The sequence below is a fragment of the Lissotriton helveticus genome, chromosome 3_2 (assembly GCF_964261635.1).
Source record: "Lissotriton helveticus chromosome 3_2, aLisHel1.1, whole genome shotgun sequence".
In the NCBI taxonomy this organism is placed as follows: domain Eukaryota; kingdom Metazoa; phylum Chordata; class Amphibia; order Caudata; family Salamandridae; genus Lissotriton; species Lissotriton helveticus.
The window spans coordinates 323,906,602-325,060,034 of record NC_136062.1 but is presented as its reverse complement, the minus strand read 5'-3'; the positions used below and the strand labels follow the sequence as shown (position 1 = coordinate 325,060,034).

Here is a 1,153,433-nt window from a genome sequence, read left to right as displayed (position 1 = left end):
CAGAGGCCATTGGGGCCGACGCTGCGGCGGTACCCTCGATTGTACCTGGGGGTGGCGCGTGCTGCGCCAGGGGCCGAGAAGGGGCATATGGAGGGGGCATGTAGATGATAGGGGGACCTAACAGCAGGTCCTCATTGGCTTGTCGTTTTGAGGGTAAATCAGGGTAGAGCATGGGGGGGGTTCTAACCGGACACTGGCTTGGCGTTTCCCTTTCTAGTTTCTGTTTAGCTTTCTCTCTTTCCTCTATCTCCTTTTTTAGCTTCTGAGCAGCTAGGTGGGCTGCTTTTTGCAGCTCTTTTTCCAACCTACTCTCAGTTTTCTTTTTACGCTGTTCAGTTTCTTTTCGCCACATGCCGAAGCTATCAAGCATAGTGGGTGTTGTCTTGTTTTTACCCAGGGCAGTTTCTAGCATTTTTATTTTATCATCATCGAAGGATCCTGTCAGGGGCCATTGACTTTCTTGACCCTGTTTTGTATATTTATGCCATAGTTTACTATAGGCAATAGCGGTCAATCCATGCTTCATGAACATGTCCTTATTAGGGGTGCCTTCCAGTGGGGCTGGATGGTCCATCTCTAATAAGCGGTCCGGGCTAAACAGGCTACCAATCAGTGGGGAGAAGACAGACATGACGGCTCGTAACGAGGGACTAAAAAGTCAGCACTGCCTATCTTATCACTAGGTGCAAAGACTGGACAGAATATTTCTATTCTACGTTGTTTGCAGGCAGTGAATACCTCATGGATCACAATAACCAAAGACCAACAAATAACAATGGGGAGAATGAGTAGGTCCGCAAAGATTTGCGTTACCTACCTTTTTCGCTATCTGCAAAAAGGGTGGTCTCTTCCCTGTTTGCAGACAGGGAATCTCCAGGAAACAATAATTTTGCGAACAACAGTTCAGTTTCAAGCAATTATAGGGTGAGGGAGAAAAAAATAAGCACGGCTGCTACCCTACCTATCCTCCACTGCTTGCAAAGAGAGAGACCTTTGTTTCTCCGTTTGCAGACAGTGAATCCCTCGTGGATCAAGATAACAAAAGACCGACAAATAACAATGGGGAGAGTGAGTAGGTCCGCAAAGATTTGCGTTACCTACCTTTTTCACTATCTGCAAAAAGGGTGGTCTCTTCCCTGTTTGCAGACAGGGAATCTCCAGGAAACAATAGTTTGTGAACAACAGCTCAGTTTCAGGTGACTATTGAGTGGGGGAGAAAAATAAGCACGGTTGTCTGCCCTACCTATCCTCCACTGCTTGCAAAGGGAGAGCCTGTTGTTTCTCCGTTTGCAGACAGTGAATCTCTAATTTAAACAAAAAGGAGCAATACTAGTATTTAACAATCAAGCAAATTTTCGCAATTTGTCGTGGTAACACGACCTTACCCGGACCGCATGGACAGTTTCCTGACTTCCGAATCCAGCGCCCGATCGTCCTCTCTTCTTCGTTATCCTCGCGGCACTCCTGATGGTTCCCAGTCAGGACCGTAGATCACTCGAGAGAGGTCTGTTCGGAACCAGTGAAGTTCGGATGATCGGCTGTCAGACGAGGGTCTATCGGACAGACGCGTTCCCGATCGTTGCAGTCGTTCACTTTGTCGTCAGGACCTCTCCCACTGGATCCATGGGTCGCTGATGGGCCCCACGCTTGGGACGCCAATTGTGGAATTTCTAACTGGGGGGCACTACCAACCAGAATATAAGATCCTTAATTATTGCCCGGCGATGTCGCCTCTCGAACCCACCAAGAAGTTAAACCATTGAAGAGGCAGGCGCTGGAGACTGGAAGGCAGGAAACAAGGTTTTTATTCTCTCCGGAGGAGAACACAACGAAACGGACAGAAGGTATCGTTCAGAGGTGCTCTAACGTACATTTGAGGCCTGGCCCCTTATATACAGTGTTTTATGGTTTTTATTGCAGTTTACAAATATGTGACAAAGCTTTGATATACGGAAAGACATACCCGGAATCCCCCTTTGGGGCCCGTTCCCACACATATTTACAGTTGAAATCCCCACCCTAATCACAACAGGTGGTGAGCATCGCGCAGCTGGATAATCCGCCGATTCACGGGATGAGGGGAGTCTGATTGGATCTCATGGGGTGGGGGCTTTGATCAACCCGGGGATTTCTTTGATGGGGGAAGCTTTCTATTGTACGGGGAGGGGCGAGGGTGGTATCGGCAGAGCTGGGTGTCGGCTTGGGAACGGGGAGGACAAAACGGGCACACGGGGAAAAGGGGGTTTGCATCTAAGGGCCGGAGATCATGAAAGGAAAGCAGGGAGGTGTCGCGCTGGGAACAGGATGAGGGCCGGGGGCAGAGCAGCGCCGAAGAGGGGTTTATGACTTCAGGCAGGTGCAAGCAGGGGGGTGGTCAGCGGGCAGGCTTAGCGAAGGCAAAGGGCTATGTCAGGGGCCAGCGGCATGCAAAAGGGTTGGTTCTGATCGGGGCATCTTAAAATGGCGGGCGCGCACGACAAAAGTGTGGCATCAGGGGAAGAGGCAAGATGGCGCAGATAATGGTCACCAAAACGCACTAATTTTCCACAGTCAGAGCTGATTTGCATATAGCCAGTGTCTAACCCAGGGTGGTGTGGAGTGCAAAAAAACGATGGATTTAGGCCCAGATCCTTGTACTGGGGTGAATGTATGACATTGTTCTACATTCTGTCCATCAACTGTGTTTTTTGCAATTTTCACCCCAAGTGGGCTGGGTATGCTTAGACGTGAGTCCCAGGCTCTCCACACCACTGGAGTCAAGCTATCCAGGTTGAATGAAGGCTGATAGCCAGAAACCGGTCCTTGGATGCTTGATTCCGGTCTGGGGAAGACATGGCTTGGTAATTCGGACTGGACTGTTCCCATGAGGCACAGGGTCAGAGCTGATTTGCATATAGCCAGTGTCTAACCCAGGGTGGTGTGGAGTGCAAAAAAACGATGGATTTAGGCCCAGATCCTTGTACAGGGGTGAATGTATGACATTGTTCTACATTCTGTCCATCAACTGTGTTTTTTGCAATTTTCACCCCGAGTGGGCTGGGTATGCTCAGACGTGAGTCCCAGGCTCTCCACACCACTGGAGTTAAGCTATCCAGACTGAATGAAGGCTGATAGCCAGAAACCGGTCCTTGGATGCTTGATTCCGGTCTGGGATAGACATGGCTTGGTAGTTCGGACTGGACTGTTCCCATGAGGCACAGGGTCAGAGCTGATTTGCATATAGCCAGTGTCTAACCCAGGGTGGTGTGGAGTGGAAAAAATGATGGATTTAGGCCCAGATCCTTGTACTGGGGTGAATGTATGACATTGTTCTACATTCTGTCCATCAACTGTGTTTTTTGCAATTTTCACCCCGAGTGGGCTGGGTATGCTCAGACGTGAGTCCCAGGCTCTCCACACCACTGGAGTCAAGCTATCCAGGCTGAATGAAGGCTGATAGCCAGAAACCGGTCCTTGGATGCTTGATTCCGGTCTGGGAAAGACATGGCTTGGTAGTTTGGACTGGACTGTTCCCATGAGGCACAGGGTCAGAGCTGATTTGCATATAGCCAGTGTCTAACCCAGGGTGGTGTGGAGTGCAAAAAAACGATGGATTTAGGCCCTGATCTTTGTACTGGGGTGAATGTATGACATTGTTCTACATTCTGTCCATCAACTGTGTTTTTTGCAATTTTCACCCCGAGTGGGCTGGGTATGCTCAGACGTGAGTCCCAGGCTCTCCACACCACTGGAGTCAAGCTATCCAGGCTGAATGAAGGCTGATAGCCAGAAACCGGTCCTTGGGTGCTTGATTCCGGTCTGGGAAAGACATGGCTTGGTAGTTCGGACTGGACTGTTCCCATGAGGCACAGGGTCAGAGCTGATTTGCATATAGCCAGTGTCTAAACCAGGGTGGTGTGGAGTGCAACAAAACAATGGATTTAGGCCCAGATCCTTGTACTGGGGTGAATGTATGACATTGTTCTACATTTTGTCCATCAACTGTGTTTTTTGCAATTTTCACCCCGAGTGGGCTGGGTATGCTCAGACGTGAGTCCCAGGCTCTCCACACCACTGGAGTCAAGCTATCCAGGCTGAATGAAGGCTGATAGCCAGAAACCGGTCCTTGGATGCTTGGTTCTGGTCTGGGAAAGACATGGCTTGGTAGTTCGGACTGGACTGTTCCCATGAGGCACAGGGTCAGAGCTGATTTGCATATAGCCAATGTCTAACCCAGGGTGGTGTGGAGTGCAAAAAAAACGATGGATTTAGGCCCAGATCCTTGTAATGGGGGGAATGTATGACATTGTTCTACATTCTGTCCATCAACTGTGTTTTTTGCAATTTTCACCCCGAGTGGGCTGGGTATGCTCAGACGTGAGTCCCAGGCTCTCCACACCACTGGAGTCAAGCTATCCAGGCTGAATGAAGGCTGATAGCCATAAACCGGTCCTTGGATGCTTGATTCCGGTCTGGGAAAGACATGGCGTGGTAGTTCGGACTGGACTGTTCCCATGAGGCAAGGGGTCAGAGCTGATTTGCATATAGCCAGTGTCTAACCCAGGGTGGTGTGGAGTGCAAAAAAACGATGGATTTAGGCCCAGATCCTTGTACTGGGGTGAATGTATGACATTGTTCTACATTCTGTCCATCAACTGTGTTTTTTGCAATTTTCACCCCGAGTGGGCTGGGTATGCTCAGACGTGAGTCCCAGGCTCTCCACACCACTGGAGTCAAGCTATCCAGGCTAAATGAAGGCTGATAGCCAGAAACCGGTCCTTGGGTGCTTGATTCCGGTCTGGGAAAGACATGGCTTGGTAGTTCGGACTGGACTGTTCCCATGAGGCACAGGGTCAGAGCTGATTTGCATATAGCCAGTGTCTAACCCAGGGTGGTGTGGAGTGCAAAAAAAACGATGGATTTAGGCCCAGATCCTTGTACTGGTGTGAATGTATGACATTGTTCTACATTCTGTCCATCAACTGTGTTTTTTGCAATTGTCACCCCGAGTAGGCTGGGTATGCTCAGACGTGAGTCCCAGGCTCTCCACACCACTGGAGTCAAGCTATCCTGGCTGAATAGGGGCTGATAGCCAGAAACCGGTCCTTGGATGCTTGATTCCGGTCTGGGAAAGACATGGCTTGGTAGTTCGGACTGGACTGTTGCCATGAGGCACAGGGTCAGAGCTGATTTGCATATAACCAGTGTCTAACCCAGGGTGGTGTGGAGTGCAAAAAAACGATGGATTTAGGCCCAGATCCTTGTACTGGGGTGAATGTATGACATTGTTCTACATTCTGTCCATCAACTGTGTTTTTTGCAATTTTCACCCCGAGTGGGCTGGGTATGCTCAGACGTGAGTCCCAGGCTCTCCACACCACTGGAGTCAAGCTATCCAGGCTGAATGAAGGCTGATAGCCAGAAACCGGTCCTTGGATGCTTGATTCCGGTCTGGGAAAGACATGGCTTGGTAGTTTGGACTGGACTGTTCCCATGAGGCACAGGGTCAGAGCTGATTTGCATATAGCCAGTGTCTAACCCAGGGTGGTGTGGAGTGCAAAAAAACGATGGATTTAGGCCCTGATCTTTGTACTGGGGTGAATGTATGACATTGTTCTACATTCTGTCCATCAACTGTGTTTTTTGCAATTTTCACCCCGAGTGGGCTGGGTATGCTCAGACGTGAGTCCCAGGCTCTCCACACCACTGGAGTCAAGCTATCCAGGCTGAATGAAGGCTGATAGCCAGAAACCGGTCCTTGGGTGCTTGATTCCGGTCTGGGAAAGACATGGCTTGGTAGTTCGGACTGGACTGTTCCCATGAGGCACAGGGTCAGAGCTGATTTGCATATAGCCAGTGTCTAAACCAGGGTGGTGTGGAGTGCAACAAAACAATGGATTTAGGCCCAGATCCTTGTACTGGGGTGAATGTATGACATTGTTCTACATTTTGTCCATCAACTGTGTTTTTTGCAATTTTCACCCCGAGTGGGCTGGGTATGCTCAGACGTGAGTCCCAGGCTCTCCACACCACTGGAGTCAAGCTATCCAGGCTGAATGAAGGCTGATAGCCAGAAACCGGTCCTTGGATGCTTGGTTCTGGTCTGGGAAAGACATGGCTTGGTAGTTCGGACTGGACTGTTCCCATGAGGCACAGGGTCAGAGCTGATTTGCATATAGCCAATGTCTAACCCAGGGTGGTGTGGAGTGCAAAAAAAACGATGGATTTAGGCCCAGATCCTTGTAATGGGGGGAATGTATGACATTGTTCTACATTCTGTCCATCAACTGTGTTTTTTGCAATTTTCACCCCGAGTGGGCTGGGTATGCTCAGACGTGAGTCCCAGGCTCTCCACACCACTGGAGTCAAGCTATCCAGGCTGAATGAAGGCTGATAGCCATAAACCGGTCCTTGGATGCTTGATTCCGGTCTGGGAAAGACATGGCGTGGTAGTTCGGACTGGACTGTTCCCATGAGGCAAGGGGTCAGAGCTGATTTGCATATAGCCAGTGTCTAACCCAGGGTGGTGTGGAGTGCAAAAAAACGATGGATTTAGGCCCAGATCCTTGTACTGGGGTGAATGTATGACATTGTTCTACATTCTGTCCATCAACTGTGTTTTTTGCAATTTTCACCCCGAGTGGGCTGGGTATGCTCAGACGTGAGTCCCAGGCTCTCCACACCACTGGAGTCAAGCTATCCAGGCTAAATGAAGGCTGATAGCCAGAAACCGGTCCTTGGGTGCTTGATTCCGGTCTGGGAAAGACATGGCTTGGTAGTTCGGACTGGACTGTTCCCATGAGGCACAGGGTCAGAGCTGATTTGCATATAGCCAGTGTCTAACCCAGGGTGGTGTGGAGTGCAAAAAAAACGATGGATTTAGGCCCAGATCCTTGTACTGGTGTGAATGTATGACATTGTTCTACATTCTGTCCATCAACTGTGTTTTTTGCAATTGTCACCCCGAGTAGGCTGGGTATGCTCAGACGTGAGTCCCAGGCTCTCCACACCACTGGAGTCAAGCTATCCTGGCTGAATAGGGGCTGATAGCCAGAAACCGGTCCTTGGATGCTTGATTCCGGTCTGGGAAAGACATGGCTTGGTAGTTCGGACTGGACTGTTGCCATGAGGCACAGGGTCAGAGCTGATTTGCATATAACCAGTGTCTAACCCAGGGTGGTGTGGAGTGCAAAAAAACGATGGATTTAGGCCCAGATCCTTGTACTGGGGTGAATGTATGACATTGTTCTACATTCTGTCCATCAACTGTGTTTTTTGCAATTTTCACCCCGAGTGGGCTGGGTATGCTCAGACGTGAGTCCCAGGCTCTCCACACCACTGGAGTCAAGCTATCCAGGCTGAATGAAGGCTGATAGCCAGAAACCGGTCCTTGGGTGCTTGATTCCGGTCTGGGAAAGACATGGCTTGGTAGTTCGGACTGGACTGTTCCCATGAGGCACAGGGTCAGAGCTGATTTGCATATAGCCAATGTCTAACCCAGGGTGGTGTGGAGTGCAAAAAAAACGATGGATTTAGGCCCAGATCCTTGTAATGGGGGGAATGTATGACATTGTTCTACATTCTGTCCATCAACTGTGTTTTTTGCAATTTTCACCCCGAGTGGGCTGGGTATGCTCAGACGTGAGTCCCAGGCTCTCCACACCACTGGAGTCAAGCTATCCAGGCTGAATGAAGGCTGATAGCCATAAACCGGTCCTTGGATGCTTGATTCCGGTCTGGGAAAGACATGGCGTGGTAGTTCGGACTGGACTGTTCCCATGAGGCAAGGGGTCAGAGCTGATTTGCATATAGCCAGTGTCTAACCCAGGGTGGTGTGGAGTGCAAAAAAACGATGGATTTAGGCCCAGATCCTTGTACTGGGGTGAATGTATGACATTGTTCTACATTCTGTCCATCAACTGTGTTTTTTGCAATTTTCACCCCGAGTGGGCTGGGTATGCTCAGACGTGAGTCCCAGGCTCTCCACACCACTGGAGTCAAGCTATCCAGGCTGAATGAAGGCTGATAGCCAGAAACCGGTCCTTGGGTGCTTGATTCCGGTCTGGGAAAGACATGGCTTGGTAGTTCGGACTGGACTGTTCCCATGAGGCACAGGGTCAGAGCTGATTTGCATATAGCCAGTGTCTAACCCAGGGTGGTGTGGAGTGCAAAAAAAACGATGGATTTAGGCCCAGATCCTTGTACTGGTGTGAATGTATGACATTGTTCTACATTCTGTCCATCAACTGTGTTTTTTGCAATTGTCACCCCGAGTAGGCTGGGTATGCTCAGACGTGAGTCCCAGGCTCTCCACACCACTGGAGTCAAGCTATCCTGGCTGAATAGGGGCTGATAGCCAGAAACCGGTCCTTGGATGCTTGATTCCGGTCTGGGAAAGACATGGCTTGGTAGTTCGGACTGGACTGTTCCCATGAGGCACAGGGTCAGAGCTGATTTGCATATAACCAGTGTCTAACCCAGGGTGGTGTGGAGTGCAAAAAAACGATGGATTTAGGCCCAGATCCTTGTACTGGGGTGAATGTATGACATTGTTCTACATTCTGTCCATCAACTGTGTTTTATGCAATTTTCACCCCGATTGGGCTGGGTATGCTCAGACGTGAGTCCCAGGCTCTCCACACCACTGGAGTCAAGCTATCCAGGCTGAATGAAGGCTGATAGCCAGAAACCGGTCCTTGGATGCTTGATTCCGGTCTGGGAAAGACATGGCTTGGTAGTTCGGACAGGACTGTTCCCATGAGGCACAGGGTCAGAGCTGATTTCCATATAGCCAGTGTCTAACCCAGGGGGGTGTGGAGTGCAAAAAAACTATGGATTTAGGCCCAGATCCTTGTACTGGGGTGAATGTATGACATTGTTCTACATTCTGTCCATCAACTGTGTTTTTTGCAATTTTCACCCGAGTGGGCCGGGTATGCTCAGACGTGAGTCCCAGGCTCTCCATACCACTGGAGTCAAGCTATCCAGGCTGAATGAAGGCTGATAGCCAGAAACCGGTTCTTGGATGCTTGATTCTGGTCTGGGAAAGACATGGCTTGGTAGTTCGGACTGGACTGTTACCATGAGGCACAGGGTCAGAGCTGATTTGCATATAGCCAGTGTCTTACCCAGGGTGGTGTGGAGTGCAAAAAAATGATGGATTTAGGCCCAGATCCTTGTACTGGGGTGAATGTATGACATTGTTCTACATTCTGTCCATCAACTGTGTTTTTTGCAATTTTCACCCCGAGTGGGCTGGGTATGCTCAGACGTGAGTCCCAGGCTCTCCACACCACTGGAGTCAAGCTATCCAGGCTGAATGAAGGCTGATAGCCAGAAACCGGTCCTTGGATGCTTGATTCCGGTCTGGGAAAGACATGGCTTGGTAGTTCGGACTGGACTGTTCCCATGAGGCAAAGGGTCAGAGCTGATTTGCATATATCCAGTGTCTAACCCAGGGTGGTGTGGAGTGCAAAAAAACGATGGATTTAGGCCCAGATCCTTGTACTGGGGTGAATGTATGACATTGTTCTACATTCTGTCCATCAACTGTGTTTTTTGCAATTTTCACCCCGAGTGGGCTGGGTATGCTCAGACGTGAGTCCCAGGCTCTCCACACCACTGGAGTCATGCTATCCAGGTTGAATGAAGGCTGATAGCCAGAAACCGGTCCTTGGATGCTTGATTCCGGTCTGGGGAAGACATGGCTTGGTAATTCGGACTGGACTGTTCCCATGAGGCACAGGGTCAGAGCTGATTTGCATATAGCCAGTGTCTAACCCAGGGTGGTGTGGAGTGCAAAAAAACGATGGATTTAGGCCCACATCCTTGTACAGGGGTGAATGTATGACATTGTTCTACATTCTGTCCATCAACTGTGTTTTTTGCAATTTTCACCCCGAGTGGGCTGGGTATGCTCAGACGTGAGTCCCAGGCTCTCCACACCACTGGAGTCAAGCTATTCAGGCTGAATAAAGGCTGATAGCCAGAACCCGGTCCTTAGATGCTTGATTCCGGTCTGGGAAAGACATGGCCTGGTAGTTCGGACTGGACTGTTCCCATTAGGCACAGGGTCAGAGCTGATTTGCATATAGCCAGTGTCTAACCCAGGGTGGTGTGGAGTGCAAAAAAACGATGGATTTAGGCCCAGATCGTTGTACTGGGGTTAATGTATGACATTGTTCTACATTCTGTCCATCAACTGTGTTTTTTGCAATTTTCACCCCGAGTAGGCTGGGTATGCTCAGACGTGAGTCCCAGGCTCTCCACACCACTGGAGTCAAGCTATCCTGGCTGAATAGGGGCTGATAGCCAGAAACCGGTCCTTGGATGCTTGATTCCGGTCTGGGAAAGACATGGCTTGGTAGTTCGGACTGGACTGTTGCCATGAGGCACAGGGTCAGAGCTGATTTGCATATAACCAGTGTCTAACCCAGGGTGGTGTGGAGTGCAAAAAAACGATGGATTTAGGCCCAGATCCTTGTACTGGGGTGAATGTATGACATTGTTCTACATTCTGTCCATCAACTGTGTTTTTTGCAATTTTCACCCCGAGTGGGCTGGGTATGCTCAGACGTGAGTCCCAGGCTCTCCACACCACTGGAGTCAAGCTATCCAGGCTGAATGAAGGCTGATAGCCAGAAACCGGTCCTTGGGTGCTTGATTCCGGTCTGGGAAAGACATGGCTTGGTAGTTCGGACTGGACTGTTCCCATGAGGCACAGGGTCAGAGCTGATTTGCATATAGCCAATGTCTAACCCAGGGTGGTGTGGAGTGCAAAAAAAACGATGGATTTAGGCCCAGATCCTTGTAATGGGGGGAATGTATGACATTGTTCTACATTCTGTCCATCAACTGTGTTTTTTGCAATTTTCACCCCGAGTGGGCTGGGTATGCTCAGACGTGAGTCCCAGGCTCTCCACACCACTGGAGTCAAGCTATCCAGGCTGAATGAAGGCTGATAGCCATAAACCGGTCCTTGGATGCTTGATTCCGGTCTGGGAAAGACATGGCGTGGTAGTTCGGACTGGACTGTTCCCATGAGGCAAGGGGTCAGAGCTGATTTGCATATAGCCAGTGTCTAACCCAGGGTGGTGTGGAGTGCAAAAAAACGATGGATTTAGGCCCAGATCCTTGTACTGGGGTGAATGTATGACATTGTTCTACATTCTGTCCATCAACTGTGTTTTTTGCAATTTTCACCCCGAGTGGGCTGGGTATGCTCAGACGTGAGTCCCAGGCTCTCCACACCACTGGAGTCAAGCTATCCAGGCTAAATGAAGGCTGATAGCCAGAAACCGGTCCTTGGGTGCTTGATTCCGGTCTGGGAAAGACATGGCTTGGTAGTTCGGACTGGACTGTTCCCATGAGGCACAGGGTCAGAGCTGATTTGCATATAGCCAGTGTCTAACCCAGGGTGGTGTGGAGTGCAAAAAAAACGATGGATTTAGGCCCAGATCCTTGTACTGGTGTGAATGTATGACATTGTTCTACATTCTGTCCATCAACTGTGTTTTTTGCAATTGTCACCCCGAGTAGGCTGGGTATGCTCAGACGTGAGTCCCAGGCTCTCCACACCACTGGAGTCAAGCTATCCTGGCTGAATAGGGGCTGATAGCCAGAAACCGGTCCTTGGATGCTTGATTCCGGTCTGGGAAAGACATGGCTTGGTAGTTCGGACTGGACTGTTGCCATGAGGCACAGGGTCAGAGCTGATTTGCATATAACCAGTGTCTAACCCAGGGTGGTGTGGAGTGCAAAAAAACGATGGATTTAGGCCCAGATCCTTGTACTGGGGTGAATGTATGACATTGTTCTACATTCTGTCCATCAACTGTGTTTTTTGCAATTTTCACCCCGAGTGGGCTGGGTATGCTCAGACGTGAGTCCCAGGCTCTCCACACCACTGGAGTCAAGCTATCCAGGCTGAATGAAGGCTGATAGCCAGAAACCGGTCCTTGGGTGCTTGATTCCGGTCTGGGAAAGACATGGCTTGGTAGTTCGGACTGGACTGTTCCCATGAGGCACAGGGTCAGAGCTGATTTGCATATAGCCAATGTCTAACCCAGGGTGGTGTGGAGTGCAAAAAAAACGATGGATTTAGGCCCAGATCCTTGTAATGGGGGGAATGTATGACATTGTTCTACATTCTGTCCATCAACTGTGTTTTTTGCAATTTTCACCCCGAGTGGGCTGGGTATGCTCAGACGTGAGTCCCAGGCTCTCCACACCACTGGAGTCAAGCTATCCAGGCTGAATGAAGGCTGATAGCCATAAACCGGTCCTTGGATGCTTGATTCCGGTCTGGGAAAGACATGGCGTGGTAGTTCGGACTGGACTGTTCCCATGAGGCAAGGGGTCAGAGCTGATTTGCATATAGCCAGTGTCTAACCCAGGGTGGTGTGGAGTGCAAAAAAACGATGGATTTAGGCCCAGATCCTTGTACTGGGGTGAATGTATGACATTGTTCTACATTCTGTCCATCAACTGTGTTTTTTGCAATTTTCACCCCGAGTGGGCTGGGTATGCTCAGACGTGAGTCCCAGGCTCTCCACACCACTGGAGTCAAGCTATCCAGGCTGAATGAAGGCTGATAGCCAGAAACCGGTCCTTGGGTGCTTGATTCCGGTCTGGGAAAGACATGGCTTGGTAGTTCGGACTGGACTGTTCCCATGAGGCACAGGGTCAGAGCTGATTTGCATATAGCCAGTGTCTAACCCAGGGTGGTGTGGAGTGCAAAAAAAACGATGGATTTAGGCCCAGATCCTTGTACTGGTGTGAATGTATGACATTGTTCTACATTCTGTCCATCAACTGTGTTTTTTGCAATTGTCACCCCGAGTAGGCTGGGTATGCTCAGACGTGAGTCCCAGGCTCTCCACACCACTGGAGTCAAGCTATCCTGGCTGAATAGGGGCTGATAGCCAGAAACCGGTCCTTGGATGCTTGATTCCGGTCTGGGAAAGACATGGCTTGGTAGTTCGGACTGGACTGTTCCCATGAGGCACAGGGTCAGAGCTGATTTGCATATAACCAGTGTCTAACCCAGGGTGGTGTGGAGTGCAAAAAAACGATGGATTTAGGCCCAGATCCTTGTACTGGGGTGAATGTATGACATTGTTCTACATTCTGTCCATCAACTGTGTTTTATGCAATTTTCACCCCGATTGGGCTGGGTATGCTCAGACGTGAGTCCCAGGCTCTCCACACCACTGGAGTCAAGCTATCCAGGCTGAATGAAGGCTGATAGCCAGAAACCGGTCCTTGGATGCTTGATTCCGGTCTGGGAAAGACATGGCTTGGTAGTTCGGACAGGACTGTTCCCATGAGGCACAGGGTCAGAGCTGATTTCCATATAGCCAGTGTCTAACCCAGGGGGGTGTGGAGTGCAAAAAAACTATGGATTTAGGCCCAGATCCTTGTACTGGGGTGAATGTATGACATTGTTCTACATTCTGTCCATCAACTGTGTTTTTTGCAATTTTCACCCGAGTGGGCCGGGTATGCTCAGACGTGAGTCCCAGGCTCTCCATACCACTGGAGTCAAGCTATCCAGGCTGAATGAAGGCTGATAGCCAGAAACCGGTTCTTGGATGCTTGATTCTGGTCTGGGAAAGACATGGCTTGGTAGTTCGGACTGGACTGTTACCATGAGGCACAGGGTCAGAGCTGATTTGCATATAGCCAGTGTCTTACCCAGGGTGGTGTGGAGTGCAAAAAAATGATGGATTTAGGCCCAGATCCTTGTACTGGGGTGAATGTATGACATTGTTCTACATTCTGTCCATCAACTGTGTTTTTTGCAATTTTCACCCCGAGTGGGCTGGGTATGCTCAGACGTGAGTCCCAGGCTCTCCACACCACTGGAGTCAAGCTATCCAGGCTGAATGAAGGCTGATAGCCAGAAACCGGTCCTTGGATGCTTGATTCCGGTCTGGGAAAGACATGGCTTGGTAGTTCGGACTGGACTGTTCCCATGAGGCAAAGGGTCAGAGCTGATTTGCATATATCCAGTGTCTAACCCAGGGTGGTGTGGAGTGCAAAAAAACGATGGATTTAGGCCCAGATCCTTGTACTGGGGTGAATGTATGACATTGTTCTACATTCTGTCCATCAACTGTGTTTTTTGCAATTTTCACCCCGAGTGGGCTGGGTATGCTCAGACGTGAGTCCCAGGCTCTCCACACCACTGGAGTCATGCTATCCAGGTTGAATGAAGGCTGATAGCCAGAAACCGGTCCTTGGATGCTTGATTCCGGTCTGGGGAAGACATGGCTTGGTAATTCGGACTGGACTGTTCCCATGAGGCACAGGGTCAGAGCTGATTTGCATATAGCCAGTGTCTAACCCAGGGTGGTGTGGAGTGCAAAAAAACGATGGATTTAGGCCCACATCCTTGTACAGGGGTGAATGTATGACATTGTTCTACATTCTGTCCATCAACTGTGTTTTTTGCAATTTTCACCCCGAGTGGGCTGGGTATGCTCAGACGTGAGTCCCAGGCTCTCCACACCACTGGAGTCAAGCTATTCAGGCTGAATAAAGGCTGATAGCCAGAACCCGGTCCTTAGATGCTTGATTCCGGTCTGGGAAAGACATGGCCTGGTAGTTCGGACTGGACTGTTCCCATTAGGCACAGGGTCAGAGCTGATTTGCATATAGCCAGTGTCTAACCCAGGGTGGTGTGGAGTGCAAAAAAACGATGGATTTAGGCCCAGATCGTTGTACTGGGGTTAATGTATGACATTGTTCTACATTCTGTCCATCAACTGTGTTTTTTGCAATTTTCACCCCGAGTGGGCTGGGTATGCTCAGACGTGAGTCCCAGGCTCTCCACACCACTGGAGTCAAGCTATCCAGACTGAATGAAGGCTGATAGCCAGAAACCGGTCCTTGGATGCTTGATTCCAAGTCTGGGATAGACATGGCTTGGTAGTTCGGACTGGACTGTTCCCATGAGGCACAGGGTCAGAGCTGATTTGCATATAGCCAGTGTCTAACCCAGGGTGGTGTGGAGTGGAAAAAATGATGGATTTAGGCCCAGATCCTTGTACTGGGGTGAATGTATGACATTGTTCTACATTCTGTCCATCAACTGTGTTTTTTGCAATTTTCACCCCGAGTGGGCTGGGTATGCTCAGGCGTGAGTCCCAGGCTCTCCACACCACTGGAGTCAAGCTATCCAGGCTGAATGAAGGCTGATAGCCAGAAACCGGTCCTTGGATGCTTGATTCCGGTCTGGGAAAGACATGGCTTGGTAGTTCGGACTGGACTGTTCCCATGAGGCACAGGGTCAGAGCTGATTTGCATATAGCCAGTGTCTAACCCAGGGTGGTGTGGAGTGCAAAAAAACGATGGATTTAGGCCCTGATCCTTGTACTGGGGTGAATGTATGACATTGTTCTACTTTCTGTCCATCAACTGTGTTTTTTGCAATTTTCACCCCGAGTGGGCTGGGTATGCTCAGACGTGAGTCCCAGGCTCTCCACACCACTGGAGTCAAGCTATCCAGGCTGAATGAAGGCTGATAGCCAGAAACCGGTCCTTGGATGCTTGGTTCTGGTCTGGGAAAGACATGGCTTGGTAGTTCGGACTGGACTGTTCCCATGAGGCACAGGGTCAGAGCTGATTTGCATATAGCCAGTGTCTAACCCAGGGTGGTGTGGAGTGCAAAAAAACGATGGATTTAGGACCAGATCCTTGTACTGGGGTGAATGTATGACATTGTTCTACATTCTGTCCATCAACTGTGTTTTTTGCAATTTTCACCCCGAGTGGGCTGGGTATGCTCAGACGTGAGTCCCAGGCTCTCCACACCACTGGAGTCAAGCTATCCAGGCTGAATGAAGGCTGATAGCCAGAAACCGGTCCTTGGATGCTTGATTCCGGTCTAGGAAAGACATGGCTTGGTAGTTCGGACTGGACTGTTCCCATGAGGCAAAGGGTCAGAGCTGATTTGCATATAGCCAGTGTCTAACCCAGGGTGGTGTGTAGTGCAAAAAAACGATGGATTTAGGCCCAGATCCTTGTACTGGGGTGAATGTATGACATTGTTTTACATTCTGTCCATCAACTGTGTTTTTTGCAATTTTCACCCCGAGTGGGCTGGGTATGCTCATACGTGAGTCCCAGGCTCTCCACACCACTGGAGTCAAGCTATCCAGGCTGAATGAAGGCTGATAGACAGAAACCGGTCATTGGATGCTTGATTCCGGTCTGGGAAAGACATGGCTTGGTAGTTCGGACTGGAATGTTCCCATGAGGCACAGGGTCAGAGCTGATTTGCATATAGCCAGTGTCTAACCCAGGGTGGTGTGGAGTGCAAAAAAATGATGGATTTAGGCCCAGATCCTTGTACTGGGGTGAATGTATGATATTGTTCTACATTCTGTCCATCAACTGTGTTTTTTGCAATTTTCACCCCGAGTGGGCTGGGTATGCTCAGACGTGAGTCCCAGGCTCTCCACATCACTGGAGTCAAGCTATCCAGGCTGAATGAAGGCTGATAGCCAGAAACTGGTCCTTGGATGGTTGATTCCGGTCTGGGAAAGACAAGGCTTGGTAGTTCGGACTGGACTGTTCCCATGAGGCAAAGGGTCAGAGCTGATTTGCATATAGCCAGTGTCTAACCCAGGGTGGTGTGTAGTGCAAAAAAACGATGAATTTAGGCCCAGATCCTTGTACTGGGGTGAATGTATGACATTGTTCTACATTCTGTCCATCAACTGTGTTTTTTGCAATTTTCACCCCGAGTGGGCTGGGTATGCTCAGACGTGAGTCCCAGGCTCTCCACACCACTGGAGTCAAGCTATCCAGGCTGAATGAAGGCTGATAGCCAGAAACCGGTCCTTGGATGCTTGATTCCGGTCTGGGAAAGACATGGCTTGGTAGTTCGGACTGGACTGTTCCCATGAGGCACAGGGTCAGAGCTGATTTGCATATAGCCAGTGTCTAACCCAGGGTGGTGTGGAGTGCAAAAAAACGATGGATTTAGGCCCAGATCCTTGTACTGGGGTGAATGTATGACATTGTTCTACATTCTGTCCATCAACTGTGTTTTTTGCAATTTTCACTCCGAGTGGGCTGGGTATGCTCAGACGTGAGTCCCAGGCTCTCCACACCACTGGAGTCAAGCTATCCAGGCTGAATGAAGGCTGATAGCCAGAAACCGGTCATTAGATGCTTGATTCCGGTCTGGGAAGGACATGGCTTGGTAGTTCGGACTGGACTGTTCCCATGAGGCACAGGGTCAGTGCTGATTTGCATATAGCCAGTGTCTAACCCAGGGTGGTGTGGAGTGCAAAAAAAACGATGGATTTAGGCCCAGATCCTTGTACTTGGGTGAATGTATGGCATTGTTCTACATTCTGTCCATCAACTGTGTTTTTTGCAATTTTCACCCCGAGTGGGCTGGGTATGCTCAGACGTGAGTCCCAGGCTCTCCACAACACTGGAGTCAAGCTATCTAGGCTGAATAAAGGCTGATAGCCAGAAACCGGTCTTGGATGCTTGAATCCGGTCTGGGAAAGACATGGCTTGGTAGTTCGGACTGGACTGTTCCCATGAGGCACAGGGTCAGAGCTGATTTGCATATAGCCAGTGTCTAACCCATGGTGGTGTGGAGTGCAAAAAAACGATGGATTTAGGCCCAGATCCTTGTACTGGGGTGAATGTATGACATTGTTCTACATTCTGTCCATCAACTGTGTTTTTTGCAATTTTCACCCGAGTGAGCTGGGTATGCTCAGAAGTGAGTCCCAGGCTCTCCACACCACTAGAGTCAAGCTATCCAGGCTGAATGAAGGCTGATAGCCAGAAACCGGTCCTTGGATGCTTGATTCCGGTCTGGGAAAGACATGGCTTGGTAGTTCGGACTGGACTGTTCCTATGAGGCACAGGGTCAGAGCTGATTTGCATATAGCCAGTGTCTAACCCAGGGTGGTGTGGAGTGCAAAAAAACGATGGATTTATGCCCAGATCCTTGTACTGGGGTGAATGTATGACATTGTTCTACATTCTGTCCATCAACTGTGTTTTTTGCAATTTTCACCCCGAGTGGGCTGGGTATGCTCAGACGTGAGTCCCAGGCTCTCCACACCACTGGAGTCAAGCTATCCAGGCTGAATGAAGGCTGATAGCCAGAAACCGGTCCTTGGATGCTTGATTCCGGTCTGGGAAAGACATGGCTTGGTAGTTCGGACTGGACTGTTCCCATGAGGCACAGGGTCAGAGCTGATTTGCATATAGCCAGTGTCTAACCCAGGGTGGTGTGGAGTGAAAAAAACAATGGATTTAGGCCCAGATCCTTGTACTGGGGTGAATGTATGACATTGTTCTACATTCTGTCCATCAACTGTGTTTTTTGCAATTTTCACGCCGAGTGGGCTGGGTATGCTCAGACGTGAGTCCCAGGCTCTCCACACCACTGGAGTTAAGCTATCCAGGCTGAATGAAGGCTGATAGCCAGAAACCGGTCCTTGGATGCTTGATTCCGGTCTGGGAAAGACATGGCTTGGTAGTTCGGACTGGACTGTTCCCATGAAGCACAGGGTCAGAGCTGATTTGCATATAGCCAGTGTCTAACCCAGTGTGGTGTGGAGTGCAAAAAAACGATGGATTTAGGCCCAGATCCTTGTACTGGGGTGAATGTATGACATTGTTCTACATTCTGTCCATCAACTGTGTTTTTTGCAATTTTCACCCGAGTGTGCCGGGTATGCTCAGACGTGAGTCCCAGGCTCTCCACACCACTGGAGTCAAGCTATCCAGGCTGAATGAAGGCTGATAGCCAATAACCGGTCCTTGGATGCTTGATTCCGGTCTGGGAAAGACATGGCTTGGTAGTTTGGACTGGACTGTTCCCATGAGGCACAGATTCAGAGCTGATTTGCATATAGCCAGTGTCTAACCCAGAGTGGTGTGGAGTGCAAAAAAAACGATGGATTTAGGCCCAGATCCTTGTACTTGGGTGAATGTATGGCATTGTTCTACATTCTGTCCATCAACTGTGTTTTTTGCAATTTTCACCCCGAGTGGGCTGGGTATGCTCAGACGTGAGTCCCAGGCTCTCCACAACACTGGAGTCAAGCTATCTAGGCTGAATAAAGGCTGATAGCCAGAAACCGGTCCTTGGATGCTTGATTCCGGTCTGGGAAAGACATGGCTTGGTAGTTCGGACTGGACTGTTCCCATGAGGCACAGGGTCAGAGCTGATTTGCATATAGCCAGTGTCTAACCCAGGGTGGTGTGGAGTGCAAAAAAACGATGGATTTATGCCCAGATCCTTGTACTGGGGTGAATGTATGACATTGTTCTACATTCTGTCCATCAACTGTGTTTTTTGCAATTTTCACCCCGAGTGGGCTGGGTATGCTCAGACGTGAGTCCCAGGCTCTCCACACCACTGGAGTCAAGCTATCCAGGCTGAATGAAGGCTGATAGCCAGAAACCGGTCCTTGGATGCTTGATTCCGGTCTGGGAAAGACATGGCTTGGTAGTTCGGACTGGACTGTTCCCATGAGGCACAGGGTCAGAGCTGATTTGCATATAGCCAGTGTCTAACCCAGGGTGGTGTGGAGTGAAAAAAAACGATGGATTTAGGCCCAGATCCTTGTACTGGGGTGAATGTATGACATTGTTCTACATTCTGTCCATCAACTGTGTTTTTTGCAATTTTCACCCCGAGTGGGCTGGGTATGCTCAGACGTGAGTCCCAGGCTCTCCACACCACTGGAGTTAAGCTATCCAGGCTGAATGAAGGCTGATAGCCAGAAACCGGTCCTTGGATGCTTGATTCCGGTCTGGGAAAGACATGGCTTGGTAGTTCGGACTGGACTGTTCCCATGAAGCACAGGGTCAGAGCTGATTTGCATATAGCCAGTGTCTAACCCAGTGTGGTGTGGAGTGCAAAAAAACGATGGATTTAGGCCCAGATCCTTGTACTGGGGTGAATGTATGACATTGTTCTACATTCTGTCCATCAACTGTGTTTTTTGCAATTTTCACCCGAGTGTGCCGGGTATGCTCAGACGTGAGTCCCAGGCTCTCCACACCACTGGAGTCAAGCTATCCAGGCTGAATGAAGGCTGATAGCCAGAAACCGATCCTTGGATGCTTGATTCCGGTCTGGGAAAGACATGGCTTGGTAGTTCAGACTGGACTGTTCCCATGAGGCACAGATTCAGAGCTGATTTGCAAATAGCCAGTGTCTAACCCAGGGTGGTGTGGAGTGCAAAAAAACGATGGATTTAGGCCCAGATCCTTGTACTGGGGTGAATGTATGACATTGTTCTACATTCTGTCCATCAACTGTGTTTTTTGTAATTTTCACCCGAGTGGGCTGGGTATGCTCAGACGTGAGTCCCAGGCTCTCCACACCACTGGAGTCAAGCTATCCAGGCTGAATGAAGGCTGATAGCCAGAAACCGGTCCTTGGATGCTTGATTCCGGTCTGGGAAAGACATGGCTTGGTAGTTCGGACTGGACTGTTCCCATGAGGCAAGGGGTCAGAGCTGATTTGCATATAGCCAGTGTCTAACCCAGGGTGCTGTGGAGTGCAAAGAAACGATGGATTTAGGCCCAGATCCTTGTACTGGGGTGAATGTATGACATTGTTCTACATTCTGTCCATCAACTGTGTTTTTTGCAATTTTCACCCCGAGTGGGCTGGGTATGCTCAGACGTGAGTCCCAGGCTCTCCACACCACTGGAGTCAAGCTATCCAGGCTGAATGAAGGCTGAGAGCCAGAAACCGGTCCTTGGATGCTTGATCACGGTCTGGGAAAGAAATGGCTTGGTAGTTCGGACTGGACTGTTCCCATGAGGCACAGGGTCAGAGCTGATTTGCATATAGCCAGTGTCTAACCCAGGGTGGTGTGGAGTGCAAAAAAACGATGGATTTAGGCCCAGATCCTTGTACTGGTGTGAATGTATGACATTGTTCTACATTCTGTCCATCAACTGTGTTTTTTGCAATTGTCACCCCGAGTAGGCTGGGTATGCTCAGACGTGAGTCCCAGGCTCTCCACACCACTGGAGTCAAGCTATCCAGGCTGAATGAAGGCTGATAGCCAGAAACCGGTCCTTGGATGCTTGATTCCGGTCTGGGAAAGACATGGCTTGGTAGTTCGGACTGGACTGTTCCCATGAGGCACAGGGTCAGAGCTGATTTGCATATAACCAGTGTCTAACCCAGGGTGGTGCGGAGTGCAAAAAAACGATGGATTTAGGCCCAGATCCTTGTACTGGGGTGAATGTATGACATTGTTCTACATTCTGTCCATCAACTGTGTTTTTTGCAATTTTCACCCCGAGTGGGCTGGGTATGCTCAGACGTGAGTCCCAGGCTCTCCACACCACTGGAGTCAAGCTATCCAGGCTGAATGAAGGCTGATAGCCAGAAACCGGTCCTTGGATGCTTGATTCCGGTCTGGGAAAGACATGGCTTGGTAGTTCGGACTGGACTGTTCCCATGAGGCACAGGGTCAGAGCTGATTTCCATATAGCCAGTGTCTAACCCAGGGTGTTGTGGAGTGCAAAAAAACGATGGATTTAGGCCCAGATCCTTGTACTGGGGTGAATGTATGACATTGTTCTACATTCTGTCCATCAACTGTGTTTTTTGCAATTTTCACCCCGAGTGGGCTGGGTATGCTCAGACGTGAGTCCCAGGCTCTCCGCAACACTGGAGTCAAGCTATTCAGGCTGAATAAAGGCTGATAGCCAGAAACCGGTCCTTAGATGCTTGATTCCGGTCTGGGAAAGACATGGCTTGGTAGTTCGGACTGGACTGTTCCCATTAGGCACAGGGTCAGAGCTGATTTGCATATAGCCAGTGTCTAACCCAGGGTGGTGTGGAGTGCAAAAAAACGATGGATTTAGGCCCAGATCGTTGTACTGGGGTTAATGTATGACATTGTTCTACATTCTGTCCATCAACTGTGTTTTTTGCAATTTTCACCCCGAGTGGGCTGGGTATGCTCAGACGTGAGTCCCAGGCTCTCCACACCACTGGAGTCAAGCTATCCAGACTGAATGAAGGCTGATAGCCAGGGTGGTGTGGAGTGCAAAAAAACGATGGATTTAGGCCCACATCCTTGTACTGGGGTGAATGTATGACATTGTTCTACATTCTGTCCATCAACTGTGTTTTTTGCAATTTTCACCCCGAGTGGGCTGGGTATGGTCAGACGTGAGTCCCAGGCTCTCCACACCACTGGAGTCAAGCTATCCAGGCTGAATGAAGGCTGATAGCCAGATGCCGGACATGGCTTGGTAGTTCGGACTGGACTGTTCCTATGAGGCACAGGGTCAGAGCTGATTTGCATATAGCCAGTGTCTAACCCAGGGTGGTGTGGAGTGCAAAAAAACGATGGATTTAGGCCCAGATCCTTGTACTGGGGTGAATGTATGACATTGTTCTACATTCGTTCCATCAACTGTGTTTTTTGCAATTTTCACCCCGAGTGGGCTGGGTATGCTCAGACGTGAGTCCCAGGCTCTCCACACCACTGGAGTCAAGCTATCCAGGCTGAATGAAGGCTGATAGCCAGAAACCGGTCCTTGGATGCTTGATTCCGGTCTGGGAAAGACATGGCTTGGTAGTTCGGACTGGACTGTTCCCATGAGGCACAGGGTCAGAGCTGATTTGCATATAGCGAGTGTCTAACCCAGGGTGGTGTGGAGTGCAAAAAAACGATGGATGTAGGCCCTTATCCTTGTACTGGGGTGAATGTATGACATTGTTCTACATTCTGTCCATCAACTGTGTTTTTTGCAATTTTCACCCCGAGTGGGCTGGATATGCTCAGACGTGAGTCCCAGGCTCTCCACACCACTGGAGTCAAGCTATCCACGCTGAATGAAGGCTAATAGCCAGAAAACGGTCCTTGGATGCTTGATTCCGGTCTGGGAAAGACATGGCTTGGTAGTTCGGACTGGACTGTTCCCATGAGGCACAGGGTCAGAGCTGATTTGCATATAGCCAGTGTCTAACCCAGGGTGGTGTGGAGTGCAAAAAAACGATGGATTTAGGCCCAGATCCTTGTACTGGGGTGAATGTATGACATTGTTCTACATTCTGTCCATCAACTGTGTTTTTTGTAATTTTCACCCGAGTGGGCTGGGTATGCTCAGACGTGAGTCCCAGGCTCTCCACACCACTGGAGTCAAGCTATCCAGGCTGAATGAAGGCTGATAGCCAGAAACCGGTCCTTGGGTGCTTGATTCCGTTCTGGGAAAGACATGGCTTGGTAGTTCGGACTGGACTGTTCCCATGAGGCACAGGGTCAGAGCTGATTTGCATATAGCCAGTGTCTAACCCAGGGTGGTGTGGAGTGCAAAAAAACTATGGATTTAGGCCCAGATCCTTGTACTGGGGTGAATGTATGACATTGTTCTACATTCTGTCCATCAACTGTGTTTTTTGCAATTGTCACCCCGAGTGGGCTGGGTATGCTCAGACGTGAGTCCCAGGCTCTCCACACCACTGGAGTCAAGCTATCCAGGCTGAATGAAGGCTGATAGCCAGAAACCGGTCCTTGGATGCTTGATTCCGGTCTGGGAAAGACATGGCTTGGTAGTTCGGACTGGACTGTTCCCATGAGGCACAGGGTCAGAGCTGATTTGCATATAGCCAGTGTCTAACCCAGGGTGGTGTGGAGTGCAAAAAAATGATGGATTTAGGCCCAGATCCTTGTACTGGGGTGAATGTATGACATTGTTCTACATTCTGTCCATCAACTGTGTTTTTTGCAATTTTCACCCCGAATGGGCTGGGTATGCTCAGACGTGAGTCCCAGGCTCTCCACACCACTGGAGTCAAGCTATCCACGCTGAATGAAGGCTGATAGCCAGAAAACGGTCCTTGGATGCTTGATTCCAGTCTGGGAAAGACATGGCTTGGTAGTTCGAACTGGACTGTTCCCATGAGGCACAGGGTCAGAGCTGATTAACATATAGCCAGTGTCTAACCCAGGGTGGTGTGGAGTGCAAAAAAACGATGGATTTAGGCCCACATCCTTGTACTGGGGTGAATGTATGACATTGTTCTACATTGTTCTACATTCTGTCCATCAACTGTGTTTTGTTCTACATTCTGTCCATCAACTGTGTTTTTTGCAATTTTCACCCCGAGTGGGCTGGGTATGCTCAGACGTGAGTCCCAGGCTCTCCACACCACTGGAGTCAAGCTATCCAGGCTGAATGAAGGCTGATAGCCAGAAGCCGGTCCTTGGATGCTTGATTCCGGTCTGGGAAAGACATGGCTTGGCAGTTTGGACTGGACTGTTCCCATGAGGCACAGGGTCAGAGCTGATTTGCATATAGCCAGTGTCTAACCCAGGGTGGTGTGGAGTGCAAAAAAACGATGGATTTAGGCCCAGATCCTTGTACTGGGGTGAATGTATGACATTGTTCTACATTCTGTCCATCAACTGTGTTTTTTGCAATTTTCACCCCGAGTGGGCTGGGTATGCTCAGACGTGAGTCCCAGGCTCTCCACACCACTGGAGTCAAGCTATCCAGGCTGAATGAAGGCTGATAGCCAGAAACCGGTCCTTGGATGCTTGATTCCGGTCTGGGAAAGACATGGCTTGGTAGTTCGGACTGGACTGTTCCCATGAGGCACAGGGTCAGAGCTGATTTCCATATAGCCAGTGTCTAACCCAGGGTGTTGTGGAGTGCAAAAAAACGATGGATTTAGGCCCAGATCCTTGTACTGGGGTGAATGTATGACATTGTTCTACATTCTGTCCATCAACTGTGTTTTTTGCAATTTCACCCCGAGTGGGCTGGGTATGCTCAGACGTGAGTCCCAGGCTCTCCGCACCACTGGAGTCAAGCTATTCAGGCTGAATAAAGGCTGATAGCCAGAAACCGGTCCTTAGATGCTTGATTCCGGTCTGGGAAAGACATGGCTTGGTAGTTCGGACTGGACTGTTCCCATTAGGCACAGGGTCAGAGCTGATTTGCATATAGCCAGTGTCTAACCCAGGGTGGTGTGGAGTGCAAAAAAACGATGGATTTAGGCCCAGATCGTTGTACTGGGGTTAATGTATGACATTGTTCTACATTCTGTCCATCAACTGTGTTTTTTGCAATTTTCACCCCGAGTGGGCTGGGTATGCTCAGACGTGAGTCCCAGGCTCTCCACACCACTGGAGTCAAGCTATCCAGACTGAATGAAGGCTGATAGCCAGGGTGGTGTGGAGTGCAAAAAAACGATGGATTTAGGCCCACATCCTTGTACTGGGGTGAATGTATGACATTGTTCTACATTCTGTCCATCAACTGTGTTTTTTGCAATTTTCACCCCGAGTGGGCTGGGTATGGTCAGACGTGAGTCCCAGGCTCTCCACACCACTGGAGTCAAGCTATCCAGGCTGAATGAAGGCTGATAGCCAGATGCCGGACATGGCTTGGTAGTTCGGACTGGACTGTTCCTATGAGGCACAGGGTCAGAGCTGATTTGCATATAGCCAGTGTCTAACCCAGGGTGGTGTGGAGTGCAAAAAAACGATGGATTTAGGCCCAGATCCTTGTACTGGGGTGAATGTATGACATTGTTCTACATTCGTTCCATCAACTGTGTTTTTTGCAATTTTCACCCCGAGTGGGCTGGGTATGCTCAGACGTGAGTCCCAGGCTCTCCACACCACTGGAGTCAAGCTATCCAGGCTGAATGAAGGCTGATAGCCAGAAACCGGTCCTTGGATGCTTGATTCCGGTCTGGGAAAGACATGGCTTGGTAGTTCGGACTGGACTGTTCCCATGAGGCACAGGGTCAGAGCTGATTTGCATATAGCGAGTGTCTAACCCAGGGTGGTGTGGAGTGCAAAAAAACGATGGATGTAGGCCCTTATCCTTGTACTGGGGTGAATGTATGACATTGTTCTACATTCTGTCCATCAACTGTGTTTTTTGCAATTTTCACCCCGAGTGGGCTGGATATGCTCAGACGTGAGTCCCAGGCTCTCCACACCACTGGAGTCAAGCTATCCACGCTGAATGAAGGCTAATAGCCAGAAAACGGTCCTTGGATGCTTGATTCCGGTCTGGGAAAGACATGGCTTGGTAGTTCGGACTGGACTGTTCCCATGAGGCACAGGGTCAGAGCTGATTTGCATATAGCCAGTGTCTAACCCAGGGTGGTGTGGAGTGCAAAAAAACGATGGATTTAGGCCCAGAACCTTGTACTGGGGTGAATGTATGACATTGTTCTACATTCTGTCCATCAACTGTGTTTTTTGTAATTTTCACCCGAGTGGGCTGGGTATGCTCAGACGTGAGTCCCAGGCTCTCCACACCACTGGAGTCAAGCTATCCAGGCTGAATGAAGGCTGATAGCCAGAAACCGGTCCTTGGGTGCTTGATTCCGTTCTGGGAAAGACATGGCTTGGTAGTTCGGACTGGACTGTTCCCATGAGGCACAGGGTCAGAGCTGATTTGCATATAGCCAGTGTCTAACCCAGGGTGGTGTGGAGTGCAAAAAAACTATGGATTTAGGCCCAGATCCTTGTACTGGGGTGAATGTATGACATTGTTCTACATTCTGTCCATCAACTGTGTTTTTTGCAATTGTCACCCCGAGTGGGCTGGGTATGCTCAGACGTGAGTCCCAGGCTCTCCACACCACTGGAGTCAAGCTATCCAGGCTGAATGAAGGCTGATAGCCAGAAACCGGTCCTTGGATGCTTGATTCCGGTCTGGGAAAGACATGGCTTGGTAGTTCGGACTGGACTGTTCCCATGAGGCACAGGGTCAGAGCTGATTTGCATATAGCCAGTGTCTAACCCAGGGTGGTGTGGAGTGCAAAAAAATGATGGATTTAGGCCCAGATCCTTGTACTGGGGTGAATGTATGACATTGTTCTACATTCTGTCCATCAACTGTGTTTTTTGCAATTTTCACCCCGAATGGGCTGGGTATGCTCAGACGTGAGTCCCAGGCTCTCCACACCACTGGAGTCAAGCTATCCACGCTGAATGAAGGCTGATAGCCAGAAAACGGTCCTTGGATGCTTGATTCCAGTCTGGGAAAGACATGGCTTGGTAGTTCGAACTGGACTGTTCCCATGAGGCACAGGGTCAGAGCTGATTAACATATAGCCAGTGTCTAACCCAGGGTGGTGTGGAGTGCAAAAAAACGATGGATTTAGGCCCACATCCTTGTACTGGGGTGAATGTATGACATTGTTCTACATTGTTCTACATTCTGTCCATCAACTGTGTTTTGTTCTACATTCTGTCCATCAACTGTGTTTTTTGCAATTTTCACCCCGAGTGGGCTGGGTATGCTCAGACGTGAGTCCCAGGCTCTCCACACCACTGGAGTCAAGCTATCCAGGCTGAATGAAGGCTGATAGCCAGAAGCCGGTCCTTGGATGCTTGATTCCGGTCTGGGAAAGACATGGCTTGGTAGTTTGGACTGGACTGTTCCCATGAGGCACAGGGTCAGAGCTGATTTGCATATAGCCAGTGTCTAACCCAGGGTGGTGTGGAGTGCAAAAAAACGATGGATTTAGGCCCAGATCCTTGTACTGGGGTGAATGTATGACATTGTTCTACATTCTGTCCATCAACTGTGTTTTTTGCAATTTTCACCCCGAGTGGGCTGGGTATGCTCAGACGTGAGTCCCAGGCTCTCCACACCACTGGAGTCAAGCTATCCACGCTGAATGAAGGCTGATAGCCAGAAAACGGTCCTTGGATGCTTGATTCCGGTCTGGGAAAGACATGGCTTGGTAGTTCGGACTGGACTGTTCCCATGAGGCACAGGGTCAGAGCTGATTTGCATATAGCCAGTGTCTAACCCAGGGTGGTGTGGAGTGCAAAGAAACAATGGATTTAGGCCCAGATCCTTGTGCTGGGGTGAATATATGACATTGTTCTACATTCTGTCCATCAACTGTGTTTTTTGCAATTTTCACCCAGAGTGGGCTGGGTATGCTCAGACGTGAGTCCCAGGCTCTCCACATCACTGGAGTCAAGCTATCCAGGCTGAATGAAGGCTGATAGCCAGAAACCGGTCCTTGGATGCTTGATTCCGGTCTGGGAAAGACATGGTTTGGTAGTTCGGACTGGACTGTTCCCATGAGGCACAGGGTCAGAGCTGATTTGCATATAGCCAGTGTCTAACCCAGGGTGGTGTGGAGTGCAAAAAAACGATGGTTTTAGGCCCAGATCCTTTTACTGGGGTGAATGTATGACATTGTTCTACATTCTGTCCATCAACTGTGTTTTTTGCAGTTTTCACCCCGAGTGGGCTGGGTATGCTCAGACGTGAGTCCCAGGCTCTCCACAACACTTGAGTCAAGCTATCCAGGCTGAATGAAGGCTGATAGCCAGAAACCGGTCCTTAGATGCTTGATTTCAGTCTGGGAAAGACATGGCTTGGTAGTTCGGACTGGACTGTTCCCATGAGGCACAGGGTCAGAGCTGATTTGCATATAGCCAGTGTCTAACCCAGGGTGGTGTGGAGTGCAAAAAAACTATGGATTTAGGCCCAGATCCTTGTACTGGGGTGAATGTATGACATTGTTCTACATTCTGTCCATCAACTGTGTTTTTTGCAATTTTCACCCCGAGTGGGCTGGGTATGCTCAGACGTGAGTCCCAGGCTCTCCACACCACTGGAGTCAAGCTATCCAGGCTGAATGAAGGCTGATAGCCAGAAACCGGTCCTTGGATGCTTGATTCCGGTCTGGGAAAGACATGGCTTGGTAGTTCGGACTGGACTGTTCCCATGAGGCACAGGGTCAGAGCTGATTTGCATATAGCCAGTGTCTAACCCAGGGTGGTGTGGAGTGCAACAAAACAATGGATTTAGGCCCAGATCCTTGTACTGGGGTGAATGTATGACATTGTTCTACATTCTGTCCATCAACTGTGTTTTTTGCAATTTTCACCCCGAGTGGGTTGGGTATGCTCAGACGTGAGTCCCAGGCTCTCCACACCACTGGAGTCAAGCTATCCAGGCTGAATGACGGCTGATAGCCAGAAACCGGTCCTTGGATGCTTGATTCCGGTCTGGGGAAGACACGGCTTGGTAGTTCGGACTGGACTGTTCCCATGAGGCACAGGGTCAGAGCTGATTTGCATATAGCCAGTGTCTATCCCAGGGTGGTGTGGAGTGCAAAAAAACGATGGATTTAGGCCCAGATCCTTGTACTGGGGTGAATGTATGACATTGTTCTACATTCTGTCCATCAACTGTGTTTTTTGCAATTTTCACCCCCAGTGGGCTGGGTATGCTCAGACGTGAGTCCCAGGCTCTCCACACCACTGGAGTCAAGCTATCCAGGCTGAATGAAGGCTGATGTCTAGAAACCGGTCCTTGGATGCTTGATTCCGGTCTGGGAAAGACATGGCTTGGTAGTTCGGACTGGACTGTTCCCATGAGGCACAGGGTCAGAGCTGATTTGCATATAGCCAGTGTCTAACCCAGGGTGGTGTGGAGTGCAAAAAAATGATGGATTTAGGCCCAGATCCTTGTACTGGGGTGAATGTATGACATTTTTCTACATTCTGTCCATCAACTGTGTTTTTTGCAATTTTCACCCGAGTGGCCCGGGTATGCTCAGACGTGAGTCCCAGGCTCTCCACACCACTGGAGTCAAGCTATCCAGGCTGAATGAAGGCTGATAGCCAGAAACCGGTCCTTGGATGCTTGATTCCAGTCTGGCAAAGACATGGCTTGGTAGTTCGGACTGGACTGTTCCCATGAGGCACAGGGTCAGAGCTGATTTGCATATAGCCAGGGTGATATGATATGATATGAATTGGCTTTTGTGGAGCGCAGCTTACACTCCATGGAGCATCTTGGCGCTAGTCATAACGTGTCACAGTCAAGAGAAAGAAAGAGGGAGAGCTGCCAAAAAGGAAAAGGGAGGAATGTTTAGGTCGGAGATAGGGAGTAAAATTAAATTAACGCTAGACATAGTGTGTCAGTAGCCTTAAAAATCCATGTTTTAAGGGCTTTTCGAAACAGGTTCTCTGACTGGATCAGACTCATTTGGGGCGGGAGCTTGTTCCAGGCTCTGGCTCCTAGCACTCCGATGGATTTTCCACCTTTTGTGGTTAGTCGGAAATTGGGGACGGCTAGTAGGTTAAGGTTGGAGTGTCTAACCCAGGGTGGTGTGGAGTGCAAAAAAACGATGGATTTAGGCCCACATCCTTGTACTGGGGTGAATGTATGACATTGTTCTACATTCTGTCCATCAACTGTGTTTTTTGCAATTTTCACCCCGAGTCGGCTGGGTATGCTCAGACGTGAGTCCCAGGCTCTCCACACCACTGGAGTCAAGCTATCCAGGCTGAATGAAGGCTGATAGCCAGAAAACGGTCCTTGGATGCTTGATTCCGGTCTGGGAAAGACATGGCTTGGTAGTTCAGACTGGACTGTTCCCATGAGGCACAGGGTAAGAGCTGATTTGCATATAGCCAGTGTCTAACCCAGGGTGGTGTGGAGTGCAAAAAAACGATGGATTTAGGCCCAGATCGTTGTACTGGGGTGAATGTATGACATTGTTCTACATTCTGTCCATCAACTGTGTTTTTTGCAATTTTCACCCCGAGTGGGCTGGGTATGCTCAGACGTGAGTCCCAGGCTCTCCACACCACTGGAGTCAAGCTATCCAGGCTGAATGAAGGCTGATAGCCAGAAGCCGGTCCTTGGATGCTTGATTCCGGTCTGGGGAAGACACGGCTTGGTAGTTCGGACTGGACTGTTCCCATGAGGCACAGGGTCAGAGCTGATTTGCATATAGCCAGTGTCTAACCCAGGGTGGTGTGGAGTGCAAAAAAACGATGGATTTAGGCCCAGATCCTTGTACTGGGGTGAATGTATGACATTGTTCTACATTCTGTCCATCAACTGTGTTTTTTGCAATTTTCACCCCGAGTGGGCTGGGTATGCTCAGACGTGAGTCCCAGGCTCTCCACACCACTGGAGTCAAGCTATCCAGGCTGAATGAAGGCTGATAGCCAGAAACCGGTCCTTGGATGCTTGATTCCGGTCTGGGAAAGACATGGCTTGGTAGTTCGGACTGGACTGTTCCCATGAGGCACAGGGTCAGAGCTGATTTGCATATAACCAGTGTCTAACCCAGGGTGGTGCGGAGTGCAAAAAAACGATGGATTTAGGCCCAGATCCTTGTACTGGGGTGAATGTATGACATTGTTCTACATTCTGTCCATCAACTGTGTTTTTTGCAATTTTCACCCCGAGTGGGCTGGGTATGCTCAGACGTGAGTCCCAGGCTCTCCACACCACTGGAGTCAAGCTATCCAGGCTGAATGAAGGCTGATAGCCAGAAACCGGTCCTTGGATGCTTGATTCCGGTCTGGGAAAGACATGGCTTGGTAGTTCGGACTGGACTGTTCCCATGAGGCACAGGGTCAGAGCTGATTTCCATATAGCCAGTGTCTAACCCAGGGTGTTGTGGAGTGCAAAAAAACGATGGATTTAGGCCCAGATCCTTGTACTGGGGTGAATGTATGACATTGTTCTACATTCTGTCCATCAACTGTGTTTTTTGCAATTTTCACCCCGAGTGGGCTGGGTATGCTCAGACGTGAGTCCCAGGCTCTCCGCACCACTGGAGTCAAGCTATTCAGGCTGAATAAAGGCTGATAGCCAGAAACCGGTCCTTAGATGCTTGATTCCGGTCTGGGAAAGACATGGCTTGGTAGTTCGGACTGGACTGTTCCCATTAGGCACAGGGTCAGAGCTGATTTGCATATAGCCAGTGTCTAACCCAGGGTGGTGTGGAGTGCAAAAAAACGATGGATTTAGGCCCAGATCGTTGTACTGGGGTTAATGTATGACATTGTTCTACATTCTGTCCATCAACTGTGTTTTTTGCAATTTTCACCCCGAGTGGGCTGGGTATGCTCAGACGTGAGTCCCAGGCTCTCCACACCACTGGAGTCAAGCTATCCAGACTGAATGAAGGCTGATAGCCAGGGTGGTGTGGAGTGCAAAAAAACGATGGATTTAGGCCCACATCCTTGTACTGGGGTGAATGTATGACATTGTTCTACATTCTGTCCATCAACTGTGTTTTTTGCAATTTTCACCCCGAGTGGGCTGGGTATGGTCAGACGTGAGTCCCAGGCTCTCCACACCACTGGAGTCAAGCTATCCAGGCTGAATGAAGGCTGATAGCCAGATGCCGGACATGGCTTGGTAGTTCGGACTGGACTGTTCCTATGAGGCACAGGGTCAGAGCTGATTTGCATATAGCCAGTGTCTAACCCAGGGTGGTGTGGAGTGCAAAAAAACGATGGATTTAGGCCCAGATCCTTGTACTGGGGTGAATGTATGACATTGTTCTACATTCGTTCCATCAACTGTGTTTTTTGCAATTTTCACCCCGAGTGGGCTGGGTATGCTCAGACGTGAGTCCCAGGCTCTCCACACCACTGGAGTCAAGCTATCCAGGCTGAATGAAGGCTGATAGCCAGAAACCGGTCCTTGGATGCTTGATTCCGGTCTGGGAAAGACATGGCTTGGTAGTTCGGACTGGACTTTTCCCATGAGGCACAGGGTCAGAGCTGATTTGCATATAGCCAGTGTCTAACCCAGGGTGGTGTGGAGTGCAAAAAAACGATGGATGTAGGCCCTGATCCTTGTACTGGGGTGAATGTATGACATTGTTCTACATTCTGTCCATCAACTGTGTTTTTTGCAATTTTCACCCCGAGTGGGCTGGATATGCTCAGACGTGAGTCCCAGGCTCTCCACACCACTGGAGTCAAGCTATCCACGCTGAATGAAGGCTAATAGCCAGAAAACGGTCCTTGGATGCTTGATTCCGGTCTGGGAAAGACATGGCTTGGTAGTTCGGACTGGACTGTTCCCATGAGGCACAGGGTCAGAGCTGATTTGCATATAGCCAGTGTCTAACCCAGGGTGGTGTGGAGTGCAAAAAAACGATGGATTTAGGCCCAGATCCTTGTACTGGGGTGAATGTATGACATTGTTCTACATTCTGTCCATCAACTGTGTTTTTTGTAATTTTCACCCGAGTGGGCTGGGTATGCTCAGACGTGAGTCCCAGGCTCTCCACACCACTGGAGTCAAGCTATCTAGGCTGAATGAAGGCTGATAGCCAGAAACCCAGAAACCGGTCCTTGGATGCTTGATTCCGGTCTGGGAAAGACATGGCTTGGTAGTTCGGACTGGACTGTTCCCATGAGGCAAGGGGTCAGAGATGATTTGCATATAGCCAGTGTCTAACCCAGGGTGGTGTGGAGTGCAAAAAAACAATGGATTTAGGCCCAGATCCTTGTACTGGGGTGAATGTATGACATTGTTCTACATTCTGTACATCAACTGTGTTTTTTGCAATTTTCACCCGGAGTGGGCTGGGTATGCTCAGACGTGAGTCCCAGGCTCTCCACACCACTGGAGTCAAGCTATCCAGGCTGAATGAAGGCTGATAGCCAGAAACCGGTCCTTGGGTGCTTGATTCCGTTCTGGGAAAGACATGGCTTGGTAGTTCGGACTGGACTGTTCCCATGAGGCACAGGGTCAGAGCTGATTTGCATATAGCCAGTGTCTAACCCAGGGTGGTGTGGAGTGCAAAAAAACTATGGATTTAGGCCCAGATCCTTGTACTGGGGTGAATGTATGACATTGTTCTACATTCTGTCCATCAACTGTGTTTTTTGCAATTGTCACCCCGAGTGGGCTGGGTATGCTCAGACGTGAGTCCCAGGCTCTCCACACCACTGGAGTCAAGCTATCCAGGCTGAATGAAGGCTGATAGCCAGAAACCGGTCCTTGGATGCTTGATTCCGGTCTGGGAAAGACATGGCTTGGTAGTTCGGACTGGACTGTTCCCATGAGGCACAGGGTCAGAGCTGATTTGCATATAGCCAGTGTCTAACCCAGGGTGGTGTGGAGTGCAAAAAAATGATGGATTTAGGCCCAGATCCTTGTACTGGGGTGAATGTATGACATTGTTCTACATTCTGTCCATCAACTGTGTTTTTTGCAATTTTCACCCCGAATGGGCTGGGTATGCTCAGACGTGAGTCCCAGGCTCTCCACACCACTGGAGTCAAGCTATCCACGCTGAATGAAGGCTGATAGCCAGAAAACGGTCCTTGGATGCTTGATTCCAGTCTGGGAAAGACATGGCTTGGTAGTTCGAACTGGACTGTTCCCATGAGGCACAGGGTCAGAGCTGATTAACATATAGCCAGTGTCTAACCCAGGGTGGTGTGGAGTGCAAAAAAACGATGGATTTAGGCCCACATCTTTGTACTGGGGTGAATGTATGACATTGTTCTACATTGTTCTACATTCTGTCCATCAACTGTGTTTTGTTCTACATTCTGTCCATCAACTGTGTTTTTTGCAATTTTCACCCCGAGTGGGCTGGGTATGCTCAGACGTGAGTCCCAGGCTCTCCACACCACTGGAGTCAAGCTATCCAGGCTGAATGAAGGCTGATAGCCAGAAGCCGGTCCTTGGATGCTTGATTCCGGTTTGGGAAAGACATGGCTTGGTAGTTTGGACTGGACTGTTCCCATGAGGCACAGGGTCAGAGCTGATTTGCATATAGCCAGTGTCTAACCCAGGGTGGTGTGGAGTGCAAAAAAACGATGGATTTAGGCCCAGATCCTTGTACTGGGGTGAATGTATGACATTGTTCTACATTCTGTCCATCAACTGTGTTTTTTGCAATTTTCACCCCGAGTTGGCTGGGTATGCTCAGACGTGAGTCCCAGGCTCTCCACACCACTGGAGTCAAGCTATCCACGCTGAATGAAGGCTGATAGCCAGAAAACGGTCCTTGGATGCTTGATTCCGGTCTGGGAAAGACATGGCTTGGTAGTTCGGACTGGACTGTTCCCATGAGGCACAGGGTCAGAGCTGATTTGCATATAGCCAGTGTCTAACCCAGGGTGGTGTGGAGTGCAAAGAAACAATGGATTTAGGCCCAGATCCTTGTACTGGGGTGAATATATGACATTGTTCTACATTCTGTCCATCAACTGTGTTTTTTGCAATTTTCACCCCGAGTGGGCTGGGTATGCTCAGACGTGAGTCCCAGGCTCTCCACACCACTGGAGTCAAGCTATCCAGGCTGAATGAAGGCTGATAGCCAGAAACCGGTCCTTGGATGCTTGATTCCGGTCTGGGAAAGACATGGCTTGGTAGTTCGGACTGGACTGTTCCCATGAGGCACAGGGTCAGAGCTGATTTGCATATAGCCAGTGTCTAACCCAGGGTGGTGTGGAGTGCAAAAAAACGATGGTTTTAGGCCCAGATCCTTTTACTGGGGTGAATGTATGACATTGTTCTACATTCTGTCCATCAACTGTGTTTTTTGCAGTTTTCACCCCGAGTGGGCTGGGTATGCTCAGACGTGAGTCCCAGGCTCTCCACAACACTTGAGTCAAGCTATCCAGGCTGAATGAAGGCTGATAGCCAGAAACCGGTCCTTAGATGCTTGATTTCAGTCTGGGAAAGACATGGCTTGGTAGTTCGGACTGGACTGTTCCCATGAGGCACAGGGTCAGAGCTGATTTGCATATAGCCAGTGTCTAACCCAGGGTGGTGTGGAGTGCAAAAAAACTATGGATTTAGGCCCAGATCCTTGTACTGGGGTGAATGTATGACATTGTTCTACATTCTGTCCATCAACTGTGTTTTTTGCAATTTTCACCCCGAGTGGGCTGGGTATGCTCAGACGTGAGTCCCAGGCTCTCCACACCACTGGAGTCAAGCTATCCAGGCTGAATGAAGGCTGATAGCCAGAAACCGGTCCTTGGATGCTTGATTCCGGTCTGGGAAAGACATGGCTTGGTAGTTCGGACTGGACTGTTCCCATGAGGCACAGGGTCAGAGCTGATTTGCATATAGCCAGTGTCTAACCCAGGGTGGTGTGGAGTGCAACAAAACAATGGATTTAGGCCCAGATCCTTGTACTGGGGTGAATGTATGACATTGTTCTACATTCTGTCCATCAACTGTGTTTTTTGCAATTTTCACCCCGAGTGGGTTGGGTATGCTCAGACGTGAGTCCCAGGCTCTCCACACCACTGGAGTCAAGCTATCCAGGCTGAATGACGGCTGATAGCCAGAAACCGGTCCTTGGATGCTTGATTCCGGTCTGGGGAAGACACGGCTTGGTAGTTCGGACTGGACTGTTCCCATGAGGCACAGGGTCAGAGCTGATTTGCATATAGCCAGTGTCTAACCCAGGGTGGTGTGGAGTGCAAAAAAACGATGGATTTAGGCCCAGATCCTTGTACAAGGGTGAATGTATGACATTGTTCTACATTCTGTCCATCAACTGTGTTTTTTGCAATTTTCACCCCGAGTGGGCTGGGTATGCTCAGACGTGAGTCCCAGGCTCTCCACACCACTGGAGTCAAGCTATCCAGACTGAATAAAGGCTGATAGCCAGAAACCGGCCCTTGGATGCTTGATTCCGGTCTGGGAAAGACATGGCTTGGTAGTTCAGACTGGACTGTTCCCATGAGGCACAGGGTCAGAGCTGATTTGCATATAGCCAGTGTCTAACCCAGGGTGGTGTGGAGTGCAAAAAAACGATGGATTTAGGCCCAGATCCTTGTACTGGGGTGAATGTATGACATTGTTCTACATTCTGTCCATCAACTGTGTTTTTTGCAATTTTCACCCCCAGTGGGCTGGGTATGCTCAGACGTGAGTCCCAGGCTCTCCACACCACTGGAGTCAAGCTATCCAGGCTGAATGAAGGCTGATGTCTAGAAACCGGTCCTTGGATGCTTGATTCCGGTCTGGGAAAGACATGGCTTGGTAGTTCGGACTGGACTGTTCCCATGAGGCACAGGGTCAGAGCTGATTTGCATATAGCCAGTGTCTAACCCAGGGTGGTGTGGAGTGCAAAAAAATGATGGATTTAGGCCCAGATCCTTGTACTGGGGTGAATGTATGACATTTTTCTACATTCTGTCCATCAACTGTGTTTTTTGCAATTTTCACCCGAGTGGGCCGGGTATGCTCAGACGTGAGTCCCAGGCTCTCCACACCACTGGAGTCAAGCTATCCAGGCTGAATGAAGGCTGATAGCCAGAAACCGGTCCTTGGATGCTTGATTCCAGTCTGGGAAAGACATGGCTTGGTAGTTCGGAATGGACTGTTCCCATGAGGCACAGGGTCAGAGCTGATTTGCATATAGCCAGTGTGATATGATATGATATGAATTGGCTTTTGTGGAGCGCAGCTTACACTCCATGGAGCATCTTGGGGCTAGTCATAACGTGTCACAGTCAAGAGAAAGAAAGAGGGAGAGCTGCCAAAAAGGAAAAGGGAGGAATGTTTAGGTCGGAGATAGGGAGTAAAATTAAATTAACGCTAGACATAGTGTGTCAGTAGCCTTAAAAATCCATGTTTTAAGGGCTTTTCGAAACAGGTTCTCTGACTGGATCAGACTCATTTGGGGCGGGAGCTTGTTCCAGGCTCTGGCTCCTAGCACTCCGATGGATTTTCCACCTTTTGTGGTTAGTCGGAAATTGGGGACGGCTAGTAGGTTAAGGTTGGAGTGTCTAACCCAGGGTGGTGTGGAGTGCAAAAAAACGATGGATTTAGGCCCACATCCTTGTACTGGGGTGAATGTATGACATTGTTCTACATTCTGTCCATCAACTGTGTTTTTTGCAATTTTCACCCCGAGTCGGCTGGGTATGCTCAGACGTGAGTCCCAGGCTCTCCACACCACTGGAGTCAAGCTATCCAGGCTGAATGAAGGCTGATAGCCAGAAAACGGTCCTTGGATGCTTGATTCCGGTCTGGGAAAGACATGGCTTGGTAGTTCAGACTGGACTGTTCCCATGAGGCACAGGGTCAGAGCTGATTTGCATATAGCCAGTGTCTAACCCAGGGTGGTGTGGAGTGCAAAAAAACAATGGATTTAGGCCCAGATCGTTGTACTGGGGTGAATGTATGACATTGTTCTACATTCTGTCCATCAACTGTGTTTTTTGCAATTTTCACCCCGAGTGGGCTGGGTATGCTCAGACGTGAGTCCCAGGCTCTCCACACCACTGGAGTCAAGCTATCCAGGCTGAATGAAGGCTGATAGCCAGAAGCCGGTCCTTGGATGCTTGATTCCGGTCTGGGAAAGACATGGCTTGGTAGTTTGGACTGGACTGTTCCCATGAGGCACAGGGTCAGAGCTGATTTGCATATAGCCAGTGTCTAACCCAGGGTGGTGTGGAGTGCAAAAAAACTATGGATTTAGACCCAGATACTTGTACTGGGGTGAATGTATGACATTGTTCTACATTCTGTCCATCAACTGTGTTTTTTGCAATTTTCACCCCGAGTGGGCTGGGTATGCTCAGACGTGAGTCCCAGGCTCTCCACACCACTGGAGTCAAGCTATCCACGCTGAATGAAGGCTGATAGCCAGAAAACGGTCCTTGGATGCTTGATTCCGGTCTGGGAAAGACATGGCTTGGTAGTTCGGACTGGACTGTTCCCATGAGGCACAGGGTCAGAGCTGATTTGCATATAGCCAGTGTCTAACCCAGGGTGGTGTGGAGTGCAAAGAAACAATGGATTTAGGCCCAGATCCTTGTACTGGGGTGAATGTATGACATTGTTCTACATTCTGTCCATCAATTGTGTTTTTTGCAATTTTCACCCCGAGTGGGCTGGGTATGCTCAGACGTGAGTCCCAGGCTCTCCACACCACTGGAGTCAAGCTATCCAGGCTGAATGAAGGCTGATAGCCAGAAACCGGTCCTTGGATGCTTGATTTCGGTCTGGGAAAGACATGGCTTGGTAGTTCGGACTGGACTGTGCCCATGAGGCACAGGGTCAGAGCTGATTTGCATATAGCCAGTGTCTAACCCAGGGTGGTGTGGAGTGCAAAGAAACGATGGATTTAGGACCAGATCCTTGTACTGGGGTGAATGTATGACATTGTTCTACATTCTGTCCATCAACTGTGTTTTTTGCAATTTTCACCCCGAGTGGGCTGGGTATGCTCAGACGTGAGTCCCAGGCTCTCCACACCACTGGAGTCAAGCTATCCACGCTGAATGAAGGCTGATAGCCAGAAAACGGTCCTTGGATGCTTGATTCCGGTCTGGGAAAGACATGGCTTGGTAGTTCGGACTGGACTGTTCCCATGAGGCACAGGGTCAGAGCTGATTTGCATATAGCCAGTGTCTAACCCAGGGTGGTTTGGAGTGCAAAGAAACGATGGATTTAGGCCCAGATCCTTGTACTGGGGTGAATGTATGACATTGTTCTACATTCTGTCCATCAATTGTGTTTTTTGCAATTTTCACCCGGAGTGGGCTGGGTATGCTCAGACGTGAGTCCCAGGCTCTCCACACCACTGGAGTCAAGCTATCCAGGCTGAATGAAGGCTGATAGCCAGAAACCGGTCCTTGGATGCTTGATTCCGGTCTGGGAAAGACATGGCTTGGTAGTTCGGACTGGACTGTTCCCATGAGGCACAGGGTCAGAGCTGATTTGCATATAGCCAGTGTCTAACCCAGGGTGGTGTGGAGTGCAAAGAAACGATGGATTTAGGCCCAGATCCTTGTACTGGGGTGAATGTATGACATTGTTCTACATTCTGTCCATCAACTGTGTTTTTTGCAATTTTCACCCCGAGTGGGCTGGGTATGCTCAGACGTGAGTCCCAGGCTCTCCACACCACTGGAGTCAAGCTATCCAGGCTGAATGAAGGCTGATAGCCAGAAACCGGTCCTTGGATGCTTGATTCCAGTCTGGGAAAGACATGGCTTGGTAGTTCGAACTGGACTGTTCCCATGAGGCACAGGGTCAGAGCTGATTAGCATATAGCCAGTGTCTAACCCAGGGTGGTGTGGAGTGCAAATAAACGATGGATTTAGGCCCACATCCTTGTACTGGGGTGAATGTATGACATTGTTCTACATTGTTCTACATTCTGTCCATCAACTGTGTTTTGTTCTACATTCTGTCCATCAACTGTGTTTTTTGCAATTTTCACCCCGAGTGGGCTGGGTATGCTCAGACGTGAGTCCCAGGCTCTCCACACCACTGGAGTCAAGCTATCCAGGCTGAATGAAGGCTGATAGCCAGAAGTCGGTCCTTGGACGCTTGATTCCGGTCTGGGAAAGACATGGCTTGGTAGTTTGGACTGGACTGTTCCCATGAGGCACAGGGTCAGAGCTGATTTGCATATAGCCAGTGTCTAACCCAGGGTGGTGTGGAGTGCAAAAAAACGATGGATTTAGGCCCAGATTCTTGTACTGGGGTGAATGTATGACATTGTTCTACATTCTGTCCATCAACTGTGTTTTTTGCAATTTTCACCCCGAGTGGGCTGGGTATGCTCCGACGTGAGTCCCAGGCTCTCCACACCACTGGAGTCAAGCTATCCACGCTGAATGAAGGCTGATAGCCAGAAAACGGTGCTTGGATGCTTGATTCCGGTCTGGGAAAGACATGGCTTGGTAGTTCGGACTGGACTGTTCCCATGAGGCACAGGGTCAGAGCTGATTTGCATATAGCCAGTGTCTAACCCAGGGTGGTGTGGAGTGCAAAGAAACGATGGATTTAGGCCCAGATCCTTGTACTGGGGTGAATGTATGACATTGTTCTACATTCTGTCCATCAACTGTGTTTTTTGCAATTTTCACCCCGAGTGGGCTGGGTATGCTCAGACGTGAGTCCCAGGCTCTCCACACCACTGGAGTCAAGCTATCCAGGCTGAATGAAGGCTGATAGCCAGAAACCGGTCCTTGGATGCTTGATTCCGGTCTGGGAAAGACATGGCTTGGTAGTTCGGACTGGACTGTTCCCATGAGGCACAGGGTCAGAGCTGATTTGCATATAGCCAGTGTCTAACCCAGGGTGGTGTGGAGTGCAAAAAAACGATGGTTTTAGGCCCAGATCCTTTTACTGGGGTGAATGTATGACATTGTTCTACATTCTGTCCATCAACTGTGTTTTTTGCAATTTTCACCCCGAGTGGGCTGGGTATGCTCAGACGTGAGTCCCAGGCTCTCCACAACACTGGAGTCAAGCTATCCAGGCTGAATGAAGGCTGATAGCCAGAAACCGGTCCTTGGATGCTTGATTTCAGTCTGGGAAAGACATGTCTTGGTAGTTCGGACTGGACTGTTCCCATGAGGCACAGGGTCAGAGCTGATTTGCATATAGCCAGTGTCTAACCCAGGGTGGTGTGGAGTGCACAAAAACGATGGATTTAGGCCCAGATCCTTGTACTGGGGTGAATGTATGACATTGTTCTACATTCTGTCCATCAACTGTGTTTTTTGCAATTTTCACCCCGAGTGGGCTGGGTATGCTCAGACGTGAGTCCCAGGCTCTCCACACCACTGGAGTCAAGCTATCCAGGCTGAATGAAGGCTGATAGCCAGAAACCGGTCCTTGGATGCTTGATTCCGGTCTGGGAAAGACATGGCTTGGTAGTTCGGACTGGACTGTTCCCATGAGGCACAGGGTCAGAGCTGATTTGCAAATAGCCAGTGTCTAACCCAGGGTGGTGTGGAGTGCAAAAAAACGATGGATTTAGGCCCAGATCGTTGTACTGGGGTGAATGTATGACATTGTTCTACATTCTGTCCATCAACTGTGTTTTTTGCCATTTTCACCCCTAGTGGGCTGGGTATGCTCAGACGTCAGTCCCAGGCTCTCCACACCACTGGAGTCAAGCTATCCAGACTGAATGAAGGCTGATAGCCAGAAACCGTCCCTTGGATGCTTGATTCCGGTCTGGGAAAGACATGGCTTGGTAGTTCAGACTGGACTGTTCCCATGAGGCACAGGGTCAGAGCTGATTTGCATATAGCCAGTGTCTAACCCAGGGTGGTGTGGAGTGCAAAAAAACGATGGATTTAGGCCCAGATCCTTGTACTGGGGTGAATGTATGACATTGTTCTACATTCTGTCCATCAACTGTGTTTTTTGCAATTTTCACCCCGAGTGGGCTGGGTATGCTCAGACGTGAGTCCCAGGCTCTCCACACCACTGGAGTCAAGCTATCCAGGCTAAATGAAGGCTGATGTCTAGAAACCGGTCCTTGGATGCTTGATTCCGGTCTGGGAAAGACATGGCTTGGTAGTTCGGACTGGTCTGTTCCCATGAGGCACAGGGTCAGAGCTGATTTGCATATAGCCAGTGTCTAACCCAGGGTGGTGTGGAGTGCAAAAAAATGATGGATTTAGGCCCAGATCCTTGTACTGGGGTGAATGTATGACATTTTTCTACATTCTGTCCATCAACTGTGTTTTTTGCAATTTTCACCCGAGTGGGCCGGGTATGCTCAGACATGAGTCCCAGGCTCTCCACACCACTGGAGTCAAGCTATCCAGGCTGAATGAAGGCTGATAGCCAGAAACCGGTCCTTGGATGCTTGATTCCAGTCTGGGAAAGACATGGCTTGGTAGTTCGGACTGGACTGTTCCCATGAGGCACAGGGTCAGAGCTGATTTGCATATAGCCAGTGTCTAACCCAGGGTGGTGTGGAGTGCAAAAAAATGATGGATTTAGGCCCACATCCTTGTACTGGGGTGAATGTATGACATTGTTCTACATTCTGTCCATCAACTGTGTTCTTTGCAATTTTCACCCCGAGTCGGCTGGGTATGCTCAGACGTGAGTCCCAGGCTCTCCACACCACTGGAGTCAAGCTATCCAGGCTGAATGAAGGCTGATAGCCAGAAAACGGTCCTTGGATGCTTGATTCCGGTCTGGGAAAGACATGGCTTGGTAGTTCGGACTGGACTGTTCCCATGAGGCACAGGGTCAGAGCTGATTTGCATATAGCCAGTGTCTAACCCAGGGTGGTGTGGAGTGCAAAAAAACGATGGATTTAGGCCCAGATCCTTGTACTCGGGTGAATGTATGACATTTTTCTACATTCTGTCCATCAACTGTGTTTTTTGCAATTTTCACCCGAGTGGGCCGGGTATGCTCAGACATGAGTCCCAGGCTCTCCACACCACTGGAGTCAAGCTATCCAGGCTGAATGAAGGCTGATAGCCAGAAACCGGTCCTTGGATGCTTGATTCCAGTCTGGGAAAGACATGGCTTGGTAGTTCGGACTGGACTGTTCCCATGAGGCACAGGGTCAGAGCTGATTTGCATATAGCCAGTGTCTAACCCAGGGTGGTGTGGAGTGCAAAAAAATGATGGATTTAGGCCCACATCCTTGTACTGGGTGAATGTATGACATTGTTCTACATTCTGTCCATCAACTGTGTTCTTTGCAATTTTCACCCCGGGTCGGCTGGGTATGCTCAGACGTGAGTCCCAGGCTCTCCACACCACTGGAGTCAAGCTATCCAGGCTGAATGAAGGCTGATAGCCAGAAAACGGTCCTTGGATGCTTGATTCCGGTCTGGGAAAGACATGGCTTGGTAGTTCGGACTGGACTGTTCCCATGAGGCACAGGGTCAGAGCTGATTTGCATATAGCCAGTGTCTAACCCAGGGTGGTGTGGAGTGCAAAAAAACGATGGATTTAGGCCCAGATCCTTGTACTGGGGTGAATGTATGACATTGTTCTACATTCTGTCCATCAACTGTGTTTTTTGCAATTTTCACCCTGAGTGGGATGGGTATGGTCAGACGTGAGTCCCAGGCTCTCCACACCACTGGAGTCAAGCTATCCAGGCTGAATGAAGGCTGATAGCCAGAAGCCGGTCCTTGGATGCTTGATTCCGGTCTGGGAAAGACATGGCTTGGTAGTTTGGACTGGACTGTTCCCATGAGGCACAGGGTCAGAGCTGATTTGCATATAGCCAGTGTCTAACCCAGGGTGGTGTGGAGTGCAAAAAAACTATGGATTTAGGCCCAGATCCTTGTACTGGGGTGAATGTATGACATTGTTCTACATTCTGTCCATCAACTGTGTTTTTTGCAATTTTCACCCCGAGTGGGCTGGGTATGCTCAGACGTGAGTCCCAGGCTCTCCACACCACTGGAGTCAAGCTATCCACGCTGAATGAAGGCTGATAGCCAGAAAACGGTCCTTGGATGCTTGATTCCGGTCTGGGAAAGAAATGGCTTGGTAGTTCGGATTGGACTGTTCCCATGAGGCACAGGGTCAGAGCTGATTTGCATATAGCCAGTGTCTAACCCAGGGTGGTGTGGAGTGCAAAGAAACGATGGATTTAGGCCCAGATCCTTGTACTGGGGTGAATGTATGACATTGTTCTACATTCTGTCCATCAACTGTGTTTTTTGCAATTTTCACCCCGAGTGGGTTGGGTATGCTCAGACGTGAGTCCCAGGCTCTCCACACCACTGGAGTCAAGCTATCCAGCCTGAATGACGGCTGATAGCCAGAAACCGGTCCTTGGATGCTTGATTCCGGTCTGGGGAAGACACGGCTTGGTAGTTCGGACTGGACTGTTCCCATGAGGCACAGGGTCAGAGCTGATTTGCATATAGCCAGTGTCTAACCCAGGGTGGTGTGGAGTGCAAAAAAACGATGGATTTAGGCCCAGATCCTTGTACAGGGGTGAATGTATGACATTGTTCTACATTCTGTCCATCAACTGTGTTTTTTGCAATTTTCACCCCGAGTGGGCTGGGTATGCTCAGACGTGAGTCCCAGGCTCTCCACACCACTGGAGTCAAGCTATTCAAGCTGAATAAAGGCTGATAGCCAGAAACCGGTCCTTAGATGCTTGATTCCGGTCTGGGAAAGACATGGCTTGGTAGTTCGGACTGGACTGTTCCCATGAGGCACAGGGTCAGAGCTGATTTGCATATAGCCAGTGTCTAACCCAGGGTGGTGTGGAGTGCAAAAAAACGATGGATTTAGGCCCAGATCGTTGTACTGGGGTGAATGTATGACATTGTTCTACATTCTGTCCATCAACTGTGTTTTTTGCAATTTTCACCCCTAGTGGGCTGGGCATGCTCAGACGTCAGTCCCAGGCTCTCCACACCACTGGAGTCAAGCTATCCAGACTGAATGAAGGCTGATAGCCAGAAACCGGCCCTTGGATGCTTGATTCCGGTCTGGGAAAGACATGGCTTGGTAGTTCAGACTGGACTGTTCCCATGAGGCACAGGGTCAGAGCTGATTTGCATATAGCCAGTGTCTAACCCAGGGTGGTGTGGAGTGCAAAAAAACAATGGATTTAGGCCCAGATCCTTGTACTGGGGTGAATGTATGACATTGTTCTACATTCTGTCCATCAACTGTGTTTTTTGCAATTTTCACCCCGAGTGGGCTGGGTATGCTCAGACGTGAGTCCCAGGCTCTCCACACCACTGCAGTCAAGCTATCCAGGCTGAATGAAGGCTGATGTCTAGAAACCGGTCCTTGGATGCTTGATTCCGGTCTGGGAAAGACATGGCTTGGTAGTTCGGACTGGACTGTTCCCATGAGGCACAGGGTCAGAGCTGATTTGCATATAGCCAGTGTCTAACCCAGGGTGGTGTGGAGTGCAAAAAAATGATGGATTTAGGCCCAGATCCTTGTACTGGGGTGAATGTATGACATTTTTCTACATTCTGTCCATCAACTGTGTTTTTTGCAATTTTCACCCGAGTGGGCCAGGTATGCTCAGACGTGAGTCCCAGGCTCTGCACACCACTGGAGTCAAGCTATCCAGGCTGAATGAAGGCTGATAGCCAGAAACCAGTCCTTGGATGCTTGATTCCGGTCTGGGAAAGACATGGCTTGGTAGTTCGGACTGGACTGTTCCCATGAGGCACAGGGTCAGAGCTGATTTGCATATAGCCAGTGTCTAACCCAGGGTGGTGTGGAGTGCACAAAAACGATGGATTTAGGCCCACATCCTTGTACTGGGGTGAATGTATGACATTGTTCTACATTCTGTCCATCAACTGTGTTCTTTGCAATTTTCACCCCGAGTCGGCTGGATATGCTCAGACGTGAGTCCCAGGCTCTCCACACCACTGGAGTCAAGGTATCCAGGCTGAATGAAGGCTGATAGCCAGAAAACGGTCCTTGGATGCTTGATTCCGGTCTGGGAAAGACATGGCTTGGTAGTTCGGACTGGACTGTTCCCATGAGGCACAGGGTCAGAGCTGATTTGCATATAGCCAGTGTCTAACCCAGGGTGGTGTGGAGTGCAAAAAAACGATGAATTTAGGCCCAGATCGTTGTACTGGGGTGAATTTATGACATTGTTCTACATTCTGTCCATCAACTGTGTTTTTTGCAATTTTCACCCCGAGTGGGCTGGGTATGGTCAGACGTGAGTCCCAGGCTCTCCACACCACTGGAGTCAAGCTATCCAGGCTGAATGAAGGCTGATAGCCAGAAGCCGGTCCTTGGATGCTTGATTCCGGTCTGGGAAAGACATGGCTTGGTAGTTTGGACTGGACTGTTCCCATGAGGCACAGGGTCAGAGCTGATTTGCATATAGCCAGTGTCTAACCCAGGGTGGTGTGGAGTGCAAAAAAACTATGGATTTAGGCCCAGATCCTTGTACTGGGGTGAATGTATGACATTGTTCTACATTCTGTCCATCAACTGTGTTTTTTGCAATTTTCACCCCGAGTGGGCTGGGTATGCTCAGACGTGAGTCCCAGGCTCTCCACACCACTGGAGTCAAGCTATCCACGCTGAATGAAGGCTGATAGCCAGAAAACGGTCCTTGGATGCTTGATTCCGGTCTGGGAAAGACATGGCTTGGTAGTTCGGACTGGACTGTTCCCATGAGGCACAGGGTCAGACCTGATTTGCATATAGCCAGTGTCTAACCCAGGGTGGTGTGGAGTGCAAAGAAACGATGGATTTAGGCCCAGATCCTTGTACTGGGGTGAATGTATGACATTGTTCTACATTCTGTCCATCAATTGTGTTTTTTGCAATTTTCACCCCGAGTGGGCTGGGTATGCTCAGACGTGAGTCCCAGGCTCTCCACACCACTGGAGTCAAGCTATCCAGGCTGAATGAAGGCTGATAGCCAGAAACCGGTCCTTGGATGCTTGATTCCGGTCTGGGAAAGACATGGCTTGGTAGTTCGGACTGGACTGTTCCCATGAGGCACAGGGTCAGAGCTGATTTGCATATAGCCAGTGTCTAACCCAGGGTGGTGTGGAGTGCAAAAAAACGATGGTTTTAGGCCCAGATCCTTTTACTGGGGTGAATGTATGACATTGTTCTACATTCTGTCCATCAACTGTGTTTTTTGCAATTTTCACCCCGAGTGGGCTGGGTATGCTCAGACGTGAGTCCCAGGCTCTCCACAACACTGGAGTCAAGCTATCCAGGCTGAATGAAGGCTGATAGCCAGAAACCGGTCCTTGGATGCTTGATTTCAGTCTGGGAAAGACATGTCTTGGTAGTTCGGACTGGACTGTTCCCATGAAGCACAGGGTCAGAGCTGATTTGCATATAGCCAGTGTCTAACCCAGGGTGGTGTGGAGTGCAAAAAAACTATGGATTTAGGCCCAGATCCTTGTACTGGGGTGAATGTATGACATTGTTCTACATTCTGTCCATCAACTGTGTTTTTTGCAATTGTCACCCCGAGTGGGCTGGGTATGCTCAGACGTGAGTCCCAGGCTCTCCACACCACTGGAGTCAAGCTATCCAGGCTGAATGAAGGCTGATAGCCAGAAACCGGTCCTTGGATGCTTGATTCCGGTCTGGGAAAGACATGGCTTGGTAGTTCGGACTGGACTGTTCCCATGAGGCACAGGGTCAGAGCTGATTTGCATATAGCCAGTGTCTAACCCAGGGTGGTGTGGAGTGCAAAAAAACGATGGATTTAGGCCCAGATCCTTGTACTGGGGTGAATGTATGACATTGTTCTACATTCTGTCCATCAACTGTGTTTTTTGCAATTTTCACCCCGAGTGGGCTGGGTATGCTCAGACGTGAGTCCCAGGCTCTCCACACCACTGGATTCAAGCTATCCAGGCTGAATGAAGGCTGATAGCCAGAAACCGGTCCTTGGATTCTTGATTCCGGTCTGGGAAAGACATGGCTTGGTAGTTCGGACTGGACTGTTCCCATGAGGCACAGGGTCAGAGCTGATTTGCATATAGCCAGTGTCTAACCCAGGGTGGTGTGGAGTGCAACAAAACAATGGATTTAGGCCCAGATCCTTGTACTGGGGTGAATGTATGACATTGTTCTACATTCTGTCCATCAACTGTGTTTTTTGCAATTTTCACCCCGAGTGGGTTGGGTATGCTCAGACGTGAGTCCCAGGCTCTCCACACCACTGGAGTCAAGCTATCCAGGCTGAATGACGGCTGATAGCCAGAAACCGGTCCTTGGATGCTTGATTCCGGTCTGGGGAAGACACGGCTTGGTAGTTCGGACTGGACTGTTCCCATGAGGCACAGGGTCAGAGCTGATTTGCATATAGCCAGTGTCTTACCCAGGGTGGTGTGGAGTGCAAAAAACGATGGATTTAGGCCCAGATCCTTGTACAGGGGTGAATGTATGACATTGTTCTACATTCTGTCCATCAACTGTGTTTTTTGCAATTTTCACCCCGAGTGGGCTGGGTATGCTCAGACGTGAGTCCCAGGCTCTCCACACCACTGGAGTCAAGCTATTCAAGCTGAATAAAGGCTGATAGCCAGAAACCGGTCCTTAGATGCTTGATTCCGGTCTGGGAAAGACATGGCTTGGTAGTTCGAACTGGACTGTTCCCATGAGGCACAGGGTCAGAGCTGATTTGCATATAGCCAGTGTCTAACCCAGGGTGGTGTGGAGTGCAAAAAAACGATGGATTTAGTCCCAGATCGTTGTACTGGGGTGAATGTATGACATTGTTCTACATTCTGTCCATCAACTGTGTTTTTTGCAATTTTCACCCCGAGTGGGCTGGGTATGCTCAGACGTCAGTCCCAGGCTCTCCACACCACTGGAGTCAAGCTATCCAGACTGAATGAAGGCTGATAGCCAGAAACCGGCCCTTGGATGCTTGATTCCGGTCTGGGAAAGACATGGCTTGGTATTTCAGACTGGACTGTTCCCATGAGGCACAGGGTCAGAGCTGATTTGCATATAGCCAGTGTCTAACCCAGGGTGGTGTGGAGTGCAAAAAAACGATGGATTTAGGCCCAGATCCTTGTACTGGGGTGAATGTATGACATTGTTCTACATTCTGTCCATCAACTGTGTTTTTTGCAATTTTCACCCCGAGTGGGCTGGGTATGCTCAGACGTGAGTCCCAGGCTCTCCACACCACTGGAGTCAAGCTATCCAGGCTGAATGAAGGCTGATGTCTAGAAACCGGTCCTTGGATGCTTGATTCCGGTCTGGGAAAGACATGGCTTGGTAGTTCGGACTGGACTGTTCCCATGAGGCACAGGGTCAGAGCTGATTTGCATATAGCCAGTGTCTAACCCAGGGTGGTGTGGAGTGCAGAAAAATGATGGATTTAGGCCCAGATCCTTGTACTGGGGTGAATGTATGACATTTTTCTACATTCTGTCCATCAACTGTGTTTTTTGCAATTTTCACCCGAGTGGGCCGGGTATGCTCAGACGTGAGTCCCAGGCTCTCCACACCACTGGAGTCAAGCTATCCAGGCTGAATGAAGGCTGATAGCCAGAAACCGGTCCTTGGATGCTTGATTCCAGTCTGGGAAAGACATGGCTTGGTAGTTCGGACTGGACTGTTCCCATGAGGCACAGGGTCAGAGCTGATTTGCATATAGCCAGTGTCTAACCCAGGGTGGTGTGGAGTGCAAAAAAACGATGGATTTAGGCCCACATCCTTGTACTGGGGTGAATGTATGACATTGTTCTACATTCTGTCCATCAACTGTGTTTTTTGCAATTTTCACCCCGAGTCGGCTGGGTATGCTCAGACGTGAGTCCCAGGCTCTCCACACCACTGGAGTCAAGCTATCCAGGCTGAATGAAGGCTGATAGCCAGAAAACGGTCCTTGGATGCTTGATTCCGGTCTGGGAAAGACATGGCTTGGTAGTTCAGACTGGACTGTTCCCATGAGGCACAGGGTCAGAGCTGATTTGCATATAGCCAGTGTCTAACCCAGGGTGGTGTGGAGTGCAAAAAAACGATGGATTTAGGCCCAGATCGTTGTACTGGGGTGAATGTATGACATTGTTCTACATTCTGTCCATCAACTGTGTTTTTTGCAATTTTCACCCCGAGTGGGCTGGGTATGCTCAGGCGTGAGTCCCAGGCTCTCCACACCACTGGAGTCAAGCTATCCAGGCTGAATGAAGGCTGATAGCCAGAAGCCGGTCCTTGGATGCTTGATTCCGGTCTGGGAAAGACATGGCTTGGTAGTTTGGACTGGACTGTTCCCATGAGGCACAGGGTCAGAGCTGATTTGCATATAGCCAGTGTCTAACCCAGGGTGGTGTGGAGTGCAAAAAAACTATGGATTTAGGCCCAGATCCTTGTACTGGGGTGAATGTATGACATTGTTCTACATTCTGTCCATCAACTGTATTTTTTGCAATTTTCACCCCGAGTGGGCTGGGTATGCTCAGACGTGAGTCCCAGGCTCTCCACACCACTGGAGTCAAGCTATCCACGCTGAATGAAGGCTGATAGCCAGAAAACGGTCCTTGGATGCTTGATTCCGGTCTGGGAAAGACATGGCTTGGTAGTTCGGACTGGACTGTTCCCATGAGGCACAGGGTCAGAGCTGATTTGCATATAGCCAGTGTCTAACCCAGGGTGGTGTGGAGTGCAAAGAAACGATGGATTTAGGCCCAGATCCTTGTACTGGGGTGAATGTATGACATTGTTCTACATTCTGTCCATCAATTGTGTTTTTTGCAATTTTCACCCCGAGTGGGCTGGGTATGCCCAGACACGTGAGTCCCAGGCTCTCCACACCACTGGAGTCAAGCTATCCAGGCTGAATGAAGGCTGATGTCTAGAAACCGGTCTTTGGATGCTTGATTCCGGTCTGGGAAAGACATGGCTTGGTAGTTCGGACTGGACTGTTCCCATGAGGCACAGGGTCAGAGCTGATTTGCATATAGCCAGTGTCTAACCCAGGGTGGTGTGGAGTGCAGAAAAATGATGGATTTAGGCCCAGATCCTTGTACTGGGGTGAATGTATGACATTTTTCTACATTCTGTCCATCAACTGTGTTTTTTGCAATTTTCACCCGAGTGGGCCGGGTATGCTCAGACGTGAGTCCCAGGCTCTCCACACCACTGGAGTCAAGCTATCCAGGCTGAATGAAGGCTGATAGCCAGAAACCGGTCCTTGGATGCTTGATTCCAGTCTGGGAAAGACATGGCTTGGTAGTTCGGACTGGACTGTTCCCATGAGGCACAGGGTCAGAGCTGATTTGCATATAGCCAGTGTCTAACCCAGGGTGGTGTGGAGTGCAAAAAAACGATGGATTTAGGCCCACATCCTTGTACTGGGGTGAATGTATGACATTGTTCTACATTCTGTCCATCAACTGTGTTTTTTGCAATTTTTACCCCGAGTCGGCTGGGTATGCTCAGACGTGAGTCCCAGGCTCTCCACACCACTGGAGTCAAGCTATCCAGGCTGAATGAAGGCTGATAGCCAGAAAACGGTCCTTGGATAATTGATTCCGGTCTGGGAAAGACATGGCTTGGTAGTTCAGACTGGACTGTTCCCATGAGGCACAGGGTCAGAGCTGATTTGCATATAGCCAGTGTCTAACCCAGGGTGGTGTGGAGTGCAAAAAAACGATGGATTTAGGCCCAGATCGTTGTACTGGGGTGAATGTATGACATTGTTCTACATTCTGTCCATCAACTGTGTTTTTTGCAATTTTCACACCGAGTGGGCTGGGTATTCTCAGACGTGAGTCCCAGGCTCTCCACACCACTGGAGTCAAGCTATCCAGGCTGAATGAAGGCTGATAGCCAGAAGCCGGTCCTTGGATGCTTGATTCCGGTCTGGGAAAGACATGGCTTGGTAGTTTGGACTGGACTGTTCCCATGAGGCACAGGGTCAGAGCTGATTTGCATATAGCCAGTGTCTAACCCAGGGTGGTGTGGAGTGCAAAAAAACGATGGATTTAGGCCCAGATCCTTGTACTGGGGTGAATGTATGACATTGTTCTACATTCTGTCCATCAACTGTGTTTTTTGCAATTTTCACCCCGAGTGGGCTGGGTATGCTCAGACGTGAGTCCCAGGCTCTCCACACCACTGCAGTCAAGCTATCCAGGCTGAATGAAGGCTGATGTCTAGAAACCGGTCCTTGGATGCTTGATTCCGGTCTGGGAAAGACATGGCTTGGTAGTTCGGACTGGACTGTTCCCATGAGGCACAGGGTCAGAGCTGATTTGCATATAGCCAGTGTCTAACCCAGGGTGGTGTGGAGTGCAAAAAAATGATGGATTTAGGCCCAGATCCTTGTACTGGGGTGAATGTATGACATTTTTCTACATTCTGTCCATCAACTGTGTTTTTTGCAATTTTCACCCGAGTGGGCCAGGTATGCTCAGACGTGAGTCCCAGGCTCTGCACACCACTGGAGTCAAGCTATCCAGGCTGAATGAAGGCTGATAGCCAGAAACCAGTCCTTGGATGCTTGATTCCGGTCTGGGAAAGACATGGCTTGGTAGTTCGGACTGGACTGTTCCCATGAGGCACAGGGTCAGAGCTGATTTGCATATAGCCAGTGTCTAACCCAGGGTGGTGTGGAGTGCACAAAAACGATGGATTTAGGCCCACATCCTTGTACTGGGGTGAATGTATGACATTGTTCTACATTCTGTCCATCAACTGTGTTCTTTGCAATTTTCACCCCGAGTCGGCTGGATATGCTCAGACGTGAGTCCCAGGCTCTCCACACCACTGGAGTCAAGGTATCCAGGCTGAATGAAGGCTGATAGCCAGAAAACGGTCCTTGGATGCTTGATTCCGGTCTGGGAAAGACATGGCTTGGTAGTTCGGACTGGACTGTTCCCATGAGGCACAGGGTCAGAGCTGATTTGCATATAGCCAGTGTCTAACCCAGGGTGGTGTGGAGTGCAAAAAAACGATGAATTTAGGCCCAGATCGTTGTACTGGGGTGAATTTATGACATTGTTCTACATTCTGTCCATCAACTGTGTTTTTTGCAATTTTCACCCCGAGTGGGCTGGGTATGGTCAGACGTGAGTCCCAGGCTCTCCACACCACTGGAGTCAAGCTATCCAGGCTGAATGAAGGCTGATAGCCAGAAGCCGGTCCTTGGATGCTTGATTCCGGTCTGGGAAAGACATGGCTTGGTAGTTTGGACTGGACTGTTCCCATGAGGCACAGGGTCAGAGCTGATTTGCATATAGCCAGTGTCTAACCCAGGGTGGTGTGGAGTGCAAAAAAACTATGGATTTAGGCCCAGATCCTTGTACTGGGGTGAATGTATGACATTGTTCTACATTCTGTCCATCAACTGTGTTTTTTGCAATTTTCACCCCGAGTGGGCTGGGTATGCTCAGACGTGAGTCCCAGGCTCTCCACACCACTGGAGTCAAGCTATCCACGCTGAATGAAGGCTGATAGCCAGAAAACGGTCCTTGGATGCTTGATTCCGGTCTGGGAAAGACATGGCTTGGTAGTTCGGACTGGACTGTTCCCATGAGGCACAGGGTCAGACCTGATTTGCATATAGCCAGTGTCTAACCCAGGGTGGTGTGGAGTGCAAAGAAACGATGGATTTAGGCCCAGATCCTTGTACTGGGGTGAATGTATGACATTGTTCTACATTCTGTCCATCAATTGTGTTTTTTGCAATTTTCACCCCGAGTGGGCTGGGTATGCTCAGACGTGAGTCCCAGGCTCTCCACACCACTGGAGTCAAGCTATCCAGGCTGAATGAAGGCTGATAGCCAGAAACCGGTCCTTGGATGCTTGATTCCGGTCTGGGAAAGACATGGCTTGGTAGTTCGGACTGGACTGTTCCCATGAGGCACAGGGTCAGAGCTGATTTGCATATAGCCAGTGTCTAACCCAGGGTGGTGTGGAGTGCAAAAAAACGATGGTTTTAGGCCCAGATCCTTTTACTGGGGTGAATGTATGACATTGTTCTACATTCTGTCCATCAACTGTGTTTTTTGCAATTTTCACCCCGAGTGGGCTGGGTATGCTCAGACGTGAGTCCCAGGCTCTCCACAACACTGGAGTCAAGCTATCCAGGCTGAATGAAGGCTGATAGCCAGAAACCGGTCCTTGGATGCTTGATTTCAGTCTGGGAAAGACATGTCTTGGTAGTTCGGACTGGACTGTTCCCATGAAGCACAGGGTCAGAGCTGATTTGCATATAGCCAGTGTCTAACCCAGGGTGGTGTGGAGTGCAAAAAAACTATGGATTTAGGCCCAGATCCTTGTACTGGGGTGAATGTATGACATTGTTCTACATTCTGTCCATCAACTGTGTTTTTTGCAATTGTCACCCCGAGTGGGCTGGGTATGCTCAGACGTGAGTCCCAGGCTCTCCACACCACTGGAGTCAAGCTATCCAGGCTGAATGAAGGCTGATAGCCAGAAACCGGTCCTTGGATGCTTGATTCCGGTCTGGGAAAGACATGGCATGGTAGTTCGGACTGGACTGTTCCCATGAGGCACAGGGTCAGAGCTGATTTGCATATAGCCAGTGTCTAACCCAGGGTGGTGTGGAGTGCAAAAAAACGATGGATTTAGGCCCAGATCCTTGTACTGGGGTGAATGTATGACATTGTTCTACATTCTGTCCATCAACTGTGTTTTTTGCAATTTTCACCCCGAGTGGGCTGGGTATGCTCAGACGTGAGTCCCAGGCTCTCCACACCACTGGAGTCAAGCTATCCAGGCTGAATGAAGGCTGATAGCCAGAAACCGGTCCTTGGATTCTTGATTCCGGTCTGGGAAAGACATGGCTTGGTAGTTCGGACTGGACTGTTCCCATGAGGCACAGGGTCAGAGCTGATTTGCATATAGCCAGTGTCTAACCCAGGGTGGTGTGGAGTGCAACAAAACAATGGATTTAGGCCCAGATCCTTGTACTGGGGTGAATGTATGACATTGTTCTACATTCTGTCCATCAACTGTGTTTTTTGCAATTTTCACCCCGAGTGGGTTGGGTATGCTCAGACGTGAGTCCCAGGCTCTCCACACCACTGGAGTCAAGCTATCCAGGCTGAATGACGGCTGATAGCCAGAAACCGGTCCTTGGATGCTTGATTCCGGTCTGGGGAAGACACGGCTTGGTAGTTCGGACTGGACTGTTCCCATGAGGCACAGGGTCAGAGCTGATTTGCATATAGCCAGTGTCTTACCCAGGGTGGTGTGGAGTGCAAAAAACGATGGATTTAGGCCCAGATCCTTGTACAGGGGTGAATGTATGACATTGTTCTACATTCTGTCCATCAACTGTGTTTTTTGCAATTTTCACCCCGAGTGGGCTGGGTATGCTCAGACGTGAGTCCCAGGCTCTCCACACCACTGGAGTCAAGCTATTCAAGCTGAATAAAGGCTGATAGCCAGAAACCGGTCCTTAGATGCTTGATTCCGGTCTGGGAAAGACATGGCTTGGTAGTTCGAACTGGACTGTTCCCATGAGGCACAGGGTCAGAGCTGATTTGCATATAGCCAGTGTCTAACCCAGGGTGGTGTGGAGTGCAAAAAAACGATGGATTTAGTCCCAGATCGTTGTACTGGGGTGAATGTATGACATTGTTCTACATTCTGTCCATCAACTGTGTTTTTTGCAATTTTCACCCCGAGTGGGCTGGGTATGCTCAGACGTCAGTCCCAGGCTCTCCACACCACTGGAGTCAAGCTATCCAGACTGAATGAAGGCTGATAGCCAGAAACCGGCCCTTGGATGCTTGATTCCGGTCTGGGAAAGACATGGCTTGGTATTTCAGACTGGACTGTTCCCATGAGGCACAGGGTCAGAGCTGATTTGCATATAGCCAGTGTCTAACCCAGGGTGGTGTGGAGTGCAAAAAAACGATGGATTTAGGCCCAGATCCTTGTACTGGGGTGAATGTATGACATTGTTCTACATTCTGTCCATCAACTGTGTTTTTTGCAATTTTCACCCCGAGTGGGCTGGGTATGCTCAGACGTGAGTCCCAGGCTCTCCACACCACTGGAGTCAAGCTATCCAGGCTGAATGAAGGCTGATGTCTAGAAACCGGTCCTTGGATGCTTGATTCCGGTCTGGGAAAGACATGGCTTGGTAGTTCGGACTGGACTGTTCCCATGAGGCACAGGGTCAGAGCTGATTTGCATATAGCCAGTGTCTAACCCAGGGTGGTGTGGAGTGCAGAAAAATGATGGATTTAGGCCCAGATCCTTGTACTGGGGTGAATGTATGACATTTTTCTACATTCTGTCCATCAACTGTGTTTTTTGCAATTTTCACCCGAGTGGGCCGGGTATGCTCAGACGTGAGTCCCAGGCTCTCCACACCACTGGAGTCAAGCTATCCAGGCTGAATGAAGGCTGATAGCCAGAAACCGGTCCTTGGATGCTTGATTCCAGTCTGGGAAAGACATGGCTTGGTAGTTCGGACTGGACTGTTCCCATGAGGCACAGGGTCAGAGCTGATTTGCATATAGCCAGTGTCTAACCCAGGGTGGTGTGGAGTGCAAAAAAACGATGGATTTAGGCCCACATCCTTGTACTGGGGTGAATGTATGACATTGTTCTACATTCTGTCCATCAACTGTGTTTTTTGCAATTTTCACCCCGAGTCGGCTGGGTATGCTCAGACGTGAGTCCCAGGCTCTCCACACCACTGGAGTCAAGCTATCCAGGCTGAATGAAGGCTGATAGCCAGAAAACGGTCCTTGGATGCTTGATTCCGGTCTGGGAAAGACATGGCTTGGTAGTTCAGACTGGACTGTTCCCATGAGGCACAGGGTCAGAGCTGATTTGCATATAGCCAGTGTCTAACCCAGGGTGGTGTGGAGTGCAAAAAAACGATGGATTTAGGCCCAGATCGTTGTACTGGGGTGAATGTATGACATTGTTCTACATTCTGTCCATCAACTGTGTTTTTTGCAATTTTCACCCCGAGTGGGCTGGGTATGCTCAGACGTGAGTCCCAGGCTCTCCACACCACTGGAGTCAAGCTATCCAGGCTGAATGAAGGCTGATAGCCAGAAGCCGGTCCTTGGATGCTTGATTCCGGTCTGGGAAAGACATGGCTTGGTAGTTTGGACTGGACTGTTCCCATGAGGCACAGGGTCAGAGCTGATTTGCATATAGCCAGTGTCTAACCCAGGGTGGTGTGGAGTGCAAAAAAACTATGGATTTAGGCCCAGATCCTTGTACTGGGGTGAATGTATGACATTGTTCTACATTCTGTCCATCAACTGTATTTTTGCAATTTTCACCCCGAGTGGGCTGGGTATGCTCAGACGTGAGTCCCAGGCTCTCCACACCACTGGAGTCAAGCTATCCACGCTGAATGAAGGCTGATAGCCAGAAAACGGTCCTTGGATGCTTGATTCCGGTCTGGGAAAGACATGGCTTGGTAGTTCGGACTGGACTGTTCCCATGAGGCACAGGGTCAGAGCTGATTTGCATATAGCCAGTGTCTAACCCAGGGTGGTGTGGAGTGCAAAGAAACGATGGATTTAGGCCCAGATCCTTGTACTGGGGTGAATGTATGACATTGTTCTACATTCTGTCCATCAATTGTGTTTTTTGCAATTTTCACCCCGAGTGGGCTGGGTATGCCCAGACACGTGAGTCCCAGGCTCTCCACACCACTGGAGTCAAGCTATCCAGGCTGAATGAAGGCTGATGTCTAGAAACCGGTCTTTGGATGCTTGATTCCGGTCTGGGAAAGACATGGCTTGGTAGTTCGGACTGGACTGTTCCCATGAGGCACAGGGTCAGAGCTGATTTGCATATAGCCAGTGTCTAACCCAGGGTGGTGTGGAGTGCAGAAAAATGATGGATTTAGGCCCAGATCCTTGTACTGGGGTGAATGTATGACATTTTTCTACATTCTGTCCATCAACTGTGTTTTTTGCAATTTTCACCCGAGTGGGCCGGGTATGCTCAGACGTGAGTCCCAGGCTCTCCACACCACTGGAGTCAAGCTATCCAGGCTGAATGAAGGCTGATAGCCAGAAACCGGTCCTTGGATGCTTGATTCCAGTCTGGGAAAGACATGGCTTGGTAGTTCGGACTGGACTGTTCCCATGAGGCACAGGGTCAGAGCTGATTTGCATATAGCCAGTGTCTAACCCAGGGTGGTGTGGAGTGCAAAAAAACGATGGATTTAGGCCCACATCCTTGTACTGGGGTGAATGTATGACATTGTTCTACATTCTGTCCATCAACTGTGTTTTTTGCAATTTTTACCCCGAGTCGGCTGGGTATGCTCAGACGTGAGTCCCAGGCTCTCCACACCACTGGAGTCAAGCTATCCAGGCTGAATGAAGGCTGATAGCCAGAAAACGGTCCTTGGATAATTGATTCCGGTCTGGGAAAGACATGGCTTGGTAGTTCAGACTGGACTGTTCCCATGAGGCACAGGGTCAGAGCTGATTTGCATATAGCCAGTGTCTAACCCAGGGTGGTGTGGAGTGCAAAAAAACGATGGATTTAGGCCCAGATCGTTGTACTGGGGTGAATGTATGACATTGTTCTACATTCTGTCCATCAACTGTGTTTTTTGCAATTTTCACACCGAGTGGGCTGGGTATTCTCAGACGTGAGTCCCAGGCTCTCCACACCACTGGAGTCAAGCTATCCAGGCTGAATGAAGGCTGATAGCCAGAAGCCGGTCCTTGGATGCTTGATTCCGGTCTGGGAAAGACATGGCTTGGTAGTTTGGACTGGACTGTTCCCATGAGGCACAGGGTCAGAGCTGATTTGCATATAGCTAGTGTCTAACCCAGGGTGGTGTGGAGTGCAAAAAAACGATGGTTTTAGGCCCAGATCCTTTTACTGGGGTGAATGTATGACATTGTTCTACATTCTGTCCATCAACTGTGTTTTTTGCAATTTTCACCCCGAGTGGGCTGGGTATGCTCAGACGTGAGTCCCAGGCTCTCCACAACACTGGAGTCAAGCTATCCAGGCTGAATGAAGGCTGATAGCCAGAAACCGGTCCTTGGATGCTTGATTTCAGTCTGGGAAAGACATGTCTTGGTAGTTCGGACTGGACTGTTCCCATGAGGCACAGGGTCAGAGCTGATTTGCATATAGCCAGTGTCTAACCCAGGGTGGTGTGGAGTGCAAAAAAACGATGGATTTAGGCCCAGATCCTTGTACTGGGGTGAATGTATGACATTGTTCTACATTCTGTCCATCAACTGTTTTTTTTGCAATTGTCACCCCGAGTGGGCTGGGTATGCTCAGACGTGAGTCCCAGGCTCTCCACACCACTGGAGTCAAGCTATCCAGGCTGAATGAAGGCTGATAGCCAGAAACCGGTCCTTGGTGCTTGATTCCGGTCTGGGAAAGACATGGCTTGGTAGTTCGGACTGGACTGTTCCCATGAGGCACAGGGTCAGAGCTGATTTGCATATAGCCAGTGTCTAACCCAGGGTGGTGTGGAGTGCAAAAAAACTATGGATTTAGGTCCAGATCCTTGTACTGGGGTGAATGTATGACATTGTTCTACATTCTGTCCATCAACTGTGTTTTTTGCAATTTTCACCCCGAGTGGGCTGGGTATGCTCAGACTTGAGTCCAAGGCTCTCCACACCACTGGAGTCAAACTATCCAGGCTGAATGAAGGCTGATAGCCAGAAACCGGTCCTTGGATGCTTGATTCCGGTCTGGGAAAGACATGGCTTGGTAGTTCGGACTGGACTGTTCCCATGAGGCACAGGGTCAGAGCTGATTTGCATATAGCCAGTGTCTAACCCAGGGTGGTGTGGAGTGCAAAAAAACTATGGATTTAGGCCCAGATCCTTGTACTGGGGTGAATGTATGACATTGTTCTACATTCTGTCCATCAACTGTGTTTTTTGCAATTTTCACCCCGAGTGGGCTGGGTATGCTCAGACGTGAGTCCCAGGCTCTCCACACCACTGGAGTCAAGCTATCCACGCTGAATGAAGGCTGATAGCCAGAAAACGGTCCTTGGATGCTTGATTCCGGTCTGGGAAAGACATGGCTTGGTAGTTCGGACTGGACTGTTCCCATGAGGCACAGGGTCAGAGCTGATTTGCATATAGCCAGTGTCTAACCCAGGGTGGTGTGGAGTGCAAAGAAACGATGGATTTAGGCCCAGATCCTTGTACTGGGGTGAATGTATGACATTGTTCTACATTCTGTCCATCAATTGTGTTTTTTGCAATTTTCACCCCGAGTGGGCTGGGTATGCTCAGACGTGAGTCCCAGGCTCTCCACACCACTGGAGTCAAGCTATCCAGGCTGAATGAAGGCTGATAGCCAGAAACCGGTCCTTGGATGCTTGATTCCGGTCTGGGAAAGACATGGCTTGGTAGTTCGGACTGGACTGTTCCCATGAGGCACAGGGTCAGAGCTGATTTGCATATAGCTAGTGTCTAACCCAGGGTGGTGTGGAGTGCAAAAAAACGATGGTTTTAGGCCCAGATCCTTTTACTGGGGTGAATGTATGACATTGTTCTACATTCTGTCCATCAACTGTGTTTTTTGCAATTTTCACCCCGAGTGGGCTGGGTATGCTCAGACGTGAGTCCCAGGCTCTCCACAACACTGGAGTCAAGCTATCCAGGCTGAATGAAGGCTGATAGCCAGAAACCGGTCCTTGGATGCTTGATTTCAGTCTGGGAAAGACATGTCTTGGTAGTTCGGACTGGACTGTTCCCATGAGGCACAGGGTCAGAGCTGATTTGCATATAGCCAGTGTCTAACCCAGGGTGGTGTGGAGTGCAAAAAAACTATGGATTTAGGCCCAGATCCTTGTACTGGGGTGAATGTATGACATTGTTCTACATTCTGTCCATCAACTGTGTTTTTTGCAATTGTCACCCCGAGTGGGCTGGGTATGCTCAGACGTGAGTCCCAGGCTCTCCACACCACTGGAGTCAAGCTATCCAGGCTGAATGAAGGCTGATAGCCAGAAACCGGTCCTTGGATGCTTGATTCCGGTCTGGGAAAGACATGGCTTGGTAGTTCGGACTGGACTGTTCCCATGAGGCACAGGGTCAGAGCTGATTTGCATATAGCCAGTGTCTAACCCAGGGTGGTGTGGAGTGCAAAAAAACTATGGATTTAGGCCCAGATCCTTGTACTGGGGTGAATGTATGACATTGTTCTACATTCTGTCCATCAACTGTGTTTTTTGCAATTTTCACCCCGAGTGGGCTGGGTATGCTCAGACGTGAGTCCCAGGCTCTCCACACCACTGGAGTCAACCTATCCAGGCTGAATGAAGGCTGATAGCCAGAAACCGGTCCTTGGATGCTTGATTCCGGTCTGGGAAAGACATGGCTTGGTAGTTCGGACTGGACTGTTCCCATGAGGCACAGGGTCAGAGCTGATTTGCATATAGCCAGTGTCTAACCCAGGGTGGTGTGGAGTGCAACAAAACATTGGATTTAGGCCCAGATCCTTGTACTGGGGTGAATGTATGACATTGTTCTACATTCTGTCCATCAACTGTGTTTTTTGCAATTTTCACCCCGAGTGGGTTGGGTATGCTCAGACGTGAGTCCCAGGCTCTCCACACCACTGGAGTCAAGCTATCCAGGCTGAATGACGGCTGATAGCCAGAAACCGGTCCTTGGATGCTTGATTCCGGTCTGGGGAAGACATGGCTTGGTAGTTCGGACTGGACTGTTCCCATGAGGCACAGGGTCAGAGCTGATTTGCATATAGCCAGTGTCTAACCCAGGGTGGTGTGGAGTGCAAAAAAACGATGGATTTAGGCCCAGATCCTTGTACAGGGGTGAATGTATGACATTGTTCTACATTCTGTCCATCAACTGTGTTTTTTGCAATTTTCACCCCGAGTGGGCTGGGTATGCTCAGACGTGAATCCCAGGCTCTCCACACCACTGGAGTCAAGCTATTCAGGCTGAATAAAGGCTGATAGCCAGAAACCGGTCCTTAGATGCTTGATTCCGGTCTGGGAAAGACATGGCTTGGTAGTTCGGACTGGACTGTTCCCATGAGGCACAGGGTCAGAGCTGATTTGCATATAGCCAGTGTCTAACCCAGGGTGGTGTGGAGTGCAAAAAAAGATGGATTTAGGCCCAGATCGTTGTACTGGGGTGAATGTATGACATTGTTCTACATTCTGTCCATCAACTGTGTTTTTTGCAATTTTCACCCCGAGTGGGCTGGGTATGCTCAGACGTCAGTCCCAGGCTCTCCACACCACTGGAGTCAAGCTATCCAGACTGAATGAAGGCTGATAGCCAGAAACCGGTCCTTGGATGCTTGATTCCGGTCTGGGAAAGACATGGCTTGGTAGTTCAGACTGGACTGTTCCCATGAGGCACAGGGTCAGAGCTGATTTGCATATAGCCAGTGTCTAACCCAGGATGGTGTGGAGCGCAAAAAAACGATGGATTTAGGCCCAGATCCTTGTACTGGGGTGAATGTATGACATTGTTCTACATTCTGTCCATCAACTGTGTTTTTTGCAATTTTCACCCCGAGTGGGCTGGGTATGCTCAGACGTGAGTCCCAGGCTCTCCACACCACTGGAGTCAAGCTATCCAGGCTGAATGAAGGCTGATGTCCAGAAACCGGTCCTTGGATGCTTGATTCCGGTCTGGGAAAGACATGGCTTGGTAGTTCGGACTGGACTGTTCCCGTGAGGCACAGGGTCAGAGCTGATTTGCATATAGCCAGTGTCTAACCCAGGGTGGTGTGGAGTGCAAAAAAACTATGGATTTAGGCCCAGATCCTTGTACTGGGGTGAATGTATGACATTGTTCTACATTCTGTCCATCAACTGTGTTTTTTGCAATTTTCACCCCGAGTGGGCTGGGTATGCTCAGACGTGAGTCCCAGGCTCTCCACACCACTGGAGTCAAGCTATCCAGGCTGAATGAAGGCTGATAGCCAGAAACCGGTCCTTGGATGCTTGATTCCGGTCTGGGAAAGACATGGCTTGGTAGTTCGGACTGGACTGTTCCCATGAGGCACAGGGTCAGAGCTGATTTGCATATAGCCAGTGTCTAACCCAGGGTGGTGTGGAGTGCAACAAAACATTGGATTTAGGCCCAGATCCTTGTACTGGGGTGAATGTATGACATTGTTCTACATTCTGTCCATCAACTGTGTTTTTTGCAATTTTCACCCCGAGTGGGTTGGGTATGCTCAGACGTGAGTCCCAGGCTCTCCACACCACTGGAGTCAAGCTATCCAGGCTGAATGACGGCTGATAGCCAGAAACCGGTCCTTGGATGCTTGATTCCGGTCTGGGGAAGACATGGCTTGGTAGTTCGGACTGGACTGTTCCCATGAGGCACAGGGTCAGAGCTGATTTGCATATAGCCAGTGTCTAACCCAGGGTGGTGTGGAGTGCAAAAAAACGATGGATTTAGGCCCAGATCCTTGTACAGGGGTGAATGTATGACATTGTTCTACATTCTGTCCATCAACTGTGTTTTTTGCAATTTTCACCCCGAGTGGGCTGGGTATGCTCAGACGTGAATCCCAGGCTCTCCACACCACTGGAGTCAAGCTATTCAGGCTGAATAAAGGCTGATAGCCAGAAACCGGTCCTTAGATGCTTGATTCCGGTCTGGGAAAGACATGGCTTGGTAGTTCGGACTGGACTGTTCCCATGAGGCACAGGGTCAGAGCTGATTTGCATATAGCCAGTGTCTAACCCAGGGTGGTGTGGAGTGCAAAAAAAGATGGATTTAGGCCCAGATCGTTGTACTGGGGTGAATGTATGACATTGTTCTACATTCTGTCCATCAACTGTGTTTTTTGCAATTTTCACCCCGAGTGGGCTGGGTATGCTCAGACGTCAGTCCCAGGCTCTCCACACCACTGGAGTCAAGCTATCCAGACTGAATGAAGGCTGATAGCCAGAAACCGGTCCTTGGATGCTTGATTCCGGTCTGGGAAAGACATGGCTTGGTAGTTCAGACTGGACTGTTCCCATGAGGCACAGGGTCAGAGCTGATTTGCATATAGCCAGTGTCTAACCCAGGATGGTGTGGAGCGCAAAAAAACGATGGATTTAGGCCCAGATCCTTGTACTGGGGTGAATGTATGACATTGTTCTACATTCTGTCCATCAACTGTGTTTTTTGCAATTTTCACCCCGAGTGGGCTGGGTATGCTCAGACGTGAGTCCCAGGCTCTCCACACCACTGGAGTCAAGCTATCCAGGCTGAATGAAGGCTGATGTCCAGAAACCGGTCCTTGGATGCTTGATTCCGGTCTGGGAAAGACATGGCTTGGTAGTTCGGACTGGACTGTTCCCGTGAGGCACAGGGTCAGAGCTGATTTGCATATAGCCAGTGTCTAACCCAGGGTGGTGTGGAGTGCAAAAAAATGATGGATTTAGGCCCAGATCTTTGTACTGGGGTGAATGTATGACATTTTTCTACATTCTGTCCATCAACTGTGTTTTTTGCAATTTTCACCCGAGTGGGCCGGGTATGCTCAGACGTGAGTCCCAGGCTCTCCACACCACTGGAGTCAAGCTATCCAGGCTGAATGAAGGCTGATAGCCAGAAACCGGTCCTTGGATGCTTGATTCCAGTCTGGGAAAGACATGGCTCGGTAGTTCGGACTGGACTGTTCCCATGAGGCACAGGGTCAGAGCTGATTTGCATATAGCCAGTGTCTAACCCAGGGTGGTGTGGAGTGCAAAAAACGATGGATTTAGGCCCACATCCTTGTACTGGGGTGAATGTATGACATTGTTCTACATTCTGTCCATCAACTGTGTTTTTTGCAATTTTCACCCCGAGTGGGCTGGGTATGCTCAGACGTGAGTCCCAGGCTCTCCTCACCACTGGAGTCAAGCTATCCACGCTGAATGAAGGCTGATAGCCAGAAAACGGTCCTTGGATGCTTGATTCCGGTCTGGGAAAGAAATGGCTTGGTAGTTCGGACTGGACTGTTCCCATGAGGCACAGGGTCAGAGCTGATTTGCATATAGCCAGTGTCTAACCGAGGGTGGTGTGGAGTGCAAAGAAACGATGGATTTAGGCCCAGATCCTTGTACTGGGGTGAATGTATGACATTGTTCTACATTCTGTCCATCAACTGTGTTTTTTGCAATTTTCACCCTGAGTGGGTTGGGTATGCTCAGACGTGAGTCCCAGGCTCTCCACACCACTGGAGTCAAGCTATCCAGGCTGAATGACGGCTGATAGCCAGAAACCGGTCCTTGGATGCTTGATTCCGGTCTGGGGAAGACACGGCTTGGTAGTTCGGACTGGACTGTTCCCATGAGGCACAGGGTCAGAGCTGATTTGCATATAGCCAGTGTCTAACCCAGGGTGGTGTGGAGTGCAAAAAAACGATGGATTTAGGCCCAGATCCTTGTACAGGGGTGAATGTATGACATTGTTCTACATTCTGTCCATCAACTGTGTTTTTTGCAATTTTCACCCCGAGTGGGCTGGGTATGCTCAGACGTGAGTCCCAGGCTCTCCACACCACTGGAGTCAAGCTATTCAAGCTGAATAAAGGCTGATAGCCAGAAACCGGTCCTTAGATGCTTGATTCCGGTCTGGGAAAGACATGGCTTGGTAGTTCGGACTGGACTGTTCCCATGAGGCACAGGGTCAGAGCTGATTTGCATATAGCCAGTGTCTAACCCAGGGTGGTGTGGAGTGCAAAAAAACGATGGATTTAGGCCCAGATCGTTGTACTGGGGTGAATGTATGACATTGTTCTACATTCTGTCCATCAACTGTGTTTTTTGCAATTTTCACCCCTAGTGGGCTGGGTATGCTCAGACGTCAGTCCCAGGCTCTCCACACCACTGGAGTCAAGCTATCCAGACTGAATGAAGGCTGATAGCCAGAAACCGGCCCTTGGATGCTTGATTCCGGTCTGGGAAAGACATGGCTTGGTAGTTCAGACTGGACTGTTCCCATGAGGCACAGGGTCAGAGCTGATTTGCATATAGCCAGTGTCTAACCCAGGGTGGTGTGGAGTGCAAAAAAACGATGGATTTAGGCCCAGATCCTTGTACTGGGGTGAATGTATGACATTGTTCTACATTCTGTCCATCAACTGTGTTTTTTGCAATTTTCACCCCGAGTGGGCTGGGTATGCTCAGACGTGAGTCCCAGGCTCTCCACACCACTGCAGTCAAGCTATCCAGGCTGAATGAAGGCTGATGTCTAGAAACCGGTCCTTGGATGCTTGATTCCGGTCTGGGAAAGACATGGCTTGGTAGTTCGGACTGGACTGTTCCCATGAGGCACAGGGTCAGAGCTGATTTGCATATAGCCAGTGTCTAACCCAGGGTGGTGTGGAGTGCAAAAAAATGATGGATTTAGGCCCAGATCCTTGTACTGGGGTGAATGTATGACATTTTTCTACATTCTGTCCATCAACTGTGTTTTTTGCAATTTTCACCCGAGTGGGCTGGGTATGCTCAGACGTGAGTCCCAGGCTCTCCACACCACTGGAGTCAAGCTATCCAGGCTGAATGAAGGCTGATAGCCAGAAACCAGTCCTTGGATGCTTGATTCCGGTCTGGGAAAGACATGGCTTGGTAGTTCGGACTGGACTGTTCCCATGAGGCACAGGGTCAGAGCTGATTTGCATATAGCCAGTGTCTAACCCAGGGTGGTGTGGAGTGCAAAAAAACGATGGATTTAGGCCCACATCCTTGTACTGGGGTGAATGTATGACATTGTTCTACATTCTGTCCATCAACTGTGTTCTTTGCAATTTTCACCCCGAGTCGGCTGGATATGCTCAGACGTGAGTCCCAGGCTCTCCACACCACTGGAGTCAAGCTATCCAGGCTGAATGAAGGCTGATAGCCAGAAAACGGTCCTTGGATGCTTGATTCCGGTCTGGGAAAGACATGGCTTGGTAGTTCGGACTGGACTGTTCCCATGAGGCACAGGGTCAGAGCTGATTTGCATATAGCCAGTGTCTAACCCAGGGTGGTGTGGAGTGCAAAAAAACGATGGATTTAGGCCCAGATCGTTGTACTGGGGTGAATTTATGACATTGTTCTACATTCTGTCCATCAACTGTGTTTTTTGCAATTTTCACCCCGAGTGGGCTGGGTATGGTCAGACGTGAGTCCCAGGCTCTCCACACCACTGGAGTCAAGCTATCCAGGCTGAATGAAGGCTGATAGCCAGAAGCCGGTCCTTGGATGCTTGATTCCGGTCTGGGAAAGACATGGCTTGGTAGTTTGGACTGGACTGTTCCCATGAGGCACAGGGTCAGAGCTGATTTGCATATAGCCAGTGTCTAACCCAGGGTGGTGTGGAGTGCAAAAAAACTATGGATTTAGGCCCAGATCCTTGTACTGGGGTGAATGTATGACATTGTTCTACATTCTGTCCATCAACTGTGTTTTTTGCAATTTTCACCCCGAGTGGGCTGGGTATGCTCAGACGTGAGTCCCCGGCTCTCCACACCACTGGAGTCAAGCTATCCACGCTGAATGAAGGCTGATAGCCAGAAAACGGTCCTTGGATGCTTGATTCCGGTCTGGGAAAGACATGGCTTGGTAGTTCGGACTGGACTGTTCCCATGAGGCACAGGGTCAGACCTGATTTGCATATAGCCAGTGTCTAACCCAGGGTGGTGTGGAGTGCAAAAAAACGATGGATTTAGGCCCAGATCCTTGTACAGGGGTGAATGTATGACATTGTTCTACATTCTGTCCATCAACTGTGTTTTTTGCAATTTTCACCCCGAGTGGGCTGGGTATGCTCAGACGTGAATCCCAGGCTCTCCACACCACTGGAGTCAAGCTATTCAGGCTGAATAAAGGCTGATAGCCAGAAACCGGTCCTTAGATGCTTGATTCCGGTCTGGGAAAGACATGGCTTGGTAGTTCGGACTGGACTGTTCCCATGAGGCACAGGGTCAGAGCTGATTTGCATATAGCCAGTGTCTAACCCAGGGTGGTGTGGAGTGCAAAAAAAGATGGATTTAGGCCCAGATCGTTGTACTGGGGTGAATGTATGACATTGTTCTACATTCTGTCCATCAACTGTGTTTTTTGCAATTTTCACCCCGAGTGGGCTGGGTATGCTCAGACGTCAGTCCCAGGCTCTCCACACCACTGGAGTCAAGCTATCCAGACTGAATGAAGGCTGATAGCCAGAAACCGGTCCTTGGATGCTTGATTCCGGTCTGGGAAAGACATGGCTTGGTAGTTCAGACTGGACTGTTCCCATGAGGCACAGGGTCAGAGCTGATTTGCATATAGCCAGTGTCTAACCCAGGATGGTGTGGAGCGCAAAAAAACGATGGATTTAGGCCCAGATCCTTGTACTGGGGTGAATGTATGACATTGTTCTACATTCTGTCCATCAACTGTGTTTTTTGCAATTTTCACCCCGAGTGGGCTGGGTATGCTCAGACGTGAGTCCCAGGCTCTCCACACCACTGGAGTCAAGCTATCCAGGCTGAATGAAGGCTGATGTCCAGAAACCGGTCCTTGGATGCTTGATTCCGGTCTGGGAAAGACATGGCTTGGTAGTTCGGACTGGACTGTTCCCGTGAGGCACAGGGTCAGAGCTGATTTGCATATAGCCAGTGTCTAACCCAGGGTGGTGTGGAGTGCAAAAAAATGATGGATTTAGGCCCAGATCTTTGTACTGGGGTGAATGTATGACATTTTTCTACATTCTGTCCATCAACTGTGTTTTTTGCAATTTTCACCCGAGTGGGCCAGGTATGCTCAGACGTGAGTCCCAGGCTCTCCACACCACTGGAGTCAAGCTATCCAGGCTGAATGAAGGCTGATAGCCAGAAACCGGTCCTTGGATGCTTGATTCCAGTCTGGGAAAGACATGGCTCGGTAGTTCGGACTGGACTGTTCCCATGAGGCACAGGGTCAGAGCTGATTTGCATATAGCCAGTGTCTAACCCAGGGTGGTGTGGAGTGCAAAAAACGATGAATTTAGGCCCACATCCTTGTACTGGGGTGAATGTATGACATTGTTCTACATTCTGTCCATCAACTGTGTTTTTTGCAATTTTCACCCCGAGTGGGCTGGGTATGCTCAGACGTGAGTCCCAGGCTCTCCTCACCACTGGAGTCAAGCTATCCACGCTGAATGAAGGCTGATAGCCAGAAAACGGTCCTTGGATGCTTGATTCCGGTCTGGGAAAGAAATGGCTTGGTAGTTCGGACTGGACTGTTCCCATGAGGCACAGGGTCAGAGCTGATTTGCATATAGCCAGTGTCTAACCGAGGGTGGTGTGGAGTGCAAAGAAACGATGGATTTAGGCCCAGATCCTTGTACTGGGGTGAATGTATGACATTGTTCTACATTCTGTCCATCAACTGTGTTTTTTGCAATTTTCACCCCGAGTGGGTTGGGTATGCTCAGACGTGAGTCCCAGGCTCTCCACACCACTGGAGTCAAGCTATCCAGGCTGAATGACGGCTGATAGCCAGAAACCGGTCCTTGGATGCTTGATTCCGGTCTGGGGAAGACACGGCTTGGTAGTTCGGACTGGACTGTTCCCATGAGGCACAGGGTCAGAGCTGATTTGCATATAGCCAGTGTCTAACCCAGGGTGGTGTGGAGTGCAAAAAAACGATGGATTTAGGCCCAGATCCTTGTACAGGGGTGAATGTATGACATTGTTCTACATTCTGTCCATCAACTGTGTTTTTTGCAATTTTCACCCCGAGTGGGCTGGGTATGCTCAGACGTGAGTCCCAGGCTCTCCACACCACTGGAGTCAAGCTATTCAAGCTGAATAAAGGCTGATAGCCAGAAACCGGTCCTTAGATGCTTGATTCCGGTCTGGGAAAGACATGGCTTGGTAGTTCGGACTGGACTGTTCCCATGAGGCACAGGGTCAGAGCTGATTTGCATATAGCCAGTGTCTAACCCAGGGTGGTGTGGAGTGCAAAAAAACGATGGATTTAGGCCCAGATCGTTGTACTGGGGTGAATGTATGACATTGTTCTACATTCTGTCCATCAACTGTGTTTTTTGCAATTTTCACCCCTAGTGGGCTGGGTATGCTCAGACGTCAGTCCCAGGCTCTCCACACCACTGGAGTCAAGCTATCCAGACTGAATGAAGGCTGATAGCCAGAAACCGGCCCTTGGATGCTTGATTCCGGTCTGGGAAAGACATGGCTTGGTAGTTCAGACTGGACTGTTCCCATGAGGCACAGGGTCAGAGCTGATTTGCATATAGCCAGTGTCTAACCCAGGGTGGTGTGGAGTGCAAAAAAACGATGGATTTAGGCCCAGATCCTTGTACTGGGGTGAATGTATGACATTGTTCTACATTCTGTCCATCAACTGTGTTTTTTGCAATTTTCACCCCGAGTGGGCTGGGTATGCTCAGACGTGAGTCCCAGGCTCTCCACACCACTGCAGTCAAGCTATCCAGGCTGAATGAAGGCTGATGTCTAGAAACCGGTCCTTGGATGCTTGATTCCGGTCTGGGAAAGACATGGCTTGGTAGTTCGGACTGGACTGTTCCCATGAGGCACAGGGTCAGAGCTGATTTGCATATAGCCAGTGTCTAACCCAGGGTGGTGTGGAGTGCAAAAAAATGATGGATTTAGGCCCAGATCCTTGTACTGGGGTGAATGTATGACATTTTTCTACATTCTGTCCATCAACTGTGTTTTTTGCAATTTTCACCCGAGTGGGCCGGGTATGCTCAGACGTGAGTCCCAGGCTCTCCACACCACTGGAGTCAAGCTATCCAGGCTGAATGAAGGCTGATAGCCAGAAACCAGTCCTTGGATGCTTGATTCCGGTCTGGGAAAGACATGGCTTGGTAGTTCGGACTGGACTGTTCCCATGAGGCACAGGGTCAGAGCTGATTTGCATATAGCCAGTGTCTAACCCAGGGTGGTGTGGAGTGCAAAAAAACGATGGATTTAGGCCCACATCCTTGTACTGGGGTGAATGTATGACATTGTTCTACATTCTGTCCATCAACTGTGTTCTTTGCAATTTTCACCCCGAGTCGGCTGGATATGCTCAGACGTGAGTCCCAGGCTCTCCACACCACTGGAGTCAAGCTATCCAGGCTGAATGAAGGCTGATAGCCAGAAAACGGTCCTTGGATGCTTGATTCCGGTCTGGGAAAGACATGGCTTGGTAGTTCGGACTGGACTGTTCCCATGAGGCACAGGGTCAGAGCTGATTTGCATATAGCCAGTGTCTAACCCAGGGTGGTGTGGAGTGCAAAAAAACGATGGATTTAGGCCCAGATCGTTGTACTGGGGTGAATTTATGACATTGTTCTACATTCTGTCCATCAACTGTGTTTTTTGCAATTTTCACCCCAAGTGGGCTGGGTATGGTCAGACGTGAGTCCCAGGCTCTCCACACCACTGGAGTCAAGCTATCCAGGCTGAATGAAGGCTGATAGCCAGAAGCCGGTCCTTGGATGCTTGATTCCGGTCTGGGAAAGACATGGCTTGGTCGTTTGGACTGGACTGTTCCCATGAGGCACAGGGTCAGAGCTGATTTGCATATAGCCAGTGTCTAACCCAGGGTGGTGTGGAGTGCAAAAAAACTATGGATTTAGGCCCAGATCCTTGTACTGGGGTGAATGTATGACATTGTTCTACATTCTGTCCATCAACTGTGTTTTTTGCAATTTTCACCCCGAGTGGGCTGGGTATGCTCAGACGTGAGTCCCCGGCTCTCCACACCACTGGAGTCAAGCTATCCACGCTGAATGAAGGCTGATAGCCAGAAAACGGTCCTTGGATGCTTGATTCCGGTCTGGGAAAGACATGGCTTGGTAGTTCGGACTGGACTGTTCCCATGAGGCACAGGGTCAGACCTGATTTGCATATAGCCAGTGTCTAACCCAGGGTGGTGTGGAGTGCAAAGAAACGATGGATTTAGGCCCAGATCCTTGTACTGGGGTGAATGTATGACATTGTTCTACATTCTGTCCATCAATTGTGTTTTTTGCAATTTTCACCCCGAGTGGGCTGGGTATGCTCAGACGTGAGTCCCAGGCTCTCCACACCACTGGAGTCAAGCTATCCAGGCTGAATGAAGGCTGATAGCCAGAAACCGGTCCTTGGATGCTTGATTCCGGTCTGGGAAAGACATGGCTTGGTAGTTCGGACTGGACTGTTCCCATGAGGCACAGGGTCAGAGCTGATTTGCATATAGCCAGTGTCTAACCCAGGGTGGTGTGGAGTGCAAAAAAACGATGGTTTTAGGCCCAGATCCTTTTACTGGGATGAATGCATGACATTGTTCTACATTCTGTCCATCAACTGTGTTTTTTGCAATTTTCACCCCGAGTGGGCTGGGTATGCTCAGACGTGAGTCCCAGGCTCTCCACAACACTGGAGTCAAGCTATCCAGGCTGAATGAAGGCTGATAGCCAGAAACCGGTCCTTGGATGCTTGATTTCAGTCTGGGAAAGACATGTCTTGGTAGTTCGGACTGGACTGTTCCCATGAAGCACAGGGTCAGAGCTGATTTGCATATAGCCAGTGTCTAACCCAGGGTGGTGTGGAGTGCAAAAAAACTATGGATTTAGGCCCAGATCCTTGTACTGGGGTGAATGTATGACATTGTTCTACATTCTGTCCATCAACTGTGTTTTTTGCAATTGTCACCCCGAGTGGGCTGGGTATGCTCAGACGTGAGTCCCAGGCTCTCCAAACCACTGGAGTCAAGCTATCCAGGCTGAATGAAGGCTGATAGCCAGAAACCGGTCCTTGGATGCTTGATTCCGGTCTGGGAAAGACATGGCTTGGTAGTTCGGACTGGACTGTTCCCATGAGGCACAGGGTCAGAGCTGATTTGCATATAGCCAGTGTCTAACCCAGGGTGGTGTGGAGTGCAAAAAAACGATGGATTTAGGCCCAGATCCTTGTACTGGGGTGAATGTATGACATTGTTCTACATTCTGTCCATCAACTGTGTTTTTTGCAATTTTCACCCCGAGTGGGCTGGGTATGCTCAGACGTGAGTCCCAGGCTCTCCACACCACTGGAGTCAAGCTATCCAGGCTGAATGAAGGCTGATAGCCAGAAACCGGTCCTTGGATGCTTGATTCCGGTCTGGGAAAGACATGGCTTGGTAGTTCGGACTGGACTGTTCCCATGAGGCACAGGGTCAGAGCTGATTTGCATATAGCCAGTGTCTAACCCAGGGTGGTGTGGAGTGCAACAAAACAATGGATTTAGGCCCAGATCCTTGTACTGGGGTGAATGTATGACATTGTTCTACATTCTGTCCATCAACTGTGTTTTTTGCAATTTTCACCCCGAGTGGGTTGGGTATGCTCAGACGTGAGTCCCAGGCTCTCCACACCACTGGAGTCAAGCTATCCAGGCTGAATGACGGCTGATAGCCAGAAACCGGTCCTTGGATACTTGATTCCGGTCTGGGGAAGACACGGCTTGGTAGTTCGGACTGGACTGTTCCCATGAGGCACAGGGTCAGAGCTGATTTGCATATAGCCAGTGTCTAACCCAGGGTGGTGTGGAGTGCAAAAAAACAATGGATTTAGGCCCAGATCCTTGTACAGGGGTGAATGTATGACATTTATACATTCTGTCCATCAACTGTGTTTTTTGCAATTTTCACCCCGAGTGGGCTGGGTATGCTCAGACGTGAGTCCCAGGCTCTCCACACCACTGGAGTCAAGCTATTCAAGCTGAATAAAGGCTGATAGCCAGAAACCGGTCCTTAGATGCTTGATTCCGGTCTGGGAAAGACATGGCTTGGTAGTTCGGACTGGACTGTTCCCATGAGGCACAGGGTCAGAGCTGATTTGCATATAGCCAGTGTCTAACCCAGGGTGGTGTGGAGTGCAAAAAAACGATGGATTTAGTCCCAGATCGTTGTACTGGGGTGAATGTATGACATTGTTCTACATTCTGTCCATCAACTGTGTTTTTTGCAATTTTCACCCCGAGTGGGCTGGGTATGCTCAGACGTCAGTCCCAGGCTCTCCACACCACTGGAGTCAAGCTATCCAGACTGAATGAAGGCTGATAGCCAGAAACCGGCCCTTGGATGCTTGATTCCGGTCTGGGAAAGACATGGCTTGGTATTTCAGACTGGACTGTTCCCATGAGGCACAGGGTCAGAGCTGATTTGCATATAGCCAGTGCCTAACCCAGGGTGGTGTGGAGTGCAAAAAAACGATGGATTTAGGCCCAGATCCTTGTACTGGGGTGAATGTATGACATTGTTCTACATTCTGTCCATCAACTGTGTTTTTTGCAATTTTCACCCCGAGTGGGCTGGGTATGCTCAGACGTGAGTCCCAGGCTCTCCACACCACTGGAGTCAAGCTATCCAGGCTGAATGAAGGCTGATGTCTAGAAACCGGTCCTTGGATGCTTGATTCCGGTCTGGGAAAGACATGGCTTGGTAGTTCGGACTGGACTGTTCCCATGAGGCACAGGGTCAGAGCTGATTTGCATATAGCCAGTGTCTAAGCCAGGGTGGTGTGGAGTGCAGAAAAATGATGGATTTAGGCCCAGATCCTTGTACTGGGGTGAATGTATGACATTTTTCTACATTCTGTCCATCAACTGTGTTTTTTGCAATTTTCACCCGAGTGGGCCGGGTATGCTCAGACGTGAGTCCCAGGCTCTCCACACCACTGGAGTCAAGCTATCCAGGCTGAATGAAGGCTGATAGCCAGAAACCGGTCCTTGGATGCTTGATTCCAGTCTGGGAAAGACATGGCTTGGTAGTTCGGACTGGACTGTTCCCATGAGGCACAGGGTCAGAGCTGATTTGCATATAGCCAGTGTCTAACCCAGGGTGGTGTGGAGTGCAAAAAAACGATGGATTTAGGCCCACATCCTTGTACTGGGGTGAATGTATGACATTGTTCTACATTCTGTCCATCAACTGTGTTTTTTGCAATTTTCACCCCGAGTCGGCTGGGTATGCTCAGACGTGAGTCCCAGGCTCTCCACACCACTGGAGTCAAGCTATCCAGGCTGAATGAAGGCTGATAGCCAGAAAACGGTCCTTGGATGCTTGATTCCGGTCTGGGAAAGACATGGCTTGGTAGTTCAGACTGGACTGTCCCCATGAGGCACAGGGTCAGAGCTGATTTGCATATAGCCAGTGTCTAACCCAGGGTGGTGTGGAGTGCAAAAAAACGATGGATTTAGGCCCAGATCGTTGTACTGGGGTGAATGTATGACATTGTTCTACATTCTGTCCATCAACTGTGTTTTTTGCAATTTTCACCCCGAGTGGGCTGGGTATGCTCAGACGTGAGTCCCAGGCTCTCCACACCACTGGAGTCAAGCTATCCAGGCTGAATGAAGGCTGATAGCCAGAAGCCGGTCCTTGGATGCTTGATTCCGGTCTGGGAAAGACATGGCTTGGTAGTTTGGACTGGACTGTTCCCATGAGGCACAGGGTCAGAGCTGATTTGCATATAGCCAGTGTCTAACCCAGGGTGGTGTGGAGTGCAAAAAAACTATGGATTTAGGCCCAGATCCTTGTACTGGGGTGAATGTATGACATTGTTCTACATTCTGTCCATCAACTGTATTTTTTGCAATTTTCACCCCGAGTGGGCTGGGTATGCTCAGACGTGAGTCCCAGGCTCTCCACACCACTGGAGTCAAGCTATCCACGCTGAATGAAGGCTGATAGCCAGAAAACGGTCCTTGGATGCTTGATTCCGGTCTGGGAAAGACATGGCTTGGTAGTTCGGACTGGACTGTTCCCATGAGGCACAGGGTCAGAGCTGATTTGCATATAGCCAGTGTCTAACCCAGGGTGGTGTGGAGTGCAAAGAAACGATGGATTTAGGCCCAGATCCTTGTACTGGGGTGAATGTATGACATTGTTCTACATTCTGTCCATCAATTGTGTTTTTTGCAATTTTCACCCCGAGTGGGCTGGGTATGCCCAGACGTGAGTCCCAGGCTCTCCACACCACTGGAGTCAAGCTATCCAGGCTGAATGAAGGCTGATGTCTAGAAACCGGTCCTTGGATGCTTGATTCCGGTCTGGGAAAGACATGGCTTGGTAGTTCGGACTGGACTGTTCCCATGAGGCACAGGGTCAGAGCTGATTTGCATATAGCCAGTGGCTAACCCAGGGTGGTGTGGAGTGCAGAAAAATGATGGATTTAGGCCCAGATCCTTGTACTGGGGTGAATGTATGACATTTTTCTACATTCTGTCCATCAACTGTGTTTTTTGCAATTTTCACCCGAGTGGGCCGGGTATGCTCAGACGTGAGTCCCAGGCTCTCCACACCACTGGAGTCAAGCTATCCAGGCTGAATGAAGGCTGATAGCCAGAAACCGGTCCTTGGATGCTTGATTCCAGTCTGGGAAAGACATGGCTTGGTAGTTCGGACTGGACTGTTCCCATGAGGCACAGGGTCAGAGCTGATTTGCATATAGCCAGTGTCTAACCCAGGGTGGTGTGGAGTGCAAAAAAACGATGGATTTAGGCCCACATCCTTGTACTGGGGTGAATGTATGACATTGTTCTACATTCTGTCCATCAACTGTGTTTTTTGCAATTTTCACCCCGAGTCGGCTGGGTATGCTCAGACGTGAGTCCCAGGCTCTCCACACCACTGGAGTCAAGCTATCCAGGCTGAATGAAGGCTGATAGCCAGAAAACGGTCCTTGGATGCTTGATTCCGGTCTGGGAAAGACATGGCTTGGTAGTTCAGACTGGACTGTTCCCATGAGGCACAGGGTCAGAGCTGATTTGCATATAGCCAGTGTCTAACCCAGGGTGGTGTGGAGTGCAAAAAAACGATGGATTTAGGCCCAGATCGTTGTACTGGGGTGAATGTATGACATTGTTCTACATTCTGTCCATCAACTGTGTTTTTTGCAATTTTCACACCGAGTGGGCTGGGTATGCTCAGACGTGAGTCCCAGGCTCTCCACACCACTGGAGTCAAGCTATCCAGGCTGAATGAAGGCTGATAGCCAGAAGCCGGTCCTTGGATGCTTGATTCCGGTCTGGGAAAGACATGGCTTGGTAGTTTGGACTGGACTGTTCCCATGAGGCACAGGGTCAGAGCTGATTTGCATATAGCCAGTGTCTAACCCAGGGTGGTGTGGAGTGCAAAAAAACTATGGATTTAGGCCCAGATCCTTGTACTGGGGTGAATGTATGACATTGTTCTACATTCTGTCCATCAACTGTGTTTTTTGCAATTTTCACCCCGAGTGGGCTGGGTATGCTCAGACGTGAGTCCCAGGCTCTCCACACCACTGGAGTCAAGCTATCCACGCTGAATGAAGGCTGATAGCCAGAAAACGGTCCTTGGATGCTTGATTCCGGTCTGGGAAAGACATGGCTTGGTAGTTCGGACTGGACTGTTCCCATGAGGCACAGGGTCAGAGCTGATTTGCATATAGCCAGTGTCTAACCCAGGGTGGTGTGGAGTGCAAAAAAACTATGGATTTAGGCCCAGATCCTTGTACTGGGGTGAATGTATGACATTGTTCTACATTCTGTCCATCAACTGTGTTTTTTGCAATTGTCACCCCGAGTGGGCTGGGTATGCTCAGACGTGAGTCCCAGGCTCTCCACACCACTGGAGTCAAGCTATCCAGGCTGAATGAAGGCTGATAGCCAGAAACCGGTCCTTGGTGCTTGATTCCGGTCTGGGAAAGACATGGCTTGGTAGTTCGGACTGGACTGTTCCCATGAGGCACAGGGTCAGAGCTGATTTGCATATAGCCAGTGTCTAACCCAGGGTGGTGTGGAGTGCAAAAAAACTATGGATTTAGGCCCAGATCCTTGTACTGGGGTGAATGTATGACATTGTTCTACATTCTGTCCATCAACTGTGTTTTTTGCAATTGTCACCCCGAGTGGGCTGGGTATGCTCAGACGTGAGTCCCAGGCTCTCCACACCACTGGAGTCAAGCTATCCAGGCTGAATGAAGGCTGATAGCCAGAAACCGGTCCTTGGTGCTTGATTCCGGTCTGGGAAAGACATGGCTTGGTAGTTCGGACTGGACTGTTCCCATGAGGCACAGGGTCAGAGCTGATTTGCATATAGCCAGTGTCTAACCCAGGGTGGTGTGGAGTGCAAAAAAACTATGGATTTAGGCCCAGATCCTTGTACTGGGGTGAATGTATGACATTGTTCTACATTCTGTCCATCAACTGTGTTTTTTGCAATTTTCACCCCGAGTGGGCTGGGTATGCTCAGACGTGAGTCCCAGGCTCTCCACACCACTGGAGTCAAGCTATCCACGCTGAATGAAGGCTGATAGCCAGAAAACGGTCCTTGGATGCTTGATTCCGGTCTGGGAAAGACATGGCTTGGTAGTTCGGACTGGACTGTTCCCATGAGGCACAGGGTCAGAGCTGATTTGCATATAGCCAGTGTCTAACCCAGGGTGGTGTGGAGTGCAAAGAAACGATGGATTTAGGCCCAGATCCTTGTACTGGGGTGAATGTATGACATTGTTCTACATTCTGTCCATCAATTGTGTTTTTTGCAATTTTCACCCCGAGTGGGCTGGGTATGCTCAGACGTGAGTCCCAGGCTCTCCACACCACTGGAGTCAAGCTATCCAGGCTGAATGAAGGCTGATAGCCAGAAACCGGTCCTTGGATGCTTGATTCCGGTCTGGGAAAGACATGGCTTGGTAGTTCGGACTGGACTGTTCCCATGAGGCACAGGGTCAGAGCTGATTTGCATATAGCTAGTGTCTAACCCAGGGTGGTGTGGAGTGCAAAAAAACGATGGTTTTAGGCCCAGATCCTTTTACTGGGGTGAATGTATGACATTGTTCTACATTCTGTCCATCAACTGTGTTTTTTGCAATTTTCACCCCGAGTGGGCTGGGTATGCTCAGACGTGAGTCCCAGGCTCTCCACAACACTGGAGTCAAGCTATCCAGGCTGAATGAAGGCTGATAGCCAGAAACCGGTCCTTGGATGCTTGATTTCAGTCTGGGAAAGACATGTCTTGGTAGTTCGGACTGGACTGTTCCCATGAGGCACAGGGTCAGAGCTGATTTGCATATAGCCAGTGTCTAACCCAGGGTGGTGTGGAGTGCAAAAAAACTATGGATTTAGGCCCAGATCCTTGTACTGGGGTGAATGTATGACATTGTTCTACATTCTGTCCATCAACTGTGTTTTTTGCAATTGTCACCCCGAGTGGGCTGGGTATGCTCAGACGTGAGTCCCAGGCTCTCCACACCACTGGAGTCAAGCTATCCAGGCTGAATGAAGGCTGATAGCCAGAAACCGGTCCTTGGATGCTTGATTCCGGTCTAGGAAAGACATGGCTTGGTAGTTCGGACTGGACTGTTCCCATGAGGCACAGGGTCAGAGCTGATTTGCATATAGCCAGTGTCTAACCCAGGGTGGTGTGGAGTGCAAAAAAACTATGGATTTAGGCCCAGATCCTTGTACTGGGGTGAATGTATGACATTGTTCTACATTCTGTCCATCAACTGTGTTTTTTGCAATTTTCACCCCGAGTGGGCTGGGTATGCTCAGACGTGAGTCCCAGGCTCTCCACACCACTGGAGTCAAGCTATCCAGGCTGAATGAAGGCTGATAGCCAGAAACCGGTCCTTGGATGCTTGATTCCGGTCTGGGAAAGACATGGCTTGGTAGTTCGGACTGGACTGTTCCCATGAGGCACAGGGTCAGAGCTGATTTGCATATAGCCAGTGTCTAACCCAGGGTGGTGTGGAGTGCAACAAAACATTGGATTTAGGCCCAGATCCTTGTACTGGGGTGAATGTATGACATTGTTCTACATTCTGTCCATCAACTGTGTTTTTTGCAATTGTCACCCCGAGTGGGCTGGGTATGCTCAGACGTGAGTCCCAGGCTCTCCACACCACTGGAGTCAAGCTATCCAGGCTGAATGAAGGCTGATAGCCAGAAACCGGTCCTTGGATGCTTGATTCCGGTCTAGGAAAGACATGGCTTGGTAGTTCGGACTGGACTGTTCCCATGAGGCACAGGGTCAGAGCTGATTTGCATATAGCCAGTGTCTAACCCAGGGTGGTGTGGAGTGCAAAAAAACTATGGATTTAGGCCCAGATCCTTGTACTGGGGTGAATGTATGACATTGTTCTACATTCTGTCCATCAACTGTGTTTTTTGCAATTTTCACCCCGAGTGGGCTGGGTATGCTCAGACGTGAGTCCCAGGCTCTCCACACCACTGGAGTCAAGCTATCCAGGCTGAATGAAGGCTGATAGCCACAAACCGGTCCTTGGATGCTTGATTCCGGTCTGGGAAAGACATGGCTTGGTAGTTCGGACTGGACTGTTCCCATGAGGCACAGGGTCAGAGCTGATTTGCATATAGCCAGTGTCTAACCCAGGGTGGTGTGGAGTGCAACAAAACATTGGATTTAGGCCCAGATCCTTGTACTGGGGTGAATGTATGACATTGTTCTACATTCTGTCCATCAACTGTGTTTTTTGCAATTTTCACCCCGAGTGGGTTGGGTATGCTCAGACGTGAGTCCCAGGCTCTCCACACCACTGGAGTCAAGCTATCCAGGCTGAATGACGGCTGATAGCCAGAAACCGGTCCTTGGATGCTTGATTCCGGTCTGGGGAAGACATGGCTTGGTAGTTCGGACTGGACTGTTCCCATGAGGCACAGGGTCAGAGCTGATTTGCATATAGCCAGTGTCTAACCCAGGGTGGTGTGGAGTGCAAAAAAACGATGGATTTAGGCCCAGATCCTTGTACAGGGGTGAATGTATGACATTGTTCTACATTCTGTCCATCAACTGTGTTTTTTGCAATTCTCACCCCGAGTGGGCTGGGTATGCTCAGACGTGAATGCCAGGCTCTCCACACCACTGGAGTCAAGCTATTCAGGCTGAATAAAGGCTGATAGCCAGAAACCGGTCCTTAGATGCTTGATTCCGGTCTGGGAAAGACATGGCTTGGTAGTTCGGACTGGACTGTTCCTATGAGGCACAGGGTCAGAGCTGATTTGCATATAGCCAGTGTCTAACCCAGGGTGGTGTGGAGTGCAAAAAAACGATGGATTTAGGCCCAGATCGTTGTACTGGGGTGAATGTATGACATTGTTCTACATTCTGTCCATCAACTGTGTTTTTTGCAATTTTCACCACGAGTGGGCTGGGTATGCTCAGACGTCAGTCCCAGGCTCTCCACACCACTGGAGTCAAGCTATCCAGACTGAATGAAGGCTGATAGCCAGAAACCGGTCCTTGGATGCTTGATTCCGGTCTGGGAAAGACATGGCTTGGTAGTTCAGACTGGACTGTTCCCATGAGGCACAGGGTCAGAGCTGATTTGCATATAGCCAGTGTCTAACCCAGGATGGTGTGGAGCGCAAAAAAACGATGGATTTAGGCCCAGATCCTTGTACTGGGGTGAATGTATGACATTGTTCTACATTCTGTCCATCAACTGTGTTTTTTGCAATTTTCACCCCGAGTGGGCTGGGTATGCTCAGACGTGAGTCCCAGGCTCTCCACACCACTGGAGTCAAGCTATCCAGGCTGATCGAAGGCTGATGTCCAGAAACCGGTCCTTGGATGCTTGATTCCGGTCTGGGAAAGACATGGCTTGGTAGTTCGGACTGGACTGTTCCCGTGAGGCACAGGGTCAGAGCTGATTTGCATATAGCCAGTGTCTAACCCAGGGTGGTGTGGAGTGCAAAAAAATGATGGATTTAGGCCCAGATCTTTGTACTGGGGTGAATGTATGACATTTTTCTACATTCTGTCCATCAACTGTGTTTTTTGCAATTTTCACCCGAGTGGGCCGGGTATGCTCAGACGTGAGTCCCAGGCTCTCCACACCACTGGAGTCAAGCTATCCAGGCTGAATGAAGGCTGATAGCCAGAAACCGGTCCTTGGATGCTTGATTCCAGTCTGGGAAAGACATGGCTCTGTAGTTCGGACTGGACTGTTCCCATGAGGCACAGGGTCAGAGCTGATTTGCATATAGCCAGTGTCTAACCCAGGGTGGTGTGGAGTGCAAAGAAACGATGGATTTAGGCCCACATCCTTGTACTGGGGTGAATGTATGACATTGTTCTACATTCTGTCCATCAACTGTGTTTTTTGCAATTTTCACCCCGAGTGGGCTGGGTATGCTCAGACGTGAGTCCCAGGCTCTCCACACCACTGGAGTCAAGCTATCCACGCTGAATGAAGGCTGATAGCCAGAAAACGGTCCTTGGATGCTTGATTCCGGTCTGGGAAAGACATGGCTTGGTAGTTCGGACTGGACTGTTCCCATGAGGCACAGGGTCAGAGCTGATTTGCATATAGCCAGTGTCTAACCCAGGGTGGTGTGGAGTGCAAAGAAACGATGGATTTAGGCCCAGATCCTTGTACTGGGGTGAATGTATGACATTGTTCTACATTCTGTCCATCAACTGTGTTTTTTGCAATTGTCACCCCGAGTGGGCTGGGTATGCTCAGACGTGAGTCCCAGGCTCTCCACACCACTGGAGTCAAGCTATCCAGGCTGAATGAAGGCTGATAGCCAGAAACCGGTCCTTGGATGCTTGATTCCGGTCTGGGAAAGACATGGCTTGGTAGTTCGGACTGGACTGTTCCCATGAGGCACAGGGTCAGAGCTGATTTGCATATAGCTAGTGTCTAACCCAGGGTGGTGTGGAGTGCAAAAAAACGATGGTTTTAGGCCCAGATCCTTTTACTGGGGTGAATGTATGACATTGTTCTACATTCTGTCCATCAACTGTGTTTTTTGCAATTTTCACCCCGAGTGGGCTGGGTATGCTCAGACGTGAGTCCCAGGCTCTCCACAACACTGGAGTCAAGCTATCCAGGCTGAATGAAGGCTGATAGCCAGAAACCGGTCCTTGGATGCTTGATTTCAGTCTGGGAAAGATATGTCTTGGTAGTTCGGACTGGACTGTTCCCATGAGGCACAGGGTCAGAGCTGATTTGCATATAGCCAGTGTCTAACCCAGGGTGGTGTGGAGTGCAAAAAAACTATGGATTTAGGCCCAGATCCTTGTACTGGGGTGAATGTATGACATTGTTCTACATTCTGTCCATCAACTGTGTTTTTTGCAATTGTCACCCCGAGTGGGCTGGGTATGCTCAGACGTGAGTCCCAGGCTCTCCACACCACTGGAGTCAAGCTATCCAGGCTGAATGAAGGCTGATAGCCAGAAACCGGTCCTTGGTGCTTGATTCCGGTCTGGGAAAGACATGGCTTGGTAGTTCGGACTGGACTGTTCCCATGAGGCACAGGGTCAGAGCTGATTTGCATATAGCCAGTGTCTAACCCAGGGTGGTGTGGAGTGCAAAAAAACTATGGATTTAGGCCCAGATCCTTGTACTGGGGTGAATGTATGACATTGTTCTACATTCTGTCCATCAACTGTGTTTTTTGCAATTTTCACCCCGAGTGGGCTGGGTATGCTCAGACTTGAGTCCAAGGCTCTCCACACCACTGGAGTCAAACTATCCAGGCTAAATGAAGGCTGATAGCCAGAAACCGGTCCTTGGATGCTTGATTCCGGTCTGGGAAAGACATGGCTTGGTAGTTCGGACTGGACTGTTCCCATGAGGCACAGGGTCAGAGCTGATTTGCATATAGCCAGTGTCTAACCCAGGGTGGTGTGGAGTGCAAAAAAACTATGGATTTAGGCCCAGATCCTTGTACTGGGGTGAATGTATGACATTGTTCTACATTCTGTCCATCAACTGTGTTTTTTGCAATTTTCACCCCGAGTGGGCTGGGTATGCTCAGACGTGAGTCCCAGGCTCTCCACACCACTGGAGTCAAGCTATCCACGCTGAATGAAGGCTGATAGCCAGAAAACGGTCCTTGGATGCTTGATTCCGGTCTGGGAAAGACATGGCTTGGTAGTTCGGACTGGACTGTTCCCATGAGGCACAGGGTCAGAGCTGATTTGCATATAGCCAGTGTCTAACCCAGGGTGGTGTGGAGTGCAAAGAAACGATGGATTTAGGCCCAGATCCTTGTACTGGGGTGAATGTATGACATTGTTCTACATTCTGTCCATCAATTGTGTTTTTTGCAATTTTCACCCCGAGTGGGCTGGGTATGCTCAGACGTGAGTCCCAGGCTCTCCACACCACTGGAGTCAAGCTATCCAGGCTGAATGAAGGCTGATAGCCAGAAACCGGTCCTTGGATGCTTGATTCCGGTCTGGGAAAGACATGGCTTGGTAGTTCGGACTGGACTGTTCCCATGAGGCACAGGGTCAGAGCTGATTTGCATATAGCTAGTGTCTAACCCAGGGTGGTGTGGAGTGCAAAAAAACGATGGTTTTAGGCCCAGATCCTTTTACTGGGGTGAATGTATGACATTGTTCTACATTCTGTCCATCAACTGTGTTTTTTGCAATTTTCACCCCGAGTGGGCTGGGTATGCTCAGACGTGAGTCCCAGGCTCTCCACAACACTGGAGTCAAGCTATCCAGGCTGAATGAAGGCTGATAGCCAGAAACCGGTCCTTGGATGCTTGATTTCAGTCTGGGAAAGACATGTCTTGGTAGTTCGGACTGGACTGTTCCCATGAGGCACAGGGTCAGAGCTGATTTGCATATAGCCAGTGTCTAACCCAGGGTGGTGTGGAGTGCAAAAAAACTATGGATTTAGGCCCAGATCCTTGTACTGGGGTGAATGTATGACATTGTTCTACATTCTGTCCATCAACTGTGTTTTTTGCAATTGTCACCCCGAGTGGGCTGGGTATGCTCAGACGTGAGTCCCAGGCTCTCCACACCACTGGAGTCAAGCTATCCAGGCTGAATGAAGGCTGATAGCCAGAAACCGGTCCTTGGATGCTTGATTCCGGTCTAGGAAAGACATGGCTTGGTAGTTCGGACTGGACTGTTCCCATGAGGCACAGGGTCAGAGCTGATTTGCATATAGCCAGTGTCTAACCCAGGGTGGTGTGGAGTGCAAAAAAACTATGGATTTAGGCCCAGATCCTTGTACTGGGGTGAATGTATGACATTGTTCTACATTCTGTCCATCAACTGTGTTTTTTGCAATTTTCACCCCGAGTGGGCTGGGTATGCTCAGACGTGAGTCCCAGGCTCTCCACACCACTGGAGTCAAGCTATCCAGGCTGAATGAAGGCTGATAGCCAGAAACCGGTCCTTGGATGCTTGATTCCGGTCTGGGAAAGACATGGCTTGGTAGTTCGGACTGGACTGTTCCCATGAGGCACAGGGTCAGAGCTGATTTGCATATAGCCAGTGTCTAACCCAGGGTGGTGTGGAGTGCAACAAAACATTGGATTTAGGCCCAGATCCTTGTACTGGGGTGAATGTATGACATTGTTCTACATTCTGTCCATCAACTGTGTTTTTTGCAATTTTCACCCCGAGTGGGTTGGGTATGCTCAGACGTGAGTCCCAGGCTCTCCACACCACTGGAGTCAAGCTATCCAGGCTGAATGACGGCTGATAGCCAGAAACCGGTCCTTGGATGCTTGATTCCGGTCTGGGGAAGACATGGCTTGGTAGTTCGGACTGGACTGTTCCCATGAGGCACAGGGTCAGAGCTGATTTGCATATAGCTAGTGTCTAACCCAGGGTGGTGTGGAGTGCAAAAAAACGATGGTTTTAGGCCCAGATCCTTTTACTGGGGTGAATGTATGACATTGTTCTACATTCTGTCCATCAACTGTGTTTTTTGCAATTTTCACCCCGAGTGGGCTGGGTATGCTCAGACGTGAGTCCCAGGCTCTCCACAACACTGGAGTCAACCTATCCAGGCTGAATGAAGGCTGATAGCCAGAAACCGGTCCTTGGATGCTTGATTTCAGTCTGGGAAAGACATGTCTTGGTAGTTCGGACTGGACTGTTCCCATGAGGCACAGGGTCAGAGCTGATTTGCATATAGCCAGTGTCTAACCCAGGGTGGTGTGGAGTGCAAAAAAACTATGGATTTAGGCCCAGATCCTTGTACTGGGGTGAATGTATGACATTGTTCTACATTCTGTCCATCAACTGTGTTTTTTGCAATTGTCACCCCGAGTGGGCTGGGTATGCTCAGACGTGAGTCCCAGGCTCTCCACACCACTGGAGTCAAGCTATCCAGGCTGAATGAAGGCTGATAGCCAGAAACCGGTCCTTGGATGCTTGATTCCGGTCTAGGAAAGACATGGCTTGGTAGTTCGGACTGGACTGTTCCCATGAGGCACAGGGTCAGAGCTGATTTGCATATAGCCAGTGTCTAACCCAGGGTGGTGTGGAGTGCAAAAAAACTATGGATTTAGGCCCAGATCCTTGTACTGGGGTGAATGTATGACATTGTTCTACATTCTGTCCATCAACTGTGTTTTTTGCAATTTTCACCCCGAGTGGGCTGGGTATGCTCAGACGTGAGTCCCAGGCTCTCCACACCACTGGAGTCAAGCTATCCAGGCTGAATGAAGGCTGATAGCCAGAAACCGGTCCTTGGATGCTTGATTCCGGTCTGGGAAAGACATGGCTTGGTAGTTCGGACTGGACTGTTCCCATGAGGCACAGGGTCAGAGCTGATTTGCATATAGCCAGTGTCTAACCCAGGGTGGTGTGGAGTGCAACAAAACATTGGATTTAGGCCCAGATCCTTGTACTGGGGTGAATGTATGACATTGTTCTACATTCTGTCCATCAACTGTGTTTTTTGCAATTTTCACCCCGAGTGGGTTGGGTATGCTCAGACGTGAGTCCCAGGCTCTCCACACCACTGGAGTCAAGCTATCCAGGCTGAATGACGGCTGATAGCCAGAAACCGGTCCTTGGATGCTTGATTCCGGTCTGGGGAAGACATGGCTTGGTAGTTCGGACTGGACTGTTCCCATGAGGCACAGGGTCAGAGCTGATTTGCATATAGCCAGTGTCTAACCCAGGGTGGTGTGGAGTGCAAAAAAACGATGGATTTAGGCCCAGATCCTTGTACAGGGGTGAATGTATGACATTGTTCTACATTCTGTCCATCAACTGTGTTTTTTGCAATTTTCACCCCGAGTGGGCTGGGTATGCTCAGACGTGAATCCCAGGCTCTCCACACCACTGGAGTCAAGCTATTCAGGCTGAATAAAGGCTGATAGCCAGAAACCGGTCCTTAGATGCTTGATTCCGGTCTGGGAAAGACATGGCTTGGTAGTTCGGACTGGACTGTTCCCATGAGGCACAGGGTCAGAGCTGATTTGCATATAGCCAGTGTCTAACCCAGGGTGGTGTGGAGTGCAAAAAAACGATGGATTTAGGCCCAGATCGTTGTACTGGGGTGAATGTATGACATTGTTCTACATTCTGTCCATCAACTGTGTTTTTTGCAATTTTCACCACGAGTGGGCTGGGTATGCTCAGACGTCAGTCCCAGGCTCTCCACACCACTGGAGTCAAGCTATCCAGACTGAATGAAGGCTGATAGCCAGAAACCGGTCCTTGGATGCTTGATTCCGGTCTGGGAAAGACATGGCTTGGTAGTTCAGACTGGACTGTTCCCATGAGGCACAGGGTCAGAGCTGATTTGCATATAGCCAGTGTCTAACCCAGGATGGTGTGGAGCGCAAAAAAACGATGGATTTAGGCCCAGATCCTTGTACTGGGGTGAATGTATGACATTGTTCTACATTCTGTCCATCAACTGTGTTTTTTGCAATTTTCACCCCGAGTGGGCTGGGTATGCTCAGACGTGAGTCCCAGGCTCTCCACACCACTGGAGTCAAGCTATCCAGGCTGATCGAAGGCTGATGTCCAGAAACCGGTCCTTGGATGCTTGATTCCGGTCTGGGAAAGACATGGCTTGGTAGTTCGGACTGGACTGTTCCCGTGAGGCACAGGGTCAGAGCTGATTTGCATATAGCCAGTGTCTAACCCAGGGTGGTGTGGAGTGCAAAAAAATGATGGATTTAGGCCCAGATCTTTGTACTGGGGTGAATGTATGACATTTTTCTACATTCTGTCCATCAACTGTGTTTTTTGCAATTTTCACCCGAGTGGGCCGGGTATGCTCAGACGTGAGTCCCAGGCTCTCCACACCACTGGAGTCAAGCTATCCAGGCTGAATGAAGGCTGATAGCCAGAAACCGGTCCTTGGATGCTTGATTCCAGTCTGGGAAAGACATGGCTCTGTAGTTCGGACTGGACTGTTCCCATGAGGCACAGGGTCAGAGCTGATTTGCATATAGCCAGTGTCTAACCCAGGGTGGTGTGGAGTGCAAAGAAACGATGGATTTAGGCCCACATCCTTGTACTGGGGTGAATGTATGACATTGTTCTACATTCTGTCCATCAACTGTGTTTTTTGCAATTTTCACCCCGAGTGGGCTGGGTATGCTCAGACGTGAGTCCCAGGCTCTCCACACCACTGGAGTCAAGCTATCCAGGCTGAATGAAGGCTGATAGCCAGAAACCGGTCCTTGGATGCTTGATTCCGGTCTGGGAAAGACATGGCTTGGTAGTTCGGACTGGACTGTTCCCATGAGGCACAGGGTCAGAGCTGATTTGCATATAGCCAGTGTCTAACCCAGGGTGGTGTGGAGTGCAAAAAAACGATGGATTTAGGCCCAGATCCTTGTACTGGGGTGAATGGATGACATTGTTCTATATTCTGTCCATCAACTGTGTTTTTTGCAATTTTCACCCCGAGTGGGCTGGGTATGCTCAGACGTGAGTCCCAGGCTCTCCACACCACTGGAGTCAAGCTATCCACGCTGAATGAAGGCTGATAGCCAGAAAACGGTCCTTGGATGCTTGATTCCGGTCTGGGAAAGACATGGCTTGGTAGTTCGGACTGGACTGTTCCCATGAGGCACAGGGTCAGAGCTGATTTGCATATGGCCAGTGTCTAACCCAGGGTGGTGTGGAGTGCAAAAAAACGATGGTTTTAGGCCCAGATCCTTTTACTGGGGTGAATGTATGACATTGTTCTACATTCTGTCCATCAACTGTGTTTTTTGCAATTTTCACCCGGAGTGGGCTGGGTATGCTCAGACGTGAGTCCCAGGCTCTCCACAACACTGGAGTCAAGCTATCCAGGCTGAATGAAGGCTGATAGCCAGAAACCGGTCCTTGGATGCTTGATTTCAGTCTGGGAAAGACATGTCTTGGTAGTTCGGACTGGACTGTTCCCATGAGGCACAGGGTCAGAGCTGATTTGCATATAGCCAGTGTCTAACCCAGGGTGGTGTGGAGTGCAAAAAAACTATGGATTTAGGCCCAGATCCTTGTACTGGGGTGAATGTATGACATTGTTCTACATTCTGTCCATCAACTGTGTTTTTTGCAAATGTCACCCCGAGTGGGCTGGGTATGCTCAGACGTGAGTCCCAGGCTCTCCACACCACTGGAGTCAAGCTATCCAGGCTGAATGAAGGCTGATAGCCAGAAACCGGTCCTTGGATGCTTGATTCCGGTCTGGGAAAGACATGGCTTGGTAGTTCGGACTGGACTGTTCCCATGAGGCACAGGGTCAGAGCTGATTTGCATATAGCCAGTGTCTAACCCAGGGTGGTGTGGAGTGCAAAAAAACTATGGATTTAGGCCCAGATCCTTGTACTGGGGTGAATGTATGACATTGTTCTACATTCTGTCCATCAACTGTGTTTTTTGCAATTTTCACCCCGAGTGGGCTGGGTATGCTCAGACGTGAGTCCCAGGCTCTCCACACCACTGGAGTCAAGCTATCCAGGCTGAATGAAGGCTGATAGCCAGAAACCGGTCCTTGGATGCTTGATTCCGGTCTGGGAAAGACATGGCTTGGTAGTTCGGACTGGACTGTTCCCATGAGGCACAGGGTCAGAGCTGATTTGCATATAGCCAGTGTCTAACCCAGGGTGGTGTGGAGTGCAAAAAAACGATGGATTTAGGCCCAGATCCTTGTACAGGGGTGAATGTATGACATTGTTCTACATTCTGTCCATCAACTGTGTTTTTTGCAATTTTCACCCAGAGTGGGCTGGGTATGCTCAGACGTGAATCCCAGGCTCTCCACACCACTGGAGTCAAGCTATTCAGGCTGAATAAAGGCTGATAGCCAGAAACCGGTCCTTAGATGCTTGATTCCGGTCTGGGAAAGACATGGCTTGGTAGTTCGGACTGGACTGTTCCCATGAGGCACAGGGTCAGAGCTGATTTGCATATAGCCAGTGTCTAACCCAGGGTGGTGTGGAGTGCAAAAAAACGATGGATTTAGGCCCAGATCGTTGTACTGGGGTGAATGTATGACATTGTTCTACATTCTGTCCATCAACTGTGTTTTTTGCAATGTTCACCCCGAGTGGGCTGGGTATGCTCAGACGTGAGTCCCAGGCTCTCCACACCACTGGAGTCAAGCTATCCAGGCTGAATGAAGGCTGATAGCCAGAAACCGGTCCTTGGATGCTTGATTCCGGTCTGGGAAAGACATGGCTTGGTAGTTCGGACTGGACTGTTCCCATGAGGCACAGGGTCAGAGCTGATTTGCATATAGCCAGTGTCTAACCCAGGGTGGTGTGGAGTGCAACAAAACAATGGATTTAGGCCCACATCCTTGTACTGGGGTGAATGTATGACATTGTTCTACATTCTGTCCATCAACTGTGTTTTTTGCACTTTTCACCCCGAGTGGGCTGGGTATGCTCAGACGTGAGTCCCAGGCTCTCCACACCACTGGAGTCAAGCTATCCAGGCTGAATGAAGGCTGATAGCCAGAAACCGGTCCTTGGATGCTTGATTCCAGTCTGGGAAAGACATGGCTTGGTAGTTCGGACTGGACTGTTCCCATGAGGCACAGGGTCAGAGCTGATTTGCATATAGCCAGTGTCTAACCCAGGGTGGTGTGGAGTGCAAAAAAACGATGGATTTAGGCCCAGATCCTTGTACTGGGGTGAATGTATGACATTGTTCTACATTCTGTCCATCAACTGTGTTTTTTGCAATTTTCACCCCGAGTGGGCTGGGTATGCTCAGACGTGAGTCCCAGGCTCTCCACACCACTGGAGTCAAGCTATCCAGGCTGAATGAAGGCTGATGTCCAGAAACCGGTCCTTGGATGCTTGATTCCGGTCTGGGAAAGACATGGCTTGGTAGTTCGGACTGGACTGTTCCCGTGAGGCACAGGGTCAGAGCTGATTTGCATATAGCCAGTGTCTAACCCAGGGTGGTGTGGAGTGCAAAAAAAGTGATGGATTTAGGCCCAGATCCTTGTACTGGGGTGAATGTATGACATTTTTCTACATTCTGTCCATCAACTGTGTTTTTTGCAATTTTCACCCGAGTGGGCCGGGTATGCTCAGACGTGAGTCCCAGGCTCTCCACACCACTGGAGTCAAGCTATCCAGGCTGAATGAAGGCTGATAGCCAGAAACCGGTCCTTGGATGCTTGATTCCAGTCTGCGAAAGACATGGCTTGGTAGTTCGGACTGGACTGTTCCCATGAGGCACAGGGTCAGAGCTGATTTGCATATAGCCAGTGTCTAACCCAGGGTGGTGTGGAGTGCAAAAAAACGATGGATTTAGGCCCAGATCGTTGTACTGGGGTGAATGTATGACATTGTTCTACATTCTGTCCATCAACTGTGTTTTTTGCAATTTTCACCCCGAGTGGCTGGGTATGCTCAGACGTGAGTCCCAGGCTCTCCACACCACTGGAGTCAAGCTATCCAGGCTGAATGAAGGCTGATAGCCAGAAGCCGGTCCTTGGATGCTTGATTCCGGTCTGGGAAAGACATGGCTTGGTAGTTCGGACTGGACTGTTCCCATGAGGCACAGGGTCAGAGCTGATTTGCATATAGCCAGTGTCTAACCCAGGGTGGTGTGGAGTGCAAAAAAACAATGGATTTAGGCCCAGATCGTTGTACTGGGGTGAATGTATGACATTGTTCTACATTCTGTCCATCAACTGTGTTTTTTGCAATTTTCACCCCGAGTGGCTGGGTATGCTCAGACGTGAGTCCCAGGCTCTCCACACCACTGGAGTCAAAGTATCCAGGCTGAATGAAGGCTGATAGCCAGAAGCCGGTCCTTGGATGCTTGATTCCGGTCTGGGAAAGACATGGCTTGGTAGTTCGGACTGGACTGTTCCCATGAGGCACAGGGTCAGAGCTGATTTGCATATAGCCAGTGTCTAACCCAGGGTGGTGTGGAGTGCAAAGAAACGATGGATTTAGGCCCAGATCCTTGTACTGGGGTGAATGTATGACATTGTTCTACATTCTGTCCATCAACTGTGTTTTTTGCAATTTTCACCCCGAGTGGGCTGGGTATGCTCAGACGTGAGTCCCAGGCTCTCCACACCACTGGAGTCAAGCTATCCAGGCTGAATGAAGGCTGATAGCCAGAAACCGGTCCTTGGATGCTTGATTCCGGTCTGGGAAAGACATGGCTTGGTAGTTCGGACTGGACTGTTCCCATGAGGCACAGGGTCAGAGCTGATTTGCATATAGCCAGTGTCTAACCCAGGGTGGTGTGGAGTGCAAAAAAACGATGGTTTTAGGCCCAGATCCTTTTACTGGGGTGAATGTATGACATTGTTCTACATTCTGTCCATCAACTGTGTTTTTTGCAATTTTCACCCCGAGTGGGCTGGGTATGCTCAGACGTGAGTCCCAGGCTCTCCACACCACTGGAGTCAAGCTATCCAGGCTGAATGAAGGCTGATAGCCAGAAACCGGTCCTTGGATGCTTGATTTCAGTCTGGGAAAGACATGGCTTGGTAGTTCGGACTGGACTGTTCCCATGAGGCACAGGGTCAGAGCTGATTTGCATATAGCCAGTGTCTAACCCAGGGTGGTGTGGAGTGCAAAAAAACTATGGATTTAGGCCCAGATCCTTGTACTGGGGTGAATGTATGACATTGTTCTACATTCTGTCCATCAACTGTGTTTTTTGCAATTGTCACCCCGAGTGGGCTGGGTATGCTCAGACGTGAGTCCCAGGCTCTCCACACCACTGGAGTCAAGCTATCCAGGCTGAATGAAGGCTGATAGCCAGAAACCGGTCCTTGGATGCTTGATTCCGGTCTAGGAAAGACATGGCTTGGTAGTTCGGACTGGACTGTTCCCATGAGGCACAGGGTCAGAGCTGATTTGCATATAGCCAGTGTCTAACCCAGGGTGGTGTGGAGTGCAAAAAAACGATGGATTTAGGCCCAGATCGTTGTACTGGGGTGAATGTATGACATTGTTCTACATTCTGTCCATCAACTGTGTTTTTTGCAATTTTCACCCCGAGTGGGCTGGGTATGCTCAGACGTGAGTCCCAGGCTCTCCACACCACTGGAGTCAAGCTATCCAGGCTAAATGAAGGCTGATAGCCAGAAACCGGTCCTTGGATGCTTGATTCCGGTCTGGGAAAGACATGGCTTGGTAGTTCGGACTGGACTGTTCCCATGAGGCACAGGGTCAGAGCTGATTTGCATATAGCCAGTGTCTAACCCAGGGTGGTGTGGAGTGCAACAAAACAATGGATTTAGGCCCAGATCCTTGTACTGGGGTGAATGTATGACATTGTTCTACATTCTGTCCATCAACTGTGTTTTTTGCAATTTTCACCCCGAGTGGGTTGGGTATGCTCAGACGTGAGTCCCAGGCTCTCCACACCACTGGAGTCAAGCTATCCAGGCTGAATGAAGGCTGATAGCCAGAAACCGGTCCTTGGATGCTTGATTCCGGTCTGGGGAAGACATGGCTTGGTAGTTCGGAATGGACTGTTCCCATGAGGCACAGGGTCAGAGCTGATTTGCATATAGCCAGTGTCTAACCCAGGGTGGTGTGGAGTGCAAAAAAACGATGGATTTAGGCCCAGATCCTTGTACAGGGGTGAATGTATGACATTGTTCTACATTCTGTCCATCAACTGTGTTTTTTGCAATTTTCACCCCGAGTGGGCTGGGTATGCTCAGACGTGAGTCCCAGGCTCTCCACACCACTGGAGTCAAGCTATTCAGGCTGAATAAAGGCTGATAGCCAGAAACCGGTCCTTAGATGCTTGATTCCGGTCTGGGAAAGACATGGCTTGGTAGTTCGGACTGGACTATTCCCATGAGGCACAGGGTCAGAGCTGATTTGCATATAGCCAGTGTCTAACCCAGGGTGGTGTGGAGTGCAAAAAAACTATGGATTTAGGCCCAGATCGTTGTACTGGGGTGAATGTATGACATTGTTCTACATTCTGTCCATCAACTGTGTTTTTTGCAATTTTTACCCCGAGTGGGCTGGGTATGCTCAGACGTCAGTCCCAGGCTCTCCACACCACTGGAGTCAAGCTCTCCAGACTGAATGAAGGCTGATAGCCAGAAACCGGTCCTTGGATGCTTGATTCCGGTCTGGGAAAGACATGGCTTGGTAGTTCGAAATGGACTGTTCCCATGAGGCACAGGGTCAGAGCTGATTTGCATATAGCCAGTGTCTAACCCAGGGTGGTGTGGAGTGCAAAAAAACGATGGATTTAGGCCCAGATCCTTGTACTGGGGTGAATGTATGACATTGTTCTACATTCTGTCCATCAACTGTGTTTTTTGCAATTTTCACCCCGAGTGGGCTGGGTATGCTCAGACGTGAGTCCCAGGCTCTCCACACCACTGGAGTCAAGCTATCCAGGCTGAATGAAGGCTGATGTCCAGAAACCGGTCCTTAGATGCTTGATTCCGGTCTGGGAAAGACATGGCTTGGTAGTTCGGACTGGACTGTTCCCGTGAGGCACAGGGTCAGAGCTGATTTGCATATAGCCAGTGTCTAACCCAGGGTGGTGTGGAGTGCAAAAAAACTATGGATTTAGGCCCAGATCCTTGTACTGGGGTGAATGTATGACATTGTTCTACATTCTGTCCATCAACTGTGTTTTTTGCAATTTTCACCCCGAGTGGGCTGGGTATGCTCAGACTTGAGTCCCAGGCTCTCCACACCACTGGAGTCAAGCTATCCAGGCTGAATGAAGGCTGATAGCCAGAAACCGGTCCTTGGATGCTTGATTCCGGTCTGGGAAAGACATGGCTTGGTAGTTCGGACTGGACTGTTCCCATGAGGCACAGGGTCAGAGCTGATTTGCATATAGCCAGTGTCTAACCCAGGGTGGTGTGGAGTGCAAAAAAACTATGGATTTAGGCCCAGATCCTTGTACTGGGGTGAATGTATGACATTGTTCTACATTCTGTCCATCAACTGTGTTTTTTGCAATTTTCACCCCGAGTGGGCTGGGTATGCTCAGACGTGAGTCCCAGGCTCTCCACACCACTGGAGTCAAGCTATCCACGCTGAATGAAGGCTGATAGCCAGAAAACGGTCCTTGGATGCTTGATTCCGGTCTGGGAAAGACATGGCTTGGTAGTTCGGACTGGACTGTTCCCATGAGGCACAGGGTCAGAGCTGATTTGCATATAGCCAGTGTCTAACCCAGGGTGGTGTGGAGTGCAAAGAAACGATGGATTTAGGCCCAGATCCTTGTACTGGGGTGAATGTATGACATTGTTCTACATTCTGTCCATCAATTGTGTTTTTTGCAATTTTCACCCCGAGTGGGCTGGGTATGCTCAGACGTGAGTCCCAGGCTCTCCACAACACTGGAGTCAAGCTATCCAGGCTGAATGAAGGCTGATAGCCAGAAACCGGTCCTTGGATGCTTGATTTCAGTCTGGGAAAGACATGTCTTGGTAGTTCGGACTGGACTGTTCCCATGAGGCACAGGGTCAGAGCTGATTTGCATATAGCCAGTGTCTAACCCAGGGTGGTGTGGAGTGCAAAAAAACTATGGATTTAGGCCCAGATCCTTGTACTGGGGTGAATGTATGACATTGTTCTACATTCTGTCCATCAACTGTGTTTTTTGCAATTGTCACCCCGAGTGGGCTGGGTATGCTCGGACGTGAGTCCCAGGCTCTCCACACCACTGGAGTCAAGCTATCCAGGCTGAATGAAGGCTGATAGCCAGAAACCGGTCCTTGGATGCTTGATTCCGGTCTGGGAAAGACATGGCTTGGTAGTTCGGACTGGACTGTTCCCATGAGGCACAGGGTCAGAGCTGATTTGCATATAGCCAGTGTCTAACCCAGGGTGGTGTGGAGTGCAAAAAAACTATGGATTTAGGCCCAGATCCTTGTACTGGGGTGAATGTATGACATTGTTCTACATTCTGTCCATCAACTGTGTTTTTTGCAATTTTCACCCCGAGTGGGCTGGGTATGCTCAGACGTGAGTCCCAGGCTCTCCACACCACTGGAGTCAAGCTATCCAGGCTGAATGAAGGCTGATAGCCAGAAACCGGTCCTTGGATGCTTGATTCCGGTCTGGGAAAGACATGGCTTGGTAGTTCGGACTGGACTGTTCCCATGAGGCACAGGGTCAGAGCTGATTTGCATATAGCCAGTGTCTAACCCAGGGTGGTGTGGAGTGCAACAAAACATTGGATTTAGGCCCAGATCCTTGTACTGGGGTGAATGTATGACATTGTTCTACATTCTGTCCATCAACTGTGTTTTTTGCAATTTTCACCCCGAGTGGGTTGGGTATGCTCAGACGTGAGTCCCAGGCTCTCCACACCACTGGAGTCAAGCTATCCAGGCTGAATGACGGCTGATAGGCAGAAACCGGTCCTTGGATGCTTGATTCCGGTCTGGGGAAGACATGGCTTGGTAGTTCGGACTGGACTGTTCCCATGAGGCACAGGGTCAGAGCTGATTTGCATATAGCCAGTGTCTAACCCAGGGTGGTGTGGAGTGCAAAAAAACGATGGATTTAGGCCCAGATCCTTGTACAGGGGTGAATGTATGACATTGTTCTACATTCTGTCCATCAACTGTGTTTTTTGCAATTTTCACCCCGAGTGGGCTGGGTATGCTCAGACGTGAATCCCAGGCTCTCCACACCACTGGAGTCAAGCTATTCAGGCTGAATAAAGGCTGATAGCCAGAAACCGGTCCTTAGATGCTTGATTCCGGTCTGGGAAAGACATGGCTTGGTAGTTCGGACTGGACTGTTCCCATGAGGCACAGGGTCAGAGCTGATTTGCATATAGCCAGTGTCTAACCCAGGGTGGTGTGGAGTGCAAACAAACGATGGATTTAGGCCCAGATCGTTGTACTGGGGTGAATGTATGACATTGTTCTACATTCTGTCCATCAACTGTGTTTTTTGCAATTTTCACCCCGAGTGGGCTGGGTATGCTCAGACGTCAGTCCCAGGCTCTCCACACCACTGGAGTCAAGCTATCCAGACTGAATGAAGGCTGATAGCCAGAAACCGGTCCTTGGATGCTTGATTCCGGTCTGGGAAAGACATGGCTTGGTAGTTCAGACTGGACTGTTCCCATGAGGCACAGGGTCAGAGCTGATTTGCATATAGCCAGTGTCTAACCCAGGATGGTGTGGAGCGCAAAAAAACGATGGATTTAGGCCCAGATCCTTGTACTGGGGTGAATGTATGACATTGTTCTACATTCTGTCCATCAACTGTGTTTTTTGCAATTTTCACCCCGAGTGGGCTGGGTATGCTCAGACGTGAGTCCCAGGCTCTCCACACCACTGGAGTCAAGCTATCCAGGCTGAATGAAGGCTGATGTCCAGAAACCGGTCCTTGGATGCTTGATTCCGGTCTGGGAAAGACATGGCTTGGTAGTTCGGACTGGACTGTTCCCGTGAGGCACAGGGTCAGAGCTGATTTGCATATAGCCAGTGTCTAACCCAGGGTGGTGTGGAGTGCAAAAAAATGATGGATTTAGGCCCAGATCTTTGTACTGGGGTGAATGTATGACATTTTTCTACATTCTGTCCATCAACTGTGTTTTTTGCAATTTTCACCCGAGTGGGCCGGGTATGCTCAGACGTGAGTCCCAGGCTCTCCACACCACTGGAGTCAAGCTATCCAGGCTGAATGAAGGCTGATAGCCAGAAACCGGTCCTTGGATGCTTGATTCCAGTCTGGGAAAGACATGGCTCGGTAGTTCGGACTGGACTGTTCCCATGAGGCACAGGGTCAGAGCTGATTTGCATATAGCCAGTGTCTAACCCAGGGTGGTGTGGAGTGCAAAAAAACGATGGATTTAGGCCCACATCCTTGTACTGGGGTGAATGTATGACATTGTTCTACATTCTGTCCATCAACTGTGTTTTTTGCAATTTTCACCCCGAGTGGGCTGGGTATGCTCAGACGTGAGTCCCAGGCTCTCCACACCACTGGAGTTAAGCTATCCAGGCTGAATGAAGGCTGATAGCCAGAAACCGGTCCTTGGATGCTTGATTCCGGTCTGGGAAAGACATGGCTTGGTAGTTCGGACTGGACTGTTCCCATGAGGCACAGGGTCAGAGCTGATTTGCATATAGCCAGTGTCTAACCCAGGGTGGTGTGGAGTGCAAAAAAACGATGGATTTAGGCCCAGATCCTTGTACTGGGGTGAATGGATGACATTGTTCTACATTCTGTCCATCAACTGTGTTTTTTGCAATTTTCACCCCGAGTGGGCTGGGTATGCTCAGACGTGAGTCCCAGGCTCTCCACACCACTGGAGTCAAGCTATCCACGCTGAATGAAGGCTGATAGCCAGAAAACGGTCCTTGGATGCTTGATTCCGGTCTGGGAAAGACATGGCTTGGTAGTTCGGACTGGACTGTTCCCATGAGGCACAGGGTCAGAGCTGATTTGCATATGGCCAGTGTCTAACCCAGGGTGGTGTGGAGTGCAAAAAAACGATGGTTTTAGGCCCAGATCCTTTTACTGGGGTGAATGTATGACATTGTTCTACATTCTGTCCATCAACTGTGTTTTTTGCAATTTTCACCCGGAGTGGGCTGGGTATGCTCAGACGTGAGTCCCAGGCTCTCCACAACACTGGAGTCAAGCTATCCAGGCTGAATGAAGGCTGATAGCCAGAAACCGGTCCTTGGATGCTTGATTCCGGTCTGGGAAAGACATGGCTTGGTAGTTCGGACTGGACTGTTCCCATGAGGCACAGGGTCAGAGCTGATTTGCATATAGCCAGTGTCTAACCCAGGGTGGTGTGGAGTGCAAAAAAACTATGGATTTAGGCCCAGATCCTTGTACTGGGGTGAATGTATGACATTGTTCTACATTCTGTCCATCAACTGTGTTTTTTGCAATTTTCACCCCGAGTGGGCTGGGTATGCTCAGACGTGAGTCCCAGGCTCTCCACACCACTGGAGTCAAGCTATCCAGGCTGAATGAAGGCTGATAGCCAGAAACCGGTCCTTGGATGCTTGATTCCGGTCTGGGAAAGACATGGCTTGGTAGTTCGGACTGGACTGTTCCCATGAGGCACAGGGTCAGAGCTGATTTGCATATAGCCAGTGTCTAACCCAGGGTGGTGTGGAGTGCAAAAAAACGATGGATTTAGGCCCAGATCCTTGTACAGGGGTGAATGTATGACATTGTTCTACATTCTGTCCATCAACTGTGTTTTTTGCAATTTTCACCCAGAGTGGGCTGGGTATGCTCAGACGTGAATCCCAGGCTCTCCACACCACTGGAGTCAAGCTATTCAGGCTGAATAAAGGCTGATAGCCAGAAACCGGTCCTTAGATGCTTGATTCCGGTCTGGGAAAGACATGGCTTGGTAGTTCGGACTGGACTGTTCCCATGAGGCACAGGGTCAGAGCTGATTTGCATATAGCCAGTGTCTAACCCAGGGTGGTGTGGAGTGCAAAAAAACGATGGATTTAGGCCCAAATCCTTGTACAGGGGTGAATGTATGACATTGTTCTACATTCTGTCCATCAACTGTGTTTTTTGCAATTTTCACCCAGAGTGGGCTGGGTATGCTCAGACGTGAATCCCAGGCTCTCCACACCACTGGAGTCAAGCTATTCAGGCTGAATAAAGGCTGATAGCCAGAAACCGGTCCTTAGATGCTTGATTCCGTTCTGGGAAAGACATGGCTTGGTAGTTCGGACTGGACTGTTCCCATGAGGCACAGGGTCAGAGCTGATTTGCATATAGCCAGTGTCTAACCCAGGGTGGTGTGGAGTGCAAAAAAATGATGGATTTAGGCCCAGATCGTTGTACTGGGGTGAATGTATGACATTGTTCTACATTCTGTCCATCAACTGTGTTTTTTGCAATGTTCACCCCGAGTGGGCTGGGTATGCTCAGACGTGAGTCCCAGGCTCTCCACACCACTGGAGTCAAGCTATCCAGGCTGAATGAAGGCTGATAGCCAGAAACCGGTCCTTGGATGCTTGATTCCGGTCTGGGAAAGACATGGCTTGGTAGTTCGGACTGGACTGTTCCCATGAGGCACAGGGTCAGAGCTGATTTGCATATAGCCAGTGTCTAACCCAGGGTGGTGTGGAGTGCAACAAAACAATGGATTTAGGCCCACATCCTTGTACTGGGGTGAATGTATGATGACATTGTTCTACATTCTGTCCATCAACTGTGTTGTTTGCACTTTTCACCCCGAGTGGGCTGGGTATGCTCAGACGTGAGTCCCAGGCTCTCCACACCACTGGAGTCAAGCTATCCAGGCTGAATGAAGGCTGATAGCCAGAAACCGGTCCTTGGATGCTTGATTCCGGTCTGGGAAAGACATGGCTTGGTAGTTCGGACTGGACTGTTCCCATGAGGCACAGGGTCAGAGCTGATTTGCATATAGCCAGTGTCTAACCCAGGGTGGTGTGGAGTGCAAAAAAACGATGGATTTAGGCCCAGATCCTTGTACTGGGGTGAATGTATGACATTGTTCTACATTCTGTCCATCAACTGTGTTTTTTGCAATTTTCACCCCGAGTGGGCTGGGTATGCTCAGACGTGAGTCCCAGGCTCTCCACACCACTGGAGTCAAGCTATCCAGGCTGAATGAAGGCTGATGTCCAGAAACCGGTCCTTGGATGCTTGATTCCGGTCTGGGAAAGACATGGCTTGGTAGTTCGGACTGGACTGTTCCCGTGAGGCACAGGGTCAGAGCTGATTTGCATATAGCCAGTGTCTAACCCAGGGTGGTGTGGAGTGCAAAAAAACGATGGATTTAGGCCCAGATCGTTGTACTGGGGTGAATGTATGACATTGTTCTACATTCTGTCCATCAACTGTGTTTTTTGCAATTTTCACCCCGAGTGGCTGGGTATGCTCAGACGTGAGTCCCAGGCTCTCCACACCACTGGAGTCAAGCTATCCAGGCTGAATGAAGGCTGATAGCCAGAAGCCGGTCCTTGGATGCTTGATTCCGGTCTGGGAAAGACATGGCTTGGTAGTTCGGACTGGACTGTTCCCATGAGGCACAGGGTCAGAGCTAATTTGCATATAGCCAGTGTCTAACCCAGGGTGGTGTGGAGTGCAAAAAAACAATGGATTTAGGCCCAGATCGTTGTACTGGGGTGAATGTATGACATTGTTCTACATTCTGTCCATCAACTGTGTTTTTTGCAATTTTCACCCCGAGTGGCTGGGTATGCTCAGACGTGAGTCCCAGGCTCTCCACACCACTGGAGTCAAAGTATCCAGGCTGAATGAAGGCTGATAGCCAGAAGCCGGTCCTTGGATGCTTGATTCCGGTCTGGGAAAGACATGGCTTGGTAGTTCGGACTGGACTGTTCCCATGAGGCACAGGGTCAGAGCTGATTTGCATATAGCCAGTGTCTAACCCAGGGTGGTGTGGAGTGCAAAGAAACGATGGATTTAGGCCCAGATCCTTGTACTGGGGTGAATGTATGACATTGTTCTACATTCTGTCCATCAACTGTGTTTTTTGCAATTTTCACCCCGAGTGGGCTGGGTATGCTCAGACGTGAGTCCCAGGCTCTCCACACCACTGGAGTCAAGCTATCCAGGCTGAATGAAGGCTGATAGCCAGAAACCGGTCCTTGGATGCTTGATTCCGGTCTGGGAAAGACATGGCTTGGTAGTTCGGACTGGACTGTTCCAATGAGGCACAGGGTCAGAGCTGATTTGCATATAGCCAGTGTCTAACCCAGGGTGGTGTGGAGTGCAAAAAAACGATGGTTTTAGGCCCAGATCCTTTTACTGGGGTGAATGTATGACATTGTTCTACATTCTGTCCATCAACTGTGTTTTTTGCAATTTTCACCCCGAGTGGGCTGGGTATGCTCAGACGTGAGTCCCAGGCTCTCCACACCACTGGAGTCAAGCTATCCAGGCTGAATGAAGGCTGATAGCCAGAAACCGGTCCTTGGATGCTTGATTTCAGTCTGGGAAAGACATGGCTTGGTAGTTCGGACTGGACTGTTCCCATGAGGCACAGGGTCAGAGCTGATTTGCATATAGCCAGTGTCTAACCCAGGGTGGTGTGGAGTGCAAAAAAACTATGGATTTAGGCCCAGATCCTTGTACTGGGGTGAATGTATGACATTGTTCTACATTCTGTCCATCAACTGTGTTTTTTGCAATTGTCACCCCGAGTGGGCTGGGTATGCTCAGACGTGAGTCCCAGGCTCTCCACACCACTGGAGTCAAGCTATCCAGGCTGAATGAAGGCTGATAGCCAGAAACCGGTCCTTGGATGCTTGATATCGGTCTAGGAAAGACATGGCTTGGTAGTTCGGACTGGACTGTTCCCATGAGGCACAGGGTCAGAGCTGATTTGCATATAGCCAGTGTCTAACCCAGGGTGGTGTGGAGTGCAAAAAAACGATGGATTTAGGCCCAGATCGTTGTACTGGGGTGAATGTATGACATTGTTCTACATTCTGTCCATCAACTGTGTTTTTTGCAATTTTCACCCCAAGTGGGCTGGGTATGCTCAGACGTGAGTCCCAGGCTCTCCACACCACTGGAGTCAAGCTATCCAGGCTGAATGAAGGCTGATAGCCAGAAACCGGTCCTTGGATGCTTGATTCCGGTCTGGGAAAGACATGGCTTGGTAGTTTGGACTGGACTGTTCCCATGAGGCACAGGGTCAGAGCTGATTTGCATATAGCCAGTGTCTAACCCAGGGTGGTGTGGAGTGCAACAAAACAATGGATTTAGGCCCAGATCCTTGTACTGGGGTGAATGTATGACATTGTTCTACATTCTGTCCATCAACTGTGTTTTTTGCAATTTTCACCCCGAGTGGGTTGGGTATGCTCAGACGTGAGTCCCAGGCTCTCCACACCACTGGAGTCAAGCTATCCAGGCTGAATGAAGGCTGATGTCCAGAAACCGGTCCTTGGATGCTTGATTCCGGTCTGGGAAAGACATGGCTTGGTAGTTCGGACTGGACTGTTCCCGTGAGGCACAGGGTCAGAGCTGATTTGCATATAGCCAGTGTCTAACCCAGGGTGGTGTGGAGTGCAAAAAAATGATGGATTTAGGCCCAGATCCTTGTACTGGGGTGAATGTATGACATTTTTCTACATTCTGTCCATCAACTGTGTTTTTTGCAATTTTCACCCGAGTGGGCCGGGTATGCTCAGACGTGAGTCCCAGGCTCTCCACACCACTGGAGTCAAGCTATCCAGGCTGAATGAAGGCTGATAGCCAGAAACCGGTCCTTGGATGCTTGATTCCAGTCTGGGAAAGACATGGCTTGGTAGTTCGGACTGGACTGTTCCCATGAGGCACAGGGTCAGAGCTGATTTGCATATAGCCAGTGTCTAACCCAGGGTGGTGTGGAGTGCAAAAAAACGATGGATTTAGGCCCAGATCGTTGTACTGGGGTGAATGTATGACATTGTTCTACATTCTGTCCATCAACTGTGTTTTTTGCAATTTTCACCCCGAGTGGCTGGGTATGCTCAGACGTGAGTCCCAGGCTCTCCACACCACTGGAGTCAAGCTATCCAGGCTGAATGAAGGCTGATAGCCAGAAGCCGGTCCTTGGATGCTTGATTCCGGTCTGGGAAAGACATGGCTTGGTAGTTTGGACTGGACTGTTCCCATGAGGCACAGGGTCAGAGCTGATTTGCATATAGCCAGTGTCTAACCCAGGGTGGTGTGGAGTGCAAAAAAACAATGGATTTAGGCCCAGATCGTTGTACTGGGGTGAATGTATGACATTGTTCTACATTCTGTCCATCAACTGTGTTTTTTGCAATTTTCACCCCGAGTGGCTGGGTATGCTCAGACGTGAGTCCCAGGCTCTCCACACCACTGGAGTCAAAGTATCCAGGCTGAATGAAGGCTGATAGCCAGAAGCCGGTCCTTGGATGCTTGATTCCGGTCTGGGAAAGACATGGCTTGGTAGTTCGGACTGGACTGTTCCCATGAGGCACAGGGTCAGAGCTGATTTGCATATAGCCAGTGTCTAACCCAGGGTGGTGTGGAGTGCAAAGAAACGATGGATTTAGGCCCAGATCCTTGTACTGGGGTGAATGTATGACATTGTTCTACATTCTGTCCATCAACTGTGTTTTTTGCAATTTTCACCCCGAGTGGGCTGGGTATGCTCAGACGTGAGTCCCAGGCTCTCCACACCACTGGAGTCAAGCTATCCAGGCTGAATGAAGACTGATAGCCAGAAACCGGTCCTTGGATGCTTGATTCCGGTCTGGGAAAGACATGGCTTGGTAGTTCGGACTGGACTGTTCCCATGAGGCACAGGGTCAGAGCTGATTTGCATATAGCCAGTGTCTAACCCAGGGTGGTGTGGAGTGCAAAAAAACGATGGTTTTAGGCCCAGATCCTTTTACTGGGGTGAATGTATGACATTGTTCTACATTCTGTCCATCAACTGTGTTTTTTGCAATTTTCACCCCGAGTGGGCTGGGTATGCTCAGACGTGAGTCCCAGGCTCTCCACACCACTGGAGTCAAGCTATCCAGGCTGAATGAAGGCTGATAGCCAGAAACCGGTCCTTGGATGCTTGATTTCAGTCTGGGAAAGACATGGCTTGGTAGTTCGGACTGGACTGTTCCCATGAGGCACAGGGTCAGAGCTGATTTGCATATAGCCAGTATCTAACCCAGGGTGGTGTGGAGTGCAAAAAAACTATGGATTTAGGCCCAGATCCTTGTACTGGGGTGAATGTATGACATTGTTCTACATTCTGTCCATCAACTGTGTTTTTTGCAATTGTCACCCCGAGTGGGCTGGGTATGCTCAGACGTGAGTCCCAGGCTCTCCACACCACTGGAGTCAAGCTATCCAGGCTGAATGAAGGCTGATAGCCAGAAACCGGTCCTTGGATGCTTGATTCCGGTCTAGGAAAGACATGGCTTGGTAGTTCGGACTGGACTGTTCCCATGAGGCACAGGGTCAGAGCTGATTTGCATATAGCCAGTGTCTAACCCAGGGTGGTGTGGAGTGCAAAAAAACGATGGATTTAGGCCCAGATCGTTGTACTGGGGTGAATGTATGACATTGTTCTACATTCTGTCCATCAACTGTGTTTTTTGCAATTTTCACCCGGAGTGGGCTGGGTATGCTCAGACGTGAGTCCCAGGCTCTCCACAACACTGGAGTCAAGCTATCCAGGCTGAATGAAGGCTGATAGCCAGAAACCGGTCCTTGGATGCTTGATTCCGGTCTGGGAAAGACATGGCTTGGTAGTTCGGACTGGACTGTTCCCATGAGGCACAGGGTCAGAGCTGATTTGCATATAGCCAGTGTCTAACCCAGGGTGGTGTGGAGTGCAAAAAAACTATGGATTTAGGCCCAGATCCTTGTACTGGGGTGAATGTATGACATTGTTCTACATTCTGTCCATCAACTGTGTTTTTTGCAATTTTCACCCCGAGTGGGCTGGGTATGCTCAGACGTGAGTCCCAGGCTCTCCACACCACTGGAGTCAAGCTATCCAGGCTGAATGAAGGCTGATAGCCAGAAACCGGTCCTTGGATGCTTGATTCCGGTCTGGGAAAGACATGGCTTGGTAGTTCGGACTGGACTGTTCCCATGAGGCACAGGGTCAGAGCTGATTTGCATATAGCCAGTGTCTAACCAAGGGTGGTGTGGAGTGCAAAAAAACGATGGATTTAGGCCCAGATCCTTGTACAGGGGTGAATGTATGACATTGTTCTACATTCTGTCCATCAACTGTGTTTTTTGCAATTTTCACCCAGAGTGGGCTGGGTATGCTCAGACGTGAATCCCAGGCTCTCCACACCACTGGAGTCAAGCTATTCAGGCTGAATAAAGGCTGATAGCCAGAAACCGGTCCTTAGATGCTTGATTCCGGTCTGGGAAAGACATGGCTTGGTAGTTCGGACTGGACTGTTCCCATGAGGCACAGGGTCAGAGCTGATTTGCATATAGCCAGTGTCTAACCCAGGGTGGTGTGGAGTGCAAAAAAACGATGGATTTAGGCCCAGATCCTTGTACAGGGGTGAATGTATGACATTGTTCTACATTCTGTCCATCAACTGTGTTTTTTGCAATTTTCACCCAGAGTGGGCTGGGTATGCTCAGACGTGAATCCCAGGCTCTCCACACCACTGGAGTCAAGCTATTCAGGCTGAATAAAGGCTGATAGCCAGAAACCGGTCCTTAGATGCTTGATTCCGGTCTGGGAAAGACATGGCTTGGTAGTTCGGACTGGACTGTTCCCATGAGGCACAGGGTCAGAGCTGATTTGCAGATAGCCAGTGTCTAACCCAGGGTGGTGTGGAGTGCAAAAAAATGATGGATTTAGGCCCAGATCGTTGTACTGGGGTGAATGTATGACATTGTTCTACATTCTGTCCATCAACTGTGTTTTTTGCAATGTTCACCCCGAGTGGGCTGGGTATGCTCAGACGTGAGTCCCAGGCTCTCCACACCACTGGAGTCAAGCTATCCAGGCTGAATGAAGGCTGATAGCCAGAAACCGGTCCTTGGATGCTTGATTCCGGTCTGGGAAAGACATGGCTTGGTAGTTCGGACTGGACTGTTCCCATGAGGCACAGGGTCAGAGCTGATTTGCATATAGCCAGTGTCTAACCCAGGGTGGTGTGGAGTGCAACAAAACAATGGATTTAGGCCCACATCCTTGTACTGGGGTGAATGTATGACATTGTTCTACATTCTGTCCATCAACTGTGTTGTTTGAACTTTTCACCCCGAGTGGGCTGGGTATGCTCAGACGTGAGTCCCAGGCTCTCCACACCACTGGAGTCAAGCTATCCAGGCTGAATGAAGGCTGATAGCCAGAAACCGGTCCTTGGATGCTTGATTCCGGTCTGGGAAAGACATGGCTTGGTAGTTCGGACTGGACTGTTCCCATGAGGCACAGGGTCAGAGCTGATTTGCATATAGCCAGTGTCTAACCCAGGGTGGTGTGGAGTGCAAAAAAACGATGGATTTAGGCCCAGATCCTTGTACTGGGGTGAATGTATGACATTGTTCTACATTCTGTCCATCAACTGTGTTTTTTGCAATTTTCACCCCGAGTGGGCTGGGTATGCTCAGACGTGAGTCCCAGGCTCTCCACACCACTGGAGTCAAGCTATCCAGGCTGAATGAAGGCTGATGTCGAGAAACCGGTCCTTGGATGCTTGATTCCGGTCTGGGAAAGACATGGCTTGGTAGTTCGGACTGGACTGTTCCCGTGAGGCACAGGGTCAGAGCTGATTTGCATATAGCCAGTGTCTAACCCAGGGTGGTGTGGAGTGCAAAAAAATGATGGATTTAGGCCCAGATCCTTGTACTGGGGTGAATGTATGACATTTTTCTACATTCTGTCCATCAACTGTGTTTTTTGCAATTTTCACCCGAGTGGGCCGGGTATGCTCAGACGTGAGTCCCAGGCTCTCCACACCACTGGAGTCAAGCTATCCAGGCTGAATGAAGGCTGATAGCCAGAAACCGGTCCTTGGATGCTTGATTCCAGTCTGGGAAAGACATGGCTTGGTAGTTCGGACTGGACTGTTCCCATGAGGCACAGGGTCAGAGCTGATTTGCATATAGCCAGTGTCTAACCCAGGGTGGTGTGGAGTGCAAAAAAACGATGGATTTAGGCCCAGATCGTTGTACTGGGGTGAATGTATGACATTGTTCTACATTCTGTCCATCAACTGTGTTTTTTGCAATTTTCACCCCGAGTGGCTGGGTATGCTCAGACGTGAGTCCCAGGCTCTCCACACCACTGGAGTCAAGCTATCCAGGCTGAATGAAGGCTGATAGCCAGAAGCCGGTCCTTGGATGCTTGATTCCGGTCTGGGAAAGACATGGCTTGGTAGTTCGGACTGGACTGTTCCCATGAGGCACAGGGTCAGAGCTGATTTGCATATAGCCAGTGTCTACCCAGGGTGGTGTGGAGTGCAAAAAAACAATGGATTTAGGCCCAGATCGTTGTACTGGGGTGAATGTATGACATTGTTCTACATTCTGTCCATCAACTGTGTTTTTTGCAATTTTCACCCCGAGTGGCTGGGTATGCTCAGACGTGAGTCCCAGGCTCTCCACACCACTGGAGTCAAAGTATCCAGGCTGAATGAAGGCTGATAGCCAGAAGCCGGTCCTTGGATGCTTGATTCCGGTCTGGGAAAGACATGGCTTGGTAGTTCGGACTGGACTGTTCCCATGAGGCACAGGGTCAGAGCTGATTTGCATATAGCCAGTGTCTAACCCAGGGTGGTGTGGAGTGCAAAGAAACGATGGATTTAGGCCCAGATCCTTGTACTGGGGTGAATGTATGACATTGTTCTACATTCTGTCCATCAACTGTGTTTTTTGCAATTTTCACCCCGAGTGGGCTGGGTATGCTCAGACGTGAGTCCCAGGCTCTCCACACCACTGGAGTCAAGCTATCCAGGCTGAATGAAGGCTGATAGCCAGAAACCGGTCCTTGGATGCTTGATTCCGGTCTGGGAAAGACATGGCTTGGTAGTTCGGACTGGACTGTTCCCATGAGGCACAGGGTCAGAGCTGATTTGCATATAGCCAGTGTCTAACCCAGGGTGGTGTGGAGTGCAAAAAAACGATGGTTTTAGGCCCAGATCCTTTTACTGGGGTGAATGTATGACATTGTTCTACATTCTGTCCATCAACTGTGTTTTTTGCAATTTTCACCCCGAGTGGGCTGGGTATGCTCAGACGTGAGTCCCAGGCTCTCCACACCACTGGAGTCAAGCTATCCAGGCTGAATGAAGGCTGATAGCCAGAAACCGGTCCTTGGATGCTTGATTTCAGTCTGGGAAAGACATGGCTTGGTAGTTCGGACTGGACTGTTCCCATGAGGCACAGGGTCAGAGCTGATTTGCATATAGCCAGTGTCTAACCCAGGGTGGTGTGGAGTGCAAAAAAACTATGGATTTAGGCCCAGATCCTTGTACTGGGGTGAATGTATGACATTGTTCTACATTCTGTCCATCAACTGTGTTTTTTGCAATTGTCACCCCGAGTGGGCTGGGTATGCTCAGACGTGAGTCCCAGGCTCTCCACACCACTGGAGTCAAGCTATCCAGGCTGAATGAAGGCTGATAGCCAGAAACCGGTCCTTGGATGCTTGATTCCGGTCTAGGAAAGACATGGCTTGGTAGTTCGGACTGGACTGTTCCCATGAGGCACAGGGTCAGAGCTGATTTGCATATAGCCAGTGTCTAACCCAGGGTGGTGTGGAGTGCAAAAAAACGATGGATTTAGGCCCAGATCGTTGTACTGGGGTGAATGTATGACATTGTTCTACATTCTGTCCATCAACTGTGTTTTTTGCAATTTTCACCCCGAGTGGGCTGGGTATGCTCAGACGTGAGTCCCAGGCTCTCCACACCACTGGAGTCAAGCTATCCAGGCTGAATGAAGGCTGATAGCCAGAAACCGGTCCTTGGATGCTTGATTCCGGTCTGGGAAAGACATGGCTTGGTAGTTCGGACTGGACTGTTCCAATGAGGCACAGGGTCAGAGCTGATTTGCATATAGCCAGTGTCTAACCCAGGGTGGTGTGGAGTGCAACAAAACAATGGATTTAGGCCCAGATCCTTGTACTGGGGTGAATGTATGACATTGTTCTACATTCTGTCCATCAACTGTGTTTTTTGCAATTTTCACCCCGAGTGGGTTGGGTATGCTCAGACGTGAGTCCCAGGCTCTCCACACCACTGGAGTCAAGCTATCCAGGCTGAATGAAGGCTGATAGCCAGAAACCGGTCCTTGGATGCTTGATTCCGGTCTGGGGAAGACATGGCTTGGTAGTTCGGAATGGACTGTTCCCATGAGGCACAGGGTCAGAGCTGATTTGCATATAGCCAGTGTCTAACCCAGGGTGGTGTGGAGTGCAAAAAAACGATGGATTTAGGCCCAGATCCTTGTACAGGGGTGAATGTATGACATTGTTCTACATTCTGTCCATCAACTGTGTTTTTTGCAATTTTCACCCCGAGTGGGCTGGGTATGCTCAGACGTGAGTCCCAGGCTCTCCACACCACTGGAGTCAAGCAATTCAGGCTGAATAAAGGCTGATAGCCAGAAACCGGTCCTTAGATGCTTGATTCCGGTCTGGGAAAGACATGGCTTGGTAGTTCGGACTGGACTATTCCCATGAGGCACAGGGTCAGAGCTGATTTGCATATAACCAGTGTCTAACCCAGGGTGGTGTGGAGTGCAAAAAAACGATGGATTTAGGCCCAGATCGTTGTACTGGGGTGAATGTATGACATTGTTCTACATTCTGTCCATCAACTGTGTTTTTTGCAATTTTCACCCCGAGTGGGCTGGGTATGCTCAGACGTCAGTCCCAGGCTCTCCACACCACTGGAGTCAAGCTCTCCAGACTGAATGAAGGCTGATAGCCAGAAACCGGTCCTTGGATGCTTGATTCCGGTCTTTGAAAGACATGGCTTGGTAGTTCGAAATGGACTGTTCCCATGAGGCACAGGGTCAGAGCTGATTTGCATATAGCCAGTGTCTAACCCAGGGTGGTGTGGAGTGCAAAAAAACGATGGATTTAGGCCCAGATCCTTGTACTGGGGTGAATGTATGACATTGTTCTACATTCTGTCCATCAACTGTGTTTTTTGCAATTTTCACCCCGAGTGGGCTGGGTATGCTCAGACGTGAGTCCCAGGCTCTCCACACCACTGGAGTCAAGCTATCCAGGCTGAATGAAGGCTGATGTCCAGAAACCGGTTCTTGGATGCTTGATTCCGGTCTGGGAAAGACATGGCTTGGTAGTTCGGACTGGACTGTTCCCGTGAGGCACAGGGTCAGAGCTGATTTGCATATAGCCAGTGTCTAACCCAGGGTGGTGTGGAGTGCAAAAAAATTATGGATTTAGGCCCAGATCCTTGTACTGGGGTGAATGTATGACATTTTTCTACATTCTGTCCATCAACTGTGTTTTTTGCAATTTTCACCCGAGTGGGCCGGGTATGCTCAGACGTGAGTCCCAGGCTCTCCACACCACTGGAGTCAAGCTATCCAGGCTGAATGAAGGCTGATAGCCAGAAACCGGTCCTTGGATGCTTGATTCCAGTCTGGGAAAGACATGGCTTGGTAGTTCGGACTGGACTGTTCCCATGAGGCACAGGGTCAGAGCTGATTTGCATATAGCCAGTGTCTAACCCAGGGTGGTGTGGAGTGCAAAAAAACGATGGATTTAGGCCCAGATCGTTGTACTGGGGTGAATGTATGACATTGTTCTACATTCTGTCCATCAACTGTGTTTTTTGCAATTTTCACCCCGAGTGGCTGGGTATGCTCAGACGTGAGTCCCAGGCTCTCCACACCACTGGAGTCAAGCTATCCAGGCTGAATGAAGGCTGATAGCCAGAAGCCGGTCCTTGGATGCTTGATTCCGGTCTGGGAAAGACATGGCTTGGTAGTTCGGACTGGACTGTTCCCATGAGGCACAGGGTCAGAGCTGATTTGCATATAGCCAGTGTCTAACCCAGGGTGGTGTGGAGTGCAAAAAAACAATGGATTTAGGCCCAGATCGTTGTACTGGGGTGAATGTATGACATTGTTCTACATTCTGTCCATCAACTGTGTTTTTTGCAATTTTCACCCCGAGTGGCTGGGTATGCTCAGACGTGAGTCCCAGGCTCTCCACACCACTGGAGTCAAAGTATCCAGGCTGAATGAAGGCTGATAGCCAGAAGCCGGTCCTTGGATGCTTGATTCCGGTCTGGGAAAGACATGGCTTGGTAGTTCGGACTGGACTGTTCCCATGAGGCACAGGGTCAGAGCTGATTTGCATATAGCCAGTGTCTAACCCAGGGTGGTGTGGAGTGCAAAGAAACGATGGATTTAGGCCCAGATCCTTGTACTGGGGTGAATGTATGACATTGTTCTACATTCTGTCCATCAACTGTGTTTTTTGCAATTTTCACCCCGAGTGGGCTGGGTATGCTCAGACGTGAGTCCCAGGCTCTCCACACCACTGGAGTCAAGCTATCCAGGCTGAATGAAGGCTGATAGCCAGAAACCGGTCCTTGGATGCTTGATTCCGGTCTGGGAAAGACATGGCTTGGTAGTTCGGACTGGACTGTTCCCATGAGGCACAGGGTCAGAGCTGATTTGCATATAGCCAGTGTCTAACCCAGGGTGGTGTGGAGTGCAAAAAAACGATGGTTTTAGGCCCAGATCCTTTTACTGGGGTGAATGTATGACATTGTTCTACATTCTGTCCATCAACTGTGTTTTTTGCAATTTTCACCCCGAGTGGGCTGGGTATGCTCAGACGTGAGTCCCAGGCTCTCCACACCACTGGAGTCAAGCTATCCAGGCTGAATGAAGGCTGATAGCCAGAAACCGGTCCTTGGATGCTTGATTTCAGTCTGGGAAAGACATGGCTTGGTAGTTCGGACTGGACTGTTCCCATGAGGCACAGGGTCAGAGCTGATTTGCATATAGCCAGTGTCTAACCCAGGGTGGTGTGGAGTGCAAAAAAACTATGGATTTAGGCCCAGATCCTTGTACTGGGGTGAATGTATGACATTGTTCTACATTCTGTCCATCAACTGTGTTTTTTGCAATTGTCACCCCGAGTGGGCTGGGTATGCTCAGACGTGAGTCCCAGGCTCTCCACACCACTGGAGTCAAGCTATCCAGGCTGAATGAAGGCTGATAGCCAGAAACCGGTCCTTGGATGCTTGATTCCGGTCTAGGAAAGACATGGCTTGGTAGTTCGGACTGGACTGTTCCCATGAGGCACAGGGTCAGAGCTGATTTGCATATAGCCAGTGTCTAACCCAGGGTGGTGTGGAGTGCAAAAAAACGATGGATTTAGGCCCAGATCGTTGTACTGGGGTGAATGTATGACATTGTTCTACATTCTGTCCATCAACTGTGTTTTTTGCAATTTTCACCCGAGTGGGCTGGGTATGCTCAGACGTGAGTCCCAGGCTCTCCACACCACTGGAGTCAAGCTATCCAGGCTGAATGAAGGCTGATAGCCAGAAACCGGTCCTTGGATGCTTGATTCCGGTCTGGGAAAGACATGGCTTGGTAGTTCGGACTGGACTGTTCCCATGAGGCACAGGGTCAGAGCTGATTTGCATATAGCCAGTGTCTAACCCAGGGTGGTGTGGAGTGCAACAAAACAATGGATTTAGGCCCAGATCCTTGTACTGGGGTGAATGTATGACATTGTTCTACATTCTGTCCATCAACTGTGTTTTTTGCAATTTTCACCCCGAGTGGGTTGGGTATGCTCAGACGTGAGTCCCAGGCTCTCCACACCACTGGAGTCAAGCTATCCAGGCTGAATGAAGGCTGATAGCCAGAAACCGGTCCTTGGATGCTTGATTCCGGTCTGGGGAAGACATGGCTTGGTAGTTCGGAATGGACTGTTCCCATGAGGCACAGGGTCAGAGCTGATTTGCATATAGCCAGTGTCTAACCCAGGGTGGTGTGGAGTGCAAAAAAACGATGGATTTAGGCCCAGATCCTTGTACAGGGGTGAATGTATGACATTGTTCTACATTCTGTCCATCAACTGTGTTTTTTGCAATTTTCACCCCGAGTGGGCTGGGTATGCTCAGACGTGAGTCCCAGGCTCTCCACACCACTGGAGTCAAGCTATTCAGGCTGAATAAAGGCTGATAGCCAGAAACCGGTCCTTAGATGCTTGATTCCGGTCTGCGAAAGACATGGCTTGGTAGTTCGGACTGGACTATTCCCATGAGGCACAGGGTCAGAGCTGATTTGCATATAGCCAGTGTCTAACCCAGGGTGGTGTGGAGTGCAAAAAAACGATGGATTTAGGCCCAGATCGTTGTACTGGGGTGAATGTATGACATTGTTCTACATTCTGTCCATCAACTGTGTTTTTTGCAATTTTCACCCCGAGTGGGCTGGGTATGCTCAGACGTCAGTCCCAGGCTCTCCACACCACTGGAGTCAAGCTCTCCAGACTGAATGAAGGCTGATAGCCAGAAACCGGTCCTTGGATGCTTGATTTCAGTCTGGGAAAGACATGGCTTGGTAGTTCGGACTGGACTGTTCCCATGAGGCACAGGGTCAGAGCTGATTTGCATATAGCCAGTGTCTAACCCAGGGTGGTGTGGAGTGCAAAAAAACTATGGATTTAGGCCCAGATCCTTGTACTGGGGTGAATGTATGACATTGTTCTACATTCTGTCCATCAACTGTGTTTTTTGCAATTGTCACCCCGAGTGGGCTGGGTATGCTCAGACGTGAGTCCCAGGCTCTCCACACCACTGGAGTCAAGCTATCCAGGCTGAATGAAGGCTGATAGCCAGAAACCGGTCCTTGGATGCTTGATTCCGGTCTAGGAAAGACATGGCTTGGTAGTTCGGACTGGACTGTTCCCATGAGGCACAGGGTCAGAGCTGATTTGCATATAGCCAGTGTCTAACCCAGGGTGGTGTGGAGTGCAAAAAAACGATGGATTTAGGCCCAGATCGTTGTACTGGGGTGAATGTATGACATTGTTCTACATTCTGTCCATCAACTGTGTTTTTTGCAATTTTCACCCCGAGTGGGCTGGGTATGCTCAGACGTGAGTCCCAGGCTCTCCACACCACTGGAGTCAAGCTATCCAGGCTGAATGAAGGCTGATAGCCAGAAACCGGTCCTTGGATGCTTGATTCCGGTCTGGGAAAGACATGGCTTGGTAGTTCGGACTGGACTGTTCCAATGAGGCACAGGGTCAGAGCTGATTTGCATATAGCCAGTGTCTAACCCAGGGTGGTGTGGAGTGCAACAAAACAATGGATTTAGGCCCAGATCCTTGTACTGGGGTGAATGTATGACATTGTTCTACATTCTGTCCATCAACTGTGTTTTTTGCAATTTTCACCCCGAGTGGGTTGGGTATGCTCAGACGTGAGTCCCAGGCTCTCCACACCACTGGAGTCAAGCTATCCAGGCTGAATGAAGGCTGATAGCCAGAAACCGGTCCTTGGATGCTTGATTCCGGTCTGGGGAAGACATGGCTTGGTAGTTCGGAATGGACTGTTCCCATGAGGCACAGGGTCAGAGCTGATTTGCATATAGCCAGTGTCTAACCCAGGGTGGTGTGGAGTGCAAAAAAACGATGGATTTAGGCCCAGATCCTTGTACAGGGGTGAATGTATGACATTGTTCTACATTCTGTCCATCAACTGTGTTTTTTGCAATTTTCACCCCGAGTGGGCTGGGTATGCTCAGACGTGAGTCCCAGGCTCTCCACACCACTGGAGTCAAGCAATTCAGGCTGAATAAAGGCTGATAGCCAGAAACCGGTCCTTAGATGCTTGATTCCGGTCTGGGAAAGACATGGCTTGGTAGTTCGGACTGGACTATTCCCATGAGGCACAGGGTCAGAGCTGATTTGCATATAACCAGTGTCTAACCCAGGGTGGTGTGGAGTGCAAAAAAACGATGGATTTAGGCCCAGATCGTTGTACTGGGGTGAATGTATGACATTGTTCTACATTCTGTCCATCAACTGTGTTTTTTGCAATTTTCACCCCGAGTGGGCTGGGTATGCTCAGACGTCAGTCCCAGGCTCTCCACACCACTGGAGTCAAGCTCTCCAGACTGAATGAAGGCTGATAGCCAGAAACCGGTCCTTGGATGCTTGATTCCGGTCTTTGAAAGACATGGCTTGGTAGTTCGAAATGGACTGTTCCCATGAGGCACAGGGTCAGAGCTGATTTGCATATAGCCAGTGTCTAACCCAGGGTGGTGTGGAGTGCAAAAAAACGATGGATTTAGGCCCAGATCCTTGTACTGGGGTGAATGTATGACATTGTTCTACATTCTGTCCATCAACTGTGTTTTTTGCAATTTTCACCCCGAGTGGGCTGGGTATGCTCAGACGTGAGTCCCAGGCTCTCCACACCACTGGAGTCAAGCTATCCAGGCTGAATGAAGGCTGATGTCCAGAAACCGGTTCTTGGATGCTTGATTCCGGTCTGGGAAAGACATGGCTTGGTAGTTCGGACTGGACTGTTCCCGTGAGGCACAGGGTCAGAGCTGATTTGCATATAGCCAGTGTCTAACCCAGGGTGGTGTGGAGTGCAAAAAAATGATGGATTTAGGCCCAGATCCTTGTACTGGGGTGAATGTATGACATTTTTCTACATTCTGTCCATCAACTGTGTTTTTTGCAATTTTCACCCGAGTGGGCCGGGTATGCTCAGACGTGAGTCCCAGGCTCTCCACACCACTGGAGTCAAGCTATCCAGGCTGAATGAAGGCTGATAGCCAGAAACCGGTCCTTGGATGCTTGATTCCAGTCTGGGAAAGACATGGCTTGGTAGTTCGGACTGGACTGTTCCCATGAGGCACAGGGTCAGAGCTGATTTGCATATAGCCAGTGTCTAACCCAGGGTGGTGTGGAGTGCAAAAAAACGATGGATTTAGGCCCAGATCGTTGTACTGGGGTGAATGTATGACATTGTTCTACATTCTGTCCATCAACTGTGTTTTTTGCAATTTTCACCCCGAGTGGCTGGGTATGCTCAGACGTGAGTCCCAGGCTCTCCACACCACTGGAGTCAAGCTATCCAGGCTGAATGAAGGCTGATAGCCAGAAGCCGGTCCTTGGATGCTTGATTCCGGTCTGGGAAAGACATGGCTTGGTAGTTCGGACTGGACTGTTCCCATGAGGCACAGGGTCAGAGCTGATTTGCATATAGCCAGTGTCTAACCCAGGGTGGTGTGGAGTGCAAAAAAACAATGGATTTAGGCCCAGATCGTTGTACTGGGGTGAATGTATGACATTGTTCTACATTCTGTCCATCAACTGTGTTTTTTGCAATTTTCACCCCGAGTGGCTGGGTATGCTCAGACGTGAGTCCCAGGCTCTCCACACCACTGGAGTCAAAGTATCCAGGCTGAATGAAGGCTGATAGCCAGAAGCCGGTCCTTGGATGCTTGATTCCGGTCTGGGAAAGACATGGCTTGGTAGTTCGGACTGGACTGTTCCCATGAGGCACAGGGTCAGAGCTGATTTGCATATAGCCAGTGTCTAACCCAGGGTGGTGTGGAGTGCAAAGAAACGATGGATTTAGGCCCAGATCCTTGTACTGGGGTGAATGTATGACATTGTTCTACATTCTGTCCATCAACTGTGTTTTTTGCAATTTTCACCCCGAGTGGGCTGGGTATGCTCAGACGTGAGTCCCAGGCTCTCCACACCACTGGAGTCAAGCTATCCAGGCTGAATGAAGGCTGATAGCCAGAAACCGGTCCTTGGATGCTTGATTCCGGTCTGGGAAAGACATGGCTTGGTAGTTCGGACTGGACTGTTCCCATGAGGCACAGGGTCAGAGCTGATTTGCATATAGCCAGTGTCTAACCCAGGGTGGTGTGGAGTGCAAAAAAACGATGGTTTTAGGCCCAGATCCTTTTACTGGGGTGAATGTATGACATTGTTCTACATTCTGTCCATCAACTGTGTTTTTTGCAATTTTCACCCCGAGTGGGCTGGGTATGCTCAGACGTGAGTCCCAGGCTCTCCACACCACTGGAGTCAAGCTATCCAGGCTGAATGAAGGCTGATAGCCAGAAACCGGTCCTTGGATGCTTGATTTCAGTCTGGGAAAGACATGGCTTGGTAGTTCGGACTGGACTGTTCCCATGAGGCACAGGGTCAGAGCTGATTTGCATATAGCCAGTGTCTAACCCAGGGTGGTGTGGAGTGCAAAAAAACTATGGATTTAGGCCCAGATCCTTGTACTGGGGTGAATGTATGACATTGTTCTACATTCTGTCCATCAACTGTGTTTTTTGCAATTGTCACCCCGAGTGGGCTGGGTATGCTCAGACGTGAGTCCCAGGCTCTCCACACCACTGGAGTCAAGCTATCCAGGCTGAATGAAGGCTTATAGCCAGAAACCGGTCCTTGGATGCTTGATTCCGGTCTAGGAAAGACATGGCTTGGTAGTTCGGACTGGACTGTTCCCATGAGGCACAGGGTCAGAGCTGATTTGCATATAGCCAGTGTCTAACCCAGGGTGGTGTGGAGTGCAAAAAAACGATGGATTTAGGCCCAGATCGTTGTACTGGGGTGAATGTATGACATTGTTCTACATTCTGTCCATCAACTGTGTTTTTTGCAATTTTCACCCGAGTGGGCTGGGTATGCTCAGACGTGAGTCCCAGGCTCTCCACACCACTGGAGTCAAGCTATCCAGGCTGAATGAAGGCTGATAGCCAGAAACCGGTCCTTGGATGCTTGATTCCGGTCTGGGAAAGACATGGCTTGGTAGTTCGGACTGGACTGTTCCCATGAGGCACAGGGTCAGAGCTGATTTGCATATAGCCAGTGTCTAACCCAGGGTGGTGTGGAGTGCAACAAAACAATGGATTTAGGCCCAGATCCTTGTACTGGGGTGAATGTATGACATTGTTCTACATTCTGTCCATCAACTGTGTTTTTTGCAATTTTCACCCCGAGTGGGTTGGGTATGCTCAGACGTGAGTCCCAGGCTCTCCACACCACTGGAGTCAAGCTATCCAGGCTGAATGAAGGCTGATAGCCAGAAACCGGTCCTTGGATGCTTGATTCCGGTCTGGGGAAGACATGGCTTGGTAGTTCGGAATGGACTGTTCCCATGAGGCACAGGGTCAGAGCTGATTTGCATATAGCCAGTGTCTAACCCAGGGTGGTGTGGAGTGCAAAAAAACGATGGATTTAGGCCCAGATCCTTGTACAGGGGTGAATGTATGACATTGTTCTACATTCTGTCCATCAACTGTGTTTTTTGCAATTTTCACCCCGAGTGGGCTGGGTATGCTCAGACGTGAGTCCCAGGCTCTCCACACCACTGGAGTCAAGCTATTCAGGCTGAATAAAGGCTGATAGCCAGAAACCGGTCCTTAGATGCTTGATTCCGGTCTGCGAAAGACATGGCTTGGTAGTTCGGACTGGACTATTCCCATGAGGCACAGGGTCAGAGCTGATTTGCATATAGCCAGTGTCTAACCCAGGGTGGTGTGGAGTGCAAAAAAACGATGGATTTAGGCCCAGATCGTTGTACTGGGGTGAATGTATGACATTGTTCTACATTCTGTCCATCAACTGTGTTTTTTGCAATTTTCACCCCGAGTGGGCTGGGTATGCTCAGACGTCAGTCCCAGGCTCTCCACACCACTGGAGTCAAGCTCTCCAGACTGAATGAAGGCTGATAGCCAGAAACCGGTCCTTGGATGCTTGATTCCGGTCTGGGAAAGACATGGCTTGGTAGTTCGAAATGGACTGTTCCCATGAGGCACAGGGTCAGAGCTGATTTGCATATAGCCAGTGTCTAACCCAGGGTGGTGTGGAGTGCAAAAAAACGATGGATTTAGGCCCAGATCCTTGTACTGGGGTGAATGTATGACATTGTTCTACATTCTGTCCATCAACTGTGTTTTTTGCAATTTTCACCCCGAGTGGGCTGGGTATGCTCAGACGTGAGTCCCAGGCTCTCCACACCACTGGAGTCAAGCTATCCAGGCTGAATGAAGGCTGATGTCCAGAAACCGGTCCTTGGATGCTTGATTCCGGTCTGGGAAAGACATGGCTTGGTAGTTCGGACTGGACTGTTCCCGTGAGGCACAGGGTCAGAGCTGATTTGCATATAGCCAGTGTCTAACCCAGGGTGGTGTGGAGTGCAAAAAAATGATGGATTTAGGCCCAGATCCTTGTACTGGGGTGAATGTATGACATTGTTCTACATTCTGTCCATCAACTGTGTTTTTTGCAATTTTCACCCGAGTGGGCCGGGTATGCTCAGACGTGAGTCCCAGGCTCTCCACACCACTGGAGTCAAGCTATCCAGGCTGAATGAAGGCTGATAGCCAGAAACCGGTCCTTGGATGCTTGATTCCAGTCTGGGAAAGACATGGCTTGGTAGTTCGGACTGGACTGTTCCCATGAGGCACAGGGTCAGAGCTGATTTGCATATAGCCAGTGTCTAACCCAGGGTGGTGTGGAGTGCAAAAAAACGATGGATTTAGGCCCACATCCTTGTACTGGGGTGAATGTATGACATTGTTCTACATTCTGTCCATCAACTGTGTTTTTTGCAATTTTCACCCCGAGTGGGCTGGGTATGCTCAGACGTGAGTCCCAGGCTCTCCACACCACTGGAGTCAAGCTATCCAGGCTGAATGAAGGCTGATAGCCAGAAAGCGGTCCTTGGATGCTTGATTCTGGTCTGGGAAAGACATGGCTTGGTAGTTCAGACTGGACTGTTCCCATGAGGCACAGGGTCAGAGCTGATTTGCATATAGCCAGTGTCTAACCCAGGGTGGTGTGGAGTGCAAAAAAACGATGGTTTTAGGCCCAGATCCTTTTACTGGGGTGAATGTATGACATTGTTCTACATTCTGTCCATCAACTGTGTTTTTTGCAATTTTCACCCCGAGTGGGCTGGGTATGCTCAGACGTGAGTCCCAGGCTCTCCACAACACTGGAGTCAAGCTATCCAGGCTGAATGAAGGCTGATAGCCAGAAACCGGTCCTTGGAGGCTTGATTTCAGTCTGGGAAAGACATGTCTTGGTTGTTCGGACTGGACTGTTCCCATGAGGCACAGGGTCAGAGCTGATTTGCATATAGCCAGTGTCTAACCCAGGGTGGTGTGGAGTGCAAAAAAACTATGGATTTAGGCCCAGATCCTTGTACTGGGGTGAATGTATGAAATTGTTCTACATTCTGTCCATCAACTGTGTTTTTTGCAATTGTCACCCCGAGTGGGCTGGGTATGCTCAGACGTGAGTCCCAGGCTCTCCACACCACTGGAGTCAAGCTATCCAGGCTGAATGAAGGCTGATAGCCAGAAACCGGTCCTTGGATGCTTGATTCCGGTCTGGGAAAGACATGGCTTGGTAGTTCGGACTGGACTGTTTCCATGAGGCACAGGGTCAGAGCTGATTTGCATATAGCCAGTGTCTAACCCAGGGTGGTGTGGAGTGCAAAAAAACGATGGATTTAGGCCCAGATCCTTGTACTGGGGTGAATGTATGACATTGTTCTACATTCTGTCCATCAACTGTGTTTTTTGCAATTTTCACCCCGAGTGGGCTGGGTATGCTCAGACGTGAGTCCCAGGCTCTCCACACCACTGGAGTCAAGCTATCCAGGCTGAATGAAGGCTGATAGCCAGAAACCGGTCCTTGGATGCTTGATTCCGGTCTGGGAAAGACATGGCTTGGTAGTTCAGACTGGACTGTTCCCATGAGGCACAGGGTCAGAGCTGATTTGCATATAGCCAGTGTCTAACCCAGGGTGGTGTGGAGTGCAACAAAACAATGGATTTAGGCCCAGATCCTTGTACTGGGGTGAATGTATGACATTGTTCGACATTCTGTCCATCAACTGTGTTTTTTGCAATTTTCACCCCGAGTGGGCTGGGTATGCTCAGACGTGAGTCCCAGGCTCTCCACACCACTGGAGTCAAGCTATCCAGGCTGAATGACGGCTGATAGCCACAAACCGGTCCTTGGATGCTTGATTCCGGTCTGGGGAAGACATGGCTTGGTAGTTCGGACTGGACTGTTCCCATGAGGCACAGGGTCAGAGCTGATTTGCATATAGCCAGTGTCTAACCCAGGGTGGTGTGGAGTGCAAAAAAACGATGGATTTAGGCCCAGATCCTTGTACAGGGGTGAATGTATGACATTGTTCTACATTCTGTCCATCAACTGTGTTTTTTGCAATTTTCACCCCGAGTGGGCTGGGTATGCTCAGACGTGAGTCCCATGCTCTCCACACCACTGGAGTCAAGCTATTCAGGCTGAATAAAGGCTGATAGCCAGAAACCGGTCCTTAGATGCTTGATTCCGGTCTGGGAAAGACATGGCTTGGTAGTTCGGACTGCACTGTTCCCATGAGGCACAGGGTCAGAGCTGATTTGCATATAGCCAGTGTCTAACCCAGGGTGGTGTGGAGTGCAAAAAAACGATGGATTTAGGCCCAGATCGTTGTACTGGGGTGAATGTATGACATTGTTCTACATTCTGTCCATCAACTGTGTTTTTTGCGAATTTTCACCCCGAGTGGGCTGGGTATGCTCAGACGTGAGTCCCAGGCTCTCCACACCACTGGAGTCAAGCTATCCAGGCTGAATGAAGGCTGATAGCCAGAAACCGGTCCGTGGGTGCTTGATTCCGGTCTGGGAAAGACATGGCTTGGTAGTTCGGACTGGACTGTTCCCATGAGGCACAGGGTCAGAGCTGATTTGCATATAGCCAGTGTCTAACCCAGGGTGGTGTGGAGTGCAACAAAACAATGGATTTAGGCCCAGATCCTTGTACTGGGGTGAATGTATGACATTGTTCTACATTCTGTCCATCAACTGTGTTTTTTGCAATTTTCACCCCGAGTGGGTTGGGTATGCTCAGACGTGAGTCCCAGGCTCTCCACACCACTGGAGTCAAGCTATCCAGGCTGAATGAAGGCTGATAGCCAGAAACCGGTCCTTGGATGCTTGATTCCGGTCTGGGGAAGACATGGCTTGGTAGTTCGGACTGGACTGTTCCCATGAGGCACAGGGTCAGAGCTGATTTGCATATAGCCAGTGTCTAACCCAGGGTGGTGTGGAGTGCAAAAAAACGATGGATTTAGGTCCAGATCCTTGTACAGGGGTGAATGTATGACATTGTTCTACATTCTGTCCATCAACTGTGTTTTTTGCAATTTTCACCCCGAGTGGGCTGGGTATGCTCAGACGTCAGTCCCAGGCTCTCCACACCACTGGAGTCAAGCTATTCAGGCTGAATAAAGGCTGATAGCCAGAAACCGGTCCTTAGATGCTTGATTCCGGTCTGGGAAAGACATGGCTTGGTAGTTCGGACTGGACTGTTCCCATGAGGCACAGGGTCAGAGCTGATTTGCATATAGCCAGTGTCTAACCCAGGGTGGTGTGGAGTGCAAAAAAAACGATGGATTTAGGCCCAGATCGTTGTACTGGGGTGAATGTATGACATTGTTCTACATTCTGTCCATCAACTGTGTTTTTTGCAATTTTCACCCCGAGTGGGCTGGGTATGCTCAGACGTCAGTCCCAGGCTCTCCACACCACTGGAGTCAAGCTATCCAGGCTGAATGAAGGCTGATAGCCAGAAACCGGTCCTTGGATGCTTGATTCCGGTCTGGGAAAGACATGGCTTGGTAGTTCAGACTGGACTGTTCCCATGAGGCACAGGGTCAGAGCTGATTTGCATATAGCCAGTGTCTAACCCAGGGTGGTGTGGAGTGCAAAAAAACGATGGATTTAGGCCCATATCCTTGTACTGGGGTGAATGTATGACATTGTTCTACATTCTGTCCATCAACTGTGTTTTTTGCAATTTTCACCCCGAGTGGGCTGGGTATGCTCAGACGTGAGTCCCAGGCTCTCCACACCACTGGAGTCAAGCTATCCAGGCTGAATGAAGGCTGATGTCCAGAAACTGGTCCTGGGATGCTTGATTCCGGTCTGGGAAAGACATGGCTTGGTAGTTCGGACTGGACTGTTCCCGTGAGGCACAGGGTCAGAGCTGATTTGCATATAGCCAGTGTCTAACCCAGGGTGGTGTGGAGTGCAAAAAAATGATGGATTTAGGCCCAGATCCTTGTACTGGGGTGAATGTATGACATTGTTCTACATTCTGTCCATCAACTGTTTTTTTTGCAATTTTCACCCGAGTGGGCCGGGTATGCTCAGACGTGAGTCCCAGGCTCTCCACACCACTGGAGTCAAGCTATCCAGGCTGAATGAAGGCTGATAGCCAGAAACCGGTCCTTGGATGCTTGATTCCAGTCTGGGAAAGACATGGCTTGGTAGTTCGGACTGGACTGTTCCCATGAGGCACAGGGTCAGAGCTGATTTGCATATAGCCAGTGTCTAACCCAGGGTGGTGTGTGGAGTGCAAAAAAACGATGGATTTAGGCCCACATCCTTGTACTGGGGTGAATGTATGACATTGTTCTACATTCTGTCCATCAACTGTGTTTTTTGCAATTTTCACCCCGAGTGGGCTGGGTATGCTCAGACGTGAGTCCCAGGCTCTCCACACCACTGGAGTCAAGCTATCCAGGCTGAATGAAGGCTGATAGCCAGAAAACGGTCCTTGGATGCTTGATTCCGGTCTGGGAAAGACATGGCTTGGTAGTTCGGACTGGACTGTTCCCATGAGGCACAGGGTCAGAGCTGATTTGCATATAGCCAGTGTCTAACCCAGGGTGGTGTGGAGTGCAAAAAAACGATGGATTTAGGCCCAGATCCTTGTACTGGGGTGAATGTATGACATTGTTCTACATTCTGTCCATCAACTGTGTTTTTTGCAATTTTCACCCCGAGTGGGCTGGGTATGCTCAGACGTGAGTCCCAGGCTCTCCACACCACTGGAGTCAAGCTATCCAGGCTGAATGAAGGCTGATAGCCAGAAACCGGTCCTTGGATGTTTGATTCCGGTCTGGGAAAGACATGGCTTCGTAGTTCTGACTGGACTGTTCCCATGAGGCACAGGGTCAGAGCTGATTTGCATATAGCCAGTGTCTAACCCAGGGTGGTGTGGAGTGCAAAAAAACGATGGATTTAGGCCCAGATCCTTGTACTGGGGTGAATGTATGACATTGTTCTACATTCTGTCCATCAACTGTGTTTTTTGCAATTTTCACCCCGTGTGAGTAAAGTGGCAGCAGGTCCTTCCTCTGGGACCCTGTTCTCCACCTTATTAAGCTTAACATGTGAAACTCCGCTATAGTGAGGAGGGCTTGCTGTGGCGCTACCGTTGGCGAGTGGAGCCTCACAGACAGGTGTCCCAGAACAGAGAGGATCGGAAACACAAGACTGCTCATCCAGTCTTAGCTTTCAAAATAGAATATGAACTTGCGTTGTTTGCTATCCACCAATGATGAGAAGATAACAAAGCAGACATTTTTCAAGGGAGTCATAAAAATCTGCACAACATGTCAGATAATTGTAAAAATGATCCGGTGTTCAGCAGCGTGCCATTCACATGGCTAACACTGCTTTCCCGAGCCTCTTCCCGAAAAACATTACACATATATTATGTGAGCAGCACATGTATATTTGTTTCAGCTACCCGCTGCAGATGAGCCCATGGTATATGGTAATTTGTGCCTGCTGATGACTGGCCAAGGTTATTTTCATTTTTGTCACAAAGCAAGCTCTGCCGCAACAAATGCCATTTGCTGCCGGGTGCTGAGTTGTAGTGCCTGCGAAAGGAGCTTGTTTCAAGGTGCTGTAGGTTGAAATACCTCAACACACTGGGTGATCCCCAGAGTGTGTCCTTGAGGCACCATGCTCATCTCATGGCCTTTTTATAGGTGCGCAATGTAAAGATCATGGCATACTATTGACAAAAGATGTGAGAGGTGGGTACAAAAAAGGGGACCACAGATACAAGCAATTATAAAACCTCTGTTTCATTTAATAGATACACAAATCTTCATATTAAAAACAGACACTAAATAAACATAAATTCAGACAGGAAATACAAAAAAAACAATTATACAATTTCCATACAATATAATCAATTAAAAAATGATAAAACAGTGGCAATTAATGTTTTTCGACGCGCGTTTCGGCGTTTGCAGGATACGCCTTCTTCAGGAGCCACAAATTCTGTCTAGTATTAATTCTTAAGAAACTTGATGTAACTGGGACCACATTTTCTTTATATTTCTCGGTCCCTCGATTCGTTAAAAAGTTTCATAGGCTGCTTAAAATCAAACTCCAATAGCTAGGTCAAAAGTTGTTGTATCCTTTCATATAGCTTCCATATAACTTCCATTCACATGAAATGGATCAATGGGAAAAGAACAAAATACTGCCTTTCTCGCGTTCACGTACTACAAAAGATGATTGATGGCGTCCCGTAATCGTGTTAGTTAAAGTATCCCTTCTTAAAGACTTCTATTCACACGCAGTGATGCGTTAATGAAACTGCATGTTGCTTTTATTATGACCGGGCGCTGCAAATGATGGTTGCTCCTTGTTATTTACATTGTGCTTTTTATAGGTGCATCCAGAGTGTCTGAAGCCCTCGTGGACCGCTTTTAAAAAATCCCCAAAGAGGACAGAGTTCTCCCTCAAGAGCAGTCTGCACAGAAACTGCCTCAGTGCCACGTGCACAGAAAAGTAAAATGCCCCTGGTTCCATGAGTCAAGATATTCCCTGGTGCCACCTCCTCAACTAGCAAGCAACAAGCAAGGACGAGGAAGGCAGGGTATAGGCATGCAAGGAAGGGGTAGGGTGATAATGAGGCTGGTGTAGCAGCGTGTCCGGAGCCCTCTGGAGCCGCGAGGACTGCTTTTAAAAAAACAAAAGATGGCCACCACCATATGTAAAGATAAAGTGTAGCAAGCGGCGCTGATATGCAAACAATAAAGAGTTGCAGTGGTGCGCTGATATTCAGAAGCAAATAAAAACGGGAGGGGAGACACCATATTTAAAGTGAAAGCACAAAGCGCCGCGTGTTGTATAGAAACAGAACTTGCCTAAGAAAAAACAAAGTAGTCCTCAGAGGAAGAACTACACACTGAAAGAGTAAGGAGATAGTACTTGGCGGGCGCCCTGTGGCAGGAAAGTGGAAACACAAAGGAGGGAAAAGATGAATGGTTGTCCAGTAGCAAGCAAGGATTTCTAGAGGACATTGGTCCAGACAGATAAAAAGCAAAGGCAATCAGTTGGCAGAGTTTAACTCCACAAACCATCTACAACAGGTCACTAAGCGACAGCGCAAGCGCTTTTACGCTCAACCTGAAAAAATCAAATAATGTGGGCTCCCATTCCTTTATTTTATGTATGGCGGCAACACGGAACAAGATTTCAGATTTTGTTTTTGCACGAGCAGTTTAGTTTGTAATAATTAGTTCCTGATGTGGAACTCCCCCTGGTATGTTTAGATGAATTCTGAAAAAGTTGGATCTGAGTTAAATACCTTGATAAAGGCTACTGCAGTGGCCTGGCAAGGGTTTTATGGGCCCCAATGCAAGCAAGAAAAAAATGAGCTGAAAGACAGCCATGAAACACATGATATGAAACCCTGAGACCATGGGTTGCTTACCCACTGCACCTACTACACTAGTGACAACTACACCCCTGGATTAAATGTCAGATATCTTTACCACATCTCAGCGCTATAAAGGCACTGAATTCCCAATATACTGAAGAGAAACAGGCAAGCCATTATCTCTATGGCTTCTTTATTACGCTGTTGTGAGCAGGCAGGTGTAAGAGTTACAATCTCTCATCTGATGGATCTTTGCAAGTTAATTGAGACTCAAAGGGAGGTAGTAATATTAACACAATTCACCTTTCGTGAAGCCCATTTGGCCCCACAATAAGGACCAGGACTTGTTATATTATGTCATGTTAATTCTTGTCTTTTATAGCGCACGGCTACTCAAAAAGAGTGTCCCGGCGCTGTATTGGCAACCTAAAAAAGACAAACACAACCGCGAAAAAAAGAAGGGAACTGTTAAAAACGGGGAGTCTGACGGGCAAAGAGCCAAGTTTTCAGGCCCTTCCTGAAAGCCAGCAGGCTCGGGGTGCTACGCAATGCAAGAGGCAAAGTGTTCCAGAGCTGTGAGGCCCGCAACCTAAAGGAGCGCCCTCCAATACGGGCCTTCTTCACACGAGGAACCAGAGCAAGAAACATCGATTCTGATCTCAGAGATCGCGTCGGATGGTAGAAAGCGAGCCTCCTTTGCAGATATTTCGCCCCAGATGCATAGAGAGCCTTAAAGGCCAGAGTCAGAGCCTTAAAAACTATCTGCTTCCGGATAGGCAGCCAATGAAGGGACTGCAAAAGGCCGGCGGCTCTGGCTCGCCTATGAAGGCCAAATATGGCTCGCGCGGCCGTATTCTGGACCACCTGTAGCCGTTGCAGGAGGTACTCTGGCAAGCCTAGATAGAGGACGTTGGCATAGTCCAATCTAGACCCAATTAAGGCCTGTACCAGCGTCCTCCTGTGCTCTTCAGAGAGTAGAGGAAGAAACTTCCGAAGCATCCTGAGGAGGGCAAAGCAGGTGCCAGAAAGGGCAAGGATCTGAGATCTGAAAGTCAGACCATTGTCCATCCTGATTCCCAGGTTCTTAGCCGACTGAGACGAGCGAGCTGGAGGAGACATGTCAGCGGGCCACCATTCTTACCAGTCTGGATCAGATTGACAGCCGAAGAAGAGTACCCCCGATTTATCTGAGTTGCACATGAGGCTGTTCAGCTGGAACCATTCAAAAACAGCCCCAAGGCACTCACGGATACTCGCTCCGTCAAAATCCTCTCCTTTCCCGCAGGTGAAGAGGAGCTGGGTATCGTCGGCATAGGATACGATCTGGGCCCCAAAAGACTCAGCCAGTGCCGCCAGAGGGGTCATAAAGATGTAAATAGAGTCGGGCTCAGCACCGAGCCCTGCGGGACTCCGACTCCCAGAGGCGGCATCTCAGCCGAGCTGGACGAGGCCCAGACCGTTTGTCGACGACCCGCTAGAAACGATCTAAACCAGCCAAGCACCATCCCCCGCAGACCGATCTCATGGAGTCTGACGAGTAGACCCTCGTGGGGGACGGTGTCAAAGGCCGCCGACAGCTCAAGCATGACCAGCATGGCCTTGCCGCCCGAATCCAGAATCTCCTTGATGGCTTCCGAGACCTCCAGTAACGCTGTCTCAGTGCTAAGGTTAGGCCGGAACCCGGATTGAGTGGAGTGAAGCAGATCGTGTGATTCCAAAAAGTCCGTGAGCACACTGTGCACATGCTTCTCCAAGATTTTGGCCAGCGCAGGGAGGAGAGAAATGGGCCTATAATTGGCCAGTACCTCGAGGTCAAGACCAGGCTTCTTAATGAGGGGGATGACCATAGCCTGCTTCCAAGCCGAGGGGACCACCCCCCGGTTCAAGGAGAGATTCAGGAGGGGATTCGCCAGCGGATTAACCACTGCCGCCATCCTCGCCAGGACTTTGGCCGGGCATGGGTCTAGTGGCGAGCCCGATTTAAGATTGGCCATAAGTGTCAATAACGAAGGAGCTGAAATAGGCGGAAAGTCTGACAGGACTGGCCCAGACGGAACCGGTAACCGACTTAGTAACGGAAGTTAACTGAAATATTGCAATAGGTTCAGCCTCATTAAAATAAGGCATTTATTTATTTATAAAGGTTTACATAGCACGAACATGACCCACGAGGGTATCCGAGCGCTTTACAATACACTGTAGTTGAGAAATTAGATGGTTGAGATAGTTTACATACACATTTGGTGTATGCCATTCAATACAAAAGAGGTAGGCAGAAATATATGGTTAGCATAGGGGACTAGTGACCATCAAGGAATGATCCACGAGGGAATCAGGGCACTTTACAATACACAGTTATTACATATTAGGTGGTTGATGTTGTATACATACAGTCGTTATTCGTCATTCAATACAAAAAGAGGTAGACAGTAGTATAAGGGTAGCATAGGTGACTTGTAGTCATCATATAGTTAAAAGTCTTAGGATGTGAATTTGTTCATTGGGAGTCGTTTTACTTCTTTTTTAAAGAAGGTAAGGGAAGAGATTCTGCGTACCACTGGAGGTAGGGAGTTTTAGATCTTCAGAGCGATCCCTGAGAAAGCTCTGTAACCGGTTCTCTTTTTGTGGAAGGATTGTGGTTTCAGTAGTAGTGAACTCGCACTTTGTAATTGTCTACATCCTCCTGATCTTTCTATCTTATGTGCTAAGTAACTGGGGGTATTGCTATGCAGAGCTTTGTGGGTTATGCAGGCAATCTGTCAGTGTATTCTTGCCTTATAGGTTAGCCAGTTTAGAGCTTTCAAGGTCAGAGAGATGTGCTTATTTCTTTTGGTTCCTCGGACCAGTCTGGCCGCAGCGTTAAGCGACAACCTCAGTGGGGCCAGCTTGTATTTGGGGAGACCGCATAGAGCGGTGCTTCCATTATCCAATCCTGGTTACTAGGGCTTGTATCACCATTTTTAAGTCTTTCATGTATTTCAGTCTAAACATGAAATAATCATACCCACAGCTATACAAAAATGGAGAAGTAGAAATAGGTGTTTCTAAAAGAAACACAGATTTTCTCTCCTAAACATGAATATGGTCTATAGTCATCTAATGGGGGCTCTAAACTTAGAATATAAATGTTTTGTAGGATAGGGTCTCAAGGAAATTCGGAAGTGTGTGAAGGTGTCAGCATAGTAAAGGATCCAGTAAAAATCTTCCAGAATTGGACTACGTTTTTAGCTTCAAACTTGCTTCACATTTGGAAGATAAAGGAAGCAGAGAGGTCTGTACCCCTCAAGGTCTAAGGGACTCTACTCTAACTTCTAACAGGGTGAATCCTAATTAAGACCTATAAATGACAAAAACAATAATTTCGCTTCCTCCACCACCAGAAACCAATAGTTTCACTTCTAGCGCTGGCATTTGTAACATTACCAGACTTTCCTATTACACAGAACTTGGAAAATTACTACAACCTTGAATATTCTCTTCATCTGTCCATGAATTCTTCATGTTTCTTGCCAAGGTGTCTTTTCTCAGGCCCTACTAGTAAGAAACTAGTACATACAACAATACTCCTTTCTCTACCTATGAAATTTTGAGAACGCACCTTCAAAAGATAGAACAAACTAACCAACCAAAGTACATTTCAGAATTAAGGCATTTAGTCAAGCTAACTTTAATTAAACATTTAAAGGTGCACTTCAAATACATGGTTATACTTGTGCAAATGTAACTCAAGATCAAATGCAAGCGTAAGTAAACGTGTACATGATTACACTCGCAAATATGATGTTCAGAAAATTTGCAAATGTGACTTTAAGTATAAATGCAAACGTGAATACAGAATACGTCTTCATGTTAAACTGAACATTAGCGCACAAGTTTATAAAACTCTAGTTTCTAAAGTAATTTTTTTGTTAATGCATTCAAGTGTTCACAAATGGTAATAAAGCTATGGCACACATTAAATCTAGTGTCACATGTAGGTACATAAGAGGATTTCTGTGGCGTGTTAGGATGAAGTCGAAATTGTGTCACTACACTGTATGCACCTGACAGCAGCAAGGGCCAAAGGTCACTAAAAATATTTCTCACAGGGGCTAATGTCTACACAGTGTCGGCGAGTTGCAGAGACTACAGTTTGGCAGACTGCCAGTGCTAAGAGGAAACGCTGACTGCTGCCAGAGGTGGAGGTAAAAGGTTGCAGCGACTAGGGAGGCAGGCTGCACAGGATAGCTGGAAGCAGACTCCAGAGCCAGGCAGATGCTAGTGTGAAGTACCACAGGAATGCAGATGGAGGAGATAGAATGCAGTGGCTAAGAGAACCACAGGATAGAAGATGAAGAGGAGTAGACTAAAGTAATCAGCACCTAGAATCAATAGGTGAACGAGGCAGACTGCAAGAGCATCCACCGTAATGAGTCGACTGCCGTAGTTGGGGGTGCAAGCTGCAGGTCATGGGGGGCAGGCTTCAGGAACAGGAAAGATGGGTTGTAGGAGCAGCAAGGATGCAGGAGCTGAATGGCAGACTGCAACAGCTGGAGGAGATAGGGCAGTTTTGGAGACTGAGTGGCAGAGAGAAGCCTGCAAGAACCAATCTGCATGATCTGGAAGGTGAACTACAAGAAAGAGTCTATGGAGCTGCCTGACTGAAAGAGAGGCAGGATACCAGAAGTGGGGAGTATAAAAAGGAGGTTAAATAGGCAGGGGGCAGCACATGTAGCTGCAGGACAAACACTACAGGTGCTGAAGGAGTCAAGCCTCAGAGGGTCTCAGATTTGAGGTAGACTGGCGGAGTATTTGGTGAGCTGCATGAGCTGTGTGGAGGACTGGCATATGTCAGAACAACAGTTGCAGGAGGTTTGTTTCATAAGTAGACCGATAGAGATTGGTAGGCAGACTGGGGAGCTGTGGGTGGGCTGTGTGACTTTTATCAGCAGGGGAAGGAGACTTCTATGTGCTGGGTAGCAGGAGCTGGAAGTGGCAGACTGTCGGAGCTTCTATGGCATAGATGAGGGGGCTACAACATGAGTCAGACTTAGGGTTATTGCTTCAGGAAGGCTAGGAGAAGGACAAGGGTTCACATCATGGATGATGTTCTAAGTAAATAATCCAAGTTGTAGACCAGGTGGTAGATTCCAAGTAGTTTCTTTATTAAGTTTCAATTGTAGATGTAGAAGATGAAGGTAAGATGCTAGATGAGATTGAAGTATAGCCCCACCAGGAGCAGTCTCCCTCTGCTCAGCCTCTCATCCTCCAACTAACGCTCTCCACCAGTCCACACACCAACATTCCATTACATCATACAGCATTCTCCAGCCATGCAGGCTGAACAGAAGAGAAAGCATTGATGTAAATAAGGAAGAGAGGTATTAACCTTACTCCTTTCCTTCTGTTTCTTTACTTCTTATTCTTCGATTGTCTTTTGTTGTGAAGAAAGAGTATATGTTGTAAGGTTAATTCCTCTCCTCTTTCTTTACATCAATGCTTTCTCTTCTGTTCAGCTTGCATAGCTGGAGAATGCTGTATGATGTAATGGAATGTTGGTGTGTGGACTGGTGGAGAGCGTCAGTTGGAGGATGAGAGGCTGAGCAGAGGTAGACTGCTCCTGGTGGGGCTATACTTCTATCTTACTTCAATCTCATCTACCATCGTACCTTCATCTTCTACATCTACAATTGAAACTTAATAAAGAAACTACTTGGAATCTACCACCTGGTCTACAACTTATATTTCTTACTTAGAACAGATGCCTGTTTTTACAGTGGAGCAATGAAATCTAAAAAACTCAACACTTGCAGAAGAAACGGAAGAAAAGAACTCTCAGTAGTTCCTTCTCATGGCAGTGTAGCTTTGTTCGCAGCACATCTACCTGGTGAGTGCACCATGTAAGTCTGCAACAATCCTACCAAATGCCTCCAGCCTGTTGAACAGATGAACAATGCATTATTAATTTTAACACTGCTGTGAATTCAGAGCTGCTTCTGTTGGCATGCACCTGTATATTGTCACCTGTTGCAGGGATTCTGCTCAGAAACTGAACTATGCTTGGGACCATAGAACAACAGTACATAGGGACTAAGTCACCATACCAAATCAGTATCTATGGGCCCGAATTCCACTAGGTTATAGTGCCTCACGTGCCCTCCTAACCTTTCCAGAGAGACAAATGATTTGGCATCCCAGAACACAACCCTCTCGATCCTCTCAGGAATCGTTGTAGCATGTCATCCCCTATTATTCCCTCACTCATACTTGTTCATAATAAATAGAAAAGAGACACAAAGGAAGCTTACAATATTTATTGAAACTATTGTGCTCTAATATGCAATAACTGTGCCACAGTTAACTATGATGACCCCCCAATTCTACCACTCCTTGCATCATAAGATTATGACGTACTCCCATATGTGCATACTTTGGGGTGGGTACTTCAATTGTATTCAGATTCCTTACCTAGATCGGTCAAGGGGAGCCCCTAGACCTCCATCTTGCGCAGCTAGAGCTATAGCCAGCATTGCTCAAACTGAAGGGTTGCGGGATGTCTGGCGTCAGTTGGCCCCTCTGGGTAGGGAGTACACGCACTATTCGGCTGCACATGATATCCACACCAGGATAGACTACTGGTATGCTTCCAGTAAATTTATTTTCCTCAATACACGATTACTCACACATTGCCCACACCTTGTCAGACCATTCCTCAGTACTGATGAAGATAGGGCTGTCAGACGCAAGGATCAACAAGCAAACTTGGAGATTTCCTCAATACTCCTTATTAGACACAGTTTTTCATTCAGAACTAGGCACGGCGATCGACGAGTTCTTCCTTACAAATCTGGGTAGCGTCATGACTATGAGCACCATACGGGAAGCCTTTAAGCTCTACATAAGAGGAATTATGATCTCTAAACACGTAGATGCTCTTAAATACATTTGCACCAAATTACGCAATGTCAAAACTACACTTAAGACACTGAAGGGCAGGCTTCACGAAACTGGTGACCCACAGATACTTGCTCACATAAGGACACAAATTAGTGAATATAACGATTTAGCTGAAGACGAGGTTAAGCATCTAGGGAAATATGCCATTGTCAGGGACTATTGCGTAGGTGACAGACCCAGTACCACCCTGGCGGACCTCACAGGGGCGATAGTCACATCACAAGTGTGTATAATGCTAAAAACAAACTAGTAGATAGCACATCGGACATCCTAGAGGTTTTCACTGATTATTCTACAGGTCTCTACACCTCCAGGGGTGCAACAGTCCCTGAATATGAAGATAAGTATATAGCCGATATAGCATTGACATGGTTGGAAAATAGGGAAAGACTCATAGGCCCTTTGAGACCCATAGAAATAATAGCTGCGCTGAAAAAATGCTTAACGAAATGGCTCCTGGCGCAGACGGTCTAACAGTTGCTTTTTACAAGGCATACCAAGATAAATTAATTTCCCACCTTGTAAATTTATTTGAAGAGATGGCTAAATCGGAAACAAAGCCACCTTCTATGAGGGAAGCTGTAATGATCAGGTCGACAAATGATCATGTAGTTTAAAGATGGTTTATTTCAGGATGGTTACAAAATGATAAGTATATAGGAACAAGGTCACAGGGAGACCCCACCAGGAGCAGCCAGCATGCTGCTCAGCCCAGCCAACTGTAGCTATCTGCTTCCCAACATTCTATGAAGTGACATCACATGAGGATTGCATCACAAGAGTATTCCACAGAGAGGGAAGGAATAACATAGAATTCCAGGTACCACATATCCCCCTTTCTCCTTAATAAAAGAAAAAACAACAGAGAAAGTAGAAATGAGAAGAAGAGGAGAATAGAGCAAACAGAACTGATCAAACATATAAGCCATCCCCCCTTCTCACACACCAGAGAAGAAGAAAAGAAGCAGCAATGTAAGAGAAAAGAAGGAAAGAAAGTACAACACACAACTCCAAAACACACCTACTGGCCAGAACAGGAATGAATGGAGCCGGAAAATGGAAAATTAACAGAACACAGGACAACAGGCTGCGACGAAGAGAGATAAAGAAAACACATAAGGAAGGGACAGAAAAGCTCAGAGTCCACAAGAGACACGAGAATAAGACTTCAGTAAGAAAACGGAAAAGAAGAAACAAGCAAGAAAGATGAGGAAAAATGAAAGGTCCCCCATCTAAACACCATTATCCTTAAGCAAAGACAAACATGAAATGTAAAGATAACAGTGCAAAAGTAGTAATAAAAATACAATATAAACAGAACATATTTAGCAATGATAGCGTAAAAATCAGTCAGTTAAGTAAAGCATAAGCTAAATATGTGAACAAACAGACACAGAGGACTGTAGGAATGTAATGTGATAAGCATCACATATCAGTAGATACTCATGACGTAATAGGGTAGAAACCCATGTAAAGACAAAAGGACTAAACTTTTGCATAAATCCCTTGTAAAAAGAGTGTAACTGACAGCGTCTGGGTAGATAAGAACCCAAAATATAATGCACAGGGACTGACAATAAGAGCTGTCCGTGTATGGACAAGTGGTGCGGAGTTACCACAACATACACTAATGTAAAGTGAAGGTTTGGGTAGGAACCCAAAACTGTGAGTAGGAACAATGGGTAGAAACCCATAAACATAATACACAGGGACTGACACCCTTGCGTAGCTCCCAGGAGGGAGGAAAAACCAAGTTGCGCAAACTCTACACAGGGTAAACAAATAAAAATGAGAAGTGTCCGTGTATGGACAACATATGTGGAGTTACCACACAGTGCGCAAATGTATTATGAACGTTAGGGTACGAACCCAAACACATGGGTAGGAACCCATAACCATAAATGTGGGTTGGAACCCACTGATAAATGTCAAGTATCATAGAACAGAAAAAATACAGTAATATGAGAATATCTTTAAAATTACTACATGAATAAAGAGAAATAACATGCATTGCAGGCTAAACATGCATAACCTTAAATAAATAAATAATTATTGTAGAAATACAAATAAAGTTGTCACCGTTGTCATAGTGTGCAGCTGATCCGCAAACAAAATTGAACAGTACCTTGCCATGGATTTAGTGGAAAGATGACCAACGAAGAAATCATGGAGCAATAACAAAAGTTTGAAGATTAAGCACATCATAGACTTTCCTTTCCTTGAAATAGGTGCAGTAATGCTAAATAACCGCTAGATGTCGCTGCGATTAATGAAACTCCATATGAGGTACTTACGATGCAATGACGAAGAAAACTGATAACAAGCTGAAAAACACAAAAACATCAGTACCTAACAAGGGACACGAGTGCTAAATGCAGGTGGAAGCGAGTGAAGAGATTACCAATATCCTGAAAATGTGGTTGGAAGCATATTAAAACATCAAAAGGCTCCAATGGTGAGAAAATGGAGGCCCGCGGCGCGCCGGTGCGCCGGGTGGCTCCATGAACATAGGTGCTTGCAGAGGTCATTGAAGCAAGAAGGCAGTTCCAATTGCGGAAGACATCAGAAGGAAGAATGGAGAAGACTTTGCAATATCATGGGACCAAAGGTAAGGCTGCACGCGCAGTGTTTGTGCTTGGTAGAAAGCTCGAGCCAAGTTTCAAAAATGGCAGAGCAGTTTAACTGCCGTAGTGCAAAAACGAGTACCGACATATTACAACATAAAAATAAAATGCCACTGCTCGCCGGATACTGTAAAAATTGATAAACTAGAATTCTGAGATAATGTGCCAGGTCACGATAGATGCCACAATACACACAAAATGACACTCTGGCAATCCCTGGAAGGAGGGTGGGCTCACCTGCAGTGTGGTTCATTTTGGGACTGTTCCCTATCTTTGAGTTCAATATTAGACTTGTTCCCTGTAGGCAGAATTGTAGGAACTGCGATAGTCAGAAACGGCTAGAAGCACTCTGACGGAGACAGGTAGAGAGTAGGGAAGCAAATAGGCAGGCAAGCACAGCTGTAGGAAACTGTACTTTATGGATAAACTTCCATAATATGAAAACAGTAAAGTTGAAGGTAGCAGAAAAATCGAAGCATTGGTACAGTAACACTTATAAATAAGAGCACTAGAAAAGCAACACTTGTGAGGAATGGAGCAGCGCTCAGTGGAAAAAAAAACCAGAGGCAATGCCGAACAACCTGCAATGCTGCACGAACAGCACACTGTGCGATGAGTTTCTGAAAAAATTGAAGAAACGCTGTAAGAACAGTTTGAAGTGCTTTGAGCTCTTGTAAAAATTGTTGAAATGCTGTAGAACAGCAGATTGGTCCAAGTAACAGAAATCTCACTCCCCAGGCAGACGCTCTCAAAACAGCTGAGGCAGGCAGTAGATAGGGCTCCTTAAAAGAACAGAAATCCAAGTAGTAGAGACTGTCTTGTCTGGAGCACATATATTAGCACACTTCTTCGCCAGACAATGTGCATACATACCCTCGCTGAAGGAACGGCACAAGACAAGTAGGGTGCAGATGTTGGTAGGCTTGAAGAGTGTCAGGCTTACACTTACTGTACTGAAGACACAGCACGCCTCAGCTGGGCTGTCCGGTGTAGTTGACACTGGTGCATACCCTCACCTCACTGAAGGCACAGCACAGGATGAGCAAAGTTTTGATGAGTTATAGGCTTACTCTCACTGAGGAAACCGCACCAATCCAGACGTTAGTAGGCCCTCCAGATGAACAGGAACAACTGGCAGACTGCTGTGGGGGACCAATGGGAGGTCACTGGTGGGGTCAGGATGCCAGTTGGGGTAACTTGACTTAAGTTGAAGGAGATTCTGTATTTTAACTTGCTTGAAGTCCTTGTAGAGGTGACAGATGTAGGTTCTTTTAAACCTCGTCGCCAAATTGTAATGATGAGGTCCACAAATGATCATGTAGTTTAAAGATGGTTTATTTCAGGATGGTTGCAAGATGATAAGTAGATAGGAACAAGGTCACAGGGAGACCCCATCAGGAGTAGCCAGCATGCTGCTCAGCCCAGCCAACTGTAGCTATCTGACTCCCAACATTCTATGAAGTGACATCACATGAGGATAGCATCACATGAGTATTCCACAGAGAGGGAAGGCATAACATAGAAGTCCAGATACCACAGAAGCTACTATAGTTATCCTACTCAAGCTTGGGAAGCCTCATAAACACTGCTTTTCTTATAGGCCATTATCATTGCTTAATACAGACATGAAATTGTTTGCAAAGGTGCTGGCAAGAAGGTTAGTTCCCCTGCTACCTAAGATAGTGGGGCCAGAACAGAAAGGGTGTGTCCCTAGTCGGTTGTTATCCAGCAATTTTCTCACACTATTCTGAACCATAGCACAAATTAATACACAGGTTATGGCGGCAGCGCGATTTATAGATATTGAGGAAGTTTTTGATTCGGTACAATGGAGGTTTTTATATGCAGTTCTGCGTAGGGTGGGGGTTGGGGATATTTTTATGAAAGTAGTAGAGGTGCCATACGCACAGCCAGTGGCCCAGGTAAGGATCACTGGGACGTTGTCTCGATCAATAGCAATAACTAGGGGTACAAGGCAGGGTTGCTCCCTCTCTCCCCTTTTGTATGCTCTGGTGGCAGAAACACTAGCATGCACGTATATCATGCATATCTAGGTATTCGGTCCTTGAACTACAATCTCACTATTTCGGCATACGCAGACAACACTTTATTGTATATTCGTAATCAGGAGCAAAACTTGCTACCAATGCTGCAAGAAGTGAAGCGTTTTAGCCAACATTCAGGGCTTCATATCAATTGACATAAGTCTATTATTTTTCCTTTAACTTCCTCAATACACGATTACTCACACATTGCCCACACCTTGTCAGACCATTCCTCAGTACTGATGAAGATAGGCTGTCAGACGCAAGCATCAACAAGCAAACTTGGAGATTTCCTCAATACTTTTTATTAGACACAGTTTTTCATTCAGAACTAGGCACGGCGATCAACGAGTCCTTCCTTACAAATCTGGGTAGCGTCATGACTATGAGCACCATACGGGAAGCCTTTAAGCTCTACATAAGGGAAATTATGATCTCTAAACAAGTAGATGCTCCTAAATCCATTTGCATTGCTTAATACAGACATGAAATTGTTTGCAAAGGTGCTGGCAAGCAGGTTAGTTCCCCCTCTACCTAAGATAGTGGGGCCAGAACAGAAAGGGTTTGTCTCTGGTCGGTCGTTATCCAGCAATTTTCTCAAACTATTCGGAACCATAGCACAAATGAATACACAGGTTATGGCGGCAGCGTGATTTATAGATATTGAGGAAGCTTTTGATTCAAGAGAATGGAGGTTTTTATATGCAGTTCTGCATAGGGTGGGGGTTGGGGATATTTTTATGAAAGTAGTAGATGTGCCATACGCACAGCCAGTGTCCCAGGTAAGGATCACTGGGATGTTGTCTCGATCAATAGCAATAACTATGGGTACAAGGCAGGGTTGCCCCCTCTCTCCCCTTTTGTATGCTCTGGTGGCCGGCACCACACCAGTGCAGACCACTTATGCTCTGGAATGGATCATAGACCTGGTAAGGTACTTGGGCATAAAAATAAACACCAATGCTGAGATTGTATTGTCATAGAATTATGGATGTGCAATGCACAGATTAACAGAGGTTATTGAAAAATGGATCAAGCTTCCACTGTCGCTTTTTGGCCGTGTCGCTCTGACTAAAATGGTGGTGCTTCCTCATTTTCAATTTATTTTCGTGAATATACCCATTAATCTGCCCCAGTCCTTTTTACGCAATCTGCATACATTGCTGACACAGTGAGTTTGGGCTGGGAAACAGCTGCGTGTTAAACGGGATATCCTAACGAAGCCGTACTCGGAGGGCGGGCTGAATGTACCCGACATGGAAAGGTTGTATGAGGCTGCTCAGACACTGTATGCCCATGGCTGGATACATGCCCCTAATAATTTGCTGCACCATCTCATAGAGGATAATATGGTTTTGCCCGCCCCACTGTCAAAATTGTTGACCGGGGCTGTACGGAACACGCCGCGCATTATAGACCCTGTGAATTTTACTGGATACCAGTTATCGAAAATAGCCAGCAAGCATCAGATAACATTCATATTCTTTTCCAAATTTCCTTTGTGATGGTGTGATTGGCTTCCACTTAGGGATGACAAAGCCATTGTACACACTCTGGTCAAGCTGGACATAAAGTGCATGGGTGACATGTTCCAACAAGGCATTGCTAAAACATAAGACTAGGTAGCTGCACATGTGGGAGGGGTCACTGCTCTGGATGCTTTTCAATACTACAGGTTTCTCAGGGCTCTGCGCTCGTTGTTAGGCACAGCTATGCAAGAACCGCCAGGGATGCAGCCTCTGACATACCAGCTGCAGAGTCAATGTCCACAACATGGTATAACAATACTTTGTACACTCTTCACACACACAGTGTGCGCAGACTAAACTAAAGTTTCAGCTGGAGTGGGAGAAGGAACTTGGGATAGACATCACCATGGCACAGTGGTCTTGGTGCTTCAGTAACTTCAAATCGATCTCATTGAATGACCGGCACAGACTGATTCATTTTAAATATCTCCATAGAACCTATTACACGCCGGCGAGGTTATGCAGATTTGGACTGAGGGAGGATGACAGATGCACAAGATGTGCTGCTACATGCACACTTCAGACACTTAGCATGGGAATGCCCGGGAATACGTACATTTTGGGGGGAGGTATTTAAGGATCTGCCTAAAATTCTGGATTACGCACTGCCAGAATCACCATTGGTTGCTGTTCTGGGGTTTGATAAACATATACCAAAAGGCGTGCGCGAGCTGGCAGCCATTGGCTTACTTCTGGACAAACGTAGGGTGGCCATGAGATGCATGAGGGGTCCCTTACCTACTATTTAGAATATTGTTCCACACAATCAGAAAGCTATAATGTGCTGATGCCTGTAAAATATGCACCTAAAGATATTTGGGGACCATTTCAACAATACCTACTAGAAAAAGCGAATGCGGACGAATCCCAGGCAGAGTTGACTCAAACTAGGGTGGGATGAGCAGTGTACCGTGGTGGGGTAACCATGGAATTTTAGATGGTTATGCTACAATAGAATGTTTCAATACCCAGTTATATGAAGAGGTTTCTGGGAAGAATGATTTCTCTTTATGGCGGGAACTTGATGGATTGCAGAATATGTGTAACTATTGACATGCTAAAGCTAATCTACTATTGCCCTGTTCAATGTTCGTGCTGTAGCGACCGCACAGTGATTACTATGTAATTACTGCTGGAATGATTTTTCCTGTTTATGTTTGTTTTCTTTTCCATGAAAAACATTAAATAACGTTTAAAAAACAAACAATCGGTGCCCCAGTTAGAAACACGTGCAGGTTTGGTAATGTCATTAGCACGATTAAAAGATCCCATACAATAAAAAGCTGTGTCACATTAGCTGACAGATTTGCATATACCCAACTCACTCTAGAAGCAAAGCATTATATTATAGATATTATAGAACTCTGGAAGTAGTGGCAAACCCCATACCTTGGCACACATAGATAGCTGCTCTTTCGTCACAGGACCTTTGCTCTGCCTGCAAGTCTCCGCTCTGTGGGCCTCATTTATGAGGCCTTGCGTCAGTTTTGCGCTTCCGATGCGTCACTTTTTGTGACGCATCAGCGGCGTAAAACATGCCTCCTGTTGCGCACTATTTACAAAGTGACGCATCTAAGCAGATGCGTCACTTTGTAAACCCCTGCGCTACATTATACCTGCGTCAGGTATAATGTATGCAGAGGGGGCGTTCCCCCGCAAAAAGCCTCGTAATAGTGACGCAGTGAAATCTATAAGATTTCACTGCGTCACTTTTAGGACACTGTTGCGTCAAAATCTTGCGCCTGCCTCACAGCAGGCGTAAGACTGACGCAAGCCCTTTCACATGGGGCTTTCCCCATGTGAAAGGACGCATTGCTCGAGTTGCGTCACTTTTGTGACACATTCCAGCAATGCGTGACTTTTGCGCTTACAGATACGTCAGAAATACTGATGTATCTGTAACTCCTTGCGCCATGATGCGTCATAGTGTAAATATGACGCATCATTGGTCTCGCAAGGAGGGCGCAGTGAAAAGTGAAAAGTGACGCATCGCTGTTTTCACGCAGGCTTGGGTCCCTTTACCTTTCTCAGCCAAGAAACACTGCACTGGCTGCACCACGGACAGCTACATCACCAGGGTACTCGGAAGAAGGATGCAGTGCAAGGTCATTGTGTTTGATTGTCTCACCTATCTGCCTATACTCGAAGAAAACTTACCATTTTGCATGCTAATGTCTTGAGGTGCTAGAATGTACTCACATCTTAACACAGTTTCTTTAGTACATGCGAATATCATTTTTGTGGTATCCTATTGATTCGTTCCCAAGAGTGCTATTACAACACAATGAAAGAGTACTCAATTTGTTCTGCTCTTTCACTAGGATACTTTTTACCAACACTGACCATACCATTGAGTCACATTTCTAGCAAAGTTCCATCTTGTTCCATGATGTCTTTCTTGAGATGTCCAATCCCAAAGATACATTTGATGCAATTTTCCACCTGATAGTACAGGCTTTCTGTAACCTGTCACCAGAGAAACTGCCTAACAACTAAAGGGCTTTCTAATATTGCAGGAAAGATTGCGCTATTTGATCTGGTACCGAGACAGTAACGTTGTTATGGCGATAGGGGCTTCGCCTTATTTGCAAGGCAGCATTAAGCCGCCTAACGTGGCTTAACACAGCCTTATAAATAAGGCACCCTTTCATGCAGTAAAAGAGTGAAAGGAGAGGGCAATGGGTGTTGACGTGGGCCTTCCACAGCAACACCCATTGAGTTTGATGCTGCCTTCTATTTACAAGGGCTGTAATAGAAGGCAGTGCCAACATTAAGAACAGGGAAAACCTGGTCTTAAACTGGTGAATCGAGGAGAAATGCTTTATTTCTCCTCGTTTTTGCTGTTTCCATGCTTGCCACATAGAAACAGCAAAGTGCCTATGATTGTCTATGTGCAGGAAGTACCGTCTTCCTGCACATAAACAATCATTTTTAAAAATGCAGTTTTCCAACTTCTATGTGTGCATATTACAAAACGGCATTTCAAGATTGTTTATGTGCATGAAGGGGGACCTTCCTGCACATAAACAATCTTCCCCTAGCACAGGCAACCTTGCACTATGGTGCAATGGTGCCTGCGTTCGCGTTAGGCAAACAAAGTTTTCGTCAGTGCTATGGAAAACACAGAGTGTTGTGAAGTTAGCACACAGAGCTGCACCATATTCTTGTGAATATGGTGCATCCCTGTTTCTAAAGTGACAGAGTGTGTTGTTACTTAGCCTTCTAGGCTTAACGAAATGCTCCGCCACTTTCTTTGTAAATATGCCCCATTGAGCCATATTTACGACTTTAGTGGTACAGGGCAGCATAGCAAGGCACCTTGCTGTGTTGCATCACAGAGAAAGGGCAGGAACACCTTACTGTGTTGCATCACAGAGAAAGGGCAGGAACGAACCATATTAGGTGTAGCGACGGTCTGAAGTCACTCAGCGAGAATAAAAGACAATCTTAGAGGCATTCATTTTAAGTTATTTAGTAAAACATGGACATTATTGGTAGCAATAATATAGTCTTAAACGACAACACAAGTTAGCTTAGAACTTTAAGTGTTTACAATGTATTTGCAAACTGCAGTAAATTATAACAAATGTTTTTTGTAGCGCTTGAAAGGCGCAATAGAACACTTACAATTGGAAAAAATTACTTTTAACTGAAAAATGAATTTGAGTGTTTTACCTTTCATCCTACATCCAGGTCACTGTGTAAAAAAAAGGTAAAAAATGTGAATTGAAGAAAGAACACTTTAAAAGGGGCGATTCTCTTTTTCTTTTCTTTTAAATGTCTCTTGTTTATACAACTTATTCTGATGCCAGGGCCAGCTTTAGTGCTAGTAGCGCCCAGAGCGACAATCTTTTTCGGTCCCTTCCCCCTAAGACCTTCTCCATGGATTTCCTCACTACAACCAACTCTCAATAGCCCCTCTCGGAAATGCACTTCAGGTTTTTTTTTTAGCGCTATTCATACTAGTTTAGGGAGCAGCCCCTAGAATCTGGAACTCTCTTCCACCTAACGTCAGAAAAATAACAAACAGAGCAACATTTAAGAGGGAACGAAAATATTTCTAATGAGCAAATTCCTCCCTTAGTACAAGATCGATCTTCTTTAACATAGAGACAGAGTTAAGCCCAAGACACTTACTCTCAAGAAGCGAAAATAATCACAACTACGGAGTAGGTCTCACTAGAGGAATACAATCCATGGACTGCGAAGTTGGATATGACGGGACAAGATACTGGACAAGTGAACTTATTTCCTAACAATATATACTGCAGGTCACTGTCCATACGTTGTTTAAACTAAAATAGTACTTTACTAATCATGGTATTAGATTGTTAAAGAATATTGAACACTTCGGAAAGATCATTTATAACCTTTCTGCAACCAGGAAACCTCTCCACAGAAATAGCTTGTATTCAATAAGCTATTCTCAGCCTTGGTATATATTGTGTTTGTTGTATTTTCATCTTGTGTTTGATCACATATAACTTTGTCATATCTCCTTGTTTAACCTTTCCTGACAATTTGTGTCGTCATACTACCTCATGCTATGTAAAGCGCTCTGATACCCCTGGGTCTTGTTCGCGCTATACAAAACTCTTAAATAAATGAATAAATAAATACATAAATACATCACGCAGAAATTGTGCAGAGACAATGAATCATACGTACGTAAATAAGTCCATAGGAATTGTCACATGACACATTGAGGATAATAAGGTGTATGAATCACATGTTATCCATACTAGTAGACAGTATATTTTAAGAGTGATTGGTCTTAAGAAACACAAATTTAGGATTTAAAACATACAGTTAGAGCTGGCTATACTCATGAGTCTGTATTTCTATCCAAACTATCCCTTTTTTAGCAATATTAGGATAATGAACAACTGGGCGGAAAAACATACCGTTCTAAGCTATACCATGCAGTTTGCTTGCAGCTCTTTGATGACAGTTCAAAGGTCACTGTGGTAAAATACTTAAGATTAGTATTTACTAACGGCTAGTAACAAAAGGATCTCTGTGATGAAAACAGAAACCCACTGAGCTATCCACGTAAATACAGCCCTGTGATCTACATGGTACACGTTCTTTGCAGTAACCCTCTGTGCTACATTCAAAACAGCCACTAGACAAAACTCAGATCTCTCACAAGCAGTAACATAACTTTAATCACCACTGTTATCTTGAAATTCTTATTGTTACCTGAATCCTGCTAAAACACACAAGGAACTCTGCTGCACCAGATGCTTCTAAACCAGGTTATTTTCTAACAAAGTGTCCCCGAACTCAGGGGCATATTATCAAGCCAGCGACTTTTTATAAGTCGTTAATGCATTTATTTTATTATCGCACTAATCTCAATACGTCTCTAACCGGAGTTAGAGACGTATTCTTGACTTCATCTATCGCCCTCGCGCTGGGGGCGAGAGATAACGCTAATGGGATGCAGGGTGGGCGTTCCCATGTCCAACCACATGTAGAATGTGGTTGGAGGTGGTAACACCCTATTATCAAGGCAGGCGTTGGGAGAAGGAGACCTGCGATAAACTCGTTTATCGCAGGTCTCCCAACGCCTGCTTTGATCAGGTGTTAGGCATTGTTAACATGGGGGTGTGGATCATAAAGCTGAATCCACCCCCCCATATTATCAAGGCACACATTAGCACGTGACAACAACGCTTGTTTTCACGCGCTAATGTTCGCTATTGCCGACGATCTCCGGATTTAATATCGCCTACGTGTTGCGCATTGTCAATAACGCGCTATCACGGCGATAAAATCCGGCGATAGCCGGCGATAGGGAAATGTGCGCGCATATCTTGCTAATATGCCCCTCAGCGCCCCTGGACTCAGCGCCAGATGCCCACTTCCCTAAAAGCTGGCTATGTCTTAAGCCCAGCTGTTGGTTTCCCAAGTCTACGTGCCGAAGTTTTAAACTTCAAATGCACGTTTACAAAATCATGTAAGAATTCAGGGAAATATTTGCAAGGGCATTGAGCCACTGGAGCATCACTTTTTAGGACACTCTGTATTTACACAGTGGCGTTAAGCCACTTTGAGTCGCTTATCGCAGCTTTGTAAATATCGTTACCTTTCACCCAGGAATCTACGTGACAGAGGCGTGAAATGGATGTCGCTGTGGGCGTTCCACCACAATACCCACTGCTCTTTGACACTACCCCAGATTTACAAGGATCTGCATATCTGAGGCAGCATCAAAAATTGACGCCACTTAATAGCAGGCATTAGATTGGCACAACAAGATTATTTCTCCTCATTTTTGCTATTTCTATGTGTGCTTCATTCTGCTGCACATATAGAAGGAGCAAATCGCCTTTTAAGATTGTTAATGTGCAGGATCATTCCTGCAATACAGACACCCTTGCACCGTGGTGCACGCTTGTCGTTGTTGGGGCTAGGTAATGCCAGTGCAAGGGAAAACACGAGGGTGCACCCCACCGTATTTTTGCAAATAGCACGGCACAGCTAAATTGCTTGCTTCACCAAGCAGCGCATTTAATTTATAAATATACCACCTAGTTTTAATTGTCTGACTTTCTTAAGGTGCTGCTGATAACTGACAGCTGCTTCACTTGTTTGCTGGACAATACATCCATACATCACAGTTTCCGAACAAGTCGAGTCCATATAAATGGCAGGTGCACATGCAGCCGGATGGTAGACAAAAATGTCAAAAATACACACCTGAAGAGCACCAGTCTCTCCCAACTGCCTGGTCCACCTGCCTTTTCAATAGCGAGCACAGCACTCCCACAACACACTTCAGTAGCATTCCAATTGTAGATAGAATCACTGGCATGCAGAGAAAGCATATTGCAATGCTGTGCAAGCACTGAGCCCCAATGCGGAAGTACCACACCCTGACAAAGGTTCGAAAGAGGAAGTTATAATAGGGTCACTGAGGGGTCACAACAGCCCTAGCAGCACAGTAGAGCAAATAACAAGCAGAGAGAGGACCACTGATCTGGTGCGATTGTACCATTTTCATTCCGATGTGTGCTTTGAACTAGGGCCCTGTCTGTGCTCGCGCACACTCTCAACACCTGGTCCCAGCAATCTTGATAAAATAAATACATGATTACTAGCAGCAGAATGGATAATGCTACCTCGTAACCGAGAGAGCAATAATATGGGGAGGGGGGGGGGGGGAGGGGTTCCACCCCATACAACGTCCTTGGGTGTTTCCTGCATATGGAGCATAGTGATTCTTGCAAGAACAGAGGGGCATATTATCAAGGGGGTTTATCTCCGCTTTTTTGGCTTTAAAAGCCAAGAAAGCGGAGATAAAATTATCTCCCTATTACCTAGCTGTCGCTAACACCAGTTAGCGACAGCTAGTAGGAGATAGCGACCATCTTGGGCCCCACTTTGCATGTCAGTGATATTTATCACTAATGACATGCAAAGTGGGCGTGCCAAGATGTTAGCGACTGGAAACAGTCGCTAACATCGCTATCTCCTATTACCAACTTTTGGAGATATTTGCGCTAAGCGCGAATATCTTCAAAAACTAACACCTGCCCTGAGCAGTTCTTAGCCATGTTATCCAATGGGAGGTGGATAACATGGCTAAGAGCATTAGCTCGGTAATGCATGAATATTGCTGACTTTTCAGCGATATTCATGCATTGCGGACGTTTTTATCGCATTTGCGATAAACCTTGATAATAGCAAGGTTTATCTGCGATAATTTCTGACGATGCTTAGCGTTAAAAAATTCGTTGCTAAGCATCGTTAGCGATAAATATCGCTTAACGTTGGTAATATGCCCCACAGTTTCATCTCACAGGTCTGTCTAGCTTTACAGAACAATAAGTCAGATTTAGAGTTTGGAAATGGATTTCTCCATTATAAACGTGGCGAATATCCTGTCCGCCTTATTACAAATGCCATTGTATATAATACACTTGTAATACTGAGGACAGGATTTCAATTATTTTTGAGATGAGGCAACTTGTCCGCCAAACTCATAGTCAGGCCCATAGTCTATTACTCACATTTGGGTAAACATACTTTGTGTGCTTTGTCTTTGTTACCATGAGGTATTAACTTAGTGCAGCTTTGAAATAATGTCACCATGAAAGGGAGTTTAAAGCAATCATGGATTTGGGGATGAAAGTACCTCAAAATGTTTTACACCTAAAGTCTTTACCTTAATAAAGCACCCACATGTCAATGAATCGGTTTTAAACCTCAGTTTCATGAGACAATATGTCACTGAGGTAAGAGACCTTGCAACATATGAAAATACAGTCAATTTTGTAAAAGGGCCCAATCAATTCAAGAGTTCTAAATCAGAGGAATACATTGAGGGGTTTCATTACAAAATTCAAACGATGAGATTCAGAATAATAACCACGAAGACTGGTCAGAAAATTGAGAATTACACAGAAGTGCAAAATAAAAAATATTCTAAGTTTCAAGTGGGTAGATAAATCAAAAGAGAAACAGACAGCATCCTTAGTAGAGTTAGAAATTCTTCCTTCTTACCCCAAAAAGCAATGGTTTCTATTTGCACACTATTTTTGCATTTTGAGTTACTAAAACTGCTAAATCTTCATGGTATGATCAAAAGTGTTACATTTTCAGCAAATCAGAACACAGTTGTACAATCACGAGATTGCCTTAGCCCCTAAGCACTATCCACTACTTGAATATTGATTCTACCCACTGTTTGCTAATAACATTTAGAAATTAGATACCTGATCAACAGGAAGTTATTATGAATAACTTGAGTACAGTGAGCTAGGGAAAGGACCATGACATAAACTACAGTTGTGTAACAAAGCCGAGAATATTCATGGAGAATAGCAAAAACAATGTCAATGGAAAGAAAAAAGCATGGTTATCTACAGTGCCAGACCCATCTTACTTTAAGTAAATCTACTGCAGTACTTGGCTCCTAATGGCTCTGTCCCTGATCACCTGACAGTCACTTGTTGTACTTTCACACTGGAATTTGTTCGAGCATAATGATGATAAATGACTACCAAGAATGCTGTGGGGTGATTACCTACAAAGTGAAGGTGCATTTTGGTACATTCTCAGAAGAGTGTGGCACTTAAGTGCATTCTCAGTCATACCAATAATACTCTCCTCTGCTGCACTATATCGGTATGTACACCTACCAGGGTGCTCTCTTACACCTACTTACCTTTGTCATATATCCCCCACTCAAGGTATCTCTCAAGACGCTCTCAAGTCTGGCCAGATCCTTCCAGTCCTAAAGAAACATACACAAGATAGACCCTGATGCCCTCCCCAACCACCTGCCCATCATTCACCTACCGTTCGTTGGCAAGATCATTGAAAAAGCAGCCTTCAGATCACGCTGCAGACATCGCCATCTTACACTCTGAAGACAACGCTCTCTTAACCATATCTGAAGATGACCCCGCCTCATGAGATTGCTAGGCCTCTCAGTTTCCTTCAACACAAATGACCATGCCACCCTCAAATGCAGTTTCAGTTGCAAATGGGATTCGCAGTAATGTCCTACACTGGTTCTCCTTCTAACTTTCCTACTGACACCAGTTGGTTCACAAAGGCACCTCAAGGTCACAAAAGAATCCCTATTGTGTGTGGAGTTCTGTAAGGCTCCATACAGTCTCCAGTCACCTTCAAACTTTACATGAAGCCTCCTAGGGCCAGATGTAGGTGGCCGTTTCAGGCCATTTGCCGATTTTGGCCGTTACCGATCGGTAAATGGGTGACAGGTATGTAGGGGGCATTTTTTTACCGATTCGGTAAAATTACCGATTCGGTAATTTTACCGATTCGGTAAAATAAAAATTCGGTAAATTTACCGAATCTGAGGCACCCAGATGTAGGTGAGACTCTACTGAGTCCCAGAGGCCTTACCGAATCGGTATTTTACCATCAAATCCAATTTGATGGAAACATACTGATTCCGGTGTGCATGCACATGTGTGCATGTACACCTATGCCATGTGACAGGCAGACCTGCCCTTAGGGCATGTATGCCTGCCACATGGCACCCGAGCCTGTTTTGGGGGGGCCAGAGGGTGTCAAAATGACACCCCCTGCACCCTTGTGAAAATCGGTATTTACCGATTCGGTAAATACCGAATCGGTAATGCCCATTCATTCCTATGGGCTCCAAAGCCCATAGGAATGAATGGGCATTACCGATTCGGTATTTACCGAATCGGTAAATACCGAATATTTCCGAATCGTTATTCCAGCACATCTGGAATACCTACATATCCACCCCTCAGATTTACTGATTCTTAATTACCGAATCGGTAAAATTCGGTAATTTTTGGTAATTAAGAATCGGTAAATCTATTCTACCTACATCTGGCCCCTAGTGCTCTACTCATATATAACACCATCATAATTCACCGATATGGCGATGAAAGACAACTGTAGTTGAAAGACTCCTCAGTTTTAGACATCTAATGCCTCAAGCACCTCTTGCACATCATGCGGACCAGGATGTCCAGACCCTACCTGAAGCTCAACCTAACTTAGACAGCATTGTTATTATTTGCCAAGAAACAAAATATAGTACTAATGTATCTCAATGACATGAACTTTGATGTCTTTCAACCCCAACTATCACCTAATGCCAAATCACTTGGATTCACCTGGGGCATCGACCTCCTCTTCAAGGAACACATTGCCAGAAACCAAAGACAGCCTGCTACCACCTCTCTAATGTAAAGAAAGTCAAACCATTTTTTCCAGAAAATTACTTTAGAACTGCTGTACTGTTACCATGGCACGTCTCATCCAGGGTCTGAAGAAATATGATCAAATCACCCTCACCTCATGGAGGTCCATTGGTGCCTCTTGACAACACGCACCATTTCCATAACCAATTGCATCACAATCTCTGGTGGTTCCCCACACACCTGCTGACAGGACATCATCAGACTGAAGGCTAAGAAGTGCAAAGACGAGAAAACAAGATAACAGGCCTTTTCCATCTATACACCCAGGTTCTGGAATAACATCCCTATATCCATCAGGACCACGGAAATCTTCTCCAGTTTAGAAAACAATTCAGTACAATATATTACAATGTATTACCATTCAAAACTCAATTTCCTCTCTTATTACTTGTTGCTTTTAAGCTAGCATTTGACCATGCTCTGCTACCTTTTGAGAATGTTTGCAATATAGATATACCATATACATACATACATACCAGTTCACTGCATCTTGACTGTAGCCCACTTTAAACCTCATGCACGGCATGCAATGTGGTAGCAAACTGCAACTGGGCACTAGGATAACTGTAGTGTAGTTCCTATATCCCTAATAGGCTCTGCGCATTGAAAAAATATACACTATAGGACTGAAGTCGGTATGTCTCTATTGAGTACATTAAACTTAATTACTTGTGTGTGCCAGCTAACTCAGAGGTCAATAGAAACTTTCTCGAATGAACAAGAAGGGATTAGTCTCTGACAACCGCACAAACATGACAACTTTGTATCCCTTAGAGTTGTAACAATATCTTTCTGAAAACAATAGAAAACCATTCCACTCAGTCAATCTTGCATGCTTTGTTTCTACAGAGTTGGACAAAAATAGAGAGATGGGCGTTTCAATAAAAAGGGTTTATTGAACAGTCTTATTTCTCATGCAAGAGAAATGAACTGCTATAATCGTAAGACAGAATGTGAAGTATAATACGTACAGCATTAGCAGTTAGATAAAACAATACTGTAATAGCATGTCATGTAGCTATGACATATATTCGTTAAAATACATACATAAATAACACAGGCTAAAATACTCATCTGATGCTTCTAAATAATCCTACCCCAGTGTACCTAACCTAAGTCTAGTATGAGGGAGGAAGTAGGTGCTGTCTTAGTCTGGTTTAGTTATGCCAAGAGTTGCAAAATGTTTCTCTAGGTTCTAATCAGCTCCATACCTTAGAATGAGAGAGGTTGGTATCTCTTTTCCGGGACTTGATTCTCTAACACCCCGCAAGGGAATTCAGAAACACTGGAGCTGGATTCTCAGAGAGGAGGATGACAGCATCTGGTGCGTGCATCAGTTGGGGAGATGACTTCCTTCGGGACTTGCTGTGGCGAGTCTCATGCAAGTAGGTAGTCGAACCGCACTGTGCCTTGCCATGGCAAGTGAAGGCATATTTATACCTTGAAGGTGTTTAGGAATGCCAGTATTGTCGTAAAAGTCAGGCATATGAACGTCATGGTTGAACCCCTAAGGAATAGATGTTCATGCATAATAAATTAGTTCTTGGAGAAGGGTGGCTCAATGGTTAGAGCGGCAGACCCTGATGCAGAGGTCTGGCCTGGGACCAGGGTTCAATTCCCGCCTCGGCGGTTCTTGGACTCAATTTCCCCGGACCTGATAATTCTTGCCTCGGTGCCTAGTCTAATCATGGGTCCCACTCTGTGACTCTGGGCAATAGCTTGCTTAATCTCCACAACGTCCCCAGCAGCGCTTGGATGCCTGGCTTCACCTTGGGGGTGCCCAGGAGTGGACATTTCACAGGAAAGCCAGGATGGGTTCCACAGTGGTATGAATACAGCGCTACAAGACCTCTGGGTAGAAGTGCGCTATATAAATACAAACACATTTACAATATCCAGGCAAGTGGAAGTCCTTAAAGCTTAAGAGTCTGGTTTTCCAAGAATATATTGTGACGTAGATGAACAGTTGTAAGTAGCCATGCCTGTATTTGGTTAGCATGAGCAATGCCTAAATAGGGACTGGATTTCTATGCCTATATAAGGGCAATGTGAATTGTATCTATATAGGGGCATGAATTGGGAAATACATACAGAATCTAATGTACGACGTTACTAAATTCTAAACATGTTAAACATATCTAAAACATAGCTACACATGGATGGCTAAGAACATGTCTTAAAAATACATTGCAAAAAATGCGTTGGCTGTTGTAATGCATAAAATGCAATGGTGCTGTACATATTAAAGCAATATATATATATACATTTATGAAATGGCTCGTAAATAGAGAAGAAAAAAGGCCAACACCATTTCATTTCAGATTACATAATCATTCAGTTGTGGACAAGGTCATATATTGTCTCTGGAATTATTCAAAGAAATCTTGTTCTCTATGAATAGATTAATATAAGCAGATTACTTGTGCCAAAAAATGAAAAATAAAAATTTGGAGAAAAAAAATGAATCATAGGAAAAAGTTCTTTGGGGCATATTAGCAAGGGGAAGTATCGCCGCTTTTTCGGAGATTTGTGCCGAGAAAGCGGCGATGCTTCTAGAGCCCTATCCACAAGGGCATTTCAACGCCTGGCTCAAGCCCACTTTGCATGTCGGCGACAAACATCGCTAATGACATGCAAAGTGGGCGTTCCCACGTCCAACCACATGTGAAATGTGGTTGGAGGTGGGAACACCCTATTACCAAGGCAGGCTTTGGGAGAGGGAGAGTTTATCGCAGGTCTCCCAAGGCCTGCTCTGACCAGGAGTTAGAGCATTGATAACATGGGGGTATGGATCATAAAGCTGAATCCACCCCCCCATATTATCAAGGAGCACATTAGCGCGTGAAAACAACATTTGTTTTCATGCGCTAATGTGCCATATCGCCGACTATCGCTGGATTTCATTTCGCCTACGTGATACGCATAGATAATTGCGCGCTATCACGGCGATGGAATCCGCCGATAGCCGGCGATATGGGAATGTGCGTTGTGCATTTCCTAACGCACTTCTAGGTAATATGCCCCTTTGTTTTGTAAAATACATGAAGGTCAAATTCAAAGTCTCTCCGAACACTGTGTGCCAAAATCAAAAGTCAGTGTTAGGGCTTGGAGAAAACATGAAATCTTCTATGTCTGTAGACAAAAAATTATCTATCATTGTAGGCGAAAGTTGGATTACCTCGTTTAGAAGATTAACCGCACATAGCTGAGAAGCATCGCCTTCAGCATTGTTCGCATCAGCAATGTTCGCATCGGATGTTACCTGTGTGCCTGTTGTTTCCTCTCACACCTCAGCAGTAGCAATTTGTGTCTGTGAGATCTCAATAAAAGCCATCACCAGAATTGGTAGCCGCTGGGGACAACAGAGAGCATGGGCCGTTACCGGTTCCAGCAGAGTATCGACATCCGTAGGCATGACTGATGGGAGCGTTAGACAGGTGTCTAGCACGCATTCTTCTCCGCATAGCAGGCAACGTAGAACAGGTAAGATGCAATCTTGCCAGATTGGTCTGAATGACAGAAACAATGTGATATTTAATTCTTGTAGATGAGGTAAGCCTAGAATTTGAACGATGCGCTCACGACACTTCATCTCCAATAGAGCTCGCTCTATGGTGCTTGGAGTGGCGTTGGTGATTTGTCTTGCCATATCGTAGTAGTAGGAGCAAAAATAGGATTCTAGCAGCGAGTCCAAAAAGCAGTGGCAGTCCGCCAAACACAGAGTGCACGTAGTTGGGAAATATTCCGAGGACTGCTTGAAGAGGTGCTAACAGTCCTGAACATACATTCTTAAATAGGTGTACAATACCGCTCGTATCAGACATGTTTAAGATATGTTCCAACATTTCTGAGAAATGTATAGTGCAGTTTGTATTCAAAAGGGCATGTATCTTTGCAGAAGTCCTTGCCCCTTGTAGATCATAAGTTTCTTTGGCCGAGGTCAGTGGTACAGTTTTTTGCAAAACAATGACTTTCATTCTGCTTAGAGTATCAATTTGTATAGATGAGATCTTCTGTGAAGGCCATAGACGCGACTCCCTGTTTGTCTTGGTTTGTGGAAAAAATACTTGCATACAGAAAGTGACCCTGGATGAAACAGTGACTAGATATGGAATACCTGGCAACATGCCACAGCAGCTGGGATCGTTCAACATAAGGTAACTCCCATTCGAAAGTTGTCCAAAAATTAGATCAATAACAGCAGCTGGTGAACCTTGCAGGTGATAGGATAAGTTGTTAGAGGAACCATTGCAGGCCCGTGTATTAATACACTGAGAAAGGAGAGAACGGCTTAGTGCATTTTCACATTTTGTACCGCTAAGAAATACTATACGTCCCCCACTCCAACATCTGTGTGTGTATTGTAAATCCCTGGATGTCTTGATGTATTCTTTACCCAACCTTTCATATTTGCCTGTTGGTATGTATTTTAGGCAATACTGAAAATGGAAAATTGTAACAGGCAGAATGATTTTTCCATGTATTATCCATTCAGTAGCTGTTTTTTCTGCCACTGTGAATGGTTATCTTTCCAGTTTTTCAATGCTCAGCACCATGTAGTCTGCTCCTCTTTGTAGCAGTTTGATCTGTTTATCAGTGAGATTGAATTCTAAAAACAGTGATGTAGTGTTGATTAAACGCCAAGGCACATAGCCTACACACAAGTTTTGTAGCATCCAGCCTAATAGCATAATAGTACATAACTGAGACTGACCATGTTGCAACAAGACCAAGTCTTGTTCCATGATGTCTATGGCAAAAGATACAATGCTGTCCAATGAATAAATCCTGGGCAACAGAGTTGTTAACCCATTGTCAACTACAGAGAGAGATTTCTCTAAATTAATACGACAAATTTCTCGTATTCGTTCTGCAGGCTCTGCTTGGGTAATCTTCCATAATTTGTTATATGCAGCATATATACCGGCATACATGAAACCTTTTTGATGCGGTTTTCTTGGTCCTAGCAAGAATTCCCTAAGATCTGCGCCAGCTTTAAGTAAAGATAAGTGTTGTTTTACATCCTCAAGTGTAGATGTCTTTAACCAATCAAGGCATAGCTTCCCTACACTGTATGTTGTTATTACACCAGGATGCTGTCTTTGAACATAGCTTGGGTCTGGCCTATTGATAGTGAAACCCTGTGTTTTGTTCAGGAATCGATCTTGACAGTTGTTTGTGTCTGTGGGCCAAAGCAACCATTTTTTCCATTCAGGATTGGATCTGTTGTGATGCAAAATATTATATATGTTGACCTCCACCGTGTAGTGCTATTACTTGCAGGTATAGGTATGGTCGATGTGTTCAAGTCTTTGATCTTGGCTAACCCAAGGCAAGACATTTGTTGGACAGTATCATTCAAAACATAATTTGCTCAGGAATTATACAGGCTCTAAACAAAGTTTCTATCCCCTGCACTTGCCAATCTTTAGAACTGCAGACAGTTTTTGTGTAAATTGTGTCTTTCCAAAAGTCGAACCCTTGTCTAGACAGTTGGGCAATAAAGGCTACAGAATAAATCTGTTTTGTATTAGTCAACATATTTTTCGTTCCTGTTTTGTTCACATTTTTAAAATAAAATGATTCAGCATTTGATAAATTGAACCCTGAAAAATATGGAAATTTCATTGCAAACGTTTTTGAGCTACCCTTTGAAGGCGTATGACAATGTTCCCATTGGTTATACATATATACATTTCTAGGTTTTGCAGATTTGTGCAAGAAATGATGACGATAATGGTTATAACAATACATTTGTTCATAGTCTGATGAACCTTCCAAATATTCATGATTTGTGAATACTTCTGACATTTCTAGATCAGACATCATATTATTAACAGTCTCAAAGTACCAATCATCAGAAAAGGCACTAGAGGTAATAAAGTCACTTAATGAAATCTTGAATTGGTGTGGAATATTCAACAGCTCCGACGGGTCAAAAATGTCATATTTAGTTCTGTCCCCAAACCATACCATCCGGTATAGGAACGGCTTTGATGTTCATTGATGACAAGTCTCTTTGTTCACGATGGGATGATTTGTGTGGCTTGAGGAGTAAGTTGACTTTCTGATTTGCTGTGTCCATTCTTACATATCTTCCATTTATCAGCATACCCAGAGTTATTACTAGAGTTATCCAAAGTAGAAGAAAATACATTCCCAACACAATCCATAAATTATTCAATGGTGAAACCAGATAAGTTTTTTTCATGTGATGAAAAAAGCCTGTTGCTTGTTCTTTGATCACTCTTTGTGCTGGCTTCGTTTCAGGTTCGCTGGGATCCTCATAAAATGTAGCAAAGTTAATGAAATAGCCAGAGGCAGTCTTGTCAATCGTTGGAATTGCATCAGGATTTGTTGAAATCGCTGGAACCATTTGATCACTTGTTACTTCGTTGTAGACAGGTGTACCAGGACGAACTGTTATTTGGGTCTCAAGAGGAACGAGTTCCATGGCTTTATTACATAGTCCTTCTTTTCTCACTGTAGAATCTTCAAAGGTGATGAGTCTTGCAGTTTGAACCTCTTGGATTGCAGCTAGCGGAGTGTGTCTGCTACATTGGCAGAGTCAACTTGGCCTACTGATTAGTATCGGCCACATAGTGTGGTTTGATCAGGTCAATGCACACAAACCTGTTCTCCTTTTTTCCAGCAAGGGGCGGCAGTATAACTGTTCCTGTTCCGTGATTTGCTAGTACTGGTACTGGTTGTCTGTAAGAAGGCCCAAATTCCTTCTTATCCGCAAATTTTTCTCAGACTAGATCACCAAGCTTTTGGATCCAGACAGGTCTTGTTGGGACGGGTGGTTTTCCCCAGTGGTGGTTGGCTTCAGGAACAAGTTGCTTTGTTTCGTTCTTATTTCATTTAAGTCCTGTAAAACAGCCAAACGATCTTTGATATCAAATTTCTTAATTTCCACCACTGATGTGTGACAATCAAGGTCCGGGACCAACATTCATATCCCAAATAGGACCTTATATGGAGTGATACCCTCTAGAAAACTTCTTGGCAAGTTGTTAAGACTACGTTGGACACTTATTAGATGTTTAACCCGTCCATCACCCGAACCTAATACCCTAGCTGTTATAGATTGCTTTATGTCCCGTTTTTTTCTCTCCACAACCGAATTTCCATCAGGATGGAATGGACTAGAGTAGCGCAATGCAACGCCCAAACTGGCCATGGCTTCTTTGTAAGCTCGAGAGCTAAACGCAGGACCCTGGTCAGAATGTAGCGTGCCAATTGCGTATGTGCCGATAAAGACTATCGAATCTTGCATGCTCGCTGTTGTCACTGCCTTTAAGGCAGGTACAAGGAGTTACAACCATAATGCGTTTCCCCTATGCTAGGGCTCTTTCTTTTGCTACAGCGGTTTGAACTGCTGTCAGAATTTCTTCTGTAGAAGTAAATTTCATTTCTGCTTGTGTGTACAAATGTGATTTGTGTGCGATTGGTATTTTTTCCCCTTAATTAAAAGTTAAGTAGGTGAATACGCATTGACCCGGAATGATTCGGATCACTAAGTTGCGTACGTTTACGCCTGTTTGTAAATGTTTAGTTGCTAACATGTCTGTTTGGAGTGAACGCAAAATTTCTGTGTGTTTTGTGTCTAATGTACTGTTTTAAAATCAGGTTTGATTAATTCGTAGAGAGGTTTAACCCTTTTTGCGTAGTTTAGAATGTAAGTTCTTCCAAAATTCAGGAAACCTAGAATCGACTGCAAGTTTTTCAGCGTTTTTGGAGGTTGGAGCAGCACACACTTTTCTAAAAAGTTGGCTGCCTGGCTTTTGTCTTCACTTGAAAGTTCATATCCTAGAAAGAAGACATTGAGATGGCAATTCTTGATTTTTTTAAATTGAATTTGTACCCTTCAAAGGCTTAGCCATGTATAATGGTATTCACCCTGTTCAAGTGCCCATTCAGGTCATCGTCTGTCAGACAGATATCATCGACGTATGACAATGCCTTGTCATCATAAATTTGTAGTAACTCTGTTACTCTCGCTGAGAATAACCCTGGACTATTCTTGAATCTTCGAGGGAGATGATAGAATTGAAGCAGGGTCTCCATTATTGAGAAAGTGGTCAAATAGCTATTTTCTGGTGCAATGTTTTGACAAACGAAACGCACAATGTTATTTATTAATGCTGTATACTGTGCTTTCTGCACTGCAAATGTTTTACAACATGAATTTAGGTGTCTGTAAACCAAAACTTGACGATATGTACTGTCTGGTTTGGAAACAGGAAACAAAGGATTGTTCATTGATGAGGTGCAAGTTTCAATCATCCCTTGATATTCATGTTGATCTAAGATTTCCCTGATCTGTTTTTTAGCTTCTTGCTTAACTGGATACTGCCTTTGTGCAGTTGGTTGAGTTTTTTAACTGGATTTTATGGTGAGGTGAATCCTCATCCCATCCTACATGATTTTCGTATAATGCTGGGGCTTGGGCGACTGCCCATTTCCTGGCATAAGTATATTTTAAATGTACTGGAACATGGTTAGAGAAGGCTGGCATATTGACGTCTTCGCCATGTGAGCACTCACTGACAAATCCTGGTGGCCAGTCCTGTTCTGCCAGAAGTATATCATAACCCTTTGAAAGTCGCTCCCAAAAGAGTGCTTTCACTTTTCTTGGTATGTCTCCCTCCATCCGGAGTGTTATTTCATATAACCTATGTGGAGTGCTACCCTGGTGTCTGCAGTTTCAACTTGAATGTCCTCATTCAAGTCCACTGTCTCCAGACGTCCCTTCAGGTTCTGGCGAGCGATTGTTACTTCTGTTGCACTGTTCAACATTGCTGAGCCCATTCTCCGTTCTTGAGTTGTGTCCTCCAGCTCCTTGGCATGTTTGACTTTTAGACCTGCAACCTTCTTCTTGGTGAATTGAGGTTTTGGTTTACTTTTCTGAATGTGTTGATTGTCTTCGGACTTCACGCGTTCTTCTTTTTGAAACGACCGCCCTCTTCTTTCGGATGTCTGTGATGATATCTGAAAGGTACGAGAGGAACGTGTATCAGTATCTTGATACCTGTCAGGTTTTCTCAAATTGTCCCTATTCCTGAGGTTATACCTCCTTTCAGAGGGCTCCTTCTGAGGAGACCTACCTCAGGAATGGGAACGCTTCTCTTTAGAAGTTTATTTGCTATTCTCTCACTTCTTTTCAGGAGATGTAGGAGTAAATTTAGTAAAGACCTTTTCAGGACTTTCAGACAGTTGTGGTTTAACTGTATAATTCTACTAATCTTTGTATATTACTAAGTAATTCATCGTCCGACATTGCTTCAATGTCAGGATCAGGTGTATAGCCGGCTAAAATCGTCCAGGTTGCTCCTGGTCTACCTAGTGGACAAAGTCTGGTAATGTGATTTAAATATTTTAGGGCGTCTTTAAACCAGAGCTCATGCTCCTGGTATGTGAGTGGAATTTCAATATCCTTGAAAGGAATATATTCTTCTGGTGGATCATCTTCTTTGTAGAAGTGAAACTTTTTAGTTACTGGATTTGATTCTGGGAATACTATCCATGAATAGAATACTTCTGTCTGGTTATATTCATGTGCCTCTATCACAAAAACTGCTCTACCACCTCTTGGTGTTGGGCCATGTTTTATATGTTTTAGAGTGATAGCCCTCCTTAAATTTGGAGGAATTATTATAGCATTCACATCGGTTTCATTAAAACCTGTATAGTTTAAAGCTACTTCGGCATGGTCAGCTGCAACTCCACCGGTTTTGGTGTTATTGTCTCCGGTTAGGGACATTTTTATTTAACCCCTTCCATGCTGGTGACGAACCCCAGCCGTCACTCTCTGCGGCGCTCGTGTGCTGATGACGGCTGGGGTTCGTCACGGCCCTGCCCTGTTCTTTTGTTTACCGCACAGCGGCGGAAACGGGCCAGCATGGAAGGGGTTAATGAAAATTGCAGAGCAAGATTCAAGGAAACAAAGATAAGGCGTACAATATTTTGGAACACTGTATCCTTCAACGTTGAAAACCAAAAAGCTAATACATAGGATTTTACGTCCTATTCAGCTATGGCGGATATTATCCCTACCCACACCAGACGTCTATTGGAGTATTATGAGCAGGAGGTCTCTGAGAAAAGCACGACTGAGTTACTTCAGTATCTAGCGTTAAATCAGTGCCTTACCAAACCGTTGGGTGGGATGTAGTGTAGTTCCTATATCCCTAATAGGCTCATTACACTGGAATAATATACTCTATAGATTTGACAAAGGACTGAGGTCAGTATGTCTCTATTGAGTACATTAAACTTAATTACTTGTGTGTGCCAGCTAACTCAGAGGTCACTAGAAACTTTCTTGAATGAACAAGAAGGGATTAGTCTCTGACAACCGCATAAACATGACAACTTTGTTTTCCTTAGAGTCGGAACAATATCTTCATGGAAACAATAGATAACCATTTCACTCAGTCAATCGTGTCTGCTTCGTTTCTACAGCGTTGCACAGAAATAGAGAGACAGGCATTTCAATAAAAAGGGTTTATTGAACAGTCTTATTTCCCATGCAAAAGATATGAACTGCTACAATTGTAAGACATAATGCAAAGTATAATCCGAACAGCATTAGCAGTAAGATAAAATAATATTATAATAGCATATCGTGTAGCTATGACATATATTCGCTAAAATAGATACATAAATAACGCAGGCTAAAATACTCATCTGGTGCTTTTAAATAATACTACCCCAGTGTACCTAACCTAAGTCTAGTATGAGGGAAGAAGTAGGTGCTGTTTTAGTCTGGTTTAGTTATGCCAAGCGTTGCCAAATTTTTCTTTAGGTTCTAATCAGCTTCATACCTTAGAATGAGAGAGGTTGGTGTCTTTTTCCCGGGACTTGATTCTCTAACACCCCGCAAGGGGAGTCAGAAACACTGGAGCTGGATTCTCAGTGAGGAGGATGACAGTGTCTGTTCAGTGCGTCAGTTGGGGGGATGACTTGCTTCGGGACTTGCTGTGGCGAGCCGCGTGCAAGTAGGTAGTCGAACCGCACCGTGCCTTGCCATAGCAAGTGAAGGCATATTTATACCTTGAAGGTGTTTAGGAATGCCAGTATTGATGTAAGAGTCTGGAGTATGAACGTCATGAATGAACCCCTAAGGAATAGATGTTCGAGCATAATAAATGAGTTTTTGGAGAAATCAATATCCAGGCAAGGGGAAGTCCCTAAAGCTTAAGAGTCTGGTTTCCAAGAATTCGTTGTGACGTAGATGAACGGATGTAAGTAGCCATGCCTGTATTTGGTTAGCATGACCTATGCTTAAATAAGGACTGGATTTCTATGCCTATATAAGGGCAATGTGAATTGTACCTATATAGGGCATGAATCATGAAATACATACGGAATCTAAATTGAAACACAACATAACTTCTTACCAAGCAACCCAAAGGTAGGAAATATACACAAGCATGATTTTACATCTCACACCTTTTTGCTACATTCCATGACCATCTGCTATTTAGTTGATTTTGTTTCAAATTATTTGGGGTTCTTACAATGCAGTACTAACCACCCTCAGGTGGCCTCAGAGTTCTTTGGGGAATGGAGACATAAATGTTGTCAGTTGTATCATAGCACATTGCTAGAAATAATGATAGAGAGTCAGTAGAAGATGCCGCTTTGATGGGTGTTGCCTGACATCAAATATGTCCCCTAGCACGATTCCAATGTCTTAATAATAAAAGAGTCCACAGAGCCCGGATGAAGAGGAATTCATCACATCACAAATCGAGTCCCAATCTCATACACAATACTTAACCACTTCCCACATGGACCACTTTATAAAACCACAAAACAAAGACTTTAAAGCTTTAAAGTACTATACATCCTCATGAAGATATACTGCAATAATATTCAATGCAGTAGCAAATAGGTACATTGAGTTTCTGTGTGGTTCTGGTTCCAGCTGTGTGTGACTGTGTCAATAGAAGGAGTGGGCTCAACTAGACGGTGCATCTGTGAGAGAACTTTCCAGGCCACTCATTGTAGAAATAAGTGATCTATCTTTTTGCTCAGATACTGTAATGTGATAAGATATCTGCCAATTTATGGGGCACAATATATTTTAGTAGTAGCATTCAAAGGGCAGATTCTTTTTTTGCCAGGGATCAACATTCAAGGTTACGTATGCATGATCTCTAATATATAGACATTTTACACATCACCTGTTTCTGTCGCTGTCTCCTGCAGTTTTCTATGCAGCAATGGTGAAAGGCATTGCTATGGTTTAGGGCCTGATTCACAAACTGCATTTTGTAGTAGGTTTTGTAGTACTAAAACAGTACTACAATTCATACTACAACATGATATTTACATAGTGCACTTAAAAAGTTCCTGATTGCAGAGTCTCCCTATAGTAAAGTATGGGCAACATTTTTTTTAAAGAAAACTACCGTTTATATTTTTAAATACTTTAATGTAATGTAACATATTTTCCTATTGGGTATTATTTTAATTCCCTACATTCATTATTTTGTATTGGAGGACGTTGCCGTACCAGTGTTTAGCCACAAGTGGTACTGGACCTGCTACTGTTTTTTTTATTTAGTAGTAACTTTTACTCAGATTGTGTGAATAAGCAAACACTTGTAAGCTTACTCAAAAGTGTAAACTACTTAAAGGAAAACCCAACAAAATTAATGTTTTTTTTCTTTGGTGGTGAGGTATTAATGAATTTTATTGAGATTCATGCAGATGAATTGACTTTGCTGCATATGTTGAAAGCAATTTCAATAAAAGTATTATATTTTTTCCAAGAGTTAACATTCGTTGTTCAGAAGGAAGGAAGGCTACTGGACAATTCCCTTTGGAGAAGGTTAAATGCGGCAACGCTGAGTGCCTCTGAGACATAACAGAATAGCAGTGTGTGTGTTTGTGTAACTGAACTACCCCCAGGTCCACATAAACAGTCATGTGACCAGTACTCCAGCAAGCATTTTAGGGTCATTAAATTATTATTGTTTTTCAGTGTTTAAACAAATGTTGCAACATATACAGTTAAAGGTCCAACATGTCACACCACTGTATTCGAAGGGATGTAGCAGCGAACAAGTCTCTAGTACAGGGGTCATCTGCCACAATCATCCATGACGTACTGCAGTTTATCACCCAAGAAGGTCAAGAAGATCTAGACAAATAGATAAAAGTGTTGTGCGCAACAAAGTACATACAATTACATACTACTAGTCATAATTTTTGCATTACATTTCACCCTGGCAACTGGCGGAGGCGATTTCTTGAGAAATATGAGCATACTTGTGCTAGCCCAATGTTTTGTGCATTTTAATAGGGGCCCGCGTGACACAAGAGACAAACAGGGACTTTATTTACACAGTAGAAATACATTGCAAAACAATCACAACCCTCTTTTCAGCCAAACATAAGAGAACAATATGGCGCACCGCTGTGTTTTCCTTTGCGCCTAGCACCAACAAGGATACCCTTGCGCAATAGTGCAAGGGTGTCTGTGTTGCAGGGAATAATTGTTTCTGTTCAGGAAGGGACACTTTCCTGCACATAAACAATCAATAATGGTGATTTTATCTTTCTGCAGCACATAGAAAAAGCAAAAACGAGGAGAAATTAAAGTATTTCTCCTAACTGCGCCAATCTACGCCTGCTTTTGCATGGCATACGTTTTTTTTGCTGCCTCACATTTAAAGATCCTCGCAAATTTGGGCCAGTTTCAAAAAGCAATGGGTGTTGTGGTGGAATGCCCACAGCAACACCCATTGCATGTCCTTTTCATGCAGAAAACTGCATGAAAGTGTACCATATTTACAAAGTGGCGTTAAGCCAAACAAATTGGTTCAACGCCACTTTGTAAATATGGTGGAGGTCACTGTGCAACCAGAACTGTGCAAAAAGTGATGTTACGGTGGTGCAATCCCCTTGTAAATATGCCACAAAGTCCTTTTACAACTTTTTCATTTTTGTGAGCAGCTGAAGAACAGAAAGTAGGACGAAGAACTAGGCGCATTGGCTACATCAAGGTAGTGGACTTCTGATTAAAGGATCCTGTACACAGCAATAACTCTGGACAAAAACAAAAGAAAACCTATATAGTCAGAGCACACAAGACACATCAATGGCTGTAGAGTCCCACTACAAGGTTTGTTGCATTAAAAGAGGTCTTGAAAATTAAGCTCACTGCACAATGCAAGGGCACAGTTTCTCCTTAGAGACTGGCCACATGCTGATTGCTCAAATGAGAGGTGTTAATTTAAAGAAAGCAGGTCAGGCTCACCACATCCTTCAGAAACCTGCCCACATGATGAAAATGTTGACCAAAATAGAATGGGAAATAGAGGGTTTTATTTAGAACCGGTATGAGGCATAGATGAAAATAAAGCCTTCACAATAGAGAATCAGTTATATCCATGACCCATGGAGCCCTTTGGTGTGCTAGTCAATGGTAGTGATGGAGCAAGGTTTCGCACGTAATAAGAGACTTGCTCGGACTCAATACTCTCGAAATAATATATTTTACTCTAATAAACATGATTTGTCTTATTAATAATGCACCACACGACATTTTTAGTAAGCTGGGGAAGCTTGACAAAGTGCTTCTTACTAACAGCAACTCGAGTAATCTTAAAATGGCCGCCGCAATGCGAGAACTGTTCTGCGCATGCTTCTGTCAAACTCATGTGACATGACGTACTTTCTGCTTTGGTGGGAAAACTTTGCTTCCGCGCACTAGAACTAAAGATGGCTGCTCTATGTTTTCATGTGCTCACGCTTGCATTGCAGGTTTTACTAAATTGTGTGTTCTGCCTAATTCCGAACGCTGTAGTTAAAATAAAGTAATGGGAATAGAGTAGAGATACGTGGTATACAGTGCATTCATTTAATTTTTGTTCTAAAACTGTTCTTCTTTGCCTTTGCTATTAGCTCATGTTTGGACCAATCAAGTACAATGTTGCTCCATCTTGAGTCTAGCGACTGCGCATGTGCTGCGCTCTCAAGAGACCACAAGCCATGGCACTGAATCTGTGCCAACGATAGTCTTGTCTGAAGATGCGCCTGGGTAACTCACCCCGTGACCTCTCGGGAGGAAGAAACATTGATAACTTGTTTAACATTGTATTTACTATAGGAACATCCATGGTTGGGTGGAATAAAATGCATGGGAAAAATGAAGTTATGGGCGGGAAGATAATTTGCATTATTGAATCAAGTGACCTCATAACTGCTATGGTGTGATGACCTCTCCTCGTCTTTTGACCAATAAAATTGAGGGAATACACACATTTTCAACATTGGGGGGTGGTACACTGCCCTGGAAAATGGTATAACTAAGGTAGGCTTAGCTAGTTAGATTGTCCGACTTGTCCGAATAGCTGACCGACACCCAACGCACTCACTAGGCGATCGAGAGCAGAGGTGCTGGTGGAACACTCTGTCAGATAAATCGATAACCCAATCGGGGTTCTGGGAAGGAGATTCAATAACCCAATCAGGGTTCCTGAGGGAGAAGATTCGCTAACCCAATCGGGGTCCAACTGTTAGCCGTAGTGAGGGGTGTGACGCTGGTGTTGCACTTAGCACTTAGACAAGCTGAATCCATCCTAATTTGGTCACCACTGGTCCTGATCTACACCTGTGCTGTCTTACTGGCATCTGAACTACCAGCAGTCCTGGTCTTTATCCAAGCCCGTGGCCAGGGTAGGTCTTCACACCATTCTAGGTAAACATAAAAATCCATATGGGTATGTCATTGTACTGTTCCCCTTTTCTTACCCTTGCTATGTTTCAATACTTAAAGAAAGTCACATAATATTTTGCATAATCTTGCTTTGATTACATTTTCCTAATTGAACAAACCTTGACTAATTTAGTATGGACATTTAAGAATTTACTTAGATAAAGTGTTCAAATCTTTCCCGAGTCTGTGGTTATTTTAATGCGTGCAAATGTTTATTTATTGCCTATTATTCTAACTCCCTTGATCCCTTAGGACTCTAGGTACCGGTGACAAGGATTGGTAAGTCAAATGGTATAGGGCCTAAATGGTTAAAACAATAATCTGATTAAGCGTTTGTTTACCTGTTCAAAGTGTGTATGTTCTATGGGCCCAGGTGAGTATGTGTATAATGAACGGGTTGGCCCATACTCTATCAGTAGCAATAAGAGTATTGTGAGGAGTTGCGTAGGGTGGCACTGCAACACAGATGCTAAGTGGACATCACACAGTTTCGAAAATGGCACACATGAAGATCCTTTGTGCATTCTTTGAACGGCCTCCCTCCCAGACCTACCACCTCAATGCTACTAGACCTCTCTTTGCATTTTCCAAACACAGTAACCTATTACTCTGAGAGTAACTCCATCACTGACTTACCAGTTGCCCTGTTTTATCCTATTCACCAAACTCACTCCTTCTGTCTTTAAGTTAGTGCCTGGCCACATTAGAGTTCACAAAATGCTCTCTATTTAATTAATTTTGGTATAAGACATTTATCTTTCAAATTCCCAGCTCTCAGCTGAAAACGTGGTGTGAAGACTGTCAGAGTCAACACAAGTTGAGGCAATAGAGGCGCACATAGCTTTCCATGACAAGTGCCCCATAAGCAGCTCAATAGTGTTGTTAAATGGTGAACCAGATGAACGGTTGGCCCATGCTCTAGCAGTATTCTTTTGGCAGCAGAGGATGGTTAGGGTTTAGTTAAGATAAGATAGGTAGTTAGTTGGGAATTGATCAGTTGATTGTATTTGATTTTATGTATTAACCAAAACCCATTTGTATAGTTCTATAGTTCTATGTTTGTTTTGGAATCCCCAGGGGCAGAATAGCGGGTGGTAAATGGAAGCCACACTGCAGTGAGGGATTTTCTGTATAAATGTGTGAATAAATGATAGCAAAGGAGTTCACTGGTGAAACTTTGGCCTTATATCACCTAGAAAGGGTAAACTCGAGGGAGTAACAGGTTCTCTAATGTTTGTATGAAGAGTAGGCGAAAGGGATCTACTCGCAGTGTGTGAAGAGTTAGCAGAAGGGATAGCGTATCGACCCTGCTTCGAGTGGACCTCCCTTTGGACCTTGTGCTGGGCTGTTCGTTCTTTGTAGTGCGCGGGTCCCGCATCGTCGAGGGAGTCAGCGGGGGACTTGTCATTTGTGTGGCGGCTGGGGAGTCTTGGGGCTTTCAACAGGGCTGCGAGCAGAACTACAGGGACTCCATATCCCAGGAGTCCCTGACTGGCCAACTGGTAACACCTGGCCCGCTCTCCCTGCTTGCCCCGCCCCCTGTGCACAGGTTGGATTTATAAACTGCTTTGACCCTCGCTATCACGGGATAGCGTATCGACCCTGCTTCGAGTGGACCTCCCTTTGGACCTTGTGCTGGGCTGTTCATTCTTTGTAGCAGCGCCTCTACTCAACTCCTTGCCGGACCTGGTGCGCGGGTCCCGCTTCGTCGAGGGAGTCAGCGGGGGACTTGTCATTTGTGTGGCGGCTGGGGAGTCTTGGGGCTTTTGACAGGGCTGCGAGCAGAACTGCAGGGACTCCATATCCCAGGAGTCCCTGACTGGCCAACTGGTAACACCTGGCCCGCTCTCCCTGCTTGCCCCGCCCCCTGCGCACAGGTTGGATTCATAAACTGCTTAGACCCTCGCTATTACGGGATAGCGTATCGACCCTGCTTCGAGTGGACCTCCCTTTGGACCTTGTGCTGGGCTGTTCGTTCTTTGTAGCAGCGTCTTCACTCAACTCCTCGCCGGACCCGCTGTGCGGGTCCCGCTTTGTCGAGGGAGTCAGCGGGGGACTTGTCATTTGTGTGGCGGCTGGGGAGTCTTGGGGCTTTCGACAGGGCTGCGAGCAGAACTGCAGGGACTCCATATCCCCGGAGTTCCTGACTGGCCAACTGGTAACACCTGGCCCGCTCTCCCTGCTTGCCTCGCCCCCTGTGCACAGGTTGGATTTATAAACTGCTTTGACGCTCGCTATCACGGGATAGCATATCGACCCTGCGTCGAGTGGACCTCCCTTTGGACCTTGTGCTGGGCTGTTTGTTCTGTGTAGCAGCGCCTCTACTCAACTCCTAGCCGGACCCGCTGCGCGGGTCCCGCTTCGTCGAGGGAGTCAGCGGGGGATTGTCATTTGTGTGGCGGCTGGGGAGTCTTGGGGCTTTCGACAGGGCTGCGAGCAGAACTGCAGGGACTCCATATGCCAGGAGTCCCTGACTGGCCAACTGGTAACACCTGGCCCGCTCTCCCTGCTTGCCCCGCCCCCCTGCGCACAGGTTGGATTCATAAACTGCTTTGACCCTCGCTATCACGGGATAGCGTATCGACCCTGCTTCGAGTGGACCTCCCTTTGGACCTTGTGCTGGGCTGTTCGTTCTTTGTAGCAGCGCCTCTACTCAACTCCTCGCCGGACCCGCTGTGCGGGTCACGCTTCGTCGAGGGAGTCAGCGGGGGACTTGTCATTTGTGTGGCGGCTGGGCAGTCTTGGGGTTTTCGACAGGGCTGTGAGCAGAACTGCAGGGACTCTATATCCCAGGAGTCCCTGACAGGCCAACTGGTAACACCTGGCCCGCTCTCCCTGCTTGCCCCGCCCCATGCGCACAGGTTGGATTCATAAACTGCTTTGACCCTCGCTATCACGGGATAGCGTATCGACCCTGCTTCGAGTGGACCTCCCTTTGGACCTGGTGCTGGGCTGTTCGTTCTTTGTAGCAGCGCCTCTACTCAACTCCTCGCCCGACCCGCTGCGTGGGTCCCGCTTCGTCAAGGGAGTCAGCGGGGGACTTGTCATTTGTGTGGCTGCTGGGGAGTCTTGGGGCTTTCGACAGGGCTGCAAGCAGAACTGCAGGGACTTCATATCCCAGGAGTCCCTGACTGGCCAACTGGTAACACCTGGCCCGCTCTCCCTGCTTGCCCCGTCCCCTGTGCACAGGTTGGATTTATAAACTGCTTTGACCCTCGCTATCACGGGATAGCGTATCGACCCTGCTTCGAGTGGACCTCCCTTTGGACCTTGTGCTGGGCTGTTCATTTTTTGTAGCAGCACCTCTACTCAACTCCTCGCTGAGGGAGTCAGTGGGGGACTTGTCATTTGTGTGGCGGCTGGGGAGTCTTGGGGCTTTCGAAAGGGCTGTGAGCAGAACTGCAGGGACTCCATATTCCAGGTGTCCCTGACTGGCCAACACGTAACACCTGGCCCTCTCTCCCTGTTTGCCCCGCCCCCTGCGCACAGGTTGGATTCATAAACTGCTTTGACCCTCGCTATCACGGGATAGCGTATCGACCCTGCTTCGAGTGGACCTCCCTTTGGACCTTGTGCTGGGCTGTTCGTTCTTTGTAGCAGCACCTCTACTCAACTCCTCGCCGGACCCGCTGCGCGGGTCCTGCTTCTTCGAGGGAGTCAGCGGGAGACTTGTCATTTGTGTGGCGGCTGGGGAGGCTTGGGGTTTTCGACAGGGCTGCAAGCAGAACTGCAGGGACTCCATATCCCAGGAGTCCCTGACTGGCCAACTGGTAACACCTGGCTCGCTCTCCCTGCCTGCCCCTCCCCGCCCCCTGCGCACAGGTTGGATTCATAAACTGCTTTGACCCTCGCTATCACGGGATAGCGTATCGACCCTGCTTCGAGTGGACCTCCCTTTGGACCTTGTCCTGGGCTGTTCGTTCTTTGTAGCAGCGCCTCTACTCAACTCTTCGCCGGACCTGGTGCGCGGGTCCCGCTTCGTCGAGGGAGTCAGCGGGGGACTTGTCATTTGTGTGGCGGCTGGGGAGTCTTGGGGCTTTCAACAGGGCTGTGAGCAGAACTGCAGGGACTCCATATCCCAGGAGTCCCTGACTGGCCAACTGGTAACACCTGGCCCGCTCTCCCTGCTTTCCCCGCCCCCTGCGCACAGGTTGGATTCATAAACTGCTTAGACCCTCGCTATTACGGGATAGCGTATCGACCCTGCTTCGAGTAAACCTCCCTTTGGACCTTGTGCTGGGCTGTTCGTTCTTTGTAGCAGCGTCTTCACTCAACTCCTAGCCGGACCCGCTGCGCGGGTCCCGCTTCGTCGAGGGAGTCAGCGGGGATTGTCATTTGTGTGGCGGCTGGGGAGTCTTGGGGCTTTCGACAGGGCTGCGAGCAGAACTGCAGGGACTCCATATCCCAGGAGTCCCTGACTGGCCAACTGGTAACACCTGGCCCGCTCTCCCTGCTTGCCCCGCCCCCCTGCGCACAGGTTGGATTCATAAACTACTTTGACCCTCGCTATCACGGGATAGCATATCGACCCTGCTTCGAGTGGACCTCCCTTTGGACCTTGTGCTGGGCTGTTCGTTCTTTGTAGCAGCGCCTCTACTCAACTCCTCGCCGGACCCGCTGTGCGGGTCCCGCTTCGTCAAGGGAGTCAGCGGGGGACTTGTCCTTTGTGTGGCGGCTGGGGAGTCTTGGGGCTTTCGACAGGGCTGTGAGCAGAACTGCAGGGACTCTATATCCCAGGAGTCCCTGACAGGCCAACTGGTAACACCTGGCCCGCTCTCCCTGCTTGCCCCGCCCCATGCGCACAGGTTGGATTCATAAACTGCTTTGACCCTCGCTATCACGGGATAGCGTATCGACCCTGCTTCGAGTGGACCTCCCTTTGGACCTGGTGCTGGGCTGTTCGTTCTTTGTAGCAGCGCCTCTACTCAACTCCTCGCCCGACCCGCTGCGCGGGTCCCGCTTCGTCGAGGGAGTCAGCGGGGGACTTGTCATGTGTGTGGCTGCTGGGGAGTCTTGGGGCTTTCGACAGGGCTGCAAGCAGAACTGCAGGGACTTCATATCCCAGGAGTCCCTGACTGGCCAACTGGTAACACCTGGACCGCTCTCCCTGCTTGCCCCGTCCCCTGTGCACAGGTTGGATTTATAAACTGCTTTGACCCTCGCTATCACGGGATAGCGTATCGACCCTGCTTCGAGTGGACCTCCCTTTGGACCTTGTGCTGGGCTGTTCATTTTATGTAGCAGCGCCTCTACTCAACTCCTCGCCGAGGGAGTCAGTGGGGGACTTGTCATTTGTGTGGCAGCTGGGGAGTCTTGGGGCTTTCGAAAGGGCTGTGATCAGAACTGCAGGGACTCCATATCCCAGGTGTCCCTGACTGGCCAACACGTAACACCTGGCCCGCTCTCCCTGTTTGCCCCGCCCCCTGCGCACAGGTTGGATTCATAAACTGCTTTGACCCTCGCTATCACGGGATAGCGTATCGACCCTGCTTCGAGTGGACCTCCCTTTGGACCTTGTGCTGGGCTGTTCGTTCTTTGTAGCAGCACCTCTACTCAACTCCTCGCCGGACCCGCTGCGCGGGTCCTGCTTCTTCGAGGGAGTCAGCGGGAGACTTGTCATTTGTGTGGTGGCTGGGGAGTCTTGGGGTTTTCGACAGGGCTGCAAGCAGAACTGCAGGGACTCCATATCCCAGGAGTCCCTGACTGGCCAACTGGTAACACCTGGCTCGCTCTCCCTGCCTGCCCCTCCCCGCCCCCTGCGCACAGGTTGGATTCATAAACTTCTTTGACCCTCGCTATCACGGGATAGCGTATCGACCCTGCTTCGAGTGGACCTCCCTTTGAACCTTGTGCTGGGCTGTTCGTTCTTTGTAGCAGCGCCTCTACTCAACTCCTCGCCGGACCCGCTGCGCGGGTCCCGCTTTGTCGAGGGAGTCAGCGGGGGACTTGTCATTTGTGTGGCGGCTGGGGAGTCTTGGGGCTTTCGACAGGGCTGCGAGCAGAACTGCAGCGACTCCATATCCCAGGAGTCCCTGACTGGCCAACTGGTAACACCTGGCCCGCTCTCCCTGCTTGCCCCGCCCCCTGTGCACAGGTTGGATTTATACACTGCTTTGACCCTCGCTATCACGGGATAGCGTATCGACCCTGCTTCGAGTGGACCTCCCTTTGGACCTTGTGCTGGGCTGTTCGTTCTTTGTAGCAGCACCTCTACTCAACTCCTCGCCGGACCCGCTGCGTGGTTCCCGCTTCGTCGAGGGAGTTAGCGGGGGCTTGTCATTTGTGTGGCGGCTCGGGAGTCTTGGGGCTTTCGACAGGGCTGCGAGCAGAACTGCAGGGACTCCATATCCCAGGAGTCCCTGACTGGCCAACTGGTAACACCTAGCCCGCTCTCCCTGCTTGCCCCGCCCCCTGCGCACAGGTTGGATTGATAAACTGCTTTGACCCTCGCTATCACAGGATAGCGTATCGACCCTGCTTCGAGTGGACCTCCCTTTGGACCTTGTGCTGGGCTGTTCGTTCTTTGTAGCAGCGCCTCTACTCAACTCTTCGCCAGACCCGCTGCGCGGGTCCCGCTTCGTAGAGGGAGTCAGCGGGGGACTTGTCATTTGTGTGGCGGCTGGGGAGTCGTGGGGCTTTCGACAGGGCTGCGAGCAGAACTGCAGGGACTTCATATCCCAGGAGTCCCTAAATGGCCAACTGGTAACACCTGGCCCGCTCTCCCTGCTTGCCCCGCCCCCTGTGCACAGGTTGGATTTATAAACTGCTTTGACCCTGGCTATCACGGGATAGCGCACCGACCCTGCTTCGAGTGGACCTCCGTTTGGACCTCGTGCTGGGCTGTTCATTCTTTGTAGCAGCGCCTCTACTCAACTCCTCGCCGGACCCGCTGCGCGGGTCCCGCTTCGTCGAGGGAGTCAGCGGGGGACTTGTCATTTGTGTGGCGGCTGGGGAGTCTTGGGGCTTTCGACAGGGCTGTGAGCAGAACTGCAGGGACTCTATATCCCAGGAGTCCCTGACAGGCCAACTGGTAACACCTGGCCCGCTCTCCCTGCTTGCCCCGCCCCATGCGCACAGGTTGGATTCATAAACTGCTTTGACCCTCGCTATCACGGGATAGCGTATCGACCCTGCTTCGAGTGGACCTCCCTTTGGACCTGGTGCTGGGCTGTTCGTTCTTTGTAGCAGCGCCTCTACTCAACTCCTCGCCCGACCCGCTGCGCGGGTCCCGCTTCGTCGAGGGAGTCAGCGGGGGACTTGTCATTTGTGTGGCTACTGGGGAGTCTTGGGGCTTTCGACAGGGCTGCAAGCAGAACTGCAGGGACTTCATATCCCAGGAGTCCCTGACTGGCCAACTGGTAACACCTGGCCCGCTCTCCCTGCTTGCCCTGACACCCCTGTGCACAGGTTGGATTTATAAACTGCTTTGACCCTCGCTATCACGGGATAGCGTATCGACCCTGCTTCGAGTGGACCTCCCTTTGGACCTTGTGCTGGGCTGTTCATTTTTTGTAGCAGCGCCTCTACTCAACTCCTCGCCGAGGGAGTCAGTGGGGGACTTGTCATTTGTGTGGCGGCTGGGGAGTCTTGGGGCTTTCGAAAGGGCTGTGAGCAGAACTGCAGGGACTCCATATCCCAGGTGTCCCTGACTGGCCAACACGTAACACCTGGCCCGCTCTCCCTGTTTGCCCCGCCCCCTGCGCACAGGTTGGATTCATAAACTGCTTTGACCCTCGCTATCACGGGATAGCGTATCGACCCTGCTTCGAGTGGACCTCCCTTTGGACCTTGTGCTGGGCTGTTCGTTCTTTGTAGCAGCACCTCTACTCAACTCCTCGCCGGACCCGCTGCGCGGGTCCTGCTTCTTCGAGGGAGTCAGCGGGAGACTTGTCATTTGTGTGGCGGCTGGGGAGTCTTGGGGCTTTCGACAGGGCTGTGAGCAGAACTGCAGGGACTCTATATCCCAGGAGTCCCTGACAGTCCAACTGGTAACACCTGGCCCGCTCTCCCTGCTTGCCCCGCCCCATGCGCACAGGTTGGATTCATAAACTGCTTTGACCCTCGCTATCACGGGATAGCGTATCGACCCTGCTTCGAGTGGACCTCCCTTTGGACCTGGTGCTGGGCTGTTCGTTCTTTGTAGCAGCGCCTCTACTCAACTCCTCGCCCGACCCGCTGTGCGGGTCCCGCTTCGTCGAGGGAGTCAGCGGGGGACTTGTCATTTGTGTGGCTGCTTGGGAGTCTTGGGGCTTTCGACAGGGCTGCAAGCAGAACTGCAGGGACTTCATATCCCAGGAGTCCCTGACTGGCCAACTGGTAACACCTAGCCCGCTCTCCCTGCTTGCCCCGTCCCCTGTGCACAGGTTGGATTTATAAACTGCTTTGACCCTCGCTATCACGGGATAGCGTATCGACCCTGCTTCGAGTGGACCTCCCTTTGGACCTTGTCCTGGGCTGTTCATTTTTTGTAGCAGCGCCTCTACTCAACTCCTCGCCGAGGGAGTCAGTGGGGGACTTGTCATTTGTGTGGCGGCTGGGGAGTCTTGGGGCTTTCGAAAGGGCTGTGAGCAGAACTGCAGGGACTCCATATCCCAGGTGTCCCTGACTGGCCAACACGTAACACCTGGCCCGCTCTCCCTGTTTGCCCCGCCCCCTGCGCACAGGTTGGATTCATAAACTGCTTTGACCCTCGCTATCACGGGATAGAGTATCGACCCTGCTTCGAGTGGACCTCCCTTTGGACCTTGTGCTGGGCTGTTCGTTCTTTGTAGCAGCACCTCTACTCAACTCCTCGCCGGACCCGCTGTGCGGGTCCTGCTTCTTCGAGGGAGTCAGCGGGAGACTTGTCATTTGTGTGGTGGCTGGGGAGTCTTGGGGTTTTCGACAGGGCTGCAAGCAGAACTGCAGGGACTCCATATCCCAGGAGTCCCTGACTGGCCAACTGGTAACACCTGGCTCGCTCTCCCTGCCTGCCCCTCCCCGCCCCCTGCGCACAGGTTGGATTCATAAACTTCTTTGACCCTCGCTATCACGGGATAGCGTATCGACCCTGCTTCGAGTGCACCTCCCTTTGAACCTTGTGCTGGGCTGTTCGTTCTTTGTAGCAGCGCCTCTACTCAACTCCTCGCCGGACCCGCTGCGCGGGTCCCGCTTTGTCGAGGGAGTCAGCGGGGGACTTGTCATTTGTGTGGCGGCTGGGGAGTCTTGGGGCTTTCGACAGGGCTGCGAGCAGAACTGCAGCGACTCCATATCCCAGGAGTCCCTGACTGGCCAACTGGTAACACCTGGCCCGCTCTCCCTGCTTGCCCCGCCCCCTGTGCACAGGTTGGATTTATACACTGCTTTGACCCTCGCTATCACGGGATAGCGTATCGACCCTGCTTCGAGTGGACCTCCCTTTGGACCTTGTGCTGGGCTGTTCGTTCTTTGTAGCAGCACCTCTACTCAACTCCTCGCCGGACCCGCTGCGTGGTTCCCGCTTCGTCGAGGGAGTTAGCGGGGGCTTGTCATTTGTGTGGCGGCTCGGGAGTCTTGGGGCTTTCGACAGGGCTGCGAGCAGAACTGCAGGGACTCCATTTCCCAGGAGTCCCTGACTGGCCAACTGGTAACACCTAGCCCGCTCTCCCTGCTTGCCCCGCCCCCTGCGCACAGGTTGGATTGATAAACTGCTTTGACCCTCGCTATCACAGGATAGCGTATCGACCCTGCTTCGAGTGGACCTCCCTTTGGACCTTGTGCTGGGCTGTTCGTTCTTTGTAGCAGCGCCTCTACTCAACTCTTCGCCAGACCCGCTGCGCGGGTCCCGCTTCGTCGAGGGAGTCAGCGGGGTACTTGTCATTTGTGTGGTGGCTAGGGAGTCTTGGGGCTTTCGACAGGGCTGCGAGCAGAACTGCAGGGACTCCATATCCCAGGAGTCCCTGACCTGCCAACTGGTAACACCTGGCACGCTCTCCCTGCTTGCGCCGCCCCCTGCGCACAGGTTGGATTCATAAACTGCTTTGACCCTCGCTATTACGGGAAAGCGTAACGACCCTGCTTCGAGTGGACCTCCCTTTGGACCTTGTGCTGGGCTGTTTGTTCTGTGTAGCAGTGCCTCTACTCAACTCCTCGCCGGACCCGCTGGTCCCGCTTCATCGAGGGAGTCAGCCGGGGACTTGTCATTTGTGTGGCGGCTGGGGAGTCTTGTGGCTTTCGACAGGGCTGTGAGCAGAACTGCAGGGACTCTATATCCCAGGAGTCCCTGACTGGCCAACTGGTAACACCTGGCCCGCTCTCCCTGCTTGCCCCGCCCCCTGTGCACAGGTTGGATTTATAAACTGCTTTGACCCTCGCTATCACGGGATAGCGCATCGACCCTGCTTCGAGTGGACCTCCCTTTGGACCTCGTGCTGGGCTGTTCATTCTTTGTAGCAGCGCCTCTACTCAACTCCTCGCCGGACCCGCTTCGTCGAGGGAGTCAGCGGGGGACTTGTCATTTGTGTGGCGGCTGGGGAGTCTTGGGGCTTTCGACAGGGCTGCGAGCAGAACTGTAGGGACTCCTTATCCCAGGAGTCCCTGACTGGCCAACTGGTAACACCTGGCCCGCTCTCCCTGCTTTCCCCGCCCCCTGCGCACAGGTTGGATTCATAAACTGCTTTGACCCTTGCTATCACGGGATAGCGTATCGACCCTGCTTCGAGTGGACCTCCCTTTGGACCTTGTGCTGGGTTGTTCGTTCTTTGTAGCAGCGCCTCTACTCAACTCCTCGCCGGACCCACTGCGCGTGTCCCGCTTCGTCGAGGGAGTCAGCGGGGGACTTGTTATTTGTGTGGCGGCTGGGGAGTCTTGGGGCTTTTAACAGGGCTGCGAGCAGAACTGCAGGGACTCCATATTCCAGGAGTCCCTGACTGGCCAACTGGTAACACCTGGCTTGCTCTCCCTGCCTGCCCCGCCCCGCCCCCTGCGCACAGGTTGGATTCATAAACTGCTTTGACCCTCGCTATCATGGGATAGCGTATCGACCCTGCTTCAAGTGGAACTCCCTTTGGACCTTGTGCTGGGCTGTTCGTTCTTTGTAGCAGCGCCTCTACTCAACTCCTCGCCGGGCACGCTGCGCGGGTCCCGCTTCATCGAGGGAGTCAGCGGGGGACTTGTCATTTGTGTGGCGGCTGTGGGGTCTTAGGGCTTTCGACAGGGCTGCGAGCAGAACTGCAGGGACTCCATATCCCAGGAGTCCCTGACTGGCCAACTGGTAACACCTGTCCTGCTCTCCCTGCTTGCCCCGCCCCCTGGGCGGCCCTTATCCAATAATAGTAGAACCTACTGCCGCTGCGCAGGAGCATCCCGGGAGAAGCCCGGGACAAGGGCGGGGCCGTCTGTGGCCGTCCGTGGTCGGACAAGGCTGGGTTGGGCCATACTCCCTGGTTTGTTGTTTCTATTGCCCCTTATGGTCCAAGATACGAGGTTTTGTGATTCTCCTGGCTTTTTATAGATTCCTACCCTCCCTTTCTCCATTCTTGTTGCCAGGTTGCCCTTATCATGCCCCTACGTTCCGGGGGAGGAACGAACTGTGCAGTTGCAAACCTCTAATGGGGTGGTTTCCGGTCCCCTTGATGCCTTCCTTATTAAAGCCACTGGAATCCTGGAGAAGGAGATAGCCTTTGCCGAGAAACGACTCTCACTAGATCTTGTCAGTGAGAAGCATTCCTCGTCAGGCCCTATTGCTGCAGCGCTCAGTCCAGAAGGATTATTAATAGGTGCTAACCGTTCCTTGGCCCCTGTATTGGTGGATGTTCACCGTGATGCAGCGGGAGCTTCTTTAGTATCAAGTTGTAGTGACTTAAACTCCAGTGATTCATCTGGTAGTGGGGTGGGGGGTAGTATGCACTTAGCAAGCCAATCCCAATCAGATCCATCCTCGGAAGAGGATTCTCCAAGGAATCATCCCTGCAAGAGGAAGCGAAATATGGGTCGACAGAGGGGAGGTGCCTCAAAAATATCCAAATTAGCTTACACACCACGATTAACCTCCAACCCCGAGGCTATAACTAGCTCACAGCCTACCTTGGTTTCTAGTGTTCATGGGCCTCCTTCCCAAGTTGCACCTGGGTCGCCAAACATCTGCCCTGCGAGCAATAGCAGTTACGATGGCCTCATGGCAAAGATGGAAGTATTAATTAAAACTCTTTTGCTGCCTGTACTTGAAAGAACTAGACTCATGACCTCAAAATTAGATGTGCTTGAGAATCTTGTTAATACAAACACCTGTATGTTAAATAAGATGGTTAATGCCCAGGCTACACTGTCTAACTCTTTTTCTAGTAGTATTCCTAAATCCCAGGTAGGAGCAACATTACGTAATCAGCCCCAGCCAATATTCGCCAAGTCCACCTCTGCTCGGGCAGTTTTAAACAATCTCGATGGCATATGTCCTAGGGGCAGTACTCCAAATAATGTCCCCGCGCCCACTCTGGCTGCATTAGTACAGGCTTCGAAACCCAAGAAGGCCAGTTCTAAATCAAATCCCGCTCCCCAGCTAAGTACTTCCAAGACTACTGTTACTACTTTGGTACAGAACCCTGTGAAATGTGGTCTTAAACCACCCACTCAGCCCAAAGCAAGTTTTAGAGCAGCTGGGAGTGCAAATTGTAATCCTGCCAACTCCCCCCGGAAGGGCAAAAAACAGGGTCCCCCTCGTACTGACCTACCTATAGATGCAACTACATACACATATGGTTAAGCAAAAATCGACCCCTCCCACCCTCCTCCTCAACTGAGATACTGAATGTCAGAAGAGTGGATTGGGTGGGTTATTGTGAGAAGGATTTAGAAGGGGATTGTATCATCATAAATTTCAGGGATCCCTGGGTGGTTGATTACATACGCAGGGAGGCACGGTTTGGGAGGATGGGGGATGTGCAGTCCTTGGGTTTGGGATATTTCTACCCTAAAAGAGATGGTGCGCCCCTTTCCAACTCCCTTATGCCCAGAAGACCCGTTGGTAGATCCCAGATGGATAGGATCCCTTACTCTCCTTTCTATCCTCCATTGTTCAACCGCTATGATTCCCTCTCTGGCCTGGAGGGTATTGATTGACTGCACCCCGCACCTAGTAGAGGGTGCCATCTGAGAAATCATGTAAATGGCAATAATGGAGTTAGTAATACTAGTTTGAGTTATGTGGGAGGTCATTTGGAGAAGGCTGTGGAGGGGGTTGTCGAGACCAGTACACATATAAACCAGTCATCTAGCATTCAATCATGCATGGCAAGTATTATTGGGGAGGAGGTGTGTGATTTGGATCAAGCCACTCCATTTAATCAGGTTGAGCCGCTTAAAGTTGTTTCATGGAACATCGCAGGGCTAAAGGGACGAATAGGTTCGGAGGATTGGGCTCATTTTATTGATACTTTTGATATTGTAATCCTTCAAGAGAGCTGGGCCCCTGATCCTATATATCGGGTAGGGTTCTTAAACTTTTATAAGCCAGCAATCCGGGGTCTAAAAGGCAGAGCCTCAGGAGGCCTATTAATCTGGGTTAGGCAGTCTATTGGGTATAGACCTATCGAAATAGTAGTGGATAACCCCGATCTCCTGGGAGTAAACTCAGTAAGGTTGGCTTCCAGGACATTGTAGTTGTTAAAATGTATGCCCGAGGTCGTCCAGGAGGGCGCTGTCCGGCTATTTTGGATAAACTGGACTCTTACCTGAGCAGATAGGGAGAGACAGATTAATCCTCATAGTAGGGGACCTCAATTGCACCTTGGAACCCCTGTTTAGTGAGGGTGAGGATCTGGGGGCTGAGGAAGATGCAGTATGGAATATCCCGTCCCTATCTCTGATTATTTGTAAAAAGGCCACCGAGGCTGCTCTCCATTGGTTAGGGTTGTGTTTGGAGTGGGGTCTGAGAGCGGCAAATGGGCGAACAGCCTCTGATAAGGTTGGCCAACCCACTTTTGACAATGGGATTAGTAAAAGCCGAATAGATTATATTTTGGTCAAAATGGAATACTGGTCACTCGTGGTCGATATGGAAGTTGTGGCCCGCCCGGAGAGTGACCATAACCCATTATCCTTAAGTTTGCAGCTTCCCGGTGGCCCTGGTAGGCCCCCAACAGCATCCTGCCTCACGGCAGAGGCAGTTTTGTCTAGTGATAGAAGAAGGGTCAAATGGTGTAGGGTTGTGGAAGACCACACTTTGTTAGATGGCATAGCAAATGAAGTCTCGCTGACTTTGAGTGCCTTTCTAAATCTATCATCCACCATGGATGCTGTTCCTCAGATTATTGTTCCTCAGATTAGTGATCTCCACGATCAGTGTTTCACTAAACTCAAAGCCCTTTTAACTCTGCCATTAAAACGCCGAAAAGTGAAGGAATTGGGAGCCCAGAAAAAATGGTATAACAAGAACTGTAGGATGGCACATAGCAGCCTAATAAAAGCCATTAAATCTAGGGTCTCTAGTGAAATTAAAATGGCCCGCCAAACGTATAAAAAGGTACAGTGGATTGCGAAAAGAGAATGGGACGAGCGCCATTGGTCCGACCTCTTTGAGGCTTGTCAATCATCCAATCAAGTAAAGTTTTGGGAAATTGTAAAATGGGGTAGGAATCCGGATTCCCAAATTCCTGTAAATTATGTCCCAGCTGAGGTATGGGTGGACTTTTATTCTAGCCAGTTTAAAGATCCGGACTTAGTACCCCTAATCGGTCAGGTACTGTGTGCATCCCCGCTCACTGCCCCTAATTCTATGCTAGTTTTTACAACTTCGGATACTGAGTCTGCACTCAGTTCAGTACAATTAGGGAAAGCCCCAGGGATGGATTCTATCCCTGCTGACCTATTCAAAACAAATTTTCAACTATGGGTTCCCTATATAATCCTGCTTGCCAATGCCATCGCACAGGGGGCAAGGATTCCAGAATCCTGGAAAGGGGCGGAAATCCTCCCCATTTTTAAAAAAGGGGACCGTTCGGTTCCGGGAAACTACCATCCCATAAGCGTAATTGACTCCCTACAAATTTTTATCGCTAGGATGGTTCTAGTCAGAATCCAGGGGTGGATGGAGATGGAAAGCATTCTCTCCCCTTTACAGGCTGGCTTTAGATCAGGCACTAGTACCATCGACCAGGTTTTCAGATTCACCATGATTTACTGGAAGGTGGTACTACTAGGCGACGGATCCATCTATGCCGCCTTTGTGGATCTTAAATCGGCCTTCGATCTTGTGCCCAGGGCAAAATTGTGGGATGTCCCAAGAAATTTGGCCCTACCGCCTGAACTTCTAGACCTCGTGGTTAGATTGCACGAGGACAACTTTGCCCGGGTGAGGTGGGGAGGCCAAGGGCAAGTGACGGCTAGTTTTCCTCTAACGCGAGGGGTCCGTCAGGGATGTGTTTTGGCTCCTACCCTTTTTTTATTGTTTATCGACCAGGTTGTGAAGTTTTTTGCCAACACCACTACTGACGCTCCCTCTTTAAGTGGGACTAAGTTCCCAATGCTTATTTTTGCTGACGACACTTTACTCCTCTCAAAAACACATAGGGGGCTGCAAATTGCACTTAATCGGTTTGAGGAGTTTTGTAAATTAAACGATTTACAAATGAATGTAGGTAAGACCAAATTTATGGTCTTAACTAAAAATCGTCCCATCAAAAGTACAGTCAGCTTGAATGGCGTTGGCATTGAACAAGTGGAGGTCATGACATATCTCGGAGTGACTCTAGACTACCGCCTTCGCTGGAAACCCCAGGTCGATGTACTCAGACTTAAATTTGCACGGCTTACGGGCTGTTTGGTTAAGGAGCAACAAATGTCACTAACCAAACGGGTTGCACCAGCTCTTAAGATCTATGAAGCCAAAATTAGCTCTGCCATCCTGTATGGGGCTGACCTTTGGGGCTATATGGATCTCTCACCACTAGCAACAGTCCAAAACAGATTTTTACGGAAATTGGTAGGTTTGCCCCAATCTACACCGATTAAACCACTCTTGTTAGATATAGGCTGCAAGCCCATCAACAAGATGGCTCGCTATCGGCTAGTAGCATTATGGAGACGTATCTGGACATCATCGGACTTAAGTCTTTTTGCCAAAGAATTGGCGGAAGCCAGATCAGTATGGGGTTCTTCTAATATTCCCTGGCTACGAGAGGTAAAAATGGTATTGGAGGAGATGGGCCTTAATAAGCTATGGGTTTCCCCAGAGTCCACTTCCTTCCCCTCCAAGCAAGACTTTAAAGCACTTTACTGGGCTTCTGTCAAAAACTTATCTGTGGTACAATCAGATGCTACTAGCCTGACGGGCAGATTTGTGGCTCACAAATTAGACCCCTCATTGGAGATCTACTGGGACGTGATTAATAAGACCCTAGACAAAAAACTTTACCACCAGTTTCGTGTAGGGTCCTTGCCAGTAAGGTCATTTACAAAGAATTGGTCTGTTCATTTTCATTTAAATGATTCTTGTCCTTGGTGTTCTGACCATAAGGAGAGTGTAGGCCATTTTATTTTTGCATGCCACGCCTATCAAGCCCCAAGAAACAAATGGATTAGGCCCATATGCCGTAGATTGGAAGTTAGAGGGAGTACGGGGGCCTTGAGGGTGCTACGCACTAATACTTCTCAGATGGTGGTTGTGGGTGTTGCTAAGTATTTGGGGTGGGCATGGGTTATTAGAACTAGATATCTAAATGCATTTTAAATTTTAAATATTAATTGGGTGTTTATACATTAGGTCTTTAATATACCATTTAATCCTTTTTTAACTGATGAAATGTGTTTTTTATATATGATGGTTTAAATGTTTTTCTATGTATGTTTTATCCTGTTTTGGTAACCGTCTTTTATGATGAAAACATCGAAGTAAAGACCTATGAAACTGATTTACATGCAGTAAAATAAATTATCTTTCCTTTGAATTAGTCACTTAGGCATAGTGGCAAATCTTTTTACCTTGTAAATTAATGAATATTGCATTTAAAAGTAAACAGAAATACGTTTACGTATTACTTTGCAAAGGACGTAGTCAGTTGCGGAGCAGCGCTGACGTCACTAAGAGCTGCGCTGTTATTGGTTGAGACAGCGGGTGAGTAGTTGAGTAAAAATTGTAAAGGAGGGGTGAGTGCAGGAGCGTGAGAACTTGTCTCACGGAAAAAAGTAGCGCAATTATTGATCAGAATTTATTTGAATTCCAAATACTGATTGGTTTTCAAAAATAAGAAACGTTCTGGTATTGGTGAACCATTTAGTAAACAATTGAGTGTAATTGCATATTAAAATCCTCCGTATATGTGGCATTTAGATCCCGCAGTTATTGGAAATAGACCCAATGGGAGGTACTTAGGTTTAGCGCACGAGCAATACATAAGGGGAAGACCTCATATCACGTAATGAGGAGAGAGAAAATTGTCTTTATTTAAGAAAATTAAGAATTTCTTTAAGAAGGATAGAATGATTAAAACTAGAGAAGGGATTATTACACAAAAGATGATGGTGTTTTGGCATTTCCAGAGGATGGCTCCTTTAATGGTAGAATTTTGTACAATTTGAGAACACGTATGAATGAATTAGATCCTAGACCTAGATTAACCTAGTGCGATGCATTAGAAGAAAGGGAGACTGAGGCTTTCGAGCGAGATAGACCCAGAAGCGACAGAAATTGGAGTAAATTTGATCACAGATTTGCTAAAGAGACAAGATATAAGCAAATGAAGAAATGGGGACAGTCCATATTAGTTGAAGTATTGTATCCTGTACTGACTTTAGAGGAACCGTCAGGAAGCAAGTGCACAGAGAAAACTAGATATTTAATGACTGGTGGTGAATCAGATAATGACTACTTGGAGGATTTGTTAATGAAAAGTCCGTCACCTTACCATGAAGAAGCAAATAGAGTTAACCCTGGTGCCCCGTTCTTAAAGCCACATTTGGTACCGCAAATAGTGCATGAAACTTCGTTAGAAAAATTGCTACAGGAGCGGGAACGAGAAGCCATATATAAACAGAGAAGTGAAATAATTCAAAAAATGTCAAAATTGAATACGAGTCCTGAAGCATGAACCATTCCGATAACCTTAGGTCCCGTTGTTCCATTATATGGAGAAAAGCAGTCCTGCCCTAAACCACCTGTTCTGATTACACCTGTAGTGCAATCTAGAAAAGAACCCTTGATAGTTGATGATAAAGCAAGTGAATGTGAGTCAGTGATTTCCCTGATAGATTTACCTGTAAGGGAACCGGTGGATGACTTGATCAGGAAAAACACTCCTAGAAACTCCAGAGAGGTACGGATGGAAACATCCTCTTGTACAAGAAGTGCTACTGTAGTATCCCCAGAAGAAATAGAGAGATGGTCTCGAGAAATAGAAAAGCCAAAATCACAGCCAAAGGTATTGCATATTTTTAAATTAAGAGTCGAATTAGAAGAAATGATTGCTGGAAATGTGGGATTGGAAAGGTTAAACACTTTCAGTGAGAACGAATTGTTGTTTATATGTCGTAATATCACTCAGAATATTAAAACATTTCATGAAAAGTTAATGAGTTTGGCTTCTGAAATGGGAATTGATATTGGCAAATCTGAAGTTTTACAGAAATCTTACCGAGCTGAATTTTCTGACAAAGATTTAGAAAACATGAATGTGTCAGGACGAAAAGTGCAAATCAAGGAGCTACTGTCCCTATTGCGAAAGTGGGGTTATTTAGATAAATGGAAAGCTAGATGGGCAAAGAAAAAGGAGGAAGCCCAAGCAAAAAATACTACAAATTAATATTTATTAAAAGAAACAGAAAAAGTAGAAAGGTTGTGCCCAATGAGAGAAGTGCCAGGAGGAGGTTATGCGCATGTCCCATGGTCCCGACAGAATATTTGATCATTTACAAATGATTTCCCAAAACTCAAGGAGAAACCTGTAGAGTGGTACAAACAAGTCGAAAGATTTGTAAAGGTTTCAAAAGTGTTGTTAAAAAGATTTAGATGGGTTGTTTGCCATTGTAGTACCAGCAGATCAATTGACAGAATGTAAAATCATTATTGATTGGCCTAATGATGAGTACCCAAGAGACCCAAAGACAGGAGCACCATCAGATGACGTGATAAAAAAGTATCATGAAGTCATAACATTTCTGAAAGGAAAAGTACCCCCGAAAGAAACAGATTGTACAAGAATAGACAGAACTACCCAAAATAAAGATGAATCAGTACATGCATATTATGAACGTCTTTTACAAGTATTCAAGCAGTATAGCGGTTTGGAAAGCATTGATACGAAAGACATGACACATTTTATTTATCGATTCGTGTCAGGATTAAAGCCAGAAATTTTGCAAATGAATAAAGAGCATAAAATCTGTTGGCAGGCCAAGCCGGTAGATGAAATACTAAAGTATGCAAAATATTGTGGGGATGAAATTGACAATAAACGAAAGAATTTAGAGGAAAATGTAATGTGGGCACGAGTAAAATTAGCAGAGCAACAGGAACTCCAGTTAAATCAATTGAAAAAAAATCAGAATCAAGGAGAAGAAAATGGTGGTAAATCAAGAGGTAGAATGAACAGAGAAGAGGCCAAGAAAAAGTTTCCTTGTCATGGTGCGGAAACATGGGGCATTGGAGGAACAACTGTAAGGCTGTATTGAGTAAGAATGTGCAAAATGATAATTTGAATCCACAGACGCAGAATGGGGTGTCAAGGAAGCCACAGCAACAGGTAATGCAGAACCAGTTACCCCTCGCACCTATGCCAGATTCTGGGAGCCAAGCAAATTACAAGGTGGATACCACAAATTAGGAGGGAAGTGGAAGGAGAGACGTCATGACATCACAATTTATTTTGAGTGACGCATTTTCCGAGGAAGATAGTTACTGATGGTGCCTGAGAGGGTAGGACGAGGAATGCGTGCGCGGTGCATCCTTGCCCGTCAGGTCCATACATTGAGGGAAAGGTTGAAGGAAATGATGTTACCTTTTTGTTGGATGCTGGCGCTACCCATTATACTGTAAGAACAGCAGACATTCCAAACCTACCCCTCTCAGGAGAAGCGATCCAAGTAGCGGGCGTTTCTAATAAACAAATTAGTACTCCTGTAAAAGAAGATGAGGTTTACCCAAACATTCGACAATACAAAATGAGCCCAGAAATAAAAAACGGTGTTGCAGCAGAAATAAAGCGTTTGGTTGAGCAAGGCATTTTACAAGTAATAATGAGCGGTCCCTGTAATTCACCAATAATTGGGATAAAGAAACCGAGTTGGAAATATAGGGTCGTACAAGACCTCCGCAAGGTTATTAAAATTATCATTCCATGTTGTCCAGTTCTGCCAAATTCTGCAGTGATTCTGTACCAAATACCATGGGGAGACGGATGGTTCACGGTAATTGATTTCTGCCATGGATTTTTCTCCATACCATTACATCCAGATAGCAAATATCTTTTCTAGTTCAAATTCAACGACCATGTTTACGTTTGGAATCGTGTCCCTCAGGGGTACACAGAGAGTCCATTGATTTTTTATCAGATTTTGAAAAAGTACCTTGAATCTCTGGTCTTGCCCGGACAGTCTGTCCTGGTGCAATACATAGATGACCTGTTGGTGGCGTCTGAGACTCGAAATGACTGTGTCGTTGATACCATTGCATTGTTTGAATCATTTGTCAGAAGGACGGCCTAAAGTGTCACCTGAAAAGTTGCAATTCTGCACCACATCAGTAAAATATCTGGGGCACCAGATAGAGAGAGGTGTCTGAAAGAATCAAAATAATCAGAAACATGAGTCTACCTCAGACATAGAAAGAAATCAGAATGTTTCTTTGAGTTGTAGGCTACCGCAGGCAGTGGATTGTGGGATTTGCAGTCCTAGCTAAACCTTTGATACAAATGACAACGAAAAGAGCAAAAGACCCAGTAGAGTGGGATTATGAAAGGATGACTGCCTTCTTGAAGCTGCTAGACTGTCTTGGCTCAGCTCCAGCCTTAGGGATACCAGATTATTCAAAGGAATTTGCATTGTTATGTGATGTACGCGATAATTGTGCATTGTCAGTACTGACTCAAACTCATGGCTTAATGAGATGTCCTTTGGCATATTTTTCATCCACACTGGAGCCAGTGGCATCTGCATTGTAAGGATGCTTGAGAGCAGTAGCTGCAACCTGCATGAGTCTTGAACAAAGTGAATCCATTATTATGGGACACCTTGTAACTGCGTATGTTCCACACTCAGTGGTTTTTCTGTTAACCAGAACACGTACTCAGTATTTGACTCCTAGTCAGCTGAATAAGTATGAGCGAATTCTTCTAGGTGCAGGACATGTGACCATTGCTAGATGCACTGTTTTAAATCCAGCTACACTGTTACCTGATTCACACTTCGCAGAAGTAAAAGGAAAAGTCGATCATGATTGCATTGACCTAACAGAATACAGTACTAAGCCCCGACCAGACATAAAAGATGAGCCATTGTTGACATTTAATTATGAGATGTTTGTGGATGGCTCATGCATGAGACATGAGGAAGGAGGATTAAGTGCTGCTTATGCTGTGTCTACTTTGTGGGGTCCAGTTGAAACATCCTATTTACCTGGAGTCAAGTCTGCACAAGTAGCTGAATTAGTTTCATTGACTAGAGCCTGCAAATTTGGGAAAAACTTGAAAGTAACCATATACACTGACAGTCAGTATGGTTACGGGGTTGTGCATGACTTTGGCCAACTCTGGATGCAAAGGGAGTTTCTGACTTCTTCACTGACTCCTATTAAAAATGGACAATATGTAAAAGACTTACTAGAATCAATTCAATTACCAAAAGAAGTGGCTGTGGTCAAATGTGCTGCTCACGAATCTGGAAGTGACAGAGTGACAGCAGGTAACCCAGCATTGTGCCAAACATGAGATGGCAATACATAAGAAAATCGATGCACATGGAAACAGTTGCCAACTTATGTTGCTTGAAAGAGTGAAAACATGGGAAGAAGTGAGAGATTTGCAAAATGAGGCAGAAATTAAGGAAAAGGAAGAGTGGGAGATAATAGGATATCGGAGAAGGGCTGAGGATGGTATTATTGTTTACCTTGATGGGAAACCTGTGTTACCAGATTGTATGCTTGTTCCTTTGGCTAGGATGTATCATGGAAGTTCACACATAGGTAGAGATGACCTGACCCTGGTCTGTGAAGGTCGCTCCACCCGCCGCGCGGCTCCCCCTGAGTGCGCCCGGTCTCCCTGCCTGCCCCGCTCGATCGCCGCTGCCCCTGTGGCATAGGTTTGTCTTCTCTGTCCTGTGCCCTGATCTGTGTTCTTGATTAATCTGTTGTTCCCTGTGATTGTTGTGCCGTTTTCTCTGCCATGTGCCCTGATTCTTGGTTAATTTGTTGTTCCCTGTGATTGTTGTGCCGTTTTCTCTGCCCTGTGCCCTGATTCTTGGTTAATTTGTTGTTCCCTGTGATTGTTGTGCCGTTTTCGCCTCCTGTGCCCCTGTTCTGTGCTCCTCGCTCCTTGCCTTGACCGCTTCCCGCCGGTACCCCCTCCCCGCTCCCTGCCGCTGCTCCCCTGCGGCCCGCCCCCTTCTTCCTCTGTACCCTGTTCCCCGCACCAACCCGCTCCCGCCTCCCAGCTGCTCCTCCCTCCCACCGGCTATTTAGGGCTAGCCCGCGCGACGGTGAGCGTGACCTGACCTGACCCTGGTCTGTGAAGGTCGCTCCACCCGCCGCGCGGCTCTCCCTGAGTGCGCCCGGTCTCCCTGCCTGCTCCGCTCGATCGCCGCTGCCCCTGTGGCATAGGTTTGTCTTCTCTGCCCTGTGCCCTAATCTGTGTTCTTGATTAATCTGTTGTTCCCTGTGATTGTTGTGCCGTTTTCTCTGCCCTGTGCCCTGATTCCTGGTTAATTTGTTGTTCCCTGTGATTGTTGGGACGTTTTCTCTGTCCTGTGCCCTGATTCTTGGTTAATTTGTTGTTCCCTGTGATTGTTGTGCCGTTTTCGCCTCCTGTGCCCCTGTTCTGTGCTCCTCGCTCCTTGCCTTGACCGCTTTACGCCAGTACCCCCTCCCCGCTCCCTGCCGCTGCTCCCCTGCGTCCCCGCCCCTTCTTCCTCTGTACCCCGATCCCCGCGCCACCCCGCTCCCGCCTCCCAGCTGCTCCTCCCTCCCAGCGGCTATTTAGGGCTAGCCCGCGCGACGGTGAGCGTGACCTGACCTGACCCTGGTCTGTGAAGGTCGCTCCACCCGCCGCGCGGCTCCCCCTGAGTGCGCCCGGTATCCCTGCCTGCTCCGCTCGATCGCCGCTGCCCCTGCGGCATAGGTTTGTCTTCTCTGCCCTGTGACCTGATCTGTGTTCTTGATTAATCTGTTGTTCCCTGTGATTGTTGTGCCGTTTTCTCTGCCATGTGCCCTGATTCTTGGTTAATTTGTTGTTCCCTGTGATTGTTGTGCCATTTTCTCTTCCCTGTGCCCTGATTCTTGGTTAATTTGTTGTTCCTTGTGATTGTTGTGCCGTTTTCGCCTCCTGTGCCCCTTTTCTGTGCTCCTCGCTCCTTGCCTTGACCGCTTTACGCCAGTACCCCCTCCCCGCTCCCTGCCGCTGCTCCCCTGCGGCCCCGCCCCCTTCTTCCTCTGTACCCCGATCCCCGCGCCACCCCGCTCCCCCCTCCCAGCTGCTCCTCCCTCCCACCGGCTATTTAGGGCTAGCCCGCGCGACTGTGAGCGTGACCTGACCTGACCCTGGTCTGTGAAGGTCGCTCCACCCGCCGCGCGGCTCCCCCTGAGTGCCCCCGGTCTCCCTGCCTGCCCCGCTCGATCGCCGCTGCCCCTGTGGCATAGGTTTGTCTTCTCTGCCCTGTGCCCTGATCTGTGTTCTTGATTATTCTGTTGTTCCCTGTGATTGTTGTGCCGTTTTCTCTGCCCTGTGCCCTGATTCCTGGTTAATTTGTTGTTCACTGTGTTTGTTGTGACGTTTTCTCTGCCCTGTGCCCTGATTCAGGGTTAATTTGTTGTTCCCTGTGATTGTTGTGCCGTTTTCGCCTCCTGTGCCCCTGTTCTGTGCTCCTCGTTCCTTGCCTTGACCGCTTCCCGCCAGTACCCCCTCCCCGCTCCCTGCCGCTGCTCCCCTGTGGCCCCGTCCCCTTCTTCCTCTGTACCCCGATCCCTGCGCCACCCCGCTCCCGCCTCCCAGCTGCTCCTCCCTCCCACCGGCTATTTAGGGCTAGCCCGCACGACGGTGAGCCTGACCTGACCCTGGTCTGTGAAGGTCGCTCCACCCACCGCGCAGCTCCCCCTGAGTGCGCCCGGTCTCCCTGCCTGCCCTGCTCGATCGCCGCTGCCCCTGTGGCATAGGTTTGTCTTCTCTGCCCTGTGCCCTGATCTGTGTTCTTGATTAATCTGTTGTTCCCTGTGATTGTTGTGCCGTTTTCTCTGCCCTGTGCCCTGATTCTTGGTTAATTTGTTGTTCCCTGTGATTGTTGTGCCGTTTTCTCTGCCCTGTGCCCTGATTCTTGGTTAATTTGTTGTTCCCTGTGATTGTTATGCCGTTTTCGCCTCCTGTGCCCCTGTTCTGTGCTCCTCGCTCCTTGCCTTGACCGCTTCCCGCCAGTACCCCCTCCCGGCTCCCTGCCGCTGCAATCAATCAATCAATGAATCACGGCATTTATATAGCGCGCTACTCACCCGGGCAGGTCTCAAGGCGCTGGGGGGGAGGGGTGTGTCACTGCTCGAACAGCCAGGTCTTGAGTTACTTCCTGAAGGAGAGATGGTCTTGGGTACGTCGAAGGTGAATGGGGAGGGAGTTCCAAGTCTTGGCTGCCAGGTAGGAGAAGGATCTTCCTCCGGCGGTGGCTCTGCGGATGCGTGGTACGGGTGCGAGGGCGTGGCTGGTTGATCGTAGCTGGCGGGTGGGCGTGTAGAAGGTCATGCGGTCGTTGAGGTACTTGGGGCCCAGGTCGTGTAGAGCCTTGTGTCCGTGGGTGAGGAGTCTGAACGTGATTCTCTTGCTGACGGGGAGCCAGTGCAGTTCTCTCAGGTGTCCGGTGATGTGGATGTGTCGGGGGATGTCCAGGATGAGTCGTGCGGAGGCGTTTTGGATGCGTTGGAGTCTTCTCTGGAGTTTGGCTGTGGTTCCGGCGTAGAGGGCATTCCCGTAGTCCAGTCGGCTGGTGACGAGTGCCTGGGTGACGGTCTTCCTGGTTTCAGTGGGGATCCATCTGAAGATCTTGCGGAGCATACGCATGGTGTTGAAGCACGAGGAAGAAACGGCGTTGACTTGTCTGCTCATTGACAGGGAGGAGTCCAGGATGAAGCCAAGGTTGCGTGCGTGGTCCGTTGGTTTGGGGGCGGTGCCCAGGGCCGGGGGCCACCAGGAGTCGTCCCAGGCTGAGGGTGATGATCCCAGGATGAGGACTTCAGTCTTGTCTGAGTTCAGTTTAAGGCGGCTGTTCGTCATCCAGTCGGCGACGTCTTTCATCCCTTCGTGTAGGTTGGCTTTGGCGGTGGTGGGATCGTTGGTGAGGGAGAGGATCAGTTGGGTGTCGTCGGCGTAGGAGATGATGTTGAGGTGGTGTTGGCGTGCGATGGCTGCGAGGGGGCTCATGTAGACGTTGAAGAGGGTCGGGCTGAGAGAAGATCCTTGTGGTACGCCGCAGATGACTTCGGTGGCCTCGGATCTGAACGGAGGAAGGCGGACTCTCTGGGTTCTTCCGGTGAGGAACGAGATGATCCACACCAGTCCTTTCTCTCGGATTCCGATGTTGCTGAGGCGCTTCACTAGGGTGCGGTGGCAGACCGTGTCGAATGCTGCGGAGAGGTCCAGGAGGATGAGGGCCGCTGTTTCCCCATTGTCGATCAGGGTTCTGATGTCGTCGGTGGCTGCGATCAGGGCGGTCTCGGTGCTGTGGTTGGCCTGAAATCCGGACTGCAAGTGGTCGAGGGATCCGTTGGTCTCGAGGAAGGCGGCAAGCTGTTTGTTGACGGTCTTCTCGATCACTTTGGCCGGAAAAGGAAGGAGCGAGATGGGACGGTAGTTCTTGAGGTTGGTGGGGTCCGCCGTTGGTTTCTTCAGGAGGGCGGTCAGCTCGGCGTGCTTCCAGCTCTCCGGGAAGGTGGCGGTGCGGAAGGAGGAGTTGATGGTATCTCGGAGGTGGGGTGCGATGGTGGCGGCGGTTTTGTTGAAGACGTGGTGTGGGCACGGGTCAGTTGGTGATCCTGAGTGGATGGAGTTCATCGTGCCGGTGGTGTCTTCAGTGCTGATCGGGGTCCAGTTGCAGAGGGTGGTGGTGGCGGGCATTGGTTCGGTGGTAGGGTGCGTGGTCTGTGAGTCGAAGCTGTTGTGTATGTCGGCGATCTTGCGGTGGATCTTGCGGGGCCCCGCCCCCTTCTTCCTCTGTACCCCGATCCCCACGCCACCCCGCTCCTGCCACCCAGCTGCTCCTTCCTCCCACCGCACCACTTATGGCGGAGTCCATGCGTACGTGCAGAGGCCGCGCTGAAGGCGCGCCAAAGGCAAGCCCGTCTGCGCCCGTCCGCGCTTGGACCTTGCCCAGCACCAGGACCCCTGGCCCCCGCCGATGCAAGACCGCCCGCCGGACCTACGATGCCGTCAGCCTCCACGTCCTCAACCATGGCCGGAACCCCGCCTGCTACCGAGCGACCCCGAAACGCACCCACGGACCCTTCACCTGCAAAACCTGCAAGTTCACCTGCCTCCGAACAGGCACCACACCTACCAAGCCGAGCACCGACAACAACCACCTCAAGTGCATCCTGCTCAACACCCGCTCCGTCCACAGACACGCCGTGGAACTCTGGAACCTCCTCGACACTACTTCACCAGACGTCGCCTTCCTCACGGAAACCTGGATGGACGCCTCCTCGGCCCCCGACATCGCCATCCCGGATGGGTACAAGTTCACCAGGAGGGACCGCGTCAACCAGACCGGAGGAGGCATCGCCATCGCACACAAGAACACCATCCGCATCACGACCAACTCCGACGACACCCTCACCGCCGCCGAACACCTCCACTTCCAGATACACACCGACCCCAAGACGACCCTCAGAGGCACCCTCATCTACAGACCCCCGGGACCACGCTCACGATTCAGCGAAGACATTGCAGGCTTCATCAGCCCACACGCCCTCCCCTCCGCTGACTACATCCTCCTAGGGGACTTCAACTTCCACCTGGAGAACAACAACGACACCAACACCACCACCCTGCTGGACAACCTCGCCAACCTCGGACTCAAGCAACTGGTGAACACCCCCACCCACTAGGCCGGCCACACGCTTGACCCGTCTTCTCCTCCAGCAAGCACATCTCCTTCAGTCACTCTACCGGACTTCATTGGACGGACCACAGCTGCTTCCACTTCAGCTTCAGAAGAACCACGACCCACCACCACCCGCAACAGGTGCCCCGCAGGAACTGGAGCAAGATCACCGCCAACCAGCTCACCACCTCCCTCAGCCAGGAACCCTCCCGCCAGCACAACGGACCCCAACGAAGCAGCCAGCAACCTCACACAGTGGATCACCATCTGCACAGACAACCTCGCACCACTGAAGACCCCTCCCAGCAGACCCGGCAGCAAGAAAGCCTCCTGGTTCACAGACAAACTCAAGAACTCCAAGAAGAACTGCCGTACCCTCGAGAAAGCCTGGAGCAACAACCAGACCACAGACAACATGACTGCCCTCAAGCACGCCACCCGCAAACACCACCAGCTGATCCGCACCACCAAGAAGACAACATTCAAGGAACGACTGTACAACAACGCCCACAACAGCAAGGAACTCTTCAGCATCGTCAAAGAGCTCTCCAACCCCAGCTCCGGAAACAACAACGTCACCCCCTCCCAGGACCTCTACGACACTCTCGCCTCGTTCTTTCACAGCAAGATCGCCGACATACACAACAGCTTCGGCGTACAGACCACGCACCCAACGGCCGAACCAACGCTCCCCACCACCACCCTCCGCACCTGGACACCGGTCAGCACCGAAGACACCACCCGCCTGATGAACACCATCCACTCCGGATCACCAACCGACCCCTGCCCCCACCACGTCTTCAACAAAGCCGACTCCATCATCGCACCCCAACTCCAGGACATCATCAACACCTCCTTCAACACCGCCACCTTCCCGGAGAACTGGAAGCACGCCAAACTCAGCGCCCTCCTGAAGAAACCAACGGCGGACCCCGCCGACCTCAAGAACTACCGTCCCATCTCTCTCCTCCCTTTTCCTGCCAAGGTCATTGAGAAGACCGTCAACAGACAGCTTGCCGCCTTCCTCGAGACGAACCGATCCCTCGACCACTCGCAGTCCGGCTTCCGAGCCAACCACAGCACCGAGACCGCTCTCATCGCAGCCACAGATGACATCAGATCCCTGCTCGACAACGGGGAAACTGCGGCCCTCATCCTCCTGGACCTCTCCGCCGCGTTCGACACTGTCTGCCACTGCTCCCTAGTACAGCGCCTCAGCAACACCGGAATCCAAGAGAAGGCACTGGAATGGATTGTCTCGTACCTCTCCGGAAGAACGCAGAGAGTCCGCCTCCCCCAGTTCAGATCAAAGGCCTCCGAAGTCATCTGCGGCGTACCACAGGGATCATCCCTCAGCCCCACCCTCTTCAACGTCTACATGAGCCCCCTCGCAGCCATCTCACACCAACACAACCTCAACATCATCTCCTACGCCGACGACACCCAGCTGATCCTCTCCTTCACAAACGACCCCGCCACCGCCAGAACCAGCCTACATGAAGGGATGAAAGACGTAGCCGAGTGGATAAAGAACAGCCGCCTGAAACTAAACTCAGACAAGACGGAAGTCCTCATCCTGGGATCATCGCCCTCCGCCTGGGACGACTACTGGTGGCGCCCTGCCCTGGGCACCGCTCCCAAGCCAATGGACCACGCATGCAACCTGGGCTTCATCCTGGACTCCTCCCTCTCAATGACCAGACAAGTCAACGCCGTCTCGTCATCGTGCTTCAACACCCTGCGTATGCTCCGAAAGATCTTCCGGTGGATCCCCACCGAAACCAGGAAGACGGTCACCCAGGCACTCGTCACCAGCTGACTGGACTATGAAAACACCCTCTACGCCGGAACCACAGCCAAACTTCAGAAAAGACTCCAATGCATCCTGATCGCCTCCGCACGACTTATCCTGGACATCCCTCGACACAGCCTCATCTCCGGACACCTGAGAGACCTGCACTGGCTCCCCGTCAGCAAGAGGATCACGTTCAGACTCCTCACCCATGCACACAAGGCTCTCCACGACCTGGGACCCAAGTACTTCAACAACTGCCTGACCTTCTACACTCCCACCCGCCAGCTACGCTCCACCAGCCTCGCCCTCGCCGCCGTTCCACGCATCCGCAGAACCACCACCAGAGGAAGATCCTTCTCCTACCTGGCAGCCAAGACATGGAACTCCCTCCCCATCTACCTCCGGCTGACCCGGGACCACCTTTCCTTCAGGAGGCAACTCAAGACCTGGCTCTTCGAGCAGTAGCAGACCCCCCCCCCAGTGCCTGGAGACCCCTCCGGCTGAGTAGCGCGCTATACAAATGCTATGATTGATTGATTGATTGATAGATGCGATGATTAGGTAGATCAGACAGAGTTGGTTCAATACGAGATTCAGGAATGTAGCAGAGAATCTTTGCCAGAGGTGCATAACATGCCAACAAATGAATCCTGGTAAGAGAACTGTAGTGTTGCAAGGAAAGATAGGAAAGGCAGAAGGTCCCTTCGTACGACTCCAAATTGATTCCATCCAGTGGTCGAGGACTGAAGTACGTCCTTGTCATTGTCTGCCTGTTTTCAAAGTGGGTGGAAGCCTACCCTACCCGCAGGAATGATAGCATCACTGTAGCTAAACTACTACTGAGGGAACTCATACCACGTTTTGGTTTTCCAGTAACGATTGAATAAGACTGAGTGTCTCATTTTAATAATGAAATAATTTGTACGATCTGTGAAGCATTCCAAATTGAGCAAAGGCTGCACTGTGCATACCACCCAGAGGCTTCTGGAGTGTTAGAACAACTGAATGGCACAATCAAGTCATGATTGGGAAAGATATATGAATCTACCTGATTGGAGTGGCCTGATGCTTTACCTATTGTTCTGATGGGACTCCCAGACAGAAACACAGGCTTGAGTCCCCATGAGATACTCATGGGAAGAGCAATGAGGAAAGCATGGGTACCAGGACAAGCTGATAAATATATCGGATGACTTAGTGCTCGAGTACTGCAAAGAACTGGCTGACCAAGTGCGTTCTATCTCTCACCAGGTTGGGGAAGATGCTGTCGCCAGACAATCAACTCCAGCACATGATCTGAATCCAGGTGACTGGGTAGTGATAAAGGAACATACTCGAGAATCTTACCTAGCACCAAGGTGGGGAGAGCCACATCAAGTGATATTGGTTACTACCACAGCTGTAAAGTGCAGGGGAATTCCAAACTGGATCCACGCGAGTCACACCAAGAGAGTGAATGAACCTGAAGACGTAGGAGCTGAAGGTTGTGCAGCTGAGGGGTCTCAAGAAGTTGATCCCAAAGTAGTTGACGAGGAACAACCGAGCACCAGTCAGGATGAATGGATTCCAGTAGTCGATATACCTGCAGAAATTGTGAGAACCAGAAGTCAGACCTATCTAGATAGACAGAGTGATAGTGAGGATGAGTCAGGAATAGAAGAATGTACTCAGATTACAGAAATCCAAGTCAAAAGTAATTCTGAGGAGGACTAGATCGGTGTACTCAGACATTTGAAATTCCATCCAGAACTCCAGAGTCTGAGGAGGGAAAGATAGGTATTAGGGCGAAAGCTCAGGCAGAAGACAATCAAGAAATCCAAAGACCTGAGCAGGGCCAGATAGGTGCAGAAAAGTGTGTTGAGGAAGAAGAAGGCTAACAAAGTCAAAGTCAAAATCAAAGTCAAATACAGCAAAATCCAGAACAAGGCCAGATTAGTGTCCAGGCAGAAGAAACAAAATTAAGCCCTAGACCAAGTCAGATAGAGAGGAATTCAGAAGTTGATGAAGAACAAGTAGTGCCACAACTGAACGAAAATAAGAGAGTGTCCAAGCACAGTGCCAGCTAAAAGACTCAGCAAGGAAGATGAGTGGCCTGGGTTTGTTAAAAGACTAAAATGTTGCCTTAAAACAATAAATGAAGAACCAGAGAAAGTAAATGAAATATCAAGCGAAGCTGGACCGTCCACAGAGCAACCAAGAAGGAGAAGTCCAAGTTTGAATAACAAGTTCAAAGGATCTGAGTGGACATACGTCATACTTGAAGATTTCGAAAATCTAGAACTGAGTGATGACGAACTGATTGTTGATCAGACTGACTAAGAAGTGAGACCAACTTGTAAAAAGATTCACAGGTTAAATTCTGTGAAAAAGTTAGAAAGAGGGGATAAAATCTCCTTAGTCAAAAATGGCTGATTGTAATGTTAACGGAAGACCGAAAAGAAATTGTCTAAAGACATGTTGTAGAAAATGCACATGTAGTATAGTAATAGTAGTTATAGTATGGCTTGGATTGACATTAGCTATACCTTAACTAATGAGAAAAGAAATGCGTAATAACACTAATATACCTGAGCAAGTAGATTCACATAAGAAAGTAGATACACATACACATGAGAAATCAGTTAGTCTTAAACAACCTGGTGTAGGTTTAGAAGCACCAGAAGAGGTAGACGTACGTTATAGAAGAGCTAAAAATAGAACTCATTTAAATGTATTTGCAAATTTGCTAGTACATTATGCAGAAGCTATGGAAATCAGTGACTGCTATGTGTGCATGAAGTTGCCCACATCAGTAGCTGAAGGGGTCACTTACCATCACTTACCTGTGACCTATGGTATTTCATGTAGCAGTTTAGCTAGTTTCTTTTATAGAACTGGAAATTTACAGTATTATTATTCTAGTCTTGATGTAGGTTTTTCTGAAGTTCCTTTACGCAGAAATTTGAATCGCATTTCAAGCACTAGAGATTCTACACACTTTATGGGAGAATATTTTCCAACAGTAGGATCAATAGATATAGCTAAGGCTCACAAAGATAATCTAACATGCATATTACAAGAGAAAGAAAAGATTGTTCTAGATTTAGTAGACAAAAGGAGACAGAATTTCCATAAGAAAGCATCTGATCATAAACGAAAGATTCCTAAATGGGCTGAAAATAAAGAGTTTACCTCTAATGGCAAGACTCAAGCTGCTGTGTTGCTGGATTTCGAAAAGAAAGGGAAACTCTGTCCCCATAGAGAGAAAACAGATTATTATAACAATATATTCATTGGTTCCAGTGAATGTGAACATAATTTCAAAGTAATTGGGGGATGGGGTTTCAAAGATGGAACTGAACCAGTTTATCCTTGAATCTATTACATGTGTGGGACAAGGCCTATTTTAAATTGCCTGATCATTGGTGTGGAAGTTGCTATTTTGGAATAGTATTCCCAAAGGTGTACCATGTAGAGTAAATCACTGGATGCAACGAAGAAACTCATGGATTAACTCATAGTAAAAGAGCATCATTTGCTGAAATTGTAGGTGACATATTTAATGCAATAATACCTTCAGTGGGAGTGGTTTTGAACACTCAAAGAATTTGCAAATTGTCAACAGTGGTGAATCGCTTATCGACTGACACTGCTAGTGGATTTTTGATGATCAATACCGAATTAGTTGCGGTAAGATCAATGGTTTTACAAAATCGACTTACTCTTGATATATTATTGGCAGAAGAGGGCAGAGTCTGTAGAATGCTGAAGACGCAACATTGTTGCACTTACATTCCAGACAAAAATTAAGAAGTACGCTAAAAGTATTACACATTTGAGAGAAGAATTGAAACCACTGGAGGTTTTCAGTGCATGGAAGAGACTAATTAGTGGTCTCTCTTCAATAGGTAGTTGGTTTTCTAATGTAGGAAAGAGTTTTGTAGGTAGAATACTGATGCCAATGGTGGGAGGAGCACTACTAATTTTAGGGATAATAATTAGTTGCAAATGTCGCAAGCATAAAAAGACATATGCAGTAAATAAGAAAGGGAAGCACAGAAACTTCAGTGAAATTGAGCTTGAAGAATTAAATGGGGATCTGTATAAAAAGTTGAAAAACTTCCACAAGAATAATGGTGAAAAACCTAAGAGAATGTTTGAAGAAATAGAAATGAGCAAATGTTGAAAAGTTGGCATCTGTTTCTGTAATTTGTGATGATAAAAAATGTCATCAAAGAGGGGAATTATGGAGCAAGGTTTCGCTCGTAAAGAGACTTGCTTGGACTCAATACTCTCGAAATAATATATAACACTCTTATAAACATGTTTTGTCTGATTAATAATGCACCACACAACATTTCTAGTAAGCTGGGGAAGCTGGGGTGCTTCTTACTAACAGTAACTCGAGTAATCTTAAAATGGCTGCCGCAACGCAGGAACTTTTCTGCGCATGCGTCTGTCACACTCACGTGACATGACGTACCCTTCTACTTTGGTGGGAAAACGTTGCTTCTGCGCACTAGAACTAAAGATGACTGCTCTATGTTTTCATGTGCTAACGCTTGCATTGCAGCTTTTACTAAATTGTCTGTTCTGCCTAATTCCTAACGCTGTAGTTAAAATGAAGTAATGGGAATAGAGTAGAGATAAGTGGTATACAGTGGATTCATTTATTCTTTGTTCTAAAACTGTTCTTCTTTGACTTTGCTAAAAGCTCGTGTTTGGACCAATCAAGTACAATGTTGTTCCATCTTGAGTCCCGCGACTGCGCATGTGCTGCGCGCTCAAGAGTTCACAAGCCATGGCATTGAATCTATGCCAACGACAGTCTTGCCTGAAGATGCGCCTGGGAAATTCACCCCATGACCTCTCAGGAGGAAGAAAGATTGATAACTTGTTTAACATTGTATTTACTATTAGAACATTCATTTTTGGGTGGAATAAAATGCATGAGAAAAATAAAGTTATGGGCGGGAAGATAATTTGCATTATTGAATCAAGTGACCTCATAATTGGTATGGTGTGATGACCGCTCCACGTCTTTTGACCAATCAAATTGAGGGAATACACACATTTGCAACATTGGGGGGTGGTACACTGCCCTGGAAAATGGTATAACTAAGGAAGGCTTAGCTAGTTAGATTGTCTGACTTGTCCGAATAGCTGACCTGTCACTGACCCAATAGGCGATCGAGAGCAGAGGTGCTGGTGGAGCACTCTGTCAGAAGAATCGATAACCCAATCGAGGTTCTGGGAAGGAGATTCGATAGCCCAATCGGGGTTAATGAGGGAGAAGATTCGCTAACCCAATCGGGGTCCAACTGTTAGCTGCAGTGAGGGGTGTGACGCTGGTGTTGCACTTCGCTGAGGGTACCTGTTTCCAACCTGAATCCATCCTAATTTGGTCATCCCTGGTCCTGATCTACACCTGTGCTGTCTTACTGGCATAGGTACTACTAGCAGTCTTGATCTTTATCCCAGCCCGTGGCCAGGGTTGGTCTTCACACCATTCTAGGTAAATATAAAAATGTATGTGGGTATGTCATTGTACTGTTCCCCTTTTCTTACCCTTCCTATGTTTCAATGCTTTAGGAAAGTCACATAATATTTTTGCATCATCTTGCTTTGATTATATTTTTCCTAATTGAACAAACCTTGACTAATTTAGTATGGACATTTAAGAATTTACTTAGATAAAGTGTTCAAATCTTTCCAGAGTCTGTGGTTATTTTAATGAGTGCAAATGTTTATTTATTGCCTATTATTCTAACTCCCTTGATCCCTTAGGACTCTAGGTACCGGTGACAAGGATTGGTCAGTCAAATGGTATAGGGCCTAAATGGTTAAAACAATAATCTGATTAAGCATAGGTTTACTTGTTCAAAGTGTGTATGTTTTATGGGCCCAGGTGAGTATGTGTAAAATGAACGAGTTGGCCCACCCTCTATCCGTAGTAATAAAAGTATTGTGAGGAATTGGGTAGGGTGGCACTGCAACACAGATGCTAAGTGGACATCACACAGTTTCTAAAATGGCACACATGAAGATCCTTTGTGCATTCTTTGAACAGCCTCCCTCCCAGACCTACCACCTCAATGCTACTAGACCTCTCTTTGCATTTTCCAAACACAGTAACCTATTACTCTGAGAGTAACCCCATCACTGACTTACCAGTTGCCCTGTTTTTATCCTATTCACCAAACACACTCCTTCTGTCTTTAAGTTAGTGCCTGGCCACATTAGAGTTCACAAAATGCTCTCTATTTAATTAATTTTGGTATAAGACATTTATCTGTCAAATTCCCAGCTCTCAGCTGAAAACGTGGTGTGAAGCCTGTCAGAGTCAACACAAGTTGAGGCAAAAGAGGCGCACATAGCTTTCCATGACAAGTGCCCAATAAGCAGCTCAATAGTGTTGTTAAATGGTGAACCAGATGGAATTGAACATTTAACCATGCATCATGGTTGCCTGCAAGCACATTGTGTGCTACCCATTCCCATGAAAATCTAGAGCAACCATAATACAATGTTGCATCATTTAAATTACCTAAACAATAACGTTTAGACAGAATGAGTTCTGGGTCCCTGAAAGATACGTGTTTCATTTGTTTCTCTGGGTCTCAAAGGCAATAGTAATAGTCTACAACAGCAAGTTTGGGATTTCTGAATGGGCATACTTAGGGATCCGAAGAGAAGGCACACACTTTTTGAGATAAATAAATAATGTATGGTAATGATGAATATGCACTTTGGGTTAATCACATTCTTCAGGAAAATACATCTTTTACAAGGTACATAAGCAATATCACTCCACCATAGATTTAAATAATGCAGTGTTTGATCCTGGACTCGGACTTAGGGACAGATTTACTAACATTTGTCTCAACGCAGCAAGACAACTAGCTGCACTGTGCTGCATAAAATGGAGAGAGCAGAAATGTGTCATATTTAGTGACATGGTGCATTTCTGCTCTCTCTGCTCTGGCCCACTGAGTGCTGGCTAGCGCCATCACAGGCACCCTTGCACCATGGTATAAGGGTGCCTCCATTAAAAGGCAGGATTGTTTTTGTGCAGGAAGGGACAGATGCCTTCCTACATAAAAAACAATCCTCAGGGTTATTTTCCTCTCTGTATGAGTGCTGCAGACTGCTGTACTTGTAGAAAAAGGAAATGACAAGGAACAATAGACATAGTGCCCCTTGTTACACTTCTATTGGGATGGCACACCATTTTCACACATTCACAAATTTACCATCATTAGTAAATCTGGAAATGCACTCAAAGTCATTGGTGGATGCATTGTAATTCTCACACTCGACCCATGGAACGTTTCACTGCTGAAAGACAACACAAGCCAGCGAAATGCACTACCTTGCATTATCTAGGATTTATTAAACCAGGCAGAGCCACAAAGTTGGCTGGCATGGTTTTGTAAATCTCAGTAAAGGGTTTGCGTGTTGCTTTACGTGTCACTTGGGCAATGCAAGCCTTCAGTAAATCTGGCCCCTAATGCTTACATAGACTAAATGGAACTTTGCATACTGGAACAAATAAATGTCCTGCCACAACTCTTACTCGAGCTTTAAATGAGAAGTATTTGTAAAATCATTTTCCGGTCCAATTTGCCCAACTTTCTATCAGACTGTAGATTTTTCAATATTTTTTGTCAGTGACGGAAAACAGTCATTTGTGGTCTTTTTATGTTGATAAACTCAGTTGTGGCAGTTGGTGTTTTGGGGTTTGTTGTTCCATGTTGATGTTATGGCCACAAAAGGGGCTTCCTCTAGGCTTTATCTTCTTGGACTCGGATTTAATATATTTGCCTTAAATAGAGTCTGAATTGTATACTGTTACAGGTGCAGTTATCAGTATTGTCTTTTCCTCATCTGTCCTGTGTTAATAGGAGTGCAATCATCTCTTGGAAAGTGATTAGTGGGTTTGGTTAGAATTTTTTTTTCCTCTGTGAGAAATTGGGTTGTTGTGTTGGTTGACTAGGGTGTGAGTTCTGGTCGAGCAACAGCCAATATTTCTTTCAGGGTGAACCACAAATAGTCACTAGATTAACCCATGTTTAACCCTGCGTAGCTGGGCACAAAAAGCAGTCAGGTTTAATTTAGAGGCAATATGTAAAGTATTTATGCAGCACTCAAACAGCAATAAAGTTAAAATACAGCACAAGAAAAATCCCAAACCAATTTAGAGAAATAGAGCGGATGTTAATACATCATTTGACACCAAAACTACAAATATCTAATCAGTAGAAGCGAAGTTATGAGTTTTGAAAGATTATGGTTAAAAATAGCACCTAAAAGACCAAATCACCAATCATGGACATCTAATCGCACGAGACCAGGTCAAATTAGAAAGTTAAGACTGACAACAATGGAGCGAGGTTCTGTTACAGGAAGTGGATTGTGCCTGGTCAATGCTTACCTTCAGACTTAGAACATTTTCTGAAGAAAAATATCTGAGAAGGAAAACTTCAGTGGAGCAAGGTTGCAGGAGATGTCTGAGGAGGGAGCTTCGTCATTGAGTTTAAGCCGTAGTGAAGATTTCTACATTTGTACTTCGTCTGCAAAATGAAAATAAAAAAACTCCAGCAGGACAAGGCAGAAGGCTGTAGCTGAAGACAGGTCCACGAGGTTGGATACTCCTATTTGTGAAGGACCACTGAAACAGACTTGCTGCTGTGAAGAAGTACACAGCAGGGAAGCCACATGGTCAATCCAACGGTGATGCACCATGGGCGGATAGCCAAGCAGGTTGGTCTTGGTCTCCTCCTGGTTCCCAGAGCACTTTTTAGCTAATTTTTGTCAATGTCTTCAATTTTGAAAAATGGGCTTCTGGACACCTTTACCACCACAACCAAGTTTCCAGGACTGGTGGGCCACTTCTTGGGGGGAACAGCCTTTACTACGCGGCTGTTACCACGACTTGCGCTGGAGGGCGCTGCAGGACAAGGAATTTTTTAATTTACTATCCAACACCTTCCCTACTGTACGTAGGCTGGTGTTGGAATAGTAAATAAAAAAGTACCTAAGTCCGCACCCCCTCCAACGCAAGTCGTGGTAACGACTTGCGCTGAAGAAAACGCGTTGTAACGGCACGCGGTGTAAAAGCACGCGTTGTAAGGACGTACAACCCCTCTTGGGGGTCCAGGACTCACTCAGACTGGGTCATGGTACGGGTTCAAGATAGTGGGAACATGTTATGTCCCTATGTCTCTGAACTGGAGGTCAACAACTTTCTGAAAGTGGCATTTTCAAAATTGCATGGTATTGTAATACAGGCCTCCTGTTTAGGAGCCATAGGGACATAACATGCTTCCTTAATGCTTCAAACCACCTGCACCCATGTACCAGCTTCAGCAAGCCCCTTACCCCCAAGTGGTGACCCCAAGGTCCTGGACCCTTAGTATGGTCTTAAGAAGGTTAATATAAAATTAGTGGGCTCTCTGTGACTACGAACTGGCCCTTTGGTGCCAAAATCGTGTTACTCTCACAGCCCCCTAGCGCAAAGTTCTGTCAGTCCAACTCTCATGCCACAGCATCGACTGCTCGCAGGAGGTTCTACCGCAGAGCACCAGCCTGACCGTTTGTGATGACAACAAGATCTTCATGCTACAGCAATGTCCATCCGTGATGCCAGCCCTGCTCTACATGCTACATCGATGACTGTCTGCAATGCTTCCCTGCTCTACGCTATCCCCTACACTGCAAATGGGTCCCGGCGCTGAACTGAGAAGGTAACATTTCAGTTGGACTAACCTGATCACTGCAGCCGACCCATGCTCCACCACAGTCAGCCTGAATTTTTGACTTTCTCCCAGTCTCAGGAAACTAAAGGACATTCTAATATTGCAGGAAAGATAATGCTATTTGATCTTGTACCAAGACACAACCTGGCAACAGTAATGATTGAGAGAAAGAAGTTGTCAGGGACGTCTTCTGTGGAAAAATGCAGTGAGGGTACAATTTGTGCATGAGTGAGTTGTGTAAGAGAATACTAGAAGAATGGATGAGATAAAAAGGGATGAAAAAGAGGGAAAGACAGCGTGTGAGTAAACACGTTTTGGAGAGGCTGATGGCCTGCCTGAGAGTTGAAGAGTTGGAAAACCCTGATGTTTGGAGTACTCCTTCAGAGGTAACATATGTGCAATACAGACGGGTGATTCCTTAATGGAGAGCAGTGAATGAACTGTAAAATGTTCAATGACCTTAATTGTAACACATTTTTTCCCTCTAATAGGGGAAAGCTGACATGTAACAGAAGTTACAACTGTAACAAATGTGTAACAGTGGTCTCAATGCTCAATGGAAATGGTAATGTTATGTACCAAAAAAAGAGTTTGAAAATGTGTATTTAAAAACACATTTACCTCTAGTGTGGAGAGGGTCGGAAAGCTAGTGGCAACTAAGAGGCAGATATACAAGCCCCTTGCGACACATTTACGCCGCCGTTGCGACACTTCTGTGATGCAGCAGCGGCGTAAACCATGCGCCATGTTGCGCCGTATTTACAACGTGGCGCATTAAGGGAGATGCGTCACATTGTAAAGCCCTGCGCCACATTAAACCTGACGCATGTTTAATGTATGCAGGGTGGGCTTTCCGTCGGAAAAAGCCTGGGAAAAGTGACGCAGTGAAATCTACAAGACTTCACTGAGTCACTTTTCTGACGCTGTTGCATAAAAACCCTGCACCTACTTGAAGCAGGCGTAAGGCGTGACGCAGCATGTTACGTATGGGCAGCCCCTGAGTCTTGCTGGAGTTGCGTCGCGCTAGCGACATGGCTCCAGCAATGCACCGCTCTTACGACATCAGATGCGTCATGCATCTGTTTATCCTTGCGCCACGATGCGCTGCATTGTAAATGCGGCGCATCTGTGGTGGCGCATGGGTAAACTTGCTTGATGCATCTTACCTGGTGCATCCCTGCTGATATGCTGGGATGCACCAGTGCTTGTAAATCTGCCCCTAAGAAAGCAAGGAATGAGGTCAATCAAAAATGGTGTGGTTTTCCGGAGCCAGGGGCATTAGGGTCATTGGCCATAGAGAAATTGTGTATGAAAGTCACGTGTTGTTTCGACATGATGGGGTCCACAATTCCATGTTGGGTATTAAGTTGTATTTTTAAACGTTTATAATGAAAGTGGAAGAATGAGTGAGTTACGACATAGAGTTAAAGTTGGTTTTCATGGTATAGGGGAAGTTGGGGAGGGAGTTTTAGGCGCAGGGGATGGGTTAGTAACAAGATGATAACAAGCTACGTAGGGCAACTTAACATGTGCGGCTCAGCCAGAGGAGTTAGGGTTGCCCATTTTGCTCCCAATAAAGTGGCCTTTGAACATATTAGACAATAGAGTGATGAAATTATATCCTTCCATGGAAGGCCCTGGGAAAGGAAGCATGTAGAGTAATGTGTTCTGTATCTGGGGGTTTTGGGACAAAAATAAGATCCACGTCATGACGTGGATGGCAGCAGCTGCCGGAACACATCACAGCATTGGAAGGAAACAAAAATCCCTTGTCCCCATGTTCCCTTCTTGACGGCCCACCAGCCACCCTGGGGCAAGGGACAGTTGGCAGCAGGCTGGCCAGTCAGGTTGTGTAACAAGGTATACAGTATCACTTTGGGGGCAAATGTTTGAAGGGGGAACATTTTGAGAGATGATTAAGTTTCAGAAAGGGAGAAAAAAAGAAAAAGCGGGAGAGTGAGAAAGAAAGAGGAGTCAAGGAGGAGGGCCTGATCCAAAGACAGGCAGGCAACAGAAACAAGTGAATGGATTGGCAACAGAAGAACAAAAGTATAAATGAATAACTTAAGACACAAAGTTGAGGGTTATTGTCATGGTTAAGAGGAAGTGGGAGTTTTCGGGGCAGGGGATGGGTCAGTAAAAATATGTTAATAATTTGTGGATATTTCGACATGTGCATTTCGTCCACAGGAGTTAGGGTTGCTCAGTTTGCTTCTAATAAAGCAGCCTTCTGCACACATAGGACAATGCAATAGTATAATGCTTTCCTCCCAAAGACCTAGATTGCTTCTTAAGTCCACTCTCTCCTCCCTTGTTCGTGGTTATTCCCATTTCGTTGCAGAATTCAATGTCAGATGTTATTGAATTTTGGTTGTCTACTGCACATGTTGTTTCATCAATTCCCATGGTGGTTAATGCTTTAAAAGCTGGAAGATCTCTTCGGGTGATAGTTGTTGGTTCTGTGATTTCTTTTTGAAGATTTTCTCTTGTGGGCTTTTTTTCTAGGAAGTATTTTTTAAGTTTGATTTTTCTGCAGAATTTATAGAGGTCTATTTGGGCATTTGCGATGTCCATCTCTTTGTTTGGGCAGTAGGACAACCCCCTATTTAGTAGCTTCAATTGAGGTTCTGTTAAAGGTCTGTCCGATATGTTAATGACCAGGTTGTTATCAAGTTTCGCTCCACTTTTTTTTAGCATTACTTTTGTTTTCCTTTTCCTCTCTTTGATTTTACTTCTTCTGCTCCTTCTGGTAGTTTTGGTTGTCCTCTCCCCCACACGTAGCCTCTCCCACTTCCTCTTTGTCGCGTTATCATTTGCGCTTACTGCATCTCCCCGCGAAAATCCAACGGCATTGAGCTTGCATCTTCATCAGCTGAGCTGATTTCAGAGCTATCAACATTGTCTATTGTTGTTGCCGTCGTGTTTGTTCCTGCCCACTTGTCCATTACCACCCTACTTCTTAGTGTGTCATATTTACGGGCAAATGTGTAGATACGCCTGTTGGCGTAGTCCAATCTATCCCTGATGAATTTGTGTGATTTTCTTTTGTCCACCTCCGATTCATGTTTAGTTACTTTCTTTTCCATGGTTTCAATTTGTTCTTTATTTTCCTCTGTGGTTGGGAACTTTGCTAGCTCCACTTCTAATGCTTGGATTATACAGGTGATCTTATCCAGTTTTCTCTCTGCATGAATAATTAATGTCCTCATGAGTTTATATGAGCATTCATATGTGTCTTGTTGCCATTGTTTTATTAAATCTGGATGCAAGTGTGGGCATGATGAGTATTCGAAGGCCCCTCGGGACTCTTTTGAACTCGATGTATTTCTCCAGAGTCGTTTTCTCCCACCATTTATTTACTTCTAGGATCCGATTTTGTTGAAGCTCTCTTAGGAAAATTGTAATGGTTCTCTTGCCCTTCTCTCCTGCATTGCCCCTTGCATCTGCATTACTGTTGGTGCTAGTGGATGGGGTGGCTTCATCATTCAACAGTTCACTGGCTTTTTGTGAACGATTCCTTGATTTATCCGCCATTTTGTGATGAAGTCGGTAATTCAATGTTTGCCTTTGTACACTGGTGTTCTTTCTTTATTTAATTAGGGTTGTTATCCTGCTATTCCAGAGCAGGTTACATCCCGTTGTACTGTTGCTCTCCTAACTCGCCTGGTTTGGAGATGCACGATATGCTCATTAGTATCCAATTTGTTTTTGTTTTTTATTATTATTTTTTTTCTGTCTGTGTCTTTAATTTTGGATACTATGTGGCACGGGGCTGTTGGGACGTAAAGCGCAGCAGTATTCGGCAATTATTTTTTTCACATTAAAGTTTGTTTGCACCATAGGTTTCTCCCGGCCATTGCTGCCTGATTACTTCCCCCGCAGTTCGTGCGCGAACTTGACCCGGTGTGCCCCCACCACTCAGAAGCCGCTTCCGCCGCGTTCCGAAATAATGTTAACACAGCCTGCCCCTCGCTCGGCGCACTCACCGCTGGGTTGTAGCCGCCCGGTCTCCGGCGCCTCCTTCCACAATTGCTGTGAAGTCGCCAGTTAGCTCCCGTGCTCTTGAGTAGTGGCGTCAGTCCTTTTCCTTTTCCCACTCGATTACCCCTGGATTCGCTTCAGGACTTCTTCGCCTCACTCGTATGTGCCCGTGATGTGCGTTCCAGTTACAGCACCATAAATCTCTTTGAATCTTCACGTTCTCAGGTTTCACAACGGAAGTCACGGCACCACAACAGTAGGATAATTTAGTTTAGTTTATTTTAAGTACACCATGTGTAAAAAAGTGCAAAATGGACGGCCTACGCTTTTCGACTGCAATCAGTCTTCAACTGACCATAGAGTCCTGGCTGTCTAGAACGTTTTTTTAAAGTGCTCAGTGCTCAAACCATCATTGATTTCCATAGTTAAAAACAACTAGACTGCCGACTTCATTAACAATTTTATGCACCAATTGATCGCCATTTTTTACATAACTTTGGTTCATTTTCTTATTTTGCTATACATGTAAAGTACTTTTTTTCCCTTTTTTTTTGCATGTTATCACAATAATAAAGTTCAAAGTGCAAAGTGCCAATTCAATTCACAAGGAAGAGTGGGGATATCTTGGGGAGGAGGAATAAAAAAGTTGGTATATAAAATTGTTTATAAAAAACTGTACATTTTTTGAAAAGAGAAGGGGAGTGAGAAAGGAGACGGGGCAGAACAGAAAAAACAGAGCAAAAATTGACTTGTTCCTAAACAGGATTTAAACAGTCGTTGTAATTCATTAATACGTTCATTTTAGTCTTTATAACATAATTCTGTGTTCTGCTTTTGCTCATTTCAAGGTGATATGTCTGTGAAGTACTATATCATATCCCTTGATGGTTTCTGTCAGAGCCCCAGTTGTATTTCGTATTTTCATTCAATTTCTCTTATGTACAGTTTTACTTCATATCTTCCATCCTCCTTTATTAGTCCTTGTCTTTGGTTTTCTAATTTTCTTTCTTTCCTTATGTACATATAATACTGTTTTCATGATGATAGAATTCGATTTCACAGTTCGAGAGGGTTTCACTTGCATTACATTATTGGCATTTTATTTACACAGAGGTGAGTGTCCAGATTCTGATTGATGTTTGTTTCATTTTATTTACATTGTCCAGTTTTTTAGAGGTGTACATGTAATTCGGCGTCCAGGTTGTGTCCATGTGGGTGTTCTGTGCCCATTCCAAGGATCATTCGGCTTTCCATTCTCCGCAATTTCAAGGTTAGATCCCCCCCCTTTCAGATATTTTCACAAGTCTGATCCCAGAGTATGTTAATTGAGAGCAATCTCCTTGGCGGTGTTCATTGAAATGTTTCGCCATAGGGTAGTTTGGATCCTTGTTCTTGATGGCCCGTAGATGTTGGAGAATACACAACTTTCTACAAGACTTCACTGAGTCATTTTTAAATGTAAATGTAAATGTATGTGTCTTGTATAGCGCACTGCTGCCCTGAAGCGTCGTGGCGCTGTAGACAGCTGGGGAACCCGTCCTGGCTATCCCTGTGAGATGGTCCCTACTGGGTATCTCCAAGGTGAAACCAGGCATCCCCGGCGAATGTGGGGGGCCGTTGTAGAGATGAGGCAAGCTAATGCCCAGAGATGCCGAGTGTGATCCCTGGTTAGAGTAGGCACCGAGGCGAGAATCATCGAGTCCGCTGACCCTGGTCCACGACCCTGCCGCATCGGGAATTGAACCCTGGTCCCGGGCCATTCTCTGCTTCCGGGTCTGCCGCCTCTAACCAGTGAGCCACACCACTCCACTGACGCTGCTGCATGAAAACCCTGCACCTACTTGAAGCAGGCGTAAGGCGTGACGCAGCATGTTACGTATGGGCAGCCCCTGAGCATTGCTGGAGTTGCGTCGCGCTTGCGACATGGCTCCAGCAATGCACCCCTCTTACGACATCAGATGCATCATGCATCTGTTTATCCTTGCGCCACGATGCACTGCATTGTAAATACGGTGCATCTGTGGTGGCGTAAGGGTAAACTTGCGTGATGCATCTTACCTGGCGCATACCTGCTGATATGCTGGGATGCGCCAGTCCTTGTAAATCTGCCCCTAAGGAAGCAAGGAATGAGGTCAATCAAAAATGGTGTGAAGCCAGGGGCATTAGGGTCATTGGCCATAGAGAAATTGTGTATGAAAGCCACGTGTTGTTTCAACATGATGGGGTCCACAATTCCATGTTGGGTATTAAGTTGTATTTTTAAACGTTTATAATGAAAGTGGAAGAATGAATGAGTTAGGGCATAGAGCTGAAGTTGGTTTTCATGGTATAGGGGAAGTTGGGGAGGGAGTTTTAGGCGCAGGGCATGGGTTAGTAACAAGATGATTACAAGCTACGTAGGGCAACTTAACATGTGCGGCTCAGCCAGAGGATTTAGAGTTCCCCATTTTGCTCCCAATTAAGTGGCCTTTGAACATATTAGACAATGGAGTGATGAAATTATATCCTACCATGGAAGGCCCTGGGCAAGGAAGCATGTAGAGTAATGTGTTCTGTATCTGGGGGTTTTGGGAACAAAAAGAAGATCCACGTCATGACGTGGATGGCAGCAGCTGCCGGAACACATCACAGCTTTGGAAGGAAACAAAAATCCCTTGTCCCCATGTTCCCTTCTTGACGGCCCACCAGCCACCCTGGGGCAAGGGACAGTTGGCAGCAGGCTGGCCAGTAAGGTTGTGTAACAAGGTATGCAGTATCACTTTGGGGGCAAACGTTTGAGGGGGAACATTTAGAGAGATGGTTAAGTTTCAGAAAGGGAGAAAAAAAGAAAAAGCGGGAGAGTGAGAAAGAAAGAGGAGTCAAGGAGGAGGGCCTGATCCAAAGACAGGCAGGCAACAGAAACAAGTGAATGGATTGGCAACAGAAGAACACAAGTATAAATGAATAACTTAACACACAATGTTGAGGGTTATTGTCATGGTTAAGAGGAACTGGGAGTTTTCGGAGCAGGGGATGGGTTAGTAAAAATATGGTTATAATTTGTGGACATTTCGACATGTGCATTTCATCCACAGGAGTTAGGGTTGCTCAGTTTGCTTCTAATAAAGCAGCCTTCTGCACAAATAGGACAATGCAATAGCATAATGCTTTCCACCCAAAGACTGCTGAAGACAAGACCCAGAGACTGACAGTGTTCTGTCCAAAATTCCCTCTGTCACTCTGTTTACATTAGCACCGCATTGTCAGGCCATTAGAGGCTGGCGTTTGTGCCTCTTGCCTGAGCTGACGGAACCGCCAATGGCTTTGTTAGTGGTTCACCATAGTTTTGAGGAGTGGTTCTCTTTTCCTCGGCCATTGAGAAAAAAAAAGAAAACAGCAAAGGCTTGTCACCAGGCCTCATCAGGAAGTGTGACCTTCATGCACCTTGGTTGATACAGAGGATGGTAGAGCTGCTGCATTCCTTCCTAGTTAATTATTACAAATGATAAGTTATCATTAGTTCTGATGATCCTTCCTGCACAAAAACAATCACTAGAGGATTTTTTCATTTTTTTATGTGGGCTGCAGAATGCAGCACACATAGAGAGAGGAAAAGCAAGGAGAAATACGAGGAGAAAAAAATACATTTCTGCTCGTTGTGGCTCCCTTACTCATCCCCTGGGAAGGCGTTTTTGCCACTGCCTCAGACTTAGGATTTCTTGTAAATCTGGGCGGTGTCAAAAAGCCATGGATGTTGCTGTAACGTCCAAGCAACACCCATGGAATGTCATTTTCATCCAGTTTTCTGTGTGAAAGGGGCTTTACGTGGCCTTATAAATGCGCGAGTGGCACATTGCGCCGTAGGAACATAAAAAATGTGACGTTCCAGTGATGTATTAGTGCCAGTAGGGCCTCATAAATGAGGTCCCCAATGACATTTAGGCACACATGAGTGCATTCAGATCATGACACTATGGTGGCCCTGTATGATGACCCATATGTGGGGCATACGACAGCAATCATGTATACACATACAGCACTATGAAGCTGCTCCTCCAGATGTAGAAATGGAGGGAAGGTTTGGCTTGAGACCATTCAAGAAAAAAGCACTTTGTTGTACTAACCATATCACAAGAAGACACTAATAATGGGGCAGAGGCTCTACAGAAAGAGGGGAGATTTTTCTTAATTACTATGTCACAACAGGTTAGTATGAAATATCGACTAACAGAGAGATTAATACTTAATGTTAGACAAGCAGGTGTATTCACTTTTGCAATAGCTCTCCATTGTAGGTATTGTTCTGGGAGTATCTCAATACCCTGTTATTTACCATTTTGTTTGATGGCTTTTTTTATTGATTGTTTGATCATATTTTTCAAGTTGTTGCGAAAGGTAGAACAATAATGAGCAGTGGACCATATATGTATGTGTCTATAAATATATATATATATATATATATATATATATATATAAATATATATATATATATATATATATATCTTTGTAGATTCTGTATATGGCATGCTTACACCACAGAAAAACGGACCACCACGCAGCAAGTAAATATTTCAGGAAGTTTTATTTTCTCTTCTCACGATCCTTCTCCAGCATGACGCGTTTCAGTTACCAAGTAACCTTGATCACATAGCGACCATGCAGTAGCCTTCCACACTAAATACTTAATTTTTACAGCCATTTACACCACGTGGTGATAACAAGTGAAGAAATACTATTTTGGACAATAAATCTTTCTTCTTATGTATGCTTTACAAAATTCCATTTTGTTATATATTCTCAATGGCATTAATAATTGATCATTTTTGATAAGCCATATTACATGAATGTGCAAAATATATGCCATAAATATTAAATAAACAATAAATATGAGCAAATGCAATTTCATGGTATTTACATTATTTAAAACTAATCTAAAATTCATTTCATTTTAGAGAATTAAATATAGCAGCTTTAAATGCTTAAAAGACATTCTACTGTTGTGCAAACTTGCGCATTGGTTCATTATAAATTTCTAAAATACCAAATTATTAAAGAAATAACAGCATAAAATGCTTTAAAACCAAACATGTGGAAAATTACGCTAATACAGTACATAGAGGAACCTCCTCCTATATGTGCAAAAAATGCCTATCAAAAACTATCCTCAACACCAAAAAATTAATATAGCATACTTAGTATTCTATAACTTTCTATGATTCTGGGACCGAGCCCGGGCCCAAAACCACATACGTTATCTGTATTTAGTCCAAAAAAGTGCTCTGTGCATTTATAAATATTGGATAAAATGTAAGTGTATTTAAAATTTCTTAGGAATGAGAGATTGACTTTTGCATGTGCAAACAAATTTTTTGATTTCACTATTGCCGTATTCTACTGTGTACTCATTAGTTTTCATAAGAACGTGTGCATGTCTTCCGTGTTATTGAGTCCATTTGGAGACTTACTGTTCAGATTTAAAATGTACTTCGTCTCCAATTGCCTTGAAAGCTTTTCCCTGTCTCCACCTCTTTTGGGTACCGGTACCGCATCAATGACAAAGTAATTTAAGCAATTAATATTTTTGTCATGTATTGCTTTAAAATGCCTTGCTACCGGGTAGGTGGGGTCACTATTGATGATCGCTCGTATATGCTGCAATATTCTCACATGCACTGGTTTGATAGTGCTGCCCACATATCTGAGCCCACACGTACATGTAAGTATATATACAGCAAATTCCGTACGACAATCATAATTGCCTTTAATCTTGTGTTCACCATCACAAAAAGGGGTGTTGTACTTAGTAGTGTTTACACTAAAATTGCAGGCCCGGCAGGTTGTACATTTAAAGAAACCTTGTTTAGTTGGCAACCACATAGATGTAGGAGCCCCTACTACCTGTGGTTGTGACACATATGCGGCCATGTTTTTACTCTTTATAAAAGTTACCTTAAGTTTTTCTGAAAGGTTTTCTTTTAAAATGTTATCGGTTAAAACTATTGGCCAGTTTCTGTTCAATATTGCTCCTATTTTACGTTCTTGTCTGCTGAACGTAGTGATCACTCTTGGTGTCTCTTTACTATTTACAATTTCATTGTCTGCCTCGATATCTGATGGTACAAGATCTATTCGAGGTTTTGCATCTGCCTTGATGGTAGCCTTTTTAAGCATATCCTCTGTATACCCTCTAATTTGCAATCTCTCTAAACTTGCGTTTTTACATTTTTCATATTCCTCGGGGGTACTGCATATTCGTTTTAAATGCAATACTTCCCCGTAGGGTATTCTAGCAATCAGGTGTTTCGGGTGCGCACTGGATGCGTGGAGGGTCGCATTGCCTGCAGTTGGCTTTCTGTATGCAGTAGTGATTAATTTGTTGTCAGCTACCTGTACTTGAACATCTAAAAACTCAATTGAGCTCTTACTGCAATGAGATGTAAAATACAGGTTGTAATCATTCACATTCAGTTTTTCAACAAAGTCTTTTGCACTTTGACTGTCCCGTCTCCAAACAATAAAAACATCATCTATAAAGCGTACCCATAGACACATTTTTTGATCCATTTCTTGTCGGTAGTTTTTCCAGAGGACCTGCCTTTCCCAGAACCCAAAGTGCAAACACGCATTGCTCGGGGAAAAGCAGGCCCCCATTGCCACCCCTCGTTTCTGTCTGAACACCTCTTTTCCAAAAGTAAAGAAATTGTTATTTAAACACCAAGTGATCAATGACATAAGCATTTTGTTGTGAAGTACATATTCTGCTGGACGTGTATCTAAAAAGTATTTTACACCCTGCAGACCTTGTTCATGATTAATGCTAGTGTATAGCGACTCGATGTCTAGAGTTAATAGCATTAAATCATCAGTCCATAACATCTTATCAATATGTTTCAAAAAATCGCCAATGTCTTTAATATATGACGGCAAACCTTTTACCAAATCTTGTAGATAAAAGTCTATATATTGTCCTATTTGTTCCGTCATGCCATTGATGGCTGATATTATTGGGCGACCTGGTATGGGCATTTGTCCTTTATGTAACTTGGGCAGCAAGTATAAAAAGAGCATTGCTGGATGGGTGTTATACATAAATTTAAATTCTTCACTAGTTATTAATCCTGAGTTTTTTCCCTTTTTGCAATTCCTTCTTGATGCTATCTTTGGCTTTATTATACATTTTCATTGATGTTTTTTCATAGCAGTTTGTGTTGTCTAACTGCCGCTTTGCCTCTGCCTCATAGTCTGTTTTGCTCCAAAGGACAATATTACCTCCTTTGTCCGATTTTTTCACCACCACCTCAGGATTTTTATTTATTTTTTCCATTAATTTGGTGAACTCTATCTGTTGCTGATTAGGTCTGCTTTTGTTACGATTAGTTTGGCAATTCAGTTTTTTCATTTCTTCAATAACACGGTCATGGAACACATCGATCGCGTCTTTTGGCATGAGAGGAATGAATGTCGATTTGGGCTTAAAGGGGCTTTCTCCCGCACCTTTCTGAAGTAGATTCATCTCCCGTAATCTTGTTTGCGTTAATAATTGTGAGTCACTTTCTTCTTCATTGTTTAACTCTTGTAATGCCCATAGCATAGGTACTTCTGAGGCCTGTAGGTTTGAACCTGTTGTAATGGGTGTTCCTGATTTTTTCTCATCCCATACACTTTTCATTGCAAAAAACTTTCTTAACTTTAGTTTCCTTATAAATTTGAAAACATCAATCCTTGTGGTGGCATAGTTAAAACCAGTATTGGGACAGTAGTTGAGGCCCAGTGCTAATAGTTGTTCCTCCGCTTTTGTAAGCACCATGGTTGTTAAATTTACCACTGTATGTGCGTCAGCCTTTACTTCTTGCGCCAGAAGTTTTTCTTCTTTTTTTCCTTATATATATATATATTACCTACTGGCGGTCGCCAGTAGGTAGTTATAGTTAGGATTGATTTCCATAGGGAAATCGCAACATTCTATTGGGAATAGCTTTGGCGCCGGTTTAGGAATCTGCCTGAATTTTACAGCAACTTTGCCTCGCGGCTCTCCGCTCCTTCCCTGAAAGTTTGGGGGGATTCGTCAAGCGGGGGCCGAGCTAAAAGGGGGGCCCCAAAACGTGTTTTCCCCATGTTAATTTCCATAGGTCCGTCGGTCGCACTTTTAGCTCGAACGGCTGAATGGATTTTCACCAAACTTGGCAAAATTGTAGGGACTGGTAGCCCGATGTTCCTTTGCTATTTCTCAAGATATGTGCTCTAGAGGATTTTGAGTAATTTAGGTTCAAAAAAATTTATATATCTATAGCCGCGCGACTTGTGCACGGAAAGCTGATTGGCTCCCGGGTGTCTGTAAACATTCGAAACAGTCCGCAGCGGCTGCCATCTTGTGTCTCGGTAGGATCGAGACACAAGAGGTGGCAAAAAACAAAGGGGGAAATAACCAAAAGGGGGCAGGGTAGACCCCCCTGACCCCCTAGGTATGATGTGGGGGCCATAAAAGGGTCCCTCGGGTAAAAAAAAAAAGTACTTTTTTTCGGTTTTTGCGGGGGGAGCGCCCGGTACGCGCACCGGGGAGCGTACTTTGGTGAAAAATAGTTAAAATAATAGTGTAAAATAATCATTTTGAGTGATTACAGGTAGGGTAGCTCTGAAAAGAGCTTTTGGGTTCCAAAGAGCTTTCGGGTTCTGTGGCTGTTTTAGGTACCTACAAGTACGTCCCACACTCACCCACACGCACACAACCCCACACCCACACACTCCCCACACACACCTCACCCACGCACACCTCCACCCACACCTAAACACCCCACACCCCCACACCGACACCTTACACATCCACACCCACACATTCCACACACCCACACACATACACACACCTCACCACCCCCAACACACACACGCAGACACAGATACCTCACAGACACACCCCACACATCCCACAGACACACCTCCGCCCCCCACACATACACACACACCCACACCTCACAGACACACCCACACATACCACACATACACACATATCTTACACACATACCCCCCACACCCACACACCCCCCACACACACCTCACACACCCACATTTCCACCTACACTCAAACACCCCACAGACCCACACCCGCACACACACCTTACACACCCACACCCCCACCCACACCCACATACTCCATACACCTACATACACCTATACACCTCACCCCACAGACACATAAACACACACACCTCACAGACACACCCCACCATCCTTCACACACACCTCCCCCCCCACACACATGGGGAAAACTCAGTGAAACAGTAAAATGATAATTTAAAGTGCTTAGAGTCTGGGTAGCTCTGAATAGAATTGTTGTGTTGTGTGGGTGACTTAAGTACCAAAATGTAGGTACCAATGCAGAGTCATGTGGTTACAGAAGTTATTGTGGTATATGGAATCTATACTAGAGTCTGTCAGGAAAGCAGAAAGAACATGGAGGCAGGAGATGAAAAAGAGATGTCAAATACACATTGGAGATAATATAGTGGGAGAAAGGAAGTATATATGAGCAAAATTACTATGTAACATAAAAAAGTTGCACAGTATACTATGAGTTCGACTCTACATTATAATCAATTTGGTACTAGTTTAAGAATTACATATAAAAATGAATAATGTCTCAAACAATTTTAGAATTATTAAATATAAATTTATTTTTCAGATTCTTTTTCCAAATTAAACAGAACTTGTAATATTTGACTGTCAGAAATGTCCTCATTTTGAATCAGCAAATCTACTGATTCTACACATTGAAGTAGTTCATAGTCCCGTGATTCATCCATGAATTCCAAGTTATCATTGGGTACAATAATTTCTTCATTGTTGCTCTCCAGAACAATTTCAAAGGAAATGTTTTGCTCTCCTTCCATTTTCGTGCTGTAATTTGCATTAAAAAAAAATATATCAGTAGAGATAGGGCACTGTTGGGTTTAAGTTCAGACAGGTAGTTTGGAATTTTTAACAGTGAATTTATCTTTGGGCAGTGTATGGTATTAGACTGGAAGTAGAAATATAAAAAAGTGTATGTGATGAAGCCTAAGTAAATTCATAATTATACAAGACAAGCCTAACTCCATCCATAACTATAACAGAGAAGTCTATCTCAATCTATAACTATTACAGAGGGATAGTATATAACTATCAGAAAAAGTTTTCCAAATTAATTTAAAGTGCACAACATACTTCAGTTTTCAAAATAATAACTTACCTTTGAGAAAGCAGTTGAAGTTGTCAGTGAAAATGCTCTTGAAATGTACTTCAGGAAGTAGTAGTCAAAATGGCTGTGTTTCCCTCTCTTTCTTTATATATATTCAGGTACATAACCAATCAAATGTCATGAAATAATAGTAGAAAATGAAAGTAACATTTTAATTGGTTGTCAATGCTAACACTTCAGATGTGTTTTTGTGAAGTAATTTACCTCAGGATATTTAGAGAGGTCTACAGGCTAAATGGCTCAATGGAATTCCACCAAATGTGGGAAAATGGTAGGGATTGGTATGTAGTATGAGCTATTCTATATTTGGTGAAAGTGTCTCCAGTGGTTTTTATGTAAATTAACTTTTCACATTTTTTGGGAGCGCTTCCCGGTGCGTGCCCCGGTACGCGTACCGGCAGCGCTACGGGAGTCCTTCATTTTGTGTTTCGGTAGATTTGAGAGAGAAAATGGAGGACAAACAATGTTGGGAATGGGTATAAGGGGGAACGGTAGGCACTCCCTGACCCCCTAGGTTTTCTGAGGGGGTGTTAGGAGGCCCATATAGACCAAAACAAAAAAAAATATTTTAAAATTTTCGCAAGGGGAGCGCCCGGTACGCGTACCGGGAAGTGTACTGGGGAGCGTACTTTGGTGAAAAATAGTGAAAAAAGTAAGAAAAAGATAATAATTTGGAGTGATCAGAGGTAGGGTAGCTCTGAAAAGAGCTTTTGGGTTCTGTGGCTGATTTAGGTACCTACAAGTAGGTACCAATGCACAGTCTTAAATTCAGTAGGAATATTCTATTCCCCTCATCTGAGAAGTGCACACCATCTCCTCTGTAGATATCTTGCATGTTGTAACGCAAGTTGTTGTTGTATATTGAACACATTCCATAGTCTCTCATGCAAGCAGAAACAGATTTATTCACATGTTTCCGTGCTTTCTCAAATTGTGGACAAAATTGGTTGGACCAGTTCAATTTCTGTCTTTGGCATCTATTGGAAAATACCAAGGCAGTTTGAGGAAAAAGTGCCATCAATTGTTCAAAGGTGTCCTTTAAAAGCATTTTCCAGACCTACCCCAGTCAAAGTGCCTAAGTCATTTCCACCACGGTGCAGAATTATGAGGTTAGGGTGTGGCAAATGCAAAAAGGTTTTCACCAATGGTATCAATTGGTGACATCTCAATCCTCTCTGGCCAATCCATTTAATGTTCACATTTGGTAAATCAAGGTTGTGAAAATTTCTGGTAGCTGCATACCTTTGAGCCCAGTGGATATAGCTATGTCCAATAATCCAGACAGAATACATGGTAGAGGAGGTTCTGGTGCAGTCAGATGAAGTGTAGGAAATAAATGGCAGTTGGAACAGAAGGAGTTTGAAAAAAAAAACCTGTGGAGTTTCAGTGCTCTGGAATCACAAGCAATGCTTGGTAGATTGAGATAGTTGAAAACTGTAAGTTAGGGTGCATGGTTGTGTTCTGTGTAAGAAGTAATTTGAATGGTTAAAAAAAGTTATTTAAAGAAACATTGAACCAGAAAGCTGGTGTATTCGCAGGTCAAACATCCTTGCTGAGGTGATTTGCAACATTGTAGAATAAACTTTCAAACCTGAGAGCTCAGTGAAGAGGGAGTTGCTATGGTAACAGGTAGGAAGGGCTGAGGGGGGGAAGGATGTTGGTTTCAAAATACAGAGGGAAGAGTTTTGATTGGTTACCATGAGCAATATGTGTGTAGAATTAGAGGTTTTCTGTGCCACTAATGGTTGCAGTGCGTGGAGAACATACCTTTTGCTCTGCTAAAGAAATATTGGTGTGTGTATCTGACACTGTTCTGAATCTCCTAAAGGATTTGTAAAGGTGAGTTATGATTCATTTAGATAGAGAGCTCAGATTAAGAAGCACATAGGACCTGTGTTGTGTTCCTAAAATGGTAATTGAAAAACGATTTTAGTGCAAATCAATGGGTTTCAGTAGTGAAAATGAATGCTTGTATATAGGATCTGTGCAGTGTTTCTAAAATGTTAATTGAAAAACGATTTTAGTGCAAAAAATGGGTTTTAGTAGTGAAAATTAATGCTTGTAAATAGGATCTGTGCTCTGTTCATAAAATATTAAATAAAAAACGATTTTAGGGTAAATTAATGGCTTTCAGTAGTGAAAATGAATGCTTGTACATAGGACCTGTGTTCTGTTCATAAAATGGTAATTGGAAAACGATTTTAGTGCAAATCAATGGCTTTAACATTTTTAAGAAGGAATAAATAGTGTGTGCATAATTTTATAAAAATATTTGAATCTTTTACAAACATGTTATGTGTTTTACCTCAGATTGGGAAGCAGACTGAGTTTCTTTGCTGTTGCTTTGTTTTATTTTTTGTGTAATGCTTGGTAGGAATGTTTGCAAGAGATAGGAAATGTATTTTGTAAAATAGTGACTTTTCAAGACTGAAATGGAATGATTGTACATAGGACCTGCACTGTGTTTCTAAAATGTTATTGAAAAATCGATTTTGGTGCAAATTAATAGCTTTTACATTTTTGAGAAAGAATAAAAAGTGTGTGCATGATTAAATAAAATAATTTGAAGCTTTCACAATCATGTCACCTGTGTTATCTCAGATTAGGAAGCACACTGAGCTTCTTTGCTGTTGCTTTGTGTTATTTTTTTGGTAATGCTTGGTAGCATTGTTTGCAAGAGAGAGGAAATGTATTTTGTAAAATAGTGAGTTTTCAGTAATGAAATGGAATGCTTGTACTCCAGCAATGCATCCTTTCACATGGGGAAAGTTGCATGTGAAAGCGTTTGCCTCAGTCTTACGCTTGCTGTAAGGCAGGCGCAAGATTTTGACGTAACAGTGTCCTAAAAGTGATGCAGTGAAATCTCATAGATTTTACTGTGTCACTATTATGAGGCTTTTTGCGGGGGAATGCCCCCTCTGTGTACATTATACCTGACAGACGTATAATGTGGCGCAGAGGTTTAAAAAATGACGCATCTACCTACATGCGTCACTTTTTAAATATGACGCAAAAAGGTACATGTTTTATGCCGCTGATGCGTCACAAAAAGTGACGCATCAGCAGTGCAAAACTGACGCAGGGCCTCATAAATGAGGTTCTTTTTTTTGCACACTACTCCAGTTTAGTCCTGTCCACTGCACTTTTGGACACAAGCCTCACCTTTTGTGCTTCCCTGGACAGTCTTCATCTCATCTGCACTCCTGCTTAGGTGTCAGAATCCTATCACATGGGGAAAGCTCCATGTGAAAGCGTTTGCCTCAGTCTTATCCCTGCTGTGAGGCAGGCGCAAGATTTTGACGTAACAGTGTCCTAAAAGTGACGCAGTGAAATCTCATAGATTTCACTGCGTCATTATTACGAGGCTTTTTGCGGAGAAATGACCCCTCTGTGTACATTACATTTGACAGAGGTATAATGTGGCGCAGAGGTTTAAAAAATGACGCATCTACCTACATGCGTCACTTTTTAAATATGGCGCAACAAGGCACACGTTTTATGCCGCCAATGCGTCACAAAATGTTACGCATCAGTAGCGCAAAACTGACGCAGGGCTTTATAAATGAGGCTCATCTTTTTCTTGCACACTACTCCAGTTTAGTCCTGTCCACTGCACTCTTGGACACAAGCGTCACGTTTTGTGCTCCCCTGGACAGTCTTCATCTCATCTGCACTCCTGCTTAGGTGTCAGAATCCTATCACATGGGGAAAGCCCCATGTGAAAGCGTTTGCCTCAGTCTTATCCCTGCTGTGAGGCAGGTGCAAGATTTTGACGTAACAGTGTCCTAAAAGTGACGCAGTGAAATCTCATAGATTTCACTGCGTCATTATTACGAGGCTTTTTGCGGAGAAATGACCCCTCTGTGTACATTACAGTTGACAGAGGTATAATGTGGCGCAGAGGTTTTAAAAAGGACGCATCTACCTACATGCGTTACTTTTTAAATATGGCGCAACAAGGCACATGCTTTATGCCGCCAATGCGTCAGAAAAAGTGACGCATCAGTAGCGCAAAACTGACGCAGGGCTTTATAAATGAGGCTCATCTTTTTCTTGCACACTACTCCAGTTTAGTCCTGTCCACTGCACTCTTGGACACAAGCCTCACGTTTTGTGCTCCCCTGGACAGGCTTCATCACATGAGTATTCCTGCTTAGGCCTTATCATTTTTTTTAGAATAACATTTGAAAAACAATGAAAAGGTCATATGTATAAGCTTTTCATTACACTACTAAAATATATTTGCTGCAAATTAATGAGTTTTACATTTTTGAGAAAGGTTAAATAGTAGGACCTGCACTGTGTTTCTAAAATGTTATTGAAAAATCGATTTTGGGACTAATCAATGAATTCTACATTTTTGAGAAAGAATAAATAGTGTGTGCATGATTACATTAAAAAAATTGACCTTTTCACAATTATGTCACCTGTGTTACCTGAGATTAGGTAGAAGATTGTGCAGATGAGGTGAGACATGTCCAGAGGGACAGAGGAGGTGAGCTTTATTGTAGTGGGAGAGAGGCCTTTCCTGGGAAGCATAGGTGGTGAAGCCTGTGTATAAGAGTGCAGTGGACTAGACTTCATGAAGTCTATCCCCTACTGGACTCTTAGACACAGGTCTCATCTTCTTTGTACCTGTGGACAGAGCTGTCTTCCACTATACTCTTCAATACAGGCCTCACCTCTTCTGCACCCCTGGAGAATCCTCACCTGATCTGTAACCCTGAATAGATCGTTTGCTTTTTGTCATTGCTTTGTTGTTTGGTAATAGCGGTCTATAATGTGCTATTTTTTTCTTTAACACAGATTGAAATCAAGATTTCAAGAGTAAGCAAACATGCCCTCAAGGGAAAGGAGAAGAAAACAACATAACCGCCAAAAAACAAAAACAGCAACGGAATTACAGCACTCTTCACACAACAAATACTTCAAAAAACAGGAACCAAGCTCCTGGTAAGAGAACTAAGTCTTTCATATGGAACATATGTACTTAAAAAAAAATTGTTGGACAGCATGTAGAAAAAGAGAATGAGAGAGTAAATTTGAAAAGGAAGGAGAGAACCTCAAAGAATCCTACAACTGGAGCAGGAGAGAATAATATGTATAGGAATAGAAGGCAGAATCAGTTTAGAGACATTCGTAAACGAATGTTTCGCAATAGGGTGGTTTTAAATTTGTTAAAAAACATTAGGAAAGGTAAACAGAGAGCTGCTTTTTATAAGAAAAAGAAAAGTGTAGAGAAGATTGTTGATCAGGCTTTTGAAGTTAAGAAAAAATTACTTATTTTAATAATTAATAGAATTAGGACACTTAACAAGACAATTGATGTTTTCAAATCAAACAGTAGATGGAAAAGAGTAATTAATCGGACTAATTTTTGTAAAGTTTTTTCTGGAGAATGGATGCACAGTTCAAGTTGTGAGCCATTTTTTAATGAGGAGAGTTTCTTCCAGGAGAATGATTTAGTGCATGCCGTTGACACCAGTGGTCGAGCGTATGAAGTGAAAGACGGTTGTCCGATTGAAAAAGAGAAACTTGTGCCTAGAGAACCAGAAGAGGTGTTAACTGATGAAGTTTTAGGGAGACGTACTAAGGGTCCAGTGTACACTTGGAAGTGTAGTCGTATTTGTAGTGTGCGTCAGGAATCAATTGATTTGTTTTGTAACTTCTTACGTACATATAGTAAGAAAAGTCTAAAGCAGAAAGTGAAGTTGTTGCAAGACATAGGGGCACATGCATCAACCTATTTAGGAAGTGCAAACGGTGCGAATCGGTAAATTCGGCCATTTGCACTACCTAAATACGTTTTTGGGATGCATCAAACTCTTTTCCAATATTCGCATATTTTTGCATTTCTTAAAAATGCAAATGCATTTAAGGAATCGCATTTGTGCGATTCCTTAAATGCAATGCATCATTTAAAAAAAAGAAATGCGAATTTTGAAATTGGAAGTGCAAATTACTACGAGGTTGAACCTCGTGGTAATTTGCGAAAATCTGTCAAAAAGCAAAAAAATGCATTTTTTAAACTGTCATGTTACAGACACACATGTCCTTAGGACATGTGTGTGTGAAACATGCACTTTCAAATGCATTTCAGGGGTGCAAGGGGGGGTCCTTTGGATCCCCCCCTGCACCCTTGGAATGCATCAACAAATTGCGAATCTGTAAATGCCTTCCCATTGACTCCTATGGGCCTTTTGGCCCATAGGAATCAATGGGAATTGCGAAAATGCACTTAAGAATTCGGTATTTATTTGGGATTCGGTAAAAATTGCGATTTTTACCGAATCACAAATAAATACCGAAAAAAATGATGCATAGCATTTTGCAATTCTTAATTTGCAATTCGGTATTTTTCGCAAATTAAGAAGTGCAAAATGTCTCAATGATGCATGTGCCCCTTAGATCCTTGCAGAGTGAGAGAAAACACAGGTTTGCAAGGGCATTCACTGGCTTGTCTTTCTAGAAAAGTCTGTCTGAGTGTTTTTCATCATTTTAGGATGTTAGCAGTGCATCATACCAAAATGAGGAAATTAGTGAGAATGGTGTATTATGCAAAAAGTCCAGCACTTAAGCTTAAACAATTAAACAGTGCTCTTTTGCATGGAACTGAATTAGATGTGAAGAAGATTTGTGAAGAAATTGAGATTTGTTATTTTGGTGAAAAAGAGGATAGTGTAGAAATTGACACAGCAATTCAAGGTAATGTGGAAGACAATGTACAGATTTCAAGTACAGAAAAGTTTGAGCAGGAAATTACCAGGTTTAAGGTGAAATCAAGTGAAAGGCCGAATTTTACTTGTGTGTGTTGTCGATGAAGTCATTATAATCATCAAACTAGATTAGTTGATTTATACGTAAAAAGTGAAAAGATGAATAATTATGAGTGGAAGGATTTTGCAACTTATTTGTGGGTGGAGAATTGTTTTGATTTGAGTTCTCATCAGCGTATTTGTAAATATTGTTATGATAAATTAAATCAAAACAGAATGCCTGCTAGAGCTGTTCATAATAATCTGGAGTTGGTAGATATTCCCCGTGAATTGATGGATTTAAATACATATGAGTCTATTTTGATTCAATGTGTCCACCCTTTTCAGGCAATTGTTCGCATGGAGCCTAAGATAGGGAAATTGCCTCCTACAGATTTGCAGAGAGGATTAAAGGTAAGAGTTGTTTATTTGCCTCTTGATTTAAAAAAAAATATTGATACAATTGGTATAGAAAAAGTAGAAGAGGAACCTTTAGTTATTCTAGTTAATGGGGTTCCGACAAAAAGTAAGAAAATCTGGCAAGATTTAGTGGATGTTAGGAAAGTCAAAAAAGCAACGTTGTATTTAGTCAAAAACAAAGAGTATTACAAAGATGTATGTGTTGCAGCAGAGGAAACAGCTGCAGATGAAGACAGTGATTGTTCAGGCGGCCAAATTGAAAAAGTTGATGTGTCTAGAAGTGAAGAAATATATGAACATTATACTGTTCATGATTTGCATTCCAAAGAAGTAATGGGGAATGCAATTGAATTGTTTCAAATGAAAGCAGCAAAAGGAAGTCCCATTAGTGTATGGGAAGAAAGTTTGGAAGCTCGTTGTTTTCCACAGCTATTTCCAACAGGTCGAGGTGGACGATATGACGATCGTCCACTACAAATTCGTGCATCTGAATATCGAACTGTAAGATTATATGCTGAAGATCCAAGGTTTCGTCAATGCATTCCCTCTTTGTTTCATCTACTGTATGAAAGTGACTTGTCTGGGCTTTCTTATGCAGTAAACCATATACTGAAAAGTGGAGCACATCTGCAAAATGTTTCGGCGAGGGACTTTATGGAGAAAGTGAATCTGCAAGATAATATTTTGGAATCTCATCTAATCAATCTCATGGCATGTCAGCGTGGTACAAATGAGTATTGGTACCGTCGTCATGGGGAATTGAAATGTATGCTTAGAAACTTAGGAACTCCTACATGGTTCCTCACTCTTAGCTGTGCCGAGTATGCATGGGACGACTTACTTCAATTTCTACGAGAGGCAAATGCAAATATACAAAATATAGAATTCAAAACACCTGGAGAACTGTGTTCTTTGGATCCAGTGAATGTATGCAGATATTTCAATCATAGATTTGAAGCTATGATGTCTTTTATTACCATAAAAAAAATCCTCCCTTTGGAGATGTTTTGGATTTCTTTTGGAGAAAGGAGTATCAAGCGAGAGTTGCTCCTCACATACATATGTTGTTGTGGATTAAAGATGCACCCAAATTTGGAACAGATTCGGATGAAACAGTGATGAGTTTCATTGAAGAGTATTCAACATGTGCTGTGCCGAAAACTACAGAGGAAAACAGTTTAGGGCAACAAGTTTTACGCTTTCAATCCCATCGTTGTGGAAAGTACTGTCGTCGAAAATTCAGAAACAAGGACAAGTTCTACACAAAATGTCGTTTCGGCTTTCCACGACCAGTGATTTCTAAAGGAAGAGTAAATAATTTGATGTCTTCTCTGCGACATACTGTGACGAGGAAATCACCAAAAAATACATACAATTTAAAAAGAAACGAAGAGTCCAAGTACATCAACGACTACAACCCAGTGATTTTGTCCATGTGGAATGCTAACATGGATATTCAGTTCGTTGCTGACAACTCTATTGCTGTGGCTCGATATATGACGTCTTACATCACAAAAAAAGAAAAGACAGAACTGAAGTAAATGTGGGAGGACATTTCACATGAAAAGAGTCTAAGCAAGAAATTATACAGTTACAGTCTCAAGATGTTGTCGCATCGAGAAATTGGAGCATATGAATGTTCTGATCGATTGTCGTCAGCAAGTCTCTATTCCAAATCTAGAACCATCATTTGGGTGAGTCTAGGTCTTGCTGCAACACGAAACCGAGTTTTGAAATCTGTACAAGAAATAGAGTATTTGGCGGAGAAAGAACCAGAAAGTACAGATATTTTGAAGACAAACATGTTGGATACATACTATCCAAATAGAAGTAGTCATCTTGAGAACAGTTGTTTGTATGAAGTTCTGCAAAACTATATTTATAAGAGAACCATCAGAGAAGATATCAACAATGGAATATATGCTATCATTGGTAAGCATGGGCGGATCTAGCGGATCTCGCGTACGTGAAATTGCGGATTTACGGATTCGCAATCCGCGAAGATACGCGAACTCTCGCGGATTTGCGGATTTTCCCGTTTTTTGTGTTGGCGCGCGTTCGCGACGATTTTGGGACAATTTCGCAATTGCGAACTTACTTTTCGGCACGCAACGGCCGCGACTATGTTGTTTCTACGTCTGGTTTATCATCACAGGTTCACAGCACCCTCTGCTTCACCACTGCCACCCTCTGGGACACCCATGCCACCCTCTGGTACATCCTCACTGCCACCCATTAGGTTTGTTTATCACTGTAGTTTATGGGGGGTGAAAAAAGCAAGCACACCTCCCCTACTTCAACTGCCATGAATTAATTGGGGGTTGATTAATGTGTCAGTTATTTAGAAAGTTCCAGTCTGGCTGGCACCTGCTTCCTTCCTTATCTGTAATTTGCTTTCTGTTGCAGTGAAATTTTTTTTCACAGGACCTTTATGGTCTACTTGTAGCTATTCTATGAGCCTGCTGTTTGGGTCATAGCAGGGTCATAGAATAGTTGCAAACTCTGGAGGGGCCCCTCAGGAAGCACTACAGTGAATGTTACAAATGTTAAGTTTGAACTTTTGCACCTGCTCATTGCTTTCAGTTTAGCAAAAACCGTTTTTTCTGCAATTTCGCGCGTTTTTTGGGGCGCGTATCCGTGCGAGATCGATTTCGGGAGCCGCGAATGCTTGCGAATACACTTTTTTTTTTTTGCGACGTGTATGTTCGCGGGCTTTTGCGCGTGTTCGCGAGGCGCTTGTAGCTATACGTTTGCCAAGTTACCCCAGCGGTCGTACACGGGCGCGGCCATCTTGTTTGCGTGACGTAATTCCGTTTCCGGCCGCTATGTGTAATCTCGCAAACTGTGCTGCTCGCTAGTACAATTTCGCGCGTGCTCGCGAGGAAAATCTCGCGCAAACGTACCCACGCGGTTGTGAACGGGCGCGGCCATCTTGTTTCTCATTCATTGCTATGGTTCTGGGCATGCTTTCTGTATCCTCTCTGAATCTCTGCCATCCTTTGCTTGTTTGAAGTTTATTTAATCTATTTTACTTATTATCTATCCCTCTATTTTTCTAGCTGTATATTTTTGTGTTTTCTGCTACATTTAGTTACTTTTAAACTACTTTTTTAAACTCTTTTCTTTTCTTCTTCACTATTCTATTTCTTCTTTATCATTTAAGTTTATTTCTGCCCAGACCATGGTAAAGGGAGCCGGGAAGCACCCTGAGAAGGGGAAGGGTCCGCACCCCGTGCCCGGCTCCCGTGCGGGCGTTTGAGGGGGGAGCAAGTGGTGCCGCGGGAGATCTTCAGCGCGGAGGAAGTGGCGGCACTCATCTTCCACGTCCAGCGCCGCCTCCCCAAGACGATCCTGGGAGGCGGCAAGATCGCGACTGGCTATGGCATCCGGGAGCGCCGGAAGCGGTGGGAGAAGGTGTGCCGGGCCATGTATAAGCTCTCTGGGGTCCGGCGCACATATAACCAGGCCACCCACCGCTGGACCGATGTCATGGACCGGGAACGGGACTTGCTGGACGCGCTCGGCGTAGAGGTCCCCGGGCTTGGTGAGTAGTAGTAGCTATTCATCACTACTCTGTTTTATCCGGCTCTGTTATTTGCAAATCTTTGTTCTTTACCAAGAGCAATAATGCTGCCGATTACATTGTAGGTAAATTATATTTCAAAATCTTCTATGCATTTCAGGTGCACTGCTCTCCTTCTCAGTAGCCTTGCTTGCTACTATGCTTATTTGTTTTGTACATTGTGTTCATTTCATTGGCCTGAGAAATTATGTATGAGTGTAGTGTAAAGATAAGAACTGCGTAATGATAGACACTAAGGCTCATATTTTCAATTACCGGCGCATCCCTGCAAAGTAGCAGGGATGCGGCAGTAATTGTGTGCCATGCCACCACCACCATCCATTGGCCCAAAACGTCACAGAAGCCTTACGCATCTGTGCCGTAAAGGCGGCGCATTGCTGGAGTTGCGTGCCAACGATGGCGCAGCTCCAGCAATGCTCTGGGGTACCCTATCTCCCCAATGCTGCATCAAGCCATACGTCGGCTTCAAGCGCGCAGGGTTTGACTCATGCATCATTGTCTTAAAAGTGACTGATTGACATCTTGTAGATTTCCCTCAGCCACTTTTAGGATTCGTCCCTGCGCAGGTACGCCCTCCCTTGCGCCGGAACGCCCCCTGATGGCGCAGGGCTTTACAACGTGATGCATCGCCCATAATTTCTTTTTTTTTAATATATACGCCGCACCAACACCATGGCGAGTCTTTTGTTCTGCCGCAGCGTCACAAAAGTCACGCAACAATGGAGGAAAATGAGCCACAAGGGACTTCTAAATCAGCCCCAACAGACTGAAGTCCACTCCTTCCTTTAGACACATGGCTATAAGAAGAAATAGTGGTGGTGGTGGGTGGATTGATAGTTTGAGTATTCACTGATCTGCAAGCAGGATGGACTTTGTCTGTCACTTCGCGTGCTGCGGACTGCTGCCTGCAGTGCCAGGCCTAGGCAAACCTCTTTAGTAGTCTGTTTATTGAGTTACATAGGAACTTTCTAAGTCAACGTTCCGCAAATCAGGCAATACGAATAACGTAGTATACCACATGAGATAGATCCCGTGGAATAGTTGTCTATCTATTTGCTATTTCTCCAAAAAATGTTGTTATTGTTCTTTTGAAATGGTTGATTTGGTTGACAAATCTCATCCATGTTTTCTGGTCTTTCTTTCTTTCATGTTGTACATCAGCTCCCCCCAAGGGCAAGAGGACACAGGAGGAGGAGGGTGCTCAGGATGCAGGCCAGGATCGGGCAGGCGAGGGCTCCTTTGCTGGCCCCAGTAAGTTTTAATTGTAATAAAGAGTACCTATTTTTTCCTAGCGTTCCTCATTCGATTTTTTCTAAATCGTCTTTGATCTTCTTGTAGACTGGATATGAATTCTTATCCTGGCTCTAATATGACTCCCTGTGGTATTACTAGATTATTCTTATTAGTCTGTCTGTGTAGCTAACTAAGATTGGACATTTGGCAATTCCATTGGACTCACATTCTATTCAGCAATAGCTCTATGCACTGTCTCCTTACTGACTAGATAGTGTGGCAGAGTCATTCAGCTCCCGAAGTCACCGATTATTGATCCCCAATGATCTCTAGATTATCGTACGCAGGACAAGAGAGTACGGAGTCACAGCACAGTCAAGAAGTGTCAGAGGCACTCATGCTTGCAAAAATTCCAAAACCTTTAGCTCATCCACTCTAGTCTGGAGGACCAAAAACCACAGAGTCTATTTAAGTTTAAAAGCTTTATTAAAAGTAAACACATTTATTAAAATCTACTTTGTCATAAAACTATTTAACTGAAAACGGAAAAGTGGTTAGTGCTGACGATTAATTGGACACATTTCTTGTGGTCGAGCCGAGCTCTCACCTGGTTTGAACTTGATCCTGGTCGTGTTCTTAGGAGTCAAGCTTCTGTCTGTTAGGAGAAAAAGTGGTGCGTGTTAAAAATAAAAAGCAAGCATTCATCAGTTGTGCATAAAAGTGCAGCAAGACAACAGCCTTCCCTGGAAAAAGGGACATTTTTACTTTGGAGTAGACAGTCACAAATTATTACATTGTATTCAGTTTTTTTAACATTTCTCCTAGACCAAATATTATATAGTAGTGAGTGGTGTATTCTAACATTTTTAAATGTACTTTGTAGGTGTAACATCTGGTGACGGGGCCAGCGCGGAGGTGGCTGTGTTGGGCGAGGACTCGGAGGACTCTGGGGAGGAGGCGGTGCAAGAGCCGGCGGACGGTCCTGTGGGGGTTCAAACGGTGGTGGCGGAAACAGGTAAGCTATATATTGCTTACTTATTGAGATTGAAGACTGCATAGTGTGCTTTCTGCACGGGTGTATTACAAATCAACCAGGTAGTAGCCTCCTCGAAATGTACTTCGACTTAGCTGTGAAGTTTTTGGTGAGAAGAATCCCAATAAGTTCTTAGACAAACGTGATGGATGGGATGAACGAAAAGCGAAAGAAGGGTGTAAGTAAGTGGGACACGAAATTGTATGATGGCTGGCAAAGAAGAACGATATGTGTTTGCTTGGCCCCCGAGGTGGCTTGGAAGGAAAGAATATGGTATGGTGCATGGCTGGGTCAATGATGAAGCAAGGATGGGTGGAAGGACAGCAGCCTGGGTGGGTGAAACAGAAACTGTATGTGTGCGTATACTTTGACTGAATGGATGCCTGGAGCATGGTATTCTCTGACTCTTAGATAGCACATGTGTATCTAGAGAGAGTAGATGGTCGCCAGATGAACTAAGTGTTACCTTGAAGAGCATGTACCACCGCACCCGCACGTCCGTTCCAGTGCAGGGAAGGCAAGGAAAAGGAATTGTAAATGTGTCCAATACTACCATGAATAGTAGCAGTACTTTGTATTGCGTCTGCAATCACAGCATATATCTGGTTATTACGGTGGACACTCCGTACCTCTCTTAATAACTTTAGTTTGCTTGTAGTACGTCATTCATGTGTGGGTGTATCACTGTTCACTCAATATTAAGCAAAGCACCTAAAGTCATCCCATATGTCATCAAATACGTCCCATGTGAAGTGATAGATAATCAAATTAGTTAGCTTATTCATTTTCCTTTTCTAGTACTCATTTGCACTGTAGGGTGAAAGGTAAATTAATTAAGCAGTAGCCCTTGTAACAGAGTATTCTCAGTGCCACCCGTAATAGAAAAGTAATAGCTTCACCACCTGCATGTACTGGACCGGTACAGTAACGCAAGTCTTTCTCACTCATCATGGTGTGCAACTTTTTTTCTCGGGTGCAAGTTCACTGTGCTGTACATGTCATTCTGCCGGCTTGCATAAGATAACGTACCAATTTTCCTAAACAAGAGAGAAGAAGAAGAATAAGACTGGTGTACTGTCATAGTCGACTGTAATGGAAGTCCATAGTGGTCGTAGAATTTGTTCATTAAACTACCACTAATGTTAGAGCAAGGATGCAGAAGTGGGAGGTTACATAGATACTGTCCTCAATAGTTATGTACTGTGCTTTCAATTTGCTACTTGTACTGTGACCCAACTTTCGGCTCAATCACTTTGTGTTATTAATGCTAAGGAGCATTGGTTACAGACTATCAGCCTGATTCATGTAGGTAAATTGCACTCGCAAAGGGCCAGATTCTGAGAATCTGGCCCTTTGCGAGTGCGATTTTTGCATTTGGTATTCATGATACCAAATGCAAAAATCGCTATGTAAGAATTCGCATATTTGCGTGGAATGGCATTTAAGGAATCTCTAATAGAGATTCCTCAAATGCTATTCATGACACAAAACAAAATAGCGATTTTGGACTTTTGGGGCCGCTATTTACCGACAGGTCAGACCTGTCGGTAAATAGCAAAAACTCAGAAAAATGCTTTTAAAAGCATTTTTCAAAGTTGCATGTAGCACACACACATGTCCTTTGGACATGTGTGTGCGCAACACCTGTTCAAATGTGCATTTTAGGGGTGCTACAGGGTGTCCTTTGGACACCCCTGGCACCCTTAAAATCGCTATTTGATTTGCGAGTAGCAAATTGCTACTCGCAAATAAGGGATACTCCCCATTCATTCCTATGGGCCTTTTGGCCCATAGGAATGAATGGGGAGTCATTCCTTTTTTTGCGAGTAGCAAATTGCTACTCGCAAATAGAGAACATGTAGGAATCGCTATTTATTTAGCAATTCCTACATGAATACCGTTTTGCGTGTCCTCAATAGCGAGTCGCTATGATTCGCTATTAGGGCCACGCAAAACGGCCCCTTGATGAATCAGGCTGTATGTCTTTCTTTCTTCATATAGTTGCTCCTTCCAAATCAACAACACGGAGGGAGCAGGCTAGAATGGCCCGGCAACGGAGGCTGGAGGCCACTGTCGCCGAATATCGGCGGCTGTTGGCCCTGGAGGAGGAGGAGGACACGCAGTCGAGCGGTGCAACAACAACATCCTCGGCTGGGACCGCTGCATCCTCCTCCGTGACCCCACGGGACGCCAGCATGCGCAGTGCTCCAGCGGGACCGAGCCGGGCTAACAAAGCCAACCGCCACCGCCAAGCAACAGAAAAACCAGCTGCCCCCCACAGGAGCTGCAAGGAACGCCAACGCCGCCTACGAGTCCGAATGTCCAACCTGGAGAAGGACGTCCAGAAGTATAAGAATTTGGTGAAGGGCCTCCGCTCCGAGCTTGCCACCCTCCGCAAGGAGTATGATGCCCATGCCGCAAAATGCACCAGCACCAGCACCCTCCAGTAGTGGAGTGTCCCTTGCCCTTTTTTTATAGACTTTTGGGGGGTGGGATTTGGGAGTTGGGATCGTTTTGGGACGTTTCAAAGACAATCGTTGGGGTTAGGGTGGGTCTTGAGGGAGATTATTTTGTTAGGGCTACATAAATATACATTTTTAAACTTTATCTGACCATACCTGTTTTTTACTGCTTTTCAGTCTGGTGGGTGGGGGACGGGGGTGTAACAGTAACGTTGTTTTCCTGAACAGTCGTAGGACTTTAGTAGTACAACCGTCAATCTCTTGTCTACTCCGAAATAATACTCCATTATACTACCTCCCACCAAACGCTTATCTTACCTGTAATTAGTGTTAGAAATTAGGGCTAGGCCCAGGGCTGGCTCCACGTGAAATGGGGATTAACGTTGTCAATCCTGGGCGGGTGACATTTCCTCATTGCGGTGGTACTAGTGGTGTGACACAGTGGCAGTTGCATGCCTATGGAAAAAAAGAAAACGAAACCTTGTTTGTCCTTACTGTAGCATTACAACGGTTACGGTACGATCGAGAATATAGCAGGTGACAGTACACTAGAACAGTGCCATAATGTAGCCTAACAAATGGTAAAGTATTTGCTTGCAAGTATAACTAGTACTTGCGTTGAATTTATTTGACATTGGCTACTACTACTAGAAGATATAGTACTGAAGCTGAGTAAGTCTAGAAGATATCCTCGTATTCCTTCACCAGCCTGTTGCTATGACCTTATCCTCCCCAGCAAGTGTGTGGAATTATTGATGTCATTTTAGTCAGACATCAAGCAAAACAACACAGCCCGGGTGAAGAGGGTTAGGGTTTGTAAAATGGATGGGAATGGGGGGTTCTTTTTGGGTAGGTTTTGTTGAGAGAAGAAAAAAAAAGCAGAGCATGGACAAACAATAATTGAAGGTAAAGACAATCTTTGGTTACAAACTAAAGCTAAGCACATGCAGTCACACTCATAGAATAAAACAATGGATACTGTATCTGTATTGCGTATGTTGTTGGAGTTGTCCTGTTGAATTTGGTAAGTAAGTTGCATGCAGCAAACAATTCCTCTTATTGGCGGCACTCCTCCATTCCAGCTGACGCTTCGTCCATCAATGTTGGTGACCACTGACAGAAGACACCCTGTCCACTGCCTGCCTGGCGGATGTTGACTGAAACCCGGCCTGTAATTATTGAACGGAAAACAGGAAGTGCTATTACAATACCACTGATAAATAAATAAAAGGTATGTACGCTGTGTGGTTCAAAAAGTGACACTTTGATTTCCCTAATAGACAGTACAATATTTTTGAAATTACGTGCTCTGTCTCAGTCACCTTTTTAAGGATAAATAAGTATGGCCAAAATATTATAGCGGATCTTTCCCCTCAAGGTAGGTGTACTGTAAACTGTGTTTTAGAACAAAATTTGACCTTCCCAGCAATGCTCCCACCAAGACCCTTACTAAAGCCAGTCGCAAAAATGTAGAAGAACCCCAATCAGATCTCCAAAAACGATGCCTAGCAGAAAAATGGTTACAAAACGTACTTTGAAAGTAACAGTAGGCCCAAATACAGACCGTGGATTGTATTCAAACCACTTGCAAGCAAGCAAAAGTATCCATAGCCAGCATCGCTCCAACAGTGCTCTACAACACCAGAACTGCGTTGCAATAGAACCCCCCGAAACACATGCAATCCTGCTGCTAGGGCTAACCCTAATGAACCCTAACTTACAAAAAGTGCCAAAACTGGTGTTTCCTTATGGATTTTGTCCAAAACACTTCTAGCCGGTATTAGACCTTCCCAGGAATGCCCCAGGCAAGAGCCGCCAACCCACCCGGAAAAAACCACCCGACAACACCCCCAAACAGCGAAAAAGCTAAATCTCATACTTACAATATCTCTCGGCCTTCGGTCCAAATGCGGCGCTGTGCAGCTAGGTCATCATCATCAATCATCATAACTCCTGTTTTCCACCACGGATTTCCTGAAAAGCAAATGCAGTCAAGATTAGATTGTCGCAGCAGTGCTTCGACAGAGACCCCGGCCGCAACCCACCCACGAACAGCAGGAAGCCCCCCAAAACGCTACATTGAGCAAGATGACAGAAGAAATAGCAAAACAAAGGCTGTTCCTTAAGGATTTTGTCCAAAACACTTCTATCCGGTATTAGACCTTCCCAGGAATGCCCCAGGCAAGACCCGCCAACCCACCCGGAAAAAAACACCCGACAACACCCCCAAACAGCGAAAAAGCTAAATCTCATACTTACAATATCTCTCGGCCTTCGGTCCAAACGCGGCGCTGTGCAGCTAGGTCATCATCATCAATCATCATAACTCCTGTTTTCCACCACGGATTTCCTGAAAAGCAAATGCAGTCAAGATTAGATTGTCGCAGCAGTGCTTCGACAGAGACCCCGGCCGCAACCCACCCACGAACAGCAGGAAGCCCCCCAAAACGCTACATTGAGCAAGATGACAGAAGAAATAGCAAAAAAAAGGCTGTTCCTTAAGGATTTTGTCCAAAACACTTCTATCCGGTATTAGACCTTCCCAGGAATGCCCCAGGCAAGACCCGCCAACCCACCCGGAAAAAACCACCCGACAACACCCCCAAACAGCGAAAAAGCTAAATCTCATACTTACAATATCTCTCGGCCTTCGGTCCGAACGCGGCGCTGTGCAGCTAGGTCATCATCATCAATCATCATAACTCCTGTTTTCCACCACGGATTTCCTGAAAAGCAAATGCAATCAAGATTAGACTGTCGCAGCAGTGCTCCCAGACACCAAAAATCACCCACAAACACCCGGAACCCCGCCAAAGAGCACCCCAAAGGCAAGCAAGTCAGCAAAAACGGCAAGAAATTTCCACCTCATATTTGGTCCAAAACACTTTTGTCCATTATTAGAGCTTCACAGCAATGGGCCCAAATCCGTCAACTCACCCGCAAAGAAGTACAACACCCCCACAAGTGCTGAGTCTTTCTTCATTGGGCGTAATCCAGCACTCTGCTTTGAGGCAAATCGCAGTCTGGAGGAGGAGGATAGAGGAGCATGTTCTTCAGAACTTGTGAACCTGAGGAATGTAGACTGCGGCACCTTCAAATCAATAAGCAAACAAGTGAAAACAGTTCTGATGATGGTCTTGTTTTTGGGATTAGGTGATTAAAGTTTGAATTAAATTAACTGTGCAAAACAAAGAAAGAGAGACACAAAGCACACAGGAATAAAAGTGAATAAGGACGAAAAAAAAAGTTCTTGATTGATTGTCTCATTTTTAGGGTTCGGTGTCAGGGAATAAGAACAAGATTTCGTCATCGTACTCTGCGAATTCAGGCTGGATAAGGTCAGTGCCACCGAACAGAGAACAAATCCCCTCATCTACGTTGCCGTCCTCCTCGTCTTCATGCAGCGTGCTTTCTCGTACTTTGTAATCTGGTGGTATGAGGTGCTGATTCATCTTGATCATTGTCAGCCGCTCCACATTTTTGGGCGCGAGGCGGCTCCGTTTGGGAGTTACAATGCCACCAGCAGCACTGAAAACACGTTCAGAAGACACACTTGCGAGTGGGCAAGACAAATAGTTTATAGCCAGGTTGGAGAGCTGTGGCCACAATTGTTTTTTGCCATGCCAATACTGCAATGGCTCATCATTAGGAAAGACCTCTGTTGAGTCATTCAGATAGTCCTGCACCATCGACTCAAGGTCATCAACGGTTCCTCCACTTTGCTTACTTTTTGCTGTGCCTGTGACATTTTTTCGAGAACCATACCCAAGCAAACTTAGCCAATCCTCTACAGCAGCCACTGTTACTGTTGTGTGTGGTGCAGATGATCCAGTTGCCGGTGTCTTTAACGGCTGAGAGGTCACTTGTGCCCCAGCCACAGGTGCAGAAGTGGATTCTTGTGACTGGGGATGGCCTGCTGATGCTGATGCTGATGTACTGTCGGACTCGTCTTAATGAGCACAAATCTGCAATAAGAAATCACAAGAAAGGTGCACCCCTAGTAGAACACTGGGTAGCAGCAGGTCATAAGGTAGAAGACCTTAGCTGGTGCGGCCTCGAAACTGTAAATTTAAATCTAAGAGGAGGCGACAGCAATACTAAGAGAAAAAAGAGGGAACAATTTTACATGTCCAAATTCAACAGTGTGAGATGTGGACTAAACAGTAAGGAGGACTGGGAAAGAATTATCCAATAACAAAACTAAAATGTCAAGATCATGGTTATGGCAATTCCCGGCAGAATTTTAATTTAATGAGAATAGATAACCAAGGGTATTGTAACTACCATTTTATGTATTTTTAATAAGTAACCCCTGAACATATGACTTAAAACCGCTATAGAATGCATCACGGGAATATGGAGAATCACTGGAAACATAAACAGTGAGTGCGAACGCGAGCCTTCTAAAATATCTTCAAGGTTTCCCAATGGACCAATAAGGCGTGGGAAGTCTTAAAAAACAAAACGTCACGAAATTGCCGGTATGATCCTAAAGAGAATAGTCAATGGATGATCATGAAGATACCGGTCCATTCCAAACAGACGCTTTTTATAGAATATAAAATAAACTATAACATCCACAAATAATTTAGAACCTTTTTGGAACATATTGCGGCCCAACGGAGAAGCGTTCGAATCATAAATAGGGAGTGAGAACGTGAGGGTTTTGCAAACACCAAACAGGCTTCCAATCGACCAATTAGGTGCGGGAAGCCCCGATGCAAATCGTAAGTACGGGAAGAAAAACGTAACCATAGCAATGGCGTCTTCTGTGGAGTGCTCGAGCAGGGATAGGCTAGAGTATCACCAATCAGAAGATCGTATTTAGAGCAACGCGACACCATGGTGACAGCGTGAACAACACTCTACATCCGGGCAATGGGAGGATAGAAATTACCCAATCAGATCACGGCAAAGAAACAACCAATGAGGCAATGGAGCTTAAAAAGAGGCCACTAATCGCTGTGAAAATAGCAAGAACCCGCAAAGAAACTGAAGCTAGAGACGGAGCGGACGCCGCTGTGACGAGGAGCAGGGAGGCCGAATACAATTGAAAAAGTAAGTCCTTGTAGCAGTAGATGGCATAATAGGAACAGACTACCAGTAGGAGAATAGAATAGTGTGGCAGCGAAATATAGTAACAAGAATTGCGCAATGACATGCCAACAGATGCTAATTGAACAGAGCAAGTGATAAAAACGAGTCTGAAATTTGGAAACCAAAAATAAAAATTAAGGTTTAGAAACAAGAACTGTTCTAGTCCCAGGAGGACGTATAATAAATAAAGCGAACTAGTAAGACAGAACTATAGATGAAAGAATGTAATATTTTAGACTAAAATTCTTTGCTAATTAATTTTATAGAATACAGTGGGCTTAGAGGAGCAAGAAGGACAATTAAAATCCAAAGCTTCCTGCAGTCGACGATAATTGAGTGAAAATCGCGACATTCAGTCTGAACCACTAATAATTAGGTGAGTACCACGGAGTAAGAACTGTCTTAATTAAAAGCCTGACTAAGAGTCCATTTAAATAATGACACTATGTTTATACCTTAAGGACTCTTTACGTCCTGCAATCTAACGGTGGCTTCCTCGCACAGTGTGGAAGAAAAGATCCTGAACCAGATCAGGTATATATATAAGGAAACACATGTTTGCACAGTATGTCACAAGAAGGTTGTAAAATCTATAGTAGTACATCTACGCCTTCTTTTCACCATAGGAGATATTCGGAAACGGTACTATGTATGACTACCGGCACCAGCTCTGATAAGACTGTGGCACAAAAACGGCACCATAATTTAGGTGGAACTAATTAAAAAGACTAGCTTTAAAGGTAAGGTGATTGCATTGGGCCCTTATCGGAGAGAAATATACCTCCATGGTGGGATAAAACACCCAAATAGACATATGTCAATAGATAGGATATGTGTCCTACAAGCACCCGTGAACCCTAAGTCACAGAAATACCTATATATCTCCGAAGTACCGTAATAGGGGTTGATAACCATGTATGAAATCTTGTTTATGTAAAAATTGTAAGCTGAATTAACAGTGAATACAGAAGGGTAGAAAAATAGAACAGACCTGTATTTTGGATAAATTTCTACATAATGTGATACATTTGAAAGAGTGTGGGCGAGTTAAAATTAGGGACAAAATGAATGATGTAACTTAAAAATATGACATCGGTCAACAAACAGTAATCTTATTGTTTTTAATAAAAATCTTTCTAGAATCAGTCCTGAAGAAGGTGTGAGATAAGAAAAACCGAAACGCTGCGTCGACCAAAAACTGTGATTCTTTTGTATTGACTTTTTTTAAATTGTGTATTGTAAACGTTTTTTACTGTGTATGAAAATGTGTTTTTAAATCATGATTCATGTATAAAATTGTGTTGACCACATAGATATGTATTTTTAAAGATGTGACATGTCCCAAAATTTTCTGCAAAATTTGTTATGAAATATATTTTTGTATTAAGGAATAATAAATTTATGTACCTGATATCAGACGAATTTGTTGGTATAATTGGAACTCGTAATTTGCAACTGCACACACGTGTAACCCAGAAAACAATATAATATATACAGTCTGTCAACGTATCATATATTGAAGATTGGATGTTGCTTAAAACCATAGGGTTTGGTCCCAAACTTTGAGTACTTGGAGATATACAGGTCACCCATATTGAGGTGCAGGCCATTTTGGTCCTGCATGAGTAAGGGACACCCCATATATTTTTCGCGATGTACTGTCTTCTCCTTCAATAACCTGCCGTTCTTTTTCAAACCTCTTGGCTGACCAGGCTAACCAATGTTTGTACTTTTGAACATCTGCATCAGCAAAAGGAAAGAATGCTTCGCCTGCCAGCGCCTTTTTGTAGCGTGGATCCAGAATAGTAGCACAAATGTAATGCTGTTCTGACTTGATTTTTTGAAGACGTTCATCACCACGTAGGCGCTCTAATAATTTTGCAGACAAAATAAAATGGTCTTTTTTTTTTTCATCTTTTTCAAACTCAGAAGACACCGCCATCAGTTGGTGCTCCAGCATGCACAACAATGGGATAGCTTTTCCCAAATTACAGTCCTCCTGGCTGACTGCACGCGTGAATAACTCAAAAGGACGAAGCATGTCTGTCAGGCTTTTAACTATGTCCCATTGCGCCGCACCCAACCGCATGTCCTCCTTCTGAGATGTACCCTCTGTGAAGAAATAGTGATCGAGTACCGTATACTGCTCATACAGACGCTCAAGCATGTAGAAGGTTGAGTTCCAACGTGTTGCCACCTCCTGGATGAGTGCTTTCACTGGCATTTGACGTTCAAGTAGCAGTCTCCTCAGATGCTTCCGGGCCTTAAAAGAATGGCTGAAATGGTTGCACATTTTGCGGCAGGTGGCCATTACCTCGAACGCTGGACTGTGTTTATCACTCAAGAATTTTTGAACTACCAGGTTGATACAGTGCGCCAAACACGGCACTCTAAAATAGTGACCCTGCCACATGGCCTTAACTACATTGGCGCCATTATCCGTGGAAACATAACCAATCTTGCGTTTTTGGGGGGATAGCATTTTCAAGACCTTTTTGTCAAACTCTTCCAAAAGGTTTTCTGCTGTGTGACTTTTCTCCAAGCCAAACATGGCTAGTGTTGCATGTTTCCGAGCAGCTTTGAAAACTTTGTCCGGGTCAACACCTGCGTTTAGCTTTGCTTTAACACCTGAAAAAGAGACCCAGTGTGCAGTGATGCACATGTAATCAGCGCCTGCGCCACTGGTCCACATGTCTGTTGTCAGATGTATTGTGTGAACAGCACTCTTCTGCAAAGCTGCCCCAATCGCCTCCAGCACATCTTCATGTAGTGCTGGAACCGCAACTCTGGCAAAATAGAACCGGCTAGGAACCTTCCATTTAGGGCAGAGCGTTGCCACTAATTCTAGAAAACCTACCGCTTCTACAAAAGAAAAAGGGAGAAGGTCCACAGCTAGCATTTTAGCCAGCTTAGTGTTATACAGACGCGTCAGTGGGTGGTTGCGTTCATATGGCACGTCTGAAGTAAGCATTGTTCTAATGTTGCCCTGGACCAAGCATTTACGGGCTGATAATGACTTCGTTGACCCAATTTTGCTCGCTGGTGAACTTTTGTGCGTTGGTGTCTCAGTCGCTCCAACACTCTTAGTGTGCCTCACATTGGGTGTGCTGCTGACAGGGGTACTGGGTGTAAGGGAAGTGTTTGACACGTCTTCTTCCTCCTCGTCATCATCAGATGAAACATCAACGTTTCCTTGAATTCGGCCTTTCTTGATCGCATCTAGGTGCGCAAACCATTTGACAGTGTGCTGTCTCCTAAGATGATCTCTCTGGCCTCCGGTACCATAGTTGGTACCTGGCTTACCACGACTAACTGCTTGCTTACAAATGGTACAAATGGCAAACTTTGGATTTTTGGGACAAACAGTAAAGAAGTCCCAAACTGGGGACTTGAAGTGTCTGTGGGACCTGGAGGAGGCGGCGATACTGGTGGTGGTGGTCATGAAGCTAATGCCAGATGAAGTGGAGGATCTGGATTGCCCAACTTTTGTACGTTTTGCACTTTCACCGCCACTAATTAAGGTCGAGGTTGACGGAGGTCTCTTCTTGCCAGAAAGAAATATGGAAGCGGGACGAGTTGGTGTACTACTTAACTCCAATGATTGTGGTGTTTCCACTGCCTCCTCATCGACAACATCATCATCATCATCACGCTCAGCAGCTCTTCGGGCTAGGGTCAAAATGTCTGTTTGCTGCATGCCCGCTGGGGCTGCAGTGACCTTTATGATGACTGGGTCGTCGTTGGCAGAGTTTTCATCAGCAGCAGTATCCGCCACTTCTTGTTGAGCCTCATCACACTCCATAACTCTGAGACTTTGGACGAGCTTCCTTTTACGCTTAACTACCTTTGTTGGATCATGGTGTGCCTCACTCTCAGACGGCTGTGGTGCTGGTTCCCAAGTTTGATCCGTATCATCAGAAGGAGGTGTGCTTGAAGAGGATGTAGACACCACCCTTGATCTCTTCCTTGCTAGGGGTGTGGAAGACAATGAAGGATCATCAGGAGGAGTGGCTTCCTCAAATGATACCTCGCCTTGATTGTCGATTTCCTGATGTGCCCCTACTTCGGGAGGAACAACTATTGTGGGCACTTGTGACCCTCCATGCACCTCTGCTTGCGCATCTCCTTGCGCTGCCTCTCCTTCCACATGTACTTGGGCTTGTACTTGCACATGTGATTGTTGTTGCGGCTGTGGTTGTTCAACACTCGTCAGATGAGCTACAACAACCTGTGTTGATTGAGGGACATTGCTGCTGCTTTCTTGCGATGAGCCAACATCACTGGTCGATGGTGATTGAAGAACTATACTGGCTGCCTCTGCAGCACTCAAGGGCTTGGACTTAAGTTGGCGTGGTGGTGGTGGTGGCACTGAGCCCAATGGAGCGGGGGTGCTGCTGCCAGCTTGGTCCCCAGCAGATCCCGCTGCTGCTGCTGCAGGCATACTTTTTTTTTTACTCCCAAAAAAAGGGGCGGGCGGCACACCAGTGTCCTTGGTAACTTGCTTCTTCTGCTCCTTACTGGCACCTTTCTTGCTAGAGGAGCTACGGGTTACTTTTTTTGGGGCCATCTTCTTCAGAGCAGGTCAGCAGGCAGCAGTTGCACGAGTTGCAGAGGGTTCTGTGTCCAGACGTGACGTCGCGTGACGTTATGCTGCACACACACACCGCTGCAGGACTTCTTCCTGGCACTGGTGGTTCTCTTGAGTCTTCTTGTGCACCTAAAAGCAATGGAAGACAGAGGAACATCAGTTCAGTTATACACCCCAAAAAATCGACAAAACACAGAAAAATGAGCACAATCCCAAGCCATCCATGATGTTTACATTGAAGACACCCCACAGAAAGACTAGGGACATGCAAGTATGCAACACTCACTACCCCTGGGCATAATGGATGAAAAGTAGGCAAAATAAGTGCATGCCTCAGACACTGCCTCTCTTCAAAATGGCCCCTTACACCCCAAGCACATGTTGCCTGTACCAGCCAGCACTCAAGATGGCCACCACCACCACCCACATGGCCGGTCCACATCAACAGTACACCCCCAAAAAACAGAAAAACAGCCAGAAATCACCACAATCCAATGCCATCCATGATGTTTACATTAAAGAGAGTGAGATCAGACCACACCACAGGCACACTCAGTCCATGCACCACCACCCCTGGGCAAAAGGCCACACCAGCAGCCCCCAAAAAACGACAAAAAACAATAAAATAAGCACAATCCCAGCCCATTCATGGCCTCAATTATGTTTAAATTCAAGAAGACACCCCACAGAAAGACTAGGCCCATGCAACACTCACCACCCCTGGGCAAAGGGCCCCACCAGCAGGCCCAAAAAAACAACAAAAAACAATCAAATCAGCACAATCCCAGCCCATCCATGGCCTCAATGGTGTTTAAATTCAAGAAGACACCCCTCAGAAACACTAGGCCCATGCAACACTCACTACCCATGGGCATAATGGATGAAAAGTAGGCAAAATAAGTGCAGGCCTCAGACACTGCCTCTCCTCAAAATGGCCCCTTACACCCCAAGCACATGTTGCCTGTACCAGCCAGCACTCAAGATGGCCACCACCACCACCCACATGGCCAGTCCACATCAACAGTACACCCCCAAAAAACAGAAAAACAGCCAGAAATCACCACAATCCAATGCCATCCATGATGTTTACATTAAAGAGAGTGAGACCAGACCACACCACAGGCACACTCAGTCCATGCACCACCACCCCTGGGCAAAAGGCCACACCAGCAGCCCCCAAAAAATGACAAAAAACAATAAAATAAGCACAATCCCAGCCCATCCATGGCCTCAATTATGTTTAAATTCAAGAAGACACCCCACAGAAAGACTAGGCCCATGCAACACTCACCACCCCTGGGCAAAGGGCCCCACCAGCAGGCCCAAAAAAATGACAAAAAACAATCAAATCAGCACAATCCCAGCCCATCCACGGCCTCAATGGTGTTTAAATTCAGGAAGACACCCCTCAGAAACACTAGGCCCATGCAACACTCACTACCCATGGGCATAATGGATGAAAAGTAGGCAAAATAAGTGCAGGCCTCAGACACTGCCTCTCCTCAAAATGGCCCCTTACACCCCAAGCACATGTTGCCTGTACCAGCCAGCACTCAAGATGGCCACCACCACCACCACCCACATGGCCAGTCCACATCAACAGTACACCCCCAAAAAACAGAAAAACAGCCAGAAATCACCACAATCCAATGCCATCCATGATGTTTACATTAAAGAGAGTGAGACCACACCACAGGCACACTCAGTCCATGCACCACCACCCCTGGGCAAAAGGCCACACCAGCAGCCCCCCAAAAACGACAAAAAACAATAAAATAAGCACAATCCCAGCCCATCCATGGCCTCAATTATGTTTAAATTCAAGAAGACACCCCACAGAAAGACTAGGCCCATGCAACACTCACCACCCCTGGGCAAAGGGCCCCACCAGCAGGCCCAAAAAAACGACAAAAAACAATCAAATCAGCACAATCCCAGCCCATCCATGGCCTCAATGGTGTTTAAATTCAAGAAGACACCCCTCAGAAACACTAGGCCCATGCAACACTCACTACCCATGGGCATAATGGATGAAAAGTAGGCAAAATAAGTGCAGGCCTCAGACACTGCCTCACCTCAAAATGGCCCCTTACACCCCAAGCACATGTTGCCTGTACCAGCCAGCACTCAAGATGGCCACCACCACCACCCACATGGCCAGTCCACATCAACAGTACACCCCCAAAAAACAGAAAAACAGCCAGAAATCACCACAATCCAATGCCATCCATGATGTTTACATTAAAGAGAGTGAGACCAGACCACACCACAGGCACACTCAGTCCATGCACCACCACCCCTGGGCAAAAGGCCACACCAGCAGCCCCCAAAAAACGACAAAAAACAATAAAATAAGCACAATCCCAGCCCATCCATGGCCTCAATTATGTTTAAATTCAAGAAGACACCCCACAGAAAGACTAGGCCCATGCAACACTCACCACCCCTGGGCAAAGGGCCCCACCAGCAGGCCCAAAAAAACGACAAAAAACAATCAAATCAGCACAATCCCAGCCCATCCATGGCCTCAATGGTGTTTAAATTCAGGAAGACACCCCTCAGAAACACTAGGCCCATGCAACACTCACTACCCATGGGCATAATGGATGAAAAGTAGGCAAAATAAGTGCAGGCCTCAGACACTGCCTCTCCTCAAAATGGCCCCTTACACCCCAAGCACATGTTGCCTGTACCAGCCAGCACTCAAGATGGCCACCACCACCACCACCCACATGGCCAGTCCACTTCAACAGTACACCCCCAAAAAACAGAAAAACAGCCAGAAATCACCACAATCCAATGCCATCCATGATGTTTACATTAAAGAGAGTGAGACCACACCACAGGCACACTCAGTCCATGCACCACCACCCCTGGGCAAAAAGCCACACCAGCAGCCCCCCAAAAACGACAAAAAACAATAAAATAAGCACAATCCCAGCCCATACATGGCCTCAATTATGTTTAAATTCAAGAAGACACCCCACAGAAAGACTAGGCCCATGCAACACTCACCACCCCTGGGCAAAGGGCCACACCAGCAGGCCCAAAAAAAGGACAAAAATCAGCACAATCCCAGCCCATCCATGGCCTCAATGGTGTTTAAATTCAACAAAACAGTTGTATCATGCACCCCTAACCAACCCTGGTCCTACTGGATACTGTGGCTACCCACAATATAATTTATTTAATGTTCTGAAAAAGTTCCAAAATTTTACTTGCAGCAACTGTAATGCCCCAAACAAACTTACTTGTGAAAGTTGATTTCTAATCCAAAAGTGATCCAAAGACAGTCAAAAAGGCCTCAAATCCAAATATCCAGCAGCACCCACAAAAAGTAATCCTTCCAGCTCCAGATCCAAATGAAAGTGACCAGGAGATGGACAAAGCACTGGGAGGAGCCTGCTGGACAGGAACAGGAAGTTGGAGACTGTGGGGCACTTCCTTCCTCCCCCCCCCCAAAAATGGACTCCTTGCAAAAAAAAAGGCCATGCAAATGTCAACCTGAGGAGTGATTCTGATAAAATAAAATACAATATTTCCCTCACGACCTATTGCAATTTCAACCAAACACTTTTATATCTGCTTATTTACCATACACAAGGTGACTCCAAATGCAACTATTTTTAAATTTTTTTTTATTTATTCATTTTTTGTCATTTCTGTAGATTATTTGTTCATTTCACAGAGATACAGATTTACAAAACAACATTTAAAATCTTTAGAACAATTCATCAATAGACATCGTACAAAACAAAAAGAAAAAGAAACCTAAATATTCATTTATAGTACATGCATACACTCATTATCATTCATACAGCATTCATACTGCAATCTGTGTTGGAGGGATCACGTATGGTTGTGTGATCTAATACGCAAGGTCGACGCGTTTCGGTGGGTTTGTGACCACCTTCCTCAGGACCTCTTGAAAGCACAATCCTTCACTCCACAAAACATAAAGCTTTCTGTATCGACATCTGCAATAATAAATAACATTCAGTACATAATATATATAATTTCTTCAATTGGGTTACATATTTGCATCACCTTGTGCATCTATCATAACAATTAGAACAATTATACTTTATTGCTTTTAAAGTTTCTATGAGATAGCTCCAAAACTGCAAAAAGGCACCTTATTTTCACTACTAAGAGAAATTGGGGAAAACAGGAGGTTTACAAAAGAAGAAAATAGAAAAGCAAAAAAGGCATAATTAAAAAGGATGCTCCAAAGTTTATCACTAGTCTCCAAGTATACATCAGATCAGCATAAAGAAAGAGGAATAATGAATGCAATCCTCACCTATGGAAATACAGGAAAGTAGTTCCACTAATCTGTTCTGGTTTAGGCTTGAACACCAAATGCAAGCCATCCACTAAAGAAATACGACTCTGCGTGAGAAAAGATTATATGTCTTATTAACCGAGGTCTTATCATAGTTCTGATCGACTAGGAAGAGACTCTCTACTACATTTCTAGTTGTTTCCAGTAGTTAAATCTTGTTTGACAACTCGGTAGTAGTCAATCATTAATAAACATTAGTCCACAAGAGATTGTAGATCTTACCTGCAAGTCAACAACTTGCTATTTAAATTTTGCAAATTTCCATGGATATGAGGAGCGTCCAGAGATGGGTAGATTCCCTGAAAACGATATAAATATATATCTGTTCACAAAATGAGTGTGATCCTGGATATAGTTCTACACCTATCTCCCAACATGTCACTTCAGGGCAGCGATTACTAACCTTGTTTAGCGCAATCTGTCTTTGCATGTATTTCAAATACCCGCGAGGTATATCTAAGTCGGCTTGTTGTTCCAGGCGTGTCTTTTTTGTCCACAATAAGCTGGGGGTCGCGTAACTAGAAATGAGACAAGAAACTTAAGCAGTCATATCGCATGCGGTTCCCTCCTTTGGATGATTATTACACTAAAGTTTAAAATCGCAAAAATACCGGTAAGTTAATTCTAAGGACACTCATATTCTACCTAAGCGGTCCCAAAGATACCTATTCGCAACAACCCGACTCGGTATTACTCTCGGTGCCCCAAAAAAACAGGGAAACCTTGGTAAAATTACGGCGTCTTAACCTAATGCCCAAGTATTGCGCCCACCTTCGTGAAAGTAACGTGCCGCCTTGAAACGCCTCCTCAAGTATGGATCCAACACACGAAGCTACGGATCTATATCTTGCTTTTAAATAGCAAGTCGCAGCGCGCCAAATGTCAATAATTGACATCCGCTTAATTGGCAAGTGGTGTGAGCTTAATACGCGCCATGTTTGAATGGTGGAAACATAGTCTCGCCATTCCTAAGTGGTGTGCCTGTAGTTAAAACACGTCGTAGCACGCTTGACATCAGTAATTAACATATCCCTGCTTGCCAGGTGGAATAAACATAATACACACCATTTTTAAGGGGTGAAAAACGTTATAGCGCCATTTGTGAGTCGTCTCTTTGAAACACAAGTAAGACGTAGCGCACCTCATGTCAGTAATTGACATATCCCTGATTGGCGAATGGAGTTAGTAAAATAAGCGCCATTTTTGAGTGGTGAATATACATTATATCACCATTTCCAAGCGATGTGTCTGTAGTTGCAACACAAGCGCCATTGTTAAATGGGAAACTGGTATTCATTATTCCATTACCACCCTGTGTGCCGGCGGTTGAAAGAGTACGCCATTACTAAATGGGCGATGTTGCAGAGACGAGGTACAGCATAAATGCCCTAATACTCTACAAAAAAATTGTTTTTGTAGTTTACATTAAACCACGACGAACTCAGTTATTTGATAACCTTTACACAAAACCGAATATTATTAGGTGGAAGGCTTGCATCAGTTATTGAAGTTCTTTCAATATATCCGATTTTTTATTATCAGTATTCCGTGGGTTGGTAAGTATAACTTCACACCTTCCTGGTTACCAATTTACAAGGCCTATACACCTATTGATGTTAGTATCCAGTATTATACGTCCTAGGCCTCATATGCTGGTGTATCCGGATCTATACTACAGTTAGGTTTTTTAAATCATTGTGAGGAACTCAACGCTCTCTATATATGCAGTAAATTTATCCTGTTATGTACCAAGAAATGTTTTCGTTGAGGCCCACTCTCACTGTGTCCAAATGAAAAATCCAAAAACATTCCCGTTTTTTCCTTGTCCTTTCCATAGTTTCGCCATTTTTATGCAGGACTTTTTCCAAAATACACCATTGGAGATCAGATTCACTATGGTTTAAATCAAGACAATGTTGGCTCAGGGGTGCTGTCAGTTTACGAGTTCTTACAGCTGACTTGTGCTCACTGAATCTAAGACGGAACTCTCTCCCTGTCTCACCAATGTATGCAAGTCCACATGGGCAAACAATATAATATATAACATTTTTACTCCTGCAGTTAGTAAATGATTTTAATGTTATATTAATATTGTTATGTCGAATGGTATCACTTGTTACAGCCGAATCACAGGCGTGACAATTGCCACATCTGTGATTACCACGGAGTGTATCCAAGCCTGTCAAGGTGGTTTGAGTTTCCCGTACCTTGCTTTTATTCCTTGTGTGGACCAGCCGGTCTCTCAGGTTCCTGTTACGTCTATAGGCTATCAGTGGTCGTTCCCAAGCTCTCTCATTCTCGACCTCGAGAATTCTCCAGTTTTTATTGATTACATTTTTTATCTTATAGTTTAAGGTGGAGTGATTTATCACACATGTTATTTTGTCTTGTGATTTCCTGTTTCCACGGTTCAGTAAGGCATCCCTGTCATAGTATTTGGCTCTTTTGAGAGCTTGACGTACCAGACGGTGTGGATATCCTCTATTGACCAAACGTTTTTTCAGAGCTAAGCTGTGAGTATCGTAGTCAGATAGAGAGGTACAATTGCGACGAATACGCAGAAATTCCCCAAAAGGGATAGAATCTTTCTGGCAATGCGGATGAAAGCTGTTAAATTCCAGAATTGTATTTTTGGCCGTTGGTTTACGAAAAAGACTCACAGTCAGCATGCCTTCTTTTCCCTCAATTACAATGTCCAGATATTCTACTCTGCTAGGGCTATAGTTCGAAGTGAACTTCAGGTTGCTGTCACTCGCATTGAGCCATAAAATATATTCGTCCAGTTGTGCTGTATCACCATGCCAAATGAAAAAAATATCATCAATAAATCGTCGCCACACAGAAACATTCTCAAAAAAAGGGGCAGCTGTATTATAAATATTCTTCCTCTCCCACTCTCCCATGTACGTATTGGCCACACTAGGGGCACAAGATGCTCCCATACTTGTGCCCTTGATCTGTTTATAGAGGGTCCCTTCGAATTCGAAATAATTGTTCAATAGAACTACCTCCAAACATTGAACGATAAATTGGTCTGGTCTGTTTTCTGGGTGTCTCTGTAGGAGTGCAGTGACTGCCTGTAACGCTTGACACTGAGGAATGTTGGTGTACAACGCCTCAATGTCAAGCGTTACTAAGATGTCACTCCTCGAATCAAATGCCAAACCCTCAATCTTCCCAATCATGTCTCCTGTGTCTCGGACAAAGGACTCATACTTTTGTGTCAACGGGCACAGAAATGAGTCAACATACTTGGAGAGGGGTTCGGTACTGGAGCCTATGGTTGAAATAATCGGACGCATTGGGGGATCACTCTCGTTTTTATGTGTTTTCGGTAAGCCATACATGGCTGGGGTAACCGGACATGACTTATTTAGGAATAAGTATTCTTCCTCACATATGTATCCTTCTTCCAATGCAGTATGTGTCATTTCATTTATGGATACTCCAAGTCTTTGTATTTCTCTCATATTGGCGGGTCTATAATGCTCCAAATTACTTAGCATAATTTTCATTTTGTTGTCATAATCCGATTTATTAAAAACCGATACTCCCCCTCCTTTGTCACATGGTTTGATTACCAACTGAGAGTTATTTTCAAGGTCAGTCAGAGCCAGATTCTCTTCTTTACTTAGATTGAAATTGTATTTTTGCGGTTTGGATAACAATTTGCCAACCTCTGATAGTATCTGGCGTTCAAAAATTTGGACTTCTGGTCCGACCATGTCAAGGGTCGGAGTGAACGTAGAAGGTGGCTTACATTTTGACAAATTATCGGTTTCGTCCCTTGTCTCTCTACCTTCAAAATTTTTTTTTAATCTCACCTTCCTGAAGAAGGCATGAAGGTCCGTATGAAGTTTGAATTTATCAATGGTTGTAAAAGGAACAAAGGACAGTCCCTTACTCAACACTGATGACTCTACAGATTTAAGTGTCATTGATGACAGATTGTAAATAGGGAGTTGGTCTCTACATGGGTTGTCATTTTCTCCTGACTCTACCACCAATATTGCTGGTTTCTCGTTCTGACGTATTGTTGCTGAGGTTGAGGACTCGACGTCTGGGGGCCACCTCTGTTCGATTGCCAGTGAACTTGTTTGCCCCTGTAGGGGCCTCTCGGTAAAAAACCTCTCTGTTGGTAATTGTGTTGGCCCTGTCTTCCTCTGAATGATCCTGAAACTCAACTCATCTAATGCTGTTGAGGAAGCAAAGAACAAATTGGATAAAATTCAGACCGACATGAAAGACTTTGAAACTTACCTTACGAACAAAAAAACTGAGAAACTGAAAAATGACATTCGTTGGTTCTCGAAAGAGAAGATCTATCCCTACTTAAATCCGAATTATTATCAATCAGGAAATCAGGGAGATCACATCCCCAATCCTAATCAGAGAAGAAATTACACCAACTTCTCTGATACTGGTTCATCAGACTCAGATAATGACAACTATGGACATCAAGGTCCAAAGGGAGGGCGCTTCAATTCAGGATCATTCAGAGGAAGACAGGGCCAACACAATTACCAACAGAGAGGTTTTTTACCGAGAGGCCCCTACAGGGGCAAACAAGTTCACTGGCAATCGAACAGAGGTGGCCCCCAGACGTCGAGTCCTCATCCTCAGCAACAATACGTCAGAACGAGAAACCAGCAATATTGGTGGTAGAGTCAGGAGAAAATGACAACCCATGTAGAGACCAACTCCCTATTTACAATCTGTCATCAATGACACTTAAATCTGTAGAGTCATCGGTGTTGAGTAAGGGACTGTCCTTTGTTCCTTTTACAACCATTGATAAATTCAAACTTCATACGGACCTTCATGCCTTCTTCAGGAAGGTGAGATTAAAAAAATTTTTTGAAGGTAGAGAGACAAGGGACGAAACCGATAATTTGTCAAAATGTAAGCCACCTTCTACGTTCACTCCGACCCTTGACATGGTCGGACCAGAAGTCCAAATTTTTGAACGCCAGATACTATCAGAGGTTGGCAAATTGTTATCCAAACCGCAAAAATACAATTTCAATCTAAGTAAAGAAGAGAATCTGGCTCTGACTGACCTTGAAAATAACTCTCAGTTGGTAATCAAACCATGTGACAAAGGAGGGGGAGTATCGGTTTTTAATAAATCGGATTATGACAACAAAATGAAAATTATGCTAAGTAATTTGGAGCATTATAGACCCGCCAATATGAGAGAAATACAAAGACTTGGAGTATCCATAAATGAAATGACACATACTGCATTGGAAGAAGGATACATATGTGAGGAAGAATACTTATTCCTAAATAAATCATGTCCGGTTACCCCAGCCATGTATGGCTTACCGAAAACACATAAAAACGAGAGTGATCCCCCAATGCGTCCGATTATTTCAACCATAGGCTCCAGTACCGAACCCCTCTCCAAGTATGTTGACTCATTTCTGTGCCCGTTGACACAAAAGTATGAGTCCTTTGTCCGAGACACAGGAGACATGATTGGGAAGATTGAGGGTTTGGCATTTGATTCGAGGAGTGACATCTTAGTAACGCTTGACATTGAGGCGTTGTACACCAACATTCCTCAGTGTCAAGCGTTACAGGCAGTCACTGCACTCCTACAGAGACACCCAGAAAACAGACCAGACCAATTTATCGTTCAATGTTTGGAGGTAGTTCTATTGAACAATTATTTCGAATTCGAAGGGACCCTCTATAAACAGATCAAGGGCACAAGTATGGGAGCATCTTGTGCCCCTAGTGTGGCCAATACGTACACGGGAGAGTGGGAGAGGAAGAATATTTATAATACAGCTGCCCCTTTTTTTGAGAATGTTTCTGTGTGGCGACGATTTATTGATGATATTTTTTTCATTTGGCATGGTGATACAGCACAACTGGACGAATATATTTTATGGCTCAATGCGAGTGACAGCAACCTGAAGTTCACTTCGAACTATAGCCATAGCAGAGTAGAATATCTGGACATTGTAATTGAGGGAAAAGAAGGCATGCTGACTGTGAGTCTTTTTCGTAAACCAACGGCCAAAAATACAATTCTGGAATTTAACAGCTTTCATCCGCATTGCCAGAAAGATTCTATCCCTTTTGGGGAATTTCTGCGTATTCGTCGCAATTGTACCTCTCTATCTGACTACGATACTCACAGCTTAGCTCTGAAAAAACGTTTGGTCAATAGAGGATATCCACACCGTCTGGTACGTCAAGCTCTCAAAAGAGCCAAATACTATGACAGGGATGCCTTACTGAACCGTGGAAACAGGAAATCACAAGACAAAATAACATGTGTGATAAATCACTCCACCTTAAACTATAAGATAAAAAATGTAATCAATAAAAACTGGAGAATTCTCGAGGTCGAGAATGAGAGAGCTTGGGAACGACCACTGATAGCCTATAGACGTAACAGGAACCTGAGAGACCGGCTGGTCCACACAAGGAATAAAAGCAAGATACGGGAAACTCAAACCACCTTGACAGGCTTGGATACACTCCGTGGTAATCACAGATGTGGCAATTGTCACGCCTGTGATTCGGCTGTAACAAGTGATACCATTCGACATAACAATATTAATATAACATTAAAATCATTTACTAACTGCAGGAGTAAAAATGTTATATATTATATTGTTTGCCCATGTGGACTTGCATACATTGGTGAGACAGGGAGAGAGTTCCGTCTTAGATTCAGTGAGCACAAGTCAGCTGTAAGAACTCGTAAACTGACAGCACCCCTGAGCCAACATTTTCTTGATTTAAACCATAGTGAATCTGATCTCCAATGGTGTATTTTGGAAAAAGTCCTGCATAAAAATGGCGAAACTATGGAAAGGACAAGGAAAAAACGGGAATGTTTTTGGATTTTTCATTTGGACACAGTGAGAGTGGGCCTCAACGAAAACATTTCTTGGTACATAACAGGATAAATTTACTGCATATATAGAGAGCGTTGAGTTCCTCACAATGATTTAAAAAACCTAACTGTAGTATAGATCCGGATACACCAGCATATGAGGCCTAGGACGTATAATACTGGATACTAACATCAATAGGTGTATAGGCCTTGTAAATTGGTAACCAGGAAGGTGTGAAGTTATACTTACCAACCCACGGAATACTGATAATAAAAAATCGGATATATTGAAAGAACTTCAATAACTGATGCAAGCCTTCCACCTAATAATATTCGGTTTTGTGTAAAGGTTATCAAATAACTGAGTTCGTCGTGGTTTAATGTAAACTACAAAAACAATTTTTTTGTAGAGTATTAGGGCATTTATGCTGTACCTCGTCTCTGCAACATCGCCCATTTAGTAATGGCGTACTCTTTCAACCGCCGGCACACAGGGTGGTAATGGAATAATGAATACCAGTTTCCCATTTAACAATGGCGCTTGTGTTGCAACTACAGACACATCGCTTGGAAATGGTGATATAATGTATATTCACCACTCAAAAATGGCGCTTATTTTACTAACTCCATTCGCCAATCAGGGATATGTCAATTACTGACATGAGGTGCGCTACGTCTTACTTGTGTTTCAAAGAGACGACTCACAAATGGCGCTATAACGTTTTTCACCACTTAAAAATGGTGTGTATTATGTTTATTCCACCTGGCAAGCAGGGATATGTTAATTACTGATGTCAAGCGTGCTACGACGTGTTTTAACTACAGGCACACCACTTAGGAATGGCGAGACTATGTTTCCACCATTCAAACATGGCGCGTATTAAGCTCACACCACTTGCCAATTAAGCGGATGTCAATTATTGACATTTGGCGCGCTGCGACTTGCTATTTAAAAGCAAGATATAGATCCGTAGCTTCGTCTGTTGGATCCATACTTGAGGAGGCGTTTCAAGGCGGCACGTTACTTTCACGAAGGTGAGCGCAATACTTGGGCATTAGGTTAAGACGCCGTAATTTTACCAAGGTTTCCCCGTTTTTTTGGGGCACCGAGAGTAATACCGAGTCGGGTTGTTGCGAATAGGTATCTTTGGGACCGGTTAGGTAGAATATGAGTGTCCTTAGAATTAACTTACCGGTATTTTTGCGATTTTAAACTTTAGTGTAATAATCATCCAAAGGAGGGAACCGCATGCGATATGACTGCTTAAGTTTCTTGTCTCATTTCTAGTTACGCGACCCCCAGCTTATTGTGGACAAAAAAGACACGCCTGGAACAACAAGCCGACTTAGATATACCTCGCGGGTATTTGAAATACATGCAAAGACAGATTGCGCTAAACAAGGTTAGTAATCGCTGCCCTGAAGTGACATGTTGGGAGATAGGTGTAGAACTATATCCAGGATCACACTCATTTTGTGAACAGATATATATTTATATCGTTTTCAGGGAATCTACCCATCTCTGGACGCTCCTCATATCCATGGAAATTTGCAAAATTTAAATAGCAAGTTGTTGACTTGCAGGTAAGATCTACAATCTCTTGTGGACTAATGTTTATTAATGATTGACTACTACCGAGTTGTCAAACAAGATTTAACTACTGGAAACAACTAGAAATGTAGTAGAGAGTCTCTTCCTAGTCGATCAGAACTATGATAAGACCTCGGTTAATAAGACATATAATCTTTTCTCACGCAGAGTCGTATTTCTTTAGTGGATGGCTTGCATTTGGTGTTCAAGCCTAAACCAGAACAGATTAGTGGAACTACTTTCCTGTATTTCCATAGGTGAGGATTGCATTCATTATTCCTCTTTCTATATGCTGATCTGATGTATACTTGGAGACTAGTGATAAACTTTGGAGCATCCTTTTTAATTATGCCTTTTTTGCTTTTCTATTTTCTTCTTTTGTAAACCTCCTGTTTTCCCCAATTTCTCTTAGTAGTGAAAATAAGGTGCCTTTTTGCAGTTTTGGAGCTATCTCATAGAAACTTTAAAAGCAATAAAGTATAATTGTTCTAATTGTTATGATAGATGCACAAGGTGATGCAAATATGTAACCCAATTGAAGAAATTATATATATTATGTACTGAATGTTATTTATTATTGCAGATGTCGATACAGAAAGCTTTATGTTTTGTGGAGTGAAGGATTGTGCTTTCAAGAGGTCCTGAGGAAGGTGGTCACAAACCCACCGAAACGCGTCGACCTTGCGTATTAGATCACACAACCATACGTGATCCCTCCAACACAGATTGCAGTATGAATGCTGTATGAATGATAATGAGTGTATGCATGTACTATAAATGAATATTTAGGTTTCTTTTTCTTTTTGTTTTGTACGATGTCTATTAATGAATTGTTCTAAAGATTTTAAATGTTGTTTTGTAAATCTGTATCTCTGTGAAATGAACAAATAATCTACAGAAATGACAAAAAATGAATAAATAAAATTTTTTTAAAAATAGTTGCATTTGGAGTCACCTTGTGTATGGTAAATAAGCAGATATAAAAGTGTTTGGTTGAAATTGCAATAGGTCGTGAGGGAAATATTGTATTTTGTTGTTGTTTTCCCCTCTTTCCCTGACCTAGAAAATATTTGTAGAGGGGGTCCCATATTTATGCTAGTGATTCTGATAAAAATCATAATTTTCTGAAGGTTTATCCTGTTTGCTGGTGATTTTCTTGTGCAGAATTGCAAAAGCTCTATTTCGCGAGTGCGAGATTGTTCCTTTCCGCCGCAACTACGTGTTCGCAATTGCGAACTCTCGCGAGGTGTGCTGTGCAAGGTGGCAAGCCGCGATTACGTATTCGCGGGCGCCAAACTCCCGCGGGATCACGCAGCAAGATCCAAAATGGCGCGGCACTCGCAAAGAAAAACAACTCGGCAAACGCTAAATGACGGAAAGTGAACGCCGTGCACCACGCCGCGCGCCGCAACCAAGCAAAAAATCCGCCGCGAGCGGATTCACGGATTTTCGACAAATTCGCGAGAGTTCGCGGATTGCGAATTTGCCGAAAATCCAAAAAATCCGCGATCGGAGCGGATTTTACGCCCATGCTTAATCATTGGGGGTGAAGGATGTCTAGTGAGACAGAAAAAAGGCCATTTGATTAATCAGCGAAAATTGAGTTGCGAAAATCCAGAGAAAAGGTAATTTGACTATTTAGCTCTTTTGCAACTCTTTAAGCCATGGCGTACAGAAGAGGAACTACTTGGAGATTTTCTGTGTTACGAAGATTCTTTTAATGCAATCAAGGATACCATAGAATGCCCTGTTTTTCCAAATTATCTGCAAATGTTGAACGAAGAAATATAGCAAGAAGCCACAATTGCTGCAGAGATTGCTAGAGACAGTTCTCAAGACAGTCAGAGTGCTGCTTCATTGAGTCAGGATCCACTTGGAGGACCAATTATACAAAATGAAGCTGCCACTGCCATGGATGAGGTGGAAAGAGCTATGGAACAAGCTCAAGATGATGTAGTTAACTTAGAAGATTTGGTGAAACAACTAAACCTTGAGCAGAAACAGATATATGACGAAGTCACAGAACAGATTGAACATGGATTCAGTCATGCGAAAAAAGAGTGCTCATGTACATCATTTAAGCCTGTCCAACTGTACGTGAGTGGAGAAGCGGGAACTGGAAAAAGTTTTCTGATTAAAGCAATTGCAACTTATCTGCAGAAAAGGACTGAATCACCACTGTCTTGTGTTGTTACCGCTCCAACTGGGCTGGCTGCACATAACATTAAAGGGATTACTTTACATCGTTTACTGATGCTGCCAGTGGAGCATGATAACAAATTGCAATATCACAAGCTATCTGGAGATGCGTGTTCCGAAGTTTCGAGAGTCCTGAAGAAAATGAAACTTCTTATCATTGATGAAGTAAGCATGGTGGAAAATATAATGCTTGCTTTTGTGCATTTGAGAATGCAAGAAATTCTTAGAACAGACTATGATGTCTTATTTGGAGGAAAACACATTATTGTTTTTGGAGATCTACTGCAGTTGACTCCAGTGAAAGGACAACCTGTGTTCAAAATGCTCACGCATGAAAATACCAGGAAGTGCTTAGGAAGCATTGGAAACCTTAATATATGGTTAAACTTCAAATATGCAGAACTGCTTCAAAATATACGGCAGGCAAAGGATGAAGATTATAAAAATATTTTACAAGATGTAAGAATCGGAAAAGTAAGTCAGCAAGGGAAAGAAGCTTTACATGGACGGTTAATTTCAAATTTGTACCCAAATGAAAACATTCTTCCAGAGAATATTTTTAAGAAAATTAACGAGAAGAAATCTGGCATATGTTTGATGCCAACTCTGAAAGAATGTTCTATGTTCAACAACAAAATGTTACAGTTAGAAAATGAAGACATAGTGAAACTGGAAGCTACAGATTAAATAGAGCATATGGGAGCAACAATTATTTTGTCTGAAAATTTGAAATCAAAATTGGATTAATTAGAGAAGACTATATCTAAAACTGCTGGTTTTGAAAAGATGTAAATGTATGAAACTTATATAGCGCAGGACTTACCCTGGGGCATCTCCGCGCTTGCTTAGGGAACCCGTCCTGGTATTCCCCTGTGAGAAACCCCGGCAGGGTATCCACAAGGTGAAAGCCAGGCATCCCGCCGCGAGGGGCCGATGTGGAGATTAAGCAAGCTATTGCCCAGAGTCGCAGAGTGTGACCCCGTGAGTCGAGTAGGCACCGGAGCGAGAATTGTCAAGACCGTGGAATTTATGAGCCCGAGCCCCGCCGAGGCGGGGAATCGAACCCTGGTCCACGGTCGATCTCAGATTCCGGGTCTGCCGCCTCTAACCACTGAGCCACACTTCTCCAAAGACTCTGAAAGTGTGTTTAAATTGTCGTATCATTTTGAGAAGGAATTTAAATGTTCAAAGAGGTCTGGTAAATGGAGCAATGGGTCATGTTGTTAGTTTTGTGAATTACAAAAATAGAGATGGAAATGAAATTTTAAAAATTAAATTTGATGGCATTGATGAAATAGAACAAATTTGTTGTTGTTCAGCTAGATTTTTGCTCGTGAAAGACTTATATGTTCGGCGAAAACAGTTTCCTATTTGTTCGGCATATGCGGTGACAATTCATAAGTCTCAAGGTTTAAGTGTAGATAGCGCTTTGGTGAACATTGGAAGTTCTGTGTTTAAAGAGGGTATGGCATATGTGGCATTATCACGAGTCAGAACTTTATCAGGATTGTACTTGATTGAGTGTGATGAAACAAAGATTTGTGCAGATCTACATTGTGTTAAAGAATACAATAGGTTAAGAATAGAGTATGCTCCACATTTGCCTCAATATCCTCTGATTGAAAAACTTGTGGTAGGCCGAAAAAGAAGAAATGAGAGTAATTGCAGTGAGGTAGTAGCAAAAAGACAAAAAGTAGACAAAACTGTAATTGTAAGCAGAAGGAAAAAAGATTCTGTTGAAGATGTTGTTGGATTTCAGTTTGAAAACAGTTCTGGTGTCAACTGCTATGCTAATGTAGTGGTTAATGTTGTTTTTTTTCTTCAAAATATACAAGAACAGATTGTTGAAAATCGGGATCAAAGATTCTGTTGTTTGTTGAATTCTGTGTTTGAGAAATGTACCAGTGATAGAGCAAAAATAGAAAGTGTTTCAGAAATTCGAAATCTTCTAGACATATCTACTGGTCAAAATCAATTTTCACAGAATATTCAGCAGGATTGTCAGGAATTTTTAATGTATATGTTTGATGTATTGGAAGATGAAGGTGTAGATATTAAAAATCTTTTTAGCCTTTCTTATCAATGGCAGCATGACTGCGACAACTGTACTTTATCAAGTACTACTAGAATAGACACTGAAAGATTTATATATTTGACTTTACCAGACTGCAAATCAGTGCCTTTTAATAATCTAGTTAAAGCAGCGGATCACAATATGGTGTGTCCCCAATGTAAGTCTACAATGCTGTCTACATAATTTCTACAAAATTATGGTCAGTATGTCATTTTAATTTTGCAACGATGTAGACCTGATGGAACTAAATTGACAACTTCTATTAAAAATTTCGTGGCTTCACAGTTATCGATATCAGGAAGAACCTTTGCAACTGCTGCTATTATTTTTCATGATGGTCCTTCTACAACATCAGGGCATTACACATGCTATTTAAAAAGTTGTAAAGGTTGGACCCAATGTAACGACACTCATTTGACTTTCAAACAACGTTTGCCTTTTGGCTTAAAAAATTCATACCTAGTGTTTTTACTACCAAAATTTAGGTAAAGGTAATTGGCCTATGAAGACGGGAGCAGTTAATAAAGGTTATTTTGCTGTTTAAAAATATATTCTGAGTAAAAGTGATCCAGGTAATATAAAAAATTGACTTGTCATATAGGTACTGTAAGTGGATCTCATAGTAAGTGATATTAGTATTATACAAAATGATGAACATGAGTGAGTCAGAGATGCTTTTACAAATACTTAAATATTGTGAAAATGTTGTAGAGCCTTTCTTTCAGAACGTCAAAAAAAAGGTCATTTCAGAGTTTCTTTGAATTAATTTGAAAATATACTCATACATCTGACACTATTTGGCCAAAAGGAAAGGTACAGGAATGAGTAAAGAGTCATGACTGAAACAAAGGAGTATATGAAAATAATGAAAATATTTCAGATGTTCTTGGAGCTTTTCTTCTAGAAAGTCGATGAAATGGATTTTTTACTGAACAGCAAAGTACTTTGCAACGAGAAAAGGACCTCCATGATATACTATTTGGCCTCAAGGAAAAGTAAGTCAATCCAAGATTAGTGTACATTTGTCATTTGTCAGTATCTAAGGTTTTTTTTAAAACACAATCTTTTAGATTGTGTTTTTTTTTTCCGCTGTCATATGATGAGTAATTTGAACTCACTGTTTTAAGTGAAATTCAAAATATTCTGAGAACAGCAAAAATAAACTATGTAACATGTTGTACAAGTTATTCTATACTTTGGATTGTGTAAATTAAATTGTATTCCCATTCTCTGACACTCACTTTCCTTTTTCCATCCTCTGTCAGCTCTTTTTACTCACTTATAATGTCTTTCTCTCACTCTCTGTAAGCCCCGTTCCTTTACTCCACTTCTTTGACAAGCCCTCATTCTCATTTCAACTGTCTGCATTCCCTCTCTCCCTTGCACAACTTATCAGTTTTCAGTCTCTCTGCTTTACTTCCCTTTTCCGTATTTTCCTCCTTTGGTCTTTTAGTAATTCCTGTTTACTCACTCAGCAGTATTATCGCACTCTATCACTATAAATCACCCACTCTCCCTCGCTTATCTTTGTTTGCTCCTTACTTTTGACCTTTTCTCTCTATTTTTCGTTCACTACTTCTATGTCCTCAGTGCCCTACTCTCCTTGTGTTATGTTCACTTGTGTTTATGTTTTCCGTCTCAGTCATTATCTTTTTACTTACTACTGTTTCCTGATTTAGTTTTGCTAACTCACATTGTTTTAGTATCTTTCTTACCTTCAGTTCATTTCTATGTTATTCTCTTCCTCTCTGTCAGTGAATCTATATGCCTTACTCTTAGTAATTTGCTCTCATTCTATTTCTTTTTTTCTCTTTTTATCCTTCTACCTTACTTTATTTCCCTTTCTGTGTCCTTCACTCTTACTTTATTTCTAGATACACTGTTATCATTTTTGACCTCTTCATTTGTATATTTTAATTTAATATACACATTTTACTAATTATAACTTATTTTTTCTTCTCCCTTTCACAGATACAAAGTGCAGTAAAAAAAATAATTAAAGTTACATTTATTATATGGTAAGTATGACTAAAGAAATGTACTTTGTCATCACCCTTTGCTTTAAGCTTACTAATATTTTCTCAACCAACCTCACTCCTGTGTCTTTATTCTGCTTACCACACTTATTCTTATTCTCCATGTTTACTCCAATTTCCCTATTTCCCCTCTCATATTCAACTTCTTTCAATCCCTATTCTTTACTTCACTTACCCTCTGTTCTCTTACTTTGCTTCTTCACTCATTTTGTTATTCTTAATTATTTATCTTACTCCTACATACATACCTCAACCCCCTCTCAACACATACACACACCTCTAACATACAACCCACACACACACCACACACACACCTCATACACACAAAAAATCCCCCCACACACACTCTTCACATACACACACACATTCCATACACACACATACATCGCACACATATACACCCCACACCCATACACTCCTCACACATACTTCACACACCCTCACCTCCACCCACACCAAAACACCCCACACAGCCACACCCACAGACACACCTTACACACCCACACCCCGACCTACAGCCACTGACTCCCTATAAGTCACACACCCTGCATTACTTATCTTTCTTTGCTGTTTCACTCAAATCCATTCAGGTATTGTTTTCTTTACTCTCTTTGTCCTTTCTCTTTTTCACTCCCCATGTCTTATCCTAATTCAATTTTTCACCCTCTTTCACCCCTCTTTACTTACACTAACTGGTCTTTTCTTACCCTCACTCACCGTTCTTCATTTATCCCGGTTACGCCACTACCCTTCATTCTCAATTTTTTACTGTCTTTTCTTTTTCTTTCAACACCCACTCACATTCTCCCACTATCTCTACTTTAGTCTTCTTCCTCCCTCTTTTCCCTTCTTTCGCTCCTTTTGTCATTTTACTTTTCTCACTTTCACCCTATTACACCTCTGTTTTTTACTATGTACTAAACAATCTCTCTGTGTTCATCCTGTAGCTCTCTTTCTCTTAACATTACTCTCTCTGTGTTCTTCCCTCATGCTAACTCCTTCATGAAATTTTTTTTTTCAAGTTTTTTGGGGGGGCGCGCCCCGGTACGCGTACCCTAAGAGAAAAAAATTGACAGAGATTCATTAAAAATATAGGTTTATTTTTATAAATGAAAGGTAATTCTAAAAAGAACTGGTTTTTTTCTTCTTTTTGTTGTTTTATATTGTTTTTAATGTTTTTTTGAAATGTTTTTACTTTTTTTGGCTTTTCCAAACAGTTTTATATTTTTTTTGTATTTTTTATGGGGAGAAACAAAAAACAGGGAATTGTAAATGGCTCAACAGGAGCAAAAAACGAAAAACGGAAAAAATTACTTTTTTTTGGGGCAATTGTGATTGTCACCAGCAAGGACGACGAGCTTTACGCTCTTTTCACCATAGGCGATGAGCTTGCCACATTGAATGCATGTGATTCTGAAATCAGCAATTCGTGGCTGAATACAAGGCATCGTCTCTGTTGTTTCTGGTCCCGATTGAGCGGGTTCCTTTCTTTTGGAGCTGGTCCTTGAACACTGGGGGAGGTGACTGGCCAGTTCCCTGATCTCTGCACGAGAATAGTTGTTAGGGTGCTTCCGGGTCATATGCCTAATCATGGTATTATTACCAAATGAATATTTTTTGTCTGGATTGCCCCTTGAGAGTTGTTCGCCACAGATTAGGCAAGTTACCTTTTTTCTTTCCCTCTGGGAGTGAAAAAAACTCCCATACAATGTGTTCTTTTGGCTTGTATGGGGTATTTTGTTCAGGCAGCCATCTTCTCCCCTCCTCCTCCTCCTCTTTCTCCTCCTCCTCTTCTTCACCACCAATGTATTGTTGTGGTGGTCCTCTTGATGATGGTGGTGGTGGTGGTGGTGGTGCAGATGCTCCAGCTGTTGCTGCTACAGTAGCCATTTCAAAGTACAAAAGAATTGTCTCTGTAGATGAAACAGGTCTTCCTCAGTCAAAGGACGAAGTCAGAATAAGGAAGAAAGGTGGGGTTTTTCATCATTTGGGAAAAAAAACTGTCCTGAACCAATCAGAAGTGTTATTTTCAGGTCACAAGACCCAGGCTTTACTCATTTGGAAAAAAAACCTGTCCTGAACCAATCAGAAGTGTTATTTTCAGATCACAAGACCCAGGCTTTACTCATTTGGAAACCAAATCTGTTCAGCACCAATAGAAAGTGTTATTTTCTGGTCACATGACCCAACGCGCTTACGCTACGCGCCGCGGGGCGCGCCCTTAGTCGCGCTCCGGGGCGCGCCCGCGGGTGCGTAGCATAAGCGCGTCAGGACATTCCGCGATCGTATGTGATCGCGTGCTTTCGGTTGCGATTACGCTGTGCGTCATATGACGCATCATGCGTCTACGCGATACGTCACGATGTTCTTTTCGTTCGCGGGAATAGCGCTAACGGGACGCTAACGGGACGCTGCCGGTACGCGCCCCAGGGCGCGTCGCGATTGTATGCGCACGCGTGCTTCCGGGTGCGCTTACACTGTGCGTCATATGACGCATCACGCGTCTACGCGAAACATCACGATGTTGTTTTCGTTCGCGGGAATAGCGCTAACGGGACGCTCCCCGGTACGCGCCCCAGGGCGCGCCCTAAGTTAAAAATAAATATAAAATAAAACATTTTATACAATTATACAATATAAAATTCGTTTTAAAATGTATTATTTTTTATACCTATAAAGATTTGCTATTAAAAAACCATTGAAATTCACTGACAAAACCATAGGTTTCACACCAGTTATAGTTAGGAATTAGCATTTAAAAAACCTATTACATTCACTGAAAAAAACCATAGGTTTTACACCAGTTATAGTTAGCTGGAAGTTTTACTCGCATAAAACCATTGAAATTCCCACGTTATAGTTAGTTGGACTCACTATAACTTGCGCGTGCAATGCACTGCTGATGGCGTCACATATTACATCACTCATGACATGGTCAGTGACATCACTCATGACATCACTGATTTCACCATCCTTGTGACAGAGTGACAGACCTCCTTTCACTGTAATGTAACCTTTGAAACACATATTCAAAAATAGAAACTAAAATTTTCAAAAAAATGGAGATACCCATACCAGTTACAACAACCAATTCAGTAATTCCACCATCTATATACACATCCACTCATTCACCCACAGTTCTGTGTAGTCACTCATACATATAGTCAGTCATCATATATAGTGATACACCTATATATCCTGTTACACAACGACAGTCATCCAAAAGTTACTAACACACATACTCACACATGCATATAAACTATTAAACATCCATTTATTTGCATATACAGCTATACACACACTACCACCTTACTGCTAAGAAAACATACACATATTTACTCTGTTAAACAATCACTAATAGAAAAACATACTTATTTAAACAGGAACTCTTACAATCCCTCACTCTCACATATACTCACTTATATGCAATAATATTCACATATATTAGATTAAAACATATGTACGTACTGATAAAGACACTAGTGAGACAGTCATTCACTCACTAACACACACATATACACACTCATCCACCCATACAGTCCTGCACATATGCTGTCTTCAAAACACATACAAAGAGAGAGTCAGTCATTCATGCATCTATGTGCTAAGTAATACCCCCACCAAACCATACAAACACTCATACTGATACTAAGAAAAACATCTAATAACCCATATACATACACATGTAGCTACTCACCAACCCATGCAGCCACTAAAACACAAAGTGAAACACTAATACATATATTCAAATATTTAAACATTACCCACTAATATTTATTTTTCAGAAAGACAGACATTCACTGGATGGTGTCATCAGTGATGTCACTGACCATGTCATGAGTAATGTAATATGTGACGTCATCAGCAGTGCATTGCACGAGCAAGTTATAGTGAGTCCAACTAACTATAACGTGGGAATTTCAATGGTTTTATGCGAGTAAAACTTCCAGCTAACTATAACTGGTGTAAAACCTATGTTTTTTTCAGTGAATTTAATAGGTTTTTTAAATGCTAATTCCTAACTATAACTGGTGTGAAACCTATGGTTTTTTCAGTGAATATATATATATATATATATATATATATATATATATTACCTACTGGCGGTCGCCAGTAGGTAGTTATAGTTAGGACCTAGTTTCCATAGGAAATCCTCAACATTCTATTTGGATTAACTTTGGCCCTGGTGGCTGAATCTTTGCGAATTTCTCAAAGAAGATGGCTCGGTCTGCTGCGCTCCTTCCCTGAAAGTTTGGGGGGGAATGGTGAAGTGGGGGCTGAGATAAAAGGGGGGTCCCAAAACGTGTTTTCTCCATGTTATTTTCCATAGGACGTTTAGACACGGCTACAGGTCGAACGGCTGAATGGATTTATAAGAAATTTGGCAAAACTGTAGAGTCCGGCTCGCAGATTACTCTTTTTTTGGAATGGTGTAAATCTGTTCAGTAGTTGCTGAGAAAGTTAAAGTCAATTATATATCTATAAGCGCGCATGGGTGCGCGCACTCAAGCGGCTGCGCGCGAGCGGAATTTTTTTTTGCTGCGTGACGTCTGTTAACGTTCGATTCGAAGGAAATCAGGAAGTGTTGACCGCCATTTTGTCACTGCGAGTAAATATATTGTCATTTCAAAGCGTTGGAACATAGAAAGGGGAGAAGGTAGAGATTGTTTTGCTGCGTAGGTTCTCTCAGGGTGTGCAGTAAGGCCCTTAAACGCGAAAATATATATATTTTTTTTTTAAAAAAAGTTGCGGGGTGCGCGCACTCGGATGCGCACACCTATTTACAAGAGTGTGAAAATGGAGATAAATCAGAAGTTTGAGTGCTTTGATATAAGGTGGCTCTGAAAAGAGCCCTTGTGTTAATTGAGTTTAATCTGCATTTATAAGTAAGTACCGATGCAGAGTCTGATGTTGCAGAGGAAGATTCTGTTTTCCTCATCCGTGAAATGAACACCATCTGTCCTATAGATGTCTTGCATGTGGTAACGCAAGTTGTTGTGGTAAATAGAACCCATGCTATAATCTCTGAGGAAAGCAGAAACAGATTTATTAACATGTCTCCTTGCTTTCTCAATTTGTGCACAATGTTGATTGGACCAATTCCATTTCTGTCTTTGGCATATATTGGAATATACCAAGGCAGTTCGAGGAAAAAGTGTCATCAATTGTCGAAAGGTGTCTTTTAGAAGCATTTCCAGACCTACCCCAGTCAATGTGCCTAGATCGTTCCCACCACAGTGCACAATTATAAGGTCTGGTTCTGGGAGATGCATAAAAGTTTTCACCAATGGTATTAATTGGTGACATCTTAATCCTCTTTGCCCAATCCACGTTATCTGCACATTTGGTAAATCAAGGTTGGAAATTTGTCTGCTTGCTGCATATTTTCCACTCCAGTGAATATAGCTGTGTCCTAAAAGCCAAACCTTCATTTTCAAGGCAGATGCACTCGTACTCCGATGGGTTCTGGAAGTGGAATGGCAGTTAGAAGCTGAAAGTCAGGATAAAAAAATGGATGAAGCTTGGTGTGTTTGAAAAAGGAAAAATGATTGGTTGATTCTAATTTGTGAAGATTGAAGACTACCTTGCATGTTAATGTTATGTAAAAGAAAAAGTAGTATTGGGTGTGAAAAAAATGACATGTAACAGAGCTGTGGATAGGCAGGTGTTTCTGGAGGGAAAACAGTGTTGTTAGTTTGCTGTAGAACGTTGAGATATGAAGTTTTGACCTGTGCCTTCAGCCAGGGGCAGAATGAGGTGTTACCATGGAAACAGCCAGAGATGGCAGTGGGTGATGGGTGACTTTTATGTGACATTGAAAATATTGTGAGGGACAACCAACTGAAATGTAAATTTGAATACAAAATTTTGCGGGAGGAAATATGATTGGCTGAAGAGACATATATGAGTCTGTATTGACTGGATATCTGTGCCATTGAATTTTGGTTGCAGTGATAGCAGCATAATTGAGACTTCCGTCAAACGAATATCTATTTTGTGACTGTCACTGTTGTACATCGTACAAAGCATTGGTAAAGGTAAGTCTGTAACTGTTTGTTTTGTCATGTACCGTAAAATATGGTTTACTCACAAACAATGATTGATTTTCCTCATAGTTTGAAACTAAACTCATTTTTGGCTGTCATAATGTGTTGTATTTCTAAAACTATTTTTAATTTAAATGTGAAATATGAAGTATAAAATATGTTTAATATAAAGAGTAATTATTTGTGTGATTTTGAAGCCTTTATATATAATGAGAGAAGTTGTTTATGAAGTGAAAAAATGATATTAGCAGAGAGACAGATAATGCAGATAGAGAGAGAAATTGTAAATTACATGTGATACCGGCGTGAAAAAATGTTAATGGTTAATGAATTCGTAAACTTTCTGTCACACGACAAAATTAGAGTGCGGTTTCTGGACGCGGCCTGCATTGGTGGGTGTAGGGTGAGAGGGGCAGGTGGTTGAGTGAAATAAAATGAAAAGTTGGTATATTACATGTGATACCGTGTTGAAAAAGTGGTAATGTTTAATGAATTCTTAAAGTTTGTGTCAGATGACAAAATTATAGTGCGGTTTGTGGCCGCGGCCTGCGATGGTGGGCGTAGGGTGAGAAGGGCAGGCGGTCGAGTAAAATAAAATGAAAAGTTGGTACATTACATGTGATATCGTCTTGAAAAAGTGGTAATGCTTAATGAATTATTAAACTTTCTGACAGACGACAAAATTACATTGTAGTTTGTGGCCGCGGCTTGCACTGCTGTGGTGAGAGGGGGAGGTGGTCGAGTAAAATAAAATGAAAAGTTCTGACCATGAGGTTGTACACAGATTTGTGCAGTAAATGTGTTCGTAAATTGAGGTACCAAACGGAGTATAAAAATATCTCTCTCACTCCTGCTGTTTGACTGCATCTTCATCTCTCTTCTGTTTTCCGTCTCCGTTGCCCTGTGTTATCTTATTGTGTGTGTGTCTGTCTGTGTCTGCCTTCAGTCCGGGTTGAGGAACTTTGCTGTGGAGGCACACACAGATAGTCTCATCAAAGTAGTTGGAACGTTTTGAAAAACTATTTATATAATTGAAATGCTTTTTTGAAGCGCTAGTGAATGTTTTCTTTCACAATTACCGCTTGGATGTTTCCATAGAGCAGAGGGTATGTTGTATTTCACTACTTAGTGCCTCAGCATCTGCCCTCTGTTCTCTGGTGGCTGGCGGAGAAGTGTTTGTTATTGTGGAGATTAAAGCGTGATAAGGAGTGAAATACGACATAGCGTCTGGTCTGTAGAAGCGTGGGAGCAGTGATTAACACTGAGAGAAGCGGAACTGCGGTAGTGCTTGGTAAGAGTAATACATTATTTTTTTACAGAGGTACAACTGTCTGCATGGTGCGCGACCTACTAAGAAAGGGTTCACGGGCTGTTATAGGCCTGTGGGTTCTAGTATGAGTAAATCAGGTCGACAAAAGAAAATATTAAGTTAGTACAGCTGAAGTTACGTGGAACACATGAATACTGTTTCAATATACAATCATTTTAGTTGAGATTATGGATTAAAAGAGAGAACGTGTATATTTGAAATGTTTATTCAGAAATGCATTGTTTTCAAGGCAAGTTTCTTATCTAATACGAGTACAGACATCGCAAAAAACAAAGTCATCGGTATAGCCACTAGTACATAAAATACAAACGGTATAGTTGATGAAAAATGAATATGGTTTAGCAAAATTAATTATACACTCTTATGAGGAAGTATATTGGGGCAGATTTATGAAGGCCTTGCGCCGCCGGTGCGTCACTTTTAACATGGGAAAAAGTGACACACCGGCGGCGCAAGGCCTTCATAAATAAGGCTCATTATATGTTAATAAATGGAAGAAGGTCTCTGGCCTTTCAGTTTAGGAACGATACATGAAAATGCTAGTGGTTAGACAATATGTCTTTATCAATGAGCTCTCTGCATGCGAAGCACTATCACGTTTCTGTTATGCTATTGTGTAAGGGAAAAAAAACGCGCCAAAACCGACAAAATGGCGAGAGGTGCATGTATGTAATGTGTTGGATCGTTCGCAAATCAGTGTTGAGAAGAACTACTGTATTGAGATATCTTTTGAAGGTTGCAGTATTGCATTTGAAGTACAGTACGAAAAACAATGGAAATATTATTGAAAGAACATATTTTTCTCTTATGTATTAAAAAATATTTTAGTTTATGGAAAATTAAAGGAGCAGAGGTGGGTGAGGCGGAAATAAGCAGTTCAAATGCGAAATGGCGTTTACAGTTATAAAAAACTCATTCTATATTTACACATTAATTAGGGCACATGTAGCATATATTACCGAGTTTTGCTTCGAGTACGTTTGAAAGAACATAAGATAAGATATACAAATAGAATTGTTGAGATTAGACTTTAATAAAAAATAAAGTTCAAAATCGAGTAGCTGAAATAAAAAAAAATGTAGTCCACAGAAAAGATCAAAATTTAACCAGCAGGAAATCATAATGTCCACTGTTAGTAAAGCCAATAGGTCTGTTCATGTTAAGAAAATATCCAAGAAAACGTGAAAAAGATAGGGAGGGAAAACGAAATGTGGACGTCAATGGCTTGTATAACAGTCATCCAAGTATTGTATAGGCGAAGTAGGCAGCAACTGCTTCTAACAGGAAGTCACTGTTATGATCCGAAAACATGTCAGCCATCCAATTGAAAAGAGGAAAGCAGCATTCATGATCTGTTATTATCGGAGCCTCTAGTACCATCAGAGGACAGCTCGGTGGGTTTTCAATGTAGCTGTCTGTCAGGAAATCTTGCGCCGCTGCGAATATATTCCAATGACCTAGAACTCCTTGTATCGCTGCAAAGGCCATAATCCCTCCGTTGCAACATAGCTGTTCATGATCAATTAACGGATTCATGAGATGATTGTAATTCACTTCAGGAGGTACCAAGTTGCAGAGACATAAGTCCAGGGCCCACATGAAATCACAGCTCAGGCAATGAAATACAGGCTGTACACAGGTGAAATAGGAATATCGAAATGAAGTATTCAGAGTCGAGAGTGCTGTGATGCCGTAGTAGTCAAGCATCTTCTGGCGCAATAGTTCTAAGTGTTCCGGCTTGTTTGCGAAGACAGGAGGGACATCCATTTTGAAATAAACGAGATGGGAACACAAACGTCGCAGCACTGGCAGTTCAACAGGAAGTCCACAGAAATAGGTCGCAGAGCATGGAGTGAAGAGTAGCAGAATGACTTGATATAATTTTTGGCAGTCGGGTCACTAAACCATTGCTTAGTAGTTATAAAAAAAATAGCCTGTCTTGAAGTGGAGGATGCGTTTAAAATTAAGGGAGTCACCTCAGTAAATTGTAAAGGAAGGCCACTCTTTTATAAGGAATGGTGTTGTCTGTGAATATTAGCTAAGTGAAAGATATGTTCGCGAACAGATGCTACGCTAACTTCTTTTTGTGACAATAAGGCTGTTGTTCATGTCTTGTGATTCAAGGCCGGAATTCGCTGCCAGATGGGAACATCAAGGTTCAAATGCGTGGGGTAGATAAACTACATTCTTAAAGGGAAGCAAATGCAGAGTGATTTTTACCGCGTAAGCTTTGTCGTTTAAAAAGTCATAGTGATTTTCATTATATGTAAAAAATAATATCACTGATGAAGAATGAAAAAAAATCGTTATAATAATAGGCACTGGTGTATTTTTGGAAAGATATGCAACATTACAGGGATTCCACTTAAATAAGTCATGTAATTGAAAGTGCCTGCATGTGGACGACTAAATACATGTTTAGGCGTTTAATATGCAGCTTTGAAAAAAAACGTGTGTATGGTTTAAAAATGAAATGTAAAGGTTTAAAGCAGGAGTTTCCAAAGCGGTCGTGGAGGGCCAGATGTATGGTAGATTAAAAAAATTACTACATGTTTTTCAATTGAGTTATCTAAAAAATATGTTTCATTATCTACTGTGTAGTTTTTCAGCATGTTGCTTATTGTTTGAGTTTTACTATTGCTGTGTCTTATACATTTTCAAGGGGCGGATCTAGGGTCATGGTGGCCGTGGGCAGGGAGCGTAGGTAGGGGGCCCTGTAACAGGGGTCCGGGCGGGGCGGAGTGCGGAGCCCAGTGAAGAGGGGGGGGGTCAGGGTGTTTGGTAGTGGAACAGAGCCACAGGACGCGTAATTCTTGGCATGGGCCATGACAGAAGCATGTATCTATTGTCAGAGTATTATTATATTAAGGATATATATTGGCATGGTGGCCCCTGGGGTTTGGTGATCCAGTGCAGGTGTACAGCTTGCATATGCCTAAGGCCAGCTCTGCATTTTGTGTGTATGCAGTTGTTGTCCGTTATATGGGTTTTTACAAAACGTGTGTGTGGTGAAAATTAAATGTAAAGGTTTAAAGCAGGATTTTCTCCAGATGCATGGCAGATTAAAAAAAATACTACATGTTTTTTAATGGGGTTATCTTAAACATATGTTTCCTTATCTACTGTGCAGTTTTTCTGCATGTTGCCTATTCTTTGATTTTTACTGTTGCTGTGTCTTATACATTTTCCAGGGGCGGGTATAGGGTCATGGCAGCCCTGGGCAGGGAGCGTAGGTAGGGGGCTCTGTAACAGGGGGTTTGGGCGGGGCGGAGCGTGCAGCCCACTGAATAGGGGGGGGTGGATCAAGGTGTTTGGAAGTGGAACAGAGCCAGAGCACGCCAAATTCCTGCCATGGGCCGCTACGCAAATATGTATGCATCCTTAGAGGATTATTATATTAAGGATATATTTTAATATGGAGGCCTCACCTCAAACAAACCTCTGGATAGGGCACACCTTATCATCATCCTGAATCAATCATTTAAAATGTTAGAGACAGATTTATGATAGGTGTGTGCTTCTTTTGCGCCGCTGTGCGTCACTTTTGTGACGCAGCGGCGGTGCAAAAGATTTGCTATGTTGCGACATATTTACAACTTGATGCATCTAGGCAGATGTGTCATGCTGTAAAGTCCTGTGCCACATGAAACCAATGCAGCAGTGATGCAAAAGATGCACCATGTTGCAAGACAGGCCTCACTTCATCTCCAACAACATACCGTCTGTTTAAACTGTAAACATTTAGGAATGTGTAGGGGGCATGGAGAAGCTGAATCTTCTGTAAATGTCAAAATTGTTGTATACAGTGCTGAACTTCTGTGTACTCTTTGATATGCTAGACTGCATCTGCACAATGAGATACCTAAGCAAAGGAAACACAGGTGATGTGATTGTGAAATGAGGAAAAGAAATTCCACATTTTTCAATTACATCACCTGTGTTTCATAACTTTACGAATCACATTGTGCTGATGAGGTTTAGGCCTGTTCACGGACACAGAAGAGGTCTGACCTTTGTTCAAGAGTGCAGTGGACATGACTCACTTCATTGGTAGGTCTGCACATGTATTATCTCCTCTGTATTCTTCAACAAGCCTAAATTTCATCTGCAACCCTGAGTAGGCCTCACCTCAAACAAACCTCTGGATAGGCCACACCTTATCGTCATCCTGAATCAATCATTTAAAATGTTAGGGACAGATTTATGATAGCCGTGTGCCTCTTTTGCGCGGTGCACAGACATAATATCGACTCCAAAATATCGACTGGAAAGAATATCGAGTTGTAAATATCGTTTGGAGAAAATATCGACTAGACAGAATATCGACAGTCAAAATATCGTTTTTAAGGTAAGTGAAGTAATATCGACTGTAAATAATATAGACAGTGAAAATATCCAAGTATATAATCTAGATAGTAAAAAATATAGTTTTTTAAATAATATTTAATTATTTATAGTGTTTTATGTTATATTATATGTGAAAAGTGTCATTTTTTTTAATTATTATTTTTAATTAATAATTTTTTTAAATTATTGTGTAATTTTATTCTGTAGCGGGTTGTGGGTTTATAGGGGAATAGGGTGGGAAGTAATTTAATTATAATAAATTAAATATGTAAATTTATTAATTGGTAGTAATAATTATTTAATTGGTAATTAAATAATATATGTTAATTATTTACAATTAAATTGGTAATTAATTTAATTTAATTGATTAATTGCTAATTATGTAAATTAAAATAATGTATTTTCTGTAGCGGGTTGTGGGTTTATAGGGGAATAGGGTGGGAAGTAATTTAATTATAATTAATTAAATATGTAAATTTAATAATTGGTAGTAATATTTAAATCATTGTAAATTAAAAAAAAAATTTTAATTAATTAAAATGTAATTGGCAATTACTTTAATTTAATTGATTAATTGCTAATTATGTTAAATTAAAGGGGTATTTTTAGGGTTCAGGGTCAGTTTTCAGTTTTTGGGCAAAGGGGTATTTTTAGGGTTCAGGGTCAGTTTTCAGTTTTTGGGTAAAGGGGTATTTTTAGGGTTCAGGGTCAGTTTTCAGTTTTTGGGCAAAGGGGTATTTTTAGGGTTCAGGGTCAGTTTTCAGTTTTTGGGCAAAGGGGTATTTTTAGGGTTCAGGGTCAGTTTTCAGTTTTTGGGTAAAGGGGTATTTTTAGGGTTCAGGGTCAGTTTTCAGTTTTTGGGCAAAGGGGTATTTTTAGGGTTCAGGGTCAGTTTTCAGTTTTTGGGCAAAGGGGTATTTTTAGGGTTCAGGGTCAGTTTTCAGTTTTTGGGCAAAGGGGTATTTTTAGGGTTCAGGGTCAGTTTTCAGTTTTTGGGCAAAGGGGTATTTTTAGGGTTCAGGGTCAGTTTTCAGTTTTTGGGCAAAGGGGTATTTTTAGGGTTCAGGGTCAGTTTTCAGTTTTTGGGTAAAGGGGTATTTTTAGGGTTCAGGGTCAGTTTTGGGTTTTTGGGGTACATATACAATATTGCCTATTATTTAATTAAATTTTGTTACTATATATATATGTTTTAAGAAATATGATGATTTTTTTTTTATTTTTTTACTTTCATTAATTATTTAATTATTAAAAGTTATTTTAAGTATTGTTAATTATATTTTAGTAATTAATTTTTTATATTAATGTAATTAAACATTGTTTTTAGTAAAGTCGATATTTTTTACAACGATATTTTTGTGAACGATATTTTGTACTCGATATTTTTGTACTTACCTGTTTGTAGATTGGAACTCGATATTTTGACTGTCGATATTTTGTCAACGATATTTTGGGTAGTCGATATTCTTTCAGTCGATATTCTGTCAGTGATCCCTTTTGCGCCGCTGTGCGTCACTTTTGTGACGTAGCGGCGGCGCAAAAGATGCGCTATGTTGCGACATATTTACAACTTGATGCATCTAGGCAGATGTGTCATGCTGTAAAGTCCTGTGCCACATGAAACCTGCGTCAGGTTTCATATAGGCGTTTTGTTGCAGGGTGGGCATTCATTTGCATGAAAGCCCTGTAAAACTAACACAGTGAAATTTAGAAGATTTCACTGAGTCAGCTTTATAGCATTGCTGAATCAAATCCTTACGCCTGTTTGAAACAGGCATAAGGAGTGATGCACCATGCAATGTGTGGCTTGCTCCTGTGTATTGCAGTAGACATGTCGCGCTTACGACGTGATTCCTGCAATGTGCTGCTTTTGCGGCACAGATGCGTGACGCATCTGTGCTGTTTTTGCTCAATGGTGCTCCACATTGTAAATGAGGCACACCATGGGTGGCAGAGCAGCGGTGCACATTAACTGGTGCATCTCTGGGGATGCGCCAGTTAACATAAATCTGCCCCTTTACATTTAAGTATGAGCAGGGGACACAGAGTTGGTGAGGCTTATCCAAGGTTAAAAAGAGATGAGTCCTGTTCACAGAAAACTTGGACATAGGCCTCACCTCCTCAGCATCACTGGACATGGCTAAATAATAGCTGCAAAATGTTACTCTTGTTTAACAATTTTACTATTATAGTCTCTGAGATTTGTCTCTTACTCTGCAACATCTTATTGTTGTTCTCTGTCTTTAAAGATAACGACAACATCAACCATGAGTGATAATGGAAAGGGGCGACCGCTAGGTCCCCCCGAACGTATGGATGGGGGCCCGAACCTCCAGGGAAGCCATTTTTGGGCGGGGGTGGGCGTGGCCCGGCTGGTATGCCCAAAGCGGCGTAGCCGGAGCGCGCCTTCCCCCCGCCCGAGAGGGGTTGTCCTAGACACCTTGAAGGAAGAACACGCCCAGGAGGCGTATCGGGGACGGGTACACGCCCTCCCGCAGAAGAATAAAAGAGCGGGAACCCTGAAGATCGTCCTCTTGTTCCTCGGATCGGAAGGCTGCACCCACTCGATGCTCGTGAGCCCTCGACGGAACAGGCAGCATTTTTGAACGTGGTAATCCTGTTTTTCTCTTTCAGTTTCGACACGGATTTCAGGACCTCGTGGATCGACCAAAGGCGGAGGACTCGAAACCATGCCTAGCAAACAAGCAGGAAAGGGTTCCGAGACGGAGAAGATGTTACGCCTATTGTCGAACAGGATGGCCTGTATGGATCGAAAGCTCGGTCAAGTCCAATCGCTCGGTAGAGGTTTGGCGGAGGTAAAAAAGCAGTTGGCTGCAATGAACGACCCAGGTCAGCCAAAAAAGGTAATAGGCCCGGCCTTGCCGGGAGTGGTTCCCGGGTTAAGAGGGAATCGGGTCAAAGTAAGGGCAGTCTCGGGGGGTGTCCCGGCACCGGAGGTGCCGCCCATCGTCCCCCTAGTACCGGCTGGTGTCCCGGTTCAGGAACAAGTTTTAGGCCAGCCTATCCCAGTGGTGATCACCTCGACCGAGGATGACGAAATGCCCCCAGAATTGGCCGCACAGTTGACCGCATGGCTGAAAACAAAGGTAGGGGGCACAGCAACCCCGGGAGATCCGGCCGAAGAGGCCAGAGTTGTAATGAAGCAGTTGCGGCAATCGAGAGATGCCGCAAAGGTGAGTGTTCCTCTTGTTCCCCCACAGGTGGCGCCAGGAGTACCAGCAGCTGGTCAAGAGAAGGCGACGGCGGCAATAGCCGATCCGGGTAAGCTCGCATTGCCAATGGTGGGGGAGGGCTCGATACCCTCAAGGCGGGAAAAAGTTGCACAGCACGTTCCCTTGGCCACGAAAGAGTTAATATGGGGAGACAAGTATGTCAACATGTTTTCATTGTTAACGGACCATCGTGAGATGGAGTATGCTAAAACGCAAAAAGATTTGTGGCACCCTAGTGTATGGCGCGCCAAGATGGCCGAGTTCAGGGTGGAAGAGACAGTGACGAATTGGGTTAAGGCCTTCTCTATATTTACCGCAGTTATGGGGGAACGTAAACCTGATGTTATGACTGAGTTGGTTTGCTATCAGAATCGCATTATGGATTTTTATTCAATGTACGAGGGGGAAGAATGGAAAGGCTATGACATGAAGTTCCATAAAGCAAAAGAATTTGATGCTTCTCTGTCTTGGGATTGTTTGGACTCGGTGTCATGGCACAAGCAACTCCTGCCAGGGGCGACAGGTACGTCCTCGCCAGGCGGAAGCGGGTCCGGAGTTGTCCGCCAAAAGCCCGGGGTGCCCTTTCGAGCAGGCACAGGAGGGGGCTATCAGCCTAGAGTTGGCGGGAAGGGCGGACAAGGAGGGGTCTGTTGGGGCTTCAATCGAGGCAATTGTAACAGACCACAGGGGACATGCATGTTTAAGCATGTGTGTGCCGGCTGTGGGAATTCCTCACACCCGGAAAGTGTTTGTAGATCAAAGAATGTCGGGCTGGTGGAAAAGGAGGACCTAAGCAGGAGTGAGGTGGACCTTTGTGAGCGATTGCCTACACCCGTTGATCTAATGGTTATGATTCCGTGGTTAAACAAGTACCCTGATCATGTGTCCGCTGGGGTGTTGAGGAAGGGTTTTTTACATGGCTTCCACATCCCGGTGGGGGAAGTTCGGGGGAACTCCTTTTGTAGAAATCAGTTATCGGTACGGCACAACCCAAGCGTGGCAGAAAGGAAAATAGCTAAAGAAGTCAGTTTAGGACGAGTGGCTGGTCCCTTTTCCTGCCCGCCGGTGGCCGATTTCATATGTTCCCCGTTAGGGATGGTCCCGAAGAAAGATCCGGGGGAGTTTAGACTCATACATAACCTTTCTGCTCCCAGGGGATCCTCGGTGAATGATGCCATAGACCCAGAAGTTTGTTCGGTACGATACGCATCGTTCGACGATGCCGTGGCCATTTTGAACCACCTAGGTCCCGGGGCGCTGATGGCGAAATGTGATATCGAATCAGCATTCCGGTTGCTTCCGGTGCACCCGCAGAATCAGCGCCTTGTATTTCAGGGAAAGTATTACATGGATAAATGCATGCCCATGGGTTGTTCCATTTCATGTGCATATTTTGAGATGTTTAGCTGTTTTTTGGAATGGGCATTTACAGAGGCCACAGGGCACAGACATGTTATGCATTATCTGGATGATTTTCTGTTTTTGGGGGCAGCCGATGATATGAATTGCGCACAGGCGCTGTATGATTTCTGCATCCTTATGAATGAATTCGGTGTCCCATTGGCACCAGGTAAGACGATCGGACCATCTACTTCACTGGAGTTTCTGGGTATTGAGCTCGATTCTGTGGAAGGGTGTTTCCGATTACCAGTAGACAAAGTGACCAAGTTCCGGGCTTCCTTGATGCAATGCCTGAGTGGGGAGAAAGTGACCCTGCACCAGTTACAACGAACAGTGGGTCAGCTTAATTTTGCCCTGAGGGTGATTCCTATGGCCCGCCCGTTTTCGCGCTCTATCGCGCAGGCTATGGGTGGTCTCAAAGAGGCTCACCACCGTACGAGACTGTCTGGAGAGGTTCGCCAGGATATGCGGATTTGGTTGGCATTTCTGGCGGACTTCAACGGTCGAGTCGTTTGGAGTTCCCCGCCAGAGTCTTGGGTGGAATTAGGTCTATGGACCGACTCGGCTGGGAGTGTGGGTTTTGCCGCCATCTTAGGTGATCGATGGTCGGCACAAACATGGCCAACATGGTGGCACTCCGACGGCCTCACAGGTAACATTGGGTTCCTAGAGTTATTCCCCATTTGGGTGGCTCTGATGACATGGGCAGATGATTTCAGGGGCCGCTCAGTGGTGTTTTGGTCCGACAATATGACTGTCGTAGATTGCATTAACCAACAGGCAGCACGCTGCAAAATGATTTTGAGATTGTTGAAAGAGATTGTGCTGCTGTGCATGAGGTTGAATGTACTGTTCAGGGCAAAACATGTGCCAGGTGTACTGAATCTTGCGGCTGATGCACTCTCTCGTTCACATATACAGGCATTCAGGGGTTATCTGCCCACAGCAGACTTAGAGGCAGCACCATTCCAGGAAGCAATGTGGCTGATCGGTGCCTCGGATTACAAGACCTCGTGGCAGCGAGTCTAGCCCCCAGGACGAGGAAAGCATACGAAGGAGCGTTTCGTTCCTATTGCACATATTTGGGTCCTGCAGGGAGTCAGAATTGGGGTCAGGAGGAATACTTCCTGGGGTACCTGGTTGCACTACACAGAGAGGGCCGATCAGCAGCAACGGCCGGTAGGCATAGGGCGGCCATTTCCTTCATGGCCCAGGTACAAGGCATAAAAGATCCTACAGGTTCTTTTTTGGTGAAGAAAGCCCTTCGCGGCTGGCAGCGCCTTGAGGGTTGCAAAAGAGATACGAGGCACCCGATTGGCTTAGACAGACTGTCTCTGCTTTTAGCAAAGCTGGATGAGACGTGTTCCTCCCATTATGAAGCAGTTCTGTTCCGGGCAGCGTTCACATTGGCATTCCATGGGGCAATGAGGGTGAGCGAGCTTGTAGCAAGGAACAAGAGAGAGATGGAGGGAGGTTTGTGCAGGGATCACATCCAGATAAGGGGTGATTCGATGATAATCATGATAGCCAGGTCCAAGACCGACCAGGGGGCTATGGGAGATAGTGTGGTCGTATAGCGCAAGCATGGGTCCCCCGTCTGTCCGTTGAAGTGTGTGGAAGACTATTTGGCGCTAAGAGTGGCCGTCTGGGGGGGGAGCTTGCTCCGACACAAGGATGGCACCCCACTGACGAGATTTCAGTTTCAGAGGGTGCTGGCACTGGCAATCGCTGACGCGGGCATGGACCCGTGCGATTTTGGGACCCACTCCTTTAGGATAGGGGCTGCTACAGAGGCTACAGCCAGGGGTCAGAGTGCCGAGGAAGTGAAACAGTTGGGCCGTTGGTCCTCGAATTACTTTAAGAGGTATGTGCGATTGCACATGTTGTAAGTGATCAATTGACATGCACTCACGTTTTCTGTCTTTTGTTTACTTTGCAGTTTCGCGGGCCTGCCATGCAGGGCGGAATTGGAGGTCGACCCTACATCAAGTGACCAGCGGTCAGAGATCACCGACTGGGGAGAGGATGGTATGGGTCGTGGGCCACTCATACGTGAGGCGCGCCGGTGACGTATTCAAAGAAGGTGACGCGATTCACGCACCTGGGGAATACGGGTTCAGAATGACTTTCCATGGGAAAGGTGGGCTCGTTTTTGACCAATTTGAGTCATTTTTCGAGGGACTTTTAGGGCGGCATAGGTCACCGCCATCTATAGTCATAGTACACCTGGGTGGCAATGATTTGGTGACTCTGGGTAGACGAGTGTTACTTGAACGTATCTTGTCAACTGTTAGCTGGTTGGCAAAAAGAGTCCCGGGGTGCACGATTGCCTGGTCCCACATGATTCCTAGAAGAAGGTGGCAGGGGGGCCTTTCGGTGTCAGCTCTGAACCATTCAGTTAAACGGGTTAATAATAAGATTGGTAGATTGTTCCGTTCTGCACAGTTGCATGTTATTCCACATGGATGTATCCGGGGTGACCAGATGTATCTGAACGATGGGGTTCACTTGTCCAGGGAGGGGAATGATTTACTCATAGGAGACTTGGTTGCTTGGCTCAGAAAGTTGAAGAAGCATGACCTATAGGAGGAGTTTGGGGGGACCGGATGGTCGGTCAACCATGCGGTCTGTGGCGGTAAGGTCATGATCGGTGAGCAGGAATTTAAAGGTCCCTAGAGTGGGGCGCCACCCACAATGGATGGGAGCGCCCGGGGGAAGACGGCCATTGGCCCCTTCCATGGGGAGGCGACACCCACTAAGGATGGGGCGCCTAGGGGGAGATGGCCATGGGCCCCTCCCAGGTGGGGAGGCGGTTAAATGCCCCTCCTGACGAATTTCCCGGAGGCCGGATATCCGCGACGGCGGATAGAGAGTATGGGGTGGGGGGGAGAGTCCACGCTGTCCTTCCTACAGAGACCTCATACGGGAACTCGGACGAATCTTAAGATGGCGTCGAGTAGAAAGGGGGCCCCCACCACGACAAGGGAAGTTACAGTTGGCAATGAGGGTAGAGCCCTCTGCGCATGCGCCGCTCACACGGTGAGGGCGGGAGTTTGGTAGTAGGGATCTGACACCGGTTAAGACCTTGCCGTTGGCCCTTAATGCTAGGATGTACAATTTGAATTAGAGTGTATGCATTTTCAGGATGTTAGCCAAAAGTACATGACTGCATCGAAATGTAATAAATGTCAAATTGTACATAATGCATAATGATGAAACTTTTAATTTAACGTTTTAAATTTTGTTTCATATTTTAATAAATACGGCCGGGAGGGTGACTCCCTCCCGTCTTCCAAAAAAGTCAACTGTTGTCGACTTCCCATCCTTGGGGCTGTGTGTTGGGAGGGGTTGGCGGGCATCCCGGCCATATGAGCAATCCGTTGATCTCGATCTTATCGTTGAACTTGTCATTGAAACGTCAGTGGAAGTAGATCCCTTAGATGATTTAAATCCTGAGGATGATGAAGAACATGATGAGGATGCCGATTTGTCAGAATTGTATGACATAGGATGGGAAGCTGACCTGCTTGAGCCTATGGAACTATAAACATTTATTTTTAAAATTTACTGGAAATAAAAAGTAAAAATGTAAACCGTTTCATTTAAAATTAAACACAACTTCAAAAACAGGTTATGTGTAGTGTCTTTAATAAAATAGTCATTATGCTCATAAAATTAGATCAGATTCACATATAAAACAGCACAGGTATAATGTAGAAGCATTCCATTTCTTTCCTACTATTTGTGAATACTAAATTTGCCAATGCACTAAAAATTATTCTATGTAAAAATGACAAGTAGTGTGTTAAATTTTTGACGACTGTTATTGATTTACTGTTTGGTAATAGTGGTTAATAACATTTTTTATTATATTTTACCACAGATTCAACTGCAGATCATTTCAAAATTAAAAAATGCCTTCACGGCAACGGAGGTAAAGGTAGTCGCTCATTACCTTCAGGTTCGGAAGATGAATGCGGGGCGGCAGCCATTTCAGCAAAGTCTTCCAAAGGATGTTGAACGTGTTCTCTTTTGAGAGTACAAAAGATAGTGAGGGAAGTGGGTGGAGTCCTCCGTGTAAATTGCAGAATAGAAACTACCAAGAACTAATTGGAAGTGTTGTTTTCAAGTCACATGACTTCACATGCGCGTCTCAGGACGTGTAGGCGGTGACAGTATCTGGTCACGTACGCCATTTGGAAGAAGCGGTCTAATTCAGCGAAGTTTCAAAACGTGAAAAGGAGTAAATCCAAACACATCCGGATTTAATATATCTTCTGAGCTCGATTCAAGCATACAATTGTTAAAGTATAAAACCTTTTATATATTTTTTTAAAATAACAAGGTGTGTACATTCGGTCACGCACGAAAGTTTAAAAAGACATTCGGCTCCATTTAATGTAAATTTTCATAATAATAAAAAAGAAGCCTAGGTTTAGTGTCTTTGACGTAGTATAAGTTCTTTGATGGGTCTATGAAGAAATTTAATAAGTTGCAATTGCAAAGTTTTCACGAAATATATATGCGGGTGCGCGCACACGGTCGCGCACGAACGAAAGCCAAAAAAGCGAAGATAAACCCCCTTTATAATATGCTCCTGGAGCTCTTTTTGGTAGAATGAGTTAGTTCTTAAAAGAACTTTTTTTTTTTAAAACAAGTGTTATGTTGTTTTTGATTTTTTAAACTTGCAACAACATTTTCATGTGTGACAGGATCAAAATGAAATGAAGAAATTTATCTTTTCTTGGGGCATTTATGACTCTCAATTTTTAGTTTAGTAAGAATGAGGCTCTGCTCTCCGTACAGAAGAATTTCTCCACACTCGTTGCATTTCATGTGCACCTTTGCAAGATATGGTCTCAAGTCCATCACAGCACTCGATGGAGATACAGGTCGTCGATCAGAAGATGTGCTGGCCACCTCTGATGGTAATAGCGTGGCCAGGGCTCTTGTCGATGCCTGTGCGAATTCCACAGGGTGCACTTGTTTGACATGCCGCACCATGGTATGTATGGAAAAGGAATATTTTTTTCTTGGATTTCCTCTTGAGAGAACCGAATTGCATATCGTGCAGGTAACTTTTGGCGCATTCACTTTCTTTTGTTCTTCAGGATAAGTGAAAAATTGCCAAATAAAAGATTCCTTTTTTCTTTTTAAAGGTAGTCACTCATTTCCTTCAGATTCGGAAGATGAATGCGGGGCGGCAGCCATTTCAGCAAAGTCTTCCAAAGGATGTTGATCGTTGTTCTCTTTTGAGAGTACAAAAGATAGTGAGGGAAGTGGGTGGAGTCCTCCGTGTAAATTGCAGAATAGAAACTACTAAGAACCAATTGGAAGTGTTGTTTTCGAGTCACATGACTTCACATGCGCGTCTCGGGACGTGTAGGCGGTGACAGTATCTGGTCACGTACGCCATTTGGAAGTAGCGGTCTAATTCAGCGAAGTTTCAAAACGTGAAAAGGAGTAAATCCAAACACATCCGGATTTAATATATCTTCTGAGCTCGATTCAAGCATACAATTGTTAAAGTATAAAACCTTTTATATTTTTTTTTAAAATACCAAGGTGTGTACATTCGATCACGCACGAAAGTTTAAAAAGACATTCGGCTCCATTTAATGTAAATTTTCATAATAATAAAAAAGAAGCCCAGGTTTAGTGTCTTTGACGTAGTATAAGTTCTTTGATGGGTCTATGAAGAAATTCAATAAGTTCAGATTGCAAAGTTTTCATGAAATATATAGGCAGGTGCGCGCAGTCGGTCGCGCACGAAAGCCTGGAAATGCGCTATCCATTTTATTGAGAACTGTTGCCGAGAGTGCGCACACCGGGTCGCGCACGAAAGTTTAGAAAGGCTATTTTTATTTACAGACAAATTTTAATGCGTTCAAAAAAAGGCAAGGTACAGACTTTCTAATTCTGTATCGCTTTACAAGGAGTCTCTATGCAACTTGAACAGTGAAGAAAACGGCTTGTTTCCGAAAAAAATATTGCCAGACCTTTATTGACAAAAGTATAGGTTGTATACACGAGATATTTCTGAATTAGCATTTTAAAAACCAATGAAATTCACTGAAAAAACTATAGGTTTTACACACGTTATAGTTAGGAAGTAGCATTTACAAAACCTATGAAATTCACTGAAAAAACCATAGGTTTTACACACGTTATAGTTAGGAAGTAGCATTTACAAAACCTATGAAATTCACTGAAAAAAACATTGGTTTGACACCAGTTGTAGTTAAGTGGAAATTTTACTGATATAAAACCAATGAAATTCCACGTTATAGTTAGTTGGACTCACTATAACTTGCGCGTGTAATGACATCACTGATGACACCATCCTTGTGACACAGTGACAGACCTCCTTTCACTGTAATCTAACCCTTGAAACACATATTCAAAAATAGAAACTAACATTTTCAAAAAAATGGAGATACCCATACCAGTTACAACAACCAATTCAATAATTCCACCATCTATATACACATGCACTAATTCACCAACAGTTCTATATAGTCACTCATACATATATTCACTAATCATATGTAGTGATACACCTACACATCCTGTTACACACTGACAATCATCCAAAAGCTATTCACACGCATACTCACACATGCAAATAAACTATTGAACATCCATTTATTTGCATAAACAGCTATACACACACTACCACTTTACTTCTAAGGAAACTTACACATACTTACTCTCTTAAAAAATCACTTATAGAAACACATACTAATTTAAACAGGAACTCTTACAATCCCTCACTCTCACATATAGTCACTTATATACATCAATATTCACATATACTACATTAAAACATATGTAGTTACTGATAAAGACACTAATAAGACAGTCATTCACTCACTAACACAGACATATACACACTAATCCACCCATACAGTCCTTCACATATGCTGTCTTCAAAACACATACAAACAGAGACTCAGTCATTCTTGCATCTATGTACTAAGTAATACCTCCACCAAACCATGCAAACACTCATACTGATACTAAGAAAAACATCTAATAACCTATATACATACACATGTACCTACTCATCAACCCATGCAGCCACTTATACACAAAGTGAAACACTAATACATATATTTAAATATTTAAGCATTACTCAGTAATATATGTATTCACTAAGATATTCAATAATATATACATATATTCACTGAAAAAACCATAGGTTATAGACCATATATAGTTAGGAATTAGCATTTACAAAACCTTGAAAATTCACTGAAAAAAACATAGGTTATAGACCATATATAGTTAGGAATTAGCATTTACAAAACCTTGAAAATTCACTGAAAAAACCATGGGTTATAGACCATATATCGTTAGGAATTAGCATTTAAAAAACCTTATTTTACTCACACAAAACCATTGAAATTCCATATATAGTTAGTTGCACTAACTATATATCGCGCACCCGCAATCCACTGCTGATGATGTCACATATTACATCATTCATGACATGGTCAGTGACATCACTGATGACATCACTGATGACAACATCCAGTGATTATGTGTTTCTGTAAAGTTTAAATATGTTTTACATATTGAAGAATGAGTGGATGTATAAGTGTCTGAATGAAGGTTTTAGTAGGTGCGTGATTGACTGTATGAGTGAGTGATTAAATGCGTCTTACTGAATGCACGGGTTAGTGAGTAAACTGTCTGAAAGTGTGCATCAGTATGTCTGTTGTTGTGCAAGCTGCTGCATGTGTTGATCAGTAGCTATATAAGTAGCTATATGGGTTATTGATTGGTTGCACACGTATTTGTATGGGAGACTGAGTGTGTGTATGGCTGGCTGGGAGGTGTGTGACTCTGTGCAGATCAATGTGTACTTGTATCAGTGATTCTATAAGAGAGTAAGTATGTGTTAGTATATGTTTCAAAAATGTAAGGTGTTCTGTGTTTAACTGTATAGATGAGAAAATGGAAGTGTGATTGATTCTTTTCAGGACTGACTAGGTGTGTGAGTAACTCCATGGATGAGTGGCAGAGTGTGAGTGTCTGTATAGGTGTATGAGTGCATATGATAGTGTTGTAAAGATGAGTGATTGTATGTATGAATGATTGTATGAGTGAATGTGTGTGTAGACATAGGAATCAGTGAGTGCGTATGTAGTAACTAGTATTGGTGTGTCAATGGTTTCAAAAATTATACTCTGTATTTAACACTGGGTGTAACGGAGGTTATATTAGAGTGTGAGGAGATGCATTGTATTATCACATGAATGATATCATCAGTGATGTGATCATTGATGTCAAATGAGATGTCATCAGTGATGTCATTTGAGATGTCATCAGTGATGTCATCAGTGATGTCACTGACCATGTCATGAATGATGTAATATGTGACATCATCAGCAGTGGATTGCGGGTGCGCGATATATAGTTAGTGCAACTAACTATATATGGAATTTCAATGGTTTTGTGTGAGTAAAATAAGGTTTTTTAAATGCTAATTCCTAACGATATATGGTCTATAACCTATGGTTTTTTCAGTGAATTTTCAAGGTTTTGTAAATGCTAATTCCTAACTATATATGGTCTATAACCTATGGTTTATTCAGTGAATTTTCAAGGTTTTGTAAATGCTAATTCCTAACTATATATGGTCTATAACCTATGGTTTTTTCAGTGAATTTCAAAGTTTTTTTAATAGCAAATATCATAAGCTGTCGAATGTCAAATACGTGGTAAGTAAAAACATTTTCGTGTTTATGCACACTGATCTGCTTTGAATGCTCCCCCCCCTCATTTCTATTAGGAGTACTCTCTCTTTGCAGATAGTGAAAGGTAGTTAACGCAGGCCTTTGCCCCCGTTGTAATACGTCGTGCCTGCTTCTCTCTCCATTTGATTGATTGTTATCCAAGCATTTACTGTTTTAGAATTGGTTCTCTTTGGTTCATTCTCTATTTACAAACAAACACAGAGTCGCAATACTCTGTTTAGTCTTTGCAGATAACGAAAAATCGTGTAAAAAAACATTAGGAATCAAGCAAAATCAGTAGGCCACTAATGGGACCTCTTTTTGACCTCGCTAAAATAGAAACATTAGGAACAACCCCTCATGACAAATACGAAACTAGTGAGATGAACTAAACTCCACACCATGATGGCTGCAATACAGCTCGACTCCACCACCCACCCCGCCCAAAATAACGATAAAGAGCGGCTGCCATGATTGCTCGCGGAATGGCCACGACGGAGCTACGAAATGGTGGTGCTCTCATGCTAACCCCAGCTTCAGTCTGAAACATCCAGAAACACTGTAGACTACCAATTCGATCAGTTCCGGTAGCGCCCCAACGTAACCCGGTAGAGAAGAACTAGCCCTCCCCTCTTTAACTGATGGTTCTTGTTGCCTGTCCCTTCTGTTGTCATTTAACAGAACTATTTAGCCTGCTGAAAAGGGTTGTGTTCCGACCGCTGGTTGGTGGAGACATTTCGACTATATTCTGGACCTGCGTTGTCACGTAATGCGTCATATGATGCGCCGCGTTAGCGCATCCGGAAGTGATCCGGGGCGCGACGCGCAGCGCGTAACGTAAGCATAACAGGTCATGTGACTTGTTAATAAAACTTTTCATTGGTTCATTTTACTTTTCTTATTCTAATGATGAAAGGCTTGGTCATATGACCTAAAAATTACGCTTTTTATTACTTCCGAACATTATTTTTTCTTAAACATATATGTTATAATGTTCCAGGCTAATGTACTTTCCCGGAAAATTTACAACTGTCCTGCAAGTAAAATATATTCTTTTATCGAGAAAAAGGGCGTTTCTTCGTCCCATGACGAAGCCGTTGAGCAAAAGAGGGTCGACCTGCTGTCTTAGTCGCCGATACGCTTGAATATGAGATTCTTATCGATCACTTTATGTTGCAGGAGTAGAAAACACAACAGCCCTTGACCATTTATCTTTACTGCGTTCCTGCGTATTATACCTTTTACCCTTCATGTAATTGGTCTGCTTTATTTCACTTGCCTTTTACTGATTCTAAAACAGTGACTATTATTAAAAACTTTACCAATGTAAATACTACTACCATGTTTTCTTTTAAAAACCTTTATTGTGAAAATGTCAGTATACAAATACGGGCCTATAACCACGTGCGCCGGCCACGGAGCAAACTGTAATCGTATATGATGAGGAGACATTTACACTGTAGAGGAACGTTACGGGCGGGCCATTAGGTTGCAAGAACTAAGGTGTCTAACAGTTGCGGAATCGGTGGACGTACATTTTATAATTAAAATACGACAGGGCCAGTTACAATAAAATTATCTAGATATACATTTGCGGGCAAGTACCATGGGTGACGTTAATTCGAACTTTCAATAGTACAGTAATCAATAACACATCACAACTTAATATCAATAGAGATGTCGAAATATTCAATATATTCTCGTCCCCGCCCGCCATGTGCTTCAAAACTGCATACGTATCTCGTGATATCAAAGTTGTACAGCAAGTACACAACAAGGAGTTACGAGTCCCATTTATTCCGGCGCCATTTTGGGCGAGGACGGGCAGGTCAAGGATATAGTCAAAATGTCTCTACCAACCATCGACTATGATGATGTTCATATGCTGTATTTATTAGAGTAACACTCATCTGTCCACATGAAATTAATTTGCCACAATCTAAACATGTCATTTTAATCTTTCCAAAGTTCTTCTAAATATTTGGGACCGTTTCCCTTGCCTCTGATGCTGTCAGTGCCACTTCTTTGATGAATGTACTGGCAGGTCGGGGGTTCTTCTCCAAATCTCTCTTTTATGCAGCACTATAATTAATCGGTGCCACCTCTTCATATGACGATGCATGGTATAGTTACCATAACTATATTTTTTTTCGGTTCCTCTGGAGAGTACATCGTGGCAGATGAAGCGTGTAACGTACCGGGCATTTACCTTTTTTTGCATGTAGAGGAAAGGAAAAAAAATTCAAGCGTCCGAGTTCTAAGGTGTCCCAGGGCCATTTTAGTGGACCAGGCCCAAATCCAAAGAACAGGCCGCCATTTTGAGAGTCCTGTTGCAGCCGCCTGTCGCTGTAGCATCAAGAGCGGCCGAAACTCAGCTGAATGGCAACTGAAACGGTAAAGGGGTGCCCCACTACAGCAGACGAGCCTCCACCTGGGAAGGCCCGTTCACGCCGCCTCCCCCCCCCCTTCGGGCACCCCACGCCGTTATTCGGAGCAGTATTGTAGGATGGCCACACCAGTGCAGCAACTTGCTAGACACCACCTCGGTAGTAACCGAATCTCAGCACCTTGTGGTGTCTTCTAGTCAGAAAATATTGTTGCGCTGCCTTTGGCCCAATTCGCACATCGGTCCGCTACTGACGCCACCTCACAGGCCAACGGGGCGCCCCACGCCGACTTTCAGCATTGTAGGATGGCCACACCAGTACGGCAACCTAGACACTACCTCGGTGCCATCCGGATCTTGGCATCTCAGCGCCTTGTGGTGTCTTCTATTCAGAAAATATTGTTGCGCTGCCTTTGTCCCCATTCGCACATCGGTCCGCTACTGACGCCATCTCACAGGCCAACGGGGCGCCCCACGCCGACTTTCAGCATTGTAGGATGGCCACACCAGTGCGGCAACTTACTAGACACCACCTCGGTTCCATCCGGATCTTGGCATCTCAGCGCCTAGTGGTGTCTTCTATTCGGAAAATATTGTTGCGCTGCCTTTGGCCCCATTCGCACATCGGTCCGCTACTGACGCCATCTCACAGGCCAACGGGGCGCCCCACGCCGACTTTTACCATTGTAGGATGGCCACACCAGTGCAGCAACTTACTAGACACCACCTCGGTGCCATCCGGATCTTGGCATCTCAGCGCCTTGTGGTGTCTTCCATTCAGAAAATATTGTTGCGCTGCCTTTGGCCCCATTCGCACATCGGTCCGCTACTGACGCCATCTCACAGGCCAACGGGGCGCCCCACGCCGACTTTCAGCATTGTAGGATGGCCACACCAGTGCGGCAACTTACTAGACACCACCTCGGTGCCATCCGGATCTTGGCATCTCAGCGCCTAGTGGTGTCTTCTATTCGGAAAATATTGTTGCGCTGCCTTTGGCCCCATTCGCACATCGGTCCGCTACTGACGCCATCTCACAGGCCAACGGGGCGCCCCACGCCGACTTTTACCATTGTAGGATGGCCACACCAGTGCGGCAACTTACTAGACACCACCTCGGTGCCATCCGGATCTTGGCATCTCAGCGCCTTGTGGTGTCTTCTATTCAGAAAATATTGTTGCGCTGCCTTTGGCCCCATTCGCACATCGGTCCGCTACTGACGCCATCTCACAGGCCAAAGGGGCGCCCCACGCCGACTTTCAGCATTGTAGGATGGCCACACCAGTGCGGCAACTTACTAGTAACCACCTCGGTGCCATCCGGATCTTGGCGCGTTGTGCTGCCTTCGGCCTATTCGCACATCGTTCCGCTACTGACGCCGCCTCACGTGCCAACGTATTTTCTCCGCATTTTATACCCTATGCCGCATAACAGGTCATGTGACTTGTTTATAAAACTTTTCATTGGTTCATTTTACTTTTGGTTTCCTAATGATGGAAGGCTTGATCATATGACCTAAAAACAACACTTTTCATTGGATGAAAACTTTTTTTTCCCCAAACGATGAAAGCCCCACCTTGTTTCTGGATGTTTCAGACTGAAGCTGGCGTCAACATGAAAGCACCACCATCTCGTGGCTCCGTCGTGGTCATTCCGCGAGCAATCATGGCAGCCGCTCCCCACCAGAAGCCTGCAGGAGTCGGGGGGCCCCAAAACTTTTGTTGAATCCTCAAGGCGGAGGGGACGCTTTCGAGAATGGGGTCCAAGACCTAGCAGACAAGCGTGCAATTTCCAAGGTGTCCCAGGGCCATTTCAGTGGACCAGGCCCAAAAAGGAAAGAGCCTGCCGCCATTTTGAATGTCCTGTGACAGCCGCCTATCGCTGCACCGCAAGAGTGGGCGCAACTCAGCTGAATTGCGGCTTTTGACACAGTGGACCAAAAGCGGACGGAATGGCAGCTGAAACGGTAAAGGGGCGCCCCACTACAGCAGACAAAACTCCACCTGGAGAGGCCCGTTCACGCCGCCTCCCCCCCCCCCCCGGGGCGCCCCACGCCGTTATTCGGAGGGCGGCAACTTACTGGACATCACCTTGGTGCCATCGTTCTGCTGCCTTGGAACTATTCGCACAACAGACCGCTACTGATGACCCACCCTCCGCGACTCCCCACGCCGGATACCGAAATCAGTGCGGCACCCAGGCAACATCACCTGGGTGCCGTCCAGAAATCTGGACGTTGTGCTACGTTGGGACTATTCGCACAGCCGACCGCTACTTCCTTCATTTTCCCTAAAAATGTTTAAATGTTTTTACTGTTTTTGTTTTGTTGTATATATTTATAAGTTATTAAAGTTTTATAATCTTACTACTTTGTTGGAGTGCTATATATTTTTAATGTGACACATAATTGTAAAAACTTTGATGTACAAAGAGTCATCCCTGGAATCTTCCGCTTCAGGCTCGGTCCCCTCCCCAATCACAATACAGGATGGTTTTCAGATAGTAGGAACGCGTGTGCTGTGACGGATCTCATCGGGTGTGGGCCTTGATCTACTATAACTCCTTTGAAGAGGGGTGATTCTTTACAGCTGGGGCCATAAACTACATCTGCAGGGCTAGCTGATAGCCTAGGACCGGCCTGGACAATTGGACACAGAGGAAAAGGAGTGTCAGAGGGTGCGGTAGTGAATAGGGCGAAAGGGAGGTGTCGGGCGGGCACAGGGTGTGATTCTCAGGGTAGAGCAGCGCAGATGGGGGGAGGTTTATTACCCATGCATAAGACAGAGAGCGGGGGGTGACCAGTGCCTGGGGGAGATGCTTGCGAGGGTGGGGAGCCATGCTTAAGATCGACAGCGTACAGAGAGTGGGTCTGGTCAAGGCATCTAAAATGGCTGCCGTGCACGACAAAAGTGTGGCATTTGAAAAAAGGCAAGATGGCGCAGACAATGTTTTTCAACACTTCCTGATTTCCTTCGAATCGAACGTTAACAGACGTTCGGGCATATTACCAAAGTTAAGCGATATTTATCCCTAACGATGCTTAGCAACGAATTTTTTACCGCTAAGCATCGTCAGAAATTATCGCAGATAAACCTTGCTATTATCAAGGTTTATCGCAAATGCGATGAAAAACGACCGCAATGCATTAATATCGCTGAAAAGTCCGCGATATTCATGCATTACCGAGCTAATGCTCTTAGCCATGTTATCCACCTCCCATTGGATAACATGGCTAAGAACTGCTCAGGGCAGGTGTTAGTTTTTGGAGATATTCGCGCTTAGCGCGAATATCTCCAAAAGTTGGTAATAGGAGATAGCGATGTTAGCGACTGTTTCCAGTCGCTAACATCTTGGCATGCCCACTTTGCATGTCATTAGTGATAAATATCACTGACATGCAAAGTGGAGCCCAAGATGGTCGCTATCTCCTACTAGCGGTCGCTAACTGGTGTTAGCAACAGCTAGGTAATAGGGAGATAATTTTATCTCCGCGAAGCGGAGCGCTGTTACAGATATATATCTTTTTTTGAACGTTAATTTCTCAAAATCCACTGGAGCACATATATTGAGACCTAGCAAAGGCACATCGGGCTACCAGTCCCTACAATTTTGCCAAGTTTCGTGCAAATCCATTCAGCCGTTCGATTATTATTATTTATTTTTTTTGCCCCGCGGGGGGCCCTTTTAAAACCTCCACATCAAACCTAAGAGGTCAAGGAGGATCTACTATGCCCCCTTATGGTCATTTGCCCCTTCGCTTTGGCCTCCTCTTGACTCTCGATCCTACCGAGAGACAAGATGGCGGCCGCTACGGACTGTTTGGAATGTTTACAGACGCCGGAGAACCAATCAGCTTCCCAAAGCTCCGTAACGCGAAAAGTACGCGAAGCGGAGCGCTGTTACAGATATATATCTTTTTTTGAACGTTAATTTCTCAAAATCCACTGGAGCACATATATTGAGACCTAGCAAAGGCACATCGGGCTACCAGTCCCTACAATTTTGCCAAGTTTCGTGCAAATCCATTCAGCCGTTCGATTATTATTATTTATTTTTGTTTTGCCCCGAGGGGCCCTTTTAAAACCTCCACATCAAACCTAGGGGGTCAGGGAGGATCTACTATGCCCCCTTATGGTCATTTGCCCCTTCGCTTTGGTCCCCTCTTGTCTCTCGATCCTACCGAGAGACAAGATGGCGGCCGCTACGGACTGTTTGGAATGTTTACAGACGCCGGAGAACCAATCAGCTTCGCTTCACAAAGCTCCGTAACGCGAAAAGTACGCGAACTGGAGCGCTGCCCGGTCCGCTGTTACAGATATATATCTTTTTTTGAACGTTAATTTCTCAAAATCCACTGGAGCACATATATTGAGACCTAGCAAAGGAACATCGGGCTACCAGTCCCTACAATTTTGCCAAGTTTCGTGCAAATCCATTCAGCCGTTCGGGCTAAAAGTGAGGCCAACCGCCCTATGGAAAACTCAATGTTAAAAACACGTTTTGGGACCCCCCTTTTTTCTCGGCCCCCCCTTGACGAACCCCCCCCCAAATTTTCAGGGGCTGCTCAGAAACAAAATGTTCCATTTTCCTGAAAATTTCAGCCAATTCCGTCCACAAACGCCAAAGTTATTAGACATAGAATTTTCAAAAATACCATAGAGAAAAAATCCTAACTATATATACCTACTGGCGACCGCCAGTAGGTAATAACACATATTTATTTTTCAGAAAGACACACATTCACTGGATGGTGTCATCAGTGATGTCATGAGTGATGTAATATGTCACGTCATCAGCAGTGCATTACACGCGCAAGTTATAGTGAGTCCAACTAACTATAACGTGGAATTTCATTGGTTTTATATCAGTAAAATTTCCACCTAACTACAACTGGTGTCAAACCTATGGTTTTTTCAGTGAATTTCATAGGTTTTGTAAATGCTACTTCCTAACTATAACATGTGTAAAACCTATGTTTTTTTCAGTGAATATATATATATATGAAAACCAAGTCCTTGGAAACACGAAATAGGGCAAACTCCACCCAGCGTTTCTTCAGCAGGAACGGCCCACACAGAAGGTAAAGTTTTAAAGTTCAAATTTATTTTCTTCCAACATGACGCGTTTCAACCAGGTTGCCCCGGCCTTTATCACATGACATGCTCAAATAACCCGCGCCCTTAAATACCACATGGCTCTACCCAAGTCACTCCCATATATTTAATAGAAGTAAAAAACAGACTTCATTAATAAAGTGCAAAGTGTACTTCTCTAACAAAATAAATGCCACAAGAGAAAAAACAGCATTTACATTAAATATTATGAAAAATCCAGGGCAAGTGCCCAAATTCTCACATAATGAAGCAAGATAACATATCATATTTCTTAGAGGGAAAAGAGCCAACAGTAAGGTACACCAAGTGCAAAGACAAAGTATTGATTACTTGCTCCAATACTTGTCAAAAATCAAATTAACATAATGTTGACGGATGCGAAACAATAACAATTTATAACAAAACAGAAAAAAGGATGTCGCAGAACTTACACAACTAAAGTATTAGGAATTTCTGATTTTCTTGCAGAACAAACTATCACACCAATATTAAGTGTTGAAGGAGTGTTGAAGGAGTCAAATTACAAGTTAATAATTCATGGATACATCAATCATAGAAAAAGGCATCAGGCACAACAATTTCATTGTAATTGGAAAATTAACTACACCCCAGCCAGAAAAAACTAGTAAAACTAGGAACCCAGTTAAACCAATAAAATTCTACAGTATTAAATGCAATTCATAAAACCAATTCAAATACAATAAATACATTAACCTAGTACCTAAAATTCATCACTGATATACGTACATAAAAATCATTGAAACCTCCTATTCAAATATCCATTCTAATTTCGTATTATTTACAGCAGAAAAGTTAGCAGAAAACACATACCTATTTAGAGGAAATTTACCAAATCCTTCCCTGTGTTCAGCCCATTCGGCATTTTGGTATTCAAATGTACAATATATTGACTTTCAAGTTGGCGCAGTTTTTTTTTTATATATCTACATATACATATATGTATATTTATATATACATATGTATATATAAATATATATAGGGGCGGGGAAGCATTGAGATTGCTAACATACAAAAACACTATAAGGCAAGGCGGTATTTACACCGTGATTATTCCCAGAGACTCTGACAATTGAGAAATACAAACTGTGATCACGACAATATATACTTATCAAATTATAAACCAGACAAAAATAATAGTGAAGAGGGATGGAAGACGAGGATGAAAGAAGCAGCTACTCCATTTGCAAGAGCACCCGGCAAAGGAAGTACGAAAATCATGGTATGGATACATCGGAGAGCAATCCGTTAAGCTCTAAACTACGCAAATATGAGAAACTTCAAAAACAAGAAAGCTCACGATGGTGGGAAGCAACCTCACGTCAGGATTATGTTGGAAAAGACATGGTACCACGAGGCTTAAGGATTTATATCACTCCTTCCCATGAATCTCCTAATCAAATGATGCTTGAAGAGTGGGCAAATAATTCAGCAGTTAGTTCTGAAAACATGCTATGCATACTAATTAAATATGCCTGGCAAGAACGCAATGAAATTCTGAAACAATTGAAAGAATTGGAGAAGGAATTTAAGAATAGTCCAGAACAAGATATCATCATTAAATTTAAGGAAGACCTCAAGGGTAGATTAAAGAAATATGAGGAAGATATTAAATATCGGAAACAGACAAAACTACATAGAGACTGTGGGGACTATGAGAGCGGGCATATCCTCACATATAGTCCTAAGTATCACTACCTCTATAAACAACAGGGAGAGGGAGTCAAGCAACCAGGAAAAACTAATCCTGAATTGGGACCATCTACACCTATCGTTACAAGTGGTTCAGACGCTGATACTTCAAGGCAAACGACAAGTACGGCATCAGAGGTAGAAATATCAAAGAAACCAGTGTCTTTTTTAGACGAGTTCCGGGTACTAAGAACCAGACGGAAAAAGGACGCAGAACCAGCTCAACCGCCGTCTTTCCAGAAGAACCAAACAAGAGGACGACCAAGGGGAAGAGCAAGAGGCCAGGGAGATCACGCCAGAGAAGACTCAAGTTCCAGCAGAGGAGAAGAAAAGAACAAAAAACCAGTGGGAAACAAAAGAGGTGGTTACAAGAAAAGAAAGTAATCATGGATGAACAAATGGTAAACAAGACAATAATTAACCTGTCATCAAGGACATTAACATTTAAAGAAAAACAAACTTTTTTTTTAGGATTGACCTTTTGTCCCACAGAATTGTTTGACTATGCGGATACCAGGGTAGATGTTTTTAAATTTATTAGAAAATTGAAATTATCTAAATGGCACACCCTGGGTATAAATCGCACAGGTATTGAGAAAAATGTGAATAGTGAGTCCATTGAGCTACCGGAATTGATGGTAGGGGATGTTGACATGTTACAAACTGTGTATTCTCTAGGCGATCTTCCCTCTAATGGTGAAGATGACATTCAAGTGGTAGGCCTTAGAGAAACAAGAACAGATAGGTCCGCCAATACCTCCTTTAAACCAAAATCTGTCTTTTGTCCTACGTTGCCCCATTCAATTGATAACTTTCACGAGGTGGTCACAAAGGAACTTATTAAATTCAAACATAGAGGGTATAATTCTGCTAAAGGGAAATTTAATCTATCACGAGAACAAAGAGAATTTATTTTTTCCTTAGCAGAAGATCGTAATGTTATTTTGAGACCCTCGGATAAGGGCGGAAATATCGTCCTGTGGGGGAGAGACATGTATGTAAAGGAGGCACTCCGTCAACTTGACGAAAGCATCTTTTATTGTAGAAGTAACATCAGAGACGACGGTGAGAGCATAACAGACACATGGGATACACTTTTGGAAGGGTGCAGTGAGGGTTTACTCACTTGGCAGGAATTTCAATTTCTGAAAAATGAGTATCCTAAACTGCCCATTTTTTATCTCCTGCCGAAGGTCCACAAAAATTCCAATGAAACCCCGGGAAGACCAATTATTTCTTCTATTGGAAGTGTCAATTAAAACTTATCCAAGAATATTGATCACTTCCTTAGAGAATAAGTATGCCTCTTACCCTCATACACCAAGGATACCACTGACTTCCTCAATAAAATCAGTAACATACAATGGACAGAGGGATCTCTACTCATTACTATGGACGTTAGTGCACTCTACAGTATCATTGACCATATCCAAGGGATGGAAGCCAGCTACCATTTCCTTAAAAACAGAAGTATAGGCTATCTTCTGTTTTCATTTTCATCATGCAAATGATGAAAATATGTCTTAGGAACAACTTATTTATGTTTGATGGGAACATATTCAAACAGGTCCGTGGCATAGCTATGGGCTCGCCCTTTGCTCCTAGTTTCGCTAACCTCTTCTTAGGCAAGTGGGAGGAGGAAATTAGGAAGGATGCCAATCTTACCGAGGATTTTGCTAAAGTCGGTACCTGGATCAGATACATCGACGACTTGTTCGTTGAGTGGCATGGAACATATAATGAAGCTGAGAGCATCATTACTAAACTGAATATTAATGAATACAACATACATCTCACATATAATATCAACAGTGAATGTATAGATTTCTTGGATACTGAAGTTAGAATTGAGAATGGTACCCTTGTTTCCAGTCTACATAGAAAGGAAACTGCAGGCAATAGTCTGCTTCACGCCCTCAGTGCTCATCCAGAGCCATTAAAATAGAGTATACCTTTTGGAGAGCTACTGGGGGCGAGGAGAAATTGCAGCAGTAATGAGGGCTTCAGTTTAGAACAAGAAACCATGCTATCTAGATTCAGAGAGAGAGGCTACCCGGAATGGGTGTTGAAAAAAGCAGTCCTGAAAGTAGCTGAAATAGAGAGATCTCAAACTCTAACGTCAGACAATAAAACTAATGAGGACGGAGGTACTACTAGAATCATTACCACGTACCATCAGGGATCTGATAAGATTCGCAAAATCCTGGCAGATATTTGGCCTATTCTCAAATCAGACCACATTATAGACCCACACCTGGGGGATAGACCATTGATCACATACAGAAGAGGTAGGAACCTGAGGGATATCTTAGTGAGAGGAGATATCAGTGACAACAATAAACAACACATACAAGGTCTTAAAGGCTTTTACCCCTGTGGAAACTGCAGGGCATGCAAACAGAGTTTTATGGTCAAGGAAGTCAATATCCCAGGTAACCCACAACCTAGGAAAATCAAACAATTTCTTAGCTGCAACTCGAAATATGTTGTATATGTCTTGGAATGTCGGTGTCAAAAGAGATATGTGGGGAGTACTACTTGTATGGCTAAGAAAAGAGTACAGGAGCATCTCAGAGATATAACACATGTAGATGCACGCTACCTCATTGCACAACATTTCCAGGAATGCCACCAATCTAACACCTCCCTACTTAGTTTCTTTGCGGTGGAACAAGTAAACATCGGAAAGAGAGGAGGCAATCGTGAATTGGCACTAAGAAAACGTGAATCCAGGTGGATTATGGACCTCGAAACTAGATTTCCGGGGGGCCATAATCTTGATGAGGAACTCGCAACTCATTTACATGATTGAGATATGAGTGTGTAAGAGTAAGGATATTGAATATGTTGGCAAACATAGCTTATGTTACTGATTCAATGATATATCTGGTAGACCAATTGGATGAGTGTTTATAAGAGTGTTCACAGGGAAATGTATATACATTTTATTCAATGTTGATTTTAACATGTATTTATATATTTTTTCCAGGGGAAAAGGAAGGGAACATCCACCTCACCGTTTTGTGCACTTCACTGTTTCCCTAACCTTTTCTTCATTTGGATTGAAGACACCACTGTATTAGAGTAAGATAAGATATTTCACTTTTTTGCACTAATCTACATTTCCAATCCGGCAGATGTTGAATTTACATGAACTGGTAATTTTGGCCTTAACCAATGCTTAATAACAACTGTTAACAACATTGTCAGATAGTCGCTGCTATCTAATTTCACTTTTTATTGGATACCAATTGGGTTTTTCTCCAGTTATCTCCGGGAAAATAGGTACTTACCTTTAAGTGAGCTTCACAGATACCTGTGTAGAAATAGCTATGTGACTCTCCAGATAGGAGGTATGCTAGAATTTTGATTAGATAATTTCTCCTCCTCCATATATGACATTATGGTTATCCTGTTTCCTGTTTTCATTTGGGTAATGAATCTTGCCCCTATGTAGGCACAATACTAGCGTGCACTGTACGGGTACTAGACCGAGTCAAAACATTTAATGCTTATTAGTATAGAAACGAGTGTAATTTTCACCAATAGGGCGGCGTGTGCACTAATCTAAGTATTGTCATGCTATTAGTTTGTGCCTTATGGGTACTTTACCGAGTGAATGAGGTACTAAAATGATTATTAATCATGTTTTAAGCAAGGGAGATTCCCTCATGACTTTACCAACATGGCGGCGAAAGTATTGACAAGTTGAAATTAATTAATTGATATAAAAAAAATTCTCACTACGGAAGAAAGTTACAATATTATTCAATGCCGTTATATTTCATAGCATAAATGTCTATGTAACTGACAATCATGTGGAAAGATGTAACATTTCATTGCAGTATACGATTTTTGTACCCATTCTGCAATGGCGGATCAAGGTTCGCAGAAAATCATGTGACCGGTGATGCATGTGGCCATACCATCGTTTATGTTTATTTAACATGCCGGGAATGTCGGGGCTTTACCGTGTGAGGAAGACACAAGTTAGTGTCAAAACGCGTAGCGTTATTTGGGAATAAAGAAAAATTCTTGAGCAACCAGCTTCTGAGTGCGCATTGCTTACGAGCGCTGGATGGAATTTGGATTAAATTGGAACGGCATTTGGGTTCGCCGTCTTTATGCCCCACCTGACTTGGGAGAGGATCTCAGCAGGACCCTTTGTGAATTGGATATATATATATATATATATATATATATATATATATATAGTACTTTACCGCTTGATTAATAAAATATTGCAATATATGATTGAATGCAGTATTGAGTATAAAAGAATTCATATTAAAAGACTATAAAACAGTTGAAAACTCCACCCACCACAAAGCATTGCACAATCGTCAGAATAGATATTTGTAAGGAACCTAATGAAACGGTTGAGCAACTGATATCACACGAAGAGAAAAAAGAAGAACTATATATACACCATAATGTCCAAACAACTGGCGCTGTAGCTAATTACTAACCCTTTTCAGTAGATTAGCATACACTAGAGTTATGCTAAGTAATTGGGAAAAGTTTAGGGTGATAACATGAAATGAAATGAAAATTGGATTTGTAAAGCGCTGCAGTTGCCCTGAGGCGTCCAGGGCAACTGCAGCAGTAAGGTGCAACGTGCATTGACAAAAATGTTTTGAGATCCTAACTGTTGACCCCAATTATGAATTTTATTAAGGCATATCAGAACCGTAAAGTGGGAAGGGTGAAGAAATATTTGTTAAACTTTACTATTGGGGGTAGATTAAAAGTTTATACTGGATCTAAATGTCTGTGAATTGTGGCCAGGTGATTAATCTACATGTACCTGTTGACCTTAGCAGGAGAGGGAATTAAAACGGATCCAAGAGGTATGCATGAAGGGAACTAGGACTCAAAAGGTAGTTATCTAATCCTGCCTCTTCAGCTACTAGAGTGAAGGCCTCCCCCTTTTTAGGTGGAGCATTAGCAAACAACCTCTTGTATACTTTAGTATACATATATCTCTGTCGGCCAAATGTAATTCCTTGCTACTCATTTGTTTGTTTCAATGTCCTTTACAAAGCCTTGCTTACTAGTGGCCAGTCCTGCCTCTTTGTCCCTCCTTTTTCCTCCAAGGAGTAGGGACTTAGTACAATATCATTACGCTTTGTTCTGTTGATCCGCTCGTGGGCGGACTATTTTATTATGTTTTCAACCTCATGATACACTGTGGCTGCTCAGACCAGTACCTACTTGCAGTTTATTGCAGCATTAACCCTCTCAGTCCCTTCCATATGACTGTCATTCTTTTGTATTCTTCCTGAAGATAGCTCCCAGGCTGGCTTGGAATGCAAGCAATTCATTATTGTGGTTTTAAGTCTAAGTTTGTCTCCTTTAATATCCTCTAGAAACAGGCACAAAAGCACAGCAACAGTGTGCCATCTAACTACTGCAGCTCTAAATCATGTAAAAAAGTTCAATCGCTACTAAAAAAATAGACATTGTTTCAGTTCAATTGAATCAACTCTTCAAATGATACTTTAATATGTTTGCTGCTTGTGTTCTTTCCTACCCTCCAGGACCTATGATTGGCTGCTGGCTGAATGGTTGGAAGTCTCTGCTCCTGGTTTAGCGCTGAGGCCAAAATGTTTCTTTCTGGAAGAATGGTACCTGTAAATGGGCATTTGAATGTAGAACATTAAATAAATGCAGATAAAGAATGCAGGGCCAGTACGAGGGCTGTTTGATTACACTTGATATTGACTACAGAGCAGAGGGGCTGTGTTTCAGGGTTTATTTTGCTTTTAAAAGCACTTGCTGACCCATTCCAGGACTCAAGCATTTCCATACTATAAAAATGTGAAGATAACTCAAGTGATTAAAGTTCTTGCTGGAGAGATGGAGTTGTCAAGTGGAAGAACTTTTGACTCATTGCAAGGTAGCAAAGGGTTAATATGGCATCTGAAAATAAAGTGTACCATGCAGAACACAAAATGCATCAAATGTAAATAGGTCAGTGGGTTACTGCTTTTCTGTTACTTGCAGCTTATAAGTTAACATCCTAACCTAGAACAGTGAATTTATAACTGTCATCAAAGAACTGCATGCACTGCAAAGTATAAATTAGAGAACATATTAATGTTGCAAAAAGGGTTCATCTGGGTAGAAATTGGTTCTTTTTATTGAAGAGAACCCCCAACTATGATGTGCTGTTTTCAATTCCGAGTTTGTGTTTCTGGGGCCCAAGCACTCTTTAGCAATGCTGCTTACCAATATGAATGACTTGTGACTCCTACACCCTGAAGTCCTCTGTCTTATGCAACATGTCCTTTACACGAAGTTATACACATATGATTGATTGCCTCTGTGCAATTTTTGTGTGATGCAAAGTGCTATGACACCCTACACTGGTATGAGTGAAGCTTTATAGCTAAATAAATGCATCTGAAAATTAGTGGCTATGGAGCCTTAAGGAACACTGTTAAAGGGAGGTGGTGATGAAGGAATCCGCAACACTCAGCCTTACCTCAACATCACCTCAGTACCACCTCAGCATCAGTGCAGCACGACCTCCTCATCAGTGCACCACAACCAGTTTAGCACCAACTCAGCATCAGCACAGTATCATCTCAGCACCAGTGAAACACCACCTTAACATTAGCAGTTTACGGTCCTAGCTTTTGCACAGCACTATCTCAGCATCACTGTAGCACCACCAACGCAGCCCCACCTCAGCGGAAACTCAGCACCACTTCAGCATCAGCACACCACCACCTCAGCACACCACCCACTCAACATCACTCAGCACTACCTGAGCGCCAGCTCAGTACCTCAGAACCAATGCACCACCACCACCACCACCTCAGCATCACTCAGCACCACCACAGCATCACTCATCACCACCTCAGCATCACTCATCACCACCTCAGCATCACTAAGCACAGTATCACCACCTCCTCATCAGTGAGCCGCCACCAGTGCAGCACCAACTCAGGAACAGTGCCGCACCACCTCAACATCAGTGCAGCACTAGCGCATCACCATCTTCTCTTTAGCACAGCATCACCTGAACACCACCACCTCAGCATCAGCACAGCCCCCGGGATCAGCAAAGCACTACCTCGCCATCAATGCAGCACCACCTGAGCACGAGCGCAGCAGCGCCACCTCAGCATGACTCAGGTGCGCCTTGGCATGACTCACCACCACCTCAGCACAAAAGCAGCCCCACCTCAGCACCAATACTGCACCACTTTAACATCAGCACAGCATCACCTCAGCACAGCACCAACTCAACATCTCTCATCACCACCTGAGTACCAGTGCAGAACGACTACCTTACCATGAACGAGCACCCCAGCATCACCTCATTATCACCTCAGCATCACCTCAGCATCAGATCACTACCAACTCAGCATCAGTGCAGCACCAACGCAGCACAACATAATCGGCAGCACCATTTTCGCATCAGTGCACTGACATCAACACAGTACCACCTCAGCATCAGCAGAGCATCACCACAACACAGCACCAACTCAGCCCCACCTCAGCATAACTCAGTGGCACAGCATCACTCAGTACCACCTCTGCATCACTCAGCACCACCCAACATGCCACTGATGGATAACCACTCATAATATCAATTTACACAGGAAGCACTTGCCCTTTGCTACTGATCAGCAGTGGCAATCTGCCCAAAGCATCTAAACAGTGAAAACAATATCCAGCACACAGTCAAAAATGCAGGCGGTAGAGGCACAATTTTAAGGGAGGTCATGCCAAGGAGGTAAAGTTGAACAACTCCTGACATGTTGAAGCATATATTTTTGTGGTAAATGGACCCAAACCTATGGTCACGGAAAGAAATGCCAAAATTGCTTTATCAACATGTCTCCTAGATTTTAAATCTTTGGGCAAAACTGAGATGACAACTGCCACTTCTGCCTTTGACATATGTTGGAATATACAAAGGGAGTTTTACAAAGAAAGTCATCAGTTTTGCCAAGCTCTTCTTCATTTGGACTTTGAGTCCAACCCTTGTGATTGTGCCTAGATAATTCATTGCCACTACAATGCACAATCATGAGGTCTGGGTGCTCACATTCCGAAATGCTTTTAATCATAGGCAACAACTGATGCCACTTCATACATTTGTGGCCAATCTAAGTAATGTCTACTTGGGGATATACAAGATCTCTGTCATTTGTTTCCAGGATCTCTGGTCCAAAAGACAGAGCTATGACCCACCATACATACTGTAACCATGATGCTGCTATGGTGGAGCTGGACAATGGAGAAATTGTGAAAAGAATGAGAAATGTTAACAAACATCATCAAGTTTGAATGGGAGTGTCAAGAGAATGTTAAAAAAAGGCTTTGTGGAGGATGAGGCTCGCTGATGTTGGAGTGCAGAATAGTAGATTAGATGGGCAAACCACAGCTAAAACCTAATGTACACGTGGGTTGCTAAACTTACTAGGAGGGGACTGACATTCCTGCATATAGGTCTGTACAGTGTTACAACTGCATGGAGAAAAGGTCTTGGAAAGTTATAAGTGATGTGTGTGGTACTGAGTAAGTGTCTCCATGGTGAGCTATGTTCAGGATAGCTTGACTAATTAATACATAATGTGTGTGGTTGATATTACAGTTGGCATAACAACTTTTGTTTAGGGTCCAAAATACATGTAAAGAATCTTTATCAAGAAATAGGTGATACATGTGGTAGGGAGCCTGTCAGTAAAGAGGATTGTTGAGGTGTAAAGCTGTTTGTTAAAGATGCTTTTCTAAGACACAGCTTGTGATTGAAGGGTACTGGTCTGTCTGTGAAGAGCTCAGTCCAGTGTGAAAAGCGTGTGTTAAAGAGACTGTCAAAACTAATATAAGGTTTTCTTTTGTTGAAAACTGCCTTCATCTAGTATAGTATATCACATAGCTCACTTTAGTGGCCGAGCCTCTACTACATACAGCTGTTTCCCTAAACAAAACTTAGCATCAAGAGCCCAGTCCCCCACTACACACATCATGTACTTGCTAGGATAAGGCTCTTCTACATAGAGTTTTCTCCTTAAACAAAGAACAGAATCAAGAGGGCATCCCAAACAAGACACACCATATTTTAGTAGCCTTTTATAAATAAAGCTGTCCCCCTAAACAAAGCTCTGTATGTAGAGGTCGATCTCCCACGATATTCCCACTACCTATCACTAGTCATTTGCCCTTCGATTTACAACTTTCCCCTAAACATAGCTCAGCTTGAAGACTCCAGTCTCCGACACACCTACCTAATACTGGTCAGTCAAGCAACCTCTATATACAGCTATCTTCCTAACCAACCCTCAGCGTGAAGAGTCAAGTCCCCCACTACACACACCACCTTTTATTAGTTCAAGCCTCTTCCACGTGTAAGTGTACCCCAAAACTAAAGTCAACGTGAAGAGGTACCTCCAACTCCACACATTTATTATTACAAGTCCAAGCCTCTTCTACATACAGCTGTCACCAAGAGGTAGTCCCCTAACACATACATCGGCTTTCAGTAGGCATAGTCTCTTGTGCATACACTTGTGCCTCTGTACAAAGCTGAGCATGAAGAGGCCAGTCCTCAACAAGACAGATTTATCATTACTAGGCCCAGTCTCTTCTACATATAGCTAATGCCCTAAACACAGCTCAGCATCAATACATCAGTGCCCTACCATATACACAACCTTTTAATAGCAGACTGTCCTAAACATAGATCTGTTTCCCCAGATAAAGCGCTATATCAAGTCGCCAGTCCTCTATCACACACACATACCTTTTCCTCTTCTATATGGAGCTGCCCCACCCAAAGAATCTTCTGCATCATGAGGTTAGTCCCCCAGTAGACATGGTATATATTGGTAGACAGAGTCCTTCTACATACAACTTGTTCCCTGAACAAGGCTCAACATGAAGACTCCAGTCCCCGCCACACATAGAGCAGTATCTTTAAGAAAAGCTCAGGCTCAAGAGCCCAGTGCAACACAAGACACACCACCTTTTAGTAGACCTAGCCTCTTCTATAAACATTTGTTCTCTAATCAATACTCAGCCTCAAGAACCCAGTCCCCCACTGAAATCAAAACCTATTACAAGTCTGAGTCTCATCTACATACCACTTTCTCCTTGAACAAAACTCAACTGAAGCCTCCATTCCTCCAACAAACATATCATGTACTTGTAGGACAAGGCTTGCCTATGTGGAGCTCTCTCCTTGCAAAAGCTCAGGATCAAGAGGCCAGTCCCACAACACACTTTTAGTATGCCGAGACTGTTGTATACACAGCTGGCTTTGTATAAAAAGGGCAGTGCCCCAAAACACAAAGCTCAGCCTGAAGACTCCAGTCTCCATACCATGTACTGATAGGCCAAGCCTCCTCTACGTACAGCTGTCCCCCTAAACAAAGATGAGCATCAACATGCCAGTCTCCAGTCCAGTGCATCACAAGAGAAAATTGCCTTTATTTTAGAATGCTCTTACTATGCGCCAGATTTCACTCTTGCTTGATCTCTTTATGGAGAGATTAGTCAGTGGCCATACCAAAGCACCTACAACATGCTACTTTTATACTGTTTACATGCATGAAAAAATAAAATAATCTTGCTTATTATTAAAACATATTTAATATATGAAATTGGTAACATTGTAATGGTTTTAACAAAGATTTCTTTTTTTGTGTCGTCCATGTGCTGCAGGTGTTTACCTTAGTGACAAATGCCAACTAAGCAGTAGAACATGATGAAAAAAAAGCATTTGTATTGCAATAGGTCTCACATTTAATGGAGTTGGTGCTATTGTCATTGAAAATGGCAATGATTTTTTAATGTTTTTCTGTATGCAGTGGGGTGATTATTTAAAGAAAAAAAGTTCACAAGTCTGCCTCACCACCTCATGGGCATTTACCAGAAGAAAGGGTGAAACATGCAATACAAGGAATGATCAATCAGGCTATACACAGACACCAGATCATTGGAAATAAAAACGACAAAATGTATATATGACTTCTTCCAAACCAGACGATAGATGCAGCCTCTATTTAGTCTGCCAAATGTAGTGAGTTAAGACAACTAGTATTATAAAGAAACACCTAAAAGCCATTGAAAACAATACATAAGTACCAAATTACCTAAATAGTGACACACATGTCCTCCCACATCCCCTGATCTATCACTACCGCACAAGGAAACAGAAGCTCTCTGCTCCAAGCAGCCAGGTCCACTAGAAAAGGCAGCCAGACCCTTACAAAGTTTGTGTGTTGTGTTACTGCATCCTTCAGTCCTTGCCATGCCTTTATATTCTGCATGTAATCTTGCCACATTATTGTTTTGGGCACCCAATCTTACATCCATTACTTTGAGTCCACCAACTTGATTACTTGGAACAGTGGCATCATCAGGATGCCCAAAGGTGAATATAGCACATGCCTCCTACCTACTTAACCTCTGTTCCTAAAAAAAACCACTTTTTTCACGTCACCAAAAAAGTCAGTGACTAGGAAGCCACAGGGAGTTTTAAAACAACCATCACTCCCCTACCTGGTGACATGCTTCATCATTGGGTTCCCACCCTGGTTGCAGAATGCTTCCAGGGTGTGCTGCGATGACTGAGTTTTGTTTGGGGGATTGTCTTGTGATTATTTGTGTGTCACAGTAAAGGGATGATTTTAAAATTGGCTCGGGATTCCCTCTCACAAGTTTTGATTTTATTTGTAGGATTCTTGGTCAATGTTAAAAACACTGGTGGATAGATGTGGGATAAATAGTTGCTCCAACTTATCGTAGGTGTGGTCTACATGTTTTAGCCATCTTCATGTGCCTCTCAGGGTCAGTTTGGCTTTCATCAGGACCAAAATCTGTGGTGGGTAATTATAAACCCCAAGAACGTTCTTGAAGAAAATACCTCTTGTGTCGTGTCATCTTAGACAGCATTTTGCAGAAAAGGTGAATTTAAAGACAGTTTTCTGTGGAGCCAGGTGAGTTATTTATTTATCATATATACTCCTATTGTATTATGCACTATGATACAGCACATTTTCTTGTGAAAAAAGTTCATATTCTTATTGAACCTATGGGTGTTCAAAACAAAAACCAACATAAGAACAAAGTATTTAAATGTCATTTCTTCTCATCGGAGTAACCGAGTATTTCACTCACCCACATTGTATATGAATAAACTTGCTTTCAATCAATCAATCAATCAATACATTGGTAGAGCGCGCTACTCACCCGTGAGGGTCTCAAGGTGCTGAGGAGAAGGGGAGGGTGCTGCTACTGCTCGAATAGCCAGGTCTTGAGGTGTTTCCTGAAGGTGAGATGGTCCTGGGTCAGTCGTAGGTGTGCGCAGAGGGAGTTCCATGTCTTCGCTGCAAGGTAGGAGAACGATCTTCCTCCCGTGGTGGTTCTGCTAATCCGTGGGACGGTGGCGAGGGCAAGGCTGGAGGAGCGGAGTTGGCGGGTGGGGGTGTGGAACGAGATGCGGTTGTTGAGGTATTCGGGGCCCATGTTGTGGAGCGCTTTGTGTGCGTGGGTGAGCAGCCTGAATGTGATCCTCTTACTGACTGGGAGCCAGTGCAGGTTTCTCAGGTGGGCGGATATGAGGCTGTGGTGGGTGATGTCGAGGATGAGTCGTGCGGAGGCGTTCTGTGTGCGCTGAAGGCGTTTCTGAAGTTTGGCTGTGGTTCCTGCGTATAGGGCGTTCCCGTAGTCCAGTCGGCTGGTGACGGGGGCCTGGGTGACCGTCTTTCTGGTTTCAGTGGGGATCCACCGGAAGATCTTTCGGAGCATGCGCAGGGTGTTGAAACACGAGGACGAGAATGCGTTGACTTGCTTGGTCATCGTGAGAGAGGAGTCGAGGATGAATCCCAGGTTGCGTGCGTGGTCAGTGGGTGTCGGTGGGGTGCCCACCGACGTGGGCCACCAGGAGTCGTCCCGGGTGGAAGGGGATTGTCCGAGGATGAGGACCTCCGTCTTGTCTGAGTAGAGCTTCAGGCGGCTGTGCCTCATCCATTCTGCGACCTCTTTCATTCCGTCCTGGAAGTTGGCTTTGGCGGTGAGAGGGTCTTTGGTGAGGGAGAGTATGAGTTGTGTGTCGTCGGCGTAGGAGATGATGTTGATGTTGTGTTTGCTGGCGATGGTGGCAAGGGGGCTCATGTAGATATTGAAGAGAGTTGGGCTGAGTGAGGAGCCCTGGGGTACACCGCAGATGATTTTGGTGGCCTCGGAGCGGAAGAGAGGGAGGCGACCTCTCTGGGTTCTGGTAGAGAGGAACGATGTGATCCAGTCCAGGGCCTTTCCTTGGATCCCAGTGTTGTAGAGGCGGGTAATTAGGGTACGGTGGCAGACGGTGTTCGAAGGCCACGAGAGGTCCAGGAGGATGAGAGCGGCTGTCTCTCCGTTGTGCATCAGGGTCCTAATGTCATCGGTGGCTGCGATGAGGGCGGTCTCGGTGCTGTGGTTGGCTCGAAATCCGGACTGGGATGGGTCGAGCAAGCTGTTTTCTTCGAGGAATGCGGTCAGCTGTTTATTGACGCTCTTCTTGATGACTTTCACCGGGAAGGGGAGAAGAGAGATGGGGCGGAAGTTCTTGAGGTCTTTGGGGTCCGCTGTTGGTTTTTTAGAAGGGCGTTGATTTCTGCGTGTTTCCAGCTTCCCGGGAAGGTGGGTGATTTGAAGGAGCTGTTAATGACGTTCCGGAGGTGGGGTGCGATGATGGTGTCGGCTTTGTTGAAGAAATTATGAGGGCATGGGTCGGAGGGGGAGCAGGAGTGTATGGTGTTCATGACGCGGGTAGTGTCTTTAGTGCTGACGGGAGTCCATGCGCTGAGGCTGGTGGTGGGGGTCGTTGGTTTGGTGGTTGGAGGCGGTGTCTGGGGTCCGAAGCTGTCGTGTATATCTGCGATCTTGCAGTGGAAGAATGTGGCGAGGGTGTTGCAGAGGTCTTGCGATGGTGATATGTCTTTGTTGCTGGCATTGGGGTTGGAGACCTCTTTGACGATGCTGAAGAGTTCCTTGCTGTTGTGGGCGTTGTTATCCAGCCGCTCTTTGAATGATGTCCTTTTGGTGGGGCGGATCATCTGGTGGTATTTGCGGGTGGCGTTCTTGAGGGCTGTCATGTTTTCTGATGTCCGTTTGTGGTGGCAAGCTTTTTTGAGGGTTCGGCATGATTTCTTTGCAATTTTGAGGATGTCTGTGAACCAGGAGGTTTTCCTGTTGCTCGTCTTGCCTGGAGGTTTCTTCAGAGGAGCGAGGTCGTCGGCGCAGTTGGTGATCCACTGTGCTAGATTGTGTGCTGTGTCGTTGGCGTCGGGGGTGTTGACAGGTGGGTTCTGGCTCAGCGATGTGGTCAGCTGGTCTGTGGTGACTTTGCTCCAGCATCTGCGGGGAATCTGTAGCGTCTGGTGGTGGGAGGTGGTCTTCTTGAAGGTGAAGTGGATGCAGCTTTCCCCTGCTCATTCATAGTGATATGTGACCACTGTTATTCCTAACTTTAAAATTGCATTTTCAGAGTGTCATAATCTGTGATGTAACATTGTGCATGTGTTTCACATTCCATATGTACATGAAAGAGTTCAGCTTCAAACAATATCTATTGTAGTTTTGTGCACTTTGGTTAGTGTTAATTTGTTTGACGCTAGTTCTTTATTTGTTATGTGCTACTATTCAAATGGTAAGCCCATGTTCAATAAGAACCAAAAAGTCAAGGTGGTAGCTACATTTCCAACATTGATTTCCAATTGTGAGGACTTCTTCTACATTGGCCTCTGTGCTTGAGGAGAAGAAGGGAGAACCATGTACGTTGGGAAGACCCACAACAGAGAGTGAACACCAAGAGCATGTCACGAGACAACCAACCAGGAACGAGCAGAGGACAAATAGAATAACGAAGCTATCAACATGGGAATTAACAGACACACAAAAACGAGTACTAAATAAAGGACTCAGCTTTGTACCCAGCACCACCTCCCCTATGAACTAGCAGAATTCTTCACAAAACTCAAACTAAAAGACTTCTTTGAGAAGAGAGACCATCCCAAAAGGTGACACAGATTTGAAAATAAGATCAAGATTCTGTCCAAGCAGAAATAATCACTAGCAGTATAAAATGAGGTAGAAATATTAAAAGGAGATACACCCAGTAGGTAGCACAACATGACAAGACTGGAGTGAGCAGCATTGAGAACTCTGTGTTTGAAGTTCTTGGAGGATTTTTTTATTAAGATGGTCGGGTATTTAATTTTGTAGGCATTGAGGCCATCCAATTCCAGTTTGGTGTTGAGTGCATGTAGCGAAACACGATCCATATTTGATAGAGGAGCTGAACCCAAATATACGAATGAGTATTTATAGTGAGTGGGTGGGAGAGGGAGGAATAGAGATAGTAGGAAAGAGCTCACTTATTAGTTGCCATCTTCATAGCAGTAGCAGGACGGAGGGAGTCATATGATCTGTGGGTCTGTATATTGTTTGTTCAAGCTTACTGGTATCAGGTATACAGGCAGGAAAGAGATCTCTGGGTAAATAAACTAGTCCCCATAGTTCAATGCAAGGAGGCCTTTTGGCATTTGGATTGCCTAACATAGTCAGTAAAGCTTGATGATCAGTTACCTGCATAAAAGCCTTTCCATCCAGGAATACATGTAAATGTTCAAAAGCCCATACCACAGCTAATCTTTGTTTTTCAGGTTGTAAGTAAGCATGTTTTGTTTGGGACAATCTTCTACTTTAATATGGCACAATATGCCTCGGAACATTGGATGTGTCTGCTGAGCTGAGCTGTGCAAGGATAGTGCCTAACCCAACTGGGCTACCATCAATAACAACCTCTGTATGAAGCTTTGTATTAAAGTACACTATTTGATTAGCTTTCTTCATGGCTTGTTTGATTCTTTTAAAGTGTTTCTCATCTTCTTGTGACCCATGAAATTAAGCATTCTTTTCCATCAAATCTGTCAATGGAGCAGTTACAGTGGCAAAGTTTTGTATGTATCTGGAACAGCAACTGGCCATGAAAAGACATTAACATGACATAGAAACATCTTGTGGGGAATCAGCATTTGACAATTTGTGTACTTTATCAGGATATGGTGTCAAACTCCAAGCAGAAAAGGTACAGCCAAAGAATTTTAGCTTGTTTTTATGGAACTCATAGTTTTCTGCATTCAAAATCAGCAAGTAATTGACATGCTTGCGTAAACGCTTCATCATGTGCTTTTTGTGTATCTCCAAAAACCAATATGTAATTTCTGTAATTGAACACAGTCAAGACAAACTGTGTGGCAGGTCAAATGACGTCTTGAAACAGTCCGGCAGCGGCTGACACACCAAAATGTAATCTTTTGTATCGAAACTGACCAACATGTGTAGAAAAGGTTGTAATGTGCATGCAATCTTCTTCACGTTCTAACTGATTATAACCTTTATTTAAATCAAGGCGAGAAAAGACCTTTGCATCACTTACTTTAATTTTTATGTCAGCAATGTGTGGACCTGGATGTTATTCTCATTCAATTGCCTTGTAGGCTTGACATATGTCAGCATATATGCATAAAGCTTTCCCGGTCCTATTTAGGTTCTACCACTATGGGAGAAATCCATGACGTTGGACAATTTGAGTGCACAATATTGTCATGCTTAAGTATCGCTTCAAGTTCTTTTTCAACAGCTTCTTGCAAATGAAGAGCAATTTGTCTATGTCTCTGAGAAACAGGACAGATGTCCTCATTAATATTCAACTTTAGTTTCATGGTCTTAAGCTTTCCAAACCATGAAATAATGAAGGAAACTGATTTACTATTTCATGGTTTAGCATTCATGTTGTAAGCCCAATTTAAGCAGCTGTGCTGGAACGGAGCAGGCAGGCACTTGACGCGGTGCCTTGAAGCAGATGGTTGGGTGCTTGTACCTTGGTTTTTTTGTGTTTCATTTTTGCTACAAATGAACATTGACTTTTTAAGGGTGTTGATGCTGCCCACGTATAGATACTTTGGTTTTTGATGGTGTAAGTTGGGGCAATGGACATAGTTCATTGCATTTCTCCTCAGGCATAATGTTTATCGATGCACCACTGTCGATGATGAAAGGTACTGAACTACCATTTACTTTCAGTGTAGTCTATGGACATCGTTTGAATGACTTTGGTGCTTTAGCATGTTGATCTTTTTTGACTGACATTTTTCTTCACAAGCGACCAGCTTTTCTGAGGTAAAAATCGACATGGCATAATCATTTTCATCACTTTCACTTTATACTGATACAGAAGAACTGTTTGATGATGATTTAGACGGCGATCGACTTTGTTCTGTGTTGATTTGTCCTAACTATTGGTGTCGCCTGGCGTGTGGGAGTGCGTCAAACACTGGTTAATTTTGTCATAACGCCATGATATACTCGCTTTTTCCTTCGCATAATGTCACAACATGATTCTCCTTCCCACAGCCTTTGCATATCTGTCCAAGACTGGGACATTTGCTTTCATGTGGAAACGAAAATCTACATCTGAAACACAACCTCTTTTTACGGGTAGACCTCACTTTGTGTCTTTCCATTTTTAGGTTGAGCATCAACGCACATGCGCTGTCTACAACACCTGTTGGGATGAATAAACCAACTTTAATCCTGCCTTTAGTTACCCATTGGTCCATTCAAGTGTCGCTCTTCTTTGCTGCTTCCTAAGTTGCTCAGGCAGCCTGTTCTTTACTTCTGTTGAAGGTTTAGGAGCACCAGCCAAGAACAGTCTAATTACGCATGCATTGTTCATCTACCAGTTTGGAGAACTCGTGTAAATTATCCTTTGTGCACCGTTACTGGTTATATTTTTAGGAGCCTCGGATAATCTAACTAATTGTAGTTAATGTGTACTTTGGGATGTACCATCACATAAGTGTGTGTGGGGGGTTGGTATTTGGTTATTTAACTGTAAGGACAGATATTCTGGATATGATGCAGTGGAACAGGAGCATATAGCTATTTGGGAAGTAGATGCAGTGGTGCTGGTGCTCAGAAGTATACAGTACCCACACCACCCCTACTTTCTGTCATGTTTTTTGTTTATTTCCTAACCACTGGCATAGGGAGGGGGCATTTTCTTTACTAGCATTAGGGCTCATGGCAGCCTTACTACGCCTCTGGCTCCACACTTTTGCCACAAGGCCACTTATTTAAAAGAAGACTTGATTTTTAATGCTTAAACGGTTTCATTTGTTTTAATGAATTTCATCCCAGAGGTGGCAAGATGTTTTAAAAAATATTGAATTCAACAAATGATGTGTGCTTTTTAATAGAGCCATTTATTCAGAGCTTGTAAACATCTTCTGTGCTTCTTTGCATGAAAACAAAGATATTTTTCAACACAACTTTGAATGGAGGCCTTGTTGGACACACGTTCCAAATTTTTACTGTTTGATCAGTAGATGGCACTTTTTTGTATAGTTTTGAATCACGGCAGCGCAACTTGGGTTGGGGGATTCCTAGATTATTTGCACAAGTTTAACGAGAATTCTTATATTGAGTAGAATTTTTATTTCAGCAAATGCTTTTATTTTCAAGCAGCATTGATGCTTGTAGATCTTAGTTTGTCAGTAACTTGTTGATCTAAAAGGAGTGTACGGTTCAAAGTCCACCTTTTCTCGCCCTGCCCTGGCTCAAGCTTAATATTTAATTGGACCGGGGAGTGATCCGAGAGATGTGCAGGTAGATGGTGGACTATCTTAACTTTATTATTTAGGAGTTTATCAACTAAGAAAAAGTCTATTCTTGAAGCGTGGCCATATTTATAGTTTCTAAAAGTGAATTTATTTGTTTGGTCTCCTTTTAATTTCCAGATATCGATTAGACCCAGATCATCTTTGAACCTAGGTAGGTTTAAGACTCTGCCTGGGGGATGTCTGTCTTTTTTAGGGTCTAATAAGATGTTATAATCACCTCCTAATATAATTGGTGTAGACTGTAGTAAAAACTGCGTATATAGTGATTGGAGAGGCACGGGGTCATCAATATTAGGGCCATAGTATCCCACCACAGAAAAAGCGGTATCTTTGACTTTTATGTTTGCTATGGCCCACCTTCCTCTTGAATCACTGTTTGTCCTACCTGCATAAAAAACTGTGATTTTCTGATAATAATGGAGACACCCTTGATGTGACATGCTTGATTTGATTCCTTTCTGCTGCTTATAACTCCTACCCTTTTTGCTATACAATTTACATATCAGACAAATATTTGTTTTGCTTTTTTTCCCACATTCTCCCAACTCAAAGAAACTACCAGTGTGCATAAAAAAGGTGATTGACAACCCTCCCCATTACCATCGAGCAATCCTAGTTGCCCAGTATTAGGACCGCGGTCGAATGGGTAATTTTTCAAAACAGTTAGGCTCATAATGTTACTTATCCCTGTTTATCTTCATACGTTCTAATAATAGTTCCACTTCTTTTGGGTCTCTGATGTTATAAGTTTTGTTACCCCACATTATGCGTAAGAGGTCTGGAAACTACATCTGAACAGTGGCTCCTTCAGCCCTAAGGTCCTGCATATACAGATCTACAACAGGAAACTATTTTAAGGAAAATGGTGAAGGGGAAATGTCTAAAATGACAGTTTAGGACGCTTATAAAGCTGTTCTTAGATGTATACTAGCTGGCATAGCAATAAGCAAAAATAAATTGAAGAAGCTTAAAATCTCACGAATAGAGGCTGACTTACTAGATAGGCGAGCCAGATTAGAAACTTCAACTTCTGAAGAAGACCAAATTAGCTTAAAAGATGAAATAATGAAATTGAAACAGGAGTTGCTCTTAGACCTAGAGGAAAAGATAAGGAAGAGATGACAAGCTAGTACTCTGTCAATTTACGAATGTGGGGAGAATAGCGGTAAACTGTTAGCTTGGAAGCTTAAGACTGAGTCAAATAGAAATAAGATAACAGCTATCCATAAGGGAAATGGTGGACAGATAGTAGAAGACAAGGCAGATATTGAAGAAGCTTTTGTACATTTCTTCCAGGCATTATATGAAGAAGATCTAGTACCCTCACCCATAGTAGTAGACACATATTTAAAAAAATAAGGTGTCTTGAAGTTAGTTCTAGACTCTTGTATAACCTTTACCGCAGATATCACCTTAGAGGAGGTCCTGGATGTTATTAATAACCTCCAAAGAAGTAAAGCTGCAGGGCCTGATGCCATACCCAGTGAGCTCTATCTAGTTTTGAAAGAATCTCTTGCACCAAGATTAACTGATCTCTTTAACGCCATTTTTCTGGAGGGCCTTCCAATTCCTAAATCTTGGAATGAGGCGACGATTAGCTTGATATTAAAACCTGGTAAAGACTATTGTTATTGTGAGTCATACAGGCCAATCTCGCTACTTAATGCAGATTATAAGATTTTCACCCAGATTTTAGCAAAAAAACTAGGCTCTTTATCTGATAAGCTTAACCACATGGATCAGAAGGGATTAATTAAAGGGATGCAGTTGCCAGATCTCACACACCAATTAATTGGAGCCATTGACAATATTTACATTCAGCGCGTCAAAGGCATTTGACCGTGTTAACTGGTCATATTTACAAAAAAGTTATCTCACATAATAACTTAGGCCAAAATGTATCATGGGTAATAGCTAATATCTACTCTGCACCAACAGGGAAAATACTCATTAATGGTAGTATCTCAAATAGTTTTCAAATTAAAAGAGGTACTATACAGTGGTGCCCTCCTTCCCCTCACCTTTTTAATCTATACATAGAGCCGCTAGCTAACGTGATTAGGACATCTGAAGAAATTATCTCCTTTAGCTTTAATAACTGGGAGTTAAAGGTGGCATTATATGCTGACGACTTGATGGTCTATTCGAGTAATCTAAATGAGTAATTTAATAGCAAAACCAGTATACCAACAGGTTTTGGGGAAGTTTCCGCATATCAAATAAATCATCATAAAACTGAGGTAAATCATTGGAACATATTTACCACACAAATTGATTCCAAAGGACAAAACAAATATCTTTGGATACAAGTCTTAAAGAGTATTGATGACATGGCCCAGGCAAATTTGGAAATAAAAGCTAAAGAGATGAGGAAATTATTGAAGTCTTGGAACTGTTTATCTCTTACCTTCATGGGGAGAGCCAATGTAATACAAAATGGCTATCCTTCCGAAATTCACTTTTGTTTTTAATACAATCCCGTTGCAGTTTGATTCACGATGTTTAAAAAAAAATAGAGGGCAAAATAAATTCTTTCATTTGGGCGTCTAAAAGTGTTAGGATAGCATGGGAGAAACTGAGCTGGAAGAAGAACCAGGGAGGGATAGCTAGTCCAGATCTCATGTCTTACTATAAAGCTTTCCATTTGAAGAACATAAGGCACCTCTTACGAGACTATGAGTCATACGTGGAGAAGTGTGGCTCAGGGGTTAGAGGCGGCAGACCCGGAAGCTGAGATCGGTCCTGGACCAGGGTTCAATTCCCCACCTCGGCGGGTCTTGGACTAAAAATTCCACGGACTCGATAATTCTCTCCCTGGTGCCTCCTCGACTCACGGGTTCACACTCTGCGACTCTGGGCAATAGCTTGCTTAATCTCCACAACGGCCCCTCGCGGCGGGATGCCTGACTTTCACCTTGAGGATACCCTGCTATCTCACAGGGGAATATCAGGACGGGTTCCCTAAGCAAGCGCCGGGACACCCACTGCGGGTAGCCGTGCGCTATATAAGCACAATCTACATTTACATACCCTCCCTACTGGATAACAGTGACAAAACATGGCCACTGTCTATATAAGTTCGGCCATCAAAAGTTTTTCGAAAAAATCAGACTGAAGGTGCCAAGATCAGCATTTAAATTATGGTCATGCATAATGAAACGATGGCAGTATCCATACTATAGCACGCAAGCAGCGATATGGAATTCTCCAGGAACTCCCGAATGTCTGAAAGACTCATTAGCACTTTCACTGAAAACGGCTGGAAACATCAAGTGCGGAGAGCTGCTGGAATATGGTAATATAAAATCTTGGGACGAGTTAGTGGTGAGGACGAAGGACGAAATATCTAGGTTTAATTTTTATCAGCTGGTTTGTTGGGCTAAAGACTAAGCGACTTGGCCAGACTATGTCGGGAAACTAGATGGCGAACGTCATAAAGATCCAGGGAAGAAAGAAGTATCAAAGTGGTATTGGCACTTAGTGGAGAAGAAGGAAGCGGATAATGACACTCCAGACCTTAAATGGAAGAAGATCTTTCCGATTCAAGACTTGTAGCAAGCTTGGCAAGTATCCTGCACTTTTTTATGGCATATTATAATTTCTACACCTCTTTGGAAAAATCATTTGTTTACTTTGCACAGATCGTACTGGACCCCTGAAAAGTTATCAAAAATGAACACCCAGGTGCTCAATAAATGCCCAAAATGTGGCGAGAGAGAAGCAAACCATATCCACATGTTCCACTCATGTCATCACCTAGACATATTTTGCTGTGAAATTGGTAAGATTATTGATGAAAGCCTAAACACAACCATTAAGGTAAGAACCTTTAATATTATTTTTGGCATATTGGATATCGATGAATCCAATTATTTTTAACAAAGAATCAGAAACATCTTTTGTCGACACTTTTGCTAATTGCTAGATGCGGAATTTGTATAAATTGGATTCTCCCCCCCCCCCCCCCCCGCAGGTAGATGATTGGGTTCAGGAATTTAGATAGAGTTAGAGGGGAAGGTAAGCGTACAAAGCACTGGGACTTATGGGACACATATAGGTGGTAGGATAGGAAGGGATGTCCAATGATTTAAACCAACACGATCATGAACCGCATGAGTTTTATAAGGGCTGCAACAGCGACACATTAACTCATGTACAATGGTAATTGTCGGTATCAAAGCATGGCTCCCACCTCATTTCCGAGGGGGTTTAGTGAGAGGTGATCCTGTTGCTTTCAAAACAAGATCGCATAAATGAGGACAAAAAAAGCAGCATTGATGCTTCGCCTGAGCCACCAGTCCAAAGAAACAAACTGCTTCTGCGCTACCTTGCAATTCAAGACATGTTTGGTCATTAATACTAAAATGCTGAAATAAAAAGTTCAGGTAAAATACATGTATCATCTCACTTCAGAAGTGCCAATACAGAACCCCCTTATTTTGGTTACAAGTGCCTTGAGGCCATGCAGTAAGATGATAACAAATGATGACAAAAAATAAGTTGGGGAGAGGATGTGGCGTAATGGTTAGAGCTTGCCTACCTTGGAGATGAGTCGGCTCAACATTTTGTGATTCTTCACCAATCCCTCAATTATTATTATTATTTTTAGGTAATTTTATAGAGCGCGCAGCTGCCCCAGCAAAGGGGTGTCCCGGCGCTAGAGGCAATAAGCAGAGGTAGCCGAGTTATTGACAGGGGAACAGAAAAGTTTTAATGACCTTACGGAAGGGGAACAAACCATCTCCCCGTGCTTAGCAAAAATGAATGCGTCCTTGTGTAATTTAACTAGTGCCCATGTAAATCACTTCAATACCTTCGGGTCGAGTTCACATTATATGAAACTACAAAAAAAAAAAAAATGCTACATGCATCTAAACAGATACGGAGTCCTTAGAATGAAGACGAGAGTTCTTAAAATGCGTTGCTAGGAAAGGCAGTGTAAAAAAAGGCTCCGCCTTCAGTACTTGTCAATTATCTTTTGTGCTTGAATTGATATAGATGTACAGTACCAGAATGCTCTAAATGAAGCCAAGACAACTTCTGCTATTCAAAGTCTGTAATGTGTTGTTTCCGTTTTTAAGACAGTCTTTTGAAGCCTGTATAACTTTTAGTTGAAGACACACAGGGACTTGTGTGTGCTATTTCCAATTAGCTGAGCACTTTGTAGAAGTCAGCCACTAAAGTGGTATCTATTTCTCTTTCGCTATGCTAAGGCTTTATTTTTACCCTCTTTGTGCAGTTTTTATATAGTGCAAACGCAACCTGAGGGTACTGAATCACTTTACATGTTACACTTTACATGTGTGCCAATCACATTATACAAAGTCACATACATTTGTTTAGTCACAGGACAGACTTACTGATTTGCCTAGAATCAGAGGACCTTGAGTCAATGGCTAGAGTTGAACCTGGTTTCCATGATCCAGAGTCGTCAGCACTGGTCGAATGGCCACATCCTTGGTCGAGGGGTGATGGCCGGCTGAATATAGTATAAGAATTGTATTGTTGGGGGGCGTGGCTTAGCGCTCTTCGGAGATGGCAGCGCTGGGGTGAGGCTCCGTGGCGGCTTTGGGAACTATACCGCTTCATGCCTACCTTCTCCTGCTTAAGCGGCATGACTGAGCACCGGACCTCTTATGGATATCGCGGCGCTGCTCCGAAGCCCTTTTAGTGAGTCCACGACGGGAATTTCTTCAGACGCTCGCCTCAGGATCCCGGCCGATGTTGCGGCCGCCATTTTGTCTGCCCGCCGATGCGCTTTTAGCGCTTCTCCCTACTGCCGGTATTTCGATACCTTGCTGGTAATATGCCTCATTTACATATTGCATTTGCCCGCTTTTTCTTATGACTGTTTTTCATACAAATAGGAGCATTTTTTTTTAAATTTTTTTTTTTACTCGTGCTTGCTTCAAGCTGCTCACTTTATGCCACCTCATGTATATTGTTTGCCGCTATTTTGTGAAGCTGCTCGCCTTTCCTTTAGCTTTTTGAGCGGAATTTCATGGATATTGATATGTGGGCCACCTCATTATCTGCTCTGTCACAACTGGCACAGCCTATGCTCCTATCACAAATAAACAGTGCTGCATTTCATTTCATTTGAAGCAGAGGGCTCAGCTTTACGCTCATCTGGTCATCCTTCTATTCTCCTCATTCGAGCTGGTTGCTGTTGTTCCTTTCCCAGGACCTCATCTGTCTCACGCCTTGCTGCAATTGTCTTCTGCGCTTGTATATTCTGCAACTGCGCTCAGGCTTTTGCGTTCGCCTTTGCTGGGCCCAGGATTACGACGTCACCTTATTGTGAAGTATTTTGGCAGCTCCAATCCTCTCTTCCTCAGTGGGTAAGCGTATGCATGCGCCAGGCAATTTTTCTAGCGAGCCGCTCTTAACAATAAGTGGACTTCACTCTTCATGAAGCTTTTTTAGTGTCTATTTGGCACCCATTTTTCCTTGGTGATTGTAACGATTTGCTGTCCCCTTTATGGGCAGGCTTAAGTCCTCACTACGCATGCCCTCCACATCTAAGGTTGCTTTTGTGAAAAACTCTAAGGTTTTCTCAGCCTTCTCCAAATTAGAGGATTCTCTTGCCTCCTCTGGCTCTGACATAGCAATGGAGTCTTCACAATCTTCACAGCCAACACCGGCGAAGACCACCGTTAAAAGGCTAAAAAAGGATCCCCCTTCACCACCTAAACGGTCCTCTGGTGTTTCCATGGAACTTTTATTGGATGAGATAAGATCTTTCCGGCCTTTCTTGGAAGAAATTAGAACTTTGCGTCCCTTTATGGAAGAAACCAATGTCAAACTCCAGGCGCTTACTGATAATTGGTCACAGATTGACACAAGGGTCTCTTCTGTTGAGCGTTCTGTTACATCTCTCCAGGAAACCTGCTCCACAGTAACGAATCTGAACTCTCAAGTATCCAACCTTCAGAGACAGGTGGAGGAGTTGGAAAACAGAAATTGGCGCAATAACCTTCGCATTTACGGCCTGGCGGAGGGACTTGTAGGTTCAGATCCAATCACCTTCTTTACTTCCTTTCTTCCTAAAGTGCTTCATCTTCCAGAAGGAACAACCCTCAATATACAACGTGCTCATCGGCTAGGGTGCTTACCCTCGAAGGCTTCCTCCTCACAAAGACCGAGGGGAGTCATTCTTTACTTCCTGGAATATACAGATCTTTTGAAGGTTTTGGCGGCTGCCAAAGCGGCTCCCAAGTTGTCATGGTCCGGATCCACCTTATTTTTTGCCCAGGATTACGCAAAGGCTACCGCAAATCGCCGAAAGGCATTCTTGAACTGGAGAGATGACCTACGCTCAATGGGAGCAAGATATGGCCTATATCACCCTTGTTTGTTTAAAGTCACCTATAATAACAAGACCACTACTTATGAGGATCCAGTACGCCTGCAAAGCTTTATTAATGCCCACAAGACATCTGCCATGGATGCTTCTGGGTCCTCTTCCTCTGCTCCTGGTTGAATTGTTTTCTCATTGATTGTTTTCTCATTTATTTGACCTCTCACATGTTTTCTTCTTTCGTCTTATGGTTGCATGATGTTTAATCTTCACTTTGACTAGTTTTTGTTCTCGTTCTGTTTCCGTTCAAAATTGCACTGTTGTTACTACTGTTTTTCTTTTAGGTTCTTATCTTTGTTTATGGTTCATCCTATCGCTCTCTCCTTTTTTACCATGCAGGATGTTCTTTGCCTTATTCCACGATGTTTCCCTGCCTTCCCGCTGAGTTGACCCTGGATCTGTCGCCTCATCCGTCTGGCCCTGACCCTCCCCGATTCCTTCTCGTTTTCTCTTTTTGTAGGTATGTTACTTGCATGCTTCTTCCCTCCGTTTTTTGTTCTGACTTGTCTTTTTTCCCTTGTATCTTTTTTCCTCTGTATGTCCATGACTGATATTTCTCATTGCACGGTTTTTGTCCCCTTTCTCCCTTGCTTCCTTCTTTGTTTCTTTCTTCTCTTCATTTCCTATATGTTTTCTTCAGATTATGTATATCCTATTCCTCTCTACCCTCCTATTCTGTTTTATGCATTACTCTTTCCTTCCGCATCTTCTTTCATTCTCCCTTATCCCTTCCTCAATTATCTTTTCTTACTTCTCATTCAGTATTTCTCATCTCTCTCCTTTTTCTTATTCATGGGTTGTTACTCTTGCTCTATTTACACTTTATTTACTGATCTCATGTATATGTTATGTCCTTAAATATAATTTCATGGAATGTTAAGGGTATAAATTCCCCAATCAAACGTCAACGTATTTTGTCGCACCTTGCCAAATTGAATATCGATATTGCTTTTCTTCAAGAGACTCATCTTTCTGATGTAGAGTCAGCTAAGCTTAAGAGGGGATGGGTGGGTGAAGCCTTTTATGGGACACCGCCGCGCCGCACGGCCACCAGCTGCTGCGTGTGCCCCTTGCCTGCCCTGCTGCCTCGTTGGGCCTCGTTTGCCGGCTGCCGCCGCTGCGAGTGCTTTTGCCGCTTTTTTCCTGGTTTTTGTCAAGCATTTGTGCTTGTCTTGCCGATCTGTGTTTTTCTCTGTTTTGCCCGTTTTTTGTCGTTTATTTTTGCCTGTTTGTATTTTAAAGTGTGCGCTCTCCTTCCTTGTTGCCCGCCTACCGCGCCACCCCCCGCCCTCCCTTCCCGCCACCGCCGCTTGTCCCCGCCCCTTTTTCTTCTGTAACCCTCCCCGCTCCCGCCTCCCAGCTGCCCCGCCCACCCGCGCACTTGGCCTTAAATGGCGACCGTGCGACGCAGGTGAGTGTGACCCACTTGTGGGACACCCCCGCGCCGCACGGCCACCAGCTGCTGCGTGTGCCCCTTGCCTGCCCTGCTGCCTCGTTGGGCCTCGTTTGCCGGCTGCCGCCGCTGCGAGTGCTTTTGCCGCTTTTTTCCTGGTTTTTGTCAAGCATTTGTGCTTGTCTTGCCGATCTGTGTTTTTCTCTGTTTTGCCCGTTTTTTGTCGTTTATTTTTGCCTGTTTGTATTTTAAAGTGTGCGCTCTCCTTCCTTGTTGCCCGCCTACCGCGCCACCCCCCGCCCTCCCTTCCCGCCACCGCCGCTTGTCCCCGCCCCTTTTTCTTCTGTAACCCTCCCCGCTCCCGCCTCCCAGCTGCCCCGCCCACCCGCGCACTTGGCCTTAAATGGCGACCGTGCGACGCAGGTGAGTGTGACCCACTTGTGGGACACCCCCGCGCCGCACGGCCACCAGCTGCTGCGTGTGCCCCTTGCCTGCCCTGCTGCCTCGTTGGGCCTCGTTTGCCGGCTGCCGCCGCTGCGAGTGCTTTTGCCGCTTTTTTCCTGGTTTTTGTCAAGCATTTGTGCTTGTCTTGCCGATCTGTGTTTTTCTCTGTTTTGCCCGTTTTTTGTCGTTTATTTTTGCCTGTTTGTATTTTAAAGTGTGCGCTCTCCTTCCTTGTTGCCCGCCTACCGCGCCACCCCCCGCCCTCCCTTCCCGCCACCGCCGCTTGTCCCCGCCCCTTTTTCTTCTGTAACCCTCCCCGCTCCCGCCTCCCAGCTGCCCCGCCCACCCGCGCACTTGGCCTTAAATGGCGACCGTGCGACGCAGGTGAGTGTGACCCACTTGTGGGACACCCCCGCGCCGCACGGCCACCAGCTGCTGCGTGTGCCCCTTGCCTGCCCTGCTGCCTCGTTGGGCCTCGTTTGCCGGCTGCCGCCGCTGCGAGTGCTTTTGCCGCTTTTTTCCTGGTTTTTGTCAAGCATTTGTGCTTGTCTTGCCGATCTGTGTTTTTCTCTGTTTTGCCCGTTTTTTGTCGTTTATTTTTGCCTGTTTGTATTTTAAAGTGTGCGCTCTCCTTCCTTGTTGCCCGCCTACCGCGCCACCCCCCGCCCTCCCTTCCCGCCACCGCCGCTTGTCCCCGCCCCTTTTTCTTCTGTAACCCTCCCCGCTCCCGCCTCCCAGCTGCCCCGCCCACCCGCGCACTTGGCCTTAAATGGCGACCGTGCGACGCAGGTGAGTGTGACCCACTTGTGGGACACCCCCGCGCCGCACGGCCACCAGCTGCTGCGTGTGCCCCTTGCCTGCCCTGCTGCCTCGTTGGGCCTCGTTTGCCGGCTGCCGCCGCTGCGAGTACTTTTGCCGCTTTTTTCCTGGTTTTTGTCAAGCATTTGTGCTTGTCTTGCCGATCTGTGTTTTTCTCTGTTTTGCCCGTTTTTTGTCGTTTATTTTTGCCTGTTTGTATTTTAAAGTGTGCGCTCTCCTTCCTTGTTGCCCGCCTACCGCGCCACCCCCCGCCCTCCCTTCCCGCCACCGCCGCTTGTCCCCGCCCCTTTTTCTTCTGTAACCCTCCCCGCTCCCGCCTCCCAGCTGCCCCGCCCACCCGCGCACTTCGCCTTAAATGGCGACCGTGCGAACGCGCAGCGGTCACGCGCAGCGGGCGCGCCGATTGTGCGCCGAAGGCGCGCCAAAGGTAAGCCCGTCTGCGCCCGTCCGCGACCGGATCGCGACCAGCGCCAGGACCCCTGGCCCCCGAGGAGCCCGACCGACCCGCCTGACGTACTCCGCCGCCACCCTCACCGCTCTCAACACCGGCCGACTCCCAGAATGCCATCAAGCCACACCACGACACACCCACGGACCTTTCAGCTGCCACGCCTGCAAGTTCTCCTGCATCCGGACCAGCCCCGCACCAGCACCCGACAAGTCGAACTCCAGCAGCACCCACCTCAAGTGCATCCTGCTCAACACCCGCTCCGTCCACAGACACGCCATCGAACTCTGGAACCTCCTAGACGCCACAGCCCCTGACGTTGCCTTCCTCACGGAGACCTGGATGAACGCCTCTTCAGCTCCCGACATCGCCATCGCCATCCCAGAGGGCTACAAGATCATCCGGAGGGACCGCAACGCCAACCAGATGGGAGGAGGCATCGCCATCATCCACAGGAACACCATCCGTCTCACGACCAGCACCGACAACACCCTGACCAGCGCCGAACACCTGCACTTCCAGATCCACACCAACCCGAACACCACCCTCAGAGGCACCCTGATCTACCGACCCCCTGGACCACGCACGCAATTCAGCGAGGACATCGCCGACTTCGTCAGCCCGCATGCCCTCCCCTCCGCCGACTACATCCTCCTGGGGGACCTGAACTTCCACCTGGAGAACAACAACGACCACAACACCAGCACCCTGCTCGACAACCTCGCCAACCTGGGACTCAAGCAACTGGTGTCCACCCCCACCCACCTCGCCGGACACACACTCGACGCCGTCTTCTCATCCAGCACAGACATCAACTTCAGCCACGCCACAGAGCTTCAATGGACGGACCACAGCTGCGTCCACTTCACCTTCAAGAGAACAACGACCCACCAACACCAGCAACACACCGCCCGCAGAAGCTGGAACAAGATCACAGCAGACCAGCTCGCCACCTCCCTGAGCCAACACCCTCCTGCCAGCTCAGCGAACCCCAGCCAGGCCGCCGACAACCTCACGAAGTGGATCACCATCTGCGCGGACGAGCTCGCCCCGCTGAGGACCCCGCCCAGCAGACCCGCCAGCAAGAAGGCCCCATGGTTCACCGACGAACTCAAGAGCTCCAAGAAGAACTGCCGAGCCCTCGAGAAAGTCTGGAAAAGGGACCCGACACCGGACAACAGGACCTCCTACAAACTGGCCACCCGGAAACACCACCAGCTGATCCGCGCCGCCAAGAGAACAGCATTCAAGGACCGGTTGGACAACAACGCACACAACAGCAAGGAACTCTTCAACATCGTGAAAGAGCTTTCCAACCCCAGCGCAGGAAACAACGACATCACCCCATCACAAGACCTCTGCAACTCCCTCGCCTCATACTTCCACAACAAGATCACGGACATACACAGCAGTTTCAACAACCAACCAACGCACACCACGACCGACCTGCCACCCCCCCCCACCACCACCCTCCACGCCTGGACCCCGATCAGCACAGAAGACACCATCCGCACGATGAACTCCATCCACTCCGGATCACCAACCGACCCCTGCCCTCACCACGTCTTCAACAAGGCCGACGCTGTCATCGCACCCCACCTGCGAGACATCATCAACACATCCTTCGACACCGCCATCTTCCCCGAAAGCTGGAAACACGCCGAACTCAGCGCTCTACTCAAAAAAACCAACAGCGGACCCCACCGACCTCAAGAATTACCGCCCCATCTCGCTTCTACCGTTTCCAGCCAAAGTCATCGAGAAGACCGTCAACAAGCAGATGGCCGCCTTCCTCGAGACGAACGGATCCCTCGACCCCTCACAGTCCGGCTTCCGAGCCAAACACAGCACCGAGACCGCCCTCATCGCCGCCACCGATGACATCCGAGCCCTGATGGACAAGGGAGAAACAGCGGCCCTCATCCTCCTAGACCTCTCCGCGGCATTCGACACGGTCTGCCACCGCACCCTAACACGGCGCCTCAGCAACATCGGTATCCAGGACAAGGCGCTGGAATGGATCATCTCCTTCCTCGACGGAAGAACACAGCGAGTCCGCCTACCACCGTACAAGTCAGAGGCCTCCGAAGTCATCTGCGGCGTCCCCCAAGGATCATCACTGAGCCCCACCCTCTTCAACGTCTACATGAGCCCCCTCGCGGCCATCGTACGCAAACACCACCTCAGCATCATCTCCTACGCCGACGACACCCAGCTGATCCTCTCCCTGACCAACAACCCCGCCGCCGCCAGAGCCAACCTGCACGAAGGGATGAAAGAGGTAGCCGAGTGGATGACGACCAGCCGCCTGAAACTGAACTCGGACAAGACGGAGGTCCTCATCCTGGGCTCTTCACCCTCCGCCTGGGACGACTCCTGGTGGCCTCCCGCCCTGGGCACCGCACCCAAACCGACAGACCATGCACGAAACCTGGGCTTCATCCTGGACTCCTCCCTCTCCATGACCAGGCAAGTCAACAGCGTCTCCTCGGCGTGCTTCAACATCCTACGCATGCTACGAAAGATCTTTTGGTGGATCCCCTCAGAGACCAGGAAGACCGTCACCCAGGCCCTCGTCACCAGCCGACTGGACTACGGCAACGCCCTCTACGCCGGGACCACCGCCAAGCTCCAGAAGAGACTCCAGCGGATCCAAAACGCCTCAGCCAGACTCATCCTCGACATCCCACGATCCAGCCACATCTCCGGTCATCTGAGAGACCTTCACTGGCTCCCCATCAACAAGAGAATCACCTTCCGCCTCCTCACCCACGCACACAAAGCCCTACACGACCAAGGCCCGAGCTACCTCAACAGCCGAGTCAACTTCTACGCTCCCAAACGCCACCTCCGATCAGCCAACCACGCCCTCGCCGCCGTCCCCCGCATCCGAAGAGCGACTACAGGAGGAAGGTCCTTCTCCTACCTGGCCGCCAAGACCTGGAACTCCCTCCCGTCCGACCTGCGCCTGACCCAAGACCACCTCTCCTTCAGGAAGAAGCTGAAGACCTGGCTGTTCGAGCAGTAGCGGCACCCCCCCCTCCCCAGCGCCTTGAGACCCTACGGGTATGTAGCGCGCTTTATAAGTGTCACTGATTGATTGATTGATTTATTCACAAGGTGATGGCAGACGAAATGGTGTTGCAATTCTATGCTGCAGATCTCTTCCTTTTACAGTCCTTTCCCAATAATCTGATTCTAATGGCAGATGGACCCATGTCAGACTATCTCTTAGAGGTGTTCCAATCTCGCTCCTTAATGTCTATGGACCCACCATGGGCGAACCCCTTTTTTGGGCTGACTTTTCTCCACGTATCACCCAATTTATGGATGATAATTTTATTCTCGCTGGAGATTGCAATCAACCCCTGGACCCGTTTATAGATAGGAACTCTACCGCTACCTACATCCCCACTAAATCACATAAGCTTTTCGCCCAAGCTATATCTCAACATAAACTTGTCAACTCCTGGAGAATTTGTAACCCGACCCTAAAGGAGTTTACCTTTTACTCTCCACTACATCGATCCCAATCACGATTAGACTACATGTTCGTTTCACACAACCTTGCCCAAACGCTTACTGCAGCTGAAATTGGTCCCATTTTACTTTCGGACCATGCCCCTGTTGTGGTTAGCTTGGATGTACTCCCTAAGGTTGATGGACCTAGGAGATGGTGTTTTAATAATGCCCTTCTTTTGGATCCCAAATTTTCCACCTCCTTCATTGCCTTCTTTGATGAATTTTTTTCTTTTAAATGAAGTCCCACCCATTTCCAAACAAATAGTTTGGGACGCTTTTAAGGCAGCTGCGCGTGATTTTATTATTGGCTTTCTCGCAAAAACACATAGAGCTGCTCGCCAACTCACTAAAAGTCTCCTTGATGACATTAAACGATTGGAACACGCCTATTTCACTTCTCATTCCCAAGATAGTCTGACAGCTTTAGTTTCTGCTAAAATGAAATACAATAACAAGTCCACGGAAGATGCTTCCCTTTATTTGCTTAAATCAAGTGCCAAGTTCTATGGGGGTAGGAATAGAGCTGGGAAAATCCTTGCTAATTATTCAAAGGTAAAACATAATAAAGTGAATATCGAATCTGTTTCTGACACTAACGCTCATTTGCAACACAAGGATGCCGATATCCTTGCTACATTCTCCAGCTTTTATGAAACGTTATACACCTCTGATGCCTAACCTTCCCTTCAATCTCTTACACATTTTTTCTCGAATATCCAAAAGCCTGCACACTTTCCTCTTGATCTTTCCTTTTTAGAGGCTGACCTTTCACAGAAAGAATTGTTTACTGCGCTCCGGCGTCTCAAACTCAACAAAGCCCCTGGCCCTGACGGCTTAACCGTTGAGTTCTACCTTCATTTCTCTAACATATTGATTCCCAAATTACATTCCCTTCTTAACACTTTTGCTGCACTTGGCGCCTCATCAGGGACCTTTTCCGACGCACATATTTGTTTAATACCTAAACCTGGGAAAGATGTGCAATACTGCAAAAATTACAGGCCCATTTCCTTCGTAAACATTGATTACAAACTCTTTGCTAAGTCATTAGCGATCAGGCTAGATCATTTACTTCCTGATCTTTTAGGCGAAGAACAATCTGGTTTTGTTAAAGGCCGTTATATCACTGATAATACCAGACTTTATTCAACATTTTATTGAAATATTCCCATTTCCAACACTCCCTTGCAGTGATAGTCTTGGATGCCGAGAAGGCATTTTATAGGGTTGAATGGCCTTATCTCTTCCACACTCTCGATTGGTTCGGTTTTGGCCCTAAATTTGTTTCTTTAGTCTCCTTGTTATATTCTCACCCTCGAGCCGCTGTTTATGCGAATGGCCAAATTTCTCCCTATTTTGACCTAGGTAGAGGAGTTCGCCAAGGATGTCCCCTCTCCCCATTTCTTTTCAATCTTGCCCTAGAACCTTTCCTATCCAAACTTCGCCAAAACCCCAATATTCACGGATATCAGACTGCGGAGTATTCTATTAAACTCGCGGCTAACGCAGACGATATCTTGCTCTTCATCTCCAATCCCGTTGTTTCCATTCCTGCCTTTTTAGAGGAAGTACGTATTTATTCCTCTATTTCTGGCTATAAGCTTAATAATGATAAATGCGAAATTCTGCCCCTGACGAAGTTTACTTTTAAACCTGACTTCACCGCATCTAATTTTACTTGGAGTCCCTCTCACATTAAGTATTTAGGTTTGCACATTACCCCTTCCATCCCTGAAACTGTCTCTTTATGTTTGACTAAATGCCCTCAGAAGATCTCTGATCTTACAACCAGGTGGCATCCTCTCTACCAGTCCTGGTGGGGCCGTTTAGACACTATTAAGATGATGTTGTCCCCCATTATTCTTTATACAATTTCTAATATCAGTGTCCCTATCCCAGCCAAATTTTTTAAGAAGATTAATTCTATCCTTTCCTCCTTTTATGGCAAAACAAGAGATCTAGAATGTCTCTTGCTAGACTTATTCACCCTGCTTCAGAAGGTGGGGTTAATTTTCCTGATTTCCCAGCTTATCAGAAGGCATTTTTGCTACGTCAAGCCTCCCTTTGGCTGCAGGACCATATTTCACCCTGCCCCTTATGGACTAAGGTTGAGCGCCTCTTCCTCTCCCCTTTCTCCTTTGCTGAGTACATTTCTTTCTCCCGCAAACCCTCCTCGATTCCTACTCCCATTCATAAATTCACTGTCAAACTCCTCCTATCTTCTTGTCCTCCACCTCCTACGACTGTTGCTGCCTTTCTCTCAACCACTATCTGGCATAATAAATATCTTTTGATTCATGGTAAACCCTTTTATTGGAAATCCTGGAGGTCCAAAGGTTTGATTTGGATTTCACAACTCTTTTCTCATTCCACCTTTTTACCTTTTCATACCTTACGCTCTACCATTGCTTTACCCTTGTCTTTTGCTCCTAAATATCTTTTACTCAAAGCGGCAGTCATGGAGGTCTACACAACACTTACGCAGGCGCCATCTCCATTTTCCCCTACTCCTCCTGATCCTTCAGTTCAACTCCACTCCGCCTTGCGAGCTTCTCCTACAGCCTCTGCTTTATACAAACATCTTCATGCACATACCATTCCCAGGCCCAAGTCTAAAGTGGAGGAGCAATGGGAACATGATCTCTCCATATCTTGGCCGGTTTCTTTTTGGGACAAGATCTGGACAAAGGTTCGTAAAACCTCCAGGGCAGCGTCTTTAACGCAATCAATGTTTTTCATTTACAATCGAATGCTCCATACCCCTTCTACCCTCAACAAACGATTCTCTTCTACTCCAGATGTCTGCTGGTCTTGCTCTCTGCCCAAAGCCACCCTGTTCCATATGTTATTTCTCTGCAAGGATGTTCTTGCTTTTGGTTGCAGGTGTGGGCTCAAATTAATGTTATTTTTCACACCTCTATTCCCTTGTCTCCCACTCATCTCTTTTTAGGAAGCCTTTCCCCTTGCTGGGACGGCACTGCTCTTAATGTCCGTAGTGTTGATTTGTTATTAGCTGTTGCTTTCCAACAGATTACTATCAACTGCAAGTCTGCCTCTACTATTTCTTTCAAAGCATGGTGGAATAATGTGTTCCACAATCACAGGCTGGATACTGCTTTTGTCTTTCCTGCTCAGATGGCAGCTAAACGTGTAGACTTATGGCTTCCTGTTATACTGTTTTTGGATACATGTGCAACTCGTTCATTTTCTCCACAGCCTGCTCAGCAGGAGGTTTCTAAACCTCCTTGATGCCCTTGTCATTTCTTTTCCTTTGTTTAACACTACTACCTGCATACCCATATTTGCTTTCATGTATAATTACTTTGTTCCTTCTTTTTGCTTATTATTGCCAATGATAAGTTTGTTGTATTTTCATCAAGTATATTATGTCTTCAGATGTTTCTTTCTTTCCTTCCCCCTTATTCCCCACCCATCCCCATAACTCTTTTGCTGTAGCATGCAATGATACCTTTTGTATTTTGCTTAATAAACTTCTATTGAACTCAAAAAAAGAATTGTATTGTTGGCCTATTTATTACAGAAATAGTGCAACTGTACTAAAAGACACCAATTAAAAAAAAAATTCTCTGGGGGAGAACCGCTGCCCAGACACACCTCATGAACATCAGTTTCGATCCTTTCTCTCATTCACGCTATCATTCATACATTTCACCAGCCACCACTGCTCTGGGTTCTTCACTAGGGAAGTTGAAATACTTATTTTAATAATTAGTAATGTTTATGCCAGCAAGGAGAAAGCTAATCAAGGAATCTAAACGGTAAGAGCTTGGGACATATTTTTTAGTCTTGTAGCAAGGGGATAGCCGCACCGTATTCTCTCATTCGGTAATCAAAGTCGAGTGGACACCCAAGGTGGGCAGGGTTTGAACGTAATAACGCAATGCCATTCCTTTCTGTAACACAGCTCCTGCTGCAACAGATCTCTTCCTAGTCTTTTTACCAGCATTACCGCCTAGCTCTAAGTGGTAGAGCCTGCTTCTTTCCATTCCACCCTCCTGCACCCCTCTCCTTCCACAGGGTCCAGTTTCTAAACATACTTGTCCACTTCCTTGAAACAACTTTAAAGGCACAGCAGTGAACTGTGATGGGGCGGAGCAGGAACAGGCACCAGGGTAACGGCGTGCAAGACTGAGCGAGCAGAAGGCCCACTATGTTTTAACTAATAATGCATTTGGTGATTTGCACTGCTGTAATTTTGGTTTGTCTAAATGCATCCTTTTCTTTTGCTCACTCTAACGCTGCTCAGTGGCCGCCTAAGCCTGTACAGGTGTTTTCGTGACCCAGCATTTTATTTGATGCTTCAGTTTTTTTGGTATTCATTGGCTCCTTTTGCAGAGGTTCTTTAGTTCCCCTTTATATCCCCTAAGACTTCCCCTTACCCCTCTGCCCACTTTTTGCAGTTCCCCCTTTAAAAGCCTTTTTCCATCTATGTGCCCGGTACCTTTTTCCCACTGGCCGTCTTCGCTTCTCGTTAATCTGCTGGGGTGAATTAAAAAATATTGCAAACACACTCCTTGCCCACAGCTATCTCCCAATGGAACACAGTAGTAAATGTAGATATGCTTTCCCAATTGGGGACTTTGGCATTTTTTAATAGCTGGTCATTACCTTACTAACAGAGCTGCGCATGAGAGGCTCACTATTCTTTTTTAAGTTCAAGTTTATTGAAACCAAAACATGAAATAAAAAATAAATACAATACAGTATACTCAGTGTATAAAAGGCATATGAAAAAGACAGAAGTACAATCTGAGAAGATGCAGTAAAACGGAATCAATAAACACCTATATCTAATGCATGAAAAGACAACTAAAGGGGGTGAGAGAAAGTACGTTGAAACCAAGAAATTGGTATAGCGGAACACTGTATGCAAATAGTAACATGAAATAATTAGTATAAAAAATAAACAACGAGTATCAATAATTATAAAACTGTATAAATAGAAGGAAAAAAGACAGATAGGAAAAAATCATGGCGGTTTAGGGACATCATCAGCGGAATTTCGGTGGGAGACAACAGTAGTGGGAGGTGGGAAGAGAGCTTGGAGAGATAAGTAGTAAGAGGAATCCATAAGATATCCCTTTTAACAGCTAAGGAAACGGGGGTAACATAATTGGTATCAAGCCTGTGGTGGAAGCAAATAGCATTCCACCAAGCCGAATAACTGATCTTTGTGGAGTCTTTCCAATTGGTGGTAATCAGGTGAAAGGCTACAGCTAGAAATAAATCAAGTAACTTAAACTGAGAAGGGAAGTGTGACAAATCAGGAGATAAGGAGCCCAAAAAGATATTGGAGAGGGAGAAAGGCATTGTAAAACCAAATATATCATTCATACGAGACCAAACTGAAAGCCAAAAGGAGGCAATATTGGGACAGTGCAACAACATATGGAGTAGGTCTGCAGTCAGGCAAGGGCAGGACCAACATTTAGGTGAAAGGTCTTGGGAAAATGATGCCAGCTTCTGTGGGGTTAATAATAAACATTGGTACACGAAGTAAAGAGTTTGGGTAGTATTAGCGGCTCTGGACGTTTTATGCCGTTTTAACCATAGTTTGTCCCATAAAGAGACAGACCAAGATACTGACAAGTCCCTTTCCCAGGCCAATTCAATCTTTGTTTTGAGACGTTCAGAAGGAGTCATGAGACATTTGTAAATGCAAGAGGCAGACGGAGAAGTGTCCAAGAGCGGGAAAATAGTAGAGCAGGAGGAAGGGAATTTAGAGATAGAAGGAAGAGATTGGAGATACTGGAGGAGAGCAGGCATTAAAAGGTTATATTGTTTCCTAAAGGAAGAGGGGAGAAGAAATTGAGTTTGAAGGTCAGTAAAAGATATAGGAACATTATTTAGCAAGAGTTGGGAAATCCAAGATATACCTTTGGACTTCCAGGATTTCCAGTAAAAAGAGCGATTCCTAATGCGAAGTAATTTATTATGCCAGATGGGTTGATGAGATAAAGAAGCAAGAGAAGGATATGAGGAGGGTAAAAGGGGGACTAAAAGATGGCAGGAGTGAGCAATAACGGGGGATTTCAAGAATGAAACATTAGCAGAGAAGGCAAGAGTCTCCGGAAAATCAAACGGTGAGATAAGAGATTTCTCCAAGGATAACCAAACAGGAGGATACGTGGGAGTGTCTGTGGACAACCAACGAGAGGCTTGTTTGAGGATAAAAGAAGAATGATATGATTTAAAGTCAGGAAATTTAAGACCCCCAAACATTTTATCTTTTTTAAGGGAAGATAAGGCGATCCGCGGGGGTTTGTTTCTCCATAGAAATTTCGTTAAGAGTGAGTCTAACCGTTTAAAATAATAACACGGTATACCGACAGGAATCATAGAAATAGAGTATAGAACGATCGGGCCAACATCATTTTAATGGAATCTAAACGGCCCCACCATGAAAGAAATAGAGGGTGCCATCTGGTAATAGAGTCTGTCAATTTCTTTGTAATATATTCGAAATTTGCTTTCAAAGTGTCCGCAATAGAGGGGGAGAACCACAAACCCAAATACTTTACCTTAGTCGATTGCCAGGAAATACCAGTATGATCGAAAAAGTGACGTTGACATAAGACATTGAGAGGTAGGACTTCACACTTATCACGATTGAGACGATAGCCTGAGACATGCGCAAAGGCATCAACTTGAATGAATGAATGAATGAATGAATGAATGAATGAATGATTACACATTTCTATAGCGCATGGTTACCCTGAGGCATCCCAGCGCTTACGTGGACCAGTCACCTCCATTAATTTTAGCAGAATAGGAAGGTTTTCAGCATTTTTCTGAACTTGAGATGGTTCTCCTCCAAGCGGATGGCATCTGGAAGATTCTTCCAAAGCTTTGCAGCCTGTAGAGAGAAACGTCTGCCCCCGGTGCGTGATCTCCTGATCCTGGGGATTGCCAGTAGATTCTTATTACTGGATCTCAGGGTTCTGCATGTTTGATAAGGAGTAAACAGGGGTGCAAGAATGTCTGCTCCGGAGTTATGCAGGGCTTTATGAGCAATAGTCATTGCTTTAAATTCAATTCTTTGTTGCACAGGCAACCAGTGTAGTTGCTTTAATGCTGGTTTGGCAGAGGTTCTGCGTGGGATATTTAGTAGCATTCGGGCAGCACAGTTTTGAATGGTCTGAAGGATCTTGATTGTCCCTTTAGGGGCCCCTAGATAGACTGCGTTGGAGTAGTCTAATCGTGATAGTATCAGGGATTGTACTAGGATCCTTCTAGCCTCAAAGGGAAGTAATCCTAGGATCTTTCTGAGTGCTCTCATGAGGGCATAACCAGTTCCTGCTACCTTCCGGGCTTGGACCTGAAAGTTAAGGGCTGGATCCAGCCACACTCCCAGGCTTTTAATTTGCTCCTTGGGGGTTGGAGGCTGCCCCAGGGAATCCGGCCACCACATATCCACAGAGGTAGGTGGTTTATGTTCATTGTTCAGGTGGTTTATGTTCAATGTTCTTATTTCCGCCAAGATCGCCTTCAATAAGTTATCTACCGACGCTGCTGCCTCTTATCTTTTAAAAACTAGCGCTCTTTATTATGGGGGGCAAAATAAAATGGCCAAACTCCTGGCTAATTATTTAAAAATGTGTCGTGATAGAACTCGGATTACTTCCATTATTGATTCTTCTGGTACTTCCAACTTTAAGGATTTGTCTCAATCTACAAGAATCTCTATACACCCGAATCCTCCCCTCTTCTCTCTGATTTATCATCCTATTTTCAGTCGATTGCTTCCCCATCCTCCTCCCATATTGATTTTGCTTTGCTTGACAAAGAGAGAAGAGGGGAGGATTCGGGTGTATAGAGATTCTTGTAGATTGAGACAAATCCTTAAAGTTGGAAGTACCAGAAGAATCAATAATGGAAGTAATCCGAGTTCTATCACAACACATTTTTAAATAATTAGCCAGGAGTTTGGCCATTTTATTTTGCCCCCCATAATAAAGAGCGCTAGTTTTTAAAAGATAAGAGGCAGCAGCGTCGGTAGATAACTTATTGAAGGCGATCTTGGCGGAAATAAGATCTTTCAAAGAAGCATCCGAAAAGGAATGAACTTGAAGTAGAAAGGCAGGTAGAGTGGACTCGGGATTGGAACAATAGAAAAGGATGCCATCAGCATAAACAGATAATTTGACTTGATTGAGGCCAGGGTTAAAACCAGTGATTTGGCCATCCTGTCGAAGTTTGGTAAGCAATGGTTCTAATGCCACAATAAACAATAGGGGGGATAAAGGACACCCTTGTCGGACACCTCTAGAAAGGGAGAAATAATCAGAAGTTTTCCTATTGGCAAAGATAGAAGCTCTGGGGCCGGAATACATGAGGGAGATGAAAGAAATTAATTTAGGGGGAAAGCCATCCCAAGTGAGTGCACAAAACATAAAGTCCCAACTGATCCTGTCAAATGCCTTTTCGGCATCCAATGTAATGGCCGCAAGTGGGTAATTCAGGGAAGATACCTTACTAAGTACATTGAAGAAAACTCTAGCATTGTCAGAAGATAAATGCCCTTTAACAAAACCTGACTGTTCAGGGCCTATGAGTACGGGTAAAATGAGGTCAATACGGAGCAAATATTTTATAATCTGTATTAACAATGGAAATGGGGCGATAATTCTTGCAAAAAGAAGGGTCCTTATTTTCTTTGGAGATAAGGCAGATCATAGCGTCTTGAAAGGTACCGTGAGAAGAGCCATCAACAATGAATGAATTAAATAACACAAGCAGATGCGGGAGAAGAAGTTTCGAGAAATGATCATAAAATTCGATAGAGAAACCGTCAGGACCGGGAGCTTTACCGCACCTTAAGACTGAGACTGCATGGGAGATTTCCTTAAGAGTTATGTCTGTGTCAAGCAAAGCAAAATCAATATGGGAGGAGGATGGGGAAGCAATCGACTGAAAATAGGATGATAAATCAGAGAGAAGAGGGGAGGATTCGGGTGTATAGAGATTCTTGTAGATTGAGACAAATCCTTAAAGTTGGAAGTACCAGAAGAATCAATAATGGAAGTAATCCGAGTTCTATCACGACACATTTTTAAATAATTAGCCAGGAGTTTGGCCATTTTATTTTGCCCCCCATAATAAAGAGCGCTAGTTTTTAAAAGATAAGAGGCAGCAGCGTCGGTAGATAACTTATTGAAGGCGATCTTGGCGGAAATAAGATCTTTCAAAGAAGCATCCGAAAAGGAATGAAAATAGGCTTGTTCTAAATGCTTAGTTTGAGCCAAAAGTTGGGAAGATTGTTTCTCGAAATTCTTCTTTTTCTGGGTAACAAAATTAATTATGAAACCTCTAGCGGTTGCTTTAAAAGAGTCCCATATCATGGTCGGAGAAGAGTCAGGGGTTGAATTCGTAAGAAAAAATCTTCAATAAAGGAATTGAAGAAGGGAATTGTTAAAACGCCATCTGCCAGAGGATGGGAAAAAAGCGATTAGGTCGAAATCACAAATGACTGGAGCATGGTCAGAAATGAGGATAGAACCTATCTCTGAGGCAAGTGCACATTGAGCCAAGGACTTACTAAGGAAAAGGTAGTCAATACGGGACTGTGACTTGTGAGGAGGGGAGAAATAGCTACATTCCTGGAGATTGGGATGACAAAGTCTCCATATATCAACCAAGGGCTTACGGCCGATAGTGGAGGTGAATTGAGAATGCATTTTGGAAGGGACAAATTTAACAGGGGATCGTCTGTCAAGAATGGGATCATGAACCTGATTACAATCTCCACCAAAAATGACATAGTCATCAGTAAGGGAAACTAATTTATCTGAAATAATTGGCCAAAAGGTATTGTCAACTGATACTGGTGCATAGACATTAAAAATAACTAAGGGTACATTGTCAATTAGTATTCTAATAAGCACCCAACGACCATCAGAATCAGATTCTTGATGAAGAACAGAAACTGTGAACTTTTTGTGGTCTAAAACGACGTTTTTCTTCCCTGAAGTGGGGGAGAAGAAAACATTACCGACCCAAAGTCTCTGTAATTTAGAAGCTTCAGTATCAGAGAGATAGGTTTCTTGCAACATAGCAATGCCTGTATTTAATCTAGCCAAGTGGGATAGCACTCGTTGTCTTTTAATAGGATTATTTAATCCTTTGACATTCCATGAGGAAACTCTGAATGTAACAAGATACAAATATTATGTCGATACAGAAAGCATACAATGTAACATAACACTTGTAAAACCAAACTATGAACAATGTAGAAAAGTATGAAGCCATAAAATGAATCATGAAGGAAAAAAGAAAAAAGGACAACAGGGAGAGAAGGAAAAGAGAAAGAAAAGAAAAGAAAAGAAAGGAGTAAGGAAAGGAAAATAAAATAGAGTCCATAAAAGAGAATATAGCAAGGTACGAAGAGGAAGAACAAAAAAGGGAATACAGAACTTACAGGTCAAACGAAGGAGGGGAGGGTGGGAGGCCATACGAGGGAACGACACTGTCCCAACTCACGAAGGAGGTGCGAGAAGGGAAACAGCACCAACGGGCCACTGATAAACAATAGGAGAGGGTGGAGGTTCGGAGAACAACCTGTTGAAAAGAAGAAACAAAATTTATCGCAGAGCACAAAAACAAGCAACTAGGAAATAAAACCTGATAGCAGGAAGACAAGAGAGATTGCAAAGTGAAAGTGAAAGAGGCAAAAAACAAGAGAAAGAAGCACATTATAAGGATATCAAACTATGTAGAAGACAATGAAGACAGAACAAGGTGAAGGGCATATCCTAAACGAGGTAGAACATATGCGAATAATAAAACTGTAATGGAACCAAAACATACAAGCAAATAAGAAAAGAGGGGGAAACAGGATGAGAAAGGGAAAGAGTTAGGAAAGGTAAGGACAAAAGTTAGAAAGCATAACAGCACTAATCATCATATCGAGAGAGACATAGTGAAGAAAAATGCAAAACATTTCATAAACCAGGCAAAATATATGCACAGAGCAAAACCAAAAATAGGGTAGTTAGAGGTAGATGCCGATGAGGTGTCCATGGAGTCAGACCGGAAAGTATAGAGAAAGCTCTTGAGTTTCAACGGACCCTCATACGTGGTAGTCTTATTGTTAATAGTAACTTTGAATAAACATGGATGAAAGAGACCATATTTTGCACCAATAGAACGTAGTTGAGGTCGCAACGCCAGAAACTCCCTTCGTCGGTCAGCTGTAGATTTAGCGTAGTCTTGAACAAAAAGTATTGGATTCCCTGACCAAGTAATTTTATTTAGAGCTATGGCAGCAGCTAGCACTTTTAATAGGTCAGTATATTTAAGAAAATACAGGATCATTCCTCTGGGTTTACGTAATGAAGAGGAAGATGCATGGTGTGACAAAGAACCCAACCAATGCGCTCTCTGGATGTTTAAGGAGGTGGTCTCCGGCATTTTGAGAAGCTTAGGTAAGAAGGACTTAAAGAAGGAAATGGTATCCGACCCCTCTGACCCCTCCGCCAAGCCGTAAATACGAAGGTTGTTACGCCGATTCCTGTTTTCCAAATTCTCAACCTGCTTGTGTAGACTGGATACTTGGGAGCATAGGGAGTTAACCTTAGAAGCAGAGGAATTCAAGGATTCAACACTTTGTTCCAGCGTTGTAACACGACTTTCCACACTCAGCCATTTGGTAGAGAGTTCTTGGAGAGTATGTTATGTTATGTTATGTTATGTTATGTTATGTTAAGCTGTTTTATAGCGCGCACAATTACTGCCGGAGTATCCTGGCGCGAAGAAAAAGAGAAAGAAATGTAACAGCAGAGCCCTGAGCTAACATAACAAATTAAACAGCTAATCTGAACAAATGAGTTTTTAACGCTTTCTTAAAAGCCGTGAAGTCCACAGTACTGCACAGAGAGGCAGGGAGCGCATTCCATGCTCGCGCAGCTCTCACTGTCACAGAGTGTCCTCCCAACCGGATGCGCCGAAAACGCGGGACTTGCATGAGATGTTGAGATGCTGAGCGCAGATCTCGGTTGGGAGTGTACCGCAGGAATCGTTTCATCAAATAAGCGGGTCCCCGGCCATTGATGGCTTTGTGGGCCAGAGTCAGGATTTTGAAAGTGATCCGATGCGGCACCGGCATCCAGTGCAGACTCTCCAGGTAACTCCTAACGCTAATCCGCCTGGAGATATTCCCCAGTAATCTGGTGGTAGCGTTCTGAATAACCTGGAGCCGCCCTATCAAGTAAGCAGGAGAGCCACTAAACAGAGCATTGGCGTAGTCGAGGCGCGAGAGAATTAAAGCTCTCGCGACTGACTCGCGAGCAGAGGCCGGCAGAAACGGAAAAAACTTTCTAAGAGACTTCAGGGTCCCGAAGCAGCCTCCAGTAAGCCTCTTAATGTGCCCCTCAAAACGGAGGTCTTCCCCAAACCAGACCCCGAGGTTCTTGGCCAAGGTGTTTGAGGCCCCTGGAATGGGGAAACCATCTGGCCACAATAGTGACCTAAAGTCAGGAGGAAACTGGCCATAAAGCAGGATTTCAGTCTTGTCCTCGTTGCACTTCAATTGGGATAACGCTAGCCAATTGAAGACTGAGGACAGACAGTTCTGAATCTGCTCTGTTTCCAGAGCCTCGCCTGGCCAAGTGAACAACAGCTGCGTGTCGTCCGCGTATGCTATAATTTTGGCTCCCAAATGTTCGGCTAATTCAATCAGGGGGGTCAGATATATATTAAAGAGCAGGGGGCTCAATGTCGAGCCCTGAGGGACCCCTGTCAGGAGTGGTCTAACCGATGATGAAAAAGGAGGGAGCCAAACCTGTTGAGATCTAGCCATCAGAAATGAACTCAGCCAGTCTAGTGCAAGATCACAGATACCGATGTCGGCGAGCCTGGACAGGAGGCGTTGGTGGGGAACCGTGTCAAACGCGGCAGAGAGGTCCAATAAAATTAGAGCCGCTCTGCCGCCACCATCCAAACATCCCCTGACAGCCTCAGAGATTTCCACCAGGGCCGACTCCGTACTGTGAGCAGTGCGGAACCCGGATTGAGCCTCGTGAAGAGCTCCGGATCTTTCCACAAACTCATTAAGCTGCTGGAAGGCCAGCCTCTCACCGATTTTTGGCCAGAGCAGGAAGCAACGATATAGGCCGGTAATTGGTCAGTACCGCCGGATCAGCTCCGGCCTTTTTTAGCAGAGGCAGGAGCTTAGCTTGTTTCCACTCTGAAGGCAGACTGGCTGATTTAAAGGAGAGGCCGACTAAGTGTGTCACCACATCAGCAACAGCAGCCAACACTCTTGCTGGGCAGGGGTCAGAGGGAGACCCAGATTTCAAAGATTTGATCACGGCAAGAGTGTCAGTGGTTGAGGGAGGGACAAACTCCGTCATCCTGGCCGAAGGAACCTTCAGAGGGAGAGAAAGGTCCTGCGGGGTATTTGACGGACTAGTGGCAGCAAAGTTTGACTGAATAGCTGCTATTTTGTCTACAAAAAACCCAGACAGACTCTCACACCAGTCTTTCGAAGCTGGAACTATCCGCTGCTCCGCGCAGGGGGCCAGAAAGCTATTCACAATTGAGAAAATCTCCCGGCTGTTATTATTAGCTTTAGCAATTCGATTGGCGTAATAAATACCTTTGGCCTTTTTAATACTGGCATAATAGTTTCTCTGTTCTTTACGCAGTATTTCCTTGGCCAGAGGGCAGTAGGATTGACGCCAATCCCGCTCTAGTCTTTTACAGGACTGTTTATGGACACGTAGCTCCTGGGAGAACCAAGGTTTAGAGGCGGTGGAGCGCAGTTTACCTCCCCTCCCTTTAGAAGAGACCGAAACCCCCAAGGTAAGGTCGTTACCCAACGCAGGCCGATTCTCAACCAGGGTGGCCGCCAGAGTTTCATTATTAATTTTATTGGCACACCATGATTTAGCCCTCACAGAGGAAGTACCCAGAGATGACCAAGAAAATCTAATTAGCTGATGGTCGGACCACGTCAGAGGTTCGGGAGCATCTGCCTGGAGGGAAAAATTAGAGCAGATCACATCCAGGGTGTGCCCACCCGAGTGCGTGGGTAGGGAGACCCACTGAGACAAGTGCGCCAAATCCAGAAAATCATGAAAGCTTTTGCTCTCTGGTAGACCCACCTCCTCAACATGGATGTTGAAGTCGCCCAGAAGCAAAAAGCTCGGAAATCTGAGGGCTCGGGGGGTACAAAGCTCAGTCAGAGCCGTGAGAAACGCACCCGCTGGTCCTGGAGGCCGATATACCAGGGAGCCCCCAAGAGTAAAGTGAGGGGAAAGAACCACAGAAAAATTCATTACTTCTCCCCCTTCAAGGGTTATCGGGGGGTCTACATGAAGAGTTAATGAATCTCTGAGAATGATAGCAACACCTCCCCCTCTTCCCAGTGCTCTGTCCCTCCTATATATTTTGTAGCCACGTGGAACAGCTAGCTCGACATCCGGGGCACTGGCCTCAGTGAGCCAGGTCTCCGTCACAAACAGAAAATCAAGCGGGCTGTCAGCAAGAAGCTCGAAAATATCTGCAGCATGTTTACACATCGAACGCGCGTTAACTAGGGCGGCCGAGAAAACATGGGGGACCGGCTCCCGGGTAGAAGGGATGGAGAGAGTATCTTTACAGCAGAAACCACAAATCGTGCACGGGTTAAGCCATGGGCAGTTCCCTACTACGCCTCCCTCATTCAAGCACCCTGCAGAACGTAGAGACAACAACTGCTCCCTAGTATACCTAACTGCAGAGTCCTGCACAGTCCTGCACAGTCCGAGGCTGTAGAGCAGCACGCCCCGCGTCCGTCGCGGCCGAGGCGCGGACGGGCGCAGACGGGCTGACCTTTGGCTTACCTTCGGCGCGCCCAAGGCGCGCCCGCCACGCGCGACCGCTGCGCGTCAGAAAAGGCATGGTAATTTATGGGAGCGCGTCACTCCCCCAGCTAGACCGCTGCCACAGGTTCAGCCGGGGAGAGGACTCCTGGTAAGATGGCCGCCCGCCCTCCACACAAACGGCACACAGCCGCGATGGAACGGGGTCGGGTAGGCTCACCACAACACACAGCAACTGTCAGGTAAGACTACAAACAGCCCCACAGCGTTTCTGCAATTTTTTAAGCTGCCCCCAGCAGAGAGACAAACAGACTCGAAGAGCGAGTCCAATGAATGAGGAATAAAACCACAAAGTCGCAATCACAGTGGGTTTAAAAGAAAGTTAAAATAATTAAGATCTTAGCACATGCGTGCACAAACGAGAAGCGGTTTGAACATGAGCGCTGCCACCACTCACTCTCACCGCCCAGTGCTTAGTCCAGCAGCTAATTTATGGGAGCGCGTCACTCCCCCAGCTAGACCGCTGCCACAGGTTCAGCCGGGGAGAGGACTCCTGGTAAGATGGCCGCCCGCCCTCCACAGTAGTAGAAGTAGTTTGTTGGAGAGTGGTAGTAGTTTCTTGAACAAAAGGGCGTAAAGCTCTGATTTCTTCAAGCAAAAGATCCATAGTAACAGTAGAGACCGACGGAGGGGGAGAAGGTGGGTCCTTTTTCAATCTTCTGGTTGAAGCTTTGGTGCCAAGAGTTGTTGGGGTATTCGCAGAAGAAGAAGCAGATTTTAGTGAAGAGGCGCTGGAATCATCCATGGCTAGACACTGATATCGCGAACTAGTGTGAAGCAGGAATTTGCGCGGGGTTACTTTGGAATGAAGCGCTTCTGTAAGTTGTTTGCCCATATGTAAAGAACAGAGAAGAGGGATAAACTAGCACTGCGCATGTACACCCAGCTTGGAAGAAAAAGGCATCGTAAATAGGATCAAGTCAGATGATCCCCTAAATGGAATGCTAAAAAGCAAGCAAAAATCAATATTACAATAAAATGAACAGTGTTAGATTAAATAGGAGGAAAACATGAAAAGCCACACCAGAAACATTGCGCTTGTAAGAATCAACAAATTGAATGACATTCAGTTAATAAAGTGGTAGGTGACAGAAGACATAGAGGCATCGATCCAGTCAGAATGAACGTAGGTTCATGAGAAAATCCTCACACAGTAGATATATCCGTGGGAAAAAAAAACAACAGATGATAATTCTAATCACTCACAGTATTTCAGGAGACACCAAATCTGTCTCCAAGCACTGAAGATACAGGAACCACAACACAAAGGGGAAGAAAGCCTGTGTGGGCGATTAATCCCAGAGCATTGCGCTTATTCAATGAACATCTGAACCTCTTCATTCACTAAAAAACTGCAGACAACGGGTGACTGACTCCTTAATGCTGTCAGAGTGGGAAGAGGCTTATGAGAAGAAGCCCATAATGCAGATAGACCTATGAAGAAACCTTGTCATTCATCAATAGTCGTCACTGCTTATAAAATGTATCCATGTGCATGGTGAAAATAGGTCCAGGCATTCAACTGTGGAGGAAATGTTTATAGTGAAAAACAAATAAATAAATAAAAGAGTTCCTGCTTGGAGAGTCAGAATGACCTCGGTCTGAAATCCACAGCTGAAATATCAAAATGGCGGTCGGGAGTCGAGACAAAAGTCTCCAAAAAGCAACCAAAAGATCCTTCAGTCAAGCAGAAAAAGAAGAATCTTGCCCCCAAACACGCAGAGCACATGAAGCAGGCATTAATACGGCACAGAAGGCGTCGTCTGAAGAAGGCACGCAGCAGGAGCCAGTCCGTGACTGGAATGCACAAAATGGCAACCGGGTGATTCTTGGAGCCGCGGCGGCTAGAAACAAAGAGAAGGGGGACTACCTCCGTCGTATGGAGTCAGCAGGCTGCTACCACAAGATCCCTGTTTGTTCACATGCATGACCCTCCGTTTCAGGCTCACGGCATGAGCGAAAGTGGCACCGTTGGTCCGTCTCCGCTCCCGTTATCCTCGGAGCGCTACGGACATCCCGCCATCCTCGTTGGGCGCAAGCCACGCCCCCGAGGCTCACTATTCTGCCCAATAATGTGGCCCATACGTTCATCACTGTAGCATATACTAATTTCAAACTGTATATTTTGCTTTTAATAACATTGACGTAAGGCTCACTCTGCTGCAGACAGCCCTCCGGTTTGTTTTTCTATCACTAAAATTGTGCTACTAAGCCCACACGCACAAAGTGCATTATTTCTTTTCTGAAAGCATGTTGGAAGCTCCGCTCATTTGTTTCTTTAGTGCTACGGAGGCTTTTGTCTTTCATCCATATGTAGCAGTTCCTGTTAATGTACAGTTTAAAATACAGTACTGCCATAATCACTGTAAAGATACCACTTCATAACACAAACTACCATTCCATATAATGACACTCCATAACACACAATTCCACTGCACATTGCTCCAGTACTACCTAATTACTACCGGCATATCTCCACAGTAAACTCTGCCACCTAATTCCACAGCACACCATGCCATATACTTCCTCTACATAAATCCAATCCACACCACACAATTGCACTCAATTCCACTGCTAATCCAATACAACCCACATACATCCACTATCCATTACATACATAACACATGGTTAAAACACATTCATAGTGCCAATAACTCTAACTCAAACAAATTGAAGACCTATTGCATTTCTAATGCTTGTTTATTTTAGCTTACATTTCACACTCAAGACACTTGCCTTAGACTGAGTTTCTCTCAGCATTCGTCATCTGAATGAATCTTAAAAGCATCTGTCAATAACTCTGAGACATAACTTCTTCATCATTGAAATAACTGAATTTACAATGTCTGATGAGTGTGTGGATTCTTTCCACAAATTCATCAATGGTTTAACCAACTTTCTGGCTTTCTTGGTTGCTGATGTATCATTTGTAATTAAGTTTGGCATTGGATTAAACTGAAGATTCAACAATTCTTTAATTTGACGATAAGTGACTTGTTCATCAGTGCGCTGCATTTTCTTTATGACTTCTTTTACACCATCATCGGCAAGATATTTGATATACCTGATAATCTCTTTGCTATCAGTCTCTTCAAGTGTATCAATGAAATCAGTCCACGTGAGCCACCCTGAAATGTGGTAGCCTCAGATTCATCCTTGATGACCTTTGAAAAGACAGCCTCAGTATTTCCCCCATTAGAAAAGCAACATTTCACTATTCTGTAGATATCTGCAAAAGTTTTGATTGTCGTAAACTGCTATCTTCCTCTTTCAACCACCTTCATGGTCCTTCAGTTGGCTTGAAAAGACCCATCAGCATCGTAAGCACAACCCCTGTGCTGTGCCTGGGTTGGGCACCTGGCACTGTGGTCATATTGGCTCACTTTTCTCAGGTTCTTGTGTGTAAATAACTGTTTATTCTTTGGTGTCTATTTGTGTGCACTTTTTTCTTTACCACTTTCAAATTGTAACGTTATGTCATAACTTTGATTATTGATAGCGGCTCTTCGAAAACCTGTTTGTATCTGACTTCAGCATTAGTGCCCTGGATTGAATATGACTGTATTTCTTAGCAGGGCAGTACCTCTCGGTCACCGATATGTAGATTTCTTTGCAGCGCTTTCCTTGTTTTCAACTTCTTAACAGTGACTGGACTTGTGCTTGTGCTTCAAACTCCCATCTATTAAAAGTCATAGCAGCCAAGTTTCTCCTGACGGATACTTAAGGCTCAGAATTATTTAAAGGACAAGGTGCCAACTTCTTGAACCTCCAACAGTCAGGTTTATTCAAACTAATTTTCCAGATGCCGCAATTCACGTCACAAGCCCAAGTTCACTTAGAATGCATGCTATTAAATCAACATCCTGTCAGACAAGCAGGATAACAAAAATGTGCTGGAAATTAACGCCTTAACCGCAGCAGTTTTTCCGCCATGGTGTTGGCGTTCTAAAGGGTGGGTGGGGCTGCGTCGGCCTTGGCCGACGGCAGCACTAGGGAGGTAGTGCTGCCGTCGGCCTTGGCTGACGGCAGCACGGAACGGGTTAAAGGCAGCAGAAGAGAATTCCTTGTTGTGGCATTGTTAGACAAAATTGAAATATTAAAAGAAATAAAGAACCAACCCAAAGGACCAAAAGCCTGGCAGACCGTCCACGAAAATGCACTAACAACGCTAGACATGCACGACGCCTGGGATACTGAAAACAGCTTCGCCGCATTAAAAAAATAGGCAATAATGCCGCAAAACAAAAGGCTTGAATAATGGACAAAGCTGCTCTAACTAAGAAAAAACATGGCTTGATGGTTTTATCGACATATGAGACTCAATCGCCCCAGTCATATCTTGTCCAGCATATAACCCTGTCAATCCAACATCAGCTACTCTTGGTCAGACTGGGAGCATTTAGATCAAAAGACCAGGTTCCCACGTGGAAACAATCATGGCCAGCCATTCTTTGCAGACTTTGTGGACAGGCGGAAGAATCCCTTTTACACCTAGTGTGCATCTGCCCAGCTGTGAACTATTTGAGAAGGTATTACCTACTTCATGAACTCCACTCCTCCCAAGTTACATCTTGTCGATCGGCCTTAATGCTACTATTAAATAGCCACTCATTGCAGATCTCATGCAGGGCAGCCAGATTTCTGCAGAAAATCAACCAACTTTTATTAAAACCAAACTCACAGTGCTCACAGGTACATTGTAGTACCATAACAACAAGTATACATGTCACTCGTAAATGACTTTTAACCACCCCAGCTATTTGCACAAAACCTTCAAACCCTGTAACAGATACCCAATAATAGGAGGTTGTAACATTTAGGTCACATTTGAACTTTGCACATAATTTCAGTTGAACATTCGATGACTTAGGCACACCTATCACTTTTGACAAATACATGATTCTAGCAACCCTATAGAGGATCCGCGCGGATTGGCACTTTTAGCACATCGTCTCTACAAAGAAAGTGGTTGACTGCCAAAAACGAGCAACAATATCGCATTGTGACGTCTCAATACTGCCTCCAATTTTAGCACACGATTTAAGACATACGTAAAAAGATGGACTAAACAGAGAACTAATTTATACAAAGAGTATTGTTGAATAACGTTGAAGCTTGTAAAATGGGCTTTTCCCAATTTTTCTTTTTCCTTTTAATTACTCATTGTTTTTTATAAATCTATGCTTTTTAATCACACTTTGGAACGGGGTTTAATTAACTATATGCAATAATATTACTTACTTGTGCTTAGACTGTATGTACGCTAAGCTTTGATTCCGTGCTTCAACTGCACCACATGTGGCAAGCATGAGCAGTTTGCTTTGACCTCGACAACCTCTCTGGTAGTGCACTGTTGATCTTCATGTTACTTTTCCCCTAACTTGTCGTCAGTTGTAGCGCTTTCCCCTGCCTGGGAACCCACCAATGAGTACGCCACACAGGGAGCTTAGTTTTACTCGTCTGCCTGTAACTGTGAACTCAACATTCTAAACCAGCCTTTATTCCATTCTGCTTTCACACTTGCGTCACAGTTCCACTGAGTTCATCAGGAGACAATTGGGTTCCATAATTTTTAACTCGCGAGACACTACAAGGGAGTAAAGTGTTGGGCATCTATTTGATTGGATTTGATTTTAGAATTTCTAGAGTGTACAAATGCCATTAGGCGTCATGGTGGTAACATTCATCTGGTTCTTACCAGTTTGCAACAGCTGGGGAAAAACAAAAGCTAGAAAGAACGGGGGAACAGTCAATATTTCAATTTTCTCCTAAACCTGACATATTGGCCCGACTTTTAAGGTGCATATGCATTTTGTTCCAGAGTTGGCAAGTGGATCGGACAAAGTTTCTGCCACCCCACGTAGAGTTCTTGACTTTTGGAACACTGACTGATTTACAGGCTGACAATCACAGCAGTGATAGCAGTGTATACCATGCAATTCTTCTTTTCATGCAATTCTTCTTTTCAGGTAATCTGATCCATTTCCATGCAAAGTTTTATGTGCTAAACATAAAGCCTTAAAGGCCACTCTTTTTTAATTGGGTGCCGTGAACCTACATCAGGGCAGCCGAGACCGATTTGAATTTTGGAATCTTCTCCAGAAGACTGCCGGCTGCGTTATGCCATATCTGTAGCCTAATTAAATAACTTTATTTTAATAGAGACGACAATTTGGGTGTCATCAGCGCAAAACATTGTAGCAAAACCAAAGTAACAAATTATTGGTGGTTTAGCTAATATCAGAGGCAGATAGGGCTTGTTTGTGTGTGCACAGGAAAAAATATTTGCCAATTAGTTAAAGGATATTGTGCAGCGGGGTGGATCCTCCGCTAAGGCAGAGGAGTGTCGCCCACCACTCCCAGAGCAGGAGAAAGGAAAAATATAATGATAATAAGGTTATTATCATTTAAATTTTCACTTAAGGGCTGGGTTAGGGCGGAGCGGGGATGGTGGCACAAGGAGGAGTGGTTTGCACACTCCAAGTGGGCATGACTGCTTGCCGGCTATCTTGGGCGGCGAAACAGTCATGCGCACTTTGCATGTTCCCCAACAGGCTGCATTACAGTGCCAGGTGAGGAACATGCAAAGCTCCCTGTCCCCATCTGAGCGCAGAACTACGGCACTCAGAACAATCACAAAGCTGCATTGCAGTGTTGTGATTGGCTTAGCGGCAGAAGCCTGGATCCTTCCGGTTTGAAATGGAAGGTGAGGAGAGACGGCAGAGTCAGGAGGGGGCGGAGCTGAGGAAAGACGGTGGCCGGCAAAAGGGAAGTATTCTTATTTTTTTTCCATCAACACCCCTCCCCCGCCCTGCCATCCCCGTTCCCTGCCAGCCGCCACTGTTGTGCAGGCAGCGGTTGAACCAGGTGCCTTTACTCTGGCTGTAGTGCATATACATGTTTACTGTTTTACCAGCAGGGCGCACAGAGTGTCTCTGTACTGTTGATAGGCATATCAGTCAACTTTCTTAAAAAGAGTTTGCACATACATGTACACCCTTGCTGCAATCCTAGAGTTGTGCGGCAACTGCTAAAATGGTGAGACTTACCACCATTTCCTTTTTTTGTGAAATGAAGCCTCGCTGCACCATTTTTCTTCTGCCCCAACGCCGAATCTGTTCTTATTGCAGATATTGTGGTATATTCACAAGAACGTGTGATAACTACCGCAAGAGTAGCGTAATGCAACTTTCAACATTGCAGCCTATCGTGGGAAAATAACCCTGTGTCAACGTGGAATTCACAACACGGCGGTAGCATGCAATATACACCAGATAACGCAGCAAATGTCCACGTGAAAATCAATGCCATGCCGCAACAATGCGATACGCGAATGCGAAAAAACATGCAATGAGGCCAACCGCAGTAAAAAAAGTAGCGAAAACCAGCCACAGGCCTGCAAATCCCACGCATCTGGCAGGACAATGCACCATAAAAACCACATAAAAATACACCAGACACAAGCCAAAGCACGTAGCAACATGGATGCACCCTGACCCAGTGCAGACGCCAACTCAAACCCCACAACCCCCATAGACTAACAGCAAGGAACAACGGGCCGGGTAGGGCCAAACAAAAGAGGGAAAGGAAGATGGGGTGCAGACCAAAGGTTTACAAGACCAGCGTCACAGAGGTGACAGAACACTACCAGCAACTGACTCACTAGCGGACCACCTTGATTGCAGTCAGAGTGCCGAGGAGGCCAATCCAGGAGGCCAATTGGCGCCAGCATGACGTGACTACCTAAACCAGACACCAACCCGCTGCCAACAGTAAGGAAGCAACGGCAACAGGAGGAGCTGGAGGAAACCCAGGCCACGGTTATCAGTGTGGAGACGGTGCAAGGAGTAGGGAGTACGGACACAGCTCGAGAGGAGCTGACACAACATCAACCAGAAGTGCAATGAACAGGAACTGGAGTGACGGGGCGAGATGGGCACAATGGCATACATACACAACGAGGTGTAGCACACAGCACACCCACAATCACCCAGGATCATGTCCCTGATTCCCTTGGCACACTGCAGCACACACACATAGCACGAACAGCACACCCACATTGACGACAACGTGGAATAAAGCGCATAGCCGGAGCTGCAGAACAGATGAAACAACTGGCTCCGCACATGCACAGAAACATGCCTACTACATCTGACAGAGCCAGAAACTATGAAATGGAAATACACGGGTACAACCTCACATCCATCATGTAGTCCAAATGTACACTGTCCCGCAGAAGAATCCAGCACCCTCTAAACAGTCACAATGTACATTGCGATACAGTCTGCATGCAAACCAGCACAATGCGCCAAAATACATGTCAGCACAAAGTCAACATGCACCTCCCCTTCACATCGCAGAGGGGCACACAACACCTTCAGCAGAGCACAGAATGCAACACATCAGTGATGCCGGAGAGTACCACCACACCGACGACACCGAATGCCCTACAACAGCCCATGGATATCTCATGCAACCCCCCCACCAGGACCCAGCCAGCCAAGCTACTCAAGGGGGAATACTGAACCTGCAGCAACCAGATAGCAGGAGGCACCCGCAAGCACAGCTGGCACACGACACTTCACCCACCCACACATGGCACCCCTATGCCATGTGTCAGCATGCCAAAAGGAGGTGGCCCAACAGGTGTGGGTGGGGGCTGAACCCATGGAATGCGTACTAGTACACATACATAGGTGTCTATCACGCTTCAGGGCCCACCCGCACCTCACTAAGGAGACCCACAGTGCCATAGAGACACATTAAGATGCACATTCCCAGTACAGAACCACGCCCAGGGGCGCTCAAATAGCAGTCACACACCCATGTTGGCTCTGCGTACGATGGCCCTGGCACTCCCCTTACGAATTGAGTCGGTGATGACAAAGCTACATGCCCAAGCTGCAACGCGCTGCCTGTAGTGACATGTCGTATAAAGGGAAGGGGTCCCAGACAAAAAATAATAAGTGATTTTAATTTGATACAATTATTTCAAGAAACAAAATTACTAAATGCAAAAGAGTTTATTTCAAAATTGCATATATTACCTTTCATTGGTTAAGATACATCACAATGTTTCAACAAGCTTTCTGTATATGTGCCCACATACACAACGGGAAGGGGAGGTGAAGTGAGGGAAAGTGTCAAGGATAAAGTAGGATGGGGGGATAGTCAGAATCATTCGGTGACAAGTATTGGTCACAATTTCAAAAACAATGTTCATGTGGTTCCTTGAACCAGGGGCCACAGCATAAGGCTCATATAGAGTCCTGAAACCCACTGATGTAGACAACCTAACTCGCCTTCAGCCGCTACAGTCTAGCTAGGGGTAGGAGTTGGTGATGGTTGTATGGTCTACGTTTCGACCCAAGATACGTGTAGGATGGTAGTCCTTACAAAGCGGGTCTTCTTCAGGACAAAATAGTTGTGGGTGGGAGACCTCCTAAAAGTAATTAAAAGAAATCAATTAGTACACAGCAACCTTGTTGATAAATACAAGGAAGGCGGATTTTCTGAGATGGATCAGTTAAAAAACGTGTTGTCATATAGCCACAGAACATTAAACACGTGGCTCTGGTATTGTAAGGGATTCCATCCAGGGTAATTATAGTACAATATTGGCTCACCTATCGCACAGGTCGAGAGGACCAGGATAGATTGAGGATAATGAATTCTCACGAAACTTGTAATTTGATCCTGCACAGAAATTACAAGAAAAGTCGTGGTCAAATATTGGTCTGGCAGAAGGCCACACCTTTAATTATTCCATTGTTGGGAAACTATTAGATGGCCCAAAAGGGCTCCACTCAACTCAAACTTAGCAGGACAACCAGTTCTAACCTATTTGTTCGCTACGTACGAATTTAGCCCCCCTAGTGCTCAAAAGGGGACATACCTTACGGGCGCTTGCGAGTTGTTTTGAAGCACGAATCAGTCATAAGCGGCAAGGACCTGATTATAGTCTTGCTGCACCCTATTGTAAAGTATACATTGAGTTAAGATCACCGGTTCCACAATAAAAAACATTATACTCTTACAGTACACCCAGCATAACAGCTTCTAATGAAGTATCCTAACACAAATTTAAAAGAGTGACAAACCTCACATGTGCTTCTATACAGTCGAGAAGCGCGTATATTCCATATATAATATGGACCTGATTGCCATTGCTCTATAACCAATAAGGAGAAATCTGTTAAATTGAATGGTCTCTATTTTTCAGTAAAACATAATACATTACCATTTTATTGACCCTACCTTGAACCTCAAAATTAACTCGTATTGTCCGATCGTGGGGCTGGGTAAAAACGCCTATGCAAGGGAGACAATACCAGGGAATTGGTTCCATTTTAAATACATTTTTGGGGACATTCATGAGTATCTCGTAATTAGTAAAAAACAAGCATACCTCTGAACACAAGGGGTTCCGGAGGCGTCTGGCCCAAGGGTGGATTTTATTGGCTCACGAAATCTCCTGCCTTTCAATAGGGGGGAGGGCATTAGGTATGCAAAAATTATTAAAACTCGTCCGCATATAGAATTTATGATTTCAGGATTGGGGCTTACCTTCACACAAGTGTTATGGCGGTAAAATGAATCAAAGTTGACACTGTCACCTATTTCGGCAGTCGAGCGCAAGGGAATCTTCGTCAGACACCGGGGACCTCTACGGCTTACTATTAAGTTATTGAAAGGAATGGAAGGTATCAGTATTGCAGACCGTTCGGATAACAAAAACCTTCAGGAATCGCGCTTCTAAAGAAACATCAGGCTTACCTCGAGGGCTTTGTCTGACTGCATGGTTGCGCTTATTATTCCAGCAGAACCTCTTCTGCTAAAGGAAACGGAAAAAAACGATTGAGTTATTGTGTGTTTAGGAACCAAAGCGTCACATTACCACTAGAAACCTAGGGCAAGGGGCAGATTGTAGCTGGGAGCGCTTACCTCGAACGCTTGGAAAAGACGTCGATTTGTTTAGTCACACACCGCTCGAATCTTAGCCCTCACAACGGTGGCCAAGTAAACTTCCTAGTGGGAAGGAGAGGGTGGGGCCTCACACCAGAGCCGCAATAGAGGTGGTAGAAAGACTACTGTTGGCCGGCTCGCCGGGGATATTGTTTAACAATTGAGTGCCCACCCATTATAAAAATTGAAAAGTTCATAAGCGAATCCATAAAGATGTAAAGGATTTCAGAGCGCGATTTATGTGTTCACCCGGCGGATTTTACAAAAAAATATAAAATATGTAAATCGATCCTACCTGGCTTCTCTACTCACATGAAGCCCATTCTACAGAGGTGGATTTAATTGGTGCACGCACAGTACGGCCAACACTTGTTCTAAATACACGGACAGATAGGGGATCAGAGTGTATTTTCTCCATATGGAGCTATTATTAGGTTCAAAGCAGGCCCATCATACGAGTGAATTGTTCTAACACTCGTTCGACCATTCATATTTAATCAAACCATTATCATGTATTGGTATAGGATACAGTTCGTCGTATATGGTAAAATTGCCGTATGTGATGCATAAGATATACCGACACTATTCCTCATAAATGAAACAGTTAACCACAATCATATTCTGCTCCATGGTATGAAATATATGGCTGGCCTGCCAAGCATGGTAGCAAAAAGCCATACACTATGGAATGAGTAATTTATAAAACACCTAGTATCTAAAGAGGCAATGTGCATTTGTTGATATTGTCAGGTAATACATAGTACATGAAGAAATGAAGCCTCGCTGCACCATTTTTCTTCTGCCCCAACGCCGAATCTGTTCTTATTGCAGATATTGAGGTATATTCACAAGAACGTGTGATAACTACCGCAAGAGTAGTGTAATGCAACTTTCAACATTGCAGCCTATCGTGGGAAAATAACCCTGTGTCAACGTGGAATTCACAACACGGCGGTAGCATGCAATATACACCAGATAACGCAGCAAATGTCCACGTGAAAATCAATGCCATGCCGCAACAATGCGATACACGAATGCGAAAAAACATGCAATGAGGCCAACCGCAGTAAAAAAAGTAGCGAAAACCAGCCACAGGCCTGCAAATCCCACGCATCTGGCAGGACAATGCACCATAAAAAACACATAAAAATACACCAGACACAAGCCAAAGCACGTAGCAACATGGATGCACCCTGACCCAGTGCAGACGCCAACTCAAACCCCACAACCCCCACAGACTACCAGCAAGGAACAACGGGCCGGGTAAGGCCAAACAAAAGAGGGAAAGGAAGATGGGGTGCAGACCGAAGGTTTACAAGACCAGCGTCACAGAGGTGACAGAACACTACCAGCAACTGACTCACTAGCGGACCACCTTGATTGCAGTCAGAGTGCCGAGGAGGCCAATCCAGGAGGCCAATTGGCGCCAGCATGACGTGACTACCTAAACCAGACACCAACCCGCTGCCAACAGTAAGGCAGCAACGGCAACAGGAGGAGCTGGAGGAAACCCAGGCCACGGTTATCAGTGTGGAGACGGTGCAAGGAGTAGGGAGTACGGACACAGCTCGAGAGGACCTGACACAACATCAACCAGAAGTGCAATGAACAGGAACTGGAGTGACGGGGCGAGATGGGCACAATGGCATACATACGCAACGAGGTGTAGCACACAGCACACCCACAATCACCCAGGATCATGTCCCTGATTCCCTTGGCACACTGCAGCACACACACATAGCACGAACAGCACACCCACATTGACGACAACGTGGAATAAAGCGCATAGCCGGAGCTGCAGAACAGATGAAACAACTGGCTCCGCACATGCACAGAAACATGCCTACTACATCTGACAGAGCCAGAAACTATGAAATGGAAATACACGCGTACAACCTCACATCCATCATGTAGTCCAAATGTACACTGTCCCGCAGAAGAATCCAGCACCCTCTAAACAGTCACAATGTACATTGCAATACAGTCTGCATGCAAACCAGCACAATGCGCCAAAATACATGTCAGCACAAAGTCAACATGCACCTCCCCTTCACATCGCAGAGGGGCACACAACACCTTCAGCAGAGCACAGAATGCAACACATCAGTGATGCCGGAGAGTACCACCACACCGACGACACCGATGCCCTACAACAGCCCATGGATATCTCATGCAACCCCCCCACCAGGACCCAGCCAGCCAAGCTACTCAAGGGGGAATACTGAACCTGCAGCAACCAGATAGCAGGAGGCACCCGCAAGCACAGCTGGCACACGACACTTCACCCACCCACACATGGCACCCCTATGCCATGTGTCAGCATGCCAAAAGGAGGTGGCCCAACAGGTGTGGGTGGGGGCTGAACCCATGGAATGCGTACTAGTACACATACATAGGTGTCTATCACGCTTCAGGGCCCACCCGCACTTCACTAAGGAGACCCACACTGCCATAAAGACACATGCAGATGCACATTCCCAGTACAGAACCACGCCCAGGGGCGCTCAAATAGCAGTCACACACCCATGTTGGCTCTGCATACGATGGCCCTGGCCACTCCCCTTACGAATTGAGTGGGTGATGACAAAGCTACTTGCCCAAGCTGCAACGCGCTGCCTGTAGTGACATGTCTGCATCCGATGAACACAGCACAATGTAATGTTGTAGGGCCCAGGGCCCTCATGCATACAATGAGACCACAGGGACACAGACAGATATTATGTTGAACTGACTACGGGCACATGTGCACGGCCCCGTTTTTGGTAAGGCCACATGTACAATGACGCCTGTGCTGGATGTGCGTGGAGTGAGTGTAAGCCATTCAGAACGGAATGTCTGGTGCTGGCAACCACTTGAACAATGGACACCAGTGCAACGGAAACAGAAAACACATGCATATCAGAGTCAACTGCTGAGCAACATGGAGTGAGCCAGAGAAAGTCTAAACGACAGCCAAATGCAAACAGAAGTGTTGGTGAGTTGCAGTGCACTGGGGTTGAGACAATAAACATGAGCGCGCTCATGTGAGGAAAAAGTCTTGATTGTGTCCCTTTGATATATTCCTGAGGTAGATGCAGTGGAGTGTGTTAGACCTGCATCATCTTCCCCATCAACGTCTCAGGGCCCCCACACTTTTTGAGGTGACATAGCTGCGCAACCGCTCCACAGCACACAACACAATCAGCAACAGACAATGGCCTGCAGTGCACTGAGTCACTGGCACCTGTAGTGCTGAGCAGATAATCAAGCCGATAATGGCATCCACAATAGGTCTGAGTAACTCCGTTTTGACCTTGGCAGATGGCGGTTGGAGGTGGTCCTTGCAGTGGTGGCGTGTGCCTCCCGCGGTGATGCAACATCCAGGCCGGTCTGGATTCGCTTTGGTGTGTGAGCCCTGGTGAGACACATTTGGGCCCGGAGGCTGCGTACAGCGCAAGGCCACAGAGAAATGGCGTTGATGACCCCAAGACCTACTCTTCAGGGGCTATTCAATGTCTCCGGAGGAGGGGTCCTGGACCTGACCAGCACAGTCACTCAGTGGCCCCAGATGCACTGCGGCTGGCACAGGCACCCAGCCACGGGACGGTGACTTGCAGTGCAGTCAGATGGGTCATGCAAACTGAACGGGTCACCATCAATGTCCGAGGTGTATGTTGCGGAGCGTTGCGGGGGACAGTGGAAGGTGTCCTCCAGGGCATGACGCCGAAATATTCTATTTGATCCGGAAACAGCAAATGGACGAGTGGAATGCGACAGCCTCGTTGACACCACCAATTCAGTATCAGCTACATGAGGATGAAAACTGCCCCCTAGTACATAGACTCAGACGCCACCATAGTTCGACCAGAAAGTGTCCAGGAATGTTGGGGAACAGACTAAGTGGCACCGGGGTTGAGAGGGGATGCAGTCTGCGATGATGCTGGTACACTGATATGAACTCCACCATTGCTAAATCATGACTCTGTGACCTACTGGACCTCAGTGTTGGCCGGAGGCAGATGTCAGCAGTGGCCCACAGCCACATGTCGTTGGTTCGCGATGCACAGCTCTAGTGACACCAGGGCAGTTGTCGGTAGTGTACGAACACCACCATAACAATTATTCTTTTCTCTCTGCCAAGATGCAAGGCATTATCCTCTTACTCCTCTCCGTGCATGCAATAATATGTAATCTGCCTTTGCAAACTCGATGTTCAGTTCCAAATCTGTGACCAACTCGAGCGCAGCCTAGGCCGAGAGCAGTGTAGGCCGGAGGGAGCGGTCAGCACTGGCCATTCACCGAGTGTCACTGGCATAGGATGGTGGCCCCACCGTCCTGTATTGTTCAGGTTCAGTGGCAGCACGTGTTCGGTCACCTCCATGACTGTGATCCGGCTTTTGTCCGGACTGATCCTGATCTTCCTCTTACTCCTCTCAGTGTGACCACTGGTGTGGACTTTGCCATTCGTGATTCACGACTAGGCACAGGATGTGAGACCTACTGGTCCGCAGGTTAGTCCTGGTCCCTCATACACGTGTTGCCGACTGGCATTGAACAGGGTTTGTGGCAGTACGTGTCTACGGCTGGCAGTAGAGCATGGTTTATGACAGCACATGTTCGCGGCTGGCGTTGAACAGGGTTTGTGGCACTACGTGTCGCTGGCCGGCGTTGAACAGGGTTAGTGGCACCACGTGTTGCAAGATGCCCATATGGAACTATGCCTCACTGATCGGTGGGGTCAGGTGCTGTGGCCACTGGCCCAGACTTGGGGTCACTGCCATTTAGGAGCCAGGACACATTTTCACATATGGGACCTACTGGTATATGTAAATGAGGAAGAAGTAATGTGGGCCAGCGTCGGGGGCCAGCGATTGTCTGAGAGGCACACAAGGTCACAGGGCTCAGGCTTGGAGCTTACACAGGCACGTGGTGGGTACTCCATTACACATGCGGGTGTCAGCTTGTGATCAGTGTGGCCTGGCTGCGCAGGGTCGGGCCAGACGGGTTCATGGTCCAGCGGGCCGGGGTACGGCAGGCGCACAGGATTGCAGGCAACTCCGCTAATGAGCATGGCATCGGCCTTGTGGCGGGGTGGGAGGCGCCGCCCTGGCAGAGACATTGGGCTTCTAGGAAGAGGACCTCGCCCAGGGCTACTAGCTTTTTATTCACACCCCTACACTGGCTTGGCATACGCTGGGCAAGCCCACCCTGCTCACGCTTACAGGGGGTGTAACAGGTGACATTTCCACGAGGACCTCACTCGCTGGGGTGACATGATGGCATCCACTGTCCACTACACTCCATACATCAGAGGTGTATGTCACCGTGGATATGGGTGTGTTCTGCATACTGCGGTCTGTCCAGTACATCACCGTCCTCTCTTGGCATTGTGTACTTTCCCAATCCTGGTTCTACTGCATCATTCACACATGCCTGGTTGCCACCTGTTAGGCGATGATGGCCAGGATGCGTAGGATGGTTGTCCCTTTCAGCCTGTAGTGGACAGTGACATTGCCAGATGTAGGGCCTGTGAGGCAGGTGTGTTTCCTGGGGGGCCGCTGTCTTTGTCTGTGCTGCCTCTCTGGGGGCTCAGGGGGGGTGGGTGCCGGGTGGGTGTTGTGGCCCTCTTGGGTGTCCGGGCAGCATGATGAGTGGCTCCATGGCTTCAATTGCCCTGGGCTGGGCTCCCTTTTGTGGTGCAGGCTGCCGTCCTACTTTACACCAGGTCAGATCAGGTGTTAATTTTCTGCTGCCAACGAGCCTTTTCGTGTGATTTGTGATCTTATCCCCAATCTGGCTGGTCGTTGTGAATGTTGAGTTATCGTGTTTTCGCGGCTTTTTGCATGGGAACACCTATTCTGCATCTCATTAGCGATAGTTGTGGACATCCTCTGTGGCGATGTTTTTTGCAGCTGCGATCGTGGGTTAACTGGTGCTGTGAGCTGTTAACACCAGCTTGTGAATGGAGAGGTACATTTATCACAACTTTGGCTGCAATAAAGTGCCGTTAATTTGGTGATAGCTCCTTGTGAATATGCCACATTGTCTTTCATTCCATAACTTTGAAATCTGACACCCTGGAGCTAATTGCCAAAGTAGCATCCTGCTTTTTCTTGAGAACAGTCCAGAAGTCACAGAAGTGTAAACCTGATGAGTATAAAATATACACGATTCCGTTAATAGTGCACATTTTCTTAAACATTTCTGCATTACTTAAATATGATGTGGCCTCAAAAGTATGCATGTTTGTTAATTATTTCATAATATTCAAAGTATGAAATGTTTATAAATGCAGAGATTATTCTTTAAATACAGGCTATATTGCCATGCATTCAAGGACAAGTAGACGTACTTACGGTTAAGAGAATACATATTTCATATGTTCTATACAGCAAATAATATATCTCATCACTGGCTGTAAAACAGGCAACTTTCCTTCAAAGTAATGTCTATGATAGATCTATGAGATCACTTCCTGTGAAGCAACTCCGCAGGACATTATTGCACCTTACCTGTGCTATGAGTCCCCCTATTACCTTCATAGGACCTGTTCCCTGTACCTATTATACAACTTTGTGTTGCATAGATGGCTGTATACAAATAATGGTTATATCTTTAATATATTAACAATGAATTAGCAATCCTTAACTACAAACTACGAGCAGAGCTTTCGCCGATCGATCTTACACTTTATTAACTGGAGATTACTATATAGCTGCTGATAATCTTCATCCTAAACAAGATCTGGATGACAATACTTTTATTTTTAATGTGTCACTGCATGCAAAACAGGCAAAAAGTCACCGGCGGTTTGTTCAAGGTGACTGTGCATCCTGCCTCTTTCAGTGCCTCCTAAATCTGTGCCTTATCTTTTTTCCCAAAGCATTTAGTGAATTTTAAGCCCAGGAAATATATATACAGCAGTCCTGGATAATGTCCTACTAGCTTTTACTGTGAGATGAAGGAGGTAGTACTCTTGTTGTAAAATCGTGATCTGTAGGATGAGCCGAGCCACGTTCCCAGGTGTTCAGCAGCACCATAGTCACAGTTTTGAATGAGGGCGGATTCATATGAAGATTTCGCCAACTTTTTGTGATGGAATGTGTCGAGGTTCAGTTCCTTGGATAGGAGGCCGTGATTCTTCTGGTGCTGCTTGGGTGCTTAGCTTCAGTACGGAATTTGTGAGTATGTAGGTGCGTGAGGTGTTTTACAGGCAATATGTGTATGAAGGAATGCGCCGAAGCATTGGGTTGGTGTGCAGGTTGGGCTCTTCAGGAGGAGTCTTCAGTTTCGTATCAGGCTCTTCATTTGATAGAGTAGAGTATGAAATGTGTGCACTAGCCAGTAGTAAGCCTGTGTAATGTCAAGTCATCACTCGTCAGATGTGAATCATGCCTATTGGTAGTCGCATCCTTTAGTGGAGAGTCTGTATCTTTGTGCATCTGGACTGGAAATTGGCTGACACAGAGAGCCGGTACCAAGGGGCAGTGTTGTCTTCCCAGAGGGTTGTGGATTTGTCCTTTACAGCCTGTCAGTACTCATAGGAATAGCATAGATCTGGATGATTGCTCAAGTATCTTGTTCTAGGCTAGTATTGTGCTTCATATACAGGAGTGTGTGGGTGATAATAAGCAGATTGTTTGAATAAAGAAGGAGGAACCACTGGTGTTGTAGTATGTAGATGTGGTGGGCATGGTATCAGAAATATTGCCTAATTGTTTTTAATATTACAACATCTACATCCAATAGAACAGTATTTTTATGAAGGATATTTAGGCTATATTATTTATTTCAGCGGTACAAAAGGGGGTGGTAATGGACGGAGCATGTGAACCAATCAAGCACTCACACCCAGTCAAAAGATCTGGGTTTAATCCATCACCGTTCTTTAGCCCACTCTGCCATCCCAGTTCAGACATGGCTATATGCAAATCAGTCTGACCCTGTGCCTCATGGGAACAGTCCAGCCCGAACTGCCAAGCCATGCCCTCCCTGGACTGGAAACAAGCATCCGAGGACCGGTTTCTGGCACCGCAGCCGTTCTCAGCCCGGCCCGCTTGAATCCAGTGGCAAAGTGAGCAAGGGACTCACGTCTGAGCATACCCTGCCACACTTATGGTGGCCAAAAGTGGTACAAAAGGGGGTGGTAATGGACGGAGCATGTGAACCAATCAAACACTCACACCCAGTCAAAAGATCTGGGTCTAATCCATCACCGTTCTTTAGCCCACTCTGCCACCCCAGTTCAGACATGGCTATATGCAAATCAGTTTGACCCTGTGCCTCATGGGAACAGTCCAGCCCGAACTGCCAAGCCATGCCCTCACTGGACTGGAAACAAGCCTTCGAGGACCGGTGTCTGGCACTGCATCCGTCCTCAGCCCGGCCCGCTTGAATCCAGTGGCAAAGTGAGCAAAGGACTCACGTCTGAGCATACCCTGCCACACTTATGGTGGCCAAAAGCGGTACAAAAGGGGGTGGTAATGGACGGAGCATGTGAACCAATCAAACACTCACACCCAGTCAAAAGATATGGGTTTAATCCATCACCGTTTTTTAGCCCACTCTGCCACCCCAGTTCAGACATGGCTATATGCAAATCAGTCTGACCCTGTGCCTCATGGGAACAGTCCAGCCCGAACTGCCAAGCCATGCCCTCCCTGGACTGGAAACAAGCCTCCGAGGACTGGTTTCTGGCACTGCCGCCGTCCTCAGCCCGGCCCGCTTGAATCCAGTGGCAAAGTGAGCAAGGGACTCACGTCTGAGCATACCCTGCCACACTTATGGTGGCCAAAAGCGGTACAAAAGGGGGTGGTAATGGACGGAGCATGTGAACCAATCAAACACTCACACCCAGTCAAAAGATCTGGGTTTAATCCATCACCGTTCTTTAGCCCACTCTGCCACCCCAGTTCAGACATGGCTATATGCAAATCAGTCTGACCCTGTGCCTCATGGGAACTGGCCAGCCCGAACTGCCAAGCCATGCCCTCCCTGGACTGGAAACAAGCCTCCGAGGACCGGTTTCTGGCACTGCAGCCGTCCTCAGCCCGGCCCGCTTGAATCCAGTGGCAAAGTGAGCAATGGACTCACGTCTGAGCATACCCTGCCACACTTATGGTGGCCAAAAGCGGTACAAAAGGGGGTGGTGATGGACGGAGCATCTGAACCAATCAAACACTCACACCCAGTCAAAAGATCTGGGTTTAATCCTTCACCGTTCTTTAGCCCACTCTACCACCCCAGTTCAGACATGGCTATATGCAAATCAGTCTGACCCTGTGCCTCATGGGAACAGTCCAGCCCGAACTGCCAGGGAAGGCATGGCTTGGCAGTTCGGGCTGGACTGTTCCCATGAGGCACAGGGTCAGACTGATTTGCATATAGCCATGTCTGAACTGGGGTGGCAGAGTGGGCTAAAGAACGGTGATGTATCAAACCCAGATCTTTTGACTGGGTGTGAGTGTTTGATTGGTTCAGATGCTCCGTCCATCACCACCCCCTTTTGTACCGCTTTTGGCCGCCATAAGTGTGGCAGGGCATGCTCAGACGTGAGTCCCTTGCTCACTTTGCCACTGGATTCAAGGAAGCCGGGCTGAAGACGGCTGGAATGCCAGAAACTGGTCCTCGGAAACTCGTTACCGGTCCAGGGAAGGCATGGCTTGGCAGTTCGGGCTGGACTGTTCCCATGAGGCACAGGGTCAGACTTATTTGCATATAGCCATGTCTGAACTGGGGTGGCAGAGTGGGCTAAAGAACGGTGATGGATCAAACCCAGATCTTTTGACTAGGTGTGAGTGTTTGATTGGTTCAGATGCTCCGTCCATCACCACCCCCTTTTGTACCGCCTTTGGCCGCCATAAGTGTGGCAGGGTATGCTCAGACGTGAGTCCCTTGCTCACTTTGCCACTGTATTCAAGCAAGCCGGGCTGAAGACGGCTAGAATGCCAGAAACCCGTCCTCGGAAGCTCGTTTCCAGGGAAGGCATGGCTTGGCAGTTCGGGCTGGACTGTTCCCATGAGGCACAGGGTCAGACTGATTTGCATATAGCCATGTCTGAACTGGGGTGGCAGAGTGGGCTAAAGAACGGTGATGGATCAAACCCAGATCTTTTGACTGGGTGTGAGTGTTTGATTGGTTCAGATGCTCCGTCCATCACCACCCCATTTGTACCGATATTATTTATTTCAGGCAATATCTCTGTAGTTGAAATTCTTACATACACCCATCAGCGCCTTGAGACCCCCATCGGTGAGCAGTCACGCTACACAAACTCCTGAATGATTGTTAAACAATGTGATGAAGAAAGAGGTTCATACTCTGGGATGGATCATGAACTCCTCCAGAAAATTGGTGCTGGATAGAAAAAAGGTAGGGAAGATGTCATGGATCTCAGTCTAAGACTAATGTATTTATCCTTGATTCAGTTTTCCGAGTTGAACATCAAGGCTGAAAGTTTTTGGTACTTGAGGGTACTTTTATATTTGCCAGAAGTGAATATGATTTCTGAGGTGGTGTTATATTCATCCTTGCGTTTGATTTGATATCAGGCACTCTTTTGTTTTAGGTTTAATGGGGATAAAAAGTGTATGCATCCATGTGGAATCGCTCAGTATGCACGAAAATATGGCAGTGAGATGTCACTTTAAATGTAAGAGAGTGGATCGGTAGGATTCCATGGCCGATATTTAGAATTTTTTGCACAGACACAAAGCAGGTTAATGCAACAGAAACTGACCCAAATGGCAGCGTTGATCCTAATTTATGTGTAAAAGGTCTATTTTTGTTTGTCCAAAAGATGGCACAAGTTCCTACAAAAAGGCTTTTTCCCTCATAACACTAAAGCACATTAATGAATGCAAATGAACCACACAAACTATACTAGAAATCCTCTCAAGGCCATATCTGCTACAATAACGTTATCTGGCTTTGTATGGCATCTTACAATGAATAGAAATCAGGCGCAAAAACGGGGTAAAATGAAAATGATGCGATTTTCTTATGTGTAGTATGCCCAAATCATGTGATGTTAGGCCCACTATGTGATTTATCTATGGTTAGTAGTATGCCATACAAACCTGTACTGGAATGTCTCCCTTGATTACAAATCTGACGTCGGACAGTGCTTGTTTGTCTTTATGCTGTGGCACAATGCTTATCATAGTGTATGAACACAGGAGCTGCCAAAGATGTGATACACTATGTGCGGCATGCTGCATGCCGCACATAGGGCCTCATTTATGAGAAATGACGCATCGCTGCGTGAAAGCAGCGATGCGTCACTTCTCAGTGCGCACTCTTTGCAAGATGATTGATGCGTCATATTTACAGTATGACGCATCCTGTCGCAAGGAGTTACAGTTATGTCAGTATTTCTGACGTATCTATAAGCGCAAATGTCACGCATTGCTGGGGTATGTCACAAAAGGGACGCAACTCCAGCAATGTGTCCTTTCACATGGGGAAAGCCTCATGTGAAAGGGCCTGCATCAGTCTTACGCCTGCTGTGAGGCAGGCGCAACATTTTGACGCAACAGCGTCCTAAAAGTGACGCAATGAAATCTCTATTACGAGGCTTTTTGCGGGGGAACGCCCCCTCTGCATACATTATACCTGACGCAGGTATAATGTAGCGCAGGGGTTTACAAAGTGACGCATCTGCTTAGATGCGTCACTTTGTAAATAGTGCGCAACAGGAGGCATGTTTTACGCTGCCGATGCGTCACAAAAAGTGACGCATCGGAAGCGCAAAACTGACGCAAGGCCTCATAAATGAGGCCCATAGTGTATTTCATTCTTCAAAGTTTTAAACCCATTCTACAATGTAGCACTGCAGTATTTCATTCTGAAGGATTTGGAAACTGCAATAGGCTGTGGGACACATCCTGAAGTACACATCCTAATCCTAACTACAAACTGTGGAAATTCCCAGTGAGTAGATTTTATAGAAATTTTGAAACACAAGGCAGAGCGAAATCCCAAAATGGTGCAGAAAACTTCAGAGTCTAGATTTGTAGATATACATTCTAAGACAGAGTGTGAACCAAACAATGGTGCATTATCCTAGGTGTTAATCGTGATTAGTCATAATGTTTTGCTTTTTTAGATCAAATGTCTCACTCGCGGTAATCACATGACAAATGAACTGCACGTGTTTACTGCCAGTGTCTTTCATTTAAGATAAGGCTGCTGTGAAGCATTGAGGGTGAGTAGCCCTTGGCTGGTCATATAGGAACACATGTGTACACGCATGAGCACATGTGTGGGCTGTTCATGTGGGACTACTGCAGAGGAAGCCAAGACAACTGGAGCCAGCACAGGAGGAGGGTCTTCTTGGAGGTTTTGGTGGGAAACGCCCGGGCAGTGATGTCAGTGAGTGACGGTTCTAAGACCCCAAGAGCAGATGTGACCAGTGTCTCCTGGAGGACACCATCTTGAAATGTCCCAGCATGATGTGCAGAAGGCTTGAGAAATGGTTGGAGTGGTGAAGTAGCATCCTAGTTCTAGAACCTTCCAACCCATTTTAAAAGCTCTTGAACAAGGGAGAGAAAAGGTTGTTGCAGCTTTTTGCTGCTGGACCCTGGTACTGTCACAGCAATGGACAACTGAAAAAAGGAAGTCCCTGATGTCTAAAAGGACCAAAAACTCTGCCCTAGTTGACCCCAGGACCAGTGAGTCTCACCAAGAGTTAGTGAGGCTGGCCCCATTACACCCCCTGAGAACCTCTTGGTGGAGAAATCTGGACTTTTGCACCCAGAGACAAAGACCAGGAGGAAAGCTGGCGCAGGGAACCCGTTTTACCAGCTGCTTGTAGATTACACCACTTTGGAAGTAAGGAGGTCTGCTAAAACTGCACCTGATGGCTAGAGCTCGACACAGGGAGTAAAATGAGCCTCAGCTCATCGAAATCTTCCCAACAGACCCTGAGTTATGGCTGCTTTAAGGTTGGTGACTTTGACTTTTTTTTGCTAAACGAAGTGCATGAGGCTTGGTTGATTCTCCTTTCTATTACCTCCAGGCCAGGTCAAGGCCAAGGGGTCAGCGCAAGGATTATTTATTTATTTTACCAAGGAAGAGAGTGTGCGTAGGGTCACTTCCACAGGCTCACTCCTGTTCCCGGGGGCCCCCAACTCCCCAGGGAGCCCAAGCCCGGGTCCCCGAGGACCAGAATGGCATTGAGCATCTTCTCCACACCCTACAGTCATGTATTGGTGGCAGAGGCCTGCAGTGGACTGCCTACAGCCTGCATAGAGCACTGGAGGGAGAAGGAGGACAGGCTAGCTCCCACACCAGCCAAAGAAGAATGTCAAGCCCGACGGAGCTGTATGGGGTTGGCGGGACCTTGGGGCTTCCCCTGCAGCCTCCAATGCTTCACTCACCACGGGAGTGTCTCGGTGGGACCAAGCATTTATCCAGAGAAATAAACCCAGGGTGTGAGTCCTCTTATCTGCAGTAAAGACCTTCAGCAGCTATTGTAGAGGAATCTGGTCTGTCGTTATTCTCTTATGCTGACGACACCCAGATTATTTTCTCTCTCTCAAATGGTAAATCCGCAGAGCCTTCTGCTCTGAGCACGGGGCTCAGCAAAGTTGTGTCTCAGCAAAGTGGCGTCCTGGATGAACGCCAATCTGTTAAAACTCAATGGCGAAAAAACTGAGGCTCTGGTTTTTGGCAAAGATAGAATTCTCTGGAGCCCCCAACATTGGCCCACAGAACTGGGTGCGTTCCCGCAACCCTCCACCCAAGTCCGCAACCTTGGCTTCATCATTGACCATTCTTTATCTATGCGTCAACAAGCTACCAAGGTTACGGCAACATACTTTACCATTTTGAAATGGTTGAGGAAGATTGTGGGGATGTTACCTGGCCCCACCCAAAAAACTGTAGTACAGGCCCTCGTTACATCTAGGTTGGACTATGGTAACATCCTCTATCTAGGGGCTAATAAGGATGTAATGCGCAAGCTCCAGCGAGTACATAACTCTGCCGCCAGATTTCTGTGCCGGGCCTCCAGAACCTCCTTGACCTCCAGTCTGCTTCAGAACCTACACTGGCTCTCGGTCGAGAAACGGGTGAGGTTTAAGGCCCTAACCTATATGTTCCGCATCAAACAAAACAGAGCCCCTTGCTATTTGCAACACTTAGCTTGTCCTTACATACCCTCTCGTACTTTTTGTTCCTTTACACAAGCCAAATTCCAGGTCCCTAGGGTCCTACTCTCCCGTATGGGCGGTTGCTCCTTTTCGTATTTAGGTCCTGTATTGTGGAATACTATTTCTCTGTGTCTCCGCACCCAATCCAATCTTCTATTGGTTCGAAAGTCCCTAAAAACCTGGCTTTTCAGCCAATAGGTTCTTCTCTTTCCTCCGCTGTTCCCTGATAGCGCCGGGAAACACTTTTTGGGTAGCTGTGCGCTGATATATAAATTTAAATAAAATAAATAAATAAATAAATAAAGCTCTCATGAAAGCAGCGGAAAAGAACATTACCAAATGTATACTGCTTCCAGCTGGAGCACCCCATAATGCCCTGCAGGGCTAATTAGCAGTGTTTCTCTCCTCTTGTGTTGGCCCCAGGAAGACAGGGCACCACCAGTAAAATAAAAAAAGGGTAGGGGATACTACAGGAGGGCAGCAGCCCCCCCCCAGACTTTTGTAAAAAATGTACCCAATGTTGGGTGGGTCTTAAATTTTAAAAGCCCCAAATTTTTTATTTTGTTCTTCATAGCACTTCCTAGGCCAGGGCTTCTACTTTACAGCTGGGAGTGTAACGATCCATAGGAACTGATTATATTGCGACATTTTTTGTTGCCTGAAAGTAACACTCTCTAGGGAAGAGGTTTTCAACCCTTTTTGCTCTGAGTCACCCCTGAATCTTTATGGCAAAATTTGGGGGAGTGGGAGTTGTAAGGCTGAGCGCAGGGTGCTGAGCGAACAAGATAATTTCAAAGGCACAGTTAGATCTGGGAGTCTCTAGTTGGCAGAGGTAGGTACCAATGTCCAAATAGGGACCCTTGCTTCTAGTCAGGGTAAGGAGGATACACTCTTTAGATAACCCCTGCTCACCCCCTTGGTAGCTTGGTATGAGCAGACAGGCTTATCAGAGGCAATGTGTAAAGTATTTGTACCAACACTCACAGTAACAGTGAAAACACCACAAATGGACTCCACACCAGCTTAGAAAAATAGAAGTAGTTAATCTAAACTAAACAAGACCAAAACGACAAAAATCCAACATACACAGTTCAAGAATATGAATGTTAAAGAGTTCTAAGGTTTGCGTCAAAATAATCCACAGTTGCATCACGTTTAGCCAAAAGTACCTTTAGATGCGACAAAAGTTCTAAAGTGAAAGCTGCAGCGTTGCAAAACAAGCGATGTGTCACTCCTGAGACCCTGGGAGGCATTGCGACAGCCCCGATAAATGCAGCGGGCGTGTTGCGATGAATTTGGTCTGTATGCGGACGGAGGCGATACCTTGTATGGATTCCAATGCACAGGTTTGGTAGGAAGTGTCTCGCAAAGGTAACATACGCCGATCTTTGGAACGGCGCCGATATCAGGTGCGGCGGCGATGCGCAGCATAGATCTTCTCCTCTCGCTGCCCCTCGATGCGATGGCTCTGCGACGACACGCGCAGCAACGTGATGCGGTCCGCAAGCAAGCGGTGGGCGATCTCACCCAGCAACTACAGGCTCTGCGGCAATACGCGCAGCGATGGTAAAATTCTCACACCGGAGCGATGCGTTTCGCAAGCGAAGGATGCATCGGTTCTTTCAGCGGCAACAGGCGCTGCAATGACCTCGATCTTCGCGGCGGCAGGACCTTCCTTCCACTGTCAGGGATGCGCTCCGCAAGTGAGCGATGCATGAAAATTTGAAGATTGTCTTAGTTTCTCCTTGTCCAGCTTCCAGAACAACAGGTACAATTTCCAGAGGCACCACAACTGGACCAATCACTCTACGAAGGACAGAACTCTCTTAGTAGAGTTCAGGGGGAAAGCTGGGGGGTGAAGTCCTTTTGTTCCTGGGACCTCTTAACAGGGAGCTAGCTCTACTCAGGCCCTTGGAGATCTCTTCAAGAAAGGGGACACAGCACAAAGCAAAGTCCTTTCCCTCTCCTTGGCAGCAAAGCAACTGCAGGTCAGCCCTCAAGTATACAGCAGGACAGTCCTTCCTCTTCAGTCTTCCAGCTTTCTCCTTGGCAGAGGTTCCTTCTTGATTCCAGGATGATCTAATTTTCTGTACTCTGGGGTCTTGTACTTATACCACCAAAAGTCTTTTTTCCCTTTGTGCAGAAGGGCTCTGAGCCCGGTCTGAACCAGTTCTGGGTGTTCCTTGAGCACTTTGTTTTCCTGGCTTCTCTTTTCATTTCATAGAAAGGGGCAGGGTCGCCAGCCGCCCAGCAGGAGGTGGAGCCAGCATTGCGGAAGGCAGGCACAGCCCTATTCAGGCCCAGGCGCTATCCCCTCCCACCACTCTAGATGCAGATAGAGCTATTTAGCCCAGGGATGGCCCACACAGCCTCTGGGAGCCACCCAGCCTCTGTCACAAACCAGACAGTCAATTCACAAACAGGCTGAGGCACACAGAAAGGTCAGACAAGAAAACAGACACCTTCTAAAAGTGCTGTTTTCAAACACAGGATTTAAAAACGTTCCTAAAAGATGTGAGGGATACCTGACTTTTATGTCCTATTTTGCTCCTATGGGAAGGTATGCAGGTAACCACTGTACACAGCATTCCCCATTATAGCCTATGGACAAGATAACCTTACAATAGTTGAAAAAAAAGAAAATGGCTGTAATTCACTACCAGAGCATGCCATCCACACTAGTACTTGCTCTACCTTTCACATACACTGCACCCTGCCCAGGGGGGTACCTTGGGCCTTCCATAGGGGTGTCCAATGTGTACAGAAAGGGAAGGGTTAGGCCTGGTCAGTGGGGACACTGGTCAGGTTCACATGGCAGTTCACAGACTGCATACAGGCACTGTGGTGGCAGGCCTGAGACACCATTTTAGGGATACTCATGTGGGTGGCACAATCAGTGCTGCAGACCCACTAGTAGCATTTGAATCACCAGCCCTGGCACACTCAGTGCACTTTACTAGGGACTTCTTGGTAATACAAATATGCCAATCATGGATAACCAATTACAGTAACAATTTACTCAGGGAGCACTTGCACTTGACACTGATCAGCAGTGGCAAAGTGCCCAAAGCATCTAAACCACCAAAAACGAAATCCAGCACAGCGTCAAAAATACAGGAGGTAGATTCAAAAAGTCAGGGGAAATCACGCCAAACATGCCAGGCACTTTTCTGTAGCTTAAATTCTGCACTAAATGTGAGCAGTATAAAAGATCAAATAAGTCACTCAAAAAATGTTTTACTAAAAAACCCTACCCCACATACTTAGGGCCCAAATGCAAATGCCCCTGCTGCACTAATAATAGCTGCAGCCATGCGTAGCAGGCTGCCTCTCTGCCTTTCCCACCATGCCTGGCCATCCCATCAGTCCTGAAACTGACTCTCTCTCCCTCTCAAAAATAAATGAGCCCTCACATGTTGGCCCCACTTTGCAGCAATGGTTTCCTCAGCTCTAATACTCGGAAGGCCCAAAGCTGCTTCTGGAGAGTAAGACAGTCACAATTCTGATGCAGCGGGCTCCTCAACCCTCTTGGGATCAGCGCTACTTTACCTGTTTCAACAATGATAGTTGGCCTTGCAAAAGAGGCAGTCTCCTCTGCTCTCTGTTAAACACATTGGCCCTGATTGTGGGCTGTTCCTCTTCTGTCATCTGTCTGAGTTCCAAGCTAAGCTGTACTCTTCTGCATCAACATTTACCTCCCTTGGGCTATTCGTATGTGGCCAAAAACTCTTACACAGCAACAGTGCACTGGGGCATAATGCAAACAAGGAAGGACATTAAACGGCCATAACTGTGGATTAGCTGGCTCCTCACACCATTGGGCATCAGTGCCACTGCACCTGCAGCACCAATGATGCCTACAGCCCAGCAATATAGGCTTCATCCAGTACACAGAAATAGTAATCCTAGGTCTGAGGCTGAGAGTAGGCCGTCTGCCCATTTTAGTAATTAAAAAGGGAGTAAAGCTCCACATCTCACCCCCCTCTTTTCTAGTTCTGGGGCCCTGTTCCATGGGCAACAAGGGTCCCCCACTCCGCTTTGTGCTAGTTAGACAGTCAAATTGGGGTGTAGTGTCCCCCTCACGTTCTTGGTCCCAGTGCCACTGCACCTGCTACATTAATGGTAGTGCAGACCCTTTCATGAAAAAACAGCCACATATGACGCCCATATGTCTGTCCCTTTTATGGACAGAAAAATTAGCCCTCAAGAGCACCCCTCCTATGGGTCATGTCTTTGATGTTATCCATGGATCTCGTTCTTTTCCTCTTTCTCCTGTGCCATTACTCTGAAGCAGTAGGGGTCCGGATGATCAGGACTCTGCTTCTGAATGCAACCCTCTAGGCCCCCCTTCATCGTATCTGAAAGGAAATCTGCATGTCGAAGTGGACAGGATCTGTGGGGACTGATGTGCATATTTTCTTTCACAAATCCAGTTCCCATACCTTTTATTAAGCAAAAAGTAATCAACCATCCCTGAATGGTTAATGTGGACGTTGCAGTGCCTCTGGGTGAAAGGGGAGAGGGTGGGGCTCTCATGTCACAATGCCAAGGAAGGGCCAGAAAGGTAAAGGATAAATAGACCCTCTCACCAAGGTGCCTGATACCTTAAAGAAATGCAAATGTGTGCAATGTGTTAATCATCAAATATCAGGGCTGCTTGGGACCCAGTTAAAGCATTAATTTATGGAGTCACTTGAATTTTCATGATGACAAGTGATATAAGGGTGTAGATTTCTGAAACGTATCCCTCTAATGGATACTTATAAAAATACTTGCATGGGGTACAGTCTGATTACATATTACTAAATATATGCTTTGAAAGCCTTTGTTTTATCTTAGATACTAAACCGAGAACTACTGGAATTCTGAGATTCTCTGGCTTTTTTTTACATAATTGTAGATCTGCCCCATTTGCCACATAATCCATCATCTGGTGCATAATCTGCAGATTTAAGAAAAATAATGCTAGCTCAAACAGATCAAAAGTTACTAAAAAGTAGTGACGTGTTCCCAAGGAGTGGAAGGTCCTTCACAAACATTAACTGGTGGCCTTTCATTTGCTTATTTCTGTATTTAGGTGTTAAAATGGTACTTCAGTAAAAGCTTTGCCCACAAATTATTACATGTGTAAAAAGTACAAAATAATGTAGTAATAATATCACAAAATATGCCACATCATACCAAATAATTTGCCCTTTCTTGCAAAACTTCACAAATCCTGCTGCATACTTTGTCACTCCCCTGCCACCTCAATCTAGTAGCTCTGACTAAACCATTCTGCAGGAGCCTACAATATACTGTGTGTAATACAGTTTTAAAGTAATGATTTACACATTAATAATTCACAGTGCTTTCTGTTACAGGCTGGAATCTCATAGCACTATATATACACACACGCCTCTTTTCCCCGCGCTGCCCACCAGCATTAAATTCTGTAACACCTTGGCAGCATACACAGACATATGCAGTTTTTGCTTTAACCAACCTAAATTTCATAAATATTATCTTGAAATTATTTTTCATTTAAGGTGTGCGTTGTTAAATCTGCAGTTACCTCCAGGCCAAACAACAGAACAAAATAGTTACAGAATGTTTTGTTCTTTAATCATGTGTTTGACTTTCCCATGTACTTCAGCTGCTGCTTGTAAATGAACACAGCCTTCAAATGCAGTAAGTCAACAAAATTTGCTTCCAGGCCATTTTTTTAGTTACACATACATACTAGGGAATTTGCGTCACATAGAGAACACGGATATGGTTCCACAAATGGGCTTGCCCCACAGTTTGAGACCTCTGCTCTAGGAGCTATTTTAATGGTTGCATTTTATGTGGCTTGAAATTATATAAAAAGTACACAAACAGGTTGTATTCATTTTTAAATATTGTGTTCAAATGATTGCTGGCAGTGATTACTGATTAAGGTTGATATACTTTAATGACATTTATAATTACATTTATGCAGAAAATGATTACGTGTATTTAGCATGTGGTTTGTTGTTTCTGTAATATGATGAGCCCTTGATAATTCCAAATAGGCCTGATTTATCTAAAATGATACCCGCTTATATAGTAATGTGTTTTCTGGGACACTGTGATTTAAGTGTCATGACTATTTGAGGTCAAAAGTGATTTCTTAATGAAATCCAAGGTATTTCTAATCTGCCTTATGTATATGTTTGTAAAATAATATGTTATATTTATCATTATCTGTGCAATAAATGTAATTTTCCGTTTTCAAAAGAAAAAGCACTAACTGGACAATCATTTATTGAGAGTTATTACTGTATACCAGTCAATAGTGATTAATAGCTTACACCACCTCCCCTGAGTAGGCCCTGGACTGCTCTCTTACGCTACCCTAAAAGAGTCAAGTGCTACAATGGGGTACTTGGTTCCCAATAATGGAGAATTGTGGACCTATTACGTGCGCAGGCCATGCATCCTGCACATGTATTAACTAAATTTCCTGCAATCTGCTTTGGCATAGTTGTCCAATTTCACTTGATACCTTTGGAGAGAAATTGTTGGCTTGAGAATGCTTCTAAATGCCATTTGATAGAGTACCTGCATTCTGAGGTGTGGCAATAGAAGAGTTTCGGTATGGATGGTTACAGTATGTCATTGTGAGCAAATGGAGAGTATTATATTTTGTGTGACCTTACCATGTAATACACTTACGAAGCCCTTTGCGACAAGTATTTCTTGATTCCTTAACCCTTAGCTCAACCCTGGGTAAAGTCTCAGCAGCCAGGCTTACACAACGAAACAAGTGTAAAGAATTTCAAAAGTACCAAAACATCTGTAGAAGAAATACACAAAATATTCGAGTAATCTGACACCAATTTATAAAAGTGGAATACATTTTTATCAAAATTTAGACACCAAAAAGAAAAAGATCCAACAGAGGGTTCTGGAGAAACACCATTTTCTAGGTATAGTAACTCAACACTTTTTACTTAACAATGAACAAGCATTGGCAAACTCAACAAATTTGACACTCCAAAACGTAGCCGGGCGACCGATTTGAGCAGCAAGCCAGCCACGGGGACCAGAAAAGTCCACAGAAACTGTTACCTCTACAAGAAAAGCAGTCTTCAGTCCAGTTCCAGCATCAGTGGTTCCTTGCTATTGACTACTATGGAGTGGTCCTGATGCAAGGGATACAGGATGCTATAGATGCTCAAGGATGCTAAAGCTGCTGTGCGATCGACGGAGGTATTCCTGGAAGTACTACTCGGTCGAAAGGCTTGGTGAGGCGAACATAGTCACAGAGGTCATCATCCCTCAAAGTCCTTTCAAGCTTGGCAGAAGTCTACTCACCACTGGGCTACTAGTCTCCCACTACAGTGGTTTCAGTGTTTTTCTTCTTTTGGTGGTAACTTGCCTTCTGGGCGCCCTAGGTGCACTCCAACAACTATCCTAAGTCCAGCAGCCTTGGGGGCAAATTTTGTGTGTCAGGTCATGCTCCCTTGAACTCCACAGTGTAAGGAGCGGTGATTAGGGAATCTGGGCTACCAACTTGCCCCAGCAGCCATTTTTAGATATAGTAGCCCTGTGCTGTGAACAGGAGGTCAGCTAACTGACCCTTGTAGTATCTTGCTTTGGCTGGGCTCAGGAGTCGACTTCTTCATGAGCAGGACACAGCAGGAGAGTCCCTTCTTGTTTGCTAGCCACCAGGTAGAGCAGGTGCAGTCCACGTTAATGCAGCCTTTCTTCACTGAGTCCTTGGTGAAGCAGCACAGTCTTTCTCTGGTTCTCTTCTCCAGTCCAATTAGAGCACAGATCTGGGTGCCAGGGGTGCCATTTTAATGCCCAGAAAATGCCCTCAAGGGAGGTTTCATTCACTAGCCAATGGGCCACCAGGTTTCCTGCCTCCTAAAGACTACTTCCTGTGAAGAGTGGTATCTAACTCTCAAAGAAGTCTCTTTCTGCCCACTCCCATGATGGCAGAACACCTCGTTTGGCATATAGAGTCCCCAGCACCACCCAGAGGCGTAGCTATCAGGGGGGATGCAACCCCCTTAAAAATTGGTTTGACAACTTGTTTACCCTCTCTGTCCTGAGTGCCACCCGGCCTCCATAATAAATGGAGAAGCCCTTCCTCCAAGTGTTCAACATTTGACCTTTAAAGGTAGCTTCCCCTTTGAAGATCGCTTTTTGGGCCAATAACCTTGTGGCTTCCTGCCATGGGGAGATACAACCTCTCCTCCATGCATGCTTCTATTGTGTCTTTTCCTGAGAGTCATTTGCATGCCTCCCCAGAAACGGCAGAAAGCTGTTTCAGGGACAGGCCCCATGTGCAACTGCAACAGGCACAGAAGACTTTAGGCAGCACAGTGGCAACAAGTTACATTAATTTAGGCCTGGGCAACATGTTGGACTTAATCTAATGAGTTGCTTAATACCTTACAGGAGTGTTTCTTAAACTGTGCTCCATAGACACCGTGAGGCTGACTCAGGAGGTCCATGACTGTGTTTCCAAAGAAATAATGCAAGAAATTAATACAGTAAAATTAATAAATTATATACAAATAGAGAAGCAAAATTGAAAATATGAAAACCTCTTTCTTTATTTGATTGTGAATTAAACTAAATATTTCAATATTTGAGCTTTTGTTATATACTTGTTTTTGTGTATTGTTTTGAAGTTCAAATCATAGAAATTGCTTAGGTCGGGGGTCTCCATCTTCCAGTAACCTGCAATGCAATAATGATTCAGTGGGGGGCACAAAATTTTAAGAACTGCGGTTGTAAAGTATCAATTTCAGTAGTCCCAGTCAGACATTAGCAAGACTGAGGAGTAAGCTTGTAACTATTCACTCTCTAATGAAGCTACTAGCCTTTTCCACAATAATAATGGCAATTACATGCTTTTACTGTTAGAACATGTATAAGTACATATTCCACTTTCCAATACAGCACACAGCCTTAGGGCTTGTTAAGCCTGCTTCGAGGGTGACATATATATATGAAAAAGGGAGGATTGGGTATTGCCATTGCTTTAAGGTCGAAGTAGCAGTTTACAACTGTCCTTCCAGTTTGCAGAGGCAGACTGAGAACCATGTTTTACCTTTGTCAAACCCAGGTTGGCACAACCAGTGATCCTGTCCCTTTAGTGAATCTTTAACTTATACCCCCTTGATACCATATACTAGGGGCTTACAAATAAGTTAGTTTATGCCAATTGGGTATAAGCCGATCAATCATACACACTTTAAGGTCAGGGCACATGTAGTAAGGTCTGGTTACCAGATCTCAGTGCCCTCTCAGAGTTGAAAAACCAGCTGCATCAGTTCAAAACTTTGCGGGTGATCATACAAAATGAGGCATTGCCTTACAATCATCATTAATGAACATTTCCAACTGTGAGCATACATGATTTTCCTAGAAGGTGATTATGGTTATCTTATTTTTTAGAAAGCAAATTATAAAAATATTGGAAACTCACTAACATCTTTGGAAAGATTCACTACTAGCAGGGAAGAGAACAAGAGTGCTCAATCGAAGACCTCCATCTTTCATAGGAATATTTTCTGCTGTAATCTATATTTATTAAAAGAAAGTTGTGCTTTTTGTTGGACAATGCTGGCAGGAAATAAAGTTGACCAAGCTTATGTTAAATATTTCATGAACTTACATTTTAATTGGAATTAGTAATGAAAATGTAACCCCTCTACGCAGAATGCATACAATTTACTACATGAATAGGAATACCAGCGCTAAGGGCTATATTATCAAGAATGGCGTTAAAATTATCGCGCTTTAGCGGCAGGAAACTGCCGCTAAAATGGCGATAATGGGCTTGATAATATGCCCTTGAGAATTCCCATAGAAGCCCAGTTTCTGGTGTGAACCTGGGCTTCTATGGGAATTCACAAGGGCATATTATTAAGGCCCCTATTGCCGCTTTAGCGGCCGTTTCCTGCCACAAAGCGGCAATAATGTTATTGCTGTTCTTGATAATATGGCCCTATGTTCCTCTTCACAATCCTGAAAAAATGAAGGTGAGTCATGTTATGGGAAAAGAGTACAGTATTGGCCCATCGTATTTAAGTCCATTCTTTTGTCTGGTGGCATCTAGAAGAGTACAAAACTAACAGGTTTCCTACTCCTTTGTGTAAAAGGATAATCTCTACCTTGCAGGCGTATATCCTGAATAACTGACATTGTGGAGTTGTGCTTATTGTGACACTCATCACATATGGCTCCCACAGCTTGTGCTGTGCCCAGTGGCATCCTAAGATTTTTGAAGCCCTGGGTAACATATTTTGAGAGCTCTTATTTGGAGCAACTTAACATTTTATAACCCATTTTCTGCTAATTCAATCCTGCTTGATGCCAACTATCAGAAACACAGTTAAACAAAAACAGATGAAAAACAAAGTAACATGTAGAGGTAGGCAGAGCAAGGGAGAGAAGATCAGCTAGGGAAATAAACAGAGATAAAAAGTTTACATTCACACAGGGCTCCCTGGGAAGAGGCCTGGGCAATTGCTCACTATGCCCCTGCCTTAAATATCTTTGGCTGTGCCGGTAGCAGTTTGTGTCCTAGATCAGAATCACCAATGTGCTTGTTAGCTTCAGTCTTGATCAATGTTACAAATAGCCCTATATGCAGGGTGCCTGTCAATTCCTCTCTTCTCCCTTAAATTCGAGATTACGGAGTTCTGCCTCCTCCTTGCTGCCCTAAATGCTGTGCCTCACCCTTTTTACTAAGTAGAATTAATCGAGAATTGGCTTCCCCATTGTCTACACTGGAACACCGCTACTCTAGTCGCTGTCAATAATTGGAAGAGCAAGTGTGCAATGAGATACTATTCTTTCGCAAACATTTTGATTTAGAAACAGTAAATGGAAATTTACACCCTGTTAAATGGTATTACTATTATGCCTATGAAGTAAGGGATACTGCAATCCCTGTATATAAATGTGTCTCTCATTACAAGCAACTTGTATTGCACCTAGTCACCTGTTACGAGAAAGTGGATTATTAGTTGATGAGTGTGGTAGTCTACCAAAAGTAATAATGTCACTATTCTTGTTAGGTCCAGTAAAGGTTCCAGTAACTTACAAAAAAGTGTAAATCATTTCAAAGTATTTAACAGTTAAAAAGCCAAAAAATGAAAATAGCGCCAAAAAGGTTTAAGTGACAACTGCAGTCATCTGGTTGTACTTGACTGGGACCTAGGCGCAACTGAAGGTCAACCACAATACAGCCTGGGTCAGATGCAGAAATCAGGTTTATCCTGGTTGATAGATTTACCTTCTGGCTTAATCTCTGACATGGAAGTCAAAAATCCTCAGTGGGGTAAGTCAGTAGGCTACAACTATGATGGGTTTCATGAGGCCATATACTGTCTGAAAAATATCCGACTGGTTTTTGGTGTATTTAATTTTGCATTGGAGATTCTTCTTTTATTCCTTATGTTTGCAAATATTTTATCTCTCATCTCTCATTTGAAAAAACAATGCAGCAAGGATTTAATGGTTTTTGGGAAAGGTGATAGTGTGACTGTGGAAATAGTACACCCCACCATACATTATAAGGATATTCAATGTCACTTTGGAGTTTTGTGGCCTTTGGCTTTTTTCTTCGGTGTGGTCACAGAACTATGGCAGGGACTACTAAATTCCATGTATGTGCCAAATGGGAAGTGTGTTCTGGGATGCACATAAGAAAGTCTATAAAAGATGCTATTCTTATAAAGTCTTAGGAAACTTTGAGATTCAAGAAAACAAATGCAGAATTATTATAAATGTGTGAGCAAAAATGTGAAATATATGGATAAATCATTCATAGTATGTTATGTTATGTTACCTAGCAACTGTCACAAGTATAGCATTGCAGCACTCTCACTGTATTGAATGATTAACGACATAACATTATGTTTAGTTGAAGCATTGTTTAGTTAAAGTATGACATATGCATGAGTTAGATTAGTAATCTCATGACACGTGGGAGTGTCACCAGTAACAGACTCCACCTATGCATGTGAGAGGGGTGGGATTTTATGACTCATGGACTAGTCCTGTTGCAGTTAAACTAATGCTGCTGGTATATTTGTGAATTGAATAGCAAGGGCTTTATACAACATTTATTCTACATATCTGTAAGAAAGTCAACCTTTTGCCCTGAACATCACCATTTTTTACATGGTACTGGTGGTAACTGACTGACTGTGCCCTGGGTTCAGCTCACCAGGCCCAGGGCTAGTGCTCTGACTATAAGGATATGAAAAGTAGATATAATAATAATTGGTTCTGACTGACTAGCTGCAGTCCTAGTATATAAAAAGGCATGTAGGTTTAGATGCACAGTTGACTTAATGCACTTAAGTGTACACTACTGTGTTGCCTGCTGTCAATGTAAAGGCAGCACTGCCTTTCAGACTTCCTTTACATTAAAGTTATATGCAATTCGACTTTGAATTTAAAGGTCTTACAAAGTTTCAAACTACCTTATTATTTACTCATGTCACCCCTAAGGTAGGTATCCTCTAGGTGCCCCAGGGGTAGGGTACCCTGTAACTATGACCAGGAACATTATAAAATATGTTTTACAGACCCTAGTGAGGGAAATACTGCCAATCCCTTTTTCACAATGGTAGTGAATGGCTCCATAGGCTTTGAGATATTTTATTAAAGTGTAAATATTGACAGGAGCCACCTAGAAAATATACTTTAAGGTGTCTAGTTATTAGTTAACATAAATTCATTTTACTTCCCACTGTTGGATTTATAATAACTAATATCAAAAATACGTTATTACACTTTCTTTTCTGTAAGCCAAAATCCAACCTTCTAGCTGCCCTCTGCTTATTGGCCAGCTTTTCCCTGGCAGAGCCAGAGTTACTTGATGAGGTGTGTAGTGTCCTGTCAGAGTAGACAATGGATTTCCTGTGGGTGAAGAACTTTAGCTGCAGAAGTCAAAAGGCAGGAAGAGGGTTGGGGAACCAAACTGGCCTTCAAGAGGGAGAATGTCAGTTTGGGACCAGGACAGGCTGACACCAGCATCCTGCACCCCTAGCCAAACAATAGCCTCAGTAATTAGATCAATCAGTGGGTTAGAACGGGTTTTTAGTGAAACATAACCATATCAGTGGATTGGCTTAGCAAGAATTAACCCCGGAGGAAGGACACATATTTTAACATAGACTCCTCTCCCACTGCCACTAGTAATTTCCAATCTACGATGATCACCATCAGTGATTGGATGTATTCCAGTCAACTAAAGCTCAACCCGGGTAAAACTGAGCATGTCCTCACAGGAGGGCCCTTCAACCCCTGGAATCCGAGCTTCTGGCCTCCTTCTTTGGGAATATCCCCCCGTCCAGTTAACAATGTAAAGAGCCTGGGTGTAATCATTAGTAATGACTTGTCCCTGAAACCACAAATTAACACGGTAGTCTCTTCCTGCTTTTTCCACCTGCAAAGCATCCAAAAGATCTGCAGGTTTCTGACCAGGGAAGCCCTCATCCTAGTTACCCTGGCCATGATTACTTCTCGCATTGACTATGCAAATGCCCTATATGCTGGTATCTCAGTATATCAACTCCACCGCCTGCAGCTCGTCCAAAATCAGGCAGCCAGGCTAATTTTCTGCCAACCAAAGTCTCAACATGTCAAACCTCTGATGAAGAGCCTTCACTGGCTTCCAGTAGCCAAACGTGTTGAATTCAAAATAGGCTGTACCATCTTCAAGACCCTTGCGGGCCAAGGCCCTGCCTTTATCTCCAACAGAATCAAGCCTTATGTCCCCTCCCGGGACCTCCAGTCCTCCCATCATCATCTGCTTACCATCCCCACTTATAAACGGAAAAAGCACGGTGGACTGAGGTTCTCCTTTCTTGCCCCTCGTTTCTGGAACTCCCTTCCTAACGAGTTGAGAGCTACAATGCTCTACTCTCATTTTAGAACTCTTCTGAAAACACTCCTGTTCACTCAAGCATACGAATAAATATCTATCACCCCTTCCCTTAACTCTTCTGTACCAGCGCCATGAAACCGCTTGGTGTAAGTGCGCTTTAGAATTTTTTTTAACATAACATGTTCTCCCTAACATAACATCTCCTTGTTGGAGTTTGAGAGAATTCTGCGTGTAGTGACAAGAATATGCCACACTATGGAGGAAGTGGTCATGCACCTGGGTGGCATCCTGCATGCCATTGACCGAGGATACTCTCCTGCTTTATGCCCAAAAACTGTGAATAAATATGGGAGAGGTCCATAGCTCCTCAGATATGCTGCCTAAAAGTACATATAGAAGGAATGCCCTGCTGGAATTTTGATCTGCACGCAAAGGACTGCACTCGGATGGACCGCTCAATCTCTTACTACAGCCCTAAGGACTTTGCCTTGCTTTAAGAAGAATTAAGGAGTGGACTTCCTGCAAGCTACAGGTTAACAGAGCCCACCTGCATCCTCTACACCAAGAGTCCCCATCCAGGAGCGTGTCCAGTGGGCCTTTAAGGATTTGACTAGGTGCATATCCAGAATTGCAGTCCAGACATCAAAAAGTACAATCTAGGAGATTCCAGACCCGTGGATTAGTGTTGTGAACACTTTAAACATTCAAGGTGACCTTCGGGAAAAAGATCCAGAGGTTTGTTGTAGTTTGGAAACTTTTAGTCAGAAAGCTCCATAAGGTGACCGGTTCAATGTCAAGAGTCAGACTGGCTGTCTTCAAATGCGACCCAGCCTGGATTTCAGGTTCCTGCATCTGAAAGCTCATGAGCTCCAGACTTTCAGGATTTGACCGAGGCACATGTAGAAGCAATTTGGGGGTGTTACATTGAAATCAGCTGGCTGGAGGGAACCACTCAACGTTGAGAGAAAAATCCTCCAGAACATTTTACAAGTCCGTCTGTAACATTTTGACCCAGGCCTCCTGCTTAGTATATCTGACCAGGGTTCCATTGCTATCAGCCTCAAACTTTTACTTTGTCCCGGTCAAATGCGACCAGATGTTACAAAGTGGAACTGGATGTTTTTAAGAATTAGAAAGTGCTTATTCCTAAAAGAATTCATAGCTCTATTCCCCTACATTGGAGTTTTGACATTTTGGTGGCTATTTGTTAGAAAACAAATGCTCCACATCATTGACGATGCTCTTCAAGCCCTTGACCAAGGCAAAACCTGTCTCCTAATCCTCCTGGACCTATCATATTTTCATGCCATAAACATTTTGATGATAGAGAAAAAAAACAAAAGATAAAACTGGGGTATACGAAGTGGTATAATGGATAAGTTGTAAAGAATCTAGTTGACTCCACAAGGAAAGGAAGAGGGGTGACCAAGAAGAAAGTAAAGATTACATTCAGAGCAGAATGTCTTTAAGATTCAGGGAGAGAGGAGAACCAATTGAATTAGAGAATCAAATGCTTAAGTATTTAATTTTAGTAGTAGTCCTGGTGAAACCAAAGGAAGAGAATGCGGTTTAGTAAAAAATGTGTTTAAAGGAAGGACTTCTGTTTTATCAAAAATAATTTTATAACCGGAAACCTGAAAAAAAGTAGAAATTTCCTGAGACAAGGCTGATAATGAAATCTCAAGATCCAAAATATAAAGCATATCATCAGCATAAGCAGTTGTTTTTAACCCCTCCGCTGCGCCGAACGTTCTGCGCTGGTGCGGAACATTCTATTGCGCGAGCGGGGCTGGAACGTTCAGCGGACATGTGCAGCACTACCGAGGTAGTGCACGCAAAGTCCGCTGAACGTGTGCCGCACGGAAGGGGTTAATTGATGCGTATCAACATGAAAACCAGAGATTGATGGATATTAGTTGATCTTAGAAAGAAATGGGTTTCAGGGCATAAATGAATACTAATAGGCATATGGAGCAGCCCTGTCTTAAGCCTCTGTGAAGAGGACAAATATTGGGAAGATAAACTGTTAACCTCTACCGAAACCATTGGAGAGGTGCAGAACATAGAAGTTAAGGAAAGAAACGTCGGGCTAAAACCATGCCATTGCCAAGCTGTAAGCATAAAGAGCATAAAGGGCAATTAAGTCTATCGAAAGCCTTTATGACTTTGATGCGGACAGCTCATGAAGATAGTCTAGGTGTGGAGCTTTACTTAAAATATCAAAGAATATTTGGGTTTTATCGGCGCCCATATGGCCTTTAATAAATCCAACTTGTTCAAGACCAATTAAATGAGGTAAGAAAGATACACTAAACAAAACTAAGAGTTTAGCAAAAATATTGTAGTCAACATTAACCAATGAAATGGGAATATCATTTTCACATAAAATGGGATCTTTAACCGGTTTAGGAATGAGGCAGATTGTTGCTTCTAAGAAATTACTTTAAGAAGAATGAGAAGTAGAAAATGATGAGAACAGGGTAAGCGATTTTGGAACTAAGAGGGAGGGAACATGAGAATAGAATTCAACAGAAAAACCATCAGGACCAGGCGGTTTGCCTTTTTTAATGAAGATTGGGCTGTATTTACTTTGTGAAGGGAATATGTCCAGATCGAAGGTGGAGAAATCCAAAGTAGGGTTATGGAGTTTAGGAATTAAAGAGAACCAAGAATCAATATAATTTATATTTGGGTTAATTCCAGGAGTGAAGGTGATTTATACAATTTTACAAACTCTTCAAGGATGTCTGGATATTGATAAATTGAAAGTCCTTTGGGAGACTGAAGAGAATTTTGAGGCGTGGACAAGGGTTTACCCTTTTTAATATGACCTCCATAATATCTAGAACTGCTTTTTGATTAATAATTAGAGCCATTCTCAGAGAAAAAAAAAATTAAATGTATTTCAGCAGCAGTTAAATCTTGTAGGACCGTTGGACATTAGGAAGTTTAGTATTTATGTTCCATTTGTTCATAATACATCAGATAAGTAAATAGTATATAGTCCAAGAGCCATCTTCTTTTCCTGGGCAATATTATCAATATTGCTGTAGCTTCAAAGGAATCCCAAAGGGAGTTATGGTTGTGCAAGGGGAAATTGGTGTCTGGAGGACATTTGTTATTTAATTGTATATACTTGGAGGAAAAGTGTGCATCTGAGATTAGAGGAGGATTTTTCTCTCAACGTTGAGTGGTTCCCTCCAGCCAGCTGATTTCAATGTAACACCCCCAAATTGCTTCTACATGTGCCTCGGTCAAATCCTGAAAGTCTGGAGCTCATGAGCTTTCAGATGCAGGAACCTGAAATCCAGGCTGGGTCGCATTTGAAGACAGCCAGTCTGACTCTTGACATTGAACCGGTCACCTTATGGAGCTTTCTGACTAAAAGTTTCCAAACTACAACAAACCTCTGGATCTTTTTCCCGAAGGTCACCTTGAATGTTTAAAGTGTTCACAACACTAATCCACGGGTCTGGAATCTCCTAGATTGTACTTTTTGATGTCTGGACTGCAATTCTGGATATGCACCTAGTCAAATCCTTAAAGGCCCACTGGACACGCTCCTGGATGGGGACTCTTGGTGTAGAGGATGCAGGTGGGCTCTGTTAACCTGTAGCTTGCAGGAAGTCCACTCCTTAATTCTTCTTAAAGCAAGGCAAAGTCCTTAGGGCTGGTGAAACCAAAGGAAGAGAATGCGGTTTAGTAAAAAATGTGTTTAAAGGAAGGACTTCTGTTTTATCAAAAATAATTTTATAACCGGAAACCTGAAAAAAAGTAGAAATTTCCTGAGACAAGGCTGATAATGAAATCTCAAGATCCAAAATATAAAGCATATCATCAGCATAAGCAGTTGTTTTTAACCCCTCCTCTGCGCCGAACGTTCTGCGCTGGTGCGGAACATTCTATTGCGCGGGCGGGGCTGGAACGTTCAGCGGACATGTGCAGCACTACCGAGGTAGTGCACGCAAAGTCCGCTGAACGTGTGCCGCATGGAAGGGGTTAATTGATGCGTATCAACATGAAAACCAGAGATTGATGGATATTAGTTGATCTTAGAAAGAAATGGGTTTCAGGGCATAAATGAATACTAATAGGCATATGGAGCAGCCCTGTCTTAAGCCTCTGTGAAGAGGACAAATATTGGGAAGATAAACTGTTAACCTCTACCGAAACCATTGGAGAGGTGCAGAACATAGAAGTTAAGGAAAGAAACGTCGGGCTAAAACCATGCCATTGCCAAGCTGTAAGCATAAAGAGCATAAAGGGCAATTAAGTCTATCGAAAGCCTTTATGACTTTGATGCGGACAGCTCATGAAGATAGTCTAGGTGTGGAGCTTTACTTAAAATATCAAAGAATATTTGGGTTTTATCGGCGCCCATATGGCCTTTAATAAATCCAACTTGTTCAAGACCAATTAAATGAGGTAAGAAAGATACACTAAACAAACCTAAGAGTTTAGCAAAAATATTGTAGTCAACATTAACCAATGAAATGGGAATATCATTTTCACATAAAATGGGATCTTTAACCGGTTTAGGAATGAGGCAGATTGTTGCTTCTAAGAAATTACTTTTAGAAGAATGAGAAGTAGAAAATGATGAGAACAGAGTAAGCGATTTTGGAACTAAGAGGGAGGGAACATGAGAATAGAATTCAACAGAAAAACCATCAGGACCAGGCGGTTTGCCTTTTTTAATGAAGATTGGGCTGTATTTACTTTGTGAAGGGAATATGTCTAGATCGAAGGTGGAGAAATCCAAAGTAGGGTTATGGAGTTTAGGAATTAAAGAGAACAAAGAATCAATATAATTTATATTTGGGTTAATTCCAGGAGTGAAGGTGATTTATAAAATTTTACAAACTCTTCAAGGATGTCTGGATATTGATAAATTGAAAGTCCTTTGGGAGACTGAAGAGAATTTTGAGGCGTGGACAAGAGTTTACCCTTTTTAATATGACCTCCATAATATCTAGAACTGCTTTTTGATTAATAATTAGAGCCATTCTCAGAGAAAAAAAAAATTAAATGTATTTCAGCAGCAGTTAAATCTTGTAGGACCGTTGGACATTAGGAAGTTTAGTATTTATGTTCCATTTGTTCATAATACATCAGATAAGTAAATAGTATATAGTCCAAGAGCCATCTTCTTTTCCTGGGCAATATTATCAATATTGCTGTAGCTTCAAAGGAATCCCAAAGGGAGTTATGGTTGTGCAAGGGGAAATTGGTGTCTGGAGGACATTTGTTATTTAATTGTATATACTTGGAGGAAAAGTGTGCATCTGAGATTAGAGAGCTAATACATTTCCATCGATAAGAGGGCGGTTAAGAGGGATATAAATCAAAATCTGCTATAACAGGTACATGAAATGAGATTAAAATGGGTTCAATCTGTGCTTTAAGAAGAGTACAAGGGATTGTCAGTCGAGAAATGGGCTACACATCTAATTGTAATCTCCAGCAAGAAGAAAATATTCATCAATAATTTGAAGAAGTATTTTCTCAAGATCAAACTATAACGCAAAATCATTGTGGGTTGGAGCGCAAACATTAAAATCCGTAAAATGTATTTGTTAATACATAATGTATCCATCTACCCCATGAGCCTGTTTCTTGTAAAGTAATTAAAATATCAAGATGCTTATTATAGAGAATAACAGCATAGTTTTTCTTGTGAGAGAGACAAATGCCTTACCGATCTTTTCAATTGCGGTGCTTCTGATCCTGTGAGGTAAGTTTCCTGGAGAAATGCTAGATCTAGTTTATGCTTTTACAAGTGGGAAAATGAGGGGTGTTTTTACTAGGAAATGGCGCAGTGCAGCATAGTGAGCAATTTTGCAGCACTGCGATGCGTCATTTCCGAAACTCAAGGATGCTTATTTACAAGAATTTGGCGCACCTCTGTGTTTTCCATTGTATGGCCATTAAAAAAAGCTGACACAGACACCCTTGCACCATAATATTTTCTAAAAATTATGATTTAATACTTTATAATTAAATTACTTACAACCGTATTCCCCTATTAACCCACAACCGGCCACGGTACTGAAACGCAAAATTTACTTACAAAAAAATGACAGCACTGGTATGGGCTAAAATACAATTCCAACCAAAGACCCTGCAAAGCATTGTTGGTTGATATTCTAGATGCAGTAAATATTATAGTATCCAATATCAAAACACTCCTCAAGGGGGAGGCTCTCGGGATCACCTGAGAGCTAATAGTATAATATTCACTAAACTCTAGAATCTCGCCCCATAATGCTTTGCTGGGCCTTTGGTTGGCATTGGATTCTTGCCCATAACTTTGCTTGGGGTGGTCCTAGGAGGATGGGCCCACCACCAAATCGTTCAGCATGATATGCTCTTTGTGATCAAGGCATTTGCTTGCCCTCCCCCTAGGTAAGGAGTGACCCCAAAATCATCACCTCTCTCATTGTCTGATGTTTTTCAAAGTTCACTTTTGTGAATTGGCTATATGCTTTTTAGAATGTAAAGGTAAAGTTGATTTACCAAAGTGTTGTGGGTACAGTAGGTAACTCCATTGTGTAGCAGAGTGGGAATTCTTGCATGAATTCCATGTTTTCAATGAAATGTGTAATTGACCAAATCTCTGCAACTTCTGCTAGCGGAGCGGAGTTCATCGCCCAGGGTTTGTGCTAGTCCCGGCTGAGGCTAAAGTGAGCTGATTGTCTGTCACCTTTTTAACCTATTGAGTGCTTGTGGCGAGCTCAGCTCGTCATGAGGCACGGTTGAGCTGCACTCATGACGAGCTGAGCTCATCACGGCCTTTGAAACGTTCGAACGCAGGGATAATTACCCCACTGTGCTGAACGTTCCAAAACGGGTGTGGCTGAGTGCAGCTCCACTGTGCCTCATGACGAGCTGAGCTCGTCAGAAGCACAGCGGCGCCACGCGCGGCCCCCCTCCCCCCGCACAGCAGGGGGAAAACACTGCGCAGTGAAGAGGTTAACAAAGAAACCAGCAAACTCCTCACATTGGGTTTGTGACAATGAGAGTGAAGGAGCATTATTGCTGGAGCCATCAATTCTTAATACACTTTGAAAAGTGTTTTGGGGCAGGTTTAAGCTTTAAGAATTTTGTCTGTTTAGAAAGAGGCACGAACATTCCTGCAGGGCATTTGATATTGGGACAAGTTACAATTGCACATAATTTTAAGTAATGTCCGCGAAAGGAGTGTTTTTGTCCCATGGTCAGTCACATCCCTTGGCAGGCGATCATCACATTGGCCTTCAACCCCTGCGTCACTTCTGCTGTGCTCAGTGCTTCTGTCTTGTCTTTGACAGATCACTTTCACTCCTTTCTTCACCCCTCTATCCGGCTAAGTTGAGGGATAATGGCATTTTATCCAGCTCACTATAGCAAAATCGAACATGAACATGCATTAATTATATGATAATGCACTTTTCACTGTTCACCGCCCACCTTTGCACTATTCCCTTTTAATGTTTCCTAGCATAAGCTTTAAGCAAAAGCAGCATGTTTTATTATTTCAAAGCAAGATGCATCATACAAACAATGAAATGCACATGCGGCCTAGTCATGCATTATTTCTCGTTTCTTTCAAAGCTTTCTGTAAATACGGTTTTAGTTCTTATATATTTTTTTAATATTAGTGCATACATGCGCAAGCTATTTCCCTCATCTGTATATAAGGTGCACGTTAGTTTTCCATTACTGCTTACTGTTAGTACATATTATGGGGGTATTCATTCAAGCAGGTTTGTTTTTGCAAAATCCTTCTCCATCAATCCCCCCTCTGATGGCTTTCTGGAGCCATCATAAAATACCTACCATACAGAGTGCCATCTTCATTTATTTAAAACTCTGTGGGGCTTATTTATGAGCCCTTGCGTCACTTTTGCGCCGCCGGTGCGTCACTTTTTGTGATGCTCCAATGGCATAAAAATGAGCCTTGTTGCACCATGTCTACAAAGTGACACATCTAGGTGGATGCCTCACTTTGTAAACCCCTGCGCCAAGTATTATATCTGCAGGGGGCTTTCCGATGCAAGAGAGGGTCATAGAAGTGACGCAGTGAAATCTATAAGATTTCACTGCGCCACTTTTATTATGTGAATGCCTCATGGCAGGCATAAGAGTGACGCAGGCACATTTCACATGGGACTTGCCCATGTGTAATGACCCATTGCTGGAGTTGCATCACTTTTGTGAAACACTCCAGCAATGCGTCATTTTTGCGCCTCCAGATACATCAGAAATTCTGACGTATCTGTAACTCCTTGCAACATGATGCGTCATACTGTAAATATGACGCATCATTGGTGTCGCAAGGAGGGTGCAATGAAAAGTGACGCATACCATAAATGAGGCCTCTTATTCTTCTTTCTTTTTATGGCACTTTCATCTAAATCTTTAATCATTTCATAGTATTCTCTTTTCAAGTCTTCTAATTCCATCTCTCTTTTTCTCTTTCTTGCTCTTCGTTGATTCTTTGATTCTGTTGCTTCTTTTCTTCCACTCTTCCACTTACAACATTTATATGTTGTTATTATCACTAAGGCTACGGTGGCTACTGAAATAATTGGCAATATTATTTTTCCTAATAAACTACTTCTGAAGGTAGAAAACCATTCACCTACAGAGGAGAAACACTTACAAAGTCTCTCCCAAACACCATCAACCTCCAGTTGGGTCAAATCTTCATGTAATTTTGTAATATTCTTTATATATACCTCAATTCCTTTACTCTTGTCAGGGATATATGTACAGCAGTGTTGGATTTTCAAAACGCCACAGACTCCACCCTCTTTTGCCAATAAGATATCAAAGGCAAGTCGATTTTGCAAAACCATTGATCTGAATGCAACCATTTCTGTGTCAGTCATCAAGAACCCACCATCAGTATCTGATCTGACAGGATCAGTTCCACCTTTCAATCCCTAACCTCCAGTAATTTGCCAAGTATGCTCACATTCACTAGAACCAATGAAATCATTGTTATAGTTAGTTTTCATTCTAAGCAAACAGATTTTCCCTTTTGAGACCAGTCCAGGGACATTGCAGCGTATGTCTCACCTTTCTCATAATTTCCTTCCCTAAAAGCCCCTGGTGGTACCTGTGGCTTCTATTCAGCAGCTTTTCTTTGAAAACTTTCTCTTCCATTTTCTACCATTTTTATAAAAAGATTTTCTTCAACTCGCAAACTACAAGTCAGGGTATTTTTATAAGCATATTCTATATCTAAAGTATTAATAATATGGAAGACCTCTCCCATATAATGTGCATTTTTACCACTTAAAACTTTATTCACCTCCTTAATAACAGGTATTTCTGGTAATACTGTGGGGCATATTCACAAGGAGCTATCGCCGAACTAACGGCACTTTATCACAGCCAAAGTCGTGATTAATTTACCCCACCATTCACAACGTGGTGCTAACAGCTAACAACACCAGTTTTCCCGCTACAGCAGCCGCAAAAAACATTGCCAAAGAGGATCCCCGCAACTATTGCTAATGAGATGCAGAGTAGGCTCTCCCGTGCAAAAAGCTACGACAACACCACACCTCAACATTCACAACAACAAGCCAGATCAGCGATAAGAACACAAGACACTTGATAACGCGTGTTAGCAGCAGGAAATTGACACCTGCTCTGACCTGGTGTAAAGTCAGACCACAGCCTGCACAACAAAAGGGAGCACAGTCCACAGCCACACCTGAAGACAAACAGGTGGCAAGGTCCAACTGAACATGCAGGACGGACACCCAAGAGGGCCAAAACACCCACCAACACCCCACCCAGGCCTGCAACCCCCTCCCCCCCCCGGGCCCACCCCCAACCCTGGACCAAGAAACTGCACACCAACACCACAAATCCCAAAACAAATATTCTGTCTGATGTCGCACAAGCAGGAAAATCAACATACATGCGTGACCACAAAATTGAGATTGAGTTATACAGCTATGCAATCACTCACACCAAACACCATTCAAACAAATGCCAAAACAACCATTCGGATGTGACCTAGCGGGTCCTCACTGGACAATCCGTAGGACACAACCTGGATCACTAAATCCAAGAGAAGAAGGTGTGCCACGCACCCCAAAAAAGGAAAGAAAGGGAGAGAGCGAGGGAGAGAGATGGAGTAAAGTTGCACAAGTAGCGCAACACCTTGCAGGGCACTTGGATCCACATGCCAACATGTGTGTGTGCATCGCCATCCGTACACCATGAGCCCAAGGCTGTTGCCCAATCTCAGCACCAAAGCCACATCACATTCCAAAAACACAAGTAGAAGTCAGACAAACCTCTGGGATGAAAACTCCATTGGAGTGGAAGAGGTGTGGCGCAGCGGCCAGGGTGACTGACTTCAGAACCTGGGGGCTCACGGCTCAATCCCTGGGGCCGGAGGCAGATCAGTCCAGCACCATGTGACTCCGGACAATAGCTTGCCTAATCTTCCCGACTGGCCCCAGCGCCTTGACACCTTTGGGTAATTGTTTGCGCTTTACAAATACTGGACATTTACAATTTACCAAAGCATAAGGCGGAAGGACACCTGCACTTCTGACCTTGGTCCAGAATGTGCATGGAACACCCTGAGAGAGATGCCATGAATGTGTACGACTCCCATACCGCGCATAGCTCACATAAACTACCCAACTCATCCACACCCCACACACAGAAGCCCCTGCCGGATATACCCCAGCATTCGATGTCCTTGACACTCACGGAATCAGCAACCCATTCAGCCCAACGTTCACACACATTCGAATCATTGCTCAGAGCTGTGGCATATCCTCTACACAACTGCTTCAGTTCAGAAGAGTTGCCGTTCCATGAGACGCACCAAGGCAATGGCAGGCCATACCGGGCACATGCACAACCCCCGTCACATGGAACAGTACTGTGCATGTATGCTGCATTTACGGGTCGCAGTGCCACTGTCAGTGCTGCGGATCAGTTACAGGCTCAGCTTCCGCATTGCCTACGTCACCTGCACCCATCCCTGAATCCACTGCCAAACATGCACATTCGAGTGTCCCATGGAAGTCTGCCTATTCAACCCAACCGTAGATGAATTGAACTATGACTTGAGTGCGCACACCCTGTTGGAGCATGAACAGGAGCGTAGCCGAGACAGACGTGAATGGGATGCCTTGACATACTGCGTATGTATTGGCAGTTGTGCATGGGAGATTGCACAATTCCACGTGTGCAGTGACCACACAGAGACGCTCCCCATTGGGCTGTATTGTGGATCGGTGAAATGGCGTGGGCTGAGCACACCTGCCCGGACCAGTTAATGGATTGGGTCACCCTGGTGTTCTTTGAACACGACAACAACATACTATTGCAACACATTGCACATGAAGCAGTGCGGGCATTCATGGACGATTAACTACGTCCCTGCAGCCACATCCGTTTGTTACCCACAGCACCTGTCCCAACAACTTGTTGCATCATGGTGATTGCTCACATATCCCGCCACAACAGAGGACACGTCTGCAATCGTCCAGACTCTGGATGCATGTGCGTGGCACAACGCGTGTGTACACACACATGTGCAAGGTGATGCAGGTCCATGGTCGCAGCAACACAGTGTTGTTTGGCAACGTTGCCAATTCGGACACACTGCTGGGAGAGAGCACACACATGGCAATGTAGCACAACATGTAAACCTGTCGGACCCTTTCACCTGAACACTGTCAGCGGCGCAGACAATGGGAGCACTCTGGTGGCAGAGCACTATGCAGATCCCATGGGCAGTGAGTCATGCCCCCTCACAAGGGGCAATAGGTAGACACCAAACTGACACTGACACGCACATCCCAATAAAGTCGATGCCACCCACTGGTGTTTAACTGTGAGGTGTGTTGATTTGATTGGCCACTCGTGTGCCACAATGAGCATTGTCCCTACACAGGGAGGAACTGACTGACGCATGTTGGGGGAGAGCACACACATGGCATTGCAGCACGACATGTGAAGCTGTCAGACCCTTTCACCTGAACACTGTCAGCAGCGCAGACAATCGGAGCACCCCGGTGGCAGAGCACTATGCTGATCCCATGGGCAGTGAGTGTGCCCCCTCACACGGGGCACTGGGCAGACGCCAAAAAATACATGACTCATCCAGCAAGGCAAGGTGGGCTAGGAGCCTTGACATCCATGATGATTGTCGTACATTTTGCACCACCATTTCCTGAACCTCGAGATGTACCCATGCTGCGTGCAAGTGTCTTAAGCATGTCTCTGACCATTGCCTCATCCACACTGACACACACATCCCAATAAAAGCTATGCCCCCCCCACACTGGTGTCTAACTGTGAGGTGTGTCGATTTGATTGACCACTCGTGTGCCACAATGAGCATTGTCCCTACACAGGGAGGAACTGACTGATGCATATGAAATGGGGGTGGGTCCCTTTTGCAAGCTCAACCTCTGTGAGCCAGACATAGTTTTGGGATAGGTGCTGGCTGACATGTACACTTACCTGACTTCAGCGATGTGAGTATGGTGTCCAACCTCTGACCACGTGGAGCAATGCCATATATCATAAAAGAATGTGTCCACACGGATGTGTGTAAGTAGGTATGCGTCGTGAAGTTCTGTTGTCACATGTGATGTAGGACACCACTCCTGGCCTGCTACCGGTTTATTCACTCCTACACACAACTCTATTCAACACATGGACGTGTGCCTTAGTTGGGGGTTTCTGAGACTGTTGTTGATGTGCAATGGGATCACAGCTCGTACTCACCTTCCCTAATCATCTAATTTGCCATGTGTCTCAAGGATACACATGCGCATTGATGTCAGTTACCATGGTGTACCTTCATGTGCAATTATTGTCCCTACATCCAGCCATACTTCCATACGTGAGTGAACATAGTAATGACACATCTGTGTGATTCAGAATGTTTTATTCACATTCAGGTGATTGATGGAGCTGGAGCTGTACATGGCCATCCAAGCCCACATCACATGGTAGCCCAGTGGTGCACAAACCACAGTCCTTTGGGGATTGAGAAGTGATTAGGAAGTGGGAGGTGCAGTCCGCAGCAGGATTGCTGTGTAATTGGCCAGCAGTGATGAAATGGGAGTCCCTGTTGGGGTCCGGGTGAATGTTGCTGAGTGTTCCGGGTGTCAGTAGGAGGTGCTTCCCAGAGGTAGATGCCTAGGGTAAACGTCGTTTATAACGCGGTGTTTACACAGCACGACCTTTACCACGCTGCCATTACAACGCAAGTCGTTACTACGACTTGCACTGGCTGGCGCTGTTGGTTAAGGAATATTGTAATTTTATATTCCAACACCTTCCCTACTGTTACTTGGACTGGTGTTGGAATATAAAATTACAATATTCCACAATCCGCGCCCTCCAACGCAAGTCGTTGTAATGACTTACGTTGTAATAACCGCATTGTAAAGTACTGCGATCTAAAAGATCGCGTTGTACTGATGTACATCCATGCCTAGGTCATCACCAGGCAGGGACAGGGCATATGGTGGTGATGGATGCTACTGCGTCCTTCCTCACACAGTAAGTCCCATCCTCTTCTTACTCCAGTGATTGGGATTCTGAGTCCGGTGTGTCTGGTGTGTGTGGCGGGGTGATGTCTGCATCACTGTGTGCCACTGACAACAGACTGTGAGGGTATTTGGGCAGCATCGCCATGTGCCACGGACACATCAGGGGTCGGAGCTGCGTGTGTCGATATTCCCGCTGCAGTCATTTAGGAGCGGCTCAGTGGCAGCAATGGCAAGATGAAGTACTGCAGGGCATTGAAGTTCCCAGATACTACTTGCTGGTGTCCAGCTGTGGGAGACATACTTCCTGCCTTCATCTGCTCCATGGTCTACATTTGCCTCTGCATCTGTGCCAACTCTGTGCTGTAATCGCTGGTACCTGTCTGACCAGACAGTTCTTGTAGTAGATTCATGCCCCAGTGAGGTCAGCCAATGCCAGTTGTGAGTGTACAGTTACTACGCATGTGCGGGACCTGTTGTGAGCCATGGCCTATGCTGTTGGTGTTGCACTTTGTACCACTTTGCCGTCAGTGCTGATGTTCTGTGATTGCTCTGTGTGTTTGCTGCATTGTGGGAGAGTTGCCCTTGCAGCTCTGATTTCGTGTAGCCTTCTCCCTTTGAGGCAGAGTTCCTGTGAATTGTGTGCTTTTCGGACCTGATTTGTTTTTGACTTGGGTCATATGTGCTCTTGGACAGATTGTGTGGCCTGGTGCATTGTTCGTCTTCTGCTTGTATTGTACGGCATGCATTTTATGTGCACGTGGACATGTCAGAGTGTGACGTGCTCCTTTACGGATGTGATCCGCACTGGGCTTCCTCCATGTCGATTTGTGGGTCATCTCATGTTTTTGGGCTGCTGCCATGCTATCGGGCATGCAGTGTTACTTGCATAGTCAGTGTGGGTCACAGAGTCACTGCTTTGCTGGATTCAGCACATAACCATAGGTTGGTTGTGATATTGGTGATCTGGAGGGGCCCACATTGTGGACATTGTGGACGGGGGGCCTACTTGGCATTTCTATGTGTGGTGCAGTGTGCCAAGGATATCAGTGATATGTTCCATGATCATTGTGGGTGTTCAGTGTTCTACACATAATTGTGCATGTGTGCCATTGTGCCCATCTCCCCCCGTCCCCCCGTCCCTGGTCGTTACTCACCCTGTTGCTGTTGGGTCAGGTAGTATCGTGCTGTGTCCAGGCCCCCAATTCCTGCCACCGTCTCCACACTGCTGACAGGGGGCACCATTTCCTCCAGCTCATCCAGCTCCTCCTGTGTCGCAGGACTCCGACCTCCAGTCGCCCTTGCTGCGTTGCTTTTGGCAGAGAGCTTGCCTTGATTTGGCTATGCACTTCATGCCAGAACCTCTTGACCTCCTCCGGTGACCTCCTCGACACTCTGACTGCATTGACGTTGTTGACGATGGGGGTTCAGCTTGTCATCTGCACTCGGTCCGGGTGCATCCATGGTGCTACGCATTTAGAATTGGTTCATTTTTTATTTTATTTTCTATCTTTTATAGTGCATTTTCCCGCAAGACACATGTGATTTGCAGGCCTGTGGCTGGTTTTCTCTGAATTTTGTCCCCGCAATTTGCCTCATCGCATGTTTTTTTCGTTCGCGTATCGCATTTGTGCTTCTTGGCGCGGATTTTCACACAGTCATTTGATGAGATATCTAGTGTCTATTGCTTGCTACCGCATTGTTGTGAATTCCACGTTGACACAGGGTCATTTTCCGGCGATAAGCTGCGATGTTGAAAGTTGCGTGCGCTACTGTAGCAGTAGTTAGCACAAGTTCTTGTGAACATACTCCTAATTTATATTGGAATTGTGATTTTCAAGCTTTCCCATCACATAGAACAGGCTAGTTAATATACTGCAAGACACACCATATGTTAAAGGTAGGTGGGGATAAGTCATCCACTCTGAGACAGACAAAGGTAATTGCATGCACACATAACAATCACTCACATTCATTGTATTAATTCATTGTGTACACAGACTGCTTTGACCCCCCCGCTTTGCCTACGGCGGTTGTTGGGTGCGGGCGAGTGGGTGCTATTGCTGCTGAACATTAGCTTAAAAAAACTGCCTCTTTTTTAAGACTTCTGCCGCGCTGATTGCTAGCGCTGTATTTTAACTATTTGCACTGTGCTTTTATTGTGTACTTTATTTTCACCCTTTTTCCTTTTCGTTATCTGAGGCGGTAGCCGGATAACATCTTGCTCTGCCTTTGCCTTTGCCTTTGCTTTTGCTCTCCTGCTCTGCGTAGCCCTCCTCTCTGCCTCACTGTGCCGGTGACGCCGCGCAGGAGCCTACATTAAGTGGTTCCCTTCCTCACGGCCGATTAGGTGCCGCTGGGGACTCTGGGACTTGTAGGAAGAGTGTGGTGGGAGCGGGAGTGGCCATCTTGGGGGGAGCCTGGCACGCTGGTTGGCTGACTAGTGTTGCGGTTCTCTCTGACGCCTCTCCGCTGAGACGGCATAAATTCGAGCATCCGGACGTACCAGGTTAGACTGCTTTGACCCCCCCGCTTTGCCTACGGCGGTTGATGGGTGCGGGCGAGTGGGTGCTATTGCTGCTGAATATTACCTAAAAAAACCTGCCTCTTTTTTAAGACTTGTGCCGCGCTGATTGCTAGCGCTGTATTTTAACTATTTGCACTGTGCTTTTATTGTGTACTTTATTTTCACCCTTTTTCTTTTCGTTATCTGAGGCGGTAGCCGGATAACATCTTGCTCTGCCTTTGCCTTTGCTTTTTGCTCTCCTGCCCTGCGTAGCCGTCCTCTCTGCCTCACTGTGCCGGTGACGCCACGCAGGAGCCTACATTGTGTGGTTCCCTTCCTCACGGCCGATTAGGTACCGCTGGGGACTCGGGGACTCGTAGGAAGATTGTTGTGGGACCGGCAGTGGCCATCTTGGGGGGAGCCTAGCACGCTGGTCGGCTGACTAGTGTTGCGGTTCTCTCTGACGCCTCTCGGCTGAGACGGCATAAAATCAGTGGGTCCTCTCTCCGCGCAGCGGACGCGCAGTGCGGACTTGCCTAACTCGTGCCTAAGGAGCGCCGAAGGAAAGCCCGTCTGCGCACATAAGTGTCCCGGAAGGCGGACTGGTGCGGTCGGGGAGGCTTCGGATCCTGTGCATGTGGGTACCATGTTGAAGTATACTGCAGCAGAGCTACTGGCTCTTAAAAATGGGGTGAGCACCTGCTGCACGGTCTTTCCTGGGCGGCATAGGGGTAAGAGGTGATGCCCGGGCTGTGGCTGGCTTCCGGGCAATGCCCCCGCCTCCGTCTCTTCTACCATTGCTTCCTCCATCAAGCATTCATGTCTGCTCCTTAACACAAGATCTTTGAGCAGACACGCTTTAGACATCTATGAGCTTCTGGTCACTGACGAACTTTTTTGTTTGTTCCTCACAGAGACGTGGCTGGGGGAGGCCTCAAACCCAGACATAGCCACTGCAATCCCCCGTGACTATGTTATTTTTAGGCAGGATAGGGTGAAGGGCAGGGATGGAGGTGTGGCAATCGTGGTGAACAGGTCTGTTACATGCTCCATTATCCCTACTGATGTTATTCCAGGCTGCGAATCCTTGGCCTTTTCCATACTGTTGTCACCACACCAATCATGCACAGGGCTATTGATCTATAGGCCACCGGGATCCATGGGCTCTTTTTATGAAGAGCTGCATGCAGTGGTATCGGCACTGTGTCTGAGGGCAGAGCACTGTATCGTGTTGGGGGATTTTAACATCCATATGGACGAAGGGGCGGACGTGGATACTATTAAGATCTGTGATATCACTTCCCCCTAGGTCTTTCCCCCTACCTTAATACACCCACTCACAGCAAAGGCCATACCCTTGACCAGGTTTTCTCCACTGTTCACATTGACATCTCTATTCCTTCTCCTGTGCTATGGTCGGACCATTTCTTGGTTAATTTCCACATCCTAGGCACTAATAAACCACTATGCAGTACCCCTTTACGGCCGTGTCAGGCCCCACAGGCTTATCATCGGGTTTCTCTTGAAATGTTGGCTCAGGCGCTTCTACTTCACCCATGCCCGTTGTCTGGGACTTTAGAGAGGGATCTGGCTTCTATGCAGACATGGCTTATGGAAAGGTTAGATGATCTTCCCCCCGAGATTGCCCCCCACAAATCTGCCAAACGTGCCTCTGCGCCGTGGTTCACGGAAGCCTTGGCCTTGACACGGAGGCAGGGTAAGGTTGTGGAGAGGGCCTGGCGTCGCCAGTATGACATCACAGGTAAGGTGGCGTATAGGGCCTCCATTAAAGCCTATCATCAGGATATTCTGCTTATTCCTCAAGGAGAATTGAGGCGGCTACCAATTCCTGCAAAGAGATATTTACAATTGTAAGGGAATTTACTGCCCCTAAAATGAGTACGCCGCTATGTGCGCACTCGGAATCCTGGGTGTCCTCACTTGCCAATTTCTTTTCCAGCAAAATTAAGACCATTCAGGACCCTTTCTTGTTGGCTGGGGTAGTGGCAGACCCCGCCTCCAGTGCCCGGGCAGGGCCGTTTTCTAGCTATGAGCCCACGTTTTCGGAATTTCCACCTCTAGCCGTAGCTACATCACTGGAGCTCTTAGCTAAACTAAAGTCTGGGTCCCCTCTTGATCCCTGCCCAGCCAAATTTTTGGCTAAAATAGCTGAGGTAATAAATCCCCTTGTTAATCCCGTGCTGAACCTTTCTCTCAGAACTGGAGTGGTACCTTCAGTCTGGAAGCAAGCTATGATCATCCTGTTACTAAAAAAGCCCAGTTTGGATCCGGAGGTCTATGCTAACTATAGGCCTATTTCCCTCTTTCCAGCCTTTGCTAAAATCGTGGAGAAACACATACATACATTCCTCTCCAGTTTCCTTGAAGCCACAATCTGTTACATTCCACTCAATCGGCTTCCGTACCAACTTGAGCACCGAGACGGCGCTGCTGGAAGTTACCGAGGCAATCAAGGAGGTATTGGATGCAGGAGGAAAGTCCATGTTGGTGATGCTTGACCTGTCGGCGGCCTTTGACACCGTCCCCCATGAGGGTCTCCTCACCAGACTTAGTGAGATCGGTCTGCGGGGGACGGTGCTCAGCTGGTTCAGATCTTTTTTAGCGAGCCGCTGCCAAACAGTCTGGGCCCCCCTTGTTATGCGGTAGTGCCGCCACTGGAGGTCGGAGCTCCCCAGGGCTCTGTTTTGAGCCCTATCTTTATGACCCCTCTGGCGGCACTGGCGGAGTCGTTCGGGGCCCAGATCGTGTCGTATGCCGACGACACTCAACTCCTCTTCACGTGTGGGAAGGGGTCTGAGTTCGACGGTGAGAACATCCGAGGGTGCCTTGGGGCTGTTTTTAAATGGTTTTTAAATGGTTCCAGCTAAACAGCCTCAAGTGTAACAAATCTGAGGTGCTCTTTTTCGGCTGTCGGTCTGATCCAAGCTGGCAGGATTGGTGGCCTCTAAATATGTTTCCTCCATTGGCTGCATCTACGATGGCCAAGAACCTTGGAGTTAAAATCGATAACGGCTTAACGCTGAAGTCCCAGATTCTTGGCTTAGCAGGAACATGCTTCGGCATCCTTAAGATGCTCCGTAAGTTCCTTCCCTTGCTCTCCTTGGCACACAGGAAAACTACGGTGCAAGCCCTTATTGGATCGCAGCTTGATTATGCCAATGTCATGTATTTGGGCCTGCCGGAGTACCTTCTCCAACGTCTACAGGTCGTTCAGAACTTGGCGGCTCGGGCCATTTTTGGTCAACATAGGCGAGCCAGAGCGTCTGACCTCCTGTACATTCTTCACTGGTTGCCTATCCGGAAACGGATAGTTTTCAAGGCACTTACTTTGGCCCACAAGGCTTTTCATGCTACCGGGGCCAAATATATTCAGAAGCGGCTGGCTCTTTATCAGCCTGCCAGATCTCTGAGGTCAGAGTCGCAGGCTCTGGCTGCGGTCCCAGTCATAAGAAGAGTACGGACTGGTGGCCGTTCTTTCAAGCGCTTGGCGCCTCAGCTCTGGAATACCCTGCCGATTACTCTTCGTAGGAATACCAAATTGTTGGCCTTTAGGAAGGACCTAAAATCCTGGCTTTTTGCTCAGTAGGCCTGCCACCTCTCTGCCTGCCACCCTTTTTCCACCGTAGGTCATAAAAGCGCCGGGACACTCCTCGGAGTAGCCGAGCGCTATATAAAACACCACCTAACATTAACATTAACATTAACATTAATGCACTCATATAGCAATTTAGTAAAGACGTTTGATGAGAAATCACTAATTGATTTATCATGATGGAGAATGTTTCCATCCATTTGTTCTATATTAGTATTAGGGGTTTCATTAGTGACATCACTCATTGCTTTACTTGCAACGTCATTAGTATTGTTTCCAAAATTAGTTAGCATTAAAAATGCGTACAAGGACAGTTAATAGGGTCCACATAAATGTTAATAGAAGAACACTACATAAGCAAGCTTAAATACATCTACGTTTTAGACTAGATTTTGGATGTCCAGTCACTTTTGCTTTAGCCATCTCGTATTCTATAAAAACAAAAATCTATCTAAACCTATGAACTCTAATCAGCTAAAAAAAAAAAATCTAACAATAGTAGTGTATTCCTACACTTCAAGGCTTTCTTCTTTTACCCCCTTCTTTCATTTCTGTCTTCTGGGTTTCTGAATCTTTTTATTTGTTTTCTTTTCAGTTGGCCAGGTTGCACCTCAACTTGTCACAGTTCTCTTAAGGCGGTCTCAATTTGCTTTCATCAGCTTGCTCAGTGTCACAACTGTCATTTTCTTCACTTGGATCTGAGCTTTCAATTACTTCCAAAATGACGTAAGTCCCTTCAGGTGCTGTGGTTTTCTTGCTTGGAATTCTTACTCTCCATGGGCATCATTTATAAGGCTGTGCGTCACTTTTACACCGCCGGTGCATCAATTTTTGTGACGCACCAGCAGCAAAAGAAATTTGCCTTGTTGCACCATATTTACAAAGTGACGCATCTAGGTAGATGTGTCACATTGTGAACCCCTGCGCTACATTATACCTGCGCCAGGTATAATGTATGCAGGGGGGCGTTCTGACGCAAGAAAAGGTCATCGAAGTGACGCAGTGAAATCTATAAGATTTCACTGCGCCACTTCTAGGACGCAAATGTTTCAATTTCTTACGCCTGCCTCACAGCAGGCGTAAGACTGACGCAGGCCCTTTCACATGGGGCTTGCCCCATGTGAAAGGACACATTGCTGGAGTTGCGTCACTTTTGTGACACACCCCAGCAATGCGTCACTTTTGCGCCATACAGATACGTCAAAAATATTGACGTGTCTGTAACTCCTTGCGCAATGATGCGCCATACTGTAAATATGATGCATCATTGGTGTCGCAAGGAGGGCATAATGAAAAGTGACGCATCGCTGTTTTTACGCAGCGATGCGTCACTTTTCATAAATGAGGCCCCTTGTCTTTCGTACTAATTCTTCTCCTGATACTTCTTGTTCTCTTTGACTTGAGACCTCATTACTTAGCTCAGGTCTTCGCTTTGACTTTCAACAACAACAATACTTCATTATGTTCCAAAACATTTTTTCTCTGTTTTATTTGCATTATTCCAAAATTTCATGTAATTTTTTCCTTTTTTCTGTCACAAGGCAGATGTTAAGGCCTGGAGTGGCATAGCTGTTACATTTAGAAATTTTACATGCATAAAACGTCTGCCTTGTGACAGTAAAAAGTAAAAAATTACATAAAATGTTGTTGTTGTTTTTGGGCAACAGTTACGCTGTGCATCCGGTTCAAGAGTGAGACTTCAGGCCTATGAAAAGTAATTTATGTTCATGTGGTACAGTGCAGACCACTAAAAACCCGGGTTACACGCAAGAAGATCAGAATGAGAAAAGAAACCTGAAACTATGTTTGAAAAAAGAGAAGACTGGTCTGCATTTCCTCACCCCCCTTATTGGATAGATTACTAATGAAGAGGCCATTCTGCCCTTGCACTCCTATTTTTGTGTGTAACACTGCTCTCATGTCAGGAGAAGCCGAGCCTTAGTACAGTGATAGTCCTCGGTGCCTGCATTGTTCATGTTCGCATGAGCCGGAAACTTTCCACTGTGGGCGTGGTTGGAGGTTCTTGGGAAGATTCATTACGTATTGTAGACGTTCTCTAAAGCCAAATTCGATTCTGCCCTCACCAAAGGTTGTAGACCAGGTGGGGAAGATGCTGTCACAGCGTCCGACAGACTTGACGAGCGCATTACCGCGGCCCTGGACGACACAGCTCCCCTCTGCCAAAAAAAACCCTATAGTAGATCTCATATATCGGCCCCTTGGTTTAGCGAGGAACTCCGCCTAGTCAAAGCGGAATGTAAGAAATTAGAAAGACAATGGAGGGTGGCGTACCTAGATCAAGCTAAACTGAAATATATAGGCAGACGCAGGGAATATCACAACCTAATCAGGCGCGCAAAAACCAACTACTTTTCAGGTAGGATTGGAGAAGCTCATAACTCCACCAAGGAGCTATTTAAATCTATAAAGAAATCTCCATTTGCAGCTCCTCTGTCGACCCTTCCTCGATCTCAGTTGAGTCCTGTAACCGCATTGCCACCTACTTCTCTGATAAAGTGGCTAATATCTATTCCGCTTTCACAGGGGGTAAGGAAAAGGCAACAGAGTTCAGGGAAAACCTTAAGTTAGACGAAGGTACAAATAGGTTAGGCAATTTTATTACTCCATCCTCTAAGGAGCTGCAGCGGATTTGTCGCTCTATTAAATCCGGGTCCCCCTGTGATCCGGCATCACCGAAACTTCTTGGAGGAAGTATTGAAATCCAAAAAACGTACATTAGAGATGTTCTCGATATCTCTTTTAAAACCTGCAATGTACCTAAAAAGTGGAAACAAGCAATTGTGCTCCCGCTTCAAAAAAAATCGAACCTCAGCTGGGACAGGATGGACAACTTGAGACCTATTTCCCTTCTCCCTTACATGGCCAAGGTGGCAGAAAAGGTGGTCAATCTTCAACTTATGACCTTTGTGGATGAATCCAATCTTCTTCATCCCACTCAGTTTGGATTTCGCCCACGCCACTCCACGGAGTCTGCGCTGCTCCTGGCCACTGAGACCATCAGGCAAGGAGTAGATGAGGGACAAACTATGGCACTCATCTTGCTCGACCTAAGTGCCGCCTTTGACACTGTAGCACATTCCATCTTGCTACAGTGTATCAACAAGAGTGGAATCAATGGGATGGCACTCAGGTGGATACAATCCTTTCTGACAGAGAGAGGCTTTCAGGTTAGACAGGGTGAACACTACTCCAGGATGTTCAATCTCGATCAAGGGGTTCCCCAGGGCTCTGCCCTAAGCCCCACCCTGTTCAACCTTTACGCCTCCCCTGTAGCCACTATTGTGGAAAGATATGATATTCAACTTGTATCTTACGCTGACGACACACAGCTGGCCATCTCTCTATCAAGGGCACCCGGAATTGCGGCCGCCAACTTCAGTGCGTGCATGCAGGAGCTTGCCTCCTGGATGTCGAACAACTGCCTGAAGTTGAATGGCTCCAAGACTGAAGTGCCCGTGGTGGGGGGGGCACATCTGTGTGGTCCTCAGCATGGTGGCCGGACTGTCTGGGCCCTACTCCTGTGCCATGTCAACAGGCCAAAAACCTCGGGGTACTATTTGACTCCGCACTATCGTTTGCTCCCCAGATTAATCGGGTAGTGGGAATGTGCTTTGGGATACTCAAGACCTTACGTAAGGTCCTTGACCTGCTCCCTGTTGGAGACAGACAGACCCTTGTGCATGCCCTGGTAACATCGAGACTCGATTATGCCAATCTCCTTTACCTGGGCAGTACGGCCAGTAGTCTCAACCATCTCCAAGTATTGCAGAATGCGATACTTGAGGCCGCTTATGCACAGGGGCACTGCCACATTGGCCTGGGGCGGTGTGAGACTTTTCCAGTCTGAAGAGATCGGGAAGGCCGGCCGCGGTGCCGCAGTGGTGAGGAGTGGGACGGCTGCGGCAAACTGGACATTGCTTTGCCAACCTAATAGTACCATTCAATCCAGGGCCTCATATGGCAAACAAACAGAGGGCAGATTGCAACCAGCGCACCCTCTTCCCCCCTGTTGTGCAATTAAACTGCGTGTGAATAGCAGTTAACTGGCAGTGTACAAGGAGCTGGCTCCCCACGACAAGCACACCTGATTCTGCTGACCGTGCGGTGTGGACCTATAGTGATGGCTCTTAACAGATTGGGGGACCTGGGTGGCCCGGCTGCACGTGAGAGGTTCATGTGGTGTGCCACTCCCATTGATCTCTACGGCCTGACTCAACCTGCATTGTAGATCCACCCTACATTTGCTCAGGGCTGAGGCTATACTCGTAGTGAACATTATATCCTGCACCTTTTTCTGTCTCTTCTTGGCACTGAGCACTAAGTGTATCCATGTTGAGGGATCATCGCACTTCCCAGTGCAGCGCAAATGTCAGCTACTCTTTTGCTTTATTGTGCCAAACTATGTTAGGCCTTGCGCCATAGGCGTTGTGGGTCTGGCAGGCTCCAGGTGCCTTCTCCATTTGGAAACCGCGCAGTGGCTGCCTGCCCCACGGTGTCGCCGCTGCCGTTGAGGACCACCGCCCATTGCCTGAATATTGATCACTGGTTTAATGAACACAGCTACCCCGGTCTCACCAGCTAGCGAAGATAGGGCGCATTGGCTTTTCAAACTGCGTGTGCTAGAGCAATGACTGCGGCAAACATAGCGCAGGTGGCTGCCAGTGGCCCGGAATCCCTGCGTCAGTCCCCGGAGTGCCCAAGCTGCCTGAGAAAGCTACAACCAGTGCCTTCTCATATTGGAGTGTGCGCTGTGTCTGGGGTGCTGCCATTGGTAAACCGAACAATAAACAGGCCAAGATCAACTTCGAAAAATGCACCACAAGGCTGCAAGATATGGGGTCGACGCCGATCACCATGGTGCCCGAAACACACCTAGAGCCCGACCAGGAAGACAATATCAACCATGCTGAACGAAGTAAAGGTCAGCCTGCGTGAAATAAATTCTAAACTTGACTCCCTGACGCTGCAAATGAATCATGTTTTGCAAAAGGTAGACAAACATGAATCCTGCATTGACACTTTAGAAACCCGGGTTTCGGATTCAGATGATCGTCAAGTGGAGACACATGAGCATCTACTTCGTATGGACAAGATACTAGACGTGATTAAGTCTCGCAACCATGACCTTGAAGTGAGATCGAGACCAAATAATGTCGGCAGCACGGGCATTTCAGAATCAACGAATATTGCATACATGTAACAGTACATCGAAGGTCTGCTTATAGAACAGTTTGGCTCTGGTCTGTCAGAGATTTTCCAGGTGGGAAGGGCTAACTGCACTTTAGGCCCTAGGCCCCTTGGCGCACAGCTGATACTGGCCCGTCTACTGAACTACAGAGACAGAGACACTGTCTTAAAGCTGGCACGGGAGAAGGTGGAAACAGAACACCAGGGCAACAACGTGAATTCATCCTAGCCAAGAAACTCTTCCAGAAGTCCGGCACAAAATATGCCATGTTATACCCTGCGAAGCTCCGGGTAGAGACTGAGGGCAAACCGTTGATTTTCACGGAGGCCAGTGCTGCTTTGAAGTTTGCCAGGCAAACGCAAAGAAAGCAGCAAAAGAGAGATTCGGCGGCTGCGTCACCGCTGAGCAGCCAACTGAGTGACAATGACTGAAGTGCTGTATATGTGGTTTGTGTCCCAAATGTGCAGTACATAGCCCGCAGCCACATGTTGTATTGATGTTCCTATTGTCTAACAACGTAGTAATCGGGTAGTAATAATTATACTCTGCCACCCTGTTGTTCTGCGACAGGGCAGTTCGCTGGCAACTCCAGGCCCCTGGGGATGATTCCCTTTAGCCAGTACCCCCTGGAGCAATGTTTGCAATGGGATGTTTTGGGAATGCACAACCTGATTGGGGGGTTGGTGTGGGACTGTGTTTGTTCTTTGTTGTTTACCACAGTACATATCAAGCTAAATGTTGCTGATAGTCCCTATGGCCAGTGTCATCCATTCTTGTCAGAGAGATACCACATACTCCGCCAGACTATTAAGGGATGAGGGTTATGCTCAATGTTCTACACTGATGTACACGCTACTACATCCGCAACGGTTTTCCTGTTCAGTGCTGTGGATGTTGGGGTCCGGCAAGGGTACCACACTTCAGGGAGACTTCGTGTGGATGGGAACATGGCTAAAACATAGTATATTGCACCACCATAGACGCTTACCTATTGGTGTTCAACTTCCTCGCATCTTTTTCCAACAATGTTCAAGCAAACTTGCATTACCTGGAACGTGCGCTGTCTTAACGGCCATGGCAAGTCCCATCTGGTACAGTCATATCTCATTAGACACGCTGTTCACATTTGCCTGATACAGGAGACCCATCTCAGGGAATCTGCCAGATTCAGGCTGTTATCCAGCAGATGGAGTGAAGTGCACACATCCAGCTACTCCAATTACTCACAAGGGGTGGCAATACTGATAACAAAAATGGTATCCCATGGCAAACGTTGAAGGTGGTTAGTGACCAAGACAGTATATTATTGTTACTTCTGGGTAAATTGTTTCAGCAACAAGTTGTCATTGCCAACGTATACAGTCCGAATGTGGACGATCCATCCTTTTTTAACCAGGTATGGCAACATATACAATCATTTGGAGATGCTGCACTGCTCTGGGGGGGGGGAGATTTCAACACTGTATTGTCTCTGTCGGCTGACAATCAATCAATCATAGTACTTGTAAAGCACGCAACTTACGGATGAGGGTCTCAAGGTGCTGAGGGGGGGAGGGGTGCCGCTACTGCTCGAAGAGCCAGGTCTTGAGGAGTCTTCTGAAGGCGAGAAGGTCTTGGGTCTGCCGTAGGTGGGTAGGGAGGGTGTTCCAGGTCTTGGCGGCGAGGTAGGAGAAGGATCTGCTGCAGGAGGTCGTTCGTTGGATGCGGCGGACGGCTGCGAGAGCGAGGCTGGTGGAGCGGAGCTGGCGGGTGGGGGTGTGGAGGTTGAGTCTGCTGTTCAGGTAGGCTGGTCCGGCGTTGTGGAGTGCTTTGTGTGCGTGGGTGAGGAGCTGGAACGTGGTCCTCTTGTCTACGGGGAGCCAGTGTAGGTCTCTCAGGAGGGGGGTGATGTGGCTGCAGTGGGGGGCGTTGATGATCAGTCGGGTGGAGGTGTTTTGGATCCGTTGTAGTCGTCGTAGGTTTTAGGCTGGGATTCCTTAGTAGAGTGCATAGGACTAGAACATTGTGCACTCACCATTCACAGGCGGCTGCAGTTCTCAGGGGCCTGATCTCTGATTACCACTTGCTTGACACATGGCGGGTATTTCATCTGCATGCTCGAGAAGGCACATGCATCACGCAGCAGCATCTGGCATGGTCCAGGATAGACTGTTCGCTTACTTCCAGGGATTAACACGCTTGGATCACAGCGGCTGCACATCACTCACATACATTATCAGACCAGACCTCAGTAATTTTGTTTCTCACAGTACCCAAACCGTATAGGCAGCCGTTCATGTGGCGCTTTCCGTCGAACGCTCAGTTTGATGCGGCTTTCGGAGAAGGACTCAGGGCACACATTACGGGATATTTTGAACACAATGCAGGTTCTGATGAAACCGCTAGCGTGCTCTGGGAGGCATTTAAAGTGGTAATACGGGGGGCATGTACAGCTGGACAGTATGGGGTACTCTGCGGCCATCTGTGGGAGTTGAGATAAGCTAGAGACGGAATTTTGCACCCTGTAAACACAATACTGCACTACATCATCCTCCACAACATTGGGGCACATGCACAGCAAGCTCATGGAGTTTCAAGATGAGGCATTACGTGAAACTAACTTCCTCCAAAAGCATACCACTGCGCCACGCTACGGTGAAGGGAATAGGCCGGGCAAAACGCTTGCAAATTTTCCGCACCCACCTAGAGCTTCCTCGTTTGTGGCTGTCTTGCCCACATCCATTTGGGACATAGTGCATACTCCACCAGACATTCTAGACACCAGGAAATCTTTCTACGCACAACTGTATAATCTCATTCTTGCCCATCTGATTCTGTATTGGGTGACTACTTTGGCTCCTTTGAACTACTATGGCTGAGCAGGGCACACCGGGAGTATTTGGATGTCCCGTTTACTGTAGAGTATGTGCATTGGGTTAGAAGCAGTCTGCCTGCAGACAAGGCACGTGAGCAGACAGCTTGACGTCCAAATGTTATAAAGAATATTTGGAACTTCTTGCTCCTCACTTGTTAGAGGTTCATCAGGAGGTGCTGCAGCTGGGAACTCTTCCCGGATCCATGCGTGAGGCACTCATCATCACACTGTTAAGTCTGGATAAAGATCCCTCCCAATGTTACTCTTACCACCCCCTCTCCCTGATTAACTTGGATGTGAAAATTTTCACCAAACTCTTATCCACGAGACTCCAGCCATTGCTCCCACTGATAGTCAGACCTGATCAATCCGGCTTCAAGTTCATACTGGGACGGTCAACTTCCCATAACATACAGACGCTTTTCGGTCTATTGCACTATCTAGCCCCATATGTTACAGCCATTACGGCACTTGTCGACGGCAAAAAGGCGTTCGACTCTCTGGAGTGGGGGTTCCTGTTCCCATTGCTACACAGACTAGGGCTTAGCCCACTTTTTATTCAGCAAGTCAAACTCCTCTATATATATTTTTTTTTTTCTCTGAGTTTTATATAGCGCGAACTAGAACCGAACCGAATCAGTTATCAGAGCGCTTTACATAGCACCAGTTACGTTACATGAGGACACACTTTCATTTTTTTTTCTATTTTTTTTAGGCACGGGGAGATTAAGTGATTTGCCCAGAATCACAGTGGGGTTTTTGGCGTCGTTACCGAGACTCGAACCCAGATCCCCAGGTCCGAGGTCGAGCGCCTTAGCCGTTAGGCCAACCCCTCTTCACGGCGCGCCTGAGGGTAAATGGCTTGGTCTCTGACTCTATACCCATCACACGGGCACCAGACAAGGTTGCCCCTTATCGCTGTTGCTGTTCGCAATAGCAATGGTGCCCCTAGCAGCCCACATACACCAGCACCACACTGACAGAGGGATAGGGTTCACAACCAGAGGGCTTACGGTTTCAATACACGCCGATGATATCACTTTGTATAAGACAGATCCCAACGAGAATTTTGGTCCAATGACAAGGTAACTTGTCAGTTTTGGTGGACTGTCTGGGGTAGTCATCAACTGGAGTAAATCCGAAATTGTTCCACTAACGCCTGAGACTCAGCAATTCAACACCGACTATCTAATAGCTTGGATCACTGGCCCGACGCGATATTTGGATTATTGGATTAGCAGCAACATGCAGGATATATGGTTGGCGAATTATGGCGAGTGGGGGACTGGATGGAGGATAGAGCGAAGAGGTGGATGTCTCTTCCCCTCTCATTGGCAGGTCGCATAGCGGTGGCAAAGATGATTGTTCTGCCCTAATTACTGTATTTATTTACTACTATTCCTATCCCTCTCACAATGCATTTTCTCAAGCACATACGCTCACTTATAATAGAGTTGGTCTGGGGGGGAACAACCCAAAATATCTTGGGGGGTAACATTACCTCAGGCACAGGGTGGGCTGGCAGCCCCGGATTTCACACTATGGAAGCCTAATACCGGTCGGTAATGGCCGAAATTACCGAATTTTGTCCGTTACCGACCGGTATTAGGCATTTGAGATGTAGGGGCCTAATTTAAGGATTCAGTAATTTACCGAATCGGTAATTTAAGGAATCGGTAAATTACCGAATTCTTAAATACTGATTCGGTAAATTACCAAATCCTAAATGTAGGAAGCACTCAAGGTAGTGCTTTTCACTTGTAAGGATTCGTTATTTACCACCAACTACAAGTTGGTGGTAAATAACGAGAACCGTTAAAAAAGCAATTTTGTGCTTTTTTAACAGTTCCATGTGGCAGACATACATGCCCATAGAGACCGAAAGAGTAGTGCCTGGTCCCATAAGTACAGCACTCTATCAAACCTACAACGTCCACATGATGAAGTGGACACAGTTGAAACCCTGCAGTGGGCTTGGGGAGGCCTCCATAAAAGGGCACACATGGAAATACTTTACGCGCCATCTATGCCACTGTCTAATAATCCACTGCTGCCCCCATAGATGGATGCCAGGGCGCAGTAATGCGTGCAAGTTTACAACCTTCATCTTGTCAAAATGTGTTCCCAGACAACAGCTTTTTAACATTACAACAAATGTGTGGTCTTGTCCCGCACACTGCGCTTGACATGTTATTTTACTATCAGATTTGTGCCGCTTGCAAAAGCAAATTTAAGACATTCCCTGGCCCACTCCCACATTGCCAGCACTTTAAAACATATTGTCAGTGGAATCGGGCCGTAAATGTACCTCCTGAATCTACACCATAACACAACTGGACTTTCTGGTTACTGTTCCACCATCCCATTGGGCCTGGGAGGAGGACTTTGGGGGGAGCGCCACTGATGAACAATGGAAATTTGGCTGCTGGCAATTAGTGCTACAGTCCCCCAATTATTGCTTCAGGCTCACCCACTTCAAATATCTCCACCGGTTATACTGCACCCCCACACAACTGCATACAAGTGGTTTGCGCTCAGATGCCAACTGCTGGCAGTGAGTGTCCTCCCAAGCCACCTTTCTCCATTCAGCCTGGCAGTGTAGGGCCATAGCAAATATTGTTTGTCAGTATTGCACCATATAAAGACTATAACTTGTCAGGAGCTCCCTTGCACTCCAATGGTTGCACTGCTAGGTGTCATTTTAAGTGTGCCGCCAAAGTTTAGAAAGCTGCCGTTATTATTATTAGCAAAAAGACAGGTGGCTTTACACTGGGGTGCTGTCTCCCCCCCAACTGTAAAGGAGTGGGTCCGGGATGTGAGATACTGCAGGACACAGCTGGAGTGTTACTGGGAACTTATTCCTCCTAAGTCTCGCCCACGGGATATCTGGGACCCAGTGGTGGAATGGCTGCGCTCTGATGCTGCTGAAGACCTGTGAAGTAATTGTATTGTAAAAATGAATATGCTGTCATTGAGAGATTGACTATGTTTAATATTGCTGCATACTCTGTACGGACACCACAGTGGTTCATTGTCCCATGTTTACGGAGTTACTATCTTATGACTTTCTCCACATGATGTTATACATGCCTGTCTTTTCACGCTGGATTGCCGTATCTCGATGCCTGTTCGGGCGGGTGGTTCGCCCGCCTGTATTGTACTGTAATTTATGTTGTTGTTTGTATTCATATTAAAATCAATAAAACATTTTTTTTAATCCCCTTTACATCCATGGCTGACCAAAATCATCAAACACGTATTGGCTGTCTGTAAATATGGTTACCCTCAGGCTTTTCATAACTTTGCACGCTCTAATCAGAGTAATCCATTCGGCAACTTTTAGCGGAGTTTACCCCTTTCAGAGGTGATTCTTCAAGAACTCCCTCTATGGTGCAAACAGCATGGGCAGTGCATAATTCACCTTTCTTTTTTCTTAGACATGACCCATTCACAAATATCTCACAGTCTGAATCTTCCATCCAATTCTCTAACCACATACACATATGATATTCTCGCTCCAACATCCTATAGTAGGCAGGCGTTTTTGGAGGTGGAATCGGAATTCCCTCTCTAGTCACAATTGGTTTATCTTTATTAAAGAAATTCTTTATTTCCTTAAGCAACTAAATCTTTCTGATTTCTTACGCTAATGTGTCTCGGCAAAATCAAACAAACCAACCTTTCTGTAATTCTACTTGTTCTATTGATCAACTCTCTTCCTATACCAGCGCCACCCAACCGTCCAATCACAGCTCTCTACGTACCTGCTATCTAGACCAATGTTATCACGGCTCACACCAACCAACCAATCAAAGCTCAGTACACGCCAGCTGCCTGACCAATGCCAGCGCAGCTTTTTCTGACGTCAGTATTACTCCTTCTACTGACCCTCCTTTCAGAAAATATTACGGCAACATTTTTCTGAGTTTTCTTAATCAAAATTTCAGTTAGTAACAACACAAAACAATGCTACCTTGTCTGCTCCACTAAATATGGAGATAATTCTTCACTTTTTCCCCAGAAAGATTTTTCTTACACTGCATGCAATAATAACAACCAGCATTATCTCACTTCTCTTACAAGCTCTGAGAGGACCTGGTACTCTTCTAGGGAGAAGGCCAAAATTTCAAAAGGGGACTTTTTGGTGTAAAAAGATGTCTTGAGACTCTCCTGGAGATAAGGCTAGAGTTTTGAAAGTGGACCCTTCGCTATTTCATACACTCTACTTCTATACAAAGTACCCCTAGTATAACACCTACAGCCCTCCGTAGCTTTGGTATTATTACAACAGATATAGTACTTCTGCAGTGAGATTTATCTACCACACTCTTCTTCTGGCTACCTCAGGCTAAATTCCGTTCCCGGGGTTCTTCTGGAATCTCTGTACCTGTACTTCTAGACAACATAGAACAGGACACTAACTTTTTCGTGTTAAGAACATGTAATCAATAATCATTACCAAACTAATCAATATTTAAACTATCCCCTGCTACCAAGAAACTGATCCAGTGCAAGGCCAATAACGGTTCAGGGATCAATACTCGATAATATCACAGAACAATGGCCCATACACATTCACCCAAATCCCTGATGCACTGGGGTCAATTTATATACGTTGAATTCTTTTCCTTCTATTATCAATGTGTGTCATCATAAAATACTTATCCAATTTATACATCAACTTTCCTTCTATTTGGTCGATTAACTAATTAGTGGAACAGTTAATGGTAATGATAATACTATCTAACTAACTATTCAGTCAGCTAAATAATCACAGACTCTCTGTGAAGTTAATAAAGTTTTATCTCAAATTAAATGGTTAAAACCTCATTGCATACGGTCACAAATGCAAACAATGAAATTCCCAAAGGGAGAGAAAACATCTGCAACTTCCAATAGATACAAACTCATCATACAAGCAATTACATTGTGCATGAAGGAGAGGATAGGTTAGGAGGCAAAAGTTTCAGCAAAATGAAATGCGAAACAAAATACATCTAATGGAGGTGATAGATGAAGAGACAATAGTTTCATCTAAAATAATACGTGTCAACGTAACTATGATGGAGTGGATAGGTGTAGAGACAAAGAGACAAAATACATTTGCAAGTAATTTTGCAGGAACAACTCAGAATATTACACACCTAAAGGTCTGTGGAAAACCACCTCCTAGGGCTAGGTGATGGTGGGGGTTCCATGAAATAGAATCAGGGAACAAAGATTTCAGAACCCAGGAGCAGGACAGGCACAGGAACAGCTAGGCCTCTCGTCAAACTGACGAACAGCGACAATTTCACCCTTCTTCTCTTCCTCCCCGCAAGTCTAAATCACACCCCTAAAGGCACCCCAGTTATACCCTAAAACCTACATGTCCGTCCCACATCAGGTAAAACATTTGCACGAAACTAGACAGGCTAAGTTGAGAGAAAATGGTGTTTTATCCAGCTCACTATAGCAAAATGGAACATGAACATTCATTCAGTATATTATAATGCACTTTTCACTGTTTACCACCCACCTATTCCCTATTAATGTTTCCTAGCATAAGCTTTAAGCAAAAGCTGCATTATTTATTATTTCGAGGAAGATGCAACATGCAAACTACGAAATACACATGTGGGCCAGTCATGCATTATTTTTCATTTCTTTTAAAGGATACTGTAAATACGGTTGTAGTTCTTTCATATTTTATTTCATATTAGTGCATACATGCGCAAAGCTATTTCCCTTGTTTTTATGTAAGGTGCACATTAGTTTTGTATTACTACTTACTGTTAGTACGTATTATGGGGGTATTCACTCGAGCAGGCTTCTTTTTGCGAAATCCTGCCCAATCAATAGCATGGGCGAGGCAGAGTTCCTGGCCCCGGTCAGGCGCGGACAGGCACAGACGTGCTTGAGTTTGGGTGCACTAGCACTCCTGCTGTGTATCGGGCCTGGCTGCCTTTTATGATTTGGAGCGTCAAAATACCTTTCAGCTGTGCCCCGACTGTCCAAAATGGCGGCCATTAGAGCACTGCCGAAATGTATAATAGGGCCCCTGCTTTCACTTTGTGTACATCAATTCATAAGAAGTTGTATACTTTTTGCACAATGTATAAAAATACATGTGTCTATTTAGGTTCCAAGGGCATCTACGACTCGCTACTTTAATGCGATTGTCTAAATTGTAAAATTTAACTCAAAATCTTTGCTCGGTTGTGCATAAATTACAGATGGTACAGCTCCGCAATAACATGCAATAACTGCGTCTCTCTTGTTCCCAAGCTGTGCGTTCTGCAACTCCATAGCTGACAACTGTCCCGTTTTTTCAAGCACTGTCCCAGCAAGTTGGAGTCTGTCCCAGGTAATATTGTTGCAGTAACTGTTCCTCTTTATTACATACAGATACGTAAACAAGAACGTGCTATCTGCAACAGACACAGCCCAGTATTGCAAAGCGTCTCTGTTTTTTTTTTTTCAAATGTTGGCAACTCTGCAACTCATGTTCCAACTTGGAAAAATTCCAAGTTAAATGTATTAGCTTTAGAGAATGATATGATCCCAAATTCAAATGCCAGAAATATGAGGAGTAGCTTAAAAAGAACCTTTGTAAAAACTGGTAACTTCAAAGACTTGGCAATCTTAGAGCAATGCTTTCAGTTTCAGGAACTTTATAATGCTCAGCAATTGCCCTTATTTTATTTAAATGAGTAGTTGTTACAACATCTACAGTCACATTGAAGTGCCTTAATGTTTAACTGAGCATAATGATTTATGGGTCAATACGTTACCTCACCTGACGCTGATATAATCCGAACACCTCCCAGTATTTCTCTGAATGTGCCGGCTGACCGACGAGCACATCTCTATGGATTTCATTTTACAGCTATACCAGTTTTAAAGCTCTTTCATAAATAATTATCCTTGCAGTTTTCAGTCTTTGTTTGTTGCAGCGTTTTAGAAAGTATAGAATTGGTCATAGTTACTCAAACAAAATGTCCAATTTCATACCACCGACCAGACGGACCTTTGTGGTTTGGGACTATGTTATCTTCGTCGCTCTTCTCGTGTGTTCTGCCAGCATTGGAGTATTTTTTGCTGTCAAGGAGAGAAAGAAAAGAACCGCTGGTGATTTTTTAGTGGCCGGTAAGCAGCTGACATGTGGCCCAGTGGCTCTTTCCCTGACCGCCAGCTTAATGTCCGCGGTTACGATTTTGGGGACACCTGCAGACGTTTATCGATTTGGAGCATGTTACGCTGTTTTCTTCCTTCCGTACACATTCGCCATCATAATTACATCAGAACTCTTTGTACCAGTGTTCTACAGGTCTGGAATTACCAGTACATATGAGGTAAGGAAATAAAAGATATCCTACGACATTGATATGGTGGAAAGGTATTTGTGCGTGATAGCCTGTTCTATATTTCCCTAGATGTAAATTGATGCTTGAATGTAATATTTAATATGAATTTTGCTACCAGAAAAATTCTGTTTTAAAACGTTCATTCGGCACTTTTGTAGGACAGCTTACATTTTAGTACCATATATATGCTTTTTAAAATCCTAAAAAAACATAAGCAAACAAAAACGATCATAAGCTGCTAGAAAACGGGGCCAATAAGTTAATTGTTAAGGAGCATATGAAGGTACATTATACAAAACTAAGTAATCACAGTGCTAGTTCCCTGGCTGCGACCATCTGCAGATTTCAGTTTTTCATAGGCTATGTCTATGAACCCTTTCATTGTGACGATGAGGTAATTATTTTGCACAAAGAAAAATTACATGTGTCCTCCCTTTGAACTAAAGCGCTGATGGCACCATGCAATCGCAGCACGTGAGCCCAACCCTCCCACATCTTCCTTGTCTCTTCCATCAATACATCTATCCATTCATTCTTTCACCCTTCCATCCACTTACTGATATCCACTATTTCACATTTACATTCTTTCATCCATTACTCAATCTTTTCCCATTCCATCTATCATCCATCCTACCATATGTTTGTCCGCCCGTCCGTCTGTCCATCCATCCAATCTGTCATTTATCCATCGACTCTGCAGTCCAACCACTTTGTGATCCACCTACTCAGCTATCCATCCATCCATCCATCCATCCATCCATCCATCCATCATCCATCCATCCCTAGACTCTGCTATCCACCCTTTCATCTATTTATACACTCTGCCATCCTTCCATCCACTTTGCCATCCATCTACCCATTCACTCTGCCATTCATCCACCTATTCACTCTGCCTTCGATCCACTCTGTCACTCATCCATCAACTCTGCCATCCATTGATTCATTCACTATGCCATTCATAAATCAACTCTCTTTTCCATCCATCCATCCATCCATCCTTCCTTCCATCCATCCATCAATTCACCCATCCATTCTGCCATCCAACCACCCATCTACTCTGCTGTCAATCCATCCACTCTGTAATGTAGGCATCCACTGTCAATCCATGCTTCCATATATCCATCTACTCTGCAATGCATCCACTCTGCCATCCATCTACTCTGCCATTAATCCTTCAATCCTTCCACTCTGCCATCCACCTATCAAGTTCTCCATTATGCCATGCATCAATCCACTCTGCCTTCAATCTATCCATTTATCTACTCACTCTGGCATTCTGCCATCCATCCATTTGTCAACTCTGCCATCCATCCATCCTCTCTGCCATCCAACTACTCTGCCATTCATGCATCCTGCCATCCATACATCATTCACACACCCACTCTGCCTGCCATCTATGCACTCACACATCCATCCCTCCATTTACTCTGTCATACTTTCATCTGTTCATCCACCTATCCATCCCTCCCTTTACTCTGGCATTCTTTCTTCTGTTTAGCCACCTAACAATTCACTCCTGTCCATCCACTCTGTCATCCTTTCACCTGTCCATCCACTATCCATCCATCGCTTTACTGTCCCATCCTTTCACCTGTTTATCCAGCTATCCATTCACTCATCCATCCATTTACTCTGCCATCCTTTAACCTGCCCATTCACCTATGACCCATCCCTTTACGTTGCGATCCTTTCACTTTTCACTCAACCTATCATTCACTCATCGTTTCATCCACTCGCTCAGCCATAGACTCACTCATCTACCCGCTCATTCATCCATACTCCTTCTTTTCACCCTTTCTTCCAATATTCCTTCTTTATTTCCTGTTCTATTTACCCAGCTGTATTTTTTCTCGCTTCCTCTTGCATTCTAGCTTTAATGATGAGCCTTTGTCTGCAGAAAGACAAGGCCCATAAAGAGACCCACCCCTTCTCAAGCCGCTAAAGCGGGGGTTCACGGCACCCTTGATGCTATGGTAGCTTTATTTCCTACGCATATCCTCCAAGCCAGGAGAGAGACATAAAATATGCTCTAAAGTTTCTTTAGAGTCATTACAGAGCCTACATTTAGGACCAAAGGTTATAATATTTCAAGGGCCTTCAAACTGCTTCAAGGAAATATATAATACAAAAACCTATTACATGCTTTGTTGTAGCTTTTAAGTGGAAATCAATATATTATTGCCCAGGCTGCAGGTAATATTCCAAGAGATATCAGGGGTCTTTATAGCTAGATGCATTGAATGAATCCTCTTCCGGATGACTTCAGCAGTCCTTTTATGAGAACATATTACTAAGAAGTTTTGACATTTTCAGCAGAGCTTCAACCAGTGGTAATGTATGCTCTTTAAATGCAGCAATGGCGCAATAAATGAAATGATTCGTACTTGTAAAGCGCACTTATACTCATGAGTGTCTTGGCGCTATACGCATACCGCTGTGGAACCCTTCCTGGTTTTTCCCTGTGAAATGCCCACTCCTGGGCACCCCCAAGGTGAAGCCAGGCATCCCAGCGCTGTTGGGGCCGTTGTGGAGATTAAGCAGATTAAGCAAGCTATTGCCCAGAGTTGCAGCAGCGTGGGACCCATGGTTAGAATAGGCACCAAGACGAGAATTATCATGTCTGAGGAAATTGAGCCCGAGACCCGCCGAGGCGGGGATTGAACCCAGGTCCCAGGCCAGACCTCTGCATCAGGGTCTGCCGCTCTAACCATTGAGCCACACTTCTCCACAAGAACGAAACAGTCCCTAGGATTCTGCACCAGCTCTTGCTACCCCTCAGTGAGTCCTCATTGGATATGGCGCATTCGCAGGAATAATACGGGACTCATTTATGAAAAGGGACGCATTGCTGCGTGAAAACAGTGATGCGTCACTTTTCATTGCGCCCTCCTTATGACATGAGGGAAGCTTTATATTTACAATATGATGCATCATGTCGCAAAGAGTTAGAGATACGTCAGTATTTCTGACGTATCTGCAGGTGCAAAAATGACGCATTGCTGGAGTGTGTCACAAAAGTGACGCAACTCCAGCAGTGGGTCATTTCACATGGGAAATGTGCCTGCGTCAGTCTTATGCCTGCCATGAGGCAGGCGTAAGATATTGACGCATTTGCGTCCTAGAAGTGACGTCGTGAAATCTTATAGATTTCACTGCGTCACTTCTATGAGGCTTACTTGCGTCAGAACGCCCACCCTACATACATTAGACCTTGAGGAGGTATAATATGTCGCAGGGGTTTACAAAATGACGCATCAACCGAGATGGGTCACTTTGTAAATATGACTCAACAAGGCACATTTTTTGAGTCTGCAGGTGCGTCACAAAAAGTGATGCACCGGTGGTTCAAAAGTAACACAAGGGCTCATAAATAAGCCCCTAAATTTTTTTGAGACAGGTGAAGGGACTTAATAGATGGAAGATTTAGGTCAAGTTGGATCATTGCATGCGGGTTTGCTGCTGATGGATAATGATTCAACCCAGGGCAGAATTGGGGACCCAAAGCAGCCTTGGCAATTTTGTCCGACGAGCCCCTGAGGATGGGGAGGAGTGAAAGGGGGTGAAGCAAGTGTGAAGCAGTTATGTTACTGGGAGGTAATATTGCACCTCCGCTGCAAAACCAGCCCCCAGTAACAAAACCGGCCACCACCACTGGAAAACTGGCCCCATCCTTAAATCCTCCTGGGGAATTGCCCGATTCCCGGTCCGTCCAGTCCGACCCTGAACAGACATTTTGTACAAAATGTATTTCCAGTTTGTCTAATTTCTTTTCGTACTGTTAAGGCATGAGATGAAACTGGAACAAGTTTGGCACTTAGGAGAAGGATGGTAGGTTTAATGGCACGTTAGCCATATACTTGGGCAAACTGTTTCAAGTTTTTGTTACTACTGGGGCCTTTGCTTTTAATTTGTTCATATGCTGCGAAATAATTTTGCATCCAAAGAGAAACAAAACAAATAGACTAACAGTCAAAACTGCAAATACATACGTATTTGCAGTTTTGACTGTTTCACTATTTGTTGTCCAGGTTTTCAAATGAATTTCCTGAAAGGTAAAATGTTTGTTTTAACATTATTGACCGATAGTACATTAATCTGGTTAAATTAAGTCAGTGCAATAGGCTGGCACTAGAGGCCTATTGGAGTTTGTGAACAAACTACAAGATCTTCAGCCTAAGCTAGATAGCTAATCAAATGATTTCATAATTTTGCTGGGAGAACTTTTGATTTGTGTAAATGGGAACCTTTATTCAGAATATAAAGCAACAGTTTAGCTTGCAAACAAGCGTTAGAGTTAAGTGTTTTGATTGAATGTAGCATGGATCTGTTGATACCAACTGCGTTAAGCTAAATCCATAGAAGATTCTGAATCATAATCTATGATTTAATTGTGCATTGCAGCTGAATAGGTACAAAACAGCTGTAGAGTGTCCATCAGTGGTGTAATGCTTTGTCTATAGGGATAACCAGTGCATTATGTTGCTTCTGGTGGTGCATCTGGTTTTTAAGCCAGTTTAAAATCAATCAATCAGGAAATTAATAAGTGGGCTACTTACACGTGAGGATCTCAAGGCACTGGGGGGTGGTTGGGTTATGCAGCTCCGTTCTGCAGAAGAGCCAGTTCTTGAGGGTCTTTCTGAAGGTGTTCAGGGAGGGGGTGAGTGTGATGTCTGCCGGTAGCTCGTTCCAGGTCTTGCCTGCAATGTGGGAGAACGATCTCCCGCCTGCTCTGGCTCTGTGGATGTGTGGGGTTTTGGCCAGAGTGAGGTTGAATGATCGTAGGTTTCATTTTGGTGCGTGGAAATGTATTCTGTCGTTGAGATACTTGGGTCCGTTGTTGTGTAGGCATTTGTAGGTATGGGAGAGGATCTTGAAGGTGACTCTCTTCTCCACGGGGAGCCAGTGGAGTCTCTGCAGGTGTTGGCTGATGTAATTGTGTCGAGGAATGACGAGCACAAGTCTGGCAGCAGTGGTATGTATGGTCTGGAGTTTGCAGAGTAGGGACTTGTTGATGCCAGCTTAGAGTGTGTTGCCATAGTCCAGTCTGCTGGTGATGAGTACATGGGTGACTGTCTTCCTTGACTTGGTCGGGATCCATTTGAAAATCTTGCACAGGATGCAGAGGGTGTCGTAGCAGCTGGAGGTGACTGAGTTGACCTGTCGGTTCATGGTGAGTGATGAGTCGAGTATGATGCCGAGGTTTCTGATGTGGTCTGATGGGCTGAGGGGGTTTCCTATGGTAGTGGGCGACCAGGTGCAGTCCCACGCTGAAGGGGTGGTACCAAGGATGAGGACTTCTGTCTTATCCGTGTTGAGTTTTAGGCAGCTGTTGGTCATCCAGATTGCATTCCTTTCTGGTAGTTGAGTTTTGCGGTGGTGGCGTCTCTGGTGAGGTAGAGAATGAGCTGGGTTTTGGCGGCGTAGGACACGATGTTGAGTCCGTGTTGTCAGACGATGGCTACGAGGGGTACCATGTAGATGTTGAAGAGGGTAGAGCTCAGTGATGATCCCTGTGGGACTCCGCAGGTGATTTCCATGGGGGTGGAGAGGAAGGTTGGTAGCCTGATCCTCTGGCTTCTCCTGTGAGGAACGAGCAGGTTCATTCCGGGGCAGTTCCTTATATGCCGGCATTGTGTAGTCTAGCGATTAGTGTGCGGTGAGAGACTGTGTCGAAGGCCGCTAACAGGTCAGGGAGGATGAGGGCTGTGGAGTGGCCTGGGTCCACCTGCAGGTTTCACCTGCACCTCATCCCTGGTGGTCCAGTGTCTCCATTCTCTTGTTCTGCTTTTTCTCTCCCTGTTCACTCGTTTTTTCCCCTCACTTTTATCTCCCCCTTCACTCTCCTTCTGGGTCTTTACTCCATTTTCTGTCATTTTCCCCTCATTTCAAGCTCCCCCTTCACTCTCCTTTTGAGTCTTTCCTCCATTTTCACTCATTTCTTAACCTGATCTCAATCTCCCCCTTTCACTCCTCTTCTGTGTCTTTCCTCCACTCTTTCTTGCCCTTTTGATGCCATATTTGCACTTTTCTCTCTCCTTTTGCCTTTTTCAGCCCGCTTTTCCCTGCCACTGCTGACCCGCGGCCCCTCCCCCCCAGCACGACCAGTGTGACCGGCCCAATCCATCTTCCTTCCCCAATCCCGCCTCCCAGCTGTCCAGCTCTCCCCGACCCCTACTTAATGGTGGCCGCTGCAGGGACAGGCGAGCAAGATCACTGACTCATTGTCAGTGAAATTGCTCTCTCTCCCTCGCAGCTCCACCATTAAGTGAAGACTTCCCCCGAGCCCCTTCACTCTCGAGTGTTGGTTTTTGAGGCCCTCCTCCACCCGCAGGTTTCACCTGCGCCTCATCCCTGGTTGTCCAGTGGACCTCTGTCTCCATTCTCTCGCTCCGCTTTTTCTCTCACTTTTCACTCGTTTTTTTCTCTCACTTTTAATCTCCCCCTTCTGTGTCTTTCCCCCGTTTTTACTCTTTTTTTTACCCACATCTCAATCTACCCCTTTCACTCTCCTTGTTGCACTTTTCTCTCTCTGTTTCCTATTTCCTTTTGCCTCTTTCAGCCCATTTGTCCCCGCCGATGCTGCCCCTGCGGCCCCTCCCCCCAGCACGACCATAAGGCTGGCCCAATCCAGCACCCCTCCCCGCTCCTGCCTCCCAACTGTCCAGCCCTCCCCAACCTCTAATTAATGGCGACCGCTGCGGGGACAGGCGAGCAAGACCACTGACTCATTGTCAGTGAAATACCTATTCCTCCCTCGCAGCTCCACCATTAAGTAAGGCCTTCCCCCGAGCCCCTGCACTCTCCAGTGTTGGTGTTCGAGGCCCTCCTCCACCCGCAGGTTTCACCTGCGCCTCATCCCTTGTTGTGTTTCGATTTAGATTCCGTATGAATTTCCCGATTCATGCCCTTATATAGGTATATTTCATATTGTCCTTATATAAGCATAGAAATCCAGTCCATAGCATAGTCCATGCTACCAAAATACAGGCATTCCTACTTACATCCGTTTATCTACGTCACAACGAGTTCTTGTAAAACCAGACTCTTCTGCTTTAGGGACTTCACCTTGCCTGGATATTGATTTCTCCATGAACTCATTTATTATGCATTAACATCTATTCCTTAGTGGTTCATTCATGACGTTCATATGCCGGCTACCTACTTGCACGACGTGGCTCGCCAGTCGCTGTCATCCTCCTCGCCGAGAATCCAGCTCCAGTGTTTCTGACTCCCCTTGCGGGGTGTTAGAGAATCGAGTCCTGGGAAAGAGATACCAACCTCTCTCATTCTTAGTTATGGAGCTGATTAGAACCTAGAGAAACCTTTGTCAATTCTTGTCAAAACAAAGCTAAACTATAAGGAAAATAGCACCTACTTCTTCCCTTGTAGTAGACTTAGGTTAGGTACAGTGGGGTAGGATTATTTTAAAAGCACCAGTTGAGTATTTTAGCCTGTGTTATTTATGTATGTATTTTTATATTACTGTTTACGGGGTACTCATTATACTGTGCAGTTTTTCTTGCGATTGTAGCAGTTGATATCTCTTGTATGAGAAAGAAGACTGTTCAATAGACCCTTTTTATTGAAACGCCAGTCTCTCTTTTTCTGTGCAACTCTGTAGAAACGAAGCATGCACGACTGACTGAGTGAAATAATTATCTTTTGTTTCCAAGACTCTGAAGATATTGTTCCGACTCTAAGGGAAACAAAGTTGTCTTAGTTTCTCTGACAACCTGAACAAGCTACCTCGCTGCCACGCTGCTGCGCTGACCGCTGTTGCGCTCACGCCTATTTTTAATCTACCCTGTTCTGCCATTTGTTTTCTTCTTGCTTTGGAGCCTTCTACCTTGTTTTTAATCGGGAGCCCACTTACTGCACATAATTTTGGTGTTTCACCGCCATTTGGGCGGGTCCGGTTCCCGGGGCTGGTGGTTTGCGGGCGCCATTTTGGATCAGGACAAGGATCCTACTTCGGCGAGCGCCATTTTGAGCGTTCTTGCGCTCTGACAACAGCGCGGGACGCCTACTTAAAGCCGCTCCTCCCCGCGCAGCGGGGGACGCGCAGTAGGGACGCCGTCGCGCTGCTGGAGTCGTGCCAGAGTCCTGCCCGTCTGCGCCCGTCAGCGACGAGGAAGCACGAGTCGCGGTAGGACTTTGGATGCAAGTTAGGTCTACTATTATTATGCCTGTTATACCATCATTCTGCTATACTCGGGATGAACTTCTATCCTTTAGGAATGGGGTCGTTGCAGGTCCATGCTACCCTGTAGACCCCCTATCCGGTCCTTTCACTTGTGACTGCAGGGAGTGGTCTCTTGATAGACCGGTCAGGATTCGATCTTTGGAAGGGAGTAATCCGGTCACGAGCAATAACGTGTACTTCGGATTTGGAACTTGAACGTGAGGTCACTGGTCAAACACCACCAGTATATACATGACCTCATTGAAAAGGACTCCCCCGACCTACTTCTACTTACTGAAACCTGGCTCCAGGATTCGGACGCCGCTATTCTCAATCTTACATTTCCTCAGGAATATACGGTCTTTACATTGAATCGTGCCACAAGAGGAGGTGGCATAGCCATGGCGGTTAAATCATGCTTCCCAGCGGAATGGAAAGCCCTTGGATTGCCAGCCTGTGAAAGTGCTCTCTTTAAAGTGTCCTTCAGTCATCATTTCACGCTGAGTGGCATTCTTATTTATCGCCCTCAGGCAATGACACAGCCTTCAAGTCTGCCCTTGCGAACATGGTAAGTTCCTTAGCACCTAGTTGTGCGAACTTCAACATCACCGGCGATCTTAACATTCATTTTGATAGCGTGTCATCTACAGCCATAGACACTTTGCTTGCAGATCTTGAAGCACTGCAACTCGTTCAACTTGTTGCGTTTCCTACTCACACTGGGGGACACATCCTCGATCCCTTCTTCTCCACTCTGGAGAGGATGAAGGTATCCAACCCGATCCCGGTTGGTTGGACCGACCACCTTTTGGTGGAAGTCTTTTGCCCCATTGATATCGTACCATTCAAACCGGTGGATAGGCTGATCCTCAAAAGACATTGGCACAAGCTCAAGCTTGAGGAATTTTATAAGATATTGGAGCAGAAACCTTTAAGTCCTTTTTTGGATGTGGAGCAAGGGTACGACCTGTTCTGCAATTGGATTTCGGATGCCCTTGATTCCCTTATACCTAAGCGCTGGTCCAAATGTCTCTCTAAAGCCCCCAGTCCGTGGTATAATGGCTCACTTGCCGAGCTCAAAAAACACTGCCGGAAAGCTGAGAGGGAATGGAGGAAGTCCTATGATTCCAACTTGAAGTCCTCTTATTTTGCCAAATTGAAGACCTATCATAGGGCAATCTGCAGAACGCGGGCCGCTTTCTATGCCCATGAATTCCAAACTAGCACTAACCCTTCTAAATTAATTTTCAAGGTCCTCAAAGACCTAATGAATAAAAGAGCCACTTCGGCAGAAATCTGTGCTGACTCTCATTGTGAGAGTCTTGCCTCCTTTTTTTGGAGAAAGTGCAGGTTATCTGCCGAGGATTTGACCCGTCTTTGTCGGATTCTGAGCCAGCGGACCCGAGTCTCCTGGATTATGAGACTCTGACTTCCATCCCTGTGTTGTCTCTGGAGGCCTTTGACAAACTAAGTCTCAGGATTAAATCGGGCTCGCCTCTGGATCCTTTGAGGCCGGATCAAATTAAACTGCTCTCCCCCCTGTGTCGGGTTCCAATTCTCACTCTGATCAACCTGTCGTTGTCTACGGGATCGGTCCCCTCCGCATGGAAGCGGGCGGTAGTCACCCCTGTCTTAAAGAAGGCAAACGCAGACCCGCTTCTGCCTGAGAACTATCGCCCCATATCTCTTCTCCCCTGGACGGCTAAAGTCACCGAGGCTCATGTCAATTCCATCTTGACTGACCATCTAGCTCATAATCATATTCTAGATCCGAGTCAGAATGGCTTTCGACCGGGACATAGCACTGAGACTGCCTTGCTCTACATGATCGAGCATTTGCGTCTGGTGCTTGACTCTGGGCGGACGGCGGCGCTTCTTTTATTAGACCTAAGCCCCGCATTTGATACGGTGTCTCACCGTATCCTGATCCAGCGCCTAGAGGAAGCTGGAGTAGCAGGTTCTGCTCTTCAGTGGTTCCGTTCGTTCCTTACTGATCGTTTCTTTAAGGTGGCTATACCACCATGCCAGTCCACTTTCCATCCACTGAACCTGGGGGTCCCACAGGGATCCTCATTAAGTCCAACTTTGTTCAATCTCTATGTGAAACCGCTAGCTGCGATCGTCAAACGGTGGGGTCTGACGATGACCTCATATGCAGACGATACGCAGCTGGCGGTGACACTCAGCGGAGACCCAGAAGTGGATGCCCCCAGATTCCGTGCAGGACTCTTGGCAGTGGCAAATTGGCTAAAAACCAATTGTCTACAACTTAATGCCAAGAAAACTGAAGTCATGGTTCTGGGGAAACATGCGGAGCTTTGGGGAGATCAGTGGTGGCCGTCAGAATTGGGCGTCACCCCCATTCCTACTTCAGAAGTAAAGAACTTAGGAGTATGGTTGGATCCGGCTCTCACTTTTACGGGCCATACGAAGAAGTTTGCTGCCACCTGCTATGGCATTCTGCGAGGTATAAGGCCAATCCTCAAATTTTTTGATCCCCCCACCCGTCAGGTCGTGGTCCAAGCCTCAATCCTGTCTCGGCTGGATTACGGTAGCGCGCTGTTGTTGGGGGTAAACCAGGCTGAGGCATCTAGGCTGCAAAGGGTACAGAATGCTGCGGCGCGGGCCATTGTTGGCCTTCCCAGGCACTGTTCGACCTCTAGCACTATCTCTGCCCTTCACTGGTTACCGGTAAGGCAGAGAATTAGGTTTAAGGCGCTCTGTCTGGCCTTTAAAATTTTGAAGCTCTCCTCGCCGCCGGCACTGGCCAATTTACTCATCCCTTATGTGCCTTCAAGGTCTTTGAGATCGTAGACCCTTCAACTCACGGTCTGCCCCCGCTTTAAATGGGTGGCCGCTCTTACTGAGTACTTGTCGCTGGTTTATGGAACTCTCTCCTGTTGCATATCCGAGCTCTGAACAATCTGGCCGCCTTTAGGCGTGCAATTAAAACTTTCCTGTTTCCTGCTTAGTTGTCTGTTCTCTTTTTTTTTGTGTGTGTTATGTTTGGTACTTGTTCAAGCGCCAGGACGCCCCTTTGCTGGGGCAGCTGCGCGCTGTATAAATAAAATTAACATAACATAACATAACATGTTTATGCGGTTGTCAGAGACTAATCCCTTCTTGTTCATTCGAAAAAGTTTCTAGTGACCTCTGAGTTAGCTGGCACACACAATTAAGTTTAATGTACTCGGGGGCGTGGCCACGGCGGCGAACGAAATGGCCGCTCTGCCGTGGAGCTCCTCCATGCGGGCACCCAGCGGCAGCGAGCGGGATGTGATCCGCTACCCCTGCCTCCCCCAGATGCAAGGAGCCGGCTGCTGAGGACACCCCAGGTAGCTGTGCGAAGTTTCCGTGCCGCGAGAGCAACCTAGGCTGCGTAATCGGCGGAGGGGACTCGAGGCCTCCGGACCTCGGCGCCATCTTCCCATCTGCGCTGGTGCGCTGGGTGAGTGCGGCTCGGCCCCCGGCCGCGGTGCTTCCCTCCCCCGCTTCTCCCCCCGCTGGGCTCACGCGCGCGTCTCCCTTCCTCCGCGGCTCCGGTTTCTGGGGCGCCTGGCTCCCGGTGCGAAGCGATGGCCTCGGCCTAGTGCAGCGCCGGAGCCGGGCCCTCGATTTTGGGCCCGCGCTGGTAATCGGAGGGTCGCGGTGGGGCTTAGCCGGTGGCGGTGGGGGCTGGGAACGAGGCGGCCGGGACAACTGGCGGCGCTCTCCGGCTGCACACAGTGGCCCCGCCTTCGCATGCCGGCTGAGAGACCGTGAATCTCCCCTTTCCTCCAGTAGAGGTCACCGAGAGAGGGTTGCTCCCTGCCTCGCTGCGTGCAGTGTGACGAGACGCCCATTCAAGGGGGGCCCCACTTTGAGGTTACGGAATCGGCTATTCCCGACCGCTGGTTTCTGGAACCACACGCCCAGGGACTGGGTCCTGCCTTCTTGCGTTCACCATCGCATGGCCTGTCCACCCCTGGTAGCTCCGTGGTAAGGCCGCCGTGTTGGGCATCGGCCCCTGCTTTCTGACTGGCTGTCCGCCTCCTTGGCCGTATTTGCGGCTGCAGCGCTTTTCCACACAGCCTGGAAGATGGGGAAGAGAGATCCTAACCAAAGAAAACTCAGCTCCGAGAAAACTCCCCTCCTCACCACGGACCCCCTGCCTGGTGCGGCCTCTGGTGCTGCCGACTCAACGGGCGGTGGCGACGCAGCGTCCATGGTAGCCGCCATGATGGGAGACATGCGCGCTGGCTTCAAGGCCCTGGACACTCGCTTCGATTCCCTAGAGAAAAAACTGTCAGACATTGGCACCACGGTGCAAGCACATGACCGCCGCCTCGACTTGGCGGAGTCCAGAATCTCCGATGCTGAGGACGGGGCCGCCAAAACACTGAAACGTCTGGAACGTGTCGAAAAAATTCTAAAGGATGTGGCAATTAAGAATGAGGACTTGGAAGCGCGTAGCCACAGGAACAATATTCACATCAATCAATCAATCAATCAATGACATTTATAAAGCGCGCTACATACCCGTAGGGTCTCAAGGCGCTGGGGGGGGGGGGGAAGGGGAAGCCGCTACTGCTCGAACAGCCAGGTCTTCAGCTTCTTCCTGAAGGAGAGGTGGTCTTGGGTCAGGCGCAGGTCGGGAGGGAGGGAGTTCCAGGTCTTGGCGGCCAGGTAGGAGAAGGACCTTCCTCCTGTGGTCGCTCTTCGGATGCGGGGGACGGCGGCGAGGGCGTGGTTGGCTGATCGGAGGTGGCGTTTGGGAGCGTAGAAGTTGACTCGGCTGTTGAGGTAGCTCGGGCCTTGGTCGTGTAGGGCTTTGTGTGCGTGGGTGAGGAGGCGGAAGGTGATTCTTTTGTTGACGGGGAGCCAGTGAAGGTCCCTCAGATGTCCGGAGATGTGGCTGGTTCGTGGGATGTCGAGGATGAGTCTGGCTGAGGCGTTCTGGATCCGCTGGAGTCTCTTCTGGAGCTTGGCGGTGGTGCCGGCGTAGAGGGCGTTGCCGTAGTCCAGTCGGCTGGTGACGAGGGCCTGGGTGACGGTCTTCCTGGTCTTGGTGGGGATCCACCAGAAGATCTTCCGTAGCATGCGTAGGATGTTGAAGCATGCCGAGGAGACGTTGTTGACTTGCCTGGTCATGGAGAGGGAGGAGTCCAGGGTGAAGCCCAGGTTGCGTGCATGGTCTGTCGGTTTGGGTGCGGTGCCCAGGGCGGGAGGCCACCAGGAGTCGTCCCAGGCGGAAGGAGAGGAGCCCAGGATGAGGACTTCCGTCTTGTCCGAGTTCAGTTTCAGGCGGCTGGTCGTCATCCACTCGGCAACCTCTTTCATCCCTTCGTGCAGGTTGGCTCTGGCGGCGGCGGGGTCGTTGGTCAAGGAGAGGATCAGCTGGGTGTCGTCGGCGTAGGAGATTATGTTGAGGTTGTGTTTGCGTACGATGGCCGCGAGGGGGCTCATGTAGACGTTGAAGAGGGTGGGGCTCAGAGATGATCCTTGGGGGACGCCGCAGATGACTTCGGAGGCCTCTGACTTGTACGGTGGTAGGCGGACTCTCTGTGTTCTCCCGTCGAGGAAGGAGATGATCCATTCCAGCGCCTTGTCCTGGATTCCGACGTAGCTGAGGCGCCGTACTAGGGTGCGGTGGCAGACCGTGTCGAAAGCCGCGGAGAGGTCCAGGAGGATGAGGGCCGCTGTTTCTCCGTTGTCCATCAGGGCTCGGATGTCATCGGTGGCGGCGATGAGGGCGGTCTCGGTGCTGTGGTTGGCTCTGAAGCCGGACTGTGAGGGGTCGAGGGATCCGTTCGTCTCGAGGAAGGCGGCCATCTGCTTGTTGACGGTCTTCTCGATGACTTTGGCTGGAAACGGGAGGAGCGAGATGGGGCGGTAATTCTTGAGGTCGGTGGGGTCCGCTGTTGGTTTCTTGAGCAGAGTGGCGGAGACGACTGCCACGGGCCGGTTTGATACCTTTGCGGAACACCTCCTCATCGAACTGTTCGGAAAAGACACCTTCACGGCTGGTTTTGTCATCGAACGGGCACATAGGTCTCTAGGTCCCAGGCCACGCACTGGGCAAGCACCCCATCATTGCCAGGATTATGATCTTTCGGGACCGTGATGCTGCACTCCGCGCCGCACGCGAGATGGGAGAGGTACAGTGGCAGGGAAGCAGGCTGTCCTTCTTTCCAGGCTACACACTAATCGTGCAGGAGGCCCGTAGGAAGTACACTAGTGTAAAGGCCGCCCTCCGCAATCTCGGTTTGAAGTACGGCATGCTCTATCCGGCACGGCTGAAAGTGGACGTGGGCGGCAGATTTCGCATCTTCGACTCTCCGGCGGAGGCCCAAGAGTTCTGCCATGGCTACAAGAAACAACAGGGCTCGGCGCCCGGTTCCAGGCCTCATTCTCCGCCTCAGTCAGACACGCAGGCCAGTGCTGACTTGTTCACTGAAACTGGCCTAGGCTGATCACCCAGTTGCCCCTATTTTGGGTTCCTTCTGTATGGCGATTGAGAGCTCTGCTCTGGTGGGTTCAATTACGTGCTAATGCCTCGTTGGACGCTCTGCTGGGCTGCCCGCATGGGGTAGCGTTGCTTCCCCCTATGGCGAATGCCTGTTTGTTTGGATCCTATTGGGGTTTATTATTTTTTAGTTGGCAGATATGTTCTATTACAATGTACATCTTGCTGTCTGTGTTCTGCACACCTGTTCAGAGATTGTTTGGGTTCTGCCTCTCTTGGGGGGTTGGGAGGCTGGGTGGTGGGTGGGAGATGGGGTGTATGTTTTCTTTGAGAAAATTTATATTTGTGTTTGATTGCGAGATTCATGGTATCGGTCGGTTAGCTGTATGCCTACCACTTACAGTCCTTGGTTTAACGCTATGGCCCGGCTAGGTCTGCAGTCCGGTCCCTCCAGGCTTAAGTTGATGTCCTGGAATGTTCGTGGCTTGAACACCACTCGTAAACGAAAGCAGGTTCTGCAATATGCTGACCGTCATGGGGCGGACATCCTCTTCCTATAAGAGACATACTTGGTGCAGGCGGACACTGCCTCATTGGCTAGGGGTTGGGGGACTCATAGAGTATTTTCCACTTACAGTAGGTATGCACGGGGGTCGCGATCCTTGTCCACAAACGAATTCCCTTTGTAGTAACGGACAGTAAGGTGGATAGAGAAGGCAGATATGCTCTACTTTCTGGTGTGTTGTATGGACACAAAGTTGCTTTGGTCGGGGTCTATGTCCCTAATACTGACTCCCCGGATTGTTTCAATAACCTGCATCTAACACTACTCCACTCGGACATAGAGCTGCTGGCGTTGGGAGGCGATTTCAACCTATTAGTGGATCCTAGCAGGGACAGTACGTCGTCCTCCCCAGATCGCAAGCCACTTGCTCGCGCTGCGGTAGCTGCTATTTGCTCACACTTCTCCCTGCTAGACGTGGAAGCCAGACTGCATGCTCATGCCCCCGCTTTTACTCACCACTCCAGCTTCCATAACACCAGCACACGACTTGATTATTGGCTGCTCTCTCCGGGCCTGGCGGGATGGGTGGTTGATCTCAGCACACTTCCGCGAACCCTTTCTGACCACTCTCCAGTGATGTTGACCCTGGCGGTGCTGAGGATGGGTGGGTACGAAAGACAATGGCGTTTCCCGAGTAGAGCACTTGCGGATCCTGCCTTTACTGAGAAGCTCCGTACTGCCATTGAGGACTATTTCGACATCAATACTGGCTCGGTGGCCACTTGGGCCACGTTATGGGAGGGGTTCAAGGCCACCATCAGGGGAATCTGTATCACCAAGTATGTTGGGGCCCTGCGTGAGGTCCGTGCTACTCTGGACCGAGTGGAGGCCGAGCTCTTGGCGGTGGAGGGCGAGATTCTCGCTAATCTCTCACCGACACGCGAGGCTAGGTGACTTGAGCTGCTCCTTGAGTTCAGGGAAACCGCCGACAGGGAGCTGCGGTTTCTGGGCAAACACCACACGGCACGCCAGTATGGGGAAGGGGATAGGCCGGGAAGATTACTGGCTCAGCTGCTCCGTCCATCACGACAGGCTGCATACATCACGGACATAGTTGGCTCACAGGACACACACCTTTTCTCCACCCCTGATATATGTGATACCTCTTTGGCTTACTACCGCCGCCTTTACACTTCCGCCCTACCAGGGGACCGCCAGGACCCAGGGTCGTATATTAATGAAATTGCCATGGTGTACTTAGAGAAATACATGCAAGACTTCCTGGACGACCCCATCACTCCGGACTAATTGAAGCCATTGACTCCTTGCGGGGCTCTTCGGCGCCCGGTCTTGATGGCTTCACAGCCGACTTTTACAAAGAATATAAGGAGGATCTGGTTCCAGGACTTGTCGAGGTTTATGCGGAGGCTTTGGAGACCGGCGTTCTCCCTCCAACGCTCTGTGAGGCAGTCATTGTTTTGCTGCCCAAGCCAGGACGCGATCCCACGGTCTGTGGCTCCTATCGACCGCTTTCGCTCCTCAACCTCGACTATAACATTTTGGCCAAAGTGCTGGCGATACGCCTGGCGCTGCTGGTAGATACTATTGTGTCACCGGCCCAGTCCGGCTTTGTCCCTCATAGGTCTACCTCCTTGAATCTACGTACGCTTTTCTCCGTCTTGCATAGGATCGACCCCTCCACTCCGGCAGCGGCTATCTTTCTAGACGCCGAAAAGGCGTTCGACACTCTGGAATGGCCTTTTTTCCTGTCAGTGATGCGGCGGATGGGCATGCCCGCGATGTTTGTTGCCACGGTTGAGCTGCTGTACACTGCCCCCACGGCACGCATTCGCTTGAATGGTACCATCACTGAAGGGTTTAACCTCTCCAGAGGTACCCGGCAGGGAGGCCCCTTATCCCCACTCCTCTTCATCCGTGCTATGGACCCCCTTGTGCGACACTTTCAGGAGAGGCATCTCCACAGGGGGCTCCAATTCCGCACCGGCCCGCTCTTAGTCTCGCTATATGCAGACGACATGGTCCTGTATGTCCGTACCCCAGAGGTCAACCTGCAACCCCTACTGTCGGAGATCGCTCGCTTTGGCGAATACTCCGGCCTCAAGATCAACTGTCGCAACTGTTTCCGCTCACCCCTGCTACCACACGGTGGCCTTGCTCCTTCCCACTGGAATGGTGCGAAGACTCTGTTAAGTACCTGGGGATCCACGTGCACCTAGACACAGTGTCCATTATTCGTCTGAATTACAGACAAGCCCTAGATTTTTTGGGAGATAATACGGACCGGTGGCTCCGTCTCCCTTTGTCCATGGCTGGCCGGATTGCTATCGTCAAGATGGTAGTCCTCCCCCGGTTTTTGTACCTTTTCAATGACATCCCGATCCCTCTCACCAAGATTTTTTTCACCCAACTACGCACTGCCCTGTTACGGTTAGTATGGGGCGGTAAACACCCCCGTGTGGCCTGGCGCACATTAACTCTTCCATATGAGAGAGGAGGCTTTGGGGTACCAGATTTTTATCTTTATTACCTGGTCGCGCAGTGTTCGTATGCACACCCTTGGTTTCACCCGGATGCTAGGATCCCACACCTGAGACCGGAAGCTGATGCAGCGCTCCCACTACCACTTAACGCAATACTCCCCAAAGGCCTCTCTCGTGATCCACATGACATACACCCGCTGTCCACCACTGCCTGGGCCTGGGACAGGCTGAGGTGATTACTACACATAGACATATTGTATTCCTCTGCTCTTCTTTTACCCAACCCTCACTGGCTCCCCATTACCGGCGAGTCGGTGATTCGTCGTACGCTGTCCAAGTTCCAACTACACACGATCGGCGACTTGTTCCCTGATGGTCATGCTTTCTCTCTGACAGAGGACTCCCGCTTCACCGACCGAACATTCATGGATTCCTTCACTTTAACGAGACTCCGCTCGATGTTACGAGCTGCATTTCCCACATTCCCCCTTCCCCCTGAAGACAACCCCGCACTTACATTTATAATACAAAACATGTCGGGGGCGCATGTGGTGTCCAAAATCTACAAACTGTGCCTGGCCTCTCTTCCTGCTTCAGACGGGGCGGTGCGTGCTGCATGGGAGCGGGATCTGGGCACTCCGATTTCGGACGACCAATGGGAGGCATGTTGTACTGTGACCCGAGATGTATCCATGAACAGTAGACACAAGCTCATATACTTTAAATTCTTGCGAAGGATGTATCACACCCCGGCGCTTGCTCACAGAATTGACACCTGTAGGCCCCACTGCTGCCCCAAGTGTGGCGCCCCGCATGCGGACTTCTCGCACCTGTCCTGGACATGCCCTAGGTTACACACTTACTGGCTTGAGATACACCGGGTGTTGGGCGACATGTTGGGTCTGACGTTGATTGCTACTCCCGAAATTGCATTGCTGGGCTACGTTACAAATTTCCCCCGCCATCTTCGCAGATTGGCGTCCATTTGCTTCCTCTTGGCCAAAAGGGAGGTGGCACTGCTCTGGTGCGCACGACGCGCTCCGACGCTAGCTTCATGGCTCAGGAGTGTGGCCTATTGCAATGTGAATAGTGTTGAATATTCGGAACAACTTCCTACTTCTTCCCGCCCACCTGACATTTGGGGTCCATACCGACAATCAGTGGCGGCTGGTGACATTTGAAACTAGTGGGGCGTAAAAGTTCTGAGTGCCCTGTGGTAAGAGTAGCAAGCGAGCATGATAGCCATAAGGGTGTTTCTAGGGGCTTCTCTCCACAAGGACATTTTTAAACAAGAGTGGGCAAATGGTGCATTTTCAAACAATTTTGAGAAAGTGAGAAGGTTAATAAAATAATTAAGAAACAGTAGTTATGACATCAATAAAGAGATTTCATATGATAATGACGTAGGTAGCTGCTTATTCAGTATAACCATAGAACTGCATAACAGACTTTGAGATAACAATGAATCATATTTGTGTAAATTATTGTATAGAAAATATTACATAAGACAAAGGGGACTACAAGTTGTAGGATCCATGTCATCTATATTAGTAGGCATTTTTAAGAGCGCTTGGTGATATGGAGAAACACAAACTCCGGAATCAGACGTAACACAGTGGTTAGTGTTAGCTTAGCTAATAAGAATTTATTTATATCCAAACAAACTCTTTTTTAGCAACATTAGGATAATGAAAGACTTAGAAAAAAACATAACATTCTAACCTGTACCAGGTAGCTTGCATGCAGCTACTGTGTTAGATACACTTGTAATTTATGAACTGCACCGTAACAGAAGGACCTCTGTGACAAAAGCAGTAACCCACTAAGCTATGCACATAAAATGCTGTTCTGTAATCTGCATAGTACATGTTATTTTCAGCAGGCATATGAACCCTCTGTGCTGCTACCTTCAATGAGTCAAAACTGTGATCTTTCTCCAGGAAAAGCATTACTCATTAGAGTTATCTTGAAACTACTGGTTGTAGAGGGACTCTGCAGTTGATGCTTTTAAAATTACTGTACTGCTACAAAACGGGCCTCCACTCAGTCCGGCCTGCACCCCATAAAGACATGTGTGCTATAAAAACTGCATAGAAATACACAAAACCTGCAGGGAGGAGATCTTAGCTCGATTAAGATAGCCCTCTGGGTGATTGCACTTACTGCTGATGACTGCGGTTATCCTGCATACCACAAGAAATGCCCCATAAGATAACTTAGTGGGTACATGCACAAGGTGCAGAGCTCGGCAGTCGCCTACTGGCCAAAGGCTCAAATGATGTGAGATAGATGAATAGGTGCATTGTTTAAATTTTATAAAATAATTACCAATGTTATTAATCAATGCGGATATGTCTCCTTCTCGGAAGGCAACATGCTTACTATTAATTTGCATAGAAACGTTTCCATGAAAATACATCAAATAAGAAAACAAGCTCACACACATTCATCAAATTATGTCACACATGAATTGATTTGTGCAGAAACGAATCGTTCTTGAAAACAAAACAATTTGTGAAAAATAGAATGAAGGCAAAACAACACAATTTTCACAGAAACACATTGATTCAGTTCAGTTTTGTCTGTATTCGCTGAACCCAGATTTACGCATTTGTTAAAAAGTATAAAACCTATTTTGGCCATTCCTAACTACAACAAACCTAATATAAAAATTCCCCACCCCCACAACAGACCATGAGAATTTCGTTTCACCGTAGGGCTGAACGGCTTTCCTCATTCTCCCACATTCGTCAACCTTCCCTCCCAAACCACTGACCTCTCATTTATCGTTTTCATTCAGGGGAAAACGATGCAATTTTGGGGAGAAGTTGACCTTTTGTAGACTGGAGTGACAAGTTGTATGCAGCGTACACCACAAATCAAAATTAACTGCCTCATGCCGCTACACAATCAGCAGAAGGAGCAGAAAAAACAAAGTGAAGGTTTCAGAAAAAACATTGTCTGCAAAATACTAACAGGTCTCAGTTTGTCTGTACTACCCTCCATGGCTCACCGTTGCTGGTAGTAGCTTAGCTTTACCCTCCGCCGTCACAAAGTTGCACCAGTCTCTGCCCAGCCATCAGAATAGTTCGACCCCTGGGACCGAAGCCGTATGTCGGATGCTCATGGCAGAGATACCAGAACCCTCCAAAAACTGCACGCTCCCAGCCCTGCCCTCACCTGGACTCCTGCTCTACCTCATCTTTTTCCAGTCAGAAGAACCCAGCCTGCCTGAGACCACAAACTTCTTTGACCCTTCTTTCAGCCGCACTTCCTGCAGCTTGGATCGCCTGGCCTGACCCCTGTGCCATAAAATTCCTGCATGGCCAGGCTATAACACTTCAGTTCAGCAGCGTGACCTCTGCAGGGTTCTAACACCAGCATCTTGGCGCGTCCCGCCTGGCCCCTGTGTGTGAGAAAGAATGAAACATATTCCATGTAGGAATATCACAAGCTTTCCGTCTGTCCATTATTTGCGCTGCTTGTGCACTTTTATTTGGCACTAGTGTTCCATGCCAAGGCACGTCATGCAGTTTAGGGTGACTTTAGTTGGCGTGGTTTTGTGTTGATACGAAGGGAGTTTGCTGTTTTCCTTTCTTTTTACTCCCATTTTTTGCATGAGTAACCCTGGAAGCCGCAGTTACTGGCCAGCCTCGGGAGGATGAAAGGCAGTCAGCACAATAATCCGCACAGCAGGTCACCAACCCGCTCATCTAAGCGACCCCTAACCTCTGTATCTTTGGCGGGCTCCTTCCTATGAGAAATTTCAAATATTACATTATCACGGCTCTTCAGGAGGAACCGAAAAATGTAATGGAGGAAACGAACTGTAAAATGTAATTGTGCCGCGTAAATCCCACTGCATTCAAACCTTAATTGGTTTATGTAAACCGCCGGATCCCGCCAGAGCGTCACAACAGTAAGTGAAAGTAACACCCATAGTTAGTGCCTAGCGTCAGTCACGGCTCGCGGGGGGAATAGGACAGAGGAGGGGGGGGTTCGCGCAGGGGTGGGGGCCGGGGAGGAGGGGATGTTTTAAAATAAAATAAAAATGTATCCTACCTGCGCAGGTCCGCACCGTCTCGGGTCCGTTCGTTGGCGCCTACACACCACCCGCATCACTGGCAAGTCATGTAGCAACCCCTCTCAACCCCTCTCAGCCAATCCTGGCGCTGCTCCAGCACGAGGATTGACTTAGATCAGGGTTACGCTCTGCCCACCTGCCTATTAGGAGATCGACCCTCGCTCTCCTAATGGGCATGCGCAAGACAGAGCGGACACTACTGCGCATGAGTGGGCATGGCGGAAAAATAAGCCCTCCCTCCCCACTCATGTGCACTTGCCACTTGTACTGCTGCCTGCCCTGTGCCTGTCAGACAACATGACGTCGGACCGCCCACCCCTTCAGACTCTGAAGGGGTGGGCGGTCCGACGTCATGCTGACAGACAGACATATTGTCAGAATCAGTTCTCCCTCCTCGTCTTGTGTACTTAAGTTCAGATGCTGACGGAGCTGCGGGTGCGGGCGGCTTGTGGGGCAACGCCCCAACGCCCCCAATGGACACACCGCCACTGCCGACAATACATTGCGAAACTCGCTCAGGCAACGCCTTCCCAGTCACTTCATCCTGTCACGCCAACTGGGGTGGGCTAGAGCAGGAGCTGCTTAGCGGCCACACTCGGCAACACCTTGCTGTGGGGGCTACTTGTGCTTGCCCCATGCTCCACTCGGCTGAGAATGTGTCATCTGGTGGTACTATGTCCATTACAACGAATGTAGCGTCCCGACGGCCATTCACTGCTCATGCATCTCCCTTACAGTTTGGTCACGCCCTCGACGCTGGCTCGCTCGGGCCGGCGTTCCGGGCTGTCTGCCAGGTTACGACTGCCTGTACTGTTCAATGCCTCTTCATACTAATGCTCACCTAATTTTTGCGTTTCTTTGATGCCCATCTCGAGAGATGCCGGGGGGATGGATGACGTTTGTTGGGTCTGTACTGCTACTGTTGCCCATGGTGCTATTTGGCGCATTGCGGACTGGCTGACTGTATTGGTCTTGCAATCTCGTAGATATGATTTTTATTTGTCTTTGATTTCTCTTTGGTTTCCATTACTGTGTTTTGTAATTCTGTTTTATGCTTTTTTGTTGCCATTATTCAAAATGTTGCCCTTGTATCATTTCAATGATAACTCCGCAATCCTGATGTATACACCAGTTTTTCAACGCGCTATGTTTTCTATGGCATATGATGGTTCCGGTACTGGCTATGTTATTGACTTGCTCCATCTGTGGATTGCCTGTCACGCTTTAATAAAGAATTAAAAAAAAAAAAAGTTTAATGTACTCGATAGAGACATGCTGACCTCAGTCCTATGTCAAAACTATAGTGTATATTATTTCAATGCGCAGAGCCGATTAGGGATTTAGGAACTACACTATATGCCGCCCAACGGTTTGTTAAGGCGCTAATTTAACGCTAGATAATGAAGTAACTCAGTTGTGCTTTTCTCAGAGACCCTCTACTCAGAATACTTCAATAGACGTCTGGAGTGGGTAGGGATGATATCCACCCTAGCTGAGTAGGACGAAAAATCCTATGTATTAGCTTTTTGGTTTGTTCAACGTTGAAGGATACAGTGTTCCAAAATATTGTGCACCTTATCTTTGTTCCCTTGAAACTTGCTCTGCATTTTTCATTAAAATATGTCTGAGGACAACAACACCGAAATTGGTGGAACTACAGGTGACAACGCCGAAGCAGCTCTTAACTTTACAGGTTTCCAAGAAACTGAAGCCAATGCTATAATAATTCCTCCAAATTTAAGGAAAGCCATCACTATAAAACTTATAAAACATGGCCTATCATCAAGAGGTGGTATAGCAGTTTTTGTGATAGAGGCACATGAATATCACCAGACAGAGGTATTCTATTCGTGGATAGTCTTCCCAGAACAAAATCCAGTAACACGTATGTTTCACTTCTACAAAGAAGTTGATCCATCAGAGGAATATATTCCTCTTGAGGATGATGAAATTCTGCTCACATACCAGGAGCATGAGCTCTGGTTTAAAGGAGCCCTAAAACATTTAAATCACATTACCAGGCTTGGTCCACTAGGTAGACCAGGAGCAACATGGCCGATTTTAGCAGGTTATACACATCATGCTGAAATTGATGACATGACAGACGTAGAATTACTTGCTCAACTCAGAGAGTTAATCAAAATCTACACACAATTGGTCCAATATGTCATGCAGACTCTCACAGCCCAACCTCCAGTGGTTATTCCACAACAAACCCCTCAGCAGGGGAATAAACAAAAAATTACACCACAGACTTTACACGCAGTCATGGGTAAATTACCCACAAAACGTGAACAAATTCTGTTCTGGATAGCTCAAAAAATGACTCAAATCAAAGCAGTATTTCCTAAAAGTAGTCCCTATGAAAAACACAGAGTTTTGATAATCTGTTTATCAATGGGGATCACACCACATCTGGAGGACTACACCACTTGGGGTACAGTCTTAGCTACAATCTACACTAAAACACATGGTGTTCCGTCCATGGCGCTAATACCTGACGTCCTGAAACAGATTCAAAATGAATACAGGGCAGAGCCTGCTCTAAATTTAGGTATGAAATTACTGAAAATTTTTAACCAGGTATCATCAATAATATTATCTAATATTAAAGGAGAAGCATCATCAGTGGCGATCCGCCAGAAATTAAGGGAATTTGATGTAACAGAACAACCACAAGAAATAGCCAGGATAATTGAAAAATCCTATGAAGAATTAGGCAGAGACAGTCTGGGTGAGAAACCAGTGAAACTACAACTATACAAAAGTCCTGAAAAGGTCTTTACTAAAAACACTCCTACATCTTCTAAAAAGAAGTGGGAGAATAGCAAACAACCTTCCAAAGAGAAGCGTCCTCATTCCCGAGGTAGGTCTCCTCAAAAGGAGCCCCTGAAAGGAGGTACAACCTCAGGAATAAAGATAATTTGCGAAAACCTCACAGGTATCAAGATACTGATACACGTTCTTCTTGTACCTTTCAGATATCGTCACAGACATCCGTAAGAAGAAGAGGGTCAGACAACAAAGAAGAACGTGTGAAGTTCAAAGACTATCAACACGTTCAGAAAAGCAAACCATAACCTCAATTCACTAAAAAGAAGGTAGCAGGTCTAAAAATCAGACATGCTTAGGATCTTGAGGACACAACTCAAGAACGGAGAATGGGTTCAGACAATGCTGGACAGCGCAGCAGAAGTAACAATAGCTCGCCAGAACCTGAAGGGACTTCTGGAGACAGTGGACTTGAATTAGGACATTGAAGTTGAAACTGCAGATACCAGGGTTAGTTCTCAACATAGGTTATATGAAATAACACTCCGGATGGACGGAGACATTCCAAGAATAGTGAAAGCACTCTTTTGGGAGCGACTTTCTAAGGGTTATAATATACAACTAGCTGAACAAGACTGGCCACCAGAATTTGTCAAGGAGTGCCCACATGGTGAAGACATCATTATGCCAGCCTTCTCTAATCAAATTCCAATACATTTTAAATATATGTATGCCAGGAAATGGGCAGCTGCCCAATAACCAACATTATACAAGAATCATGAAGGGTGGGCTTGAGGATTCACCTCACCAAAAAATCCAGTTAAAAAATCAACCAACTGCAGAAAGGCAGTATTCAGTTAAGCAAGAAGCTAAAAAATAGGTCATGCAGATCTTAGATCATCAACTTGAATACCAAGGGTTGATTGAAACATGCACCTCATCAATGAACAATCCTCTGTTTCCTGTCTCCAAACCAGACAATACATGTCGTCTAGTTTTGGGTTAAAGACATTTAAACTCTTGTTGCAAAACATTTGCAGTGCAAAATGCACACAGTACAGCATTAATTAATAACATTGTGCGTACAAAATATAAAACAGCCTTAGATATTTCTAATGGTTTCTTTTGTCAAAACATTGTACCTGAAAGCAGGTATTTGACCTCTTTCTCAATAATGGGGACACAGCCTCACTTCTGTTGTCTCCCTCACGGATTCAAGAATAGTCCTGGGTTATTCTCAGCAAGGGTAACAGAGTTACTGCAAACTTATGATGACGAGGCATTGTCATATGTCGATGATATCTATCTGACTGACGATGACTTGGATAGGCACTTGAATAGAGTGAACACCATTATACTGGGCTTCGCCTCTGAAGGGTACAAATCCAACTTGTAAAAATCTAGAATTGCCTATCTCAACGTCCTTTTTCTAGGATATGAACTATCAAGTGAAGGCAAAAGCTTGGCAGCCAACTTTTTACAAAAGAGTGCGGTGTATCAACCCCCAAAAATGCTGAAAAACTTACAGTCGATTCTAGATTTTCTGAATTTCACAAGAACTTACATTCTAAATTATGCAGGAAGGGTTATACCTCTCTACGAACTAATCAAACCTGATTTTAAAATTATTCATTGGAAAAAAGAACACATAGAAATGTTGCGTTCACTCCAAACTGACATGTTAGCAACCAAAAATTTACAAACATGTGTAAACGTACCCAACTTAGTGATCTGAATAATTCCGGGTCAATGTGGTTTCACCTATTTATCTACAGAAAAAATTATGACAGCACTTCAAACCGCTGTAGCAAGAGAGAGAGAGCTCTAGCACAAGGGAAACGCATAATGGTTGTAATTCTCGTACCTGCCTTAGAGGCAGTGACAAAAGCGAGCATTCCGAATGCAAAAGCTTTACGTCCGAGATGGATACAAATGGTTAATTCTCTTACTGCAACTGATGTTGAATATCCTTTTTGATCCTTATTTGAAAACACAAGCACTCCTGCAATACGAACAAGAATGTTCTCTGCCTAATGAAATGTTGCCTCTGGACCAGTATGAATGTATCATTTATACTGATAGATCAGCACAACCCGCTATGGAGGGTAAACAAGCTTATAGTGCTGCATGCGCGATCGTTAAAGGTTGTATGCGGGATGGAAAATATAGACCTATGGTCACAAAAACACAATCTCTAGGAGATTGTACAGCTCAGTGAGCTGAACTGCAAGTATTCAAAATGACACTTGAAAATACGGATCGCGAATTCCCCACACTCATAAGTGTGCGATTCTTTCTATTGTGTACAATCACATATTTAATATTTACAGAATTGGCTTCAAAATGGTTTCAAAGATGCAAAAGGTGGTACAATCAAGCATAAAATACTTTGGAATTAAGTAGTTCAGTTGCAAAACTGACTACAAAATACTCACGTGATACACAAGCTGAGTCATCAACGTGATGGCGTTCACATCGAAGGGAATTCATTGGCTGATGAAGCCGCGAAGGGGGCTGTGCAATCGGCTTCCGTAGCTGCAATCAATCACTCGTTCATAAACGAAAATAGACAGTGAAATAATGCTGGCTGTCAATGCGACAAGCAAAGGCAGCGGTGCAACGTTACCTAAAAAGTTTCCACTCAAATACTCATATGTAATTGATGCAAATAATGTTCCATTTGCTCGGATTCCTGGAGCGGGGATAAAGTAATTCCAAACAGGGAACGAAGAGTAGCTTTGATTTACGAAGCACATTTTAGAGGGGGTCTGATACATCAAGGGATCTCTAAAACAATATTAACTGTAAAAGAGATGTGCTGGTGGCCAGGAATAAATGCTCATATTCACATGTTTGTCATTGAATCTATAGACTGCAATAGAGAATTCAGTACAGAACGCAGCCAGATACCTGACTATAGCATAGCCAGCCCAGTACAAACACCATTGTTAGACAGCATTAGACTTTCTACACGCAGACATCCCTGTGGACAAATGCGGTCCCACAAATATTAAGACAAGGTTTCTTTGGATGTGGTCTCAGTGCTCGGCTGACGCTCGAACTGTTATAAAAGATTTGCGAGTCTTTATCGGCACATATGCAATTGGCACGCTACATTCTGACCAGGGTCCTGCGTTTAGCTCTAGGGCTTACAAAGAAGCCATGGCCAGTTTAGGCGTTGCATTGCGGTACTCTTCTCCATTCCATCCTGAGGGAAATTCGGTTGTGGAAAGTAAAAACCGGGACATAAAACAGTCTATAACAGCTAGGGTATTAGGTACGGGTGACGGGTGGGTTAAACTTCTAATAAGTGTCCAACGTAGGCCTAACAACTTGCCAAGAAGTTCTCTAGGGGGTATCACTCCATATGAGGTCCTATTTGGTACAAGAATGTTGGTCCCAACCCTTGATTGTCACACAGCAGTGGAGGATACTATGAAATTTGATATCAAAGAGCGTTTGGCTGTTTTACAGGACTTAAATGAACTAAGAACGAAACAAAGCAACGTGTTCCTGAAGCCAACCACCACTGGGGAAAAACCAACCGTCCCAGCAAGGCGTGTCTGGATCCCAAAGCTTGGTGATCTATTCAGAGAAAAGATCTTGGAAAAGAAGGAATTTGGGCCTTCTTACAGACAACCAGTACCTGTCCTAGCAATCCACGGAACAAGAACAGTTATTCTGCCGCCCCTTGCTGGAAAAAAGGAGAACAGATTTGTGTGCATCGGCCTGATCAAACCACAATATGTGGCCGATACTAAGCAGTAGGCCAAGTGAACTTTGCCATTGTAGCAGATGCACTTCTCTAGCTACAATCCAAGAGCTTCAAACTGAGAAACTCATCACCATTGAAGAATCTTCAGTGAGAAAAAAGGACTAAGAAACAAAGCTATGGAACTCGTTCCTCTTGAGACCCAAATGACAGTATGTCTTGAAACACCTGTCTACAATGAAATAACAAGTGATCAAGTGGTTCTAGCGATTTATACAAACCTGGATGCAATCCCAACCATTGACAAAACTGCGTCTGGCTATTTCATTAACTTTGATACGTTTTCTGAGGATCCCAGCGAACTTGAAACAAAGCCAGCAAAAAGAACTTTCAAAGAAAAAACAACTGACCTTTTTCATCACCTGGAAAAAACGTATCTGGTTTCACCATGGATTGTACTTTGGATTTTGTTGGGAATATTTTTACTTCTACTTTGGTTAACTCTAGTGATAACTCTGGATATGCTGATAAATGGAAGATATGTCAAACTGGACACAGCAAGTAAGAAAGTCAACTTACTCCTCAAGCCACACTAATCATCTCATCGTGAACAAAGAGACTTGACAGCAGTGAACATCACAGCCGTTCCTGTACCTGATGGTATAGCCTGGGACAAAGCAGAATATGACATTTTTGGCCCATCGGAGCTGTTGAAGATTCCACACTTATTTAAGATTTCATTGAGTGACTTTATTACCTCTAGTACCTTTTCCTTGGGACTTCGAGACTGTTAATAATATAATGTCTGATCTAGAGATGTCTGCAGTATTCACAAATCATGAATATTTAAAAGGTTCATCAGACTATGAACAAATGTATTGTTATAACCATTATGGTCATCATTTCTTGCACAAATCTACACTGCCTAGAAATGTATATATGATTAACCATTGGAACATTGTCCTACGCCTCCATAGGGTAGCTCAAAAACAGGGTTTCGACTTTTGGAACGACAATATTGAGACAAAAACTGTCTGGGGTGCAAAAGATTGGCAAGTACAGGGGGTAGAAGCTTTGTTTGGAGCCTGTATAATCCCTGAGCAAATTAGGTTTTTGAATGACACTGTCCAACAAAGATCTTGCCTTGGGTTAGCCAAGATCAAGGACATGAACACACCGACCATACCAATACCTGCGAGTAATAGCTCTACAAGTGGGGAGGTTGATGTACATGATATTTTGCTTCACAACAGATCAGATCCAGATTGGAATAAATGGTTGCTCTGGCCCATAGACACCAATAACTGTCACGATCGATTCTTGAACAAAACTCAAGGTTTCAAAATCAATGGGGGCGCTAGAGGGCGCACTTGCAAAATGGCCGCACCTATGTGAGGTTCTTGCTGCCTGGAGGTGATATCCTTTAATTATCCTATTTCTCTGCCATCTGCGCTGCCAGTGTCCGTGCGAAACGCCTGAGGGGGTCTTCGTGCACCTTTGCCTCAAGTTTGGTGCGGATTCGCCACTCCTGTCCGGAGCTGCGGGTGGCTGGGGCTCCGTCCGTGTCGAGACCTGAGACCGTCCAGATCTGCTGGCCGGCTTGCTGAGCGACTGTGGGTCGCGGCGCGCCACGAGGCGTGTGGGCCCTTCTGTGTCCTTTGCGGCGGAGCTGCCGGGTGCCCTGCTACGTCGGACATGCCGGCTTACATCTGCGGTGTGGGGCAGTCGGCGGACCGGCGTGACGCTTGCCGGAGGCCCTTGCAGTATGTTGGGGGACGGACTGGTCTGTCCTGCTGGTGCCGATCCCTGCGTCTCCTCTTTCCCACCGGCGGACCCGGCGGCTGTGGAGGCAACGGCCGGAGCGTGTTTCAGGTGAGGCGGGGTGGTTGTACTGCCTGCTTGTGCCCCTGACTGCAGCTGCCATCTGTGGGCGCCCTCCCTTGGTGCTTACCCGTTTTCTGGGTGGCCGACCCTCCTGCGCTGTGCTTCCCTGCGGTGTCGGCCATGCTCGAGCCCTGAGTGCGGACCCTGCCTGATTTGCTGTAGCGCCATTGCCGCATTAGGTGAGGCTGAGGAGCTTGCAGTTGGAGGGAGATCGCCTTTACACTGTGTACTGCGGATTCGAGGGGACGCTGCTGACTGCGGGGGACATGCCTCTGAGGTCCCTTCCCTGGATTCTCCCGGATTAAAGGCTGGTGCTGTGGCGATACTGCGAGTCCCATTCGCATTTGGGGAACCCATTGTTTGAAGCCTTGCTGCCTGCTGTGTGCCTCCCGTGCTGCGTTGCTCTGGCTGCCACCTCCTTGCTGACTGGCCTGTGACTAGGGGGTTACGCTTTCTACCTTGGCTGCACCTTTGCAAATCTGCCGTACTGTATCCTGGAGCTGGGGACGGATCCCTGTGGTGTGCTACTGGCTTCATCTCTCATGCTCTTCCCTTCTGCTGCCCCAGCCATTACATGTGGAATTAGTGTCCTGGCCCTGCTGTGGTGAAACGCTCCTGCTCTCTCCTCCTGCTGCTCATCCTGCAGGAAGTGCACGTTGCGCTGCTGGTGGGGGGTGCTCTTGCCCTGCTTGGGGTATGGACTAGTGACCGCTCTCAGACTACGTCGTCGTTTTGACCCTTGGGTTAGATTACTCCTGATTTCTGGCTATGGGTAAGCCTGACAACAAGCAACCGAAGCTGTCCTTTGACTCTCTGGTGGCCAAGAGGAGTTCCCGGGGTGCGCAAGATGCGGGGGGCTCTCGCTCTCCCACTACTGTCCCTGACGCTGCTCCACAACCTGCTGCCCCTGATTTTCAGCAAATGATGCAGGAAATGCGACAAGGATTCGCGACCATAGTGGACAAAGTTGATAAGCTCTCATCACGAATGGATGCAGTGGTACAAAAATTGGACGTTCACGAGGAGCGACTCACGGCGGTGGAACAGCGCGTCTCTGACCATGATTATACGGCGGCTACCCACACTACGCAGCTGGCGCGTATGGACAATGTACTCCGGGTTATTGCTGCGAAGACTGAGGAGTTGGAGGCCAGAAGTAGGCGCAATAACATACGCGTGATTGGCGTACCGGAGACGACCAATGTGGGTAGGATGGAAACTTATGTAGAGAAGATACTGCTTGGCGCGATTGGTGCGGAGACCTTCTCTAAGCAATTCATTGTGGAGAGGGCGCATCGATCCCTTGGTCCGCGTCCGGCCACTGGAACCCCGCCACGACCGATAATTGCTCGCCTTCTCAATTATCGTGATCGTGACACAGCCTTGCGGGCGGCCCGCACCGCCCGTACGCTCTCTTACGACGGAGTCAACTTCACCATCTTCCCGGACTTCACGCCAGTGGTACAAGAGCAGAGGCGTAAATTTCTGGATGTGAAGAAGAAACTCAGAGATCTCCAAATGGATTATGCCCTATTATATCCTGCTAAATTGCGAGTGACACATCAGGCGAAACAACATTTTTTTACTAATCCTCAGCAGGCAGAGGACTTCGTGAAGCGGCTTAAGAGGGAGCGGGCTGCTGACCGGCGCGGCGGAGATGATGGACAGGAGGGATTCCACTCCGCCAACGAGGATGAGTGATACTGCTTGTTATTTGATAGTGATGTTTAATGTATACGCATAGGGGTCTGCCGTGAGATGTCCTACTATGCTTTGGCCCTCTGTTTTACTACCCCCCTCCGTGAAAGACTGTGTAATGGACTTTGTCATATGCCGCTTGAGGACGCTGGTTTAGCGCCAGATTATGGTGGTAATTTACTCCAGGCACCCTCCCCCCACTACCTGGGCCGTGCCTACTTGGACTATGCGGGTCAATGGTGAGGTGTGGGGGGTGGTTATGTGCGCCTCTAGACTGCACCCTGAAGGGTATACCCCATTGACTTTGGTATTTCTGATGATACTGTTATGTTTGGGAGTGTTTGATATGGGTGGGGGGTGGGAGTGGGGTCCTGGCAGGTTTGGGTTGCCTAGGTGGGTGGTGGGTGGGATTGCCTGTACTCATGTGTGTTGGGCTCAAGGGGCCATTTTCATGCCCTCTCCTACTGCTCTTCCTGCTATGCGTGGGGTGATGTTCCTGACTCTTGGGTCTGGATTTTCCGGGATGCCTTCGAGCCCCTCTCGGTGTGATACACTGTGGCATGGCTATATGCTGCTTACGCAGTACCGACTCTACCAATGGGGTGGGTTGGGGTGTTGTTGGATAGCTGATGTGAGTTGCGCTATTGGTATTTACGTGGGCTGCTATGTGTTCCTTGCACTATTTTTGGAAGTGGCCCTATGCTCTGGACTGATGTGGGCTTGTGTTGTACTAGGTTGGGGATACTGGGTTGGGGTTGGGGGGGTTTTACGGTATGTTAGTGGTACGGATTGGTTGCGGATGGGACTGCATGGTGAGTGCCCCTTGTGCTGCTCTTTGCCTGATGGGTGGCTTTGGGAGGCCTGTGGCTCAGTGTTGATGGTCGAATGTCTAGGGAATGGCTGATGGCACGTTGGACACTGTAACGATCCTGTCCTGAAATGTGAGGGGTCTTAATGACGCCAGAAAATGTAGGAATGTGCTGGCATACTTGGATAGGCATAGGGTGCAGATTGTTTTTTTACAAGAGACGCATCTGCGTCCAAAGACTGAACCTAAATTTGCTGCTCGCTGGGCCTCCACTCGACAATTTTCATCATACTCATCCTATGCTCGTGGGACTGCTGTTTTGATCAAGAAAACACTTGCCTTTCAGGAACTGGGGGTGAGGCTGGATTCGGAAGGGCGCTATGTAATTGTGTGGGGTAGGCTGGAATCCGACGTTGTTGTACTTGTGAATTGTTATGCGCCATGCACTGACTCCCCTGAATTTTTTCTCACCCTTTGGGGTCATGTTGCTGCTGTTGACGCCACAAATGTTATCTGGTGCGGGGATTTTAACGTTGCACTGTGGCCTGGGGCAGACCGCTCTGATGGGAGCAACCAATATAACACGCAGGCGAGGGACGGTCTACGGGGCATACTAGATGAGGCTGGCTTGGTGGATAGCTGGAGGTTTACGCATCCTGATGGCAGAGAGGGTACTCACTTCACCGCGCATGCGCGCACCTGGGCACGCTTGGACTACTGCTTCTTGTCGCGAGGGCTTAGCGTAGGCCTACACAAGGCACACCATCTCCCCAGGACTTATTCAGACCACTGTCCGGTCAGGGTGGTTATGACGATGCCGGGTCTTAACAGGCCGCGTCCACCTTGGAGGCTGTTTCCCTCAGTGCTCCTGGATCCCATCTTCAAGGCGGAACTCGGGGAGGAGATAGAGTTTTTTTTTCCACGGAATAAGGGGACGGTCGATAGTGTGGAGCTGATATGGGAGGCTTTTAAAGTAACAGTTCGTGGGATTGCGATGGCCAAAAGTAGTGGGGTGCTTAAAACTATTGTCCGCTCCATAACGGCACTGGAAGCAGACCTTAAAGACTTAGAGGACAGGATGACCACTGACCCGGACCCCGAACTCCGTCAGGCGTTTAGGGGGAAACTATCAGACTATGAAGAGGAGGCTGCCCGGGAAGTCAAGTATAGAGGAAAGCATTGGACAGCTAGGAAGTATTGTGAGGGTGAGAGGCCTGGTAAGGTGCTTGCGTCGCTCACCAGACATCCACGTTTTAGCACTGGGGTATTGGAACTAATGCTGAGGGATGGCACCCGCTGCAGGGATGCGTTGGAGATACAGAGGGCCTTCCTGCATCACTATAAACGATTGTACACTTCACAACAGACGGGGGAGGTCTGTTATGGTGGGTTCCTCGATGACCTTGCTTTGTGTTGGCTTTCTGATGGTCATAGAGCATTTCTAGGAGGCCCACTGGAAGTGGAAGAAATACGGGATGCCATAATGTCACTCAGTAACGGGAAGGCGACGGGGTTGGATGGACTCCCTGCCGAGTTCTATAAGTGTTATGTTGATATTATGGCCCCAGTCCTTAAGGAGGTTTTCGAGGAGTCGCTAGAGATGGGCATCCTACCCGGGTCAATGAGAGAGGTAGCCATTACGTCCCTACTGAAACCTGGCAAAGATCCGCTAGACACAGACTCTTACCGTCCCCTGTCGCTACTGAATTGCGACGCAAAAATATTGGCAAAGGTGCTGGCGGCTCGACTGTCCCTGCTTATACCCACTATAGTACTCCCAGACCAATCAGGCTTTGTACCCGGGCGTGCAACCTCCCAAAATCTTCGCACTCTGTTCTCTTTGCTCCCAACTATTGCTCCTGAGCTCCCTGTTGCTGCGGTTTTCCTAGATGCTACCAAAGCGTTTGATTCAGTTGAAGGGAATTATCTGATCGACATTCTGTGTAGAATGGGTTTTCCCAAAATATTTATTGCATGGGTGAAACTGTTGTATACCCAACCTGTGGCCAGGGTGGTGGTGAATGGGGTTCTCTCCCCTCACTTGCCTATTTCGAGAGGCACGAGGCAGGGCTGTCCCCTTTCCCCGCTGCTGTTTGCCATTGCCATTGAACCGCTGGCTTGCCGTATCCGGCAACTCCATAAGCATAGTGCATTTAACTGTTTCCAGCGCCAGGTAGGTGTGTCCCTCTATGCGGATGATATTACATTATATGTGAAGAACCCACAGTTGAATCTTAATCCGATACTGCGGGAGCTCATTGTTTTCGGCGGCATTTCCGGTATTCATATGAATTAGAAGAAATCACAGTTCTTCCCGCTGACTCCATCTGTTGAGAGGTTTCAACTGGATTACCCGCTGGAGTGGTGCGATGCGGACCTGCGCTATCTGGGCATTGTGATCTCTCTAGATAGGGAGGAAACAATCAGGCTCAATTATGGAGTTGCTATCTCTAAACTGGCTGATAACGTTACGCGATGGATGTCGTTGCCACTTTCTATGGCGGGTAGAGCTTCCCTGGTAAAGATGGTTGTGCTCCCACGCTTCCTTTATTTGTTTCAGAATATCCCCTATTACCCCGGGGCCTATTTTTTTAAACGCTTGCGTTCGGAGCTCCTTAGACTGTTTTGAGGGGGCAAACAGCCAAGAGTGAAATGGTCCACCTTGACACTGCCGTATGAGAGGGGGGGGTTTGATGTCCCGGATTTTGAGATCTACTATCTAAGCGCCCAGGCGCATTATGCGTACCATTGGATGCGTCCCACCCCCTTTATGCCGCAGTTAGCGACGGAGGAATGGATAGTGCATCCCCTCCCGCTGGAGGGCATGGTCCTGGGAAGGTCGCGCGATGTAGATGCCCGATCCACCACGGTGCACTGCACTATGGATGCGTGGTCCCGTATTGCGACCATTCTGGGGATTGCGCAGCTTTATTCCCCGGCATTGCCTCTTGCATACCACCCGAAATTATCCTTGTTACAGGAGACTGGGTTTCGGACTATGTGCAAACGAAACGGGGTGTTCACATGGGGCGACCTCTTTCTTGAGGGCACTCTTCGTACGAGGGATCATTTCTTCCACGGAGAGCCACCCTCCCCCCTGGAGGTTTTCTACTATGTGCGGCTCCGGCAAGGCCTACGTGCTATACTCCCACACTTTTCGAATGAGCCTGGGGTTGCCTTACCACTACATGCCCTGTTGGTGTCTGATGGTAGACATCTGGTCTCTAAACTATACAACACCATTAGGAAGCAGCGAGATACTCTGCCTAGTCATGCGAGAGAACAGTGGGCTCTTGAGTTGGGTGTAGATATTACTGATGACCAATGGGCATATTGCTGTGGCGTTACTGCCAATATCTCTTCGAGTTGTAGATTGAAGATGATACATTATAAGTTTGTGCAGAGGTTTTACTATACACCGGTTAGGAAGTTCAGGTTCCGCTTAGCGGACGATGATAAGTGTGCCCGCTGTCGGGCGGAGGGGGCTCGTTTTCTACATTTGGCCTGGGAGTGCGATGCGATCCAGTCCTACTGGCTCCAGGTCCATGAGGCGTTAGATGTTATGAATGAGAAGGCTGTACTGTTTGACCCCCTGATTATGCTGCTGGGATACACGAAGGGCGTTCCTCTTCCCTATCGCAGGTTTACGGATGTGGCCATGTTGCTGGCCAAACGCAGGACAGCCTGTAGATGGGGTAGGGGCAGGGCCCCGAAATTTAAGGATTGGCTGGATGACATGATGTATTGCCAAGACCAATATAACATTTATGCTGATTTGATGCCTGTGCGGTGCAGACCTAAAGATTTCTGGAGTCCGCTGCAACTTTACTGGCTGACCAGACCTGCCCACAGTGAGGATTTTGATGATGCTGGTTGAGGGGAACTACCGTAGAGGGGTTTCCTCCCTGCTGCCATTACAGCCCTATTTTTTCAGGTTGTCCATTGCTGATCTGTGTGTTGTATACTCTACTGAGTTGAGATGGGCATGTCATGATTGCTGCCCGTTGTCGCCGATGTGGCGCTGTTCACTACTGCTCACCTTGTTCTGACCTACCCGTGTGCCCACTTGCCACCTGTTATTGGCTGAGATTTGTTGCTGGGCCTTCCTGCTCTGTTTACTGCCTTGTTTTGTGTGGGGCCCCGCTGGAACTGTTAGTCTTCCTCTCCGGGGTGTTATGTTCCTACTGTGCAAAGCCGTCTCTATTTCATGCTGACCTGTGCCTCCAAGTACACTATGTATTATGTGATTTGAGCCTGCCCGCATTCCAATTTCCCTCTTGATTTCACTGTGTATCTGACATTGTACCTGCATCTCATGTGATCAATCTGTGTATGTGCCACTGTATGGTTACTTGTTCCTAATAAAGGTTTAATAAAAAAAAAAAAAGGTTTCAAAATCAATAGGCCGGACCCAAGATATGTTCAAAGACAGCATCCTGGGGTATTAACAACATACAGTGTAGTGAAGCTTTACCTTGATTGGCTAAAGAAAGCTACTCAGGATGTAAAACAACACTTATCTTTACTTAAAGATGGTGCAGACCTTAGGGGAACTTTTCTAGGACCAAAAAAACCGCATCAAAAACGTTTCATATATGCGGTATATATGCTGCATATAACGAAATTTGGAAGATTAAGCAAGCAGAGACTGCAGAACGAATACAAAAAAATTGACCGTATCAATTTAGAGAAATCTCTCTCTGTAGTTGATAATGGGTTAATGACTTTGTCCTCCAGGATATATTCATTGGACAGCATAGTATCCTCTGCCATAGGCATCATGGAACAAGACTTGGTCCTGTTGCAACATGGTCAGTCTTATCTACGTTCTATCATGCTATTAGGTTGGACGCTCCAAAACCTGCATTCAGGCTATGTGCCTTGGCGTTTAATCAATACTACGTCACTGTTTTCAGAATTCAATCTCACCGATAAAAAGATCAAACTGACACAAAGGGGAGCAGACTATAAGGTGCTGAGCATTGAAAAACTGGAAAGATTACCATCTACAGTGGCAGAAAAAACAGCTACTGAATAGATAATACATGGAACAATCACTCTGCCTGTTACAGTTTTCCATTTTCAGTATTGCCTAAAACACATACCAGCAGGCAAATATGAAAGGTTGGTTAAAGAATACATCAAGACATCCTGGGATTTACCATACACACACAGATGTTAGAGTGGGGAGCGTGAAGTGTTTCTTACCGGTTCACACTGTGAAAACGCACTAATCCGTTCTCTCCTTTGTCAGGGTATTAATTTACACGGGACCTGCGATGGTTCCTCAAACAAATTATCCTGTTACCTGCAAGGTTCAGCAGCTGCAGTGATTGATGCAATTTGTTGGACAACTTTCAAATGGAAGCTACCTCATGTTGAACGATCACAGCTGCGGTGGCATGTTGCCAGGTATCCCACATCTAGTAACTGTGTCATCCAGGGTCACTTGCTGTATGCAAGTATTGTTTCCACAAACCAAGACAGCCAGGGAGTCGCCTTTATGGCCTTCATTGAACATCTCTTCTATACGAATTGATACTCTAAGCAGAATAAAAGCCATTCTTTTAAAAAAACTGTGCCACTGACCTCGGCCAAAGAAACCTATGATCTACAAGTCGCAAGGACTTCTGCCGAGATAAATGCCCATTTGAATACAAACTCCCCTATACATTTCTCAAAAATGTTAGGTTGTATCTTAAACATGTCTGATACGAGTGGTATTGTACATCTATTTAAGAACATATGTTCCAGACTGTTAACACCTTCTCAAGCAGTCCTTGGAATAATTCCAAACTTCGTGCACTCTGTGTTTGGCGGACTGTCCCTCCTTTTGGGGCTCGTTGCAGGGATACTATTTTTGCTCCTTCTGCTGCGATATGGCAAGCCAAATCACCAGCGACACCCAGTTCTCCATTGAGACAACTCTACTGGCAATGAAGTGTCGTGAGCGCATCGTTCAAATTCTGGGGTTACCTCGTCTACGAGAATTAAATACCACATGGTTTCTGTCATTCAGACCAATCTGGCACGATTGCATCTTACCTGTTCTATGCTGCCTGCTATGCGGAGAAGAATGCATGCTAGAAACCTGTCTGACACTTCCATCATTCATGCCAATGGATGTTGATACTCTGCTGGACACTGTAACGGCCCATGCTCTGTGTTGTCCCCAGCGGCTACCAATTCTGATGACGGCATTAATTGAGATCTCACAGACGCAAAATGCTGATGCTGAGGACTTTGAATTTGACCTTCATTTTTCAAAAATAAGGAACTAACATTTGAACTTTTTCCTATGAAAAATATTTTTTTCCAAATTAGTTTTTGTCATACAGTTTTATGTAATCTGACATGAAATGTTTTCGGCCTTTTTTTCTTCTGTATTAATGAGCCATTTCATAAATCTATGTTTTCATAATTCATTCATGTTTGCATTTCAAAATGTCAAATATATGCTATGAATGAATAACTTGCTTTAATGTGTACAGCACCAATGCAATTTTATGCTGACAACCAGTTTGGATACATTATTCACAATGTGTTTGAAACATGCTTTTAGCACTTTGTGTGTAGATACATTTTAGATATGTTATCATGTTTAGAAATTAGTAACGTCCTAAATACGAAAGTGTAGTGGGTGTTGTGTTTCAAATCATGTTGTTATATAGGTATATTTCATATTGCCCTTATATAGGCATTGAAATCCAGCCCTTATTTAGGCATAGTCCATGCTACCCAAATATAGGCATGGCTACTTACATCCGTTCATCTACGCCACAAAGAGTTCTTGGAAAACCCGACTCTTAAGCTTTAGGGACGTCCCCTTGCCTGGCTATTGATTTCTCCAAGAACTCATTTATTATGCATGAACATCTATTTCTTAGGGGTTCATTTATGACGTTCATATGCCTGACTTCTACGCCAATACTACCATTCCTAAACACCTTCCGGGTATAAATATACCTTCACTTGCTATGGCAAGTCACGGTGCGGTTCGGCTACCCACTTGGATGATGCGGCTCACCACAGCAAGTCCCGACGGAAGTCATCTCCCCAACTGACGCACTGACCAGACGCTGTCCTCCTCCTCGCCGAGAATCCAGCTACACAGTTTTTTACTCCCCTAGCGGGGTGTTAGAGAATAGAGTCCAGTCAAAGATATACCAACCTCTTTCATTCTAAGTTATGGAGCTGATTACAACCTAGAGAAACCGTTGGCAATTCTTGTCAAAACAAAACTAAACTATAGCTAAAACAGCACCTACTTCTTCCCTTGTACTAGACTTAGGTTAGGTACACTGGGGTAGGAATATTTTAGAAGCACCAGTTGAGTATTTTAGCCTTTGTTATTTATATATGTATTTTTATATATGTCATAGCAACAGACCACGCTATTACAGTTTTATTTTATATTACTGTTTACGCTGTACGCATTATACTTCGCATTCTGTCTTACGATTGTAGCAGTTCATATCTCTAGCATGAGAATGACGACTGTTCAATAAACCCTTTTCATTGAAATGCCTGTCTCTCTGTTTCTGACAACTCTGTAGAAACAAAGGGAAACAAAGCTGTCATGTTTATGTGTTTGTCAGAGACTAATACCTTCTTGTTCATTCGAGAATATTTCGATAGAGGCATACTGACCTCAGTCCTATGTCAAAACTATAGTGTATATTATTCCTATGAGCAGAGCCTATTAGGGATTTAGGAACTACACTACACCCTGGTGGTCCAGTGGACCTCTGTCCCCATTCTCTCGCTCCGCTTTTCTCTCATTTTTCACTCCTTTTATTCCCTTACTTCAATCTCTCCCCTTCCCTCTCCTTCTGGGTCTTTCCTCCATTTTCTGTCGTTATCTCCTCATTTGAAGCTCCCCCTTCACTCTCCTTCTGTGTATTTCCTCTGTTTTTCACTATTTTTTACCCTCATCTCAATCTCCCCCTTTCACTCTCATTCTTTCTCCTCTGCATCTTTCCTCCACTCTTTCTTGCACTTTTCATGCCTTATTTGCACTTTTCTCTCTCTTTTTGCCTTTTTCAGCCCGTTTTTCACTGCTGCTGCTGCCCCCGTGGCCCCGCCCCGAAGCATCACCATTGCAACCAGCCCAATCCAGAGCCCCTCCCCGCTCCAGCCACCCAGCTGTCCAGCACTCCCCGACCCTTAATCAATGGCAGCTGCTGCGGGGACAGGCGAGCAAGATCACGGACTCATTGTCAGTGAAATTGCTCTCCCTCCCTCGCAGCTCCACCATTAAGTGAGGCCTTCCTCCACCTGCAGGTTTCACCTGTGCCTCATCCCTGGTGGTACAGTGGACCTCTGTCTCCATTCTCTCGCTCCGCTTTTCTCTCCTTTTTCACTAGTTTTTCCCCTCACTTCTACCTCCCCCCTTCACTCTCCTTCTGGGTCTTTCCTCCATTTTCTGTTGTTTTCCCCTCATTTCAAGCTCCCCCCTTCACTCTCCTTCTGTGTCCTCTGTGTCTTTCCTCCACTCTTTCTTGCACTTTTGATGCCTTATTTGCATTTTTCTTTGTTGTTTTGCCCTTTTCAGACGGTTTTTCCCCGCCACTGCTGCCCACGCGGACCCTCCCTTCCAGCACGACCAGTGCGACCTGCCCAATCCAGCTCCCCATCCCTTATCTCGCCTCGCAGTTGTCCAGCCCTCCCCGACCCCTACTTAATGGCGGCCGCAGCGGGGACAGGCGAGCAAGACCACTGACTTATTGTCAGTGAAATTGCTCTCCCTCCCTCGCAGCTCCACCATTAAGTGAGGCCTTCCCTAGAGCTCCTGCACTCTCGAGTGTTGGTGTTCGAGGCCCTCCTCCCCCTGCAGGTTTCACCTGCTCCTCATCCCTAGTGGTCCAGTGGACCTCTGTCTCCATTCTATCGATCCGCTTTTATTCTCCTTTTTTACTCGTTTTTTTCCCCTAACTTCTATCATCCCCCTTTACTCTCCTTCTGTGTCCTCTGTGTCTTTCCTCTACTCTTTCTGGCAATTTTGATGCTTTATTTGCACTTTTCTCTCTCTTTTTGCCTTTTTCCTTTTGCCTTTTTCCGACTGTTTTCCCCCGCCACTGCTGCCAACGTGCCCCCACCAGCATGACCAGTGTAACCTGCCCAATCCAGCTCCCCTCCCTTATCCCGCCTCCCAGCTCTCCAGCCCTCTCTGACCCCTACTTAATGGAGGCCGCTGCGGGGACAGGCGAGCACGACCACTGACTCATTGTCAGTGAAATTGCTCTCCCTCCATCGCAACTACACCATTAAGTGAGGCCTTCTATCGAGCCCCAGCACTCTAGAGTGTTGTTGTTCGTGGCCCTCCTCCACCCGGAGATTTCACCAGTGCCTCACCCCTGGTGGTCCAGTGGACCTCTGTCTCCCTTCTCAATATCAGCTTTTTTCTCCTTTTTTTCTCGTTATTTCCCTTCACTTCTACCATCCCCCTTCACTCTCCTTCTGGGTCTTTCCTTCATATTCTGTCATTTTCCCCTCATTTCAAGCTCCCCCTTCACTCTCCTACTGTGTCTTTTCTCTGTTTTTCACTTGTTTTTTACCCTCATTTCAATCTCCCCCTTTCATTCTCCTTCTGTGTCCTCTGTGTCTTTTCTCCACACTTTCATGCACTTTTGATGCCTTATTTGCACTTTTCTCTGTCTTTTTGTCCTTTTCCTTTTGCCTTTTTCAGCCCGTTTTTCCCTGCCGCTGTTGCCCTCGTAGCTCCTCCCCCCCAGCACAACCAGTGCAACCGGCTTAATTTAGCTCCCCTCCCCGCTCCCACCTCCCAGCTGTCCAGCTCTCCCCGACCTGTTCTTAATGGTGGCTGCTGCGCATCTGTGCAGCGGTTGCGCTCGTGGCCACCAAAGGCAAACCCATCTGCGCCCATCCATGACCTGACTGCGACCAGTGCCAGGAACCCTGGATCTCTGAACCGCCAATGCTGCGACCAAGCGGCACTCCACACTCTCAACCCAGCATGCAACAACATCTGCAAGCTAGCATCAGCAGCCAACACCCACGGACCCTTTAGCTGTCACCACTGCCAGCACACCTGCAGCACCGCCAAGACCACGGACCCAGCGCAACCCACCAGCAAGAACACAACCGAACCGAAGACCCTGCAATGCATCCTCCTTAGTGTCTGATCCCCCGTCAAACATGCCACCGAAATCTGGTACCTCCTCGAAAGCACCTCCCTGGACATAGCATTCTTTACCGAAACCTGGACAAACACCACCTTGGGACCGGACATCGCCATTCCCCAAGGATACAAGATCTTCAGGTAGGACGCCCCACCCGCACGGAATGAAGTATCGCCATTGTCCACAAATCCAACTTCCGCCTGAGCACACTCCCCGATGAGCCCACGGACCTGATGGAACACCCTAACTTCAAGAAACTGGCCAGCCCTACCTCCACCTGCCAAGGAACCCTCATCTACCAACCCCCTGGACCCTGCTGACTTTTCACCTACTCCATAACGGACATCAACTCCTCCAATGCCGTCGCTTCCACCAACTACACCCTACTGGGAGATCTCAACTTTCACCTCGACAACCAACTGGACCCCAGCACCACATCCCTCCTGGACAACCTCCACAACATTGGACTCTGCCAGATCTTGACCAAAACCATTCATTCAGCAGGACACACCCCGACCCCCTCTTCACAACAGGAAACTACATCACGACAATTCTCGCTCCGGTGCCTACTCGACTCACGGAGTCACACTCTGCGACTCTGGGCAATAGCTTGCTTAATCTCCACTACGGCCCCTCGCGGCGGGATACCTGGCTTTCACCTTGTGGATACCCTGCCGGGTTATCTCACAGGGGAATACCAGGACGGGTTCCCTAAGCAAGCGCTTAGATACCGTGTAGGTGATTTGCGCTATATAAATACATGTACATTTACATTTACATTTACATTTACATTTACATTTACATCACCTTCAGCCACACCACCGAACTCCCATGGACTGACCATAAATGCGTCCACTTCACCTTCAGAACACCCACCATCCACAGACACCAGTACCTGCTCCCACGAAGAAATTGGACCAGAATCACCGACGAACAGCTAACCTCATCACTCAGCAAATCCACCTCAACCATTGCGGAAAACTGTGATCCCAACACTGCAGCCCGAACCCTGCAGAGATAGCTCTCTGATAGCCCAACACCATAGCTCCCTCAAGAAAAGGAACACCACCCAAGCCAAGAAAGCTTCGGTTCACCACCGAACTTAGAGATTCAATACGCACTTGCCGCTGCCTCGAAAAGGCCTGGAGGAAAACCAAATCCACAGAAGCCCACATCAACCTCAGAGTCGCCACCAACGCCCACCTCCAACTCATCAAAAAAACGAGGAAAAAAGCAATTGAAGACAGACTCTCCACTCATGCACACAACAGCAAAGAACTCTTTAACATCATCAAGAAGTTTGCCCAGCCCATCAGCGAGTCCACCAACATCCCTCTCTCACAAAGACCTCTGCGACAAACTCAGCACCTTTTTCCACCACAAACTCAAGAGCTTCTACAACAACTTCGACAAAGACAACCAACACACTGAACCGTCACCAACCACCCCCGACACCCTGAAGCCAGCGATCGACAACTGGACAGCCTTCACCATCGAAGACACACTGAAGACGATGAAGGCAATTCACTTCGGACCCCCACAAACCCCTGCCCCCACCACATTTTCAACAGAGCTGCCGACACCATCGCACCAATGCTCTGCCACACCATCAACCGCTGCCTGACAACCGCCTCATTCCCACACGACTGGAAACACGCTGAGATAATCCCCCTTCTCAAGAAAACCCTCAGCGGACCCTACAGACGTAAAAAAGAAAACAGACCCATCTTCCTGCTCCCGTCCCCAGCGAAAGTCATTGAGAAAGCCATCAACAGCAAACTCACCACATTCATCAAAAAGCACAACATCCTCTACTCCTACCAATCCGGCTTCAGAAAAAAACACAGTATGGAACCCGCCCTCTTCGCCGCAACAGAAGACATTCGTACCTTACTCGACAAAGTATAAACAGCAGCCCTCATCCTCCTTGATCTCTCGGCGGCGTTCAACACAGTCTCTCACCGCACCGTAATACACAGACTCCACAAAGCAGGGATCCAAGACAAGGCCCTCGACTGCATCCGCTCCTTCCTCTCTGGCAGAAAGCAACTGGTCAGACTTCCCCCTTTCCTCTTGGATCCTACATCTACCACCTGTGGAGTCCCCCAAGGGTCCTCCCTCAGCCCTATGTTCTTCAAAGTCTACATGACTCTGCTCGCCCTCATCATCAGAACCTACGGACTCAACATTGTGTCATATGCAGACGACGCCCAACTCATCCTCTCCCTATCCAATGAACCCAACACCGCCAGACACAACTTTCGAGAAGGCATGGAAGCTGTTGCCAAATGGAAGAAAAACAGCTGCCTAAAACTAAACACCAACAAAACGGAAGTACTCATCATGGGCCCAAACTCCTACGCCTGGAACGACACCTGGTGGCCCCCGCCCTCGGAAGCCCGCCCACCACAACAGACCATGCATGCAACCTGGGAATCATCCTGGACTCAGAGCTCAAAATGGACCGCCAGATCAATTCTGTCTCGTCCTCCGACTTCCACACCCTCTGCCTCCTACGTAAGACCTTGAAATGGACCCCCCTCGAACACAGAAAGATTGTCCCTCACATCCTGGTCACCAGCAGACTCGACTACAGCAACACACTCTATGCCGGAATAAACAAATACCTCACCCGCTAGCTACAGCACATCCAAAACGCCGCCGCAAGACTGGTCCTCAACCTGCCAATACACTGCCACATCTCCCAGCTCCTGCGCACACTCCACTGGCTCCTCATTAAAGCTAGATTCACAGAGGACCAGCAAACCTCAACAGCCAACTCAAATTCCACACACCCCAAAGGACCCTACAATCAGCCCAACTCTCCTACACCGTGGTCCCCCACACCAGAAAGACCAGATCGGGAGTCCGCTCCTCCTTCCGCACAGCCAGAGCCTAGAACGACCTTACGCTCCACCTCAGACAGATAACATCTCTTCCCATCTTCGCAAGAAACCTCAATACCTGGCTCTTCGACAGACCCCCTCCTTGATGGACTGGAACCTGCGAAAACCCTCAACACCCAGCTCCTTGAGACCCTTATGGATTAGTAGTCACGCTTAACAAACATCTGATTGATTGCTTGAGACAAACCATTTGGTCTTGTCAGTATTACGTTACAAGGTGTTTTTAAATCAAAGAGATATCTGTCCAAACAGAGTGTTTGAAATTGTTCCAGAGCTGATTGTTTGTACAATGATCTAGACATAATAGCTAATGAGTATCATCTGTAAAGGCATAAAGCTTTATGCCTTAGGTATGTTCCTGAATGGCTAATTCTGCCACAAAAATATTGAATAAAGTAGGCCTCCATGCCAAACCCCGTGGAACAACACAGATCATCTCTTTGATTTCTAACATAAAAGTTGTCAAAGAGACAGCCTGACATGGATCAGTCCAAAGGAGATTATCCAGTTTAAGGCTTGATTGTTGACACTAATACTCTCAAGTCACTGTATGAGAACTGGGTGGGATGCTGTATCAAAAGTTGATGCTTGATCTTTGTAACATTTCATCATAGTGAGAGTTTGCAAACTTCAGAGGATGAACAGTTGCAATCATTCGGGGAAGCATGAAGGGGATGCAACATAAATGTGTATGTAAGAGGGTCAGAAAAGTTGACAAATAACAACCAATTAGTCCTGCACGGTGCATATTACAGGCTTTGAAGACATATGATATGTCCTCCACCATTAGTTTCAGCTAAATAGACAGAATACATAACAGTAAACTATGACCGGCTAATGTCCCCATTTATTCAAGCACAAAGAAAGGGAATGTGTTGGACATGGTCCTCTTTGCAAATCAAACCAAACATTTTACCTTCATACCTCCTATTTTTCTGAACTGTTTTTGTTGGCTTTAGGAGTCTGTTCTCTTTACCACTGCTGACCAGTACTAAAGTGCTTGTGCTCACTCCATAAAACAGACGAAAATTGTCCTACACCTTATTGTCATATTTAGTTTACTTGTAGGGCCCTGGTAAAGTGGTATACCATATACCCAGGACCTGTAAATTAGATGGTACTAGTATGTCTACAGCGCTAATTGTGCGACCCACTTAAGTAACCCCTTAAAACATGTCAGAGGCCTGCCATTGCAGAATACGTGCAATTTTAAACTGGGAATTTGACTTGGCAATATAAACCCATTACCAAGCCTAAAACTCCCTTCTTATTACAAATAACTCACCCCGAAGGTATACCTCAGCCAACCCACAGAGCAGGCTGTATTGTAATTAAAAAGTTGGACATCTAATTTTAGGTTTTACAAGCCCTGATAGTGAAAAGCTCCTGAATTTGTTGTTCACTACTGTAAAGCCTACCTCTTCCAATGGATAACATTGGATTGCCTTATTACTTTTAATAAGTGGTAACCTTTGTTTGGCAGCAAGTAGGAAACTCTTGTTAGGTGTATGCACACCGTTTGTTTAGGGTCCAAGCACACAGGGGGGGCATGTGTTGTGCCCCATGAATGCATTCCCATTGCAGGGGAGTATGGGGGCCTCTTTGTTTCCCCACCACCGGCCTTTTTGTGGCAGGCTCACAGCCATGAAAAGACTGGCGGTTGAGGAACTCATAATATGCTTTGCAGGACTGTGTCAGTCCCACTCAGCATATTATTACATTGCCCCTCTGCTACGCCACCACCAGTGCGCAGGCAGCAATCCAACACCGGTACAACAGTGAAAGTCATTATATGGCAGACTATGGCCCGCCACTGCTGCAGCAACAAGCGTGCAGCAATCAGAAGACTTCCGTACTCGTAATCAGGTCCTTAGTTCCTATACAAGTTTCAATAAATGTATCTGATAATAATCTGGCAGCTCGGCATAGATCCCTGATTTGCGAACTGTCAAAGCAATCCCATTGAACCTTATTACAGTGCTGATATTCTTATTTAGATATTATTATTTAAAATCATCTGTTTCAATATCATTTTTCTTTCCCTGTACAATCCTGGACAGCAGCAGGTAATATGGACAAGTGATTCTTGATCATAGTGAAATAGTCTGCACCTATAATCCTGTGACTGCAGATACTTCCAGCAGCAGTTCTTTTATAGTAAATAATAAGAATCACATACAAATAATGAATAGTCTAACTAAATTACACAAGTACTCCAATAAACATTGGTGTGGAGCCATAGTATTGTATGAATCTATGATCTACCCTAAGGAATTGTAGGTAGCTAATACAGTTGTATCTACAAGTCCGCCAAGCAATGGGGCTTGTGTTTTGACGGCTAATTTGAAGACGCTGTGCTGAAGGCCTTGATAGCGGATAGATCTTCACTCAAGATCTTTTATGCAGGGCAGAAAAAATGTATTCATGGATTTGAGGAGTGCACATCCTGAAGCAAAAACAGCCAAATTATTGCTTTCAAGGATCCAGGTTTTGCCATTACCTATAGCCTATACCTAAGCTTACCCCATTTGGTCAGATGAAAAAATGGACTTTGACTCATAGAGGACTTCCTAGAGCAGTGACTGAGTATTCACCTCTTTGAAAGTCTCATACACTCATCCAGTGACAAGGTTTCAAATGTTTCTATGTGTGAGTTTATTGCATACAGATTCAGTGCTTGAATCCATTCAAGATTTCATGCCATTCTCACTCCCCACAAACAATTGAACATAATGTCATATTTGTGATAAACAAACTCATCCTTCCTTTTTCTTTGTTAAAATGTTCATCACCACCCCCTTTTCTGAATCATTTTGTCCACCATAAGCGTGGAAGGGTATACTCAGTTGTGAGTCCCTTGCTCATTGCACCATCAGGATTCAAGCAAGCTGGGCCGACGACGCCTGAAATGGCAGAAACCGGTCCCCGGAAGCTTGTTTCCTTCCCAGTACAAGAATTGGCTTGGTAGTTTGGTTTGCCCTGTTCCCATCATGCACTGGGACAGGAACAGACTAATTTGCATATAGCCAAGTTCTGAGCTGGGATGGTGCAGTGAGCTAAAAAAACGGTGATGGATCAAGCCCTGATCTTTGGACTGGGTAAGAGTGGTCTGCTTAATTCAGGCACTCTGTTCATCACCACCCCCTTTTCTGAATCATTTTGTCCACCATAAGCGTGGAAGGGTATACTCAGATGTGAGTCCCTTGCTCATTGCACCATCAGGATTCAAGCAAGCTGGGCCGACGACGCCTAAAATGGCAGAAACCGGTCCCCGGAAGCTTGTTTCCTTCCCAGTACAAAAATTGGCTTGGTAGTTTGGTTTGCCCTGTTCCCATCATGCACTGGGACAGGAACAGACTAATTTGCATATAGCCAAGTTCTGAGCTGGGATGGTGCAGTGAGATAAAAAAACGGTGATGGATCAAGCCCTGATCTTTGGACTGGGTAAGAGTGGTCTGCTTAATTCAGGCACTCTGTTCATCACCACCCCCTTTTCTGCAGATACTTCCAGCAGCGTCTCAGTTCTTTTATAGTAAATAATAAGAATCACATACAAATAATGAATAGTCTAACTAAATTACACAAGTACTCCAATAAACATTGGTGTGGAGCCATAGTATTGTATGAATCTATGATCTACCCTAAGGAATTGTAGGTAGGTAATACAGTTGTATCTACAAGTCCGCTAAGCAATGGGGCTTGTGTTTTGACGGCTAATTTGAAGACGCTGTGCTGAAGGCCTTGATAGCGGATAGATCTTCACTCAAGATCTTTTATGCAGGGCAGAAAAAATGTATTCATGGATTTGTGGAGTGCACATCCTGAAGCAAAAACAGCCAAATTATTGCTTTCAAGGATCCAGGTTTTGCCATTACCTATAGCCTATACCTAAGCTTACCCCATTTGGTCAGATGAAAAATGGACTTTGACTCATAGAGGACTTCCTAGAGCAGTGACTGAGTATTCACCTCTTTGAAAGTCTCATACACTCATCCAGTGACAAGGTTTCAAATGTTTCTATGTGTGAGTTTATTGCATACAGATTCAGTGCTTGAATCCATTCAAGATTTCATGCCATTCTCACTCCCCACAAACAATTGAACATAATGTCATATTTGTGATAAACAAACTCATCCTTCCTTTTTCTTTGTTAAAATGGGACTCAGGCATAGGCTGTATGTACAACATTCGTTTACACTAATCCTCCCATTAAAAAAATCACAGGCTTTACAACCGCAAATTGGTAAGTCGCAACCTGTATAATTTGCTTTGCGAGTCAAACGTTCCAAACCTCACTTCCATGCCTAACTTGAGCCAATGGTTTCCGTTGCTGGGCACCAGCACTTAATTGTCAACACCTGCACTTATGACAGTCTGCGACAGGTTGGAGCTGCTTGTCTATTTTAGAGATCAACACAACATCTGTTTATTAAATCAATATACATTACCAATTACTAAAACTTGCTACTCAAGCCATTCATTTAGTTCTGAGGGCCTGGTATGATCTAAAATGTCACACTTGTAGGTGTATAATGATTAGTAGTTGTGTTGGCACTGTCACTGACACGCTGGTAGGGGCAATGGGTGGAGCAAGCTGCAGCGGACTCTTGATGAGTGCCCTGGCTCTTATTTATTTACAAATTAAGCACTGGCTAACTTTGTGTATTATTGCTGGTAGAGTGGGCACGAAAGGAGTATCTTTCGGAATCACAATGCAGCACATAAATAGAGCAGATGCAACCCACTCATCAGGGGTTGGCATCTATTTGCTGCCCCAGTTAGTTTCACAGATTAACAGAATATTGTTGATGAAAATTGATTAATTTCGTGATTGAAGAAAAGAATCCAAAACTTTTGATTTATTTTGATGAATGTCGCCAAAGCGATTTAAAAAGCTGCGTCCAGAGGGTCGGCCCTTAAACTCTTAAGGATCGCATTTTCACTATTATATATTAACACCTCTAGGACGACGAGGTGATACCTCCGTGGCACGCTACAAACTCTTCACTTTATAATACGCTACGCTTGTGCTCAGTCCAAAAAACGTTGTTGTTGCTAAAGAAAAAGTTGAAATTCTGTAAATGAGAATGGTGGTGGTGGATGGGAATCCCTGTACGTACGATTTTGACAAGTATCCTTGTGTTTGCAACCTGAAGGTCAGGTTGCAAAACAGTTTGTACACTAAAGTAACAACTGTATTATGACTCATGGCCCTTATTTGCTTCTTCCGGACTAACTGCACCTTGGACTTTATTTTTTTATTTATTTTTTTCTTGTCCTCATAAGCCTCTTTAGTGGAAAGAAAAAACAATGAATTTCTTCCACTTGCACATCTTAACGGGCATCCCAATGCCCTACTCTCTTGTGGCTTTTAACAAATCGGGTGGGTATGAGTAGAGAGGGAGGTCGCAATTTCTGGTGGCCCATGGACTCAACGCTCCATCTTCCCTTTTGTCTGTTTGTCCGCTTTCTCGTCCGACCAGCAAACCAAACTGCAAAGACCCAAACCCGAAAGCCTGGTGAGACTAATAAGGCGTAATCATAGGAACTCTGGAAAAACCTAGCTACTCTCATTTAAAGTGTCACACCATTCCAAGAAGGGAAGCCAAAAATTAACATTTCTCGAACTCTTCCTATCTATGGTGGCTATGCTTTTTATCGAGACCAACAAATCGTGTAAGCTAGGAGAACGTGGGAACACCCATAGCTTGCAGATTTCCCTACTTGTCAGCAATATAATTTAGAAAATTAGCCTTGCATGACCTTTAGTAGGCTTTACCTCAGGCTCCAGCCGACCGAGCAAACAAGCAAAACGTTTACCTTTACATGCAGCATAAGCATTTGAGACAGTGCCTTACTTACATTGCTCCAGTAGGTTTGTACGTCTTTACATTCTAAAAACATGTGGACGTCATCTGCTTTCATGTTACCACACTTTGGATAGGGAACTTCACCTCTTCTCCCAAACTTTGACAACTTCAAGGGTGACCAATATGCCCCATGAATGGAAAAGAGATGACTTCTACTCAGAAGCGCAGGTTTAACAGATTTAAAGAGCATAGCCAGTAGCCAGTATATGGTCGATAATTCCTTCTTTTGACTAGGTTGCTGCTTCAGCTTAAACTCTAAATTATTTTGTACACCTATCATTGTTGACGGGTCAGACATCCAACTTTTACATTTGTGCATACTTAAACCTAGATAGACGAAAGTTTGTAAGCTGGCTGAAACTCTCCCAAGATATTAGCTCCCCATCACTAATTATGAGGTCCCATTGATTAAGTCCCCCTTCTTTTAGAGGCTTGGCAAGAATATTTTTTGTCCACTCAGGGGAGCCGGGGCTATCCCAGATGGGGGCTAAAGAACTGTTATAGGGAATTTTCAAGGTTTTCCTCACTTTATACCAAGTCTCTGCTACCCCCCTCAAAATCTTCAACTTGACATTTAAAAAAAAATGTTGGTCAGCATATTTGAAGATGAACCCTTCCTGACCTCCCGGCACCAGATTTGGAACTGTGGACCACAGGCCTCCTACCATAGAGGAGATTGGAGAGTTGAAGAGGAACTTTCCGTTTTTTATCAGAAATGCCCATGAGAAGGAAAAGTAGGTCCGGCAAGGCCAATCCTCCATTCAATATCCTCCTCCGCAATTTCTTCGCCCTTTGCATGCCCATATAAATGAACCCAATTCTCCTTGAAGCTTTTTGATCCATTCTGTATTAAACCGCAGGGAGATCGTATCGTCCATTGGACTACGCCATCGGACTTTATCTGGGTCTTCCCCAATACTTAATCCAGCGCCTACAGACGGTGCAGAATGCGGCTGCGACACTGTTGAGGTGTATTCCTTTTAAGCACCCAGTCTCTCCGCATCTTCGGGCACTGCACTGGCTTCCTGTGGCCAGTAGGATCAAGTTCAAAACCTTGACGCTGGTCTTTAGGTCCCTGTATGGCACCTGTCCCAATTATTTGAGAGCCAGGCTACCCAGGTATCATCAGTCGAGGACCCTCCGCTCCAATGGGCGGGTGCAGCTCGTGGTCCCTCGAGCGCGAAGAGCACGGTTGGGTGGAAGAACCTTCTCGGCCAATGTTGCGGGGTTATGGAACTCTCTCCCTCTTGCCCTACAACAGGCCCCTTCTGAAACTTGCTTTAAACGACTGCTAAAAACTTGGCTTTTCACTCCACTACGCTAAGATTTGCCACCTGGCATATGGTTAGTCTGTTCTCACAGCGCCGGGACACCTCCTTGTGAGGTAGCTGTTCGCGCTCTGCAAAACCCATTATTATTATTATTATTATTATTGTTATTATTATTATTATCGAAGAGGAAGTTCAGCTTTGGGAGGATTACCATTTTGATCAAGTTATTTCTTCTGAAAATTGATAATTGCAGAAGAGACCAGGAATTCAAAAGCTTTGTAATCTCCTTACGGACTATGTCAAAGTTAAGTTTCGTTATTTTACTAATGTCATGCGATATCCTAACTCCCAGATATCTGACCTTCGATGTTCCAGGACATTACTTCAGACTTTTCTTCATTCACTTCATAGCCTGATGCCCTCCCAAAGTCTGTTGTTATGGTCTTCAACAGAGGCCATGTTACTGAGGTATTTGTGGTTAAAATCACAATATCGTCCGCATAGAGCCCCAGCTTTTTTCCCCAGCCCGAGAAGCTAAAGGGTAGAATTTCAGGGTCCCCCTGATCTTTATTGACAGAGGCCCTATGTATAGGTTAAAGAGCAAAGGCGAGAGAGGGCAACCCTGTTTAGTACCTCTGGATATTGAAACTGGTTGAGATAAGGAACCGTTAACTAGAATCCTAGCTTTAGGGGCATGGTAAAAACCAGCCAGGGCATTGCAGAAATTTGTACCCAAGTTCAAGGAAGTGGCAAATACTTTCAGGTAGACCCAGTTCATGCGGTGAAAAGCCTTGGCGGCATCTAGAGCCACCATCTATTGTGCCAATCAAAGAGAAGGTCAGATCTTTCAGGAATCTTCCCTGAATAAAACCTTTTTAGTCCTCATTTATTAAGTGTACCAGCATCCCATTCAATCTGTCTGCCATGATCTTAGTGTAGATCTTATAGTCACTATTTAGCAAGGAAATAGGGCGATATGAGTCACACTTTTTGGGGGCATTTTCCCGGCTTCAATATAAGCGATATTGTGGCTTCCTTCCAGGAGGATGGCATCGCCATGTGTTTGACAAACAGCTCGTTAAAAAGATTGACTGTGATGGGAGCTAGAATATCTGCCAAAACTTTGTAAACCTCTTGAGGAATCCCATCTGGCCCGGAGCCTTCCCTTTTTTTAACTGAGCCAAGATTTTACCCACTTCTGGGGCACCTATTTCTCTATTTAAGAGTTCATGTTTTCTCCTTAGTCAGTGGGTTTCCCTTGCTCTGTCCCCCCATCTGTTGAGGATGTCTTTGGATGGCGTAAGATCATCTCGATAGACTTTGGAAAAATGGCTTTGAAAAACCTCCTCAGTGCCCTAACTGTCGCACACCATACAGCCCGATTGATCACATATAATTTCCTCAATTCTATTTCTTACTTGATCCTTCTTTACCTTCCAAGCCAGAAGTTTGCCACAGCCTTCGCTATATTCAAAATGAGCCATTTGGCTGGCCTCCCATCTCTTTCTCACCCGTTCTTGCAAAATGGTAGACAACATTGCCTTCAACTGTGACACTTCTCGGTGCCATCCTATCCTCACCTCTTCATCTATCCTTGGGTCAAATAATTTTCCTCCAAAGATCGGATCTTCTCTTCCTGTATTGCCACTTCTTGGTGATGCGTTCTCCTTTTCTCAGCTGCTAATGCCCCAAGTCTTCCCCTAAGAAAAGCTTTATAGGCATCCCATACAACCCCGGGGGCTGCGGATCCCCAATTATGCTCAAACAATTATTTTGTTTCTTTTTTAAGGACTTGTACCACTTCCTCTTCCAACAAAATTGTACGGTCGAGGGTCCATCTGGACCGGGTACCTGCCTTATTAACCTTCAACGTGAGTAGCACCGCTAAGTCGTCTGATAGGTGGACCCCCTTAAGCTCTACCAGCTGTACTTCTTCTTTCAAATTACAATCTACCAAGAAATAATCGATCCTAAACTGGTGCCTATACTTCTTATTAAAAAAAGTAAAGCCTCTTTGTGTCCCAACTTTAAGTCATCAAATCTCCAGCAAACCCAGCTGTTCTATCATGTGCTTGATTACATTATGCATTTTAGGGTTAATCTGAGCTCGACTATATATGGATTTATCCAGGGTGTTGTTTAACACAACATTAAAATCACCAGCCAAGATGATTGGATCCGACGAAGTTAAAAGCTCAGTCAACAGATCTTGTAGGGGGCCCTCTTCATTATGATTTGGTCCGTAGTAACCCGCTAACGTAAATGGTCGAGCCAAGATTTTCACTCTGGCTACTACCCATCTTCCTGCTTTATCAGATGTGTGGGAGTCCAGACTCACTTGCAGTCCACCTTTGACTAGTATTACCACCCCTTTTGTCACAGCTGTTTGGGCTGTACCTGCAAAGTGTGCTACCCATTTAGTAGCCTTAAAGAGCTCTATAGCTTCCTGCTCAGTTAAATGCGTTTCCTGAGATATAATAATCTTGGCTGTAGTATCCTTCAGGTACTGGAGTGTTCTCGCCCTCCTACTTCTATCCCATAGGCCATTTAGATTCCAAGAAAATATGTTTATAACCCCTCCCTTCTTTGTACTACCCATCATTCCATACTGCTAAAAACCTATTTCTAGAGACATTAGAAGAGGCTCTAAAGGGATTTTATATTTTTTCCCAGATTCTCCCCACCCTGTGCACCCCCCCCCCCCCACCGGAAACCCCCTCCCAACTTCTCCATAGCCAACAGGCCATATGGAGTTCCCCCCAACGCGCATTACCATCTAATAAAGGTTAACCATACTTGTGGGTGTACTAGTGTGTCTTTTTTTTATTTTATTTTTATTTAATTTAATTTTTTTCCTTCAAACATTAAAAAGAAATCCTACTCTTACTTTTAACTTTTAATTTTTTTCTCTTTACTCTTAATTTAAACTTCAACTAAGCTGGATAGCAAAGTAGCATAGTGGCAAAATAGCTAGGTTGAAAAGTACATTAACAAGTGAGATTACTTTTTATTCGCTTGAAAATCTTTTAGAAACTCATCTACCTTCTCTCCGGAGTAAAAGATAAACAATTTATTATTCATCATCACTTTTAAGTATGCTGGGAACCTCAACTGTACTATCGCTCCTAGGCTCCTCAGCTGGTCCATTCTTTTTCCAAGTTCCCACTGTCTGTTTGAAGTGGCAGCTGAAATATCTGACCTAATTTCATATCTAACTCCCTCCACTTCCACAGACTTCAAATCTTTTGATAGTATTTTCTCCTTTAATGAAAAAGTGAAGAAATTTACTAGTATTTTCCTAGGGTTTGTCTTGCTTGCGGTAAGCCTAAACGGATCTCTATGTACACGCTGAATGTCTTTACTTATCTCTTCTTCAGATTCTTCTAGGTGCAGCTCCTTTTTTATCAAGCGTACTGCAAAGGCCTTGATACCTTCTCCCTCCCTGCCTTCGGGGACTTTCAAGATTTTTATATTGTTCCTCCTCTGGAAGTTTTCCAACCTCTCTACTCTGTCCAGGTACTCAGACTCAGAAGATTTTAATTTTGTGATCTCCGCTGAGTTTATGCTGACCTTCTCCCTGAGCCTTTTTACTTCCTCCTCCAGTAGGACTGTTTTGGTACTGAGGTCATGGCAGCATCCCTAATAACCCCAATCTTTAAAAAAGGAAACTGGGCACTTGCAGAGAACTACAGGCTGATCACTTTGCAAGATACGGACGCCAAGTTGTTTGCCAGAATTTGGTTGACTAAACTATCTGAATGGGTGAGGGAAACCAAGAAATTGCCCTTAAACCAAACAGGCTTCATACAAGGCTTAGGAACAACAACAAACACACTGGTTCTAGCCCTACTTATGGATAAGTCAATTAGACTGAAGCAACCCTTGTATCTATGTTTTCACATTCGATTGTGTCAATAGAAACTTACTTTGGAAAAAACTTGAGAAAATGAAAATTCCAGCTACCTTCCTTAAGCTGATTCGCCTTTTATATACAAAGACATAGGTGAGTGTGAGGATGGGGGATGGCCAAACGTTATCTAAGGAGATTCCAGCAAACGAAGGCCTGAAACAAGGCTGCGTTTTAGCCCACCTCCTCTTTAATCTGTTTCTTGCCGACCTAACTGGAATACTGGATGATGAAAATGCGCACCCCCCCGAAATTAGCTGATAAGCGTCTCACGAAGTTGCTATATGCGGACGACGTCATACTACTAAGCCACGCAAAAGTGGGACTACAGCGTCTAATTAGGCGGACTCACATGTACTCGAAAGACAATGGGATGGTCATAAACGAGACAAAAACTAAGATAATGGTAGTTAACAAAAATAACAAGAAAAGATACAAAAGTAAATGGTTCATGGAAAAGACCGAACTAAACAAGTGGAGGTATATAAATACCTGGGTGTGTTATTTGACGAGAAGGGCAACTACCAGTTACAAAAAAGGGATATCCAAAGAAAAGCAAATGCATTAACTGCAGCATTCAGAATTGTGCAGAAGTCACTTTCCAGCCTAACTTATGGCCCTCTTCTGAGTATTATTGGTGCAAGACTCCTACCAACTATCACATATGGTAGTGAAGCCGCAATGGGTAAGGATACTGAAACTCTGAACAAAGCCATAACAAGGCCCTATTTCGCCTCCCTGCGAATGCGTCCCCTGCACAAGTAAGGTTGGAGTTCGGACTAACCAACCAACATTATGCAAGGCAAGGCCACTTTATACAAGTATGGAATCAAATAAAAAGTGACCATGAAAATGAGATATCGCACCTGCTATGGCGAGAAATAAATAAAGGCACTAACTCTACTGCATGGCATTATCTTAGGGAAGCAATAAGTGATTTTGCGGTCTCGTCTATATGGGAAAATAATATAACCAAGACATTGTTTAAGAAAATAATTAATAAAACTGCAAACCATCTATCCATTCTAAACGACAAAGCTATTGTTACTAAGAGAAAACACGATTGGGTGATAACAAACGGTTATAAAAAGAAGGAAATTCAACAATACCTGGAAATACCATGGACGGAAAAAAACAAACAGGTGCTCCTTAAAGCAAGTTTTGGAATAATGCCAGGCCTGTGTCACCTTCCTCCGTGGGAGAGACCGGTAACCCAAACCAAATGCAGACTGTGTAATAGTGGTGAGGAGGATATTCTCCATCTACTGTGTACTTGCCCTGAACTCTTGCAGGAGAGAAGAACCTTGCTTAAGTTTCCATTCAAGGTACGAGGCATAAGGACATGCATTAGGTGCCTGCACTCGAATGATATCATTTTGAATGCTACCTTTGTAAAGTTCCTAAGGATAGTTAAATGAAATTAGGAGCACAACTATTGTAAATATGTAACTGACTACAAAATTGATGCAACAACATTTTAAGTGTTTTTATATAGCTTTTATTGTTTTTTTTATTTTTTATTTTATTAGATGTGTAATATTGTAAGATTTTAAATAATCAGCACAATAAACTACTTTGTACTTTTGTACTGAGGTCATCCATCTTTCTCTCCAGGGTATCACAGGCTTGTCCAATCTCAATCTGATTTCCTTGTGAGAATTTAAAACTTGATCAAATCTCGATAGACAGGGCTTTCAACAGACCACTCAGCGGTAGCTCCTTGCTCCCCGCCACCCCTGATATGTCAGAGGTGACCGGGCCCTGACTTGGGGTGTCTGGAACCTCACCTCCCTGTGCTCCCTGCTGTACCCTTCTCTGTACCCCTCCATAATCTGCCGGGGTGTTTAAACTCTCTTCAGTTAAAGGCACAGCTAAGACCTGATATCTATTAGGGGAGATGTATTTTCCCCAGTCAATAGCATTGGTCGAGTCTTTTGGAGGTATCACTCTCTCAGTGATTTCTTCTTTATTCAACTCGTCCTCCATCCAACCTTGAAATATGCTTTAAGGGAGGAGGTTACCTTGCTCTTCTGGGCGGCTTTTTGGTTCTGAATTTCAAGCTTACTCTACCTTGCTGTCTCAGTTTTGGCTTCTTCCGCTTCCTCTGCTTCCTCTCCCCTCCTGGGACCCACAATCACTTTTTGATCTCCTCCCTTACCTCCTTTCACTCCTTTAAACGCTTTAACTTTGTTTTTGTTCCTTACTATGTGTCGAGGATTGGAGGAGGGGGGTTTAGGAAGTGGTCCTTACCCATGGGCTGAAGTGTGGAGTTGGGACTGAGTAACAACGATTTCTCCGTGGGGGCCCCAGGGGACCAGTCTTCCTATGAAAGCACCCTGGAGTTTATTGTTCAGTAGCCCGCGTGCGTCACAGTTGGACATGTTGCTAAGAATACAGGCACCGGGCTTTGTTAATGAACAAAACTGAGGCCCTTATTTATGAAGGTCTCGCCACGCTGTTGCGTCAATGTTTTGGGAAGCTGGGGAGGCGTAATTAATTTGCCACACTGCGCCTTATTTACAGTGACACATCTAGGAGGATGCATCACTAAAGGCCTACGCTACATCACACCTGCTTCAGGTATAATGTATGCAGAGTGGACGTTCCCCCTTAAAAAAGCCACTTGGTAATGGCTCAGTGAAATTGAGGAGATTTCACTACGCCACTTCTACCACTTGATTGTGTCAAAATCTTCACGCCTTCTTCAAGCAGGAGTAAAGGACTGACGCAGGTCCATGGGTTATGACATCTTGCTGGAGTTGCATCTGTTTTGCGACCCACCGCAGCAATGCGTCTTTTTTGCAGCACCAGATACATCAGAATTCCTGACGTATCTGTAAATCCTTGCCTAATGCAGTGCTGAATTGTAAATACAGCGCATCCATGGTTTTGTGAGTATGTCGCTATGAAAAGTGGTGTATCTCTGTTTCTGCTCAGTGATGCGTCACTTTTCATAAATGAGGCACTGAATGCTTTCTTCCATTAAAGAACGCTTATGCTGATAAACTGACTTACAAGACAAATAAGATCAGTTAGTAATAAGCATGTTCCTAAGTAACCTGCACAAATACGAGAGATAAAATCACTGCTGAATCTCCACATAAAATTGTGAAAATGGAGTACCTCATGTTTTTATTAACTAAATACTTCAAAGGCTTACATTGTGTATTTAACCTCACAACAGTCAGTTTCAATTCATGTTCTAGGCGAGATATTCCATCATATTATCTTGGAGAAAATAACACGAGAACAGTGAACAAATGTAGAATAAAACAGAGATGGTACAATATCGAATGTGGGGCAACTGATTTTCTAAACAAACTGTTTGCAATAGTGTGTCTGGCTCGTGGATGTCTGCTGGTCCTATGAAAAATGTGATGGCTTTGATTTATAATGAGTTTAAACTCTAATTCAATTATGCGTGAAGAGGCCTTAATCATTTAATGTAACCTGTGAAATCATACCACAAATACGGATGATTCGCCCTTTCAACATGCATCTGGACATTAACGTTCATTATGTATATTGGTTTATTATTTGTATTTACTGAATGCTACATCAATGCTACTATTGTTCTCTTTTTGGGATATTATTTTCAATATCTCTTATGTTATTTTTTCTGTAGTATGTTGAGCTGCGGTTTAACAAGGTAGTGCGCTGTGCCGCAACAGGAATCTACTTAGTTCAGACGGTAAGAGATATTTCCTAACATTGTTGAATTGTTGAATTAGAACATCCTAGAAATATGACTATAGTTATTTATTCATAAAAGAACGGAATGTTTTTTTTAGTTGATAGTATTGTCTTGCCATAATTTAACATTTCACATGTTGTCGAATTAATAATTTAACCACTTCGGCGCTCATGACGAGCTCTGCTCGTCATGAGTTACGCCGCTCGCACGCTGATGACGAGCTGAGCTCGCCATGTAACGCGGATTTTTAAAAAACGCAGCGCGCAGCGGGAAAGCCGCTAGCGCGCATGCGGTTAAGGAATGCTATAATTTAAATAGTGTACATATGACAACAAATGGAATTCTTTTTGACAGCTACCACGAATATAATTCAACATGTTATGTTATGTTACAGGCACTTTTATAGCGCACGGAGGCCCCAGCCAAGGGGCGTCCCGGCGCTTCCAAGGGTAACAAACACAACACCGCAGCTACGGAAAAAGAAAGCACTACAAGAAGGCTAGACTAAATGAGAAAAAAGATGGGTTTTAATAGCCCTCCTGAACTGCAGGAGCTCATCTATTTCACGGATATGGAGCGGAAGGGAGTTCCACAATTTTGCGGCCAGTACCCTAAATGACCGACCGCCGGCTCTACATAGCCTGAACCGAGGGACAGTTAACAAATTCTGTCCCAACGATCTCAAGTTTCGGGCAGGGACATAGGGCACCAAGAGATTCCGAAGATTCTGGGGGGAGGCCAGCTTGAGGATCTTAAAAGAAAGGCACAAGGTCTTAAAGTGGATCCTCTGTGCCACACGCAACCAGGGTAGCGAACGGATGGTACTATCTGCAGAACAGAATTTACGTAAGCCCACCAGGGCTCTGGCTGCGGCGTTCTGGACACATTGCAACCGAGTGATCTCTGCCTGATTGGCTCCGAATAGGAGCGAGCTGGCATAATCAAGCCGAGAAAGAATAGAGGCCTGTATAACCAGCTGCCTAGTGGAAGGATCAAAAAACCTCAAAATCGGTCTTAAGCCTCGCAGGATGCTAAAGCAGATGGGCACCACTTTTTTAGTGTGTCCAGAAAAGCTAAGGGCAGGATCCAGCCATACCCCCAGGTTTTGTAGCTCCAGGACAGGAATGGGGGTAGCACCCAGCTCAGGGGGCCACCATATGTCACCCCAAAGGTCAGCCCGCTTGCCCACAACCATGACCTCAGTTTTTTTGGCGTTTAACTGGAGACAGTTGGTATTCATACAGCTGGCCACTGCAGAGAGTCCATTCCGGAATCTGGGGGCATCAAGGTCGGTGTCACCACTTAGGACGACCGCCAGCTGAGTGTCGTCAGCATACGAGACCATGGTAATGCCCCATTGCTTGACGACACCTGCCAGCGGCCTCACATAAAGATTAAATAATGTGGGACTCAACGACGAGCCCTGTGGCACACCCAGCTGCAACGTATGGGACTTGGACTCAAATGGTGGAGTGACCACTTTAAAGGTCCGGTCAGCGAGAAAAGATCTGAACCAGTCAAGTGCAGTGCCCGACACACCTGCCTCACCAAGGCGTTGAAGTAAAATCCTGTGTGAGACCGTGTCGAACGCGGCACTGAGATCCAGCAGGATCTGCGCCGCGGTCTGACCCAAGTAAAGCACGGACCCGGAGGTGTTCTGTCATAGAGAGCAGTGCGGTCTCAGTGCTGTGGCCCGCACGGAAACCGTTCTGGGATGGATCTAGAATACCTGCCCTAGTGAGATGTTCAGACAACACCCCATTTACAAAGGCCTCAGTGATTTTAGCAGGCCAAGGAAGGAGTGAAATTGGGCGGTAGCTCTCAAGTTTGAGAGGATCCAAGGTGGCCTTCTTGAGTATAGGTGTCACCACAGCCTGTTTCCATTTAATTGGAACGACACCAGACGAGAGGGAGAGATTAATAAGGTGGCGTAAAGGGGGGAGACAGAGGTCTGCAGAGTCTTTAAACTGAGCTGGACGCAGAGGGTCAGTAGAAGAACCAGATTTTACCTTACTGACCAACATAAGAAACGTCTCGGAGGATAGAATAGGAAAGGAGACAAGGGCATGACCACCGGTCGGTAGAAGGTTAGTGGGCTCAGCCACCGGCTCAGTACTAGGAAAGCGCGATAGATGGCCTGGACCTTTTCAATAAAAAACAAGGCCAGATCTTCGCAGTGGGTCACTGAACAGATTTTTGTCATAGCGGCTCTATTGGCTGTCAGGTCCTTAAGGACCTTAAAAATAAGTTTGGACGGGTTGGAGCTGTTACTAAATTCCTGGGCGTAGTAGGCAGCACGGGCTCTACATACTGCTCCATGATATATTTTGACTTTCGCCAAATAGAGCTTCTTTTTCTCAGCGTCATATGTAAATGTAAATGTAAATGTACATGTATTTATATAGCGCAAATCACCGACACGGTATCTAAGCGCTTGCTTAGGGAACCCGTCCTGGTATTCCCCTGTGAGATACCCCGGTAGGGTATCCACAAGGTGAAAGCCAGGCATCCCGCCGCGAGGGGCCGTAGTGGAGATTAAGCAAGCTATTGCCCAGAGTCGCAGAGTGTGACCCCGTGAGTCGAGTAGGCACCGGAGCGAGAATTATCGAGTCTGTGGAATTTTAGAGCCCGAGACCCTGGTCCGCGGCCGATCTCAGCTTCCGGGTCTGCCGCCTCTAACCACTGAGCTACACTTCTCTACTCATAGAGTTTCCACCAGTCCCTCTCAGCCAATTTGCAGGCTTTTTTTAGCGGCAGCAGGGAACTGTCGTACCATGGGCTGGAAGTTTTAGAACGCTGTTTAGTCCAAACAGCAGGAATCAACGCGTCCAAGGCCCGAGAGACCCACTCAACATAGTGATTATAACCAGACTCAACATTAAGAAGGGGGCCTAGCGGATTAAGCTCCAAGAGATGATGAAAATCCTCCTGATTAAGTTTCCTACAGTGACGCTTGAGCACAACTCTGTGTACGGGCGTGAGGGGGTGCTCTCCAATCTGGAGAGAGATTTTAACTAAAAAGTGGTCGGTCCACGAGACCGAACAAGGTCTGGCCACTTTAACCCCAGACAAGTTGGTAAATAGAGGATCAAGAATGTGACCACCCACGTGGGTGGGGGAAGTGACCAGTTGAGTAAGCTGAAGCGCCTCTAGGTTAGCCAGAGTGCTATTAATAGCCAGGATGTGACAACAGTCAAAATGGAGATTAAGGTCTCCAATTATGCTAAAATTAGCACAACCTATTGCTAAGGAGCTGATACACTCCAAGAGAGCCTTTCTGAAAGTCATAGCGCACCCAGGAGGACGATAGATAAGAAGGCCAGAAAAAGTGAAATTATGACTGAAAGAGATTTTAAAGAAAGTACATTCACATCCTGCCAGGTCAACTGTCTTCCAAACACAAGGGTAATTGGATTTCACAGCCATCGCAATACCGCCACCCCTGGTAACCCGATTATGAGTAAAGATGGAATACTCAGGGGGGAGAGCAAGATTGACGACTGTCGTATCCATGTCCTGAAGCCATGTTTCAGTCATGAAAAACACATCTGGTGTCTCGTCTTTTAAAAAGTCATGGACTTCTGAGTAATGTTTCCGGAGAGAACGGATATTAAGATTCCAAATAATAATATCTCGGGGAGCGGAAGGTCTGAGGTGGGGTGGAATAACCGAGGGAGAGCCCGCCGCGGCAACGGACAAAGAAGGGGCATCAAGCGACCAAGTATCGCAGGCACAAACAACTGGGCCACACGAAGGGCTGACTGGTCCATACAGGCAGTCAGGGACCGACCGCCTAATCTCCAGCAGCTCCTCCCTAGTATAACCACAGGACGGAGACATTACCTGATGACAGCAAGAAATGAGTGAAGCCCGCCAACCGCCTCTTCAGCGCTGATGGGCGCAGACGGGCAGGACTCTGGCACGACTCAGGCGCAGCGAAGGCGCGCCCGCTGAGCGAAACCGCTGCGCGTACGAGTACTGGTTTAAATAGGGCCACCACGTGTGATCCGCCCCACTAGGATGCTCAAGATGGCGCCCAAAAGCATCGCTACCCCTCCCAAGATGGCGGCCGAACTTCCAATCGAAACTAAGCCCCCAGGACCAGACCCGCTAAAGCAGCGGTGAGGAGTATTTTTAAATGCATGGAAAGGTGACAGCAACCCCCAGTAAAAACAGGGACTAAGAAAAAATTAAACGAACATAAATAGACAAAAGGGAGATTAAAAAACACAGCGCGCTTCCCACACAGCGCTTAAGAGCAATTCCGTGCTGCCAAGCAGTGCGAGTGTATCTTGTCAAGGCAGAGCAACAAAACGAGCCGCCTTAAATAGGGCCACCACGTGTGATCCGCCCCACTAGGACGCTCAAGATGGCGCCCAAAAGTGTTGCTACCCCTCCCAAGATGGCGGCCGAACTTCCAATCGAAACTAAGCCCCCAGGACCGGACCCGCTAAAGCAGCGGTGAGGAGTAGTTTTAAATGCAGGTAAGGGGACAGCTACCCCCGTTAAAAACAGGGACTAAGAAAAAATGAAACGAACATAAATAGACAAAAGGGAGATTAAAAAGCACAGCGCGCTTCCCACACAGCGCTTAAGAGCAATTCCGTGCTGCCAAGTAGAGCGAGTGTATCTTGTCAAGGCAGAGCAACAAAACGAGCCGCCTTAAATAGGGCCACCACGTGTGATCCGCCCCACTAGGACGCTCAAGATGGCGCCCAAAAGCGTCGCTACCCTTTCCAAGATGGCGGCCGAACTTCCAATCGAAACTAAGCCCCCAGGACCGGACCCGCTAAAGCAGCGGTGAGGAGTAGTTTTAAATGCAGGTAAGGGGACAGCTACCCCCATTAAAAACAGGGACTAAGAAAAAATTAAACAAACATAAATAGACAAAAGGGAGATTAAAAAACACAGCGCGCTTCCCACACAGCGCTTAAGAGCAATTCCGTGCTGCCAAGCAGAGCGAGTGTATCTTGTCAAACATCCAATCTCACAGTCAGATCCATAAACAATTTAGTTCACCTTAGTGTGCACCATTTCACAAAAATAACTTCCAAATTCTGATTGACAAATTCATGAATATTGGATTTGGCTCATTTGCAAGGTTAGGTTTGCAGGTGTATTGTGTATGTTTATTTGGTCAGCACAGGGAAAAAGACTAGCATATGTTTAAAATTGTGGGTGTTACCAGTTGAGGTGGGGAGAACCCCTACTCAAGCAGCAAAAACAATCTCTATCATGGTGAAATACAAGCAAACCCAAACTTAAATTATAGTCATCCTTCTGGTAAATTGGCACAAAGCGTCAGGCTTAACTTAACACCCAATATTCCAATTAATTTTACAATGCACAACATTAAAAGAAAGAAACTTACCAATAACGTGACCAAAGCCACACCTCCTCTGTTAACTATGCATCGTGTTTTCCAAAACATTTTAGACCAACGTTGCCAAACATAATTTCTGCTTCAAAATACACTCAGCACTAGTTGTCAATATTATGCGTTTGTCCCAAGCTCCACAAAATTATTCCGTGCCTAGAAACACAGTTGGCACCAGCTGAAACATTTGAAGTGTATTAATATCACTCTCTTGCCTAGAAGTAAATAAATAAATATACGTGCCGGGAATCACACTCAGCAGACGCTGTAACATTTCAACTCAAACAATATCATGCGCTTGACTACAAAAAAAAACCCATGTATACATGCATGGGAACAAAGTAACAGAAACTGAAACAATGCCTCCCGTGAAACGCTAAACTAAAACGCGCTTGACTCGAAGTAAAAAAGGAGGGACATTAAACGCGCTTAGCCAATAGCAAGTAGTAGATTCACTCAATAACAGATAGGAAAAATGTGGCGGGGACTCACCTAGTACGGCATATACTACATGTCCTAACGAGACAGCGCATACGCTGCCTAGGCAAGACCTAATGAGCATACATGTGTGTGGTCAATCCACAGTGAAGATAAACAGTAAAAAAAACTAAGCCCATGTTAGTTTTGGTGCTCAGATCACTGAGATCTAACACTAAGGGGTCGATCGTGATGTCGGTTGGAAAGCCTCCCACTACTGCTCAGAAGCTTTCTGACAGACGTGGTTGGTTTGCGGTCTGACCTCCCGATGTTGGTGGTCGGTCCTGAGACCAAGATGGACTGACAATGTAATAAGCCCCTTATTCCTAAAGTTCTGGGCCTTGTTTGCACAGCTTCTAGGAAAACCTGCCATACCCGGTTTTCTTTCAGAGACCTGTGAGAAGCTTAGAACCTGTGAATTGTGTTTTTTTGTGTTTTTTTTCAAATTCTAGCCTTATCTATAATGCCCCAAAAATGGCAAGTATTTTGAGAACTCATTATTTATTTAGACATAGCAATTAATGAACACTGGAACTTGCTGGCAATTGCAGACGTCCTACCATGCAGCGTTTTCATACTTCTACCAATTAATGAATGAATAATTAAATTATGAATTAATTGTAGACCTAATATATAAAGCAGGAAAGGACTAAAACTGTGGCAAGTGAAGGCAATATTGACAGCATTTGGCGAACGGCTACTGCTTTGGCCAGTATATCAACTGGCATCCAGAGGACCTCAAAGCTCTGGCGTTACTGAAAACTACGGTCCGTAGCTGTGGCATAGCTAGACCTGCTGCCACCCATGGTGGCCTCTAAGTTTACCACCCGGTGCAGCTAAGAGTCTAGAGGTTTTGGCCAATGGATGACGTGTTCTTTGGGGCGGGAGGATGTTGCCCCCAAAAGGAGTGCTGACCGCACTCACCTAGCTATGCCACTGGACCCAAGGGAGTGCATGAAGGTATAAAATGCACAGATTCTATAAATTTTTCTCACCCAGAATGGTCCCAGGTAACCTTAGCAACTCATGCTCTGAGACCTGGCCAATCCAATGATGTTTGCTTTCCAAAGATCGCACAACATTATTCCACTCACAAGTCAGTCCAACTGTAAAACACGCTTTGGGTCCATTAATGACACAGCACAGGTCCAAAATAGGCAGCCCATGGAGGATGTCTTTCCATCTTACATTCACAAACTTCAGTTGAAAACAATACCCACATGGTGGGACTTTTCGTATGAGACAGCAGGAAGAACAAACAAACACCATTGGGCATTCACATTGGCACTTTATTGTCTGTTTTTGGTATTATCATTAGATTTCATCAACGTTGTTAAATCCTAGTTGTTAGTAACTAGTCATTGAACCTATGTTTTCACAAACTCCCTCACAATGGAATAACATTAGTCGTATTGCTGAATTCAGGAGACTAAAAATGACACTTTATCCCTTACCTTATAATCCAGGGTACAACTGCACTGTATTTCTTTTTTTATGTTTGAAAAGCTTTATCGAAGAGTAAAAACATTGATAAACAAAAACATCAGCAACAACAGTAAAGATGCCTAAATATAACATGGAATATTAACAGTGCTAATGTCGATGACTGGGAAGCAAAATCATTTTATGGGGATGTTTAAGATACAGGGAATGGGGGAAGAAAGGGGGGTAAGAAACAATACTATTGTAAAATATTAATATTAGGGATAATTACGGCAGATAAATAAATGGTACACATTATCAATATAAAATATACAGTAAATAGAGCAATGATATAACATATTAAACCTGTAAAAGATAACAAAGTTGCAAAAAGGAGAGAGTAAAAGTCCTTCAAGGAGGTTTAAAATGTTCTGAGTTGACATGAGTAGAGTATCTTTAATGTCAAAAGGTCCAGGTATGTGGTGTGAGGTAACCAGTAAAGATCTGTGTTACGTATTGGTTTGCAGGAAGAGGCAAAGGCGACATCCAGCCTGTGAAAATAACATAAAGTGTTCCACCAACCCTGTATAGAAACATTTGTAAGGGATTTCCAATTGGAAGAAATGTGTTGGAATGCGAGAACAAGCATAAGATCGAAAAGACCACGTGAGTCCACAGGAAGATCTAAGGAGTCTGAAAGACTACCCAGAAAAAGAAGAGTAGATGAGTATGGAACAGAAAGCGTGAAAATGTGAGAAAGAGATGACCAGACTTTCCCCCAAAAAGCAGAAACAGCAGGACAGAAAAAGAGCAGATGCAGAAAATCTCATTTGAGGTACCACAAGTCCAGCATTTAGAGTCAGAAGAGGGAAGGAAATGGGACGAAGAAAGAGGAGGAAGTTAAAGTTGATGGGATAGATAGAATAAAGATTGAGTAGGAGAGGCAGAACGAGAGATTTTTAAATATCTGGACCAGAGCTTATCCCAAAGAGCAACAAACCAAGTACAGCTCAAATCTGCTTCCCAAGCAAGCTCCAATTTAGTTTTGGCACGATCTGGGTTAGGAGAAGAGAAACATTTATTAATAAGAGATGCTTTAGGAAGAGTAGAGATGAGTGTAAGAAGAGAAGATTGAGGTGTAAATGTGGTTGACGAAGGGAGAGAATAATAACGATCTAGAATTATTGCCATAAGAGTAGTACATTTCTGTAAAAAAGAACGTGGACAGTGGAACAAAAGTTGAAATTGGCAAAAAGAGCAAGGTAATAAACCATCAAAAAGATGGTTAACCCATATGATACCTTTTAACCTCCAAGAAGTCCAGAAGATGGGTCTAATATTTAAAAGGATAAGTGAATTATACCAAATGGGGGTGTTTAAAAATGCTTCACGTGTGATGGTAGTAGAGAGAACCAAAGGTTTTAAAAGAGAGGACGTATATTTAAATAAAGGGAATAAAGTATAGAATGATTTGGTAGAGAAGCGTATCATTTCATCAAAAGAAAAGGGTAATAATAAAGATTGTTCAATAAGGAGCCAGAAAGGAGAAAAGGGGGAAGGCTCTGATGAAAGCCAATGTGATGCTTGATGTAAAGAAAAGGATTTATGGTAAAGACGGAAATCTGGAAAATTAACTCCTCCATTAGGTTTAGGTGTGCGGAGGGTTACAAGAGAGATTCTAGGTTTTTTGTTCTTCCAATGGACTTTCGAGATGGAGGAACCTATACATTTGAAATAGAGGGCAGGAACATGAACAGGCAACATGGAAAAGACAAAAATTAACATAGGGGCAATAATCCTTTTAATTGAATCCAATCAACCCCACCAGGAAAGTAAGAGAGGATTCGAGGAGAACAATTGATCAATTCGGGACAAAACCACAGACATATTTAATTTAACTGAAGATTAAATGAAGCCGGAGAACCAAATACCAAGATATTTCATCTTTGAGCTATATCAGGCGAAGCCAGTCGAGGAAAAAAGATGACGGAGACACGTCTTGGTTAAACGAAGAATTTCAGTTTTGTCTGAGTTAATCTTATATCCTGAAACTAAAGAGAATGAGTCAAATTCAGATAGTAAAGGGGGAACAGACACTTCTGGATTTGAAATAAACAAAAGAATATCATATGCATATGCAGAGAGTTTCAATTGATTATTACCATAATGAAAACCGGAAATGGAATTATTGTTATGGATGGAGGAAAGAAATGGTTCAAGATCTAGGACAAAAAGAAGAGGGGATTAGGGACAGCCCTGGCCCACCACCGAAGGTAAAAAGAAGAGGAAAGCTGATCGTTTATGAGTACTGAGGCTTTGGGCGCAGAGTTTAGCAAAGATATGAGGGAGATGAATTTGGGACCAAAGCCATGCCAACGTAATGAAGCAAACAAAAAGCACCAGTCGACTCTGTCAAAAGCCTTTTCCGCGTCAACAGAAATAGCGGCAAGAGGAATTGAAAGAGATGGGGCTTTATTCAAAACATTAAGAAAAAGACGAGGATTATCAGAAGTGAGTCTTCCTTTAATAAATCTGCATTGCTCCTTACCAATGAGATGAGGCATAAAGGGATCTAAACGTAGTGCAATTAATTTAGCAAATCATTTGTAATCAACATTAACTAAAGAGATTAGACGATAATTTTTACAAAATTTAGGGTCGCGACCATCCTTCGGAATAAGACAAATAGTGGCATCTTGAAAAGTGCCAACTGCCCTACCGGATGAGTAGAATGATTGGAAAAGCTTTAAAAGTTTGGGTAGTAAAAGATCAGAGAAATGTAAATAAAATTCAACAGGAAAACCATCAGGACCGGGTGTTTTGCCTTTAGTAAGGGATGTTAAAGCAGTGGAAAGTTCCTGTAGTGAGAGGTCAAGTTCAAGATCTGGAAAATTGAGGTGAGAATAAGAAGGTTTAGGAAGTTTCTCCGAATAATTCTGAATAAGAGAAGGAGTAGGAGGAGATTCTGGAGTATAGAGGTTTTGATAAAATAATTTAAATTGGTCAAGTATTTCTTTATCTTTATGTAGGAGAGTTTTATCAGAAGTATAAATACATTCTATAAGAGTACGTTCTTTACGAGATTTAAGATAGTTAGCTAAAGGTTTTTCTGATTTATTACGACCACCTTAATAACAAGCACTACTATGAAGGAGAATTGAAGATGCATTGTCAGTGGTAAACTTATTAAAGTCTAGTTTGGCAAAAGATCTGGTGGTATACATCTATTTGAAGAAGTATAAAATTTATGTTCCAAGGACTTTATGTGTGCTAGGGAGGTTTTACGTTTCTGAAGATATTGCTTCTTTTTCTTAGAAACAAAATCAATAATGAATCCGCTAGCAGTGGCTTTAAAGGTGTCCCAGAGGATATGTGGAGGGGTATTAGGATCAGAATTCAATAGAAACTAGTCATTAGCAAAGGAGCAAAAAGATGAAGAGAAATTAGGATAAGTGAGAAGTGCGCTGGTAAGACGCCATCGAGATGGCTTGGGATGCGGCAGAAGTAAATCAATATCTGTTACAATGGGTGCATGGTCCGATATAACTAAGGGTTCAATAGAAGAAGATAATAAGTTTTGAGATAAAGGCTGAGAAAGAAAAATGTAGTCAAGTCGTGAGAAAGATGCGTGAGGAGAGAAAAAAGAATAATCCAAAGTGTCCGGGTCTAAGAGTCTCCAAGAGTCAGTAAAACGTGATTGTAAAATGGTGTCGAGAAATTGTTTATGTGTTTTGTGAGAAATTAAGCGAACAGTGGATTTACGATCAAGGAATGGAACAACAATCTGGTTACAATCTCCTCCTAAGATGAATATTTCATCTTTATGTTGGATATATTTGTTCGTAATTCGAGGCCAAAAGGAGCATTCAGGTTGAGTAGGACCATAAACATTAAAAACAGTTAAGGGAGTAGAATCAATAAGCAATTTAGTTAAGATCCATCTACCTTCAGTATCAAAACTTTACATTTCAATTTTTTATGACATAAAATGGCAACTCAGTTATTTTTGTTGTTGGAAGGGGAAAATAAAACTGTACCACCCCAACTTCTTTTTAATTTAAGGGATTCAATTTCAGTAAGGTGGGTTTCTTGCAAAACGACTATATCAGGGTTATAAGAAGCTAAAAGGGAAAGTACTCTCTGCCGTTTAATGGGATTAATAAAACATTTCACATTCCTGGAAAACAACTCCAAATGTACAAATAGCAGAAAAACAATATGAATATAAGGTGCAAAAATGTATACATGCAACATACAGCAAAAAAGAAGCGGAATGGGTAGAAAGAAAAGAATAAACAGACAACATTAAAAAAAAAGGGCAGGGGTGAAAGAAGGGAAAGAAAATGGAGTATGCATAAGTGGGAAAGATGAAATAGCAGAAGAGACAGTACATATCCAAAAGGACGACTGAGAGTAACGTACCTGAGGGAGACATACAAGAGGGAGATGGGGCAATGGCGACACTCAACAAGATGGACCGCTCGATGAGTGGGAATCCAAAATGAACCAGGACATAAGAATCGAAGGGAAGGAGCCACATGGAGTGAGGGAACAAACATCACACACCTGTGTAAGGATATATAAAAGAGAAAACAAATTACAATAGGGAACAACATTAGGGATGTATATTATAATGTATATAACAAACGAAACAACATAATAAGATATTCAAAAATATCTAAAGGTAAATTTGAATGTAGAAACACCATCAGGGCCGCTCCAGAAGTGCTGTAAGAGGCTAAACAACAAATGTAAATGTTAAGTCAGTCAACCACTAGGCAAAGTAGAAGTATCCATGCCACTACTGGATTGAATATGAATCAAGTTCTTAAGTTCAAATACCACAAATGAAATAAACTATTTAGGAAAATCTGCGTGGTATTCTAATGCGCCACAAACAGAAGCATACAAAATAGGAACAAAATATAGCCAGTTGGAAAAGTATTTAGAAAATTGCTTTTGAAAAAAAAAAACTATAAAAAACAGCATTCAATGATCCAAACAGACATTAAAGATGCATGTACCTAGCACATTGAGCCACAGAGAAAGGCATTAATTAGTAAACAAATAGGCTTCAGGAAAAACCATAATCTAAGACATATTATAAAGAAACAGGCATAGCAAAGCACCAAAAAAGTGAAGAATGAAGCAGGAGCATTGAAATATCCTCAAATATGTGGTAGGTGTTTTGAGTGAAAAAACAATAGTCACAAGTGCCACTGGGGAGCCATAGATCCAAAACAAAGCGCTTGAAGGAACAGACAGCTCGGTGAGGAGAAACACGCTTAGACAAAATGGCGGACGCAGCAGTGCCACAGATGCGTTGGCGCCAACAATTGATGAAGCGCTATGCGGCAAATGAAAACAGGCAGCTCACTCGATGGTGCTCAAGCTCGGAATCATGCCGATCACAAGATTCATAGAAAATGGCATTGGCACTGGGCAGCAAACAATCAGGTTGCAGGAGATGCCATTTATCTGTGTCACACCAAGAGGGCACAGACAGGACAAAACACCAAAATGTTGAGGAAAACTGCAAAATAACTGAAATATCCCCAGTTGTGTGTCAGGCGCTATTGACAAAAAGAAAGAGTTACCATGGCCACAGGGGAGGCGTCGTTCGACAACGATACATTCTTGAGCTTGTACACAGACTTGTGAGGAGAGACGCGCTCTAAGAAAATGGCGGGCCCCACAGGAAGCTGCTCACCTGATTGCGGTCATGTTCCGATGCAAGTAGACTGCAAATGCAGCCCAGGAAACGCCATGGAAACGCCACAAGACTCCACAAAGAGGTCCGGCGCTGCGGAAAAGCACCTTCAAGCCGCCATCTTGCATGGTGCTGTAGCCATGCCCCAGCACTGGGGTCTTATTTATGAAGGACTTACACTGCCGGTGCGTCACTTTTTCCCATTTTAAAAGTGGCGCACCGGCGGCGCAAGGCCTTCATAAATAAGGCCCTGTATTTCTTTATGCCTATGAATTTTTAATCGTAATTATAACCAAGTGGTTCATGGCTCGTATGCAATATATATATATTGTACATGACAGTGCAGTTGTTGGTTCTCAGCAATGCGTTTTTTGGACACATCAATGTGCAGGCGTGGAATTATACACTAGTAGGCTTAAATTATGCCTAAGGGTCTCACGCTTCTATTGGGCCCAGAACTGATCACCAATTAGCATGTAATCCTGAAAGTAGCCAGGCAAGACTTACTCAGGGTAGTGGGGTGTGCTGCAGAAACAGAACTCTGTTAAGCAGGAAACCACAATTAATACTTCATTATCCAGCCAGTGCGTTTACTTGTAAATTAAATGCATACTTGTTAATCACAAACAGCTACATATTAATGATAGAAAATAGGCTCAAAAGTGGGATACAGCCAATCGGTCTGAAGCTTCTGCCAAATTCTTACATGTGGAGATGTCATGATTAAAGAATCAGTGTGGGGTATGCTAATCGTCCTCCAGGGAACTATGGGGTACCCACTCCCATTTCGATGGCTCTGATAAACACCAGTGCAGCTGTTTCCAGATCGTAGCGCAGCTGCTTCAGTGTCTGTTACTGGATGTAATACTCAAAATATTTCAGTCTTTTCTGTGTACGGCGGACTGATCCAGTCAGATGACTTCTACATTATCAGGAGTGTGTGAGGAGAATAATGTGGGAAACTTGATTCTATATTACTTTTGTAGAAAAACTTTTGATGTAAAAAATTGCAAATGTAAGCCTTGCGCAAACGTATCCATTTTCCCATTTACATTCACTAGTTATTGATCAATTTCTTTGAAAAAACCTTCAGCATAACTTTGACACATTTTTAGAAATGTACAGTTTTATGATTTGGAGTGCGGATTTACCTCCATTTCCCCATAAACAACAAGCTAGTAGAAAGTACAAAACTTGGAAATATTGACCATTACACACAAAAATGCTAAAACAATGGTAAAAAAGCAACATTTTCTTGCCGAGACCTTATTCCATTTTAGAAAAAAAAAATGTTGGCATGTTTTTTCAGTAAATCGCCATTTGCAGCCCCAGCTAGTGGTCTGATAACAAGTGGGGAGAAGGGGGTGATGGGGTGTCACAAAGCCAGGCTGCATGATGGCTGACACCAAGTGAGGCTCTGTCCGGGAGGAAAGCCCAGTAAAATTTTTCCATACAGCCACATGAAAATACAGAAATATATAATGCTACTTTTAAAACTGCTCATCGACTGTTACAGCAGAGCTGAGATCCGGTGTGATTGAGGCTGCAGGGCGGCCATCCTAGTACCACATTAGGCATCACAACATGTCTAATGGTTGGGACCCTCCAGGAGTCCCCTAAGTGCAGCGTGGGCCATGTGTAATGTCCGGCACATCATAGAGTGGAGGCAAGGTACTTATACCTAACTCCGCCCATGTGGCATTCATTTTGTGCCTTCAAGTCATTCCGTCTCCCTTCCTACCGCATACCTGGTATGTTGGCTGGGGTGCAAAGCTAGGGTAGGAACATGTTAACTTATTAATTTGTGTTGCAGGCGGAGTTACAGGATGATCCTGAGGCTGAATGGTACATAGGGGTAACCTCTTCAGGAGCACCATAGGGGTGCAGAAGCCAAACAACTGCAGGAGTCTTTATGGCAGTACCCTGTCTGAAAAAGGCAGTGAGGGCTGCAGGGGGCTCTAGCTGGTGCTGCTGGTGAAGTTTCAGAGCAGGAGGATGAGGTAGGAGGGTGCTCAGCACCCGTGCCGGATGGCTGTTCGAGAGGAAAGGTGACTACGGACCAGTGAACGAACCACAGGAAGTGTGTTCCGTGTTACGGTGCGGGTTGCACTGGATGAGCAGATGAATATACTCCTGAGCAAGATAAAAAACTGTAGGTGGGCACAGAGGAGGAGAACCTGAAGCACCACCACAACTGCAGCGTCCCTCTGCTGCCATCTCCCCCCCCCCCCAACGATGCTGTACAGACTCAGAGTCTCTCCTGGCTACAACACAGGTACAAGCACACTCTGAAGAATAAATTAAGGCCTCACAAGACGGAGCCTTAAAGCAAAACCTGATGCAGGGAATGTGGAGATTGAAGATGGGTATTCCCTTCTGCCCCCCTTCCCCCATCTCCACCACTCTGTTGTGCCTGCTTGAGGACTTTCCTTGCTGAGGTGTGCATGCAGACCCACTATAGATATCAAAGTAAAAAACCTCATGAAACTGGTCCCGATGTCTTGCTGAGGCCACAGTTGATGGACACAGTAACCCACCAAATAACCATTTGAATGATACACTTGTGTTTGGTGGGATAGCTTCGGGCTGTAAACATCCACCTCTGGTGAACAGCTGTTGCACACTTGGGACTGACATGCCCCCTGGAAGCTCTGGGGTGAGGTCTTGTCATTTTGCCTGAGTGCACGCCATATGCTGTTACACCTCACCCGCGGGCCAGGTGTGGTCGGAGGTTATAAAATAAATGGGTTGAGACCACTCGAGGTCTTTCACCCCAGCCACTAAACCAGTATGGGTGTCGATCATTGCTGTTACCGGGCACGAGGCCCAAGCGCATGCAGCCTTACTCACACGTCAGCACATGGTGCAACACCTCTGGGGCAAACTGAAGCTTTCACACAGGGCACCTCTCAGGAGTGAGGGAGACCCTGCCATTTCCTGATATACCAACATTATTGGAATACCTTTACTCGTGGCCCCCACCCAGGGCCTATCCATGGGCAGCTGCCAGGTCCTCATGCTCAGATAAAAACAGGGGGACTGCTTCACTGTGAAGGGACACTTTCACAGTTAGCACACCAGCTCATCCAGGCCCCATGCCTCACACAGTCACAATACAAATGCGAGATGTCTTGACCTTGCTTGTCAGTGCGTGGTGGCATTCCTGGGGGTGGAGGAAGGGACAAACGGAGGCATAGCAACTTGGCCTGCAATTATCTTGGATCACAGTATCTGGGGCGGGGCAGCGCCTCTGTTAAGAAGCAATCATTTTCTTTCTGCATTTTATTTCTAGGGGACCGAAGGCCCCTTTGTTTCCAGAACCAGCCAGACACAACTAAGGAGAGATGGGTGAGGGGAGGAGGGAGCAGCCAAATCAACTGGCTTTTGATAACTTTTGCTTCACCCATGATGGGAATGTGCATTTAAAATATATGTAGAACTGCTGTGGTAGGGCAGTGTTTTAAGAAATGCCTTGTTACTGCTTCGAGGCCCAGGGGAGAAGGGGCCCCTTTTCCTGGGCCTCTAAGCTCTGGGGCAAGCTGTAAGGTCCAAATGTGGGGTAGAGCTTTCCAGTGCTCAGCACTGGTACCTAATCCTCAGTACAAGCGCTTAAAGCACCAATTAAGAATACACTCATATTCAAGGCACATGATTTTCCTCAGAATCACATGGTATTGAGCCACGCTGAGACTCAAACCCAGTTACCAAGCCCTGATATCGGCAGCCATAGCCATTAGGCCAAGTGCTCTCCATAATATTAAGTGCTGGGGCTCTAGTCAGGAGGCAGTTTGCACCAACACATTTATCCTATTAGCACTGCCTCCTGAGGCACTTTTTTATTTTACAAATTAACCACTGGTGTGGGTGCCCCTTCTCTGGGCCTTGTAGCCATTACTCCCTCTTTTATTTCCTTTATTTGTTCCCCTGTGAAATGGGTCCAAAAAAATGCTGGCTAGGTCTTCTTTTTCTGAGAATTTGCACTACCAAAGTGCAGCCTCGGGACGGAGAGATATAAAAGGTTCAAAATGTGAAAGATAACTAAATAAAGACAGAATCGGTCGAAAAGGGGCCATATTGATTTTATTCACACCCAAAACACATTAGCGCCACTTTACAGAGTTTGCCAGTGAAGTGCTACTTTTTTTCCGTGTCTTTCTCTGAACAGCATTGTTTTCCCTGGGTGTGGAAGTGCACCATTCCTGGATGTACTGCAATACCTGCTTGATGGGTGGATCGGAAAACAACATGCATACCGCAGCTCTGAATTCACGAATGTGGTCTTTTAAACCATACTGCTTACATTCTGTAAGGATATATGTAAAGGACATTAAAACACACCCCTTCCTGCCCTGTAGTCATTTCCTTAGCTTTTCAGGCAAAGCACTCACTGATTTCTGATAAATAAGTGCAAAAGCGTTAAGGTAACCAATTTGTTCCTTCTTCCATTTCACATGTTTTACTTAATCTTGGCTTCCCTCCGAGTGCTTGCTTTTTCCAGGCTTTCCAGGATTTTGTCACTTTTTTTTAGAAGCATGTGGCTCTTGTGCCGTGCATAATTTGAATTGAGTCGCATCCAGGTGTTTTTAGCGGAGCGCAATTGGGTTGTAGTTAAAGGCAGTGCAAGTTTCTCTCAGTGGGGCATTATGGTGTTCAATGGGGATGAGGATGTGGCCCTATGGTTAGTGCTGCCGAATTTGGAAGTAGCGTGCCAGGTTCAGCCTTCATGACCAGTCCACCGACCACTCTCTTGAGGGAGCACATCCCTATGCTGGACCTTAGATGACCTGATGTCTTAGCACCAGCAGGTGGACCCTAACAGTGATACATATGGGTTAACCTTGAAGGCCTGTCCATCACAACCCCTATTGAAGCTCACCTCAAGTCTTTTGGGCAGGCCTATGTAGCAGCACACACTAGAGCAGTGATACTCAAAGTACGGCCCGGGAACCGCTTTTATCCCTTTTGACCTTTATATGCTGCCCTCCTGGTGAACAGCAGCACAAACTGCTGAGCACTAATATTCAGAAAAAAGACTTTAATAAGCAGGCAAACATTTATCAACCTGCAAATGAATAATAAATTCTTGCACGTTCATTTCATTTTTTTAGTGCTCCTTACACAATCCTTGACCCATCCAAACCCCCTACACCTCCCTGTTGGCATCAGTGCAGCCCTCGGTCACACACCAGACAATACTTTTTGGCCTCTGGGCAAATGTTAGTGAGTAACCATGCCCTAGAGCAATAGTGACTCTGTCACTGACCCCACAGGACCCTTGAGAAATGCCGGCTCTAGGGCTGTGTAACCAGTGAGATCGCACTGAGCGCTGACTTAGGGTAGAGGCATATCTTGTATATTATGTTTTTAAAAGCACTTTGTTAGAATTGGGGGTCTCTGGTTGGCGCAAGTATGCACTTGTGACAAGCAGGGACCCTCTCCTCTAAGTCAGGATGAAGGATGCCCCTTTAGAATTACCCTTGCTCACCCTCTAGGTGCGTGGCGTGAGCAGCCAAGGCTATTCTTCAGGCGTTATCCAGTTAAGCATTTGTAATAACACACACAGTAAAATGTACCAATCCCCCCACAAATGGACACCAGGCTGTAGATATATAAAAATACGTTCTTTTATGTAAAAATATATAGACTTATCACAAGACAAATAACGTTTTTATATGCCACAAGATTGTAACTGGCAAGCGTATCTTCTTTACGGCTCAAAAAGGGTTTCTTTTCACTTCAAATTACTTTTATTTCCAGTTGCTTTAATCCGGAAGGACAATGCCCCAGTTCTTGGTTGACAAGCTTAACACTCCTTTATAAATGCACTTTCTGTAGTTTCTACAAACTTCAGACCCGTTGTAGGCCTTCTGAGCGCTTCGTAGCGCTTCGCTCGCTCTCTTCGGTGAAATTGACCGGGGACCTACCGCGGCTCATGCATCTGGCGTGATCAAGCCTACGCCGCGTACGGCCCTTCCCAGTGGCTCGGGATGTAGCTGGGACAGAGCTTGGTGCGAGCCGGGCTCAACGGTGCGGCACGTACTGCGGGAGGGTTCCGAGGAGCAGGGCGCCGGTCAGGGGGCTAGCGGTCCCAGATTGGAGGACGGAAGTATGCGCTCGGCTCCCACTCACCCGTGAGGACTCTGGTGGGAGCGTAGACTTCCTCCTCCGGCCCTCCGACACGATCAGCTCTGATGACGGGGAATTAACAAGTTGCGGGCCCCGAGCCCGGTACAGGAGCCTTGGCGAGAGTTGCGGTTTCCTTGGGTTTGGGCGAGTCGGGCACGGCAGTGCGACTCGGTCAAACGAAGCGGATGCCTTTGGGTCTTCTACATCAGCCGGTGCGGGCACACAGGCAAGCGCGTCCCTCGACCCCCAGTACGATGGTATGGGGGTCTCCACAAAGGGAGGCGGCGCGGCCTGCAAACGCACTGGGATAGCGAAGCGGGAACAACAGGGCACGGTCCGTGCGGGCTGCGATTCCGGTGGGGATCACTATCTCCAGGGAAATTCAGGCAGGAGGGCGAGACCGCTTCAGCGTGCTCCTATCGACAGGCAGGGGGCAGAGGAGCAAGCAGCCTAGCCGGGGGCAGAGAGCGACTCTAAACGGAGCGACGCTCCAACGGGGAAAGAGGCAGGCAAGCTCCCGAGTGCCCCAGCCCTAGGTGGGGCGATGAGGGGCGCAGTCTTACTCCGGCGGGAAGCACACACGGCTCGAGGTTCAAGACGACCAAAGGCTCCAAGAACCCACTAGTCCTGGGGTTCAGATCAGGGGGCAAGCTCAGACAAGCCCTTGGAGAATGTTTCAAAGCACAAGTCTGCAAAGTCTTTTTAGCAAGTCTTTTCCTCTCCTTCCTCAGCAAGGCAAGCAGCAGGCCAGTCCTTCCAGCGTCTTCTTCTCCTTCTAGTTGGCAGAGGTTCTTTGTGGGAAACAGGATTCTGATTTACAAGGAGCAGGGCTCCTACTTTTATACAGAGTTTTCTTTGTTCTCACAGGCCGGGGGGGCCTTTGCATAACTTCATTCAGTCTCTGAGCACTTGTTGGGTGTACTCTGGCTTCTGCTTTCAGTATGAGGGGCAGGCACATCAGAAGCTCCACAGGAGGTGGAGCCAGCATTGTGTGGCCAGGGGAAGCCAGGAGTACCTTGATGACAGTGCTACGCCCTTCCTGGCCCAGGTGCCGGCTGAGTCATCAGTCGCTGCCCAGGGGGCGGAGCCAGCATTGTGGTGGCAGAGCACAGCCCTATTCAGATTTCAGGAGCACTCCCACCTCCCAATAAGGTGTAATCCTTGCATTCACCACCTGTCATCCCCCAGCCCTGTCACTCACATAACCCAGACAGTCAGATACACATCCAAGCAGAGGCCGGCTGAAATGGTTAGGCAAGCAAATGCTAGCTTTCTAAAAGCAGCATTTGCAAACACAGGATATTAAAATAAACTTTACTAAAAGAAGTATTTTATTATTCTGAGTTCAGGCATACTAAACTTTATTTTCTACCATGTTTCCTGAGCCTGCTGGGATTATAGGGTGTAATAATTCCAGCAGCCCATCTGGCCTAAAGAGAACAGGTAGCCTTACAATAGTGAAACACGAATTTGGCTGTAATTCACTATTAGGATATGTCACACACATCAGAGCATGTCCTACCTTACACTTACAATGCACCCTGCCCTTGGGCCTACCATAGGGGTGACTAATATGAAGTTAAGGGAAGGTTTGGGGGCTGGTAAGTGGGTGCACTTGCCCAGCCAGCATGACAGTACCAGAATGCACGCAGGTTCTGCAATGGCAGACCCTAGACACATTTTAAAAGGCTGCTTCTGTGGGTGGCGCAACCAGCGCTGCAGGCCCACTGGCAGTATTGGCATTTACAAGCCCTGGCACTTCTGGTGCACTTTACTGGGGACTGACAGTAAATCCAATGAACCAATCATGGAAATCAATCACAGTTACACTTTATATAGGGAGAGCATATGCACTTTAGCACTGGTCAGCAGTGGTAAAGTGCCCAGAGTCATTAAACCAACAAAAACAGGTCAGAGATAATATTGGAGGAAGGCAAAAAGTTCAGGGATGACCCTGCCAAGAGGGCCAAGTCCAACACACTTGCTACCCTGACCTGGCCTCCAGCAATTTTCAGCAACAAAGAAAATGTCATGATAATTATGGTGATTAATGTTCTTCCTAGTGAGAGATGGAGTTTTGCCAGGTGAAGCTATTGACTTGGGGAAAGGTAGTGCATAGGGTTAATGTGCCGGCTTCAAAGAACATGTACCATGCAGATTACAAAGTGCACCTAATGTAAATAGGTCAGTAGATTACTTCTTTTGTCTGTAAGATTCTTTTGTTACTTGCAGTATATAAGTCAAAATCCTAACATAGAACAATGAGTTATTAACTGTCATCTAAGAGCTGCATGCAAACTGCAAGGTATATGGTTTTTCCCCCAGTCTTTGATTATCCTAATGTTTCTAAAAGGGTTCATTTGGATAGAAATCAATTCTGGTTATTAAAGAGACCCCCAACCATGGTATTACATACTAAATTCAGAGTTTGTGTTTCTCTAGACCAATCACTATTAAACTGTACTGCCTACTAGTATGATTGTCATGTGACTCCTAGACCTTATAGTCCTTTTTCTTATGTAACATTTCCTATACAGTGATTTACAAACATATGATTGATTGTCTCTGTGTAATGTGTGGGATATAAAGTTCTCTGACACTCTACACGGGTATCAGTAGCACTATAAATCATCTGAGCGAGATTGTGGTTATGGAGACTTGAGGGGCACTATTAAATGGTGGTAGTGAGGGAATCCGTTACAGAGGGAGTCATTGGGAGGCACCAACAAACATTTTTGCACAGGCCTCCACCAGTGCTAAAGCCGGCCACTTCCACTTCCTACATTTCTAACACCAAATCAAAAACGTTGATTTGAAAACACCTTGAATCTGCTGCACACCTTCAAGTCAATGTATGATTTAGCAGTGGTCACAGTTGTTCTTAATCTTTTTTTATTTATGTACAATCTTAATTTGTTTGCAATGGTGTCTTTGTATTATATGTGTTGTGTTTTTGCACGTAACATAATTCTGGCGAGTAAAGGGTCCACACACAAAAAGGATTGTCCTAAGACTTTTAGCATGTGCATGTGGGGTACTAATAAGAGGATTTACGTTAAAACAATTATTAATGCCATCCTGAGCTGGCACAATAACAGCACAGCAAGGTAAGGAAGCCTTTTGAAATGTGGATTATATCCATGGTGTGAGAGGTTTTCTCTTGTGTAATTTTTTATTTTGAATGATCTGCACCTCATTACTTCAACAGGATCTCTCCCCTTTATGAGACAGAACGGGAATTTTTATCATGCACACATCTGAAAACAAGCAGTTAATATGGAGTAAAAAATATCCATCTTTGGGAGACCTGCACCTAGCTTTTCCATCTAATGTGAAAGATGGAATCCATTTAATACAGTTTTCAAATATATGAACTTATTTCATGTGGCTATTTATGTTTTTGTCCATGTTACTGATATCTACATTAGGTCTCTTCAATGATGCCAAATAAGAAGAAAAGTCCTGCGATGTCACTTTCTGTGATGTTATTTCTTGTGATGTTACCTGCAAATTAAAGGGGCCTCACATCTTTCCTTTAGTCCAGGAACCCAGAAGTTCTAGAACTGGCCCTGCCTCCACCGACACAGGAAATCACAATCGCAGTCAGACTGAATGGACATTTGAAACAAGGTGGCCTTGTCACATCTGTTAGTGTGCCTGCTGGCAGTGAACAATCGCTTAAGAGTGGATAGGATGGAACAAGAGCAGAGTCAGACAAAAATATCTGCAAACTGCAAACTGACATGCAATATAGTATCCAACCCATAGATTCCAAGATTGCTGACTAATCATTTGGAACAGATGACCGACAGAATTCACAAGCATACTAACAGGCTGGATCAATTCAAACACAGGAGATGGCACTCTAACGTGCAATGAACAGCTTTAGAGGTTGGATAAGATACTTGAGGTCATAAAGACAAAGAATGGAGGCACACTAATGGAGAAATAACTACAGGTTTCTGGACCTGCCTGAGTCCACAGCTATTGATAAGTTTGAGTGCTACTGCTTAAAGCTTTCTTTGAGGAGCAGCTAAAAAATATGTTTTCTGTTGAACACTTACACTAATCAGTGCATCGGTAGCCCTTGTTCACCAGCACAACCGATCATCACCTGCTTGTTATATTTTAGGGTCGAGATACAATCCTGCAAATTGCAAGGAAAAGGGGAGAGCTGCAACAACAAGGTAGCAAGATCATCATGTACCCAAACTTCACATTGGTTGTACATGCTGCTTGTAGAGTTTCTCCCCCCTATGCGATGGTTGAAAAAGGCAGACATGTCAGACACCCTCACCCATCTATCAAAACTACGAGTCACCGTGAATAGAAAAGCCCACTTCTTCGGTGCACAGTCAAAATATCGAGTCAATGATGTTGACATGCAGTAATATCGACACCTAAATATCGAAGGTAAGAAATGTTTTGTATATCGAAGTATTAAATATCGTTTTTTGATTAGTGTGTTCAATATCGATGTAAGTAATGTCGAGATAAAAAATATCGAAATGTAAAAATATTGTTGCATTATGTTTTAGTAGTAATATTTTATTTTTTATGTCTGGGGTTTTTTTAAGAAGTATTTAAGAAATTTTAATTTTTATAAATGTTTTAGGAGCGGGATTTCGGGTTTATAGGGGATAAGGGTGGGGAGTGTTTTAAAACATTGTATTGTTTTTTATAAAAATGTAATAGAAATAGGAAATAAAAATTTAGAATTTTGAAAATATTTTTAATTTTTAGGAGCGGGATGTTGGGTTTATAGGGGATAAGGGTGGGTAGTGTTTTAAAAATATAATATTTTTTTTATAAAAAGTTATATTGTTTTGTATAAAAATTTAATTGAAATAGGAAATTAAAATTTAGAATTTTGAAATTAATTTTACATTTTAGGAGCGGCATGTTGGGTTTATAGGGGATAAGGGTGGGGAGTGTTTTAAAATATATATATATTTTTATTTTAAATTGTAATTGAAATAGGAAATTAAAGTTTAGAATTTCACAATTATTTATACTTTTTTGGTGCGGGATGTTATGTTTATAGGCGATGAGGGTGGAGAGTGTTTTAAAAATGTTATTTAATTATTATTAAAATGAATAAGAAATAGGAAATTAAAATTTAGATATTGAAGAATATTTTTAAATTTTAGAAGTGGGATGTTGAGTTTATAGTGGATAAGGGTTGGGATTTTTGAAAACAAAATAATTTTAATGTTACAGATTTATTTTTGAAATAGGAAATTATAATTTTAAAATGTATACATTAATTATATATTTTAGATTTCAATGTGAATAGTAAATTAATTTGGTTCAGTGTCCAGCACCTACCCCAATTAAATGTAGACTGGAGTGGCAATAGTAAATTAATTAGGTTCAGTGTCCAGCACCTACCCTAATTAAATGTAGCCTGGAGTGGGAATAGTAAATTAATTAGGTACAGTGTCCAGCACTTACCCTAATTAAATGTAGACTGGAGTGGGAATAGTAAATTAATGAGGTTCAGTATCCCGCATCTACCCTAATTAAATGTATACTGGAGTGGGAATAGTAAATTAATTAAGACGCAGCGCCATCACTGAATCTCCGACACTTACCACTGGAGCACCGGGCGAACGGACTTGGGGAGCCCTGTTAAGGAGTGAGCGGCGGGCAGACATCAGAGCGTGGGACTCGTTGTCCCGAAAGTCAGCAGCGTGCACAGCCCCGCCCCCACCTACCGGGCATTAGAAAAACGACCTCGCGCCTCCCGCTCCGCGGGAGACGCAGCGCCATCACTGAATCTCCGACACTTACCACTGGAGCACCGGGCGAACGGACTTGGGGAGCCCTGTGAAGGAGAGAGCGGCGGGCGGACATCAGCGCTTGGGACTCGTTGTCCTGAAAGGCAGCAGCGCGCACAGCCCCGCCCCAACCTACCGGGCATTGGAAAAACGACCTTGTGCCTCCCGCTCGGCGGGAGACGCAGCGCCATCACTGTATCTCCGACACTTACCACTGGAGCACCGGGCAAACGGACTTGGGGAGCCCTGTGAAGGAGAGAGCGGCGGGCGGACATCAGCGCGTGGGACTCGTTGTCCCGAAAGTCAGCAGCACGCACAGCCCCGCCCCCATTCTACCGGATATTACCAGCTTGTCATTACCGGCCCGCGGGAAGCACGCGGACATCGCCGGGTGAAGCCCGGGCCAAGGGCGGGCCCGTCCAAGCCCGTCACAGACCGGAGGAGAGCGGGCTGGGCCACCCCTCTGACGCCCATCAGAAAACTGTGAGTACAAACAATATTTCTGACCTGTAATTTGCAACATTGGCCAATATGGCAGCGAGAAGGGGAATGAAACCTACACCAGCTGGGCATGTAGCTGGGACCCTGGACTAATTCATATTGAGGGCCTCGTCAGTATTGGAACGAGAAATAGCAATGACGGAGCGCCGGATCTCACAGGATCCGGTGTTCTTGAGGAGATCATCCCTGGGTCCAGCAGCATTAGTCCCCTCACCGCCTCCCTCCTTGCAAAGTATCACAAATGAATGATTTTATGGATGTATAAATTCTGCCCCCAAAGCTGTGGAATTGGTAGACACACCCAAGTTAGTTCCACCCAAACACACTACACATAAGGTGATTGTACATGCAGAAACGAGCAATACCATGCCTGAGCTGGACAGATGTAATGCAGGTGCAATATCCAAGAGGAAGCGGACAGGCGCCCCACCTCGAGGGAGAAAACCTAAACAGCCCAAACTTAATCACCAAGTGAATCCGCCAGGTGTGGAATTTATTGAGCATACCACACCTTCGATTCCACTAGACAGTCCTTGTGAGGCTGGCACTGACCCTGTTTGTACATCCCAACCCAGCATTGACCTACTGGTAGGAAAATTGACCATGGTTTTGTCCACTTTCATTCAGCCCCTGGAGCAAAGACTCAAATACATTGAAAAAAGGCTGGCGAATATAGAGGAATCACTCGTGAGAAATGTGGATTGTGCAAAGGAATTTATCGCTGTTAAAACCCAAATCCAAGCACTGAAAGTCACTCCGGACGCTACACATACCCAGCCTAAGATAATAACTACTAGCTCTAGCAATCAACCTCCTGTGATCACCGAACAACGGCCCAATTCAAGCCCTAGTAAAACTGGACCTAAATCTGTGGGAAATGCCTTGCTCATGAAACAGGCAACAACAAAATCTCCTGGGAAAGCCAGCACTAATCAACCTCGGGGAAATCTTCATCTTATGACCCTGCCATGCATTGATTTACCTCTGGAAAGTGCTCCGTACTTGGTGGTCCTTACAGGAGTCCCTAAGCTGGCCCAGGGTAGAACAGAATCGTCCTGAACTCAGGAATAAGACTATACACTGGCTGAACACTTACAGACCTTTGCCAAGAAGCATCAAATGCAAAATATTGTTTGCTAGAAGGGTTGGGGTGGGTGGGCCCCAAACAAAAAAATGAGGTTGGGGATTGTGTAATTATAAATTTCCAAGACCGCAGGGTAGTCGATCATGTGTGCAGTACTTACTATAATAGTTTGGATACTACCATCAAAACACAAAGGTTAGGCTATTTCTACCAACCAGCCAACTCACATTGCACCATCGACTATAGGACACAAGACCCATGGAGCCTGTCAGACGGTTCCTGGAGTGATGTAGATCATACACGGAAATGGTGGGCCAGGGATGAAGTACTAGGTTTCCCACTAAATAATAGATACAATCTGCTGGACCAAGTTGACTGACTACAGACCCCCCTTTGGCCCCAAGCTGTACATCCAGTAGATGATGCTGGGAATGAAAGTCTGAGGGGCACCAGGAAGTATCAACTGGGGGTGATATGTTGGACTGCAGGCCCTCCATCCGTCACTGCAGTCAGTCCACATGATGAGGGTAAACTCCCTTTAGCCATCTGGGATCCAGAGGCTGTCCTACCAACCTTAACAGATGATAACTTGATATCCCTGGCCCAATGCCAGTCCATCCACCTAGCTACAGATCAGCGCGTATTTGCCCCCGTGGTCCGCGAAACTACGAGTCCTGATAATAGGGAGAGGGAGGATAATGGCCAGGCAACAACAAAGGCGACCCTCAAAATCCTATCCTGGAATATAGCGGGCCTTATCGTCAATCTAGATATTCCTGATTGGTGTACTTTTGTAGACCTTCATGGGATCTGCTTATTCCAGGAAACGTGGGCGACAAACCCCACCCACAGAATGGGTTACGTCTCCTTTGTGGAGCCTGCAGTAAAGGGCCCGAGAGGTAGACCATCAGGGGGGTTAAGTATTTGGGTGGGTGTCCATCTTGGATTCACGTTGAAAAGAATAGAAACTAATTGTCCTGACCTCACGTGTATCCTGATGTCACATAAAAAGACACCAAAATTGGCACTTATTAACATATACTCACTCCCAGTATGACCGGGGGGAAGCCCCAATACTCTGGACCTGTTGTATAATTTACTGCATTCAATTGGGGGTGATGTAGCCCTGTTGATCGGAGGAGACTACAATTGCAATTTTGAACCGCTTAACGGGGTCCCTCCGATCACAACAGAAGAAGATGAAATCTGGTCAGTTTCACCCCCTAATGTCTATCCAGCGAAATCTTGGACAGCCCATGCTATACAGTTGACCTCTCTCACTTACACCTTTTCTATCAGAGCATGTAATGGGCGACTTCAGGGTGATATCCCAGGCCAGCCAACCTATAGAGGTATGGGACACGTATCTGTTATAGACTACTTCATGGTTAGTCTGCCTCTGTGGCCTAAAGTGCTGGATTTTAGGATTACTGCCCGTACTGAAAGTGATCACAATCCTTTGATCACTGAGATGGACTTCCAGCTGACTAGTGAGGCCGACGCCCAGATTGCTACTAATAGCACTGAACTGAGAATAGTCCAAGGTGGGAGAAGAATCCGATGGGCAGCCGTCAAGACGTCCACTGAAAACATGGCCAAAATGTATCGGAATATAATACCCCTGCTCGAAAGAGCTCATACAAATGACGTCCACTCCTCTGACAAAGGTATAGGTGGTCTTTCCAATATACAAAAGGAATTGGTATCAGTATTGGAAGACACCCTTCACAAATCAGGCACCATTAAGTCAAAACCGGGAAGAGATTGCAATCTTTGGTTTAACAGGGCCTGCAGGGATGCGAAGGGAGCATTATTATCAGCACTACAACAGGGTAACATGACTTGTGTCACTACAGCTAGACAGGCATATAAAAATATTACAACCAATGCGAAAGCAGAGTGGGAAGCAGACCGTTGGTCTGATATTAGATCCGCACTTGTGGCAAAGGATGCTAGGTCCTTTTGGAACCTTGTCCATACTGGAAAACCAGAGGGCAGGACTACAATTGACCCTAACATCCCAGAAGAAGCCTGGTCCTCTTACTTCAAAGAGCGCTATTCAGTTCCCCCGTCATCACTAAGCGAGTACCCGTCAAGCCTCTTGCTCCCGGATCCTATGTGGCCTACACCGCTGTTCACTCTGGCAGAAGTCCAAAAGGCCTTAATAAGTATCCAGCCAAACAAAGCCCCACGACTAGATAGGATTCCGGGTGATCTTTTTAGAGAGGAGCCGATAATATGGGCCCCCTATTTCTTAGTTCTATCCAACGCGATACTGCAGGGGCAACCACTACCTTGTACTTTGTTGGGGGCAGAGATCATTCCAATTTTCACAAAGGGTAGTCCACTCGAACCTTCTAATTATAGGCCTATAAGCCTTATTGACGTGAGCCAGAAAATATATGCTAGGCTCCTTTTGCAACGTCTACAGGATTGGACTAATGATAATAACATCTTGACTCCGCTCCAAGCGGGCTTTAGGGCCAAGAATTCAACAATAGACCAACTATTCCGACTACAGATACTCCATTGGAAGCATGTAGTTCTGGAAGGGGGAAGCTTATACCTCACCTTCGTGGACCTAAAATCCGCATTTGATATGGTGGACCGGAATCAATTATGGAATATTTTATTATCAATGGGCGTACCACCGTATCTATGCTACCAATTTAAAATTTTACACGAAGGTACATATGCTAGAGTTCGCTTTGGCAAATCAGGCCAACTAACTGGGCCATTTCCGATTGGGAAGGGTGTAAGACAGGGCTGTGTCTTAGCACCGGCCCTGTTCTCCCTCTTCCTCAATGGGCTCATAGAAGACCTCCTTGCCATCGATGACATTGACTCCCCCAAATTGGCCCTTCAAAGATTTCCTGCACTAATGTTCGCAGACGACACTCTGCTGCTTTCAAAATCGCCAATGGGCATGCAGCAAGTGTTGAATCAGTTTACCAAATTTTGTAATAAAAGAAACTTGGTTGTTAACATCAATAAGACCAAGTACATGGTGATCAATGCAAGTACCATTAATTGCCCCCATCCGACGATGGAAGGCAGACCCCTGGAAAGGGTCCCAATCTTTGAATACCTAGGACTATCCCTGAACGATAAAATGGGGTGGGGCCCTCAAATGACCAAGGCCAATCTAAGACTAACCTAGGCAGCAGGGGGGATTCTTAAAGTGCAAAAAAATTGTGCGCTTAAAATAGTAAGCGCCCCCTCGAGATCTTTAGAGTTCAAGCCAGGGCATCATCCCTTTATGGGGCTGAACTATGGGGGCACGTAACACCAAATGATCTTTCTATTACAGAAAATAACTTTATTAGGCAACTCCTGACCTTGCCAAGAAGCACCCCCTTGGTTCCACTTAGAATGGACTTGAATATCTGTCCAATTGCAGATGCTGTTGCTGCACGGCCAATACTTTATTGGAGGAGGCTGTGGAGTACTCCTGAGCTGCTGTGCTATAGGGAGGAATTGAAAGTGGTTATGGCCTCACTAGGTGCTGGCAGAATTCCTTGGCTATCTTTTGTAAAGCAGACCCTCATTTCGGTTGGGGTCGAGGAACTCTGGTTAAACCCCGAGGTCTCTTGCCCAGCGATCTCGAAAAAGACCATGTTGTGTACTGTAAAAGACTTCGATCTAAGGAATGTTCTCCGCACAGCTAAATCCTCAAGTTTGACTGACACCTTCCTGGATTTTAAGTCTACTTATAGCTTTGAGCCGGAGTTAGATGCCATTCAACCTACCCTGGCGAAGAAGCTATATTTACAATTCAGGTACGGTACTCTGCCCCTGTACTCAACGATCGATAAGTGGACAGGTGGCCCAGCACGTCCTTGCCCAGGATGTGGAACAGAGGCTGAAACTCCCACTCACGTTATCCTCTTCTCTCCGGCTTATGGTACCATCAGGAAGAAGTGGATAATCCAGTTGTGCAAAAACCTGGGCATTAAGCACTATCTAGCTTTTTATAGGATTCTGAAAACTGATACCAACTCTGTGATAGTGTCTGCGGTGGTGAAGTTCTTGTTCTCAATGTGGTTAACTCGAAGGAACTTGATAGCCAATACAAATCTGCACTGAGTTTTAATGATAACCCGAGTATGGATTACAATGAATTTACATCTTTTAGCAATTTTAACATTAATGGATTTTATTACTTTTTATACCTTTTAAAGAAAGTGTATAAATCAAGTTTCAATGCTTCTTATTGATATTTACTTGAAGCCGACACATGATTCAAATGTAAATTTTGGTTAAATCGATTGGATGTAATGTGTATATTTTATGTGCTTTTATGGTATATCAAGCTTTGGAATAAATGAATGAAATTAATTAAGTTCAGTGTCCAGCACCTACCCCAATTAAATGTAGACTGGAGTGGGAATAGTAAATTAATTAGGTTCAGTGTCCAGCACCTACCACAATTAAATGTAGACTGGAGTGTGAATAATAAATTAATTCAGGTTCAGTGTCCAGCACCTACCCTATTTAAATGTAGATTGGAGTGGGAATAGTAAATTAATTAGGTTCAGTGTTTAGCATTTACCTTAATTAAATGTAGACTGGAGTGGGAATAGTAAATTAATTAAGCTCAGTGTCCAGCACCTATTTCAATGTATTGTAGGTTGGAGTGGGAATAGTAAATTATTTAGGTTCAGTGCCCAGCACCTACCTCAATTAAATGTAGACTGGAGTGGGAATAGTAAATTAATTAGGTCCAGTGTCCAGCACCTACCCCAATTAAATGTAGACTGGAGTGGGAATAGTAAATTTATTAGGCTCAGTGTCCAGCATCTACCCCAATTAAATGTAGACTGGAGTGGGAATAGTAAATTAATTAAGTTCAGTTTCCAGCACGTAACCCAATTTAAAGTATATTTGTGTGGGAATAGTATATTAATTAGGTTCAGTGTCCTGTATCTGCTTCAATTAAATGTAGACTGGAGTGGGAATACTAAATTTATTATTTTTATTGTGTAGAATTTACTGTAAAATAAATTTATATTATAGTGGGAGTCATGTTTTAGTTATGTTTTTTTTAAATTGTTATATTTAAGTGTCTAAAGTGTTAAGTGTGTCATTAAAATATTTAAAAAATCAAATGTAATATATTAATGTTAAAATATTATATTATGGGCGTGGCTTCGCGGGCGAAGATGGTGGACGCAGCCTTCTAGAGCTCCCACCAGCCCGACACTTATCCGTCAAATAATCCTGGCCCCCGGACCCGATCTGCAGACCACACCTGGGGCAATTGTGGCGGAAGGTGGGAAGGGTCACCCGGTGCAGAGAGCGGCGCTCCCGGACCCTCCGGCGCGGACATAGCGGCAGAGGCGGCCTGCGGCCTGGTCCCGGGAAGTGCAGCCGGGGCCTCGATTTTGGCGCCTCCGGGCCGAGGAGTTCCCGCGTGGGCAGGCCACGCCGACATTTATCCTGGCCCAGTGCCCCTCATGGACAGCAGAACTGTGGGCGAGTCCTCTGCCTTATCCACTGTGGAGGATGCGACGACCGGTGCACAGAAGACGCCTGGAGGGAGCTGTGGCCTACATCGGGACCGTGCAGCCGGGACCTCAAGTTTGGTGGTTCCCGACTGCGAGTGCTAGTGTCCTGTGACAGCCCGGGCTGCGACGTGGTGAGTCCGGTGGAGCTGTGCTCCTGGTGCGAGACCTCACCCGATGAGCCTGGCACTGCGCTGCTGTGCTTCCTTGGTCCGCGGGCTTACGGGTGGCCGGACGGACCGGCGGGTGTCGCGCCCGTGCCCGGAGCGGCCCTGTGACAGATCCGGAGGCGACAGAGTGAGAGACGTGAGTGACTCCCTGGGGGCCCTTCTGTGTGTGCAAACGAAGGGCGACGGAGGACCGTGGCCAGTGCTTGAAGTGCCTGTGGGTGCCCAGCCCCATTAGACAGTGGGACAAGGGAGCTGCGTGGCCGGGAGGGAGCGGAGCCACGAGGCCCTCTGTGGAGCGTGGGCCAGGCCAAGGGCCCCACGGCAGACAGACGAGGCCGGGCCTGAACCGCGTTGCACGCCTCTGATAAGGGGGTGCACCTGTGCCACCCGGTGGGCCACCCCAGCAACAGACGAGGGAATTGTGTGCCCGGGGGTAGAAAGGACATTTGTGTGGAATACCCTTAGTTGCTACTGGTTGTGCGGGGTGCCTGCGCGGCGATGATCTGCGAACGCTCCGAAGACTGCAGCCCCTGGGAGAGCCTTAGACATGACCAGAGGGGGCGGCGGGCCTGCCAAGCAGGGGCCCATCGATAAATTCATGGGGCCAAGTGGGGGATCCGGAGCGTCTGGAGGTGGACAGGGAACCGGGCCGGACAATGCAGCGCTTATGGCAGCGATTACCGAGTCCAGGGACATGCTAGACGCCAAGATTGGGGCGGTTGGGGCGGACGTGACCCTGCAGTGCCAGGACCTGCGTAATGCAGTGGCACGTATCACGGAGGCAGAATCCAGAATTTCAGTGGTGGAGGACGACGTTGGGACCCTGAAGCAGAAAATGGCGGCAATGGAAAACATTCAAAAGGGCCTTGCGCTCCGTGTGGAGGATGCCGAAGGGCGGGCACGCAGGAACAACCTTCGCTTCGTAGGTTTTCCAGCAGGATGCGAGAAAGGCAATATGGAACATTTCTTGTCCCAGTGGTAGGAGAGCTGGCTTCCCCCAGATGTTCTATCTCGTGGTTTTGTGATTGAGCGCGCCCATAGAGCCCTGACACAGAAGCCACCGGAGGGAGAGCGGCCCAGACCGGTGATTGCTAAAATCCTGAATTTCCATGATAGAGACACTATATTACGGGAAGCGCGGGCCAAGGACTCCCTACTATTCGAGAATCAGAAGGTTATGATCTTTCCCGACTATACCCGAATCGTGCAACAGCAGCGGCACTCCTTTATTGTCGCCAAGGCAAAACTGCGAGGCCTGAAGATTCAATACTCCTTGCTCTATCCGGCCCGCCTGCGGTTGGTCTTCCAGTCGCGAACCCACTTCTTTGATACTCCGGAAGATGTCTTTAAATGGACTGATGAAACGGTGAGGGTCAGGCCGCATGCCCAGCCGGGTCTGAACCCGGGCCACTCGAGAGGCCCGTCGCAGGACCGGGGGGACCAAAATGCCCGGGGCAACAGGAACAGGAGGTCTAGATCGTGGAAACACTCCTCTTCTCGCGGTGGAGCACAGGATGGCACGCCCACTGACTCTGATCGCTCTGGGAAGGACCATTGAGAACTTTCGGGGAGCTGAGTTTATCTGCAGATGCCACAGGCGCCAGCTGAGAGGAGTTGTATTGCTGTGTCCTATCGTATTGATGTTTGAAAACTGATTATATATTGCCATTGCTAGTTTATCTTCTTGAGACTCTGTGGGGCTGCGGGGTGGGGTTCGGGGTGCTCCTTTACAGGGGCTATTTGCCTCCTAAATGAGTGGGAGTTGACTGGGGGGGTGTTTCTTTTGTTTAAGTGGGTAGTTGGGATCCATTGGTATGGTTGGCCTTGGGCGCTCCGTTTTGGGCCCGAGGTTGCCCATGCCGCGACAGATACTTCAGAGTTCTATGAGGTATAGGGGTGGGTGGCAGGGGACAGGGGGTGGGGAGTTGAGGGGTCTGTTTGGGGGATGGGTGGGAGGGGGGGTCTGGGATGGTTGGTGGGGGGTACACGTGATTTCTAGTGCCTTGTTACAGACGGTGCTGTGCACCTGGGCCTGGTGCTGGGTGTTCTTGTGTTGGGTTTCATGGGATTATGGCTGAGGCATCGACCCAGGGGCTCCCCAAGGAGTCTATGCGCATACTGAGTTGGAATGTTAGAGGGATGTTGGATAAAATCAAGAGGGGGACGATTTTGCGGTAGGGAAAGAGGGAAGCAGCAGATGTCTTGTTGTTACAAGAGACACACATGTTGGGCACGAAAGTGCTTAGCCTTCAGAGATTTGGTTACCAACAGGTCTTCCATGCTGGGTTCTCCAGGGGCTCCAGGGGGGTCGCCGTCTTGGTCCATCTGAGGTTGGCTTACATTCACGAGAGACAGTGGATAGACCCACAGGGTCGGTATGTGTTTGTTCAAGGGATGGTGGGCACGGAATCAGTTGTGTTTGGCAGTATATATGCCCCCCCCGTTGCAGTGGTCCCTGGCTGAGCGGTTGTTTGCGGTGTGGACGGAAATCTCGGAGTCCCTGGCGGTGCTGGGTGGGGATTGGAATGACGTGATGGATGTGCATGGGGACCGTCGGAGACTGCAGGAGACATTTACTGCTGATGCCCCTACCCGGCTGTGTGCGATGGTGGAGGAACTGGGTTGGGTAAATGTTTGGCGACACATGCATGCTAGGGCCCGAAAGTATACGTATGTCTCTGCGGTTCATGGCTCCTTCTCACGGCTGGACTATATATTTGTGCCTTGTGGGTTCCTGAGTAGGGTGCGGGAGGCTAGTATCCTACCTAGGGGGCTGTCTGACCATTCCCCTGTGGCCGTGGTGGTTGACCTATATAGGAAGAGACAACCATTCCGATGGAGGATGTCCCCATGGCACCTTCAGCAAGCTGACTATGTGCAACATATGCGGGGTGCGATTGCTCACTACTGGCGAGAAAATCTGGTGTATGACACAGATGTGACGGTGGTCGGGAAGCCATGAAACCTACTTTGAGGGGCATTGACATTGCGTGGTGTGCGGCGGCCCGTCGCAGACGTCGGGAGGCCATAGTTGCAGAGGCGGCTCGGGTGGAGGCGCTGGAGCGGCGATGTCAGAGGGAGGGGACGAGGTGGCGGTGCGGCTGCTCCTACAGGTGCAGCAGTCCTATGCATCGGTGTTACTTGATGAGGCCCGACAGGCGTGGTGGGCCACGTGGAGTAGGGTATATCAGTGGGGGGACAAGTCTGGTACTATGCTCCACAGGCTGTGCCAGCGCACCCTGCAGCCGCTTGCCCTGCCCGGCCTTACTGCTGGGGATGGTGTCACCATAACGGAACCGGCGGAACTGGCAGCTAGCTTTGCCAGATACTACGCGGGGCAATATGCACCACAGGATTGCCTCCCGGCAGACGCGGTTGATAAATTTATTGCCGACCTACCCCCGAGGGCAGTCTCCGCTGAGACGCGAGCGGAGTTGGACCTCCCCCTCACGGCAGAGGAGCTGGGGGATGCACTGGGGCAGCTAAACATAGGGAAGGCACCCGGGCCGAGCGGTTTCCCGTGTGAGTTCTATAAGAAATTCCATCTCCAATTGGGGTCCCATTACAGGACTGCGCTAGAGGCAGCACGAGAATGGGGTAGGCTGCCGGATGACTGGCGGCATGCCGAGGTGGTCGTGTTTCAGAAGCCGGGTAGGCCCCCTGAGCGACATGACTCGTATCGCCCTATATCTTTGCTCAATATCGAGGCTAAGCTGCTGGCTAAGGCGCTGGCGAACCGTCTTCTCCCATACGTGGCCGATCTGGTCCACCCAGATCAGGCAGGCTTTATGACGCGCAGGGCGACGCGACACAATATTCGTTGGGCGCAGATGGCCGTGGACGTAATGAGGGCCACTGGAGAGCGGGCGGCCCTGCTCTTGGCAGATATAGACAGAGCTTTCGATTCTGTGAGTTGGACCTATCTGTTCGCGCTACTGCCTCATCTTAATCTAGGCCCGGTGTTTATTTCATACGTCAAACTGCTATATACTGATATCACGGCATCCGTGCGTGTCTCCGGAGCGATCTCGGAGAGGCTTACCATTGGCCGGGGGACCCGTCAGGGTTGCCCGCTGTCCCCGTATTTGTTTGCGCTAGCTATGGAGCCCCTGGCCTCTTGGGTGCGCATTGATGCACAGCTGCGGGGCTTCGTGTGGGATGGGGGTCTCACTGATAGGATCGCCCTCTATGCGGATGACGTCCTCTTCTTTCTCACTGACTTAAATAGATCGGGCCCCCGAGTGGTAGAGATCATGCGCATATTTGGCAAAGTGTCCGGCCTATACCTTAACCGGCGTAAGTCCACTCTATGGGTGCTGGGAGATGGGGCAGGCGCGGGCTCGTGGGCGTCGGCCTTACAGGTGGCGGCCGGGGGCATAATGTATCCTGGAGTGTTCTTGTCCGAGTCCGCGACGATCTCATGGGAGCGTAACGTGATACCGGTGTGGGAGAAGGTCCAAGCGGACGTTAAAACATGGTCCCGAATGCCTCTTACCATATATGGTAGGTCTGCGATCTTTAAAATGGTCGCCCTTCCGCGCCTCCTATACCAGTTGCAGAACCACCCGCACCTAATCGCACCTCAATGGTTCCGGCAGGTTAATTCTATCCTAGGCCGCTTCTTGTGGGCCGGGGGTGCCGCCAGGGTGGCACTGCGTACATGGTTCAATTCCACATATTGTGGTGGCCTTGCTACATCGGACATACTGTCATATTACCAGGCATCCCATTTGCTCATACTAAATGAATGGTGGTATGGAGATAGAGGAGATCCGGCGTATGCTCTGGAGCGCTCGCTGATGGGGGACAATATGTTGCATACAATCTTATATTCGGCCGGGCTCCGGAGGCGGCTGCCGTGTGCCACGCGAGTGGTTTTTGCGGTTTGGCGACAGGCGCTGCGTCGCATGGGCTGGTGGGGTAGGTTGACGGCGGAGATCCCGTTGTGGCATAATGGCGGCTCCCCGCGCTAGCCTCGCTGGAGGGGTTTGGCGGATGGGACTCTATAGGGATCTCTTCGCTTGGAGACATTGTGTCCGGTGTAACGCTCATGTCGTTCCAGGAGTTACGGGATAAATTCCACATGCCCAAGACTCAATTCTTCAGGTATCTACAGTTTCGTCATGAGCTCGCGCCTAGCCTAGTTGGTTTGGAATCGCTGCCGGAGTTCAGCCCTGTAGAAGCGAAGGTTTTCATGGGTGATGTCGGGGATAAAAAGGTGTCCCGTATCTACCAGACGCTGGTCACCCACTGTTCCCCCTCCCTGCGTCCATTGAAAGACGCCTGGGAAAAGGATGTAGGACCCCTGGATGAGGATGATGGAGGGAGGCATTGGAGTCCCCGCGTGGGACCGCTAATGCGGTATGACTCCGACTAATTCAATTCAAATATTTGCACCGAGCTTACTTTACGCGGGAGCGGCTATGGAAGGCAGGCCTGATTGTGTCCCCGGAATGCCTGCGATGTGGAGCTGAGATAGGTTCCTTCCTGCATACGGTATGGTCTTGTGCTGACTTGACTAGGTTCTGGAATGGTGTATGGAGCTGTCTGTCGGAGGTGCTGGGATGGGATCTCCCCCGCACTCATCGCTTGGGTCTCCTCCATGTGCTAGAGGGTTTGGGAGGGAATGTTTACAAACGCCACCTTTTGCTATTGGGTTTAGTGGTGGCCAAGCGGGACTTGGCAAGGGCGTGGAAGAATGAGTGCCCCCCCCCCCGAGTGCGTGGAAGTCTATACTGGACTATTTTATGGGGCTAGAGCGCCCAGTGTTCGAGGCCAGAGGGTGCCCCCGAAACATTACAAAATCTGGAAGCGGTGGGCCACCTATAGGGATTTGACTCTGGAGCCCCCAGCAGAGCCAGACGACGGTCCGGATCTGGACGATGGGCGCCAGGCCTATAGGGGCGCATAGCGCCTGGCATACTAACAGCACATAAAGGAGGCTTAATGTAATCGCGTGTCATGGGTTAGGGAGGGATAAGGGGTGGGTAGCGGGGTTGTTGGGTGGCTGTGGGGAGTGGGGGGGATAAGGGGGGAAATGTTCTTTTCATTGATTGAGCTACCACGATGTACATGTGTTGATTTCTGAGAGTGACCTCCTGATAGTGGAGAACAGTGTATATGCCATTACTTGATCAATCAATAAAAAGTTGTTGTGAAAAAAATATTATATTATAATATGTGTTAACATAGTAATTATTGTAAAATATTTTTTAGATGTTTATAAAAATGTATTTATTTATTTTAATTTAAAAAAAATGTATATATATATATATAAATTGTAAAAAGATACACATTTTTGTACAATGGTAGTAATAATTATTTTAAGGTAGTCAAAATAAATTACACATTTTTTTGGAAACATTTTTATTATATAATACAGAGTACATAAATGAAAGAAAATATTTATTATAATTAATAGTATAAATGTTTAACAAATATATAAGTATTTGTATTTTTTTTATTTTAAGTACATCATAGGAACATAGAAACAGTATAGTCAATGCAAATACATTTTACATTTGAATATGTTTTGTACATATAGTTGAAAGCATTTTTATTTTTCATTTTCAAAATTTTTATTAGTATATATGTTTTGATATGTTTTACATATGATTTTTTTCTGGAAATTATGGTGTACATGTTAATATACATTTAAAAAAAATGAATTACATCATATACTGTTAATATTATACTATACAGTTTTTACATAGTAACATTTTAGTATTTTAATATAAAGTACATTTTTAAGTATTATTAATATTAATATTGCTTTATTATTATTAATAATTTTTAAATGTTTCCAAATAAATTTTTTGAAATAAATCAATGTATACATTGTTTTTCTCATTTTTTTACATAAATATTTTTTTACAATTATAATATTAAATATTATAAAGTAATAATATTTAATTTTATAATTTTACAATATATGAAAATAACAATAAATGTTTTAATAGATCATATACAGTTTGAACAAATTGGAAAAATATTTTTATAATTTTTACATTATTATTTTATGTTAAATAAATTATTTACTTATTTATTTAACTATTTTTGGGTTGATATTATTATTTGGGTCTTTTATTTTGTAACCGCTCTTTGTCTTTTTGGGTCATTTGGGAAGATTTAAGCTCGCGGTTGGAAGCTGCTTCGCGTCTGAGAAGGTAGGAGTTATTTTCTTTATATTTTAACTATTTTAAGTGTGTTTGGAAGGTAGTAGTTTTATATTTAGGGTGTGTGGAGTTATATATTTAAAGTTGTGATGTTTGTAGTGCTTTATTTAGCTGTTAATTTTTATCGCCCTTTTTTGGATTTACGGCGTTGTTAGTATCATTTTGTTTGTATGTATTTAGTTACTTTTTGTGTTAATGATGTATGTAATGGTGTTTGAAAATGTGTCATTTTACGTTTTATGTGGGTGGGAATGTTTGTTTTTCTATTCTAGGTTTTTGGAGACTGCCTTTTCGTTTCTGGAAGTTTTTTTTTAAAAGTAAGTGTATTTTAGTTGTTTCAACAAATGTTTTTTTTACACTTACTTTATTATTCGGGTTTCCTGGAGCGGTTTTTATTCTTTTTTTACGTTTTCGGGTTTTTGATGGATTGTGGATTATCGATTTTTTCTGGATTTTCGATGGATTTGGCACAGTTGTATTTTTGCATTTTGTTGGGGTTTATTTTTTATTTAATATGGATTTATAACTACCTGGATTATTTTGGAGAAGTTGGATTGTCGATTTACATCCCTGCAAAAGGTAAGTGATTTTAAATTTATTTAATTGTGGGTGGGGAAATGTGTTATTTTTAGATTGTTGTTATTTAATTATTTTGTCTATATATTTAAAAAAATGTTCTATATATTAGACAAATAATTAATTATTTTTTTAAAGCTAAGTGTATGTTTATATTTTAGAGATATTTTGGCTTGTTTTTAGTTTATATAGTTTTTATTTTTAGATTAGGGTTTTGGCAATCATTTTTAAGTATTCTAGTCCTTTTGTTGTTGGATAAAGTTGTACTTGTTGTTCTAAATATTGGTACATTTGGGCAGTTTGTCGTGATAGTTTAGGTTTTAATTGTAAGACAGATTGTTCCATTCTTAATTCTTGAAAACGTTGTTCTTTTTAGATTGCTATTAGAAGTTTGTTTAGGGTAGGAGTTGTTCGGCCAGTTGAAGATAGGAAGGCATTATGCCAACCCTCAACTGCGTTGTTTGTTTTGGCTTCTTGGTTTAGGGTTGATAGATATACATTCTACCAAGGGATTTGGAATTTTGGTTGTCGTCTACGGCCTGATCTGTGTAGTCTCCCCACCCAGTTGTCCTCTAAATGTTCATTTTTGGTAGGGCTATTAGGTTTTTTTTTGGCTTGCAAATGTCATATTGGTTGCATAATCAACACTTAGGCCCCCATTAGGATGACGGGCGGACTTTGCCCGCCCGCCTTCCCATCGGAAAAAGGGACCGTCCGCCATAAGGGCGGGGGTCCCGTGGGGGGTATTAGGATGTGCCCGCCACAGTGGTGGGCACATCCTGCATTTTTCTCATTGTGGCGGGCGGTGCTCTCAGCACTGCCCGCCACAATGAGAAAAATGCAATAATGCTTTTGCATAAACAAAACGGCAGGCACCGCGCGGTGCCTGCCGCTTTGTTCATGCAAATGCAGAGGGGCACGCCCCACCTCTCCTTCACTCTGGAGGCCCACAGGGGGCCCCCAGAGTGAAGACCAGGTGCCTTTCCGTGGCGGCAATGCCGCCACGGAAAGGCATCTAAAGAAGCCCATCCTAATATGGCTGGCGGTGTCTATTAGACACCGCCACCATATTAAACATTTCCCGCCCCGGTCGCCTTGTGACCGGGGCGCAAAAGCGGCGAACGGTCTTTCCGTCCGCCGCGGTCCGCTGCGGTCCCCCCGCCATTCTAATATGGCGGGGGGAATTCAGGTGCGGATGGCGGGCGGATTGCAATCCGCCCGCCATCCTAAAGGGCCCCAAGGTGTTGATTTTTGTAAATGTCTCCATAGACATTGGTTGAAGTGGAAGTAACATCCCTGTATGGATGTGTGAGGGTATATTTTAAGGATGGTATTTATCATGGCTTGTTCAAAGTCAATGACTATTTTTAGGGGAAAGAAGTCTGTTGTTTCTTCTTTTATTTTGTTCAACATTTCTGTGTATGTTGAAGTTTGTTTGTTTGGTAATAAACAATAGATAAATGGAATGCAAGTGTTATGGTATTGTTCATGTATAGTTTATAATTGGTAAAATGGTTTAGGACATATACTAAAAGTGCCATCCATCATCCATGTTTGGCTTTCTTTTAATTTCTTTATATTGTGTATTGATAAAAGTCTCAATTATACCAACAAACAGGTAGCAGAGGGTCAGACAAAAAGAACAAAAAAGACTACAAACTAAGTGTCTGTGTGGATGGACGGAGGAATGAAATCATGAATAAATCACCTAGCGTATTCATTCATTTGAGGAAAAAGTGTTCCCATCAGTTGTCGACCTGTACTACCCTTCATCATCTGGGATCCTTCATTCCCTGAAGGCCAGAAAGAAAACCCATAAAGGACTGGCAGATGTAACAGCCAAATTATGGGTCCCAGTGGTGGATAGTAGATCAGATCTGCTAAGAGTAGCTACTATGCTGGGCGCATTAGCAAAGCTAATAACAACAGTAAAGAAATATTTGCGATTGTTAAAAGCTTTGTTTCTCCATGCGCGTCTAAACCTCTGCTGCTTGCATCAGAGGAATGGTGTGAGGAACTATCTAAGTTCTTCGTTGAAAAAATTGCCAAAATTCAGGTGGACCTGCAAAATGTTTGTAATGGCCCCTCATCTCTCCCTACAACTCCGCTTCCTTTAATGCCCACGCGTACCGCCCAATTGGCTAAATTCACCCCCCAACTAAATTCGGACATCATTGCTATTGTTGCTGCTCTAAAATCTGGATCCCCCTCCGATCCATGCCCGGCCAGAGTATTTGCGGGAGTAGCTGAAACGGTGGGAAATGAGGTAACTCAGATCATTAATCTCTCGCTTCACACGGCTACTGTCCCCGATTGCTGGAAGCAAGCAAAATTGCTCCCACTGTTAAAAAAAAATGGATTAGACCCGGCTACCCCGTCCAATTTTCGACCAATATCATTGCTTCCAGCGCTTGCAAAGGTATGTGAAAAAATTGTTTTTAAGCAGCTGGAGAAATTTGTGGAAACTACGGAGGTCCTACACCCAGCTCAGTCTGGCTTTAGGGCCGCCTATAGTACCGAGACAGCTTTAGTCGAAATATCGGAGGCTATTCGGGAGTGTCTCGACGGAGGTGGCAGAGCGGCTCTGGTGTTACTGGACCTCTCTGCTGCCTTCGACACGGTGCCTCACTCCCTTCTACTCTCTAGACTAGCTGACATAGGTATCATTGGCTCTGCATTTGACTGGCTTGCTTCCTTTCTTAATAACCGCACGCAACAAGTTTGGTTGCCTCCCTTTGCTTCCACCCCCAAATTACTCTCTACTGGTGTCCCTCAGGGATCTATGTTAAGCCCCCTGCTTTTTAACATTTATCTTACCCCCTTGATTTACCTTGCTGAACAGTTAGGAGCAAAAATAATGGCATACGCCGACGATACTCAACTTTTGTTTACCTGGCCCAAAGATAATTTAGATACGACGGCGGCTCAACTTTGCCTATCCTCTGTTTTTCAATGGTTAGCCAAAGCCCAACTAAAATGCAACGAAAGCAAATCCGAGATCCTGCTCTATGGCTCTTTTCCTGAAGATTTTAGTGTGTGTCTTTGGCCTACCGACCTACCTCCTCCAAAAGCCGCATCAGGTCCGGTAAAAAATTTGGGGGTGTGGTTCGGTAAGAACCTTAAGTTTGAGGACCACATAAATAAAGTCACTGGGGTCTGCTTTGCTACCTTAAAAACTCTGCGCAGGTTCTTTCCCGTGTTACCAAAAGAAGCCAAAGAGACTGTTATTCGGGCTTTAATACTGTCTAGGTTGGACTACGCGAACGGACTGTTTTCTGGTTTGCCGGCATACCTGATCTACCGTCTTCAGGTTATTCAGAATGCCGCTGCCAGACTTTTGTTTAATGTCCCACGGCGTTCCAGTGCTCGCCCCCTCCTCCATGCTCTTCACTGGCTTCCAGTTGCCCACAGGATTCTGTTTAAAATTTTAGTACTGGCATATCGAGCTATCCACCAAACCGGCCCCGTCTACCTTAGAAAAAGGTTCTATCGGTATATCCCTAACCGCCCTCTGCGCTCGGCCAATCTGTGTCAAATGTCTGTTCCCAAATTTAAATACTGCAGACTTGGCGGCCAATCAATCTCAGTGAGAGCAGCAAAATCCTGGAACACTCTTCCTCTTTCCTTAAAAACTGCCTCGACTCTTAGTGCTTTCAAGAAAGGCCTTAAAACTTACCTCTTTAACATCACCGTCTAAAACTCCCCTTTTTTAGTAAATCCAGTCACTTGTTCTCTCCCACACTGCTCGGCCTTCAACGCGCCAGGATACTATTTTTTTAGTAATAGAGCGCGATATAAAAGCCTTAATAATAATAATAATAATAATAGTAAAGAAGGGGGGGTGTCAACTGAATAGCAGTGCAGGAAAATGTAGTGAAAAAAATAACAAGTGGTAAGACCTGTGTCTGTAAATAAAATTGGGTAGTGAAGGGGGTTAAAGATTTTAATATGTACCACTTCAATCCCAAAACTAAAAAGGAGTGCGAGGATAGTAGTGTCAACAAATAACTACTATTCAGAGTGTAAGGTCAACATGTTTCTGCAGACAAACGGAGCCAAAAGGTATCCTGCTGCTTCATCAGGACCAACATTATCGCTACTGCTATGTATATTAAAAGGGTTATCACCTGATTGTGATCTGAATCCTCAATCTCCTTGCTTCCAGTGCACGATCAGTAAATGAAGTTCCAGAAAAGCCACACACAGACAAAAAGACAGATAGAAAAAGACACATCACTATTAGTCTAAAATAGTTAGTAGCTTCATGTGCCATTTGTGGCACCGCTTTTATTACGAGCGTATATCGCAACTTAGTGTCCCTCCAGAGAGCACTCATGCGTTCAAGCTTGCACCACCAGTCAAACCCACTCACCTATTTGAAAGGAGAGGACTGCTCCACCTCACCTGGCTGCAGCGCAGGTAAATAGAGCACCGCGCTAGTAAACAAATGTAAAATACAATCAGAGGGGGGACAAAGAATGTCAAATTCAAATAACTGGCTTGACATCAAACTATTGTGTAAACGCCATTTCTGATCACTAGATATGACGTACACCTATTTGCAAGCTCATATGGCGATCAGGGTCGCTTGGCGATTTGCTAGTCTACAAAGTAACTAGCTGTAGAACGTTTGAACACTTTTGAATACTTACGAACACTTTTGTACTACCAGTGACCAAGAATAGAAAAGGGTAAAATAACCACATAATTATCCCTTGAGCGTACACATTCCCTGGCATCTTTGCGAATACTGCAGAAGTCAGTGCAGTGTCCTCTTTAATACTACTTAACTGAATGGTGGCGCTGTAAATTACTGGAACAATTGTCCAAGTGAGTCCGTTTGTAAATAAAGCTTGTTGAAATTCAAAAGTTGCACGTAATCTTACAGTGCCCGTTAAATACTTTGTTTGACTTGGGTCATTTGGCTTACTCGTGTGGTGGACACTCCAGTGAGGAATAGTAGCTTTACTGGCGTATTACACCGAGAACACATTCGAAAATGTCTTTTGTTTATCGATATGTTCTCGGGTCCGGTGGTGTAAGGAACTACATTACCCAGAAACCCAACGATGACGCAGAGAGTGTCGAAGGACACGTGACAGTTTCATTGCGCCAGGACCGAAGAAACAGGTTAAAACTCCAGCACTGCCGCCGCGCCGGTACCTCCCCAAGACAGCCCAGAGGGACGTCTGGAGTACCGACGGGCAGGTGAGTGCTTGCGCCAAGAAGGGTGACAGTTTGGACTGATCGTGTGTTTGAGTGCGAACACGGCAAGGGTGCGAAATTTCAAACGAAGCGCGACCTGACGGGTAAGATTGACACCGTCTTTAGAAACACACGTTTGGTCTAATGTACGTGGCCCTTAGCCATGTGGGAACCCTACAACGCTAGCGAGCTGATGTGAGAACTCGGCTCTAGAACATAGCCGTTTTCCCACCGCAACGGCGGCTTCTTGATAAAGGCAGTACCGTTGTAATTGACTTGTTCTCATGTAGGCACGGTTTCCGTGCTTTAGTAGATCAATCGACAGAGTGGCCCAGATTCCACATAGGGGTTGGTTCCTTAATTGAAAAGAAGGTCAATTGGCAGCCTACATATTAATAATGTCTATGATGCATGATCCGCTTGAATAACTGGGCTGAGCGTTCACATATCAAGATATAGTGATCTGAAATGGCGTTTACACAATAGTTTGATGTCAAGGCAGTTATTTGAATTTGACATTCTTTGTCCCCCCTCTGATTGTATTTTACATTTGTTTACTAGAGCGGTGCTCTATTCACCTGCGCTGCAGCCAGGTGAGGTGGAGCAGTCCTCTCCTTTCAAATAGGTGAGTGGGTTTGACTGGTGGTGCAAGCTTGAACGCATGAGTGCTCTCTGGAGGGACACTAAGTTGCGATATACGCTCGTAATAGAAGCGGTGCCCCAAATGTCACATGAAGCTACAAAATATTTTATACTAATAGTGATGTGTCTCTTTCTATCTGTCTTTTTGTCTGTGTGTGGCTTTTCTGGAACTTCATTTACTGATCGTGCCCTGGAAGCAAGGAGAAGGAGGATTCAGATCACAATCAGGTGATAACCCTTTTAATATATATAGCAGTAGCGATAATGGTCCTGATGAAGCAGCAGGATACCTTTTGGCTCCGTTTGTCTGCAGAAACATGTTGACCTTACACTCTGAATAGTAGTTATTTGTTGACACTACTATCCTCACACTCCTTTTTAGTTTTGGGATTGAAGTGGTACATATTAAAGTCTTTAACCCCTTCACTACCCAATTTTATTTACAGACACAGGTCTTACCACTTGTTATTTTTCTCACTACATTTTACTGCACTGCTATTCAGTTGACACCCCCCCCTGCTTTACTATCCACCACTGGGACCCATAATTTGGATTAGGCTGTTACATCTGCCAGTCCTTTATGGGTTTTCTTTCTGGCCTTCAGGGAATGAAGGATCCCAGATGATGAAGGGTGGTACAGGTCGACAACAGATGGGAACACTTTTTTCTCAAATGAATGAATACGCTAGGTGATTTATTCATGGTTTCATTCCTCCGTCCATCCACACAGACACTAAGGCGTCCATTACGGTGACGGGCGTAATTTACCCGCCCGTCAACCCATCGTAAATCGGGACCGCCCGCCATAAGGGCGGGGGTCCCGGGGGTGCCATTAGGATGTGCCCGCCACAGTGGCCTTCCCTATGAGTGCTTGCTTTTTCCAGGCTTTCCAGGATGTTGTCACTTTTTTTTAGCAGCATGTGGCTCTTGTGTCGTGAATAATTTGAATTTAGTCGCATCCAGGTGTTTTTAGCGGAGCACAATTGGGTTGTAGTTAAAGGCAGTGCAAGTTTCTCTCAGTGGGGCATTATGGTGTTCAATGGGGATGAGGATGTGGCCCTATGGTTAGTGCTGCCGAATTTGGAAGTAGCAAGCCAGGTTCAGCCTTCATGACCAGTCCACCGACCACTCTCCTGAGGGAGCACATCCCTATGCTGGACCTTAGATGACCTGATGTCTTAGCACCAGCAGGTGGACCCTAACAGTGATACATATGGGTTAACCTTGAAGGCCTGTCCATCACAACCCCTATTGAAGCTCACCTCAAGTCTTTTGGGCAGGCCTATGTAGCAGCACACACTAGAGCAGTGATACTCAAAGTACGGCCCGGGAACCGCTTTTATCCCTTTTGACCTTTATATGCTGCCCTCCTGGTGAACAGCAGCACAAACTGCTGAGCACTAACATTCAGAAAAAAGACTTTAATAAGCAGGCAAACATTTATCAACCTGCAAATAAATAATAAATTCTTGCACGTTCATTTCATTTTTTTAGTGCTCCTTACACAATCCTTGACCCATCCAAACCCCCTACACCTCCCTGTTGGCATCAGTGCAGCCCTCGGTCACACACCAGACAATACTTTTTGGCCTCTGGGCAAATGTTAGTGAGTAACCTTGCCCTAGAGCAATAGTGACACAGGACCCACAGGACCCTTGAGAAGTGCCGGCTCTAGGGCTGTGTAACCAGAGAGATCGCACTGAGCGCTGACTTAGGGTAGAGGCATATCTTGTATATTATCAGCTAGATTCATGAAAGACCCGTTTTGCGGGTCTATAATAGCGATTCATAAGGAATCGCTATTACAGACTCGCAAAACGGGATTCATGTAGGAATCGCAATATTTATTGCGATTCCCACTGATTCCTTATTTGTGATTAGCTAGGCTCAGAATCTGGCCCTTTGCGAGCGCAATTTCCTTTCATGAATCTAGCTGCTAGTTTTTAAAAGCACTTGCTACCCCGACCTGGCCTCCAGCAATTTTCAGCAACAAAGAAAATTTCATGATAATTATGGTGATTAATGTTCTTCCTAGTGAGAGATGGAGTTTTGCTAAGTGGAGCTTTTGACTTGGGGAAAGGTAGTGCAGAGGGTTAATGTGCCGGCTGCAAAGAACATGTACCATGCAGATTACAAAGTGCACCTAATGTAAATAGGTCAGTAGGTTACTTCTTTTGTCTGTAAGATTCTTTTGTTACTTGCAGTTTATAAGTCAAAATCCTAACATAGAACAATGAGTTATTAACTGTCATCTAAGAGCTGCATGCAAACTGCAAGGTATAAATTAGAGGGCTATGGTTTTTCCCCCAGTCTTTGATTATCCTGATGTTGCTAAAATAGTTCATTTGGATAGAAATCAATTCTGGTTATTAAAGAGACCCCCAACCATGGTATTACATACTAAATTCAGAGTTTGTGTTTCTCTAGACCAATCACTATTAAACTGTACTGCCTACTGGTATGATTGTCATGTGACTCCTAGACCTTATAGTCCTTTTTCTTATGTAACATTTCCTATACAGTGATTTACAAACATATGATTGATTGTCTCTGTGTAATGTGTGGGATATAAAGTTCTCTGACACCCTACACGGGTATCAGTAGCACTATAAATCATCTGAGCAAGGATGTGGTTATGGAGACTTGAGGGGCACTATTAAATGGTGGTAGTGAGGGAATCTGTTACAGAGGGAGTCATTGGGAGGCACCAGCAAACATTTTTGCACAGGCCTCCACCAGTGCTAAAGCCGGCCACTTCCAGTTCCTACATTTCTAACACCAAATCAAAAACATTGATTTGAAAACACCTTCAATCTGCAGCATACCTTTAAGTCAATGTATGATTTAGCAGTGGTCACAGTTGTTCTGAATCTTGTTTAATTTATGTACAATCTTAATTTGTTTGCAATGGTGTCTTTGTATTATATGTGTTGTGTTTTTGCACGTAACATAATTCTGGCGAGTAAAGGGTCCACACACAAAAAAGATTGTCCTAAGACTTTTAGCATGTGCATGTGGGGTACTAGTAAGAGGATTTACGTTAAAACAATTATTAATGCCATCATAAGCTGGCATAATAACAGCACAGCAAGTTAAGGGACCCTTTTGAAAAGTGGATTTCTCTTGTGTAATTTGTTATTTTGAATGATCCTGCACCTCATTATCCTCTCAGGATCTCTCCCCTTTATGAGACAGAACTGGGATTTTTATCATGCACACATCTGAAAACAAGCAGTTAACATGGAGTAAACAATATCCATCTTTGGGAGTCCTGCACCTAGCTTTTCCATCTAATGTGAAAGATGGAATCCATTTAATACAGTTTTAAAAATTTATGGACTTATTTCATTTGGCTATTTATGTTTTTGTCCATGTTACTAATATCTACATTAGGTCTCTTCAATGATGCCAAATAACATGAAAAGTCCTGCGATGTCACTTTCTGTGATGTTACTTCTTGTGATGTTACCTGCAAATTAAAGGGGCCTCACATCTTTCCTTTAGTCCAGGAACCCAGAAGTTCTAGAACTGGCCCTGCCTCCACCGACACAGGAAATCACAATCGCAGTCAGACTGAATGGACATTTGAAACGAGGTGGCCTTGTCACATCTGTTAGTGTGCCTGCTGGCAGTGAACAATCGCTTGAGAGTGGATAGGATGGAACAAGAGCAGAGTCAGACAAAAAATATCTGTAAACTGACATGCAATATAGTATCCAACCCATAGATTCCAAGATTGCTGACTAATCATTTGGAACAGATGACCGACAGAATTTGCAAGCATACTAACAGGCTGGATCAATTCAAACACAGGAGATGGCACTCTAACGTGCAATGAACAGCGTTAGAGGATGGATAAGATACTTGAGGTCATAAAGGCAAAGAATGGAGGCACACTAATGGAGAAATAACTACAGATTTCTGGACCTGCCTGAGTCCACAGCCATTGATAAGTTTGAGTGCTACGTGGTAACCCTGCTTAAAGCTTTCTTTGAGGAGCAGCTAACGTCTGCCAACTAAGGACTCGCCATGCTCTTACAGAACTGTGGGGGCAATCCAGGCATTTGGTTGTTAACTCAGCTTTAACACAGTGTCGGCTGAGTGTTTTGTTTAGCGGCAAGTAATGTGAGGTCACTGAACAGGAGGCTGTGAGGCAGGGCGGCATGGAGACTAGCAGCTAAACCGATGTCTGTCTACCAGTACATCTGCTTGCTCACATCCCAATCCTCAATTGCAATTTGATAAGAATTGGAAAATGTTGGAACAGTGTTGGAAAACCTATTTAAAAAGTTAAGTACCCCAGCTTTACCCACATCAAGCCGGGTAAGTGCCCAGCACTCAGGACTGGAGGCCTGCAACACCTCTATTATCGAATTTTTATCAACCTCAACAGTATCTGTCCATACTTCTCCATATCAAAATAAATTCAAAAACTCAATGTGGACTACGTCATGTCATCACATAGAGGTGATAGGTCAAGTACACCAATCCTTTGGTCTAGATATATCAGATTCTGCTCTAGGCCTAGCAACTTGTAGTCAAAAGCTCAGTGCCACATGAATTGATGAATTAGAGACACCGTCAAAACTTTCAGCAAGTTTTTTACTAAAAGGTTCTGTTGAACAACTAGTAAAGGCAATTGACCAACTTTCAATGCATAAGAATTCCTAAGAGAAGTAACTAGGCCCAATTTGACAAAAGCCTGTTGAGGTTGTTAAGGCTACCATTTTTTTAATAAACCCGTCACTACTCACCGCCACAAATACATTATCCTGACAGTCACATTAACCGGAGCTTCAAGTTGACTTGATACAAACTCTAGAAAATGCAGTGGCCAGCATGAATGAAAAAATGACAAACCCGGAAACCAAACTCAGTGCACTTGCACCCCAATCGTGGATAAGGTTTGCACACTCCCAGAATTGCTCTCACTTCTAATGCTAATGCACCATTTCAATCATCATAGAAAGGAAGAGATCAAAGATACTGACATTGCAACCGAGCAAATTGTAATATAGAAAGGCACTGTTGGACTTGGCCATTTTTACAGGGTCATCCCAGAACTTTTTGCTTCCCTTCTGTATTTTTTCTGACCTGTTGTTGGTGGTTTTATGACTCTGGGCACTTTATCACTGCTGATCAGTGCTAAAGTGGATGTGCTCTCTATGGTAAACTTGGTAAGATTAGTCTACACCTGTTTGGCATATTTCCTAATTCCTGACATGAGAAGGGTTACTGTTTTAGAAATGCCACTTTCAGAAGTGAGCATTCCTGCGTACTATGTGTCTTTGTGCCCTGCCTGATGTATATTGACCATCTAGTTCTGACTGACACAGGAGAGGGGATATGGATTTACTCCAGCCAGTCTTTGGGGGGGATTGAGGTGTGGACTGCCCTGCCTGGGTGACTCAGTGCTAGGCTGAATAGACCTTGGCTGCATTTAGAGTAGCAGGAGGAGTTTCCTCTGGCACCTGAATAGGCCTGGTCTGCATTTGGAGTGGTGGGAGGAGTAGCACATGCACCTGAATAGGGCTGTGCCTCCCTTCCACAATGATGGTTCTGCCCCGCTGTGGTGTGTCTGGAGCCAAGGTTTACACTAAGAACGGAGGGTGTTGTGCACTATTATTTGTATTTTTAAATTGTCCCCAGAACTAGTTTGGGCTGGGCTCAGAGCCTCGTGCCAGGGGTGAACAAAGACATGTATTCTATAAGTACTGGGGCTGTGACCCCATGTTTGTTGAACTGGGAGAATTGAAAGTGGACTGCTGTGTGCCAGGAGGAACTGCCATTTTGGGACCCAGCTACTGCCTGCTGGGTGGTATGGGGTACTGCCCTCTACTAAGGGACCCTGTGCGCTCGCCTGCTTGTGCCCCGTTCTCTGGCCTTCTGCTAGAGGAACCGTAGCATTGGGGAGCACTGCACGTGCCCTGCATTCGCTTCATGGTGAAGTACAGGTGGAGTACTTTGTTCACCTGGTCATGGGGGAGGAGCACTGTGTTTTCACCCTGCCAGTTTGAAAGCATCTGTGGAGCGCTGTGCAGAGTTGGGAGGCTGCTTCTCCCTTATTTTTCTAAAGTGCCCGTGAAAGGTGCTCTGGGCTTGAGACACATTGGTGCGGCATGCTCCTTTAAGCCTGGAGGGAGCAGTGACTTAGTCACGGGGTGCAGAGTCTGGGGCTTGAAAGAGCTGCGTGGCCGTTCCGAAGGGATACTGACTGACTGAATTATTTATTACGTGCACTTTTGCCGAGGGGTCTTGGCACTGAGCGAGGATAAGGAGTGGCTGCTCCTGAACTAGGATTTTATGACAACCCAAGTTTTTAATGCCTTTCTGAACAAGATCTTGTTAGCTTGCAAGCGTAGCTCTGTAGACCAGCACAAAAGGAACATTAGGTGTTTTTTAGAATACATTATTATTTATGTGGTTTCATTCTGAAAAAGAATATGCATGTCTACTCAAACTGATTTGTTTTATGACGTATTTAAAATAATCTAAAAATAACTGAAAATATATATATATATTTTCACCTTTAATAAAATATTCTTTCATAAAGTATCTGTGATATCTTTATGACTTTATGTTTTTGTGGGTCTTGTGGCAAATCTGTCTTTGTTTTCCCCTCTTGAGATATCTTTCTGTTATTAGTTAATTAATAGACACAACACACTCACTTTCTATCATAGGCAGGTGATATCTACTCCCTTCTTGTGTACGGTTTTGGTAGGTTGCCTGGCAACCAGCCATCAAGCTAGAGGAGTTGGAAGCCAGGCAGAAGTGACGGACCCTTCCCCCAGCAGGTTGCCGTAGCAACAGAGAAGCCAGTTCCGCCTCCCCAAGCGAGGGACGCCCTGCAGTGGCAGAGAAAGTAGAGGAGCTCCGGCCACAGATGGGCAGGGACAAGCCCGCCAGCAGCGTGGTAGTGGTGGGAGCCCAATGAAAGTTCCAGGCCCAGAACCATCCCTGCAGCCAGAGTAGCCAAGCCGCGATGATTGCAGCGGCCCGACTGTTTCACCCCACGGGGTCCAGGATGAGTCCGACTCTCTCTGAGTGTGGGGCCTTCAAGTTACGGCAGGGGACAGGTAAGGGGCAAGGTGAAGAGCTGAGCTGGCATCACACTACTTACCAGGTAGAGCAGCTGCCCTGTGTGGTAGTGGGCAGCTGCCATTGTGAGCGTCACATTTGTGGGGGTCTCCCTGCCCTCAGGGGCATTTTCGTGAGGAGAATACAGCATTGTTTTGTTAGGGACATTGCCAGGCCCATTGGCCTGAGCCCTTACTCTTGAAAAGGGCATTGCGGGGCGAGTACAGGACAGGACCCTGAGTACATTACCGCATTCTCTGTGGCAGGGGGCAGGTAGCCCAGAAGCCTACGCAGGAGGGGGAGACAGTGACGGCCTTTTCGGCATACTGCCGATTATACACTGATGTGGATATCGGTGGCGATAGGCCTACTGTTGGCGTGAGTTTTCTGATATCTGCATTGTACAAGTGTCTCCTACAGTGCACTGCTGATGATTTTTAAACCTAATGCGTTTTCAAATGTATGCACTCTACCAGCCGCTGTATGACAATGGCCCGATTGTCCAAGTGACTAATGTGATTCTGTGTGATGTAATGACAAGTGCCTAGGGGCACAGTAATATATGTGATTGGGACCTAATGTGTTTTTATGGATAATTCAATAAGGATAACCTTGTGTGGAGTTTCTTTTGTAGTATGGCTAGTGTGTCACTGCTGTGTGAGTGTGTTGCGCAAACGCTTTACACATTGACTCTGGGATAAGCCTGACTGCTCCGCCAATCTACCAACGTAGTGAGCAGGGGTTATCTTCAGTGTGTAACTCCCTTGCCCTGACTAGAGGGGTGGGTTTTGCCTGGCTTAGGTGCATACCCTAGCCAATCAGAAACCCAATTTCTAACAGCCACAATTCCGACAGGGCTCACTTTACAACCAGCCTTTAATGCTGCTAGTAAGACCATGATCTCTTTCGAAGAATCACCTCATATTACATCAAATGGATCTCCCCCAACAAATTGCATGACTAAGTCTGTAATGAAGCCTGTTACCATTTACGCCTTGTTAGTGACAGTTGAACTGATTAAAAAGCTTCTCACTAGGAGAAAGAAGAAAAGGCTTAGGAAAAATAAGACTAGCAGGCTGGGTGTCAGCCATAAACTATGCCCCCCAAAACTCACATCAATGTTTTTGCACATCTAAAACCTCCTCTTAAACTTAGCACTCTGGAATTAACACACCATCTTAGTTGGAGCATGATGTTTTACCTCTTGCTCCAAATTGCTGTAACTATTGCTGAGTCTACCAAAAGGAGCAACTCTGTCTACCATGACAGCAAGCCACAGTGGCCACCGACAACTGTCAGTGATGAAAGCCAGGCCTCACTGCTTTCATGGTACTCTAACCACTGTGGTGTCAGAGAATAAGGGCATCCTAAAAATGGACCACCAGCACAGGGTCTTTATCCTGCGGCTGGACAGGAGACTGGGGTGGGCTCTCCCACACCCTGTCCCCCTTCACGGTGCTCTGCACCCCCCTACCAGGAGCAGTCCCACTTGACTTCAGAATTGTCAGGGCACCTGTGGTAGTTGTTCTGCACAATTCTCCCACCGAGTCAGGGGTGCTATCCTGCAACTTGTACTCCCGCCAGTGGTCTGTACCCAGAGGCTGGACACAGGACTGGGGTGGGCTCTCCCACACAAGGTCCTCTTCCATGGGCCTCTGAACTCCTCTACCTAGAGCAGTACCCCCAGACTTCAGAATTGTCTCACCAGTTCATGGGTGCTATCCTGCAACTGCCACACCAGCCTACTGTCTGCTCCCCTGGGCAGGGCAGGGGTCAGGGTCTTAGGGGCCCCCTGGAGTCCCTCCTTTTCAGTGTTCTTGCACGCAGTCCTGACTATGTGGACGTTGCAGCAGTTATTATGTAGTCTCCCTTCCCCTGTCAGCTGTCCTGCATGTGATGCTGCCCTGCTCAAGTTACTGCGTGTCCAATTGGGCCAATATTCCCCCAGCGCCAGCTCCACACATTGATGAAGCACTCAGGATCAACCTGGGTGAAGCCTAGTGTGTCCAGCCCCAGTTAACCACTGTTATGCGGTCCTCGCATGCCTTCCATGTAAGATTCCAGGCTGCTTAGAGGCAGATTCCACCCCAGATCAAAGCCACCGCCCTTGATCCCCCGCCTCAGTAAGCAACTCCAGTGCAGGGGGGGCCTCCCCCACACTCTGTGCCCCCGCCGAGTGTCTGGCCTTTGTAAGTGATGCTGGTAAGGCTGGTGTGGTGACAGCTGTGGCAGGCCCAGTGCCAAAGCTTCCGCTCAGCGGTGGGGCGGCTCAGCCTAACTCAACGCAACACTGGGATAGGGGCCTGATTCAGTAGCTCAGGGTGCTCTACTCCTGGGTCTTGGCGCACCCTCCACTGAAAACCGCTGCTACTGCTTGCTCCTTGCAAGTGGGGTATGGTAGAGCACAGACACACGCAAGTTCAGCAGCACATGCAAGCTTGGTGGCAACATGATCCACTGCCCTGCTCAGCCCTGTTCATTTTCGCCTGCTCCCGATGACTCGCTCCGCTCCACGCAACAGACTCTTGGGATGCAGCCTCTGAGATTTGCTCAATCCAAGGCGGGACCTCCCCACGGCGCTCGCCCCTCAGAGTCAAACATGCCCGTCCACACCAGTTTCCGTCATCCTAGGTGCTCTCTCATCCCCGAACAGAGCCCCGTAGGGTGGCACCACACCCTCTCACTGCCGTTCTCCAGTGTACTCCACAGTGCAGGCGTCACTTGCTCCACTTCTTCGCGGCCACGGTCAGGACTCTGGGGCTCTGTTTAGGCCCCCGTCGCTGAGTGCATACACCTCCGTGCAGCCGATAGGGGGTCCACATCAGCTTTCCCCGTTCGCTATCAACTGGGCTCTCTGACCCTCGCTACTTCTACTCAGGTCAGACTGCTACACTGCACACGGATGTATGCCACCATCTTGTCTGTGCGCAGTCCGGAGCACTTCCTATTTGGCTCAATTGTCTGCCCTCTCCCAGGTAGCAGTTGGTCGCTGGGCTGCTCCAGGGTTCTTCTTGGCTCCTGGGGTGGTAATTTGCCGGCCGGCGCGGAGAAACAAGCTTATGCGAACCCCATCTTTGGCTGCCAAGCCACGCCCCCAAACCATTTGAAATACTTTATGTAGAACCTACAGAAGAATAAAAAATGTAATGTAGTTTGCCCACTCTGTCTGTCACAGGGGCATGGCGAGGAATTTAGATTAGCGTAATATCCAAGAGGAAAAAAAAGCAAACCTTTTACTACGGCAGCCCTTAGATGAAAAAGGAGTCCCCACAAAAGTGCCCTTTCACTCATCCAGAGAGGAGGAGCAAGCCGAGACCACAAGCTGAGACCACTGATCGCGGAGTGAGCAGCAGAGGGAGCCGCGGGAAGCTGCAAGCCGAGACTACAGACCGCGGATTGTGCAGCAGAGGGAGCCGCGGGAAGCCGGGGGCCGGGACCCGGGAGCCGCGCTACAGCCGTACTACAGCCGCACCACAGCCGCAACCGCAGCAATAGCCGTTGCCATTGCTGTTGCCGTTGCCAAGGCACGGAAGGGCAAGGCAGGGTTAGGAGGACAGGCCGGTCACCTGTTAGCGGGCAGCGGCTTCCCTTGTGGGCAGCAGTATCGGCATTCACAGACATCAGCCAAATACCGGCCTCAGCGCCGATCCCCGCTTGTCACACACGGCGGACTGGGTGGCCGAAGCTCTCGGCGGCGGTCACTCGGGAGTGGCGATCATCCAGCCGGTCCCGTGAACTTGCTCGAGCCCCACCCCAACTCACCTCAACTACCTCGGCCCCCCCACAGGATCGGGGCTGCTGGCGGTGACCGGAGATCGTGCGGGGACCATGCAGCGGTGTGGGGATGAGTCTTCAGCCTCCAGGTGAGACTTATGAGCTTTGGGGTGGAGTGGAGCACGGAGCTTCGATCCACAGTGCCCTGAGGTGCCCTGAGGTGCTCTGAGGTGCTCAGCTCGGTTCTGAAAGGTCGACCGCCCTACTGTTCTCAGAGCAACTGCCTAAATGAGCTACCACAGTGAACTGTTTCCTCAGTCCTCAGTGCCAAAACACCCCTGAGTCTCAGAAAGTCACAGAGTCACTACCCCTGCTGAGGCACGAGGGATGAACTGAGCGTGCGTGCGGTAAAAAAAAAAAAAAAAAAAAGCTGCAGAAAAGGGACCACGGTTGTGCCACCACGAGCAGCGGGCTGCCAATGCTGCGAGACCACCTTTGTTGTTGTATTCCTGAAGGGGCATTGATTCACCTGTAGTGGGCACTGACTGGCTGCAAGTGCTCGAAGGTGGGCATTCGGTCCGCAGACTCCACTCGACTCCAAACAAAAGGGGTGCGCAGGAAGGGTAAAGGGAAGGGTAAAAGAAAGCCCGTGCCAAACCCTAGCACTAGGCTCCGCCCTGCGGGGCCAGCTGTCGGACCGACGAAGGCAGCCAACTTAGGGAAATGAGATCGGGGAGAGTTAGACAGACCCCAATGCAGAAAACCAAGAGTGATAAGCAGAACAAGGAAAAAAAAAACAAGGTGCAAAATCAGAAGCAGAAGGTTGTGCCACCAAGCAAAAAAGCCCTCTAATATCACCAATAACAACAATGTTTAGAGACATAAAGGAAGGCGCCAAAGGAAAGCTAGCGCTGAGCGATAGACTGCTATTGCTTAAAGATCCTGGTGCAGCCATTTACTCCACAACAGCAGAGATCCCAGGCCTTATGACTCCTCTAGCTCCCCAGACACTTTCTCTGCCTTGGAACAGAAAAAACAAGGTACAAAACGAAGTGGGGCAAAATTCAGACCGTACAATTAGAAAGTGGCTTCTCCGAAAACCAAGCCAGAACGAGGAAAATTCTGGTCTGACCCCGGCAGATATGGAGGAGTTGATCAATTGTACCAGCACAGGTATGGCACACAAAGAGGTATTATGCCTGAACTCGGACACCGGTCAAGTGGTCAGGATAAAAAAAATGAGGGTACTGCATACAATATCAATGAAGACAATTCAGAACAAATTATTCAAATGGACCGACTGAATATGACAGTAAGCTCAACAAACCCTGATCAAAGGGCATTAAGCTTCAAGGAAAAATCCTACTCGCCAACAACAATTCTTAAAACAGCTCAAGGGGACCATACATCTTCCACCCCAGAGCCAGTAACAAACAATGAAAGACTAACAAGGCTTCAGACAGCTGCCCAGGTCCACCAGCAAGACCAAGATGACCAAGAAGGTATAGACAACATCTGGCCAACTGAAAGAACGTCACCAACAACTAAAGACACAACGCAAATAACTGCTTCCGAAACGATTGCCCAAATGGGCAGAAAGCACCATGTTAATCCTCAAAATAATACGACTTTACAGGAATCCCTTCAGGGAACTAAAACCACCCTAAGAAACATCAACAACACCCCCTGCAGGGAGATTGATGATAACATCAACCAGCTTAACCAAGATCAAGATCCAAAACAGACCCAAGAATCAAAATCACAGTATCAACAAGGAGAGACAGCCAGTAAACAAAGTGTCTTCTCGGAGACATCTAAATCTTTATTGAATACACTGCAGACAACAATAACCGCATTTAACATGCAAAATGACAAAATGGATATCCAAATAGATCTGATGAACATCATAGAAACACCAATTGCAGGGATCAACTCCAAATTGGAGAACGTGAACAACCTTATTACAAGAGCCCAGGCAAAATATTCTGCCCAGTGTGCATGCAGCCCAATAATTGATAAATTAAGCCTGTTGCCCACACTCCTTGAACAGATAATTCAAATCAATAAATCCACTCTTGGTGGGTAGGGAGAAAAAAAAAAGAAAATGAACCAATAAAAAAGAACACAACCAAGTTCTCTCAAGCCACAGAGCCTCGCGTAGATGATAAAACAGACAAGCAGGAGAGGATAAGCAACAAAGATCGAAAACTATCTCATAACAAAAAGACGCGACAGGAAAGCACGTAATAAAATGTCCCTGCCTACAGAGCAGCACACAACAAAGATATATCCAATGTTCTGCCTACCAAAGACTGGTAATACAACAACGGTCTTGGTTAATTCAACAGACGACCTTTCTGCTAGCACTACTAGCTCAGAATTGGCAGAAAAGGATAAACAAACAGAAAGAAAAGGAGACAACAAACATGGGTCAATTAAAAAGGCTATCCAAGCAGGGAATCTTACCGGAATCTAACAAACAATGAAGACCAATTGCCTTAAAAACCCACAGAACAAAAGTGGGCAATGCCCAAAAACCACCAAAGAAGACATGAGAAGTCAAGAGCAACTAGGAACAACGACCAGTAATCCAACATCTCACAATAGCCTTGTGGAAAAAGGCCCAGGAAACAAAGTTGCAAATAATCAAGGTCATTTAAAAACAAAAACGGAAAGGTTCACGACAATCAAGAAATTTCAAATACGGGGAAACAAAAGTGTGGTGACAGCACAATAGATGCCCAGAAAATGGACATCCCAATGCTCCAAATGTTCAGTCTTGGTGGAACCAATGGAATGGTGGAAAACCAAAGGAATCCACAACTGAAGCAGGAAGGCGACACAACCCGAAGGTATATGGTCCAGGAAGCAGAAACTACCTACAGCTCAGGTCGCCGGGTGGACAATCTCCAGGTCGAACATCCTGCGGTGGATTTCAAGACCCAACAAGTCAACATAAAAGTTGAAATCACAGACGACAAAAAGCAAATCAAAGTGGGAAATAAGGTAGAAGACCCAACCCCACAGTTAGGCCACTTTAACGCTCCAACAGAAAGGCAATTATTGCTAATCCCAGAATATTACTCAAAAAGGCACTACGATATACTGAACAGGGGGAACATATTGAAACTAACAGCAAACATTCCAGCGTTAAAATATTTGACCTCAGCGTACCTACTGGCAGTAAAATTCATAGGAATGGAACATCAAAAAAGTACGGAGCAAACACTGACAACCTGGCTGACTGAAGTAGACGCTCAGCATATTATGGATTCTAAGGCACAATTTGAAGCTTGGGGAATTAAACTGCTAAAACCAGCAATACCACGCTATCCTGGCCCTCTGAACAACATTCTTAACCCCAGCAACGGAAACGGTCAATGGCAAAAAGACATTACGCCGAACAATCAAACATTCCTCAAAGGGGCAATTGGCGGCAGCCTTTCTACAATACAGAAAAGGGTGCCAAAGAATGACCTGGTAAACTGAAGGGATGTGGCTAAGGACAACTGGGGTTGGCTGCCAGGAGTGCTAAATTCGAACTCATGCCACTGACCAACGGAAATCAGCCTAGCAACTCAAGACCCGAGCAACATACAGATGCTCTCGTGGAACATCGCTGGGGCAAAAAAATGGTTGGAGAACGGAGCTCACCCAAAAAAATGGGAAAACTATGACATAATAGCTCTGCAGGAAACTTGGTCACTAGAAGCTCTCCCTTTGGCAAACTACATTCACTATACAGTTCCAGCCAACAAAACTAAAATCTTTGGTCGGCCAAAAGGAGGCCTGGCAGTCTACATTTCCACAGAGTTAAAGATTGAAAGCGAACAAATGGCCTCAGTGGTACCAAACGTTCAACTGATCAAATTGACATCGGGGCCTGCTAGCAGAACAAAAACCGTCCTGTTGATGAATACATACGCACATCCTATGGCCAGGAAAAAATTGGCCCACAACAAACAACTAATTACAATCATTACAAACATCCGGAGTACCTTTCCCTTGTGGGAGTTGATACTCACAGGGGATTTTAATTCAAACCTAATTCACACCCCGATGAGGACGAATCTCTAGCATCTGACAATATATTTTGGTCCGTCCCACACCAACACCAGCCGACGAGGCCAAAAGTGGACAACGCAGGCCAGGGGTTGGAAAATGCCCTAGAGTTTCTCGGGCTAAGAGTAATGAATGGTAGAACTCCAGACGATTTCCCCCCTAAGTTTACATTCCATGGGGGAAGACAAGATTAAGACTGGACTACACAGCAATCTCAGTATCACTGATACCATGCCTCTCCCACTTCTCGATAGAGTTCACAACCAGGAGCGACCACTCATACCAGCTGATACATTTTAGGCTAAAAATGATCAAACATCAGGTAAATGCAATAGTTGAAGGCAACATACACACGGTTGACCTAAAACGCTTAAAATGGTCAAATGATTCAATTGAAACCCTACAGTTAAAAATAAAAAAGTAGTTAATTACAAGCAAAGCTGGAGCCAGAACAAAATTCAAGCATGGGAAAACTTCACAGCGGACTTAACAACATTAATGTCGTCTGGTCAAAAACAGACAAACAATCACAACCAAACAAACGACCTGGGAAAAACATCAACGGCAGGGCTGCGAACCTTGAAACGTAAACTCAAAAAATCGATAAGGATGCTAAAAAGAACAGCTCCCGATACAGCTGCATGGGATAGGGTAAGGCAGCTCAGGAAATGTTATAAAAAGGACCTTTGGGATGATAAAATAAAGAGCAATGACAAATTCTGGGCTGAACTCCTCTGTAGCTCAAAGAAATCCAACTTAAAACAGTGTTGGAAAATCATAAATAACTTAAACCGACCAGTAAAAGTCTTATCATCAAACATACAAGAATCTGAGTGGGTGGAATTTCTATCCATGAGGTTCTCGGAAACATCCTATCAAGAAACAATCAAGGGAAACACCTATGATCCAGCTGTGGTAAAGGGCAAGCCCAAAGGGGCCATAGAAACTATCAGCCCAGAAGATGCCGCAACTCCACAAAAAAACGAGCAACTAGACGCCGATACAAATCCAACGGAGGGAAATGTCTCTCCGGTACCAGCAACAAGTTACATGTCCCCCTCAAGTGAAGGAGTCCGACGCATAATGAAGAAAGGCAGAAACGATGGTGCGCCAGGCCCCAACGGAATCCCCCAAGCAATTTTTAAATATGACATCTCGTTTTGGGGTAATCACCTTTCTAACTTATACCAAGAAATAGAGAATCTAAATACAATACCAGTAAACTGGCAAGGTTTGATTCTGACTCCTATATTTAAAGGAGGAGATAGAGCAAATCCATTTCACTACAGGTTGATAGCTCTGCTGGATGTAGAGGCCAAATACTATGCCTCCCGGGTGCTAGAAGAGCTTAAGGCATGGTCTGACAATCTTAACCTCATTCCGGCCAACCAGACAGGCTTCAGACAAGGCTTAGAGACGACGACGAACATCTTAGGTCAATCACTAATCGGGAACAAGTGTAAGCAGAGGAAACTACATCTCTTCCTCTGCTTTATAGACCTAAAAGCAGCCTTTGATAGTGTTGATCGTCACCTCCTGTGGAAAAAGCTGCGAGCTTGAGACATCCCTGAAAGGGTATTAAAAGGCATATTGCTATTCTACTCAAACACCTGGTCAAGGATCAAGATAGGTGATGGGTCCAGACTATTGAGGAAGCTGCCAAATACCAGAGGCTTAAAACAAGGGTGTGTTCTGGCCCCTCACCTTTTTAATTTGTTTCTATCAGACCTCTCTCAAAGGCTGGACTGCACTAACTCCCATCCACCGAAGCTTGGTGAATTGAGACTTTCGCATCTTTCATACTCGGATTATGTGGTGCTAATGAGCCAAACAAAGATCGGTCTCCAAAGATGCCTGAACGAAATGTCAGCTTATATTTCTGAAAACAAACTTGAAATGAATATATCCAAAACCAAAACTATGGTGATCGGGAGCAAACAGCGAAAAAAACAGACAATCTGGCTCAATGGAAACCAACTAGAGGAGGTAAAAAAATACAAATACCTAGGCCTCTATATTGACAACTCAAGAAACCTCACGGAGCAAAAAAGGTACATGTATCAGAGAACAAGTGCCCTAACATTTGCCTTCAGCTTACTGGCTAAAAAGCTGAAGGGCCCCTCCTGCAAACCCTTGCTCGCAGTAATGAAGGCAAAAATCCTGCCAACTCTAACATATCCCAGCGCTGCCTTCCACAGCGAGGAGGGAGAGCTCTTAAACCAACTAACAGCTTCCATCTACAAAAAAGTATTTCAGACACAAAGGTCGGCCTCTCCAGCCCAGGTCTGCCTTGAATTCGGCCTTATAAATGAAAATATAGGCAGAATGTACGCGACAGTGAAAACCTGGTATCGCTTGAAGCTAAATGCAGCTACATCAAAAATCAACGAAGCCCTTTGGTGTGAATTAAATGAGGACAAAACTTCTCCTTTTAATCAGTACCTCTGCAAATCCATCTCTAATACATGTACAATGGAACTATGGAACAAAAACTTGCCGTATTAATCTTTTAAACAAGCTGTAAATAAAGTTTCAAAAACCCATTCATCTCTATTGGACAAAAACATTTTTAGATCAAGATCGCATGCCTGGATGGTGATAAACCACTACAAGTCCCTTGCACCGGCGGCATATTTGAGCGAAACATTTTCAATTAATGTAAAAATGCAACTTATGGCATTACGTTTTGGAACACTACCATCCTTGGCTGACCAGCCCGCTTGGTTGCATACAGGCCCTAAATCATGTCGGCTGTGCAATTTCCATAAAGACGATTTTATCCACGTAATTTCGACATGCAAGAAACTGCAGGAGCAACGAGTAATCTTTCTAAGAACATGCTTCACCGAAAGAGGAATTAGATCCTGCAGAGCTGCAATAATGGCGTGCCTAAACCCCTCAGACCTTCCATTGAATGGCAGACTGATTCAATTTCTTACAGCATTCTCAAAGCTTTGCTAAAAGAGTCAGACGCACGGCAAAATGAGGACTAACTCACGGCACTGAACTTTCATTAACACTGAATATTTTAGAAACTCTATGAAGAGATGAAACAATTGTATGTTTAATTCTTTCTTTTTAACTTTTTTGCTATAATATTGTTCTCATTCGCTTTTTGCTACTTGTTTTAAAATTGTTATGGTTTTAACTAACTAATCAATAAACATTACTATACTTTAGAGTCCCCTCTTTCAGCAGCCTGTAGGTTTTATGAGATAACTGGTCGGCTGATAAGAGATATTCTCAATACGCATTAAAGTAACTAGAGTATGTTTGCTGGACTCTCTGTCAAGTCTTGTCTTACTATAATATGTATATAAAGCAGTCTGAAGAACGTTTTTCCTTACAATATCTATCTCATTTGGACATAAAAACATCTGTTTATAATTAACACTGCTTAAATTCAATCTCACCATGGCTAGCCAAGGTATATCCATTCCCTTTTCACACTTAAAGCAGTCTCCTATTATCTCTCTTGTAAGAGACGCCACTGGGTTTTTCCAGATTGCTATCTAAAATAAAGCAGGGCGGGCCTTTATATAATCTTTGATGTAGTTTAATTTTAATTCACTATGGCAAACATATTGGGATGTGGAGATCGGGGCACTCAAATGTTTCTGTCAAAATCGGTTTTCCTCACTCTGAATGCTACAACTCTTTGAAAAGCCCCATACCTCTGCGCCATAGGTTGCCATAGGGATACACAGCATTTTTTTTTTTAAATGGCTATGATAGCCCCCGTCCTCTTTGGGTTGGGGAAGACTAAGAATTGATGTAATAGCTTTAGAAAACTTGTTCCACCAGTACACCATATGATCAGACCAGGAAACATTAGCAGCAAAAACAACCCTAAGTAAGGGAAAGGGATAGTGTATTGTAAACTTTGATTTCCCATGGAAATGGAGATGAAAAGGCGCTTCCTCGGCCTGCAAACCATTATAAATGATTTTTTTAAATTAGTGCAAAGGTCTAGACTAACCATAAAACAACAAAGTCCCACACTAAGAAGCGTAGGGCAATCGGTGTGTGGTCCATTAATACTGCATCGTCTGCATATAATTTGGTGGGTAGTATGTTACCATTAACTCTCGGAACATCATTAGTGAGCGCTATCAGTGATTTGTGTAAATTATTAATATATATGATGAAAAGGAGAGGAGCCAGAACGCATCCCTGCCTGACCCCTCTACAAACTATGATGTTGTTAGAGACATCACCACCATTGTGGCTTTCAAGTCCTCATGTCGGTATGCAGAAAACTGTACTACTACCTCATCTAAACTATACTGTAAAAGCGTGGACCATAATTGTCACCAGTTAACTAAATCAAAAGCTTAGGTCAGGTCCATAAAAGACAAGTATATTGAGGATCGCTGTGCAATGGTAAATTTCACAAGTATAAGGTTGAGATTTAGACATTGCTCAATTGTGCCTACTTTACATCTGAACCCTAGTTGACATGGTTGTAAGATACAAGTTTCCTCAGTCCATGTTTTGATCTTATGTAAAACCCTCCCTAGAAGTGTTATCTATTACGGAGATTTGTCTATAAAAGCTAGGTTGGGAGCAATCACCCTTTTAAAAAATTGGTACAATAATACGAGTTGACCAGGTGCTTGGTAACAGGGCATTAGTTAGAATATTGAGGACATTTAGCAAAAGTGGCGCCCAAAAATCAGGGTTATGCTTAATGGGTAGCCCATCAGAGCCTGGGGCTTTATTGCCCTGGCTGGCTCTGTTGTATAGCTTCCTCAACTTCAGGTAGGGATATTAATATCCAGGTAGGGGGCCGATACTCAAACAGATCTTCATTGTATGTTGAAGCTGTATAAATTGTAGAAAAGTGGGCTGCCTAGGCCTCGCTGGTTATATTAAACAGATCGGGGTAAGTGACTGTTCCATTGATTGCATATCCTTGACAGCAGTCCAAAAAGTGTTTCCACTCTTTAGACTAGCAGCACTGGCAAGGACATCCAATCAATTATTTAATAATTCTTCCTTCCTTTGGGAGATAGCTTGCTTATACTTCTGTCTAAGCAACTAATTAGTGGATGGCACCTCTGGTTAGTTGAGAGGGACTTGCGTAGCTGTCTATTGATCGCTGAACACTCACTATTGAGCCATCTGGGTCCATGCAGTGTAGCGATAGTGGATTTTAATAGCACAGATTTTATTGCCTCACAGAATTTAGTGAATGCACTGATTACCTCTGGATTAGCATCCTGTGTTGTCAAACAGGAATTGATGTGTCTCAAGTTATCTTTCGCCACCGTATGAAAAAAATCAGCTTGGATTGGTATGCCCCTCGTCATACCAATCTTAAATTATCAGTAGAGGGTACCAGATTCCTGGCACCACATTCTATTTTGTACCACTATTTTATTCGGGTTGTGATTGCTGTGGACTATGGGACCGACTTCAGCTTTCTATAAACAGTCCTCAAGGGCACGGATGATAAAAACGTAATCAATAGTGGTGGTGCTACCCCTTCCTCTGAATGTCAGTTCAGGTAGATCATTATTATTAGTTATAGAAGCAATATGCATAACATTACTTAAATCATGATTCAGCAGATATTCCATTAGTTCCTCCCTCCTGTGGCACATTTGGCCTCTGCTGCTGTGCCTTATAACAGCAGTATATTTACTAGGGAGCTTAGGGTTGAAATCGCCCCCCAGACAGATGGCAGCTATTTTAATAAAAACCATTACAGTGCTTTAGGGTAGTGACAAAATCAAATAGATTAATAAAATGTGTGTTGGATGTGCTGTGGAGATCATTGTTATAACAATTAAGTAGGTAAATAGATACCCCCCTTTTATATAATAAAGCTTGAAATGTTTTACTTTTTATATGTCAAATCTTAACACTACCTCCAGTGGCAATATTCATCCAAATCGAGAGGCCACCCGACGGTCGACCACATTTGGGAATTGGGGCTACACTGACTACAGTAGTAAAACATTCAAACCCGTCAACAAGTATATCTTTGGTGGCCCATGTTTCTTGGAACATGAGAATGTCTTGCTGTCTAACCAATTCTAGCCACTCTGCTATGGGTATTTTTGACTTTAAAAGAGCCACGTTCCAGCTAAGTATATTCAGATCTAGGTTGTCAGAAGCCTTGATCGTGTATATCAGTTGTAGGTGGGGGGCATAAAGATATACGATCAGCACCATTAGTCTCAGGGTGCGACAATAGTCAGTCCTGAGTATCCAAATCAGACAGTGCTGAGTATCCATTTCAGACAGCCGGGAAAGCAGGCTCATTTATGGGGTTCCATAAAAGTTGGTTGGTAAAAATATCCCAATGGTAGTGACCACATTTGCAAAGGGTTGGTGGCTGTAATCTCCTGGCTTCTCAGTAGTGATTTTACAATAGATGATCTACAAAAATTGATGACAATACAATCCCCTTCTTTGTTCTTTGCTGAATCACTTACCCACCCCACTCTCTGTACCATATTGATCTCTTTCGTCTGTGACAAATTGAACCTCCTACTCTTAGATAACCAGTCCTCACATTTAGTATGCAGTTGGTCCCAAGTTTCCCTCTGTTCCCCTCTTAAGAGTTGATACCCCTGCCAGCATCAAAACATAAGGGCAGGCTACCGGCAGCAATCCCAGCACATCTGTGTTAGGCCCAAGAAGATTCCTGCTTGGGATATCAACTATATTACTGCTCAATTTACCCAGGTTTGGTTGGTCACCAAATAATCTATTAGTAGGTTCAGATGTGAGAATAGGGGGTGCAGTAGGGGCAGTCATCTCTGCGGTTAATAGGCCATTGTTAAGGGACAGCGTTTTTGGCACTATATCAACCTTTGGGGGGAGACACTCCCTGAGTTGGATGTATGTTTTACAAGAAGTTCCAAATAAGGTGTCAGTGGGCAGACACATGCCAGTAAGGAATGGGTTGGTGTTAGATGGAACGCTAGGTACCAGGATAGACCCCCCCAGGAGCAGCAATAGTTCGAGTTATCTCTCGCCATTGGCTACGTTTGTTCCTAAGAGTGTCCAAATGATCTGACCGCTCCCTTAGAGATGCTAATTTCATGTCTATCATATCACTAAACCACGAACAAACAGTTTTGACGAGAATGTCCCAAGAGTCACCTGAGTATGATGCAGTGGATGCCTAAAACAAAAACTCCCTGCCCCAATGGATGAAACGCGGCCCCAGGGAGGGGTCCTTAAATAAACCCACTGTCACCAGAGTAATATAAGTGCAGGTAAGATCAGTAACTCCCAGTAATGCAAAAATATTAAGTTTATTTGGTTTTTAACAAATATTTCTTAAGGATGTCTTGTTTAACATGATACATATAAAAGCATCAAAAACTGAGGACATCGAAATATATCACCTCACACTCTTCTTTCAATCTGCACATTCATTCCTTCATAGTAACCACCACTCAGCACACAACTCAGTACCTCAATCAACCTATTAATCACATTCACACAGATATAGAGGATGGATTAACGCCACAAGATGGTCCTGAGCCCGAGTAAAGTGTCTCATCATGGCAAAGGGGATAGGGGTAGAAATCATCCAGATTCCACTTCAACAAAAATGCCAACGCGCGTTTTGGTGTGTGGTCCCAGCCGGGGCTACACCTTCTTTAGGACGAAAAATGAAACAATGAATAAAGAGAGGGTGGGAAAACAGGAATCCTTTAAATATGAATGAAACACAATATAAGAACACACTTTCAAAATTGTGACTGATTTTTTTTAGAGACAGTCTTAGATAACTTCATAATAACAGTGCATACTTAGTTTACTCAGGGACAGCCATAATATAATACATCATATAAAAAATCAAAAGCATAAGAACGCTGGAATAGTAAGGGCAACATGGTTCACAAACAATCAGATAATAGGAGATCATCTCACAGTCATACTCTCACAACAAGGTTTAAGTTCATCTAGATTTACATTCAACATAGTGACGAAAACAGTGGCAGACACCCATTGGAAAAAGAATACAGTGAAGAAAAGATATTTAGTCCAGAAAGAAAAATCAAGCCCTAAAGTTTAAATGTTCCCAATGGTGTTGAAAAGCAATAAAACAGTGATAAAAACAAAAACAAGATACATTCCATCCCATCGCCCAAGCCATAGGTGATGCCAGAGGTGGAAAAGAGGGAGACGCATGGTGAGATATAATCTCAGAGCGACGCCTACCACAAGGCAGGGTAGTTCTGATCCACCAGCCTGCGAAACGCTACGTGAGAGGCACCGGACAGGTTGCCTCACTAGGAGCCAATAATAGGCGCTCTGTTCAGGAAAACTAGGAGGGATTAAGGATAAGAAATAATTATGAAAAACTGCAAGAAATGCTGCATGATCTCCTATTATCTGATTGTTTGTGAACCATGTTGCCCTTACTATTCCAGCGTTCTTATGTTTTTGATTTTTTATATGATGTATTATATTATGGCTGTCCCTGAGCAAACTAAGTATTCACTGTTATTATGAAGTTATCTAAGACTTTCTCTAAAAAGAAAAGATCAGTCACTATTTTTAAAGTGTTTTCTTATATTCTGTTTCATTCATATTTGCATGATTCCTGTTTTCCCACCCTCTCTTTGTTCATTGTATCGTTTTTCACACTGAAAAAGGTGTAGCCCCGGCTGGGGCTACACACCGATTCGCGCGTTGGCGTTTTTGTTGAAAGGGAAGCTGGATAATATCTACCCCCATTCCCTTTGCCATGATGAGCCGCTTTACTCGGGCTCAGGACCATCTTGTGGCATTGATCCATCCTCTATGTCTGTGTGAATGTGATTAATCGGTTGATTGAGGTACTGAGTTGTGTGCCGAGTGGTGGTTACCACGAGGGAATGAATGTGCAGATTGAAAGAAGAGTGTGGGGTGATATATTTTGATATACTCTGTTTTTCATGCTTGTATATGTATAATGTTAAACAAGACATCGTTTTGAAATATTTGTTAAAAAAAAAAAAAATTATCTTTTTGTATTACTGGGAGTGACTGATCTTCCCTGCACTTATATTGCTCTGGTGATAGTGGGTGTATTTAAGGACCCCTCCCTGAAGCTGCGTTTCATCCATTGGGGCAGGGAGTTTTTGTTGTCAGCTTTCTTGTTGTTCCTCTGTCTACCTGCCCTCATTTTTTCAGGGGTCCCCCTTCTTAGTAGTATGATGCAGTGGATGCCACCTCTGTCTGAGTGCAAATAGTGCGACTAGACCTCCCGCTTAGCACTGGCTCTGGGATGCTGACGCTAAATGATGATTGCATCCAGGTAGACAAGCCGGTAAGGGATGAACTAGTATGAGGGGGATGTTTCCTTTTAGTACAGACAGGCTTCCCAATCTGCTCCTGCTCTGTCATATCAGAGCAGACTGCTTTTGGGCAATTTACCTCCAGTAACTCCCACACAGCTGGATTGCTGAGAGTGGTCGGAGGCCACGCTCCTTTTTACACCACTCTGCAAACACGCCTTGTGGCGCACAGCTGGTGGGGCGATGAGGTCCTCTTGTTATTGAGTTTTTATCCAGGAGCCTAAATCGATATTACTATTTTATGCCCTTGTTCGGTTATAATCAATAATATGCCTATAACGGCATAGTAATCATATCCATATTCAGTCATAGCACATGCTGTCAGATTAAGCAAGGCTACTTCCCCAGACTCCTAGAGGGCACAACAAGTTCTCTAAACAAACCAAACCTCCAGCAACCTGGGAAATCCCCCTTGCTTTTGTTTTGATTTTGTCCTAGAACTCCTGTAAAGCACTGTAAGAACGACCAGTTCTTCGTGACATCTTTATTGACGTCTTATGTCCAACCTTACGTCAAACCCGGCACCTTTCAGGTATAAATATACCAACGTTGCCTTAAGCAAACACGGTGGTGGTTTTGGAGCAGAGCAGCTATCTACTTGCCCGAGAGCCCAGCTGATGCGAGAGCTCACGGACGCTGCCCCTCCTCTTTGACGCACTGAGAGAGACGCTGTCTTTTCTCCTGCCGAGAAATCCAGCTCCGGTGTTTCCAGATACCTTCGCGGGTTACAGAGATATCGAGTCCTGAGAAAGAGATACAAGACCTCCTGCTTTCTAATACCCAGGTACAGAGCTGACTAAACCCTTAAAGAGAATTCTTGAGTCAGATTCTTGGCAAAACAAACTTAACTTAAACTGCTGCTTACTTACTCCTTCCCACGTATTAGGCTTAGGTCAGGTACACCGGGGTAGGCGTATTTAGAAGCATCAGTTGAGTACGTTAGTCAATGTATATAAGTATGTATATATTTTATCTATTTTAAAGTATCTTATGGCTAAGAAACCATATCAATGCTTTTACAGTATTATTTCTTAATTCTCCTTTTACTGTACGCACTTTACTTTACTATGAGTATTGCAATTGTGGCAATTCATTTGTCTTGTATGAGAAAGAAGACTGCTCAATAAATAACAACCTTTTATTGAAAACGCCCGTCTCTCTTTTCTCTGCACTCTGGTGAAACTAAGTATGCACACTTGACTGAGTGAAATATCTGTCTATTGTTTTCACACGACTCTAGAGATACACTCTTATTCTGAGGGAGCAAAGTTGTCATGTTATGTTATGTGAAGCTATTCCCTTCTTGTCTTTCCAGGGAGGTTAAACTCCTCCTCGTTTATTTGAGAAAGTTTCTAGTGACCTCTGAGCTAGCTGGCAAAACTTAAGTCTAATATAGTCAGTAGAGACCTAGATAACCCCAGTCCTACGTCCACACTGCTGAATATATTATTCCAATGCGCAGAGCCTATTGGGAATATAGGAACTACACTACATGGCGGCCAACGTTTGGTAAGGCGGTAAATCTAACGCAAGACGTTAGAGTAAGTCAGTCGTGCTTTTTCACACAGACCCTTTTCCCGTAAATACTCCAAAAGACGTCTGGAGTGGGTAAAAGGTTAAAATCCGCCGGAACTTAGTAGGAAGAGATTCCTATGTATAGTTTTTGGTATAGTCAACGTTGAAGGATACAGTGTTCCAAAATATTGTGCACCTAATCTTTGTTTCCTTGAAACTTGATCTGCAACCAAAAAAACCTTCTGTCAGTAAAATGCCTGATGGAGACGAAGAAAGAGATGCTACTGTGTGTCAACTGTTGTTGGAAGACACAACTCTCCAACAGAATGACCTGAATGCTATACTCATTCCGGTCAACATAAGAAGAACTATAACTCTTAAACTTATAGAAAACGGACTAACACCGAGAGGTGCAATAGTCATATTCGTAATTGAGGCTCATGAATATCGGCAGACAGAGGTATTCTATTCATGGATAAACTTTCCAGCAGCAAACGCTGTCACACACAACTTCCACTATTACAAAATAGAGGAACCTCCAGATGAATACCCCCTTTCGAGGAGGTTGAAATCCCATTAAAATACTAAGAGCACCTGCTCTGGTTTAAAGGCGCCCTAAAACATAATAATCACATCACCAGGCTCGGTCCACTAGGTAGACCAGGAGCAACGTGGCCGGTTCTAGCCAGCTACACACCACATCCCGACATAGAAAAAATGTCAGACCGGGAACTTTTAGCACAGCTAAAACAACCGATTAAAATACATAGACAATTAGTCCAATATGTAATGCGGACTTCGACAGTCCAACCAGCAATTAACATTCCACAGCTGACCCCTCATCAGAGGAACACAAACAAAATTACACCACAGAACATACAATCATGTCTGGGTAAAGTACCCACAAAACGGGAACAAATTCCATTCTGGTTAGCACAAAAAATCACTCAAATAGAGGCAGTATTTCCGGATACTACCCCTACTGAGAAACACAGAATTCTGACTATCTGTCTTCCAATGGGGATCGCACCACATGTGGAGGACTGTGACACTTGGGCACAGTCTTTGCTTCCATTTACACAAAAACACATGGTGTTCTGTCCATGGCGGTTATACCAGATGTGCTAAGACAGATTCAAAATGAATACGGTTCAGAACCTGCTTTAACTCTGGGTATGAAATTACTGAAAGACTTCAAGCAGGTCTCGGCTATATTATTAGCCAACATAAAAGGAGAAGCAGCATCTGTGGCGTTCCGCCAGAAATTGAAAGAAACAGATATAGCAGACCAACCAATTGAACTTGCCAGAATCATAGAAAAATCCTATGAAGAACTAGGAAGAGATAGTTTGGGTGGGAAACCAGTAAAACCCCAACTAACTGAAAATCCTGAAAAAATATTTATTAAAAATAATTTAAACACTCCAAAAAAGATCTGGGATGGAAATAAATAATCCACTCCCAAAGAAAAAAGATTCCAGTCCAGAGGAAGGTCTCCTCGGCGGAGAGAAAGATCTCTGGACCAAGGACACAAGTCTCCCCAGAGGGAGCCCTCTGAGAAAAGATACAACCTTAGAAATAGGGATAATTTGAAGAAACCTGATAGATATCAAGATATTGATACACGTCCCTCTCGATCTTTTCAGACTTCCTCGCAGAAATCGGAAAGAAGAGGACGGTCAGAACACAGGGAAGAGCACGTCAAGTCCAAAGACAAAGAACCTGCTCAACAAAGTAAAAAATTACAATTTCCAAGAAAGAAGGTAGCCAGTATTAAAATAACTAAACATGCCGAGGATACTGAGGACACAACTGAAAAATGGAGAGTGGGCCCAGACAATGCTAGACAGCGCAGCAGAAGTGACCATAGCTCGCAAGATCCTGATGAATCTTCTGGAGACAGTGGACACAAATGAATGCATTCAGGTGGAAACTGCAGATACCAGAGTTAGCAAACCTCATAAAATATACGAAATAACATTTCGTATAGAGGGGGATAAGACAAGGAAAGTAAGGGGTCTCTTTTGGGATAATCTTTCAAAAGGCTATGACATCCTTTTAGCTGAGAAAGACTGGCCTCCAGAGTTTCTCAGGGAGTGCCCTCATGGCGAAGAAATGATTATGCCTGCCTTCTCAAACCATATTCCAATTCATAAAAAATATACATATGCAAGAAAATGGGCAGTAGCCCAAGATCCTGCATTATACAAAAAATCATGTTGGATGGGATGAGGACTCTCCTCCTCACAAAATCCAGTAAAATGTCAACCAACTGCACAAAGACAGTACCCAATTAAGCAAGAAGCTAGAAAACAAGTCAGGGAGATCTTAGATCAACTTGAATACCAGGGGGTGATTGAAACATGCACCTCTCAAATGAAAAATCCTTTGTTTCCTGTCTCCAAACCAGACGATTCATTTCGTCTAGTTTTGGACTACAGACACCTTAACTCATGTTGCAAGACATTTACAGTACAAAACTCACACAGTGCAGCACTAATGAATAATATTGTGCGCAAAAAATACAAAACAACATTAGACATCTCTAATGGATTCTTTTGTCAAAACATTGCATCTGAAAGCAGGTATTTGACCGCTTTCTCAATAATGGGGTCGCTGAAATTTCTGTCGACTCCCACAGGGATTCAAGAATAGCCCAAGATTATTCTCAGCAAGAGTAACAGAGTTACTACAAATATATGATGATGAGGCATTATCATATGTCGATGACATCTATCTGACAGATGATGACTTGGATACTCACTTGAAAAGAGTGAACACCATAATACTTGGGTTCGCAGCAGAGGGTTACAAATTCAACTTTAAAAAGTCATGAATTGCCCATCTAACTGTCCTGTTTTTAGGATATGAATTATCAAGTGAAGGCAAAAGCCTAGCGGACAATTTCTTAGAGAAATGCGCTGTACTCCAAGCCCCTAAAATGTAGTACTTGAAATTCTGTACCCATGTTATAAACATCATCGTATCATGACGAGTTTGATATCAGAAGACCGATAATGGCTAGTACACTATGCACAAGGATTTTCGTCATATTCGAGTGACGATTTCTCCTTGAAATCGCAATTTTTGTCCTGAACCCTTGGGTTCCATTTTGTGAACGGCAGCCATTTTGTGATTGCCCTCACATAGGCCGGTGACTAAGGCCAAAACATGATTCTGAGGGACACGTACACCTTTGCTGACTTCTCTGCAACCTGGGCAAGCTGACTCCACTGCCCAAGGCCAAACCTGTTCGGTCAGTTCCTCTCCCAGTGGCCGAACGAGATAGTATCAAGGCACAACATGCCATAAACCTTTCATCGCACACAAACCCTCCCTAATCTTACACACACCTGCCTCTGTTTCTTACTTTATGACCTGCTTTACGAGGAGGAGGCGCCCGTTTTTATTGGGGTTTCGCCGATATCTGATGAAAATACTGGGCCTCGCCGGATAATTGATTGTGGGCTGAACAAACTGAAATATGGGCTAGTCATCATGACTCTGCTTTTTCTTTGTAGTGAAAATATGTGAATGGTCAACTGTAATGTAAAGAATGTTTGCCTGAAGCATAATATTTTGTATAAAAAGAGAAGGCTGGCTTTGTAAGTTGGAGCAGTCTCCTGAGAATATACACCATGTTGTACTTCTAGGACGCCTGTTACTTGGTTGCAGCCAATAAACTCGATCTTTGACTTCACCTAGAAGACTCTGTGTTTCTGTATTCTGAAACAGGAAGGACTCGAAGTCATAGGGTGTTGTCCCTGGCACCGCTGGGTTACCGGTTCCGAAAAACCCAGTACTTCAAAAACACTGAAGAACTTACAATCAATACTAGGTTTCCTGAATTTCGGAAGAACTTACATTATAAATTATGCAGAGAGGGTTAAACCTCTCTATGAACTAATAAAATCTGATTTCAAACCAATCAATTGGACTCAAAAACACACAGAAATTTTGAGATCATTGCAAGCAGACATGTTAGCTAAAACAAAATTACAAACTCGCGAAAACACACGCAACCTTGTAATCCAAGTCATCCCAGGAAGATGCGGATTCACGTACCTGACCTCTAATGAGGGAGAAAAGGTACCAATAGCTTACAAATCACACATGTACACACAAACTGAAAAAACATTCAGTATTATAGAAAACTTTGTAAATGCGGTTCAAACTGCTGTCGCAAAAAAAAGAGCCCAAGCACAAGGCAAAAGGATAACTATTTTAACAGCAGAATCAGCCTTTGAGGCATTAACAAGCCCATGCAATTTGACTAACGTGGCATTAGATCCAAAATGGATCGAATGGAAAAATTCTCTTGCTGCAGAAGATGTGAAATACTACTTTGACCCGGATATTAAAAAATTAAAAAATCTAAAATATGAATTAGAATATCCTCTGCCAATCGAGATTCTGCATCTACAACTTTACGCCTGTGTAATATATACAGACGGATCAGCACAACCCGCAGTTGGGGGTAAACACAATTACAGTGCTGCGTGCGCGGTTGTTAAATGCCGGTGGCACAAAGGAAAATTGAGACCATTGGTAACTATGACTCAATCTGTAAAAGATGGTTCGGATCAACGAACTGAACTGCTAGCTGTAAAGATGGCACTCGATATTGCAGATCGCGAATTCCCCACACTAATAGTGTGCGATTCACATTACTGTGTCAAATCTAACAATAATGACTTCCAGAACTGGGTTCAAAACGGTTTCAAAGATGCAAAAGGTGGCACAATCAAGCATAAAACGCTTTGGGAACAAGTAGTTCATTTGCAGAAGGAACTACAAAAGACTCACGTGATACATACACTGAGTCATCAGCGTGATGGCGTTCACCCTGCAGGGAATTCATTGGCTAACACAGCCAAAGCGGAAGCAACTCAACCGGCTTCCGTAGCCACAAAAAAGCGTTCAGAATAATACATAGACAGAGAAACCATGCTGGCGGTAAAAACGTCTTTACAAGGCAACTGCGCAACACTACCCGTGAACTATCCACTCAATTATACATACATAATCGATGCAAACTCCGTTCCTTTTGCTCGAATCTCTGGTGTGGGGGATAGAGTAATTCCAAACACGAACAGGAGAATCTTCTTGATTCAAGAAGCACATATGGGATTAGGTCTAAGGCACCAGAAGAACAATGAATCTCTGAAAGAATTACAATCAGAATATTGGTGGCCGGGAATGAGCCTGCAACAACACAAATTTGCAATAAACTGTCCAAACTGCAACAGAGATCGCAGTGGCGAACCGGCCTGAGTATTGCCATGGCTCTTCGTATAGATAGCATAAGACTATCTATACGAAATACCCAGCAGAAAAAATGTGTCCCATTAACATTCAAGACTAGATTCAGTTAAAATGTAGGCCCCAGCGCTCGGCTGACGCCAGAACTGTTATAAAAGATTTGCGAGTCTATATCGGCACATACGCAATTGGCATGCTACATTCTGACCAGGGACCTGCTTTTAGCTCTCGAGCTTATAAGGAGGCCATAACCAGCATGGGCATTGCATTGCGGAACTCTTGTCCCTTCCATCCTGAGGGAAATGGGATTGTGGAAAGAAAAAACCGAGACATAAAGCAATCTATAACGGCGAGGGTATTAGGTTCGGGTGATGGGTGGGTTCAACATTTAACAAGTGTCCAACGTAGTCTTAACAATCTGCCAAGAAATTCTCTAAAAGGTTTCAGTCCGTACGAACTATTGTTCGGGACTAGAATGCATATTCAGGACTTAGATAGTCAGACTTCAGTGGTAGAAGAAAAATGCTTTGATATCAAAGATCGCTTGGCTATTTTACAGGATTTAAATGAAACAAAAAAAGGCCTGAGCAAAGTAAAGTTAAAACAGCAGCCAACAGCCACTGAAGATAAACCACCTGTCCCAGCAAGGCCTGTCTGGATTCCAAAAATTGGGGATCTGGTCAGAGAGAAGATCGCGGTGAAGAAGGAATTTGGGCCTTCTTACAGAAAAGCAGTACCTGTCTTAGCTGTCAGCGGAACGAGATCAGTTGTACTACCGCCCCTTGCTGGTAAAAAGGAGAACCGGGTTGTATCCATCGACCTGGTAAAACCACAATCATGTGGCCAATAATAAGTAGTAGGCCCAGTGGACTCCTAAGAAGTAGCAGAGCACCAAAACTTGCTACAATACAAGAGGTTCTAACAGAGAGACTAATCACATTTGATAAACCTGCAGTGACTAAAAAAGGACTATGCAACAATGCCATTGAACTTGTGCCTCTTGAAACCCAAATTGCAACAGTTCGTCAAGATACACCTGTCTACAACCATGTAGCCTCAGACTATGCTAATGAAACAAAAAATGCAAAAGCCACTGAAAATCCGGAAGCAATTACAACAATTGACAGAACTGCATCTGGCTACTTCATCATTTTCGATGACTTTTCTGAGGATCCAAGCTAGCCTGAAGAACAGCCAACAACAAAAACTTTTAAAGACAAAGTAACATAACTCTTTCATCAACTCAAAGAAACATATCTGATTTCTCCATGGATTGAATTTTGGATTGAGTTAGGTGTACTTTTCCTCCTGCTTTGGCTCATCATGGTTCTTTGTTTGGGAAATTTCATTGAAGGAAAATACAGTACAATGGACACAGCAAGTCAGAACATCAACTTGGTCCTAAAGCCACACGTCATCTCACATCGAGAAAAGAGAACTATCATCAGTGAATGTCACAGCCTATCCAATACCGAGTGGGGTAGCTTGGGACAAAACGGATTACGAAATCTATGGCCCGGTTGAGCTCTTGAAATATCCACACCAGTTCAAGGTTTCATTAAGTGACTTTGTAAAACCGAGTACATTCTCTGATGATTGGGACTTTGAAAGTATTAATGATATGATGTCAGATTTAAGAATGTCAGCAAAATTTACAGAACATGATTATTTACAGGGTTCATCAAATTATGAAGAAATGTACTGCTACAATCACTTTGCACATCACTATTTGCATAAATCTGCTCAACCTAGAAATGTTTTTAATTATAATCAATGGGAACATTGTGCAACTCCACCGAAAGGTAGTTAAAAAAAACATTTTTCGGGAAATTCCTGTACTTCTCAGGATTTAACACAAGTGATGCAGAAACGTTTTATTTCAAATTGTTAAATAAGACCGGAATGAAAACAATGCTGACAAATACTACATTGATCTACTCAGAAACATTTTATGAAAAAATGACCATATTTGGGGGCCAATTATGATCGCGGACGGACTTGAGTCCGTCCGCGATCACCGAGGATGAGGGAACGTCCGCATGGGCTGCGGCGTTCCCTCCTGTGCTATTAGGATGTGACCGCCACCCTGGCGGTCACATCCTCTATTTTTAACATTGCGGCGGGTGCAGCTTCAAGCTGCATCCGCAGCAATGTTAAAAATGCACGCATTGCATTTGTATGTAGAAAGTGGCAGGCACCGCGCGGTGCCTGCCGCTTTCTGCATACAAATACAGGGGGGTACCATAGGTACCCCACATGTGCACCCCCCACCCCCTCTTCACCTAGGGGGCCCGCAACGGGCCCCTGCAGTGAAGATCCGTATGCTTTTCAACGGCGGTAAACCCGCCGCGGAAAAGCATATCTTGGCAGCAATCCTAATATGGCGGACGGTGTCTGAGAGACACCACCACCATATTAGAGCTTTTCCGCCGCGGTTGTAAGCCAACCGCGGCGGAAAAGCGGCGGACGGAAACCAGGACCCACCAGCCATCCTAATGTGGCGGTGGGTCTTTGGTGGGTCCGCTGCGGTTTTTGTGGCTTCCGCCGGCCCGGAGGATGCGGAAATTCCACAATCATAATAGGCCCCTTGGTTTTGATTTCTGGAAAAACAGCATTGAAACAAAAACCATCTGGGTTACCAAAGATTGGCAGGTCCAAGGATTAGAAGCATTATTCAGAGCCTGCATGATCCCAGAACAAATTATATTCTTGAATGACACAATTCAACAGACAACCTGTCTTGGCCTAGCTAAAATTAAAGACTTAAACAAACCGTCTATTCCAAAGCCAACACCTGACAGTAGTAGCACTACAGATGTTGAAATAGACGTATCCCATATTTTTAACCTAAACAGAACACATCCTGATTGGAAAAAATGGTTGATCTGGCCCACAGACACAAATAACTGTCAAGATAGATTCCTGAACAAAACGCAGGGGTTAAAAATGACCAGGCCAGACCCAAGATTCTCCCAGAGAAAACATTCAGGGATAGTCACAACATACAGTGTAGGGAAACTCTGCCTCGAATGGCTACAGAAATCCACAGTGGCTGAAATTAAGCAACACTTGACTTTACTTAAAGACGGTGCTGACTTGCGTGATTTCATAATGGGAGCACGCAAACAGCGTCAAAAATGTTTCATAGCGGCCAGTATATACGCTACTTACAACGAAGCTTGGAAAGTGATGCAAATTAAAACAGCAGAAAAAATACGAGAAATTGATCGTATTAATTTGGAAAAATCATTTTCTGTTGTGGACAATGGGTTAAAGACTCTGTCCTCCAGGATATATTCACTGGACAGTATTGTATCCTCTGCTATTGATATCATAGAGCAGGACTTACTAATGTTACAACACGGTCAGTCCCAATTACGTGCTATTGTACAGCTTGGCTGGACGTTGCAAAATCTGCGTTCAGGCTATGTGCCCTGGCGTTTATTCAACACAACGTCATTATTCTCTATCTTTAACCTTACTGATACACAAATCAGTTTGGCACAAAAAGGAGCAGACTATACTATTCTGAGCATTGAAAAACTTGAGAGATTACCATTGACAATGTCAGAAAGACGTGTCATTGAATGGATAATACATGGAATAATCACAATTCCGATAACAACTTTCCAATTTAAATACTGTCAAGAGTATATACCAGCGGGCCAGTATGAAAGGTTGGGTAAAGGGTACATTAAGTCATCATGGAAATTGCCTTACACACACACATGTTATAGTGAAAAGAAACAGAATGTATTTCTTAGTGGAAAAAATTGTAAACAATCACTAAGCGGTATACTTCTGTGTCAAGGTATTGACCTGCATGGGGCCTGTGAGGGGACTTCAAATAACCTTTTATGTCACCAGCATGGCACACCTGCAACACGAATAGAGCCATTCTTTAGACGACTTTCTAACGGGAGTTAAATTCTAATAGTGGACCACAGCTGTTGTGGCATGGTGCCAGGAAAAGCTTATCTTGTGAGCGTGAGTTCCATGGTCACTTGCTGTATGCAAGTATTGTATCCAAACAGCACTCCCGACATGGAGGCAAAAATTTGGCCTTCTTTGAATATCTCTTCTATTCGAATTGATACTTTGAGCAGAATCAAGTCTGTCCTTTTACAGACAACGGTGCCCTTGACGTCATCAAAAGAAACGTATGATCTGCAATTGCAAGGACAACGGCAGAGATACATATCCTTGATCAACAAACTGCCCAGTGCATTACGTAGAAATGCTAAGCCAAATCCTAAATATGTCTGATACCAGTGGTATCCCACATATATTTAAGACAATTTTTTCGAGACTGTTAACACCCTTCTAAACAGTTCTGGGCATTTTTCCTAATTTTGTCCATTCGGTCTATGGCGGCCTACCACTTCTGTTGGGACTCGTAGCAGGCATTTTATTTTTGATACTTCTGCTTCGATATGGCAAGCCAAATCGCAGACAAGACTCCAGCAACAATGGAAGAAACGATCCTGGCTATACGCTATCGGGACCGCATAACTAAAGTCCTTGGATTAGCCCGGCTAAGAGATCTGAATATGAACCTGGTTTCTTTCATTCAGACCCATCTGGCAGAATTGCATCTTACCTGTGCTTCGATGTATGCTATGCGGAGAAGAATGCGTGTTGGATGTCTGTCTTACACTACCATCAGCAGTACCATTGGATACAGATACTTTGCTAAGTCCTGTAACGGCTCATGCATCGTGTTGTCCCCAGCGGTTACCCATCCTGATGACGGCATTCGTTGTTATTGTTATTGTTATTGTTATTTTTGATTTGTATCGCGTCCAATCACCTGCAGGTCTCTAGGCGCTCGGAAATCGATGGTAAGAACAATAACTAGGCAATCACAGAATAAAAGGCATCCACTAGCCTATATAGCCCTCATAATTCTTCTGAACAGCAGTGTTTTTAGCACCTTTCTAAACCGTAGGAGATTCCCTTCCCTACGCAGCGTCTCAGGTAGTGTGTTCCATAACTGAGGGACTAACACAGACAAGGCTCTCCCTCCCTTGGTTACAAGTTTGTACCGGGGACAGACCAATAACTGAGACCCTGAAGATCTAAGAGTTCTCATTGGACTGTACACCACCAAGCGATCTTTTATGTAGGCGGGTGCCAAACTGTAAATTGCCTTGTGAGCTGTGCACAAATTCTTAAATTCCACTCGCTCTTTGATAGGGAGCCAGTGCAGGCTCCGTAACAGGGGAGATGCTTTAGTTCGTCTTGGGAGCCTGAAGATGAGACGTGCAGCATCGTTCATGACGACCTGTAGCCTATTTGTCAGGGTTTTTGGCAGGCCGAGATAGAGGGCATTCCCATAATCAATCCTCAAGATAACAGTGGCTGCTACGATTGAGCGCATCATGGATTGAGAAAGGACGGGGGCTAGCTTCCGTAGCTGTCTGATATTGGTACAGCTTCCCACCACAGAAGAGATCTGACTAGCCATTGATAGATCACAGTCCAGTTTGATCCCCAGGCTCTTAACATTCAAGCTAGATTTTGGAGCAGGGCCTAACTCTACAGGCCAATAGAGGTCACACCATGGTGAGGTGGCAGATGGAATCACCAATACCTCAGTCTTATCTGGGTTGATTTTCAAAAGATTTTCCGTCATCCATTGTACAGTGTACCTCAAGATGTTCTGGGCTTGGAGTTGTGCGGCGCTTGTGTTATCGACACTCAGCAACAGCTGCGTGTCGTCCGCATAGTTGAATACTGTACAGCCCATGCACGCCAGGGAAGCAATCAGAGGTTGCAGGTAGAGATTAAATAGAAGTGGGGACAGGGCCGAGCCCTGAGGCACCCCACATTCTAAAGTCCCCACCTCAGAAATTTCGTCCCCAAGTTGTATCCTTTGGGTCCTTCTCAAGAGGAAGGATTGCAACCATCTGAAGGCCAGGCCTTTGATCCCGAAGTCACCCAATCTCTCCAGAAGCAGGGTATGGCTGACGGTATCGAACGCCGCTGAAAGATCTAACAAAATCAGGGCGCTCGGTTTCTTACCGTCAGCCATGCCTCTCAATTCATCCAGCACCGAGAGCATCACCAACTCGGTGCTGTGATGAGCTCGGAACCCTGCCTGTCGTTCATGAAGTAGATTGTAAGACTCCAGGTACATAGACAATGATTTTAATACATGCTGTTCCAGTATTTTTGAGAGGAATGGCAGCTGAGAGATAGGCCTATAGTTCTTTAGCACTGCGGGATCCGCGCCTGGTTTCTTCAATAGGGGTCTTACACGTGCTTCCTTAAGTTCAGCTGGTAAATACCCTGTTTCCAGGGATCTGTTAAGGAGGGAGATAATGCATTCCTCCAATAAGGGGCGAGCTATCTGAAAAACCCTGGGTGGACACGGGTCTGCTGGAGATCCGGATTTAATTCTGCCCATCAACTGCTCCAGACTCAGTGTATCAATCTCTGGGAACAGTGCGATAGTACAGTCAACCGGTTTGTGAGAGGCTGTTGGCATAGCCATCCCATTTGCCAAGCCACTCTTTATTTCCTGGATAATAGTTCTCACTTTCTCCAAGAAATATCCCTGTAAGACATTGCAGTTTATGGAAGACTGAGAGCTTTCGGGTTTTTTACTCAGCTCCGACAAGATCTTGCAGGTCTCTTTCTGGACATTAACTGCCTTGCTTAGGCGGGACTCGTAGTATTCAGCTTTAGCTAGAATAATAGATTTTTTGTATAAATTCAAAGAGTTTCGATAGAGGTACCTAGCTGTGTCCTGTTTGGTTTTCCTCCATCCTCTTTCCAGCGCTCTAAGCTTCCTTTTATGGTCCCTCAATGATGGGGTAAACCATGGAGCCCCTTTACCAGGTCCTTTTTTTCGCTGTGTTCTTATAGGTGCTATCTGGTCAATAGCCTGAGTCAGGCTCCGCGTTAAATCCGCGTATTCCCGGTCCAGATTACAACCCGGACTCGAAGACTGATCCATTGGCGAGAACACCTTGGACAAGGTTATCAAATCGACCTCTGCCCATTTACGGGTTCTCCTAACTTCCGGTGGTAAGTTATTTATGTGGCCGTTAATGCGTACCTCGCAGACTACTAAATGATGGTCAGACCATATGCATGGGGCAACGTCTTTAAGGGTCACATTTGGATCTGTGGTCCACACAAGGTCAAGAACATGACTTTTAATATGTGTGGAAACCTCCACGATTGTTTGAAGCTTAGAGCTGACATCATGGTGTCCAATTGGCGCGTAGGCAGGTCCCAATGGGGCTTATCCCAATGAAGGTTAAAATCTCCTGTTACTAAGATTTTCGTATATCGGGTACATAAGTCCGACATAATGGGGCCAAAAGAGTCATAGAACAGTGGGGTTGCATTGGGTGGGCGATAAACTGCTAGTACCACCCAACAGAAGTTGTTCAAGGTGACTTTTATCCCAAGCAAATCAGCTAGATCGACTGTCTCTGACAGCAGTCTTTCCACTAACAGAGCCTTTTTAAAAAGGACCGCTACCCCTCCCCCCCGTGCACTTCCTGGACGGTTATGCCATATAGCATCATAGCCGCTAGGGAGAGCGGCAATGATGTCAGGCATCGAGTTATCACCCATCCAAGTCTCTGAAAGGGTCAATATATCTATATCGTTATCCTGAAGCATATTGTAGACTTCCACATGGTGGCAGTGGAGCGAACGAGTATTTAGGCTAGCTATTTTTAGTAAAGAGTGCAGCCCTGAGGGGGTCACATTATGGGGGAGAGATATCGCGTTCTTCCTGAGTTTCATCAGGGTTGCATGGTCTAAGCGTGTCTCAGATTGCGCAACTCCTCCGAGGAGTATATACGCCGTTGGCCAGAGGTCCCCGCCCCGGGCCCGTCCGCGCGCGGACGGGTGCAGACAGGCTGGGCTCTGGCGTGACTCCGGCGATGCTCTGGCGAGCCCGCCGCGCGTGCCCGCTGCGCGTCAGCATGACTGGCTTAAGTACCGGTCTAGCGTCCTTGTGACGACTAGACCGCTCAAATCCTTAGCCCTCACACAAGATGTCCGCCGTTCTGACGGTGTGGTGTAGTTTCGAAGGGAAAGGGACCCGCTCCAAACGCGGTGATCTTACAGAATTAAGTGCAGGTATGCGGCAGGTGAATGATGAATTTTAAAAACAAGGTGCAATCTAAAAATCAATTCCAACTAAACAGACAAAACGGGGATATTAAAACATGCTGTAATGCTCCTAGTGAGCGCGCTGGGCTCTACGATCTAGCAGAGCTTCTCTGTGATGCCAAATAGCCAAATGGCAATTCGTTGAGACTTCGCCACTACGATTAGGTGGTAGTGAAGTATGAGAGGAGAGCAACATCACCCAGGTACGACCTTCTGTGAGCATTGCTGATCCTGACATCGACGATAGCAATCATGCTCGAGACTGCTCAGTTGCGGCATTTTCGAACTTAATCGAACTTTCACCTGAAGCCGTAGACTACTTTTTTGCAAGTCTGTCTGAAATGATGTTCTCCCCTGAACAAAAAGAATAACTTTTAAGCAAACGAGCACACAGCGTTCCCTGAACTCTGAATTCGGCCTTCAGCTTTGATAAACAAAAGCTACTGAAAATATTTGGAACTATATATTTTTTTTTCCACTGAAATCAAAATTATTTTTTTCTTCCTTTCCAAAATATTTACCTTTTTTCCTGGCACTTGTACTCTGCTTAAAGTAGCTTCTATTTTTAGGAACTCTAGAGACAATATATTACCTCAGCCTTTAGCACATTTACAGCGACTGTATTTATATGTGATGGAATGGTCTCGACCTTCTTTTCTGTATTAAGAGCCATTTCATGTGTAAATTTTGCAAATCGTTCAGCTAATCATATATATGCATCGTTTTAACTGAATGATTACACTGCTTGAAAAGCGTACAGTACCAATATCATTTTCATGTATTTTGCATACACCATTTCAAATGCAAAAAATGTATTTTGGGGAGGGTTGGAATACACATGCACCTTTAAATGTTTACTATTGCTTAGTTTTAGTAATGATGGACATTAGATCGTGGAGTGGGTATTGTGTTTTTATCCAGGAGCCTAAATCGATATTACTATTTTATGCCCTTGTTCGGTTATAATCAATAATATCCCTATAACGGCATAGTAATCATATCCATATTCATTCGTAGCACATGCTGTCACATTAAGCAAGGCTACTTCCCCAGACTCCTAGAAAGCACAACGAGTTCTCTAAACAAACCAAACCTCCAGCAACCTGGGAAATCCCCCTTGCTTTTGTTTTGATTTTGTCCTAGAACTCCTGTAAAGCACTGTAAGAACGACCAGTCCTTCGTGACATCTTTATTGACGTCTTATGTCCAACCTTACGTCAAAACCGGCACCTTTCAGGTATAAATATACCAACGTTGCCTTAAGCAAACACGGTGGTGGTTTTGGAGCAGAGCAGCTATTTACTTGCCCGAGAGCCCAGCTGATGCGAGAGCCCACGGACACTGCCCCTCCTCTTTGACGCACTGAGAGAGACGCTGTCTTTTCTCCTGCCGAGATATCCAGCTCCGGTGTTTCCAGATACCTTCGCGGGTTACTGGGATATCGAGTCCTGAGAGAGAGATACAAGACCTCCTGCTTTCTAACACCCAGGTACGGAGCTGACTAAACCCTTAAAGAGAATTCTTGAGTCAGATTCTTGGCAAAACAAACTTAACTTAAACTGCTACTTACTTACTCCTTCCCACGTATTAGGCTTAGGTCAGGTACACCGGGGTAGGCGTATTTAGAAACACCAGTTGAGTACGTTAGTCAATGTATATAAGTATGTATATATTTTATCTATTTTAAAGTATCTTATGGCTAAGAAACCATATCAATGCTTTTACAGTATTATTTCTTAATCCTCCTTTTACTGTACGCACTTTACTTTACTATGAGTATTGCAATTGTAGCAATTCATTTGTCTTGTATGAGAAAGAAGACTGCTCAATAAATAACAACCTTTTATTGAAAACGCCTGTCTCTCTTTTCTCTGCACTCTGGTGAAACTAAGTATGCACACTTGACTGAGTGAAATAGCTGTCTATTGTTTTCACATGACTCTAGAGATACACTCTTATTCTGAGGGAGCAAAGTTGTGATGTTATATGGTTGTCAGAAGCTAATCCCTTCTTGTCTATCCAGGGAGGTTAAACTCCTCCTCGTTTATTCGAGAAAGTTTCTAGTGACCTCTGAGCTAGCTGGCAAAACTTAAGCCTAATATAGTCAGTAGAGACCTAGATAACCCCAGTCCTACGTCTACACTGCTGAATATATTATGCCAATTCGCAGAGCCTATTGGGAATATAGGAACTACAATACATTGTGTCCTAAGGACCTCGGGACTAAAGTGGACTTCATCCTTGAAAAAGCAGTGCGCCAGGAGGCGTGTTTGCAGAGTGGTGTTAGAAGTGGGTGTGGCCTCGACCACTCTCAGCAATCCAGCTGTGTGGGACTTGCTGGAGGTACCTGGTGGGCTAGTTACCCCCAGGGAACATCAGTATTCAAGGTTACTTCATCCCCCAACTTAGAACGCGCCAGGAGGGGTGTTTGCAGAGTGGTGTAGAAAGGGGACACGGCCTGTGTCCAGCTTTCAGCAATCCCACTATCTGGGACAATACTGGAGGTATTAGGTAGGCTAGTTGAACCCTAAGGACCTCCAGCAGAGAAGGGGGCTTTAATCCCCATCCAAGAGCGTGCCAGGAAGTGTTTTTGCAGAGTGGTCAGGAAAGGGGGTGTGGCCTGATATAAAAACGTAGCAATCCGGCAGTGTGGGACTTACTGGAGGTAAGCATAGGAGTAGTTGGCCCCAAGGATGTCCTTGGGGGCCAACTGCCCTTCTTGTTACCTCCAGTAAGTCCCACTCAGTGGGATTGCTAAGAGGTCTTTGGAGGCCATGCCCCCCTTTCTCCACCACTCTGAAAACGTGCCTCCTGGTAGATTACGGGATGGAGGATGAAGACCAATTTACTCCTGAAGGACTTTGGGGGCCAAGAAGCCCTCCTGGTACCTCCTGTAAGTCCTACTCTGCGGAATTCCTGAGTGCTAGTGAAAGGCCCAGCACCCTTACTCCACCACACTGAAAATGCGACTACTAGTTAAAGAAGTGTTTGCAATGTAATAGGTTTCACATTTGCAAAAGTTAGAACTATTGGCAATGTAAATGCAAAGGTTTTTCAATAATGTTGTTCGGAGTGGAGTGGATGTACGTTGTGTCTATTGGAAATATGTGGTAAGTTTTGCAGTGAAATTATGTGGATAGAAAGTATGTGGTATTTATTTTATAGGAATTATGTAGAGTGGGATTAGTTGTTATGGAGTGTAATTATGTGGTATGGTAGTCTGTGTTGTGAAGTTGTAACCTCAGGTTTAGTGTTCCTTGTTTCCATAGAGGCTATATTATGAACTCAATAAGAAAAAAAAAGAAGGAATCACTGAGGAGCACTTCTGGGCCTAGTCAGAGGTATGAGCAGGGCCACTGGAAATATGTGACTGTTTGGCTGCGCCACTTTTTGAACAATTATACATTTTCCCCATTTGCCACATAATTCATTATCTGCTGACTAATCTGCAGATTTGAACAAAAAAAAGCCTTGTATCTAGCTCAAACGGATCAAACGTTACCAAAAATGCAGCGACAAGTGTTACAGCGTGGTGGAAGATCCTTTGTAAACCTAGAAAGGTCACCTGTTACTTATTTCTAAATCTGGGCTTTAAATTGGTACTAATGGTGTGCAAGCCACTCTTGCTTCTTGCTGAGCCTCTCTTGCCTTTTTCTTTATTTCTGTTGCTTCTTTCTGCACCTTTCTTTCTTTTTCTGCACTTCTCTTACCCTTTTTCTGCAAATGTCTTCTACTTTCTGTACCCTTCTTGCCTCTTTCTCCATCCCTCTTCCCTCTTTCTGCATCCCTGTTGCTTCTTTCTGCACTTATCTTGTGTAGTTCTAAATTGATGTTGCTTCTTTCTGCACCCCTTGTGCCTCTTGCTGTACCCCTATTCTCTTTCTGTACCTCTTGCCTCTTTCTGCATCTCTCTTGCTTCTTTCTGCACCCATCTTCCTCTTTTTCAACTCCTCTTGCCTCTTTTAGCACCTCTGTTGCCTCTTTCTGCACTTCTCTTGATTCTTTCTGCACCCCTCTTGCCTCTTTCTATACCCCTTTTGCCTCCTGTGCACCTCTCCTGCCTATTTCTGCACCTCTCCTGCCTTTTTCTGCAATTCTGTTGCCTCTTTCTGTACCTCTTTTGCTTTTTTCTGTATTTCTCTTGCCTCTTTCTTTTCCCCTCTTGCCTCTTTCTGCACCTGTTGCTTCTTTCTGTACTTCTCCTGCTTCTTTCTGCATCTCTGTTCCTCTTTCAGCACCTCACTTGCTTCTTTGTGTACCCCTTTTGCATCTTTCTGCGCCCCTCATCCCTCTTTCTGCACTTCTCTTGCCTCTTTCTGTACCTCAAATCCCTTTCTCTTCACTTCTTTTGTTTCTGTCTGTACCCCTCATGCCTATTTTTGCACCCCTGGTGCCTCTTTCCGCACTCCCTTTTCCTCTTTCTGCACATCTGTTCCATGTTTCTGCACTTCTTTTGTTTCTTTCTGAACTTCTCTTGCTTCTCTCTGCTTCCCTCTTGCCTCTTTCTGTACCCCTCATCCCTCTTTCTGCACCTCTGTTGCTTCTTTCTGAACTTCTCTTGCTTCTCTCTGCTTCCCTTTTGCCTCTTTCTGCACCCCTCTTCCCTCTTTCTGCACTCCTCTTGTCTCTTTATGTACCTCTGTTGGTTCTTTCTGTACTTCTTCTGTTTCTTTCTGCACCTCCCATGCTTATTTCTTCACCCCTCATGCCTCTTTTTCCACCCCTCCTCCTCCTTTCTGCGTCTCTTTTGCTTTTTATATACACTTCTCTTGCCTCTTCCTGCACCTCTGTCCCTTCTTTCTACAACACTTGTGCCTCTTTCTCCACTTCTCTTTCTTTTCCCCTCTTGTCTCTCTCTGCACCTCTGTTGCTTCTTTCCACACCTCTGTTGCCTTTTTCTGCACTTCTCTTGCCTGTTTCTGCACCTCTCTTGCCTCTTTCTGCACCTCTCTTGCCTCTTTCTGCACCTCTGTTGCTTCATTTTGTACCCCTCTTGCTTCTTTCTGTACCCTTCTTCCTTCTTTGTGCAACTCTCTTGCCTCTTTCTACACCTCTATTCCCTCTTTCTGTACTACTCTTAACTCCTTCTGTACCTCTGTTGCTTCTTTCTGCACTTCTCTTACTTCTTTCTACACCTTTCCTGCCTCTTTCAGCACCTCTGTTGGTTGTTTCTGCACCTCACTTTCCTCTTTCTGCACTTCTCTTACTTCTTTCCAACACCTCTGTTGCTTCTTTCAGCAATTCTCTTGCCTCTTTCTGTACTTCTCTTGCTTGTTTCTGCACCTCTCTTGTGTATTTCTGTACTTCTCTTGCTTATTTATGTACCTCTGTTGCTGCTTTCTGCACCCCTTGTGCCTCTTTCTACGCCCCTCTTCTCTTTCTGCACCTCTCTTGCCTCTTTCAGCATTTTTGTTGCTTCTTTCTGCACCTTTCTTTCTTTTTCTGCACTTCTCTTGTCCTTTTTCTGCACATCTCCTTCTGCACCCTTCTTGCCTCTTTCTCCACCGCTCTTTCTTTATCTCTGTTGCTACTTTACGCACTTATATTGTGTCTTTCTATACATCTGTTGGTTCTTTCTGCACTACTTTTGTTATTTTCCACACCTCTATTACTTCTTTCTGTGCCCCGCTTGCTTCTTTCTCCATCCCTCTTCCCTCTGTCTGCACACCTGTTCTCTCTTTCTGCAACCATGCTGCCTCTTTCTACACCTCTGTTCCTTCTTTCTGCAAATCTCTTGTTTCTTTCTGTATCCCTTGTGTCTCTTTCTGCACCCCTCTTCTCTATTTTTGCACCCCTCTTGCCTCTTTCTACACACCTGTTCCCTCTTTCTGCACCCCTGCTGCCTCTTTCTACACATCTGTTCCTTCTTTCTGCAAATCTCTTGTTTCTTTCTATATCCCTCTTGCCTTTTTCTACACCCCCACTTCACCCCTTTCTACATCCCAGTTGCGTCTTTCTGCATCTCTCTTGTTTCTTTCTGCATCCCTTGTGCCTCTTTCTGCACCCATCTTCCCTCTTTCTTCACTCCTCTTGCCTCTTCCAGCACCTTTGTTGCTTCTTTCTGCACTTCTCTTGCTTTTTTCTGGACCCCTCTTGCCTCTTTCTGTACCCTTTTTACCTCTTTATGCACCTTTCCTGCCTCTTCCTGAACCTCTCTTGCCTTTTCCTGCAGTTCTGTTACCTCTTTCTGCAAGTCTTTTGCTTCTCTCTGCACTTTTCTTGCCTCTTTCTGTACCCCTCGTGCCTCTTCCTGTAGCTATACTGCTTCTTTCTGTGCTTCTCCTGCTTCTTTCTGCACCTCTGTTGCCTCTTTCAGCACCTCACTTACTTCTTTGTGCACCCCTCTTGCCTTTCTGTATCCCTCATCCCTCTCTCTGCACCTCTCTTGCCTGTTTCTGTACCTCTATTCATTTTTATCTCATTTCTTTTGATTCTGTCTGGACCCCTCATGTCTATTTTTGCACCCCTGTGCCTCTTTCTGCACTCCACTAGCCTCTTTCTGCACATCTGTTCCTTGTTTCTGCACTTCTTTTGTTTCATTCTGAACCTCTCTTGCTTCTCTCTGCTTCCCTCTTGCCTCTTTCTGTACCACACATCCCTCTTTCTGCACCTCTGTTGCTTCTTTCTGCACACCTCTTGCTTCTTTCTGTACCTCTGTCCCTTCTTACTGCAACCCTTTTGCCTCTTTCTGCACCCCTCTTCCCTCTTTCTGCACTCCTCTTGCCTCTTTATGTACCCCTGTTGCTTCTTTCTGTACTACTATTGTTTCTTTCTGCATCTCCCTTGCTTCTTTCTACACCCCTCATGCCTCTTTTTCCACCCCTCCTCCTCCTATCTGCGTCATTTTTTATTTTTATCTGCACTTCTCTTGCCTCTTCCTGCACCTCTGTCCCTTCTTTCTACAACACTTGTGCCTCTTTCTGCACTTCTCATCCTTCTCCCCTCTTGTCTCTCTCTGCACCTCTGTTGCTTCTTTCCACACCTCTGTTGCATTCTTCTGTACTTCTCTTGCCTGTTTCTGCACCTCTCTTGCCTCTTTCTGCACCTCTCTTGCCTCTTTCTGCACCTCTGTTGCTTCTTTTTGTACCCCTTTTGCCTCTTCTTTCTGTACCCTTCTTCCTTCCTTGTGCAACTCTCTTGCCTCTTTCTACACCTCTATTCCCTCTTTCTGTACCACACTTGACTCCTTCTGTAACTCTGTTGCTTCTTTCTGCACTTATCTTACCTCTTTCTGCACCCTTCCTGCCTCTTTCAGCACCTCTGTTGGTTCTTTCTGCACCTCACTTGCCTCTTTCTGCACTTCTCCTACTTCTTTCCAACACCTCTGTTGCTTCTTTCAGCAATTCTCTTGCCTCTTTCTGTACTTCTCTTGCTTGTTTCTGTACCTCTCTTGTGTATTTCTGCACTTCTCTTGCTTATTTATGTACCTCTTTTGCTGTTTTCTGCTCCCCTTGTGCCTCTTTCTACGCCCCTCTTCTCTTTCTGCACCTCTCTTGCCTCTTTCTGCATTTCTGTTGCTTCTTTCCGCACCTTTCTTTCTTTTTCTGCACTTCTCTTGTCTTTTTTCTGCACATCTCTTCTACTTTCTGCACCCTTCTTTCCTCTTTCTCAACCCCTCTTTCTTCATCTCTGTTGCTTCTTTCTGCACTTATCTTGTGTCTTTCTGTACCTCTGTTGCTTCTTTCTGCACTACTTTTGTTATTTTCCGCACCTCTATTGCTTCTTTCTGCACCCCTCTTGCTTCTTTCTCCATCCCTCTTCCCTCTGTCTGCATACCTGTTCTCTCTTTCTGCACCCCTGCTGCCTCTTTCTACACCTCTGTTCCTTCTTTCTGCAAATCTCTTGTTTCTTTCTGTATCCCTTGTGCCTCTTTCTGCACCCCTCTTCTCTCTTTTTGCACCCCTCTTGCCTCTTTCTACACACCTGTTCCCTCTTTCTGCACCCTTTCTGCCTATTTCTACACCTCTGTTTCTTCTTTCTGCAAATCTATTGTTTCTTTCTGTATCCCCCTTGCCTCTTTCTACACTCCCACTTCACCCCTTTCTGCATCCCTGTTGCGTCTTTCGGCATCTCTCTTGTTTCTTTCTGCATCCCTTGTGCCTCTTTCTGCACCCATCTTCCCTCTTTCTTCACTCCTCTTGCCTCTTTCAGCACCTCCTTTGCTTCTTTTTGCACTTCTCTTGCTTTTTTCTGGACCCCTCTTGCCTCTTTCTGTACCCTTTTTGCCTCTTTATGCACCTTTCCTGCCTCTTCCTGCACCTCTCTTACCGTTTCCTGCAGTTCTGTTGCCTCTTTCTGCACGTCTTTTGCTTCTCTCTGCACTTTTCTTACCTCTTTCTGTACCCCTCGTTCCTCTTTCTGTAGCTCTGTTGCTTCTTTCTATACTTCTCCTGCTTCTTTCTGTACCTCTGTTGCCTCTTTCAGCACCTCTCTTGCTTCTTTGTGCGCCCCTCTTGCCTCTTTCTGCACCCCCATCCCTCTCTCTGCACCTCTCTTGCCTGTTTCTGTACCTCTATTCCTTTTTTCCTCATTTCTTTTGATTCTGTCTTCCCCTGTGCCTCTTTCTGCACTCCACTAGCCTCTTTCTGCACATCTGTTCCTTGTTTCTGCACATCTTGTATTTCTTTCTGCACCTCTGTCCCTACTTTCTGCAAGCCTTGTGCCTCTTTCTGCACCTCTCTTCCCTCTTTCAGCACTCCTCTTGCCTCTTTCTGTACCTCTGTTGCTTCTTTCTGTTCTTTTTTGTTTCTTTCTGCACCTCTCTTGCTTCTTTCTGCACCCCTCTTGCCTCTTCATCCACCCCTCCTCCCCCTTTCTGCCTCTCTGTTGCTTTTTATCTGTGCTTCTCTTGCCTCTTTCAGTAATTATCCTGTCTCTTTATGCACCTCTCTTGAGTATTTCTGCACTTTTCTTGCACCTCTGTCCCATCTTTCTGCAACCCCTGTGCTTCTTTCTGCACCTCTCTTCCCTCTTTCTGTACTCCTCTTGGCTCTTTCTGTACCTCTGTTGCTTCTTTCTGTACTTCTTTTGTTTCTTTCTATACCTCTCTTGCTTCTTTCTGCACCCCTCTTACGTCTTTCTCCACCCCCTTTCTGCATCTCTGTTGCTTTTTATCTACACTTCTCTTGCCTCTTTCTGTGCCTCTGTCTCTTGTTTCTGCAACACTTGTGCCTCTTTCTGCACTCTTCTTTCTGCTCCCCTCTTGTCTCTCTCTACACCTCTGTTGCTTCTTTTTACACCGCTGTTGCCTGTTTCTATACTTCTCATGCCTGTTTCTCTACCTCTCTTGCCTCTTTCTGCACCTCACTTGCTTCTATTTACATCCCACTTGCCTCTTTCTATACCCCTCTTCCTTTTTTGTGCAGCTCTCTTGCCTCTTTTTATACCTCTATTCCCTCTTTCTGTACCACTCTTGCCTCTTTCTGTACCTCTGTTGCTTCTTCTTGCACTTTTCTTACCTCTTTCTGCACCCTTCCAGCCTATTTCAGCACCTCTTTATAAACCTCTGTTGCTTCTTTCAGCCATTCTCTTGCGTCTTTCTGCACTTCTCTTTCTGTAACCCTCCTGCCTCTTTCTATGCCTCTCTTACCTCTTTGTGTACCTCTCCCCCTCCTTCTGCACCTCTCTTACCTCTTTTTGCACCTCTGTTGGTTCATTTTGCAGCACTGCTCTTGCTTCTTTCTGCACTTCAGTTGCCTCTTTCTGGACTTCTCTTGCTTCTTTCCACACCTCTGTTGCTTCTTTCAGCAATTCTATTGCCTCTTACTGTACTTCTCTACCTTCTATCTGGATGGATGGGTTTTTATATAGCGCAATATCACCGCCAGGTCTCAAAGCGCTTTGCATTGGGAACCCGTCCTGGTTTTTCCCTGTGAGATAGCCCCTACTGGGTATCCCCAAGGTGAAAGCCAGGCATCCCGCCGCGGGGGGCCGTAGTGGAGATTAAGCAAGCTATTGCCCAGAGTTGCAGAGTGTGAACCTGTGATTCGAGTAGGCACCGAAGCGAGAATTACCGAGTCCGTGGACATTTTGGGCTCAAGACCCTGCCGAGTCGGGAATTGAACCCTGGTCCCGGGTCTGATCTCAGCGTCCGGGTCTGCCTCCTCTAACCAGTGAGCCACACTTCACCCCTCTTGCCTCTTTCTGTACCCCTCTTGCATCTTTGTGTACCTCTCCTACCTCTTTCTATACCCCTCTTGCCTTTTTTTGTACCTCTGTTGGTTTATTCTGCTCTGTTCTTACTTCTTTTTGCACCTCACTTGCCTCTTTCTGCACTTCTCTTGCTTCTTTATAAACCTCTGTTGCTTCTTTCAGCCATTCTCTTGCGTCTTTCTGCACTTCTCTTCCTTCTTTCTGTAACCCTCCTGCCTCTTTCTATGCCTCTCTTACCTCTTTGTGTACCTCTCCTGCTCCTTCCGCACCTCTCTTACCTCTTTTTGCACCTCTGTTGGTTCATTCTGCAGCACTGCTCTTGCTTCTTTCTGCACTTCAATTGCATCTTTCTGGACTTCTCTTGCTTCTTTCTACACATCTGTTGCTTCTTTTAGCAAATCTCTTGCCTCTTTCTGCACTTCTCTTCCTTGATTCTGCATCTTGCTTGCGTCTTTCTGCATCTCTGTTGCTTCTTTCTGCATCTCACTTGCTACTTTCGGTACCCCTCCTGCCTCTTTCTGCACCCATTCACTCTTTCTGCACCTCTCTTGCCTTTTTTTGTACCCTTGTTCCCTCTTTCCACAAATTTCCTGTCTGTCTCTGCACTTCTTTTGCCTCTTTCTGAACCCTTCATGCCTCTTTCTGCACCTCTCTTGCCTCTTTCTGCACCTCACTTGCCTCTTTCTGCACTTCTCTTCTTGTTTCTGTACCTCCCTTGCATCTTACTGCACCTCTGTTTGTTCATTCTGCACGGTTCATGCTTCTTCCTGCTATTCTCTTACATATTTCAGTACTCCTGACTCTTTCTGCACCCATTCCCTCTTTCTGCACCTCTCTTGCCTCTTCCAGCACCTTTGTTGCTTCTTTCTGTACTTCTCTTGCTTTTTTCTGGACCCCTCTTGCCTCTTTCTGTACCCTTTTTACCTCTTTATGCACCTTTCCTGCCTCTTCCTGCACCTCTCTTGCCTTTTCCTGCAGTTCTGTTACCTCTTTCTGCAAGTCTTTTGCTTCTCTCTGCACTTTTCTTGCCTCTTTCTGTAGCCCTCGTGCCTCTTCCTGTAGCTATACTGCTTCTTTCTGTGCTTCTCCTGCTTCTTTCTGCACCTCTGTTGCCTCTTTCAGCACCTCACTTGCTTCTTTGTGCACCCCTCTTGCCTCTTTCTGTATCCCTCATCCCTCTCTCTGCACCTCTCTTGCCTGTTTCTGTACCTCTATTCATTTTTATCTCATTTCTTTTGATTCTGTCTGGACCCCTCATGTCTATTTTTGCACCCCTGTGCCTCTTTCTGCACTCCACTAGCCTCTTTCTGCACATCTGTTCCTTGTTTCTGCACTTCTTTTGTTTCATTCTGAACCTCTCTTGCTTCTCTCTGCTTCCCTCTTGCCTCTTTCTATACCACACATCCCTCTTTCTGCACCTTTGTTGCTTCTTTCTGCACACCTCTTGCTTCTTTCTGTACCTCTTTCCCTTCTTACTGCAACCCTTTTGCCTCTTTCTGCACCCATCTTCCCTCTTTCTGCACTCCTCTTGCCTCTTTATGTACCTCTGTTGCTTCTTTCTGTACTACTTTTGTTTCTTTCTGCACCTCCCTTGCTTCTTTCTACACCCCTCATGCCTCTTTTTCCACCCCTCCTCCTCCTATCTGCGTCATTGTTGATTTTTATCTGCACTTCTCTTGCCTCTTCCTGCACCTCTGTCCCTTCTTTCTACAACACTTGTGCCTCTTTCTGCACTTCTCATCCTTCTCCCCTCTTGTCTCTCTCTGCACCTCTGTTGCTTCTTTCCACACCTCTGTTGCCTTCTTCTGTACTTCTCTTGCCTGTTTCTGCACCTCTCTTGCCTCTTTCTGCACCTCTCTTGCCTCTTTCTGCACCTCTCTTGCCTTTTCCTGCAGTTCTGTTACCTCTTTCTGCAAGTCTTTTGCTTCTCTCTGCACTTTTCTTGCCTCTTTCTGTAGCCCTCGTGCCTCTTCCTGTAGCTATACTGCTTCTTTCTGTGCTTCTCCTGCTTCTTTCTGCACCTCTGTTGCCTCTTTCAGCACCTCACTTGCTTCTTTGTGCACCCCTCTTGCCTCTTTCTGTATCCCTCATCCCTCTCTCTGCACCTCTCTTGCCTGTTTCTGTACCTCTATTCATTTTTATCTCATTTCTTTTGATTCTGTCTGGACCCCTCATGTCTATTTTTGCACCCCTGTGCCTCTTTCTGCACTCCACTAGCCTCTTTCTGCACATCTGTTCCTTGTTTCTGCACTTCTTTTGTTTCATTCTGAACCTCTCTTGCTTCTCTCTGCTTCCCTCTTGCCTCTTTCTATACCACACATCCCTCTTTCTGCACCTCTGTTGCTTCTTTCTGCACACCTCTTGCTTCTTTCTGTACCTCTGTCCCTTCTTACTGCAACCCTTTTGCCTCTTTCTGCACTCATCTTCCCTCTTTCTGCACTCCTCTTGCCTCTTTATGTACCTCTGTTGCTTCTTTCTGTACTACTTTTGTTTCTTTCTGCACCTCCCTTGCTTCTTTCTACACCCCTCATGCCTCTTTTTCCACCCCTCCTCCTCCTATCTGCGTCATTGTTGATTTTTATCTGCACTTCTCTTGCCTCTTCCTGCACCTCTGTCCCTTCTTTCTACAACACTTGTGCCTCTTTCTGCACTTCTCATCCTTCTCCCCTCTTGTCTCTCTCTGCACCTCTGTTGCTTCTTTCCACACCTCTGTTGCCTTCTTCTGTACTTCTCTTGCCTGTTTCTGCACCTCTCTTGCCTCTTTCTGCACCTCTCTTGCCTCTTTCTGCACCTCTCTTGCCTCTTTCTGCACATCTGTTGCTTCTTTTTGTACCCCTTTTGCCTCTTTTTTCTGTACCCTTCTTCCTTCCTTGTGCAACTCTCTTACCTCTTTCTACACCTCTATTCCCTCTTTCTGTACCACACTTGACTGCTTCTGTAACTCTGTTGCTTCTTTCTGCACTTATCTTACCTCTTTCTGCACCCTTCCTGCCTCTTTCAGCACCTTTGTTGCTTCTTTCTGCACTTCTCTTGCTTTTTTCTGGACCCCTCTTGCCTCTTTCTGTACCCTTTTTACCTCTTTATGCACCTTTCCTGCCTCTTCCTGCACCTCTCTTGCCTTTTCCTGCAGTTCTGTTACCTCTTTCTGCAAGTCTTTTGCTTCTCTCTGCACTTTTCTTGCCTCTTTCTGTACCCCTCGTGCCTCTTCCTGTAGCTATACTGCTTCTTTCTGTGCTTCTCCTGCTTCTTTCTGCACCTCTGTTGCCTCTTTCAGCACCTCACTTGCTTCTTTGTGCCCCCCTCTTGCCTCTTTCTGTATCCCTCATCCCTCTCTCTGCACCTCTCTTGCCTGTTTCTGTACCTCCATTCATTTTTATCTCATTTCTTTTGATTATGTCTGGACCCCTCATGTCTATTTTTGCACCCCTGTGCCTCTTTCTGCACTCCACTAGCCTCTTTCTGCACATCTGTTCCTTGTTTCTGCACTTCTTTTGTTTCATTTTGAACCTCTCTTGCTTCTCTCTGCTTCCCTCTTGCCTCTTTCTATACCACACATCCCTCTTTCTGCACCTCTGTTGCTTCTTTCTGCACACCTCTTGCTTGTTTCTGTACCTCTGTCCCTTCGTACTGCAACCCTTTTGCCTCTTTCTGCACCCCTCTTCCCTCTTTCTGCACTCCTCTTGCCTCTTTATGTACCTCTGTTGCTTCTTTCTGTACTACTTTTGTTTCTTTCTGCACCTCCCTTGCTTCATTCTATACCCCTCATGCCTCTTTTTTCACCCCTCCTCCTCCTATCTGCATCATTGTTGATTTTTATCTGCACTTCTCTTGCCTCTTCCTGCACCTCTGTCCCTTCTTTCTACAACACTTGTGCCTCTTTCTGCACTTCTCATCCTTCTCCCCTCTTGTCTCTCTCTGCACCTCTGTTGCTTCTTTCCACACCTCTGTTGCCTTCTTCTGTACTTCTCTTGCCTGTTTCTGCACCTCTCTTGCCTCTTTCTGCACCTCTCTTGCCTCTTTCTGCACCTCTGTTGCTTCTTTTTGTACCCCTTTTGCCTCTTCTTTCTGTACCCTTCTTCCTTCCTTGTGCAACTCTCTTGCCTCTTTCTACACCTCTATTCCCTCTTTCTGTACCACACTTGACTCCTTCTGTAACTCTGTTGCTTCTTTCTGCACTTATCTTACCTCTTTCTGCACCCTTCCTGCCTCTTTCAGCACCTCTGTTGGTTCTTTCTGCACCTCACTTGCCTCTTTCTGCACTTCTCCCACTTCTTTCCAATACCTTTGTTGCTTCTTTCAGCAATTCTCTTGCCTCTTTCTGTACTTCTCTTGCTTGTTTCTGCACCTCTCTTGTGTATTTCTGCACTTCTCTTGCTTATGTATGTACCTCTTTTGCTGTTTTCTGCTCCCCTTGTGCCTCTTTCTACGCCCCTCTTCTCTTTCTGCACCTCTCTTGCCTCTTTCTGCATTTCTGTTGCTTCTTTCTGCACCTTTCTTTCTTTTTCTTCACTTCTCTTGTCTATTTTCTGCACATCTCTTCTACTTTCTGCACCCTTCTTTCCTCTTTCTCAACCCCTCTTTCTTCATCTCTATTGCTTCTTTCTGCACTTATCTTGTGTCTTTCTGTACCTCTGTTGCTTCTTTCTGCACTACTTTTGTTATTTTCCGCACCTCTATTGCTTCTTTCTGCACCCCTCTTGCTTCTTTCTCCATCCCTCTTCCCTCTGTCTGCATACCTGTTCTCTCTTTCTGCACCCCTGCTGCCTCTTTCTACACCTCTGTTCCTTCTTTCTGCAAATCTCTTGTTTCTTTCTGTATCCCTTGTGCCTCTTTCTGCACCCCTCTTCTCTCTTTTTGCACCCCTCTTGCCTCTTTCTACACACCTGTTCCCTCTTTCTGCACCCCTTCTGCCTATTTCTACACCTCTGTTCCTTCTTTCTGCAAATCTCTTGTTTCTTTCTGTATCCCCCTTGCCTCTTTCTACACTCCCACTTCACCCCTTTCTGCATCCCTGTTGCGTCTTTCTGCATCTCTCTTGTTTCTTTCTGCATCCCTTGTGCCTCTTTCTGCACCCATCTTCCCTCTTTCTTCACTCCTCTTGCCTCTTTCAGCACCTCCTTTGCTTCTTTTTGCACTTCTCTTGCTTTTTTCTGGACCCCTCTTGCCTCTTTCTGTACCCTTTTTGCCTCTTTATGCACCTTTCCTGCCTCTTCCTGCACCTCTCTTACCGTTTCCTGCAGTTCTGTTGCCTCTTTCTGCACGTCTTTTGCTTCTCTCTGCACTTTTCTTACCTCTTTCTGTACCCCTCGTTCCTCTTTCTGTAGCTCTGTTGCTTCTTTCTGTACTTCTCCTGCTTCTTTCTGTACCTCTGTTGCCTCTTTCAGCACCTCTCTTGCTTCTTTGTGCGCCCCTCTTGCCTCTTTCTGCACCCCCATCCCTCTCTCTGCACCTCTCTTGCCTGCCTTCTGCACCCATTCACTCTTTCTGCACCTCTCTTGCCTTTTTTTGTACCCTTGTTCCCTCTTTCCACAAATTTCCTGTCTGTCTCTGCACTTCTTTTGCCTCTTTCTGAACCCTTCATGCCTCTTTCTGCACCTCTCTTGCCTCTTTCTGCACCTCACTTGCCTCTTTCTGCACTTCTCTTCTTGTTTCTGTACCTCCCTTGCATCTTACTGCACCTCTGTTTGTTCATTCTGCACGGTTCATGCTTCTTCCTGCTATTCTCTTACACATTTCAGTACTCCTGCCTCTTTCTGCACCCATTCCCTCTTTCTGCACCTCTCTTGCCTTTTTTTGTACCCCTGTTCCCTCTTTCCACAAATTTCCTGTCTGTCTCTGCACTTCTTTTGCCTCTTTTTGAACCCGTTATACCTCTTTTTCCACCTCTCTTGCCTCTTTCTGTACCCCACTTGCCCCTTTCTGAACCCTTCATGCCTCTTTCTGCACCTCTCTTGCCTCTTTCTGTACTTCTCTTCTTGTTTCTGTACCTCCTTTGCATCTTACTGCTCCTCTGTTTGTTCATTCTGCACAGTTCATGCTTCTTCCTGCTATTCTCTTGCACATTTCAGTACCCTGTTTGCCTCTTTCTGCACCTCTCTTGCCTCTTTTTGCACCTCACTTGCCTCTTTCTGTACTTTTATTGCTTCTTTCTACACCTCTGTTGCTTCTTTCAGCAATTCTCTTGCCTCTTTCTGCACTTCTGTTCTTGTTTCTGCACCTCCCTTGCATCTTACTGCACCTCTGTTGCTTCTTTCTTCACCTCAATGGCTTATTTCTGCACTCTTCATGCCTCTTTCTGCACCCCTCTTCCCTCTTTCTATATCTCTTGCCTCTTTTTGCACCTGTGTACCTTCTTTCTGCACCTTCCCTGTCTGTTTCTGTACCTCTCTTTCCACTTTCTAAACATCTGTTACTTCTTTATGCACTTCCCTTGCCTCTTTCTGCACCATTGGAGATTCTTTCAGCACCTTAATTGGTTCTTTCTTTACTGCTCCTGCATCTATCTGCTACTCTATTGTACATGTATGTACCCCTCTTGCCTCTTTCTACTTTTCCTGCCTCTTTATACACTCACTTGCCTATTTCTGCACCTCCCTTGCGTATTTCTGCACTTTTCTTGCACCTCTGTCCCATCTTTCTGCAACCACTGTGCCTCCTTCTGCACCTCTCTTCCCTCTTTCTGTACTCCTCTTGCCTCTTTCTGTACCTCTGTTGCTTCTTTCTGTACTTCTTTTGTTTCTTTCTATACCGCTCTTGCTTCTTTCTGTACCCCTCTTGCATCTTTCTCTACCCCCTTACTGAATCTCTGTTGCTTTATATCTACACTTCTCTTGCCTCTTTCTGTGCCTCTGTCTCTTCTTTCTGCAACACTTGTGCCTCTTTCTACACTCTTCTTTCTGCTCCCCTCTTGTCTCTCTCTACACCTCTGTTGCTTCTTTCTACACCGCTGTTGCCTGTTTCTATACTCATCATGCCTGTTTCTTCACCTCTCTTGCCTCTTTTTCCACCTCTCTTGCCTCTTTCTGCACCTCACGTGCTTCTATTTACATCCCACTTGTCTCTTTCTATACCCCTCTTCCTTTTTTGTGCAGCTCTCTTGCCTCTTTCCACACCCCTATTCCCTCTTTATGTACCACTCTTGCCTCTTTCTGTACCTCTGTTGCTTCTTCCTGCACTTTTCTTACCTCTTTCTGCACCCTTCCTGCCTCTTTCAGTACCTCTGTTGGTTCTTTCTGCACCTCAATTGCCTCTTTCTGCACTTCTCTTGCTTCTTTCCACACCTCTGTTGCTTCTTTCAGCAATTCTATTGCTTCTTTCTGTACTTCTCTACCTTCTTTCTGCACCCTTCTTGCCCCTTTCTGTACCCCTCTCGCATCTTTGTGTACCTCTCATACCTCTTTCTATACCCCTCTTGCCTCTTTTTGCACCTCTGTTGGTTTATTCTGCTCTGTTCTTGCTTCTTTTTGCAACTCACTTGCCTCTTTCTACACTTCTCTTGCTTCTTTATAAACCTCTGTTGCTTCTTTCAGCCATTCTCTTGTGTCTTTCTGCACTTCTCTTCCTTCTTTCTGTAACCCTCCTGCCTCTTTATATGCCTCTCTTACTTCTTTGTGTATCTCTCCTGCTCCTTCCGCACCTCTCTTACCTCTTTTTGCACCTCTGTTGGTTCATTCCGCAGCACTGCTCTTGCTTCTTTCTGCACTTCAATTGCCTCTTTCTGGACTTCTCTTGATTCTTTCTACACATCTGTTGCTTCTTTCAGCAATTCTCTTGCCTCTTTCTGCACTTCTCTTGCTTGATTCTGCATCTCGCTTGCGTCTTTCTGCATCTCTGTTGCTTCTTTCTGCACCTCACTTGCTACATTCTGTACCCCTCCTGCCTCTTTCTGCACCCATTTCCTCTTTCTGCACCTCTCTTGCATTCTTTGTACCCCTGTTCCCTCTTTCCACAAATTTCCTGTCTGTCTCTGCACTTCTTTTGCCTCTTTCTGAACCCTTCATGCCTCTTTTTGCACCTCTCTTGCCTCTTTCTGCACCCCACTTGCCTCTTTCTGTACTTCTCTTCTTGTTTCTGTACCTCCCTTGCATCTTACTGCACTTCTGCTTGTTCATTCTGCACGGTTCATGCTTCTTCCTGCTATTCTCTTGCACATTTCAGTACCCCTCTTGCCTCTTTCTGTACCCCTCTTGCCTCTGTTCGCACCTCACTTGCCTTTTTCTGTACTTCTCTTGCTTCTTTCTATACCTCTGTTGCTTCTTTGAGCAATTCTCTTGCCTCTTTCTGCACTTCTGTTCTTGCTTCTGCACCTCCCTTGCATCTTACTGCACCTCTGTTGCTTCTTTCTGCACCTCACTGGCTTATTTTTGCACTCTTCTTGCCTCATTCTGCACCCCTCTTCCCTCTTTCTATATCTCTTGCCTCTTTTTGCACCCCTGTACCCTCTTTCTGCACCTTCCTTGTCTGTTTCTGTACCTCTCTTTCCTCTTTCTATACCTCTGTTACTTCTTTATGCACATCTCTTGCCTCTTTCTGCACCATTTGTGCCTCTTTCAGCACCACTATTGGTTCTTTCTGTACTGCTCCTGCATCTATCTGCTACTCTATTGTACATTTATGTACCCCTCTTGCCTCTTTCTGTACTTTTCTTGCCTCTTTATACACTCACTTGCCTCTTTCTGCACCTCTCTTGCGTATTTCTGCACTTTCCCTGCACCTCTGTCCCATCTTTCTGCACCCCCTGTGCCTCTTTCTGCACCTCTCTTCCCTCTTTCTGTACTCCTCTTGCCTCTTTCTGTACCTCTGTTGCTTCTTTTTGTACTTCTTTTGTTTCTTTCTATACCTCTCTTGCTTCTTTCTGCACCCCTCTTGCGTCTTTCTCCACCCACTTTCTGCATCTCTGTTGCTTTTTATCTACACTTCTCTTGCCTCTTTCTGTGCCTCTGTCTCTTGTTTCTGCAACACTTGTGCCTCTTTCTGCACTATTCTTTCTGCTCCCCTCTTGTCTCTCTCTACACCTCTGTTGCTTCTTTCTACACCGCTGTTGCCTGTTTCTATAATTCTCATGCCTGTTTCTCCACTTCCCTTGCCTCTTTCTGCACCTCACTTGCTTCTATTTACATCCCAACAGCCTCTTTCTATACCCCTCTTCCTTTTTTGTGCAGGTCTCTTGCCTCTTTTTATACCTCTATCCCCTCTTTCTGTACCACTCTTGCCTCTTTCTGTACCTCTGTTGCTTCTTCCTGCACTTTTCTTACCTCTTTCTGTACCCTTCCAGCCTCTTTCAGCACCTCTGTTGATTCTTTCTGCACCTCAATTGCCTCTTTCTGCACTTCTCTTGCTTCTTTCCACACCTCTGTTGCTTATTTCAGCAATTCTATTGCCTCTTTCTGTACTTCTCTACCTTCTTTCTGCACCCCTCTTGCCTCTTTCTGTACCCCTTTGCATCTTTGTGTACCTCTCCTACCTCTTTCTATACCCCTCTTGCCTTTTTTTGTACCTCTGTTGGTTTATTTTGCTCTGTTCTTGCTTCTTTTTGCACCTCACTTGCCTCTTTCTGCACTTCTCTTGCTTCTTTATAAACCTCTGTTGCTTCTTTCAGCCATTCGCTTGCGTCTTTCTGCACTTTTCTTCCTTCTTTCTGTAACCCTCCTGCCTCTTTCTATGCCTCTCTTACCTCTTTGTGTACCTCTCCTGCTCCTTCCGCACCTCTCTTACCTCTTTTTGTACCTCTGTTGGTTCATTCTGCAGCACTGCTCTTGCTTCTTTCTGCACTTCAATTGCCTCTTTCTTGACTTTTCTTGCTTCTTTCTACACAGCTGTTGCTTCTTTCAGCCATTCTCTTGCCTCTTTCTGCACTTCTCTTGCTTGATTCTGCATCTCGCGTGCGTCTTTCTGCATCTGTGTTGCTTCTTTCTGCACCTCACTTGCTACTTTCTGTACCCCTCCTGCCTCTTTCTGCACCCATTCCCTCTTTCTGCACCTCTCTTGCCTTTTTTGTACCCCTGTTCCCTCTTTCCACAAATTTCCTGTCTTTCTCTGCACTTCTTTTGCCTCTTTCTAAACCCTTCATGCCTCTTTCTGCACCTCTCTTGCCTCTTTCTGCACCTCACTTGCCTCTTTCTGTACTTCTCTTCTTGTTTCTGTACCTCCCTTGCATCTTACTGCACCTTTGTTTGTTCATTCTGCACGGTTCATGCTTCTTTCTGCTATTCTCTTGCACATTTCAGTACCCCTCTTGCCTCTTTCTGCACCTCTCTTGCCTCTTTTTGTACCTCTCTTGCGTATTTCTGCACTTTTCTTGCACCTCTGTCCCATCTTTCTGCAACCCCTCTGCCTCTTTCTGCACCTCTCTTCCCTCTTTCTGTACTCCTCTTGCCTCTTTCTGTACCTCTGTTGCTTCTATCTGTACTTCTTTTGTTTCTTTCTATACCGCTCTTGCTTCTTTCTACACCCCTCTTGCGTCTTTCTCTACCCCCTTTCTGCATCTCTGTTGCTTTTTGTCTACTCTTCTTTTGCCTCTTTCTGTGCCTCTGTCTCTTCTTTCTGCAACACTTGTCCCTCTTTCTGCACTCTTCTTTCTTCTCCCCTCTTGTCTCTCTCTACACCTCTGTTGCTTCTTTCTACACCGCGGTTGCCTGTTTCTATACTTCTCATGCCTGTTTCTTCACCTCTCTTGCCTCTTATTCTACCTCTCTTGCCTCTTTCTGCACCTCACTTGCTTCTTTTTACATCCCACTTGCCTCTTTCTATACCCCTCTTCCTTTTTTGTGCAGCTCTCTTGCCTCTGTCTCCACCTCTATTCCTTCTTTCTGTACCACTCTTGCCTCTTTCTGTACCTCTGTTGCTTCTTCCTGCACTTGTCTTACCTCTTTCTGTACCCTTCCTGCCTCTTTCAGTACCTCTGTTGGTTCTTTCTGCACCTCAATTGCCTCTTTCTGTACTTCTCTTGCTTCTTTCCACACCTCTGTTGCTTCTTTCAGCAATTCTATTGCCTCTTTCTGTACTTCTCTACCTTCTTTCTGCACGTTTCTTGCCCCTTTCTGTACCCCTCTTGCATCTTTGTGTACCTCTCCTACCTCTTTCTATACCCCTCTTGCCTCTTTTTGCACCTCTGTTGGTTTATTCTGCTCTGTTCTTGCTTCTTTTTGCAACTCACTTGCCTCTTTCTGCACTTCTCTTGCTTCTTTATAAACCTCTGTTGCTTCTTTCAGCCATTCTCTTCCTTCTTTCTGTAACCCTCCTGCCTCTTTATATGCTTCTCTTACCTTTTTGTGTACCTCTCCTGCTCCTTCCGCACCTCTCTTACCTCTTTTTTCACCTCTGTTGGTTCATTCCGCAGCACTGCTCTTGCTTCTTTCTGCACTTCAATTGCCTCTTTCTGGACTTCTCTTGATTCTTTCTACACATCTGTTGCTTCTTTCAGCAATTCTCTTGCCTCTTTCTGCACTTCTCTTGCTTGATTCTGCATCTCTCTTGCGTCTTTCTGCATCTCTGTTGCTTCTTTCTGCACCTCACTTGCTACTTTCTGTACCCCTCCTGCCTCTTTCTAAACCCATTCCCTCGTTCTGCACCTCTCTTGCTTTTTTGTAACCCTGTTCCTTTTTTCCACAAATTTCCTGGCTGTCTCTGCACTTCTTTTGGCTCTTTCTGAACCCTTCATGCCTCTTTTTGCACCTCTCTTGCCTCTTTCTGCATCCCACTTGCCTCTGTCTGTACTTCTCTTCTTGTTTCTGTACGTCACTTGCATCTTACTGCACCTCTGTTTGCTCATTCTGCACGGTTCATGCTTCTTCCTGCTATTCTCTTGCACATTTCAGTACCCCTCTTGTCTCTTTCTGCACCCCTCTTGCCTCTGTTTGCACTTCACTTGCCTCTTTCTGTACTTCTCATGCTTCTTTCTATACCTCTGTTGCTTCTTTGAGCAATTCTCTTGCCTCTTTCTGCACTTCTGTTCTTGCTTCTGCATCTCCCTTGCATCTTACTGCACCTCTGTTGCTTCTTTCTGCACCTCACTGGCTTATTTCTGCACTCTTCTTGCCTCTTTCTGCACCCCTCTTCCTTCTTTCTATAGCTCTTGCCTCTTTTTGCACCCCTGTACCCTCTTCTGCACCTTCCTTGTCTGTTTCTGTACCTCTCTTTCCTCTTTCTATACCTCTGTTACTTCTTTATGCACATCTCTTGCCTCTTTCTGCACCATTTGTGCCTCTTTCAGCACCACTATTGGTTCTTTCTGTACTGCTCTAACATCTATCTGCTACTCTATTGTACATTTATGTACCCATCTTGCCTCTTTCTGTACTTTTCTTGCCTCTTTATACACTCACTTGCCTCTTTCTGCACCTCTCTTGCGTTTTTCTGCACTTTTCTTGCACCTCTGTCCCATCTTTCTGCAACCCCTGTGCCTCTTTCTGCACCTCTCTTCCCTCTTTCTGTACTCCTCTTGCCTCTTTCTGTACCTCTGTTGCTTCTTTCTGTACTTCTTTTGTTTCTTTCTATACCTCTCTTGCTTCTTTCTGCACCCCTCTTGCGTCTTTCTCCATACCCTTTCTGCATCTCTGTTGCTTTTTATCTACACTTCTCTTGCCTCTTTCTGTGCCTCTGTCTCTTGTTTCTGCAACACTTGTGCCTCTTTCTGCACTCTTCTTTCTGCTCCCCTCTTGTCTCGCTCTACACCTCTGTTGCTTCTTTCTACACCGCCGTTGCCTGTTTATATACTTCTCATGCCTGTTTCTTCACCTCTCTTGCCTCTTTTTCCACCTCTCTTGCCTCTTTCTGCACCTCACTTGCTTCTATTTATATCCCACTTGCCTCTTTCTATAACCCTCTTCCTTTTTTGTGCAGCTCTCTTGTCTCTTTCTACACCTCTATTCCCTCTTTCTGTACCACTATTGCCTCTTTCTGTACCTCTGTTGCTTCTTCCTGCACTTTTCTTACCTCTTTCTGCACCCTTCCTGCCTCTTTAAGCACCTCTATTGGTTCTTTCTGCACCTCAATTGCCTCTTTCTGCACTTCTCTTGCTTCTTTCCACACCTATGTTGCTTCTTTCAGCAAATCTATTGCCTCTTTCTGTACTTCTCTACCTTCTTTCTGCACCCCTCTTGCCTCTTTCTGTATCCCTCTTGCATCTTTGTATACCTCTCCTACCTCTTTCTATACCCCTCTTGCCTCTTTTTGCACCTCTGTTGGTTTATTCTGCTCTGTTCTTGCTTCTTTTTGCAACTCACTTGCCTCTTTCTGCACTTCTCTTGCTTCTTTATAAACCTCTGTTGCTTCTTTCAGCCATTCTCTTGTGTCTTTCTGCACTTCTCTTCCTTCTTTCTGTAACCCGCCTGCCTCTTTATATGCCTCTCTTACCTATTTGTGTACCTCTCCTGCTCCTTCCGCACCTCTCTTACCTCTTTTTGCACCTCTGTTGGTTCATTCTGCAGCACTGCTCCTGCTTCTTTCTGCACTTCCATTGCCTCTTTCTGGACTTCTCTTGCTTCTTTCTACACATCTGTTGCTTCTTTCAGCAATTCTCTTCCCTCTTTCTGCACTTCTCTTGCTTGATTCTGCATCTCGCTTGCGTCTTTCTGCATCTCTGTTGGTTCTTTCTGCACCTCACGTGCTACTTTCTGTACCCCTCCTGCCTCTTTCTGCACCCATTCCCTCTTTCTGCACCTCTCTCGCCTTTTTTGTACCCCTGTTCCCTCTTTCCACAAATTTCCTGTCTGTCTCTGCACTTCTCTTGCCTCTTTCTGAACCCTTCATGCCTCTTTCTGCACCTCTCTTGCCTCTTTCTGCACCTCACTTGCCTCTTTCTGTACTTCTCTTCTTGTTTCTGTACCTCCCTTGCATCTTACTGCACCTCTGTTTGTTCATTCTGCACGGTTCATGCTTCTTCCTGATATTCTCTTGCACATTTCAGTACCCCTCTTGCCTCTTTCTGTACCTCTCTTGTCTCTTTTTGCACCTCACTTGCCTCTTTCTGTGCTTATCTTGCTTCTTTCTGCACCTCTGTTGCTTCTTTGAGCAATTCTCTTGCCTCTTTCTGCATTTCTGTTCTTGTTTCTGCACCTCCCTTGCATCTTACTTCACCTCTGTTGCTTCTTTCTGCACCTCACTGGCTTATTTCTGCACTCTTCTTGCCTCTTTCTGTACCCCTCGTCCCTCTTTCTACATCTCTTGCCTCTTTTTGCACCCCTGTACCCTCTTTCTGCACCTTCCCTGTCTGTTTCTGTACCTCTCTTTCCTCTTTCTATACCTCTGTTACTTCTTTTTGCACTTCGCTTGCCTCTTTCTGCACCATTTGTGCCTCTTTCAGCACCACTATTGGTTCTTTCTGTACTGCTCCTGCATCTATCTGCTACTCTATTGTACATTTATGTACCCCTCTTGCCTCTTTCTGTACTTTTCTTGCCTCTTTATACACTCACTTGCCTCTTTCTGCACCTCTCTTGCTTCTTTCCACAACTCTGTTGCTTCTTTCAGCAATTCTCTTGCCTCTTTCTGTATTCTTTTGCTTGTTTCTACATCTCTCTGCACCTCTATTGATTCTTTCTGTACCTCACTTGCTTCTTTCTGCACTTCTCTTGCCTCTTTCTACACCTCTGACTAAGTTGTTTTAATCCCCCTGCCCTATTATTTACTAGGGCCTTACAAGGGAGGTCATACCAATCAGAGGGGTACTCCAACCCACAGTGTACCCTTGTGCATGTTGGTGTTTTCACTGTATTCTAAGTGCCTTTCAGCATAGCACTGGCTCCGGGCCTGGTTAGTCAGAGTCAGATACCACCAGTACCAGTCAGCAAAAGGTTGGGGGCACAGTAAAACTTTGCAACTAGGCCTCTTTCTATCCATCTGTTGGTTCTATCTGCATATCTCTTTATTTTTTCTGCACCTTTCTTCATCTTTCTGGTCTTTTTCTGCCTCTTTCTACATTTCTCTTGCTTCTTTCTGTGCTTTTCATGCTATTCCTACCTCTGTAGTCATAGTTAGAAATAAGGTTTCTGGGACGTTATAGTTAGAAATTAGCATTTTAAAAACCTTGGAATTTCACTGAAAAAAACACTGGTTTCAGGGACATTATAGTTAGAAATTAGTATTTTATAAAAATTAGAAATTCACTGTTACAAATGGGATTTCTGGTTGGCTAGGGCTTGCGCCTAAGCCAGGCAGAAACCAGAACTCTAGTCAGGGCAAGGGAGTTACACACTGAAAATAACCCCTGCTCACCCCCTTAGTAGCTTGGCACGAGCAGTCAGCCTTATCTCAGAGGCAATGAGTAAAGCGTTTGCGCAACACACACACAGCAGCCGCACACTAGGCACACCACAAAAGGAACGTCACACAAGGTTATTTATAAAAATAGCCTTTGTATTATCCAAAACACATTAGAATAGTAATCACACAATATACACTGTGACAACTGGCACTAGGCAATATTTACAGGGGATTATATACACATGACAGGGCAATTGGGCCACTGTCAGAACCATCACAAAGCACAAATAGTAAATGTATACTACAACCAGTAACTACTGGCAAAACACTGTACTCTGCATTATATCCTGCAACATAAATCAGATTATGCATTCAGCATCACTTTAGGCGTAAAACACCATATACCCCCAACCTCCTAAGCATAAACACATTAGGCAATATTATCCTCAACAGCATAAACACATTATACAATAACGTCATAAGCAGAAATTAAATTAGAGCCATAAATCAAGGTGCATAAATCACATGTATCATAGGCACCACATAAAATCACATTAGGGCCTGGTGCACCAACAGACTAACACTGACCCCCTGGCCAACTGGCCTTCTCTGAGGGCTCAAATACCCTATGTCCCAAATGTCAGGGCGGCTGCAACTGCAGCAGAATATAAAGTGCGCAATTGCGTTGGCACCACTGTGCCTCTTGGGTCCCCACTGGGACTCCTAGCAATGAACTGGCCTAAATGTTGTGGCTGCCGCTAATTGCAGTGCAGCTATGCAGATTACTGTGGGCACTGGCACTCACTGTGCCCTCTGAGCCCCCACTGGGGTTTCAAAAACAAATATGCCAATCGTTGCAGCTGGGAATTAGAGAAGGTGTGCAGTTCCTGTGTGAATGTGGGGGAAGACAGATCTTTCTTCGTCATGCCCTCACACACCCAGAGAGATGTCATGCTTCATCATAGGGTGGTAGCCCCTCGTCAGGCCAGCGCTGCAATGCCTAATTGGCTCCCGAAACCGGAACACTTTGTTGGGGATCTTTTGAAGAAGAAGCCATAAGGTGTGTGCGGGTGTGGGGGCTGGGTAGTGCACAGTAAGGTAAAAATGGATAAAATAGGTATAGAGCAGTCCTCTTGAATCAAATTTTAATAAAAAGGTAGCTCTACCCTAATTAAAAACTAAGCGTGTGCCCCTGTGTGGAAGATAATGTTCCTAGGGGGAAATCTATGTGTGGAAGGTCGACCTGTTTCGTGCCTGGTCTTGCCCCTAACGGGTCAATTGGCACTTCTTCAGGACCGTTAAAGAAAATAGTGGAATTTGTGCACTATTGCCTGGTATTCAGATAATTAGCATAAATTACCAGGGGCAGTAGAAATGCCCTAGTTGACGTGTTCTGGGGAATTTAGTTGACCCCTAGAACACCGTCAAGAGGATGACTGGGATTGCCAGAGCACCTCATTGCTCCGGTAATAGGCGTGGATAAGCAACTTGCCGTCCTCCTACTCTAGCTCCAGCACCAGAAAAGCACCCCTTCATGGGGTCACAGCCCCTATATGTATATTCCACATTTCTTTGTCTGCCCTGGCACAGGGCTTGGGGGAACCAGCTAAAAATGGTACAGGGGGAATTGGAGCACTGTGTTTACCAGGCTCCTCTTCCCCTTTGTCAGGGGGGGCTCGTCGTCAGAAACACCACAGGTGGGTAGAGCCAGCATTGTACAGGGCAGGCACAATCCTATTCATGGTCAGGAGACTATTCCTCCCATTACTCCAAATTTAGATGACCCATTCAGCCTAGCGCTGACTCACCCTGCCTCTCCTGGAGCCACACACACCTCAAAAGCCCCTGTCACTCAAAAGCCAGACATGCAATTCACATCAGGCAGGCAGACACATAACACACAGAAATGCCAAATTCTAAAAGTGCCATCTTAGTTATCGTAATTCTGCTGCACACCATTAAGCAGCATTTATTATTACAATTCCAAATATACTAAACTTGACCACTCTGCTCCTCTCGTATCAGGAATTACCATTGAATCAATAATCAGGGAATCCCCAATGCATTCCTGTGGGAGGGCAGCCCCACAGTAGTGAGAAACCAAAATGGCTATTTGTCAATACCAGGACATGTCACACACTTAAGGTACATGTCCTATATTTTACCTACAATGCACCCTGCCCATATTGCTAGCTAGGGCCTACCGTAGGGGTGACTGACATGAAGTAAAAGGGGTCACAGACATGGCACACACTTTAGGTGCCATGTCACAGCGGCAGTAACACTGCGCACACAGGCCCTGTAATGGCAAAGGCCTGAGATAGGTTTGCAAGGCTACTTTGGTGGGTGGCGCAATCAGCGCTGCAAGCCCACCAGTAGCATTTACTTCATCAGCCCTGGATACATGAGATACCACTTTACAAGGGACTGACAGGTCAATTAAATAGGCAAAACAGGTGTGGACCAATCTTACCATATTTACTACAGAGAGCACATGCACTTTACACTGAACAGCAGTGCTAAAGTGCCCACCAACTCCATGTCAGAACAAAGGCTAGGAGAAAGGCAAAAAGTTTAGGGATGTACCTGCAAGAAGGGCCAAGTCCAACATTCACTGAAAAAAATCACAGGTGCTGATTACGTCACATATTACATCATTCATGACATGGTCAGTGACATCACTTATGAAATCTCAAATGACATCACTGATGACATCATCCATGTTAAAATCTGATGCACCTCCTCACACTATAATATAATCTTTGACACACCCACTCTAAAATACAGACTACCATTTTTGAAATCATAGACACACCAAAACTAGTTACTACATACTCACTCACTGATTCCTATGTCTACACACATATCTACTCAATCACACATACAGTCACCCCGGTCCGTCACAGCAAGTGCCGCTTGAACGGAGGGTGCCCCAGGGGATCAGACCTTTTTTCTCCACTTCCTGTTTGGGGGCATTTCCGGTGCTACGAGACGCGCTCTAGTGCTCCAGTATACATTGCCGATAAAGAGCTTGGGGCAGAGACACGCAAATCTGAGGTTAGAGATAACGCTGCTCGGCCAGGCCTAGGCTGTGTGTAGCTACTTTTAAGACTTTTAAAATTTTGATTTGCCATTTGCACAAAGACTTATTTTGCTTACTTTGCACATTTCCTGCTGGTCGCCCCAGGCACCAGGGTCCGTCACGGCAAGTGCCGCTTGAATGGAGGGTGCCCCAGGGGGGCAGACTAATTTTCTCCACTTCCTGTTTGGGGGCATTTCCGGCGCTACGAGACGGGCTCTAGTGCTCCAGTATACATTACCGATAAAGGGCTTGGGGCAGAGACACGCGAATCTGAGGTTAGAGATAACGCTGCTCGGCCAGGCCTAGGCTGTGTGTAGCTACTTTTAAGACTTTTAAAATTTCGATTTGCCATTTGCACAAAGACTTATTTAGCTTACTTTGCACATTTCCTGCTGGTTGCCCCAGGCACCCAGGTCCGTCACGGCAAGTGCCGCTTGAACGGAGGGTGCCCCAGGGGGTCAGACCATTTTTCTCCACTTCCTGTTTGGGGGCATTTCCGGCGCTATGAGATGCTCTCTAGTGCTCCAGTATACATTGCCGATAAAGGGCTTGGGGCAGAGACACGCGAATCTGAGGTTAGAGATAACACTGCTCGGGCAGGCCTAGGCTGTGTGTAGCTACTTTTAATACTTTTAAAATTTCGATTCGCCATTTGCACAAAGACTTATTTTGCTTACTTTGCACATTTCCTGCTGGTTGCCCCAGGAACCCCGGTCCGTCACGGTAAGTGCCCCTTGAACGGAGGGTGCCCCAGGGGGTCAGACCATTTTTCTCCACTTCCTGTTTGGGGGCATTTCCGGCGCTACGAGACGCGGTCTAGTGCTCCAGTATACATTTACTATTTGAACCTATGTCAGACTGGAGGCGGAGCGGACGCGCGCACCGGGCGCGCCGCACGCGCGCCGAAGGCGTGCCCAAGGCAAGCCCGTCTGCGCCCGTCCGCGCCGGGACCGGGCCTAGGGCCACAATCCCTGCTGAAATTCTACCAGAGCATGCAAGGATTAGTTATTCGAGTCAAGCATTACGCGATCTTCGAGGTAAGGCCAGCTGCCCTCGACTAGAGATGCATTTAGAAACCAAATTTTGCCCAGCTTGCTCTCACGCCTTCATTTTTTCGCCTATTAAAGGATTGACCACACCCAATACACAGCCCAACAGATCAGATTGTAAAGTTAACATCACCAAAGCTGGATTAATCAACGCCAGGTCATTGATTAAACACAACACCCACATGGCTGAGCTAATAGAGAGCCAATACTTCGATCTGCTGTTTATCACAGAAACCTGGGCAGACGAGACCTCGGACATTGATTTGGCCGCTGCATTCCCAGAGGGTTTTTCCATCTGTAGAGCTAACAGGAAAGAGAAACGAGGGGGGGGACTAGCAATTATATTCAGAGAGGTTTAGGGTCAAGAGCTCAGATAATGGCAGTAAGGTGGACTGTGAGACGTTATCCTTTCAGATTAAGGTCACCAACAATTTCACCTTTAACAGCCTGCTAATTTATAGGCCTCCCAGAGCCAAGACGCCACTGATAGTTTCACTTAGTCCATTCCTGGAATCAAGTGTGAAAGGCCCCGATTACACCATCCTGGGAGACTTTAACCTACACTTAGAAAAAAATTCAGATACAACGGTCTCAACATTTAGAGACTCAATGGACAATTTTGCCATGGAACAGAAGGTTCTTCAAGTTACTCACAGAGCCGGTCACACCCTTGATGGGATTTTCACGTCTTGTGGGGGCATAAACAAAGTGGACATTTTAGAACTCCCTTGGTCAGACCATAAGGTGATCACCTTCTCATTGGAAGTAAAGGAAGAATTAGGCAGGGCCACTGATTGATCGAAGACTGCCACTTACCGGGACTTGTCGAGGTCCAGTTCACAGACTCTTTTAAAGAAACTGCAGGCTTCATGTCCCGATCTCGTTCCTGAAAGCAACACGGCCAATGATCAAATCATGGACTGGATAACCGCTGCAGTTAATATTGCAGTCCTGATAAGAAAAGTCACCTTTAAGAGGAAAACTCCATCTCAGCCATGGTTCTCGGAAGCTCTTAGGTTACAAAAGCAGAATTGTAGAAGAGCTGAGAAGAGATAGAGGACCAATTATGACTGGGCTGAAAGAAGACTATACAGCTGCCTTAGTAGTCTATAAAAATATGATTATTGCAGAAAAAAGTAGCTATTTTACGCAAAAAATTAACGAGACAAAAAACTCTAGCAAAATGATTTTTGCCAGAGTAAAAAATCTAACTAAACTAGATACCAACAGTACAGTAGCAATGACATCGGATTTCTGCAATACGCTGGGTGAATTTTTCATCAACAAAGTATCATCAGTCTACGACTCCTTTAAAAGACTCAATATAGTTACACCCGTTCAGGCACCCCCAGAGCCAATTAAAGAATCCGTGATGATACTGCAGAGCTCATGGTTTAAATTTGTACCACCTTCAGCAAATGAGATTCGGCAAGTGGTGAAGACCACTAGATCAGGCAGCCCAATGGACCCTTGTCCGCCCAAGGTGATGCAGCTTTTCTCTGAACTACTAAGCTCACAACTAGAGAAACTGTTCTCTCATATATTAAAATCTGAGATTTTTCCAGACGCTTGGAAAACCACCTCGGTGATGCCACTTCTAAAAAAATCAAACTTAGATTCCGAAGAACCGGGCAATTATAGACCCATTGCCAGGATACCCTTTGCCGTGAAAATTCTAGAAAAGCTCCTAAACAAGCAGATGGCTCAATTCCTCTCGGAAGGAAACGTATTAGACCATTCACAGTTCGGCTTCCGAGAGGGACACAGGACTGAAACGGCAATACTAACGGCGGTGGAGGAACTCAGGAGGGTCCTGGATGACGGAGGGAAGGCCACCTTGATTCTTTTGGATCTATTGGCGGCCTTTGATACGGTCAGCCATGAGACACTCCTGATCCACAAATATAAAAGTGTGAGGAGGGTCTGAGGGGAAACTTAATTTATAGACCGACTTGCACCCTGTCCCCCAACTGAACAATCAAAAAACACTAAAGGGGGTGCAAAGGGTCTCAAAGCATACTGTGGAAGAGACTGCACACTCCAAAGTAGTGTAACGTCAAAAGGTAAAGAAACCAACCCAGAGGAGATAGAGAAAGCACAAGTAAGAAACCCATCAGCCCACCCGTGGGCGGAACCTCATCATCTGGGGTTTTTTAAAGATGAAGACTGGTATCCACTAGATCCTTACTTGAATGTTGTCAAAGGATACTAGTACAATGATCCACCAGTGAGATGGACAGCCAACAGGAAGTGTCGAAGGGCTGAGGGAAGAAAATAGTAAAGGGTTGCAGTGCTCAGAAAGTGAGGAAATTAAAAATGCCTGCTATGATGACGAAGAACAACTTTATTGAGGGTGACCATCATACCGGCATGGATAAAAGCAGAGTGATGATAGTATGGAAGGAATTACTATCAGTTGAAGATGTTACCTGGTCAACATGTTTCAGCCTCACCAGGCTTTCGTCAGGACCAAAAGAAAACACTACTGCAACAGTGGGTCACAAGATACCACCAGTGAGAAACTTATAATGATTACAATGTAGACCTACCAGTAGAGCAAGTTTTTCATTATGGTAGTCTCATTCATATGTGACAGACACTCTCCTAAGGGAAAATAACAGAAATACAAACAAAGTGGAAACATTTTTGAACATTCAGCAATTTGTATACATGTTATTTACCACAGTCAAATAAGTTTAATAAGTTTAAAGTCACCCATATATTTTATGGCGAAAGCACCACCTCGCCTGGCACTCGCTCAGGTCAGGAAAAGGCCACGCTCTAAACATAAAGATTAAAGAAATGAAAGAGGAGATTTTTTTCATCCCAAATGTGATTTGATAGCCAAAAAGTGCGTCATAAAAAACTCAAAATGATACTCTGAATGGGCAGCAGGAGACGGCAGAAAAAAAGCTGAAAAAGCATTCAAGGTTGAAAGCGTCTATAAATGGTACACATTGGTTAAGCAATATTTGTATTAAGAGTCATGTATTTGGAATTGGCAAGGCAAACAAATATGTGTGCCTTCATTCGCAAAAGTTCAGTATGCATTTATATCCAGTAAGTTAGAAAGTAGAGGGGCACTGAATATTCTTGCAGTTTGCAAATGAAGTGTCCCCAGCAAACCGTAACGGAGACGCTTCAGTTTAGCAAAAAAACGGGAGCAAAGTTCTAGTTAATGGCGTAGTGGCGCTCTACTCAAACGAGAGTATAGAGCTCACAGCCAGACGTTGGACGAAGCAAACCACGGTTGTATCACCCACCTGTCCGTCGTTGCCTCGGTTCTGTCTTCTGAGCCGAGGGGAAGGTGGTGAGGCAACCCGTGTGTTTCGATTAAAAAGGCCAGTGGCGGACCAGAGGGAGAACCAAATTTTTCTCATGTTATCCCGGACACTGATTGGTTCAGTGACGTGTAACTTCAGGCTTGTATCTGATTGGTCAGTGCTCATCTGGAACCATCGTGTCCCGATGTTGCTAGACTCTTAGCCTAGATGAAACTTAGAAGGAAACTAAGTATAACTGGTGTGAAACCCACCTGATGGGATGGAAGCGTGGAGCTATTGAGTGTGTGTGTTTTACATGATTTTGCGGCAAGTCACGGTCGGTCGTAAAACAATGTGTATAGAGGACAGGAAACGGAAATCAACGAAGTGTTTCCGATTTTCTCTAGCCGAATTCAGTATGTAAAACAGAACTGGTAGCGGACTTGAAAGGGACCAAAGAGAAATGTTGGTTTATTCATTCTGTGCATATATTGAACCGAACATTTTTTGTTTACACCCCGATAGTTTGGAGCTATCCAGTTTGAATCCGAGACAGTCACCATATTAAAAGAAGATGTTAATCCCAAGACACTGGCACATATCATTATCATGTGATCAGAGGAGTGTATCACAGTCCGTGACACTTCGTGATGCTAGGCTGTGGCCATTAATCAACGGACACATAGCGGGACTATTTTTAAAGGGTATCTTGAACAACGAGACATAGCGTTGTTCACAAGATAGGTAAGGCTACTTAAAGGGCTGGGAGTATAACCTCTGTCGTGGCAGCAGAGGGGCTCTGCGGAAGATGATAGACCAATCTCTGTCTCATATGTTCGCGATATGAGAATGTATTGTACACAATGATGAACACCACATAGATCTGGAGTAATGAGGGAGTGTACCTCACCATGGGCAGTATAAGGAATAACGGATATCAGATTGCATAAAGGCATGTGTATATAGGCAAGATCTCCAGATACAAGGAGGTGGAAAGCAGATAGGAACACTAGGTTAACAACATAATATTTCTATTATTTAATACAATAAAAGATGTTCTGACCGGTATGTATAGCGGTATGATCATGAATGGCCCAGGTCCCTCTGATGGTACATTTAAAGCTGAATCCAGGAGATGTCATCATTCAAACCTTGAATGTCACATTTAAGTTTAAAAATCCATTTCTCTTCCCTGACGAACAGAAAATAGGAGATGTTACTGACATGTGGGGGTATGAATGGTTGTTCAAGGACTAACCACTCCATTTCGTCCGCAGTATGTTTCATTGTGAGAAAATGATTTGTCATTCTGGTCGCTTGTTTGTTGCGCCTGATTGTACTTTTGTGTTCCTGTATCCTGAGTTTGACCTTCCTGGTCGTCATACCTATGTAACGGAGGGCACAAGGGCAAGTGATTTGATAAATAACCCTCTCGCTGTTGCAATTCGTGTGCCGTTTTAACACCCATGGGTGAGATGTACCAATGTCCACAACAAGTGTTTTTTTGGTTTGTGAGCATACTGAACAATTCCCACAAGGATGATATCCTTGTACAGGGGGAAGGTTCCACAATGTTGTTGTCAGGTCATTTGAAATATAGCGTGGTCTGGTGTGCACCAATTCATCTCTCAGATTTGAGCTCCTTTTAAATGAAAACATTGGTGTGGGAATATTATCCCCTGCGGTATTCAGTATTCGCCAGTTATGCCGGATGATTTTCTGGACTGACGTGGAGACCGTTCTGAAAGTGGTGACAAACGTAAGTCTATCAAGAGGTGGTTTTTCCACTGGGATTGTCAGAAGGGCGTCCCGATGATTGTTGGAAGCCCTTTTGTGAGATTGTTTGATCAATGCCCTTGGATACAGTCGTTGTTCTAACCTGGCTGAGAGTACACCGGCTTGTTCCTGGAAGTCAGATCTTTCAGAACAATTTCTTCGGACCCTAAGAAATTGTCCAAAGGGTAAATTTTCCCTCAGGGAGCGCAGATGATAACTATCAAACCTTAGCAGAGAATTTCTCGACATCGGCTTGCGATAAAGAGTACTGGTGAGATGGCCTTCCTTAGGAATGATCAGAAGATCCGTGATGATACTGCAGAGCTCATGGTTTAAATTTGTACCACCTTCAGCAGATGAGATTCTGCAAGTGGTGAAGACCACTACATCAGGCAGCCCAATGGACCCTTGTCCGCCCAAGGTGATGCAGCTTTTCTCTGAACTACTAAGCTCACAACTAGAGAAACTGTTCTCTCATATATTAAAATCTGAGATTTTTCCAGACGCTTGGAAAACCACCTCGGTGATGCCACTTCTAAAAAATCAAACTTAGATTCCGAAGAACCGGGCAATTATAGACCCATTGCCAGGATACCCTACGCCGCGAAAATTCTAGAAAAGCTCCTAAACAAGCAGATGGCTCAATTCCTCTCGGAAGGAAACGTATTAGACCATTCACAGTTTGGCTTCCGAGAGGGACACAGGACTGAAACGGCAATACTAACGGCGGTGGAGGAACTCAGGAGGGTCCTGGATGACGGAGGGAAGGCCACCTTGATTCTTTTGGATCTATCGGCGGCCTTTGATACGGTCAGCCATGAGACACTCCTGATCCGCCTGGCTGAAGCCGCAGTTCACAGCTCAGCACGCTCTCTGCTGGCATCCTACTTGTGCAATAGAACTTTTGCAGATGGGCTGGGAGAAGCAAGATCCAAATTATTTAGCTCACCTTGCGGGGTGCCACAGGGGTCATCATTAAGCCCTACTCTTTTTAATCTGTATGTGGCCCGGTTGGCAGGGATCATTAGGGAATGCGGCTTTGTTCCAGTCTCCTATGCTGATGACACCCAGATAGTGGTGTCTATCAGCAAGGATGCTAAAGAGACCGCGAACAAATTTAGATCATGTATGATACAAGTTGGACAATGGATGGGGAACAACTGCTTAAAACTGAATGGGGATAAAAGTGAGGTACTGGTGCTGGGGGCTGATTAAAACACTTGGTCCCCGGAGTGGTGGCCAGACAGCCTTGGTAACTGTCCGACCCCAGAGGAAATGGTGAAAAATCTGGGCATTATTCTTGACACCAAACTTTCATTTGATGCTCAAGCCAGTAAACTAGCCTTATCAGTATGGTACATACTGAAAATGATTAGGAAATTATTGTCCTACATTCCAGCAGACGCCCGGAAAACGGTGGTGACGGCCCTGGCTCTCTCAAGGATAGACTATGGGAATGCCTTGTACGCCGGGGCCAAGGTCCAAATCCTAGCGAAACTACAACGTCTGCAGAATGCAGCAGCAAGGATGGTGATGGACATTCCCAAATTTGAGCCTATTACCCATAAACTGAAAACCCTTCACTGGCTCCCTGTTATTAAAAGAGTGCAGTTTAAATCGCTGTGCCTGGCTTATAAGGCACTTCACGGACTCGGCTCGCAGTTTTTAAAAACCCATCTGAAATTGTACGAACCTCCCAGGCTTCTTAGATCCAGCCAAGCTAAATTAATCCAGGTGCCTATATATAGAAGGGCCAGATGGGGAGGAAGAAGCTTCCTATTACACGCAGCAAATGTATGGAATCTCCTCCTAATTTCTATAAAAGACAGTCCATCCCTGCTCTCCTTTAGAAACGATTCATAAAAGGGGGTGGTGATGGACAGAGCATCTGAATTAAGCAGAACACTCCTACCCAGTCAAAAGATCAGAGCTTGATCCATCACCGTTTTTTAGCTCACTGCACCATCCCAGTTCAGAACCTGGCTACATGCAAATTAGTCTGACCCTGGCCCAGTGCATCATGGGAACAGGGCAGACCAAACTACCAAGCCAATTCTTTACTGGAAAGGAAACAAGCTTCCGGAGACCGGTTTCTGGCATTGCAGCCATCTTCGGCCCGGCTTGCTTGAATCCTGATGGTGCAGTGAGCAAGGGACTCATGTCTGAGCATACCCTTCCACTCCTATAGTGGCCAAAACGATTCACAAAAGGGGGTAGTGATGGACAGAGCATCTGAATTGAGCAGAACACTCCTACCCAGTCAAAAGATCAGGGCTTGATCCATCACCGTTTTTTAGCTCACTGCACCATCCCAGTTCAGAACCTGGCTACATGCAAATTAGTCTGACCCTGGCCCAGTGCATCATGGGAACAGGGCAGACCAAACTACCAAGCCAATTCTTTACTGGAAAGGAAACAAGCTTCCGGGGCAGTAAAAACCTGGCTTTTCTCCTCCTGCTAGACCTGTGCTGTTGACCCAGACTCTCTAACTGTCATAGCGCCAAGACACCTATGGGCATTTGCGCGCTCTACAAAATTGTAAATCAAATCAAATCAAAATCAAATCATACTCTCTGATACAATTACTGATAACATCACACACTTATCCATACAGCCACTCTCACAATCACTCACTCATATAGTCATTTATATACTCCACAGTCACTGGATGATGTCATCAGGGTTGTCATCAGTGATGTCATTTGAGATGTCATCAGTGATGTCACTGACCATGTCATACATGATGTAATATGTGACGTCATCAGCAGTGTATTGCAGTTGCACGAGTTATAGTTAGCTCTACTTACTATAACGTTCGAAATTCTCTGGTTTTGTATGAGTGAAATGTCCAACTAACTATAACGTCCCTGAAACCTATGGTTTTTTCAGTGAATTTCAAAGGTTTTTTAAATGCTAATTTCTAACTATAACATCCCTGAAACCTGTTTTTTTCAGTAAATTTAAATGTTTTTTTAAATTTTATTTACTAATTATAATTTTCATTAAAGCTATAGTTTTTTCAGTGATTTTAAATTATCATTCCATTCTCAACTTGGTGAAAACAGCCGATATCGACAGTTTTCCAGAAATAGTTTCAGCCAAAAAACGGCTGAATTTCTCAGGTTTTGTACGAGCGAAATGTCAAACTAACTACAATGTCCCTGAAACCTGTGTTTTTTTCAGTGATATATCTATATTGTCTTGGTTTTAATGATTGGTCTTAGTCATGGTTTTATTTCCAGTCATTTTTAATAGGGTTTTTATAGTGTGTTTGTTTTGAATATTATATTTATATCAATTGTCTCTTTTCTAAAAAAAGATCCCTGATGAATTTTGCGAAGTAAGGATATTGCTTATTTGCACATCCCTAATGAACTAATCCCCAGAAGGTTTTTGAACTTTATGGCATTGAAGCACTTTATATAAAAATAAGGGTACTGTAGCACATAGTCACTTTACGTGTTAGTAGTTGGACCATCATATAGAAAAATGTTGTAACTCATATTGGTTTAAGAGTGCCAAATTAATGCATTATGCATTCAGAAAGATAATAGAAACATTTATATAAGTGTATGGTATCAAGTCAGTAATGGCGCAATTTGAATTTATTGGCAATATCTCATTTGATGTTTTGTATTAAGTTTCAGGATCCCTTACAACACATTTTTATATTTTTTCATTTCCACGGTTAGGGAGCACTTTTTGATTTTCACATTATGGAAAATTCATGAATAAGATTTAGAGTTCCACCCTGGGCGGCATTTAGGCCAGCATTTTCTTTTAGATTTGACAACCTCTTTGAGTAAATGTAGCAGTCAGATTATATAGCTGTAGATATATATATTGTATATTACAGGAGAATAAGAATGAGGATTGTCCCTGAAATTGAATTTATGCATTCTTGCTTGTATCATATGGGAAGAACGAATATGTTTTCTATGTTCACAAATTTCTTCTGCACTAGCACTTTAAAAAGTGGGAGAAATGGTCGAGCGTTGTCATGTGATCAAAGACGCTCGTACGGCTGAAACGAGTAATGGCAGAGAAGAAAATAAAATAATTGCTGCACAATCTGGAGGTCTGCACTCGTTCTTTTCCGGGCGAAATTGGAGGCGTAGCGAGGTGAATTGATATATATATAACATGCTGGCAATACTGGCATACTGGCAATCGCCAGTAGGTAGTTATAGTTACGACCTAGTTACCATAAGAAAATCGCAACATTCTATTCCCAATAACTTTGGCGCCGATAGACGAATCTTCGCCAGATTTCCTAAACTTATTCTTTGTTGATATCAGCTCATTTGCTGAAAGTGTGGGGGTGATTGTACAAGGGGGGCTAAGAAAAAAGGGGGGTCCCAAAACATGTTTTCTCCATGGTAATTTGCATAGGAAACTTTAGACAAAGCTACAGGTCGAACGGGTGAACGGAATTACCCCAAATTTCGCAGGGAGAAGGGTCTTGGTCTAGACTGCAAACTTTTGTTTATTTGGTGTAAATCCATTTAGTAATTTTAGAGAAATATAAAAATTTACAGATATCGATATTTGGGAATTTTGCCATCTGATTGGTTGAGGCGTTACGAGCACAAGCTTGCTGCTGATTGGCTGCGAGCAGTGCGAGCGGTTGCAACTATGAAGTGTTGGCCGTCATTTTGTGATTCCGTTGATGCGAGTAAGGGGAAAAAAGGGTGAAAAATGTGGGAAAGAGGAGCACTGTAACCTCTGTGGGGTGTTTAGGGTGTGCTATAGTGGGGGTGCGAGGCAAAGTATTCACCCCTAGTGGTGTGAAAGTGGTGGGCTATGGAAATTAAGTGAGGTATTGCATAGAGTCTGATGCTGATAAGGTGAGGTGGTGAGGGACTCTGGGATTAAAGCGTGAGCCCAAACTGTGTGTTTTAAGCTGTGAAGTCCTGTGCTCTGGCCGGTGCACTACAGCTGTGGAAGTAGAGTCAGCATGTGTTTATACCTACTAGGATGAACTGCTGACCCATACTGGTGTGAAAGTCCTGGGTTATGGAAAATATGTGAGGTACTGTCTAGAGTCTCGTGCTGCTAAGCTGAGTTGCTGCCGGACTCGGGGATGAAACTGTGTGTCATATGCTGTGAAGTCATGTGCTCTAGGCGCTGTGCCATACCTGTCCAAGTAGTGTAAACATGTAGTTATAGCTACTTGGATGAACTTTTGTTTTGAACATTGTAGCTTGTGTATGGTGCTTAGGGGGTGTTAGAGAGGGAGTGTGTAGATAAATTTGCGTGTATCAAATCAATTCGGTATTTGTGAAGTGCTAACTACTCACTCCTATGGGTCTGATGGCACTGGGGCACAAGCTGAGCTGCTGATGGACTTGGTGTAAAGCAGTTGAACTACTGACCCCTACCTGTGTGAAACTGCGGGGTATGGAAATTAAGTGAGGTATTGCCTAGAGTGTCATGCTGTTAAATTGAGCTGCTGCTGGACTCGGGGATGAAACCGTGAGCCTTAACTGTGTGTGCTGTGCTGTGAAGTCATGTGCTCTGGGTGCTGTGCCACACCTGTCCAACTTGTATATCGTGCTTAGGTGGTGTTGTATAGGGAGTGCAATGGTAAATCAATACGGTATTATTAAAGTGCAAACTACTCACCCCTATGGATGAGTAGAGCCGGGGATCACAGCGAGAGCTCTGTGTTGCAAAGTGAGATGGTCTGGCCGCTGCGCCACAGCTGTGTGGAGAATACATTTTGGCGAGGGTCGGGGGAGTTGCCGTTATCTGGCCCTAAATTAGCGGGCCTAAGTTGTAAGCTATAGGGTGGCTCTAAAAAGAGCCCTTGTGTTCATTAATTGGAGCTACATATAAGTGCGGATGCACAGCTTCAAGTTATTCAGGAAAACTCGGATTCCTTGATCTGTGAAGTGTACTCCATCACTTCTGTAGATATCCGCCATATCAAAACGTATGTTGTTGTTGCAGATGGACCCCATTTTGTGGTCTGGTAGTTATGCAGACACAGCTTTGTTGACTTTCTTCCGAGATTTTTCAATCTGAGGACAAAAGTGTTTGGACCATTTCCACTTCTGTCTTTGGCATATATTGTAATATACAAAGACAGTTTGAGGCAAAAGTAACATCATTTGTCCTTCATAAGCATTTCCAAACCTACCCCAGTCAATGTGCCTAGGTCGTTTCCACCACAGTGCACAATCACAAGGTCAGGGTGTTGGGGATGCAAACAGGTTTTAACCAAAGGCAACACTTGGTGCCACCTCAATCCTCTCTGTCCAAACCATTTAATGTCCACATTTTGTAAACCGAGGTCTAAGTCAATACGTCTCTGTTCTGCATACCTCTTGCACCAGAAAACATAGCTATGTCCTACGATCCACACTAGCATTTTGTAGGTATGGATGGAAGGTATGGAAAGATGTCTGTAGCTCATACAGTTCCTTCGTAGAATAAGAGATATGTTTAAAGATGAGTTTCTTTTCACATACGAAACGGTACCTGATTGGGAGATAAAAAGCATTGTTTTTTAAACGTAGGGTGCACATTCGTTTTGTGGAAAAGCATCTTTGTGATTGGTTAAGAAAAAGCAGTTTGAACGTGGAGTACATATTATAGGATAAAATTTAATCAACTCAACCACACCTGCTAGGTGTATTTGGAATGCAGTGTTCGTACTTTAAACAATTGTGAACTTTTAACCTGCACGTGCCGTTAAATGTTCGCGAAAATGTTGCAAAAAAAATTGTTAGGTTTAAATAAATTGATGAACTTTTCACCTCGACGTGTTATAGAATGTTCTAGAAAGTGTGTTGATAGAATACTCTGCATTTCTGACTTCTATGTGTACGTGAATATTAAAAAAACTGTCTAAATGGAAAATTAGAAAGACAGTAATATGGAGAAGTTTTGAAAGCTGAAAGAATCAAGGAACTATTCTAATTTGTTCTTAATTACCTACTGGTGGTTGCCAGTAGGTAGTTATAGAGTGAGGACGGATTTTCCATAGGAAAAGCATTTTTAGTTTTGCTTGTAACTTTGGCATCGTTTGATGAATCTTCATGACATTTACTGATATCGATATTTGGTAATTCTGCCATCTGATTGGCTGAGGCATTACGAGCAGGAGCTTGCTGCTTATTGGTTGCGAGCGCTGCAAGAGGTTGCAACTAGGAAGTGTTGGCTGCCATTTTGTGATTCAGTTGAAGCGAGTAAGGGGAAAAAAGGCGAAAAAAGTTGGAAAGGAGCACTGTAACATCTGTGGGGGAGTGCGAAGCGAAGTAGTCACTGTTACCCGTCTGAAAGTGCAGTGTTGCTCTGAGTGACATAGTGCTGATATGATATGGTGCTACACTCGGGTATGAAACCGAGAGCCTAAACCGTGAGGTCATTGGTGTAAAGTGATGCGATCTGGTCTTTGTAGCATATGTGTGCAAGTAGTGTTAGTAGGCGTTTATCCCATACAGGGAGTGGGAAGAGAACTACTGACCGATACTGTGTGTCTATAGTATACCGGAAGCGGGAAGCAAAGTACTCACGCCTACCAGTGTGACGGGTTGGGGATGAAACCGAGGTAATTGCTGTAAAGGGATGGGCTCTGGGCGCTGTAGTATACGTGTGCAAGTAGTGTTAGTAGGCGTTTATAGTATATCGGGAGTGGGAGATTAACTACTCACCCCTACTGGAGTGAAGAATCGGGCATTAAACCATGAGCCTAATTTGTGAGCTCATTGATGTAAAGTGATGTGCTATGGGCGCTGTAGCATACCTGTGGAAGTAGTGTTAATTTGTGTTTATACAATACAGGGAGTGGGTAGCGAACTACTCACCCCTACCGGTGTCAAGACTCGTGGATGAAACCATGAGCTCATTGCAGTAAAGTCATGTGCTCTGTTTAGTATTCCAATGTAAGTCTTAGTAGAATGTTAGTATGTAATTCTACTAGAATCTAAGTATGTAATGTTAGAATGTAGGGCTGTCATGAGGGGAACCTTGCGGAGAATGTACACGGTGCTGGAGTAGACGGTTGCCTTGCTGTCTGCTCCTGTTGGTGACTGTTTCAGGTGTCTGGTTTTCCTGTTATAAATCTACTTATTGGACCCAGTGCTGTCTGCCTCTTCACTACATAAATTTTGCGATGAGTGGGAGAAGGTAAAATGAAGGCAGCACTCACCAATATTTCAAAATTGCTTGTGTTGTGCTGAAGACCCGTTTTCTTCGTGTAGCTGTTTATACTCATGGCAGGGTCGTCCGCTCATTGAACTATGCCATCCGACTTCTGGCAGGATTTGTATTTTTAGATTTTGTGCTTCTACTGCCTCTTCACTACATTCTGGTCACTGTACTACATGTGTGTAAGTAGTGTTAGTATGCGTTTATACTAACAAATGCATCATGGTCCTAGGGAGGGCGACCTCTCATGCGCAGCTCATACAATGTCCCGGAGTGTGCATTCGTGGGACATTTGTGTTTGCTCTTAGAAGGCTGATGCATGGCTTCCACCCTGTGCTAGCAAATCCTTGTTTGACTACTTGAAGCAAGAGGAGGAAAACCTTGTATCGCTTTAGTAGAGGGGATGCGGATGGTAAAAACTGGAGAGAAAAAACAAACCAACAAATAAAAAAGTGGGGTCTCACCCGTTTATTTAAATGAGGCCCCTAGTGGGTAATGTTCCGTGGCCAATCCAAATATTATATTGCGGGGTCTCTGTAGGATGGGGATCTTAATGTCACATGTAAATTAGTCGTGGAAGGGCACAGAGATGTTTTGCAGCCTAGGGGACCACCACCTTCCCAGTTATTGTTTACTAATTGTTCGGGAGGGTTAGAGGCCAACTGATGTCTGGGAGACGCCAATGCAGGTTGGGCCTCGGCAGTCCCTGTAGCCTCGGTAGTCCTAGGCAGTGCCTTTTTGGTTCTGTAATCACACGGGCAGTACTCAAGGTGTTATAAAGTGATACACTCATTGAACTCTTGCAGTTGTAGAAATACCAAGGCTTCATTTGTGTAATAGTCAGTTAGATTATGTTTGGTAGGTACACTGTAATATTAGAAAGGTTTGCCCTCATAATCCCATATAAATAGATGATTTTCACAATAAACTATAGACAAGTGTTGTCAGAAAAAGAAGACCTATACACTCAGTTATTTATTTGAAACCTTTATTAAAACACAAATAAATAGAAACGTAAGTTCAATAGAACAAACAGTATAATATAAAAAACGTGGGTTGGATTCCAGTGGAAGCAGTGTAGAAAACCTGCAAGACAAAAATAAAAATAAGTATGTGTGCTATGTGGAAGAGGTAAAGAAAGCGGTAAACAACCTTTACAACGCAACTTTTACATCGCAGAGCCTTTACAACGCAACCATTATAATACAAACTATTACAACGCATTGCTCTGGGGGGCGCTCTAGGATAGGGAATAGGTTAATTTACTATCCAATAACCTTCCCTAGTGTCCACGGGGGCTGGAGTTGGAATAGTAAATTAAACTATTCACTATCCAGCACCCCAAAGCACTATGCGTTGTAATGGACTGCGTTGTAATACTTGCGTTGTAAAGGCATGCGATGTAAAAGCATGCGTTGTAATGTCATACATCCAAAGAAAGCTAGTCCGAATGAAAGGATGATAGTGAGAATGTGAGGGAGGGGGAGTGGGTGGAAGGGAGAAGGGGAGGGAGAGTCAAAAGTAGAGAGGGATGAGGAGACAAAGCATCGCCCTACTGTACCCAGCCCTTAGTGCAGTGGTTCCCAAACTTTTTTGACCTGCAGCTCCCTTGCCCCATTGGCTATTTCCTGTGGCTTCCCACTGTTACTTTTTGGGGAGGGCGGGGGGTTGTAAGCCCGGCCTCAGGAGTACTTGCATTTTTCTCCCTGAAAATAATTGGGAAAAGGCTGATAATGTATTATAATCACATACACAGGGTGTTTTGTATTACTACGGCAGCGCCTCTAATAAAATATTCCTAGTTAGATTTCTTTGCCCATGCCTTTTTTAGAGTACCTTCTTAAACTTTTTTTATCCCACTTGCAGTGCTAGATAGCACCCCTATGCATGTAGGACCAATTGCCAAAGTGTTTCTGCGCTTGAAGAATATTTGCATGCACTTCCATTTCTAGCCATGTCTAACGTGCTGACACACCTGTCTCAGCATGGTGACTGTCAATTTTTTAAACCACATACAGCTTTATTTTTGCCATCTCCTCCCTAAAATTGCCTCCAAATCAATGCAAGTAAAAACATTCTTTTTTTTTTTTTTAAACGTCCCTCTTTCTTGCTTCAAATTTTGGCATTATGCCATGATTGGCATTTTACTTCTCTGTGTTCAAGGAGAGAGCTGGCCTGTCTGGAAGTGTGTGTACTGAAAGTGCCTGTGATTCAAGTACAAATGTCAATATGTAATAATACTTAGTGTGTTTAATAGACAAGCAACTGTACTTTCCTGATAATTTGCATTGGTGTAAAATGCATTTGGATTTAAATGAAACTATTAACAAGTCTAACAAAATAAATCAGGCATCTTCTGCCTACTTTGGGAGTGATGGAATGGGGGGATCCAATATCGAGATGCAATCAATTAATTATTATTATTATTATTATATTTAAGCTTATAAAGCGCGCAGCTACCCGGAGTTTCCTACCAATACGTTTACAGCTTTAGGCATGTCACTTTCAAATCATCAACATCATGTGTTTAAGTCTAATTTGTTTAACTGAAGCCAACAACCCATTCAACGTTAAATGCATTAAAGTGCTTGGTGTGCGGCTCCCCTGGCTAGACTTGACGGCTCCCCAGGGAGCCACGGTGCACAGTTTGGGAACCACTGCCTTAGTGTTTATCCTCCCGTCACCCGTTTGTCTAGGACGGTGGGGTCCGCGAGAAAGAGTGTGGTACAGCCCGTACTTAAAATGAAACATATGAGGCCAGAGATTAGGCGCCATATTATCAAGGAACGGAGATAACATTATCGCTGCTTTAGCGGCAGGAAACTGCCGCTAAAGTGGTGATAAGGGGCTTGATAACATGCCCTTGTGAATTCCCATAGAAGCCCAGGTTCTGGTGTGAACCTGGGTTTCTATGGGAATTCACAAGGGCATATTATCAAAGCCCCGTATCGCTGTTTTAGCTGCAGTTTCCTGCCGCTAAAGTGGCGATAATATTATCGCCGTTCTTTGATAATATAGTCCTTCATCATTAGCTACGGAAAATTGCTTGCATGCACCTGTGCATCCAGGGTGCTGCACCCCAGCCCCTTGCCCCGCATTGTGCTCAATTGTAGGTCCTGCACACAGAGGTGTCACTAGTCACCTGCCACCACTGGTGTGTCCCACGACGTGTTGGTGCAAGCTGCAATCCAGGGTACGTTTGTACGGTAGGAGAGCAGGTCTCCGGTCAGGGATAGTGTCTTGATACCACGATTGAAAGCTCAGAATGCCCAGGTCATCATCGCGTGGTGTGCTCCCGCTCCGCTCATCTTGAGCCAGTAAATTTGGTGTCTGAAAAGGGAGAAATAATTTAATGGTGGAAACGTCTGGAGGTAAATGAAGGTTTATTTCAAGCCTGATAGAAAACAGGAGTTGAGTGCATCCTTCGTTTTTGAAGTATGATCTACCAACTGTTATTGGTAACCGTGGTTCAAGTTTTACCAGTATAGTAGTGTGTCATATGTGAGACTTTCAGATTCACTTTTGACATGCATTGCTTGAATGTAATGAGCGTTATCACTGTGTATGTGTATGACGTAACCTCACTGCTGTTCCTCCCTCCATCCGAGCACATTCACATATGTGCGCTTCGTGATAGCAACACTTTCATTGATACCGCACACCATTGACATGCATGTCTGCACATATCCACAAGTTTGACAACGACATGTGATGTTGGCCATTCAATTTTTTCGGACAGCATCTCATTAACGATAGTTGCTGCCCTCCCGGTACATGCTACATTAATATAAATTGCTGATTGTGTGACGTCAAAACTGCAACAGGGACACACACATAGGTACACTTCCTGGCCAGGCAGGAACTGAACAATGCCCATGCCCCCGGAATAATTATTCACACCCCTTTGCTGGCGTACGCAAGCCCAACCCACTTTGCGTACGTATAAATAGAATATCGACTACGCCACATGTCCCAGTTCTTCCACACTGCCTCAGGCGATATGGCCGCATCCACCTCGTGTATCACAATGTGCAATAAAAAATAAGGGATCCAGGAGGTGTGCACCATCCTCGCTATTAAAACTCGATTTGAATTGTGAACCCTGCTGGCTGTCGTGTTTGGACACACAACAATGACAGCAGGTGAGCAGTGGGGCCTGGGTGCGCAGGGGCTGCAATTGAGATCGGTGCTGCCGGAGGGATGGGGTGCATCAGCCTGGGTATGCAGGTGCGAACAAGCGATGTTGCTGTGCGTAATGATGTGATCTCTGACCTCAGTTAGTCACATCTCTGTCTCATTTTAAGGACCTGCTGGACCGTACTGTAGGCCTGAGCCAGCGGGCAGCACTGCCCTACAGACCCGTGGTGTTGGCTTTTGGGGCATGGTAGTAAGCTGATTACTGCATTATACGCGCACATTATGCTTCTAGCATGCGCTCTGTTCCTTTGTATGTGAACGTTGGCATAACATATTATTATTTACCCTTGTGTATTCTCCACAATCCAACTCCTCTTTGAACCATGATTACCACTAACAGTTGGTAGATCGTACTTCAAAAGGTAGGATGCACTCAACTGGTGTTCTCTATTAAGCTTGAATTAAACCTTCATTTACCTCAAGACGTTTCCAGCATTATACTATTTCTCCCTTTTCAGACACTGAGTTGGTTGCGCCAGAATGGGCGGAGCGGGTGCTCAGTCCGTGATGATGCCCTGGGCATTCTGACGCTTTCCATCGTGGTATCAAGACACCGTCCCTGACTCTGAGACAGGCACCCCGGAGTTGGAGCTCGCACCGGTACGTCGTTGGACACACCGGTGGTGGCAGGTGAGCAGTGAAGCCTCGGTGCGCAGGAGCTGCAATTGAGCACAGTGCGGGGGAAAGGGCTGGGGTGCAATAATGCACTGCTGTGATCAGTGATGTCATCAGTGATGTCACTGACCATGTCATGTGACGAGTAATATGTGATGTCATCAGCAGTGCATTGCGGGGGCGCGAGTTATAGTTAGCTCTACTAACTATAACGTTAGAATTTCTCTGGTGTTGTACGAGTGAAATGTCTAACTAACTATAACATCCCTCAAACCTATGGTTTTTTCAGTGAATTTCTACGTTTTTTTAAATGCTTATTTCTAACTATAACATCCCTGAAACCTAAGGTTTTTCAGTAAATTTCAATGTTTTTTTAAATGCTAATCACTAATTATAATGTTCATTAAACCTATAGTTTTTTCAGTGATTTTAAATTTTCATTCCATTCTCAACCTGGTGAAAACAGCCGATATCGCCAGTTTTCCGGCAATAGTTTCCGCAAAACAAATCGCACAAATGAGAGCAACAAATAACGCTAATAAAATGCAGAGTTGGTGCTCCCGTGGAAAAATTAGACGAAAACACCACGTCAAGATATTTATAACGAGCAGACAAATCTGCGGTGCAATCCAAAAACAGGTGATAGGCCGCGTTAGCCATAGGAATCTAACATCTACCTTTTACTGGTGTAAAACAGGACAACTACCTACAGTGTGAATGGGAGCCCAGCCCAGAATCTCAACTGAAGACCAACACATGTCATAGAGCTACTGATCATGCACCCCTGACATTCAACACCCACTGCTACCACACTCAAGACCTCCCCCCGGACCACCCTCTTCCCCCTACTGCCACCCGAGGCAGCCCACAACAGGAAAGCAGACCTTCCAAAACGGCATGGCCCCTCAGCCCCACAATAGCTGAATGTTGGGAGATGTGGCAACCAAACATGTGTGAAGGATGCAAGTCACCCACCAATAATAATGCACACAATAACAAGCGGTGTTGTGGACAGTGGACGCAACCATGTTACCTCAGGCAGTGGGGAAGATCTTGGTCATATACCTGTGTTGTACCCTGTAAGCAGAAGCGCAGTGGACTGCCCCAACGTACGCCACTCCAGCATAAAAGTATGAATAAATAACTTTTTTGATATTAATTTTAGCTTTAGTACGATGACCAAATTCATCTTGCAAGTCCAAAAGAACACTGAATGGCTGTCTACACTACAGACAGCAGAGCTCACAGTTTGAATTTGGTTTTGTTTTATTTATTGCAAAGTGAACTGTACTCTATGTCACTGGATTTTCTCAAGAGGAAGTCACAAAAAGTATTCCTCGATGTCTGTGCTGACTACTGCCATCGATCTACACTGCGGACAGCAGGGCTCACAATTAAGTTTGAGTCGCGATTGCAGATGACGCCGTCCAGTAGGCAGGAGACATTGCTCCCTTTGCGGCCCTCCCACACCACGCATCATCGCTGGCTGCACACACGCTGACCGCCACACCTACCACTAACTCTATGCAGCTCAAGTCAACTCCACAGGGCTGTGGGCCCTTCCTGACCACTGCCTCCGGTCTACACCGTGGTCAGCAGGGCTCACAATTCAAGATTAGCACAGATGCAAAATTTGTAAGAGACTATAAAAAGGTTAAGAAAACCAAATGCTCCCAATCTTAGAAGCTCAAATAAATACCACATTGCTGTGGCTCTTTGCTGACAGCTGCGTTTGGCCTACACTGTGCTCAGCAGAGCTCACAATTCAAATTCAGTCTTTATTCATTAATTTCACAGTCCAGTGGGCAACTAACTATAACATCCCTGAAACCTAAATATTTCGACAGTGTATTCCATAAATGTTTCCACTTTTGTTCCATACACCTACACTGCTGTCAGCAAGGCTCACCATTCGAATTCAGTCTTGATTTATTATTTGCAGAGAGAATTGTACTCTGTCCTCGAATTTTGTCAAGAGGAAGTGACAAAAAGCATTCCTCGATGTCTGTGCTGACTACTGCCTTCGATTGCAGATGACATAGTCCACTAGGCATCAGGATTGCAGATGACATAGTCCACTAGGCAACAGACATTGCTACCATTTTCAACCCTCCCGGACCACGAATCATCGCTAGCTGTGCACACACGGAATGCTTCTGATGCCCCTATCTCAGTGCACCTCAACTCCTGGACCCTTTATAATACAATCTATTGTGTATAATTTCAGATCTGCTGCCCCTAACTCAGTGTACCGCAAGTCATGGACCCTTTACGATAGAATATTTTGTGTATTATTTCACATCTGGTGCCCCTACCTTAGTTCAGCTCAAATCATTGACCCTTTATGATTGAATCTCTGTGTGTGATCCAATCATTACTGTTGGACACCATATGTAACCAGGTTACCTCTGGCAGTGTGGGAAAATTCGTTTATTTAACTTTGTCTCCGTCATTGTAGGTAGAGACTTGGGGCTAGATGTAGGTAAATAGGATTTACCGATTCTAAAATACCGAATTTTAACGATTCGGTATTTTAGAATCGGTAAATCCTATGTAGCTAATAAATCGGTAAAAATTACCGAATCGTTAATCGTTAGGAGGCCCATAGGAATGAATGTCAATCAATTCGGTAAAATAGGGAAAGAGTCAAGGGTGGCATGGTGTCACTTTGACACCATGTTGCACCTCTGAATAGTGCTTGTGTGCACATGTGGCACACATACATGCCCTCAGGCACATGTCACAGGTGTAAATACACAGATTTGCATTTACAGAGGTATTCGTTATTTACCACCAACTTTTAGTTGGTGGTAAATAACGAATCCTTAAAGCACAGAAGCACTCTTTAAAGTGCTTCCTACATGTCATTTACCGATTCGGTAAATACTGAATCGGTAAATGATGATTCGGTAAATACCGAATCGGTAAATACCGATTCGGTATTTACCACATCTGTAAATTGGCCCCCTACATAACAAAAGCCTATTAGCGGTCGGTAACGGACGAAATTCGTTAATTTCAGTCATTACCGACCGGTAATAGCAGTCCTACATCTGGCCCTTGATCATTAGAGTACTGCAAGGAGAGTGTATAGTGAATTTATAAGTGCTTGGGATTGGTGGAACGAATGTATAAGTACATATGTTGGCGCAGCCTAACCCTCGAGCACAAGCTTGGCTCTAATTGCCAGCCCTCCATGTGGCAAAAACTGAAACTTCAACTTTGCTTGGCCCTGTATTGCTACAGCTGCAACACTCCACTGAATGTGCAATAAACATTCATATCCACACAGATGTGTCATGTCGACCATCTTACATGTGTGGAAGTATGGATGAATGTAGGGTCAGTGATTCCCCCTACCTTCCATGTTGACACATTGGCGCTTGCAACCCAAGTGACGGCAGCACTACAACAGGGACACCCGCATCAGTTGATTAATCATACAACCCAGGACAGAACCATGCCCATAGCTCCGGTGTCATTCTTCACAGCCTCACGCAGCACTGGCATAAGCCAGGCCAGCCCACTCTGCTCACGCTTACAGGGAGGGACTACTAGTTGTCAGTACACCACAGACACTCCCTCACGGCTGGTGTACTCCCACACCACTCCCATCCAGCACAAGCGTCATAGTACACGTGACCCTGCCAATAAAAAAGACCGGGCGCACGTGCTCTATGCCTTTTCAGACTTGCTGGCATCGGATGCACTATGGCCAGCAGAGGCACACCGCCACGGGACTGTGACTTTCGGTCCACTGAGGTAGGGGCACCGTAAGTGCTGAACAGCCTGCGATGATGCCCTGTCCTGGTGGTCCGGACAGGTCAGCTTTTGTGTGCCCTGCTGGATGGCAGTGTAGGCCTAAGTCATCAAACAACGGAGGCCTAACGCCACGTGGAGTGGCCAGACCTCAGCGGGTGTGCAGACTGGGATGATGTGTGGCCCTGATACACCATCCTAGCAATCAAGACCCAATCTGAATTGTGAGCTCAGCTAGACCGCGTGTACGCCACGGCTGTGGACCTTGCTTCTGCACAAGGTGGACCCTCTTCGACACACGGCATGGCGAAAGGTGAGCAGTGAGGCCTGGGTGTGCAGGGGCGGGCAGTCACCTCTGGGCAGTGGAAGTAGATGGTGTGAAGCAGCCTGGGTGCACAGCGGCGGGACACCAATAAAAGAGTGTGCAGTCATATGTACTCTGCCATTACTGATTCTATACTATGTTTCAGAGGAGTGAGCTAGAGGCCGGTAGTATGTCCTGGAACATGGTAGGAGACACACCTGTGGCGGGAAGGTGAGCAGTGAGGCCTGGGTGCGCAGAGGCAAGCAGTCACCTCTGGACGGTGGAAGTGGATGGTGTGCAGCAGCCTGGGTGCGTAGCGGCGAGACAGCGATAAAAGCGTGTGTACCCTACCATTACTGATTCTATACTATGTTTCAGATGAGGGAGCTTGAGGGTGGCAGTATGTCCCGGCACGTGGTTGGAGACACACCGGTGGCAGAAAGGTGAGCTGTAATGGTTATGTTTGCAGTGTCGGAACTTACTCTCTCTCTCCATCTCTTCCTTTCTCTCTCACACTCTTTCTCTCTTTCTCCCTCTTTTCCTCTCCCACACTCTTTCTCTCGCTCTTCCTCTCTCTCACTCTTTCTCACTTTGTCTCTCTCTTTCTCTATTTCTCTCTCTCTTCCTCTCTCTCTCACTCTTTCTCTCTTTCTGTCTCTGTTACTCTCTCACACTCCATCTCTCTCTCTTCCTCTCTCTCACTCTTCCTCTCTCTCTCTCTCTTTCTCTCTCTTTACCTCTCTCGCACATTCTCTCTTTATTTCTCTGTTCCTCTCTCACACTCTTTCTCTCTTTCTCTCTCTCTCTCTTCCTCTTTTCCACTCTCTTCCTCTATCTCTCACTCTTTCTCTCTCTCTCTTTTGGTGGGCCCATAACACACAATCTTATCTTACTTTTTGTCTTGCAGGTTGTGATTTACAGATTGGTAAGGGATGATGACACGCCATGGCTGTACCTACTTTTATTTTGCTGTTTTGTGTGAATAAAATCTTTTAAATGTAAATCCATAGATGACTATGATTCTTATTTGTCCAACCTCACATTCATCTTGAATTTTATAATTGTACAACATCAGCCGATTTGCTACCTTACACATTTCGAAAGCTCGCTATCGGGGGTCACCACTCCAACCTTTTTTTTCTAAACGTTTATTTTCATTAATTTCTTTTTAAAAATGGGAATGGGGCTGGGTGGCCCCCCTCCCAGGCCACTTCTGGCCCCGGGGACCCCATCCCCCAGGGCCTGCCCTCTCTGTTGGGGACTGTGAGGGCTGCCCCAATGTCCCCATGGTCCCGCCGGCTCCCCGATTTATATGGAAACCGGCATTGCTTTTGGGCAAAAGGAGCTGCTAACATGCAGCTTTCCTTGCCCAAAAGCAATTCTCCTTCCTGTATTGTAGCGAGATGGGTTTTATTCCTCTCGCTTCAATGAAGCAAACCAGGGTTTCCTGTCACAGGGTGAAAGCCATGCTCCCGCTCTGTCATAGCATACAGAAATGTATAGAGGATGCACACCTCTGGACATTGCAGGAGCCGGCCCTGAGGGGGTGGCGGTCCCTAGGGCCTTCAAGCACTCCAGAAGTGGGACTGCACGCCCCCCCTCTATTTTCAAAGCCCTGGGAGGAGGTGGCCCGAGGTTTCGGGGGTCCGCGAGGCCCACCCTGCATATTTAATTAAAGCCCCGGAGGGTGCTGAACCCTGGGACTTGGGGTGGCCTCGAAGCCCCCGAACAAATACAAAACATTCCCTGAAGAGGTAGCTTTTCCCTGGACCCGTGTGCCCTCCCGCACCTAATTTACATGGGATATGGTGGTTCCTACTGCTGCGGAGGCCCTGGATGCCTCCGAAATATAATTATAGGATTGCCCCCGGAACCTGGCCCACCCGGGAGCTCATTTAAATGAAGGGATGAGATCCCACTCCGTTTTGTTTTTAATTTTTACCATCCGGATTTACGCACCCAGCGCGCATTCTGACTTTTTTTACTAAAAAAATAATTTTTAGGCCTGCGGACCCTTGTGGGACCCCCGTGAGCAGGACTAGGGGGTCTGGTTGTTTCTACTCTGCCCCGTTTTTCTTCTCTTTTAATCTTTTTTTGACTGTTTTCTTATAACTTGATTCTACCGAGTCGCAAGATGGCTGAAATCACTTCCTGTTTTAGAGTGCTGGCAGCCAATCACTGTGAAGCTCGTGGCTGTGACACCCAATTACAGTCAAGCGAATGGTCGCGAGGGTGCGCAAACTCAACGCTGCCCTAGATATTGAAACTTTAATTTTTTACATTTCTCAGCAACTACTGAATGGATTAACACATTTTTTTTTTAAACTGACGCTTTCTGAATCACGCACTACCCTTTTGCAAAGTTTGGTATCATTCTGTTCAGCAGTTCCAGCTGTAGCCTGTAATAAAATTTCCTATGGGAATTAACGCACAAGTTACTTACTTTCGGTAACGATATATTTGTAAGAAACATTAGTTACTGTTAGATTCCTTACCTTACAATATACCCAGGCGTCAGACTGGATCGGAAAAGTTTTTGTCAGCAGTACCCCTGCGGTCGGTAGGCGTGGTCTGCAGCTCCGCGTCTGTCGTCGGCGTCGTGATTGCCAGGCTGATTGCTTCGGAGTACTTAGACGCCACCCTAGCGTGCTGACGTCAGTTATGTACATAGCTTTCTGTGCCTGGAATGCAGAGCCATGCAAGAAACCAACACTGGTGCCATGAAAGTAGGGCCCTCAAAAGGAGAAACCTTAACCCTTGATATCGGTTCGCAGAATGGGGAGGATGGGTGGGATGGTAAGGAATCTAACACCAACTAATGTTCTTTCAGATATATCGTTACCGGAGCTAAATAACTTGTGCATCTGAAAGAAACACTTTTGTGTTATATTCCTTACTTTAGAATATATACCCCAGCAATACCCACCCCGGTGGTGGGTCTGCGAACCAAGATCACACCAGGAAGTCCTGGAGAATGGAACGGCAGAATAAAGCCATCTCTCCGGACTTGGCTGTCCAGGCAGTAGTGCTTAGCAAATGTGTGCAGCGAGGCCCACGTAGCTGCCTGACAGATGTCCTGCAAAGGGACTCCCCGACCCAGGGCAGTAGTAGCCGCTGTGGCACGAGTGGAATGGGCGCACATCCTCACAGGAGGCTCCTTTTTCACCATGGAATAACACAAACACGACCCAACGAGAGATGGTCTGCTTGTGTACCGCCTGTCCCTTCTTAGCGCCCACAGAACTAATAAAGAGCTGGTCGTGTGCGGTCTAGATAAAAAGAGAGCGCATGTTTTGGGTCCAGACGGTGGAGCCTCTCTTCCTCTTTTGAGGGATGCAGAGGCAGAAAGAAGGTGGGCAAGGTGATGGACTGCCCGATGTGAAAGGCCGTAACCACCTTGGGAAGGAAAGAAGGACGAGTCCTCAGAAAAACTTTGTCCGTATGGACAGAGAGGAAAGGAGACTGAGAAGACAGAGCCTGGAGCTCACTCATTCTTTTGGCAGAGGTGATGGCAACCAGGAAAGCAGTTTTAAGAGTCGGTATATAAAGAGGACCATTATGAAGTGGTTCAAAGGGAGCGCACATGGGATAAGTAAGCACTAGGTTCAAGTCCCACTGAGGTATCACAAAGGGCACAGCAGGCAACATAAGTGTGATGCCTTCCAAGAACCTATTTATAACAGGGGACTTGAAAAGAGAAGGCTGATCAGGAAGCCTTAAGAAGGCTGAAATGGCTGAGAGATAGCCTTTGATAGTGCCCAGGGCAGAGCCCAGCTGGGCAAGAGAAAGCAGTGTCATATAGTTACTGCTTACCTATGTACCGTGTTAAGTTAGCATGAGCTTATTAAATGTTTAAACGCCATTTTTCCTATTTGCTGCTTCTGCACACGGCACATAATCGTTGTTTTAGCTTTCAGCCTAGAAGAGCGTTGTGATTTACATGAGAATAATATGTTATTGCTCTGATATCAGCTTTGCTTGGTAAACTATGTCTGTACAGTGAGTGCTGAAGCTTCAAGGATAACTTGACACAGTATTGTTGTGAGGTCTGATCTTCGCACCTTCATAGACATAACATAAGTGCAGCTTCTGCCAAATTCTGGCTTTAGGTGCGTTTTGTATTGCTTTGCTTAGAGCACACGATACACACTTGATGCGGTTCGCATGCAGAGAGCTAGTGGAAGCTGATGTGATCCCTTCACACTAGGATCTTGAGGTATGGGGCCGCCCTGCTAAAACCCAAAGAGACCTTCTTAGATATTAATATAATATGCTAGTTAGGGAGGGTGAGAATTAGGTGTTGTTAACCCTTATTCATTACTGTATTTTAGCATGCTGTCACCTTTTGCTTTCTATGGACTAGTCACTATGCTGATAACTTTGCTTCTGATAATATGTTTCCTTGTATTATCTAAGATACTGCGTTTGAGAAAACGGCATTAGTAAATAAATATTTCAAATATGCACGTGTCCTCATTTACTCCACGTTCTGGTTTGAAATGATTGTAAAACGCAAGAGTGCTCATGTGTTCCACGTGACCTGAGGTATTGTAAGTTCATGTTCTGGTATGTCTAAACATTGGGAGTTTGTTATGACCAATGAGACACTGTAGCTAGCTCAGTAAGGGGATTTTGAGTACTGAGGTGAGTTTTGGGTCACCCTAATTCACTGAGGTTCCAAATCTCTATGCACAGTTCTGTAGGAGAACGGACACCTGCTACATGGCGCCCGATCGTTGGTGGTCTTATATCATGACACTCGAGTAGTATATCATTCAATCCTTAACCCCTTCACTGTTGTTTCCGGAAAACGGTGGTGTCGGACAAAACCTACCTATTTTTGAAATAGGTCTTTTCAAGCTTGAATCTTTCTAAAACGGTTTCCTTGAATTACTACCCAGTTGTGCTACAAAGTTTACTTTGTTTTTCTACATTCCTGTGCTGTCATGGCCCAGCCGGTGGACATTCCGCAGCATAGTCGCATTGCGGTGCGTAATCATTTGCTGACTTACAATGTACCTTTTGAGGGCTTGGCTGTGATTATGGTGGTGAGTGCGGAAGCAGCTTACCCATACGAACTCTTTTATTCGTGGGTGACGTTTCCGGCTGTGGACGCTGTTTCTTGTGTGTTCCACACTTACACTCCCTCACCTGTACCGAATGAATATACTCCGTACAGGGCACAGGAAGTACCTATTGATACTTGGCAGCATCGCATTCGGTTCGCCCTACCCCATTCTTTGACCGCTCCGAGGTTAGGTCCTTTGTTCATTCCTGGCGCAAATTGGCCTGTTTTGGCTGGATTTACTCCTCACCCTCTACACGGCAATTCTGCTCTTGCTGAAATTCGTAGACTACATGTGGTCTCTATTGCCGTGATTAGAGCTTTAGTGCAATACATAGCCCGCAATCTTCCGGGTGGGCCCCCGGGGGGTGTGGCGCTTCCGGCCGGACAGGGCGGTTTGAAGCTCAGTCCCATAATGGTCAATGCAGTGGTGGGCAAGCTTCCCCAGGATAAGGATGAGTTTCCTTTCTGGACCTGCCGAGAAGTTTGACCAGCTGGAAGCTGTATTTCCTAACACGACTCCTGGTGAAAAACACAGGACTCTGACACTTAGTTTGCCAAAAGATTTGGCACCTGAAATCGGTGACTGTGAAACCTGGGGTAGAACATTTGCGGCGGTCTATGCGAGGTGTTACGGCACTCCGTCTATGGCTGTCCTGCCTACGGTCCTTAAACGTGTTCAGGATGATCACGGACCAGAGGCTGCGGTTGAATTGGGTATGCGCCTGTGTGTCGCCTTTGATGTGGTTTGCGATCTCATTCTTGCTAATGTCAAGGGGGATGCAGTGAACTTTCAGGTGGCTAATGCTTTGGCGGCGATTCCCGATGCAGAGAAACCCTGACAGTTAGCAAGGATTATTGTTGCGGCTTATAAGACCGTGGGTCACAATAGTAGGGGTCTCAAGCCTTTTTCTGTTAAAGAGAAAAAGCAACCCCCAAGGGCAGACTTCAGAAACCGAAATTCAGCCCAAGACCAAGAAACAAAATTGGCCTAAAAACAGAAACAGGGAAAGCAACAGCAACAACAGCAGACACAGGAATCTCGTCCTACGTCTCCGTTACCTGCGCAAACAGAACATGTTTATGACTTGCGCGATCGCGCGACGATTAAATCACCTGATCGATTTCAGGTTTCTGATCAACGCTCTCCTCGTTCCTTTCAGGACTCATCGGTCTCGAAGATCGTGGGTGGAGGAGGCGGAAGGGGTCGGGGTGGTCAGCAAGGACGTGACCAGCCCCGCCAGAAAGATGGTGCAGGAAAGCAGGACGGCTCAACGCCGAAGAGACCGCAGTTTGCCAAGAAGAAGGTCGCGGCTTTAACAGCGCATCGATATGCCACAGATAGTGAGAACGCGGCTTCGGAATCTGACATGGGCTCTGACCTTGCTGGACAGCGCGGCGGAGATTACCATTGTGAGAGAGGCCCTGCGTCCACTACTGAAGGTGACAGCGACTGATATTTATGTTGTGATAGAAACAGCTGATAAAAGAGTTGCTCCCCCTGATAGACTTTATGAAATTGTACTGTTAATCGAAGGTCACATACAACGTACCATAAAAGGGGTATTTTGGGAAAATCTTCAGTCTACGTATGACATTTTGCTTTCGGAGGCTGACTGGCCCCCACCTTTTGTGCTCGCAGCACCGTGAGGGGAGGAGGTAATCCGCCCGAGTTTCGCGAACACATTCTCGAGAGAGGATGCGCTGCATTTTGCAGAAGAGTGGGCTAAGTCTCTAGCGCCGGCTCTGTACCTCAACCAATGTGGTTGGGATAAATTGTCCCCAAGCCACGAGATTCCTTTACGGTCTCAGCCGCAGCCTCAACCTCAATATCCCATACGGCTCGTACCTGCGAGCTGTGAGCAAGACAAGACGAGATGCTGCAAGCTGCGAGCCGAAGCCGAGTCTGCCGAGTCTGCCATCGGACGATCACTCCATCGGCTCACGGACTCCCCGGGTCCCCTCTGACCACCCCTCTGACCATCCGGTCCTCCCGCTGCCAGTGCCGGTACCGCATAACTTGTTGCGGGGACGGCTGCCTCCCCTGATGACTGCTGTTTGGCTGACTGCCCCTTGCCCCTGCTGCATCACTGTAGCGCTGCAGTATCACCTGTCCTGCGCTAGGCGGCAGATTTGGCGGTCTTGGCGGGCTCCACGGCTCTTGCGGTGATCTTGGGAGCTGAGCAGACAGGCTGGGAGGCAATATGTCGCTGCGGAGACGGCGGAGCTAAGGTGGGAGCTAAGGTGGAGGCTAAGGCGGAGGTGAGGTCAAGGGGGAATACGTCCTCCGAATGGGGCAAAAGGAGTAAAGGAATAACAGGAATAACAGCAGCTGGGTGGGGTTTATCACCCATAACTAACCCTGAACTTCTATACTTATACACTGCTCTATATTACTGAGGAAATCCAGTCTGTTGTAGTGGATACAGAGCCCATTTTTTTGGAGCTGGATTGGGTAAGGTGGAGGGGTACCGAACCCACTGCGTGCGGCTCTGTGACTTTGTGAGGAGGAGGCTATCAAAATTGATCGTGACACCAAGGGGCTTTGTGACTTTGTGACTTTGTGACTTTGTGTGGGGTCACCAAGTTATCAAGCTATTGCAGTACTGGACGTGGGAATAAGTCCCGTGCCGGGCCTTATTATATTGGACATTTCCACCTGGGGGAGTGGTGGGGCTGGTTGAGCAGAACTGTTGGCGAGGGGTCACAATTCTAAAAAACACCTAAAACAAGCTTCAGGAGGGTGAAAACAGTGGATTGGGGATTGCAGGGGAGGCAGGATTGGTGCACTTGAGAGGATACCAGATACTGGAAATTGATCTTGCTTTAAAAAATTCTAAGCAAAATTATCACGGCAAGTTGCATGTGGAAAAAAACTGAAAAAAAACAAGAGACAAGAAAGCTGAATCAAGCAGAGGGAAGAATGAGGTCAGGTCGCGTCCGGGGGAATACAATTGCCAAAAGAGAAACAAAAAAACGGAAGCGAACACCTAAGATGCTTGAAGAGGAAAGGACCAGATCACTATCAGAAACAGGTCTGGCGACCCAGAAGGACTGTTCCCTCATAGAAATATCAGTAGACAGAAATATCTCTGGACTAGGAAAGAAGGTGCAAACACCAAATTCGGAGACAAGCAACAAAACAATAAAAAGGCAGTTCTCCTATCAACCAAAAATTTTTACAAAATTTCGCTTTTTAAAAAACGCGGGGGACGCTCTACTTTCAAACACAAGAGATGTCCCAGGTCTTCAATCTCCTCTTCAGCCTGTACAATTAAATCATTCTTCACAAACTACAGAAGAGCAAAAATCATTGCATATAAGGGAAAGTCCGGGCATAAAAAGAAAAACTAGTACAGCAGTTACTAGCTCCCTGCAAATAACATCAACTCCTCAAAATAACAAAACACAGATGAGTATTAAAACTACAGGCAAATTAGGGACAGGAGAGGTCGCGGTAGCTCAAGTCCATAGGCAAACTGAAGCAAACAATACGTCAATTGACGTTCAAAGAGTTAATCAAGAAAATCCAGAAACCAACTTTGATACGAATGGAACCAACGGGCTACTGTATAGCAAAAATAGAATTGGTAACTGCGCTAAAATTAGTATACCAACGATTCATAGTTAAAATAGCCCGCAGGAAAAAATCTTGCTTAGGTGTACTGACTCCAACGAAGAGAGAAAAGAGGTAGCACAGGAAGAAACAGGTCTCAATAAGGCTCCAAATACTTTATTTCCAATTAATATAACATCAATTCATCAATTGGAGCCAAACAGCGGCGGGGAGAGAAACAAAGAGCTGACCCTAGCATCTAATTCAGATGAAAATCCAGAGGACATAGAGATTTCCTCATATCTTGGAACAGAGGAATGGAAAGGACTTATGGCCGCTTATACCCAAGACAAATACTTGAGTGGGTCCAATATTAAAACAGATGATAATATAACTGAAAATAATCGGGAATCACATGAGGAAGGAAAAATAATTAAGGATCAAAATGAGTCAACAAATCCAGCTGGTGTGGAGGAATCACAAAAAAACAGTAAATTGATACTTGTATAGCGCACTACTCACCCGCAAGGGTCTCAAGGCGCTTGTACGAATACCGCTGTGGAACCCATCCTGGCTTTCCCTGTGAGGTGTCCACTCCTGGGCACCCCCAAGGTGGAGGCCAGGCATCCTTAGCGTTGTGGGGGCCGTTGTGGAGATTAAGCAAGCTATTGCCCAGAGTTGCACTCCATGATTGGAATAGGCACCGAGGCGAGAATTATCAGGTCTGTGGAATTTTTTAGCCCAAGACCCACCGAGGCGGAGAATTGAACCCTGGTCCTGGGCTAGATCTCTGCATCAGGGTCTGCCGCTCTAACCATTGAGCCACACTTCTCCACTGTACACAGGCAACGGCATGGCCCAGCCTTCTAAAAACAGTTCAACTACTGGTAGATGCTCTCCACTACCAGTCAGATAAGATGGACACCCAATTGACGCTTTTAGATACGCTGGCTGTCTTTGTGGTTGCAATTGATGAGAAGCTGGGTACATTAAACTTACTATTACTACACAAATAAGACCAGTTTCAATATTGGACGCTGGATTGTGGATGTGGCCCAATAATTGATAAACTGGCCACATTAAGTTCAATGTTGAATGATTTATGCACATTAGTAAAACAGCCCCTACAAGGAAAAGAATGCTACTCGTATGACGGACAAACAGATGCTGAAATAGACGATCATTCCTGTGAAAGCAGCACTAAGAATAAAACCGATAAAATGACAGGCATGGGAATACCCACAATTAATAAAAATATATACCTTGAGGTAAAGGACATACAGATCTTTAAGAACAAAAAAGAAGAAGCAGAAGAGAACAAAATAGTGGATGATAAAATGCCAGTAATTTCAATGGAAGAAAAGGCTGACAAACAAACGAACGCAAAACAAAGGCGGGCAAAAAAACGTAAAGGCAGAAATCATAAACCAAACTTAGCCCGAGATGGATTCAAGCATCTCTTTGGTTCAACGTTACAGGCTGACCATGGAGAATCTTAACCCTCAAACACCACCAATAATGATGAAGGAGGAGAGACAAAAAAGGACACCAAAAAGTTTGAAGAAGGTGTAATTTTACATCAAGAAGAGACTAGTGGACCCTCTCCACTAAGATTATTGGAAAATAAAAACTCTAAAGATCCAGTACATACCCAGCAAGTAAACCAGATCTCCAAGAACCACTCGATCACCATCTCCGCATGGAATCTGACCGAAACAAATAGAGCAAAGCTCGAGAGAGAAAGAGTTCAGCATCCCTTATCTAGAACAACGAGGGGGGACTTGAGAGAGTCAGTTGACATTGTACCGACTGCTAGTGGACAAACACCTCTAGCTACACATTCAAGGATAAATCAGAGAGATGCTATCCAGGTACATATAATGGGCGAGGGAACAGAACGAGCTGTCCTTGGCCAAGGAGACATGTACCAAAAATCAAACAAACGATGTTATCGAACACTACGCCATGAAGGGAGCAGCGAGGTAGAATCTTCCACACATCAAGTACTTATAAGAACACCGTTTGAACATGAAATTAGACAAGGTAGTAATGTTGAAAACAAAAATAATAGGAGTCTGGAAGACACAAGAAGTTTAACAACAAATGTTGTATGGTTCAAACCGGATTACATCTCGAAAGGAAGACATGACATACTGAACAGAGGCAACATTTTAAGGCTGTTAACTCATATTCCATCTCTGGCTGATGTGGCAACTCGGGACTTGGTCTCTATTAACTTCGTAGCAGAAGACGGAACAAATGCGGAAAAAACGAAAGCAGCATGGAAAACATCTATAGTTGCACAGAAAATACTGGAAGAATCTCAAATCTTTAAAAATTGGGGAATAACAATTGCCCCTTATGTAAAACCAAAATATCCCGATCTATTAACACCAGCAGTAACAGAAGAAGAACACAACCCTGGCAACAGATCTGGAGTACCTGTACTCCGAGGGGCATTAGGGGCAAATGGGGCAAGAACTGCGGACGATCTTAATGTCAGGGATCAAGATGGAGATCCACTAGGAAGAATTGATCTGAGAAGGATTGCCAGAACAATAAATAACCAAGCAAATTGACCAATAAGTAACCTCCCTAAATTAAGCAGGCCTAAACAATTTAAAATATGTTCATGGAATATCAACGGTCTCGCCTCTAAAATGGCCAACCCAGAATTTGTCAGTTATATAAGAACATTTGATATTGTCACCTTTCAAGAAACATGGCAATTAGAGCCCCCGCATTTACATGGCTTTTTACGCTTTTTCGCAAGCGTGGTGAGAACAGCAAAATATGGTCACCTTCAAGGGGGATTAGCGACTTATGTCTCGGCCACAAGTGCTTATGAGATCAAGGAACATGGACCAATAACTCCAAACTTAAAGATAATAAACCTGCTTACCTCGAAGTCAGGAGAAAAGGGTTCAAATCTAATCGTAATCAATGCCTATATTCATCCAAAAAGGAAGGGAAAGGTAGTTAAAGAATTATACAATTACCTGGAGGAAATTTTAAATGAAACACCGACAATGGATGTTCTGATCACGGGGGATTTCAATCTAAACTTGATGGGAACCTCGACAGAAGATGAGAACCTTTTTCAAAATGCAGCCTGGAACATACCGCATCAAGTAACTTCAGAAATAACAAAATACTCCAAGTTAGATAAGCAGGCATTGGAGAACCTAGAGTCCTATAACATCAGAGCACTAAATGGGAGATTCATCGGAGATAATCCACCGGCATGCACGTTTCAAGGCTCAGTAAAATATTGGATTATACTTTTATGTCATTATCCTTATTTCATTATGTTGCCTCATTTCAAATAGGGAAAAAAGCCGATAGTGACCACTGCCCTCAGGAAATCACATTGAATATCAGTAAGCCGAACTTTGAGCAGTCTGTGGAACCTAAAGATTCAATTTACACTGTTAATTATAAAAGGATAAAGTATTCAGTAGTGAATGAGGGATGCCTGCAAGAAATGGCACCAGTTCACTTTGATGGAAGAATTGGAGTAAGTGAAGTTGAGAAATGGGAGAGTTTTACAACAACAATGGCAGGCTACTCCACAACTCCAAAACTTCAAAAGGGACGGACTGACAACAATATGACTTCTTTCTCAAAGGAACATCTAGCAAAGATAAAACTCATCAAAAAATGTATCTTTCAAACAATGCGCCAACTTAGACATTCCCCAGGAGACACGGAGAAATATGACCTCCTACGAGAATTGAAGGCATCTTTGAAAAAAACAAAATGGGAAGCAAACACAGAAAAGGAGGACAGCTTGTGGGCCAAGCTTCATGTAAATACAAAGCAGAAAGACGGGGCAAAATTCTGGAAAATTATCAACTCCTTCATAAACCCTGGGCATGAAGGAGTGTCATCAAGTATTACTGAAGAAACATGGGCAAACTACCTTAACGATCACTTCACACAACATGGTGAATCTGACTTAGAAGGAAAAAAAGAGGACAACAAACTAAAGCCACCGCACCAAACTCACTACAAACGTGAGGTTGGTACCACAATCATGAATATAGGAGAAACAAACTTGCAAAAGATAACTACACGCCAAATTAAAAAAGGAAAAAGAGAGGGGGCGCCAGGCCCGAATGGAATCCCTCCCATTCTTTTTAAACAGAACAAAAGCAAATGGGCCTTAGCACTAGAACCACTATTTTTGGAAATTAAACAGTTTAACGTATTACCTGGTTCATGGAAGGGTTCTATCATTTCCCCTATATTCAAGTCAGGGGATAAATCTCAACCAAGTAATTATAGACTGGTCGCCCTTATGGATAATGAGGCAAAGTACTTTGCGGGATCCTATTGGAAGAACTGCAGGCCTGGGCTACAGAAAACTCTTTAATTCCTTTCAATCAGACGGGTTTTGCTAAATCAGTTGGGACAATAACGACCAACTTGTCTATGGGTCTGCTAATTGATAAAGCAAAACTTGCCAAAATGCCACTCCACCTGTGTTTTATTGACTACAAGGCAGCTTTCAAACATATTAATCGGAATGTCCTATGGTCAAAACTGAAGAAGTGGGGGATACCAGGGCCACTGCTAGACCTATTGATCAACCTGCATAGTGATACATGGATACAGGTGAAGCTGGGCGATGGGTCTCGCCTGTCTAGACGCATTCCAACCAACAAGGGGCTCAAACAGGGTTGTGTTTTGGCACCAACGCTTTTTAACTTGTTCCTAGGAGACTTAATTCCGATTCTCAATAAATGCAACTCTCATGCACCAAAACTAGGAGGTCAAACACTGCCAATATTACTCTATGCGGATGATAAAGTTCTAATCAGTCATACTAAAATAGGGCTACAAAATCTTGTGAATGCCACACAGAGGTACTCAGACGGAAACCAATTGACGATAAACCTGGAGAAGACACGAACAATGTCAATTAACAAAATAGGGAAAAATCCGCATAGCTGGTTTTGGAACAACATCCGAATAGAAGACACAAATGTGTACAAGTATCTTGGAGTTAAAATTGACAATAGTGGACAGTTTACCACTCAAAAAGCCAGCATCAAAGGAAAAGGCATTGCAATAGCAATTTCTCTAAAAAAAGCTGAATAGCAAGCTTTCCAGCCCATCTCTTCTGCCCCTGGTACAAGTTATAAGAGCCAAACTGCTGCCCACAATTACTTATGGGAGTGAAGTACAGAGAGGAAGAGATGCAGCGATTCTGGATAAAACTGTAGCAGTCGCATATAGGATTATCTTCAGCTTGCCAAAAACAACTTCCCCACCTCAAATTAGGCTAGAGTTTGGCGGCCAGAAGCAGTCTCTAGCAAGACAGGGGGCCTTTATAAATACATGGGACAAAGTCCCGAAGGGGGAAAAGGGCACCTTAAACAGCTACTTATGGTCAGAACTAGAGCAAAATCCAGCCTCGCCATCCGCTAAGTATTTGAAAAACAGCCTGGCGAATCTAGTGCTACAGGAGCTGTGGAATACCCCTACCAATCATATCACGATCAAAAGATTGGTAAAGAAAACAAAAAAATACCTCTCATGGATTGAAGATAAAGTGTATGTTACTAAAAGGTCACATGGGTGGATAATCCTAAACTCCTACTCTAAACAAGGTCTTCAGAGCTACCTTGACTTCGGGTACTCAAGAATCACAAAATTGAAGTTTTTAAAGTATAGATTGGGCCTGTTACCTTGAATATGTCATCTCCCTCACTGGCTTAGGGATAAGGGCGGATCCCTTTGTCGGTTATGTGGCGCCTGAGGACATGCCACACCTGTTGTGCTCTTACGACAAATTGGCGGAGGAAAGGAAATAGTTGCTGAAATTCCAATTTAACCAGCGAGGAATACGCTCACGAAGACATGCAGTCCATGCCTGTTTTGCACCAAATGACCCTCAGTTGAACTGTAGCTTGGTGAAGTTTATGAAGGAGGTAGAAAAAGGATGCAGAAACTTGACCCTTCATTATGCTTTTAGAGTTTATTAAACTCAGCTTAACTATTAATGTTGCCTAAAAAGTATTACATTTTTGAAGGTGGTGGAAATGAGAAAGTGGGAAGTCGAAACCTCGCTAAGCCCTCAGAGGACATTAAAACTAAATTGAATCTTATTTAACAAATTTTGTAAAATATATTAACTCGAAGATTTTAAATAGGAAATGTAAAATGGAATATATATTTTTAAATAGATGTAATTTTATGGTTGCGGTGAAAAATGTATTGTATGTAGAAAATGTTTTAAATGAGGGATTGCAATGGTTTTAATTAACCATGCAAATAAAAATGTACTTACTTACTTACTTACTTACATACAGTGTGAAGCCAAGGCATCCGTCGCGGCAATCCTTGAACAATTGGAATATCAGGGAGTAATTGAAACATGTGTGTCACCGATGAATAACCCTCTTTTTACTGTGACCAATCCTGACGGTTCATATCGTTTGGTGTTGGATTACCAGCATTTAAACTTGCATTGCCGTAACTGTGCAGTACAGAATACTCACTGCTCGGCCCTAGTGCATAGTCTTGTGCGTAAGCATTTTAAAACCACGCTTGACATTTCCAACGGTATTTATGCCCATCGATTGGATGGTCTGAGTTCCCAATGACCTCCTTTACTGGCGGCGGTGTCCAAAAACAATTTTGGCGTTTGCCTATGGGCTATAAGAATAGCCCTGGGAATTTTACCGCCCGCATAGTCTCTCTTTTGGAGAGAATCGACCCGGATGCATGCTCGTATGTGGATGACATATACCTCACGGACGACGTAATTTGGGAGCATCTGTGTCGAGTAAACAGCATCATTTGTAACTTTGCAGACATGGGTTACAAATTTAACTTTGCGAAATCGCACATTGCGGAGTACACAGTGTTGTTCCTGGGCTATGAGCTCAGCAACGAAGGTAGAGGTTTGGCTCCTCACTTCCTGGAGAAATGCGCACAGGTGCGCTCTCCGACAACAATGAAAAAAATAACAGTCTTTGCTGGGTTTCTTAAATTTCGGGAGAACTTACATTCCAGAATATGCCCAGCGTATCAAGCCTTTGTATGCTCTGATACAACCAACTTTTTCCAAATCATGCTGGCTGCCTGACCACTCAGCCATTTTGCAATCCTTGCAGGCTGATCTGCTCGCTTCTAAATTCTTACTGACTCGTGATAACCACACTAACCTGGTGATAGGAATCATTCCTGGAACGGTGGGTTTCACGTACTTCACTTTCAATGAAGGAGACACAATACCTATTGCTTACAAGTCACACTTGTACACTTGAGCTGAAATGCAGTTTTCTACTGTGGAGAAAGTTTTGATGGCTGTACAGATGGAGATTCTTAAGGAACATGCTCTGTCACAGGGAAACGCATGTTGGTTGTTACCCCCTGCCCTCATTTGGAGGCAGTTACGAAAGCCAGTGTACCGAATTCTAAAGCTTTGCACACTCGGTGGATTCAATGGGCTGCTACCTTGACGTCCACGGATGTCACGTTTATATTTGATGCCTCATTACGGTCGCAGGAGTACTTGCAGTATGAATTTATTCATCCTGCTCCTCTAACTATGTGACCTTTGGAGGACTTCCATTGCATCATTTACACTGATGGTTCGGCGCAGGTTGCGCATGGCTCTAAACACGCCTACGTTTCCGCATGCGCCATTGTGGTCGGTGCCATGGTGAACGATGAGTTCAAGTCCAGAGTAGTGCACACGCAGACTCTAGGGGACTGCACCGCACAATTGGCGGAGCTTCGTGCTCTTTTACTCGCGTTGGAGTACGCTGATCCTAGTGTGACAACTCTAATTGTAAGTGATTCTTTTTACTGTGTCCAGTCTTACAATGAAAACTTGTTCTTTTGGATTCGGAATGACTTTCGTGAAATCAGCGGTATCGACATTTTTAGTTGCAGCAGTTACACAGTCCAAAAGTAAGATTTATGATGACATCTTGGCGGCTGTTGCTGCCACTGAGAAGGAAGGTAAACATCCTACGGGGTTCCCTTCGAAGTACACATACCACTTAAGTCCCGAAAAGGTTCCTTTTGTGACTATTCCTGAAGTTGGAGAACGTTTGATTCCCAACTCGGATCGCAGAGCAAGCTTGATTACAGCGGCGCATGAAGGTGTGGCCTTTGCGCATGCGGGCGTCTCAGCCACTGTAGCTCAATTACAACAACGTTTCTGGTGGCGGGGACTGTACAAACAGACGCGAGACTATGTCCTTCAATGTGACATTTGCCAGCAGATTAAACCTTCGACTGCTGCGCGTCTGCCACAGACACAGTTGTACATATCTATTAAACCGCTAGGTTGTGTTTATTTAGATCACTGCGGTCCTTTTTCCTCTGATACTACGTATAAGTACATCTTAGTAAAAGTTGATTCATGCACACGCTTTGTGTGGGTATGGACCCATCGCAGCGCTGATTCACGGACTGTCATAAGAGATTTGCGTGTCTTTGCAGGGATTTTTGCCTGTGGTACCTTCCATTCGGATCAGGGTCCGGCTTTCACCTCTAAGGCGTACAAGGAGGCCATGACTTCGATGGGGGTCCAAGTCAAGTTTTCGTCTCCCTACAGACCTGAGGGTAATAGTGTAGTGGAGCGAATGAACCGTGACTTAAAGCAATCATTGATAGCTCGAGTTATAGGCACTGGCAGAAACTGGCTGGCCCACCTCAATGGCATGCAGCGTGCACTTAATAATCTCCCTAGAAGGTCTCTGGGTGGGGGGACCCCATAAGAAATGCTCTTTGGCATCAAGATGTACGTCCCTGACCTTGATGGTCTAGACTGCGTGGCTCGCGCCACAACCTTTGACGTAGATGAACATTGCAATGTTTTACAGGATCTACAAAAGACCAGAGACAGTCTTGCAAAGGAACATTTGCCCTCCACATCGGATGTTGCGTTGCAGATCCCGGTAGTTGGCTGACTACCCCAAGTTGGAGAACTGGTTCGAGAGAAGATCGATAACAAGAAAGAATTTGGTCCTTCGTACCGAGCTCCGGTTCCCATCCTTGGAGTGAAGGGCACAAGAACAGTCATTTTACCACCGCTTCTAAGTCGTAAGGAAAACAGGTTTATCTCAATTTACAATGTCAAGATACACAGAGTGGCCGATTCTTCTTAGTATGACACCGGCAGTTTCCTTTCCTTCCATTGTGAGAAATTCTGTTTTGGCCACAGCTTCTAATCCTGAACCAGAAGTGGCCATCGAGTTGCCTACAATTTCCAGTCCTTTGTTGAGTACTTTGCCTGGTACAGACCTTGATGAAATTGATTATACTTACCCCACTGACTTATCTATGCCTGATCTGCAGACACGTTTGGCCACAGAATCCAGATTTTCTTTTGACACTGTTTCGGATGCCTCAAAGAAGCCCTCACGGTTTGCAGTTTATGGCAGTTTATTTAAAAAACATTTTTTGATTCCCCCGTGGACATATTTTTGGCTGGTGCTTTTTTTAATTTACCTTTTTATGTCAATAGGTTTTGTGTTTTATTTTTTCCGAATTGTTAATGGACACTATGTCGAGGAAAGAACATGCATTCGACATCTCAATGGAACTTTGGCCCCCTTTCCTCGTCGCATTCGGCACACAGACTGAAAAGAGACTTGACTTTTGTTAACATCACTGCTTGGCCTGTCCTTGATGGGATTGTGTGGGATGCCGTTAGATTTCAAATCCATGGCCCTACTGAGGTTGTAAATGTCCCTAATGTGCTTCGAGTTAACATGGGGGATGTTGTGAAACAAACCATACGTTCTGATGATTGGGATGTTCAGGCCGTAGAGACTTTGTTTTCTCATTTCAAATATTATGTTGCCTTTGATGCTGAGGATTTGTACTTAGAATCTGTTAATTATGGTGATTTGTTTTGCTATCAACATTTTGGCAATCACTTCTTACATAAAACTACTTCCAGAAAGTATGCTGTTAATTATACGCAATGGGAGCATTGCCCAGCTCCTATACAAGGAAGTTCGAGTACTTTTTTGAAAAAGTACACTTATTTTACCGACTTCAATCAGTCCAATCCTGAGTCCTTTTATTTTAAAATGACACAGAAGCCAATGTCCAAGGTTAGACTTACCGATACTAAATTATTGTACTCAAAGTCCTTTCTTGATCAGCTAGCAGTTGGCGGCTACGAGTTGTGGAAGGAATCTATTGACCTTAAATCTGTTTGGGGTTCTAAAGGCTGGCAGGTACAAGGCACTGAGGCTTTGCACCGTGCATGTCTCATCCCAAATCATATGTTGTTTTTGAATTCATCTATTTCGCAAACAACATGCTTTGGATTGGCTACTTCTAAAAAACTTAAATACACCTACCATCCCTGAGTTAGAAGAATATCCTGGCTGGAGTAATTTTACTCAGTTTTCCATTAGGGAATTGCAGACCCTATTGCAAAATTCTTCCTTTAACATATCCAGTGTGGATCCAAAAGGTTGACGGATGTGGCACAGGAGTGCTGATTCATGCCAGCATCGTTTTCTGGGTTTATCTGATGGCTTTACACAGGTTAGACCTGATCCATGTTTTGAAACTGATCATTCTGTCACGACTTATTCGGTTGGCAAATTATGTCAAAATTGGCTGAAACACTCTACCTTGGCTGTGGTTAAACTGCATCTTTCCAAGCTGAATGATAATGTAGAATTAAATGATTTCATAAAAGGCCCGGCTAATGGTAGATCAAAAAGATGGATATATGCGATTTACAATGAAATCTGGAAGACATCGCAAATTGAGGCGGCGAAACGCCTTAGAACTATTGATCAAGCTAATCTAGAAAAGGTGGTTGCAGTGGTAGATAATAGTATTAACATACTTTCTTCCCGCATTTACACGTTAGATAATATTGTGTCCTCTGTAGTGATATTGTGCAGGAAGAAGTGTCTGTGTTGTACCATGGTCAAAATCAGTTGCGTTCTATTATGCAATTTGCGTGGACCCTACAGACGCTGAAGGCTGGCAAGGTGCCATGGCCCTACATGAATGTGTCCTCCCTCTTTGCCCCTTTTAATTTGACTCACAAGCAGCGCTTGCTTTCCATGCGAGATGGGTCTTTTTCCATGTTACATATTGAAAGGTTAGAATACTTGCCTTTTTCTGTGGCAGAGGCCACTGCTGCAACGTGGCTTATCCACGGTTTAATAACATTACCATTTGCTTTATATACATTTACAAATTGTATGCGATATGTTGCTGTAGGTCGATATGAACCATTGGGTAATGCATTTCTCCATGAAGAATGGTCCCTCCCGTTTACTTATAGGTGTTTAAAAGACGGACATGAAGTTTATCTGAATGGGGAGGAGTATACAGAGACACCAGATCACTCTTTAATGTGTAGACACATTAAATTGCACGTTTCTTGCAACCAGGAACGGCCCAATTTAGCCTGTGTTTTGAAATGAACACCAGTTCCCGCAACCATCCCCACTTTTACATTACTGGCAAACGGCAGTTATTTACTTTTAAATAATGAGGATTGTTGTGGGTTAATTAAAGGTGCTGCTTATGTGGTGACTGTATCTGAACGTGTGGTTTGCTGCAAAAATGTTCTGTATCCACCCCCGCATGGGAAAGGGGATGTTTCCATCTGGCCGCGCATCCCAACCTTGACGGCAGAGTTCAATGGAATGAGTAGAATAAGAGCTCTTTTGTCCCAAAAAGAAGTGGCCTTGAGTTCGGCACGAGAAACATTTCTGCTTCACATAGCTAACACCCGCACAGAGGTACAGGCCCTTTTAAATACTGATTTGCCGTTGCATTTCAGCGAGCTGATTCATTCAATCTTTAACGTGTCTTCCACGACTGGGCTGGCGCACTTTTTTAAGATAGTTAGCAGTGGTCTTTATTTGGGGTCATTCCTGCTTTCTTCTATTCTATATTTTCAAGTCTTTTTGGTGGATTCCCGGTTTTGCTGGCACTCGCGGCAGGCGTACTGGTGATATTTTGCTTTATTGAAAATGGATGCCCTTCCTGTGCAAGAAGCCGCGCGGCCCCTCCTGGCACTGTTTCACAACAGGATGCTTGAATACTATGGCACACTGCCGCTTGCGACTTTAAGCACGGCATATGGATTATCGTTTTGATTTTCCTATTTTACATGTGTCCAGCCTGTGTTTCATTGCCTGAGCTGCGATTTCGACTGGGCCCTTGATTTGTGTCTCTGCAAGACGGTGTCTCCTGACGTCGATTTTAATCAGCTGATGAGTCCCATCGTTACTCACGAGTTGGTTTGTTCTGGCAAAAGGATTATGGCCTTGGCAGCGATGCATGGACTAATGGGTCATTGGAACATACTCGCAGCAGCGCAAGATTTCTTCGCACAGAGCTTTCTTGAGAACCCACAGAGTTGTCCTCTGATGGTGATAGAGGCTCCGGTAATGGAAGAGCACGTATGTTCTTTCCCACTATTAAATTGGATGGCTGAACTGTTTTCGGATGATGACAGTGACTTCATGCTGGAGGCTGTTGCTGCGTCTTAAAAGACCTTTCAGGTTTTTTGATGACGACCCGTTTTTTCCTTGCAATTTTTTTTTACAAATTGTGAATGCATTTTTCACCTCCCAGACCCATAGACTTAAGTGAAAGTGAACAATGGATTGGCAAGTTGGAATTTTTAAATTGACTTATGAAAGCCTTTTTCCATAATTTTTAACTTTTGACATGGCTCATCGTTCTTGAACTCTGCTTTTATGATATGCTCCTTGCCTTATCTTATCTTATCTTATCCGTGCTCGGATCATGGGGGTGTGTCATATAGTTACTGCTTACCTATATACCGTGTTAAGTTAGCATGAGCTTATTAAATGTTTAAACACAATTTTTCCTTTTAGCTGCTTCTGCACACCGCACATAATTGTTGTTTTAGCTTTCAGCCTAGAAAAGCGTTGTGATTTACATGAGAATAATATGTTATTGCTCTAATATCAGCTTTGCTTGGTAAACTATGTCTGTACAGTGAGTGCTTAAGCTTCAAGGATAACTCGACACAGTATTGTTGTGAGGTCTGATCTTCGCACCTTCATAGACATAACATAAGTGCAGCTTCTGCCAAATTCTGGCTTTAGGCGCGTTTTATATTGCTTTGCTTGGAGCACACGATACCCACTTGATGCGGTTCGCATGCAGAGAGCTGCTGGAAGCTAATGTGATCCCTTCACACTAGGATCTTGAGGTATGGGGCCGCCCTGCTAAAACCCAAAGAGACCTTCTTAGATATTAATATAATATGCTAGTTAGGGAGGGTGAGAATTAGGTGTTGTTAACCCTTATTCATTACAGTATTTTAGCATGCTGTCACCTTTTGCTTTCTATAGACTAGTCACTATGCTGATAACTTTGCTTCTGATAATATGTTTCCTTGTATTATCTAAGATACTGCGTTTGAGAAAACGGCATTAGTAAATAAATATTTCAAATATGCACGTGTCCTCATTTACTCCACGTTCTGGTTTGAAATGATTGTATAACGCAAGAGTGCTCATGTGTTCCACGTGACCTGAGGTATTGTAAGTTCATGTTCTGGTTTGTCTAAACATTGGGAGTTTGTTATGACCAATGAGACACTGTAGCTAGCTCAGTAAGGGGATTTTGGGTACTGAGGTGAGTTTTGGGTCACCCTAATTCACTGAGGTTCCAAATCTCTATGCACAGTTCTGTAGGAGAACGGACACCTGCTACATGGCGCCCGATCGTTGGTGGTCTTATATCATGACACTCGAGTAGTATATCATTCAATCCTTAACCCCTTCACTGTTGTTTCCGGAAAACGGTGGTGTCGGACAAAACCTACCTATTTTTGAAATAGGTCTTTTCATGCTTGAATCTTTCTAAAACGGTTTCCTTGAATTACTACCCAGTTGTGCTACAAAGTTTACTTTGTTTTTCTACATTCCTGTGCTGTCATGGCCCAGCCGGTGGACATTCCGCAGCATAGTTGCATTGCGGTGCGCAATCATTTGCTGACTTACAATGTACCTGTTGAGGGCTTGGCTGTGATTACGGTGGTGAGTGCGGAAGCAGCTTACCCGTACGAACTCTTTTATTCGTGGGTGACGTTTCCGGCTGTGGACGCTGTTTCTTGTGTGTTCCACACTTACACTACCTCGCCTGTACCAAATGAATATACTCCGTACAGGGCACAGGAAGTACCTATTGATACTTGGCAGCATCGCGTTCGGTTCGCCCTACCCCATTCTTTGACCGCTCCGAGGTTAGGTCCTTTGTCCATTCCAGGCGCAAATTGGCCTGTTTTGGCTGTATTTACTCCTCACCCTCTACACGGCAATTCTGCTCTTGCTGAAATTCGTAGACTACATGTGGTCGCTATTGCCGTGATTAGAGCTTTAGTGCAATACATAGCCCGCAATCTTCCGGGTGGGCCCCCGGGGGTGTGGCGCTTCCAGCCGGACAGGGCGGTTTGAAGCTCAGTCCCATAATGGTCAATGCAGTGGTGGGCAAGCGTCCCCAGGATAAGGATGAGTTTCCTTTCTGGACCTGCCGAGAAGTTTGACCAGCTGGAAGCTGTATTTCCTAACACGACTCCTGGTGAAAAACACAGGATTCTGACACTTAGTTTGCCAAAAGATTTGGCACCTGAAATCGGTGACTGTGAAACCTGGGGTAGAACATTTGCGGAGGTCTATGTGAGGTGTTACGGCACTCCGTCTATGGCTGTCCTGCCTACGGTCCTTAAACGTGTTCAGGATGATCACGGACCAGAGGCTGCGGTTGAATTGGGTATGCGCCTGGGTGGCGCCTTTGATGTGGTTTGCGATCTCATTCTTGCTAATGTCAAGGGGGATGCAGTGAACTTTCAGGTGGCTAATGCTTTGGCGGCGATTCCCGATGCAGAGAAACCCTGACAGTTAGCGAGAATTATTGTTGCGGCTTATAAGACCGTGGGTCACAATAGTAGGGGTCTCAAGCCTTTTTCTGTTACAGAGAAAAAGCAACCCCAAGGGCAGACTTCAGAAACGGAAATTCAGCCCAAGACCAAGAAACAAAATTGGCCTAAAAAACAGAAACAGGGAAAGCAACAGCAACAACAGCAGACACAGGAATCTCGTCCTGTGTCTCCGTTACCTGCGCAAACAGAACATGTTTATGACTTGCGCGATCGCGCGACGATTAAATCACCTGATCGATTTCAGGTTTCTGATCAACGCTCTCCTCGTTCCTTTCAGGACTCATCGGTCTCGAAGATCGTGGGTGGAGGAGGCGGAAGGGGTCGGGGTGGTCAGCAAGGACGTGACCAGCCCCGCCAGAAAGATGGTGCAGGAAAGCAGGACGGCTCAACGCCGACGAGACCGCAGTTTGCCAAGAAGAAGGTCGCGGCTTTAACAGCGCATCGATATGCCACAGATAGTGAGAACGCAGCTTCGGAATCTGACATGGGCTCTGACCTTGCTGGACAGCGCGGCGGAGATTACCATTGTGAGAGAGGCCCTGCGTCCACTACTGAAGGTGACAGCGACTGATATTTATGTTGTGATAGAAACAGCTGATAAAAGAGTTGCTCCCCCTGATAGACTTTATGAAATTGTACTGTTAATCGAAGGTGACATACAACGTACCATAAAAGGGGTATTTTGGGAAAATCTTTCGTCTACGTATGACATTTTGCTTTCGGAGGCTGACTGGCCCCCACCTTTTGTGCTCGCAGCACCGTGAGGGGAGGAGGTAATCCGCCCGAGTTTCGCGAACACAGTCTCGAGAGAGGATGTGCTGCATTTTGCAGAAGAGTGGGCTAAGGCTCTAGCGCCGGCTCTGTACCGCAACCAATGTGGTTGGGATAAATTGTCCCCAAGCCACGAGATTCCTTTACGGTCTCAGCCACAGCCTTAACCTCAATATCCCATACGGCTCATACCTGCGAGCTGTGAGCAAGACAAGACGAGACGCTGCAAGCTGCGAGCCGAAGCCGAGTCTGCCATTGGACGATCACTCCATCGGCTCACGGACTCCCCGGGTCCCCTCTGACCACCCCTCTGACCACCCGGTCCTCCCGCTGCCAGTGCCGGTACCGCATAACTTGTTGCGGGGACGGCTGCCTCCCCTGACGGCTGCTGTTCGGCTGACTGCCCCCTGCCCCTGCTGCATCACTGTAGCGCTGCAGTATCACCTGTCCTGCGGTTGGCGGCAGATTTGGCGGGCTTGGCGGGCTCCACGGCTCTTGCGGTGATCTTGGGAGCTGAGCAGACAGGCTGGGCGGCAAGATGTCGCTGCGGAGACGGCGGAGCTAAGGTGGGAGCTAAGGTGGAGGCTAAGGCGGAGGTGAGGTCAAGGGGGAATACGTCCTCCGAATGGGGCAAAAGGAGTAAAGGAATAACAGGAATAACAGGAATAACAGCAGCTGAGTGGGGTTTATCACCCATAACTAACCCTGAACTTCTATACTTATACACTGCTCTATATTACTGAGGAAATCCAGTCTGTTGTAGTGGATACAGAGCCCATTTTTTTGGAGCTGGATTGGGTAAGGTGGAGGGGTACCGAACCCACTGCGTGCGGCTCTGTGACTTTGTGAGGAGGAGGCTATCAAAATTGATCGTGACACCTAGGGGCTTTGTGATTTTGTGACTTTGTGTGGGGTCACCAAGTTATCAAGCTATTGCAGTACTGGACGTGGGAATAAGTCCCGTGCCGGGCCTTATTATATTGGACATTTCCACCTGGGGGAGTGGTGGGGCTGGTTGAGCAGAACTGTTGGCGAGGGGTCAAAATTCTAAAAAACACCTAAAACAAGCTACAGGAGGGTGAAAACAGTGGATTGGGGATTGCAGGGGAGGCAGGATTGGTGCACTTGAGAGGATACCAGATACTGGAAATTGATCTTGCTTTAAAAAATTCTAAGCAAAATTATCACGGCAAGTTGCATGTGGAAAAAAACAGAAAAAAAACAAGAGACAAGAAAGCTGAATCAAGCAGAGGGAAGAATAAGGTCAGGTCGCGTCCGGGGGAATACAATTGCCAACAGAGAGAGACAAAAAAACGGAAGCGAACACCTAAGATGCTTGAAGAGGAAAGGACCAGATCACTATCAGAAACAGGTCTGGCGACCCAGAAGGACTGTTCCCTCATAGAAATATCAGTAGACGGAAATATCTCTGGACTAGGAAAGAAGGTGCAAACACCAAATTCGGAGACAAGCAACAAAACAATAAAAAGGCAGTTCTCCTATCAACCAAAATTTTTTACAAAATTTTGCTTTTTAAAAAACGAGGGGGACGCTCTACTTTCAAACACAAGAGATATCCCAGGTCTTCAATCTCCTCTTCAGCCTGTACAATTAAATCATTCTTCACAAACTACAGAAGAGCAAAAATCATTGCATATAAGGGAAAGTCCGGGCATAAAAAGAAAAACTAGTACAGCAGTTACTAGCTCCCTGCAAATAACATCAACTCCTCAAAATAACAAAACACAGATGAGCATTAAAACTACAGGCAAATTAGGGACAGGAGAGGTCGCGGTAGCTCAAGTCCATAGGCAAACTGAAGCAAACAATACGTCAATTGACGTTCAAAGAGTTAATCAAGAAAATCCAGAAACCAACTTTGATACGAATGGAACCAACGGGCTACTGTATAGCAAAAATAGAATTGGTAACTGCGCTAAAATTAGTATACCAACAATTCATAGTTAAAATAGCCCGCAGGAAAAAATCTTTCTTAGGTGTACTGACTCCAACGAAGAGAGAAAAGAGGTAGCACAGGAAGAAACAGGTCTCAATAAGGCTCCAAATACTTTATTTCCAATTAATATAACATCAATACATCAATTGGAGCAAAACAGCGGCGGGGAGAGAAACAAAGAGCTGACCCTAGCATCTAATTCAGATGAAAATCCAGAGGACATAGAGATTTCCTCATATCTTGGAACAGAGGAATGGAAAGGACTTATGGCCGCTTATACCCAAGACAAATACTTGAGTGGGTCCAATATTAAAACAGATGATAATTGAAAATAATCGGGAATCACATGAGGAAGGAAAAATAATTAAGGATCAAAATGAGTCAACAAATCCAGCTGGTGTGGAGGAATCACAAAAAAACAGTAAATTGATACTTGTATAGCGCACTACTCACCCGCAAGGGTCTCAAGGCGCTTGTACGAATACCGCTGTGGAACCCATCCTGGCTTTCCCTGTGAGGTGTCCACTCCTGGGCACCCCCAAGGTGGAGGCCAGGCATCCTTAGCGTTGTGGGGGACATTGTGGAGATTAAGCAAGCTATTGCCCAGAGTTGCAGAGTGGGACTCCATGATTGGAATAGACACCGAGGCGAGAATTATCAGGTCCGTGGAATTTTTTAGCCCAAGACCCGCCGAGGCGGGGAATTGAACCCTGGTCCCGGGCTAGATCTCTACATCAGGGTCTGCCGCTCTAACCATTGAGCCACACTTCTCCACTGTACACAGGCAACGGCATGGCCCAGCCTGCTAAAAACAGTTCAACTACTGGTAGATGCTCTCCACTACCAGTCAGATAAGATGGACACCCAATTGACGCTTTTAGATACGCTGGCTGTCTTTGTGGTTGCAATTGATGAGAAGCTGGGTACATTAAACTTACTATTACAAAACAAACAAGACCAGGTTCAAAATAGGACGCTGGATTGTGGATGTGGCCCAATAATTGATAACCTGGCTACATTACCTTCATTGTTGAATGATTTATGCACATTAGTAAAACAGCCCCTACAAGGAAAAGAATGCTACTCGTATGACGGACAAACAGATGCTGAAATAGACGATCATTCCTGTGAAAGCAGCACTAAGAATAAAACCGATAAAATGACAGGCATGGGAATACCCACAATTAATAAAAACATATACCTTGAGGTAAAGGACATACAGATCTTTAAGAACAAAAAAGAAGAAGCAGAAGAGAACAAAATAGTGGATGATAAAATGCCAGTAGTTTCAATGGAAGAAAAGGCTGACAAACAAACGAACGCAAAACAAAGGCGGGCAAAACTACGTAAAGGCAGAAATCATAAACCAAACTTAGCCCGAGACGGATTCAAGCATCTCTTTGGTTCAACGTTACAGGCTGACCAAGGAGAATCTTAACCCTCAAACACCACCAATAATGATGAAGGAGGAGAGACAAAAAAGGACACCAAAAAGTTTGAAGAAGGTGCAATTTTACATCAAGAAGAGACTAGTGGACCCTCTCCACTAAGATTATTGGAAAATAAAAACTCTAAAGATCCAGTACATACCCAGCAAGTAAACCAGATCTCCAAGAACCACTCGATCACCATCTCCGCAAGGAATCTGACCGAAATAAATAGAGCAAAGCTCGAGAGAGAAAGAGTTCAGCATCCCTTATCTAGAACAACGAGGGGGGACTTGAGAGAGTCAGTTGACATTCTACCGATTGCTAGTGGACAAACACCTCTAGCTACACATTCAAGGATAAATCAGAGAGATGCTATCCAGGTACATATAATGGGCGAGGGAACAGAACGAGCTGTCCTTGGCCAGGGAGACGTGTACCAAAAATCAAACAAACGATGTTATCGAACACTACGCCATGAAGGGAGCAGCGAGGTAGAATCTTCCACACATCAAGTACTAATAGGAACACCGTATGAACATGAAATTAAACAAGGTAGTAATGTTGAAAACAAAAATAATAGGAGTCTGGAAGACACAAGAAGTTTAACAACAAATATTGTATGGTTCAAACCGGATTACATCTCGAAAGGAAGACATGACATACTGAACAGAGGCAACATTTTAAGGCTGTTAACTCATATTCCATCTCTGGCTGATGTGGCAACTCGGGACTTGGTCTCTATTGAATTCGTAGCAGAAGACGGAACAAATGCGGAAAAAACGAAAGCAGCATGGATAACATCTATAGTTGCACAGAAAATACTGGAAGAATTTCAAATCTTTAAAAATTGGGGAATAACAATTGCCCCTTATGTAAAACCAAAATATCCCGATCTATTAACACCAGCAGTAACAGAAGAAGAACACAACCCTGGCAACAGATCTGGAGTACCTGTACTCCGAGGGGCATTAGGGGCAAATGGGGCAAGAACTGCGGACGATCTTAATGTCAGGGATCAAGAGGGAGATCCACTAGGAAGAATTGATCTGAGATGGGTTGCCAGAACAATAAATAACCAAGCAAATTGACCAATAAGTAACCTCCCTAAATTAAGCAGGCCTAAACAATTCAAAATATGTTCATGGAATATCAACGGTCTCGCCTCTAAAATGGCCAACCCAGAATTTGTCAGTTATATAAGAACATTTGATATTGTCACCTTTCAAGAAACATGGCAATTAGAGCCCCCGCATTTACATGGCTTTTTACGCTTTTTCGCAAGCGTGGTGAGAACAGCAAAATATGGTCACCTTCAAGGGGGATTAGCGACTTATGTCTCGGCCACAAGTGCTTATGAGATCAAGGAACTTGGACCAATAACTCCAATCTAAAAGATAATAAACCTGCTTACCTCGAAGTCAGGAGAAAAGCGTTCAAATCTAATCGTAATCAATGCCTATATTCATCCAAAAAGGAAGGGAAAGGTAGTTAAAGAATTATACAATTACCTGGAGGAAATTTTAAATGAAACACCGACAATGGATGTTCTGATCACGGGGGATTTCAATCTAAACTTGATGGGAACCTCGACAGAAGATGAGAACCTTTTTCAAAATGCAGCCTGGAACATACCGCATCAAGTTATGTTATGTTAATCGATTTTTTTAGAGTGCACAGCTGCCCCAGCAAAGGGGCGTCCCGGCGCTATAACTGAGAAGGTAACATAACTAACAAGAGCAAAGAAGAGTAGCGAAATTTTAATAGGGCAGGGGGAAAAGATAAGTTTTAACAGCTTTCCTGAAAATAAAAAGATCTTGTAAAGTAACTTCAGAAATAACAAAATACTCCAAGTTAGATAAGCAGGCATTGGAGAACCTAGAGTCCTATACCATCAGAGCACTAAATGGGAGATTCATCTGAGATAATCCACCGGCATGCACGTTTCAAGGCTCAGTAAAATATTGGATTATACTTTTATGTCATTATCCTTATTTCATTATGTTGCCTCATTTCAAATAGGGGAAAAAGCCGATAGTGACCACTGCCCTCAGGAAATCACATTGAATATCAGTAAGCCGAACTTTGAGCAGTCTGTGGAACCTAAAGATTCAATTTACACCGTTAATTATAAAAGGATAAAGTATTCAGTAGTGAATGAGGGATGCCTGCAAGAAATGGCACTAGTTCACTTTGATGGAAGAATTGGAGTAAGTGAAGTTGAGAAATGGGAGAGTTTTACAACAACAATGGCAGGCTACTCCACAACTCCAAAACTTCAAAAGGGACGGACTGACAACAATATGACTTCTTTCTCAAAGGAACATCTAGCAAAGATAAAACTCATCAAAAAATGTATCTTTCAAACAATGCGCCAACTTAGACATTCCCCAGGAGACACGGAGAAATATGACCTCCTACGAGAATTGAAGGCATCTTTGAAAAAAACAAAATGGGAAGCAAACACAGAAAAGGAGGACAGCTTGTGGGCCAAGCTTCATGTAAATACAAAGCAGAACGACGGGGCAAAATTCTGGAAAATTATCAACTCCTTCATAAACCCTGGGCATGAAGGAGTGTCATCAAGTATTACTGAAGAAACATGGGCAAACTATCTTAACGATCACTTCACACAACATGGTGAATCTGACTTAGAAGGAAAAAAAGAGGACAACGAACTAAAGCCACCACACGAAACTCACTACAAACGTGAGGTTGGTACCACAATCATGAATATAGGAGAAACAGACTTGCAAAAGATAATTACACGCCAAATTAAAAAAGGAAAAAGAGAGGGGGCGCCAGGCCCGAATGGAATCCCTCCCATTCTTTTTAAACAGAACAAAAGCAAATGGGCCTTAGCACTAGAACCACTATTTTTGGAAATTAAACAGTTTAACATATTACCTGGTTCATGGAAGGGTTCTATCATTTCCCCTTATTCAAGTCAGGGGATAAATCTCAACCAAGTAATTATAGACTGGTCGCCCTTATGGATAATGAGGCAAAGTACTTTGCGGGATCCTATTGGAAGAACTGCAGGCCTGGGCTACAGAAAACTCCTTAATTCCTTTCAATCAGACGGGTTTTGCTAAATCAGTTGGGACAATAACGAACATCTTGTCTATGGGTCTGCTAATTGATAAAGCAAAACTTGCCAAAATGCCACTCCACCTGTGTTTTATTGACTACAAGGCAGCTTTCGACCATATTAATCGGAATCTCCTATGGTCAAAACTGAAGAAGTGGGGGATACCAGGGCCACTGCTAGACCTATTGATCAACCTGCATAGTGATACATGGATACAGGTGAAGCTGGGCGATGGGTCTCGCCTGTCTAGACGCATTCCAACCAACAAGGGGCTCAAACAGGGTTGTGTTTTGGCCCCAACGCTTTTTAACTTGTTCCTAGGAGACTTAATTCCGAATCTCAATAAATGCAACTCTCATGCACCAAAACTAGGAGGTCAAATACTGCCAATATTACTCTATGCGGATGATAAACTTCTAATCAGTCATACTAAAATAGGGCTACAAAATCTTGTGAATGCAACACAGAGGTACTCAGACGGAAACCAATTGACGATAAACCTGGAGAAGACACAAACAATGTCAATTAACAAAAAAGGGAAAAATCCGCATAGCTGGTTTTGGAACAACATCCGAATAGAAGACACAAATGTGTACAAGTATCTTGGAGTTAAAATTGACAATAGTGGACAGTTTACCACTCAAAAAGCCAGCATCAGAGGAAAAGGCATTGCAATAGCAATTTCTCTAAAAAAAACTGAATAGCAAGCTTTCCAGCCCATCTCTTCTGCCCCTGGTACAAGTTATAAGAGCCAAACTGCTGCCCACCATTACTTATGGGAGTGAAGTACAGAGAGGAAGAGATGCAGCGATTCTGGATAAAACTGTAGCAGCCGCATATAGGATTATCTTCAGCTTGCCAAAAACAACTTCCCCACCTCAAATTAGGCTAGAGTTTGGCGGCCAGAAGCAGTCTCTAGCAAGACAGGGGGCCTTTATAAATACGTGGGACAAAGTCCGGAAGGGGGAAAAGGGCACCTTAAACAGCTACTTATGGTCAGAACTAGAGCAAAATCCAGCCTCGCCATCCGCTAAGTATTTGAAAAACAGCCTGGCGAATGTAGGGCTACAGGAGCTGTGGAATACCCCTACCAATCATATCACGATCAAAAGATTGGTAAAGAAAACAATAAAATACCTCTCATGGATTGAAGATAAAGTGTGTGTTACTAAAAGGTCACATGGGTGGATAATCCTAAACTCCTACTCTAAACAAGGTCTTCAGAGCTACCTTGACTTCGGGTACTTAAGAATCACAAAATTGAAGTTTTTAAAGTATAGATTGGGCCTGTTACCTTGAATATGTCAACTCCCTCACTGGCTTAGGGATAATGGCGGATCCCTTTGTCGGTTATGTGGCATGGCGCCTGAGGACATGCCACACCTGTTGTGCTCTTGCGACAAATTGGCGGAGGAAAGGAAACAGTTGCTGAAATTCCAATTTAACCAGCGAGGAATACGCTCACGAAGACATGCAGTCCTTGCCTGTGTTGCACCAAATGACCCGCAGTTGAACTGTAGCTTGGTGAAGTTTATGAAGGAGGTAGAAAAAAGGATGCAGAAACTTGACCCTTCATTATGCTTTTAGAGTTTATTAAACTCAGCTGAACTATTAATGTTGCCTAAAAAATATTACATTTTTGAAGATGGTGGAAATGAGAAAGTGGGAAGTCGAAACCTCGCTAAGCCCTCAGAGGACATTAAAACTAAATTGAATCTTATTTAACAAATTTTGTAAAATATATTAACTCGAAGATTTTAAATAGGAAATGTGAAATGGAATATATACATATTTTTAAAAAATTTAAATAGATGTAATTTTATGGTTGCGGTGAAAAATGTATTGTATGTAGAAAATGTTTTAAATGAGGGATTGCAATGGTTTTAATTAACTATGCAAATAAAAATCTACTTACTTACTTACTTACTTACATACAGCGTGAAGCCAAGGTTTCCGTCGCGGCAATCCTTGAACAATTGGAATATCAGGGAGTAATTGAAACATGTGTGTCACTGATAAATAACCCTCTTTTTACTGTGACCAATCCTGACGGTTCATATCGTTTGGTGTTGGATTACCAGCATTTAAACTTGCATTGCCGTAACTGTGCAGTACAGAATACTCACTGCTCTGCCCTAGTGCATAGTCTTGTGCGTAAGCGTTTTAAAACCACGCTTGACATTTCCAACGGTATTTATGCCCATCAATTGGATGGTCTGGGTTCCCAATGAACCTCCTTTACTGGCGGCAGTGTCCAAAAACAATTTCGGCGTTTGCCTATGGGCTATAAGAATAGCCCTGGGAATTTTACCGCCCGCATAGTCTCTCTTTTGGAGAGAATCGACCCGGATGCATGCTCGTATGTGGATGACATATACCTCACGGACGACGTAAATTGGGAGCATCTGTGTCGAGTAAAAAGCATAATTTGTAACTTTGCAGACATGGGTTACAAATTTAACTTTGCAAAATCGCACATTGCGGAGTACACAGTGTTGTTCCTGGGCTATGAGCTCAGCAACGAAGGTAGAGGTTTGGCTCCTCACTTCCTCGAGAAATGCGCACAGGTGCGCGCTCCGACAACACTGAAAAAATTAACAGTCTTTGCTGGGTTTCTTAAATTTCGGGAGAACTTACATTCCAGAATATGCCCAGCGTATCAAGCCTTTGTATGCTCTGATACAACCAACTTTTTCCAAATCATGCTGGTTGCCTGACCACTCAGCCATTTTGCAATCCTTGCAGGCTGATCTGCTCGCTTCTAAATTCTTACTGACTCGTGATAACCACACTAACCTGGTGATAAGAATCATTCCTGGAACGGTGGGTTTCACGTACTTCACTTTCAATGAAGGAGACACAGTACCTATTGCTTACAAGTCACACTTGTACACTTCGGCTGAAATGCGGTTTTTCACTGTGGAGAAAGTTTTGACGGCTGTACACATGGCAATTCTTAAGGAACATGCTCTGTCACAGGGAAACGCATGTTGGTTGTTACCCCCTGCCCTCATTTGGAGGCAGTTACGAAATCCAGTGTACCGAATTCTAAAGCTTTGCACCCTCGGTGGATTTAATGGGCTGCTTCCTTGACGTCCACGGATGTCACGTTTATATTTGACGCCTCATTACGGTCGCAGGAGTACTTGCAGTATGAATTTATTCATCCTGCTCCTCTAACTATGCGACCTTTGGAGGACTTCCATTGCATCATTTACACTGATGGTTCGGCGCAGGTTGCGCATGGCTCTAAACACGCCTATGTTTCCGCATGCGGCATTGTGGTCGGTGCCATGGTGAACGATGAGTTCAAGTCCAGAGTAGTGCACACGCAGACTCTAGGGGACTGCACCGCACAATTGGCGGAGCTTCGTGCTCTTTTACTCGCGTTGGAGTACGCTGATCCTAGTGTGACAACTCTAATTGTAAGTGATTCTTTTTACTGTGTCCAGTCTTACAATGAAAACTTGTTCTTTTGTATTCGGAATGACTTTCGTGATTCCAAGGGTAGCACAATAAAAGACAAGATGATCTGGGTTCGAGTGGCAGAGCTCAAAGAGCAATTGCCACTCGTGTTTGTGATTCATACTCTCGGCCATCAGCGTGTGGGAGTTCACGCTGTTGGTAACTCGCTTGCTGATGAAGCGGCGAAATCAGCGGTATCGACATTTTTAGTTGCAGCAGTTACACAGTCCAAAAGTAAGATTGATGATGACATCTTGGAGGCTGTTGCTGCCACTGAGAAGGGAGGTAAACATCCTACGGGGTTCCCTTCGAAGTACACATACCACTTAAGTCCCGAATAGGTTCCTTTTGTGACTATTCCTGAAGTTGGAGAACGTTTGATTCCCAACTCGGATAGCAGAGCTAGCTTGATTACAGCGGCGCATGAAGGTGTGGCGTCTGCGCATGCGGGCGTCTCAGCCACTGTCGCTCAATTACAACAACGTTTCTGGTGGCGGGGACTGTACGAAAAGACGCGAGACTATGTCCTTCAATGTGACATTTGCCAGCAGATTAAACCTTCGACTGCTGCGCGTCTGCCACAGACACAGTTGTACATATCTATTAAACCGCTAGGTTGTGTTTATTTAGATCACTGCGGTCCTTTTTCCTCTGATACTACGTATAAGTACATCTTAGTAACAGTTGATTCATGCACACGCTTTGTGTGGGTATGGACCCATCACAGCGCTGATTCACGGACTGTCATAAGAGATTTGCGTGTCTTTGCAGGGATTTTTGCCTGTGGTACCTTCCATTCGGATCAGGGTCCGGCTTTCGCCTCTAAGGCGTACAAGGAGGCCATGACTTCGATGGGGGTCCAAGTCAAGTTTTCGTCTCCCTACAGACCTGAGGGTCATAGTGTAGTGGAGCGAATGAACCGTGACTTAAAGCAATCATTGACAGCTCGAGTTATAGGCACTGGCAGAAACTGGCTGGCCCACCTCAATGGCGTGCAGCGTGCACTTAATAATCTCCCTAGAAGGTCTCTGGGTGGGCGGACCCCATAAGAAATGCTCTTTGGCATCAAGATGTACGTCCCTGACCTTGATGGTCTAGACTGCGTGGCTCGCGCCACAACCTTTGACGTAGATGAACATTGCAATGTTTTACAGGATCTACAAAAGACCAGAGACAGTCTTGCAAAGGAACATTTGCCCTCCACATCGGATGTTGCGTTGCAGATCCCGGAAGTTGGCTGGCTACCCCAAGTTGGAGAACTGGTTCGAGAGAAGATCGATAACAAGAAAGAATTTGGTCCTTCCTACCGAGCTCCGGTTCCCGTCCTTGGAGTGAAGGGCACAAGAACAGTCATTTTACCACCGCTTCTAAGTCGTAAGGAAAACAGGTTTATCTCAATTTACAATGTCAAGATACACAGAGTGGCCGATTCTTCTTGAATGACACCGGCAGTTTCCTTTCCTTCCATTGTGAGAAATTCTGTTTTGGCCACAGCTTCTAATCCTGAACCAGAAGTGGCCATCGAGTTGCCTACAATTTCCAGTCCTTTGTTGAGTACTTTGCCTGGTACAGACCATGATGAAATTGATTATACTTACCCCACTGACTTATCTATGCCTGATCTGCAGACACGTTTGGCCACAAAATCCAGATTTTCTTTTGACACTGTTTCGGATGCCTCAAAGAAGCCCTCACGGTTTGCAGTTTATGGCAGTTTATTTAAAAAACATTTTTTGATTCCCCCTTGGACATATATTTGGCTGGTGCTTTTTTCAATTTACCTTTTTATGTCAATAGGTTTTGTGTTTTATTTTTTCCGAATTGTTAATGGACACTATGTCGAGGAAAGAACATGCATTCGACATCTCAATGGAACTTTGGCCCCCTTTCCTCGTCGCATTCGGCACACAGACTGAAAAGAGATTTGACTTTTGTTAACATCACTGCTTGGCCTGTCCTTGATGGGATTGTGTGGGATGCCGTTAGATTTCAAATCCATGGCCCTACTGAGGTTGTAAATGTCCCTAATGTGCTTCGAGTTAACATGGGGGATGTTGTGAAACAAACCATGCGTTCTGATGATTGGGATGTTCAGGCTGTAGAGACTTTGTTTTCTGATTTGAAATATTATGTTGCCTTTGATGCTGAGGATTTGTACTTAGAATCTGCTAATTATGGTGATTTGTTTTGCTAACAACATTTTGGCAATCACTTCTTACATAAAACTACTTCCAGAAGGTATGCTGTTAATTATACGCAATGGGAGCATTGCCCAGCTCCTATACAAGGAAGTTCGAGTACTTTTTTGAAAAAGTACACTTATTTTACCGACTTCAATCAGTCCAATCCCGAGTCCTTTTATTTTAAAATGACACAGAAGCCAATGTCCAAGGTTAGACTTACCGATACTAAATTATTGTACTCGAAATCCTTTCTTGATCAGCTAGCTGTTGGCGGCTACGAGTTGTGGAAGGAATCTATTGACCTTCAATCTGTTTGGGGTTCTAAAGGCTGGCAGGTACAAGGCACTGAGGCTTTGCACCGTGCATGTCTCATCCCAAATCATATGTTGTTTTTGAATTCATCTATTTCGCAAACAACATGCTTTGGATTGGCTACTTCTAAAAACTTAAATACACCTACCATCCCTGAGTTAGAAGAATATCCTGGCTGGAGTAATTTTACTCAGTTTTCCATTAGGGAATTGCAGACCCTATTGCAAAATTCTTCATTTAACATATCCAGTGTGGATCCAAAAGGTTGGCGGATGTGGCACAGGAGTGCTGATTCATGCCAGCATCGTTTACTGGGTTTATCTGATGGCTTTACACAAGTTAGACCTGATCCATGTTTTGAAACTGAACATTCTGTCACGACTTATTCAGTTGGCAAATGATGTCAAAATTGGCTGAAACACTCTACCTTGGCTGTGGTTAAACTGCATCTTTCCAAGCTGAATGATAATGTAGACTTAAATGATTTCATAAAAGGCCCGGCTAATGGTAGATCAAAAAGATGGATATATGCGATTTACAATGAAATCTGGAAGACATCACAGATTGATGCGGCGAAACGCCTTAGAACTATTGATCAAGATAATCTAGAAAAGGTGCTTGCAGTGGTAGATAATAGTATTAACATACTTTCTTCCCGCATTTACACGTTAGATAATATTGTGTCCTCTGTAGTGATATTGTGCAGGAAGAAGTGTCTGAGTTGTACCATGGTCAAAATCAGTTGCGTTCTATTATGCAATTTGCGTGGACCCTACAGACGCTGAAGGCTGGCAAGGTGCCATGGCCCTACATGAATGTGTCCTCCCTCTTTGCCCCTTTTAATTTGACTCACAAGCAGCGCTTGCTTTCCATGCGAGATGAGTCTTTTTCCATGTTACGTATTGAAAGGTTAGAATCCTTGCCTTTCTCTGTGGCAGAGGCCACTGCTGCAACGTGGCTTATCCACGGTTTAATAACATTACCATTTGCTTTATATAAATTTACAAATTGTATGCGATATGTTGCTATAGGTCGATATGAACCATTGGGTAATGCATTTCTCCATGAAGAATGGTCCCTCCTGTTTACTTATAGGTGTTTAAAAGACGGACATGAAGTTTATCTGAATGGGGAGGAGTATACAGAGACACCAGATCACTCTTTAATGTGTAGACACATTCAATTGCACGTTTCTTGCAACCAGGAACGGCCCAATTTAGCCTGTGTTTTGAAATGAACACCAGTTCCCGCAATCATCCCCACTTTTACATTACTGGCAAACGGCAGTTATTTACTTTTAAATAATGAGGATTGTTGTGGGTTAATTAAAGGTGTTGCTTATGTGGTGACTGTATCTGAACGTGTGGTTTGCTGCAAAAATGTTCTGTATCCACCCCCGCATGGGAAAGGGGATGTTTCCATCTGGCCGCGCATCCCAACCTTGACGGCAGAGTTCAATGGCATGAGTAGAATAAGAGCTATTTTGTCCCAAAAAGAAGTGGCCTTGAGTTCGGCACGAGAAACATTTGTGCTTCACATAGCTAACACCCGCACAGAGGTGCAAGCCCATTTAAATACTGATTTGCCGTTGCATTTCAGCGAGCTGATTCATTCAATCTTTAACGCGTCTTCCACGACTGGGCTGGCGCACTTTTTTAAGATAGTTAGCAGTGATCTTTATTTGGGGTCATTCCTGCTTTCTTCCATTCTATATTTTCAAGTCTTTTTGGTGGATTCCCGGTTTTGCTGGCACTCGCGGCAGGTGTACTGGTGATATTTTGCTTTATTGAAAATGGATGCCCTTCCTGTGCAAGAAGCCGCGCGACCCCTCCTGGCACTGTTTCACAACAGGATGCTTGAATACTATGGCACACTGCCGCTTGCGACTTTAAGAACGGCATATGGATTATCGTTTTGATTTTCCTATTTTACATGTGTCCAGCCTGTGTTTCATTGCCTGAGCTGCGATTTCGACTGGGCCCTTGATTTGTGTCTCTGCAAGACGGTGTCTCCTGACGTCGATTTTAATCAGCTGATGAGTCCCATCGCTACTCACGAGTTGGTTTGTTCTGGCAAAAGGATTATGGCCTTGGCAGCGATGCATGGACTAATGGGTCATTGGAACATACTCGCAGCAGCGCAAGATTTCTTGGCACAGAGCTCTCTTGAGAACCCACAGAGTTGTCCTCTGATGGTGATAGAGGCTCCGGTAATGGAAGAGCACGTATGTTCTTTCCCACTATTAAATTGGATGGCTGAACTGTTTTCAGATGATGACAGTGACTTCATGCTGGAGGCTTTTGCTGCATATTTTGCATATACAGTCTCGTCTTAAAGACCTTTCAGGTTTTTTGATGACGACCAGTTTTTTCCTTGCAAATTATTTTTACAGATTGTGAATGCATTTTTCACCTCCCAGACCTATAGACTTAAGTGAAAGTGAACAATGGATTGGCAAGTTGGAATTTTTAAATTGACTTATGAAAGCCTTTTTCCATCATTTTTAACTTTTGACATGGCTCATCGTTCTTGAACTCTGCTTTTATGATATGCCCCTTGCCTTATCTTATCTTATCCGTGCTTGGATCATGGGGGTGTGTCATATAGTTACTGCTTACCTATATACCGTGTTAAGTTAGCATGAGCTTATTAAATGTTTAAACACAATTTTTCCTTTTTGCTGCTTCTGCACACGGCACATACTTGTTGTTTTAGCTTTCAGCCTAGAAAAGCGTTGTGATTTACATGAGAATAATATGTTAGTGTTCTGATATCAGCTTTGCTTGGTAAACTATGTCTGTACAGTGAGTGCTTAAGCTTCAAGGATAACTCAACACAGTATTGTTGTGAGGTCTGATCTTCGCACCTTCATAGACATAACATAAGTGCAGCTTCTGCCAAATTCTGGCTTTAGGCGCGTTTTATATTGCTTTGCTTAGAGCACACGATACCCACTTGATGCGGTTCGCATGCAGAGAGCTGCTGGAAGCTAATGTGATCCCTTCACACTAGGATCTTGAGGTATGGGGCCGCCCTGCTAAAACCCAAAGAGACCTTCTTAGATATTAATATAATATGCTAGTTAGGGAGGGTGAGAATTAGGTGTTGTTAACCCTTATTCATTACAGTATTTTAGCATGCTGTCACCTTTTGCTTTCTATAGACTAGTAACTATGCTGATAACTTTGCTTCTGATAATATGTTTCCTTGTATTATCTAAGATACTGCGTTTGAGAAAACATTAGTAAATAAATATTTCAAATATGCACGTGTCCTCATTTACTCCATGTTCTGGTTTGAAATGATTGTATAACGAAAGAGTGCTCATGTGTTCCACGTGACCTGAGGTATTGTAAGTTCATGTTCTGGTTTGTCTAAACATTGGGAGTTTGTTATGACCAATGAGACACTGTAGCTAGCTTGGTAAGGGGATTTTGGGTACTGAGGTGAGTTTTGGGTCACCCTAATTCACTGTGGTTCCAAATCTCTATGCACAGTTCTGTAGGAGAACGGAATCCCTGCTATAGAAGGAAGAGGAGAACCTCTGAAAGAGGGGAAGAAAGTGGATCCACAGCCTTTGCTGTGCACCATGCCACAAATTTGTCCCACCTGTAGGCGTAAACCATTTTTGTGGAGGGACGCCAGGCTGCCAGAATCACATCACAGACTTCAGGAGGCAAGTCAAATGGCCTCAAATGTTGCAGCTAAATCTTCACGCATGTAGGTGGAGACTGGACAGGTTCGGGTGGAGGACCGTCCCCTGTTGCTGCGACAGAAGGTCCTCCTGAAGAGGCAGACGAATTTGGGGATCGACTGACATACTGAGTAGCTCGGGATACCAGATTCTTCTTGCTCATTCTGGAGCCACAAGGATGACTTGGGCCCAGTTGCGCCTGATCTTCTTCAGTACTCTGGGCAGAAGTGGTATAGGCGGAAAGGCGTACAACAGACCGCAACTCCAATTGTGACGAAAAGCGTCTACGAGCGAGTGCCGCCTTGGAAATTCCAACACGCAGAATCGGTGATGAATAGATCTAACCAAGGCTCTCCCCACTGCTGAAAGAGACCTTGCGCCACATCCGAGTTCAGCCGCCATTCGTGATCCATCATGCACCGGCAGCTGAGTTCGTCCCCCCTGGCGTTCAGGGAACCTGCCAGGTGTTGAACGAGCAGGGTAACACCCTGGCATTCCAGGCATGTCCAGAGGCACAGAGTCTCCTGACAAAAGGTCCATGACCCCACCCCACCCTGTTTGTTGCAGTACCACATGGCGGTGGTGTTGTCCGTGAACACCTGCACTACACCTCCCCAGACAGAGGGAAGGAAAGCCTCCAGTTCAAGTCGAATCGCCCGCAGCTCCTGAAGGTTGATATGGAGCCGGGAGTCCACCAGAGACCTCTGATCTCCATCTCTCCCATGTGGCCCCCCATCCCAGGAGGGCCGCATCCGTCCCCTCTGCGTGCTCCGGCTGGTGTAGGGAGAGGGACCTGCCACTGACCCAATCGCGGTCCATGAGCCACCACTGCAACTGTCTTGCAGTGCCCTCCGAGATCAGGACGTAGTCCGACCAGTTGCCCTGATGCTGTGTCCACTGGAACTTTAGGTCCCACTGCAGAGCCTGCATCCGCCACCTGGCGTGATGTACCATCAGCCCCAGGAGCTGCAGCATCAGCCTAACTGAAACTCGGGATAAAGGCTGAAAGAATCGAATCAGAGCCTGAATATCCTAAACCCGCTGCTCGGGAGGATAAACCCGAAACTGCACCGAGTCCAGAACCGCTCGGATGAAGAGGAGCTTCTGGGAGGCACTCCGATGCGACGTCGGCACGTTGATGGAGAACCCCAGAGAGTGCAGGAGATCGGCCGTAGTCTGGAGGTAGGAGACGACTGTCTGCGGTTAGCCCGCCTTCAACAACCAGTCGTCAAGATAGGAGAAGACTAGAACCCCTGATCTGTGCAGATGAGCTGCATCCACTGCCATCACTTTCGTGAACACCCAAGGGGCACTGGTGAGGCCGAAAAGGAGCATGGTGAACTGAAAGTGCTCGTGGCCTACCGTGAACCGCAGTAGCGCCGGTAGGCCGGCAGGACGGGGATGTGGAAATATGCATCCTGCAAGTCCAATGCTACAATCCAGTCTCCAGGGTCTAGGGCAGCCAGGACGTGAGCTAAAGATAGTATCTTGAACTTCTCCTTGTGGAGGAAGTCGTTGATGCTCCGGAGGTCCAAGATATGGCGTAGGCCCCCTTTGCCCTTCTTGGGAACTAGAAAGTAGTGGGAGTAGCAACCACGTCCTACTTCTGGCCCAGGAACGCGCTTGATGGCCCCCTTGGCCAAGAGGGCCATAACTTCCTCTGCAAGCTGCAAGTGATCCCCTGACATGCGGTAGTACTGCGGTGGCATGGCCTGAGGGATCTCCTCAAAGGGGAGGGAGCAACCCCTTCAGATGATTTGCAGCACCCACCTGTCCGACGTGATGGTACACCAGTGGAGGAGGTGATGGCGAACCCTGCCCCCCCACTGCCGTTGAATGGGCCTGAAAGATCGTACTAGGAAGTCTTTGAGGCAGATGCCGTGGGAGTGGATGTGGACTGACCGGGCCTCTGTCCCCCTGCACTTCCACGGTGGTTACCACATCCGCTTTGAGGTTGGTTCTGCAGCCTGTGGCTGGACGAACATGTGGGGAAGCCCCTCCCTTGGCCACGAAAGGCTCAAAAAGCAGAACACTGCTGCCACCAGCCCGACAGGCCCAACTACTTGGCTGTAGCCCTGGAGTCCTTGAAACGCTGAAGCGCACTGTCTGCTTTGTCACCAAAAAGGCGACGGCCATCGCAGGGCATGTCCATGAGCGTGGACTGGACATCCCCCAAAAAATTGGCGGACCTCAGCCAGTCATGGCGACGGATCGCCACCGTCGTGGAAATTGCTCTGCCCAGCGCGTCCGTGATATCAAGTCCACATCTGATTGAATAACATGCTGCATCCCGGCCCTCAGCAAGGGCGAACTGTGCCTGGGCCTCCTCCAGACACTGGGGCAGCACGTCCGCAACCATATCCCACAAAGAGTAGGTGTAACGGCCCAAAAGGCATGCAGTGTTGATAGACCGCAACCCCAGACTAAGTGAGGAGAACAGTTTCTTCCCAAACTGGTCAAACCTTTTGTATTCCCGATCAGGCTGCCCTGCGCAACACCACACCATAAGTAGCACCCTCCTCCGTAGCCACGGAGGGAGGAGAGATTAATCCAGTGTCAGGTGATGTGTCAAGACCACTGGCCTCCCCCAGCTCATCTGCCCAGTCCTGACTTAACTGGCACTGTTGTGCCAGAGGGTCCTCAGACCCCTCCCAGTCCTCCCCTTCATCCGTGTCCTGATAAACAGGCTGAAATGATGGAGCCGGGTCAAAGGTGAATTGCGCACCCATCAATGCCAGAGACGGCGCCAAGCGTCGCAGGTCCGACTGCGGACCCGGACCGGGGCGGAAACCAGGGGCGTCGTCGTCCGAGGACGGTGACGGGAGTGACATCATCGGGGTCGGTGCCAGTGGAGGAGTCGTGAGGTCAACTGGCGTCTACCGGGATCCAGGCCTGGATCCCCCGGGCCTTGCGGCTTTGGGACCAAAGTTGACGACGGCGCCGGGGCCAAAGGTCTGCGGGCCCGAAAGCACGCCGGCAGTCCTTGACGGAGGGAAGTGAGTCCTCATGGCCACAAGGAAATCACAAATCTCCTCCGACATCGCATGTAGTCCAGGGACCAGAGGGTATGGGACCGGATGCGATGCCTGCGGTTCCTGTGGAGCCGCGCGGGTGGTGCCACCCGAACCCTCAGCCGGTCACGCGACTTCTTTTAAGAGTGCGTCGACTTACCTGAATGTGAGGACTTTGAGCCCGACGAACGGTGTCGGCTCCGGCTCTGCGAACGCCCCCTCGACTTCCTCCTCGATCGGGACCTCAAGCGGTGCGGAGCCGACTGCCGGATCTCGAGGAGCTTGCGGGACCGCTCCCACCTAGCCTTCGACATCAAGGCCCGGCAGTCGGGGCACGATGTGTCGTCGTTTTCGGCTCCTAGGCAGTAGAGACACCGGCAAAGGGGGTCAGGTAGCGACATCAGTCGGTGACAGGGGTCACACGGCTTGAAACCGGGCATCCCTACTGGCACCAGGAGTCGAAGTCGACTCGAAAAGAGATAGTCAAAAAGACCAAAAAGATAGTCAAAAAGTTACTAAGGGTACTAGCTCTTCCTGGTTTTGCGCTCGCTGGCGCGGAAAAAAGAAGAACTGACGTCAACGAGCGAGGGTGGCGTCTAAGTACTCTGATGACATCATCCCGGCGATCACGACGCCGACGAGGGACGCGGAGCCACAAACGACGCCTACCGACGCTCGGGGGTACTGCTGACGAAAACTTTCCGGATCCAGTCTGACGCCTGGGGATATTCTAAGGTAAGGAATCTAACACTAACGTGTTTCTTTCAGATATGGAGAAAACACATTTTGGGACCCCCCTTTTTTCCCAGCCCCTGCTTGACAAATCACCCACAAACTTTCAGGATCGGAGCTAACCTGGATAGAACTTTTTTTGGGAGAAGTTCGCAAAGATTCGTCAAACGACATTAACGTTATTAGCAAATCAAAAAATACTTTTCCTATGGAAACTAGGTTCTAACTATAACTACCTACTGGCGACTGCCAGTAGGTAATACATACATACATATATATATATATATTCACTGAAAAAACCATAGGTTATAGACCATATATAGTTAGGAATTAGCATTTACAAAACCTTGAAAATTCACTGAAAAAACCATAGGTTATAGACCATATATAGTTAGGAATTAGCATTTACAAAACCTTATTTTACTCACACAAAACCATTGAAATTCCATATATAGTTAGTTGCACTAACTATATATCGCGCACCCGCAATCCACTGCTGATGATGTCACATATTACATCATTCATGACATGGTCAGTGACATCACTGATGACATCACTGATGACATCTCAAATGACATCACTGATGACATCACTGATGACATCACTGATGACAACATCCAGTGACTGTATGTTTCTGTAAAGTTAAAAAGTGTCTTACATATTGAAGAATGAGTGGAAGTATAAGTGTCTGGACAAAGGATTTAGTAGGTGCATGACTGAATGTATGAGTGAGTGATTAAATGTGTCTCACTGAGTGCATGGGTTAGTGACTAAACTGTCTTAATTTGTGCATCATTATGTCTGTTGTTCTGTAAACTGCTGCATGTGTTGATCAGTAGCTATATGATTAACTATATGGGTTACTGATTGATTGTCCAAGTATTTGTATGGGAGACTGAGTGTGTGTGTGGCTGGCTGGGAGGTGTGTGACTCTGTGCAGATCAATGTGTACTTGTATCAATGATTGTATAAGAAGGTAAGTATGTGTTAGTATATGTTTGAAAATGTAAGGTGCTCTATGTTTAACTGTATAGACAAGAAAATGGAAGTGTCATTGATTCTTTACAGGACTGACTAGGTGTGTGAGTAACTCCATGGATGAGTGGCAGACTGTGAGTGTCTGTATAGGTGTATGAGTGCATATGATAGTGTTGTAAAGATGAGTGATTGTATGTATGAATGATTGTATGGGTGAATGAGTGAATGTGTGTGTAGACATAGGAATCAGTGAGTGCGTATGTAGTAACTAGTATTGGTGTGTCAATGGTTTCAAAAATTATACTCTGTATTTAACACTGGGTGAAACAGAGGTTATATTAAAATGTGAGGAGATGCATTGTATTGTCACATGAATGATATCATCAGTGATGTGGTCATTGATGTCAAATGAGATGTCATCAGTGATGTCATCAGTGATGTCATTTGAGATGTCATCAGTGATGTCATCAGTGATGTCACTGACCATGTCATGAATGATGTAATATGTGACATCATCAGCAGTGGATTGCGGGTGCGCGATATATAGTTAGTGCAACTAACTATATATGGAATTTCAATGGTTTTGTGTGAGTAAAATAAGGTTTTGTAAATGCTAATTCCTAACTATATATGGTCTATAACCTATGGTTTTTTCAGTGAATTTTCAAGGTTTTGTAAATGCTAATTCCTAACTATATATGGTCTATAACCTATGGTTTTTTCAGTGAATTTCATTGGTTTTTTAACAGCTAATATCTGTAGCTGTAAAATGTATTCTTCTTTAAATCCAAAATTATATTTTATATGTTTATGAATAATTTTTTTTTTAAATATTTTTTTTTCTTCGTTCCCGCTTCGCGAATCGGGAAGCTTCCCGTTAGCTGACCTTGATGCCGCGAAATAGACCGCGAGCCGGTAAACGTTTCTTTACCGCAACTGCCGCGTTAGAAAACAACATCGTGACGCCTCCCGTCCGCATGACGTTTCGCGTTGTCGCGTGATACGTCATATGACGTACTACGTTAGCGAACTGGTACGCTTACCAAGTCGCAAAGCACAGGTTTCTGGAAGCAAACCGGGAGGCCCTGCAAAGCGTGTAACGTAAACACAGCAGGTCATGTGACTTGGTAATAACACTTTTCATTGGTTCATTTCACTTTTGGTTTCCTAATGATGTAAGACTACGTCATATAATCTAAAATGAACACTTTTCATTGGTTGAGAACTATTGTTCTTCCCAAATGATGAAAATCCCTCTTTCTTTCCTCACTCTGACTTTCATCATTGTGAGAGAAAGACCCTTTGTTACCAGTGAGCAATGGCTTCTTTAGTAGCTTCAGCTGGTGCTTCCCCACCACCTCCACCACATCCAAGGAAGAGTGGACCGATGTGTGAATGTGTTCACTGTATGCAACAACTTTGACACTTACAGAAGCCTCACCTTCTCCATGCCTCCTACACAGTTCTACATGCACATCATAAATGCAAACAGAACAGAATTAACTATACATGTTAAATGGTTTATTTTTGCTGTTCTCAGAATGTATCAAATTTCACTAAAAACAGTGACTTGAAGGTATTCATCATATAACAGTGGGGAAAAAAAAACACAATCAAAATGATTGTGTTTAAAAAACCCATACAACATAACAAATCAGAATTCAGAACTCCTTAAAGTTAACTTACTTTCCATGACGGCCAAGGATGTCCTATGAACAGCTTACACTCTGTTGTGCTGTTATTACTTTCAACCCGCCACTTTCTGAAAGAAAACCTCCATCGTTTTCAAAAACATGTTACATACAATAAATGACTTCTTGCTCTCTACCACAAGTTTCCACAAGGCCAAATCTTGTCAGACCCATTTATAACTCTTGGATTTCTTGTAAGCCAATCCCGTCTTTTCGCATTTCCGCAACTTTCAGAATTAAAATGTTGAAGATCATTTACACAATCCTGGACTAGTAATATCTTCCCCTTCTTGCTCAATCATGTTCTACATTTCCTATCACACTGATACTGCTTACTATGAAGCAGACTTACACTACCTTTATGACTAGTACAATTATTTAATTCTCTACATCACTTTTAATCACAAAGCAATGTAAAACAGTAGACAGCATTGCAGACTTACATTCCCTCTACTCCATGTTTTGATTGGCTGCTTCAATTAGCTTATAAAAAGAAATAGTTTTTCTGAACTCATTCAAAGTGCACGTATTTCTCCATGACGTCCAGTGTTATGGTAAGAAGTTATGTCTCTGTACTACACTTATCCTCAAGGCCAAATAGTGTAGGAGCCATGAGAACTTCTTGAAATTCCTCAGAGCACATCCCGAGATTCTTTCCCTAAAATTTTGGTTTTAAAAACACCAGGTAAGAGTTTTTAAGGTCATATGGCAATTTTTTTGGGAAAATTAAAACAGAATCATTGCAGAATGACCAGTCATTTCTACACTTTAAATAAGCTGTATAATGTCCTGATGTTATTGAAGGACCATCATGATATATAATTGCTACAGTTACAAAAGTCCTTCCTGATATTGACAACTGTGAAGCCACAAAATTTTTAATTAAAGTTGTCAATTTTGTTCCATCAGGCCTACATCGTTGGAACATTAAAATGACATACTGGCCATATGTTCGTATAAATAATGTGGACATCATTTCAGATTTACATTGGCTACACTCCATGTTGTGATCAGCTGCTTTTACTAGCTTATTAAAAGAGACTGATTTACTGTCTGGCAAAGTTAAATATATAAATCTTTCTGAGTCTACACTAGTAGTACTTGATACCCTACAGTTCTCGCAGTCATGCTGCCATTGATAAGAAAGCCCAAACAGGTGATCTACATCTACACCTTCATCATGCAATACATCAAGCATATACATTAAAAACTCCTGACAATCTTGCTGACTATTTTGAGAGAATTGTGTTTGGCCTGAACATCTGTCTAACAGATTTCGAATTTCAGACACACTTTCTATGTTTGTCCTATCAGTGCTACATTTCTCTAACACAGAATTTAACAAACTGCAAAATCTTTGATCAGAATTGACCACAATCTCTTCTTTTACATTTTCTAGAGAAAACAAAACATTAACCACTACATTAGCATAGCAGTTGACACCAGAACTGTTTTCAAATTGAAAACCAACAACATCTTCAACAGAATCCTTTTTCTTTCTGCTTATAATTTCAGGTTCATCGACTTTTCGTCTTTTTGCTACAACCTCCCCAGTATTGGTCACATTTCTTCGTTTCCGGCCTACCACACGTTTCTCAAACAAAGGATACTGAGGCAAATGTGGCGCATACTCTCTTCTCAACCTATTGTATTCCTTAACACAATCTAGATCCGCACAAATGTTTGTGACATCACACTCAATCAAGTACAATCCCGATAAAGTCCTAACTCGTGACAGTGCCACATATGCCATACCCTCCTTGAACACAGAACTGCCAATATTCACCAATGCACAGTCTACACTTAAACCTTGCGATTTATGGATTGTCACCGCATATGCCAAGCAAACAGGAAACTGCTTACGACGAACATATAAGTCTTTTACAAGCAAAAATCTAGCAGAACAACGAGCAATTAGCTGTACTTCCTCAATGCCATCAAATTTAATTTTTAAAAATTCAATTCCATCTCTATTTCTGTATTTCACAAAATCAACAACATTACCCATTGATCCATTTACCAGACCTCTTTCAACATGTAAATTCCTTCTTAAAATTATACGGCAGTTGAAGCACACATTCAGAGTCTTTTCAAAACCCGCAGTTTTAGATATACTCTTCTCTAATGAATCCAATTTTGTTTTCACATTCTCAGACAAAATAATTGTTGATCCCATATGCTCTACTCTGTCAATAGCTTCCAGTTTCACAATCTCTTGCTTTTCTAAATGCAACATTTTGTTGTTGAATTTGGCACATTCTGCAAGAGTTGGCATCAAACATATTCCAGATTTTTTCTCAGTAACTTTCTGAAAAATATTCTCAGGCACAACATCTTCGTCTGGATATAAATTTGTCAGTAATCGTGCATGTAAAGCTTCTTTCCCATGCTCGGTCACTTTTCCAATTCTAACATCTTGTAGAATAGTCTTGTAAACTTCATCCTTTGCCTGACGCATATTTTCATGCAGTTCAGCATAATTGAAGTTTAACCATATATTGACGTTGCCAATGCTCCCTAAGCACTTCCTGGTATCTTCATGCGTGAGCATTTTGAACACAGGTTGCCCTTTCACTGGTGTCAGCTGCAGAAGATCTCCGAAAACAATGATGTGTTTGCCACCAAATAACACATCATACTCTGTTTTGAGAACTTCTTGCATTCTCAAATGCACAAAGGCAAGCATGACATTGGAAACCATGCTTACTTCGTCAATGATAAGAAGTTTCATTTTCCTCAAGACTCTTGAAACTTCAAAACAAGCATCTCCAGATAGCTTGTGATATTCTAATTTGTTGTCATGCTCCACTGGCAGCATCAGTAAACGATGTAAAGTAATCCCTTTAATGTTATGTGCTGCCAGTCCAGTTGGAGCGGTGACAATACAAGACAGCGATGACTCTGTCCTTTCCTGCAAATAACATGAAATTGCTTTAATAAGGAAACTTTTTCCAGTTCCCGCTTCTCCACTCACGTACAGTCGGACAGGCTTCAACGACGTACATGAGCACTCTTTCTTGTCATGACTTAATCCATGATCAATTTGCATGGTAAGTTCGTCATATATTTTCCTCTGCTCAACGTTGAGTTGTCTTTCCAACTCTTCTAAGTTAACCGCATCCTCCTGAGCATGTGCCATGGCTCTTTCCACTTCATTCATAGCAGTGGCAGCTTCATTTTCGATAAGAGGTCCTCCTAGTGGATCCTGACTCAATGAAGCAGAACTCTGACTGTCCTGAGAACTGTCTCTGGCAATCTCGGCTGCAATCGTTGCTTCCTGCTCAATTTCCACATTCAACATTTCTACATATTTGGGAAAAGCAGGACATTCTATGGTCTCCTTGGCAGCATTGAATGAGTCTTCGTAACAAAGGAAATCTCCAAGCAGTTCCTCTTCTGCACGCCAAGGCTTAAAAAGTTGCAAAAGTGCTAAATAGAAAAACTCCTTTTTTTCAGGAGATTCGCCACTCAATTTTCGATGGTTTATCAAGTGGCATTTTCTTTGCTTCACCAGACATCCCTCACTTCCTATTACAGCATACACTCCTTTCTCAGTATCTTCTTTGATGTTCCTCTTGAATATGTAATTTTGCAGAACCTCATACAGACAAACATTCTCGAGGTGACTGCTTCGATTTGGATAATATGTATCCAACATGTTGCTCTTCAAAATGTCGGTACTGTTTGGCTCCTTTTCCGCCAAATACTCAATTTCCCGCACAGGTTTCAGAACTCGATTACGCGTTGCAGCAAGACCAACACTCGCCCAAACGATACTCCTGGACTTGGCATAGAGACTTGCTGAAGACAACCGGTCAGAACATTCGTAAGCTCCGATTTCTCGATGCGTCAACATCTTCAGACTGAAACTGTACAACTTCTTGCTGAGGCTCTTTTCATGGGAAATGTCCTCCCACATATCCTTCAATTCTGTCTTCTCTTTTTTGGTGATGTAAGATGTCACATACCGAGCCACAGCCATACAGTTATCAGCCACAAACTGTATATCCATGTTAGCATTCCACATGGACAAAATCACCGGGTTGTAGTCGTTGATGTACTTAGACTCTTCGTTCCTCTTCAAATTGTATGTGTTTTTAGGTGATTTCTTCATCACATTATGTCGCAGCGAAGACATCAAACTGTTCACTCTTCCTTTAGAAATCACCGGTCGTGGAAAGCCGAAACGACATTTGGTGTAGAACTTGTCTTTGTTCCGGAATTTACGACGACAGTACTTTCCACATCGATGGCTTTGGAAACGTAGAACTTTTTCTCTTAGGCTTTTTTTCTCCTTTGCGTTTGGAACAGCACACGTAGAATACTGTTCTATGAAACTCATCACTGAGTCTTCTGCATCCGTTCCAAATTTAGGTGCATCCTTGATCCACAGCAACATATGTATATGTGGAGCACCTCTTGCTTGGTACTCCTTCCTCCAGAAGAAATCCAACACCTCTCCAAGAGGTGGATTCTTCTTATTCATGATGAAAGACATCATACCTTCAAATCTATGATTGAAGTACCTACATACATTGACTGGATCCAAAGAGCACAGTTCTCCGGGTGTCTTGAATTCGATGTTTTCTACGTTAGCATTTGCCTCTCGTAGAAATTCAAGTAAGTCTTCCCAGCCATACTCAGCACAGCTCAAAGTGAGGAACCATGTGGGAGTTCCTAAGTTCCTCAGCATACATTTTAAATCACCATGACGACGGTACCAGTACTCATTAGTACCACGCTGACACGCCATGAGATTAATCAGGTGAGAATCCAAAATACTGTCTTGGACATTGACTTTATCCATAAAGTCACTTGCCGAGATGTTTTGCATGTGTATACCACTTTTCAAGATGTGGTTCACTGCATATGACAGTCCAGACAGATCGCTTTCAAACAGGAGATGAAACAAATAAGGAATGCATTGTCGAAACCTAGGATCTCCTGCATACAATCGCAAAGTCCGGTATTCAGAAGCAGGAATTTGATGAGGTCGCTCATCATATCTTCCTCCCTGACCTGTTGGAAAAAGCTGTGGGAAACACCGAGCTTCCAAACTTTCCTCCCAAACACTAATGGGACTCCCTTTCGCTTGTTTCATTTGAAACAACTCAATAGCATTCCCCATGACTTCCTTGGAATGCAAAGGATGAACGCTATAATGTTCATATATTTCTTCACTAGTACAGGGTTCTACTTTCTCAATTTGACCAGCACACAAATCGCTATCCTCTTCCTCACTTACTTCCTCTTCTGCAACATATACATTTTTATAGTATTTATTATATTTTTTCAAATACAATGTTGCCCTTTTGACTTTCCTAACATCTACTAAATCTTGCCATATTTTCTTATTCTTTGTCGGAACCCCATTAACTAAGATAACAAGAGGTTCCTCTTCCACTTTTTCTACTCCAATTGTGTTAATGTTTTTCTTCAAATCTAGAGGCAAATAAACAACTCTTCCCTTTAATCCTCTCTGTAAATCTGATGGAGGCAATTTCCCTGTCTTTGGCTCCATTCTTACAATAGCCTGAAAGGGATGGATACTTTGAATCAAAATAGATTCATAAGTATTTAAATCCTTCAATTCAGAAGGAATCTCAACCAATTCCAGATTATTATGAACTGCTCTAGCAGGCATCTGGTTTTGATTTAATTTGTTACAACAATAAGTAGACACACGTTGATCCAATCCCAAATCAAAACAATTTTCTACCATCAAGTATGTTGTAAAATCCTTCCATTCACTATTATTTTCCCTTTCACTTTTTCCATATAAATCCACTAACTTAGTCTGATTCTTATAATAAGTGCGTCGACAACACACACAAGTGAAATTATGCCTCTCACTTGATTTCACCTCAAACGTCGCAATTTCCCTCTGGAAATTATCTGTACTGGAAACCTGTACACTATCTTCCACATTACTCTCTTCTTCTTGGTCAATTTCAACATTCTCCTCTTTACTTCTAAAGTAACAAAACTCAATTTCTTCACATATATTCTTCACATCTATTTCAGAACCATGCAAAAGAGCAGCGCATAATTGTTTAAGCATAATTGCTGGACTCTTAGCATAATACAACATTCTAACTAATTTCCTCACTTTATTATGATGCACTGCTAGCATCCTGAAATGATGAAAAACACTCTGGCATACTCTCCTGGAAAGACAAGCCAGTGAATGACCATGCAAACCTATCACTTCTCTCACTCTGCAAGGATCTTGTTAAATGACCGTATAAAATCACAAAGCAAATTGATGGAATCCTGTCGTACACTGCAAATACTACTACACTTCCAGGTGTACACAGGACCCTTAGGACGTCTCCCTAAAACCTCCTTACCTAACACCTCTTCTATCTCTGTTCTCACAAGTTTTTCTTTTTCAACTGGACAACCATCTTTCACTTCATAAGCTCGACCACTGGTGTCAACTGCATGCACCAAATCATTATCCTGGAAATAACTCTCCTCATTAAAAAATGCCTCAGAGCTTGAACTATGCATCCATTCTCCAGAAAAAACTTCACAAAAATTACTACGATTAACTATTCTCTTCCATCTACTATTTCTTTTGAAATCATAAATTGCCTTGTTTAGCTTCCTAATTCTATTGATTGTTAAAATAAATAACTTACGTTTAATTTCAAATGCCTGATCAATAACTTTCTCAACTATTTTTTTTCTCTTATAAAAAACCACTTTCTGTTGACCTTTCTTAATATTTTTTAACAAATTCCCAATTATCCTGTTGCGGAACATTCGTTTACGAATGTCCCTAAACTGTTGTTTCCTTCTACTTTCATGCATAGAGTTATCTCTTACTCTAGCAGTAACATTTCTCATTGGCCTTTCCTTACCATTTGAATTGTTTCTCCTTTTCTGGACTGAAACATTTTCTGTAGTAATATTTTTTTTACTAGACATATTTCTTATGACTGTTTATGGACTCTTACCCAGTGCTTTCTTGGTGACTTGACAAATCTTTTTGTTAGAGGACTGCTGCATTATTCCATGGTCCCGCTGTCTTTGACGTTTTGCAGCCTTTCTCACTCTTTCTTTGCTTGGCATCCTAAAATCTTGAAATAATCTGCAGTTGAATCTGTGGTAAAATATAATAAAAAATGTTATTAACCACTATTACCCAACAGTAAATTAATAACAGTCATCAAAAACTTAACACACTACTTAAGTATATAATATACTGAAGCCTATCTCCAATTTTTCACTGAACAGGACTCATCTCTTCTTAACCTTGGATAAACCTCACCTACTCTGTGTCCCCTGCACATAATTAAATGTAAAGGGGCAGATTTATATTAACTAGCACATCCCCAGGGATGCACCAGTTAACGTGCACCGCTGCTCTGCCACCCACGGTGTGCCGCATTTACAATCAGATAGGACAAAGCTACATCAAAACCCTGCGCCTGCTTGAAGCAGGCATAGATCTTGACGCAGGTAGGCTGAAAGCTAAAGCAACAACTAAGTGTCGTGTGCAGAAGTTACAAAAAAGGAAAAATGGCGTTTAAACCAGTAATGAGCCCATGCTAACTTAACACAGAGTAAAAATATCCAGGATCTACATCAGTTTGGGGTTCACGAACCTGGCAGGTACAAGGCACTGAGGCTTTCCACCGTGCATGTCTCATCCCAAATCATATGTTGTTTGTGAATGAAACAATTTCCCAGACCAAATGCTTTGGATTGGCTACTTCTAAAAAATTAAACACCCCTACTATCCCGGAGTTAGAGGAATATGATGGTTGGAGTAATTTTACTCGTTGTCCATTAAAGATTTACAGGCCCTACTCCGTAATTCTTCCTTTAACATTTCCAGTATAAATCCAAAAGGTTGACTGCTTTGGCAACGTGCCTTATCCACGGTTTAATAACGCTGCCTTTTGCTTTATATAAGTTTTCAAATTGTATGAAATATATACCAATAGGTCGTTATTAACCTTTAGGTAGTGGTTTTCTTCATGAGGTCTGGTCGCTTCCATACACATACAGATTTTCAAAGATGATCAAGAAGTTTATCTGAATGGAGAGGAATGCACTGAGACGCCAGATCATTCACTAATGTGTAGGCACATACAGTTACACGGTTCATGCAACAAACACCGACCAAATATGGCTTGCGTGTTGCAAGGCACACCAGTTCCTGCTATCATCCCCACGTTCAAGTTCTTGGAAAATGGTAGTTATTTGATGCTCAATAATGAAGATTGTTCTGGGTTAATTAAAAGTATTCCTTTTATCGTAACAGTAAATGAACGGGTTATTTGCTGCAGAAATGTTCTATTTCCTCCCACACATGAACATAGGGAGTTTTCAATCTGGCCACAAATACCAACCTTGGGAGCACATTTCAACGGCATGACAAGAATAAGAGCTCTTTTGTCTCAGAGAGAGGTGGCCTTGACTTCGGCCCGTGAAACTTTCGTGCTTCACATAGCGAACACCCGTACAGAGGTGCAGACCCTTTTAAATACAGATTCGCCTTTCCATTTCAGCAAGATGGTTCGGACTATCTCTAACGCGTCCTCCACAAAGGGCCTGGCGCACTTTTTTAAAGTTGTTACCAGTGGTCTCGTGACTTCATTTGAGAAAATCTTTGGAGTCATCCCTGCTTTCTTTCATTCTATTTTTTCCACTCTGCTTCGTGTATTCCCATTTTTACTTGCATTACCAGCGGACGCTCTTGTGCTTTTTTACATTTTTAAATATGGATGTCCCTCCTGTGCAAGCTCCCGCCCTGCAGCTGCTGACACTGTTCCGCAATCGCATGCTAGAATATTATGGCACAATGCCGTTGGCGATATTAAGCACGGCATATGGATTATCTTTTCGATTCTCCTACTTCACCTGTGTCCAGCCTGTATTTCACTGCCTGACCTGTGATTTCGATTGGGCCATTGATTTGTGTCTCTGCGGACCGGTTTCTCCTGACGTCAACTTTAATCAGCTGATGACTCCTATCATTACTCACAAGTTGGTTTGTCCTGGCGAAAGGATTATGGCTGTGGCATTGATGCATGGACTAATTGGTCCCTAGAATTTACTGGCGGCAACACAGTCTTTCTTGGAACAGAGCTTTCTTGAAAACCCACCGAGCTGTCCTCTGATGTTGATAGAGGATCCGGTGCTGGGAGAGCACGTATGTTCTTTTCCGCTTTTAAATTGGATGGCTGAACTCTTTTCGGATGAAGACGGTGACTTCCTATTGGAGGCTGTTGCAGCTTATTTTGCATACACAGTTATGTCATAGACCTTTTTCATGTTTGATATGCTGAGTACTAGCATTTCATTGACAATTCATTGACTTATTTGTCAAGTTTTTATTATTTAGCTTGCCTATTGGCTTAAGACTCGATAAAGTACTTGGCTGTTTTATTTTTCTTTAGCATTAAATTTTCCTAGTTTTTAATGTTTTACCTTGCGGACCGTCCACATATAAACTTGCAATCTGCTCTCATGAGATGGCACTTCTATTATCTTATTCAGTTCGTTTCCGGATCATGGGGAGGTGTCATCTAGGTCCTGGATATCTTTACACCGTGTTAAGTTAGCATGGACTCATTACCGGTTTAAACGCCATTTTTTCCTTTTTTGCAACTTCTGCACACGACACTTAGTTGTTGCTTTAGCTTTCAACCTAATAGTTCATCGTGATTTACATGACAATAATATGTTATTGCTCTACTATCTGCTTTACTTGTTAAACTATATCTGTACAGCGAGTGCTGAAGTTTCAAGAACAACACGATACAGAATTGTTATGAGGTCTGATCTCCACGACTTCATACTCATAACATAAGTGCAGCTTCTGCCAATTCTGGGCATGAGGCGGGTTTTATATTGCTTTGCCGAACACACATACACAACACTTGATGCGGTTCACATGAAGAGAGAGCTGGTTTATGCTGATGTGATTCCTTCAAATCTAAGACACTAAAGTATCGGCACGCCCTAAACCAACACAAAGAGACCTTCTTAGCAAATAATATATTATGTGTATTAGGGAGGGTGAGATATAAGCAGCCGCGGGCCGTGGAGGGAGTTACGGTGGGGCAGGGAGGCGGGGAGGGGGAGGGGCAGGGTGGAGCCCTCTCCACCCTGCCCCTCCCCCTCCCCGCCTCCCTGCCCTACCGTAACTCCCTCCACGGCCCGCGGCTGCTTATAAGTGTTGCTAACTCTTATTCATTTACAGCATGTTAACATACTGTCACCATTCGCTTTTTATGTACTACTAACTATGCTGGTAATTTTGCTACTGATAATATGTGTACTTGTATTATCTAAGATACTACGCCTGAGAAGACGGCATTAGTAAATAAACATTTCAAATACACATGTGTTCTTCTTAACTCCATGTTCTGGTTTCTAAGAACTATATAACGACCGACTGTTCATGAGTTCCACGTATCCTGAGGTACTATAAGTTCATATTCTGGATTGTCTAAACATTGAGAGTTTGTTATATCCAATGTGACACTGTACCTAGCTTGCTAAGGGGTTTTGATTACTAAGGTGAGTTTTGGGACACCCTAATTCGCCGAGGTTCCAATCCTCTGTCCACAGTTCTGTGTGAGAACAGAAACCCTGCGACAGGGGCACCCCTGAGCCTTGCTGGAGCTTCATCACACTTGCAATACAACTCAAGCAATGCGCCACCTTTACGGCACAGATACATCACGCATCTGTGCTGTTTTTGCCCCATGATGCGCCGCATTGTAAATGCAGCACACCATAGGTGACGGAACAGCGGCACAGAATGACTAACACATCCCTGGTGATGCGCCAGTCATCATAAATCTATCCCTATGCTTCTTATCTTGTTAGAGATGAACCGCCATATGTATCATCAAAGTTTTTTGCATTTCCTAAATAGCGAACTTTAAGGAATAAATAGCGATTCTTTACCATTCCTAGTTTGCGATGACCTATTTGCTAATTACAAATTACCCATTCATTTCCATGCAGCAGGAGGCCCATAGGAATGAAGGTGCAATTTGCAATTAGCAATTACCTCATCGCAAATTACGAATTTTTCCGAGGGTGCAGGGGTGTCTCAAGAACACCCTGCTGCACCCCTGAAAAAGAAATTTGGGGGCATATGGCGCACATAAATTTTGAAAACATTCCTTTACCTCAAAAACGATTTTCAACTCATAATTTGAAAACACTGCACATGGGGAAATGACTTAAAATGTCCTTAAGACACATAAAAGCGTTTTTTGATTGCCTTTGTACCATGTTTCAGTCACCTTTAACATGCCTATGTAACGCAAACATTCAAAATCTAAATTTGCCATGCACAGGTGGGAGCATATTTACAAGCAATTTGCTCCACAGACAAACTTCTTACATTGAAATGGGAAAAATAACATCAGAGACTCTCAATTACCTTATAAAGAAGCAGACACCATTATGTCCTTCTCATCAATATTAAAACCATTGCTTTTTCTCAAAAACGATTTACAAGTCATAATTTGAAAACACTCCACAGCTCCTATGCACATAAAAGCCCTGTCAGTACTAATACTTCACATTTTCTCCAATTACAATTTCTCAAAGAAACAAAATCTATTTGTAAAACACTTGAGACAAAGCAACATTTGAAAAACACAACTTTCTTCATAATTTTCTCCTTAAAGCACACTATTTTCTATCTAAATTAAAGAAATCTTTTCTCATCTTAGCAAATACTTTGAGTTTCAAAACAGTCTCAGAAACACACCAATTTGTCTTCAGCACAGCAAAAGGTATGCACTCCACAGTCTGCAGCTATCAAAAGCACAGAAATGCTGTAATTCCTCACACATATCTCTCATGTCACCCAATCAAAACTCTTCCCTCACTTTTTTTCAAAGCAAAACCCTTCCCCCCTCTGCCCCCTCTCTGCTTTTTCTGCATAGCAACCACCTCTTGCAAGACCTCTGGTGTTTCCAAGTTCACACAACAATGTTGCAATTGAACTCTGAACTCTCAGTGCACCTGCATATCCAGAGCATTCTTTCATTTAATGATTTTTTCTTCGCCACTCAAAATACATCTTTCAACGAACTCATCCATGCACACTAACTTTCTGTTTTCAGCAATCAAAATCCACCAATCACTCTTACTGCTTCATTAACACAGAAACTCCTCAGTTTTTTTCATTTTACACTCTCATTTTTTCAACTGCCATTTCATTGCCACACTTCATCTGACTGCAGCAGAACCTTCTCTCGCCATGTTTTCTGTCTGGATTGTTGGACATAGTTATATCTATTGGGCTCAAAGGTACGCTGAAAACAGGAATTTACCTAACCTCAATTTACAAGATGTGGAAATTAAGTGGTTTGGCCACAGAGGATTAAAATGTCACCAATTGATACCATTGGTGAAAACCTTTATGCATTTGCCAAAACCTGACCTGTTAATTGTGCACTGTGGAGGTAATGATTTGGGCACTTTGACTGGGGTAGGTCTGGAAATGCTTTTAAAGGACACCTTTGAGCAATTGATGGCACTTTTTCCTCAGACTGCCTTGGTATATTCAAATATATGCCAAAGACAGAAATGGAGGTGGTCAAACCAATTTTGTCCACAAATTGAGAAGTCGAGGAAGCATGTAAACAAATCTGTTTCAGCTTACATGAGAGACCATGGAATGGGCTCCCTGTACAACAATAACTTGCGTTACTACATGCAAGATATCTACAGAGGAGATGGAGTTCACTTCTCAGATGAGGGCAACAGAGTTTTCATTTTGAATTTAAGACTGTGCATTGGTACCTACTTATAAGTACCTAAATGTACCATAAACCCAAAAGCTCTTCTCAGAGCTACCCTACATCTGATCACTCACAATTATTATTTTACTCTAACTTTTTTCACTAATTTTCAAGAAAGTACGCTCCCCAGAACGCTTCCCGGTTCGCGAACCGGGCGCACTCCACGCAAAAAAACTAAAAAAACGGTATATATTTTTTTTGCCCTGCGAGACCCTTTCAAAGCCTCCACATCAAACCTAGGGGGTCAGGGACAATCTACTATGCCCCCTTATGGTCATTTGCCCCTTCGCTTTGGCCTCCTCTTGTCTCTCGATCCTACCGAGAGACAAGATGGCGGCCGCTACGGACTGTTTGGAATGTTTACAGACGCCGAAGAACCAATCAGCTTCGCAAACCTCCGTAACGCGAAAAGTACGCGAAGCGGAGCGCTGTTACAGATATATATCTTTTTTTGAACGTTAATTTCTCAAAATCCACTGTAGCACATATATTGAGACCTACAAAAGGCACATCGGGCTACCAGTCCCTATAATTTTGCCAAGTTTCGTGCGAATCCATTCAGCCGTTCGGGCTAAAAGCGAGGCCAACCGCCCTATGGAAATTAACATGGGAAAAACGCGTTTTGGGACCCCCCTTTTTTCTCGGCCCCCCCTTGACGAACCCCCCCAAAATTTTCAGGGGCTGCTCAGAAACAAAATGTGCCATTTTCCTGAAAATTTCAGCCAATTCCGTCCACAAACGCCAAAGTTATTAGACATAGAATTTTCAAAAATCCCATAGAGAAAAAATCCTAACTATATATACCTACTGGCGACCGCCAGTAGGTAATATATATATATATATATATATATATATATATATATATATATATATATATATATATATATATATATATATATATATATATATATATATATATATATATATATATATATATATATATATATATATATATATATATATATATATATATATATATATATATATACATACATATATATATTTAGATCTATAGATCTAGATCTAGATAGATAGATAGATAGATAGATAGATAGATAGATAGATAGATAGATAGATAGATAGATAGATAGATAGATAGATAGATAGATAGATATACGTAAGCACTCAGACGGTTTGAGGTTTTCATCACTCATCCCCTTTGGCATATCATATGTAACAAATGAACAGAGCAATATTATAGAGAATTGGTAATGCAAGGCTTTCTACTTTTACATGTTATCAGGTTTGCAAATAAATTCTGTCATACTTGTCATCTTAAAGAAATCCCTGAATTTTTTGAACACTCTATACCTTGCGAATGCAGCATGTCACCAAACAGCTGAACTATAAAGGGTTAGGCAGGGCCGGACTGGCCGTAGCAGGCATTGGTGGGCTGAAAGGGTGGAGGAGGTTTCGGAGCGGTGGGGCCGCTTTTGTTACAGGAGGCCACTTTTGTAGCAGTGCTGCAATATCGGCCCCCTATATTAAATGCGACAGTCAAAAAGTTAGGGTAGACAGCCCTAAGGTTGTTAGGTCTAATGCCACCGTTCTCTGATTACGTCATCACCGTTAATAACCACACCTTAACACCACCCATCCAGTTTTGAGTCCGCCAAGAACTGCAGGGGTCCTATCACTCATAGTCTCACAGTTACATTATATTTCTTCACTAGGGCGCCAGGGCCCTCGCACTAGTTGCTCAGATCGAGTGACATGAAGTAGTGAGATGCACTCTGTTCATTAAACAATGGTTCAGATTTTGATGCTTGCTCTGGACTGTCAGGCTTGACAATCTCATTTGTAAGTAAAAAAGAGCTCGTAATCGCAGAGGTAGGTGCTTAAAATGTGATGAGTCCTGTGTGATGGTCTCTCTGGGACGATGAGCCATCCCCATGTATCCCTTGCACATTACAACTCTCAGAGGATTAAAAGCAAATGGAGTGTCTGTTTTCTGCTATTGCTCTGCTTGACCAGGACTAAGTAACCTTCATTGAAGACTGTGTCATGGGCTCTCTGACACCGATCAGCGTAAGACTGAATTTTGATCTGTTGAGAAGTTTCAGCACTCATGAAACTGTCTCCTGCCCATTGTGGAAGTTTTGTTCCGATGGCTCTCCTATATAGCAAGATGTTGAGACTTACACCCGTTGTGGAGTGAGGGGTTGAACGATATACATGGAGGGCTTGACACAGGGCTTGATCTGTTGATGATAACTCCTCTACCAATGGGAAAATGTGTACTCATCAATGACTACCACAAGATGACCATTTTCTAAGGCCCCCGAAAAATCAACTGCAACTCTTTCCCTAGCCAATGCCTTAAGATCAAACAATTTCAATGGATGTTGTGTCACTTCGGAGAAAGGCAGTTGCGAAGATGGCACTCCTTTAGTTCCCTCGTACTTGCTCATCTAAACGAGGGAACCACACTTAGGGGTCCATTACGATGGGGGGCGGACAAAGTCTGCCTGCCATCACAAGGAAGCCAGGGGCCGATCGCCAAAGTTGCGGCGGTTCCGCCATTGGCATTAGGATACGCCTGCTGCACTGGCGGGCGCATCCTGGGCCTTTTACATTGCGGGCTGCTGGATGCAGACCTACTTGCAATGTAAAAGTTCTGTGCACAGCATTGCCATGCATTACCTGGCAGGCACCACGTAGTGCCTGCCACATAGTGCATGGCAATGAGGGGGGGTACCATATGTACCACCCATGTGTACCCCCAACACCCTGGGGGCTCCAGGCCCCCAAAAGCAAAATCCAATTGCCATTCCATGACAGCAACACCGTCATGGAAAGGCTGCTCTCCGCCTGCATCGTGATATGGATGGTGGTGTCTTGCAGACACCGATACCATATCATGCCCCTTTTCCGCCCGGTCGACGAGTCGACCAGCGGAATAGTGTCGGATGGTCTTTCCGTCTGCCGTAGACCCCCCAGCCATACTAATATGCCGGGGGGTCTTTCAGGTGTTGATGGCGGACGGATCGCCCCCGCCGGGCCAGCAGTGGCTACTGCAGGCCCGGCAGGGGCGATCCGCCCTCCATCCTAATAAGCACCTAAGTCTGTTTGGGCTCGTTTGGTAGCTACAATGCTATGATGCCCTTTAATGGCTAATTTAATGGCCTGTTGTCTTAGGCTCCCAGCTATGGCAATCCACAACACTCTCAATGCAACACCTTCCTTGGTCGCAAACACTATCTTGTACATTTTTGAATTTTTGAAATTTGATATTGGCAGTAAGAGGTCAACTGCTCTTTTTCCAGGATTGGGTTGAAATTAGGTCTTTGAAGAATAATGCGATTTGTAATGCAAGAATAATGCAGTACGTAACGCACAAATAAGGCAGTACGTAAAGCAATAATCAGTCAGTTTGTAATGCAAGAGTAATGCGATTCGTAATGCAAAAATCAGGCAGTTTGTAATACAAGAATAATGCGATTCGTAATGCAAAAATCAGGCAGTTCGTAATGCAAGAGTAATGTGATTTGTAATGCAAAAATCAGTCAATTCGTAATGCAAGGGGTAAAACAGTACACCAATCAGCCCCAACTCAAGAGACAACGGTTATAAGCTTAAAGGGGCAGTCCCGGTACGGCTGGGCAGGTTCGGGCCACTCGGTGCAATGGGAGAGAGATATAAATGATTGCTGGCCTAATATCCGGCAAAGTGAAAGATTGCAAAGATGCATATGTTGGATTTCTATCGTTTGGTCTCATTGCATTCCTTCTGATAAAGATACCGCTATTTTTATAAAAAACAGTGTGGTGTCCATTTGCTGTGTTATCACTGTGTTATTGGGAGTGTGGTTGCAAATACTTTACACATTGCCTTGAAGATAAGTCTGGCTGCTCGTGCCAAGCTACCAGGGGTTGAGCAGGGGTTATCTAAGAGTGTGTCCGTCCTTTCCCTGAGTAGAAGCAAGGGTCCCTATTTGGACTAAGGTACCTACATCAGCCACCCAGAGACACCCAGTTCTAACAATGTTAAACTCTGATAATTTAGCAGTACTCCAGAGAAATAACAAGCAGGGTTCTGGTCTTTACCGTGGCCTGTGTACAGTTCCATAGTCATTCTCTTTCAGTGTCATACCCCACCTATCGATGCGAGGGGGCATAATGGAGTTTGGATTTCCAAAAATGGTGCGCAGAGCTTGATTGTCTGTTATGATAGTGATATGGTTTCTGTATAGAAACACATGAAATCGTTTGCAGGTCCACACTACAGAAAAATGCAAAAAGATCAATTGATGGACAGAATGCAGAGCAATGTCATACATTCACCCCAGGACAGAAATCCGGACCTAAATCCATTGTATTCTTTGCCCCCCATGCCATTCCAGTTTGTACCCAACCTTTTGCAAATTAGTCTTGACCCTGCTTTCTATGGGAACATTCCATCGCAAACTGCCAGTCCACATCCTCCCTGGACTGCAAACAAGCGTCCTAGAATCGGTTTCGGGGGTCCACCCCCCATCAGCCAGGCTACCTTGACTCTAGTGACATAGAGAGCACGGTGGTGCAAAGCTGTATGCTTGGAAGGTTGCTTGTGTGCCAGTGCAGATGAAATAAAGCAGCATTAGGCCCAGTGGTGTTACTCTGAACCCAGTCAGGAGCTCTCAGGCGAGAGTCCCCGCCACCTGTGCACAGTGCCGGAGGCCACAGAGGCTACGGGGGCTAATGTTACGACTCTGATCAGGCCATATTTTATCACTATCTCAGTATTAGGCAGTATTTCAGTAAATCTTCCCCATTGTGTTAGCGTACCTGTGCTCACTGTGCAGCGATGGACATTGTGCCACAACAACTCGTTTAATTTCCTGTGAGATCCATGGTTCACACCTCGAGTAACTGAGGTACAAACGCAGAATAAAGTCATGCACAGTGAAGTTTCATATTGGTCCTGAGTGTTCAGCCTATAGGATTTCTGTAACTTCTCTACATGCATCCATGGACTACCTCCCACCCATCCATGCACTAGTCAAACATTCATGCATGCAGTCACATAGATGTGTCCCTCACTCATCCATCCATGCACTTACCCACTGATTTTGGTGATATTCAAATAATCATGCAGTCACACAATCAACACACACACTTATTCGATCAATTGAAAAGAGCTGTGATCTTAGCCAGACAGATTGGCTTTGCCCATGCTTATTTGTGTGCCTTTACAGAAATCTCTTGTTCATTTTAATTGATTTGGGGCTTTTTGTATTCAACAACAATATATTCTTTGCTCTTTATTTGAAGTCTTTTATTCAATAGACACTGGTTTTCTTTAAAGGCTGGGCTTTATATGTGGTGAGGTCCCTTGTTTTCCCACCCAGAGCCTAATTCCAGGATTTCACTTTGTGTCTATGGCGAGGTTACAGTTATAGAAACTCATGGGCTTTCAAATGAAGTCAAATCAAGCTTTATTCGACTATTTGTAAAAATAATCATAAAAGCATATTAAAATACAGTTAAACATTAACATGTTAAAAATAAATACATTAACCAGAAATACTGGGTGAACAGCAGCATATAAAAAGGCTGTTAGTCATGTTATATAGTTCAAGTCAAGTTATCACTTAAAGATGCTCTTTCTCCGAGAAAAGATAAACTTTAAAAATGTCGAAACAGATAAAAGTACAAGTTCTTCCCCAAGGGATTGCTTGACCATAAACCCGGGACGACATTGTCGCAAATCAAGTGATCTAAGCACCGGACGTATCCACCTTTTCCTCTGAACTAGGTAAAATGTAAAGAAAAATAAAACATGCATGGTGGATTGTGCTGACAACTCATCACATGGGTATCTAATTAACTGTCTGGACCAGTCGTTTCTGGCTGGGAAGCTAAGTGACCAGTGAATGATGCCCATCCTAAAATGTGGCAGCAAGAATCTTTCATAGTTAATAGTCAGAGGTAACAAAATTTAGATAGGGATGCATCTTAAAGGTAGTCAAGGTGTGTGAGTGAGCACTGTAATTTTGGTAATCTCTTAATTAAATCTAATATTTTCAAAAAGATGGAAACAGCTATATTTAAGAAATTTCCTAATTACATTAGTTATGGTGGTTGGGTTATCAAAGTATTCCTGGTGGCCTCATTTACACAAGAATTCTCTGACATATTTTAGCCATCTTATATGAAAAGCCCCAACTAACAGTCGCTAATCGTTTGGCGATTTAAAATGGTCTTCTCTGAATTTCATATACGATACCAGAGAAGAATTGGTTGGATACTAATGACATCCATTATATGTGGCATTCCGAGTTCCATGTGACAGTTAAAGGTAGAAACACTCTCCGGGAATGCCGGCAGAAATCTAAAAATATCTATTTTTAGTCATCTGAAGAGTAGACACATCTATATAACCCCAGATACCCGCCCCATAGGTCGCAATAGCAATACATTTGACTTTATTGATTTAGAGTAGTTCTGGGGGGCATTTACCCAGTTTCTTACTAAAGTTGATCAGAGCTCCCAGTGCCTTAGAGAATAACAATTTCCTTAGCTTAACAGCCTGGGACAATGTGCCAGTGCGACCCCTAGGTAGGATAAAGTGTTGGGACATTCTTCTCTAAAAAGAACAAGGGGCTATTCTTACTCCCTGAGACACATTTTATAATAAATGTTTTAGAGGTGTTAACTGTGAGGCCCAAGTTAGACACAAAATTAGCAAAGCTAGATATTACTTTCTGTAGGCTGATCGGGGTAAGGGCCATAAGTACAGCGTAATCTGCATACAGCAGCGTAGAGAGTGAGCGCTTCCCCACCGATGGTAGGTCCTGGCACTCATCTGTCAAAACCGTTCCTAGGTTGTTGATATACAGAGTGAATAGGAAAGGTGCCAGGACACAACTTTGCCTCACAGAGTAAAGATTTAATGGGTCAGGTACACCACCTTCGCGTTCTCAGAGATTAACTTTAAAGGATGGAGGCACTCCCCATTATCCCCAAATCTAACTGAGGCTGAAAGAGCCTGGTGTAGGATTTTTAAAAGGGAAACCAGGTCTGTCTCAAGGTCAGTGGACGTAAGAGCATCCCATAGTTTGTATCCATTGAGTCAATCGAAGGCACTTAATAGGTCCATAAGTGCAAGATGAGTGAAGGTGCCCTTTGCATACTTATATTTGGCCACAAGGAGATGCAAATTGAGACACTGTTTCATTGTCCCAAGACCCTTCCTAAAACATATTGCACCTGAGAAAGAATATTGTTTTTGCTTAGGCAGGAATGGAGCCCTTCCAAAATGACTCCGACGATTATTTTAGTGATGGAATCAAGTAGCGACATCAGAAGGTAAGTCCATGAGCATGTATCCCTTTTTAAAAATGGGTACAACTACAGGTGTATGCCAAGAAGGCAGGAACCTAGGCCAGCATGATGAGTTAAAAACTATAGTGAGAACAGGAGAACAATACCCTCTTTAAATATATCCAAGGGAATCCTGTCCGGGCCATAAGCCTTCTTTGATGGGCTATTATGAATGGCTTTGAGCAATTCTTATTCAGTAAAGGAGAGACTCATGTGTAATAAGAATTCTGCCTGCCTCCCTTCTGATATCACAGCCAGTGACATAGCTAGACCTACTGCCACCCGGGGGGACCCTAGGTTTTTCTGCCTGTTACAGGTAAGAGCATGAAAGTCGACGGACGACTTGATGACTTGTTCTGGGGGTTTGTTGGGCGGCTGGGCGGCTGACCGCCAACTTGTTCTCAGGATGGTGGAAGTCGACAGACACGACTTCCTAGCCTTTGCCACCCCCAAAAACAGTGTCGCCTGGGGTGGACCGCCCACCCCCCCATAGCTGCACCACTGTTTACAGTATTATACACATAAGCTCCAGAGAAATGTTCTATTCAAGCATCAGAAGTAATGTGAACAGTATCTTACTCTAAAGAAGGCCCGGGGGCTACACCTGCCAGGATGGCCTTCTAATCAGCCTAGGAATCTGTATTTTGACGTGAGACTACAACATGCTCTGTTTTCTCATCCTTGAGTGAATACTTTCTTTTTTTCAGTGCTAGGGAGTATGCCTTCCATACAAGTCGAAATTACTCCCTGAACCTTGAAATGGTTTGCTTTAGGGCTATCATTAGCCGCTCTGCAGTCTTTGTTGAACCATGACTTACCATGGGGGGAAGCCCTCCCCACGGGTTTGGTCAGCGTGTCTTTTATATGGGACATAAGTTAAACAAAGCTGCTTAAAACAACATTAGCGATTTGAGCAACCGGAAAGCCGGACTTTATCAGATCCATGCAACTGCTGCCTACCTGGTTCAATACAAGTTACAGGTCAGCAGAGTGCCAGACCAGCATCTTCAGTGGCTGGTGCCTGGTGACACCTTACAATAGCATGCTGAAGCTTCGTGGAGATTGTTATTTGAAAACTACTAGGGGGTTATGATCACTATAAATTTAGGCAAGTAGCTCACCTCCCCGTAGTCAACAGTATCATAAATTCTAAGATGTGAAGGCATAATCAATCACTGCCCCACATCTCCTCCCAATGAATATTGAAATCGCTGATGTTATGGGGTTGGAGACCACACTTTCTAGAACAAAGGTCACCAAAATGTGTAAAAATGACATCCCCTAGCATCCAAATCATCGAGGTCTACTTCCTCTATGATATGATAAAACCTTAATGGCTATAAAGAAGGTATAGTTTGCTTTGGCCTTCCCAGCTTGGTGTTAAAATCACTAGCCAAAAGAAGGGTATAAGATCTTCTTGCTTGTGACTCTTTCTCGGCTATAGAGCCAATCCAAGTGAACAATCCCTGAAGCTTCAAAATGCCCTTCATTGAGAAATAAATATTATACAAATTCGCCATCTAGATCCCAAATTTGCTTCCCAATTAAGGTGATGGCTTGCACAACATTCATTTCTGTGCAAAGGGAGAACATTTTACATCCAATGTTGACTTTAAACCAGGCAGTCAAGCCCCCTTTTGTATGACCCACGGAGGAAGGAGAAGCAGGAAAGTCAAAACACATGAGCTCATCAAATGCAATCTCATTCACTGCCCACCTTTCCTACATAAACACAATATGATACTCAATAATAAAGGACTGCGAACCCTTAATCTGTAGTTCCAAAGCAAAGCCAGCAACATTCCAACTAAGGAATTTACCATCCATGGGGGTGCCAATCTCGCCAATCTTTGTTCCTTCACAAGTCAGTTTAGAAGGTTGTAAGTCAGAGTTGTCGCCGGCAAATGTACCTTGGCTTACCCAGGGGAATAGATAACAACAATTATAATTGGGTAACCCCCCACAGGAACAATCGTTCTCACTCATCAAAGTATTGTCCTGCAGGGGCACAAACATTATTAACCCTTGCTCTGCTGCTATTATAGGATTGCGCCCAGAACATTCAGTACACAATCTTACTGGACCATCATCTTAATGCAAGGAACCCTGGATTAACGGCAGCAGAAGGGTGGTCGCACAACTTAAATGGCTGTGAGTCAGATGGGAATTGGCTCCACAAACACCAACATCAGAAGCACAATCATTCTGCCCTCCAAAATTTCAGTCAGTATTGTCCAAGCTTGAAAGGATTGTAAGTTTGTTTTTGGAGGGATGGGTGGAAATGCGGATGCAGCCTGTTAAGGAATTAATTAGAGGGTTGAGTCCAGTTGTTCCTGGGAATGGCTGGCGCTAAATGTTTATAAAAGAATCCCAGTGGCAGAATCCTGATCAGACTTGATTTAACCATACCAGCTCTGGCTATCGCCGGGACTTCACCTGCGACCAGGAGGTAACAAATGTTAATAATTATGGTATCTCCAGGAAATTGCCTCTCCAAGTGTCCAATACCCACCACCGCTGCACAAATAGGATCTAATTATGGAATTCCCACTGGCGGCTTACATTATTGTTAAGCTGTTGGCAAACTAGATACATTGGACAAAACAATTATTTAAGGGCAGGAAGCGGGAATAAGATAAATAATAAGGGAGAGGATCCAGTTTGGATGGTTATTTTCAGTTAGACTTTTAGGACGGGCCAAAAGAGCCAGAATTCCACCCTCTTGTGATGACAAATTGGAAGCTGCTCCTATAGCTGTAACCAGGGCACCACCTCTAACCCTAGTTTCCCTATTGTGAGTACACGCCCCAGCGGGTCCCGCACTGCAGGAGTCTGGATGTCAATAGATGTTGTGTCCTGAGCCCCATTCCAGTCTCTAAGCATGCTAGGGGACGAAGTCCCACCCCAGCACGAGCAAAGTAGCAGGCAGGGCCGGCTTTAGGGCAGTGAGACCGGTGTGGCCGCACTGGGCACAGACCTATGGAAGGGGGCACTGTGTTTAGTAATAGCTTATGAGTGGAGTGATGAGGGGCACTTTTTCCCAGTGGCAGTCATAGAATCCGAACAGGCGGTCATGGTGTATGGGGACTGCCAAAAATGATTGTAGCACCGGGCGCCACCAGCACTTGAGCCGGCCCTGGTGGCAAGTAATGCTGGCAGTGGACTGCGGATGCAGGCACTTGCACGGCAGGAGTGTAAAGTGGGTAACTTTATATTAAATAAATAACTTGAAAGGAAATAGTAATAAATAATATCTTTAAATAGGTTTATTCTAAAGATAAAGTGGCATATACAGGAGGGCATCCAAGCCGGTCAACGTCCAACAGCCGAATGCCGGATACAACAGTTGACATTCATTATTCCACATTATCCACGAGTGATGCACTTTTGAAGGGAAACATTCTCTTCAAAAGTGGGCGCCATGGAATCGAACATTGCATGACTAAGGGCATAAACAAAGTAGAAATACAAATGACTTACTTGTACACTACATCTTCTCCCTTTTTACACAAATGAAAAGAACAAAGTTAACAAAAGTTAAAAAAAAACTTAAGATAAATAATAGTCTTTAAAAAGTAAAGGAAAAGAACAATTCCTAATACTTCTAGATGTGAGAGTCAAAGAAGCATCAGAAGTACTAGGTACAATTTGAGGAACAATAGTAGGTTCAACATCTACCTCAGCACAGTTATCAGAAATGCACAAGTTTTGATCATTAAACAAACTATTATCATCAGAAGAAGTACCTAAAGGAAAATAAGAGCAAGAAGGAACATCATCAACATATTTAGTCGTAAATATCTTTTTGCTTGTTCTAGGGTGAGTTTGACAATCACCCGTTTATTCCACCACCCTCTTCTGTCAAGAAAAATAGACCCTTTTGAAACATTTAGAACCTGAGTAGGTAATGAAAATGTTGACATGCCTTTCTTAACTCTGTCATGAAATTTGATCATAACCCAATCTCCAATTTCCAAATTTTGAGATGAGGAGATAACCTTGGGGTCAAAATTCTTCTTTTGAATGCCCTGCTGAGTTGACAACTTTTCCTTAATAATATCTCCATCATGACAGGCCAAACAAGGTTTGTCTTTAATTTTCAAATCTTTGATCCAAGATGGGAAAATGTTCCCATTTGGATTACGTTTCTTTAATAGTCTAAAAGGGGAAATACCCGTGGTGCAATGAGGAGTGACCAAATAAGACCACAACTTCCTCCTAAGAAGCTCCTCCAAATCTACTTTAGAGGCAATAGCAGTTTGTATTCATTCTTTAATACATTTATTCATCCTGTCTATCAAACCATTTGAAGAAGGTGAATAAAGTGTCACCCTTAGATGTTTAATATCATGAAACTTTAAAAAGATTTCAACCATAGAAGAACAAAAGTGAGAACCATTATCACTCACTAGTTCTCTAGGAGGACACTCTGAAAGAAATACCTTTTTCAAAAAATGAACAACCGTCAATGAATCAGGATTTTCACAAAAGTCCAATTCACACCACTTGGAGTAGTAATCAATCAATGATATGATTAACGTTTGTCATTAGGCAAAATCTCAAAGGGTCCAGAAAATCAATGGCTAATTTTTGCCAAGCTTCTTCTGGCAAAGGAACTGTATGTAAAGGGAATTGAGGAGTCTTCCAATGTTTGTCTGATACCAAACATGTGGGACAAGAATTGATCCATAAAGTGACATCTCCCTCAAGGCCAGGCCGCCAGAAATGCTCCTTAAATTTTCTTGAAGTACCCCCAATTCCTAAATATCCCTGATGAGCTGAATCAAAAAGTCTTTTACGAATTACATTGGGAGGAACACATAGATCACCTGTAAAAACAATATCATTTATGATTGAAAGTTATTCAGAGATTTTTGCATAAACTCTTAAAGGAGTAGGAAGAGCGCGAGCCTTCGGCCAACCTGAAACAATCATGTTTTTAACAGCAACCAATACAGTGTCTTCAGAATAACTTTTGAACCAATTAGCTTCTGAAATAGAAAACAGTGACAATACTAGCTCATCAAATGAAGCTACTACGCATTCTATGTCATCTGCATTACCGTTTCCAACATCATCATTCTCAAAACTCAATCTTGAGAGAGTATCTGCTCTTGAATTGTTGCCTCCTGGTATGTGTTTAATGGTAAAATTATACTCATGAAGTCTTGACAGGATCCTAACCAGTCTGGCATAATCCTTTCCTGTTCCGTTCCCATTAAGGAGATGTAAAAGGGGTTTGTGATCACTAAGCAGTGTGAAATGTGATCCCCAAATATACATCTTGAACTTTTCTACAGCCCAGGAACAGGCAAGGGCCTCTCTCTCAATCGTGCTGTAGTTTGATTCAGCGCCACTGAGAGACCTTGATGCAAAAATCACAGTATTTTCTTTGTAGCCTTTGCTTTGACAGAGTACTGCACGTAAACCCTTTTGACTTGCGTCCACTGAAATGGTGCAATTTAAACTAGGGTTGAAGGAGGACAAAGCGGGTGCCTCCACAATAACTTTTTTTTACCAGATTAAAGGCACAGTTTGCATCCTCAGAGCACACAAATGTCACCTCTTTTTTTAACAGAATGCGAAGAGGCTGAACAAGTTGTGAATAATATTGTATAAATTGGGAATAATATTCCGCTAAACCTAAAAATGATTTTAGAGAATCCTTATCTTTAGGGATGGGAACATCATAAATCGCCTTTGTAAGACAAACTTTGGGTTTAATTCCCTCAGCAGAAATGCTATGTCCAAGATAATCTAACTTTGTTACCATAAATTTGCATTTCCTCTTACCTAGAGTTATACCAACTTCCTTAAAGCGAGATGACACCTCTCTTAAAGTTTGTAAATATCCCGATTTGTCTTTAGAATGTATCAAGACATCGTCCTGATAAGCTTGGACATTTTCAATGTCGTTCAAAATTGTATCCATACATTTCTGAAATACACTGGCAGCGGATGCCAAACCAAAAAGAAGCCGTAAATATTTAAATGCTCCAAATGGAGTTATAAATGTTGTGAGCTCAGATGATGATTTGGTGAGGGGAATCTGATTATATGCACTTCTGAGATCAAGAAGTGAAAAATCCTTGACTCAGAAATACCTGTAAGGAGTTCCTGTATATTGGGCAATGGATGACAGTCCACAATTATATTTTGGTTTAGGGAACGTAAATCCGCACACAAACGGATGCTTTTTTTTTAACGACGACTATGGGACTGACCCAAAGTGATGAATCTGTGGGCAAAATAATGCCCTCAGATACTAACTTGTCCAAGACATTTTTTAATTCATCTCTCACATTTAGAGGAACGTTCATAAATTTGTGAACAACTGGAATGGCATGAGGTTTTAATCTAATTAAATGTTCAAAATTCTTAAAATTTCCAACGGATTCATTGAAAACCTCAGGAAACTCAGATATCAAATCAGGAATTTCACTGTTTTCAATATCATTCACCACAAGAATTGGAGTGTCATTTACCTGTACTGGTGAGTTTGAACCAGGTACTAATTTTAGTCCCATTTTGGCAAGATCTTGCCAACCAACAATACATTTGCCATCAATTGCTACATAAACCTTTGTTAAGGTACACCTTCCCAAACATGACATTTTTGTTAAAAAATATCCCAACAATTCAATGTCCTTCCCGCCATATGCTTTTGGAATGATATCTAAGGGTGATAGCTGTACCTTCTTGAACCAATGAGCATTAAATAACACGTCAGAAATTATGGTAGCAGGAGCCCCAGAATCAGCCATCATGCCTAACTTCATATGATCTAAAATCACATCACAAGTTGGTTCTTTCACACGACTATTGTCAGATGAGGTTTCCACCATATCAATAGACAATATCTTATCATGAAAAACATTTGAATGAGTATTAAAGGTTTCAACAGCATTAATGTGAACATCATCCAAGAATGATTCAATAGACGAAGCATCAACATTAGAAACATCAACATTAGCATCGTGAAATGAGGAAAGAGCGCTAACTTGAACTGACTTTCTATTTCTACAAACTATGTTGAAATGACCAATTCTACTGCAGAATGTACATTTTCTACCCAACGCAGGACAAATCAGGCTATTGCTGAGATGAGTTTTCGAACCACATCTGAAACAGAAAGAATTGTGCTTTTTCTGATAAGGTTTCATTGATCTGTTCTTCGTATAAACAGCATTAACTTGCATCTGACTATCTGGCTGCAAATTATTTTCATCAGAAATGCATCTGGAAGAAACTATAGACCTTTCCACACTTTTTGCCATGTCTATCACTTCAGTTAAGGATGGATCACGACAACTTAGTATTCTTTCTTGAATATTTTTGTGGCTACATTTATATACAAATTGGTCTCTAAGAACAGTATCCAAATATGGACCAAAATTGCATTCTGCGCCTAGATTCCTTAAAGCAGAAATGAACTCCTCGACGGACTCATGTTGTTCTTGCTTTCTCCTCATGAAGTTAAAACGTTCCAACATAACGCTAGGTTGTTCTAAAACTTTTTTGTTCAGTCTCAAAATTGCATCTGTAAACACATTCCATCCTTCTACATTACCAGGTGGAGGTTGTTTAATTGGGTGATTATTAAAATATTATTTTCCAGCGCTTCCCAAATGACTATACAAAATTGCAAGCTTCCTTTTAGGAGAGTTTTCATCTGCACCAATTGCTACCAGGTAATTCTCAAAACGTATATACCACAGCTTCCATGCTTCTTTTGGCTTCCCCGGCATTGGAAGGAAATGGTTCAAGTAAACAATCTGTTGATTTGTAGCCATGTTTTGTTAAATAAATATCATTTGCAGGTAATAATATCGCCTCTCCTTATATTTTAAGCTCAAAAAATATTTTCTTTGAATTTTTTTTTTAAACAATTCTATAGACTCCTGTACTATTTCCAATAGATTCTGTCTTTTACATAAAAATATTTTGTCACAATACCTTTTTTTGTAGTTCCTATTGTGCGACGATCCAAAACCCTTGAGAAACTGTGTTTTCGCCGTATTTCCTTTCCGTTACCATGGAAACGGCTTCTCTAACAAATTCAAGATGCCCGCCTGAACGTGTGGATGCATGATGACGTCTGTTTGATTCGTCACTCTGACGCTACCTCACACGTCATGAATGACTTCAGCCCGCACCAATCGCTTGTCTTGAAATTATGAAAATGCTCTTAAATCCAGCGATGGGTTGTCCTTTGATCCAGATTGTCCGGATTTTCCTCGGTGTGACAGGGTAGCTCACGCAGGGAATTAGAGCGTCTTCTTCTTTATTTTCTCGAACTGCAGCTTTGCGGAAAATTAGTAAAATGCCACTTTGACCCTCGTCGCCAAATGTAAAGTGGGTAACTTTATATTAAATAAATAACTTGAAGGGAAATAGTAATAAATAATATCTTTAAAAAGGTTCATTCTAAAGATAAAGGGCCATATGTATCAAGCTAATTAGCATTCGCAAAGGCCGAAATTCTGCGAATTTCGGCCTTTGCGAATGCTAATTTGACAAATGGTATGTATCAAACATTTTTGATGCAAAATAAGGAATAGCAAAATTTGCAATTCCTTATTTTGCGATTGCACTTAAGGAATCGCAAATTTTGCATTTCCTTAATTGCAATGTAACAAACAAAAAATTTTCAAAAAATGCCATTAAGGATTCGCTAATTACCACCAACTTCTAGTTGGTGGTAATTTGCAAATTCTTTTCAAAAATCTTTTTTCCAAAAAACAAAAGGTGCCATATGACGCCCATACATGCCCTTAGGGCATGTATGTGCGCCATATGCCCCCAAATGTCTTTTTCAGGGGTGCAGCAGGGTGTTCTTGAGACACCCCGGCACCCTTGAAAAAATTCCTAATTTGCGATTAGCTAATTGCTAATCGCTAATTGCCCCTTCATTCCTATAGGCCTCCTGGCCCATAGAAATGAATGGGTAATTTGCGATTAGCAATTTGCTAATCGCAAATTAGGAATGGTAAGGATTCGCTATTAAATAGCGATTTTGTACATACATACCGTTTTGCGAATTCCAAATAGCGATTCCTTAAAATTCCCTATTTGGAATTCGCAAAACGGAAGTATGATACATATGGCCTAAAGTGGCATATACAGGAGCGCATCCAAGCCGGTCAATGTCCAACAGCCGAATGCCGGATACAACAGTTGACATTCATTAATCCACATTATCCACGAGCGATGCACTTTTCAAGAGAAACATTCTCTTCAAAAGTGCGCGCCATGGAATTGAACATTGCATGACTAAGGGCATAAACATAGAAGAAATACAAAGGACTTATTGGTACACTACTAGGAGGATGGAGGCCGAGATTTTGTGTCCTGAGGCCCCTCCCAGTCTCAAAGCACACTGGGGGACGACATCCTACCCCACAGGGAACAAAGTAGCAGGTAATGTAGACATGAGACCGCCGATGAGAGCCAATTTGACACTATAAACTCCATAAAAAAAATAGATAATTTACGTGTGGTATAACTGCCAAGGTTTTAATCTCAGTAAACAATATCAATGACATACTGAATACATCCTCCTGAACTTTTTCTATGAACCTACTGAAAATGCAAAAATGTGCCACATAAAGCTACAAATGATTGTGATTGTTTTGAACTTTAGTGAAAATGAAATAGTGCTAATGTATGTGAAAAACATTTGAAATAGCGAGCAGGCACTAAAGGTATTCCCCATAGAAGAGTTAATATATAAACACTTTTAGGAAGTGGGATTTTCCTCCGTTTTTCTAAGAGAATTCAAAGACAACCCTGGCAGGCTTGCTTTAGTGGTTACTATCTAGAGGGTGATGCATTATTTAAAAAAGATGCGGAAGGTATCTTACACATATTATTAGAGAGCATGTCTCCTATCGCCTCAACATATTTTTTTTTAGGTAATCTAGATTAACCGTTTACAGCTTCTAATATTAATATGACATGTCCAGCTAAAGTTGAATTCAGTAATATTTAACTATAGAAATATGAGAAAATTGTCATTTTTCATCCAAGCTTTACGTTTTAATTTGCTTTTCAGAGTCTGTACACAGGAGTCGTCATTTATGCGCCAGCATTAGCTCTGAACCAAGGTGAGTTTAAAGTTTACAGTTCTGGGATACAGTAAAGAAATTAACATTTCATGCATATAAGTAAGCTTAGTAACAAGCAACACAGATGTGCAATGCCATCCATGGGTTTCCCTGGTCCCACCAAGGCTACTTACAGACCCATGAGGCACCAGTTACTTTTTAGATGTTGTCTACAGACAGCTTTGTCTGTCTGGTGAGATCTATTGCCACCACATAACTTACAACATGCACATACTAATAGGAACTTTGGGACATTCCTTGCATATATTGATAGCAAATAGCTTCTGTGGTTCATCTGGCCCTGGGAATTGGCCAGGAGGGCTGTAAATCATTATTGGTACTGGCCAAAGGCATCTTGTGGACACAAATATTCTAAAAATTGATTTTCTTATTGTAATGTGTTTGCACACACTTACTTCCCCAATGTGACCCCCCATTCTCACTTGCTCACCAGTTGCTCCCTCTCCAGTCTGGTCAGTTAATCACTTATCCATGTATCCCTCTCTTACCCTCCCCCTCTTGTCTCATTTGCAGGTTAGACCCACTGGCAATAGCGGCCACCATAAATGGAAAGTGTGGGGGTGGACAGACAAGGTCGGGAGGGGGCAAGAGGGGGAATTAATAAATGATAAACTCACCTTTTCTTCTGCTACCGCTACCACAGCGGTTGCCTCCGACATCCCTAGGAGCTTTACCAGCAGTCTCTGGTAAAGCAGGTTCCATACCCAATCCCGGCACTGCTCGGCATTGGTCTCAGTAGCCTGCTCTGTCATTCAGACAGTCCCTGGGAGCCTAGGTGTTTCTCCAACCTAGCTGTGAATGCAACCATGTTGGAGAAATAGAAATGAGCATGTATGTTTGGCCGGCTTAGGATAGACGGCCAAACATACATGCACACTACTAAGTGCCCACCACTCCTCACAGCCTGCCCTCCACACTACACACATGTGTAAGGCAGTCACAGAAAAATAAAATGCTGTTTTATCATTTTATTTTTCTTTGACTGACTAGTGGGGCAACGCACCTCCGCCATTACAGAGGAGCCGCCCCTTACCACTGGTACCTGTTTTTGCTACCAGAATTGTGGGGCATATTATCAAGGGGGTTTATCTCTGCTTTTTTGGCTTTAAAAGCCAAGAAAGCGGAGATAAAATTATCTCCCTATTACCTAGCTGTCCCTAACACCAGTTAGCGACAGCTAGTAGGAGATAGCGACCATCTTGGGCCCCACTTTGCATGTCAGTGATATTTATCACTAATGACATGCAAAGTGGGCGTGCCAAGATGTTAGCGACTGGAAACAGTCGCTAACATCGCTATCTCCTATTACTAACTTTTGGAGATATTCGCGCTAAGCGCGAATATCTCCATAAGCTAACACCTGCCATGAGCTGTTCTTAGCCATGTTATCCAATGGGAGGTGGATAACATGGCTAAGAGCATTAGCTCGGTAATGCATGAATATCGCTGACTTTTCAGTGATATTCATGCATTGCGGCCGTTTTTTATCGCATTTGCGATAAACCTTGGTAATACCAAGGTTTATCTGCGATAAAAATCGCCGCAGCTTAGCGGTAAAATTTTCTCTCTAACCAAGCAATAGCGATAATTATTGCTATTGCTTGGTAATATGCCCCTGTGTTTTCTCATGGGCTGCAGTTTTGAAGTCCCAATAGTAATTTTGCCAGGCATGTGTGGCTCTGCACAAGTCAATGCACTTTGACATTATTGCAACCTCACCTTGCTTAATCATCCTGAAGGGAAGGAGGCTAAGAGTAGATACAACATTTGCGTGAGGTTTTTTTTATTTAAAAAACTTTATTAAGTAATATCAGGAGATACAAAATACTAGCTAAATACAAACCAAAGACATAATAAATGAAATACAGAGTATAGATAGCAATAAAAGGAAAAAGAAAGGTATTTATATTTTAGAGGTAATAAAGCGGAAAAAAAGGGGGGAAGAGGGGAAAAATAATATTCCTACATCTGGGAAATATATATAATGTTGAACTTCTAATTAATGTGAAAAGTAATCTTATTAGAAACTAGAAAATACAATATGCCAACAAGTGATTAGAGAGATGATAGAACAGAGAAAAAGACAATTATTGTGCTTTACACGATCTCAAACAGTGCTCACTAGAGGCAGAGCCACGCACCACAGCGAGCTGCCGCTTCCATCATTCTCTGCTCCGCTACCGCCGCCCCCGTTTCCACCCTCGCCCCTGCTGCCTGCTGCCGCTCCCAGTCTGGTTGTTGCCACCATCACACCGCCGCCACATCGCCTCTGCTGGTTCGTGGTTGGCGCTGGGGGTTGCCCGGCCTCTGGCTCGGGGAGCTCCTGCAGCGTGCGGAGAGCAATTAGGCAGGGGAGGAGGAGGAGGTGGTGCTGCCGCGGGTCGGAGTGTCTGTGTGCTCCGGAGGGTGGAGAGCCGTTATCCCTGGCGTGGCAGAGGTGGAGGCAGAGAGCCTCTTCGTGGGAAAAGAGACAGGAGCCACAAACATTTCCTGAATGTGGCAGTAAAGTTACAGGAAAGCCGTGAGTTCTGGGTTGCCTCAAAAACACGACCTGGAGCCAAAAAACACCAAAAACCTTCTTTTAAATGAAAGCTGCGAGTCCCTTTAATGTGACAGTGCCCTCTGAGGAATTGATTTTGGGCGCGTTTCTGACTGCTTCACGATAGCAGCCGGAGCAGGAGTAGGAGAGAGCAGGAGAGAAGCCAGCGGATTAGCGGACCCCAAGCGTCCCCGGCACCCCAGGCCTCCCCTGTGTCTCCCCCGCGTTTTCGGGACTCGGAACGCATTACGAAGGAAGAAGTGGTCCGAGGGTTCCGATATTCGGGCTTCTGCATCTGGTTGTGAGGTAAGAGGCGGAGGCGAGGAAAAGAGGAAGGGACGCGAGCGCGGCCACCGTTAGAGGCGGCTGCGAAGTAAGAGCCCGGGGTGTAGACCGAGGGGGAAGTCTGACTAGGTCTCCCAGCCTGCGGTCCCCCTGTGCGCTCTGCTTGCTCGCCGCCCCGGTTTGTGAAAAAATCTGCTTCAAAATGTTTTAAACACGCCCAAAAGCTGATTAGTAGCGCCGCCCCCGCCTTTTCCATCACCGTCCAGTGGCCTAGCGCTGTGGTCAACTAACCACCCTACCCGCAGTCACTCCATCCCTACAAATCACAGCCTGCCAACTGCTTGCCAACTACTTGCCAACTCCATCACAAGCCACACGAGTTAATTGGTTGAACAAATTACTCAAAAACACTTCAACATACTTGAAAAGAAGGCCAGCCCTGCTCCACCGCCGAAAGCTGTTGCCTAAGATACTTCCCAATTAAAAGGAACTACCCTACAGCCCGACAAAGGCAACTTCAACCATGAGATCAGGAAAGCCCCGTGGCTAAGATAAACCACCAGAAAAACCACAGGGGAAGACAAAAAAGGGTAAAGGGGATCCCCCGAGCACGACCAAAGAGGCAGAGGAAGGATCATCTGCGGGCAGGGCAAGAACCCCGAAAAGTTAACTTTGAAAGAGCCACACATCAACTCAACAGAGTTTTAAGAACCCTCCCAAGACATGATAAAACACGGATCGCAGAGCTTAGCCGCAGCTGCAAAGAGGCCCTACCGGGACAGCACAGACTGAAAACCAGCAGAAAATAAAAAGGGCCAACCTGATAATGATGCAATGCCCTCTCCTGCCCATAATGCTCAAGCCCCGCATCTCAAAGCAAGCAAACGAGCATTAATCACTGACTTTCTTAAAGTTTGTCAAAGACTTTCCACTGGGAATGGAGTGGAACTCCCACAACACAATGTTAGTTCTAATTCTAATAGCAATCAACATAACTCCCCCACGGAGCCCATGAACAAGGGCGCCAAATTAACATCGTCACTACCCAACTCAAGGTGTCAAAGTGAGCCCCGTAACGCCCCTAAAACTAAAATAAGAAGGAGCCCTGGGCGCGGGGAATCGGGTCCTCTTGGGCCAGATGATCCGTTCAGCCCACAACAAGTCAAAGGCTTGGACCGACCCTCGGAGCAACCATCTCCCAAGGCTCAACAAGCATTTCACCCTCTAACGGTTTGTGCCCTAGTCCATCAGGCTCCAGACGCAAGTAATGACTCGGTCTTTTTGGAGCAAAGCCCATGGTCAGTCCAGAATAAGATCCCTAAAATAACAGAGGAAGGCTCTCCGCACAATCAAAATTGCACTCAAAAGCTGAGTCTATCGTCACTGGTGCATTTCCTAGTCCAACGAGTGGACAATCCACACCGGAACTAGACAAAATGGATGGAAACTATAGCTTTCTCTCTACAGGACCAGTAACCGAAGAAACCGAAGAAATCGAACAAAGTAAAATTCCGAAGTCACAAGAAGCAAATGCAACTGCAAACGACACAGTAGTTCTCAAATTAAGCACGTGTCAGTTCTCAGTCTCAAAAATTCTAAGTCCTGGTAAGGAAGAAAGTCCTGGCAAGGAAGAGAGTATTTTAAAAGGGACATCGCAAAGGAGCGATCACTGGCGTGAGCACCACACCCAAACAGATCTCTTCGAGCACCTCGACTCTTCACCTGTACTTAGTCAAACCCAGGGCAAAACATCGGACAGCACTCTAACGGCCACCATATGGCCGCTACTATTAAAATCAATGGAAACCATAGGCGTAGCAATGTCATACCACGCAGACAAACTAGATACGCAAGTTGACCTGCTGAATATCCTGGCCTCCCATGTCCAGGGGATAGAATCAAACTAACAGGACCTAAACAGTATGATAACGAAGGTGCAACTTAACAAGGACACCGCCTTTTACACCTGTCACTGCTCCCAAATAATAGACAAACTGGCCACAGTCCCCAGCTTGATGACACAAATACTGGGAGCCGTCATGGAATCATCAACGGAGACAAAGACAACCACCAGCCAAGTAAATGACCATCAAGACGCCAAAGAGGGATTTGGCAGGTCAACCGACGTCTGTAGTGGCAAAGTGAGCCCCGAAACGCAAGTAAAAATGCACTCTCCCTCTCCAATCGACACCACTACGTCAGCGATCGCGGACGAACAAACTCCAGTTGACATCCGAGAGGAAGCCCCACAAAATCAGGCATCATCATCAAACGATTCTATTAGCAGCAAACACATTGAACATGTACCCGCACTTACAAAGAGAGAAAGGAAGGGCCTGAGAAAAGCAAGTAAAACCAAATCACACACTCGAAGGGCGCTAGTAACCCAGCCTCAAGAAACTAACACCGACTCCAACGATAAAGAAAAGAAAGAGCAGACAGAGGACGTCCCACCCCAAACCACAACAACGTCAGAGCGTGGGCTAATTCCAATAGTTAATTCCCCAACCAAGGCAACCATTACCTTATTTGGCCCAACAGAACGCACCAGTTCAACCCAGAACGCAAGAAGTGTACAGCATAATTTCCCAGGAGGGAAAGCAGAACGTAAATTATTAAGCTCAGAGCCAACAAACAACACAGACACTGAGCTAGGAATTAAATCTACATCTAGCACTTTTTCCATGCAAGCTCCACCAAACAATAGACAAGCAGACGCAGTTAAACCCTTAAAGACTAAGGTAAAAAAGACAAGGGAATCGTCGAGTGGAGAAACACAAGCACCATCAGTTACAGTTCCCAAAGGTCATGAGGAAACAAGCATCGCACACACATCTAACTCGGTCATACCCGATCCAGAAGCAGACCAAGCCGGATCAGTTCTTTCAAACACTGAAGAGAGAAGACGACTAAAAGACCAAAAGGGGCACACCCCAAGTAACAAACTCGAGCTAATCCCGCTATATAGCTCAAGAGGGTCTCATGACATCCTGAACAGAGGGTCCATTTTAAAACTTCTAGAAGAACTACCAGGCTTGAGACACTTAAAATCTAGTGACTTGGTGTCAATTGAGTTCAAACCAAACCCTTACCAAACAGGCCCCGACTCCACGATCACAACGTAGACCGAACAAATCTTCACAGAATCAATCCTGACATATAGGGAGGAATTCGCGTTATGGGGCATTGAGCTAAAAAAGGTGGAGCCCGCACGATATCCCAGCCCGTTGCAGAAACAAAGCCCTAAACGAAGCCTTCTAAAAGGCGCCAGAGGCCCGGATCAAAAAAGCAACATCGAAAAAGAAGATTATACATTTAGGCAAATTACAAGTACACTCGCCCACCAGGAGGCAGCCACATTTGAGAGGTACCAACAAGCTCCCCGGGTACCAACTAAAAGGAAGGTAGAATGAACCAACGGAAGATTAACAACTGTAGGAAAAGAGCAGGGCTGTAAGATATGTTCGTGGAACGTCAACAGCCTAAATACAAAGTTGGAGGAAGACGACTTTATAGAGTTCATCACCCAATACAAAATACTTTTGTTTCAGGAAACATGGCAGACGAAAAATTAGCCTCTTGTGGGATACAAAGACATTTTTACCCCAGCTCATAAGGAGGCACGTCCTGGTAGGGCTAAGGGAGGCCTCTCAATATTCATATCCACTGACATCCTTTGGTCAGCCAGCTGCATCGAACTGGACTCCACATGGATGCAATGCATCAAAGTTGAAATTTCGCCCATCATTGGTCTACTGATCGTAAATCTATACATGCACCCCGGTGGAAAACACAAAGGGAAGAGGATAAAATAACTAACCACCGCAATTAACACATTGAAGTCCACCTACCCAAGTGATAAAATGCTAATAACAGGAGATTTCAACATGAACTTAATGCAAGGCCAGGAGGGAACTCTTCCTACCCACATTGAACCTCGACAGGGCAACCAAAGTAGACAAAGCGTAATGGGGAGGAAATGTGCTGTAGAACTGGAAGACCTCCACTTGTACACACTAAACGGAAGGGGTCACCTTGACAGACCAGCCGCTTTAACGAGGGTCACTAGGAATTCAGGATCAACAATAGACTATACCTTGGTTGACCCCGACCTATTCCCCCATATCAAAGACTTCCACATTCTGGAACGGGGTGAAAGCGACCATTACCCTCAGACTTTCACACTATCAATCCTACTAAATAAATCCGAGCAAGCGCAGCCTTTAACGTTGCACACTCAACTTTTTTACCTGCAAAGATTAAATTGGAAAGAAGACAACATTTCCAACTTAATGGAGACATGCCACTTACTGCTCTCACCACCAGCCTTATCCAAAGATATAGTAAAGACCTGGGAGTCCTTCGTAGTGAACATAAACAAAAAATACCAAACCAACCACAGAGGACACAAAACAACAAGAAACGGAGGAGGGAAATGGTACACTCCAAAACTGCGCTTATTAAAAAAGCAACTAAACTCATATCTCAGGGCTCAATGTAAAAAGGACCCCCAACTATCACAACACATCCTGAAAAAAATTGAATCCTTAAAAAAAGACCCAAAACGTGAGACCAAATTGGCCAAGCAAAAGTATAAGGAAAAATTACAATGCACCATACTCCATGCTAGTAAACTACGAAATTCCAAAGATTTCTGGGCAAAAATAAATGTTATGCTTAACAGCAAACATCGACAGTTCAATTCGGAGCTCACCGATCAGCTTTGGGACACTCACATTAATTCACTTTACAACTTTACGTATGACACATCAACAGACAACACATTCGCAACCACATCCGAGCCCTGCCCAACACCAAGCCTGGGATCAATGGCAGAAGCTAAGTCTCCTCAATCCAAAGACACCTGCAATCAACCGCCACAGGACTTAACTGGAGAAATTGACCAGAATACACCAATGCAGGTTTCAAACACCATAAAACATTTGAGACCAGACGGGGCCCCAGGACCAAATGGCCTTCCCAACGCCCTATTTAGGGAAGACCCAATGTTTTGGGCCAGTCAACTATCCCCATTGTTCTGTCACAGCTTAAGGACTGGGAATATTCCTGATTCATGGAGGGGCAGCATTCTACATCCCATATTCAAACAAGGGTCCAGATCAGATCCCAACAATTATAGGCTAATAGCCCTAATAGACGTGGAGGCCAAGATCTACGTATCAAACCTATTGGTAGAACTGGAGTCTTGGGTCAACAGCAAAGGGCTAATCCCACTGACACAAACAGGCTTTAGGGCCGGAATGGGTACTCTAACAAATTTATCTGCGCTAACCCTCCTCGCTAAAAAGGCTATCGTTAATTCCACCACGCTATATACTTTTTTTTTTTACCTAAAAGCGGCCTTCGATAAAGTGCCTAGATCAAAACTTTGGGCCAAAATGAAAGCCCGGGGTGCGCCGCCAAAGCTACTGGGAGCAATCATAGAATTATACTCACACACCTGGGTACAAATAAAAAAAAGGAGATGGACGATGCCTAACAAAGAAATATCAAACTTCTAACGGACTAAAGCAAAGCTGCGTGTTGGCCCCCAGCCTTTTCAACATCTACACCGCAGACCTAGAAAGTGACCAACGCAAAATTCAGGGGGATCCACCGAAATTGGGACAAACACCTATAGTGAGTCTACAATACGCAGACGACATTGTGCTCCTCTCACAAACTCCGCTTGGCTTACAACGCTTGATCTCCAAACTTGCGTTATACATCTCCAAAGCACAACTAACAATAAACCTAAAAAAATCAAACATCCTATGCTTCTCCAGTTCCCGAAAGAAACGACCTAAATACGTCTGGAGGATAAATTCTTCTATATTAACACAGGTTGATAAATACAAATACTTGGGCATCATACTTGATCACCAACTAAAGTACAAACATCATTTAGAACAGGGGAAATCAAAAGCCAAACAACTGCATTTTGCTTTTAAAACCATACAAAAACACTTAAGCGGAAATTCAACCGGTCACATGCTAAAGATCGTAGCTGCTAAATTCTTGCCATCGCTCACATATGGCTCAGAATTGATGGCATCTAGGGATTCTACAGCGCTGAATCTTGCTCAATCCAAACTGTTTAAACACCTTTTTTCGATCCCGCGACACATTTCTCAAGCCCAAATACGTCTGGAATATGGATTAACAAACCAGACTCCGGCAAGACAAGGAGCCTTGGCCAAATATTACTGGCGTATGAGGGACGCCGAAGACAACTCACTTGCCCACCTCTGCTGGCTAGAAGTCGAAAAACAGGCTGGGTTCTCTAATTCAACATATAAGTCCCTTAGGCAAGCACTTCAGTCTTTAAAGCTGGAAGAAGCCTGGCTTTCACCCATGTCTTATAACATTTTTAAACAGATCACTAACAAAGCCATCAAACAAGCATCGCTGATAATGGACAAAGGCGCAGTGGCTGGCAAAAGCCATGCCTGGATCGTGTTACCAACATATAACCATCTGAAACATCAGCCATACTTGCAAGATTGTTTTAGGGATCACTACAAGAGGAAATTAGGCCTTCTGAGGCTGGGTTGGTTCTCGAGCAAAGACCTTACCCCCAAATGGCTGCGGACCTGGCCAACTTCAAACTGTCGCCTTTGTGGCAAGGGCGTAGAGTCATTATTGCATTTATTATGCATATGCCCGGCACTTCAAAATTTAAGGAAGACGCTCTTGTTACCACTCCTAAGAGAAGCGCAAGTAAGAACCTGCAGGGCGGCTGTAATAAAATGCCTTAGCGGGTCTTGGATTCAACTTTCCTGCAGAACTATAAAAGTCTTGGCCCATGCTGCCCAAGAGCTGGAAAACAAGGAAACAATTAAAGACGACCTGTGTCAATTGGTCCCCCCAAGGCTGGATCTGGAATCTCCCTCAATCTCTTAATGGATACCCTTTATTTTCACTTTTCCAGCATAAAACAAAAACCTTCATTCTGAGTTAACATTGTGTTATTTCCATCACGTTACACTTAACCCCCAAGCATTTTTCCCCCGCCCAGGACACCCATTTGTTGTCTGGCAGCTGTAATGAGACAGTTATCCCCCTGCCTAGCTCCATTTGTGTTTTTTAACATTACACATTAACTGCACATTTGAGCAATTTGCTATGTTTGTGTTATTTTAACGTACTATTTCTTTATGTGATTTTATGTTGTTTTTCATGCTGATTCAAAGATGTAAAGCTTTATCCCATGGTGGTAAGATCCACCCTTTTATGACTTTTACAAATCAAATAAAGTATTACTTACCGGTGCTTTACACTTTTCAGAATGTAAACAAGATTTTTTTACCATTACATTTTTATCTAAATATGAAGTAAGTGGCATCCAAAATAGATCTCTATTAATCATGGATTTACAAGAGGAGGCAAAAGCAATATCTAGTCGATGAAAATGGTATAAATTATTCCACCTGTGCTGAACGGAAAGTTTATTCAGATTTTTCCAATTAAGTGATATTTGTTGAAAAGCTAAAGCCAACATAAGGTCGAAAAGACCAGGTACATGATTAGGTAACTTTAAAGAGTCTAGTAAGCTTCCAAAGAAAAAGATGAGATTAGAAAAGGGAATGTGAATGTGAAAAATGTGAGAAATATGGGACCACATTTTTCTCTAAAAACAAATGAAATGAGGACAAAGAAAAAGTAGGTGCATGATGTTAGCTTTGGAGGAGCAACAAGTCCAACAATTTGTGTCCATAGAGTGTGAGAAAGTAGCTATAGAAGTAGGGGTGAAGTAAAGCCTATGACAGCGAAAGAACATAGATTGAGTGACAGAGGCTGATCTAGAAATTTTTTGAGAACGGGACCCAAATTTGTCCCAGAATTTGATGCTCCATTCACATCCCAGATCTAATTCCCAGGCAAGTTCTACTTTAATACTAGGGCGATTCGGATTAGGAGATACGATGTGTTTATAAACCAAGGATGCCTTAGGAAGAGTAATCAGAATCTTAAGAAGAGGGTTTTATCCTGGGGAAGAGAAAGTTGAAGGAAGAGAATAGAAGGTGTCAAGAATTACTGCCATTAAAGTAGGACATTTCTGCAAGAAGGAGCGAGGACAGTCAAATTTGGACTGGAAATAAGGAAAAGAGTATGGAGTCAAACCATCATTAACCCAAGTTATTCCTTTTTGTCCCCAGGATTTCCCAAAAATTGTTCTATTGTTAATAGTAATGACGGAATTATGCCATAGTGGTGAACATAAAAAAGATTCATTGGAAACAATCTTTGGTTGAGTCAATGGTTTCAATAAAGAACAAGTATGTCTAAACAAGGGGATGGAGGAATGAGGAGATTTGGCTGAAAAGGCCAGGACTACTTTCATAGAAAAAGGTAAAAGCAAAGAACATTCAATAGTGAACCATAAAGGTGTAAAAGTGGAGGGATCAGAGAGAAGCCACTTGGAGGTTTGGCGGAGACAAAAGGCTTTATGATAAGTATGAAAGTCAGGGAAATTAACACCCCCATTAGATTTTGTCTTATGAAGAAGAGATAAAAATATTTTATCTTTTTTATTTTTCCATTTTTCCAAAGAAATTTGGAAAGGCGAGAGTCAATTTTCTTAAAATAAGAAGAAGGGATATGAATAGGAAGCATAGATAAAGTGTGAAGTAAAATGGGAGTGATCATCATCTTGACTGAGTCTAATCGACCGCACCAAGAAAGAAAGAGGGAACTCCAGGATGAAAATAATTTATCAATACGAGATAAGGCCGCAACCTTATTCAATTTAACCAAAGAAGAAATGGAATTTGAGAATCAAATTCCTATGTATTTAATTTTACATCTGTTACAAGAGAATCCAGTGGAAGAAAAGGAGTGTTGAGTGAATAGTTTCGTGAGAGAGAGAATTTCTGTTTTATCTGAATTAATCTTGTAACCAGAAACCAGGTAAAATGAAGAGAATTTATGCATTAAGCGAGTGATAGATACATCAGGGTTGGATATAAAAAGTAAAATGTCATCCGCATATGCAGAAACTTTTAAATGGTGATCACCATATGAAAACCCAGATATAGAATCATTATTACGGATTGATGATAAAAAGGGTTCAAGGGTTAGGATAAATAAAAGAGGGGAACAAGGACAGCCTTGATGGACACCACGTTGTAAAGAAAAGTAGGAAGATATACAACCATTAACTAGCACTGAGGCTCTAAGGGCAGAATATAATAAGGAAATAAGAGAAATTATCTTGGGCCCAAAGCCAAGCCACTTCATTCAAAGATTCAAATAAAAAGGACCAATTTGCCCAATCAAAAGCTTTTTTCCACATCAACGGAAATTGCTGCTAGGGAGGTGGATAGAGAAGGAATCTTATTTAAGACATTAAGAAAGAGATGGGAGTTATCCAAAGTTAATCTACCCTTGAGAAATCCACACTGTTGCTTACCAACCAAATGAAGCATAAGTGGTTCTAAACATAGAGCAGGTCATTTTGCAAATATTTGGTAATCTGCAATAACCAAGGATAGGGGACGATAATGTTTACAAAACATGGGATCTCGGCGTGCTTTATGTATCAAACAGATCATAGCTTTTTGGAAAGTACTGTAGGTCTGACCAGAAAGGAAAAAAGAATGAAAAAGATCTCAAAGTTTGGGGAGTAATAAGTTAGAAAAATATAAATAAAGATTGGTCTGGGTGTTTTGCTATTCTTTAGAACTGTTGAGGCAGTGGAAATTTCTTTAAGAGATTAATCCGCTTCAAGTGTAGAAAAATTAAAATGGTCAGTAGAGGGGGCTGGAATATTATTGAGATAAGAGAGAATTAGAGGATTAGAAGGAGGGGATTAAATTGAATCAAATAAAGTACCATCCTACTGGGATTTAAGGAAATTAGCCAAAGGTTTGCTGGGTTTATTATGTCCTCCATAATATTTAGCACTACTTTGGAAAAGTATGGATGATGCATTATCCATGGAAATTTTATTAAAGTTCAGTTTCGTACAGATGAGATCGTATATAATAGATTCTGATGAAGAGGTGTAAAATTTGTGTTCAAGGGCTTTAATATGTGCTAGTGCATCTTTGTTTTGTTGAAGAAAACGTTTATTTTTTTTGTAGACAAAGGCTATAATAAACCCCCTAGCAGTGGCTTTAAATGAATCCCATATTATATGGGGAAGGGTAGAATGGGCATTGTTCAGTTCAAAAAATTCTTCAGCGGAGGAAGTTAAAGAGGATGATAAAAGAGGATCAAGCTATAGGAAATTATTAAAACGCCAACGGGAGGACTTAGGATGAGAAGGGAGCAAATCAAAGTCAGGCACAATAAGAGCGTGATCAGAAATGACGAAAGGTTTAATAGAAAAAGAGATAAGAGATTGAGATAAAGATTGAGATAGAAAGATATTGTCTAGACGAGATAAAGAATTGTGAGGAGGAGAAAACAATTGAAAGTCAATAGCATCAGGGTGAGAAAGTCTTCAAGCATCTACAAGGTGTATTTGGGATACAAAATCAAGAAATCATTTATGAGATTTATGAGGAATGAAGAGTACCTGGAACTGGGGGTCAATATAAGATTGACAATTTGATTGCAATCACCTCCTAGAATGAAGAGATCATCTCTAAACTGAATACATTTTTGTGTAACCATAGGCCAAAATGAGCAATCTGGTTGAGTAGGGCCATAAATATTAAATACAGTCAAAGACATTTTATAATTAAGCAATTTAGCTAACAACCATCTCCCCTCTGTAGCTGTCTCCTGTGATACAACCATACATTTCAATTTTTGTGACAAAATTATAACACAATTTTTTTTATGAGGTGGGAGAAACTAAAACGGAACCAACCCAACATTTTTTAAATTTTAACGCCTCTGGTTTTGTGAGTTGAGTTTCTTGTAAAAAAAAACAGATCGGGGTTGCAGGAGGCAAGATGTGATCATATACTCTGTCTTTTGATTGGATTAATGAGACCTTTCACATTCCAAGAAATTACTCTGAATATAGAATGTTAACAATATATAAAGAGCAATAAGTTCAACATTGAAAGTTTTAATTAAGAAAATCGAAAGGAAAGGGCGAGGAAGATGAAAGAACTGCAATTGTGTTGAAGAATAAGGAAGAACTACAGAGAAGAGAGATGACGAAAATGTATTTGAAAGAAAAAGAAAAAAGACACTAAAGAATAAAGAGGAAAAAAGGAAACAAAATAAGAGGAAGAAGAGACAGTACAAGCCAAAAAGAATACAGTGATACATACCTTTATAGGGGGAAACAAGCTGAAGGTGAGAGGCTGCAATGGAAAACAGGGACGACACAGCCAACAGAGGGCAACGCACCACACCAAAACATCAAGGAAACGTACTCAGGGTGGGAGGCAAGGCAAGAACAGTAAGGAGTCCAAAGGACCTGTAATAAGAACTAAAAGGTTAGATAAATAATGTACAATGAAACTAAATACCAGGCATCAATAAGTGAAGATTCCAAAAATGTAAATACATCTAAGTATTCAGGGGAGGACCAGCGATCTCCATCGAAGGAGATGAATGAGAATGGATACATTTCCAAAGGCTAGCCGGATCCTCAAATGTACAAGTTTTATTCATGAAGGTGACTTTAAACAAGCATGGGTGGATTAGGCCATATCGAGCACCCAAAGACCGAAGAGCGGGGCTAAGATCCAGGAATTCTTTGCGTCTTTTGGCGGTGAGACAGGAAACATCCTGATTCCTGAGAGATAAAGAGTTTGGTGACCAGCCACTTTAATTGCTTAATGGCTTTAGCTGCGTTGAGAACGTGAAGAAGATCAGTGAATTGCAGAAATAGGAGGATTACTCCACGAGGTTTGGATGGAACAGAAGAGGAGGATAAAAGTGGACCCTGTTGATGAACTTGTTGGATACTGAAATTGGTAGTGCCAGGAAGATTCAAAAGCTGTGGAAGAAAAGAGGTGAAGTATCATACTGGATCATCACCCTCTAGACCCTCAGGAAGGCCATTTAGGTGAAAGTTGTTACAGCGATTTCTATTTTCAAGATCTTTAGAAGCTCTTCTTAGTTGCAGGACCTCCTACTCCAAACATGAAATTCTGGAGGACGAATTCTGCACGTCACTGATTTGTTGTTTCACCACAGTAAGGCGAGAATCCATAGCTGACCATTTATTGTCCATTGCTTACAAACGAGAGTTAGTATCCTCAATAAATGGTCTGAGGGTTCGAATTTCCTCCGTAACGATATCCAGCGAAACAGCAGAGGCAGATTTAGGAGGAGAGGGAAGATCCTGTTTGAGTCGTTTGACAGTAGACAATGGTGATTGGGTTTTGGACGCCATGGTCGAAAAAACGGAAGGACTTGAGAACATCATTAGAGGAAATTCCTCAGAAGAATGAGAAGAAGTATTAATATTTGTCGTGGAACTAGAAGAAAGTACTGTGTCGCTAGAGTTAAGCTTTTTTAGAGGAATGAAGCAATTTCTTGCTCCTACCTATGAACAGCGCTGCCAATGATGAAGAGACAGTATGTAGAGCAGGAAAAAGGAATATTTGATGCAAAGTTTAAAAGAAAAGTCTAATGTTGAAGTATTTAGTGAGACCTTCTGAAATAAGGATACTGCTCAAGAATGATCACAAAAAAATGTGAGGAATATATAGAAGAAAAATTGCAGTTCAGGTAGCATATGAGTGTAAAATTGAGGTAAAACCATGCAGGGGAGAAAAACAAAATGGTGGCCGCAAAGCCCCAAAGAGTCACCTGAAGAGAAACAGACTTATTTCCAGGTTGCAGCCTCCCACAGAATTGGTATTCCGCTTCAGTTATACATCAAAGCAATGCCGAAAACAGCAGTGAGACCGCCGAAATCCGGAAATTGATGCTTGGTGCAGTGCAGAGCTCTGCTAGTCGGTGGCCATCTTGGGTCGTGGTACGTACGACTCCGCCATCATTTGTGTCTGAGGGTTAATTACCGGCAACTCATTTTTACTCTACTATGCTTCATTATATTTTAGTTTACCTTCCTGTGATCGCCACATTTGGCGATGAACTCGAAGCTTGTGGGGGCTTTCTGTTTAGAATACCTTATGGTTTTGAAATCACCTGTTGCAGCGTTCCTTGTGTGACTATCAGTTTTCAGCAACAATAAAAATGTCAAGATAACTCTGGGGATTAATGTTTCTGCTGTAGAGAGATCAGAGATTTGTCTAGAAGCAGATTTGACTTATCATAAATTAACATATCAATCAATCAATCAGTGACACTTATAAAGCGCGCTACATACCCGTAGGGTCTCAAGGCGCTGGGGGGGGGGTGCCGCTACTGCTCGAACAGCCAGGTCTTCAGCTTCTTCCTGAAGGAGAGGTGGTCTTGGGTCAGGCGCAGGTCGGGAGGGAGGGAGTTCCAGGTCTTGGCGGCCAGGTAGGAGAAGGACCTTCCTCCTGTAGTCGTTCTTCGGATGCGGGGGACGGCGGCGAGGGCGTGGTTGGCTGATCGGAGGTGGCGTTTGGGAGCGTAGAAGTTGACTCGGCTGTTGAGGTAGCTCGGGCCTTGGTCGTGTAGGGCTTTGTGTGCGTGGGTGAGGAGGCGGAAGGTGATTCTTTTGTTGACGGGGAGCCAGTGAAGGTCTCTCAGATGTCCGGAGATGTGGCTGGTTCGTGGGATGTCGAGGATGAGTCTGGCTGAGGCGTTCTGGATCCGCTGGAGTCTCTTCTGGAGCTTGGCGGTGGTACCGGCGTAGAGGGCGTTGCCGTAGTCCAGTCGGCTGGTGACGAGGGCCTGGGTGACGGTCTTCCTGGTCTCGGTGGGGATCCACCAGAAGATCTTCCGTAGCATGCGTAGGATGTTGAAGCACGCCGAGGAGACGTTGTTGACTTGCCTGGTCATGGAGAGGGAGGAGTCCAGGATGACGCCCAGGTTGCGTGCATGGTCTGTCGGTTTGGGTGCGGTGCCCAGGGCGGGACGCCGCCAGGAGTCGTCCCAGGTGGAGGGTGAGGAGCCCAGGATGAGGACCTCCGTCTTGTCCGAGTTCAGTTTCAGGCGGCTGGTCGTCATCCACTCGGCTACCTCTTTCATCCCTTCGTGCAGGTTGGCTCTGGCGGCGGCGGGGTCGTTGGTCAGGGAGAGGATCAGCTGGGTGTCGTCGGCGTAGGAGATTATGCTGAGGTTGTGTTTGCGTACGATGGCCGCGAGGGGGCTCATGTAGACGTTGAAGAGGGTGGGGCTCAGAGAGGATCCTTGGGGGACGCCGCAGATGACTTCGGTGGCCTCTGACTTGTACGGTGGTAGGCGGACTCTCTGTGTTCTTCCGTCGAGGAAGGAGATGATCCATTCCAGTGCCTTCCCCTGGATTCCGGCGTTGTTGAGGCGCTGCACTAGGGTGCGGTGGCAGACCGTGTCGAAAGCCGCGGAGAGGTCTAGGAGGATGAGGTCCGCTGTTTCTCCATTGTCCATCAGGGCTCGGATGTCATCGGTGGCGGCGATGAGGGCGGTCTCAGTGCTGTGATTGGCTCGGAAGCCGGACTGTGAGGGGTCGAGGGATCCGTTCGTCTCGAGGAAGGCGGCCATCTGCTTGTTGACGGTCTTCTCGATGACTTTGGCTGGAAACGGGAGGAGCGAGATGGGGCGGTAATTCTTGAGGTCGGTGGGGTCCGCTGTTGGTTTCTTGAGTAGAGCGCTGAGTTCGGCGTGCTTCCAGCTCTCCGGGAAGATGGTGGTGTCGAAGGATGTGTTGATGATGTCTCGCAGGTGGGGTGCGATGACAGCGTCGGCCTTGTTGAAGACGTGGTGAGGGCAGGGGTCGGTCGGTGATCCGGAGTGGATGGAGTTCATCGTGCGGATGGTGTCTTCGGTGCTGATCGGGGTCCAGGCGTGGAGGGTGGTGGTGGGGGGTGGTTGTTCGGTCATGGTGTGCGTTGGTTGGTTGTTGAAGCTGTTGTGTATGTCCGCGATCTTGTTGGGGAAGTATGAAGCGAGGGAGTTGCAGAGGTCTTGCGATGGGGTGATGTCGTTGTTTCCTGCGCTGGGGTTGGAAAGCTCTTTCACGATGTTGAAGAGTTCCTTGCAGTTGTGTGCGTTGTTGTCCAACCGGTCCTTGAATGCTGTTTTCTTGGCGGCGCGGATCAGCTGGTGGTGTTTCCGGGTGGCGAGTTTGAAGGAGGTCCTGTTGTCCGGTGTCGGTTCCCTTTTCCAGACTTTCTCGAGGGCTCGGCAGTTCTTCTTGGAGCTCTTGAGTTCGTCGGTGAACCATGGGGCCTTCTTGCTGCCGGGTCTGCTAGGCGGGGTCCTCAGTGGGGCGAGCTCGTCCGCGCAGATGCTGATCCACTTCGTGAGGTTGTCGGCGGCCTGGCTGGGGTCCGCTGAGCTGGCAGGAGGGTGCTGGCTCAGGGAGGTGGCGAGCTGGTCTGCTGTGATCTTGTTCCAGCTTCTGCGGGCGGCCTGTTGCTGGTGTTGGTGGGTCGTCGTTCTCTTGAAGGTGAAGTGGACGCAGCTGTGGTCCGTCCATTGAAGCTCTGTGGCGTGGCTGAAGCCGATGTCTGTGCTGGAAGAGAAGACTGCGTCGAGTGTGTGTCCAAACATAGATGGTTAATATGCCTGCTGAAAAGAAGTGTACCATGCAGATCACAGAACAGTATTATATGTGTGTAGCTCAGTTGGTTACTTCTTTTGTCACAGAGATCCTTTTGTTACTTGCAGTTTATAAGCACAATCCTAATATAGAGCAGTGACCTATGAACTGTCACCAAAGAGCTGCATGCACAATGCATGGTATATTTTATTTTCACCAGCAATTAACTCCAAAGGGGCCTAATTATTCACAATCAGATGAAGCTAAAATCTGGGCCGGTAATTGCAAACACAACAGTGATGGACAGAATGTGGATCAATGTCACACATTCACCCCAGTCCAAAGATCTGGGCCCAAATCCATCGTTTTTCCACTCCACACCACCCTGGGTTAGACAATGGCGATATGCAAATCAGCGCTGACCCTGTGCCCCATGGGAACAGTCCAGTCCGAACTACAAAAGCCATGTCCTTCCCAGAACGGAAACAAGCATCCGAGGACCGGCCCGGTTTCGAGGTAACACCTCTCATCAGCCCGGCTAGCTTGCCTCCAGTGGTGTGGAGTGCCTGGGACTCACATCTGAGCATCCCCAGTACACTTAGAGCGGTAATTGCAAACACAACAGTGATGGACAGAATGTGGATCAATGTCACACATTCACCCCAGTCCAAAGATCTGGGCCCAAATCCATCGTTTTTCCACTCCACACCACCCTGGGTTAGACAATGGCGATATGCAAATCAGCGCTGACCCTGTGCCCCATGGGAACAGTCCAGTCCGAACTACAAAAGCCATGTCCTTCCCAGAACGGAAACAAGCATCCGAGGACCGGCCCGGTTTCGAGGTAACACCTCTCATCAGCCCGGCTAGCTTGCCTCCAGTGGAGTGGAGTGCCTGGGACTCACGTCTGAGCATCCCCAGTACACTTAGAGCGGTAATTGCAAACACAACAGTGATGGACAGAATGTGGATCAATGTCACACATTCACCCCAGTCCAAAGATCTGGGCCCAAATCCATCATTTTTCCACTCCACACCACCCTGGGTTAGACAATGGCGATATGCAAATCAGCGCTGACCCTGTGCCCCATGGGAACAGTCCAGTCCGAACTACAAAAGCCATGTCCTTCCCAGAACGGAAACAAGCATCCGAGGACCGGCCCGGTTTCGAGGTAACACCTCTCATCAGCCCGGCTAGCTTGCCTCCAGTGGTGTGGAGTGCCTGGGACTCACGTCTGAGCATCCCCAGTACACTTAGAGCGGTAATTGCAAACACAACAGTGATGGACAGAATGTGGATCAATGTCACACATTCACCCCAGTCCAAAGATCTGGGCCCAAATCCATCGTTTTTCCACTCCACACCACCCTGGGTTAGACAATGGTGATATGCAAATCAGCGCTGACCCTGTGCCCCATGGGAACAGTCCAGTCCGAACTACAAAAGCCATGTCCTTCCCAGAACGGAAACAAGCATCCGAGGACCGGCCCGGTTTCGAGGTAACACCTCTCATCAGCCCGGCTAGCTTGCCTCCAGTGGTGTGGAGTGCCTGGGACTCACGTCTGAGCATCCCCAGTACACTTAGAGCGGTAATTGCAAACACAACAGTGATGGACAGAATGTGGATCAATGTCACACATTCACCCCAGCCCAAAGATCTGGGCCCAAATCCATCGTTTTTCCACTCCACACCACCCTGGGTTAGACAATGGCGATATGCAAATCAGCGCTGACCCTGTGCCCCATGGGAACAGTCCAGTCCGAACTACAAAAGCCATGTCCTTCCCAGAACGGAAACAAGCATCCGAGGACCGGCCCGGTTTCGAGGTAACACCTTTCATCAGCCCGGCTAGCTTGCCTCCAGTGGTGTGGAGTGCCTGGGACTCACGTCTGAGCATCCCCAGTACACTTAGAGCGGTAATTGCAAACACAACAGTGATGGACAGAATGTGGATCAATGTCACACATTCACCCCAGTCCAAAGATCTGGGCCCAAATCCATCGTTTTTCCACTCCACACCACCCTGGGTTAGACAATGGCGATATGCAAATCAGCGCTGACCCTGTGCCCCATGGGAACTGTCCAGTCCGAACTACAAAAGCCATGTCCTTCCCAGAACGGAAACAAGCATCCGAGGACCGGCCCGGTTTCGAGGTAACACCTCTCATCAGCCCGGCTAGCTTGCCTCCAGTGGTGTGGAGTGCCTGGGACTCACGTCTGAGCATCCCCAGTACACTTAGAGCGGTAATTGCAAACACAACAGTGATGGACAGAATGTGGATCAATGTCACACATTCACCCCAGTCCAAAGATCTGGGCCCAAATCCATCGTTTTTCCACTCCACACCACCCTGGGTTAGACAATGGTGATATGCAAATCAGCGCTGACCCTGTGCCCCATGGGAACAGTCCAGTCCGAACTACAAAAGCCATGTCCTTCCCAGAACGGAAACAAGCATCCGAGGACCGGCCCGGTTTCGAGGTAACACCTCTCATCAGCCCGGCTAGCTTGCCTCCAGTGGTGTGGAGTGCCTGGGACTCACGTCTGAGCATCCCCAGTACACTTAGAGCGGTAATTGCAAACACAACAGTGATGGACAGAATGTGGATCAATGTCACACATTCACCCCAGCCCAAAGATCTGGGCCCAAATCCATCGTTTTTCCACTCCACACCACCCTGGGTTAGACAATGGCGATATGCAAATCAGCGCTGACCCTGTGCCCCATGGGAACAGTCCAGTCCGAACTACAAAAGCCATGTCCTTCCCAGAACGGAAACAAGCATCCGAGGACCGGCCCGGTTTCGAGGTAACACCTTTCATCAGCCCGGCTAGCTTGCCTCCAGTGGTGTGGAGTGCCTGGGACTCACGTCTGAGCATCCCCAGTACACTTAGAGCGGTAATTGCAAACACAACAGTGATGGACAGAATGTGGATCAATGTCACACATTCACCCCAGTCCAAAGATCTGGGCCCAAATCCATCGTTTTTCCACTCCACACCACCCTGGGTTAGACAATGGCGATATGCAAATCAGCGCTGACCCTGTGCCCCATGGGAACTGTCCAGTCCGAACTACAAAAGCCATGTCCTTCCCAGAACGGAAACAAGCATCCGAGGACCGGCCCGGTTTCGAGGTAACACCTCTCATCAGCCCGGCTAGCTTGCCTCCAGTGGTGTGGAGTGCCTGGGACTCACGTCTGAGCATCCCCAGTACACTTAGAGCGGTAATTGCAAACACAACAGTGATGGACAGAATGTGGATCAATGTCACACATTCACCCCAGCCCAAAGATCTGGGCCCAAATCCATCGTTTTTCCACTCCACACCACCCTGGGTTAGACAATGGCGATATGCAAATCAGCGCTGACCCTGTGCCCCATGGGAACAGTCCAGTCCGAACTACAAAAGCCATGTCCTTCCCAGAACGGAAACAAGCATCCGAGGACCGGCCCGGTTTCGAGGTAACACCTTTCATCAGCCCGGCTAGCTTGCCTCCAGTGGTGTGGAGTGCCTGGGACTCACGTCTGAGCATCCCCAGTACACTTAGAGCGGTAATTGCAAACACAACAGTGATGGACAGAATGTGGATCAATGTCACACATTCACCCCAGTCCAAAGATCTGGGCCCAAATCCATCGTTTTTCCACTCCACACCACCCTGGGTTAGACAATGGCGATATGCAAATCAGCGCTGACCCTGTGCCCCATGGGAACTGTCCAGTCCGAACTACAAAAGCCATGTCCTTCCCAGAACGGAAACAAGCATCCGAGGACCGGCCCGGTTTCGAGGTAACACCTCTCATCAGCCCGGCTAGCTTGCCTCCAGTGGTGTGGAGTGCCTGGGACTCACGTCTGAGCATCCCCAGTACACTTAGAGCGGTAATTGCAAACACAACAGTGATGGACAGAATGTGGATCAATGTCACACATTCACCCCAGTCCAAAGATCTGGGCCCAAATCCATCGTTTTTCCACTCCACACCACCCTGGGTTAGACAATGGCGATATGCAAATCAGGGCTGACCCTGTGCCCCATGGGAACAGTCCAGTCCGAACTACAAAAGCCATGTCCTTCCCAGAACGGAAACAAGCATCCGAGGACCGGCCCGGTTTCGAGGTAACACCTCTCATCAGCCCGGCTAGCTTGCCTCCAGTGGTGTGGAGTGCCTGGGACTCACGTCTGAGCATCCCCAGTACACTTAGAGCGGTAATTGCAAACACAACAGTGATGGACAGAATGTGGATCAATGTCACACATTCACCCCAGTCCAAAGATCTGGGCCCAAATCCATTGTTTTTCCACTCCACACCACCCTGGGTTAGACAATGGCGATATGCAAATCAGCGCTGACCCTGTGCCCCATGGGAACAGTCCAGTCCGAACTACAAAAGCTATGTCCTTCCCAGAACGGAAACAAGCATCCGAGGACCGGCCCGGTTTCGAGGTAACACCTCTCATCAGCCCGGCCAGCTTGCCTCCAGTGGTGTGGAGTGCCTGGGACTCACGTCTGAGCATCCCCAGTACACTTAGAGCGGTAATTGCAAACACAACAGTGATGGATAGAATGTGGATCAATGTCACACATTCACCCCAGTCCAAATATCTGGGCCCAAATCCATAGTTTTTCCACTCCACACCACCCTGGGTTAGACAATGGCGATATGCAAATCAGCGCTGACCCTGTGCCCCATGGGAACAGTCCAGTCCGAACTACAAAAGCCATGTCCTTCCCAGAACGGAAACAAGCATCCGAGGACCGGCCCGGTTTCGAGGTAACACCTCTCATCAGCCCGGCTAGCTTGCCTCCAGTGGTGTGGAGTGCCTGGGACTCACGTCTGAGCATCCCCAGTACACTTAGAGCGGTAATTGCAAACACAACAGTGATGGACAGAATGTGGATCAATGTCACACATTCACCCCAGTCCAAAGATCTGGGCCCAAATCCATCGTTTTTCCACTCCACACCACCCTGGGTTAGACAATGGCGATATGCAAATCAGCGCTGACCCTGTGCCCCATGGGAACAGTCCAGTCCGAACTACAAAAGCCATGTCCTTCCCAGAACGGAAACAAGCATCCGAGGACCGGCCCGGTTTCGAGGTAACACCTCTCATCAGCCCGGCTAGCTTGCCTCCAGTGGTGTGGAGTGCCTGGGACTCACGTCTGAGCATCCCCAGTAAACTTAGAGCGGTAATTGCAAACACAACAGTGATGGACAGAATGTGGATCAATGTCACACATTCACCCCAGTCCAAAGATCTGGGCCCAAATCCATCGTTTTTCCACTCCACACCACCCTGGGTTAGACAATGGCGATATGCAAATCAGCGCTGACCCTGTGCCCCATGGGAACAGTCCAGTCCGAACTACAAAAGCCATGTCCTTCCCAGAACGGAAACAAGCATCCGAGGACCGGCCCGGTTTCGAGGTAACACCTCTCATCAGCCCGGCTAGCTTGCCTCCAGTGGTGTGGAGTGCCTGGGACTCACGTCTGAGCATCCCCAGTACACTTAGAGCGGTAATTGCAAACACAACAGTGATGGACAGAATGTGGATCAATGTCACACATTCACCCCAGTCCAAAGATCTGGGCCCAAATCCATCGTTTTTCCACTCCACACCACCCTGGGTTAGACAATGGCGATATGAAAATCAGCGCTGACCCTGTGCCCCATGGGAACAGTCCAGTCCGAACTACAAAAGCCATGTCCATCCCAGAACGGAAACAAGCATCCGCGGACCGGCCCGGTTTCGAGGTAACACCTCTCATCAGCCCGGCTAGCTTGCCTCCAGTGGTGTGGAGTGCCTGGGACTCACGTCTGAGCATCCCCAGTACACTTAGAGCGGTAATTGCAAACACAACAGTGATGGACAGAATGTGGATCAATGTCACACATTCACCCCAGTCCAAAGATCTGGGCCCAAATCCATTGTTTTTTCACTCCACACCACCCTGGGTTAGAAAATGGCGATATGCAAATCAGCGCTGACCCTGTGCCCCATGGGAACAGTCCAGTCCGAACTACAAAAGCCATGTCCTTCCCAGAACGGAAACAAGCATCCGAGGACCGGCCCGGTTTCGAGGTAACACCTCTCATCAGCCCGGCTAGCTTGCCTCCAGTGGTGTGGAGTGCCTGGGACTCACGTCTGAGCATCCCCAGTACACTTAGAGCGGTAATTGCAAACACAACAGTGATGGACAGAATGTGGATCAATGTCACACATTCACCCCAGTCCAAAGATCTGGGCCCAAATCCATCGTTTTTCCACTCCACACCACCCTGGGTTAGACAATGGCGATATGCAAATCAGCGCTGACCCTGTGCCCCATGGGAACAGTCCAGTCCGAACTACAAAAGCCATGTCCTTCCCAGAACGGAAACAAGCATCCAAGGACCGGCCCGGTTTCGAGGTAACACCTCTCATCAGCCCGGCTAGCTTGCCTCCAGTGGTGTGGAGTGCCTGGGACTCACGTCTGAGCATCCCCAGTACACTTAGAGCGGTAATTGCAAACACAACAGTGATGGACAGAATGTGGATCAATGTCACACATTCACCCCAGTCCAAAGATCTGGGCCCAAATCCATCGTTTTTCCACTCCACACCACCCTGGGTTAGACAATGGCGATATGCAAATCAGCGCTGACCCTGTGCCCCATGGGAACAGTCCAGTCCGAACTACAAAAGCCATGTCCTTCCCAGAACGGAAACAAGCATCCGAGGACCGGCCCGGTTTCGAGGTAACACCTCTCATCAGCCCGGCTAGCTTGATTCCAGTGGTGTGGAGTGCCTGGGACTCACGTCTGAGCATCCCCAGTACACTTAGAGCGGTAATTGCAAACACAACAGTGATGGACAGAATGTGGATCAATGTCACACATTCACCCCAGTCCAAAGATCTGGGCCCAAATCCATCGTTTTTCCACTCCACACCACCCTGGGTTAGACAATGGCGATATGCAAATCAGCGCTGACCCTGTGCCCCATGGGAACAGTCCAGTCCGAACTACAAAAGCCATGTCCTTCCCAGAACGGAAACAAGCATCCGAGGACCGGACCGGTTTCGAGGTAACACCTCTCATCAGCCCGGCTAGCTTGCCTCCAGTGGTGTGGAGTGCCTGGGACTCATGTCTGAGCATCCCCAGTACACTTAGAGCGGTAATTGCAAACACAACAGTGATGGACAGAATGTGGATCAATGTCACACATTCACCCCAGTCCAAAGATCTGGGCCCAAATCCATCGTTTTTCCACTCCACACCACCCTGGGTTAGACAATGGTGATATGCAAATCAGCGCTGACCCTGTGCCCCATGGGAACAGTCCAGTCCGAAGTACATAAGCCATGTCCTTCCCAGAACGGAAACAAGCATCCGAGGACCGGCCCGGTTTCGAGGTAACACCTCTCATCAGCCCGGCTAGCTTGCCTCCAGTGGTGTGGAGTGCCTGGGACTAACGTCTGAGCATCCCCAGTACACTTAGAGCGGTAATTGCAAACACAACAGTGATGGACAGAATGTGGATCAATGTCACACATTCACCCCAGTCCAAAGATCTGGGCCCAAATCCATTGTTTTTCCACTCCACACCACCCTGGGTTAGACAATGGCGATATGCAAATCAGCGCTGACCCTGTGCCCCATGGGAACAGTCCAGTCCGAACTACAAAAGCCATGTCCTTCCCAGAACGGAAACAAGCATCCGAGGACCGGCCCGGTTTCGAGGTAACACCTCTCATCAGCCCGGCTAGCTTGCCTCCAGTGGTGTGGAGTGCCTGGGACTCACGTCTGAGCATCCCCAGTACACTTAGAGCGGTAATTGCAAACACAACAGTGATGGACAGAATGTGGATCAATGTCACACATTCACCCCAGTCCAAAGATCTGGGCCCAAATCCATTGTTTTTCCACTCCACACCACCCTGGGTTAGACAATGGCGATATGCAAATCAGCGCTGACCCTGTGCCCCATGGGAACAGTCCAGTCCGAACTACAAAAGCCATGTCCTTCCCAGAACGGAAACAAGCATCCGAGGACCGGCCCGGTTTCGAGGTAACACCTCTCATCAGCCCGGCTAGCTTGCCTCCAGTGGTGTGGAGTGCCTGGGACTCACGTCTGAGCATCCCCAGTACACTTAGAGCGGTAATTGCAAACACAACAGTGATGGACAGAATGTGGATCAATGTCACACATTCACCCCAGTCCAAAGATCTGGGCCCAAATCCATCGTTTTTCCACTCCACACCACCCTGGGTTAGACAATGGCGATATGAAAATCAGCGCTGACCCTGTGCCCCATGGGAACAGTCCAGTCCGAACTACAAAAGCCATGTCCATCCCAGAACGGAAACAAGCATCCGCGGACCGGCCCGGTTTCGAGGTAACACCTCTCATCAGCCCGGCTAGCTTGCCTCCAGTGGTGTGGAGTGCCTGGGACTCACGTCTGAGCATCCCCAGTACACTTAGAGCGGTAATTGCAAACACAACAGTGATGGACAGAATGTGGATCAATGTCACACATTCACCCCAGTCCAAAGATCTGGGCCCAAATCCATTGTTTTTTCACTCCACACCACCCTGGGTTAGAAAATGGCGATATGCAAATCAGCGCTGACCCTGTGCCCCATGGGAACAGTCCAGTCCGAACTACAAAAGCCATGTCCTTCCCAGAACGGAAACAAGCATCCGAGGACCGGCCCGGTTTCGAGGTAACACCTCTCATCAGCCCGGCTAGCTTGCCTCCAGTGGTGTGGAGTGCCTGGGACTCACGTCTGAGCATCCCCAGTACACTTAGAGCGGTAATTGCAAACACAACAGTGATGGACAGAATGTGGATCAATGTCACACATTCACCCCAGTCCAAAGATCTGGGCCCAAATCCATCGTTTTTCCACTCCACACCACCCTTGGGTTAGACAATGGCGATATGCAAATCAGCGCTGACCCTGTGCCCCATGGGAACAGTCCAGTCCGAACTACAAAAGCCATGTCCTTCCCAGAACGGAAACAAGCATCCAAGGACCGGCCCGGTTTCGAGGTAACACCTCTCATCAGCCCGGCTAGCTTGCCTCCAGTGGTGTGGAGTGCCTGGGACTCACGTCTGAGCATCCCCAGTACACTTAGAGCGGTAATTGCAAACACAACAGTGATGGACAGAATGTGGATCAATGTCACACATTCACCCCAGTCCAAAGATCTGGGCCCAAATCCATCGTTTTTCCACTCCACACCACCCTGGGTTAGACAATGGCGATATGCAAATCAGCGCTGACCCTGTGCCCCATGGGAACAGTCCAGTCCGAACTACAAAAGCCATGTCCTTCCTAGAACGGAAACAAGCATCCGAGGACCGGCCCGGTTTCGAGGTAACACCTCTCATCAGCCCGGCTAGCTTGATTCCAGTGGTGTGGAGTGCCTGGGACTCACGTCTGAGCATCCCCAGTACACTTAGAGCGGTAATTGCAAACACAACAGTGATGGACAGAATGTGGATCAATGTCACACATTCACCCCAGTCCAAAGATCTGGGCCCAAATCCATCGTTTTTCCACTCCACACCACCCTGGGTTAGACAATGGCGATATGCAAATCAGCGCTGACCCTGTGCCCCATGGGAACAGTCCAGTCCGAACTACAAAAGCCATGTCCTTCCCAGAACGGAAACAAGCATCCGAGGACCGGACCGGTTTCGAGGTAACACCTCTCATCAGCCCGGCTAGCTTGCCTCCAGTGGTGTGGAGTGCCTGGGACTCATGTCTGAGCATCCCCAGTACACTTAGAGCGGTAATTGCAAACACAACAGTGATGGACAGAATGTGGATCAATGTCACACATTCACCCCAGTCCAAAGATCTGGGCCCAAATCCATCGTTTTTCCACTCCACACCACCCTGGGTTAGACAATGGTGATATGCAAATCAGCGCTGACCCTGTGCCCCATGGGAACAGTCCAGTCCGAAGTACATAAGCCATGTCCTTCCCAGAACGGAAACAAGCATCCGAGGACCGGCCCGGTTTCGAGGTAACACCTCTCATCAGCCCGGCTAGCTTGCCTCCAGTGGTGTGGAGTGCCTGGGACTCACGTCTGAGCATCCCCAGTACACTTAGAGCGGTAATTGCAAACACAACAGTGATGGACAGAATGTGGATCAATGTCACACATTCACCCCAGTCCAAAGATCTGGGCCCAAATCCATCGTTTTTCCACTCCACACCACCCTGGGTTAGACAATGGCGATATGCAAATCAGCGCTGACCCTGTGCCCCATGGGAACAGTCCAGTCCGAACTACAAAAGCCATGTCCTTCCCAGAACGGAAACAAGCATCCGAGGACCGGCCCGGTTTCGAGGTAACACCTCTCATCAGCCCGGCTAGCTTGCCTCCAGTGGTGTGGAGTGCCTGGGACTCACGTCTGAGCATCCCCAGTACACTTAGAGCGGTAATTGCAAACACAACAGTGATGGACAGAATGTGGATCAATGTCACACATTCACCCCAGTCCAAAGATCTGGGCCCAAATCCATTGTTTTTCCACTCCACACCACCCTGGGTTAGACAATGGCGATATGCAAATCAGCGCTGACCCTGTGCCCCATGGGAACAGTCCAGTCCGAACTACAAAAGCCATGTCCTTCCCAGAACGGAAACAAGCATCCGAGGACCGGCCCGGTTTCGAGGTAACACCTCTCATCAGCCCGGCTAGCTTGCCTCCAGTGGTGTGGAGTGCCTGGGACTCACGTCTGAGCATCCCCAGTACACTTAGAGCGGTAATTGCAAACACAACAGTGATGGACAGAATGTGGATCAATGTCACACATTCACCCCAGTCCAAAGATCTGGGCCCAAATCCATCGTTTTTCCACTCCACACCACCCTGGGTTAGACAATGGTGATATGCAAATCAGCGCTGACCCCGTGCCCCATGGGAACAGTCCAGTCCGAACTACATAAGCCATGTCCTTCCCAGAACGGAAACAAGCATCCGAGGACCGGCCCGGTTTCGAGGTAACACCTCTCATCAGCCCGGCTAGCTTGCCTCCAGTGGTGTGGAGTGCCTGGGACTCACGTCTGAGCATCCCCAGTACACTTAGAGCGGTAATTGCAAACACAACAGTGATGGACAGAATGTGGATCAATGTCACACATTCACCCCAGTCCAAAGATCTGGGCCCAAATCCATAGTTTTTCCACTCCACACCACCCTGGGTTAGACAATGGCGATATGCAAATCAGCGCTGACCCTGTGCCCCATGGGAACAGTCCAGTCCGAACTACAAAAGCCATGTCCTTCCCAGAACGGAAACAAGCATCCGAGGACCGGCCCGGTTTCGAGGTAACACCTCTCATCAGCCCGGCTAGCTTGCCTCCAGTGGTGTGGAGTGCCTGGGACTCACGTCTGAGCATCCCCAGTACACTTAGAGCGGTAATTGCAAACACAACAGTGATGGACAGAATGTGGATCAATGTCACACATTCACCCCAGTCCAAAGATCTGGGCCCAAATCCATCGTTTTTCCACTCCACACCACCCTGGGTTAGACAATGGCGATATGCAAATCAGCGCTGACCCTGTGCCCCATGGGAACAGTCCAGTCCGAACTACAAAAGCCATGTCCTTCCCAGAACGGAAACAAGCATCCGAGGACCGGCCCGGTTTCGAGGTAACACCTCTCATCAGCCCGGCTAGCTTGCCTCCAGTGGTGTGGAGTGCCTGGGACTCACGTCTGAGCATCCCCAGTACACTTAGAGCGGTAATTGCAAACACAACAGTGATGGACAGAATGTGGATCAATGTCACAGATTCACCCCAGTCCAAAGATCTGGGCCCAAATCCATCGTTTTTCCACTCCACACCACCCTGGGTTAGACAATGGCGATATGCAAATCAGCGCTGACCCTGTGCCCCATGGGAACAGTCCAGTCCGAACTACAAAAGCCATGTCCTTCCCAGAACGGAAACAAGCATCCGAGGACCGGCCCGGTTTCGAGGTAACACCTCTCATCAGCCCGGCTAGCTTGCCTCCAGTGGTGTGGAGTGCCTGGGACTCACGTCTGAGCATCCCCAGTACACTTAGAGCGGTAATTGCAAACACAACAGTGATGGACAGAATGTGGATCAATGTCACACATTCACCCCAGTCCAAAGATCTGGGCCCAAATCCATCGTTTTTCCACTCCACACCACCCTGGGTTAGACAATGGCGATATGCAAATCAGCGCTGACCCTGTGCCCAATGGGAACAGTCCAGTCCGAACTACAAAAGCCATGTCCTTCCCAGAACGGAAACAAGCATCCGAGGACCGGCCCGGTTTTGAGGTAACACCTCTCATCAGCCCGGCTAGCTTGCCTCCAGTGGTGTGGAGTGCCTGGGACTCACGTCTGAGCATCCCCAGTACACTTAGAGTGGTAATTGCAAACACAACAGTGATGGACAGAATGTGGATCAATGTCACACATTCACCCCAGTCCAAAGATCTGGGCCCAAATCCATCGTTTTTTCACTCCACACCACCCTGGGTTAGAAAATGGCGATATGCAAATCAGCGCTGACCCTGTGCCCCATGGGAACAGTCCAGTCCGAACTACAAAAGCCATGTCCTTCCCAGAACGGAAACAAGCATCCGAGGACCGGCCCGGTTCGAGGTAACACCTCTCATCAGCCCGGCTAGCTTGCCTCCAGTGGTGTGGAGTGCCTGGGACTCACGTCTGAGCATCCCCAGTACACTTAGAGCGGTAATTGCAAACACAACAGTGATGGACAGAATGTGGATCAATGTCACACATTCACCCCAGTCCAAAGATCTGGGCCCAAATCCATCGTTTTTCCACTCCACACCACCCTGGGTTAGACAATGGCGATATGCAAATCAGCGCTGACCCTGTGCCCCATGGGAACAGTCCAGTCCGAACTACAAAAGCCATGTCCTTCCCAGAACGGAAACAAGCATCCGAGGACCGGCCCGGTTTCGAGGTAACACCTCTCATCAGCCCGGCTAGCTTGCCTCCAGTGGTGTGGAGTGCCTGGGACTCACGTCTGAGCATCCCCAGTACACTTAGAGTGGTAATTGCAAACACAACAGTGATGGACAGAATGTGGATCAATGTCACACATTCACCCCAGTCCAAAGATCTGGGCCCAAATCCATCGTTTTTCCACTCCACACCACCCTGGGTTAGACAATGGCGATATGCAAATCAGCGCTGACCCTGTGCCCCATGGGAACAGTCCAGTCCGAACTACAAAAGCCATGTCCTTCCCAGAACGGAAACAAGCATCCGAGGACCGGCCCGGTTTCGAGGTAACACCTCTCATCAGCCCGGCTAGCTTGCCTCCAGTGGTGTGGAGTGCCTGGGACTCACGTCTGAGCATCCCCAGTACACTTAGAGCGGTAATTGCAAACACAACAGTGATGGACAGAATGTGGATCAATGTCACATATTCACCCCAGTCCAAAGATCTGGGCCCAAATCCATCGTTTTTCCACTCCACACCACCCTGGGTTAGACAATGGCGATATGCAAATCAGCGCTGACCCTGTGCCCCATGGGAACAGTCCAGTCCGAACTACAAAAGCCATGTCCTTCCCAGAACGGAAACAAGCATCCGAGGACCGGCCCGGTTTCGAGGTAACACCTCTCATCAGCCCGGCTAGCTTGCCTCCAGTGGTGTGGAGTGCCTGGGACTCACGTCTGAGCATCCCCAGTACACTTAGAGCGGTAATTGCAAACACAACAGTGATGGACAGAATGTGGATCAATGTCACAAATTCACCCCAGTCCGAAGATCTGGGCCCAAATCCATCGTTTTTCCACTCCACACCACCCTGGGTTAGTCAATGGCGATATGCAAATCAGCGCTGACCCTGTGCCCCATGGGAACAGTCCAGTCCGAACTACAAAAGCCATGTCCTTCCCAGAACGGAAACAAGCATCCGAGGACCGGCCCGGTTTCGAGGTAACACCTCTCATCAGCCCGGCTAGCTTGATTCCAGTGGTGTGGAGTGCCTGGGACTCACGTCTGAGCATCCCCAGTACACTTAGAGCGGTAATTGCAAACACAACAGTGATGGACAGAATGTGGATCAATGTCACACATTCACCCCAGTCCAAAGATCTGGGCCCAAATCCATCGTTTTTCCACTCCACACCACCCTGGGTTAGACAATGGCGATATGCAAATCAAAGCTGACCCTGTGCCCCATGGGAACAGTCCAGTCCGAACTACAAAAACCATGTCCTTCCCAGAACGGAAACAAGCATCCGAGGACCGGCCCGGTTTCGAGGTAACACCTCTCATCAGCCCAGCTAGCTTGCCTCCAGTGGTGTGGAGTGCCTGGGACTCACGTCTGAGCATCCCCATTACACTTAGAGCGGTAATTGCAAACACAACAGTGATGGACAGAATGTGGATCAATGTCACACATTCACCCCAGTCCAAAGATCTGGGCCCAAATCCATCGTTTTTCCACTCCACACCACCCTGGGTTAGACAATGGCGATATGCAAATCAGCGCTGACCCTGTGCCCCATGGGAACAGTCCAGTCCGAACTACAAAAGCCATGTCCTTCCCAGAACGGAAACAAGCATCCGAGGACCGGCCCGGTTTCAAGGTAACACCTCTCATCAGCCCGGCTAGCTTGCCTCCAGTGGTGTGGAGTGCCTGGGACTCACGTCTGAGCATCCCCAGTACACTTAGAGCGGTAATTGCAAACACAACAGTGATGGACAGAATGTGGATCAACGTCACACATTCACCCCAGTCCAAAGATCTGGGCCCAAATCCATCGTTTTTCCACTCCACACCACCCTGGGTTAGACAATGGCGATATGCAAATCAGCGCTGACCCTGTGCCCCATGGGAACAGTCCAGTCCGAACTACAAAAGCCATGTCCTTCCCAGAACGGAAACAAGCATCCGAGGACCGGCCCGGTTTCGAGGTAACACCTCTCATCAGCCCGGCTAGCTTGCCTCCAGTGGTGTGGAGTGCCTGGGACTCACGTCTGAGCATCCCCAGTACACTTAGAGCGGTAATTGCAAACACAACAGTGATGGACAGAATGTGGATCAATGTCATACATTCACCCCAGTCCAAAGATCTGGGCCCAAATCCATCGTTTTTCCACTCCACACCACCCTGGGTTAGACAATGGCGATATGCAAATCAGCGCTGACCCTGTGCCCCATGGGAACAGTCCAGTCCGAACTACAAAAGCCATGTCCTTCCCAGAACGGAAACAAGCATCCGAGGACCGGCCCGGTTTCGAGGTAACACCTCTCATCAGCCCGGCTAGCTTGCCTCCAGTGGTGTGGAGTGCCTGGGACTCACGTCTGAGCATCCCCAGTACACTTAGAGCGGTAATTGCAAACACAACAGTGATGGACAGAATGTGGATCAATGTCACACATTCACCCCAGTCCAAAGATCTGGGCCCAAATCTATCGTTTTTCCACTCCACATCACCCTGGGTTAGACAATGGTGATATGCAAATCAGCGCTGACCCTGTGCCCCATGGGAACAGTCCAGTCCGAACTACAAAAGCCATGTCCTTCCCAGAACGGAAACAAGCATCCGAGGACCGGCCCGGTTTCGAGGTAACACCTCTCATCAGCCCGGCTAGCTTGCCTCCAGTGGTGTGGAGTGCCTGGGACTCACGTCTGAGCATCCCCAGTACACTTAGAGCGGTAATTGCAAACACAACAGTGATGGACAGAATGTGGATCAATGTCACACATTCACCCCAGTCCAAAGATCTGGGCCCAAATCCATCGTTTTTTCACTCCACACCACCCTGGGTTAGAAAATGGCGATATGCAAATCAGCGCTGACCCTGTGCCCCATGGGAACAGTCCAGTCCGAACTACAAAAGCCATGTCCTTCCCAGAACGGAAACAAGCATCCGAGGACCGGCCCGGTTCGAGGTAACACCTCTCATCAGCCCGGCTAGCTTGCCTCCAGTGGTGTGGAGTGCCTGGGACTCACGACTGAGCATCCCCAGTACACTTAGAGCGGTAATTGCAAACACAACAGTGATGGACAGAATGTGGATCAATGTCACACATTCACCCCAGTCCAAAGATCTGGGCCCAAATCCATCGTTTTTCCACTCCACACCACCCTGGGTTAGACAATGGCGATATGCAAATCAGCGCTGACCCTGTGCCCCATGGGAACAGTCCAGTCCGAACTACAAAAGCCATGTCCTTCCCAGAACGGAAACAAGCATCCGAGGACCGGCCCGGTTTCGAGGTAACACCTCTCATCAGCTCGGCTAGCTTGCCTCCAGTGGTGTGGAGTGCCTGGGACTCACGTCTGAGCATCCCCAGTACACTTAGAGCGGTAATTGCAAACACAACAGTGATGGACAGAATGTGGATCAATGTCACACATTCACCCCAGTCCAAAGATCTGGGCCCAAATCCATCGTTTTTCCACTCCACACCACCCTGGGATAGACAATGGCGATATGCAAATCAGCGCTGACCCTGTGCCCCATGGGAACAGTCCAGTCCGAACTACAAAAGCCATGTCCTTCCCAGAACGGAAACAAGCATCCGAGGACCGGCCCGGTTTCGAGGTAACACCTCTCATCAGCCCGGCTAGCTTGCCTCCAGTGGTGTGGAGTGCCTGGGACTCACGTCTGAGCATCCCCAGTACACTTAGAGCGGTAATTGCAAACACAACAGTGATGGACAGAATGTGGATCAATGTCACACATTCACCCCAGTCCAAAGATCTGGGCCCAAATCCATCGTTTTTCCACTCCACACCACCCTGGGTTAGACAATGGCGATATGCAAATCAGCGCTGACCCTGTGCCCCATGGGAACAGTCCAGTCCGAACTACAAAAGCCATGTCCTTCCCAGAACGGAAACAAGCATCCGAGGACCGGCCCGGTTTCGAGGTAACACCTCTCATCAGCCCGGCTAGCTTGCCTCCAGTGGTGTGGAGTGCCTGGGACTCACGTCTGAGCATCCCCAGTACACTTAGAGCGGTAATTGCAAACACAACAGTGATGGACAGAATGTGGATCAATGTCACACATTCACCCCAGTCCAAAGATCTGGGCCCAAATCCATCGTTTTTCCACTCCACACCACCCTGGGTTAGACAATGGCGATATGCAAATCAGCGCTGACCCTGTGCCCCATGGGAACAGTCCAGTCCGAACTACAAAAACCATGTCCTTCCCAGAACGGAAACAAGCATCTGAGGACCGGCCCGGTTTCGAGGTAACACCTCTCATCAGCCCGGCTAGCTTGCCTCCAGTGGTGTGGAGTGCCTGGGACTCACGTCTGAGCATCCCCAGTACACTTAGAGCGGTAATTGCAAACACAACAGTGATGGACAGAATGTGGATCAATGTCACACATTCACCCCAGTCCAAAGATCTGGGCCCAAATCCATCGTTTTTCCACTCCACACCACCCTGGGTTAGACAATGGCGATATGCAAATCAGCGCTGACCCTGTGCCCCATGGGAACAGTCCAGTCCGAACTACAAAAGCCATGTCCTTTCCAGAACGGAAATAAGCATCCGAGGACCGGCCCGGTTTCGAGGTAACACCTCTCATCAGCCCGGCTAGCTTGCCTCCAGTGGTGTGGAGTGCCTGGGACTCACGTCTGAGCATCCCCAGTACACTTAGAGCGGTAATTGCAAACACAACAGTGATGGACAGAATGTGGATCAATGTCACACATTCACCCCAGTCCAAAGATCTGTGCCCAAATCCATAGTTTTTCCATTCCACACCACCCTGGGTTAGACAATGGCGATATGCAAATCAGCGCTGACCCTGTGCCCCATGGGAACAGTCCAGTCCGAACTACAAAAGCCATGTCCTTCCCAGAACGGAAACAAGCATCCGAGGACCGGCCCGGTTTCGAGGTAACACCTCTCATCAGCCCGGCTAGCTTGCCTCCAGTGGTGTGGAGTGCCTGGGACTCACGTCTGAGCATCCCCAGTACACTTAGAGCGGTAATTGCAAACACAACAGTGATGGACAGAATGTGGATCAATGTCACACATTCACCCCAGTCCAAAGATCTGGGCCCAAATCCATCGTTTTTCCACTCCACACCACCCTGGGTTAGACAATGGCGATATGCAAATCAGCGCTGACCCTGTGCCCCATGGGAACAGTCCAGTCCGAACTACAAAAGCCATGTCCTTCCCAGAACGGAAACAAGCATCCGAGGACCGGCCCGGTTTCGAGGTAACACCTCTCATCAGCCCGGCTAGCTTGCCTCCAGTGGTGTGGAGTGCCTGGGACTCACGTCTGAGCATCCCCAGTACACTTAGAGCGGTAATTGCAAACACAACAGTGATGGACAGAATGTGGATCAATGTCACACATTCACCCCAGTCCAAAGATCTGGGCCCAAATCCATAGTTTTTCCACTCCACACCACCCTGGGTTAGACAATGGCGATATGCAAATCAGCGCTGACCCTGTGCCCCATGGGAACAGTCCAGTCCGAACTACAAAAGCCATGTCCTTCCCAGAACGGAAACAAGCATCCGAGGACCGGCCCGGTTTCGAGGTAACACCTCTCATCAGCCCGGCTAGCTTGCCTCCAGTGGTGTGGAGTGCCTGGGACTCACGTCTGAGCATCCCCAGTACACTTAGAGCGGTTATTGCAAACACAACAGTGATGGACAGAATGTGGATCAATGTCACACATTCACCCCAGTCCAAAGATCTGGGCCCAAATCCATCGTTTTTCCACTCCACACCACCCTGGGTTAGACAATGGCGATATGCAAATCAGCGCTGACCCTGTGCCCCATGGGAACAGTCCAGTCCGAACTACAAAAGCCATGTCCTTCCCAGAACGGAAACAAGCATCCGAGGACCGGCCCGGTTTCGAGGTAACACCTCTCATCAGCCCGGCTAGCTTGCCTCCAGTGGTGTGGAGTGCCTGGGACTCACGTCTGAGCATCCCCAGTACACTTAGAGCGGTAATTGCAAACACAACAGTGATGGACGGAATGTGGATCAATGTCACACATTCACCCCAGTCCAAAGATCTGGGCCCAAATCCATCGTTTTTCCACTCCACACCACCCTGGGTTAGACAATGGCGATATGCAAATCAGCGCTGACCCTGTGCCCCATGGGAACAGTCCAGTCCGAACTACAAAAGCCATGTCCTTCCCAGAACGGAAACAAGCATCCGAGGACCGGCCCGGTTTCGAGGTAACACCTCTCATCAGCCCGGCTAGCTTGCCTCCAGTGGTGTGGAGTGCCTGGGACTCACGTCTGAGCATCCCCAGTACACTTAGAGCGGTAATTGCAAACACAACAGTGATGGACAGAATGTGGATCAATGTCACACATTCACCCCAGTCCAAAGATCTGGGCCCAAATCCATCGTTTTTCCACTCCACACCACCCTGGGTTAGACAATGGCGATATGCAAATCAGCGCTGACCCTGTGCCCCATGGGAACAGTCCAGTCCGAACTACAAAAGCCATGTCCTTCCCAGAACGGAAACAAGCATCCGAGGACCGGCCCGGTTTCGAGGTAACACCTCTCATCAGCCCGGCTAGCTTGCCTCCAGTGGTGTGGAGTGCCTGGGACTCACGTTTGAGCATCCCCAGTACACTTAGAGCGGTAATTGCAAACACAACAGTGATGGACAGAATGTGGATCAATGTCACACATTCACCCCAGTCCAAAGATCTGGGCCCAAATCCATTGTTTTTTCACTCCACACCACCCTGGGTTAGAAAATGGCGATATGCAAATCAGCGCTGACCCTGTGCCCCATGGGAACAGTCCAGTCCGAACTACAAAAGCCATGTCCTTCCCAGAACGGAAACAAGCATCCGAGGACCGGCCCGGTTTCGAGGTAACACCTCTCATCAGCCCGGCTAGCTTGCCTCCAGTGGTGTGGAGTGCCTGGGACTCACGTCTGAGCATCCCCAGTACACTTAGAGCGGTAATTGCAAACACAACAGTGATGGACAGAATGTGGATCAATGTCACACATTCACCCCAGTCCAAAGATCTGGGCCCAAATCCATAGCTTTTCCACTCCACACCACCCTGGGTTAGACAATGGCGATATGCAAATCAGCGCTGACCCTGTGCCCCATGGGAACAGTCCAGTCCGAACTACAAAAGCCATGTCCTTCCCAGAACTTAAACAAGCATCCGAGGACCGGCCCGGTTTCGAGGTAACACCTCTCATCAGCCCGGCTAGCTTGCCTCCAGTGGTGTGGAGTGCCTGGGACTCACGTCTGAGCATCCCCAGTACACTTAGAGCGGTAATTGCAAACACAACAGTGATGGACAGAATGTGGATCAATGCCACACATTCACCCCAGTCCAAAGATCTGGGCCCAAATCCATCGTTTTTCCACTCCACACCACCCTGGGTTAGACAATGGCGATATGCAAATCAGCGCTGACCCTGTGCCCCATGGGAACAGTCCAGTCCGAACTACAAAAGCCATGTCCTTCCCATAACGGAAACAAGCATCCGAGGACCGGCCCGGTTTCGAGGTAACACCTCTCATCAGCCCGGCTAGCTTGCCTCCAGTGGTGTGGAGTGCCTGGGACTCACGTCTGAGCATCCCCAGTACACTTAGAGCGGTAATTGCAAACACAACAGTGATGGACAGAATGTGGATCAATGTCACACATTCACCCCAGTCCAAAGATCTGGGCCCAAATCCATCGTTTTTCCACTCCACACCACCCTGGGTTAGACAATGGCGATATGCAAATCAAAGCTGACCCTGTGCCCCATGGGAACAGTCCAGTCCGAACTACAAAAACCATGTCCTTCCCAGAACGGAAACAAGCATCCGAGGACCGGCCCGGTTTCGAGGTAACACCTCTCATCAGCCCGGCTAGCTTGTCTCCAGTGGTGTGGAGTGCCTGGGACTCACGTCTGAGCATCCCCAGTACACTTAGAGCGGTAATTGCAAACACAACAGTGATGGACAGAATGTGGATCAATGTCACACATTCACCCCAGTCCAAAGATCTGGGCCCAAATCCATCGTTTTTCCACTCCACACCACCCTGGGTTAGACAATTGCGATATGCAAATCAGCGCGGAACCTGTGCCCCATGGGAACAGTCCAGTACGAACTACAAAAGCCATGTCCTTCCCAGAACGGAAACAAGCATCCGAGGACCGGCCCGGTTTCGAGGTAACACCTCTCATCAGCCCGGCTAGCTTGCCTCCAGTGGTGTGGAGTGCCTGGGACTCACGTCTGAGCATCCCCAGTACACTTAGAGCGGTAATTGCAAACACAACAGTGATGGACAGAATGTGGATCAATGTCACACATTCACCCCAGTCCAAAGATCTGGGCCCAAATCCATCGTTTTTCCACTCCACACCACCCTGGGTTAGACAATGGCGATATGCAAATCAGCGCTGACCCTGTGCCCCATGGGAACAGTCCAGTCCGAACTACAAAAACCATGTCCTTCCCAGAACGGAAACAAGCATCCGAGGACCGGCCCGGTTTCGAGGTAACACCTCTCATCAGCCCGGCTAGCTTGCCTCCAGTGGTTGGAGTGCCTGGGACTCACGTCTGAGCATCCCCAGTACACTTAGAGTGGTAATTGCAAACACAACAGTGATGGACAGAATGTGGATCAATGTCACACATTCACCCCAGTCCAAAGATCTGGGCCCAAATCCATCGTTTTTCCACTCCACACCACCCTGGGTTAGACAATGGCGATATGCAAATCAGCGCTGACCCTGTGCCCCATGGGAACAGTCCAGTCCGAACTACAAAAGCCATGTCCTTCCCAGAACGGAAACAAGCATCCGAGGACCGGCCCGGTTTCGAGGTAACACCTCTCATCAGCCCGGCTAGCTTGCCTTCAGTGGTGTGGAGTGCCTGGGACTCACGTCTGAGCATCCCCAGTACACTTAGAGCGGTAATTGCAAACACAACAGTGATGGACAGAATGTGGATCAATGTCACACATTCACCCCAGTCCAAAGATCTGGGCCCAAATCCATAGTTTTTCCACTCCACACCACCCTGGGTTAGACAATGGCGATATGCAAATCAGCGCTGACCCTGTGCCCCATGGGAACAGTCCAGTCCGAACTACAAAAGCCATGTCCTTCCCAGAACGGAAACAAGCATCCGAGGACCGGCCCGGTTTTGAGGTAACACCTCTCATCAGCCCGGCTAGCTTGCCTCCAGTGGTGTGGAGTGCCTGGGACTCACGTCTGAGCATCCCCAGTACACTTAGAGCGGTAATTGCAAACACAACAGTGATGGACAGAATGTGGATCAATGTCACACATTTACCCCAATCCAAAGATCTGGGCCCAAATCCATCGTTTTTCGACTCCACACCACCCTGGGTTAGACAATGGCGATATGCAAATCAGCGCTGACCCTGTGCCCCATGGGAACAGTCCAGTCCGAACTACAAAAGCCATGTCCTTCCCAGAACGGAAACAAGCATCCGAGGACCGGCCCGGTTTCGAGGTAACACCTCTCATCAGCCCGGCTAGCTTGCCTCCAGTGGTGTGGAGTGCCTGGGACTCACGTCTGAGCATCCCCAGTACACTTAGAGCGGTAATTGCAAACACAACAGTGATGGACAGAATGTGGATCAATGTCACACATTCACCCCAGTCCAAAGATCTGGGCCCAAATCCATCGTTTTTCCACTCCACACCACCCTTGGTTAGACAATGGCGATATGCAAATCAGCGCTGACCCTGTGCCCCATGGGAACAGTCCAGTCCGAACTACAAAAGCCATGTCCTTCCCAGAACGGAAACAAGCATCCGAGGACCGGCCCGGTTTTGAGGTAACACCTCTCATCAGCCCGACTAGCTTGCCTCCAGTGGTGTGGAGTGCCTGGGACTCACGTCTGAGCATCCCCAGTACACTTAGAGCGGTAATTGCAAACACAACAGTGATGGACAGAATGTGGATCAATGTCACACATTCACCCCAGTCCAAAGATCTGGGCCCAAATCCATCGTTTTTCCACTCCACACCACCCTGGGTTAGACAATGGCGATATGCAAATCAGCGCTGACCCTGTGCCCCATGGGAACAGTCCAGTCCGAACTACAAAAGCCATGTCCTTCCCAGAACGGAAACAAGCATCCGAGGACCGGCCCATTTCGAGGTAACACCTCTCATCAGCCCGGCTAGCTTGCCTCCAGTGGTGTGGAGTGCCTGGGACTCATGTCTGAGCATCCCCAGTACACTTAGAGCGGTAATTGCAAACACAACAGTGATCGACGGAATGTGGATCAATGTCACACATTCACCCCAGTCCAAAGATCTGGGCCCAAATCCATCGTTTTTCCACTCCACACCACCCTGGGTTAGACAATGGCGATATGCAAATCAGCGCTGACCCTGTGCCCCATGGGAACAGTCCAGTCCGAACTACAAAAGCCATGTCCTTCCCAGAACGGAAACAAGCATCCGAGGACCGGCCCGGTTTCGAGGTAACACCTCTCATCAGCCCGGCTAGCTTGCCTCCAGTGGTGTGGAGTGCCTGGGACTCACGTCTGAGCATCCCCAGTACACTTAGAGCGGTAATTGCAAACACAACAGTGATGGACAGAATGTGGATCAATGTCACACATTCACCCCAGTCCAAAGATCTGGGCCCAAATCCATCGTTTTTCCACTCCACACCACCCTGGGTTAGACAATGGCGATATGCAAATCAGCGCTGACCCTGTGCCCCATGGGAACAGTCCAGTCCGAACTACAAAAGCCATGTCCTTCCCAGAACGGAAACAAGCATCCGAGGACCGGCCCGGTTTCGAGGTAACACCTCGCATCAGCCCGGCTAGCTTGCCTCCAGTGGTGTGGAGTGCCTGGGACTCACGTCTGAGCATCCCCAGTACACTTAGAGCGGTAATTGCAAACACAACAGTGATGGACAGAATGTGGATCAATGTCACACATTCACCCCAGTCCAAAGATCTGGGCCCAAATCCATTGTTTTTTCACTCCACACCACCCTGGGTTAGAAAATGGCGATATGCAAATCAGCGCTGACCCTGTGCCCCATGGGAACAGTCCAGTCCAAACTACAAAAGCCATGTCCTTCCCAGAACGGAAACAAGCATCCGAGGACTGGCCCAGTTTCGAGGTAACACCTCTCATCAGCCCGGCTAGCTTGCCTCCAGTGGTGTGGAGTGCCTGGGACTCACGTCTGAGCATCCCCAGTACACTTAGAGCGGTAATTGCAAACACAACAGTGATGGACAGAATGTGGATCAATGTCACACATTCACCCCAGTCCAAAGATCTGGGCCCAAATCCATCGTTTTTCCACTCCACACCACCCTGGGTTAGACAATGGCGATATGCAAATCAGCGCTGACCCTGTGCCCCATGGGAACAGTCCAGTCCGAACTACAAAAGCCATGTCCTTCCCAGAACGGAAACAAGCATCCGAGGACCGGCCCGGTTTCGAGGTAACACCTCTCATCAGCCCGGCTAGCTTGCCTCCAGTGGTGTGGAGTGCCTGGGACTCACGTCTGAGCATCCCCAGTACACTTAGAGCGGTAATTGCAAACACAACAGTGATGGACAGAATGTGGATCAATGTCACACATTCACCCCAGTCCAAAGATCTGGGCCCAAATCCATTGTTTTTTTCACTCCACACCACCCTGGGTTAGAAAATGGCGATATGCAAATCAGCGCTGACCCTGTGCCCCATGGGAACAGTCCAGTCCGAACTACAAAAGCCATGTCCTTCCCAGAACGGAAACAAGCATCCGAGGACCGGCCCGGTTTCGAGGTAACACCTCTCATCAGCCCGGCTAGCTTGCCTCCAGTGGTGTGGAGTGCCTGGGACTCACGTCTGAGCATCCCCAGTACACTTAGAGCGGTAATTGCAAACACAACAGTGATGGACAGAATGTGGATCAATGTCACACATTCACCCCAGTCCAAAGATCTGGGCCCAAATCCATAGTTTTTCCACTCCACACCACCCTGGGTTAGACAATGGCGATATGCAAATCAGCGCTGACCCTGTGCCCCATGGGAACAGTCCAGTCCGAACTACAAAAGCCATGTCCTTCCCAGAACGGAAACAAGCATCCGAGGACCGGCCCGGTTTCGAGGTAACACCTCTCATCAGCCCGGCTAGCTTGCCTCCAGTGGTGTGGAGTGCCTGGGACTCACGTCTGAGCATCCCCAGTACACTTAGAGTGGTAATTGCAAACACAACAGTGATGGACAGAATGTGGATCAATGTCACACATTCACCCCAGTCCAAAGATCTGGGCCCAAATCCATCGTTTTTCCACTCCACACCACCCTGAGTTAGACAATGGCGATATGCAAATCAGCGCTGACCCTGTGCCCCATGGGAACAGTCCAGTCCGAACTACAAAAGCCATGTCCTTCCCAGAACGGAAACAAGCATCCGAGGACCGGCCCGGTTTCGAGGTAACACCTCTCATCAGCCCGGCTAGCTTGCCTCCAGTGGTGTGGAGTGCCTGGGACTCACGTCTGAGCATCCCCAGTACACTTAGAGCGGTAATTGCAAACACAACAGTGATGGACAGAATGTGGATCAATGTCACACATTCACCCCAGTCCAAAGATCTGGGCCCAAATCCATAGCTTTTCCACTCCACACCACCCTGGGTTAGACAATGGCGATATGCAAATCAGCGCTGACCCTGTGCCCCATGGGAACAGTCCAGTCCGAACTACAAAAGCCATGTCCTTCCCTGAACGGAAACAAGCATCCGAGGACCGGCCCGGTTTCGAGGTAACACCTCTCATCAGCCCGGCTAGCTTGCCTCCAGTGGTGTGGAGTGCCTGGGACTCACGTCTGAGCATCCCCAGTACACTTAGAGTGGTAATTGCAAACACAACAGTGATGGACAGAATGTGGATCAATGTCACACATTCACCCCAGTCCAAAGATCTGGGCCCAAATCCATCGTTTTTCCACTCCACACCACCCTGGGTTAGACAATGGCGATATGCAAATCAGCGCTGACCCTGTGCCCCATGGGAACAGTCCAGTCCGAACTACAAAAGCCATGTCCTTCCCAGAACGGAAACAAGCATCCGAGGACCGGCCCGGTTTCGAGGTAACACCTCTCATCAGCCCGGCTAGCTTGCCTCCAGTGGTGTGGAGTGCCTGGGACTCACGTCTGAGCATCCCCAGTACACTTAGAGCGGTAATTGCAAACACAACAGTGATGGACAGAATGTGGATCAATGTCACACATTCACCCCAGTCCAAAGATCTGGGCCCAAATCCATAGCTTTTCCACTCCACACCACCCTGGGTTAGACAATGGCGATATGCAAATCAGCGCTGACCCTGTGCTCCATGGGAACAGTCCAGTCCGAACTACAAAAGCCATGTCCTTCCCTGAACGGAAACAAGCATCCGAGGACCGGCCCGGTTTCGAGGTAACACCTCTCATCAGCCCGGCTAGCTTGCCTCCAGTGGTGTGGAGTGCCTGGGACTCACGTCTGAGCATCCCCAGTACACTTAGAGCGGTAATTGCAAACACAACAGTGATGGACAGAATGTGGATCAATGTCACACATTCACCCCAGTCCAAAGATCTGGGCCCAAATCCATCGTTTTTCCACTCCACACCACCCTGGGTTAGACAATTGCGATATGCAAATCAGCGCGGAACCTGTGCCCCATGGGAACAGTCCAGTACGAACTACAAAAGCCATGTCCTTCCCAGAACGGAAACAAGCATCCGAGGACCGGCCCGGTTTCGAGGTAACACCTCTCATCAGCCCGGCTAGCTTGCCTCCAGTGGTGTGGAGTGCCTGGGACTCACGTCTGAGCATCCCCAGTACACTTAGAGCGGTAATTGCAAACACAACAGTGATGGACAGAATGTGGATCAATGTCACACATTCACCCCAGTCCAAAGATCTGGGCCCAAATCCATCGTTTTTCCACTCCACACCACCCTGGGTTAGACAATGGCGATATGCAAATCAGCGCTGACCCTGTGCCCCATGGGAACAGTCCAGTCCGAACTACAAAAACCATGTCCTTCCCAGAACGGAAACAAGCATCCGAGGACCGGCCCGGTTTCGAGGTAACACCTCTCATCAGCCCGGCTAGCTTGCCTCCAGTGGTGTGGAGTGCCTGGGACTCACGTCTGAGCATCCCCAGTACACTTAGAGTGGTAATTGCAAACACAACAGTGATGGACAGAATGTGGATCAATGTCACACATTCACCCCAGTCCAAAGATCTGGGCCCAAATCCATCGTTTTTCCACTCCACACCACCCTGGGTTAGACAATGGCGATATGCAAATCAGCGCTGACCCTGTGCCCCATGGGAACAGTCCAGTCCGAACTACAAAAGCCATGTCCTTCCCAGAACGGAAACAAGCATCCGAGGACCGGCCCGGTTTCGAGGTAACACCTCTCATCAGCCCGGCTAGCTTGCCTTCAGTGGTGTGGAGTGCCTGGGACTCACGTCTGAGCATCCCCAGTACACTTAGAGCGGTAATTGCAAACACAACAGTGATGGACAGAATGTGGATCAATGTCACACATTCACCCCAGTCCAAAGATCTGGGCCCGAATCCATAGTTTTTCCACTCCACACCACCCTGGGTTAGACAATGGCGATATGCAAATCAGCGCTGACCCTGTGCCCCATGGGAACAGTCCAGTCCGAACTACAAAAGCCATGTCCTTCCCAGAACGGAAACAAGCATCCGAGGACCGGCCCGGTTTTGAGGTAACACCTCTCATCAGCCCGGCTAGCTTGCCTCCAGTGGTGTGGAGTGCCTGGGACTCACGTCTGAGCATCCCCAGTACACTTAGAGCGGTAATTGCAAACACAACAGTGATGGACAGAATGTGGATCAATGTCACACATTCACCCCAATCCAAAGATCTGGGCCCAAATCCATCGTTTTTCGACTCCACACCACCCTGGGTTAGACAATGGCGATATGCAAATCAGCGCTGACCCTGTGCCCCATGGGAACAGTCCAGTCCGAACTACAAAAGCCATGTCCTTCCCAGAACGGAAACAAGCATCCGAGGACCGGCCCGGTTTCGAGGTAACACCTCTCATCAGCCCGGCTAGCTTGCCTCCAGTGGTGTGGAGTGCCTGGGACTCACGTCTGAGCATCCCCAGTACACTTAGAGCGGTAATTGCAAACACAACAGTGATGGACAGAATGTGGATCAATGTCACACATTCACCCCAGTCCAAAGATCTGGGCCCAAATCCATCGTTTTTCCACTCCACACCACCCTTGGTTAGACAATGGCGATATGCAAATCAGCGCTGACCCTGTGCCCCATGGGAACAGTCCAGTCCGAACTACAAAAGCCATGTCCTTCCCAGAACGGAAACAAGCATCCGAGGACCGGCCCGGTTTTGAGGTAACACCTCTCATCAGCCCGACTAGCTTGCCTCCAGTGGTGTGGAGTGCCTGGGACTCACGTCTGAGCATCCCCAGTACACTTAGAGCGGTAATTGCAAACACAACAGTGATGGACAGAATGTGGATCAATGTCACACATTCACCCCAGTCCAAAGATCTGGGCCCAAGTCCATCGTTTTTCCACTCCACACCACCCTGGGTTAGACAATGGCGATATGCAAATCAGCGCTGACCCTGTGCCCCATGGGAACAGTCCAGTCCGAACTACAAAAGCCATGTCCTTCCCAGAACGGAAACAAGCATCCGAGGACCGGCCCATTTCGAGGTAACACCTCTCATCAGCCCGGCTAGCTTGCCTCCAGTGGTGTGGAGTGCCTGGGACTCATGTCTGAGCATCCCCAGTACACTTAGAGCGGTAATTGCAAACACAACAGTGATCGACGGAATGTGGATCAATGTCACACATTCACCCCAGTCCAAAGATCTGGGCCCAAATCCATCGTTTTTCCACTCCACACCACCCTGGGTTAGACAATGACGATATGCAAATCAGCGCTGACCCTGTGCCCCATGGGAACAGTCCAGTCCAAACTACAAAAGCCATGTCCTTCCCAGAACGGAAACAAGCATCCGAGGACCGGCCCGGTTTCGAGGTAACACCTCTCATCAGCCCGGCTAGCTTGCCTCCAGTGGTGTGGAGTGCCTGGGACTCACGTCTGAGCATCCCCAGTACACTTAGAGCGGTAATTGCAAACACAACAGTGATGGACAGAATGTGGATCAATGTCACACATTCACCCCAGTCCAAAGATCTGGGCCCAAATCCATCGTTTTTCCACTCCACACCACCCTGGGTTAGACAATGGCGATATGCAAATCAGCGCTGACCCTGTGCCCCATGGGAACAGTCCAGTCCGAACTACAAAAGCCATGTCCTTCCCAGAACGGAAACAAGCATCCGAGGACCGGCCCGGTTTCGAGGTAACACCTCGCATCAGCCCGGCTAGCTTGCCTCCAGTGGTGTGGAGTGCCTGGGACTCACGTCTGAGCATCCCCAGTACACTTAGAGCGGTAATTGCAAACACAACAGTGATGAACAGAATGTGGATCAATGTCACACATTCACCCCAGTCCAAAGATCTGGGCCCAAATCCATTGTTTTTTCACTCCACACCACCCTGGGTTAGAAAATGGCGATATGCAAATCAGCGCTGACCCTGTGCCCCATGGGAACAGTCCAGTCCAAACTACAAAAGCCATGTCCTTCCCAGAACGGAAACAAGCATCCGAGGACTGGCCCGGTTTCGAGGTAACACCTCTCATCAGCCCGGCTAGCTTGCCTCCAGTGGTGTGGAGTGCCTGGGACTCACGTCTGAGCATCCCCAGTACACTTAGAGCGGTAATTGCAAACACAACAGTGATGGACAGAATGTGGATCAATGTCACACATTCACCCCAGTCCAAAGATCTGGGCCCAAATCCATCGTTTTTCCACTCCACACCACCCTGGGTTAGACAATGGCGATATGCAAATCAGCGCTGACCCTGTGCCCCATGGGAACAGTCCAGTCCGAACTACAAAAGCCATGTCCTTCCCAGAACGGAAACAAGCATCCGAGGACCGGCCCGGTTTTGAGGTAACACCTCTCATCAGCCCGGCTAGCTTGCCTCCAGTGGTGTGGAGTGCCTGGGACTCACGTCTGAGCATCCCCAGTACACTTAGAGCGGTAATTGCAAACACAACAGTGATGGACAGAATGTGGATCAATGTCACACATTCACCCCAGTCCAAAGATCTGGGCCCAAATCCATTGTTTTTTTCACTCCACACCACCCTGGGTTAGAAAATGGCGATATGCAAATCAGCGCTGACCCTGTGCCCCATGGGAACAGTCCAGTCCGAACTACAAAAGCCATGTCCTTCCCAGAACGGAAACAAGCATCCGAGGACCGGCCCGGTTTCGAGGTAACACCTCTCATCAGCCCGGCTAGCTTGCCTCCAGTGGTGTGGAGTGCCTGGGACTCACGTCTGAGCATCCCCAGTACACTTAGAGCGGTAATTGCAAACACAACAGTGATGGACAGAATGTGGATCAATGTCACACATTCACCCCAGTCCAAAGATCTGGGCCCAAATCCATAGTTTTTCCACTCCACACCACCCTGGGTTAGACAATGGCGATATGCAAATCAGCGCTGACCCTGTGCCCCATGGGAACAGTCCAGTCCGAACTACAAAAGCCATGTCCTTCCCAGAACGGAAACAAGCATCCGAGGAACGGCCCGGTTTCGAGGTAACACCTCTCATCAGCCCGGCTAGCTTGCCTCCAGTGGTGTGGAGTGCCTGGGACTCACGTCTGAGCATCCCCAGTACACTTAGAGTGGTAATTGCAAACACAACAGTGATGGACAGAATGTGGATCAATGTCACACATTCACCCCAGTCCAAAGATCTGGGCCCAAATCCATCGTTTTTCCACTCCACACCACCCTGGGTTAGACAATGGCGATATGCAAATCAGCGCTGACCCTGTGCCCCATGGGAACAGTCCAGTCCGAACTACAAAAGCCATGTCCTTCCCAGAACGGAAACAAGCATCCGAGGACCGGCCCGGTTTCGAGGTAACACCTCTCATCAGCCCGGCTAGCTTGCCTCCAGTGGTGTGGAGTGCCTGGGACTCACGTCTGAGCATCCCCAGTACACTTAGAGCGGTAATTGCAAACACAACAGTGATGGACAGAATGTGGATCAATGTCACACATTCACCCCAGTCCAAAGATCTGGGCCCAAATCCATAGCTTTTCCACTCCACACCACCCTGGGTTAGACAATGGCGATATGCAAATCAGCGCTGACCCTGTGCCCCATGGGAACAGTCCAGTCCGAACTACAAAAGCCATGTCCTTCCCAGAACGGAAACAAGCATCCGAGGACCGGCCCGGTTTCGAGGTAACACCTCTCATCAGCCCGGCTAGCTTGCCTCCAGTGGTGTGGAGTGCCTGGGACTCACGTCTGAGCATCCCCAGTACACTTAGAGCGGTAATTGCAAACACAACAGTGATGGACAGAATGTGGATCAATGCCACACATTCACCCCAGTCCAAAGATCTGGGCCCAAATCCATCGTTTTTCCACTCCACACCACCCTGGGTTAGACAATGGCGATATGCAAATCAGCGCTGACCCTGTGCCCCATGGGAACAGTCCAGTCCGAACTACAAAAGCCATGTCCTTCCCATAACGGAAACAAGCATCCGAGGACCGGCCCGGTTTCGAGGTAACACCTCTCATCAGCCCGGCTAGCTTGCCTCCAGTGGTGTGGAGTGCCTGGGACTCACGTCTGAGCATCCCCAGTACACTTAGAGCGGTAATTGCAAACACAACAGTGATGGACAGAATGTGGATCAATGTCACACATTCACCCCAGTCCAAAGATCTGGGCCCAAATCCATAGTTTTTCCACTCCACACCACCCAGGGTTAGACAATGGTGATATGCAAATCAAAGCTGACCCTGTGCCCCATGGGAACAGTCCAGTCCGAACTACAAAAACCATGTCCTTCCCAGAACGGAAACAAGCATCCGAGGACCGGCCCGGTTTCGAGGTAACACCTCTCATCAGCCCGGCTAGCTTGCCTCCAGTGGTGTGGAGTGCCTGGGACTCACGTCTGAGCATCCCCAGTACACTTAGAGCGGTAATTGCAAACACAGCAGTGATGGACAGAATGTGGATCAATGTCACACATTCACCCCAGTCCAAAGATCTGGGCCCAAATCCATCGTTTTTCCACTCCACACCACCCTGGGTTAGACAATGGCGATATGCAAATCAGCGCTGACCCTGTGCCCCATGGGAACAGTCCAGTCCGAACTACAAAAGCCATGTCCTTCCCAGAACGGAAACAAGCATCCGAGGACCGGCCCGGTTTCGAGGTAACACCTCTCATCAGCCTGGCTAGCTTGCCTCCAGTGGTGTGGAGTGCCTGGGACTCAAGTCTGAGCATCCCCAGTACACTTAGAGCGGTAATTGCAAACACAACAGTGATGGACAGAATGTGGATCAATGTCACACATTCACCCCAGTCCAAAGATCTGGGCCCAAATCCATCGTTTTTCCACTCCACACCACCCTGGGTTAGACAATTGCGATATGCAAATCAGCGTGGAACCTGTGCCCCATGGGAACAGTCCAGTACGAACTACAAAAGCCATGTCCTTCCCAGAACGGAAACAAGCATCCGAGGACCGGCCCGGTTTCGAGGTAACACCTCTCATCAGCCCGGCTAGCTTGCCTCCAGTGGTGTGGAGTGCCTGGGACTCACGTCTGAGCATCCCCAGTACACTTAGAGCGGTAATTGCAAACACAACAGTGATGGACAGAATGTGGATCAATGTCACACATTCACCCCAGTCCAAAGATCTGGGCCCAAATCCATCGTTTTTCCACTCCACACCACCCTGGGTTAGACAATGGCGATATGCAAATCAGCGCTGACCCTGTGCCCCATGGGAACAGTCCAGTCCGAACTACAAAAACCATGTCCTTCCCAGAACGGAAACAAGCATCCGAGGACCGGCCCGGTTTCGAGGTAACACCTCTCATCAGCCCGGCTAGCTTGCCTCCAGTGGTGTGGAGTGCCTGGGACTCACGTCTGAGCATCCCCAGTACACTTAGAGTGGTAATTGCAAACACAACAGTGATGGACAGAATGTGGATCAATGTCACACATTCACCCCAGTCCAAAGATCTGGGCCCAAATCCATCGTTTTTCCACTCCACACCACCCTGGGTTAGACAATGGCGATATGCAAATCAGCGCTGACCCTGTGCCCCATGGGAACAGTCCAGTCCGAACTACAAAAGCCATGTCCTTCCCAGAACGGAAACAAGCATCCGAGGACCGGCCCGGTTTCGAGGTAACACCTCTCATCAGCCCGGCTAGCTTGCCTCCAGTGGTGTGGAGTGCCTGGGACTCACGTCTGAGCATCCCCAGTACACTTAGAGCGGTAATTGCAAACACAACAGTGATGGACAGAATGTGGATCAATGTCACACATTCACCCCAGTCCAAAGATCTGGGCCCAAATCCATAGTTTTTCCACTCCACACCACCCTGGGTTAGACAATGGCGATATGCAAATCAGCGCTGACCCTGTGCCCCATGGGAACAGTCCAGTCCGAACTACAAAAGCCATGTCCTTCCCAGAACGGAAACAAGCATCCGAGGACCGGCCCGGTTTTGAGGTAACACCTCTCATCAGCCCGGCTAGCTTGCCTCCAGTGGTGTGGAGTGCCTGGGACTCACGTCTGAGCATCCCCAGTACACTTAGAGCGGTAATTGCAAACACAACAGTGATGGACAGAATGTGGATCAATGTCACACATTCACCCCAGTCCAGAGATCTGGGCCCAAATCCATCGTTTTTCGACTCCACACCACCCTGGGTTAGACAATGGCGATATGCAAATCAGCGCTGACCCTGTGCCCCATGGGAACAGTCCAGTCCGAACTACAAAAGCCATTTCCTTCCCAGAACGGAAACAAGCATCCGAGGACCGGCCCGGTTTCGAGGTAACACCTCTCATCAGCCCGGCTAGCTTGCCTCCAGTGGTGTGGAGTGCCTGGGACTCACGTCTGAGCATCCCCAGTACACTTAGAGCGGTAATTGCAAACACAACAGTGATGGACAGAATGTGGATCAATGTCACACATTCACCCCAGTCCAAAGATCTGGGCCCAAATCCATCGTTTTTCCACTCCACACCACCCTTGGTTAGACAATGGCGATATGCAAATCAGCGCTGACCCTGTGCCCCATGGGAACAGTCCAGTCCGAACTACAAAAGCCATGTCCTTCCCAGAACGGAAACAAGCATCCGAGGACCGGCCCGGTTTTGAGGTAACACCTCTCATCAGCCCGACTAGCTTGCCTCCAGTGGTGTGGAGTGCCTGGGACTCACGTCTGAGCATCCCCAGTACACTTAGAGCGGTAATTGCAAACACAACAGTGATGGACAGAATGTGGATCAATGTCACACATTCACCCCAGTCCAAAGATCTGGGCCCAAATCCATCGTTTTTCCACTCCACACCACCCTGGGTTAGACAATGGCGATATGCAAATCAGCGCTGACCCTGTGCCCCATGGGAACAGTCCAGTCCGAACTACAAAAGCCATGTCCTTCCCAGAACGGAAACAAGCATCCGAGGACCGGCCCGGTTTCGAGGTAACACCTCTCATCAGCCCGGCTAGCTTGCCTCCAGTGGTGTGGAGTGCCTGGGACTCATGTCTGAGCATCCCCAGTACACTTAGAGCGGTAATTGCAAACACAACAGTGATCGACGGAATGTGGATCAATGTCACACATTCACCCCAGTCCAAAGATCTGGGCCCAAATCCATCGTTTTTCCACTCCACACCACCCTGGGTTAGACAATGGCGATATGCAAATCAGCGCTGACCCTGTGCCCCATGGGAACAGTCCAGTCCGAACTACAAAAGCCATGTCCTTCCCAGAACGGAAACAAGCATCCGAGGACCGGCCCGGTTTCGAGGTAACACCTCTCATCAGCCCGGCTAGCTTGCCTCCAGTGGTGTGGAGTGCCTGGGACTCACGTCTGAGCATCCCCAGTACACTTAGAGCGGTAATTGCAAACACAACAGTGATGGACAGAATGTGGATCAATGTCACACATTCACCCCAGTCCAAAGATCTGGGCCCAAATCCATCGTTTTTCCACTCCACACCACCCTGGGTTAGACAATGGCGATATGCAAATCAGCGCTGACCCTGTGCCCCATGGGAACAGTCCAGTCCGAACTACAAAAGCCATGTCCTTCCCAGAACGGAAACAAGCATCCGAGGACCGGCCCGGTTTCGAGGTAACACCTCGCATCAGCCCGGCTAGCTTGCCTCCAGTGGTGTGGAGTGCCTGGGACTCACGTCTGAGCATCCCCAGTACACTTAGAGCGGTAATTGCAAACACAACAGTGATGGACAGAATGTGGATCAATGTCACACATTCACCCCAGTCCAAAGATCTGGGCCCAAATCCATTGTTTTTTCACTCCACACCACCCTGGGTTAGAAAATGGCGATATGCAAATCAGCGCTGACCCTGTGCCCCATGGGAACAGTCCAGTCCGAACTACAAAAGCCATGTCCTTCCCAGAACGGAAACAAGCATCCGAGGACCGGCCCGGTTTCGAGGTAACACCTCGCATCAGCCCGGCTAGCTTGCCTCCAGTGGTGTGGAGTGCCTGGGACTCACGTCTGAGCATCCCCAGTACACTTAGAGCGGTAATTGCAAACACAACAGTGATGGACAGAATGTGAATCAATGTCACACATTCACCCCAATCCAAAGATCTGGGCCCAAATCCATCGTTTTTCGACTCCACACCACCCTGGGTTAGACAATGGCGATATGCAAATCAGCTCTGACCCTGTGCCCCATGGGAACAGTCCAGTCCGAACTACAAAAGCCATGTCCTTCCCAGAACGGAAACAAGCATCCGAGGACCGGCCCGGTTTCGAGGTAACACCTCTCATCAGCCCGGCTAGCTTGCCTCCAGTGGTGTGGAGTGCCTGGGACTCACGTCTGAGCATCCCCAGTACACTTAGAGCGGTAATTGCAAACACAACAGTGATGGACAGAATGTGGATCAATGTCACACATTCACCCCAGTCCAAAGATCTGGGCCCAAATCCATCGTTTTTCCACTCCACACCACCCTTGGTTAGACAATGGCGATATGCAAATCAGCGCTGACCCTGTGCCCCATGGGAACAGTCCAGTCCGAACTACAAAAGCCATGTCCTTCCCAGAACGGAAACAAGCATCCGAGGACCGGCCCGGTTTTGAGGTAACACCTCTCATCAGCCCGACTAGCTTGCCTCCAGTGGTGTGGAGTGCCTGGGACTCACGTCTGAGCATCCCCAGTACACTTAGAGCGGTAATTGCAAACACAACAGTGATGGACAGAATGTGGATCAATGTCACACATTCACCCCAGTCCAAAGATCTGGGCCCAAATCCATCGTTTTTCCACTCCACACCACCCTGGGTTAGACAATGGCGATATGCAAATCAGCGCTGACCCTGTGCCCCATGGGAACAGTCCAGTCCGAACTACAAAAGCCATGTCCTTCCCAGAACGGAAACAAGCATCCGAGGACCGGCCCATTTCGAGGTAACACCTCTCATCAGCCCGGCTAGCTTGCCTCCAGTGGTGTGGAGTGCCTGGGACTCATGTCTGAGCATCCCCAGTACACTTAGAGCGGTAATTGCAAACACAACAGTGATCGACGGAATGTGGATCAATGTCACACATTCACCCCAGTCCAAAGATCTGGGCCCAAATCCATCGTTTTTCCACTCCACACCACCCTGGGTTAGACAATGACGATATGCAAATCAGCGCTGACCCCGTGCCCCATGGGAACAGTCCAGTCCGAACTACAAAAGCCATGTCCTTCCCAGAACGGAAACAAGCATCCGAGGACCGGCCCGGTTTCGAGGTAACACCTCTCATCAGCCCGGCTAGCTTGCCTCCAGTGGTGTGGAGTGCCTGGGACTCACGTCTGAGCATCCCCAGTACACTTAGAGCGGTAATTGCAAACACAACAGTGATGGACAGAATGTGGATCAATGTCACACATTCACCCCAGTCCAAAGATCTGGGCCCAAATCCATCGTTTTTCCACTCCACACCACCCTGGGTTAGACAATGGCGATATGCAAATCAGCGCTGACCCTGTGCCCCATGGGAACAGTCCAGTCCGAACTACAAAAGCCATGTCCTTCCCAGAACGGAAACAAGCATCTGAGGACCGGCCCGGTTTCGAGGTAACACCTCGCATCAGCCCGGCTAGCTTGCCTCCAGTGGTGTGGAGTGCCTGGGACTCACGTCTGAGCATCCCCAGTACACTTAGAGCGGTAATTGCAAACACAACAGTGATGGACAGAATGTGGATCAATGTCACACATTCACCCCAGTCCAAAGATCTGGGCCCAAATCCATTGTTTTTTCACTCCACACCACCCTGGGTTAGAAAATGGCGATATGCAAATCAGCGCTGACCCTGTGCCCCATGGGAACAGTCCAGTCCAAACTACAAAAGCCATGTCCTTCCCAGAACGGAAACAAGCATCCGAGGACTGGCCCGGTTTTGAGGTAACACCTCTCATCAGCCCGGCTAGCTTGCCTCCAGTGGTGTGGAGTGCCTGGGACTCACGTCTGAGCATCCCCAGTACACTTAGAGCGGTAATTGCAAACACAACAGTGATGGACAGAATGTGGATCAATGTCACACATTCACCCCAGTCCAAAGATCTGGGCCCAAATCCATCGTTTTTCCACTCCACACCACCCTGGGTTAGACAATGGCGATATGCAAATCAGCGCTGACCCTGTGCCCCATGGGAACAGTCCAGTCCGAACTACAAAAGCCATGTCCTTCCCAGAACGGAAACAAGCATCCGAGGACCGGCCCGGTTTTGAGGTAACACCTCTCATCAGCCCGGCTAGCTTGCCTCCAGTGGTGTGGAGTGCCTGGGACTCACGTCTGAGCATCCCCAGTACACTTAGAGCGGTAATTGCAAACACAACAGTGATGGACAGAATGTGGATCAATGTCACACATTCACCCCAGTCCAAAGATCTGGGCCCAAATCCATTGTTTTTTTCACTCCACACCACCCTGGGTTAGAAAATGGCGATATGCAAATCAGCGCTGACCCTGTGCCCCATGGGAACAGTCCAGTCCGAACTACAAAAGCCATGTCCTTCCCAGAACGGAAACAAGCATCCGAGGACCGGCCCGGTTTCGAGGTAACACCTCTCATCAGCCCGGCTAGCTTGCCTCCAGTGGTGTGGAGTGCCTGGGACTCACGTCTGAGCATCCCCAGTACACTTAGAGCGGTAATTGCAAACACAACAGTGATGGACAGAATGTGGATCAATGTCACACATTCACCCCAGTCCAAAGATCTGGGCCCAAATCCATAGTTTTTCCACTCCACACCACCCTGGGTTAGACAATGGCGATATGCAAATCAGCGCTGACCCTGTGCCCCATGGGAACAGTCCAGTCCGAACTACAAAAGCCATGTCCTTCCCAGAACGGAAACAAGCATCCGAGGAACGGCCCGGTTTCGAGGTAACACCTCTCATCAGCCCGGCTAGCTTGCCTCCAGTGGTGTGGAGTGCCTGGGACTCACGTCTGAGCATCCCCAGTACACTTAGAGTGGTAATTGCAAACACAACAGTGATGGACAGAATGTGGATCAATGTCACACATTCACCCCAGTCCAAAGATCTGGGCCCAAATCCATCGTTTTTCCACTCCACACCACCCTGGGTTAGACAATGGCGATATGCAAATCAGCGCTGACCCTGTGCCCCATGGGAACAGTCCAGTCCGAACTACAAAAGCCATGTCCTTCCCAGAACGGAAACAAGCATCCGAGGACCGGCCCGGTTTCGAGGTAACACCTCTCATCAGCCCGGCTAGCTTGCCTCCAGTGGTGTGGAGTGCCTGGGACTCACGTCTGAGCATCCCCAGTACACTTACAGCGGTAATTGCAAACACAACAGTGATGGACAGAATGTGGATCAATGTCACACATTCACCCCAGTCCAAAGATCTGGGCCCAAATCCATAGCTTTTCCACTCCACACCACCCTGGGTTAGACAATGGCGATATGCAAATCAGCGCTGACCCTGTGCCCCATGGGAACAGTCCAGTCCGAACTACAAAAGCCATGTCCTTCCCAGAACGGAAACAAGCATCCGAGGACCGGCCCGGTTTCGAGGTAACACCTCTCATCAGCCCGGCTAGCTTGCCTCCAGTGGTGTGGAGTGCCTGGGACTCACGTCTGAGCATCCCCAGTACACTTAGAGCGGTAATTGCAAACACAACAGTGATGGACAGAATGTGGATCAATGCCACACATTCACCCCAGTCCAAAGATCTGGGCCCAAATCCATCGTTTTTCCACTCCACACCACCCTGGGTTAGACAATGGCGATATGCAAATCAGCGCTGACCCTGTGCCCCATGGGAACAGTCCAGTCCGAACTACAAAAGCCATGTCCTTCCCATAACGGAAACAAGCATCCGAGGACCGGCCCGGTTTCGAGGTAACACCTCTCATCAGCCCGGCTAGCTTGCCTCCAGTGGTGTGGAGTGCCTGGGACTCACGTCTGAGCATCCCCAGTACACTTAGAGCGGTAATTGCAAACACAACAGTGATGGACAGAATGTGGATCAATGTCACACATTCACCCCAGTCCAAAGATCTGGGCCCAAATCCATAGTTTTTCCACTCCACACCACCCAGGGTTAGACAATGGTGATATGCAAATCAAAGCTGACCCTGTGCCCCATGGGAACAGTCCAGTCCGAACTACAAAAACCATGTCCTTCCCAGAACGGAAACAAGCATCCGAGGACCGGCCCGGTTTCGAGGTAACACCTCTCATCAGCCCGGCTAGCTTGCCTCCAGTGGTGTGGAGTGCCTGGGACTCACGTCTGAGCATCCCCAGTACACTTAGAGCGGTAATTGCAAACACAGCAGTGATGGACAGAATGTGGATCAATGTCACACATTCACCCCAGTCCAAAGATCTGGGCCCAAATCCATCGTTTTTCCACTCCACACCACCCTGGGTTAGACAATGGCGATATGCAAATCAGGGCTGACCCTGTGCCCCATGGGAACAGTCCAGTCCGAACTACAAAAGCCATGTCCTTCCCAGAACGGAAACAAGCATCCGAGGACCGGCCCGGTTTCGAGGTAACACCTCTCATCAGCCCGGCTAGCTTGCCTCCAGTGGTGTGGAGTGCCTGGGACTCACGTCTGAGCATCCCCAGTACACTTAGAGCGGTAATTGCAAACACAACAGTGATGGACAGAATGTGGATCAATGTCACACATTCACCCCAGTCCAAAGATCTGGGCCCAAATCCATCGTTTTTCCACTCCACACCACCCTGGGTTAGACAATTGCGATATGCAAATCAGCGTGGAACCTGTGCCCCATGGGAATAGTCCAGTACGAACTACAAAAGCCATGTCCTTCCCAGAACGGAAACAAGCATCCGAGGACCGGCCCGGTTTCGAGGTAACACCTCTCATCAGCCCGGCTAGCTTGCCTCCAGTGGTGTGGAGTGCCTGGGACTCACGTCTGAGCATCCCCAGTACACTTAGAGCGGTAATTGCAAACACAACAGTGATGGACAGAATGTGGATCAATGTCACACATTCACCCCAGTCCAAAGATCTGGGCCCAAATCCATCGTTTTTCCACTCCACACCACCCTGGGTTAGACAATGGCGATATGCAAATCAGCGCTGACCCTGTGCCCCATGGGAACAGTCCAGTCCGAACTACAAAAACCATGTCCTTCCCAGAACGGAAACAAGCATCCGAGGACCGGCCCGGTTTCGAGGTAACACCTCTCATCAGCCCGGCTAGCTTGCCTCCAGTGGTGTGGAGTGCCTGGGACTCACGTCTGAGCATCCCCAGTACACTTAGAGTGGTAATTGCAAACACAACAGTGATGGACAGAATGTGGATCAATGTCACACATTCACCCCAGTCCAAAGATCTGGGCCCAAATCCATCGTTTTTCCACTCCACACCACCCTGGGTTAGACAATGGCGATATGCAAATCAGCGCTGACCCTGTGCCCCATGGGAACAGTCCAGTCCGAACTACAAAAGCCATGTCCTTCCCAGAACGGAAACAAGCATCCGAGGACCGGCCCGGTTTCGAGGTAACACCTCTCATCAGCCCGGCTAGCTTGCCTCCAGTGGTGTGGAGTGCCTGGGACTCACGTCTGAGCATCCCCAGTACACTTAGAGCGGTAATTGCAAACACAACAGTGATGGACAGAATGTGGATCAATGTCACACATTCACCCCAGTCCAAAGATCTGGGCCCAAATCCATAGTTTTTCCACTCCACACCACCCTGGGTTAGACAATGGCGATATGCAAATCAGCGCTGACCCTGTGCCCCATGGGAGCAGTCCAGTCCGAACTACAAAAGCCATGTCCTTCCCAGAACGGAAACAAGCATCCGAGGACCGGCCCGGTTTTGAGGTAACACCTCTCATCAGCCCGGCTAGCTTGCCTCCAGTGGTGTGGAGTGCCTGGGACTCACGTCTGAGCATCCCCAGTACACTTAGAGCGGTAATTGCAAACACAACAGTGATGGACAGAATGTGGATCAATGTCACACATTCACCCCAGTCCAAAGATCTGGGCCCAAATCCATCGTTTTTCGACTCCACACCACCCTGGGTTAGACAATGGCGATATGCAAATCAGCGCTGACCCTGTGCCCCATGGGAACAGTCCAGTCCGAACTACAAAAGCCATTTCCTTCCCAGAACGGAAACAAGCATCCGAGGACCGGCCCGGTTTCGAGGTAACACCTCTCATCAGCCCGGCTAGCTTGCCTCCAGTGGTGTGGAGTGCCTGGGACTCACGTCTGAGCATCCCCAGTACACTTAGAGCGGTAATTGCAAACACAACAGTGATGGACAGAATGTGGATCAATGTCACACATTCACCCCAGTCCAAAGATCTGGGCCCAAATCCATCGTTTTTCCACTCCACACCACCCTTGGTTAGACAATGGCGATATGCAAATCAGCGCTGACCCTGTGCCCCATGGGAACAGTCCAGTCCGAACTACAAAAGCCATGTCCTTCCCAGAACGGAAACAAGCATCCGAGGACCGGCCCGGTTTTGAGGTAACACCTCTCATCAGCCCGACTAGCTTGCCTCCAGTGGTGTGGAGTGCCTGGGACTCACGTCTGAGCATCCCCAGTACACTTAGAGCGGTAATTGCAAACACAACAGTGATGGACAGAATGTGGATCAATGTCACACATTGACCCCAGTCCAAAGATCTGGGCCCAAATCCATCGTTTTTCCACTCCACACCACCCTGGGTTAGACAATGGCGATATGCAAATCAGCGCTGACCCTGTGCCCCATGGGAACAGTCCAGTCCGAACTACAAAAGCCATGTCCTTCCCAGAACGGAAACAAGCATCCGAGGACCGGCCCGGTTTCGAGGTAACACCTCTCATCAGCCCGGCTAGCTTGCCTCCAGTGGTGTGGAGTGCCTGGGACTCATGTCTGAGCATCCCCAGTACACTTAGAGCGGTAATTGCAAACACAACAGTGATCGACGGAATGTGGATCAATGTCACACATTCACCCCAGTCCAAAGATCTGGGCCCAAATCCATCGTTTTTCCACTCCACACCACCCTGGGTTAGACAATGGCGATATGCAAATCAGCGCTGACCCTGTGCCCCATGGGAACAGTCCAGTCCGAACTACAAAAGCCATGTCCTTCCCAGAACAGAAACAAGCATCCGAGGACCGGCCCGGTTTCGAGGTAACACCTCTCATCAGCCCGGCTAGCTTGCCTCCAGTGGTGTGGAGTGCCTGGGACTCACGTCTGAGCATCCCCAGTACACTTAGAGCGGTAATTGCAAACACAACAGTGATGGACAGAATGTGGATCAATGTCACACATTCACCCCAGTCCAAAGATCTGGGCCCAAATCCATCGTTTTTCCACTCCACACCACCCTGGGTTAGACAATGGCGATATGCAAATCAGCGCTGACCCTGTGCCCCATGGGAACAGTCCAGTCCGAACTACAAAAGCCATGTCCTTCCCAGAACGGAAACAAGCATCCGAGGACCGGCCCGGTTTCGAGGTAACACCTCGCATCAGCCCGGCTAGCTTGCCTCCAGTGGTGTGGAGTGCCTGGGACTCACGTCTGAGCATCCCCAGTACACTTAGAGCGGTAATTGCAAACACAACAGTGATGGACAGAATGTGGATCAATGTCACACATTCACCCCAGTCCAAAGATCTGGGCCCAAATCCATTGTTTTTTCACTCCACACCACCCTGGGTTAGAAAATGGCGATATGCAAATCAGCGCTGACCCTGTGCCCCATGGGAACAGTCCAGTCCGAACTACAAAAGCCATGTCCTTCCCAGAACGGAAACAAGCATCCGAGGACCGGCCCGGTTTCGAGGTAACACCTCGCATCAGCCCGGCTAGCTTGCCTCCAGTGGTGTGGAGTGCCTGGGACTCACGTCTGAGCATCCCCAGTACACTTAGAGCGGTAATTGCAAACACAACAGTGATGGACAGAATGTGGATCAATGTCACACATTCACCCCAATCCAAAGATCTGGGCCCAAATCCATCGTTTTTCGACTCCACACCACCCTGGGTTAGACAATGGCGATATGCAAATCAGCGCTGACCCTGTGCCCCATGGGAACAGTCCAGTCCGAACTACAAAAGCCATGTCCTTCCCAGAACGGAAACAAGCATCCGAGGACCGGCCCGGTTTCGAGGTAACACCTCTCATCAGCCCGGCTAGCTTGCCTCCAGTGGTGTGGAGTGCCTGGGACTCACGTCTGAGCATCCCCAGTACACTTAGAGCGGTAATTGCAAACACAACAGTGATGGACAGAATGTGGATCAATGTCACACATTCACCCCAGTCCAAAGATCTGGGCCCAAATCCATCGTTTTTCCACTCCACACCACCCTTGGTTAGACAATGGCGATATGCAAATCAGCGCTGACCCTGTGCCCCATGGGAACAGTCCAGTCCGAACTACAAAAGCCATGTCCTTCCCAGAACGGAAACAAGCATCCGAGGACCGGCCCGGTTTCGAGGTAACACCTCTCATCAGCCCGGCTAGCTTGCCTCCAGTGGTGTGGAGTGCCTGGGACTCACGTCTGAGCATCCCCAGTACACTTAGAGCGGTAATTGCAAACACAACAGTGATGGACAGAATGTGGATCAATGTCACACATTCACCCCAGTCCAAAGATCTGGGCCCAAATCCATAGTTTTTCCACTCCACACCACCCTGGTTTAGACAATGGCGATATGCAAATCAGCGCTGACCCTGTGCCCCATGGGAACAGTCCAGTCCGAATTACAAAAGCCATGTCCTTCCCAGAACGGAAACAAGCATCCGAGGACCGGCCCGGTTTCGAGGTAACACCTCTCATCAGCCCGGCTAGCTTGCCTCCAGTGGTGTGGAGTGCCTGGGACTCACGTCTGAGCATCCCCAGTACACTTAGAGTGGTAATTGCAAACACAACAGTGATGGACAGAATGTGGATCAATGTCACACATTCACCCCAGTCCAAAGATCTGGGCCCAAATCCATCGTTTTTCCACTCCACACCACCCTGGGTTAGACAATGGCGATATGCAAATCAGCGCTGACCCTGTGCCCCATGGGAACAGTCCAGTCCGAACTACAAAAACCATGTCCTTCCCAGAACGGAAACAAGCATCCGAGGACCGGCCTGGTTTCGAGGTAACACCTCTCATCAGCCCGGCTAGCTTGCCTCCAGTGGTGTGGAGTGCCTGGGACTCATGTCTGAGCATCCCCAGTACACTTAGAGCGGTAATTGCAAACACAACAGTGATGGACAGAATGTGGATCAATGTCACACATTCACCCCAGTCCAAAGATCTGGGCCCAAATCCATCGTTTTTCCACTCCACACCACCCTGGGTTAGACAATGGCGATATGCAAATCAGCGCTGACCCTGTGCCCCATGGGAACAGTCCAGTCCGAACTACAAAAGCCATGTCCTTCCCAGAACGGAAACAAGCATCCGAGGACCGGCCCGGTTTCGAGGTAACACCTCTCATCAGCCCGGCTAGCTTGCCTCCAGTGGTGTGGAGTGCCTGGGACTCACGTCTGAGCATCCCCAGTACACTTAGAGCGGTAATTGCAAACACAACAGTGATGGACAGAATGTGGATCAATGTCACACATTCACCCCAGTCCAAAGATCTGGGCCCAAATCCATCGTTTTTCCACTCCACACCACCCTGGGTTAGACAATGGCGATATGCAAATCAGCGCTGACCCTGTGCCCCATGGGAACAGTCCAGTCCGAACTACAAAAGCCATGTCCTTCCCAGAACGGAAACAAGCATCCGAGGACCGGCCCGGTTTCGAGGTAACACCTCTCATCAGCCCGGCTAGCTTGCCTCCAGTGGTGTGGAGTGCCTGGGACTCACGTCTGAGCATCCCCAGTACACTTAGAGCTGTAATTGCAAACACAACAGTGATGGACAGAATGTGGATCAATGTCACACATTCACCCCAGTCCAAAGATCTGGGCCCAAATCCATTGTTTTTCCACTCCACACCACCCTGGGTTAGACAATGGCGATATGCAAATCAGCGCTGACTCTGTGCCCCATGGGAACAGTCCAGTCCGAACTACAAAAGCCATGTCCTTCCCAGAACGGAAACAAGCATCCGAGGACCGGCCCGGTTTCGAGGTAACACCTCTCATCAGCCCGGCTAGCTTTCCTCCAGTGGTGTGGAGTTCCTGGGACTCACGTCTGAGCATCCCCAGTACACTTAGAGCGGTAATTGCAAACACAACAGTGATGGACAGAATGTGGATCAATGTCACACATTCACCCCAGTCCAAAGATCTGGGCCCAAATCCATCGTTTTTCCACTCCACATCACCCTGGGTTAGACAATGGCGATATGCAAATCAGCGCTGACCCTGTGCCCCATGGGAACAGTCCAGTCCGAACTACAAAAGCCATGTCCTTCCCAGAACGGAAACAAGCATCCGAGGACCGGCCCGGTTTCGAGGTAACACCTCTCATCAGCCCGGCTAGCTTGCCTCCAGTGGTGTGGAGTGCCTGGGACTCACGTCTGAGCATCCCCAGTACACTTAGAGCGGTAATTGCAAACACAACAGTGATGGACAGAATGTGGATCAATGTCACACATTCACCCCAGTCCAAAGATCTGGGCCCAAATCCATCGTTTTTCCACTCCACACCACCCTGGGTTAGACAATGGCGATATGCAAATCAGCGCTGACCCTGTGCCCCATGGGAACAGTCCAGTCCGAACTACAAAAGCCATGTCCTTCCCAGAACGCAAACAAGCATCCGAGGACCGGCCCGGTTTCGAGGTAACACCTCTCATCAGCCCGGCTAGCTTGCCTCCAGTGGTGTGGAGTGCCTGGGACTCACGTCTGAGCATCCCCAGTACACTTAGAGCGGTAATTGCAAACACAACAGTGATGGACAGAATGTGGATCAATGTCACACATTCACCCCAGTCCAAAGATCTGGGCCCAAATCCATAGTTTTTCCACTCCACACCACCCTGGGTTAGACAATGGCGATATGCAAATCAGCGCTGACCCTGTGCCCCATGGGAACAGTCCAGTCCGAACTACAAAAGCCATGTCCTTCCCAGAACGGAAACAAGCATCTGAGGACCGGCCCGGTTTCGAGGTAACACCTCTCATCAGCCCGGCTAGCTTGCCTCCAGTGGTGTGGAGTGCCTGGGACTCACGTCTGAGCATCCCCAGTACACTTAGAGCGGTAATTGCAAACACAACAGTGATGGACAGAATGTGGATCAATGTCACACATTCACCCCAGTCCAAAGATCTGGGCCCAAATCCATCGTTTTTCCACTCCACACCACCCTGGGTTAGACAATGGCGATATGCAAATCAGCGCTGACCCTGTGCCCCATGGGAACAGTCCAGTCCGAACTACAAAAGCCATGTCCTTCCCAGAACGGAAACAAGCATCCGAGGACCGGCCCGGTTTCGAGGTAACACCTCTCATCAGCCCGGCTAGCTTGCCTCCAGTGGTGTGGAGTGCCTGGGACTCACGTCTGAGCATTCCCAGTACACTTAGAGCGGTAATTGCAAACACAACAGTGATGGACAGAATGTGGATCAATGTAACACATTCACCCCAGTCCAAAGATCTGGGCCCAAATCCATCGTTTTTCCACTCCACACCACCCTGGGTTAGACAATGGCAATATGCAAATCAGCGCTGACCCTGTGCCCCATGGGAACAGTCCAGTCCGAACTACAAAAGCCATGTCCTTCCCAGAACGGAAACAAGCATCCGAAGACCGGCCCGGTTTCGAGGTAACACCTCTCATCAGCCCGGCTAGCTTGCCTCCAGTGGTGTGGAGTGCCTGGGACTCACGTCTGAGCATCCCCAGTACACTTAGAGCGGTAATTGCAAACACAACAGTGATGGACAGAATGTGGATCAATGTCACACATTCACCCCAGTCCAAAGATCTGGGCCCAAATCCATCGTTTTTCCACTCCACACCACCCTGGGTTAGACAATGGCGATATGCAAATCAGCGCTGACCCTGTGCCCCATGGGAACAGTCCAGTCCAAACTACAAAAGCCATGTCCTTCCCAGAACGGAAACAAGCATCCGAGGACCGGCCCGGTTTCGAGGTAACACCTCTCATCAGCCCGGCTAGCTTGCCTCCAGTGGTGTGGAGTGCCTGGGACTCACGTCTGAGCATCCCCAGTACACTTAGAGCGGTAATTGCAAACACAACAGTGATGGACAGAATGTGGATCAATGTCACACATTCACCCCAGTCCAAAGATCTGGGCCCAAATCCATCGTTTTTCCACTCCACACCACCCTGGGTTAGACAATGGCGATATGCAAATCAGCGCTGACCCTGTGCCCCATGGGAACAGTCCAGTCCGAACTACAAAAGCCATGTCCTTCCCAGAACGGAAACAAGCATCCGAGGACCGGGATCCGAGGACAATGGATTTGGGCCCAGATCTTTGGACTGGGGTGAATGTGTGACATTGATCCACATTCTGTCCATCACTGTTGTGTTTGCAATTACCGCTCTAAGTGTACTGGGGATGCTCAGACGTGAGTCCCAGGCACTCCACACCACTGGAATCAAGCTAGCCGGGCTGATGAGAGGTGTTACCTCGAAACCGGGCCGGTCCTCGGATGCTTGTTTCCGTTCTGGGAAGGACATGGCTTTTGTAGTTCGGACTGGACTGTTCCCATGGGGCACAGGGTCAGCGCTGATTTGCATATCGCCATTGTCTAACCCAGGGTGGTGTGGAGTGGAAAAACGATGGATTTGGGCCCAGATCTTTGGACTGGGGTGAATGTGTGACATTGATCCACATTCTGTCCATCACTGTTGTGTTTGCAATTACCGCTCTAAGTGTACTGGGGATGCTCAGACGTGAGTCCCAGGCACTCCACACCACTGGAATCAAGCTGGCCGGGCTGATGAGGGGTGTTACCTCGAAACCGGGCCGGTCCTCGGATGCTTGTTTCCGTTCTGGGAAGGACATGGCTTTTGTAGTTCGGACTGGACTGTTCCCATGGGGCACAGGGTCAGCGCTGATTTGCATATCGCCATTGTCTAACCCAGGGTGGTGTGAAGTGGAAAAACGATGGATTTGGGCCCAGATCTTTGGACTGGGGTGAATGTGTGACATTGATCCACATTCTGTCCATCACTGTTGTGTTTGCAATTACCGCTCTAAGTGTACTGGGGATGCTCAGACGTGAGTCCCAGGCACTCCACACCACTGGAATCAAGCTAGCTGGGCTGATGAGAGGTGTTACCTCGAAACCGGGCCGGTCCTCGGATGCTTGTTTCCGTTCTGGGAAGGACATGGCTTTTGTAGTTCGGACTGGACTGTTCCCATGGGGCACAGGGTCAGCGCTGATTTGCATATCGCCATTGTCTAACCCAGGGTGGTGTGGAGTGGAAAAACTATGGATTTGGGACCAGATCTTTGGACTGGGGTGAATGTGTGATATTGATCCACATTCTGTCCATCACTGTTGTGTTTGCAATTACCGCTCTAAGTGTACTGGGGATGCTCAGACGTGAGTCCCAGGCACTCCACACCACTGGAATCAAGCTAGCCGGGCTGATGAGAGGTGTTACCTCGAAACCGGGCCGGTCCTCGGATGCTTGTTTCCGTTCTGGGAAGGACATGGCTTTTGTAGTTCGGACTGGACTGTTCCCATGGGGCACAGGGTCAGCGCTGATTTGCATATCGCCATTGTCTAACCCAGGGTGGTGTGGAGTGGAAAAACGATGGATTTGGGCCCAGATCTTTGGACTGGGGTGAATGTGTGACATTGATCCACATTCTGTCCATCACTGTTGTGTTTGCAATTACCGCTCTAAGTGTACTGGGGATGCTCAGACGTGAGTCCCAGGCACTCCACACCACTGGAATCAAGCTAGCCGGGCTGATGAGAGGTGTTACCTCGAAACCGGGCCGGTCCTCGGATGCTTGTTTCCGTTCTGGGAAGGACATGGCTTTTGTTGTTCGGACTGGACTGTTCCCATGGGGCACAGGGTCAGCGCTGATTTGCATATCGCCATTGTCTAACCCAGGGTGGTGTGGAGTGGAAAAACGATGGATTTGGGCCCAGATCTTTGGACTGGGGTGAATGTGTGACATTGATCCACATTCTGTCCATCACTGTTGTGTTTGCAATTACCGCTCTAAGTGTACTGGGGATGCTCAGACGTGAGTCCCAGGCACTCCACACCACTGGAATCAAGCTAGCCGGGCTGATGAGAGGTGTTACCTCGAAACCGGGCCGGTCCTCGGATGCTTGTTTCCGTTCTGGGAAGGACATGGCTTTTGTAGTTCGGACTGGACTGTTCCCATGGGGCACAGGGTCAGCGCTGATTTGCATATCGCCATTGTCTAACCCAGGGTGGTGTGGAGTGGAAAAACGATGGATTTGGGCCCAGATCTTTGGACTGGGGTGAATGTGTGACATTGATCCACATTCTGACCATCACTGTTGTGTTTGCAATTACCGCTCTAAGTGTACTGGGGATGCTCAGACGTGAGTCCCAGGCACTCCACACCACTGGAATCAAGCTAGCCGGGCTGATGAGAGGTGTTACCTCGAAACCGGGCCGGTCCTCGGATGCTTGTTTCCGTTCTGGGAAGGACATGGCTTTTGTAGTTCGGACTGGACTGTTCCCATGGGGCACAGGGTCAGTGCTGATTTGCATATCGCCATTGTCTAACCCAGGGTGGTGTGGAGTGGAAAAACGATGGATTTGGGCCCAGATCTTTGGACTGGGGTGAATGTGTGACATTGATCCACATTCTGTCCATCACTGTTGTGTTTGCAATTACCGTTAAAATCTGGGCCGGCGCCTTTTCTTTGCCCACCAAGACAGTCAGGCAGCAGGCCCAGTGGGAAAGGAGCTGTCCCATAACTGGATTTGAGTGACCACAGAGGAGGCATTGCTTATTTCCCTGGCCACACCTCAAGGGTGGGCATAGGAGCTCGGCACAGGGGGAAAATGGTTCTTCCATGTTGGTTTTGAGCAGAGACGACAACTTGGGATTATTTGCAGTAAATCACACATGATGTGCTGCAAAAGTGAGTAGGATCACGCTCTAGAACCTTTACCCCAGTGATTAGAGAGTGGCTAGGAGTTTCCCCCACCCACTGGATAGCAATAGGCATAAATATGGCACCCACAGTACCTTCCTCAGAATGCTGCTGTGTCGCAGGTAGGTTCAGAAGAGGACTCCCTTGGTTCCTGAAGACCTGGGATGACTCTACCAAGGACCGCAGAAGAGACTCCAAGGTTTAGAACGCTGACCTCCTTTTTGACCTACAAGGATAGAACAAGCTTCACGTGCCCTTTCCTACTTCCTAGCTGACCAGATTAACTGGACCTGATCTGGATCTCCCTGCTGGCTACTTTGGATGTGACTTTCCAACTACAATGACCTGGTCCACTTAGGCAGTGTTTTTTATTTCTCTGACAAATGTACAACACGGTGCAAATATTTACAACTATCTCCCCTGTTTTAGAAGTTCATGGGGTAGAGAGTACACCGTGACCATGCCAAATTTAAAAGGCCTTAATCCCTTACCAGACAGTCGTGATGAATAGACAACACACAACAATGTGTCTTTGTGAAAAAATGTGAGAAAGCGAGATGACCCCTCACGGACGAACCACCAATGGGGAACCTGGTAGGTACTCACCAGTGTTGCCCTGTTCTCATCGTCGGCAGTCATCAAGCTTGTAAATGAAATGTGTCCGAACAAGCATAGATGTGTATGTGAAAATAAAGTTCAGTGGAAAAAATTAGTGTAAAACACATACAAAACAGACAGTGTAATACAAAACAATAGATAAACTGCACGTATATGAGACCTTTATTCTATTCCTTTGTGCAGCCTCAGTTCCTCAGATATTGTAGGAACTGTTCTTCCACAGCTGTATATATGGAACAGGCACAGGTTTTAAGCAAAAAGCTGCAAGAAAGGAAATATCCTGCGAAAATAATCAGACAGGCAAAAAAGAGGGCACTCAATACCCCGAGGAGTGCTTTCTTGGAAGTAAACCCGAAAAAGAAAGACAACTGTATTCCTGTCATTATGACTTATGATCCTTTGGCTACTAGGATTAGGCAGTCGATCCGGAAACATTGGTCGCTGCTTTCGAATAGGGATTTCAAGATGCCTCCCCCGAGGTTTGCTTTTAAAAGAACAAGCAACTTCAAGGACAAGTTGGTGCATACTCGGCGCCGCTGATTAAAGATATGAAAGGGAACTCAATCCCCAAAGGACATTTTCCATGTGGAACATGCTCTGTTTGCCCGCTGACAAAAAAAACAACTAGTGTGATTTTAAAATCAGGAAAAGAGTGATTCTTGGGACAGTTCAGTAACTGTAATACCACAAATGTGGTGCACAGGTTACAATGTGAGTGTGGGCTGGAATATATAGGCCTCACAACACACAAAATAAAAACAAGGATCCAGGAACACCTTAGCACGATAATAATGGGCAAATTAACCACTAAACTAGTCCAACATTGCCATACCACCAAACATAGCTTTACTTGGGTAGTACTTAAAAAAGTGGTAGGCGACCCCCAGACTATTGAAAGACTGCTGACATCCAAAGAGGCTAGATGGATTTTTCAAGAGAAAAGTGTACAGTGGGGGCTCAATGAGCTTCTGGAATGGAACAAGGTGCATTAATGATCATGGTTGTGCTTTTTATGTCCCTTAAATCTTTGCCTTGAAACACACTGCATTCATAAGTTTTCCTGCTATTGATATTGGTGAAGGTGTATATGTTTTCCCTTGTGTTTCCCTTAATTGTCACATTCTTATTATAAGTTCAGTCCCTGTTGTTCTGGTGGATAACAATACCATAGGATGTGCCTGGGGCTAGTTAGAAATCTAGCATGAAAGGTAAAGGGTTTTACAATTTTTTATACCTGTGATGCCTATGAGGATATATATATGTGCATCATGAGCATTATGTGGATATTGTGATAGCCCTGGGTATGCTGGCCTTCAATTTAACAACAGGATAACATCGGGTGCAGAAAACCGGGTGTGATCCCTTTGTTTAATGAATTTACACGAAGCCTGCAATGAGTACTAAGAGCTATGTAGAGGCCCATTTTTGGTGAGAGGCGGGGGAAAAAAACTAACCTAATAATTTGCGATATTTATACAAACAGTAGATATTTGCAGTAAGCAATAAGGAATGTTGTGCCTTTCAATAAAGTTTTTAAAGAAATTGTCTCGGAACATAGTCGCGTCCTCCTTTGCGAACGGACTTGCTAGAGTTTTTGCCATTAACCCCAACAGGAAGACCGTGATCCCCTTGTTTTACATGAAGCTTGTAATGAGTACTAAGAGCTCTGTAAAGGTGGACAATTTGGGTGAGCGGCAAGAATATAAGCCTAAATCATCAGTAAATAATTATGACCAGCAATAAGGAATTATGTGCCCTGCAATAAAGTTTTTAAAGAAAGCATCTCGGAATATAGCCGCGTCCTCCCGCGAGAACGGACTTGCCCGAGAGTTGCCATTAATTCCAATAGGAAGATCCCAATTTAATATGGTGGACGCGTCCTCTCGCGAGAGGATCCGCGTCCCTGACGTGATCTTACACGGAGCCAGTGTGTAAATAACTGGTCTAATTTGGATGCCGGTTGACAGGCTGAGTTAACGCCGGTGGGGGTCCCCCAATATCGGTAAGGAGAGGGGGGCTGTAAACACACATCGGATAGATTCCGAGCGGTGACATTTCGGCGGCAGATAGCCCTGTGAGAATTTTAAGGCTTCGCTGGTATGTACCGCTATGACAATATTTTTATATGTCTCTTGCAGTTAGAAAACGACAGGAGACTTGGGACAACTCACATGAGGGGTTGTTTTCTACATTTTTAATTTGTACCTCACGGACGGTAGGAGTCACCTTGGCCTCGTGGGGGTAAATATGCTAAGCCACAGACTTTTCTGTACACATTGGTATGTTTGATTGAATTTATGTTTTATGGGCAATGTGTAAGGATGCTACATATTTGTGTTTTTTTTTTGACAGTCGTGAAGAATGGTGTGTCCAGCATCGATGCAGTGGCTAAACAATTAATGCCCTGAAGAAATTGCCATTAGTATACAAGGAAATTAAACATGTTGGCGTGTGGTGTGTGGTTATATAAGTAATAGCCATGCCCCGCTTTTTAATTAGATAGGCTGCACGAAGGAATTAAATAAAGGTCTCATATACGTGCAGTTTACCTATTGTTTTGTATTACACTGTCTGTTTTGTATGTGTTTTACACACATTTTTTCCACTGCACTTTATTTTCACATACACATCTATGTTCGGACACATTTTATTTAAATGCTTGATGACTGCCGATGATAAGAACAGGGCAACACTGGTGAGTACCTACCAGGTTCCCCGTTGGTGGTTTGTCCGTGAGGGATCATCTCGCTTTCTCACATTTTTTCATAAAGACACATTGTTGTGTGTTGTCCATTCATCACGACTGTCTTGTAAGGGATTGAGGCATTTTAAATTTGGCATGGTCACGGTGTACTCTCTACCCCATGAACTTCTAAGACAGGGGAGATAGTTGTAAATATTTGCAACGTGTTGTACATTTGTCAAAGAAATAAAAAACACTGCCAGTGGACCAGCTCATTGTAGTTGGAATGACTTTATGAGTGGAGGGCGACCTGTGTCCGATTTTTCCCTCTGTGCTCCTATTTGTGTTGATACTGTGGATGTGAGTCATGACCCCCAAATACTGTCCCCAATGTCCTAGACCCTTAGCTGTGGCCAGATTGTACTCCCCCTGGATAAAAGAAAGCTTCACCAGACATGCTGAGCATCAAACCTGACCTTTTATGTCAAGTAGCTCCCTGTATGCAGTTTCTCCACGCTCTATGCCAAGCAACGGCCAAGCGACACGAACAACCTTTATTAACTAATTTCCTAAACCTGATGCCAAGCAGCCTAAGTTCGACTCTGAGGCCTCATGCAGCAGCTCCTCATTGTCATCACGTCCTGTCTCAGATACAGTTGACTGCGTAGCCCCTCTGAAGACTTTCTAACTATGTAAATATTTTAAACTAAGAAGGTAACTTTGTGATCAGGAGAAACTGGTTCTTTGTATCTAACCCACACTCCATCACAGTCTGCCTTAAACTTACCCGGGTCCAAGCTTTTTGGTACTATTTTTTAACCTTACATTTTAAAAACCTCATAACCCTTGTTCTACTTATTGGATTTTTGTTATTTTGGTGTCAAATTATTTATTACAATTTGCTCTATGTTTCTGCATTGGTATGATGCTTTTATTTATTTTATTTTTAAGATTTATAAAGCGTGCAAATACCCGTGGTTGTCTCGGCGCTGAGGACAGTGGACATGTGCCATATAGCAGGGAGCTTACTGATTGAACAACCAGGTTTTTGTCTTTCTTCTAAAGACCAATAGAGACTGATTGGATCTAATCTCAGCTGGAAGGGTGTTCCAGAGTTTTGCCGTGACCACGGTAAAACGCCTAGCACCCCAAGAAACAGTCTTGTGCTGGGGACCATGAGACGATTTGCTGTAGAGGAACGGAGGGCTCTAGATGGAGCATAAGCTTCTAAAGCTTTGTTGAAGAAGAGAGGTCCAGATTTGCAAGATCTTATAGGCAATGCATAGGGCCTTAAACTTTATGTGGTTTCGCACAGAAAGCCAGTGATAATGTCGAATAATGTGAGAAATGGATTTTTGTTTTGGAGTTCCGGATAGCATTCTAGCTGGGGAGTTTTGAACAAGCTGAAGTCTGCGAATTACTTTGTTTTGAGCATTTGTAAGAAGCCCATTACAGTACTCAATCGTATACATTACTAGACTGCTAACTAATGTTTTCCCCGCATTTAGGGTTAAGAATGGCAGTAGTTTTTTTATCATTCGCAGCTTGTGGAATGGAGATGATAACACGGTATTGGCGTGGGTTACAAAAGACAGCCTGTCATCAAATATGATGCCCAGGTTTCTGAGCTTAGTAACTGGAACTGGTGGAGGGCCCTGCGAGGAAGGCCACCAATTGGGAGACCACATTGGCAGTAATTTACCGAGTAACATTACCTCTGTTTTCTCAGAGTTCAATTTGAGACAGTTTGTGGTCATCCAGCTACTGATGGCGAGCATGCACTTCTGCAATTTAGCTGCTACTATGTCACCATCATTGTGTACAGAGAGCACCAATTAGATATCATCAGCATAGGATGTAAAGCCCATCCTGTGTGATTTGATGACTTTAGCTGAGTCCGACACATAGATATTGAAGAGTGTCAGACTTAAGGATGATCCTTGAGGGACACAACACAGGAGAGTCAATTGAGATGACTTGAAGGGGCCGATGTTTACCGATTGAGTATGGTCAGTAAGAAAGGAAGACAGTAAGGCTCTGGCTGTCTGTTGAATGGCCATGTGTGAGACACGGTTGATCAAGATGGTGTGATCGACCGTGTCAAAAGCTGCTGAAAGATCTAGCAGTATAAGGACAGCTGTTCCTCCCTGATCGAGGATGATTCTTATGTCCTCTGCTGCTTTAATTAGTGCTGTTTCTGTGCTGTGGCCTTTACTGAAGCCAAACTGAGTATCATCCAAAAGTTGGTGATATTCGATATATTTGGAGAGCTGGGTGTTAATCACTTTCTCAAAAATTTTGGCCGGGAAGGGAAGACTAGCTATTGGTCTATAATTCTTTGGTTCGTTCAGGTCTAGATTAGGTTTTTTCAGTAGAGGTTTAATAATGTTTTTTTTCCACATCTTGGGGTATGTGCAGGATGAAAACATTGCATTACAGATGTTAGACAATGTTGGTGCGACTAAGTCAGCTAGTAGTTTAAGTACTAATGGGGGCAAGGATCAGTGGCAGAGCCTGATTTAATAATAGCGATTACGTTTGAGATCTGCTCAGGTGTAGTACTCTCGATTTTTGCTAAAGAGTGAGCAAATTCAGAGGGTTCCAGATTTAAAGGCTGGTTATCCCTTTGCATTTGAGATGAGAAATTGGTGTAAATGTCATTAACCTTTTCAAAGAAATAATCGGCAAGGGAGTCGCATAGTGCCTGAGAGGGAGCTGGATTATAGTTTGAGACTTGTCCAGATAATTTAGCAATGACCTGACACAGCTGTTTACTGGAGTTTCGGGCAGTCTCAATTTGAGCGATGTAGTATTTACTTTTCTCCTGAGCAATCATCAGTTTATACTTATTCAGACCCTCCAGGATATCGCGATTTCGCGATTTCGTGATTTGCAAAAAAATCATGAAATCGGCCGAACGCCGCAAATCCCGCAATATTTGCCCAAACGCCCGCGAAATCCGCCGTTTTGCCAGCCATTAGTACTTCAGAGATGAGATCTAAATATATGAAAGTCTTATTTAAGGTCCCCGAACGCTTTGAGACGGCGCTTCGGAAAGGCTGTAATGTGCCTGTCCGTGCATCACATTTTCCGTCCACACTGCGCATGCCTGGGTGGAGCGCCCACAAAAAAAAGTCTGATACATCTCAAGTTGCTGTTTACATTTTACAAATGCAGCTTTGTTATCCCGGAAGTAACCGCAGCGGAAAATTCCCTAACTTGGCCATTTCTCCATCCCGCTGCTCGTGTGTTCAGTAATATTGCGGCCGCTTCTTCATCGGGATGCTGTGCTGATTTCTCGGCACGGGCGGGCACGCTGCGAGCTGCAAGCATTTAACTCCGTGCCGCGTTTCACCCCTAAAACAAATAGACAAGCGTTGCAATGCTCCTTCTGGGACGCCCTGAAGATTTTACATGAACTTTTTGTAGAGTTCCGCATTTTAATGCTTGAGGAGAACTGAGACAGAGACAGAGCTATCGCCAAGGTGTGGAAAAGGAAAGAGGGTTTAACTGAGATTAGGATGACGAACGGCGGCCATGAGGCCAGCTGGATTGCTGCATACCTATCAGAGAGAAGGAGGGAGAGGGAGGGAGAGGGAGAGGGAGGGAGAGAGAGAGGGAGGGAGAGGGACATAGAGAGGGAGGGACATAGAGAGGGAGGGACATAGAGAGGGAGGGACATCGAGAGGGAGGGACATCGAGAGGGAGGGACATCGAGAGGGAGGGACATCGAGAGGGAGGGACATCGAGAGAGAGGCAGGGACATCGAGAGAGAGGGAGGGACATCAAGAGAGAGGGAGGGACATCGAGAGAGAGGGAGGGACATCGAGAGAGAGGGACACAGAGGGCGAGACAGAGGGAGGGAGACGGAGGGGGAGGGAGAGGGAGGGAGAGAGAGGGAGGGAGAGGGAGACAGAGGGAGGGAGAGGGGGACAGAGGGGGACAGAGGGGGACAGAGAGAGGGACAGACACGGAGGGACGCAGAGAGGGACAGACTGAGGGACGGAGAGAGGGACAGAGACTGAGGGACGGAGAGAGAGACAGAGAGCAAGAGAGACGACGTGAGAGACGGTGAGAGAGAGGGACGGCGTGAGAGATGGTGAGAGAGAGAGGGACAGCGTGAGAGACGGTGAGAGAGAGGGACGGCGTGAGAGATGGTGAGAGAGAGAGGGACGGCGTGAGAGACGGTGAGAGAGAGGGATGGCATGAGAGATGGTGAGAGAGAGAGGGACGGCGTGAGAGACAGTGAGAGAGAGGGACAGCGTGAGAGACGGTGAGAGAGGGACGGCGAGAGAGAGAGGGACGGCGTGAGAGAGAGGGATGGCATGAGAGACGGTGAGAGAGAGAGGGACGGCATGAGAGACAGTTAGAGAGAGGGACGGCGTGAGAGATGGTGAGAGAGAGAGGGACGGCGTGAGAGACGGTGAGAGAGAGGGACAGCGTGAGAGACAGTGAGAGAGAGGGACGGCGTGAGAGATGGTGAGAGAGAGGGACGGCGTGAGAGACAGAGAGAGGGACGGCGTGAGAGAGACGGTGAGAGAGAGGGACGCGTGAGAGAGACGGTGAGAGAGAGAGGGGGGGACGGAGAGAGAGGGACGGTCACGGATAGAGCGAGAGAGACGGATGGATGGGCAAGAGATTTTTATAATTGTATGTCCATCTCGTTATCTATTGTGTGTTATATGATATCGTAATATTTTACACTGGCTTCGGACGAGAGTTTTGAATGTTTGCATTTGGTTTGCTCTGCTTTTATGGATTTCTTGCTAAAATCAGAAAAAAATTCCATTGGATTTGACTTTTACTGTCTGTCAATGCGAGCCATGCAAATGGCTTCAACGAGATGTTGTGCTAACATGGAATGGTTTTAAGATATAAGCTGTTGTGGTGCTGTTGAGTTAGGTTTTGCACTGATGGCCACCTTCAAATCCAGGAGCAATGATTTTTTTGCTCTCCTTGTGTTTTCTGTGTGGATGTTCACAATGTGCTTACTTTTTTTAGTACATCTGTATGTTTCAATGACTAGAACGTAAGCTACTTGGAATATCTGAAATCCGAGGGTTCCCTAGTAAGGATATAAAATGGGCTAATACATGACCCCATGAAGTCTTGTTGCATAAAAGAGTTTGAAGGCGCTTCCAGCCTCCGGGGACAGGAGATGTACATGCGTATGGTAAGCACATCTCCTGTCCGTACGCGTGCACATCTCCTGTACGCTCGTGCCTTCTCCTGTCTCCCTTCGGGACAGAAAGCAGCAGCAATAGAGTCTCATAGCTTCATGTTGCTAAATAACTCAAAAACAAAGATATCTGTGTTTGTTGTAGGAAAAATTGCCCAAAAAAATGCCGCAAAATTGCCGCTAAATTTCCATATTTGTTCCGCTAAATTTCCTTTTTTTTGCCGCTAAATTTGCTAATCCATATCCTGGGGGTCTGCTTACTGAGTGACTCTTAATGGCGAATCTTCTCTTGAGGGTTGTAATTTTTACGCCACTGCCTTTCATAGTTTCTGCACACTTTCTGATGTGCCCTCAGGGTTTCAGAAAACCAGGGGGCCTATGGGGAGCAACAATTTTTCGAAAATGTCTTTTTTGGCACCAGTAAATCAAATGCATTATTCAACCAATTAGAGTAGTTTGATGCTGCTAAATCAGGATCTGAGCAGGCTTCTGGTTGGGTCAGAATTAGATGTGCTTTAAGAAGCTTGGGGTCCGTACTCTTCCAAGCTTTGGTGGGTATATGGGGATTTGGAGAAGTACTAGATATTGGTTTTCTGTTAATAATAATATTGAATATGATAGCATGATGGTCTGTCCATACCAGGGGAAGAATACTCTTTAAAGAAATTGTTTGAGAATTGGAAAAAAGGCCATCTAACATATGTCCAGCTATATGTGTAGGGTCAGATATTCGCTGTGAGAGACCCAGTGCTTCTAAATCTGAAAGTAGTGTAGTTGTTTAGTTATCGGTGAGATTTTCAAGATGAGTGAAAGCTGAAGTCACCTAAAACAGTGAAAGTGGGATCAGTAGCCAAGGGTTCAAGCAATTTGTTCATTGAGGTAAGAAAATCAGTCCAAGATCCTGGGGGCCGATACAATAAAATGCCTTTAAAGATTTGGGAGGGGGTAAGTAAAATAGAGAAGCTTATTGCTTCGCAAGTCGGAAGAGATATATTGTCAATTTTTATTTAAAATTTGTTGCAATAAATTATCGCTAGCCCGCCACCTTTCTTGATGGGTCTGTCTTGTCCGACAGCTGTATAACCCCCAGGAGTGGCGGCCGTGAGGTCAGGTCCTGATGATGGATCTGTGCAAGCTTCGGTTATAAACAGAACATCAAGGTCATGTTCTGAAATAAAGTTTTGTATCTAGTACTTATGTTTGGCTAATTGGCGAGCGTTCACAAGTGCCGCAGTAATAGTTTCATGGCTGCTAAAGGAAGGGTGTACTTGGAGGACCGTTGAGTTGGGCTGAGTGAGTAAAAGTAAATCACAATTGGAACAGGTGGTGGGGGGGCATTTGGGGAGATATCTAGCTCCACAGGAGGGCAGGTAATTGCAGGGCGAAGGTGTTTAAGGTCGCGACCTGAGAATGTTATTACTTTACACTCTGAGGAGGTTAGTCCAGGTGGGGTGGCCCTGGGTCCCGTCCAGGTGTGGACGGGCGCAGATGGGCTTGCCTTTGGCGGGCCCCTGGCGCGCCTGCTGCGCGAGCGCTCTGTCATCTAACTAAATAGTGGTGGGAGCGCAGCAACTAGCACGCTAACCCTGACCGAAAGTGTCTGCAGTGTGCAACTCCCTGGAGCCCTCGCGCAAATGGCACTTGCCGCGTTGGACCGGGTCGGGGGTGCACAGAAATAGTAAGTATCAAATGCTTCTTATTTCGACAATACAGGAATCAAAAAGTGGTTTTAAAAATGAATTAAACATTATTTAAGCAAAGTTACTGGTAGGCTGTCCAGTCCTGCGCCAGCTAGCAGCGTCCCAGGTGTCTGGTACTGCCACGTCCACTGTGTGAGCACTGATCGCCAACTAAATAGTGGTGGGGGCGCGGCAACTATTTCGTTGTTTTGACTTTACTACTGGAAATTCACCCAGAGACTGGTGCATGGACATTTTCGAACTGGATATGGACACTCTTTGCTACTTGGGGCTGGAAACTACTGACTAATCTATGTATACTACTGGTGATACTATTTACATGCTGTACTTGTATACAGTGTGGTCCTATGCTTTGCTCCATGTGCATCACTGCTTGTACACCGATAATCGAATGTCTTCAGCTAATGCTGAAAGGGTCGTCTGTTGTAATTTAGCAGCGATTAGATTAAGCATTAGCAGAAGACATCTTGTACTTAGAAACTATCTTGTCCGTTGTGTGAGAGAGTAGTAGAGAGTGAGTAGTAGAGAGTGAGTAGTAGAGAGTGAGTAGTAGAGAGTGAGTAGTAGAGAGTAGTAGAGCATGAGTAGTAGAGAGTAGTAGAGTAGTAGAGAGTGAGTAGTAGAGAGTGAGTAGTAGAGAGTAGTCAGTCAGTATTAGCCAGTCAGTGTCAGTCAGTCAGTTAGTGTCAGTGTCAGTCAGTCAGTGTCAGTCAGTGTCAGTCAATCAGTGTCAGTCAGTGTCAGTCAATCAGTGTCAGTGAGTGTCAGTCAGTCAGTCAGTGTCAGCCAGTCAGTGTCAGCCAGTCAGTGTCAGCCAGTCAGTGTCAGTCAATCAGTGTTAGTCAGTCAGTGTTAGTCAGTCAGTGTCAGTCAGTGTCAATCAGTAAGTGTCAGTCAGTCAGTGTCAGTCAGTGTCAGCTAGAGCAGTTCTGCTGACCTGGTTCTCTGGCTCTAAAGCAGCTCTGCTGACCTGGTACTCTCCCTCTAAAGCGGCTCTGCTGACCTGGTTTCACTGGCTCTACGGCAGAAGCACCTTTGCTGTAGTAAGAGCAGTATTAGCCTTCGTCGGGTATGCCTCTATCCATTTACTAAAAGCACATACCACCACTAGGAATATTTTAGATTATTGCAGCGTTCAAGGTGGATGTAATCCATCTGCAAGACTTCAAAAGGTGCGGTTGGTGTAGCAAACCCTCCTGTAGGAGTGTGTGTCCCTTTTCCAGGATTACACTGCCAACAGATCAAACAGGACTGTACCACTCTTTTAGCTGTGCTGGCAATTTCAGGATGCTCCCAAACTTGCGTAAGCAATTTAGTTATTGCTAGAGCTCCAACATGTGCCAGCCCATGTGCCATTTGAACCATAGGTTGTAAATAGGCAGCAGGCAATTTCCACCTGTGTATTTCTTTGTTACGCCAGCAACCCTCATCGTCTAACATTCCTTCTTTAGACCATTGCTCCAGCTCTTCTACAGAGGCAGATCTCCGTATATCCAATACTTCCTCTCTAGCCAACGCTCAGCTTGTGATTTCACTACGTGCATAGATGTAGTGCTTCATTGCATTGCAGTTTTACGAGCTACGCGATCTGCAAAGGCATTACCTTGTCCTATTTTGTCAATGATTTTCTTGTGTGCGCTACACTTCATAATAGCAACTTTCTTTGGGTATGTAAGTGCAGTCAAGAGATTATGTACTAATTCTCCGTGCATTATCTGCATCCCGTGGGATCTAAGAAAGCCTCTTTCCTTCCGGAGTAGGCCAACACATGGACCACTCCAAAAGCATAGCGGCTATCCGTGCAAAATGTTCACACACAAGTCAGTGCTAAGTTCACAACCTCGTGTCAAAGCTATTAGTTCAGCTGCTTGAGCCGACTTCTGAGGTATGCGAGCTGTTTCCACTACTGTCTCAAGTGTGGTGATTGCATAAGCAGCTGAAGTCTTGCCATCTGGTAACTTCAGACAGGACCCATCAACCCACAGTTCCCCATCTACATCTGGAAGGGGCGTATCTTGCAAATCGACGCTACCCTTTGTCTATTCCTCGGTAAGGAATATACAATCATGAGGTTCCTTTGACTGGAACTGAGTCGCAGGATATGGTAACAAAGTGGCTGGGTTCAGTGTCGCCCACCTCTTCAAGGTAATATGAGGTGCTAACAGTATTGATTCGTTTCCTGTCAAACGAGCACTAGTTAAGTGTTGTGTCTTAGTCTGATTCAAAAGGGCATCTACTGCATGAGGTACTAGCACCAACAGTTTGTGTGACAAAACTATCCCTTCACTCTGACGTATGGACACAGCTGTTGCTGCAACTGAACGGAAGCATCCAGGCAACGCACGAGCAACAGGATCAAGAACTGCAGAAAAATATGCACAGGGACGCTGCTTATCACCATGTATCTGTACTAAAACTGACAATGCACACCCATCTTTCTTGTGTAAATAGAGTGTAAAAGTTTTCGTAGAATCTGGTGTGCCTAACACTGGTGCAGAACAAAGAGCTTGTCTTAATTGTCTTAACTGATGAAAAGCATTTTGGCATTCATCCGTCCATGAAGTATTTTTAGTCAATAGCGCTAGCAGGGGTTTAACAAAGTGTAAAAAGCCCAATATCCATTGCCTACAAAACGAAGTCCAACCAATGAACGCATGGACATCTTTCTGTGTGGAAGGTACTGGGGTGTCTAAAATTGATTGAATGCGATCTGGTGTAAGTGCACGGCCCTTCTTAGACAGAAGGTGTCTCCTAAATAGGTCACCTTTGGTCTACAATATTGCAATTTCTTCTGTGATACTTTATGGTGGTGTGTAGCAAGAAAAGAAAGCAAAGACAAGTTACATGTTTCACACTGCTCAGGTGTATCAGCTGCCAACAAATTGTCCTCGACATATTCTATGAGAGCCACTCCTTCAGGCAAAGTAAAGGAATCAAGTTGTCGTTTTAAGGCTTGACAATAAATACTCGGACTCTCAGTGTACCCTTGAGGATCTGTATGATTTCTTATTCAAAGTGAAACCAAACAAATATCGCCTATCAGGATGAATAGGAATCAAGAAGAAAGCATTCTTCAAATCGATTACAGAGAATGTAGTTGCTGTTGGAGGAACCAGGGTAAGCAATGTTGTTATGTCAGATACTACAGGGTACTGCGGTACTACAATCTTGTAGACTTCTCTCAAATCAATGATAAATCTATAAATCTTAGTGTCAGTATTTTTTTTTCAAAATGGGAAGAATTGGACTTTTGCAAACATTGTAAGGAACTTCTTCCACAACCCCCACTTTAATCAAATCATGAACAATGCATGTAAGTGCTTCTTCTCCTTCTCGAGAAATTTTATACTGAGGCAGTCTTGGCAATGAAGCACCCTCCTTGACACTAATATGCACTGGCGGAATAACCATTTGCCCTACATTGGTGTCTGAAGTAGCCCACAAAGTGCTAGGGAGTGAGGCTAGTACAATGTCCTCTTTAACAAGACAAGATCTCTCAATCACAGCGTAGTTGTCATTCAAAATAACCTGTACTCCTTCCGGAGAACATCGTATCGTAGCCCTGAAATATTTAAACATATCAAGACCCACAATATTGTCTAGTGTGTTTGGAGAAAGCAAAAATGGACATGGAGCAGTAAACTTATCAACATGAAATGCAAGTGGTTGTGACAATGGGCTAAAGGAAGGTGTTCCATCGAAACCTATCGATGTAATGGCTAAGTCAGACAGGGGAGACTTGGAACCAATTGTTTAGGCAAGGCGCTACGAGTAGCTCCTGTATCAACCAGCAACTGATCAGTAGAACCCAAAACATGTGCTGTAACATAGGGACCCCTCTGATCTACTGGATTTTCAACTGATTCCTTACCCAATCCTAGGCAATCCTATGCAGAAGCAGAATCTTGTAAATCAGACGGCACATAGTCGGACATTTGATATTGGTTCCTTCTATCAAAAGCATTAGACCCATCCTGCCCATGTGTAGTTGCATCAAACCTAGCGCGATCATTCGTGCTTCCTCTAGGCCCTGAATATCCTGAACGATTTCTCATTTGTCCCCGACCACGTCCAGATTTTTTGCAGTACGCACACTGATCAACAGACAAATTCGAACGAGTATAAGGAGGAAAAGACAAACCATAAGATCCACGTCCGCCTCTATCATTACCAAATAGAAGGTGGGCCATACGCTTGAGCTAACATAACCTTTGTTTTCAACTCTTTAGACTTTTTATCCTCATTATTTTTAGCTTCTAATTCGTGTTGCTCATAATACTGAGCCATGGTTAGGAGAGAAACCAGAGAATTGGTAGTGCATAAACTCTCACTGGCCTTTAGGCGACTAGCTATTCCTGGCAAAAGGTTTGCGACATATTTATCAACAAACAGATGTCTACCCGTGTCATCTGTTAATGACTGGCCACTAAAATCGTGGAATGCCTCTACAAAGCATGTAAAGAAATCTGAAACCGGTTCATCTGCCCTTTGCTTACACGACGCTAATACAGTCCAATCTATCTTTTTAGGGGGAATAATCGTCTTTAGCTTAACTAATATAGCTGCAGGAAGATCTAAAAATAATTGACACGGTTTCTGTGCAGGTTCTCTATCTTCATCTAACTGCTCTAAATCTTTCCATAATGCTCCAAATGTCGCACGGTCATCAATTTTACGCACAGTTCTCCACATATCAGAAGCTAATATTAATCCAAAAAACAAACCAATATCAGGCAAAGTCATAGTACAAGTACAAGTCATAGTACAAGAACTAATTGCACCCTCAACTTCATCATAAAAGGCTGTTGGATTCTTTCGCGGATCAGGCAATGCATTTTTAAGGGCCATAACATCTGCTCTATTCCAAGGAGTGTAAACTCAATTATAAATAAAATACCCTTTAGCATCTACAGAAGTCGTATCATCATTTGTACCCATTCCCTTAGGAGGAACATATAAAGGTGCGGCTTCCCGCATGGGTTTCACATTAATTACAACATTCTTATTTGTTTCAAGAGTAGAAGTTCATGCCATGCTGATCTGAGATGTTGGTGCATCTGCGTCTGCCTCTCGCAAACGGGCTGCTTCAACACGCAGTTTAACCAAGCGTCTGATCATGTCAGCCACCTAGGAGAAGACAAAAAGACCGTCACGTAATTGTTTACAATCAGCTGCTACATCATCGGGCTCTATGTCTACCGAATGCTTCCTAAATTGTTCAATAACCTCTGCAGCGAATACCTCAGTGAAATATATATGCGCCCTTTCCTGCCAACTTTTTATACTAGCTAGAAGTTCAGAAGCAGTAGTAGTACTACGAATGGCTTTAGGCGTAGCAGATCTAATCTTAGATGCACGTTCAGCAGATAACATTGAGTGAGTTTCTTTAGCTTTGTCCTGGTCTGTAGAAGAGTCCTCATCTGACTCATAAGGTGCAGAAGGAAGAGTATACGGAGGTGGACAACGATCTAATAAGAAAGCTACGAACAGCGTTTGGCCATTTACCTGTAAATGACGCTCCCTATCTTCCCACTCTTTCATTTCTTTAATTTCCCTATTTTTCATTTCCAATGCTTTCACATGGATACTCTTTCTCTGTTCTTTTTCAATCAAGGCTTGCTCACGCTTCATTCGCTCACGCACTTCTTTCTCCCACATTCGCACACAGTCAAACATATCTTGCCTAGCCTTTCACTTAAAGATCCGTTGCTTCACATACTAAATCTTTCGCAAATCAAATGACCCATGCATAGGCCAAAACAACTCAGTATCTTTACTAGTATATTTATTCCATAACGTGCTGCACATTATGGAAGGAATATCATACTTAACATACATGTCCTTATTAGGTGTCCCCTCCGGGGGGGCTGGTTGTGCTTCGTCAAGTCTCAAATTAGTACCACTACAAAAGCAACACATCCTACGAAGTGTGCTGGAAACAGGCATGTCAAAAATAGTGCAGAATATGCAGTATTATGATCAAAGTAGCACTTAAAGTACTCTTCGTACTTTGCTCCGTTCAAACAAATTAAAATAGAGATAAAAATCTCCTCATTACCTGCCTATATGTATTGCAACACATATATATTTGTCAAACGAAATTCAATATTGGCCAATCATACAAACAAAGCCACAGTAAGTGTTACTAAACTACCTTACCAGTCAAAGGCATCAAACCAACAGCAAGTGCCGCAAAACGGCTCTTACCAATCAAATGGTGTCCAGGTTCCAACTGCCAAGTTCTCAAATTGACCAAATGGTCACTGCACGGCGAATCAATAGAAGTGATCTCAGTCGAGGACCGGCGTCACCTGGATGGTCAGATCAGAAAGAATGGAAAAATGCTGTGGGTGCCAAGACTCGGGTCTCCTCAGGCAGCGATCGCCTGAGGAGATTCCAATCCTTTGTCGCAACCAGTCTTTCGGGCATGCGAGTCGCCAATGAGCCCCGCGTTGGAAGCGCCAATTTGTGGTGGTGAGCCTCAGCAAGGCCTACCAGTGCAAGGGATTTGCCCTTCTCTGCACAGAGTACTCAGACCAATAGGAAGAAGTTGTCACAGAAAGTGGAATAGAAAAGACAGAGTTTATTAAACCTCATGTGGTGGAACTACATTCACACAGCACCCTTCGGTACTGCATGTAGTAGCACCCTGGCTAGAAGAAGCTTGGTCCTTTTATACCCACACAGGGGCTCAAATGAAGGCGGTACAAGTACAGAATGCTGGTTTTAAATACATACAAGGTCATACAGAGAGTGTGCTGGCTACAAGTGGGAGGGGCTGACAGTTAGCTAATCCTGGTGGACACATCCTGACAGTTACACGTTGAGGACAGCTGTAAGCTCAACTGAGCATGTGCGAAGCAGAATAGGCTAAATATATCTCATCTCTAGGCAGATTTTAAGAGCAGTTGACAGGAAGGTAGGACAGAGCACATGGCGAGCACATGGCAAACAAAGTGTCTGCCAGAAATACAAATTGGATTCCACACAATGGACAAGATAGTTTCTAAATACAAGATGTCTTCTGCTAATGCCTAATCTAATCGCTGCTAAATTACAACACTACTCACTCTCTACTACTCACTCTACTACTCACTCTACTACTCACTCTCTACTACTCACTCTCTACTACTCACTCTCTACTACTCTCTACTACTCATTCTCCACTACTCTATGCTACTCAATCTCTAATACTCACTATCTACTATTCTCTACTACTCACTCTCTACTTCTCTCTACTACTCACTCTCTACTACTCTCTAATACTCACTCTACTACTCACTCACTACTACTCTTTACTACTCACTCTCTACTACTCACTACTACTCACTCTACTACTCCAGTCTCCACTACTCTTTACTACTCACTCTCTACTACTCACTCTACTACACTTTACTACTCACTCTCTGCTACTGTCTCTGCTACTCACACTCTACTCTCTATACTCACTCTCTACTCTCTACCTCTCTCTACCTCTCCCTCTACTACTCTCTACCTCTCTACCACTACCTCTCTACCTCTACCTCTCTACCTCTACACCTCTACCTCTCTACCTCTCTCTACACACACATATGCACATAAATATATATGCATATATATGCATATACATTATATATATATATATATATATATATATATATATATATATATATATATATATATATATATATATATTCACTGAAAAAACCATAGGTTATAGACCATATATAGTTAGGAATTAGCATTTACAAAACCTTGAAAATTCACTGAAAAAACCATAGGTTATAGACCATATATAGTTAGGAATTAGCATTTACAAAACCTTGAAAATTCACTGAAAAAACCATAGGTTAGAGACCATATATAGTTAGCTGGACATTTTATTGACATAAAACCAATGAAATTCCATATATAGTTAGTTGCACTAACTATATATCGCGCACCCGCAATCCACTGCTGATGATGTCACATATTACATCATTCATGACATGGTCAGTGACATCACTGATGACATCACTGATGACATCTCAAATGACATCACTGATGACATCACTGATGACATCTCAAATGACATCACTGATGACTACATCCAGTGACTGTATAAGTCTGTAAAGTTAAAATATGTCTTACATATTGAAGAATTAGTGGATGTATTAGTGTCTGGACGAAGGATTTAGTAGGTGCATGACTGAATGTATGAGTGAGTGATTAAATGTGTCTCACTGAGTGCATGGGTTAGTGACTAAACTGTCTTAATTTGTGCATCATTATGTCTGTTGTTCTGTAAACTGCTGCATGTGTTGATCAGTAGCTATATGAGTAACTATATGGGTTATTGATTGATTGCCCAAGTATTTGTATGGGAGACTGAGTGTGTGTGTGGCTAGCTGGGAGGTGTGTGACTCTGTGCAGATCAATCTGTACTTGTATCAATGATTGTGTAAGAAACTAAGTATGTGTTAGTACATGTTTGAAAATGTAAGGTGCTCTATGTTTAACTGTATAGACAAGAAAATGGAAGTCTCATTGATTCTTTACAGGACTGACTAGGTGTGTAAGTAACTCCATGGATGAGTGGCAGACTGTGAGTGTCTGTATAGGTGTATGAGTGCATATGATAGTGTTGTAAAGATGAGTGATTGTATGTATGAATGATTGTATGGGTGAATGAGTGAAGGTGTGTGTAGACGTAGCAATCAGTGAGTGCGTATGTAGTAACTAGTATTGGTGTGTCAATGGTTTCAAAAATTATACTCTTTTTAACACTGGGTGAAACAGAGGTTATATTAAAATGTGAGGAGATGCATTGTATTGTCACATGAATGATATCATCAGTGATGTGGTCATTGATGTCAAATGAGATGTCATCAGTGATGTCATCAGTGATGTCATTTGAGATGTCATCAGTGATGTCATCAGTGATGTCACTGACCATGTCATGAATGATGTAATATGTGACATCATCAGCAGTGGATTGCGGGTGCGCGATATATAGTTAGTGCAACTAACTATATATGGAATTTCATTGGTTTTATGTCAATAAAATGTCCAGCTAACTATATATGGTCTCTAACCTATGGTTTTTTCAGTGAATTTTCAAGGTTTTGTAAATGCTAATTCCTAACTATATATGGTCTATAACCTATGGTTTTTTCAGTGAATTTTCAAGGTTTTGTAAATGCTAATTCCTAACTATATATGGTCTATAACCTATGGTTTTTTCAGTGAATTTCAATGGTTTTTTAATAGCAAATATCATAAGCTGTCGAATGTCAAGTACGTGGTAAGTAAAAACATTTTCGTGTTTATGCACACTGATCTGCTTTGAATGCTGTCCCCCACCCCTCATTTCTATTAGGAGTACTCTCTCTTTGCAGATAGTGAAGGGTAGTTAACGCAGCCCTTTGCCCCCTTTGTAATCCGTCGTGCCTGCTTCTCTCTCCATTTGATTGCTTGTTCTCTTTGGTTCATTCTCTATTTACAAACAAGCACAGAGTCGCAATACTCTGTTTAGTCTTTGCAGATAGCGAAAAACCGTGTAAAAAAACAAAAGGAATCGAGCAAAATCAGTAGGCCACTAATGGGATCTCTTTTTGACCTCGCTAAAATAGAAACATTAGGAACAACCTGTTGAAAATAGCAATGCGTATGTACATAAGCGGCGTTCATTTGTGTTCACAGTACCCCTTGTTGATTGTTTGAATCGAGCATTGAATTGTTCGAAGTTGGTTCTCTTAAGGATCTTCTCTGCCTGCAAACGAGGAAGAATAGGAATATTCTCTCTCCCTTTGCAGATAGTGAAGGGTAGGTAACGCAAGCCTTTAACACGTCGTACCTATTTCATTCCTCATTGATTGATTGATTGTCCGAACATTGACTGTTTGGGAATTAGTTCTTTTTGGAGGTATTCCCTGTTTGCAAATAAACGTAGGAAAATCTTTGCAAGTAGTGAAAGGGTACGTAATGCGGACCTTTCTCCCCCGTTGTAATCTGTCATGCCTATCTACTCCCCACTGATTGATGCACCTGTTTCACCCGGACCATTTACTAGACATACGTCATCTGGCCCGACCAGAGAGCACCCCTAGTGAAAAGGACATATGCAATAATAACGAAGTGATCACTGTATCCTGTTAACAGAAACTTTAGCATGAAACAACCTGGAAAGAAAAGAATAGGAAAACGAAAATCAGTAGGCCACTGATGAACATGAACTTTTATTAAACAACGAACAAAGAAACGATAACATAACGTAATGATAAAACCTGTTAATGTCCTAGAAACAAGAAAACGTTAAAATATGCCATTGGTGAGAGACCAGAAAAACAGTAAGAGAAACCAAATCACCCCTCGCTGTCCCACCGCCTGCCACGCCAAAAAAATCGATAGACTAGGGAAAATGCAAGTCAGTAGAACATCCGCCCCCACTCTGGAAACTTCCAAGGTGGAGCAGGGTTCCGGCTACGCCCAGCCGGGAGCAGCCCATATAAGGCAGGTCCTGCTGCCACGCCTCGGCCAGGAGATCCTAACGTAGGGTGTAGCCGGAGGAGAGGCCGAGACCAGCGGGACCCGGCCAGGGGATTGCCTTTACAACGCTGAACAGTTGCAGGGGGGGGGGGAATGTCTCCTCGACCCTCCCCTCTCTCTCCCAGTCCGGCCGCGGTGGCCCTTGAGAGTTGCAGGTAGTCCCGCCACATGCTCTTCCGGTCCGGCCACCAACGGTCGGGGGGCCGAGGCCGACGGGATCCGGCTGCAGCCGATAAACCAAGAAACCCGTTCATGGGGCCAGAGCCAGGGGCGTCCGGCCGACATCTACCGGAAGCCCGGCCCGAAGACGGACGGGACACTTCTTCTTTCTTGTATAATTGCTGCAACAACCCTGGGGGGGGATGTCTTGCACATGCCTCCGACCCCCCCCCCCCCTCGTCCTCATCGCCTGGTCCGGCCATAACAAATATCAAGCGAGACGCCGTGGGGTGCACTGGGAGGGAGAGACGGTGCGAACAGGCCTCTCCCGCCTCCCCAGTGGAGGCTTCCCAGCTGCACCCTCAGCGCTCCAGGCGCCCGGAAAAGAGTTCTTCCACTGTGGCCATGCTGCAACGTCTCGCCCGGCAGGGTGGAGCCCGTCCGCTCATTTGACCCTGCGATCGCCAGTAGCTACCGAACTCTCAAAATGGCGGTCGACCTGGCAAGAGCGGGCCCAGCATAAAGAAATGGCCCGGTCACTGGTTGACTCCACCACCGTAGTCCTCCACGACCTTGAAGATTCTAGAGGAGCCGCGGGAGTCTCCGACCCCCGATGGGGAATGACTGCCATGATCACCCGTGGAGTGACGAAACTGTATTCGCGGGACGTCGGCGCCAGCCTCACTTTGAATTACTAGAATCCTGCAGACCTCACTTCCGGTAAAAGCACAGTGTGACCCGGTAGGGAAAATTGTTGCACCCCCTCCCCTTTTTGACTGATAGTTCAAACCACTGATCCTTTCCTTTGCCCTTTTAACGGAACTTTGGACTGCCTCCCCCTCTTTTACATTTTCTAGAGAAAACAAAACATTAACCACTACATTAGCATAGCAGTTGACACCAGATCTGTTTTCAAATTGAAAACCAACAACATCTTCAACAGAATCCTTTTTGTTTCTGCTGTGACCCTGATACAGCACAGGCATTGTCCCCAGCAGTAATTCTGCAATGCCGGTAAGAATAGCTGTGGTGCCTACTGGACTCACTCACCCCCGCGGCGCCCCACGCCGTTATGTGCTGGGCGGCAACTTGCTAGACATCACTTTAGTGCCATCTAGATTTCAGCGCGTTCTGCTGCCTTGGAACTATTCGCACAACAGACCGCTACTGACAAGAATATTTCATTATTGGTGCTGTCAATTTCAATAAATCTATTGGATAATTCAAAAGAAATTGCCACGGTCTCTTCGTTGTTTAAATGTTTTTACTGTTTTTGTTTTGTTGTATATATTTATATGTTATTAAAGTTTTATATTCCTACTACTTTGTTGGAGTGCTATATATTTTTAATGTGAGACATAATTGTAAAAACTTTGATGTACAAAGAGTCATTCCTGGAATCTTCCGCTTCAGGCTCGATCCCCTCCCCAATCACAATACAGGATAGTTTTCAGATAGTAGGAACACGTGTGGTGTGACGGATCTCATCGGGTGTGGGCCTTGATCTACTATAACTCCTTTGAAGAGGGGTGATTCTTTACAGCTGAGGCCATAAACTACATCTGCAGGGCTAGCTGATAGCCTGGACAATCGGACACAGAGGAAGAGGAGTGTCAGAGGGTGCGGTAGTGAATAGGGCGAAAGGGAGGTGTCGGGCGGGCACAGAGTGTGATTCTCAGGGAAGAGCAGCGCAGATGGGGGGAGGTTTATTGCCCATGCATAAGACAGAGAGCGGGGGTGACCAGTGCCTGGGGAAGATGCTTGCGAGGGTGAGGAGCCATGCTACGAATCGACAGCGTGCAGAGAGTGGGTCTGGTCAAGACATCTAAAATGGCTGCCGTGCACGACAAAAGTGTGGCATTTCAAAAAAGGCAAGATGGCGCAGACAATGTTTTTCAACACTTCCTCATTTCCTTCTAATCGAACGTTAACAGACGTTGGGGCATATTACCAAAGTTAAGCGATATTTATCGCTAACGATGCTTACCAACGAATTTTTTACCGCTAAGCATCGTCAGAAATTATCAAAGATAAACCTTGCTATTATCAAGGTTTATCACAAATGCGATAATAAACGGCCGCAATGCATGAATATCGCTAAAAACTCAGCGATATTCATACATTACCGAGCTAATGCTCTTAGCCATGTTATCCACCTCCCATTGGATAACATGGCTAAGAACTGCTCAGGGCAGGTGTTACTTTTTGGAGATATTCGCGCTTAGCGCGAATATCTCCAAAAGTTGGTAATAGGAGATAGATATCTTGCATGTTGTAATGCAAGTTATTGTGGTATATGGAACTCATACCATAATCTCTCAGGAAAGCAGAAACTGATCCTTTTGGGACCGCCTAAAAAGGCCTAGGGGGTGAGGAGTACTCTACTTTGCCCCCTTTTCACGTTCCGAACTATTTTATTTTACTCTCTTCTGTAATTACACAAAATAGCACCGATAAGATGCATCGGAGACACACAGTGAGAGAAAGGAGGCCGGAGATGAAGAAGAGATGTCAAATACACATTGGAGATAATATAGTGGCAGAAGGGAAGTAAATATGAGTAAACTTACCATGTAACATAAAAATGTTGCACTCTATACTATAAGTCTCATTTTATACTACAATCACTTCGCTACAACCTCATAAATTAAAAATAAAAATGAATAATGTCTCAAACAATTTTTGATTTCTAAATATAAATTTATTCTTCAGAATTTTCTAAATTTGAAAGAACTAGTAACATGTCCTCATCAGCACTGTCCTCATGAAAAGTCTGCAATAATGATTCTTGTAACTCTATCGTCTCCAAACACTCGATAAATTCGCCATCAAGAGATTGATCAAAAAAATCATTCAAGTCATCTCCTCCTTCTGACAATATTTCATTATTGGTGCTGTCAATTTCAATCAATGTAGTGGAATCATTCAAGTCATCTCCTCGTGACAATATTTCATTATTGGTGCTCTCAATTTCAATCAATGTAGTGGAATCATTCAAGTCATCTCCTCCTTGTGACAATATTTCATTATTGGTGCTGTCCATTTCAATCAATCTAATGGAATCATACAAGTCATCTCCTCCTTTTGACAATATTTCATTATTGCTGCTCTCAATTTCAATCAACGTAGTGGAATCATTCAAGTCATCTCCTTGTGACAATATTTCATTATTGGTGCTCTCAATTTCAATCAATGTAGTGGACAATTCAAAAGAAATTGCCACGGTCTCTTCATTGTGAGCCATTTTATTTTGAAATTGCTTGTTGTAAATTGCAGAAAAAAATAATCACTTTCATTTATCGTTTTTAGTAATACATAATATAAAACTAACTTTATCAAGTATTTAGTATAACAGAAGGACTGCAAATAAATAACAGAAAACATTTTTCAAATTATCTTCAAGTGTACAACATAGTTCCCCTTACAAATTAACAACTCACCTTTTCAAAAGTAGGAAAAGTGTTAGTACTGTGTAAATCAAACACCAGAAATTCACCACCAAAAATTCCTCACAAATGTACCTCAGACAGTAGTATCACAAAATGGCTGTGGTTCCTCTCATTTGACATATATACATAACCAATTAACTTTCATCACACACAAATACAAAACCAAAGTAACATTTTAATTGGTTCTAAATTTCAACACTTTCAAATGTCTTTTCCCCATGCAATTTTCCATAGGACATTTACATACGTCTACAGCCTGAATGGCTGAACGGAATTACACCAAACTTGGCAAAATGGTACATCAAACCTAAGAGGTCAGGAAGGATCTACTATGCCCCCTTATGGTCATTTCCCCCTTCGCTTTGGCCTCCTCTTGTCTCTCAATCCTACCGAGAGACAAGATGGCGGCCGCTACGGACTGTTTGGAATGTTGACAGACGCCGGAGAACCAATCAGCTTCGCAAAGCTCCGTAACGCGAAAAGTACGCGAAGCGGAGCGCTGTTACAGATATATATCTTTTTTTGAACGTTAATTTCTCAAAATCCACTGGAGCACATATATTGAGACCTAGCAAAGGCACATCGGGCTACCAGTCCCTAATATTTTACCAAGTTTCGTGCAAATCCATTCAGCCGTTCGATTATTATTATTTTTTTTTTTTTGCCCCGCGGGGCCCTTTTAGAACCTCCACATCAAACCTAGGGGGTCAGCGAGGATCTACTATTCCCCCTTATGGTCATTTGCCCCTTCGCTTTCGCCTCCTCTTGTCTCTCGATCCTACCGAGAGACAAGATGGCGGCCGCTACGGACTATTTGGAATGTTGACAGACGCCGGAGAACCAATCTGCTTCGCTTCACAAAGCTCCGTTGCGCGAAAAGTCCGCGTCCTGGGCCGCTGCCCAGTCCGCTGTTACAGATATATATCTTTTTTTAAACGTTAATTTCTCAAAATCCACTGCAGCACATATATTGAGACCTACAAAAGGCACATCGGGCTACCAGTCCCTACAATTTTGCCAAGTTTCGTGCAAATCCATTCAGCCGTTCGGGCTAAAAGTGAGGCCAACCGCCCTATGGAAATTAACATGGGAAAAACGCGTTTTGGGACCCCCCTTTTTTCTCGGCCCCCCCTTGACGAACCCCCCCAAGATTTTCAGGGGCTGCTCAGAAACAATATGTGCCATTTTCCTGAAAATTTCAGCCAATTCCGTCCACAAACGCCAAAGTTATTAGACATAGAATTTTCAAAAAACCCATAGAGAAAAAATCCTAACTATATATACCTACTGGCGACCGCCAGTAGGTAATATATGTATACATACATATATAAACATATATATAATGCATATCTATATAAATACAAATATAAATGCATGCATTCATATACATATATGCATACATATGCATGGTATGTACATGAAAGTTTGAAAAACACTAATACAAGCAAAGATATAAAGCCACCTAATGACAAACAGAATTGCTTTACCTTAAGCGATGGGGGAGACCTATTGCATTGTCAATGTTTTTTTACTTTGGTTCCATCAAGAAGGCATTCAGATGTGTCACACATTTTCCATAAATTCTGAATGTTAGCACTCTAGTTGCTCATTAGAGCACTGTAGTAAAGCTACTGCTCACCCTTGAAGTCTGCAGCTGGTATTCAAAGTGCATGTTTTCAGTCTGCATATCAGAATTTTTTAATGAAATAGAAGAGCATTTGAGAAGTCAAAATGTGTCCTAATTTTTCTTTCTGGAGCACTAATCATAATTTCTATGGCAAAATGAACCCCCTCATTTTGTACCTTTGCAAATAAAATCTTTTAAGTGTTACCACTTTATTCCAATCAAGATGGCTTCAGGTGTGTCAATCTTTTGTCATAAGTCAGACTGTTAGCGCTCTAGTTGTTCTTTAGAACACTCTGGGACATTCGGTCATTGGGCTATACGTGGTGATATTTGTAGTACATTTGGTCTCTTTTGTCCCTGGTGGCCATGTTGGGAGACTTATTTGTAATGAAGTCTCCTATTTTCCTCATTTACTACAGTCTCCTCAGTAGGAAATACTTACAGTTTTTTACGTTGATTCCACCAAGAAGGCATTCAGATGTGTCACACATTTGCCATAAATTCAGAACGTTAGCACTCTAGTTGCTTATTAGATCATGGTAGTAAAGCTACTGCTCATCAGGGAAGTCTGCTGCTGGTATTGAAAGTGCATGTTTCACTCTGCATGTCAGCATTTTTTAATGAAATGGAAGAGGAGTTGAGAAGTCACTCAAAATGTGCCCTAATTTTTCTTTTTTCAGCACTAATCATAATTTCTATGGCAAAATTAACCCCCTCATTGTCTTCCTTTTAAATTAAACTACTCCCTTTCTCCTACTCACTCGCTACTACTCTGTACAACTCACTCTCTACTACTCTCTCTTTACTACTCACTCTCTACTACTCTCTACTACTCACTCTACTACTCTACTACTCTCTCTACCACTCTCTCACTACTACTCCCACTCTACTACTCACTCTACTACTCTCTACTACTCACTCTCTACTACTCTCTACTACTTTCTCTGCTACTCCCTCTCTACTACTCCCTCTCTACTACTCACTCTCTACTACTCTCTACTACTCTCTATTAATCACTCTCTAATATTTTCTGCTACTCACTCTCTACTATTCACTACTACTCTCTAATACTCACTCACTACTACTCCCTACTACTCACACTCTACTACTTTCTACTACTCACTCTCTACTACTCTCTACTACTAACTCTCTACTACTCTCTCTACTACTCACTCCCTACTATTCACTCTCTACTACTCACTCTCTTCTACTCACTCTCTAATACTCACTATCTACTACTCGCTCTCTACTACTCACTATCTACTACTCTTTACTACTCTCTCTACTACTATCTACTACTCACTCTACTACTCTCTACTATCTAGCACTCAATCTCTACTAATCTACAACTCACTCTCTACCACTCTCTACTATACTCTCTCTACTACTCACTCTCTACTACTCACTCTAATACTCTCTACTACTCACTCTCCACTACTCTCCCTCTACTACTCACTCTACTAACTCTCTACTACTCTCACTCTACTACTCTCTACTACTCTCTCTCTGCTACTCACTCTCTACTACTCTCTCTCTGCTACTCACTCTCTATTACTCACTCTCTACTACTCACTCTCTACTACTCACTCTACTGCTCTCTACCACTCACTCTCCACTGCCCTCTCTCTACTACTCACTCTACTACTCACACTACTACTCTCTCTCTACTACTCACTGTCTAGTGCTCTCTACTACTCACTCTCTACTATTCTCTCTACTACTCTCTACTACTCACTCTACTACTCACTCTCTACTACTCTATACTACATTCTCTGCTACTCACTCTCTACTACTCTCTACTACTCTCTATTAATCACTCTCTAATATTTTCTACTACTCACTACTACTCTCTAATACTCACTCACAACTACTCCCTACTACTCACACTCTACTACTTTCTACTACTCACTCTCTACTGCTCTCTACTACTCACTCTCTACTGCTCTCTACTACTCACTCTCTACTACTCACTCTCTTCTACTCACTCTACTACTCACTCTCTGCTACTCTCTCTACTACTCTCTACTACTCCCTACTACTCACTCTACTACTCTAATATTCTCTCTACTACTCACTCTCTACTACTCTCTCTACTGCTCCCACTCTACTACTCACTCTACTACTCTCTACTACTCACTGTCTACTACTCTCTCTCTACTACTCACGCTCTACTATTCACTCTCTACTACTCACTCTCTACTACTCACTCTCTAATACTCAATCTCTAATACTTGCTCTACTACTCACTATCTACTACTCTCTACCACTCTCTAATACTCACCCTCTACTACTCTCTAATACTCACTCTACTACTCTCTACCACTCAATCTCTACTAATCTACAACTCACTTTTGACTACTCTCTACTACTCACTCTCTACTACTCACTCTACTACTCTCTACTAGTCACTCTCCACTACTCTCCCTCTACTACTCACTCTACTACTCACTCTCTACTACTCACTCTCTACTACTCTCTCTCTACTACTCACACTCTACTACTCTCTACTACTCTCTCTCTGCTACTCACTGTCTAGTACTCTCTACTACTCACTCTCTACTACTCTCTCTACTGCTCTCTACTACTCACTCTTCTACTAACTCTCTACTACTCTCTCTGCTACTCACTCTCTACTACTCATTCTCTACTACTCACTCTCTACTACTCACTCTCTACTACTCTCTACTAATCACTCTCTAATATTCTCTAATACTTACTCTCTAGTACTCTCTACTACTCTCTACTACTCACTCTCTACTGCTCTCTACTACTCACTCTCAACTACTCTCTGCTACTCACTCTCTAATATTCTCTACTATTCACTCTCCACTACTCTCTACTACTCACTCGCTACTACTCTCTACTACTTACTCTCTACTACTCTCTAATACTCACTGTCTACTGCTCTCTACTACTCACTCTCTACTACTCACTCTCTACTACTCACTCTACTGCTCTACTACTCACTCTACGCTAATTTTTCTTTCTGCATCACTAATCATTCTTTCTATGGCAAAATGAACTTCCTCATTTTGTTCCTTTTTAAATGAAATATTTTTAAGAGTAACCACTTTATTCCCATCAAAAGGGCTTCAGATGTGCAATAGTTCTATCATATGTACGACTGTTAGCGCTCTAGTTGTTCTTTAGAACACTCTGGGAAGCTGCAGTAGAACACAAAGGAATCAACTGACACTCTCTGCCCTTGTTGTATGTTCATTTTTTATTGAGAATGTCAGACTACATTCTTACATGACTGAGAAAGATAATGTGAATTTACAGAAAACATGCTCTCAGTTTAGCTTATAGATCACCTTCCAAATCTCTGTGGGAAAAGCATGAGAAAATAGTTTTCTCATAAACATGATTCATGATATCCCAGCAAAAGGTTTTTTCACATGGTAATATCACCTTAGAACACACCACAATTCCTAAAATGTGTATGATACCATCAACAAATGATTTATAATGTAAATAAAGTCTTAAAACCTTCTATTAACTGCAATGCTTTTTAATGAGGTGCTATCATGTATATTGGTCCCAAGATGGCTGCCAACACTTCTTGGATGAAGTGCTGACAGCCAATCAGATCTCACGATGAGATGTGTGGTTAGGCTCTACCCAGATATATATGTATTTTTTTCCTTTAATATCTAAAAAACTACTGAACAGATTTACACCATTTAACAAAAAGCCACGACTCTGAACCAAGGTCTATTTGGTGTAACTCTGTTCAGCAGTTCTGGCTGTAGCTGCGATTAAAAGTTCCTATGGAAAATTGCATGGGGAAAGCACGTTTTGGGGCCCCTCCTTTTTTCTCTGCCCCCCTTGACGAATCACCCCGAAACTTTCAGGATAGCAGCGGACCGGAGCGCCCCACCAGTTTAAAAAATGTTGCGAAGATTCGTCAACCGGCGCCAAGGTTATTCCAAATAGAATGTTGCGGATTTCCTATGGAAACTAGGTCCTAACTTTAACTACCTACTGGTGACCGCCAGTCAGTAATATATATATATATATATGTAATAAATTTATATATATGAGCAAACATCTCCTGTTGCCAAAATCGACTTTCCCTCTCGGGTGGAAAATAACAGGTACGGACCACACTGAGCTTGGTGGAATTAGTGCTTTATTTTTCTGATGACCTCCACTGCATGACGTGTTTCGACTGGGTCGCCCCGGTCTTGATCACATGACATGTATAACAAATGGCGTGTCTAAATAGTGTTTTACAAAATGCCACTCCTCCTGAATTGGTAGACATAGAAAACATACTGTTGTAGCTACCATTCATAAAAATGACTAGTAAATGTAAATAAAAATCCAAAGTAAAGCATAATACGGTCAACACCCAACATTCGGTAACAATGTAAAATACAATAGATGTCTTATTAGTGTGGCCAAGTGGCCAAAAAATACTCGGTTGTGTTTCGCAATCAGGAATCTATTCATCTCTGTGATTGCAAAAATATAGTCAATACACCACCCTGAGAAGAAGAAGAAACATAAAAAAGTGCAAGTGCAATTTAAAGTGCAGTGTGTGACACGTACAGTGTAATAATTTCTATGGGGCAGATTTTAGGCAGCTGATTGATAATGTGCCAAAGATTATATAGGTTGAAAATCTGAGAATGGAACTGGACTAATAGTAGAAAGTGCCAAACAAAGGGAAATCTTGACTCACCGAGCAACTAATAGATGTAACTAAGCCTAGTTACATAGCAATCTATATAAACCTTAAAGTAGTTGCTAATAGAGAGTCGAGAGTAGATTTCACCTTGACATGTGTGCAAAAACGCAGATAAAGTGCCAAGAATTAGCAGCACATAATGAAATGACTAGTATATGGATTAATCCAGTGCGAAACAGATGTGCAAATATTCAGGTAAAATGCCAAGTAGAAGCAGCATATACAATAGCAAGTAAAACGAAAGTAGAAACAACGTTATAAATAAGAATATGTGCAAAATTCCTGTTAATGTACATAACATCCAAGAGATATCCCCTTAAAATCTAACTAAAACCAAGTATTCTAAAATCCCATCACACCAGTTAAAACCAAAAGTTACTGGCTAAAACTGAGTAAAACGGGGATAGACAACAGGGTCATAAATATTGGATAAAAGAAGTTCCCTGGATAAAATGTATAAAATAAATACACACATTGAAAAACACCTGTCTGTTTCAGCGTTAAATAAATGAGAGCATGGCCACAGTAGATAAATACCGAAATGGTCGGTCAGTTACTCTGCATGTCTAAAAAACTAATTACCAGAAATTGTGCAAATCTTCACCCATATTTAACCCATTAGGCATCTTAGTATCCAGTGTCAAAATATATTGTGACTAACTGACGCAGCCTCCTTTTCCTGTTACCCCCCGTGGGTAGCTTGGGGACGGCATCAATAACAAAGTAAGTAAGATCTTTGAGGTTGTTGTTATGTACCAGATTAAAGTGGCGGGCAACAGGGTAGTTTTGATTCGTGTTGACAATGGCATGAAAGTGTTGCAGGATACGGCTAAATACCTGCAACTTGGTGCTCCCCACGTATTTAAGGTGGCAAGTATACTCAAGTAAGTAAACCGCGAAGTCAGTGCGGTATGTGTAACAACCCTTGATTTGGACATGTACAGGATCAAATGCACCAGTATATTCTTGTTTATTAATACCGAATGTGCAAGCCCTGCAATTATTGCATTTGTAAAAACCTGTTTTAAGGGAAAGCCAGGAGGTGGGTGCCATCATGACTTCATGACTGGTTCTCACTAAAGTGTCTCTCATAGAAGGTGCCCTTCTGAATGTAATACAGCCTGATTCATCAAGGGGCCGTTTTGCGAGCCCCTAATAGCAAATCATAGCGAATCACTATTAAGGACTCGCACAACGGTATTCATGTAGGAATTGCTAAATAAATAGCGATACCTACACATTCCTTATTTGCGAGTAGCAAATTGCTAATCGCAAATAAGGAAAAACTCCCCATTCATTCCTATGGGCCAAAAGTTTTGACAATGTGCCAGTTGTTGAGTATGATTTTCATTACTTGGTATTCTTGATCACTGAAAGTGGTTATAAGTCTTATCGTGTTGGGTTCAGCTGGATTAGCGGTTGTTGTTACAGGCTCAGTATGATTAGTTGTGACTGGTTGCCTTTCTTTAGTGTTAGCCTTCGTTAGAGCTGCCATTAGATCTATACTGTTGTAGTCTCTTTGTAAGACTCTTTAAAATGGGTCTGCCTGACAAGTTTTACGATCTGTTTCAGTGCTGCAAATTCTGTTCATTCTGAGGAACTCCCCATAGGGAATACTTCTGATGAGATGTCTAGGGTGGGCACTGTAGGCATGTAGAGTGGAGTTGCCTGCAGTGACCTTTCTATGCAGTTTGGTCTGGATTGTGTCATTACTAATGTAGATTTCAACATCTAATAATTGCACACTTTGGTCGAAAATGTGCACTGTGAATTGTAAATTGGAGTTGTTGATGTTGATTCTCAGCAGATTGTAAAGTGCCATGCCAGACTACACAGATGTCATCAATAAAACGCCACCATTCAATAACATGTGCATCAAACAACTGTTTATGAGTGTGCTTGAGGACATGCTCCTCCCACCAGGTAACATGTAAACATGCATAGCTGGGAGAGAAGCATGCCCCCGTGGCCACCCCACGCAGCTGGTGGTACACCTCCTTATTGAATAGGAAAAGATTGTGTTTCAAGCACAGTTCGATCATTTGTAAAATCATAGCATTATGCTTATAACATTGTACATCTCTGGAATCGAGATAATGCTTGACAGCTGTAAGCCTGTCACTATGCCGGATACTAGTGTACAGTAAACAAATGTCCATCACAATCAACAGATAATCTGTTTGCCACGTTACTGTTCTTAATTTGGTGAGAAAATGGCCGGTGTCCTTGATATATGAGGGTAGATTTTCCACAAAATTCTGTAGATAGAAATCATCGTATTTGGATGTTGCCACGAGCACACTATTCTGTGCGGAAATTATCGGGCATCCAGGCACCGGGATTTCTTTTTTTAGGATCTTTGGAATCAAATAAAATACCGGAGTGATTGGATGTTTATTTTTCAAGAATTTATGCTTGCTTTTGCTGGGCAAACCTTCCCTGTTTCACTGTGCCAAAAGTTCATGGACCAGTTCTGTGGTGTTGGCAATGGTTTGATGTGTTACTTTGTTGTAACAGGCAGTATCAGTCAGGCTGCGTTCTGCTTCCTGCATGTACATTTGTGTGGGCCATAAAACAATATTTCCTACTTTGTCCACATTGCTTATGATGACATTATCCGCTTTCTTGAGTTTGCACATGAGATTACAGTATTGAATCTCAGAATACCTCTTGTATTTGTTTTTTCCAAGATTACCTTGTTAAGAGCTTTCAATTCATTGGTCACAACATCATTAAAAGTATCATTGCAATCTTTTGGCATCAATGGGTCAAAAGTTGTTGGTGGGCGAAACAGGCTGCTTATGGCTCCACTGCAAGAGATGCCCGTTTCCTGAAGATCTGTTTGTGTGTCATTGGTGGAGTCATCTGGGTCTGAGCTGAGAGAATGAAGAGATCTCAGACTGGAAATATCGGACACTTGAAATCTAGTGCTGGGCTGATTGGAATTATCAAGAGAGGATGCAGATTCGGCACCTTTGTTGAGTTTGAAATACTCAACAAATACTTCATAAGTTTAAGTTTGAGAATAAACTTGAAGATGTCAACACACGTCTGAGCATATTTGAAACTGTTACTCGGGCAGTATAATAGACTTAAAGACAGTAACTGTAGTTCAGCAGTGTCCAGGTTGATGTCTGGGGGGGCGCACAAATCAATTACCTGCAGCTGCGTGTAGCTGGGCTGGGCTCTGCTGAGCGTCGTTGGCCGGGCTTGGCTCCGCCATTCTTGTTTTCCTTGCAGTGGGTGCTTCTGGCCGTGCTTGGCTCCGCCGGGGGGACTTGAGGAACTACAACCCCCAGCTGCCCCATCGCGGCAAGGACGCCGCCGCCCTCACGACCAGGAAGCGCCGGAAGGCGCATAAAGGAGAGAACGCCTCCTCGTCCTGCGGGACGCACGCGGGTGTGCGCCGGGCTAAGCCCGGGCAAAGGGCGGGCCCTCTGTGGCCCTCAGTGGTCAGCGGTGGTCGGTCGGGCCACCCCCCTTGACATTGGTTCACCTTATTTCGTGAGTACTTTCTCAATTTAATTAGTTTTTTAACTTGTTTCCGGCTCATACAAACCCCACTACCATTGGTATAATGCCTCCAAAGGAAAGTAAAGGAAAGAGCGATACTGTTGCTTTTACGGGAGCTATGGACCAATTCATCAAAAGAATGAACTGTGTAGTGGATGAAAGTATAAATATTATGGAAAGGAGGGTTTCGCAAGAATTGGCCAGTGCAAGAAGATCTTCTCTCGGGCCAATGGCACATGCTCAAACACCTACTCCCAAAGACAAAATTGGAACAGCAGGAGAGACTAACGGTTCCCCAAGTAAAGAAATTATTGTGGATACCAATACTAATAATGATATATTGAATGCCTTAGAGGGTAGTTCTTTAAATGTCTCAGATTCTATTTTACAATCACCTAACAATTTACCTAATGCTCGTACTGCACTGGTACCCGTTGAGCAAGCTAAAGTATATAATACCAGGCAGCAGAAAGGGGTGAACGCAGGGGCTATTTCAAAGAACAAACAAGGGCCTACCACTAATATTGGTGGTAAGAGAAAGAAGGGTCCTAAGCAGCCTGTGTCACCTAATATTAGTTTGGAAGTAGCTGTTGGTAAAAATAAGGATATAGCAGGGATTGGCGTAGAAGGGGGGGATCCTGCTTCTATTGTCATACTTGAAGCACTACGACACACACTCCGCCCATTAGAGGAGAGATTGAGTAAAATAGAGATATCCTTAAAACGTATAGAAAGGGACATAAAGGAGATAATAGACAACCCACAGAGTAAGCCCAGTATAAATCCGCAATTAATATTGTCAAAAGCTATGTCTGCAAAAACCCCTGATGTAATACTAGTGCCAAATGAAAAAGCAGCACCTAAACCAAATGCGGGGGACCCTATTACACCCAGAGATGTATCTAACAACAAACCACAAAAGCAAAGTACACCAAGCACAACAATAGGTAGCAAGGGGGTGGTAAATGGAAATAGACTAAGTAAAGATCAGGCAAGGGATGTACTCAATCTTCCCCCGGAGGTCTGTCCATTTGTGGCAATCCTGACTGGAGTTCCAGAGTTAGGCAAAGAGGAGTTGGAAAGTTCATCTTTCCTCTGGAAAAGGGTGACTCAATGGCTAAATATTAATAGGCCGTTACCCCCTGGCCTGAGGGGTAACATCCTAAGCATCAGGCGAGTACCCTGGGTGGGCTACTTGACGAAAGACATAGAAGGGGATAGCATAGTTATTAATTTTGACAATCCAAGAATAGTTAACTACATCTGTAATTGGAAGTATCCAAACCCAGACCCAGCCACCACCATACAACCATTTAAATTAACACACTTTTACCCACCCGGTCATTTTCATCTTAGGACTGATGGGTGGACTATGGTAAGACACTGTGGTAGGAGGCATCATCAAGGAGGAGGTTGGTTAGGACAAATCCATCATCCCCATAATTTCTTCTCCCATAACCAATTTGATTGTCTTGAGTCAGTCGATTGACTACAGGTAATTCCATTGACCATCATACCTGAGGCATCTTCATTAAACCATGTAATCTCCAAACAGAGTGTAGCATCTTCTAAGGAGAGTGGGGGGTGAATATACCATTTAATCACCTGGAGATTGGCTGCGGAAAAGTGTGCAATAGCAATAACATGGTAGGGAATGGGCATGAAGTAACTACAAGGCCTTGTGACTCGAAGAAAGGAGATAGTGACAATAGGGAGTTATTAGTGGATAGGCACATGAACATCTGTACTATTGTTGATGAAAATCTACTTCCCATTATTAAATCTAGTACCCATTGTTTAAAAGAGGGACCCCCATTGATAACATTAGTTTCGTGGAATATCGCTGGAGTTGGTACAAAAATGTGTGACCCTGACTGGAACAGTTACATGAATACATTTGATATCTGTGTGCTACAGGAAACCTGGGCCACGGATCAGGTCCATAGAATAGGATATAGAACCTACCAAGTGGCGGCCGTCCCTTCAGTAAGAGGGCGAGCCTCAGGAGGGTTGGTAATATGGATCAGTACAACCATTGATGTGGGGATAAAAATGTTAAAATCTTGATTCTTTAGATATACTTGGACTGAAACTAAGTACAAGAGATAAGAGGGTGATAAACCTTATAAATGTGTACAATAGACCATGTCCCGCTAATAGGGAATCACCATGTATTGAGAAATTGGAAATGTTTATGGACACCTTAGACCAAGATGGAAGTATCATTTTATGTGGTGATCTGAATTGCAACTTTGAGCCGATTGTGGGGATGGTTAAATTGTACAAGGAAGAGGATGTTGTTAATGGGATACCAGCACTGAATAATGGAACTGTTCCTGGGACTACATTAGCCCTTCAGATCACAAGGCTGTTTACAGGCCATGGTTTAAGGGCTTGCAATGGGCGTATGCCATCAGACTCCCCGAAAACACTTACCTTTAGTAGGGGGAATTGTAGGAGCAAGATAGATTATGTTTCTGTTTCTTTTAATCTATGGCCATATACGAATGATTTAAAGGTTAGAGAACGCTTTGAGAGCGATCACCTTCCGTTGGAAATGAGTTTTTTGTCTAGTATGTTGAATGAATCTGGTGTTACTGAGGGCATTCATAGCCCAGTAGCCCCATTAACTTGGGACAATATCGTATTAAGTAATAATCGAAGGGCCGTTAAATGGGCATACATTCTTGACAGAAAAGATCTGTTGGCTAACATTTATTCCACATTTGTGAATACATTCGAATTTTACAATGTGGATGAATGTAAACCTGGTGAATTCATTGGATTACATAAATCCTTCTGTAAAAAATTGTTAGACCTTATTACTAAAAAACCTAGGAAAGGGATCGGGACGGTGAATGCAAAACCTGTAGGCAAACCCTGGTTTAACAGGGAATGCCGAGTTGCTAAAACCGACCTGATTAATGCGGTAAAAAGTAAAGGCTCTGTAGAACTAAAATTAAAAAGGAAAATCTACAATAAGACAATAGCTGCAGCCAAATCATCCTGGGATGAGTATCTATGGTCCAGTATGTTATTAGCTGCAAAAACAAAAGACCACAGGCAGTTCTGGGAGTTAGTAGCCAAAGGGAATAAGCCAGACAAAGGTTCGAGGGAGGTTTTCCTAAACGAAGCTACATGGGTTGATCACTTTACACTATTATATGCAGCCCAAATTATAGAGGAAAAGCTCCCGTAAAACCCAAACCGGATACTAACCCAGGTAGAGAATGATGAAAACCCATTGGTAATCTTTGACATACAAGAGACTGAAACAGCAATTGCTTCTGTGAAGCAAGGGAAGGCTCCAGGTCTGGATAAGATCCCTGGAGATCTTTATAAGCATAATATAGAGATCTGGGCACCTTATTTAAACCATTTGTTTAATGCTATTGCAGCTAGTGACCAAATCCCTGATACATGGGACGGGGCAGAAATTATCACTATTTTTAAAAAGGGGGATAGAGGTGACCCAGCGAACTATCGCCCCATTAGTCTTTTAGATATAACACAGAAAATGTATGCCAGGCACATTCTAAACCGCGTAAATACGTGGTTGGAGGAAAACTCAGTTTTATCCAGGTATCAGGCAGGGTTCAGAGAAAAGACAGGGACCATCGATCAGGTATTAAGGCTATGCTGCCTGTATTGGAAATATGTCATCATCCGCAAAGGTAACCTATATGTTACCTTTGTAGATTTACGAGCAGCATTTGACCTTATTCCTCGTGACTTAATGTGGAAATCACTGAAAAAGCAGGGGTTTCCAGGTGAACTATTGAAACTAGTGATTGGGTTACACCAGAATAACTACGCTAGGGTAAGATGGGGCCCAAATGGTGAACTCACAGATGCAATCCCTATCAAGAGAGGAGTGCGCCAAGGGTGCGTGCTGGCGCCCACACTTTTCTCCCTTTTTGTTAACGATATTGCAGTTTATATGGAGAATTGTGACAAGGATTCACCTCGCCTGGGGGGGGGGGAACGAGTTCCGTCCCTCCTCTTCGCGGACGACACGTTTCTCATTTCACAAACCCCACGGGGCCTACAGATCCTATTAGATAAGTTCCAGCAGTATTGTATTACAAAAGGGTTAGAAATTAATGTAAAAAAGACTAAATATATGGCTCTTAATCCTCATAAAAGTTTCAAGAAAAACCTAACGCTGAATGGAGAAAAGCTTGATTATGAACAAAGTTTTACTTATTTGGGGGTATTATTAGATTCATCTTTAAATTGGAAACCCCAATTCGAAAAATCAAAAATTGTGTTCAAACAAAATTGTCTTCCGATATTGAAAAGACATAACAAATGTGCAAATAAGGCAGTTACCCCAGCATTAGAGCTCTTTAGATGCAAGGTCCAGTCAGCAGTTTTGTATGGGGCAGAACTCTGGGGACCTGTGTGCAGAAAGACTTTTGAAATCTTGGAGAATAAGTTCATAAGGGGATTATTAAATGTAAATGTAAATGTAGTATACTTGTAAAGCGCACAGCTGCCCCAGCAAAGGTTCCTAATAATACTCCATTACTACCACTACTCCTCGATATGAACATACGACGCACAGATTTACATGCAATATTAAGACCGCTGTTGTTATGGGTCAGGTTGTGGACTACCCCTGAGTCAACTGAATATAAAAATGGACTGGTTGAAGTTCTGAAACTAGATACTAGTAGTAAGATCTTTTGGTTTAAACATGTCAAAACTTGGTTAACAAAATTGGGTTTATCCCATTTTTGGAGCCAGCCAGAATCTTTGACCGCGTCCTCAAAGAAAATAGTCAGACTTTCCTTTTGGGCCCTTACGAGCTATGACGCAGTATACGTTGGAGTACATGGCCCCATAACTGAAAATTTTTTAATGGTAAAAAATGTGGCCCAGTTTGAAATATTTCTTGATGAGATTCAGCCACCATTGGCGAAAACCCTGTATCTAAAATATAGGTATGGCATACTGAGAACCCGGGAAACCGAGACAAAATGGGGGAAAATTAGCAACGATAAATGCACCTTATGCACAAATAATGTAAGAGAAGACATTTTTCACATTCTATTTTTCTGTTCAAGCTATGTAGAAACAAGAAGGAAATGGATAGTGCCATTGTGCCGTAATATCGGATCAACTTCACATCAGGAAGTTGGTAGAATATTAATTACGGACACTAGTCAAGTAATTGTGTTTGGCATCAGTAGATTTCTCTTGGCTGTAAAATTCATTAGACAAAAATTGTCTCTGCCTTTCTAAGCGTATATAGTGAGAATTGTTAACTGGCAGTTATAACCCAATTTAATGCTTTTTTTAATCTTGTAAATATTTTAACAAATCTTTTAACTATATTTATTGATGTGTGTTTCAAGCCCCAACCCATGATTTAGCTGTGAAGGGTTATGGTAATTTTTTTTTGGTCATGCACCAGCACTTTTCTTGATTGTATATTTTTGTATATTTGTTGATAATAATGTGGTCATGTATATTATGTATTTTGTATATCTTTTATGCTGCAATTGCAACGAAATAAAGATTATTGACTTGACTTGATGTCTGATAAATTTATAACTGTATTGTCTGAAACTAGTGTAGTCAATAAAGCACCATTGCTTATCTCCTTTGGAAGGCTTTGCCTTTTCTGCCTTTCTTGTTGCCTCTTGTGTTAATGCCTTTGTTTGCGGCGTTTGTTTCTCCTTCTTCTTGTTTCTTCTCGAGTGGTCTTGGCCGCAGTGTTTGGCGGCGGTCTTCTAGGGTTCAGGTCTTCAAATGATGGCACGATGAGTACTCTAAAACCTCGAGGCACCCTGCCTGCTTCCACATACTTCTCCAGCAACGTGTTTCCCCACCACTTGGTGAGCTCACTGCGTAGGAGTTTTTCTAACTGCGTGTGTAATGTCTTTGCATCTTTTCTTATGCTTGTTCCAGTGTTAGACTCATTGTCATTTGGATTTGTATTGACATCCGTTTCAACGGCCCCCCAAGCCCCGAGGACCACTATCCCAGGGGCTTTGTATATTGTGGGAGGGGGTCTGTGTGGCCCCCCTCCTGGAGCATTGTGATGGCCCTGGGGACCACCACCACCCCAGGGCCGGCTCCTGTAGTGTCTCGGGTTGAAAGAGAGAGCAGGGAAACCTGCTCTCTCTTTCAAAATCCAAACCATATTGCTTTTCCACACGGGGAGCTGCATGTTAGCAGCTTCCCATGTGGAGAAGCAATGCCGTCTCCCGAAGGACGCGGGGAGCCGGCCGGGACCGTGGGGGCATTCGGGCTCCCTCCACTGTCCCCAATTTTATATATGAGCCCCGGGGGATGGGATCCCCGGGGAGAATTGAAATTAGTGATAGGAGCTTAAAAGAATTACGGTAAAATTAGGAGCCGCGCACCCAGCGGCGCTCAACGCGGCCCCTGGTGTGCACGCATTGGGTGCACGATTCCTAACGTGTAGGGTGCGCGACTCCAGCGCGTTGGGTGCACGATCTTGTCGCGTTGGGTGCACGATTCTAACGCATCGGGTGTGCGACTCCAAGCAAAAAAGAAGTAATATTTTTCAGATATACATCTAGCTTGTGTGTTTAGATCTTGAGAGGCTCTAAAATAAGCTGTTGTGTTTATTGAGAGATTTTGGTACCTACAAGTAAGTACCTATGCAGAGTCTAAAGTTCAAGAGGAAGACTCTGTTACCCTCATCTGTAAAATGTACACCATCTCTCCTATAGATGCCATCCATATTGGAACACATATTGTTGTGGTAAATGGACCCCATCCTATAATCTCGGAAAAAAGCAGAAACAGATTTATTGACATGTTTCCTAGCTTTCTCAATCTGTGGACTAAATTGATTGGACCAGTTCCATTTCTGCCTTTGGCATATGTTGAAGTAGACAAAGGCAATTTGGGGGAAAAGTGACATAAATTCTACAAAGGTGTCCTTCATAAGCATTTCCAGACCTACCCCATTCAAAGTGCCTAGGTCATTGCCACCGCAGTGCACAGGTGTGAGGTCAGGGTGTTGGAGATGCAAAAAGGATTAACCAATGGCATCAATTGGTGCAACTTTAACACTCTTTGTCCAATCCATTTAATGTCTACATTTGGCAATGCCTTTGTTTTCTGCATACCTGTGGCTCCAGAAAATATAGCTGTGTCCCATAATCCACACTCTAAGCATCCTGAAAGGAGGTCTGGATGCACTCAGAAGGTGTCTGGATGTGAAATGGCAGTTTGAGAAGTAAGATTTTACTAAAATGGTGGATAAAATGCATTTTTGAAAAAAGAAAATACATTATTGGCTGTTTGACAACACTCTAGTCTGAAAAGTAGGCTGCATGTTTCTATTTTTTTAAAGTATGTTTCTAATTGGTTAAGAAAAAGTGTTTGAAAGGAACATTATATAGGATTAGCTGATATTTTGAAAAGTCAAGCACACTTGCTGTTTGGATTAGCAACATTGTGTGTTGAGATTGTGACATGTGTGCTCAGTTGAGTATTCCATGGTCTGTTACTATGGTAACAGGCAGTAGGCAGATTGGGGGTAGGGTTCAAACGTATGTCCATTGGAAAGGGTTGAAATGTGTAACCAATACAAATGAATGTTAGCTTTTGAATTAATGTGGGAATCAATGTGATTTGATATTTACATGTAACTGTGTGCAGAATGAGAGGGAAACTGTGCCAGCAGTGCAGTCCAGAGATTCTGAATAAGGAAATCTGGTGTGTGACTGACATACATCTTAATCTACAAATCAATTTGAAAGGTGAGTTACTAATTTGTAAGGGTTTGTATGTGGTGTCTTGGTTTTTAATCAGATTAATGTGTTTTTCCTGGTTAAGTCCAGGGAGTACTCTTGCTTGTCTCGAATCACACTGTGAGTCTGTGTGCATTTGGGAACTATTGTGACAAAAGTATTTGGATACTTCATGTGCTTGTAGATACATAACTGTTTAAAAACCTATGCTGTTCTCAAGTTTTGGTAGAATTAGGAACTGGTCATTGCTTACGTATTTGCAAAATGAGTCAAGCTTCCACAATAAACTACAGTTCTAAAATATGTGGAATATGTGCAGTCATCTTACCTCTTCCAGATTAGTAAATTAATTTTGATAAAGTCCAAGGGATAGTGTTGCTTGTATAGAATCACACTGTGAGTCTGTGTGCATTTGTGAACCATTGCGACAGAAGCATTTGGATACTTCATGTGCTTGTAGATACATAACTGCTTAAAAATGTATGCTGTTCTCAAGTTTTGGTAGAATTAGAAACCAGTCATTTCTTATGTATTTGCAAAATAAGTCAGGCTTCCACACTAAACTGCAGTTCTAAAATATGTGGAATGTATGCAGTCATCTTACCTCTTCCAGATTAGTAAATGATTTTTGGTAAAGTCCAAGGGATAGTTTTGCTTGTCTAGAATCACACTGTGAGTCTGTGTGCATTTAGGAAGCATTGTGACAGAAGCATTGGGGTACGTTATGATTTTAAAGACATAAAACTGCTTAAAAACCTAAACTGTTGTCACGTTTTGGTAGAATTAGAAACCAGTCATTGTTGATGTATTTGCAAAATGAGTGAGGCTTCCACACTAAACTACAGTGCTAAAATATGTGGAATGTGTGTAGTCATCTTACCTCTCCCAGATTAGTAAATGATTTTTTGTAAAGTCCAAGGGATAGTGTTGCTTGTCTAGAATCACACTGTGAGTCTGTGTGCATTTAGGAAGCATTGTGACAGAAGAATTTGGGTACTTCATGATTTTTAAGACATAAAATTGCTTAAAAACCTATCCTGACCTCAAGTTTTGATAGAATTAGAAACCAGTCATTGCTTATGTATTTGCAAAATGAGTGAGGCCTCCACTCTAAACTACAGTTCTAAAATATGTGGAATGCGTGCAGTCATCTTACCTCTTCCAGAGTAGTAAATGATTTTTGGTAAAGTCCAAGGTATAGTGTTGCTTGTCTAGAATCACACTGTGAGACTGAGTGCATTTGGGAACCATTGTAACAGAAGCATTTGGGTACTTCATGATTTTGAAGCCATAAAACTGCTTAAAAACCTATCCTGAACTCAAGTTTTGGTTGAATTAGAAACAAGTTATTGCTTATGTATTTGCAAAATGAGTTCTGCTTTCACAGTAAAGTGCAGTTCTAAAATATGTGGAATGTGTGCAGTTTTCTCACCTGTTCCACACTAGTAAATGTTTTTTTGTAAATTCCAAGGGATACTGTTATTTGTCTTGAATCACACTGTGAATTTGTGTTCATTTGTGAAACATTATGGGAGAAGTATTTGGGTGTTTTATGTGTTTGCAGAGACATAACAGCTTAAAAATCTATTTTGTTGTCAAGTTATGGTTGAATTAGAAAATAGTAATTGTTTATGTATTTGCAAAATGAGTTAGGCTTTGACTCTAAAATGCAGTATTGTAGTAGTAGTAGTAGTAACAAAGCTTTATTCGATTTTAGAACAAGATAAAATCATAAAAGTGACAAACATAATATACAGTTTCATTATACAATCATAAAACTAGACTAAAATAGTATTAAACAATTGATATAAGAATTGTCAAATAAAGTTTTTTGTAACTACAATTGATTTGATAAAAGGTTTGAGTACATCCAAGTGATTACATGATATCAAGCATAGGTGCTATAGATGGTTCAGATTCCAGCAAATATACAATATTGGAAATATAGTTAATCATGGGAACGTCAAATTTTTAGGCAGTTTTTAAGGAACATAGCTACACTTTTGGCATTTGATACTGTTTCTAAGTGTTGTAATGCCAGAAGTGCGGGGCGGTATCTTCTCAAGCCCTGGGACAACAGTAATGGAATTATCCAGCGTTTGCGTGGTAGGTCGTAAAACTTACAGAACAGTACTACATGAATATTAGACTGTTCGGAAATACCATCGCTAGGGCACCGAGTAATTGAGGAGGACCAATCTTGTCTCCTTGGAAATGTAATCAGTCGAAAAAATGTATTTAATCTAAACCGTATCAACAGGTATTTTTCATAGTTGGTCAGACAGTAAGTTAGATACGGTTGAATGCCCTGATTACACTGGATACTTAAAAATGTGTCGGTTTGAGACTTTATTAATTTCTTGGGCTGTGCGTAGTTCTCTTAAATGTGACAAACATGATAATCTCAGGGTCTTTCTTGTAATAGTGTTTAATAACGTGGGTTCATTAAAATATATAGAAAGATTCAAGTCCTTGAGAAAATCATCTACAAAGGACAGCCACGGATTGTTTGACCAATTGTCTAGGCCCAAACAGTCTAAAATTAACGCACGTGTTAAACTACATTGTTCTGTTGTCCAAATACGGTGCCACAATAATATTGGTTGAGTTTTTATATAATCGGCTATGTAATCCAGTCCCAATTCGATATGACATGCAAACGTTGGAGAACGCTGTGAAACGGCCAACAAATAACAGATCACAGTGTTCTCCACCCTCTGCAGGATGTCCACTGGCACGTAGCCCCACACCCCAGCGCCATAGACAGCTACGCTATGGCACTTCGCATAGTATATTTGCAAAAGTTCTTTTGGGGGAGGCTTCCCTACTTTGCGTGCAAAGGCGATTAGGGCGGATGTAGCTCTTAAAAAGAGAAGGTGCCTGCTAACGATGGCCAGTTTCCAGGAAGAAACACTATCAAATAAAATGCCTAAGTAGGGGGTATGTCTTGGTACATTCCAACTTAGAATCTTCAATAAATATCGCTTTTTTCTTGACTATATTTTTCCCAAAATGCATAACAAATATTTTTTTAATATTAACCTTTGGATCCAGTGAGGCCATAAAGTTACAGTAGGAATTTAACTGTATTTGAAGTTGTACTGCGGTTCGCGCCATGATCACCGCGTCGTCCGCGTATAGTAGCGCAGGAATAGGGCGACGGGCGAAAGCAGGTAAATCCTGACTCCCCTCTAACATGGCCTTCTCAAGCCCATTTGTGTAAAGGTTAAATAAGAAGGGAGGCAGGACACACCCCTGTCTGACCCCCTTTGTAACTGTAAAGGGGGGAGTGAGCTCCCCATTCACCCCGAATCTGACCCTGGCCGTTGTTCCTTGGTACAGCTCACGTAAGAAAAATACTATCGGGAGGTCTACACCCAGTTCTATTAGGATTGACCACAGCCTTGAATGTAAAACACAGTCAAAGGCTGCGGTCAAGTCCACGTAGACCAGGTGAAGATTACCTTTCTTGGCCTGAGCATACTTCCCAAATAGAAGGGAGAGATTTAGAGCCTGCTCCACAGTGCCCAGCCCCTCCCAGAAACCATATTGCAGGTCTGTCAAGATGTTGTTGTCTTCTGATCAGATCCGTAGTCTGTCTAGGATCAAACGACCTGCAACTTTACCAAGAGAATCTAGGAGGGAAATGGGCCTGTAGCAGGCCGGATTGTTACGATCACCCTTCTTAAAAATGGGAAGCAGGATAGAAGTTGACCAAGATTTTACGAGATCCCCTTTTAGTGCTGCTTCAATTACTCTGGTTAATACTGGTGCCCAGAGTTCTTGGGTATGCGTATAAATATCTAACGGTACGCCGTCCGGTCCCGGGGCTTTACCAGACTTCGAGGATGACAGAGCTTCAGTTACTTCCTCAAGGCTAAAGGTTAGATCAATCGGATATGGTGATATATTTGTACTTGCATTTGGTTTAACAGTTTCTGCTAAAAATATTTTTGACCACTTTCCAGAACATTTTACTATCCTTTCTGTTGCAGCTCTCATGTAGCTTTGCTCACAGATCTTTTTTCCTTTCCTTCCTACATTCTTTTTTCGCCAAATTATAAAGCTTTCTCAGCTTCCTAATTTCAGGCTGATCCCTCTCGGATTTGTGCAGAGCCCTTTTTAAGTCTGCGACATTCGGAATTGAACCACCCTTTTTCCTGAGAACCAGTTTGCTTTTGTTTATGGAGCAGCTCATTACTAATTACTTTAGCAATATTAATAAAACTAGTTAAGATATCATCTACAGTGGAGTGCAAATTTAGGCATGTTTCTAACATAGGAAGGGTTTTGGTAACGACATTAGTTGTGATTACATCCGGGTCTACTCTGGCCCATTTTACTGAGTAGCTGTTAGTTTTGTCTAGAGACAGGGCTCTTTGGTTTAACAACCCAGGGTTACCTGTTAGGTCACGTCCTGTTGGCACTGAAATAGTGACACAGTTAGGAAAATGGTCGCTACTAATGTCATTGCCAGTTTTAAAGGAAATCAGTTTGTCCTTCATATGATTAGAGATCAAAATAAAATAAATTGTGGTGTTACAACCCCTGCCATGAAAGGTAGGGGAGAAATCAATTGGGGGTTCAACTATTTCATTCGCAAACCCCAGTCCTAGGGTAAAAAGCTTTTCACTTAGAGTGTTCCCAGCACTGGAGTGTGCAAAATGCGTTATGGGGCTCCCATCCTCATCTACAACTCCACAGTTCGAATTAGTATTATATTTACATAAAGCAATATTGAAATCGCCGCCCCAAATTAATTTAAATGGCAGAGAAGGGCATTTGTTCCGGTGCTCATCTAGAACAAAAATGATCTTGTTTAGGACTTTCTCAAAATCGGGTGGTGGTAGATTGTTATAGAAGTTTATCAGAAAATATGTATACCCTTGATTTACTGAGAGTTTAATTAGCTGATAATTCTCGTCAGTAGAAATTTCTACCATTTTCTCAAATGTAAGGGTATTGGATACATAAACTGATAAGCCTCCCTTTGGTCTACCAGCAAGGGAAGGACGTGCGCTTGACTGAAACAATCTATACCCCTGAAGGTGGATTGCGGTTACTGACCATGTTTCCTGGCAGCATACTATGTTATGTTTTCTGATTGTTTCTTGCCAGTTAGGTTGGTCGACTTTAGAGCGCAAACCCGCAATATTCCAAAATAGGATAGAAAGAATCGGGGTAGTAGATGAGGCTGAAGTATCTATGTTGCGCCCCTGCAATAGTGAGGAGGCAACCTGTGTTGAGTTCTTTGGCCCTTCAGTCAAACAGTAATATCTATATCCTTAATTGGGCAATCACTAGTGGAAGAGAAACTGCCACAGTGATCCTCCAATGGTAGCACCTTATGGGGTGTTCTTAGTTTAATTGGAGGAAGCAAATCAAGATTATCCTCAAGAGTTGGAGTAAATAAGAGTCATTCAATGTCATCTAAACCTGACAGAATGTTAAAACGGTTTTGTGTAGGAATGAAGAATGGTCTTGTTATCGGTTGGTGAATGGAACTGCCCCCCCTGAATAGAGAAATTATTCCAGAGTGAGGGATAATAGTTACCTGGAGGGTTAGTATAATTGTTCTGGTAATAGGGTGTAGTTCTACAATAATCTTCCTGCTGTGTGGGTTGAGACCTAGAGAAAGCATCCTGATATTGGGATAAAGGCCTAGAATAGTCAGCTCGTAAGTCCACTATAGGCCTGGGATAGTTGGTCTCACAAAGTAGTAAGGGTCTAATCATATCATCCCGATAATAGACCTGCGGCCTGGGATTTGTAGGGTTTATCACATTTCTGGTGTAAAAATAGGTCAAATCACGAGGTGTAACTAAATTACTACCGGTGGGAAGAAAGCAATCTAAAATGTAACTAACTGCCCTTGTGTCTCTAAAATGTATTATAATTACATCCTCCGTGATATTCTTTATGCTAGGCCCTAACCAAGGAAGGCGCCTAACATAAATAATTTCACCATTCACATTAGAGGACGGTTTTTCCTAAGCCAAAATATAACTTTCTTTTTTAGCTGATTTTGATTTTCATTTTTACTCTCATTCCCATCCTCCAAGACCGGAACTCCGGTGAGCACCACCACTAGTGGAACTGCTTCTGGGGGTAGTTCCACATTGTTCCTCTTAGGAGCGGGTGGCTTCACCGGAGCTTCCTTACCGGGGGTTTTGTGAGGATTACCCGGGGTATTAGATTTTCGACCCTCTTGTACCGGTTTATCACTGTTTTTCTCCTTTAGCCTCAATATTTTGAGGGGCATTGGTTTTGGATTTCGCACATTTGTCTGGTTAATCATTTTATCCACCATTTGATCAGTAACATTTGGGGGCAATACAATAGTTGTAGTCGGTAGTGGGGGAACTGAAACACTCCTAGTTCCTTCTTTAATTTCCTTAATTGCCTGTTCTAAATTACACAGTTGTTGCCCTATTTTTTGTAGTCTCTCTACCAAGGGCAATGTGAGAGACCTAACTAATTTTTCAATACTTCCCAATAAAGCAATACCAGTTGAATCTAGTAAGGGGAAGGGAGATTCAATAGGTGGTATGGGTGAAGTTGGTGAAACCAAGACGGAGCTCATAGGTTTGCTACAATCTATACGGCTGGTTTTGTTTATCTGTAATCTACTACCCCCCTTTTTCCTTATTTTCGGGGGAGGACCTTGCAAGTGTAGTTTTTTTGTAGGTTTATTGCGTTTTTTAGTAGACTCGACCACTGGAGATGGTAAAGCTACCAAAACTTCTGCCTCTTGCATCATGTTACCTGTAGATACCGAAAGGTTTATAAGCAAATCATTATTTGTAGCAGGAGGAGAGGTAATATCTTGTAGGAGTAAATGAGTGCTGTTTTCTATCAAATCTTCAGCATCCCTACTTTCACAGTAAATACTAGGGAGCGGAGACAAGGCTAGCTGTAGCGGACCCAGAGAGGAACGTTTGTTCTTAATTAACTCAACCGATCGACGTCTCTCAGCCCCTCGTTCAGCGAGGGTAATTTCCCTGTCCGTATCTCTGATAGCCCTGATAAAGTAGTTATCTAGCGTCCCTTGTTTTTCTCCTCCGCCCGCTAAAGGCGTTGTAATTGGGGCAGGTAAGGGCATTATATCAGCTAGCGCTATGAATTAAAATCACACAATAGCAGTCATATAAATACAGACCAAACTAAAGACTCACGGTCCACCAGGCCTGGTTGTTAAAGAATATCTTATAGAAGTCTTAAATGTATCAGGCGGCTGAAAGACATAAGCGCAATCTAAAAGCCATTCGTACCTCACCTAAAATGACACAGCTAAGAGGGGGGGCCCGGACCGGGCTCTTCCGGCCTCTGAGGGCCTAAGAGGGCCCGCCCTTTGCCCGGGCTTCGCCCGGCGCCGTCCCGCGCGCGTTCCGCTATGCGTGTCAGGGGGCGTGATCTTATAGCCGATGGGCGGGCAGAGCAACCGGGAAGCGGGGTCGGGCGGGAAGAATCTCCAGGTGCGGCTGCCGAGGACGCCGCAAACACTCCTGGGACTCGCAGTCCCACTCCGTCTTCTAGCACCCCAAATGCTGGTTCAATGCTGGGCACAGGTAGGCAACCAAGTCCACTGTTTTACACCACGCCACACGCCACACAACTACAAGCGGCTCCCGCGGAGCAGGGGCCGCGAGTCGTGGTAAAGAGCACCCGGGAGGCGGGGTCGGACGGAAAGAGTCTCCAGGTGCGGCTGCGGAGGACGCGCAAACACTCCTGGTACTCGTCCCACTCCGTCTTCTAGCGCTCCAAAAGCTGGCTCAATGCTGGGCACAGGCAGGCAACCAAGTCCACTGTTTTACACCACACAACTACGAGCGGCACCCGTGGAGCGGGTGCCGCGAGTCGTGGTAATGAGCAGCTGGGAGGCGGGGTCGGGCGGGAAGAGTCTCCAGGTGCAGCTGCTGAGGACGCCGCAAACACTCCTGGGACTCGCAGTCCCACTCCGTCTTCTAGCGCCCCAAATGCTGGTTCAATGCAGTATTGAAATATGTGGAATGTCTGCTGTGACCTTACTTTTTCTAGATCAGTAAATGTGTTTTGATAAATTCCAAGGGATAGTGTTGGTTGCCTAGAATCACACTGTGAGTTTGTGTACATTTGGGATCTGTTTTCAGAGATGCATTTGGGTACTTCATGTGTTTGCAGATACATAACTGGTTAAAATGTATCCTGTTGGCAAGTTTTGGTAGAATTTGAAAGCAGCTATAACTTATGTATTAGAACATGTGTCAGGTATCTACTCTCAAGAGCAATAATAAATATATGGAATGTGTGCAGAGAACTTAACTTTTTGACACTAGTAAATAGTGTTGGTTGTCTAAAAATCACACTGTGAGTGTGTGTGCATTTGTGAACCATTGTGAGAGAAGCATTTGGTAACTTTATATGTCTTTGTAGTACTCTAATTATTCAGTCAGTATCCATGTACTCATGCAGTGAGTCAGCCCTCAGGACATGGACTGCTTTAAACTCCTATGTACTATGCATGTAGTGGTCTAACCACATTTTCACTTGTGTTTCAGGCCTACAATTCCTCAGTCAGTATCCCTGCAGTTCAGTAAACATCCTGTGACTGCTCTTGCAATCCCATAGTGACTCTTTCAGTACCATGTACTAATCCATTCACTAAAGTAAAAGTCAACTAATTACAAATTCACCCAGTGTATCTCCTAGTAGTACTCTAATCATTCAGTCAGTATATATGTACTCATGCAGCGAGCCAGGCCTTAGGACATGGACTGCTTTAAATTCCTATGCACTATGCATGTAGTGGTCTAACCACCTTTTCACTTGTGTTTCAGGCCTACAATTCCCCAGTCAGTATCCATGCAGTTCAGCAAACAATCTGTGACTGCTCTTACAATCCCATATTGACTCTTTCAATACCATGTACTAATCTATTCACTAAAGTAAAATTTAACCAATTATAAATTCATCCAGTGTATCTCCTTGTAGTACTCTAATCATTCAGTCAGCATATATGTACTCATGCAGTGAGCCGGGCCTTAGGACATGGACTGCTATAAACTTCTATGCACTATGCATGTAGTGGCTTAACCACCTTTTCACTTGCGTTTGAGGCCTACAATTCCCCAGTCAGTAACCATACACTCCAGCAAACACCCTGTGACTGCTCTTACAATCTCATAGTGACTCTTACCATTTACTAATCCATTCACTAAAGTAAAACTCAACCAACTATAAATGCACCCCATGTTTTTCCTCATAGTACTGTAATCATTCACTTAGTATGCATGTACACATGCAGTGAGCCAGGTTTCAGGGCATGGAGTGCTTCAAACTCCTATGCACTATGCATATAGTGCTCTAACCACTTTCACACTTGTCGTTCTGGTCAACAATCCTCAGTCAGTATCTATACACTGCAGGAAACACCACGTTATTCTCCTTCCATTCCTATACAGTTATGTATACACCTTGAATTACAATTTCAATTAGTGATGAGAAAAGAAAGTGGTTAAATGATTTTTATATAGAATGTGTTTGCATAGTAATAGAAAAGTATTAGTTATAAAGTTATTAATATACATTTATTTATGTTTATTTTTTACAGATATTGTTTATCATCATTAAAATAAAGTTATCCTGCCTGAAAAATCAAGAAAGAGAAAAAGAGAGCTAAAGGAAAGTTACTTGAAGAAAACGTAACAACAAGTATTGGATGACCAACAACATGTGGCTAAAAAGTCTTCCGGTCAGACAACCAAGGAATTCATGAAAAAACGTTCTAGGCCCAGAAACAATGTACAGAATGTTGAAACTACTGACAATGCTTCAAGCAGAAAAAAGAATTAAAATAACAGGAAAGTAAAAAAAGCCCATGTACAGTCAAAAGTTACGACGTATGGTTAAAAAAGACAAAATCAGTATAAAGAAATACACATTTTTTTTATAATAGAGTACTACATCATTGGCTCAAAGATATGAAGAAATATAGAAAAAGGGCACTATTTTATAAAAAGAAGCAGCATGTTGAATCCATTGTTGAAAAGGCTTTTGAAGCTTAGTTTTAAACAGAATTCGATCACTAGATTAACCAATCCATTTAATGTAGGCCTAAAGTAAGAGGAAAAGATAATTAACAGAACCCATTTTTGTGATTTTTTTTTTGGGTGAATGAAAACACAGTTCAAGTTCAGAGCCTTTCTTTAATGAAGAGAGTTATTTTCAGACCAATGATTTATTGCATGCAGTTGATACCAGTGGTCGAGCTTATGAGGTTAGAAATGGTTGTCCAATTGAGAAAGAGAAGATGGTTCCTAGAAATGCAGAAGAAGTGATAGCTGATGAAGTTCTAGGCAGACGTCCCAAAGCCTCAGTGCACACTCGGGATTGCAGTAGTATATGTAGTGTATGACAAGAATCTATTGATATTGTACGCAATTTTTTACGAGAATATAGTAAAAAAAGTGTTAAACAAAGGATTAAGATGTTGCAAGGACTAGACCCTTGCAGGGTGAGAAAAATACTGGTTTGCAAGGTCATTCTCTGGCTTGTCTTTCTAGGAAAGTATGTCAAAGTGTTTTTCATCATTTCAGGATGTTAGCAGTACATCATGCAAAAAGTCCAGCACTAAAATTAAATGAGTTGAACAGTGCTCTTTTGCATGGGTAAGTATCAGATGTGAAGAAGGCTTATGATGAAATTGAGTTTTGTTACTTTGGTCCTGAACAAGAGAGTGCAGAAACTGAGACATTAATAGAAGAAAATGTTCAAGAGAATGTGCAACATACTACTACAAAACATTTTGAAGAACAAATTACAAAGTTTAAGGTGTTTACAGGTGAAAGGCCAATTTATTCTTGTATTTATCGTCGGCGAACTCACTATAAATATCACACCAGGACTGTTGATCTGTATTTAAAAAGTGAAAGAGAAAATAATGATAAGTGGAAGGAATTTGCAACTTATTTGCTGGTAGAGAATTGTTTTGATTTGAGTTCTGATCAGCATATTTGTAAATATTGTTATAACAAATTAGATGAGAATAAAATGCCCGCTAGAGCTATCCATAATAATCTAGAGTTAGTTGCATTTCCTCCAGAACTGATAGATTTAAATACCTAGAAGTCTATTCTCATTCAATGTGTACACCCGTTTCAGGCTATTGTTTGTATCGAGCCTACAACAGGTGACTTGCCTCCTTCCGATTTACTGAGAGTATTAAAAGGAAGAGTTGTATATTTACCTCTAGATTTACAGAAAAATGTTGACCTATTGGTGTAGAGTGTGTAGAAAATAAGCCACTAGTCATTTTAGTTAATGGCGTGCCTACTAAAAGTAAGAACATCTGGTAGGAGTTAGTGGATGTTAGGAAAGTGCAAAAGGCAACTTTGTATTTTATAAAAAACAATGAGTACTATAAAAATGTTAATATGGGAGAAGAAGAAATACTTTTAGCAGAAGATACTGAAACACCAAGTTGACAAATTGAAAAAGTGGACTTGCCAAGAAGTAAAGAAATCTATGAACATTACAGTGTACATCCACTTCATTCAAAAGAAGTGATGGGAAATACTATTGAGTTATTCAAGTGAAAAACGCGAAAGGAAGTCCCATGAGTGTATGGGAAAAAAGCTTGGAAGCTCATTGTTTTCTGCAGTTGTTCCCAACATGAAAAGGAGGACGATATGATGAACGACCTGTGCAGATTCCTTCATCTGAATATTGGACAACAAAATTGTATGCAGAAGATCCAAGATTTCGACAATGTATCCCATATATATTTCATCTTTTGTTTGAGAGTGACTTGTCTGGACTTTCATATGCAGTCAATCATATATTGAAAACAGGAGTACATCCGCAAAATGGTTCTGCAAAGGATTTCATGGATAAAGTGCACCAGAGAGATGATCATTTAGAATCTCAGCTTATTATTCTGATGGCATGTCAGCGTGGGACTAATGAATATTGGTACCGTCATCATGGAGAACTTAACTGTATGCTAAGGAACTTAGGAACTCCTACATGGTACCTTATCCTAAGCTGTGCTGAGTATGCTTGGGATGATTTACTTGAATTTCTTCGGCAAATTCCAATAAAAAAAATATTGAATACAAGACACCAGGAGAATTGTGCTCTTTGGATCCTGTTAATGTATGCAGGTATTTCAATCATAGATTTGAAGCTATGATGCCTTTTATCTGCAAAAAAAAATCCTCCACTTGGAGAAGTTGTGGATTTTTTGTAGAAAGGAGTATCAAGCAAGAGGTGCTCCTCATATACATATGCTGTTATGGATCAAGGATGCCCCCAAATTCGGAACAGATTCGGATGATACTGTTTTGTGTTTTATTGAAGAATATGCTACATGTGCTATACCCAAAGGCACAGAAGAAAACAATTTAATAAACAAGTCCTACGATTTCAAAGCCGTCGATGTGGAAAATACTGCCAACGAAAGTACAAGTCTAAGGATAAGTTATATACCAAATTACGTTTTGCATTTCCACGTCCTGTAATATCCATAGGAAGAGTGAACAGTTTTATGTCAGTTATGCGACATACCATTATAAGAAAGTCTCCAAAAATACTTAAAATTTGAGAAGTAGCGAAGAATCAAAATACATAAATGATTACAATCCGGTTATTCTGTCCATGTGGAATGCTAACATGGATTTATCAGTACGTTGCGGACAATTCCATTGCAGTTGCTCGATACTTAACATCTTACATTACAAAATCGGAAAAGACGGAATTGAAAGAAATGTGGGAATAGATCTCTCATGAGAAGAGTTTAAGTAAGAAATTATACAGTTTCAGTTTGAAGATGTTATCCCATCGAGAAATCGGAGCGTATGAATGCTTAGATCAGTTATCATCTGCAAGTGTATACTCCACATCTAGAAGAATCATTTGGGTGAGTCTAGGTCTTGCTGCAATGCAAAATCAAGTACTTAAATCTGTACAAGAAATTGAATATTTAGCAGAAAAGATCCAGAAATTACAGATATTTTGAAAACGAATCTGTTGGATACATATTACCCAAACACAAGTCATCATCTTGAGAACATGTGTCTCTATGAAGTGCTGCACAACTACACTTTTAAACGGAATACTACAGAGAACATCAATGATGGAAAATATGGAGTTATTGGTTCCGAAGGATGTTTGGTGAAACAAATGAAAGGAAATTTGATTAATCACAGCAAGCTGAATTGTGACACTTCTGATAAAAGGGAATTTTACTATTTTGCCCTTTTGCAACTGTTCAAACCGTGGCGTTCATAATTGGAATTACTTGGAGAATTTCAGAGCTAAGAAGATTCCTTCAATGCGTGTAAAGATACCATATAATGCACTGTTTTTGCAAATTATGTGAAAATGTTGAACAATGAAATTGATCAGGAAGCTACTATTGCAGCAGAGATTGCTAGAGACAGTTCTCAAGACAGTCAAAGTTCTGCTCCGCTGAGTCAAGATCCTCTAAGACAACCAATTGTTGAAAATGAAGCAGCAATCGCCACGAATGAGGTGGAAAGAGCAATTATCAAGAAGATGTCATGGATTTAGCAAACGTGGAAGTACAACTAAATGTTGAACAGAAAGAAATAGATCAAAAAGTGAAGCAAATTGACCATGGATTTCTTCATGAAAAGAAAGAATGCACATGAACATCATTTTAACCTATCCGAATGTATATGAGTGGACAACCTGGAACAGGAAAAAGTTTCCTAATTAAAGTAATCACCAGTTATCTACAGAAAACAACTGAGTCACATTTGTCATGTGTTGTAACTGCTCCAACTGGGTTGGCAGCACACAACATTAATGGAATTACATTACATTGTTTACTGATGCTACCTGTGGAGCATGAAAACAAATTGGAATATCACAAGCTATATGGAGAAGCTTGTTGTGAAGTTTCAAGAATGCTGAAGAAAATGAAACTTCTGATTATTGATGAGGTAAGCATGGTCTCAAACTTAATGCTTGCTTTTGTGCATTTAAGAATGCAGCTAATTCGACGAGTACGACGTGTTAATTGGAGGAAAACATGTCATAGTTTTCGGAGATATACTGCAACTTACTCCCGTAAAAGGGCAACCAGTTTTTAAAACACTTACGTATAAAGACACCAGAAAGTCTCTAGGTAGTGTTGGAAACGTTAACATTTGGTCATATTTTGAATACAAAGAACTCATTACAAATATGCGACAGGCAAATGATGTTGATTATGGAACTATTCTTCAAGATATAATAATTGGAGTACTGACAGAGCATGGCAAACAAGCTTTGCAGAGTCGGTTACTTTCCAATTTTGTTTAAAAATGAAAATATAGTTCCTGAGAAAATATATATGAAAATTGCAGAAAACAAATCTGTAATCTGCTTAATGCCAACCCTGCGTGAGTGTTCCATATTCAACAAACAACGTTTAAAGCTGGAGAATCAAGAAATAATAAAAATGGAAGCCATTGATAAAATAGAGCATGAAGGAATAACTATTATTTTGACAGAAAATTTGAAAACAAAATTGGATTCTTAGAAAAATCGATATCTAAAACTGCTGGTTTAGAAAAGAATCTATATGCAGGTAAAAACTGTCGGCTAATTTCAAGGCGTAATTTGGTTGTAGAAAAAGGTTTAGTTAATGGAGCAATGGGCAAAGTTGTGGATTTTGTTAATTATCTGAATAAAAATTGTATTGAATTTTTACAAATTAAATTTGATCAGATTGAAGAAGTGAAACAAATTAGTCGTTGTTCAGTTCATTTTTTGCTTGTTAAAGATGTATATGTCCATAGAAAACAGTTTCCAGTTTCTCTGGCATATGCAGTGTTGATACTCAAATCTCAAGGTTTAAGTGTAGACAGTGCTTTGGTGAAAATTGGAAGTACTGTGTTTCAAGAGGGTATGGCATATGCTGCTTTGTCACGAGTCAGAACTTTATCTAGTTTGTTTTTGATTGCTTTTGATGACACAAAGGTTACTGTAGATGCAAACTGTGTAAAAGAGTATAATAGGTTAAGAAGAGTGTATGCTCCCAATTTAGGTCAATATCCTGTATTTGAAAAGCGTGTATTAGGTCGAAAAAGAAGGTCTAAGAATATCTGTAGTGAAGGTATGGAGAAGGAAAAAAACAAGATAATGTTGTCATTACAAGCAAAAAGAAAAATCTTGAAGAAATTGTTGGTTATCAGTCTGAAAATAGTTCAGGTGTCAAATGCTATGCTAATGTATTGGTCAATGTTGTTTATTTCTAGAAGGTTTGCAACAGTAAATTATGGAGAATCGGGAAAAAAGGTTTTGTTCCTTGTTGCATTCTGTTTATGAAAAATTGAGAACTGATAAAAGTAAAATATAAAGCGTTTGTGATATTCGTAATCTTTTGGATGTATGTTCTGGTTCTACACAATTTATGCAGAATATCCAACAAGATGCTCAGGAATTTCTAATGTATGTGCTTACCATATTGGAAAATGAAGGCATAGAAATTGAAAATCTTTTTGGCCTTTGTTGTAAATGGGAACATCCTTGTGAAAATTGTATGTCTACATGTAGCACTAACAGAGACACTCAAAGATTTATATATTTGACATTACCAGACTGTAAATCAGTGTCTTTCAATAAACTAGTTAAAGCAGTAAATCAAAACATGGAGTGTAGCCAATGCAAATCAGAAATGTTATCAATATTATTTATACAAAGATATGGACAATATATAATTTTAATGATGCAACGTTGTACAGCTGATAGAAGAAAATTGGACACTTTAATAAAACTTTTTGTAGCAAGTCAACTATCAATATCAGGAAGAGCTTTTGTAGCAGTAGCCATAATTTTCCATGATGGTCCTTCCACAACATCTGGGCATTACACTGCCTATTTAAAATGTGATGAAGGCTGGACATATTATAAGGAAGCTAAGTTGGTTTTTAAACAACGTTTGCCAAGCAAATTAACACATTTCTACTGAATATTTTTAATGCCAAAGTTTTAGGAACATAATTCGGCCTCTGAAGAATTTATTGATATGTATTTATACGATTACTATTGGACAATTTCAATATAAAGTATTTCAAGAATACTATATGGCCTAGAGGAAAAGTATATATGTGAATTATGGACTTTTTGTTGCACATTCTCTCAGTGAAAATTTTTAAACAACAACATTTACAGTGTATATAAATTTAAGTTAGAAATTTTTCTTAGGAGTAAGCATTTTAAATATGTGTGATTTGTATTATATGGTATGGTATTGAGGATGTAGTCTTGTTTTTTTTAAACAACTTATTTGATTGTATTTGCCCGCTGTTATGTGATGAGTACAATTGAAATCACTGTTTCTAGTGAAATTCAATATATTCTGAGAACAGCAAAAAAGCAAAGGAAATAATTTGTAAAATGTAAAAATTATGCTGTATTGTAAAAAATATAATAGTATATATTATAACAGTATTTTTTTCTTCTCTTTCACAGATTCTAATTCTAAAATATCAAATTTTCCCAAATTTAGATTATAAAAAACAACTGAAAAAAGATATGTAGCATTTTTTATTTCTATTACTGTGAAGGTAAGTTTAACTAAGTTTTAAAATGCACAATGGCCTGTGTTTGCACACAGGTGAAGAAAGGGGAGATAGACGGAGTTGATATGTGTGGAAAGATGCTCTGAGGGCGTTTTAAGTTACAGGATAAAGTTAACATGAATACTGAGTGCCACTGTGGGCCAACTAACCCACCAGATATGTGCAGAAAGCATCCTGTGCCAACAATATGTCGCTTTTTGTAACATAGTGATAGCTCAAAACACTGTTTCATATTTACAAGGAGAGGAAAAGGCACTCTGTATAGCTTTTCTTCTCCATGTAAATACGAACTCATCATACACACCACTTTGCGTTGAAAGGGCGTTCTATAGGTGTTGCTGTGCGTGTTTGCACAGAACAGTCATAGAACAAGACACATCACCAGATTTATTAGAAATGATAAATCTGGACATGTGTGTGAATGCTGCACCATCCTCCAATTGATGTAGCAAGGCACAACAAGGAGAATTATTTTCATTTCTCCTCATTTTTTCTCTTTAAATATATGCTACAATGCACAGCATACATTGAAAGAGAAAAATGTGTTTATGATTGTTTTTGTGCAGGAAGGTGTGTCTTTTTGTAAAAAAAAACCTCCACATGACACAGATATCCTTGCACCATGGTGCAAGGGTGCCTGTGTCACCACATGGCTGCAGTTTAAGCAGCAGTGCAGAGGGAAGAATAGACTTGCAACATATTTATGGACATAAGTTGCATCCCTGTACTTCGGAAGTACCACAGCACGCTGTAGCTAAATAGCTTACAGTGTCATGCTGCAGCACTTCCTTATAGTTCTGCACTTATAGATTCACCATACACCAAAAATGCATTGTTTCAATCAATTATGCACTGCACATATATTCATCTAAACTTTGACACACTTGCATACAAATGTAGATCTTTTTTTAACCAGAGTAACTAGTTCTGAAAAAACTTTATTTTTCTTTTTGTAGTTTTATATATTTTTTTCATTTTTGAACGATTTTTTGTTTTCTTTGTTTTTTTTAACAGGAACAAAAAGTCAACTGGGCAAACAAAACCATGAACTTTGGGTGAAAAAAAATAAAAATCTAGTAACGATGGTTATTGATTGCCCTGCAAACTAGGTCTACTGATTGCTCCCCATAGCAGATTAACCAATTACACCGCACAAAGTGCATTTTTACTTTTCCACACTGTGGACGTATGTCTGGATGGGAGGTTGAAGGTAATGCCCAGAGATACTTGCAGTTGCCGGTGGTGGAGGTGCATGTTGGTGGAGTCTTCTGCAGTCTTCGTTAGCGTAATTCACTGGATGCAGGGATTGTAGGTGATTCCACATGCTTGCAGTGCCACAAGAGTATTTCTTATTAGGATCTCCTCTGGATAACACAGCTTTGCAAATCGTACATGTCACCTTGGTGGCATTAACTTTTTTTTGTCCCTCCGGAAAAGTGAAAAATTTCCAAACAATGGATGTGTATTTTTCGGACGGGGAGGTTCTGGTAGAAATCCCTCTACATCTGAATGGTCAATATCAGATGACTCTAGCAGTGGTGTAGCCATTTTTGTCTGCAGAAAGGAAAATTCAGGTCTCCAATGAAGAAAAATGAAGTTCTTCTCAGCACAGGTCTTATCCCAAGGAAGTTACAATAGGAAGTGTTATGAGCCAATCAAATCTCTTTTTTGTGGTCACATGGGATCTGCGTAGGGTGAGCACACGCATCACGCAGCCAGCGCGACTTTGCAAAATTGCATTTAAAAGTAATGTAAATTTATTACAACTAAAAGAATATAATTTTTTTGATTAGCTCAGATAATGTCTTGCCTTAATATTTATATTAAATATATATATATCTTTTTAGACATTAACATTTTTTGCAGGAGTCGAGCACCCACCGCGTCCAAAATGTAGATGACGTCACGCGGAAACGCGTGAGCATCGCGTAACGTAATACGTACATGTCGCATTACAACAATCCAAAAATGTCAGCTAGGTTCAGCGCAGTAATCGAGGAATGTGCGCTTTGGGTGCGAGACTCCCTAAAACATTTAAAAAAAAAAAAAGAAATAACATATTATAAATACATTTTAAGAAATATAAAATAAAATAAAATACAAAAATATATATATATAGAATTTCAATATTTTTAAAAAACTGTTTTTCTTCAATTTATGCTAACAATATGTAATGTAATTTAAAAAAAATCTAAAAATAAATAGTTTAAAAAAATGTAGTAAATCAGTATCAAAAAAATAAATATAACAATTAATATATTTAGAAAATTGTCATTAACAAAACCTTTGAAAAGCACTGAAAACACCCTAGGTTTCAGACATGTTATAGTTAGGAATTAGTATTTAAAAAACCTTTGAAATTCACTGAAAAAACCATAGGTTTTTGGAGTGTTCTAGTTAGCTGGACATTTCACTCATACAAAACCATTGAAATTCCTCCGTTATAGTTAGTTGTACTAACTATAACTCGCACGCCCGCAATCCACTGCTGATGATGTCACATATTACATCATTCATGACATCTCAAATGACATCACTGGTGACATCATTGATGACATCATCCACATGTCAATCTGAAACACCTCATCACACAGTAGTATAACCTTTAATCATTCAGTATAAAATATGGAGTACCATGTTTAAACCATTGACACACCAATAGAAGTTTGAAAAAACCCACTTAGTCATTTGTAGATCTACACACACACCTAAACCCTTACCCATACAATTACTCATACATGCTGAGGAAAGATCAATAGCACAATATTAAATATACTTATACACATATATCAACATTAGACACCAGCACACATCCTATTCACTTATGCAGTCATCCTACTCATTTATGGAAAGAATTGATCATACTTACATCTACTCAGCTACACACTTATACAAACAATACTTTATTTATTCTTATAGATAATAGGTAATACTTATTATGTTATAAAAACACTATTATAAGTATATAGTTTTCCATACTATCAATGAGTATTATGTATACTTATTTATATACAACAACTGTCACATACATTGCCTTTTATATTTCTACTTTGTTGGACATATATCATTGAGAAATATATTTACTCATCAACACACCTATAGAGAGTTTCACTCACCCAAAACAACTGTTTTCACATACAGTTTTACCCTCATATATGTACTTAATCAACTATTTACACATCTTTAGACAGTTACACACCTTCAATCCAACTACACACACATTCACTTTCTCATACAAATACTCACTTAACTAATTAAAAACTAATATAGAGTTTCACATAGCTAGTAACTAACTTATACAGGAGTTTACACAACAGGACACAGAGTGAAACAAATATTCACACAGTTAAATCACTATCCTATATATTTAGTGGGACACTTTAAATTACTCACTTACACAGTCAATCAGAGTAATACTAAATCCTCCATCCAGATACGTCTACATCCACTCATCCTTCAATGCAGATTCCTATAAATATAATACATATATAAATAACAAACCAAACCACATTCACTGGATGATGTCATCAGTGATGTCATCAGTGATGTCACTGACCATGTCATGAATGATGTAATATGTGACATCATCAGCAGTGGATTGCGGGTGCGCGAGTTATAGTTAGTACAACTAACTATAACTTAGGAATTTCAATGGTTTCGTACTAGTGAAATGTGCAGCTAACTATGACATCCCTAAAACCAATGATTTTTTTCAGTGAATATATATATATATATATATATATATATATATATATATATATATATATATATATATATATATATGTGTGTATGCATACCTCGGTCCTCTTCTATCCCTCTGCTACCCTTCCCAATCCTAGAAAACAGCTAAAATGCCACCCAACATTCAAATTACTTTCACATGTCACTATACTAATTAAACACTAATCCTTTAATAGGTTCCGGAGTAGCGTGCTACTTTCCAAAAAAGCACTTCAACACACCAACAGGGCTAACAAGTGCTATATAAATGCAAACCTCCGCTTTCCTTCTCAATCCAAATAACTGATTAATATCCACCACTCAAATTACTTACTTTTTTCATGATACTAATTCACCACTAATCCTTTATAGGTTCTGGAGTAGTGTGCTAGTCACCAAAAATAGCGCTTCAACACCACATCAGATGTAACAAGCGCTATATAAATGCAAAACTTTTTCCCTCTTCTATCCCTCCGCTATCCTTCTGAATCCAAATAACTGACTAACCTATCCTCCACTCAAATTACTTTCATATTTCACTATACTAATTCAACACTAATCCTTCTTGGGTTCGGAATACTGTGCTACTAGCCAAAAGAGGCAATTCAACAACCCATATGCGGTAACAAGTGCCATATAAATGCAAACCTTTTTGCCTCTTCCATCCCTCCGCTTTCATTCTAAACCAAAATCACTAAAGATCCTACCCACACCCACATTATTTTCATATTTCACTATACTAATTCCGCACTAATCCTTTATGGGTTCCGGAGTAGGGTGCTACTCGCTGAAAAAGCGCTTTGACGCCTCGTCAGGGGTAGTAAGCGCTATATAAGTGCAATTACAATCTTTGGGACTAATAGCCATGTTTGAGGAAATGCCCCTTCTAACGTGTGCCAGAGGATAACACTCCCTTTTGGCCTGATAGTTGTATATAAGTGCAGAAATGGGACCCGCGCCAGCCCAGCCTCCCCACTGCAGTATACCTGTCCTGCAGGGAGGGGCCCTGTTGCAGTTTCCAGCCCCGCCAACAATGGTGAGAGATGGTGTGCGACACTGCGAGCTCATCTCTCAGAAATAAATTGGTTATATTTAAATTCATGTTTCGGGCTCAACATTTCATTTTTTAGTGTTCTTTGTAGGAATATCTGTGATTTATGACTAGGTATCCTGGTGCTCCATAAGGTAATCATTTACTACGCTTTAAAAGTTAATACAATCTAATATGTAATGAAAAATGTGTTGAAAAATACTTTGATTTGGCCCTTCTGTCTCCAAATTTTTCTTGGGGGAGAACCCCCCAAACTACCCCTATTAGTGGTTGCTCACTGCGCTTGCTCGCTGCACACCATGTGGGGGATGGTCTAACTTTTACTTTGTTCTCACTGATTCACTACTTGTGTCTATTTTTGGTGCTCTCTAAAAGTGTGTCTATGGGTACATATGACGGGGTGGGTAACCTGGTGTTCTTTAAAGTCATCATCTACTATTTACTGTGCTTTGAAAGTTGATACAATTGAATATGTAATGAAAAATGTGCTGTAAAATTCACCATTTTGGTCTGTCTTTTTCCAAAATGTTCTTGGGGGGAGAACCCCCCCAAACGCCACTTCATTTTATAGATATCCCCCGTAATGTCGCAATATGAACAGTAATCCCACTATGCTTAATGGAAAATAATCTGAACTTTTTTTGTATTATTGTATGCAAGGTAACTGGTCTATTGCACAGCTTTCCAGGTGGCATTTTCTACATTTCAACAAGGAGGAAATTGACCATAGAAAAATCAGTAATCACCATTCTTTGTGCTCACCATTTATTCTTGTATTAGCAACAAAACACAAATATCTATCACTTCCTATGGTGGGTTGACATATTTTATAACAGGTCGGTTTGTCTCCGAAATGTTAGTACATCAAAAAGGACACCAAATTATTTGAAGTAAACATTTTAATCAATTAAGAGATTTAAAAAACCTCTTACATCTTTTGGTTTTCCTTAAAATTATGTTTTATTTTTAGCCGCAATCACAATTCAGATATGCGTTCTACCAAATACATTAATCCTATGAAGCCAATAAAGCGACATAACTGATTATGTTATGTATTGTTATTTCATGAAACTAGTAAATTTAACTAATTGGGTGTTATTCGTTAATGCAAAGGGATTCAAATATAGACATTTTTCTTTCACAGTGACCGGCTTAGATTTGTGGGGTGCTGTGTTTGCTACAGGGATTGTCTGCACGTTCTACTGCACCCTGGTAGGTATCTGAAACAGTAATAAGCGAATTAATAGTAGTTACGTATTTACATTTCCCACTGAGTACTCTTTATAAACATGGGGGAATAATTAAATGAATGCTCCTTGCGCCGCAGGTACGTCACTTTTCCCCATATTAAAAGTGACCCACTGGCGGGGCAAGGGGCTCGTAAATAATGTCCCTGGTTTTGCACTTTTTATGTTTACATTTGTAACATATCGGTGTCAATTACAACTGTTATATTACAGCAAAATAAAGTCTAACTTTTTATGGTTTTGTGTCAACTGAAATTAATTTTTATAGGGCAACCTTCATGCACCCTTCTAGCTTTGTATGTTACAGAAATTCCTCTATTGCTGGAAGATTGCACTGGTACAACTATCAGTGCTAAACCATTTTGTCCCATTTAGCAATGTGGAATTGTGCAAGCATATTTCACTCCAGCAGTGGAGAAGGAAGGAGGTGGGTGGGGTGAGCCGTCCGTCTCAGATGCACAAGTTTTGGGGGTGGAGCCCCCCGCTTACTTGAAGGGACCTAGAGCTTTAAGTTCATATCTAACGTAGTTTATGGCCAAAGTTGCTGTAGTGGGTTGGTACTTAGGCCCACATGCAGTGGTAAGAACCACACAGACACCTATTATGTGCTACTGGAACTGGCCAAGAGCACGTGCGCCCGGCACCTTTTATTAGCAGAGTCACCTGTGAATGGGTGGATGTATAGTGTGGGTGTAATCCAGAGTGAAACACTAGAACGTGTCCAGCAAGACACTACATCTCTCCCTAACTTTAATGAAAAGAAACCAAAAAAATTCCAGCCTAAACGGAAAACAAATATGCAATACACAGCACCAAATGAGCACCTTCAGGCCATATGCCAGACAGCGCTGGAGCTTTGGGCCACATGAATAGGATGCTTTGGTCCACCTTGGCGATGTAGTCAGACCGGCCTGGTTGCGCGGTGTGGAAGTTTAGTTACATAGTTCTAATAGCAGTGCATCTGGAGCGGGGGTGGAGTCCATTTTGGAGATCTTGCAGGCGCTCACTTTCCGGTGGATGACAGACCTACAAATTGAGGATGACCTTGGTGGATGAGGCCCTTCCTTGGAGGTGACGTACTTGATGATCTTTCCAGTTCCCGATAACCGAGCAGCTTCATACTTGCCTCTCCTGCCTGGACTCCCCTCTCACAGGAGTTTCCTGGAGGGCCTTCCTGCTGAGCTGCCATGGGACCGTGTAGACTGTGCAGGCTTCGTGTAGGCCACGCGAAGACGTTGTAGCGGAACTGCCAACAGGACCACAGCCAAGTCGCTCATGTAGCCGCAGAGGTTGGTGTCTCAGTCTGGGTGTTCTTGCCATTAGGTCTCAGGTTCTGTGTCTTCCTCAGATGCTCTTTGGGTGACCAGTCTTCATCTGTGACCTCTGTGCTTTCCGGTGCCTGTCGTGGAGCTGCTGCAGATGCGTCTCTCCGATCTGGATTCCCCTCTCACAGGAATTCTGTTGAGGCCCTTGCCCCTGGATTTCCATGTGGCTGCTTAGGCTGTGCAGGCCTTTCATAGGCCGTGCCGAGGGGCCGCTGCAGAACTCCCAACAGGGTCACAGACGAGCTTTGTGTAGCCCATGGGTGGATGGTCCAATGGTCAGGCCTGCTCTTCTTTGGCAGGCTTCCGGTTCACAGGGACACACAGAAAGTTCCTGGGTGGCAAGCGTCCCACAGCGCCAGGAATGCCTCAACATACTCCGACTGTCTCGAGTGACTGGATCCACTCTGGTGGTACGATGCTCCTTTAATGTTCCTGGTGATGATGAACATGGTAACTTTCCTTCAGATGGGCAAACCGGTGACAATCTCTTGCTTTTGGTGACCTCATGGATTGAGGAGGACTGGAGGGATTTTGTGGCCACTTGCAGTTGCCTTTCAGCAGGTGCACTGGCTAGGCATGGTCCTATCAATGCCAAGCAGCCAGTGACAGGTCAGAGGATGGTCAAACTGTGAAGCGTGGGGCCTGGACTCAGATCGCGCTTGCTATTGGCTTATGGTTGGTCCTCCCGCAAAGCTGTCTCCAGTGACGTCTCTGCACCCCGGTGGGTGGCTTGTGCTACTGAACACCTTCTCCTGTGCTGGCACGAGTCCTCTGTCCTGTCGCTCTTCTCCTTTCCTTCTTGGGCACCTGTGGTGGTTGTTTGCCCTGTCACGTTGTGCCACTCTCCTTCCTTTCTACATGGAGTGGTGTCATGCCACGCTTTTCTCTTTCGTCTGACCAGGTTCGTCACTCGGATGTGGCGTCCTGCCACCTGTCCAATGTTTGCGCCACATGGACATCTCGCTAGTCTTGTCAAGTTCTTGGGACGATCTTTACTTTACTGCTGACCTATTGCAGGTCCGTCCGGTTGGTAGGACATGCTTCTTCTCCTTTAGGCCCTCTTGCAGGCCCCTTCCCTTCCTCAGGGGTTTTCGCTGTGCACCATGGTGGGATGTCAGGTTACTGCTTCGCTCAAGGGTGTTGTGCTTGTGCTTCGAGGCTGTGCCATCATGGTGCTTGATGCTGCCTCTGTTCAGCCATGCTTGGCGGGGTCGGTCACTTCGAGTGACGTACTCCATGGCTTTTGGCCATGTATCGGCCATGTGTCGCCTGTCATTGGAGCACATGTGATGTAACCTGCGATGTGGAGTGTACAACTCTCCTCTTGCCTGTCTTGGGCCGCCGTCGACTCCTTCTTGGGGCAATGTGAGGGAGGACACTGTGCTGTCTTTTGGTCTACTGTGGAGCTACACTGGTGCTTGCACGGTGGAGATGTGGAGGTGTTACCTTCCGCACTGCTTCCTTTCTTTGGAGAGGTCTCACTCTACTGGCTGCCTGCCCATGCAATTGAACTTTTGGGTGCATGCTTCGGTGCACCTCGTATTTTGTGCAGGTTTTTATTTTCTTCTTTGTGGTGCACTCTTCTGGCACTTGGCCTGCTTGCTCCTCTCTCTCACAGTGACTACCATTTACCACCAGGGGTGTGTGTCGCAATTCCTTGCTTGCGGTGGCGTAAGACAGCCACAGGGGGTTTGCCTGCTCTGTGCACGGTCTTTACTTGGTCAGTCTCTATGTCACCATGCTTTGCAGAGGTGGCAGGCAGTGCCCTTGTCTTCCACTTGCCGAGTTCTGGGATGTAGAACTGATGAGGCTACTCTTACATGTGTACTTCATTATTCTGGTCACTCTAGGGGCTTATTTTGCGGGGTGGCACATGCTTGCCATGAGTGACTGTTTGGATGAGGCTGTTGTCTGGCAGATTGCTGTCAAAGCAGTGCTTTCTTTTGTGTATGCACAGTGTTCCTTGTGGCTTGCTGATTGTGTTGCAGAACTTGCTGTCTTTAGCTATGCTGTTTGGCTGAGCTGCCCTTGGTTTTAGTGCTATGACTGTTCTTTCTAGGCTACTTGTTGGTTGTCTTGACTAGGGTAGCTTTTGATTTCTTGCAGGGATCAACAGTCTCGTACTCTGCCAAGTAGTACCGGTCTTTTGCTGTTGGTTCTCCCAGCCTCATGTGTGGCCTGCTCTGCGAGGTATTCCTGCTGTTCTTGGCTACCATGTTTTTGGGTGCTGCAGTGGCAAAACGGCAGTCAACGGGGGTCCTCAATGCTCTCTGGTGATTGGCACAGTCATGGAGTGGGTTCACAGAGGGACCAGGTGATCGTACTGGACATGCACTGAGTGCACTTTTGATGATCGCACTTGCACTTGTATTTACGTACCTTAGTTTTTACTTCTTTTTTAACCTGTTAAAATTTTATACTGCTTTTTAACCATTTTATGAATGATTTAATGTAGCTTTTATGATTCATATGTGAATTTGGATAAAGCTCACTTGATTGATTGATTGATTGGTATGGCCATGTACTAACACAATTTTGCGAGTCGCCAATGTATTGCGACTCAACAAACATTTTTAGAGACTCGTTTTTAGGAAGAGGCATTCCCTTCCAAATAGCAACTCTCTATTGCGGTCGCGAAACACTCACAATTACCAGCTACTTCAAGTAGGTGGTAATAGATTCGCAAATGGGAAGGGGTCCCCAACGGACTCCTTCACCTTTGCATATACATGCAAAAATATTTTGTAAGGGCAGGCAGGGACCACTACCTGCCCTAGAAAAATGGAACGAAAACGTTTCATTTCAAAAAGCTACTTTATTTAAAGGCAGTTCCAGGCATGGTGGTCTGCTGTGTCAAGCAGGCCACCATCCCTGGAACGGCCAGCCATTCCCAATGGGGTCGCAAAATGCGAGTGGCTCATGACTAGTAATGAGCCTCGCATGTTGCAACCCCATTGGAAATCGCAATCAGTGTCTATGACACTGTTGTACATGGTAAATTGCAATCGAGCGGAAATTGCAAGTCACAATTTACTAAGGTCGTACATCTGGCCTTATACGTATAATAGTTTGTTTTCATGTTCCTAGATGAACTTTGTCATAAAATATTTCTACAACTGAATTCCCTGCTGGAGTGTGAATTCTATGAATATTAAAAACAGGTGTTGTGTATTTTTTCGCAATTATCTGAATCTCGATAAAATAAAATGAAAAAACATCTGTTTCTAACAATGTGACTCCTCTTTACCCTCAGAAAAAAATAACAATAATAAGAAAATAGCTCGATATACATCTATTAAGATTGACCTGCTTCTGCTATCTGTACTAGCGCTGAAACTCCTAAAGCTTACCTTTAAATCGTGCACAGCCACTCAGTTGTTAATTTGCACTCTCTAGCACTGGAACCATACATGCGCTTCCAGTACAAATTCCTAAGTCTGGGCAAACAATGCAGGAACCCACACAGTTGATGTATGGCTGTAAAATGTAGCACACATGAAATGCATTTCTCCGTGTTAGTCCCTGCTTCAAGGAGGTGATAGATTCTGATGCAATGCTCAGTCAGGCTTGTTATTTGTTCAGGCTTTGTGTCAAAAACATTGACATTTTCTCTGTAAATTCCCACATGGCCCCTGACCCAAAGCGATGGAAACATAGCAGAGTGCCTTTTGCGCTGAAAAAGGACACATTTTCCATTGAAAAACCTGCTTTTTTGCTCTGAAAGTAAAAGCTAGTGGGTTGTTTTGTGTCACTTTGCACTTCTTGGCAATGGTTTTAGCAAGTCTTTGTCATAATGGCAAGAGCATCACTGTAGACCTCTGGGTCTCTACTCACATGGAGATTAGACCCTCCTCTCTAGCTCCTAACCTACTCTCCCATACATTGAAGTAACAGTAAACAAATCAAAGGTTGTGGTTAGAATTGGGGTGGTGCTGCGAACATGTGAAGTATCCTAGTTAATTTCTATTATTTATTATGTATTATGTAATGTTATTCACTATGTCATGTGATGTCATGCTCCTTCCTTGCTTTCTCTATTATTGTGTATAGAACGTTCTGTTATAGATTGATTTCCTAATATCAATATTTTACATTACAGTTGTTCAAAAATACACTTAGTGCTAACCTGTACATATCACTAAGGGATACAGCTTTTGTATCAAATCCTGTAGGCTGCCTTAAAGGAGCCATCCAGTGAATGATGGCATAGAACATCTCAAAATCCAAGCAGAAATCAAGAGCCAAGCCCAAGATTCAAGCAGACATCACCATACAAAGGATCATTAGGAATAGCAACATTCTAACATCCATCGGTGTTATTCTCAAATGGCCTTGCATTAGAGAGGTCCTTTACTTTCCCTTAATTTCATCGTGTTGCTACTCAACCAAAATATCACAAAATCGGGGTGCACTCTGACTTACCAAGTCAACTTAAACCTGTCTGTGTACCATTAATACTGGAATTGTGGACCATGTACCTAAACAACTGACATATGTTCCAACCACAGTACCACAGTAACTGACAGATGAATTAAAAAGAAAAGATTTAGTACTGGTATTCAACAATGCAGCTATTGCATTGTGATGCATGTTCTGATGCATGGAGTTATTTATGTGTGTTTTTTTTAAATTATACTACGTCATAGCATTTTGTCTCCAGGCTTTCCACTGTTGAGGCATTCCTTGGCAAATGACTGATTGGATAGCAGTGTCTCTGGCTACTCTTGCATTGCTCTTTCTGGTTTTGTTATACTTGCTTGGATTTACAATAAACGATTTCATTTTCTGTACCCACATCATCTGTGAGAGAGTGGAAGTGGTATAATACATCCAGACGCAGGTAGGTTTATAGTGAAAAGGAGATTTTATTTCCAGAAGATATGAAGACCCTCGACGGCAAGCTCCCTTTCAGTCTGTGTCCAGCAGACACTGCCCAATCGAGGTATCTAACTGTAAGAGGGTGTTATATGGAGGGTAGATTCATTGTCTATATTGCTAAGTTAGCACAAAAGAAGGAGGGGTCTCAATGGCCACCTGGAATATTTCTGGATTGTCCAAAAAGAGGGAAATGTTAGGCTGGTTAGAATTTCTTGACTCTAATGATATCATTTGTCTGCAAGAGACTTGGTGTACAGGGACAGTCAATTTTGATTTTGACTTCATAAGCGACCAATACTCGCAAAGTGAAAATCAGACCTTCGTGGGTGACTTCAATCCCCACTGGGGCTTATCGCAATACTCTTCTGCGAACTCGCTGTCCACCATCCTCTCTGCAAACGATCCTATCCAACACTGCACAGAATCAACACACTCTAAGGGTTGAATCCTGGACCTTGTTATTTCTAAAGCAGGCATGCTTTCTATCACTACCCCTATTCATGTAGACTGGTCTGACCACCTACTCATCCCATTCTCTCTTCACTTATCACACTCTATAACTCTTGGCCAACCTAAGAGGGCTACCTCCTGGTTCCGTGATGCTAAAAATATTGATGTCGGTCCCCTCTGTGAATCAGCTTTGTTATCACTTCCAAGGCTAGACCCGAACCTAGATGTTGACAAACTCACCTCCCAATGCCTCACAGTCCTTGCAGTCAAAATCAATAACGTTGCTCTACTCAAAAGCAAAAATATAAGGCCCACTCGCTCAGCTCCTTGGTTCAACACATCCCTCTATGAAGAAAGGAAGCAGCTAAGATTCCTGGAGAAACAATGGAGGCAAGTACCCTCCACGATAACTTGGCCACTCTTCGTTCAGCAAGATCCAAGTACCACAAGCACATCTTCCTTGGGAAAGCGTCACCCTTCAAAACCCTCCTTGACTCAGCCAAAAATAGACCCCAAAAAATATTCAATCTCATCAAGAATTCTAACTGCTCTCCCCCAACCTCCAAGTTGGAGGATTTTACAAAGAAAGCAGATGATTTCGCTATATTCTTTGACGAAAAAGTGAAATCCATTGTTGATCAGGTCGCTCATCCTACCCCTCCAGAGGAGTGCAAATCCTTAGCCATTTGGTAGAACTTTGACCCCATCTCTGAAGATGCCCTTCTCAATTGCATCCTCGAAACAAAGCCCTCCAAACATTCTCTGGACCCCATCCCCAGTGAATTGCCATTGACTTCTATACCCATTCCCTTTCCCATTGGACCACTCTGGTCAACCTCTCCCTCTGTCAAGGCTCCCTTCCTGTCTCCTTCAAAACTGGGCAGGTCACGCCTCTGCTTAAAAAACCCACTGCTGATGTGAATGACCTCAACAACTTCTGCCCCATCACTAACCTACCCTTTCTTGCGAAGATCAAAGAAAGATGTGTAGCGAAACAACTCTCCCGTCATATCAAGGACAATGATCTTCTTGACAACTGTCAGTCCGGCTTCATCCAAAACTGCAGCACTGAAACAGCCCTACTGCAACTCATTGATGACAAGCTGAGGATACTCGATTCGGGGGGGTCCTGTCTTCTAATTTTCCTTGACCTTTCTGCAGCCTTTGACACTGTCAATCACAACACTCTCCTCAACACTCTGCAACAGAGAATGGGCATGGAGGGCATTGTGCTTAAATGGTTTGCTTCCTTCCTCTCTGATAGATCCCAAATGTTCAAAATAGCGGACAGTCTTTCATCTCCTTTGGTGGTAGGTCAAAGTGTTCCTCAAGGCTCTATACTTGCACCCACATTGTTCAATCGCTATTCAGAACCACTGGGAAATCTCCTAAGTAAGTCCGGGATCCACCATCATCTCTATGCATACACTCAAATCTACCTCAAGGTTGCCTCCACTCACGATCCCGTCTTCCTAAGCTCTACTCTCAACTCCATTCAAAACTGGATGTCAACTCATCAACTGATTCTGAATCCCTCCAAAACTGAATTCCTCCACCTCTCCTCCTCACTTTCTCCTCCTCCGGTTCAATCATGGATGGATCAGATGAATCTACTTAACAATAAACCCACCAGCGCAAAATCCCTTGGTGTCATACTCGACAAAAAACTCAATCTAATCTCCCACATCAATTCCATTGCAAAGTCTGCTCGATACCAACTGCGCCGTCTTTGGGGAATTCATCGCTTTTTCCCGGAGCAAGACCTTAAAACCCTGGTGCAATCGCTTGTCCTCTCCAGACTGGACTACTGCAATTCTCTTCTTACTGGCCTCCTCAAATCCCACCTGTCCCCCCTTAAATCTGTTCTCCATTCAGCAGCTCGATTCATTTATGGGGCCAAAAGAAGCGACCACATCACACCGATGTTATCCACCCTCCGCTGGCTTCCAATCGAGGCTAGAGATATATACAAGACTGCCTTTATCACCCACAAAGCCTTGCACTCCTCCTCTCCTCGCTACCTGGCGAATAAACTGAAACTCTCTGGAGGCTCTACACCATCTCGTAATGCGGAAAATTTACTACTTGAACCGCCCACTTTCAAGAAGGAAAGATTGATGGCCCAATCCTTTTCAGGCAACGCAGTGAGAATTTGGAACTCACTTCCGCCTCAGCTCCGGACCACCACCTCCTCCCAGGCCTTCAAAACAGACCTCAAAGTTCTCCTCCTCCAAAGACACCTCCAAATTTAATTCACACCCTCTCTATTATCTGAAGGAAGACCTCCCATTACTGAAAATTCTATTCTCCATGACTATGGAAGTGCCTTCCCAGTGTGTTCTTGTGGTTGGAGTGTTTGCCATTTATTGCAGTATTATCCTTGTACCTGTGTTTGGTACGTTTCTGTAACATGCACACGCCACTTTCCTCTTGTAACACACTGTTTGCTACCTCTCACATTTAGTTTGCTTTTGATACTTGCACAAGTGCCACTATTGCCTACGTAATGTTTGTTCTTGTGCTTGAGTGTCTGCCATGTATTGCAGTATTATACCTCTAATTGTATTTGTTTTCTCCTGTAACCTGCACACATGTCACTTTTTCCTCTTGTAATGCACTGTTTGCTACCTCATGTATTTTGTTTGCTCACAATTGTCACTTTTGCCTCATGTAACTTAATGTATGCTTTTGTAATGGCTCCCACTCGATCCACCAGCGCCAGTGGTCATTGTCATGAGTCCTTGCACAAAGTTTCTTAGGCGCCTGCATAAACCTTTGTAATTTTCTACTTCAGTAATCTGTAGGCCAAACTCCTTGACCCTTCCATTGAGAGCCTCGGATATGGTGCAGTCTCAGTAGGACAGGTGAGTAGGTGCAGGGCTCTATACTTATTTGGGGAAAAAGCAGCTTTAGCCCCTTTATTGTGCTAAGCTGCAGCACCGTGATTTGGTTGTGTTCGCTTGCGGCCTTTAAAGCAATCCTTATCAGATAGGGAAATTTCCCCAGTCTTGCCAAGGTCATTGTGGTTGTTTTAGAAAAGCACAAGGCTGATTCTTCACTACTTGTCTTGTTTCCCTTGGAGATACAGACTGGGTGAAGCAGTCGTCGGCGTTCGTGCCTAAGGGCAGGGCAGCAGCATAGAAGATGTTACCAGGATTCCCTCATCTGCAGTGTGTGCATTACCCCTGCGAGCCCATGCAGGGTTAAAATCGGTGATTCCTAGTGTACATAGTCACATGGAGAGAATTTTGGTACGGACTTGTGCTGTCAGGGCCTCGTTTAGGTAGGTTTGTGCCTTGCCTACCATATAGGAGCTGTTAAACGGGACTAAATGGGGGCCAAAACGGGGAGATTTAAGATCAGCTCAAATTAGATTTCGCGGACTTGTCTATTTATGGCTTTTTTCCAGGCGTTTAGTGGAATTTCGGGCAATGGTATGCTCTTTTCCTCGATCTTTAATGTACTGATTGCTTTGACCAGGTTGGTATGCCATACTGAGCTTGGCCCCTTGTTCCAGGGAGTTTACCAGCTTGGGTTACTTATAAACTACCATACTCACCTGGGCCCACAAACATTCACTGATAATCCGGTATTACCTGCTGGGATCAATTTCGATACTCCTGCGTGATGAATTTACCTTTACCAATTCTTACCAAGCCTATCACCTTAGGTCTGAATTTCCTGTGGTCAATAGATCAGGTTGTTAGATGAATAGGTAGAAATGTCATTAACTGTATTCTTTGAATGACCACAGACTTGAGAGAGTTTAAAAAAAAAAAGTTTTATCTAAATCATTTTGTGAGTCTGTTACCAATACATTGTCATACACCAATTTCTTTGGAAAATACTCAGGAATATGATAAATGACTTGGTTAAAATCTCATGATGACAGTACCTGGAAAGGGTGAAAACAGAGAGCAGTACAAGGACATACTACACAGAATTGTATTCACCTAGAATTACCAACCCCTGGCCAAGGAGCAGGATAGGGACCCCTGAGTCAGTCAGGAACCAAATGATTAGGACAGGTTCAGGACAGTATAGGTGACCTCTTCTAGATGCAACGCCAGCGTCGCACTCCTCTCTGGCACTACTCTCTTTGATTCTTCTCCTTCCTTGGATGTGCCTCCTCGATCTTCTTACGCGTTCTCCTTCTAGTTGATTGGATTCTTCTCTGGCAGTATCTCCGACTTTTCTCTCTCGAGTCTTCTATCAGAGTGCTTGGACAGAGTCTCTGACCTCTGTGGCATCCGCCATCATCTGTGTCGGTGATGGGTCTGTGACAGGTCTGTGACATCTAACTTACTAAGCCTACCTTAGTTATATTATTCTATGTGTATGTACCACCCCTCAATGTTTCAATATCATGAAAGCTCCTCCTTCTGATTGGACAAGAAAATGGGGAGAGGTCATCACACAATACTAATGTAATGTTTTTTCTTTAGTTCATTTTTCAATATTCCCCCCCCTTAATTTAATTTCCCAAGCTTTATTCCCACCCGCATTTCACAGTAGGATCAAATACCATGTATGCTAATTTTTACTTCTTTCCTTCCCTCTTCGGGTCGAGAGGTGAGGTTCCCAAGTGCTTCTTGCTAGAGCGACAGTGGCTGAGTTTCAACTTGTCTCATCATGGTTCCGGAGGGGTTTGGATGCGCTTGAGCACAAGTCAGGTAGGATACGGATTTCAGTCACCATCCAGCCCAAATACGAACTAATAATAAAGTTAGAGAAAGACATGTTAGAATACAAAAATAAATGAATGCACTGTATACCACTTATTTCTACTCTAATCCCATTAACGTATTTAATCTTTCACATTAGTAGTTTAATAAGACATGCGAGGTTTAGTTTAAGCATAGCTGTGCATTTAACATGTGAGTTTCAAGTGGCCATTTTAATAGCTATTGTGCAGCTGTAAAATGTTCCCACCAAAAGCAAAGATATCATGCTACCTATTTTCTAGTAATTTCCAGTAAAATCAGCAGGCGTGCGTCTGCCCCGTGGTTCACTCCCTCTCTCGGTGAGTTGCGCCGAGAATGTAAAAAAGCCGAAAGGGCTTGGCGTCGCCTGTATGATCCTAGTGATAAAAACAAATACAGGGAATTAACTAGGCTTTATCACCGCAATATTTTGGCTGAGAAAAATGCCTATTTTGGTTGAGAAAAAAGAATAGAGGATGCGGCGAATATGAGTAAAGAAATATTCCGCATTGTAAAAGACTTTATTTCCCCTACCTCGATTTTGCCATCTCATTCCCATTCGGAAGCATGGGTTTGCCAACTTGCAATCTTTTTTGCTACAAAAATTAAAGCCATTCAAGATACTTTTTCCCCTACTAATTTAGTATCTGTATCGGAGCTCAGGCTTCCTCGTCTCCCATCTTCTGTTATGGAGGGCCCCTCCTTTTCTGAGTTTCCATCTCTGTCTCTCCCTGCCTCACTTGACATCCTTACTCAGCTCAATTCCGGCTCTCCGCAAGATCCCTGCCCGCAAAATGTCTTGCAAGAGTAGCATCTGCCATAAATTCTGTGATCAACCCGGTGCTCAACATGTCCTTAAGCACGGGAGTGGTCCCCCAGACCTGGAAGCATGCCTTGATCCTGCCACTTGTCAAGAAGCCCAATTTGGACCCTTTGGTCCATGCTAACTATAGGCCGATTTCCCTTCTCCCGGGTTTGGCTAAGGTGGTGGAGAAGCATGTGCACATCTCCCTATCGAACTTCATTGAGAGTAATGACATTCTACACGACACTCATTCGGGCTTTTGTGCCAATATGAGTACGGAGACCGCTCTTCTTGAAGTCACCGATGCCATCAGGGAAGTATTAGACACTGGAGGAAAGGCCATATTAGTTATGTTGGATTTGTCGGCGGCTTTCGACACCGTTCCTCACGGCGTTCTCCTTTCAAGACTCTGGGAGATCGGACTACGGGGAACAGTGTTGAATTGGTTTGAATCATTCTTGGCCGGCCGCCGGCAAACGGTCTGGGCGCCTCCTTTCCCCGGCGACATGCCGCCATTGGAAGTGGGGGTCCCTCAGGGTTCCATCTTAAGCCCCACCCTTTTCAACATCTATATGGCCCCTCTGGCGGCAGTGGCGTTTGGTGCCCAGATCATATCCTACGCTGATGACACCCAGCTCCTCTTTACTTGCACAAAGGGCTCTGACTTTGACGGTATGCGGATCAGAGGCTGTCTGGGGCGGTCTTTGACTGGCTTAAACAGCACAGTCTGAAATGTAATTCCGACAAATCAGAACTAATTTTCTTTGGCTGCTCCCCTGATCCTAGATGGAAGGCCTGGTGGCCCCCTGACATGTATCCTCCGGCAGAAGACTCTTCCAAGGCAAAGAACCTCGGGTTCCAGATAGATGATGGCCTCTCATTTGGGCCTCAGATTCGCGAGCTGACAGGGAAATGCTTCGGCATTTTGAAAATGCTAAGAAAATTCCTTCCGATTCTGTCCCTGGAGCATAGAAAGACTACTGTGCAGGCCTTGATAGGCTCACGCCTGGATTATGCGAATGTGCTCTACCTTTGACTGCCGAAATTTCTTCTTGCGCACCTTCAGCTAGTGCAGAACTCCGTCGCAAGGGCCATTTATGGCCTTCAGCGTAGGGCGAGTGCATCGGAGCTGCTTAAAAAGCTTCACTGGCTTCCTGTCTCAAGACGGATTACTTTTAAGGCACTGACTCTTGCCTTTAAGGCGCTCCATCATGTAGGGGCCAGATAAATTAGGAGGCTTCTGGCCTTCTATTTACCTTCTAGAGCTTTGAGATCTGCTTCTTTAGCTCTGGCTTCTGTTCCTTCCATCAGGCGGGATAGAATTGGAGGTCGCTCTTTTCGATGCTTGGCACCTTGATGTTGGAACTCTCTGCCCATCTCTCTAAGGAAAATCAGCAATCTACTGGTTTTTAGGAAGGAGCTGAAGACATGGCTTTTCACTCAGTAATCTTCTTGTTTGCCCTACATCTGCCCCGGACTTTTTTTCTTTCTCGGGTTTTTCTGTCAAAGCGCCGGGACACTCCTAGGAGTAGCCGTGCACTATAAAAGACCCGGTTTAACATAACATAACATAACATACCTAGATGCAGTTGACGCATGCGCAGAAAATTAATGAGTTTTTGGCAGCCATCTTAAGTCACTTTGGGTACTTATTAGTAATACACATAGGCAAGCTTTCCCTAGATTTAGTATAGAGAATGTAATGCAATATTAGTATTTACGAACATGTTGGTTACAATATTACACGTTATTTGAGAGGATTGCATCCAAACAAGTTTCTTTTCACACAAAATCGTGCTTCATCACGCTCAAAGATGACTCTCAGTTGTTGTCTTAAGAAATTTGTTGGGGCCCTTAAGATCCTTAAGTATAATTTTATAATCTCCCCTTGGCCAATCAGATCAGGCCTTACCAGGCCTAGCCCCAGTCTTAGCCTTGACTCCCTTACCGACTTTGGGATGGAGAAAACTGATTTATAAACTTTGGCTTGAGCTGCAATAAGAAGGGCATCCTGCGACCCCGGGAAAGCCTGGTGTCTATAACTAATGGCTGGCAGCAATTTTGCCTTTAGGGCAGTCAGTATTGGTCCGGCAGTGAGGCTGATCAGATGTAGGCTCAACTGCTTTAACCTAAATATAATCTTATTGGCCTTAGAAGACTGCTGCTTTAGGTGGCCGTTTGCCTTGGCCCGTTCCATGAGCCACACCCCTAGATAGTTGTAGTATGCTACTGTACTGATTTGCAGATCTCCCATTAGCCATTGTGCCTTTTTTTCAGGAGGTAGCTCCCAAAAATGACCACCTTTTTTTTCTCCTGACTGTCTGATTGTTATCATAGTTGATTTCGTTCAATGCATCTAGGGCTCACTGTAGGCCCACCTTCGCGTGGTCCATTTTGGCAGTGTCATCAGCGTATTGTAGCACCGGCAGCCTAGTGCTGCCTAATCTTGGTGCTGCTAGGCTGGCTCCTTTCAGGGCATCCCCCAAATCCGCCATGTACAGGTTAAAGAGGATGGGGGCCAGCACTCATCCTTGTTTCAACCCATTGTTCGTTGTTATTTTGGAGGTGGCTTGACCCGCACCCAGGTGCCTTCATATAGTGATCTAATTGCCTACAATAGGTTTGGCGGGATGCCCCAGTTTTCTAATTTCCACCATAACCTATTTCGTACCACTTTGTAGAAGGCTGTGCTATAATCAATGAAGCAGCAAAACAATGGTGTTTTTTTTTTACTGCTTGAGTTGCTAGGTGCGCTGACGTCAGTATGTTGTCCATTCTCTATGACAGTGGTCTGAAGCCACTTTGGTAGAATGGAATGATACTTTTTTCTTCGGCCCATGTCTCCAAGTCCTTCAATAAGAGGTGGGCATAAGCCTTGGCTTCAAGGTCGGGCAGAGCAATGAGCCTATAATTTGATAGCATTAATCGGTCCCCTTTTTTAAAGATTGGGACTAGTATGGAGCCCCTCCAGCTGCCCAGAAATCAGGAGCCTTTTTCAAAACTGGTGCGGGTATCCCATTTGGCCCAGGGGCCCCATCATTCTTCATGTTCTTAAGTATCTTGATGATCGTTTGAGGGTTTATCTGGGCTGACGGTGTGCAACGCATCATGGTCTAGTCTCCATGACCCTCAAGGGGGTTTTGGGGTCTAGAGGTAATTTCTCTGGTTTTTGTGCTGGATTGGTGGAGAGGGTCCACCCCGCAGTTGGGCTTTTTTATGTTGCCTGTATTTACATGGGTGATTGAATATAGGTGCTTCACGTGGACCAGCCAGTCTTGCTCAGCCACTCCATTCTCTCTTTGACCTTCTCTGCTACTGAGCTAGTTTATGTGTCTCCATAGTCCTGATAAGTTCTTCTGTTTAAGCAGGGTGAAAAATTTGATCAATTCCCTCTCTATGTGGGCTTTTTTGTGTTCCCATCATTTCTTTCTTAGGGCTGCCCTCAGTGATGCAATCGAGGTCCCATCCAATTGTCTGCCCCCTCTTTTCTTTTTTGTGAGTGCCTTGCGCATGAGGCATTTACTTTCACCTATGTCCATAGTTGGGCGGATGCTTCCAGGAATTGATTGCGTTTTGGACCTGTAGCGTTGTGGCTGGGGTTGGTCTCCCAGGCTTTTATCGGTGAAGACAGCATTGCTAGGATCTCTTCCTGTTTTAAATTCAGCCAGTTTTGAAGCTTCATGCCTGTTTCATCTGTCCATCTAATTCTCCTGAGGAGGCTATGATTTTCATCCCCTCTGGATTTTCCGATGGCTTGGAGCTTTATGGCTGATGGAACTGCCAGCATGAACACTGCTATTAGTGACTTATGGTCGCTTTCTGACCTCTCCTCAACTCTGAACTCTGCCAAACTGGCCACCATTACTTCACTGACCATGATGTAATCGATCCTTGAGATGTCCCGAAAGATTGGCTGTGGTTTCCCAACCTTCGAGCGTGCTTCTGGCACAGCGTGTTTTCAGGATAGCTTATGATTGTCGAATAGATCGTGAAAGGGTGCGTCCCTGGCCAACCCTCGAGATGAAGGCACAGCTTTATTGAGGTCCTTCAGGTTAAAGTCCCCAGAGAAGATAACCTGGTGAGTTTAGTATTTATTTAGGAAGTCGTCTATTTTCCCTATCAGTACCTCTATCTGGTCTTTCATAGTGGTCTGTGCAGGGTTGATTTCAAGCTCTTCCACTCTGGAGCTTATGTTAACTAGGCGGCCAGCAATCGATCAGGGGATCTATTTTGACTTCCATTGTAGTTGATTTCCACAATAGAGCTTTATTTGTGTTGCTATTTTTTCAGTCATTGGTGACTTTCGGGAGCCTGTTTCTGGGCTGTCATTAAAGGAATGATGGTCTGCTTTTTCATTGATGCCCCTTGGAGGCCCTGTTTGCCCTGTGTGCCCCCACCCCAGCAAGTGTGGGGTCAGTTCTAGTGTTCTCTCAATTTTTTGGCCTAGGTTTTAGAGAAATGAAGATGTAAGCTCGCCTGCCTCTGGAACCTCTAGGGGCTGAACGATTAATTGCTGCCGAGAGCTTGTAGGCTATGGAGCTGGCACTATTCTCTGTGTGCTCTTGGTAGTCAAGCCGTGATCATGGTCTTTTGACCAATGGATTTGCACGCTTGTTACTACGGCCTCGGTGGCTTCGCTAAGTGCAGATGCGTTTTCCGTGCCTTTGGTGGCGCTGTTTCTTTTATCTATGGGTATGAAAAGGTTTTGCAGACTGGGTGGTCCGCTTGTTGGTGTACTTTTGAGTTGTTTGCAGTTCAGGTTGGCCATTCTTCCATTCTATAGGAAGGAGATAATGTAGTATCTTCATGTTGTGTTATTATGTACTATGTTATCTTGTTCCTAGCTGATCAGCCAGTGTGAGTGTTCTTTGTGGAATGTTGGTGTATGGACAATGAGTGGAATACTTGAGTGACTGGTATGAGTGGTGACAGTTGGTAGAAGGGCTGAGCAGCTAGCAGGCTGCTCCTGGTGGGGCTGCACTACAGACATTAACTACCTGCTGTATTGGATCTACTCTACTTTGCGTAACTTGAATAAACCTACTTAACTACATCTACCAGCATGGACTACGTTACTACAGTGTGCTCCCATTACTGAGAATAGTTTACAGTAGGCATTCTCCAAGGATCACATTCCTGGTCAAGTCAAAGAGTTTATAATCAATGGTTGGTCAGTGTGCATACTTTATCCCAGAGAACTGAGAAGTTTTGCTCAAGTTTTCACTGCATTTCCGGGTGTAGAGGAGATCGGACTGCACCATGACTACGTTACTACAGTGTGCTCCTATTACTGAGAAGAGTTTACAGTAGGCATTCTCCAAGGATCACATTCCTGGTCAAGTCAAAGAGTTTATAATCAATAGTTGGTCAGTGTGCAGAACTTTATCCCAGAGAACCGAGAAGTTTTGCTTAACTTTTTACTGAATTTCCGGGTGTTTAGGAGATCGGAATGCACCATGACTTATTAATTCTTCCGGAATGCCTGCTTAGGGATATTATGCAGACTGCTCACCAAGGACACCTTGGTATAACTAAGACCTCCAAATATCTCAAGCAATTTGTGGCCATAACTTGAGTCCCAAGTAAGAGTTACGATTACTGGGTGCACTCAATGTCTGTTATCTGAAAAACGTAGCAGGACCTTGAACACACAACTTCATCCTGTACCCTAACCACAAGAATATTGGGACAAGGTGGGGCTTTATTTTACTGGGCCCTACAAGATATTACAGAAGGAACAGGTACTTAATGTTGTTGGTGGAATACCACAGAAAGTGGATGTATTATTTGTTTTCTGATGGTTACACATCTGACAATGCTATTATATTTCTTCAATATGTTTTGATATTGGGAGGGTCACCTAAGACCAGTGTCACAAACAATGGCACACTTTTCATGTCACATCAGTTGTGCATGTTTCTCAAACAACATGACACCTCAAGGTAGCCCTCCTCTCGCCTTCTTCTAATGGGATTATCTCTCTCTCTCTCTCCCTTCCCATTCGCCGCCCCGCTCCCCCCCTTCCCTCTCTCTCCCTTCCCATTCGCCGCCCCGCTCCCGCCTCCCAGCTGCTCCTCCCTCCCACTGGTCAATATAGTGCAGAGTGCACGCGGTGGTGGGCAGTGACCTCTGACCCTCTGGGCCGGTCACCCCACGCACCGCGCACACTCTCTGCGAGTGAGCCCAGGTTCCAACCCTGCCGATTGCCGCCACTGCCCGCAGCCGTGCTCCTGGTCTGCTGGAGCGGTAGTTCCTCTGCTGCGCTGCGGTAATCAACGTCGCTTGTGTCAGCATTGACCCCCCTTTGTTTTCCCCTTCGTTTACTACCTGCGTTGCCCCCAGCACTTAGTATCTTGTTTTGTGCATTTTTTACCTTCTATGCTGTCCGCTTGTTGTGCCCTCTGATTTTCGTTGTTCAATCAATCAATCAATCAATCAAGACATTTATAGAGCGCACTACTCACCCGTAGGGTCTCAAGGCGCTGGGAAGGGGGGGTGCCGTTACTGCTCGAACAGCCAGGTCTTGAGCTTCTTCCTGAAGGAGAGGTGGTCTTGGGTCAGGCGCAGGTCGGTCGGGAGGGAATTACAGGTCTTGGCGGCCAGGTAGGAGAAGGACCTTCCTCCTGTTGTCGCTCTTCGGATGCGGGGGACGGCGGCGAGGGCGTGGCTGGTTGATCTGAGGTGGCGCTTGGGAGCGTAGAAGTTGATTCGGTTGTTGAGATAGCTCGGGCCTTGGTCCTGTAGGGCTTTGTGTGCGTGGGTGAGGAGACGGAAGGTGATTCTCTTGTTGACGGGGAGCCAGTGCAGGTCTCTCAGATGTCCGGAGATGTGGCTGTTTCGTGGAATGTCGAGGATGAGTCTGGCTGAGGTGTTCTGGATCCGCTGGAGTCTCTTCTGGAGCTTGGCGGTGGTTCCGGCGTAGAGGGCGTTGCCGTAGTCCAGTCGGCTAGTGACGAGGGCCTGGGTGACAGTCTTCCTGGTCTCGGTGGGGATCCACCAGAAGATCTTCCGTAGCATGCGCAGGATGTTGAAGCATGACGAGGAGACGGCGTTGACTTGTCTGGTCATGGAGAGGGAGGAGTCCAGGATGAAGCCCAGGTTGCGTGCGTGGTCCGTCGGTTTGGGTGCGGTGCCCAGGGCGGGTGGCCACCAGGAGTCGTCCCAGGCGGAGGGCGAGGAGCCCAGGATGAGGACCTCCGTCTTGTCTGAGTTCAGTTTCAGGCGGCTGGTCGTCATCCACTCGGCTACCTCTCTCATCCCTTCGTGCAGGTTGGTTCTGGCGGCGGCGGGGTCGTTGGTTAGGGAGAGGATCAGCTGGGTGTCGTCGGCGTAGGAGATTATGTTGAGGTTGTGTTGGCGTGCGATGGCCGCGAGGGGGCTCATGTAGACGTTGAAGAGGGTGGGACTCAGCGAGGAACCTTGAGGGACGCCGCAGATGACTTCGGTGGCCTCTGACTTGTACGGTGGTAGGCGGACTCTCTGTGTTCTCCCGTCGAGGAAGGAGGTGATCCATTCCAGTGCCTTCTCCTGGATTCCGATGTTGCCGAGGCACTGCACTAGGGTGCGGTGGCAGACAGTGTCGAATGCCGCGGAGAGGTCCAGGATGATGAGGGCCGCTGTTTCTCCGTTGTCCGTTGTTCTCCCTCGTTGTTCCCCCTCCAGCCCCGGTCGCGCTTCCTGCCCGCTCCCTGCCGCTGCCCCCCTGCGGCCCTGCCCCCTTCCCTCTCTCTCCCTTCCCATTCGCCGCCCCGCTCCCGCCTCCCAGCTGCTCCTCCCTCCCACTGGGCAATATAGTGCAGAGTGCACGCGGTGGTGGGCAGTGACCTCTGACCCTCTGGGCCGGTCACCCCACGCACCGCGCACACTCTCTGCGAGTGAGCCCAGGTTCCAACCCTGCCGATTGCCGCCACTGCCCGCAGCCGTGCTCCTGGTCTGCTGGAGCGGTAGTTCCTATGCTGCGCTGCGGTAATCAACGTCGCTTGTGTCAGCGTTGCCCCCCGTTTGTTTTCCCCTTCATTTACTACCTGCGTTGCCCCCAGCTCTTAGTATCTTGTTTTGTGCATTTTTTACCTTCTATGCTGTCCGCTTGTTGTGCCCTCTGATTTTCGTTGTTCTCCCTCGTTGTTCCCCCTCCAGCCCCGGTCGCGCTTCCCGCCCGCTCCCCGCCGCTGCCCCCTGCGGCCCCGCCCCCCTTCCCTCTCTCTCCCTTCCCATTCGCCGCCCCGCTCCCGCCTCCCAGCTGCTCCACCCCCCCCACTCTCCACATATGGCAGAGTGGCAAACGCGCAGCGCCGAAGGCGCGCCAAAGGTAAGCCCGTCTGCGACCGTCCGCGCCTGGCCCGCGCCCAGCGCCTGGACGCCTGTCTCCCGCAGTCACCAGCCCTCCCGCCGGACCTACGCCGCCACCGAACTCAACGCACTCAACGCTGGCCGACTCCCGGGTTGCTACCGAGCCACCCCGAGACGCACCCACGGACCCTTCTGCTGCAACTCCTGCAAGTTCACCTGCATCCGGACCTGCACCACTCCAGCAGTGCCCAAGAGCTCGACGAGCAACAGCAGCAGCCACCTGAAGTGCATCCTTCTCAACACCCGCTCCGTCCACAGACACGCCGTCGAGCTCTGAAACCTCCTTGACACCACAGCCCCAGACGTCGCCTTCCTCACGGAAACCTGGATGAACCCCTCCTCAGCGCCCGACATCGCCATCGCCATCCCGGACGGCTTCAAGATCATCCGGAGGGACCGCGTCAACCAGACAGGAGGAGGCCTCGCGATCATCCACAGGAACTCCATCCGCATCACGACCAACACCGATGACACCCTCGCACCCGCCAAGCACCTGCACTTCCAGATCCACATCAACCCCAAGACCACCCTCAGAGGCACCCTCGTCTACAGACCCCCGGGACCACGCACACAATTCAGCGAGGAAATCGCCGACTTCGTCAGCCCGCATGCCCTCCGCTGACTACATCCTCCTCGGGGACCTCAACTTCCACCTGGAGAACAACAACAACCGCAACACCACCACCCTGCTGGACAACCTCGCTAACCTCGGACTCAAGCAACTGGTGACCACCCCATCCACTACGCCGGACACACACTCGACTCTGTCTTCTCATCCAGCAAGGACATCGCCTTCAGCCACGCCACCGGACTCCACTGGACGGACCACAGCTGCGTCCACTTCAGCTTCAAAAGGACCACGATCCACCACCAACAACAACAGGTTGCACGCAGAAGCTGGAACAAGATCACAGCCGACCAGCTCGCGACTTCCCTGAGCAAGAACCCACCCACCAGCGCAACGAACCCCAGCCAAGCAGCCACCAACCTCACGAAGTGGATCACAACTGCTCAGACGACCTCGCCCCTCTGAGGACCCCGCCTAGCAGACCCGGCAGCAAGAAAGCCCCATGGTTCACCGACGAACTCAAGAGCTCCAAGAAGGACTGCAGAGCCCTTGAGAAAGCCTGGCGCAGAGACCCAACACCGGACAACATGACTGCCCTCAAGCTTGCCACCCGAAAACACCACCAACTGATCCACACCACCAAGAAAACTGCATTCAAGGAACGACTGGACAACAACGCACACAACAACAAGGAACTCTTCAACCTCGGTAAAGAGCTCTCCAACCCCAACGCCGGAAACAACGACATCACCCCTTCGCAAGACCTCTGCAACTCCCTCGCCTCCTACTTCCACAGTAAGATCGCGGACATACACAACAGCTTCAGCACTCAACCGATGCACGCCACAACCGAACCACCGCCCCCCACCACCTCCTTCCGCGCCTGGACCCCGATCAGCAGCGAAGACACCATCCGCACGATGAACTCCATCCACTCCGGATCTCCGACCGACCCTTGCCCTCACCACGTCTTCAACAAGGCCGACGCTGTCATCGCACCCCACCTGCGGGACATCATCAACACCTCCTTCAACACCGCTACCTTCCCGGAGAGCTGGAAGCACGCCGAACTCAGCGCCCAGTAAAGAAGCCATCAGCCGACCCCACCGACCTCAAGAACTACCGACCCATCTCACTGCTCCCGTTTCCCGCAAAAGTCATCGAGAAGACCGTCAACAAGCAGCTGGCCGCCTTCCTCGAGACGAACGGATCCCTCGACCTCTCGCAGTCCGGCTTCCGGGCCAACCACAGCACCGAGACCGCCCTGATCGCAGCAACCGATGACATCCGCGCCCTGCTAGACAACGGAGAAACAACGGCCCTCATCCTCCTAGACCTCTCCGCGGCCTTCGACACTGTCTGCCACCGTACCCTAGTACAGCGCCTCAGCAACGTCGGAATCCAGGAGAAGGCACTGGAGTCGATCACCTCCTTCCTCGCCGGAAGGACACAGAGAGTCCGCCTCCCCCGTTCAGATCAGAAGCCACCGAAGTCATCTGCGGCGTTCCTCAAGGCTCCTCGCTCAGCCCAACCCTCTTCAACGTCTACATGAGTCCCCTCGCAGCCATCGCACGCCAGCACAACCTCAACATCATCTCCTACGCCGACGACACCCAGCTGATCCTCTCCCTCACCAACGACCCCGCCACCACCAGAGCCAACCTACACGAAGTAATGAAAGAGGTAGCCAAATGGATGAAGAACAGCCGCCTGAAACTGAACTCGGACAAGATGGAAGTCCTCATCCTGGGATCCTCACCCTCCGCCTGGGATGATTCCTGGTGGCCCCCCGCCCTAGGCAGCGCACCCAAACCAACAGACCACGCACGCAACCTGGGCTTCATCCTGGACTCCTCCCTCTCCATGACCAGACAAGTCAACGCCGTCTCCTCGTCGTGCTTCAAATCCTACGCATGCTCGGCAAGATCTTCCGGTGGATCCCCACCGAGACCAGGAAGACGGTCACCCAGGCCCTCGTCACCAGCCGACTGGACTACGGCAACGCCCTCTACGCCGGAACCACCGCCAAACTCCAGAAGAGGCTCCAACGGATCCAGAACGCCTCAGCACGACTCATCCTGGACATCCCCCGTCGCAACCACATCTCCGGACACCTGAGAGACCTGCACTGGCTCCCGGTCAACAAGAGAATCACCTTCTGTCTCCTCACCCACGCACACAAAGCCCTGCACAACCAAGGCCCAGGATACCTCAACAGCCGCCTCAACTTCTACGCTCCCAAACGCCAACTTCGATCGACTGGCCACGCCCTCGCCGCCGTCCCCCGCATCCGGAGAGCCACCACAGGGGGAAGGTCCTTCTCCTACCTCGCCGCCAAGACTTGGAACTCCCTCCTGACCCACCTCCGCCTGACAAAGGACCAACTCGCAGTAGCGGACCCCCCTCCCCTAGCGCCTTGAGACCCTCCGGGTGAGTAGTGCGCTATACAAATGCTTTGATTGATTGATTGATTGAGAAAAGAGATAGAATTGTGAAGGAGGGTGTGCAAACATCCATGTCCTCTTACCATAATGTGCTGGATTTTTTTCGCAATAAAATATGGTCCTACAACATCACACCACATACAACCACTTCTGTAGTGCTTTTCAGGTTGCTCAGAAACAGAGGGCTGCACACCAGTTTATTTCCCAGTTGGTTGGGGAGTATAAATGAAGCAAACTCAAGGAGATGATGGGCAGAGCGCTGACACGTTTCAGAAACTCACCTCCAGTCACAGATCTGGCTTTACATCCATCATCGTTCTTCGCCACCCCAGTTCATACCCAGCCATATGCAAATCAGTCTTGACTACGTTTCTCATGGAAACAGTCCAGCCCGAACTGCCATCCTGGGACCAGTTTTGGGTAACATCCCTCATCAGCCAGGTTAGCTTGAATTCAGTGGCAAAGTGAGCAAGAGCTCCACATCTGGGCATGCCCTGCCAACTTAGGGCGAACAAAGCAAACACATCTAAGCTGAGTGGGATAATACGCATAATTGGTATTGGTATGTAAAAATATATATATATGTACAGTTGTCAAGAAAATATAATGTGTTTTCTATTTTTAGATGAAGTGAAATGTTTACATTTTACATGAAATTCATATACACCAAGGCTCCGGCTGGCCTTAATACCACGGAGGACCTACACCATTTTTTATAAATGTCTGTTTCCATCATGCTAGAACATCATGGCTGTATTACTGCATTGATGTATTCATCTATTTGTTTGTCTTAGACCTTCTACCTCATGCATTCCTCTATTGTATATAACTTTCACACATGTCCATATATCTTGATATGCTCGAGCGTTGTTTTGTTGATACATTGTATAACTTATGACAAAGGCACTATATTATTGCAGGCTATATTATACATGGTTTGTCTGTGTGTCTGTGACCCTGTCCCTTAGTTAGTTTCCTTACCAGTTGTGGCATCCACACACTGTTGTATATACACACCGCCAGTTACCTCACACTTATCCAGTGCCCCGCACACACTCAGCCAGAACGCCCTCGTTATAGTTCGGTATTCATACCGTGATTTGCGCTCTCTGGTCGAGTTCATTATCTGAGAGATTTACCCACCTCTAGCTGCCATACATGAGGTTGGTCCCTGTGTATCACATATTAAATGCCCCCGTGTTTTTTTGATACGCCAATTTATGCACGTCAGTCCCTATGATTTTAATAGTGACTAGCTTCCTGTTGCATTGGATGTGAGGTATTCATTACCTATGGATGCTGGACCACGTATGGTTTATACTCTTTTTCCCTAACCCATTGTTGCTTCTTGCAGCATTTATACATGTTTTTAATTCACATTTCTAGGTAGACTGGATTGACTCCACTACCTATGAGATAGGCACCACTCCTCCATCAATTGTAGGTGTTTGTCATCGCACTATGCGCACACTCGCCAATCTCACTTTGTATATACACTCACACTGGACTTCCCTGTATCTTCCCTGTATCTTCCCTTTATTCCTTCACTGTACTTATTTTCGAAGGATGGCAGGCGACTTATTCACTGTTTGCATACGTAAGTTTGGAACAATATATCTACATCAAAACACGATTTTTAGACCTATTTATATGTACTTTCACATTCTCCCCATGGTACACTTCACCTCTGCGGGAGTCTGTACATTTATGCCCTAATATTCAGACAGACGACGTATAGCAACCTCTGTTGCGCTTGGGATTTCTCCCTATGGTACACTCCACCTCTGAGGGAGTCTTGCATTTATGCCCTCATTATCTGCAGATAGACGGCGCACATCAGCTCCAGAAGCGGTAGGGATCGCCTACAATACACTCATCTGGCATCCACTGCGCCTGCCGTGCGTAAACACACACGCCGATGACTAACTTTGTTTGACCCGCATTTGAGCATTATGCATTCAGTTCGGTCAATAGTCACGTATTATTTGTATGCCAGGGCGTGCTCTGGCCCCATTACTTCTACAAACAAACTGGCCGCCTATCCCGCTACTTAGCATACATATACATGAGTTCACATGAACTCCACACCACTCACCTGCCCAACACTCCCTGTCTGGGCATGGCAATCACTGGTCCATTGTTACATGTCCAAGCTTTATAGGCCTTTCACTATGTTTGAACTGCCTTACAACATTGGATGTAGTAAAATCGTGATGTCACTGTTATTTCCTTCCTACATGTTGCAAAATTGCATGATCACTGCAAAGAACATAGTAAAAATACTGCCATCTCCTCACACTGTGTATAAATTCACATACTCACCATTGCAAGCTCTATGTGATCAAGGCCGCATGTCTGGTGGTTGAAACTCGTCATTTGGACATCTGATCCTGTGATTAAACATCCTTAAGCACTAAGTCTTGCCTGTGGAGTCTGTTTCCTGGTTCAGCGCCGCTGTGGAGGTTGGGCGCACTGCTGGGACTTTCGTGGGTTATATATATATATAACCCATGCTAATTCCTAACTATAACTGTTCTGAAACCTATGGTTTTTTCAGTGAATTTCATAGGTTTTTTAATAGCAAATCTCTATAGGTATGAAATGTAATATTTTTTATTTTCCTGATTTTTTTTTGCTCCAGTTGAGCCGTTTACAATTCCCTGTTTTTTGTTTCTCCCCATAAAAAATACAAAAAAAATATAAAATTGTTCATAAAAGCCAAAAAAAATAAAAATGTTAAAAAAACAATAAAAAAGATATAAAACAACAAAAAGAATAAAAAAAACAGTTCTTTTTAGAACTACCTCCAATTTATAAAAAAATGCTAAATTTTTTAAAAACTCTGTCATTCTTTTTTCTCCAGGGTACGCGTACCGGGGCACGCACCTAAAAAAAAATAAAACAAAATAATGAAGGAGTGAACATGAGGGAAGGGGACAGAGAGAGTGATGTTAAGAGAAAGAGAGCTAGAGGGAGCAACACAGAGGGACTGTGTAATAGATAGTAAGACAGAGAGAAGGTGTAAGAGGGTGTAAGTGAGAAAAGGAAAATGAATAAGGGAGCGAAAGAAGGGAAGAGAGAGAAAGAAGACTAAAGTAGAGGTACTGGTAGAATGTGAGTGGGTGTTGAAAGTAAAAGGAAGGACAGCAAAGAATGGGGAATGAGGGGTAGTGACGGAACCGGAATAAATGAACAACGGTGAGGGCGGGTGAGAAAAGAGCAGTGAGTGTAAGTAAAGAGGGGTGAAAGAGGGTGGATAAAAGTGAATAAGGTTAAGACATGGGGAGTGACAGAGAGAAAAGAGAGAGAGAGTAAAGGAAGGAGTGACTGAAAGAGTCTGAGTGAAACAGGAAAGAAAGGTAAGTAAGGCAGTGTGGGTGACTTATAGGGAGTCAGTGGGTGTAGGTGGGGGTGTGTAACGTGTGTGTGTCTGGGTGTGAATGTGTGGGGTGTTTGGGTATGGGTGGAGGTGTGGTTGTGTAAGATATGTGTGGGGGGTGTGTGAGTGTGGGGGGTATGTGTGTGGAGTGTGTGTATGTGTGTGTGTGGGATGTGTGGGTGTGTGTGTGTGAAGAGTGCGTGTGTGGCTGTGTGTTTTTCTGAGAGGTGTGTGTGTGGTGTGTGTGTGGGGTGTATGTCAGAGATATGTGTGTGTGTGTTGGGGGGAAGGTGTGTGTGTAGGAGTGAAGTAAATGATTAAGGGAAAGAGAATGAGTGAGGGAGCAAAGGAAGGAAACAGAGGGTAAGGGAAGTAAAGAATGGGGACTGTAAGAAGTTGAATGTAGGAGGGGAAATAGGGAAAGGGGAGTAAACATGGAGAATATGAATAAGTGAGGGAAGCAGAGTAAAGAAACAGGAGTGAGGTAGGTTGAGAAAATAGTAGTGAGGTTAAAGCAAAGGGTGATGACAAACTACATTTTTTTAATCATACTTACCATATAATAAATGTAACTTTAATTACATTTTTTACTACATTTTGTATGTGTGAAAGAGAGAAGAAAAAATACGTTATAATTAGTAAAATATGTATTTTAAAATAAAATATACAAATGAAGAGGTTAAAAATCATAACAGTGTATTTAGAAATAAAGTAAGAGTGAAGGACACAGAAAAGGAAATAAAGTAAGGTAGAAGGACAAAAAGAAGGAAAAAGAAATAGAAGGAGAGTAAATTACTAAGAATAAGGCATATAGATTCGCTGACAGAAAGGAAGAGAAGAAGAGAAACATGAACTGAAGGTAAGAAACATACTAAAAGAATGTGAGTTAGCAAAACAAAATCAGGAAACAGGAGTAAGTAAAAAGATAATGACTGAGAGGTAAAGGAGTCTAATTAAGGATGCATTTAGAAGAATGAGGAATGGAAGATAACTGAGAGTAAGTGAAGGAGAGTCATAGAGTGAAGGGATGAAGGGAGAGAGGATAATATAGAAGGATTGAGGGAAAAGGAGTGAGGAAGTTAGTAGACAGAGAGACTAAGGGAAGGACTGAGTGAAGTGCAGTACAATGAGTGAGGAAAGAAAAATGAGTAAGGGAGCAAAAGAAGGAAAGAGAGGAAAAGAGGACTAAAGCAGTGGTACTGAGAGAAAGTGATTCGGTGATGAAAGTAAAGAGAAGGACACTGAAAGATAGGAAATGAGGGGTAGTAAGGGAACCGTACTAAAAGAAATAGGTTGAAGAACGATGAGAGAGGAGCAGTGAAGTTGATGTAAGAGAAATGATAGAAGGTAGATAAACACAAGTGAACAAAACACAAGGAGAGTGAGGGACTGAGGACATAGAGGTAGTGAAAGAAAGGAGGAAACAAAGATAAGTGAGGGAGAGTGGATGATTTATAGTGATAGAGTGCGACAATACTGGTGAGTGAGTAAAGAGGAATTACTAAAAGAGCAAAGGAGGAAAACACAGAAAAAGGAAGGTAAAGCAGACAGACTTAAAGCTGAATAGTTATACAAGGGAGATAGGGGATGCAGACAGTTGAAATGAGAATGAGGGGTTGTGAAAGAAGTGGAGTAAAAGAACGGGGTTGAAAGAGTGTGAAAGAAAGACATTATAAGTGAGTAAAAAGGAAATTGAGTGTGAGACAATGGGAATATAATTTAAATTACAGAATACAAACTATGGATTAACTTGTACAACATGTTACATAGTTTATTTTTGCTGTTCTCAGAATATATTGAATTTCACTTAAAAAAGTGAGTTCAAACTACTCATCATATGACAGCGGGGAAAAAAAACACAATCAAAAAGATTGTGTTTTAAAGAAAACCATCAAAACTTAAAAATAACAAATGTACACTAATCTTTGATTCACTTACTTTTCCTTTAGGCCAAATAATATATCATGAAGGTCGTTTTGGTTGGAAAGTACTCTGCTGTTCTCTAAGAATTCCATTTCATCGACTTTCTAGAAGAAATCCTCGAAGAACATCTGAAATATTTTCATTATTTTCATATACTCCTTATGTTCAGTCATAACTCTTTGCTCATTCCTTCACCATTCGTTAAGGCCAAATAGTGTCAGATGTATCAGTATATTTTCAAATTAATTAAAACAAACTCTAAAATTACCGTTTTTCCGACGTTCTGAAGAAAGGCTCAAACAACATTTTCACAATATTTAAATTTTCGTAATTCCATCTCTGACTCACTCATGTTCATCATTTCCTATAATACTGATATCACTTACTATGAGATCCACTTACAGTACCTATATGACAACTCAATTTTTTATATTATCTTGATCACTTTTACTCAGAATATAATTTTAAACAGAAAACTAACCTTTATTAACTGCTCCCGTCTTCATAGGCCTTTACTTAAATTTTGGTTCTAAAAACACTAGATATTAATTTTTTAAGTCAACCCTGGCATTCAGAGACCCTTACCAGCCAAATTGCTGCTGCTGTCCCTCGTGCAGAGAGCGGAATCTGCCTGGGGTGTTGCCCGCCCGCCTCCCGCCGCCTGACTCCTTCTGACACTCTGGGGTCGGGCCGCCGAGCGGAGTGCCGGTGTGGCAGAGACCACAACTCCCAGCAGTCTTCGCGGCATATCCCGCGACCTTTGCGCGCCAGGAGGCGCATAAATATTGCATCACCCTGGTCGAGGGGGTTAACCCTGGCATTCAGAGACCCTTACCGGCCAAATTGCTGCTGCTGTCCCTCGTGCAGAGAGCGGAATCTGCCTGGGGTGTTGCCCGCCCGCCTCCCGCCGCCTGACTCCTTCTGACACTCTGGGGTCGGGCCGCCGAGCGGAATGCCGGTGTGGCAGAGACCACAACTCCCAGGAGTCTTCGCGGCATATCCCGCGACCTTTGCGCGCCAGGAGGCGCATAAATCTTGCATCACCCTCGTCTCGCGGGACGCCGGGCGAAGCCCGGGCAAAAGGCGGGCCCTCTGTACCCCTCAGAGGACCGAAGAGGCCGGGACGGGCCACCCCCTTAACATCTACCCACCTGACATCTTGGGCACAAGGTACTTCGTGAGCTAGGTTTGTAGTAAATAATAATACATCTATACTATAAGAATGAACCAAATAAGAAATACCCCGGTGGCGACAAGATCCACTACAAGATTAAAACCTGTTAGCACACCACTACCTACCATAACTGCCATAGACCTTATGTTACAAAAAACTATTGGCATAGTGGCGGATGCCATACAGGATACAGAGAGACGACTCTCCCTGACCCCGGATTTGTGCTTCCCAGACTTATCTTTACACACTAGTGGCAATATACATATTATGGATGCTACAATCAACTCCCAGGAATCCTTGTTAATGCAGTCATTCACAGATTTGCCAGGCTCACATATCAAAGACAATACCCCGAGAGCACTGTTTACATGTCATACTGGGAACTCCATGGAAAGTAGTCCTTTGGTGACGATCAGCCTTGACAACAACACAAGCTGCCTGCAAACATCATCTCTTCATTCAGAGATTCAAATTGTGGAGGATCCAATACCTGCCACTCAACTCACAACAGGTATAACTCATGATCCATCTAGTGTAATCCAGCAACACAGGAAAAAACGTAAGATTAAGCGCCCGTCAAGGAAAACCTACCGTCCAATAAATAAACCGCAACATTCAATTAAAGACATTTGGTCAAAACTTAGACAGGCAAAACTCTCCACGAAAACCACGACCGTGACTCCCTCAACATCTATCCAGGATCCATATATAATCTTAAGCGAGAAATCTATAGAGAGTAATCCGGTTATAGACCAGATAAGTCAAACGGATCATTCCTCTACACTGAAAATACCCCTCTTGAGTGATATAGAATCAATGGTCAAATCTCTTTTACAGCCCATCAGTAAACGAATTATAAATATAGAGAAGGCCTTAGGAAAATTTGAGAGAGCACAAAATGAAGTCTCCTCCAATATGCTTAAAATACTAAAAACGCCTACTTCCATCTTTGTTCCAGCAAGTAAAACACTTAATGAAAATAACACCAAAACCGCGAAAGCTATCAAAGACTCTACAACTAGTGCCATCAAACAGCCTTCGCATCAGCAACAAGGACTCCCAGTTACCCCAAACCTAGTAACCACTACACAAGTAGCCTTTAATTTACCACTCTCAGTAGCCACGCCTATAAGTAACACACAAGACATACAGGTAGCTGATGTATCTGACGATAGTGAATGGGCTGCCGAGGGTTGCTCCCCAGATCTAGCTATAACAAATATAGAGCTGACGCAAAACCCGTCCTCATCAACATCGAATATTCCCACTAAAACAGCTGGGGCTAATCAGTTTAAATCCATGACGGCAAAAAGACCTATCTATTTAAATCTTCCACCTGAATCTAATGCTTACATCATTGTCATGATTGGGGTTCCCAAATTGGCCGACAACAGGGGGGAGACCTATACGGAACTAAAAAACAAGGTAATGCAGTGGCTAACTTTACATAGACCACTTCCCTCTCACATAAATGGGCAGATTTGTCATGTGAAGAGAGTAGATTGGGTGGGCCCTAGATTCAAATCAACAGAGGGAGACTGCATTGTAGTCAATTTTAGAGACAGACGAGTGGCAAACTTTATCACCAGCTGGAGGAGTCCCTTGACAAATAGTCTGATTCGTACGAAGGGTTTAAGTTACTTTTACCCTTCTAACACAAATGGGCAAAATAAAAATGCCCAGACTTCTCACCATCAGGAAGGCTTGTGGGTGCCCCTAACTCATGATCAACCATGGGCGCCACCTTTTGCCCCTAGTCAGGTGACGACCTCAGACTCTGAACAAAGAGGATATGTACAATCCTGTAAAGGCAGACCATATAATTATCCCCCATCAACATTTGAGAGGAGGGAATCTGCACCATATGCATATAAACAAGATCAGGTACACCCCTATCTGTTTCATAATCAGTACGGAGTTCCGACTTCAAACAGATATGATGTTTTCTACGACCATGGTCAATTGGATGAGGTGGATTGACTGTCACTTGCCCTGCCCCTCAACGCCCCACTAAGCCTTCTGAATTGGGCGGAACAATCTAATATAATGAGCACTGACAACTCAGCTAGCACCCCAGTCCTTTTAAGAGTGGCACCCATTATTAACACTATAGAGCCTCTAATAACTCCTCCTGAGAATCTTTCCCCACAAGTGGCATTTCTCCCCTCTACCCATGATTTCTGCAGCTCTCCTCCTATTATAGCTCCTAAATCGCCACCTAGTATTAGAAACCAATCAGCAGCTATAACAAATCGACATAACCAAGACTTGCACCTGCCCACCGGTATGACCCAAGAGTTAATGGCCGAGCATGATGTTCCCAAGACTATAAAAATCTTGTCATGGAACATAGCAGGACTGGCTGCAAAAATAAAGGAACACACGTGGGTGGAATTCGTAAGGAACTTTGCTATACTGTGCTTTCAGGAAACGTGGCTCATAGACAATAATGTTTTTATCGAGGGTTTCCAGAGCTTCTTTGTGCCAGCTACCCCATCGCCCAGTGGCAGATCAAAGGGGGGGTCTGGCAATATTCATCAGCCTCTCCCTTATTTGTCAGGCCAAAACTAAACAAATGGAAAATAGGAACATCCAGGTTATGGAGCTAAGGAGGGGCAGAAATGCACTAACCCTGGTTAATTTTTATAACTCAGTAACATCACCAGGAGAGTGTAACATCGTCAAGCTCCACGACTACCTGCAAGGCGAAAAGGCAAAATTGCCACGGAATATAATAATCACTGGTGATTTGAACGCACACATCTGTGGAAACCCTGCTATGACAACCATGGGCTCCCTGGGGTGCGAAAACAGGGCAGGCCTTCATTTTGCTCATTGCTTGCGAGGTACCCATGTCAATAATCTAATTGACGATCTGAACTTGAGTATTGCTATGTCTCTAAAAGATGACTCCTTTATCTTTGAAGTACCAACCTATAAAGGCTCTGAGCATGGCTCTTTCATTGACCATATCTTTCTTTCTGTTGACCTGGCAAACTTAGCCTCAAACTTTAAAATACATGAAAGCATCTTTAGCGACCACAACCCAATCTCAATTGTACTAGGAGCGGGACTTTTTGATTCACAGAAAAATCATAAAGATATGGGTGCTCTAAAGTTGATCAATGGAAATCGTCGATTGAAATGGTCCATGATAAATAGTAATACTTTGTATGAGTCTGTCAACAAAAGTTGCAACCAGGAATTTAATCTCTGTCTCTGAATCTACACCACCTGAAACCATCTTATCTGCCTTTGCTGTCGTGGTTCAAAAAATTGGACAACTGCTATCCGCACCAATAAAGGGCACAACCTTTTTCCAGCCAAGATGGTTTGACAATGCTTGCTCAGTAGCTAATCGGAAACTGAAAATGTCCCTCAAGAAAAAACCAAGGGATTCCGCATATATCAAAATCCTGGGATCCGAATACAAATCTACTACGGCATCCCGGACAAAGGAAATAAAAGCACACATTTGGGAGACTCTGCTTGACCCATCAACCTTGGGTAATAGCTCCAAGTTCTGGAGCATAATCAATAAACCTATGTTTGATGATCCTAATGCTTCTAGCCTTGGAACCAACATACCTGAGGATGAGTGGATATCCCATTACAGCTTAATCTTTAAGAGCGATGAACCACAGGCAGTATATGAACCTAAAATTACAGAAGACGCTCCTTTGCACTTTACATTTGAAGAAATAGAGAAGGGGATTCGTGGCCTGACTAGCAACAAGGCCCCGGGTCCAGACAGCCTTCCTCCAGACCTATATAAATCAAAGTCTCTCTATGGGCCCCAATTCTCACTGCGGTTGTTAACGCTGGAGTCGCAACCGGGAGCCCAAAGTCCTGGGGTACCTCAACTATAGTACCCGTCTACAAGAAGGGTGACAGAAACAATGCGGCATGTTATAGGCCCATCTCCCTGATAAATTCAGTTGCAAAGGTAGTGGGAGGAATAATCTTAAATAGGCTGACCACGTGGGCCAAAATCAACAACGTAATGTCCCCCGTTCAGTATGGGTTCAGACCAGGGCATTCAACAATAACTCAATGCCTGAACCTATATTTAATCAGCGGCAAGTATACCATGGCTAGAAAAGGAACTGTGTATATGGCCTTTATGGATTTATCATCGGCCTTTGATTGTGTCGATAGAGGTAGGCTCTGAGATGTTTTGCTCCAAATGGGGGTTGAGAAGAACTTGATTAATTTTTTAGCTGACCTCCATAGCGATACTCGAGCAAATGTCCGCTATACAAAAGACTTGAAAGTTACTAGAGACTTCAGGATAAATCGGGGGGTTAGACAGGGCTGTATTTTAGCGCCATTTCTTTTTAACTTGTATATTAATGGACTTGAGGAGCATCTTTTAAATACAAACAGTGATTACCCATACATAGGGAGAAAGGGCGTGCCTGTTCTGCTCTATGCAGACGATGACGTCCTCATCTCCAGAACTGCATTGGGCCTTCAAACATTACTTGACTCTTTTTATTCATTCATGAAATCACGGGGCCTAAGCATCAACAATACAAAATCATTTGCCATGAAGATAGGCTCTGGCTCAAAAAAGTCCTATCCCTTTTTTGTTAATGAGGAAAAAATACCAATAACTAAGACTTTTTCATACCTTGGTGTATTGTTTGATCATAAACTCGCTTGGGGACCTGCGGTAGTGAAAAAAAAGGGAGAAACAACAAGGACAAATGCCGCAATAACAGACTTTGCACGCAAAATGGGAAATACACCAGTGGTTGCTTTGTTGAAACTGTATCAAGCCAAAAGCACCGCCGTGGCCTGTTATGGGAGTGAAATCTGGGGTTTTGTCCCTGTGGCCGACCTCATAACAACTGAAAACAATTTCCTAAAACAAGTTTTAAGTCTTCCTAAAAGTACAGCTAATTTCTCCATTCACGAAGAACTTGGTATGCCCTACCTAGGAGATAAAATAGCTGTAAACCCTTTGTTGTGCTGGTTAAACTGTTGGACAAATGATGATATACCGTTTACCCAAAATATCCTTCTTGAAGCACTTACCTGGGAAGGGAAATACAAGATACCCTGGCTAAAATATATCAGAAATTGTCTTCATGAACTGGGTCGGCTGGAACTTTTCTTAACACCACAGCAAGTTTCAAAACAAGATGTAACTCACGTGAAAGACACTTTTATGTTGAACCGGCAGCTAGCTAGGGAAGAGTCTGAGCTTAAAAAAAGCAGTGTGAGGAAGCACGTCCTAACAAAAACCTGTGTGCAAATTGAACCCTATCTATCCTGGCCTATTTCTAGATATGATCGTTTTTTGATGACCAGATTTCGCTTTGATTTGTATCACTTGTTGCTAGCCGTACCTAGCGGGGCCCATAGGGGACAAGTGTTGCCAGCTTGCGGCTGCGACAATAAGTCTCCGCAAGATCTGGCTCACTTTTTATTTATATGCTCCTACTACACGATACCACGAAAACTGTTTTTAAAACCACTTTTTAAACAAGTGAACTTTGTACAAATAAGGCCTCCATTATTTTATCTTCAAATGCTACATTGTGAAAGTACACTGTTTTTATGTAATTTTTTAAAAACAGCCCTGAAATTCAGAAAAAGTATGGAAGGTTAATTCCCCCAGGAAATATGCCTCCCCTAGCAAGATATCTTTAGCTAAATAGCATATTCATATTTTTCTTGAGATATGGTCCCTATCTGTTCTTTGCAACTTCTCGCTACTGATAATTTGTCTTTTTAACATTGTCTTGAATGTATATGTTGTTTTTTATTTGTACTTTTATGACTGCATTTTATACAGTCGAATAAAGGAATTTTGAATGAATGAAAGTCAAAAGGCAAACGTTGTTTGAAAGTCAAATGAGTGTCATTACAAAGGGTCCAACCTTTACAACTTTTTAAATAGCATGTGTAATGCCCTGATGTTGTTGAAGGACCGTCATGATAAATAATAGCTACAGTTGCAAAGGTTCCTTCTGAAATTGATAACTGAGAAGCCACAACATTTTTAATAGAAGTTGACAATTTACTTCCATCAGGTCTACATCGTTGGAACATTAAAATCACATATTTGCCATAAGTTTGTAACAATAATGTGGACAGCATTGCAGACTTACATTGGGTACACACCATATTGTGATCAGCTGCTTTAACTAGATTATTAAAAGGCACTGATTTGCAGTCTGGTAAAGTCAAATATATAAATCTTTCAGTGTCTATTCTAGTACTACTTGATAAACTACAGTTGTCGCAGTCATGCTGCCATTGATAAGAAAGGCTAAAAAGATTTTTTATATCTACACAAACATATAAGTCTTTCACAAGCAAAAATCTAGCTGAACAATGACAAATTTGTTCTATTTTGTCAATGCCATCAAATTTAATTTTTAAAATTTTCAATTCCATCTCTATTTTTGTAATTCACAAAACCAAAAACATGACCCATTGCTCCATTTACCAGACCTCTTTCAACATTTAAATTCCTTCTCAAAATGATACGACAATTTAAACACACATTCAGAGTCTTTTCAAAACCAGCAGTTTTAGATATAGTCTTCTCTAATGAATCCAAAATTTTCTGACAAAATAATTGTTGCTCCCATATGCTCTATTTTATCTATAGCTTCCAGTTTCACTATCTCTTCATTTTCTAACTTTAACATTTTGTTGTTGAACATGGAACATTCTTTCAGAGTAGGCATCAAACATATGCCAGATTTCTTCTCGTTAATTTTCTTAAAAATATTCTCTGGAAGAATGTTTTCATTAGGGTACAAATTTGAAATTAATCGTCCATGTAAAGCTTCTTTCCCATGCTGACTTATTTTTCCGATTCTTACATCTTGTAGAATATTTTTATAATCTTCATCCTTTGCCTGCCGCATATTTTGGAGTAGTTCTGCATATTTGAAATTTAACCATATATTAACGTTTCCAATGCTTCCTAGGCACTTCCTAGTATCTTCATGCGTGACCATTTTAAACACTGGTTGTCCTTTCACTGGAGTCAACTGCAGTAGATCTCCAAAAACAATAATGTGTTTTCCTCCGAATAACACATCATACTCTGTTCTAAGAATTTCTTGCATTCTCAAATGCACAAAAGCAAGCATTAGATTTGAGACCATGCTTACTTCATCAATGATAAGAAGTTTCATTTTCTTCAGGACTCTGGAAACTTCGGAACACGCATCTCCAGATAGCTTGTGGTATTGCAATTTGTTATCATGCTCCACTGGCAGCATCAGTAATCGATGTAAAGTAATCCCTTTAATATTATGTGCTGCAAGCCCAGTTGGAGCGGTAACAACACAAGACAGCGGTGATTCAGTCCCTTTCTGCAGATAAGTTGCAATTGCTTTAATCAGAAAACTTTTTCCAGTTCCCGCTTCTCCACTCACGTACAGTTGGACAGGCTTAAATGATGTACATGAGCACTCTTTCTTCTCATGACTGAATCCATGTTCAACTTGTTCTGTGACTTCGTCATATATCTGTTTCTGCTCAAGGTTTAATTGTTTCACCAAATCTTCTAAATTAATTACATCCTCTTGAGCTTGCTCCGTAGCTCTTTCCACCTCATCCATGGCAGTGGCAGCTTCATTTTGGATAATTGGTCCTCCTAGTGGATCCTGACTCAATGAAGCAGAACTCTGACTGTCTTGAGAACTGTCTCTCACAATCTCTGCAGCAATTGTTGCTTCTTGCTCTATTTCTTCATTCAACATTTGCAGATAATTTGGAAAAACAGGACATTCTATGGTATCCTTCGTTGCATTAAAAAAGTCTTCGTAACAGAGAAAATCTCCAAATAGTTCCTCTTCTGTACGCCATGGTTTAAAGAGTTGCAAAAGAGCCAAATAGTAAAATTATCTTTTGTCTGGATTTTCACAACTCAATTTTCGATGATTAATCAAATGACCTGTTCTCTGTTTCACTAGACATCCTTCACATCCAATGACAGCATATAATCCATTATTGATATCTTCTCTGATGTTCCTCTTATAAATATATCTTTGCAGAACTTCATAGAGACAAGCGTTCTCAAGATAAGGACTTCTATTTGGTTAGTATGTATCCAACATGTTTGTCTTCAAAATATCTGTACTTTCTGGTTCTTTCTCCGCCAAATACTCTATTTCCTGTACAGATTTCAAAACTCAGTTTCGTGTTACAGCAAGACCTAGACTCACCCAAATGATGGTTCTAGATTTGGCATATAGACTTGCTGATGACAATCGATCGGAACATTCATATGCTCCAATTTCTCGATGTGACAACATCTTTAGACTGTAACTGTATAATTCCTTGCTTACACTCTTTTCATGTGAAATGTCCTCCCACATTTCCTTCAGTTCTGTCTTTTCTTTTTTTGTGATGTAAGAGGTCACATATCGAGCCACAGCAATAGAGTTGTCAGCAACAAATTGAATATCCATGTTAGCATTCCACATGGACAAAATCACTGGGTTGTAGTCGTTGATGTACTTGGACTCTTCGTTTCTTTTTAAATTGTATGTATTTTTGGGTGATTTCCTCGTCACAGTATGTCGCAGAGAAGACATCAAATTATTTACTCTTCCTTTAGAAATCACTGCTCGTGGAAAACCAAAACGACATTTTGTGTAGAACTTGTCCTTGTTTCTGAATTTTCGACGACAGTACTTTCCACAATGATGGGATTGAAAGCGTAAAACTTGTTGCCTTAAACTGTTTTCTTCAGTAGTTTTCGGAACAGCACATGTTGAATACTCTTCAATGAAGCTCATCACTGTCTCATCCGAATCTGTTCCAAATTTGGGTGCATTTTTAATCCACAACAACATATGTATGTGAGGAGCACCTCTCGCTTGGTACTCCTTTCTCCAAAAGAAATCCAAAACCTCTCCAAGGGGAGGATTTTTTTTATTGGTAATGAAAGACATCATAGCTTCAAATCTATGATTAAAATATCTGCATACATTCACTGGATCCAAAGAACACAGTTCTCCAGGTGTTTTGAATTCTATATTTTGTATATTTGCATTTGCCTCGCGTATAAATTGAAGTAAGTCGTCCCATGCATACTCGGCACAGCTAAGAGTGAGGAACCATGTAGGAGTTCCTAAGTTTCTTAGCATACATTTCAATTCCCCATGACGACAGTACCAATACTCGTTTGTATAACGCTGACATGCCATGAGATTGATTAGATGAGATTCCAAAATATTATCTTGCAGATTAACTTTCTCCATAAAGTCCCTCGCCGAAACATTTTGGAGATGTGCTCCACTTTTCAGTATATGGTTTACTGCATAAGAAAGCCCAGACAAGTCACTTTCATACAGTAGATGAAACAAATATGGGATGCATTGACGAAACCTTGGATCTTCAGCATATAATCTTAAAGTCCGGTATTCAGATGCTGGAATTTGAAGTGGTCGATCGTCATATCGTCCACCTCGACCTGTTGGAAATAGCTGTGGAAAACAACGAGCTTCCAAACTTTCTTCCCATACACTAATGGGACTTCCTTTTGCTGATTTCATTTGAAACAAGTCAATTGCATTCCCCATTACTTCTTTGGAATGCAAAGGATGAACAGTATAATGTTCATATATTTCTTCACTTCTAGACACATCAACTTTTTCAATTTGGCCAGCTGAACAATCACTGTCTTCATCTGCAGCTGTTTCCTCTGCTCCAACACATACATGTAGTACTCATTGTTTTTGACCAAATACAACGTTGCCTTTTTGACTTTCCTAACATCCACTAAATGTTGCCAGATTTTCTTACTCTTTGTCGGAACCCCATTAACTAGAATAACCAGAGGTTCCTCTTCCACTTTCTCTACACCAATTGTATCAATATTTTCCTTGAAATCTAGAGGCAAATAAACAACTCTTCCCTTTAATCCTCTCTGTAAATCTGAAGGAGGCAATTTCCCTATCTTAGGCTCCATGCGAACAATTGCCAGAAAAGGATGGACACATTGAATCAAAATACACTCATATGTATTTAAATCCATCAATTCAGGAGGAATGTCTACCAACTCAAGATTATTATGAACAGCTCTAGCAGGCATTCTGTTTTGATTTAATTTATCATAACAATATTTACAAATACGCTGATCAGAACTCAAATCAAAACAATTCTCCACCCACAAATAAGTTGCAAAATCCTTCCACTCATAATTATTTATCTTTTCACTTTTTACGTATAAATCAACTAATCTAGTTTGATGCTTATGAGTTCGTCGACAACACACACAAGTAAAATTCGGCCTTTCACTTGATTTCACATTAAACCTGATAATTTCCTGGTCAAACTTTTCTGTAGTTGAAATCTGTACATTGTCTTCCACATTACCTTGAATTTCTGTGTCAATTTCTACACTGTCCTCTTTTTCACTAAAATAACAAATCTCAATTTCTTCACAAATCTAATTCACTTCCATGCAAAAGAGCACTGTTTAATTGTTTAAGCTTAAGTGCTGGACTTTTTGCATAATACAACCTTCTCACTAATTTCCTCATTTTGTTATGATGCACTGCTAACATCCTAAAATGATGAAAAACACTCTGACAGACTTTTCTAGAAAGACAAGCCAGTGAATGCCCTTGCAAACCTGTGTTTTCTCCCACTCTGCAAGGATCTAAGTCTTGCAACATCTTCATTTTCTGTTTTAGAGTTTTCTTACTATATGTACGTAAGAAATTACAAAACAAATCGATTGATTCCTGTCGCACACTACAAATACTACTACACTTCCAAGTGTACACTGGACCCTTAGTACGTCTCCCTAAAACTTCATCAGTTAACACCTCTTCTGGTTCTCTAGGCACAAGTTTCTCTATTTCAATCGGACAACCGTTTTTCACCTCATATGCTCGACCACTGGTGTCAACTGCATGCACTAAATCAGTCTCCTGAAAGTAACTCTCCTCATTAAAAAATGGCTCACAACTTGAACTGTGCATCCATTCTCCTGAAAAAACTTCACAAAAATGTGTCCGATTAATTACTCTTTTCCATCTACTGTTTGATTTGAAAACATCAATTGTCTTGTTAAGTGTCCTAATTCTATTGATTATTAAAATTAATAATTTTTTCTTAACTTCAAAAGCCTGATCAACAATCTTCTCTACACTTTTCTTTTTCTTATAAAAAGCAGATCTCTGTTTACCTTTTTAATATTTTTTAACAAATTTAAAACCACCCTATTGCGAAACATTCGTTTACGAATGTCCCTAAATTGATTTTGCCTTCTATTCCTATACATATTATTGTCTCCTGCTGCAGTAGTAACATTTTTTCGGAATCTCTCCTTCCTCTTCAAATTTGCTCTCTCCTTCTCTTTTTCTACATTCTGTCCAACAATTTTTTTTGATCTACATATGTTCCGTAAGAAAGACTTAGTTGTCTTACCAGGAGCTTTTTTCCTGTTTTTTGAAGTATTTGTTGTAGGAGACTGCTTTAATTCCGTTGCTGTTTTTGATTTTTTCCGCTTACAATCTTTTCATCTCTTTTCCCTTGAGGGCATATTTCCTTACTATTGAAGTCTTGATTTAAATCTGTGGAAAAAAAAAAAAAGCATTATAGACCACTATTACCAAACAAGAAAACAATGACAATAAGCAAACAATATAAACACTATAATACTTCTACATATGACCTTATCTCTGTTTTTTAAATATAATTCTAAAAAAATATTTCAGGCACATGAATTACTTTTACATTATTGACAGGGATTAGATAGTATCTGCATGTTTAAAAAAATATATTTGCACATTTCACAATCATATCACCTGTGTTTCCTCAGATTAGTAAGCAGATTGTACACATGAGGTAAGGACTGTCCTGGGGAGCATAGGTGGTGAGGCCGGTGTCTAAGAGTGCACTGGACTGTACTTCATGAAGCCTATCCCCCACTGCACTCTTAGACACAGCCCTCACCTCCTTTCCATCCCTGGACAGACCTCTCTTCCACTACACTCCTCAACACAGGCATCACCTCCTATGCACCCCTGGACAATCCTCACCTTATCTGCAACCCAGAATAGACCTCAACTCATCTGCACCATTAGACAGGCCTCAGTTCATTTACACCCCTGAACACGCCTCATCTCATCTGCACCCTGTTACCATCAATTATACTCAATGTATTGAGGCCTGTCGAAGGGCCACAGATTAGATAATGTTTGTCTAAGAGTCAGAGGAGGTAAGTCCTCTCAATTGCACTCATGGACACAGGCCTCAACTCCTTTGCGTCCCTGGACATGCCTCACCTCATCTGCACAATTCACTTCCTAATTTGAGGAAACACAGGTAACATACATTTCCTCTCTCTTGCAAACATTCCTACCAAGCATTACCATAAAAATGACACAAACCAACAGCAAACAAGCTCAGTCTGCTTCCTAATCTGAGGTAACACAGGTGACATGATTGTGAAAGGTTCAAATATTTTTATGTAATCATGCACACACTATTTATTCCTTCTCAAAAATGTAAAAGCCATTGATTTGCCCCAAAATCGTTTTTTGAATAATATTTTAGAAACAGAGCACAGGTCCTATGTACAAGCATTCAACTTCACTACTGAAACCTCACTATTTCCCAAAATAAAAATCCTCTATCTTGCAAATGTAGATACCAAGCATTATCAAAAAGTATGACACAAACCAACAGCAAAGAAGCACAGAGCCTCATTTATGAGGCCCTGCGTCAGTTTTGCGCTGGTGATGCGTCACTTTTTGTGACGCATCGGCAGCATAAAACATGTGCCTTGTTGCGCGATATTTAAAAAATGACACATCTAGGTAGATGCATCACTTTTTAAACCCCTGCGCCACATTATACCTGCGTCAGGTATAATGTATGCAGAGGGGGCGTTCCCCCGTAAAAAACCTTGTAATAGTGACGCAGTGAAATCTATGAGATTTCACTGCGTCACTTTTAGGACGCTGTTATGTCAAAATCTTGTACCTGCCTCACAGCAGACGTAAGACTGACGCAAAACCTTTCACATGGGGCTTTCCCCATTTGAAAAGACGCATTGCTGGAGTTGCGTCACTTTTGTGACACACTCCAGCAATGCGTCACTTTTGCGCTTACAGATACGTGAGAAATACTGACTTATCTGTAACTCCTTGCGACATGATGCGTCATACATTAAATATGACACATCAGTGGTGTCGCAAAGAGTGCGCAGTGAAAACTGACGCATCGCTGTTTTCATAAATAAGGCCCTCAGTGTGCTTCCAGTGAATGTGGTTTGCTTTGTTATTTAAATGTGTATTATATATATAGCAATTTACATTGAAGAATGAGTGTATATATAAATATAAATATCTGGATGGAGGATTTAGTAGCAGTGTGATTGACTGTTTACTTGACTAATTTAAAGTGGCTCTCTAAATATATTGGATAGTGACTAAACTGTGTGAACATCTGTATCACTTTGTCAGTTGTTGTAAAAACTACTTCTCCAGTTGATTACTAGCTATTTGAAAGTCTATATTAGTTATTGATTAGTTAACTTAGTATTTGTATGTGAGAGTGAATGTGTGTGTGGTTTGGTGGGAGGTGTGTGACTGCACAAAGATGTGTGAATAGTTGATTTAGTAGGTATATGACGTTAAGACTACATGTTATAACAGTTGTTTGGGTGAGTGAATATCTTTATGGGTGTGGTGATGAGCACACAGGTGACATGATTGTGAAAGGTTCAAATATTTTTATGTAATCATGCCCACACTATTTATTCCTTCTCAAAAATGTAAAAGCCATTGATTTGCCCCAAAATCGTTTTTTGAATAACATTTTAGAAACAGAGCGCAGGTCCTATGTACAAGCATTCCATTTCAGTTCTGTAAACTCACTATTTTACAAAATACATTTCCTCTCTATTGCAAACATTCCTACCAAGCATTACCCAAAAAATGACACAACCCAACAGCAAAGAACCTCAGTCTGCTTCCTAATCGGAGTAACACAGGTGACATGATTGTGAAAGGTTCAAATAGTTTTATGTAATCATGCACACACTATTTATTCCTTCTCTAAAATGTAAAAGCCATTGATTTGCCCCAAAATCGTTTTTTGAATAACATTTTAGAAACACAGCGCAGGTCCTATGTACAAGCATTCCATTTCAGTTCTGAAAACTCACTATTTTACAAAATACATTTCCTCTCTATTGCAAACATTCCTACCAAGCATTACTCTAAAAATTACACAAACCAACAGCAAAGAACCTCATTCTGCTTCCTAATCTGAGATAACACAGGTGACATGATTGTGAAAGGTTCAAATATTTTTATGTAAACATGCACACACTATTTATTCCTTCTTAAAAATGTAAAACCATTGATTTGCCCCAAAATCGTTTTTTGAATAACATTTTAGATACACAACGCAGGTCCTATGTACAAGCATTCCATTTCAGTTCTGAAAACTCACTATTTAACAAAATACATTTCCTCTCTATTGCAAACATTCCTATCAAGCATTACCCAAAATATGACACAAACCAACAGCAAAGAAGCTCCGTCTGCTTCCTAATCTGAGGTAACACAGGTGACATGATTGTGAAAGGTTCAAATATTTTTATGTGAACATGCACACACTATTTATTCCTTCTCAAAAATGTAAAACCATTGATTTGCCCCAAAATAGTTTTTGAATAACATTTTATAAACACAGCGCAGCTCCTATGTACAAGCATTCCATTTCAGTTCTGAAAACTCACTATTTTACAAAATACATTTCCTCTCTATTGCAAACATTCCTACCAAGCATTACCAAAAAAATGACACAACCCAACAGCAAAGAAGCTCAGTCTGCTTCCTAATCTGAGGTAACACAGGTGACATGATTGTAAAAGGTTCAAATATTTTATGTAATCATGCACACACTATTTATTCCTTCTCAAAAATGTAAAAGCAATTGATTTGCCCCAAAATCGTATTTTGAATAACATTTTAGAAACACAACGCAGGTCCTATGTACAAGCATTTCATTTCAGTTCTGAAAACTCACTATTTTAGAAAATACATTCCCTTTTGATTGCAAACATTCCTATCAAGCATTACCCAAAAAATGACACAACCCAACAGCAAAGAAGCTCAGTCTGCTTCCTAATCGGAGTAACACAGGTGACATGATTGTGAAAGGTTCAAATAGTTTTATGTAATCATGCACACACTATTTATTCCTTCTCTAAAATGTAAAAGCCATTGATTTGCCCCAAAATCGTTTTTTGAATAACATTTTAGAAACACAGCGCAGGTCCTATGTACAAGCATTCCATTTCAGTTCTGAAAACTCACTATTTTACAAAATACATTTCCTCTCTATTGCAAACATTCCTACCAAGCATTACTCAAAAAATGACACAAACCAACAGCAAAGAACCTCATTCTGCTTCCTGATCTGAGGTAACACAGGTGACATGATTGTGAAAGGTTCAAATATTTTTATGTAAACATGCACACACTATTTATTCCTTCTCAAAAATGTAAAACCATTGATTTGCCCCAAAATCGTTTTTTGAATAACATTTTATAAACACAGCGCAGCTCCTATGTACAAGCATTCCATTTCAGTTCTGAAAACTCACTATTTTACAAAATACATTTCCTCCCTATTGCAAACATTCCTACCAAGCATTACCAAAAAAATGACACAACCCAACAGCAAAGAAGCTCAGTCTGCTTCCTAATCTGAGGTAACACAGGTGACATGATTGTAAAAGGTTCAAATATTTTATGTAATCATGCACACACTATTTATTCCTTCTCAAAAATGTAAAAGCCATTGATTTGCCCCAAAATCGTATTTTGAATAACATTTTAGAAACACAACGCAGGTCCTATGTACAAGCATTCCATTTCAGTTCTGAAAACTCACTATTTTACAAAATACATTCCCTCTCTATTGCAAACATTCCTACAAAGCATTACCCAAAAAATGACATAACCCAACAGCAAAGAAGCTCAGTCTGCTTCCTAATCGGAGTAACACAGGTGACATGATTGTGAAAGGTTCAAATAGTTTTATGTAATCATGCACACACTATTTATTCCTTCTCTAAAATGTAAAAGCCATTGATTTGCCCCAAAATCGTTTTTTAAATAACATTTTAGAAACACAGCGCAGGTCCTATGTACAAGCATTCCATTTCAGTTCAGAAAACTCACAATTTTACAAAATACATTTCCTCTCTATTGCAATCATTCCTATCAAGCATTACCCAAAAAATGACACAACCCAACAGCAAAGAAGCTCAGTCTGCTTCCTAATCAGAGGTAACACAGGTGACATGATTATGAAAGGTTCAAATATTTTTATGTAATCATGCACACACTATTTATTCCTTCTCAAAAATGTAAAACCATTGATTTGCCCCAAAATCGTTTTTTGAATAACATTTTATAAACACAGCGCAGCTCCTATGTACAAGCATTCCATTTCAGTTCTGAAAACTCACTATTTTACAAAATACATTTCCTCTCTATTGCAAACATTCCTACCAAGCATTACCAAAAAAATGACACAACCCAACAGCAAAGAAGCTCAGTCTGCTTCCTAATCTGAGGTAACACAGGTGACATGATTGTAAAAGGTTCAAATATTTTATGTAATCATGCACACACTATTTATTCCTTCTCAAAAATGTAAAAGCCATTGATTTGCCCCAAAATCGTATTTTGAATAACATTTTAGAAACACAACGCAGGTCCTATGTACAAGCATTCCATTTCAGTTCTGAAAACTCGCTATTTTACAAAATACATTCCCTCTTGATTGCAAACATTCCTATCAAGCATTACCCAAAAAATGACACAACCCAACATCAAAGAAGCTCAGTCTGCTTCCTAATCGGAGTAACACAGGTGACATGATTGTGAAAGGTTCAAATAGTTTTATGTAATCATGCACACACTATTTATTCCTTCTTTAAATGTAAAAGCCATTGATTTGCCCCAAAATCGTTTTTTGAATAACATTTTAGAAACACAGCGCAGGTCCTATGTACAAGCATTCCATTTCAGTTCTGAAAACTCACTATTTTACAAAATACATTTCCTCTCTATTGCAAACATTCCTACCAAGCATTACTCAAAAAATGACACAAACCAACAGCAAAGAACCTCATTCTGCTTCCTAATCTGAGGTAACACAGGTGACATGATTGTGAAAGGTTCAAATATATTTATGTAAACATACACACACTATTTATTCCTTCTCAAAAATGTAAAACCATTGATTTGCCCCAAAATCGTTTTTTGAATAACATTTTATAAACACAGCGCAGCTCCTATGTACAAGCATTCCATTTCAGTTCTGAAAACTCACTATTTTACAAAATACATTTCCTCTCTATTGCAAACATTCCTACCAAGCATTACCAAAAAAATTACACAACCCAACAGCAAAGAAGCTCAGTCTGCTTCCTAATCTGAGGTAACACAGGTGACATGATTGTAAAAGGTTCAAATATTTTATGTAATCATGCACACACTATTTATTCCTTCTCAAAAATGTAAAAGCCATTGATTTGCCCCCAAATCGTTTTTTGATTAACATTTTAGAAACACAGCGCAGGTCCTATGTACAAGCATTCCATTTCAGTTCTGAAAACTCACTATGTTACAAAATACATTTCCTCTCTATTGCAAATATTCCTACCAAGCATTACCCAAAAAATGACACAAACCAACAGCAAAGAACCTCATTCTGCTTCCTAATCTGAGATAACAGAGGTGACATGATTGTGAAAGGTTCAAATATTTTTATGTAATCATGCACACACTATTCATTCCTTCTCAAAAATGTAAAAGCCATTGATTTGCCCAAAAATCGTTTTTTGAATAACATTTTAGAAACACAGCGCAGGTCATATGTACAAGCATTCCATTTCAGTTCTGAAAACTCACTATTTTACAAAATACATTTCCTCTCTATTGCAAACATTCCTACCAAGCATTACCCAAAAAATGACACAACCCAAAGCAAAGAAGCTCAGTCTGCTTCCTAATCGGAGGTAACACAGGGGACATGATTGTGAAAGGTTCAAATATTTTTAAGTAATCATGCACACACTATTTATTCCTTCTCAAAAATGTAAAAACCATTGATTTGCCCCAAAATCGTTTTTTGAATAACATTTTAGAAACACAGCGCAGGTCCTATGTACACGCATTCCATTTCAGTTCTGAAAACTCACTATTTTACAAAATACATTTCCTCTCTATTGCAAACATTCCTACCAAGCATTACCCAAAAAATGACACAAACCATCAGCAAAGAACCTCATTCTGCTTCCTAATCTGAGATAACACAGGTGACATAATTGTGAAAGGTTCAAATATTTTTATGTAAACATGTACAACTATTTATTCCTTCTCAAAAATGTAAAACCATTGATTTGCCCCAAAATCGTTTTTTGAATAACATTTTAGAAACACAACGCAGGTCCTATGTACAAGCATTCCATTTCAGTTCTGAAAACTCACTATTTTACAAAATACATTTCCTCTCTATTGCAAACATTCCTATCAAGCATTACCCAAAAAATGACACAACCCAACAGCAAAGAAGCTCAGTCTGCTTCCTATTCGGAGGTAACACAGGTGACATGATTATGAAAGGTTCAAATATTTTTATGTAATCATGCACACACTATTTATTCCTTCTCAAAAATGTAAAAGCCATTGATTTGCCCAAAAATCGTTTTTTGAATAACATTTTAGAAACACAGCACAGGTCCTATGTACAAGCATTCCATTTCAGTTCTGAAAACTCACTATTTAACAAAATACATTTCCTCTCTATTGCAAACATTCCTATCAAGCATTACCCAAAATATTACACAAACCAACAGCAAAGAAGCTCAGTCTGCTTCCTAATCTGAGGTAACACAGGTGACATGATTGTGAAAGGTTCAAATATTTTTATGTAAACATGCACACACTATTTATTCCTTCTCAAAAATGTAAAACCATTTATTTGCCCCAAAATCGTTTTTTGAATAACATTTTATAAACACAGCGCAGCTCCTATGTACAAGCATTCCATTTCAGTTCTGAAAACTCACTATTTTACAAAATACATTTCCTCTCGATTGCAAACATTCCTACCAAGCATTACCAAAAAAATGTCACAACCCAACAGCAAAGAAGCTCAGTCTGCTTCCTAATCTGAGGTAACACAGGTGATATGATTGTAAAAGGTTCAAATATTTTATGTAATCATGCACACACTATGTATTCCTTCTCAAAAATGTAAAAGCCATTGATTTACCCCAAAATCGTATTTTGAATAACATTTTAGAAACACAACGCAGGTCCTATGTAAGCATGGGCGGATTTTGCGGATCCACGATTCACGAATTTGCGAATTCACGGATCATGGATCCGCAAAATCCGCGGATTTTGCGGATCGGCGGATTTGGGGGCGGGGCTTCCTCGAGTGTGTGGGCGGGGCCAAACGGACGGGGCTTCCATGCGAGCGCACATGCCTCTTTGATTATGTTGCCTCAGATGCTGCATGCAGCTCTAGGTCCATCAGAGCACCGAGGGGGACACATGGCTACATCGCTTGTAATGATCTGAGGGGATTTTAAACCGTTCCTGCCCCTGTGGCCAGATGAAGAGTTAGTCCTGTGGCAAATTAGTGCTTCTCGGCTCCTTTATGAAGAGCATGAGGGCCTCTGCCATCTGTAACGCTGCTGAAGGAATCATGGCCTGTCCATGCTATATTCCCAAACCATGGCGAATTAGGGCTGAACTAAAATTTGGTAGTACCTCCAATTTCTAGAGCAAATTCAGAATGACTAAGAGAATGTGCCAGCTGAGCTTTCTCCATCGTGCTCTGCCTATTGTGGAGGAGAATGAGCTCATCGGGTTGAGTTTGGCTGTATAAAACTGCAAAAACAAGCTTTGCTGGCACACAGACAATGCTCTGTCACAGCTGCTGCCGAGCCCAGCAGAGATCAGCTGCCTTCTAAGGGTCGATGGGGAGGGTGACTGGTGACAACCATGTGTCTTCTGCCATCCGCCGCTTCTCGGGTCTGAAGTCACAAGCCAGGTCGGGGAGGCCCGCTTCATGCCTCTTGTGTGTATAAAAGGTCAGAGACCGATCAGACGAGTGTGTGGGCGGGGCTTCCATGCGAGCGCACATGCCTCTTGTGTGTATAAAAGGTCAGAGACCGATCAGAGCAGCAGATAAAGATACATAAGCTCCTGGCCACAGAATGAACCCTGCCCTTCATATTTATTCAAGAAGACACCACCACCGTTTTGTGCCTGCTGTAAATAATTTACGATGGCGCCGGCAAGCTGCCAGCGCCATCCTGAAAAAGTTACTTAATTAGCTTCAACAGGAAGCTCCAATTGGTAAAATAAAGCAGGCGCTCGGAGCCCCTGCTTTATCTTATCTATTAGAGCTTCCTGTTGAAGCTAATTAAGTAACTATTTGAGGATGGCGCTGGCAGCTTGCCGGCGCCATCGTAAATTAGGCTTGAACTTTTGACCGAGGAATCCGCCGCTCGCGGATTGCGGATTTTCGGTAAATTCGCGAGAGTTCGCGGATCGCGAATTTACCGAAAATCCGCAAAATCCGCGATCGGAGCGGATTTTGCGCTCATGCTTAGTCCTATGTACAAGCATTCCATTTCAGTTCTGAAAACTCACTATTTTACAAAATACATTCCCTCTTGATTGCAAACATTCCTATCAAGCATTACCCAAAAAATGACACAACCCAACAGCAAAGAAGCTCAGTCTGCTTCCTAATCGGAGGTAACACAGGTGACATGATTATGAAAGGTTCAAATATTTTTATGTAATCATGCACACACTATTTATTCCTTCTCAAAAATGTAAAAGCCATTGATTTGCCCAAAAATCGTTTTTTGAATAACATTTTAAAAACACAGCACAGGTCCTATGTACAAGCATTCCATTTCAGTTCTGAAAACTCACTATTTTACAAAATACATTTCCTCTCTATTGCAAACATTCCTACCAAGCATTACCCAAAAAATGACACAAACCAACAGCAAAGAACCTCATTCTGCTTCCTAATCTGAGGTAACACAGGTGACATGATTGTGAAAGGTTCAAATAATTTTATGTAAACATGCACACACTATGTATTCCTTCTCAAAAATGTAAAACCATTGATTTGCCCCAAAATCGTTTTTTGAATAACATTTTAGAAACACAGCGCAGGTCCTATGTACAAGAATTCCATTTCAGTTTTGAAAACTCACTATTTTACAAAATACATTTCCTCTATCTTGCAAATATTGATACCATGCATTTTCAAAAAACATCACACAAACCAACAGCAAAGAAACTCAATGTGCTTCCTAATCTGAACTCTCTATCTATTTTGAATGAATCATAACTCACCTTTACAAATGCTTTGGGAGATTGAGAACAGTGTCAGATACACACACCAATATTTCTTTAGCAGAGCAAAAGGTATGTACTCCAGGCACTGCAACCATGAATGGCACAGAGAACCTCTAATTCTACACACATATCCCTCATGGTAACCAATCAAAACTCTTCCCTCTCTATTTTCAAATCAACACCCTTCCCCCCCTCAGCCCTTTCTGACTGTTATCATAGCAACTCCCTCCTCACTCACCTCTCAGGGTTAAAAGTTTATTCTACAATGTTGCAATTGAACTTAGCAAGGATGTTTGACCTCTCAATACACCAGCTTATGAGGTGCAATCTTTCTTTTAATGACTTTTTCTTAACCATTCAAATTACTTCTTTCACAGAACAGAACCTTGCACCCTAACTTTCAGTTTTCAGCTATCTGAATCCACAAATCATTGCTTGTGATTCAAGAGCACTAAAACTCCACTTTATTTTTTCAAACTCCTACTGTTCCAAATGCCATTTCATTCCCACACTTCATCTGACTGCACCAGAACCTCCTCTCACCATGTACTCTGTATGGATTATTGGACATAGCTACATTCACTGGGCTCAAAGGTATGCAGCTATCAGAAATTTTCACAACCTTGATTTACCAAATGTGCACATAAAATGGATTGGCCAAAGAGGATTGAGATGTCATCAATTGATACCATTGGTGAAAACCTTTTACCATCTGCCACACCCTGACCTTATAATTTTGCACTGTGGTGGAAATGACCTAGGCACTGTGACTGGGGTAGGTCTGGAGATGGTTTTAAAGGACACCTTTGGGCAATTGATGACACTTTTTCCACAAACTGCCTTGGTATATTCCAATATATGCCAAAGACAGAAATGGAAGTGGTCCAACCAATTTTGTCCACAATTTGAGAAAGCACGGAAACATGTGAATAAATCTGTTTCTGCTTACATGAGAGACTATGGAATGGGTTCAATATACAACAATAACTTGTGTTACAACATGCAAGATATCTACAGAGAAGAAGGTGTGCACTTCTCAGATGAGGGGAATAGAATATTCCTCCTGAATATAAGACTGTGCATTGGAACCTACCTGTAGGTACCTAAATCAGCCACAGAACCCAAAAGCTCTTTTCAGAGCGACCCTAACTCTGATCACTAAAAATTATTACTTTTCTCTAACTTTTTTGACTAATTTTCACCAAAGTACGCTCCCCGGTACGCGCACCGGTGCACGTACCGTGTGCTCCCCCCGTGAAATTTAAAAAAAAAATTTTTTAGCCTATATGGGCCTCCTGAGACCCCCTCAGAAAACCTAGGGGGTCAGGGGGTGTCTACCGTACACCCTTTTACCCATTCCCAATGTTGTTTGTCCTCCATCTTGTATCTCAATTCTTCCGAAACACAAGATGGAGGACTCCCATTGCGCTGCCGGTACGCGTACCGGGGCGCGCACCGGTAAGCGCTCCCAAAAAATTTTTAACGTTAATTTACATAAAAACCTCTGTAGAGAAGTTCACCAAATATACAATACTACATACCAGTCCCTACCATTTTCCCAAATTTGGTGGAATTCCATTGAGCCATTTGGCCTGTAGCCCTGTCTAAATATCCTGAGGTAAATTACATGACAAAAACACATCTGAATTGTTAGAATTTAAAACCTATTAAAATGTTACTTTCATTTTCCACTATTATTTCCTGACATTTGATTGGTTATGTACATGAATATATATAAAAAAGAGAGGGAAACACTGTCATTTTGACTACTACTTCCTGAAGTACATTTGTAAAAAGGATTTTCACTGAGAACTTCAACTGCTTTCACAAAGGTGTTATTTTTGAAAGTGAAGTATGTTGTGCACTTTAAGTTAATTTGGGAAAACATTTTCTGATAGTTATATACTATCCCTCTGTAATACTTAAAGATTGAGATAGGCTTCTCTGTTATAGTTATGGATTGAGTTAGACTTCTCTTGTATAATTATGAATTTACTTAGGCTTTATCACATACACTTTTTTATATTTCTACTTCCAGCCTGATACCATACACTGCCCAAAGATAACTTCACTGTTAAAAAATCAAAACTACCTGTCTGAACTTAAACCCAACAGTGCCCTATCTCTACTGATATGTTTATTTTTTATGAAATTTACAGCAAGAAAATGGAAGGGGAACAGAATAAAATGAATATTTCTTTCGAAATTGTAATGGAAAACAACCCTGAAGAAAATATTGCTGAGAATGATGACTTTGACTTTATGGATGAGTCTCTAGACCATGAATTACTTGAGTGTGTGAAAGCAATAGAATCACAGAATGAAAATGAGGACATTCCAGACAATCTATTGTTAGAAGTTTTATTAAATTTTGAAAAAGAATCAGAAAAATAAATTTATATTTAATAATCAAAAATTGTTCGAGACATTATTCATTTTTATATGTAATTCATGAAGTAGTACCAAAATGATTATAATATAAAGTGAGGCTTATAGTATACTGTGCAACTTTGTTGTGTTACATGGTAATTTTGCTCATAGTTACTTCCTTTCTCCCACTTTATTATCTCCAATGTGTATTTGACATCTCTTTTTCATCTCCTGCCTCCATGTTGTTTCTGCTTTCCTGACAGACTATAATATAGATTCTTCTGTAACAACATGCAAATTATCTATAAAGGAGACAGTCTACATTGAATTTAAAACTCTGCATTGGTACCTACACGCTGGTACTTGTATCACCCACACAACACAACACAACCACTCTATGCAGAGCTACCCTACCTCTAAGCACTTTAAATTATTATTTTACTATTTCACTGGGTTTTCCCCATGTGTGAGGGGGGGGAAGGTGTGTGTGGGGGATGTCTGGGGTGTGTCTGTGAGGTGTGTGTGTGTGGGGGGGGTGAGGTGTGTGTGTGGGTGTAGGTGTGTGGGGTGTGTGGGTGTCGGTGGGGGTGTGTGTGTGTAAGGTGTGTGTGTGGGTGTGGGTGTGGGTGTGTGGGGTGTTTGGGAGTAGGCGGAGGTGTGGGTGTGTGAGGTGTGTGTGGGGTGTGTGTGGGTGTGGGGGGTATGTGTGTGGGATGTGTGTGTGTGTGTGTGATGTGTGGGTGTGTCTGTGAGGTGTGTGTGTGTGTGTGTGTGTCTGGGGGGGAGGTGTGTGTGTGGGATGTGTGGGGTGTGTCTGTGAGGTCTGTGTGTTGGTGTGGGGGGGGGGTGACATGTGTGTGTGAGTGTGGGTGTGTGGGGTGTGTGGGTGTGGGTGTGGGTGTGGATGTGTAAGGTGTTGGTGTGGGTGTGTGGGGTGTTTGGGTGTGGGTGGAGGTGTGGGTGTGTGAGGTGTGTGTGGGGAGTGTGTGGGTGTGGGGTGTAGGGTTATGTGTGTGGGGTGTGTGTGTGAGATGTGTGGGTGTGTGTGTGTGAGGAGTGTGTGTGTGGGTGTGTGTGGGTGTGTGTATGGGGTGTGTGCGTGTGGGTGTGTGTGGGATGTACTTGTAGGTACCTAAATCAGCCACAGAACCCAAAAGCTCTTTTCAGAGCTACCCTACCTCTGATCACTCAAAATGATTATTTTACACAAATTTTTTTCACTATTTTTCCCCATGGTACGCTCCCCGGTGCGCGTACCGGGAGCTCCCCCCGCGAAAATCGAAAAAAAAATCAAATTTTTGTTGTCCCGCGGGACCCTTTTATGGCCCCCACATCAAACCTAGGGGGTCAGGGGGGGGTCTACCCTGCCCCCTTTTGGTTATTTCCCCCTTTGTTTTTGCCACCTCTTGTGTCTCGATCCTACCGAGACACAAGATGGCGGCTGCTCCGGACTGTTTCGAATGTTTACAGACACCCGAAAGCCCATCAGCTTTCCGCTCGCGAACTCGCGTTACGCCCCCGGTACGCGCCCCGGTGCGCGTACCAGGGCGCACTTATAGATATATATATTTTTTTGAACCTAAATTACTCAAAATCCACTGGAGCACATATCTTCAGACATAGCAAAGGCACATCGGGCTACCAGTCCCTACAATTTTGCCAAGTTTGGTGGAAATCCATTCAGCCGTTCGGGCTAAAAGTGAGTCCAACCGCCCTATGGAAATTAACATAGGGAAAACACGTTTTGGGACCCCCCTTTTATCTTGGCCCCCGCTTGACGAATCCCCCCCAAACTTTCAGGGAAGGAGCGGACCACCGCGAGGCAAATTTGAGGAAAATGACAGGCAGATCCCTCAATCTGCCCCAAAGTTATTCCCAATAGAATGTTGCGGATTCCCTATGGAAAACAATCCTAACTATAACTACCTACTGGCGACCGCCAGTAGGTAATATATATATATATATATATATATATATATATATATATATTGATATTGATATTGATATTGATATATCTTAAAAATTCACACCATCATTGTTCTGTGTAATGTAAAATATAAATGACACTTCACTTCAATCAGGAACTCAAAGGGTCATTCTAGCCTGTGTTTCTTTTAAAAACAAAATAGTTTGAAAGATTTTAAAAATGTACCTGTTCTTCTGGTGAGCCATAGAGCTTCTTGTACCGGGACAGGACCTCTGTTGCCTGCAAATCCAACTCCTCTGTCAGAAGGATGGGACCCTGCCACCTGTTCTTCCTGGCATAGAGGCTTCTAGAGTTCTGAAACGGCAGCACAAGTTGAGGGGGTCTTGTTGGCTGCAGTGCTTGGAGGCAAGTGAGCTTTCTTTACAATGTTGCCTACATGTACAAGACATACATGATCGTCAACAGCGACGGACTGTACCATAGGCTGCGGTATGTTACTTTCACACATGTTAGCATATGGCTGTGTCCATCGTGGAGTTCCACAACCAGTAGGTGGTCAACTTCTGCTGCAGCCGTCTGCTTCCACATGTCTTGACGGTGAGGTCATGCGCCCGCTATTTGAGATGGTCAAGTAGTGTTAGACAGTGTTTAATGTATTACCACCACTCAATATGGTGGCTAGTTTCTGTACATATGCAGAATTCTAATTTAACTCGCTATTTGAAAAAAGTATTCATATTTAGCTCATTACTTGCAATAATTGTGCGGTGTCGTTTATCCCTCCATTGACAGCATTTATTAAATGTATAAATAATACATTTGAAATGTACTATTTACGCATTCTTGCTGTTAAAATAATCGACACATACATTTTATTTGTTAAGAAAGGATGTCAATTTTACATGTTCTGTCAAATTTCACATTGCAGACATGAACCCAGGGAGAATGAGGAGACAACAGCCTCAAGTGTTCCAACCATTTCCAGGACTTGCCATCATGGAAGAACGGGATGTTATAAAAAATTTCAGATTGAATAGGCAAACTATTGATGTAATCAGCTGGAGCCAGATCATCTCCCTCATCTATTGCACCAATTGTCAAACTCATGGCAGTACTTCATTTTGTGGCCACAGGATAATTCCAATACACTGTGGCAGTATCTAGTGGTATGTCACAACCAACTTTCAGTGGTGTGATACAAAAAGTTTCTTCAATAATGAGACACATCAACAGCTTCATTCAGTTTCCATGACATGAGGGTATCGCAAATGTGAAGGGTGATTTTTATGGTTTGTGTCACATACAACGTGGTTGGAGCAATTGATGGCACACATATTACCTTAGTGCCACCACATGCCAGGGAACAACTTGTTCATGAAGACATGTACCCAGGGAGAATGAGGAGACAACAGCCTCAAGTGTTCCAACTATTTCCAGGACTTGCCACCATGGAAGAACGGGATGTTATAAAAATTTCAGATTGAATAGGCAAACTATTTATGTAATCAGCTGGAGCCAGATAGTCTCCCTCATCTTTTACACCAAATGTCAATCTCATGGCAGTACTAGAATCAGAAGAACTTCCATTCAAGTTGGTTGCTTACCTGATTTGTACATCACAAGTGTCTGTGCGAGTTTCCCCAGATCTACCCATTATTTCTCTGTACTACGGAACAGCAGCATACCCCTGCAAATGTCACAACTTGGAAATGAAATGGGTAAGTACAATATGTCAATATATTATTTGGTTAATTTGAAGTTTAATGATCTACAATAGTAATTCTTTTTTTGGCTCTATTTTTCATATAGGACACTCAGCTTATCCTAACCGACCATGGTTGTTGGCAACGCTGAGGAGTCCAACAACGCCAGAGTAACTCCGCTTCAATGAGGCCCATGGAAAAACACGCAGGTCAGGCTTTTGGGCTCCTAAAGGTCAGATTTCGATATCTGAGTAAGACAGGTGGAGACCTCCTCTACTCACCAGAAAAGGTGTGCAAAATCACCATGGCTTGCTGAACATTGCACTGCATAACTCTGCAATGGAACATACCATACATCACTGAGGATGGACACCATGAAGAGCTAACGGTTGAGGATGTTGATATGCCTAATGAAGTTGATAGTGTTGTTGAGGAATAATTCACTTATGTCAAGATCTTATTGACATCTTCTTCACATGAGTGTGAGTATATATCGAAAGTTTTTGAAAATAAATGTTCAACCAACTTTTCATCTAATGAGTATGATAGTCTGTGCAGGACATTTCTTAAAAAAGGGTACGTTAAGAAAAATCATTGGCAAAGATATTTTATGATCAAAGTTTTGACACATTGACTACTGCGTTGATGTACATTGTTTATGTTTTGTTGTTGTTAACAAATTAGTCCTTAAAATAATTAATTTGTTATGTGAAAGGTTTGTAATGTAACTAACTAATTTATTTTGTTTTAATTCTGTTTTAGGCTCCTTCACCATGTCATCTTCATTTGGACAATTCAACGTGGTGACATTGGCAGTTCTCTGCTGCTGTTGCATAGCTCAAAAGGAACATGAGTTGATCCTGTGAAAGAGACACACATACTTTGGCTGTACATGTCTGGGACAGAGACAACATGCACAGTTATTAAACGGAATTTAATAAGATTGCATTGGATGGGTTTTCTGTAGAGTGTTGCCACCAAAACAAAACGTGCTGTTTAAACTCCTCTATAGACAAAGAACAAGGGACCCCATATTGTCAGAAGGGACGAAGGGGAGCAGTAAGTTATTAGAGATAGCGGTCCTTTTAACGAGAAATAAATACATATAACCACTATACTACAATCAGTATTGGGTATACTTATGTACAAATGGCTGATATTAAGTATTTATTTACGAAATTTAAATTTAAAGCTAGACAATATATGAACAATGAGTGAGCAGGACGTGACTGGGTTTTAGAACAGGTGTCTAGCTTTAAGTTTCGTAAAACAATTCTAAATATCAGCCATTTGTACATGAGTATGCCCGATCCTGATTGTAGTATTGTGGTTATATGTATTTATTACTCGTGAAAGGCACCGCTGTTTCTAATAACTTGCTTACATTGCTCTAACCACTTGTGGGAGCCCACCCAAAGCATACTAATCTTTCTTCATATTGGCAAAAATCCTCATTTTGTGTTTACTGTATGAAGCTGTTGAGGTGTGTCATTATTGTAGAAAGGACTTCTTGTACACACAACTGAAATTTGTTTGTGACATTCCACCAGATGATACAACAATGTTATGGAATGATCCACTCGCCACATAGTTTAACCCTATGTACTTGGTTTTATCTACTTTAATCTCCATTCCCCTCTGCCTACAGAAGCAATCAAAATGATCTAATAGTTTGTGCAACCTCACTGGTGAATTAGAGAGGAGAAGCCAGACTCTGCCAACAGGACACAACCAGCCCAAGAGGAACATCTAAATCAGCTCAGCGGGACCCCACCGTCACAACGGCAATGGAGGCAGCACAGAAGATCTCCGGCTTGGCGGTCTTCTGTGTATTGCGTACAAATCTACATGTGGCAGGCGATATGTCGTCGGCTTGATGGAGTACTTAGGCCCTCCGCCCTGGCAGGCTGGCGGAAAGCCCGCCATCATCTAAATCAGCCCCTCAGTTTAGACCTAAAGCCTAACTTTACACCTAGAGTCTAACTTTAGACCTAAAGTCTAGCTTTAGACGTGCAGTCTAATTTTAGACCTGGAGACTAGCATTACCCTTCAATTCTAAAGTTTGACTTCAGGTCTAAAGTTAGACTTCAGATCTAAACTTTGACTTCAGGTCTAAGTTCAGGTTTACCTTTGTAATTCCGTCCTTGGGTCTATAGCATATATGTTTAAGTGGTCCATTTCAAGACTCATGGTTAGCACTGAGTAACATTCAGCATTGCCATTTGCCATATCAGTGATGAATATAATGAATATATTATCATGGCTGTGCATTTTAATAAAGGAATGTTCATGTCTGATCCTATCTGAGGGGTGGGGGGGGACAGGGTAGATAGGACCCACTGGTATCGAATCAAGGTTGTTGAGGTTTTCTGCCATTGGTTTTGGGGTTCTGTCCTACTATGACTCTCCAAACTGTGCCAAGTACAACCCCTTCAAGTCAAGTCAAGTCAAAAAGGCTTTACTTCGATAAAAATTATCATAAAAGCTTCACATAAAATTCATAGGAACATTTAAAAAAAACAGAATAAACAAAGTACAAGGAATTTATGTGCAAAACAGTTTAAAAAAAGATTTCAATATTTTACAAAAGATTATTTCATAAGTTATTTAAGTAAGAATTAAACAATTGATTTAAGCCTTTTAGATCTAATGGACCAAGCCCATGATAAAAATTTAGCAAGAGCACAAGCATAAGTAGTACGACTATCAGACATTAGTATGCGTATTGCCTCCGCATAACGCCTAGTGCCCAACTGGCGACATAAATGTTTGAGCCATATCTTCCTGGGTAAGGTATACTCTCCACATTCAAACATGAAATGCGCCACTGTCTCTGGTCTATCTAAGCATGCTGGGCAGAACTCTGTAGTTTGTGCAGGAAGTTTCCACCGTGATGAAAAAGCATACAGAGGGAGAGTTCCTGCTCTGAATTTAAAATAGAGGGCCCTGTCAAAAGGTTTTTCAATAACATCTAAGTATAGTTCCCGTATTGGTAGGTCCTTAAACTTCAGAAAATCTTCAGTGAGTCTGCCCAAGGAAACATTAGTATTCCGTTGTAGCGCAATCCAATTCCAGTAAAGTTTCTTGAGGGTTGCCTTTGGGGGAGAAGATCTGTTTGCCCACGCTTCGTTTAGACCCAAGTTGAGTAGCAAAGTTTTCATGTCGCTCAGCCATTTAATTTTATGCCACCCTGGTAGTGACATAATTTCTGAGAGACCTTGCGCATATTTGCCAAGTTCCTGCACTCGCCACAGGCGTGCCCACAATAAAAGGGGCCGAAGTTTAGCTAAATCGTCAATAGGGCGACATCCCAGATCCAACATTAGTGGGACCATAGGAGTGCCCTGTGGGAGTGACATGATCGCCCTAAAAAACTTCCTCTCAGATCTTGGCAAGTCGTTAGTAATGGATGAACCCCATAGCTCCGCCCCATAAAGAGCAGAACTAACCCCTTTGGCTGTGTAAATTTCGAGGACAGCAGCTATCGGTCTAATTATACAGGAGCGCTGTTCTTTCAAAAGGGCTCCTGTTATCCTCTTGTGGGTTAATAGCATTTTATCAAGATGTGGGGTCCATTGCATTTTGTGGGATAAGCGAATGCCAAGGTAGTCAAATGCTTCTACCCTCTCCAATGGTTCTGCATTCAAAGTAGGGGAGCGTACTGGCTTTGGGGGGTTCAAAACAAGATATTTCGTCTTACCCGTATTAATTACCAGGCCCCGTTCAGAACAAAAAGATTGAAAATTGTTCAGGAGCCTTTGAAGGCCTATTGGGGTTTTCGATATTAAAAGCGTATCATCCGCGAAGAGAAGGGTAGGTATACGTTCTCCAGCCAGGGATGGTTCATCTGAAGGATGTTCCTGAAGGTGCTCAACCACCCCATTGATATAAAGGGAAAAAAGGGTGGGAGCTAGCACACATCCCTGGCGGACCCCTCTCTCGACCGGGATACTGCTAGTTTTTTCCCCTCCTGAACCCCACCTTATCTGAGCAAAACTGTTTTCATGAAGCCTGACAAGTAATGAAAGTATATAATGTGGCAACCCCATGTCGGCCAAAACTCTCCACAGGGTCTCCCTTGGTACAAGGTCAAAGGCAGTCTTTAAATCGATGAACGCCAGATAAAGACTGCCTTTGTCTATAACCACGACCTTCCAATACACCATCAGCAGCCTAAAAGCTTGTTCAATTGTGCCGGTACCCACTCTAAAACCTGCCTGGTAGTCCGAAAGGATTTTATTTTTGTCTATCCAGTCCAGTATTCTGACCAGTAGAACCTTGCCGACTACTTTTTGACTAATGTCTAGCAGACTAATAGGTCTATAGTTGGACGGGTCTTCGCTGGCACCTTTTTTAAAAATAGGGACCACCTCCGCCCCTTTCCAAGATGAGGGGATCGGAGCACCCCTGCAGATGGCAACAAGTAAGCAGTGAATGAATTTTCCCCACTTCGGGATGTCTAATCTCAACAGGTCACCAGGAATGCCGTCCGGGCCAGCAGCTTTTTGAGGCATGATGGTACTTATAGCATACTCCACTTCCTTTAATGTGAAGTCAACTTCTTCGGGGCAAATGCCCCAGTCCAATTGAATCGTAGTTAAGGCCACTTCCCCCCCTTCAGCATCAATGGGGGCATCGATGGTAGTGTAATCATCTTGGCGGGTATATAACTTTGAAAAGTGGTTAACCCACGCCTGGCTTGGAATATTGCATGTTATAAGATCACTATCTGGCCTGTTTCTGGCTCTAATTGTATCCCAGAAACATTTTGGGTCTTTTTTAAAACTAGCTTCTTTAAGAGTACGCCAGTACTCCTCTTCCCACTCTTTTTTTGCATGTGCCAGTGTTCTCTTATGCTCTTTCCTGGCTATCTGAATCAGGGATTGGGATTTGCTTTTAACGGCCTCTATTAGGAGAGACTTTGCCCGTCTGCATGCTGATGTATACCAATCATGCTTTCCCCTGGGTTTATGGTAGGACAGATTCCTCCCTGCAGAGCTCCTTGCCCAGAAAACGTCACCTATGGGCTTAACAGCTGCTTCAAATATAGATGTTGCCTTTTCAGCTAGCAAAGCTGAGTTACTATTATCTAATTCTGTTTGTGAGGCCATAAGTAATTCGTCTATAGTGGAGAGTTTGGCAACATCAGTAGCAATTTTATTCCACTTTAGACGTCTTCCGCAGGAAGAAACAATGGTTTTATATGGGCAATTAGGAAAGGCTATAAATGCATTTCCAAGCCAAGGATTCGTTAAAGATAGGGAAAGCGAATTGTGGTCGCTCTCCACAGTAGGTATAACTACCATGTCTTGTACCAATCTCCAAAGTTTTAAATCCAACAGAATATAATCAATCCTAGAGGTATGATCAACTCTGTTGTATGTGGGAGCGCCCAGGCGATCTGAAATTGTGCGACCGTTCGTAGCTCTTAAACCAAACTCTAGCGTCAGTGCATTTAGCTGTATGGCGCTACGGGACCATCTTTTTATCGGGGGGATATTGAGTGTTGGGATACCCCATCTACTATTATCCTCACCTAAATCTGGGATGTCCTCCATAGGGAGTGGCTCATAGGTGCAATTAAAGTCACCTGCTACTAGAGTATGGTCAGCTTCAGCACAATCTCTAAGTTGTGCTTCGAGGTCAGATATCACCAAAGAGATACACCCATTTTTTGTACCTCTGGCATAGATATTATATAGGACAAGGGATAGGCCCCTACTAGGATTAGTCAATAGGATTCCTAATATATCTGGGCTATTGACCTGTTTAGATGTTATACAGCAGTTAAGGGAAATGCTTACCCAGATAAGAAGACCCCCCGAGGGACGTCCCTTCCCATGCGTGGCTTTCTCAGCAGGCACAAAATGGGTTACAAATCCGACCCGATGGAGCGGTTCAATACTCCAGGTCTCCTGGAACAGGCAGATTTTGTGTGCCTCAACCAAATCGTTCCATTCGGGCAGGCCCAATTTCCTATGGATGCCTGCGAGGTTCCAACTAAGGATTTTTATAGAATCCTTGGCGGGTTTACCGTTGTTTTTATTAGTATCAATGAAGCTTTGGGGTTCCGGGCACTCACTTACCAGCATAGAAGGTGTTAGCTGGATTGTACTAGAGACTGTCATGGTTAGAGGATTAGAGCACGCAGATTGTAATACAATCGGCGCGCGCTCCTCCTCGCCCCGATTCAAGTCCAAGTCCAAATTAGGGCCGCTAGTTTCCTCGAGAGGGAGTCAATCTACCTCATCAAGGGCACAGAATCTATTCCAATGTGCAAACTGAGATAAGAAGGGGTCAACTACAGGGGGGCCCTGCCAAGGTGTCTGCCAATGGTGATAAGTATGATGGGGAGCATGTATATAGGCCCCATTTGTTGGGAAGCTGAATCTCGGAAATTGTTGTCTTGGTGCCACAGGGTAGAAATAAGAAAGAGGGAATGGGTGGATTTGGGTATTAGGTCCACTACTGGGTGCATTACATATGTAGTTTGCTACCTCTGTGTCCCTAAAATTAACAGTTATAACGTCCCCTGATATAATTTTAGTGTTTCTTCCAACCCACTCTCCTCTTCTAACTGCAAGTATTTCACCAGACATATGTTGGGGTAAAGGTCTATGTAGCTGTAGCCACTGTGCACATTTATTTCTTAGCTCAACAAAGGATTCCCTTCTTCCCTCCTTTAGTGGTGGTACACCCGCTAATACAACCACAAAGGGTGAAGCTCCGGTGGCAAATTGATTGTCTTAAAACGAGCCGATCTTGGCTTAGGCTCTTGATTTTTATTTGGAGAAAAGGCTAATGTTGCATTTTTACTAATGCTTTGGACAACCTTTGCTGATTGATTAGGCAATTTTCTAGTAGCTAAATCCTGTTGGATCACAGGAATAGGGCCAGTAGTGTTAGGCGCTGAAAGAGTAGGAACAGCTTTTGCCCCAATTTGAGTCGAGTGTTGAGTAGCTGCTCCTATAGTTGCTGGAAGCAGTTTGGGTTTGGTGGGAACATCTTTTAGCGGTTTACTGGTACTTTCACCCAATGTCACCCCTTTCGAATTTCCATGAGATACTGTGGCCACATTTCTGCTTGATTTGCTGGAGCCAATCCCTTTGGTGTTAATTAGTGATGTCAGTCGGTCGATTTTAGACATTAAAGGCTTAATGTGAGCAATAATCGTGGCTTCGAGATCTAATTTAAGGTCAGCTACCATGTTTTGTACCCAACACGGTATGCCTGGTGCGGAATTAGGAGCGGGAGTCACTAAATTGTGGTTCCGTGTATTATTTTTGAGCTTTTTCTTTGTCTTAAGTTCGCTATTAATAGGACCTATACTCCCTTTTCCTGACAGTGTGTTACTTGTCATTCCACCTTCCCTTGTGGGACTTAAGTCAAGCGGGGTATCTTGTGAACCCCCTAAATGCTCGGTGAGAGACTGGCCGCACGGAAGATCGGCAAACGAGGCGGTGACTCCAAAGCTTAAGTCCAGTTCATCAGTAGCATCTTGAGATTGAGCCAAGGGATCAACTGCTACATCCTGGGAGTCGGGCACAAATATTGTCGGTGGCAAAGATAACCTCCTTTGAGTATTAGCAATTGCGGAAGATACAACCCCTATAGTCTGTTGTAACATAATGTCGATTGCAGTAAGGGTGGGGACTGATTGAGGGGTAGGTTCCTTTTGTCTAGTTTTAGATCGTAAAATAGGCATTCTTCCGGCTTTCAAACCCTTCCTCATACTGTATTGAATCAAAAGGGTAAAGTCAGAGTGCACAAGGGATAGAAAGTCTTAATACAACAATGGATCCTGACCTTTTACACTCGGTAGTTGAAGAGAATAAGGGGGGTGCCCCAGCCCAGCCTCTTCTGGCCGCTGAGGGCCGTAGAGGGCCCGCCCTTTGCCCGGGCTTCGCCCCGGGCACTCCCGCGCAGCGTGTGGTTAGACCTTTATGATTGTTTGCTAGGGCGACCTGAGGGCGGGGCTACCAGGGGGCGCAGACCAGATGACCCAGGTCAGGCAGGGACTCCTGGGAAATGGAGTCCCTGCAGCGCACTGCCCCTGGTACGATGTTTCCTCTGCCCCAGGCACAGTCAGCAAGATCCCAAGCGGCAAACAGCAAGCCGCGCAGCGGCACCCGCAAAGCGGGTGCTGCAAGTCGTAAAGGTGAATGCAGAAGGGAGAACAGCAGCAATGTCCCAGGTAGGGTCTCCTCGGATAAGGTCTCCTCGGCGTTTTTGGATTTGAGTTTCCCGCCTGTTTCAGGAAGTGCTGGGAGATTTGTAGGTTTGTGCCGTCCGGGGGGCGGGTCTACCAGGGGGCGCAGACCAGATGACCCAGGTCAGGCAGGGACTCCTGGGAAATGGAGTCCCTGCAGCGCACCACCCCTGGTACGATGTTTCCTCTGCCCCAGGCACAGTCAGCAAGATCCCAAGCGGCAAACAGCAAGCCGCGCAGCGGCACCCGCAAAGCGGGTGCTGCAAGTCGTAAAGGTGAATGCAGAAGGGAGAACAGCAGCAATGTCCCAGGTAGGGTCTCCTCGGATAAGGTCTCCTCGGCGTTTTTGGATTTGAGTTTCCCGCCTGTTTCAAGAAGTGCTGGGAGATTTGTAGGTTTGTGCCGTCCGGGGGGCGGGGCTAACAGGGGGCGCAGACCAGATGAATGCAGAAGGGAGAACAGCAGCAATGTCCCAGGTAGGGTCTCCTCGGATAAGGTCTCCTCGGCGTTTTTGGATTTGAGTTTCCCGCCTGTTTCAGGAAGTGCTGGGAGATTTGTAGGTTTGTGCCGTCCGGGGGGCGGGGCTACCAGGGGGCGCAGACCAGATGACCCAAGTCAGGCAGGGACTCCTGGGAAATGGAGTCCCTGCAGCGCACCGCCCCTGGTACGATGTTTCCTCTGCCCCAGGCACAGTCAGCAAGATCCCAAGTGGCAAACAGCATGCCGCGCAGCGGCACCCGCGAAGCAGGGGCTGCAAGTCGTAATGGTGAATGCAGAAGGGAGAACAGCAGCAATGTCCCAGGTAGGGTCTCCTCGGATAAGGTCTCCTCGGCGTTTTTGGATTTGAGTTTCCCGCCTGTTTCAGGAAGTGCTGGGAGATTTGTAGGTTTGTGCCGTCCGGGGGGCGGGGCTACCAGGGGGCGCAGACCAGATGACCCAGGTCAGGCAGGGACTCCTGGGAAATGGAGTCCCTGCAGCGCACCGCCCCTGGTATGATGTTTCCTCTGCCCCAGGCACAGTCAGCAAGATCCCAAGCGGCAAACAGCAAGCCGCGCAGCGGCACCCGCAAAGCGGGTGCGGCAAGTCGTAAAGGTGAATGCAGAAGGGAGAACAGCAGCAATGTCCCAGGTAGGGTCTCCTCGGATAAGGTCTCCTCGGCATTTTTGGATTTGAGTTTCCCGCCTGTTTCAAGAAGTGCTGGGAGATTTGTAGGTTTGTGCCGTCCGGGGGGCGGGGCTACCAGGGGGCGCAGACCAGATGAATGCAGAAGGGAGAACAGCAGCAATGTCCCAGGTAGGGTCTCCTCGGATAAGGTCTCCTCGGCGTTTTTGGATTTGAGTTTCCCGCCTGTTTCAGGAAGTGCTGGGAGATTTGTAGGTTTGTGCCGTCCGGGGGGCGGGGCTACCAGGGGGCGCAGACCAGATGACCCAGGTCAGGCAGGGACTCCTGGGAAATGGAGTCCCTGCAGCGCACCGCCCCTGGTACGATGTTTCCTCTGCCCCAGGCACAGTCAGCAAGATCCCAAGCGGCAAACAGCATGCCGCGCAGCAGCACCCGCGAAGCAGGGGCTGCAAGTCGTAATGGTGAATGCAGAAGGGAGAACAGCAGCAATGTCCCAGGTAGGGTCTCCTCGGATAAGGTCTCCTCGGCGTTTTTGGATTTGAGTTTACCCCTTCCACAATTGACTATCAGAGTAGGGAGGGAGAGCACTAAAGGCTGCATTCGAAGATAGTGTGTGGTACAGGGCTCAGAACACAACAACGAATCAATAGATGCAATAATACACTTTCAAACCCACGTCTTGCCTTTTTAGAAAAAAAACTATGTTTAATCTTACAACAAAACTAAATACTACACAATTCAATCACTCCACCAAAAAGGGTTGTTGTAAGTTGTGCTAAAAAAATAGGTACTACACCCCCTCTCTTCCCTGGCCTGACCTCTACCTGTGTTCGTGGACTCCACTATTATTTTCTTGTATATTAGGAAGTGCATAGGAATGAGGCTCAGGTGCAGATTGCGCGAGGTTCTCTTGTGTCTGTTAGGCAAGTCAGTTCAAAGACTTTGAGATGTTTTTTAAGTTCTCACAGTCTCAGCGAGTGCAGAGATTGTACCTGCATGTGTCTCCGTCTCTCATATTTCCAGGTGCAGCAAGGCATGCAGTTATCTGAATCCCTCAACAGGTATTCAGGATGGGCATCATGTTTGTGGGGCTATGCCACCTGTATGGAATGATACATCTCCACGGCTTGTCCAGCTCAGCAGCACCGCAGCATGGAAAAATCTCCAAGGGCTTGGCTCTGACAGGATGCCCTCAAGGGTAACTGTGAGCTGCTGTTTCATTTGGAGGGGGTTGCTTACTCCAGGCCTAGTCCCCTTTGGGCAAGGAGGCAATTCCAACCAACAACCTAGTTTGGGGTTTCCTGTTTTGGCTGCACTTTGATTTGGTTCTCTGTGTGCCATCCGTGGTACATCACCAGACACATTGGCCCATGTCAGGCTGCCAGATCTTTTCATGATAATTATACAAAATAGTGAAGTAAATGATGCTTGAATTGATTTTAGCCACTGGTATTCACTCAGAATCGCATTACAATCTATCATTGTTTTACACACCATGCCACCTAAGTTTGGACCCAGCTATATGCAAACAAGTCTTGACCCAAATCCAATAGGAATAGTCACGCCCAAACTGCCAAGCCAGGTCCTACCTGAACCAGAACACAAGCAACCTACTACTGTTTTCACCCTAGTTAGGTGCTCATCAGCCGGGTACAACTTGGTTCCAGTGACACAGTGTGCAGGGGAACCCCATCTGCACATACCGGTCCTTTCATGATGGAATGCTTCTTGTACAGTATAACAAGAGAGAGAGACCCACACAGCAAGGGGACGGACCACTGTTTTAAAGGTTAAGATTAAATCTGCCCTTGGGAAATCACTGTGTCACACACTTATAATTTACACATACTTTTAAAACACTCTACAGGCCAATCTCATACCTTACAACTTACAACCAGAACCAGTACCACAACAATATCGAAAAGCTCCAAGCTTTTAATGAAGTGTTTCATAAACATAGTTTTCAATTACAAGTTAATGCAATATAAGTGTCAACAGTAATACAGTGATCATATCACCATCATACAGATTTAAAACATTGTTACACAATACAAATTCACAATTCGGCGTATATAACACGTTTTTTTGTCAAGATGTAAATCAAAAAAGCGATAGACACATAAGATAGCAAACAATTGCTTCTTGTAAATCCTTAAGCTTAGTTTCTCCAATACTGTAGAGAGAGACCAGGGGATTCCCTCTTAGCAAAAACCACTCCCAGATCACAATATAACATTTGCCAACAACTTCTGGGTACTCTGCGCACATAAAAGCATTTTTTCAAAGATGTAAATAAAAAAAGGGATAGACACATATGACAGCAAACAATTGCTTCTTGTACAGCCTTCAGCTCAGTTTCTTCAATACTGTAGAGGAAGAGCAGGGGATTCCCTCTAAAAGAAAACAATCCTAGATCACTCTATGAGGTTTGCCAACTTCCTGTGGGTACTACTTACATTGAGATCGGACTGGGCCTCTCTTTCTTGTACAGTCTCTCCTCCTACAGGAAACACTCTTCCCTTTGAAGCAGGTAGGCAGGCTACTAGGATTATTCAGGCAGATCCTCACTGCCTACAACAGAAACCAGTCAATGGCCCCTCACCTCTGCAGAATGGGTGGTGCAGGCACCAGCCCTAGTTACGCAGCATGTCTTTAGGTACTCTCTCAAGCACTTCCTTCCTTGGTGAAGAAAAACCTGGGACTGGAATCAAATGGGGTCATTTGAATGCCACTTTTAAATACTTTTTCTAAAGAGGGATAGAAAGTCACCATCTCAAACTTTACAACCAGTTTGAAGTGTTTTCTTTCAAGTGCCCTTCTTGGTCTTCACAGCTGGTAGCACTGACTCAACATTGGCACAATGAATTGTGAGTTTTTTGCACCTGCCAGTCATCAGCCTCCATGGAGCTGTTATCAGAGACAGGCAAAATGACATATCTGGCACAGAAACTTCAGCAGCCTCTTGTTAGTAAAGTCTTCATGGAATTTCAAAAGATATCCCTATCTTCATCCTCCTCACTATTTGTGACCTCCATCATGTGCCTCGCTGAGCCATCCAAAATAGATTCCACTTCCTTTACACAAGAGTGGTCAGTAAGCCACAATCTCCTTGACACAGATCAAAAGGTCTGGTGACACTGTACATTATCAAAAATGCTACGTTACCTCTACCCCTTTATGTGATGAACCTGAATCCGGAATAGTAGCCCATTGCTCACTATGAGGGCACTCTTGGTATGCCCCGCCAGCTCAGTTGAAAGGATAAGCCTCATAAGCTGAGTGTTGAAAATGGCCCTTTTTGCAGGGTTATACCCAAACTTTTTGCTTCTTCCTCCTATTTTTTCCTGACCTGTGTTTGTTGGCTATAGGACTCCGGGCACTTTATCACTGCTGATCAGTGCTAAAGTGCATATGCTCTCTGTGTAAATTGTTATTGTGATTCGTTATCCATGATTGGCTTATTTGATTTACCAGTAGGTCCCCAGCAAAATGCACTGAGTGTGCCTCGGCTGGTAATTCAAATGCTACTAGTGGGCTTGCAGCACTGATTGTGCCACCCACATGAGTAGGCGTGAAAAGATGTCTCAGGCCTGCCACTGCGGTGCCTACGTGCAGTTATTTTACTGCCATGTCGACTTGGCAAGTGCACCCACTTGCCAGGCCCTAACCGTCCCTTTTCTTACATTTTGGGGACCCCTATGGTAGGCCCAAGGTACCCCCTTGGGCAGGGTGCAGTGTATGTGAAAAGTAGGACATGTACTGGTGTGTGTAACATGTCCTGATAGTAAATTACTGCTGATTTAGTTTTTCATGATTGAAAGGTGACCTTGCCCCATAGGGGAGAATGTGGAATGCTTTGTGACATTTTACAGACATGTCCTCCCCTAGAGATAAGATAGAAAAATGGAGTTTGGGATCCCTGAACTCAGAATTTGATAACACATCGTTTAGTAAAGATGTTTTTTAAATCGTGTGTTTGAAAATAAGAGAGTGGCTATTTTCTTGTTCAACCATCCCCTGTGCCTCTGCCTGTTTGTGGATTGACTGACAGGCTTTGGAGTGACAGGGGCTGGGGAGGTGCAGTGGCTTCAGGAGTCTGGATTACTCTGCACTATGTTGAATAGGCCTGATTTGCATTTGGAGTGGTGGGAGGAATAGCACCTGTACCTGAATAGGGCTGTGCCTGCCTTCACAAAGCTGGCTCTGCCCCCCAGTGGTGTGTCCGGAACCAAGGCTCACGCTGAGAATGGATGTTGTTGTGCACTTGTAGAGTGCCCCCAGAACTGGCTTGAACTGGGCTCAAGGCCCCCTGCACAAAGAGAGCAATGACATTTTCGGGTATAATTATTAGCCCTAAAACCCCTGATCTTTAGATCATTCCTGGAATTCAAGAGGAACCTTTGACAAGGAGAAGAGCTGGAGAGACTCAGAAGAATTACTGCCCTTGCTGTGTGTCTGGGGTTGGCCTGCAGTTGCTGTTTCTGCCAAGGAAAGAAGAAGGACTTTGCTGTGTGCTGTGTACCCTGCTTGAAGGATATCTCCAAGGGCCTGAAGTGATTTGGCCTCCAGTTCTGAAGTCTCAGGGACACACAGTCTTCACCCCCAGCGCCCCTGAACTCTGCTGCTATGAGTTCTAGCCTGCCAAGAGGTGCCTGTGCCCGTTTTGGGCCTCTGGAGGTTGCTGTTGCTTTTTGGGAGCTGGAAGAAAGATGAAACTCAAACGGCTACAGAAAGTGACTCATCGCTCTTCTTGCAGCCGTTTCCTGATGCATCTTCATGGTGCAAGACAAATTTCCATTCATCGCCGCTCCGCTGTGGAAACCGCCGCAGTGCCGGTCGCCACTGCCTAAAATGAGGCATCGAGGGATCGCAGCTGGAGAGGACCGATGCAGTACTGCTCAACACTGCCGCATCCATTGCCGACGCTCCGGGATGGCCACGCTTCATACCTGTGCAGCAAGATTCTTCTGAATCATCACCCGCAGACCAGAACTGTTTTGTACAATCGACGTATCACTCCCCACGCAGACCGGATTCCACACAACCCTTTCTCTCCATGCAGTGGGACTGTCGCATTGCCTCCCGAATATCTCAGGAGTGTTGCATCTCTTTGTTTTCCGATGCTGCAGTTGTTTGGCTTGTGAACTTTGGTGCATCTACAGGTACTTTGATGAAAAGTCACACATCCATAGTTTTCTTTCGTACAAGTTCTTGAAACCTTTTTGGAAGTCATATTTTTAACTGTGTATGTTGTTTTTTTGCCGTTTTGGTTTTGTGTAGTTTAGATAAAGATATTTTATTTTTCTAAACTGGTGTGGTGTCCATTTGTGGTGTTTTCACTGTGTTACTGTGAGTGTTGGTACAAATACTTTACACATTACCTTTGGGATAAGCCTGTCTGCTTGTGCCAAGCTACCAAAGGTTGAGCACCGGTTATCTAAAGTGTGTATCCCCCTTACCCGGACTGGAGGCAAGGGTCCTTATTTTGACAAAGGTACCTACCTCTGCCAACTTGAGACCCCATTTGTAACACAGAGACTGCTCCATGCACACTAGATAAGCATGATACCAGGACCACCCAAAAAATTGGATACCAGATTCATATACAGTTGGGAGATCTGGACATGGAGATGCATAGAATACAGGATGATTCCCCACCTCAATAGTCTGTAAAAATGCATCAGCAAGACATTCACCTTCAGTAGTCAAAAAATGAATAAGCATATATTTAGATTTATAATAGCATCTGGAATATTTTGCTTTGAGAAAAGGCAGGAAGAAATATAATACCAATGTTACACGCATGCTTCTCCTTTTAATTTATGAAGCATTATTCATGCTTTGGGTTAATGCAAAGTCACAAAAGCTGTTTTTCTTTTAAATGCTGTCTTGCTATCTGTATGCAAGTCCTAGACTATCAGAACATGTTTAACAATTCTTTTCTTTTTTCATTTTTAGGGCGGACTGAAAGCAGTGGTCTGGACTGATGCATTTCAAATGGTTGTCATGATCGTGGGGTTTTTAAGTGTTCTAATTCAGGGAACTATCATCAATAATGGAACAACCAACATTTGGAATATTAATAATAATGGATCTCGTCTAAACGTTTTCGAGTAGGCAAAATAAACTATGACTGCTTTTGCTATATGTTTGAAAGTCATAAATACATGTGTGCAATATGTGCATTTAAAGAAATTACATATGGTTATGTTTTAGAAAAGAATGTAATGTTCGGTTATGTTAAAGAGATTTGTTAAGCACACATATACCCTGAGGTGTCTTGGCGCAGTCTACTCCTGAGCAGGAAGGAGCTTGGTTGTTAAAGAGCCACATTTTTAGCTCTTTTCTGAAGGAGATGAGGGTGGTCAAAGCTCTAACTTGGATGGCAGGTTGTTCCAAAGCTTAGTAGTTCCAACAACAAAGCTTCTGCCTCCCCAGCTGGCTTTGTAGATTCTAGGCAAGGCCGGACTGGGAACCAAAACCGGCCCTGGCAAAGTAGTCGGCCGTCCCCCCTCCCCCACCCCTCCCCACTAGGGGGGGTTGGAGGGGCCCCCGAGCTCTTTGCTGGGGCTGGTTTTTGGCCGATTTTGTTACAGGGCCGATTTTGCATGCGATGCTGCAAACACGGCCCTGTAACAAAATCGGCCCCCTGGGGCCCAAAATCGGCCCCCATCCGTGCGGCGCACCGGGGGATTGCCCGGTGCCCGCTATGGCTAGTCCGGCCCTGATTCTGGGAGTGGTCATGAGTTCCCTCCTAGCGATCGCAGCTGTCTGCCAGGAGTGCATATCTGAAAGGAAAGTTTCAAAAGCCCAGGACCAATATTGTGCATTGCCTCCTATGCTATGCACAGAGCCTTACATTTAATGTAGCTTCTTACTGGCAGCCAGTGCAACTGCCTTATTTCGTTGGCTATCAAATTGAATTTAGGGGTCCCTGTGAGAATTCTGGCAACCACATTATGCACCATCTGGAATTTATTAAGGTATTTTTTCTTCATATTGACGTATAGACTGTGCAGTGGTTACTGTCTCTCTTGCCTCCACTGGGATAAAAGGGAAGACTTTTATCGTTTGAGTAGGTAAAAACAAGAAGAGATCAGAGAGTTGATTTGGGGTTTTAAGTTACATTTTTCATCTATTATCACACCCAGATGTTTTGCCTTAGTTGCAGGGATGATGGGAGATCTCAAATCTTCGGGCCATCAGCTAGATGAACAGACAGGCAATAGATTACCAAACAGGATCACCTCAGTTGCACTCGAGTTCAGTTTAAGGCAGTGTCTGGTAATCAATGAGCTGATTGCCAGCATACCTTCAGGAAAAGTGGCCGAGACCTCGGTACAGTTTTTAAAAATGGACTGGGCAATTTGGGTGTCGTCAGCATAGGAAGTTATCTCAAGGCCAAAGGATTTGACTAAGAGAGCCAACTATGTAACATAAATGTTAAACAGAGTTGGACTGATAGATGAGCCCTGCGGAACCCCACATGGAAGAGAGAAAGTAGCTGTTTCAAGATAACCCAGCGCTAGGGATTGTGATCTGTCAGAATCAATTCTATATTTCATAGAAAGTTTTTGCTACCCTTACCATATATTTCCGAGCTTGGAATTCTAAGTAGTTTGTTCTCATACATTTTTAATTGCTAAAATGTTAGTTTGTTTATATTTTGCACTGAATGTGAAATATTCACATGTAGATAGCCCTGACACTTTCGGCCCAATTAAAAAGCAACACAGGCATTACATCTTGCGACTGTACTCCATGGTTTGGAATACATTTATGAATTTTTTAATTCCTGGAGATGTATTTTCAGATATGGCCTTATCCTACTACTCCTCGTGATTTGCTTGTCAAATGCACTTTTCATGATTTTTGGTTGAGGACATTCAATGAGCCAGTGTACAGGTTAAGCACGTTTTTCCCCGAACTACAGTTGTGAAGTAATAGCCTCACAAACAAAAAGGTTTGGCTAATTATTTCTTGAGCAGAGACGACATTTCAAAAAATAAATAAAAATTGTGTTAGGTGTTGGAGAGGACAAAGTAATGAAATACTTGATGTGGAAGAACATTTCTGGAACAATGTGAGTGGTTAGAAGATGAGAGGGCTGAATTGGGCATATTATATGTCACTGAGGTCATATGGAGGTGGGGAGGATGGCGACATACATGAGATGAGATGAGGAGTAGAAGGATGGGGAGGAGTAGGGAGTGAGCTGAAGGTATTCCTAATGCGAGCAATTATAAGGGAGTGAGAAGAAAATGTGCTATTGTATTGTTTTGAGAATACCTTAGTGATGTAACAGGAGAAAGAGTGGTGATCAAAGATGATGTAATCCTGGTAGTACATTGAAAAAAAGACCTCACACAGCAATTGAGGCATGTTCTCAAGACTGTAGGCATATTTATCAATCTTTTGTGCAGTGCAATGTAGAAACCACCTTGCTGTACTGCATGAAAGGTAAAGGGCAGGGATGCACCATAGTTAATATTATACCATGCATTCCTGTCCTTTCCTAGCAATGGTGCACTTTTGGCTGCGTCATATTGCATGGGTGCCTGTGATGTAGGCAGGATTGTTTTTGTGCAGTAAGCAAGACCTACCTGCACAAACACAATTCTTAGAGCCATTTTCCTCTTTCAATGTGTGCTGCAGAATGCAGCACAGATAGAAAGAGGACAAAACAAGGATAAATAAGGATACTTCCCATTACGCCTCATTTGGGGAGGTGTAGCATTTTAGGCTGACCCATTACTAGGTCTGCCACTAATGGTAAATCTGGACATGCACCATAATCCATGGGTGGATGCGTAGGAAGACCCACACTCCACCTATGAAATGCCACCCTGCTCCAGAGTAAAGCGAGGCAGCGATTTGCACTATCTTGCGTTACTCTAGATTGATCAAGCCATGCAGGGCCACACAAGGTGCCTTGTGTGGCTTGATAAATCTCACTTGGGTTTTGTGTGGCCCTTGCACCCCCTTATGTGGCACTAGGGTGACACACACACAACCTTGATAAATATACCCAACGTTTTTAAATCTTTGTTTATAAAAGGACTAAAACTACATGAACTCTTACCCACTTTCAACTAGTATAAAAGCAGCTACATAGGGTTTGTCTAATGTTTTTTTTTTAATTCTTTCTGAAAGGAACTTATAGTCATAATCATATGCTGATAAACTTCCTTGCGAAAGACTCTTAATTTGAATTCCATCAGAAAGGCTATTTGTCACTGATGCAGTACAGTTAAGATGGTAATGCATGGCCATAGGAAAACTTGTCCAAATTCATGGATTTCCCTGATCTTGAAATTACAGTTACTAATATATGTGAAAATGTAGGTAACTTTAAGAAAATGTTTTTGAGATCAATTTGCTATAAAAGTAGATGTAGAGTAATCAGTGTTAAATTCTAATTGATAGACTTTGACTTAGAAACATGTACTAGTAGAATTCCTTTGCTCCAGATACACTCTTATTAGGATCCACTGTTGCACTGCTGAATGCCAACGATGCTTTCTGAATACAGGGAATCTGGATTCTAGAGATTCTCTGATAGAGAATCTGTTGAACTGAAATTGCTTACTTGAGTTAGAAATGTTAGCTCCACAATTTTTGATCTACTCTAATGCTTCACTCTGCCACTGGTTTTCATCTGCACTACTCTATATTAAAGAAATAAGGTACATGTGCATTGATATTTTGGCATTTTGTCTAGTAAATTGAGTTAGCAAATTCCACCTGCAAAGTTTATTAGATGCTATCATACATTATCCTCTGGCAAAACTGCTAAAACAGTTAGACAAGGAGTAGTGTCTATAATGATCACCCTCTGTATAATGGCCTAATTGGGTCAAAAGTGAAACATGGCAAAATTTATCAGGTTAAAACCATACAGTATAAACCATATCATGATGTTTTTGGTGCGTTGGACACCAACATCTGCAAGTTATTTCCCAACAACTTGTTACAGGGTGTATTTATTGCACTTGATAAATAACATACACTGTGGTGCCATTTTGTATCATGTGCAATCAATACCACATGTAATCAGAACTCAGTCACTTTTTTGGAGCTCAGATTCTTTCAGCGGGGTAAGGCTTCAGGATGTAGTAGAAATGGGTTCCATGAGGCCAGATACAATAATTGCAAGGTCCCGCTGAATCACATTTGCTGCAGTTAAAACACCCAGTGGGGGAGCAAGCTGAATATTTGGCCCAGCAGCAACACTCATTTGTTGGATCAGCTTGCAGGTTGGTCCTGGTATTCTGTATGTTTTTGAAGCCAAAACTTTCAATGGCCCAGGTTTCAGGATTTGGTAGGAGTATACTTTGACTATTCCCAAGGGTTCAAGACCTTGGGGACAGCACTTCTGGTTCATGACTTACTGCAGCAGAGACCAGAAGCAGGGTCCAGGGTAGGTCTTTTTGGAAGTGGTCAGCTGGTCAGTTACAGAAAATGCCTCTTGTAGCCTTTGTCCCTGTAGTTTTAACAGGGTGCCTGTCCTATGAAAGCTGGAGTCTACATCTTGGTCCTGAGTACAAAAAGGCGAGCATGTCCAGTCGTCAGGCCTCTTCTCAGGTCACAGACAAGTTCAATCCTCTACAGTTCTTCCACATGTCCTGAAAGTGTTCTGAGAAGCATACTGAGGGTTTTGCCTGGCATCAGCCAGTGGGTGGGTCGGTGGGACAACCCCTAGTCACTCCCTAACTATTGGGGTGACAGCTCCTTGAGGTAATTTTACCCTTTTTGCAGCATTGTCCCGTGTACCCTACTGCAAACAAATCCACAATACTTTTCTGTAGCAAACATCATGACAGCAGAACATTTCCTTCTCTGTACAGAGCACCTATGACCACTCTAGGGGTCTTGCCAGTGGAACGAGTTCTCACTATATTTTGTGGGGACTATGAATGAACTTCCTGCAGGCTTTCACCCACATATCCTTACCCCGATGAGCAAAAGGGCTGCCATGTAGTTTATTCTCCAGCACCATTCTGTTTCTTTCCTTGTGTTTCAGCTAGGACTCACCATTTCAAGATGTCCAAAAATATTCTGAAACGCATGACTTCCAGCTTAGGACCTATTTAAGTAGGCTCCATTATGAATCCAGTTGAGTCAACATTGTTTGTGTTAGATTGCTTGCTCACTGGACTCTGTAAAATGTCCACCTTCTCCAGTTCCTGCTTTTGTCCCCTGCTCTTTGTCTTTTTGCTTTTATTGACAGCTGGAAGGTTTTTATAAATTATTACTTCTGAAAGACTGCTAGACTCCCAGATAAAATCCAATGTCTGGCATTTCCCCTGGAGGTCATAGGCAGCTCCTATGAAGAAAGAAGACCTTCGAACAATGCCAAAAAGACCAGTTCATGACAACCATGGAACATAAGCAATACTCCTCTGTGGCCACTCCAAACTGTTTCTAGGGGTAGCTTCTCGCCCACTGGACAAAAGAGGGGGCAGTCCCAAGTGTTAGCTACATCTGCCTGGGACCAGGTAGGTCTCTGAATCTAATTAGGTTTCTCGGCAAATCCCAGATGGTAATCCTGACAGAGGACCGGACCGCCTCCTATATCTAAAGCCTTTCATTTAGCTCTGAGAGCAAGTTCACACTTCATCAAATGTGCTATGAAGGTCCTGGGTGACCATTAGAGCTCATGCTAATTGGCATCTAGAGGCTTTAGGCACGGAATAGGTAATTTTTCAAAGTTCCTTTCTCAAAATATTTATTGTAAATCTGAATCCACCATGCAGTAAATATTTAAAAAAGTTCAACCACAAAATTTATAGATGTTTCCTTGCTGATATAGCAATATTACATTTAATAGTGTACCCCAAAGCTTTCATATGGAGATGGAGCAGACAACCCTTCTACAGTGAAAATAGCTTTTAGAATTCTACAGGTAGCAAAGTCAAGACAAAAAAGCAGGTGTATACCATGCACAAAATGGTCATTTCCAACAATGAATGAGGTAGACACAAAAATATGTACCTAAGTAATATAAAAGTCTTACAGGTTTGCTGGTGGTGAGAGATTAATGGTGGGGCTCAATGTAGAGTAGGTGAGAAGGATCGGGAATTGAGATTTCTCTTTGTGTCGAGAAGAGTTATTTGTAATAGCTGTAGTGCTGCGGGTGTTTCTGAGGGTAATTTAAGGCTAATTCCATGAAGTGGAAATTGGAGTTCAAACACACAAAAGCAGGAGCTGATGGTATTTGTACAATAAGATATCTATCACTGTTATAATACTGTGAGTTGGGGGTATTGAGGTATTTTGAAAAGCATGTGTGTGGCAAGGATGATGATTGTATCCAGTTTGTTAATGAAATAATAATGTCATTATGTTGACAACTGAGTGATGAACAACACAAGTAAATATCTAATGCATTTGAAATTGTGATTGTTTAAAAAAGTGTGCAGCAGAGATGTAAATAAAATAAAAGAGCTTTAATAGACATAATGTATGTGAACTTCAATATGATTTTATTAACATTTGTCTAATTAAAAAAATTCTAGCTTTGATACAGACCCATTGAGAAGACATACATTTTGGACAATTGCTGTAGGAGGAACATTTACCTGGTCAGCAATCTATGGAGTCAATCAAACAACAATACAGAAATGCATTTCTTGCAAATCAGAGCTGCATGCTAAACTGTGAGTAAACTGTTACATTATAGTAAAACAACCATGGTAGTTGAATTGGAATTTCACAGCTAAATGGGCAGTCATCAAAGTTACACACATTCAATTACGCATACATGGATTTCAGAAACTGTATTCATACTGTTGTTTAATTTATGTACATCTTAACAAATAATACTGACAACATGTGGGGGGTCACTCCCACTCCCCGCTCCTATTTCTTACGCACCTAAGGAAGATGTTATGGTACAAAGGCTGAAACTGAACAGTGGAATTGCTAATGCGTTTTATTTTGTCTCTTGTGCTTGTTTTACATGAAATTATGGTGGCTGATGCCCACTGAATCTTAATTTTGTACGTATCTATATGGCCACCTTTTCATACCTCTCTGAATTTCACTAATGATAACTTCATTGTGGGAACCTACTTGTCACTGGCTGTGCCTGTGGTGTTTGACACTTTGTGTCTTATTTGCCTTATTATGGATACTCTAAACATTTGTAATACCTAATACTGTTCCTCTTCTCTGTGACTTTTCTCATTTTGTATGACGGTAATAATGTATCAAACATTTGGATTGCTTTTTTTTCCGCCTTCTTTCTGTCCTTTATATTCCATTAAGTCTTTTGTAATGTTGTTCCCCTTCCTTTCGTTTCCGCTATGATAAATGATAATGACCTGTACTTAATACAATAATGTTCGGATATATACAAAATTACTGATCCTATATGGACAATTCCTTGTACAATTGACCATGATTTTCTTAATTATTGTGTGTTTTACTTTGCATATATAATATTTTGGAGATCTGGGATTATTTTTACTACAGCCAAAAGGGGTGAAACACGTGTTGGCTGTGCCTCACAAAAGTATATTTCTTTCGTTACCATCCATGATCCTAAATAAAACTCTGAGGGGCGTATTCTCAAGGAACTATCGCCGAGTTTTCGGCAGTTTACTGCAGCCAAACTTGTGATACAATTATCACCCCATTCACAAGCAGGTGCTAACAGCCGACATCACTAGTTAACCTGCGATAGCAGCTGCAAAAAACATTGCTACAGACGACACCGCCAACTATCGCTAATGAAATGCAGAGTAGGTGTTTCTGTGCCAAAAGCTGCAATAACACCACTCTGCAACATTCTCAACGACCAGCCAGGTCAGCGAAAAGACCACAAAACATGCAATAATGCGTGTTAGCAGCAGGAAACTAACACCTGCTCTGACCTGGTACAAAGTTGGACGACACCCTGCACCACAAAAGGGAGCCCAGCCCAGAGCCACACCTGAAGAACAACAGATGCCACGGAGCCACTGAACATGCGGGCCGGACACCGAAGACGGCCACAACACCCACCCCCACCACCCCCAGGACCAAAACCCTGGGCACGCCCCACCTTCCCCAGACCAAGACATCTACGGCACAAAAACATGAACAAAAGCACCAGCCTGATGTTGCACAATTGCAACAATCAACATACATGTGAGTACTGAAATCCTGATTCATTCATTCACCATTGAAATACCAAACAAAAAGTCACATTCTAATTTGTCTCCAAACAACTATTTTGAAGAGTCATGACAGGGCATCCCTGGACAATCTGTGACTCACAGCCTGCAAGACAATATCCAAGATAAAAAGGTGTGTCAGGCACTCATCAAAGGACAGGGAGTGATAGAAAGAAAGAGAGAGAGAGAAATAAAGAGCGAGAAAGAGAGAGACTGAACAAGGAGCGCAAGGCCAATCGGGCCCTTGGCTCATGCAAACATGCCAACAGCTGCGTGTGTCTCAAAATGAATGCACCCTAAATCACAGGCCTGACATCAAAGTCAGCACGAAGGCCACATCACATTTAAGATTTGCAAGCAGTAGTCAGACTAAAATTAGGAATGAAAGCACCTTTGTCTCAACACACAAGGCGGTAGGCCAACCGAACCCCCGACCTTACTCCTGAATGCGACTGGCACACCCTGCGTGAGATACCATAACAGCCTCCGACGACTTTCACACCATGAACTCCACTAATGAAAAACCAACATGCCCAAACCTCACACATACTTGTCCCTGCACGACCTACATCTGCAAGAATGCCCTTGACACATTGGTTAATAACTACCGAAACATCCAAACATTGCACATACATACAACTCATTGCTCAGAGCTGTGGCATATCATCCACCAAACTGTCGCCGGTCTGAATGCAATAGCAGGCATTCTGGGCACATGCACAACCCCTGTCAGGTGGAACTGTACCGTGCACGTATGCAGCATCTGTTGGGATCCCTGCCAATGGCAGTGTTGCGAATCAGTTTCCGTCTGGGTTTCCATCTTGCCTACGTCCAGCCCTGGTTCAACTGTCAATCATGCACATTCTAGTGGCCCATGGAGGTCTGCCTGTCCAACACAATAGTAGCTTAATTGGATTATGACCTGATAGTGCTCCCCCTGTTGGCCCACGAATAGGAATGGCACCGGGATAGCCATGCATGGGAGGCACTGATCTTTGCCGTATGTGCTGGCAGTTGTGCATGGGAGATTGCACAACTCCTCGTGTGCAGTGACCACATCGAGGCGCTTCCCTATTGGGCTGTGTTGCGGTTTGGGGAAACGGTGTGGACTGAGCACATCTGCCCGGACCAGTTAATGGATTGGCTCACCCTTGAACCAGACAACAATGTACTATTGGAACATATTGCCCATGAAGCTGTGTTGGCATTCATGGATGAGTAACTACGTTCCTGCAGTCACATCGGATTGTCACCCACAGCACTGGTCCCAAAACTATGTTGCATCTCGGGGAATGTTTACATATCCCACCACAACATTTGACAAGTCTGCCTTTGTCTGGACTCTAAATGCATGTGTGTGGAACTACGCGTGTGTACACCTGTGTTGGGGGATGCATTTCCATGGTCAGAGCAGCACAGCATTGTTTGGTAACATTTAAACTCGGACATACTGCTGGGGGAGAGTACACACATGGCAATGTAGCACAACATGTGACCTTGTTGGACCCTCTCAACTAATCACAGGAGAGTAAACAGTCGGGTGCAGTTCAGTTTGATAGCTCTATGCCGATCCCATGAGCTGTGAGTCGTGTCCCCTGACATGGGGCAAGGAGCAGGCACCAAACATCACATGACTCATCCAGCAAGGCAAGGTGGGCTGAGCGCATTGCCATCCGTAATGATTTGTGTAAATTTTTTGCCTCCCCATTACCTGCATCTCGACATGTGTCCATGCATGTTGTGGCCCTTGCCTTGTCCGTACTGACATGCAATAGCCAATAGAGTCTAAGCAACTTCACTGGTGTCTAACTGTGATGAGTGTTGATTAGTTTGACTACTTGTGTGCCACAATGAGCATCGTCCGTACACAGGGAGGGACTGATTCAAGCATGTACAATGTGGGTGGGTTCCTTTTGACAGCTCCACCTCTGTGAGCCAGACATTGTGTTTGAGATAGTTGCTGGCAGACCTGTGCCCTTACGTGTCTTCAGAAATGTGAGTATGATGTCAAACCAGTGACCATGTGGAGCAATGTTATGAGTCATAACAGAATGTGTCCACACAGATGTGTGGGAGTAGGTATACGACACCACTTCTGGCCTGCTACTGATTTGGTCATTCCTACACACAGCCCTTTTCAATACATGGATGTGTGCCTACGTTGGGGGGTTGTGAGATTGTTGTTAATGTGCAATGGGGACACAGTTATTACTCGCCTTCACAGTCATCCAATTTGCCCTGTGGCTTAGGCTTAAACATGCACAATAATGTCATTTACCGGAGTGCACCTTCTTGTGCACTCATTGTCCCTACATCCAGCCATACTTTTATACTTGAGTGAACATAGTCATGTCACATCGGTTATTTTGAATGTTTTATTCACATTCTGGTGAATGACAGAGCTGGAGCTGTAGATGGCCATCCAAGCCCACACTACATGGAAGCCCAGTGGTGGGCCAACCAGAGTCCTTTGGGGATTGCAAAGTGATTTGGAAGAGGGAGAGTGGAGTCTGCAATAGGATTGCTGTGTAATTATCAACCAGTGAAGATATGGCAGTCCATGTCGGGGTCCAGGTGAATGTCGCAGAGTGTTCCGGTGGTCAGTAGATAGTTTTGTCCCAGGGCATGATGCATAGGGCAGAACCAGGCAGGGAAAGGCCATATGGCTGTGATGGATGCTACTACCTCCTTCCTCACACAGTAATTACCATTCACATCATACTCCTCTAATACTTCTTCTATTTCCGGTGCGTGTGGCAGTGTAATGGCTGCATCACTGTGTGCCACTGACACATCAGGGTGCAAAGGTGATAGGGCTGCATCACTGTGTGCCACTGACACGTCAAGGGTCTGAGATGTGTGTGTCGAAGTTACCGCTGCAGTTATCTAGGACAGTGTTAGAACTGGGGTCGCCAATTCCGACACAGTAGCTTGGCGCGAGGCAGGAAGGCACCCGAAGGCAATGTGTAAAGCGGTGGTGCAGCACACACTCACACTGACTCAAGAAAGCACTTGTAATAAAATGACACCACACCAGGTTGCTGTTCAATTCAAGACTCTTTATCTAGACTCTTAAATGCAGGTATGTAACTCTTCTTATATCAGGCAAATGGGGTCAACATCCTTCAGATACTAATTCAAGGCAAACCACATTTCTTGTAATCAGGATCATTAAAGGCAACATTTCGTAAATCTGGATTCAACATCAAAGCGTCTCCTGTGCATGGGGATCATTAAAATAACCCAACATATGCATGAATGACAGAACAGAAAAATATACAGCATTTCCTAAGTAGGGGCACGCTAACAGGAACAGTCCCCTGGCAGGGGGTTAACTCAAGTACAGTACATCAGTAGCCAGAGCAGTCTTGTGCCCAGTTCAGAAGGCCTCTACACATCCCCCTCTTACTTTGTGGAGTAGTGTGGCTCAGGGGTTAGAGGCAGCAGACCCGGAAGCTGAGATCGGTCCTGGACCAGGGTTCAATTCCCCGCCTCGGCGGGTCTTGGGCTAAAAATTCCACGGACTCGATATTTCTCGCCCCGGTGCCTCCTCGACTCATGGGTTCACACTCTGCAACTCTGGGCAATAGCTTGCTTAATCTCCACAACGGCCCCTCGCGGCGAGATGCCTGACTTTCACCTTGTGGATACCCTGCTATCTCACAGGGGAATACCAGGAAGGGTTCCCTAAGCAAGTGCCGGGAAACCCACTGCGGGTAGCTGTGCGCTATATAAGCTCAACTACATTTACATTTACTTTAGGCCTCCCGGGCCCAGAGGGCCATTGCAGGGTTAACTAGGGCCTACCGGGCCCAGATGCAGTCTCCCGAGGGAAGGGGTGGACACAAGGCTGTCTCTCTGGTGTTCTAAGGCTCCTTGGCAGCCCCGCTATTCAAGCAGACTCTCCGCCCTCCCCCAGGGGGGGTTTACCTAGTGCTGTAGGCTTCTATCTTTATTCGGGAGCCCGCGCAGGCTAAGCGGGCTCCCAGCAGCTCCTCTCTTCCCACTCCAGGCTCCTTACATGTCTGACCGTGAAGTACTGGGTTTTTCAGAACCGGTACTGATCCGGTAACCCAGCGGTGCCAGGGACAACACCCTATGTCTGACCGTGAAGTACTGGGTTTTTCAGAACCGGTACTGATCCGGTAACCCAGCGGTGCCAGGGACAACACCCTATGACTTCGGGTCCTTCCTGTTTCAGACTACAGAAACACAGAGTCTTCTAGGTGAAATCAAAGATCAAATTTATTGGCTGCAACCAAGTAACAGGTATCCTAGAAGTACAACACGGTGTATATTCTCAGGAGACTGCTCCCCTTACAAAGCCAGCCTTCTCTTTTTATACAAAATATTATGCTTCAGGCAAACATTCCTATTTTTACAGTTGACCATTCACATATTTTCACTACAAAGAAAAAGCAGAGTCATGATGACAATCCCACATTTCAGTTTGTTCAGCCCACAATCAATTACCCGGCAAGGCCCAGTATTTTCATCAGATATCGGCGGACCCCCAATAAGAACGGGCACCTCCTCCTCTTAAAGCAAGTCATAAAGTAGAGAACAGGGACAGGTGTGTGCGAGATTAGGCATGGTTTGTGTGCGATGAAAGGTTTATGGCCCGTTGTGCCTTGATGCTATCTCGTTCGGCCACTGGGAGAGGAACTGACCGAACAGGTTCGGCCTGGGGCAGTGGAGTCAGCTTGCCCAGGTCGCAGAGAAGTCAGGAAAGGTGTACGTGTCCTTCAGGACCGTGTTTGGCCTTTATCATTGACCTATGTGAGGGCAATTCACAAAATGGCTGCCGTACACAAAATGGAACCCGAGGGTTCAGAACAAAAACTACGATTTCAAGGTGAAATCGTCACTCGAATGTGACGAAAATGCTTGTGCATAGTGTACTAACCATTCTCAGTCTTCTGATATCAAATTTGTCATGATACGAATATGTTTATGTCACAGGTCCAAAATTTTCAGTACCACAGACCCTCCTTTTGCCCTTACATAGGCAATAACCTATACTTATGCTAATCTGAGTCCAGGTCTGTATTCCTAAAGTCATTGAGATGTTGCTGTAGCATCATCCTATTACTTAGCTCGTCCCTCGATACAGTTTCCCTTACACATGATGTAGCAGAGAGGCCACATAGTGCAGGAGCACACTGTATACACAGACAGAACAGGAAAAGAATGGCTAAGATCATCCCAATGACCATCAGAATTTTCCATCCCCAGCCGGATACCAGTTCCCAGAACCATCCCATGAACGACCAATCCCCTTTGTCTACATGAATAGATTGGGAAATCTTATGCAGTTTGGAGATGGCCTGGTACACTGTTGGAGCGTTATCTGAAATGAAAACACAGCAACTCGATTGGATCATTCTACATACCCCACCTCGGTCTGCAAGTATGACGTCTAACGCGACCCTGTTCTGAAGGGTCATAAGACGATCCGACTGGAGCTCAGCAGTCAAGTTACTAAGGGCACCAGCAGTTTCAACCACGGTGGATTCAACCACCCTTGTCAATTGCCTTATGTTCCTGCTGTTAACCATGGGTCCCCAGAACGGCAGAAAACCCCTCACGAAGTCTCCAAATTCTTGTTCTGCAGTGTCCTTTTCACTGAAGACACCTCTAACTATCCTCGTCTTATGGTAATCTTCCGCCGCTGTGTAGGTGGGAGGCAACAGGAACGAAACAAAGCATGTGCCCGAAAAGTTAGGGGGCAACCATGTATAGGCTCTATCATGGCAGATGAAATAGGTACCCTTAGCTGCTAAGAACGAAGGGGAAGTCTGAGACGCAAAAACATATGTCTCAGTGCAGATACTCTTCCCTAACTGAGCTCTGGGATTCTTGCCAATACCTTGCAGACATAAGTGACCCTGATGGGGTACTATCCAAATCGGGGAAGATCTCTTAGCTTGCTGTTTCTCACTCAGAGTAACTCCATATCCGGTCACGTTCCATCCTATATATACTAGTGTCTCCTCCCTCGGGATAGTCTCATAGGAGATATCTTCCTTAACCATGTCCACTATACCCTTAACTAGAGCACTATTCTTAGGATTATCTTCCACAGAACGTAGGGGGTAGGTCTCATGTGCGTAGATGAACATTGTTCTGTATGCCCACACAGAACCATTGTGGCTGAAAGGCAGAACCAGATAAGGGATACCCTTATCCGTTGTGTGAGGCATAAGACCACACACCCAACAGTTAGTAGTGTTCATTACTAGTTGGTGTTGGTGCAAAAGCTGAACGAAGGAGTTATTAATAAACTCTAATCTCCTAGCGGATTCATGTTCAGGAAGAGGTTGAAAAGAATGTGAGGAAATAGTAGTAGGAGGAGGTATGGGCGATGAAGTGGGTGAAAATGTCACTTGAAAAGAGAATAAAACATATCCTATGAAAAACATCATAACACTGAACAACACAAAAACACACAATATCAAAAAACATTTCTTGGTCATCATTCTGCAAATTGTAGTCTTAAAGTTCATTTGTTTGGCAGGTCTCTCCATCTCGAGAAACTCCATCCTCTCTAAAATGCTGCTCGCGATGGTAGGGTGATCTATGCTAAGGAACGCTTCTGTCAGTCCAGGGCAACTCCCTTAGACCAACCAGAACCGTCGACCTAACGTCTTCGGCTGCACCCCAAAGACTTTGGGCAACCGCGACCCTACAGCTGAACTCGGATGGTGGTTCGAAAAACAAAAATAAAAAGTTTCTCAGATGAGAGAGCTGCACTTTCAAAATTTAGCAAAGAAAAGAAAAGCTTTATTTGTCCATAGTTCTCGGCCTCAGATTATAGCGTTGCTTCCCAGATACTGTCTGGTCTTTAAACAGGAGTTCAGGCTCTGTAGTGTCCAATCGATTTGATGGTGGCACAGCTTCTTGCAAGAGATTGTCACTTTCTTTTTCAGAGATTGTTCCTTTTATGCGTGCATCACTGAAAGGCAGGAATCGAGGCACAGTTTCAGTCTCTGAGTCAGCGACACCCTCCTGGACCCACCGGTCGTACGGTAGAGGCAAAGGCACCCTCTTGCAATGTACGCCGTGGATCCAGTGCTTCTTCCCTTCTACTCGAACGGCTGATCTTGTTGAGAGAAGAACTAGATGAGGGCCGGTCCACCGGGGCTGGTCATTCTTTGTTCGCTGGAAATTCTTGACCAGCACCCAGGATCCAGGATCGATCGGATGTCCTGGAGCTTCAGAGACCTGAGGCAGAGTATCGTGAACCTGTTGGTGTAAAACACGCAATTTAGCCGTCAATTCATACAAATAGTCAAGTAGTACAGGGTGTTCGATCTCACTGAATTTTTTCGGCCTTGGCACTCCCCATATGTTGGCCGGACGGCCGAACACTTTTTCATGCGGACTAGGTCCCACTCGCGAGTGCACAGTCATTCTGGTTGATAGGAGTGCTAAAGGCAGAGCGTCAGGCCATTTAAGACCAGAGCTCGCTTGAATTTTGGCCAATTTTAGCTTTAACGTGCCATTGTAACATTCTACTAGTCCAGCTGATTGGGGGTGATTTGCAGCGTGGAATTTCTGGTGGATGCCTAGCCCCTCACATACTTTCTTCATCACTCGACCCACAAATTCACTCCCATTGTCACTCCAGACCATTCTCGACATTCCAAACCTAGGGAAGAACTCTTTGGCAAGGGCTTTAGCTGTGGACAAGGCAGTATTGTCCTTTAAGGGATATGCTTCTATCCATCTTGAAAAGGCACAAACAACAACGAGTACGTATTTCAGATTGTTGCACCTTTCCATGTGGATGAAATCTATCTGCAAAACCTCGAAGGGATACGTTGGAGGCGCAAAATGACCAGCTGGAGTTGGGGTTCACCTACCAGGATTGTATTTCAAACACACCATACAATTCTTGACCACATTCTCTGCACACTTACGAATTCCAGCATTTTGCCATACTGGAGCCAACAACTTGCAAATCCCTTTCACACTGATGTTAGCCATTCCATGAGCCATTGTAACAACTGCAGGCACATACGCATCAGGTAACAACCATCGCTGATGCTCTGACAGTTCAACCCAACAACCATTTGCATCCAATTTACCCGTACTTTCTCTCCACACACTCAACTCTTTCTCTGTAGCTTCAGCTTGAATGGACTTTACACTTTCTATCGTGTCTTCACACATTCCCACGTCACCAATCCATCTTGCAGGGCCTGCAACATACATTCGACTCATCACATCCCTTGCGGTTTCTTTTGCGACTTCATCAGCAAATGCATTTCCGCAACCAACATCATCAGTCACCTTCTTGTGTGCACTGCATTTCACAATCGCAACTTGCAACGGCAAAGTTAATGACTCAAGAAGCTCATTCACCAACTGACCATGCTGTATCTTAGCTCCATGCGAAGTCAGGAACCCCCGTTCTTTCCACAATCGTCCAAAACTGTGAGCCACACCAAATGCATACTGGCTGTCGGTATATATGGTCACTTTCATTCCTTTCGACAACACACACGCTCGTGTAAGTGCAATCAATTCTGCTGCTTGAGCTGAATTATGTGGGATACGTGCAGCTTCAACAATCATATGCAAAGTCGTAACAACATATGCCGCAGTCGTATCTCCATTCGGAAGCTTGAAGCATGAACCATCCACCCATAAGGTACCATCACACTTTGCAAGAGGAGTGTCCTGAAGGTCTATTCTCCTTTCATTTCTTCTTCTGTTCTGAGGAAACAATCATGCTGTTCAGAAGTATCTAACTCAGTCTCAATCGGCAACAACGTAGCTGGGTTAAGCGTGTTGCATCTTTTTATGTGCACATGACTCGCTAACAGTGTCAACTCATAACCTGACAACCGAGCACTAGTTAAGTGCTGTGTCTTGGTTCTGTTTAACAACGTGTCCACTGCATGTGGAACCATTACAATCAATGTATTATTCATCACTAACCCAGCAGACTGCCGAATAGAAACAGCTGCTGCCACTGTGGCTCTCAAGCAACTCGGCAACGCTTTAGCTACTGGGTCTAAAGTCGACGAAAAATAGGCACATGGACGCTGTTTGCCTCCGAACAACTGTGTCAACACTGACAATGCACAACCTTCTTTCTCATGGACATACAATGTAAAGGGCTTACTATAGTCGGGGGTACCCAACACAGGAGCTGAACATAATGCATTGCGCAAATCGAAAAAACTTTTCTGACACTCTTCAGACCATGGAAGGGGAGTCGGTGTATCTTTACAAGTTACTGCCACCAAAGGTTTGGCCAACAACGAAAAATTTGGTATCCATTGTCTGCAATATGATGTAATACCCAAGAAAGCAGGCACTTCTCTCTGTGTCCTAGGCACACTCAATTTTGCTATTGCCTGAATTCTTTCTGGGGTCAGTTTCCTTCCCTCCTTCGATAAGAGATGACCTAGGTAGGTCACTTCTTGTCAACAATATTGCAATTTGGAAAGCGACACTTTGTGATGTAAGTCAGACAAATGACGCAACAATGACAACGTGGCTTCTTTACAGATTTCCTCAGTATTTGCAGCAACAAGCAAATCATCGACATATTGAATAAGGGTCGCGCCATCAGGTACAATAATCGTATCAAGTTGTGTTTTCAAAGCTTGACTATATATCGATGGACTTTCACAGTAGCCCTGGGGAGCGCGTTTGAAGCGGAAGCTGCGACCTCCTAAACTGAAGCCGAAAACATCCCTACTTTCCTCGGCAATCCGGATGCTGAAGAACGCATTCTTCAAGTGAATCACCGAGAACCAAGTCGCAGAAGCTGGAATCATAGTCAATAGGGCAGTGATATCAGGAACAACTGGAAATTGTGGCACAACTATTTTATTCACTTCTCTAAGATCAATTACAAATCTGTAAACAGGTGGCTGAGAAGGATCAGTACGTTTCAAAAGGGGCAGAACACGACTATTGCAAACGTTGCCTCTTGTCTCTTCAATTACATCTTTTTCAATCAAATCGTAAATGATCGCTAGCAACGCTTTTTCACCTTCACTAGAGATCTTATATTGGGGAATACGTGGCATTTTAACATTGGCTTTTAATGTTACAATATATGGCGGTATTTCCAAAAGACCCACATCATTAGGACCAGTAGCCCAAAGAACTTCAGGAAGAGACGACAACTCTGTCGGAAGTTTATCCTTCGACAAATACATTGGGGAGACTACTTTCTTACCTAGTGTAAGCTGCACTCCTGAAGGAGAACAATACAAAGTCGCATACAATCTTTTTAAAAGATCCAATCCTAACAAGTTTTCACCACAACCTGTGGTCAGAATAAGGGGTGCTTCTAATTCACAAGGTCCAACAGAAAGGGACATAGGACTAGAAATCGGGTTCCTAACCGGGGGGCCAGAAAAACCTACTGAAACATTCATTTCGCCAGACAAAGGTGCGCCAGGGAGTTTAGAATGCATAATAGAACTCTTTGTAGCACCAGTATCCAACAGAAAAGCCTATGACACACCTGATGTAATCACCTCAACATAAGGTCCACTCTGATCTACTGGAACTGAAACAACTCCCTCTCTTTGTCTATGGCTGTCCTAGCAATCATTACCCTCCATACTCTCATCTTCTGCATAGTAGTCATCAGCATAGTACTGAGCTGTCCTATTAGACGCGTTATTCTGCTGATCAAACCTATTCATTGAATTTTGAGGTGGAAATGATCGCGCGTTCTGGGGTAGATTTCCATGTCCTCTACCTCTAGGCTCTTGTGGAGTACCTCGACCTCTTGCGCTAGAAACACCATTCATACGCTGTAATAAAGCAGGGCAACTACTTTTAAAATGGCCCTCTTCTTTACAATATGCACACTGATCAGGGCCCACAGGAAAACGTTGCTGAGGATATTCGGTCCTTTGCGCGTTTCTCTGAAACTGCTGAGGCTGCTGATAGTTACTTTGGTTACCACGAGGCGGATACGCCTGCTGTAAAAGAACCTTTGTCTTTAACTCTTTCGTTTTCTTTTCTGGTCTATCTTTCTCATCCTTATCTCGATTTTTGTATTACTGTGACGTAGCCAATATCTGTGCTGAAGAGGAAACGGCCCACGAACTTTCTGAATCTTTTAACTTCTTACACAACTCGGGAAGCAAATTGTGCACAAACTTGTCAACGAACAACCGTTGACCACCTTCTGTACTCATATCTTGACCGCTGTGGTTGATAAACGTCTCTTCAAACCTAGTGAAGAAATCAGACACTGTTTCATCTTTCTACTGCTTACACGCAGACAACTTGTCCCAATTCACTCGCATCGCAGGCATTAAAGTCTTCATGTAATTAATGATCCTACCAGGGAGATCTGCTACTAAAGGCTCGGGTGTAGCACCACCAACTTGTCGGTCATTTGCAGCACTAATATTAGCCCATGAGTCACTTAACTCTTGATCATGATCTGCATGACGAATCTTTCCCCATAAAGGCTGTGGAACAACATTTCCAAACAACATGTCTATGTCGGCTAAATTCATAATGCAAGAGCCTGCAGTCTGACAATTCCTTGTAATATCCTGCAGGATTTTTACGGGGATCAGGCAATGTCTGTTTAAGGGCCAAGACTTCAGCTCTTTTCCATGGAACATGTACCCAAACGCGCTGAAAGTGTGCTGGAACAGCGTCAATATCACGACCTGCATCAGGCTGCACTGCTTCCTTCCATACCGGAGGAACTTCTCTCATTGGATACTGTCTTACCTTCTTTTAACAGAGGAATCAGACTCAAACAACGACCGAGAAACACCCTCACTCCTGAATGATAACAATGTCGCAACTGCTTTCTCAGCATCGGAACCCACAATCGTGCCTTTTGCAAAATCGAACCGGACACGACACAACTCAGGCGGATTAGGCTCTAAATCAGTTTCCTCTAAATCCTCACTCAGGAAGGTACACATTTTCTCAAAAACGTATCTCTGTTTTGGTGCTTCCCACTGATGGAAGACATCCATAACAGACTCTAGCTCATATTTTGTTGGTTCAGTAACCCATTTATGTGCCAAATAATTCAAAGTCTCCTTCTCCCTAGAATCAGGCAGCTGGCTACGCAACTGTTTACGCTCTGAGACAGGGGATACACCTGTTGCTCCAAAGAGAGGGTACAGAAGGCTAGCAACAGTGCTAGTCATTCTCTGTCGAACAGAGGGAGAAGTCGATGAAAGGACAGGCGGAAAAGCAGAGTGAGTCAAGGCAGACGCAGAGGCGGTCTCAGGAGGAATACCAGGAGTGGTAGTCGATATAGTTGTCAAAGTTGTAGGAAGTAAAGGCAGAGCAGATGTCAAAGCCAGTGGCCCTTGAGGAGGCTGCACCGGAAGAGTAGGAGCCAACTGAAGAGCAGCTGGTTGTTGTGGAAGAACTTGATGTACAACAATCGGGGGTTGCACGACTAAAGGTTGCGGAGGTGCTGTAGCACTCTGCGCATAAGGGGGTGGCGAACTCAATAAATGCGACATTAGGGGGTCTTTTTCAATGTCTTTTGCTGCATCTTGCTGAAGAGGCGGCAAAACTGGATAACATTTATCGATAACCATTTTACGTTGCCTGTGCAACTGCTCACTCATCTGTTCTTCTTCGTTATCTTTAAACTGTATAGCAGCTTGCATTATCGAGATACCTTTTTCTCTTTTATTCTTTTTAGCTAATTTAATTTCTTTCTGTTTGGCTTCCTTACGCCATAGGCGGAAAGAGTCAAACATCGCCGGCCGGGCTTTCTTCTTGAAAAGTCTAACTTCCAGATTATCTAGGATTTCCGTGTCAAAGCTACCATATTGGGGCCATTTTAAAACACCATCTTTCCTGGTGTATTTGATCCACACCTCGTTATAGGTGATGGGGCCCACGCCATGTTTCACATAAAGTTCATAAGTTGGAGTTCCAATCGGAGGAACCGGACAAGAGTCCTCCAATCGGGAATCCCTATTACAACCAAGACAAAACAAATTTCCATGTCTGCTAAGACCAGGCATCTTCGCTCTCTAGTCTAGCTTCAAACTTCAAGGGATTATCGAATACGATATTCTCGTGAATACACGAGTCCCTCGGCTTTGGTACTTGCAAGTTCCAAATCAAAGATCCCAAGGGGATACCCAAACTAAGGACTAGGAGACGCTCCACTTATACTTAACTGAGGTATCGATGACTTCACCAGAAGACTCGTCTATCGTTTCGCTATACCAATCATCAAGGGTCCAAAACAGGGCGATAGTCAGGGCAGCAGTCCTTCGTAGCCGTCGGGAAGCGGGGAACCTCGCAGCAAAGACTTTCGGACCACGTCGACATGCAGGGGTCGATGAAGTGGCGGCCTTCCTCCAGAATTTTCACACAAAGCTCCTCAAGAACCTCTGGCTTGGACCGGTACCGCTGATATCGCCTAAGTTGGGCGCCAACTGAAGTACTGGGTTTTTCAGAACCGGTACTGATCCGGTAACCCAGCGGTGCCAGGGACAACACCCTATGACTTCGGGTCCTTCCTGTTTCAGACTACAGAAACACAGAGTCTTCTGGGTGAAATCAAAGATCGAATTTATTGGCTGCAACCAAGTAACAGGTATCCTAGAAGTACAACACAGTGTATATTCTCAGGAGACTGCTCCCCTTATAAAGCCAGCCTTCTCTTTTTATACAAAATATTATGCTTCAGGCAAACATTCCTATTTTTACAGTTGACCATTCACATATTTTCACTACAAAGAAAAAGCAGAGTCATGATGACAATCCCACATTTCAGTTTGTTCAGCCCACAATCAATTACCCGGCAAGGCCCAGTATTTTCATCAGATATCGGCGGACCCCCAATAAAAACGGGCACCTCCTCCTTGTAAAGCAAGTCATAAAGTAGAGAACAGGGACAGGTGTGTGCGAGATTAGGCATGGTTTGTGTGCGATGAAAGGTTTATGGCCCGTTGTGCTATCTCGTTCGGCCACTGGGAGAGGAACTGACCGAACAGGTTTGGCCTGGGGCAGTGGAGTCAGCTTGCCCAGGTCGCAGAGAAGTCAGGAAAGGTGTACGTGTCCTTCAGGACCGTGTTTGGCCTTTATCATTGACCTATGTGAGGGCAACTCACAAAATGGCTGCCGTATACAAAATGAAACCCGAGGGTTCAGAACAAAAACTACGATTTCAAGGTGAAATCGTCACTCGAATGTTACGAAAATGCTTGTGCATAGTGTACTAACCATTCTCAGTCTTCTGATATCAAATTCGTCATGATACGCATATGTTTATGTCACAGGTCCAAATTTTTCAGTACCACAACCGGGCTGGGAGAGACAGGGGGGCTCCCACTCCTCTCGAAGCCCCTACGACGAGACCTGGACCGGCCTCGGGCTTTCCAGCTCCTTCCACCTCTCAGGGCCAATCAGGGCATAGCGTGATGGAGGCTTGCCTGCAACCGCCAATTCTAGCGCGGCTCGCAGGGCGCGTCAGCCCCAGCCAATGGCTGTGTGGCGTCAAACGGGCGCGGCCGATAACACGGCCGGTGCCCCCGTTTCGTGACGATGGTCACGCTGGCTTCTCCGCCCCAGTGCGGCCTTCCCAATACACAGCAGCCTTCCCTTCACTCCAGGAGCGTCGGGGATTACAACCACCCAGCGTATTCTTTTCACATGGCGCCCGGGCTGCTTCGGTGATATCGGCAGATTGCGCGCTTCCTGGATGCAAAGGGCTCACATGTAGGTACCAGGCCGGCAGCGGTGATGTCAGCAATTAGCGCTCAGAGGCTACAGCGCTTCGGGGTCACAGTGCCCAATAGTAGGTGAAAGTACAGGGCCTGCACCGCGCTCGGGGGCATCAGCAGGATTCTGGGGGCATAGCGCTTGGACATTACAGCGCTTAGGAGGTAGCAGTTTTTCCAAATCACACACACCGCTCCAGGAGAACAGCGCTGGGGGGAATACAGTTCGAGCAGGCTAGCGATGGGGGCACAGGTCTTGTAATTTGGTGCTAGGTGGGCACAGCGCTTTAGGAGCACAGCGCAGGGGGGGGACAGTTCTCTCAATAGAGAGCTTAGTTGGAACTGCGCTGATTACCTGGTTGATCCAAGACAAGGAGAGCAAGCTCTGAACGCTCATGGTGCGGCTTCAGTTGGTTGATGTGGAACACCCTATGGGGTTCCCGGGGGGCTCTTGAGGTCTACTACATAAGTGGTCTGGCCTCGTTTCTCCACGATATCATTTAGCTTCATGACCCACACCTTCTGTCCAGCATCCAACTCCACCGTCCAAGCGTTTCGGTCGTACCACTCCTTCATGACCGCTTGTCTTGCCTTCAGGTTGTCTGAGGCTTCCTTCCACAGCTTGGCCATCTGGCTGCGGAAAATACCAGCATGTAGCTGAACACGTCACGGGGAAGCTTCCCCCACCCCTCCTTCCCAAAGCTGAGAGGCCCCCTAACGGGTTGGCCATAGAGCAGCTCAAAGGGGCTGAATCGACTCCCTTCTGCGGCACCTCTTGGTAGGAAAATAGCAGACAGGGTAAGAGGACGTCCCACTTCCATCGCAAGTCATCTAGCAGGCTCCGAATCATCCCCTTCAGGGTCTTATTGAAGCGTTCTAAGAGCCTGTTAGTCTAGGGGTGGGAAGGAAATGGAGAACCAGTAGGTCACTCTGCACTCCTTCCACATGGCCTGCATGTAGGCCGAAATGTAATGTGTGCCCCTAGCTGACACCATGACCTTGGGGAATCCCACACAGGTAAAAATCCCCATCAAGGCCCGCACCACCGCAGGTGCAGTGATGGTCCTCAGAGGGATTGCCTCCGGGTACCGGATGGCGTGGTCCACCAACACCAAGATGAACCAGTGTCCCGAAGAAGTCGGCGGGTCCATTGGCCGACAATATTAATGTCTACCCACTCAAAAGCGGTACAGACAACCGGGAGCGGTTCCAGGGGGACCTTAAAATTAGTCCCTGTCTTACCACTCGCTTGACAAGTCGTACAGGTCTTGTAAAAGGTGTCAGAGGCAATTCGCATTCTGGGCCAGTAAACATGTGGAACCAACTGAGCAAAGGTTTTGTCCTGGTCTAGGTGTCTGGCTAGTGATATCTCCTGTGCCAATTCCAGCAGGAAGGCTCGGTAGCATTGGGGGACCACTAAGGCGTGGATGACCCATGCACCGGAGCCTTAGGCTCACTGTAGAGGAGGCCATCCTCCCAGTAAATGTGGTAATTGCCGGTCTCTTGGTTAGATGCTTTGGCTTCAGCCTGCCGCCGCATGCCTTCAAGCGTGGGACACTCTCTCTGCGCCAGACAGAACTCCTCCTGGATAGGCCCTCCTCCCACCTGCCACTCTGCAGGGGTCAGCAAGTCCCCCACGGGAACAACATCCACCTCCGCAGACTCCGGGGTCACCTCAGCGGGCTCCCCATCCACCTCGCGGGGTGTGTCCGCCACAGTGTCCTCTTGTCCAGCATTGGGCTGGGCCATCGTTCCAGGCTCCAACTTGGGTTGAGTTCCTTGCCCGGCAGCCATGGACCTCGTGACCACGCAGGTCCATCCTGGTAACTCCAGCATTTCAGTGTGGGCTTGGAACTCCACGTCCTTCCAGGCGGTATACTCCAGATCGTTTCCGAGCAGACACTTAACTCGATTTCAAAGCTTTATTCGATTAATTTGAAAACAACAATCATAAAAGCACATGGTATAACAGACAATAGACATTCATTTATCGCTAATACAGATTCCACGCAACGGGTTAAAATTAAGGCTACATGATTCGGGAAAGAGTTTAAAAAGCATACTTTTCCTCACAGATATGGCTTTCAAGATAAAAATCGCAGTACGAAAGCAAATTTCATGATCATTCAGGGAGAAAAGCAGTCGCATAGCTGATTTAACAGTTGTTATTGCCCTTTTTTTAAACAATGGTTTTACATAAAATACACGTAGATGCAAGTAAAAATCACAAATGAATAAAAGTGAACAGTGCTTTGTTTAGTAATCCCATCACATGGACACGGTACAGAAGGATGGATTTTTATATGCGGAAAGGCCACCAAATTATGGGCAATACCCAGTCTATGCCTGGTAAGGACGTACCGATGAGACGGCCGAGTGACCGCAGTTAGGTAGGTCTGAAAACAAGTGGTCTCGATATTAGAGTAATAGTACTGGGGAATTGTTAGCAACATTTTTGCCTCCCTACGTGCTTCCGCCTTTTTCCCTAAAAACAAAGATTTTAACTCCTTTTTAGGGATGTCGGAGAGACTGGCTGGATCGGCCAAAATGTCCATGTTCAATAATACTCCTACTGTGGTTACGACGTAATTAATCCAAGGAATCGAGAGCCTCTTGTCTAAACGAAGACAATCAGTAATAATGTCTCTCGTGAAGCTAGTTTCTTCTTTATACCAAATTGCTCTCCAAACCATCAAAGGTCTTAATTAATTAGGTCGGACAAATATTCTATCCCTAGCTCATTATGTATTATCGGTGTAGAGGCTGATTGGGGCAAACACAGTAATCTTTTCAAAAAACAGTTCTCTTCCGTTTGCAGAGCCTCATAAAGGCTATGCCCCCAGACCCCTGACCCATACAAGGCTATGGGAGCGCATCTCAGTCGATATATTTGCAACATGTCGTATATACGACGTTGTCCAAGCTTTGTTGCAAACTTAAAGACTCCGTGTGCGCTATTGGACATCTTAGCTTTGACATTCAATATTTCTTGTGTCCACAGGCCATCATTACTAAAGGTTATACCTAGATAACAAAATTTATTGACAACCTCAATCCTTTGCCCATCAATAAAAAAGGAACTAGACTTCCTCGGCTTACTTCCACAAATCATAATAAAGGTTTTCGTGTAATTAATCTAAAGTGAGTGTTCTTTTATGAACCCCGCAAACCTATCCATCAGTCTCTGAAAGCTTAGGGGGGGGCATAAAGCAGAACGGGAATGGACTGCCTATCTACTTGTGGTGCGTCGGAGCTTGGCCTCAACGGCATTAATAAAAAGAGAAAAAAGGAGGGGTGCCAAAACGCACCCTTGCCTTATGCCTAGGTTAACCCCAATACTGTCAGTGCACTCCCCAACCCTGCCAAAACTGATATGTGCCGATAAATTGGAATATAATCTAGCTAGGAAATAAATGATCTCCGGGGGTGCACCCAGTTCAAGTAGTGTTGGTCATAGTAGGGCATGATCAACTAAGTCGAACGCGCTGCTTAGATCAGCGAAACAGAGAAAAAGCGTGCCCTTCTTGGCGCGCGTATATTTCCCTATTACGAGGTCTAAATTTATGCACTGTTCAATCGTCCCTAATCCTTTTCTAAACCCAAACTGGGAACGGGCTAAAATTCCATTACTCTCCGCCCAATCCTCTAACCTAGCCAGCAACACCTGGCTCATTGTCTTGAGGGAAGAGTCTAGGAGGACGATTGGTCTATAATTATTTGGATCTGCCATAGCTCCCTTTTTATATATAGGTATAATCACCGATTCCCCCCAAGAAAGCGGGGTGCCATCAGTCGCTGCAGCGTTAAAAACTTTAACCAATACAGGTCCCCATAATTTCGGGTCAGTCTTATACAGATCGATCGGTACCCCATCCGTACCGGGTGCCTTCCCACCCTTACTACACCTGATCGCCACCTCGACTTCTTATACTGTAATATTCAACGGGGTGGCCGGCCAGGGTTCAGTGTTCCTAGTGATTGGAATTGCCATTCCATTCGAGTTGAATATACTTTCAAAATGTGACTTCCAGCTTTCGTTGCTGACATGGGCGGTAAGTACCGGAATGCCCTCACTCTTAAAAAGAGGGCAATTAACCACATCCCAGAAGAGTTTACTATCCGACATCTCAACTGCTCTAGTCAGGCTACCCCAGGCTTCTTCCCGAAGTTCTCTCTTCCTACGCTTTAGCTGTTCATTATAGGATGACCGTAAGTTTGAGAAAATCGATCTATCCCTTGGTATTCTGGATAATGCTGTCTTTAATTTCCTCAGGGACTCAGTACATGCGTGGTCGATCCAACCGGTGATAGGTTTGTGATTACCATGCTTAGTAGCTGTCAGGATATTGTTAATTACAATATTTATCCTATTAAAACTAGATAAAATTCCCTGAATGGAAGAGTTCTCATCCAGGCAATCTTGTAGATCCGGGAGGCAAGCCGACACAATTTTAACCAAGAGCTTTTCTGAGTTGTCTCCCCTCCATTTTATCCAATAGCCGTTGGATCTACACGGCACTATGTCATTGATGGTACAAGTATTGGACAAAGGCTTAAGGCCTCAGAAAGTGATCACGAGTGAAATACAGTTGTGGTCACTTAGAGCTAAATCCCTTAAAACTGGGGCATCACAGAAGGGACTAATATCATTAGTGATCAACAGATGGTCGATGATCGTGGCCGAATTCCACCCCGTAAAGGTAGGGACAAAGTTACCCTCGCTGTCTTTAGCAGGTTGGAGTATAAATAATGCAAACTTAGCCAGAACCAGGTTCAACGACTCTCCGTACGCATTGTGAGGAAAGTGAATAATACCATCCCCACTGTCATCATTGTACCCACAAACCTTGGTCCCTGATAGTGTACACGTAGTGGTGTTAAAATCCCCGCCCCAGATGATTGAGAAGTTCACACAGTTATCCTTACAAATTTTATCCAGGGCCTTCTCCAATTCCTTTACCACCAGGCAGCGGGAAGAATCAAACACGTTGTTGTAATGGGTAGTCAACAATGTATTACGTCCATTCTTATGGGATAACCACACAATTTGTGAGTGACAACCAACATTTTCATGCAAAATAACCTTAACTGGAAGTTTGACTGAGAGTAAGATAACCAGGCCACCTTTGGCTCTACCCATATTCGAGGCCTGTGGTGGTAAATTATAAGATACAACACCATCATAATTAATATCATTCACCCACCAAGTCTCTTGGAAGCATAATATGTCGTAATTGATCAAAAAATCTTTCCAGCCCAGGCAGTCTCGTTTGTTATTCCAGCCAGAAATGTTCCAATAGGCAAGATTAAACCATCTATCACTTATTTCAGTACTGTAAACGGGGGCTTTCTCAGCACTTTTTGAGGGACTCTCCGGCAGGCTTAGTTGGTTTGTATTAAACGAAATACTCCCATGTCCTTCAGGTATAGTGGTAGCTACACCCCGAGTCCCGTTTCCATCGCGGGATGGGGGGCTATCATTCCCCCCGTGCAAGATTAGTCAGTATAGCCTCCACTTGCTGAGGAGACTCTATATAATTAGATGGTGGGCTTAGTACCTTGATCTGGGGACAATTACTCACTAGCTCATGCTGGGACTTGGTCAGTCAGTTTACGGCTTCTAAACAATTAAATCGATTATGGCTAACGTAGGCATCAGTAGGAAACAAAGGGGCCTTATTACCCCAAGCCCCCCTGTCATTTTTCCTCCTTACTACTCTGGTCCATTCGCCTTGGCCTCTTATGAGTTCTCTCTCATAATTGAGTGGATAGAAAAAATGTAGGGGAAATGGCTGGATGATTGTATCTGTCTTATGATTTTCCCATGCGCAAATGTGGGTGACTGCCCTCGGATCTCTAAAGGTTACAAGGACACAGTCACCGTTAATCGATTTGGCCGTTCTTCCCACCCAGGAGGTCCTCTTGACCATGATAATCTCATTTGATGTAAAGGGGGGGAGAGGTCTATTCACGCTAAGCCAGCTTACCACTTTATTCTTTAATGAGGCAAAAAATTCATAAACTTCCTCTTTTAAAGCCGGGACGCCCGTGAGGACCACTACCAAGGGCTGTGCTTCCGGCGGGAGATCTGGATATGAAACTTTCCCTGCCTGATTATTGGTCTCGCGGTTAATTTCCTTCGGCGGAGTTTCCTTTACTTTCAAGGGGGCCTTAGCTGGACCTGGGCCTCCTTCACCGCCCCCGCGGGATACTAGCTAGGATCTAGGCTTGGGAATGGGTACATCTTTTCTCGCTGGCTGGGTACTAGTAACTACTATCTCAGGTTGGGTATCTGTACTAACACCGTTTTCTATGGGCTCTGTATATGGGGTTACAATAGTTTCCGTTCTAGTAACCATTTTTTCTAGTGTATTACTATTAGCTACCACAACCTTTTCGAGCTGATCCAGTTTACAGTTAATGATCCGTGTTCGCTCCAGTAGGGGCAGTATTAAAGATTTCATTAAAATTTCGATTTTTCCTAAAAGATCGCTATTGCCTGTATATTCAGGAACCATGTTAAAAGGGGCTGAGAGCCTCACAGATGTATTTAATAAACTAGGGCTAGGTGTTAGGCCACAGTTTTTAGATATTTTGGCGGGTTTCTCCATTGGGGGTCTCCCTACCCGTTTCCTTTTGGTAATTTTATTTAGTACACTTTGAGTATTCGTTGGAGGTAGAACGAGATCAGGACTGTCCATAGACGTTATTAAGCTAGTCAGGGATCGTGTAGAACCACTTATGGGTGTACTGTTTATAGTATTCTCTAGGTAAGAGTCAATTGCACCGGATTCTACCTGCTTCGGGCTACAGGATGAATGTATAGCTGTTCCCAAGTCCGCCAGCCCGGATACGGGGGAGACAGATGCACCAATAGCACCAAGCAAAGAGCGTCTGCCCGTCACCAGGTCAAGGGACAGGCGCTTTTCTGTCTCTGCTATTTCTTTCTCCAAAATTTTTGCAGACCGGTTAATGAAACGATCCATGGTGCCAGTAACAGCCCCCCCCGGGGAAGATATAGTAACCTTTCTCCCCTACCCTGACCGCAGCACCATACTGATAGTTGAGTAGACACTACCAATCACAAAAATAGCTGCAGGAATCGGATGATGTACCTCACAGAGAGTGGGCCCTGCCGGCCTCTATCGGCCTCGGACGGCCCGCCCTTTGCCCGGGCTTAGCCCGGCGCACTCCCGCACGCGTCCCGCATCGCGCGGGGAGGGCCATCTGTAATAGGAGAGGAGGCGGGGCTGATTAGGGGAAGAGAACCAGCTGGTGACTCCAGCTATGAATGCTGGTCCTCGCAGTCCCCAACAGGCACGTTCTCCCCACAGTCCGAGCCCAGTAAACACGCGGTGGCTCCAGTAGCAGCAGAGAGACCCATGAAGATAGCAGCAAACAAAGTCCGACACTCCAGTGACAGGGCAAGGGAGGCTTCACGCAGCGAACTGGCAAGGCAGGGCTTACAGCAACTCTCAACTGGCCCGAGACCCCTCCCCACTCAAAGGGAACCTGAGCCACAGGAGAATGACCCACACTGCCGTCAGCCAACACAGCCAGGTGTAGTACGTCAGGGATCACTTGCTCCGGGGACACCAGCTGTCTCAGTACCATCGTCATGCTTGCACCGTGTCCCTCAGAGCCTCCACCTCCTGCCCGTTAACCCGTACCCTCTGCCGGTACTTGTCAGTGTTCGAGGGTAACTGCGTCACTGGGACCATCTCTCTATACCCCAGTGAAACCAGGGTCAAGCCTGTCCACTCACCCCCCTCCTCTAGGGACAACTCCTCCCCCAGCGCTACACTAGGCCCCCCGGGGCTCTTACCTTTTATTTTTTTTTACTTTATATATATATATATATATATATATTTATATATATATCTTTACCTCTTACCCTTCGGTCGGCCTTGTTGGCCAAAGCCGATGTCCCCCTCATCAGACTGGCCCGTTTTGGTGGCCGCTCCTTCCATTATTTGGCTGCATGTGGTTGGAATGAGCTTCCTGTCTCCTTAAGGAAAGCCAACAGTCTCTTTTCTTTTAGAAAGGAGTTGAAGACCTGGCTTTTTTTCTGTATGATCTTCTGTGCCCTTTGCGAGTAGCTGTGTTGTGTTTTCCTCCTCAGGTTCTCTTTGCCAAAGCGCCGAGACGCCCCTCGGGGTAGCCGTGCGCTATAAAAGAGACAATACATAACATAACTTAACATAACCTCCTGTGGGGGCCGGGGTCCTTTTACGACACTGGGGATCCCCCTTGTAGTGTCCAACCTCCCCACACTCGTAGCACCAGACATTTCTGAGCTGCTGACTCTTGTCAGGGTAAGTTGGTTTCTGGAATCCAGATTGGGGTGGGGAACCCAGCCCTTTCCCAGGTTGTCTATTTTGTGGGCCTCTGAAGAACCCTTTCTTTTTATCTCCCCCCTCTCTCTTCTGGAGAAAAACCTGCCCACCTTTCAGGATGTCTCCCCCAGGTCCCTTGTGGGACACCTGAGTGCTAACCCAGATATGCGCCTCCTCCGCAAGTTCCCGAGGGTCAGTCAGCTTGCAGTCCACCAGGTGTTGGCGCAGCTCTGGAAAGCATTTATCGTGATGGTGCTCCCTTAAAAACAAATTGTACAGCCCTTCATAGTTGCTCACTTCGCTGCCACGCACCCAACCCTCTAAGGCCTTACATGCATAATCAAAAAAGTCCAACCAGTTCTGGGTGGGAAGCTTATGGCTGTTGCGGAACCTCTGGCGATACTTCTCTGGGGTGAGGCCAAACTTTGTAAGCTGTGCCTCCTTCATGACATGGTAATTGGTACGATCTTCCTTTTCTAGAGTCAAGAGTGTGTCCCTTACCACTGGAGGTATGTAACAATACAGGCCACCCCCATAACTCTCGGGCACCCCATGGGCTACCAAGGATACCTTATATGCCACCAGTCACTTATCAATGTCATCCCCTACACTGAAACTGGCTACCACCATTCCTATTGCCTTGCGCCCCTATTTGCAAAGCTCGTAGCTCCAATTCCTTTAGGCTAAGCTCATGCGCAAGATTCTTCTCTTCCATGGCTAGCCTCTTTTCCTCTCTCCCCTTCTCCATTTTAGCAAGCTCTAATCTTAATTGCCTCTCCTCCCTCCTGTCCTCATACTCCTCCGGCGATGCACTTCTCCTTGACACAATACTGCCTGCCCCGGAACGTCTTCCTGTCATCACATTGTCACTAACGTCTATCTGCAGTAGGTCTAACTCTCCTGAAGTGCCCGCCTCCCCCTGCCTCTCATCCACTCTCCCCCCTGGGTGGGCCTCTACTCATGCTCTCAAGGCCTTCTGTAGCTCCTCTCTCTTGGCGCCTCGCTTGACGGACACCCCCATCCCCTGACAGAACTCCTTCAGCTGCACCACCGTATACTCCTCTAGGTTGGCCAGCTCAAACTCCATCCTGACAGTTGGGGCCCCAGACAACTGAAGGGAAAAAAACACTCGGACGTAGGCAGCAGGGAGCCTATACAATCAATGTAAATGTAAATGTCATGGTACTTATAGAGCGCACTGTCACTAGACGGTCACCTTGCGGTGTCGCCTATTCGGTTTCCTGGCGCTGATACTCATACCGCTGTGGAACCCCTCCTGGCTTTCCCCGTGAAGTGTCCACTCCTGGGCACCCCCAGGGTGAAGCAAGGCATCCTTAGCGCTGTTGGGGCCGGTGTGGAGGCTAAGCAAGCTATTGCCCAGAGTTGCAGCGTGGGGCCCGTGATTAGAATAGGCACTGAGGCGAGAATTAACAGGTCCGAGGAAATTGAGCCCGAGTCCCCGCCGAGGCGGGAATCGAACCCTGGTCCCTGGCCAGAACTCTGCATCAGAGTCTGCCGCTCTAACCATTGAGCCACACTCCTCCACTATCAATCAATCAGAGAGTGAAGGGCAAATTGTTAGGCTTGCGATACAACAAGTGTCCAATTGCGGCGCACACTGAGTCACTTCAGGGTGCTGCTCAACCACAGGTACTTATCCTGCCGCTGAACACCAATGTTAGAACTGGGGTCACCAATTTCCGACACAGTAGCTTGGCGCGAGGCAGGAAGGCACCCGAAAGCAATGTGTAAAGCAGTGGTGCAGCACACACTCGCACTGACTCAAGAAGGCACACGCAGTAAAATGACACCACACCAGGTTGCTGTTCAATTTAAGACTCTTTATCTAGATTCTTTAGTGCAGGTAAGTGACTCTTCTTATATCAGGCAAATGGGGTCAACATACTACAGATACTAATTCAAGTCAGACCACATTTGTTTTAATCAGGATCATTAAAGGCAACATTTCGTAGATATGGATTCAAAATCAAAGCGTCTCTATGCATGGGATCCTTCAAATAACCCAACATATGCATGAATGGCACAACAGAAACATAATGGCACAACACAAACATATACAGCATTTCCTAAGTAAGGGCACGCTAAAAGCAACAGTCCCCTGGCGAGGGGTTAACTCAAGCACAGTACATCAGTAGCCAGAGCAGTCTTGTGCCCATTTAAGAAGGCCTCTACACAATCTCCCTCTTACTTTAGGCCTCCCGGGTCCACAGGGCCATTGCTGAGTTAACTAGGGCCTACCGGTCCCAGCTGCAGTCTCCTAAGGGGAGGCGATGTTACGGGGCTGCCTCTCTGGTGTTCTGAGGCTCCTCGGCAGCCCCGCTATTCCAGCAGACTCTACGCCCTCCCCCAGGGGGGTTTACCTGGTGCTGTAGGCTTCTATCTTTATTCAGGAGCCCGCGCAGGCTAAGCGGGCTCCCAGCAGCTCCTCTCTTCCCCCTCCAGCTCCTCACATCTCCGGCCGGGCTGGGAGAGACAGGGGGGGGCTCCCGCTCCTCTCGGAGCTCCCACGCCGAGACCTGGACCGGCCTCGGGCTTTCCAGCTCCTTCTGCCTCTAAGGGCCAATCAGGGCACGGCGTGACAGAGGCGTGCCTGCAACCGCCAATCCTAGCGCTGCTCGAGTGATTTCGGCAGATCACGCGCTTCCTGGATGCAAAGCGCTCACATGTATGTACCAGGCGGGCGGCGGTGATGTCAGCAATTAGCGCTTAGAGGCCCCAGCGCTTCGGTGTAGCAGGGATTATGCTCATACACAGAACTGTGCATAGAGACTTGGTACCTCAGTGAATTACGGTGTACCAAAGCTCACCTTAGTAGCCAAAATCCCCTACCAGACTAGCAATCAGTGTCTCATTGGTTCTTCCATTACCCCAATGATTAGACAACCCAGAACATGGAACTTAGAATACCTCAGGCAATGTGGAACACATGAACACTCTTTCGTTATACTCTCATACCAGTCCAAAACGGGGAGTAAATGAAGACACGTGCAAGTTTGAAATATTTATTTCTAATGCTGTGTTCTCAGGTGCAGTATCTTAGCTAATACAAGCAGACATATTATAAGCAACAAGATTATCAGCATAGTTATGAGGTACCGGGTTTTTAAGAGCCCGGTGGTATCAGGGGATAACACCCGAAGACCTCTGAGTTCCCCCTTGTTTCGGACCACAGAAACACGGAGTCTTCTAGTCGCAGTCAGAGATCAAGTTTTATTGGCAGCTACCAAGTAACAGGTGTCCTAGAAGCACGACAAACACGGGTCATGTGTTCTCAGGAGACTGTTCGTTTTTACAGAACCAGCCTTCTCCTTATATACAAAAATAATAGCTGCAAGCAAGAATTCTTGAGTTTACGATATGGCTATACACATATTTCTACAATAATACAAAAGAGCGAAGTCATGTAGGCAAGCCCGTATTTTAGATGTCCAATTCGTGATAGATTACTCAGCCAAGCCCGGAACTCCCATCAGATATCTGTGAAGCCCCAATAAAAGAAGGCACCTCCTAGTCATAAAACTGGCCATAAACAGGGAACGCGTACAGGTGTGTGTGTGTGTAGAAAACATGATCTGTACGCGGTGAATGGTTTGTGGTATGTTGTGCATTGATGCTATCGTGTTTGGCCACTGGGCGAGGAGCTGCCCAAACAGGTTTGGCTGGAGGCAAGGGAGTCAGTTGGGACATGTCAGGGGGGAGTCAGGGAAGGTGGACGTGTCCTTTTAGATCAAGCTCGACCTTTAATTGACTTATCATGAGGGCAAGACACAAGATGGATACCGTTTACAAAATGGGGTCTGAGGGGTCGGGACGGAAACTATGATTCAGGGGTGTTAGCATCCCTCGATCATGACGCAAATGCATAGGAATGATGTCCTAATCGTTATCGGTTCGTCGACACCAAATTAGTCATGGTACGTTGATGTTTCGGGACACGGGTATCGTACCTCGATATCGGGACAACAGTAGGGTCCAGAATTTCAGAACCACAGACCCTCCTTTTGCCCTCATATAAGGCAATAATTCATGTTAATCCGAGTCTAAATCTGTATGAAGAAATTCGTGGAGATGCTGCTGTAGCATCATTCTGTTGCTCAGTTCGTCCCTTGACACAGGCTTCCGTACACATGAGGTAGCACAGAGGCCACATAGTGCAGGAGCGCACTGTACACACAGGCAGAACATAAACAGAAGTGCTAAGATCATCCCAATGAAGATCAGTGTTTTCCATCCCCAGGTAGCGATCAGTTCCCAGAACCACCCTAGTAAGGACCAGTCCCCTTTTTCTACGTGAAGGGAACCAGATATCTCGTGTAACTTAGAGATGGCCTGGTACACTGTCGGTGCATTATCAGGGATAAAAATGCAACAACTGGATTGGATCACTCTACACACACCACCACGATCGGCGAGTATGATATCTAGGGCAACTCGGTTCTGAAGGGTCATAAGTCGATCCGACTGAAGTTCGGTCGTCAAATTGCCAAGGGCTCCGGCCGTTGTAATCACGGCGGATTCAACTATCCTCGATAACTGGCGAATATTCCTGCTGTTCACCATAGGCCCCCAAAATGGCGGAAAACCCGTTGCGAAGTCAGCGAATTCCTGACCCGCGGTGTCGTCTTTACTCACGACACCTCTAGCTGTCCTTGTCCGATGGTAATCAGCTCTGGCCGTGTAGGTGGGAGGCAGCAGAAATGCGATAAAACATGTACCTGAGAAGTCAGGGGGCAACCAGGTGTAGGCTTGGTCATGGCAGACGAAATACGTGCCTTTGGCTGCTAATAGTATAGGGGAAGTTCGGGAAGCGAACACATAGGTTTCCGTGCATATACTCTTTCCTAATTGTGCTTTGGGATCCCTGCCGATATCTTGTAAACATAAGTGACCTCGGTTGGGTACTATCCAAACTGGGCGGGATTTCTTTGCTGTCTGGCTCTTACTCAGGTAAACCCCATATTTAGTTACGTTCCAACGAGTGTACCGAGTGAGTTCATCTTTGGGAATCGTTAGATATGTGTCGAACTCTCTACTCATATTTCTTATCCCTGCTACTAGTGCCTTGTTACTGGAATCACTCTCAGTAGAACGTGTCGGGTATGGTTCTAGGGCGAATAGGAACATGGTCTGGAAAGCCCACAGAGAACCATAATAACTGAAAGGCAGGATGAAGTATGGGATACCCTTATCCGTTGTGTGTGGCATGAGTCCACATATCCAACAGTTCGATGTGTTCATTATGGACTGGTGTTGGTGTAGGAGTTGAATAAATGAGTTATTTACAAATTCGAGTCTTCGGGCAGACTCGTGTTCAGGTAGAGGGTGAAAGTAGTGTGGAGAGATAGTAGGAGGAGGCGGTGGCCGGGTGTCATTTGAAAACGTAACTTGGAATACGAATAGAGTATAACCAGTCAAAAACATCGTTATGCTACACAACATTAAAATACATGTTATCAAAAGCCTTCTTTTGGCCAGTACAGTGCATAGTTGTCTTTCAATGTTCGTGAGTCTGGTAGGTCTCTTTACCCTAGGAAACTCCATCCTCTAGTTGCTGCCCGCGGTGGTAGGTTGGTTCTGCCAGGGAGTGCGCTCTGTTCAGTCTGGGGTAACTCCCTTGGACCAACCAGAACCGTTGACCTAAACGTCCCCAGCTGCACTCCCCAGACTTCAACCGCGACCCTAGCAGCAGAACCGGATGGCGGTTCGAAAATCAAAAATGAGCAAGTTTCCTGAGAGTGAGAGAGCTGAAAAATCAAAAATAGTTCTTGGCTAATTTGAGCTTTAAAGTGCCATTGTAGCACTCTACTAATCCAGCTGATTGGGGGTGATTCGCAGAGTGAAACTTTTGTTGTATGCCTAAACACTCACACACTCTCTTCATCACGCGTCCTACGAATTCACTTCCATTATCACTCCAGACGATTCTAGGCATGCCGAATCTCGGGAAGAACTCTTTGACAAGGGCTTTGGCAGTTGACAAGGCAGTATTGTCCTTAAGGGGGTACGCTTCCACCCACCTGGAGAAAGCGCAAACAACAACGAGCACATACTTCAGATTGTTGCATCTCTCCATGTGAATGAAATCGAGCTGCAAAACCTCGAACGGATACGTTGGAGGCGCAAAATGACCAGCTGGAGTTGGGGTTCCCCTACCGGGATTGTACTTCAAACACACCATACAATTTCTGACCACATTCTCTGCATATTTTGGGATATTGCTGTTTTGCCATACTGGGGCCAATACTTTACAGATTCCTTTCGAACTGATGTGCGCAAATCCATGAGCCATTGTTACTACTGCAAGTACATATGCGTTAGGTAATAGCCATCGCTGGTGTTCTGACAATTCGACCCAACAACCATTCGCGTCTAATCTACCTTTACTTTCTCTCCATTCATTTAGCTCTTTCTCAGTTGCCTCGGCTTGTATAGATTTTACGCTTTCAATGGTGTCCTCACACATTCCCACATCCGTAATCCATCTAGCGGGACCTACAACATACATCCGACTCATTGTGTTCCTTGCAGTCTCTTTTGCAACCTCGTCTGCAAATGCATTCCCGCGGCCAACATCATCTTGAATCTTTTTGTGTGCACTGCATTTTACAATGGCAACTTGTAGTGGCAAGGTCAGTGACTCGAGGAGTTCATTAACTAACTGACCATGTTGTATCTTTGCACCATGTGACGTAAGAAATCCACGTTCACGCCACAATCTCCCAAAACTGTGAGCCACGCCAAAGGCGTATTGGCTGTCAGTGTACACATTCACTCGCTTTCCTTTCGCTAACACACATGCTCTGGTAAGCGCAATCAATTCTGCGGCTTGTGCAGAATTGTGGGAAATATGCGCGGTCTCTATAATGGTGTGTAATGTCGTTACGGCATATGCTGCAGTCGTATCACCATTCGGCAGCTTGAAACATGAACCATCAACCCATAAAGTATCGTTGCATTCAGGAAGGGGAGTGTCCTGTAAGTCTACTCTCCCTTTTGTCTCTTCTTCTGTCCTAAAACAGCAGTCATGGTTATCAATCTTGTCTGTTTCTGTCGGAATGGGTAGTAACGTTGCGGGGTTCAGTGTATCACACCTCTTTATGTGGATGTGACTTGCTAGCAGCGTAAGTTCGTAACTGGATAGTCGAGCGCTAGTAAGATGTTGTGTCTTCGTCCTGTTTAGTAAAATGTCTACTGCATGCGGAACCATAACGATCAGAGTATTATTCATGACTAATCCAGCGGATTGTCGAATGCAGACAGCTGCTGCGGCAGTAGCCCTCAGACAACTTGGTAGGGCTTTAGCCACAGGGTCTAGAGTTGCCGAAAAATACGCGCATGGGCGCTGTCTGTCCCCAAAATGTTGTGTTAAAACTGATAATGCACAACCTTCCTTCTCATGGACATATAATGTAAAAGGCTTACTGTAGTTGGGGTTTCCCAACACAGGAGCCGAACATAATGCATCACGCAACTCGAGGAAACTCGTCTGACAATCTTCAGACCAGGGCATAGGATTTGGTGTATCTTTGCAGAGTAGTGCCAGCAAGGGTTTGGCTAGTAGTGAGAAATTCGGTATCCATTGTCTACAGTACGATGTAATGCCCAAGAAGGCTCAAACCTCTCTCTGTGTCCTTGGGGCACTCAGTTCTGCAATTGCCTGTATTCTTTCTGGTGTCAGTCTCCTTCCCTCCTTCGACAAGATGTGACCTAGGTAGGTTACTTCTTGTCTGCAAAATTGTAGTTTGGAGAGAGAGACTTTGTGCTTCATGTCACATAAGTTACGTAATAATGATAACATAGCTTTCTTGCAAATCTCTTCAGTGTCTGCAGCGATCAGCAGATCGTCTACGTACTGAATCAGAGTTGAACCATTCGGTAGAACAATCGTGTCTAGTTGTGTTTTCAGGGCCTGACTGAATATTGATGGGCTTTCGCAGTAGCCTTGAGGAGCGCACTTGAAGCGGAAACTTCGTCCTCCTAAATTGAATCCAAAAATATCTCTACTCTCCTCAGCAATCGGGATGCTGAAGAAAGAGTTCTTCAGGTCGATCACCGAGAACCAATTTGCTGAAGCTGGAACCATCGTCAATAAAGCAGTAATGTCGGGGACAACTGGAAACTGTGGGATAACTATCTTGTTCACTTCTCTGAGGTCGATCACGAACCTATACACAGGGGGCTGTGAAGGATCGGTGCGCTTTAAGACCGGTAAGACTGGACTGTTACAAACATTTCCTGTTGTTTCTTCGATGACGTCCTTATCAATCAAGTCATAAACAATCGTCAATAACGCCTTTTCACATTCGCTAGATATTTTGTATTGGGGAATACGTGGCAACCTAACGTTGGCTTTCAATGTTATGACATACGGTGCTATCTCCAAACGACCTACATCATTAGAACCGTTTGCCCAGAGTACATCAGGAAGACACGACAATTCAGTTGCAATATTTTCTTTTGACACATACATTGGAGAAACGACTTTCTTACCTAAAGTAAGTTGTACTCCCAACGGTGAACAGTACAGAGTCGCATACAACCTTTTTAGCAAATCCAAACCTAACAAATTTTCACCGCAACCTGTTGTAAGAATGAGGGGTGCTTCTAATTCGCACGGGCCAATAGAAAGAGATATAGGACTAGAGATCGGGTTTCTAACAGGGGCGCCAGAGAAACCTACTGAAACATTCATTTCGCCAGACAAAGGTGCGCCAGGAAGTTTCGAGTGCATGATAGAACTTTTTGTAGCACCAGTATCCAGCAGAAATGGCTCTGACACTCCTGAGGTGATTACCTCGACATAAGGTCCATTCTGATCTACTGGAACTGAAACAACTCCCTCTCTTTGTCCATGGCTGTCCTAGCAATCATTACCCTCATTTTCGTGTTCGGTGTAATAGTCGTCAGTATAGTACTGAGCTGACCTGGACGACGCATTATTCTGTTGGTCAAAGCTGTTCATCGAATTCTGAGGCGGAAAAGAAGTGGTATTCTGGGTGAAATTTCCACGGCCCCTACCTCTAGGGGCATGTTGAACACCTCTTCCCCTTACACCTGAAGCACCGCTCAAACGTCGCGCAAGAGCCGGACAATTACCTTTAAAGTGACCCTCTTCTTTGCAATACGCACATTGATTCGGGCCATAAGCAATACGCTGATGGGAAAACTCGTTTCCTTGCGCGTTTCTCGAATACTGCAGTTGTTGTTGATAATTGGGCTGACTAGCCGTACGAGGCGGATAGGCTTGCTGGAGAAGAACTTTAGTTTTTAAATCTTTTGTCTTTTTGTCGACTTTATCTAGCTCGTCTTTGCGCCTATTTTCATAGTACTGGGCTGTAGCTAAAATTTGCGCTGACGTAGAGACAGCCCAAGCACTCTCTGAATCTTTCAGTTTATGACACAGTTCAGGGATTAAATTATGTACGAATTTGTCTACAAACAATCTTTGACCACCCTCGGTAGCCATATCCTGACCACTATGATCGGTGAAAGTCTCCTCAAATCTTGTGAAAAAGTCAGACACATTCTCATCTTTCTTCTGCTTGCACGCAGATAGCTTGTCCCAGTTTACGCGTACTTCAGGCATTATGGTTTTCATGTACGCGATAATTCTACCGGGAAGTTCGGCTATTAACGGCTTAGGTTTAGAACCACCAATTTGTCTAGCATCTATAGCTGTAATGTTCGCCCATGAGTCACCTAGTTCTTGGTCATGGTTCGTATGACGTATTTTGCTCCATAGAGGATGTGGAACAACGTTCCCAAACAACATGTCTATATCCACTAAATTCATTATACATGAGCTTGCAGTTTGCGTTAACTCCTTATAATACCCAGTCGGGTTTTTACGAGGATCAGGCAGGGTCTGTTTGAGTGCTAAGACATCGGATCTTTTCCAGGGGACATGTACCCATACACGCTGGAAATGGGGCAGAATTGGCGGATTCGCATTCGCATCACCTTCCCTCCAAACCGGAGGAACCTCTCTCATGGGGTACTGTCTCGCTCTTTTCCTACCTGATGCATCGTCTTCGTGACATGATCTAGAGACGTTTCCCTTACTCCTATAAGAGAGCAATAAGTCTATCGCTTTCTCAACATCTGCACCTATAATCATACCTTCATAGAACTTAAAGCGTGTACGCCATAGTTCGTTCATTGTGCATTTGGAATCATTTGTCTCCAAATCTTCGCCCAGATATACACACATCTCTTCGAATACGTATCTCTGAGTGGGTGCATTCCATTGACGGAAAACTTCCATAACAGACTGAACATCATATCTAACAGTATCCGTAATCCATTGGCGTGCTAGTTCATTCAGCACTTTTCTTTCCTCGTAATCAGGCAGTTGACTACGTAACTGTCTATGTTCTGTTTTAGGGGTCGTTTTAGGCGACCCGAAGAAAGGTGAAAGCAGACCAGTGACGGTACCTGTCACTCTTTGTCTAATAGAAGGAGAAGCTTGCGGAGGGGCAAATGCATCAGAAAAAACAGGCTGAGGCAAAGAAAGAAGTAGAGGCAATAGCAGAGGAAGTTGAAGTAGTAGCAGACGTATTATCATAGACAATAGCTGGAGCTGTAGGCAAAGTCGTAGAAGTAGATGGAGTAGGTAGCAAAGATGGCGGCCTTTGAGAAGGCTGAGCCGGAGAAGTAGGAACCAGCTGAAGAGTAGCTGGCGTGTGTGCAAGAGCTGTGTTTCGTGCGCCGGGGCGCGGTATAGTAAAACGCTTTGGTGTTGTAGTAGCGTCTAACGCATACGGTGGAGGTGAGCTTAATAAGTGGGACATTAATGGATCTTTCTCGGATCTCTCCTCTTGACCTTGTCCCTTATTTGGTAACATCGGGTAGCATTTATCTTCTGCTAGTTTCTTGCTCCTAAACATTTGTTCGCTTTCTTGCTCTTCCTCGTTATCCCTGTATGCAACGGCATCTTGCACCATTGACATACCTCTCTTATTCCTTTTTGCTAATTTTATTTCTTTCTGTTTGGTTTCTTTGCGCCATAAGCGGAAAGAGTCAAACATCGCCGGCCGGGCTTTTCTCTAGAATAATTTGACCTCTAAGTTATCTAATATTTCTGAGTCAAAACTACCATATTGGGGCCATTTTAAAACACCATCCTTGCGGGTGTATTTTATCCACACTTGATTATATGTGATAGGACCTACGCCGTGCTTTACATAGAGCTCGTATGTTGGAGTTCCAATCGGAGGAACCGGACAGGAATCCTCTAATCGGGAGTCCTTACTATAACCAAGACAAAACAAGTTTCCAAGTCTGCTAAAACCAGGCATCTTCGCTCACTAGTCTAGCTTCAAACTTCAAAGGATTATCTGTTACGATATTTCTCGTGAATACACAAGTCCTTCGGCTTTGGGGCTTGCAAGTACCAAATCAAAGCGTATCTCAAGGATACCAAAAACTAAAGACAAACTAAGGACTGGGAGACGCTCCACTTATACTTAACTGAAGTATTTGAAGATCGGTGATGTCGCTAGAAGACTCGTCTATTGTTTCGCTCTACCAAGGATCACTGGGTCCAAAACAAGGCGATAGTCAGGGCAGCAGTCCTTCGTAGCCGTCGGGACGCGGGGAACCTCGCAGCAAAGACCTTCGGAACCACGTCGACATACAGGGGTCGCTGAAGTGGCTGGCCGTCCTCTGGAATTTTCACACGAAGCTCCTCACGAACATCTGGCTTGGACCGTCGCCACTTGATACCGCCCCGAGTTGGGCGCCAACTGAGGTACCGAGTTTTTAAGAGCCCGGTGGTGTCAGGGGATAACACCCGAAGACCTCTGAGTTCCCCCTTGTTTCGGACCACAGAAACACGGAGTCTTCTAGTCGCAGTCAGAGATCAAGTTTTATTGGCAGCTACCAAGTAACAGGTGTCCTAGAAGCACGACAAACACGGGTCATGTGTTCTCAGGAGACTGTTCGTTTTTACAGAACCAGCCTTCTCCTTATATACAAAAATAATAGCTGCAAGCAAGAATTCTTGAGTTTACGATATGGCTATACACATATTTCTACAATAATACAAAAGAGCGAAGTCATGTAGGCAAGCCCGTATTTTAGATGTCCAATTCGTGATAGATTACTCAGCCAAGCCCGGAACTCCCATCAGATATCTGTGAAGCCCCAATAAAAGAAGGCACCTCCTAGTCATAAAACTGGCCATAAACAGGGAACGCGGACAGGTGTGTGTGTGTGTAGAAAACATGATCTGTACGCGGTGAATGGTTTGTGGTATGTTGTGCATTGATGCTATCGTGTTTGGCCACTGGGCGAGGAGCTGCCCAAACAGGTTTGGCTGGAGGCAAGGGAGTCAGTTGGGACATGTCAGGGGGGAGTCAGGGAAGGTGGACGTGTCCTTTTAGATCAAGCTCGACCTTTAATTGACTTATCATGAGGGCAAGACACAAGATGGATACCGTTTACAAAATGGGGTCTGAGGGGTCGGGACGGAAACTATGATTCAGGGGTGTTAGCATCCCTCGATCATGACGCAAATGCATAGGAATGATGTCCTAATCGTTATCGGTTCGTCGACACCAAATTCGTCATGGTACGTTGATGTTTCGGGACACGGGTATCGTACCTCGATATCGGGACAACAGTAGGGTCCAGAATTTCAGAACCACAGTTACTATCCCATAAAATACAAAGGGAGAAAGCATGTTAAAATGCTAAATGAAAAAGGTTAGATTACACCTAGAAATCACCCTCCCTTGCTAGTATGTTTTTTTATATCTACAGAAGGTCTTTTGGGTTTACAAAGGTGCCCCCATACCTCCGGTCCTAGTAGAAATGGATCACATCATTTTCTACACTAGCTCTATGCATGCAAATGTTCTCCAAGTGTGTGAGCATGCCTGCACAGTGCATTATTAAACACGCCAAAATCAGAGGTGGCCACAGCTGCGTATATGTTATGTCTAGAATGTGCACTGATCAGACTGAACAACAACCACTGTGTTGAAATACCCTTGAAGGCCTCGGAACGCACTGTTCAGACAAAGCTTACCTTACCTTGACTCCAAAATGGCCAACGCGTCCAGAGCGATGGGCGTTTCGAGCAGTCGGAGTGAGTTGGAGCCTCTGACTGGAAATATCTCCGGGAAGCGAATTTTGGGGCGGACCCACCTTCACCCGGAGCCCTACGACATGGCCAGAGGGGGGACCCATGTTCCTGTCACCCCTTCACATGCATGCACAGTGAAAAGCTGCGCCCTTTTCCGAGACATGCCTGTTTCGTCAAATGGGTCCTATGTATGCTCTGTACAACAGGCTCCTATCCTCTTCAATGGGGCCCGATTCCGATCTCTCTGGGAAAGCCCAGCAGCCCGAGTCGCTCGGAAAGCTTTATGGGTGCGAGTCAGCCATTTTGATTTCCCAGCGAGATCGGACCTGGGCCCTTAGTAGTGAATTGTCCTTTGGAAGAAGAGATAATATTACATTTTTGTGATTGTGGTTGGTAGTGGTTGGTAGAACCCTTTAGTGGCTAGCAATCTTTACAGAATGTAGGACAAGAACAGTAACAATAAAAACTAGTGTACAGTATAAGGTACTGCAAAACCTCATCAAGCAATAAAGTGAAACAAAGTCAACCAGTTCTCTATTTCCAGACAGTGGCACTCTGGTAAAAGGGTATAATTAATTCCTGGAATGCAGGAGAGGTAAGTGACCTATAGAAGAATACATACTTGGCAAGAGCCTTCAAGTAGAGATCGTCTGGGGGAAAAGTTGATACAACAACAACAATTTCAGTGGGTAGCTCGTTGTTTCCCTCCCTTGCCAAAACCGCTAATTTCTACTACACTAATTAGCAATGATAAGACAGGTAATGACAAATAAAACAAGAGTAAAGGCCATTTTTGTTTGTTTTTACATTTCAAAACAACTAAATGCCCACCCTCCTCCCCAAGCAAACACATGCTTTATTTTGAATTCAGGATTGGCACCTTCCCTGAACACATTCACTTAAAAATGGATGGCTACTGACTATTTGTTATGCACAGCTTGTAAAACAGCTGATGAATCTGTACCTCACGATGTATTTGCAGGTACAGCGTATGTCTGACCCCGAGAGATGTGGATAAAACCTTTATGTAAACAGTTGGGCACACAAAGTCACTCTTCTGCTCTCAGAATTCTGAGGTCAGATTATCACCCTTTGTTTGCTTCCTCATTAGCTGAATTTTTGGCAGACATGTGAACTATAAGAAGGGGGATACTTTCATAGCAGCAACTAGGGCAATTTTGGAATTTGGACTTTATGTCCTATTGTGAAACTCTATCTGCCTCTTGTGCTAAAGTTTTTCTGACTTTTAACTACGTATGATTATCCTTTTATGTATTTAATTATGCTTGCCTGCCTAAATTAAGTAATGATTTCTCTGGGTGATTTTGGGCATTTCTGAGATAGGCTGTATTGCTGGTTTTAGCTCTTTTGAACCTGACCAACAAATATGTATTTTTATGGCTTGATTGCCAAAATACCATTAATATTTGTACTGAACTGAAAAGTATCTATTAAGAACAATGTACACTCTATGCAAAACATGTCCAAATAGAGAGTACTCACTTAAAATAACCAACGTCTGAAGGTGCTAAAGAACATAGAACCTGCAGCCTTCATACTGTGATGAAAACATTTAGATGGCCCATCTTCTGAAAAAAAAGAAGCACATGTGCATAGGTAAGTACCTGTGGCACACAGTCTTCTATGTTAAGTAGAAATTGCAATGCTGAGATGATTTTGTCTAATAACTCAAGGCAGCTTACAATATTTAGTATGTAGTATGTAAAATCCTTGCCCTGCTGGAGACGGTTTCCGCAGTATCAAAAACCGAATTTGGAACATAATGAACACAAGTTGTCAACTGTCAACTGCACACATAGTTACTCTTTAATACATAGATTTATAATGTGTTTAAGACCTCTACAAATCTGTGGTGCATTAGAAGCACATGTGTTTTGTAAACACTTATACCAATTAGCTGGACACAGACTGTACACAATTAGGTAGAAAAGTAATATGGTAGTTACCCCCACTATCTAAGCTATAAAACAAACTAACACACTCAATGGATGAGGTCCTTAGTGATGTTATCAATTATGTCATTTGAGATGTCATCAGTGATGTCATAAATTATGTTATATATAGAACATGTCATGAGTGATGTAATATGGGAGGTCATAAGCAGTGCATGGCAGGGCTCAAGTTATAGTTAGCTATGCTAACTATAACTGGTACATTTCTGTGTTTTTCTAGTTCAAAACATTATTTTGTCACTGACACATTCTCCTATTATGCTACTCTAACCTTTGTTTTTTTAGTTCATATATATATATATATATATATATATATATATATATATATATATATATATATATATATATATATATATATATATTCACTGGAAAAAACCATAGGTTTCACACCAGTTATAGTTAGCTGAACGTTTTACTCATGCAAAACCATTGAAATTCCCACGTTATAGTTAGTTGGATTCACTATAACTCGTGCGCCCGCAATCCACTGCTGATGATGTCACATATTACATCATTCATAACATGGTCAGTGACATCACTGATGACATCACTGATGACATCTCAAATGACATCACTGATGACATCACTGATCACATCTCAATTGACATCACTGATCACATCATCTATGTGATAATACGATGCACCTCCTCACACTCTAATCTAACCTTTGATACACCCAGTGTTAAATACAAACTACCATTCTTGAAACCGTTGACACACCATTGCCAGTTACTACATACGCACTCACTGATTCCTAGGTCTACACACACATCCACTGATTCCCCCATAAAATCACTCATACATACATTCACTCATCAATACAAAACTATCATATGCACTCATACACCTATACAGACACTCACACACTGCCATTCATCCATGGAGTTACTCACACACCTAGTCAGTCATACAAAGAATCAATAACACTCCCATTTTCTCGTCTATACAGTTATACACACAACACCTTACTTATTCAAACATATATTAACACATACTTACTCTCTTATACAATCACTGATACAAGTACACATTGATCCATACAGCCACTCACACAATCACTGGCTCTCATGTATAGTCATTTATATATGCCAACTCTCATATGCATTGTGTTTTACATATGTACTTACTTGGACATGTACCACTGAGATATCCATTCACTCACCAACACAGCCATGCACACAGTCAACCGCCCATACAGCTGTTTCCACATGCACTCTTGAACCCATACACCTAGTGAATCAATTGATCACACATCTATCCACAGAGCCACACACCTCACAGCCACCCACACACACACTTGACATTTGAGATGTCATCAGTGATGTCATCAGTGATGTCATTTGTGGAGAAGTGTGGCTCAAATGGTTAGAGCGGCAGACCCTGATGCAGAGGTCTGGCCCGGGACCAGGGTTCAATACCCGCCTTGGCGGGTCTTGGGCTCAATTTCCTCGGACCTGATAATTCTCGCCTCAGTGCCTATTCTAATCATGGGTCCCACTTTGCAACTCTGGGCAATAGCTTGCTTAATCTCCACAACGGCCCCAAAAGTGTTGGGATGCCTGGTTTCACCCTGGGGGTGCCCAGGAGTGGTCACTCACAGGGAAAACCAGGAAGGGTTCCTAAGCGGTATACGGACAGCGCCGGGACACTACCTCAGGGAAGTAGCTGTGCGCTCTATAAATACCAGTACATTTACATTTGAGATGTCATCAGTGATGTCATCAGTGATGTCACTGACCATGTCATGAATGATGTAATATGTGACATCATCAGCAGTGGATTGCGGGCGTGCGAGTTATAGTGAGTCCAACTAACTATAACGTGGGAATTTCAATGGTTTTGTATGAGTGAAATGTTCAGCTAACTATAACTGGTGTGAAACCTATGGTTTTTTCATTGAATTTGGGCTTCTATGGGAATTCACAAGGGCATATTATCAAGCCCATTTTCGTCGCTTTGGCGGCAGTTTCCTGCCGATAAAAGCAGCGATAATGTATCGCCCTTTCTTGATAATATTACCCCAAGAGTCTTTAATCTTCCCTCAACTGATCCCTAAAGTCCCTCAGTTGGACCAGACATTCTTTTCACATAAGAGGCAGAGTGGTGCAAACTACACTTTTTTGCCTGCTAAACTGGAGGGACTTAAGACACTTTTTAGTTATCTGTGTGGAGAGCTTACTTTCTTAGATAGCAGGGTAACGATCAGCTCCTATTTAGTCACTTTTATCTAATGTAGCTTAGTGTTTGGTATCCCGACTAAAATTTCTAGAAAGGAAATTTGAAGAGAGCAAAGGGCATTCAGCACGATGATTGGAGGCTATACAAATTGTATGACAAATCCCCTTTTTATCTATTTTAAAAAAAAATTTTTTTTAACTGTGTGATTTTGTTTTTAGTTTTAAATGACTAATAAACTAACATTAATAACAATAACTGTCTCCTAAACTGTGGAAAGAATAGCACTGTTCCAACTCACTTGGCCTCAGGAGACTCCTAGACTCCCAAATAGAAACCTAGAACTGAATGATGTCTAGTGAACAGCAGTGATTCAAAACTACTAGCACGGATTTACAGGAATATTTGGGAGAGGATGGGTTGTTGGTTGCATGTGTGGTTATGTGTGTACTTGAGTGACTGAAAGAGCATATGTGTGTAATTGTGCGTTTATGACTTAGTTTGTGTGTTTTTGTTAGTGGCCGTGTGTGTGAATGTGGTGCATTGTAAGAGTGTGCATGCATGGCTGTCTGAGGAAGTCTCTGTCAGATGCATCTGAGTACTTTGTGGTGGTGCAGAGACAGAATATTGAATCACAAATATCGAGTTGCAAATTTCATTGGTCACAAAATATCGACAACAAGAATATCGTGGTCAAGAATATCGACTTAATGTAAGTAATATCGATTTTCAAAATATTGACGCGTTTAATATCGTTTGCAAAAATATAGTTGTTAAAATATCGTTTGTTTTTTAATTTTATGTATTTTAGTACATATTTTATATGTAAGAGTAGTATTTTTTTGTAAAATAATCATATTTTTAATGAATGTTACATTTTTACTTTTAGTAGGTATAAAAAAAAATTGAAGTTTGTGTTTTTAGTTCTGTAGCGGGTTGTGGGTTTATAGGGGAATAGGCTGGGCAATATTTTTTTAATTGAGTTGTGTTGTTAAATGTGTAATATAATTTATTATTAATGAATTAATAATTGGTTGAAATGAAATGGTAATTAATTATGGTAATTGTGTAACTAATTTTAAGTGTGTCTTGTATTGTTTATAGGTGTTGAGGGTGGGAAATACTATATTTTTAATTGAATTAATAATTGGATGTTAATTCGTTTTAATTAATTGGTAATTCATTATGGTAATTGTGGAATTAATTGTCTGTGTGTTGTCATGTTTATAGGTTTTGATGATGGGAAGTAATTAATTTTTAATTGATGAATTATTTATTAGATGTTAATTTATTGTATTTAATTAATTGGTAATTAATTATGCAAAAATTGTGTCAATAATTTTAGATGTGTGCTTTGGTGTTTATAGGAGTAAAGGGAGGAAAGTAATTTGTATTTAAATAATTCATATATAGTTGTTAATTAATGTTAATTATTTGATATGCATTTTAGGTAATTGTGTATTTTTTGCCTGTTGTTTTTACATTTAAAGGGGTAACAAGTTGGTATTGATTACATATAAATTACTTCATTGTTAGTTATTAAAAGTAATAGTTTTTCATTTATAAATATGTCATAATTGTGTTTTAATATTTTAAGAGTTTAATTTAGGGGTGTGTTGTGGATATAGTGTTAAAGTGTGTGTAGTCAATTAATGTTTATTAGTTTTTGTATTAATAATATTGTTTACATTTATTATTAAATGTGTTAATTATTTGTTATCCGTGTGGTGTTATAGGGTAGGAAATATATTAGATACATTTATGTATTAATTAATGTATTTGTATGTCAATATATTCCAGGTTAAAAGATTTTTTTAAATACATGTATTTATTATTTTATATTATATATTATTTGTAGTTTTTTATATGTGATTAATATTATAATATATTTTCTTTTGATATATTTATTATATTTGATGTTTAATTTCTAAATGTTATTTATTTATTGGTATGATTTTTTATCATTTCTATTGTTTTTTATTTTTGTTTTAACTGTTTGAGTGTAAATTGAAAATGTTGTCTCTTCGCTATCCAACACTTTACCCTATGTCGCACTCACTGGAATGGGAATAGTTATTTTTACCTCTCCGCTTCCCAGCACTTTCCCTACTGTAGCACTAACTGGAGTGTTGTTGGTAATATTTACCCCTCTGCTATCCAACACTTTCCCTACTGTTGCACTCACATGAGTGGTAATAGTCATATTCATAGGATTTTATTCAGTGCACATATCACCCAGAGGTCTCAAAGCGCTAGCCAAAACCAAAGAAGGGACGGAAAGACAACAGCAGAAGAAGAGGAATTATCAAAAGAGCCATATTTTTAGCCTTGTCCGAAACTGTCTATGGTCAGTAACCATACGCAAAGTAAGGGTGAGATGTGAGAAGGATCTGCCGCCATTCCTGGAGGTACGAATCCTAGGACGAGTGAGGAGATGTTTGATTCCCGATCTGAGTGTTCTGTTAGGTAGGTACCAATTTACTTTTTTTGCCAGATAACTTGGCCCGTTCCCGTGAATGGTTTTGTGTACAGATGATCTTGTAATGGATTTGTTTCCTGATCGGGAGCCAGTGGAGAGCTCTCAAATTTGTAGCAGACGGGGACCGTGATGGTAGATTTAGTGATAGTCTGCGGCAGTGTTCTGTAGCTCTTGAAGTTTGGTTAGAAGCTCTTCATTGTTGGAAGCCATCAGGGTGTTCCTATATTTGAGCCGACTGATGATTAGACCCTGCACAAGTGGTTTTCTTGATCCAACTGGGATACATTGTAAGGCCTTACGTAGGCTTCACATTACTATAATAAATGTCAGTTACATGGTTAACATGGTCTTTCTTGGACAGTTTGTTATCTATCATCACGCATAGGTTACGAAGCACGAGTTTAAGGGAAGGTCAGGGGCCAAGATCCTGAGGCCACCAGTCACTGGTCCATAACTGATTGGCCTTCCTGAAGTGGATAGGTGGTGTGGATAATCTCTATATTACTGGCGTGGAACTGAAGGTGGTTGGCTTGCATCCAGGTGCAGTTTGGGCTATGCAGTTTTTAAACCTAAGTTTAGTGTCTGATGGATCTGAGTCAAGAGTGATCAATAGTTGAGTGTCGTCTGCATACAACACTGTTTCAAAACCATCGGATCTGATCACCCTGGCGAGGGATGCCACAAAAAGCTTAAAAAGCATGGGACTCCCTTATCAACCATCGGGCTTTGAGAGATGAACTTACCAATTTGAACCATCAAGGTTTAATCCATTAGATTACTCCTGAGCCAGTTTAGGGCCCGAAGTCCTCCTGAGGCTTGAGCTGGAAGTTGACATATATAACAGTACTTGAAAAATGTGCCTGTGATTTTACTTCATTTTAACTGCTTCTTTTTAAAATGTTAAAACTATAAAACTGTAAACGGCGACATTTGCACACTTGTACTGAATTTGCGATATTTGCACATTTTACACTTTGACTGCTCGTCAGTCCCGGGGTCTGCCGTTTAAAAGCGGGACCGCCATCTTGGGAGGAGGCAGGTCAGTGTGCTAGTCTTTCTGCCCTTGATTATACAAAAACTGAGGCTGGCGCGAACGCGCTCTCTGAAGTCCCCCTGAGGCTTGAGCCGGGAGTTGACATATTTAACGGTACTTGCTAAGATTGCCTGTGATTTTACTTGATTTTAACTGCTTCTTTTTAAAATGTTAAAACTGTAAAACTGTAAATGGCGGCATTTGCACATTTGAACTGAATTTGCGATATTTGCTCTTTTTACACTTTGACTCCTCTTCACTCCCAGGGTCCGCAGTTTAAACGATGGACCGCCATCTTGGGAGAAGGCAGGTCAGTGGGCTAGTCTTTCTCACCCTCATTATACAAAAACTGAGGCTGGCGCACAGTAGATGCACACCGCTGGCACGCCAAAGGCGCGCTGAATACAAGCTTGTCTGCGCCTCTCCGCAATCAGCCCGCTCTCAGCGCCAGTCAACCTGCCCAGCTCAGGGAAACCTAGCTCCATAGTCTATTCAAGTAGAACAACACACAGCCTCAACACCAACAAACATACAGACTGCTTATGTCTCCAACCCGGTAACTGTCTTGCACACTCCCAGTTGACATGCCCGGGTTATGGAACTGAACTACCTGAATAAGTACTGCAACCAATGAAATCCTTAACTAAAGTTGGCAGGAACATAACAGGTATCATGCCCAACCAAGTTTGGAAGTATGCCTTTCTTAACGCTCGATCTTTAGTCAAACACAGTACTGAGTGTGCGTCCTCAGTTGAGGACAAGGAAATATGTAATGCTTTTATCACCGAATCTTGGACGGATGATGCATTAGGTCCAGATTTGGTTAAAGCCACACTTCCTGACTATCTCTGTTTTACACCAAATAGGCCAAATAGGAAAGTGGGTGGCCTTGTGGTTATCTACCACAATTCAACAAGGGCATCTTTTAATCCACTTGCTAATACTGAATGGGAAGCGTTAGATTTTTGTTTTTATCTTTTACATCACTTTACCTTCAGAGGCGCCCTCATATACAGACCACCAGGCCCTAGATGTCAGTTCCTAATACAAGAGGATAGCATGCTGGAAAATGCATTAAGCGCCAATTCACACACGATAATCAGAGATTTTAATTTCCATTTGAAATTATTTTCTGATTTAGATACCTCAATTTTGCAGGACATGATTAGCAATGCTGTTCTAAAGCAACGGATGATTGGTACCATGCACCAGGCTGGTCATACACTGGACGGCATCTTTTCAAATGACACATAACTTCTTTACGGGTATTCTCCCGGTAGCTTGGTCAGACCACAAGGCGGTGCTACTGAAGCTTACCGCTCCGGACCAGCATACTTTGAAATCAGAAAAAAAACAACTGGTGAGCAGAGCCTGGAACAAGGTAAAGGCCGAGAACCTTCAGGATCTGTTAAATGTGACATCTCCTCTCCCTACAGATGTGGATAAGGCTACTATATCATATACTAATTAGTTAGAGGCAGCTGATAATAAGTTTGCTCCCACAAAACTCCTACACCACAATAGGGCACTTCATCATCTCCTTGGTACTCCCAAGAACTGAGAGACCAAAAATTGGTTTGCAGGCACCTGGAAAGAAACTGGAGGAGGGAATACAGTGATATGGATGAGAATGAATACAAACTCAGATTAGCTCACTACAAACAGCTGCTTTAAAATAACTAAACAAGAGTTCTTTGCTAAACAAATCTTGTAAAAAACTCGACCAAAGAACTGTTTAAAATGGCAACATTCTTGGCACACCCAATTTCGCCAACTATCACAGCAAGTCAGGAACTATGCAACAAAATTGCTCAATTTTTCATGGTCAAAGTTGAGTCAATCTTTTGTATGTTTACGAATGTAACAACCAAATCTGTCTCTGCCCAGACCGATGTCCGTAAGTCAGGAAAGGGCTCTAAGGCACAGTTTGATAAATTTGCCCCAGTAACACTCATAGAAACTCTAAATCCCATTATGACAGCCAAATCAGGCTCCCCCTATGACCCATGCCCAGTTTCCATTCTGAAACTGGCATTAGAGCCAGTTGCACTCGCACTGACCTCTGTCATAAATACTGTTTTCAGAAGAATTCTTTACTAAAGTCTGGAAATGAGCCTCAATATTGCCTCTGGTCAAGAAATCTACTCAGGATCCTAAAGATCCAAATAACTTTAGACCAATCTCCAGGCTCCCTTTCCCTGCGAAAATTGCAGAGAAAATCATGAACACACAACTTAGTATGTTCCTGCTAGAATCGCAAGCGCTGGACCCTTTCCAGTACGGCTTCAAAGGAGAGCACTGCACAGAGTCCCCCCTTATTAAGTCCACAGAAGAGATCAGGACTGTATTTGACAGAGGAGGCAAAGCTGTGATGATCATGTTAGATATCTCTGTGGCCTTTGATACGGTCTATCACGTCTTGTTGATGGACCGACTGCGTGAGATTGGTATCCAGGGTACCGCCTGGAAACTACTTGAATCCTTTCTCTCTAATAGAATTCGAACGGTCGCTCTTGGTGAATTGTCTTCCAAATCATTCTCCCTGCCTTGTGGAGTCCCCCAGGGTTCTTCCTTGAGCCCGACACCATTTAATACCTATGTTTCATTGCTAGCTCCCTTGATTGAATCGTTTGGATTTAGTCTGTCTTCCTATACAGACGACACCCAAATTGTGGTATCGTTGATGTCAGGATAGGTGCTGGGAGCAGCACCACGGCTCCACAACTGCATGTCAGCCATGGGAAGTTGGGTGGCTCAAAATTGCCTCAAACTTAAACTCCGGAAAAACAGAAGTTGTGTTGTGTGGCAATGACCCCAGTTTTTGGACTCCTGTCTGGTGGCCAGAAAACACTGGGTCCCCTTCCCACCCCCAATAAGTAGGCAAAAAACCTAGGAGTATGGATAGATAACAAACTCAGCTTTAAAGATCAGGTGAATGTGGTGGTTTCCCCTACCTCTTACATCCTTAGACCATGCAATAAAATAATGCCATACCTGCCCAAAGACAGTATACAAACAGTTATCACTGCCCTATCATGTCTAGGCTGGATTATTGTAATGGTCTCTACTTCAGCCTGCAGGAAGGGCTTATGAATAAACTGCAACTCCTACAGAATGCAGCGGCTAGATTGCTCACCGGTATACCAAAATATGCCTCCAGCTCAGCTGAGATCATAAGGCTTCATTGGTTGCTGATAAGGAAACGGGTTCAGTTTGAAGCCCTGTGGATGGTCTATAAAGCCCTCCAAGGAGCTGGCCCAGAGTTTCTCAAACAACAATTTCATTGGCATGTACCAAAAAGATCATTACGCTCAGCAGAAGCAAAACTGGTATCGGTACCCAGCGTGCGAAAAGCCAGCTGGGGAGGAGGGCAGAAGCTTTGTGGCCAGCGCCGCGAAGGCATGGAATGGCCTTCTGCTACAACTTGGATGCATGACAAATTTACTTGCTTTTAGGAAGGCCTTAAAAACTTGGCTATTCTCTGCTTAACTCCGTTGATAGTCTCTCTGTCTTTAGGCCTCCATATGAGTTCACAAAGCGCCAGGACACCTTTGGGTAACAGTTCCGCTCTATAAAGTGCAATAACATAACAGGGCATTTACCCTGACTCCCATCTCCCACAGTCGATGTTTTAAAGTCCTGTGGGAGATAGTGTCAAAAGCAGCTGACCAGATCGAGTAGGATAAGCATGACTGACTGCCTGTTGTCCTGGCCAAGTCTGATATTGTCTACTACCTCTATCAGCCATATTTCTGTGCTGTGGGCTGCCCTTACCCCAGATTGAGAGAGGTCCAACAATTTATTGCTTTCTAGAAAGGTTGTAAGTTGCTAATTAACCAAGGACTCAAGGACTTTCCCAAAATAGGGATGAAGAGAGATCGGTTGAAAGTTGCTCGGCCCTTTAGGGTCTATAGAAGGCTTTTTCAAGATAGGTTTGAACCTCGCTACCTTCCATTTTAAGGGAACACTGGCACAATTTAGTGATAGATTAAAAAGGTCTGTGAGACTTTTGAGGAGAACCATGTTGGAAATGATATGGGGTGAGACCGGATCAGCCGGAGAGCCTGATTCGACTTTAGAAAGTGCAAGACTTACATCCTCTTGGGTGAGTTTTGTCAACTCGTTTAGATAATTTAAGGTAGGTGTCTGATTGCTGACGGGCGCGTTATAATGGTATTCACTTGTCTCATTAAGAAAGAGGTTATAAATAGTGTTAATCTTTTCCAAAAGTTCTTTGTTTTCATTAGAGGCCTTGCCAATAGTGGGAATAAAATAGTTTTACCCATCTGCTATCCAACAGTTATTCTACTGTTGTATTCAGTGGAGTGTGAATAGTAGTTTTTACCCCTCCGCTATTCAATACTTTCCTTACTGTTTCACTCTTTGGAGTGTGAATAGTAATTTTTTCCCCTCTTCTATGCAACACCTTCCCTACTGTAGCTCTCTCTCGGGTGGAAATAGTCATTTTTACCCCTCCGCTATCCTACACTTTCCCTACTGTTGCACTCTTTGGAGTGGGAATAGTAATTTTTACCCCTCTGCTGTCCAACTCTTTACCTACTGTTGCACTCTTTGGAGTGTGAATAGGAACTTTTACTCCTCCGTGTAGGGGTATAAGTTATTATTCCGAGTCCTGCAAATGCAGCAGTAGGAAAAGTGTTAGATAGCAAAGGGGTAAAAATTACTATTCACACTTAAGAAAATTCAAATTTTACAACATATAATAAAACACCCCAAAACAAAACATATGTACGTTAAATGTTTACAAAACATAGAAACATATAATAGTGTAAAAAAATATGAAATTTACATTAATAGATACTTTTTTGATTTTAACAAAAAAATCCAACAAATAAATATTTTGTAATAGAAATACATTTTAATCTATAAAAATAATTATTACATAAATGTAAAATTTGTTCCTACCCTATCTAAATGAAATACAAAAATATACCTTAATAATTAACACAATTATCAATTTAAACATTAATAATAATTAAAAACATATTTAAAAAGGTCAAAATGATTAGAGTAACCAAACATTACAGCTATACAACATAAACACCTAAACAAACAAACAATAAACAATTTCCAAAAATATGTAACAATTAATAAATACATATTAATGATCAAGTAATGATTAATTAATGTAAACTAAATTACTTTCCACTATCTACCCCAATAAACACCAAAACACACATCTAAAAATATTTACATAATTTCCATAACTAATTTTACATTATCAATGAACAACAAATAAGTAATTAATTTAAAAAAATTTACTTCCCACCATTTACCAATATAAACACCACAATACATACATCAAAATTATTAAACAAATGACAAAATTAAATGTAAATAATTAATTAGCATCAATTAACAAAGAATTAAATAATTAAAAATAAATTACATCCCACAATATTCCCCAACAAAATGCCACCACAAATTTTGTAGAACATTACACAATTAACATAATTAATTACCAATTAATTGTTTAATGAAAATGAACAATCAAAATACAAATAATTATTAATAAATTAATTCACACCATTAACACTATAACATAATAATGATTAAATATTAAATAACAAATATTAATGCATTTATTAAAATTAAATTACTTCCCACCCTACTCCCCTATCAGCCCACAACCCACTCCTAAAAAAATCACACAATTAACATAATTACCAATTTAATAATAATAATTAATAACAAATTAATACATAATTAATAATACATTATTTCCCACAATTAACAATATAAAATATTAAATATATAAATAATAATCAGGACAAAATATTAATAATGTAATTCTAAATAAATTACTTCCCACACTATTCCCCTATAAACCCACAACCCACTCCTAAGTCAATGACACAATTAACATATTTACCCATTAATTAATCAATAAAAATCAACAACCAATTATTATTTAATGAATAATACATTACCATAATTAACACTATAAAATTAAATAAATAAAAATGAATATTCAATTTATTATAAATAAATTACTTCCCACTCTATTCCCCTATAAACCCATAACCCGCTACAGAACTAAAACGCGAATTTTTTTTAAGATAAAATTAATAACTTCTAAAAATGTAACACATACATAAAAAAATGCAATGCAAAAAATATATCACATACATTTAAAATACATACTAAAATACATAAAACTAACCAAAAAGTGACATTTTTAACAACTATACTTTTGCAAACGATATTAATGACTTCGATATTTTGGAAAACGATATTTCTTACCTTAAACTCGATATTCTTGACTACAATATTCTGGCAGTCAATATTTCTGTATCACGATATTTTGCATCCAATATTAGTTCAAGTCGACGTTTCCTACTCGATATTCTGACTGATTTCCTTTATAAATATATATTTAAATCAACATGTTTTACATCCATATTTTTTACATTAGTATTTTTGATTCAATATTTTTGTACATACCTGTTTAGGTATGGGAGTCAAATTTTTGGTAGTTGTTATGTTTATTGTGGCTCGTGGACAGCTTGCCTCCGGCTGCCGGGTTCGTGGTATGGACGTAGCTCTGTTCCATGCTCTGTGCCCAAGGTTCTGGTGTTTGGCAGTTGGAGGTGGGCGGTTTTCCCTTTCTCAACTGGTCCGGTGTCTGTGCTGTTTCTTGAAATAAAACTAAGCCCAACCGCACCAAAAGGACAAACTCTGTTTATTTACCACACCAACTCCCCACTTACTACTTTAGGTATTCACAGAATGAACTTACTACTTTTAGTATTCACAGAATGGATTTACGACTACTAACTTTACATCCGTACTCGGCCGGAATCTCCGCACCCCGAGTGGGAATTTCTCTTACGGAGCCGGAATCTCTGCTTTTAGGCCAGAATTTCCGCTTTCGGACTGGAATTTACAATTTTTTGCCGGAGTACCAACATTTTAGCCTGACGAACGTTCCAGGTGCCTACCATCCCCCACCACGCTCCAGCTGAAGTCAATTAACACTAACTGCAAAACCAGCAGCACCTAGCATATAAAAGCAGCACACATTGAAGGAACAGGTGTGGCCACAGAGAGTTTGTGTTTACAATCGCTGTACATCGCCAGAGGAAAATGGAAGAAATGAAGAGGAAGAAGAACTTTACCACTGAGGAGACCACCGTGCTTGTGGAGTACATAGTGAGGCACCACAATCGCCTATATGGGTTCCCACCTTACTGCACAATTGGCACAGAGAAGGCAGCTCTATGGCAGCAATTAGCCACTGCTGACACAGCTTTGGGGGAGGGAGATGCGCACAGTCCAGGATATCAAAAAGAAGTGGCAGGATGAAAAGCAGAGGGTGAAGGAGAAGTAATCCAGGATCGAATTGAACAGGATCCTCCCTGCCCCACACTCTGATCCCCGCCTCCGTTTCAGCCCACTCTCTTCTCACCTATTGATATATTCAGCCAGAGCACAGACAACCGCAGTAGCAGAGGTCCATGCATCTTCTAGGAGGAAACAACATCGTGCAGAGCAAGGCATACCACCCTCACAAACTGGTAAGTCAAACTGGTTAGGAGATGGTCAATAGACATACATTGTCAGGAGACAACAGAGGGGCATGTAGTGCCGAATAAGAAAGCTAACCAGAGATGAACAACTAGCTTAACAACTACTGTATTTGTCAATGGACATTGACCATTGGCAAATGACATATGTGAATATGGAAAGATAAAATATAATACGTCTTGGCTCATCATACCTTTGTAATTGGTGACTATAACATGTATTCCACCAACAGTCCCAGACCTGGGAATTCAATTCTACAATCGAGTCCCACAAGTCAAAATGGTGTCCCTACTATATTGTAATAGCGTCTGTAGACATAATCAAGAATTCAAATGTTAAGAAATACGACAATGCGGAGCAAGAAGTGAGCTACCATTGTCAGTAGTAATGACAATGCATCCACTGGCCAACTCAGAATGTTTACACCATACATAAAATCGCCCAGTCCACCCAGCTGGTCATGTACTTCCCAGATTGGATGGATTGTTTGTTGGCCATCAAAAAAACACAATAGTGGAACTTATTCCAGGATTCAGAGTCATGTCATTCTGATATACTTCGCTTCTCGGTAGTGGGCCCACTACAAGTTATGTGTGGGATCACTCATGATATTAAGTGGCACACACTTCTGCAACGTTGGTGCCCACAACTGCTTGTGCCTATCCTTTGTGCCTCAAATTGAGTGCGTCACATGTGCCAGCAGAAAGGTAAAGTTGCAAACACACTTATCATTGTAGGTACAATGAGGCCCTCCCAGAATGAGAGACACACACACTGACTTCTGCTATAAGGTTAGCTGTGACATCTGGTCCAGGACCACACACTGGGCCACGGTGAGTAAACGCAATAATAATGTACCTGAATGCTCATTAAATATGCCTTTGATCTCCACCGTATGTTGTATGTGTTGAACAACACTGTTGTCCTGCATCACAATATGCTCACATATGGCATTTAATCACATACCAGATCAGACTTTGGTGGCTAATGAAAGGATGACATAAAGGGGTCGATTCCAATTCGAAAAGGAATCCGTACGACGATTCGTATTCGTAGCCGTTACTGTACGAATCGTACAAATTTGTCCGAATAGCGTAGTACGATCCGTTGCTGAAAAATACGTCTGAATCTTTGCGAACCGTACGATAATCAAGTGAAAATCTGTACAATACGGACCCGGAAAGTGAACTGTATGATTCGTAAACATGCTGTACGACCCGACAAGTACGATCCTGACCGGGGCCCGAGAACGCGATTCGTACGGGAAAACATCGCGTATGAGCGAGCCACAAAATCAAATACGAAATGAACCCCCCTGAACTAAGCGCATGCAAACCCCGTAAAAACGTTGCGTATGAGCGAGCCACAAAATCAAATACGAAAAGAACCCCCCTGAACGAAGCGCACGCGAACCCCATAAAATCGTTGCGTATGACCGAGCCACAAAATCAAATACGAGACGAACCCCCCCTGAACGAAGCGCACGCGAACCCGTAAAAACGTCACGTATGGGCGAGCCACAAAACTAAATACGAAACGAACCCCCCCCTGAACAAAGTGCACGCGAACCTCTAAAAACAGCACAAGGAGGGTGCAAACAAATCGCACAACACCACAAAACATGTCTCCTGTGTACAAACCATTGGAAATGAATGTCCTGGCCAGATCCAAACAGGCAAACAGAGGGCCTAACTCAGACCCACCCCTTATAACACACCCACCAAAAATTCTATATAAGCCCCACCCACAAATGGACCAATAAAAAGGGCCCACACACACAAACCACGATCCTTTGCAACATACCCATTTAGCTACATCCACCTTCACACGTACCCCCAATCACATTCAGACCCACACCCCCCATTCACATACAGACCCACACACCCACATCCATACACGCCGTCACCCCTCATCACATTCACCCCACGCCATGTCCGCACAGAAGAATCCAAAGTTCACAAAGGAGGAGATGGAGATCCTTGTACAAGAATTCATCAGAGTCAAGCCACAGCTGTTTGGCACATTGGTCAGACGGACCAGCATAGCTGATAAAACACGCCTGTGGGAGAGGATAGTCAATAAAGTGAATGCTGTTGCACCCATCAGACCCACCAGCAGGGAGTGCCAGGCCAGGTGGTACGATCTGCGGAGGATGATCAAGCGGAAGATGGACAAAGATTACACCCAGAGCTAACACACTGGACGTGGTGGTCCCCGCAGACCAGTACAGTACCATCCCTGGAAGGAGAAGGTCATGGCCCTGCTACCACCGGTGGGAGTACATGTCATTGAAGGAGTCGTAGAGCCTGGTGATTACACAAGCAACTAATGTAACATGAGGGTAATGGCATCCATACCCCAAGTACAAAAAATGCCTCCATCAACCCCCAAGCACCCGCCGCCCACAACTACAGGCAAAAACAACACTAATGCCACTAACATGTGTATGCCTCATGGACAAACCAAGGCCTTGCTATGTCCCATGCTACAGGAAGCACAGACCCAAGAATGGTAGTTCGGTATGCTGGAGGGTTGGGTGTCACAAAATGCATTGTGGGACTCCAAATAAGACCCAATTGCATGGACGTCCGCGGGGGGGGGGTAAGGGGGGCTCTTGGGCCCCCCTGGATCTCCAGTGTGTCTGGTGTGGGCCCAGTCAGGGCCAGCCCTAGTCCATCATACTTTTAAAATGGTGCCATTGTCCCAGGTGGCAGCACCCTCCATTGGGTGGGAAGGGTACAAGGGGGTTGCCGAGAATTGTGCAAGGCAGAGGGGAGGAGGGTGCAAGGGGGAGGGTGAGAAGGGTGCAAGGCAGAAGGGAGGAGGGTGCAAGGGGGAGGGCGATAAGGGTACAAGGGGGAGGGCGAGAAGGGTGCAAGGCAGAGGGCGATAAGGGTGCAGGGGGGAGGGTTAGAAGGGTGCAAGGGGGAGGGCGAGAAGGGTGCAAGGGGGAGGGCGAGAAGGGTGCAAGGCAGAGGGCATTAAGGGTGCAAGGGGGAGGACGAGAAGGGTGCAAGGCAGAGGGCCACAAGTGTGCACAGCAGAGGGCCAGAAGGGTGCAAGGGGGAGGGCTAGAAGGGTGCAAGGCAGAGGGGAGGAGGGTGCAAGGGGGAGTGCGATAAGGGTGCAAGGGGAAGGGCGAGAAGGGTGCAAGGTAGAGGGCGGTAAGGGTGCAAGGGGGAGGGTGAGAAGGGTGCAAAGCAGAGGGGAGGAGGGTGCAAGGTGGAGGGCAATAAGGGTGCAAGGGGGAGGGCGAGAAGGGTGCAGGGCAGAGGGGAGGAGGGTGCAAGGCAGAGGGCCAGAAGGATGTAAGGGGGAGGGTGAGAAGGATGCAAGGGGGAGGGCGAGAAGGGTGCAAGGCAGTGGGGAGAAGCGTGCAAGGCAGAGGGCCAGAAGGGTGCACAGTAGAGGGCCAGAAGGGTGCAAGGGGGAGGGTGAGAAGGGTGCAAGCAGAGTGCCAGAATGGTGCAAGGGGGAGGGCGAGAAGGGTGCAAGGCAGAGGGCCAGAAGGGTGCAAGGCAGAGGGGAGGAGGGTGCAAGGCAGCGGGCCAGAAGGGTGCAAGGGGGAGGGGAGGAGGGTGCAAGGGGGAGGGCAATAAGGGTGCAAGGGGGAGGGCCAGAAGGGTGCAAGGCAGAGGGCCAGAAGGGTGCATGGATGAGGGCCAGAAGGGTGCAAGGCAGAGGGGAGGAGGGTGCAAGGCAGAGGGCAATAACGGTGCAAGAGGGAGGGTGAGAAGGGTGCAAGTGGGAGGGCAATAAGGGCGCAAGGCAGAGGGCTAGAAGGGTGCCAAGGGTAGGGTCAGAAGGGTGCAAGGCAGAGGGGAGGAGGGTGCAAGGCAGAGGGGAGGAGGGTGCAAGGCGGTGGGGAGGAGGGTGCAAGGCAGTGGGGAGAAGGGTGCAAGGCAGAGGGCCAGAAGGGTGCAAGGCAGAGGGCCAGAAGGGTGCAAGGGGGAGGGTGAGAAGGGTGCAAAGGGGAGGGCGAGAAGGGTGCATGACAGAGGGCATTAAGGGTGCAAGGGGGAGGGCGAGAAGGGTGCAAGGCAGAGGACCCGAAGGTTGCAAGGCAGAGGGGAGGAGGCTGCAAAGCAGAGGGCCAGAAGGGTGCAAGGCAGAGGGGAGGAGGTTGCAAGGCAGTGGGCCAAAGGGTGCAAGTAAGAGGGCCAGAAGGGTGCAAGGGGGAGGGTAAGAAGGGTGCAAGGGGGAGGGTGTTCAGTGTGCAAGGGTGAGGGCGAGAAGGATGCAAGGCAGAGGGCCAGAAGGGTGTAAGGCAGAGGGGAGGAGGGTGCAAGGCAGAGGGCCAGAAAGGTGCAAGGCAGAGGGGAGGAGGGTACAAGGGGGAGGGTGATAAGGGTGCAAGGGGGAGGGCCAGAAGGGTGCAAGGCAGAGGGCCAGATGGGTGCAAGGGGGGGCAGAAGCGTGCAAGGCAGAGGGGAGGAGGGTGCAAGGCAGAGGGCCAGAAGGGTGCAAGGCGGAGGGTGAGAACGGTGCAAGGGGGAGGGCAAGAAGGGTGCAAGGCAGAGGGCCAGAAGGGTGCAAGGGGGGCCAGAAGGGTGCAAGGCAGAGGGGAGGAGGGTGCAAGACAGAGGGGAGGAGGGTGCAAGGCAGTGGGGAGGAGGGTGCAAGGCAGTGGGGAGAAGGGTGCAAGGCAGAGGGCCAGAAGGGTGCAAGGCAGAGGGCCAGAAGGGTGCAAGGGTGAGAAAGGTGCATGGGGGAGGGCCATAAGGGTGCAAGGCAGAGGGCCAGAAAGGTGCAAGGCATGGTGATGAAGCTAAAAAATTGGCCACCCCTATAAACATTTCTCAGGACGCCCATGCCCAATCACACTCATCCCATATGGCCCAGGTACACACCCATAAACCATGCTCAATGACCATGGAGTGGGAATGTACTGATAAGATAGCTGACACTGGGCCCTGGTGTAGGCAGCACAAGACCCTCCTGTGACCAGTGCAAACACAAACACCAGGACAACAAGGTCAGATATCTTGGACAGGAACTCACAACCACTGTCATGGCAGCATGATCCATGGGGGGATAGCCACACCACGAGGGAGGCTCAGTGCTCCCTGCTCTTTCAATGACCAGTGCTCTTTCAATGACCAACCAGGTTTCCACTGTAGTCGGTACCTGCACTGGTCTTTTAAGACAGCTGCGCAAACTAGTTCCTCTCCTCTCCGAGCCGATGCTTCGCATAGTGGTTTCTGCCACCATAGTGTCAAGACTCGACTATGGAAATGCGCTCTACTTAGGCCTGCCAAAGACGCAAATTAACAGACTCCAAGTAGTCCTAAACGTTGCAGCCAGGCTCATTTTTAATCTCCCGAGGAGAGCGCATGCCTCCCCATTATTAAAGAGTCTACACTGGCTGCCAATCGGGCAGAGGTCCACCTTTAAAAGCCTCTGTATAGCCCATAAAGCCATCTATGGGCAGGCCCCGGACTGCATCAAGGAACGGATTGAGGTATATAGACCGGAAAGAAACCTTAGGTCTTCAGACGCCCAACTCCTTGTTTGCCCACGTTTCAAACTGGCTACAATGGGAGGGAGATCTTTTTCGGTCGTGCTACCGAACCTATGGAACGCCCTGCCTGAGGCACTCCGTAAGGAGGGTAACCTACTCCGTTTCAGGAAAGCCCTGAAAACCAACCTTTTCAGAACAGCACACAACCTAGCGTAAATCCTGTCTCTTCCTCTACCCTTCTCAGTACCCTGGTTATTATGTCATGAGGTAAAAGCGCCCTGAGACCTGCAGGTGATTTGGCGCGATATAAACACGCAATAACAAATAACAAATAACAAATAACAGTGCCAAATCAGACTCCAACTACCAGCACGGCCTGTCACACACACCCCTTACATAAACATAGCCTCCTGGGACTGGCAATGGAGTGCCCCACTGTCACAATTGTCATGTAACACAACTAAACCAATACAGATCTGCAGAAGCATCCAAGCAAAAAATGCACGCTGCAGATTCACAAGTCCCTTGCGCTTCCTTCACGACGCCATTGCTTTACCTTTGTGACGCAGCGGCCGCTCAAAAGTTGCGCCATGGTGCTAGGTATTTACAAGGTGTTGCATCTGGGAGATGTGCCACATTCTAAAGCCCTGTGCCAGTAGTAGGTGTCCTGGTGTGGGGGGGGTGGCCTTCACAGCACCGCAGTACCTCCCAAAAGTGGCTGAGCAATGTGCCACTCCTACTGCACAGATGCGTGACACAGCTGTGCTGTTTTTCCACCATGGTGATCCGCATTGTAAATGTGTTGCATCCATCGTGGCATAGCTGTGGTGCACAATGACTGGCGAATCCCTGCTGATATGCATGGCTGTGCCAGTTATTGTAAATAGTCCCTCACATGTCAATGACTCCTGAGCACAGATCAATCTGACCCCACAACATACCCATCCACAACTGAACATTGAGAACAATCCAAAGCATAGACAACTACCTGGTGGAACAGTGCCAATGACAATGTATATGAAAATTGGATGTTGCATTAAATGGCATTAACATTGTCTGTCTCTCACACCCACAACGTTACAGGGAGGGGGGTTGAACCCATGCAGTTGCGGGGACCTGGGCGCTATATGATACATATACAAGAGGGTCCCCGCAAAGAAACTGGAGACTAAACAACATGAAGTGAGGCTCTGAACGAGGAAGAAGAGTAAGCCACGCAGGATGTCATGGTCGATCTCAACAGTAAAAATTCGCAACTACAGAGGGGGACATTAAGTCATGAGGGTCAAGTCAAGTCAAGTCAAATAATTTATATAGCGCACTACATACCCAGAGGGTCTCAAGGCGCTTGAGGAAGGGTGGAGAATTATTTGTCGAAAATCCAGGTTTTAAGCTGCTTTCTGAAGGCTGGGTGGTTTTGAGTGAGGCGGAGGTGAATGGGAAGGGAGTTCCAAGTTTTAGCCGCTAGGTAGGAGAAGGATCTTCCCCCCATGGTGGATTTGTTGATGCGTGGAACCGCAGCGAGGGCTTGGTTGGAGGAACGTAGTTGGCGGGAGGGGGAGTAGAAGGATAATCGCGTGTTGAGGCATTCTGGGCCAAGTTCGTAGAGTGCTTTGTGTGCATGAGTTAGGAGGCGGAACGTTATCCTCTTATTGACAGGGAGCCAGTGGAGGTCTTTTAGGTGACCGGAAATGTGTTCTTTACGCGGGATGTCTAGTATGAGTCTGGCTGATGCGTTTTGGATGCGTTGGAGTTTTCTCTGAAGTTTAGAGGTGGTACCGGCGTATAGGGTGTTTCCGTAGTCCAGGCGGCTTGTAACTAGTGCGTGGGTGACCGTTTTTCTAGTTTCGGTGGGGATCCAGCGAAATGTTTTTTTGAGCATGCGGAGGATGTTGAAGCAAGATGATGAGACTGCGTTGACTTGTCTGGTCATCGAGAGAGAGGAGTCCAGGATGACGCCCAGGTTCCGTGCGTGGTCCGTTGGGAGTGGTGCTTTTCCTAGGGCAGCTGGCCACCAAGAATCGTCCCAGGCGGAAGGGGAAGTACCTAAGATGAGGACTTCTGTTTTGTCTGAGTTCAGTTTAAGACGGCTGTGCTTCATCCACTCGGCTACTTCTGTCATTCCTTCGTGTAGGTTGGTTTTAGCGGTGTTTGGGTCTTTGGTGAGGGAGAGGATCAGCTGAGTGTCATCAGCGTAGGAGATGATGTTGAGGTTGTGTTGGCGTGCGATGGCCGCGAGGGGGCTCATGTATACGTTGAAGAGGGAGGGGCTGAGTGAAGAGCCTTGTGGCACGCCGCAGATGACTTCGGTGGCCTCCGACTTGAACGGTGGTAAGCGGACTCTGAGTTCTTCCGGCGAGGAACGAGGTGATCCAGTCCAGTGCTTTTCCTTGGATTCCGATGTTGTAGAGGCGTTGTAAAAGGGTGCTGTGGCAGACTGTGTCGAAGGCTGCGGAGAGGTCAAGGAGGATGAGGGCGACTGTGTCTCCATTGTCCAGTAGTGTTCGAATGTCATCTGTTGCTGCGATGAGGGCGGTCTCAGTGCTGTGTTTGGCTCGGAAGCCGGACTGTGTTGAGTCGAGGTATTTGTTGGCTTCGAGGAAGGCGGCGAGCTGGTTGTTGACTGCTTTCTCGATGACTTTGGCCGGGAATGGTAGGAGCGAAATGGGGCGGTAGTTTTTGAGTTCGGTGGGATCAGCTGTGGGTTTTCTCAGGAGGGCGCTGAGTTCAGCGTGTTTCCAGCTTTCCGGGAAGGTGGCGGATTTGAAGGAGCAATTGATGACGTCTTGGAGATAGGGTGCTATGATGGAGTCTGCTTTGTTGTAGATGTGGTGAGGACATGGGTCTGTGGGGGATCCTGAGTGGATGGAGTTCATCAGGCGGATGGTGTCCTCAGTGGAGATTGGGTTCCAGTCATTAAGGATGTTCAAGGGGGGTGAAGGTACGGTAGAAGGTTGGGTGGGTCGGTCTCCGGGTTGGTTGCCGAAGCTGTTGTGGATGTCTGCGATTTTGTCGTGGAAGAACGAAGCTAGGGAGTCGCAAAGGGTTTGAGAGGGAGTGATGTTGTTGGAGTTGGCAGAGGGGTTGGTAAACTCTTTGACGATGTTGAATAGTTCCTTGCTGTTGTGGGCGTTGTTGTCTAGTCGGTCTTTGAATGCTGCTTTCTTGGCAGTTCGGATCAGTTGGTGGTGTATGCGGGTGGCGTTTTTGAAGGCGTCTCTGGTGCTGGTGTTTGAGTCTTTTTTCCAGGCTTTCTCAAGGGAGCGACAGAGTTTCTTGGATTTCTTAAGATCATCGTTGAACCAGGAGACGTTTTTGCTGCCTAGTTTGATTTGACGTTTTTTCAAAGGTGCTAGCTTGTCGGCGCTGTTGGTTAGCCATTGAGTGAGGTTAATGGCTGCTTGGTTGGCGTTTGATGAGTGGGCAGGGGGGTTTTGAAGAAGCGATGAGGAGATCTGGTCGATAATGATTTTGTTCCAGTTTCTTTGCAGAGCAGGTTAAGGATGGTTGTGGGTTGTGATCTTTTTGTAGACAAAGTGAACGCAGCTGTGGTCCGTCCAGTGGAAAACAGAAGTGTGACTGAAGGAGATGTGTTTGCTGGAGGTGAAGATCGGGTCGAGTGTGTGTCCTGCGTTGTGGGTGGGGGTGTTAACTAGTTGTTTGAGTCCAAGGTTGGCGAGGTTGTCCAGAAGGGTGATGGTGTTGCTGTCGTTGCTCTTTTCCAGGTGAAAATTGAGGTCTCCCAGTATAATGTAGTCCTCGGAGGGGAGGGCGTGTGGGGTGATGAAGTCAGTGATGTCTTCACTGAATTGTGCACGGGGTCCTGGGTAAATTCACAGGACTCAGACCATCAGAAAGGTGTACTGTTGGTTACCACTGTCTACTTAAATTGAAATAAAAAGGGGGAAAAAGGAAGAGAAACTTACACATGCTTCAAGAATTGCTCAAGATGAATGGTAAGTAAATCATCTCAAATCAGGTTCAAGGTCGATACAGCCCAAAAGGCACAGGCTGTGGGTAAACATAATTACAGCAATTCAGAGTGGATTAAGCAATTATAATAACTAATGGCGCTATTAAAAAATTGAAAATTCAATGTACTGTCCCAAAACTGGGAGCCCTCGTAGTCTAGGTCAAGCATGGACTTACATAAAAACACGGTAGAGTTCAGCACAACGTTACTTTAGTTGGAGATTGAAGGGCCATTCAGTTGTGGTAGAAGTCGCTGTAAAATACATAGCAGGGACTCAGTTATGAGTTATATCGTACACCACTTCATGTCAAATAAAGGCGGATCCTGTTACATACCTCCTAGTAAACCACGGGGTAGGGCGAGACAAAATCAGTTGTTGAACTTCAATACCGGCCTGGATGTGATCTAGGATAATGGCCGTCACGGAAGCCGCAGGACAGAAAAGGCAGGGTCAAATGATAATCGTTCCGTCCGCCTATAGAGAATTAATCCTGCAATTGACAAGGAGAGCGCCGTGTGAGAAAGGGACCTGTTTGTGATTATAGTAGATAATCAACAAACGCTTTTGTACTCACAGATGTCCGGAGGGGCGCTGCCGTCTACACCGGTCGTGAAAAAATCCTGCAAAAACGCTACGCGTAGTTGGAGGCGGAGTCCATAGATTTAAAGAAAAATGGAAAGTCAAGAGATACTCTCTAGTAATACTCAAATCGCTAGTGAGGCACTGTGGGGGAACGTTGATAAATTACACTTGAATTAGAATAATTATATACATGGAATATTCATATTTAGAAAGAGAGAAAATACATTCAAGTAAAATATTACGGGGATTGTTACAATTCGCTCGTGCAACTCTCACACAGGAGGTTGTAAACGAGTGCGCTAAAGGTGATCATATGCACTAAATAGCAGAAAATAGACAAAAACATTGGATGAGTAAGAAAACAGATCGAAACTTCTGTCAATACTACCCGCGCAACTCTCCAAACAGGAGGTTGTAGGCGAGTGATTTGACATTAAATCTCAATATTGCTGAAATCACAAAGCCAACGATCTCGTGCACTTCTCCAACATGAGAGTGTAAACGAGTGGTAAAAATTCCAGATAGCACATTCTAGGGACAGGGTCATATAAGTTAGCCAAGTGCTGCCAATTGTGCTAAACTGCTGTCCTGCTCATTAATCCCATTCTTAATCGAGTCAAGAAGGGACATCCATTTAGATTCACGTGTATTTAATACCGTGAGAAGGTTCCCCCCTCTTCTACCCAGGGCTACCTTTTCAATTACAAACCATCTCAAATCCAATACTGTATGACCTGCTGTCTGCCAGTGTTCTACCAGCGGCGCGCCCGCCACTTTACATCGCAGTCTACTGCAATGAGAAGAAATCCGTGATTTGATTTTTTGTTGGGTTTGTCCCACATAAACTAAACTACAAGGACACTGGACAATGTAAATAACGCCAGTAGTGTTGCAGTTCGTGTAGTGTTTTAAGATGTATCTGCGACCACCATGGTCAAACGTTTTGGTCTGGATAGTAGTTTCACATGCTGTGCATGTGCCATATCTATGATGTCCTATCAGAGGGGGCAGGTTCCATAAGGTTGTCAGAGTGGGTTGACTCGCTGGTTCCAAATAGGAATGGACCACCATTCCTATTTGTATTCGTATATTTTTGGCTCTCTTAAATGAATGGAGGGGGGGTTGAGTTTGCTTAACCACATCTGCCACCAATGGCCAATTTTTGTTGATGATTTTCTTAATTTCATTACTCCGTGTTGAGAAAGTCGTAACACAGATAATACGGTCTGTGACAGTGTGATTGGTTGCATCTGGGTTGAGCAAAGAATCGCGTGGATTGTACCACGCACGTTTCCTAGCTCGTTTCACCATCCGAGCTGGGTAACCCCGAGAAATAAGGCGCTCACTGAGGACCTCAGATTCCAAGAGGTAATTGGCTCTAGTAGAACAATTTCTCCTAATTCTAAGGAATTGACCCACGGGTAGATTGTCTTTGAGACCTCTGGGGTGATGACTCCCATATTGCAGCAATGAGTTGCGCTCAGTTGGTTTCCTGAATAAAGTGGTTTGTAAGTGATCTCCCTCTGTATAGATGGAAATATCCAAGAATGGTATAGTTTCATTGCTGGATTCTATCGTGAATTGGATATGGGGGTTTCTTGAATTGAGCCAATCATGAAATACCTTCAGTTGATCTTTATTGCCCTCCCATATGCATAGGACATCGTCAATGTATCTAACCCATAAGGTCAACTTGGTCTGAAAAGGGTTGCTAGATGAAAAGATATGTTTTTGTTCGAAATGATCCATATAGATTATGGCCAAATTTGGAGCAAAAGTAGCTCCCATAGCTACCCCTTTTGTCTGCAAATAGAAATCCTCCTGGAAGATGAAAAAGTTTTGCATCATGGCGATCTTTAGTAGCTCAATTATGAAGTCCGTCGGAACTGGTACAGGGGCCGGTCGCTTGTCTAAGGCCTCTCGTATCACTTCCAGAGCATCCTCTGTTACATACCTCCGAGTAAACCACGGGATAGGGCGAGACAAAATCAGTTGTTGAACTTCAATACCGGCCTGGATGTGATCTAGGATAATGGCCGTCACGGAAGGTATGTAACAGACTCCGCCTTTATTTGACATGAAGTGGTGTACGATATAACTCATAACTGAGTCCCTGCTATGTATTTTACAGTGACTTCTACCACAACTGAATGGCCCTTCAATCTCCAACTAAAGCAACGTTGTGCTGAACTCTACCGTGTTTTTATGTAAGTCCATGCTTGACCTAGACTACGAGGGCTCCCAGTTTTGGGACAGTACATTGAATTTTCAATTTTTCAATAGCGCCATTAGTTATTATAATTGCTTAATCCACTCTGAATTGCTGTAATTATGTTTACCCACAGCCTGTGCCTTTTGGGCTGTATCGACCTTGAACCTGATTTGAGATGACTTACTTACCATTCATCTTGAGCAATTCTTGAAGCATGTGTAAGTTTCTCTTTCTTTTTTCCCCCTTTTTATTTCAATTTAAGTAGACAGTGGTAACCAACAGTACACCTTTCTGATGGTCTGAGTCCTGTGAATTTACCCTCATGACTTAATGTCCCCCTCTGTAGTTGCGAATTTTTACTGTTGAGATCGACCACGACATCCTGCGTGGCTTACTCTTCTTCCTCGTTCAGAGCCCAGCCGGGCTTTTACTCCATGGTAATTAATTTAATGATTCTCTGAATTCCACATGGATGGTTGGATTAAGTCTACTATTATGTACTAAGTGCGAATTCTCGTTTTTAATTTTTCAGATAGGATTGCCCCACCCCTTCCTCCCCGTCACCCTGTTGTAGATGTCCTGATGAAGACCCCGACAAAGGACTCAATATAGCCTATAGATAGGGGTCGAAACGTCGACTGTTTTTCTCGGACGTCCGGCACATGCCCCTGATTTTTCTTAAATGCTGTATGTGACCGCTGAATGTCATTTGTCTAATTATTGTCAATGGATGCCCTGATTTAGGGCTTGTGTATTTGATGTGTTATGATTTATTGATAATTTTGTAATTAATGATTACTTTGGACTGTGTTTACTTTCCTTGACTTTTCACTTCCATGAGCACCTCCCTCCCTTCTTTTTCCTCCCCTCTCGGGGCTATCAATTTATTGTGAATCTGGTTTGCCCTTTGGCAATTATTTGGTGTTGACAAATAAATGCCAATACTTAAATATTCCTTTTAGTACTTCACTTCATGTTGTTTAGTCTCCAGTGTATGTAGTTCACAATACGCTTTCTTTGCGGGGACCCTCTTGTATATGTATCTCACACCCACAAGGCAACGTGCGGAATCTACCCCCAACAATGGGGAGATGAATCACAGTCCCAGGCTCCACAGGACCCTGAGCCCATCAACAGCGACGCCTCTCACCACTCCACGGATGACCCCAACCAACCTGGCACCTCTGGTGCCCAAACCCGTGCAGCAGCTGGATCAGGAACATCTGCGCCAACCACCACATCCAATCCTGCCACATCCCAGCAGACATCTCGGAGCCCTGCCCACACTCAACAACTGAGCCAGTCTGACAATGAGGGACAAGGTTCGCCGGGCACCCAGGAGGTGGCAGAACACACCACCACTGCCATCCCTCAGGGGTCCCGTCGACCAGGCAGAGGCGAGAACCTGTCTCTAGTAAAAGAGAGGGACCCCTAAACCAAAAGGAGTAGGGTACCATGCAACACTTGTCAAAAAAGAAATTCCCCTTTGGACCGAATAAAAGAACAAAACATATACAATCATAAACACTTCATTCAATTAAAACAGGAGCAAAAGAGGAAATATAAAAACCTTTAGAAACCTGATTATATAAAAAAATATGCAAATGTATTCAGATATACATAAAAAACATATTAATCAATACATTGGCATTAAAAAATCATACATTGATATACAAATATACACAGGTGGGAAACAAAAGAAAGGAAGATATAGTTCCTATATAACTGAGGAAGATACAGTAATCCAAGCAATGCAATCTCACTCTATCCCTGGTATTGCTATCTTGGTTAGAGTCGCTGCTTCACGGACTTAGTGTATCACTACTCAGACAATGCAGAGAACCTGACCAGCCAGCTGCAGGGCCCGGTATGTCTGAACTGCGCAACATCATGGAGGCATACCGGCAGGACACCATGGAGTTGAGCCAGGTAGTGGTGGCCCTCACAGAGATCAAAAACCTGCAGGCCGAGCAACACGCCAGTCAACAACAACACCAAGGACGGATGGAGGCATGCCTGGCTGAGCTCCTGGCGGTATAAAAGGACATAAGCCATTCTCTCCGTCGGATTGCTGACAACATGGAGCACCATCCCTGTGTCACCAGGCAAAAAACATCTAGGCGAAGGCCACCAACAGGCACAGGGAGGGAGGAGGAGGAGGAATCGTCCGACGGAGCGTCCCATGCATCATCAAGGCCTGCATATGAGGGTCCCCCAAGGAAGGTGGGTCGTCCAAGGAAAAGACAGTGAGAGGCAGTGGGCCATGCCCATCTCCCAGGTCACCTGGTCTGGCATCTTGCCTTTGTGTGCAACAGCATCACCTCATTGACTGTCCTACTCTCCCACATGGACTTGCTGGTTGCAGTCTGAACAATGATGCCAAGCACTGTGGTCTGGACTCTGTTGACTCAAACTGCAAGGCATCACATCTCCCTCTGTGAACTTTGGATTCCCAGCATTTGTGTACAGCACCTAGCACTTACTCACCTTTCCCGCACAAGGCAGATTAATAAACAAAATGAACACAAGTGAAATTGATGTTGCAGTCATTTTCCATGAGTCAACAACATATGTGTGGGGATATGTCAAAGTATGCCAGAGTGTGGAACAAACTCAAGCCATCCATACACTGGGATCTGATTCCGGCCGAGGACACACATAGGTCACAATGTATCATCAAATACATACATGGAGCACAATACTCACCTGTGATGGTTTCAATCTGCTAAAGGGGGGGGGGGCTTGCCATACTGCTCAGACAGACAGTTTTAGAAGAGTTTTATGAAGGTGTAGAGGTCATGGGTCATGTGGAGGTGCCCAGGGAGGGAGTACCAGGTCTGTTTGGTGATGTGGGAGAACTATCTCCTGCATGCAGTTGTACTGTGGATATGATGAATGATGCCCAGGGCAAGGTTGGCTGGACTGGGTTGGGGCAATGGGGTGTTGGATGGGAGACATCCATGTTCGTCTTTGGGGCTGGGGTTGTGGAGTGCCTCCTGAGTGTGGCTGAGGAGTATGAAGGTGATCCTGCAGTTGACAGTGAGCCTATTGTAGGTATCTCAGGTGGACGGTCCTGCGGCTGTAGCAGGGGATGTTGAGGATGAGGTGTGCGGATGCACCCTGGATGTGCACAAGTCCTCCTGTAATCTGGCTGTTAATCCTGCATAGAGGGTGTTGCCGTAGTTGAACCAGCTGGTGTCGTGGACCTGGGTGACTGTCTGTCTTAACTAGGAGTGGATCTATCTGAAGATCATTTGCAGCATGCAGAGGGACTTGCAGCGTGAGGTAGAGATTGTGTTGAGTTGCATGGTTATTGTGAGCGAGGAGTGTACGATGAGTACCTGCTTGCGTGTGTGGCCACTGTGTTCTTGTGCGCTGCCCAGGCCGGTGTGACACAAGGAGTTGTCCTAGTCCTAAGGGGACATTCCTCAGATGATGAGCTCAGTCTTGTCCAAGTCCAGCCTCATGTGGCTGATGTTCATCTATTTGTCAACGCACCTCATGCCTTCTTGAAGGTTGCATCTGGGAGTGGCTGGGTCTTTGGTGAGGGTGAGGAGCAGCTGGGTGTCAGTGGCATAGGACATGATGATGAGGTTGTGTGCACCTGTGAGGGTGGAGAGGGGGGTCATGGAGACATTGTAGATTGTCACGCTGAGAGATGAGCCCTGGGGCATGGGCCCGATGACCCCAGTGTACTACGTGCCGAAGGGGGGAGGCGGACGCCCTGGGTCTTGCTGGTGAGGTACATGGTGATTTCATCCTGGGCCTTCCTCTGGATCCCATGTTGGAGATGTGTGATCTGACAGTGTAGTAGCACATGGTGTCGAATGCCGTTGAGAGGCCGATGGGGTGAGGGTGGTGGTCTCACCATTGTTGAGCAGGGTCCAAGATATCGTTGGTGGTGGCAATGAGGGCTGTTGCAGTGGGATGATTACTGTGGAAGATGGACTGGGGTGGGTTGCCTGGAGATTTTTGCTTGGAGGGAGATGGTCAGTTGCTCATTGACTGTCTTCTTGATGACATTTGCTGGGTAGGGAAGCAGGGTGATGTTCCAGGAGATCCTGCGGTACTGCCGGCCGTTGTTAAAGAAGGGCCTGGGTCTCTGCATTCCTCCAGCTCACATGGGAAGTGACATACTCAAAGGAGACATTCATGACGTGCCGGAGGTGGGCCTCAAGGATGGTGTATGCTGTGATTGAGATGTTGTGAGGGAGGAGTCCTAATGGAGAGCCGGAGTGGATGATGTACATGAGCCGGGTGGTGTCTTTGCTGCTGACGGGAGTCCAGGACCTGAGTGGGGGTATGCCCTGTGGAAAATAGCGCAGAAGGTTGTCCTCTTGTCCGTGCTGATGATGTGGTGATGTCTGTGTGTTGCGGATTTCAGGGCTGAAAGGTAACTGATGGTTGTTTGTTTGCAAGGTTTGCACAAGAGTCCGGCTAGACCTGTATGAGTCCAATAGGTCTGCCATGTCTCTGGTGCCTTAACTGTTGTTGTGCTTCACAGGAAAGTCTGCCAATGTGGCAAGAGTGTTGGATCAGTCGCTGATCCAGTGTGTGCGGTTGCAGGGTATGGCGGTGTAGTTGGTTGGAGTGTCCTGTGTGAGAGTGCCACACAGCTCATTTGTGTTGACTTAGGTCAAGCATCTTTGGTGGATCTGTAGCGGAGTGTGGTGCAGTGTGTTGCTTGTCGGACAACTGGATGCAGATGTTGATGTACCAATGAAGGATGGTGGTGTGGTTGTCCTCCAGCCAGAAGTTGCTGTCCCCCTGCCACATGTAGTCTGTGTAGGTGAAGGCCTGTGTGCTGATGTAGTTGTTGATGGCTTAGCGGAATTGTGGATGTAGGCCTGGAGATATGTAGATGCATGTTAGTCTGAGGCTTGTCAGGGGGTTGGTGTCACTCCTGAAGTGCAGGTGCTTGACAATGCTGAGTGTGTCCTTGGTGTTGTTTGTTATTCTGAGGGTGTACTTGTGAATGAATTGCAATTCATCCTCAGGATTGTTGGTGTGGTCCCTGAGGGTGATCGTGTATCTGTCTGTGATGGCAATGTGGAAGTTGTGTGCTGAGGATGCGTTCAACCAGGTTACAGTAATGAAGGCGATGTGTAGGGCTGTTGTGTTGATGAGGTATCAGAGTCCAATGGTGTGCTGGTGGATGGAGCGGGTGTGCAGTAGGAGGCACATGACCTGGTGATACAGACATGGTCTATTAGGCGGGCCAGCGCGGTGTTGGCTGTAGGAGTTGCACACACAGCAGGCGTAACTGTCTTGCGTGCGCTTAGGGGTTGCCTTATAGCAGGTGGTTGATTGTCTGGTGTTAATTGTTTGGAGGGTGGCTGGAGAATGAGTCTGTTGTGTTACGAGGGTCATGCAAGGACCAGAGGGTCTTGCACTGTGCACGTTGCAGGCGCTGACGGTCCTGCCTTTGGCACGTAGGTAGTGCAACGGTGGCACAGACAAGCTGCTGCATGTATTAAGAATGGGTAGAGGGAGGAGCATCTGGGAGGCATGTGTGTTGCAGAAACAGGGCACTCGGTGGGGCGGTGCCACAGGGGAGGCAGCAGCAGGAATGAGTGAACACCTGACGGCGGAAGGGGTGAGACACCAGGCAAAAACTAGCACACAAAGACAAGGAGGTTTTAAAGGCACAATGTAACAGGTGTATGGAAATGGAAGGAGTGTCTGGTTACTCATGGGTCACTGAAAGAAAATGGATGAACAAATCACCAAAAAGACGGGCACAGGATCAGGTACCAAAAGGCCAAGCTGCGCACAGGACACACAACGTCCGCAGGTGTTGCCTGCCCATTGTGGGTAGCAAGCTGCACTAATACATACACAACCATGTACTTCATGCACAATAGGGATCATTAGCGATGATCAACTGCATGCATGTTGCCACAGTACACATACTCCCATATGCACAATCTTTGTCAATTATGCCATAAATGACACATACAAAGTGGCAAGAGATCTGCGTTGACAGTGATGAGGCACATTGCACTGTAGTGAACACATTTTCTACACATACGGATCAAGTATGTGTTGAGGCCATGCTGCTTTAGCCTATGTCCATGGCCAGTGCAATTGCTCTGAAGAAAATAACAGTCATGCAATGAGTTTACCTGTACTGCTGGTGAAACAATCTGCACAGGATTGCCTGGGACTGTCAGGTACTTGAACCCTCAGAAACATGCGATGCTCAAAGTGGTCCATCTCCCGATAGCCCCTTGGTCTGAGTAGAAATGACAGACTCAAACGGGTGATCAGGCGAGGGAAGGAAAGGAAGAGAACAGCAGAGAGGGAGATCTGAAACAAAGGTAAACAAGCATAAGAATTCAACACTTCTTGTCACAGAGTCACAGAATACCTCAGGACCTATACTGTAACAGTTACACCTGTAAAGGAAAACAACAGCCACTGTATCCTGGTTGGGATCACAGTAATGAAAGTGATACTAGATCTGAGGATCGAACAAGGACATTACTACACACTTACAAAGAAGGCTGTTCCATACATTTACATGTATTTATGCAGCAGTTATCAACATACTCTAAAAAGTCTTAACTGCCACGTAACTGGGAAATTTAAACTTACTCTTGGAGGAGCTCTACAAGCCCCTGCTGTGAAAACCGAGATGAACAATCCACATGGATTCATAGCACATGGAAAGTGGGTGAAACACCACAACACACCAAAGATTATGTTGTTCGAGTTGCTAAAGAACTGGCCAATATTATGATCATATTCCAAGGATTGTGCAACTAGCACAGGGTTCACAGAAGACACATAAAAGGTAGCAGAGTATTGCAGCTATATGAAGGGGGCATAACGCTCTGCAGGCTGCTTCAATGCAGTATGAGCCATGCGGTAATGCAGAAAATCACAGTGTATGAATAAGGCTCCAATATATAGAAATTCAAGTGCACTGCAGTGCAACTTACACAAAGCCAACAATCTGTAGTTACCCCTGTGAATCAGTTAGGGTCAAGACGGGAAATTACACATCCCCCGCAAGAGCCTTAAGAAGCTCATCCAACGAGGGAGGTAATTAGGTGAACACAAGGAAGCCCCACAAGAGCCAGTCATTGCCTCGTCCAACTGGGCTTTGAAATGCCAAACAGAACAAGCTGCTGGGCCGGAACTCAACAGAGAGTAATGAGGAGAGATGGCACAAAACCACCCCTACCGTGACCAGGATGTGCAGTACATCACAGGAGTATCCTGGGATTAACGGCACCCGACTGGTGCCACGTAAGCGTTTACGTTTGCTACAGCCCAACGTGGTGACTTCATCAGCGCAACGTTCTTGGCATCATGTGAATAGAAAGTCAAAATCAACTTACCGAGAAGGCTTGCAAAGCAGTGTTCTCCACCGGCCCTGAGTAAGCGACATGACAGTGACATGACATACTGGCACAAAGGGCAATGCATCCATACGAACAATCTCACAGGACAGTTCACAGAACATGTGGGACATACGCTGGCCCACACCTTCACAACATGGTTGTTGGAAATCAAAATGTACTGGCACACAAGATTAAGTGGATGAGCCAAACACATCCTGCTGCACACAGAGAGGCTGCAATTCCCCATAGAGCCTGTGGGTGTGATGTCCCACACAATGTCAAGCCGTGGTATCTGCAAAGTGTCAGGGGCAAGGTTTACACAGATTGATGCCTTCACCAGAGTCCACACTCCACTACAGATGACTGTCAAGAAGGGTGACTGTCCTGTCATGGTAGTGGTGCAACATGTCATTTGATCCATGGTGATGAGACATGTATGGATGGTACTACAACTTATCCCCAAAAAAATAGAGAGTTTCCCAAAGACCAGAAAGGACTGGGTATCAAATATTTATCAAAAGGAGGATCCTTTCTGTGTATTAATCTTTCCTATGGTGACCAAAAGGCCTACACATTCAAATCCTTACCAATTTTGTAATTATGGTATTTACAAAGATATTTCAAATAGAGAATCGTACTCCACACTAGAAAATCATTTTTTACTCTCAAAAGTTTATTAAGTAGAAACACTTGTATTTAAAACCATTGTTTAAAATTGCAGACAATTAGTATTATGATTTGGGTGCTCTGGTACAATCTTTAGATGCTATCTAACAATTCCAATTTACGGTATCTACCTCAGAGTCATTCCCCATTAAAATCATGCATTTTTATGCTCACAAAATAAATACGAAATACATATACACATTTAAATGTCCTACTGTCGACGCATTTCGGTGCGTAGGTTTACAATTATGGCACCTTCCTCAGGACGGACGAATTTAAAACCACAGGATTATTTTTACTTCTTTGAGAATTGGCCATCAATGTGTATACAAAGATGCAACAATGAAAATTGAGAAAAAATAATGTTTTTTCCAGAATGTATAGTGAGGAGTCCTATTGTAATAGATCTGGGCTTCTTGTACCGAACTCAGGTTAAGGAACATCATAATTCCGAAAAGCATCACAATAGAAAGCGAGGACATAACCCGAAAATAGGATGCCCCTGACTAAATACTGCTGACGTTTTAAAAAAAATGTGCTAATTATATCGAAATACACTGTTTGCAATTGATGACGGAATGCGAATATGTGAAAGGGTGAGATAACCAAATGCCCTAGAAATAAGCAGTACGTAGATGGCGTTGCTAACAACTGAGATTCAAGAAAGAGACAGTCCGGGGATCGAACCCGAGGCCTGACAGACATTGGCACATCTAGAACTACTAAAATGGCCTCTAGATTAGGGTAGTCTGCCTACAAACAGCGAAACTGGCATTAAGGACTGTTACCCTGAGACACAAATCTATAAAATGCGTGACCCTGGGTTAAAAAATGATGGCACTAAAAAACGAAGCAAGACTTCAATTTAGAATTTTTTATTAAAAATGATCGTACCCAGGCCTCGAACCCGCAATTGTGTAGTTCCCTTTGGAAAGACGCAAGGGACTACTAAAATGGCCCCAAAGCAGCGATCGGAACTCATAAGTTTAAAGAAATGCCATAAAAAACGCATGGACTTTGGCATAAAAAACAACATCAATAGTGAGGACTGGATGCCTCTATCCGCAGACCCCCGATAATTAATCGGGTTAAAGTCGCGGTTTTGTAGTTCATATACAGCGACATTCAGAACTACAATAATGGCGCCCAGAAATTAACTTTGCCGGAAGATGCATAAAATACCAATTAAGCAGCTAATTGGCAACTAATTGATAATTCGACAGGGTATTTAAAGGCTTAGGAATATCACTGCTTAAAACAGTCGCGGAGTAAGCAGAAAGACGTCAGAACTGGGTTCGTCGAGTGCCCGTTTTCGAAGGTAAGAACTAGGCTGTTGCTAGTGACCCTACAGAGGGGGCGGGAATCTCCCTTAAAGTAAGAAGTAGCAGATAGAGCTCTATATTTTACTGAAAGAGATATCAACCATTACTGTAATGGCGTAATGCAGGATATTATTCTAGTGCTTGCTGTGACCATGAAAATGCATACTCTAAATGAATAAGCGAGGCAATGCATTTTCAGTGCTTTGATAGACAAAAAGTCCAAATAGCATAACTTAGTGAATTGGACGTCATGGACATCAGTATTAGGATTAAATGTTTTTCCAACAGCAACTATACATTTGTGTCCAGGTATAGTAATCTAAACAGTGCCTATTTACTATTCAGGTTGGGAGAGGACTGCATGGAAAATAGCCCCCCACCTACAGCGTACATTTACAGCACTTAATGAAAAGAAGAGCACGCAGCATACCAGGCGAAAAGGGAAAACAGAGCCCGGAACCGGTATGTACCATCGCTCACACAATGAGCTAGCAGATAGAAAGTAGACAGTCTAGAATCCTCACATTTACGTGTACTAAGTATAAAAACATGTAATTTGATACAGGTACAAAGATACCTTTAAAAAGGGTGAAATAAAGAACAGCCTGATTGTCTGCATTTGACGCAAAAGCTATAGGTATGTATTAATCCATTCTTAAACTAGCCAGTCAGTTACTCGCTATTTAGAGTATATATTGACACACGTGTACTTCACAGGCACGGCAAAATAACCGAACCCAGACGGTACATATCTGTAACCATGTACCTGCTCGACAGACACCATTTAATCACGTGTCAATAAGAACCTTACGAGTAAGTGGCCCTTGATGAATGAAAAAATAGGCCATAAGTCTCTGCAGTATGGTATATAATTCCATGCTCTTTCATTATAGAAGTCAATGATTCAAAAAGACCTCGTAGTGAAAGAACCTATCTGCAACCATACGAAGAGGTACAGCGGCCCTGGAATTCAATAGAAGGACCCTAATCCCTATACTCCAAGTAAGGGTAGTTACGAGAAGCAAACTTCATTAGATCTATCCACTACTAGAATAAAATCTCTCTGTAGGAACAGTATATTAATTATATGTATTCTCTTTTTTTAGAAAGAAGTAAAAATAATCCTGTGGTTTTAAATTCGTCCGTCCTGAGGAAGGTGCCATAATTGTAAACCTACGCACCGAAACGCGTCGACAGTAGGACATTTAAATGTGTATATGTATTTCGTATTTATTTTGTGAGCATAAAAATGCATGATTTTAATGGGGAATGACTCTGAGGTAGATACCGTAAATTGGAATTGTTAGATAGCATCTAAAGATTGTACCAGAGCACCCAAATCATAATACTAATTGTCTGCAATTTTAAACAATGGTTTTAAATACAAGTGTTTCTACTTAATAAACTTTTGAGAGTAAAAAATGATTTTCTAGTGTGGAGTACGATTCTCTATTTGAAATATCTTTGTAAATACCATAATTACAAAATTGGTAAGGATTTGAATGTGTAGGCCTTTTGGTACTACAACTTACACAGAAACAGTTCCCACACATTCCCTAACCATACCAAGCACAAACAGCCTGTTTGGATCTCTTACCCGAACTGACATTTACACATGTTTGTGCATGGAACGCTGATTCGGCCTACGTTGCAATCATCATGAGGAATAGCAGGAGGACTAAGATGACACGAACAGACAACAGGCACAGAAACCTGGGAATGACAGACACACAATGGGTCACTGGTAAAAATCTTTGCCAAAGACATGGGCATGTACAAAACAGGAACAATGCAGGACGCATGCAAATATCAAGGTAAGTCATTGCGCATTAATGTGTGGCATGACATCAGCACTTGCGTGACACATCAGAACACACATCTAAATTACTTTGCATACAGTCAGCTGGACACACACATTGCAGCACATGCCACTCAATGCTACAAGCTTGCACACTCATTTCCAGTGACTCACAATTATGAGAAGAAGTTGCGTATGAGCTGACTCCGGATATCATCCTCCTCCTCATCATTTGCATCGCGACCAAGCCCTTGATCCTCAACGGGTGGATGTTCCTGCTCCTCAGAATCCAGGATGAGTGGCACTGCCTTCTCAACTGCCATGTTGTGTAGCATGCAGCACATGATGAAGATCTTACAGACCTTGTCCGGTGCATACGGGAGGGATCCGCCGGTCTTATCGAGGCACCGGAATCGGCTCTTCAGGAGGCCAAAAGTCCGCTCAATCACTTGCCAGGTCTGCCCGTGTGCATTATTGTACCGCTGATCTGCAGCTGTTCTTGGGCTGAGGAGATGTGTCATTAGCCATGGCATGTTGGGATATCCCGAGTCACCTACAAAGATACATCATGTAGATAAGTGGGTCAGGAGATGCCGTCACAGCTAAAGATACTGAAACACACAGGACAAACAGAGTTTTCCCACCAACAAGACATGCCCGGTCGTTGCGCAGCTGCACCATCATTTGTGGCACCCTGCTGCACCTCATGATAGAAGCATCATGTGCTGATCTGGAAAACGTGCACAAACGAGGGAAATCAGCATGTTAGCAAGACACACCACCAGGACATTTATTGAATGATAATGCTTCCTGTTGTGGTAAGCCTGCTCCTGAGCCTGTGGTACCAAAGCCACATGTTTCCCAACAATGGACGCAATGATATGTGGCATCCCTCCCAGGGCATAGAAATCACCCTTGACATCTCTCAACTCCTCAGGAGTGGGAAATTTGATGAATTCATCTATGTGCTCCAACATCGCTGCCAAAACATCACGCAGGACATGGCTGAACATCATCTGTGACATTCCACCGACATCAGCTATGGTTAATTGAATCGTACCTGTCGCAAAAAAATGGAGGGCTGCCATCACCTTTAACTTGGGGGTCAACGCAGTAGGATACCTGTGTTGCGGTTAGAGTTGTGGTGCCAGCTTGTTCGTCAAGTCTTGAATCAACTGCCGAGTGAATCTGTAACGTCGGATACAGGCACTTTACCTCATGGTAGCCAAGTCTGGGAATGGCCTTGATAGAGGCGGTGCCCTGCAGGACATATTTGGGATGAATGGAGATTAACAGTCAGCCAACATCAATGGCAATGTACATAGCACATGCAAAACTGCTACTAAACATCAGGTCACTATAGAGGCTGTTGTGTGCAATACATCCAGGACACATGTGCCAGCTTGCTGGCACTCCTACTAAAACCCAGATACACCTGTTGATTGACAAATAAACGTGACATGTCCTGAAATGAGCTGCTGGGCTGGTTTGAGTGAACAGCCCGAGATATCACTGGAGTGACACACGACACGATACCTGCAGTGGAAGGTTGTCATCCCATCCAGACAGCTGACTGCAAGGCACACGCACAGGTCACATGGAATGTCAAATGTACATATCAAACACAGTGCGATTAAGGTGTGCATGCAACAACAAAACAACACAGCAATTGTCACGATGCTGACATGTATGCTTGGGGAAAAATTATGTCTGATGCCATCAGACCCAAAAGCCAAGGGAATGCACATGTGACATGGTGTGCGTAGATGTGAAACCATTCCCATCTCAACACAGAACCATGTTAGATGCACCAATAGCTGATGCAGTTTACACAACACAAAGAGCAAGCTCAATTTTAAACATGACACACACTGGACATAGTCACATAGGGTCATGCTGAGTGTGAAATGTTAAGTGACAAAGTGCCCTGAACCCTGGCATCAGGAGACAGGTGCCAGTAGTGATGATGGTGCCATCCCAGTGTTGATGTCACAATCTGCATAATGATATACATGGGACAAGTGTCAAGGGGATGTGTGCCACATAGTGCCCCATTACACATGATGTGTCAACAGGTCATCACACATCGATTGTGCAACAAGATTAGATGCCCTGTGCTATATCACTGCCGGCCACACCTAGGGCCTGCACATGAAAGTATGCAATGACAAGAACTTGATAGACATCCTTGTTTGAACCGTACCCCTACATCATTGCCGAGTGTGCGCCTCGTATCACTATTGTAATGGTGGCATACGTGAGCGTGTGAAACGCACCGTACCCCTGCATTCACAACAGCGTGTGAAACGCATCGTACCCCTGCATTGGCATCAGCGTGTGTAACGCACCGTAACCCTGCATTCACAACAGTGTGTGAAACGCACCGAACCCCTGCATTCATAACAGCACGTGTAACGCACCGTGTGAAATGCACCGTAACCCTGCATTCACAACAGCGTGTGAAATGCACCATACCCCTACATTCACAACAGCATGTGAAACGCACCGTACCCCTGCATTGGCATCAGCGTGTGAAATGCACCGTACCCCTGCATTCACAACAACATGTGCATTTCACACGGTGCCCCTGCATTCACAACAGCGTGTGGAACGCACTGTACCCCTGCATTCACAACAGCATGTGAAATGCACCGTACCCCTGCATTGGCATCAGCGTGTGTAACGCACCGTAACCCCTGCATTCACAACAGCGTGTGAAACGCACCATAACCCTGCATTCACAACAGCCTGTGAAACGCACCGTATACCTGCATTCACAACATTGTATGAAACGCACCGTGTGAAACGCACCGTACACCTGCATTCACATCAGCGGGTGCAACACACCGTGTGAAACGCACCATACCCCTGCATTCAGAACAGGGTGTGAAACTCACCGTACCCCTGCATTGGCATCAGCATGTGAAACGCACCGTGTGAAATGCACCGTACCTCTGCATTCACAGCATCGTACCCCTACATTCCAGGCATGTGAGCGCATCGTGTTACTATTGTAATCGTGCCATACATGAGCGCACCGTACCCCTACATTCCAGCTGTGTGTACGCATTGTCGCACTATTGTAATCGTGTTCATACGAGAGCGCACCGTATCCCTACATTCCGGGCGTGTGTGCGCATCGTCTAACTATTGTAATCGTGCCATACACGAGCGCACCGTACCCCTACATTCCGGCCATGTGTGCGCATCGTCTCACTATTGCAACGGTACCATACGCGAGCGCGTGAAAGGCACCATACACATGTGTATCTCAAAATCACTTAGGGGACACAAAGGGGACGAGTAGTAGGCCCTGAATGCATCCTGGGTGTCATGGATACTGAGATTTGAGTGTGTGCTACAGGTGCCCTGCAAAGGTCAGTTGAGCAAAAAAATACAATGTTGCAAAATGATTGTGGTGCTGAAGCTCAAATTTTGAGCTATGCAAATGCGTGTCAGACCTGGATGTTTAAAGGGATTGGAGGAAACGTATGATGCGTCCGAATCTGACCTATCACTCTGTACTCCTCGAACCAAAAGTCCCTCATCAGCACAGATTTAAGGCAGCAAGAACCCCTGAGAGGGCCCTTGCCTGCACAACATTGGAGTGGACCACACTGCTGCTGTCTCTGCATCCTCTGGCATTTCATGGCTCGTACTGTGGAGAGGGCCCCAGCTTTCACTGAGGAGGAATACCATGCCCTGCTGGATAGCCTCCTACCACAGTACAGCAAGCTGTATGGGAGACCAGGGGAGCAGGTGAGTGGAGGTGGAACAGTGTTCCGCCCAGAGTGACAGGTGACTGTACTCACAGATGTTTATGACTTGAGGGGACCTGTGGTGAGATTGTCCAAATGATGTGTTTAACCTCATGGACATTGAAGTGTGTAAATGTGCCTTGTCATCTGGGTGAGTGTGTATGTGATGTGTTGTACCACTGATGCATGGCATATGCAGCAGCTCCAGCCATCTTATGTGACAAGTAAGCAGTGCTGTGTGCCTGACTAGCAAAGCTAGCATGACACCTGTGACACCCCATTGTCAAGTGGCACATGTGCAAAGTGAGGGTTGTATCCGCTGTTGTCAGTGACAGGCGAGTGATCTGTGCCAGGGTGTATATGTCTGGTCTGCTGAGGGTTCTACTGTGGAGTGGGATATGTGACTGCTTGGCACATGCAGTCCCACACCCTGCAGTTGCATGTGTTGCCCAGTGTGTGCCATGATCAGTGAGTGTGTTGCACATGTTACGCCATCTGTTGCCTATTAATGCCATTTAGTGCACTGTGGCTTGCCCACAGGCCAAATTCACAAGAACAATGATGCAAGTCCTGTCAGCATCCTATGCCCTGTTCACATTATCAATGGTGTGCAAGTGTGTGTCTCTGGGACATGGAGCAGGTGTAGTGATGTTGTTTCACTTTGTATTCCTGACAGGTAACTGCCTAGGAGAAGGGGGAAATCTGGATGGACATTGTCAGGGCCGTCAGGTCTGCGGGGGCCATTGCCGGCTGCTGCGCAATGTGCAGAAGTGGTGATAAGACATCCGGTGCTGGACCCGGCATATCGTCCGGGTCCAGCTGAAGATAGAACCTCCACGCCGGCATGGCAGCAGCCGTCACCTCACCCCCCAAATGCCCGGGTCCTGGAGGTCGTGTTTCCAGACCTCGATAGGCAGTTGCAGGAGAGACAGCAGCAAGGAGGGGGTAGGTACATGGCTGTTTGTTGTGTTGTGTGCCTCCTGCTTTTTGAGGTTCTCTGAAGCCTGGCTACACTCCCACAGTTGGGGTGTCTGGTCAGACAGGTTATATGTGCAGTGTGTTTTCGGTACCCCATAGTTACCTGGTGCTCATTTTCATCCCTTCCCCTCCTTAACATGTGTCCCCTGGTCTGTGTGTAATCACATTTGCACATGTTCATCTAGGGTGCAAGAAAATAAGACTGCAGAGTTGGGACATGTGTGCCACTCCACATGACAGCCAGTAGGTTTTATATGCAAGCAACTGTGTCATCAGGGAATGGATGCCCATGTGAGGACTGACATATTTCAAGTTGTGTCACATAAATGATTGTACCTTGGCACTCACAACACTTGTTCAAAGTTGTTCATGTTTAGAATGTGTTAATCTGACGAATTGTGTAAAGGACACTTATGTGCCTGCATGATAGTTGTCTCACAAGGTAGTGCACACAAAACGACATTTCCACTTTTTTGAAAGAAGCTAGCACCTTTTCAAAGAGGCCAGTGTTAGTGATTAATAGTGTGCCTTGATCTCCATATACATGTCCCCACAGTCGTCTTGAGGTCTTGAAACTCCTTTGTTGTCAATTGTACAAACTAATGAGTGTCAAGACATCAAGACCTCCGTTGGACCATGTATATGGCAAATCTGCAACGCCATTTGTTTCTAACAGTGTTTTATCTTAAAGGGTGCCAGCTGTTTCAATGAATGTGTAAATGTTGTTTGTGTGCATTTCATTGTGAGACATGTTTCATGCAGGCACAGACGTGTTCTCTTCACAAGATGGCCAATTAACACATTCAATACATGTCGATTGTGTCAAGTATGGTGAGTCCCAAGATGCCGACATTTAGTTACATATATTTTTTGTCAAATTTACTTACAGGGCTCGGAGTGTGAACTCACCTTGGGGAGTGAGGTGGGTTAATTTGCCCTGAGGGGCACCGCTGCTGTTTATTTCTTTGTGAACTTGAGGTGGCATCACTTCATTGTATTGATCTGCTCTCCTATAAACAATCACAAGCTTCTCTGTGTAATTCTCATTCAAGTTGTGGCCAGGTGTGTTCCTTGGATCATTGTGTCCAAGTAGCATTGTGTCTATACCAGCTGGGCAGTACAAGGCTCAAATATGTGCAGATATATCTGGCTGTTAATCATGATGCATGCCATGATCTCCAGTGTGACCTACTGATTTTGTGCTCATGTGTCATATGTGTACAGGTGACTGATGCATTTCTGTTTCTTCACCTTGCCCACAGCATCATCAACAGAGACAGGAGGAGACAGCTGCACGGACCTGGAGGAGGGACCCAGCCACAGTGCCACCAGTGCTGAGGAGTCGGAGGGAGCCAGTGGCAAGGAGGGGGAGGGCAGTCAGACTGCGGACCTCTTGGAAGGCGACCACGCAGATGGATCTGCTTCTGACTCCCAGGAGGAGGGGGAATACGTCGCAACACCTGGCAGTATCACTGTGTCTGTCCCCGCCTCCTCCAGAACCATCTCCACCCTCCCTGTTGCTCTGGTCCCTTCTGTCCGTGCAGCCCCCCATTTCTCCTACGGGCCCGGCACCGCAGCCACTGCCCCTGTCTCCCCTGCTGCCCTCAGTGCGGAGTCTGTGGACTTACTCCACCAGATTCAGGTTGGTCAGATATCAATGCTGAATGTCCTCCATGGCCACACTGAAATCCTAACACAGTTGTTGTCGTTCATGGAGGGCATGTCAGCTACGATGTCTGACCAACGTCGGTTAATGCAGTCCACGTGACGGCAGCAGTTTCCCTCCTGCAGCGGTCCAACCCCCCTCCTTCGGACCCATCCATACTCCGCACTCGCACACGCAGGAAGACACCATCACGCACCACAACAGACCCAGAGAGCACACCCCCACAAAAGTCGCAGCACACACCTCCTGGCATGCAAACTCAGGGGGCTGTAGGCACACCCAAGGGGACTGGGCATAGACCACAAACACGCAGCCATAGTCACAGTGTGCAACACTCACAGTCCTCTACCTCCACTCCAATTGTGTCCTCGGGTTTAGGGGTTGGGCTTGGCGAACTGGCTGCAGTGTGCAGCGCTGAGTATGAGTCCACCTTCGGCGCTGCACACTGCACTGAGGAGGATGTGTCCGCCCCGGCACCCACCCCACCTACCCTTACCACTCCTGACCATGCGGTGCCTGGTCCTTCCCCCCCATGATGCCCCCAAGGGTCCACATCCCATTAATAGATCCATGTGCAGGCAAGTTGGGGTAGACGGCCTAACCAACGTCCCCCTAGTAGGACTATTGTATGGACTGGCCATTATTCGAGCAGAGACTCATTTTTGAATTTATTTTTTGTTCATGCTGAATAAAGCCTTTTAATTTACGTTCAGCACTATTGCATTTCAGGTACTTGATGTTGGTGATGAAGGGCCTGGAGTTGGTGTTATGGTAATGTTTTGGGGTTCTGAAATATGTTTTGGTTGATGGTCATGAGGTAGACCATGGTATCTGTGTGCCATCAAAATGTCTCTGCAATTACACATTGGTTGTGTGGGTTAAGTTTGGCTAGAGACATTGTCCCAAGGAGTGTTCCTTCCTCTGTGACACCTGAGATCTTCATGCAGACAGTTGCACAATTGTTGTGCTGACATGTGTGCACATTTCCTTTTTGGTGACGGTTCCCTTCAACAATGGCCATGCCTGCTCACAGATGTCTCATGCTCATTCGTCTGTGCCATGCTTAAAACTCACTGTGCTTGTGTTTTGAGTGTGTACAAATGCCTTCATGGACACATTCACCCTTTTTACCACTATGCATGGGCGTTATCACAGCCTACACCTATGTTGGGAATTGTTATGCAGGGTATTTGGGCACATGACTCACAATTTTGTGCATTGTATCTAAGGGGTTTCAGCCCTATTCCTTCCATGAGAAACTACATCTTGGTGGTCTGACCACCACCTAGACATTCATATCAGCCCTGGGATGTACGTGACAGTGTGTGTTCCCTTTCGCGCTCTTTGTTTGGTGGGCTGTTACATGACTATACACTATTGTGTCATGATGGTTGGGTGTGTATTTCACCTGCAGCCTCCATGGGTTTGTATGCATGTGGAATTTGACTTCACACCCACATGTGGTATGTCACACAGTGTGTGACAGTAATCCATCCTCCAGGGAGTCGGACACTGCTGTAAGTGATGTGCTGCTCTGGCACTATCATTTTAGTCACAAATAAGGGATGTGCACATACCCCCATGTAGTTGTGGTTTGCTGATGATGATGTACCCCTATACGGATGTATGTCATTACATTGCATTCTAATACCACACATACGATTACAACGCGGGTATTACAAAGTGATGTCAATGACATCGCATGCCATTACATCGCATACTTTTACCACGAGTATGCTTTTACCACGCATGCCATTACAACGTAAAGGCATGCGTGGTAAAGCTATACTTATGGTAAAAGTATGCAAGGTGAGTTACATCCCTATCCCTACACCTGCACAGCAGACTACTCCCACCCCTACACTACCCCAACCCAAAAACACTACCACACTACTACACTACTCACACTACTCCCACCCTTACACTACCCAAAACCACAACTACACTACCCACACTACTCCCACCCTTACACTACCCTAAACCCTAAAACACTGTTACGCTACCCACACTACTCCCACCCCTACACTACCCTAAACCCTAAAACGCTACTACGCTACCCACACTACTCCCACCCCTACACTACCATAAACCCTAATACATTACAATAAACAAACACTAAAACACTACACTACCCTAAAACCTAAATCACTACACTACATAAACACTACACTAAATAAACACAAAACCACAACACACACTAAATCATTTAAAAAAAACACACACAACACAAACATTACCACACTACTTTTAAACGACCCTAAACCCTACATAAGTAACCCCCACCCCATGCACAAACCCCCATACCTCTCTCCTCTCCCGCGTCGCCTACGGATCCTGCTTCCTCCTACCTGCTTGCTTCACGTCATTGTGAGGAAACAGCCTAAGTTTCCTCACAACGACGTGAATAGCCGCCCCCGCTGCTGTCGCCATTACACATTACATCGCATGCGTTGTAAAAGCACATGCGATGTAATGGTATGCGTGGTTTTACCACGCGTTGTGACATCGCATGCGTTGTAATGCATGCGATGTAAAAGCAATGCGTGGTAAAACTCGCGTTGTAATAGCTGTTCCCCCATACTGTTGGGCACTGCTGGGGGTCCTGTGCACCCATCCCCATACTGTTGGGCACTGCTGGGAGTCATATCCACCCACCCCTCATATGTCTGGGCACTGCTGGGAGTCCTGTGCACCCACCCCCATACTGTTGGGCACTGCTGGGAGTCATGTGCACCCACCCCCATACTGTTGGGCACTGCTGGGAGTCATATCCACCCACCCCCATACTGTTGGGCACTGCTGGGAGTCATATCCACCCACCCCTCATATGTCTGGGCAATGCTGGGAGTCATGTGCACCCACCCCCATACTGTTGGCCACATGGGGTTGATAGCGTATGTGTACCTCGTATTACAATTGTAATGGTGCCATACGCGAGCGCGTGAAACGCACCGTACCCTAACATTCATGGCATGTGTGCGCATCGTATCACTATTGTCATGGTGCCATACGCGAGCGCGTGAAACACACCATACCCCAACATTCATGGTGTGTGTGCGCATCGTATCACTATTGTAATTTTGCCATACGCGAGCACGTGAAACGCACCGTACCCCAACATTCATGGCGTGTGCGCATTGTATCACTATTGTCATGGTGGCATATGCGAGCGCGTGAAACGCACCGTACCCCAACATTCCTGGCTTGTGTGCGCATCGTATCACTATTGTATGGGTGCTATACGTGTGTACAAGTACACTTCCTTTGTTGTGGTACGTTGTGCTCACCGTATGTGCCGTCGTCGGTTTCTGAGCACCAGGTCGTAGGCGTACAGGACTGGTATGACACGGACGATGAGGTTCATGGCGTGTATGTAGCGTACCGGGGATGCGGTTCAGGCCGGACTCTGCTTTTACGGACGTTTTGAGCTCTCGTAGAAAAAAGGTTGTAGGGAGTGTCGCAGACACAAATCGTACTTGCTGGGCCGGAAACTGCTGATTTTTTACGTATGGACGTCGCGTAATGCCTCTTTTGGATTCAAATCATACGTATATTTCAGTCATATGGTTTTTGGTACGAATCATACGGAGATCTGCGTTGGATCCATATCGTACTTCATCGTACGTACAGAGACGTTTCAGGATACGATTCGTATGGGAAATATGCTCCGTACGGCTATTTGTAAGGGATTTTACTGATTCGGAATCGGCCCCAAAATGTATGCGAAGTGAGTGCAGAATGGACATAACATAGTACAATGTGTCATATGAAGTTTCCAAAACACAACTGGCTTGCAATTCAATGATATGAAAACTCCCTAGTAAAATTTCTATGGCAAAATCTTATTGAAACGTGTATGGATGTGGCTCACACTGATGCCAGTTGTGTACCTGTGAGATGGGTGTATGGGCTGCTAAATAGAAGCTACATGCAGTTAGATTTTCAAATCATTTGGCTGAAAAGCAACGCGCTAATCCAGGGCAGGCGGAAAGTATCAAAGCTTCTCAACTTAGCCACATTGTGGAATCATTACCAAATGTTGCATTCTGCTTGCCTCCTCTTCTACCGTATATACATATAGGTGAGCGGTTGACATATGAGGTTAGGATGTCTACTGTACAAGACACCATCCGTCGTCAGCTAAATACTACCATGATGTTGGAATTAGGGTATGCAAACAGAGGACACTCAAAGGATGGACATAAGAAATCTGTGTTCTCTCAGGCAGAAATGAGCTTGGTGACTTCTTGGGTCGGGAAGCTCAAATGATCAATATTATGTACCTAACTATTGCACACATGAACACCTTTTGACTTGTCAACAGACAACATTACACTAACAAAACATGTTGGTCTAAATGTTGAATGTGAAATCAGTGTAATGTTGAGGAGTCTGGGTCATTCATCCCCTTACTTGGAATTTCAGTCACCTTCTCATACAAGTGTGTCTGTTGATGTGTCATCCTATTGATGTCAGTGCTGTGTAGAGGTAACAGCTGGCAACTACTGCATTTGAGCAGGGGCCCACATTTAAACTCCATGAGTGAAACATGCCGCACATTGTCCTGGATTATCCGGTCAATGGTAATTGAGAATGACATGTTAGCTCATAGCTACCATCTGTTGTACTGAAATATGGACGGGTATGTCTCATTACAGCTGCTGATAGGATGACACCAGGGCAGCGTACACCATCATGGGGAATGCATGACATCCTGGTTGCAGCAGTGAACCCCTCTTGCACCCGTCCATCAGGTAATTCTGGCATAAAGTGTGTCACTAGCTTAGTTAACTATACCATGACAGAGATCAAGATCCCCTTCTGTATGGAATCAGCAGTTGTTGTTTGCAAAGTGACATACATATTATGAGTGTCACATGTGCCTGTTTGTCATTTAGTAATGCTGATCATTAAGAATGTTGTCACTTCCCTCTACAGCTGCTGGATCATGGACAGCCATGTCAACCACATCAATGAGCAGACAGGTTCAGCATTTGAGAACAGGGGTGATCTCGAAGGGACAGAAAGTTGTGGCTGGAGTTGGTGAGTTTGCTTGTATAATGTACATCTCAGTTTAACACCTCAGTGCGATGTTGTGAGCTCTCATTTGTGGTGGTACACTAACCGGGTCACATGATCCTCATCTGTTGATGCAAAGTACAGTTAATCCAACCCTTGTGTTGCATCACATGTAATACAGGTCAATCACTAACACGGTTGCAACCTCTGTGTTCCAGGGGATGAAGAGGATGAGGATGACGGACCTATAACCAGTGTGGGGCGAGGGGCGATCAGAGTGGAAAATCCACTGATCCTCCAGTTATGTTGGCAGCAAGTACTGTGCAAGAGGAGGAGGAAGGCACTGAGGAAGAAGACTTGGAAGAGGATGTTGTATATTTGTCCAGCCACTCCGGGGATCACGATTCGGATGCCATCTACGCCAATCATACCACTTTGCCAATTGAATACACAGCATCACATCTTCCGCCCAGCAACGTCTGTCAGCCTCCTCCAAAACAAACCATTGTCTGTACCCAGCATAGGGCGAAACAGCCACAGCTCTAACCCCGCCCCACACAGACATCACTCCCTCACATCCAGGACCGACATGGTGGTTCCTCTACACGAACTTCCCTATACAGTGTATCCCCGGCATTCTCTCCACCATCTGGAGGAAGTACCAACCCTGTTGTGGGGCAGGCATACCCTGGGCATCATTCTGCTGCCCACAGGCTTCCTCCTGCCACCCCCCTGCTATTGGACCGGCTGGTCCCCACCAATGCAGATACCTGCAGAGGGGACCTGCACCTGGCTATGGTGGCCAGTGGGAGCAGGACTTCTTCCAACAGCAGACAGATGTGAGGCAGGACATTCATGCCATAGGGGCTACCCTGTCAGACATGTCTGAGTCCCTGCAGGACATGGTCCAATTCCTTCCGATAGTGGACAGACTGAGCCATGTTTTGGATGGGGTGGACAGAACTTGGCAGGACATGTCCAGGAATATGAGAGATATAATATTCATCCAAATGGAGGAGAGCGCAAGAAACCATGGGCCTCATTTATGAGAAATGACGCATCGCTGTGTGAAAGCAGCGATGCGTCTCTTCTCAGTGCGCACTTCTTGCGACATACCTGATGCGTCATATTTACTGTATGACGCATCATGTTGCAAGGAGTTACAAATATGTCACTATTTCTGACGTATCTGTAAGCACAAAAGTGATGCATTTCTGGTGTGTGTCACAAAAGTGACGCAACTACAGCAATGCGTCCTTTCACATGGGGCAAGCCCCATGTGAAAGGGCCTATGTCAGTCTTATGCCTGCTGTGAGGCAGGTGCAAGATTTTGACGCAACGGCGTCCTAGAAGTGACGCATTGAAATCTCATAGATTTCACTGCATCATTTCTACAAGGCTTTTTGCGGGGGAACGCCCCCCCCCTGCATCCATTATACCTGACGCAGGTATAATGTAGCGCACGGTTTACAATGAACGAATGAAGGGGGCGTGATAGTCGACGTTTCGACCCTGGCGCAATTTGGGAAATTCACAACCTCTGCTGCGTGTCTTCTTCAGGACTGGGGTCACTGAGGGAGGGGCAGGACGGGGAACCAAAGGGTAACGTACAGGGGTCACGTAAAAAATGACTGGACGGGCCACCTATCGATGACTTATAGGTGTAATTCCAAAATTGATATATAATAAGATGCACAATTTATGTGGAAATTCAGATTATCCGGATTTATCGTTCCCCGTTAACATCCAAGGGTGACTTAGTGAAGAGGCACTCTCTCACAGGTAGTCGTAAAGAGTCCAATATCCGACCAGAAGGGGGCCCAATGAATGAAGGGGGTCCTGGATTAAATTGGTCCAATGGATAGTTATTCAAAACGGCCACCAAACTAAATGGATTTCGGAGGACTTCAGACTCAAACAGCGTCCGGTTGAAGTGACCCCAGTACTGAAGAAGACCCGCAGCAGAGGTTGTGAATTTCCCAAATTGCGCCAGGGTCGAAACGTCGACTATCACACCCCCTTCATTCTGAGGCCTACATCATTATTTTGTTATTGTCCTTGTCCCCTCCCCCTTTTTGTTTGATCGAATTATTTGGATAGTAATCTATGGGTAGGCTTCCTTGGTTGTCCAACTGAAAAAATTGTAATTTGAGTTGTACATAATTATCTTAACTTTGTCCTTTAAGCTATTTCTCCTTTCAATTCACTTGAGCATCCCCTTTTTCCTTTCTCTTACTGCAGGTTGCAGTTTTTCCTTTTCTCTATTTTTTTGAACATGTAAATAAATTTGATATTATACAAAGAGAGAATAAGTATAATTGGCTTTTTGTACTGTTTGTGTTGGGTTTGTGACAATAATATTGTTTCTTGCAAATAATACTTCTCCTTTTTACAGATTTTATCTGTTGACCGCGAAAAATAAGAATCACATTAAGTGAGAATTTAAAGCTGTGTCAGGGACCATTTTGTTTCCATATATAAACTGTTACCCAGATCCTTTGACTCATTGGGTCAACCCCATTGTTTTAATGGTCAATAGTGAAGGAATCAATCAGGGTGAGCAGTGGGGACATGTATAAGTTAAAAAGGGTCGGACTTAGGGAGGATCCCTGAGGGACCCCCGAGGACAGCGGTTTTCCTGTGGATTTGTAGCTACCTAGTGTGATGACCTGGTTCCTATTTCTAAGGAATGAAGTTAACCATTCATGGGCTTTGTCGTTTACTCCATTTTGTTTCAGTCTGTTTATCAGGATGTTGTAGGAAACCGTATCAAAGGCTGCGGAGAGATCCAACAGAATCAGCACCGCCTCTTTGTCTTGATCTAGTGCCCATTTCAGAGTGTCTGTGGTGTGGAGCAGTGCTGATTCTGTTGAATGCCCCGCTCTGAAACCTGATTGTTTGGGGTGTAGGCTATTGGAGTTTTCCAAGAACTCATTCAGCTGTGTGTTAACCGTTTTCTCCACAATTTTACTCAAGCACGGAAGTAGGGAGATAGGTCTCAGATTGGAGAGAGTAGTGGGGTCTGATAGTTTCTTTTTTTGAAGGGGTTTGACCGTGGCTGTTCTCCAAAGATCAGGGATTTTTGCTGTTTTGAATATGGAATTTATAATTTGATTTATGACAGGGTTAACAATATCTATTAGTGCGTGGAGAATCTTTGGCGGGCATGGATCAAAGGGGGACCCTGATTTGCATGATAGGATAGCCTTCTTTGATTCCTCTAAGCTAATTTCTTTAAAGCACTTGAGTTCTGCTTTCGATCCTAGGTGTTGGGCTGAGGAGTCCTGAGCTGGGCAGTCAGTAAAATTGTTTTTTAACTCACTGATTTTATTATCAATGTATTCTTCAATGTCGTTGCATAGTTCCTGTGAAGGGGGTATTTCACAGTCTAGGCTGGCCGGGTGCGTAAAGGATTTGACTATTGTGAAGATAGTCTTATGATTGTCATCTGCCCTATCAATCAGGTTTGTGTAGTGCTTCTTTTTTTTTCACCCTTATTTGTAGGTGGTAGGAATTTAATCCTAGTCTAAAAGACTTCAGGTCCTCCGTTTTGTAGTGCTTTCTCCATTTTTTCTCTAGGTTCCTGCACTGGTCTTTCATAATTTTTAATTGGGGTGTGAACCAAGGAGCTGACTTACGTTTTACGTTCTTGCCTTCCTTCCAGGGAGCTAGCGTGTTTGCTATTGAGAGCATCCATTTATTAAACAGATCATCGTCAGTGTCTGGATCATCTGTTAGGGTGGGTTTGGAGGATTCCGCTAGCATCAGCAGGTTCGGACTGGCTAGCATATTCTTCCAGTTGCGAACGGGGGGGGGGCTGATGATGGCTTTCCCCTTGGTGGGTCCATTTTAATAGCATAGGTTAAAGGGCACCAGTTTATGGTCTGTCCAGATGAGGGTGGACGGGGAGGATGCTACTATGTTAGTGGCATTTGAGCATATCCCGTCTAGGGTATGACCTGCTTGGTGTGTGGGGCCTTTATTGTGAATTGTCAGGCCAAAGGAGTTAGTAATTTCACTGAAGTTTTTAGAATTTGGGCAGTCCTCCAATTCTAGGTGTAGGTTGAAGGCTCCTAGAGCTGTGAAATTTGAATAACGTACCACCAAAGGGCTCAGGTAGTCACCAAGGGTGTCTAAGAAATTACCTATGGGGCCGGGGGGCCTATACACCAATACTCCGGTGAAGGTAGTGTGATTGTTTATTTTAATTTTGAAGCAGAGGCTTTCTGCGTCCTTTAGTTCCGTGGTGCGTGACGAGGTACATTTTAGATGGTCTCTATAAATAATAGCAATCCCTCCCCCTTTTTTCCCTGTTCTGTCCAATCTAGATATTGTGTATCCCTGAGGAAGTGCCTGCGCTAAGTCTGGGTTAGAGCAGTCTGATAGCCAAGTTTCAGTGATGAACAGGCAATCAAAGGTATTATCAACGAGCAGGTCATGTACATGCGTTGCGTGTTTAGCCAGGGATCCGACATTTATGAGGCCACACACCAGGTGGCTTCGAAGGGGGTTGGTTTTATGTTGTCTTGTGGGATTTCCCCCATAGTTAGTGTCCGTGGCAGCAGTCCTTTTGCTCTTATTGCCCGTCTGGGTTTGTTCTTTTAGCTCTCCGGGGATCCTGGGAGGGCGGTTTCTGGCCTGAGGGTTAAGGCTATGTAACTCTTCTCTGGAGTAGGTTATCTTTGGCAGTAAACCGGCAGCATGTCTGGCCCCGGCCGCCGGTCCGGCGCTGACAGGCGCAGATGGGCTTGCCTTTGGTGCGCCGCCGGCGGGCCGCCGGCGTGCCTGCTGCGCTCGTCCGCTGCGCGTCAGCGCCATGCTGTGAGTTTATAGTCTGATTCCCTGCAACCACTAGAGCGCCAACCCTGCCCAAATGGCCGCTCTAGTGTGTCAGTGCAGGAAGTGAGGGTGCAGTGGCCTCGAGAATACTCCCTCCACTCAAACAGCATGAACGGCTGTGGTGGAACGGGGAGAACGAGTGCACAAGGTGTGTGGGAGAGTATTTTAAAAAGGCGATCGCGGGCTCTACAAAGTCTAAGTCACAATGTTTAAAATGAGCACGGGCTCAACAATGTTTAAATCACAGAGTTACAAATTTTAAAATACCATTTTTTCTGCTTTCCATCAAAAAAGAATAAATGAAGTGCAGCAGAGCGCTAGCGCCAAGGACCCTAAGCCCTACAATGCTTCAGGCAAATGTCCTACTGCGCGTCGGCGTCTTGCTCTCCTTTTGAGGTTTGATTCCCTGCAACCACTAGAGCGCCAACCCTGCCCAAAATGGCCGCTCTAGTGTGGCAGTGCAGGAAGTGAGGGTGCGGTGGCCTCGAGAATACTCCCTCCACCCAAACAGCATGAACAGCTGCGGTGGAACGGGGAGAACGAGTGCACAAGGTGTGTGGGAGACGACAAGGGTATTTTAAAAAGGCGAGCGCAGGCTCTACAAAGTCTAAGTCACAATGTTTAAAATGAGCGCAGGCTCAACAATGTTTTAAATCACAGAGTTACAAATTGTAAAAAACAATTTTTTTCCGCTTTCCATCAAAAAAAGAATAAATGAAGTGCAGCTGAGCGCTAGCACCAAGGACCCTAAGCCCTACAATGCTTCAGGCAAATGTCCTGAAGGCGTCTAAATCTAAGGTGACTACAGTGGTGCCGTCGACGGGCTCGTCGACGGCACAATCGCTGTCGACGGGATCCACCGTTGTCGTCGATGAGGATGTCGACGGGAGTTTCGACGACTGTAGCGACGACGAGGATTTCGTCGACGATGGTGGCTACGACGGTGTCGTCGACGAGTGCTTTAACGACGACGACCTTGACGACGGCAGGATTGTGGACGGTCTCGTCGACGACGGTGTCGACGACGCCCATCTCGTCGTCGGCAGTCCATCCGTCGGCGGTGGCTCTTCCATCGACGACGTCGACGACAGTTATACCATTAACCTTCTCCGTCGTCCATGGCTCCGTCGACGATGCAATTGTTGACGGAGAGGATAACTAATTTCCTTGAAAAGGATAACTCCGGCAATGACGTCTCCAAGGAAGGTTACCCCCTTGCCTCCCGCTTTGTTACTAGAAGAAGAGGAAGATTCTGACAAGGAGGATCAAGATTCTTTTGGTTATGCCCACAGTCCATCTCAGCTGCTGATTAAAAGTTAGGACACTGATTCTGAGGGCGAGTTTCTTCATGAATGTACTTACCAACATTCTTACCAACGTCAAGAATCCGCAGGCCAAGAAATGGTGTCTGTTCCTTCCTCACTTTTGGCGGATCTCCATAGTATGCTGCAGGACTATAAAATCAGGTCCTCTCATGTTACGACTCAGGCAGAGTCTGTCCCTGCAGTTCAAAGTACGACTGCCCCTACAACTCCATTGATGATTTCTCCAGTGTTTCCAACTCAGGTGTTCTCTCAGCCTCCAACACCTGCTTTGAATATTCCTTTAACACTACAGGACGTACAGGACGATTACTCAGATGAGGATCAGAATAGTGATAACAGGCCTAATCAAGGCTTAGAATGGGATGAGTATGTGATCCCGGATCCCGCATTGCCTAACCCAGATCTGGTGGATTCTCCCCAGCGGATGTCGGGGGTTTCCATAAGCTGATGGAAAGAGCATCAAGCCGGTTCAAGCTGCCTATGCCTTCCATACAGACAGAGTGTTTTCTCTATGACTTTAAAGAGCCCTATAGTAAGGTGACCCGACCTATACCCATTGTGGAACATGTGTGGAATGCGGGTTTTAAGGCTATGAAAAACCCTGCTACTGTTATTCCAGTCCTGCCATGCCTGGAAAAGAAATATAAGGCGCCTGAAGATGGTCCAGTGTCCTTAACTGGACAACCTAAACCGGACTCTATGATATCCCAGGTGGCACAGAGGAAGTCCTACAATCCTTATGCACCCCTTACAACTCCTCCTGATAAGGAGGGCAGGCGCCTTGATAACGCAGGAAAGAGGTTCTCGTCAATGGCTAGCCTGCTGGTGCGAGCGGCGAATGCTCTGGCGATATTGGGCAGGTATGATTGCCAATTGTGGTGTGACCTTTCACCTTATATGAATCAACTTGCACAGGAGGCAAAAGGTGAGGCCAAGAAAATTCTGCAAGAAGTGGAAGCGACATCGGCTGAGGTGATAGATTGTGCCATTGACATCGCCACTACAGCTTTTAGATCTTTGGCTGGAGCTGCAGTACTTTGTCGCCAGAGATGGCTCAGAGCGACGTGGTTCAGGCCAGAGGTCCAGAATAAGATCTTGGACCTCCCCTTCACATAGATGATGCCCTCCAAGAGATAAAGAAGGATACAGAGACGGCTAGGTCTCTTGGTATGCTTCAGTACCGGAAAGCTCCTTTGAAGGGTGCCAGGGGCAGAAGTACCACGTCATACAGAGGCTCATACCAGCAGCAAAGGTACTCGTCATATGGATCAACGACGCTACAGTATCATCAGCCCTATCATCAAAAACAAGGTCAAGCCTCAACTTTCTCTAGATCGAATACCAGAGGGAAACAGAACTGCCAGGGATGTGATACATCCAAGAGGCAATAGCGGCGTTCTGGCTCTGCCTTCTGTGCCCGCCTCCATGACAACATCTGTAGGAGGCAGGGTGGCACAATACCTCCGCAACTGGTCTCAGATAACATCAGACCGTTGGGTGCTCAACATATTTCGAAAGGGCCATACCTTGGAATTCACTCAAATCCCACCTTCCAAGCCCCCTGCTGCCATTCCATCAAAACATCTGCGTCTCTTGCAGCTCGAAGTTCATCAGATGCTCCTGAAGGGAGCTGTGGAGCTGGTTCCCTTATCTCAGAGAGGGAAAGAATTCTATTCCAGGTTCTTCCTGGTGAAGAAGACGCTGGAGAATTCCCGCCCTATTTTAGACCTCAGGGAGCTAAACACCTATCACATTTCCCAATCCTTTCGGATGGTTTCCCTTCAGGATATATTACGTCTCGTCAATCTGGGGGATTTCATGGCCAATCTCGATGATGAGTATTTTCACATACCCATTGACCCTGCACACAGGAGGTTTCTACGATTTACAGTAGCCAAGAGCCATTTTCAATTCAGGGTTTTACTCTTCGGACTTCTCTCTCCCCCAAGAATCTTTACCAAGGTGCTGGCACCGGTAGCAGCTTTCCTACGGAAATATCACTTTCAGGTCTTCCCATACCTGGACGATTGGTTGCTGAAGGCCTCGTCCAGGGAGGCTGCGAGGGAAGCAGTCAACGCATGTACGAACCTATTCCAGAATTTGGGTCTTACCCTCAACAAGAAAAAATCATCTCTGATTCCGTCCAGGACAGCGTGTTTCCTGGGGGCCATCTTGGACTCAAATCTCAGCAAGGCTTTCCCATCCTTAGAAAGGCAGGAAAAACTGCGAACCATGGCGCTGCTCTTGAGAAGAAGAAAGTGTCTTTCAGTATGCTGTTACAAATCCCTTCTGGGGGTGATCTCCTCATGCATCCCTCTAATCCCTCACTGCAGATTGTGGATGCGGCCTCTTCAAGAGCAGCTAGACAAACAGTGGAGGCAGGTTCACTGCTCATTCAATGACAAGGTGACGATTACTTTCGCAATGAAAAGAATGGCCTTGTGGTGGACAAAACAGGAAAACCTTTCCCAAGGTCTATCCTTCATAGGCAATCAGTCTCCTCAAGTGGTGACAACGGATGCGTCACTGGGTGGCTGGGGTGCGGTGCTTCAGGATCTTCATGTCAGCGGGCATTGGTTGCCCCAGCACCGTCTTCTTCACATCAACCTCCTAGAACTCAGGGCTATCAAGCTAGCACTTCAAGTATTTCTACCTCGACTGCAGGGATTGGAAGTTCTCATCCGAACGGACAACACTACGGCGATGCACTACATAAACAAGGAAGGGGGTACCAGTTCTCTTCCGTTGTCTCAGGAGGCCCAGGAGATTTGGGAATGGGATATTCTTCACGGAATATCACTGCAGGCAGAACATCTACCAGGAGTCCTAAACGAAAAGGCAGACACACTCAGCAGGCTATTGTCAGTCAGTCACAAATGGGAACTGAACCAAGTTGTCTTGGAAGAGATTTTCCAACGGTGGGGCAAACCCTCAATAGATCTATTTGCCACCCCGACCAACAAGAAATGCCAGTCTCACGCAAGCAGGCTTCACCATCGAAGGTCATTAGGGAATGCGCTTTCGATAGCTTGGTCAAGAGCATTTGTGTATGCCTTTCCCCTCATTCCAATGATCCTGAGGCTTATCAGGAAGATCAAAACTGAACCGTGCAAGATAATCTTGATAGCTCCTGCGTGGCCGAGACAGTTCTGGTTCACAGAACTTCACCTTCTGTCACTCATCCCTCCTCTTCCTTTGCAGACGATTCCGGATCTTCTCACGATGTCCCACGGACAGATTTGGCACCCAGATCCAGAGTCATTACACATGACTGCATGGCTCCGGAGCAGCGAGAATTAATGAACCTTCCCATCTCAAATGAAATAAGAGAAGTTCTATCTCAAGCTAGAGCTCCTTCCACTAATAAAACTTACCGTTTAAAATGGAAAAGATTTTGCATTTGGTGCCGGAAGGAAAGTATTGACCCTTTCTCTTCTCAGCCTCATCAGCTTCTACCTTGTCTTTTGTCTTTGGCTAAGACAGGATTGGCTCATTCATCCATAAAAGTTCACTTGGCAGCGATTTCTCGCTACAGACGCTCGCCATCTCGACCTTCTCTCCGGTCTTCAAGAATAATTAAACAATTTCTGAAGGGCTTGTTTCAAATCTACCCCCCAGTGAGGCCTCTGCCTCCTATATGGCATTTAAATTTAGTTCTCGCACAGCTCATGAAGGATCCCTTCGAACCAATTCATCGTACAGACATAACATTTCTTTGCCCTCACATCAGCGAGACGCATTGGGGAATTGCAAGGTCTCACAATACAGGAACCTTTTCTCCAATTCAAGAGAAATACTGTAATTTTGAGGACTAACCCGAGGTTCATACCTAAAGTGCCTTCAGACTTTCACTTAAATGAATCAGTGATTCTCAAGTCTTTCTTTCCTCAACCTTCCACACCAGCGGATCGCACCAAAGGGTTTAGTAAATCTTCACAATTATTCATTGCTTTTGGTGGTCCTTGCAAGGGCCTTCCACTTTCAAAGCAGAGTATTGCAAGATGGATTTCCAGTGCTATTATATATTGCCACTCAACAAGCCGTTGGACAGCAGGATAAGATCACACTCCACAAGATCCGTGGCTTCATCTACAGCTTTCTTCACGGGAGTACACATCAGAGACATTTGCAGAGCTGCGACTTGGAGAAGCGTGCACACCTTTACGAAGTATTACTGCTTGGAACCCTTGACACAGGAAGACAAAGCTGTGGGCCAGGCAGTCCTGAGGAACCTCTTCCACTAATTGGTGAGCTTTCCCTACTATCCCTCCTTCCTTTTTTTATGCACATTTTGTGTTTACTGTCGATACAAATTGTTATTTCAGTATATAATTTACTTCTGCTTTCATGTTGTTACAGAGGCAATCATGTTTCTTTTTATGTCACAAAATGTGCTTTATTTCTTACTGCTAGCTACTCTGATACAAGCTATTGGAATCTATGAAAGTTCCAATACTGGGGCAAAAAAACAAGTTACTTACCTGTAACTTTGGTTCCCAAGTATTGGTAACTTTCATAGATTCCCATGTGCCCACCCTCCTCCCCTGGGAAAGCTCAACCTACAGAAGATGTGGTTACTGTTACACAACGGCTATGAAAATCTGAGGCTCTGAGGTGCCTTCAGGAGGGTTATATGGAGTGAGGCACCTCTGATCGTCTGAGCCTTAGTTTTGGTCTCTTTTACAAAAAGAGGGGTATATGCTACAAAAGGGAATGAGGCCTAGGCCTTTTTCTTTCTCTTTTGTATCTATTGCTATGTTATTTTTGTTACCGAGACTCCCATTCCGACGACGGGGAATGATACAAGCTATGGGAATCTATGAAAGTTACCAATACTGGGGAACTAAAGTTACAGGTAAGTAACTTGTTTTCTTACAAGTGTAACCCATCATTGCAACAACCCATATTGTGCAATACAAATGACTCACCAGATACATGTCCATTTTCTGTACCAGACATTCACAATGAAGTCAAACAAATTAAATTAAGTAGGATTCCTCAAACTTATTTATGTTGGTTCATCAGAACAACCGTCCATTTGGAAGGGAGAAAGGAAACCAAATGATGATCTTTAATGCAGATGGAGAGGGGAACTTGGATTGGGGTTGGGCAACAAAAATATAACACGCCAGGGAGCGTCAGGGAAACCAGTCTATTACAGTCTATTTACAAGGGGAAAAGAAAAGTTTGTCCACAAAGTTGCATCAGTCCAAAAGTCAAGTGTCCTTCTGGTCATCCTCCAACACCACAATGTCCAGATCCTCAGAGTCTGATGCAGGCACACTGCTGGTCGGTGCAGGAACAGGCACCACATGGGTTTGGGAGACACGAGAGGTACGGGGAAACAGTGTGGGCCAACGGACTGGGGGAGACATTGACGGTGGAATGGGAAGGGAGTTGGGAGTTGGGAGACAACAGACGACATGGCTGTGGCCAGGGAATTGACACTGGTGATGAGGGTGGCCAGACTTCTGACAAGGTCTGCTCACATCATGCGTATCTCCAGACACGTCTGCAGCATGATGCAAGCAGACATGTCTGGCTGACCCTCACACATCCACTTCAAGTCCTCTGGGACAGCCATAGGAGGAACAACACAGGGAGGGGCCTGGGTGGGAGTGGAGGGATGTGGTGCCTCAGGTCCGGAGCCGATGTTCGGGTCAAGCAGGCAGCAATGATTAGAGGAACTGATTGCAGGGGATGCAGCTGGAGACCCCAATGGAATGGGGGTCTCTGGAGTTTGGGAGGTGCTGATGGCAGGCCCTGGTTGGGTATTGTCCTGCCCAAACCCACAGGTGAATGGTCTGGGGATGAGTAGCACTCCACCACCCCATGGCCAGAGGTATCGGATTCTCCCCCCCCACTTCAATGTTCACAGCCTCCACCCAGGCTGTAGCACCAGATCTGTGTTCCTTGTCAGTCCAGGTGGGCGCAGTCCCCTTGCCTCCAGATGTTGAGGGTCCCTCCTAATCCTCTTCTTCCTCACTGGTCAAAAGAGTTTGTAGCCGCCTGCGCACTGATGGCCTCCCGCTCCGGACCTGGTCCTGCTGTTCGGCCATTTGGCCAGCTGTGCCTGCTGAAATGTTGGCAAAATCATGATGTAGTGGTTGTTTTATTCAGGACAGCGAGAAATACATAGATGAACCAAGGTCAGACTTTGCTTTCCTCTGACCACACTATACAGTTGTCAATGTTTATGTGCTTACAGTATGTGTATGTTTACTGTCATCTCCTGAATTGAGTCTGACATGGACATCGCACATGAATATTTGTGGCTTACACAACAGTATTGGCCAACCCTCAACTTTGGCATTCTTGTGATCGGTGTGTCCTGTCACTGCTACATGTGCAAGTTCCAAAACCAGTCCACTATAGGGGAACAGAGAGGGAGTGCAGATTTAATCAAAATAGCCCATTGATATATAGTCGCAGCTCTTTGACTTTTGGACAAATGTCATCTGCTGTATAGCATTGTATGGGACAAGACAAATGCAATCTGGGCTATTGTGTTGCTACATTGTGAGTCTAGCCTTTTGATGACCCCTCTCAAAATCTGACAATCCAGTGCCACATATTGACGTTGGTGTCTGATAAGGTAGTGCAGTACACTGGTGACCAGTGGTGTGTCGTCTTGACAGCTACCTGTACATGTGAAATGGCATACAAGCCACTGAGGGTAAGACGTGTGTCAGTGGACACACTCTGCAAATTTAGAAACACTTAGGAGTGAGGCAAGGATATCAAAGTATGTCTTGACTCCATGGCACATGATGATCTGTCTCAATTAGAACCCAAACTCAACAAATACAATGCAAGTCACAGCATCCAATACCATTTGGCCTGCCTACACACACTGGACAGTGTCTGTACCATTGCTCATCCAATGCACACATCAGTTATTATTTCCTTGGTTCACTGGTATTGGTGCTGGCTCAGCGAATTACGATACAAATGTACAAGTGTGGCTCATTTACTAAGTTGTCAGGAAGAAACTACAACTCCCAAAATGCACTCTTCCCTGTACAGTCTATATACCACAGTGTGCCTTTTTATTCTTGATTACTGCTGTATGCACATGGTATAGGTGAATTGAGGCACGGAACACACAATGGTATAGCACTGTCTTCAATCACATCATACTCCCAGACATATTATGCATAGTATGCACTTACCAGATCTCTGCTGCTCATGCTCCTCCAGCTGAGCATGGCGGGTCGGCCAAGCTGCTCACAGGACCCTCCTGTACAGTGGGGAGAGGTGAGGATGATGCACATGGTGCTGGGAAGACTGGCCCACCAGCTCCTCATCCTTGTGCCGGGACCAGCGTTTTAGGTCCTCCCAGCGCTTGCAGCATGCCCTAGCACTCCCTGTGTGGACTCCCACTGCACTGCAGCGCTCACCGATGTTGGCCCATAGCCTGGCCCGGTTGCAGTGCTCAGCTGGTATTCAGGGTCCCCATATAGCTGAGGATATTTGGCCAGTACCCCCTCTACCAAGATGTCTAATTCCCTTTCTGTGAAAGGGGTGCTTTCTCCTCATAACCCTCAGCCATTTTGGGGAAAATAGGTTGAATGAGAGCAGCAGGATGGCAGAGGATCGGATCTGTGATAGAGGATGACTCAGAATGAAAACAAAATGGCTTCCAACAACTTTCTGTGGTGTATTTCCTGTCTCCCACTTCCTGTATAACATTTCCTGTATGAAATAATGTGTTCTGGGTGAATTTCCAAGGTTAAGACCCAAAAAAGTAGTTTCCGTTTCCGGAGCGGCGGGTCCGCATCCACGCATTACGGTCCGAAACCGGAAATTACTATTGTTAGTAGAGAGGGCTTTGCATCAGATACTATGGGTGGTTGCATGGGAACACCCATTGCACCACCCATGGAATGCCATGATGCTAAGTAATGCGTAGCAGTGCTTCACAATAGTTTGCGCTGCTTTCAGACTTTCAGGCTGCTTTCCAGCCCGAAACAAGTTTTACATTGAAAAGTAAATCAGAAAAACATTTTGTGCTGGTTTGCATCAGTTTTGTGGTGCAAGAATTTAAAGAGCTGTCCTTTACTCTCTCATTATAATAAAAGGGAACAATGATCTCACTGAACGTTTTTCCAAGGAGAATTACACGTTATTGCAGTGAGATGCTTGAGTGTGTTTGTATTATAGGAGTCCTAACTTTACTCCTACTAAATGCCTTGTGTGCATACCAAAAGTAGTTAGTTTAGCTTAGTAGTAGTAAAGTTAGGAGTCCTAACTTTACTACTACTAAATGCCTTTTGTGAATACCAAAAGTAGTACGTTTAGGATTTTATCTCAGACTAGTTCTGTGAATCGGCCCCTGTGAGACTCCACCTATTGGCTGTCTTAACTAGGACTCACACCCACCCCTCCCACCCAGGCCAAGAATCTCTGGATAATCATTGACTGCAAATGTGAAGTGACTGCCCAAGTCAATGAAGTCACAGACTCCTGTTACCACAAACTGAAGATGCTGAGGAAAATCTTCAAATGGCTCCCAAGCAGCACTTGCAAAACCGACATACATGCCCTCGTCACTAGCGGCTGGACTACGGAAACTCTGTCCTCCTCTGAATCTGCAATCAACTCGCCAGACAACTGCAAACAATTCAGAACTCACCAGCTATAATCACTCTCAACCTCCCATGCAGCACACACATTTAGCTGCACCTCAAGGAGCTCCTCTGGCACCAGATTTGCAAGCATGCACAGTTCAAACTCCTCACTCACACCTTCAAGCACTTCACAACACTTTTTCAGCATACCTGAATATTCGATTTTCCTTTCACAAACCATCCAGACACCCCACTTGCCCGGATTCCTACTTTCACCATCCCACACATACGCATACCCAGATGCAGAGGTCGGGCCTTCTCTGATATTGCCTGCAAAGTGTGGATTAACTTACCACTACACATCAGAGCTTCCTCCTCACTTCTCAAGTTCCACAAGGAGCTGAAGACCTGGCTCACTGACGTAGAGGCATAGCTAGACTCTCACCTGCCTGGTTAAAGTGTGTGTTACCAATACACATAACATAGCATAACATCCCTGTCTTGTACAGCACTCCATTGCTTTGTAGCTTGATCATGCTACATGCACACACACACACGTATGTATTATATATTTTTTGTAGCAAGAGCCCTTTTTCAGCATATGCTCTCAAGTAAATATTACACCATATCTTTTCTTCTAACTGTCCACTGTGCAGTCAGTCATATGGTAAACATTCTTGACATATTCACAACTATATAAAAAAAATTGTGAAATTACTAGTTCTCCATCAAGTTTCTGTCAAAAGATCCTGGTATCACAGAGCATATGGCTATAGGACACATATAGTTTCCTAATTCTCTGAAGATTCTGTCTGCTGGAACAAAGGGCCTCATTACTAAGTTGGGCAGAAAGTTCTCACCCCACACGTCTCCGATTCAGGAACTGATCGACTCGCGCTCAGCCCCATTGGGAGCCTGTGTTCTGACCAACAATATAGGCTCCTATGGGGAAATTGGGTGTGTGTGTATGACACGGTGCCAGCCGCACATTGCAGGGTTTTACAGGGTACCCCCATGGCCCCCAACTGGAGGCCAAAGGGTGAAACGGGCCCTGTTAGGGGCCCCCAAAAGTCACTTTCCAACAGTCTTATTGTGTCGGACAGGCCGGCTCGGAAAGCTGTTGGAAATAGACATAGTAATTGGTCGGTCGCAAATGGTGTCTGTGGAGCTGCATGATGCTGTTCTGATCACCACGACTTCTTCAAGAGCCAGTTGGAACTGATTTGGAAGGACCACATGGTTTACAATCCAACTGCGAACATCATAATCGGTCGGGAGGAAGGATTCCGACACGGTCTAGGACGTAACGACTGTCGGACGGAGGCTTTCTGTCAGACACCGTAATGTAGCTCAAAGTCTCTAACATGAGAAACGTTATGTGTTTATCAAAAATATACAATACAGTAACAAGTTTGTGCTTATGTAAATACACTTTGCACAATCCTGGTCTGACCCTATGGCTAGTATTTCTACTTTCACGTATATATAAATGTAGGAAAGAATTAATCCTTGGCATATTGCTGATTCATAGCATTTTATCACCATGTTTAATCCATTATTTATTTCTGGGTTAATTTTTTTTTTTTTGTCTTCCTCTCCCTTTAGAGCCCTGTACTTAAATTTATTAGGGCTCTGGATAATCCTAATCTGTGCAGTATTTTCTGGTCTTCTGATGTATGCACATTTCAGAAGCTGCGACCCTTGGACGGCAGGTTTTATATCAGCTCCTGACCAGGTACTTTTTAGCACTTTCCTTAAAGGGACTACAAACCTTACTTGGTTTATGGGAGAGTCTATGATGAAATGCATGCAATACCTTTATAATGTATAGCATCAATTTCCAAACATTATTTTTACAATATAGAATCTAAATTTTTAACAGGAATGTCTGTTTCAAAATAGGATTCTGTGCACTAAAGAGTTTCCTAACGACAGTAGCTCATTTGAATAAAATCTATATCTTGATAATAATACAAAATATTTTTAAACTGTTTTCTAGCTGTTGCCTTACTACGTTATGGATGTGTTTACAAAAATGCCAGGACTTCCTGGGTTATTTGTGGCATGTGCTTTCAGTGGGACATTAAGGTAGGATACATATATGTAAATCTTGTTTACACAAATGCCTAATAAAATGCCTTTTCGTATGCATATGGACCACTTCAAAGTAATAATGGACTCATAAAGATGCACAAAACAGCGTACACAATTATATTTCCGTTACAACTAGTAGTACAACATTATCCGCTCAGTAGTTGCACAGCTGACATCGCTGGATTTTCAAAAAGCATCATGAGTGAAGATATTTGGAATGTGGCATTAATGCAGTCTTGAGATCTCTTGAGATATGCAGTAATCAAGATGTATTGTCAGTGATATTCAGTCCCTCTGGATGTATAGATTTTAAATGGTACATCCAGAAGTTTAATCCAGAGACCAGTAGTTCTTCCTTTAAGACAAGCTCTACAGAAGAAATCTTCAAATCTGATAGCAAATGGTCCACAAGTTAAACTGTAACAAAGAGCATGACCAATAAACTTTAAGGGGGAGATATACCAAATTTCCACGCAAAGCTGCGCAGCGCAGCCCCTGTGAGGTTTTGCTGCATTGTGCGACAGAGAGGGAGCAGGAGAGCGGCATATTTTCAAAGATATGGCTCTCTCCTCCCCTTTCCCTTGCACCAGGGCTGATTACAGCTGCCATGCGCCACCCACAAACCTTAGCGCCATAGCGCTAGGGTGTGTGTGTGACTCCAGCATAGGTTTTGCACAAGAAGGATATCCTTCCTCTACAAAATACTACGTTTAGACACAAGGAAAAGCTTTTCCCACTTTGTATGTGTGCTACGCAGTGCAGCACGCATACAAAGTCAGAAAAGGAAGGAAAAATTTAAGTATTTCTCCTTCCTCGCGCCTAGTTTAAAAGGACACAGTTTTCTCACGCTAAACCCAGTCTACTGGAATTGGTAAATTGAGTTTAGCGTGAGAAACCATGGGCGGTCGGTAAGAGTGGGCCTAAAAAAAGATACATGCAGGCGCTGTTGTCAGGTGTATCTGGAGTATTTGGTGGCGATCTATTGGTGGAAGTGCTGCACTGCTTGGTCTTGGCAGTTTTTCTTGCATTGAAGGGCATGGAAGGGAGCACACCGGGTCACAGTATTTGGACAGACGCAAGTGTGGATGCTGGAGAGAACAGGTAGTGGGACATCCAGCCGGGACTCCTCGTTAACTGGGGCCATTCAAGGTGTAAGCCTGAGAATCATCCTAGGTATCAGCCGGCTGGTATTGTAACAGCAGCAACAGACAGAGAGATTGACGCCATGGGTGGGAGCACTCCAAAGTGCTTCAAAGGAGTTAATTTGGAGTTAACTGGAGTGAACTGGAGCTCGTCGTAGTAGCTGACAGCGTGCGGCAGCAACAAAAGAGCTGTGAAGGCAGGGTGGCGATTAAGACTTTGATTGATATTTGACATTTGGCTATCGGGCAGGCAGTTGGGAACTTTAAAAGGTTATAAAGCAGCATGAGAAGACATTTGAAGCAATCCAACGCTGTAGCAAGGGTTGATGCAGCAACTGGAATGAAAGCTAAAAAATGTCAATTGCAAGCTAAGGGGGCATCAGCCTCGGCAAAAAAAACAGGCATCATAAACCGTTCTGGACTAAACTCGAGCTCTACAGAAGAACCATTTGAGCCGCAATCTGTGCTACCACAAGGGGGGGGAAGACCCCATCTCTGTAACCGACGGAACTCATGAGGCTATGGAGGGACAGACCGGTGAACGTACGCCAGGATGTTATAAGGCAGAGCTAAAACGTTGGAAGGACTTCCCATTGTCTGCCAAAAAGAGCAATATGCCCATTCAGCCCCCTGCAATCCAAGTCCCTTCACTGGCAAGCTCAGTTCCGCAAGCAACACTGGAGGAGGACATAACAATCAATTCTTTTGAAGGGCTGCACATTTCTCGTCCTCTCGAGGCCGTACCTTTAGCTCTAATACCCTCAGCTCCATCCAACTCAGCGGAAGGGAACGTATCACCTTGTCAGGAAAGCGCACACGCCTTAGTAGATCGGTCCTCCATTGCAGAAAACATCTCAAAACAACAGCTAGAAAGCTTGCAGCAAGTCCAGGAAACATCTGGCGCATTCACAGAAAAGGGCTTGGATTTACCAACTTAAATGCCAGAACGGGGCCAGGGGCCTCTTACTCTTCTCTTATGGTTATGGAATCTTTGCAAGCCACACGACTCAGGTACTCCTCCCAAGTTTTATTAAATCTGCAGCCTCAGGGGGTGGAGAGATGTATTAGTACCTGTTGGCCAAGTCCAGAAGGAATTTTTCATGTGCTATATGTAGGTTTCAGGCTACACATACTTCAATTATCAGGGGTTATGTTAGGGAGAACACTTCTATGATGAAAGGCTGGAAAAGCTTCCTGCTAAATGTCCGCTCCCTACCGCAACATCACCTACAAATATGGGATCTTATCCATACCCTTAAACCTGAAATCAGCTTCCTTACTGAAACGTGGCTAAAACCGCATACTACCCCTTCCATCACATTGGGGATTCCCACTGGGTATAAAATTCTAAGACAAGATCGTCCTGAGAAAATCGGTGGTGGTATCGCCATTATACATAAAGAACATCTCAAAGTGATGGTCATAGAACAGATCAATCAGCCTGCTATGGAAGTTATGATTTTTAAAATTGTGATAGGACCTAAGGAGCACTGGAAGGGTGCCTTAGTTTATCGCCCCCCTGGACCCAATGCCGGCTTCACCTTAGCGCTGATGGAAATACTGGCACAACATATGAAAGTTAAAGAAAAGTTCATTTTATTGGGAGACTTTAACTTTCATGTGGACAATGTAGACCATCCAGAGACAAAGACCTTAATGTCCGACCTGGCTTTATTGGGTCTCGAGCTGCAGAATAGTGGGCCCACTCACAAAGGCGGCCATACATTGGACCTAATATTTACTAATTGCACTTCGGTATATTGTCATCATCCTAAAGCAGTTATTTGGTCAGACCATAGTATGCTTGAATTCATCCTCAAAGGTCTAAATAAACCAAATAAACCCCCTACCGTCCCGACCATTAAACGAAGGCCCTGGCACAAGATCACTTTAGAAACAGTAGAAGAAGTCTGGAATGAGCCTGTAATACTGGATTCTGATGACATTGGGTCAGCCTTGTCTAAATTTGATGTCACTCTATCTGACATGTTGAATCATTTGGCGCCACAAAAAACAATTAAACAACCTTCTGCGGCCAAGAGAGAGGTATGGTACACGGAATCCTTAAAACTAGAAAAGCAAGGGTGTAGGAAGCTGGAACAACTCTGGAGGAAAACCCATACCAGTGAAAATAAGATCAACTACCAAAAAGCTATGTCTGCCTATTATAAAAGCATTAAGCAGGCAAGAAAGAACAGCATTATTGTGCAGTTAGCTGAAGCTGCCAACTCCTCCAGAGAGCTGTATAAAATCTTGGATACTTTCACTAAACCAACTGCATGTGAAAGTCCAGACGAATTTACACAAGTTTTGTGTAATAACATCTCTCAATTTTTCGAGGATAAAATTGAGACAATTTATAAAAAAATCATCACTGCTCAATGCCCCAGGGACCTGGAGCATTCCAGCATGACTCACCCCGATACATCCAGAGGTACCTTACTTACCTTCCCTGAGGTTAGTTACAGTGATATTCAGACACTAATAAACAACATGAAAACAGGATCCCCTCTTGATTTGATACCAGCTAAGCTAACTGTCACCTTGAACAATATACTCGGCCCCACAATTCAAAAGATTCTTAACCTCTCCTTTAAAGAAGGTCAGCTCCCTCGGCAGTGGAAGGAGGCAGTTGTGAACCCAATACGGAAGAACACGGCCTTACCATGGACAGAACTCTCCAACCTCCGCCCCATCTCTCTCTTACCTTTTTTAAGTAAATTGGCCGAGAAGCATGTAAACATCCATGTTTCCAGGTTCATAGAGGCGACAGGGGGCCTGGACCCGTCACAATCTGGGTTCAGGCCCAACTACAGCACAGAGTCAGCACTCCTCTCCGTGACAGATAACATCACGATGTCACAGGATAGAGGAGGATCGATGATTCTGGTGCTGTTAGACCTGTCGGCCGCTTTTGATACTGTGTCTCATGAGATTCTTCTCAGCCGATTGCAGAGAGTGGGTATTGGAGGATTGGCACTGTCCTGGTTGGAGAGTTTTCTCTCCGGCCGCTCACAATCTGTCAGCGTGGGACCCTATCGTTCCATCTCGAGGGTACTCACCAAGGGGGTGCCACAGGGCTCATGCCTAAGCCCCACATTATTTAATGTGTATGTGGCCCCCCTTGCAGAGATTGTGAGAAGGTTTGGGTTCACTCCAGTGTCATACGCTGATGACACCCAGCTGCTTTTTCCTTTCAACTCTCTTACGCCTGATGTGAAGAACAATTTTGCCGAGGGCATGAGAGCAGTATCCAACTGGATGGCTACCAACTGCCTCCAGTGTAATGTCGGGAAGACGGAGGTAATGCTTTTTGGGAAAGCTAGCATGCTCTGGTCTCCCGATTGGTGACCTTTAGATCTTGGCCCTGTCCCATGCCCAAAGCCTACTGTTAAGAACTTGGGGGTGAAATTTGATCAAAATTTGAGCTTAAAGGAGCATGCTAATTATGTCACAGGAGCTTGTTTTAGAACAATTGGCCAGCTAAGGCGAGTCTTCCCACTGCTGCCTGACATCCACAGGAAGACTCTTGTACAGGCCCTGGTGATAAGCCGCTTAGACTACTGCAACGGCCTCCTCATATCAGCAAATGAGGAGGCGCTTAATCGTTTGCAGGTAGTCCAAAATACGGCGGCCAGACTAATTCTAAATGCTCCTGCAAGAACCCCGTCCAAACCCCTGTTAAGATACCTTCACTGGTTGCCCATACAACAACGTGTTAGATTTAAAATCTGCTGCTCAGTGCACAAATGCCTTTATGGGCAAGGCCCTAGATATTTGGCACAAAAATTTCAGATATACAAACCTGAACGCCTTTTACGTTCCAGCAACCAGTGTCTGCTGGAAATCCCCACTATAAAAAAAGTCAGACAAGGTGGACGTGCCCTATCATTTATAGGCCCTACCATGTGGAACAAGCTTCCATCTGACCTAAGACACAATGACAACCATTTGTGTTTTAGGAAAGCTTTAAAAACTTTTCTGTTTGAGGAAGCATAATCCACTCTGTGGTACTCCACTTAGACAACATATTTCAGCACGTATGCGAGCAAAGCGCGGAGATACCTCATGGTCGATTCCGGCGCGATACAAGCAATAAATAATAATAATAATAATAATAATAATGAGCAATAAAGTGAATAAAGACTCGCAAGAGAAACCGGAACTTCCATCCTCCGGGGATAATTCGCAACAGATTGAAATGAAAACTTTGCTCAATTTTATATTGGAGATCAGGGAAATGAAAAAATCCCAGGGACACGAGTCAGCCATCCTCCATATCAGGTTGGAAAAAATTAAGGAATCAATCTCAGGCATTCCTGCAAGGCTCAAAGAGGCTGAGTCAAGGATAGCTCACTTGGAGGATTAGATGAGCTCCACAATTCAGAAAATCAGTGAAGTTATGGCAGATAAGATCGTCCTAGAGACTAAATTAGAAAACCACTCACGCCGGATGTATGACGTTACAACGCATACTTTTACAACGACTACCATTACAACTAATTTTTTACAACGCAAAAACTTTTACAACGCATACCATTACAACGCAAGATTTTACAACGCAAGTACCTTTACAACGCATACCATTACAACGTAAATATTGGTAAGTATATAATATTTTTTTTAATATAAATTATTGTAAATTATTAAAATATAATTAAATTGTATTTAATTTTATTTAATTAATTTAATTTAAATATAATTTTAATTTATTTTTACAAATTAATCCTGTACCCCAAAAACCCAAAACTGACCCTGAACCCTAAAAATAATTTTTTTAATGTAAATTATTAAAATATAATTAATTTTTATTGAATTACATTTAATTAATTTAATTTAAATATAATTTTATTTTATTTTTACAAATTAACCCTGTACCCCAAAAACCCAAAACTGACCCTGAACCCTAAAAATAATTTTTTTAATTTAAATTATTAAAATATAATTAATTTATATTTAATTACATTTAATTAATTTAATTTAAATATAATTTTAATTTATTTTTACAAATTAACCCTGTACCCCAAAAACCCAAAACTGACCCTGAACCCTAAAAATAATTTTTTTTAATTTAAATTATTAAAATATAATTAATTTATATTTAATTACATTTAATTAATTTAATTTAAATATAATTTTAATTTATTTTTACAAATTAACCCTGTACCCCAAAAACCCAAAACTGTCCCTGAACCCTAAAAATACCCCTTTACCCAAAAACCCAAAAGTAACCCTGAACCCTAAAAATACCCCTTTACCCAAAAACCCAAAACTGACCCTGAACCCTAAAAATACCCCTTTACCCAAAAACCCAAAACTGACCCTGAACCCTAAAAATACCACTTTACCCAAAAACTGAAAACTGACCCTGAACCCTAAAAATACCCGTTTACCCAAAAACTGAAAACTGACCCTGAACCCTAAAAATACCCCTTTACCCAAAAACTGAAAACTGACCCTGAACCCTAAAAATACCCCTTTACCCAAAAACTAAAAACTGACCCTGAACCCTAAAAATACCCCTTTACCCAAAAACTGAAAACTGACCCTGAACCCTAAAAATACCCCTTTACCCAAAAACTGAAAACTGACCCTGAACCCTAAAACTACCCCTTTACCCAAAAACTGAAAACTGACCCTGAACCCTAAAAATACCCCTTTACCCAAAAACTGAAAACTGACCCTGAACCCTAAAAATACCCCTTTACCCAAAAACTGAAAACTGACCCTGAACCCTAAAAATACCCCTTTACCCAAAAACTGAAAACTGACCCTGAACCCTAAAAATACCCCTTTACCCAAAAACCCAAACATATAATATTTTAAAAATAATTATATACTTACCAATACTTACGTTGTAATGGTATGCGTTGTAAAGGTACTTGCGTTGTAAAATCCTGCGTTGTAATGGTATGCGTTGTAAAAGTTTTTGCGTTGTAAAAGTTTTGTTGTAATGGTAGTTCGTTGTAAAAGTTGCGTTGTAATGGTTGTTTCCCCTCACGCCGCTCTAATCTTCATATCGTAGGAGGGCTGGAGGGGAGTGATGGTACTAACACTCTTCACTGGGCTGAAACATTCATCAAACGAAAAGTGCTTTTTGACTTTTCTGGGGATCTAACTATAACCAGGGCACATTGGGTTCCCGCACATCGCATCCCGAATTTCAAGTACCCTCGCACAATTCTATTAAGTTTTGCTGACTATAGAACTAAAGAAAATGTCTTGACTGAAGCAATTCAGCAGAAACAGTTTGCTATTGACGAGGGTCTAATTGTCAGGTTTTTCCAGACATGTCAGCAGGGGCAGCACGCAGACGGAAAGAATTTGTAAAGCTGTTGTTTCTATTTAAAGCACAAGGGGCCCAGGCTTCCATTGCATAGCAATCAAAGTTAAGGGTGCTGGTCAAAGGCAAATTTCATATGCTCTCGCGGGTAGAGGAAGCTCAGAAATTACTGAGAGAGATTACCACTGTGAGATGAAATTGCTTTGATCTAATCTATGGAAATGAATAATGTTTGAGTTTTTATCCACTGGGTGTTTTCTGCTGTGTGGGGGGTGGGGTAGGTCACCTAGGGTGCAGGATCAGGGTACCCCAAACGCAAATAGGGAGGGTGAGGTGTGGGTTGCGGGACCCTTGGGATCAACCACATTTCTGGGGAGGTTTCCAAGGGTTGGGGGTAGAGGCGTGTGGGGTGGGTACAGTAGAAGCAGCAGAAAAATGAGCAGTAGCAGGGGCATTAATGGAAAGATCATTTAGACTGTAGGGATATTTGTGTATTTTGTAAGCAGCAGTAAAATGAGCAGTAGTAGGGACATTTTGGGAAATATTCTTAGGACTGTGGGATCATTTGTGTATTGTGTTGACACACTGTAAAAATGACAAACAAGGGAGGTATTATTTCAGTTAACGTCAATGGGATACTTAACAACAAAAAGTATGGAGCATTAATTAGATGATTAGTTTCCTTTTCACCCCAGGTTTTATTTCTCCAGGAAACTCATCTGAAAACCAACTCCCCAAAGTTATTTCTCCCAAGATGGTTTTCTCATGCTTTCTTTGCCTCAGCTGGGCTGGCTAAAAGAGGAGTAGCCGTCAATTTTTGTGGAGGTCTCTCCAGGGAGTTTGGTCAAATTCGGAGAGATCCCTTGGAAAGGTGGATCTGGATTGAGGCTAAACTAAACGGTACAACATTGAATTTTATGAACTACTATGGCCCAATAGTAGATGATATTACAGCCCTACTCAAAATTAGCGAGATACTTAGGGGGGCACCAGGAAAGATAATTTTGGGTGGGGATTTGAATTTTATTCAAGATCCAAAGAAAGATACTACGAATGAAAATAAAAAAGAGCTGAAACCCAAAACCAAAAAAGTCATACAGGCACTATGACACCAACATTTACTAATAGACCCCTTGTGTAATTCCAATCCAACCAAGAATACATTTAACTGCCACTCTAATTAATTTCATACGGCTTCCTGTATTGATTTCTTTTTAATATCACAATCTCTGAGCTACACAGGTACTGAAATAGGTGCAAATCCATTTTCTGAATACTCACTTATTAAAGTCGTTGTGGAAATTGTGGAGTAAGAGCCAGATGTCAGATGGATGGTCTCCTCCTGCAGGACCCTCAATGGGTGGCCAATACAAAGGAATGGTTATCAGAGTTCTTAAAAATAAATGACAATACAGCAGGAAACTTCAGGGAAGGGTTTAAGGCAGCGCTTCGTGGGCAGATGATCGCGTTTTCAGCCACCCAGGCTAAACAAAGGCGAGAAAATATCATTAAACTACAAGAGGCAGTAGATAACGCAATGAGTGTGAAAAATACATAGTCCCAGGGGACCGGGGAAGCCAGAGTCTGGCTGGAAAGGGCAAAATATGAACTGAAGGAGTTTTTTTACAATTGAAGAGATTACCAGCTCTAGAGTGTGTATGAGGAGAGCCAAATGGTGGGCAAAATGCTTGCCGGTACAACTAAAACAAAACAGGAAGCCGCCCTGATTTCTGAAAGTTTTTTTAGAGCACTATTCACAGCTATACGCTACCAGATATGAGGTAGGATTGGATCCAATTTATAATTCTTTCAGGACCGCTAGCGAAACAACTCCAGCTTGATATATCTGAATGTGAAATAGTAAATGTTTTGAAGTCAATTGCAGGGGCAAACGCCTGTGGAGCCGGCGGGCTCCCAATTGAATTTTATAAAACGTTTTCAAAGGAATTGACTCCCTTTTTGGTAAAATTATTTAATACAATTAAACAGGGAGGCGGTGTTTCCCTGCGTTTTAAAGAGTCTATATTGGTCAGTTTTGTAAAAAAGGAGGAAACATTGGAGGAATGTCAATTCATATAGGCTGATCAGTCTTCTCAATGCAGATTTTAAAATTGTATTGGAAGTTTGGGCTCAATGCTTTACCCCCATTGCACAGGCTCTAATTCATTGTGATCAGACTGGGTTTGTTGCGGGGAGGTCTATGTCCTCCAATACTGTGTTCCTAATCCAGGCCCATGATTATTCGACTAGAAACAAAATCCCAACCCTTGTTACGATGGTCGATGCTGAAAAGGCGTTCGACTTGGTTAACTGGGATGCACTTTTTTTCGAAATGGGAAAATTTGGTATCCCTGCCCAAATTTTAAAATATGCAGAGAAATATCTATCAAGGTGCTCAGACCAGAGTCATAGTAAATGCTGATATAATAGGGGCAGTAAATATAAATCGCGGAACCAGACAAGGCTGCCCGATGTCCCCTATATTGTTCCCCATTTTTATCGAGCCCTTGGCTATAAGAATCTGCGGAAATCCTCAAATTAAAGCTCCAGTTGAAGGTATGGGCAAACTAAAACTTTTCGCCGACGACATCATTTTGTATCTACGCCAGGATAAACATAACTTGGAACAGGGTCTGGAAGAATTTAGTAAATTTGAGCAAATAGGGGGATATAAAATAAACCAAAATAAAATTGAGATTTTAACATTGAATGTTGACTGCAACTTTTTACCCCCAAATTTAAAACCTCAGACATTGAAAGCAGAACTGATTGGATATCTGGGTATCTACGTTTCTAATCAAGTAGAACAATTATTTAGTCTGAATTATTTAGCTATGCAGAATAAAATTATAGCCCCGCTAGATAAGTGGACTCTTCTACCTTTAACTCTAATTGGCCGCGTAGCACTTTGAAAAATGTCTATTCTTCCCCAATTAATATTCCTTTTTACAAATGTACCCTTGAAGATCAACTCTAAATATATCATAGAAATTGACTCAATGTTCAGGGAATTCTTTTGGAATAGGAAGGCCTCTAGGATAAATTGCCCATACTACAGCTAGAAATATATCAGGGGGGCCTAGCCTTTCCAAACATTCAAACCTATTATGAAGCAGCAATTCTGGATATCACAGCATGTTTACTGGAACATATCGATTTGATAGACACATTCTTTTTTGAGAGGATGATTCCAGAGTCTGGCTCACGAATTCCAACTTTTAAAAAAATATCTAAACTACCCAAAAAGTCCCAACATAAGACGATTCGTGACTTTTCCGACAGATTGCAGTCTTTCTTTAAACAAGCTTTAATCAAGTCTTTTGGTCTTCAAATTCACTCTAGCCGGCTTAAAAGATGGAAGAACAGCACTCTCGAGGAATTGGGGCATTTTTTAATTGCTAAGAAAGCAATCTCCTGGCAAGAGGTGCAAAATAGATTTGGCAATCAAAATAAGCCCGGGTTTTTCGAGTATTTACATATTGTAAATTTTATAAATGAATATATACATAATCTACCGTTAAGATGTGTGCCAAGTAATCAGGTAATGCACTATAGAAAGCAAATTAAAAGGGGTGGGAAATTGGTACTCCCTGTTGAGAAAATGCAAGGCACTCCCCCTGGTGGAAGAATTTTTGGGAAAAGAAGCCCGGGAAACCAATTGCTCCTTTTCCCATCAGGAATGGCAGTCGATAGCCCAGCTAGGAAATACGGCCTTAAGTGCAGCCAATTTTAAAAGGATGGCCTTTTTGGCTCGGTGGCTGGCTTATCACACCCTGAAAACTCTAAATAAGCGTTATGCGGAAGTGGAGAATAAATGTTTTCCGATGTCAGGCTCAAGGTGAGGGAGACTGGCTCCACATATTCTTTACGTGTCCAAAGCTTGAAGTTTTTGGGGCAAGATCTTCTCATCAATGAGCCATGCAATGAAAAAGAAGCTTGAGCCTGAGGCAGAGAAAGCCCTCTTTGGCATCTCCAAAGGGAGGTTGGATTTGACCAAAGCTGAAGAGACTTATATTATGATTTGCCCCTTAGTAGCTCATTCTTTAATTCTCCAAATTTGGAGATCTGGAGAGGTACCATCCTACTCTAAGTGGTTAAATAAAATACAAAGGACTAGGAGGTTCGAAGATGATTATGCCAAGAGGGTCAGTGCTACTAAAAGGTTTAAAACAGTTTGGACGTTTTATGATAATTGGGAAATAATGACAGAAACTTAGCTTTAGCACATTGCACTTTATGCTTTTATACTTAGGGGAAGGCACGATTGCACTTTAATATGCTCACTCAGAGTTATTTCTTGCACTTTAGGAGAAAAATCGAGGTAGTAAGACCATGTGGTATTGTGATTTATGTATGCTCCATTTGATAAACGAACAAGAATGTGTATCACTGAAAATTTTGGATATTTATTCCTGACGGTCAACTGCATTAGAATCTTTGTATTGTCCTTTCACTCTACTCAACAAAAAAAAAAAGCTATACCTTACTGCCATGCACAGTTTTATCATCAATAATTTAATTGCAAATGTTTTGGTGATATTATCAATGATGTCATAGAATATCTCATGAGTGATGTAATATGTGGGATAATTAACAGTGCATGACGAAGGTGTGAGTTATAGCTACCTTAGGGCATGAGTTATAATTACTTGAGATAACTATAACTGGTGAATTTCTGTGTAAAATGTTATGTTGTTACTGAAAATGTCACCAAACTAAGCATTTATTTTTTTGGTACATTTCTAGGGCTTTTGTAATGTAAAGTAATATTTAGTTACCATGCGAAAAACCAACCCTCTTCCGCTCACAACCAAATAAGAATTTAAATTTCTGCTGGAGTGCTGAGAAATTATGTTTGAAAAATATACTTTTAGCGAGATAAACTATTTTGAGTGCAACTCAATTATCAATGTATCGCTCTTGGATAGTTTTTCAACAGTACTAAAATATCCTGAATACTTGCTAAAGCGGCAGCATTAGATTTTATTCTTGGCCACTTTACTCCTCATCTGCTCCTTTTCATTACATGGGCCTGGCATGGCAAGATCTTGGAGTAAATCAGCATTAAATGTTAGATCAAGAGCATTGTGATTGATATCTGACCTAGCCACAATCATTAGGGTGGCAAACTTCCCCTATAGCCTTGTATCAATAATACAATTGATTATTCTGTATTGATCACCTCTAAGAAAAGTATGTGATTTAGCCTTATCTGAGATAGACTTTTCATTGCGAGCATGCAGGCTGTAGAACAGGGTTAGTGAAGTTAGTTGCAGTGCTGCTACTCAACAACTTTGAATGGGTTCAGCTTCAAGGGCTGGAACTTCTAAATTCCCATCCACCTAATGTATTAGATTACTGACTCAGTCTAGTGGTCCGTATGAAGTACTTAAATAATAAACACAGTCCTTGTCAGAACCACAAAAGTCACTAAATGTACCTCAGCCGAACTCTTTGGTAGCTTGGCACAAAAGCCATCAGGCTTAACTTAGAGGAAATGTGTAAAGTATTTATGCAGTATTCAAACTGTAATAAGCTGAAAATACAGCGTAAGAAAAAGCCCAAAGCAATTTAGAAAAATAGAGTGCATTTTAATAAATAAAATGACATAAAAATGTTAAAAAGAAAACAATAATAGAGCTGGAGATCTGAGTTGTTATCGTTTTTGATGACAAGAGCACCAAAAAGCACACAGCGCCACAAGGTTATCTTGTCACACTAGACTGGGGGGAAGACACAATTCCAGGCTGCCACAATGGAGCGCAGATGATCACAGTGACCAGGTTCATTCTGCTGAAAAGTTACCTTTCCATGTCTGCACAAGGAGCTGCAGTTTGCATTGGTGGGTGTCACAAGGAGGTTGTTGCTGGTGCAAGTAAAAGATGGGGGCATCATGAAAGGTCACTGTTGTAGTGCAAAGAGCCAGTCTTTGCTGGAGCTTCACCTTGGCTGTTATACGAGCTGTCACTATTGGTACAAAGTTCAAATCTCGTTTGGCAAACAGAGGAACAGTCGCTGCTGGTGAGTAGAGCAGGACCCACTGGAGCTTCGCACTGGTGATTGTTTCGGGCAGTCAGTTCTCTGCGCAAAGAGGTCACTTTGTCATCTATATGAGCCAAACACTTCTGTATCTTCCCCTTTTCTTCAGGAAAAGAACACTCTAATGCTAGCCATCAGTTCGGGAACGGGGGGGCATCTCTTGGGGACACAGACTTACTCCAGCAAAGGTCAGCAGCAGGGCTCAGGCAGATCTACTTGGTGCTGAGCAGCTTGGGAGTTGCAGGGAGGCCTCTGTTATGTCCTTGTAGCTCAAACAGGAGCTCGGTCAACAGACCCTTGGAGTCCCTCTGGGAACAAGGCAATCAGGTCCAATCTTCCTTCTTCAGACGGTAGGGGAGTCCTGATTAGAGGTTCTGAAGTTGGTACTATTATCCTCAGTGCCAGATATAGGTTGGGGATGACCACTTGTCTAACCTTCGCCTTTTCCTGTTGCACTAGACTGGGGGAAAGACACAAGTTCCATGATGGAGCACAGTCAGAAAAGAGACTGGTTTAATTCTGTGGAATGGCTACCTTTCCAAGTCTGCATATGGAGCTTTCTATACTTTGCCCTACGCTGTAAACTGTAATAAAGGACAGTCAGGCCTAGGTGTTTATTTTATTTATTTACTTGAGTATTAAATAGCGCTAGCTTGACCCGGAGCTATCAGAGCGCTTTACATGAGGCAAGTTATATAGGTTACAAATTACACATTGTTACAGAAGGTACATACGTTACAGGTTACAACTGTTAGTTTAAGGCATGTAGAAGGGTAAGAGGGCAATGTAAGAGGGTAACGGGGAGGGAGATTAAGCGGAGCTTAGGCATAAGGATAAAAAAAGAAGGCAGGGGGAGAGAAATTCAGAGGAGAGAGGAAGGGATAGGGAAGGTAGGCAAAGCATGAATGAGGGAAGAGGTGTGGGAGGGGGTAGAAGAGACAGGATGGAGACAAGGAAGTAACTGTGTCTGACGTCCAGCTGCATGGGAAATGGGTCCCCATGGTAAAGGGGTCATTCCCAGTCCTCCGTTATGTGTGATTCCCTTGATGCGTTGGACTCTCTCAGCAGGGTCACTGAGACTCCATGGCATAGATGCTGGATCCCCCTCTAACAAGGGGCGAGGAGTGCTTTGGTCACAGGCACACTCAGATGACTGAAGGAGGGTAGAGGTGGGGGAGGAGGTAGAAAGCCCAGCATGAATACAGTATCCGTTGTCCGGCAGGGTAGGATACGGTTCCCAGTGGAAAGGGGATCAATCCCAGACCTCCACTATGTGTGACACCCTTGTCACTGTGGACTCTCTCAGAGGGGTCTCTGAGACTCCAGGGCAAAGATGCTGGATCCATCCCCAACAAGGGGAGTAGGAGTGCTTTGCACAAGGGCAGACTTATGGGGGCCATTTTAGGGAGTTGGGTTGGAAGACAGAGGCACTCATTGTAGCAGGGTCTCCCTGACTGGGGGTTCTTCCGTGTCAGTCCCTGTAGCGCATTCGTCCGCAAGCTGCATGCCCTTTGGACTCTCTCGGCTTTGTTATTCATATAGCAGCCATCGGGTTAAGGGGAAGTTCACAGGACATGCGCCCCACTCGGGGGACTCCAGAGTATCCCAAAGATGTCCCAGTCCCTCAGGCAACATCGGCAATGATCCCAAGCTCCTCCCCTCAGGCCTCTCTGTACCGCTGCCACAGGAAGCAGGTCTTCCCCGAAAGCAGTTTTTCCTGCTTGCTGGGGGCTGAGCTGCAGGGCTTTGTAACAGGATAAGAGCGGGGGCGCCATAGAAGTCCAGTGCATGTTCCAACGTTTGTATAGTTACCACTGGCGAGGTGTGGAATTCGGATTTCGGAGTCCGGATTTCGAGCCAACCACAGCACCGAGACTGCCCTCATCGCTGCCACCGATGAAATCAGGACCATGATGGACAACGGAGAAACAACCGCTCTCATCCTCCTGGACCTCTAGGCAGCCTTTGATACCGTATGCCACCGCATCCTAATAACCCGCCTCTTCAACACTGGGATCCAAGGAAAGGCCCTGGACTGGATCATCTCATTCCTCTCCGGCAGAACCCAGAGAGTCCGCCTCCCTCCCTTCCGCTCAGCGGCCACCGAGATCATCTACAGCGTCCCCCAAGGCACCTCGCTCAGCCCAACCCTCTTCAATATCTACATGACCCCCCTCACCGCCATCGCACGCAAACACAACATCAACATCTTCTCCTACGCCGACGACACCCAGCTGATACTCTCTCTCACCAAAGACCCAGCCACCGCCAAAAACAACCTCCAGGAAGGAATGAAAGACGTCGCAGAATGGATGTAGCTCAGCCGCCTGAAGCTGAACTCAGACAAGACGGAAGTCCTCATCCTCGGACAATCCCCATCCGCCTGGGACGACTCCTGGTGGCCGACGGCGCTGGGCTCTGCGCAGACACCCTCGGACCATGCTCGGAACCTAGGATTCATCCTGGACTCCTCCCTCTCAATGACCAAGCAAGTCAACGCCATCTCGTCCTCTTGCTTTAACACCCTGCGCATGCTCCGAAAAATCTTCAAGTGGATCCCCACCGAAACCAGAAAGACCGTCACCCAGGCCCTCGTCACCAGCCGACTGGACTACGGAAACGCCCTATACACCCTCCTACCTGGCAGCCAAAACATGGAACTCCCTCCCTGCACACCTACGACTGACCCAGGACCACCTCACCTTCAGGAAACACCTCAAGACCTGGCTTTTCGAGCAGTAGCAGCACCCCCCCCATCAGCGCCTTGAGACCCTCATGGGTGAGTAGCGCGCTCTATAAATGCATTGGTTGATTGATTGAAATCCCATAGAGAAGCCATTGCCAGGTGGCCCTGGAAACTGGCAAAAAGACACAATTGGTTTAGGAAGATAAATGCCAACTTTCCAAAATTGCCATTTTCGGAATAGTAATTAATTTCCAACTTTACCATCAAAGTGGTATACATATTACAATATTGTGAGTGTAAGCAGTGTTTCTCTATCAGGTCCCAAATTGAAGTTATCACTTATTAAATGTAATTAAGTAAAGCAATGTTAATCTATAGGAGAGATAGCCTTACAACAGTGACTTTTTCCTTGCCCGGAAATTTAAAACTTAATCCCACATGTCCTACTTTGCAAATACCATGCACCCTGCCATATGAGCCTTTAATGCCTACTTTGGGGGTGACATAACTATTAAAAAGGAAGGTTTATGCCTGGTAAAATGTTTTTCAAGTATTGCATCTTTAATAGATTCTCATGCTTAATCCATTCACATGCTTGAATCATTCACCGTCATCGAACAGGGAGTCCCACAGTACCATAATAAAGCATGGTAATGAACAATCACTATAATAGCCTATCCCTCAGATTATCTACAACACGTCGTGTGAAGGTGGTCTCCCTGAGCTCTGCTCAGTGTTCTTCAAAACCAGTTTTGGAAAGCTACTCTACTGCTTCTGCCATGTCTGGGACATTTATAATAGGGGTATTCAGGCTCTACAGTACTGTTGTACTTTTTCCACCAAAACCATGAAGGAAATGGGGGGAGTCGTCTTCTATGGTTTCAAAAAACGAAGTCAAAATGATCTCCGGGTTCTTAGGAAGAGAGTGATACCTCTTCCACATCTCAGAAGAGATCTCACAAGAGGGAAAGATCCTATGACCAGGGGACTACCGAAGAATCCAGAAAGGCCCTTACGAAAACTCATTAGGGGTCTGCCAAGGACAGTTCAAAGTAGATGAAAAAGGGAACAAATCTTCACAGAGACTGTCAGATCCGAACCCAACACTCTATCTGTAATAGCTAGAGCTCATCCTCCAAAGTCCTCATCAAAACCCTCAAAAACGAAGCCTAAAACCACAATTTTAAACTCTCAATGACCACCGCCTCACAGTCGAGAACATCATCGTCATCAACAATGACATTTACCACAGTCATGTTGCCGTCGATCTTGTCTACTAAGTAGTATCGTTGGTGAAGACTCCATTTGACGACACCATCGCTACCGTTGATAACAGTACCATCAACAATTACCCCGCTGACGAGGCCTGCAAAGTCACTAAGCAGCTCCAGCAATTGGGATCTGCAAAAGATCACCTGCTCAATGACATCATTGACACCACTGAGTAAAAATTATTTGGGAATTTTAGTCAACCAACATATTTCTTTCATTAATCAAATTAGGAAATTGTAATTTGGTTGGTGGAGTAAAACCATTAAACATAAAATCCTAGATGTAGTGAAAGCTAATATCATGAACTCTATTCACTAGGAACTGATCATGCTTTAGCGACATATCTGTATATCATGATATCTTGCATATCCTGATGATATTACTTGAGCATAGGGTGCAACTCAGTTAGATAAAGAGTACAATTTCTCTGGACCTGATTTGGATTTTGGTGGTCCGAATGCCAGTCCGCCATGGTGGTGCTCCCAAAACCTTTGCTGTGCCCACGGCAGTCCTCCCTTTGTATTTGGATGTTGGGCCTGTATACAGGAGACTGCCACATGGCAGTCGTTCACCTGTCTCCCAGTACTCTGCCAACACCAAGCTGGCGGTCTTGTGCTGAGCCGATTTAGAAGCTCCTGAGGGGCTGGTAGTCTCCCAGCGATGGTACCCTGATGGAGTGAGGATATGGGAGTGTACAGATATGTTAGTGGTACTTTTATATAAAGGTACATTACATATATGTTGTGAATGAGTCCATAAGTGCATGTATGTAATGTGTAGTGAGCATGTTTCTCACATTCTGCATTACACGGACACAACATACACACTCCATTCATTGGACACACCACAAACACCTACCTTCGATTCGGTTAAAACAGGGTGTCGGTCTGTCGTGGTTGAGGTGCAGCAGGACAGTAAGGAGCTGGACAATGGTGTAAAGGGTGAAATCACTGTTCGAACCATGAAAATAGGTCAGTAATCACCTCTTTTCTCCCTATTCTGCCATCCAAAAAATAGAAGGGATTTCTGCAGGAATTCTCTTCAAAACAGGCCACATTGAAATATGGATGGGGGAATCATGGCTAGACTACCGCCGCTGACTGCTGAAGCCCATGGTACTGTTGGGGTGGGGAGCTCCGAACCTTTGGAGTCGGCTGGACTGTGGCGGACTTCTCACCCACTGCCAGACAACTTCTAAATTGGGAGGTCAAATCGATGTTTAGGCGGGTGGGAAGACTGCAGAAAAAGTGCTGTGGGACAAGTCCCTGCAAGATCTAAATCAGGCCCTCTGGCTTTGGAAACGGATCACGCACTGTTAACACCTACAAGATGTTTGTCAACCTATACTGCTCATCCCAAAACAATTAGGTTTGATTCAGCATTTGAAAAGCACAATAACCTCCTTTCAATCCTTATATAATGTTTTCTGTAGCCAGTTTTTTAACGGCAGCCATTTGTGTAAGGAAAAACAATATCAGCTTACCACAGATTCGAAGTTGCTTTGAGTAAAATATATTCTGTTAAATTATGTAATATACTTGTGCACTGAGGTTTGTAGTTTTAAAGGATTTTAAAGGTACCAATTTTAGGGTGATATAAATCTTTTTAAATGTACAGTATTTTTTAATAATGACAATGAACTGTTTTAACTTTTTGGGTGATTATTGTAAGTGTTTTTTTATTGCTATCTAAAATGATTGTACCATGTCTTTTATGATATTAATTTTATCGAATAAAGAATTTTTGACTGACTGACAATCCTGCAAAGTTTTAAATAGTAGTTAGCATTCTGGGAACAATAAACTGTACTGGAAAATGGTATTCCTGTCAACCAAAACAAAATTATTTTAAAGGAGGGGTTTTTTGTTGTTGCTGGAATGGATTTCCTGATTTTAACAATATGTAATAAAATGAATTGAAAGAAACTAGAGTCATAATCAATATTTCCTCAAATAGCATTTGTGTATATAAAGAAAAAATTACTAATTTTAAAATTACCAATAATATCTCATTTTAAAGTTTTGATGCATTGCAAACATTTGAGTGCCTAAATTTATAGGATATAGTAAAAAAAAAATAGTTAGTCTAATTAATCTGCAACATATCATGAATATCCCAAGGGAGTCAGGGCCAGATGTACAAAGCTTTTTTACAGTCAGGAGTATTTGCGATTACAAAAAAGACTTATTACAAATTGTGAGTTGGTACCAAATTGCAATTTGCGTTTGCTACCAAATACCGACTTGGTATTTAGAAGGGGTGTCCCTTCCAAATACTGAATCAGAATGGTATATATAAATGTTTTGGAACCAAATTCTGGTCGCAAAACAGTACGACTTTATCACAAGTTTATAAAACTATTTTGCAATCCCAGACCTGTTGGTCTGCTGACTTGGATACTGGGCTGGCTGTGATTCCTAATCAGTCGCAAATTGTGACCTATATCATTAATATTGCATGCAGTAGGTCTATTAGCAACCCACTTGTGAATTGCTACTCAAACTCAAAAGTGTTTCATACATTAGGAACACTGATTTCCTAATTGTGATTCTCTCCAAATCACAATTAGCAAATCAGCATTCCTAATGCTTGTACATCTGGCCCTTGGTCCTTTGACAGTGGTACTGCCTAGTGATTCAAGATAAGTCTCAATTGTATTAATAAAACCAGTATCAGACAAATTTAAAGTAAAATAAACCCCATCTATAATTCATGTAATTGCAGCTGAAATCAGGAAGTCAAATACCTTTCTATTTACATATGATGTTGCAGGCTGAAAAGCTTGAGATACAGAATAAATATTTGACTACTCATGTCCCTCCCTCCAAAACTCTTACATATTATCACAAAAAAATAGTTAGATTTTCCACAGCCTTGGTGGGATTTTATTAAAGACCGAGAGGCTAATATTATGCAATGAATCCTTTATTGCAGCATGTTCAAAGCTCCTAGAAAATAGAACTTCAAACAAACATTCCAAAGATAATAAAATCCCCCATCAACCAGTCCTCTTCCTTCTTTTATGAACTGTGAATTGATGTAAAACTTAGGGGCATATTACCAAGCAATAGTGATAATTATCGCTATTGCTTGGTTAGAGAGAAAATTTTACCGCTGAGCTGCAGCGATTTTTATCGCAGATAAACCTTGGTATTACCAAGGTTTATCGCAAATGCGATAAAAAACGGCCGCAATGCATGAATATCGCTGAAAAGTCAGCGATATTCATGCATTACCGAGCTAATGCTCTTAGCCATGTTATCCACCTCCCATTGGATAACATGGCTAAGAACTGCTCAGGGCAGGTGTTAGATTTTGGAGATATTCGCGCTTAGCGCGAATATCTCCAAAAGTTGGTAATAGGAGATAGCGAGGTTAGCGACTGTTTCCAGTCGCTAACATCTTGGCACGCCCACTATGCATGTCATTAGTGATAAATATCACTGACATGCAAAGTGGGGCCCAAGATGGTCGCTATCTCCTACTAGCTGTCGCTAACTGGTGTTAGCGACAGCTAGGTAATAGGGAGATAATTTTATCTCCGCTTTCTTGGCTTTTAAAGCCAAAAAAGCAGAGATAAACCCCCTTGATAATATGCCCCTTATTTTCTTAATAAAGTTCTTAACGTTGAATCCACAAACCTTTGTTTACGATAAATTCATCCTCTGTTAACCTCTTTAGATGGAAAAGGGGATTTTCAATATACTCCATCCATTTCTTAAATGTGTCCTGTATTGATAAAGATAAACAACATCAGGGTTAGGTATGAATAGGAAGGGATAATATTATCCTCTGTGTCTTTATTAAAATCCAGATTTTCACCCCACCAAGGCGCTGGAAAATCTACATTTTATGTCAAGACCCGGAGGCCAATATTATGCAAATTTAGAGCTTATTCACTAAACATCTTGCAGCACTTTCAATAGGTTTGAAATTAAAACATCTAAACAGAGAATCAGTAGACCAATGAACACATCGTAAGATGACTTGCAGACTTCCACCAATCATACAGGCTTTAAAAGCACCCGCACTTCGAACTGAATGCGCCCCAACCATACTCACATCTATACCACACTTCTTCATCATTTCTTTCACCCACCTTGCGAAAGTGGGTGAGGATAAAGTCTTGTGGGGATATCTGAACGAAATCAGTAACTGTTCCACCCCAGTGGGTCTTAACAACCTAGTTCTGGGTTTGTATTCCTTCACACAATGCACCACACATACATTTTCTCTATCATCCAAATACAGATAAAATATAGTTGAGGAATTAGATTATGTTCTCTGCTTTATCTGAAAATAAACACCTTAAAGTGTGAAACCTCGACTTGAGATCTCCAAAGTACGCATATTGGACACTCTACAGAAAGATAGCAAGCACAGCAAAATAGTCAATTTGAAGGACAATTCTTTTAAATTTAAGTCTGTATTAACATTCCACGGTTTCAGAAAAAGTAGAACGTGCAAGGGCAGTATACCTATGACCTGGCGGTTCAGCCATCCTAATGCTTCTCAACAATCTCTTTACCATCACATCCTGGCCAACAGTTAGACCATTAACAAAAATGTGGCCTGCTGAAATAGCCGATCTATGCAAGTTCAATGATCTGTATGCTAAACCATTAGAAAACAAATCCGTTAAAAAGTTTAAGACCTGAACTACATCTGCTGACACAGGATCCAAAATCTCTTTCAATACACTAACTATTCCATTTATTCCAGGCCGATCTGTAGGCCTTCTCAGTTCCAGGTGCCCAAGACTCCTCGATGAGTCGCGAAGCCTTTGATGAAAGTCTTGGCTTTTTCCATACTCTTCTGAAAGTTTCCATGCTACTAGTTGAAGTTGATCTGATTCTACTAGATCCTTGGAAATACCAGAAGAAGTACCCGAAAATCCCCACTCATCTCTAACATTACAGGGTACCATGCATGAGAACTCCCGAATGGGGTGATCACAACCACTGTCTCCCTCCATCTACGAATCATCCCTGTCACTCTGCTTATCATAACAAATGGGGGAAAGGCATGCAGGTGGAGGCCTCTCCAATCCTGGAGGAAAGCATCTATCCTGCCGCCTCCGGATCCGGGTGCCAACTGAAGAATCTCTTCACCTGAGTATTGATTCTGTTTGTAAAAAGATCTAACTTAAATGGGCCCCACAACTGATTCAATTTGAGGAATACAGTTTTGTCAAGTGTCCAATCTCGTGAGTCAGAAAAATTTATTGAGAACCAATCTGCTACTGAATTTGATGTCCCTGGAATGTATTCTGCTAGTACAAAAGGGCCTCTTTTCATGCAATACTCCCAGGACACTCTCGCTAGATCCGCCAAACCCTTTGAACATGGCCCTCCCAGCCTGTTCACATACCTTACCGCTGACACATTCTCCATTCTCAATATCACTGAACATTTGGCAGTCTGATCCCCAAAATATTTTATTGCGAATTAACCTTCAAAGAGTTCTAAACAATTTCTATTTAGGTTATTTTCCTGCTCTGTCCAACACCCTCCAGTTCTCTGCAATCCACAGCTTGCACCCCAGCCTTCCAATCTGCTTTCACAATGAAATCTGCATTGTCTCCAAAAATTGCACACCCATTCCACACTTCCATATTCCTTAGCTACCAGGTTAACTCCTGTTTCGCTTCCTGGGAGAACCATACATTCTCTGAATATTTCAAACTATTCCTCAAATCAAAGGCCTTTAGTCTCTGTAATGCCCTGTAATGTGAAGGTCCCAGGAAAATAGTTTGTAAGTAGGTAATAGACCTACAATGCATGTTAACATCCTCAAAGAAACACAGTTGACCTGAGTGCATTTCTTAACTCCTTGCAAATCCCTTTACATTTTTCCTTTGGTAACCTCAAAACACACTTTACTGTGTCCTAGAAATTGGGTTTGTGGAACACTGCTAGTTTCGTATGAGATAATAGTTCTCTCCTGTGCTGATCCATTATCTAAATATGGTAAATAATCAGATGCACACCTCTTTATCTCAGATACGACTTGATACAGTTCAATGGACCTTTGTAAAGCACCACAGAGCTGACAAGCCGAAAAGCTAACATACAAAGTTCCACATATTATTTTTTAACACAAACCTCCCAAAAATGTGATGGTGTATCCATATTGGAGCAATGAGGTAGGCATCCTTCAGATCCAAGTGTGTCATCCAGTCTCTTTTTAACAACACATACTTCAATAGGTGAATCCCTTCTATCTTGAAATTATGGAAAACTACAAAATCGTTCAGTGCTCGCAAGTTTATTACTGGACGCATACCTTTGTCTTTCTTTTTAACAAGAAAGATATTGCTTACAAAACCATCTAACTGATCTCTTTCCCTCACAATAGCTCCTTTCTTTATTAACTCCTGAACTTCTATGTCTATCAGATTCATCTGTTCTTTCAGAAATTTTATATTTCTTGTCAAGCAGGCTTGAATCGGACAAACTACAAACTCTATTACAAACCTCTGAAGAGTTTCTAGAACCTAGGGATCTCTTGTTATTGACAGCCATTTTTGATAAAATTTGGCAAATCTGCCACCCAATTTTAAGAGGACAAGAGAAGGGTCTTGACTTGCTAGGTGATCCCACTGTTATACTTTCCCCTCGCTCTTTAAAAACCTCCTCCTCCACAGAAGGACTGTTGTCCCGTATAACCTTTGTAGCCGTGTGAGAAAGAGCCTCTGGTGATACCTTGCCCTCAGCCGGGGAACCAGCTCCTTGTTGTCCCAGCTGAAACAAAAACATGCTCTTTAAAATTTTCTTTGATATCCTTCTGAGATTTTTGTAATGAGCCAAGGGAGCCCACATACCTTGATAGTTCTTTAATAAATGCTTCTCCGAAAAGTAGATCATTAGCTGATGGGCCTTCCTGCTTAATATCCATCAATTTAGTATCTATCTTAAGCAAAACACTCTTTCTCCATTTATTAGAATGCACCACATTTGCTTTACCTATTAGGCAGTCTGTTCTCTGAACCCACTGATATGTAACTCATCAACATCGATATTATTCTTTGAAACATACGCTTACTCAGCCATCTGGAACATTTTTCTCAGTGGGCCAACCACGTCCAATATTCTGTCCTGACAGGACCTGAGTCCCTTAGCTATACACTTCCTGGGGTTGAGTCTCCCCTTTGCAATTAAAGCAATATTCTCTGTATCAAGTTCTGGTAAGGCCATCACCTTCTTACCAATGGAGGGTTGTGGACACTCCGACCTTAGCCGAACATGTACCTCTTTTGGTATCTCTCTGCATATACAATACTGTAAATATTCTGCCACATGATCTGAGGGTGTCCACTCAGGAGATAGAGGATTTTTTATTAGTAATGGGTTGGACATATTCTGACCCAAAGAGTCGAACATCATCTTTACTCATGCGGACTTCTGTTGGCAACTTACTTGCATAGGCTCATCATCCTCAGAGTCAAAATCTGATGTACAACTTAATTCCAACTCCTCACTCCCAGAGGACTCATCGCAAACCACAACTTTGTGTCTATGCTCTTTTGCTCTTAAAGCACTTTCATAAAGTGGACCATCATCCTGCCCTTCTTTGATGCCCGTGGCATTTTCCTCTTGCCTGTCTAAACAGCAAACATTTTCTACCAAAGAGAATTTCTTCTTCTTGCCCAGTAAATCTCTGGAAGATACATGTTTCTCTTCCGAGAAGCTTTTTTGGCACAACAATGAGAGGCCTATGCCTCAGCCGCATACCAAAAAACGCTCTTCATCCATCTTGGATGATCTTGTGGCCAGCAACTCTAATTTCCTCTCCGTTCTTAATGACACCTCAGTAGTTATCTTCTCTATTGCCTTATTAAGTTTCTCTTCCAAAGAGAGACCCCTTGAGCCTTCGCCTTACTCCATGCTTAACAAGAAAAATAGTTATGACAACCTGCAATGACCTAGAAAGTATAATATTGTAGTTTAATTATGAAACGCTACAATGGCCAAGAAAATTCAATATAGAAATAATAGTTTACCAAATACAATATACACTATATATATGCACTTTTGATATAAAAAGAAGTCCCACAGAAATCATCAGTTCCTTCTTATGAAATGCAAAACAACCTTCTTCCAAAGTGGAAAAACTAAATCTAATTTGGTAACTAGTGCGCGTCACTTCATGTCAAAACTGACTGAAATAACGAAGTGCCGGCTACCAGAACATGAACATTCTAAGAAGAGCCGACTAAAGGCTAGCAGCAGGTCCAAAAAGAAAGAGAAATCGAATCTGATCTGCCGAACAAGTCAAAAGAAGATGCAAGCTCTAGAGACTAGAACGCATGTATGCAACGTAATGCACATGAGTCCTGGAATGCGTTGATGGAACTATGTGCAACAAGATGCGCTCACAGGAGCGTGTCAGCATTTCCGATAGAGAACTCTCCGGGCGGACGTCACTAGGCTCAGCTGTAATCAGGCAAGACATTGCATGGGAGGGTGCCCATGGCAACGTTACTTCGAGAGGCCCGACCGAAAAAAATCGGTTAGGCCCTACAGAGATAAGGAAAAAATGGTTAGACCCCCAAGGAGCCTTTTACACAAAAATAAAAATTGCTAAACTGGGAGATGTAGGTAATTAAACCAAACATTGAATTATAAAAGACACATCATGTTTTAATCACCCGAAATTGCTCTGACCATCTATTAAATAATTTCAATTACACAACTAATGGTAAAAACCCTTCTCCTTTCATTCTGAGCACACCAGAAGCTCAAGACTCAACATACATTAACCTTAGTAAAGAGGCCATAAAGTTATACTTATCTTCAAGAGCAGCATCAATAAAAAAAGGAAGAGGACTGGTTGATGGGGGGTTTTATTATCTTGGAAAAGCTTGTTTGACATTCTAGATTCTAGAAGATTTTAACATACTGCTGATTGGTGGCAATAAAGGTTTCATTGCATAATATTGGTCTCCGGGTCTTGACATACAATCAAATTTTAAATACCATACTTTAGAAACGTGACGCCAATATTTACGTTTATTTTAGATTAATTGTATCGTACCTCATGTTCAGTAAAAATGCTTGCTGCTTTAGTAAATAGTAACCATATGTCATTTACAGGTAGTACAGGTAAAGATGTACCCCATTCTTTTTGAGAAACTGTAGACTGTAATTCGGTATTGCAATTTATGTAATGCAATGATAAAAGGAGACAAAACACTGGTAAGATGTTTACATAATTTAGAAGTAATATGACAATTATTAAGCAAACACTTTGGCACAGAGTCACAGTCCTGGAGGAACTGCAAATTGAAGTGTAACTCAAGCAGGAAGACCTGTGGAATAGAAGAAGGAGGAATAACATTTGCATCCGGGGCTTTCCCCGGTGAACAGAGGGCACAGACTTAATGACCTTCACTGCCTACCTCCTCTACGTTATCGGGGGTGAAAATGTTGCCTCTCTGCCGCATTGGACAGGGCTCACTGGTTACAAGGGTCCATTTCTTTACCAAAAAGGAGGCCATCCTCCAAACCTTGAGGAAAATGGTGGGAATTGTTTTTCAAGGCTACACAGTCCAACTCTTCCAAGACATTGCACTGATCACCCTGGGAAGGCACAGAAACTTTGCGCCCATCACTGATAAATGAAGGGATCTCAACATGCGATATCAATTGGGCCACTCATTTGCACTCAACTTTACCTGGGAGGGCTGGTGCACAGAGCTATTCACTCCCTAAAAGAGGCTTGGCACAGGATATGGACGGAGAGGACTTGCCAGGCTCTCTCAGCCTACCACCTTTGAAACCGCAGTGGGCCATGTTGCAGTCCTCTTGCCTTAGCAAGCAAAAAAGGGACGTGGCCTCTCAGGGAGCCGAACAGGACATCATCCAATACATATGCAATCTGACGTCTGGCTCTATATACCGCAGGATCCTCTGCCTTCCCTCATCTGAAAACAGCCAACCAGGTACATTTTACAGGAACTGATACACTGCTTCTTCATGCCGCAACATGCTTGGTCTCCAGATGCCGACCTCTGGCGCCTATGACTGGTTCAGAGCCCTCTGGTGCCCCCATTGGGCCCACAGCAATATCCCAGGTGGTGTTAACGCTCAAATGCACTGCCTTGCTACCCCCAGACTGCTGGGGCACCTCCCAGGCTGTTCTCCAACCTCAGGCACTGTCAGCAGCAGGACCCAGAGTCTCTGTATCTCCATCCTTCCACACAGCGCCCTCGAGTTCAAGTGTAGGGGAGTGACTTCTCTTGAATGGCCTCCCTGCAGGTACACTGGACATTCCAGGACTGGAATTGAGTAGTTTGGCCATGTTGGTCACCTGTTGTATTCTTTACTATGTCTATTTTTTCCTTTCCTGGGTTGTCGAGCACACTATGAAGACTTGTCCTGATATACCCTCCCCTCAAATCACCTGACACTACTGCTACATGTTGGACACCAGAAAGCTGCCTCTCTTTACCCTTCCCTCGAGTCCCAAGGCTTTCAGGTTTGGTGCTACCAAATTATGCAGGACCCTGATGTTATATTCTTGCAGGAAATCCACTTACTCGGTTATGATGCTCCTCACATGTCCCACCCAAAGTACCCTCTTAGCTACTGGGTGCACGCCACAACTAAAACTGCTGGCGTAGCTATCCTCTGCAAGGCATCCTTTTACTCTAAGATACTAAAAGTGGTGAGGGACGATAACGCCCATTTCCTATATTACTGAACAACGGGGACCCCACCCTCTCATCCTCCTCCATATTTACACCCCAAACCAAGTACCAAGATTCCTACCTCAGGGCCATCCTGGGAAACCACGCAATGCTAGTAAGTGGGGACATGGTGGTGGAGGGCAACTTTAATCTTGTATGAGACCATGAACTACAACACGGTTCCGCTTCCTACCAGGGGATGGGTGTGATGTTTACTTCCCTCAAATGAGATCTTATAGACCTGGGTTTGAAAGACGCCTGGCAGTTTTGCCATGCTGGCGTCCGAGATTACTCCTTTATTCCCACAAACACTCCTCATACTTCTGCACTGAATACCTCTACCTCATCCCCATGCTACTATGGGGCTTGGACTCATTCTGTCTGTCAGACATCTCCATTCGTGACCATGCCTATCTAGAGATCAGTCTAGACGAGGCAGTTTCACTGTTCCTGCCAGCCACCGTTGGTGACTGGAAGCTCCTCACCGTTACTGAGCTCCAAAGAGCTTTTAGGGAATTACTGGTTATGCAAAACTCCTGGTCCTGTTATCCCCCCCGTGATGTACTGTCACAAATTCCCCCCTCAACTTCAAGAGCACTTGTTGGCTCTATTCAACTTCTTTATGGCGACACAAGCCTCACACCCACAATGGCAGGTTCTCATACTCAAACCTGGTAAGAATCCTACACTGTGTGCATTCTACCACCAGATCATTCTCCTCAAGACGGTCACTAAGACCTACACCAAGATTCTTGTGAACTGACTGGAGCCCTATCCCCCTGGGATTAAGTGGGGCTCATCCAGCAGAAACAGTTAGTAGATAGTATTCATCACCTTGCACACATAATAGACAAAGCCCAACACCATAATATACCCAACTGCCTTCTATCACTTGATGCGGAGAAGGTCTTCGACCATGTCGACTAGTGCTACCTGCGGGACACCCTTGCTAAGATTGCCCTGGGCCCTTGCCTGATCTCTAAAACCATGTCAGCATATGCTGCGCCCACTGCCACTATCCCCATTAATGGACACTCCTCCCAACTGATCCACCTGGCACGCGGCACTAAGCAGGGCTGCTCACTAATGCCCTTACTCTTCCCTTGGTGGTGGAACCACTTGCGATTCACAACCCCAGGCCAGCACATCGCTGGCATCCCCTTTGGCAGACATAAACATACAGTGGCCCTATTAGCAGACGATCTCTAGCTGGCTCTCACTCAGCATGCATCTTCCCCTCCCACTAAAGTCACTTTGCTAAATTACTTTGAAAAAGCCTCTGGATTCACAGTAATTATGGCTAAATCGCAGACCCTCAACCTGACAATTCTCAAAAACAACTAAGCATGAGCACAAAATCCGTTCCGCTCGCGGATTTTGCGGATTTTCGCTAAATTCGCGATCCGCGAACTCCCGTGAATTTACCAAAAATCCGCAAATCCGCGAGCGGCGGATCCGGGGGGCAAAAGTTCAAGCCTTCAAGCTTGAAGTTGTTGTAACTATTTTAGGATGGCGCCGGCAAGCTGCCAGCGCCATCCTAAAATAGTTACTAAGTTAGCTTCAACAGGAAGCACTAATAGATAAAATAAAGCTTTTGCTCGAGCACCTGCTTTATTTTATCTATTAGTGCTTCCTGTTGAAGCTAACTTAGTAACTATTTTAGGATGGCGCTGGCAGCTTGCCGGCGCCATCCTAAAATAGTTACAGGATGATGGACAGCTCACTCAAGGGACCCCTGCGCATATCGGTGATATGAAGGGCAGGGTTCATTCTGGCACGATGGTCCTGTCACAAAAATTAAACCTCAACAGGAAGCACTTACAGATATCAATAAAGCATGTGCCCTAGTTAAAGCTCAAATTCAGTGACGCATTCATCAGCCCAAAAACAATCGTGAGCGTTGTCGAGGCTGGGCAGGTGTGCTTTCTTCCCAAATATACCGTCGAAAATCAGCTGTGATGCTGGATAGAGGCCTTTGCATCCTTGACTTTTACGAGCGCAATCGCCGTGCTGTTCCTGTGACCAGGAGCTTCCTTCTGCTTATCTGCTGCTCTGATCGGTCTCTGACCTTTTATACACACTAGAGGCATGTGAACTCGCATGGAAGCCCCGCCCGTTTGGCCCCACCCACACACTCACGGTATGCAGTGTTCCCGCCATTTACCCACTATGATGGACAGTTGAAGCTCAAATTCAGTGACGCAGTCATCAGCCCAAAAACAATCGTGAGCGTTGTCGAGGCTGGGCAGGTGTGCTTTCTTCCCAAATCTACCGTCGAAAATCAGCTGTGATGCTGGATAGAGGCCTTTGCATCCTTGACTTTTACGAGCGCAATCGCCGTGCTGTTCCTGTGACCAGGAGCTTCCTTCTCCTTATCTGCTGCTCTGATCAGTCTCTGACCGTTTATACACACTAGAGGCATGTGAACTCGCATGGAAGCCCCGCCCGTTTGGCTCCGCCCACACACTCGCGGTGTGCACCGTCTTCCCGCCATTTACCCACTATGATTAACAGCTCACTGAAGGGACCCCTGCGCCCTTCGGCGCGACTGAATAGTAACACACACATGGTCGCTGTAGACAACTCTTCTGGCACTTTAGGCAGCTGTAGTGTTGTAAAAGCACTATACATTTACCCAACGAGGTAGCACTTACTGATTAGCCAGTAGAAAGTACTCCAGTTGAGTAGAGGTATGGCACAAAACGGTGGCGTCTTCTTGGATAAATATGAAGGGCAGGGTTCATTCTGGCACGATGGTCCTGTCACAAAAATTAAACCTCAACAGGAAGCACTTACAGATATCAATAAAGCATGTGCCCTAGTTGAAGCTCAAATTCAGTGACGCATTCATCAGCCAAAAACAATCGTGAGCGTTGTCGAGGCTGGGCAGGTGTGCTTTCTTCCCAAATCTACCGTCGAAAATCAGCTGTGATGCTGGATAGAGGCCTTTGCATCCTTGACTTTTAAGAGCGCAATCGCCGTGCTGTTCCTGTGACCAGGAGCTTCCTTCTCCTTATCTGCTGCTCTGATCGGTCTCTGACCTTTTATACACATTAGAGGCATGTGAACTCGCATGGAAGCCCCGCCCGTTTGGCCCCGCCCACACACTCGCGGTATGCACAGTGTTCCCGCCATTTACCCACTATGATCGACAGTTGAAGCTCAAATTCAGTGACGCATTTATCAGCCCAAAAATAATAGTGAGCGTTGTCGAGGCTTTGGCAGGTGTTCTTTCTTCCCAAATCTACCGTCGAAAATCAGCTGTGATGCTGGATAGAGGCCTTTGTATCCTTGACTTTCACGAGCGCAATCCTCGTGCTGTTCCTGTGACCAGGAGCTTCTTTCTCTTCATCTGCTGCTCTGATCCGTCTCTGACCATTTATACACACTAAAGGCATGTGAACTCGCATGGAAGCCCCGCCCATATGGCCCCGCCCACACACTCGCGGTATGCACAGTGTTCCCGCCATTTACCCACTATGATGGACAGTTGAAGCTCAAATTCAGTGACGCATTTATCAGCCCAAAAACAATAGTGAGCGTTGTCGAGGCTGGGCAGGTGTGCTTTCTTCCCAAATCTACCGTAGAAAATCAGCTGTGATGCTGGATAGAGGCCTTTGTATCCTTGACTTTCACGAGCGCAATCCTCGTGCTGTTCCTGTGACCAGGAGCTTCTTTCTCTTCATCTGCTGTTCTGATCGGTCTCTGACCATTTATACACACAAGAGGCACTTGAACTCGCACAGAAGACCCCCCCATGCGAATCCGCAAATTCGTGAATTTTGCGGATCTGCAAATATGCAAATCCGCAAATTTGCGAATCGCAAATTCGCAAAATTCGCCCATGCTTCAAAACAACCTTCCTGACTTACTGGCCCTTACCCCTTCAAATGGGCTCCAAAATCTATAAATTATCTGGGACTGCACCTCACCCCTGACGTCATCTCTTGGAAACTATTCTTAATCACTAATGGGATATCTGGAATTTTATATGGGGAGGGAAACGTTTAAAACACTCTAACTCCATACTGATGCTTCTCAGGGACCGGGGGGTCTGACATTCCTAAATCTCCTTGAATATTACTGAGTAGCTCTTCTGTGCTATTTCTCAGAGTGGGTGGCTCCAGAGAGTGAGAAACACTAGTACCACTTGGACCGTGTGGTGGCCTGCAGACCCCTCTGGGACTTGGAACAAACTCAATGGCATGACAATGCTGCTGAGGGAATCTTCCAGAAGCAGTAGGACCAGCTCTGACAAGATATCCCCAAATTGTATTGGGGCATAGCCAAATATGAAACTGCATATAAACTGATGACTCCGTTGTAATAGACCCCAGCTCGTTTGCCCCTACCAAACCACCTCTCCGCTATGCTGGAGATGCAAATTGGCAACATGCAAATTCCTCCACATCTGGTGGTCCTTCCCCCTCGGAGCAACCTAGTGGAAAGAAATCTTAAGGCTACCCACTTCCCGATTCAGTCAACACAGTGATTCTGGGCATTTCAGATCTTTGATGGAAAGACGGTGTCCTCCAGGAAACTCTTGAGCTGCGGAGTGCCACAGGGCTCTTCCCTGAGCCCTGTATTGTTCAACGTCTACATGAGGCCGCTGGCGGGTGTTGTAGAACCATACGGCATTAAAATCGTGTCATATGCCGACGACACCCAGCTTGCGGTCTCGCTGGCAATGGAGAACAATACTCACTCCCCAGCAGACCTGTTAAACTGCCTAGTGGACGTGAAGGGCTGGATGACCAACTCCTCCCTTAAGCTGAACGGAGATAAGACGGAGCTCATGCTCCTGGGCCCAACCTCTCCTATGTCTTTCACGTCCCTATGGCCCAGTGCTCTGGGCCCCCCGCCCACTCATAAAGAAAGTGTCAAAAGCCTGGGAGTATGGCTAGATGATAAACTTTCCTTCTCCACCCAGGCCAAAAAACTGTCTGCCACCTGCTTTAGCCTACTCAGAATTCTGAGGAAGGTGCTCCCGTTACTCCCCCTAGAGGCAAAAAAGGTGGCAGTCCAAGGTCTGATTCAATCTCGCCTGGACTCAAATAATGCTTTATACCTAGGGGCCCCGGAGATGACCCTCAGGAAACTGCAAATTGTTCAGAATTGTGCAGCATGCACTTTACTGAAAATTCCTCGGACCCAGTCGGCCAGACCTGCTCTGAAGAGTCTCCACTGGCTGCCAGTGAATCAGAGAGTGTCCTTCAAGGCGCTATGCCTGGCACATCGCACCTTTTGGAAGACGGGACCTGCCATAAACACTGGCCTGGTCACCCCCTACCACCCTAAAAGGAACCTTCGGTCTTCAGAGGCTTTCCTGGCCGTTGTGCCTAGGGTGAAGCGAGCTAGATCTGGAGGCAGGATGTTTTCCTTGAACACCGCTAGGCTATGGAATGCCCTTCCCATCAAACTCCGCTCCAACCCTGACCTACTTGCATTCCGGAAAAACTTAAAAATACTGCTGTTTTCTCAATCCTATATACCTTAAGCTCCCTCAGTCACTTTCCCTCTACTCAGCGCTTGGACGCCTGCGGGCAGCAATCGCGCTCAATAAAAACCGCTACAATACAATACAATACAATACAATTTGTCCTCTGACATTGCACGCCATGATACATTCTATCTGGAGCCTCATAGCCCACATGCTGGAAGAACACCTCCACCCTGGTGATAGTCCAATGGTTCCAATTTATTTTGCCATGTATTGGCCATTGAACATCTGACCCATAGGGTGCCCCATTCTGACAATAGGTTAAAACATATATGGCAGCTCTAATAACATACTTCACCTGCTTTGAACACTCCTGTTTCACTCCCCCTTGACTCAAAGCCCTCAAACTCTATGACTGACCCCATCTGTCACCGAAAATCTCTCTGTCATCTAAGGTGACCGTGTCTCACCACTTGAACACCACCTTGCCAGGCATGCTCCTGCTCTGTTAAAACAACAAGGAGCATAGAGGGGAAACTAGGACACAGGTCGTCCTCCACTCATAAAGTCGTTCAAACTATAATGACCTGGTCCTGCTCAGGCAATATTCTTAACTCTTTTTTATATATACGATTGTACTACTTGTTGTAAAACTTTACACCTCTCTCCCCGTTCTTCACAATTCATGGGGTAGAAAGTACACCGTTATTATGCCCAATCTTATTAAAAAAAACGTAATCCCTTACTAGACAGTCGTGCTGAATAGACAATCTATAACCATGTATAGTGTGAAAATATGTGAGAAAGCGAGGTGACCCCTCACGGGCACCCACCAACGGGGAACCTGGTAGGTACTCACCAGTGTTGCCCTGTTCTCATCATCGGCAGTCACCAAGCTTTGAAAGAAATGTGTCCAAGAAAAACATAGAAGTGTATGTGCAAAGAAAGTGCAGTGGAAAGAAAACGCATAATGAAAAACAAACAACATACAATGTGCTGTAAAAAGATAGGAAATGCACGCGTATACGACCTTTATTCCATTCCTTCGTGCAACCTATCTACGTAAAAAGCTGGGTAGGGCTATTATTCATATAGCCACATACCTCACGCCAACATGTTTCATTGCCTTGTATACTGATGGTAATTTCTTCAGGGCATCAATTATTTAGCCACTGCATCAAGAAACTGGACACTCCATTCTCCACGACTGTCAGGAAAAACAAAGAGGTAGCATCCTTACATACTGTCAAGAGGACATGTATTCACATCAGCCAGTATGTACAGAAACAGATATGAGCTTATAATATTTACCCCCACAAGGCCAAAGTGACTCCTACCGACTGTGAGGTACAAGATAAAAACGCAAAAAACAACCCCTCCTGTGAGTTGTCTCTGGTCTCATGTCGTTTTCTTAACTGCAAAAAACGAGAGTCATGTCAAAGCGGTGCTTCCCTGTAAAAGTTTAAAAGACTCCCGTAGCTGGTAGTCACCAATGTCCCAGCTCGGACTCATCTAATATACCCCTCTCCCTACCGATATTTAGAGACCTGCACCGGCGCTTACTCAGCACGTAAATCAGCGTCTTGACTCACCCGACTATTAACACTCTGGCTCCCCGTGTAGTCTCATCAAGGATGCGGCTCCTCTCGCGAGAGGACGCATCCGCCATCCTTGGTTGGGATATTCCTATTGGGATCAGTGCAACATCTCGGACCAGTTCGTTCTCGCGAGAGTACGCAATAGAGTTACGAGATAATCTCTTTTTTTTTTTTTTTATTATTTTTATTGAGATGTTTCGGATAAAAAGAGGTAAAAAAAAAGAAGCATTACAGATATCATTTCATTACAGAATCAGAATAAATACAATGGACAATATAGATACATACAATAAATACAAATACAGCATTAGATGATAAATACTATAAATTAGATAAACAGGGTTACAGAGAAAATACTACAGTAGGCATAGATAGACTAATCATAAACCATAGGCAATTCCTATTGCGTCTTTATATTTTCATTGTCTAGACACCCTCCATTTCTTAACGGGAGCCCATATATTTCTGCCCAGTTCTCTTGTTTTCTTACCCTTAAAATCATACAGGCATTCCTCGATATTGTGCATTCCTAATAGCCTATTTAACCACTGCTGAAATGTAGGTGCTGTAGGATCTTTCCATCCAGCGGAAATTAATAGACGCAATATAGCCACTGAAATAAAAACCAAGGCTTCGACTCCAGCTTCTGCTCTCAGTTTGCCATCCATACCTATTAAGACAACGGCAGGGGATAGAACGATGTTTTGTTCTAGCAGCCCCTCCAAAAATAGCTGTATCTCACTAATAATCGGTGTTAGATTCGGACATTTATAAAACATATGGAGGAGATCAGCTGGACCCATATTACATCTGGGGCACATATCATTATCTCTAACCCCCCAGGCCAATAATTTTGCTGGTGTATAATATAGATTAAAAAGGGTCTTATAATGCTGGGCCCTCAAATTTGAGGACCTAAAAATCTTTTTATTCAAAACTAGGGCTAGGTCTAAATCCACATCTGGATCACCAAGTTTCTGAGCTAGGGTAGTTTCTGTTTTTTCCATATCATCCTCCAGCTCTTGTTGGAGATTTTTATACCCGATCCCAATTTTACTCCCTCCCCTTTTCAAATATTCTACTATTGGGTTGCTCAGCATAAGGGATACCCTCGGCCTAAATGAGCGGATAGTTTGTATAATCTGCCCATATAGAAACCACTGGCTAGCTGGGAGCCCAAATGTTTGCTGAAGAACATTAAAGCTAAGAATCTCATTGCCTAGCATAACATCCCCTAGGGACCTGACTCCCAACTCCCACCAAAGACGGCTATTTCTATTTTGGCCTAGGTGGGCAAAGATACTTGATTTCCAGAGATCGATGTTAACATGAATTTTTGGGATTTTCAAAAATTTTCTTACCGATTTCCAGGTTCCCCATGCCCCCATTAGTATCTTGTATTTGGCCCTCTTATAATATTTCCGGTCAATTTCACAGAACAATAACCCTGTTGCTTTGCTACCCACTAAGAGCTCGAAGATGGAAGGAAGCACCTGGTTACCTGGCTGGGATTCTACTGTTTCCAGATCATATTGAAACAATACATTCATTTGAACCAAAAGACATGTCCAATGATACAACCTGATATTGGGCATCTCCAAACCACCCCTCTCAAGTGGTAGGGACATGTGAGCAGTTGATCTCCTAATTTTCCCATATTGCCAGATAAAACGGATAAACATTGCTTCAATTTTCCTGATCATCCATTCTTCCAATAGCAAAGGGATGGCCCGGAATAAATACAAGAGTTTAGGGAACATGGTCATTTTTAATACATTTACCCTACCAATCAGTGAGAGATGCAAAATATCTATCCTCTTAAGCTCCTTTGTGATTGAATCTATCAGTGGCATGTAATTATCCGCAATTATCATGTTTACATTGGCATTCACCCTTACCCCCAGATACACCGCTGATTCCACATATCTTTGATCTAGCTTATTAATATTGCTTGTACATATGATTTGTGTCTTTTCCTCATTCAGGCGATACCCTGACCGTATACCGAAGTCTTTAGCCAGCTGGCATATCTCAACCATAGCTTGTTGAGGGGCCGTTGTTATGATTGTCAGGTCGTCAGCGTAAGCCAGAAGTTTAGTCGTGTAGCCATTCAATGTCACTGGAGTAATCTGTTCAGACAATAACATTTTTTGGATAAGGGGGTCGATATACAGCGAAAAAAGAATCGGGGAGCAGGGGCATCCTTGACGCGTCCCTCTTTTAATTATTATTTTTTCTGAGCTTTGGCCCATAACCATTACCCTAGCCACCGGATCACTATACATTGCCTTAATTGCCCTTATACTCTTATTCCCAAAACCTCTTCCGGCCAAGATTCCCCACAAACAATCCCAAGTCACACGGTCGAAAGCTTTCTCCGCGTCGAGGAGGATCATGGCCATGTCTCCTCCCGTGGCAGCATGGGCATCGAACAATGCTATTGCTCGCCTTATATGATCCGTGGTGCCTCGACCTGGCACAAACCCATGCTGCCACGGGGAGACTAAGCGACCAATGATCCCCCCCAATCTTTTCGCCCACACCTTGGAGTATAACTTTGTGTCCGCATTAATAAGAGAAATCGGTCGATACGAACCTGGACTATTCTTGGGTTTGCCTTTCTTGTGGAATATGACAATATTTGTCTCTTTCCAGGAATCAGGGATAGAGCCCGAGCACACTATGCCAGTAAACAAATCCAACAATATTGGGGCAATTTCCTCCTCTAAACATTTATATACTTCTAAGGGGAGCCCATCCGGACCCGCCGCCTTACCAGCTGCTAGTTCTTGAAGAGCTATCTTAATCTCGGTCAAAGTAAGATCACAATCCAGCATCTCCCTACTACTTTGATCTAGTTCTGGGCCATCATCTTGGAGAACAGGATTTTGTACCTCCCTACCACCCTCTTCATCATACAATTTTTGGTAGAACGTATGGAAAACCCTCAATATTTCTTTAGACTCAGTATATTCATTTCCATTTTCCTGTATGCTAGTGATCAAGTTTTTGGATCTCTCCTGCCTCATCCGAAGTGCTAATGTCTTTCCAGCCTGTTCCCCTGTCTCATATCTCTTTGCCCTAGAAGATTGATACTCCCTAGACTCTTTCTGCGTCACTATTCCCTGGAGGTCGGCTTTGATCGTAGCCATTTTGTTCAAACTTGCCTGACCATCTACTCCCTGTACTATCTCTCTAATATGCTGTGCTTCTACTATTCCTAATTCCCTGATCAGGGTCTCAGCCTTCATCCTATCCTCCTTCCTCAGTCTGGCAGAGCAGCTTATTGTCTCGCCCCTCAAAGATGCCTTGAAGGTTTCCCAAACTACATTGCGAGAGGCACTGTACCGATTGATGTCATAGAATTCCCTGGCCCATTTTCTTATGTGTCTCACAAATCTATCATCCGCAAGGAGCTTTCTCTCAAATGACCACTTTGATTGTCTTCTTTCGATATTGTCTATATCAAATAATAGAATCAAGGGGTTATGATCAGATAGGGATTTAGGCAACTTTATGATCTTGACTTTACCAAGTTTCTCTGAAGATAACAAAAAATAATCCAACTTAGTGTATTTTTTATGTGGAAAGGAGTAATATGTAAAACCTGGATTGCCAGATTCTTTTGCACTCCAGACATCTTTCAAACCATGCGATCTCATTAGGGAGGACAGAGCATGAAACACTTTTGGTTTACCACCTGAATAGCTACCAGGTCTGTTCCAATCTGCCGAAATGTTGAGATCCCCACAAATTATAATAGGGGTAGGCCAGTCTGCAAGTTCCCCTTCTAGTGTATCAAACACCGCCGGATCGTCCTGATTCGATCCGTATACCGTACATATCGTACACCCAAGATTCAGTTCCACTATTGCCCATCTCCCAGAACTATCTACTTTAGTCCTCTTCACCCCACCTAACCTCGGTTTAGCAAGAATAGCCACCCCCCTTGTCATTGAAGTCTGAGAGGAACAGGCTAACATCTCATACCCCCTTATATGCAGAAAATTTCTACTAGCCCATGGAAGGTGGGTCTCCTGCAAACACAGAACATCCAAATTATTAAATTTGACAAAGTGACATAATCTTTGCCGCTTTCTCCAATCATTTAACCCACCAATATTGACGGAGCAAATTTTAATGTGAGCCATATTTTTGAGGTAATCTTTCCTGACAGGAGAAACCCGGCTGCCCTAATTTGGCCATTATTATCGATGTAATCCTCTGATTGGCAACAGAAACCTCTTTACTCCAAAACATCTCGTTTTTTTGAATTTTTCCCCCCCCTTTCCCTTTCCCGCCCCTCCCCCTTACTTCCTTATCTTGCCCCCCCCGCCCCCCCACCCAAATACCCCCTCATGTGAGGCGCTCAGACTAGGTCTGTGCATACCATGGAAAAAGCGTCTGAAGCAGTGGAGATGGAACTAAACGAAAGAAAGCCGTGCATAAAACCAAACCCTGTGAGTCGGAGAAAAAGAAAAAAGGAAGAAAAATATAATTGAAATACCTAAATACCACACACAACACCCTACCACCCCACTGCAGGCTCAAGTAATGAATAAAGTTGCCTAAGATCTGATTCACATATAATTTCTTAAACTAGCCGATATCCCATTTAAACAGTTTTTTTAATTTTTTTTTTATTTGAGATAGTAGAGATAACTTAGTCGTCAGAATCAAGCACTCTGTGAATCCAGATATTCCCTGGCCTTAATTTCGGAGGAAAAGTACAAAGTTTTACCAGCATTAATTATTTTAAGTTGTGCCGGATTAATCAGGTAAACCTGCATCTTTTTGTCCTGGAAGGGTTTTATCAATTGTCTCAGCCTTCATCGTCGCTCGACTGTTATATGGCAGAAATCGGGTCTGACAAAAAACGAGATTCCTTCAACTACCTTCCGTGCTTCCGGTCTAGCTTTTTCTGATATTGCCTGTCTTAGTACAAAATTGCCTAAAAATATCAGTATGGCTCTCGGCTTATCTCCTTCCTTTGAGTTCCTGCTTAACTTAAACGGAGTACGGTGAGCCCGCTGAATCTCCTCAGCCCAATTCCAGCCTGGCAAATCTACAAATGCTTGCTTAAACAGTTTGATGACAAAGGCCCTCACGTCTGTCCCTTCAACTCCCTCCTGTACTCCCAAAATTCTGAGATTGTTCCTTCTTTGTCGATTTTCCAAACCTTCCAACTTCCATTGGATGTCTGTTATTTGGGCACTTTGAGAATCTACTTTGTTGGAGGCAGCTGCCGCATCCGCCTCGGTTGAAACAACCCTCTCCTCTAGGTTGGAGACTCTATCGCCCAAGTTAGTGCACACTTTAGACATTTTTCTTATGGCTCCTTGCATCTTTCTAACAGCCGCCTGTGCCTTGCGACTATCTTGTCGCGTTTCTTCCCTGTGAGCCAGAATCTCCTTGTGGATCACCTCTAGGAGCGACATCTGCGCTGCTTCCCCGTGTGGGCTTCCGACTAGCGGAGTGGCTGATGAATGGTCCCAACTGAGTTCATGCATTTTGGCCCCAGCAGGCGGTTTAGCAGAAGATATATGTGATCCGATATCGAGCTCTGGTTCACTGTCTGTGCCTGTATCTAGATTGCTCCCACCCTGTTCAGAGCTATCACCATCCTCTGACCACTCGCCTCCTTCTGAGACGGAGAAAAAACATTCGCTGGGAGGCTTCTCCTTCTCCTTATCATTAGATTTTTCGGCTATTAGGCTTGATGTACTGTCCGTAACTAAAGCCCCTGATACTGCTGTATCTGCTGAACCTGTCATTGTCTTAATCTGCTCTTCCGAACTTGACTTTGGGGTCAGCCTCTCTTCACCGTCCCCCCCCGGTATCACAGAAGGGTCTTTCGAGATAGACACAGGCACTGGCGCAGTACTGTTCTGACCCTCAGTATCCACAAGCGTTTTTACCGGGCACAAAGAAGGGTTAAGCTTAAGATCTGAAGGGGGAGATAACGCATTTACCCCAGCCCCTTCCACATCTATATTCTCTGCATTTCCCTTTGCGCTCAACTCCAGTTCCTGCGCATCCTTCAAAGTATCCGCTTTCAAACCCTTCCCCTTGCCTATTTTGGCAAAGATATCCAAGATAGGTGACCCAGTCTGTTTAGTCTTTACCGCAAGCTGATCTTTCCTTACCGGTGTCTGCCTTCTCTGCCGGCTGTCTTCCTCAGCTTCTGCTTCAGCAGCCGCCTCGGCTGCAGCTTTCCTTTTTAGAGCGGCCTTAGAGCTTGCAATCGTTTTTGGGGCCATGGCTCCACTTCGGCCTCCTTGTCGTTTCCTTTTAGTGCTCCGTGTGGACTGTCTTCCTTTGCTGGCTATCTGCTTTAGTGCCGTCTCCGTCCCGACCGCCACTGCAACCCGCTCTCTGCTCAATGATTCCCGCGGCGTCCGTGGAGGCTCCCGGCTCCTCCCCTTCACCTTCACCTGAGCCCAGGTCTGCACACTGCCGCCGGCTGCCGACACTCTCACGGCCAGCGTCAGCTCCCGCAGCAGCCTGCCGATGGTTCCGTGACAGGTATGAGCCAGCAACATATGTTTCTGTTGCTTATTTTCCGAGGCAAAAAATGGCGGCCGTGTAGAACGGTCGGGAGCGTGAAGCAGTGGAGAAGGCAAAGACAATGACTCCCTGATTTCGGAGCACACAGCACCACGTAGCTGCACCAAACGGAGGCGTGAATAGTCTGCGGGGGAAAGACGTGTGCGCTGCAAAAGGACTTTTCTGCAAAACGAGTTACGAGATAATCTCTTTGAAACAACTTTATTAAATCTCGCATTAAATTCAATTGTGTTTATTTTCCTAATTTTGAATGTACACAACGCTCCCCTTCGTGATTCCATGACTACATTGGGTAACCTAGATGGATCTACATTATTTTGCCACCCCCCTGATATATATGCATTGTATTAGTGACCTACCACAAATATATACAAAATGCTCTTTTGAGACGTTCATTTTACAGGCATGCTACGGGCTAATTATGAACATTGCAACATAATGCAGATTGGCTTAACCTGCAGTCATAGAACAGAAATTGGGTGTGCATCCACCATTGTTTGTGTTGATTATTCATAGAATGACCTTTTGAACTAACACACTGTTGTTGAGTAACAATTGAATTGTTGAGTAAGTCAACATACCCATCGTTAGAAATACTCATCAACAATGGCTTAATGTATTTAGTTCACATGTGTGTTTATGTAGTCCATACTTTTGACAACATTTGTTGTACTTTTGCCTTAGCAATTTAGGATATGATTCAATTGGTTGATGATGAGGACAATGTTATTTTGATATCAGTAATATATTTACGGGTATTAATTTTTCAACACAGATTGAATTCTGACTCCTCATAATCATTGTTGATTATGTCAAAGTTTTATGTCAAAGTTTTATAACTAAAATTAAATTTTTGATCAATTGAGAGCATTAATATTTTAACATAAGCTTTTCTTTTGTTTCACAATATTCAATGACCTCCTGATGAAGGACCCATGGTCCGAAATGCATAGTGGATTAAAAAATGTTATTTGTGAAGAATTTATATTCATGGAAATGAACCTCAATATTGCTTACAATAAAGGAACAAATAAAAGATGAATGAATGAAAACATTCATAATTAAGCATTTTATTAAATATATCATTTTGAATAAAAGCTTGTGAAAAGTAGCATTGTAAAGTATTGATTTAAAGTAACAAGATAGCAGAATCCAGTTTCAAACTGAGAGGAGTGCCTGATTACCTTTTAGAAAGTTGGCTTTTTCGTGCATTAGCCATTAGGTGCCTGCAGCCTGCCTGTGGTCACATGACTGGGTGTGGTTGGCAGTCTTGCTTTTTTAATCCTCCTAGACAGCAGCACACAATGGGAGCTTAGGTGTGACTGGATGGGCCATCCCAGCCCGATGGAAGGGAATAGCTGGGCCTAACCTCACTCACACCTGAATAGGCTGAGTCCATTTGTTTCCACACAAAGGGCAGCAAATCCTGAATAGTTAGTCAGGAGCCAGGGCTAAGAAAACAGGGCATCTGTGCACTTTAAAGGCATGCCTCTGGAAACTTCTCCTTGCTTCAAAGGCACAACTGTGTATAACAGAAGGACCTCAGACACTACTCCTTCTGTACCCTTCAAGACCTGTGGATATTCTGACAGGCAGAAGAGCCAATGTGCTGCTGAAAGGACTGCCACTCTGCTGGACTGCTACTCTGAAGGGGCTGCTACCTTGCTGTGCTGCACTGCTGCCCTCTTGTCTGACAAGGAAGAATTGGACCTGCAACCCATCTTGAACCCAGGATCACAGAGTGGCTCAAAAGGCTTATTTGTTAGCCTCCTCATTTGAGCCTCAGGGCATAACAGTCTCCACAATAGCTCCTGGACCCATCTTCAGCTAGTTCCTGGCCCCCATGAGGTGTTTCTCGGGCACTGGACCCTTGGTGTAGATCTTGAACTCTTAAATTCAAGTTTTGGACTCTCTGCGACCTCAGATGAGCCTGTAAGGAATTGTGCCACATGCACAGAAAATCAATGTGAATGGCTGCAAGCCAGTCTCTTTACACAGCAAGCATCGATTGACCATGAGGACCTCCAACGCGAAGCTCCAGCCCACACGTCCATGATGGCTGACCTTCTCTTTGCACCATGCCGATCACCACCAGCGGCGCTCTCCTTTCTCCGGGTCACTCGTTTCAACGCGAACAGGGCTCCTGGCCCACAACTTGAAGGTAAAACTACAGCAAGACTGATCTGTGACTGTATCTGACCGATGCTCCATCACTGTAAACCTGAACTTTTCACTTTGACCCGATCCAGCGTGACCAGATATCCCCAGTTGGTGCTTTATGCTTTTAAGCACTATTTTACAGTTCATTCTTGAAAATTTCATATCTCCAGTTCTAGAGATTCGATGTTTGTTGCTTAGGTCTTGTTTCATTTATTACATTTTACTCTATTGTTCCAACTTATATGGCACTTTTTGTGGGATGTTTTTCACTGTTTTACTGTTTGAACTTTTGTGCAAATACTTTACATATTGCCTCTAATTTAAGCCTGACTACTATGTGCCAATAAGCCAAGGGGTTGATCACAGGTTAATTTGGGGGTTCTGGTTGTGCCTTACCCTGACAAGGATCGTGGTTGCTGATTGGCCAGGTCCCACACCCCAGTCAGCCAACAACTCAATTTCCTACAATCAGTAATTGTTATATATTGTACTCTGGAAGTGTATGTCAATGTACTAACATACATCTTTGTTGTAGTATTCAGTTAGTGTCTGTAAAAATTGTGCAAACCATTACATTGTCATTTATTAAACTTGCGATTGTGCTGATTGATATAAATGAAAACATTAATTATATTAAAAAATACCATGATCCAAACATTAAATAAAGTCCATGTTTTGTGGAGCAAAAACTGGTGTGATTGCTTTATGACCAGTTAGGTGTTTGTATATTGTTTGGCTTTGCCTAAATAAGAATATTCATGACAAAATAGAATGTGATTTATATATCTGCTTTATTTCTTCACTGTCAATATGTTTTGCCAATAAACCTTCTAAATTGTGCATACAGTTAATTCAATTCACTGAGGTTTGCTAACCCTATTCCCATTTTTGACCCACGCATGGAATTATCACTAATTAGTTTGTGCTGTATTCCACATACAATCAATATGAATCAGTCACCATACACTGATTGTGAGCAAGCTGATGCATGAGCTTATTTTGGACCCTATATGTGAGGAGTGCAGGCACACCTTGATCCTCAATTTCTTTGTGGGCAAGTTCAAGCTTTTGGAGACAGGCATGATGCTATTATTTGGAATTCCAAGAAAGTTTTAATAGGAAACGTTGGGCCTCATTTATGAGACGTGTTGCATCGCTGCGTGAAAGAATTGATGCAACATTTCTCAGTGAGCCCTCCTTCCGACATGATGGTTGCGTTATATTTCTGTATGAAGCATCATACCACAAGGAATGACAGATACGTCAGTATTACTGACATATCTGTTGGCGCAAAAGTGGCTCATTGCTGGGGTGTGTCTGAAAACAGACGCATCTCCATCAATGTGTACTTTCACTTGGGGCAAGCCCCATGTGATAGGCCCTTCGTCACCATTACACCTGCCATTAGGCACATGTAAGGTTATCACACAATGCTGTCCTAGAAGTGGCGCACTGAAATCTTATAGATTTCGAGGCACCACTTCTACGAGGCTTTGATGCAGGGGAGCGCCAACTTGCGTACATTATATCTCACGCAGGTATAATGTAGCACAGGTGTTTACAGGTGTTTACAAAGTGATGCATCTGCCTAGATGCATCACTTTGTAAATATGGCACAACATGGAGCTTTTTTACGGCACCAGTGTGTCACAAATTTTGCGATTCCTTAAATGCAATGTAAGAAGCCAAAAAAATTAGCAAATTGGCCTTAAGGAATCGCAAATTACCACCAACTTCTAGTTGGTGGTAAATTGCTAATTCCTTTCAAAATGCATATTTTGACAATTCTCTAAGTGCCATGTGATGCACATACATGCCCTGAGGGCATGTATGTGCGCCACATGTGCACCCATGCCGATTTCAGGGGTGCAACAGGGTGTCCTTTTGACACCCCTGCACCCTTGACAATATTCACAATTTGCGATTAGCAAATTGCGAATCGCAAATTTCCCCTTCATTTCTATGGGCCTCCTGGCCCATAGAAATGAATGGGAAATTATTCCTTAATTGCGATTAGCAATTTGCTAATCGCAATTAAGGAATTGTAATAAATCGCTAAAAAGAAGCTGATTTCTACATACATACCATTTTGCGATTTCTAACTAGCGATTCCTTAAAAATCTCTATTTAGGAATCGCAAAACGGAATGTTGATACATATGGCCCTGTGTCATTTATTATTTGCGAATAGTCAATGTTATTTGTACAGTACAGTTTCTCTATTACAAATGTCTTACCTACATTGCATTTGTTTAGGTGTAAAGTGAAATGGTAAAATTGCACTTGTATAAGCGTTATGCTATGTCATATCACGTTGCAGAAAATCTGTTTACGCCATCTCATACAGACCTCATTGAGGTGTCACAGAGAGCAAGGGTCAGGAACAAAATGTAATTTGCTTTTTTTAAGATTCATAAATGGTTCACATACGAGGGTTGTAGGAGTTGTACAAAACCAGAGTAGGATAGTAGTCCTTAAAGTGCAGGAATTAACAGTATGAGCCTAGTAAACAGCTAGGATCCATATATACAAATCTATGTTGCAGCCGCGGCGTGCGGTGGGGCCACTGGCCGGGTTGGGGGGGGGGGGGGGGATTTCAACAGAATGGGGTGGGGGGTATTTCAACAGACAATGCCAAGGGGAAATGAACAATAATTTTCCCTCGTCATCGTTTCACTGCATGCCTCCCATGAAGATTTTCCAAAAGACACATGTAGTAAGGAGGAAGCAGTGTTCGTTTAAGTTACTTTAATGAGTTAAGAAATAACACACAAAGATGCCGTCAGCTTATCATCATGGGGCTCAGCTGCTATCTCAACATTCGATAGCGAGCGCCTGAGCTGTCAGTGCGGTTCATACCAAGGTGAGTAACAAGGGAGGGGGGAAACAGGGGTAAAGGGTCATACCAAGTTGCAACACATCATCCTCCCTAGGGAAAGAGGAAAAATGTGGTGAACAGGAAACAGGTAATGCACTGGAGAGAAAACGGGTAAGGGAGAATTGGGGGGCGAAACTACCGCCCTGCCATAGCCGTTCCAAGTAATCACAGCAGACCCACAAATCATAATACAGTATTAACATAGTTGCTCAGGATCTCATTACATACTGTTTATGCCAGTGGGGTGGGATCCTAGGTCTATCGCTCTTTCTGTGCTGTCTGTCCCCATCCTTGATGTCTCCACCCTCCATTCCTCTTAAGCCTGACCTAGCTTCAATCCCTTCTGTGGGCACCACCCGGTCATGGCTCCATAACCTTCCATCTTCCATGACCACAGTGTTCTTCTTTGGCCTACTGATAGTACTGGGGGCATAATACTTTTCATCCCCTTTTCTTAGTCTTTCCGGTTTCCTGATGTAGACGTTTTGTCCTTGCTGAAACTCCCTCTCCTTGACTCCCCACTTCCTGTCGTACCACTCCTTGTATTTCCTTTGATTGGTTTCGATCCTCTTCTTGATCTCCTTGGGATCGGTTTCATCTATTTGTTTCCTTCCCATCCAATTAGGGGTCAGCTTCGTTCCAGCTTTCCTCCCTCTCAGTAACTCGAAAGGAGTACATCCTGTGGTTGACTTCGGTGTGGTGTGGTATGCCCACAGCATGTCTCTTATTGCTTCCTCGATGTTTTCCCCAGCCTGGTTGGCCAGCTGCATGCACTCTTTCAACATGCGGTTAACTCTTTCCACCTTGCCATTTGCCTTGGGGCAATATAGTGGCGTGCGGATATGGGCTATGGAGCAGTCTTTCAGAAACTCCTTCATCCCTTCGGAGATAAGTTGCACCCCATTATCCGTTACCAGTGTCATCGGAATGCCTTCTCTCGAGAACACCTCCTTCATGAATTCAATGATCGTCCTTGTGTTCACGTTGTGGACCATCTTGCATGTGATCCAGCTGGAATAGTAATCCACCAGAACTAGTAAGTACCAATCCTGGGGCCCTTTGCCATGAACAGGTCCAGCTATGTCGAAGCCTAGCTTGTCCCAGGGAATCTCTGGAACTTCCACTGGTGACAATGGTGCCCGTCTAGTGACTTTAGACTTGTCGCTTAGGCTGCATGCGTAGCAGTCACGCACCTTGTCTTCCATTTCGCTGTCCATCGCAGGAAACCAGTAGTCCATGCGTAGTCTAGCTTTACTCAAACTGCGGCCAAGATGACCTTCATGCGCCAGCTCCACGATCTGGTTCCTTAATGCCTCCGGCGGAACAAGCTTCCCCGACTTGAGTATGAAATTTCCTTCAATGGAAAGATCTTCCCGCACATTCCAATATGGCTGGATGTCGCTCTCCATGTCTTTACACTTCTTTGGCCATCCCGTGAGGATATGTTTCTTCACTTTTTTCATAACTTCATCCTGCTCCATCTGGGTTACCCAAGCATTCTTCTCCACTGCTGCTAGGCTCACCTCCAGAATGGAATCACCGCTCTGCTCTTCCTCCTCCTCTTCTTTGGTTGGTGCTCTCGATAAAAAATCTGCAACCCTGTTCTGTTGCCCTGGAATATATGTCACCCTGAAATTATATGCTTGTAGTCCTACAGCCCATTTGGCTATACGGGGTGTCATGCTTTCCATGTCTTTCTTGGTGAACAGTGAGACCAGGGGTTTGTGGTCCGTCTGTACTTCAAATGGAATTCCCCATATGAAGAATTTGTAATGGCGGATAGCCCAATACACCGCCAGAGCCTCTTTCTCTATGGTCGAATAGTTAGCTTCTGATGAAGTGAGGGTCCTTGATGCAAAGGCCACAACTTTGATATTGCTTCCCTCTCTCTGCGCCAATGTCGCCCCAATGCCTCTGTTGCTGGCATCTGTCGATATGATAGTGGCTCCATTTGGATCAAATTTTTCAATGTATGGGGCTTCAATGATTGCCCTCTTTATGCTCATCATGGACGTCTCTTGTTCCTTTCCCCACACAAAAATACTATCCTTCTTAATCAATTCTCTTAGAGGCTGTGAGACCATGGCAAAGTCCCTGATAAATTTTGCCATGTACTCAGCAAGCCCTAAAAAAGATAGTATGTCCTCCTTGCCTTTGGGTGTGGGGGCGTCTCTCACAGCTTTGACTAAATCGTACTTAGGCTTTATGCCTTCCTCCGATAAGGTGTGTCCAAGGTAGTCCACCGAGCTTACTCCTAGCTTGCACTTGCTTGGTTTGGTGGTGAATCCTACTTCTCTCAGCTTCTCTAACACCTTCCTTGCCATCTCATTATGTTCTTCATCGCTACTTCCATAGATCAATATGTCATCTTGGAAACAGATGGTCTTCTTGCAGTCTTTCAGCACATGTTGCATGACTCTTTGGAAGGCAGCAGCCGCCGACGCCAAACCGAATGGCATTCTCTGAAACTTGAAGTTTCCAAAAGGAGTGGTGAAGGCCGTTAAAATTTGCGATTCAGGATGTAGTTTGATTTGGTAATATGCAGAGGAAAGATCTAAGACACTAAAATATCTGGCCCCCCTGATGGTGCTCAACATTTCACTGATTCGGGGAAGTGGAAACCTATCCACCAGGATGTTTGCATTTAGATCTCTCAGGTCCACGCAGAGCCTTATGCTGTTTCCTCCATCTTTTGCCGTGATCACAATGGGAGCCAACCATGCCGAACTCTCAATTTCGGTGATAACTCCTTGACTGACTAACCTTTGAAGTTCTTGCTGAAGCGGTTCTCTCATTCGCAACGGTATTGATCTAGTCTTGTGCACTACTGGTACTGCCTCCTTCTTAAGAATAATCTTGTGCATGTAGTTTTTAAATACACCTAGCCTTTCGCTGAATACCTCCTTAAACTCTTCTGTGAGGTCCCCTGATATGCCTTCTGGGTTTATCAGTAACACTTGCTCCTTGTTATTTGGGTCTAGTTTCATGCCCTACTCCTTCTGGTGTTTCCAGCCCAATAAGGTCGAACCACTAGTGGACACATACACCTTCCCCACCGTGTGCCTGTCTTTAAATGCAATTCTCATTATTGCCATTCCCTCTAAGGGGATTTTCCCCTTGTTGTACCCCTTAGGACTGATATCTGCCTGCATCAATTTGACAGGATGATTAGCAAATTTGTCATCAAATACCTTTTTGTCAACCAAAGTGTAGGGAGAACATGAATCAGCATACATACTGAACTTTATACCATCAAGCAAAACATCACATTTGGGATATATGTCATCATTATTTTCCTCCTCTTCTTCTACCTGAAAAATATAAGATTTCTCCCCCTCCTCTTCCTGAGGATAATCCTCAATCGCATGTACTGTCTTGCTGGGTGCTTTACATACTTTTGAATAGTGCCCCCACCTGTTACACTTCCTGCATTGTACATTTCTCGCTGGACATTTCCAATTGTTGGCTAAGTGATTGGGACTACCACACTTGTAACATAACATATTTCCTGTCTTACTTCGAACCATCTCTTTACTCTTGTCCCCCACTTTGCAAACAGTTTCTCCCTCCAGGTGGACCTTGTTCTCTGCCCTCTCTTTGTTTGTCCCCTCCTGCGGTTTCATTTCTCTCATACACCGCGCAGTGTGTTCTAGACCCTTAGCTATGTTGATGGCTTCCTCTAAATTAGGGTTCTTAGTGAGTAATTCCTCTTGTGTTTTTGTATCATTAGTACATCTCACCAGTTCATCTCTTATCAACGAGTCAGTAAGTTGCCCAAATTCACATGTGGCTGATAATCCTCTCAACACTGCTATGTACGCGCTCACCCTCTCCTCCTTCTTCTGTGCCCTCTTAAAAAACGTATGTCTTTCCATTACCACGTTAATTTTCTCTTTAAAGTGTGCCTCTAGTTCCCTCAACGTGCTCTCATATACATTGACACCCTCCACTACTTCTTCTTGATCATCCTCCACCAGTCTTCCAGTAATATCCTCATAAATTTTCCTACCATGTGTGCCTAAATTGTGGAGAAGTATGTGCTGTTTCCTTAAGTTAGTATAATTACTTCCACCAATGGCAATTAGATACGATTTAAATATGCCTTCCCACCTCCTCCAGGGAATAACTGGTTCCCCCAATTCATTAAGAAAAGGTGGAGGTTGGCTCATACCTGCACCTGCCATTGCCATACAACTGTGAATATATCCCAACACTCCTTGCAAGTTAGCTGGAAAGAAATATCAGATAAATATGAGGGTGAAATCCTTAGGGGACTACTTCCTTTGCGAAAAATCTTGTGAAAAAATACATTTACCACACAAACACCATATCCCAACCCCAAAATAGGTTTCCCACACAATAGCAGGTATACACTACTTCTACAAGTCCTCTTTCTTTTTCTATGGTAATCGTCACTCAAAACCAATGGAGCGGGTCTCCTCCCCGATTGGCGGGAACTTCCTGTGTAGAGCGTCTGACTGAACAGTTCCTGTCGGACACAAGCTGATGCTAACGAGGGTAAGGCTACTCCTTTAACTTCGTTCCGTTGTAGAACTGCACACAAATCCACTCAAGGCAACAGTTAATCCTTTATGGCTAAATTGGCTAATGAACAGGATGGCGCCTGAAGATTTTTCCTTTAGATTCTCTGCAGACGCGCTGCCCTGCGCTGCAGTCAGGATTGAGGTGGCGGGGTTTCCTCACAAATACCGGCGCTTGAACTAAACGCTTATATTGATGAAAAAGGAACGCCACACGGGTGTCAAACATTAGCTGCCCGTTCCTTCATCTGACTCATGCTCGCCTCCTACGCTTCCTTCCCACGCCTTCAAACGCCACCACAAGCGATGTTCTTTCCAATTCGCCGCGCCGATCACCATTTGCCCCCCTTGTGCCCGAGGTGACACACGAATACCAATTTCCTTCCTTTTATCATTTACGCTGTAAGCACACCATGACACGCTGACGCTGACTTCCAATTACAGCACTTAAAGTCTATGTACTTTCCTTCACACGCCAATATGCTTGCCGCTAGCGCTAAATCACCGCAAAATGTATCACTTAGCTCCCTTAAGTAGATAGCGGTTAGGTCCGATAAATCCTTTCTTCAGATAAGCTCTTGAAAATCACTCCAGGGGAACGGCATCCACTGTCCCTGGCACAGTCTCCTCACCTCGTCGCCATCAAATGTAGTAAGGAGGAAGCAGTGTTCGTTTAAGTTACTTTAATGAGTTAAGAAATAACACACAAAGATGCCGTCAGCTTATCATCATGGGGCTCAGCTGCTATCTCAACATTCGATAGCGAGCGCCTGAGCTGTCAGTGCGGTTCATACCAAGGTGAGTAACAAGGGAGGGGGGAAACAGGGGTAAAGGGTCATACCAAGTTGCAACAACACACTTCTTTTAAAGTAGCATAGATTATTTTAGGGAACACCTGTTACTTAAAAAAAAAAAAGAGAGAGTGATAGTTTTCCTATGTAACTTTCAGACCAACATTCCTGTAGCCTACCAGAAGGATTCACAAGCAAGGAGCAGACTAGTTAAGCTTCACCAGGCAGGTCATTCTGCAATACACCCAACGCGGCTGGAGATTTTGCGATGCAACCAATTGTACACAGGTCACATCGCAAAACCAGAGACAGTTCGCAAAATAATACATAAATGTGAAAAATACCTTGGATGTCTGAATCAGAACACGATATGTATTGACATGGATTCGGAGGTTCACTTACTGCACAGAAAGTTTAAATGTACTGAATTTCTAGATGAATTGTAAGCTAAAGACATCTATATCAACGTTTGGAACATGCAACAGTGATTGTTCGCATTGTTGTTTAGTTTTTGTTTTCTGTTTATCTGTAATTATAGCACAGTTGCGGGCAGCATAAATGGTCTTGCCACAGTGACTTATGAGGATTTCGTCAAATCTTGCTGCAAGAATATCTCTGATAGAAAAGGTGCTTGGATCAGCAAAGGTTTATGTGAGTATCAGCGTTGTTTAGGTTACAGCTATAGATGCAGTCAGAATTCACTTCAATCTTATGCTTTTAATCCAGTATTAAGGTACCCATGAAAGCACAGGACGCTGTGAGGTGTTCCATTGGTGGTACATGGGCATTCCCATGCAAGTACCCATGGTTTTTTATGGAAAGCCATCTCTACTAAGAGTAGTGTACAGTGTTTTGCTCCAAAATAACACATCTTTAAGGGTGGGGCTAACTTGGAGAAATGCATTTCTTTCTCCAAACATTTCTGACTTTACATGTGTGCTGCACTGAACAGCACACAATTAAGTAAGATGTGGATGCGGGAAATGTTTATATTTTGTTATCATGTATTTTATTGTATTATATAAAAACACTGACACTATGATTAAGTATTTGACTTTATTTGGTTATATTTAAGTTCGGGGTTAGGTTACCTACTTGCATTTATTTGACTTTAGTTAAATATAAATTAATGTAATGCAAGATAACTAGGTGCTACACCTACCCCTTTCAGGATGAGTGCTAACAAACCCTATTTTTATTTATACAATAATTTATTTCAGCTTAAATTTAATTTCATGACACAAATATTAATATCATTAAATATGTATTTTTGCCTAGGAAGTAGGGACCTCTGTAGGGATTCCCAGAACTTGCACATTCAGAGTGTGTTATTTAGAGACTGGCAGTTGCCGGACATTAATCAAAAGCAGATGACCCACCTAGCTTATTGGCAGTATTTAAATGTCTCTACGCTCTAAATAGGCCCTTCACTTTCACCTACTTTTCTTGTGAGTTCTCCATCTTTGGATAACCTGCATGAGTAAAAAAAAGCGAACTGCTTGAAGTTGTATATCAAGGAGTGACAGCCCTTTCTGTAGGTTTTCATTTCTAATAACATTATTCTCCCTAAGTGCATTTGGCGTGGGGCTGGTGCTGGTGGGTCTGTGCTTATAAGGGGTACATAACTGTTTTCATGCAGGTGACTATGAAAATATCTCCTAAATAGTGCTAGTTGAGATGTTAGAGAGGATTAAACTTGTAGACCCACTGCTCCCTTCACCGGTGTTCTTCCTTTCTGCCAGTGTTCATTGTGGACTTAATTGTGTGTGTGACCTGCCTCTAGTGCATGTTTTTCTTGGAAAATCGCCATTTTTCATTATAAATCTTTTGGGACATGATCTATTTGTGATAAAGATTGTGCAGCAATGGGGTTAAATGGATAGCAATGGAAAGCAACTGCTTTTTGTAAATGGGCCTTTAAATTTGGTACTCTTTTATATTTCATGAAAATGTGTTACCTTTGTCAGGTCAGAGATTCAATTTGAGATCACAAAGACTAAATAATATACAACATCTACCTTGTTTACATGCTGTTATTTTCACTCTCCAATTGCGCATACATGCACATTTACTATTATTTCAAGAATATAGTGATTTGGACATTATTCTTTGCTTTCATTCTATTCAGTGCTGATGAGTTTATGTGTACAATGCTTTTTACAAATATTTTCAGGTGTGCTGTTTGGTGTACTCTGCACATCTATGGCTGTAGTCGCATCATTTATGGGAGGAATTATTCAGGTATAACTCGGTTATGTTGATGCTTCCTTTCCTTGTACGTAGTAGATTGCCTATTGTCTTGTAATTATATTTTTTTGACGAAAAACAACACAGTCTGAAGTGTTTCAACTGTAATGTGCTAATCAATGGGCTCCATAAACTGTGAGGGGGAGGCAGGTTCAGGTATACAATGCTATAGCTAAACATCCCCGTAACTAGGCAGAGTGATGCATATACGTAGGCACAGCTATCTTTGGCTAAAGATATCTTGCAGTATCTTAAGTTTCTTTACGATAGCTCTTACTGGCCCTTAGTGCCAGAGGGTGTAGTGGACGTCATGCTGTCAGAATGGAGTTTCCTTCTTCCATTCACTCAACAACTACAGAGATCTATACGTCTGCCAAACAAGATGACTTCTCCACTCCCTGATACAAAGAAGCTGGTCTGGCACCATAACTGATGGAATGATGGTATATCCACCAAACAAAGACTGTCCTTAACCAGGGCCTGACTGGAAACCAGAAGCAGCCTGGCAATGTTGTCAGAACAGCCCCCTCCCCGCACCCGGGAGGGGAGGGGGTGCAAGTGTGAAGCACTGCAGTTTTTATTGGGGGTAGAATTTTCATCATTGCTGAAAAACCAAACCCAATAACATAATCGGCCCCCACCGCAGCAAAACTGGCCCTCACCCAACCAGCCTCCCGAGGAAACGACTGATGCCCGCTGGGTCTTTAGGCCCTGTCCTTAACACAGTGGAAAACACTCCCAGTATGTTTGGGTATTTCAAATGTATTCTCCACTTTAGTAATATATTTATAGTAAACACAAGGAAATGATGGACGTAGCGCTGAAACTTTTTAGACACTCCGTCACTGTCTTAAGCTCACTTCGCCACCCCAGTTCAGACCCAACCATATGCAATTCGGTCTTCCCCTGTTCCTCATTGGAACAGTCCAGCCTGACCTGCCAAGCCAGGTCTTCCCTGGACAGGAAACAAGCACCCTGGGACCGGTTTCGCCGTTCCACCCCTCACCAGCCAGGCTAGTTTGAATCCAGTGGTAAATTCAGAATTAATACCTGAAGTGAAGGTTTTCTGGTACGCGGTTTCTATTTAATACATATGTGCACCCCCTGGCTGATAAAATGACTTGGGATAACAACAAATATAAGCTGTACACTGACAAAATATAGATATAGCCCAGACTGGAGAAATAACCTACTCATTGTTTTTAGCCACTGGCTACAATAGGAGAGTAGGCCTGTTTTTAGACATGGATGCATGTGGATTTTATTTTCATAATAGGGATGAAAAGAGGGGCTGTATTTATATTTCATCTTTGTTGGGATACGGGGATATTGATTGAGAGGGTGAAACCAAACTCAAGCAGCAACCGCAATTCTTGGCAGAATGAAATGCAAGCAAACCCTAACTTAACCTGTGCTTCTCCCTCAGTAGCTTGGCAGCAATGTGTAAAGTATTTATGCAGCACTTAAAACAGTAATAAAGTTAAAAAACAACACATGAAAAATCCCAAACCAATTTAGAAACAGAGAATAACATGTAATAAATTATTTCAGACCAAAACGACAAAAGTTCCAATGGGTAGAACCAAATTAGGGCAACTGAAGAAAGTACCTTAAATCCTGGTATACGGAGCATTGTGAGATTCATCGTGAAGGATGCATCGCACAGCAGCAGTTCTGAGGAAGCTGCAAGGCTGTGATGTGGGGTCCTGCATCTTAATTGAGGATGCCATTGACGAGGGGCTTGTGAAGTCCTGCGTCAAAAATACATTGGGCACCAGCGGTTCTGAAGAAGCTAGAGGGCTGTGATGTACAGTACTGTATCATTGTCGAGGATGTCTCAGATAAGGGGGTTGCAATACATAGGCCTGCATCAAGGGTGTGTCACACAGCGGCAGTTCTGAGGTGGACCTGCAAGGAGATGCATTGCGCTGTGTCTACTCTGCCCACAGGACAACACTTGGGCTGGCAGAGCACCTTGAGACCCACTTCCAATGGTCCACCACTTGGGGGATATGACTCACAGCAGACCAGGCCCAGGTGCTGGGTTCAAGGTGATCGGAGCCATTTATGTCACTGAGTCTCTGATCAGGAGGCCAGCGAATTAGCCCTTGTAGTCACTCTGGTGTTCCTAGGTTCAAGATGCAGATCCAGTCCTTTCACTCAGGCAGTGGGAACACAGAGTTGCTGTCCTTCTTAGTCTTCCACTGGTCCAGAGGTGTAATGAAGTGCTGGGTTTTAGGGTACAAACTGTATACCTGGTGCCAGCTTTGAAGTAGCAGAAGGTTTTGGAGGTTTCCACCCTCAGAGGTGCTTGGAATTTCCTGACTTACAATCCAATGTTGCTATTAAAGAGGGCTTTAAATTACAGTTCTTTAGAAATCAAGCTTGACACTCCTACCTGTTTCCAATTGAATTTTATCTCATGTTAAATGTAATATGTTAATCCACTGTTATCCTATGACAGAGGCAGGCCTTGTAGTAGTAAACATGAATTTGAGAGTTTTTCATTACTAGGACATGTAAAAGTTTAAAATACATGTTCAGCTTTTTAAATACATGGCACCCTGCCTTTCATGCCATTTCAGACCTACCCTAGACGTGTCTTACAGATATTAAAAAGGAAGGTTGAGGCCTGGCAAAAGGTTTATTTTGCCAAGTCAGAATAGCAATTTCAATTTCCACACACAGGCTGCAGTGGCAGGCCTGAGACAGGTTCAAAGGCTACTTAAGTGAGTGGCTCAATAAGTGCTGCAGACCCACTAAGAGCAATAGTAGTACCACTTTACTAGGTACTTGCAAGTAAATTAAATGTGCTAATTGGGGGAATGCCAATTTTACCATGTTTAGAGGACAGAACACATGCACGTTAGCACTGGTTAGCAGTGGTAAAGTACACAGAGTCCTAAGGCTAATAAAAACTAGATCAGAAAAAGATGGAAGAGTAAAGCAAAATGTTTTCCTGAAAGATCACCATTAACCTGTCCGGTCTAACAATCTATATTAAGTCAACTAAAGATAGCAATACCTTACCCTTCAATCTCTTTGGGGCCAATCTTCTATTGTGCATAAATTATAATCAGTTTGTAGATTTTTAAAAACTCCACTTAAAAATATAATAGCCTTGACTTTTGTGCAGCCCTGTTCACCGACATTAGAAACTATGAGGCATGTTTAGTAAACCCTCACTCAATGCAAAGCAGCCATCAAAGTTGCTGCGCTGCATTGGCTGAAATGGAGAAAGCAAAAATCCTCCATATTTGCAAAGATATGGAGCATTTCTCCTCTCTCCCGGTGCTGGTGTTCATTGTGCAGCCTATCTCCAATGCAGGTGCCATTGCACCATAGTTTAAGTATGCTTGACTTACAGGCAAGCTTGTTTTTGTGCAGGAAATGACACCTTCCTGTAGAAAACCAAGCCTTAGAAGCATTTTGCTCTTTCTACGTGTGCTGTGAAATGCAGCACATGTGAAAAGAGTAAACAAGAATGAGTCATTGAAATATTTTTCCCTCTACCCCTCACTTGGAATTGCATAGCATTTTCATGCATTCCCAGGTTTACAAGACTTTGCAAATCTAGGAATGAACTGAAATCCATGGGTCGATTCATGGAACGCCTCTGATCCACCCATGCAAGGCCTCCCAAGTTGAAATGCAGGTGGCTTGCGCTAAATGCTTTCACAAGGCCACGCAAATCAGGCCTTGCGTGGCTTTGGAAGTATTACAGAATTCTTTGCGCTGTCCTCTCATTGCCTTGTGTGACGCAAGGACAACACTATGGACTTCAAAATTGTGCCTCCCGTGATTAAATGTTTTCAAAGGCCTCCTATTTTCATACCTTGCACTTCACCAACTGGTAAAACAGCTAGAGTTTGAAAATAAACCGGAACACTATACTTTAATTTCCTTAGGACAACAAAAATCAAACTAGAAAATATCAGCTGCTCAGGCAAAGTCCTGAAATTAATTTGTAGGATTACGGAAGATAAATGTTGCCATTTTAACTCTCCGGGACCTTTGCTTGCTCCCGTAAATCAAAGTATCAAATGAAATCACATGAGCTGCTGGTCAAAACACCTTTAAATCTTCACAAACTATCCACCTCCTTCAGAGCAAATACAAACCGGATGCACAACCACAAACAAAATCACAATCGAAAAGGAATATAAACAGGCAATGAAGATATTTAATTTAAATGCACAGACATATGTAACTCGACTCCTAATCTGAAAGTGCATAATGAACTCTTATTAGGATTCTATAACGTTGTGCTCAAAATCCAACAGGAGCAATGTAACCCCCCATCTCTCACTGCCTACACAGAATGCTGTATACACAGGAACATGAGAGACATTGGAGAATGGGGGGGAGGGAAATGGACCAAGGAAAACAGAGAAGCTGGACTCCACCGCTCTGACAAGTCAATTTTGCTGATCCGTTGCGTTTCCTCCAAAATCAAAAGGACATCTTTCTTTACTTGCCATAAACGTTCTGCATGTGAATGGATGTACCTTGGCAATATCAGCATTTACCCAACTCTCTGTACTTCAGTGTGTAACTTGTAATTGTTGAAGCTAAATATACAAAGTGTACCTAAAATATATGTCAGTAAAGACTTCTATCCATGAATAGAAACAACACCACAAGCTTCATCAGTATGCAATCTCTGAGGAAGATAAATTAAAGTTTTTACTTGACCAGGTAGCACTGCATTGTATTCATTGCCTAGATATGTGTGTGCACAGGCTAGAACTCTAATACCTTATGGTGTTGACATCAATTCAATATATCAGTACGTAGTCCTAGCATAATAGCCCCTCCTACTTTGTCACTGGAACCTATCAAGTGAAATGCAGCAAACCTGCAGTCTCATAAGACTTCGTATTCATGTTCAAAACGTTTGTTTTCACTTACCAACATCACTTCCAGAACAGTTCTCTAGATTCCCAATATCCTTTTATACAATCCAAAGAAGCAACTGATCTTAACCAGACATCTTCTATCCATGTAGTATGGTCCCATCTGGACCAGCATTGTCTCACAGTTGCCTAGCAAAGACATTGTGGGCGATGACACTCTGCAGGTACTCCTACCTTTTGTTTTGTTGGGAAACATATGTAAGCTGATTTGGAGTATAGCTCTCTTGCAATCGCCAAGTTACAAGTGGTAAGAAATACCTGCAGTCTTGCTTCCTGGCACGTTTGGAATTCGAAATGCTCATCTGAAGTCTGTTCCTCTGTGCCTTCTAGAAACTTGGAAATTGTCCTCTGTAGGGCAAAACTCTGCAACTCCATTGTAGGTATGTTGCACTTGTTATCATGTCTAATTTATGTTTATACATTTGCCTTCATCAGATTGGCAAGAGCCAGGTCTAGCCATAAATCTAATGCTTCTAATTAACCGGGATGCAGATGACGAGAAGAATGATAATAGAATTACCAGCACCATATTATTAAAGGGTGATGGTTAATGTGTAGCAGTAATCACACTGGCAGTATTTCTGCTGATGGCTCATTTTTATTATAGTATACAAAAAAGTGATAGATGGAATTCTTGAATTCATCTCAACAATTGGTAATTACTCGGGCAGCATCCCAGTCCATCCCTATTTTGCACGCAATGTCACCTCAGTTGACCTTGCTCCAATGGGAACAGTCCAACTTAAAATTGCAGGCCAGGTCCTCCCTGAACGGGAATACAAGCACCCCAGGACCAGTTTGTTTCTGCCTGATCATCAGTTAGATAAATGCTTGATTCCAGTGACAGTGTGCACGGGACCCACATGTGGGCATAGCCGTCCAACTTAGGGCTACACACTAAAGTGTACAAAGAAAAATGGATGAAATGCATGAGATAATCTCAGCTACTGGTAAGTACTCGGGAACCATTCCCCGTCTATTGTTATTTTGCACACCATACCACCTCAGTTTGGAGCCAGCCATGTGGAAATCACTCTTGGCCCTCCTCCAATGGGAACAGTCTAACTCAAACTGCCAGGACAGGTCCTCCCTGCACCGGAATACAAGCAACCCAGCACTGGTTTCACCATGATTAGGTCTCGCCAGCTAGGTAAAGCTTCAAACAATTAACACAGTGTGCACGGGACCCATAACTAGGCATACCCGTCCCACTTAGAGTGACACGTAAAGTACACAAAAAACATATGGATGGAATGCGTCAAACAATCTCAGTCGCTGGTAGTTATTAAAGGGCAGCATGCCAGTCGATCGTTATTTTGCACACCATACCAATTCAGTCTGTGCCCAACCATATGTTAATCAGTCTTGACCCTTCTCCAGTGGAAACAGTCCAGCAAACAGAGGTGGCATGTTGTGCAAAATAATGATGGACTGGGTTGCAGCCCTGAGTAATTACGAGTGGCTGAGGTTAATTCAAGTATTCATTCCATCACTGTTGTATACTTTAGTGTGTCACCCTGAATTAAATAGGTATGTTTGTGTTGTTGCCATTGGTATATAATTCAAGCTAAACTTGAGTTAAAATATGTATTATTATAAAAAGGAATTAGCGCATATCATAGTACAAGCTTACAACACAGAGCATCTGAGCGTGACAACATTGCAATTATCAGTTCATGAATTTTATTGGGGCAAGTTGAAAACCTCCCTACCTAAATCCAAGAATTGGGAGACTGCATCCACAAAGGCTCCGAATGATGAACACTTGCTAATCTCTAAAGCCACTTTGCAAGCTTTCATATCAGGTGCTCTAACCACCAGGACATTCCACTTCCTGGTAAATTGGTCGGAAGGGTAAGAAATATATCTCCACTCCACATCTACAGACAGGAGAGGAAGGTTATATAATCCACCCTTCAAGGAAAACAAGGCCAGTGGAAAAGTACTGTGGTGTAAACTGATAAAAAGTGAACTATGCAATAAGTGAATATTCTCATCAAATATTTATTTTTTCATTTGTGTCACTAGGCTGCAGGAAGTATTCATGGGATGTGTGGGGGCCCAATGCTGGGATTATTTACATTAGGTATTGTTTTTCCCTGGACAAATTGGAAGGTAAGATGATTTCTGTGGTTGAACATAGATTTTTGTACAAGTCTTATACATTGCCTCCTGAACTTTGTCAGCTCCCTTTGTTATCTACTTGTTGGTACACTATTACTGTAGATTGGTGTTTGTTATTTTGTGTCTTTAAACTATAGGTATGCAAAAGAATAAGTCTAGCAGTGTAGTACAGCATAGTGCAATATTTACACTTAAATAATATTACGAGGCTTTGCTTTTTTCATATTGTACGACTGGATAAATGAGCCACTTTTAACAGTATAAAGTCTGCACGTTGTTTTAATCCATAACATGAAAAAGAATACTTTGGTTGCTTCAACAATTATGATGACAAAAGAAGATGTATATGTAATACATTTTATGACATTTGCTGATATAAAGTGCTGGGATTGTTTACATTTCTAGGCTAAATCATTAGATAATGGAACAATATAGGACATTTAAACAAATTTAAAAAAAACGATGTCATTATCTGCCTTTGATTGAATTAAAATATTGAAAGAGATTGAGTAATATTACTTTAAGCAAGAGCAAATAACATAATTCTCCTGTATGCAGTAAAATGAAAACATATCAGCTGTCAATTAATTATCTAATTTATAAAAAGCAATGTATTTGTTTTCTAGGGTATTGTGCAGCATATAAACGTAATGTGAGAAACTCGGTTGTTGGTTGAGTGGGATAGTAACTCTGATCAAGCAACACACACTATCCCTGTCAGGATGAACGACAAAAGTCCCTAAATTAACCAGTGCTCAACCCTCTGGTAGCTTAGCACAAAAGTAGTTATGCAGACTTAGAGGCAATTTGTAAAGTATTAATAGAGCACACAATAAACATGAAACGAAAAGCCAACACAAGTAAAATTACCCACCAATTTTGAATAATGGAGTAAATTTAAACTTACTAAAGTATTTAAGCCAAATGACAAAAATCCAATTAGGCGAACCAGACATGAGAATTTTTTAAGTTTAAGTTAAAAATTAGCAACTGCAGACATTTGGGGCCAGATGTATGAACACTTTTTACCATAGACACAAAATGGCTAAAACCATTTGATACATCTGGCCCCTAGTCACGTAGACCGGATCACAGTTGAAAAATATGGCTGATAGAGCACAGATCAGATACTGAGGATTGAGTTCGGTTGGAGCTCACCATCAGACTTAGGGCGTTTTAGGGATTGAGCAAAGAACATAAGCACTAGTTAGCAGTGGTAACATGCACCAAGTCCTAAAGCCAACAGAAACGTATTCAGAAAAATAGAAGACAAGAAAGTAAAAAATGAAGAGGGGGTGACCCTACAGAGAGGGCCAAGGCCAATATGACTCCCCCCAGCTAAAAGCCAGGGGAGACTAATTAATGCGTAGGTAATTGAAAATAGATAGAGGTCCCCTTATGCAAAGGCCCTTGATAGTTGTAGGCCTCTTTCGACACTCCTCTGACCCTCTAAACTGACCCATAGTGGAGCTTTCGGCTCACCTCTGAAGCCCATCTGTGCATCACCTAATTTTAACATTACCTAACTTTGACTTGCACACAGATGAATTCTAGTATTCAGACAGAACCACCAAGGCTAACAAAGTGATGTGGCCCTTTCCAGCGCTTGGATCAGACTTCTGACCTGAACCCAAAGGAAACTCTGCCCATAAGAACAAAAAAAACAGAGGCCACCAACAGCCATCAGTGTTAAGAGCTAGGCCCAAGGACCTCTGAGGTTTCTCAGAGTGGGGGTAACCACTTTGGCTGTTAGCCACGCTTCTAGTACTCTCCCCCCACCAGTCCATGGGAGGTAGTTTTACACTGGTCACTCAGCCCAGGCTCTGTACTCTGAGGCTGAGCAGGGTTCACGGTTGAGTTCTTCCTCCCCATGCTGCTCCATCTGGGCCTTTGAACCCTCTGGTTGGAAGTGGTACACACGGATATCTAAGCTTTCAGGGTGCCGTAGGCGGCTGCCCCTCTTATATCTTCCTTCACTGGTGGCAACTCATTCCCCAGAATATAGTCAATGGGCATCTGGGTACTAACTATGACCCTCCTTTGGGGCACCTAGCCACACCATTCCAGGAAGACCATAGTCAGAATTTAGAAATAGTTCTGCCCTTGGGCTTGCGCCATCCTACACACCTGGGAACAGTGACAGGGCTCCCATTCATCTTTTGCTGTTGGAAGTGATGACCCTACCCTCAGGGTCACATGTATACCCTCTGACTCCACATTCCAACTAGGGGGGATTAGATCATGGCCCAGGGACGGACTGGCTACCAGGCGTTTTGGTGTGCTGCCAAGCTCGGGCTGATTTCGTTGATGGGGACCTGTGTGTGTTTCTAAATAAACAAAGCAAAACAAATAGTTTTAAGCACACGCAGATCCCCATCAACAACATCATGGCAGCACACCAAAACGCCCTGTAGCCAGTCCGACCCTGGCATGGCCTGCCTCCTGCCTCTGGGGACTACTTACCGCTAAGGCCAGACTGGCCACCCCTGTAGAGTTCCCACCAGAGGGTGGTGTTGTAAATAAGTTATGTAGGCAGCAGGACACGTCTTCAGATTATTAAGTTATATTTATTAAGTTAGACAACAGAAGACAGCAGAGCAGTAAAACCCCACAGCTGACCAGACCAACTGCCAAGGCTGGAATCCAGACACACTAGATAGAACACACTTAGGTACTATGGGAGATAGAGAAGGTAGGAACACTAAGAAAGGACTACAGACACCAAGTAGCCATATTGAACCAAGTAGGAATATACAACACATCTTCTCCCCTTAAAAACAAAACACAAATGAAAGACTCAAACACATAGTAAGAGTTAAAGCATGGAAAAACACGTAGAAGGAAACATATAACACTTAGGAGGTCAGGGACCTGATGAACTTCCAGAACATGAAGGAAGAAAATCAGGATCAAGATGAGAATGATGATGAAGATCATAATGACCACCTTCTCCCCTTCGATTGACAAAAATGAAGAGCCAGTCCACTCTCTACAATCCATCATTGTGGCCATCAAAAACGGAAATAGAGAGTACACTTTCTCCAAACAATAATTGTCCATCGCCGATTCTCGCTAATTTTGAAGATAGAAGAGTTCTGGAAGAATGTTCCCAAAGAAAAATTTTGAACCAGTTTTTTTTTCAGTCCAAAATCTAGTTCTGAACCAGGTGTCTAGGTTCTGGATCTTCTCCTCGGGTTGTGAGCCTCTTGTTGTTGTTCAGGACTCTGAATTTCCTTTCAATTTCATTTCTCTTGTGGACAAACTGCCTCAGTACTGTGGGCTAAAAAGTCTGGTTGTAAACACAGAACACTTATCCCGGTTCAAAGAACCACCTTGTCACAACTTTCTGTCATGGTACTGGAACTGTTGTCCGTCACGAATCTCGGTCGTGAACACTCCCGGTCCTGGGACTCCCTTTGTCTACTCCCGGTACTTAGGGTCCGATTATGATGGCGGACGGACCTGAGTCCGTCCGCCACCATAGAGCACGAGGGAACCTCCACATTGCCTGCGGAGTTCCCTCCTGTGCAATTAGGATGTGACCGCCACCCTAGCGGTCACATCCTCTATTTTTACCATTGCGGCGGGTGCGGCTTCAAGCTGCATCCACCGCAATGGTAAAAATGCACACATTGCATTTGTATGCAGAAAGCGGCAGGCACCGTGCGGTGCCTGCCGATTTCTGCATACAAATGCAGGGGGGTACCATAGGTACCCCCCATGTGCACCCCCCACCCCCCCTTCACCTAGGGGGCCCGCAACGGGCCCCCGCAGTGAAGTTACACACGCCGTGGAAAAGCATTTTTTAAAGCCCTTCCTAATATGGCGGACGGTGTCTGAGAGACACCGCCACCATATAAGAGCTTTTCCGCCGCGGTTGTAAGTCAACCGCGGCGGAAAAGCTGCGGACGGAAACCAGGACCCACCAGCCATCCTAATGTGGCGGTGGGTCTTTGGTTGGTCCGCTGCGGTTTTTCCGCATCCTCCGGACCGGCGGTGGCTTCCGCCGGCCAGGAGGATGCGGAAAAACCGCAATCTTAATAGGCCCCTAAATCTGGAACTATTGTCCCCTTCCGGTCCTGGGACGTCCTTTGTTCTCTCCCAGTTAGATTCTAGGACCTTTGTCCCCTTTCAGTCCTGGGACATTCTTCTGTCCACACCCATTTCTTGGTTCTGCAGTCCTGGTATTTGCATCTCTCCTCTGTCTCTTTCCTCTCTGATACCTTTGTGTCCTTATTAGAACCTCTGTCTCCTTAGACCACAGGAGTGTCCATCTAGGTCTCGGGCCATACTGCCGTGGCACTGGGGCATTTGCCAACTTCCACTTGAGACCACTTCCGGGACCTTTGTCCCCTCCTGGTTCTGGGACCCTTGTTCCTGTTGTGGTTCTGCAGTTCCTTGGATTAGCTTTAGCCACTCCCAATACTAACCAGTCCTTCAACTTCACTAAATTTGAGTTTGAGTCCTTTGAGTCCTATTATATATGCATCTCACTTGCCATACTTTTCCAGGTCATTGTCAAAAACACTTTTAAATTTCCAGTTGTATTGCTTGTCTTTGACCTGCTCTGTGCCACTTTCTATATTTCCAGCTGCGTTACTTGTCTTTTACTTGGCCTGTGCCAACACTGGATTTTGTGCTTCTTGTTCAGAGATTTTACCTTATCAGTGCTAATGAACATCCCCATTAAACGAATTGCTGTAACTTGACCATTCTCACTTTTGTTCCCAAACCTTTAATTTAATAGGGAACTGCAAATGAAAACTACATCGTGATGTCGAATTTTCAGTTATAAAAATGAGCCACACAAATTATTTCAAAAACCACAAGGTGGCAGTGTTGTTAAAGATATACCAAGTAATTGTGTACATTAGTCGAAGCCTCGGATTTAATACTGATGGATTAAATACTCTTCTTCTTCTCTGAGCAGATAACACATAACTAACACACAAATGCATAACAGAAAAACACACTGTGATCCCTTTCACTAATATAGCATGAAAATCGTGTCTGTGAAGTGAAGGTAGTCAACAAGATGTAGTAGGTGGATATAGTATTTATTCAAGTAATAGTAAATAATAGGTGAGAGCCAGGGAAGCGATGTCCTTCTCTCAGCAGCTCTCTACAATCTCTGTTCCACATGGAACTCTCATACCATTACATTCTATGTTCTAATCTCGTGAACTTAAAGGAATAACAACATAACACATCCCCCCCCTATGTAATAAAAGGAAATTGAACAAAAAAAAAAAGTAGTAAAGGAATAAAAAAAAAAAAAAAGAGAAATTAACCATACTACACAGCGTAGTCTTTAAGCCATTTGGGCACAGATCTTGTTCTTTTATCAAGTAACACACTGGTCTTATTCTGGGTAACACTTGTGTCCAAACTTGTAGAAGTAGAGGCATTGATGTTAGCTTGGACCTCATGACTGCAACCTTCGCCCACTCCCCCCTCAATATGTAAAGGAAGGCTGGACTGCTTAGGTTCAAAAGAAACAGACGCAAAATCATTTCCAAGTTGAGACCGAACATGACTATTCTCAAAATGATCTTCTACCCAATCAAAATTGTAGACATTGGAGTCAGGAAGCACTTCTACACAGTTCTGATCAGGGTTAAAGGCAATATTCTTAAGATTCCATACCCTTCCATCTTCCAATCTCACAGAATTTCTTAAAACTTCAGCAACTTTACATGGTGGTTCAAAACGACTCACACCCTTAGGTACCTTAAAAGGTTTCTTAACTCTTACCCAATCTCCAACCTTGACAGAAACATCTTTAGTGTTGTGATGAGAGTCATAAAACTCTCTGCTCTTCTCGTGACTGGACAGTAACTTATCTTTGACATCTATTGGAGACCAACATGCTATTTTTCCATCAAAAAGCCCTCCAGGATTAAATTTACATCTAGCTGTTCTGCCTCTCATCATGGTGAACGGGGACAAGCCAGTGCTGTTCTGCACAGTAACCCTATATGACCAAACTGCTTTTTGTACTTGTACTTTCCAATCTAGTCCACTATGCACAGAGGCCTGAATGATACCCTTGATCACTCTGTTGAACCTTTCAACAGTGCCGTTCCCACTAGGGTTATACAAAGCAGTAGTCTTATGTTTGATGCCACACCTGTCGAAATACTCCTTAGCCTGCTTGGACGTAAATTGGACACCATTATCAGACAGCACACAAACCGGCAAACCTTCCACCATGAATATTTTATCCAAAAATCTAAGTACTGTTTGAGTGTCAACCCTTTCTACAATTTTGACAATAGGCCATTTGGAAAAAAGGTCAATTGCCACCAAACCATATTCTTTAGAGTCCCCAACAGGTCCAAAAATATCAATGGCGATGGTGTCCCAAGGAAAGTTAGGAATTAAACCATCACTCATCTTAGGCTTAAATGTCCTAAGAGTCTTGTCAGCGGACATGCAAACCACACATTTCTTGACAAACTCCTCGACTTCACTGTCAACTCCTGGCCACCAAAACATCCCTTTGACAATTGATTTGGTTCTCATAATTCCAAAATGCCCCTCATGACAAAGTTGCAGAATTTTCTTTCTCAATGACATAGGTGGAACGATTCTATCACCTCTAAAAAGCATATCATTTTCAGAGGATAACTCCATGCGGATTTGCCAAAAAGCATCCAATCCAGGAACACTCTTCTTCTTGGGCCAGCCCTTGCAAATATATTCTAAAACATTTTTCAAAACAGAGTCTTTTTCCTGTTCAGTCAACCATTCCGTTTTACTTATGGCAGGTTCACCACAATCATGCACTAAAGCCACACAGTATTCGCTCCAGGGATCATCTTCACATTTCTCAAGAGGAGGTGGAAGTCTCGACAAACAATCAGCAATGCGGTTATCCCTTCCAGGTAGGTAAACCATTTTATAGATATATTCTTTCATCTGCATAGATAATCTAGCTAATCTCGCGGATGCACCTGAAATGCCTTCACATGATAATATGCGGATCAACGGTTTATGGTCAGTACGAATGGTCACAGGTTTCCCCCAAACAAATGCTCGGAAATGTTCCAACGCCCATGCACACGCAAGGGCTTCTCTTTCGATGATAGGGTACCTACTTTCAGCAGGGGAAAGGGCCCTAGAAGCAAACAGAATTACCTTTTCTTTAGTTTCCCCATCATGTTGTGACAATACAGCACCCAAACCCTTGTCACTTGCGTCAGTTGTTAACAAACAGTCGATATTGGGATCAAAACTGGCAAGAGCATTTACATTTTGTAGTTCATTCTTGATTAAATTACATTCTTCTTCACATAACTCACTCCATATAAACTTAGTGTTCTTCTTCAATAGTGCACGCATATTGTAAACCTTTGCAGCAAAATTTTTTATAAACTTGGCACAATACTCGGCCATGCCAAGGAACGCTCTTACTTCATCTTTTGAAACAGGTGCAGAGAATTTAATTATATTCTCAACTAACGTTGGTTTGGGTTCAACACCTTCCTCACTTATGATATGTCCCAAATATGAAACACTTCTTTGACTGAATTTGCATTTGGATAACTCTACAGTCAGACCAGCTGACTGCAAGGTTTCCAAAACTTGCTTTAACTTAGAGTCATGGCTCTCTTTGTTTTTAGCCGCGACAAGGATATCATCTTGAAAAAATGAGATATTCTCCATATCTCCAAAAAGTCTGTGCATCAACCGCTGGAAAACAGCAGCGGCTGAGGCCAACCCAAAAGGCATACGCCTGAACTGGTAACAACCAAACGGTGTTATGAACGCCGTAAGGTTCTTAGAGTCGGGATCTAACATCACCTGGTGGTAAGCGGCAGAGAGATCAACAGTGGAGAACCATGTAGCACCTTTAAGGGAAGATACCATTTCATTGATTCTGGGAAGGGGAAATTTTTCAACCACGATGTTATTGTTCAAGTGGCGCAAATCAATGCATAGACGGATTTTTCCGTTGGGTTTCCGGGCAACCACAATCGGAGAAATCCATTCTGATGTTTCAACTTCCTCTATAATGCCTTTGGCAAGCAGTCCCTGAATTTCCTTTTTAACTTCCTCTCTTATAAGTATAGGAATTGGTCTCACTCTGTGAACTTTGGGTTGTGCGTCAGCTTTTAAAATTATCTTATGTTCAAACCCCTTCAGAACACCTAACTCCTTGCTAAACACTTTGGGAAAATTTTCAGACAGTGTTTCTCCCATTCTACTACAGTCGTCTAAAATCAATACTTTATCCTTAGAATTAGGATCTAAGATGATGTGTAATTTCTTCTGATCGAACCACCCTAACACAGATGGTCCTATCTTTGCCACATACAACTTCGCTCTCGTGGACCTGCCTTTAAACAAAAAGGTAAGCCATCTAAAACCAATCATTCCAATTCTATTACCTGTAAAACTGATTGGGCAAACATCTGATGGATACAATTGCTCACCAATCTTATTTACAAACTTCTTCCGCCAAACTTCCTCATTTATAATCGTGTATGGGGAACCAGAGTCCGCATACACACTTATGACTACCCCACCAAGGGATATCTCACAAATTGGTTTTCCTTTTAGCGAATCCTTGGAAATGTTGATAACATAGTTTCCACAAACACTTTTTATGCAACATTCATCCTCAGTTTCTATTTCATCTACACTCTCATCCTCAACTTCATACACATACTTCACATTACTGCGTCTGCGACACATCTTGCTAAAGTGACCTAAAAGTCCACAAATACCACACTTTTTCTTTAACGCTGGACACATTCTACTAAATGCTAGATGTTCTTTACTATCACATCTATAGCATCTTCTATCTTCCATGTTCTTGTTCTGAACCCTTGCAGGCTGACCAGTCCATCTCCCTTGTTGCTGCTGCTGACGAAAATTTCTATTGGAAGCCTGAATCTTACAAATAGTTCCCGAAGCCTTGGACAAATCTTTCTCAGTCTCCTTCACCACTGTGGCACACCTCCCTGACATTTCAGATTTTCTCATGATGGCTACAACATCATCAAGAGGTGCATCACCATTAACCCATAGACGATCTTGTAGGGCAGAGTTGTTATTGTGCATTACCAACTGATCACGTATAAGATCATCATGTAAATTGTCAAATTTACAATCAATGGCTAGTTTTTTGAGGTCATCCATCCATTCATCCACAGTTTCCTCTTTAGTTTGTTTTCTTTGGAAGAATTTGTGTCTTATGACCCCAATGCACACCTTGGGTGCAAAATATTTGTCCATATTTTTTATCGCATTTTCAAACTCATCTAGACTGGAGTCATCGGACTTACTCATTCTTGAAAATGTCTTTAATCCTATGGGACCTAAAGAATGTAATAAAAGTCTCTTTTTTTGCTCGGGTTTCATTTTCTTGGTTTCATCAACGGCTTCCAAATAATTAACGAAATATTCTTTCCATTCTATCCACTTTAAATTAGGTTGGGTACCTTTAACCCAAAATGGTTCAGGAGGACTAATTGAAAAATTTTGTTGTGCCATGTCTCTGTCCTTAACCACAGTACTTACACTGGAGTCACCTTCTTCCATGCACAGTGAAGTGTAAGTTAAATTAGTAAAAACAACCTTCTCCCGACCTTCTCACCTGTTATAATGTTCCACACACAAATATTTTTTATTTTATTTTTTTTAAATATTTTTAAAGAAAGATATCTGTTTCACCTTACTGTGCTGTCCGGAATGTATCTTCTGTGAAATTTAATTATTGTCTCTTTCGCGTTGCACCACACGACCTAGACTCTTATTTTAGAATGCGCCAGATTTTTATTTCTTTCCGAGAAGTACTCGATGTAAACAATGGCTGCAAAATGGCCGCCACGTTGGGGTCACGCTGTGTGACCTGCGTCCGACGTCAGATCCTGAGGTTATTGATGCAGTCGCGTTATGAGTGACGCGCGCAGTATCCCTCGCAGTCGGCGCATGCAGTGGAATGGCAGGCACAGTTGAACGATGCAGGTAGACGCTGTTAGTAACGGTTGCTTTTAAACGGCGCTGTGTTTACAATACACAGTTAGTAATTTATTTAACGCGTAGTCGGCAAGTGGTGGCAACGTCAAGGTAAAAGTAAAAATTTTAACTCACAGAAGTCTCTCGTTCCAGTCCGCTTCCTTTTCTTTACTTTTCTTTTTTTTTTTTTAAAAGGATTCTCCTTCGAAATATTTCCAATCAAACAGTCTGTATAGATGACCAAACGCCAGTTTCCCTCGTCGCCAAATTGAAGTGAAGGTAGTCAACAAGATGTAGTAGGTGGATATAGTATTTATTCAAGTAATAGTAAATAACAGGTGAGAGCCAGGGAAGCGATGTCCTTCTCTCAGCAGCTCTCTACAATCTCCGTTCCACATGGAACTCTCATACCATTACATTCTATGTTCTAATCTCGTGAACTTAAAGGAATAACAACATAACAGTCTGCCTCATGTTTTGAAGTTCAGGGACATGTCATGTCATAAATTTTATACATCAGTGGCAAAACAGAGAATGGCAGATTCCGATTAAAAGTCACCCAAACTGCATATCAGTAGCGCATTGCATAAATCCCGCTTGCGCTTCTCTTACCACAAAATAGTCCATGAAATCGCCCACCGAGCACTAAGCATCAGACCGGATTGACGCACCATTGGCTCCGTGTAAAAGATGAGCGGCGAGCAGCGTTGCAATGTCCTTGTTACAGTGGGAACCAAACTGTAAGATGGCTGACCTGCGTGGCGTAATGACGTTACACGTTGCCCTCCGCCGTGACCTACACATTACTCTCAGAACCAACTCGATGCTGGCTATATTAACAAGGTGTAGTCGCTAGAACACTAAAGACAGGGCCTCTCCACTAGGACCCCTGAAGATTCTGACACGTCATCAGAGCACAGACGATTTCACCGTGGAAGGATCTCTCTGCGTGCAAAGAGCAAGGCAGTTGGCAGTTGAAGTAAAGTAAGATCGCTCACCAAAGATTAAGCATAAGCTGTTACCAAAATCACTTTAGACTTCCTCACAACTGTATTTTCCTTGAAAATCACTCGGTTTTTTTTCTCTAGGCAGCAGGTATGGCGAGTGTCTTTAACATTACTTGGTTTCAATTTCCCTCGTTTCCCATATCAAGTACTTGTTAAACATTATGATACTTCTAGTAAATAAGGAATAATTCTGGAATATTAAAGAGAGTTACCATCTCCCATTCTTAAAGGATATCTTCTCCGAGTTGACAAAATAATTAATTCTAAATAATTGCTGCAGGGGCACGATCTCTTATTATATTTTCCTATTACTCACAGTTACTTCACTCGTTTCACTAACTGACGGCTGATATGTCCTACACTTCTTTGGTTGACTTTCTTTCAAATTTTCAGCTAATGCCTTCAAGCTTTCTGGCGTTTTGAAGATTTTATGGTTACTTTCATGTGGTTTCTTGCCGCAGTTATGTGGGTTCTTTTTGGTGAGGTCTTGCTCGTGCTGCGCTGGTCTTCCTGGTCTTCTCCTTTGGTCTGCCTCTGGTCTGGTCAGCTTCAGATGTTGCCAAAATGTTGTGAATAAGTTATGTAGGCAGCAGGACACGTCTTCAGATTATTAATTTATATTTATTAAGTTAGACAACAGAAGACAGCAGAGCAGTAAAACCCCACTGCTGACCAGACCAACTGCCAAGGCTGGAATGCACACACACCAGATAGAACACACTATGGGAGACAGAGAAGGTAGGAACACTAAGAAAGGACTACAGACATCAAGTAGCCATATTGAACCAAGTAAGAATATACAACAGGTGGTTTCTTAGGAAAGACAGAGTCACTCAATCTTCCTCAGGAGCCCTATTAATCTCTAGGGCAACCTCATAGACCTCAAACCAGTTGTCTATTTTAACCCCCACAAGAAAGTTAGGCACCAGATCCTTTCGGATGTTGACACTCTTTTCTCCAGTGGACAATTGGGCAATGCTTCCACCATTGCTGCAGAAGGCTAACAAAAATGAATTCAGAAAAATAGAAGGGGTGAAGGCAAAAAGGTTGTGGGTGAAACCGTGGAGAGGGTCAAGTGCAACACAGAGACAAACTGCATACATGCGTATCTAAGCAGAGAAACCTAAGAAAGAAAATGAGTGTGCAAGGGAAATAATTACTAGTTAACACAAGTCTATCAAAGCACTAAAACAAACTGTCAGTTAAAGAAATTTTAAATAGATAGTTGGTCTCATGAATGGAACTGCCTATGGTATTGTGAAGGATGTCATTACATATGCGATGTCCTGGGTGATCTACTTGTTACAGAACTCTTACCCAGAAGCCCAGGCCTCATTCTTAGTACCCCAAACTTTGGTCTTGGTCTAGAGTTTGTTAGAGGGAGTAATGAGTCACTAACGTAATCCAAGTTTGGCAGACCGCCGGTTTTCTGACAACATTGGAAGTACTGACTCTACCATCAGAAAGCTTGGCCCACAATATTTTCTGCCCATCACTGACATGGATAACCTAGTGGTCACAAATAGAGAAAAAATAATAACCAGGGTCATTATTTATTTGTTTTTTAATATCAAGTATAAGGTAGTAAAACAAAATGCGTGGAGGATAACATAACCCACGTTCGGCTGCCAGTGGACGTTTTTCAAGGCAAAAGTAGATTCATAGAAAGAAATTTGTTATAACACTGAGCCAAGTAGTTCTACAAACTCACAAACTCATTTTGTTGCAGATATGAGCACCACCACACCAACAGTGTAGCCTGCCAAGACAGATCGAGTTGCTAGCACACATTTAAAGGAGATATGCACAACTATAACAAAATTAGTTGTACATAATTCATTTTGAGTGATGAGTTACTGGAAAAGCATCGGCATAGGCTGCCAAATAAACAAATAAACATGTCTGCCGCACAAAAGCAAATGTATGTTTTTCAAATGCCATTAGTTTCAATAATTACAGGTGATGTAAACAAAATGCTAAATAGGAAGCATCTTAAATTCTTTAATGTCATGTAGATTACTCTGTTCTTTGTAATTTTAGCGTTATCTTTTTACATGCAGGGCGCACTTGGTGGTCTCTTCACTGGAATAACTCTAGCCTTCTGGGTTGCAATTGGGGCTTTCATTTACCCTGCACCTTTGACAAAATCCCGTCCTTTGGAACTGGACACATCTGGGTGCAAAGTATTTAATGAGTCGATGTATTCCACAGTGATAGCACCAACAGCTGCACAGCCATTCAGGTACAAACATTTATTTATTTATTTGTTTGCCTTCCTAAACACTGGCTTGTGACAGAAGCCAGTTCGTAGCACCCTTGCACTGATTTGATGAGTCATGACCAATGGAATCAGTTGCAGACTAGACACAGGAGGGAGTGGAAGCAGTGCCAGGAAAAAACGCAGAATCGCCTGAAAATACAAAATCAGGATTTTTAAGAAGCAGATCAACCAGAAAATAAAAGGTTTTTTACTGCAATACATAACTCTAAGTTACTTGACGCTTAGACCACACCCAGTATGTAAAAGACCCCTAGGATAAAGATCTAGAGTATAAATCATAGAAGAATCGTCCACAGGAAGAGTAACTTTGAGGACGACCAGTGTAAAGCCCGACAGAACAGAGCTGAGTCATTTATGGCAAAAAATTGTTTTTAACCATAGAAAGCATTGTCCTGAAGAAGGTGTTCAAGCCAGTTCACCGAAACGCCGCGTCGTCAGTTATTGTGCTTTTTTCTCCTTTTTTTAATTTATATTTTTAATAAAATGAATGTGATAACTTGTTTTTATAAAATGTTAATGAATGTATAACATCACCCTTTGTTATAATAATTACAATAAATGTGATAATTTTAATCAACGGAACCTCTAGTATTTGATCACTTTACCTCTTGTTTTATTACCTACGTAATTCTGAATTTTGCTTTACAATTCTGTGAAATCATACCACTTATACTCACTAGTTTTCATGTGTAAATTTGTTACTGTGTGGGGTGCCTCATACCTGATTATACTCCTAGCTGTATCATAAATTATGACCTAATAGTAGGACTACCCACAGTAGTCTGATCTATCACCTATAACCAGGAAAAGGGAAACCTTTTTTACTTTATGTTCAATGGAAAGAAAAACCATCAATGAAATTTAAGTGACAAACTATGTATTGGGAGAAAACAAGATGACAGTTAAACTTTCAGGGGAAAAGGAAATAGAAGATGGTATTGATTAATTAGCATATTTCTTCCTCCTGATTGTAGAAAGATGTAAAGATTGTGAAACAAGTTGTCTATGCATCTGTACCCGTATTTAGTCATTAATACCAGCAGGAAGCAAAGCATCAACATAAGGAGATGATGGACCGACCCCTGGATGTAGTCTTTCATTCCAAAGAAGGATGAAACGTTGGAAGAACTATGAATCACATTGATTACAAAAATAAGCAACTTGTAAATAAGAAAATCAATTTACTTGAGTTGCACTATAGTAGCATCATAAATATTGCTCCAAACTTTGATTAGTGTGATCTGTTTGCCCTTTAGACCACGAATGATAAGAAGATAAAACCTGTTTAAATGCCAAAACTTTTCACAAAAGAAACGTCTCAGTTCACATTTGATTAAGACGGATGTATGTCAGTACAACACGATCTTTTAGATCGTGGTACTTAACAACGCGGTTATTACAACGCAAGTTGTTACAATAACTTGCGTTGGAGGGGCGCGGATTGAGGAATATTATAATTTTATATTCCAACACCAGTCCACGTAACAGTAGGGAAGGTGTTGGAATATAAAATTAAAATATTCCTTAACCAACACCGCCATCCAGCGCAAGTCGTAGTAACGACTTGCATTGTAATGGCAGCATGGTAAAGGCCGGGCGGTGTAAACACCGCGTTGTAAACGACGTTTATCGATTAAGACATAGGCATGTTTTCAGACTGACTGTAACAAAGGAGAGGTTGAACACACAAATCTGGCTACCCCAGTTAAAATACCTAATTTAGGGCCAGATGTAGGTAATCCCAGATTACAGATTCTTAATTACCGAATCATACCGATTCGGTATTTAAGAACTGGCAATCGGGATGTAGGTAATTTTACCGATTTAATTACCGAATCGGAATGATTCGTTAATTACCGAATCGGTATTTACCGATTCGGTAATTGCCATTCATTCCTATGGGCCTCCAGGCCCATAGGAATAAATGTCAATTAATTGGGGGAAACATTGAAGGGTGGCAGGGTGTCACATTGACACCCTGTTGCACCCCTCAATTGTGCATGGGTGCACATGTTGCAGACATACTGCAACATGGCACTGTTTAAAAAGCAAAAGAAATGCTTTTTAAAGGGTTTTCATTATTTACGACCAATTTCTAGTTGGTGGTAAATAACGAATTCTTAAACCCCTGTAGCACTGATTACAGTGGTACCTACATGTTAAAATACAGATTCGGTAATTTTACCGATTCGGTATTTTACCGATTCGGTAAAATTACCGAATCTGTATTTTAACATGCCCCTACATCCCAAACTCCAAATACTGGTCGGTAACGGCCAAAATCGGCCGTTACCGACCGGTATTTGCCTTCCTACATCTGGCCCAAAGTCCACTTTTTGGAGGTCATAGTCTTCCCGAGGAGGAACCCCCAAGGCTGAAGCCGGCAAGTGTCCGTTGAAGTTGCTGATGTTATTATTGGCCTTCCACTGGAGCTTTTGGTTTTGGCACCAAAACCTCTAAGCGAGCTAAACTGGATTTTATAGCAACTAGGTGAGAGCAATTTGCCTCCTCACCCTGATTCAACGTGTTGGGGCTTTTCCACTTTTTTTTCTCATAATCATTTAGCTGGGCAAGGCTGGTAGCTGTAGTATTCCAAAAGGCCAGATACCTTTACTGTGAGGCTCCACTGAAATCAGTATGAGTACAGCATAGCTCCAAGATGTATAAAGGTTATTTTCTGATTGACTTAGAGTGCACCCTCATTTGGAAAACTGCATTTTGTCCAGGTCCTCTAGAGGTGTAAAAATGAACTAATTCCCACTTGGGTCCTGTTTCTGGGAAAGTCCTTCCTACTCAAGCTCCCAGGTCCTCTGAGCAGGCTTTTTTGCACAAGATCAAGGACATGGATACTGTAGTGTCCAATTATTAGCAGTCAGATGGGTCTCCTGCAAGAGTCCCTTTTTTTTGTATCCATAGAGCACGCAAACAGGAGGTCAACCACACAGCCATTGGAGAGCAGTTCCAGTTCTTTGGTTCCAATTGGAGTCAGGAGCTCTTACAGTTCTTTCTTTCCAGCAGAGCCTTCTTTTTTCAGGTGCCAGCGTCTTATATCTAAAAATGTTCTAAGTAGTCTTTTCTTGTGCACTAGCCAGTGACTAGATAATATTTGCCACCCTGACCTGTTTATTTTCTTGCCCTCGGCTCATCTCCTTTGGCAGCACTTCCTTTTTGCTTAACCGTAAAAATTCCCTGAAACCATAAATAGTAAATGGCTAACCCCTTGTTCATCAGGTGGCTCTATAGCTCTCCCTAAACCCTCCTTCTACTTAGATGACATCTCCTTACTTTGACAGAGCCAAGAACTGTTTCCTCCCACCCACTCCCACTGGGCCTGGAGTCAGGGAGTCTAGGGGGACCACAAATGGGAGCAGATCCGGTCAGCCCCATTTGAAAACACAAATCCAAAAGAGTTATTGAAACGGATGTCTCATTTTCCTGCTGAATGTTCTTGCCCGTCTCAGATGGCTTATTCCCATTAAGTGGCCAGTTGTTGACTTCACCATGGGTTTTGCCTACTGTTGCATACTGAAACACCAATATGCCACAAAAAATTGCATATATGTGGACATGTGCTAGTTAAACAATGCCATCCAAATGGAAGGGAATTTGGCTGCTCACAACCATGATCTAAAAAAAGGTAAAAAGGCAATTGAAATGGAGAAAATCTCCCAATATATTTCACCCTTTGCAAGCCATCTTGCTTTATTAAAATGTAATCACATTAATATTGGAGGCTGCGGTTTTTCAAGAGCAGATTCAAAGAAGCTGCATAAGGAGTCTAAAACGACCTGAATTACAGTCATGACATCCTAATATTTGGCAAATCGCTTGCGCATCATAACATAATGCTGAAGGTCTGTGAAACTGTTGCAGGAATTCTGTGTGGGTACAGAACTGTGCGCAGGAAACCACGACCTCAGTGACTTGGAACCCAAAGCCCCTATCCGACTAGCATCAGTGTTTCATTAGCTCTCCGTCCTACAGCAAAGCTACCAATGATTAGCCAACCAAGAACATGCGACTTAGGGTACTCTCAGGAATGGTGGGAATCAAGAACACTCTATCGTTTTTACTCTCATACCAGTCCACAACGTGAGTAATCAGAGACATGGAAAAGTTTAAAATGTTTATTTTCATGACGTGCTCTTAGATGCAGTATTTTGGCTAACATAAGCATGCATATGATTAGAAATAATACGATCAACATTGTTACAATGCCATAAAACAGAAAGGGAGAAATCATGTTATAATGATAGTGGAAACAGGTCATAGAGTGCCTTGTGAACCTCCCTCCCCTGCTAGGAACTAAGTTTTATAATAATAGAAGGTCTCTTAGGCTTGAATGGGGAACCCCATACCTACAAGATCAGCAGAGGTGAATCACATCTCAAGATCAGCAACGTTCTCGTTCACTGGCAAAGGTTTTTCTCCAAGTGCCCAATCATGCATGCAGTGCAATATTAAAGGCACTAGAATTTCAGTTGGTTGCAGCTGTGTGGGTGTTGTTTCTAGAGCGGGGGGCAATAAACCTGAATAACAGCATACATTGTTATGGTGACCTTAAAGGCTTCTGAACGCAGTGTACAGACTAAAGTCGCAATGTAAGTCTAGGGATGTGAAAAACCGACCGTTCTCGTGTGAGGAACCCAAGGAGTCTAACTTACAAAAACAGTTACATGTAGTGTTGTGTGCAAAAGCTGCAAAGTGGAAAAATGGCGTTTAAACTTCTAATATGCTTATGCTAACATAGCAATGTGTGCCAGCAGGGCCCTGTCTTCACTACAAAACTGTACAAGAAGTGAAGCCAATACTAAAAAAGAAAGGTAGTTTCTTTGTTTAGAACTTTAGAGAGAAGGTTTGAAGCAGGAGGGACACATTTCTTCTCAGGTAGGTGCACTTTCTAATCCAAACAAGGTGTTAGCCTACATCTCTGTCCCAGCTCCTGAAAATATTTCCTCACTTTTTTGTCATTCCTGGTTCTAATAGGTTACTTAGCCTACTGCATACCAAATGTAGAATCTATCAGTGGCCGATTTAGAGAGCTCATTGAGAAAAGGGGAAAGTGGATAAAAGATAAAAAAGATTCCAGTCTGCTTTCAAAGCGATTTAATCACTGATATATGAGATTCATAACATAGAACATTTGTAACACTCATTTAAACACGTAGTTGGTGAGAGTCCAGTGGTTCTTGGTGCTATTCTGGCACAGAGAAATCTTTATCCTGAAGACTCACAACGGAAATCTGCTTATGCTGGTTGCAGTATGACCATCCCAGAGTAGGCATACTATTAGGCGGAAAAAGAAGGTCTGGTGGTGATCTGAGCCTCTGAAGATTTCCACTGGAGTGGTGTGGCTCACTGATTAGAGGCAGCAGACCCATAAGCAGAGAACGGCCCGGGACCAGGGTTCAATTCCTGACGCGGCAGGGTCGTGGACCAGGGTCAAAACGGACTCGATAATTCTCGCCTCGGTGCCTACTCTAACCAGGGAACACACTCGGCAACTCTGGGCATTAAGCTTGCCTCATCTCTACAATGGCCCCCCACAGACGCCGGTGATGCCTGGTTTCACCTTGGAGATACCCAGAAAGGGACCATCTCACAGGGAAAACTAGGACGGGTTTCCCAGCGGTCTTCAGCGCCAGGATACTCCATGGAGTCGCAGTGCGCTTTACAAGTACACCCACATTTACATTTACTTCTTCACCTAAGGACATTTTTTCACTGTTGACACCGCTCATCAGGTACTCCTTATCATATTTGGCAACCCTAAAGCAAAAACGTCTTAGAGAAATGTGGCTTCTCCTTGGTTAGCTGATGAACAACACCACTGATCTCTCATCAGCCTAATCTTTCCTGTTGCTAAAGGTGCCCTTACATCCATTGCCAACTCTACCCTCAGGGCCACATAAGATCTCATTGGCTCTCAGTGGAGAAAAAACATAAAATAAAGAACACAAGCAACATAGAGGTCATGGCTCAGTTCAGCTTCTCCTTACTCTCATCTTTGAGAGTCTGCAACTGAATACAACACGAACACTGTCTTGTACTAAGAAATATTATAGCAAAGATCCAAGTCAAGATCTCATTCTGGAAGCAAGTAAGAATACAGCCTGAATTATTCTTGCATAACCAGCACAACTCTAGACACTGTAAGCCACGTTATTTCTACTTTCTCTGCATTCAAGACTATTACGGTTATCCTCAGTTACCCTCACTATCACACAATTCAGTCAAGGAGTTTATTCAAACTTCTATTCCTGGCCCATAAAGATGTCAAAACTGTAGGTTATGTCCATAGAAGAACAAAATCTGACATCACTTGTTCATAAGCTGTGATATCCTCCTTTTATTGTACTGATTCTCTCACAATTTAATACAGTAAAGACTGTTGATTATACCACGCCGCAGTGCTCAAATTACATGAACTGGAAAAACTAGTCTGCTTTCAACCGATCACTTTATGCTCTTTATGCTGACCTAAAGTCATACACACTGTATTTTTTTTTTAACTTGTTTTTTATTGTTGCATTAGCAAGCATACGGTTGGAGGAATCATCTGCTGGCGCGGCGTCAACATTCAGCCGCGGTCAGCCAATCACGCAACTTTTCTGCATATAAAACTGGGCAATGTGGCATTTCTTCCACTGAGCAACACAGGTTTCTCAAACTGGTAAGTGAGCAGGGATGCAGGCAGGGAACCCCACCTGGGGGGATAAAGAGGAACAGTAGTCGTAGAAGTCCCTGCTGTGGAGGTCGTTGGAACTGGGCCCGTGCGGGTCGCATAGTGGTGGTGTCGTGCAACTGGGGGGACAAAACTGTGGGGGGAGCATGTTGGCAATGGCAGGAGCGTTGCTAGAAGGGCCGGGTGTCTGGCGATGGGCTACGAGAGGGATTCACAATATCCATGCACATTGTGGCAGTGCAGTCAGTAGGCGAGGTCGTCCCATGCGTGGGGCAGCCGGGTGGTCGGTGTGGGGGGGGGTCAATGTCTCTGAGAGGGCGCATGGCGTCGGGACCTGGCACTGGCAGTACGGGAGTCATCTAGGAGTCGTGGGTGCGCCCGGGTGGGCGGGCGGGGGGGGGAGGGAATGAGGGGTAGGCGTGGGTGGGGTAGCATCACACAGGGATTGCCGAAAGCTGTGGAGGAGCATGGCCCAGTCCATCGAAATGGGATGCTTACGCGCGCCCTTAGCTTCTTCCTCCTGGAGGGCATCTTCCTCGGCTGCCGCCCACTTACAAACCGCCCCCGACCAAGCCGCTATGGGGGGGCCCTCCGGGGATCGCCAATGCATAGCTATGCAGCGTTTCGCCAGTAGTAGTGCTAAGGACACAAAGCGCCTGTGTGCTGGGGCCCGTTTGGTAATGTGAAAGATGCCCAGTGCACTAGCCTCCCAGGAGGTCAGGGTCGTGAGGCCTGTGAGTTCCGTCAGTGTGGCGTGTACTGTCTGCCACAGAGAGTGGAGGTTGGGGCAGCTCCAGAACATGTGTCGAAAGTCCGCAGTGGAGGAATGACATCTAGGGCACAGGAACGTTGTCGTGGGGTAGAACTGTTGCAGTCGCGCTGGCGTAAGGTATGCCCTGTGTAGTATGTAATATTGAATGTTTTTGAAACGGGCGTTCCTAGAGACTCGTTTTGGGGCCTCGAGTGCCTTGGTCCACTCCGAGTCATGTAAAGCACGTCCGAAATCTTCCTCCCACTTGGCCCGTAGGGTCGCCAGTGGGGCTTGCGAGAGTTCTTGAACCGATTTATAGAGCCAAGTGACTAAGTGTCGCCCCACACCCATGAGTAGGATAGTGTGTATGACTGGATGCGTGTCTGGCTCGCCGGACTGGAGATTGTGGTAAGGACAAAAGCCCTCAAGCAACTGTCGGTGTTTGAGGAATTGACCTGGGGGGAGTGCGTACTCGGCGGCCAGCCGGTCGAACGACTTCATCTGGCCGTCCTCAAAGAGCGACTCCATGTCCGTGATGCCGCAGCGAGTCCACTCGGCTAACATAGGAGCTGAGAAATAGAGTTCCCGTCTGGGGCAGCCGACCAGCGGCAGCGACGGGGAGTACGGAACTCTTCTGGGGGAGATCCGATGGACCCGCATCATGCATCGACGCGCTATCGCAACCTGAAGGGGATATGTACGCCGTGGTTTGGTGCCCGGAAGGAGAAGACGGAGAAGCTCCGGGTTTGTAATTCTACCAGTCGGGGTACAGGTTTCCTGGGTGTATCGGTCCGCCGTCCAATATGATAGCCATTGGAGCTGCGCCGCTAAGAAATATGATTCGAAGGAGGGAGCCCCCAGCCCCCCTTGTGTCGTGGGGAGCTGGATGGTTTTCAGGGCCACTCTGTGCCGGCCCGAGCCCCAGACCAGGCTGCCCAGGAGGGAGTTGAGGTCTCGGAAGAAGGACTGCGGCGGTATCACCGGTAGGTTGGTGAAATGGTAGAGGAGCCAGGGGAGCATCACCATTTTGGCCAGTGCTATCTGTCCCATCGGGGCGAGCGGGAGCTTGGTCCAGAAGGCGACTGTCGGGCGGAGGCTAGCTAGCATCCTACGGTGATTCCCGTCAAAGATGTCGGCCGGGGAGTGATACAGACGGACACCGAGGTATCGGGGGGCCTCAGCGGACCATGCGAGCCTATGAGTCCCCAGTTGAATGTCTCGGGGCGGTAATTCGGTGTGAAAGGGGTAGATCGTGGATTTGTCCCAATTCACTCGAAGTCCCGAGGCATCTGCAAATTCGGTAAGCGCCACTGCTATGGGAGCAAGATCAATCTCAACGTCTCGGACATAGATGAGAAGGTCATTCGCGTACATCGAAACGCAGTGCGTGATGTCCGCAAGCGGAATGCCCCAGAGTACTCCCTCCTGCCACAATCTGATCGCCAGCGGCTCGACGGCCAAGGCAAAGAGAAGAGGTGACAGTCGGGGCACCCCTGTCTAGTGCCCCGACGGACCTCGAATGCGGGTGAAATGTATTTCCCAATTTTTACACGCGACGTCAAATCGGTGTACAAAAGGCGTGTATATGCTGTAAGTCTCGGGCCTATGTTGAGTCGGTGTATGACCGAGAAAAGGTATGGCCAGGTGAGGGTGTCGAACGCCTTCTCTAGATCTAAGATGAGGCAGGCGGCGCGAGGGAACCTGTCTCGCACCTGGTCCTGAACATGAAAGACCCAACGGATGTTCTGTGAGGTATTTCTCCCGGGAACGAAGCCACATTGGTCAGGATGGACCAGCGGGCATATGATCTGGGCGTACCTGTCAGCCAGGATCTTCCCCAGGATCTTGCAATCCGCAGATAGAAGCGTGATGGGGCGATATGAGCCCATGAGGCGCGGGTCTCTGTGTGGTTTTGGGAAGGTGACAATCACCGACTCGCGCAATGAACAGGGGAGCACTCCTGCATCGAGTGCCGCTGCAAACACCTGGGTCAGGCGAGGGACTACTAAAGGGGAAAACTTCTGGTAGTATTCTAGTGGGAAGCCGTCCAGGCCCGGCGCCTTGTTACGAGACAAGGCTCGTAGCGCCTGTGTGATATCTGAGGGTGCTATTTTAGCGTCGAGCATGCGCTTGTCGGCATCCGAGATCGTGGGTATCGACAGCGGGTCAAGGAAGTGGTCCACAAACGACAGAGAGGAGTGTGTCGGGGTGCTGTACACCCGTGCATAATAGCAGTGGAACGCCAAGAGGATATCAGCTTGGGACTGGACTAATATCCCTTCCGGGTTGACAATGTCCGTGATTGGTTTGTTCTCGGTGTCTTGCCTCGCCATCCAGGCCAGTAACGCACCCGTTTTGTCTCTGTCCTTGTGGACTCTGGCGGCATAGGCTCTAAAATTGAATTTCCGAAGGTCGGCACAGGCCTCCTGGTACGTGGACTTTGCCTCGGCTATGTGTGCGGCGTGTTCTACCGAATCATCAGTTTGTTTAGTGAGTGCAGCTAGGCGCTGTTCCGTGGCTGTGAGTGTCCGTTCTAACGTGCGGCGGACCCCTGCGATCTGTTTGATACATTCTCCCCACGCCACCACCTTGAATGCATCCCATTCCACCAGTGCCGACGACGCTGTGTTTGCATTGTGCGAAAAATATTCTTGTATACTGCGTTGGTGTGAGTCCCTGAACACCTGATCTGTCAAACAGTCCATAGGAGGTCGCCAAGAGGGGACGGGTGGGTGTGGGGGACGCCAGGACAGGCGTAGTATGTGGGCGTCATGGTCTGAGACAACCCGGCCCAGGTAGTCCGATAAGGTCAGTTTAGGGAGGATCGGTGCAGAGCATAAGAATCTGTCCAGCCGAACTCGGAGGTTGTGGGGTATCGAGTGGAAGGAGTATATGCGAGCCTGGGGGTATAAGTGTCGCCAAGCATCAGTGAGTGCCCAGTGTGCCGTCCAGGCTCTGAACAGTTCCGCTTGCCGGGGGATTGGAGAACGTGCAGGGGGGAGGTGTGAGCGGTCTAGCAAAGGGTCTAACGTGCAGTTGTAATCCCCCCCCAAGACCCAGGGGACGTCAGTGAACTGGGCTAACACTCCCGTGAGGTGATCCCAAAACTTATCCTGCTCTGTATTGGGGGCGTAAATGCTGCCTATAAGGATCCCCTGACCGTCCAGTAGACCCTCCAGTAGCGCATATCTGCCGTCTTTGTCTACCACCCGTCTAAGTTCTCGGAAAGGGGTCCCTGGTCGAACCCATATCAAGGCGCCGCGCGCAAACACTGAATATGTTGTGGCACAAAGGGTCCCCCGCCATTTGGACTGTAACCGGCGTAATTCAGTAGCATTAATGTGAGTCTCTTGTAAGAGAGCAATATTAGATGACATGCGCTTTATGTAGGAGTAGACAGAATATCGTTTGCTGGGCGTGTGAAGACCTCTTACATTGAGTGTGAGGATGCTAACATCCGGTCGTGAGGTCGTCATAACTATGGAATTGCGTGTGTGAATCTAGCCCCCTTGTAATCCCCGAGGGAGTGTGGTTGTGAGTCTCGTGTGAGCTCCTGCGTGCCATGCTTCCATAGGTACGATGGGGGACCTGTCGGGAATAAACAGGAAAAAAACAAAGGTGGGAAACAGTCCCAATACAAGGGATATATCACCGGAGGCGGCATATCCAAACCAAGAGTCCCACTAGGGAAGAAATTAAGCAAAATTCAGCGGGGCGGCGGCGTGTGTTGTCGCTGGGCTGTGCGCCGATCGGGCTTCTGTAGGAGAAGTATCGATCGCACGTGTGCACACACATTTAATCCATCATGTAACCATTGGCTCACAAACAACACAAAGAGCGAACAATGTAAGAGGATACAGCAGTACGTATGTCTCTGTTCAGGAAGTGGTTCCAGACTGTTCAATCAGGATAGCGTCCATCTCGTGCGTAACAAGAAGAGGGGAAGAAATCGGGCCAAACCCCGACATAGTTCCGTTGCTGTCTCGGTCTTTCTCAGGGGTGAATAGGTGCGGTTGGCGTTCAAGGTCCGGAGCCAGGGGGGAGAGGTGTAGATCCGTCACCGCCTTCAGTGAGTCTCGTCGCTCCTTCATGATCTGCGTGAGGTCTGACTTTTGGACGAGCGCGTCTGGGTGCGTTTCGTTCCTCGTTTCCTGGGTCGACGTTGATCACTAGTCTGTTCTCTTGGAGGTCTGGCTCTGGGGATCAGCGGGCAGTGGAATTCAGCCCAGTCCTTTGCCTCATCCGCATTGGTGAAGAAAAGGGCCTTTCCTTTGTGTAGCACCTTGAGGCGAGCCGGGAACAGCAGAGAGTATTGAACATCGTTCGCATGAAGGCGCCTTTTAACGTCCAGAAAGGTGGATCTCTGTTGTTGGACCTCTCGGGCATAGTCCGGAAACACCATGACTCGCTGGTCTTCCACCTGCAAGGGGCCCGCTGCTCGGGCCGCTCGGAGTACCGCATCTCGGTCTCGGAAGTGGAGGAACTTGGCCAGCATGGGGCGTGGAGGGAGACCTGGTTTAGGTGCCCGGGCGGGGACCCTGTGCGCCCTTTCGATGGAGAAGAACGCCGACCGCTCCGACTCGGGGGTGAAAGACCTGGTCCAAGACTCCATATATGTCAGAGGATCCGAGTTCTCGATTCCCTCCGGTAGCCCCAGAACGCGAATGTTGCATCTCCTCGAGCGCCCCTCTAAATCCACTGTACGTTCCTCGAGGGTCGCCACCCGGCGCAGGATGTCCTGCATGTCCGTCGCTTGAGTCTTCACCCTGGGCAGTAACTCGGCTACAACCTGCTCACCCTCTTTCACTCTGTCCGCCAATTTACGATGGTCATCGCGGATCAGGCTGATGTCGGTCGTCAGTACTCCCAATCGTTCTTCCATCGAGAGTCTGGATAGTTCAATGGCTGCTAGCACCTGATCCAGTTTCGCTGACAGCGTGGGGTCGGTGGGTGGGGTATTGCTCTGTGTCCAGGCCCTTGTTTGTGGCATGTTCTCAGGGGCCGTTTCAGGGACGGCGGCCGCCTGCTGGCCTCTCGGTTTCCCCATGGGATCGACGGGATGGGCCCTGTACTGCTGCGTAGTTAGAGGGGAAAGGAGGCGTCAGACAACAGGTTGCCTGGGTGATAGTTGGCCAGTTATACTGTTTGCACTGGTGTGGGGGTGAGGCAGAGACTCCTTTAGTGCTGTGACCACGGCTCCTCGGCGTGGCGGGGAGCAGAAGAGTCCGTTATCAGCGGGGGCTGCGGGTGTCCCCCGGTGTGGTCAGGTGACTGCGCAAGCACAACAGAGGACGCCTGGGGGATGAAGACCAGGAGGGTCCGGAGCCGGAGCGGGTCGACGGCCTGTGGTGACTGATGGCTCCGATACAGGGGTCCTCCTTGTGCTGCAGAGTCTCGTCCCCTCCGCAGGGGGAGCGGAGAGTCAATGGCGGCCCAGGGGATATGCTGGAGGGTTCGGGGGGTCCCGATGTGTTGGAGGGCCCTCAGTGGTGTCCAGGTATCATCCGGCTTGCCGCGGGACTGCGGTGGTGATGAGGTGGTGAGGGGGCCCCTCACAGTAGCGCCTGCAGGTATGCAGCGGCCGGCCGGCGACCAGGTAGGAGGCTGGCCTCACTTCACCCCCCTCGAGGCAGAAAACAGCACCCGGCAGGGTTTGCAGGGCGACGGGCGCCTGTGAGGTTGAGGCGGTGCTGAAGAGTCCCCGTCGCGGAGCGTCACCACCGCCTCCCGGGGGGTTTCGCCGCCGCCGGCATCATGAGGAGGCCCGCGCCGGGCCCGGCAACCGAGTCCCACCGGGCGCCATATTAGGGTCAGGCAGTCCGCGTCAGGAGCGCTCAAGTCTCTCCGCTCCCACGGTCAGGGGGGGAAGGTGTTGGGTTATCCTCGGAGGTCCCCTAGGGGAGGCCTGGGGCAGTTGGGGCGGTGGTGTCGGGGACCCCCAGGGGGGCAGGCCGAGAAAGAGCAGACACTCACCACCGCGGGAAGCTCCACAGACGCTAGGAAGTCGGGGCGCCGCGCTGGCGGTGTGGCTGGTAATGGCTCTCAGTCCTCGGTGGCCCGGCAGGTAACTGGCCGGGCGGGAGCGCCGGTGGGGTGAGGCTTCGGGTCGGTGGCCGCCATCTTGCGCATCAGGACGCGCTCGCAGGGGTGGGCCCAGCGGTCAGTGTGTCCCTGGGAGTTAGCTGTGTTGCCCGGTCAGGAGCTCCGCCACTCTGGTCCGTGCGGATGGTCCTCGGGATTCAGGTCCAGAGGCGAGGGCGCAACTACGCCGAGTTCATGGGACCGGAGACGCGGCCGCCATCTTGCGGTTCCGTCCGCCGCTCCGGTAGACTCAGCGCCCCTCTCCGGTGCCGCGCTGGATCGGCGGCCGTTGTGTCCGGGAAGGATGCCCCCGGTTTGCTCGCAGCTGCCGGTGATTTTCTGTGTTGGCTGAGGCTCCCGGCGATACCCAGGAACGGGCAGGATGCAAGCCCGATCGCGGAGCCTCAGCAACACACAGCCGCCATCGTGGCTTGCTTAGCCACCTAAAGTCATACACACTGTAAGTGCGACTGCAGGACTATTTTTTAAACATTACCAACTGTTTGTGAGTGAATGAAAGAGTGAGTGAGTTAGTGAGTGAGAGAGAGTGAGAAAGTGATGGAAATCAAAAATAATGATTCAACTGACAATTGTCAACTCTTTTAATAATGAATGCTTCTTCATATGAGTTAGACTTTCAAATGTTGTCTCTTAGCAACTTGGTTGCTGTCTGCAAGGGGTGGGTTCTAGAGAGAAGATTCCAGTGGGGATAGTGGAGTCAGTTGATGAGGATAGAGGAAGTGTGCAGGAGCTTTTGCTACCATCTTAATAAACCTTTTAACCATTATCAACCGTGTCCAGGGGTTTTAAAAGTGGCGTCGAGGATGGGATAAGGATCCATGTACACTACATTTATTTTTGAGTTGGAGTACGGTTATTTCTTGTGAACCAAGTGACCCCTGGTTCTCTGGGATCAACTGAGCACTGGTGGATCTGAAGATAGATGCAGAAGGCAGATTTGGTAACTTAAAAAGATTTAGGATAGTCCTTGTACCATGCAGTGAACGTTTGAGAGGAGCCAGCGCGTTTTCTTATTGTGGACATTGCACTCACGTGGAGTATTGCTGAGCAATGTGTGCTCATGCTGTGGCAAGTTCAAGAGGTTCCCCATTAATTGTGAAGTGTACCGTAGTTATGTGTCCACTTAGAAGAGCAACAGTGCCAAAGATATTGGGTTTAATGCATGCTTTGGTCCCAGTGTCAACATTAACGGTTTCGTGTGCTACCATTCGAGGGTTGAGATTAAGCCTTGGCAGTGCGCATGCTACCATTCAGGGTTTAAAATCGACCCGAAATAGAGCATGTCTAAGTATACATGTTATTATTCAAAGTGGCTAAAGCATAATTCTTAACGCAAGTTGAGGCACATTCTGACGGTTGCTTTATTCGATAAAAATGTATCATAAAAGCATGTACATCTAAAATTCATATTTCAAAATCATGTGACACATGATAAAAAAAATAGTTCAGCTATACATCATAACTCATACAATTAAACAATATACAAAAAGGGATTTCATTAAGACCATAGAAAACAGTATTCAAAGCAAATACATCAAATGGCATGGTTGCAGGATGGTGCGCTACTAATTTTTGCTAGGAGCCATGCACAACCCAGATATTTGGCCACACCGCAAACCATAGTAAGGGAATAAGTGTCAGTTTTTAAGTTGCATAGTTGCACACAATAGTTCTTGGAGCCAAGCTTTTTTCAGACTGGGTTGAGCCATTTGCCTCTAGCCATCCTGTAGGCTGGGCACGCAAAGAAAAAATGGGCAATAGACTCATTAGGAGCAAAACAACCTGGACAAGGAGCAGATGGTGAGTTGCACCGGTTCCAGGATGCTGTCACCTCATTGAGGGGGAGGGTCCCCAATCTCATCTTCAAATAGAGCGCACTATCCCTAGGTGATTGAATAAAATCAAGATAGGGTTCAAATTTTCGGATAGGTTTGTGTTAAAAAAGACCTCAGTGAGTTTCCCCATTCTAGGATTGCATGTCTCTTCTGCCTGTACCCATTGCCAGTAGGCTCTTTTTAGGTCCTGCTTGGATAGCGGAATCTGGCTGGCCCAAGCCTCCCCAAATCTTATGTCAGTTAGAAGCTGCCTAAGATTAGTGATCCATTTAATCGTGTTCCCTATATCAGCTGTTATTAACTCGCTGAGGGTGGGAGCGTAATTGGACAACTCTGAGGTCCTTCTTATGCATGCCCAAAAGAGTAGAGGACGGAGGTGTGCATTGTCCTGGATGGAACGTCTTCCCATATCATAGTATCATAGTATAAGGGCTTCAGTGGGGTGGAAATTGGAAGGGAGACAAGATCTCTAAAAAATTTGTTTTCAGATCTGGCAAGTTCGCTGGTGTTTTCAAAGCCCCAAAGTTCGGCCCCATATAGGGCCGCGGGTATCGCTTTGCCGTCATAGACCGCAAGGGCCGGGGCAACAGGCCTACTTATAGAGAGATGTTGTTCTCTTACGACAGCACCAGACATCCGCTTGTGACTTAGGAGCATTTTGGCTAAGTGGGAACTCCATTCATACTTTTGGAGACCCAGATTCCCAGATAGTCAAAAGACTCAACGGTGTCTAGTGCAGTATTGTTTAAGGTAATGCCATTTCGGAAGCGTTTTGATGGGTTAATTGTCATTAACTTTGTTTTACTTGTGTTTATTATTAAGCCCCAAGAGTCACAAAAAAGGCTAAACCTATTTAAAAGTTTTTGGAGACCTCCCGGTGTTTTGGAGATCAGGAGGGTGTCGAATGCGGACAGGAGGGTTGGCATTTTCTCCCCTGCCAGGATTGGGGCGTCTGCTGGTTCCTCTCTAAGATGGTCAACCACCCCGTTCATAAATAAAGAGAACAGGGTAGGGGCCAGGACACATCCCTGGCGCACCCCCCTGTTCACCACGACCCTCTCCGTCAGCTGCCCCTGTAAGCCCCACCTAATTCTGGCATAATTGTCCTCATGCAAACGTTTTATAAAATCAAGGATCTGAGGGGAAATACCCAAATCATGCAGGACCTGCCAGAGCTTATCGCGTGGTACAAGGTCAAATGCGGTCTTCAAATCTATAAAGGCCGAGTACAAACTGCCTTTCCCAATAACCACTGCTTTCCAGTGGATCATAAAAAATCTGAAAACCTGATCCATTGTGCCCACCTTTTGCCTGAAGCCCGCTTGATAATGGGAGAAGATGTTCCCGTCCTCCATCCAGGACCTTATCCTCATAAGGAGCACCCTGCTGACCACCTTCTCGATCACGTCGATCGTACTGATCGGCCTGTAGTTGGCAGGGTCCTCCCCATTTCCCTTTTTGTGGATTGGAACAACCTCTGCACCTTTCCATGAATCAGGGACTGCAGGCCCCCTAGCTATTACATTCATCAAATGTAAAATAAAATGGGCCAAGGGCTTCGGATCATGAAAAAGCAGATCTTCAGGAAGGCCGTCGGGTCCCGCAGCTTTACCATAGGAAATACTGCTTATTGCTAGATCCACCTCATGGAGGTCAAAGCAGTCCAGTGACGGGGTGACGCTAGGGATGCTTGTATAAATCTCATTTTGGGGGGACGAGGGACCTACAACTCCTGAATATAAGTTAGAAAAATGGTCATACCATTGTTGCCCTGTGATGTGATTTGGGATTGGGTCAGATCCTTCTTTGCTCCCTCTATTAATTAACTCCCAAAATAAGGTTGGGTCCCTTTGCTTGCAGGCGTGTTTGAGCTCCTGCCAATGTGCCTCATCCCAGTTGCTTTTGGCTTCCGCTAATGTTTTGGAATACCCCTTTCTTGCTGCTCTGATTGCTTTCTCCCTAACAGCTAGGGATAGGGCCTGCACGCTAAGGAATACCATGGGTTTGTGGGCCTTGCTAAGCATTTCTTTGTTGCCATTTTCCCTTTTACGATAAAAAAAGAGCCAATCTTGTCTAATGTTTCTCGATAAAACAGAGGCAACATGGTTCGGTTCTCAGCATCTCTATAAAGCGTTTCAAGCTCCTTGTTCTTTTGGTGAAGGAGTTCCCTGATATTTTGCAATTTACATTCTTGCTGAGAGACTTTATGCCATTTGAGGCATCTATTACCTCTCTTGTTGACAATAACGTGGGATTGGGTACCTCTGTTGTGGAGGGTGACCAAACGTTGTTTATTTGCAAACAGAAGGGATTATGGTCGCTATCCAAAGAATGTTTAACTACCATATCCAGGAGATCCACCCATAATCGTACATCAACAAGAATGTAATCTATTCGGAACGGGGAACTTATCCTATTATAAGTATTTGCTCCACTTGGATCCGAATGTGTCCTTCCATTTGCGGCTCTTAAATTAAATTCCAGGGTCAGGGCGTTGATTTGAATTGCCCTCTGTGACCACTTCGTAATGGGAGCTATATCGAGGGTCGGAATGGCCCATTTGGTATCCTGTTCAATGGTTCCCAGTAGGTCCTCTTCACTTAGAGGTTATATGTGCAGTTGAAGTCCCCTGCTACTATGATGTTAGAATGGAGCAGAGTTCGGGATAACTCACACTCCAGAGCTGCAATAGTTGAAGATGTTTGGGCGCCCGGAGAGCCTCTTGCATATATATTGAATAACCCTAGAGCAGTGCCGTTGGCTGGCCCTCTAATGGTCAAGTGGAGAATGTCTTGTGACGAACAAGTGTGTGTTACCATTGACCAATTTAATGAGATGTTAATCCAAATTTGTAATCCCCCGGAAGGATGACCCCTGCCTGACGTGTTTAAAGGATTCTGTGGCAGCCGCCGACGTATTTCTTGAGTATTTGACATTATTCATTGTCATGGTCCGTAAGTGCATTGCGTGAATGTTCTGGACCGATCAGGCGCAGCAGTTGTTGTTATTCTACGTGGAGGGAGCCTAATGTTGTTGTCTTAGCAATGGGAAGCACTGTGGTGTGATGGGAGCCTGAGTTGTTATCGAAGCAATGTGAACACTACAGCATGTCGGAGGGATAGGAGTGAAGTTAGAAGGTAGCATTCCGGTTACAGACACAGATGTTGTTGATCCAGGGATCAAAGTTAGTGTAAAACAAGCATTTCAGTTCACAGTCAAGAATGCATGGCTGTAAACTAAGAAAACCACAGTGACTGTATTATTTTTTTAATTTACATTTTTTATTGTTTTGCTTTGGTTTGTTCCACAGGTACTTTCTCAATTCCAATAGTGTTGGTGGGGACTACATTACACTTTTTTGTTTGTTCTGTTGTAGACAGTATCTACAAATTTACATTACTTGACTTTATTGTTGTTAACATATGTGTGCAGTGAGGTGAGACAGTACTTAAGCTGCAAATCAAAGTAGTCTTAGTAGAATGGAAGAAGTATAATTGCGTGACTTGTAATATGCAGCATTAACCCCTTCGATGCTGATGACGGCCCCTAGCCATCATGCATCACAGGGCTCGTGTGCTGATGACGGCTGAGGGCTGTCATGATCCCGCCCACTTTGAAAAATGCCGCACAGGTGCAGAATCGCGGCCGCGCCCAAGGGGTTAATACTGTAGTTGAAGGTAGACTTATGAACAAGGAAATGTCATCAATAATAGCTGCCCAAATTTACAGAACCCTGGGGTACCTGCCATGGTGTGGCAGAATTAGCGCGAATCACTCAAAACTTATTTAGCAGCAATTGGTGGGGAAGCTTTGGTAGCGTCTCACAAGGTGGCTTTGTTGAAGCACAATTTAAAATTGAGGGCAGGATGGTTTTGAAGACTTTAACTATACTCACACGTGTTAATTCTACTAATCAAGAGGAAGACGATTTTAGAGGAAAAAGCTAATAATAAATATGTGGAGTTAATAAAAGCATGGAAGGAGAATTTTGGGGAAAAGACCAGCCTAGTAGTTGAGAGGCTTAAATAAATTTCCAGGACACAACCACCAGGGGAAACTGCTAACCAATATGTTTCAGTTTTAGGAACATTGACTGTGACTTGTAGATTTAGGGATCTACATGAAGAAATCCTAAGACACCAGTTTATAAACAGAACAAACAATGTCAAAATAGAGGAAAGACTATTAGATTTGAAAGAACCGTCTTTACAAAAAACTATAGATGAAGCAAGGCTAGTGGAAAACATGTTTAAGTATATCAAGGAGTTTGGTGGGGATCAGTCCAAGGAAAGGGGAGATTTCAATAAGGTACATGTTGTACAGAAAAAAAGGATAGTGGGAATTACATAAAAAGCATATCCACAAAGAACAATTGTGTTTGTTATATGTGGGTCAGGTTTATACACACAGCTGATTCTGAAGGATGTTCTGCAACATAAGCAAAGTGATTCAAATGCAGGAAACTTGGACATTTCTCACGTATGTTCAAGTTTGGATATCTAGAGGGACAGAAACATTCTGTACATATGGTCAATGACTACAGTGAGGAATACACTGATAGGGAGGAAGACAAAGTACACATTTTAGTAGTATGCACAGATATAGGTGAAATTCATGATGGGGACACTCCACCCAATTGCACCATGGAGATCAATAAACCTAAGATATTAGAGTGGGCAGATTCGTGTTCGTTCTACAACATCATTAACAAAAATGCTTGAGAAAATGTTGGGAAGTGTAAATTGAGTTCTCCTGACATAAAACCTGTGGGGTATTGCAGCATTAAGCTTCCATTGCTGGGATTTCTTAAGTGCAAACTATCCTATAAGAACAAGGAAATGTATGGCAAGGTATATCTTGTGGCAAAAAGGAGAGTACTTATAGGTCGGTGTGAGGAGAGAGCGTTGGGGATTGTCTTAGTCCCCATTCATCCTCAACAAGTACGGTTGACTGAGGGTGTGGAAAGATCAAGGTAGAGCAGCAAGTATCCCAGGTTGTTCGAGGATAACTCGGGATGTCTATATAATTTGAGCATCAAATTGTATTAAAACCTGGTAGCATGCTTAGTCTGCATAAGGTGGGAAATGTACAGTCTGTGCTTAGAGAACAATTGAAGGAGGAATTACGCAGGTTGTGTGAAGCACAGGTAATTGGATTTAAAGAGTCATCTATGTGTTGATTTGAGAGATCTCAAACATAATATCTGGGTGGACCCCATCCATTACCTCACATAAATGAGATGGTATCCTTTGTTCCAAAAGTGATGTATTTTTCTTTGGTTGACTTATCTGACGCACATCACCAGATTTCTCTATATGAAACATCTACACATCTGACCTCATTCATCACACCAGAAGGCGTGTTCCAATTTATACGTATGCCTATCGGGTTGGCTTCTGCTTCTGCGGTTTTTCAAATTGTGATGAGCAGCAGTTTGGGAAAAATGGATGACATCTGAGTGTGGGCTTCCAGTCTGGAGGAACACAATAGTATTTTGGACAAAGCTCTAGAAAAACTGCAGGGAGCAGGGTTAACTGTGAGTGCTAGCAGGTGTAAGTTTGGTACGAAACAAGTTGACTATTTGGGTCATACATTGTCTGGGGAAGGTGTGAAACCAAAATAAAAATAATTGTTGGATGCCATTGAAAATGCACCTTCACCTAGTGATAAGGAAAAACGACATTCCTTCCTCGGTCTAGCCGAGTTCTATTCAAAGTTTGTACAGTATATTGTGGATAAAGTTCATGTTTCACAAGCATTAATGAAAAAAGGATCAAGTTTAATGGACGGACAAATGCCTTTAAGGAAATCAAAGAACAAATAGTCAAGGCTCTTGCATTAAAACCTTTTGACCCACAAGATAGTAGCATAGGGATGGTAGATGATAGTGCATAAGGGTTGGGAGCAGTCCTAATGCAGAATAAACATGGAAAAGAGTGGGTACTGGCATTTGCTTCGCGGACTATGAATGGAGCAGGAGCCATGTACTCAGTCATAGAAAGGGTATGCTGGTAGGGAGTCAACTATTTTAACACTTATGTGTGGGGGCAGATATTTTGAAGTAAGAACTGATCGCAGACTGCTTAAAGATGTGTTCACAACTAAAGAAGCAGGCAAGGCAATGCCTAGGATTGCCAAGTGGCTGTGCAGATTGCAAGGTTGTAACTTTGTATTGAATTATGTTCCTGGGAATCGCAGTATTAATGCAGACTGTCTGTCGCGCTTACCAATACAGAGTATGGATGAGGAGGACAAAATGAGCAATCGATTCGTAGTAACTATTCTATCAGAGTTGTGTGATGGTGCTATAAGTGGGGTAGAGTGGAAACAAGCCGTGGTGGAGGACAAATTCATGAAGGAACAGTTGATTTAGTTATCCAAGTCTTTTAGATCTGATCTAAGTATAAGAAATGATTTTGGTGCGTCCAAGACAGTATAGTCTAAACATTCTGTTGAGAATGGTGTTGTCAGAAGAGATGAAAGAATGGTGGTGCCAGTAAGTATGCAAATCAAATTACTTAAGTTACTGCATGAGGGGCATAGTGGCATATCAGGGATGAAATGAAGAGCAAGGTAAAATGTCTGGTGGCCAGCTATGGATAGAATGGTGGAGAGGTGTGTATGGAGTTGTGTTGATTGTGTAGCAACAAATCCCACTGATCAGAAGAGTCTTCCATCACAATGACAAAGTTACCTGACAGACCATGGCAGAAAGTGGCTATGGATATTTGTGGGCATTTCTAAGCCAGAGGAATAGCAACTAAGTATGCAGTTGTATTAATAGATTCTAAATGACAAGAAGTGACTTTCACAAGAGAAATCACATCGTCCGAAATAATAGAATTTTGTGACAAAAATTTCTGCAGGGAGGGGTGTCCTGAAAAATTGATTACAAACAATGAACCCCAATTCACTGCAGAAAAATTCAAGTGGTATTTGGGAAGAATGGGGGTGTTGAACCACACCACAACTGTGTATCTTCCAGGGAAAATGGTCTTGTAGAGAGATCCAACCGCGTGTTAAAGGAATGCATAGAATTGCATGAGCAAAGCTGTGGTGAGTGCAGAGAGGCAGTCAAAGAGGTGTTACCGGAGCACGCCCCATTGCATTACATTGGAAACTCCTTTTAACCTTTTGAAGGGTAGGCAGGTGAGTACTAGAGTCTCGCCATCGTGGATGAGCAAATCCGGCACAAGAATTGTGAACAAGAAGGATTTGGAGTGTAGAGTCAAGGAGTATCAAGGACAGTAAATGAAGATACACAATGAAAAAATTGAGGAAGAAAATGCATACGTTTGTGGTTGGAGATTGGGTGAGGACAAGTATAATGGATACTCAGAAGGTGGGTTTGTGCCAGTAAGTATGTGAATCAATCTACTTAACTTACTGCATGAGGGGCATAGTGGCATATCAGGGATGAAATGAAGAGCAAGGTAAAACTGTCTGGTGGCCAGCTATGGATAGAATGGTGGGGAGGTGTGTATGGAGTTGTGTTGATTGTGTAGCAACAAATCCCACTGATCAGAAGAGTCTTCCATCACAATGACAAAGTTACCTGACAGACCATGGCAGAAAGTGGCTATGGATATTTGTGGGCATTGTTCAGCCAGAGGAATAGCAACTAAGTATGCAGTTGTATTAATAGATTCTAAATGACAAGAAGTGACTTTCACAAGAGAAATCACATCGTCCAAAATAATAGAATTTTGTGAAAAAAAATTCTGCAGGGAGGGGTGTCCTGAAAAATTGATTACAAACAATGAACCCCAATTCACTGCAGAAAAATTCAAGTGGTATTTGGGAAGAATGGGGGTGTTGAACCACACCACAACTGTGTATCTTCCAGGGAAAATGGTCTTGTAGAGAGATCCAACCGCGTGTTAAAGGAATGCATAGAATTGCGTGAGCAAAGCTGTGGTGAATGCAGAGAGGCAGTCAAAGAGGTGTTACCGGAGCACGCCCCATTGCATCACATTGGAAACTCCTTTTAACCTTTTGAAGGGTAGGCAGGTGAGTACTAGAGTCTCGCCATCGTGGATGAGCAAATCCGGCACAAGAATTGTGAACAAGAAGGATTTGGAGTGTAGAGTCAAGGAGTATCAAGGACAGTAAATGAAGATACACAATGAAAAAATTGAGGAAGAAAATGCATACGTTTGTGGTTGGAGATTGGGTGAGGACAAGTATAATGGATACTCAGAAGGTGGGTTTGTGCCAGTAAGTATGTGAATCAATCTACTTAAGTTACTGCATGAGGGGCATAGTGGCATATCAGGGATGAAATGAAGAGCAAGGTAAAACTGTCTGGTGGCCAGCTATGGATAGAATGGTGGGGAGGTGTGTATGGAGTTGTGTTGATTGTGTAGCAACAAATCCCACTGATCAGAAGATTCTTCCATCACAATGACAAAGTTACCTGACAGACCATGGCAGAAAGTGGCTATGGATATTTGTGGGCATTTCTCAGCCAGAGGAATAGCAACTAAGTATGCAGTTGTATTAATAGATTCTAAATGACAAGAAGTGACTTTCACAAGAGAAATCACAGCGTCCAAAATAATAGAATTTTGTGACAAAAATGTCTGCAGGGAGGGGTGTCCTGAAAAATTGATTACAAACAATGAACCCCAATTCACTGCAGAAAAATTCAAGTGGTATTTGGGAAGAATGGGGGTGTTGAACCACACCACAACTGTGTATCTTCCAGGGAAAATGGTCTTGTAGAGAGATCCAACCATGTGTTAAAGGAATGTATAGAATTGTGTGAGAAAAGCTGTGGTGAGTGCAGAGAGGCAGTCAAAGAGATGTTACCGGAGCACGCCCCATTGCATCACATTGGAAACACCTTTTAACCTTTTGAAGGGTAGGCAGGTGAGTACTAGAGTCTCGCCATCGTGGATGAGCAAATCCGGCACAAGAATTGTGAACAAGAAAGATTTGGAGTGTAGAGTCAAGGAGTATCAAGGACAGTAAATGAAGATACACAATGAAAAAATTGAGGAAGAAAATGCATACGTTTGTGGTTGGAGATTGGGTGAGGACAAGTATAATGGATACTCAGAAGGTGGGTTTGTGTAAATGGTCCAAGCCCAAGTGTATTAGAAGAGTAATGGGTAATAATGTGTGGTTGAATGATGGGAAGAGATGGAATATCCGCAGGATCACATTATACAATAAGCTTAAACGCAACAAATGGTTAAGGGAATCAGGCAGTCCTGCAGGCAATGACCAGTGTAGATCCACTACCACAAGAAGCGATGATAAACGTGTCAAGACAAACCTTAGTGGCTGGAGGATTATGTATGTACATATGTTTCATAGGTGGTTTTCTGTTGGTGTTGTTTCTTTTGTTTGGGGCTACATCTTGAGCTCTGAATCTTAGGTTTATGGCACGTAGTTATTAGTATAGTTATCCTAGCAATTTGCACAGTTTTTAGTGGAGTTCTATTTTGTTTCCAGTCTAAGGGCCATATGTATCAAGCAAATTTGCATTCGCAAAGGCCGAAATTCTCAGAATTTCGGCCTTTGCGAATGCTATTTAGCTAAATGGTATGTATGAAACATTTTGAATGCAAAATAAGGAATCGCAAATTTTGCGATTCCTTAAATGCAATGTATCAAAAAAAAAAGAATTCAAAAATGCCCATAAGGATTCGCAAATTACCACCAACTTCTAGTTGGTGGTAAGTTGCGAATTCTTCAAAAAAACCAATTTTTTTAAAATCCAAAGGTGCCATATAACGCTCATACATGCCCTTAGGGCATGTGTGTGCGCCATATGCCCCCACATGTCATTTTCAGGGGTGCAGCAGGGTGTTCTTGAGACACCCTTGCACCCTTGAAAATATTCCTAAATTGCGATTAGCAAATTGCTAATCGCAAATTTCCCCCTTCATTCCTATGGGCCCCCTGGCCCATAGAAATGAATAGGAAATTTGCGATTAGCAATTTGCTAATTGCAATTTAGGAATGTTAAGGAATCGCTAAAAAGAAGCGATTTCCTACATACATACCATTTTGCGATTTCTAAATAGCGATTCCTTAAAAATCGCTATTTAGAATTCGCAAAACGGAACTATGATACATATGGCCCTAAGTTACTATAGCAATAAGAAATATTTTTTATTCAGTATCATTAATTGAATGTTGTTATATTTTGGGGAAAATGGAGAAGTGTTGGGTCTTAGCAACTGGGTTTCTGTCTGCACTGGATTCTAGAATGTCCAGGTGTCTAAAAACCATACGTTGGGCTACAAAGATTAATAAATGCTTTTGATGATCATATCCTAATGAATAGCCTGGAAATGAATGTCAAATAAACTAAAATCGAGAAAATCGGCCTGTCAAAATGAAAGACAAACTCATGGAGGGCCTGAGGAGAGCCAATTAAAGTTGTGAAAACATATAACTACCTAAGCAGTTTCTTTTGCAATTGATTTTCATTTAAAAATGATTTGAAGATTTGAGTGTAAAAACTGCAACCCTAATCTATGCCTTTAAATGTCTGTTTAAATCATTGAGATACCAATCATATGCTCATCTTCTTAAATTTATTAGAGCAAAGCTACAGCCAACTATTACATAGCTTGCATATCAAGCAAGCATATAGGTTCGTCCTATCCTTAAGAAACCTAATTTGGATGGTAGCAAGCCCGAGAGTTATCGGCCAATGTCACTCTTACCGTGGCCTGCTAAGGTGACGGAGGCGCATGTCAACGCGGTCCTCTCGGAACATCTACTTCATGCTGATGTCCTCGATGTGACGCAGAATGGATTCAGGGCCGGGCATAGCACGGAGACGGCTCTGCTGTATATGGTGGAGCATCTTCGCTCCGTGCTCGATGCGGGACAAACGGCGGCGCTGGTGTTATTAGATCTGAGCGCCGCCTTTGATACCGTATCGCACCCGATCCTTCTGCGTCGCTTAGAGGAAGTTGGCGTATCCGGCATCGCTCTCCAATGGTTCCGGTCCTTTTTAGCCAATCGGGCCTTTAGCGTGACCGTCCCGCCGTACCAGTCCAAATACCATCCTTTGGGCCTGGGGGTCCCCCAAGGCTCCTCGCTGAGTCCTACGTTGTTCAATCTATACGTAAGGCCGCTAGCTGAGGTTGTCAGGCAATGGGGTATGACAATGGTGGAAAAATGGGGTAGTGAAGGGTCAAGAAGGGCAGTTTAAATGACCAAGGCGACTTAGGCCCCTAGCTACTATCAAAACACAAAAGAAGTGGCCTGGTCGAAGATAGTTGTAAGTATGCCGTGTTGAGTCAGAGACCCATTAACAACACTATAGTGATGGCACTGGGCTAGAAAAAATTCCCATCAGCCCACCCATCTGGTGGAGTATCGTCACGTGGGAGATGTATCATGAATCCAATACTTAACCAAGGCACCTAAAGTTGATGCAAAGATGGATTCTGTTGATGTAATCTTAGACCACAGTGCTTCACTGGTGATGCCAATGGAGTGCAGTGCGCGTGATAAGTGAAGGTGAGACTAAAATAGACTCAAAGGACCAAAAATAAGTTTAATAAGTATGGTACTGAGGTCAAATCTAAAAACAGAGCCCAGTAGTTTTGAAAAAATAACTACATGAGGGCACAGTGTGCCCTCATGTAGTTATTTTTTCAAAACTACTGGGCTCTGTTTTTAGATTTGACCTTAGTACCATACGTATGACAATGGTGTCATACGCCGATGACACCCAGCTAGCGGTTACGATCAGCGGGGATGCCGATGTCGATGCCCCCAGGTTCCAACAAGGACTGCGGGCGGTCGCCGGCTGGATGACGTCCAACTGTCTCCAGCTGAACGCTAGTAAGACCGAGGTCATGATTTTTGGCAAACAACCGGATCTTTGGGGAGAGAGATGGTGGCCTGGGGATCTGGGTCCTACTCCCATCCCAGTTGCCGAGCTCAAAAACCTCGGGGTTTGGCTGGACCCTTCCCTTACGTTTGCCTGTCATACCAAACGTACGGCGGCCTGTTGCTTTGGTATCCTGCGCGGGCTCCGTCCAGTGCTAAAGTTCTTTGATGCCTCCACTAGGCAGCTCATGATCCAAGCTACTGTCATCTCTAGGCTGGATTATGCGAGCTCCCTTTTGGTAGGCCTGAACCAAGCAGAGATCGGACGTTTGCAACGGATCCAGAATGCCGCAGCAAGATCGGTGGTAGGATTACCTAGATCGTGCCCTACCTCTAGTACTCGGCGTTCATTGCACTGGCTCCCGGTGGCCCAGCGGATCCAGTTTAAGGTCCTCTGTGTCGCTTATAAGATTCTGAAGGGGTCCCCAGCTAGGATTCTGGCTACACTTTTGGCCCATTACATTCCAGCCCGAGCTTTAAGATCTGCTGATTTAGAACTGGCTGTTGTCCCGCGCTTCAAGCGGAGCAGAGCTGGTGGGCGCTCCTTTCAAGTTCGTGCGGCGGTGCTCTGGAACTCCCTTCCCCCGGCGATTCGTGCCCTTAGGGATCTGCTTTCCTTTCGCCGTGCGGTGAAAACTTTTTTATTCCACTGGGTTTAAATTTGTCTGACATATTGTTTCGTTGTGCTGTGCAGCTGCCTTGTCGGGCGCCAGGACGCTCCTTGGCTGGAGCATCTGTGCGCCTAATAAAAATGCATAACAAAACATCACTAGGGGGAAAGACACAAAACTATTGGACCTATTAGTAATTAAGGATTATACAATAATGTTTGGGATCCACAGGTCAGTTGGTAAAACAGAAATAAAATTGGAGTTTGGCCTCCAAAGACAGTCTATGGTGTTGCAAGGGCAATTTTTGAAATGCATGTACTTAATGTTTTCATCTGACTCTGTTTACTTCGCGAACATCTGTTGGTTTGAAATAATTAATTCTGCCTATACTGTCATCTGGTGATCCTACATTTCATCTTGCCTTCAGAGTTTTGGTCTGCAGATAGGGCTCACCGAATTAGCAATTCCCAACTTTAAATAAATTAAAAAAACAAAATATCAAGGTCAACTCCCTTAAAGCGGATAAAACAGCCTTAGCGGCAAAAACGTATGCATGGTTTGAGATGTATTCACATCAGTCACTTTAAATCTAGCCATACCTAAATTTACATATCTGGGTCCAAATAAAAAATACATTTTGAAAAATTAGATTAGGTACAAACCCAACTAAGGTGGGTACACTGACCTGGATTCAGCAATGGCCAAGTACTAATTGTAGACTGTGTGGGTAGCCACATGAAACCCTATTGAACAAAGTATGTGCATGGCATAAATTACTTAAAATATGCAGCACACTTTTAAAACCCCTATTTCCTAAGGCTGGGATAAGATTGGCTCGTCAGGCCATTATTCTATGTCTATCAGGTGAGTTGATTCTGCTTCTATGTCAATTGACAAAGTGTTTAACTATGGCTGAAAAGTTATTGGTAGCTGCTATTTAAGGGTTATCTTAATGAATCATAAATGTTTGTGGTTGTTTTAAGGTCGCTGACATCCTGAACGATTTAGTGCCTACGCTGCTACAGTAATTAGACCCAATAGAAATGACGAAAACACTGATGCACTTTCACAGCCTTATTTGCATAATGCGGTCATACTGAATGATTTAGTGCCTATGCTGCTATGGTAATTTGACCCAATAGAAATTATGAAAACACTGATGGACTTTCAAAGCTTGTTTGCACAATAGAACTAAATGTGTATGCACCAGTACAACCTAAGATAAAAGGTTTTTAAAATATATAGAGAACCTTACCGCTCACTTGCACTTTGAAACGTAATGATACAGTTTGTGTTCATAAGTATCTTATAGCATATTTGAACAATGTAATATAATGTTAACTGTTTGTATCACATATATTCCTGAGTGTAACTATAATTTGCTACTAGATTTTATTACGTTAGTTTTAAAAGATTTTAATAGATTTTTACAAGTGTTTTCAATATTCTGGTACGGCATGTAACCATAGATACATTCTTTTTGTACAGGCGCGTCTTGTCTAAAGAAAATAGAATATTTTCTATTTTATATTGTTCTATTTTAAAGTTTAATTGCAAAGATTGTTGTTGTTCAAGCAATTTAGAATCAATTTATTTATTCAGTAAAGTGTCACATATTGACCATGCAACATTAATACTAATTTTTGTATCTACTTAGAATGAGTCATGTATCATAAGGTTTAGAATTCTAATGTCTGTCTATTTTGTTTCTACTTCATAGACCTGAGCTGGCAGATACCTGGTATTCATTATCTTACCTTTACATCAGTGCTGTGGGCTGCCTCTCATGCATTATAGCAGGGCTCCTTATAAGTTTTATAACAGGTAGGTGAATATGTTTAAAAAGATGGAGGATGATGATGAACAATTGTAGGAATTTGTTATAATTAGGGCTGTATTAGATAGTAGTATTACAGTGTAAGTAGGCCACACTCATGGAAGCAGGGAATATGTATGCCTTTGTGTGTTTGAAAGGGCCACTACCAGATGAGATAAGTAGAAGGGCTGCTGCACAGAAAGTACGTTAGGCTGCTGCATCTCGTCTTCCATTATTAAAGCATCTGTCCTGCCCAAATGGGATCCACTGTGATACAGTACTTCCATAAGGTAAACTATATCACCTTATCAATTAATTCTAGCTGTCCTCTAATGTACAATCAGCATTTGACTGAGGCAGCAGTGAAAGTAGCTCCTTCCACTGCTGCCTCAACCAAACGCAAAGGATTTGGCAAAGTAGCTTAGTGAGTTAAGTACTCGTCTCACATTTGTGTACAGTAAGTAGTTTGCAAATGTGAGCCTCATGCAACCATATTCAGCCTTTTCTTTTGCTAAAGGGTAGCAGAAGGATCTGGTGCACAAGTGCCATAAACAGCACAAACGATGGCAGTGAAATAGCTATTCTAAATGGCTATGTACCAGGCCGCCGGACAAATAGTACTTAATCCCTGCTATTTGCCCAGCAGTCAGGAAAATAATGCATCATTTCTGCTGCTTAATTGGCCACATGCTAAATAGCAAGGATGATATACAAGGTCAGGTAAATGGTGTAAAGATAGGCATTATTGAGCCAGCCATAAAGAAAAATGGACTCCAGGGAATAGTAGGGTGTGGGCCATCTTGTAATCGGGATGTATCACGTATAAAGCATTTGAAAGTAAGTCCAAATACAAATGTACAATAGGTTGTGCAAAAGTAATGACATGAATTAAGGAAAACTGTTTCCAAACGAAAATACTGTCAAATCAATTCTGAATGAAGGCATGTATGTCATTGTGATATTCAAATAAGAACGGTAGCAATCAAACATGTTTTTCAGGAGCTTCAGTATATGGCATGCAGATATTTTGTGCTGCAGTCTAGGAGCATTTGAATAATGATTATAGTTTTAAAGCCTGTTTCATAAATGTTTTATTCACTCATGACAATACATCGTTTTTTTTTCTAATTTTCATGATCCTCCTTGTCACGATTTTTGAGGGATGGGCTCTTTTTTGGGATTCTTGTGGAAGTGTTTGTGCTCGCAATAGTCTTCATTTTAAAGCAGATTGTTTTTCCTTAGTATTTCATACCTGTCAGCACAACAACAGTTGATAAGCAGCACAATCAGGGAATGCAGAGAAATAGATTGTATATGGGCCCCAGCAGGAGGAAAGCGTACAGTTGCCAATTAGTGCTTGGGGGAACAGTGCTTTGGGATAATTACAGGAGGTAAATTGAGTGAGACATAGTAATGGGGATTTTGTGGAATGGGAAATGGAAAGCAAGAGGCAGGTTAGTGATGCATCTGGGTTATGCGCAGGAGTAGTTTTCTCATCTGCTTGTAAATAAACACACTTTTTTCATAATATTGACCCAGTAGTGTGCTTATTGGTTCCATAACTTGAGTGGCCTCTTCACTCACACTAACATTTTAGTCATCTGAACAATATATCTTGGAAATAGTAGATGTTTAACATGATAAGCAGTGCTTTAATTGGAGACGGTCCTGTTTCTAATTAAGAAAATAAATAAAATCAGAGTGACAAGCTCGGAAGCTGTACCTAAGGTCATGGTGGAGGGAGACTGGGGAAGGAAAGAGAAGAACCAGTAGGAGGAGAATGGTGACAAGTAGGAGAATATTGACCAAGGAGGTGAATTACCAGCAGGGCTAGGACGACCTGCACAAGATGGCCCCGGCCCATGGAGGCCTAATCGAGGGAGACCAAGATTGCCAATGCTTGAGGGGACCAAGAACAAATAGATGTTGAAAAACAGGACAAAGAAAAACACAGCTAGTGGTACCAGGGTGGGAAGGATTAGGAGTGCCAGGAAGATGTAGTAGATAGGTATCTGGACCCAGTGAATAAGAGCCCGAAGGAACAGATGGACCAGGGGTAGAAAGAATAGAATGCCCTGGACCATAATGACAAAGGGCAATAGAAGGCGCTGAGTATAGCGACTAGGACCAGCGGGACAAGACCGACCAGCGCCAGAAGTAGCAGACACAGGTAGAAGGACCAAAGAGGACAAGTGCTAGGAGAAAATGGAAAGAAGGGCCATAGACAGAAGGAGGATAGTGACAAGTAGGAGAATAAGGGCCAGGAGATGGACTACCAGCGGGGCTAAGATGACCGCAGCCAAAAGTATCAGAACATGGACCAGGCCCATGGTGGCCTAATCTATGTGGACCAAAGTGGCCAATGTCAAAGGGGACCAACAACAAATAGACATTACAGGACAGGACAATAAAAACCAAGACTAGGGAGCACCAAAATCAGTGTAAAAAGTATCCGGAGGGCCCAGGATGATGTGGTTTAAGGGTATCCTGAACCAGTGAATAAGGGCCCAAAGAAACAGATGAATCAGGGGGAGAAGTAACAGAAGGCCCTGGACCATAACAACAAGGAGGGCTAGGTTTGCTTGAGTGCACCGACCAGGACCAGAGGGACGAGGACGACTGGACGATGACAGCTGGGTATAGCAGATCCTAGAGGTACACAAACCAAATAGGACCAGTAGCAGGATCCCAATGGAAAGAAAAACCAAAAAGATTAGATCAAGTAGGACCAATGGGCCAGAAGCTAATCGACCAGGAAGACCAGAAAGGACCAGAGCTACCATGACCTGGAGACCCTAGATTAGAAAGACCAGGAGCAATATAAGGGGCCAGCAAGTCAGGATCAGACTCAGGGTCAGACTCAGGGGGACCAGTATGACAAGGTATACATTAACAAGAGGACTCTGTGTAGGGTAATGGTGGCTTCACAGACCAGGAAGAACAGTACTAGGACGTTTTAAGGCTAGCATTAAACAGAGGCCAAGAAACATCAGAACTAGGAAAGTTTAGGATGATCTGTGGTGGGCCAGCTCAAGCTATTGCAGAACCATGAGGGCATAGAGCAGGAGGACTAGGCCCATGAGGATCAGGACTAGATTGACAAGGACTACTGAGATCATGATCTGGAGGGCAATGGTCAGTAGTACTAGGAAGCAAGGATAATCAGGACAGGGAATAGGAAGAACCGGGAAACCTGTACCAAAGGCACCCACAAGACAGGAGCAAGGAGGACTAGGTGTATGATTTTGTATTGGTCCTTTCTGCAGGGTCACCCCAACTTTTGCCATAACGCCTCTTATGTTTGCTAAATTTGTTTTTGTTGGCCTCAGGCCTCTATGCACTTTACTACTGCTAACCATTGCTAAAGTGCCTGGGATCTTTCCCTTCAACATGGTAAAAATGGCTTACACCTGATTGGCTTATTTAATTCACTTATAATTCCCTTGTACAGTGGTATACTATATTCCCAGGGTCTGTAAATTAAATACTAATTGTGGGTCTGCAGCACTTATTGTGTCACCCACTGAAGTAGCCCTTCGTAACACATACTTATTGCAACCAGAGTACAATTTTTAAATTGCCAGTTCGAATTTGCATATAACCCCTGTGCCAAGGCTTAAAATGTCCTTTTATTGCATATGTCACTCCTAGGATAGGCTCTGTTTCCCCCACAGGGCAGGGTGCATTGTAATTAAAAGGTTGGCCATGTAATTTTAAGGTTTGCATGTCCTGGTAGTGAAAAACTCAAAATGTGTTTTTCACTACTGTGAGGCCTACCTCTCTCATAGGAAAACATAAGATTGCCCTATTATATTTAATAAGTGCTAACGTTTGATTGGAAACAGGCAAGCAAGTCATGTATGTTGTCATAACGTTGGATTTTAAGTTACAATTTTGAAAATGACACTATTAGAAGGCAGGCATTTTCCCACCCTAACCATTTGGTGCCTGAAGTCTGAAATGAAATGAAATTTAGATCTATAACGTGCACTACTACTAGTCGTCTAGGTGCGGCGGCTCCCTCTGATATACTAACCAGAGTGGGAAATTTTAAAGCTGCGACGGGCTGGTTGTTAAAAAGCTGAGTTTTTAAAAGTTTACAAGATCTCAGTAGATTGTTTTCTGCCTTGAATGCCAGTGGGAGGGATTCAACAATCTGGCTCTACCTAAGATAAAGCTTCACCCCTCCAGGAGGTTGTTTTGGCCCTGGGCATTATCAGGTTTGCAGAGGTCGCAGAGGGCAGCTGCCTCTCTGGAGTATACCACTTGAACTTGTTTGCGAAATAGCCGGGCCCTGGCCATGTAGTGCTTTGAAAACGATACAGAGGGCCTTGAATTGTATCCTTAAGTGGAAGCCAATGTAAAATTGGGAGGCGTGGGCCACTGATTGACATTTTGGGCTGTCAAGTAAAAGGCGAGCTGCTGCGTTTTGGAGGACTTGCATTTTGTTGAGGAGGCGTGCACGTATGTTTAGAAACAGCCCACTACAATAATCTAGTCTACACAGGATCAAGTCTGTAACCACCGTTTTATGGAGTTCTGACGGGATGTAGGGAAGAATGTTCCCGATAGTTTTAATCAAGTAAAAACCTGCAGAGGTGATTGCATTGATTTGCCCCTCAAAGGACAACTTGGTGTCAAAGTTTCACGTTTGAGGTGGAAGTAAGGATCTCTCCCATTTCCTGATGCCACCAGTTGGGGTGCCAAAAGAAGGTATCTCGCCCAAATAAAAGTACCTCGGTTTTCCCCGTGTTAAACCTCAAACAGTTTGGGACATCCAATGCCCAACATACAGTCCTGAAATCTCATGGCGGTGTCTGATGACTGCATATAGTTGGCAGTTTTACTTTTTTGATCCTCCCAAACAGCCACTTTGACGTATGTGAACTTTGAGTTTTGCCCTGACAGGGATTGTTACTGTTGCCTGACCAGAGTTAATACCAGTCAACCATCAGCCCAATTTCACACAGTGCACTAAAAGGATCATGACTAGGAGGGCCAGAAACAGGGCCATGAAAATGAAGACCTAGGGGAACAGGACTTAGATTATCAAGTAGGGCCGAGCAAGATTACAGGTAGCAGGTCCAAGGTGAAGATGATCAGATGAAAGAAGGCCAACCATAATCTAGAAGACCAAGAGCACTGGACAGTGCTGGCCAGGAGTACCGGGACCAAAATGACCAAGCTCAGAAAGAACCAGACAAGGTGCACTGGGATTAAAAGAAACAGTTTCAATGGCTGCAGTACCAATAAGATTAAGAAGCAAAGGAACAGATCTAGGAGGACTGGGGCAACCCAAACAAGGAGGACACAGAATAAGAGGGCCGGGACACAAGAGGCAAGATGGATCTGCAATACTAGGGTTAGGAGGTTCAGGGTGAGAGAAACCAGGATAAGGTGACCTGGGGCAAGAAAACGGGAAAGTAATATAGCCAGATGGGCCAAGACTGTAAGTAAGTAAGTAAGTAATATTTATTTGTACATGATTAATTAAAATCTTTACAAAAATATAAAATACCAGTAGCAACATTAAAAACCATACTGTAATTAGAATTAAAAAGAATCCTGCATTACTGTGAGCAGATCAGAAAATGTCCTCAGCTGCTAGTGAAGGCCAAGACTGGGCAAACCAAGATGTCCAAGTACAACCTAGAATCACACATACAAGGAGCAGATGGATAAGTACCAGATCCTGGAAGACTATGTATATTAGGAGCATGAGGATTAGTGGACCAGAATAAACAAGGAACACGAGGCGGCCAGTCTCAAGGATCTGTGATAAGAAACACAATAGGGCAGGAGGGGCCACAATGACCAAGACCAACAAGACCAAGACTAGAATGGCTGATGGACTAGGTCCAGGAGAACTAGGCCTTGATAAACTAAACTATAAGGACCAGGACCAAAAGGAAAAGGGCTAATTCGTACAGAGGGCCTGATTCATAAAGAAAAACGTACACTTTTGTGTACGTTTACAATTGTTTGGTATTGACAAAGGGATTTATAAGTATTATCTTTACAAGTGAGGAGTCTCTGTACATTAAAAGATAGGACAGTCCTCCTATCTTTTTATACACGGACACTCTGCACTCATCAGGATACTAGTAGTAAATCCATTTTTTGAATACCAAACAATCATAAACTTACAGAAATGAGTAAGTATACCTTGGTGAATCAGGCCCATAATCTCGAGAAGGACAAGTATTATGAAAAATAAAAAGTTGCAAAACCAGGACCTAGAGTACCAGAGAGGTGAGACCAGGGATGCAGGCAACCTGAGCCAGAAGGAAACATTTTATGAGTACCATGAAACAATGGAGTAGGTGGGGCAGGAAGAGGAATCAGGACATTGAATATCAGGACAACGAGGACTAGTTTGAGGAGGTCAAGGAGGCTCAGGACCAGGGACATCAGAACCGGGATGACCACAGCCTGTAGGCCCACACAACAGGGCTAGGAAAAGTATGGCAGCAAGATGAGGGTGGTCAGGCCTAGGAAGATAAGAGAAAGGAAGACAATCATCAGTTGGAGCAGATAGAGGGGGAGGAGCAAGACCAGCATGAGGAAGATAAGGAGGACCAGAATAACCATAAATAGTAAGTCTAAGAGTCTAGGCCTGGATTTCCAAAAGGACCAGGACCAAAATGAGTCTCAAAGGGACACAGACAAAGAGAACCAAGACCAAAAATACCCATACTATTAGGAGCAGTGTAAGAAGGATTATGACGACAAGGCAGAGGGCCAGGATGATCCAAACCAGGAAGACAAAGACTAAAAGGGCAAGGCCTAAGAGGAACAGAGCAGAAGAGGCCAGGTGGGCTGAGAGGACCAGCAGAACCAGGATCAGATGTACTAGGAATGGGATGAGCAGTGTGCGAAACAACATAATTACCAGGCAAGGGAACTAGAGTCAAAAGGATCAGGAAGAAAGAGGAACAGCTAGTAAAAGAGGGCCTGAAAGGACCAGGGTGGCCAGGAGGACCATAACCAAGCGGATTAGACATACAAAGACCCAAACAAGGATGACAAGAAACATAAGGACAAGTCTAGAGGGCACAAAACCAGGGAGAAAACACAGGCTGTGAAGACCGGGAATAGGAAAACTAGTGTTAAGGAAACCAGATTGAGAGGGAGGAAACCAGGGAGAACAGGACCAGGCAAATCAAAAGGAGATGGCCAGGCACCCAGAGACAGCAAGACAAGAGCTAAGCGGACCAGGGCAAAGTGGATCAGTGGGACCACGAGCAAGGGGAAAAAAGGAAGATCAAATGACAGAGGACCAGGAGTATCAGGGCCTGGAATACCAGAAAAAGGAGGACCAGAATGAGGAGGAAAAGGAGGACTAGGACAAAGAAGGCCAGTATGACAAGAGCCAGGATGAACAAGCAGGATGGCTAAGAACAGATTAACCTGAAGTAGGAGGATCAGAACTAAGTGTACACGTTAGTCAACGGTGGCCGTTCATTTACCTCTGGATCTACGCGAGGCTCTCAATGGCCCACCCCCCAGCACCTCTGAGTTTACTCTGCTATTATAGCATCAAAATCACGGTGGCCAGATGGGGGGAAGATTATGAAATGGGGAAAGTGGGGAAGGAAACCTGTTAAAGAAAGAATAATGTACAAAATAATGCAAAACCACATCCTTTGATCAGCCTTGACATTAATTAATTACAGTGTTATTCCTTCTATGATACAGCTCATAGGATTTTACATATAACATTCATAATGCTGAGGAATTACTCATAAGACTCTTTAATTAGCAAGGGTCTTGTATTACGTAACACAAGTTTTTTTCTTAAAATAATTCACAAGTCTTTTTAATTCAACAAGCATCTTGTATGAAGGTTACAACAGTAAAATAATCATGAGATTCTAAACCAACATCGCACTACTGAAAGAAATATCAACATATGAGAATTACAGAGCACTAGGAATGTGTTATTAAGAATATGCTCTAATAAACATTGCGGCTTACCACCCAGAGAATGACCTGCTCTGAAGTTGTTTTCCAGAGAAGTGATGAAGATGACCTGAGGAGAAAGAAATCCCCACCAGGATCGCTGAAGTGCTGGGGAAGCTGGCTGAATGGAAAAACGGCAGGTGAGCCGGCAAGGAAGTTATGTGCAGCTAAAAGGCTGCTGAATAAGTACTGCGGAAGCCGGCGTACTTGAAGCTGATTGTAAAAAACAAAGGCCCAGCAAGAGGAAACACGAAGAACCTCTGAAACTTACTGCAGGAGCCAAATGCAATGCTGAACTCTGAGGGAGTTGCCCGGCATCAAAGGCCTAGCTGGAATGAACATGAAGGATGGCTAAGGTGAGATAAAAACAAGAAGAATCTCACCAGCTGCATCAGAACAAGGAAACAACCTCCAACCCCAATGGGATCCGGAGAATAGTGAGCAATGGTTCTGGGATGGGCTCCTATATCAAGGAAGGCCATACCTAAGGACACACCCAAGAAGGCTGCCTTCCAAGGCAGCTGGATTGAGGCCTTGCCCAGGGACTCACCCAAGAGGGCTGCATCCCAAGGCAGCTGGATCATGTAGTGTAAAGCTGCAAAGGGAAGAAAAAAGACACAGAAATAAACACTCACACTGCCATAGGAGCCTTAAAAAACTGTCTAGAACAACATATCCACTAACAGGCAGAAGTGCAATAATGCAGTTTACCACAAAGTACTTTTGTGCAAGACCTTTCTTGGGGGTGTACATTGTGGTTGGGATGGGCCTCGAATGCGCGTCGCCATGGTGCTGACAACATTAGTGAAGAAACAGGATGCCAAGGAGCAAGAGGGCCATGGACAAGAGTAGCATGACAAGTTGGAGGATGACCAATAGAACTAGTCAGGGCAGAAGTAGGTAGACTAGGACTATTAAAACCTGTGTCCAGAAGGGGGATGAATAGGTGGACCACAATGATCAAAATATTTAGGACCAGGAATAGGAACACCAGAGGTATCTGAAACAAGGGTACCAAGATCTAAATTTCACGATACAGTTCTTCAGGACCAGTACCCTCAAGAAGCCCACCTTCCAGCAGCTCCGACTCTGTGCTTAAATACACCAGAAGATCAGAGTGGCTAGATAAGGAGAAGCAAATTAGGGAGGGTACTGCAGGGAGGAAGATCTGTAATTAAATAAAATGAATAATGAGTCTCAGTTTCACCACTCTAGTAACCACTTAGCCTATATTAGGTATAGGTGTCTATACATGTTATAGAAGAAGACCAATACCTGTAAATAAAAGAAAGTTGCTTCTGTGTTATTACTTCAATGTCTTAGCAATCCTTTACACATTGGCTTCAGGTTCAAACCATAGTCTTTTTACTTCTAGTGTCACTTTCCTAATGTCAGCTCAAGCTATCCCTATGGTTTTACCTTTGATAAATGTCTCACAAATGTATCTATAGTTTATACTTGTTCAGAACGTATTATGATAATTGTAGGAAGAAAACCAATTGTGGAAACACTCAGGTCTACTACTTTCACATTTTCCATTTGACTCATGACAGTGATGTTGCTCGAAGGTTTTGTGCCCATAGAGATACATTTTCCAACATTGAAAGGACAAGAGGGTTAAGTCACCGCTCCCGACTTGCAGCGCGACCGTGACACAGAAAAACAGGATTGGACTCTCCTACCTGCTTCGTTGTATCCTCCGCTCACCACCGCAGCATGACAGAAATCACTGGCTCCATATCTCGAAGGGGCCGAAAACAGAACGTGCAGCTAATCAAACTCTCGACTCGGCGGTCAAATACTCCGCGACCAGCGGAGGGCAGGGCACTAAAAATAAAGAAATGACTCTGTTATGAGAAGGAGAGAATACAAACAGAAAAAGAGGAATAAGCATTTCCCCATGCTTATTCCTCTGGTGTATTTCTTTGGGTGGGCAGGAATCATGAATAAGTCTGTTGCTATCCAGCAATGTGCTCTCTGCAATGTTCCCTTTTTCTATTTCTGGCATTTGCCTATCATGAATAAGTTTATTGCATTCCAGCAACAGGCTTATGGCAGTGTTCACTGTTTCTGTTTCTAGCATTTGCCTTTGTCCATGCTCAACGCCACAAGGGTGCCAGTAATGGGTGAACCACACGGGCACTAGTCTGCTGCCAGGAAACAGCGGCACATCACCCAAAATGTCCAGGAGCACCTCAGGACACACAGGACACCCATGCAGTAGCAAGCTCGGTAGGATCATGACACTGAAAAGTACCAGGTGGAGCAGAAGGATCAGGACCTGGGGTATGAGGACCAGGCTAGTGAGGATCAGGGGACCAGGACAACCAAAGCCACATGGACCAATGAGACCAGACCAGGACCAAGACAAATGGTCCAAGTCCAAGTGGACCTAATAAGGATGACGACGATAGAGAACAGATCAAGGAGAGTCAGGATGACCCAAAGCAGGAAGACTAAGACTACCAGATCCAGGAGAACTACGATAACAGGGTTAAATGGAGAATGACCAAGTGGTACAACAGGATCAGGGTGAGGATCAATAGTACCAGGATCAGGACGCCCAGAAATGGCTTTTTAAAAAATAGTAAAGAGGAGGGCCAGGAAGATGAGGATCAGGAAGGACCAGACCTAGGAGTTCCAGATTCAGGAATCCAGCACCAGGTGTCCAGAAGCAGTTGGACCAGGATGAGGATCAGGAGGGCCAACATAACCCAGAAAAGGAGGACTTGAAAAAGAACCAGGAGGAGGGCTACCATTAGAAGGTATAAAAGGATCTGAAAGCAGGAGGAACCTATATTACTCTAAGCCACACACATTAGGATTTGTCTTTTGAAACAGTTCCTATTCATGCTTCATATGCTCTCAACCCCTAGAAACACACACCTCTTTAGCACACACAAAGGCTGGCAAATATTTGCTGACGAATCAGAGCATGCAAAAGGAATGGAAAGCATGGACTATTATACTCTGACTACTCTGACTCTGAGTGATGGTTGACACTGGCAGATGATTGCCTAGTACTCTGAAAGTGGATCCAAATGCAGAGGGATTGTACTTGACAGAGGGGTCTAAAGATGGATGAGTGAAAAGAACGGTGGCCTGTGAAGAATGCCAAAAGGATTGAATAACTCAAATGGCTGATTTAAGTAAAAAGGTTAATACCTAACAAAGGAGGTCAAAGGCCTATTGAAATCTGCGTAGTGTAGAACAGGATCACAAGAAGGCTATGATTAGCAGAATTAGGGCAAGGGATGCTCCAGATAGATAGTCTCAGATGGTTCAAAGAGGGATTCTGAGTAAGAAAGACCACTGATATCACTGGGAACCAATGTCAGCAGCGATCATCTCTGCAGAAGAGGAAGGGTCTGTAAAACGTAAGTACTAGATGATGAGTGGTTGTGAGGAGATGCCCTTTTTTACAGGCTCTCCTCCCACTTTTTGATTTACTGTTGCTGGATTTAATTCTGGTGTAATGACTTTGTAATGCACTGGGCCTTACTGGTCAGAACACTAAAAACCCAACATTGTCATTTTTACTGTGTGAAGGCTAGAAGTTCCATTAGTGAGTAAGGAGTTACACACTGAAAACTCTGCTGTGCTAACTTGTAAGTGGAACTACTAAGGTTGGTACATTAAGGTATCAAAATAATAGGTGCAATAAACGCTACTTGATGATGAAGTTGAATGTAATATAACTATTTTGCAAAAAGCAACTTTAGAAGGTTGCCATTTTATTGCCCAACATATTCTGACAGCCGTTACACTTAGCCAAAGATGCTATTTCAAGGCAGCCTACTGGCTTCCTTGGGGAAGATATGAACGATCCCCAGGTAGGGTAACAAAAGACCTGCCACAAAAAGAGGTCTGATCTACTCCTGGCAGGGTGGCCAGAATGGGTGTGAGCCCAAATGGTTACATTCTAAGGAGACGCCACCATCGAAGGGCAAATGCATGACACACTAAGGGAGGCTTCTTCTTTGGTTTCTGAAGACTTGGAGCTCTTTTGAACTGAGAGGGAAAAGTTGTTGTTAGACCAGTTTTTCAAGGGGAGTGTATCCCCCTGGTAGCCAAACCTCTTGGTTGGGCTAGGGTGCTTCACACACTAATAGAAGGAACAGCAATTGTTGGAGTGGGCAGAGCCTTACATTCTGTACTACCTAGATACCACACTTCACAGGAAGTTGTCATCAGGCAGGAGGGGAGTTAGCAGCCCTTGGCCTAGTTAGATGCCATATTCCCCTTTGCTCATATTGGGCATACAAGTGGAACCCCTGACACCCAGACCTCATGTCATCTCTGTCTTGGAAGAAGGACCAAGGAAGGACTGCTCTGATGCTACCTGGACCCAGCAAGGAGTGGCTGCACTATAGACTAGACTGCACCTACTGCCACTTTGGCTCACAAAGAGAGGACTGTGCCTGTGGTAGTCTTGCTCAAGCAAAAGTGGCTGACAAGCACCAGACTTAAGGAGTCACTCCAAGACTCAGTTGGCTGACTCTCTGTTACAGCCAGAGGGAGATACAAGCTGAGACATTTACCTTTGAAGAATTCATTATCCAGAATCACCTGCCTGCTATTGAATGCCTAGTCGTTGGAGTGCAGTTTGGTTGCTCAGTATGGATGTTACTGTAAGTTAAAGGAAACCTATGGTTTTGCTGTATCCAGAGACAAATAGAGCAGAAGCAGCTGGTTTTGTTCTGGCCTACACCATGACTTCATGGGATATCAGTCGCCACTGCCAAAGTAGCCCCATCAAGTTTGTGGACCAAGCAATGGCCACAGGAAAACCTCCAACACTACCTAAGCATGCTTGAACATCTACAGCACCCTGTATCACTTGCACCAAGACCACACCATTGACTTCTATGGCGGTACAGCCATAGACCTTGGTTGTGAATTTAGAGACTCGTTTAACTGCAAGGCAACTGTTAACTGGACCTTGTGGGTCCCTGCTACTGGCGCTCTGTCTGTGTTGGTCCCAAGAGTGACTTAACATCCATTTTAAAGCTATCTGTTGTGGCTAACTCTAAACCATGAGTTGCTTTAGATTACAATAATGTATTGTCTTTCATGAAAAGCTTTGATTTATTGTAGCTTTGAAAATTCATATCTCTGGAACCCTTTGGTGTACTTTTGTCAATTAGGTGTCTTCTTAAGATACAATTACAAACAATTTTTTTAAATTGGTGTCTTATTTGTATTGTGTTGAGTTTTCTTCTTATTCATGTTTTTAAGTTCTGCTAAATGCTCTAAACGTATTCGTTTGATAAAACCTGACGGATATTAGCTACAGCTTCCCAGGAAGCTAAGGGGTTACAAACAAAACTGCCTGGACCTGATACAGAAATGTGACTTTATGAAACGGTAAGGTTGCACAATGACACTATATAATAAACCACTTTCCTCACAGTGGTGGAGATGCATATGTGGCATAATTGTTTGGAAGGTCAGCAAAGAGGCAATAAGTGTCACGACTGGTGGAGTAAATTGTGTGACTCCCAAACCTTTGAGTAGACAATCCATGTGTTTGTATTTGCAGTGGATATGTAGCAAGTATGTAGTAGTAAGACTCCTTGTGTGGTGAAAATGTAAGTGCATTGACCAGTATGATGCATTTTGCATGATGAGATGGAGATTAGATACCCTTTTCTTAGATAGAAGAAGTGTATTGACTGCATCCCTGTGGCTGGAGGATGAAGAACCAGACATTGAAGTGATGAAAAATGGATAAAAGGCTTCACACAGACATTCTATGTGTTCCTTGTTAGTAAATGGTTGTTGATTAGTTATTCCTGAGTGATGATGTAGGTTAGGTGTTAGGGATGGTAGAAGTGAGGGTTAGGTCAGAGGTTTCTCTTCTTTAAGGTAACAAATGGCCTGATTTAGATATTGGAGGAGATTGTATTTTGCAGATGCAATGAAGTATCCTCTTCACCAAACTGAAGGTCCGCCCGCCCACCTCAATTAGAGTTTAATTTTGCACAGTGTTCCGAAGTTTGATGATGAAAGAACAGTGAATTACCTCTAGAGAATGACTATCTCAAACACACAAAACGTACATCTGCCACTAGGTCACTTTTTGTTGGGGTTGCTCAGTGACAAGACTTGAATCCTAAATTTAGAAAATAAAAATCTATTCTAGGTTGTCAAAGCATATTCCAAGTAAATTTCAGTATCTTCAAGGATTTGGGGGAATGATATCAGAACAGGTTGCCATGCATCTAATATCAGCAGAATGTTATGTTTTCTTTAACAATTGTAACTTGTAAAGAGCAGGTTATGCACAGTTTATAAGACAATTTGGTAAGCTTTGTTGACTACTACGATGCTTTCCTATGGCTTCCGTCCCCTTTCTCTCACTGACTCTGGACGTGATTCAGGGCAGCTGGAAGGAAAAACAATTTGGATAATTGACAAATAGGCATCTCAATGGCACCCCCCATAGCAAATTTGGAAATTTTGATAGAGAGGATTTTACTACTGACCCAGATTTAACAATATACAGTAATTCCTTCAAACGTCCTGGGCGGGCCTCTTAAGACTCATACTGATGAGTGTGCTGCTCCATCTGTGTTTAGGGCTGAGGGAGCTGACAACATGACCAGTCCACTCTACTACCCCCCACATAGCTCATGGGATCCAATAAATACTAAAACCATTGGTGCTCATCTGCTACTCCAATATTCAGGTATGGTGAGTCTAAACTAAGATGTATAGTACTAGTACTGTACTTTTGGCCTGACCATCCTCATTCAATCATGTCCTATTTGATAATAGGGACATGCATAGAGCTAACCTTGGTTCATGCAACTGTCGGGAGCAAAATGCTGTTTGTATATGATAAAATTCAGCTTTGGAAATCTGTCTTTTTAAAAGAGCATTATATAACTATGTACTGTAATAAGGTGCCCAGGATATCTGTCCCGTTCATGATGGGGTACTCATTATCCAAGCTCTTTGTGACATTAGTATGTCATAGTCCCTTCCTATACTACATTCTCTTTTGCATTCTCAAAATCCTTTAACAGTTATTTTTGTAATAATTATAAAAATGCATGTTGTTGGATTTAGCCCTCTCTGCATTGTCACTCCAAACATTTTGCCTTCAACCTTTGTTTGCTGAGCCCGTTTTTCTTGACCGTAGGACTCTGCAAACTTCACCACTACTAACCAGTTCTAATGTGCGTGCCCTCTCTTTTTTAAAGATGGTGAAATTGACTTACACCAATTGAAACATGTAATTTACATCTCTAGTAAAGTGATATTACATGTACCCAAGCCTGTAAATTAAATACTACTAGTGGCCTGCAGCACACATTGTACCACCCACTCAAGTAGTATTTTCAAAAATGTCTTACGTCTACCATTGCAGCCTGTATGCTGTTTTAAACTGCCATTTTGACCTGGCAAGATAACCTCTTTGCTAGGCCACAGCCTTCCTTTTTAAAATATATGTCACCCCGAGAGTAGAATCTAAACAGCCATTAGTGCAGTGTGCACTGTATTTAAGAAGTTGGACATGTACTTTTAAATTTTACACGTTCTGGAAGTGAAACACTCCTTGTTTTTGTTTTTCATTATGGCAAGGCCTACCTCTCTTGTAGGAGAACACAGGGTTACAATATTATATCTAAGTCTTTACTAAGTTGTAATGTAAAACCATCTACCATATTTCATTGTAAAGAAGGATTTTAAGTCACAAACCTGCAAATTACACTTTAAGATTTTCCAGGGTCAAATAACTAGGTGCAGTTGATAGTTGGCCTTTGTATATCCCTCCCAAACAGTGATACAAAGGAGGACTAGGTGTTGTTGGGATAGGCCATTTTGTCAGTGTAGGAGGTGCTGACCTGTCACCTACCACACTTGCACTTCGTCAGCACACTCACAAAGGACTTCTCATAGTAGTCTATTGTCACCACAGACCCATCCGAGCCAGGAAAGGAAGGAAATTCCAGAACCAGACGTCTAGACATTTCTCCCACTTCATGGCTGGTACCTGGTATAAATACTGGACCCTTCTACCAATTCTTCAAAACAGTCCTGGACCTGTGGGCTCTACAGAAGTACTGTCTAGGTGCTTGAGGAGTGCCTGCTGCCTGAGAACTGCTCAGCTGCACGAGGCCTGCCTTCATTGGAACTGACACAGGACACTGCACCGTGTCCCTGGACCTTGCATCGCAGCTCCTGATCAGCTGCTTAAGAAGCACTAATGCAGCATAACACATCTTGGTGCAAGTCTCTGAAACGCAGAACCTATAACTTCATCAACCCAACACAGCATAATTGATCTTGATACGGAATCATGTATCGTAGTTTCTGTTCAAAGGCTCCTCAACATAGCGTATGTGCAGCCCAGCACAGACTTCACATCTTGATTACTAGGACACAAGGTACTGTCTCAGTGGACCAAACTCAGTCTTGTACCTGCTCTCCACCTGAACTTGTGACTCCGTCCAGGTTCAGTGCAGCCAGATAACCATAATTAGGACTATTTGCTTATAGGCACTATATCTTCTTAAATCTTGAAATTCAATATTTACAATTCTACTGATTGGATTTTCGTCATTTTGGTGTCATTTTATTTATTAACATTCACTCTATTTCTCTAAATTGGTGTTTTACTTTATTATTGCTAGAGTACTGCATAAATACTTCACAATTTGCCTCAACGTTATGCCTGATTGCTTTTGTGCCAAGCTGCCAGAGCGTTAAGCACAGGTTTATTTAATGACGTTTTGTGGTTCACCATGAGAAGGATTGTGACTGTTGCTTGAGAAAGGCTTACAGCCCCCTCAGTCAACAATCAAATGGCTCACACCTGCTCTGACCATCAATGCCTAAAAACATGTTTTAACTCCTCAGGTTACCAGCGACCAGAAGATGTAGAGCCTTTGCTAATTCGACCGGTGTGCAATATTTTGTGGTTCTGGTCTCCGAAGATGAAAACACTATGCTGGTGTGGTGTGCAACATGACAGAGAAGATATCCATGTGAGTATCTTTTGTAAAATGTGCTCTGTGGAAGGAAAATGTTTTGCTAATAGGAATAGTGCAATTATGTAATGTAATGTAATGTATGTATACTTGTAAAGCGCACTGTTACCTCGTTACGTGGCGTCCTGGCGCTGTATACCGCTGGGGAACCCGTCCTGGCTTTCCCTGTGAGAGGGCACCCCAAGGTGAAGCCAGGCATCCCCGGCGTTGCTGGGGACGTTGTGGAGATTAAGCAAGCTATTGCCCAGAGTTGCAGAGTGGGACCCATGGTTAGCGTAGGCACCTATGCGAGAATTATCGAGTCCGCGGATATGCACTCGTGTCATAGCTTGAACTTGACAGGTCTCTTTCTTGAACATTGCAATCTCCTCGTGAGTAGACCAGAAAGCTATGCCTCTTGAAATCCAACCCATATCCTCTTAATTAGCTGATATTTTCTGTTTAAGGAAGAAGAAACCTAAATATGTAAGCGATGACTTAAAATAATTTTCAGCATGCCAGAGGACCACTATATGACCTCAACATGCTTAAATTGCCAGCAAATACTCCCAGTTATCTCAGTCATAATTAACAGAATTTCCACCAATAACTAAGGAAATATTAGAATGTAGTGATGCCTGAGAGGCAACAGCCATCAGGCATGGAATATTAAAGAAAAGATCTAAAAACTCTACTCATTACACCGGCAACAAGAAAAAAAATTAAGTAACCTTTTGTTCCTCTAAAAATCTACATGACACCCTTGTATCCAAACCTAATATCCAAAGACAAATTCCAGCCTCAAAACGCAAACCACAGACTTGCACGTTGAAAACTGTCTGATAGGACCAATTAACAAAAGGCCTATAAATACAGCTAGCATAAAGTAAATATATTTTCTAAATTCTCAGATCAAATTACTAGCATTAGGTAAATTCACAGATTCTGCATTAAGATCCTAAGAAATTGTGGCCTCGTTTTAAACCCCACTCATTAAGTATTGTTTAAGATACACATATTTAACCAAAATCCTGCAATTTAAAATATTAATTTACCCCGACAAGATTCATATGTGCCAACTGTGATGTTGCTCAATGAAATTTAATGAAATTATGCACCTCAGAGAAGAAAGCGATTTGTAAAACTAAGAATCCTGATAGTGGCATATCTGCAGCTTTGAATTACTGTGAAGGTATGCTACCCACCACAAACATAATTGCAGCCATACCTTGAACTAATATCTTGCAATATGCTGCTCAGTCAATTAAACAACATCGGTCATCATGGCTGCAATATCAAAGGAAGTAGAATACAATACCACATATAGGGATACAATAATTAATTTAGTGTACAGTACAACAAAATGTTGTGGTGTTGGACTTGTAACTGGAAAGATTAACAGCAGGGAAACCAGCTACCCTAAATGTCTTCTGGACATTCTTGATGAATTTAGTGGAATGGCCTGCTCATACAGCCAGTGAATCAGACTTTTGACATTGATTTATTGCAAATAATCACACATCTCACATTCAAGATTCATCATTCATGGACCGATAACGCTTTGATTACACTCCAACATATCTAGGACACCATTTTCTGAAAACAGAACCTGTGATGTGCAAATACTATCATGCATATGAATGTAGCTTGAATTTCATAGAATTGTGAGTCTAGCGTCACTATGTTTCTACTCCTAAAAGGTGCTCTCAAGCAAAAAAGAACTTAAAAAAAACCCTGCACAATTTGCAGAGTAGGACCACTAGCAAAAAAAAAGGAAATCATAAAGATAAGAAAGTCAAACAAATGAATTCTTAAGTTAACAAATTAAAAATAAAAACTGGACAGCTAGAGCCTTATAGGTAAATGATACAAATCTAAATTTGACAAGGGGGATTACTAGAAGTTATTCCCTAGGACGATTCAAAAGCAGCAAAACCTCAGAGACCCATGCATGGTTACAAATAGCTAGACCATCAACAAACGAATATGCCAGAAAATGGCTAACATTTCCCTTTCAGAGGTTTTAGGACTGGAATATAGCGGATTATCAAATGGATCTGGTTTCTGATAAGAGGTTCTAATCCAGCTCAAAAAGTGAGGAACCTGGACATATTAACTGATAAATGTAGAGGAAGAAGAAGGGAACTGCTTTCCATTCATCCAAGTTTCCCTGTCCCAAAAATTTACAATTGCTGCACAAACCTATCCAAAAGGCAGTGCAGCTCTGTAAATGGTCAAATTCTAGCAAAGCATCAGTGAGTGACAGGAGAGGTAGCTGGTTTGTGGAGTACCATTGAGTTAGTCCAATAGAAACAGGGATGTTGTTCCAGATCTTCAGTGCATGGATAGAAAAGAGCTCGCTGCCTTGTTTTTTTTCTTCCACTTCTTACTCTACAGTCTGATGGTGCTCTGGCTGTGAGTTTAGCCAGAGGCATCAGAGATGGTGAGCTTGTCTGTAAGATAAGCAGTGTGTTAGTCCTAATGGTTTTAAAGTATACACTATCTTGGCTATCATGCTGATACGTGTAGAGGGCTCATTAAGTATGGAAGGACCCTCTTTTTTGAATGATATTTTACCACTGATGTAGTGTGCAACTTAAATGCTTGCTGTTTTAAAACACGTTTAGATAATCCGTTATATACTTATATTGTGACTGTCTCACTCACTTGGAGATATGGGCCCCTAAAATCAAAACCAACCTCAATTGGGCTCGTTTCAAAATTGATTCCAATCAGACCTGCAATCTTTCCAAATTAGACCTTTGGATTCATTTGTTTCAGCAAAGCTGTGTTATAAAGCGTCAATGAATAATTTACTTGGTGCTATTATGTAGATATTAACAAACTAGGAACCTGATGTACAAAACGACCTCCAGGTCACAAAAAGAATGCAGTTCTTTAAATCACAGAGTTGATTTTTTTATAAGGTACTAAGGGAATGTTGTCATTGATTCGGTAAGTGCTAAACGAATCGCAAAATGAGTTTAGAAATTCATTCCGAATTGCAATTCAAAAGAAGCATGTTTGGAGCGGCCCTTTATAAGTGCATTTCTGAATGCTATGAATCAATTGGTTTGCGACCACAATTTCAGTTGCAAACCATTGATAGCATATTGATCAATCAAATTGCTTTTACAAAAAGTTTGTTTGGGAGTGGGTAGTCTTATCTTTTAAACAAAAAGTTTTTTTTTTTCGGAAGACCCAGACATGAATATTGAGATGCATAGGTTGGTTTGCAAAATAAGAAAAGATTTGCAAAAACTTGGATGGGCAACTTGTGGCCACGTTTTGCAAATCGATGTGTGGCACATCAGCCCTAGATGCTTTTGCATGAGTGGTTAAGTAGGTGCATGCACATTTTCAATTCCCATAGGTGTGGATTGCAAGACAAAATGATCTGAGGTTAGATTCACTGTGTGTTTTAGCCATAATGATGTTATTTAAAGGTGAACATGTGTTTACAATATTATAGTATAGAAAGATATACTTCTTTATATAGCAATACTGTTTACATTGTGATGACTTCGTAGATGCTTTTCTGTATTTATTTGCAGTATTTATAATGCAAATATTTTAATCCATATGAGCTATGACTCTAGAGAAGTTGATCCATTTTTTGTGGAAGTCAGTGGCTGAACGGACTGCATTCTGGGAGCGTTTGCAAACATCTTAATGCACTTATAAACTCGAGCAATAATGTGGCTTGGTTGTTTTTGAGATATCTCAACTAATTGTGACACTTTTTTACAGGAGAAAAATGATGACATAGCATTTCAGATGGATATTACAGATAAACCTGGAAAAGAACACGTATCCCGAAATGGACTCAACAATCAAATTGACCAGGGAAATCAAATTAGTTTGAGCGGCGAGAAAAATGCATACATTAACAAGGGTTTTGATATAGAATCCTATTTTTAAATTAGCAGAATGTTAAACACAATATTTGTCTTTGACCTGTTGGTTGAACGTGTGACCTTCTGCAATAGACAGCAATTTTTTTTTATTGCAGACCACCTCAACAGAAATGTTTAAACGCCTTCGTTTTTCCATAATTCAAGACTGTTTAGATTGTGGTACTTATGCCTAGACACTCGTGGTCGTAAATTGGTGGTTAATTAAACCAAACATGTAACACAGAATAACAATGCATTTATGAGCCTATATTAATAGTGAATATTATGTATGTTTATATAAATTATTATTTTTAGGAACGTTTGTTTTTCATTTGTACTCAACACAACATTGACTATATCTTTCCAAAGTTTTGTACAATGGAAATATACGGAATTGCAAGGAGATGGCTTGCTTGGGATTTCTCAAATGCTATTTTGTGTGAGTGGTGCAGTAGATATTTTTAGTATTTAAATAAAACTCAGCCAGAAAATAAGTGAGGTATTTCCATAGCATATAGACCACGAGATGATAGTGGAGCAATGGTCAGTGGGATGAGGGAGCATCAGCACCACCCCCCACCCACTATGAGCCTCACAGGAAAAATCAAATGGCAATGAAAATATTTCATTGCCATTGTATTTTTCCATTGTGCGCACTCACCGCACTGCAGCAGCCTGAGCCTATAGACATGATGGGGGCGTGCCCTCTGTTGCCCATTGGCAGCAAAGGACGGAAGCAGTGGCTGGCTGGATGCTCCAAAGTGCGCATGTTACTTTGAGTGGCATGCTCACTTTAAAGCTCTCGACCTAGCTGTCTTAGAAGTCTCGGGTGGAGACTGAGCACAGGCCTACTGGGCCTGAAGGAGTATGAAGCCAGTCCGCCCCATCCAATCCGGAACTGCTATCACAGCATGAGAGCAGTTGCACGGTTGGATATGGGAATTGGCTGGGCCCATGCTGGAGAAGAAGATCAGAAAGAGCGAGGAAGTGCAAGTCAGGTAAGTTATTCTTTTTTCTTTTCCTCCTGTCCTCTCTTCTCTCCCTCCCCATCTCCACTCGGTGGTTCGCCCTTCCTCCCAGTCCCCATAACTGGCAGCCACCTCTGGCAATTGGGTATTTCAAAGTCTCACTGAAGTAAAACTACTTCTCCCTTTCTGCAAATAGGCACCCAAAGTTCATGACAGGGACAGTGGCCTAGACCTAGAAGAATCCAACTGGGAAATTGTGATACATTCAGAACAGAGACGTTCTGGCTTCTCAAGTCGACCCCATGTATCCTACGTCACCCAGGTGTAACTACTGACAAAAGCTGAACACTTAAAGTCAGCATGTGAGCAAGGTAGACCAGAGAGTCTTTTGATCAGTACAATGCACAAGTGGAAGGGATGCATGATATAAGAGAGTGGCGTTGATCGCTATGGGACGACAATGAAAAGTTTCTACAGCATATGATTATTGTGCACAATAAACCAGCTACTACACAGATATGAAGCTAACGCTTGTTGCAATGACAAGCATTAGTTTCATTACTGGGCAGACAGAAATCACAAACAAAGTCTGCAGACCATTCAGATGTGAATATGGAATCTGTGATGGATGCTGAGGTTTTAGGATCGGATGACGTTGCTGGAGGTTGCTACTGGAGTAGTGAAGTCCATGATGATTGCCAAAATGTCTTTGCTGCTATTCCAGCCGTTGTTGGTACTGTCAGCTAGGGTTTTTTTCTCAGGTTCCCGGATTTGCTGGTGGTAGTACCCCTGCGTAGATTTGAAAATGTCCTTTATCAGTTGTTCCTCACTTGCCCTCCATCTCTGTTTTTGTTGTTCACAGTGCCAGTCAGACATTCTGAGTTCCTCCTTGTACCAGCTGACTTGCGTTTATGTTTTTGCCACATAGCTTCATTTCCGAGAGGCCAGGGCACAATGCAGGTAGCAGTCCAATCATTAAAGTTATTGATGTCGCTGCCTTGGTGGTCTGTGTACTCTGGTTGGATTCATTGGAAGGGAAGCCCAATTCACCTCTCATATGTTGTTCCAGTATCAGCAGTTAGGATCTGTCCTGGTGAACTTTCAGTGGTGGGGAATGTCAATTCAGAAACTGATAATGGCATGTCCAGCCCTGGTGAAAGAGGTGGGTTTGTTCATCATGATGTTGTTGAATGAGGTAAAAACATAGTCCAGGATGTGTTCATCAGCTGAGATTTGTTGGGTGGGTCAGAGTTTATTTATGGTTTCGAGAAGTGCAACTGAGTTGGGGTTGGCCAGGTCTTCTAGGTGACAGTTAAAGTTTCCTAGCAGGATGTAGAAACTGGTTTCAATGGCTAGTGGTGACAGAGTCTGAAATAATGCTGGTGAAGTTGGCTCAGAGTTCTGGGGGTCAGTAGATCAGAGTTCTGCTCAGGGTGAAGTTGGTTATGATGTGTACCTTGAAATTGAGGTGTGCCATGTAGTTGGTTCCGGTTAATGAGTTGGCACGGCAGCTGATTCTGTTCTAGAAAATGGTGTTTCTTCCTCTGGGTCTGTGTTGGTGGTCCCACCGGTGAGGTGATGTCTGGTGTTGATGGTGGGGTCAGCTATGTTTCGATGAGGAAAAGGAGGTCCGGTGCGGCATTGCCCAGAAGGTTCCAGATCTCTGTTGCATGTGTGCTGAGTGAGCGGATTTTGAGGACAATATATGAAATTGAGAAGTGCAGTGTGTTAGGTGTTGTTGGTGTGGTTGCGGCAAGTGTAGGTGCAGTGAGTATTGTGGTGCAGGTGACGTGTCAGAAGATGCAGGTGAAAGCTCCTCCACTGTTGTGTGGTGCAGGCAGTGGTGACTGAGGTTGAGGCTGTGTAGGAGTGCAGAGGGTTAGTGGTGGGCAGGGGTAGGACTAGAATTTTAGTGTTGAGAAAGGGACAGGGTGCAGAGGATGGGAACAGCAAAAACAGTGCAGCAATGGGAAGAAAAGTGTTTGAAAAAAGCAAAGAAAATACTGGCACAAAACGAGTGAAAGGCAAAGACAAGGCCACAGAAATGAGACAAAAGGCAAGAAAAATGGGTGAAAACAGATAACGACACCGGGACAAAATGAGAGAAAAGCAGAAGAGGCAGAAACAAGGCATATAGAGAGAGAAAGGATTGAAGCAGGAGCCTCGAGGCACTGGAGCTGGGGGCAAAAAGTCCTTGACGGCCAGAGGACTGGTCACGGGTAAGGCCTGCAGACTGTTCACAGTTCAGTCCTAGGTGTCTAGGGCCATCTACCTGTTTATTCATATCAAACATATATTTACTAGAAAAGTACAGAAACCTGAACAATTATAGACATATATTAAATATGGCAACTATAATTTGTTACATAAGTCATTTCTTTTTGTAATTGCCACACAAAAAACATTGTATTGTACAATACACATCTGCAAATAGATGGGTTATTTTAAATTGTAACATGTGGATTGGTTTTTTTGAGCAATACAGTATGCATTTGTGGTATTTAAGAGTTCATTAGACATTTTTTTAAAAGGCAGGCTACCACCATGAAACATATATTGTGTTAGGTGGTAGATTGCACAAAAATATAATGATACCAAGGGGGATAAATTAAAAAAGCACAAAACACAGAGCAGTGTTCCAAATCACAGTGGCGGCTGCCAGCTATGGAGGGGCGGGCAAACCGCCGGCTGGAGATGGGGGAGGGATAGAAAAAGGGGCAGGAGGAAATGAAAAAAGAAATAACAAATCACTTACCTGGCTTGCATATCTTCACTCTTCCCGATCTTCTTCTCCAGTCCAGCATGGTCCAAGCCAACTCCTTTAACCAATCCTGGCACTGCTCTCATACTGTGAGAGCAGCACTAGTATTGGATGGAGTGTGCTGACTGGATGCTCCTTCATGACCTGTGCTTGATCTCCAGCCAGCTTTCTAAGACAGGTAAGTGGAGATCTTCAAAGTGTGCATGTCGCTTTGGCCAGTGCAAGAAAGGCGGCCAAAGAGACATGCGCACTTTGGAGCATTCAGGCAGCCATTGCTCCTGTCCTCTACTGCCAATTGGCTTTCAGAAGGGAACACATCCCCATGCGGTGAGTACGCACATCGGAAATGTAAATGCTCACAGTGAGCGGAGAGACAATGCTCCTCCGCCCAAATGAAAAAACCGCAGCTGCCAAGTCATTGATTAAGCAGACCCACTCTTAGAGCCCACTTCCAGTGGCGTAGCAAAGGTAGTCAGGGAAGTGGGCCACCCTGAGCGTCACTATTTTGGTGGTGACCGTGGGTGCAAGTAGGTTACATTTTTAAATGTGTTCTCCTGCTCGCCCGTTCTTGGCTGCCGGTTGAAACCCCTCCCTCGTCGACGTCTTTCGCCAGCATTCCCCGCGCTCTTATGGAACTGGGCGGCATTTGAAGGGATCACCCCGGGCATCCATAACTCTAGCTATGCCACTGCCCACTTCGCACTATACCAATGCAAGGAGAATAATCATGCATGGGCAATATTTGAATAAGTAGAACCAGGAGTAAAGGCATGTAGTATTGAAAGTTTCCTGCAATGTCATGCACAATATTGGTGCCAGGTAGAACAGTGCAGTTTGGGTCAAGCAATGCTAGTGACAAGGCTTCCCCCCAAGCAGCTCACTGGTGTGGGTTTCATCCCACGAGACTTCAAGCCAGATACCGGGGTACAGGATTGTTCTGGGACAGCCATTAGGCAAAGGCAGCATTATAAAAGTGGCCCCCATTAGCAAATCAGATAGATAATGAAGTGGTCCATGCTTGCAAATTTTTGTTTTAATATCAGGGGAATCAATAGTAGAAAACCGTACCAGAAGCCCATATAAGAGGCCCACAAGCACCCTAAATAAACCTGTACACTGATCTGTTAGAACAGCCAATGGGCATTGCCTGATTACCCTACAAGCCAGCGCAATCCTGGGTGTGTGGTGCATATCTGGGTTGCAGTCCTGGGGTGTGGAAGGGTGGGGCCTTTTTCTGGAGCAGTGGGGGCTGTGTTTGTTACTGGGGGCCAGTTTTGCAGCAGTGCTGCAATGCCATCTCCCAGTAACAAATGCATCAGTGCTGGGGTCGGTTTAGTTAAGCAGCAGTGATTCACACTAGCTCTCTCGCCCACCCCCTTACCCTATAGGTGTCCTGTCCTATATAAACTCCAGAGATGCTTTGTGCTCTCAGTCCGGCCGAAGTTGCATTCATGATGTCAAATGTGTAGTCAAGTTCAGTTTTTTCCTGAAATCACAACTACAACCAGCATTTTAGGTCTGCGGGGTAAACATAGGATTTTCTCCAGCGTCCTACTAATACAAACACAACCTTGCATGTAACAGCAATGCAGTTTTACAAGTGAGGGGCTGCATGAACAAGGATGTTTGTATTGTCAGTCAAAGGTAAAACACTTTCAACACACTCAAGAGTAGAGCTCCACAGAAACAAAGCGACCAGAGCCACTACTCCACTCTTTCCCCAGCTGAATCACCAGCAAATACCTTAAAGTGACGGGACGTTGGTTCCTTTCCTTGGGGCAGAGGATTTCCTGCTCTCACCTCTTGCGCTGGCTCCAGGGCCTCTGAAAAAAAAGAAAGAAGAGTTATAAGGATGGATAGCAATGGTAACGAACCCCAGCCAGCAGCCTCTCTTCTCTCATCAGCAGTTCAAGTGCTAAACTGCAGAGTAGTAAATCACCTCTTGGTTACATTCCATAGAACTTCTTCTGTCTCTCAATTCTTAGCGACAAGTTTGCTAAAAAATACTTTAACATAAGAACAAACCAATGGGGACATTTCATTGAACTGCAACATTTGCATTGGAGAGGTTAATCTAATCAGAAAACGAGAAAGCAATATTTGGGTTATTACTTTTATACAACTCACACAAGGGCCCACGGGTCCGGAAAGTATTCGAATGTATTACTTTTATAAACAATATTAATATTGAAGAGTGACAACCGAGGCTGATGTTAGCCTTTGGTGCACGTTTGTAGGATTTGATCTGGTAGGCATTTACTTAGGGTACCGTGGGAAGGTGGTAGATGATGGTGTTACTTGTTCGTGTACTGCAATCTGCCCACAAGAAGTGACTACATGCAAGAAATGTATGCTTAGGGTCTCTAGAGTACACATCGTTATAGTTCGCAACAGAACTGGATTTTAGGATCCATTAACATAGAGTATGGAAATTAGTCTGATTTAAAAGAACCTAAAATCAATCAAGTAGGAAAAGAAATCCAAGCAAGTGCCTTTTCTGTGGAGTGCATCACTCAAAAGCGGATTCAGGGAGAGTGGGGCACTGCATTCACGCAGACAAGGGATCAAGATGCTTGCTATTAATAGCATGAGTCTCTAAGGAAGACAGAACAGGACATTATTTCAAAAATAAATAGAATCGTGTAATATACAAAGGAGATGTACATCATTTGCGCCTGCATCTTACCAGTGATGAAAGCAGAAGCCATTATATTTTTCGAAAGCACGTTAAGCAAATGTGAATGATGAATGAAACTTTAAAAATTAGCCCTGCAGCATTCATACAGTGTTAGATCTGGGGGTCTCTATTTGGCAGAGGTAGGTACCAATGTCCAAATAGGGACCCTTGCTTCTAGTCAGGGTAAGAAGGATACGCTCTTTAGATAACCCCTGCTTACCCCCTTGGTAGCTTGGCACGAGCAGTCAGGCTTATCAAAGGCAATGTGTAAAGTATTTGTTCCAACACTCACAGTAACACAGTGGAAACACCACAAATGGACTCCACAACAGTTTAGAAAAATAGAAGTTTTTAATCTAAACTACACAAGACCAAAACAACAAAAATCCAACATACACAGTTCAAGAATATGGTTTCAAAAGAGTTCTTAAGGTTGCATAACAATAATCCACAGTTGCGTCACGTTTTAGTCAAAAGTACCTTTAGATGTGACAAATGTGCCAAGTGAAAGCTGCAGCGTTGAAAAACAAGCGATGCGTCACTCCTGAGACCCTGGGGAGGCTATGCGACAACCCTGCTGGACGCAGTGGGCTTGTTGCGATGAATCCTGGCTGTTTGGGAATGGAGGCGATACCTTGTATGGATTCCGGTGCGCAGGTTTCGTAGGAAGCGTCTCGCAAAAGCTACGATGTGACGATTTTCAGGACGGCGACGATCTCAGGTGCGGCGGCGATGCACGGCGCAGCATCGATCTTCTCCTCTCGTGGTCCCTCGATGTGATGGCTCTGCGACGACTCTTGCAGCATCGTGATGCGGTCCGCAAGCAATCTGTGCGACTATCTCGCCCAGTGACGACAGGCTCTGCGACGATACTCGCAGCGATGGTACTGTTCCTGCACCGGAGCGCTGTGTTCCGCAAGTGAAGGATGTGTTGGTTCTTGCAGCCGATGCGACGATCTAGTTCCTCGCAGCGGCGGGAATTTCCTCGCACTGACGGGGTTGCGCTCCGCAAGCGAACGATGCGTGAAACTTTGCAAAAAGTATTTAGTATCTTCTTTTCCAGCTTCCCAAACACAGGTACAACTTCCAGAGGCACCACAACCTACCCAAGTACTCTAGGAAGGACAGAACTCTCTCAGTAGAGTTCAGTGATGCTGGGGGTGAAGTCCATTTGTTCCTGGGACTTCTTAACAGGGAGCCAGCTCAACTCAGGCCCTTGGAGATTTCTTCAAGCAAGGGGACACATCACAAAGCAAAGTCCTTCCCCTCTCCTTGGCAGCAACGCAACTTCAGGGCAGCCCACAAACACACAGCAGGACAGTCCTTCCACTTCAGTCGTCCAGCTTTCTCCTTGGCAGAGGTTCCTTCTTGATTCCAGGATGAGCTGATTTTCTGTAGTCTGGGGTCCTATGCTTATACCCCTAAAAGTCTTTGTTCCCTTTGAGCAGGAGGGCTCTGAGCCCTGTCTGAACCAGATCTGGGTGTTGCTTGAGCACTTTGTTTTCCTGGCCTCTCCTTTCCTTTCAGAGAGAGGGGCAGGGTCGTCAGCTGCCCAGCAGGAGGTGGAGCCAGCATTGTGGAAGGCAGGCACAGCCCTATTCAGGCCCAGTTGCCCCCTCCCACCACCCTAGATGCAGATGGAGCGATGGAGCTATTTAGCCCACTCACAAACCAGACAGTCAATTCACAAACAGGCCAAGGCACACAGAAAGGTCAGACAAGAGAACAGCAACTTTCTAAAAGTGCTGTTCTCAAACACTGGAGTTAATAAACACCTTTCCTAAAAGATGTGTTATTAAATTAAGAGTTCATGGATACTAGACTTTTATGTCCTATCTTGCTCCTATGGGAAGATATGCAGGTAACCACTGTACACAGCATTCTCCATGATAGCCTATGGGCAAGATAGCCTTACAATAGCGAAAAACGAAAATGGCTGTAATTCACTACCAAAACATGTCACCTGCACTAGTACATGCTCTACCTTTCACATACACTGCACCCTGCCCAGCGGGGTACCTTGGGTCTTCCATGGGGTGTCCTATGTGTACAGAAAGGGAAGGGTTAGACCTGGTCAGTGGGGACACTGACCTGGCTGGCATGGCAGTTCACAGACTGCACACAGGCACTGCGGTGGCAGGCCTGAGACACCATTTTAGAGCTACTCATTTGGGTAGCACAATCAGTGTGCAGGCCCACTAGCAGCATTTGTATCACCAGCCCTGGCACACTTAGTGCACTTTACTAGGGACTTCCTGGTAATACAAATATGCCAATCATGGATAACCAATTACACTTACAATTTACTCAGGGAGCACTTGCACTTTGACACGGATCAGCAGTGGCAAAGTGCCCGAAGCATCTAAACCAGCAGAAACGAAATCCAGCACAGCATCAATAATACAGGAGGTAGAGGCAAAAAGACAGGGGAAACCACGCCAAAGAAGCCAGGTCTAACATACAGGTTTACACTGTTAATGCTAAATACTATAACAATACCATACCCCTCATATATACACTGCTGCCTAACAATGTGCAAGCTATAAAAAATCTTAAAGAACCCTTAAACAACATGAAAGTAAAAACAAGCAGCTATTGTTGATACAAAATTATAATATATTATGAACAGGCAGTGATACAAATGTTACTATATCCACACACAGCCATGCAAGGTTGCTACTACCACTTCAAACAGCCATAGGGAAACATCAACAAAAATCTGCACTAAGTGTAAAATATGCAACAAACAGATAGTATGCTTTTGACATAAAAAATTATACCTATGGAACACATATGTATATTAAACATTCTAATAGAATTCCCATTTTACCAACAAAATGAAAAAAAATCGAATTCCACTAATCACCTACTTCAAAAACATTTGGGGTAGCAGACTACATTGCTCTGGATACTAACGTCAACCCAAATTCCAACTACCATAGTGGACTGTCCACAATACCATCATGACTCAACAAGCCAAAATCAACAATGCAGTGAAGGCATTGCACAAGGCCTTATGAGCCACACGAGGATGAACCCCAAAAATATGTATAGAAACTCTCCAAAAAGAACAAAGCTACCAACAACTAAGGATAGAAAAATCAATAAACTAAGGCACGCATAAAACAACTGAACAAACTGGAGAAATGTATGAAAGTCAAAGTTGGACTCTTTGTAAATAACAAAAGAGTACATTACCAAGAAATGAAAGCTAAGGGACTGCTATAAACCTAATAGTACTAATATACTCAACATTAAAATAAAAAATACACCAACACTACTACAATATAAAATGTGTTAATAAATATATATTTTTTTAAAACCTCACTATAAATCAGTCTGTAGCAAAAATATATTAATAAAGTACAAAATAAGACTGAGAAAATCCATTTTAATAATATATAATTAAAAATACCCTCAGGAAAATCCCAGACATACGGTTGTACTATTGGGCGGCCCAGTTGAAGGTAATTAACCAATGGATACATGCTCCGCAGATGGACCCCGCGTTCCAGGCAGATAGGCACGGACTAGGGGTTGAGGGCATGATGTCTGCACTTTATAACAAAAAACAAGCCTCAGCTATTATCGGTCCCACAAGACAGACGGTCGTTATATGGCATGAGGCACACACTAAATTAGGCTGGAGGGGAACAATAACCCACTTACCCCACTGTGGGACACACAACAACGGGGCAGTCTTAAGAATTGAAAGGGGTTTGCTAAGTGGGAAGTAATTGGTATCTCCACTGTGGGTGACATGTGGCATAAAGGGGAGGTGGTTACATTTGAGGGTCTTCAATCGCAGTATGACATAGCGCCCTCTGAACTCTTCAGATACATGCAGATAAAACATACGCTGCAGGCAGTCCTACCATCCGGCACTGGGGTCCCAGAGGTTATCCCCTAGAGGACAGGCTGCTGACGGATGGCATGCACAGGCGGGCGACCTCCCTTACCTACCGGAAATTTGAAAACAATCTACCTGACCCACATGTGGCACTCAGAGACAGGTGGTCCCGGGATATGGGGGACTTCGAGGATTCCGAGTGGCAGGAGGCGCTGGCATCCCCACGGGAATTGGGAATACCCTCGAGACTCAAGCTTGTACAGCTCAAAATTCTACACAGAATATACTATACTGGGCAAAACCTTCATAAAATAGGGAAGATATCACACCCATACTGCCTGAGACGTTGTGGGGAGCAGGGCACGTTCTACCACACTGTGTGGCAATGTCCAAAGATCATGGAATACTGGATAAAAGTCATGAGGACCATATCACAAGCGGTTGAGGTGTTGTTAACACCAGAGCCCAGGAGATGTTTACTAAATGTGTGGCAGCCGAATGATCTCACTCGCCAGGCACAGGTGTGGGTCACACTAGGTATAATGGTAGCGAAGCTCAATATTGCACAAAAATGGGGAGCGGAAGAACCGCCAACACTCACAGCATGGTGCGGGGATTTGGATACGGCTATGGTAACTGAGAAGACAGTGTTTATTAACCGGGGGTGTCCTCAAAAGTGAGGCAAGATCTGGGGGGGGCATGGAATAAATTTAGGGATACATTTGTGAGCCTCCACGGGTACGGGTGGAGACGGATTCTGATAATGGAAGTGACGGGGTGTAGTGTTTTTAATAACTGGAATACTGCCATATGGAATTAGCTCTGCGATATGGATGTATGACATTACAATGCATGATTTTACCACGCATGCCTTTACAACGCGGTTTTTACAACGAAAACCTTTACAACGCATAGCGCTTTGGGGTGCTGGATAGTGAATAGTTTAATTTACTGTTGGATAGTAAATTAAACTTATTCCCTATCCTAGAGCACCCGACAGCGCAATGCGTTGAAATAGCTTGCGTTGTAAAAGTTGCGTCGTAAAGGCACTGCGTGGTAAAAGTTACGTTGTAAAGGATGTTTCCCCTGCGATATTAATATGCTGATTTCTGGAGCCTACTGATGTCTGGATTTATTGCTTATATTTACTGTCTGATTGTCTTGTTCCTTGAATATATTTACAAAAAAAAGAATTACAAAAAAATACACTCAGGAAAACAAGAAAGATAAAAAGAAGAGGTATACAAAGCAGATGATTAACTCAAATACACAAATATCAGATAAAAAAAAATATTTCAATTGAATAAAACCAAAAATCCATATACACATTAAAATATAAACTCCCCCACCAATACACAAATACATAAATTGTACTTAGAACTCTGTAACTGATATTCTTCATCTACATGACAAAAATAAAAGGCAGGAAAGCAAAATGAAAATGTGAAAATAATATGTCCAATTAAAATCCACCAAAGTAATTCACTGTCATTGTAATCCACAAAAAAAGTGAAAAGGTTTGTGTGAAACATTATCCAGGAAATTTACAAAAGTCTAAGGAAATTAGAAAAAATAATACTTGTTTATTTCCGACGAAATTAAAATGCATTAAAAGTAATGGTAAACATTGAACTTCACATTCTTAACCTGTAAAAAGCATACTATATAGATCCCCAGATCCCCAACACAATACAAACATAACTGTACAACTCGACAAACATAGCGCACCACATACCTATATCTAGAAGAACATAAAGCTACTACCAGACTACACTTAGGACCTGCTTATGACTGAGGTGGTTCTACAGAGGATGGTGCACTGCGCCATCTGCTGTCGGACAGCCAAAGCGGTGGTGCTGCTGCCCACCAGAATAGGAGTTAAATCCTGGTTTGGTAGGCGGTGTAGCTTTGGTCTGACAACAGTGGTATGTAAGGCTCATAGAGTAGTCTAACATGCAGACTGCCACTGTCAGAGTGACAACTCCACTTTCCTGCACGGTGTGGCATACATGCCATACCATGCAGGAACTGGCAGTGCAAATCCAGGGGGGCACTACATGTGCCCCCTATTATGGCCCCCTTACTTGCCCCACTGCCACCCTTTTCATGGTGGGCTGAACACCATGGAACGGGTGGTGGCTTGGCAACTCAGAATATGCTCAGTGGTGCCACTGTGGCACCGCCAGCTTATTCCTGCCTCAGACTGCCACCACCACACCAAGGGATCCTGAATCCCGGCAGAGGCAGCAGTCCTGCGGCAGTCCAACTGCCACACTCAGAATGTGACACACATTGTCACAGTGTGGCTGTGAATGACATTATCAATTGCAACACCCTCCCAAAAAATAGCTTTTAAGCTGGGTTTGCCAATTAATCACATGCTGTCTGACAAAGCCCTGTATTTGTCCAAATTCAACCTTCAAAGTAGTGTCTTAATAGTAGAAAGCCAAAGGATTTACCATACACACTGTGGGACCAAAAGTTCTTTAATACCCTTTGGATAACACTCAAGGGCCGGTACTGTCCAAAGACGATACCAGAAGATGAGCATTCTACACTCAATCTTGTGGGCAATTTTATTCGAGCAAAATTCAAATATCATGGAGGTAAAGGTGTAATCGCCATTAGACTCAATAGAGTTATTATGAATGTGAGCTCCATTGTGGAGAGGCTCTGGGTTTGTGAACAAACCCACAGCTCTACTTCATATAAAACCACCCCTTAGGCCTTTACATTGCTGATTTCTAATGCCGGAGCCACCTTTCTAGATGAGGTTTTTCTGTGTATTTTCACTATGTATGAAGTGTGTTGAACCAGGGACAGTTGTGCTTTTTCCACCTGTGGTGCTCAACATAAAATTATTTGTGAGTTTAATATCCAAGTACAAAAAAATTCGACACCACATCTAAGAGAGTGTCACCAACTAAGACCCTCCTATTACAAAGAATCGACTTCTGTCTAGTAAAAATCATACATTTAGGCTTGGAGCTATTGAGCTCCAGGCCCTGCTCAACACAAAATATTAGAAAAGAGTTTACGAGCTGATGCTAAAACTCTGCGGTGACTTAGATATCATCAAGGTGTCACCCCCAAAAAGGAGTTCTGGGACTCTCCGTCTACCTATCTTAGGTATGTAACAGCTGTCCCTGTCTCAGAAGTCAATTAAAACATTAATATATAATGTGAAGAAAGTAGGCGCCAAGATGCACACCTGCCTGATGCTCCAATCAATGCGAATAGGATCAGTCAAGGCCCCATCTTAACCCCACCTCACCCGGTCATGGGTGTCAGCATGTAGCCTGACTAAGATGTCCAACAAGGGGGCAGGCACCCCCATCTCCTCATGCACCCTCCATAACTTGGCTCAGGGAACCAGAACAAAAGCTGAGTGAAGATCGACAAAGGCAACATAAAGTTTGCCCTTGCAAATAATCACTCTGTCCCCAATGAATGCAGGCAGAGAGAAAAATCTGATCTACTGTGCTCAAATTTGACCTAAAACCCACCTGTCAGCACACTCAGATTGCTTATCCACCCTTGGATACGGGCCAAAAGCTATTTACACATTTTTTTTGTAGAGAATGAATCAGGCTTATGGGCCCATTGTTGCCCGGATTTGCTTGGTCTCCCTTCCTGTAAATAGTAATGATTTCCGCAAATGTCCAAGAGGGAGAATTCTCCATACCACCTAGGACAGTGTTGGAAAGCAAGTTGCTATATGGCCCCTAAATTCTGGAATTTCCCTATAAAACACATTAGGAAGTCTATCTGGGCACATAGCACAGCCAGAAATACAAGAATTGATGGATTTTAGAGTTTCATTTAATAAAAATGTCTAACTATTAGGGTTTGAGATAGAACTAATCTACGGAACCATAACATCACCCTTGGCAGCGTTGCATTTGGTAGAATGCAGCTGTCCAAAATGTACCATCCATTCATGGGGTTGAATACAGAATGTGGGTTGAATACAGAGTGTGGATTTGCGACCATTTAGGCAGACCACAACTGTCTTCCAGATTTTGACTTAATTGCCACAATAAGCTCACTCTTGACTGATCTACATCCCCCCATTATACCGGTTACCAGGATTTGGCACAGATTTCCCCTTGTGCCTTCACTTTCCCGATAACTCTCTAATATTGGTGAATAGTTTGTTATGACTGATAACAAAAAAAGTTTTGATAAGAACTCCTAGTCGGCAAGTTACACTTTCATTAACAACATCAAGTGCTTTTGGATTTCTCGTCACCCAATCACACCTAATGGTTCTAAGATTATTAGTATACGAGAGGGTGCCTATATCTCCATTGCCATAAGACATCTGGACTTGTGCTGGTTTACCCTGTAGTGAAAGCCTGAGGGAATTGTGGTCACTAACTGTGCAATCAAAGCCTTCCATATCTACAAGTGCCGGCCAACTGCCAAAAACTAGTCAATTCTACTGCTGTATTCCACCCTGCTACATGTAATTTTGGTGCAGAGCAGGAATATAGACGGGGAAATATCGTGGAACAAAAACATCGCTGCAGAAATATCGTTTGGAAGAAATATTGACTACAAAAATATAGATGACAAGAATATCGACTGACAGGTAAGAAATATCGGTTGAAAAAATATTGTTGTAATAAATATCGTGTACAAAAATAAAGTTTACTAAAATATTGATTTTTTAATAATGTTATGTATTTTATTCTTTTTAATAAGAATTGTTTGTCATTTTATTATATGTTTCAGAATTTTTCTACTTATTAATTTATTTTAAGTTTCATTTTGCATTATTAGTTCCGTAGCAGGTTGTGGGTTTATAGGTAAATAGGGTGGGAAGTAATTTAATTATGTAAAATTAATTTATTAATTATTGTGTTAATTTATTAACTAATTATAGTTTAATAATTAGTTGTTAATTAATTTCAATTAGTTAATTAAAAATTATGTATGTTAATTGTTTGATTTATTTTAGGTGTGTGTTGTGGTGTTTAAATATGTAAATGGTGTGAAGGGTGGTAAGTAATTATGTTTGTATTGATTCATTATTAAATAGTTTAAAATGAATTTCTATTAATTATTTAGTAATATTTAATTGTAATTGTGTAATTATTTTATGTGTGTGTTGTGGTGTATATATGTGTAAATGGTGTGAAAGCTGGTAAATAAATAATTGTTTAATTAATAAATAATAAAAAAAAAATGAATAATTAATTGGTAATTAATAATTGTAATTGTGTAATTAATTTTAGGTGTGTGTTGTGGTTTTAATATGTGTAAATGGTGTGGAAGCTGGTAAGTAATTAATTGTTTAAAAAATTAATAATAAAAAATAATTTTCATTAATTAATGAGTAAATATTACATGTAATTATGTAATTAATTTTAAGTATTTGTTGTGGATTTTATAGTGCTAAATAATAAAAAAATGTGTTAATATATTTATATTTATATATTAAATATTTTAAAATCAGAAATTACATTTATTGAAAATATTGATATTTTTATTTTTTATTGTTTTTGGATCCTGCGCTTTCCCTACTGTTGCACTCACTGGAGTGGGAATAGTAATTTTTACCCCTACGCTATCCAGCGCTTTCCCTACTGTTGCACTTACTGGAGTGGGAATAGTACATTTTACCCCTAAGCTATCCAGCGCTTTCCCTACTGTTGCACTCACTGGAGTGGGAATAGTAATTTTTTCCCCTACGCTATCCAGCACTTTCCCTACTATTGCACTCTCTGGAGTGGGAATAGTAAATTTGACCGCTACGCTATTTAGCGCTTTCCCTACTGTTGCACTCTCTGGAGTGGGAATAGTAAATTTTACCCCTAAGCTATCCAGCGTTTTTCCTACTGTTGCACTCACTGGAGTGGAAATAGTAATTTTTACCCCTACGCTATCCAGCGCTTTCCCTACTGTTGCACTCACTGGAGTGGGAATAATAATGTTTACCCCTACGCTATCCAGTGCTTTCCCTACTGTTGCGCTCTCTGGAGTGGGAATAGTAATTTTTACCCTCCCGCTATTTAATGTTTTAGCTATTATTGTTTTTATTTTTTTATTAAATGTATGTATTTTTTTAATAGTTTAATGTGTTAATTAAATATAGAATATATTAAATATTTGTATTTATTTTTTATTATTTATATATATATATATATATTTTATACAATTAATAACATAAAGATAATAGTTAATAAAATGTATTCAAGTAAATATATGTATATGTACACTTTTTTGTGTTTCTATTAATTACATTTTGTTTCTTTGTTATAATTAGTTAAAATATATATGAAAATAATTTAAATTGTTAATAATATTAATATTGATAATAATATTAATATTAATAATAATATTTAATGAATTTAAGTTATGTTATTTTTTAAAGTTTATATTTTTTACATCTATATTTTTTACATCGATATTTTTGAGTCGAGATTACTGCACTTACCTTTTTAAGTATAGGGAGGCGATATTTTTGTTATCGATATTTTTACCTCAATATTTTTTTCATCGATATTTTTTATATTGATATTTTAACATGGATCCGTAATTTTGCCCTGGTGGTCCAAGAGACATCTGCCATTTGTGGATCTGAGATCACAATTAAATGATAGAGCCAACAATTGGCCTGCTTTAGCGGTCCATCATGCTAAGTGGGATCAATCTGTGCTACACCTCATTGGTTGTCCAGTTCCTTGGTTAAATCAAATGGATTGGCATTCAGTGGTTCCAAGGTAGAATTTAAGTCCCTAGCTACCAAGAGCCTATCCTTACCATCCCTCTCTATAAGTACTTGCTCTAATATGCTAATTACCTTGGTCTCCTCACTACAGATCGCCACTCTATTGTATACATTATAGATGTTTAGTGCTAACCCAGATGAAAGCACCAGCCTAACTGCTAATATATCGCAAGAGGCAATAGGCACAAAAGATATTCTAAACTGGAGTGTTGTTTTAACCCATAATATACACAACCCTCCTGAAGGCCTGCCCCTAGCAGATTTGATTGCAGTCATACAAAAGGATGTGTTCCCACACCTATAAAAAGGAGCTAGAAAGAAAGAAACATAGGTCGTACATTTCAATACATTGAC

The 1,153,433-nt window shown here is 45.1% G+C and overlaps 1 protein-coding gene across 1 annotated transcript; it reads left to right on the top strand.

Annotated features, from left to right (window-relative positions):
• The first annotated feature begins 419,214 nt into the window (after positions 1–419,214).
• LOC144826313 (sodium-coupled monocarboxylate transporter 2-like) lies at positions 419,215–1,136,531 on the top strand. The gene is made up of 15 exons (XM_078684656.1): positions 419,215–419,726; positions 480,051–480,116; positions 693,506–693,557; positions 826,995–827,062; positions 899,795–899,949; positions 906,355–906,495; positions 1,010,474–1,010,603; positions 1,010,868–1,010,956; positions 1,063,587–1,063,699; positions 1,065,222–1,065,289; positions 1,072,240–1,072,326; positions 1,085,369–1,085,550; positions 1,115,156–1,115,259; positions 1,132,082–1,132,209; positions 1,135,942–1,136,531. The coding sequence occupies exons 1-15, from the start codon at positions 419,370–419,372 to the stop codon at positions 1,136,110–1,136,112; spliced, it is 1,911 nt and encodes a 636-aa protein (XP_078540782.1). The 5' UTR covers positions 419,215–419,369; the 3' UTR covers positions 1,136,113–1,136,531.
• The last annotated feature ends 16,902 nt before the right edge of the window (positions 1,136,532–1,153,433 follow it).

Excerpts from the sequence above, each read along its gene's own strand:
- LOC144826313 (XM_078684656.1), top strand. The coding sequence starts at position 419,370 with ATGTCCAATTTCATACCACCGACCAGACGGACCTTTGTGGTTTGGGAC. Across the intron at positions 1,085,551-1,115,155 it reads ACAGCTGCACAGCCATTCAG|ACCTGAGCTGGCAGATACCT; the intron begins GTACAAACATTT and ends TCTACTTCATAG. Across the intron at positions 1,115,260-1,132,081 it reads CCTTATAAGTTTTATAACAG|GTTACCAGCGACCAGAAGAT; the intron begins GTAGGTGAATAT and ends TTAACTCCTCAG.